Genomic DNA, 1153433 nt, shown 5'->3' with positions numbered 1-1153433 from the left:
AAAGGACTTATTGTGGGTCCTAAGGTTGAAAACGCTGTCAGAACACTTATTTCTTTCAGATCCCTATTGTTCTCACAGACTTTTCCTGATTCTGATCCTTCAGTTAGGACAGCACTGAAAAACTATCCCATGAGAGAGGTTTCTCCAATATGGAAGGAAGAAGTTGCAGCAGCAGGTGCTAATCCAGCTATTCCTGCGCATTTTCAGCGCATATGGATACATGTCCCCTGGAAAAGGTCTGAAGTTTTAGCACTTAAACAGTCACTACCAGATCCACGCAAAAATCCTGCTGGTTACTATAAAGAGTTGTCGCAAACAGTTGATGCATGTACTATGAATCTAGCAGATATTGACATGTTGATGGGAAATGTAGTTCCACAGACAATATGGGCTAAAATTCGTAGAGAGGATCACGCTCAAGAATTAGGCGGCGATTGGAACGCTATTATTGCCGCAGATAGAGGTCAAGTAGGTGGTGCAAAGCCCGACGCTTTGATCTCAGAACTCCCTGGTAGGATTATTACATTAATGAAAACAATGATGCCTGCTTTGAGAGTTAATTGGGATAAGCTAGCAGTATGTAAACAAAAGAAAGATGAAAGTGTTTCCGATTTCTTTACCCGATTCGAGGAGACATTCATTGATCACAGTGGTCAAGATATGGCTACAGAAGGGGGACAGCGATTATTTGTGGATAAGTTCGTATATAACTTGCTTCCTGAACTATCACACAAGCTAAAAGACTCCGAGAGTTCATGGGCAGTTTCTTCTTCCGCCCAGATATTGGCTACTGCACAATATTATGAAAATAGAGACAAAGAAGAAAGGGAAAAACAAGAGAAAAAGACGAAAGAATTAAAAACTAAAGTTCTCTTGCAACAGGCTTATCCTCCTCGTTATGTTCAGCCTCAGTTTAAACAGCCTCCGCAGTTTCAGAGGTTGTATCAAAAGCCTGAACCATTCATTCCAAGACCTTTGCTAGGTCCCAATCAATGTGCTTATTGTAGGGAGGAAGGTCATTTTAAGAACAGTTGTCCGGCATTGTTGCAGCGTAATGGAGCAACATCTGCTTCACGAGGTCGTGGTGGTCTTCAGTCAGCAAATAGAGGTAGAGGTCGAGGTGTGTTAACCCAAGAGCAGCGTTCTTTTGTTCCTCCAAATTCCGGAAATTACTTTGACCAGCAAAATGTTAGGTCTACACAGTATTACAGTGAGGATCAGTATATTGAAGGAGGGAATGAAAGTCTTCATTTTGAATAGGACAGCCATGGACAAAGTAAGGGGGTTACGTCAATTCCAGTGGATCAGAATGGACCTTATGTTAATGTCACTACAATGGGTGTTTCAGAGCCATTTCTTTTAGATACTGGTGCCATGAGAAGCTCTATCATTCATTCTAAACTCCCTGGCGCACCTTTGTCTGGCTTAACGAATGTATCTGTAGGATTTTCTGGCGCCCCTGTTCGCAATCCAGTTTCTTGCCCTTTGCCTGTTTCAATAGGCCCTTATGATTTAGAAGCTCCGCTTCTTCTGACGAATGGTTGTGGTGAAAATCTGTTGGGTTTAGATCTATTAAAAAGAATGCATGCTACGATATATTGTTCACCTTCTGGTGTATACCTCACTCTAGGACAGAAAATGACTAGTCCAATGTACTTATCAAAAGATCAATTCCCACCTGAATTGCTTTCTCTTCCCGAAACGCTTTGGGCTACGGGTCCGAATGACGTTGGTTGTCTTGAGATCCCACCTTATGTTGTTACTCTTAAGCCCAATGCTGAAATGCCACGTATTCCGCAATACAGAATCTCTACTGAAGGTGAGAAAGCACTTCTGGAAATTGTCCATGATTTGATTCAGAAGGGTGTGGTTGAGGAAACGAGAGGAAATACATGTAACAGTCCTGTTCTTCCGGTTCTTAAACGCACTGATCCTTCTCAGCCTCCTGTTTATCGTTTTGTAATTGATCTTCGGGAGGTAAACAAGATTGTCGTACCGCAGTTTCCTGTAGTCCCAGATATCACTGCTCTGTTGACGATGATACCTTCTACAGCGACTTGGTTTTCAGTTATTGATCTAAAGAATGCTTTCTTTAGTATTCCCATCGCCGAAGAGAGTAGAGATATTTTTGGTTTTTCCCTCGGAGGCCGAAGCTTCCGGTTTAAACGCGCACCTCAAGGTTATTGTGAAAGTCCCTCTATTTACAGTCAAGCTCTAAAATGTCATCTTGATGCCTTTTCCTTACCGTCCGGTGCCGCTCTCATTCAGTACATGGATGACTTATTAGTTGCCGCTGATTCAGAGGAGATTTGCAAAAACGTGACCGTTGCACTGTTGCGTCATTTGTTTGATCTGAATCACAAGGTTTCTCCTTCTAAATTACAATATGTCTGTCGCGAGGTGACTTATTTGGGTCATCTCTTGTCAAAGGAGGGACGACGATTGACCCCCGAACGAATTCAGGCAATTGCACAAATGTCAGTGCCATCCACACAAAGAGAGGTACGTGCCTTTTTGGGCATTACTTCTTATTGTAGACAGTGGATTCCGAGTTTCTCTTTATTGGCTAAACCACTGTTGGCGCTAACTTTAAAAGATACGCCTCAGCCTCTTCCGTGGACTGACGAGTGTCAGAAGAGTTTTACTGATTTGCGTATTGCTTTGTGTTCTGCTCCTGTATTGGGTACTCCTGATTACAGTAAGCCCTTTACGCTCTATGTCCACGAAAGAGAGGGTTGTGCATTGTCAGTCTTAACGCAGCGTTTTGGAGATCAACAGCGACCATGCGCATATTTCTCAGCTACGTTAGATCCAGTAGCTAAAGCATTGCCTAGTTGTCTTAAGGCGACAGCGGCAGCAGCAATTTCTATTCGACAGTCTGCTGGAGTAGTGCTAGATAATACTCTCATTGTTATGGTGCCACATGCAGTGGATACTTTACTAAATAGGACAAAAACGCAGCATCTTACGAGTGCTCGGTTGTCCGGATATGAGCTGACGCTTTTGGCTAGTCACATACACATCAAACGATGTAATACCCTGAATCCAGCTACTTTGTTGCCTCTTCCAGAAGAGAGAGATGTCTCTGAACAGCATGATTGTTTTCTCCGTACTGAAGAAGAGACTAAGGGTAGAATTGACCTAAAAGACACGCCATTAGTGAATCCAGATGGAACACTATGGGTAGATGGTTCTTGTTTCAAGCTCCCGAATGGAGATACAGTTTCAGCCTACGCTATTACTACTTTGCATACGATTGTGGAGACAGCACGCATTAGACATAATTCAGCTCAGGCAGCTGAATTGATAGCCTTAACTAGAGCGTGTGTGTTATCCAAAGGAAAAAGAGTAAACGTGTACACTGATAGCCAATACGCTTTTGGTGTAGCGTTTAACTTTGGGCGTTTATGGAAGGAAAGAGGATTCTTTACTTCCCATGGTACTAAGATACAACATGGTCCATTAGTGACTGAACTTCTTGAGTCACTTACAATGCCTACTCAGATAGCGATCGTGAAGTGTAGTGCACACAAAAAGATTGTGGACGATGTTGGTCGAGGAAATGCATTTGCAGATGAGGTAGCGAAAAAGACAGCCAGAGACAACACAAGTCGAATGTATGTTGTAGGTCCCGCAAACTGCGTAAGAGAAAAGGGAATGTGTGAAGATACAGTAGAGAGTGTGAAATCAATTCAAGGAGAGGCTACGGAGAATGAGTTGAGAAAGTGGAAGGAAAGTACAGGAATGTTAGATGAGATGGGATGTTGGGTTGAATTATCAGAACATCAACGTTGGCTGTTACCAGATGCTTATGTACTACCTGTAGTTACTATGGCACATGGTCCAGCTCACCTAAGTGCAAAAGGAATATGTAAACTTCTGGCTCCAGTGTGGCAAAATGAGGGGATCCCAAAGTGTGCAAATAATGTAGTAAAACATTGTATTGTTTGCTTGATGCAGAATCCGGGAAAGGGAACCCCAACTCCAGCAGGTCATTCTGCTCCTCCAACATATCCATTTGAGGTGTTGCAGATCGATTATATTCACATGGAACGATGCAACAACCTCAAATATGTTCTGGTGGTAGTATGTGCTTTTTCTAGATGGGTAGAAGCCTACCCTCTGAAGGACAATACTGCTTTATCAACTGCCAAAATACTTCTGAAAGAATTCTTCCCTAGGTTTGGTTTGCCGCGCATTGTCTGGAGTGACAATGGGAGCGAATTTGTGGGTCAAGTCATGCAAAAAGTTTGTGCAGGTCTTGGCATAAAACAGAAGTTCCACGCGGCGAATCACCCACAGTCGGCTGGTTTAGTAGAATGCTACAATGGAACCTTGAAGCTTAAAATTGCTAAGGTGCAAGCTAGCACAGGACTTAATTGGCCTGATGCTTTACCATTGGCTCTTCTGTCCACCAGAACAGCAGTACACTCTCGTTTGGGGCTTAGCCCTTACGAAGTGATATTTGGTCGCCCAGCTAATGTATGGGGAGTTCCTCGCCCTAAGAAATACTCAGACTTGCCATACCCGATGTTGATTGACTACTTGCATGACCTTACAACTAAATTGCGTGTTCTTCATCAACAGGTTCAGAGTGCTCTACCAGAGGCTTCCACAGACCCAGGTCATTCCATCCGACCAGGTGACTGGGTCTGCACGAAAAATTTCCAACGACAGAGAAATTTGGAGCCCAGATGGAGAGAGCCACGCCTGGTTCTTTTGACCACAAGAACAGCAGTTAAAGTCGAAGGAAAGAAAAACTGGGTGCATGCCGTGCACTGCAAGAAAGTGCCTTTGCCCTTGCCTTTCGATCAGTGGGTCCGTAGAGGCATCAGTGACTCTGAAAGTGAGAAAGTTCCGCAATTTGTACCATTCAGTGATGCGCGTCTAATTGGAACACTTTCTGAGAAAGAGGACGACGTCATCCTTCAAGAAGCAATACCATCGCATCGTCGCTTGAACACGACAAATCCAGGAACATTGTTTCAAAACCAGACTGCCTCTGGACAGGAACGCTATAATTTGAGACCAAGACCAAAGAACTTGTAAATTTCTCTCCTATGTAGTACTCTATCCCGGTTGCAGGGTCACGGTAGGAGTCTTAGTTACGACCTGAGTAAGTGGCAATAGGCCTGCAGGACCTCACAGTGTCATAGGACGGTAGATAATCGTGACTACAGTGATTGAGGAAGATTGCCGTGAGCATCCACTTAGAAAGATGGAGGCTACATTAGATAAAAGAGAAAGTAAAAATGTAAAGAATAATTGTAAAGAAATATATAGTCGTTGTAGTATTGCTCTATGCGTCATTATATTGTCGTGTATTCTTTTGGCATCTATAAACTGGATCATTATTACTCTGCAGCAAAAAGTTGTCTCTTCTCCTACCTCTACATCTTCTTCTACTATCTCTCCGCACCTATTTCACACTCTTCCCCAGCATGAACTCATCAGAAGAACTGAATACTTTAACAATTCCTTCGTCCAGTTGTTACATCAACATCAGTTAGTGATCAATACAACTGACTGTTGGGTGTGTGGACTCATACCACATACGGTAGAAAAAGGAATGCCATATTTAGTTCTTCCATTCTCCTATGAAGGTTCCGCTTGGGCTTATTTTGTCATTTTCAATAATGCATATCAAAGTAAAATTAAACAACCTGTCAGTTCACATAGTGTTGGTTCAGATTTCAGTCATAGTTTATTGATAAAGGGAATGGTAGCTATGGCTAAAATCATGGAAAAAAGTGAAGCTTCCATAGATGAAAGAAAAGCATATACCAATTGGAACATAACTAATTACATTTCCAGCCTCAATGATAAGATTGAGCAAGGAAAATCTCCTCCGATACGGGTCATACCCCAACAAGGAAATTTCTGTCTACAAATAAATGGTAGAACTCCAAACACCGGACAAAGAGAAAGTTTATGTTCCCATACATATGTTTATTCAGCCCTGAATTCACTGCCGTTAGTACCATCTCAAGGTACATACTTCGTTTGCCACGATAGGGCTTATACATGGTTGCCAGCTGATTTCTCTGGTACTTGTTATATAGCCTTTCTTCTTCCCCCTACATACACCGCTCCTGCGAACCATCATAAAAATAGATATGGCAGAGGGATTGTAGATTCGAAAGACACAGCAGGACAAGAGGGAGGAGATTTCCTCAAAGGATTTCTTCCCTTCTGGGGTCCAATGGCCAACAGCAGAAATATAAGGCAATTGGTTCGTGTCGTAGAAACCACCATAGACATCACTGTAGGAGCTTTAAGTAACATTACAGCTGAACTACAGGCTGATCGTCTTATGACCTTGCAGAACCGTGTTGCCTTAGACTTTGTTCTTGCGGACCGTGGTGGAGTATGCAAATTGATCGGATCAAGTTGCTGTATTTTCATACCTAATGACGCTCCGAAAGTATACCAAGCTATCTCTAAGTTACACATAATCTCCGAGTCGATTCATCAGGACGAAGGAGATTGGTCCTTTTCAGAGTGGTTTTGGGGAATACTGTCCAAATGGGGTTGGAAGGTATTGACATTCTTTGGAGTAATTTTAGCTTTTATATTCTCTTGTTGTCTTTGTATGCACTGCGGTCCTGCCATCTGCAACCTATGTGCTACTGCATGTATTCCCAAACCCAAGTCACAAAGAGCAGAGAATATCAAAATGATGGTACAGCAACAGCTTGATGACCTCATGGCCATAGACATCGACTCAGATTAACATGAGTTTGTGTATCTTGCCTGAGTTCTGGCAAAAGGAGGGTCTGAGGAAATTCGATTTTTAATACGATCGTATCGACCCGCCATTTTGTGGCCCGCCGCCATTTTATGTTGCCTTCACTCAGGCAGCACAGCGAACGAAGTCCATTCTGCCTTTTCTGCTTATTCTGCAACATGGTGTTCAAAACAGCCTTCTGCCTCTATCTTTACAAGGCTGGTATTAAGGTCTGACCGAGTACACTAATCCCTGTCTGGTTTTCTAATCCTTGTTTCAACTATCTGTAGGCTCACACTATTCTCCGCCGATCTTATCTTATCGTCTGGCCTTCGCTGTCCTTTGCTAGTATTCTCTCATTTCACAACTGTCCTCCAAACGCACACAAACTTATCACACCACATGCAACTTCGTTGTGGATCGGTTAATGAATTAGTTCAAGGGAGGGGTGACAAACACAGCTGGAGGGGAGGCAACCTTAAGTCACTTGATACTTTGTTTTCCAATTCCTTCTATTGGTGCTGTCTTGTTTTCCGACATTTCTATTGGCTCTGTTCTATCTTTACATTATTCTTACTGGCTCCTTTCTATGTGTTCTGGGAGTGTATGTAGTTAATAAATGGTTTTTATACGGTATATAAGATTGTGCGCCACAAAGTAAAGTGGCAGTCTCCTGAGAACATACCTTGTGTACTTCTTGGACAACTGTACTAGCTGCAGCTAATAAAATCTGATCTTTTACGCCTGACAGAGTGTCCCGTGTCTCTGTTAGTTGAGGCAGGTGAATCCAAGGAGATTTCAGGCGTACCCTGCGCCGCCAGGCCCATAAGGTTCTGGTTCTTCAACGTGTGCCTACTGCATCACTCATTGTACAATCTCTGTTCTCAACATAAATATCCTCCAATGAGGAGAGTGAGGCCATCAAAAGTGTACCGTCCACTAGTAGACCTGGCAACCATGGAGGACAGGCATGTCATCCAGACATATCATCTGAATCGTCAAACAGTCATGGACCTACGTAGACAGTTGGAGCCAGATCTGGTGCCAGGCAATCACAATCCCTATTGCATTCCTCCCATAGTACAAGTATTGTTAGTGCTACACTACCTGGCCACAGGCTCATTTCAGAATACTGCCGCCTTACTGGTGTTGAAGGATGTAGTGTGTGCTTTGTTGAAACACCTCGACCGCTACATCAAGTTCCCCCAAAGAGCAGATTTGGCCTATGTGAAGTCAGACTTTTATGAGATGGGGCACATTCCTCATGTGGTAGGGGCCATTGATGGCACCCATGTAGCCCTGGTCCCTCCCAGTGCCAATGAACAGATGTATAGAAACAGGAAGAACTACCACTCTATCAACGTGCAGGTGGTGTGACTGGCAGACCAGTGCATCTCACAAGTGACAGCCAGGTTTCCTGGATCAGTGCATGATTCCCACATGTTGCAGAACAGCAATGTCCCACACATGATGACACAACTACACACAGAGAGGGCCTGGCTGCCTGGTAAGTATGCATTGTTATGTGTTTCAATGTTATGACACCTGTCATCACAATCTGGCCAGTCACTGATCCTATTATTTTAATTGTCCTACCATTGTGTTCACAGGTGACTCTGGCTATCCAAACCTTCCTTGGCTGGTAACACCAGTGAGGTACCCATCCATGCCAGGGGAACTCTGTTTCAGTGAGGCCCAAGGAAGGACAATGTGTGTAATTAAGCGGTCTTTCGGCCTCCTGAAGGGAAGTTTCAGGTGCGTGGACCTATCTGGAGGTGCTCTCATCTACTCGCCGCACAAGGTTTGCCAAATCATCATTGTCTGCTGCATGATTCACAATCTAGCCTTGAGACGTCAGATACCATTGCTAGCTGATGAGGGTGAGTCACCTGGACCAGTGGCTGTAGATGCTGATACGGCAAGTGATGAAGAGCCAGGGGAAAAAGGAGCACCTGACTCTCCGACAGAGCTCATCAATCAGTACTTCCAGTGACATACAAGGTATGTTGAGTGGGCCTTTTCAAGTCTTGATTGTGCACATTCAGAAGTGAATTGCTGACATTACACCTCCTGACTTGATTCATCCGTGGGGGTGTAACGAGGTCCAATGGTTATGTGTGAGTTGTGGAAGCAGACAGACAGGATGTAAGGTGACCAGTGATAGTGGTTCAGTTCTAACATGTGCTATTACAACAGATTCCAACATTCACTCCTCTAATGGACTGACCAATATTGAGCTATGTTTCCTGCATTCTCCTATTCTCATTTCCTTCCATGCACTGAACGTGGAAAATATTCTGTGGCTCTGCTACCTATGGCTTGAGGTATTCATTGTCAGTAGCCAATGGTAAATGATTACAGAAATGAGAGGTGTACATGACAGATAGCTGGTAAAATGGATGTTGTCAAGAGCCTGTGACTGGTAATGTAGGGGTCCAATATGGGTGGCCCTGCTTGGAAGCTACAATGGGCACAACATCGATGTGCTTTGTGTGGTAGCATGCCTTCCATTCTGATGGTACTCTCTGTAATGCTCTCATTGCAGACCGGTATGCAGACTATGCCCTAATGTTGCTCTGGATTTCAACCTCACTCTGTGACATCTGTCAGTGAAATTACTATTGTCACGTGTGTCCTGCTGCGGGAGGCTCCATCTGATGGCCATTACAGTGTCAGTTCGATTCAGGAGGCCATTACCAGACCACAGTTGGAAATCAGTACACTTGTTGTTGTATCATTGAAGACACATATACAGTAGCTGTGTCCAAATGTGATTTATTATGCATAAAATATTTATAACAGTCAAAAGAAATGTGAACAGAATAACAAAAAGGTGGTGAGTGGTGACATGGTTGATGAATTCATCAGAGTAGCTGCTACAACTGTTGGTTACAAAGGTCCTGTGTCCTTGTACCATGGGGAATGGAGATCAGTCTCAGAACAGTCAACAGGGTGTCTCAGTGGCACACAAGGGTGACAATTCAGGAGAGGTTCACTTTCTGGCAATCGGGTTTGTCTTGGCATCTACTCCAGCCGAATGTCTGGGTGGACGTCCACGTTTGTGTGTGGGGGGGTGGTTCTTAAGCTACAGAGGGAGGAGTCTGAGGCATGTGGTTCACCTGGCAGGGCCTCCATTCCACTAGCTGCCGCTGATGTAAATGGGGCAGATGTAACATTGCTAGAGGAAGGGGCCTGACGGTGGGTACAGAAACCACTTAGGGTGTTGTTGATGTCCTTCAGCACCCCTGCAATGGAGGCTGTGGTGGCATTATGTGCCTGCCACTGCTGCATGACCTCCTGGTGTTATTCCCTCTGCAGCCTTCGATTCTCCCCCAACATGGTGATAATCTGGCCCATCCTGTCCTGAAAACTTTGGTATGCTCCCAGGCCTTGGAAGATGGTCTCCTGGTCAGTTGAGTCCCTTGGGGGCCCCATCTTCTGGCCCACAGCATCCCTCCCACGCACCCTGCCCCAGGTGCCTGTGCCCCTGGTATGGTGTGCCCGCTCCCAATGTCAGCAGGTCCAGCATTGTCTGGGGTGTGAAGGTTAGATTCAGGTCCCTGTACTGTGGGGCACAAAATAGTGTGAACAGTCTTTGGGAAACAGGCTTGGGGGCGTATGGTTGGCTGTGGTGTAGATGCCACAGGGTTGGGGGGATTGAGGTGGGCAGGGTGAGGCAGGGAGTCATAGACTGACCAGATGTCCCAGATGGACCAGGTAGGTCGTCACTATCCAGACATCTAGGCGTGTTGTCCTCACTGGGGCCTTCATCCTGAGGAGGGCTGGCAGTGGGGGGTATCCGGTCCATGGTGGCACTAGCAGGGTTACCTGTGGATGGAGTGAGACACAGAGTTCAGTTTAGTAAGTGTGTTTGGTTACCTCTTTGTCAGATGCATACAGTGGCTTTACATGATTTCCTGCAATGAAAGTGACATATGCTGCACAGCATACCTTGTGGTACATACAAGTGTGTGACATGAGTTCAAAATCCATGTTGGGTGCTGTCATTCAGGTTTGGTACATATGGCACTGTGGATGGGTTCTGTTTCTGTCTGATACTTGACAGGACTGCTCAGCTCTGTGACCTACTGAATAGTCAGGCTTGCTAGATGTCACACAATATGGCTGCACATTGCACCATGGTGTCCCGTTGTGAACACATTATGTGAGTATGCAAGGGTAATAGTCCTGACTCTGGATGTTGTGCTTGTTGCATGGAGTATGCCATTCTACTTCCCAAACCATAGTCAGTCCATTTCAGACTTTGGGATAAGGATCAGTGGCCATTTGGATTTGTCACTGAGCTGTAGCTGTGTTTAGCCTTGGTTGCCATTGTGGTGTGCCATTGCATTGCTGTCATTGCCATGTACTGGTTCTCAGTCGTACATTCTAGTTGTTGTAGCTAGTACAATAGTAATACATGCATCCCCCAGCTATTCCAGTCGGGCCCTCAGGATGCAGTATGTCCAAGACCAACTCCTCCCATGATGTGAACTGTGGGGGAGGAGGTGGGAGCCCACCTCTAGTCTTGTACACAGCGATCTGGTGGCGAGATGCCATGTAACGCACCTTCCCCCTGAGGACGTCCCACCTCTTCCTAATGTCCTCCCTTGTGTGTGGATGGTTGCCTACTAAGTTCACCCTGTCGACTATTCTTTGCCACAACACCATTTCCTGGCAATTGATGTTTGCTGAACCTGTGCTCCAAACAGTTGTGGCTCTACCCTGACAATTTCATCCACCATGATCCTCAACTCTTCGTCAGTGAAATGTGGGTGCTGTGGGGACATGGTAGTGGTTGTGATGACGGTGTGAGGGGGTGTTGGGTGTGTAAGGGTGCAATGTTGGGTGAGTGATGGGGTATGAGTGGTGCATTGTATGGAATGGATGCTTGTTGTGAAATGTGTGTGCTTGTTAGGTGTGTTATGTGGTAGTTGGCTGGTGTGTGATGTGTGGTGTGTGATGCGTGTGGTGTGGGTGTGCCTATAGTGTAAGGGTGCTCTGTCTATGTAATTGCCTGCTGTTGGTGTCTCAGAATGGCGTTTTAGTAGCAAAAGATTGTGGGTTGTGTAGGAATATAGTGCAGTGTGTAGGTATGTCGCGTGTGCGGATGTATGTCAGGTGTGGGGTATTCAAACTATTCAAACTATCCAATGTTGTGTGCTGTTCCACCTGAAGTTGTGTTTTGACCGCGGTGGTTCACACAGCCAATAGTTTACCGTCATGGAAGAACCACTGTGCTGATTTGTGGCTCGTAATCTGGTGGGTGAATTTTTGTCAGACTGGCGGTGCTAGAACCGCCTCTTTTCCACCCTCCAGTGTCCTGGTGGTCTCGGATTATTGGCTGATTTTTGGCGGTCTTCACTGTGTGACTCTTAATACGGCGGTCGGATGACTGCCAACATGGCAGTCTTTTGGCAGCCACCACCGCAGCGGTCTTTCAACAAGACCGCCATAGACGTAATGGGGCCCTATATCTATATCTAATTACAAAAATGCCCCAAACACCACTTCAGCCCACTATACAACTAAACCCCTAAACTACGCCAAACAGACAAGCAAAAAATTTCGAAGACAATACACTTATAAAAACACAAATTGCAGACAGCTAACACTGACAGGCAATACCTAAGACAAACTGAACAAAAAAGACAAGCCACACAAACGAAAATACTCTCACAATACACCAACAACTCGCTATACATTCACCAAGCACAAAGAGGAAGTGAACTACATTTCACACTCTTTCTGGAATTGCATCATTTCCTGGGTGTTTCCATCCAAGCTGTATATCATTGCGTTGTTTTTTACCACACAAGAGCCACGCAAGACGTTTGCACTCTGCAGCATCCTATTTTACCACGCAAAAGGCATGCAAGACATACTTGTGCGACTCAGCATCCTATTTTACCACTCTATGGCCAGGCAAGACATTTTTGAGTTCTGCACTCTTGTTTGAAGATACCTTAGATGCAACTCATTGCAGCACACACACTTCTGCCCCCATATAACCAGAAGAGATGCTACGCAGTGCAGTAAGACACCTTGCTGCGCTTTGTTGAGTTGCAAGGGAACAGCAGAAATAGCCCATATAGAGATGCAGCATTTCTGCTTCCTCATAGTGGGTTTGCAACACAGGGAACCTTGCACCATAATGCTAGGGTGGCTGCATTAGAGGCAGGTTAGTTGTTTAGCAGGAAGGGACACCTTCTGGCCCAGCATGAATTCAATTCAGTGTGTTTCCTCTTTCTGTGTGTGATGCCTTATGCATGCACATGTGGAAAGATTAAATAAGGTTGAGACAAAACATTCCTATGCACATTACACCGCACTTACGAAAGGTGTAACATGTGGAGGCAGTGTCACATTTAAAAGTATTTGTAAAGCTGGAATAAGCCAAAAACACATTTGTGCTTGCATGGAAACATCCCTGCTGAACCCATAACACAACTCAAAACTTGAAAAGTATTGTGATACAGCAAAAGCAGGTGACTTGCTCTACACTTATTTACGATGCAAGGCAACGCAGGCTCTATAGTCAGGTGCACTGTGTCACACAGAGCCACCTTGTGTCACTCTGCATAGCATGGTAAATCTGGAGTAGAGCACGGCAGCCCAAGTCAATGCTTTGCGTTAATCAGCCCTTGGAAGGGGTTAAATGGGTAGAGCATGGGTGTTCCAACACATCCACCCATATTTTTGTGTCCACTTACAGATTTCCTCAGACATGTAAACCTGAGAATGGGTCAAAATTAGGGGTGGGTGGAATTTTTAATACCACCGGCGGATTTCGAGTAATTTATTAATTCTGCCATAATCATGTAATGCAGAATTACTAATTCATTCCACTGGTGAAATGAAATTAGCACTGTTTTGTTTTAAACAGGGCTGGAAGAGGGAGAAGTCTCTCCATGTTTAAAAACCACTGCAGTGATTTTTAAACAAAGAAGGACTGCACCTTCTTCCAGCCCTATCATTGTAGTGCAGTGTATACCCCTTGGTGCCCTTACAGAAGAATGTAAGGGGCACCGAGGGGTTTGCACTGCACTGTAGTAGACTGCATACCCATCGGTGCCCTGACATATATGTATATATGTAGGGGTACCAAGGGGTATGCACTGAAGTGGATACCCCTTGGTCCCCTTACACACTTCTGTAAGGGCACCGAGGGGTATGCACTGCACTGTAGTAGACTGCATACCCCTCGGTGCCCTTACATATATATATGTAAGGGCCCTGGTCCCGTACACACTTATGTAAGGGCACCGAGGGTTATGCACTGCACTGTAGTAGGCTGCATACCCCTCGGTGCCCTTACATATATATATGTAAGGGCCCTGGTCACCTTACATACTTTTGTAAGGGAACCGAGGGGTATGCACTGCATTGTAGTAGGCTACATACCCCTCAGTGCCCTTACATATATATATATATAGATATATATATATGTAAGGGCCCTCGTCACCTTACATACTTTTGTAAGGGAACTGAGGGGTATGCACTGCACTGTAGTAGGCTGCATACCCCTCGGTGCCCTTACATATATATATGTAAGGGCCTTGGTCCCCTTACATACTTTTATGCACTTCACACTGCGGTGCCCACTCTGCCTCTAGATGAAATTCTGCAGAATTCTGTGGAATTTGAATATAATTCTGCAGAATTCTGCGGAATGAAACTCCACCATTTCCGCCCACCCTAGTCAAAATGTGAGCCTTTCCCGGGTGAGACATAACAAAGACAGCTATGTTTACTGATCCTTGGTAATTGCTCACTATATGCATGCTGCATTCTGCAGCACACATTACAAGAGGAACGTGCCTCAAGGCCTTCTTTATATGCAGGAAGGTGCCCTTTCCTGCACAGAAATGATCCCAGGGATAACGGAGGCACCCTTGCTCCATGTCACAAGGATGCCTTTGTTGGCACTAGTAAATGCTCATTGTAGCAGTGCAGTGAGAGGCCAGAAATGCCCCCTGGTATTTCGGATATGGTGCATTTGTTTTTCTCCTTGTGACGCAATGCAGTGCAGGAAGTTGACTTGCAATGCAGTGTTGCATCACTTTATTTGAAATGTGGACGCATTTACCTTAACAGAGTGTACATAATTTGTCATTTCCCTAGTGTGAGCAGAAAATTACAGTATTTGACACACACAATTAGCCACATATGTTGTGGGATGTGTTCAATTGACAGTAGAATATTTACTTTTTGGGTGCATTTGGTCTTATAGCACAACCATGTCTTCTTAACTGCAGTTATCATTACCTACAATAAAGACATACCGTGTGGTCCCTTTGTTGACACCTTGGTTACACCTATTAGTAGCTCTTCACACACATCAACCCTGCTTTAGTATGGTGAAAGCTTTTACAATTAATGCTATGACCCTTAAAATGTCTGTACACATAGATGGATGTATGCACAAGTACATCCATAATCCAACTGAGGATGTCCTTCACAACTCAGTTATCCACTGAAGCAACATGCACTGGCCCACATTAGTTCTGAGCACACAACACACACATAGCCGCACAAAGTGGGTTAGCATGGCTTAAGTCATATAATCATTTATGTATCTTGAGAATTCATTCACTTATGTATCTCACTTACTAATGGAAGAATTACATGATTACAGGCCACTATGAGTCCATGTCTGATACTACATAATTTTATATATTTTTTTGTTGATGAGAGTAAGTAGATTTTTTATACCTATCACATTTTGTGAAACAGAGGAGGTTTGTTGAGAAAATGTATTAATACTCCACATAAACACCCACACACATCACCTGTTCTCTTTTCTTAGTGTTGTACGCATTCAGCATGAATCGTGGAGTCTGGACAAGTGTCACAAATGCCTTTTTGGGTACTAATACTCTGAGAGAACATCAGCAGTACTGCTGCAGGAGGTGTGATGAAGTGTACATACACCCATGCTGATCTATCTCAGATGACTCTACTCAGCTATCAGCAGACACCCCCAGGTTACACACATATGTGCTTTGCTCAAGCCTCAGATGCCTGACATTGCAAATGAACCTCACCTCACACCTTCACTGCACTAATCATTAAATGCAATGACACGGCTAACTGTGTGGGTCCTTGTACATACATGGCACAATTCCTGACATGAACACAACACGGCTTCCTATTTTTTTTTTTTTTTTATGTCCTCATACACCTCACCGATAAGTCACACCTTTTTCCCCAGCAAGGTCTATTTGCCTTTAAAGCTAGCGGTGGACATATCGCCCAAGGAGGACCCTGTATCACCTGCTCAGCCCACCTGGGAGGACCCAGTAGCTGGCCCAGATGTAGAAAGGGGGAGGATTTAAAATCATAGGACATAATGCCCCTTATAGAAGGGAAGGAGGAAAGGAAGGAACCCCTTCCAATAGAGGAGCCCATACTTACTTTTTTTCCTCCTCCGCTCTGGACTGCCCACCTTAAGATCTAATTTATCTGTTTTTACACACATATCCAACCAGCTCCTGTATAGTGGCGGGGCTGCCGTCATCCATTTTACATAGATCTCTCTTCTGGCCAACAAAATAGCGAGAAACACAAAGTTCCTATTGTTTCTAGACCACCCTACCATATCCCGGACTTCCCAAAAATAATTAAAGGGAGACTTACAGAAAGTTCCTTTCCTACCATCTGTGACAGTGCACCCACTACTTCCGCCCAAAAGAAAAACACTCCCGGGCATTCCATAAACATATGAACGTCCGCAGCCTCCGGAGTTCCACATTTAAGACAGTTCACCACTTCACCCTTCTTTATCTTCGTTAGTTTCGCTGGAGTGATATAAGCTCTGTGTATCACATACAAATAGTTCTTCCTTAACAGGGTGGCCTTAACTACCTCAAAACATGTTCTCAATGATTCTTGTCATCCCAACTGCACCGTTTCTTTTGTCATGACACCTTGCCACAACTGTTCTGGCAACTTAAACTCTCCGTCGATCTGCTCCAGAATCTCCCAATACCACCTTGCAATCTTGCAGCCCTTGGGGGAGCCATTAAAGAGATCTTTTGATAACGGGTTCTCCCCTTGACGACTCCGTCAAGTGGACAATGCCCAGGAAGTCATTTGGAAATATTTGAACCTAGACAGAGTACCACCCATCATATCGCTCAGTTCTTCCCACGAGAGTAACAATGTGTACTGTATAAGATCCCCCCAGCACTCTAAACCAACATCTCTTAAAGGTTTAGCCAAAGCTTTTTTCAAACATTCTGGAGTGCCCGGGGAATCCCAAATAGGGGCTAGCTGATAATAATAATCAATCTTCATAATGAATTTCACCTGATACCAACACATAGCTGCCTCTCTCAGAACTTTTAGTCGTATTTTCTTGAAATATTTTGGGTCTCCATACTTAAAGAGAAACTGTTTCCCTGCCCCGGAATGTTACATATCATTGCTTTAAACATTGCACCTACGCCTGAATCGTCCAAGGAGGTAAACAACGTTCTCGAATTCCTCAACTGGTAGGCCCATGCATATAGCTGTAAATCGGGCAATGATAAACCTCCCTTCTCTTTCCTCCTCTGCAGCTTTTTCCATGCAATCCTAGGACCCTTCCAGGCCCAGATAAAAGAAGTGATAGCGTGTTGAAGTTTCTTAAGATATCTGCCATCCATTAATAACGGAATGGCGTTCTGAATAAAATTCATTTTTGGAATAAGAAACATTTTAACCAGGTTTACCCTTCCCAGTACTGTCAGTGGCAAGTGGGACAGGCCCTTCATTATATTTATGCAATCTGCCACCAACGCTCCTTGGTTTTTGACCACTAACTTCTCAATATTCATGTGTAATTAATAACCCTAAATAGCGTATTTCAGCCTTCCCTTGCCAATCCTGATTCCATACCAAGATTTCCGACTTCTCTGTATTGACCTTATAGCCAGAGACCAAACCAAACTCCTCCGCTAATCTTCGTAGTGCTGGGAGGGCAGTTGATAAATTAGCGGTAAATACCATTAAATCATCTGCATAGAGTGCTACTTTCCTCTCCCACTGTTCCCATTTAAAAGCAACTATTTCAGGACACTGTCTTATTTTCGTGGCAAACGGTTCAATATACAGATCAAACAAGAGCGGGGACAATGGGCACCCCTGCCTAGTTCCCCTCGATATCCTAAAGCAATTTGTTAGTTCTCTGTTAATTAAGATTCTGGCAGAGGGGTCAGAATAAATCTGTTTAATGGCCTTACAAAAATTATTCCCTATATTATACCTATTCAAAACCTGAAATAAATAACTCCAATTAACCCTGTTGAAGGCTTTCATGGCATCTAAAGCTATAACCCCCAAAGGGATCTTATAAGTGGTTGCCAGATCTATTGCCCCTATCAAGGTATGAGTAAGCTCATGTAAATACCTTCCCTTAATAAACCCCTTCTGGTCCATATTAATTAAGTCCTTCACCACCAAATTTAACCTACCTGAAAGAACCTTTGCAAATAGCTTATAATCTGCATTCAGCAGTGAAATGGGTCTATATGACTCACACCTAGCCGGGTTTTTGCCCAGTTTCAAAATCAATGATATTACTGCCTCATTCCAAGATGCCGGAACAGGGGAGTCATTCACAAATACCTCAGAGAACAACTTTAACAAAAAGGGCATTAATGCCTACTCTAAGACCTTATACAATTCTCCTGGAAGACCATCTGGACCTGCGGCCTTACCCCCCTTACGTCCCCTCAAAGCAGCTGCAATTTCATCTGGGGTGACTTCCTCTTCAACCAACGCCGCTGCTCTACAGATAGACCGGGAAGAGTATCATCCCCCAACCAAATTTAAACCACCCGCTCAGTAACCTCAATCTCTTCTGTATAAAGTTGAGAAAAGAATTGTCCAAAAGCATTCTTAATTCCCCCGCTCTCTCTAGTCCTCTGGCCCTGCTCTACCTGAATTTCCTTTATCAAGTTTCTAACTTGGGCCCTTTTTGCTTTCCTGGCTAGTAATTTCCCTGGGTTTTCCCCATTTTCAAACTGTGCCAGGTTACTTGCCTCCCATTGCTGCATTAATCTTGTTTGTAAAAGCGCCTCCACTTGGGATTTCAGGACATCCAGTCTTTGCTGCCTCATCCGCTTCTCATCTTCACCTATAGTCATCATTAGGCGTTCCCTACAGACCTTCATTTCTTCCTCCAGAAGCTCTAACTCATCCCTATACCGCTTGTTCTTATAACTGGCAATATTAATAAGAATCCCTCGTATCACCGCCTTATATGTATCCCAAACCACATCAAAAGGGGCAGAACCCATATTCACCTTAAAAAACTCCTCCGTTTCTGCAAGTAGCCTAATTCTGACTTCTTCATCTAATAATAAGGAGCGATCCAACGTCCACGGCTTCTTATTTCGTGTGAAAAAAGACATGTTTATTGACTGAACGCCGCTGCACAGTTAGGACAAAAGTATCTTTGACATTATGTTGCAATAAGAAACAAAAAAGTTCTTCTTGTAGTTCGGGAAGCCTGTACGTCATTATAAACATTTTTTACTAATGAGGAAGCCTATGAGTGACGCATGACACATGGTAGGTGCGTGAGGACGTACCTAACAACCATTGGATTTATTTTCCCTCTCATCGGACACACACTGGAATTCATAAAGTGCACCAAACATTTGGAGGGTATCCGTGGTACACTATTTACTCAATGGAATGGCTTTTGTCTTATTTGCATATTTTGCCCCCTCACCTGAGGGCTTCTCAGTCCAGTAATGGAAGGACTGTGGGTGTCTCGAAGATTCCGCACCCCTTCATGCGCCACCCCACAATGTGGTGCCCAAGGCCCAGCCACACTGCACACAAGCCTGTGGCTCTGATGGAGTTGGAAGGAAAGGTGAAAGAATAAAAGGAAGAAAAGTTTTGAGAGAAATAAATAAGGAATGGGAGAAGTGAAACAAAGAGTGAAAGATTGTCAGACAGAAACACAACAAGAAAAGCAGTATGTAGAAATATTTTTTTTCATGTGGTAAAACGTCTCTGGTGCCTGAGTGAAATGAAATGCGTGAGAAGGGACAAGGCGAGGAGACTGAGGGAAGGAGGACGTTGTAAAACACCAGTCGATGGCACTTTCAGCTGACCTCAGCTGATTGGCTGGCTGACCCCAGCTCGCAGGTGTAACAGGGCACAACATACAGTAAACATTCTCAGGACGCAGCAAAGGATGACTTGATGGGCTTGTGCAGGCCACAAATGCCAAATAATGATTTGTGTTAGTAGTAAAGGTTGTATCTACAAAGTCCCGCGAGAAGAGGAGCCCAGGAGGGCGGGACGGCCCGTCACATGAGTGAAGGCACAGTTACTCAGGGGGGTTGATTTTAGGCACCTTCAGTAGTCTTGAAGCAAACTCTTGTTTCGTCTGAAAGAAGATCACAAACAATAGTGCGCATGCGCTGGTTGCACACTGTGGAACAGGCAATCATATGCACTGTTTGGATGTAATTCGCCAAGTGCCTAAGACATAAAACTACTACTTGCTCGAGGTACCTTAGTACTTCCGGAGTTGAAAGTTCACGATTGTCCTGCGATGGACATCATGCTGGCAGAAATCCGTGGGCGTGGTGAAATGCATGCCTCTGTGTATGAAATGAGCATTGACACCGTGAGGACGTTTTCAGGGGGGGCAGAGGCATCCGGGGACCCAGCACACATCCAGGGTACAAGTCAGCTACAGTAAAGATATCACACTGAAGGGCTAACCCCGTGGATCCAGTCTGCTGACATTATTTGGAAGGTACCCAGTGACAAATTACACACCAGTAGGCCATACCTGGAAATCCACAATATCCCTCAGTAACAACATGAACCTCCTGCTATCAGCAAGGTTAGGCCTACAGACTTTATCAGCATAATCACAACCAATGTGAAGGCTTCCTGCCTTTGACAATACGTTCACACTTGTTAATCTAGACCTGCGGTCTTTAACATCCCTTAAACATTAACCTAAGATCCTTCCTAAAGAGACACGCCTTCCGGTAGCCTTCCTACTTTCAAACATTAACAGCTCCCTCACATATCAGACAAATAATACATTTGGCCAGATTCGAGAAAATGCACGTTACCATTAGCAATGGGCTCTCAGCGGACAGCTAAGCAAACCTCCCACTGATGAAAACATGACTTTTCATCACAGGAGCCCCTGGTCCTCCAGGACAGTGTTTCCTAAACTTTTCTGAACCCGAACCACTTTTTTAACTACAATCGTTCGCTGTAATAGACTTGAGCCTGGTGATTTTTTAATGTTACTAAACCATCCTGTGGTAACATCTTTTCCAATGAATTGCTTCTAAATTTGAATAGACATTCAGTTTTACTGATAAAACTATAATTGAACTCAAATGATAAAGTGGAAATCAGGTTTCAGTGAATATTTCTTATTTGTGCATCACCAAGTCAAGTATTAAGGTTTGTTTTGATCCTGTTAAAACCTTTCCTAAGTGCTGAATGTGTACGGTTTCCCATTTTATTGTGCATGACACGACACTCTGCAGCCTTTCCTTTTAACACTCCCTTTACCCAGCAAGATTGTCACATAAATCAGTTTATTTTATTTTCTTTCTGACTGTCAGAGGAGTTTGTAAACACCAGTCCCCATTTAAAAAAACATAAACTGCATTTTGTCAGAAGACATATGACCCCTGTATTTGAAGCACAGCAACTGTTACAAATACAGAATATAAATACATCTTTATTTATTGCCTGGAGATTTTTAAGACCCACCAAAAATCGTCTCTCACCCAGCCATAGGTCACGATGCAGAGTCTGGGAAACACTGCTCGATGCTATGCCATGCAGTTAATGCAGATTTCACTCGAGCATTGTAGTATAGTCAGGGACACCTGAATTATGCAATAGAAGAGGGCCAGATATTGTGGCAGGGTTGAGTAAATTATGCGGCAAGAAAAGGCAAAATATGCGGCATAATGCAACACATTTTGTGATAGTACTACTTCATGATTTTGTCACTTTTCAATTTGGTAAACGGTCTGGGGATTGGTTGCACCTCATTAGTACCAACCTATGACCAAATATAACTATAAACAACAGAAAAGTGACCAGTCCAGCTGTGCACAGGGCCTTCCACCATGCAACAACACATGCAGCAGCATTTTTTATAACTTTTGAACCGTTTGAGCTAGGAACAACATTTTCTGCGGTAAAATCAGCAGATTATGTGGCAGATGATGGAATATGCGGCAAATGCAGCATATCTCTAATTATGAGATTATCACAGCAGCTGCACAATCACATTATTCCAGTGGCCCTGACTATGGTTTGCATTCACAGCAAGCTCCTTTTCTTCGGCCTGGTTCAGATGCCAGACTCTTATTTTTGACCTTGTAAGGACATAGCACTTCCTGTGAAAGCCACTCTTGACACTCTTTGTACATTCTTCGACCTCTAACCCCACATTGCTGTTCCATTACCTGTAATCCACTTTCCAGATATTTCTCTGGACTTCCTTTTAATACAATGTCTGATAAATCTTTATTTTAGAAGATGGCTGTTATTCAAACTTTATATGAAGAAAAATGAAGGGACACATTTGGTTTCTCCTAAATCATCACGGTCATCTCCATAGTTTCTAATGTTGTTCATCCCAACCTATGATGGTGACACTGCTTCCTGCTTCCTCTTTCACTCTTGCCCTATTTCGCTCTATAAATAGAGCAGGACCCCTCAGTCCCACGTGTCTCAAGTGCTCCAGTGAATGTTCTGAATCTCATGGAATACTGTTCCATCACCTGCAATCCTTTCTCATTAATAAAGTTAAAAAATGCAAATAAATATAATTTACAGTTTATAAAACATATTAAAAAGAAAACGTATTATTTAACTATAAAATATTTTAACAACCTTTTTTAATTTCAAAGTTAATGTAACTTTACATTTTAATAAAATATATTTAAATTACTTTTAATAAATTCTATAAAGCACTTTAAAAAAATATTGTTTTGAAAATATTAAAAAAACATTACAGCGTTAATGATTTCATATTATTGTCAATACCACGACTAGGACTTTATCCATTCATATATCAGGCCTCCATAATAGACAAGGCTTTGCAGCCCCTGTTGGGCAAGTGGGGCCCCAACCATACAGGGAACCCCCACCCTTCGATGGGGGCCTCTAAGCATCACAAAGCCAATGAAGATCTCTATGATATAGGAGACTCAGGTACCCTTATAACATTTTGCTGGGGGATCCCATCATTTTGAATGACACCACTGATTTTAGAGAAATAATTCCACCACATACCTCAGACATCTATGTATTTTTCAGGGCAACCTGATGTATATCCCTTTTTTTCAGCCTTGGTTCAGCAGTTCTTTCCATGGGTGCATTTTACCAAGGAGTGTGGCGGTGTGAACTCCAGCTGATCTCCAGTGGCGTGTAGTACCCCGCTTTGTTATGAGTGAACCCATTGCCACCAGACGTCTACAGGTCCAAATGCCCCCCAACCCTGGCGTGTAGTACCCCGCTTTGTTATGAGTGAACCCATTACCACCAGACATCTACTGATCCAAATGCCCCCTCCACCCTGGCGTGTAGTACCCCGCTTTGTTATGAGTGAACCTATTGCCACCAGACGTCTACTGGTCCAAATGCCCCCCAAACCCTGGCGTGTAGTACCTCGCTTTGTTATGAGTGAACCCATTGCCACCAGACGTCTACTGGTCCAAATGCCCCCCCAACCCTGGCGTGTAGTACCCCGCTTTGTTATGAGTGAACCCATTGCCACCAGACGTCTACTGGTCCAAATGCCCCCCAACCCTGACTCATCCATTAGGCCCAAAAATATCTTTTTAGGTTCCAGTCTCAATGACCTCCCCACTACCAAAGTCAGAATGGAGCACAAAAAGTCCAGTGTTGTTGTATAATGAGGCACTCCAAAGTGTGTAGGAGAAAGTGCCCAGCCAAACTTTACACCTGAGATGTTAGGAGGTCAAGGCCATGTTTCGTTTTGCTAAGTCTAATGGGGCTATAATATACCTTGTGTAGCAATTTCAATTGGATAAGCTCAGGTGTCATAGAAATGGCCAGATTTGTTGGGGCCATCTTTGCTTCAACCCAATATCCGTCATCTAGAGGGCTGACTTCTTTCTCCCATGTTTCCTTTTGTGCCCATATGGGGTTTGTGGTATTATTTATTAGTGTGCAATACAGCTGAGAAATGCCTTCTCCACTAAGTTCTAATACTATAATCCTTGCCTCAAGAGAGTTATATTCTGAGATGGTCGCCCCGGTGTACCTTCAGGGCCTGACATACCTCTAGGGGCCTCATTACGAGGCTGGTGGTCTTCAGACCTCCAGCCCTGCGGCGGCGGTCAGGACCGCCGCTGCTGCGGCAGTGCTACCAGCACATAAAGACCCTGGTGGTCTGACCGCTAAGGTTCTGCCACCACCGTCAGGATCCATGATCCTGACTGCCTGGTGGTGGCGGAGATCATAATCTGCCAGGGCAGCGCTGCATGCAGGGCCGCCCTGCGGATTACGATCTCATTCTCCACCAGCCTTTTCATGGCAGTTTCACCGCCATGAAAAGGCTGGTGGGGAACAGGTGCAGGGGCCACAGGGGGGTACTGCTTGTGGGTGTGGTGTGGCATTGAAAAACAACTGAAAAAAAAATCAAGTGGTGGGATAGATATCTTTGGGGCAGGACCAAGATTTGGCCACTCACAGGGGTTTGGAATGTAGGGCCTAGTCACATGCCAGGTCCTGGGCCCAAATCCATGCCACTCATGGCATTGACAAGAGTGTCTTGGCTGCCGCAGGGAGGTGGTAATAGTAATAACATGTTACTTTACATTAAAAAACGCTCGAAATTCACTGAAAAAAATAAACATTAAAGTGAGTTGATAGTTAGGTATGGTAAAAATATCCTACTTTACATTAAACTGAGAAAGTCACTTAAAAACAGTGGTTAAAGTGATGTTATAGTTAGGTGTGAATGTAACAACTGAGATTCACCAATTATATTTAAATGAAGTAATTATTACTTGCCTGCAAGATAGCCCCACCAGCAGCAGAGGAGGACTGGGAACCTGCAGAGGAGAAGACTGGCACATGAGGCCAGTAAAACCAGCTCCCCGCAATGGGAGGCCATGGCTAGAGCTTGCCACTAGGAGTACAATGAGCCCAAGATGTGCAAAATCGGTCCAACAGGGTCAGAGATATGCACTATGAAGGAAATGCCAATTTAAACATGCCACACAAAGAAATGAAGCTTGTGTTGCTCCATTGCACCTCATCTAAATCCCGGGGTGGCCCAGTGCCTAGGGGTCAGCACATGTTTATTTACAACATTTTCCCATGGTGAGGGCATGCAGGGCCTTCTCTCTCTCCCTTCTTTTTGGTCACAGTGCATCAGGCAGTGTCCTGAGGCATCCCATCACCTGGGACGGAGCAGGAAGAAGGTGGTCTCCTATGGCAGGCCCGGAGAGATATTGGTGCCTTTCAGCCTCCCTGGACCAGCCTCCCTGGTCTGAAGGGCCATCGCACCAGCCACTAGTTCCTTGTTTGCAACTTCTTGATGGTGCCACAAAGGAGGGACAAGGGCATCACCAACAAAGTTAAAAAGTGTTGTGGAGAGCTGCAGGAGTTCCAGCAGCCCCTCAAATATATTTTACCTACTTCCACTACATTTCTTGGGACAGGGGGTCTATGCCCTTCCCCCCCCACACACACACACTTCCCCCTGGTCATGCTAACCTTAGGTCAAGCGTTTTTGAAGCATGTACTTGTTTAGTAGCACAGGAATGCAGGGATTAGTAGTGGTTGGTCCTATGGCTGCATGACGTGGTCAGATGAGTATAAAAACTCTAACATGTTATATTGATTTTGAATGCAATATTTAAAGTATTTTATTACCAATGATTATTAAGAAAAATTGATTTTTTTATTTTATTAATAATGATTGTATTTAAATATGGGTATTAATTACAATAGCTTTTAATGGTCAATCCTAATATGCAATTATTGTCAATAATATTGTGGTGACTCTTTGACAAAGCCAATAGGCTTGCCTTATACATATTGATGTGGAGACCTCTTGACAAAACCAATAGGCTTATTTTTTGTACTGTTTTCATGACTCCTTGATAAAGCCAATAGGCATGCTATATTTAACATGACACCCCTATTTATTGCTACGTTTCATTTGGTATAGGTGGGGTTGTATTATGATTATGGGGTTCATTACTCACCAGAGGTCAAATGTGATTTAAGAATGTTGCCAAAGATATATATATGTATATACATATAATGTAATGCATAGTATTTGGGAATGTGTGTGTAATAAGTGTACTTTTCCTTTTTCAAAGAAAAAGCACTGACTGGACAATGAGTTGTTGAATGTTGTTGTTGCATGCCAGTGAGCTAGTGTGTACTAATACACACCACCTCCCCTGAGTAGGCTTTGCAATGCTTTGCTTCTCTACCCTGTGAGAGTCACATGCTAGAAAGGGGCACTTGGTTCCCAATAAAGAGACAATTGTAGATCTATTCTACACAACTAACAACCTAGTTTCTTACAACTGCCATCAGCCTTAATTTTAGGGGGAGTAATTGCAGTGAACCCATCTGTTTTCATGCCGAGTCTGCATTTTCTACCATCCTGGGCAAGCACTGCCATGCAAAAGCTGGCTTAGATGGGGGTGCCGTGGGCCCCATGGGACCCCTGCACTGCCCATGCTCTTGGAATTAGGCTAATCTGCCCCCGGGTTGGGGGGAGGGGCAGAAGCCACTAGGCAAGGGTCCCTCCCCTGGGGGCAAATTTATTTTAGGACACTTCTGCCATATGTCTATTAGGCCGATCTCACCCCGCGGGTGGGGTGGGCAGAAAACACTAGGCACCAGGACTTTTTTTTTTTTTTTTTTACAGATGGGGAGCGACCCCTTAGGCAAGGGTCCCTTCCCTGGGGGGGGACATTTATTTTAAGCCATTTCTTCCCTCCTTGGGGGAAGATCGGCCTATTTCTATTAGTTAGATCTCTCCCCAGGGGAGGGGAGGGAGAAACCACTTAGGCACCAGGGAATGGTGTGTGTGTGTATGTGTCTTGTTTGGGGGGGCAGCCCCATGGGCAAGGGTCACTCCCCATGGGGGCACATTACTGTTTGCCATTTCTGCCCCCCTTTGGGGCAGATTGGCCTATTTTTGTAAGGTCCATCTGCCCCCAAGGGGGGCAGAAAGCCCAGCAGAGACCAGGGAATATTTGTTTTTAAAAAAAGAGGGTAAGGGTATGGCCATACCCCCACCCTAAATAAATAGGGCCACAGTTGTTCTGCCAACTAGTGGGCAGATGGGGCATTTACCTCCGATCCACTCCCTGGGGGGCAGAAAGCTTACTAGATGCCAGGGAATTTGAAATAAAAATAGTGGGGTGGTGGCTACCAACCAGTATGGGCCTGGTTATGCCCCCACCCCAGCTGAAGGGGATAACAGTCTTTCAGCTCTCCCCCGCACACTAAAAGATCTTATCCCACAGCAAGCAAGAGGACTTTTGATTATTTTGGGTTTGATTTTACATTTGGGCCATGAGAGTTTGTCTAACTCTCAAAATCGTCCTACTTGGAATGGTGAGGGCTGCACTTTTTGGACTTTGGGACGCTGCCATGTAAAAAAATCTACGAGACCTAGACACATCTGAAAACTAAACATCTTGTTGATTCCAGGGTGGTGTGCTTCACATGCACCCGGCACCATTTTCTTACCCACAATGCCCTGCAAACCTCCAACTTTGCTTGAAAACACATATTTTTACCACATATTTGTTATGTAACCTTCCAGAATCTGCAGGAATCCACAAAATTCCTACCACCCAGCATTGTCACATCTATACTGATATAAATTCCGCCCCACTTGTCAGCCAATAAACGTTTTTTATAAACTGCCCTTTTGGACCTACTTTGGTTCCCCCTCTATTTCGACATGCTTTTGGCTCTTCCCTGTCACAGGCACTTGGCCCACCTACACAAGCGAGGTATCATTTTTATACCTATCAGGAGACTGAGTGGAATGTTGGGTGGTAAGAAATTTGTGCCGGTGCGGTGATCCCACACACAAATGTGGGGAAAATTTGATTTTTTAGCTAAATTTAAGGTTTGTTGAGGATTCTGGATAAGAAAACACTGGTGGATCCACGCAAGTCACACCTCCCTGGACTCCCTCGGGTGTCTAGTTTTCAGAAATGTTTGTTTGGGTTTGGTAGGTTTCCCTAGATGGCTGCTGAGCCCAGGACCAAAAACGCAGGTGACCTCTTCCAGCAAAAACAGCTAGCTTTGTATTTGATAATTTTGATGTGTCTAAATAGTGTTTTGGGGCATTTCCTGTCGCAGGCAGTAGGCATAACCACACAAGTGAGGTACCATTTTTATCAGGAGACTTCGGGCAACGCTGGGTAGACGGAAGTTTGTGGCTTCCCTCAGATTCCAGAACTTTCCATCACCGAAATGTGAGAAAAAAAGTGTTTTTTTTTGGCAAATGTTGAGGTTTGCAAAGGATTCTGGCTAATAGAACCTGGTGAGAGCCCCGCAAGTCACCCCATCTTGGATTTCTCTAGGTGTCTAGTTTTCAGAACTATATAGGTTTGCTAGGTTTCCCTAGGTGCCGGCTGAGCTAAAGGCCAAAATCCACAGCGAAGCACTTTCCAAAAAACATGTCTGTTTTCTTAGGGAAAATGTTATGTGTCCACGTTGTGTTTTGGGGCATTTCCTGTCACGGGCACCAGGCCTACCCACATAAGTGAGGTACCATTCTTATTGGGAGACTTAGAGGAACGCTGAATAGAAGGACGTTTGTGGCTCCCTTCAGATTCCAGAACTTTCCATCACCGAAATGTGAAGAAAAAGTATTTTTTTTGCCAAATGTTGAGGTTTGCAAAGGATTCTGGGTAACAGAACCTGGCGAGAGCCCCAACATTCACCCCATTCTGAATTCCCCTAGGTGTCTAGTTTTAAAAAATGTATAGGTTTGCTAGGTTTCCCTAGATGCTGGCTGAGCTAGAGGCCAAAATCCACAGCTAGGCACTTTGAAAAAAACAGGTCAGTTTTCTTTGGGAAAATGTGATTAATCCATGTTGTGTTTGGGGGCATTTCCTAACGCGGGCACTGGGTCTATCCACACAAGTGAGGTACCATTTTTATTGGGAGACTTGGAGGAACACAGAATAGAAGAACAAGTGTTATTGCCCCTTGTCTTTCTCTACATTTTTTCCTTCCAAATGTAAGACAGGGTGTAAAAAAGACATCTGTTTGAGAAATGCCCTGTAATTCACATGCTAATATGGGGACCCCAGAATTCAGAGATGTGCAAATAACCACTGCTTCTCAACACCTTGTCTTGTGCCCATTTAGGAAATACAAAAGTTCCCTTGATACCTATTTTTGACTCTTTATATCTTAACAAATAATTTGCTGTATACCCAGAATACAATGAAAACCCATTGCAAGGTGCAGCTGACTTATTGGCGCGGGGTACCTAGGGTTCTTGATGAACCTACAAGCCCTATGTATCCCCGCAACCAAAAGAGTCCAGCAGACGTAACGGTATATTGCTTTAAAAAATCTGACATCGCAGGAAAAAGTTACAGATTAAAACGTGGAGAGGAATTGCTGTTTTTTTTCTCCTCAATTTCACTATTTGTTTTTATTTTAGCTGTTATTTTCCATAGGAAGACCTTGTAGGATCTACACAAATGACCCCTAGCTGACTTTAGAATTTTGTCTAGTTTTAAGAAATGTTTAGCTGTCCGGGATTCAGCATTGGTTTCACACCCATTTCTTTCACTAACTGGAAGGAGGCTGAAAGCACAAAAAAAATTAAAAATGGGGCATATCCAAGTAAAATGCCAAAATTGTGTTGAAAAGTGTGTTTTTTTGATTCAGGTCTGCCTGTTCCTGAACACTGAGAATATTGTGATTTTAGCACTGCAAACCCATTTTCAGGGAAAAAAACACAAGCTTTCTTCTACAAGTTTTCTTGTATTTTGGCTAATTTCTTGGTCTCCTCCAGGGGAACCAATAAACTCCGGGTACCTCTAGAATTGCTAGGATGTTGGAAAAAAAGGACGCAAATTTGACATGGGTAGCTTATGTGGACAATAAATTGTGAGGGCCTAAGCGCAAACTGCCCCAAATAGCCAATATAAAGGCTCGGCACCTGAGGGGAAAAGGCCTGGCAGCGAAGGGGTTAATCTCCTGTAACTTGTCTATTAGTACCACTAATATATGCATGAAATTCCCAAACCCCCGTCTACCACCAAAGACCACTCCTAACTCCTACTAACATAACCTACCACATAGAAACTGGAGTAAAGCATGGAATGTCTCTGGTAGAGCAAAAGAATAATCCCAATAACTAAGGTAACTACAAAACACTAACCCTTAGACCTGGAGAAGAGTGATGCCCCGGGTAAAGCTCAACAGTGCCTTGTCAGGGGTACTAAGTGTTGTATAACGCAATCACAATACAGCGTGGAACCCACACTAACAATAATATCATAACAGCAGTCACGCAGTATGTTGTCGTTCGTACAGGTTGCCTAAAAATACCATTTACTGCTTGACTCCCTTACACTCATATAAAACAAAACTGCTAAGGGTCATGTCCATCCCCCAGAAGTGTACTATTCTGCAACGGTAATCCACCCATTACCACCTGAACGGGCACAATAAGAGACCTGCTTCATACCGATGGCCGACGGTGGACCTTAGTCCACCACTGCAGGTTCCGGCTACGTGCAATGGCCACTTCTTGGCATCTCACAGTGGCAATCAGATTTGGGATGATATTAGAAAGGCCAAACCCGGCAGATCTCTCCACCACTTCCCCCTCTAACCTGTGCATGCTCAGGGCCATAAACGTCAAACAAAATATCTCAGAATGGACAAAACAGTGCAGTAACCAGCTAAGTTGACGAAATACCAACAAGGGATCTACAGAGATGCTCAAAGCTGTCAGCTTATTAAAAACCTTAAACCCATCGCCTATCTTTAACATTTCTTCCTCCATCACACTGCTACGCGCTGCATCCCATAATGCGATAACCTCACCTCGGTGGTCCTCACGCACAACATGGAAACACTTCCTACATTGGATCAACACAAAGACAGCATCCTTCCAACAACACATCCTACACGGTGTAGCGTGCTACCCATGTAGGCAAGTGCTTCAGCGCCCCACATAGGGAAAGTAAGCTCTGTATAAATGTTGCAACATGATGCTATACATGTAACTAACACGCTGCTTTTTTAATACCACATTTCTGAGCACCACGTGCTGTACACAGCAGGTTGTAATGCTTCATAATTTACTCTAATTAATTTACCGACCATAGGAAAGGTTTTGTTGCTCATTTGACTCAGTAACTCCATCTTTCAGGAGCCGCAAATGTTGCACAATCTGCACAGTTCCATTGCAGAGATTTTATTGGTACCATTTTCCGCAGGTTTGAGATTGGTGCGTATTTTCTAGCGCTGTTATTACCGCTTTTAGGTGCTGAATTTGGCCTCTAATCTAGAAGGTATTTGCACTGTACGCTTTATGATGCTAAATAGTTTTTAAGACTTAGACTGACTTACAACAAGTATATGGGAGTAGCTTATCTTACTATATTCACAAAAGTTCAACCGCTGGTCTCTGTCAGTCAAAATCACCCTGTAATTTGTTCCCAGCAGCGTTTAATTTGAGACGGTGGTTTCCGGTGCTCAAGCACTTATGACGGCTGGCACATGGTGGCGCTGTTTGTGTAATTGCAAGACAGCAGATGTTTATTAATTCAATATACATTATAAACAAGAAACACCTGCCACACAAGTCAGTCTTATAGCTTTGGGGACTTGAACAGTCTAACTCGTCCCACTTGTAGAGTGTGATGGTTGGTAGTTGTGCAACTACTGTAATTGGCAACGCTGGCAGTAACACTGGGTGGTGCCAGCTGAGGTGGCCTCCTGGCAAGGGCCCTGGCACATATGTTCTTTACAAACTAAGGGGCATATTTATACTTTGCTTGCGACATTTTAGCATCAATAATTTTGACGCCAAAACGGTGCTGAGCTAACTCCCTATTCATATTTTGATGCTAGACCCACCTAGCGTCAAAATATAGGAGTTAGCGTAATGTTGTGGATGCGGCAAACTACCTTGCGCTAATTAGATGCAAGGTAGGCGTTCCCGTCCACAATCTCACGCTAACCCCCAACTGCCTTATTTATACTCCGGAGCAAAAACAGCACACACGGAGTAGGCGAACCCAAATAATGGTGCTAAGCCTGCATAGCGCCATTATTTAACGCCGGGGTCAGACCAGGTGTTAGGGTACCTGTGGGCCCGTTTTTATGGCTAAACACCATGGAAAGGGCCCACAGATGCCCACCACAAGCCCCAGGAACACCCACACCAGGGGGACACCAGTGGACAGGGGACCCCATCCCAGCTGAGTAAGGTAAGTATTTTTTATTTTATTTTTATGTACCATGGGGGGGGGGGAGGCTCACATGGGGACCCTGCCTGGCACTGGGTCTTATGGCCTTGTCCAGGGGATACTGGTCCCCTGTGCTGGCCATTGGGGTGGTGGGCACGACTCCTGTCTTTACCAAGACAGGAGTCATTTTTGGGTGCTAGTGCCTCAGAAAATTACGCTAGGCTGCGCCACCCCTTTTTCCCCCGGCTAGCGTCTTTTTCTTATACAGTAGCCTATCCTTAGAGCTGGTATGCGTCATTCCGTAGATATGGCGCACGGCTGCCGCTATGGAATGACGCTAGCTGGCCCTAAGGATTTTGCAGCAAAACTGCGTTGGAGTACTGGGTACCAAGTATTAACTTTTAAATTCTATCAAGTTTTCTCAAGTTTATTCTCAGTCTTCCCGGGGGTGCCCGATTATCGATCAGGGAATTCCCAAACACGCGGCTCGTGTATGTGTTCATATGTAGGTACATTTGCGACACTTGATATTATGCACACTGAATGAATCTGCACGCACGCTTTACTCCTGCAATGCTCACCTGCAACTGCATAACGGAAAACAGAGGTAGAAACCTGTGTGACTTCCAAAACCATTCCGTCTATCAAATAAATAAAATAAGGGCGGGGAAAGAGACAAAACTGTGGTAAGTAAACCCTACATGTGTGAAGCGTAGGTGGAGAGGTAGACGTAAATAAACATGTGCTAAGTTACTCCCCGGTTAGTGAAAGGGGCCCACCATGAGCCGGCTCCAAGCGCGGGGCAGCTTTGGCACTGCTGCCAACAGGGCCACTCTCAGGCTTCCTGCCCTTGAGCCAAGCTCTGCCCGCAGCTGTGCCTGGTTCTAAACGTAGCTCCTCGTGGCGGGCTTCAGTGCGCCGCCGCCCGCATCGAGGCGCCCAGGGCGGTATATCATGCCGTATCGACGCAGGCTGCTAAAGATAACATGCGTGTCATGTACAGATCGATGGCAGATTGAGGATGTGAGCCAAGGCTGCGGGTGGCGGGGGGGGGGGGGAGCGGGGGCACTGGCGGGGGGGGGGGGGCTCGAAGCCTCAGCCGGACAGGGAAGGTCACCCTGACCTGTTCTCAGAAACTAGGTGACAGGACTCTGGGACCGGAGGATGAATTGAATTCCTACATCTAGGCTGGTGCTGGGAGGGGTGGGAGGGGGGCCGGAGGGAGTACATTCACTAACTGCAGGTGGATTATATTCCAGCAGAAGTGAACCGGCCTGCAGGGAAATCAGCACATTTTAAAACATTTTGGGGCCGACGCAAATATTTTTGCTGCCCTAGGCAAAGGGGCATTTTATTCTGGCTTCCTCTGCCTCCTTCACAAATCAGGGCGACCTAACAGGCTTGTTGGGCAACCTGGAACTCCCTCTGACTGTATCCCAAGAAATGGCCTCGACGGGCCCCGTGCCAGAATCGGACAGCCATATCTAACAAGCATTGGCAAACCCAAAAGATCATGCCTATGTGGCTTTGCCAATGTGTTTTAGCCATGCAGTACACCAGCTGTTCAGCATGGCTAAAAGTTAGTGATGTAGAGGGTGGAGCGGAATGGGGTAGAGCATGGAAGAGTGGAGTGGCACGGAGTGGCGTCAAGTGGCATACAATGGAGTGCTGTACAGTGGAGTGGCATAGAGTGGAGTCGAGTGGCATACAATGGAGTGCCTTACAGTGGAGTGGCATAGAGTGGAGTCAAGTGGCATACAATGGAGTGCCGTGCATAGAGTGGAGTAGAGTGGCATACAATGGAGTGCTGTACAGTGGAGTGGCATAGAGTGGAGTAGAGTGGCATACAATTGAGTGCCTTACAGTGGAGTGGCATAGAGTGGAGTCGAGTGGCATACAATGGAGTGCCGTACAGTGGAGTGGCATAGAGTGGAGTAGAGTGGCATACAATGGAGTGCCGTACAGTGGAGTGGCATAGAGTGGAGTAGAGTAGCATACAATGGAGTGCCTTACAGTGGAGGGCACAGAGTGGAGTAGAGTGGCATACAATTGAGTGCCGTACGGTGGAGTGGCATAGAGTGGAATAGAGTGGCATACAATGGAGTGCCTTACAGTGGAGGGCATAGAGTGGAGCAGAGTGGCATACAATGGAGTGCCATACAGTGGAGTGGCACAGAGTGGAGTAGAGTGTCATACAATGGTATGCCGTACAGTGGAGTGGCACAGAGTGGAGTAGAGTGGCATACAATGGAGTGCCGTACAGTGGAGTGGCATAGAGTGAGGAGAGTGCTGAGAGGAGTCGTATAGAGAGGAGTAGAGGGGTGTAGAGTGGAGTGAGGAAGAATAGAGCAGTATTCTAGAGTGGAGTGACATAGAGTGGAGTGGCATAGAGTAAAGTGGTGTGGAGTGTTGTAGAGTGGAATGTCTCAGGGTGGAGTGTCGTGGGCATAGGTTGGTGTAGAGTGGAGTAGTGTAGAGTTTCATAGAGTGGAGTTTCATAAAGTGCAGTGACGTATTGTGAAGTGGATTGGTGTAGTGTGAATTGGCATGAAGTGGGTAAAAGTGAGGTAGTGTGGTGTAGAGTGGGAGTGGCGAAGAGTGGAGAAGCATGCACTGGATTAAAGTGGCATGGATCTGGCATTGATTAGAGTGGCATAGAGTGGAGTGCTGTAGAGTGGAGTTGAGTGTCAAAGAGTGGCACAGAGTGGAGTAGAGTACTGTAGAGTGGAGTGGTGTAAAGTGGAATAGAGTGGCACAGAGTGGAGTGGCAAAGAATGGAGTGGTGTTGTAGAGTGGAGTGGCGGAGAATGGAGTCATGTAGAGTGAAGTGAAGTGACATGGAGTGTGATAGCATGGAGTGATAGAGTGGAAAAGAATGCTGTTATATAACAGAGTGGAGTGGCATTGGGTGGTGTAGAGTGGAGTAATGTACTGTGGAGTAGAGTGGCGTAGAGTGGAGCAGAATGTAGTAGAGTAGAGTGTCATAGAGTGGAGTCTCATAGAATGGTGTAGAGTGGAGTGGATTAGAGTGGAGTATATTGTGAGAGAGTGGAGTGGAGTAGAGCGGAGTGGGATAGAGTGGAGTGGCATAGAGTGTTGTAGAGTGAAGTGCTGTAGAGTGGCATCAGTAGAGTGGAGTGGTGTATAGTGGAGTTGCGTAGAGTCGAGAAAAGTGTTGTGGAGTGACACATAGTGGAGGGGAGTGTCTTACAGTGGAGCCTGGAAGGGTGGAGAGGCGTGGAATGGCAACGAGTGAAATAGAGTAGCACAAAGTGGAGGGGAATGTCTTAGAGTGGAGTGACAAAGAGTGTGGAAGAGTGGAGAGGGGTCGAGTTGAGGGGTGTAGAGTGGCATAGAGTGGAGTGGTACAGAGTGGAGTAGAGTGTCATAGAATGGAGGGGCATAGAGTTGCATTGAGTGGAGTAGAGTGTCATAGAGTGCAGTGAAGTAGAATGCATTGACTGGAGTAGAGTGTCATAGAGTGGAGGGGTATAGAGTTCCGTTGAGTGGAGTAGAGTGTCAGAGTAAAGTGGTATAGAGTAGAGTAGAGTGTCAGAGTGCAGTGAAGTAGAATTCATTGAGTGGAGTAGATTGTCATACAGTGGAATGGTGTAGAGTAGAATATGCATGATGTTGCAGCACACTGCCATTACAGACAACATATGTTTAATTGAAATTATCATAACATTTGCACAGACATACAATTTACTGATCAACCATACAGCACACAAATGATAATATGAGGAAATTGGCATCACCTAGTGTATTGATTTGCTTTGATCGTATTAAAATATTTGTTTGCACAACACATCAGAAGTAGAAAAAATGTGGCTCTCTAATTCTGATAAATCTTGAAATATTTGTATAGTTCATTTACTGGCATTTACATTTTGATGTGTTCTAGAAGACATAACATCCTACAGCCTTTCCTGTCACACCCCCAGTATACAGCAAGATTGTCACATGAATCCTCTCAGTTTATAGTCAAAGGAAAGTAATCACCAACCTCCCTTGGAAGACAGAGCCTAACATTTGAACTCTGTCTTTGATGCACAGCAAATGTGACCAGCTAAAGACAAAATGTAAAGGTCTGTTGCTCACTCACTTCTACACTCCAGCAAGGTTATTTTGGGAGTGTTTCAGCACCCCCTGCCCCTCTCTCTTACTTTCACCACTTCTGGCATGGGAATCAAATTGAGGAAGAAGATTGTTTAAATTACGCTGCTAGTAAAGAGCACTGACAAAAATGAACAAGATAATAGACAGAACATTGTTCCTCGCAAGCATGCAAGATTGATGAACTGGTGGTGGCAGAGATAAGTAGAATCAGTCAAGCAGAAAGATAGGAGGCAGTAAACCTTTTAAAAGAAATACAGCACATTTACTGCTGGCTGTGAAGTAGTATACAAAGGAGGCATCTGAAAACACATACTCTTGTAGAGTGCCTCAAAAAGAGTTCCCAGAAAGTGAGGACTTGTGGAAGTATAAAAAGAGGCAGTCAAAGAGGTGGTAAACAGGTTATGCTCCTTGGGAGGGACAAAGGCATGCTGGACATCCTAAACCAATTAAAGACAGTAAATAGAAAGCAAACAAATATGTGTTACAAAACACAAAGGCCCTCATTATAACATTGGCGGGCGGTGGAGGCTGCCTGCCAATGCCACACCGCCATCAGGCCACCTGTGCTGCCTGAACCCCGCCGGCCCTATTATGGTTTCCTCGTTGCGCCGGGGGACGGAAACAGTGTTTAATGGAGCCAGCTGCAATAGGGTGGTGCAGCAGGTGCAGCAGCACCCATTGTGCATTCCACTGCCCATAATTCAGGTAGTGGAATGCGCCATGGCGCTGTGCACGGGGGCCCGCTGAGTCCCCCATTTTGCCAGCCTTTCCATGGCAGTGGTTACCACCATGGACAGACTGGCGGATGGGGACTCATAATCCCCAGGACAGCGCTGCTTGCAGCGCTGCCCTAGCGGATTGCAACCGCCGGGACCGCCAGGCAGTGTCGGCGGTTGGACTGTGGCGGCTCTGCCACGGTCATAATGTGGTGGTCGGACTGCCACCACTGCGGTGGTCCGATCGCCACCATGACCTTAATGGTCTAGTGACCACCAGGGTCATAATGACCCCCAAAGTCAGTGGTAACGAATGGGCGGAATGCATTCCTAGGGAAGCTTTCAGCATGTCCACAATATGTCTTTGCAACCAAACAACTGCTCCGTCTAGTAGGTTTCAACCTAAAACGAAACACACCAAAATGAAGAGACACCTAAGGAGAAAAAAAGAAATGAATGACCTCTTTGTAAGAAATTGCATTATTATTTACCTGCTCAGCATCAGGATACCCTTGCCTATGACAGCTCGCTTTACAAATACACAGAACATAACACTTTAAGGAGTAATCCTGTCCCTTGCCTGGGTGAACCCTAAGGTCACTAAATTACCCTGAGCTCAGCCCCTACGAAGCTATTATACAGAGCAGACGGGGTTAACATATGGCAATGTGGAAATTATTTATGCAGTACCAAAATAGTAATAAAGTTAAAATGCAAAACAACAAAAATCCCAAACAGAATTAGAAAACATTTGTAAAATGTAATAAACAATATTACATCAAAATGACATACTCCAATAAGGGCAAACTGAGATAGGAAATTGTAAAGCTTAAAGTAGAAATAGCACCAAAAAGCACAAAGCACCAATAAAAAGCAATGGTCATGATAAACCGGGACCTAGGTGCAATTTAAAGCTGAACATGATGAAGCACAGGCTGTCTACACCAATCAGGTTCATCCTAGCAAAGATTTTACTTTCTGTGCTAGTTCTGTAAATAGTTGTTTAAGGCCCAACCTATAGTAGGAATAAACTTCTAAAGCCCTTTGCACTGGGGGGATCTAACTCACATAATTCCGTGTAGCCTAACTATAGGAAACTAACACTAAATTATGTGTAATTACATGTAATTGCCCAAATTGCATCTCACATTACAAAAAATTACTGGAATGGTCCATTTGGGCCAAAATTACTCGAACAGTCCACTTGGCTAAAAAAAAAACCACCTGAAATATTTGTTAAGGAACTGCTGCTCGCATTCAACACACTGCAGTCCACAATTGGATTTGTAATTTTGCATTCAAAAATTACCAAAACGGTCTGCTTGGGTGAAAGAATTTACCGGAAATGAAGCTTGTGTTGCAAAATTACCCAAATGTCACATCTTGTGTTAAATATTTTCCCTAAATTACACAATGTGGCGTAATGATGTAATCTCAGTAATTTCACATAAATTTTATTACGCCAATTACACTGACGTAAATACAATTTTGTCATGCCTACCTAAGACCTCAGGAAAGACACTTAGAGACTAACAGAGTACAATGCACAGGCCAACAGTAGGGTCTAGTCCAGGTCCAATTGCCACTGATCAGCTGGGTACGTCCAGGAAAAAGACCCTCGTAGCTTGTTGCATCCCTGTAGCTTGAAGAGGAGGTAAGTTTAATAATCTCTGGAGACCATTTATTTGACCTGGGAATGAGAGGGAACAGGTCGAGTCATTTTGGGCTCCTTTCAGGTCACAGACAGAAGGCCCAGTCCTCTTCTGATCCTCCTCAGGTCCAGGACGTTTTCTGGCGTGCATTGCCTGGAGAGGTTCCATTTATGCCTAGCACTAGCCAGTTAGTAGCAATGCCTCCTGTGCATGCCCTAACCAATGGTGCAAACATTTTTGGGGCCAACCTTCGTCACTTTGAGCATTTTCAAGATGGTGAAAATCTTTAGCTACACTAAACCTGGGCTCTGAGTGCTGGGGATGTGTGTGGATATTTACTATGGTAATTTTAGTGTCCTCCAACACCAAAATCCAGTTTGAAGTAGCCATATTTTATCCCATTGCTCATATGCACAGGAAGTGACATCACTGACTTTCCATTCATCCAACTTCACAGGAGGTGACATCACTGGTTTCCTGCCTAAGCCATCTTTAAAAGAAGAAGCCAAAAAGAGGATTCCATTTCCCATTGCCTATCTGCACAGGCAGTGACAGCAGTGGATGTCTCATCATCCATCTGCACAGGAATTAACATCACTGGTTTCCCATCCACGGCAATCCCGAGGTCCTCCCTCTTCCCAGGACCTATTTAATGGTGGCTGCAGCACATATCTGGCGCTCGAAAGCTCAACAAGGGAAAGCCCATCTGCTCTCATCCATGCCTGGACCACGTTCAGCACCAGGAACTCTGGTTCTCCCCCCTACCTATCAATACCCTATGCTCCTCGCCTCCATTCTCTTAGCCTCAGGTACAGCATGCCACACTGCTGCCAAACTGCACCATACACCACAGGAGTGACTCCTACAAGTTATCTTGCACTTTCCCACACCCTACACTCACCACTCCTGCTTCAACAGCACCCAGCATCCCACTCACTCACACAAACTAGCCACCCGCTCATGCTCATACAGACCAAACACCACCCATACAACATGCCACACTGACATGCATGCTCCTCAAAAACACCATGGAGATATGGGACCTACTGCACAGCCATGCTGCCGACATTCTCTTTCTCAAGGAAACTTAGCTGAACCCAACCCCATTAGCAGACATTATTACTGTTGTCCCCACTGGCTACAATATCATTAGGCGTGACTGTCAGCACAAGCCCAGTGGTGCAGTCCCCATCATTGTCAAAAATACAATCAAACATACAATCAGCTGCAGCACCTACACGGACACCCCCACCAGCTACATGGAACACCTCGCATTCAAGATACGCCAAACAGCCAATTTCTCCCTTGGTAGAACCCTAAACTACAGGCCACCAGGACACGGCACACATTTTGCCAGTGACATCACAAACTTTGTCATAACCCTCATATCAACACCAGCACCTTCATCCTCCTGAGAGACCTTACATTTTACCTAGAAAACCGCACTGACCCAGACTCTATGGCCTTTTTAGAAAATGTCAGAATCCTTGACCTCACCCAGCATCTTACCAATCCTAACCACACCGCAGGACATCTATTGGACCTGATTTTCCCCTCAATCAGCAACATCACAGTTGACAAGCCAGCAAGTATGACCTGGACAGACCATGCCCTCATCAGTTTCACCATATCCATCCCTCATCATCGTAGACCAACTATCCACCGATGAACCGCCTTGTGACCCTCACGGGTGATTAGCCGTGCTATAGAAATCCTCTGATTGACTGATTGATTGATTGAACCACCTGTCAAAGCTGGAAAGGCCTCTTGGAAAATGAGTAGGCTTTTTCCCTCTCTGAGCACAAGCTCGAGCACACATCAGCAATTTGCTGGGAGCTATCAAGAACCTCAACAGCTGGATCACCACATGCCTCAACACCCTGGCTCCCCTGAAGCACAACCCATCCACAAAAGCTCAACCAGAGGCCAGCTGGTAGACAGAGTAACTCAGGCTGACAAATCGCCGCTGCTAGCAACTGGAATGCAAATGGAGAACACGTTGAGACACTGCAGATAAAGACATCTTCAAATCAGACTTAGACACTACCACCAGCAGATACAGAACATCAAGTGCACAGCTCTTCCGGATGGTATCAACTCCACCACTAACAGCTGCAAGGAAATATTTGCCATAAGCAAAGACTTCACAATGCCTACTGCTGCCTCTTGTAACATCACTCCCGCACAAGACCATGGAAACAAGCTCCCAAAATCCTGCTGTAACAAAATTACCTCTATACAGAGGAACTTTGACCCTCAACCACATCCTGTAACCATCAGAACTCAGCTTCCTATCACAGCCGTTGAATTAACCCTGACCATGGGACCTGACATCACCATTGTGACTACCTTAAAGACCATCCCACTCGGGGGCTTCATCTCACTCTTCCCCACCTTCACCAAAGGACTCCTACGAATCAACAAAGCACTAACATTCATCCTCAGCACCTCCATCAACTCAGCCACATTCCAGGACACCTAAAAATATGCCACCAACATGCACCTGCTCAAGAAACCATCCACTGACCCAACTACACTTTCTAACATACCTGGCAAAGGTCTTAGAAAAACTAATCAGTCAAAACCTCAATGGCCACCTCAGCAACCAACAGCTCCTCAATGCCACGCAGTATGGATTCAGGTCCAACAACAGTACAGAAACAGCACTCATAGCTGCCACAGACGATACCCGCATAATCCTTGACAGAAGAGAAACTCATTCTCTGGGATCTCTCTGCAGCATTTGACACGGCCTTGCATCCCATGAACATCAGGAGCTTGTATGAGATTGGCATTCAAGGAGCTGAGCACAGCTGCATCTGCTCCTTCTGAACATTTATTAAACACAAGCTGTCAGCCTAGCACCACAATCGTTGAAGCCCGCAAACTCATCTTTAGAGTGCATTAATGTTCATCACTCAGCAACACCCCTCTTCAATGCACACATGATCCCCATGGCCAGCGTAATCCGTGCACATTACATCAACATTCTCTCCTGTGCAGAGGACATGCAACTCATACTCTCTCTCTCAGGAAAGACACACAGATAAAGGAACTTGTTCACCATCTGCATGACCAAAGTCGCTAACTGGATAAAAGTCAACTCTTTCAAGCTCAACACTGACTAGGCATAATTACTGATCTTCAGCAGGACTACCTCATCATGAGACTCTGATTGGTGGCTTTCTGAACTCGGATGCATACCCACACCCAGAACACACTAGGAAACCAGTAAAAATCATTGACAGAAAATTGGACCTCACAGCATAAGTCAATGCTGTCGCTGCTTCCCGCTTCAACATCCTAACGATGCTGAGGAAGATCTTCAAATGCCTTCCAAGCAACACTAGAGACACTGTCACTCACTCCCTAGTCACTAGTAAGTTGGAGTTTGAAAACATCTTCTACACTGGCATCACCAAGCAACTCCCTAGAAGACTACAAACAATCCAGAACTCGGCAGCGAGACTCATCCTCAACCACACACACAGAACTCACATCACACCACACTTCAGGGAACTGAACTGGCTCCCGAAACACAAATGTGCTCAATTCAAACTCCTCATAAACACACATTTAAGGCACTCCACAACTCAGGCCCCACCTACCTAAACAGTCAAATCACCACTCTGACATCTCTGCTCCGCTGGACTTTTATTTGCACACATCCCTGGCATACACAGACAAGATCAGGAAGATGGATTTTCTCTTATATTTCTTCCAAAGTATGGGACAACCTCCCACTCCACATTAGAGTCTCCTCCTCTCTTCTTCAATTCTGCAAGAAGCTGAAGGCCTGGATTTTCAATTAACCAACCTGCCATAGGCAGGGCTAGGCATATATATCTGCTCAGTGCCAGGATACCCTCACAGGTGGTAGTGCACTTTACAAATACACATAACACAGCATGCGTACCGTGGGCAGGACTGGGAAAAGTTACCTGCTCAGCTCTAGGACACACTTGTGGGTGATGGTGGGCTTTACAGATGTGCATAACATAAAACAACACTATACCCCCAATAAACCCAGGTACCGAGCTCTTGTAGGACAAAAGCAGAGTCTTTCAGGAACCAGACAGTGGATCCACAAGAATTGTCTCAGCACCCTGTCCCCTCCCATTTCAAGTATGCCCCAGTTGTTTTATGTAAACCCAGAGACAGAAGTCTGGTAGAATAAAGAATTGCACAGGCATCCTGTTCTCTCCCGTTTCAAGTGTGTCCCAAGTGTATGTGGCTCAACAGACCTGTCTAACAGGATTTGACAGTGGGTTGTTAATAGACTGGGCACAGCCCCCACCCTTCTGCTGAGCTCAAATGAGTCTTCCCTGCCCATTTATGTTGACCTGTCAATCATATTGACCTACTGTGTAGCTCTTGGGAGGCATTTTACACCTCACTCATATCTTATTAAGGGCACATACAGGCTAGGGGAATGTGGGAAATGAATGCAAATTAGCGTCCAGAAACTTCAAGCACAGAAAATATGGGTATCTAAAAGTTATTTTGCTTTATATTCATTAAAAACCCAATTAATCATTGAATTAGAATGTTAGTATTTATTAAAACAGTTGTTCAATTATTTTTCTAGCTGGTCTAATTTCTGAAATACAGTATTAGTATTTCACTCTGGTTTCTGGTTTTCTACATAGCGCAGTTAGGCCTGGCTAAGTAAAAATAGCTTTTGGGTTATGGCCACTGTAACGATGTTCTAAAATTAAGGCCCATATTTATGCAAAATGGTGCACAACTGTGCTAACGCAGTTGTACATCATTTTATTTAGCGCGAGCTAACACCATTTCATAGCACCAGCCGTGCGCCATATTTAAGTAATGACGCGCGATGGCACTAAGGAATGGCTAGCGTAAAAAAAAAGAAGCTAGCCGGGGGGATGGCGGTAGGGGGGAATGGCACTAGTGTGTCAGAAATTACGTTATGCTGGTTAGCGGCAATAATTCTGCCGCTAATCAGCCTAGCATCTTTTTCTGACGCACAAGCAGCCAAAAAATTACTCCTGTCTAACTTTAGACAGGTGTCATGCCCACCACTGTAATGGCCACCACAGGGGCCCAGAGTCCCCTGGGCAAGCCCAAAATACCCAGTGCCAGACAGAGGGCCCCATGTAAGGGGCCGCCGATGGCACAACACACAGATACACAAACACTCACCTGTAACTTACCTGGGATGGGCTCCCTCCACCTGTAGTGTCCCTGGGGTGTGAGTGGTGGTGTTGCTGGGCGATTAGGGTCGGCATCTTTGTGCCCATTCCATGGTGTTCAACCATGGAAATGGGGCTACCTGCACCCTAAAGCCTGGTCTGACCCAGGCGTTAAAAATGGCGCAAAGCAGACTTAGCACCATTATTTGGGCCCGCTTCCTCCTTGTGTGTCGTTTCTGCGCCGGGAGGTAAATATGGCACTAGGGGGTTAGTGTTGTGTGTAGGACGGGAACGCCTACCTTGCATCTTATTGACACTAGGTGGTTTTGCGCATCCTAAACATGGCGTTAACTCCAATATTTTGACGCTAGACGAGTCTGGCATCAAAATATAAATATGGAGTTCGGTTAGCGCTGTTTTAGTGCCAAAATAAATGGCGCTAAAGTGATGCTAACCATTCATAAATATGGGTCAAAATTTTATTATGCCCTTTTTTTTAAGTACCATGCACCCTGCCTTGTGGAAAGTCAAAGGGAGGTTTTAACCTGTTAAAAGTGGTTATATTGATAGGCCAAATTGCAGGTTTTTTCGCTCCTGCAGTGAAACTACAATGACAGGCCTGAAGCCATGTTTGCACTGCCACTGTAGTGAATGGCACAACAGGTGAGCAGTCTACTAGTGGCATTTAATGTTCAAGCCCTGGGTGCACTTTTTATTATATATTAAAGACTTATAGGCATGTTAAATGTGGCAGCTAGGCATATGGCAATTCAACTATGTTAACAGGCTGGCAGTACTAACCGCCATATTATGACATTGGCGGGTTGGCTCAAACCAGTCTTTTGGTGGCCATTGCCGCGCCGGTAGGTGGTTTTTACTGACAATGTTGTAGTGAGGGCCTTACTGCCTGTTTCTGCTGAGAGTAACTTCCATAAAATGTAAGACGTGGAGGAATATTTTGAGACTAGAGGTGGTCTGCAGCCCACCAGGTCTGCAGAGAGTATGACTACCACCCCTCTAGTGGAGGACTAGATACACTGTTCTGAAATCACTTCCTGCCTTCTGTAGATCTTAATGTCTATAACTCACCCACCGATGCACCAGTGGCTCTGAAGGCAGAAGAGTTTACCAAGCGGGCATCATGTTTTGTAGCCATTCTCTGCAAAATTCTGAAAGTGGAAGTTTGTTTTTGAAAACCTCCAAAAAACAATGATCTGACGTGCAGGGTTGTTTTTGCACTGTGCATCTGGGTAATTGTTTGATCTTCCTTCCTAGGGATGCCAGGCACTGCATGGTGGTCCAGGCAGAGACATCTTGTAATGGTCAACCAGACCTAGATAGAGAGTGGCGACCATAACTATGAGCTGGTGGTCATGAGGGGGACGGACTAAAGGTGTCCACTGGTGGAACCATCTGAGGTTCTTTTGGAGATGACACACAGTTTCGTCATCTCTAAATGAGGTAGTCTTCCTGCAGAGGCCCTTACTGCAGTCCGAGGAGTCCCCGGTGCTTTAAATGGGCCGTTACTCACCGATAGTGAGTACAGGCACTTCTCATTAGGTCGAGCGTGCAATCGCTCTGGTCTGTTGTCATCTATCCGGGCTTTTAACCACGTCCACCGCACCCACATCACTATCGCTCGTTCCTGGGCGTGCCTTTCAAAAATCCTTCACTATCATTGGTAAATGCTTTACGTTGGTCACTCTTTGAGGCAGTTTTGCTACCGCCTTGGACATCGATCCTGTTACATGGATAACTGCACGCTTGCCGATAGTTTGACTGCGAGCAAACTTCTTTTTTCTTTTTGTGTGTCTCCTTCATGCTCATGCTCGTGGCAGCCATGGTACTTTGAATCGGCTCGCTTATGTCAACTGTTTCACTTTTCATTTTCAGTTTATGTGGCAAGAAAAGTCCAGTTAGGAATTTACAGCACTAATAGCTCTAACTCAAGCAAATGTGAGACCCATTGCATTGCAAATGCTTGTTTTTTCTTGGGGAGTACCGGAACTTCTCCAGGACTGAGGAGAGTACCAGTACTCACTAGGGCATTTTGGATTTCGGGTAAAATGGTAATGTCAGCATGCACGTCACGTCTATTCTAGCGCATGCTTTCTTGACCATGTTTCTACATGAGCCACTGCATTATATGTGGCTCATGACGTCATCCTGGATGCTGCAGCGTGGCGGGAAGGCAGGGATTCCCTCCAAAGGGAGCGGTTTCCAGTGGCGTCCCTTTGCATCTTTGTCACTGGAGCTGTGAATATCCATGTCGCGGCCATACGAAGAGGACCATAGATATCCATCCATGCCCAGTGAGGGGCATAGAAGGGCATCGACCTCACAAACGCAAGATTGAGGTGGCTTTATGGCAGTGCGACCCACCACCACTCCAGGCACTGCCCTCGAGGGAGCCGAGTTCTTAAATATATTATGGAGTTATGAGCATCAGCCGAAGAATTCCTTGCCCTCAGCAGTCCTAAGGCTACAATAAAAATGTGGGGATAACTCTGGTGATTAGCGGACCTGCTGGAGAGAGTTTTATCTATAAACGTTTTGACTCACAATAGAGTAGCGCAGAGGGTTAATATGCCTGCTGTAAAGAGACGGGTACATGCAGATTACACAAGTGCATATGATGTAGATAGCTCAGTGCGTCACTGCTTTTGTCACAGAGATCCTTTTGTTAGCTTCAGTTTTAAACTTACAGTCCTAACATTACAGAGTGAGTTATTAACTATCATAAAGGAGCTGCACACAAACTGCCAGGTATAGCTAACAGCATTATCATGTTTTTTCCAGTCATTAGCCTAATGTTGGTAAAAAAGATTAATTTGGTAGAAATGAATTATCTTTAGTAAAGTAAGATTCTTCAAAAGCCCGCACATGATCTTTAAAATGAGACTCTATATAAACTCACCCCTGTTCATTTTGTAATTAGTTTTTTCTCCGTATTTGTCAGTGGAGGATGGCCAATACAGTTCGTGCACAAGTTTAAAGTGCTTTCTGTATTCGCTGTATCAAGTATGTAATCGTAAGGGGGAATGTAGGGCCAGATGTATCAAGCCTTTTTGCATTCGCAAGGGGTGCGAATGCCCCGTTTGCGAATGCAAAAGTGCCTTTCAGTATGTATGGAAGGCATTGGCAATGCAATTTTAAGGAATCGCTAAAATAGCCCGTTTAGAGAATCGGAAATTGGGATTTTCTAAATAAGAAATCGCAAATAAGAAATCCTTATTTGGATTTCTTAAGCACATGTATCAAGCTTTTCCTTAATGCGAATTGAGCATTAAGGAATCGCTATTACCTCCAAGTAAAACTTGATGGCAACCAGGTGAAAATGTAAAAAATGCATTAAAAAATTCATTTTTAAAATTGACATGTAACCCTTTGGCATGTGTGTGCCTTACATGTCCTGAAATATTTTTTTGGGGTGCAGCAGAGGGGGCGTTAGGCCCCCAGCATCCTGGGGTTTTGCATTTCCTAAATTGCGAAGTCCAGTTAGGAATTCGTAATTTGGGAAATGCTAAAAATGTGCAAATATGGGCCTACAGGCCCATAGGTGTGAATGGGGCCGGTATCACAATTTGCGATTCGGTAATAGCATTTGCGATTTTTAAGAAATCGCTATTACCGAATCACAAATATGATACATACCATTTTGTGACTCAGAAATAGCGATTTCTTAAAAATCAATATTACCGAATCGCAAAAGGGTTAGATGATACATCTGGCCCATAGTGACTTGAACAGATTTTCATACTTTTTGACCTGGCCAGACAATGGCCATGGCAGTGAAAAACCAACCAGGTGGCAACCCTAATTTATGCAGCCTTGAACCTTCCAGTGTAGACAAGCATTCCCCCAAATTTGGCATAGCCAGGGCTTCAAGGGGCTTGAAATGGATGCAGTAGGGGAGGCTATATTCATGTCCACTGGAGGCGGCTGCCACTTGATATGAGGAGCAACTCAAGTTGGAGGTGAGGAGTGGGGGATGAAGGGAAAAAGGGGTAAAGTACCGGACCTAGGGAAGAGAACAAAAGATTTGTAGAAGGGTCAGGAGATAATAATCGTGAAATGAGATAATGGCGCGCATCTTCCCAGTGCCATGAGATCAGGCGCTTTTGGACTTGATAAAGGAAGTGTGAGGTTCTCATTGTGCCAGCCAGTGGGTCACAGAGGTGTTCAGACAACATGCACATTCAATCCTTGGCCTCTCAGCGGAGTGTACAGAGCAACAGTTCCATATGGGCCCCTTTTAGTTTCGATTCTGCAGGTAAGTGGGTGAAGGAGGTATGTAGCAGATGAAATATTCACAACAGCAAACTGAAATGTTGTGTTTATGGGAGAGAAGAGAGAGAACGTGTGCATGTTTGTGGGTGTGAGAGGGCAGGGTGAAGAGGAGGTGAGGCGAGGCTGTCACAAAGATGGAGATAATGTGAGTGTGAAAAGAATGCCACTGGGATGGAGGTAATGTGAAAAATGAAGGATGTCAGCGAGGAGAAAAATATACAAATGTCTCAGTAATACGGTGTATAGCGGAGAATGGGTTTAATTCGCAAAAAACACTAGTGTCTCCAGATCTTACAATGTCTAATTCACAAACTCATATTACTAATTCTTGTTGGGTTCCGGAATAGCGTGCTACTCACCGAAAAGCGCTTTGACGCCTCGTTAGGGGTAGTAAGCGCTATATAAATACTATTACAATACAATACAATATTTTCAGAATTGAAACATGTTTAATTAAACTGGATCTCATCCAATCCCTCGCTCAGCCTCCTAGCCATGCCCACTGGCCCCGCCCCCACGCCCGCGGCCTAAGTTGGTGAGCACTCCAACTTATTTTCTCCCATTTAAAGCACTGGAGGTCCCTCAGCATCAGGGATGAAATCCGCTAGAGAGGCAAACGTACAGGGACAAATGAAACTGATGGGGAGGGCACAGCTGCACAGCCTTCTGGGAACTTCTGCCCGCCCACATACACCTCACCTACCCACCAGGGAGTGAGGGGGACACACCCCTGCCACACCTCTCAGGAGGCACAGCACCACAACATGAGCCGAAGAGCGCCCCCATCTCGTCTCCCTCGGGCCACAGTTGTGCCAACTCTCTTCCCAAAGTAAGATGGGTGAACTACAGACAGCATCCGCGCGCTCCCGGCGCAGGGCGCGCTCAAGGGGTGCAAGCTCGCGCCATTCTCTGCACATCATGGAAATGACAATTAGGGGAGCCTGCGCGCTGCTCCTGGGGGACAGGAAACAATCTCCATTTCGCAACCTTCGGGTCACCTTTCCTAAGTGCTTTCCATCTCTGCTCCCTGTGCGTGACACTCAGCGTCTTATCCAAATATTCTCGGAGCGAGCGAGTGCCTGGAGCTGTCGGAAGCAATCAGTGCGCGGAATATTCATCCGTCGCACGGCCTGCGGAGCACTACCTGTGTGTGTGGAGGCCTGGGGGCGACTAACCCCCCCAGAGCACTGTCTGACAGAAACATTGTGCCCCAAGGTGTACAAATATATCACAACCTCCTTATGTATTGGTGCTCGACCTCTCGAGCCTGTGCCACACTACAGAGGGGTCTAGTACAGGAACAACCTACTCAGAACATTGTCTGACACAAACATTGTGTATCTATACTTTACAAACATGTCACCACCTACCTGTGGATAGGTGCACAACCCCTGCAGGCCATCCCAAACTACAGAGGGGTCTGGTACCGGAACAACCTACTCAGAGAATTGTCTGACAGAAACATTGTGCCCCAAGGTGTACAAATATATCACAACCTCCTTATTATGTATAGGTGCTCGACCTCTCGAGCCTGTGCCACACTACAGAGGGGTCTAGTACAGGAACAACCTACTCAGAACATTGTCTGACACAAACATTGTGTATCTATACTTTACAAACATGTCACCACCTACCTGTGGATAGGTGCACAACCCCTGCAGCCCATCCCAAACTACAGACGGGTCTGGTACCGGAACAACCTACTCAGAGAATTGTCTGGCACAAACATTGTGCCCTAAAGTTTACAAAAACATCACAACCTCCTTATGTATTGGTGCTCGACCTCTCGAGCCTGTCCCACACTACAGAGGGGTCTGGTACCGGAACAACCTACTCAGAACATTGTCGTTTGAGGTTAAAGAAAGAATATGTGAAGGTCCCAAGTTCGTTGGAGAGAGGGTCTTTAATTGTAGGCACAGTTTGCCTCCACATGGCGCGTTCTTCAAAATACAGCCGTACAGCCAACACGTGTTTCATCACTCAGGTGACTTCATCAAGGCTAGGCCGTCCAGCCAGCTAGAAAAAGTTGGAGAGCCTGCGGTAAGGCAAGTAGGTAGAAATAAAAATGAGTTCTATTTGTGGTAGTGTCTCCAGAGCACCGGGTGCTCGGGGTCCCAGTGGTGACCACGGAGAATGGGGAAGGCCTGGATACCCGCTTCTGTACCGGCCGTACGACCGCTGCGGCTCCACTTTCAGATACGGTTTCTTGGTTTAAGGCTTATCCGGGCCTTCCCGATTCTCCGACGAACTTGAGACCTTCACGTATTCTTTCTTCAACCTCAAACGTTCTACCAGGGATACAAGTCCTTGCCACTTGATTGGACTGTATATCTGTGTGCTGTGGTCGCGTTGTGTTTGTCGTCATTGTGTACACTGGTACTCAAGTTTGTGTCTGCTGGGTAGTAAGGCACCGGACCATTTGGCAACAACTCTGGACTGTGTTTACATTCACAACTTTTACTTTTTTTTACTCCTTGGATGTGCGGCATTTCTCACCCTCACTACCCCTTATCTCTGTTTTAGGCCTAGCAATCTACATATCTCCGAGGTACATAAACAACCAGATTAATTATGGAGGCGATGGGGAGTATGTGATTTGTCCAGAGCTGCATAACACCTGTAAAATGGAGCAACGTGGATTCAAACTCCTTCTGCCACAGTAAGCAGTGTGGGGTGGGTGAAAGAAAATTCTGTAGGGGCAGCGAGAGGTGTACTTTCTCATTTGCATTAAGGACCTAAAGACTGCCATAGTCCAAAAGCCAAGAACCAAGACTGCCTTGCCTCTGCCTTAAAGCCTTACCTCTGCTTTACTGCCTTACCTCTCCCTTAAAGCCTTACCTCTGCCTTACTGCCTTACCTCTGCCTTAAAGCCTTACCTTCTGCCTTACTGCCTTACCTCTCCCTTAAAGCCTTACCTCTGCCTTACCTCTGCCTTACTGCCTTACCTCTGCCTTAAGGCCTTACCTCTCCCTTAAAGCCTTACCTCTGCCTTACTGCCTCACCTCTCCCTTAAAGCCTTACCTCTCCCATAAAGCCTTAGCTCTCCCTTAAATCCTTACCTCTGCCTTACTGCCTTACCTCTCCCTTAAAGCCTTACCTCTGCCTTACTGCCTTACCTCTCACTTAAAGCCTTACCTCTCCCATAAAGCCTTAGCTCTCCCTTAAATCCTTACCTCTGCCTTGCTGCCTTACCTCTCCCTTAAAGCCTTACCTCTGCCTTACTGCCTTACCTCTCACTTAAAGCCTTACCTCTGCCTTACTGCCTTACCTCTGCCTTAAAGCCTTACCTCTGCCTCAATGCCTTACCTCTCTCTTAAAGCCTTACCTCTGCCTTACTGCCTTACCTCTCCCATAAAGCCTTACCTCTGCCTTAAGGCCTTACCTCTGCCTTAAGGCCTTACCTCTGCCTTAAGGCCTTACCTCTGCTTTACTGCCTTACCTCTGCCTTAAAGCCTTACCTCTGCTGTACTGCCTTACCTCTTCCTTAAAGCCTTACCTCTGCCATAATGCCTTACCTCTCCCTTAAAGTCTTACCTCTGCTTTACTGCCTTACCTCTGCCTTAAGGCCTTACCTCTCCCTTAAGGCCTTACCTCTCCCTTAAGGCCTTACCTCTGCCTTAAGGCCTTACCTCTGCCTTAAAGCCTTACCTCTGCCTTAAAGCCTTACCTCTGCCTTAAAGCCTTACTGCCTTACCTCTCCCTTAAAGCCTTACCTCTCCCTTAAAGCCTTACCTCTCCCTTAAAGTCTTACCTCTCCCTTAAAGTCTTACCTCTGCCTTACTGCCCTACCTCTCCCTTAAAGCCTTACCTCTGCCTTACTGCTTTACCTCTGCTGTACTGCTTCACCTCTGCCTTAAAGCCTTACCTCTGCCTTACTGCCCTACCTCTCCCTTAAAGCCTTACCTCTGCCTTACTACCTTTCCTCTCCCTTAAAGCCTTACTTCTGCCTTAATGCCTTACCTCTGCCTTAATGCCTTACTGCCTTACCTCTGCCTTAAAGCCTTTCCTCTGCCTTACCTCTCCCCTAAAGCCTTACCTCTGCCTTAATGCCTTACCTTCACCTTACTGCCTTACCTCTGCCTTAAAGCCTCACCTCTGTCTTACCGCTCTCTTACATCCTTACCTCTGCCTTACTGCATTACATCTGGCTTAAGGCCTTACCTCTGCCTTAGAGCCATACCTCCCTCTTAAAGCCTTACCCCTGCCTTAGAGCCTTACCTCTCCCTTAAAGCCTTACCTCTGCCTTACTGCCTTACCTCTGCCTTACTGCCTTACCTCCCCCTTAAAGCCTTACCTCTGCCTTACAGCCTTACCTCTGCCTTACTGCCTTACCTCTGCCTTACTTCTCCATTAAAGCCTTACCTGTGCCTTAGAGCCTTACCTCTGCCTTACTGCCTTACCTCTCCATTAAAGCCTTACCTCTGCCTTAGAGCCTTACCTCTGCCTTAAAGCCGCACTACCGTCATTTTTTCTCCATATAGATTTCTCCACAGCATAGAAATTAAATTGAAATATTATCTGGAAATGTTGACAATTTCGCATAGCACCTGAGTGGTGGGTGATGGGAGGGTAATAATTCTTACTGCATACCTCAGTTCTTGGCCTGAAGTCTATCCTCACACACATACATGGATCTCTAGTTATCACATAGCAGGTAACATTGAAAGCTTATTTCTAATTCAGTATTAGTGGAGAGCTTATAGACCTGAATAACCAGACAATTGGTAATAAATTCAAAGTTTTTCCAGGCATGGGGGTTGAACCATGCCCCCCCCGGCCCCAGACATCCTTAACATGACCCCTCCAGTCTCTCCATCATAACAGGACCCTGCCCTGACTCCCAACCTCCCCTTCCAACGCGTTCTGCCCCTTTCATTGCAAATTACACTGACACTCAGTGACGCTCTGTTCCTGTGAAGCGAGAACACACTAAGTTCCAGGCTCCCTGTTTTCGGTTTTTACTGATTTTCACAGATAAATACCATTTATTTTCCTGTCTGTATTTATTTTTAAATGTAGATAAAAATGGAAATTAGGTTGTTTTTTGAGTGACTGTAAATGCTCTCAGTCAGGACTGCCAGGCCAACACCAGTGCAGATTGACAGGTAAGGGGTAAAAAAAGAAATCTATTTTAGTAATGAGGCTTAAACAGCAAAAGATGTGGGCAGGGTTCATGCTAAAATGTGCAGGTTTTCATATAAGTATATTGATTTGTCATCTGCGGATGTTCACACCAGTAGAACCTGAGGGGCATCTCAGTAAGCGGGTGCAGTTATCAGCTAAGCAAATGTGGAAATCTACCAGTTTCGGCTTTATTTTTCTGCAAACCCCAAAATAAATGTGGATAAGTAAAGATAGAATTAGCAAAAATAGATTTGGATAAATAAAGATGGAAATGTAAAAAAAAACCATAAAATGGAGAGTTAGGCTTGTCTTTGTTGCAACAAAGACGTCACACATGCAGCGAGGGAGCTTCAACCTGGAAGAAGAATTGGAGTAATGGCCAGAGCTGCTCTCTTTGGAACTGGGGAACCAGGTTTGACTCTCGACGTCGGCTCAACAGCCTGTGATTCTGTGCAAATCACTTAGGGCCTAATTAAGAGTTTGGCTTTTGGACCGCCAGAACTCCAGTACGGCAGTGGGGAGGCGGCCATCAAGCTGGTGAGCTCACCACTGGCGTATTAGGATGTTTCCACCAGGCTGACTGGCGGAAACAGTGCAACGGCACTGGCTTGGACTCTGCCGTAGTACGATGTTTCCACCAGGCTGACTCACGGAAACAGTGCAACGGCACTGGCCTGGACTCTGCCGTAGTACGATGTTTCCACCAGGCTGACTGGCGGAAACAGTGCAACGGCACTGGCCTGGACTCTGCCGTAGTACGATGTTTCCACCAGGCTGACTGGCGGAAACAGTGCAACGGCACTGGCTTGGACTCTGCCGTAGTACGATGTTTCCACCAGGCTGACTGGCGGAAACAGTGCAACGGCACTGGCCTGGACTCTGCCGTAGTACGATGTTTCCACCAGGCTGACTGGCGGAAACAGTGCAACGGCACTGGCCTGGACTCTGCCGTAGTACGATGTTTCCACCAGGCTGACTGGCGGAAACAGTGCAACGGCATTGGCCTGGAGTCTCAGAGAGAGCCGAGGCCAATGCCGCCACACACAGCACACTGGGAATGCCCGCGGTCTGCCATGGCAGACAGTGCACATTCCGAGTGTGTTGACAGGGTGGCCCCTACACTGTCCAGGACATGGTTGTGGGCAGTGCAGGAGGCCCGCGGTGTCCCCAAATCTGCCTTTCTGCCAGCCTTTTTATGGCGGGAACCCCGCCATGAAAGAGCTGGCAGTAAGGAAAATCGTGATCAGCACAGTGTTGCTGAACTCAGCACTGCTGTTGCTGACCACGTATTTCACCACCGCCAACCCGTTGCAATCTTTGATTATGGTGATGGCGGTGGTGTGCTGGCCGCCAAGTTGTGGTGATCTGACCACCACGGTGAATACGGCGGTCCATGGACCGCCATATCGTAATTAGGCCCTTAATCTCCTCATGCATACAATAAATGTTCCGTTACTTACTGGTAATCTTCATTACCCCGATTAGGAGTCCTCCTCGTCCCAGTCCTAACAATTGAGGCTTGTCCTCCACACGACAGTATTAACACTGAAGTCTTTCTTCTATTTTTTTCCAAACAACTCCTCCCCCCTGCCTCGTCCTATATGTTACCAAGCAGAGCCAGAAAGGGTACAACAGGGAGGGAGGGGGAGAAGGGGACTGGGACGAGGGGGCCCCCTAATTGGGGTAATGAAGATTACCAGTAAGTAACGGAACATCACTCCCCCATGGGGTCCTCCTCGTTCCAGTCCTAACAATTGAAGAAGTAACCAAGCAGAAAGAAATCACGGTTGTACCAAAAGAAAACAAGCAAACGTGTAAATTTAGGGAAACATCACTACGTAGCAGTAGTAGACAAAACAACAGACTCAAAATGACCATCAAGCTCCACACACACAGAAAGATGGAAATGAGTGAGGAATGTAAGAGGAGACAACCAAGTGGTCACCCTGCAAATACCCAAAAGGAAAACACCCACAGCCTCTGCCCGGGAAGCGGATATGGCCCGAGGTGACCTCACCTGGATAACTGCAGGAAGAGACACTCCCACAGCAACAGAAGTGCAGGCTATAGCCTGCCTGACCCATCTACTCAGAGACTGGGTGGAAACCTTGGAACCCTCGGAGAGAAAACCACAAGCAACAAAAAAGGGACTGAGACAACCTGACTGGCCACATACAAACCAAATAGGACAGAAAAGCCCACCTGACATCCAAGGCAGAGCGAAGGGCTGATGAGGAGTCAGAAAAACAGGCAAAACAACCTCCTGTGAAAATGAAACGAAGAAGAAACGTCAGGAAGAAACCCAAGTAGGGAAAAACAGTCACAAGAGCACCCAACACACCCAACCATCTGGCCGAAGAATTGCCACCAGGAAAATCACCTTAGATGACAGCCACAGCAAATCAGCTACATTCAAAGGCTCAAATGGTGCCCTTGCAACTCCCCATGACAATGGACAAATCCAAGGAAGGAACCAACCGTTGGGCAGGAGGCCGCTGCAACCGAAAACCCCCGAAGCAATGTCGACACTAGGGGAGATCAGGCAGACAAGGCATCCAAAAAAGAGCGATAGCAGCCCACTGGGCAGAAAAAGTGCTGGGGGCCAAAACCATCAAAAACCCAGCACGGAAACAGGCCAGGACCCGAAAAGGAGCCACAGTAGCAGGAACCACAGAGTGGGTACAGCACCAACAAGAACAGGACCCCCAATGCATAACAGAAGACGTAAAGGTAGACTGCCACCTGGAGAACAGAAGACCAAAGCAACCTGCGAGGAACAACCCAAGTGAACCAAACCAACCAGGTCAAGAGCCAAATCGTCAGACACAACCGAGATATCATCAAGCCCGACAGCTGAGGAAGCCGAAGGGGAGAGGGCCTGTGAGGAAGAACCAGTGACTGCTCGTTGGGCCAGAGACAGAAGGATCGGAAACCAGTGACAGCGGGCCAGAAAGGAGCATTGAGGAGCACACAAGACCGTTCCACCCAGACCTTCTACAGGACCCGGGGCAGGAGAGGAATCGGAGGAAAGGCACAAAGCAGCCCCTGTGGCCACGGAACGGACAGAGCATCCACAGCCCAGGCCCGAGAAGACGGAGGGCCCGTGCAAAAGAGAGGGCAATGGGCAGTGTTCGGGGATGCAAACAGACCCAACTAGGGAACACCAAACCACCGCACAGAAAAAGGAACAAGGGCCTGGCAAGGCAATACATCACAGAGGATGGAAAGCACCTGCAGAAACAGTCCTCCCAGCAACACATCACCCACTAGAAGCATGCCACCTACAGAAGCAGAACAGGAGCCGCCAACCAGGTAAAAATCTAAGGGCAACCCTATTGAGGGACCTGCACCTCGCAGCACCTAGACAGGGGAGGAAAGCCTTGGCAACCAGGTAGACCAGATGACCGTCCTGACCACCAGAGTCAGACCCTGCCGATTAGGCTGAAAAGCAAGCAAGACCCACAACTCCACCATGAGGCCCCTCCAATACGAGGACCACTGACCCTCCTCTGGAGAGCAAGCGGCCCCCCTATCCAGGCGACCTAGGACCGCACCCCAACACAACTCGCTGACACCGACCGTCAAGAGAATCGGGGCAGAATTTGGAAAAGGATACCCTCCAACAGATAGACCCCAAAAAAACACCATGACAGAGAGCGTGACACATGAGTCGAGAGAGGAATCATAACACCTCAGTCCCTGTAGCAGGGAACCCAGTGGGAGAGGAAGCAACCCACAACAGGCTGCAAATGAAACCGTGCCCAGACGACCACAGCAGTGGAGGCCGCCAACAGGCCTGCCCTCACAATCAGCACCATGCAGAACAGTGCGTACGAGCCAACGAGACTGATACTGCCAACTGAAGAGAAAGCATCCTGACTTCCGGGAGAAAAGCAGCACCCAGCAGGGTATTCAGAGTAGCGCCGATGAACAACCACCACAGGGAGGGAACAAGGTGAGACTCCGGAAGAATCACCAGGAAACCAGAGTCGTAAAGGGGCCCGAGCACCAACACTACATGTGGTGGAGCATACAGAAAAGATGCAGCAGAAAGAACAACACCGTAAAAATGCAAGAAGTAAAAAAGGGGCCAACAGCTTTGTGAACACTCTGAGAAATGAAGGCAAGCCTAAAGGATGGACCCGAAGGTGAAAGTACTGGCTGAAGACTGCAAACCGCAGGAACGGCTGACACACCCCATATCCCACCACGTGGAAACAAGCATCCAGGAGACCCAGAGTGGCCAAGAAATCCCCTACAGGAGAAGAGGAAGGGCAGATTGAAGGGACACCAGCCTGTAACATCCCATAAGCAGAAACCTGCACAGAGACTGGAGTTTCATAATAGGCCGAGAGGAACCGCCAGGATTTGGGACAAAAAAAACAGGGCTTGTAGAACCCCAAACCCCACTGCACTTCCAGCACGGAACAAGTGCCTGGTTCAACAACAGCAACTCGATGCTCACCTGGAGACTGAGCCACCTCACTGGAACCAATGGGGAAGGAGGAAGCCTGGAGGTGGGACGAGAACATCGAACTGGATCCAAAAACCATGAGCCACTATGGAGAGAACCCAGGCACAATGAGGAAGAAAGGCTGTGAGGTGACACCACACCGCCACATAGACACAACTGCTGCTGGACGGAAGAGGCACCAGAGGAAGAGGGATTGGCAACAATATAGAAGGCGGTCCGCCAACCACAGGCCCGGCCACGAAGAAGGCCGACAAACCGTGGACTGAAAGGCATCATGACTGAAAAACCCTTGCGTCTTATACACCCGTTGCTGAAAAGGACTCAGAAGCATCATCTCCTCAGCAGCCTCCTTTATCAAGGCAATGAGGTCAGGACCAAACAACGTCTGTCCCCAAAAAGGCATCATACAAATGAGTGAAGACTGGCCTGAATCCAACCGGCAGGACTTCAACCACAAGGAGCGCCAGCCCGCAATGGAAGCGCCAGCCGCAGCAGTGGAGGCCCAAAGATAGACAAACACAGCATCAGACAAGAATTTGAGACAAAAGTTCTATACTGGCCAACAAGGCCGAAGGAACTCCAGGAGCCCAGAGACAATCAAACAAATCAATGAAGACTGCCCGAAGAACCTGAGAGGCAAACACAGCATAAGCGTTGGTGCAGAACTCATAATTAGAGGGAGCAGAAGGATAGAAAGAGCAAAGAGGTGAAAAGCGTCTGAAAAGAGACGCACACCAACGAGGAAGCTGGCAAAACCGGTCCTCACATCCACCGCACTCCAGACGCCATCAGAGCACCCTGTCCCAGCTCAGCACATAGACAGAGAGTGCGTTGGAGCCGAAAACAGAAAATCGCTATGCGCCCCGCAGCACTGACCAGAAAGAAAACACAATGTAAGCCAAAAACAAGGCAAAATACAAAAACATACTCACAGTGCGCAAAGGGAAGGACCACCAGCGAATTCACCGCTCGGGACAGGAAACAAAAAACGACGAGGCAGAGGGGAGGAGTTGTTTTTTTTAAAAAAGAAGAAAGACTTCAGTGTTACTACTGTCGGGTGGAGGACTAGCCTCAATTGTTAGGATTGGGACGAGGAGGACCCCATGAGAGGGTAATGAACTTGTCCTTGTGTAATGTAACTGGTGCTCATGTAAAGTGCTCCCGTGCCTCCAGGTCAAGATTGTTCTACATAAACATGCAAAATAAAAATAAAAATTTCAAATTCTCTTTTGATCATGCTCTAGCTAATACAGCTTCCACCTTTGGACATTATTGGTAGGGATATTGTGTCCTTGTAGATGTTTCCTTTCTTGTTTTACACATATCCGCTCTGCCACTGGAGCTCCAATGTGACATTTAAAGTCCCCTGAGACACCAGAACTGCCAGCAAGACCCCACCAGACCGCTGCTTCTCCTCTTCTACCCCCCTCTGAAAGCAGAGCTGGAAGTGGGGGGTATCAAAACCACCACATCTGCTACAGGGACAGTAAATGGTGACACTGGTGATGTTAAAAAACAATTTATTTGCAGCAAATGTGTCTTTTCTGTGTGGTCTCCCACGATTTTCCTCCTTGTAGGCACCATATTTGCTGGTGTTATGATTTCCAAATCTGCACGTATTTTCCCCAATTGGTTTAGTAAGGCCACTCTAAATTGGTGCACAGAATGCACCAGTGTCGTGTAGTTAAAGGTCACTGAAGTCACATGATGTGTGTATTCCCCCTGTTCACATATATGGCAAGAGTATACACCCCCAGAGAGTATTGTGCTCTAAATGGACTGCTGTTTTAAAATACAACAGTGGGATTTGACAAAGAAAAGTGTTTTCCCTTGTAGAAAAACATAAAAACATACTTTTGTATATTAGTTAAGTTCCACATAAAGTATTTCTTGGTAGTCTACAAAACGTGACGCTTAATGTACAAAAGTGGGGCATGATAGACATTACAGAAAAGTGTGTCCCACAATGAACAGTTACAAAATCCTGCTTGTCACTGAGTTAGGTAAAAGTACATTTTCCATGACCAGGCTTAAATAAAAGGCACTTTATTATATGTTAGCTGGAAAAAATAAGAACGGTCAAACAAATGTATTTTCCTCGTGCTATTGAAACTCTCATTTAATGTTGAAATTTTTGATGACTTAGTGAAAAGGTGTCTAGAAGTTTGCTTTGTGTTGCCTGAAGGTAGGCTGATGTCCATCTAGTTTGGCTCACAGCCCTCCTCCAGAGACTGAATACACATCCCTGGTCTGCTGTTCATCACCTCCTCCTGGAAGACCATGGCTCAGCATCTGGCTGCAGCAAGGTTGCAGGGGCGTTAACGGTGATCACGTGGCAGAGATGAGCATCTGGGGGCAGGACTGGATCACTTGACAACACAAAGCATAGATTTCACCAGCTCTTCCTTTGACGTGGAGATCCCAGGTGGAGCTGTGTGGAACTGAAACCATCCTTGACCAGAGCCTTCTTAGACTTTCTGTATGTGCACACAGTATGAATAAAAATCAGTTCTAATACTGGAAAAGGGGAAAAAAGTTCATCTCCATAGTGAGGTGGCTTGAAGAAGAAATCAGGTGTCTGTGGGATGGGGAAGGACAGGCCATTTTGGTTGAAAGACTATGGGCACATTTGCAGTAGATTGAGAAAGGTACTGCTGAAAAAGCAGGTTTGGAGCAAGAAGGTTGCCAGGGTTGGATGGAGACAATTTTCCAGTTTTGGCAAGCTCACCGGCTAAGATTAGCATCGCCACACCACTACCTCAGAACATTCCTGGACCTAGGAATCAACATTTTAAGGAAACAAACTGTTTTCCTGACTGCTGGAAGAAGAAGACCAAAGAACTCCTGATTCCACCTGGCACCAAGGGACTGGAACTGCTCCCCTAGGGTCAAGTTGTTGTTGTCCAGTTGCAACAGGAACACAAAAGGCAGAATGAATCCTAACTCCTGGAAGGCCCAGATGACTACTATGGGCTGGAGACTGCAGGGGCAATACCTTTGGGGAAACGAGCTGGAAGTCTGTCCTGAGGGCCCGGGGACATGTAGGAGGGATCAGTAAGAAAATTTCCAACAACAAGAAAAAATTATGAGTTAGTATTTTTTTTTACCAGGGCAAGATGCAGAGGCTTCCTCAGGGAGAATGTATCCTCGGTAGTCAAGATATACAGCTTTACCTGGTCTGAGGTTTTTGCATTGAAGTAAAAGGCTTTAGCAGAACCTCACAATTCCGGTATCTGGCCTTGTGGAGCTCTGCTCAGCGACATCTTTCAGTCCTGCCTATCAGAGGACTTTGAGAGCCAAAAAAAGTTACTACGTCCAGAGGTAGAACCTTGGACTAGGGCAAGTCTATCCGTGTGGCATACCAACCTCACGTCTACAAAATTCTGCTTTGCCCTGCTTGGATGTTTTGGTGTCTAAACTGGTGGCTTCAGCAGAAACTTGATCATGCGGTGTCTGACTTTGAAGGATGCTGGCTGTCTTCAGTATTCTTCCTGGGCCAAATGAGGACTTTGAACTCTGAAAAACTCTTCCACGTCACAAGGTAAAAACTTGAACTCAACTTTTGTTCCATCACAATTCACCTAGAATTCCAAGTCAGGGCCTGATTTAGAAAGTAGCGGATGGGTAACTCTGTGACAACGGTGGCAGATATCCCGTACGCTGATATCGAAATCCCATTATATCCCATTGTAACGGAGTAACCAGTCCACCGAGTTCTAAATGAGGCCCTTGGTCTCAGCAAACCATGGATGGCGACTTTCAACTCTCAAGTTGTTGCCTTAAAAATGTTAAAAGTCTTTCTATGCAGTTCCCCTTATTATGATTTTCACCATATTTGTGTCTTTTTGCTGACATGTTTTTTTCTTAATGCTGTTTGGGACTGCTTGAATTTAATGCACCTTCCTTTGGGGAATGTCCCGCTGCTTGTGCCATTGGAATAAGACTTTGAGCAGAGATTCTGTACTCTTTGTTGCATCCTAACCAGATTGGAATTGTTATGTTGGTAGGTGTATATGTCTCTGACATTAACAGCACAGTGCCTGACAGTATTCCTTATTTAAAATAACTCACTCTGGAAACATCTGAACCCAATGGTAACTTACCCTCGTGAGGGCCCGCGAGTGCAGAAGCCACCATCTGAGCTTGGGAATAGCGCTAGTCTGTTCACTTGTTGGCTTTTGAGAGTTTGTTGAGGCTACACTGCACACTTACAGAAGACAATCACTCAGTCTCTCAATCTGATATTTAATATAATTTTTTTAAGTCAACTATATACATTGTTTTTTTAACTCTTTAATAAACAGTGCCCAATTGCAGTACAGCACTGAAAAAATCAGTGCAAAGTAGTGGAGATCGACAAACACAATGTACGACAGTTGCCCTAGCGAGCAATGTCCCGGCAGTGTGCAGATCGCTTCCGCCACAGGAAATACACACACAAGTAGAATTCAATAACAGGAACCAAGACAATCCCATCCATTTCACATACCCCGGTTACTGCCCCCCCACCATATTCTCCCACTCAGGAGATCCTCTGCTGAGGTACGCAGTGCGCTCCACCCGCTGGCACCAATCTAGCTCTGCTTTCCAGTCATCCACATGGGGAAGGGGCGGCACCCCGGGGCTGCGCAATATTGCGTTTGGCGACTGTTGCTGCGAGCATCAGCCGGATTATTTGATACCTTGGCCAGGCCACTTCTCCGGTACTATTAAGGGGGTGCCATGTGGGCTCCAGGGGGACCTTCAGAGCCGTGACTTGTGCCATTTCCTCGTCACCCCCTCCCAGTATCTCTGGATTACAGGGCATCCCCACAACACATGGAAGAAGGTCCCCTCCTGGCCACTCACTCTCAAGCATAAAGGAGTGGTCCCCTCCCATCCGATGCAATAGTGTTCTGGAGTAGTAGGCTCTATCTAGTACTTTTAACTGAACTCGTCTAAAGCGTGAACTTACTACCACTTCTCTGGGACTCAACCATGTACATTGTTAACCTGATGTAAACACTTCAAACCTCCAGAAATGCCAATTTCAATTTAAAAGCAGGAACATTGATTTCAAGCAGACAGAGCTCAAAATTCCCTCCCTTAGATGTTTTTGAAAGTAGAGAAATACAACTTACTAGGATTGTGCACAAGCTAGAGTCAACTTAAATGGTTTCCAGTCATTTCAGCCCCATGTTAAACTCTCTTGGCAGCTCTTAGGATCGAAATGTGCCCTGCATGGCTCAGGGAAGGGTGTTTTCCTGCCCTTTGTTAGAATGTTGGTAAAGTCACTGAATGTGGTGGCGCATTTTGGATTTTCGTCTCAGTGGACATGACAATCACAAGCGTTCACTGAAAGCTTGAGCAATGCTTCTTTTAAGCTAATGGCACCCCAGGGATCCCCCCCCTGAACCTCCCTGCTTCTTCCTGCCGCCTTACCTTAACAAAGGCCGAGGATGGACCAGTCTCCGTGGAACATGCAACAGCTCAGGAACTGGTGCAAACACTCCAGGGAACCATCCTGGAAATAACATTAGGTGTCCTCAATTCTGATTGGACGAGCCTACCAAAAGTGAACTTGGCACACCACTGATTGGCCAGCCTGGGATTATGTACTGGGGAAGGCTGTGCTCGGGTCACCAGCAGTTACTGAGGTCAGGGGCAGGAGATACTATCCAGCAGGCATGAGTAACTGTCCCAGAGGTAGGATCCATCTTCATCTGAATGAAGACCCTGCATGAGAGCTGTCAGCTGCCTGGAGAAAGGACTGATGCCTACAGAAGAAAGAGAGATTGAACTGCCCAGAGAACAGATTGTCCTATGCAGTCACCTGGAGCTGTGCAAGGCGGTCCAGAGTCCTGGACACTGATGGAGATCCTTACCTGGACCAAGGAAGGCGTGGTAAGGATCCTGGCATGGGCCAGAGAGGCACCGGGGTTCTGTACGAACCCCCAGTTCAATGCTCCATCTTGAGGGAGCCTTCCCTACAAAAGAGAGGGAACCAATGGGTAAAGACCGCAAGGGTGTGTAATTGCAACTCCTGAGACTCGCGCTGTTCAGGTAGAGAGTGGGAGCCCCCTAGAAAGTCTATTTTAAAGTTGTTTTAAAGCCAATAGGGAGGGGCTGGTAGATTGCAGTGCACCGATAGCTATTTACAGTAAGCAGAGTCTGCAGAAACCCTATTTCAAACTTCCACTTGTTTCTTTACGGACATCTTTATTTGTGTATATGTAGATTCAGCTGTAAACGTAGATTAAAGTTCGTTTTTGAGTTCTATCCATGTGGCTCTGGGATTCCCCACACCAGATCCTACTGCAAACAATAACATAAAATAACATGTATTTGTATAGCGCACAGTCAACCATGGGCATCTTCGTGCTGAATAACAGATGGGTATTGTTACCCAACTCAATGGTACTCATTTCATCAACCTCGGAAGGATGAAAGGCTGAGTGGTCCCACTCAAATTTGAAACTGTGAGGATGAGACCTTTGGTCAAACAGGTCCCTCCAGTGGATGCATTAGCCCACTAGGCCAGAAGACCCAGCAACGAATAGCGTTCATGTCACCCTCTCTTTAAGGAAACATCTAAAAATTACATTTCATTTTCAACCCCCAGAAACTTCATACATTTAATGAGTCCCATATTGAAACCCCATGTCGCTGGAAGAACTCGTGTAATACTGTCAAAGCATTGCGCTGGAATGTGCAGAGCTGTTTTCAGTATCTTCGAGACAAGTTCTTTTAAACTGTGCCTTCCTTGCCATCTTCACACAGTTGAAGACTTGCAAATACCAATATATAGTGGCTGGGCGGTCATATAAGATTGAGGCTTTGCAGAAGGAAAAGCCTGCTAGGCTCACTCCGTGGAAAAAATGGGAAAATATTTGGCAAAAAAAAGGCTTACTGGAAATACACCAGAATACAATATTCTGGAAAGTTAACAAACTGTACAACTTCGTGAAGTTGTGAAGTTTGTCACCTCCACAAACTTTGGCATTAAAAGAATATATTTCCACATCCTTTATATGCTTAATTTTACCTTTATTTATACGTTTAGTTGGACACAGGGGCACTTCAGAGCATCTTACCAATGTAATTAATGATGCGGGTGGGAGTGGGGGGGTCAGACTCAGCACATTTTATTAAGGGTGGTTTCTTTGGAGACTTTTTTTCATCTTTTCAGTACTTTATTTGTAGTTTGAAATTACACAGATAATTATACCGGACCCCACTCTTACGTAATGCTAATGCAAGTGTCACCCTGGGACTCTGCTGGGTAAAAATTGTAAGCTCCAGCAAAACTTCCCAAGCTTAATGTACTCCACAAATGTTGCAAAGCTTGATAATAAAACTATTAGGGCGAATTAAGTGAGGTGGGAAACAGGGGGACGAAAGAACACTCTTGGATGCAGAATTATCAAACAATTAATCATTCCATGAACTCCAGCCTCTTCAGAGAAATAGGCGGGAGTTGTAAAATGTTCCCACTTCTTACATAAATCACAGAAAGTAGACGTTTGTCAGAAATAGAACTGAACGCACACGCGCGTCGTGAAATTCACAAGTTTAAATGACTTGGTTCATTAAGTTTTCGTCCCTTGATCAAGCTAAATCCAAAAAAGTAATTCTGATCCTACTAAACTGTACAATGAATGCAGAAGGTGACATTGGTAGATTTCTAGTTCGGAAGGCACCAATCCACAGTATTCTCAATCAATATCCCCCACTAAAGCATGTTGGGGTTGGAAAGATGTTGGTACAAGAGTAAACTTAGTTGGTTCAGACTCGCCCCATCAATAGAGGTGGTGAGGTGCATGAAATCAATAAACCTCTTTGGTATTGGAAATGAAAATATTCTTCCTGGTCGAGCGCATCAGGCTTGCTTCACACGCATTGAGGTCACTATTTACCGTGTGCACAAGCATCTGCAGTGTGCTATAGAAAGCAATATACAAATAGATTATTGCTATAAATATTATTAGAGGCAGTAGCAGTCATGTTATTGATGTAATTCAGTTGTTGGTATCCGTGCCGTCCACTCCCTGGACCTCAGTCACTCTGTGCTCCCGCAGGTATCATGCTGTCCCCAGTCATGGGGTGTCCACTACCATCCCCATCCCCCACTCTGTCTGGCACCCTCTGCCCCCACCTGCAAACTCTCAGCCACCTTCTGCAAGACCCTAGCCACACTCTGGTCACCATGGACAACCTCTGCCAACGCGTACACACCACAGTCGCACTCTGAATAGCGCCAGCCATGCCCTGCACAACACCAGTGGTGCCATGCACAACCCAGCCACACCCTTAATATTCTCAGCCCTGAGCAGCACAATCTCAGTCACGCCACACACAACTGCAGTCACACCCTCAAAGTCACCAGCCCTGACCACCACAACCGTCATACCCTGAACTGTCTAAGCTATGCCCTACACAACCATAGTCACGCCCTAAATGTCTCTGGTCATGCCCTACACAAACATAGTCACGCCCTAAACGTGTTTGGCCATGCCCTACACAACCATAGTCACTCCCTGAACATCTCTGGCCATGCCCTACACAACCACAGTCACGCCCTGGACGTCTCTGGCCATGCCCTACACAACCACAGTCACGCCCTGGGCGTCTCTGGCCATGCCCTACACAACCACAGTCACGCCCTGGGCGTCTCTGGCCATGCCCTACACAACCATAGTCACGCCCTGAACGTCTTTGGCCATGCCCTACACAACCATAGTCACACCCTCAAAGTCGTAAGCCATGCCCTACACAACCATAGTCACGCCCTCAAAGTCATAAGCCATGCCCTACTGAACATCGATCATTCCCTGAAAGTCATAAGCTGTGCCCCACGCAACCTGTCACACCTTGAAAGCTTTCAGCCATGTTGTATCCAACCTCTGTTGGAACATAAAAGCCATCAGCCATGCTTGACTCAACCTCAGTCACACCCTGAAAGTCCTCAGTCATGCTCTACTCAACCTGTAACTGCCGAAAGTCCTCAGCCATGTTGTACTCAACCTGTCACACCTCGAGAGTCCCCAGCCATGCTATACTCAACCTCAGTGACACCCTGAAAGTCCTCAGTCATGCTGTACCTCAGTCACACCCTGAAAGTCCTCAGTCATGCTGCACTCAACCTCAGTCACACGCTGAAAGTCACCATGCATGTCTTCCATGGCCTCAGTCACGCCATGAGCCCACGGCTATGTCCAGGCCACCTGAAGGGGCACGGGCGAGCACCTTAGATGGCGGTAACCTCACCAGAGGCCCCTGAGTTCATCACTACCTTTGAGTCATTTTTTTTCCAGAAAGCCATCTGGGTTTTCCAGGCTAGTGAACGGGTGAGTCCTGTATTCTGTTCAAACGTGGTGATAAAATAGTGATATTCCAAGGGGACCTACCACCCCTGACGTACCCCAAGATCCTGGACCTTATAAAGAAAATCTCCAGATTATCAGGCCACAATTCATGATGTACTCATCCATCAGCTTGGATAAGGGATAAGAGAAGGCCAGTGGATCATGTGTCTGTGCGATTAATGATACTTGAAGATTCAATGACAAGGAACAGATTACTGTGTAGTAATCCAGGCTGATCAGAGTAATCTGCAGCGCAAACATTCAAGAAAGACTCTTCACCGATGAACCTGTTATTGGAGGCCGCGCCTCCTTGTCCAGCTAGACAAGCCGTGTGTCCAACATCCCCCCAGAGGTGTCCTGTAGAAGAAACGGCTGGGCTTCTCATCTCCCCTCCCCCCTCACCCAAGTATATCACCCAGCCTGGGCTTCTCATCTCCCCTCCCCCCTCACCCAAGTATATCACCCAGCCTGGGCTTCTCATCTCCCCTCTCCCAAGTATATCACCCAGCCTGGGCTTCTCATCTCCCCTCTCCCCTAACCCAAGTATATCACCCAGCCTGACCCTTTCCTTGGTGAAGTCCCCCCACATCGGGCTCCTCCCACCCTGGCCATTCCCATAGTGTACTGTATATTCATTATATATGCAAAAAAGAACAGGTGATGGACGGAATGCTGAACAATGTCAAACATTCACCCCCAGTACAGAGATCTGGGCCTAAATCCATCGTTTTTTTGCTGCCCATGCCATTTCAGTTTGGACCCAACCATATGCAAATCAGTCTTGACCCTGTTCCCCATGGGAACAGTCCAGCCCGAACTGCTAGGCCAGGTCTTCCATGGACCGGAAACAAGCATCCTGGGACCGGTTTCTGGGTTTCACCCCTCATCAGCCAGGCTATTTTAAATCCAGAACGATGGATTAAACCCAGATCTGTGACTGGGGGTGAGAGTTTGCATTGTTCAGCACCCCGGCCATCATCCTTTCGTTTTGCTATTCATTATATATGTCTTGAATGTGAAACTTTAATCCGTACATTGAATATTGGCATGGGCGAGGCATCTAATGTCAGCAGGGCAAAACGTGCGCCAGTAGCATGAAACACTGAACAGCACTGACAGGCAGGTGCTTGGAGACAGTAGTCTGTGAAACAAGAAACCAGACTTCCTACAGGTTATTCTCAGAGAGTGCCAATGCCCCCATAACAACTTAACGCATGTGACGACCCTCATAAGGTCACCTGCCTTTTAACCTTTTTTCCCTCAGTCTTATTTTAAAGCCTTTAGCATTTTTCAAATAAAACAAATGCGATACATTTCTGACACTGGCCTGGATACGTCAAGTAGGAAAATACTGAATAAAGATGCCATTTGATTTGAGAACGAATGAACTACTGTGAGGCCGTGGGCGCTGTAAGAACGCGGCTAACAGTGCCAAGAACTGAGTCAAACAATGAAATAAATATTTTTTTTGAGACAATCCTGATGGAGTCGTGATGGGAGGTCTGTTTTAATCCTAGATTTGAGATTTAAAAACAAAAACAAAAAAACATTTCCTTCATGGTAAAGCAAAAATGCCTCGATGCGCGGGCCTTCGGGGTGCACAGACCGCCCGACTTCAGGCACATTGCGGGCGCTAGCGCTGCGACGCACATGTTTACTGCTAGGCGCTATTTCAATACTCCTCCGCGAACTACTCGGACGCAGTAGTCCCATTAACCCTCACCCCGTGTAGCGCAGTGCAGCTCACTCCTTGCTTATCAGTGGAGTGGGAAGTTACTCTTCAATCCCTCCCCGCCCCCACCCCTCAGATCAATAACTCTCTTTCACTGTTGTTTCCTTCCGCGGGCTGTTTGTTACATCTATAGATCAATCGATCCCCTCTGCTTCCTCTTCTCACCCACTGTCTCTCCCTTCCGTAATTAGTTCATCACTGTGACCCCCCCTGATCGATGGCCCTCCCCTCCCTGGGTCGCCCCACTTAAACTTCTGCTCAGACTCTGGCACGTGCGCGCCTCAGGTTCAAACCTCAAGCAACTTTCTTGACTTGGCGCCCTGGAGCAGGGCTCCCATCCTCCTGACACAAGGTATGGGACGGAGGACATCACTTGTCCCCAGTGCTTAATTTGTAAATAAACAGGTGCCGGTGCTCAAAGCTCTCCTGTGAAACACGCGGCTGCTGCAATTAAATGTGGGAGCACAGAATACTGAGGCAGCGTAATCCTGAAGCCATCTGGGGCCTCATTAATCCATTTACAGCCACTCAATGCCCCTTAAACTCACTCTTGCAGCGTCTGCTTTCTCCCTTTGAGCGCTTTTTCGTTTTCTCTCTTCCTCCGTCTTTCCCATATGTGTCTTTTGCTCCCAGTAAATGCTTGAGGCAGAAGAATAAGCCCCGGCCCTCAAAAATAAGTGCCAGTGCTCAGCACCGGAAACAACAAGCACAAATTAAGCACTGCTTGTCCCTCACCATGGGCCAGATGTATCAAAGGCTTTTACCCATTCTATGTCTATGGGAAAATGTGTCCATACACATGACCCTGTGCTCCTTGTTTTACCTCACCTGCTCTATGTGCATACAGACACATAGGTCCTCATTTACGGGATCTTGGCGTAGGGCAGTCCCGCAGGTCACCTCGGTGCACTGCCCGACACCTGGGTGAAAGCACAGAATTGCGCTGTATTTATGCAAGATGGTCCTTTCCCCCTGCTCTGGTGCCGCTGTGGCAATCTAGCGCCAACATAGGCACTCTTGCACCGTGGTGCCAGGGCGCCTCTGATGCATCCAGGATTGTTTTTGTGCAGGAAGGGGCACCTTCCTGCACAACAATATTCCTAAGAAGCTTTTTCCTCTTTTTATGTGACCTGCAGAATGCAGAACACATAGAAAGAGAAAAAAAGAGGAGAAATAAAGATATTCTGCCTCGTTGTACCTCACCTCAGGATGCGTAAGGATTTGGCACTTCCGCAGGTTTACATGATTGTTTAAATCTGGGGCACCGTCAAAATATAAGAGTGTTGTGTGGAAACACCCACCTAAAGCCCATGAAACGCCTCGTAACGCTTCGTAAATCTGATTCAGAGTCCTGTGTCACGCATGTACCACTTTATGCGTGATGTTTGCGTTTAAACGGAATCACAACCTACGAGACAAACTAGTTATGGCAAAGTTACCTTTACAGCCTCAGTTTTTACAGCAATCAATTGTAGGAATCAACCCCATTTGTGGGAACCATCGGTGTGGACAATGTAAGGCCTGCACACAAGCTATAGTATCGGACATTCTTACATACAACAAAAAGGTACAGATGAGACAAATGACTAATTGTAAAATCAGTAATGTAATTTACTTTATCGGTTGGTGATTCAGAGGGAGGTGGAGAGGCGGAGATTCAGAAAGAGGCTGAGTCAAGCACGGAGGAGCAGCGGGAGCCGTGCCACTGGCCGCTGGTCGGGAACCGCGGGCTATTGGAGGTTGTTGGGGGGTGGAGAAACACAGCCGCCAGCTTCTCTCTCCCCAAACCCTGAGCCTTGAATGCCGAGCTCCGAAACCCCAAGTTCCGAACCGAGTCTTCCCTTGGCTGCCATCCGGCTGTTGACCCTGCGTCTCCGGCCGCAGCTGCCGTAGGGGGTCGCCCGGCACAGTTTCTGCGAGTTCCGCTTCTGCTGCTTCATCCGCCGGCTGCTCCTGGCGTCAACTCTGCTGTCAACCCTTCACCCCCTCCACTCCCCCCGAGAGCCCGTTGGGTGTGAAACACCAAGAGAAGCCGAGAGACGGCGTGTGCAGCGAGGACAGAGGACGTGGTGCCCCCCCCACACCGGCCCCCATACCGTCCGGCCTGCCTGCCACCTGTTGCCTGGACTAGCATGCGGGGTGCAGAGCACGCAGCTGAGACCCATAGGAGACCCATAGGAGACCTATAGGAGGGAAGGAGCTGGTGGGCCCTGGACCCTGGAGCCTGGACCCTGGTCCCCCGCACCTTGGACCCCGGATCCTGGACAAGGACTACAGACAACGGACAACAATCAGACTTGGAGCTCAGGAGTGTAGGGTGAGGGAGCTGTGAGACTGTGTGCGGCGAGCGCAGTGGGTTTAGCCACCACTGCAGAGTGTGTGCCCCGCCTCCCTGCGGAAGTGGCCCGGCTAGGTTGGGTGCGGATTGTGGGGTTGGTTGGAGGGTCTCACTCGCCCCTGCTCATCCCCATCCATACCCCCTCCCTCAGTTAGACAGACCCTCATAGAGCAAGCAAGCAAGTAAGCAAGCAAACAAGAAAGCAAGCATAAAAGTATACAACCAGCATACAACCAGTAACCAATCAAGCCCAGTCTAGGACTTGTTAGGCCATACCAGCCGCCCAGCCATCTAGCAACTCCTCCACACTGCCCATACTGCCCATATCTGACCTAAATGCAGATAGCAGAGATGAGATCAGGTAAAATACGAGGCAGGGCCTCACCTACAAGTAAGAGAAAGAGAAAGGAGCAATTGCTGCCCGCCGGAACTCAAACAAAAAGAAGAGCAGGAGGAGACAGCGGAGTCTATCTTGCAAGATCACCTTGGGCCCCCTCTGCCCCCGAGCCCCTCCTCCTCGTCTATGGAGCCCTCGTCATAACAGGACTTTGCAATCGAAGAGGCTATAGCTAAGCCACTCACTGAGATCATTAACCTTCAGTGCTGGGGGAATAGCCTCCCCAGCCCTGTCACCAGCTAAACCCCACAAAATAACAGACTATTTTGGGGTAACAAGCAGGATTACTAATTATCAACCATTCCTCTCCACCTCATTGGCCCAGGACCAGGCCTTCAATCAGAGAAGGGGCCTGTAGGATAAAGGAAACAATCCCCGCCCCCACCGCTTACCCCTATTATCAGCATTCTGGAGGGCAGAGCTATAGAGGCTAGCTCCATGGATCTGAAAGACACCATAACTTCGAAAGACTGCTCTCCTACACCAGGAGGGTCATGGACCACCACAAGTGGCCAGGAACCAGAACTATATCCCCTGGTGTGGGGAAGCCTGACCAAACAGCATCCTGCCTCCCCGAACAATCTCACAGATGAGGAGGACATTGCTTGGTGGGGGGTGGGGAGAGAGAGGCTACAGTCGCCCCCAATGATCTCTGGCCCCAAATACTATAATTTCCCTGTCATCAGTCTGAAAAACGCAGTCCAGGAGGATCCAGCGTTAAGGACACCGGAACAAGTTGGGGATATATGGTGACCCATTCAGATTACCCAAGCCCCTAGGGCATCCCAAAGAAGTGACTCAAATGAGTCCACTGCTGCCTGCAACAGACATATGGGCGCAATCTTGAATTCGATGCAGGCAACAGTAACAGCCCTACAGTTCCAGTCTCACAAAAAGGGCATTCAGGTAGATCTGTTAAACACTCTGGCAGTTTTCGTCGCAGGAATTGATGGCAAACTACAAGAACTAACTTACTAATAACAAGAATACAAAATAAACAACTTAAGGATTTCACCATCTGCTCTTGAAAGGAGGTAGTAGATGGGATGGGACAACTGCCAGTAATCTTCAAAGACATTTTGAAGGAGATTCATCACTCAAGTAAAGAAGAGAGCATGGACATGGAGTCCCTTCTGCCACTGGGGTTGCCCCAACCCCCAAACCCTCAATACCATTGGAGGAGAATCGGAATAGCCAGCAAGATCCCCTAGTTTCGACGTCAATTAACTTAGAGGGGAATGCAATTAGAAAAATAGTTCCGGCCACTCAAGGAAGTGCTCTGGACCATTCTCCCCAAATAACAGAGCCAAGGGATCCGGAAAGGCAGTCTGGCCACCGATTGACTAAGAGAGAGAGAGGAGGCGGGCATGGAAGGGCAGAAAGAACACTCAGATGGCGTCCACAGATGACACAGAAACTCTCCCTCATTTAGTGCAGGAGGAGGATCTGGGGAGAATAAGCCCCCCGCTGACAGCAAAGCCTCGGTCATCAGACCACAAGGGGCTTTCGCCCCACGACCCGGCAGAGGAAGGGCCACAGCCGTTGGGTAGGGCCTGGCCCCCCAGGACCGACAAGCAACCATCGCATTGCGGCCCCAAGCACCCATCCAGCTGAGGCCCACCCCCGCAGAAGTGAAAACCAAAGTAGAGGGGGCCGACGCAATATTACGGAACCATAACTTAAGGGCAGATTTGGCGGAGATCACAACAGCACAGTCAAATTTGGCAGACAGTTCCAACCAGGAAACTACTAAAGAGGGACATCTGGCTTTTTAGACGAGCAAAACAGGAGACATTATGGGCAAAACTACATTATGCATCAACATTGACGAATTCTAGCCGGTTCTGGAGCCTGATTAATAACATTGAGAAAGGCCCCAGAGCTGCGAACAATGCTAATGTCACGGACGAGGCATGGGCGGGATACTTGAAATCTCACTTTAAAGAAACATCCTCGACAGATACCAGTATAACTCATTGGGAGACAATCGAGGATTATAGGGAGCCTGAGGAGTCCATCGCATTCAGTCCTCTAGAAATAACTAAGATAATAGAAAAAACGCGCCAAGACTGTGCCCCTTGCCCCAATGACCTACCACAGGCCCTATTTAAACAGTGTGCATCAAGATGGGTGGCCTTCTTCGCTATAAGGTTCAATCATATTCTAATAACAAGTTCCGCTCCAGACAATTGGAAGGGCTCGATAATCCACCCCATATACAAGGGGGGGGAAGGCCTCCTTTCCTTCCAACTACCATCTAATCGCCCTTTTGCCCCTGCAGACCTAAACTATTTCTCAATAGGAATTTTGCGGCATTTAGAACAGTGGGCCATGGACAAAGGGAGGCTCCCTATTAACCAAACAGGTTTTACAAAAGAACAGGGCACGTTAACAAACCTCATGGCATTAAGCCTGGTAATGAATAGAGCAAGGGCTACAGGGATACCACTTTACCTGTGCTTTGTGGATTTTAAGGCTGCATTTGACTGTGTCCCCAGAGATGAACTATGGATAAAACTACAGCAGTGGGGGCTGCCGGGGAATTTATTAAATGCTATTATTATGCTCTATTCTAATACATAGGTTAAAGTTAAATTGGGAGACGGCTCTTTCCTATGCAGGTCTATCAAAACCACTGTCGGTCTGAAACAGGGTGTGTACTAGCGCCGCTTCTCTTCACTCTGTACAGTATATATCAGACCTATCCCCAATGCGGGTCAGGTATTTGACATGTGAGCATATTTAATCATATGCAGCAGTCTCCCCTACCTTCTGCATTTATTGAGAATGGATGTTTTGGAGGACAGTATATATTTATGGTATCATGTTTGCCTCACTTCGATCTAGCGTGACCAAGGGACGCTATTGACCCTGCGGATGACATTAAAGGCCAACCTTGAAAAGGCTCTCCGAGTAAGGTATATATTATATCTCTATGAGGAATCTTGCATGCAATTGGACCCAATAAGTGTTGTTCTAGTAATAAATTGTCACTATCTGTGGAGGTCTTGGATTTATTGGTTTTGTATCTGCTATTTGAAATGCACATTTGAGCAGCTGTTTATTTTTATGGTGTTTACACTTTTATTTTCATATGGGTGGACATTTCTGGTTTTTGGGTGTTGTATGGATTCTTGCATCACGTGGGTGTTTTTCTCATACTGTAGTTTCTCTGGCTTGGTTTGGAGGTATAGCAATTATGATGAGGGTGTTAGTGCTGGAATAATTTTTTTTTTTATTCTGTAGATGGCCCATTAGAATGAGAGATCCCGGTCCTGTGTATTATTGGAACGTGATTAAAAGTGCAGTGTGCCCTGAGAAAGGTGCGTGGTATGTGGGCCACTTGGAACCAAAACACGCATTGGCACTACCCCTACAGGATTTATAGGAAAACAGCAATTACTGTGATGCAAAACCCTACACAAGGATTTATGTATAATGTACTGGTTGTCGTACATGGAATTGGACTGTAGTTTACCTAATTTTTAACAAAGAAAATAGTTTTTTTCATAAGTTATTGGGTTTATGATATATTAAAAGCAATAAGGATAATGTATTGAAGGAAGTCTACGAGTGATGATTATATGTACATATGTTATAGTGATTTCTCTTTCAAGATTGTTTACTTTAACAGTTTTTCCTAGCAGGGTGGGCTTCCTGATGGTTGGCTTTATGGAGTGGTGGATGAGTCTGAAAGGTATTATTGGTGTTATGTGTGATCATTTTTATGAGGGATTAGGAACCAAGAGTCTCTATTACTTTGTTTATTATGCAACATTTGGGAATGTTTCTATGGATCTAACAGTTTTGTATTAGTGAGAATGGATTAATGTATGTAAATGAAAAATGACTCTATGAGATAAATAAAACTATTAAGGATATGTTAATAATTGAGTAAATGGGTCAGACTACATTTTATTATAATTTTGGGTTCTTATGAGACAACCAATTTTCTGGAGGTGGGGTTTGTTGTTCAATTTTATGGGTTATTGTTGAGAGCCTTGCGTCACTTTTGCATCACGTAAAGTGGTACATGCGTGACGCAGGACTCTGAATCGGATTGATTAAGCCGAAGCCATGCAATGCCACCCTGCGTGGCTTTGAGTGGCCTTATAAACCATGAGTAAGACAATGCAGCTCAAATTGCTGTGGCGCCTTACTCTGTGCTCAGGAGGCATTCCATAGGTGTTGCGTTGGGTATTTACACGCAACACCCATGGATTTTGATACCACTCCAGATTCACAAAATCATGTAAACCCTGGGAACTGCCAAATCCTTACGGCCCCAGAGGTGAGAAGTAACAAGGAGAAATATCTTTGCATCCTGCAGCACATCTAGAAAGAGTAAAATACCTCTTAGGATTGTCTCTGTGCAGGAAGGTTCTCCTTCCTGCACAAAACAGTTCTGAATGTAACGTAGGCACCTTTGCACTGTGGTGCAAGGGTGCCTCCTGTGCAAGGGTTGGAAGGGTGCCTATGTTGGCGCTAGGGTGCCAAAATGGTGCCAGTGCAGGGAGAAAGGAGAAAACTGAACTGTAGTTCTTTAAAGCAGTGCATTCCTGTCCTTTCACTTGGGCATACGCAGTGTAGCAAGGTGGGTTGTGCCCTGCCCTACACCAAAATCCCATAAATGAGGGCCACAGTGCGTGCTTTGGGCACGTGTGTGTTGCAAGCTGATTTGTATTGTGTTGCACAATTGATCGCTTTGGAACACATGTAAATTATAGTTAATAAAATTGAAGAATCGCTTTATGTTTGGATTTATGTTAAAATGTATTAAAATGTATTATCGTTGTGTTTAGTGTGTGTTAATGCTTTTCTTACACATCCCTCCTCTAACCCCTTATTTCCTGTCTACATTTCAGTGTGGTTCTTGCACAAACTGCAGAAGTTTGAAAATCCTTCATCTGCTGCAGTGACATCATAACACCAGATACAGATGTCAGCCAATGGGAGGCATTTGTGTATACTGTGGGCGGTTAGTACATGCTTCGAAAAGTTTCCTCGCAAGCCTCCAGCATGCATGTCTCTCATACACGAGCACCATGTGTGGACTATGTATGTCGGGAAACCTTTCACACATGAAAATCGTCATTTTCGCTTCAGCTACACGTTTAAATGTCTTTTTTTGACATAAGATATAACAGCTTTCCTGTCCTGCGCTAGGCAACATTACACAGAAAAGCTCCACAAATGATAACCGTGCACAAACAGTGCCAGCCTGCCCAAGCCCATGCGGGTCGATTTATGATATGAAGAAAAACACTACATGTTCGGAGACAAAGGTAAGTCAAGAGATTTTACAAACCCAACAAAGGATCAACATCGGGAACTTCAAAAAACTTTGCAGAAAAAAAAGCTGTGCACCAATGTGAATGATTCAGGGGACAGGTTGGTTTGCAATGATTAGAGAGGCAACGCTGTGATGGTGGCCCTGGCCACAGGTAAGGCCGATACCTGGCCCGGGGGAGGTGCACACCAACAGCATTTTCCCACTTGCTAATTTTAAAATGTACGCACTTTCCTAGGTTGCCCAGGACTGCGCTTATCAACCATTGGCTATTAGGGTCAGCGGGGTCACATGGATTGTCAGCATCGGTAGATCATTCTCGCACCTCACCACCAAAACATGGAACACTCTTCCCACCCACCTGCGCCAGACCAAAGACCTCCTTACCTTCAGGAAACTTCTCAAGACCTGGCTGTTCGAGCAGTAGCAGCACCTTCCCCTCCCCCCCACCCCCCTTCACCGCCTTGAGACCCTCACGGGTGAGTAGTGCGCTTTACAAATTATGATTGATTGATTGATTGATGGTGGGCAAGAGCACAGGAAAGGGCATTTAATTGGGGTTGTTTGGGCACCCGCATCACTTCTTGGTTTGCTGTGCCCCTGCCGACCATCAACGCGACCTGCTGCCTGGGACACACCGGGCTCTTTTCTGATGCTGCTGGTAGAGTGGGTTTCGGTGCCATATTGGGCTCTGAATGGTCTGCTCAGTGTTGGCCTCAGCATTGCTTTGATTCTGGTGTGGCAAAGAATGTGTCCTTTTTGGAGCTGTTTCCCTTAGCGACGGCCTTATATTTATGGACGAATCAGTTCCGCAAACAAAAGTCACTTTTTGGTCTTATAACATGTCTGCTGTGGAGTCCATGAACTTCCAGCATGCAAAATGTGAACGAGTCCTTGGTTTACTCAAACAGTTGATGCTCATTTGTTTAAAGAATTGCATTTTGTTCAGAGCTCACCATTTCCCTGGTATCTTGAATAACGCAGCCAAAGGATTGTCTTGCCTGAAGTAGCATGACTTTCGACGCTTCCATTCGGAGGCAGAAGTGGAGTCTACTAATTTTCTACCATATCGAAAGACTCTTCGGGGCATATTTACAAGAAAGTTGCGCATCACAGGTGATGCAGCAAACCACAAGGAGGTGCATTTAATGTAAGGCGCACATAATTTTAACACCTGCTCTGAGCAGGTGTTAAAAATGACAGAAAAAATGGCGCAGTGAAATGTTGTAACTTTCACTGCGCCATTTTTCGAACCTCCCAGCGTCAGTACACCCCTCTTGCATACATTATGCCTGACACCGTCATAATGTGGCAAAAAGGGTCGCAAAGTGGCGCAATGCAAGCATTGTGCCACTTTGTAAATATGATGCGGCAGAAAAGCCAACTTAGCGCCGACTTAGCATAACAAAATGACGCTATGATGGCGCTAAGTTGGCTCAACGGGCTTGTAAATATGCTCCTCAGTGTCCAGCCCTGCCACAGCTAATCACTGACATTCTTGCTCCAAAAATGAGGAGGGCATAGGAGAGGCCTTTCCAGACCTTTCTTGCATACACTGCAGGACACGCACTGGTGCAGCGTTTATTCCTTGGGCAACTGGTTGGGATTTATTGAGCATATGTAGATCAAGGGCAGGACGTGGCCCGGTTGCCCAGGCCCATCTCCAGAATAGTGCTGGGGGGCCAGGGATCCCTCTTTGGGTTGCTCTGACATGGATGTTTAAGGGGCTCAGCTGACTAGCTGGCCTTTGCCTTCTCTCCTTCCGATGGAGCAGGGGATTTCACCTTGTAAAAATTATATCTGGGGACTCGGTGCTAGCACTCGGGCTCCCAAATCAATTAGACGTAGCTCTGCGGCCCAGCGGGGTGGCCAAACATGAATTCAAAAATTTGGTTAGGCGATTCCAATGTACAGAAGTTCTCCAACTATTTTCCATTTAAAATGTAAACATTATGTACATTGTGTGACGTAATCAAATGTTTGCTTTAACCCTATCCTGTTGTGTAATAAATTCAGACTGAGAACTGTTTTCTAAAACATAAAGTATGATTGTCTCAGGCCAATTATTTGCCTTTCTCTGTAGAGGGTGTACTGTAATTTGGGCCTTGGGGTTTCTTGGGTTTCTGTGCTAGTTCCATACATGTGGGCTCTGCCCCAGACCACCTGACATGTGGCTAGCTGCAGTCCTCCTGGACTAGTGCCCAGCTACCTGCCAGAGCGCAGGGGTGCACAGCTGTCCAGGGCAGAGCCCCAACACTGCAAGGGAGCACGTGACCTTTGTGCAGCAAATGTTGCTAGATACAATTTTTTCTAGGTTACGCGTCAAGAATTTTCAATTCTATTGAGGACACGGAGGCGAGGATTATGCTATCTCTCTCTTTACTGTACAAAAATAGCAGCCAATCAAATAACAGATAAACAAAAAAACTACACATCCCATGATGCTTCAGTACTATATCACATGCCCCAATCACCAACCACGACCTCTGTCCATAAATACGATGACCCCAGATGTCACTTCCTCTTTCTTTGTCAAAGTCAGATAATCCTCAAACTTCCGAAACAAAACTTCTTACATAAGCGTTGTTCCATCGATCCTCAAAACCAGATCTGGAATCACCAACTGAGCTCAACAGTAGCCAGAACAGTTGCAGAAACTTCCAAGGAAAATAATCCACATGATGATGTCTTCACCAACACGGAAAACAAAGAAATTCAGGTAGTCTTCTGATCAGACCCTAGAAATATAAAACAATGGGCGGTAATACCTTTCAAAACTAAAATAATCCATAATGCTGTGAACAATCTAATAGATAACAAGGGAGGGCAAAAATATAATAATAATAGACTAACAAAGTAATATAAATATATTTGAGTAAATGACAAAACATTTTTAAGGAAGGCTCCGTGTCCTTAATAGAATAAAAAATTCTTGACGCGTAAGCTAGAATTTTTTTAATTCTATTTCAGGACCGGAGGCTCCGATTATGCTCGTTTAAAGCTGCCCAACAACCACAGTAGCAACATCTACAACAGGTTTATAATAAACTTTACGAAAAGTAGATTCATAAGACCAATCAGCTGCAAACGAGAACCTAAAGCATACGTCTTGGAAGACATAGCTCCTCTAACAGAATGAGCTCCAAATAGATTATTATCTATACCTGCTTCATTCATTAACCATCTCATCCATCTTGATAAAGTGGCTGACGAAACTGGTTTAAAAGGATTTTGTAAGGAGATTAATAACTGACCATTAGCATCCTGCCTAAATTCATCTGTAGCCACCTCACAATCCTTCAAACATTGCACATAGTTTTGAATTATCCAGAGGCATGGGCACTGCAGGGGCCCCCAGGGGCCCCACGACACCCGTTCCCGCCATCCTGTTTCTGGCGGTGAAAACCGCCAGAAACAGGATGGCGGGAAGGGGGTCGGAATCCCCATGGCGGCGCTGTTTGCAGCGCCGCCGTGGAGGATTCCCTGGGGCAGGGGGAAACCGGTGGGAAACCGCCGGTTTCCCTTTTCTGACCGCGGCTTTACCGCCGCGGTCAGAATTGCCCCTGAAGCACCGCCAGCCTGTTGGCGGTGCTTCCTCCGTCCCCTGCCCTGGCGGTCCATGACCGCCAGGGTAGGAATGACCCCCATAATAACATAGTCAATTTTGCTGAAATCTGTTTACGAGAAAGATACCCATTGGCAGGCCAAGAGTCTAAAAACCTCAATATGATGTTCACATCCCACAAAACAGAATATCTAGTTTGGGGAGGATCTGATAAATGGATACCCTTGAATAGTTTACAGACCAGAGGGTGTTCACCTGCAGGCTTACCTTCTATATGAACATAGCCAGCTGAGATGGCTGATCTGAAATTATTAATAATTCTATAAGCCAAACCTGAACCTGCCAGTTCTGCTAGAACATTTACAGTCAGATCAACGTCTGACTCCACGGGATTAATACCCCTTCCATCACATCAACTATTCCATCTGTGCCATGCTGAGGAATATCTTTAATGAGTGCCTGAGGCCTAAGCCTGCTTGATGAAATCTGCAGGTTGTTGCGAAAGGCCTGGGGTATTTCATCTCGACCTGAAACCATCCAAGCCATCAATGTCAGTTTCTCTGATATGGCCAGTGGATGTTGAAGGCCCTCCGGACTCAATAAAAGGCCCTGACGAGGAGGAATGAGAAGAGGGGGATCATAAACTAACTGAAGAGCAATTGGGAACCAACATTGAGCTCTCCAAAATGGAGTCACAAATATAATCTCTGCTTTCTGTCTCCGTACCTGAGACAGGACCCTGGAAATCATCAGAAAAGGAGGAAAGGCATACCCCCGAAACTGAGTCCAATCTTGAAGAAAGGCATCTGTCGCCAGGGCCAGAGGATCTAAATGCCAGCTGAAGAATTTTGCTATCTGAGAGTTGAGGCGAGATGAAAAAAGATCCACTCCACAAGGGCCCCACTCTCTGATTATCTGAAAGAAATCCATTGGATCCAGTCTCCAGTCGCTGGAATCCGTCAGAAGTCTGGAATTCCAGTCCGCTATTGTGTTCTGAGCTCCCGGGAGATAATCTGCAAGGACAATCAGACGATGATTGAGACAGTAATGCCAGAATCCTTGGCAATCTCTGCCAGGATCCTGGACTCCGTCTCCCCCAACTTGTTGACATACCTCACTGCTGAAATATTGTCTATCCTCAACAATATGCAGCAGTCCGTCTTCTGAGGAGAAAGACTTTATGGTAAAAGAGCCCACTGGAAGCTCCAGACAATTGATATGAAGAGTCTGTTCCAAACTCGACCATCGTCCTCTGGTCACTTAGGAGCCGCAACGGGCTCCCCATCCCCAACGACTGGCATCTGATTCGATCACCACCTCTGGGTAAGAACCGAAAATGGCTCTGCCGTTCCAGGCTTCCATGTCCTTGAGCCACCAATGAATCTCAGACTTCACTTTGTCGGTTAAAGGAATCAGTTCCGAATACCTCAGACCCTATTGTAGACGTCTGATTTTGAGTCTCTGCAGGGCACGATAGTGAAGAGGGGCAGGGAAGATTGCGTGAATAGATGAGGCCAGAAGACCCACTATTCTGGCAATGTTCCTCAATGATACACTCAGACAGGTCAATGCAGATCTCAATTCCCTCTTGATACTGCACATTTTTTGAGAAGGAAGAATTAGTTGAGAGCAGACTGAGTCTATCTTGAACCCCAGAAATTCTATCACTTGAGTCGGTTTCAATAACGACTTCTGCACATTGATCAGGAAACCCAAATCCTGTAAGAGACTGATGGTCCAGTCTAAATAAGTCAGAAGGGATTGAATATCCTGAGCCATCAGTAAGATGTGGTCCAGGTGTATGATTAACCGAACTCCCTTGGTCCTCACCCATTCTATCACTGGTCTTAACAGTTTTGTGAAGCACCAGGGGGCTGACGAAAGGCCAAATGGAAGTGCATTGAATTCTAGACAGTGGCCTTTTCAAAAGAATTGCAGAAATCTCCTGTGTGGAGGAAAGAGGGGAATGGAAAGGTAAGCATCCTTTAGGTCCAGGCGGACCATCCAGTCTCCTTCTAATAGAATATCCCTTAACATGTGAATTCCTTCCAATTTGAAATCTGGGTACAAGATCCAAGAGTTGAAATCCTTTACATTCAATACTAGACGATGACCCCGCCTTTTTTGTCCACCACAAAAATCGGATTGAGAAACCCAGATGGGTGAGGAGATGAAAAGCCCACTGCCCCTTTGTCTAACAAGGCTAGAACTTCTAAGTCTACAACAGTCTGATCTGCAAGGGAAAAAGACATTTGAAGCGGTGGGGTTAGTTGCTTCGGAGTACCATCAAACTCTAGATGAAAACCCAAAACTGTCTGAAGAATCCAAGGATCCCCAGAAATCTTTTTCCAATTTTCTAGAAACAATCCCACTCTGCCCTCAAGAATCACCTGAGAGTACTGTATAATGCTCATCTGAGTAACCGGCTGCTTGGATTGCTCCTTGTTGTCCCCTGCGAGGTCCTCTGTGAAACCTGGAATGACCTCCTCTGGAGCGAGTGGGATGGAAGGCAGAGTCAAATTGGTCTCCATACCAACCTCCTCTCCCTCTGGGGTAGTAGTTCTGAGGACTTGCGAAAGGTCCTCGGCCGGGCATACGTCCTCCATAACGACCGGCCCTGGCAAAAAGGCCTCGTTTAAACACCTTTTCAAGAGACATTTGCGCCTTGTCAAATGAGGAAAAGGTAGAACAAAACGTGGCCAGCTCTTTAATAAAAGAGGATCCAAAAAGAAGACCATCCGCAGAAGGACCTGCCTCAGAAGAGGTTAAATCAGTTAATTTAGGATCAATTTGCATGAGAATAGATTTCTTGTGTTCAGAAGAAATTGCACAGTTAGTATTGCCCAGTTGACAAATGGCTCTCTGGGCCCAACCAATCAGCACATCAGTGTCCACGGGAGTTTCTGACTCTTTGGCGAGAAGGGCCATATCAAGAATCTTAGTCAATGGCCAGATAAGTCAAGAACTTTATCTTGGCAGAGATGCCAAGACCTATCCAAACCCTTCTTCGGATCCTTCGCAAATTTTTTCATGAAGGTGACCATGATGGGGTCAATTTCAGGAGTGTCGGATACTTTACCGTCTAAATCCGGTCTAGGCCATTCCACCCAAAGGTGTGACCGTACCTCCTTATCGAAGTTCCGTCTAATATTGAATTGGACATATTGTGCCACTTCTGGGGACGGGACCCAATTGGAAGCTCTGGGGTGCACAATTTCAGTAGGATCAAAATCCAGAACCCGAAGGGGAGAAGCCTGTTTATTAGGTTTCTTACTGGTACCCGGAGCATCCGAATCATTGGAGTCATTAGAAGAGGAGGCTTTATCCGAACAGGATGGAGAAAAAGCAGAATCCTTTTTTGAACTATAGCTATGTTCAGTAGCCCTTTTTTTACATAGTTTTTCAAAAACGTCAGCATGTAAGTTTTTTAGAAGCCGTATCAGCTCCCTCTAAATTTTTGGATTTAGGCTTGTACTTTGATTTAGCCCCTTCAGATTGCGGTTGCTGCCCTTGAAGCCAACCCTGGGAGCGGGCGTAATCAAAAATCGATCAGAAACACGAGCCGATTCTCTCAGAACTTCTTCAGAATAAAACTGGAGAAATCGGCTTGTGGAACAGCGTGCAAAGTCGCGAGGAGAAAAAACAAAAGAAGGACTATGTGCAGAGCGCGTAGCTCGCTCATGCTCCCGCGCCACAAGAGGGCATGAAATTCGGCACAAAGCCAAAACTATCGTCAGCGCGTCAAGCGCTAAAAATAGCAACTGAGCGAGCGAAATCATATTGCTAAAGCAATACGCAATAGAGGAACACGCATAACATTCAGTAATTATCATAACATGTAAGGAAAACAAAAAGAGTACTTATCTGCTGCGGAGCAGCAAAGAAAGAGAAAGTGACATCTGGGGTAATAATATTTATGGACGGAGGTTGTGGTTGGTGATTGGGGTATGTGATATTGTACTGAAGCATCATGGGATGTGTAGTTTTTTGTTTATCTGTTATTTGATTGGCTGCTATTTTTGGACAGTAAAGAGAGAGATAACATAATCGGAGCCTCTGGTCCTGAAATAGAATTCAGAGAGACAGTTGTCATCTTTCTTATGAACTTTCTCTGCCTCTCTTGTGTGTAAGGGCCAGTGTGACCTTTGTGCATGACCCCAAAAAGTGATCCTCGAGTGAAGGAGGACCAGGGTATTCAGGTTCTGCCGGTGAATTACACATCTGCAAATGTGCCCCAAACAGTGAGGTCTTTCTTGGGTACCAGAGGTGCATAGTAAGTGGCCAGGGCCCTGTGTCAGGAGGGCTGTGGCACGCACAGGGGATGAGCCTGGCTAAAACAGACATATGTAGGCCATGCTCCACAGCTCACACACAGAGACACATGAGCAGGCATGCACACACACACATTTGTACACACAGGAACATACACGCATAGACATGCACAGAGACACACACACTTGCAAACACACATGAGAACACACAGATACATACATGCACAAACATACACACATAAGCACGCACACACAGGATCACACTTATTCACATACAGACATGCATACAGACGCCTACACAGACAGGAACACACAGATACACACATGTACAGACACTCAGGTGTGCACACACAGGAACATACACGCATAGACATGAGCACAGGCAAACACACTTGCACCTACTTGAGAACATACAGACACACACATGCACAAACATGCACACACAGACGTGCATATTTGCGCACACACACACATACACACCATTGGGCACACAAACATGCATACACATGTTCACACTCACAGGAATGCACATATATAAACACACATAAATGTACTAACGCACACATACAAAGATGCACACATAGGAACACACAGATATACTCATACACACAGACACACACAGAAAGATACACAAATGTTTGAGTTGAATCCATTATTTATTTACTTTTCTTTGGGAGGGGTCCAGGGATGCTGTGGTGCCGGTGTGATGCAGACGGTGGTGTAAAGGAGTATGCCAGAAGCATCAGCTCTGTAGCACCATATCATCTCTTCTCTGGTGGTCCATGCTCCACGCTCTCTGGACAAGGGGATCAGAAGGAGACTTCAAGGGGTCCTGTTCACAGTCAGACACACCAGTGTCAGGGTTTCTGACAGACCATTATACAGTCCGTGGTTGGAGGGGTAGGATTCCCAGACTAGAATGGACATACACGGACTGTCCTCTGTCCGATAGGGTTTGAGCCCTGCTCTGGTTTCTAATGCCCAATGAGCGTCCAGCCCAGATCCCTCTCCGCGGCTCCTGCCACTGACAGTCTCATGGATGTCTCTGTTCCAGTGGCTTGTCTCTGTCACTGCAGGGCTCACTGTACTGAGGTCACTGCATCAAGTGATGGGTAAAAAAAAATTGCATGGATAATCCTTGAGCTCTCCTCTCCATGCTCCATGTCAGTTACCTCTTGAAGGGGCTTTAAATTAGGCTTGGATGAAACTTTAACTGTGCTGGAGTAATTGATGCTATGTCGGTATTTTCACTTAACAGAATCTTTCTGGTTGCAGGTGGGTCAGCATAGTTCTATGTGGATGGGACGTTATTTTGGATCGTGGGTGGAGTGTGCTCATTTAGAAATGTACATTTCATTTTTAGGTCGAGCGTGCAAGCGCTTTGACCTGTTGTAAGTCTTGTGGGCTTTTAGCCACTCCCACCGCACGCCCATCACTTTCACTCGTTTACTGGCTTGCCTTTCAAAAATCCTTTGTTATCATTGGTTTAATTACCTCTTTGGCCACCGACCCTGTTACATGGATAATTGAACGTTTGCCAATATGTTTGACTGTGAGTGAACTTCTTTTTATTTTTGTGTCTCTCCATCGCGCTCATGGCTGCCGTGGCGCTTTGAATCAGCTCGCTTATGCCAACTGTTTTACTTTCCATTTTCAATTTATGTGTCAAGAAACGTCCAGTTTGGAATTTACAACACCAATAGCCCTAACTCGAGCAAACGCGAGACCCATTGCATTGCAGATGGATGTTATTTCTTTGCTCCCAGTGTTGTCATGTCCTGGCTTCTGGCTTTGCGTTCTTCCTGACCTAGTTGTGTTCATGGTGCCACTTCTTGTGGTTCTTTCCAAGATGCAGCTGGTCTTGAACATGCTGATGGCTTAGGATGCAGTGCAGTTTCTTCAGTGTTGGGGTGATGTGCTGTTGCGTGTAGGTTTTGTTCAGAAGGGCATTACCTCCACCCAGGTGGGTGCACACAAAGGGGCAGATTTAACATTTCACGCGACGCAGCACAGAAAAGCAACTTACTGCACTGCATTGTGTGAAAAAGAGGCATCAGAAATATGACATATTTGCACAGATATAGCACATTTCTGCCGCCTCCTTGCACAGGTGCGTTGTGCTCTGCCTAGAACCAACTCAGGTGCTCTTACGCCATGGTGCAAGGGTGCCTGCATTACAAGCAGGATTGTTTTTGTTCAGGAAGAGACACCTTCCTGCATAAAAACAATCCTTAAGAATATTTTCCTTTTTCTGTGCGTGATGTGAACTGCGTCACACATAGAAAAAGGCAGTAATGAGGAGAAAAACACATACCTCTCCTCTTTGCACCCCACCTGAGTGTTGTGCCATTTTGATGCATTCCCAGGTTTACAACTCTTTCTAAATCTGGCAAAGTGCCAGAATGCATAGCTGGATATGTGGAAATGCGCACACTCCACCCAGGGAATGGCTCTCTGCCGCAAGGTAACGCAAGGCAACGAAATGAGTTGCCTTGGATTTACTAAACCACACAGAGCCATTCGAGCCGGCTTTGCGTGGCTTAGTACATCCCAGTTAAGCATTTGCGTTGCCTTGTGTCGCCTTTGTAAATCTGGCTCTAAGACTCAGAGCTGAAGTGGGTTTGGGAAGGCACTCTAATCTGATCCTCACAGTGACAGTTTATATGACCAAACATGAGAAACAAACGCAGACACACACACCCACACACGTGCTCACACACACATACATGCACACTCACATGCATGCACACACACAAGCGCACATACACACACAGCCTCACACTCACACATATACATGTGACTGAAATGCATGCACATATACACTAGGGGTGGGCAGACCTCACAGAGTTCCACTCCACGGAATTCCACAGAGTTGATTTAAAACTCCGTGGAATTCCACAGGGGCAGAGTTCCGTGCGCTGCAGAGTGGCACCTTGAATGCTCCCAATCTCGGAAGTGCTAAGCTCTTCCAAGATCGGGCGCATTCAGGACAGGGCCATAGGCAGCAAAAGCTGCCATTTCCGGCCTCTTGTGCACCGGCCTGCCCCGTGCGCAGTCAGTGCACACGGGGCAGGCCGGTGCACAAGAGGCCTGAAACAGCAGCTTTTGCTGCCTACAGCCTTAGTCTGAGTTCAGGTCAGGGCCACAGGAAGCGAAAGCTGCCTGTTCAGATCTTTTGTCCACCAGTGTGCACATAGAAAAAAAAACGAGGACTTACCTACGTCCTCATTTCCAGGGAGTCCTCGTTGCCAGCGGCCTGGCTCTCTGCCTCCTCCTCCTCCCGGCCTGGGCTGCTGCTGAAGGGAGCCTGGCCCTGGATCTGGAGCTGCTGGGCTTGGCAGCCGGCGTGCACCTCCACGATGACACCGACGTCGGGTGAGTGTGCACTGCAGCCCAGTTATAGGCCACACAGCGCAAGCTCAGACTGTCTGCGCTTGCACTGTGTGACCGATAACTGGGCTGCAATGCGCACGTGGTGAGCTCACCTCCCACCCCTAATATACACACTCACACACACAATCTCATACAGGCACGTACACACACACTCACACATACACGTGCACATCCACACACGCACACATACTCATGCACACTCAGACACATACACACACAAGTACACACACAAGCACATATACACCTAAATTACACTCCTGCCTCTCGCAGACATCGACTCTCCTCCTGCATGACAAACAACATACAAAGAAAATATCCTTTGACCGCAGGACTCAAGAGCACAATAAAGAGACAGACCTTTGTCCGCACCAGTCAACAACACAACAGAGAGCAAGCCCTTTGCTTGCACCAGTCGACAACACAACAGAGAGCCAGCCGTTTGCTTGCAGCAGTCAACAACACAACAGAGAGCCAGCCCTTTGTATGCACCAGTCAACAACACAACAGAAAGCCAGCCCTTTGTCCACACCTGTCAACAACACAAAAGAGAGCCACCCCTTTGTCCACAATTGTTAGCGACACAACAGAGAGCCAGCCCTTTGTCCGCACCAATCAACAACACAACAGGGAGCCAGCCCTTTGTGTGCAACTGTCAACAACACAACAGAGAGCCAGCCCTTTGTCTGCACCAGTCAACAACAAAACAGAGAGCCAGCCCTTTGTCTGCAACTGTCAACAACACAACAAAGAGCCAGCCCTTTGTCCACAATTGTCACCAACACAACTGAGAGTCAGCCCTTCATCTGCACCAGTCAACAACACAACAGAGAGACAGCCCTTTGTCCGCACCAGTTAACAACACAACAGAGAGCCAGCCCTTTGTCCACAATTGTCACCAACACAACTGAGAGTCAGCCCTTTGTCTGCACCAGTCAACAACACAACAGAAAGCCAGCCCTTTGTGTGCAACTGTCAAAAACACAACAGAGAGCCAGCCCTTTGTCTGCAGCAGTCAACAACACAACAGAGAGCCAGCCCTTTGTCCGCACCTGTCAACAACACAACAGACAGCCAGCCCTTTGTCCACAATTGTCACCAACACAACTGAGAGTCAGCCCTTTGTCTGCACCAGTCAACAACACAACAGAGAGCCAGCCCTTTGTGTGCAACTGTCAAAAACACAACAGAGAGCCAGCCCTTTGTCTGCAGCAGTCAACAACACAACAGAGAGCCAGCCCTTTGTCCGCACCTGTCAACAACACAACAGACAGCCAGCCCTTTGTCTGCACCTGTCAACAGCACAACAGAGAGCAAGCCCTTTGTCTGCACCAGTCAACAACAAAACAGAGAGCCAGCCCTTTGTCTGCAACTGTCAACAACACAACAAAGAGCCAGCCCTTTGTCCACAATTGTCAGCAACACAACTGAGAGCCAGCCCTTTGTCTGCACCTGTCAACAACACAACAGAGAGCCAGCCCTTTGTCTGCACCAGTCGACAACACAACAGAGAGCCAGCCCTTTGTCTGCACCTGTCAACAACACAAAAGAGAGCCAGCCCTCTGTCTGCACCAGTCAACAACACAAGAAAGAGCCAGCCCTTTGTCTGCACCAGTCAACAACATAATAAGGAGCCAGCCCTTTGCTTTCACCAGTCGACAACACAACCGAGAGCCAACCCTTTGTCCGCACCAGTCGACAACACAACAGAGAGCCAGCCCTTTGTCCGCACCTGTCAACAACACAACAGAGAGCCAACCCTTTGTCTGCACCTGTCAACAACACAACAGAGAGCCAGCCCTTTGTCTGCACCAGTCAACAACACAACAGAGAGCCAGTCCTTTGTCTGCACCAGTCAACAACACAACAGAGAGCCAGCCCTTTGTCTGCACCTGTCAACAACACAACAGAGAGCCAGCCCTTTGTCTGCACCAGTCAACAACACAACAGAAAGCCAGCCCTTTGTGTGCAACTGTCAACAACACAACAGAGAGCCAGCCCTTTGTCTGCACCAGTCAACAACAAAACAGAGAGCCAGCCCTTTGTCTGCAACTGTCAACAACACAACAAAGAGCCAGCCCTTTGTCCACAATTGTCACCAACACAACTGAGAGTCAGCCCTTTGTCTGCACCAGTCAACAACACAACAGAGAGACAGCCCTTTGTCCGCACCAGTTAACAACACAACAGAGAGCCAGCCCTTTGTGTGCAACTGTCAACAACACAACAGAGAGCCAGCCCTTTGTCTGCACCAGTCAACAACAAAACAGAGAGCCAGCCCTTTGTCTGCAACTGTCAACAACACAACAAAGAGCCAGCCCTTTGTCCACAATTGTTAGCGACACAACAGAGAGCCAGCCCTTTGTCCACACCAGTCAACAACACAACAGGGAGCCAGCCCTTTGTGTGCAACTGTCAACAACACAACAGAGAGCCAGCCCTTTGTCTGCACCAGTCAACAACAAAACAGAGAGCCAGCCCTTTGTCTGCAACTGTCAACAACACAACAAAGAGCAAGCCCTTTGTCCACAATTGTCACCAACACAACTGAGAGTCAGCCCTTTGTCTGCACCAGTCAACAACACAACAGAGAGACAGCCCTTTGTCCGCACCAGTTAACAACACAACAGAGAGCCAGCCCTTTGTCCACAATTGTCACCAACACAACTGAGAGTCAGCCCTTTGTCTGCACCAGTCAACAACACAACAGAGAGCCAGCCCTTTGTCTGCAACTGTCAAAAACACAACAGAGAGCCAGCCCTTTGTCTGCAGCAGTCAACAACACAACAGAGAGCCAGCCCTTTGTCTGCACAACAGAGAGCCAGCCCTTTGTCCGCACCTGTCAACAACACAACAGACAGCCAGCCCTTTGTCTGCACCTGTCAACAGCACAACAGAGAGCAAGCCCTTTGTCTGCACCAGTCAACAACAAAACAGAGAGCCAGCCCTTTGTCTGCAACTGTCAACAACACAACAAAGAGCCAGCCCTTTGTCCACAATTGTCAGCAACACAACTGAGAGCCAGCCCTTTGTCTGCACCTGTCAACAACACAACAGAGAGCCAGCCCTTTGTCTGCATCAGTCGACAACACAACAGAGAGCCAGCCCTTTGTCTGCACCAGTCAACAACACAAAAGAGAGCCAGCCCTTTGTCTGCACCAGTCAACAACACAAGAAAGAGCCAGCCCTTTGTCTGCACCAGTCAACAACATAACAAGGAGTCAGCCCTTTGCTTTCACCAGTCGACAACACAACCGAGAGCCAGCCCTTTGCTTTCACCAGTCGACAACACAACCGAGAGCCAACCCTTTGTCCGCACCAGTCGACAACACAACAGAGAGCCAGCCCTCTGTCCGCACCAGTCAACAACACAACAGAGAGCCAGACCTTTGTCCTCACCTGTCAACAACACAACAGAGAGCCAACCCTTTGTCTGCACCTGTCAACAACACAACAGAGAGCCAGCCCTTTGTCTGCACCAGTCAACAACACAACAGAGAGCCAGTCCTTTGTCTGCACCAGTCAACAACACAACAGAGAGCCAGCCCTTTGTTTGCACCTGTCAACAACACAACAGAGAGCCAGCCCTTTGTCTGCACCAGTCAAGAACACAACAGAGAGCCAGCCCTTTGTCTGCAACTGTCAACAACACAACAGAGAGCCAGCCCTTTGTCCGCACCAGTCGACAACACAACAGAGAGCCAGCCCTTTGTCCGCACCAGTCGACAACACAACAGAGAGCCAGCCCTTTGTCTGCACCAATTGACAACACAACAGGGATCCAGCCCTTTGTCCGCACCAGTCAACAACACAACAGAGAGCCAGCCCTTGGCTTGCACCAGTCAACAACACAACAGAGAGCCAGCCCTTTTTCTGCAACTGTCAACAACACAACAGAGAGCGAGCCCTTTGTCTGCACCAGCTATAGCAGAGCAGCTTAGGCTGATAGAAGGTAGCTTAGCAGAGCAGCTTAGGCTGAACTAGGAGACATGCAAAGCTCCCACTATACCATTGGTGTCATATGCACAATATCATAAGAAAACACAATACACAGATATACTAAAAATAAAGGTACTTTATTTTTATGACAATATGCCAAGAGTATCTCAGTGAGTACCCTCAGTATGAGGATGCCAAATATACACAAGATATATGTACACAATACCAAAAGTATGCAGTAATAGCAAAAGGAAGTAATGCAAGCAGTGTAAAGTTACAATAGATTGCAATAGGAGCACATAGGTATAGGGGCAACACAAACCATATACTCCAAAAGTGGAATGTGAACCACGAATGGACCCCAAAGCTTGTAGAGGGTCGCTGGGGCTGTAAGAAAACAGTGAGGGTTAGAAAAATAGCCCACCCCAAGACCCTGTAAGGTAGGTGTAAAGTGCACCTACAACCCCCAGAGATCACAGAAGTCATGATAGGGGGATTCTGCAAGGAAAACCAACACCAGCAATGCAACAACAGTGGATTTCCGGACCTGAGTACCGGTAAGACAAGGGGACCAAGTCCAAGAGTCGCGACAGTGTCGAGAGTGGGCAGGAGCCCACGAAATGCCAGCTGAGGGTGCAAGGAAGCTGCCACTGGATGGAAGAAGCTTTGTGTTCTGCAAGAACAAAGAGGACCAGGAACTTCCCCTTTGGAGGATGGATGTCACACACTGTGAAGAAGCTTGCAGAGGTGTTCACACGCAGAAAGACTGCAAACAAGCCTTGCTAGCTGCAAGGGTCGCGGTTCGGGTTTTTGGATGCTGCTGTGGCCCAGGAGGGACCGGGATGTCGCCACTTGGATGAGGAGACAGAGGGGCTGCCCAGCAAGTCAGGGAGCCCTCACAGAAGCAGGCAGCACCCGCAGATGTACTGGATCAGGCACTTAGAAGAGGAGTGAACCGGAGTCCACCCGAAATCAGAAAAGGGAGTCCCACGATGCCGGAGGACAACTCAGAAGGTTCTGCACTGCAGGGTAGAGTGTTGAGGACCCAGGTTTGGCTGTGCACGAAGGAAATCCTGGAAGATTGCACAGGAGCCGGAGCAGCTGCAAATCACGTGGTACCCAGCAATGCAGTCTAGCGTGGGGAGCCAAGGACTTACCTTCACCAAACTTGGACTGAAGAGTCACTGGACTGTGGGAGTCACTTGGACAGAGTTGCTGAGTTCCAGGGACCACGCTCGTCGTGCTGAGAGGGGACCCCGAGGACCGGTGATGCAGTCTTTTGTTGCCTTTGGTTGTAGGGGGAAGCTTCAGTCGACCCACGGGTGATTTCTTCAGAGCTCCTGCTGCAAGAAGGAGGCAGGCTACCCTCAGAGCATGCACCACCAGGAAACAGTCGAGAAAGCCGTCAGGATGAAGCGATACAAGGTTGCAGTAGTCGTCTTTGCTACTTTGTTGCGGTTTTGCAGGCATCCTGAGCAGTCAGCGGTCGATCCTTTGGCAGAAGGTGAAGAGGGAGATGCAGAGGAACTCTGATGAGCTCTTGCATTCGTTATCTAAAGAATTCCCCAAAGCAGAGACCCTAAATAGCCAGAAAAGGAGGTTTGGCTACCTAGGAAGGAGGATAGGCTAGTAAGAAAGGTAAGAGCCTATCAGAAGGAGTTTCTGATGTCACCTGATGGCACTGGCCACTCAGAGCAGTCCAGTGTGCCAGCAGCACCTCTGTTTCCAAGATGGCAGAGGACTGGGGCACACTGGAGGAGCTCTGGGCACCTCCCCTGAGAGGTGCAGGTCAGGGGAGTGGTCACTCCCCTTTCCTTTGTCCAGTTTCGCGCCAGAGCAGGGCTGGGGGATCCCTGAACCAGTGTAGACTGGCTTATGCAGAGATGGGCACCACCTGTGCCCATCAAAGCATTTCCAGAGGCTGGGGGAGGCTACTCCTCCCCAGCCCTGACACCTTTTTCCAAAGGGAGAGGGTGTAACACCCTCTCTCTGAGGAAGTCCTTTGTTCTGCCTTCCTGGGCCAAGCCTGGCTGGACCCCAGGAGGGCAGAAACCTGTCTAAGGGGTTGGCAGCAGCAGCAGCTGCAGTGAAACCCCGGGAAAGGCAGTTTGGCAGTACCCGGGTCTGTGCTAGAGACTCGGGGGATCATGGAATTGTCTCCCCAATGCCAGAATGGCATTGGGGTGACAATTCCATGATCTTAGACATGTTACATGGCCATGTTCGGAGTTACCATTGTGACGCTATACATAGGTAGTGACCTATGTATAGTGCACACGTGAAATGGTGACCCCGCACTCACAAAGTCCAGGGAATTTGCCCTGAACGATGTGGGGGTACCTAGGCTAGTGCCAGGGTGCCCACACACTGAGTAACTTTGCACCCAACCTTCACCAGGTGAAGGTTAGACATATAGGTGACTTATAAGTTACTTATGTGCAGTGTAAAATGGCTGTGAAATAATGTGGGCATTATTTCACTCAGGCTGCAGTGGCAGGCCTGTGTAAGAATTGTCAGAGCTCCCTAAGGGTGGCAAAAGAAATGCTGAAGCACATAGGGATCTCCTGGAACCCCAATACCCTGGGTACCTCAGTACCATATACTAAGGAATTATAAGAGTGTTCCAGTATGCCAATGTGAATTGGTAAAATTGGTCACTAGCCTGTTATTGACAATTTGTAAAGCAGAGAGAGCATAACCACTGAGGTTCTGGTTAGCAGAGCCTCAGCGAGACAGTTAGGCATCACACAGGGAACACATACAGGGCACACTTATGAGCACTGGGGCCCTGGCTGGCAGGGTCCCAGTGACACATACAACTAAACCAACATATATACAGTGAAATATGGGGGTAACATGCCAGGCAAGATGTTACTTTCCTACACAACCCCCCCCCCCAAACGAAGGACAATAAGACAAGCCATGACCTGATGAGTCTTCATTGTCTAAGTGGAAATATCTGGAGAGTCCATCTGCATTGGAGTGGGTACTCCCAGGTCTATGTTCCACTGTATAGTCCATTCCCTGTAGAGATATGGACCACCTCAACAATTTAGGGTTTTCACCTTTCATTTGTTTTAGCCAAAGTAGAGATTTGTGGTCTGTCTGAACAATGAAGTGAGTGCCAAACAGGTATGGCCTCAACTTCTTCAGTGCCCAGACCACAGCAAAGGCCTCCCTCTCTATGGCAGACCAACGCTTTTCTCTAGGGGTCAACCTTCTGCTGATAAAAGCAACAGGTTGATCCTGGCCCTCAGAATTAAGTTGTGATAAGACTGCCCCTACCCCTAATTCTGATGCATCAGTTTGGACAATTAATTTTTTGGAGGAACAGGGGCTTTTTAGGACAGGTGCAGAGCACATGGCCTGTTTCAGCTCCTTGAAAGCTTTCTGACAGCTAGCTGTCCATAATACCTTTTTAGGCATTTTCTTTGAAGTGAGGTCATTAAGAGGGGTTGCTATGGAGCCATAGTTCTTTATGAACCTCCTGTAATACCCAGTGAGGCCTAAGAAAGCTCTCACTTGGGTCTGAGTTGTAGGGGGAACCCAATCTATGATAGTTTGGATTTTCCCCTGAAGTGGTGCAATCTGTTCTCCACCTACAAGGTGTCCCAGATAAACCACTTTCCCCTGCCCTATCTGGCACTTTGAAGCCTTGATAGTGAGGCCTGCCTTTTGCAGGGCCTCCAAAACTTTCCATAGGTGGACCGGGTGAACATCCCAGGTGGAGCTAAAGACAGCTATATCATCTAGATATGCTGCACTAAAAGCCTCCAACCCTTGCAGGACTGTATTCACCAACCTCTGAAAAGTGGCAGGTGCATTTTTCAAACCAAAGGGTATTACTGTGAATTGGTTGTGCCCTCCAATAGTAAAAAATGCAGTTTTTGCTTTAGCATCCTCTGATAACTTGATCTGCCAATACCCTGCAGTCAAATCAAAGGTGCTTAGATACTTGGCAGATGCCAGTGTATCTATTAGCTCATCTGACCTGGGTATAGGGTGAGCATCAGTTTTAGTTACCTGGTAGAGACCTCTGTAATCTACACAAAATCTCATTTCCCTTTTCCCATCTTTGGAATGCGGTTTTGGTACAAGTACCACAGGAGATGCCCATGGACTTTCAGAGTGCTCAACCACTCCCAGTTCAAGCATTTTCTGAACCTCTTGTTTTATGCAGTCTCTGACATGGTAGGGCTGCCTATAGATCTTACTTTTGACAGGCATGCTGTCTCCAGTATCTATAGTTTGCTGACACCAAGAAGTGGTGCCTGGCACAGTAGAAAAGAGTTCAGAAAACTGACCCAGGAGATTTATGCAGTGGTCTTTCTGCTCAGCAGTAAGACAATCTGCTAAAACTACACCTTCCACTAGAGCATCTTGTTCTGTGGAAGAGAAGAGATCAGGGAGAGGGTCACTCTCTTCTTCCTGTCCTTCATCTGTTGCCATGAGCAGGGTGAGATCAGCCCTGTCATAGTAGGGTTTCAGGCGATTGACATGGAGCACTCTAAGGGGACTCCTGGCAGTGCCCAAGTCAACCAAGTAGGTGACTTCTCCCTTCTTTTCAACAATAATGTGGGGTCCACTCCATTTGTCTTGGAGTGCTCTTGGTCTTCTGGTCATGCCATTGCTTTTGGAGCTCTTGGCTGGCCTGAAGGTTTTTTCTGGCCTTTTTAATATACTCAGCCATTCTGGATCTTAGGCCGAGTACATAGTCCACTATGTCTTGCTTAGGAGCTTTTAAAGGTTGTTCCCAACCCTCCTTTACAAGTGTTAGAGGACCTCTTACAGGGTGCCCAAATAGGAGTTCAAAGGGGCTGAAGCCCACTCCTTTTTGGGGTACCTCCCTGTAAGCAAAAAGGAGGCAAGGTAACAGGACATCCCATCTCCTCCTGAGTTTTTCAGGGAGTCCCATTATCATTCCTTTGAGAGTTTTGTTAAACCTCTCAACCAGTCCATTTGTTTGTGGATGATAAGGTGTGGTGAATTTGTATATTACCCCACATTCCTTCCACATGGCCTTTAAGTAAGCAGACATAAAGTTGCTACCTCTGTCTGATACCACCTCTTTTGGGAAGCCCACCCTGGAAAAGATTCCCAGGAGGGCCTTTGCCACTGCAGCTGCTGTAGTGGTCCTTAGAGGAATTGCTTCAGGATATCTGGTGGCATGGTCCACTACCACCAAAATAAACCTATTGCCTGAAGCAGTAGGAGGGTCAAGGGGGCCAACTATGTCAACCCCTACCCTTTCAAAGGGAACTCCAACCACAGGCAGTGGAATAAGGGGAGCCTTTGGGTTGCCACCTGTTTTGCCACTGGCTTGACAGGTGACACAGGACTTACAAAATTCCTTTGTGTCCTCTGACATTCTAGGCCAATGAAACAAGGGGACAAGCCTGTCCCATGTTTTCATCTGCAATAAATGTCCAGCCAAGGGAATGTTGTGGACTAGAGTTAGGAGGAACTCTCTGTATTGCAGGGGAATAACCAATCTCCTGGCAGCTCCAGGTTTTGGGTCCCTTGCCTCTATATACAAGAGGTTGTCCTCCCCAGTAAACTCTGTGAGAGTCACTGACATCCCCATTTTGCTGTTTGACAGCTTGCTGTCTTAGACCCTCTAGTATGGGACAGGTCTGCTGTGCCACACTCAGCTCCTCCCTGGCAGGCCCCCCTCCACCCAAAAGCTCAGCAGTGTCTGCTTCCAGCTTCCTCAGAAGTTGAATCTACTGTAGAGGGAGGGATAGTAGGTAGTGATTTACCTTTACTAACCCTAGCTTTAGGGAGCACTTGGTCCATTGTTCCAGGATCCAAGTCACCCTGTCCTTTTTGCTTTTTGGCCTGAGCCCTGGTGAAAGCAAAAATATGCCTAGGAATGCCCAGCATTGCTGCATGGGCCTCCAACTCCACTTCTGCCCAAGCTGATGTCTCTAAATCGTTCCCTAGTAGACAGTCTACAGGTAAATCTGAGGCAACCACAACTTTCTTTGGACCAATAACCACCCCTCCAGTTGAGATTCACAACAGCCATGGGGTGGCTAAGAGTGTTGTTATGAGCATCAGCCACTTGGTACTGGTGACCAAGTAGGTGTTGTTCAGGGTGGACCATTTTCTCTATTACCATGGTAACACTGGCACCTGTGTCCCTGTAGGCCTGAACCTCAACACCATTTATTAGGGGCAGTTGCTTGTACTTATCCATATTAAGGGGACAAGCAACCAAGGTGGCCAAATCAATGGCACCTTCAGAGACTAACACAGCCTCTGTGGTCTCCCTAACAAGACCAACCCCAACTAAATTACCAAAAGTGAGCCCAGCTACTCCCTTGGATTGGCTATTAGTAGGTTTGCTCCCACCACCACTGCTATTACTAGGGACACTAGGTGTAGCAGTAGGGGTTGTGGTAGTGGGAGGCTTGGTGCTTTTCTTTAGACAACTGGCATCAGTTGTCCAATGGCCTTTTACTTTACATAAAGAGCACCATGGTTTCTTTACTTGATTAGAAGAGGATTTGGACCGACCCCCCCCACCGTAGTGTTTTTGTGGGCTTGATGAAGACTCATTTTTAGATTTGTCCCCACCCTTGTCTGAAGACTTACCATCCTTCTTCTTGCCATCCTTGTCACCCCCTGTATGAACTTTTCTGTTCACTCTTGTTCTGACCCATTTGTCTGCCTTCTTTCCCAATTCTTGGGGAGAGGTCAGATCTGAGTCCACTAGATATTGGTGTAACAAATCAGACACACAGTTATTAAGAATATGCTCTCTCAGGATCAAGTTATACAGGCTTTCATAGTCAGAAACTTTACTGCCATGTAACCACCCCTCCAAGGCCTTCACTGAATGGTCAACAAAGTCTACCCAGTCTTGTGAAGACTCCTTTTTGGTTTCTCTGAACTTGATACTGTACTGTTCAGTGGTTAAGCCATAACCATCTAGGAGTGCATTCTTTAAAACTGTAAAATTATTGGCATCACTTTCCTTCACAGTAAGGAGCCTATCCCTACCATTTCTACTGAAAGATAGCCATAGGATAGCAGCCCACTGCCTTTGAGGGACCCCCTGTACAGCACAGGCCCTCTCAAGTGCAGCAAACCACTTGTTAATGTCATCCCCCTCCTTATAAGGGGTAACTATCTTATGCAGATTCCTAGAATCATGCTCTTTCACAGAATTACTATCTGTAATACTGCTGCTGCCACCATGGTGTCCAAACCCCAACCTCTGCCTTTCTTTTTCTAAGTCTAAAGTTTCCCTGCCGAGAGCCAGCTGTTGCTGTTTAAGCTTCAGTCTGGACTCTTCAACTCTCAATCTATTGAGTTCCCTTTCTAACATTCTGTCATCAGGATGGGTGGGTTGGGCACGCTTTGACACAGAAGAATGGTGTGAATGAACAGAGGGAGACCTATCCCTAACAGTTGGCACTCTAACAACCTGGCATAAAGGAATGACATCCCTACTGTGATGAGAGCTCACATTAGTACCAGCCATGCTAGGTGGCCTGCTAAGGCGCAGGTTGGGAAGGATACCATCTAACATTCTTGCTGGGGCTGCCCCAGAGTCAGAATGTGAACTATCTGCTAACTTCTCAACAGATATGCCAGCTAAGGCCTTATCATTTTCAATGAGCATGTTAACTAACAATTCTCTAGAGGGATGCTTCCCTACCCCTAAACCTCTATCAATGCAGAGACTCCTTACACCTTTCCAGTTAAGGTGGTCATAAGCTGTGCTGGCCAGATCCAGAGTTTGACCTGTACCAGACATGATAGAAAAAGTTTTAAGGGACAGAAAAAGAAAGAAAAATTTTCAGAACTTTTTAAGGAAACAGAAAAAACTTTTTCAACTTTTTAAGAAACTTTTTGAAAGTTTTAGAGGTACTTTTCAGCACTTAGCAATAGAGTAAGAGAAGAAAAGCAAAACCTTTTGGTTAGGTGTACATACACTGAACTTGTTTTGTATATTATTCTCTTATGAAAAGTACAAAATGACAAAGTGGTAAGTAGTTGCAAGTACTTATCCCACCGCTGCACAACCAATGTAGGAGGCTGGCCTGGCTTGTAGTGGGTACCAAGGGGTACTTACACTCTGTACCAGGTCCAGTTATCCCTTATTAATGTAGAAGAGGTGTTTCTAGCAGCTTAGGCTGATAGAAGGTAGCTATAGCAGAGCAGCTTAGGCTGAACTAGGAGACATGCAAAGCTCCTACTATACCACTGGTGTCATATGCACAATATCATAAGAAAACACAATACACAGATATACTAAAAATAAAGGTACTTTATTTTTATGACAATATGCCAAAAGTATCTCAGTGAGTACCCTCAGTATGAGGATAGCAAATATACACAAGATATATGTACACAATACCAAAAATATGCAGTAATAGCAATAGAAAGCAATGCAAACAATGTACAGTCACAATAGATTGCAATGAGAGCACATAGGTATAGGGGCAACACAAACCATATACTCCAAAAGTGGAATGCGAATAACGTATGGACCCCAACACTATGTGAGCTTGTAGAGGGTCGCTGGGACTGTAAGAAAACAGTGAGGGTTAGAAAAATAGCCCACCCCAAGACCCTGAAAAGTAGGTGTAAAGTGCACCTATATTCCCCAGAGAGCACAGAAGTCGTGATAGGGGAATTCTGCAAGAAAGAACAACACCAGCAATGCAACCAAAGTGGATTTCCGGACGAGAGTACCTGTGGAACAAGGGGACCAAGTCCAAGAGTTGCGACAAAGTCGAGATTGGGCAGATGCCCAGGAAATGCCAGCTGAGGGTGCAAAGAAGCTGCCACAGGATGGTAGAAGCTGTGGATTCTGCAAGAACGAAGAGGGCTAGAAACTTCCCCTTTGGAGGATGGATGTCCCACGTCGTGAAGAAGCTTGCAGAGGTGTTCCCACGCAGAAAGACCATAAACAAGCCTTGCTAGCTGCAAGGGTTGCGGTTAGGGTTTTTGGATGCTGCTGTGGCCCAGGAGGGACCAGGATGTCGCCAATTGCGTGAGGAGACAGAGGGGACGCCCAGCAAGACAAAGAGCCCTCACAGAAGCAGGCAGCATCCAAAGAAGTGCCGGAAGAGGCACTACAAAGAGGAGTGAACCGGAGCTCACCGTGAGTCACAAAAGAAGATCCCACGACACCGGAGGACAACTCAGGAGGTTGTGCACTGCAGGTTAGAGTGTCAAGGACCCAGGCTTGGCTGTGCACAAAGGAAATCCTGGAAGAATGCACAGGAGCCGGAGCAGCTGCAAATCACGCGGTACCCAGCAATGCAGTCTAGCGTGGGGAGGCAAAGACTTACCTCCACCAAACTTGGACTGAAGAGTCACTGGACTGTGGGAGTCACTTGGACAGAGTTGCTGAGTTCCAGGGACCACGCTCGTTGTGCTGAAAGGGGTCCCAGAGGACCGGTGATGCAGTCTTTTGTTGCCTGCGGTTGCAGGGGGAAGATTCCGTCGACCCACGGGAGATTTCTTCTGAGCTTCTAGTGCAGAGAGGAGGCAGACTACCCCCACAGCATGCACCACCAAGAAAACAGTTGAGAAGGCGGCAGGATCAGCGATACAAGGTTGCAGTAGTCGTCTTTGCTACTTTGTTGCAGTATTGCAGGAGTCCTGAGCAGTCAGTGGTCGATTCCGTGGCAGAAGGTGAAGAGAGACATGCAGAGGAACTCTGATGAGCTCTTGCATTCGTTATCTAAAGAATTCCCCAAAGCAGAGACCCTAAATAGCCAGAAAAGGAGATTTGGCTACCTAGGAAGGAGGATAGGCTAGCAACACATGTAAGAGCCTATCAGATGGAGTCTCTGACGTCACCTGCTGGCCCTGGCCACTCAGAGCAGTCCAGTGTGCCAGCAGCACCTCTGTTTCCAAGATGGCAGAGGTCTGGAGCACACTGGAGGAGCTCTGGGCACCTCCCCTGGGAGGTGCAGGTCAGGGGAGTGGTCACTCCCCTTTCCTTTGTCCAGTTTCGCGCCAGAGCAGGGCTGGGGGATCCCTGAACCAGTGTAGACTAGCTTATGCAGAGCTGGGCACCATCTGTGCCCATCAAAGCATTTCCAGAGGCTGGGGGAGGCTACTCCTCCCCAGCCCTGACACCTTTTTCCAAAGGGAGAGGGTGTAACACCCTCTCTCTGAGGAAGTCCTTTGTTCTGCCTTCCTGGGACAAGCCTGGCTGGACCCCAGGAGGGCAGAAACCTGTCTGAGGGGTTGGCAGCAGCTGCAGTGAAACCCCAGGAAAGGCAGTTTGGCAGTACCCGGGTTCTGTGCTAGAGACCCGGGGGATCATGGAATTGTCTCCCCAATGCCAGAATGGCATTGGGGTGACAATTCCATGATCTTAGACATGTTACATGGCCATGTTCGGAGTTACCATTGTGACGCTATACATAGGTAGTGACCTATGTATAGTGCACGCGTGTAATGGTGTCCCCGCACTCACAAAGTCCGGGGAATTTGCCCTGAACAATGTGGGGGCACCTTGGCTAGTGCCAGGGTGCCCACACACTAAGTAACTTAGCACCCAACCTTTACCAGGTAAAGGTTAGACATATAGGTGACTTATAAGTTACTTAAGTGCAGTGGTAAATGGCTGTGAAATAAGGTGGACGTTATTTCACTCAGGCTGCAGTGGCAGGCCTGTGTAAGAATTGTCTGAGCTCCCTATGGGTGGAAAAAGAAATGCTGCAGCCGATAGGGATCTCCTGGAACCCCAATACCCTGGGTACCTCAGTACCATATACTAGGGAATTATAAGGGTGTTCCAGTATGCCAATGTGAATTGTTGAAATTGGTCACCAGCCTGTTAGTGACAATTTGTAAAGCAGAGAGAGCATAACCACTGAGGTTCTGGTTAGCAGAGCCTCAGTGAGACAGGTAGTCATCACACAGGCAACACATACAGGGCACACTTATGAGCACTGGGGCCCTGGCTGGCAGGGTCCCAGTGACACATACAACTAAAACAACATATATACAGTGAAATATGGGGGTAACATGCCAGGCAAGATGGTACTTTCCTACACCCGGGTATGAACCTGCTCCCTCTGGCACGCATTCAGGACCAGGTTTCTAAATCCGTAGACAGCAGAGCCCTCTAAACGGGGTTCTTTGGGGACCCCTAATCCTTTGTAGATTCTGCAGGAAAGGAAATGAGTGAGATCCTTTCCGCCATTGAAAATCAGTTCTGCTGCTCGGATTTGCGCGCATTGCTTTGACGAATGCAGCTGCCAGGGCAGTAATGTTTTCTTTCTCAACTGTGCTGAACTTTATGGCTCATTTCACGGTCTCTGCCCATCACTCCTTGATGGAAGCCCTGCCTGCACTTTTTCAGGGTCACTCAGGCTAGCCTGACGTGAATTTGTATACACTTCTCTGTAACCAGCCCTTCGTCCGAGGGAGGGCTGGGCACAACAGAATTCATTCCCCCTGTGATGTTGGCTCCTTATAGGCCAGGTGTGGTCTTCCTGGACTATCAGTCGGAGAAGGATCCATGGGAATGAGTGTCGCATTTGGCGTGTGAGTTATGGTTAGCATGGCCGATATGTGAGTAATGGATTGTGCTCTTAACCACAACCTATATATATATATATATCTTTTTTTTTTTTTCTGTTTTAATTCATAACCAAAACTGCACTTTAAATGTGATTTTTTTAGCTAAATTTCCCAACAACAGCCGCTCACATTCTTTTGATCTTGTTCACCCATAGCAAATTTTTAGCATGAATTGCTCCATTTGGTGTAAATTTTTACTGCAAATAGCATGTAATTATGCAAATCAGCCAATCAATCAATCAGGACTTATAAAGCGCGATAAATCACCCGTGAGATGCTCAAGGCGCTGCAAAGTGACGTAATGGCATCATTTGGGGAATTTTTCGTAACAGGTTTCTTTCTGGCTCTGATTAGTTTATGCATTCTGATTTCTGTTCCTCTGTAATTCCCTTCTGATTTTTATTGTGGTCACTTTGACAAATGATTTAGGTTTTCTGGCAAGATTTCCTAGAGTTAGTTTTTCATCAAAGAACCACAGGCAATGAGCTGCAAAGCATAGAGCCTTGTGAATGCTGGAACCTTCCCCAGCTCATCTGTACCTTGAAGGTAGCAGTGACAGGATGCTGAGAGCCTGACCTCAGCTGCCTGGTTCGATGATGATGGACAAGCAGTTCCTCAGTGTCCTTCCTGTCTAAGGCCTTGGGACTGAATCAGAGGGTTCCAAAGACCACTGCTTGCCTTGCATCTCCTGGAGGCTGTCTGTAGGGGGTGAGCGTGAGGTCTCATTCTCTGTAAGGAAGAGTGAGTCAGCATGTAAAGGTTTGTGCGCTTTCACACTTCCTTATTGAGCTTTTGTGGGAAGACTTCCAGATAGATTGCTTCACTTGTCAGTGCATACAAAGGTACTCCGAGGACAGGGGTGATGCTGCGAGAATTCAACAGCAAAAATAAAACCCTGCTCAGGTCACAAGAGACAAAGTTGTGTTGTTGACTGGTGTGGACAAAGGACGGCTCTCTGTCGTGTTGTTGACTGGTGCAGACAAAGGGCTGGCTCCCTGTTGTGTTGTTGACTGGTGCAGACAAAGGGCTGGCTCCCTGTTGTGTTGTCAACTGGTGAAGACAAAGGGCTGGCTCTCTGTTGTGTTGTCGACTAGTGCAAGCAAAGGGCTGGCTCTCTGTTGTGTTGTCAACTGGTGCAGTCGAAGGGCTGGATCTCTGTAGTGTTGTTGACAGTTGCAGACAAAGGGCTGGCTCTCTGTTGTGTTGTTGACTGGTGCGGACAAAGGGCTGGCTCTCAGTTGTGTTGTCAACTGGTGCAGACAAAGGGCTGGCTCTCTGTTGTGTTGTTGACTGGTGTAAGCAAAGGGCTGGCTCTCTGTTGTGTTGTTGACAGGTGCAGACAAAGGGCTGGCTCTCTGTTGTGTTGTTGACAGGTGCAGACAAAGGGCTGTCTCCCTGTTGTGTTGTTGACTGGTGCGGACAAAGGGCTGGCTCTCTGTTGTGCTGTGAACTGGTGCGGACAAAGGGCTGGCTCTCTGTTGTGTTGTGAACTGGTGCGGACAAAGGGCTGGCTCTCTGTTGTGTTGTTGACTGGTGCGGACAAAGGGCTGGCTCTCGGTTGTGTTGTCGACAGGTGTGGACAGAGGGCTGGCTCTCTGTTGTGTTGTCGACTGGTGCAGGCAAAGGTCTGGCTCTCTGTTGTTTTGTCGACTGGTGCAAACAAAGGGCTGGCTCTCTGTTGTGTTGTCGACTAGTGCAAGCAAAGATACTTTTTGCATATTGTCATAAAAATAAAGTACCTTTATTTTTAGTATATCTGTGTATTGTGTTTTCTTATGATATTGTGCATATGACACCAATGGTATAGTGGGAGCTTTGCATGTCTCCTAGTTCAGCCTAAGCTGCTCTGCTAAGCTACCTTTTCTATCAGCCTAAGCTGCTAGACACCTCTTCTACACTAATAAGGGATAACTGGACCTGGTACAGAGTGTAAGTACCCCTTGGTACCCACTACAAGACAGGCCAACCTCCTACATTGGTTGTGCAGCGGTGGGATAAGTACTTGCAACTACTTACCACTTTGTCATTGTGTACTTTTCATAAGAGAAAAATATACAAAACAAGTTCAGTGTATGTACAACTAACCAAAAAGTTTTGCTTTTCTTCTCTTACACTATCTGATAAGTGCTGAAAAGTACTTCTAAACTTTCTAAAAGTTTCAAAAAGTTGAAAAAGTTTTTTTTGTATTTGTTCTTTAAAAAGTCCTGAAACTTTTTCTCTCTTTTATCTGTCTCTAAACCTTCTTCTATCATGTCTGGTGTAGGATCTCCTCTTATGTTAGTCAATACAACAAATGACAATCTTAACTTTAAGAGCCTAAGGAGTCTCTGCATTGATAGAGGTTTAGTGGTAGGAAAGAACCCTTCTAGAGAATTACTGCCTAACATGCTCATTGAGAATGATAAGGCCTTAGCTGGTAGTTCAATTGAGAAGTTAGGAGATAGCTCACACTCTGACTCAGGGGAGCCCCTTTCAAACCTGCCCCCTAGCAGACCGCAATGCTGGTAGTATTAGAAGCTCCCATCATAGTAGGGAGGGTTTTATTCCTGAAGGCCAGGTTGTTAGAGTGCCAGTTGTTAGGGAAAGGTCTCCCTCTGTTCATTCCAATCTTTCTTCTGTGTCAAAACATTCCCAACCCACCCACCCTGATGACAAAATGTTAGAAAGGGAACTCAATAAGTTGAGAGTGGAAGAGACCAGGCTGAAGCTTAAACAGCAACAGCTGGCTCTAGACAGGGAATCCCTAGACTTAGAGAAGGAGAGACAGAGGTTGGGGTTTGGATCCCATGGTGGCAGCAGCAGTGTTCCTGATAGCAATCCTGTGAGAGAGCATGATTCCAGGAATCTGCACAAGATAGTTCCTCCTTACAAGGAAGGGGATGACATTAACAAGTGGTTTGCTGCACTTGAGAGGGCCTGTATGGTACAGGGGGTCCCTCAAAGGCAGTGGGCTGCTATCCTATGGCTATCTTTCAATGGAAAGGGTAGTGATAGGCTCCTTACTGTGAGCGAAAGTGATGCCAATAATTTTGCAGTTTTGAAGGATGCACTCTTGGATGGATTTGGCTTAACCACTGAGCAATACAGGATTAAGTTCAGAGAAACCAGAAAAGAGTCCTCACAAGACTGGGTAGACTTTGTTGACTATTCAGTGAAGGCCTTAGAGGGGTGGTTACATGGCAGTAAAGTTTCTGACTATGAAAGCCTGTATAATCTAATCCTGAGAGAGCATATTCTGAATAACTGTGTGTCTGATTTGTTACACCAATATCTAGTGGACTCAGATCTGACCTCTCCCCAAGAATTGGGAAAGAAGGCAGACAAATGGGTCAGAACAAGAGTGAACAGAAAAGTTCATACAGGGGGTGACAAGAATGGCAAGAAGAAGGATGGTAAGTCTCCAGCCAAGGGTGGGGACAAAACTAAAAATGAGTCTTCATCAGGCCCAAAAAAACACTCTGGTGGGGGTGGTGGGTCCAAATCCTCTTCTAATCAAGTAAAACAACCTTGGTGCTATTTATGTAAAGTAAAAGGCCATTGGACAACTGATGCCAGTTGTCCAAAGAAAAGCACCAAACCTCCCACTACCACAACCCCTACTGCAACCTCTAGTGCCCCTAGTAACAGCAGTGGTGGTGGGAGCAAACCTACTAATAGCCAATCCAAGGGAGTAGCTGGGCTCACTTTTGGTAATTTAGTTGGGGTTGGTCTTGTTAGGGAGACCACAGAGGCTGTGCTAGTCTCTGAAGGTGCCATTGATTTGGCCACCTTGGTTGCTTGTCCCCTTAATATGGATAAGTACAAGCAACTTCCCCTAATCAATGGTGTTGAGGTTCAGGCCTACAGGGACACAGGTGCCAGTGTTACCATGGTAACAGAGAAACTGGTACACCCTGAACAACACCTACTTGGTCACCAGTACCAAGTGACAGACGCTCATAACAACACTCTTAGCCACCCCATGGCTGTTGTGAATCTCAACTGGGGGGGGTTACTGGTCCAAAGAAAGTTGTGGTTGCTTCAGATTTACCTGTAGACTGTCTACTCGGAAATGATTTAGAGACATCAGCTTGGGCAGAAATGGAGTTGGAGGCTCACGCAGCAATGCTGGGCATTCCTGGGCATATTTTTGCTTTGACAAGGGCTCAGGCCAAAAAGCAAAAAGGACAGGGTGACTTGGATACTGGAACAATGGACCAAGTGCTCCCTAAAGCTAGGGTTAGTAAGGGTAAATCCCTACCCACTATCCCTCCCTCTACAGATTATTCTACTTATGAGGAAGAAGAATTTCCTCCCTGTGCAGAACCTTCACCAGATGAGCTGGCAGCAGACACTGCTGAGCTTTTGGGTGGAGGGGGGCCTACCAGGGAAGAGCTGAGTGTGGCACAGCAACACTGTCCCACATTAGAGGGGCTCAGACAGCAAGCTGTCAAACAGCAAAATGGGGATGTCAGTGACTCACATAGAGTTTACTGGAAGGACAACCTCTTGTACACAGAGGTAAGGGACCCAAAACCTGGAGCAGCCAGGGGATTGGTCATTCCCTTGCAGTACAGAGAGTTCCTCATAACTCTGGCACATGACATTCCTTTGGCTGGACATTTGGGTCAGATTAAAACATGGGAAAGGCTTGTCCCCCTGTTTCACTGGCCTAGGATGTTAGAGGACACAAAATACTTTTGTAAATCTTGCGTGACCTGCCAAGCCAGTGGCAAGACTGGTGGCACTCCAAAGGCTCCCCTTATTCCACTGCCTGTGGTTGGGGTTCCCTTTGAAAGGGTAGGGGTTGACATAGTTGCCCCCCTTGACCTTCCTACTGCTTCAGGCAATAGGTTTATCTTGGTGGTAGTGGACCATGCCACAAGATATCCTGAAGCAATTCCTCTAAGGACCACTACAGCACCTGCAGTGGCAAAAGCCCTCCTGGGAATCTTTTCCACTGTGGGTTTCCCAAAAGAGGTTGTATCAGACAGGGGTAGCAACTTTATGTCTGCATACTTGAAGGCTATGTGGAAGGAATGTGGTGTAACATACAAATTCACCACACCTTATCATCCGCAAACAAATGGACTGGTAGAGAGGTTTAATAAAACTCTCAAAGGTATGATAATGGGACTCCCTGAAAAACTCAGGAGGAGATGGGATGTCCTGTTACCTTGCCTCCTTTTTGCTTACAGGGAGGTACCCCAGAAAGGAGTGGGCTTCAGCCCCTTTGAACTCCTCTTTGGGCACCCTTTAAGAGGTCCCCTAACACTTGTAAAGGATGGTTGGGAACAACCTTTAAAAGCTCCTAAGCAAGACATAGTGGACTATGTACTCGGCCTAAGATCCAGAATGGCTGAGTACATGAAAAAGGCCAGCAAAAACCTTCAGGCCAGCCAAGAGCTCCAAAAGCAATGGCATGACCAGAAGGCTGTTCTGATTCAGTACCAACCAGGACAGAAGGTGTGGGTATTGGAGCCTGTGGCCCCAAGAGCACTCCAAGACAAATGGAGTGGACCCCATCTAATTGTTGAAAAGAAGGGCGAGGTTACCTACTTGGTTGACCTGGGCACTGCCAGGAGTCCCCTTAGGGTGCTCCATGTCAATCGCCTGAAACCCTACTATGACAGGGCTGATCTCACCCTGCTCATGGCAACAGATGAAGGACAGGAAGAAGAGAGTGACCCTCTCCCTGATCTCTTCTCTTCCAAAGAAGAGGATGCTCTAGTGGAAGGTGTAGTTTTGGCAGACTGTCTTACTGCTGAGCAAAAAGGAAACTGCATAAATCTCCTAGGTCAGTGTTCTGAACTCTTTTCAACTGTGCCAGGCACCACATCTTGGTGTGAACACACAATTGATACATGAGACAGCTTGCCTGTCAAAAGTAAAATCTATAGGCAGCCTGACCATGTCAGGGACTGCATAAAGCAAGAAGTTCAGAAAATGCTTGAACTAGGAGTGGTTGAACACTCTGAAAGCCCATGGGTCTCACCTGTGGTGCTTGTACCGAAGCCTCTCTCAAAAGATGGAAAAAGGGAGATGAGGTTTTGTGTAGATTACAGAGGTCTCAACCAGGTAACAAAAACTGATGCTCACCCTATACCCAGGGAAGATAAGCTCATAGAAACACTGGCATCTGCCAAGAATCTAAGCACCTTTGATTTGACTGCAGGGTATTGGCAGATCAAGTTATCAGAGGATGCTAAAGCAAAAACTGAATTTTCGACTATTGAGGGTGTAGGAAAGTACCATCTTGCCTGGCATGTTACCCCCATATTTCACTGTATATATGTTGTTTTAGTGTATGTGTCACTGGGACCCTGCCAGCCAGGGCCCCAGTGCTCATAAGTGTGCCCTGTATGTGTTCCCTGTGTGATGACTAACTGTCTCACTGAGGCTCTGCTAACCAGAACCTCAGTGGTTATGCTCTCTCTGCTTTCTAAATTGTCACTAACAGGCTAGTGACCAATTTCACCAATTCACATTGGCATACTTGAACACCCTTATAATTCCCTAGTATATGGTACTAAGATACCCAGGGTATTGGGGTTCCAGGAGATCCCCATAGGCTGCAGCCTTTCTTTTGCCACCCATAGGGAGCTCTGACAATTCTTACACAGGCCTGCCACTGCAGCCTGAGTGAAATAACATCCACGTTATTTCACAGCCATTTACCACTGCACTTCAGTAACTTATAAGTCACCTATATGTCTAACCTTCACCTGGTGAAGGTTGGGTGCTAAGTTACTTAGTGTGTGGGCACCCTGGCACTAGCCAAAGTGCCCCCACATTGTTCAGGGCAAATTCCTCGGACTTTGTGAGTGCGGGGACACCATTACAGGCGTGCACTATACATAGGTCACTACCTATGTATAGCGTCACAATGGTAACTCCGAACATGGCCATGTAACATGTCTAAGATCATGGAATTGTCACCACAATGCCATTCTGGCATTGGGAAGACAATTCCATGATCCCCCGAGTCTCTAGCACAGACCTGGGTACTGCCAAACTACCTTTCTCGGGGTTTCACTGCAGCTGCTGCCAACCCCTCAGACAGGTTGCCCATCTCTGCATAAGCCAGTCTACACCGGTTCAGGGATCCCCCAGCCCTGCTCTGGCGTGAAACTGGACAAAGGAAAGGGGAGTGACCACTCCCCTGACCTGCACCTCCCAGGGGAGGTGCCCAGAGCTCCTCCAGTGTGCTCCAGACCTCTGCCATCTTGGAAACAGAGGTGCTGCTGGCACACTGGACTGCTCTGAGTGGCCAGTGCCAGCAGGTGACGTCGTTGACTCCTTCTGATAGGCTCTTACCTGTGTTGCTAGCCTATCCTCCTTCCTAGGTAGGCAAACCTCCTTTTCTAGCTATTTAGGGTCTCTGCTTTGGGGAATTCTTTAGATAACGAATGCAAGAGCTCATCAGAGTTCCTCTGCATCTCTCTCTTCACCTTCTGCCAAAGGATCGACCGCTGACTGCTCAGGACGCCTGCAAAACTGCAACAAAGTAGCAAAGACGACTACTGCAACCTTGTATCGCTGATCCTGCCGCCTTCTCGACTGTTTCCTGGTGGTGCATGCTCTGGGGGTAGCCTGCCTCCTCTCTGCACTAGGAGCTCTGAAGAAATCTCCTGTGGGTCGACGGAATCTTCCCCCTGCAACGGCAGGCAACAAAAGATTGCATCACCGGTCCTCTGGGTCCCCTCTCAGCACGACGAGCGTGGTCCCTGGAACTCAGCAACTCTGTCCAAGTGACTCCCACAGTCCAGTGACTCTTCAGTCCAAGTTTGGTGGAGGTAAGTCCTTGCCTCCCCACGCTAGACTGCATTGCTGTGTACCGCGTGATTTGCAGCTGCTCTGGCTCCTGTGCATTCTTCCAGGATTTCCTTCGTGCACAGCCAAGCCTGGGTCCCCGACAATCTAACCTGCAGTGCACAACCTCCTGAGTTGTCCTCCGGCATCGTGGGACTCCCTTTTCTGACTTTGGGTGGACTCTGGTTCATTCCTCTTCCAAGTGCCTGTTCTGGTACTTCTGCGGGTGCTGCCTGCTTCTGTGAGGGCTCCCTGACTTGCTGGGTGCCCCCTTTGTCTCCTCATCCAAGTGGCAACATCCTGGTCCCTCCTGGACCACAGCAGCATCCAAAAACCCTAACCACGACCCTTGCAGCTAGCAAGGCTTGTTTGCGGTGTTTCTGCGTAGGAACACCTCTTCAAGCTTCTTTACGACGTGCGACATGTATCCTCCAAAGGTGAGGTTTCTAGCCCTCTTCGTTCTTGCAGAATCCACAGCTTCTACCATCCGGTGGCAGCTTCTTTGCATCCTCAGCTGGCATTTCCTGGGCATCTGCCCAATCTCGACTTTGTCGCGACTCTTGGACTTGGTCCCCTTGTTCCACAGGTACTCTCGTCTGGAAATCCACTTTGGTTACATTGCTGGTGTTGGTCTTCCTTGCAGAATTCCCCTATCACGACTTCTGTGCTCTCTGGGGAATATAGGTGCACTTTACACCTACTTTACAGGGTCTTGGGGTGGGCTATTTTTCTAACCCTCACTGTTTTCTTACAGTTGCAGCGACCCTCTACAAGCTCACATAGGTTTGGGGTCCATACGTTATTCGTATTCCACTTTTGGAGTATATGGTTTGTGTTGCCCCTATACCTATGTGCTCCTATTGCAATACATTGTAACTTTACATTGCTTGCATTACTTCCTTTTGCTATTACTGCATATTTTTGGTATTGTGTACATATATCTTGTGTATATTTGGCATCCTCATACTGAGGGTACTCACTGAGATACTTTTGGCATATTGTCATAAAAATAAAGTACCTTTATTTTTAGTAAATCTGTGTATTGTTTTTTCTTATGATATTGTGCATATGACACCAGTGGTATAGTAGGAGCTTTGCATGTCTCCTAGTTCAGCCTAAGCTGCTCTGCTATAGCTACCTTCTATCAGCCTAAGCTGCTAGAAACACCTCTTCTACACTAATAAGGATAACTGGACCTGGGACAGAGTGTAAGTACCCCTTGGTACCCACTACAAGCCAGGCCAGCCTCCTACAGAAGGCACTCCCAATTCACAGTAATGCCCTTTGGTTTGAAAAATGCACCTGCCACTTTTCAGAGGTTGGTGTATACAGTCCTGCAAGGGTTGGAGGCTTTTAGTGCAGCATATCTGGACGATATAGCTGTCTTTAGCTCCACCTGGGATGATCACCTGGTCCACCTATGGAAAGTTTTGGAGGCCCTGCAAAATGCAGGCCTCACTATCAAGGCTTCAAAGTGCCAGATATGGCAGGGGAAAGTGGTTTATCTGGGACACCTTGTAGGTTGGGAACAGATTGCACCACTTCAGGGGAAAATCCAAACTATCATAGATTGGGTTACCACTACAACTCAGACCCAGGTGAGAGCCTTCCTAGGCCTCACTGGGTATTACAGGAGATTCATTAAAAACTATGGCTCCATTGCAGCCCCACTTAATGATCTCACTTCCAAGAAGATGCCTAAAAAGGTATTGTGGACAGCTAGCTGTCAGAAAGCTTTTGAGAAGCTGAAACAGGCCATGTCCACTGCACCTGTCCTAAAAAGCCCATGTTACTCCAAGAAATTCATTGTTCAAACTGATGCATTTGAATTAGGGGTAGGGGCAGTCTTATCACAACTCAATTCTGAGGGCCAGGATCAACCTGTTGCTTTTATCAGCAGGAGGTTGATCCCTAGAGAAACGCGTTGGTCTGCCATAGAGAGGGAGGCCTTTGCTGTGGTCTGGGCACTGAAGAAGTTGATGCCATAGCTGTTTGGCACTCACTTCATTGTTCAGACAGACCACAAACCTCTACTTTGGCTAAAACAAATGAAAGGTGAAAACCCTAAATTGTTGAGGTGGTCCATATCTCTACAGGGGATGGACTATACAGTGGAACATAGACCTGGGAGTACCCACTCCAATGCAGATGGACTCTCCAGATATTTCCACTTAGACAATGAGGACTTATCAGGTCATGGCTAGTCTTATTGTCCTTCGTTTGGGGGGGGGGGGTTGTGTAGGAAAGTACCATCTTGCCTGGCATGTTACCCCCATATTTCACTGTATATATGTTGTTTTAGTCTATGTGTCACTGGGACCCTGCCAGGCAGGGCCCCAGTGCTCATAAGTGTGCCCTGTATGTGTTCCCTGTGTGATGACTAACTGTCTCACTGAGGCTCTGCTATCCAGAACCTCAGTGGTTATGCTCTCTCTGCTTTCCAAATTGTCACTAACAGGCTAGTGACAATTTCACCAATTCACATTGGCATACTGGAACACCCTTATAATTCCCTAGTATATGGTACTGAGGTACCCAGGGTATTGGGGTAACAGGAGATCCCTATGGGCTGCAGCATTTCTTTTGCCACCCATAGGGAGATCTGACAATTCTTACACGGGCCTGCCAGTGCAGCCTGAGTGAAATAACGTCCACGTTATTTCACAGCCATTTACCACTGCACTTAAGTAACTTATAAGTCACCTATATGTCTAACCTTCACCTGGTGAAGGTTAGGTGCAAAGTTACTTAGTGTGAGGGCACCCTGGCACTAGCCAAGTGGCCCCCACATCGTTCAGGGCAAATTCCCCGGACTTTGTGAGTGCGGGGACACCATTACACGCGTGCATAGTACATAGGTCTCTACCTATGTACAGCGTCACAATGGTAACTCCGAACATGGCCATGTAATATGTCTAGGATCATGGAATTGTCACCCCAATGACATCCTGGCATTGGGGTGACAATTCCATGATCCCCCGGGTCTCTAGCACAGAACCCGGGTACTGCCAAACTACCTTTCCCGGGGTTTCAATGCAGCTGCTGCTGCTGTCAACCCCTCAGACAGGTTTCTGCCCTCCTGGGGTCCAGCCAGGCCTGGCCCAGGAAGGCAGAACAAAGGACTTCCTCAGAGAGAGGGTGTTACACCCTCTCCCTTTGGAAATAGGTGTCAGGGCTGGGGAGGAGTAGCCTTCCCCAGCCTCTGGAAATGTTTTGATGGGCACAGATGGTGCCCATCTCTGCATAAGCCAGTCTACACCGGTTCAGGGATCCCCCAGCCCTGCTCTGGCGCAAAACTGGACAAAGGAAAGGGGAGTGACCACTCCCCTGACCTGCACCTCCCAGGGGAGGTGCCCAGAGCTCCTCCAGTGTGCCCCAGACCTCTGCCATCTTGGATTCAGAGGTGTTCTGGCACACTGGACTGCTCTGAGTGGCCAGGGCCAGCAGGTGACGTCAGAGACTCCTGATAGGCTCTTACCTTTCTTACTAGCCTATCCTCCTTCCTAGGTAGCCAAACCTCCTTTTCAGGCTATTTAGGGTCTCTGCTTTGGGGAATTCTTCAGATACCGAATGCAAGAGCTCACCAGAGTTCCTCTGCATTTCTCTCTTCACCTTCTGCCAAAGGATCGACCGCTGACTGCTCTATCTGCAAGGGTCGTGGTTAGGGTTTTTGGATGCTGCTGTGGCCCAGGAGGGACCAGGATGTCGCCACTTGGATGAGGAGACAGAGGGGGCGCCCAGCAAGTCAGGGAGCCCTCACAGAAGCAGGCAGTACCCGCAGAAGTACCGGAACAGGCACTTGGAAGAGGAGTGAACCAGAGTCCACCCAAAGTCAGAAAAGGGAGTCCCACAACGCCGGAGGACAACTCAGAAGGTTGTGCACTGCAGGTTAGAGTGTCGGGACCCAGGCTTGGCTGTGCACGAAGGAAATCCTGGAAGAGTGCACAGGAGCCAGAGCAGCTGCAAATCACGCGGTTCTCAGCAATGCAGTCTAGCGTGGGGAGACAAGGACTTACCTCCACCAAACTTGGACTGAAGAGTCACTGGACTGCGGGAGTCACTTGGACAGATTTGCTGAGTTCCAGGGACCACACTCGTTGTGCTGAGAGGGGACCCAGAGGACCGGTGATGCAGTCTTTTGTTGCCTGCCGTTGCAGGGGGAAGATTCCGTCGACCCACGGGAGATTTCTTCAGAGCTCCTGGTGCAAGAAGGAGGCAGGCTACCCCCAGAGCATGCACCACCAGGAAACAGGCGAGAAAGCCAGCAGGATGAAGCGATACAAGGTTGCAGTAGTCGTCTTTGCTACTTTGTTGCGGTTTTGCAGGAGTCCTGAGCAGTCAGCGGTCGATCCTTTGGCAGAAGGTGAAGAGGGAGATGCAGAGGAACTCTGATGAGCTCTTGCATTCGGTATCTGAAGAATTCCCCAAAGCAGAGACCCTAAATAGCCAGAAAAGGAGGTTTGGCTACCTAGGAAGGAGGATAGGCTAGTAACACAGGTAAGAGCCTATCAGAAGGAGTCTCTGACGTCACCTGCTGGCCCTGGCCACTCAGAGCAGTCCAGTGTGCCAGCACACCTCTGAATCCAAGATGGCAGAGGTCTGGGAGGCTGGAGGAGCTCTGGGCACCTCCCCTGGGAGGTGCAGGTCAGGGGAGTGGTCACTCCCCTTTCCTTTGTCCAGTTTTGCGACAGAGAAGGGATGGGGGATCACTGAACCGGTGTAGACTGGCTTATGCAGAGATGGGCACCATCTGTGCCTATCAAAGCATTTCCAGAGGCTGGGGGAGGCTACTCCTCCCCAGCCCTGACACCTTTTACCAAAGGGAGAGGGTGTAACACCCTCTCTCTGAGGAAGTCCTTTGTTCTGCCTTCCTGGGCCAGGCCTGGCTGGACCCCAGGAGGGCAGAAACCTGTCTGAGGGGTTGGCAGCAGCAGCAGCTGCAGTGAAACCCCGGGAAAGGCAGTTTGGCAGTACCCAGGTCTGTGCTAGAGACTCGGGGGATCATGGAATTGTCTTCCCAATGCCAGAATGGCATTGTGGTGACAATTCCATGATCTTAGACATGTTACATGGCCATGTTCGGAGTTACCATTGTGACGCTATACATAGGTAGTGACCTATGTATAGTGCACGCGTGAAATGGTGTCCCTGCACTCACAAAGTCCGGGGAATTTGCCCTGAACGATGTGGGGGCACCTTGGCTAGTGCCAGGGTGCCCACACACTAAGTAACTTAGCACCCAACCTTCACCAGGTGAAGGTTAGACATATAGGTGACTTATGAGTTACTTAAGTGCAGTGGTAAATGGCTGTGAAATAACGTGGACGTTATTTCACTCAGGCTGCAGTGGCAGGCCTGTGTAAGAATTGTCAGAGCTCCCTATGGGTGGCAAAAGAAATGCTGCAGCCCATAGGGATCTCCTGGAACCCCAATACCCTGGGTACCTCAGTACCATATACTAGTTAATTATAAGGGTGTTCCAGTATGCCAATGTGAATTGGTGAAATTGGTCACTAGCCTGTTAGTGACAATTTAGAAAGCAGAGAGAGCATAACCACTGAGGTTCTGGTTAGCAGAGCCTCAGTGAGACAGTTAGTCATAACACAGGTAACACATACAGGGCACACTTATGAGCACTGAGGCCCTGGCTGGCAGGGTCCCAGTGACACATACAACTAAAACAACATATATACAGTGAAATATGGGGGTAACAAGCCAGGCAAGATGGTAGTTTCCTACACTGTATAATACTTGGTTTTCTCCTCCATGATAAGTTTTTTATAATCATGTATTTAGTCTTTGCATTTGCCTTTCTCGCTCTCACTATAATTGGTTCTCCAAGCTCTCTTTTGCTTGCGGCAGCTGTGTTTCAAGGCCTCATCTGGCCACTTTGTAAATTTTGCGTTTGCCTCACTTGGATCACCTGAAATCAAAGGTGAAGAGGACTCCAGGCGTTCTGCCAAGTGGATATTATTCCGCTTTCCCCATGCACAGCACCTTATTACCTTCCCTGGAACATTAACTCTAGGTTGTGATTCCAAAATATCCAGACTAAGGTGGACTGCCTTATGATCGGACCAGATCATACTTAGAACCGCTTCTACTTTAATATGAGAATTATTGGAAAAAATGTCATCTAAGGTACAGCCAGCCTCGTGAGTGGCAGTCCTCACTAAAGGATTCAAATGAAAACAACTCAAGTTTTCAACTAGGTGTGCTGCAGCTCTATTGTCAAGAACCTCTAAGTGAAAGTTAAAATCTTCTAGAACCTTGAAGTTCCGGTATCTCCATGAAGCTGCTTAAAGCATTTAAGAATGTAGCCCTTGGACCAGGAGACCCATAAATCAAAAGGCCATAAAACATCTGCTGGTCAGTTCACTGACACTTGAAACAAGCTTTTGCAATGCAATGGGTCCCGCGTTTACTCGAGTTAAAGCTGTTAGCCTTGTAAACTCCTAACCGGACTTTTCTTGCCACATAAACTGAAAAGTAAAACAGTTTCACATAAGTGAGTCAGTGGCTGCCATGAGCGCAAAGCAAACACACAAAAGGAAACAGAAGTTTGCTTGCAGTGAAATGTATCGGCAAAAGTGCAATTATCCATGTAAAAGGGTCGAAGTCATGCAAAGCGCTTGACTTCTGCCCAGCGAGATAGCGTTGCCTATGAAATAAAGAGAAAAAATAGTGCAGAAACCAGATGGAGAATATGGAGCCTCGTATGTTTTCAGTAGTTTACTGGTGCACTCATAGTGGGCTAAACACCAGAAAAGGCATGACATAGGCATGCCTTTCACTAATTAAATCAAGCTAATTTTAAAAGGCAAGCCCACGAACCAACCAAACTGATGGGGTTGATATGGGCGTGGTTAAAAGCCTGGAGATTAAACCAGGGATGGAGCGCGTTGCTCTCGACCCTAAAAAGGGCCTGACAATCTGCTAGGTTAACAGGTTGGCAAATTAACTCTAGCAGCTTGAGATGAACTGTTCCTTATCCACCCACACGTCTGTTAACCCTGTCCAGCCTTTTAACAGCATAGCCAGCAGGAAGAACTGCCACGAGATCCGGGTCAGAGCTTTCACCTGCCCAGGCTTCTTTTAAAAACATAAGGTGGGGAGAATGTATCTAAAGAAATTGTAGAAACTCATACTTATGTTTAATGAGAGAGCGGCAATTGATCAAAAAGCAACTCAAAGAATTTGCTATATTGTCAAAGCAGTCCCTAAACTTAACAGCGGGACGCAGCTTATCCACCTGCATTCAAAACTGCAATTGCTACAGAAACCGGCAATACTTTTGCCTAAATTAACAAGCTTACAATCGGCCTGCCTACCTGAGCGATTCATTTCAAGCAACTCTTGCCTGGTATACCTTTGTGATGGAAAACAACCAGGGATCCTGGCGCATGGCGCGTTCTGGGCGCGGACGGGTGCAGACAGGCTTGACTTTGGCGCACCATCGGAGTGCCAGCTGCGCGGTCGCGCTCACATCCGAACTAAACAGACTCCGCGTAGAAGACTAGAGCATCAACTGCCGAAAATGGTGCCTGCTCGCTCTGTACGGAGAGTCTGAAATGGCCCCGAAATCAAATAAATCAGGTAAAGTGCAATATGAGGTTAAAAACAAGTAAAAATGCCCCCATCCATTTTAGTAAGTCCCCACTCTTGTGCAAATTGTCTTTTGTGTAAAGGAATGCTGCGCGCTCGCGCTTGCATCCGAACTAAATAGATCTCCCCGTAGAGGATGACTAGAGCACCAACTTCCAAAAACGGTGCCTGCTCGCTCTGACCAGCGAGTCTGAAATGGCCCCGAAATCAAGTAAATCAGGTAAAGTGCAAAATGAGGTTAAAAACAAATTAAAATGCACCCAGCAATTTTAGTAAGTTCCCACTCTTGTGCAAATAGCCTTTTAATGCAAAAGGAATGCTAATTGCTTATTAGTAAAACATCTGGCCCTAGCCTCTGTGCATGCGGATGCCAATGTCTCCTCTCCATCCCCCTTGTCTTACTGGTCCTGTGAGACCACTGCTTGCACAGTCAGGTCTGTGGGCTACTAGTTATGCGGCAGTGATCAATTTACTTGGGCTAGACAGCTTTGCTGTAAACATCCAATGTGCAGATGCCACTATAAACATTTAGTCTACAGGCGCCCACTGCCCAACGAACAGGTGCCCACTGTAAACATCCAAATAAGTGGTGCCTGCTGTAAACCTCCAATGAGTAGCTGCCTGCTGTAAACATCCAATGAGCAGGTGGCCACTCAAAACATCCAGTGTGCAGGAGCCCACTGCCCAATGAGCAGGGGCCTGCTTTGAACATCCAATGAGTAGGTGCCCACTGTAAACATCCAATGAGTAGGTACCTCCCATAAGCATCCAATGGGCAGGTGCCCACTGGAAATATCCAATGTGCAGCTGCCTACTGTAACCATCCAATGTGCAGGTGCGGCTGTCAACATTCAATGAACTGCTGCCCGCTGTAGTAAACATCCCAATGTGCAGGTGCCTGCTGTAAACATCCAATGTGCAGGTGCCCACTGTAAACATCCAATGTGCAGATGCAGCTGTAAACATTCAATAAACTGGTGCCCGCTTTAGTAAACATCCAATGTGCAGATGCCTGCTGTAAACATCCATTGTGCAGTTGCCAGTGTAAACATCCAATGTGCAGGTGCATGCTGTAAACATCCAATGTGCAGGTACCCGCTGTAAACATCCAATGTGCAGGTGCCACTGTAAACATATATGCCCTCATTATTACATTGGCGGTAAATCCCACTTACCGCCATGCTGACTGCCGCCAACATACCGCCGCCAAAGCAGATATCCGTTCACCATATTATGACACACACACACCAAACTGTCACTTAACAGCCACAGACACAACTCCGCCACACCAAAGGTCAGTGATAAACTGGCGGCATCAAAACCCACACCGTTACGCCAACAGAACTACACCCACCACATTATGACCCACGAATCACTACGGCGAACATTCAACCACTGTAAACCATTGGCGGTACATACTGTCGCGCTCAAAATACACACACACAAACAAAACAACACCACATTGAACAATTCAAACAACACACACCTGACATCCATACACCCACATCACCCACACCACTATAAAACACACACCCACATTACCCACAACCCTTTACGAATACAAATCATTGGCACCAGAGAGAGACAGCAAGACCACTCACACAACCAGAGCCACATACCACCATCACCTATACACCACCCAGGCACCTCCCAACACACACCCCAACACTTCACCCTACATACACTCACCCACAATACTCACACATCACCCATGGCACCACAACAACACACCAGGTTCTCTGAGGAGGAGCTAAGGGTAATGGTGGAGGAAATCATCAGGGTAGAGCCACAGCTATTTGGAGCACAGGTGCAGCAGACATCCATTGCTAGGAAGATGGAGATATGGCGGAGGATCGTGGACAGGGTCAGCACCATGGGAAAGTACCCCAGAACAAGGGATGACATCAGGAAGAGGTGGAACAACCTATGGGGGAAGGTACGTTCCATTGCAGCAAGACACCAACTAGCTGTACAGAGGACTGGCGGTGGACCGCCACCTCCTCCCCCACAACTAACAACATGGGAGGAGCAAGTCTTGGCAATCATGCATCCTGAGGGCCTGGCAGGAGTAACAGGAGGACTGGACTCTGGTAATTCAACTTTCTATTTCTATCACCCCCCTACCTGCATGCCATCACATACCCCCACCCTTACTCCCATCACTCCACCACTACCCACACACCCCACCATCACATCTCACTCATCCCTATGCCAAGCCCTGCATGCACCACCAATGCATTGACACCACTCACAGACCTGCATGGACAACCATCACTAAAACATGCACACTAGAGAGAATCAGCTATCCCACCATACACCAACATACACAAGTGAAAGATGCCAGGGTAAAAACAACCATAGAGGACAACTCATCCATCCACAATATGGCACACACAGAAACAATAACACTGCAATTACATCCTCACAGGTATCCTAGCTAATGTCACCCGAGAAGAGTTACCAGCAGCATCCAGTTCCCCCACAGAAGAGGCCCACAGTGATGATAGTGACTCTGGTCGCCTGGATCTGGATGTCCAACCTGGCCCATCAGGGACCTACGGACAGTCGGCTACCCAGCCACAGTCACACACCACCACAGAGCCTCCCCCCTCAGGAAACACCACCACAGCACCCACCCAGTGTGCCCATACCTCTGCCCCCAAGACACGTCAATCAGCAGTGTGTCCACCACTACTGGGACCCCAGGGCACACCACAAACCCAAGACAATCAGGGACCTGGGGTCAGTGGCAGTGGGCACACGGTTCAGGGGACATAAGCACAGGACAACAGGGAAGCTAGGAGGACTGCTGTCCCCCAGGGAGAGGACAGGCCCAGGGAGCTGACTCTCCAGGAGGCACTCTCCAAGATCCTGGGAGCATACCAACATTCCCAGGATACGCTGGCCCAGATCCTGGACAACGTGCAGGAGAACAAGCGGCTGCATGAGGGATAGTACCAGGGGATCAGGAAGGACTTGAAGGCCATTAACACCACCCTGGTCACCATTGCAGGGGTGCTGGCAGACTTTGCCAACATTATGAGAGAGGCAGTGTCACACCAGCGGGCCCCTGCCACTAGCCAGACTACTGAACAGCCCTCCACTTCCGTTGGTTGCAGTGACAACACCAGGAGCGATAGTGGGGCACCAACATCTGCAAAAAGAGTTGCCAAAGGCTACAGTGAGTGGGCACAGAAGTGGGAAATCACAGCCTGCCAATGACAATGTGAAACAAGAACTGACAATGAAATATGAAGTAACACTGTCTTACCTGTGTGTCATTGGAAGTATTGTCTAATCACTGCAGATCTGTTGTCCTCATACTCTGCCTCCTCATCTTCACTGTCCACAGGGTCCACTGCTGCCACACGGCCATCTCCAGCCTCCTCCTCCTGCAGAAAAGGCACATGGAGTCTCAAGGCAAGGTTATGCAACATGCAGCATGCCACGATTATCCGGCAGACCTTCTTGGGTGAGTAGCACAGGGATCCACCAGTCAGATGGAGGCACCGGAACCTGGCCTTCAGGAGGCCAAAGGTACGTTCAATAATCCTTCTTGTTCGCCCATGTACCTCATTGTAACATTCCTCAGCCCTTGTCCTTGGATTCCTCACAGGGGTCAGTAGCCATGATAGATTGGGGTAACCTGAGTCACCTGCAAATATCGAGGGACAACTGTTAGCCACACACTATCCCTTATGGCCCACACCATACCCATATACCAACATCCACTGGGTGGGAACCAGGGCTCACCTATTAACCACACACGGTGCCTCTGTAGTTGGGCCATCACATTTGGGTTGCTGCTATTCCGCAGGATAAAGGCATCATGCACCGACCCAGGATACTTAACATTGACGTGGGAGATGTAGTGGTCCGCCAAACACACCATCTGCACACTCATCGAGTGAAAACTTTTTCGATTTCTGAAGACCTGTTCATTTTGTCCGGGGGGGACAAATGCAATAAGTGTTGCCAAGAAATGAAACACAGATAGCACTTGCACAAGTGGGGGTATCCCAGTGGGGTGACGGATAGCAGATATCAGGTCAGGCTTCAATTGGGCACACAGCTCCGTGATAGTAGCCCTGTCAAGTCTGTAGGTGAGTATAATGTGCCTGTCCTCCATTGTTGCCATGCCCACCAGGGGTCTGTACACCGGGGAATGTCTCCATCTCCTATTCATCTGCAGCGGTTGCAATCAATGGGGCAAAAGAGTGAGGAGCCGGTCATAAAATGTACATTGTAGCCATTACAGTTCAATGCATGATGTGGATTTTAAATGTATTACTGGCATATGGCCTGTATGTACAATTATTATCTGTGATGCAGTTATGTTCCATGCACTGCCCCCACCCCCGAAATGGCGTCCGCCTGTCCTATATGGAGGGACAGTTGGAAGTGAGGTAATTCCGTTGACGTTGTGCGCTGTTGCGGGAGGTGGTCGGGAACTGCTGTGCAGCTCCTCATTGGTTATAATTGGTCCCTATGGGTTACAGTGGCCAATGGTGAGGTACTCCGGCGGTGACGGTATGCACCGCCGTGGACATCGCCGCCATTTTGTATCTGTTCACTCACTTGCTCCCTAAACTTCAACAGGAGAGGACCTACACTGTGTGTGCTGCTCTGCCCTGTGTCTGGAACCTACCATGGCCCATGTGACTGGGGAAAGGGCCCCTCCCTTCACCTCAGTGGAGTTGGAGAGACTAGTGGATGGGTCCTACCCCAGTACGGACTGCTGTATGGGCCTCCAGACCAACAGGTGAGTACACTGTGAGCACGATGCATGGGACATGAATCCATGGAGTGCTGTGTGTGACCTCGTGTGGGGGGGTTGGTGGATGAGCCCTGGGCAGCGTGCAGCATGTATGCTGGGCCATGTCTGTGCGAAAGGGGATGAGAAGGGCTATGGTGGGCCATGAGTGTAACAGGCAGGACGGTCTAACTAATACCTTTCCCTGTGTATGTTTCCTCTGCAGGTCAGTGCCCCTCAAAAGAAGGGTATATGGTGTGCCATCACCAAGGATGTGCGGACCCTGGGGGTCTCTGGCAGACGGAGCACCTACTGTTGGAAAAGGTGAGAGGACCTGAGACGCTGGACACAGAAGACGGCGGAGGCCCAGCTGGGGATGACCTCCCAACGAGGAAGGGATGCCCGTCGAACCCTGACCCCCCTGATGGCCTGCATTCTGGCGATGGCCTATCCGTAGCTAGATGGGCGCTTGAGGGCATTACAGCATCCACAAAGGGGTGAGTACAGTACCCATCATTACAACTTACGCCTGGTGGGGTGGTATCCGGGTAGGGGATGTGTGTCTGTGAGTGCCCCTAGACCAGGCCTGACATAGCAGAGTAGGTCCCACGTTGGCCAGGGTTTGTAGGAGGCTGGACTGGTTTGTAGTGAGTACCAAGGGGTACTTGCACCTTGCACCAGGCCCAGTTATCCCTTATTAGTGTATAGGGTGTCTAGCAGCTTAGGCTGATAGATAATGGTAGCTTAGCAGAGCAGCTTAGGCTGAACTAGGAGACGTGTGAAGCTACTACAGTACCACTTAGTGTCATATGCACAATATCATAAGAAAACACAATACACAGTTATACTAAAAATAAAGGTACTTTATTTTTATGACAATATGCCAAAGTATCTTAGAGTGTACCCTCAGTGAGAGGATAGGAAATATACACAAGATATATATACACAATAGCAAAAATATGCAGTATAGTCTTAGAAAACAGTGCAAACAATGTATAGTTACAATAGGATGCAATGGGGAAACATAGAGATAGGGGCAACACACACCATATACTCCAAAAGTGGAATGCGAACCACGAATGGACCCCAAACCTATGTGACCTTGTAGAGGGTCGCTGGGACTATTAGAAAATAGTGAGAGTTAGAAAAATAACCCTCCCCAAGACCCTGAAAAGTGAGTGCAAAGTGCACCAAAGTTCCCCTAAGGACAAAATAGTCGTGTTAGAGGGAAAATGCAAAGAAAACACAAATCAGCAATGCAACAACGATGGATTCCTGACTGAGGGTACCTGTGGAACAAGGGGACCAAGTCCAAAAGTCACAAGCAACTCGGAGATGGGCAGATGCCCAAGAAATGCCAGCGGTTGGTGCAAAGAAGCTCTTAGTAGGCTGAAGAACTGTGAATACTGCAGGAACGACAAGGGCTAGAGACTTCCCCTTTGGAGGACGGATCCCCCACGCCTTGGAGAGTCGTGCAGAAGTGTTTTCCCGCCGGATGGACGCCAACAAGCCTTGCTACACGCAAATCGTGCGTTTGGCGTTTTTGGACGCTGCTGGGGCCCAGGAGGGACCAGGAGGTCGCAAATTGGACCTGCAGAGAGAAGGGACGTCGAGGAAGACAAAGAGCCCTCACTGAAGCAGGTAGCACCCGGAGAAGTGCCAGAAACAGGCACTACGAGGATGCGTGAAACGGTGCTCGCCGAAGTTGCACAAAGGAGTCCCACGTCGCCGGAGACCAACTTAGAAAGTCGTGCAATGCAGGTTAGAGTGCCGTGGACCCAGGCTTGGCTGTGCACGAAGGATTTCCGCCGGAAGTGCACAGGGGCCGGAGTAGCTTGCAAAGTCGCGGTTCCCAGCAATGCAGCCCAGCGAGGTGAGGCAAGGACTTACCTCCACCAAACTTGGGCTGAAGAGTCACTGGACTGTGGGGGTCACTTGGACGGTGTCGCTGGATTCGAGGGACCTCGCTCGTCGTGCTGAGAGGAGACCCAAGGGACCGGTAATGCAGCTTTTTGGTGCCTGCGGTTGCAGGGGGAAGATTCCGTCGACCCACGGGAGATTTCTTCGGAGCTTCTGGTGCAGAGAGGAGGCAGACTACCCCCACAGCATGCACAAGCAGGAAAACAGTCGAGAAGGCGGCAGGATCAGCGTTACAGAGTTGCAGTAGTCGTCTTTGCTACTATGTTGCAGGTTTGCAGGCTTCCAGCGCGGTCAGCGGTCGATTCCTTATCAGAAGGTGAAGAGGGAGATGCAGAGGAACTCGGCTGAGCTCATGCATTCGTTATCTGAAGTTTCCCCAGAGACAGAGACCCTAAATAGCCAGAAAAGAGGGTTTGGCTACCTAGGAGAGAGGAAAGGCTACTAACACCTGAAGGAGCCTATCAGCAGGAGTCTCTGACGTCACCTGGTGGCACTGGCCACTCAGAGCAGTCCAGTGTGCCAGCAGCACCTCTGTTTCCAAGATGGCAGAGGTCTGGAGCACACTGGAGGAGCTCTGGACACCTCCCAGGGGAGGTGCAGGTCAGGGGAGTGGTCACTCCCCTTTCCTTTGTCCAGTTTCGCGCCAGAGCAGGGGCTAAGGGGTCCCTGAACCGGTGTAGACTGGCTTATGCAGAATTGGGCACATCTGTGCCCAACAAAGCATTTCCAGAGGCTGGGGGAGGCTACTCCTCCCCTGCCTTCACACCATTTTCCAAAGGGAGAGGGTGTCACACCCTCTCTCAGAGGAAGTTCTTTGTTCTGCCATCCTGGGCCAGGCCTGGCTGGACCCCAGGAGGGCAGCTGCCTGTCTGAGGGGTTGGCAGCAGCAGCAGCTGCAGAGAAACCCCAGGAAGGGCAGTCTGGCAGTACCAGGGTCTGTGCTACAGACCACTGGGATCATGGAATTGTACCAACAATGCCAGGATGGCATAGAGGGGGCAATTCCATGATCATAGACATGTTACATGGCCATATTCGGAGTTACCATGGTGAAGCTACATATAGGTAGTGACCTATATGTAGTGCACGCGTGTAATGGTGTCCCCGCACTCACAAAGTTCAGGGAATTGGCTCTGAACAATGTGGGGGCACCTTGGCTAGTGCCAGGGTGCCCTCACACTAAGTAACTTTGCACCTAACCTTTACCAGGTAAAGGTTAGACATATAGGTGACTTATAAGTTACTTAAGTGCAGTGTAAAATGGCTGTGAAATAACGTGGACGTTATTTCACTCAGGCTGCAGTGGCAGGCCTGTGTAAGAATTGTCAGAGCTCCCTATGGGTGGCAAAAGAAATGCTGCAGCCCATAGGGATCTCCTGGAACCCCAATACCCTGGGTACCTCAGTACCATATACTAGGGAATTATAAGGGTGTTCCAGTAAGCCAATGTAAATTGGTAAAAATGGTCACTAGCCTGTTAGTGACAATTTGAAAGTAATGAGAGAGCATCACCACTGAGGTTCTGGTTAGCAGAGCCTCAGTGAGACAGTTAGGCACCACACAGGGAACATATACATGCACACCTATGAGCACTGGGGCCCTGTGTGACAGGGTCCCAGTGACACATACATATAGGCCACAAACCTATGAGCACTGGGGTCCTGACTAGCAGGATCCCAGTGACACATAACAACCATACTGAAAACATGGTGTTTTCACTATGAGCACTGAGGCCTGGCTATCAGGTTCCCAGTGAGACAGTGAAAACAGTGACAAAACACCCTGACATACACTCACAAACAGGCCAAAAGTGGGGGTAACAAGGCTAGAAAGAGGCTACCTTCTCACACAACCCCCCCCCAAACGAAGGACAATAAGGCTAACCTTGGCCAGTTGAGACTTTATTGTCTAAGTGGTGATAAGTAGAGAGTAGCTCTGCAATAGACTGGTTACTCCCTTTATCATCCACTATATGGTTACTTCCCTGTGGGGATGTAAACCACCCTGTTTGAAGTTTTTTAGCTAAGCAACAATGTGAAGATATATTTTCAGAGTTTCTATCAGTAAGTTTTAGTTTAGAGCAGTGGGAATTGTCCACTGAACCTATTTGTAGTGATGGAAATGCCAGACAGGGATGCTGTCTCAGAAAAGCCATAGCTGGGCAAAAACTTTGTCCATCTGGCTGGAAGAGAGAACAGGGATGCTGTTTCTCTTGAGTTGGAGCAGGGCAGGGATGCTGTCCTATGAGCTCCACACTAGGGCAGGGATGCTGTCCTAAGTGTTGTGAGGTAGTGCAGGGTTTCTGCACTAAAGTTTCTCTGGGAGGGTTGGAGGGATGCTCCATGTTAACTAAAATGGTGCTCTTTTTCTCACCAATGTTAGTTATCCCACAGAGAGGTACTTCCACCTCAGGGAGTCCAGCTTTGCCAGCTGATGATTCCCTTGGAACAGGTGCCACCCCAGGAGAGGTTTCTCCCACCACAGGAATAGTATCCTGAATGGTAGGGTGGTTAGGGGATACTGTGATACCCTTTTTACCTGTTGATGGAGAGGGGTCCTGAGTTTTCAGGCCTTTTCTCCTTTGCTTTTTCATTTCACTTGAAATGAGAGGGAACAATTCCTCAGGGATGCCCAGCATGGCTGCATGGGCATAAAACTCTACATCAGCCCAACCTGAGGCCTCTAGGTCATTACCTAAGAGACAGTCTACAGGTAAGCTAGGTGATACCACCACCTGCTTAGGGCCAGTAACTCCACCCCAACTAAACTGAATTATAGCTAAGGGAAGAAACTTAGTGGAGTTATGGACATCAATAATCTTATACTGTTGTCCAATGATGTGTTGTTCAGGAGGCACTAGGTTTTCAGTCACCAAAGTGAAACTGGCACCTGTGTCCCTGTAGGCCAAGGCCTCAACACCATTTATTGAAACTGTCTGCCTGTACTTATCCATTGTAAGGGGACAAGCAGCCAGTGTGGCAAGGCCAATGCCACTAGGTGTGACAGAAACTGTCTTGGGACTGATTACATCAGTTTCCACTATGGACCCATAAGTGAACCCAACTACACCCTTTGCTTGACTGTTGCCAGCAGTCCCACCACTAGTACCACTACTGCTAGGGGCACTAGAGCTTGATGTATTAGTGGTGGTAGGCTCAGGGGGTTTACCTGGACAGGACTTATCCCCTGGCCTATGGCCTCTGTTTTTACACACAAAGCACCAAGGTTTTTTAATGTGTGCAGGTTGGGAAGAAGAGGAAGAATTTGTTTTATCCCCACCCTCTGAAGAGTGTTTAAGATTTGAAGTGGGATCTTTGGTTTTACCCTTATCCCCATGCTTATCTTGAGATTTTTCACCATCTTTCTTCTTATTGCCATCTTTGTCACCCCCTGTATGAACTTTTCTGTTCACCCTTGTTCTGACCCATTTGTCTGCCTTCTTTCCCAATTCTTGGGGAGAGGTCAGATCAGAGTCTACCAGGTACTGGTGCAACAAATCAGACACACAATTATTAAGTATATGCTCTCTCAGGATTGTGTTATACAGGCTTTCATAATCAGTAACTTTACTGCCATGTAACCACCCCTCCAAGGCCTTCACTGCCTGGTCAATGAAATCAACCCAGTCTTGTGAAGACTCCTTTTTGGTCTCTCTGAACTTTATCCTGTACTGTTCAGTGGTTAAGCCATAACCATCCAGGAGTGCATTCTTAAGAACTGTAAAATTATTGGCATCACTTTCTTTCACAGTAAGGAGTCTATCCCTACCCTTTCCACTAAATGATAGCCATAGGATAGCAGCCCACTGCTTTTGAGGGACATCCTGTACAGCACAGGCCCTCTCAAGTGCAGCAAACCACTTGTTAATGTCATCCCCCTCCTTATAAGGGGGAACTATCTTGTGCAGATTCCTGGAATCATACTCTTTTGCAGGATGACTATGGGGAATACTGCTGCTGCCACCATGGGTATCTAAACCCAACTTCTGTCTTTCCCTCTCTATTTCTAAAGACTGTCTATCCAAATCCAGCTGTTGCTTCTTGAGCTTCAGTCTGGTTTGTTCCACTCTCAATCTATTGAGCTCCCTTTCTAACAATCTGTCATCAGGGTGGGTGGGAGGGACATTTCTAGATACAGAGGTATGATGGGAATGAACAGAAGGAGACCTGTCCCTTACAAGGGGCACCCTAACAGCTTGGCTACCAGCATAATGTGAGAGCACATCATCAGTATGATGTGATTCAACCTCTGTACCAACTATGCTAGACTGTCTAGTAATGGGCAGGCTGAGAAGTTTCTTTCCTGAACCTTTTCCTGGGGGAGTCCCTGGATCAGATTGAGAACCATTAGCTACTTTTTCTACAGATTGGGCACTTATGGCCTTATCCTGTACTCTAAGCATATTAATTAACAGTTCTAAGGAAGGATTCTTCCCTACACTCAAACCTCTCTCTATGCAGAGACTCCTTGCTCCTTTCCAGCTAAGGTGATCATATGCAAGTTTGGACAGTTCAACTTTTTGGCCTGTGCCAGACATTTTTAGAGAGAGTTAAAGTGATAGACAAAGAGAAAAAAAAGTTTTCAGAACTTTTTAGAAAGACAGAAAAAACTTTTTAAACTTTTAAGAACTTTTTGAAAGTTTAGAAGTACTTTTCAGCACTTAGAAAAGAGTGAAAAGAGGAAATGCAAAACTTTTTGGCTATGTGTATATACACTGACCTTGTTTTGTATATTTTTCTCTTATGAAAAGTACAATGACAAGAGTGGTAAGTAGTCTCAAAGCACTTATCCCACCGCTGCACAACCAATGTAGGAGGCTGGACTGGTTTGTAGTGAGTACCAAGGGGTACTTGCACCTTGCACCAGGCCCAGTTATCCCTTATTAGTGTATAGGGTGTCTAGCAGCTTAGGCTGATAGATAATGGTAGCTTAGCAGAGCAGCTTAGGCTGAACTAGGAGACGTGTGAAGCTACTACAGTACCACTTAGTGTCATATGCACAATATCATAAGAAAACACAATACACAGTTATACTAAAAATAAAGGTACTTTATTTTTATGACAATATGCCAAAGTATCTTAGAGTGTACCCTCAGTGAGAGGATAGGAAATATACACAAGATATATATACACAATAGCAAAAATATGCAGTATAGTCTTAGAAAACAGTGCAAACAATGTATAGTTACAATAGGATGCAATGGGGAAACATAGAGATAGGGGCAACACACACCATATACTCCAAAAGTGGAATGCGAACCACGAATGGACCCCAAACCTATGTGACCTTGTAGAGGGTCGCTGGGACTATTAGAAAATAGTGAGAGTTAGAAAAATAACCCTCCCCAAGACCCTGAAAAGTGAGTGCAAAGTGCACCAAAGTTCCCCTAAGGACAAAATAGTCGTGTTAGAGGGAAAATGCAAAGAAAACACAAATCAGCAATGCAACAACGATGGATTCCTGACTGAGGGTACCTGTGGAACAAGGGGACCAAGTCCAAAAGTCACAAGCAACTCGGAGATGGGCAGATGCCCAAGAAATGCCAGCGGTTGGTGCAAAGAAGCTCTTAGTAGGCTGAAGAACTGTGAATACTGCAGGAACGACAAGGGCTAGAGACTTCCCCTTTGGAGGACGGATCCCCCACGCCTTGGAGAGTCGTGCAGAAGTGTTTTCCCGCCGGATGGACGCCAACAAGCCTTGCTACACGCAAATCGTGCGTTTGGCGTTTTTGGACGCTGCTGGGGCCCAGGAGGGACCAGGAGGTCGCAAATTGGACCTGCAGAGAGAAGGGACGTCGAGGAAGACAAAGAGCCCTCACTGAAGCAGGTAGCACCCGGAGAAGTGCCAGAAACAGGCACTACGAGGATGCGTGAAACGGTGCTCGCCGAAGTTGCACAAAGGAGTCCCACGTCGCCGGAGACCAACTTAGAAAGTCGTGCAATGCAGGTTAGAGTGCCGTGGACCCAGGCTTGGCTGTGCACGAAGGATTTCCGCCGGAAGTGCACAGGGGCCGGAGTAGCTTGCAAAGTCGCGGTTCCCAGCAATGCAGCCCAGCGAGGTGAGGCAAGGACTTACCTCCACCAAACTTGGGCTGAAGAGTCACTGGACTGTGGGGGTCACTTGGACGGTGTCGCTGGATTCGAGGGACCTCGCTCGTCGTGCTGAGAGGAGACCCAAGGGACCGGTAATGCAGCTTTTTGGTGCCTGCGGTTGCAGGGGGAAGATTCCGTCGACCCACGGGAGATTTCTTCGGAGCTTCTGGTGCAGAGAGGAGGCAGACTACCCCCACAGCATGCACAAGCAGGAAAACAGTCGAGAAGGCGGCAGGATCAGCGTTACAGAGTTGCAGTAGTCGTCTTTGCTACTATGTTGCAGGTTTGCAGGCTTCCAGCGCGGTCAGCGGTCGATTCCTTATCAGAAGGTGAAGAGGGAGATGCAGAGGAACTCGGCTGAGCTCATGCATTCGTTATCTGAAGTTTCCCCAGAGACAGAGACCCTAAATAGCCAGAAAAGAGGGTTTGGCTACCTAGGAGAGAGGAAAGGCTACTAACACCTGAAGGAGCCTATCAGCAGGAGTCTCTGACGTCACCTGGTGGCACTGGCCACTCAGAGCAGTCCAGTGTGCCAGCAGCACCTCTGTTTCCAAGATGGCAGAGGTCTGGAGCACACTGGAGGAGCTCTGGACACCTCCCAGGGGAGGTGCAGGTCAGGGGAGTGGTCACTCCCCTTTCCTTTGTCCAGTTTCGCGCCAGAGCAGGGGCTAAGGGGTCCCTGAACCGGTGTAGACTGGCTTATGCAGAATTGGGCACATCTGTGCCCAACAAAGCATTTCCAGAGGCTGGGGGAGGCTACTCCTCCCCTGCCTTCACACCATTTTCCAAAGGGAGAGGGTGTCACACCCTCTCTCAGAGGAAGTTCTTTGTTCTGCCATCCTGGGCCAGGCCTGGCTGGACCCCAGGAGGGCAGCTGCCTGTCTGAGGGGTTGGCAGCAGCAGCAGCTGCAGAGAAACCCCAGGAAGGGCAGTCTGGCAGTACCAGGGTCTGTGCTACAGACCACTGGGATCATGGAATTGTACCAACAATGCCAGGATGGCATAGAGGGGGCAATTCCATGATCATAGACATGTTACATGGCCATATTCGGAGTTACCATGGTGAAGCTACATATAGGTAGTGACCTATATGTAGTGCACGCGTGTAATGGTGTCCCCGCACTCACAAAGTTCAGGGAATTGGCTCTGAACAATGTGGGGGCACCTTGGCTAGTGCCAGGGTGCCCTCACACTAAGTAACTTTGCACCTAACCTTTACCAGGTAAAGGTTAGACATATAGGTGACTTATAAGTTACTTAAGTGCAGTGTAAAATGGCTGTGAAATAACGTGGACGTTATTTCACTCAGGCTGCAGTGGCAGGCCTGTGTAAGAATTGTCAGAGCTCCCTATGGGTGGCAAAAGAAATGCTGCAGCCCATAGGGATCTCCTGGAACCCCAATACCCTGGGTACCTCAGTACCATATACTAGGGAATTATAAGGGTGTTCCAGTAAGCCAATGTAAATTGGTAAAAATGGTCACTAGCCTGTTAGTGACAATTTGAAAGTAATGAGAGAGCATCACCACTGAGGTTCTGGTTAGCAGAGCCTCAGTGAGACAGTTAGGCACCACACAGGGAACATATACATGCACACCTATGAGCACTGGGGCCCTGTGTGACAGGGTCCCAGTGACACATACATATAGGCCACAAACCTATGAGCACTGGGGTCCTGACTAGCAGGATCCCAGTGACACATAACAACCATACTGAAAACATGGTGTTTTCACTATGAGCACTGAGGCCTGGCTATCAGGTTCCCAGTGAGACAGTGAAAACAGTGACAAAACACCCTGACATACACTCACAAACAGGCCAAAAGTGGGGGTAACAAGGCTAGAAAGAGGCTACCTTCTCACAGGGTTCTGATGGGAAAATCCTCCAACCTAGCTAGTAGGCATCCACTACTGGGCAGGGCTGTGTGGGTCCCAGGTATAATGCAGTTGGCGGTATGTGTCCATCCCCATGCCCTGGTGACTAACATTGTTACTGGTAGTGCATTGTATAGTGCGTAGGGCTGTTCTCTGTGTGTGAGGGTGGTATGTACACCAACGGTGGTGTTGGTGCAGCCATTGACTAAGTGTATCCTTTGTCTCCTCGCTTTTTGTTTTGTCATCCTGTCCTTATGTGCATTAGCATCATCTGGCGGAGGAGCAGAGGCACCAGCGACGGAGGGAGCTGCATCCCACAGGACCCAGGAGGCAGTGTCCACCAACGCTGAGGGCACCAGTGGGACGGAGGGTGAGGGGAGCACCACGGCAGGGACTGGGGGGGACAGTTCGGACACGGATACCTCCTCTGATGGAAGCTCACTGGTGGTGGCGGACACCTCTGTGCCCACCCCAGGTACAACTGCCACCCCCCCATACCAGCACCGCCCTCCCAGCAGCCCCTCAACGAGTTGCCCGTTCCCGCTTACCCAGGAGGGTGGGCATCTCCTTTGCCCCAGGCACCTCAGGCCCTGCCCCAGGGTGCCCTGCTGCCCTGAGTGAGGAGGCTATTGACCTCCTGAGATCCATCTCTGTTGGGCAGTCAACCAGTGTGAATGCCATCCAGGGGCTGGCAGCCCAAATGCAACAGACCAATGCATTTCTGGAAGGCATTCACACAGGTTTGGCAGCCCAAAAGAGATCAATCAAGGCTCTGGCCTCCTCTCTGATGGCAGCCATTGTCCCTGTTTCCACCCTCCCCTCTCCAACTTCCTCTGCCCAATCCCATTCCCCTCAAACCCAACCTATCCCAAGCACACAGACAGATGTGCATGCACACAGGACAACACACAAGAGTGGATATGGCAAACACAAGCACTACACATCATCCCACAGGCACTCACACAAGCACCATCCAGATGCAGACACACCAACATCCACTGCCTCTCCTCCTCGTCTTCCACCTCCCTCCCAGTTGCGTCTACACTCACACCTGCATGCACAGCATCCTCATTCACTACCTCCATCACCAGCACACCTATCAGATCACACAACTCACTGGCAGTCACCACCCCAACATCCATGCACATGTCCACTGTGCCCTCTCCCATTGTGTCTGTGCCCCCCCCAAGGTACACAAACGCAAGGACTCAGACACCCAACAGCCATCCACCTCACAACAGCATACAGCCCATGCACCTGCACCCAAACACAGCAGACACCTCCTACAACCACTCCCTCTTTCTCCACTCCCAAACCTTCTCCCTCTTCCCTCCCCAATGTCCCTAAGAAGTTTTTCCTCTCCACCGTTGACCTCTTCCCTATCCCTCCCCCCCGTCCTTCACATCTGGCCAGAGTGTAGGCAAGCACCTCAGCCACCCAGTCCACGGGCCCAGTAGTGTCCACAGCAACTCGTGGTGGTAAAGGGTCCAGGCCACCAGCCAGCCACACGGAAAGGGTGCCTGCTCCAAGTGCTGCCAGGAAGGTCAAGGTGCCACCCCCAGCTGCTGCCAGGAAGGGCAAGGTGCCACCCCAGCTGCTGCCAGGAAGGGGAAGGAGGAATCCCAAGCTGCTGCCAGGAAGGGGAAGGAGGAATCCCCAGCTGCTGCCAGGAAGGGCAAGGGGCCTGCACCAGCAGGCAGAAAGGACAGAAGGCCTGGTTCTGGGACTCAGTCAGAGCCCCCACCACCAACCATGGTGGTGCAGCCATCCAAGGCTGCAGGGGATAGGCTGGAGCATTCCCTCACTAGCATCAGCAGCACCACCACCACCAGTAGGGAGCCGTCCGAGGCTGCAGGGGATGGTCTGGTGCCTCCCCCCACCAGCATCACCAGCACCAGGGGATGGGCTGGAGCCTCCCCCACCAGCATCAGCTGGACCACCACCACCACAAGCAGCTGTCCGAGGCTGCAGGGGATGGGCTGGAGCCTCCCCCCACCAGCATCAGAAGCACCACCACCACCCGTAGGCAACTGTCTGAGACTGCAAGGGATGGGCTGGGTCCTCCCCCCACCACCACTACCAGCAATAGCACCACCACCACTGAGCAGCTGTACGAGACTGCAGGGGATGGGCTGGAGCCTCCCCCCACCACCACCACCACCAGTAGCAGCAGCACCACCACTGAGCAGCCGTCACCACCGGCGGACAGTCTGTAGTCCTGCCTCCATGTGCTGTTGTGCAGCCTGCTCGATGCAAATTCTGTGGATATGACACCCAGCTGAGAGACTGTGACCTTGCACTCCCCAGGATCAGAAGCACAGGGCACGGTGCCCCCTTCAGAACTAGTGGGTATGGCACCCACTCACCCCATCCTCTCCAGGATGAAGATTACAGGGCACAATGCCCCCTCCAGAACCAGCGGGTATGGCACCCACTCACCCCATCCTCTCAAGGAGGAAGATCACAGGGCACGATGCCCCCTCCAGAACCAGTGGGTATGGCACCCACTCACCTCATCCTCCCAAGAATGAAGATCACAGGGCATGTTGCCCCCTCCAGAGTCAGTGGGCAAGTCACCCACTTGAGAGACTGTGGCCTTGTACTCCCCAGGACCAGGCACAGGGCATGTTGCCCCCTCCAGGACCAGTTGTGTTGTTCCATCTGCCGGCTGAGGTGCGCCCCCGTCCCCCTGAGGTGCCTGCCTATTTTTGAACTGATGCCCCTGCAGTGTTTTCTCTGTGTTGTTGCAAGAGTCAAGTGGGGCCTTAAACTTTGTAATGTGGCCCTGTGGCCCACGCAGATTGAGGACTGGGCAGTGTCCCTTGTTTGTACATATGTATATACTTTTAGATTGAATTTTCTTATTTCTACAATATTAATATTATTACACTCACTTTCATGTATTCCTGTGGTCCTTGCATTATTCCTAAGGGGTAGAGTCAATATGTTGTCTTACTGCTGCTGTATGTGTTTATGGTGTTGGGGGTGGGGGTGTGTGTTGTGCATGTGTGTGTCACTCTCTTTTTCCTCCAACCCTCTCCTGTGTGCTAGGCAGCTGTACTCACCGTGGTCGTCTTCACCATTGTTGGTGTTCGTGGTGGAGCAGGACGTAGAATAGCATTGGGAAGATCTGCAGTTCGGGCTCCATGGTGGCGTGGTTCTTCCCTGAGTCTCCAATGGTGAGTCATTTCCCTTCTGTGCAGTGTTTCCACCAAGCTTTTGATGTTGTTGGTACCGCCCCGGAAAAGGTGGCGGATTGGCCTGTCATAATACAGTGGGCGGAACATTGTCTTCCACCTGGCTGTTGGGAGCTACCGCTGTGGTGCCTGTCAATTCCGCCCTGGCGGTTGGTGTGGTAAAGTGGCTGTCTGTCTGAGCTCTTTCCGCCATGGTCATAATTTGGCGGTATTTACCTCTGGCCTGTTGGCAGTATTACCGCCGCTTTATTACCGACCGCCAGGGTTGTAATGAGGGCCATAATGTGCAGGTGTACACTGCCCAATGAGCAGGTGCCAGTGTAAACATCCAATGAGCAGGTGCCACTGTAAACATATGATGTGCAGGTGTGACCTGCCAAATGAGCAGGTGCTGGTGTAAACATCTAATGAGCAGGTCCTGCTGTAAACGTCCAACGTGCAGGTGTCGCTGTAAACATATGATGCAGGTGTGCACTGCCCAATGAACTGGTGCCAGAGTAAACATCCAATGAGCAGGAGCTGCTGTAAACATCCAAAGAGCAGGCATCCGCTGTAAACATATTGGCCCTCATTACGACCCCAGCGGTCTTTTGCTCAAGCCAAACCGCCAATGTACCACATCGTCCGCCACGGCGGTAACGGCCGCCGGGCTGGAGACTTCAGTCTCCAGCCCGGTGGCCGTCACTAGCCAGCCGGTGGGATTATGACCCCGCCTATCGCCATGGTTTTCGTGGCTTCCTTACCACCACGAAAACCATGGCGGTAGGCACTATCAGTGACAGGGAATCCCTTCCCTGTCACTGATAGGGGTCTTCCCTGCCTCCCTCCCCAGGTTCCCCCCCCCTGCCCCCCTCCCTCTCTAGACCCCCCTTCATTCACGCACCTTCATGCACATACGCACACACGCATTCACACACTCATACCCACATTCATCCACACATGCAGACATCCATTCACACATACATCCACACACACTTAATACATACAAGCACACATGCATTCACATAACACAAAAACACACACTCACACAACCATACATGCACACACACACACAACATGCAACACACACCCGCATTCACGCACAGACATACACACACACCCCACACGCACAAACAACACCCCTCACCCCATCCCCTGTCGGAGCACCTGACTTACCCATTGTGAGGGGGGCCTCCGGCAGGAGACGGGATAGGGCGCTGGTGCCAGCAGCAGCGTCCGCCAGCAGAACACCGCCGGGCCGTATCATGGGTCATGACATGGTCTGCGGCGGTCTACTGGCATAGCAGCGCCACCTTACCACCATCCGCTGGCATGGCCACAGCTGAATTTCCGCCATCCTTCTGGCGGAAATCCGGGTGCGGCGACAGTCTTTTAGTAGCCGTCGCCGCGGCGGTAGGCGGTATATACTGCGAATGTTATAATGAAGGCCATAATGTGCGGGTGCGCACAGCCCAGTCTGCAGGTAAACTCGCAGCTCTCTCTTTGCTCTCCGTGTTGCTTGCCTAAGTGCCTAGTGTCGCTGCTGCGCGCTTCTGGGCCCCAGCGTTCCTGCTTCCTTGCGGATGCCTCTCTCTCCCAGCCAGACATGTGAGGATGGGGCGGGACTCAGAAAACTGTATTTTCCACGGTAAAGTGCTCATTTATTTGATCTGTGTGTATGAGTGAGTGGGGTAGGAGCTGGGCCGGGTGCAGAGAGCTCGGCCCGCAGGGGCCCGGGAGCGCCCGGGACGGGGGGAGCGAGGGCCACTGGTAGCCAGAGGTGGTTGGTCTGGAGGTTTCTGGGGTCTGCACAACCCGGCCCTGGTCTTCTAACGCCTGAACCGTCCCGGTCCAACTGCACCGTCTTTAGCCTTGGGCATCTAGGTGCGAAGAGCAGGGGGCAAGCAGTTGCCTCCTTCCTGACTGGGGGGTCCAGAGGAGACTGCACACTAAGGAAGGACTCCTGTGCTTTTACCCAGGTTGAGAGAGTGCATCAGCATCGTTCTGTCGAGCCCGTGACAACAAGTTCACCGGGGACCAATCACAAGCGAAGCTGAAAACCAAGAGAACACACGGAGTCAGAGGAAGAGGGAAGATCTTAGCAGATCAAGGGCGCACCCTCAGAAGCACCCTTCCAGAGAACGAGAGAAGTTGCCAAGGTATAACTCATTTTTAAAAGTAACTAAAGCGCATGCATATTATTGGTTTGCATCTTCACAAATAAAAGCGCTTAGAGGACCTTGTAATGTCGCTGGCCAGTGACGGAACTGGCCAGCACAATTAGTTTAAGGGTGTGGGGGTGGCTAGGAAAATGTGTGGGATACCCGGATGTGTTTGGGGTATTTCCCCTGCTCTTTGTTGATGTTTGGTTTGCTCTTCGGCCGCCGGCCGGGAGCTATAAAATAAAGACGGGCGTGTCTCCGTGCGCTTCTGACGCACCCAGCCACGCCCGTCTTTATTTTATAGCTCCCGGCCGGCGGCCGAGGAGCAAACCAAACATCAACAAAGAGCAGGGGAAATACCCCAAACACATCCGGGTATCCCACACATTTTCCTAGCCACCCCCACACCCTTAAACTTATTGTGCTGGCCAGTTCCGTCACTGGCCAGCGACATTACATTCCTCCCAAAAATGCAAAACACACCCAACGAACAGTTACCATCCTGAAAGGTAAATCAATAATCACACACATAATCCCGGAGACGGGATGAAGGACAAGGATTGCCCCGCAGACCATATCTGGAAGACCCATATCGCTGAGAAACTATTTCAGTGGAAAAACCATCAGTCTCAGACTCAGAGGGGACCGACACTGGACCATCTCCAACGCCACTCAACGACCCTCTTGTAGGGAGGCCAGCCTCAGACCCCTCGCACACAGGACTGTTGGCCTCATCATTTTCTCCAACTTCCTCTTGAATTTCGCTCTCACCATGAAATCTTTTAAACAATGACACATTTCGAGTCACAATGTCATTTCCACGCTGCGCAACCACAGCTGACCCACGTCGTTGAATCACTTTCCACGGGACTGTCGAAAAAGGTGTACGAAACTTGCTACCAGGCAGAGTCTGTTTGAGCAATACCTGATCACCAACCTTCAAATCAGAACTCACTGCTTTCCTTGCACGGCTGACCCTTTGATTTGACATCCGCCTCTTCTCTTGGACCACACTCCGAGCCATTTCCGGAGGACACCATGAAGGATGATGGGGAATCGCGTCAACAGCCGCCCTTCCAAACGCAACATGACCGGGAGCCAAACTAGTGGTGGAGTGAGGTGTTTGGCGATAGTTCCGTAAAAATGAAAAGATCACATACTCCACAGCCTGGCTACCAGCCACCGCAATTCTGATCACCTTATTTAAAGTCCGCATGAAACGTTCCACCTCACCATTGGCCTGAGGCCAGCGCGGAGTTATTCGGCGATGATGGGTGCCAGTAATTTTCAGGTACTCCGCAAATTCACTACTCTGAAACGGTGGTCCATTATCAGTTTTTATCTCCGCAATAAGACCATGGGTAGCCATCATCTTTTCCAATCTAGCGATTACCACAGCAGCGGTGAGGGACGGAATGATCTCAACCTCAGGATACTTTGAAAAGTCATCGATTACTACCATGGTGTGGCGACCATCAGGTAGACTACCAAAATCCATACTTGCCGAGGCCCATGGACCGGTAGGGGTTGGTTCCGTTTCAATAGGAATGGGCTTCGCTGATTCACCAGTGGCCTGACACCATCGGCATGATCTGACCACCTGCTCAACCTTTTCATCCATGAGGGGAAACCACACCTTGGATCTTAGTCGGCTCTTGGTCTTTACCATACCCTGATGGCCATTGTGGGCCAATTCCACCGCCTTGTTGGTAAGAGAGGAAGGGATAACCAGTCGACTTCCCCTTAATAAGCATCCTTGACAGTCAATGGTCAGCTCACCCTTTACGCCAGACAGGCTTTCAATGATGCGTTGAGCTTCAGAGTTCAATAAGGGTAACTGACTTTTCATTCGGTACCACTGACCAGTCTGGACAGCCTCCATGACTTTCTGCAAACACTCATCCGATTGGGTCGCTTGTTTGATCTCCCCCATGGTCATAGGTAAGGGCCTGGAACGATCAGCCACGTATCGGACATATTCTTCAGTCTCTCTGGCTTCTTCGACTTCCACTTCGGAGGCACTCCTGGGATGCCTCGATAAATAGTCAGCCGGATTTTCTGACCCCGGGCGATACTCTAACTGGCATCTGTAATCTTGCAATTGTAGCATCCACTTCTCTATCCTCGGTGGGGGTTTGGAAGCAGTCCCGTTGAATAATGGAAGCAGAGGCTTGTGGTCAGTAGTAACCACAAATGGGCGGCCATATACATAAATATGGAAATGCTTGCACCCCCAATGGACCGCAATGGCTTCCTTCTCAATCTGCGAGTAGCGCTGTTCCGTGTCAGTCAGCGACCTGATGGCATAGGCGACAGGAGCCCACATCCCTTCGCGTTGTTCCTGTAACAGTACAGCTCCTAATCCTTTGGGTCCCGCGTCCACGGCAATTTTAGTATTTCTTCTCGGGTCAAAGTATTTCAGTACAGTGTCACTGGACAGCGCCTCTTTGATTTTTTCAAACGCTGTCTGTTCAGCCGGCCCCCACTGCCATGACTCCGACGTTTTGAGAAGATTCCTCAGTGGTTGGGTCAGATTAGACAGGTCTCTTATGAAACGACCACAGTAATTAACCATTCCCAAGAAACTTCTGACTTCCGTGACAGTTGTGGGCGGTGATGCCTCTTTAATATCATTGACCTTCGCGGGATCAGGGGCCACTCCTTTCGCAGAGAACAGGTAACCAAAAAACTGTATTCGGTCTCTCAGAAACTCGCACTTTTGGCGGTGTAAGGTTAGTCCAGACTCCTGGATGCGTTGTAGGACCTTTTGTAACCTGGCATTGTGTTCTGCAATGGTGGGAGCATGTACCAGGATGTCGTCACTGACATTTATGGTTCCTGGCAAACCCACCAACAGCTCCTGAATTACATTTTGGAATACTTCCGCCGCACTTGATATCCCGAAACTTAGACGCTTGTACCTCCGGAGTCCAACATGAGTCGAGAACGTTGTGATGTAGCGGGATTCCTGGGCCAATACCAACTGATGGTACCCCGACCGGAGGTCCAGCTTTGAGAACCACCTCGAATCACTGAGTTCTCCCAGAATGTCATCTATCGTGGGCGTTAGATGTCTTTCTCTTTTGATGGCTGCATTTGGAAGATGCATGTCCACACAGATTCTCACCTCGCCTGGTTGTTTAGGCTTCCGAGCTACCACGATGGGCGACACCCAGGGAGTGGGTCCAGACACCTTCTCGATAATCCCAGCTTTTTCCAGATTCTCTAGCTCTTTCTCCACCTGGGGCCTAAGATGGAACGCCACTCGCCGATGGCGGAGAGCTATCGGCTGGATGGTATTATCAATATGGAGTTTGATCTCCCGTCCCCGTAGACAACCTATGCCATTGAAAACTCCCTCATACCTGGCAACCAACTCGGTTACCGATTCTTGATGAATGCTGAGCGCGAATGTCACTATTTGTAACTCCTCCGCTGCCTGACAACCTAACAGCATGCCAGTTCCTCCTTCGGTCACGTAAACCTTTGCTTCTATCGAGTTTTGTCCATGAGTAATCGTAGTGTGGAACATACCCCTTAGAGATAGGGGGGTGTTTTGTCCATAGGCATATACTCTAATATTTGTCTTGGTTAAAGTTGGGGTCGGGACATCTGGCAATGTTCATCAGCCGCTAGCAAGTTTATGGATGCTCCTGTATCCACGACAGCTACTACCTCATGACGACCCATCTGTATCTGACACTTCGGAAGTTGTGCTTGGCGACAATTAGTAGGTGTGGTCGCAAATAAGGAGTGAATGACATGAATGACTGTTTCATCTTCATCATCATCCATGTCACTCCCTCGCTCTGATTTTTCACGAGGGGCGTCTTCAAGCGCCACATTCACCATCGCCTTCCTGGCGTCTTTGGACCTGCACACCTTTGCGAAATGATTCATCTTTCCGCAGCTCGCACAAATCTTTCCCCTCGCTGGACATTCAGATGCTCGGTGTGGCACACCCCCACAATACCCACATTGTCTGGGTCGTGGGCTACTCACTTTTTGTGGAGTTTTCTTCCGGGGTGTCACCACAGCATTGATGACCTCTTCTTTTATAGGACGTTGTAACGCTGCCTCCATGTGTGAAGCCCTAGCTTTCGAGAGCTCCTTCGTTCGACCTAACTGTAGAATGTCCGGTAGTGATTTCCCTGATTCTTCTAGGATGCGTTCCCTGAGGGGAAGGGAAGCACACCCTTGTATTAATTGTCCTCGGACTTCCTCAGTTTCATCATTAAATCTAGACGTGCTCGCTAGCTCCCTTAATCTTAGGTGAAAAGCATCCAGCGAATCGTCCGTCCGTTGTCTCGCCTGTCTAAATATGAATCTTTCATAATCAGTATTGACCATCGGCTCAAAATGGCGGTTCAAGGCTGCTATGAGTGTTTTATGTGTCTTGGGTGTATCTTCCGCGATATTTTTCACTATTTTGTATATGTCCTTGCCTCCTATATGAATGAGCAGGGCCCGTTTCTGGTCATTCGCTACTTTTGTGGCTTCAAAAAATACCAACACTCTTTCCACCCATTCTCTCCACTTGGGCGCTTGTGTCGAGGGAGCCCCTTCCACCACGAAAGGCTCCACCGGGGGAATCACTGACATTGTGGTTGGTGTGGTGATGAGCTAGGTACTTGCTCTTATGCTCGCACTGAGATTATATATATATTTTTTTTTCCACTCACTGTTTCCTGTTATCTCTCCTTCTTTCACGTCCTGTCGACAATGCACTATTTCAAAACTGACATCATGCCTTAGCTATGTACTGCATGTACATTCCTTTCCTTTTCCTCGAACCACGATTGTCAGCAATGCTTCCTGGGTGCCTGCCCTGCTGCACGAGCACCGCCGTAGACACGCGGCCGCAGCAGGGTTCGACCCTCGAGGCGGGGTGCCCCGCCCTCGTCGCCAAATGTTATGTCCTCAGCCCTTATAAGGGCTGGGACACTCTGTAGACGTTGCGCGCGCTGCGCGGCAATAATACAATAAATACCGGCCGTTGTTTAAGTGAGGCGCGGCCGAGTGCGTGCGCCCGTCCGCACGGGCTTCCTCTTACTGGCGTGTCTCCGTGGCTTCTGACGCACCCAGCCACGCCCGTCTTTATTTTATAGCTCCCGGCCGGCGGCCGAGGACCAAACCAAACATCAACAAAGAGCAGGGGAAATACCCCGAACACATCCGGGTATCCCACACATTTTCCTAGCCACCCCCACACCCTTAAACTAATTGTGCTGGCCAGTTCCGTCACTGGCCAGCGACATTACAGACCTTGGGCAGATCAGCACTATAGAAATGTCGTGTTTGCTTTTTATACTGACAGTCAGTCTCTTTCTAGCAGAGGTATCCTCTTGGGCAAAGAGAATGAAACATTTAGAGGCAAACTCGTTAGCCCAGGATCACACACTTCGGCGTAATACGGAGTCTGGGATTTGGAGTCATGACCCCGGATGCTTTAGCAGAAACCATCACCCCAAAACCCACCCGTCCCTCAGGTACACTAGCCATTCAGCACCTCAGATGAAATCAAACGTGCAGTGAGGGGACATCTGCCCCCCGCGTCTCCCCACCCCGGCCCTGCCAGCATCTCAAGGGCCCCTCAGAGGCCCAGTTCCTGTGAGCCTGGGCAGCTGCTGTTGCACCAGGCTGCAGATGCCAGGCTGCAGATGGCACCCTTTCCATCACGGGGCTGCAGCTTGTGCACTGAGGGCAGAGACAGATGTGAAATGAATGTGCACGTCTACGTGGGCAACAGAGCACACATCACGTGCACATGAACATTATTAATCACTGTGCAGAATATAGAAACACGCTTTGTTTTTCTCTCTCTAGCGGGCAGATGGTCCACAGGGACCGCCAGCGACATAGAGAACGGTGCACTGGGGATGGAGCCTTGGCAGAGCCAGTAGGGCTGGGGCAGGGGGCAGCTACATGTCAGGCAGGTGGCCGCGTGTCATTCTGTACACTGCCCGGCAAAGCCCCCTTTAGAGGGGCTTCCCTTCTGAAGGGATCTGGGCAGTTCTTTTCTCTGTCTCTGGTGATGCTGTGGCCTGTGCACTTGTGAGCACAGCTGTCACAAGGGGGCAGCAGTGAGCTGGATTGAATCGGCCCCCACTGGACATTGCATGAGACAGTCACTGGCTCCTGTGCTGGTCGAGACACTCGGTAGCCGGAGGCTGGAGGCCAGAAATAACACATCCCAAAATGGGGTTTATTTTTGGCAAATCCGTAGTTACTGAAGCGAGACTGTGGCAAGGCGGCCCAGTGAGAGGTCGGGCACCGCACCGAGGCCCGGGGCTAGGCAGCCGGGTGGGCACCTTCCCGGCGCACTTCGAAAACACAGATCGTTTATGGCTTTTCTTTTACCTTGGATTCTTGTCAGGAGTTGTTTCCCTATTTTCATGGAAATTTACAACGTTAACTGTGCAAAACTGAAAAGCAGAAGACTTTGTACATGAAATCTTAGTTTTTATAACTTGGTCTTGTGTCTGCTGCAAAAATCAAAAATGATTTTTAATTAAAAAGTAAACAGTGGGGGTTGGTCCTTTTTATTGCAGAACTGGCCAGCTCATATTTTAGATAATAGAATTTGACATTCTAGATGAGGATTTAAATGGGAAGCAGTGTTGTGATTTCATTCTAAATCAGTGATTCACAAATCTTTGGGACTCAAAATAACCCTGGGTCTCTGGGGTTACTGTATCACTTGGAGCCCTGAGTCTCTGGTGTCCTGGCACCCCCTTACAGTTGGACCCAGCACTGAGCCCCTGGGGCCCTTCATCTTCAATACAGCAAGGCTGGATGGTGCAAGGCTTGCTCACCACGGTGGCGCTGTCTCAATACACAGACACAACGCTACCAGCCCACCGTCAGATTGGATATGTATTGGTTACATTTCCATTCGAGACACCTTGCTTGAGGATGGTAAATAACAAGAAGGCCATTTAAAAAAATTGAGCCCTGATGAAGTTCGCATAGACCGAAACGTGTTGGCTGCAGGCTACAAAAATCATGTTTGAATGAGAAGAGCCATAAGAATCATGTTCGAAAATGTTTCTAGCAGTAAAGGACATCGTATTTTTAATCCTATGGACTGATGAAATTCTTAAGAACTAAAGGCCTGATTTAGGTCTTGGCGGAGGGAAATACACCATCACAACGTGACGGATATCCCATCTGCCATATTACGATCCCAATATATACTATGGGGATCGTAATACGACGGATGGGCTATCCATAATATTTGTGACGGAGTACTCCTTCTGGCAAGACCTAAATCAGGCCGGAAGGGTCTATTCTGACTTGAACCCTGTTTATAATTATTTCTATTATTGATGCTTTGAGTGCTGGATCAACTTGTAAATGGATCCAATGAGGGGTTGTTGGGTAAAAAGGAAAAAAACTTTTTTCCACTCACACAAACCAGTATTACACACAGCTACTCTGTGCTAACAAGATTCTCAAGGGATTTCTAAAGGCAGCCCTGTCTCCATCATCCTCCGTCCAGTGTCTGGGCCTGCACTCTCCAGTCGCAGAGATTCAGGCAATACACTTTCACTGCCAGGGGAGGCCATCACCACTCTCCCTCTTGTGCCATGCTAAACCAGGGGCAACCAAAATGGATCCACTCGCTCTAGGATTCAGAGTCATTAAACACACAGAGTCCTATTACCATGAAAGTGCCACACACACACAATGCACATATGCACATAATGCACAAACACACACAATCAGCATACACACAGAATCTCAGCACAAGGTTCTGGGTTTAACATTACAATAGAGAAATTTGTTGTCAGCACTCTCACTGATGCAGAGAAAAAGGTCTAGTCACTCTATAAGTTCACATAACACGGAATGCCGCACCACCGCTTTATGTGATGTACCTAAGGACAGACACAGTAGTCCATTGCCTAATATGTGGGCACACGTGGGGTACCCCTCACTGGTCACAAGACAGGTTCTAGATCTCACGTTGTCAGGGACAGACCTAGACCTGTGTACTCACCCCGGATTAGTGTGACGCCAGGGCCAATGTAAAAGTCGGGATACTAGTTCCATATTTAGTCAGGCACCCACTTAAAGGGTACACGCCCCTTTACCATGCAAGAGAATATGCCTGTCCCAAGAAAAGGGCATGGCATCTAAGCCAAGACTGGGAGAGAGTACAGTTGAGATAATCTAAGCAGTTCTCGTAGTATATATCATACTCATGCTGCCTTCAAAGCGCTTCAAAGCACTGAGGTGGCACTACAGGGAAGGAGTGGGAAGGTGGCAATAAGAGAGCGAGAACAGTTTAGCATGACACACCAGGAGCTGTCATGTACAATGAGGGCTGAAGCAGATCCTCTGAGGACTAGGGCATTGGAAGCTGTGAGGTTGTGATGGTTTAAGATGTCCAGTGTTTGATACACAGACCAAACCCTCCCACGGTTTGGGATGCATCAGGGCTTGGTGGAGATTCAATTAAATTAGTTGTATGTTTTTGCCTGTCTTCCTGGCCTGTTGTCTGCTAATCCCCAACTTCCTGTGGTTTGAGTTTCACTCTCTGTGTCCAATGTAGGGACTGGCTTGGTGGGTCCCATGGCAATCAGTGGGTAGTGGGCTGAAACTGTGACAAGTGGGGCCTTCTACCTCTACTATCCCGGTGCTACCTTACTACTGGATGCAAGAATGATCACCCAGTGCAATCGTTTAGCGCTTGGATCCTCATGGTAGCAGAGGAAAGGACCCCAAGTCTTACTCAGGGACGTGTGGTCAAGAGACTCACAGCTCAGCAAAGTGCAGAGAAACAGTGGAAGAATCTGCATCAAGCCAGTGCATTTACATGAAAAGAAAAAGTACATCCATTTATGCACACACCTAATACTACACATAAAACATTACAAGGGGAAAGAACACAATCAATCATTAGATTTGTAAAGCGCGACTTGTCACCCAGGTGGTATCCAGGTGGTATCCAGGTGGTGTCCAGGTGGTATCCAGGTGGTATCCCGTTGGTGTGGGTTGTCACAGCAGATCGGTAGCTACTCATGAAAGAGCCATGCTTGAGCTTTCTTCTGAAGTCGAGTGCGTGGTGCACAGGTGGGAGGGGAGGTCGTCCTAGATCTTGGCAGCGAGGTAGGAGAAGGAGAGCCCTTCGCTGCGGCTCTGTCAAACTCTCAGGACTTGAGCGTGGGTGAAAGTTGTTGAACAGAGTTCCCTGGTGGGCTGGTGGAAGGATAGTCTGTGGGGGATGAGATTAGGTCCGATGTTGTGGAGGGCTGTGTATGCAACGGTGATAACCTTGAATTTGCACCTACTGTGCGCAGGCAGCCAGTGGAAACCTCTGAGGTGGGGGGTGATGTGGGTCCTTCCGGGGACATCTAGGACAAGTCTTGATGCTGCGTTCTGGATGGTCTGGAAGCGATGGAGGAGCTTAGTGGGGAATCCGACGTAAAGGGCGTTTATATAGCCTAGTCTGATGCTGCTGCTGGTTTGGGTTACTGTCTTTCTGCTTTCTGAAAATCTTCTATAGCATACAGAGGTTGTGGAAACTGGAGGATGCCACTGCATTTATCTGTTGTTTGAAGGTGAGTTTCTCGTTCATGATGATGTCGAGATTGCGGGCATGGTCAGTCGGGGTCAGGGGCTGTCCGAGAATTGAGGGCCTACAGGAGTCATCCCAAGGGGAGGGGTTGCTTCGGAAGATGATCACTTCTGTCTTGTCCAAGCTCAGTTTCCAAGCGTTGAGGGACTCCAGGAGTCATCCCAAGGGGAGGGGTTGCTTCCAAAGATGATCACTTATGTCTTGTCCGAGCTCAGTTTTAAGCAGTTGGATTTGATCCATTAGGTGACATGTGTCATGGCGTTGCTGACGTTGTCTCTGGGGTTGGCGTGGTCTTCAGACAGGGAGAGTATGAGTTGGGTGTTGTCGGCATAGGAGATGATGTTGAGTCAGTGGGAATGAACAATCATGGCCAACAGCATCACATAGATGTTGAAAAGGGTGGGGCTGAGTGAGGATCCATGATGGATACAGTATAAGTTGTTCTTAGGTTCTGAGGTGAGAGGCAGACTCTCTGGGTGTGGGCTGTGAGGAAGGCATGGATCCATTTGAGGGCATTACTTCGAATATCAATGTGGTGGAGTCTGGAGGTGAGGGTGTAGTCGGAGATGGTGTCAAATGCGGCAGAGAGGTCGAGGAGGATCAAGGCCGCCTTCTCTCCAGGGTCGAGGAGGAACCTGATGTCGTCAATTAGAGTGATGAGAGCGGTCTTGGTGCTGTAGTTGGAGCGGAAGCCACATTGGGAGGAGTCTAGTAGATTGTGTCTTTCCAGGTATTCGGAGATCCATTTGTTGATGGCTTTTTCCAAGAACTTGGCTGGGAAGGGGAGCAGTGAAATGGGGTGGTAATTTTTGAGTTCACTGGGGTCGGCAGAGGGTTTCTTCAGGAGTGGCTTAACCTCTGCTTGCTTTCATGATTTGCAGATGGTGGCAGTCCTGATGGAGGTGTTGAGGTTGGGAGAAAGGATGCTGCTGATTTCATTCTGGCCCAGGTTGAAGATGTAATGTAGTCATGAGTCATTGGGTGAACCGGAGTGGGCCGAAGTCATGAGTGCTGCTGTTTCCTGGATGTTTTTTGGGCACAGATTTTTATTGACTTTTGTACAAACTACATCAGTATGGCATCATAATGGTATATTCCAGCATGATAAGCGTTATTAAGTCATTGAGGAAAAAATGCAATACATTGATCATCATATGTGAGTTGTAACCACCCACAACCCCTGAATGCCCTCCCCAGCATCAATCCTGCGCTTTTTCAAGTGCATCATGGGAACAGTGTAAGTCCCAGTAGGAGAAACTTCCTGCAAATTTTCTGTTTCTTCTTGAGCGGGACCCATCCCAAGAGGCATTGCCCTATTTCCCTGGGGGTGGACCATGCCGTGGCCCCCTACAGGGCAGCCAGAACTTCGTCCCAGTAGCTGACCACATCGGGGCAGTACCGTGTTGTGTGTATGAAGTCTGTGTTTGACTGACCACATATCACACAGTTCAAGGGTCTCTCCGGATATATCTTGTTTAGGATCTTAGGTGACAAGTACACCTGGTGTATGAAGTTGTAATGTGTCAGTTTAAAGCATGCATCAGAAGACACCATCTTAACCCCTTAGTGGACAGTGACCCAGTCTTTCGATGTTCGCAGTTCAGGCAAAAGAACTAGCCATTTATCGTGAACTGCTAGATTCCCCTTGGTAGGTCCTCCCACAATGCTCTCTATAAAAATGACGCCAGTCTGCACCCCCCTTTCAGGCTCGGTAAGGACTCAAGTCGCCGGGAGGTTGTATGTGCCTCTGGGTTGGAGGGCCAAATCGTACACACCACCGCTGATATTTTAGCATAGTGAAGAAATGTCCCTGTGTCTAGTCTGAAAAAGCAGCCTCAGGGAAAGATGTCACCCAGGGTTTCACCCCACACCTGCTTCGTGCCACCGAGCCACCACAGACACCGTGTTGGCCATCTGGAGAAAGGTCTAGAGGACCATAAAGGTGCCTTCGGGGCAAAAGGTGCTCGTCGTAGTACCCCCCTGACCACTCGTCCCCATGTCTCACATGCCTGATTACAACTGGCAGCGTAGCCGAAGTTCTCGAGCCCATCACGACCAGCAAGGGCAGAGTCTGATCCCGGATGTACCTTTTAGTAAATTTGTTTCCCAATTTTCCTCACTGGCGAACCAATGTACCGCATGCTGTAGTTGGGCAGCCACATAGTTCATTTCCAGGTGAGGCAGTTCCAGGTGGGCGACGACGGGCGATGACGCACGGCACCACTCACCCGCTTCCTATCCGTCGCCCACAGTAGTTCAGTGATCAGTCTGTCCAGGACGGTGAACACCTTCCAGGGGATATCACATAATGTTCCTTGAAAGACATATATGCAGCACGGCAATATGATCATTTCTGCTGTTTCCTGGGTGGATAGTGGCTTCCAGTCGGTGATCAGGTGGCAGGGGGAGTCACCAGACAGTCAGTAGCTTTTCGATGTTGGTGGGTAGGGGGTGAAAGTTTCTGTAGGAACTAACAACCATTAAATACATATTGACAGTACAGTAGACCCGCACTACGGTGTTTGACACAGTTTTTTTACTATGTCCGAGCCTCTACCAGCTGACTTTGACATGGGTTTATGCTGTCTCAGAACGCTTATGTGAGGGGTCTGAACTCTGGGGAGAGGTGGAGGAGGGGCGAAGGGCTCACGCCATCGTCAGTCACGTCCAATAGGCTTGGATCAAGGAAGGATCATTTACAGTTTTCTCTTTATTTGTGCCCCTCTTGAGAGGAGAGCAGGCTTTGTGGACTTACTCCTGGTCCCTCTGGGTGTGACTCAGACACAGTGCAATATCTGTGGGAAAGGGATTGCACACTGACACGATTTGGTGGCGCCCGGTGCCAGAGTTTGGCTATGGTGCCTCATACCCCCACAAACTCTTTTTCCACTACTTCCCTCGCTACCACTGTCTTAGAGTGCCCCTGGTGCATCCATAACCCCTCACTAACATACAATTAATTTTGTTAAAGCGCTACTCATAGTTCACTCTCTTTAAGTTTTGTGATCTGCATGGTACATGATCTTTGCAGCTGGCACATTAACCCACTGCACTACTTTATGATGAGTCAAAAGTGCCACTAGACAAAATTCAGATCTTTCAGGAGCAGTAATATTAATCACCAGCGAGCTTGACATTATTATTGCTGCCTGCAACCGCTGCACACACAAGGAAGTTCACATGTTTTTAAACACAAAAGTTATTTTTATACACAGCGCCCCCCACCAAAGTTAACATCTGGTGCAGCTGCACTGGTCGCCCCGCCCTAAAGCCGGCCCTGCACACTCACTCACCTTGGGGCCCCAAGAGAGCAGCAGGTAGACTCAGGGCCTCAAGAGAGCAGCAGGTACGCTCCGGGCCTCAAGAGAGCAGCAGGGAGGCTCCAGACCTCAAGAGAGCAGCAGGGAGGCTCAGGGCCTCAAGAGAGCAGCAGGGAGGCTCAGGGCCTCCAGAGAGCATCAGGAAGGCTCAGGGCCTCAAGAGAGCAGCAGGTAGACTCAGGGCCTCAGGAGAGCAGCTGGTAGGCTCCAGGCCTCAAGAGAGCAGCAGGGAGGCTCAGGGCCTCAAGAGAGCAGCAGGTAGACTCAGGGCCTCAGGAGAGCAGCAGGTAGGCTCCAGGCCTCAAGAGAGCAGCAGGGAGGCTCAGGGCCTCAAGAGAGCAGCAGGAAGGCTCAGGGCCCCAAGAGAGCAGCAGGTAGACTCAGGGCCTCAAGAGAGCAGCAGGTAGACTCAGGGCCTCAAGAGAGCAGCAGGGAGGCTCAGGGCCTCAAGAGAGCAGCAGGGAGGCTCAGGGCCTCAAAAGAGCAGCAGGTAGGCCCAGGCCCTCAAGAGAGCAGCAGGGAGGCTCCAGACCTCAATAGAGAAGCAGGGAGGGGAGGCTCATGGCCTCAAGAGAGCAGCAGGGAGGCTCAGTGCCTCAAGAGGGCAGCAGGGAGGCTCAGGGCCTCAAGAGAGCAGCAGGTAGACTCAGGGCCTCAAGAGAGCAGCAGGTAGGCTCCAGGCCTCAAGAGAGCAGCAGGGAGGCTCAGGGCCTCAAGAGAGCAGCAGGTAGACTCAGGGCCTCAAGAGAGGAGCAGGGAGGCTCAGGGCCCCAAGAGAGTAGCAGGTAGACTCAGGGCCTCAAGAGAGCAGCAGGTAGGCTCCAGGCCTCAAGAGAGCAGCAGGGAGGCTCCAGACCTCAAGAGAGCAGCAGGGAGGCTCAGGGCCTCAAGAGAGCAGCAGGGAGGCATGTGATGCAAAATGTTTATATATTATATTTAATCATCAGTAAATTATTCATTAATTTAATATGATGCATTTTTGTTTTATTATAGATTTTGACATTTTGTTTCCATAAAATATATATGATCATTTATAATTTTTAAATCATATTTTTTACATAATAATACAATATGGTTGGAATGTTAAATAAATATTGTATCTGTAGTGATAAACACCTTCAAAAAATCAATTTAAATTGGACTGAAAATAGGTAATCTGACCACTTTAGTGTCCTAAACCTTACCCTAAATAGTTTAGATTGGAGTAGGAATAATAAAAGTAAATTCTTTCATGTCCAAAACATCCCCCTAAATGGGTTAGATTGGAGTGGGAATAGTAATTGTCATCCCTTTAGTATCCAACATAACCCCCAAAATGTTTTCAAGAGAGGTGGGAGTAGCAAATAAAAGTGTTTTATTGTATAACTTGTTTATTCTAATATGTTATATTGCAGAGTGAGTATTGGATGTAAAACTTTAAGTATTGCGTTTTCACATGTAAGATTAGTATTGACTTTTTTTTAAAAGGACATCAAATGACAGTTTATGATAATTATATTTTTCTTAACTTTTTATTTTTTGTATTTTATTTAATGTATAGGTTTATTTTTTTAAACACGTTTTTTAAAACATAAAATAAAAGTTTTTTATTGTAATTCTTTGCATTTCTTTTATTTTTTAATCCAAAACATGTTATATAATTGTTTAACACTGGTTTACATATAGGTATTTTCAACATTTTTGCAAATATGGTATATATTTTAACCAAATACATTTGTTTTATATATATTTTACTGTGTAACAGGTGTAATGTATGTTTTTATATGTATAATAAATAGAACTATATTATTTTATTTGTTGTTTTTATAGTACTATTTAGTTTATACTTTACATATTTATTTGCATTTTCTTAATACATTTATTGACTTTTGTTACATATTTTAGAACATTTTTACTTACTGACATTGACATTTCAGTTTCTTTAGAACTAATGTACAAAACCATCCTGATTTAATTTCATTTATTATCTGATTATTCTTCATTTTTATGACTACAAATATTTGTTCCCATATACGCCTGGTCGTCAAAATAAGTTTTCTTCTCTTTTCTTTCTCTTGACTGCTCAAAATAATATTGATTATGTTTCAGAAACAACTTGTTCAGGTAAGATAATGAATGATCCCCTTATTGGTGATTTATTATTGTATTTGCAGTTACCCAAGCTCTCATGAGGTTACTGGGTTGCTCTTATTTTTTGCTCTCTGATTCAACAAAGGACCTAGGTAGCCTGACTGAAGCCCCCATTTTGAATTCCTTTTCCCACCAGACAGCACTAATAGAAGCAAAGAAATCTTCGTCATTGTGAAGAATTCACTGCAACATCAGTCACCTCCAAATCTGTCACCCCCTTGCAGGTACTCTGCAACAATCTCTCTCAATTATTGAGCAACAAATTCACTGCCATTCACAGCAACTTCAGTCTTCAACTGGACCCGACAGACTTTGACAAATGCCTCTGGTTCTTATCTAAAGAACCAATGCTAACCACATTTTGAATGTCATCACCTCTTTTCCTACCTTCCGAGGTGCTTGGAAATGCAATTGTCCTCCCATTGATGGAAAAACTCTCTTTAGCCCCTTGAACATTTGCCAACTACAAACCGATCTCCCTGCTACTATTACCGGCCAAGGTATCGAAGAAAATCATCCACAGACACCTCGCCAAATACCTCAATGACCAGTAGCTCCACAATACCACTCAATCTGGTTTCAAACCCAACCACAACCTGAAAACAACATCCATTCCTCTGCAGATGATGCGCAACACATTCTCTCCCTCATGGACAAGATGTACTGTACCTAGATCAAGTTCAATACCTGCATAACTGAAATCACACACTAGATGAAGATGAGCGCTCTCAGGCTGAACATCGACAAGAATGAAATGATGATCTTTGGAACAGCACATCACCGTGGGACTCCACGTGGTGGCCAACAGAGCTAGGACCAACACTCAACCCCACCACCTATGCCAAGAACCTTGGATTCATCATCAGTAGCAAACTCAACATGACTGACCAAGTCATTGTAGTCATCGCCTCTTGCTTACATACCCTGAAGATGCTGAGGAAAATGTTCAAGTGACTTCCAATCAGCACCTGAAAAACCATCACACACTCACAAGAAAGCTGGACTAAGGGAACACCCTCTATCCTGGGATGAATAAAAACTCACCAGAAGGCTGCAGACCATTGAAAACTCGGCAGCCCGAATCAATCTCAACCTCCCACACCGCACTCACATCACATCGCACCGGAAGGCGCTCCACAGGCTCCCCATTCACAAACAAGAAAAATCCAAACACCTCACCCACACTTTCAAGTCACCACATAACACTGACCTAGCATACCTAAATAATCACATCTGCTTTCACATACTTCTCTGGACTCCTGCTTGCACAAATCCCATGCATACGGAAAACCAGATTCAGCGGTCAAGCGTTCTCCTACATCACTCATAAAGCATGGAACAACCTGCTGCTACACATAATAGCCTCCGCCTCACTTCTTGAATTCCACAAGGAGCTGAAGACCTGGCTTTTTAAGTTGTCCCACTCAAAAATTGAAATGGACAATTAACAGGAATCGTAGTTAAGACCTGTGGGCCAAGCTACACTCAGACGCAAGGAGCAACAACAGCACACGCTGCTGGCGCACAATATGCAACTTCACATACCCTTACCACGGCAACATCACATCGCATATATCAGAAGCTGTCTGGGCCCAACACCTTGGAGTCCACTTCAATGGCCAGGCATCACTCAGCACGTCCACACAAAGCACAACATCTCCAGGAATCCATCTCCCACACAGGCCCCCAGAGAAGAGCCCGCTCACACTACTCACTGATCTGTCACAGTAAAAGACCAGATAGCCAATGGCAGGAGAGAAGGCGCCCCAGGCCCCAATGGACTTCGGCCTGCAGTCTTTATGCACAACAGGCCCTTCTGGGAAAAGATTTTCGAACTTCTCTACCTGGAAATTGGCCTGACAAGAATTATCCCACAGTCCTGGAAAGTGCCCACAATCGCTCCTATTTTTAAAAGCAGGGACAGGTCGCTCCCTAATAGCTATCGTCTGATTGCCTTAATTGACAATGATGCAAAGTACTTTACAGATCTGCTACTGGATCATCTTCTTGCATGGACTACCAAAAAGGGAATAATCCCGAAGATCCAAACAGGACTTTCTAAACAAACTGGCACCATCACGTACATCATGGCCATTGCCCTCTTAGTCGACAAAGATATAACACTGAAACGTCAGCTCCACCTATGTTTTTTTTACTTCAAACCTGCACTTGATCACGTGGATAGGAATTTTTTTGTGAAAGAAGCTTGAAAACAGGAGACTTCTATATTCACGCTTATGCCTGATAATAGCCCTGCATACGGACACATGGGTCCAGATAAAATTGGGTACAGGCACCCATCTCTCAAGGAGGATCCCCACTACCAAAGGCTTAAAGCAGGGCTGTGTTTTGGCCCCCACACTGTTCAATCTATACTTACCAGACCCGGCAGGCTCACTCACCCCCACAAACTCGCACCCCCCCAAAATCGGAGATCTGGAACTACCGTGCCTCATGTGTGCGGATGACCTCGTATTGATCAGTCATATGGAAATAGACCTCCAGAGACTACTAAACGCTACGCAACATTACTCAGCCACCAACATCTTGATGGCAAACTTTGGAAAAACACGCACATTGTCAATCAGAACTAAAGCACCTCCAAGAGCGTGGTTTTGGGGCAAGACACGACATGCCCAAACAAACAAGTATAAATATCTTGGAGTCGTCATCGATAAATCAGGGAACTTCGTGCATCAAAGAAGCTGCATTATGGGAGAAGCCTAGCTATAGCACTATCCTTAAAAAGACTAAAAACTCATCTGAATGGTTCTCCGTACCCCCCCCTCCTAAATGTACTAAAAGCCAAGCTCCTGCCCTCAATAACATACGGGAGTGAAGTACAAAGAGTCAGGGACATAGATATCTTAACCACGCAGTGAGAAAAGTTTACAGGATGATATTCAACCTCCCCAGATTTACCTCCCGCCCAACTGAGACTGGAGTTTGGCCTACTGGATCAATCTCTGGCACAACACGCGCCTATATAAACTTCTGGAACAAAGCCCGTGGCGCCACTCCAGACTCTCTCAATTACCATATGTGGCAAGAGTTCGAACGTAAGAACACCTCCCTATTCTGAATCCACCTAGATGACTCACTTAAGATGACCGGGCTCACAGACCTCTGGAGGATCTCAATCCTGCACAGCGCCTTTAAGAAAGCAGCTGGGAAATCAATCTGGTTTCAGTCACTACTGAAGGACAAAGCAGCCTCCTCACGGAGGTCTCATGCATGGATGACTCTGTATACCTACACGTCTCAGGCACCACGGTCATATCCAGGCCAGGGTTTCTCAAGACAGACAAAGGAGCAATTCTTAAAGTATCGTCTTGGTCTCTTACCAGTTGCTTTAAATGCATCCCCCTGGCTGAGGGTTGTAACCAACCCTACCTGCTGCCTGTGTGGTGAGGACACAGAAGAACATTTACATGTCCCTTGCTCATGGAACCGCCTTGCACCAGATAGGAAAGCCTTACTAAAAAACAAATTTAATGGAAGAGGCATATGGACAAGGAGGCAAGCGGTGCTGATGTGTTTTGCACCTAGGAATTTGCAGCTGAATTATGCCTTAGAGAAATTTCTATCGCAGGTGACCCGAAAGCAGCATTTAATAAATCAGCACCACACTCCCTCAGACTCACAAGAGGACAGTTCACAGCCTAACGCTTGATATTGGTTTCTAACTGTATCAAGAAATGCTTTATTCACAATGGAGCGAGCAAGGTTTTAAGTAGTAATTGACTCATAATGTTTTAAAATGTGTTTTATATGCTTATGACGGAACGCATATCTAAGTAGCTGGAGAACACACAAATCTATTAGACGGTTAATGATGATTCAGTAATACCACGAATGTATCTCAAAGCTTTTTTTCACTTTGTTATGGTTTTAAGTAACTAAACAATAAACCCTTACCATTCACCATACTCCCACTAGGCCCTATGTGTGCCTAGACCCACGCCTGCTCAGCATAACATATCCCCATCATTCACTCCCAAAATGGATTCTGGTACTCAGTCTTTCAATGACAGGCACACAACCACAGACAGGCACCACACACACCATCTTCCACGGCCGCAAAGTGTACATGCCCTCTCCACAAGTCTCATTCAGAAGACGATAGTAGGTATATTATCTCTGAATGTTCGTGCAAAAGACATGTTCCTTCCACTATAATTCAATTACTCCATCACGTCTAAACTATATTACATCAGTAAGAGGAAAAAACTCTCTCATAGGTGTTTCTCCTAAACCCAGAGCCAAACTCTGTGTCTCAATCCAGTTAACAGGGATCCCTTCAGTGAATACATGTGATTGTCATGATCACTGAGGCGAAAATCAAACATTCTGCAGTGACATACAGTGACTTGCCAGCAGTCTAGCACAGGGCAGGGGAGCAGGTTCTCGAGATCCATGCAGGGGGCATTACCACCCCACCAGCTGTGAACAATCCCATCTTCCACCCTGTGTCTCTGCTACCACTGTGTGGGATATCTTAGGGTTGTGAAATGCCTCTTGTCCTAAAGAAGATAACCTCAAAATTAGCACCAGCCTGTTAATTTGTTAATGAAGTCTGCTGTTTATGTAATGTTATTTGGATTTTTAGAGCGCTGCTAATCACCTGCAAATGTATCTATGCGCTAGGATCTGGTGAGCAGTGTGAGAAGCTGCCACTGTGGTGAAAGACTCCAGCCCCCAGTAGAGTGTGCTCACTACCTTTCCACAGCACCAAGGGCCACATGCACAAAATTTAGGAATTGCAATTTCCTAATGTAAGAAAACTTGCACGTTTTCGTTAGCGATTCCTAATTGGGGACCGCAATTGACCTACCTTGTGAATATTAATGAGGTAGGTCGCAATTTGCGACCCATTAGGAATCGCTGCCATCCCAGGGATGGGGGCATGCAGAGGTCAGCAGACCACAATGTCTTTCATTGCTTTTTAACAAAGCAATCTTTTTTTAAACGCAGCCCCAAACCCCCCGGACCACTGCCTGCTCTTGAAAAAATGTTTGAATTAACATTCACAAAAGGGTAGGGGTCTTTTTTTTCATGATTTTAGAACTTTTTTAGAAAATACATGACCATTTTTTTAATGTTATTTTAAAATTATTTTATTTTTTTTGTTTTATTTTTTTCCATTTTCCCATTAGCCTATGCCTGTCATTGGTGTACAGCTGCACAATATTACATTATTCAAGGATTATTCCATTTGTCACCAGCACCTCCGTGAGTGCCACATGCCAACTTGATGAAGATAAAGCTCACAGTTACATTCTGTATGTTGTAGTTGTTGCTCCTTCTTATCCTTCTTGAGTGTACGTGATAATGAAAGTTAATGTTGATGTGGTTTTACAAATGGATACACTGTGTTATTTAATAACTTATTTATAATTTAGGAAAACACTAAATGATATTGTTTCTACTACTAATGCAACTACAACAATGCCACGTTTCACTGATATCCTTTTTTCATGTTTGCTTTTAGGTGCACAAAGAGCAAGAGCCTTCACCCTCAGTACTGCCAGACAGGAGGCCTGTGCACGACGTGACCCGTGACCACACTCATGACCACACGGACATCTCTCCAGCTTGTGAAGCTAGAAAGCTGCTACCAAGAAAGCGGCCAGTGATAAGAAGGAGCTTCACACCACTGGTATGTCGCCCCAGACCTTTTTCGTGCAAAAAGCTGTGCCTGCCACACCAGCCTCTGGGGAGCAAGCTGGGAGCAGCACTCCCGCATCAGCAGGCACACTCCAAACTAGGCACAAGCCCATGTCTGGCACAGAGGCAGCCTCTCTAATCACAGGAACGCTGGCGAACATTGACATTGAATTGGACCTTTCTCTTTCTCAAAGTAGTACCCAATCGTTGCCGGAAACTCAGCCCAGTGGACAACAGCAGCTGAAGCCAACAGTAGAAGTTCTTTCCGAAGTAGGAGCACATCAGGATATTGAGCTTCATGCTGAAGAAGCTGAAGAAGCCCCTCTTTTACAAGATCCACTGTCTTCCAGATCTACGCCATCTTTTCTTTTTCAAGCCCCCTTTCTGATGATCAAGACTCCACTTGGATGCCCCCTCAGTCTGAGACATGCCAGGAGAGGCAAGGAATGAAAAGGAAGGTTACTGAAAGCCTTCGAGTTATGGATGAAGAAGAAGAAGATGACGAGTCTGACGATGAGCCAATCATCATGGATGTTAGGCCAGCCCCAGTGAGTTTAACATTACCCCATTTTCTCAACCTGCTCAGAGGGATGTGGCACAGATATCACGATCGACCTCCACCATCTTCTATTTTTACAAGACCCAGGCTGCAACCTACATCCACAGCACCTCAGTAGAAGTAGGCACTGCAGAGAGGCAAACAACATCAAAACAACAACCACCTACCACCAATTCATCTCACTTTGGTAATGACACCAGTGTTAGAAAGCTGACATCCCCAGTTTGAGACTTCTTTGCGGTTGGTGAAAAGAAGCCAAACATTGCCATATGCTCCATTTGCCGAGCAATTGTTAGTCGGGGTAAGCTTGATACAAACTATGGTACCTGAGGCCAAACAACATGCAATCTGCTGGGCGGCACACCTTAGCAGCCAAAAGACTGCAAGTGGTGATGGTGAGGGGTTGAAAGCAGGGAATCTGATCCAGGCACGGTGGAAGGTGAAAGTGAAGAAGAGGGTGATATTTTCGTTGCACAAATCAGTCCTGTTTCCAGCAGTGCAGTAGTATTGTGGCCTACATCAGCAACATCGCAATGGCACAGGAAGAGTCAGAGTCAGGTCGAAACACCAGGGCAAGAACATACAGTGGCTGCCCCCCCACCAAGACGCACATTGAGCCTACCACCATCTTCTGCTTTGAAGTTCCCTGCATCAGTGTCACCAATAAAGAAAAAAATCCAGGATACTGTTACTGGCATGTTTAGGCAGGAAGGGTAGTACAAACGCAACAACCCAAGGGCATGTTTGTACGACAGGAAGCTGGCTAAAATGTTAGCATTGGACCTCCTCCCTTTTTCTTTTGTGGAACTGAGTGGGTTTTCAAGAATTTGCGGAAGACGTCTGCCCAAAATGGAAGGTTCCCAGCCAGACCTATTTCACCAGAATTGCTGTTCCAGTGCTACATCACGATGTGCTGGAATTGGTTGGACAAGCTTTGCAGCAGAGTGCTATCCAGGCCATCCACCTGACAACAGACATGTGTACCAGTTGCCTAGCCACTGATTACATATGCATCACTGGACCTATTTTGCAGGGGTTAGAGAAATGGTATCTGCAGGTGTTGATGCTGCTGACATTTTTTAATAGCGCTCAGAAGAATGCAAAGTTAGTAATGTTCGCCATGGAGAAATCCCATACAGCTGTAAACATCTTGGATGACTTTAACAATAAGGTTGTTAAATGGATGCACCCCAAAGGGCTTAACATTTGATTTGCTGCCATAGACGATTGCAGTATTACAGTTAAGGCCATGTCAGATGGTGGCTATTTCAGGGTCCTGTGTTTGGCGCGCTGCATAAACATCATTGTGCAGGACGAAAACACAAGAATGGGGTGTAATATGAGGAGTTGTGGCGCTCACAGTGCTAATTTACCTTAATAAATGTGGGGACCCCACTGGGGAAACCCCAACCCTCCGAGGTCAACCAACCTCACAATAAAGAAAAAACACAATGAGGAACCCCAATAGCACATATAGAATACAAAAATATCTAATTCACAAAAACTTGGTTGCAAAAATCAGTCCATGATGTAACCTGTAGATTTTCAAGTCACTCAGTGCAGATAATTTGATCAGTTCAAAATTTATTACGAATAGGAAGTCACAAGAGTAATCAGCAATCCAAATGAATTTGTGCTTCCAATTTTCCAGCCAACACGTGTTTCGTCTTTGGGAGTATTTTACAATCCCTCTACGACTTCTTCAGGGCTTATAGATCCAGTAATAATTGAGAATAAATGATAATATCAGTTAATCAAGCAACCGAAATGTTGCTGTGTAGATAATCTCCGAATGGAAGTTCAAACCACAATTGTAATCTTGTAAAAAGTCCACGTATTCAAAGAGCGGCGCCTCCGTGTCAGCCCTCCGCGAGGCACCCTGACACGGAGGCGCCGCTCTTTTCGGTTGCTTGATTAACTGATATTATCATTTATTCTCAATTATTACTGGATCTATAAGCCCTGAAGAAGTCGTAGAGGGATTGTAAAATACTCCCAAAGACGAAACACGTGTTGGCTGGAAAATTGGAAGCACAAATTCATTTGGATTGCTGATTACTCTTGTGACATCCTATTCGTAATAAATTTTGAACTGATCAAATTATCTGCACTGAGTGACTTGAAAATCTACAGGTTACATCATGGACTGATTTTTGCAACCAAGTTTTTGTGAATTAGATATTTTTGTATTCTATATGTGCTATTGGGGTTCCTCATTGTGTTTTTTCATCATTGTGCAGGACTTTCTCAAAAAAGAACCCTGAGTCAGCAACTTACTGTCTACATGTAGAAGAATCTGCACTCATTTTAGCCATTCTTTTAAAGCCTGCAAGCTGTTGAGGATTATCCAGTGCAATAATAGAATGCCAGTTAAAGCCGTCATACAGGAAGTGCCAACACATTGGAATTCAACTTATTACATGTTGCAGCATCTGAGCAGTACAGGCCGATCAATGAATATCCAAAGACGGGATGGAATTGTGAAAGGAATGATCATTGAGATGTACCAATGGGGCCTGGTGAAATGCTTGACAGAGATGCTGCTTCTTTTTTTAATTTTTACATGGGAAGCCAGCAAGGAGGACTGTACCATGGGCCAAGCTATCCCATTGGTGCATATGCTGCAGCAACAGCTAAAGGAGGTGTCTGAAATGTACGCAGGTGTGGATGAAAAAACAGATGCGCAGGAGGTTGCGGATAACTTAATCCTTTGCTTATCTGTTAATACAAGGCTGCAAAGAGATATTGTGTCATCCAAACATTACATCTGTGGCACAATTCTTAATCCCCTTTCAATCCTGTTTCAGACGTTGATGTTCCAACCTACAAGACATGGATTGCTGAGCAAGCCAGCGACCTAGAAAAAGAACGCCTGGGAATTAGAGGCCCACTCATGGGCAGAAGTTCTAGGGTGCAGCCTACAACTTCCATAGTAACTGCAGACAGTGCTGTTGGCTCACAGCAGCCATAACCAACACCAGCAACAACAGGAACAGGAGCAGCAGCCCCAAAATCTGCATTTGAATTGTTTCTAGAGGCAGGGCTTAAGTCCACTGCAGAGATGAAGGCAAAAGAGGTCAAGCAAGGTGGAGCACCAATGACTAATGAGATGATAGTCCAGGCCTACCTGGGTGACTATCTGGATAAAAACCCATTGGTGTATTGGTGTGAGAAGAGGCGCCAATGACCAATACTCAGCAGGCTGGCAATAAAGTATGTGGCTTGCCCTGTAGCCAGTGCGTCTGCTGAGGGTGTGTTCAGTGCAGCTGGTGCAGTTGTCACAGTGAGAAGGACCAGTCTATCACCCCAAAACAACAAGAGCTTAACCATGATCAAAGTGAATCATCACGTTATATCCCCGAATTGCAGCATACCTGAAGTACAACAGGAGGTGGGTGAGGGTGAGACTCAGGTCAAGGTAGTGTGTTATCTGACCAACCTCTGGGCAAACCACTTGAGTTTGAGGATGAACTCTACTTCCCTGACTAGACCTGGACCACCATAGAACTTTCTTCTTTATTCTATTGACAAAAAAGGATATAGCTAGCTGGGAGGACATTATTATTTTATATTGTTTGTTCTTGTGTCAATGACTAATGAATCACAACCATTTTAGGCAAATGTATGGGCAGATTGGAGTTGGAGCAATGTAAAGTGAAGAAGCCCCCACCCTCAAAATCACTTTAAGGAAATTCGAGAGACAATGCATGCCTCCATTCTGTGCCTATCCTTCCTTTTTGTCCCCTAGCAGGACTGCCCCAGAAGTTTGATTTATAACTTACTGGCCAATATGTGTTTCGTTTCGTTTCGTGAATCAAAGAGGATCAGCAATGTACCACTATGCTTGATTGGAACAGGTAAGTAATGCTGTATGTCCCAACTAGTCATATGAGGTATTCTTATTTCAATGTTGAGATGGTTCATGTGACTCATGTCTAGTGGTGGCAGATTGTGAGTGTTTATTGTTTAACTATAATTATTACACTTGCTTGTGTTTGTGTTGTGATTGATTTACAAGGTTGACGCCCTAAAAATGGGTGATAATTTTTTGCCTGAAGGTGTTTCTTTTCCCTTTAACACTTAGCAAGATTTTTGTCGGCAGTTTCACACTGCTTTCTTTTCTGGTGCTTTGTTTTCTGGTTCACATTTGTCAAAGACCCGACCAGTCCATTTAGCTAACAAACACAAATCTAGTCTACATAAAAAAAAACTACTCAATGTTTCTCTTGTTGTTCAACACAGCTATGTGTTACAGGTCGCTCTATCTCAATTGGGTTGGGAAACTGACTCTAGAGAGAAGTTGGTATGGAGTTGGACATAATATTTAATCAGAGCCTAGAGGATGATGGAAGGAGTTAGAGTGTGAATTGACAACTTAAACAACTGCCAGGAGAAGGAAGTTATCAACTTCATTGAAATCAACCTGGATGATGATGAGTCTAAGAGGTCTACTCCAATCTGTGGACTGGTGGTGAGAGGCGCATTGATTAGTTGATTTGGGAAATGCAATGCTGCTGTGTGTGGGTGGACTGGGTCAAATTTGAAACTATGTGGTTGGGTGGGGGGCCTGTTGTAGGTAATGGGAGGAGACAGGCATGTGATTGATGTTACATTATGCACGTGTTCTAGACTAAATGTTAAGATGATCATGACAGCTGCGAATTTGAACATGCTGATACATACAGCCACTTGTCTGTGATTGCTGGTTTTTGCAATTGCTCTTACTTAATTGATCACACATCAGTCATAAAAAAAATTATTGCAAAGGACTTTCCTCTTGCTTTGCCACCTCTGAATCTTTTTGGTACACTACTCCTTATGACGCTTACCTTCTATTCTAACCTTCTTAATTCTACAATATCATGATGATAATCATTTCTGTTTTACAATCCACAGGCCTTCTCTTGTCTTGCACCATAACACATGCTCACCTTATCAGACAGCTGCAGGCAGCTACCCAAGACGATTGACGGGGCAATCCAAGAAGAATGCAGTTGCACCACCCAATTTGGCAATACAGCCTATCTTCACGCCAACATTAATTATATTTACAATTTTGCAAACGTAGGTGACAAATATTTTTAGATATATAACAATTTGGGTCTCCCGGAATGTAAAGTTGACTGTGTCATGCATACTCATTTTTTTTTCCTCCGACAACAGGCTGCTGATAATTTCCCAGATTAATTTTGTTTGTCTTTTTGTCACACCTTCCCTAAATCCCTTTCCCATCCATTTCTCAAATCCCTAGCCTTCTTCCCCCAGTATGTGTGATGTTTTGAGGTGCTGCTTATTAATTTACACCATTAATTAATCACATACTTGGTGGGGCGGATGTGGTGGAAGCAACGCCAACTCAGTGTGCAGGATCTTCATTTGAGTTCACCTAGATGGAGTAGGACCTCACCTCTGATGCCTTCACTGTTAGCGTGCCAGCATGCTACTACTGCACCACCATGGTACCTTGACAAATCATGCAGGACTTGCTTCATCTATTCAATTAAGAGAACTATGGAGCATTGTTGTACTTTTAGTTTAGGCAATATAATTGGCAATGGTAAATCTATCCACCCCACTCCAAATTTTGCAGAATGCACTGCAGAGACTAGAAGAGTATTAGGACAAGGTTATTAACTACATAAATAATTGTTATACACTATCAGAAGATTTGTAAAACATGCTGCGCTAAAAGGAATACAATCTCAGCTCATTTTTAAAACACACTGCACTAAAAGGCAGCAGTGTGAAGTAAAACACCCCAAAAAAGATTTTAGGCATAAACAACTATAAATAAATATTTATTAACCCCCATCCCTAACAAAAAGAATAGAAACCCACCCCTTCCAGCCTCGACTGGCACAACCCTATCCCCAAACAAATCTCCCTTCCCCCAACCAATGTCCAAAAAAACTATGTCCAATTGTCCATCAATAAAAGAAAACAAAGTGAAAAAGCTCTGGTCACAAAAATCCACTCCCATCCTCTCCATCCACAACAAGTCCCACCCACCACTATAAAAGGTTAAAAGAGGGTCAAAAGAGGACACTAAAGGCAGGCCAGGACTCGTTTGAGGAGCCCCTCCATGCGTGCCTGCCTGGCTTCTCTTTGCGCCAGCCTTCTAAGGACACGGTTTTGGAATGCGGTGTCTCGGGGGGCAGCAGTCATGGTATGATGGTTGGCGGCTGCCCTGGAACTGTCGCACTGGTGTTGAGCATGGACTGGAGATGCTGGGGCTACCTGGGGCCCTGAACATTGGCAGTGACTGCTGCTGTCACCTCCTCCTCCTTGAGGACCACCAGTCGCTGATACTCTGCCTGGGTGATCTCCAGCTTCTGCCACTGCAGCCGGGCTGCTATTTCCTACCGTGATGGTGGACCAACAGGACTAGCTATATCAAGAAAGAAAAAAGAGAAATTGTAAACAATGCTCTGAGTAAATACTTGTTAAAAAGCATGTAGTGGCACAGTAGCAGTATGCTTGATGGTCACCTCAGGCCATTCAATTTTAGGGTATTTAGAGTCACAGCCATTATGCACTATGGAGTACAAGTATTCTTCTCTCTCCTGTTGTGCTAAATTAATGGTAGCATGCTAGCTCAGCTGGCGCCCTAGTCATACTTGTTACTGTCTGCAGCTGAGGCAGCTGTACTAGAAAATTATCGTATTCCAATGGCCCTGTTCTTCTCCTAAATAAATGCCTTTTGATTGTACCCTGTCTACAAGGCTGATGAATACTAAGAATAAAACATGCCACGTAGTATAATAAAATCAATCATGTAGACATCCTGTCTGCCATAATTAGACAGAGGGAAAAGCGATGTACTGCAGTACAGGGAAAAAACTAAGGAATAGGATAAATATACATAGATTATATTTGGCACGTTTGTCACAGACTATCCCATCCAGGAAATTCAAGGCACTTACTTAGTCTCATATTACTCACTGCCCTCATCACCCCCCTCCACCACACGTGGTAATAATTACTTTATTCCAAAAAATACATTTGCTTTGCAGTAAGGAAAGTAATCTCCTTAATTTACTTGGCTGCTGGGTAAGGTAGAAGGGATTAGACTGGATAGGTAGAGTACATACTTTACTGATCAATTCATCAACACGTGCCTAAGGTTTAGCTAGTAGTGTGAGTAACTGTGGTTGGCAAATGTTGTAAGGGAAAAACTATGAACAGAAGTAAATCCATCATGGACGCCATAATTAATTATATTTATATATCACTTGGCTAGAAAAATGTGGCACTTTTCAAATTATTCGGAATGCTGGAACAGAACTTAAAAAAGATTACAGGAGTGAAGTAGTAGGAAGTGACTGAGTGAGTGGGCACTGGGAACAGGATGGAAGTACACCTTGTTTTTGCATTCAAAACTGTTTGACACATTAACTTAAGCAGACAGACGCACATTGCACAGCCAACATTGCAGTGCCGATTCTGCTGAATTGAACCACTCAGCTGTTAGGTCATCAGGAGTGGCACTGGTGAAGGGCCATAGAGAGACAGAGATGTGATGGTTAGTGGATGCTGGGATACATATTACCTGCCTCACTTGAAAAATACTGTGAGTCAAGGAAATAGTCAGAAATACCACCCAACTCTTTGAATCAAACCTTGGATTAAAAAAAAAAACCATTCCAAGCAAGTAACGTAGGTGAGAAGAACGCCCCTATTCAGAAGAGCACACTTGTTTCATCCTTCCAAGTTTTTATCTATTCATCATTGAAAACTTGTTCTTCTGGTACTCTTATTATTCACCCTTATCTTTGATACACACCATTTAAGCTTTACATTCTCTCATCCAGTCCTTCGCCATTTAAAACTATCCAGATTCCAAACATGGCGCTCTACTAACCTTTCAGCAACATCCATTTACTCAAACCCCACCCATGCATCCTTTCACCCATTCGCCCATCCAAGAGATCCAATGCACCCGAGGAGTCCGTTCACCTATCCATGCATGGTATACTTTCACCCACACCCTTTCTCCAACCTGGGCTGGCATCCTTTCACCTGTATACCCTTTAATCCATCCTTCACCCACCCATTTATCCTATCATCCTCATCACCCACCCATAGGAGTAATATGCACCCTTTCATCCACACATCCTTTCACTCATATTATATTTTAACCATCCTTTCTTCTTCCATCCTTCTTTCAATTGTCCAAAACACATCATAGTTTAGATTCATTTTTTGAAACTTAGTCTGCTGAGGTGCAGATAGAAGAGGTCATTAATATTTAACTCCTGCGGTATCTACTGAAGCAGGGTGTTGACGAGTGAGTCAACAACACTAGTACACCCTTGCAGTGACTATATTACCAATTGTCAATAAGCAAGCAATATGACTTACCACTTCCTGCCACTGCTGTCGCCAAGACTCCCCCTTCATCCGCTACCGTGTGTGTGCTGGCGCTGCTGGCCCCGGCGCGGGTGGTCAGTGCGACTTGTAAAAAAAAAATCACATTTTAGATGCCAGATACACCTCGCACTATTGTGTTTTTTTTTATAGCAAAATACAGACGCAATACATCACTATATTTCGGTTACAGACTTATCTTCTATCAAAATATCAGGAGGGCATTTTGTTGGTTGGCAATATTTCAAAAGCCAGTTAGTCAAGCCAAACAAAATCTTTTTGTAATAGAGGGGCAGAACTAGCTATTGATGAATCTGAGTTTTTGAAGAGAAATAAAAAGGAAACACCTTTTTTCCTTTTTTTTTTTATGATTGAGCTGGAGCAAGAAAAAGAAAGCCTTCTCACAAAACATGCGTAGAATACCGTACGGTCTTACCGCTGTAGGAGGCTGGCCTGGCTTGTAGTGGGTACCAAGGGGTACTTACACTCTGCACCAGGTCCAGTTATCCCTTATTAGTGTAGAAGAGGTGTTTCTAGCAGCTTAGGCTGATAGAAGGTAGCTATAGCAGAGCAGCTTAGGCTGAACTAGGAGACATGCAAAGCTCCTTCTATACCACTGGTGTCATATGCACAATATCATAAGAAAACACAATACACAGATATACTAAAAATAAAGGTACTTTATTTTTATGACAATATGCCAAAAGTATCTCAGTGAGAACCCTCAGTATGAGGATGCCAAATATACACAAGATATATGTACACAACACCAAAAATATGCAGTAATAGCAAAAGGAAGTAATGCAAGCAATGTAAAGTTACAGTAGATTGCAATAGGCGCACATAGGTATAGGGGCAACACAAACCATATACTCCAAAAGAGGAATGCGAACCACGAATGGACCCCAAACCTATGTGAGCTTGTGGAGGGTCGCTGGGACTGTAAGAAAACAGTGAGGGTTAGAAAAATAGCCCACCCCAAGACCCTGAAAAGTAGGTGTAAAGTGCACCTATATTCCCCAGAGAGCACAGTAGTCGTGATAGGGGAATTCTGCAAGGAATACCAACACCAGCAAAGCAACCAAAGTGGATTTCCAGACCTGAGTACCTGTGGAACAAGAGGACCAAGTCCAAGAGTTGCGACAATGTCGAGAGAGGGCAGATGCCCAGGAAATGCCAGCTGAGGGTGCAAAGAATCTGCCACATGATGGTAGAAGCTGCGGATTCTGCAAGAACGAAGAGGGCTAGAAACTTTCCCTTTGGAGGATGGTTGTCTCACGTTGTGAAGAAGCTTGCAGAGGTATTCCAACGCAGAAAGACCGCAAACAAGCCTTGCTAGCTGCAAGGGTTGCGGTTAGGGTTTTTGGATGCTGCTGTGGCCCAGGGGGGACCAGGATGTCGCCACTTGGATGAGGAGACATAGGGGGTGCCCAGCAAGTCAGGGAGCCCTCACAGAAGCAGGCAGCACCCACAGAAGTACCGGAACTGGCACTTAGAAGAGGAATGAACCGGAATCCACCCGAAGACACAAAAGGGAGTCCCACGACGCCGGTGGACAACTCAGAAGGTTGTGCACTGCTGGTAAGAGTGTCGGGGACCCAGGCTTGACTGTGCACAAAGGAAATCCTGGGAGAGTGCACAGGAGCCGGAGCAGCTGCAAATCACGCGGTACCCAGCAATGCAGTCTAGCGTGGGGAGGCAAAGACTTACCTCCACCAAACTTGGACTGAAGAGTCACTGGACTGTGGAAGTCACTTGGACAGGGTTGCTGAGTTCCAGGGACCACGCTCGTCGTGCTGAGAGGGGACCCAGAGGACCGGTGATGCAGTCTTTCGTTGCCTGCGGTTGCAGGGAGAAGATTCCGTCTACCCACAGGAGATTTCTTCAGAGCTCCTGGTGCAAGAAGGAGGCAGGCTACCCCAGAGCATGCACCACCAGGAAACAGGCGAGAAAGCAGAAGGATCAGCGATACAAGGTTGCAGTAGTCGTCTTTGCTACTTTGTTGCGGTTTTGCAGGCATCCTGAGCAGTCAGCGTCTATCCTTTGGCAGAAGGTGAAGAGAGAAGTGCAGAGGAACTCTGATGAGCTCTTGCATTCGGTATCTCAAGAATTCCCCAAAGCAGAGACCCTAAATAGCCAGAAAAGGAGGTTTGGCTACCTAGGAAGGAGGATAGGCTAGTAACACAGGTAAGAGCCTATCAGAAAGAGTCTCTGACGTCACCTGCTGGCCCTGGCCACTCAGAGCAGTCCAGTGTGCCAGCACACCTCTGAATCCAAGATGGCAGAGGTCTGGGGCATGCTGGAGGAGCTCTGGGCACCTCCCCTGGGAGGTGCAGGTCAGGGAAGTGGTCACTCCCCTTTCCTTTGTCCAGTTTCGCGCCAGAGCAGGGCTGGGGGATCCCTGAACCGGTGTAGACTGGCTTATGCAGAGATGGGCACCATCTGTGCCCATCAAAGCATTTCCAGAGGCTGGGGGAGGCTACTCCTCCCCAGCCCTGACACCTTTTTCCAAAGGGAGAGGGTGTAACACCCGCTCTCTGAGGAAGTCCTTTGTTCTGCCTTCCTGGGCCAGGCCTGGCTGGACCCCAGGAGGGCAGAAACCTGTCTGAGGGGTAGGCAGCAGCAGCAGCTGCAGATGAAACCCCGGGAAAGGTAGTTTGGTAGTACCCGGGTCTGTGCTAGAGACCCGGGGGATCATGGAATTGTCTCCCCAATGCCAGAATGGCATTGGGGTGACAATTCCATGATCTTAGGCATGTTACATGGCCATGTTCAGAGTTACCATTGTGACGCTATACATAGGTAGTGACCTATGTATAGTGCACACGTGTAATGGTGTCCCCGCACTCACAAAGTCCGGGGAATTTGCCCTGAACGATGTGGGGGCACCTTGGCTAGTGCCAGGGTGTCCACACACTAAGTAACTTTGCACCCAACCTTCACCAGGTGAAGGTTAGACATATAGGTGACTTATAAGTTACTTAAGTGCAGTGGTAAATGGCTGTGAAATAACGTGGACGTTATTTCACTCAGGCTTCACTGGCAGGCCTGTGTAAGAATTGTCAGAGCTCCCTATGGGTGGCAAAAGAAATGCTGCAGCCCATAGGGATCTCCTGGAACCCCAATACCCTGGGTACCTCAGCACCATATACTAGGGAATTATAAGGGTGTTCCAGTATGCCAATGTGAATTGCTGAAATTGGTCACTAGCCTGTTAGTGACAATTTAGAAAGCAGAGAGAGCATAACCACTGAGGTTCTGGTTAGCAGAGCCTCAGTGAGACAGTTAGTCATCACACAGGGAACACATTCAGGCACACTTATGAGCACCTGGGCCCTGCCTGGCAGGGTCCCAGTGACACATAGACTTAAACAACATATATACAGTGAAATATGGGGGTAACATGCCAGGCAAGATGGTACTTTCCTACAACCGCCATGAAAAGGCTGGCGGAGAACAAGTGCTAGGGTCACAGGAGGACACAGGCCTACGCATGGCCAGTGCAGGGGTCCTCCTGCCCAAAACCCTTGAAATGTGCACCATCTGCTGTGCAGACTGTACGCATATCAAGGGTGCTGGTGCACCCTGCGCGCAGCAGCACTGCCGCCGCCTCAATTATGAGCTGGGACAATGCTGCTGCACCTTTCCTACTGGCTGACAGGCGGAAACCTTGGGTCCCACCCGTCATCCCAGTGGGAAAGTTGTAATGGCGCCAGTGGGGAAACCACCAACGCATCTGGAGATTGGTGGTTTCTGACGCCAAACTCGTAATGGCGCCTTTAGTCTCCAAAAGAGCATAGGTTAGCACGCCTCAGTATCCGAAGAAGCAAGGGTAGCATGTCTCAGTATCCCAAGGAGCATAGGGTAGCCTGCCTCAGAATCCGAAGAAGAAAGAGTAGCATGCCTCAGTATCCGAAGAAGCATAGGGTAGCAGCCTCAGTATGCTAAGGAGCATAGGATAGCATGTTTCAGTATCCTAAGAAGCACAGGCTGGCATGCCTCAGCATCCTAAGGAGCATAGGGTAGCATGCCTCAGCATCCTAAGAAGTATAGGGTAGCATGCCTCAGTATCCGAAGAAGCATAGGGTAGCAGCATCAGTATGCTAAGGAGCATAGGATAGTGTGTTTCAGTACCCTAAGAAGCATAGGGTAGCATGCCTCAGCATCCTAAGAAGTATAGAGTAGCATGTCTCAGTAGCATAAGAAACAGAGGGTAGCATGCCTCAGTATCCTAAGAAGCATGGGGTAACATGCCTCAGAATCCTAAGAAGCATAGGGTAGCATCTCTCAGTAGCATAAGAAACATGGGGTAACATGCATCAGTATCCGAAGAGGCATAGGGTAGCATGCCTCAGTATCCTAAGAAGTGTAGGCTAGCATGCCTCAGTATCATAAGAAGCATAGGGTAGAATGCCTCAGCATCCTAAGAAGCAGAGGGAAGCATGTCTCAGTATCCTAAGAGACATACTGTAGCATGCCTCAGTATCCTAAGGAGCATAGGGTAGCATGCCTCAGTATCATAAGAAGCATAGGGTATCATGCCTCAGTATCCTAAGGGGCTTAGGGTACCATGCCTCAATATCCTAAGAAGCAGAGGGTAGCATGCCTCAGAATCCGAAGAAGCAAGAGTAGCATGCCTCAGTATCCGCAGAAGCATGGGTAGCATTCCTCCATATCCGAAGAAGCATAGGGTAGCAGCCTCAGTATGCTAAGGAGCATAGGATAGCGTGTTTCAATATCCTAAGAAGCATAGGGTAGCATGCCTCAGCATCCTAAGAAGCATAGGGTAGCATGTCTCAGTAGCATAAGAAGCAGAGGGTAGCATGACTCAGTATCCTATGCAGCATAGGTTAGCATGCCTCAGCATCCTAAGAAGCATAGGGTAGCATGTCTCAGTAGCATAAGAAGCATGGGGTAACATGCATCAGTATCCGAAGAGGCATAGGGTAGCATGCCTCAGTATCCTAAGAAGTGCAGGCTAGCATGCCTCAATATCCTAAGAAGCATAGGGTAGCCTGCCTCAGCATCCTAAGAAGCAGAGGGAAGCATGTCTCAGTATCCTAAGAAGCATAGGGTAGCATGCCTCAGTATCCTAAGGAGCATAGGGTAGCATGCCTCAGTATCCTAAGAAGCATATGGTAGCATGCCTCAGTATCATAATAAGCATAGGGTAGCATGCCTCAGTATCCTAAGGAGCATAGGGTACAATGCCTCAATATCCTTAGAAGCAGACGGCAGCATGCCTCAGTATCCTAAGGGGCGTAGGTTACCATGCCTCAGTATCCTAAGAAGAATAAGGTAGCATGCCACAGCATCTGAAAGAGCAAAGGGAAGCATGCCTCGGTATCCTAAGAAGCTTAGGGTACCATGTCTTAGCCTCCTAAGGATTATAGGATAGCATGCCTCAGTATCCTAAGTAGCATAGGGTAGCATGCTTCAGCATCCTAGGAAGCAGAGGGTAGCATGCCTCAGTATCCTGAGGAGCATAGGGTAGCATGCCTCAGTATCCTGAGGAGCATAGGGTAGCATGTTCTAGCATCCTAAGGAACATAGGGTAACAGGCCTCAATATCCTAAGTAGCATAGGGTAGCATGTCTCTGTAGCATAGGAAGCATAGGGTAGCATGCCTCAGTATCCTAAGAAGCAGAGGGTAGCATGCCTCGGTATCCTAAGAAGCTTAGGGTACCATGTATTAGCCTCCTAAGGATTATAGGATAGCATGCCTCAGTATCCTAAGTAGCATAGGGTAGCATGCCTCAGCATCCTAGGAAGCAGAGGGTAGCATGCCTCAGTATCCTCAGGAGCATAGGGTAGCATGCCTCAGTATCCTAAGGAGCATAGGGTAGCATGTTCTAGCATCCTAAGGAACATAGGGTAGCAGGCCTCAATATCCTAAGTAGCATAGGGTAGCATGTCTCTGTAGCATAGGAAGCATAGGGTAGCATGCCTTACTATCCTAAGAAGCAGAGGGTAGCATGCCTCAGTATCCTAAGAAGCAGAGGGCAGCATGCCTCAGTATCCTAAGAAACAAAGGGTAGCATGCCTCAGCATCCTAAGAAGCATGGGATAGCATGTCTCAGTAGCATAAGATGCATGAGGTAACATGCCTCAGTAATCTAAGAAGCATAGGGTAGCATGCCTCAGCATCCTAAGAAGCATAGGGTAGCATGTCTCAGTAGCATACGAAGCATGGGGTTACATGCCTGAGCATCATAAGAAGCTTAGGGTAGCATGCCTCAGTATCCTAAGAAGCAGAGAGTAGCATGCCTAAGTATCCTAAGAAGCATAGGGTAGAATGCCTCAGCATCCTAAAAAGCATAGGGTAGCATGTCTCAGTAGCATAAGAAGCAGAGGGTAGCATGCCTCAGTATCCTAAGAAGCATGGGGTACCATGCCTCAGTATCCTAAGAAGAATGGAGTAGCATGCCTCGGCATCCTAAGAAGCATAGGATAGCATGTCTCAGCATCCTAAGAAGCATAGGGTAGCATGTCTGAGTAGCATTATGGTAGCGTTCCTCAGTATCCTAAGAAGAAGAGGGTAGCATGCCTCAGTATCCTAAGAAGCATGGGGTAGCATGCCTCAGCATCCTAAGGGACATAGGGTACCGTGCCTCAGTATCCTAAGAAGCATAGGGTAGCATATTCTAGCATCCTAAGAAGCATAGGTTACCATTTATCAGTAGCCGAAGGAGCAGGAGCGGCTCGCGGGGCGTGGCGGGAGCAGCGTGGGGGGAGAGAAAAATAATAAAACAAAAAACGTACATGAATCCGTTGCCGCAAACGCGCTCATCTTTCCTTCGCCGCAGGCACGTGCTCCCAGCCTGCCCTGCAGCCAATCTGAACGCTGCTGGCAGCATGACAGCAGCATTCTGAATGGTCGGAGCGCCCAGCCAGGGCACTTCAAGGCAGACTGGCAGAGTCTGCCTGCAGTCTCCAACCCGGTACCGGACAGACCTTAGTGTGCATGTATGCTTGGCTGGCCTGAGACAGCTGGCCAAACATACATGCGCACTGAGGGAGCGTGCTGAGATGGCCCTCTCTGTGCTCATCTGCCCCGTGGCTCCGCCCCTTTTACAACATATAACAATAATAAACATAGTTTATTATTGTATTGCAGAAGTTTGGCAGATGTTGCTGCTGGCGGGGGGATGGGGTATCATCTGTTAGTGTCCAAAGGAGCATAGGGTAGCATGCCTCAGCATCCTAATAAGCACAGGGTAACATGCCTCAGCATCCTAATCAGCACAGGGTAGCATGTCTCAGCATCCTAATAAGCAAAGGGTAGCATGCCTCAGCATCCTAATAAGCATACAGTAACATGCCTCAGGATCCTAATAAGCAAAGGTTAGCATGGCCCAGCATCCTAAAAAGCATAGGGTAGCATGCCTCAGCATGCTAAGGAGCATAGGGTAGCATGCCTCATCATCCTAAGGAGCATAGTGTGGCATGTTTCAGTACTCGAAGGAGCATGGGGGTATCGTGTTAATGTCCGAAAGAGCATAGGGTAGCATGCCTCAGTATCAGAAGGAGCAAGGGTAGCATGCCTCAGTATCAGAAGGAGCATAGGGTAGGATGGCTCAGTATCAGAAGGAGCATAGTGTAGCATGCCTCAGAATCCTAAAAAGCATTGGGAAGCATGTATCAATGTCCTAAGGAGCATAGGGTACCATTCCTCGGTATCTAAAGGAGCATGGGGTATCATGTGTTAGTGCCCGAAGGAGCATGGGGTAGGATACCTCAGCATCCTAAGAAGCATAGAGTAGCATGTCTCAGTACTCGAAGGAGCATAGGGTATCGTGTTAATGTCCGAAGGAGCTTAGGGTAGCATGCCTCAGTATCAGAAGGAGCATGGGTAGCATGCCTCAGTATCAGAAGGAGCATATGGTTGCATGCCTCAGTATCAGAAGGAGCATAGGGTAGGATGGCTCAGTATCAGAAGGAGCATAGTGTAGCATGCCTCAGAATCCTAAGCAGCATAGGGAAGCATGTATCAATGTCCTAAGGAGCATAGGGTACCATTCCTCGGTATCTGAAGGACGATGGGGTATCATGTGTTAGTGCCCAAAGGAGCATGGGGTAGGATACCTCAGCATCCTAAGAAGCATAGAGTAGCATGTCTCAGTACTCGAAGGAGCATGGGGTATCGTGTTAATGTCCGAAGGAGCATAGGGTAGCATGTCTCAGTATCAGAGGGAGCATAGGGTAGCATGCCTCAGAAGGAGCATAGGGTAGCATGCCTCAGTATCAGAAGGAGCATAGTGTAGCATGCCTCAGCATCCTAAGGAGCATAGGGTATTGTGTTAATGTCCGAAAGAGCATAGGGTAGCATGTCTCAGTATCAGAAGGAGCATAGGGTAGCATGCCTCAGAAGGAGCATAGGGTAGCATGCCTCAGTATCAGAAGGAGCATAGGGTAGCATGCCTCAGTATCAGAAGGAGCATAGGGTAGCATGCCTCAGCATCCTAAGGAGCATAGGGTACCATTCCTTGGTATCTGAAGAAACATGGGGTATCATGTGTTAGTGCCCGAAGGAGCATGAGGTAAGATACCTCAGCATCCTAAGAAGCATAGAGTAGCATGTCTCAGTACTCGAAGAAGAGTAGGGTACCATGGATCAGTGTCTGAAGGAGAACAGGGTAGCATGCCTCAGTATCCTAAGAAGCATGGGGTAGCATGCATCAGTATCCTAAGAAGCAGAGGTTAGCATGCCTCAGCATTCTATGAAGCATAGGGTAGCATACCTCAGTATCCTAAGAAGCATGGGGTAGCATGCCTCAGCATCCTAAGAAGCAGAGGGTAGCATGCCTCAGTATCCTAAGAAGCATAGGGTAGAATGCCTCAGTATCATAAGAAGCATGGGGTAGCATGCCACGGCATCCTATGAAGCATATGATAGCATGCCTCAGCATCCTAAGAAGCAGAGGGTAGCATGCCTCAGTATTCTAAGAAAAAGAGGGTAGCATGCCTCAGTATCCTAAGAAGCATGGGGTAGCATGCCTCAGCATCCTAAGGGACATAGGGTACCGTGCCTCAGTATTCTAAGAAGCATAGGGTAGCATATCTTAGCATCCTAAGAAGCATAGGTTACCATTCCTCAGTAGCCGAAGGAGCAGGAGCGGCTCGCGAGGCGTGGCGGGAGCAGCGTGGGGGGAGAAAAAATAAATAAAACAAAAAACATACATGAATCCGCTGCCGCCACCACGCTCTCCTTTCCTTCGCTGCAGGCACGTGCTCCCAGCCTGCCCTACAGCCAATCTGAACGCTGCTGGCAGCATGACAGAAGCATTCTGAATGGTCGGAGCGCCCACCCAGGGCGCTTCAAGGCAGACTGGCAGAGTCTGCCTGCAGTCTCCAACCTCCATGCTGAGGCATGTTACCCTATGCTTATTAGGATGCTGAGGCATGTTACCCCGTGCTTATTAGGATGCTGAGACATGCTACCCTCTGCTTCTTAAGATGCTGGGGCATGCTACCCTATGCTTATTAGGATGCTGAGGCATGCTACCCTGTGCTTATTAGGATGCTGAGGTATGTTACCCTGTGCTTATTAGGATGCTGAGGCATGCTACCCTAAGCTCCTTCGGACACTAACAGATGATACCCCATCCCTCCGCCAGCAGCAGCATCTGCCAAACTTCTGCAATACAACGATAATAAACTATGTTTATTATTATTATATTGTAGAAGGGGCGGAGCCACGGGGCAAATGAGCACAGAGAGGGTGTGCTCAGCACGCTCCCTCAGTGCGCATGTATGTTTGGCCAGCTGTCTCAGGCCAGCCGAGCATACATGCGCCTTAAGGTCTGTGATCAGAAGGAGCATAGTGTAGCATGCCTCAGTATCAGAAGGAGCATAGTGTAGCATGCCTCAGTATCAGAAGGAGCATATGGCAGCATGCCTCAGTATCAGAAGGAGCATAGTGTAGCATGCCTCAGAATCCTAAGCAGCATAGGGAAGCATGTATCAATGCCCTAAGGAGCATAGGGTACCATTTCTCGGTATCTGAAGGAGGATGGGGTATCATCTGTTAGTGCCCGAAGGAGCATGGGGTAGGATACCTCAGCATCCTAAGAAGCATAGAGTAGCATGTCTCAGTACTCGAAGGAGCATGGGGTATCGTGTTAATGTCCGAAGGAGCATAGGGTAGCATGTCTCAGTATCAGAAGGAGCATAGGGTAGCATGCCTCAGGAGGAGCATAGGGTAGCATGCCTCAGTATCAGAAGGAGCATAGTGTAGCATGCCTCAGCATCCTAAGGAGCATAGGGTATCGTGTTAATGTCCGAAGGGGCATAGGGTAGCATGTCTCAGTATCAGAAGGAGCATAGGGTAGCATAACTCATAAGGAGCATAGGGTAGCATACCTCAGTATCAGAAGAAGCATAGTGTAGCATGCCTCAGCATCCTAATGAGCATAGGGTAGCATGCCTCAGTATCAGAAGGAGCATAGGGTAGCATGCCTCAGTATCAGAAGGAGCATAGGGTAGCATGTCTCAGCATCCTAAGGAGCATAGGGTACCATTCCTGGGTATCCGAAGAAGCATGGGGTATCATGTGTTAGTGCCCGAAGGAGGATGAGGTAAGAAACCTCACCATCCTAAGAAGCATAGAGTAGCATGTCTCAGTACTCGAAGAAGAGTAGGGTAGCATGGATCAGTGTCTGAAGGAGAACAGGGTAGCATGCCTCAGTATCCTAAGAAGCATGGGGTAGCATGCATCAGTATCCTAAGAAGCAGAGGTTAGCATGCCTCAGCATCCTATGAAGCGTCGGGTAGAATGCCTCAGTATCCTAAGAAGCATGGGGTAGCATGGCTCAGCATTCTAAGAAGCAGAGGGTAGCATGCCTCAGTATCCTAAGAAGCATAGGGTAGAATGCCTCAGTATTCTAAGAAGAAGAGGGTAGCATGCCTCACTATCATAAGAAGCATGGGGTAGCATGCCACGGCATCCTATGAAGCATATGGTAGCATGCCTCAGCATCCTAAAGGACATAGGGTACCGTGCCTCAGTATCCTAAGAAGCATAGGGTAGCATATCTTAGCATCCTAAGAAGCATAGGTTACCATTCCTCAGTAGCCGAAGGAGCAGGAGCGGCTCGCAGGCGTGGCGGGAGCAGCGTGGGGGGAGAGAAAAATAATAAAACAAAAAACGTACATGAATCAGCTGCCGCCACCGTGCTCCTCTTTCCTTCGGCGCAGGCACGTGCTCCCAGCCTGCCCTGCAGCCAATCTGAACGCTGCTGGCAGCATGACAGCAGCATTCTGAATGGTCGGAGTGCCCAGCCAGGGCGCTTCAAGGCAGACTGGCAGAGTCTGCCTGCAGTCTCCAACCCGCTACCGGACAGACCTTAGTGCGCATGTATGCTTGGCTGGCCTGCGACGCCTGGCCAAACATACATGCGCACTGAGGGAGCATGCTGAGCACTCCCTCTCTGTGCTCATCTGCTGTGTGGCTCCGCCCCTTCTACAATATAACAATAATAAACATAGTTTATTATTGTTGCATTGCAGAGGTTTGGCAGATGCTGCTGCTGGCTGGGGGATGGTGTATCATCTGTTAGTGTCCAAAGGAGCATAGGGTAACATGCCTCAGCATTCTAATAAGCACAGGGTAACATGCCTCAGCATCCTAATAAGCACAGGGTACCATGCCTCAGCATCCTAGGAAGCAGAGGGTAGCATGCCTCAGTATCCTAAGAAGTATAGGGTAGCATGCCTCAGTATCATAAGAAGTATGGGGTAGAATGCCACGGCATCCTATGAAGAACAGGGTAGCATGCCTCAGCATCCTAAGAAGCAGAGGGTAGCATGCCTCAGTATCCTAAGAAGAAGAGGGTAGCATGCCTCAGTATCCTAAGAAGCATGGGGCAGTATGCCTCAGCATCCTAAGGGACATAGGGTACCGTGCCTCAGTCTCCTAAGAAGCATAGGGTAGCATATCTTAGCATCCTAAGAAGCATAGGTTACCATTCCTCAGTAGCCGAAGGAGCAGGAGCGGCTCGCGAGGCGTGGCGGGAGCAGCGTGGGGGGAGAGAAAAATAATAAAACAAAAAACGTACATGAATCAGCTGCCGCCACCGCGCTCCTCTTTCCTTCGCCGCAGGCACGTGCTCCCAGCCTGCCCTGCAGCCAATCTGAACGCTTCTGGCAGCATGACAGCAGCATTCTGAATGGTGGGAGTGCCCAGCCAGGATGCTTCAAGGCAGACTGGCAGAGTCTGCCTGCAGTCTCCAACCCGGTATAGGACAGACCTTAGTGCGCATGTATGCTCGGCTGGCCTGAGACATCTGGCCAAACATACATGCACACTGAGGGAGCGGGCTGATCACGCCATTCTCTGTGCTCATCTGCCCCGTGGCTCCGCCCCTTATACAATATAACATTAATAAACATAGTTTATTATTGTTGTATTGCAGACGTTTGGCAGATGCTGCTGCTGGCGGGGGATGGGGTATCAACTGTTAGTGTCCAAAGGAGCATAGGGTAGCATGCCTCAGCATCCTAATAAGCACAGGGTAGCATGCCTCAGCATCCTAATAAGCATAGGGTAGCATGCCCCAGCATCTTAAGAAGCATGGGGTAGCATGTCTCAGCATCCTAAGAAGCACAGGGTAACATGCCTCAGCATCCTATTAAGCATAGGGTAGCATGCCTCAGTATCCCAAGAAGCATAGGGTAGCATGCCTCAGTATCATAAGAAGCAGAGGGTAGCATGCCTCAGCATCCTAAGAAGCATAGGATATTATGCCTCAGCATCGTAAGGAGCAAGGGTAGCATGCCTCAGCATCCTAAGGAGCATAGGGTAGCATGTCTCAGTACTTGAAGGAGCATGGGGGTATTGTGTTAATGTCCGAAAGAGCATAGGGTAGCATGCCTCAGTATCAGAAGGAGCAAAGGTAGCATGCCTCAGTATCAGAAGGAGCAAAGGGTAGCATGCCTCAGTATCAGAAGGAGCATAGGGTAGGATGGCTCAGTATCAGAAGGAGCATAATGTAGCATGCCTCAGAATCCTAAGCAGCATAGGGAAGCATGTATCAATGTCCTAAGGAGCATACAGCACCATTCCTCAGTATCTGAAGGAGGATGGGGTATCATGTGTTTGCACCCGAAGGAGCATGGGGTAGGATACCTCAGCATCCTAAGAAGCATAGAGTAGCATGTCTCAGTACTCGAAGGAGCATGGCGTATTGTGTTAATGTCCGAAGGATCATAGGGTAGCATGCCTCAATATCAGAAGGAGTAAGGGTAGCATGCTCAGTATCAGAAGGAGCATAGGGTAGCATGCCTCAGTATCCTAAGAAGCATAGGGTAGCATGCCTCAGTATCATAAGAAGCAGATGGTAGCATGCCTCAGCATCCTAAGAAGCATAGGATATTATTCCTCAGCATCGTAAGGAGCAAGGGTAGCATGCCTCAGCATCCTAAGGAGCATAGGGTAGCATGTCTCAGTACTTGAAGGAGCATGGGGGTATTGTGTTAATGTCCGAAAGAGCATAGGGTAGCATGCCTCAGTATCAAAAGGAGCAAAGGTAGCATGCCTCATCAGTATCAGAAGGAGCAAAGGGTAGCATGCCTCAGTATCAGAAGGAGCATAGGGTAGGATGGCTCAGTATCAGAAGGAGCATAATGTAGCATGCCTCAGAATCCTAAGCAGCATAGGGAAGCATGTATCAATGTCCTAAGGAGCATACAGCACCATTCCTCAGTATCTGAAGGAGGTTGGGGTATCATGTGTTAGCGCCCGAAGGAGCATGGGGTAGGATACCTCAGCATCCTAAGAAGCATAGAGTAGCATGTCTCAGTACACGAAGGAGCATGGGGTATTGTGTTAATGTCCGAAGGATCATAGGGTAGCATGCCTCAATATCAGAAGGAGTAAGGGTAGCATGCCTCAGTATCAGAAGGAGCATAGGGTAGCATGCCTCAGTATCAGAAGCAGCATAGGGTAGGATGGCTCAGTATCAGAAGGAGCATAGTGTAGCATGCCTCAGAATTTTAAGCAGCATAGGGAAGCATGTGTCAATGTCCTAAGGAGCATAGGGTACCATTCCTCTGTATCTGAAGGAGCATGGGATATCATGTGTTAGTGCCCGAAGGAGCATGGGGTAGGATACCTCAGCATCCTAAGAAGCATAGAGTAGCATGTCTCAGTACTCGAAGGAGCATGGGGTATCGTGTTACTGTCCGAAGAAGCATAGGGTAGCATGCCTCAGTATCAGAAGGAGCATAGTGTAGCATGCCTCAGCATCCTAAGGAGCATAGAGTAGCATGCCTCAGTATCAGAAGGAGCATAGGGTAGCATGCCTCAGTATCAGAAGGAGCATAGGGTAGCATGCCTCAGCATCCTAAGGAGCATAGGGTACCATTCCTCGGTATCCGAAGAAGCATGGGGTATCATGTGTTAGTGCCCGAAGGAGCATGAGGTAAGATACCTCAGCATCCTAAGAAGCATAGAGTAGCATGTCTCAGTACTCGAAGAAGAGTAGGGTAGCATGGATCAGTGTCTGAAGGAGAACAGGGTAGCATGCCTCAGTATCCTAAGAAGCATGGGGTAGCATGTATCAGTATCCTAAGAAGCAGGGGTTAGCATGCCTCAGCATCCTATGAAGCGTAGTGTAGCATGCCTCAGTATCCTAAGAAGCATGGGGTAGCATGCCTCAGCATCCTAAGAAGCAGAGGGTAGCATGCCTCAGTATCCTAAGAAGCATGGGGTAGCATGCCACGGCATCCTATGAAGCATAGGATAGCATGCCTCAGCATCCTAAGATCAGAGGGTAGCATGCCTCAGTATCCTAAGAAAAGGAGGGTAGCATGCCTCAGTATCCTAAGAAGCATGGGGTAGCATGCCTCAGCATCCTAAGGGACATAGGGTACCGTGCCTCAGTATCCTAAGAAGCATAGGATAGCATATCTTAGCATCCTAGGAAGCATGGGTTACCATTCCTCAGTAGTCGAAGGAGCAGGAGCGGCTCGCAGGGCGAGGCGGGAGCAGCGTGGGGGGAGAGAAAAATAATCAAACAAAAAACATCCATGAATCCGCTGCCGCCACTGCGCTCCTCTTTCATTCGCCGCAGGCACGTGCTCCCAGCCTGTCCTGCAGCCAATCTGAACGCTGCTGGCAGCATGACAGCAGCATTCTGAATGGTCGGAGTGCCCAGCCAGGGTGCTTCAAGGCAGACTGGTAGAGTCTGCCTGCACTCTTCAACCCGCTACCGGACAGGCCTTAGTGCGCATGTATGCTTGGCTGGCCTGCGACGTCTGGCCAAACATACATGCGCACTGAGGGAGCATGCTGAGCACTCCCTCTCTGTGCTCATCTGCCCTGTGGCTCTGCCCCTTCTACAATATAACAATAATAAACATAGTTTATTATTGTTGTATAGCAGAAGTTTGGCAGATGCTGCTGCTGGCGGGGGATAGGGTATCATCTGTTAGTGTCCCAAGGAGCATAGGGTAGCATGCCTCAGCATCCTAATAAGCACAGGGTAACATGCCTTAGCATCCTAATAAGCACAGGGTAGCATTCCTCAGCTTCCTAAGAAGCAGAGGATAGCATGCCCCACCATCTTAAGAAGCATAGGGTAGCATGCCTCAGCATCCTAAGAAGCAGATGGTAGCATGTCTCAGCATCCTAATAACCATAGGGTAACATGCCTCGGCATCCTAATAAGCATAGGGTAGCGTTCCCCAGCATCCTAAGAAGCATAGGGTAGCATGCCTCAGCATCCTAAGAAGCATAGGGTAGCATGCCTCAGCATCGTAAAGAGCATAGAATAGCATGCCTCAGCATCCTAAGTAGCATAGGGTAGCATGTCTCAGTACTCGAAGGAGCATGGGGGCATTGTGTTAATGTCCGAAGGAGCTTAGGGTAGCATGCCTCAGTATTAGAAGGAGCAAAGGTAGCATGCCTCAGTATCAGAAGGAGCATAGGGTAGCATGCCTCAGTATCAGAAGGAGCATAGGGTAGGATGGCTCAGTATCAGAAGGAGCATAGTGTAGCATGCCTCAGAATCCTAAAAAGCATAGGGAAGCATGTATCAATGTCCTAAGAACATAGGGCACCATCCCTCGGTATCTGAAAGAGGATGGGGTATCATGTGTTAGTGCCCGAAGGAGCATGGGGTAGTATACCTCAGCATCCTAAGAAGAATAGAGTTGCATGTCTCAGTACTCGAAGGAGCATGGGGTATTGTGTTAATGTCTGAAGGAGCATAGGGTAGCATGCCTCAGTATCAGAAGGAGCAAGGGTAGCATGCCTCAGTATCAAAAGGAGCATAGGGTAGCATGCCTCAGTATCAGAAGGAACATAGGGTAGGATGGCTCAGTATCAGAAGGAGCATATTGTAGCGTGCCTCGGTATCCGAAGTAGCATGGGGTATCATGTGTTACTGCCCGAAGGAGCATGGGGTAGGATTGCTCAGCATCCTAAAAAGCATTGGAGCATGGGGTAGGATACCTCAGCATCCTAAGAAGCATAGAGTAGCATGTCTCAGTACTCGACAGAGCATGGGGTTTCGTGTTAACGTCCGAAGGAGCATAGGGTAGCATGCCTCAGTATGAAAAGTTACACAGGGTAGCATGCCTCAGTATCAGAAGGAGCATAGGGTAGGATACCTCAGTATCCTGAGGAGCATAGGGTAGCATGACTCAGCATCCTAAGGAGCATAGGGTAGCATGTCTCAGTATCAGAAGGAGCATAGAGTAGCATGCCTCAGCATCAGAAGGAGCATAGGGTAGCATGCCTCAGCATCCTAAGGAGCATAGGGTACCATTCCTCGGTATCCGAGGAAGCATGGGGTATCATGTGTTAGTGCCTGAAGGAGCATGCGGTAGGATACCTCAGCATCCTAAGAAGCATAGAGTAGCATGTCTCAGTACTCGAAGGAGCATGGGGTATAGTGTTAATGCCCGAAGGAGCATAGGGTAGCATGCCTCAGCATCCTAAGGAGCATAGGGTAGCATGCCTCAGTATCAGAAGGAGCATAGGGTAGCATGCCTCATCATCCTAAGGAGCATAGGGTAGCGTGCCTCAGTATGAGAAGGAGCACAGGGTAGCATGCCTCAGTATGCTGAGGAGCATAGGGTAGCATGCCTCAGCATCCTAAGAAGCATAGAGTAGCATGTCTCAGTACTCGAAGGAGCATGGGGGTATTGTGTTAATGTATGAAGGAGCATAGGGTAGCATGCCTCGGTATCAGAAGGAGCATAGTGTAGCATGCCTCAGCATCCTAAGGAGCATAGGGTAGCATGACTCAGCATCCTAAGGAGCAAAGGATAGCATGCCTCAGTATCAGAAGGAGCATAGGGTAGCATGCCTCATCATCCTAAGGAGCATAGGGTAGCATGCCTCAGTATGAGAAGGAGCACAGGGTAGCATGCCTCAGTATGCTGAGGAGCATAGGGTAGCATGCCTCAGCATCCTAAGAAGCATAGAGTAGCATGTCTCAGTACTCGAAGGAGCATGGGGGTATTGTGTTAATGTATGAAAGAACATAGGGTAGCATGCCTCGGTATCAGAAGGAGCATAGGGTAGCATGCCTCAATATCAGAAGGAGCATAGGGTAGCATGCCTCAGCATCCTAAGGAGCATAGGGTAGCATGACTCAGCATCCTAAGGAGCAAAGGGTAGCATGCCTCAGTATCAGAAGGAGCATAGGGTAGCATGCCTCATCATCCTAAGGAGCATAGGGTAGCATGCCTCAGTATGAGAAGGAGCACAGGGTAGCATGCCTCAGTATGCTGAGGAGCATAGGGTAGCATGCCTCAGCATCCTAAGAAGCATAGAGTAGCATGTCTCAGTACTCGAAGGAGCATGGGGGTATTGTGTTAATGTATGAAGGAACATAGGGTAGCATGCCTCGGTATCAGAAGGAGCATAGGGTAGCATGCCTCAGCATCCTAAGGAGCATAGGGTAGCATGACTCAGCATCCTAAGGAGCAAAGGGTAGCATGCCTCAGTATCAGAAGGAGCATAGGGTAGCATGCCTCAGCATCCTAAGAAGCAGAGGATAGGAATGCCTCGGCATCCCAAGGTACTCTGTCATCTTTTGAAAATGACCCATCTGCTCCAGAACCGACAGACACCAAATTCTGCCTCTAAGCAACCCCCAGATCCCACTGCCTGTGTTCAGTGTTCAGTGCTATGCAATGCCTAGTTCTTGAATGCTGGGGGGCTGGGACATGACCCATCACTGCCACTGTCGGTAGATACGAGACCCAGGGCACGTGGAGATGCGAGGGGTTTGCACAGAATCACACAGTTTGCTCGGAGCAGCGCCAGGATTTCAGTGCGTTCCTTTCATCCCACAGTGGTGCACTTCTCCCCCCAGCCTTGCTGCCCTCTCCCTGTCGGCACTGAATGGGCTTGTGTGGAGCCGGCACGGGGCGATCCTGGACGGTGGCTGGCACGTCCTAGGGATGGTTACTGCAATGCCCCCTCCCTCCTCCGTCCCCTGGCAAAAGAAATGAAGGGAAGCGGAGAGAGGACCGGTCCTCCCCCGACGGGGACACGCCAATGGAAGGCGGTCCCGTCCTCCCCTCCCTCCTCCGGTACAGAGGAGCCTTGAGGAGGGCTCAGTGTGAGACCTGCAGCTGAGAGAGGCAGGCACGGGGCTCTGAGGCGGGCACGGGGCTCTGAGACGGGCACAGAGCTCAGAGACAGGGGTGCCTCCTCCATCACTCGGCTCCGCCGGCCCCCATGCGCGCTCCCGTCAGCGCAGCATCCTTCCTCCGCACTCGAACAAGTGTGCGATCCCGGCGCGCCCTCGGCGGCACTGTTCTCGAAGCAGCTCCCTCATTGCAGGATTGTATCCGGACCTGGAAGTTCTCCTCGGGGCCCGGGAGACAGGACCCCTTCATCATCTGGTGCCTTCTGGGAACTTAGAGGATGCAACATACTGCTTGAGCCTCCAGGCGCTCTGTGATGAAGCTGGGTAGTTTCTGATCTGGCATCTGCCCTGGGTGGACCTCCGAGGGTCTCTGGCTCCCCCAGTCTTTGGGAGAGGAGGTGCCCCCCATACTGGAAGCTCTATAACCCTACCCCAGCACCGGGCTCAGTGCGGGTGGCACCTTTGATGCCTGGAGTGGAGTAAACCAGGACTCTTGGCGAGCTTTGCTTCCCTCCACAGCTGAGCTCGGGGTCAGCGAGGCGCTGTAGCCGCTCGAGGCGCTGGATGTTGGGAAGTGGTCCCGGGCAGCACCTGGCAGCAGCATCCTTCGACCTCTGCGTCTCCATCTCTGGTACTTTCTGCCTCCTTTGCATCCGGGCACAAGGAAACTTGTGCAAAAGCTAAAAGTGAAGTGTCTTTTTCTCTGAATTTCGATCTTATCCTTTGATTTTTTTTCCTTTTGGAGGTCTGCACCGGAGGAGCCGTGCAGCCCGAGGTGTTCCCAACTCTGTCGTCGCACCGGGAGCACGAGGGGCCCTGGCGCAGGGAGCGGCGGCCCGGGCCGCCCCGGCCGCGCGACTACGGGCCCCCGGGAGTCCCCCCGCGAGGGCCAATGCCCATCGAAATTGTCTGCAAGATCAAATTTGCCGAGGAAGAGGATGAGAAGCGGCGGCAGGAGGAGGAAGAGGAAGGGGAGAAGGAGAGTCTGATCGAGGGGGGTCACCAGCCCCCCCTGCGTGACCTGGCTGCCTTCGCCCGCACCAGCACCTTGCATGGGCTCTGCCACATCTTCCGCTCTGGCAGCGTTGGCATAAAGCAGACCCTCTGGGCGCTCGCATTCCTATCCTCCCTGGTGTTCTTCCTGTACCAGGCGGCCAAGTGCGCCCTCTTCTACCTGGAGCACCCGCATGTGACCGCCCTGGACGAGGAGGCCGCCCGGGAGATGGCCTTCCCGGCGGTCACCATCTGTAACATCAACCGCTTCCGGCACTCGGCGCTCACCGATGCCGATATCTACCACCTGGCCAACATGACCGGGCTGCCGCCCAAGGACCGCGATGGCCACCGCGCCACCGACCTGGTCTACCCCGAACCGGATATGCAAGACATCGTCAACCGCACTGGCCACCAGCTGAGTGAGATGCTGAAGAGCTGCAACTTCAGTGGGGACTCCTGCTCGTCTCAAAACTTCACCGTGGTAAGTCAGACTCGCTTCGTGCTCACCATGACGGCGCATGACGGTTGGAGCGCAGCCAGACACCTGCTCCTCCTGGACTTGTGTTAACATATAAGTCTGTCTTCTATGATGGTTAGTGGGGGCTCCAGTGAGTGAGTCTGACTTTCCTCAAAGTTCACCATGGTAAGTCAGACTCACTTCGTGTTCACCTTGACGGCTCATGATGGCTGGTGCGCAGCCAGACACCTGCTCCTCCTTGACTTGTCTTGTGTTAACATATAAGTCTGTCTTCTGTGATGGTTAGTGGGGGCTCCAGTGAGTGAGTCTGACTTTCCTCAAAGTTCACCATGGTAAGTCAGACTCACTTTCTGTTCACCATGATGGCTCATGACTGCTGGTGCGCAGTCAGACACCAGTTCCTCTTTTACTTGTCTTGTGTTAACGTATGAGTGTGTTTTCTGCGATGGTTAGTGGGGCTCCAGTGAGTGAGTTTGACTAAACTCAGAGTTCACCGTAGTGAGTCCAACTGACTTCTTGCTCACCATGATGACTCATAATGGCTGGTGAAAAGCTACACACCTGATGGTGCGCAGATAGACACCTACTCTTTCACTTGCCTTTTGTTAACATATGAGCATGTCTTCTGTGGTGGTTACTGGTGGCTTCTGCTCATCTCAAAGTTCATGGTAGTCAGTCCGACTCACTTCATGTTCACCATTACAGCTCATGATGGCTGGTGCGCAGGCAGACACCTGCTCCTCTTTTACTTGCCTTACCGTATGAGTATGTCTTCTGCGATGGCTAGTCGGAGCTCCAGTGAGTAAGTCTGACTTGCCTCAATGTTCACCCTAATCAGTCCGATTTACTTTGTGTTCACCATGATTGCTCATGATGGCTGGTGTGCAGGCAGACACCTGCTTCTCTCCTACTTGTCTTGTGTTAACATATAAGTCTGTCTTCTGTAATGGTTAGTGGTTGCTCCAGTGAGTGAGTCTGACTTGCCTCAAAATTCACCATGGTAAGTCAGTCTCACTTTGTTTTCACCATGACAGCTCATGATGGTTGGTGCGCAGGCAGACACCCTCTCCTCTTTTACTTGTCTTGTGTTAACGTATGAGTATGTCTTCTGCGATGATTAGTGGGGGCTCCAGTGAGTGAGTCTGACTTGCCTCAAAGTTCACCACGGTAAGTCAGACTCACTTTTAGTTCCCCATGACGGCGCAAGATGGCTGGTGCGCAGGCAGACACCCGCTTCTCTTCTACTTGTCATGTGTTAATATATAAGTCTGCCTTCTGTGATGGTTAGTGGGAGCTCCAGTGAGTGAGTCTGACTTGCCTGAAAGTTCACCATGGTAAGTCTGACTCACTTTGTATTCACCATGATGGCGCATGATGGCTGGTGCGCAGGCAGACACCTGCTTCTCTTCTACTTGTCTTGTGTTAACGTATGAGTATGTCTTCTGCAATGATTAGTGGGGGCTCCAGTGAGTGAGTTTGACTTGCCTCAAAGTTCACCACAGTAAGTCAGACTCACTTTGAGTTCCCCATGACGGCTCATGATGGCTGGTGCGCAGGCAGACACCTACTTCTCTTCCACTAGTCATGTGTTAACATATAAGTCTGTCTTCTGTGATGGTTAGTGGGGGCTCCAGTGAGTAAGTCTGACTTGCCTCAAAGTTCACCATGGTAAGTCCGACTCACTTTGTGTTCACCATGACGGCGCATTATGGCTGGTGCGCAGGCAGACACCTGCTTCTCTTCCACTTGTCATGTGTTAACATATAAGTCTGTCTTCTGTGATGGTTAGTGGGGGCTCCAGTGAGTGAGTCTGACTTGCCTCAAAGTTCACCATGGTAAGTCCGACTCACTTTGTGTTCACCATGACGGCGCATGATGGCTGGTGCGCAGGCAGACACCCGCTCCTCTTTTACTTGTCTTGTGTTAATGTATGAGTATGTCTTCTCCGATGATTACTGGGGGCTAGATTCATGAGTGTTCAGACTTCGGGGTGGGCTCTTTAGAGGGTGAATATGTATTTCAGTGATATGTTACGCTGTGTTATGCGGTGTCATGCTACGGTATTGCTTAGTTATAAAACGCATGTGCGTCACAGCATGGGGGGCGAGGGGCACCACAGGAGTGAGTCTACAGGCTCAAGAGGAGGGTCAGGCTGAGCTCCAAAGCAGACCTGTGATTCAGTCTTCCTGTGGGTCTTACCCACAGCCAGCGCCACTGGAACTGTGCCAATCTGCAGCCCTGGCTCCTTTCACACAGTCAAGGCTTTGCTGCCATTGCCACATAATCCATCATCTGGTGAATAGTCTGCAGGTTTTAACAAAAAAATTGTTTCTAGCTCAAACCGATTAAAAGTTATTAATTAAAAACGTGGCAATATGTATTCGCACATTAGAAGGCCCTTTGCAAAAATGAACTGGTCACCTTTCAGTTGCTTATTTATGTATTTGGTTGTTAAACTGGGACTACTGCGGGGAAATCTTTGCTGAGACAGTATTGGCATGTGTCAAAAATACGAAACAAAGAAGTACCGGAAAATGTGCTGCACGATGCCGCATAATTTGCCATTTCTTCCGCATAATCTAGTCAACCCAACCACATAATTTGGAGCTCCCCTGCCGCATAATTCCAGTGGCGCTGCCCATAGCTCACTTTGGGGGGTTGGAAGCTGATTCCCGAGTTGAAATCATGATAAACTTATTCAGGGCTGGTATTTCTAGCATGATCAGTTCTGTTGTGAGTGAAGGTGGCTGACACTCCGCACTAGAAATGTCTTAAAACTATCTGTCATTGGTGTTTTCGGTTGCTCTTTACTCAGCGAGGGTGAATGACTGTGTCTGCAGCGGTCATCTCTTCCTTTGTGTATTTAGTTATCTGTTATTGTAGCTGCGTAAATACTATGTGTAGTGCCCAGAATCCAAGTGCGCTACAAAGTAAGTCATCAATTACAGAAACAGCAGCAAGCGCATGTGCCAAGGACTTCGGTAGACTATGTCCAGATGGCTGCTGAACTGCAGAATGAAGCGCCCTGACCTAGTCGTGAGGGGCACGAAGCGCTCTGTTGTACTGAATAAGCACAAATGAAAAAAGAAGGGGTTGAATGAATCTTTGTTCCACATCTTAAACTCGAAAAAAGCTGCGAGAGGGCCTGGGATTCAATGAGTTCGTCAGTCAAAGGATCCGAATGGGGCGTTCCTCTCCGCTGTGTAGCGCCTAGAAATGTAACCCTGTGGGTGGAAAATGAGGTATATGGAATATGGAAAACCATTCACATATAGGAAAGTGCAACGGGCGACATTTCAGTGGCAGCAGCTTCAGCTAGAAGTCATAGTGCGAAACTCCAAGCTTGAAGCACAGACCCAAGAGGGCACAATGCAAGACTGGGTAAGGCAGACTCAGAACACAGAGGTCACGATATGAAACTGGGTCAGGGAGCCTGAGGACACAGAGGTCACAATGCAAGACTGGGTAAGACAGACTCAGGACACAGAGGTCACAATGCAAGACTGGGTAAGGCAGACACGGGACACAGAGGTCACGATATGAAACTGGGTAAGGCAGACTCAGGACACAGAGGTCACGACAAGAAACTAGGTAAGGGAGACTCAGGATGAAGAGATCGCAATATGAAACTGTGTAAGGGAGCCTCAGGACACAGAGGTCACCATATGAAACTGGGTAAGGGAGCCTCAGGACACAGAGGCCACCATATGTAACTGGGTAAGGGAGACTCAGGACACAGAGGTCACGATATGAAACTGTGTAAGGGAGCCTCAGGACACCTAGGTCAAGACATGAAACTGGGCAAATCAGGCTCTAAGTCAGGACAAAAAAGTCTCGATATGAGTCTGAGCAAGGCAGAGTCCGGACTATGAGACTTTGTAAGGGAGACTCAGGAAAAAGGGGTCACGATATGAAACTGGGTAAGAGAAACTGGGGCTAAAGAGGTCACGATATAACACTGGGCAAGGGAGACTCGGCACGAAGAGCACATGATATGAAGCTGAGTATGGGAGGCTCAGGTCTACGAGTTCACAACATGAGACTGGGTAAGGGAGGCTCAGGGCAAAGAAGTCACGATATGAGAGTAATATTGTCATTTTATATTAATCATGAAATAGTTACTTAAAACCTTGCATGATGTGATAAACGTCAATTTTAAAAGCTACAAATATTAATACTAAAGATACAAATACTTAAAATATCAAACATGATTTGAGGCTACAGCTAAACAAGCTAAATTAGCCAAGCGCGGGGTGCAAGGTCCTGCAAAAGGTGGGGTTCCCTGGGAAGGTTTTTTGATTCAGGCTCCCTTGGTGCTTTTAAGACCCTGTCCCCTTACACGGGGATATGCAGTTTTACAATGCGCTACCTCCAGTTGAGAGTGCAGCTGCCTCTCACGATATGAGAGTAGGTAAGGTAGGCTCAGGGCCAAGAAGTCACGATATGAGACTGGGTAGGGAGACTCAAGGCGGGGAAGTCACAATATGAGAGCAGGTAAAGCAGACTCATGGCCAAGAAGTCACGATATGAGATTGGGTAGGGAGGCTCAAGGCGGGGAAGTCACAATATGAGAGCAGGTAAAGCAGACTCATGGCCAAGAAGTCACGATATGAGACTGGGTAGGGAGACTCAGGGCTGAGAAGTCACGATATGAGAACAAGGAGACGCAAAGCCAAGAGGTCATGATATGAGAATGATTGGGGAAGGCTCGACAGTCACCTGACACAGGAGTAAATCTGGAGGCGTATATCCAGAGTAGACAAACAGACTTGCAGTTTAATTTAATTGAAGCCGTGTTTGTGCATTCTTTAGACCTCTGGGCGCCTTTCTAAATTCCGGGGGGGTGATGAAGGGTGGATAGGGTATTGCCCACAACAAAACGGCGGCATGATGCTTGACGACTGACTCCTACCACCCCTACTAGGCACGTGGCCGAGCGTGTGTGGCCTTCGTGGTTTCTGTACTTTGAAGTGCTTGAGGGGCATAATACCACTGAAGGCGCTTTCTGTGCGTAGCGCAGGGGATGTATCACCAGTGCGCGGCCGGTGCCACTCCCCGAGCCGCGTGAGCACTGCACGTGATAAAGTGCTTGTGCACAAGTGCCTGAAAGGCAAGCTCGTGCGCAGAGGTAGGGTAGCTGCTACCCCAGCTTCATAGGCCAATCAGCAGCAGCGCTGTTTGTCCAAAATCACACACGGCGTCAGGTGCGTGAGCTGACACCCAGCCACCCCCTTCAGAGCAGACGTGCCAGCTACAAAGCGCACAGTGAAACGTGCAGAGCACAGACTCTACTTTATGCCGGTAGGCAAGTGGGTCGCTGATCTGGACACAGGCCCCCTTGTTACCCGCAGTTCATCAGCTGCACTCCTTCTGAGATAGCACAGTGAGCTACGGACCAGCATCGTGGAGCTGCATGAAATCTGCAAAGCACGGGTTTAAAACGTTGTTTTACTTTATCTGTCGTTATTCAAAGGTTAATAAAAAGGGCTTTTTGGGCTGTAACAAAGCCTATTTAGTACAGACAATCCCTAGCACTCCGTTGCATTTTACATTTTCACTGCGTTTCTTCCGACTTTGCACTCTCGATATATCATTGCAACCAGCAAGTGCTATATGTGACTTCTACCTGTAGGATTCACATATCGTCTGCGTAAGAGTCACATACCCACTTGCTGATAGGTATTATATGCTGTAACCCTCATTGTCTTAAATAACACATTGTACATTGATTTACGCATTTGTATGGCATATTGTCTCTGTAAAATAGGTGCACAATCTTAAGCGCTTTGACACCCAACACTGAAATGAGTAGCGCTATGACATGAACTATTAAGTAAGAACCACTAGAGGCGATGTTGGCTAAGGGTGGTACGAGAAAGGCCATAACTTGCATTTACGGGTCGCAGGGGTGTCACTACACCAATGGGACCTTGAGACGCCAGGAATGGGGGAGCGGAGTCTTGGCGATGGCTAGCGGACCGGCAGGAATGCTCTATTTCACTGTTCCCGACAGTCAGCCCAGTTAGACCCGCAAAAACCTTGTAATAGGGCAAGAGGACGCCTCCAACAGGGTATTGCGTCCTCCCGTACGTATGCCAGTCCCACGTTGGGACCGCCAAACTCGTAATGAGGCCTTAAGTGATTTGCCCAGAATCGACGCAGAGACTCGGACCTGGTTCCCCCTGCTCCGAGGTCGGCAACTCATTAGAAATGCAAGATTCAGGTTTATTCAATTTAATTTTCTCCACCATACTTACATGACCTCCAAGAGAAAAGGGAATATGTACCCGGGGAATAGACTCAATGCCCCTGCTGCGGTCAGATGCCGCAGACTTTATGCACATGGTGTGGTCCGGTCCGGCGATAGCTCCGCTTTGCTCTCAGGTGGTGCGATGCATGTATTGTCCTTACGGACCCACTACAGTGCCTGTTAGATGTGTAACCTGTCACCAAACAAGTGGAGGGACGTGCGCGCCTTCATAGCCTGGCCCATACTGGTAGAAAGATGCATAGCCATGAGCTGGAGATCTGTACCGGCACCGCCTCTAAACCGCTGGCGCACTGAATTGGGTAAATGGAGTAGAGCGGAATTGGCAGTTTACACAGCACTACACCCCTGGAGTGGAGAAATAGACCACCTTAGCCTATGGGATAATTACTCAGAAAAACTAGACTCAAGGACTCAAGACATGGCTGTTAGAATGAACAAAGCACCGTGAAGCAGCTAGCAACTCCAGCGCCTTGAGGCTCTCACAAGTGATTTGTAGTGCTTTATAAATCCTGATTGATTGATTGAATGAGAGTCCAAAACTGATGACCGTCCACCATGAGTTGAACAGGTATTGCTTTGCATGCAACTAGTGATCTGTGAGGAAAAGAGGGGTGCCATGTGGGACCCTTTTGTGCAGGGTAACGGGTGGACACGATATGTTGGGGAGATACTGGGCGGAGGAGCGGGATGAATAGCATGGGTGAGTTTTGAGACCTACTGGGAACATTGCTGGGAGGACTACTTGGTGGGGTCGGGGGGTTGGGCTGGGTCACTCCTGGCACGGTTAAAGTTGTAGGGTGGTTGCTGCTCTTTGCATGCAGTAGGATTCCATTGATCCTTTGCACCAACCTTGGCCTTGTCCTTGGAGGGGCTGGGGGGGGGGGAGGGGGGGACTTTGCTGCTTTGGGCCTGTCTCTGTACACTGGTGCCCCCGTCAATATGAAACAATCAATTGACACGCACCTGTAACAGTGGTTGTTTGGCATTGTGATTTTACCATGAAAATGCAAATGACGATACCTAAAAAATATATAAATTTGAAATAAAAAATTGGTAAGTGCTATTTAAATCATAATTTGGGTAATTCCTCTTAAGTACAGTTGAATCTGATATTCCTACTATAGATGCATGTCTCTGATGTACACAGGTTGAACAAAGTTAAAACCTACTTCCAAACCATACTTTGTCAGTACTTTAAGTAATAACAAGTAGCGTGCCTTTCCTTCCATTACTCGAGATAGCGCCCATGTGGGATGATACTCAAATAAAAAGAGGGCTAATGGCCCTTTAAAACAGACTTTTGCTTTGTACTCAGCTGGAAGACTAAGCCCCAGATATACCATTTTGACACGCAGGGATGAGCCTATTTACAAAAACACTGCGCACTCTGTTTCCCCCTGCGCCGGCGCTAAATGTAGCTGCCTGCACCAATGCACGTATCCTTGCACCATAGTGCAAGGGTGCCTGCATTGTAGGGAATGATTGTGTGCAGGAAGGTGTCCCTTCCTGCACATAAACAATCTACAATGACCATGTATTAGTTCTATGTCTGCTGAAGAATGCAGAACACGTAGAAGTAGAAAATCGTCATTATTGAATGACTGTTTATGTGCAGGAAGCGACACCTTCCTGCACATAAACAATCATTCATGGCGTTTTGCTCTTTCTATGTGTGCTTCAGAATGCAGCACACAGAAAAAGCAAAAATGCGGAGAAATAAAAGTGTTCCTCCTTGTTGCGCCAGGCTAATGCCACCCCAGGGTTGGCGTTAGATTTTGGTGCTGCCACAGGTTTACATATTTTTGTGGATCCCCCACAGCAGCACCCATTGCACGCTCCTCTGCCGCAGAAAATTGCGTTGGGGGTCCATATTTACAATACGGTATTAAGCCACAAAAAGTGGCTTACCGCCGCCTTGTAAATATGCGTAATGCACAGTGCCACCGGAGGTCACAAGTGTTGCTCTGGTGGGGCTATGAGGCTTCTAAATATGCCCTAAGTCCCCTCACCACCTGCAAGTTGCTGCTCTGAAGGGAAAGCAGACGGTGTGCACTCACTCCTGAATGCGTCCCGTGTCTGCAAAATACCCCAGGTCAGCATGTTCCACTGGAGCCAGCCCCGACCCCATCCCGCTCAATAACAGATGTCAGAACTGAGATCCAGGCGGATCCCCCTCATTCCCATGTCACGAGTTGGGGGTCCTCTCCTGCTCGGCGCACCTGGCCAGTCACCTGTCTTGAGCCCAGCGGTGACCATGGGACCCCCTGAGATGTTGCCAGCGAAAGGGCGCGACCACTGCTGGGCTGCACCTCACCTTCTGCGCTTCAAAGCCCTCTCTGCTCACGCTTCCCGGCGCTTTGGTGCAGAGCCCCAGTCCCGCTGTTTACAGAAGCATGGGGGGCTGTGGAGGGACAGGGGATCCGAGCAAGGGCCACATTCACCTTCCAGGTTTAGGAGCGCTGTGTGGCTGTACACATGGCCTGCACAGAGACCTGATGAGCAGTTTGCAGTGGAGAATGGGACCACGTAACCGACAGAGAACACCCCCAAACCCTCACACAAAAGTCACTTGCGTAAGGACACTTGAAGGCCCCCAGCAAAGTACATGGAGGGCCCCCCTCCAGACTCAGTCAGGAGCTCTCAGACCAGGGTACTGTTCTGAGGGGGTCCCCTGGAGCTGGGGGCACCACATCTGGGGGCTGCGGGGGCCTATGTTACCCAGACGGAAGTGTGATTTATTTCCTCTCTCACTTACGGGCCCCTCCATGTCCTCTGTTTCACTTATGAAAGACAGAGACCCCACTTTTGTGAGAAGGCAACCCCCCCATGCTTCTCTCCCCCATGTGTAAGGGAGCCCTAGTTCTGCTCTGTCTCTGGGAAGAGAGACCCCTTGTGCCCCTCTCACACCTGTGACATAGAACCCATTTTCTCTGCCTCGTCGGTGAGGGGGGGTCCCCCATTTCTCTGACTCATAGGTCCCAGAGTCCCCCCTGGACACAAGCCCCCTCAAACTCAACCAAATCAATGATAACTCACTGCTCCAGGACTCGCCATGGGTATCCAGTCATGTTTACTTTTACAACAAATCTTGAACATAACCACCTTAAATCACTAGAAAATGTAAACGATTACATCAGATAACAAAACTTCACGCATTACTGAGTATCATCGTTTGGCACATTCATAAAAAATACTCTTTCCGAATAAATGGGTTAATACTCAGAAGTATTTACAATGAGGCAGTCTTTGGAACAGGTCCCAGCACCAAGGATGGGTCCCTTCTGAACCCCACAGGTGAACCCGCCTGTGTCTCTGAGCCCGGTCCCACCTCTCTAGGGCCTTGACCATCGACCATGGTCCTCCCCCCAACACCGTGCTGCCAGAGGGGTGACAAGATGTGGGAGCAGGGGCTACAGCCCACGTCCTACCCTGGTAAAGTTTCAGCCCATGCCAGTTAATGGTGGCCGTGGCTATTCCACGTACAACCTCTATAGCCTTAGAGCAGGCTATACTGACTATTAAAGGCCCGCTACAGCGTTAATGGCCCAAGCCCAAGATAACAAGTGAGCAGGCCTTTAATGGCCTGTTATAGCCCAGCTAACGTGGGCTATAAGACTATTAGAACGTTCCACCCTAGACAGCAGAACGTTCTAATTAGTAAAACAAAGGCCTCACAGAGCCCGAAGGGGCTGAAATCCCCTCGGGCTCCATGAGGCCTTTGTTCACAACTATTGCTGTGAACGACAAACATTGGAATGTTAAAGCTCCAGGCTTCTCCTGGCTATTAGAAGCTCGGAGCTGCTTCATTGTCTTCAATAGAGCTGCCAACATCCCACTGTTCTAATCCGTTGTCTTCAATGGAACGCTCAACATTCCAATGTTCTAATCCATTGTCTTCAATGGAGCGCTCAACATTCCAATGTTCTAATCCATTGTCTTCAGTGGAGCGCTCAACATTCCAATGTTCTATTCCATTGTCTTCATTGGAATGCTCAACAGTCCAGTGTTCTAATCCAAGTGTTCTAATCCATTGTCTTCAATGGAGCACTCAACAGTCCAATGTTGTAATCCATTGCCTTCAATGGAGCGCTCAACATTACAATGTTCTAATCCCTTGTCTTCAAGGAGCGCTCAAAAGTCCAATGTTCTACTCCATTGTCTTCAACACAGCACTCAACATTCCAATGCTCTAATTAGATTTCACCACCTGAACTACTTCAGGTTTAAGGGGCTGGGTGGCTGAGAAATTACGCAGTTACATGCACTTTGATCGCAGCTCGATTCTGAAGCCTGATGCTGCACTGGCTTCTTGAAAAGGCAGCACCCAGGTTAAGCCACACCTAAATAACCAGTTTGCCATTGTGACACCCTAGTGGGACTTCATGCTTCCCATCCCTGTCAAGACACTTGCAAGAGAAGGGACAGGGAACATGACCTGTGATGTTTCACAATCTCTCTGCCTCAGGCCGAAGAGCCATGAGAGCAACGGAGGTGCAGGGGGACACAGAAGTCCTGGGCCCTAGAGCCCCACACCCCTAAGGGGTGCTCTCTACTTGTGAGCGAGCCCCATTCCTATCTCTTTTGTGAGAGAACCCCGAATCCCTCTGCTTCACGTGTGAGCAAGCCCCCAATTCTCCCTCACTTGTGAGGGAGACCTCCTCATTGCTTTGTCTCACTTCTGAGGGCGTTAAATGGGCGGGTTGTATCTGGCAGAAATGAAAAACAGACTTTGAACCGGATCACCACTGGGCTCTATACTCATGTCCTTAACTTTACTGGCAAAAACATTGATAGACTTTGTAACTATGACTGTAAAATCTCGAATATATTCAATGTCAGTATTATGATCATGCTAACATTTCACACCTTGCATTCTCTAAGAGAATGTGATTATTGTAGATATGTTTCTACTAGGCCTGGGCGGAGTTTGCAGAGTTCCGCTATGCCGGTTGCGGAACTCTGCAAAGTGACCAAAAAACTCCACTACGCAGAGTTCCGCAAGCGGCGGAGTGCGTTAGGTTGTGCTGTTCACACTGATTTTTAGCACTTGGTGTGAAATCAGCGCAAACAGCACCACGTGCAGCGCAAGAGGGTGCTGTTTCTTTTCTGCCGCTTGAGTAGATAAATGTTTTACGTGAGCAGCAGTTTTCTCAACGTGAACAGATGGTTTTTCAACACAAGCGGTAGCGACCATCCGTGACCGCCCGCGTTGAGAAATCTCGCTGGGAGGTGGTCTGGAGTAAGATTTTGCTCACTTGCGGTCACCAACTTAAAGCTGGCGAGCACAAATGAGGAAAAAACTCCGCTGCTCTGTGGAGTGTTTTGCAACTCCGCGCTCTAAGCAGAGCACAGAGTGGGAAAAACTCTGCAAAGTCTGCGAGCGGAGTTCACAGCCCACCCCTAGTTTCTACTACTTTTGTATAGCGCATACTGTGAATTAAGTTCCATCTCCATCACACAATGTGTACTTTCCATGTCGGAGCAGGGTTTCTCACATTGACTGTCGGTGGGTCGTAAGGTGTGCAGGCTACATGCACATCCAATCCTTGGCCTCTCTGCCGGGGGGTAGCTTCAGGGGGTGTTTGGGGTTACACTCCCCTAATAAAAGTAATTTCTGATAAATAGCTGGGTATGTTTGCTTTCAGTTGGGTAGGGTGAGGTGTCTGTCAGATTTCACCAGGAATGTTTCCATACGCACAGACAAAAACGCACACAGATTCCTTCTCTGCTTTGAAAGTCCTCAAAAATATTAGTTATTTTTCAAAAAATGTATTTTCTCTCTCAGTAAGTACCCCTACCAATCTGCATTTCTCTCCCTTTCCACTGCCCCTTAGGGCCCTGCTTGTTGTATGTATTTAAACATTATATGCCAGACTGATTGTTGGAAAATCTGATGTCCCCCCCCCCATTTTACTGACCAAGGTCGGCCCGCTCTCTGCAAAGTGCAAGGAATGATGGTCACACGTGTGGCAGATGTGATTATGAGGTATACAGATCATGGGGCTCCGAGGTTTCAGAACGGTGCGGGGAGAGTGTAAGAGGCTCAGTAAGAGAGCGCAGAAGAAAGCGGCGAGAAGTGGAGAACAGGCGCTACCCCCTCCATGGACCTTAATAGTGGTTAATTCATGGTGTCATATTTTCAGAATTTCAAGTTTTTCAGTTTAAGTATTCAAAACAAAATTGCCCTCAGTCATTTATCTCATATAGCTAAAAAGCAGGGGCAAAGGCAGCAAGTCTGGCCTGTTTTAGGTTTATGTTTAAATTGTAGTTATATAGCGCCTACTACCCTTAACGAAGCGCTATTTGCTGTGTGATCTGTCTGGACCCAGGGAGAGGCCCTCACATCCTGATCCGCAGACATGTTCGTGTTTTACACCACGTCACTGGTTACGTAAGCCACGCCTCCGGGTCAGCACGTCCCCGTTTTCATCCCACACCTCCCTCCTCCCTTTCTCTTTCTCCCTTTCTCTTTCTCTCTCTCTCTCTAGATCTCTTTCTCTCTTAGTGTTTCTCTCTTTGTCTATCGCTCTTTCTGTCTTTGTCTTTCTCTCTCTTTCTTTTGCTCTCTTTCTCTCCTTCTTTCTCCTTCTCTTCCCCTCTTTTTCCCTCCTTTCTTTCTGTCTTTTTCTCGCTCTCATTTTCTCTCTTATTTTTCTATCTTTCTCTCTTTTTCTTTCTCCTCTCTCTTTCTCTCTCTTCCCCTCTCTGTCTCTCTTTCTTTTTTTTCTGTCTCTTTCTTCTTTTCTCTAACTCGTTTTCACTCTCATTTTTGCTCTCTTTTCCTCTCTTTCTGTCTCTTTTCTCGTTTTCTCCCTCTTTTTCTCTTTCTCATTTTGTCGCTTTCTCTCTCTTTCTCTTACTCTCTATTTTTCTCTTTCTCTCTCTTTTTCTATCTGTCTTTGTCGTTCTCTAGTTCTCGCTCTCTCTTCACCCACACTCTCCCTCTCTCGGGAGCCCCGTTCTGCGTTCACTCTTGCGGGGGCCACGTCCTCATCCATCGTTCTTGAAAGTCCTGTGTGTGCACAAGTGCGGTGGCCACAACTGGCGCAGAACTGATGCCCGAGGTGCCTAGAGACCTTGTGGTGAGCTGTGGGGCGCACCAGTGCGCGCTCACTCCCCCCGCCCCCTTCCCCGCACACAGCACACATTGAAGACCTGAAAGGAGTGACGGGGCGCTTGATCTCCGAGCTGGGCCTGTTTGTGGGAGCGGCGGGCGTGTGCACGAGGAGTTGTCTCCTTTCACTGCGCAGCGCCTGGATTCCGATCTCAGCTCCCTCGGACGCATCGTGTGACCCTGGTGAAATGAGTTATTTCAAAGAATGACCGAATGCACTGCAACGTGTACAGCCAGGAGCTCAGGGGGATCTTTTCGTGGGGCTCAAGTGTGGGACCCGGCATCGCGCTCCGCCAGGCGCGTAAAGTCAAAACCAAAACAACTGGGACCTCCTCAGGGATCCCCGGTCCGGATCTGGGATCCCTGGCGAGGTTCCATCAGGTTTGGATTTGAATGAAGTTAACGTGCACGTGCTTCAGCTCCCTCATCTGCAAACAGCGGAGGCGCTTTAAAGCACAAGGACCCAGGTTAATACAGGTTGTGTGCCTTGGGGGCCGAGGGAGGGGGCACCTGGCGCAGGTGCACACTGCACGCTCCTTGCTCAGCTCGTGGGGCGCTGTGAGAAGGAGAAGGGTAGTTTAGTGCCTGGGGTGCCAGTGCGCGCTGACCAGGCGCTAGCACAGCCTGGTAATAGTGAGAGCCCCTTCCTTGTGCAAGGGTTGCAAACACGAGCCTGGGACACCCCCCGCGCAACAGGGGCTACTGTGTCAAAGGCAAGAACGCGAGAAGCTGCGCCTGTGAGAGCGGAGCCTGCGAGGAGCTATAATGTGGGAGGCTGCGCCTGCGAGGACTTATAATGCGAGGGGGCCGAGCCTCCCAGGATCTATAATTTGAGAGGCTGCGCCTGCGAGGAGCTATAATGTGAGAGGCTGCGGCTTCGAGGAGCTACAATGCGAGGGGCTGCTCCTGTGAGGGACTATAATGCGAGGGGCTGCGCTTGGGAGGAGCTCTAATGTGAGAGGCTGCGCCTGCGAGGAGCTATAATGTGAGCGCTGAGCCTGCGAGGAGCTACATTGTTAGGGGCTCCGCCTGTGAGGAGCTACATTGTGAGGAGCTTCGCCTGTGAGGAGCTACGTTGTGAGGAGATTCGCCTGTGAAGTGCTGCGCCTGTGAGGAGCTACATTGTGAGGAGCTGCGCCTGTGAGGAGCTATATTGTGAGGAGATTCGCCTGTGAGGAGCTGCGCCTGTGAGGAGCTACATTGCGAGGAGCTGCGCCTGTGAGCTGTGAGGAGCTATATTGTGAGGAGATTCGCCGGTGAGGAGCTACATTGTGAGGAGTTGCGCCTGTGAAGTGCTACGCCTGTGAGGAGCTGCGCCTTCTGAGGAGCTACAACGTGAGGGGCTGAGACTGCACGGAGCTTCACCTCAGAGGAGCTGCGCCTTGAGCGCCAGTAGAGCGCTGTGAGGAGCTGCGCCTTCATCACCAGTCGAGCGCTGCGTGGAGCTGCGCCCTTGCTCGGATATTGATTACCAATAGAGCGCCGTGATGAGCCGCGTCTGCGAGGAGCTACACTGTTAGGAGCGTCACCTGAGAGGAGCTGCGCCTCGATCACCAGTGGAGATCTGTGAGGAGCTGCGCCTTGATCACCAGTAGATGAGGTGGTCGAGGCAGCAGAGCCGAGCCAGAGTCGAGGCAAGGGTCCGGCTCGGATCTTAGAGCCCGTTCTCGAGCCGAGCCTGGACAATGTTTGCTACATTGATCACGCAACAAACATCACGTAATATATGGTAGAAGGGGCTAAATGATCAAAAAAGTGTATTTCTTTAGCACGTGAAGTTTTGACAATAAGAATCACATTAAATCCCTGTACCTTGAAATACCTGTTAAAAGTAACACCTTTTAAACATGAACAGTTAGTGCACCGAGGCAAGCCCTTGTCATGTGAAGCATGTGCGCCGCCCAGATTATTATACATCAGCGTAGTCGTTGATTACATATGTAAAAGAGCTTTCGTACACGATAATAAAATGAAACGAGTTTTGGTGAAATAACATATTTGCCTCAGATCACACGGTTTAAGCGGAGAAGACGCGATTTTCCAGGTTTTCTGTTTTCACTTTGCACACAACAGCAAGGAAATAAGTGGTTTGCCCAGGATCACAGGATGTTGAGGCGACTCCGAGACTCAAGCCTGGCTCCCCAGTTCCAAAGCCGCCACATGACGACCAAAGGATGGGAGCCGGGCAGAGGAGCTTGAAAGCTCGGCTCGTGATGGGCTCGAGGTTCCAAAATGGACTTGGGCGGAGCCGGAGCCGGGCTTCAGGCTAGCGCCTGGGCCGAGCTTTCACTAACTCGCCCACCGGTACCAGCAGAGCGCCGTCAAGAGCGGCGTCTATGAGGAGCTGCACACTGGGTACGATACTGGTTTCAAAATAGTGAAGTGGGTGGTTTCACCCAGAAGGAGCTGCACCAGTACTCAGTACACCCAGGAGGAGCGGCAGCAGTGCTCAGTACACCCAGGAGCTGCGCCAGTGCTCAGTACACCCAGGAGGAGCGGCAGCAGTGCTCAGTACACCCAGGAGGAGCGGCGCCAGTGCTCAGTACACCCAGGAGGAGCTGCACCAGTACTCAGTACTCCCAGGAAGAGCTGCACCAGTGCTCAGTACACCCAGGAGGAGCGGCGCCAGTGCTCAGTACACCCAGGAGGAGCGGCGCCAGTGCTCAGTACACCCAGGAGGAGCTGCGCCAGTACTCAGTACACCCAGGAGGAGCGGCGCCAGTGCTCAGTACACCCAGGAGGAGCGGCGCCAGTGCTCAGTACACCCAGGAGGAGCTGCACCAGTACTCAGTACTCCCAGGAAGAGCTGCACCAGTGCTCAGTACACCCAGGAGGAGCGGCGCCAGTGCTCAGTACACCCAGGAGGAGCGGCACCAGTGCTCAGTACACCCAGGAGCTGCGCCAGTGCTCAGTACACCCAGGAGGAGCGGCAGCAGTGCTCAGTACACCCAGGAGCTGCGCCAGTGCTCAGTACACCCAGGAGGAGCTGCAGCAGTACTCAGTACTCCCAGGAAGAGCTGCACCAGTGCTCAGCACACCCAGGAGGAGCGGCGCCAGTGCTCAGTACACCCAGGAGGAGCTGCAGCAGTGCTCAGTACTCCCAGGAAGAGCTGCACCAGTGCTCAGCACACCCAGGAGGAGCGGCGCCAGTGCTCAGTACACCCAGGAGGAGCGGCACCAGTGCTCAGTACACCCAGGAGGAGCTGCGCCAGTACTCAGTACACCCAGGAGGAGCGGCGCCAGTGCTCAGTACACCCAGGAGGAGCTGCGCCAGTGCTCAGTACACCCAGGAGGAGCTGCGCCAGTACTCAGTACACCCAGGAGGAGCGGCGCCAGTGCTCAGTACACCCAGGAGGAGCGGCGCCAGTGCTCAGTACACCCAGGAGGAGCTGCGCCAGTACTCAGTACACCCAGGAGGAGCGTCAGCAGTGCTCAGTACACCCAGGAGCTGCGCCAGTGCTCAGTACACCCAGGAGGAGCTGCAGCAGTACTCAGTACTCCCAGGAAGAGCTGCACCAGTGCTCAGTACACCCAGGAGGAGCGGCGCCAGTGCTCAGTACACCCAGGAGGAGCGGCACCAGTGCTCAGTACACCCAGGAGGAGCTGCGCCAGTACTCAGTACACCCAGGAGGAGCGGCGCCAGTGCTCAGTACACCCAGGAGGAGCTGCGCCAGTGCTCAGTACACCCAGGAGGAGCGGCAGCAGTGCTCAGTACACCCAGGAGCTGCGCCAGTGCTCAGTACACCCAGGAGGAGCTGCAGCAGTACTCAGTACTCCCAGGAAGAGCTGCACCAGTGCTCAGCACACCCAGGAGGAGCGGCGCCAGTGCTCAGTACACCCAGGAGGAGCTGCAGCAGTACTCAGTACTCCCAGGAAGAGCTGCACCAGTGCTCAGCACACCCAGGAGGAGCGGCGCCAGTGCTCAGTACACCCAGGAGGAGCGGCACCAGTGCTCAGTACACCCAGGAGGAGCTGCGCCAGTACTCAGTACACCCAGGAGGAGCGGCGCCAGTGCTCAGTACACCCAGGAGGAGCTGCGCCAGTGCTCAGTACACCCAGGAGGAGCTGCGCCAGTACTCAGTACACCCAGGAGGAGCGGCAGCAGTGCTCAGTACACCCAGGAGCTGCGCCAGTGCTCAGTACACCCAGGAGGAGCTGCAGCAGTACTCAGTACTCCCAGGAAGAGCTGCACCAGTGCTCAGTACTCCCAGGAGGAGCGGCGCCAGTGCTCAGTACACCCAGGAGGAGCGGCACCAGTGCTCAGTACACCCAGGAGGAGCTGCGCCAGTACTCAGTACACCCAGGAGGAGCGGCGCCAGTGCTCAGTACACCCAGGAGGAGCTGCGCCAGTGCTCAGTACACCCAGGAGGAGCTGCGCCAGTACTCAGTACACCCAGGAGGAGCGGCGCCAGTGCTCAGTACACCCAGGAGGAGCGGCGCCAGTGCTCAGTACAACCAGGAGGAGCTGCGCCAGTACTCAGTACACCCAGGAGGAGCGGCAGCAGTGCTCAGTACACCCAGGAGCTGCGCCAGTGATCAGTACACCCAGGAGGAGCTGCACCAGTACTCAGTACTCCCAGGAAGAGCTGCACCAGTGCTCACTACACCCAGGAGGAGCGGCGCCAGTGCTCAGTACACCCAGGAGGAGCGGCACCAGTGCTCAGTACACCCAGGAGGAGCTGCGCCAGTACTCAGTACACCCAGGAGGAGCGGCGCCAGTGCTCAGTACACCCAGGAGGAGCTGCGCCAGTGCTCAGTACACCCAGGAGGAGCTGCGCCAGTACTCAGTACACCCAGGAGGAGCGGCGCCAGTGCTCAGTACACCCAGGAGGAGCTGCACCAGTACTCAGAACTCCCAGGAAGAGCTGCACCAGTGGTCAGTACACCCAGGAGGAGCGGCGCCAGTGCTCAGTACACCCAGGAGGAGCGGCACCAGTGCTCAGTACACCCAGGAGGAGCGGCGCCAGTGCTCAGTACACCCAGGAGGAGCTGCGCCAGTGCTCAGTACACCCAGGAGGAGCTGCGCCAGTACTCAGTACACCCAGGAGGAGCTGCGCCAGTGCTCAGTACACCCAGGAGCTGCGCCATTGCTCAGTACACCCAGGAGGAGCGGCAGCAGTGCTCAGTACACCCAGGAGGAGCGGCGCCAGTGCTCAGTACACCCAGGAGGAGCTGCACCAGTGCTCAGTACTCCCAGGAAGAGCTGCACCAGTGCCCAGTACACCCAGGAGGAGCGGCGCCAGTGCTCAGTACACCCAGGAGGAGCGGCGCCAGTGCTCAGTACACCCAGGAGGAGCGGCGCCAGTGCTCAGTACACCCAGGAGCTGCGCCAGTGCTCAGTACACCCAGGAGGAGCTGCGCCAGTGCTCAGTACACCCAGAAGGAGCTGCGCCAGTGCTCAGTACACCCAGGAGCTGCGCCAGTGCTCAGTACACCCAGGAGGAGCTGCGGCAGTGCTCAGTACACCCAGAAGGAGCTGCGCCAGTGCTCAGTACACCCAGGAGGAGCGGCGCCAGTGCTCAGTACACCCAGGAGCTGCGCCAGTGCTCAGTACACCCAGGAGGAGCTGCCCCAGTGCTCAGTACACCCAGGAGAAGCGGCGCCAGTGCTCAGTACACCCAGGAGGAGCTGCACCAGTACTCAGTACTCCCAGGAAGAGCTGCACCAGTGCTCAGTACACCCAGGAGGAGCGGCGCCAGTGCTCAGTACACCCAGGAGGAGCGGCACCAGTGCTCAGTACACCCAGGAGCTGCTCCAGTGCTCAGTACACCCAGGAGGAGCGGCAGCAGTGCTCAGTACACCCAGGAGGATCGGCGCCACTGCTCAGTACACCCAGGAGGAGCGGCACCAGTACTCAGTACTCCCAGGAAGAGCTGCACCAGTGCTCAATATACCCAGGAGGAGCGGCGCCAGTGCTCAGTACACCCAGGAGGAGCGGCGCCAGTGCTCAGTACACCCAGGAGGAGCTGCGCCAGTACTCAGTACACCCAGGAGGAGCGGCGCCAGTGCTCAGTACACCCAGGAGGAGCTGCGCCAGTGCTCAGTACACCCAGGAGGAGCTGCGCCAGTACTCAGTACACCCAGGAGGAGCGGCGCCAGTGCTCAGTACACCCAGGAGGAGCTGCACCAGTACTCAGTACTCCCAGGAAGAGCTGCACCAGTGCTCAGTACACCCAGGAGGAACGGCGCCAGTGCTCAGTACACCCAGGAGGAGCGGCACCAGTGCTCAGTACACCCAGGAGGAGCTGCGCCAGTGCTCAGTACACCCAGGAGGAGCTCCGCCAGTACTCAGTACACCCAGGAGGAGCTGCGCCAGTGCTCAGTACACCCAGGAGGAGCGGCGCCAGTGCTCAGTACACCCAGGAGGAGCGGCAGCAGTGCTCAGTACACCCAGGAGGAGCGGCGCCAGTGCTCAGTACACCCAGGAGGAGCTGCACCAGTACTCAGTACTCCCAGGAGGAGCTGCACCAGTGCTCAGTACACCCAGGAGGAGCGGCGCCAGTGCTCAGTACACCCAGGAGGAGCGGCACCAGTGCTCAGTACACCCAGGAGGAGCTGCGCCAGTACTCAGTACACCCAGGAGGAGCGGCGCCAGTGCTCAGAACACCCAGGAGGAGCTGCGCCAGTGCTCAGTACACCCAGGAGGAGCTGCGCCAGTACTCAGTACACCCAGGAGGAGCGGCGCCAGTGCTCAGTACACCCAGGAGGAGCTGCACCAGTACTCAGTACTCCCAGGAAGAGCTGCACCAGTACTCAGTACACCCAGGAGGAGCGGCGCCAGTGCTCAGTACACCCAGGAGGAGCGGCACCAGTGCTCAGTACACCCAGGAGGAGCGGCGCCAGTGCTCAGTACACCCAGGAGGAGCTGCGCCAGTGCTCAGTACACCCAGGAGGAACTGCGCCAGTACTCAGTACACCCAGGAGGAGCTGCGCCAGGGCTCAGTACACCCAGGAGCTGCGCCATTGCTCAGTACACCCAGGAGGAGCGGCAGCAGTGCTCAGTACACCCAGGAGCTGCGCCAGTGCTCAGTACACCCAGGAGGAGCGGCAGCAGTGCTCAGTACACCCAGGAGGAGCGGCGCCAGTACTCAGTACTCCCAGGAAGAGCTGCACCAGTGCTCAGTACACCGAGGAGGAGCGGCGCCAGTGCTCAGTACACCCAGGAGGAGCGGCGCCAGTGCTCAGTACACCCAGGAGGAGCTGTGCCAGTACGCAGTACACCCAGGAGGAGCGGCGCCAGTGCTCAGTACACCCAGGAGGAGCTGCGCCAGTGCTCAGTACACCCAGGAGGTGCTGCGCCAGTACTCAGTACACCCAGGAGGAGCGGCGCCAGTGCTCAGTACACCCAGGAGGAGCTGCACCAGTACTCAGTACTCCCAGGAAGAGCTGCACCAGTGCTCAGTACACCCAGGAGGAGCGGCGCCAGTGCTCAGTACACCCAGGAGGAGCGGCGCCAGTGCTCAGTACACCCAGGAGGAGCTGCGCCAGTGCTCAGTACACCCAGGAGGAGCTGCGCCAGTACTCAGTACACCCAGGAGGAGCTGCGCCAGTGCTCAGTACACCCAGGAGCTGCGCCATTGCTCAGTACACCCAGGAGGAGTGGCGCCAGTGCTCAGTACACCCAGGAGGAGCTGCACCAGTACTCAGTACTCCCAGGAAGAGCTGCACCAGTGCTCAGTACACCCAGGAGGAGCGGCGCCAGTGCTCAGTACACCCAGGAGGAGCGGCGCCAGTGCTAAGTACACCCAGGAGGAGCGGCGCCAGTGCTCAGTACACCCAGGAGCTGCGCCAGTGCTCAGTACACCCAGGAGGAGCTGCGCCAGTGCTCAGTACACCCAGAAGGAGCTGCACCAGTGCTCAGTACACCCAGGAGGAGCTGCGCCAGTGCTCAGTACACCCAGGAGGAGCGGCGCCAGTGCTCAGTACACCCAGGAGCTGCGCCAGTGCTCAGTACACCCAGGAGGAGCTGCGCCAGTGCTCAGTACACCCAGGAGAAGCGGCACCAGTGCTCAGTACACCTTGAAGAAGCTGCACCAGTACTCAGTATACCCAGGAGAAGCGGTGCCAGTATTCAGTACACCCAGGAGGAGCTGCGCCAGTACTCATTACACCCAGAAGGAGCGGCACGAGTGCTCAGTACACCCAGGAGGAGCGGCGCCAGTGCTCAGTACACCCAGGAGGAGCTGCGCCAGTGCTCAGTACACCCAGGAGGAGCTGCGCCAGTGCTCAGTACACCCAGGAGAAGCGGCGCCAGTGCTCAGTACACCCAGGAGGAGCTGCGCCAGTGCTCAGTATACCCAGGAGGAGCGGCGCCAGTGCTCAGTACACCCAGGAGGAGCTGCGCCAGTGCTCAGTACACCCAGGAGGAGCTGCGCCAGTGCTCAGTACAGCCAGGAGGACCTGCGCCAGTGCTCAGTACACCCAGGAGGAGCAGCACCAGTGCTCAGTACACCCAGGAGGAGCGGCACCAGTGCTCAGTACACCCAGGAGGAGCTGCGCCAGTACTCATTACACCCAGGAGGAGCTGCACCAGTGCTCAGTACACCCAGAAGGAGCTGCGCCAGTACTCAGTACACCCAGGAGGAGTACACCCAGAAAGAGCTGCGCCAGTACTCAGTACCCCCAGGAGGAGCTGAACCAGTACTCAGTACACCCAGGAGGAGCTGCACCAGTGCTCAGTACACCCAGGAGGAGCTGCACCAGTACTCAGTACACCCAGGAGGAGCTGCGCCAGTGCTCAGTAAAGCTAGGAGGAGCTGCGCCAGTGCTCAGTACACCCAGGAGGAGCTGCACCAGTACTGAGTACAGCCAGGAGGAGCTGTGCCAGTGCTCATTCCACCCAGAAGGAGCGGCACCAGTACTCAGTACACCCAGGAGGATCTGCGCCAGTGCTCAGTAAACCTAGGAGGAGCTGTGCCAGTGCTCAGTACACCCAAGAGAAGCTGTGCCAGTGCTCAGTACACCCAGGAGGAGCTGCGCCAGTGCTTAGTAAACCTAGAAGGAGCTGTGCCAGTGCTCAGTACACCCAAGAGAAGCTCACCAGTGTTCATCACACCCAGGAGGAGCTGCACTAGTGCTCAGTACACCCAGGAGGAGCTGCACCAGTGTTCAGTAAACCTAGGAGGAGCTGCGCCAGTGCTCAGTACACCCAAGAGAAGCTGTGCCAGTGCTCAGTACACCCAAGAGAAGCTCACCAGTGTTCATCACACCCAGGAGGAGCTGCGCCAGTGCTCAGTACACCCAGGAGGAGCTGCGCCAGTGCCCAGTACACACATGAGAAGCTGTGTCAGTGCTCAGTACACCCAAGAGAAGCTCACCATTGTTCATCACACCCAGGAGGAGCTGCGCCAGTGCTCAGTACACCCAGAAGAAGCTGCACCAATGCTCAGTACACCCAGAAGTAGCTGTGCCAGTGCTCAGTACACCCAGAAGGAGCTGCAGCAGTGCTCAGTACACCCAGGAGGAGCTGCGCCAGTGCCCAGTACACCCAGGAGGAGCTGCGCCAGTACTCAGTACACCGAGGAGGAGCTGCACCAGTGCTCAGTACACCCAGGAAGAGTTGCACTAGTGCTCAGTTCACCTTGAAGGAGCTGCACCAGTGCTCAGTACACCTAAGAGGAGATGTGTCAGTGGTCAATACACCTAAGAGGATCTGTGCCAGTGTTCAGTACACCAAGAGGAGCTGCGCTAGTGCTCAGTACACCCAGGAGGTGCTACGCTAGTGCTCAGTACACCCAGGAGAAGCTACGCCAGTGCTCAGTACACCCAGGAGGAGCTGCACCAGTGCTCAGTACACACAGGATGAGCTGCACCAGTACTCAGTACACCTAGAAGGAGCTGCACCAGTGCTCAGTACACCCAGGAGGAGCTGCACCAGTACTGAGTACACTTAGAAGGAGCTACACCAGTGCTCAGTACACCCAGGAGGAGCTGTGCCAGTGCTCAGTACACCCAGGAGGACCTGAACCAGTGCTCAGTACACCTAAGACGAGCTGTGCCAGTGTTCAGTACACCAAGAGGAGCTGCGCTAGTGCTCAATACACCCAGGAGGTGCTACGCTAGTGCTCAGTACACCCAGGAGAAACTGCGCCAGTGCTCAGTACACCCAGGAGGAGCTGTGCCAGTGCTCATTCCACCCAGAAGGAGCGGCACCAGTACTCAGTACACCCAGGAGGAGCTGCGCCAGTGCTCAGTAAACCTAGGAGGAGCTGTGCCAGTGCTCAGTACACCCAAGAGAAGCTGTGCCAGTGCTCAGTACACCCAGGAGGAGCTGCGCCAGTGCTCAGTAAACCTAGAAGGAGCTGTGCCAGTGCTCAGTACACCCAAGAGAAGCTCACCAGTGTTCATCACACCCAGGAGGAGCTGTGCCAGTGCTCAGTACACCCAGGAGGAGCTGCACCAGTGCTCAGTAAACCTAGGAGGAGCTGTGCCAGTGCTCAGTACACCCAAGAGAAGCTGTGCCAGTGCTCAGTACACCCAAGAGAAGCTCACCAGTGTTCATCACACCCGGGAGGAGCTGCGCCAGTGCTCAGTACACCCAGGAGGAGCTGCGCCAGTGCCCAGTACACCCATGAGAAGCTGTGCCAGTGCTCAGTACACCCAAGAGAAGCTCACCTTTGTTCATCACACCCAGGAGGAGCTGCGCCAGTGCTCAGTACACCCAGAAGAAGCTGCACCAATGCTCAGTACACCCAGAAGTAGCTGCGCCAGTGCTCAGTACACCCAGAAGGAGCTGCACCAGTGCTCAGTACACCCAGGATTAGCTGCGCCAGTGCCCAGTACCCCCAGGAGGAGCTGCGCCAGTACTCAGTACACCCAGGAGGAGCTGCACCAGTGCTCAGTACACCCAGGAAGAGTTGCACTAGTGCTCAGTACACCTTGAAGGAGCTGCACCAGTGCTCAGTACACCTAAGAGGAGATGTGTCAGTGGTCAATACACCTAAGAGGATCTGTGCCAGTGTTCAGTACACCAAGAGGAGCTGCGCTAGTGCTCAGTACACCCAGGAGGTGCTACGCTAGTGCTCAGTACACCCAGGAGAAGCTACGCCAGTGCTCAGTACACCCAGGAGGAGCTGTGCCAGTGCTCAGTACACCCAGGAGGAACTGCACCAGTGCTCAGTACACACAGGATGAGCTGCACCAGTACTCAGTACACCTAGAAGGAGCTGCACCAGTGCTCAGTACACCCAGGAGGAGCTGCACCAGTACTCAGTACACTTAGAAGGAGCTACACCAGTGCTCAGTACACCCAGGAGGAGCTGTGCCAGTGCTCAGTACACCCAGGAGGACCTGAACCAGTGCTCAGTACACCTAAGAGGATCTGTGCCAGTGTTCAGTACACCAAGAGGAGCTGCGCTAGTGCTCAGTACACCCAGGAGGTGCTACGCTAGTGCTCAGTACACCCAGGAGAAACTGCGCCAGTGCTCAGTACACCCAAGAGGAGCTGCGCCAGTGCTCAGCGCACCAAGAGGAGCTGCGCCAGTGCTCAGTACACCAGGAGGAGCTGCACCAGAGCTCAGACAGTAATTCTAACAGAACACTGTGAGGATGTAGATTAAATTGAAATCACACCTGCAAATGTCCCGAAACTGACATTACATAAAATTTCTAAAATGTTTCGAAATGTGAGATGATGCGATTTTACGTAATTCCCAGCCACAGGGGAGAAGTGTGTCCATGAGAGACATTTTCTGTTCGACGCGCCTGTCTTCTGTTCATGTCTTATGTCACTTTGTTTTACAACGTGTGCTCTTTCGTGAAAGAAAGCCACACAAAATATTGGCAAAGACAATTGTTGTTGCTAAAACTGTTGTAGGAAGCTGGCCTGGTGTGTGGTGGACACCTATGGTGTTAGCACCTTATACCAGGTCCAGGTATCCCCTATAGTGTAGTGTAGGCAGCGTCTAGAAGCCAGGCTCTCTAGAGGTAGCTGTGGATGAGCGGCCAAGGCTTATCTAGGAGACGTGCAAAGCTCATGCAATACCACTGTAGTCACACAGCACTTACACACATGAAAGAAAACACTCAGTGGTACAAAAATAAAGGTACTTTATTTTTGGACACAATACTACAAAATCCTAGATGGGTCACCCCACAATAGAAGGTAATTAATACACTAAATATATAAACTAGTAATCAGAAATAGGCATAGAAAAGGTTAGAAAACAGTGCAAATGTAGATAACCAATAGTGACCCTAAGGGGAGCCCAAACCATATACTAAAAAAATGGAATGCAAACACAGGACCCCCACCTAGGTAAGTGGAATGTGCAGAGTTGGGATTATTAGAAAACCACTGAGGTAAGTAACCCAATACCTCCCAGCGATCAGGAAAGCAGGAGTAAGTCACTGGAATTTTCCCAACTCCCCAAAACGATGAAAAATCAGAAAAGAAGACACCCAGACAAGTATGCAAGAAACCAGCAGTGGATTCTTGGAGAGGAAGACCTGTAGAGAGAGGGGACCAAGTCCAAAAGTCACAGTGGAGTCCAGGAGGAGTAGGAGCTACTACCCACCCAGCTGTGCTTGCAGGAGTTGGTCGACGGTGATGAAGATCGGGTCAGCAATGCATCCCTGGAGCTAGAGAAGAGTTCCTCAGGCATGCAGAAGATGTCCCACGTTGTAATGAAGATTGCAAATGGGTGTCGGTGCAGGAATTCCACCAACAAACCTTGGCAAAGGCAAATTTGCGATTAGTGAAAATGTGGTGCTTCCGGGGACCAGCAATGCCAAGGAGGACTCAATCAAGAGGGGGAGTCAAAGAGGACCTTCGGCGATACAGAGGGCCCACAGCAGCAAAGGCAAAACCCACAGGAGTCCCACAGGAAGGCTACACAGGAGCTGCAGAAGAGCCCATGCAGCACGACTGAAGAAGAGTCCCACGCTGCAGGAGAATCACACAGAGGGCTATGCGTCACAGGAAGGAGTGCTGGGGGCTGGAGCTACAAGTAGCCTGAAGATCCCTTGGAGGAGATGCAAACAAGCCTTGGAAGCTGTAAGAGATGCAGCGCATGGGGGTACTGTCCTGCGTGGGAAGGCGAGGGCTTACCTCCACCAAAGATGGACAGCTAGAAGAGAGGGCAAAGAAAACTACTCTGGACAAGCACCCGTGATGCAGGATCCACACAGCTCAAGATGAGGGGAGATCCACGCAGCCGGTCGTCATTGCAGCAGATGCCTGCGGATGCAGGGGGGTGACTCCTTCACTCCAAGAGAGATTCCTTCTTTCTTCTTGTGCCACCCTCAGAGGATGCACATCTGGGGAATGTTGCAGAAGCTGGTGGGAGCCGTGGAAACAATGTTGAAATAAGAGTCTTCTTCGTGGATGCAGATTATCGGTTCCTGGAGGGTCCAGTCGCAGTTCCAGTGACCAGAAGTCGAATTGGAGGTTGCAGAGGAGTCCTTCTCCAATCTTGCAAGCTGAATCTGAGGACCCACCCAAGAGAGTGACCCTAAATAGCCTTGAAAGGGGTATTGGTCACCTAGCTAGGTGACCACTTATCAGGAGGGGGCTCAGACATCACCTGCGTGGCCTGGCCACTCAGATGCTCCCAGAGGTCCCTGACAACCTTGGATTCAAGATGACAGAACCCAGGGACCCTCAGGAGGAGCTCTGGGCACCACCCCTGGGGTGGTGATTGACAGGGGAGTGGTCACTCCCCTTTCCATTGTCCAGTTTTGCACCAGAGCAGGGACTGGGGGTCCCTGAACCGGTGTGGACTGGTTTATGCACAGAGGGCACCAAATGTGTTCTTAAAACCATACCGTGGCTTGGGGAGGCTACCTCTCCCAAGCCATGTAACATATTTCCTTTGGGAGAGGGTGTTACCCCCTCTCCCAAAGGAAATCCTTTGTTCTGTCTTCCTGGGCTTGAGCTGTTCAAGCAGCAGGAGGGCAAAAACCTGTTTGAGGGGTGACAGCAGCGTGGGCTCACTGGAAAACCCTGGAAGACTGGTAGGAGCAATGCTGGGGGTCCTCTAAGGAGCCCCCAGAGTGCATGGAATCATACAACCAATACTGCCAACAGTATTTTGGTATGATTCCGGCATGTTTGATACCAAACATGCCCAGGGTCGGAGTTACCATTATGTAGATTGACAAAGGTAGTAACCTATGTCCAGTACACGCATGAAATGGCGTCCTCACACTCACAAAGTCAATGAAAATGGCACTGGAGTTGGTGGGGGGGCCCTCACACACAGGTACTTGCACTCCACCATCTGAGCTGGGGGGCCTGTCATAGGGGTGACTTACAGTGACCTAGTGCAATGACCTATGGTGAAAAAGGGTGCATGTGCCCTTTTATGCAGGCTGCAATGGCAGGCCTGCAGAACAGTTTGCATGGGCTCCCCATGGGTGGCATAATACCAGCTGCAGCCCATGGGGATCCCCTGGCTCCCCAATGCCCTGGGTACCTGTGTACCATATACTAGGGACATACATGAGGACACCAGTATGCCAAATGTGGGGGTAAATATGCCAAGAAAGAGGGTACTTTCCTACAACTGTAATTTTATAAAACTTTAATGACATTTTCTGGAATTTATGCGATTTTCACACTTCTTCCATCTTCTGCATGGACTACACCGGCTCTCTCCTCACCAGTTTGTAAATAAGGCCTCCATACCAAGTGCTGGTGGCCCAGACCTTGGCAGCAAAGCCGATGCCTGAACAAGGCTCCGGCGCTCCGCATCCCTGAGTCAACGGCCGCTTCTTTCATTTTTCATTGATTTTCACATTTTCAGTTTTATTGCACTACATAGTCGCAGCACCAAGTAATGCAGCAAACATTAGCGTCGCAGTACCAGCATGTCATCACAATTGGCTGTCTGCTGCGGTTTACTCTTCGTTAAGAAGCACGGGCAGATGTACAAAAAGTCAGTTTGCGATTACCTTGAGGTTGAACTTTTGCGGTTCGCTATTTGGTAATCGCACACGGCGATGTACTAATGTGCCTTTGACATGTTTTGCGTTTCCCATTGGGTCGCAAAGAGACCTACCTCATTAATGTTCATGACGTAGGTCTCGGCTTGTGGCCCATTGGGAATGGCAAAAAACATTTTATTTTTAATGCATACCGTTTCTAAAACAAAACTGAGTCCGTGGGACCACTGCCTGCTCTTAAGAAATGTTTGCTTCCACATTCATAAAGGGGAGGGCGGTCCCGTGAGGACCACTTCCCATTTGCGAATGGGTTACCAGCTCCTTCAAGGAGTCGGTAAAATGTGAATGGTTTGTGACTCTGTAAAATGTGAATGGTTTGTGACCGCATTTCGGTCGCAAAACATTCACATATACCAGTGTGATTCGTTATTAGGAAGGGGCTCCTTAAACACACCCTTTCCTAATACCAAATCGCAAACCTTGTTTGCAATTCAGTAATAGGATACTGAATCGCAAATAGGGTCTTTGTACATAGGCAAGTGCTTTTTTCCAGTCACAAATGGCCTGATTCTGTGAATTGGACTGTCTACGACCAACAAAATAAGCTGCAAAGATCTGGCCCGTATTCTTTTTTGAGGCCCAGTGCTGTGAATATGCATAACTATGGGACTGCAGGTAATGACTGACAGCATGGTGCCAAACTCAAAGGAAGATCACATTTGCATTTATTTATAAATACAAATTCAGAATTGTCAACATGATTTTCCATCTACATTTATTTGTAAAAATCAGTAAAAGCAGGTATGTGTAGGCCTTAAATGTGATTCAATAAGATATCTCAAAGTATGAAGTCCTTCCCCAAGTGCCTTCCCTCCTGGACCCAAGGGATAAAGGATGCTTGTGGGCTTGAGTTGAGTGTGCACCCCTGGACACTCTTACACAGAAACAGAGGCACCCCTCAGAACCAAGCGGGACGGGTTCTTATTTCAAATAGGAAACAGAAAAATCACCTAGTGCCAATAAAGACTTAACAACATCTAACTAAATTAATTGAAATACTGTGCCAGCTGTGCAAAAGAACAAGAATAGATTTGGGATGAGTGAGAAAGCGAGAGGGAGGAGTCTGTAGAAAGGGATAAGGGAGATCATGGTAGTAGAATGAGGTCTGGGATGAGTCAGAGGAGGGATACATGACGATATATTGAGAGAGGTCTAGGGTGAGACAGATGAGTGCACTGGAGAGAGTGAAAGTTGTACAGGCCAGCAGTCCTTATGACATCCAAGCACAGATGCTTCTTGGCTTCCTTAAAATAAATACCCTGAAAAGTGACTTTTGGGCCTGATTACGACCTTTGCGGCGGATATCCCGTCCGCCGTATAACAGTTCCATAGGATATAATAGAACTTGTAATACGGCGGGCGGGATATCCGTCACGTTTGTGACGGAGTAATCCCCTCCGCCAAGGTCGTTATCAGGCCCTTTATCTTTTCAGCTCTGCTTTTTCTCTTGTCTAACTTCACCTGAACTTGAGCCTTTCATGCTCTGATTCTTTTTTTATACATATACCTAGCTTCTTCTATGTTCTAGGAATCATATGACCTTAAAGACAGAGATACGTAACAATTTACCTTATGTACACACCGTTCTCTATCCTTAACTCGCCTTGCGGTGTGAATGTAAAAGAACGCCATTGTTCGACCACGTCCGTAGAGTGCAAGTAAATAGAATGAAACCCAACCTTGGTCACTACTCTATATTTAGGCCAGCCTCTTGATGCAATTAACCTCACCTGGCTGTAAGTAGCTGCTCCCTGGGTCTCGGCAAGTCTACTACTACCGTGGCAGCCATCTTTAAAGGGAGTGGTCCCTTCATTATTGCATGTGACCATTTATATTATTTCTTCTAAACTTAAACTGTGTTAGTAAAATAGCATGGCTTCTCGAACTTAGTCGATACTCCGATCCAATAATTAATATGGAGAAACAGAATATGGATGCCCCATGGTTATGTATCATGTTTGCCATTTTAGGATGGGCTCGTAATCCACAATCACAATATTACCTAGCCAATGGACGTCCTGTCGATACACCAGAGAAATATGACACATACAATATACTACTCATGCTCATATTTTGTATACGCCGTGTTCATAGGACACCGTCAGAGTTCACTGCAGCTAGTTAGAGGATGCGTAAGGTACAGTTGTCTCTTAAAGTAATATCCACCATATATTTTTAAAAAGTGCCCCATTGCACCTGCCTTTCGACTGTCGCACGAGGAACAAAACTCATCAGTTGTTTGGGTAAAAGGATCTGCTGGCGAATAGGAAACACAACTTGACCAGGGTTGGGGGCTTCTGCCCACAAATACAAAGTATGAATATGTCAGGCTCTGAAATAGCACTTTAAATGGGCACTGTAGTCTCCTAAACGCTCTTAGAAAAAATAGAAGAACCCACCCAAGAGGAAATGATCTGGACCAGTTGGAGAATACTGCCACCAGCCCAGAACACCCACCTACTCATCACCTGCTGGTGAACCTAGCGCTAAGAAGAGGCCGGAATGGAACATGATATACCTAGGATGCATTATACTCCTAGATTAAGTCCTATAGCACAATAAAATGATACACAACACATAGGGGGTCATTCTGACCCTGGCGGTCATCAACCACCAGGGCCAATGACCGCGGAAGCACCGCCAACAGGCTGGCGGTGCTTCCTGGCCAATTCTGACCGCGGCAGTAAAGCCGCGGTCAGAAAAGGGAAACCGGCGGTTTCCCGCCGGTTTTCCCCTGGCCATAGGAATCCTCCATGGCGGCGCTGCAAGCAGCGCCGCCATGGGGATTCCGACCCCCTTCCCGCCATCCTGTTCCTGGCGGTTCTTACCGCCAGGAACAGGATGGCAGGAACGGGTGTCATGGGGCCCCTGGGGGCCCCTGCACTGCCCCCTAACAGGGCCCCATTAAGATTTTCAGTGTCTGCTTTGCAGACACTGAAAATCGTGACGGGTGCCACTGCACCCGTCGCACCCCTTCAACTCCGCCGGCTCCATTCAGAGCCGGCTTCATTGTTGAAGGGGCTTTCCCGCTGGGCCGGCCGGCGGTCTTCTGGCGGTCGCCCTCCGGCCCAGCGGGAAAGTCAGAATGACCGCCGCGGTCATTTGACCGCGGTACGGTCTTCTGGCGGTTCCTGCAAGGCGGCCGGCTTCCGCCGCCCGCCGGGGTCGGAATGACCCCCATAATGCTTTATCTGCTTAAAACAATATCATTGGCTAGAAAGATGGTTTATACAAATGGATGATTTTCAGATATTCTTCAACAATTTATTCAAGTACAGAAGACAGCCTATCGCCTACCTTCTGTTTAGCATGTGTTTAATTAGTAGACATTACCAATCTACACCAAAACATACACTCTCTTTCCCAGACGGTTTGGCAAAGTATTTCAGCCTAAAATCAATCCTTGACCAATGACCTCCCTTTCTTTCTGAGTCTCCTCCAGCCTGGCTTTAGTTTAATCTGTGGTTTAAGACCCACTGGTTTCAATACAATAATAGTCAGCATGGCTTTGGGTCAGCCCCTTGCTTATGATTGGATGTCTTTGCTGTCTGTCTCAGTTCAATTCTCCTGATTCAATGTTTCTTGCTTTAATCGCACCCCTAGGGCATAGCTGTTCACCAGTGATGAGATGTATCCTTCCACTTCTGATAGCAGGGAACTATTTGTACATATGACTTTTAGCATTCCATGGGAGTGCATGGCTTCTCTGGCTCTCTCCCTGTCCACTCACCAAACCCCACATCCCTTCAGCTTCTCCCTCATGGTTTTTGTTTATTATCATTTTATTTTTTGAAAATTGACTGTACACCCTTCTTCTAGGCTGCTCACTATCATCCATGGTTTCCCTGACTCTCCCCCTTCCGCACATTACTTTACTTTTTCATTTTAATTTCTTTTTAAATATTTTTTGTCCGAGCCCGGCAGCTGCACTTTGCTATTGGGCTGCTCGTTTGTCTTTTTATCACGACGCCTGTACACATACTTTATTGTCTTCATTTACCATTTCAAAATGTCTGTCTGCCATGTTGGAATGGTAAATTAACAATAAAGTATTACAACATGTATGCAAACATGCAGAACTGTGCATGGACACAATATGGTGGCCATCTTAAAAGACATCTGTAAATTGCAAGACCTATTGGCTCTGCCAATGCTTTTTTGAACTGATGCCTCATACTAGAGGTTTGACCCTATTTACTTGCTGAGTAGCAGAGTAATTGCCTGGGGTGGGTGTAACTCAGGTAATTCCATGTTGCAGAATCAGACGGAATCACCTAAGAATTCTGCAAGATTGTGTGGAATTATGTGACAAGAGTAATTCTGCTTTTAGCGCTTTTTGTTAGTACAAAAATGCCCCCTCACATCCAAAATGGACACGGATAAATTTGGCGCTACGAAATAGCGCTAAATGCAAAAGAACACGAATAGTGAGCTTGAGCAGCTGCTCGCGCTCGGTAAATGCGCTCTTGGGGTAGGATTTTCTCCCAACATGCTGGCAACATTTAGTGCCATTTTCTTGGTACAAAATGCACCCTTGCGTCCTAAATGGATGTGAGGATGGATTTTGAGCTGAAAAACAGCGCTAGACGCAGCAGAACACAAATAGTGAGCGTGAGCACCAGCCTGCTTTGGCTAAAATTGCTCTCGAAGTAGGAGTTTTGCCCCCAAATTACCCAAGCAGGAGTAATGACATCACTTTTGGTAATTTCGCATGACAGAATAATGGTGAATTACTGCAATGACTCATATTACTCCGGAATAATAGAAGTTCTCCCCAGGCCTAGTAATTGCTTGTGAGTACTCCACAAACTTGCACCATCAGCCTCTTTCGGCCTCCTTGTCAGGGAGGGTGTGCGAATGTCTCTTCCACAGGTGGGTTTGGGTGACATTCTTAAGTTTACAATTTCATGAAATAGTGACATTCTAATTTATTTTCTTTCTAATTACAAATGGCGACGTTTTATGTTCGCAGGAAAATTTACCTTCAAAAAAGTAAATTTTGCTGGACTTTTTCAGCTAAAAAAGTCACAACACCCTGCCCCAATTGTTTTGCTGAAAAAAATGTTTGCAAAAGCTCTATTTTTTTAATTAGTCTTTTTTACAGCATTTTTGCAGACTTTTTCTTCTGCAATTAAAACATTCAGATTTCATGAAAAGTGTTAGTTTTTCGTAGGCTTGTGCAGTAGGGTGGCTGTGAGGTTTCTTCAGCAGCATCTTTCTGGCCATCAGTGACGTCAGCACCAGGGTCAGACCTGTTTCACCCCAACATCAGGCCTCCCTCGTCACTTATCGGTGTCCCCACTGCAGGGGGGTGTAATTCCTTGCTCTAGGCCCTTTCGCTGATTTATGGCCATTATTTCCCAGGTGACGGCCCCCTCGCTCGCACTGTCGAGATCCCCCCCTCCTCCCCGCGGGTTGGTTTCATCTGTCACTTTTAGTGCACGCGCCAGCTGATTATCACCGAGGAGACCGCCATACATCCTGCCAGCGGGGGTCCCGGTGGGGTAAATGAGGCATAGCGCTGACATTTGTAGCGCTTTTCTGCCTGCGTAATGAGAGGCGTGTGATATACTCGAGAGCCCCTGTCCCCCGCCTCCTCTACTTGAACTAAGAGAATCTGGCGGTGAAATTATGCGGCGTCATTACTTCTATAGACCGTTCAATACTCTGCTTCTGTGAATTACGTGTGTTCTGTACCTTTTGCATATGTGTTTTGTATATTGTATTGTATTGTATTGTAATCGTATTTATATAGCGCTTACTACCCCTGACGAGGCGTCAAAGCGCTTTTCGATGAGTAGCACGCTACTCTGGAACCCAACAAGAATTAGTGATGGATTAGTATCGGGAAATAATGAGTACATGTTGTTGGGCGGTGCATGGGCGGAGCTCAGTGTCTTTGGGGAATGCTGGGTGTCATGAGAGTGAAAGGATGTTCTCTGTTCATTATGTGGTGACCTTGACACTAGTGGACTAGGGGCATATTTATGAGAGCCCATCACGTTTGCATCATGCACAGTGGTACATGCGTGACGCAAGGCTCCGAGTCAGACTTATGAAGCCACGCAAAGCCACACTGCCCGCACCGCAAATCGTTGCGTTGCCTTACTCTGCGCACGGGAGGCGTTCCATGGGCGTTTGTCTGGGTGTTCCCATGCATCACCCTTGGATTTTGACTCATTCCCAGATTCACATGGGCTGGAAGTGCTTCAAAACTTTACGCCTCCCCAGGACAGGCCTAATATTGAGAAATATTTTTATTTCTCTCCGTTTTTCCTCTCTCTATGTGTGCTGCATTCTGCATCACACATAGAAAGAGGAAAAAACCTCTACGGATTGTTTCTGTGCAGGAAGGTGCCCCTTCGTGCACTTAATCCTGGAATCAGCAGAGGCACCCTTGCAACATGGTGCAAGCGTGCCTGCATAGGCGCTAGGCTGCCGAAACTGTGCCAGCGCAGGGGTAAAGTGCCGGAATGTGCCGTATTGCGTACATTTGGTGCATTCCTGGACTTTCACTTTGTCCAGGGACAGCGCATCTAGGTGATTTGCTGTGCCAAATCCCCATAAACGAGGGCCTGCTGTACTATATAGTACTGAAGTCACAGTTTCAAACACACCTCCCACTGGGCTATTAATTCGTTGCAGATAAGGAGCTGTTTTGTGGGGTCTAAGGTGTGGTCAAGGTGATGTTGGGGGAGGGGGTGAGAGGGGGCTGTGACCGCCAGGTTAGAGTAAACATCACACATCTGGCTTCCGCGCAGAGGAGGGGCCGATTTAGCATCACTTTGGTCCACCGCAGACACAAAAAGTGACACAACATGGTGCAAAGTGTTGATAAACTATACTTTAGTGCTGCAAAGAAGCTCTGATGTAAAACAAAGAGAACTCTGTGCAGCCCTGATTTACTTTGCACCAAGGGGGCATCCCATGGGTGGTACAGGAGCATTTCCATACTCTTGATGCGAAGCCTTAACTAAAATCCTCTCCAAAAAACAATGCCTCCTCGCAGCAGGTGTTAAGTAGGGGGTCTCTGAAATTCACATACTTTCCTTTTGTGCAACTACTCAAATTTTCAGGACAATTATGCAAAATTACTTGTAGTTACGCAAAATGCAAATCAAACATTGTATGCTATATTCTAGTGTGAAATGCATCCTTCATCAGCTTTTGACAGGAGGATCCATTTCACAGTAAATACAGTGCAAAAAAGCCCAATTTGTGTGAGCAGCAGCCACCTGTGTTCTGGCTGTTCAGGTTATTCCAGAGAGGTTGCATTATAATTTTACTGTTAACAATGTGTAAATACCAAAAGTGAGTTAATTTTGTGTAAGAAAATCCTGGAATTCCAATTTGATTGCCTGGACGCTTACTGGTAGGGACTGGAGTTCTATAGTGTTGTGAGTTTTCCTGAGAATGAAGAACGTCCCAGGCTTCGTTTGTAGCATTCATTGCCAGATCCATAGTCAGTCAGGGGGTCCTTGATAGGCCTGTGTGAAAATGTCATTTGCACCAGTGTAATTCACATAACTTTGGAAATTTTGCATCACACTCGTTAGGCAAACTGCCAAAAGAATGCCATTATGCTACTTTGCATAACGATGCAATATTCACAGTAAAAATGTACCTTGAGCGCGCCACTTGCTGTAAAAATTCACTGCAAATGCACAAGAAAAACAGAACACAAGCGCTTGTTCACAGTGCCATTGTTTTTTGCACTTTTTTTAGTGTGAAAGACATGCTTGCATCGGAAATTGATGCAAAGATGAATTCTGTGCTTAAATGTAGTGCAACTACATGAAACAAATTATGCAAATTTCGCACAACCCCTAGTTCTCAAAAGAAGGCACCGTCAGTAGCAGCGTAGTCTCTGCTGAGGAAGTATTGATATGGTTTATGGTGAGCTCGATGAACACGCAACGAGCCGTACAGGTCAGACTTTGGGGTTCTGTGAGATGCTAGAGTGCGTGCGGGAAGACGTGGTAAGGCATGGGTCCGTAACCAAGGGCCTGATTACAATCTTGGTGGACACGAATAATCCGTCCGTGCCAGGTATCACTTCCACCAAATTACAGTTCCATTATATCCTATGAAACTTGTAATACGGCAGACCGAATATCCATCACATTTGTGATGAACTATTCTATCCACCAAGATCATAATCAGGCCCTTAATTCAGGCTTCTTTGGATGCCATTTTCAAATTCCAAAGCAAAAAATTATATCTAGCGCCATCTAGTGATATTTCCATGTAGACTGTCCCTTTATAAATGAAGAAAGCGGGTTTCCTTTGAAAAAAATAATCTATAAAACAATTTGCTAATGGGGAGTGGGGCCCTAGATAGCGAGAGGGCTGGGACATAAAGCCCCTCCTGTCCTCCTCCCCACCTGTCACGGCCCTGGCCAGATGAAGAAAGACCCTTGCTGCTGAGTTGTGAAGTCTGTGTAGCAAATCCCCACCCCGTTCACAGAGACACAGGTCACTGGTGTTATCCAGTCCTGACAAGACAGAGCTTGTATCATCGAACCCAAAACTCAACATCAAAGCAATTACAGCGGATGTTCAGTTCTGGAGTGTGCCATGCAGTCCAGTCAAGAAGTAAAAAAGAAATTCAACAAACAAGAAATATATTGGACTCCTATCAGCCCATAGTGCAAATGCAAAATTCGGCTCTATAGAAGATGCAGGGGCATGATGGGAAATTCAAAAATCCAGCCCACAATGCCAAGGAATAGAAACAGCTGCATGGTGTCATATTAGACACATGTTCAACTGGAAGAGGTGTCTAACTTGTATTCAGTTTCTGATTAACACTTGCCCTTCTGTCAAAGTTCTGAAATTCCATGCCACAAATCCAGAACTTCAGGTGGAATTAGAATATTGCAATATTGAGAGCTCCATTGCACATTGAAGACAATGGAGCGGCTCAGGGCCTTCTGCTGCAAAATTCCAAATTTTGTCCTTCTGTTTCCCTTTAACATTTTGAACATTCTACCCTTAGTGGTTGGGAATGTTATTACCGCATGATAACTCTTCTGCTTTGGGCTGTTCCAGTTGTTAAAACCCTTCTCCCTTGTTACAGGCCCCCCTCACCTGCGGCTCGAGCCTATAATTAGAGAAGAGGGCCTTTAACAACCAGTACAGCTCTCTGCAGCAGGATATGAGGCTATATTCCAAAGTATACATTCTTACTAACGGTCTGAATTATTGTTTGAGGTACCAGACACATAAAGGCAGAGTTCCTTTTAGGAGCATACCTATTTTCATAATAATAACATTCCTCTTACAATATTTAGGGGGGGTTATTGTAAAATCCAGAAGCGTGTGAAATTTGCATAAATATTTTTTCTATAATTATGTGAACGTCTGCAAAATTACATGAAATTGTGTAAAAAGCAAAACCACATTTAGTGTTACACTTTAGTTCGAAATGTGTCTCATATCCATTTTGGATGTGAGGATGCATTTAGTGCTAAAATATTGCAAAACAAGATGGTGACCGAGAGGTTGGGCTCCCTGCCAGGAGTGGATTATGGGTGCCAGGCCTGCAGTAGATGTTGGGTGCCAGGCCTGCAGTCGATGCTAGGTGCCAGGCCTGGAGTGGATGTTGGGTGCCAGGCGTGCAGTGGATGCTAGGTGCCAGGCCTGCAGTGGATGTTGGGTGCCAGGCCTGCAGTGGATGTTGGGTCCCAGGCCTGGAGTGGATGTTGGGTGCCAGGCCTGGAGTGGATGTTGGGTGCCAGGCCTGCAGTGGATGTTAGGTGCCAGGCCTGGAGTGGATGTTGGGTGCCAGGCCTGCAGTGGATGTTGGGTGCCAGGCCTGGAGTGGATGTTGGGTGCCAGGCCTGGGTTGAATGATGGGTGCCAGGCTTTCAGTGGATGTTGGGTGCCAGGCCTGCAGTGCATGTTAGGTGCCAGGCCTGGAGTGGATGTTCGGTGTCAGGCCTGGAGTGGATGTTAGGTGCCAGGCTTGCAGTGGATGCTAGGTGCCAGGCCTGCAGTGGATGTTGGGTGCCAAGCCTGCAGTGGATATTTGGTGCCAGGCCTGCAGTGGATGCTAGGTGCCAGGCCTGAAGAGGATGTTGGGTGCCAGGCCTGCAGTGGATGTTCGGTACCAGGCCTGCAGTGGATGTTAGGTGCCAGGCCTGCAGTGGATGATAGGTGCCAGGCCTGGAGTGGATGTTCGGTGCCAAGCCTGGAGTGGATGTTGGGTGCCAGGCCTGCAGTGGATGTTGGGTGCCCGGCCTGGAGTAGATGTTGGGTGCCAGGCCTGCAGTGGATGCTAGGTGCCAGGCCTGCAGTGGATGTTGGGTGCCCGGCCTGAAGAGGATGTTGGGTGCCAGGCCTGGAGTGGATGTTAGGTGCCAGGCTTGCAGTGGATGCTAGGTCCCAGGCCTGGAGTGGAGGTTGGGTGCCAGGCCTGCAGTGGATGCTAGGTGCCAGGCCTGAAGAGGATGTTGGGTGCCAGGCCTGCAGTGGATGTTCGGTACCAGGCCTGCAGTGGATGTTAGGTGCCAGGCCTGCAGTGGATGATAGGTGCCAGGCCTGGGGTGGATGTTCGGTGCCAAGCCTGGAGTGGATGTTGGGTGCCAGGCCTGCAGTGGATGTTGGGTGCCCGGCCTGGAGTAGATGTTGGGTGCCAGGCCTGCAGTGGATGCTAGGTGCCAGGCCTGCAGTGGATGTTGGGTGCCCGGCCTGAAGAGGATGTTGGGTGCCAGGCCTGGAGTGGATGTTAGGTGCCAGGCTTGCAGTGGATGCTAGGTCCCAGGCCTGGAGTGGATGTTGGGTGCTAGGCCTGCAGTAGATGATAGGTGCCAAGCCTGCAGAGGATGCTAGGTGCCAGGCCTGCAGTGGATGTTGGGTGCCAGGCCTGCAGTGGATGCAAGGTGCCAGGCCTGCAGTGGATGTTGGGTGCCCGGCCTGCAGTGCATGTTAGGCGCCAGGCCTGCAGTAGATGATAGGTGCCAGGCCTGCAGTGGTTGTTCGGTGCCAGGCCTGGAGTGGATGTTAGGTGCCAGGCTTGCAGTGGATGCTAGGTGCCAGGCCTGCAGTGGATGTTCGGTGCCAGGCCTGGAGTGGATGTTAGGCGCCAGGCCTGCAGTAGATGATAGGTGCCAGGCCTGCAGTGGATGTTGGGTGCCCGGCCTGCAGTGGATGGTGGGTCCAGGCTTGAAGTGGATGGTGAGTTCCAAGCCTGGGGTGAATGGGGGTGCCAGGCCTGAAGTGGATGATGGGTTCCAGGCCTGGGTTGAATGATGGGTGCCAGGCTTTCAGTGGATGTTGGGTGCCAGGCCTGCAGTGCATGTTAGGTGCCAGGCCTGGAGTGGATGTTCGGTGTCAGGCCTGGAGTGGATGTTAGGTGCCAGGCTTGCAGTGGATGCTAGGTGCCAGGCCTGCAGTGGATGTTGGGTGCCAAGCCTGCAGTGGATATTTGGTGCCAGGCCTGCAGTGGATGCTAGGTGCCAGGCCTGAAGAGGATGTTGGGTGCCAGGCCTGCAGTGGATGTTCGGTACCAGGCCTGCAGTGGATGTTAGGTGCCAGGCCTGCAGTGGATGATAGGTGCCAGGCCTGGGGTGGATGTTCGGTGCCAAGCCTGGAGTGGATGTTGGGTGCCAGGCCTGCAGTGGATGTTGGGTGCCCGGCCTGGAGTAGATGTTGGGTGCCAGGCCTGCAGTGGATGCTAGGTGCCAGGCCTGCAGTGGATGTTGGGTGCCCGGCCTGAAGAGGATGTTGGGTGCCAGGCCTGGAGTGGATGTTAGGTGCCAGGCTTGCAGTGGATGCTAGGTCCCAGGCCTGGAGTGGATGTTGGGTGCTAGGCCTGCAGTAGATGATAGGTGCCAAGCCTGCAGAGGATGCTAGGTGCCAGGCCTGCAGTGGATGTTGGGTGCCAGGCCTGCAGTGGATGCAAGGTGCCAGGCCTGCAGTGGATGTTGGGTGCCCGGCCTGCAGTGCATGTTAGGCGCCAGGCCTGCAGTAGATGATAGGTGCCAGGCCTGCAGTGGTTGTTCGGTGCCAGGCCTGGAGTGGATGTTAGGTGCCAGGCTTGCAGTGGATGCTAGGTGCCAGGCCTGCAGTGGATGTTCGGTGCCAGGCCTGGAGTGGATGTTAGGCGCCAGGCCTGCAATAGATGATAGGTGCCAGGCCTGCAGTGGATGCTAGGTGCCAGGCCTGCAGTGGATGTTGGGTGCCAGGCCTGGAGTGGATGTTGGGTGCCAGGCCTGCAGTGGATGCCAGGTGCCAGGCCTGCAGTGGATGTTGGGTGCCAGGCCTGCAGTGGATGCAAGGTGCCAGGCCTGCAGTGGATGTTGGGTGCCCGGCCTGCAGTGCATGTTAGGCGCCAGGCCTGCAGTAGAAGATAGGTGCCATGCCTGCAGTGGTTGTTCGGTGCCAGGCCTGGAGTGGATGTTAGGTGCCAGGCTTGCAGTGGATGCTAGGTGCCAGGCCTGCAGTGGATGTTCGGTGCCAGGCCTGGAGTGGATGTTAGGCGCCAGGCCTGCAGTAGATGATAGGTGCCAGGCCTGCAGTGGATGCTAGGTGCCAGGCCTGCAGTGGATGTTGGGTGCCAGTCCTGCAGTGGATGCAAGGTGCCAGGCCTGCAGTGGATGCAAGGTGCCAGGCCTGCTGTGGATGCAAGGTGCCAGGCCTGGAGTGGATGTTGGGTGCCAGGCCTGCAGTGGATGCCAGGTGCCAGGCCTGCAGTGGATGTTGGGTGCCAGCCCTGCAGTGGATGCTAGGTGCCAGGCCTGCAGTGGATGTTGGGTGCCAGGCCTGCAGTGGATGTTGGGTGCCAGGCGTGCAGTGGATGTTAGGTGCCAGGCCTGGAGTGGATTCTAGGTGCCAGGCCTGCAGTGGATGTTGGGTGCCAGGCCTGCAGTGGATGCTAGGTGCCAGGCCTGCAGTGGATGTTGGGTGCCACGCCTGCAGTGGATGTTGGGTGCCAGGCCTGCAGTGGACGCTAGGTGCCAGGCCTGCAGTGGATGTTGGGTGCCCGGCCTGCAGTGGATGCTAGGTGCCAGGCCTGCAGTGCATGATAGGTGCCAGGCCTGGAGTGGATGTTCGGTGTCAGGCCTGGAGTGGATGTTAGGTGCCAGGCTTGCAGTGGATGCTAGGTGCCAGGCCTGCAGTTGATGTTGGGTGCCAGGCCTGGAGTGGATGGTGGTTCCAGGCCTGGAGTGGATGGTGGGTCCAGGCCTGAAGTGGATGGTGAGTTCCAGGCCTGGGTTGAATGATGGGTTCCAGGCTTTCAGTGGATGTTGGGTGCCAGGCCTGGAGTGGATGTTGGGTGCCAGGCCTGCAGTGGATGTTGGGTGCCCGGCCTGCAGTGGATGGTGGGTCCAGGCTTGAAGTGGATGGTGAGTTCCAAGCCTGGAGTGGATGGGGGTGCCAGGCCTGAAGTGGATGATGGGTTCCAGGCCTGGGTTGAATGATGGGTGCCAGGCTTTCAGTGGATGTTCGGTGCCAGGCCTGGAGTGGATGTTCGGTGTCAGGCCTGGAGTGGATGTTGGGTGCCCGGCCTGCAGTGGATGTTGGGTGCCAGGCCTGCAGTGGATGTTGGGTGCCAGGCCTGCAGTGGATGTTGGGTGCCAAGCCTGCAGTGGATATTTGGTGCCAGGCCTGCAGTGGATGCTAGGTGCCAGGCCTGAAGAGGATGTTGGGTGCCAGGCCTGCAGTGGATGTTCGGTGCCAGGCCTGCAGTGGATGTTGGGTGCCAGGCCTGCCGTGGATGATAGGTGCCAGGCCTGGAGTGGATGTTCGGTGCCAAGCCTGGAGTGGATGTTGGGTGCCAGGCCTGCAGTGGATGTTAGGTGCCAAGCCTGCAGTGGATATTTGGTGCCAGGCCTGCAGTGGATGCTAGGTGCCAGGCCTGAAGAGGATGTTGGGTGCCAGGCCTGCAGTGGATGTTAGGTGCCAGACCTGGAGTGGATGTTAGGTGCCAGGCCTGGAGTGGATGTTCGGTGCCAGGCCTGGAGTGGATGTTGGGTGCCAGGCCTGCAGTGGATGTTGGGTGCCAGGCCTGCAGTGGATGTTAGGTGCCAGGCTTGCAGTGGATGCTAGGTCCCAGGCCTGGAGTGGATGTTGGGTGCTAGGCCTGCAGTAGATGATAGGTGCCAAGCCTGCAGAGGATGTTCAGGTGGGTTCAGGCCTGAAGTGGATGTTCAGGTGGGTTCTGGCCTGAAGTGCATGGTGAGTTCCAAGCCTGAAGTTGATAGGGGTGCCAGGCCTGAAGTGGATGAACGATTCCAGGCTTAGAGTGAATGGTGGGTGCCAGGCCTGCAGTATATGTTGGGCTCCAGGCCTAGAGTGCCAGTCCTGCAGTAGATGATAGGTGCCAGGCCTGCAGTGTGTGTTGAGTGCCAGGCCTGCAGTGGTAAGACAGGGCCCAGAACACCCCTGATTCTACAGTGGTAGCTGTGGCTGAGCAGCCAAGATCTAACCTTGAAAGAGGTGGGAAAGTTGATGGCATTCCACAGTCACAAATGTCTGCTCGGAGGCATCACTTTGAGAACAATCTCGGAGCTGTAGAACTAGTAGAATTAAGTAACCAGGAGGAGCCGTGAGATCCTCCCCCCCAGAAACCAGAGCTTCAGTGCCCAGAGAAATGAATAAGCCATTGTTAGTTTACGGCTCAATGTCTTCCAATAGCCATTCAGCACCATGGAGAGCAGCAGAAGTGATGCACGTGTCTTTTACACGGCAGTAATCTGTAAATGTGAGACTATAGTACTGGAGCCCTGTGTTGGTGGGTAGCCCAGTAGTGCGGGCAGCACTGTGGTTCTGTTTGCTAAGTGTCTCCTTTACTTTTACATCTGCCAAACCTGAAGATGACAAAATTATCCAAGACGGTGTCAAACACTTTGTTTACTTTGTGGTCTGGGGTGCAGGGGGCACAGCAGGCTGGTATCCCTGACTTTGATGCCATTCTCTGGATGTTCAGTATCTCCTGGGCTGTTCCCACCACAGCACCTTCCATGTTGGGGTCTTGAGATAAGCACAAGGCTGGTGCCCACCGCGTGAAGGAGCTGCTCCCGTCTGTGCGCTGGATCTCCATGGTTCGGCTCTTGCTGGGGCAGCAGCTGATCGAGAAGGACCTGTGAGTTTGGCCCTGGTCTAGGTCGCCAGTTCACTGGAGCTACCTACTGGCCAGTGAGTAGACTGGCAGCTCCAGTGTCCTGCTTATGAGGTCGGAGCCTGGTCCATGCTGTGCAATTCTCTCATGAGGGCTGCCAGCTCTTCCAGATGATTGAAAGTACTGTTTTGTGAGTCCAAATACTTGTAAAACCTTTGGGAACTGTGGATTATCCACACCTCTCTCTATGGTCCCCATTTGACTAACCTGAACACTCTAATTCAAGCGTGTCTTTGTGGTATTTTTACATGAATTATGAGTATTCACCCATATAGTGTGTCAAATTCCAGACTTGGGAAAAAAAATAGCTCTCCGTATTTGGTAATTGTTAAGTCTCCCATAGGCAGTGCATGTGCTGTCGCTTCGAGGCATGCTGTATCAACTCTGGGGGCTTACAGCCCACCCATTGCTTTTAATTTGTTTGTTCACGTGTTCTTGCAAAAAGCTTGCTTCCATGAAGGTAATCTGTCCTTCCTTCTTGTGTCTTGCTCCCTCCCACGGAGCATGGGCCTATTACTTGCACCCTTTCACTTTGGTCTTTTTCAATTCGTGTCAGCACAGGCTTTTTTTAAATTTCTTTCTGCACCTGTTTTGGGAAGGTTCTCTTTTTAGGCTGCTTCATCCTATGTGACACTTACAATGAAAGCTGCTGCTCCTCATGCCTTGTCCACAAATCCCCTCCGTCACTGCTTTTCCCATTGTTGCTGCTTAGCATTTTCACTGAGGCTGCTGCTCCCTCCATAGCGCTTACAAGGAACGCTGCTGCTCCTAATGCCCTGTCTAAAGATCCCCCCCTTCCCCGGTGCTGTACAGTTCCGCAAAAAGCAATTGTCAAAGCCAATAAGTCCTAAAGGCGAGACCTATGGACTTTGCCAATGCTTGTTGATTTAACAGCTGCTAGAGAAGGGATACACACCCACGCTGGGCATAGCCGAGCCTCCTGGAAGAGTGCCATTGAAGGGATTACATTTGTGCACTTATGTCCACTCCCCGCACTTAATGGAGGAACAGTGTGTGTCTGTGGGGTTTTGCCTAGATGGTAAACATTACTCTGGGTACTGTTAGCACAAGGTACTCAAAGTCTCACACTGAACATTTGTTCCTTCACAAGCAGGAAAGGTTATTCACCCGAAGGGTGGGGGTGGACGGAGGAGGTAGTGTACCACTAGGGGAGACAGCTTATGGCTCAGATGAGCACATCTTCAGGTTGGGTGCCCCACTGGGCCCTTGGGGTCATGACACCCCCAGTCTGAGGTCAAACAGCGGGCTCAAGAGATGATGGCCAATTGGGGAAAAGACATGGACTGGTTCATGTTGGCAGAAAAATCAATATATAAGGGTAGAGGTTGCCCACGAAAGTGGGAAAATATTTGGTCCCCATGGAGATCATTTTGAGGGATGGGGGAGTAATCCTGGGTGAGGGGAGGACTTAGGGGACCTGTACTTGAGACTAACAACTTCACAAATGCACTGTTCTTAATTACTCTGTATCCTTGATGATTATACATTTTCAGTATGACTGTGGACCGAACTAATGGTGTGAGGCTTTTATTGGCCATGAGAGTGAACTGCATTGCCTTGTTTATGTCTAATTGATTTATGAAAAAATTCAATAAGAAGATTCATAAAAAATATATCCAGTCACTAAAAAGTACAGATGTAACTTTGGAGTATTACCCCACCCATGTTAATGTGACATGGCACAGTGTTTCCTCAGAGTCAGCGCCTCCAGGACATGGGACGCACATCCCTACAAGCGGGTCTCCCGAGGGGAGGAGGGAGACAGGTGTTGGAGCCTTCTTCCTGCGTCAGGGAATGTTCTTGTTGTGTTATTATCAGCAGAGAGAAGACCTGTCTTTTCAAATCTTCTTGTGTCCTTTCGACACCCACTATCTTTGGAACAGTAAGGGGGAGTTTCAATTACATAGTCGCAGGGCGGGGTAACATTGGTTGCGACCACCCAATGCCACCCCCAGGGCCAGGGTCATTTTATGGGCCCCTCGCATGAAGTTGGTACCACAGATTTTGGAGTGGATGAGTCCTTCATTACCGCCCCCCATCCAGGTTCCTAATTGCCTCTTGGGCTTGGCCTAGACTGCAGCCAGCACCCTGGTCGATGTTGGAATCTATGCACTTTTATAGCTCCTTGAAGCAGTCTCTTATTCTCTCTACAGCTATTCAATCTTCAACAGTGAAGCCCAGATTTATCAATGTTTTGCATTGCTCTTGTGCCAAACACAGAATGAGGGTGACTGTGCCGCACAGAGCCACCCTGAGTGGCCTTGCGTGGCTTGGTAAATCTGGTGTAACACAACGCAGTCCAGCAGAGCACAGCACACGGCCTTGCAGCATTCTGTTGTGTGGCATACTGGTAAAACTGGGCCTGGGGTCTTCATTGATCCTGGTGATGGCACACTTCTACTCTGATCAGGTTGCAGATGCAGCCCTCTCGCAGTATGCAACTAGTTTTCCATCCCAATAAATTGTCAGTTAATTTTCACTAATTACCCAATTGATTTATCACGTGGTCCCACTACCAATCTGTAGAATAAATGAGACATTAACAGCCAATTCATTTATAAATACTCTCATCTCCAATTACTGGTATGGACTACTCGATAAAGTAACCTTTTTTTTTTAATGAGACCACAGAGAGCTGTACCACGGGCACCCTCAGAATTCCAATTCGCCAACTCGATCGTTCAAGGGTCCCTGGCCCCACTCATCCTCGCTGCATCTCGCTAGGGATGGAGAAATTCAATTTCCTCAAAAGCGAATCTGATGGATTTGGGCACCATTGTACTTTGCAGCAAATTATGTCCCAAACACTTATCACTGCAAGTGGTCAGGCCACCAGCATTGGGAATCGATTCCAGTTGAAGAAATTCACTGGTTAATGGTTGAAACGGCCATAAAAGAGGAACAAATGACCAATTATAGCATATTGCTTCCACTATAAAGTGATTATCCCACATTTGTTATATAACAAAGATTTCAACATTTTCCTACACCAGAACACTACGACAAGTTACACTGCTCTCCAGGAGCAGGCTTCAACAAACCCAGGCATGTATGTTAAACCCAAAATAAAGGTCTTCAAAAATAAAAAAAGACGCCTTCAAAGTCCATAACAAATATCCTCTAGCATTTAAAATCAAAATATATCCCTCTTGCACAGAACTAAACATTTCAAGAACCAAAATAACTATGAAAAAGAAAAAAAATACAGTAACCAACACCAAAAGTACGAAACTGAACTTTAAACTTTAAAACCACTGTGATCAACCTATCAAGCAAAAAATGCTATCAAAAAATATTGAAACACTTAAGATACTAACGTCTGCTTTCAAAACCGACATGAAATATCCCAGTCGCATCTCACCAATCTAAAATTGGAGCAATTATGCCACACAAACAAAATAATAAAACTTTCAAAAACTATTTCAAAAACCAAAATAAATCTTTCATAACGTAGCGCATTGTAGATACCAAATCAAAGGGTCTGATTTTGAGTATCGGGGAGAGGCTCACCGTCTGGCAGGTTGGCAGAACTAATGACCTCTGCCAGCCTCGCTGGACTACCGCCCACCACAGTTTGAGAACTACACAGGATCTTTTTTTATTTTTGAAACTTTCTTGAAAGTTTATGAAAAGCTTTAAAGTTTTGCTTTGCCACCTTTGCATAAATAGTTAATTTTTTGTCATGTATGCCTTTATTTATTACAAATATAATGGCTCTGCTTACTTTATCATGTTCTATTTTTGGGGAAAAAGCGTTGTGCATTGAAAGTTTTTGCAAACAATGTGAATAAAGACAAAATGAACTCTTCACCACATCACAAACAAACTGAAAAATGTATGTCTACATACAATTTCCAGTTTGTTTGTGATGTGGTGAAAATGTTCTTGTCATGTGGTGAAAGTGGGGGTAAAATTAGGGAAGTTTGCAAGGTTCACAAAGGGTGAAAATAGGGAGCTTTTCTAAACATCCCTGAAGAAAATAGGTCCACCACCTTAGGTGTTGCCCCACCTGAAGCATATGCGCAGACATTGGGGGGGGCAATTTATGAAAAAATCACGCAGTGCAGCCAGTCGCCTTGCAGCGCTACGCTGCATTGCGTGACAGGGAAAGGGCAGGAATTTAAGGCAATACGACGCATTCCTGCCTTTCCACTGCACTGGCGCCCTTTTGGCTGCCTAGCACCAATGCAGGCACCCTTGCGCCATGTTGCAAAGGTGCCTTCATTGCATGCAGGATTGTTATAGCGAGGAAGGGCACCTTCCTGCAGAATAACAATCCTGTGCGGCTTTTTCCTCTCTTTATGTGTGCAGCAGATCTGCAAAATAAAAAAAAATTCTCTTTGCAATACCTCACCCTGTGGGTTTTTGGCACATTCCCAGGTCTATCACTTCTGGAAAATCTGGGAATGCATCAGAATCCATGGATTTTAAATGAGAACACTCATGCAACACTCATGGAAATGCCTTCCTGGCACAGAGTAGCGCTACACAGCGATTTGCGCTGCATTCCACTACCTTAGAAAGCGTGTCTGGGGAAAATTGCAGTTGTGCGATAATTACTGCAAAGACTCGTAACTCTGATGAGTTTGCAAACAGGAGTTCATGCATGAATCGGACTTTACGTTGCTGCCCAGATTTAGGGACTAATTACTTTCTGCAGGTTCTCCAACAGGTGTGGTAATACAGTGCCCTGTGCAGACCTTCTCCACGGTCCCCTGCTACGGGTGGTAAGTGTGACCTGCTCTGGCTTAGCCAGGCACAGGTCTCCTACACAGCTCTGGCCCTTAACACACACAGTGGGGACAGCTCTTGTGGCTTTACCTTTCTTGCAGTGCTTAATTTGAGCCGGTGGTTGCAGGTATGGCCCACTGGCTCTCATTTTTGGGGACCAGCACGTATTTCTCCTCATCAGAGTTTGATGCAGAGCAAGAGATGGAAAGAGACAAAATGGGGAATGAAGTAGCAAGAGAAAGGCAGAAAAGCCATGACAGAGAGAGGCAGCAAGGATGAAACAGAACCTGGACGTGTGATGGAAAGGGTCGGGGAGTGTCTAGTGGTGCCTGAGAGAGACAGGAGAAGGGACTAAACACTATGGCCCATATTTATGAGATGGGTGGCGCAAGGCAGGGTATAGCAGCAAGTCACCTTGCTGGGCTTCCCTGCGCCACAGGGAAAGGGCAGGAATGCACCATATTTGAGCAATACGGCACATACCTGTCCTTTACCCCAGTGCTGGCGCACAATAAGCTGCCTAGCTCCAACGCAGACACCCTTGCGCCATGGTGCCTGGGTACCTGCATTGCATGTTTTTGTGCAGGAAGGGGCACCTCGAAAGAGAAAAAAATGAGGCAAAATAAAGATATTTCTCCTAGTTATGCCTCTCCTGAGGTGGCTTTTCTTTTTGGGGCATTCCTAGATTTACAAGTTTGTGTAAATCTGGAAATGTATCAATATCCATGGATGTTGCATGGAAACACCCACTCAACACCTGTGGAAAGCCTCCTTGGTGCAGAGTATCACAATCCTTCATGCAACGCAGGCACGCTTGCACCATGGCGCAAGGGTGCCTACATTGGCACTAGGCTGCCAAAAGGGCACTAGCGCAGGGGGAAAAGGACAGAAATGCCCCACGTTGGATAAATACTGCGTATTCCTGCCCTTTCCCTGTGAGGCAGACACCACAGCAAGGTGACTTTCTGGGCTGCCCTGTGCCACAAAACCCATAAATATGGCCTGTAATCCCTGGGGGTGGCTGCACTATTTTGGAACTGAAGAGCACAAGGCGTGCTTGCCCTGTTAGCTAAGAGTCTCTTTCAATGACCTACTTGAAAACCATAAACTCCACAGAGCTGAGACTGGCAGACCCTTCATATAAAGCTGATGAAATGAGGGCCCAAGGGAGCTGTCTGAGAGTGAAATATGTAACTTTGGGCAAGAAAGGTGCAATCTGCAGGATTTAGAGAGAGAGGAGTGTACTGAGGGTCGATAACTGAGCCATGCAGCAGCTGTGAGCTGAAGTCATGGACATTGGGGGTCAGAGGAGGGCAGGAGGGTTCAAGTTCAAGTTTATTAAATGCATAGTGAATAAAAACCAATTCATCATACATTTTTAAAAAGACTATTCACTCCATGCAAATAAAACCATCCATTTTAGTTTAAAAGTTCTTCTCAGATTTAAAACATATAAGTTCAATATAACTAACCATGATTTTCTTCAATTGTACTTTTCATAACATATATACTATTATCAATTGTTATTACTAACAAAAACCTCTTAAATATGACGTTATAATCATACCCACATAAATATTGCTATAAAGTGCATCAGTTTCCCACTCCACTCAACGTGTACATGCAACTCCAAGTATGTTATAGAGGTATCTTAAAAAACGTTAAAAAAATTGACGTCACTCTATCATACATTTAAAAAAAAAATTAAATTGTAAATTTATTTGCAGTTGAATTAATACTCAAGAAAGCAAAAATACTTGCATGGATACTGTACGGAGGAGCCTTAAAAAATGACAGTGATCCTCATAATTTTGCGGCTTGTAAGCCAGCAGAAACTTGTATTATGTTTATACTAATTGATGAACTTATAATATTTTTTTAGATGTCAAAAACGCATGAACTTTATAAATCTGGCATTCAAAGTACAATCAGAAGGCTTAAAGGAAGCGATCACCGCTTCTCTACAGGACCGTACTCCCCTCTGATTGAAGGCTGCTTTTAATGGAGTCTTACGTTCTTTCAGTAGGTCATTACAGATACAGATCAGATGCGTAATATCTTCCGCTCCACAACCACAGAGCCTACACTGGGAAATTGTTACAGTACGTTCCCATGGGGCTAGGTGGGCACCACAAAGAATAAGGCCTAATCGGTGTTTGGTAAAACGATCCTTGTCAGCTTTTGACTTCTAGGACTCCCGATATGGCTGATATTTCAGGATTTTGTAATCATTAATGACCATTCATGAGTGCGACCTTCTTGATAACAGGCTCTTATCCATAAGTACTGATCTCTTCTTCACTAGTTTTTAACAGCTGAATAGGAGAGGTTTGAATCCCATAGTTCCCATACCTCCAAATCTTCTAGAGCCTGATCTAAGTACTGTCTGGATTTGGCTGTAGGATTCAAACTGATCTCATTCCAAAGTGCCTGGCAGAGATGATTTCCCTTTGTTAACAGTAGGTGTTTCCAGGTTTTAATGTAGCTACATTTCCTAGCTAGATTTTGGTTTAAGTACCCAAATGCCATCCTAATTTGAGCTTGGAATGTGTACTCTGGTAGTTGGAATAGAGATCTAAATACTTTTCCAATTATTCCATTGAGGATGTCAGCGTCTCGTCCTCACAGTCACTACCATACCCTATAGTCAAATTTAGTTTAGCCGCAATAACTTGTAGCAAGGGACGGTAGCTAGGGCCGCTAAGGGACTTTTTCAGAGTGCAAAAAGCAAGCAATTGAACATTTCCTTTTCTATGTAAGTCCTGCTTCTGAGGGAGAAAGGAACCCCGTTTATCAAATAGTACATACAGGTATCTATAGTGGTTGTCTAGTTCTAATACTCCCCCTTGTGTATACCACTTATTGACTCTAAGTTTTTTTTTTTACTAACTTCCATCACTTTGGTTTTTTTCTGATTGGTTTTCATTCCATTCTGCTTGGAATATTCAATTAAATTGATGATGAGCCGTCATAGTCCTACTTTAGTTTGACTCAGAAGTACTACATCATCAGCGTATAACAGATTGGAAATGGGCATGTCACCAACCTTAGGGGAAAGCGCGTCCACCTTATTGAGCTTAACGTTCAAATCTGATAGAAAGAGATTAAAAAGATGCAGAGCCAGTATGCACCCCTGTTTCAGTCCTTGTTTTGTCTCAATGTATCTTGAAAGGAAGGATCTGTCCCCTATCTTTACTCTAATCCATGTATCTGTATACAACTGCTTAATAGCCTTTAATAATTTCTCTGGTATGCCTCAGGCGGCTAGATTTTCCCATAGACGACTTTGCTGTACCAAATCAAAAGCGGATTTGAAGTCTACAAAACACAGATACAAAGGTTGATTTTTTTTTTGGTTTGCATTTGTCAATGAAAATGGAAGGAGTTAAAACGTCTGTGGCCGTTCCGGGGCCCTTTGCAAAGCCTGTCTGATTGGGGGGAATAATGTTGTTCTCGGTTGCCCAGGTACGAAGATGCTCCAGTAATAGACCAGCATAGTATTTCGCCTCTACGTCCGTTAAGGTAATCAGTTGGTAATTCTCAGGATGAAATTTGCTGCCTCCTTTAAATGGATTATAGCGGCCCTCCAAGAGTTTGGAATGCTTCCTAATTCTATACAATGGTTATGAATCAAGACCAGTTTTTCTCCCCAAGAGGCCGGGTTCATTTTAAAAAGTGCATTTGGGATCCCATTTGGACCTGGGGGTCCCTGCACTTCTCCTTCTCTTTATTAAATTAACAACCCCCAACATCAAGAAGGTTACATTTGTGGATTCCTTTTCGACAATTGGGGACTTAGATATAACTCCTTCTGGGCATAGCTCATTTTTGATCACATCTAAGTTTTTAGTGTCCTTCTTATTTTCACCATATCCGCTAAAGTGATGAGCTAGGTAGTCAGACCATGAGGATTCTGAAATATTTGAACTAGTCAAGTTAATTGCGGCTTTATTCAGTTCATGAACCATTTTCCAAAATCCCTGCGCATTTGATTTTTTACTCAGGAATCTGTCCAGGAATGAAGACCAAATGGTTATTGGGTCACAGGATTTAACATTATGCCATTGGACAAATAACGCAGTTGAAAGTTCACCAATGGACTCCGTTGATTTTTCATTCCATTGAAGTTTCTTATAGTTCGTTGTAGTGACATCCCTTGGTGCAGTTGGGGCAGGATTAAATATAGGAAAGCCACAGCCAATCTCCAGACATTGTTGACCATGGTCACTCTCATCTGACTTTATAATCTGGCACTTAGTAATTAGAGTAAGTAGGGATAAAGAGGCCGCAGTGTAATCGATTGTTGCTTGGGTTCCAGTGACACAGCAGGTAGTCGCCGGCGGAGTATCTTGTGGAAACCTCCCGTTTAGGAGTCTGAGCCCGAAGGCCTCAAGATCTTTTCTAACGGAAAGCACGTTAGTGTCAGGTTTACCTTGCTCTAGTGTCCCCAAGGACTGCTGTGGGACCGCCACAGCTGATCTTGCAAGATAGTTTGGGCATCCTTACAAAAGGATTTAATAATTTCATATTGAAGTCCCCAGCTGCTAAAAACTCCGGGGATCCTAGATCCTGATAGGCAGTTAATATTGTGCCTATCAATTTAGAGGATGTGTTTCCTGGAGCGTGCATCTGGATGGATGTAAACATTAATTAGCAACAGTTAGCTAGAATGCTCTTTATTCCATCCGTCTAACTTCACTACCAGAAACTCTTCATTTATTACCCGTGTGCATGATATATTTAATCCTGCTGAAATAAAGATTGCTAAACCCCGCTTCTTGTGGCCAAACCTTTTTTCCCTACTTGCTGGGGAAAAAGCCCATAAATCCATTAATTGTAAATGGCTTGGTAGCCCAAGTCTCCTGTATGAAAATAATTTGAAATTTATTTAACAGACTAGTCAGATCTTTTTGTTGGATGTTTGATCTAATCCTGTTTATATTCCAAGAGCAGACTTGAAGAGGTTTATCGTAGGGGGTTACCAGCCCAGAGCGCGCCGGGCTATGGAAGTCACTGGAGATTTTCTTTGTGAGGTGCTGCCGACAGCCACCCTAGATCTAGCTGCTGTGAAAGGTGAGTATTGGATGCTTTGTGCCCTGTAGAGTGACCATCGGTACCTTGGTTCCCAATTGCAGATCTGAGGACTTAAAAAGGTTGATTTAAGCATTTTGATTTGTTTAATTTGGGCATATTATTTTCGGCCTCTAGAGGGTCGGGATTACCTGTTTGTTGGGGTATACTAAATCTAATTCCCCATTTTAAGAAATAACTTTTTTCTTTTAATGACTCTTCTAGCCACTTGTGATGTCTTCCAAGTTACCCAGATTGATTCATTAAATGTACCTTCATTGCTCTTAACCCCTGGTAAGAATTCTACAGAGACAATATCAGTAGACTCTGTATCTTCTAGGGCCGGAATAACTTGCAAAAGTTTTAGTATATTTCCTCAATTCAGAATATCATACGGCCCCTAGATTGGTATTGTGGTTCCAGTATTATTTGTTTACAGTTTACGGGTGGACCGTAGTTGGGACTTCTTATAGAGTCGTCCTGTTCTCCCACTAGGGCTACCCCGTTGTGTTTCGTTTTCTGTAACTGTGACATGAAGTCTCTGTCCGGCCATCCTGGATTTGATACATTTAGCCTTGCATCTGATCTATTTAAGGTCTCTACCTCCGAGAGAGGCCTGGGAAGTTCCACTATTCCCTTTTCCTCTTTTCTCACCACTTCCAACTGTTTGATGGCAGACCCACTTCCTTTTTCTACTTGGAGCTGAGCCGTTTGAGCCCCTTGACGTTCAGCATTTTCAGAATTAGTAACTTTAATACATATGGCCTGTTCTTCAGATGTCCTCCTATGAATCACTGGAATAATGCTAGGTTCAGCTTTCAGCTCGCATTAGAGTGGTTTGATATTTTGTGGTTCCTCCTTTGTTGGATCAATACTGTTTAGGTTTAGCGAATCGTGTTGGTCCTTGTTTTTTATATTCTACTCATTAGAGTTTGATTCATTCAAGTCCCTATGATCTCGGTAAATGGGTCCCCTCTTTTGTGTATTGAATAGTGGGAACAACTTATCGGCTATTGGGCGAATCTTTTTGGTAGTACTCAGGTCATAAGACATTATCATCCCATTTCTTGTGTCTGGAAGGAGAGAGGAGCTCATCTTTATAGTGGGAGGGCACATTAAGACACCCCCTATTTTATTCCTTGCTTTCGATTGTTTTTTTCTTTTGTCTTTTAGTAGGCGGCTTTTCTAAGTGTAGCGGATGGACCGCAAATTTACAGGGGGGGAGGAAATGTATTTATTTGAATGACGGCCTTTCTCCTTCGGAGAAGATTTTAGTAAACATACCTTTTCCCTGAGTACTCCCCCCGACTGCACCCCGGTTCTTCAGAAAGTTCTATTTCCTTATCAGTCATTTTCTCAGGACAGCGAATAACTTTATTGCCCATATTATTATTTGGACCGGCCTCCTCCGGTTGCTGGGGAGACCCTTGAGCTACAATTTCACCCCCTTTTATCATACTAAGATTCACCTTTAGGTCTGTTATCATTAAATTTAAAGCCTCTGGGAGTGTAGCCAGCTTGTTGATTGTGGGCTCACAGGTACAGTCTGTTTTTGTCATCTTTGCAAAATTCTGAGCTCGCTTAATCAAAATGTTTAGGTCAGCCTGCTTCTGATCTATCCCTGATACTGTATTTGCCATGACATTCAGCAGATCCACCTGGACGTCCATTTTTGAGTATTGATCTGATAGGGTGTCAAGAGTTTGTTGCGAGGTCTTAAAGAAGATATCCCATACAGCGTTTTGAGCCAGTTTGTTTTTAGTATCTCGTGAAGGCAGTAGGTTCTCATTTATAGGCTGCTTACCTTTGAATTCATTTGTTTGTGTTTTTGATGTGGCGGAGGCATTTGGGTATCTATAATCAAAGGCAGAGGCATCTAGTTGAGTATCTGCACTTCTTGTGGATTGCCCCCATATCTTTGGTAAGAGGACCTATACATGTACAGTGGAGCTTAAATCCAATTGTATACAAGAAGGAGAGCTAGGATTAAGGTTTAATGGGCCTAAATTATTAATATCGTCTGAAGTGTGAGTAATTTCTAAAGTGTGACTCTCCTTCCGCATTTGGCCAGCCTCCTGTGGCCCTAAAGCGGATAGTCATGGCGTGGGATCCATACCTCTTTTAACAATTACATTTACCTCAAGAGGAGGTTGGATACCTAATTGTGAATGGTAAGTCAGGATTTTCAGGGAGGGACAATTGGAGGCAACTCGGGATGTGATGATGACCTGAGGGTCAGTATTTCTAAGCTACTGATCGAACCCCAGCCATTTTCTTTAAATTTATCATCAGTTAATTTTGTAATATTACCAAAAGCAGATTTTTCAGTCACCCCCCTCCTCCTTGAGCCCACTTATATTACCTTGCTCATAAAGCAAACTGCTTTCTCTTTTATAGGGGAGATAAGATTGGGTTTGACCCACAGAGCCATTAGGTATAGAAAAAATCACTTCCACAGGGTCCTTCAAGAAATCAAATTTATTGGGGATGTTCAACGATTTCTCAAACCTTTGAAAAATGGGAAATATTGAAGATATTAAAGCCTGATGCTCCGACTTCATTTTTGCTTTCCATTTTAGTATTGAAGGCAGAGAGGAGGGTTTATAATTATTCTTAATCCTCTTAGTTTGTGGCTGAAAAGCCCTTTCTTTCCCAGGTCGCACCTTCACCAGCCTCAAGGTTTTTCCTTCTCACTTGTTTTTTTAAATGCGCCACCACACCTCAACATTGAGAGGCACGAGCACGCGCAGTCCTCCTCAAATCTGCTGCTGAATACGCTAGAGGACTTGAACAGCCCTAAGGGGTCCCACTGAGGCCAGCTGGATCAAGATATCCCTTGAGCACCGGTTTTGTAGACGCGCCGCCACACCTCAACGATTGAGGAGCACGCGCAGTCCTCCTCGATCTCCTCCTGAATCCTGCAGGGCCCGCTGGAGGGCCTGCCGTAGGTCTGAGTGGCTCTGAGGGCTGGTCCTACCTGATCCTGTTGGGCCTGTTAAACCTACTGGGGCCTCGTCATTGCTCCTTATGGGTAAGTCCAGGGTTGACTTGGATTCGGACTTGGACTCCCTTTATCAAGTGCCCCCCAAGAGTATTGCTTCTTGGGTACTTGGTTGTTTAATAATTGGCATTATGGCGGCTTGGTATATAGTATGGCGAGCGGGTCACATTTGCTCCCCCACAAGCCGCACCCAGACCTACCTGAGCCGTTTCTGTGGAGGGCTGACTCTCCCTTGGCGACAGTCACCTACGTCTGCTGCACTCGACAACACTCAACAACACTGTCCTGTGTTGTGCTTATCCTTATCCTAGGCAGGCCTCTTGGCCTACTGCTTGGGCATCCTGGGCCTCCAGTCCCCTGCCTCCTGCGTACCCCCCTCCTCACCCACTGACCACCTCCTACCTTCTTTTTGCATTCCAAGGACGGAGGTGCTGGGGGAGGTCAAAGCACTACAGGAGGACTCGAGCTGAAAAATCCTTTTTTCGTCCCGCAACGGGCTACGGGCGGCGTGGCAGGGAGCTGCAAGGCAGCACGGCAGGAACAGCTGTGCTCATCTTCTCACCTTCTTGTCTCCCGACAGCGGGTTAGCTGCACAGCAGCAGGATGGCCGAGCTCGTCTGCTCGCGCTCATCATGCTTGTCTGCTCCACTGGTTTCCATCCGCAGGTGACTATGAGATACTCGTTGCCTCTGGAGCCTGCCTGCGTGCGAAGTGTAGTAAGGAAAAACGGACTACACATCCTCCTCTAAAATTTTGCCATATACGCCAGTTGAAATCACCACAGCTTTGGGGGCGTGGCCAAGATGGCGACCGGAGCGGACTCTTGAGAGGAGAGCTCCGCTCACGTCCTGCTACAGATGAAAAATAGCCTTGCAGGTGGTGTAGTGGTGTGCGGTGCCCCCTCGAACTGGCAGGGGGGCCCGGGCACTCAGGTGAAGCCTGCTACCTGTGCTGGAGAACAGACCGCGAACCGGACTTGCAGGGGCAGAGCTCCTTGGCGCGGAGATGCGACACGATGGGGACCAGGTGGCTCAATATATTGCAGTCGATCGTGTGCCTGGAAAGCTGAAGACCCCCGAGGTGGCTTGACCGACTGGGCCCCAGTGCCAAGACCGCGCAGGCCGGGGGAGCGGCCCGGAAAACGGAGGGGGAGTGGCCTCTGTGTACAGTGATCAGAAGGGAGACAGCAGCAGCGGAGGACGCTGGGCTGCGCATACCCGGCGTGACGCCCAAGAGGCTGAGCAGCGGTAATCGAGAGGGTCCTCGAGGACCCATCGGAGAGAGGAACAGCACCAAACGGATCCGGTAAGCAAGAGGGGGAAGGGACTAGACTGCATCTCCTTGTTTACCCCCGATAAAGTTACAGGGCCGATCTCACAGCAGCAAGTCGCCCTAGTGGACATTACTAATAGTGCTGCAAGTGGACTGGTAATGCCGGAAATTTGGGGCCCCCACATCGCAGTGGCTTTTGAACGGTTAGGCAGAGCTGCTGCCCGGGGACGCAATGGAGTAAAAGGCCAATAGAGCGACCCTTCGTGCAGTTAACTAGAGGGAGGCACAAAGTGAACTCATTAACAACAACTCAGAACGCGGAACAAGTAGTAGACGAGCCTCTGGATCCCCGATGGCGACCAAGCACTCGGCGGTTCTGCTCTCTCCTCCAATTGACGATCTTCGGGCTTGAATGGGCGATAAGACACTTTCAATATAACCACAGTCTGGAATTCGGCCCAAAGTATGATTTAGAACATGGGTGTGCGCAGATCTGCAAGGACATGATGTTGCAGGAGCCACGGAGTGGAAAACATTAATAAAGAGAGCTAGAGGGGCCCTCGGGACATCTAACGGTGCAGGTTGACTGTGACCTGACCACCGACTGGAGACGAGTCAAGTAGCTCCAACAAGATTTGAGCCTCGGATCGCCCGGAGGGGAGAGATCAGATCAGCTTGTATGTTAATAGCCACCACCACCAAGAGAAAGTATGGTTAAACCAAAGCAGATCAAGGCGCCAAATGCCACAGTTGGTGGGGCTTTATCCATCGCGAACATGTCAGATGCACATGTCACAACGTTACTTCAGGTGCGTGAAACGCTGCGTGCTCACTCCCAACAGTTTGACAGGCTACTGCAAGCGGTGATGGATACCAAAACATACCTCGAAGGGAAAATAGACTCTGTCGTACTGGAGGTTACCTTGCTCCGCGCAGACTACCGCAAATTAGTGGACAGGGTCGACAATACAGAGCTGGTCGTTAATACCGTTCAGCCAGATGTCGCAAGTATGAAAACCAGAATTCAGCAGATGGAAGATGAAATAATGCAACTGCAGTGCAGGGCCGAGGACGCAAAGGGTCGCTCCAGGCGTAATAATGTTAGATTCCTAGGTATCCCAGAGGGAGCAAAGGCGCCTAAAGCTGAGGTGTTTCTGGAACGTTGGCTGAAAGACACAATGAAGGAGCACGACATCTCCACAGCATTGGTGGTAGAAAGAGCACACAGAATACTGGGCAGACCACCACGACCCAGAGCCCCACCTCGGCCACCGATTGCACAATTTTTCAATTACCGAGATAGGGATCAGGTTCTCTAATATTTTGGATCTTCAGGCCCAAGCAGACTGGAAAACTGTGACATCACGGCCTACCCACAGGGGAGGTGCAGCGTAAGCGAGCCTCGTTTGCCAAAGTTAAGCAGTTGCTCCGTGAACATAATATTACTTATTCACTCTTGTTCCCGGCTCGCCTTTGGGTGATAAACGGAGAAAAGATCCTCATCTTCCCGACTCCGGAAGACGCCTGGACATGGATACATGCCAAGGGCCTGGCCGATCCCTCTAAAGAGGATACTGCACAGGAAGAGTAGATCACACCCCGCTCCCGCAGGAAGAAAAAGAAAGGAACGACGACGCGCCCATCAAAATCGCAAGTAGCGGACGATCAGGCGTAGGCCTTAAAGGAAGCCAGCTTATTTGCGCGTTCGCAATCAGCCACCAGGTGTGAAGCGGGACCTATTGACTATGGCTCACCACACAGCGGGTCCAGTACACCCCCTTCCCCACTACTGGGTGGTCCGGTTCTCACCCCACGCATGGCCGATGATATGTGAGACTGCCCATTAGTGTCCTTGGTCTGAAACACTTAATAGAGGAGAAAGGGGGAAAATAAACAAAACAAAAAAAATAATAATAATGGGGCTACAATGAATACCCTTCCAGTGGAGGATGACCAGGGGTAGACGGACCAGCCGTGGGAACAGTTGGACATTGTGGTGTTCACATGGGCCTTGTCCGACGGTGGCGCCGGAGCACCAGAACAACCCTAGTTTATGTTGGCACCAGTTCTCCCGAGACTGTGCAGGGTCATAACATGCCTGAGGCGGGCCATAGCTAATAGCCCGCATACTCTGTTAATCTACGCCCCCCAACACCCGAATGGGTCCCCGAATGGAACAAACTCGTATTGTCGCTCACTTAGGCACTGGTTGTGCCAAACTGTTTCAAGTTGGGCTCCGCCCAGTAAGTTCTTCCTCTTGTTACAGACTCTCTTTTTCTTTCTTCCTTTTCGCCAGAAGTGCATATTTAATTTTTTCCTGACCGAGGGGGCAGTGGAAGGCAGGCTTTTTACTCCTATGGCAGACTGGCGTATGAAAGGCGATATCTCAGACCATGTCACACACGTTGACTACTTACAATATCGTAACTTGAATGTGAAAGGCATGGCGGGAATAGTTAAACGAGGTGGGATACACACATCCTTGAATCGCCATTGCATACACATAGCCATACTGCAGGAGACGCATCTCACCTCGGTGGATCTTAAAGCCATTGAGAGGAGATGGGCTGGTCTGGTATACGGCACCGGGACATCAACCTATGCTGGGGGAGTTATGGTTTGGATTGCCCCGGGGGTCCCTTACACTGTGATGCGCAGCACAGTGGATGAGGCGGGAAGATTTGTTCAGTTAGAGGGCTCGCTGGATGGGGAACCGCTGGTGATAGTGGGACTATATGTACCAAATGTCAAGCAGGGGGAATTCTTGTTAGCTACTACTTCACGTTTGATGAGGGACCCATCTCTGCCTAGTATATGGGGGGGAGACCTGAACTGTGTGCCTCAGGTGGATGTAGATAGATCGCACCCCTGTTAATAGATACTCCTGTTAGGAAGAACTCTCAAACATTACAATCTTGGATGTCAGAGTGCCGACTGGAGGATGTGTGGAGGCACCTACACCCGCTAGAAAGGGAATACTCCTTTTATTCCCCTGTCCATTGTCTCTTCACCTGTATAGACTTATTACTTAGCTCCCAAGGACTGACACACAAATTCATTAGATGCAAGGGTTATATCAGATCACTGTACGCTGATAGCAAACATCCGATGCGGTAGACCGCGTGCACGCATACCAACCTGGCGCCTCCAAGCAGATCATATCACATCTTATTTCACACTTAATGGCGGGACAACAGACTCTCACGCTAATGAGTGGGACGCACACAAGGTGGTGGTAAGGGGCGTGTGTATGTCAATGGCAAGGGGAGTGCGGCGAACACTGATGCAAGATCTCCAAAAATATAAACGTGATTTGCGTGCGGCAGAGTGCGGGATCACGGAGGGCATGGTGACAAGGTATTATCTTGGGCAGTTGCGAGCACAGTGGAATGAGGCAGATCACCGTCTGAGCCAATATGATTACCGGCACTATGTAGCTCGCATGCATGCAGAGGGGGATCGGTCGGGGAGATTACTGGCATGGTTATTGAAGGGCGAACAGCGACATACTCCCATAGAGGCCAATTGCCTGGACACGGGGGTCATAGTCGATACTCAGACGGAGATAAACGACGCCTTCAAGGACTACTATAGCACTCTATACAGGGCCCAGCCTACCCCCTCACCAGAACAGTTAAGGGATTTCTTTACGGGGCTCCAATTGACAAGCCTCACTGAGACACAGGCGCGAGCATTGGAGAATCCAATTGATCTCAAGGAGATACAACAGGCCTTACGGCAACTAGCCCACAGTAAATCGCCTGACAGTGATGGCCTGCCAGCAAAGTACTACAGCACCTTTTCGGCGCAAACCCTGGCGCCATACTTGGACATGCTGTGAAAGGCCCTCACGGTCGGCCGACTACCAGAATCCCAACGGGAGGTGATAATAGCAGTGCTGCCCAAGCCGGGCCGCGACCCACTGGTTGTCCGATCGCATCGACCACTGTCATTACTGAACTCGGATTGTAAACTACTGGGTAATGCGCTGGCTAACCGCCTGCTCCTCTTCATGCCGGGTCTAGTGCACCCAGATCAGTCGGGTTTCATACCTGGCCGCAACACTTTCATTAATATACGGGGCCTCCTGCGGCTGATGGCAGACACCCCAGAAGGGGAGCACACGAGGGTGGCAGTGTCGTTAGACATTGAAAAAGTATTTGATACTCTGGGATGGCCCTGTTTGATGCTGCACTGAATCGAATGGGGTATGGGAGGACATACACTAGATGGGTCAGGGTCCTGTATTCTGAACCGTCAGCGAGGGTTAAGACAGGTGAAACCATCTCTGATAGGTTTGATATTGAAAGGGGCACGAGACAGTGCTGCCCACTGTCACCACTATTGTTCGCTTTGGCGATTGAACCACTAGCTGCTCGGTTATGAAATTTAGCAGTGGATTGGGGCATACTGGATAGGCGAGCACACCGCATTGTATCATTATATACGGACGATGCACTAATATTCCTGCGAAATTACACTGAGCTCCTTCCGGACCTTCTCGGACTGTTGGACCAGTTTGGTGACCTCTCTGGGTTAAAGGTGAACTAGTCGAAGTCTTGCCTATTCCCGCTGCAAGCGGTGCCGGAGACCCTTTGTCTTGACCCCTCGTCCTGTGATCTGCCATGGTGCTATACCACTTTTAAATATCTAGGGGTAAATGTGTTCCATGACCTCACGGACCTTAGGGAGGGCAATTTAGGACGTGTGATCAGGTCCGTCAGGGGGATCCTTGCCCTTCTGGTGCTCACTCCCACTCTCGCCAATGGGCAGAGTGGCCATAGCAAAGATGATAGTACTACCGCGGCTATTGTATTATTTCATGGCACTCCCGCTGATACTCCCTAGCTCTTTCTTCAAGATTCTGACCAGTTTGTTGACCGATCTGGTGTGGGGCAATGGCCATAGGCGGGTCGCACTAGCGAAAATATACCTTCCGCTTAAGCTGGGAGAGCTGGGGGTGCCGCGATTCGAGCTGTACTATGCTGCCGCACAAATACAGTGGGTGATCAAATGGCTGCGGGGTCCTACGAGCGCGGAAATGCAGATGGTACATATTAACCTAGGACATACTGATATACTACGCTGGCTGCTGGCTCGCAACGGTCCTCGGCACATAAATAACATCCTATTAAAAGTAGCCGCTGGGTTTGGCACCGGTTTGTATTAGCTGGGAGTAAGACCCCGCAGTACTCCCCTAGGATCCCACTGATGGCTGTCACAAATGTTGAAAGGGTAGCGGGGAAACTAGGCTTGACAACATGGCCGAAAAAAGGTATACAAACAGTAGGGGACTTATTCGGGGAGGGAATCCTCTTATCTTACACAGCACTGGCTAGCACCTACGACCTGGGACAGGGTTACTTCATAGCGTACAGCGCATTACGACAGCTAGTACGATCCGCATGGAATTGTGGGGATGCCGAACCTCTGACGGTCCCTATCCTACATGATTTAATTGATGATCTGGAAACAAAAGTCAACATATCTAGGATATATGGGACTTTGATGGCTCAGTCAGAGCACGAGCAAGAACAAGTAAGAAGCAGGTGGGACGAGGTCCTAGCAACACCACTATCACAGCAGCCATGGCGTGAAGCACTGACATTGACACACGCAGTATCCCGTAATCCTCGACTTAGATATACACAGTTCAACTACCTTCACCAAACATATTTATCACCATATCGGCTCACACGCATGTTCCCTCAGGCATCACAGGAATGTCCAAGATGTGGCGTCGCTGAAGGCACCTTTTTCCACATGACCTGGGAATGTCCCTTAGTTATGAGTACGTGGCACGACATAACATCACGGGTTGCTGAATGGTTGGACGTGCCTTCATCCCCCACACCTGAGTCTTGCTTGCTGGGGATCAGGAGGAGACCCAGAGGACGGAAACAGGTACATAGATGCATTGATTTAGCGCATGTGCTATTCAAGCGCTTTCTAGCAATGCACTGGAAGGCATCCAGTGTACCGAACAAACATCAGTGGGAGAGGGACTTGTTGCGCTGGGCACAAGCTGAACACATGTGCTGCAGTCCCTCCAGGAAAAAGGGGTTCTGATCAAGGGAATCGACACGTGGAGGATGACACACGACCTCCCTGAGACGCCAGCAGACATGTCTATGCACTGTGATGGGGTTGTCGAGGGGTGCGCGCAGGCGGGAGCGCCCGACACATCTCTCAGCCTCATAGCACTGCGTGAAAACCCAAACTGCAGAAGACAAGTGAGGACGGTACGAAGTACGGGGGCCATAGCGGGGAATCCGGCGCATCTAATCCATCATTGGTGAACTATAGGGAAGAATTGTTCAGAGAGCCTCCCCTGCTCGCCCTCTCTACATCTCTCCACCTGGCCGGCGCGGTGTACCTCCGCCCACCAAGAGGGGGCCTCCTTACCTGGGAGCGTGTAAACCCCTGAGCAATTCTTTCCTTTTCTTTTCTTTCTTTTTCTCCCTTTTTGTTCTTTAATGTTCTCTATTATTAATCTAGTTGATTGCATATGTTGCATGTTCTAGTGCCGCAAGTGTAAATGGATATGTAAGTGTAGACCGATTTGGAAGACAAAATGAGTATGTAATCAATCGTATCTGGATGCATATTTGAATTTTTTCGGTGACTAAAAGCAATAAACACATTAAAAAAAAAAAAAAAATCACCACAGCGTCTAACAAAACATTCTCACTTCCTGGACCTCTACCTCGATCAGGTCTCGAACCGCTGGACCGTCCTTTCCGGGGCGCGAGGGCGGGAGGGACGTGAGCAGAGAGAGGTACAGCTGGCCTGCATCACAATGAGTGTTGTTTATTAGGGGTTAATACAGTTGTATGGCATGATACCACAACCAGGCAACTCACCCTTCTGATAGCAGCCTGGCACATGTACTCCGGGGCGTGGCTAGCAGTAGTGCAGCAGGTGCAGTGGCACTGGAGACCATGAGCTTGAGTCTGTTTTTCTTTCCAAGACTAGGTGATGGGCCGGGCATAGTTTCCTTTGGTGCAGCAGGTACAGTGGCACCGAAGCCCAGAAGTCTCAGGGGCCCGGTGAACCCTGATTATTGCTGTATTTCACAGTTCAAATATGGGTCCCATTTCCTTCCTTGCACAAGGGCCCATGACACGCTGGCTACTCCAATAGTGATGTGTGTGTGTGGGGGGGGGGGGTTTCCTAGCTTGCATTGGGCCCCACAGAGCCTCTCCTACCTCACCGCAGTGCACGCCTGGAGTTTAAAGTCCCTTTTCATGCGACCTTTGTGGGGCGAGGGCTTCAGAGGCAGTGCTTAATTTGTGCAGTGCCCAAAGCTCTGCTTAGAAGAAAGGGACCTGCGTAGTTAAACCTCGGTGTGCATACCAAGGATGGTAGTCTTCAGTCTACTGCCAGACACTCCCTGCCCCTCCCTTGTCTCTCTCAGGTCTCTGTTTTCTCCCTTGGTGACGGTTTTGATGTCTTTCTCGTCCTCCGTCTTCCGATCTGCGTGCTTTCACCATCTGATGCGCACATATAAATATGGTGCCCAAAAACAAGTGACGGTGCCCCCCACCGGCAAACACCGGCTCAAATTAAGCACTGGTCAGCGGGCTGTACTCTATTAAGCTTCTGTTTATAGACATCATTTTAGAGGCCCTTGACTTTCACTGGAGCATCCTTGGTGGTTGGTCTGCTTGGGGAGGCGGAGGGGGTCACCTTGGCCCGGGAGTCAGGGCCGGACGCTGCTCTTACTGCATTACGTGGAGGGGTGCTGTGCTGTCGTGATGGCATCCACCCCTCCATCACCCCGATAGGCCTTCGCGCTGCAAGGAAAGGTCAGGGTTTAAAGGGAATCGATGCCTGTGCAAATCCGCCCCGTTCCGGCTTAAAGTGGATCGATCGTAGCGATACATCTGAAAGGAGCTGACAGCGCCACCGACACCCCCGCCGTAGGGTGGCAGGTCTCCGGTCTCTGCGGTGTCTGTCCGTAATCTGTCCGCAGGGAGGGTCGTACTCTCTGTCGAGGCCCCAAAGCGCCACCTAAGGGGTCACAGACTTCTCTGCGCGGCCGATCAATGCAGTCTGCGAAGGTGGACTTCTACTGCAGTGTCCCTGTGAGGAGAGCACAGGCAGAGCTGGGGCAGAGGGAGCTGGAGAGTGGACAGTGAGAGCTGGGGACTAGATAGAGAGAGCTGGGGACTAGACAGAGAGAGCTCGAGACTTCACACAGAGAGGGCTGGAGACTTGACGGAGAGAGAGCTGGAGACTATCCAGAGAGAGCTGGAGACTGGACAGTGAGAGCTGGGGACTAGACAGAGAGAGCTGCAGACTTCACAGAGAGCTGGAAACTGGACAGTGAGAGCTGGGGACTAGATATAGAGAGCTGGAGACTGGACAGAGAGAGCTGGATACTGGACACAGAGAGCTGGAGAGTGGACAGAGAGAGCTGGGGACTGGACACAGAGAGAGCTGGAGGCTGGACAGAGAGAGCTGGAGACTGGACACAGAGAGAGCTGGAGACTAAACAGAGAGAGCTGGATACTGGACACAGAGAGCTGGAGACTGGACAGAGAGCTGGAGACTGGACAGAGAGCTGAGGACTGGACAGAGAGAGCTGGAGACTACACAAAGAGAGCTAGAGACTGCACAGAGAGAGCTGGGGACTAGACAGAGCTGGATACTGCACACAGAGAGCAGGAGACTGTACAGAGAGAACTGGAGACTGCACAGAGAGAACTGGAGACTGGACAGGGAGAGCTGGAGACTAGACAGAGAGAGCTGGAGACTGGACAGAGAGAGTACTGGAGACTGGACAGAGAGTGTTGCTACAGTGGACATCTAAGCGGAGAGATCAAACAGAAGTATCCTTCGGTTTTAAGTATTTATGCTTCCATCTAAGTAATATTAGCGTGGTGTGAGTGCAAAGACAGAGCTGGAGACTAAGCAGCGTCTGTGCTGCTGCAGTGGGCGCCCACATGGAGAGATGAACCCAAGTCTGAAGTTTCTGCCTTCATTGTCTGTGTTTTACATCTACCAAGTTAGGGACGCGGGGCCTGAGAGCAGGAACCGAGCTGGAGACTAAACAGCCTTTTCATATCTAGCAGAGCAGGCTCTTTGTAGTGTGTTTGCCAAGCTACAGATCAAGGATGTGTTTACAGTCAGCCGCGGACCGCCCATTGGGCTACAAGAGTTTCCACCATCGCCCCCCAAGCCCCCGCCACCTCCACGGTCGCGAGTCCCGAGGGAGGTAGTTGAAAGAACACATTCTGCAGCTCAGAGATGTCCACTAAAGGCCAGAGCTGTCCAGTTTGGGCCTGGGGAGCCTGGTTCTTGTGCTGAATATGTGTTTGCTCTAATGCCCTCTGGCCAAGTTTGTGCCACATCAAAACTGCAAAAAATATTTTGTTTGACTTTCATGTTCCTTCTTTTTATTTCATCTGTTTGGGATGTGCTCTTCCTGCCCTGTGCAAAATAAAGAATCTTTCCTTGTGCAGAAAGGGTGTCACAACCCATCTATTGAACCATTATTTTCATTTCTTTTAGGATGCTGGTATTTCAGCACCAAGATGCCTTAGGAAGTTTGTTGAACTCTATAAGTAACAATTCAAGTCAATTTATGTCCTGGATGTATATGTTTTCAGTATATTTAGGGGGTGACCTCAAGCACTAAGCGCAGGGCGGGTGCAATTTAAGAACAAATCGAAAGGAGCGTTGTCACGGGGGATAGCTCAGGTCTCTGGTGCCCTACCTTATGGGCAGACTGAGAGATAGCTCAGCTATGTGAAGCCTGAATTTATAATACATGTCTAACCAGAGTCATACCTCTGCAGCCTAAAGCAAACGCCTGTACGACCAGTTTCTCCGAGTGCATTGTAAGACAACTGTGGAATTAGCTGTAACGTAGGCCTTGTGTGGCTCTCCTCCGGGATTGAGCCTGCACCAATGTGCACGCCCTCAAACAAGCATAAGCTGCAACTTCTCAAGGAGAAGAAGGGAAGGGTGCCATGGGCCAACAGTCAGGAGCATCTTTTTGAAGATGGAATTAAACATATTTCATGAGCTCACTGTCATTTCACAGATGGAATTTTTCCAGAATTGGCAAAGAGCGTTGTGTTCTTGAAGTAACTTTAGGAAAACTGGTTATTGAATGACTGAGACTGAAATTCATAGAAGCTGCTTTTTAGGTGTCAAATCACTCATTCCCCTTTTAAAAAATCTCTGTCAATGTCAAGCCCACTAAAACATGTTCCTTGTATATCATATTGTATACTATATTGTCTTTCGCTAATATGTTTAAAATGCACAATTAATCATTCTAGTCTCTGCTCCATTGGCTGAAGTGTTATCCCCGCCTCCATTGGTTGACCTGTTAGCCCCTCCCAAAGTTCGAGTCTAGTTGCACCCCTGTTTACATCTAATTGTTGGTTTCAACCTGGCATCCATCCAGCAACCGCGCTGGGTCTAACACAGGAAACCTTTAGATGGAAAGCATCCATCTTGGATGAGAGGGTCGCTAACGGGGGGCTCCGGCCCTCTCATTTCACATCATCTCTTGGCAGCTTTTGACACCTTTGAACATATCAGGTTCACCTCTGTCTCTGAGCACCGCAAGGCCCTGTGCAGCAAAGCTCCCCTGTGGTTCCCTTTTCTAACCAACTGTCCACTATGGCTGAATATTGGAAACTATTCATAACATACAGCTACACTGCCTTGAGGAACACCCCTCGGGTCTATCTTAGCGCCCACTCTGTCAGCTTCTGTCTGAAGTGCCTGAGTTCACTGTTTGGGGTCAGAAGTACCCCAGGGGTCCATCTGAGCATCCATTCTGTTCAGCTTCTTCCTGAAGTGCCTGAGTTCACTTTTCAGAGGTCGGAAGGGTTCTGCCCACTTAGCACAAATCCTATTTGAAGCAGCTGGAATCGCTTTTTGGGAATCTCTGCCCATCCGTGTGCAAGTGAATCCCCTATACTTACTTGTGTCCTCCGTAATCGGTGTGCTACCCTGATGGACTGGACGCACCACCCTCCAAGGCTAGATGGCAGTAGGGGTGGGTTTAAAATTCCACACTATGTTGGGAGTTCGTGGCGTTTTGCCCAAGCAGGGTGTGGAGTTGTGGCAAAATTCCGCCAGCTGATCATATCCCTCACCGAAGATCCCCACACCGCCAAAGCTAACCTCCACCGAGGAATGAAGGCCGTAGCCGACTGGATGAAGGACAGCAGACTGAAGCTGAACTCAGACAAGACGGAGGTCCTCATTCTCGGACCCACCCCATCAGCCTAAGATGACTCCTGGTGGCCCACGTCACTAGGCACAGCCCCGGAACCCACAGACCACGCACGCATCCTGGGGGTCATCCTCGACTCCACTCTCTCCATGACCAGGCAAGTCAACGCCGTCTCCACGTCCTGCTTCAACACCCTCTGTATGCTCCGCAGGATCTTCACATGAATCCCCCTCGACACGAGAAAAAACGTTACCCATGCCCTCATCACCAACAGACTCGACTACGGGAACGCCCTCTACTCAGGAACTACAGACAAGCTCCTGAGACGACTCCAACGCATCCAGAACGCCTCGGCCCGACTCATCCTCGATGTCCCCCGCCGCAGCCACATCACACTACACCTGAGAGGCCTGCACTGGCTCTCCGTCAACAAAAGGATCACCTTCAAGCTCCTGATCCACGCACACAAAGCACTGCACAACACCGGACCCACCTACCTCAACAACCGACTCAGCTTCCACACCCCCACCCGAAGCCTCCGCTCAGCCAACCTCGCCCTCGCCACAGTCCCCCGCATCCGAAAAACCACTGCCGGCGGCAGATCCTTCTCCTACCTCGCCGCCAAGACCTGGAACACTCTCCCCACCATCCTACGACAGACCCAGGACCTGCTGACCTTCAGAAGACTCCTCAAGACCTGGCTCTTCGACCAGTAGCACCCCCCCCTCCCCAGCGCCTTGAGACCCTCGTGGGTATGTAGCGCGCTGTACAAATGCAGTGACTGATTGATTGATTGCATGGCAGAGTTTTTTCTTGCATGCAGCTTGCCAATGTTAAGTTGGCGACTGAGAACTTGTATTCTGTAGCATGATTTTTGGGTGCTTCCTGGTGAGGTTTCTCAGCATGGGTGGTCGCGGCACATCACGACCGTTCGCGTTGATAAAGCTGCCACTGAAGTAGAACATCTAATCGGGTGGCAGAAAAAAGCAGCATCCTCTGGCATGCCGCGTGGTGCTGTACTTGCTGATTTTACAGCACTGGCAAAGCTTCTGGTGCTAAAAATCAGTGCGAACAGGGCATTGTGCTGGATTCTGCCCGCTCGTGGAACTCTGTGGAGTCTTGTGGAGTTTTTGTGTAACTCCACGGAATGGCGCGGAGTGAAAATCTATGAGTTCAGCCTAGGGCTAGATGGCGGATACCCCCATGGACACTGCCCTCCTCCTCAGCAGCATGGACGTAGGGGCAGAGATGACCCAGCTCTTCTCTACAAACTAAGAGTGAACTACTTCTGTAGTTCCTGGTCACTGGCACTCCAGACTAGATTACTCATACCCTTAACAAGGAAGTTTGATCACATCTCGCCGTCCTGGACACCTCCTGATGAAGGGGTTAGGTTTAATCCAGGCCGCCATGTTTGCAAGGACCTATATGTGAACAATCTGCTCTCTTGCACCAATCTACTGCCCCCTCTCAGGCAGAGAGAGGACTCACCAGCACTTGGAAATACTGAGATTCAGGACTGCACAAGCTCAGAAACATTCCAGGGAAACTGCACCCACTCTCTGGGACCCCTTCTTCCAGATGTAAGAACAAAACTTCTCCTTTGTCCCTCCCGTGCAATTTACAATTTCCCCTTTTGGTTCTTTTTAAATTAAAGCTCCTCTTTGGGCGCCCAGTCATACCCTCCTTTTCTAGTGCTTCTTACCGTGGCTTTCCGCGGGCAATTCCTTACGGTATCTGCTTTGATAACTGGAAAGGAGGGCAAAGTTGAGTCATTGTTTCCACATTTAGGACTTGAACTGTGCAGATCACAGAACAGTATTTTATGCAGATAGCTCAGTGGGCTACTGCTTGTGTTGCAGAGCTCCTTTTGTTACTGTGCAGTTCGTAAGTTACAATCAAAACCTAGCACAGTGAGCGGTGATCTGCATCAAAGACCTGGTTTACACCTGTATGGTTCATTGTATGTGCGTGATGTAAAGTGCTCCGACACCCTACGCTGGTAAGAGAGGCGCTATAATACAAACGAAGTACATGTGAGAGGGGGGCTATGGAGAGATGAGAGGCACTGTTAGAGGGTGATTATGAGGGAAGCATTGAAGCGCCCCAATAAAGTTTGCCATATTCTGGTGCTCTATTGAACATGTAATGAAAAATGTGCTGTCGAATGCACAGTTTTTGCCATTTTTGCCATTTTTTCTTTGGAAGGATGAACCCTCTCTAAGCCCCATCATAGTGGTCGGGCTTGCTCACTATGTACCCTATGGGGGCTGCTGTGACAACATTTGCCAGAGCTGCTTTTGGTTCCCAGTCCGCCCCTCGCACCACACATCCGGGTTCACCTTTTCAGAGAGACAGGCGTCTCCAACCAACCCTGTCATCATAAAGCAAAGTGTTTAATTAAGAGTAACTAAACAGGACACTTGTGAGCTGCATATAATCCAACAGTTAGGATCTACGCGAGATTACACTTGCGACGGCCAGCCTGACATGCGCACTTTAAACCTCTCTAACCCAGGTTAGAGGAAGCACAGGCCTCCAGGGCTCTTGTAAACGCTGAGAGAGGCCTCTCTTACCAAACCTGACACTGCTTTCATGCTCGTTACCAGCATGAAAGCAGTGTCAGGGTGTGATAGTGCTGTTTCCTGGTCCCCGCGGCAACGTTGGAGCCACAAGAAGAGGTCGCAGTGAGGAGAGGAAGACACGTCGCCATCAGGTAAATGCCTTTTCTTTTAAATTATTATTATTGTGTCGCCCCCCAGCCGCTACTGCCTTTCTCGATAGTCTTCTATGTGCTGCTGTGTTCCTTGGTTACTGAGGTGTCTGCTTGCTGCCTGTTGTTTTGCTTGGTTATTGAGGGTTTCCGTTTCCCCCTGTTGTGAATCTTGAAGGGATTCTGCTTGCCTCCTGTTATTTTGCTTGGTTTCTAAATTGTTTCCGAACGCTGACTGTTGGATTGCTTGGTTCCTGAAGTGTTTGTGCTTGCTGTCTGCTATTTTACTTGCCCCTTGGAAGGTTTCTGCTTTTTAACTGATGTTTTACTCTTTTCCTGACAGGCTTCTGCTTGCGGTGGTTATTTTCCCTAGTTACTGAGGTGTCGGCTTGCTGCTTGTTTTGCCTGGTTATTGAAGGTTTCTGTTTCCCCCTGTTGTTTTGCTTGTTTCCTGAAAAGGCTTTCCGCTGTTCTTATGCTTGGTTTCTAAAGTGTTTCTGCTTGTTCCCTGTTGTTTTGCTTGTTTCTTGAAGGGTTTCTGCTTGCCCCCGGGTTGTTTTGCATGTTTCTTGACATGTTTCTGCTTACCCTCCTGCTGTTTGATTGTTTATTGAAGTGTTTCTGACGGCCTTCTCTTTCTTTGCTTACTTTACTGAAGAGTTTCTGCTTGCTGCCCGTTGTTTTGATTGTTTATTGACTTTCCTTCTGTTCTTTCCATTGTTTCTTGAAGGGTTTCTGCTTGCCTCCTGTGGTTTTGCTTACTTTACTGAAGAGTTTCTGCTTTTCATCTGATGTTTTTATTGTTTATTGAAGGGTTTCTGCTTGCCTCCTGCTCTTTTCATTGTCTGTTGAAGGGTTCCTACTTGCCTCCTGTGGTTTTTCTTACTTTACTGAAGAGTTTCTGCGTGCTGTCTGTGGTTATGATTGTTCATTGAAGGGTTTCTACATGCTTGTTGTTGTTTTCTACTGGCCCTCTGTTCTTTTGCTTGGGTGCTGAAGAGTTTCAATAAGTGTACCCTTTTGTTTCAATTACGATTGGTGTTCTGCATGCTTCCTGTTGTTTTGATTGTTTTTTGAAAGGTTTCTGATTACCTCCGATGGTTTTGCTTACTTTACTGAAGAGTGTCTGCTGGCTCTCTGTTCCTTTGATTGGTTACTGAATAGTTTCTACTTGTACCCTTTTGTTTTGATTGTTACATGAAGGGTTTCTAATTCCCTCCTGTTGTTTTGCTTGTTTCTTGAAAGGTTTCTGCTTGCCTCCTGCAGTTTTGATTGTTACTTGAAGGGTTTCTGCATGCATCCTGTTCTTTTGGTTGGTTACTGAAGAGCTTCTACTTTTACCATTTTGTTTCGATTGTTTATTGAAGGGTTTCTGCTTGCCTCCTTTTGCTTTGCTTTGTTCTTTTAAGGTTTCTGCTTGCCTTGTGTTGTTTTGCTTGTTACTTGAAAGGTTTCTGTTTGCCCACTGGTATTTTGATTGTTTCTTGAAGGGTTTCTGCATGCATTATGTTATTTTAATTGTTCTTGAAGAGGTTCTACTTGCCTCCTGCAGTTTTGATTACTTTACTGAAGAGTTTCTGCTGGCCCTCTGTTCTTTTGGTTGGTTACTGAAGAGCTTCTACTTGTACCCTTTTGTTTTGTTTCTTGAAGGGTTTCTGCTTGCCTCCTTTTGTTTTGCTTTGTTCTTTTAAGGTTTCTGCTTGCCCCCTGGTATTTTGCTTGGTTCCTTAAAGGTTTCTGCTTGCCCCCTGTTACTTTGATTGTTTCTTGAAGGGTTTCAACTTGCCTGCTATAGTCTTGCTTAGTTTATTGAAGAGTTTCCGCTGGCTGTCTGTTGTTTTGCTTGCTTACTGACGAGTTTCTGCTGTCCATCTGTTCTATTGCTTGGGTACTGAAGAGTTTCTACTTGTTCCCTGATGTTTTGATTGTTTCTTCAAGTGTTTCCACTTGCCTTCTGTTGTTTTGATTGTCTCTTGAACAGTTTCCACTTGCCCTCTGTTGTTTTGCTCATTTCTTGAAAGGTTTCTGCTTGCCTCCGGTTGTTTTGCTTGGTTCTTGAAAGGTTTCTGCTTGCCCCCTGTTGCTTTGATTTTTTCTTGAAGGGTTTCCACTTGCCCCCTGTTGTTTTGCTTTTGCTTGCTTCTTGAAGGGTTTCTGCTTGCCCATTGTTGTTTTGCTTTTGCTTGTTTCTTGAAGGGTTTCTGCTTGCCTGCTTTAGTTTTGCTTACTTTACTGAAGAGTTTCTGCTGTCCTTCTGTTCTTTTCCTTGGTTACTGAAGAGTTTCTTCTGGCCATCTGTTCTTCTGCTTGGTTACTGAAGAGCTTCTGCTGACCGTCTGTTCCTTTGCTTGGTTGCTGAAGAGTTTCTTCTGGCCATCTGTTCTTTTGTTTGGTTACTGGAGAGTTTCTACTTGTTCCCTGTTGTTTTGTTTTTTCCTTGAAACGTTTCTATTTGCTTCCTCTGTTTTGCCCCTCTTGCTATGCTTCAAGTATAGTTTCTCCATGCCTTTGTAGATATTCTCTGCTTGATTCCTCTAAGATTTCTAGCTGCCCCCTGTTTATCTTACCTTCTTTACAGGTAGGTTTGAGTTTTCATATGGGGCTACGTGATGGCAGCAGGCGAGCTGGCAGCTAAGTGCAGGTGAACCACGTGTGTGGCCTGGTGAAAGCTAATTTTGAATTTTCTCAATGATGAAGAGTGAGGCAGTTAACCGACCTTTTATGGCTGGAGTGGTCAAGTGTGTGTAATGCTCCGTTATCTTTGGCGTTCAGCTGTGATCCCTCATGATGAGAGATGAGTGATGCTTGTCTGTGCTGCCTACAGAAAAAAACCTTTGAGGACCCTGACATGTCAAACCCGGCACAGCACGCTGGGCCCTAGCATTCTTCATAAAGAGGAACCTTCGAGAGCCCAAAAGGAAGAACCAGACCCCGTATTGAGACAGTGCTGGATGGCCAGCACTAGGTCTTTCCGAGCTACCAGCGGGCTGGTTTGGTGTGGCTTTTGGTCAGCCACCCTCATGTGATACACCATGGACATGAAGTTGGAAAAGAGTTGCCAGGCCTGGCCTCTACATTTCCTTGAGTAGGTCAGCCACCCTCATGAGATACCTAGAGGAGCCCAGGTTGGGGAAGAGTTGCCAAACCTAGACCTTACATTTCATGGGTAGGTCAGCTGCTTTGATGAGATACCCTGAGGTGTTGAGGTTGGGGATAAGTTGCCAGGCCTGGACCCTACATTGCCTTTGGTTTGTCAACCACCTTCATGAGATACACCGAGGCACTGAGGTTGCGGATGAGTTGCCAGGCCCAGACCCTCCATTTCCTGGACTCTACATTCCCTTGGGTAGGTCAGCTACCTTCATGAGATAAACCAAGGTTTCGAGGTTGGGGATGAGTTGCAGGCCTAGACCCCACATTTCCTCGGGAGGTCAGCTTCATTTATGAGATGCACACAGGTTTTGAGGTTGGAGATGAGTTGTCAGGCCTAGACCCTACATTTCCTCAACTCTACATTTCCTTGGGTAGGTCAGCTACCTTCAGGAGATATACCAAGGTTTCGAGGTTGGAGATGAGTTGCAGGCCTAGACCCCACATTTCCTTGGGGAGGTCAGCTACATTCATGAGATACACCAAGGTTTCGAGGTTGGAGATGAGTTGTCAGGCCTAGACCCTACATTTCCTCAACTCTACATTTCCTTGTGTAGGTCAGCTACCTTCAGGAGATACATCAAGGTTTCGAGGTTGGGGATGAGTTGCCAGGTCTGAACCCTACATCGCCTTGGGTATGTCAATCGCCCTCATGCGATACACTGAGGCACCGAGGTTGTGCAGGAGTTTTCAGACCTAGAACCTACATTTCTTTAGATAGGCAGTAAGCTAGCCAGGCGTCCTGACTCAGTACTAGGGACTACTCCCCGCAACTGTCTAAGACACTTGGTGGGTGTGTGCTTTACCTCCTACCCAACAGGGTCCTCAGCCATTGGCTTTTTCTTTATGTGTTCTAGTGAGAGGGTGAAAGCACACTCTCTCATCCGGGTGGGCCCAAGAGGCACCTTAGGCGGTTGGCTTGCTTGAATCACTTCTGGACCTACCACCCTTGTAGGCATTGTATGTTTCTGGGAGATGTACCGTCCAGAAGTATGCAAAGATTTCTAATTTTTCTACAGCAGGATGTGCAGTCCCTCCCGGGACTGTGAGATTGATGAATGCTACTCATGGATGGGTGTGTGTGCGACTATCATATGCGAGGTAAGATGTCGCTTACAAAGCCTCACGAGATCCCTGACCATCCATGCAATTCCACACTGAATGTTGCTTGCACAGCACATGAGGCCATGACACACATCTGGTTTCAAAGAGCCCGCAGGACTTTCTGATTGAACTGACGGCGACGTTTGCATTATTTCCAAATCTTGGGTTGTGCATAGCATGCAAAATTTAATCGGATTTTACGCTGAGGAAGCGTGCATCATTTTTGCAGAGAGGTGACCCATACAGGAAATGTTTCACTGAGAGACCAGTGTCCTGCAAGACTTTTATGTAAGGTGTGGACTTCTGTGAAAGAAGTCATGCAAGAACCTGTAGACCACATTATGCTCTAAACAAGTAATTTTGTGAAATTTTAATGGAATTTGATAATATTTATATAAACAAAATCCTGTTTTGCAGTCTTAAATTTAACATGTGTTATGAAAAAAGGAGGCTATGAGAGCTACGGGTGGCCTACAGCAGGACCTACCTGAGGTTATGGGCACAGAGTAAAACAAATTACTCCTTGACCCAGTACAACCTGAGAGATGAGCAGGACACCTGATGGGGCGGGGGTTTGGTGGACCCTTAACCATGGCAGGGTAACTGTATTCTTTACATTAGGACAGATGTGTCTCTATAAAGTACCTTTCCTATAGGATGGGGCTACGCCCAACGAACAAGTCCTGAAAATAGTAGTGGGTGGTGTAAGCAAGTTAGGTTGTATGCCAGTGACATCACAGCAAGTGACATCACGGAGCATGAGATCGCATGTGGCATCACAGGAAGTGGCATCACAGGAAGAGGCATCACAGGAAGTGGCATCACAAGTCACGACCTAACAGGAAGTGACACCACAAGAAGTGAAACCAGATCTTAGTACCTAACTCATATGTTTAGCAGGCCTATCGGTAGAACATTTGAGCACAACGAGATTTAACAGATGAGATTTTGCGTCAGGTTAGGCCAAAAAAGTGATGCATTCTCGGCACAAAGGCCCTCCGCCCGCCAAGCGGGAACCACCAGAAGACCGTACCGCGGTCGAAAGACCGCAGCGGTCATTCTGGGTTTCCCACTGGGCTGGCGGGCGACCGCCAAAAGGCCGCCCGCCAGCCCAGTGGGAAACAGCCTTCCCACGAGGACGCTGGCTCCGAATGGAGCCGGCGGAGTGGGAAGGTGCGACGGGTGCAGTGGCACCCGTCGCGTATTTCAGTGTCTGCATAGCAGACACTGAAATACATAGTGGGGCCCTCTTACGGGGGCCCCTGCAGTGCCCATGCCATTGGCATGGGCACTGCAGGGGCCCCCAGGGGCCCCGCGGCACCCCCTACCGCCATCCTGTTCCTGGCGGGAGTCCCGCCAGGAACAGGATGGCGGTAGGGGGCATCAGAATCCCCATGGCGGCGGAGCGCGCTCCGCCGCCATGGAGGATTCTCAAGGGCAGCGGAAAGTCGGCGGGAGACCGCCGACTTTCCGTTTCTGGCCGCGGCTGAACCGCTGCAGTCAGAATGCCCAGCGGTGCCCCGCCAGCCTGTTGGCGGTGCTACCGTGGTCATTCGCCCTGGCGGTTTTTACCGCCAGGGTTAGAATGACCACCAAAATCTGGGCCTCAACTTCTACATTTATTTTTTTGAAACTCTGCCACAAATAAACTGACAGCAGGAGAAATGTAGCCGTAAATATCTTCTGCTTAATTGGTTGCAAAGTCTGCATATGAAAACCTATTTTGGGGTTAGGACACCTGCTGCAGAGCCTTGGTGTGCACAATAAATCTCAGGGAACAAAGTAATAATGTTAAAATAACTCCAGAGGTTAACACATTTGTAGGTCCCAGTTTTGAATCAACATAGCATAGAGGGTTAATGCGTCTCCTGCAAAGCACATCATATAACATGCAGACGACAGATGTTTATTTTATGAATTGTAGTCCTTCTAATACGGCACAGTGAGATATGCGGGACGTGTGACTCCTACATCTTGTGACCCTCACTGTCTTACGTAACACATCCTGTACATTGATTTACACCTTTATGTGACTTATTGCCAATGTATAACGTGTACACGTGATGTAAAGCGCTCTGACACTCTGCAGTGGGATGAGTAGCGCTATAAAAGAAAGAAAACACAACAGTGGTATTTAAATTGGTGTTTGTCTATCTACTGGGCCAGACCAGAACATCAGACATACTTCGGACATGCATATCTCTCACATACATGGACTGAAGAAAGTCCCAACCATGCCTGTGTTATGTGTGGGTGAACTGCTAGCCAGATGTGTGTCCAGTGTCTCCAGCTGCTGCTGGGAAGGAAACCAGGCAACCTGGGGGCGCTGCTGAATGAGTCCTGGGGTACGGAGATGACATTGGGGTGAGCTCAGTATAATGTAGTGGGGCTATACTTCTTGGCTGCGTGAATAGCGTCCACCCTGTGAAAACAGTGGGTGGACCAGTGGCGTAACAAAGCTTGAGGGGGCCTCCTTGCAAAGTACACAGAGATTGCACCCCCTCCCCGCCCCAGTCAGGAACTTTCAAGCCAGGGACACACCAACCCTGCACAGTGTACTGTGCTGAGGGGGCCCCTGATGCTTGGGCCCCCCACAGCATGGCAGGGCTGCAGGGACTATTGTAATGCAAGTAGGGTGGACGCCTTCTACCCGCGTGTACCCCACCTTGTGCCCTGATATGCCCCTGTACAAGTTATTGCAAAGTCTGCCCCACAGTAGAGGTGCCACCCAGAGGACGGGGTGGGTATTGCGTTACTAGGGAGGCCAAAGCTGTACATCTCATCATCTTGGTCCCCGTACAGTATCTGGTTGCCCCACTGTTTCCCCTAAAAAGGGATCCATCTTGGCCCGAGGCAGGGGTCCTGCTATTCACAAACTCCACTTCTATGAAGAGGGTTTTTTGCCCCCAGGTACAGTGTTCCTGGCACCACTCGGGGGTCAGCTTGTCCCCTGCCCGGTCTCTGGTTTTCTTCCTCATGACCTGCAGGGTTCACTCTGGGCCCGCACCAGTTTAACCCTTGATAATGCTGAGTCCTACTGTGCAGACTGTAATGCGAGTGAGTGAGTGAATGAGTGGGTGAGTGAGTGAAAGAATGAGTGGGTGAGTGAGTGAGGCAGAGAATGAGTGATTGGGTGAGTGAGGCAGCGAGTAAGTGAGTGACTACTTTCCATAAGATCAAGTGTCACATGTCTTTTACATTGTTTTCTCCTTGTGTCACCATCTGGAGAAAAATACGCAACATAGCAGGCGTGGCATTACCGTGTTCTGTGTAGCACGTTACTGCATTGTTAGCAAACGCTCGGCGTCACATCTAAATTTACCACTGTATCCAACTTCACCTGCCGTCTCCCATTCACCTTTAGGTTCCTGCCTACTGGTGCTCTGCCTCCAAATGCGCGTGGTACCACCCCTGACACGCCCGCCCCTTGAAATCTGTTTGGCGGCTGATTCCTAACTTCTGAACTTTATCCCCCTGATTTCTGCTTTCTCCCGCAGCGTCCGCCTCAGCACGCCAAGAAACACTGGCACAGAGGCAAACTTTCAATCCTGAACAGTGGCGGCTCCTGCGTATGGGCGGAGGAGCGTCGCCACCCGCAAGCAGCAACCGCTGCAAACCCATTCACAAGGAAAGGATAATAAACCATGTTTCCTTGTGAAAGGGGCGGGGCTTTGTGGGGTGACCTGGACGAGGGGAGTGCACTGTGCACTCCCCTCAGAGCGCATGTGTGTTTGGTGGGCTGTCTCGGGCCGGCCACACACACATGCGCAATAGGCTGCGGTCTGGAGAGACCCCGCACAGGCTCCCAGTCTGCCTGGGAGCACCCTGGTTGGGCACTCCTAGCCAATACTGACCCTGCACTGAGCAGCGTCAGGATTGGCGCAGGGCAGGGTGGGTGCCTGTGCCTGGAGCCTGCAGGAGAAGAGCAGCTTGATGTCGGCGGTGCGGGAAGGTAAGTGTATATATTTTTTTAATTTTATTTATTCCCCCAAGTCTCCCCCGTGCCGGCCCACCCCCTTTATAACCTGCGAGCTGCGACTGATCCTGAAGTAGGTGTTTAGCGCCAACACTGAAATAGAAGCCTTACCTCACCTTCAGGGAGCGTCCAGCCTGCCTGCATGGCTCACAGGAACTTCTTTTCCCACCACTGCAGAGTTTCTTTTCACCATTTGTAGTGTCTTGGACCGTCATCATTTTTTGACTCGTTGTCCTATGTACAAAACTTAGGAGTAAGACCCTTATAATTCAAATGAATCCCGTGCTGATATTACCGCATTGGGGTATTTGCCCCCGAAACACTGGCATCACATAGGCCCCTCCAGCCCCTGCAGTGTGAGGGACTCTGAGCTCCAGGGGGCTCTCTCAGCACAGTACCCTGGCCTGAGAGCACCCCACTGAGTCCGGAGGGGGGCCTCGCCATATACTTTGCATGGGGGGCCCCTCAAGTTTTGTTACACCATTGCCTGGAGATAGCGCCGAGCCACCAATGATGATAAGCAGGTTTATAGCAGACAGAAGGAACGTTTGTGAAATCGTGCTTTCTAGTTGCTGTCAATAGTCATCTGTGCATCTCGACAGATAATGTAACCCATATTAGAACATTGGAATGTATAGAGCTCAATTGAAGACATGGGGTGGCTCTGGGCTTTTAACAGCTGGTAGAAGCCCGGAGCTCCAACATTCCAATGTTTGTCTTTCAGTTTCTCCCTTTTTTATTTACAAAATTCTACCCAAGGAGGGTGGAAAGTTCTAATAGCCCTAAAGCCCTTCTGCCTCTGGCTATACCTGTTGTTAAAGGCCCTCACCCTGGTTATCGGCCCTTGCCTTCGGCTTGGGGCTATAATTTGGATTCAGGGCCTTTACCAATATTTATGGCCCTCGACAGTGGGCTATAAGGCTATAGTAATCCTCTTAGTGATACAGCATTTCAACACCATGCTTCCACATCCTCAAAATGCAACAGCGCAACATACTTGTGTTCTTTTACAATGTGATTGTGCTACCTAGTGAAAGAATTTGAGTGGCAGGAGTGGGGTGACTTGAGGTTTATCACACACTTGCTGAGCTCCCACGAATCACAGATCCAGAGCTTAAGAGGCCAAGATGTGTCAGAGTTCTTCTGAAGCCATCTCTTGCTCACTCATGGTAAAGCAGACCGAGCTCAAAGGCTTCGCTTCACTGGAGGAGCTAGGGGGAAGACAGAATCAAGTACAATCATTAACAAGTAAACTCAGATAAAATGTGTGTTATTGACTATGAAACACATGCAAAAATTTCCCTTGTGTGCAAAAATTGTGAGAAAATTTGCCTCTCCAAAATGTCATAAATTTTGCTAAATTCATGCAATATAAGATTTATCAATTTAGTGAGATGTTTCAGAGTATTTTATTTTTGTTTTGCACTGGCCTACATAAGTTATGACTCAGCAAACTCTTAGCATGTTAAAAACCAGGCAAGATCTATTTGGCCTCATCATGGTTGTATAAATGATACATCTTTATCCTGGTCTTTTAAATTGAAGTTCAAAACAATTCATAGCCCAAGAAGACAATCTTCATTACATAAAGCTCTTTAGCAGTACAGCAATGCAGCTACACATCGTCAGATTCCAGAGTACCACTCGATTGGCGCTCTTTTATTATGGATATCTGGTTGGTGGGAATTGCAAGAACTTCTGTGATTAATGGTGTTTATGTTGTCACTCTCCTACATTTTGACATCCTCTAACCTTGGGAAGACTGGATTGTGGCACTGACAATCCAACAGCAATTTGAAACTAAAATGGCTTCTGGGTCACTTTCTGTGATGAACTTTCAATAGTCATTACCTACCGCTAGACATGTCCAGTGATCTTCGTATCAAAGGATGTTTTTATTTCAAAGGTTGTTGTATCAAAGGGTCTTTAGAATCTAGAGCTGTTGAATTAAAGGGTCTTTGAATCAAATAGTCTCTGCATTAAACAGTATTTGGATCCAAAGGTCTTTGGAACCAAATGTTTTTGGGTACAGGGTTCCTTGGAGTACAAAGGTATTTGACTGAAAGATCTTTTATTGATGGGTCTTTAGATTCAAGGGTCTCTAGATCCAAGAGTTTTTATACCCATGAGTCTTGAGATCCAGGGGTATTTATATTAAAGGGTGTTTTGATTCAAAGGTCTTTTTTTATATAAAGGGGCTTTGGATCCAAGAGTGGCTGGATTCAAGGGTATTTGGATCCAATGGTCTTTAGATTGAAGGGTCTTTGCCTCCTGGTCTTTGGAATCAATGGGTTTTGAATTAAAGGGTCTTTGAATCCAAATGTGTATTGATCAACTCGTTTTTGCACCCAAGGTCCTTTAGATCCAAGAGTACTAGGGCCCAAGAGTCTAAGAGCTGGGAGGACAATGGATCAGGGGTCTTTAGATCCAAGAGTGTTTAGATCCAAGAGTCCTAGAACAAGAGGACTTTGGATCAGGGGTTCTTAGATTCAAGAGTCTTTGGATTCAAGAGTCCAAGAACAAGAAGACATTGCATCAAGGGTTGTTAGATTCAAGGGCCTTTCGATTAGATATATGATAATGGGTGTTCAAGAGTTAGCCACCCGCTGTCAGTGGTTGAGTAATGGCAGTTGTTTAGAAGTTGTTAAACATTACCTTTCTGAGGTCGTTACCATTTCAATCTATTACAGTCAGCCCATATTAAAACTCTGTCAGCTAAAGCCAACTCTGTTTGATTAGGTCAACTACACTTTTAAAGCATCTTGGAAGAGAGATGTGATATCTCTGATAAAGGTTTATCTCACCAAGATTCCAGCCTTTGCCTTGCATGCCATTGAGGCTGAATTCATGACTTCTATTGTTAAAAATGTTGTTCTATTGTGAAAAAGATTGTCCTATTGTTAAACATCTCAGTTTTGGGAGGCATAACCTGGAATACGATGGGCATCTCCTGTGGAGAGTCTCAGAGCAGGGCTTGATGTAACACTCAATAAACTGTTGGGCGTATTCTCAGATGACTTGCTATTTCTTTCATCTGGTCAAGGTACCATCTTTTATATTAAAAAGCATTGTTTGACATGAATTATTAAGTGCTGTGGAACTGGAATATATTTTTCTAGATTACTTTCTTCGTCTATGGCGGCTTTGGGGATAACAACTAAGAGATTTTCATTCAGGTACTTTTGATTAGTTTGACATTTTGGGTTAAGAAAATATCCAGGATTAAATGTTGTGATGTAGCTCTTGCCTAATGTTTAAGCAGTGAATAACCGATTTGAATTGCACCTTTGTGAGACTGAGCGTACCCCATTTCTACTAAAGACTGAATTTAGAACCTGAAATGAGAAAAATATATGTGAAATTGAAATTAGGAAACCCTCCACTAGGTGATAACATCTGGTTTTCCGGTACCACTGATTTAAGGCATGCAGGACGTTCTTATTGTAATTTTTAAATTTAAGACCTCAATCGTGTACCTTTTTGTCACAAGATTCCACATAATCAAAAAGTTTACTTAAATCCATCTTTTGCAAAGTAGAATGTTAATACTGTTTCTGAAGCACTATTACTTTTATACCCAACCAAGTTTCTTAATGTTTGTTATAAAAGTTAACATTTTAAAGTCTTTTGTTAATTTGTAATTGTATTTTAATGTTGGACATTTAGTTTGGTGATTATGGGCCAGATGTAGCAAAGGGTTTTACCCATTCTGTGTCTATGGGAAAATTTGTACATACATATGGCCCTATATTACTTGGAATAGTTCTGTGGAAATTAATAAATAAATAAATAAATAAATAAATAAATTTCTTTGAATCCAGGATATCTAGATTCAAGGGTGTTTAGATGCAAAGGTTTTTGCTCTAGGAAACCCGGTAGCTCTTCTTAGATGACTCTTGCCTGGTTACTGTGGTGTGTGATAACTGGTCCATTCACAAGTGGGATGAGATAACATCTCCATCCAGAGATCCAATATCGAACAACTGCAAACTGAAAGCAGAGTTTTCTGAGGCTCTCCCAGAGCTGCACGTTTTACACACCAGTCAGCAGTAAACACTGGGGTCCCATGTATGGAAAGTGTTGAGACATGCCCAGATTTACCACCCTGGAAAAAAGCAAATGACTGTAGGCAAATCAATGCCACATTTTAACAATTCCACACTTGTACTTCTTAAGCCTTGGATCAAATGTAATTACGCTGGAGTAATTGGAGTAATTTCAGAAATGATGCATTACTCTTGTGATGTGAAATTACTGGAATGATGTGATTGCACAAGCGTGAGAAGTGAAGGGTAGTTTGTGACAACGATCCTACAGCATGAGCACAGAAACAGCGGGTTAAGAAAGAGCGAACGGCTGCTGGCGACTGCTGTTCATGTCCTGTAGCATTTAGTGCTATTCCCTTAGCACAAAATGCGTCCTGGGGCCTATTTTAGACCTGCGGGTGTGAAAACAGTGCTAAATGCTGAATTACACTTCTCATACAATCATGCAGAATTACAAGTAATTGTGTGGTTATTACAAGTAATTATGCCAGAAAGAATTACGCCAGTTCCGCCCACCCCTAATGTTTTTGCTTTTTCGTTTAAGATGATAAAGATCTTAAAAAGTGTTGAAAGCGGCTGTGTCCACGCTGTTCATGTATGTAAATACTTGTCGTCATGGACAAAGGTTCTGTTTCACGACTAGGGTTCAGGTGACCCATAGCCCAGTGCCAGGGAAACTATTAAAGTGCCTGCTTAACTTTAAATGATTGGAAATAATTTAAAAGCAAGTTGTGGGGATGCGCATCATCCTTGCTATGGGCCCTGTCGTGAAACTCCAGGGCTACAACTTGTCCTGTCACTAGCCATAAAGATGCTCTGCATGTGGTCCACAATAGCAAATGACCGATACAGTCAGGGGTGGTGTCCTGCTCAGATCACTGTGGCAAGGAACAGTGAGCAGACACCTCAGGACTAATGGATATTTTTATCACCTAGATTAATGGGTCTCATGTTATTGATCTTGAAATGATGAACAGCTGAGTGTGCACTGCTAGGAACTGAACTTGTGACCTGCAGGCTCTAAATAGAGCTTTCCAGCAGCCACTGAGCTACCGCAACAACTTTTGAGTAGTGCCAGTCCAAGAGGATATGCGGTGGTGTTTAGGTAGAAAAAGATCTACTGATAAAAGTAACTGCCATTAAATTCACATGTACACTATTAAAACCAAAATTTCACAACATTAAAGACAAAACAGCGAAATATGATGAAAGAAGTATCTTGTCAACGGGTTTTAGATAAAATACTGAGTGTAATAGGTTGTAGTTATCACTACCAGGGGCGGCACGTCCACGAGAGAGGAGAAGCGTTGCCCACTAAAAAATAAAAATGCCCCAGAACTGAAAAATAAAACAATAATAAAGTTTATTTATTACCATTTATTTTTCAGCACCCCATCCTGAACCAAGTGTCAGGATGGGGCGGGGGCAAATGCTGCTGAGTGGCAGCAGCAGGGAGCTCTCCACTTATGTTTAAAGTGTTAAGGTGCGCATGTCCCTTTGGCCAGCTGTCTTGCGACAGCCAGTCAGACATGCGCATTTTAACCTTCTCCAATCCAGCTGTCTTAAAACAGCTGGGTTAGAGAAACCCCAGGCCTCCTGTGCTCTTAAGAGCACTAAAATAGTCCGCTTCCTCTAATCCTGACCGGTATCTCATGCTGTTCAACAGCATGAGAGCAGCGCCAGGATTGGTTAGTGCAGTTTCCTGGGTCCCATGTTGGGAGTTCGAGGAAAAGACGGCGAGAGGAGAGGAGGACGCTGTGAATTAAGTGCCATTTTTTTTAATGTATTATTATTATTGCACTCCCCACCCACTGTAAATACAAGCCAGTCGCCACTGATCACTACGGCAACAAAAAAGCAGAAATACGCACCAGATTTTGAGACGCTACAGGTCCCAAAAGCGGCTGCACAAACAGTTTTTTGTTTGTTTATTGAGGTTTCTGAGACGGCCTTTGTGCTTTGGCCCCCGTATATAGCAGATGCCAACATTTTCCATTGGTAACTCGTGCCTCCACCATGCACAGCGTTGTCATCAATGATGTCATTTTAGATGTGGCAGTGATATTATCAATGATGTCACAGGACATGTCATGAGTGATCTAACATGCGAGGTGATAAGAAGTGCATCGTGAGGGCGTGAGTTATAGTTACGAGTTATAGTTAATTTAGAGCAAGAGTTATAATTTCTTGAATAACTATAACTGCTGAATTTAAGTGTATTTTTTGTCCCTGACCCTGTCACCTCATTTTACATTTAAGATTTTGTTTTTTCATGAAATTCTAAGTGTTTTTTTGTAATAATGTAAAAAAGATATACATAAAAAATAAATAATTAATAATTAAAAAATAATGTAAGACATAATTACAATTTCTAACTATAATGTCACTTTTAGCATTTTTAGTGAATTTCTATGGTATTTTTACTCTAAAGTGAGATATAGTTCCAGAACTAACTCCAAAACTCCAAATCATTACAAATAATTGCTTGGTGGTGCCCCTGCCCTGTATAGAGGCTCCACCAGGATCCAAAAAATATTCTTAAAAAGTCCTTGTGGGGCACTAAAGGGAGGTCCCCAGCTGGTCAGTGAATGTGAAATGAGTGGCTACTTGGCCCTGGGGGTGGGGCTGTAGAAGGCTCAGAGGGGGTGGCCAAACACCCTCCTCCCCTAAAATTAAAACTTGATCACATGGGATTGCGGTCCCCGGGAGGCTAGAAGACTTGAAGATGGGGCCCATATGCCACCTCACCAATATATATACAGATATGCAGACCCTGGCACATGCCGGGAGGCACATTTTAGAAAAGTGAAGTCTCCTGTGGATCCTCCACAAATCTGTGGTCCCGTTCCAAAAGACATTTTTACATTTGTTTCCTGAGAGGTGGTCCCTCTGAGACCCCCTCCCCCCACCGGGCCTAGGAAGCAGGGTATTGTTTCACAGCCCGCCTGTTTTTTTTTTTTTTTACTTTTCTCATGACAGGAGGCTGAGTCCCCCTGTCCTGCCAACTCTTTGTTGATGTGGTTGCTGGGAATCAGATCTTATCATGGGATCTTTCAGCACCACAGTTTGTCTGCAGTGTGAAATATACAAATATTGTGAACTTAAATTTCTCAAAAAACACTGAACAGATTGGGCTATGTATCAAAAAGCACTCTTTCAGGACAAATCTCTAGCTTTCTGCCAAATTTGGCGCACTTCCGTTCAGACATTTTTTCTGTATCTCTGTTCAATTTTCCTATGAGAAACTGCATGAAAAAATGCATTTTGGACCCCCCTCTCCTTCTTGGCTGACATGTTGTCTCACCCCAAAACTTTCTAGGAAGTTTTGTGAAGGTTTGTCAAACAGCATCAAAGTTATAAGGTATGGGGCATATTTATGAAAAGTAGCGCTACACTCAGTGCAGCGACACATTCCTCGCGCCCCTTAGTGCCCCCCTACCGCCACCATGTGTGCGCCATATTTAAAATACAGCACACCATGGCGCAGGGTAGAGGCAATAGCATCAGAATTTTGCCGCTATTGATGTACTGTTCAGGGTTAGCGCCAACATTTTTGCACTAACACTGAACAGTACATAGGGGCCCATTATAAATAATGACGTACCCCTTTTTAACACCTGCTCTGAGCAGGCGTTAAAAAATGCCTGGAAAAGTGACGCAAAGAAATCTCTTAGATTTCTTTGTGCCATTTTTACAGCCCCCCTAAAGGGGGAACACCCCGTTGCATACATTATGCCTGGCTCAGGAATAATGAGGCGCAAAAGGTTACAAAGAGGCGCAATGTATGCATTGCACCACTTTGTAAATATAGTGCAGTGATTTTGGCCATCTAACACCACATTAGCATTAAAAAAATGATGCTAATGTGTCGTTAGATGGAGCTAGGCCCTCTTACATCTGGGCCTATATACACACACATTGATATGTTATACATGAGGAAGGCAGTAAGATTTTAACTTAATGTTGACAAAAAAACTTAAAAATTCACTGAAAAACATTACAATTTAAAAACTAAAAAACAGGGAAAATCTCTAGTTATGCGTAACTGGCATAACTATAATTTGCACCCCCATATATTAGAGATGTCATCAATGATGTAATCTGTGAGGTCATACGCAGTGCTGTGGGTCAGGGAATCGGAGTTCCTTACCCTGCTTCCTACTATATATATAGGTTTTCATTACATTTTAGGACGCAGCAACTGAGTGCCCATGTCTTGTAATGGGGGCCACAGCCTTTTCTTTCATGCTGCCGCCAATCAGAGCACTCGCTCCAGCTGGACAGTGAGACCCGCGGGAGTGATCTGAGCAACAGGGAAAAAAGCACTGGTGACCAATCAGATCGCTCCAGATTTTGAATTTGTGGTCCTACAGGACTCCTGTGTGATCAACTGTCAATATATCTATATATTTTGAACCTTAATTTCTCATAAACTACTGAAAAGATTTACATTGAATAACAAAAAACACACTTTTCTAGCTTTCTATCAAAACTGATATAACTTTCAGCCGTTTTCTCTGTATTCTTCTCAAATTTTTCTTACACAAAATGCATGGGGAAAAAGGTGTTTTGAGACCCTCTCTTTTTCTCTGCCCCTCAATTGACGATCACCCCAAAACCTTCCAGGAAGGAGCTGAGGTGGATGTACTTTATTTTGGAAAGTTTTGTGAAGATTTGTCAAAGTACTCCAAAGTTATTAGCAAAAGCCCTTCCTATGGTAACTATGCCTGATGTATAACTACACATTGGGGGCCACAATCTTACCCGCTCCCACTAAGTGAAACCTTTGACCTGAAGGTTAAGCACATCTTGATGTAATGAACACTGAGCTGCCAAACTTTTTTACTCCTGACCTGTGATTTGCAGATGCACAGACTCCTTTGCCCAATCACATAGTTTACTTAGACATAACATATGGCTTGTGGGTCACTCACAGGTAAGTTCACCTACTGAGTTGCTCTTCAGAAACTCAGACCAGTGACCTACAGACTTTCAGACAAGTCCTTGCAGCAGGTGCATTAGTACACTGAGCAGCCTTCCTGGAATTGGGCCTCATGACGTGCAGATAGCAGGCACAGCAACCATCTGAGGTGTCTTCTGGACTTGACACGTGTGGCCTGGGGCCCGGAGCAGATTTATGTATCATGTCACCTTTCTTGTAATGAGCCTGTGGTCTACAGGTTACATAAAGGCACCTGCTGCCTCAACCATCTGAGATAGCTTCTGAACTGGAATCCTGTGTCCTACAGGTTACCTATAGGCACCTGCTGCCTCCATCATCTGAGACAGCTTCTGAACTGGAATCCTATGTCCTACATGTTACATAAGGGCACCTGCTGCCTCAACCATCTGAGATAGCTTTCCGAACTGGAATCCTGTGTCCTTCAGGTTACCTATAGGCACCTGCTGCCTCCATCATCTGAGAAAGCTTCTGAACTGGAATCCTATGTCCTACAGGTTACATAAGGGCACCTGCTGCCTCAACCATCTGAGATAGCTTTCCGAACTGGAATCCTGTGTCCTTCAGGTTACCTATAGGCACCTGCTGCCTCCATCATCTGAGACAGCTTCTGAACTGGAATCCTATGTCCTACAGGTTACCTATAGGCACCTGCTGCCTCCATCATCTGAGATAGCTTTCCGAACTGGAATCCTATGTCCTACAGGTTACATAAGGGCACCTGCTGCCTCCATCATCTGAGACAGCTTTCCGAACTGGAATCCTATGTCCTACAGGTTACATAAGGGCACCTGCTGCCTCCATCATCTGAGACAGCTTCTGAACTGGAATCCTGTGTCCTACAGGTTACCTATAGTCACGCCGGTGCCTGCAGAAGGTGCATTAATCCAGAGTAATTCTGAGATAGCTTTCTAACCCTGAATCCTATGTCCTACAGGTTACCTATAGGTGATTGGCGATAGTGCATTCATGTGAGTTTCCCACAGGTTCCACGCCGGTGCCTGCAGAAGGTGCATTAATCCAGAATAAATCTAAAATAGCTTCCAAGATCCGGGCGTGTGACATGCAGATTACTCCCAGGTGCCACCAGCCATGAGTGAATGAATCCCTGGGGTCCGCAGGTTACCCATGCACACAGCTCTCTCCTGGCTGCACCAGCCGTGAGTGAGTGAGCTCTGGGGCCCACAGCATACCCATGCACACAGCTCTCTCTCCTGGCTGCACCAGCCATGAGTGAATGAGCCCTGGGGCCCGCAGGTGACACATGCACCCAGCTCTCTCTCCCGGGCCCCACCAGCCATGAGTGAATGAACCCCCGAGGCCCGCAGGTTACACATGCACACAGCTCTCTCTCCCGGCTGCACCAGCCGTGAGTGAATGAACCCCGGGGCCCGCAGGTTACACATGCACACAGCTCTCTGTCCCCAGCTGCACCAGCCGTGAGTGAATGAGCCCCGGGGCCGCAGGTTACACATGCACACAGCTCTCTCTCTTGGCTGCACCAGCCGTGAGTGAATGAGCCCTGGGGCCCGCAGGTGACACATGCACACAGCTCTCTCTCCCGGGCCCCACCAGCCATGAGTGAATGAGCCCCCGAGGCCCGCAGGTTACACATGCACACAGCTCTCTCTCCCGGCTGCACCAGCCGTGAGTGAATGAGCCCCGGGGCCGCAGGTTACACATGCACACAGCTCTCTCTCTTGGCTGCACCAGCCGTGAGTGAATGAGCCCTGGGGCCCGCAGGTTACACATGCACACAGCTCTCTCTCTTGGCTGCACCAGCCATGAGTGAATGAGCCCCCGAGGCCCGCAGGTTACACATGCACACAGCTCTCTCTCCTGGCTGCACCAGCCATGAGTGAATGAGCCCCCGAGGCCCGCAGGTTACACATGCACACAGCTCTCTCTCCCGGCTGCACCAGCCGTGAGTGAATGAGCCCTGGGGCCCGCAGGTTACACATGCACACAGCTCTCTCTCTTGGCTGCACCAGCCGTGAGTGAATGAGCCCCGGGGCCGCAGGTTACCCATGCACACAGCTCTCTCCTGGCTGCACCAGCCGTGAGTGAGTGAGCTCTGGGGCCCACAGCTTACCCATGCACACAGCTCTCTCTCCTGGCTGCACCAGCCGTGAGTGAATGAGCCCTGGGGCCCGCAGGTTACACATGCACACAGCTCTCTCTCTTGGCTGCACCAGCCGTGAGTGAATGAGCCCTGGGGCCCGCAGGTTACACATGCACACAGCTCTCTCTCTTGGCTGCACCAGCCGTGAGTGAGTGAGCCCTGGGGCCCACAGCTTACCCATGCACACAGCTCTCTCTCCTGGCTGCACCAGCCGTGAGTGAGTGAGCCCGGGGGAGCCCGTGTTCCCTCTCACCCAGCAGACTCGCCGTGTGATCTGATGAATGGAGCTGTTGTGTTACAGTATTTACTTTACGAGCACATTTGCGGCCCCCCCGGGGGCGCTCGTGCCCCTGTGCCCCCCCCCAGTTCCAGCACTTCAGTGATAAGTTTTTTGTGGCCTCGCGCCTTCGCGTGTCCCACGACAGGGATAAATCTTCCCTCCACCCGACCCCTGCCGCCCTCCCCCGCCAGCACACCACGCTGCCAGCCCGATAAATCATTTTTAAAGATACCTCTAAACATATTTCACAGTCTACATTTTTTATGGTGTTTGCAAATCAGGGAAGAACTGAGAGGGAATAAATGCCTTTAGTCAGCATCTGAGAAATGATGTCCGTGGCGCCCCTCCCCGGCTGGAGGTGTCTGCTGATCAATGAATGCTGGGGCTCTCCCCTGCCCCCAGCTAGAGGTCTCTGCTGTGGCACGGAGGATGTGAGAGGTCTGTGCTGTGGTAGAGAGGTTAATGATTGTGACTGCTGTGGCACGGGGCCCATTAGGTGCTCCAGAGGCGATGGCTTCTTGTCCGTAGTACAGAGATCATTGTGTTTAATGCTGTGGTACAGAGGCTATGGGGTATGGCTGCTGTGGTTCATAGGCTATGATGTGTGGCTTCTGTGGTTCAGAGGCTGTGGGGTGTGACTGCTGCATAGAGGCTGCAATGTGTGGCTACTGTGGTACTGAGGCTGTTGATGTGACTGCTGCATAGAGGCTATGATGTGTTATTGTGGTACAGAGGCTGTGGGGTGTGACTGCTGCATAGAGGCTGCGATGTGTGGCTGCTGTGGTACAGAGGCTGTGGGGTGTGACTGCTGTTGCATAGAGGCTATGATGAGTGGCTGCTGTGGTACAGAGGCAGTGTGGTGTGACTGCTGTTGCATAGAGGCTTTGGGGTGTTATTGTGGTACAGAGGCTGTTGGTGTGACTGCTGCATTGAGGCTATGAAGTGTTATTGTGGTACAGAGGCTCTGGGGTGTGACTGCTGTTGCATAGAGTCTATGATGTGTGGCTGCTGTGGCACAGAGGCTGTGGGGAGTGACTGCTGTTGCATAGAGTCTATGATGTGCGGCTGCTGTGGTACAGAGGTTGTTGGTGTGACTGCTGTTGCATAGAGGCTATGATGTGTGGATGCTGTGGATTAAGCGCTACGAGGCCGTTGGCAGTTTGGCGCTATATAAATCTCTATAACATAACATAACATAACATTACAAAGGCTCTGGGGTGTGAATGCTGTTGCATAGAGGCTATGATGTGTGGATGCTGTGGTACAAAGGCTCTGTGGTGTGAAAGCTGTTGCATGTAGGCTATGATGTGTGACTGCTGTTGTATAGAGGCTGTGGGGTATGACTGCTGTTGCTCAGCATCTGTGATGTGTGGCTGCTGTGGTACAAAGGCTGAGGGGAGTGAGTGCTGTGCATAGAGACTGTGGTGTGTAGTTGCTGTGGCACAGAGGCAGTGGATGTGACTGTTGCGGTACAGAGGTATGTAGCGTGACTTCTGTGGTCAGAAGCTATGGAGGATGGGTGTTTTCTGTAGTGGCGAGGCTTATGAAGTTTTTTACTGCTGTGGTACAGAAACTTTGCGGTGTGACTGCTGTGGTACAGAGGCTGCGGGCTGTGAGTGCTGTGCATAGAGGCTATGATGTGTGGCTGCTGTTCTACAGAGTCTGTGTGTGACTGCTGTGCACAGAGGCTATCATGTGTGGCTGCTGTGGTACAGAGGCTGTGGAGTGTGATTGCTGTGCACAGAGGGTATGATGTGCGGCTGCTGTGGTACAGAGGATTCGGGTGTGACTGCTGTGCATAGAGGCTAAGGTGCGTGGTTCCTGTGGTACAGAGGCTCTGGGGTGTGGATGCTGTGGTGCAGTCTGTGGGGTATGACTGCTCTTACATGGAGACTAAGCGGTGAGGCTGCTGTGGTACCGAGCCTGTAATACTGGGGGTAAAAGAGGTGTCTGCTGTTATACTGAAAGTAGGAAGGGGGCTGTAAGAAAGTGCCCTCTTTCTTGTCATGGTTACTCCCATTTTATGCCTCTTGCCAGTGTGTTTCTGTTTACTGGGATCCTGCCAACCAGGACCCCAGTGATTATGCTCTCTCCCTGTAAATGTGGTTGCTTGAACATCACACACCCCACATTTGGCATACTGGCACCCCCATGTAAGTCGCTAGAATATGATACCCAGGTACCCAGGGCATTGGAGTACTTGGGGATCTCTATGGGCTGCAGCATTTATTATGCCACCATAGGGAGCCCATGTAAAATGTGTCTGCAGGCCTGCCATGGCAGCCTGCGTGAAACGGGTGCTTTCACCTTTTCACTACAGGTCACTGCACCAGGTCACTGTAAGTCACCCCTATGACAGCCCCTCCTAGCCCACAGGGCAGGGTGCAAGTACCTGTGTGTGAAGGAACCCCAGCACTAGCAGATGTGCCCCCACAATCTCCACCTCCATTTTACTGGACTTTGTGAGTGCGGGGACTCAATTTTACGCGTGTACTGGACATAGGTCACCACCTATGTGCAGCTACATAATGGTAACTCAGAACCTGGGCATGTTTGGTATCAAACATGCCGGAATCACACCCCAATCCTGTTGCCCGTATTGGAAGTATGATCCCATGCACTCTGAGGGCTCCTTAGAGGATCCCCAGCATTGCTCCAATCAGCCTTCTGGCGTTTTCTGGGCAGCCCAAGTTGCTGCCAACCCTCAGACAGGTTTCTGCCCCTCTGCTGCTTGAGCAGCTCAAGCCCAGAAAGGCAGAACAAAGGATTTCCTTTGGGAGAGGGGGATAACACCCTTTACCTTTGGAAATAGGTGTGACTGTCTTGGGAGAGGTAGCCTCCCCAAGCCACAGTATGGTTTGAAGGCCACATTTGGTGCCCTCCTTGCATAAACCAGTCTACACCGGTTCAGGGACCCCAAGTCCCTAGTCTGGCACGACATTGGACAATGGAAAGGGGAGTGACCACTCCTCTGTCCATCACCACCCCAGGGGTGGTACCCAGAACTCCTCCAAAGGGTCCCTTGATTCTGCCATCTTGAATCCAAGGTAGGCAGAGGCCTCTGGGTGCATTTGAGTGGCCAGGTCAGGCTGGTGACTTCAGAGTCCCCTCCTGATCAGTGGTCACCTGGCTAGGTAACCAATCCCTCTGTCAGGACTGTTTAGGGTCTCCCTCTGGGGTGGGTCCTCAGATTTGACTTGCAAGATTCCAGCAGGACTCCTCTGCAACCTCTACTTTGACTTCTGGCCACTGGAACGGTGACTGGACCCTCCAGGAACCGACAATCTGCAACCACGATGAAGACTCTGCTTGCAACATTGTTTCCACAGCTCATTCCAGCTTCTGCAATATTCCCCCAGAGAACAGAAGAGGTACCAGAAGGACAGCTGAGGTATGTTAAAGGGTACGAGGTATGCGACCTGAAAAGCAGAGGGTTTGAGGTCCTTGTAGAGCTAGGAGAGGTGCTACCTGAAAGGAGTAGGCCTGGGCGGAGTTCTGCTACGCGGAACTCTGGAAAGTGCCAAAAAATCTCCGCCACACTACGCGGAGTTCCGCAAGCGGCAGAATTTGGGTAAGTCGTGCTGTTCGCGCTGATTTTCAGCGCCAGGAGTTTCTCCTCTGCTGTAAAATCAATGCGAACTGCATCGCGCAGAGCGCCAGAGGCCGGTAACTTGTTTCTGCTGCTGGAGAAGATTTTCTACTCAAACGGCAGCTTTCTCAATGCGACGGCAGCTTTCTCAATGCGAACAGCAGCTTTCTCATTACAAGCGATCGCGGCCTGCTGCGAATGCTCGCGTTCAGAAATCTCACTCACGCTCACCAACTTAGCAATTTCTCCTGCTCACCAACTTAATGTTGGCGAGCACGAGCAATAAAAACACTCCACTCCATGTCACTTCACTGAGTTTTTGGGAACTCCACGCTCCACAAAGAGCACTGAGAGGAGAAAACTCCAGAAACTCTGCCACCAGAGCGGAATTCTTCACCCACCCCTAATGTTTAGGTGATTGTAGAGGGTAAGAGAAGTGCCAGCTGAAAGAGGAGGGTTTTGGGTGATTTTAGAGTCTAGGAGAGGTGGCCAGCTGAGGCAAAAGGAATGAGGGTGCTAAGGGAGCAGGGGGGGTGCCCAGATGGAAAGCGAAGACCACAAGGGCATCTTGCAGGGTTTGAGAGGCACCTGCGGAAGCACTGGGCATCTGCAGAAAGTGTCTTCCCCGAGATCAAGAGAAAACTGCACATCCGCGTTCTGTGGCAACTAACTCTCAAGAAATCTACCTACCCATGCAGGCGAAGGAACTCCATAAAATATGTGATCGGCCAATAATTTGCAATTATGTAGGGTGACCAGAATTTTGAGGGCAAAAACCGGGACATTTCACAAAAAACAGGGACTGTCTGGGCAAATCCAGGACGCCTGGTCACCTTAGAAATATGTGACACAATTCTCTCACCTAATACTAATGTTGCACATCCATGGGAGGAGGCGTGGAAAGGACTGGAAGCCTCAAGGCTTGAGCTGGCCGTACCAAGGTCTGCTGGAGGGGGTGTGGAACCCTAGCACCTGGAAGGGCCGTACCAAGGTCTGCTGGAGGGGGGCGGAAGCCTAGCACCTGGAAGGGCCGTACCAAGGTCTGCTGGAGGGGGTGTGGAACCCTAGCACCTGGAAGGGCCACACCAGGGTCTGATGGGTGCAGGGGTGTAACCCTAGGGCCGTACCAAGGTCTGCTGGAGGGGGTGTGGAACCCTAGCACCTGGAAGGGCCGTACCAAGGTCTGCTGGAGGGGGGCGGAAGCCTAGCACCTGGAAGGGCCGTACCAAGGTCTGCTGGAGGGGGTGTGGAACCCTAGCACCTGGAAGGGCCACACCAGGGTCTGATGGGTGCAGGGGTGTAACCCTAGGGCCGTACCAAGGTCTGCTGGAGGGGGTGTGGAACCCTAGCACCTGGAAGGGCCGTACCAAGGTCTGCTGGAGGGGGGCGGAAGCCTAGCACCTGGAAGGGCCACACCAGGGTCTGCTGGGTGCAGGGGTGTAACCCTAGGGCCGTACCAAGGTCTGCTGGAGGGGGTGTGGAACCCCAGCACCTGGAAGGGCCGTACCAAGGTCTGCTGGAGGGGGGCGGAAGCCTAGCACCTGGAAGGGCCGTACCAAGGTCTGCTGGAGGGGGGCGGAAGCCTAGCACCTGGAAGGGCCACACTAGGGTCTGCTGGGTGCAGGGGTGTAACCCTAGGGCCGTACCAAGGTCTGCTGGAGGGGGTGTGGAACCCTAGCACCTGGAAGGGCCGTACCAAGGTCTGCTGGAGGGGGTGTGGAACCCTAGCACCTGGAAGGGCCGTACCAAGGTCTGCTGGAGGGGGGCGGAAGCCTAGCACCTGGAAGGGCCACAACAGGGTCTGATGGGTGCAGGGGTGTAACCCTAGGGCCGTACCAAGGTCTGCTGGAGGGGGTGTGGAACCCTAGCACCTGGAAGGGCCGTACCAAGGTCTGCTGGAGGGGGGCGGAAGCCTAGCACCTGGAAGGGCCACAACAGGGTCTGATGGGTGCAGGGGTGTAACCCTAGGGCCGTACCAAGGTCTGCTGGAGGGGGTGTGGAACCCTAGCACCTGGAAGGGCCGTACCAAGGTCTGCTGGAGGGGGGCGGAAGCCTAGCACCTGGAAGGGCCACAACAGGGTCTGATGGGTGCAGGGGTGTAACCCTAGGGCCGTACCAAGGTCTGCTGGAGGGGGTGTGGAACCCTAGCACCTGGAAGGGCCGTACCAAGGTCTGCTGGAGGGGGTGTGGAACCCCAGCACCTGGAAGGGCCGTACCAGGGGCTGCTGGAGGGGGGCCGAATCCTAGCACCTGAAAGGGCCACACCAGAGTCTGCTGGGTGCGGGGGTGTAACCCTAGGGCCGTACCAAGGTCTGCTGGAGGGGGTGTGGAACCCTAGCACCTGGAAGGGCCACACCAGGGTCTGCTGGGTGCGGGGGTGTAACCCTAGGGCTGTACCAGTAAATCCATCAGATGGCTACACAAGGAGTGTCCTGTATGTGAAACAGAGGAGAATGTCTGTAATTACAGAGACCTCTACACAAGGAGTGTCCTGTGTGTGAAACAGGAGAATATTTGTAATTCCACAGAAATCTACAAAAGGAGTGTCCTTTGTGTGAAACAGAGGAGAATGTATGTAATTCGGGACAGTGGAGCTCTCTCCAGCAGGTCAGTGGCAGGCAGCATTCCAGCAGCAGCAAAGCCGGAAGTCGTCAGATAGCAGGTTCCTGTGTACGAACCACGAGGCCAGCACTCACCAGTAGATCTTTTGGGGCCGGCTGCATGGGTGCTGTGACAGCTCTCGAGGCTGGAGATGGAGGGCAGATTCTTTTTTAAACATGAAAACTTAACAAGCTTCACATGTGGGGATGCTTAAACAGGTTGGAAAGTACACAAGGTACGACCCGGCCCTTCTTGCAATTTTCTACCCTTCTATTTTAAATTCCATGTGGTCAATGCGGTTTAAAGTACGGAGGTTGAACAGTGGCGGCTTCTCCGTTTGGGTGGAGGAGCGTCTCCCCTCGCCAGCAGCGGCAGCTGCAAAACCTTTACCAGAAAACGATCATAAACTTTGTATGTAATCGTTTTCTGGTAAAGGGGGCGGGGCCACGGGGGTGAAGAGCAGCGAGGGGGAGTGCTGGGCACTCCCCCTCACTGCGCATGTGTGTTTGTCCGGCCGTCTCAGGCGGCCAAACACACATGCGTAGTAGGCTCTCTCAAGCTCAGCAACATAGTTGCCGGGCTGGAGAGAGCCTGCACAGGCTCTCAGACTGCCTGGGAACACCCTGGGTGGGCACTCCCAGCCAATCCTGTCGCCGCTCTGAGCAGCATCAGGATTGGCGCGGGCAGGCTGGGAGCCTGTGCCTGCAGCATCCGGCGACGGAGAGGAGCGGTGCAGCAGTGAGGAAAGGTAGGTGTTTTATTTTTTTTATTAAATAAAACAAATGTTCATTCCCTCCCTTCCAGTGCCCCTACACGCCGCCCCGCACCTTCGGAATGCCAAAGATTTCCACCTATGCCTTTAGCTAGAATAACACCAATAATGATAAAACACTGCAAGTGTTGTGCATTTAAACTAGGCTTGGAAATATTTTAATCACAGCAGCAAAATTCATGAAATTCCTCTAAATTGTCCACTATGTGATTTTACGTTTTTTTTTTTTTTTACCTGAGCATGCATCTTGCATTAGAAAGTCGTGCGAAATATGGCGCGGACCCTGGGTGACACAAAATAACGTGTCACTGAGAGATATTTTCTACTGGAGCCAGCCTCCTGCTGCTAACTTTTTTTAATGCAAGGTGTGCTCTCAGGTAAATTAAAACATGCGGGATACTGCTAGATCCAGTTTTAGCTACAAAAGCATACTTTCATTAACTTGTTCTGGATTCCTAATTAAAACTTGGTATATTGTGCATTTCCCCACAAATATCAGGGACAGAATGCGTCCCATGACCCTTCTTTGATGTTTGGTGAGTACTGAGTGCCGCTGTGAGGCGTTTCCCATTCTGCATCCTGTATCCTGCATTCATATGTCTCCGTGTTACACCTGCCTCACGCAGGTGGAGGATTTGTTCGTGTCTGCAATGCTTTGTTGATAAGAATTTGCATCTAATGCACCAGCCATGGAGCGCCCCCTTGATGCAAAGTCACGCAAGTCACGCGCTGCGCATCTTTGCGCCACTGTGGATTACAATCCGATCCAAGTGGACACCCCCGCTGGATTGTAAACCCCGCCTGGGCCCTTTGCAGCAGGTTGTGCATTAGAAACTAACACAAGCCAGACACAAAGCGTTTGTGACTCTGAGCCCAGGTGGTCTGTGGCAGCGCCGCACACGCACCCCACGAGTTCACTCCAGTCAGATGCACTTGTGTGCGCACAGCTCATTCCAGGGGAGCCCCAGATGTCACAGACCCCTCGCAGGCCAGGCAGAGTGTACCCTATGACCCCAGGAAGCATTACACCAAAATATGCAAAATGTCTGCTTATTTAGTAAATTCAGAAGTAAACATTTGGATTGGTCCCTGTGGATCTTCCATCAGTTTGTTGGACGTGGGCAGAGAGGGGACAATTCAGTGAGGTTTCTTTTATCCGGTTCGTGCTGGTTGTATGTAGGTCTCAAACCACCCCAGATGGGCCTGCACACTCCGAGGATGTCAGTCTCTCGCCTCATGAATGCCACCTGTTGCTTCCTCTCTAGTTCTCAGGCTCCTGGGGGCCTTCTTGTGACGCTGTCTCTGACGTCATTTGAGCTTTACCTATATGGAGACCCCTCCTCCGGACTCACCCCAGGAGCTCTCGCGCCAGGTACCGTGCCAAGGGGTCGCTCTGGAGCCGCCCCCACTGCCGGGACTGCGGGGGCCTTTGTTACACTGACGGTGTAGCTGAGAACCGTGGTGCCCACACCATCTCTGGTTTTACTCCCTTTGATTCGGCCCTCGCCTCCCCCCAGGGGCTGCGCTTGGTTTCGCTCAACAGCATCGCAGGAGAATACTAAAGCGGGCCGGATTGTTTTCAAAATCAATATTTCTCCCTTTAATTCTGTGAAGTAGGGTTTCACCGGGAAATAAAAGGCAGAAAAACGATATTACAATTCCCGGGGTGTTCGTGGCGCGAGGCTGCCAGCAGAGAGCCAGCGCTCCAGCCATGCAGCGGACACCAGCCTAGCGCCTAGAGGGAAGTCAGCTCGTAATGCCACATGTCAGAGCTGCACGTTCAGTCATTCACTCTTCCGCTTCCTCAGTGGTTCACTCCTTCATTCATCAGTCACTCACAAGAGATGGGCAGGCACGGAGACGTTTTAAGGCATGGGATACTAGACAACCGCCTGGGGCCCCCATCTTCCAAGAGCCCCCCCCCAAGGTATAGTGTTTGGGACCTTCAAACAGCACCAGATGCCTGACAGAAACCTAGGGGGTTCTGTATGAGAGGCTTGCGCTGTTGGAGCATTACTTTTTCTGACGCTCTGGAACGCGCAAAACTTTCAACCATATATATGAGGCCACGTGTTGTCATGTGTCTTGAACTGTGATGTACCTGATGGATTCTTAGGTGCATCACAGGGAATGACTGTAACCAGGCAACAAGGGGAGTTGGTGAGGAAAGGACAGGAGAAGCAAGCTCTGTTGTGGTGGCTGTATCGTTGTACACTCAGAACCACAATAAAATACTTGGAAACGCTATCTGTGTTGGACCAAGAACCTAACATTACGCAAAGCTCCTTTGCGTGGCTTTGAATGGCTCATAGATATGGAATAAGACGAAGCAGAGCAGGTCACTGCGTTGCCTTACTCTGCGCCAGGGGGGTGCTCTATGCGCGATGCAGTGGGTTTTCCTACACAACACCCATGGGTTTTGACGCATCCCCAGATTTACAAGGACCTTTAAACCTGGGAATGCGTCAAAACCTCACACCTCCCCAGGAGAGGTGCAACAAGGAGAAATATATTTCGCCTTGTTTTTTCCTCTTTCTATGCCTGCTGTGTCCTGCACCACACAGAGAAAGAGGAAAGCACCTCCATGGATTGTGTTTTTTGTGCAGGAAGGTGCCCCTTCCTGCACCAAAACAATCCTGCATGCAACACATACACGCTTGCGCCATGGTGCCAGGGTGCCTGCATTGGCGCTAGGCTACCCATTGTGGACCAGTGCAGGGTGAAAGGGCAGGAATGTGCGTATTGCATCAATATGGCGCATTCCAGCCCTCTCACATTGGCGTAGGGCAGCTCAGCAAGATGACTTGCACCAATTCCCCTTAAATTAGCCCCATAGTATGTACCCCTGCTCTTCCGACATTAACCCTTACAATCCCAGGTGATCAGTGGGAATTAAAAAAACAAGCTGATCTAGTCTGTCTCCCTCACCCCTCTCTGCCTCCCTCTTCCTCTCTACCTCGTCACTCTGGGTCTCTACCTAACTCATTTCTCTTTCTAACTTACTCTATCCCACCCTCGCCTCACCCCCTGGGTACCTGCTCCCTTGACCTGGAACAGCATCCATCATGACCAGCTCAACCCTGCTCCAGTGTAGGAGAGATCTGAAGACCTCGCTCTTCAAAGCCCCCCACAAGGCAGAATAAAACTTTCACTGATAGACACTCCAGTCACATGGCAAGTGAGCCTTCGACTCCGTACAGAGCTCCCCCCGTCCTCTAGGTTCACACTATATAAATACCACATACATAACTGGATACCTGCCTACATAAAGCATCACTGTACCATACCAAACCATGCACTGGGGAGGGTTTGAGGTACTTGGACAACTCATGTCATAAACTATTTCACAGTGCTCCAAAACGAGATGATAAAAAATGCAAGTGAAGCAAAGCAAGTGCTCAGGATCACACAGTTTGTTGAAGTGGAAAAGCGTGGATTGATCTCAGGTTACCTGGCTTCATATCGTGCAGTTCAACCAAATATCTCTCCTATTTTTACACCGAATGTCGATCTGTGATTTACTCTTTGGAGAACCAAATCAGAACATTGTGTTAAATAAACCTGAGTTAACCAAGTACAAATGCTACATGTGAAATCAAGCTGGCAATAAATAAATCATCTTTCTAGAAAAAAGTACAACATTCAGTTAAAGGAAGGCAGGGCACTCTATTTGTATGTTGATGGAACCAGTTTTCCCTGACTCAGTAAAGGCAAAGATCTCAGGAGAGGCCTGGCACCCCCTCTTGCTCGTTGTAACTAAACAAATGGTTTTAGAGATCAGACAGAAAAATACAGATCTTCACTGAGACACACGTGAAGTCGGGGGCTCTGCTGAAGGGTGGCTTCCACACACAGCTCACACCTGTCACACCTGAACACAAGCTTTTTGTGTTGTGTTTTTCAGCCCCCGGGGGATTCAGGTGGCTGAAGATTGATATGCCATGGAGAACTGTGAACGTGCTCTGAGAGGGTTGTGATGCTTCTCAGTTTTCAAATCATCTGATAACTAGGACTGGACAAAACTACATAATTTGTTCTCATGAAGTTTCCCTAAACTCCATTAAAATGTTGTGAAATTAAACTTTTGTAGTAAAGTGCAATTTACCTGCATCTCGCGTTACTCTTTTTACTCCATTGTGCACCTCGCGCAGAAAAGCCTCCTTAAAAGTCATCAAAAGTCTGCTACTAATAGAACATGCCTACCAACAGGACACTCTCCGTGCACCACTCTCCTGCTGGGAACTCACAAGTCTTTGCTTTTGTGACTATATGTAAGCTGAGGTACAAATGGCCTAATGCGTAATTTTGAGAATTTTACCAAATTTCACTGCGTAATTATACATTTTATCTAGGCCTATACCTAACACAAGAGAGTGTTTAAAAAATCACAAGCGTAATATCTCTCTGCGAGCACCTTTACAGCACCCCATATTGTCTTTATTTACAATCAGTTTATCTCAACCTCACCTCTCCAAAGAAAAACACCCCCAGAACAAATGAATTTGATGAGAGGGTCCAATAAAGGCCACATGAGTCTTTGCTCATTGTCGGGTCATTAATAAAGAGGACTTTGGCGTTGAGAAAGGCTGCCGTACACGGTAAGACCTTCAGATAAGATTTATTATTTCACTTATATACATATAAGAGCGGCACAGTCCACTCTCTTCGCCCGTTCCCCGGTTATCCACCAACCGTAGCCCCATCACTTTCTACATTCTCCCACTCCCTAGCCTTTACATTCTACGTTCTACTATCTGACCTAACAATACCACACACCTTCCCCCAACCAATTTAAATACAAATGTTCCATGTAAAATGAACAACATAAAAACATAGAAATTATTCATTAGTTTGTTACATAGGGGGTTATTCCAACTTTGGAGGAAGTGGTAATCCGTCCCAAAAGTGACGGTAAAGTGACGGATATACCACCAGCCGTATTACGAGTCCATTATATCCTATGGAACTCGTAATACGGCTGGTGGTAAATCCGTCACATTTGGGACGGATTACCACCTCCTCCAAAGTTGGAATAACCCCCATAGTCTTCTAAATAAGTAGGAGTCCTCCTCTCTCTCTTACTACGTCGTAACTCTCTCTCCACGCTTACACAAGTCTCATCATGAATCACCTCATCTACTGCATCGAGGGCGCTCTCCAATAAGTACCCATTACACCCCTCCGAACACTCCTTATCTTCCTTACTCTCCACCCCAGAATCCTCCATCCTATATATTGACAAACGCCTTACATTCCAAGCTCTACCATCATCCAATTGCGCTGCATTTCTCAGAATTTTAACAACTTTCCTTGGTTCAGACCATCGTGGCTTCCACTTATCAACAACTCCAGATATTTTAACACGGACACTTTGCCCCACCCTCAAACCACACATACTAGATTTGACATTGTGATACAATTTAGTGCACAATCGATAATCCTGTACCTAATTCCTCATTTCTTTATTACATTCAACCCCAAATTTCACTTGATTTATTTCTCTCCATCAACCACCATGGAACCAAGCTAGTAGACGGTTTTCTTCCTCTTAACAATTCAAAAGGCATCTTCCCCGTCACAGAATGAGGAGTCACTCTGTACGATGAAAGCATATTCCTTAAGGATTGTTTCCACGGAATACCAGATTTAAGAGCTACTTGTATCGTTTCAACTCTATTGAATCTTTCGACTTGATCATTCAAAGAAGGATTATACAAAGTGACCTTTGCATGTCTTATACCATTCTTTTTTAAGAATTCAGACATTTTCGTAGAAGTGAATTGCACACCATTGTCCGATACAAGAATTTCCGTTACCCCCCTCCCTTGAAAATATATTTTCCAAAAATTCTATTACTGTCTCCGTGGAGATTTTGCTCACAAATTCCACTTCAGGCCATTTAGAAAAATAATCAATCAATACTATGGTATAGGCTTCCTTTGCTGGCAAAGTAGAAAATGGACCCATAAAATCAATTGCCAGCTTCCTCCAAGGCCTATCAGGTAACTCAACCGGTATCAATGGTGCCATACAAGTTTTCACACTCTTATCACTCTGGGCAAAAATAGCACAATTCTTACAAATCTGTCAATCATCACATCCACACCAGGCCACCAGAAAAATTACTTCACTTGCCTCTTATTCCAAGACATGCCACTATGACCAATATGACTCTTCCTTACAATGATATCACACATCCCCTTCGGGGGAATTATTCTGTCACCTCATAGAATTACATCACCACCGCGTATACACATAAGAGCGGCGCCGTCCACTCTCTTTTCCCGTTCCCACGTTATCCACCAACTGCCGCCCCACTGCGTTCTGCATTCTCTCACTCCCTAGCCTTTACATTCTATGTTCTACTATCTGACGTAAAACACCACATTTGGGTCAAGCATCTGGTTCGAGCTGGGTCTGAGCGTTCAAGGTTTTCCCATCTCACTCACTCACTCCCATTGTGAGCCTATGGGATGGGCACAGATGACACTCACCACTTCTCTGGAAAGAAGTGCAGTTTTTTCTTGCTGATGCTTTGGTTATATGGGGCCCATATTAAATGTTTGACCTGGGCCAAACAAAAACTTCTAACACACCTGGTTTGAAGCCTTAGGTGTTTGCGTTGGCTGTGGTTACTGTGAGGTGTCTGAGGAAGGGTGTTTAGAGTTAGATGAGCCCAGGAATGAAGGAGACAGACTATAGGTCCATTACTTATAATGGGCCCTATGTACTCTGCAGGAGTAGCGCCAAAATGTTGGGGCTACTCATGCAGAGTACATTAACAGTGTAAAAAAGAATTACGCAGTTGCCCCCTACCCAGCGCCGTGGTGCACCGTATTTTCAATACAGTGCACACATTGTGGCGGTAGGGGGCGCTAAGGGGTGCAAGGAGAGTGGTGCTGCACTTAGTGCAGCGCCACTTTTCCTAACTCTGCCCCATAGTGCCTTATTCTACACTCTCCGGTCTACAGGCAGCCAATGAGGAGTGACCAGGGCCTGTCGAGCGGAGTGATGTCTTGGGATATTGAGCAGAATGCGGGCAGCCGCGTGTTCTGCACGACTTGAAGTCTCATAAACACGGGTGCTCCCAGATTGAGAGAGGTCCTGTAGTCAAGGTGAGAAAGAATTAATGCCTGTACCAGGAGTCTTCTGGCTACCAGACTAAGAAGGTGCAGAATTTTCCTCAACATTCAGAAAGGCCAAAGCACCTGGCCAATGAGTTAAATGCCTGGGCATGCATTGAAAGGGGCTTATCCAGCCATACCCCCAGGCTTTTTATAAACGTCTTGGGGTTAGTGCATGCACCTAAGCAATCCTGCTGGACTGAAATCGGCTGGAAATTGGGGTCATTGTCTGGTATCATCATTTCTGTTTGTCTCTGTTTAGTTTAAGGCAGGAGCAGACCATCCAACTTGCTAACTTCTCCATGCAGAGGCCCAGTGGCGAACACTGAGGTCTGTGTTTACGAACAAGTGAAAACACCAATTATGTGTCATCGACATATGTCACTGTCGATATCCCAAAGGCCTGCATAATTTCCGCAAGAGGATGCATGTACAAGTGAAAAAGTGTAGGACTTAGCGAGGATCCTTGAGGTGATCCACATTTCAGGGAAAAGGTGTCTGGGATCTTCCGAACACCTGAAAGGTTCTTTCATTAAGGACGGAGGCAAGCCAGGTCCGGGCAGTTCCAGTAAACTCCTGCTTTATTGATTCTTTCAATATGAAATCCATGGTCGACTGAATCAAACGCCGCACTGAGATCCAGGAGTATGATGGTGGCCATACCTCCTTGATCTGTGCTCCATCTCCCGCGGTACAACCAGCAGAGCGGTTTCAGTGCAACGCTTTGGTAGAAAACCCGTCTGGGTCTGGAGGAGGAGACTGGCTGCTTCTATGAGCCCTGAAAGATGGTGGCTGACACGCGTCTCCAGGACCATGCTCATACCAGGGAGCAATGAAATGGGTCTATAGTATTCTACGCAGAGAGGGTCCATATTGGGCTTTTTCAGGATGGTTTTTACAGCTGCATGATTCCATGCAGGTGGTACTGACCCTTTTAACAAAGAGAGATCCAACACTTCTAGCAGGACCGGAAAGAGAAGGTCTGCCCCTCGAGAAAGGATCTGGGGAGGGGCCAGATCAAAAAGGGATCCTGACTTCACTCTGATAAATAATCCTGCAAAACGGTCAGGAGTAATATTAGGGAGGTCTGACAGGGAAGCCCTCTCCTGATCTCCCTCAATTCCATAGGAATCTTGTTCTCTTTCAATGTCCTGAAAAGTGGAGTAAATTTATGTAATTTTATTGAAGACATTTTTTTCCTAAAGTTGTTAAATAAAGCTAACGTAGGCTCAGGTGTTGGGCTGTTCGATTTAGATTCCGTCAATATTTTGTCATTTTGAAAGATTTCTCAAGGGGCATTAGAAGAATGATTGATTTTTAATTCATAGTAGGGGCCTTGGCCAGTGTAAGTTCTGTATGGTGTTTCCTTGTGGCCAGTCCACCTGCAAGGAAGGAGGTCCCCAGTGAGAGGTGAAGCTGGCAGGATCTGGGGTGATGCACTGGAGCTTGTGACACTGACACATGTCACCCATGTTCTACTCATGTTCTACTCTGCCTACTCCGGGTGTCTGTGTGCTACCAGCTGCTCCGGAGAGAGGAACCAGAGGTGATATTCAGTGGTCCCTGGAAGTTCCCATTCTTAGGCAGGATGGGTTCGTGGACAAAGGCGGATTTTTATTTTATTTTATTTTTTGGTATTTTCTTTTTGATTACGAAGGGGTTTTATCCCCACGCTCTGAGTAAACACAAGGGCCTGAGTATGTTAGTACCAAGAGCAGGTGAGCAAGGCTCGAGCCTGACTCCAGAGGAGTGTCCGGCTCTGCCCTTGTGCCATGAAGCCTGGGCTCCAAAAAGGAGCTAAGTTGTGCAACTCAGGCACCAGCTTTTTACCTCCCAGCAGCAGCTTTAAGTGACCGAAACACTTTGGGGCATATTTACGAGGAAATGGCGCATCAGCTCTGATGCGACACTTGTCTTGTGTCACCCTGCGCCCCCTAATGTCACCATTGTAGCGCTGTATTTACTATACAGCACACCATGGCACATGTTAGGACAATAGCGTCAACATTTTTTATGCCATTGTGGCGCTTTGCTGGACTAGCTTCAAAAATGTTGACACTAGTCCAGCAAAGGTCAGGGAGGCCCATAGGGTTTGATGGCAGCATCACTTTAATGCCTGCCCTGAGCAGGTCTTAAAAATGATGGAAAAAATGGCGCAGTGAAATCTTGTAAATTTCACTGCTCTATGTTTTTCGGGCCTCCCTGCGGGGGAACTCCCCCCTTGCATACATTATATGTGGCATAATGAGGCCCAAGGGGTTACAAAGTGGCGCAATGCATACATTACATCACTTTGTAAATTAGGCGCACAGTGGGGGCCTCCTTAACATCACCTTAACATAAAAAAAATGATGGTAGGGATGCGCAAGGCAGCGCTAGGGTCTTGTAAATATACCCTGAGGCGCCTGACAGGTGGCACATGAAATCTAAAGAGGTGCTGTCCTGCTTTGTGTGTCTTCTGAGCTGCGAGCTGTGTGTATTCCACTGTAGACCTGCCGGACGCCACGGTCCTCTGTGTGTTACACATCAATGTAATCTTTGTAATTGCAATGCTCCCTCTCTCCTTCGCTACTGCCTGTCAACTCACAGGAAAGCAGGGATATTACCATGAAAAAAAGCTCATGGCTACTCTTACTCTTAACTTTGTACTTTTTCCAAGGAAGACCTTTTCACATTTCATATATCTATGGGGTCAGTTTGAGTTAACACTTTAGATAGACAGATAGATTTATAGATAGATAGATAGATAGATAGATAGATAGATAGATAGATAGATAGATAGATAGACAGATAGATAGATCCTTCCGAGTTGTCACACCAGGAATGTGCAAAATGCACACCAAATGGCTTCATGAATAGGAATGTAGTTTGTGATGTCACCTATGTACTAACAAGCAGTACCACAAATTGTCCATTCATTGTGGGGGAGGGGGGTAATCAACAACAAGGATAATATTAGTTAGGCAGGTCACAATTTGCAGCCCATGTGATTGGCAGAGAGTGCAGGGTTGGCAGCCAGACCCCCAATCCTTGAATTTGCTTTGCCACATGGGAAACATTTTCTTTAAAGCAGCCCTTATAAAGGTATAGAGGTATAGCTGCTGCTGCGTTTGGAGCGCATTGTCCTTTCAGCGTAGATTATGCAATAATTTGATATTCATTCTTTGGCTGAATTTCACAAGAAATTTGGGTTCAAATCCAGCTTCATACTGGGCCAAATTGCGTGAGCCTATATGATCACTTTTCTTCACAGTGCCTCATTTTAATTGAGTGTTAAATTTAGTTCATGGTGTGTGGGACAGGAAAAACTCACCCTCACTGCAAATACAATAACATAGCTTCACATACAACAACAGCAGCAGTGGTGGCTGGCACTGAACAGGTGTGGTGGGGCAGGACAGGGGGCGAAAGGACGGGGGTGTTTAAAAAAATTAATACATAAAAAAAAACACTTACCTTCGAGGGGAGACACGTTCGTCTCCCCTCCATCCTCTTCCTCTTCCCTGCTGCACAGGCTATTAGCCAATCACGACGGTGCTGACAGCAACATCGTGATTGGTCTGAGCGGCTTTCTGCGCCAATCAGACGGGGAACGGAAGCCTGGGCATGTTCTCTACGCAGCCGTGCTATGCAGCCGGGTAGAGAACATGCAAAGTGGGCATGTCTTTTTGCCAGCCCAACACAGCCGGCCAAACACACCTGCGCACTTTGTGTGCACATAGCCCTCCTCGGGTCCCCTCCCTCCAGTCCAGTCCCACCCCACAAGGAAAAATAAAATGATAATAACGTAATGTACGTTAATATCATTTTATTTTTCCTTTTTGGTAAAGCCAGAGGGGCGACGCTCCTCCACCTTAGCGGAGGAGCCGCCCTTGAGCGCTAGCCCTACACACAGCACACATGACAACTAATATCTCTTGGTTCAGTAATATCGTCCAACCACAGCAGTGAGCCAAATACTCAAACTGCACCTCCCCCTTGCCCCAAATATCACATTATGTTGTGCTCCCAAACCAGGCACCACTGCTCCCAGAGTGCAACTACTAATGGTCCAGTATTTGTGAATTGCAATTGGAGGGTCACCGACCAAGTTCATAAAGGAAGTAATCATCCAAGTGTCTTGCTCCAGATCTTTTATTCTCTTCAATATAACAGACAACAGCCGACGTGTTTCGTTCACCACCTGTGAACTTCCTCAGGACATCACTATTTTTGTTTGCGCAGAAGGTTGAAGTTTCCAATTACACAGCATGCAAGGTCTCAACCGCATACGTTCCCTTGTATTATTCCTTCCGTCAAAGTACATTAATTCCAGGTCGATTCAAATAACAGCCATAAAAAGCCACTCTGCAGCACTGCTTCCGTTTCCAGACACGTAGACAAACGCCATGATGAGTTGTCTTGAGTTGAACAACACAACACAAGGGAATATATGTGGAGCAACACACTTGGATGATTACTAAGGAAAAACATTCCAGAAATTACCTATTTTAAAGATATTTTATTGGTGTTTTGCTTTCTTTTTTTCTGTTTAAATAGAAATAACCAAAGAAGAAAAACTCAACAACAAAAAGTGCCTGCAGTAATGAAATTTGTCAATGGTCATGTCTGCAGAGTGCACAGATCTTCTGGGCCATACTACACCATCTTGACTGAACTGTTTACATTGTAGGCAGGTGACAATCACCGGTTGTATCAAACCCACTGCCTGCTGTTCGTGGAGTCTCTCATCAGGAGGGTATAGTAAGTTCCTGGCCCTCACCTTCCAGATGTGCAAACCATCCTGCAGCTTTTCCTCAGACCTACCTAGTTCCATCTGTATTTCTGCAGCCAAGGCCCATCCCATGACCACGTTTATCAAGCTATCCACTGTTGGTTTCTTAGGTTTCAGCCAATGGATGGCAATGCACCTTTAGGCAACTGATAAAGTGACCTGAACAAACTTTGTCTTAGTTTTGGTTTTTGAGCAGATTGCACTTATACTCAACAACCATTTCTGCGGGGGCAGCTGAATTGTAGCGGGAGCAGGTCCCAGGCCCAGCTCTCTTCGTGCTGCTGCCTCGCTCTTGCTCCTGAATTCTGCTTGCTTTTTCCCCCACCTTCTGTGTGCCTTCTCCTAGCTTGTTCCTTGCTCTCACTGCTTTCTCCTTGCTTTTTCCCAATTTTCTGTGCTTTCTCCTTGCTTTTCCCTCGTTTTCAATGCTTTCTCCTTGCTGCTCCTCCGCGCTGCCCGTCATTTCATCCCTCCTGCCTTGCCCCACCCACCACAACCCCATCACCCCTCCCTCCTCACAGGACCTGCTTAATGGAGGCCACAGCACAACCCCATTGAGCAGGTCCCAGGCCCAGCTCTGCCCGTGCTGCTGCATCACTCTTGCTATAGTCGTCTCTCTGATTTTTCAGCACCTTGAGATCCTCGCAGATGACTTGCAGCGCTTTATAAATCCTTAACTGATTGATTTAATAGTAAGCTGCCAATGGTTAATGTATCTATTCACTACTTGTTTCTAGTAGTCCCAAACCAAATGATAGTACATAGCCTCTTGTTCATTGCAGTTAGGGCATCCTATTACCTTGATCAGATCTGTTTTGTGCGGCATGACTGTGGTTACATAGGTATATGTCTATGCAGAAAATAAATTGCACAAAGGAAGCCTTGCACTGGATGAGGGGTCACATCACCACATGCGCCTCCTGACATTGTTTGTATGTATTCTGAATCTCCATGGCCTGTTTCTGATTTACCTCTAGCCAGCAAGTCTTTTATGAGTGTATCCTTCCAGAGGACCATCTTGTTCCTTGGCCTGCCCCCACCACCTGGCTGAGCACATTGGACACTTAGGGAGTGTCACCCTGTCCTATGCAAAAATATGCAGGAAGAATTGTCACCTGCCTAGCCCTAGTACATCCATGGCATTCTCCAAAAAACTCAGCGTGTCAGGTCAAATAGGTTTCCCGCTGACGTACAACCTCCCGTTTTCCATCTAGACATATCTATATCTGTAAAAAAACAAATACAGATAAAAAATAACTGCCTGATGCAATGATGTCTTGTCGGGTGGCTTCCTTAATCCCAAGTAAACATGCTTCCAAGCAGCTTATTCAAAACAGCAAAACAGCATTTCCAAAAAACAGCCAACACGTGTTTCGCACTGCTTGTGCTTCTTCAGGGCTTGGATGTAATTTGTCTCCTTTCTTTCACATTTTCCTTTTATTAATCCTCCTCAGTTTAGCGATTGTTTACTGTGCTCTCATAGTCACTGTACTTTGATTCCTTCCAAATGTGTTCCTACAAAGGCCCCATATATCGCCGGAGTGCTGGGTAGACCGTTCTTGGTGAGATCCAAATTTTCTTTCTTCTTAGTCTGCCTTTTCCTCTTTTTGTCACTTTCTTTCTTATATATCAGTTCATATAAAGTATGTTTTCTCCGTAGTTAAACCCCGTTAGTGTTTGTCACAAACCCCATAATAGGTGAATCTCAGGGCCTGCTTTAGATCTTGTCGGATGGAATACTCCATCACAAACATGACGCCTCTCCCGTGCGCTGTGTTACGCTCGCTGTAGGATATACTGAGATCATTATAAGGCAGGCGGTATATCCGTCATGTTTATGACGGAGTAACCTCCTCCGTCAAGATCTAAACCATTCCTTCTGTCTCCCTCACGTCTCCATAACGGACCCCAGGACACCTCGCAGCCGCTTACTCCATTCACCAAATCTGGTTGGCGAGCATTTTTCCTGACACTCACAAATTTAAAGATATCTATATCTGTGTCCAGTCTTGCAAATCCAGGGTCCGCCACGGCGGCAAACTGCCTGAATACAGTTGTGTTTTGCTCCAACGGATTCGGACCACTTTGCACACCGATGACATGTCCTTCACCTCTCCAGGTACCGATGCTGCCAACCTGGATGTCAAGTAGAAGCGCATCAATAGGACATCCTTTGTGTATGACTCATCCACTTTTTCCCCATCTATGATCCAGGGGGGTCAGACCTGCCAGCTGGAAGCGGCAGTTCAGCTGGTATGTGATATGCCACCAGATCAGGAAGCCTCAGTGCCCTCTCTTCGTAAGTGCATGGTGAAGTCTCCATTTTGACTCTGCTTTGCACTTTGCTCCGAGTTAGCGCATTCCCCTTTGATCTCAGTTGGCCAACAAAGCCTCGATAAATCCCATGGATGCTCCATTGAAGTACATACTGGCATCTAGGTGGAACCACCGCCTTCACTACGGCTGTTCAGCCTGCCAATGACAGAGAAACCCGGAACTGTCATGTCCTTTGTAGGGCTGGTATCAGTTTTACTATGTTTGATTCGTACCACCAGGTAACCTATTTTCATTTGGGTGGCCTGACTAAGGCTCTGGATGTCACTGAGAGCGGCAGTGTTAAAGGTATGAGCAGCGCATAAGCCTCATTCTGCTCCTTCGGAGATGGCCTCACAAAGAGCTGTAGTGTTCATGGTATGAGCAGTGCATGAGCCTCAGTGTGCTCCTGTGGAGATGGCCTCACAAAGAGCTGTAGTGTTCACGGTATGAGCAGTGCATGAGCCTTAGTGAGCTCCTACAGATATAGACTCACAAAGAGCTGTAGTGTTCATGGCATGAGCAGCGCATGAGCCTCAGTGTGCTCCTATGGAGATGGCCTCACAAAGAGCTGTAGTGTTCATGGTATGAGCAGCGCGTGAGCCTTAGTGTGCTCCTACAGAGATAGACTCACAAAGAGCTGTCGTGTTCATGGCATGAGCAGTGCATGAGCCTCAGTGTGCTCCTATGGAGATGGCCTCACAAAGAGCTGTAGTGTTCATGGTATGAGCAGCGCATGAGCCTCAGTGTGCTCCTATGGAGATGGCCTCACAAAGAGCTGTAGTGTTCATGGTATGAGCAGCGCATGAGCCTTAGTGTGCTCCTACAGAGATAGACTCACAAAGAGCTGTAGAGTTCATGGCACGAGCAGCGCATGAGCCTCAGTGTGCTCCTATGGAGATGGCCTCACAAAGAGCTGTAGTGTTCATGGTATGAGCAGCGCATGAGCCTTAGTGTGCTCCTACAGAGACAGACTCACAAAGAGGTGTAGTGTTCATGGCATGAGCAGTGCATGAGCCTCAGTGTGCTTCTATGGAGATGGCCTCACAAAGAGCTGTAGTGTTCATGGTATGAGCAGCGCGTGAGCCTCAGTGTGCTCCTGCAGCAATGGACTCACAAAGAGCTGTAGTGTTCAAGGCATGAGCAGTGCATGAGCCTCAGTGTGCTTCTATGGAGATGGCCTCACAAAGAGCTGTAGTGTTCATGGTATGAGCAGCGCGTGAGCCTCAGTGTGCTCCTGCAGCAATGGACTCACAAAGAGCTGTAGTGTTCATGGCATGAGCAGTGCATGAGCCTCAGTGTGCTCCTATGGAGATGGCCTCACAAAGAGCTGTAGTGTTCATGGTATGAGCAGCGTGTGAGCTTTAGTGTGCTCCTACAGAGATAGACTCACAAAGAGCTGTAGAGTTCATGGCACGAGCAGCGCATGAGCCTCAGTGTGCTCCTATGGAGATGGCCTCACAAAGAGCTGTAGTGTTCATGACATGAGCAGTGCATGAGCCTCAGTGTGCTCCTACAGAGATAGACTCACAAAGAGCTGTAGTGTTCATGGCATGAGCAGTGCATGAGCCTCAGTGTGCTCCTACAGAGATAGACTCACAAAGAGCTGTAGTGTTCATGGTATGAGCAGCGCGTGAGCCTCAGTGTGCTCCTGCAGCAATGGACTCACAAAGAGCTGTAGTGTTCATGGCATGAGCAGTGCACAAGCCTCAGTGTGCTCCTACGGAGATGGCCTCACAAAGAGCTGTAGTGTTCATGGTATGAGCAGCGCATGAGCCTTTGTGTGCTCCTACAGAGATAGACTCACAAGGAGCTGTAGTGTTCATGGCATGAGCATTGCATGAGCCTCAGTGTGCTCCTAAGGAGATAGACTCACAAAGAGGTGTAGTGTTCATGGTATGAGCAGCGCATGAGCCTCAGTGTGCTCCTGCAGCAATGGACTTACAAAGAGCTGTAGTGTTCATGGCATGAGCAGTGCACGAGCCTCAGTGTGCTCCTATGGAGATTGACTCACAAAGAGCTGTAGTGTTCATGGCATGAGCAGCGCATGGGCCTCAGTGTGCTCCTAAGGAGATAGACTCACAAAGAGCTGTAGTGTTCATGGCACGAGCAGCGCATGAGCCTCAGTGTGCTCCTACGGAGATGGCCTCACAAAGAGCTGTAGAGTTCATGGCACGAGCAGCGCATGAGCCTCAGTGTGCTCCCATGGAGATGGCCTCACAAAGAGCTGTAGTGTCCATGGTATGAGCAGTGCACGAGCCTCAGTGTGCCCCTATGGAGATGGACTCACAAAGAGCTGTAGTGTTCATGACATGAGCAGTGCATGAGCCTCAGTGTGCTCCTACAGAGATAGACTCACAAAGAGCTGTAGTGTTCATGGTATGAGCAGCGCGTGAGCCTCAGTGTGCTCCTGCAGCAATGGACTTACAAAGAGCTGTAGTGTTCATGGCATGAGCAGTGCATGAGCCTCAGTGTGCTCCTATGGAGATGGCCTCACAAAGAGCTGTAGTGTTCATGGTATGAGCAGCGCATGAGCCTTTGTGTGCTCCTACAGAGATAGACTCACAAAGAGCTGCAGTATTCATGGCATGAACATTGCATGAGCCTCAGTGTGCTCCTACGGAGATAGACTCACAAAGAGCTGTAGTGTTCATGGAATGAGCAGTGCATGAGCCTCAGTGTGCTCCTATGGAGATGGCCTCACAAAGAGCTGTAGTGTTCATGGTATGAGCAGCGCATGAGCCTTTGTGTGCTCCTACAGAGATAGACTCACAAAGAGCTGCAGTGTTCATGGCATGAGCATTGCATGAGCCTCAGTGTGCTCCTACAGAGATAGACTCACAAAGAGTTGTAGTGTTCATGGCATGAGCAGCGCATGGGCCTCTGTGTGCTCCTAAGGAGATAGACTCACAAAGAGCTGTAGTGTTCATGGTATGAGCAGCGCATGAGCCTCAGTGTGCTCCTGCAGCAATGGACTCACAAAGAGCTGTAGTGTTCATGGCATGAGCAGTGCATGAGCATCAGTGTGCTCCTATGGAGATAGACTCACAAAGAGCTGTAGTGTTCATGGTATGAGCAGCGCATGAGCCTTAGTGTGCTCCTATGGAGATGGACTCACATGGAGCTGTAGTGTTCATGGCATGAGCAGCTATTGAGCCTCAGTGTGCTCCTACGGAGATAGACTCACAAAGAGCTGTAGTGTTCATGGTATGAGCAGCGATTGAGCCTCAGTGTGCTCCTGCAGCAATGGACTCACAAAGAGCTGTAGTGTTCAAGGCATGAGCAGTGCATGAGCCTCAGTGTGCTCCTGCAGCAATGACTCACAAAGAGCTGTAGAGTTCATGGCATGAGCAGCACATGAGCTTTAGTGTGCTCCTATGGAGATGGACTCACAAAGAGCTGTAGTGTTCATGGCATGAGCAGTGCATGAGCCTCAGTGTGCTCCTACAGAGATAGACTCACAAAGAGCTGTAGTGTAGGGGAATGTGAGTACAGTATTATCATTAGTATATGGGAGTATGATTTAATTTGAGTGGAGGACGGGAGTCTGTTGGATTGAATAGAATAATGGAGGGATAGAGGAGTGAAGGATCCAGAAGTGTTAATTGTGATATCAGAGTAGTAAGGTGAGGTTTGGGATGAGCAAAGAAGAGAATGAGGGGGAGGAGTCTGCAGGAAGGGATTAAGGGGCTCAGAGTAGTAAAATGAGGTTTAGGTTGAGTCGAAGGAGAGATAAATGACAGAGAGTTTAGTGGGGTTGTTTGGGAGGTCATAGTATTAAACTGAGGTTCGGGGTGAGCCAGGAGAGATGGATGAGGGACGAGTCTAGGGGGGTTGTTTTGTAGATCATAGCAGCAGAATGAAGTTTGGGGTGAGTCAGAGAGTGGAGAGAGAGGATAGATTGAGAGAGGTCTAGGGTGAACCCAAAATAGGTTCTTCTCCCCACCCGGTGAAGGACTGCAGATACACTGCACGCTCTCTACAGTGCAGGTGTGTCAGTCACCGTGCATTCACTCTCCATACATGTCCCCTGCAGCCCCTCCATAGCTCATGTCCTCAGCTGGCCTTGTATTAAAGGGCGGATGCGACAGGTTGCAGCTGAAAATCAACTTTAAGCAGAGTTTACAGAGTTTGAGCTTCCATTACTGAGGGTCACTGCATAGCAGAGCAGTGCTTAATTTGTATATAAAAAGGTGCCGCGCCCAAAGGCCTCCTCTTAAACACGCAGATACTGCAATTAAATGTGCAAACACAGAATACTGAGGTAGCAGAATCCTAAAGCCATCTCGGGCCCCTTTAATCCATTTACAGCCACTCCCTGCCCCTTCAGCTCACTCCTGCAGCTTTCTCCCTCTCTGACGCTTTTTCGTTTTTCTCTTCCTCCGTATATCCCATATGTGTCTTTTGGTTGCAGCAAATGCTTGAGGCAGAAGAATAAGCCCCGGCCCTGAAAAATAAGTGCTGGTGCTCAGCACCGGAAACAAAGAGCACAAATTAAGCACTGTAGCAGAGGTCAGGAGAATTAGGGTGAGCCATTCTCCCAGTGCACAGGTACCAGACATCCTGTGTCCCGAGACGGAGCCGCCCCTATGCTATAGAGGTGCAGGGCCTGAAAGGGTTAAGATATCTCACCCCTCCCTCGCGCACAGCGATCAGGATCCTTTACAGAGTCATAAAAATAGTCTATTATGCAGAACTCACCTCCTCCCTCTCTCCCTCTTAACAGTAATTATTTCTTTTATGCCCACCAGAGAGTGAGCTATTGTATCATCATTTGCTCAAGTTACGATTCTTAATGTGTTTAAATGTAAGAGTGTTTTAATATGCATGTAAAGATGAAATGAGCATAGCAGAAGTGACAGGTCGGAATGCTCCTGCTGTGATCTGGTCGCACAGGACAAGAGTGCCTTGTGCCCCCACCTTCCACGAGCAGCTTTGTGCATGGCATGGTGCCCACTCCAGGAGGGCCCGAGGATCTGTGGCTGTCAGAGACGTTTTAATGCATGGGCAAAGTGGGCTCTGGCCCAGGGCACCAGCCTTTCAGGGGGCCCTGACATACCGAAGTCTGGGCCACATGTATCATCCCAATTGCATTTTTAAGAAATCGCTATTTAAGAAATGCAAAATGGGATGTATGAAAACTGCGATTCAGTAAGAGCGATTTCTTAAAAGTCACAATAGCTATTACTAAATCGCAATCAGGGAATGGGACTCCATTCATCCCTATGGGCCTGTAGGCCCATAGGTGGGAATGGTTTTGCATTACCTAATTTGTAAATTCCTATTAGGAATTTCAAATTAGGTAATACAAACCCCAGGGTACTGGGGCCTAAGGCCCCCTTTGATGCACTCCCCAAAAATATTTGTGGACATGTAAGGTGCACACATGCCCAAGGGGCATGTGTGCGCTAGATGTCATTTTTAAAAATGCATTTCTAATGCATTTTTTAAAATTGCACATGCTTACCGCCAAACTTGAATTTGTGGTAATTGCATTTCCTAAATGCCAAATTTGCATTTAGGCGATGCATGATACATGTACGGAATCGCAAATTGTGACTCCCTAATCGGAGTCGCAATTTTAAGGAATCACTATGTTTGCGATTCCTTCAAATTGCACCGCGGATTCCTTTCATAAATCATGAAAGACAATTTTGCGTTCACAAGCGGTGGAATTTTTGCAATTCGCACCGTTTTCGAATGCAAAATCCTTTGATACATGTGGCCCTCTTTCTTCTCAGTCTTGCCCTGATGACCTTGAATAATTCTTAAGCAGATTGTTTTAAATACTGTTTTTCTTTGTTTTATTTTTAATGTGGGTGATGTGTGGGACTCTTTTAGAGGTGTTTTGCAGAATGTTATGTTTAAGTTTCATGCAACATCCATGAAAAAGTTTCTTTTAGATCAAAACAGGACCTTGCATATGAGAAACGGGGGGTAACACAGAGATTATTTGCAGTAATATTACTGAGCTCCTGCTGCCTTGCAATACTGAAAACACTAATCACTATCTCTGAATATTAGATGTAAACACATTTAGAATGTGCACCTGTGCAGTGTCAGTGACCTGGCCAAAGATGGCCCGAAAGAACAGGGCCCACCCAAAGTATGTCTGGCCCAGGGCCCTCAAAATCTTTAAGATGTCCATGGTCGCTGTTTCCAGCCACAAGATTTCTCAGAGTCACCAATTGCCCCATCTTGGAGCATGGTTGAGGATGCCATTCCGACCAGCTCTGCTCCTGTTTAGGCCTTACTAAAAAAGTGAACGCACCCCCCACAGTGGAATCCCGAGGCCACTGACTGCCACAGAGAGCATCTGATGGGACGAAGAGCCTATCGGGAAGTCCCAGAGCTCATCTGGAAGTGAGACAACACTGTTGTGGTGCAGCACGCTCTTGCCAGGAATGAGAGCCATTTTGGTGAGGGTCAAACTCCTCTGACGTGGCCTCAGAAGACTTGGCTTTCAGGGCCATGGGGACACTGACCACTGCAGCTACCAGCCACGAGTGTATGTTAGGTGGCCACATGCTCGCTGTGCACAACCGGATACCCTCGCCGGTGATTATAGGCATCCATAAGAACTGCCTCTCTCACCTTAGGGGAGGAGTTACCAACCAGACCTCGGGGACAAGCCAACAAACAGGGTAGGGAGAGATAAGCCTGGTCGAGGTTCCCGGAGGAGCATTGCTGAACCAGAGGCATTCAGTAATCCCTGAGGGACTCTACCACCCTATAGCCGGTGCCTCCAGAAGGTCACAACTGGGGGGGCGGTCGGTGGTACGAACCAGTGAGAACTGCATTGACCCTGATCACATTTCACTGCTAGGACTATACTTAGCACTGGACTGGTCGTTTATTCCACTGGGCATTTCCCGGTGGGCTCAAGTCTTTGGAATGCCTGTTTTTAAGGCAGAGGGCAGCTGGCAACCCTGTTACTTTCTCCAGCTCTCCCAGGTTAACTGCAACTGGGATGAGTAAGTGAAAGAGGCCAGGTGGCCGGCCAAGTTTGTCCACAATGTACAGTGAAGCATTGTTTATCAACCTATTTGGCAGTTGAGACATGATCAGACCTTAAACAGGTAATGTTTGGTCCCTCGGAGTTGAGTGCAATCACAGTCCCTGAAGGCGCTTCTGCCATGGATTCTCTCATGCTTCTTCAATCCGTCAACCAATCAATCTGTACTTGTAGAGCGCAGGTTATCACCTGCAAGGGTATCCAGGCGCTTGGGTTGTGGGCCCAGCCAACAAGTCATCTCTTGAGTCTGTTTCTGAAGTCTGTCAGCGAGGGTGATGTACAGAGGTGGAGAGGAAGGGCGTTCCAGAACTGGGTGGCGAGGTGGGCAAAGGAGCAGCCTTCGGAGTCTGAACCAGGGCGAGGGACCCTCTGGCTTTGGACACCACCTCTTCAGTCTTGGTGCAATAACCCTTGCCACAAAGCATTCGTTAAAGGAAGGGGCCTGTCTGACCACCGGCGGAGTGCAGTATCCTGCTTGAAAACCAGTATAGCCACTCCCACCCGCAAATGACCATACGAGCACTCGGGAACCTACCCCACTGTCCATCAACCACAGGATTTCCAAGTTTGGGCCTTGGAATGCAGGTTGTCCCAGTAGTTCCCCTGCAGCATGATGGATCTGTGCCCACAATGCTTTGATTATGGGGCACACCCTCACAGTAGGCATAAAGGTGCCCATCGTGGGGCTCCACCGGAGGCAGGTTGGATTGTAATTTCTGTCCATTTTCCACACTCTTTTGAGGTTGTAGTGGAAGTATGTAAAGTGTATCAAATGAAGGCATGATGACCACTGAGGGGATCAAGACCATCTGGACCTTCGTCCGCTCCTCTTCCTCTAGGTATGCGATATCATGTTCCCATTTCGACCAACGATCTCTGACGGGCTCAGGTAGCCAAAGAAATCCACTCTGAGGCCCACTCAGTCGGATCTAACCCACAATCCCAAAGGAGCATCCCACACAGGGAAGCGTCATGCAAGGAAAGGTGCCTGGGCCTTGCTTTGTCACAACAGGGACTCCAAGACTACTCTTTGCATTGTAAAGGAAGAAGAGAAATGCCTTACACAATCCCCACACATCTACACAATGTCCTTTGGTTTAACGCACTGCGGCAATTGTCAGAAATCGAATTAGTAACACATAGCGTAGACCAGACCGAGTACATGAAAGCAGTGAGTTGTTCCCTTCTGATATAAATAAATCCAAGATTTGTAAAGTGCCTCAATTCACCTATGAGGATCTCAAGGCACAGTGGCAGCTGGCTTGCATTTACAGTGGTAGGGTGGAGGGTGGGTTCAATAATAAAAATTTCAAAGAAAGGCACTTACCTTCACGCTGTCCTCACATCGTACTCCTCTCCTCTTGAACGCGGAACCAGGAAACTACTCTAAACAATCCTGGTGCTGCTCTCATGCTGTTATACAGCATGAGAGCCGCGTCAGGATTGGAGAGAGCGGCCTCTCTCAGTGCTCACAAGAGAGCTGGAGGCCTGGGCTTTCTATAGCCTAGCTGGTTTAAGGCAGCTGGGTTAGAGAAGTTTAAAGAGTGTTCGTCAAGCTGGACTTCACACTCTGGCCGGCCAAAGGGACATGCGCACTATAAATTAAAGTGCAGGGCTCCCTTCTGCTGCCAGTCAGCAGCTATTGCCCCATCCTGACACTCGGTCCAGGACGGGGTGCTGAAAAATAAAATGGTAATAAATAAACTTCATTACCATTTTATTTTTCAGCTCTGGGGGCATTTGTTTAGCGGGGCAATACTCCTTCACTCTCTCGCTCTTCGCTTGCCCCTGTCAAGGCACTGAATTGTAGGCACAGAGAGATTAAGTGATTTGCCCAGAGTCACAGGATGCTGAGCCGACGCTGAGACTCAAATATGGTTCCCCAGCTCGTGGTTGGCAGTTCTGGCCATTACACCACATCTTCTCCTTTGACGTGTTTCTCAGCTTGGACATCTTTGCTTTTCATCTCTCAGCTGATAGTCATTCAACTATGATTTTTATTGTATTTTTGTGAGTAGTGCAGCCTTGGTTCAAAGGCATTAGAGTGCTTTACAAGAGAGAAGAAAGTAAGTTATGGTTAACAAACATCATAAAACAACCATTAGTCCCATGGAAACTAAGGAACAAACAGTTCTTACCGGCGAGGACCTTACGGAATAAGGAGCACTTAGCTAACAATTCCAGCATCACAGCAGCAAATAACCGAGAAAGCAGAGAGAACAACCATTTTGTAACGTAAAAAACAGATGAAGTCAAAATAGGAGATGCGAGCAGCAATCCTCAGTGGCAATGCTTTTGTTTTTCAAATATATTTATGGACTTTTCATATAGAAAATGGTGATACAGAGGTACAATCATAGCATCGTGAAGTTACACAAGTATTCAAGTGTCATATTTGGTGAGTAGCGCCAGGATACACGTTACAGTCACTTGCGTAAAGTTGGCGCGGACGCCATTGGAGCCATGGCCATCGTACATCCGAGTACCATCGATCACAACATGAACAGAACTATGAAAAGATGTCAACACAAACTGTCCTGTCTCTCACGCACATCCCTACCCTGCATCACACCCTCTAACCAAAAAAAGACAAGCACTGGTACTACCCAAGGTTCAGTCTGGAGACTCATTGCAGGTTGGCCAACAGCACTAGTCGAATGGGGTTTATTGCGCGGGGGACCCTAATGCCTCTAGATTCGTCAAATACTCCGGCCATTGCGGCAAAAGGCTACATCAACCATCTCGTGCCCTGTTGTCCACTTGGCCCGACAGTTCTGCCCTGGCCCATCTGATTATATCCCCCTGCCACACAGTGATCGAGGGACCCTGTGTCACTTTCCAAGACATAGCAATACGGCATGTTGCCAAAACTAACGCCAAGTCCTGAAACCCCCCTAAGTTGTTTCGAGTATTTTGTCCCCCCTCCCGAATGAAGCGGACGTATCATGGGATCACAGGGCTTAATAGATGTCGTTATGGTGGAAATACAAGAGGTGACTTCCTGCAAAAAAGCCCCTATAACGGGGCCAGCCCATATAATATGTGAAAATTGAGCCTTTTCCTGATGACATTTGGGGCAAGCGGGGTTTAGGATCCCAACAATGGTTACAGCAGAATTCCTCAAACTGTGGCTACCCCTCTGGGTGGGCATGGCTTGATGTTTACTGATGCGCAGTCCACAGATAAGAAATTCATACACTTATTTATGGGGAATTGGCACAGGGCAGCGCCGCGAGTCTTCTTGTAGCGATGCCCTGCGCCTTTGTGTAAGGGCAGGACTGCAGTGTATGTATGCAAATACAGCGCATTCCAGTGCTTCCCCCCTGTGCTGGCACACAATTGGCTGATGCTCCGGCAGCGCAAGGCTCTCATATATGCCCCCCAATATACTTTCATCCCTTAATGAATCAACAGTAAAAAAATGCAAGCAAGCACAACTGCCTGTGGAAACAAACCAAAAACGAGCATAAGCCACACAAAGATGATAAAAGGTTTATAAATATAATTGTGGGGGTGGGGGTATGCTTATTTTAGGCTTCTTGTCACAACCTGTTGAAATGATATTGTAAAAACGCTCATAGAGAGGTGAGCAGTGTATCAGAGCAGTGCAGGGCACAAGGGGGGGTGCAGATGTCCAGACTGAGGGGGCTCGGGGGCTCTGCAGGATGGGGTCAGATTTGGAAATGGTCAGTATTTTCCTAATCTTTTCAATTTTTGCCTGCAAAGACGGGTAAAAATATCAAGAAAATTCATAGTATCTGATACTTTTTCTGCTGTGAACCGGGAATAGAAAACAGCACATTCGAGGCAAAAGGGTGTCAAAAGAATGTTAGTGTTTTTAAGACTATTCCTAATTGTTTATTTAATCAAATTGAGGCAAGAAAGCAGATGGGTGACTTTCCATAAACCGCTCTACCTGAACAGTAGCTTCTGGGCCTCCTGCAACCCCAAAACATGTGCAGATGGCCAGTATTGTTCTCTGAGAGAGGTGGAGACCCTAGAAGGATGAACGTCAGCTGCCTCCAGGGATGGGACACTGCACGAGACCTGCAGCGGCCAGTAGAGGAGGGGCACTGAAGGTCCATGTACTGACAGGAGTTACAGGAGCTTGTGGTAAGCGGCACAGCCAGGCCAAATTTAGTTTACGCCTTCATAATCTCACTTAATTCTGGCATTTCGTGTTACAGTTCTTACACAGACTGCCTGAAATTATGCCATTATGCCACGCCACATAATTTTAATTTCATTTGGGTAAAAAACACTATTGTGGGAGCACAGAATCAATGTGAGTGGGTAAAATGCGAGCGGTTGTTTTTTGCGTCAGTGATTTTGCACTATTTTTAGTGAAAAATGTATTTTTGCGTCCAAATGTGAATCTGACGTTAAAAAATAGCAATTATATTCTGGAATGACATTTCACATAATTCTGGGTGATATTATTTGCACGTACATCATTTTACTTTTTTAATTGGGTAATTTTTGCAGATAAAACTACACACATTTCACACAGGCCTAGTAAGCAACCATGCTTAGTTTTCCAGATCCATTCCTGATTGCTGCCCCAGACTGAGCCTTGGAATTGTATATATCACAATGCCAAACCTGGACTACAAGTCTCAGATTGCACATAAAACATTTGCACTGCAGCAGCTGGCCACACATGGCCCTATTAAGTAAGGCGGCCTGGGTAAGGTATCCCTGCAGGAGCCTGCAGGAAGTAAGTGCTGCAGAACCCTAGGGTGAGTATGTGCTGGGAGAGCCTGGAGCAATGAAACAGTGCCAAGAAGGAGGGGTAGAGAACTAATGATGGAGGGGGTTGCCTTAGGAGCTAGGAGGGAGCGGGGACTATAGACATTCATGGGGTAGGTAGGGAGACTGGGCAAGCTTGGGGGCAGCAATGCAGCAGTCCACAGAGAGAGAGCTGCAAGAGTTAGGAGTGTGGACCCAAGTTTGGCCCACTCCAGTGTCCCTCATGATACAGTCTAACTCCCAAAGTGCAATACACCTAAATAAGCTTTCTCGCCCCATACATCAAACACCCTCCACAAAATGTAATCTCCACAAGCATGTTTGCTTAAACGTTTTGGCAATTAAATGTGGGAACAGGGAATACTGAGGCAGCGTAATCCTGAAGCCATCTCGGGCCTCTTCAATCCATTTACAGCCACTCCCTGCCCCTTCACCTCACTCTGGCAGCTGTCTGCTTTCTCCCTCTGTATCGCTTTTTCGTTTTTCCCTTCCTCCGTCTTTCCCATATGTCTCTTTTGCTCGCAGTAAATGCTTGAGGCAGAAAAATAAGCCCGGCCCTCAAAAATAAGTGCCCGTGCTCCGCACCGGTAATAAGCACAAATTAAGCACTGGATGCCCAGCTGCCTTGTATCATAGTCGGTGCCCAACCCTGCCGGATCTGTAGTAGGTGAGAGTGGGCATTTAGTTCTCTGTCTTTAAATAAGAAATGTGTCTTTGTGTACAAGTTTGTTCTGATTATGTTCGTAGTGAGCTTCTGGTCATGCTCATTTGCATTGTTAATATTAAAACCAATAAAGAGAACTCCAATAAAAAATACACTCCAAGGCTGGAGCTTGTCAACCAACTGCCCAATGGGCACGAGAACCCCTCTGTCAAGGCCTCCAAGTCTGTGCCCCCCGGGGGAACCGGTGGAGGCTGCCACCCCGGAAGTGATACCAGGCAGAGACCAGTGAGTTCTGCTGCCCTGCTCCTGTCTGAATAAGGCAGGGTCATGGGCTTCATAACCCTTGTGGACTTTGCGACATTCACCTTCGTTATGTCACTTCAGAAAGATGTCCACAACACATCTCATTGTGGTTTCTATTCAGTCAGAGACATCTTGAGGATGCCGGGGCCCTGGGCCAAATGTATTTTGGGGCCCCTGATCAGAACAGCTTTGAATTTATGATCCAGTTTCAGCTCTTTCACTCCCTCTTTGGCCAGGTCACTGACACTGCACAGGCACACTCGCCCACGTTTTAAAAATGTTGATATCTAATATTCAGGGATAGAGATGTGTGTTTCCAGTATTGTAACACAGCAGCAGATCACTAATATTACTGCAAACAGTCTCTGTGACACCCCACGTTTCTCATATGCGAAGTCCTGTTTTGATCTAAAAAACGATTTTAAAGGATGTTGCAAGAAACATAAACACAGCATTTTGCTGCAAAATGTCTATAATAGAATCTCACACATCCCGCACATTAAATATAAATAAAAAAACTGTATTTGAAATAATCTGTTTAAGAATTATTCAAGGTCACCATGGGCAGACTCTGTAGAACAGAGCTGGCTCTATCAGGGAGCCCCTGAAAGGAGGCGCCCTGGGCCAGAGCCCACTTTGCCTTCAAACGACTCTCAATTCAATCCAGTTTGTATTGCAGATATTGACCTTACCCCACCGAGGAAGTCACCCGAGCCTCCTGACAGGAGATACATCATTCCCTGGTGTGGACACCCTCCCACCCGTCACTGAGTGAGTGACATGTTGATGCTAATGTCCTTGAAGAATTTCAACACCCACAACTCAAGATCCCTGGAGAAAGGAGTCAAACTATTCTGGTGGCTCTTCTGTCCCAGATCTGGCCCGTATATGCTATCAAACAGGGTACCCCTGTCCTCGTCTGGAGCCTCTCATTAATAATTCCACAAAAGGAGTATCAGCATATGTCCTTTGAAAGAGTCACTTCTCCCAGTTGTCGGAATCTGCCCCCCACTTTGCTGCATATTGCACACGGACCGCGTAATAATAGAGTTCAATATCAGGGAGCCCCTACCCACCCTCTTCCTGATCCAATTTAAGAGTATCCAGCCCCGCGTGGCTCCGCCTCCAATCCCGCACCAATGTAACAAGAAGTTCAAAAGTTGACCGTCCGCTGTGGCACCGGGTGTCGTGAGTTCTGCAGAACGTAGAAACATCTGGGAAGAACGCCATCTTCACGACGGCCACCTGTCCCATCACGGACAAGGATAATGTGGTCCAGAAATGAATGGATGATTATAGACTCTCAAGCAGCCTCCCCACGTTGCATGCATGTTGCTGTTCACAGTTGCTGCAACCATTATTCGTAGACATCTCAATGGATCTACTTGCAACAAAGCCCACGATCGGGCAGGAGGCCCACAGGGCAGCTCACCAGGATCCCAGAGGGAACAATATGTTTTTATTTTTGCAGATTTTTAGGCCTTTCACAGTGCCAAATGTATCCAAGTGAGACAAGAACTGCACAACAGACTCCCTTGGCTGCGACAGGTAGGACAAAGCATCATCGGCAAACAAAGAAATCACCTGATTAGTGTCTCCCATTCTCACCCTCCTATTCTAAAGCATCCTCTGGAGTTCAATGGTCAGCAGCTCCACTGCAAGAGCAACAAGGAGAGGCAACAGTGGGCAGCCGTGCATGGTGCCTCCTCCACTCCCCCACCCTCTGGGGCACAGAGGTGACGCAAAACACTGATAAATATGCCCCTCAGTGTTTTTTTGTGTGTTCTGGTCACAAGTGACCCAACACTGCACACTTGACCTTGTCGCACACTTTGTAGAAAGGCCCCTGTCCAGTCGATCCCACAGTATGGAGCATGGACCTGCTTTGTCCTGTGTCTGGCCAGCACACTTGTCTTCTGCCAACGCAGATCCGGCTTTCACTCGTGACTACACGCAGACAACTTAGCACTGTTCAAATGTGACATGCCTCTCCAATGCCCATGTGGACATGTTTGTCCAGGGCCCTAGTGCCCACATCTTTCCCATTGCCTCGGTGTCACCCCTTTCCTCAGTTCCCACAATGGCATCTTTGCCCAATGCCCAGTTGGACACACCTTTGGATCATGCTACATGAACATATCAATGGATTATGCTACATGGACACACCAATGGATCATGCTACATGGACACACCTTTGGCTCATGCTACATGGACACATCAATTGATCATGCTACATTGACACACCAATGGATCATGCTATATGGACACATCTTCGGCTCATGCTACATGAACACATCTTCGGATCACTCTACATGGACACATCAATGGATCATGCTACATGGACACATCCATCTTTGGATCACGCTACATGGACACATCAATGGATCATGCTACATGGACACACCAATGGATCATGCTACATGGACACATCTTTGGCTCATACTACATGAACACATCTTCGGATCACGCTACATGGACACACCAATGGATTATGCTACATGGACACACCAATGGATCATGCTACGTGGTCACATCTTCAGATCATGCTACATGGACACATCAATGGATCATGCTACATGGACACACCAATGGATCATGCTACGGGGACACACCTTTGGATCACGCTACATGGACACATCAATGGATCATGCTACATGGACACACCAATGGATCATGCTAGGTGGACTCATTTTGCATCACGCTACATGGACACAGCAATGGATCATGCTACATGGACACACCAATGGATCATGCTACGTGGACACATCTTCGGATCATGCTACATGGACACATCAGTGGATCATGCTACATGGACACACCAATGGATCATGATACGTGGACACACCAATGGATCATGCTAAGTCGACACATCTTCGGATCACACTACATGGACACATCAATGGATCATGCTACATGGACACATCAATTGATCACACTACATGGACAAACCAATGATCATGTTACATGGACACACCAATGGATCATGCTACATGGACACATCTTCAGATCACGCTACATGGACACATCTTCGGCTCATGCTACATGGACACATCAATGGATCATTCTACATGGACACATCTTCAGCTCCTGCTACATGGACACATCAATGGATCATGCTACATGGAGTTATCTTTGATCTATGCTACATGGACACATCAATGGATCATGCTACATGGACATATCTTTGGATCATGCTGCATGGACACACCAATGGATCATGCTACATGGACACATCTTCGGCTCATGCTACATGGACACATCAATTGATCATGCTACATGGACACACCAATGGATCATGCTACATGGACACATCTTCGGCTCATGCTACATGAACACATCTTCGGATCACGCTACATGGACACATCAATGGATCATGATACATGGACACATCTATCTTTGGATCACACTACATGGACACATCAATGGATCATGCTACATGGACACACCAATGGATTATGCTACATGGACAAACCAATGGATCATGCTATGTGGTCACATCTTTGGATCATGCTACATAGACACATGAATGGATCATGCTACATGGACACACCAATGGATCATGCTACGTGGACACATCTTTGGATCACGCTACATGGACACATCAATGGATCATGCTACATGGAAACACCAATGGATCATGCTACGTGGACACATTTTGCATCACGCTACATGGACACAGCAATGGATCATGCTACATAGACATACCAATGGATCATACTACGTGGACACATCTTCGGATCATGCTAAATGGACACATCAGTGGATCATGCTACATGGACACACCAATGGATCATGCTACGTGGACACACCAATGGATCATGCTACATGGACACATCTTCAAGTCACGCTACATGGACACATCAATGGATCATGCTACATGGACACATCAATGGATCACACTACATGGACACACCAATGATCATGTTATATGGACACACCAATGGATCATGATACATGGACACATCTTCAGATCACGCTACATGGACACATCTTCGGCTCATGCTACATGGACACAATAATGGATCATGCTGCATGGAGATATCTTTGATCTATGCTACATGGACACATCAATGGATCATGCTACATGGACACATCTTTGGATCACGCTACCGGGACACATCAATGGATCATGCTACATGGACACATCAATGGATCATGCTACATGGACACATCTTCGGCTCATGCTACGTGGACACTTCTTTGGCTTATGCTACATGGACACATCTTCATCTTATGCTACATGGACACATCTTCGGCTCATGCTACATGGACTCACCAATGGATCCTTCTACATGGAAACACCTGCAGACCGTGCTACATGGACTCACTTTTTCCTTTTACCCAGGTGGAGACACCTTTGACTCATGCCCACGTGAGCACACCTGTGTCCTGTGTGCAGATGGGCGCTCCCTTGTTAATGTCCACACGCAGACGTCATTGTCCAGCACCCAGGTGTCTTGGGAGCTTCGCTCCGCGCGCAGGTGGAGATAGATACCTTTGCCAATGCCCCCACACAGACACACGTGCCCAGTAGCCACACGCATACACATTTGTCCTGGGTGTAGGTGGACACATAGGTCTTAATGCCCACATGGACACGTCATGACACACTTTTGACTCATGTTGACCTTTCTCCTGTGCACTAGTAGATGCAGCTTTGCCAGTGTTCACAGTGGCACAGCTTTGCACTGTGCGGAGGTGGGCACCCCCTGGCCAATGCCCAGATAGAGATGTTTCCCAGTGCTCAGGTTGGCACTTGATTTATGATTACAGATATGCAACAGGCATCGATGCCCCGTATCTACATCCGGAGTGGGCAGGCTCGCAGCATCTGCTCTGTGCCAAGCATGGCAGGAATGATGTCCCCGTGCGCCGGACCTGCTATCAGGAAGGACCATATTCCATCACGCCCAAGGTCAGAGCAGTGTCACAGCTGACGCCGATGCCAGCGGCGGTCTCAGCGTCTTGGAACCCTTGGCTGGCAGCGGACTCCTGGCCCAGTGCCAGGGGAGAGGCCGGGCCACGCGCCTCTGACATTTTAAATACACAAAGATCACCCCTGGGCTGTCAAATGGATATCTAACTGGCATTTATGCCAATTAATGCCCCGGCATACTAATTAGCAATGCAAGGACCGCTGTGCCAAAGTATGAAGGAACATCTGCCATGGCTGGGCTGCTGCTGGGTACCTGCCGGTTGTTAGTCTGTCTGTGTGCACAAGAGAATGTGTGCCACGTCAGGGGTAACATCTGTAGTGTGTGTGAAGGCATGTGTGTGACAGGGGACGTGCAACAGCGCATGTGTGTGTGCACAAGAGAATGTGTTTCATGTCAGAGGGTAACATCTGTAGTGTGTGAGCAGACAGGTTTCTGACAGGGGATGTGGCAACAGTGCATGTGTGCGCGCACAAGGAATGAGTACCACCTGGAATGAGGTAACATCTGTAGTGTGTGTGCAGACATGTGTGTGACAGGGGACGTGGCAACAGTGCATGTGTGTGCGCATAACAGAATGTGTGTCACGTCAGAGGATAACATCTGCAGTGTGTGCACAGGCATGTGTGCGACAGGGGACGTGGCAATGGTGGGTGTGTTTGTCAGCAGGAGAGCACGTCTGCTCCAGTAGTCCATAAATGCAAACATGTATAAGATATCAGAGATACATGCTAATGTTGTGTGCGTAAACAGGAGAGCATGTCTGCTCCAGTAGGCCATAAATGCAAACATGTATAAGATATCAGAGATACATGCTAATGGTGTGTGCGTAAACAGGAGAGCATGTCTGCTCCAGTAGTCCATAAATGCAAGCATGAATAAGATATTAGAGAAACATGCTAATGGTGTGTGCGGAAACAGGAGAGCATGTCTGCTCCAGTAGTCCATAAATGCAAGCATGAATAAGATATTAGAGAAACATGCTAATGGTGTGTGCGGAAACAGGAGAGCATGTCTGCTTCAGTAGTCCATAAATGCAAACATGAATAAGATATTAGAGAAACATGCTAATAGTGTGTGCGTAAACAGGAGAGCATGTCTTCTTCAGTCGTGTATGTGTGCAGGCATGTGTTAATAGAAGACATGGTAACAGTGCTCATGTGCATCAGAAGGAGAGCACATCTGCCTCAGTGGTGTATGTGTGCAGGCATGTGTGTAACAGGAGATGTGGCAATAGTGCATGTGTTGATAAGCAAGAGAACACGTCTGCTTCAGTAGTCCATATGTGCAAACATGTATGAGATATGAGAGAGACATGGTAATAGTGTAAGCGTAAACAGGAGAGCATGTCTGCTTCAATCATGTATGTGTGCAGGCATGTGTGAGATATGAGACATGGTAACAGTGCGTCTGTTAGCAGTATACCATCTTTGTTTCAGTGGTGTACGTGTGCAAATGTGTGCCATATGACACATGGCAAAAGTACATGTGTGTATACTGAAAAGCAAGTAAGCTTCCATCGTGGATGTGTGCATTAACGTGTGTGATAGGAGAAATAGCAACAGTGCATGTAATTGAAAAGGAGAGCATGTCTCCTACACTGGTATGTGTGTGCAAGCATGTGTATGATAGGAGACAGGTTGACAGTACATGTGTGAGAAAGAGAGCATGTCTGCTTCAGTGCTGTTGTGGGCAAACATGTCAAATGGCGACCATGTCTGCTTCATTTGTATATATGTGCAAGAGCATGTGTGGGATAGGTGACATGCTAACAGTGTGTGTGTGTGTGAGCAGGAGAGCATTCCCACCTCAGTAGTGAATATGTGCATGAATGTGTGTGGTAGGACATGTGTTGAGCCTAAGAGCATGTCTGCTTCATTGGTGTATGTGTGTAGGGATGTGTGTTATAGGAGACATGGTAAAGGGGCATGTGTGTGTCAGGAGGAGAGCATGGCTACTTCAGGGGTGTGTATGTGCAAGCATGTGTGTTATAGGAGACATGGCAACAGTATGTGTGTGAGCTGGAGAACATGTCTGCTCCATTAGTGTACATGTGCAAGCATGTGTGCTATATGACACATGACAATAGTACATATGTGTGAGCTGAAGAGCATGTCTACTACAGTGGTGTATATGTGCAAGCATACATGTACTAGGACACAAGGCAGCCATATGTGTGTGAGCTGGACAACATGTCTGCTGAAACTCAGAAGGTTTGACTCATCCTTGGGAGGGAATGTGGCGTTCTGGCCAGAGCTGCCCACTTCAGAGCTGAGGAACCATGTTCGAGTCTCTGCGTTGGCGTGACATCCTGTGATTCTATGCAAATCAGTTAACCTCCCTGTGCCTACAATTCAGCGCCTTGAGACCCTCACAGGTGATTTGACACTCTACAAATCCTGGATTTGTTTATTAATCGTTTACTGTAAAGGACCGTTCGCTTGCATGCAGTAATACATTCACTCACAATAGTTATCTGTTGTTTATGTAACTAGTTGATTCTGACACCTTCGGGTGACATTAGGTCAGAGGGGAGTGAATTTATATTTATTTAGTGGGTTAGTGCTAAGGTGGTCGGGTTATGTGATTAAAATCTGTAATTTGTTTTGTTGAAAATGTATTTCTTTGCTCACACCACAGTGACTCTGCATTTCTAATTCTCCCCTATGGATAAACCCTTGAGTTTGAGGGCGAACCTGAGACCTTTCCTGTCCTACTAGGGATGCTGTCCGATTTCGTACTCATTTTGCTGCACATTTGAGACATTGCCTGCTGCTGATTGTATCTATCATTCTGCATTGTTCCTACCGTTGAAAGCCCTCATGGCATTGATTTTATGCATTTCAATGGGATTTGCTGCATCTTCACTTTACTGTTTCTGCATTGTACTCTTTTTCATTTTGTAATACTTTGACAGGTTTCCTAAATTCCGCTTAAGAACTCTTTGAGTCAGTCCTTCCTTTATATAACTGTATTTTAAAATGTTGATTTATACCTAGAATATGGGACATATTTCCTTATAAAACAGAGGCAATCCACCCAACTCCTGGACACGCCACTGAACTGTAGGTTTAGGGGTACCACCAGGCCACATGTCCCAAGAACATGCTACATCACAGACCCTGAAGCATCGCGAGCCCTAAGGGGCGCGTTGCCGTCTTCCAGCCCCCCTAGCTGTGGTGACTTTGCGCCTTGCTGACTGCAGCTGTCTGGACGTGGGACCCCCATCTTCCCATCCGTCTTGGACCAGCCAGAATGCAGCAGCCCCTCTTCTGGTGGGTCTTCCTCCCCCAGGCCCATCTTGTGATGTTTGCCCCAGATCCACGGACCTTCAGTGCCCAGGCCCTATGTTTGAGGGCAGGTGCATCTGTCACAAACCCATTCATCAACGAAACACATGGGACTCTGACAGCCGCCCCCTCCCAGGATCTGTTGGCTCCCTAGATTAGAAAGGATCGCTGTGGTGGGCGAGCTTCTCCCCACTTACCAGTCACATACTGAGATCCCTTGTACCAAACACTGGTCAGCTCCAGTGTAATGAGCTCCAAACTCCTGGGTGATTACTCAGGGATCATTGCAGCGCCTAGATGCCTATTCATGCAATCTAGCACTTTACAGACACAGAGGCCTACATTTATCATCTTTCCACGCAGCACCGTGCAGCAAACTACAGTGTGGTGCTGCGCATGTAAGAGAAAGGGCAGGGATGCACCGTGGTTAACATTAAACAGCACATTCCTGCCCCTTCCTGATGCTGCGCACTTTTGGCTGCCTAATGTCAACGCAGTTGCCCTGGCGTTATGGTGCAAGGATGCCTGCATTGCAGGCAGGATTGCTTTTGTGCAGGAAGTGACACTTTCCTGCACAAAAACAATACTCAGAGGCTTTTTCCTCTTTCTACGTGTGCTGCAGAATGCAGTAGAAACAAAGTGGAAAAAACGAGGATAACCAACGATATCTGTCCTTGTTACGACTCACCTGGGGAGACGTACAATTGTGACGCATTTTCAGGTCCACCACTGATGGTAAATCTGGGTTTGTCCCAAAATTCATGGATGGATATGTGGAAACATCTCCGCTCCTCCCATGGAACACCTCCCTGTGCTGCCTTGCGTTACTCCAGATTTACTAAGTCAAAGGTCTGCACAAGGGAGCCCTGTTAGCTTTATAAATCTCACTTAGATTTCACATCGGCCTTGCACCCCTTTACATGGAGCAAGGGCAACACAAATCCTTGATAAATCTTGTCTGTAAAGTGTAAGGAAAGAGGCGGTCACTATATAAATATCTGACTCATAGCACGCTGTGTCCGTTGCTGCTGGAGGGAATCTCTGAGGGGCAGCTTTCGGCTCTGAGTGAGGGCACAACAGTGTCAAGGCCGCTCAGGCATTCCCTGGCCCTCAGGCTACCGCTGCCGTAGACAGCGCTCTTACTGAAATCACAGTTATGTGATTTACCAGGAGGCGGGGGTAAGGGGGGTCCTTCAAGCAGTCGGGTTTGGGGGCGAATCAATACCATTCATGTTCGCTCTGGTCCCTGGCACAACATTAGCACGAAAGGGTCCTAAACATATGGAGAAAAGCATTTAAAGTGGCAAGCGGAGCAGATTCTGGAATCAATATGTGCGCCTGAGTGACATCTAATCTGTAGCCCATGGAATTATTACCAAGCTCTGCAGTTTACTTCGCTCACACTGCCTGTCTGAACCTGCCTGCTCTGCAGCCTGTGACCCCTCCATGCAGAGAGCGGGTTACTCTCTGTGCGTTCCTGCTGTGCAGCCTGTAACCCCTCCATGCAGAGAGCGGGTTACTCTCTGTGCGTTCCTTCTCCGAAGCCTGTGACCCTCCAGGCAAAGAGCACATTACTATCTGTACGTTCATGTTCCGCAGCCTGTAACCCCTCCATGCAAAGAGCGGGTTACTCTCTGTGCGTTCCTGCTGCGCAGCCTGTGACCCCTCCATGCAGAGAGCGGGTTACTCTCTGTGCGTTCCTTCTCCGCAGCCTGTAACCCTTCCATGCAGAGAGCGGGTTACTCTCTGTGCGTTCCTTCTCTGCAGCCTGTAACCCCTCCATGCAAAGAGCGGGTTACTCTCTGTGCGTTCCTTCTCTGCAGCCTGTAACCCCTCCAGGCAAAGAGCACATTACTATCTGTACGTTCATGTTCCGCAGCCTGTACCCCCTCCATGCAAAGAGAGGATTACTCTCTGTGCGTTCCTGCTCTGCAGCCTGTGACCCCTCCATGCAGAGAGCGGGTTATTCTCTGTGCATTCCTGCTCTGCAGCCTGTAACCCCTCCATGCAAAGAGCGGGTTACTCTCTGTGCGTTCCTTCTCTGCAGCCTGTAACCCCTCCATGCAGAGAGCGGGTTACTCTCTGTGCATTCCTTCTCCGAAGCCTGTGACCCTCCAGGCAAAGAGCACATTACTATCTGTACGTTCATGTTCCGCAGCCTGTAAACCCTCCGTGCAGAGAGCGGGTTACTCTTTGTGCGTTCCTGCTGCGCAGCCTGTACCCCTCCATGCAGAGAGCGGGTTACTCTCTGTGCGTTCCTGCTCCGCAGCCTGTAACCCCTCCGTGCAGAGAGCGGGTTACTCTCTGTGCGTTCCTTCTCCGCAGCCTGTAACCCCTCCGTGCAGAGAGCGATTACTCTCTGTGCATTCCTGCTGCGCAGCCTGTAACCCCTCCGTGCAGAGAGCGGGTTACTCTCTGTGCGTTCCTTCTCTGCAGCCTGTAACCCCTCCATGCAAAGAGCGGGTTACTCTCTGTGCGTTCCTTCTCTGCAGCCTGTAACCCCTCCAGGCAAAGAGCACATTACTATCTGTACGTTCATGTTCCGCAGCCTGTACCCCCTCCATGCAAAGAGAGGATTACTCTCTGTGCATTCCTGCTCTGCAGCCTGTGACCCCTCCATGCAGAGAGCGGGTTACTCTCTGTGCATTCCTGCTCTGCAGCCTGTGACCCCTCCATGCAGAGAGCGGGTTACTCTCTGTGCATTCCTGCTCTGCAGCCTGTAACCCCTCCATGCAAAGAGCGGGTTACTCTCTGTGCATTCCTGCTCTGCAGCCTGTGACCCCTCCATGCAGAGAGCGGGTTACTCTCTGTGCGTTCCTTCTCCGAAGCCTGTAACCCCTCCGTGCAGAGAGCGGGTTACTCTCTGTGCGTTCCTTCTCTGCAGCCTGTAACCCCTCCAGGCAAAGAGCACATTACTATCTGTACGTTCATGTTCCGCAGCCTGTACCCCCTCCATGCAAAGAGAGGATTACTCTCTGTGCATTCCTGCTCTGCAGCCTGTGACCCCTCCATGCAGAGAGCGGGTTACTCTCTGTGCATTCCTGCTCTGCAGCCTGTGACCCCTCCATGCAGAGAGTGGGTTACTCTCTGTGCATTCCTGCTCTGCAGCCTGTAACCCCTCCATGCAAAGAGCGGGTTACTCTCTGTGCATTCCTGCTCTGCAGCCTGTGACCCCTCCATGCAGAGAGCGGGTTACTCTCTGTGCGTTCCTTCTCCGAAGCCTGTAACCCCTCCGTGCAGAGAGCGGGTTACTCTCTGTGCGTTCCTTCTCCGAAGCCTGTAACCCCTCCATGCAAAGAGCGGGTTACTCTCTGTGCGTTCCTTCTCTGCAGCCTGTAACCCCTCCAGGCAAAGAGCACATTACTATCTGTACGTTCATGTTCCGCAGCCTGTAACCCCTCCGTGCAGAGAGCGGGTTACTCTCTGTGCGTTCCTTCTCCGAAGCCTGTAAACCCTCCATGCAGAGAGCGGGTTACTCTCTGTGCGTTCCTTCTCCGAAGCCTGTAACCCCTCCAGGCAAAGAGCACATTACACTCGATACGTTCATGTTCCGCAGCCTGTAACCCCTTCATGCAAAGAGCGGATTACTCTCTGTACGTTTCTGCTTCACAGCTTGTAACCCCTCCAAGTAAAGAGTGGATTACTATCCGTACGTTCATGTTCTGCACCCTGTAACCCGTCCAACTACAGGGCAGATTACACTCTGTGCGTTCCTGCTCCACAGTCTGTAACCCTCCATGCAAAGAATGGATTACTCTCTTTGCATTCATGGTCCGCAGCCTGTAACCCCTTCATGTACAGAGCAGATTACACTCTGTATGTTCATGTTCCGCATCCTGTAACCCGTCCACGCAAGGAGCAGATTACACTCTGTATGTTCATGTTCTGCAGCCTGTAACCCCTCCATGCAGAGAGCGGATTACTCTCTGTGTGTTCCTGCTCCGCAGCCTGTAACCCCTACATGCGAAAAACGGATTACTGTCTGTACATTCATGTTCCGCACCCTGTAATGCCTCCTTGTACAGAGCAGATTACTCTCTGTGCGTTCATGTTCCGCAGCCTGTAACCCATCCACGCAAAGAGAACATTACTCTACAATTACTATTATTATTACTATTACTATGACTATTGCTATTACTATAACTATTACTATTACTATTACTATTACTATTGTTATTACATTTACTATTACTAGGATGTTCCGCAGTATCTAACCCCTCCATGTAAATAGCAGATTACTCAGTGCATTCCTGCTCTGCAGCCTGTAACCCCTCCATGCAAAGAGCGGATTACTATCTGTACGTTCATGTTCTGCACCCTGTAATCCCTCCATGTACAGGGCAGTTTACACTCTGTGGGTTCCTGCTCCGCAGCCTGTAATCCCTCCATGCAAAGAGCAGATTACACTCTGCACGTTCCGGTTCCGCAGCCTGTAACCCCTCCATGTACAGAGCAGATTACACTCTGTACGATCCTGCTCCGCAGCCTGTACCACCTCCATGCAAAGAGCGGATTACTCTCTGTACGTTCATGTTCTGCAGCCCGTGACCCCTCCATGTACAGGGCAGATTACACTGTGTGTGTTCCTGCTCTGCAGTCTGTAACCCCTCCATGAAAAAAGCGGATTACTATTTGTGAGTTCCTGCTCCGCAGCCTGTAACTACTTCATGCAAAGAGCGGATTACTATCTCTATGTCCATGTTCTGCAGCCTGTAACCCCTCCATGTACAGAGCAGATTACCCTCTGTGCGTTCCTGCTCCGCAGCCTGTAACCCCTCCATGTACAGAGCAGATTACCCTCTGTGCGTTCCGGTTCCGCAGCCCGTAACCCCTCCATGTACAGAGCAGATTACCCTCTGTGCGTTCCTGCTCCGCAGCCCGTAACCCCTCCATGTACAGAGCAGATTACCCTCTGTGCGTTCCTGCTCCGCAGCCTGTAACCCCTCCATGTACAGGGGAGATTACACTCTGTGCGTTCCTGCTCCGCAGCCGGTAACCCCTCCATGTACAGGGGAGATTACACTCTGTACGTTCCTGCTCCGCAGCCTGTAACCCCTCCATGTACAGAGCAGATTACCCTCTGTGCGTTCCTACTCCGCAGCCTGTAACCCCTCCATGTACAGAGCAGATTACCCTCTGTGCGTTCCTGCTCCGCAGCCCGTAACCCCTCCATGTACAGAGCAGATTACCCTCTGTGCGTTCCTGCTCCACAGCCTGTAACCCCTCCATGTACAGAGCAGATTACCCTCTGTGCGTTCCTACTCCGCAGCCTGTAACCCCTCCATGTACAGAGCAGATTACCCTCTGTGCGTTCCTGCTCCACAGCCGGTAACCCCTCCATGTACAGGGGAGATTACACTCTGTACGTTCCGGTTCCGCAGCCCGTAACCCCTCCATGTGCAGAGCACATTACTATCTGTATGTTCATGTTCCGCAGCCTGTACCCCCTCCATGCAAAGAGAGGATTACACTCTGTACGTTTATCTTCTGAACCCCGTAACCCCTCCATATAAAGGGCAGATTACACTCTGGCCCATATTTATACTTTTTGACGCTAAACTGCGCTAACGCAGTTTAGCGTCGAAAAATTTAGCGCCGTCTAACGCCATTCTGAAGCGCCATGCGGGCGCCGTATTTATGGAATGGCGTTAGCCGGCGCAAGCAGACCGGCGCTGCCTGGTTTGCGTGGAAAAAAACCACGTACACCAGACAGCGCCGGCGTAGGGGGAAAATGGCGTATGGGCGTCTTAAAATGGGGCAAGTCAGGTTACGTCGAAAAAATCGTCGTAACCCGACTTGCGCCATTTTTTTTCGACGCCCATCCCCCATCAACATGACTCCTATCATTGTAAAGATAGGAGTCATGCCCCCTTGCCCAATGGCCATGCCCAGGGGACTTCTGTCCCCTGGGCATGGTCATTGGGCATAGTGGCATGTAGGGGGGCACAAATCAGGCCCCCCTATGCCACAAAAAAAAAAAAAAAAAAAACTTACCTGAACTTACCTTAATGTCCATGGGATGGGTCCCTCCGTCCTTGGGTGTCCTCCTGGGGTGGGCAAGGGTGGCAGGGGGGGTCCCTGGGGGCAGGGGAGGGCACTCTGGGCTCATTTTGAGCCCACTTGTCCCTTAACGCCATGCCTGACCCAGGCGTTAAAAAGCGGCAAAAAATGCGCCGTTTTTGGCCACGCCCACTACCGGGCGTCATTTTTGCCCGGGAGTATAAATACCACGTAAAGGCCTGGGAGTCATTTTTTAAGACGGGAACGCCTCCCTTGCATATCATTAACGCAAGGAAGGGGTTCACGCTAAAAAATGACGCACACTCCGGGCACTTTGGCGCCCGAAGCGTCTAACGCCATAGTATAAATATGGCGTTAGTTGGCGTTAGTTTAGCGTCGAATTTGCGTCGAAAAAAACGACGCAAATTCGGCGCAACCAGAGTATAAATACGGCCCTCTGTGCGTTCCTGCTCCGCCCCCTGTACAGACACATCACCTGTATGCCACACCCGGTGAGCCCCCTGTGCAGACACGTCACCTGTCTGAGGCTGACATGCCACACCCTGTGACCCCCTGTACAGACACACTCTGTCAGCCATCTGTACAGACACATCACCTGCCTGAGGCTGACTTGCCACACCCTGTGAGTCCCCTGTACAGACACGTCACCTGTCTGCGGCTGACATTCCACACCCTGTGAGCCCCCTGTACAGACACATCACCTGTCTGAGGTTGACACGCCACACCCTGTGAGCCCCCTGTACAGGCACACAATGTGAGCCCCCTGTACAGACACATCAAGTGCCTGAGGCTGACATGCCACACCCTGTGGCTCCCCCTGTACAGACACACCCTGTGAGCCCCCTGTACAGACACACCCTGTGAGCCCCCTGTACAGACACACCCTGTGAGCCCCCTGTACAGGCACAATCTGTGAGCCCCCTGTACAGACACGTCACCTGTCTGAGGCTGACATGCCACACCCTGTGAACCCTCTGTACACAGCTGCTATGAATATTGTGCTTTTCCTGGTCTGGACAACCCCCTGCTTGGGTTACATGGCTAGGCAAATAAAGTAAGTGCTGAATGCGCATGATTTATGTGACGCATGTTTGGTTTATATTATTGTCTTGGCAGTGTAATGACGAAGCCTATGTGGGTATATTTGCCGTCTTTCATATAAATACTGAGAGCTTGTTATTGATTTCATATGAGAGTAGAGACCTTGCTATTCAAGACTTCCTAGAACGTGCACAATTATGTGCCTACAGAGTCTCCTTGAATTAAAATAATTGAAAGGGTATCAGGGAACTCTTTGGTTCCGCTAAGAGTTTTTAACAAAAACAATGAGATTATGTTATAAAAGTTGAGCACAGAAAGTGAAGGGACGAGAGGAGCCATCACGACAGGCAACCCTGCGACCGGCCATGCAGAGTCATATCTCTGGCGCCTACTGAAGGCTACCAGGCAGGAGGCCCTTATCCCTCGCCCCCTGGCTCATCATTGTAGCCTGCCTGGTGAGATGAGGACAGCAGCCTTGCTATTCTATGCAGCACAGAACTTCATTGTTCAAACAGGTATGTGGGTGCAAACCATCCGTGAAACCTGAAATAGGCTTCACTTTCTGTTTTGCAGGAATCAGACTAGTGCTTAGAAGTAGTAAAACGAGGGTCGAGTGTTGTCGGTTAATTGAAGCAATCATGCTGGAGTGGTGTCCATTATTCGCACGCTTGGTAACCATTGCTGGTCCCATATCATTTGCCTTCATTGTGGTGATATATTCATATTGTGGGTTTTTATTGTAAAGTATATTTAAGATGCATCCTTTGAGTTTCAAAGTTCTTGAGTGAGTTATTCTTAATGAAAGAAGGTTTGGTGTTTCACCGATTGTTCCTGTCATATCTCATGTGATTAACTGTGAACTAGAAAACATTTCACCCCAGAACTGCTCACCGGGGTTTCTACAACTATTTTTCTGATTTGGGTTGGAACATTGAATAGTCCTTCTGTGCCTGGAGGAGGGTGGTCTAAAAATACATAATATTTGGGTCTGTAGAAAAATCTAGAAAACGCATCATCGGAACATTGCCTGTCTGAGGCTGGTGTGCCACAGCCTGCAACATTCTTTGCAAAATGCTATGTATAGTAAGGTGCTTCATTTGAGCCAGTGGTTTCCGGTGCTTGACACCAGCACTTAATTGTCAACGCCAGCACTTATGACAGTCTGCCACATGGTGGCACTCTATGACTAATTCAGAGATAAGGCACTGTAGGAGGCTGGCCCTCTATGTAGAGTGCAAAGCTAGGTATACTGTGCAGGGGGTCCAGGCAACCACACGTTGGTTTCCAGAGATAAAAATCAGATCACCTAATGCTCCAATTTTTGAGGTAGCTGGTTGAACAGTTAGGCTAAATCAGGAGATGTGCTAAGCATTTGTTGTACTCATAATACCAAACATGCACCACACACACTCAATGAATATCTCGAAACCGGAATTTATAAAAAAATACTTACGATTTTTGTATAATTTTTTAAGACCAAAATGGTTAAGACACATTAAGTACTTTTTGAGGTATTATTTTTCAAAGTTTTAATAAAGTTAGTCTTTCTGTGCATAATTGCGCACTATAGGAACAAATGGAAGGCCCCCTATAAAAATTCATATAAAATCACACAGGTGAGTTACCAGTCTCTTCTTTTGGAGGATGGTCGACGAGGTTGATGGGCACACCATGCCAGCTGGAGAGTCTCTTGGGACAAGCACAGGGCCACTTGGAGGGGCCACCTGGAGAAGGAGCTAGTTTGCAGGTTTAAAGGTGGTGCCTTTAGGTCCCCTGGGGCTGTCGGGTCGCAAGGGGTTAGGGACCCATGGAACACAGCTGGTTCCACAATGCAGGGCTCAGGATGGCCGGATGCAGGGCAAGTTGGAGGTCTTGGAAGCTGTGTGCACTGGAGCCCTTTGGAGCTGGAGGTAAGCCTTCTTCCAGGGGCCTTGCAGGATGACAAGGGCACTCTGGTGGGGAGTCCAGGGTATTACTGAAGTCTCTTGACCGGGGCTTCCTCCTGGTCCAGATGCAGCTCTGCATGAGCTGTTTTTGCTGTTGCCCAACGTGCACTGACCAGTACCTGAGGTATTGGCTGAGCTCGGCCACAGGAGGGCACAGTGCCACCCAAGTTGGCACACTTGTAGGGCTTATCTGGGCTGTTGTTGGTGTGTAATTGGGTCCATCTGTGACTTCTGGTTGCAGAGATATCATCCGGTCGGTGAAGTGACCCTCACAGGTTAGGTGGATCTTTGCAGGTTTCTTTGGTTTCTCGAGTGGTGCCTCCACTCAGGAGGGAGCTCTTGGCCTAGTCACAGAGCCTGGTGGTCCTCTGAGTATTTTGAGGTCAGTCCAGTGTTCAGCTCCACCCCTGCGGCAATTGCCGGGACTCTGGTACAGAAGCAGGGGCCTTGGAGCTTCTTCTGGTGCAGCAGGTCCTCTGTTCTCGTCCTGTCAGGTTCTTTGGTGTTGTCTTCTTTTCTTCCTCATGAATCTGATTTCTTGGTCTACGGGAGCCCACTAAATGCTGAATTTAGAGGGCGTTTTAGGGGGAACCCTGTAGTGTCCAATGGGACACTTACCCTTGGGTGGCTACACCCATTACAGTGACACTTCCTGTGGGAAGTGTCACTACCCTAAATCTCATTGGCCAACAAGGAGGAAAATGAAATGGAGGATCCACTTCGCCTGCAAGCCCCAAGGGGTGGTGCATGATCAGTGAGACCCCTCCTCCTACTCTTTGTGTGGTTTCCCGCCTTTGCTCCCACCAAAAGTGTGGGTTGACAAAGGGGGAAGCCATCTGCTGCTAGCATCAGGCCTGGGGGTTCGAGTTTCAAGGGCTGTAGCGCTTTGAAGCTCACAGCCAGGAGAGTGCACATTCCTGAGGGAGGGGGTGTGAGATCCTCCACCCAGGAAGGGCATTGTCTCACAAACCAGAGACTGGGCTTCCCACCAAGGTTTGTTTATTGACTTTCTGGAGGTGGCATTCTGGATGGAACCAGTCACTAACCATGCCAGGATAGTTAGCTTTTGCAGGGGGCATCTCTAAGGTGATACCTGGATACATTTTATAATAAATCCAGTACTGGCACCAGTTTGAATTTATCATTCTGAGTTGTTTGATACCATACAACCCAGGGTGCAGAGTAGCCATTAAGTAGCTCGGAAACTCGTGTTGACCGGTGTCCAGCACATATATTTAAATGGCTTCTCTGTTGACTCACTATGCCCCAGGTTTGGCAAGGACACAGTGGGGGCATATTGTTCATGCAGCTATGCCCTCACATATAATATGGTGCACCCTGCCTTAGGGCTATAAGGCCTGCCAACGGGGTGGCTTACCCATCGTAAATCCAGTGTATGGTGGACAGGCACACAGACAGTGTGCCATGTCGAGTTTGAGTTTTAGGTTGGCACCAGGACACCGAGCCTATAATGGCAGTGCTGGGTGCATCTGGATGCATGGCCCTAGAGGGTGGCACAATCAGTGCTGCTGCCCTCAGGAGCCTACCCATAGTACCCCATGCTCTAGGTACCTAAGTACCTTTTACTAAATAATTATATTGGTAGCTAAAGGTGTATCCAATTACCTTTACAATGTTTTAGGGAAAGGACACTGGCACTGGGAACCTGGTTAGCAGGGTCCCAGTGCACTCCAGTCCAAGTTGCGTTCAGAAACCAGGCAAAAAGTGGGGGGGTACTACAACAAGGTAGCAGTTTCCCACAGACACAACTTCAGTTGTTTAATAATTCAATAAATATTAAGAATGATTAACATGCCTCATTCGCATAATCATGTAACCTTCTTGGGGCGGAGGTCATGAGTTGCATGTATCCTCTCCTGTCTACACCTCCTAGGAGCCCGCTGTGCATGTGACCGTGTCCCAGGTACCACTGTGGCATATTTTATACCGCAAATAACAACAATTGTGTGAAATAGCCTGAGGTGGCAAAGACATGATTCACATCCCTGTCTCCAGGACCCAAGGCAAGTGTTTAAGCAATACACAAGCTGAAAACCACCCTTGTTTCATCTTTTTAGAGCATTATTCCACGTGCCCCATGACTTCTTCATTTGATGGTGCAATGCATGTAAAATGGAGTGGACATATATTCTGCGTTTACTTTCATTGGCCATTGTCAATGAAGGTAAGTCACTCAGCCGATAACGCCGATCTGTTTGAGATTCAGATTTCACCGGAAGAGGAAGAGCTTGCCACGGAAGTGATATGTAAAGGATTGAATTGGATGAAGCCTGCATGAGTTTGATGACGGTGGTGTGGCTGCCAAGTTTCCCAGGACCAGGCATAATGTGCTGCTCCATGCCAGGTTTTTTCCTTCAAATTCTGGGACTTGTAGTTCTGTTTTACAATGGAATAAATAAAACTGCAAGTCTCAGAATTCAAAAGAAAAGCCTGGACTGGAGCAACGCATCGCACATGGACCTGGGAAACTTGGCATCCCTTATCACCCCTCTTTGACATCACTAACCATGGCCTTCTCCCTCACATAGCGATCCACCTTAAGGATTCCTGGTTTGAAGGCTCACCTGTTGCCCAGGGATATTTTAAGTCATGGGCAAAGTCACCAATTGCCCAAGGCCCCTTAATTTGAAGGGGAGCCCAGCTGGAGGCTCATTGCCTACTTCACTCAGCCTACTGTCTTCATGCGTTGAAAAGGGAGACTGCAATAGCTTGTATTTTGAGTGTTTGGCCAGGGGTCTCCAATCTTTTCTGTAATAAGAGTTACTTCTTGTCAATGAAAATCACCCCAAGCTACTAACGTTAGTGAAGTGACAGTGACCACCACATCCAAGATTGTCAGCACTGATCAAATCAGTGCCTTAGGCAGTGCTGTCAGCAGTAAAGTAAAAAAGCTTGTAATGCAGCTACATGGGAAACATATAAGTCATAGCAGTAATCTCCCTGGCACCAAGGTAACAATTTGAGTAATAAATCTCTCCAACTCAAATAACAGATATAAATTCATTTTGAAAATGTTATTATTTTCCTCCAAACATCAACTTATGTGCGTTGAAAATACACACATTTTTTACCTAAAATACATGCTGTTTAATTTTGTTTTACAAATAATTATTCAGCCATGCAAAAGCCCCCTCATTTATAGGTGGGACTGCACACAGGAGAGCTACTCTCAGGAAGCCGGAGAGCTACTGGTAGCTCGTGAGCTACTCGTTGGAGACACCTTGTTTAGGCATTGCACTTTTTTTAATGCAGGATGTTCACCCTGCCTTTCTCGCTTTCTATATCTCTTTTTCTATCACTCATGCATTCTGTCTATCTCTTTGGGACACTGATCCTGGTGGCCTCTCTCTCTTCTCTACATATGTCCCTCTGCATCTCTCTGAGGTCTTCGCTCTCTTTTCCGCTCACTTTATTTCTGTTTATTCCTTTCTCCATCCCTTCCTCCCCCCTGTGATCTCCTTTCACCCATGCTCTTTCTTCCATATACACTCTCCCACCTCTTCTTTTTTTTTTACTGTTTCTCTTTTGGTCTCCATCTAGTGCCTTTTGCATATGTTTTAAAAAATGTGCACACTTTCCCCTTCTACCCCCCTTGATGCTGTTTATTCCCCATCCTCATTTTCGCTATCTCTTACACTCTCTATCGTCTGCTCTGTCTCCACTTATCTTAACGTTTTCTATTCCCTCTCCTTCTCTCACTTCTTTCTCTCTCTAGTTCTCTTTTCTACTCTGAATCTATTTCTTTATCATCTTCTTCCTTTCACTCTAGGTTTCTTTTTCACTGCTGTCAGTTTTCTTTCTCATGTTCTTCTTTTTTGCTCTGTCAGTGTCTCTGTCCTCTCAGTTTCTCAGTCCTTCTCTCTATTTCTCCGCCTCTTCTCCTTCTCCCCCTCTCTTCTTCTCTCTCGTTCTCCCCTTCTCCTTCTATCCCTCTCTCCGTCTCTCTCCATCTCCCCCTGTTCCCCTTCTCCCCTCTCCCCTTCTCTCGCCTTCTCCCCCTACTCTCCTTCTCCCCCTCTCTCCTTTTCTCTTCTTCTCTCTCTCCTCTCCCCCTCTCTCCTTCTCTCTCCTTCTCCCATCCTGTCCTCCTCCCCTCTACTTCTCTCTCCTTCTCCCCCTCCTCTCCTTCTCCCCCTCTCTCCTTCTCCCTCCTTCTCCCCCGCCTGTCCTCCTCCCCCTCTCTCCTTCTCCCCCTCCTCTACTCCTCCCCGTCTCTCCTTCTCTCTCCTTCTCCCCCTCCTCTACTTCTCCCCCTCTCTCCTTCACTCTCCTTCTCCCCCTCCTGTCCTCCTCCCCCTCTCTCCTTCTCCCCGTCCTCTCCTCCTCCCCGTCTCTCCTTCTCTCTCCTTCTCCCCTCCTCTCCTCCTCCCCCTCTCTCCTTCTCCCCCTCTCCTTCTTTCTCCTTCTCCTGTTCCTCTCCTCCTCCCCCTCTCTCCCTCTCCCCCTTTCTCCTTCTCTCTCCTTCTCCCCCTCCTGTCCTCCTCCCCCCTCTCTACTTCTCCCCTCCTCTATTTCTCCCCCTCCTGTCCTTCTCTCCCTCCTCTCCTCCTCCCCCTATCTCCTTCTCCCCCTCTCTCCTTCTTTCTCCTTCTCCCGTTCCTCTCCTCCTCCCCCCACTCTCCCTCTCCCCCTCTCTCCCTTTCCCCCTCTCTCCTTCTCTCTCCTTCTCCCCCTCGTCTCCTTCTCCCCCTCTCTCCTTCTCCCTCCTTTTCTCCTTCTTCCCCTCTCTCCTTCTTTCTTCTTCTCCCGTTCCTCTCCTCCTCCCCCCTCTCTCCTCCTCCCCCCTCTCTCCTTCTCTCTCCTTCTCCCCTCCTCTCCTCCTCCCCCTCTCTCCTTCTCTCTCCTTCTCCCCTTCCCCTCCTCCCCCCTCTCCCCTTCTCCCCTCCTGTCCTCCTCCCCCTCTCTCCTTCTCTCTCCTTCTCCCCTCCTGTCCTCCTCCCCCTCTCTCCCTCTCTCTCCTTCTCCCCCCTCCTCGCCTCTCCTCTTCCTCCCTCTCTCCTGCTCCTCCACTCAACCTCAGTCCCAAGATACCCTCGTGGTTGATCTCTGGACCCTCTGGTGCCAGAGAACAGTATGACAATGTGATCGATTACCCTTTAAATCTATTAGAAATGTAATTAATTGAAAACTGAGTTGATGACGCTTAGATTGACATCACAGCCTGAATGTAATCCGTGGAAAAATATTTTTGACGTGAATCAGCCTAATCCAGCCAGAGCTATAAACTGAGCTAATACAAAATAATTCTAATCCATAACAATTTGCATTGATTACTCGCCATCTGCGGACTGCATTGCATTTTTTAAATAAGCATTTACTGTAAAGTGCTTTCTATCACTCGCGTGACATCATTATTGTTTTTTCATATATTTTCGTGGATCCTGAAAACAAATCACGGGGGCTCTATTGATCACTGGGATCCTCCCATGCGGGGGGTTTAAATATCAGTCAGTGGAAAGATCTTTATTCCGCAGAATCATTGCCATTAAAGCACCAATAAAACAGCAGCACATCACAAATACAGATCAATATCTAAAACAGCCGCTGAAATATAGAAGAACCATTAAAATGATTTACATTCAGCCATCATCTACAAATTCAACAACTCATATGTTTCCCTACACAACGAGCGGATCTAGTAAAATTCTAACTGTGCAGCATTATTTCCAAAGAAGCGAAATTCTTCAAAAAATTTAATGCTGCTCGAAAAAACTGGGAGATTGTTATAGAGGGTAAGACATGGTAAGTGTGCTTTGTTTTGTAGAATGATTTCAATATCACGGCAGAAGCACGTGCGCAAACCAGGAAACGCAACCTTGAAAAAGTATCAAATCTAGCCTAAAAAATGTGTTTTTACAAAGTGCCATGATGTGCATTTGTAAACCAAAATAAATAAGGCGCTATCTGATTTGTTGTCACAATCGGAATATATGACGTCACTGTTTTCATTTTTAAAAGGCTTGGCAGTCTCATGGTCCTAGAGAATTCCACATTGTGCTCTTTTGTTCTAGAATATTTCAGGGAGCCCAATTTCGGCCAGAAGTGTTTTACCCTACATAAGCCATGGTATTTTCCCCATATTTTGTAAGGCTAAGAAATCCCTGATAGATTCTCTAGTAAAATTCCCTTCAGGATTCAACCAACATTGAACCCAAAGTAAAAGGGGAGCAATTTTAATCTGATCCTCCACAAAAGATAAGTTCTTCATGCAAAACAAAATTGGCAGTATTTTTAGGAGTAGCCAGCAGACGGCGTGCAAAGCCATTTTCAACGCGTTGCAGGGGCTCGGCATCGTGAAGGCCCCAAACACCAGCCCACCTATTCTTATGAAGCAAAAAAGTGCCTCCAAATTCCTGATCATTTGCTGGGATTTTACCGCAATATGAGCTTTCCAGGAGCTATTGGAACTAAAAGTAATCCCCAGATAATTAAACACTGTTGTTCTTTGCAAAGCAGCTGTCCCCTTCCTGTGTGATTTATTTTTTAATCTAACCCCACCATAATTTCACCAAAAGAGTTAATCCATGCTTGCAAGCTGATTGGGGTACGGGATACTAAAACCACGTTGTACGCGTGCACAAGGATTTGAATTGGGGACCCCCAAATCCTGGGTACATCCGCAGCAGCATATTTCAGGCGATCCAAGATACAATTAATTTAAACCAAGAATAAAAAGGGGGCTACAACAACCCCTATGTTACCCCTCTAGATGAATTAATATGGGGTGTCAGTTCTCCCTGGGGCCCATATCGTACTGCAACTTTTAGATCATAATGAAGGCACTTTATCAAAATGAGCAAATCGTGTTCGAAGCCCATGGGCTCCATTACAGCCCAAAGTTTGTCCCTATTTACCAGGTCAAAAGCACTTGATAGATCTATGAAAGCCAAATGTTCAGAGCCCTTTTTCACATGCACATCTGTGCTGATGATAAGATGCAAAGTTTAACGCTTGTTCCATAGTGCCTACCCCTGGCCTGAAACCAAGCTGAACTACCCTCCCTAATATTTTAACAGTTGCATCTATCAGAGAGATTGGCCTTTAACAGGTTGGTGAGGATCTATCTCCTTTCTTAAAAATTGGCACTATGGTGGCTAATCTCCAGGAATCTGGAATTTTGCTATAGTATCTTTGTAAGAATGGAGGTTCATAATTTTATGTCTGTTTTAAAGAGGTCCACGGCACCCCATCTGGGCCCGGGGCTTTACCAGGGGCGAAAGATTTAAACCCTTTACAACTTCGCCCTCATCAACAGGTGTTAAACAATGGTACCTGCAGCGGTTCAGCTTCTTGAACCTCCCTCCTCGGTGCTCCAATGAGCTAGGTTGGAAAACTCCCATTTAGTGTGTGACCCATTCAGCCTCTGATATCAAGGACTGCATTCCTGGGCTATCGAACCTGCGCAGAATGGGCGATGTACAGCCTCCCAGACTTTACGTTGTTTTTGGTAGCAGCAGCTAAAGATGAGTCCTCCCAGGCTAATGCCCAAATTTCTTCTTTTCTGTCCTCCACGGCGGCCTTATATTTCTGTTTGGCTCAACGGACCTCCTGAAAACATCGGGGAGCAGCTTTTAAAGCACTTGCCAGTCGTTTATGGGCCCTGAGCACGCCTTATAGAAGCAACTATGAGTAAGAGTGGGTTGGGGAGGTTTGTGGGCTGTCAGGGCTTCGCTAATTGTGCTACATATTTGATTAAAACCTTCTAAATATCTTATTGTCAAGATTGGAATCAACTCTGGGTTCTGTGTGATGGTCCTCGCACGTAACTCTAGGAGATGGTGCAGCATACACCCCCAGGTGATGGCACTTGCATACAACTTCAGGAAATGGTGCTTGTGTACACCCCCAGCTGATGGTACTTGTGTACAACGCCAGGGTATGGTGCTTGCATACAAGCCCATGTGATGGTGCTTGTGTACAACCCCAGGTGATTGCCCTTGCATACAACCCCAAGTGATGGCACTTGCATACAACCCCAGTGTATGGTACTTGTGTACACCCCCAGGTGATGGTGCTTGCATAGAACCCCAGGATATGGTGCTTGCGTACACCCCCAGGATATGGTGCTTGCGTACACCCCCAGGTGATGGTACTTGCGTACAACCCCAGGATTTGGCGCTTGCATACAACCCCAGGTGATGGTACTTACATACAACCCCAGTGTATGGTACTTGTGTACACCCCCAGGTGATGGTGCTTGCGTACACCCCCAGGATATGGTGCTTGTGTACACCCCCAGGTGATGGTGCTTGCATAGAACCCCAGGATATGGTGCTTGCGTACACCCCCAGGATATGGTGCTTGCGTACACCCCCAGGTGATGGTACTTGCGTACAACCCCAGGATTTGGTGCTTGCATACAACCCCAGGTGATGGTACTTACATACAACCCCAGTGTATGGTGCTTGTGTACACCCCCAGGTGATGGTGCTTGCGTACACCCCCAGGATATGGTGCTTGTGTACACCCCCAGGTGATGGTACTTGCATAGAACCCCAGGATATGGTGCTTGCGTACACCCCCAGGATATGGTGCTTGCGTACACCCCCAGGTGATGGTACTTGCGTACAACCCCAGGATTTGGTGCTTGCATACAACCCCAGGTGATGGTACTTGCATACAACCCCAGGTGATGGTGCTTGCATACAACCCCAGGTGATGGTGCTTGCCTACAACCCCAGGTGATGGAACTTGTCTACACCCCCAGGTGATGGTGCTTGCATACAACCCCAGGTGATGGTGCTTGCATACACCCCCAGGCGATGGTACTTGCATACAACCTTAGGTGATGGTGCTTGCCTACACCCCCAGGTGATGGTACTTGCATACAACACCAGGTGATGACGCTTGCATACACCCCCGGTTGATGGTGCTTGTGTACACCCCCAGGTGATGGTACTTGCATACAACCTCAGGTGATGATGCTTTTGTACACCCCCAGGTGATGGCATTTTCATACACCCCCAGGTTATGATGATTGCATACACCCCCAGGTGATGCTACTTGCATAAAACCCCAGGTTATGATGCTTGTGTACACCCCGATGTGATGGTACTTGCATACAACCCCAGGTGATGATGCTTGTGTACACCCCCAGGTGATGGTACTTGCATGCAACCTCAGGTGATGGTGCTTGTGTACACCCCCAGGTGATGGCACTTGCATACAACTTCAGGAAATGGTGCTTGCATACAACCCCAGGTGATGGTACTTACATACAACCCCAGTTTATGGTGCTTGTGTACACCCCCAGGTGATGGTGCTTGCGTACACCCCCAGGATATGGTGCTTGTGTACACCCCCAGGTGATGGTACTTGCATAGAACCCCAGGATATGGTGCTTGCGTACACCCCCAGGATATGGTGCTTGCGTACACCCCCAGGTGATGGTACTTGCGTACAACCCCAGGATTTGGTGCTTGCATACAACCCCAGGTGATGGTACTTGCATACAACCCCAGGTGATGCTGCTTGTGCAAAACCCAGGTGATGGTGCTTGCATACAACCCCAGGTGATGCTGCTTGCCAACAACCCCAGGTGATGGAACTTGCCTACACCCCCAGGTGATGGTACTTGCATACAACCCCAGGTGATGGTGCTTGCCTACACCGCCAGGCGATGGTACTTGCATACAACCTCAGGTGATGGTGCTTGCCTACACCCCCAGGTGATGGTACTTGCATACAACACCAGGTGATAATGCTTGCATACACCCCCTGTTGATGGTGCTTGTGTACACCCCCAGGTGATGGTACTTGCATACAACCTCAGGTAATGGTGCTTGTCTACACCCCCAGGTGATGGTGCTTGCATACAACACCCAGGTGATGATGCTTGTGTACACCCCCAGGTGATGGTGCTTGTGTACACCCCCGGTTGATGGTGCTTGCGTACACCCCTAGGTGATGGTGCCTGCGTACACCCCCAGGTGATGTGCTTGCGTACACCCCCAGGTGATGTGCTTGCGTACACCCCCAGGTGATGTGCTTGTGTACACCCCCAGGTGATGGTACTTGCATACAACCTGAGGTGATGATGCTTGTGCACACCCCCAGGTGATGGTACTTGCATACAACCCCAGGTGATGATGCTTGCATAGAGTATTTACAAACTGACTCTTGTTTTTGAGACTTCATAGACCAGATGAGTGTATAACGATTTCCTGGGAATAATGAAATCTGATAAAGAACCTCGCTCCTACAACAGCGGTGCTCCACCTTCCTTCAGATGCCAGAAAGTGCTAGAGATGTCTCAACCACCATGTAGTACTTGTGGTAGAAGCAGCGGGCCCGTTCCTTTCAGCTGTGTTGAGGACCAATTTGAGGTAGCTTGAGAGCCACACCACCATCATCAAGTACACAATCATTAAGGGGACCTCTTGGAGGAAGCTGCTGGTAGGGTTGCGGTCTGTGGAGGTAGCGGGCTGAGCCTGTCCTGCGGGAAGGCCATATTAGGGTCCTTGGTTTGCATTTTCCTGTAGTCTCCCCAGGGCAATTAAATATTTGCTTCTAATTTTGGCAGCTTTTTTCATTTCACTGGGGCTTGGCAAGATAGGAACTTACGCATGACACAACATATTTACAAATGCCTGTCATGGGAGCCAAAGCAAGGATCTGCTGGCTTTCTGGGTGTGATTCTTGATGTGTGAGCCCTGGGGTGTGGTTCTAGACCTGTGCGCTTCACGGGTGTGAATATAGGTGTGTGGTTGTAGGTCTGTGGGTTTCCTAGGCAAGATTTTAAATCTATGGGCTTTGGAGGTGTGATTCTAGATCTGTGACTCTAGATCTGTGACTCCTAGGCTTGATTTTAAATCAGTGGGCTTTGTAAGTGTGATTCAAGATCTGTGATCCTAGTTCTGTGGGTTTCCTAGGTTTGATTTTAAATCTAGGGGCTTCGGGCTGTGATTCTAGATCTGTGATGCTAGATCAGTGGGCTTCCTAGGCTTGACTTTAAATCTATGAGCTTTGGGGGCATACTTGAAGATCTGTGATTCTAGACCTGTGAGCTTCCTGGGTGTGATTTTAAATTGATTGGGCTTTGGAGGTGTGGTTCTAGATCTGTGTGATTTCTAGGTGTAAGACAAGCCTGGAACATGTCAACACTAGAAAAGATGTAGGGTCATAATATCACATTAACACCCCACATCTGGTTTTATTTATACCTGGGTGTTTGAAAGGTACTTTTATACCTTCGAAGACTCCAGCAGGACATTATCTCAGGGGCTGCTTGGAAGATAGTTGAGGCTGCCTTGGTTTTTATGGACCAGGATGAGACCCGATGCTGAAGCATGCCACTAATGGAGTGTGTGAGGGCCTCTAAAAACACATTAGGTTTCCCTGTGGTTTACCTTCCACTGATTCACCTCGATTCGAACAGGAAGTCTTTCGATCTATGATTGTAAGATCTCTTTACCTGTAGGAGACAGTATTCAATATCCTCAAATTTCTCTCACACCTCCTCGGATATTAAATCATTGTTTATAATCATGTTCGGTACTTCGACACTCATACTTTCACCTGACTTTAAAAGAACAATGTTCTATATTCTAGAGAACCTCATTCCTACCATTGGTGGGCAGAATTTGTGGAGTTTCAGGAGTTGCATAAAAACTTTGCGAGATTCCATGGAGTTCCACAAGCGGGCTGAATTTTTGTATGTCGTGCTACTCGCGCTGATTTCTAGCACCAGGAGATTGTTCCGAACTACAAAAACAGTGCAAACAGCTCCAAGCGGCGTGCCAGACTGTCTGCTTCTTTGCCGCCACTCAAATAGATTTTTTCTCGAGCGTCAGTTTTCTCCACGCGAACGGTCCTGACTGCTCGCATTGAGAAAATCTTGCCGGGTGCAATTCTAGCACCCAAAAAGCGCACAAGGGGATGCCAATTCTCGCTCACCAACTTAACGTTGGCCACAAGCGATAAAAATCTCTGCCAGGTGACAGTTGGCGGAGTTTTCCCGGAACTATGTGTTACAAACGTAATGCGGAGCGGGTAAAACGCCGCAAACTCCGCCGATGGAGCGTCATTCTTCGCCCACCGCTAATTCCCATCTTCTTGTGCAAACTCAAAAGGCGGAAGCTTCACTGCTCAATGGTGAACAAGTTATGGTGACACTTTTGCAAAACTCAGCTGGTGCTAATGTTGGAAAGAACCGAGCTTTCTCTGCAGTGCATTTATATGCTGCATCCTTCAATTTTGGAAAAGTCATTGAGGTTTGAAAGCAGCAGAATAAAGGGCTCAGCATTTGGAGGTCTGGGACCCTTCAAGCTGAGAGGGTTTCACTGCATAGATTAACATTTGGTGGAATGCTCTGGCCTTTTCAATAAAATGGCTTTAAATCTAAGTGCCCTCTTTCAAGCACGCTCGAGAGCGATTTGCATTTTCGCAACTTTGTCATATTTTTGATCGAGCCAGGAGCTTTCCTAATATCATACTCGCATTAATGAATTTGTCTCAAAAGTGTTATTTATGTTTTAATGACAGAACCAAAATGCAGACCTTTGAAAGCAGGAAACGGCAACTTGTATCTGCGTTGTTTAAAAGTGTCTGTAAGTCGATTTGTATGAAGAACATTGGGATTTTTTAATTTCATAGTTTTCAGTACACAGCAGTGGGGTGCGGAGGGTGTAACCAGTAATCTGGCAGTAGGATTTATATGTAAATGAACCATAACCTTGAATAACTGCACAAGCGTGGGGGGGGGGCGATGAATGAATCCGTAGATTAGTGGATTAAAGTCATGTTCAGATGCTGGAACATTCCCAGAGCCCAGGCCTGCGGCCTTGTGGCACTCTAGGGCAGTGGTTCCCAACCTGTTGACATCTGTGGACCCCCACTTTATCATTATTAGAACCCGGGGACCCCCACTGACTCATTACTGCAATCCGAGCACCCCCCAGTGAGTCATTACTAAATGCTTAGGACCTAATCTATTAATATTATTTGATTTTCTAAGCACTTGCGGACCCCCTGAGGAGGCTTCCCGGACCCCCAGGGGTCCCCGGACCACAGGTTGGGAACCACTTCACTAGGGCAGTGCTTTTAATGGAAATCTAGAGGTGCAGCTACTCACTCTTTTAGAGTACCTATTTGCTCCAGAGAAGTGTTGGTACTCCTCTATTAAATGTATTGCAGCAGTGCTGAGAAGTGCAGGTACTCTCCCATTGAATGCATTGCAGCAGTGCTGAGAAGTGCCGGTACTCTCCCATTGAATGCATTGCAGCAGTGCTGACAAGTGCAGGTACTCTCCCATTGAATGCATTGCAGCAGTGCTGAGAAGTGCTGGTACTCTCCCATTGAATGCATTGCAGCAGTGCTGACAAGTGCCGGTACTCTCCCATTGAATGCATTGCAGCAGTGCTGAGAAGTGCAGATACTCTCCCATTAAATGCATTGCAGCAGTGATGAGAAGTGCAGATACTCTCCCATTAAGTGTATTGCAGCAGTGCTGAGAAGTGCAGGTACTCTGCCTTTCAAATGAAAGAAGTGCAGGTACTCAGTCCCGGAGAGTAGCTGCCCACTGGTCTTGGGGTGAGGTTGGGTCCTGCACAGCTAGGCTGGCTCAGTGGTACTGCTCCAGGCAGGAGAGTCCCTCTTAAGATGCACAGGGCCATCTGTGAGATGGGCAGGGGCGTAGCTTCAGAGGGGATGTTACACCCCCAAATGGTGCGGTACAGGTGCTTTCAGTCGGGTATGGTGACTTATCTGTTGAATTTCCCAAGAACTTTGATACAAACTCTGTCCCTCTCTCTGTTTTGAAAGTCTTCAAAACTGTTGGTTATTTCACAAAATATTGGCCCATATTTATACTTTTTTAGCGCCGCATTTGCGTCATTTTTTGACGCAAAAGTGGCACAAACTTACAATACAATTGTATTTTATACTTTTGCAACGCTTTTGCGTCAAGAAATGACCAAATGCGGCGCTAAAAAAGTATAAATATGGGCCATTGTGTTTTCTCTCCTTAAGTACTCCTATCAATCTGCATTCCTTTCCCTTTCCACCGCCCTAATGCCCCCTCATGCGCCCTGCTTGCCATATAGAGGGGCAGGTTTACAAGACAGTGGCACATCGGTCCCATTGCGCCACTTTTCTTGCGTCCCCCCTACCGCCACCTAACGACAGCATGGTTGCGCCGTATGTATAATACTGTGCACCATGGTGGTCGTCAGCACAATAGCGGCAACATTTTTATGCTATTGTGGTGCTTTGCTGCAGAAGCGTCAAATATTTTGATCCTAGTGCAGCAGAACACAGGGAGGCCCACAGGGTAGTGTGGGTTAAAATGAGGGAAAAAATGGGGCAATGAAATGTTGTAAATTTCACTGCACCATTTTTTCAGGCCTCCCTACGGGGGAACGCCCTCCCCTGCATACATTGTGCCTGACGCAGGGATAATGTGGCGCAAGGGTTTGCGAAGTGGAGCAATGCATGCATTGCACCACTCTGTAAATATGGCGCAGAAAAAAGGCCTTCCTAACGCCGCCTGAGCCTCAATAAAAGTGAAGCCAGGGCTGCGCAAACTGGCACAAGGGGCTTGTAAATCTGCCCCAACGTATTGTAACATTATATGCGGCGTGATTGTTGGGGAATCTGACGCTCAGTCCACTCCCCCCTCAGTCTTACTGACCAGCTATGCCAGTGAAGACAAGCCGTGGTAATTAGGGTAGAGGAGGTGTATTTGCATCAGTAGCAGTTTAAAAAAAAAAACATTTTATGAATCTGGAAAGCAATCGCTGGATGTTATTTGTGCAAGAATCGCAGACACAGGGTTCAAGTCACCTTCAGCTAGAAAGGAGGCCGCTAGTATTGCTTAAGAAAAGTGCAGAGAATCACTCATGAGGGACTCAAGGCGCTGAACTGTAGGCACTGGGAGATTAGGTGATTTGCCCAGAATCACAGGACGTTGAGCCAACGCTGAGACTTGACCCTAGTTCCTCAGCGCAAAAACCAACAGCTCAGGTCGTTATGTCATATCCTCTCCCCGTTACGCCGCATCCTCTCACGCGTTGCGTGGATGTTATAGGGGCAATAGTGCCCTAGCGGAGCAGGTTCTCACTCGAGCACCGTTCCTGGCGCGCGGTGTGTTTCCAGTCCATAGGATGGCTGCAGGTTCCACTGGCCGCAGCCACAAGGCCTACTTCGAAGGTCCAAAATAAGTTCTCCCGAAATATGCCCCCAGGACCTCGATCCCCTGTGAAAGGTGGCTCGTTGGTGCACCATCCCGCACTATTGACTAGCACTGGTTAGGGTGACCAGGCATTCCGGATTTTGCAGGACTTTCCGGGTTTTTCACCAGCCGTCCCGGCAGATTTTGGGAAATTTAGTTCATGTCCCAATTTGTAGAGAGGGTCGACTAAAACAGTAGGGGGGGGGGCTTTTTATGATTTCCAAAACGGGGACAGTTAGCAGCTGTTATCAGAAAGTAATTTAATTAAGAGGCATGATATTGGCCTTAACAATTGCATTTTTTTATGTTCTTCTCTGTCTCCTCCTCTGTCGTAATTCTATGTTGATGAGCGCTGTCATTGTGCATGCTAGGTTGAAATAAAAGCGTAGTCCTTTTTCTATTTTTATGAAATGTCCGGGTTTTTTGCTTCAAACATCAGGTCACCTTAGCACTGGTGCCAGTGATCTTCGGTGAGGCCTCATAGATGTGTTCCTGCCGGCACAGCTGGTTCAAACCACTCGCTCTGCTAAGGAGGGGGGTTGAAGAGGGGTTGATTCTGACCTCTTGCTCATCCTTGACAAGATTGCTTCCTGGGTTTGTGGGGCAGAAGGGAGATAAGTTCTGACGCCCCACCCCCTCTGGTCTAGGCCCCACCCCGGACAGCCAGCCTAGGCCTAGGCGTCCACTGAACGGTATGATAATGATATCAGAATTCCTGATCCCTGGAGCCAGCGGTGATTTTGCCAAAGCACACTCTGGGCTGGGACATCTATGAGCAATCTATAGGCCTCGTGCCTTGCTGAACGGGCCATAAGGAGATTATAAAGACTGAAGGTCTAATTCACAAAGGTAACTTACACATTGAGTAGTTTACACTTTGGAGTAAGTTTACTGCTTTACAGTATTCACAAAAGTGTAAATTTACATCAAAAGTGTAAGTGACCCCCGGGAGAGTAGCAATTGGTTTACTCCAGTGCAGGTAGGTAACATCCCTCCCTAAACCCGCCCTTGACCCCCCTAAGCCCCTCTCACCCCTCCGTAACCCGATCCCCTTTTGGAATAAATCTGCCCTATTTAAAAGCCACTCCCCTGTGTCCCACCCACATTTACTACTAAAATGTATAATTAACTGTGCGAAGACCCTGCCGCCGAATCCGCAGGCATAGTATGGGCAATGGAAGCGTAAACTCTGCACCTTGTTTGTGAATAACACTGTTTGTCACATTACTAAATGTGCACATGCCAAAAGGGATATCGTGGACAAATGAGTCTGACTTATGGGTTTTTTCGAAGCTGATGACAATGTAGGGAAATTTGAAGATATAGTTCTAGTTTCCCAAAAAAATCCTTTAGAGCTGAGCTTGGTGTAAAAGGTATCACATGTGTAGCAAACACCCTGCTTCTAAGTCAAAAACTTCATGGACTGCATCTACCAGAATGCAAAAGGAGAACCGGTGCTAATTTGCTAGCAATGCCTTCCCTCCTAACTTGATGAGTATCGCAAAGGTACTGACCTCCAGTCTGCTCTTGTTATTTATTCCAAACCTGCACCATTTTAGAGGGAAGGCCAGGCACAGGGGTCTAATGGAAACAGCTCTAGAGTTGTCCTGGCCGCCAGGGGGGCAGTTGCTTTACCTCATGGGGTTCAGAGCAGGTCTCTTGGCACTAGAAACACCAGTGAGCTCTTTATGAGCCTGTCCTGTTTGCAGCTCTGCAGACAAAACCTCTTAAAACAAAGGGGAACTACACAATCAGGAAGAAAGGCAGTGATCGTCTGAGAAGATGAGAAAGAGAGAGACAGAGACAGAGAGAGAGGGAGGAGAGTGAAAAGGAAGAAACTATCATGAGAAGGAGGAGTCAAAAAGGATGAAAGGGTAGATGTAAGGCTGAAAGGACAGATGGATGTAAAACAATATCAGCTGGGTTGATAAAAGGGTGAGTGGGTGGATGGATGGATGAAAGGGTGAATGGGTGGATGATTGAAAAAGAGGAGAGTGAAAAAGATGAATGGATAGATGGAAGTTGGAGTAGAAGGATGGGTGGATGATTGAAAAAGAGGAGAGTGAAATGATAAATGGGTGGATGGAAGTTGGAGTAGAAGGATGGATGGATGGGTGGATGATTGAAAAAGAGGAGAGTGAAATGATGAATGGGTGGATGGAAGTTGGAGTAGAAGGATGGATGGATGGGTGGATGATTGAAAAAGAGGAGAGTGAAATGATGAATGGGTGGATGGAAGTTGGAGTAGAAGGATGGAAGGATGGATGGGAGACTGTACTAATGAAAGGGTGGAGGGTGATGGAAGGGTTGACGGATGGTAAAGGAAAGCTGAATAGAATGGTGAAAGGGTGGAACAGAGAGATGGATAGATGGGTAAATGGATTGATGGGTGAATGGATTGATGGGCGGATGAAAGGTTTTAAGAGTGATAACACCGATGGATAGATGGAGGAACGAAGAGAGCTCTTCTAGGGTGGGAGCTGCTTGCTTTGCTCACCCAATGACATTTGAGATATGAATCGAAGTGTTTATTTTTTACATTTTCAGCTCCTTTGGGCTCAAGATCAGAAAAAGGTTGATTGAGGTAAGATCTCTACAGTGAATTCATGCCACAGGTCATAGGTCATACTGTTTTTTTTTTTCATTTTATCCTTCATAAATCATGGGGACTTTTTGACTGACTGATTGGTTTTGGGAGAGAGAGACAAACACGCTGAGACACTGAAAAACACTGAGAGAGCAAAGATACCCCTGGGAGCATGAGACTGGGACATGAGGGAGGGAGACACATTGTGGAAGAAACACAGATTCATGAGTGGGATGAGGACACCTGGGCAGGAAGCACACAGCGATAGGCTGACACACACACACACACCCACACACAAGCACCGGTGTTATGAGACACAACATTGCACGACATGAAGCCGAGACTCACACACACTGGGACATAGCAACACTGCAGGAAACACAGGCACACACATTGCTACACCGAGATGCTGACGTATATATCTTGACAGGATGACATTGGCAGGCTCATGGCACAGGGAGACAGATTGTGATATGTTGGCACGGATCATATTTCAGATCAGGGCTGTACCACCTCGCCCTCTGCAGGATCCCTCTATTGTAGGTGGATCCTGTATCCCGACGTTCCACCGCTGGCATCCAGTAGGTATTTAAGAGTGGGCGAGCCTCACGCATCCCCTGGGTGTCATGCTTCATCATGGGTCATCCCGCGCTCTCCAAAGTATACTTACTGGTGGGCGGGCCCTCATCACCAGACTGAGGAAAGGTGTGGGGTACACTAGAGAAAAAAGGGGGGGGCAGTTAAAAATCCCTATCACCTACCACGGAACAACCTAGCTTTATTAGAAGAAGGTGGTGAAGGGATGATTAAAATATGTGATAGGACATATGAGACTTAATTGTGCTGCTCGCGTCCTGATCAGGTCGACATGTTTCAGCCTTAGTTGGCCGAGGAAGGAGTCTGGGGCTTTCTTCAGGACCAAAACCCCTGCATCGCCCTATCGGTACCCCTACTCACAAAGTGCTCATACACGCTCTCCGTGCACATGCATGCAATCCCGGATAACTAATCTCTGGTCACTTCAATCAGGAAACTTTATATGAAAAGAAACAGAAAAACATTTATATCTATTTTGACATTTCTAAAAACAGAAAAATGAAAAAAAATTATTTGAGAATATTATATAAAGCTCATGGGAGAGTTTCTCAGTGAGAAACGAGCTTCTGACAAGCCATAAAAACCATAATGGCAAACACCCTGTCCCTTGGTGACACTTGCAGTCTGACTCTTGTGAGACCACCCACCGAGGGAGGAGCCAGAAAAATAGCATACCCCCCCCCACTTTGGGCCATATACACCCCCAAAAGCGCGCAAAGCGACCAACCCCAACACTTCCTATTAAGTGTCACTGGAATTCTATGCCTGGGGATAATGTGCATAAAATGATGCAGAATAATGAATGTTTTACCAGGATTTTAAATGAATCTGGCCAAAGGCAAGACACTTCCCTCTATTACCTTATTTCCATGATTCATCTTGTCCATGTTTTTCTCTTTATGCTTCGTCCTTTGCCTTCTTTCTAGTGTTGTGATGAAACTGGCGGGGGCCCCTGCACAGTAAATGGAGCCCCCCTTCCAGACTCACTCAGGCCAGGTGCTATGCTGAGGGGGTCCCTGGAGCTCGGGCCCCTCCTCCTCCCAACACCACAGGGGCTGTGGGGGCCTTTGTTACGCCACTGCTTCTTTCCATCATGTTTTTAGCCTGTATTTCATTCTTTCTTTCAATATTTCTGTCCTTCTGTCTATTCTTCTCCCATTCCATCAGTCCTTTTTTCTAGTTTTCTATCCCTTTTTATAGCCATTTTTTCTTATGATGCTCCTGGCACACTTTAACACATGTTTTGCATCTTTTCTTTTTGTATTCCTTCCATTCATTAATTCATTCACTTCTTTCCTTCAATCGCTCACGTTTTCATCTCACATTTCTTCATTATATTTTCCGCTTTCCTTCTTTTTCTCCTCTCATTTCTTTCATTTCTTTGATCTTTCATTTTCTTCTTTCCACTCTTCATTCTTTTTTCCGTCCCCCTTTTTATCGTTTACACCTTTTTCCTTGTCTTGTGTTCACTTGTGCCCTCATTCCTTCATGTTTTCTTTTTCTTTCCTTCATTATCTGCTTTTTCTTTGATTTCCTTTCGCTGGCTCGTCCAATTGGCCTCTAACTGTTTTCCTTGTTGTTTGATTATTTTGTGTTTCTCTCTGTCACCATTTTAGACTCCTTTTAAATGTTTTCTCTCGGTTCCCTGCCCCACAGCTCTGTTATTACACTTTATTATTGTGGCGATTATGAGTTTTAACTTGTGACTTTCGATTACCTACTATCCAAGATAAATGTTAAGAAGGGCCATAAAACAATGTCATCTGCCCCGGTGGCACCCCCGCCTAAGCTGGCATAGTGGGTGGTTCCTACGCCCTTGGCGTGGACATGCCAGAGACAAAGATTGACCTTGCCCAGGGTCAGGCAGCAGCCTGGAGATTAACCAGCCATGAGTGTGTGTCACTCAGGAAGCCCTGTTTGTGGCAAGATCTGCTGCTAATTACACAAGCTATTGTAACTAGAGGCAGGGATAAGGGGCTCTGCCAAACATTGCATCAAAGACCGTCATCTCTAATAGTCCTATTTTTTAAATAATATTTGCATGTATTGCTTTCATTTTGCTCATTGTAATGGTTATCTGCAGTTAAGCTGTTTCATATTCGCAGCACTAAAGCAGAAATTTATCATGTCAATAAATCCTTTTCACACGACAGTGTGGACTTATTCTGTGTTCCTGCTTATCAGAAAAGTGTTTCAATAATCCACTGAAATTAAAAGTATTCCTGATAGTCTCTGGCAGGATTTGGTGGTTGCCCAATACGCCTTGTCTCCAGGTAAGTTGTGGGAGATGCTTGAATCATAACCTTCCTGTTTCTCTCGCTCAAGCCAATAGCTTCTTGGTACAAACCTTTGCTTGCCTAAGAGCCAAGGACAACCTACCGGCCCTTATTTACAAGGGGACTTATAAAAGTCTGTCACTTTGGTTAGCAATACCCAATTTTATCAAAACTGTATCAAAGGAAAGGACTAAAACCCATGGGTATGTAATGCCTTTAAGAGTCTCAATAGGATATTGAGGCCAATATTTATAGGGACTTGGCATCAGTGCTTAATTTGTAAATAAAAATGTGCCGGTGCCCAAAGCCCTCCTCTTAAACACGTGGCTGCTTCTATTAAATGTACGAACACGGAATACTGAGTGTGCTTAATCCTGCAGATACCTCGGGCCTCCTCAATCCATTTGCAGCCACTCCCTGCCCCTTCAGCTCACTCTTGCAGATTTCTGCTTTCTCCCATTGTGACGCTTTTTCGTTTTTCTCTTCCCCGTCTTTCCCATATGTGCCTTTTCCACGCAGTAAATGCTTGAGGCAGAAAATTAAGCGCCGGCCCTCAGAAATAAGTGCCGGTGCTCCGCACCGGAAACAACAAGCAAAAATTAAGCACTGCTTGGCATAGGGCAGTGATGCAAGTCTTCTGGCTGTGCGGCCCTATGCCAATGTGAAAGGAAAGTAATGCACCATATTTATAAAATACTATGCATTCCTGTCCTTACCTCTGCGCTGGTGTACAACTGGCTACCAAGAGCCAACGGGGACATCAGTGTCTGCATTGCATGCAGCATTGTTTTTGTGCACAAAAACAATCCCGAGAGGCGTTTTCCTCTTTAATGGAAAGAGTTACAAATGAGGAGTTATAAAAATATTTTTCCTTGTTAAGCCTGCTCTGGAGAGGCATAAAGTTTTGGCACCGCCCCAGGTTTACGTGATTAAGTAAATCAAAGTCCATGGGTGTTGTGTGGAAAAACCCGCCGCAGCACCCATGGAGTGCCCCCCGGCGCAAAGTAAGGCACTGCAGCGATTTCTGCAGTTTTGTCTTACTCCACATCTATGAAGCCATTCAAAGCCACGCAAAGTGGCTTTCTGCGGCCTCAGAGATATGGTTGAGAGGCTTGCGCCACTGAAAAGACAAAATAAGTGACGCACAGCAGCGCAATCCTCTCATAAATAATCTCCAAAGTGTAATTGTTTGTCGCATGGTTGCAGGAGCAAGAGACTGATCCCTACACACCAAGGCAAAAAAAGCAGTGCTATTCAACATTACAACAGTGGTTTGTAACTTACTGGAATGCATGTGATAGTTTAGAATATTATCACGAATATGAGATGTGCAAACCTTTGCTGCTGATTTTGTTTATATGTTTTACTTGAAAAAAAAAAAATGTATTGCGATTTTACATACTTTTTCATGAATGTGAGATTGTGACGACTGAAGACACTGATTTTTCAAGGGACATTTACCAATCCAAGTGATGGTCAGTTTAAAAAAACCTGCTTTGCTTTGTGCCCAGGTGGCAATGTCCAGCAATATTGGCAATTGTGCCAACTTTCATGTGTGAATATTTTATTTTTAGTTTTTCTTTAAGTACCTATTGAATAGAACCCACTGATGTGTATCATAATGACACTAGCCAATTAATTTTGAGATAAATCTGTTGTGTTTCTTTTTTTTGTTGAATGCAATTAAATTCATTATTCTGCAAGACATTGGCATGTACTGATTCTCGGTTCTAAATTTTCTATGATTCTCAGGTGTTTTCAAAGGTACCTTTTGTCTTACATTGAACAGATCTTAGGCATGTCTTCATTACTAGGTGGTTCTCAAATCTCTGGTCACCACATGGCAGGGTTTCACAATCTCTGACAGTTTTGGGGCAAAGATTTTGCATCATTCCATTGTCTTATAAATCTCGTCTGGTCCCTCAAAGACATCAGCTTTTGACTCCTGCAGGACACTCGTGGCAAGTTGAGGTTCTGAGGACACTGAACCATATGTCCTTACTTCAGTACTCTTGGTAATGTTCAATGTTAGAATCTCAAAACTGCTTCGAAAAGATGTTATTGAACCAGCCCACCCAACATGGAGCCCAGGTTTGCCAGGAATTTGTTTTCCACTTGTATCTGCCCTGCCCACCAAGCGTGACCTGTGATGGTTTGGATACGTCTTATAGCCACAGTCCACATTTATCAATTCAACCACCAAACACACTTGCTGCAAGCCACACTTGCACAGTCTGCCTCCTACAGGCAGACCAGGGCTGCTGGGGGCCACAGTCTGGGAAGAGAGGGCTCTCATAACAGAGACAAACAGTGCATGCGGTGGTCACACTACAGTATTTGCGGAGAAGTTTTTGAAGTTTTTAATACATTTCTGTATGTTTATTTTCAGACTTGCTTTATGTGTTTTCATTATCTATCGATGTATTAAAAACAAAGGGGCATATTTACAAGCGCCGCCTTGCGCCTTATTAGTGTTATTATTTTCATGCTACTGTGGTGTTAAGGAGGCATTTTTGCCTCGCCGTATTTACCAAGTGGCACAATGCATGCATTTCGCCACTTTGTACCTCCTTGCGCCACTTTATGCCTGCATCAGGCATAATCTATGCAAGGGGGGACATTCCGGCACTAGGACACCTGAAAAAATGATGCAGTGAAATTTACAAGTCTTCACTGTGCCATTTTTAATGCCTGCACAGAGCAGGCGTTAAAATTACGCACCCATTTTGATCAATGGGCCTCCCTGTGCTTTGCTGCACTAACATAAACATTTTTTATGCTAGTGCAGCAAAGCGTCCAAGATTCTGACACTATGGGGGTTATTACAACTTTGGAGGAGGTGTTAATCCGTCCCAAAAGTGACGGTAAAGTGACGGATATACCACCAGCCGTGTTACGAGTCCATTATATCCTATGGAACTCGTAATACGGCTGGTGGTATGTCCGTCACATTTGGGACGGATTAACACCTCCTCCAAAGTTGTAATAACCCCCTATGTGCCTAACGACCACTATGGTGCGCCGTATGTAATAACCCCCTATGTGCCTAACGACCACTATGGTGCGCCGTATGTAATAACCCCCTATGTGCCTAACGACCACTATGGTGCGCCGTATTGTAAATACGGCACACCCATGGTATTGTTAGGTGGGGCAGGGTCGATGCAGGAAAACTGGTGCATCAATGCTGATGCGCACGCAGTGTTTTACTTTTAATTAATGCATATCGTTCAAATGTGCCTTATTGTTCTTCTAACGTTTTGAATAAAAATATCGATGTTTTCAAAAATAATTTAACATTTTTTTAATGACAAAAAATAAATAGTGTACAGGAAAAAACAATTATGTCTCAAGCGGCTGACCTGACCAAATCTAAGCATCTAAACATCTTGGTCTTGGAGTGGCATGCCGACAAAGGCTAATTTTGAATGATTCAGACTTTTAATCCAGTAAACTCACCTTAAAGGCTTTGTCACTCCTTCCTTCGCCCCTTAATTGTCTCTCATTAAACAAGTTCCCTACGCAAGAGTGTCCAGTACGCGTCCTCATTGTAGAAGTCACAGCTCCTGAAATACCTAGCAGGGGTCACTTGCTGATAACGCTTCTCATAAAATATATAATAGATCTTACTCCTCAAAGTCGATGACCGTTAGATACGTCATAGCGGTCAATGTACAATGTCGGTGGTCTTCAGATATATATTACAGCGGTCACTTGCTGATGTCGCTGTTCATCACACATACTGCAGCAGTCGGTCTTCGACATCACTGGTCATCAGATATATTACAGCGGTCACTTCTTGATGCACTGCTCATCAGACATATTACAATGGTCACTCTTCGATGTCGCCGTTCATCAGACATATTACATCAGTCACTCATCGATGCTGCTGCCCATTAGATATATTACAGCGGTCACTCAGGGATGTCACTGTCCACCAGATGTGTTACAGTGGTCACTCTTCGATGTCACTGTTCACCAGATGTTACAGCGGTCACTCTTCAATATCTCTGCTCATCAGATGTGTTACAGCCGTCACTCTTCGATGTCTCTGCTCATCAGATGTTACAGCTGTCACTCTTCAATATCTCTGCTCATCAGATGTGTTACAGCGGTCACTCTTCGATGTCTCTGCTCATCAGATGTTACAGCAGTCACTCTTCAATATCTCTGCTCATCAAATGTTACAGCTGTCACTCTTCAATGTCTCTGCTCATCAGATGTTACAGTGGTCACTCTTTGATGTCGCTGCTCATCAGATGTGTTACAGCGGTCACTCTTCGATATCTCTGCTCATCAGACGTGTTACAGCCGTCACTCTTCGATGTCTTTGCTCATCAGATGTTACAGCGGTCACTCTTCGATGTCTCTGCTCATCAGATGTGTTACAGCGGTCACTCTTCGATGTCTCTGCTCATCAGATGTTACAGTGGTCACTCTTCGATATCTCTGCTCATCAGATGTTACAGCGGTCACTCTTCAATATCTCTGCTCATCAGATGTGTTACAGCCGTCACTCTTCGATGTCTCTGCTCATCAGATGTTACAGCTGTCACTCTTCAATATCTCTGCTCATCAGATGTGTTACAGCGGTCACTCTTCGATGTCTCTGCTCATCAGATGTTACAGCAGTCACTCTTCAATATCTCTGCTCATCAAATGTTACAGCTGTCACTCTTCAATGTCTCTGCTCATCAGATGTTACAGTGGTCACTCTTCGATGTCTCTGCTCATCAGATGTTACAGTGGTCACTCTTCGATGTCTCTGCTCATCAGATGTTACAGTGGTCACTCTTTGATGTCGCTGCTCATCAGATGTGTTACAGCGGTCACTCTTCGATGTCTCTGCTCAGCAGATGTGTTAAAGTGGTCGCTCTTCGATGTCTCTGCTAATCAGATATCTTAGAGTGGTCATTCTTTGATGTTGCTGCTCATCAGCTAACTTACAGCGGTCACTCTTCGCTGCACCTACTCATCAGAAGTGTTACAGAGGTCACTTTTTAAAATCTCTGCTCATCAGAAATCTTAGAGCGGTCACTCTTCAATGTTGCTGCGCATCAGATATGTTACAGCAGTCACTCTTCGATGTCTCAGCTCATCAGATGTTACAGCAGTTACTTTTCGATGTCTCTGCTCATCAGATGTTTAACAGCGGTCACTCTTCGATGTCTCTGCTCATCAGATGTCTTACAGTGGACATTCTTTGATGTCTTTGCTCATCAGATGTGTTACAGCAGTCACTCTTCGATGTTGCTGCTCATCAGATGTTACAATGGTCACTCTTCTATGTCACTGCTCACCAGATGTGTTACAGTGGTCACTCTTTGAAGTCTCTGCTCATCAGATGTTACAGCAGTCACTCTTCGATGTCTCAGGTCATCAGATGTGTTACAGCGGTCACTCTTTGAAGTCTCTGCTCATCAGATGTTACAGCGGTCATTTTTCGATGTCTCTGCTCATCAGATATCTTAGAGTGGTCACTGTTTGATGTCTCTGCTCATCAGATGTTACAGTGGTCACTCTTCGATGTCTCTGCTCATCAGATGTGTTACAGCGGTCACTCATCAATGTCTCTGCTCATTAGATGTGTTACAGCTGTCACTCTTCGATGTCTCTGCTCATCAGATGTGTTACAGCTGTCACTCTTCGATGTCTCTGCTCATTAGATGTGTTACAGCGGTCACTCTTCGATGTCTCTGCTCATCAGATGTGTTACAGCGGTCACTCTTCGATGTCTCTGATCATCAGATGTGCTACAGCAGTCACTCTTCGATGTCTCTGCTCATCAGATGTGTCACAGCGGTCACTCATCGATGTCTCTGCTCATTAGATGTGTTACAGCGGTCAATCTTCGATGTCTCTGATCATCAGATGTGCTACAGCAGTCACTCTTCGATGTCTCAGGTCATCAGATGTGTTACAGCGGTCACTCTTCGATGTCTCTGCTTATCAGATGTGTTACAGCGGTCACTCTTCGATGTCTTTGATCATCAGATATCTCACAGCAGATTGGGAGCCTGGGCATGCTGTCTCCAACCGGGCAACACAGTGCCGAGTTGGGGAGAGCTCAGTGCGCATGTGTGTTTGGCCGTACTGAGACGGACGGCCAAACAAACATGCGCACTGAGGGGAGTGCACACTACTTCCTCTCTTTCCCTGTCATCTTCCATGGCTCCGCCCCTTTAAATATAAAATGACAATAAACATAATTTATTATCGTTTTATTTTTTATGTTTTGCAGCTGCGCTACTGGCGGGGCGACCCTCCTCTGCCTTAGCGGAGGATCCGCCAATGCATGATAGTGATTTATGGATAGCTGGGCCGGTCGCACATCACGGGGGGCCTCCCCCCACAACTCACTGCCTAGCGCGCTCACTCTGTGCGTCATGGAGTTTGGAGTGAACAACCTTTGGAATGGACTGAATGAGCGATACAAACGCTGATGTCATATTTTTTTTACAAGTGGTTAAAAAGAGCGAGTTTTTCTCATCGTTTTTCTTTGTATTGTTAGACATTTGCACATGAAGTTTAAAGGCTTGCGGTTGTTCTACATGTTGTTGGTGGTTCCATTTGTAGATTTCTTTATTTTTGAAGAGGGCAGATTAACATTCACGTAAAAAGAACATCTTTAAAAAAGAAACCTAAAGAGAAATGGAGGGGGAGACAGATTCACATGTAAAATGTAATTGAATGCTACTGAAAGACCCGAGGTGGGAGATGCTCTGATAAGAACCTTCTTTAGGCAGATACTTGTGCTGGTTAACATTTCACTTTATATTTTTCATTGTAATACATTTGGGTGGCCCCACCTACCCACTGTTCCGCTGGGCAAAATAATAAAAAGCTATTTTCCCCATTAACCTCTTTGGGGGCCTTGTTGGAAGTGTCCTACGGAATCAGCTGGTAACTCCACCTCTGGGAGTCACAGTACCTTCGCCTCTGGAAGCCCTGGTAACTCCACCTCTGGGGGTCCCGGTAACTCCTCCTCGGGGAGTCCCGGTAACTCCACCTCCGGGGTCCAGGTAACTCCCCTTCCAGGGTAGCGGTAACTCCACCTTCTGGGGTCCTGGCAACTCCACTCCTGAGAGTCCCGATAACTCCACCTCCAGGGGTCCCAGTAACTCCCCTTCCAGGGTAGCAGTAACTCCACCTCTGGGGGTCCTGGTAACTCCACTTCCGAGAGTCTCGGTAACTCGACCTCCGGGGGTCCCAGTAACTCCTCCTCGGGGAGTCCCAGTAACTCCACCTCCAGGGGTCCCAGTAACTCCCCTTCCAGGGTAGCGGTAACTCCACCTTCTGGTGTCCTGGCGACTCCACTCCCGAGAGTCCCGATAACTCCACCTATTAGGGTCTCAGTAACTCCACCTCTGGGGTCCAGGTAAGTCCACCTCCAGGGGTCATGGTAACTCCACCTCTGGGAGTCTCGATAACTCCACCTCCAGGAGTTCTAGTAACTCCATCTCCAGGAGTCTTAGTAACTCCGCCTCCAGGAGTCCTAGTAACTCCGCCTCCAGGAGTCCTGGTAACTCCACCTCCAGGAGTTCTAGTAACTCCATCTCCAGGAGTCCTAGTAACTCCGCCTCCAGGAGTCCTAGTAACTCCGCCTCCAGGAGTCCTGGTAACTCCACCTCCAGGAGTTCTAGTAACTCCATCTCCAGGAGTCTTAGTAACTCCGCCTCCAGGAGTCCTAGTAACTCCGCCTCCAGGAGTCCTGGTAACTCCACCTCCAGGAGTTCTAGTAACTCCATCTCCAGGAGTCCTAGTAACTCCGCCTCCAGGAGTCCTAGTAACTCCGCCTCCAGGAGTCCTAGTAACTCCGCCTCCAGGAGTCCTGGTAACTCCGCCTCCAGGAGTCCTGGTAACTCCACCTCCAGGAGTCCTAGTAACTCCGCCTCCAGGAGTCCTAGTAACTCCGCCTCCAGGAGTCCTGGTAACTCCACCTCCAGGAGTTCTAGTAACTCCACCTCCAGAGGTCCCAGTAACTCCATCCTAGGAGTCCCTGTAACTCCACCCCTAGGGTCCCGGTAACTCCTCCTCCTTAAGTCTTGATAACTCTGAAGGCCAGAGTAACGCACTGATCATCCGTGTGCCCCTCGTGGTCCCCTTACAAATGTGCAACTATCTACAGACAGAGTAAGGATTTTGGGACTCTGGGCCAAACGTATTTTGGGGGCCCCTGTTCAGCACAGTTTTAAATTTATTTCAGCCCTCTTTGGCCGAGTCACTGACAGTCATAGCCACACTGGTTCAAATTCAAAATGTGTTTACGTCTAATTTTCAGGGATAGTGAGGCGTGTTTTCAGTATTGTAACACAGCAGCAACTCAGTGATATTACTGCAAATAATATCTGTAACAACCCTCCCCTATTTCTCACATGCGAGCTCCAGTTTTGATCTAAAATAAACTTTTATGGATATTTCATGAAACATAAACACAACATTTCTCTGCAGAATGCCTGTAATAGACATTCACACATCACCCACATTAAAAATAAATGAACGGAAAACGGTATTTAAAACAATCTGTTTAAGGATTATTCAAGGTCGCCAGGGCAAGACTCCCTGCAGAACAGAGCTGGGTCTATCTGGGGGGGGGGGGGGGGGGCGCTGAAATGCTGCGGTCCTGGTTCGGAGCCCATTTTGCCCCTGCATTAAAACATCTCTGCCTAGGGAACCAGTAAAGTCCCAGTTTCTCGTTATTCCTCATTTTGAAGCCACATGACACCAGGAGGCCCACCTGCTTTCAGAAAGAGGGGTCTGTCTGTGACATACCCGGGTGCGCAGTTACAGTGGGGCTGTTAACTCTGTGACCAGCGGCTCCTGTTAGGGCCCTCTCGGAATTAAACACCTCAAGCCATAAAGGTGTCCTCTCTGCAAGGTGTAAGTTGTGTTTTTTCACTATTAGACACGCTTGTACACTTAACTTCAGCTCCATATAGTACACTGATTAAAACACCCCATTTGCCCTCCTGGCTTGTGTCTCCTAGCACCAAACTTCCCTGTGATAATGTGTTTCACTGGTGCAATACCCCTCACCATCAGCTGCACACACACCAGGGTCTTTCTGGTGGACCTCACAGTGCTGCACGGTGTGGAACGTGCATTTAAACATGTCTGTAACTAACTACCCCATCATGCCTCACTGGGTGTATTGGGTTTCCCTCAGTACTCCATTGACTTGCCACAGTTGTAACTCAGACTAGAAGGTGTGGGACGCAGGTCCCAGGCCCAGCTCGCCCCGCGCTGCTGCGTCGCTCTTGCTCCTGTCTTCTCCTTGGTGTGGGACGCCGGTCCCAGGCCCAGCATTTCCCCCCGCGCTGCTGCGTCACTCTCGCTCCTGTCTTCTCCTTGGTGTGGGACGCAGCTCCCAGGCCCAGCTCGCCCCGCGCTGCTGCGTCGCTCTTGCTCCTGTCTTCTCCTTGGTGTGGGAAGCCGGTCCCAGGCCCAGCATTTCCCCCCGCGCTGCTGCGTCGCCCTTGCTCCTGTCTTCTCCTTGGTGTGGGACGCAGGTCCTAGGCCCAGCTCGCCCTGCGCTGCTGCGTCACTCTCGCTCCTGTCTTCTCCTTGGTGTGGGACGCAGGTCCCAGGCCCAGCTCGCCCTGCGCTGCTGAGTCGCTCTCGCTCCTGTCTTCTTGGTTTGGGATGCAGGTCCCAGGCCCAGCTCGCCCCACGCTGCTGCGTCACTCTCGCTCCTGTCTTCTTGGTTTGGGATGCAGGTCCCAGGCCCAGCTCGCCCCGCACTGCTGCGTCGCTCTGGCTCCTGTCGTCTCCTTGGTGTAAGATGCAGTTCCCAGGCCCAGCTCGCCCCGCGCTGCTGCGTCGCTCTCGCTCCTGTCTTCTCCTTGGTGTGGGACGCAGGCCCCAGGCCCAGCTCGCCCCGCGCTGCTGCGTCGCTCTCGCTCCTGTCTTCTCCTTGGTGTGGGACGCAGGCCCCAGGCCCAGCTCGCCCCGCCCAGGCCCAGCTCGCCCCGCGCTGCTGCATCGCTCTCGCTCCTGTCTTCTCCTTGGTGTGGGACGCAGGTCCCGGGCCCAGCTCGCCCCGCGCTGCTGCGTCACTCTCGCTCCTGTCTTCTCCTTGGTGTGGGATGCAGGTCCCAGGCCCAGCTCGCCCTGCGCTGCTGCGTCACTCTCGCTCCTGTCTTCTCCTTGGTGTGGGACGCCGGTCCCAGGCCCAGCATTTCCCCCCGAGCTGCTGCGTCACTCTCGCTCCTGTCTTCTTGGTTTGGGATGCAGGTCCCAGGCCCAGCTCGCCCCGCGCTGCTGCGTCGCTCTCGCTCCTGTCTTCTCCTTGGTGTGGGATGCAGGTCCCAGGCCCAGCTCGCCCTGCGCTGCTGCGTCGCTCTCGCTCCTGTCTTCTCCTTGGTGTGGGACGCCGGTCCCAGGCCCAGCTCGCCCCACGCTGCTGCGTCGCTCTCGCTCCTGTCTTCTCCTTGGTGTGGGACGCAGGCCCCAGGCCCAGCTCGCCCCGCGCTGCTGCATCGTTTTCGCTCCTGTCTTCTCCTTGGTGTGGGACGCAGGTCCCAGGCCCAGCTCGCCCTGCGCTGCTGCGTCGCTCTCGCTCCTGTCTTCTCCTTGGTGTGGGACGCAGGTCCCAGGCCCAGCTCACCCCGCGCTGCTGCGTCGCTCTCGCTCCTGTCTTCTTGGTTTGGGATGCAGGTCCCAGGCCCAGCTCGCCCCGCGCTGCTGCGTCACTCTCGCTCCTGTCTTCTTGGTTTGGGATGCAGGTCCCAGGCCCAGCTCGCCCTGCGCTGCTGCGTCGCTCTCGCTCCTGTCTTCTCCTTGGTGTGGGATGCAGGTCCCAGGCCCAGCTCGCCCTGCGCTGCTGCGTCGCTCTCGCTCCTGTCTTCTTGGTTTGGGATGCAGGTCCCAGGCCCAGCTCGCCCCGCGCTGCTGCGTCACTCTCGCTCCTGTCTTCTCCTTGGTGTGGGAAGCCGGTCCCAGGCCCAGCATTTCCCCCCGCGCTGCTGCGTCGCTCTCGCTCCTGTCTTCTTGGTTTGGGATGCAGGTCCCAGGCCCAGCTCGCCCCGCGCTGCTGCATCGCTTTCGCTCCTGTCTTCTCCTTGGTGTGGGAAGCCGGTCCCAGGCCCAGCATTTCCCCCCGCGCTGCTGCGTCGCTCTTGCTCCTGTCTTCTCCTTGGTGTGGGACGCAGGTCCCAGGCCCAGCTCGCCCTGCGCTGCTGCGTCACTCTCGCTCCTGTCTTCTCCTTGGTGTGGGACGCAGGTCCCAGGCCCAGCTCGCCCTGCGCTGCTGCGTCGCTCTCGCTCCTGTCTTCTTGGTTTGGGATGCAGGTCCCAGGCCCAGCTCGCCCCGCGCTGCTGCGTCACTCTCGCTCCTGTCTTCTTGGTTTGGGATGCAGGTCCCAGGCCCAGCTCGCCCTGCACTGCTGCGTCGCTCTGGCTCCTGTCGTCTCCTTGGTGTAAGATGCAGTTCCCAGGCCCAGCTCGCCCCGCGCTGCTGCGTCGCTCTCGCTCCTGTCTTCTCCTTGGTGTGGGACGCAGGCCCCAGGCCCAGCTCGCCCCGCGCTGCTGCGTCGCTCTCGCTCCTGTCTTCTCCTTGGTGTGGGACGCAGGCCCCAGGCCCAGCTCGCCCCGCGCTGCTGCGTCGCTCTTGCTCTTGTCTTCTCCTTGGTGTCGGACGCAGGCCCCAGGCCCAGCTCGCCCCGCGCTGCTGCGTCACTCTCGCTCCTGTCTTCTCCTTGGTGTGGGATGCAGGTGCCAGGCCCAGCTCGCCCTGCGCTGCTGCGTCGCTCTCGCTCCTGTCTTCTCCTTGGTGTGGGACGCAGGTCCCAGGCCCAGCTCGCCCTGCGCTGCTGCGTCGCTCTCGCTCCTGTCTTCTCCTTGGTGTGGGATGCAGGTCCCAGGCCCAGCTCGCCCTGCGCTGCTGCGTCGCTCTCGCTCCTGTCTTCTTGGTTTGGGATGCAGGTCCCAGGCACAGCTCGCCCCGCGCTGCTGCGTCACTCTCGCTCCTGTCTTCTCCTTGGTGTGGGAAGCCGGTCCCAGGCCCAGCATTTCCCCCCGCGCTGCTGCGTCGCTCTCGCTCCTGTCTTCTTGGTTTGGGATGCAGGTCCCAGGCCCAGCTCGCCCCGCGCTGCTGCATCGCTTTCGCTCCTGTCTTCTCCTTGGTGTGGGAAGCCGGTCCCAGGCCCAGCATTTCCCCCCGCGCTGCTGCGTCGCTCTTGCTCCTGTCTTCTCCTTGGTGTGGGACGCAGGTCCCAGGCCCAGCTCGCCCTGCGCTGCTGCGTCACTCCCGCTCCTGTCTTCTCCTTGGTGTGGGACGCAGGTCCCAGGCCCAGCTCGCCCTGCGCTGCTGCGTCGCTCTCGCTCCTGTCTTCTTGGTTTGGGATGCAGGTCCCAGGCCCAGCTCGCCCCGCGCTGCTGCGTCACTCTCGCTCCTGTCTTCTTGGTTTGGGATGCAGGTCCCAGGCCCAGCTCGCCCTGCACTGCTGCGTCGCTCTGGCTCCTGTCGTCTCCTTGGTGTAAGATGCAGTTCCCAGGCCCAGCTCGCCCCGCGCTGCTGCGTCGCTCTCGCTCCTGTCTTCTCCTTGGTGTGGGACGCAGGCCCCAGGCCCAGCTCGCCCCGCGCTGCTGCGTCGCTCTCGCTCCTGTCTTCTCCTTGGTGTGGGACGCAGGCCCCAGGCCCAGCTCGCCCCGCGCTGCTGTGTCGCTCTTGCTCTTGTCTTCTCCTTGGTGTGGGACGCAGGCCCCAGGCCCAGCTCGCCCGCGCTGCTGCATCGCTCTCGCTCCTGTCTTCTCCTTGGTGTGGGACGCAGGTCCCAGGCCCAGCTCGCCCCGCGCTGCTGCGTCACTCTCGCTCCTGTCTTCTCCTTGGTGTGGGATGCAGGTCCCAGGCCCAGCTCGCCCTGCGCTGCTGCGTCGCTCTCGCTCCTGTCTTCTCCTTGGTGTGGGACGCCGGTCCCAGGCCCAGCATTTCCCCCCGAGCTGCTGCGTCACTCTCGCTCCTGTCTTCTTGGTTTGGGATGCAGGTCCCAGGCCCAGCTCGCCCCGCGCTGCTGCGTCGCTCTCGCTCCTGTCTTCTCCTTGGTGTGGGATGCAGGTCCCAGGCCCAGCTCGCCCTGCGCTGCTGCGTCGCTCTCGCTCCTGTCTTCTCCTTGGTGTGGGACGCCGGTCCCAGGCCCAGCTCGCCCCACGCTGCTGCGTCGCTCTCGCTCCTGTCTTCTCCTTGGTGTGGGACGCAGGTCCCAGGCCCAGCTCGCCCCGCGCTGCTGTGTCGCTCTCGCTCCTATATTCTCCTTGGTGTGGGATGCAGGTCCCAGGCCCAGCTCGCCCCGCGCTGCTGCGTCGCTCTTGCTCCTGTCTTCTCCTTGCTTTTGCCCCCATTTTTTGAGTGACTTCTCACTGTAGTCTGCGTGCTTTCACCTTATTTTTAGGTCGAGCGCGCAAGCGCTTTGACCTGTGGTAAGTATTGTGAGCTTTTAACCACTCCAACCGCATGCCCATAGCTTTCACTCGTACCTGGGCGTGCCTTTCAAAAATCCAATCATTGGTAAATGCTTTACGTTTGTACCTCCTTGGGTCGGTTCTGTTACCGCATTGCAAACTGCCCCCTGTACATGGATATTTCTATGATTGCTGATACGTGTGACTGCAAGTGAAATTCTTTTTCCTTTTGTGTCTCTCCTTCGCGCTCACGCTCATGATGGCCATAGTGCTTTGAATCAACTTGCTTATGACAACTGTTTTAGTTTTCATTTTCAATTTAAGTGGCAACAAAAGTCCGGTTAGGAGCAAATGCTAGACCCATTGCAGGGCAAATGCTTGTTTTTGTGTGCATTCTCCTTTCCTTTTCCCCGTTTTTGTGTGCATTCTCTTTGCCTTTTCCCCGTTTTTGTGTGCCAGCTTCTTGCCTTTTCCCTTGCCACCTCTGCACGCCGCCCATCATTTGCTGCCTCCCGGCTAGTCCCGCCCATCACCTCCCTCACAGGACCTACTTAATGGAGGCTGCAGCGCGACCCCCATTGAGCGGGTCCCAGGCCCAGCTCTCCCCGCGCTGCTGCGTCGCCCTTGCACCTGTCTTCTCCGTGCTTTGTCAGCGCCTTGAGACCCTCACAGGCGATTTGCTGCGCTTTATAAATCCTTGATCGATTGATTGGGTGTGTAAGTTCGGCAGCCATTGCATAATGTACACATATCTAGCCCACGCACTTAGGATTGCAGGTACAGTTTTGTGCGCCTGATGCACAGTAGGGGTGGGCGGTGAACTCCGCCCAGGCCTAATACACACCACCACACATGTTAAGAAGAATGCAGCTAGCATTGCTTGCATGTGTGTGCTCCAAAATATGAGCTGAAGTGTGTTTGCTTTACTTCCACAGATATAACTCCACTTGTTACGTTTCTGTACGGGGACGATTTTTCTAATTGGGATAGTTAGCAGAGAGCAGGGTGCCCTTGTATTATAAGGAATAAAGTACCCCCACCCTACATAGGAAGGATGCTGCATGCCACAGTGGTGTCTTGTGTCCTTCTAAAGGGGATGCGGCCTTCTCCATCTACAAGACCACCGAACCTCTCAGCATTTTGTGTTCTAGTGGGAGATGGTTGGGTTGGCACGACGCCCACATGGGATGCGACGACTCTATGCACCTTGGAGAGGAACTTACGTGTTTATACTGACCTGCCCTTTGAAGGGCCCTACAAGATGATGTGCTATAGGGGCATGAAGGCCTCAGAGATGCTCATTGTATGAACCCACACAAACTCTCCCATGACCTGAGAGCCACCTCCCCGGGACTCCTCGGGGGAGCTCGGAGCCCGGCAGTGGCATAACAAAGGCCCCCGCGATGTGGGGAAGGCCGAGTTCAGGGAGTCCCCTCCGCACAGTACTCTGATATGAGAGCTCCTGAGTAACTCCGAGGGGGTCCCTCCATGTACTTTGCAGCGGGGACCCCTCAAGGTTTGTTACGCCGCTGAGCCCCAAGGCCGTTCCTCGACAGCCTCTGATAGGGAGGAGGCGCTTTGCTGCTGCGGCACAGGGAGGCCCAGCCTGGAGGTCTTGCAGCATCTGTTCCCCTGAAAGGTGCTGAACGGCAATTACTGCAGCTGTTCCGGGAGGGGCCGTGGCTGCTGGGACGGCTGCTGACGGTGCTGACGGAGGCGTTGACTTCTTAATATTTCCATCCAGTTTCCATTGCTCGAAGCTATGGAAATATGCAGGTGTCTGCACCTCCTAGGCCACCCTCGGCTAGCGGAGAGGAGGGGGCGGTGCCTGGGGGGAGGGGGCTGTGGGCGTACAGGTGTACAACAGTGCCGTGGCCCCTCCATGTGGATGGTGATTTCTGAGCAGCAGCGCCGTGGGAACTGTATCATGACCCCTACCTGGTGGTGGTGATACCTGCATGGAATACTACAGTGGACCCCTCCCCAACCTGCGTGTGGGCACCTCCTGACCCTCCCCCACCCTGCTGGCACATCTCATCCACACGTCATACCCCCTGCCTGCTCATGGGGTTACCTGCAGAAAATGACACAGCGGACACCACACACCCCCCCCTGCCTGCTCATGGGGATACCTGCAGAAAATGCCACAGCGGACACCACACACCGCCCCCTGCCTGCTCATGGGGATACCTGCAAAAAATGCCACAGCGAACACCACACACCGCCCCCTGCCTGCTCATGGGGATACCTGCAGAAAATGCTACAGTGGACACCACACACCGCCCCCTGCCCGCTCATGGGGATACCTGCAAAAAATGCCACAGCGGACACCACACACCGCCCCCTGCCCGCTCATGGGGATACCTGCAGAAAATGCTACAGCGGACCCCACACACCGCCCCCTGCCTGCTCATGGGGATACCTGCAAAAAATGCCACAGCGGACACCACACACCGCCCCCTGCCCGCTCATGGGGATACCTGCAGAAAATGACACAGCGGACACCACACACCGCCCCCTGCCTGCTCATGGGGATACCTGCAGAAAATACCACAGCGGACACCACACACCGCCCCCTGCCTGCTCATGGGGATACCTGCAGAAAATGACACAGCGGACACCACACACCGCCCCCTGCCTGCTCATGGGGATACCTGCAGAAAATGCCACAGCGGACACCACACACCGCCCCCTGCCTGCTCATGGGGATACCTGCAAAAAATGCCACAGCGGACACCACACACCGCCCCCTGCCTGCTCATGGGGATACCTGCAGAAAATGCCACAGTGGGCACCACACACCGCCCCCTGCCTGCTCATGGGGATACCTGCAGAAAATGCCACAGCAGACACCACACACCGCCCCCTGCCTGCTCATGGGGATACCTGCAAAAAATGCCACAGCGGACACCACACACCGCCCCCTGCCTGCTCATGGGGATACCTGCAGAAAATGCCACAGCGGACACCACACACCGCCCCCTGCCTGCTCATGGGGATACCTGCAGAAAATGCTACAGTGGACACCACACACCACACCCTGCCCGCTCATGGGGATACCTGCAGAAAATGCCACAGCAGACACCACACACCGCCCCCTGCCAGCTCATGGGGATACCTGCAGAAAATGCTACAGTGGACACCACACACCGCCCCCTGCCCGCTCATGGGGATACCTGCAAAAAATGCCACAGCGGACACCACACACCGCCCCCTGCCCGCTCATGGGGATACCTGCAGAAAATGCTACAGCGGACCCCACACACCGCCCCCTGCCTGCTCATGGGGATACCTGCAAAAAATGCCACAGCGGACACCACACACCGCCCCCTGCCTGCTCATGGGGATACCTGCAGAAAATGCCACAGCGGACACCACACACCGCCCCCTGCCCGCTCATGGGGATACCTGCAGAAAATGACACAATGGGCACCACACACCACCCCCTGCCTGCTCATGGGGTTACCTGCAGAAAATGCCACAGCAGATACCACACACCGCCCCCTGCCTGCTCATGGGGATACCTGCAGAAAATGCCACAGCAGACACCACACACCGCCCCCTGCCTGCTCATGGGGATACCTGCAGAAAATGCCACAGCGGACACCACACACCGCCCCCTGCCCGCTCATGGGGATACCTGCAGAAAATGACACAATGGGCACCACACACCGCCCCCTGCCTGCTCATGGGGATACCTGCAAAAAATGCCACAGCGGACACCACACACCGCCCCCTGCCTGCTCATGGGGATACCTGCAGAAAATGCCACAGCGGACACCACACACCGCCCCCTGCCTGCTCATGGGGATACCTGCAGAAAATGCTACAGTGGACACCACACACCACCCCCTGCCCGCTCATGGGGATACCTGCAGAAAATGCCACAGCAGACACCACACAGCGCCCCCTGCCTGCTCATGGGGATACCTGCAGAAAATGCCACAGCAGACACCACACACTGCCCACTGCCAGCTCATGGGGATACCTGCAGAAAATGACACAATGGGCACCACACACCACCCCCTGCCCGCTCATGGGGATACCTGCAGAAAATGCCACAGCAGACACCACACAGCGCCCCCTGCCTGCTCATGGGGATACCTGCAGAAAATGCCACAGCAGACACCACACACTGCCCACTGCCAGCTCATGGGGATACCTGCAGAAAATGACACAATGGGCACCACACACCACCCCCTGCCTGCTCATGGGGTTACCTGCAGAAAATGCCACAGCAGATACCACACACCGCCCCCTGCCTGCTCATGGGGATACCTACAGAAAATGCCACAGCGGACACCACACACCGCCCCCTGCCTGCTCATTGGGATACCTGCAGAAAATACCACAGCAGACACCACACACCGCCCCCTGCCTGCTCATGGGGATACCTGCAGAAAATGCCACAGCAGACACCACACACCGCCCCCACCGCCCTCTGCCTGCTCATGGGGATACCTGCAGAAAATGCCACAGCAGACAACACACACCGCCCACTGCCTGCTCATGGGGATACCTGCAGAAAATGCTACAGTGGAGACCACACACCGCCCCCTGCCTGCTCATGGGTATACCTACAGAAAATGCTACAGTGGACAACACACACCGCCCCCAAATCCTCTGCCTGCTCATGGGGTTACCTGCAGAAAATGCCACAGCGGACACCACACACCGCCCCCTGCCTGCTCATGGGGATACCTGCAGAAAATGCCACAGTGGGCACCACACACCGCCCCCTGCCCTCTCATGGGGATACCTGCAGAAAATGCCACAGCAGACACCACACACCGCCCCCTGCCTGCTCATGGGGATACCTACAGAAAATGCCACAGCAAACACCACACACCGCCCCCTGCCTGCTCATGGGGATACCTGCAGAAAATTCCACAGCGGACACCACACACCGCCCCCTGCCTGCTCATGGGGATACCTGCAGAAAATGCTACAGTGGACACCACACACCGCCCCCTGCCCGCTCATGGGGATACCTGTAGAAAATGCTACAGTGGACGCCACACACCGCCCCCTGCCCGCTCATGGGGATACCTGCAGAAAATGCTACAGTGGACACCACACACCGCCCCCTGCCCGCTCATGGGGATACCTGCAGAAAATGCCACAGCAGACACCACACAGCGCCCCCTGCCTGCTCATGGGGATACCTGCAGAAAATGCCACAGCAGACACCACACACCGCCCCCTGCCAGCTCATGGGGATACCTGTAGAAAATGACACAATGGGCACCACACACCACCCCCTGCCTGCTCATGGGGCTACCTGCAGAAAATGCCACAGCAGATACCACACACCGCCCCCTGCCTGCTCATGGGGATACCTACAGAAAATGCCACAGCGGACACCACACACCGCCCCCTGCCTGCTCATGGGGATACCTGCAGAAAATACCACAGCAGACACCACACACCGCCCCCTGCCTGCTCATGGGGATACCTGCAGAAAATGCCACAGCAGACACCACACACCGCCCCCACCGCCCTCTGCCTGCTCATGGGGATACCTGCAGAAAATGCCACAGCAGACAACACACACCGCCCCCTGCCTGCTCATGGGGATACCTGCAGAAAATGCCACAGCAGACACCACACACCGCCCCCTGCCAGCTCATGGGGATACCTGCAGAAAATGACACAATGGGCACCACACACCACCCCCTGCCTGCTCATGGGGTTACCTGCAGAAAATGCCACAGTAGATACCACACACCGCCCCCTGCCTGCTCATGGGGATACCTACAGAAAATGCCACAGCGGACACCACACACCGCCCCCTGCCTGCTCATGGGGATACCTGCAGAAAATACCACAGCAGACACCACACACCGCCCCCTGCCTGCTCATGGGGATACCTGCAGAAAATGCCACAGCAGACACCACACACCGCCCCCACCGCCCTCTGCCTGCTCATGGGGATACCTGCAGAAAATGCCACAGCAGACAACACACACCGCCCCCTGCCTGCTCATGGGGATACCTGCAGAAAATGCTACAGTGGAGACCACACACCGCCCCCTGCCTGCTCATGGGTATACCTACAGAAAATGCTACAGTGGACAACACACACCGCCCCGAAATCCTCTGCCTGCTCATGGGGTTACCTGCAGAAAATGCCACAGCGGACACCACACACCGCCCCCTGCCTGCTCATGGGGATACCTGCAGAAAATGCCACAGTGGGCACCACACACCGCCCCCTGCCCGCTCATGGGGATACCTGCAGAAAATGCCACAGCAGACACCACACACCGCCCCCTGCCTGCTCATGGGGATACCTACAGAAAATGCCACAGCAAACACCACACACCGCCCCCTGCCTGCTCATGGGGATACCTACAGAAAATGCTACAGTTGACTCCACCTTTCCCTCCCCTGCTTGCGCATGGTAGGCCAGCACAGCAGGGATCCCGGTGGCACCATTTCATGCCTACCCCCTCCTGCAGGTGGGAGTGAGACGCAGCAGTGCCACAGTATGCACCATCTGGTGTCCCCTGCCTGCGGGTGGGGATGCCGGCACAGGATGGTGCATTGGGCGCCCCCTCGTGGCACCACTGTGGGTGAGGTGGCTGGCACTCTAGTGCTGCAGTGGGCACCTCCTCATGTCCTTTAGCTACAGGTGTGGACAGCCACAGTACTGCAGGACACCGCCTCATGCCGCCTGCCTGGGGGGTTGTCTGGTGCAGTAGGGATACAGTTCGCACCATCTCATGAGCCACAATCATGGGAGGTGTGAGATACATACAATACAATGTATTAATATGTCAATATTAAGTAATATTATAGCTCAAAGAGTAATACCTCCAGGCGCTTGCTAACGTTGCACAGGGCAGGGTAAGAACAGGGACTCATTATAGAGTGCACTATGTGACATCATTTTTAGGTCTCAATCTACCAGTCAGCGGAGCTATCTAGGTGTGCGAAACACATCTTGGGAGTTTCAGAAAGTTGACCTGGGAATGCATTCTACTCGCTGCTTGCAACTCACTTTTTCTTTGTGTTAATTTGCTGGCTGAGGGTTCTCCAGGTTCACAGCCTCCCTCCCATGCCAAAAATCGTATTTACAGTATCCTTCAGAGAGCGCCCTTCCTGTAAACAGGCCTGTCAATGTTCTACCCTGCAATAACGCACCAAAGTTCGGCATGCAATGTGCAAACTATTGTAATGTTTTCTCTAAAAAATCCATGAACTATGAAAAATTAGCAAAAATTACACTATTGCAGCAAAATCTGGTTTAGCAGTATCTCATTACCTGTACCCCAGGTGCGCAGAGCATTAAAATATTTGCAAGATCCTGTCAGGGCCTGGTCTGTCCAGAAAGTGTCCATCCGTGAGAAATTGTCCTTGGAAACAGTCCCTCACTGATATCTCACAATACCTTCTAACACACAGGCATGCAAAATCGCTTAATGCAACATTTAATAAATGTACAGATTTCAAATAACGTGAAATTAAACAATTTTGAGAATATGACCAGCATGATTAATATTTTGCGCAGGGCTACTTTGCATGACAAAAGGTGGCTTTTTATTTTAATTTTAAAAAATGGGTTCTTTGGAACTAGAAGCACACATGACAGAGCTATTTGACTGATCTAAACCAGTTCACTTTAAGGTAAAAAGTGCATTTTGACCACGCATTAGTTCTAAAACCAGAGTCCGTACAGGCCTCACAAGGGTTCTGGGTGCAACAGTGCCACACACACATTTTGGCGCATTTTAGGGTGTGATGTGTGTGCTAAAGTGGAAGGGTAAAGTGCAGAATGCAGCACACATGGAAAGAGAAAAAAACAAGGAGAAATAAAAATACACCCACCTCGGGGGGCGTAAGGTTTGGGAACTTCCCCAGGTTTATCTGATTTTGTAATTCTGGAACAGTGTCAAAATCCATAGGTGTGGCATGGGGAAACCCACTGCAACGCCCAGGGCAGGCCTCTCCGGAGCAGAGTAAGGCAACACAGCCATCTGTGCTGCTTTGCCTTACTCCATATCTATGAGGCCATTCAACGTCATAGACAGTGGCTTTGTGTGGCCTCGTGGATATGGCTGACAGTCCTTCACTGACGGAGCATCAAAATAAGTGCCTCTCCGGCGGTGCCAGCCTCTCATATTGTCTCCAGCCTGACAAAAGACACAAAAGGCCCCTTGAATCACCACACCCACAGGCACCTGGACTGGCAATGCCTCCAAGGAAGCGACCAATGTCCCACACCTGCGGAGAGGATGTGGCCTGGATGGGGGCTGTTAATAGCTGTCTCCCTGGCAGAGGCATTGGGGACTTCAACAACCATCATTTGTCCTTGGTAAGACCTCTAGCAGGAGAGTTTGCAAAGCTATTGGTCAGGGTCAGACAGGAACAGAAAATATGCCTGGACACCAAAATAAAAGTGGACCCCATTGGTGAATCAGATTGTGATGAACGAGGCCTGTGTTTGCATATGGGGCAGTTTTGAACTTGTGGAGATGTGCTGTGTAAGTGTTGTGCAAGGGATGGAAAACTGCAGGGATTTCTGTTTGCTGCAGGCAATGTTTGTTTTAATATCAGGGAGCTTAACAGCAAAAAATGTCCCAGCAGACCATAGAACCAGGGGAGTAGCTGCGGGAGGAGTATTTGGGGTGTTACACCCCCCTAATAAATGCATTTTCTGGCACGTAGTTGGGTGCAAGTGCTTTCAGTCAGGTATGATGAGGTGTCTGTTGCAATTCACCTGGAATTTTTACACACACGCAGGCAAGAAGTACACACTCCCTCCCTTTCTCTCTTTGGAAATTCTTCATGTTGTCCATTTCACAAAATATTGTGATTTCTTTCACCAATCCGCATTCCTCTCCCTTTCCACTGCCCTTTAAGCCCCTCACATGCCTCTGCTTGTCCCATCATGTATTTTAACATTATATCCCAGCATGATTGTTGGGAAACCTGAAGCTCACACCCCCTCAATTTAACCAAGCTACGCCCCTGCATAAAACAGGCCAAGAAACTGTCAAAAAACACACCCCACACACTGACGTATCAGACCAGACCCATCTGCACTGCCCGATTGTCCTGCTGGCCAGTCGGACCCTCTTCTTGGTATGTCTGACAACTGGAGGGTTCTAGATCCACAGACATTTATTCCAGTTTTCAACAAGTTCATGGAGATGGCCATTCATTCCTTCATCACGCGCCCTTTAACCTTTCAAGGAACACATAGCACCCCTTAGCACAGGAACCACAGTCTGTCAGAGGCCACACCCCTTCAGTGCACATAGATATCACCTTTGGACTAGAAAAAAGGGCCAAGTGTCACAGACATGGGCAGATCCGTGCTCTGTTAGGGGCAGAGCAGAGAAGAGCCCGTGGGAGAGAGATGCTGGGCGCTTAACCCCTATTAATGCCTCCTTTCTGACCTGAGCACACCCTGCCCTCCTCAGGCCGCTGCACGGGGTCTCCGCATAGATACCATGGGGGGGACTAAGATTTCCTGAAACATCATGGGCCCGATTCAAAACAGATGGGTGTGGCCTTACCTGTCTCCACCCACTCGGGCGGATCCTCTTAAAAAGCGTAGGGAAAATTACTAAAGTTTATCATTGTTAAAAAAAATACAAACATATATTTTACAGTATAATATGCATGTCAATCAATTTAAAGTACTTATGACTGACCTAGAACTAATAAAATAAATTGTTGCTTCAAATTAAATCATCACTTTCCACATGTTTATTGAATATTTAATTTAATGAATTTTTATATTTTTTATATACAATTTTTAACCTAATTTAATTTTTGTTATTTTTAAAATTGTAAAATATAATAAAAAAATATATACTTTTGTTTTAATAAATATTTTTGAATTACGTGTAGTCTCACATTTAAAAAAAAATACAATTAGAAATATTTGTGTATGGGTACGCTACTTCACATAGTACTAAATGCAGATTGTAAACGGGCCCTATAGCTTTGGGCACTGTTCTCTCTCATTAAGGGGTGCTCTGATACCTCCTAGGGGGTCCCAGCAATGAACACTGGGAGAGTGCGGGAGCCAGGGGTGTACACATCACCTGCCTCAGTCGCAGATGCAAACACACATTTATTTATTTTATGTCTCCGAATGGACGTGTGCGGATTATTTGCATCCGTCCCGGGACAGATGTTGGACCATCCTCGGGTCTTGTCACAGTGCACGTGAATCTGCTCTGCTCCCAGTGCAGACGAGGCAAATGGAGGCACATTTATGAAATATCACTTTATTTGTAGTTTGTGTTTTTCTGCTTATTCTGAGTTATTTCTTTTAACCAGCATCAGTAGAATAATTGCTTTAAATTCTAAATGAGCGGATTGGAAACATTAAAAGCTATTAATAACGCAGCCTGCGCGGATCCCGTCTGCTGCAGCTGCTTTCATGGCCGCCTCTGCTGGGAGCCATAATAGCGAATGAGCTGAGAGGCTCATTTATATGTATGTGCCGGCCATACATTCAGTGCCAGAGAACCATGTGTGCTTCCCCCCGCCGTCTCCCCGGACCGGTCCTGGTCACATCACCCTGACTCCTTCCCCCCGCCGTCTCCCTGGACCTGACCCGGTGCACATCACCCATAGCCCTTCCCACTGCCGTCTCCCCGGACCGGTCCTGGTCACATCACCCTGAGCCCTTCCCCCCGCCGTCTCCCTGGACCTGTCCCGGTGCACATCAACCTGAGCCCTTCCCCCCGCCGTCTCCCTGGACCTGTCCCGGTGCACATCACCCTGACCCCTTCCCCCCGCCGTCTCCCTGGACCTGTCCCGGTGCACATCACCCATAGCCCTTCCCACTGCCGTCTCCCTGGACCGGTCCTGGCGCACATCACCCATAGCCCTTCCCACTGCCGTCTCCCTGGACCGGTCCTGGCGCACATCACCCATAGCCCTTCCCACTGCCTTCTCCCTGGACCGGTCCTGGCGCACATCACCCATAGCCCTTCCCACTGCCGTCTTCCTGGACCGGTCCTGGCGCACATCACCCATAGCCCTTCCCACTGCCGTCTTCCTGGACCGGTTCTGGTCACATCACCCTGACCCCTTCCCCCTGCCGTCTCCCTCGACCTGTCCTGGTCACATCACCCTGACCCCTTCCCCCTGCCGTCTCCCTCGACCTGTCCTGGTGCACATCAACCTGAACCCTTCCCCCCGCCGTCTCCAGCCCTTCCCACTGCCGTCTCCCTGGACCGATCCTGGCTCACATCACCCATAGCCCTTCCCACTGCCGTCTCCCTGGACCGGTCCTGGTCACATCACCCTGACCCCTTCCCCCTGCCGTCTCCCTGGACCTGTCCAGGTGCACATCACCCATAGCCCTTCCCACTGCCGTCTCCCCGGACCGGTCCTGGTCACATCACCCTGACTCCTTCCCCCCGCCGTCTCCCTGGACCTGTCCCGGTGCACATCACCCATAGCCCTTCCCACTGCCGTCTTCCTGGACCGGTCCTGGTCACATCACCCTGACCCCTTCCCCCTGCCGTCTCCCTCGACCTGTCCTGGTCACATCACCCTGACCCCTTCCCCCTGCCGTCTCCCTCGACCTGTCCTGGTGCACATCAACCTGAACCCTTCCCCCCGCCATCTCCAGCCCTTCCCACTGCCGTCTCCCTGGACCGGTCCTGGCTCACATCACCCATAGCCCTTCCCACTGCCGTCTCCCTGGACCGGTCCTGGTCACATCACCCTGACCCCTTCCCCCCGCCGTCTCCCTGGACCGGTCCTGGCGCACATCACCCTGAGCCCTTCCCACTGCCGTCTCCCTGGACCGGTCCAGGCGCACATCACCCTGAGCCCTTCCCACTGCCGTCTCCCTGGACCGGTCCTGGCGCACATCACCCATAGCCCTTCCCACTGCCGTCTCCCTGGACCGGTCCTGGCGCACATCACCCATAGCCCTTCCCACTGCCGTCTCCCTGGACCGGTCCTGGCGCACATCACCCATAGCCCTTCCCACTGCCGTCTCCCTGGACCGGTCCTGGCGCACATCACCCATAGCCCTTCCCACTGCCGTCTCCCTGGACCGGTCCTGGCGCACATCACCCATAGCCCTTCCCACTGCCGTCTCCCTGGACCGGTCCTGGCGCACATCACCCATAGCCCTTCCCACTGCCGTCTCCCTGGACCGGTCCAGGCGCACATCACCCTGAGCCCTTCCCACTGCCGTCTCCCTGGACCGGTCCTGGCGCACATCACCCATAGCCCTTCCCACTGCCGTCTCCCTGGACCGGTCCCGGTGCACATCACCCATAGCCCTTCCCACTGCCGTCTCCCTGGACCGGTCCTGGCGCACATCACCCATAGCCCTTCCCACTGCCGTCTCCCTGGACCGGTCCTGATCACATCACCCTGACCCCTTCCCCCACCCGACTCCCTGGACCGGTCCTGATCACATCACCCTGACCCCTTCCCCCACCGTCTCCCTGGACCTGTCCAGGTGCACATCACCCTGAGCCCTTCCCACTGCCGTCTCCCTGGACCTGTCCCGGTGCACATCACCCTGACCCCTTCCCTCCCACCCCCCTGTCTCCCTGGACCTGTCCCGGTGCACATCACCCCGAGCCCTTCCCACTGCCGTCTCCCTGGACCTGTCCCGGTGCACATCACCCGGACCCCTTCCCCCTGCCGTCTCCCTGGACTTGTCCAGGTGCACATCACCCTGAGCCCTTCCCCCCGCCGTCTTCCTGGACCGGTCCTGGTCACATCACCCTGACCCCTTCCCCCTGCCGTCTCCCTGGACCTGTCCCGGTGAACATCACCCTGACCCCTTCCCCCCCACCCCCGTCTCCCTGGACCTGTCCCGGTGCACATCACCCCGAGCCCTTCCCACTGCCGTCTCCCTGGACCTGTCCCGGTGCACATCACCCGGACCCCTTCCCCCTGCCGTCTCCCTGGACTTGTCCAGGTGCACATCACCCTGAGCCCTTCCCCCCGCCGTCTTCCTGGACCGGTCCTGGTCACATCACCCTGACCCCTTCCCCCTGCCGTCTCCCTGGACCTGTCCAGGTGCACATCACCCTGACCCCTTCCCCCTGCCGTCTCCCTGGACCTGTCCAGGTGCACATCACCCTGAGCCCTTCCCCCCGCCGTCTTCCTGGACCGGTCCTGGTCACATCACCCTGACCCCTTCCCCCTGCCGTCTCCCTCGACCTGTCCTGGTGCACATCAACCTGAACCCTTCCCCCCGCCGTCTCCAGCCCTTCCCAGTGCCGTCTCCCGGGACCGGTCCTGGTGCACATCACCCTGAGCCCTTCCCCACGCCGTCTCCCTGGACCGGTCGTGGTCACATCACACTGACCCTTCCCCACGCCGTCTCCCTGGACCGGTCCTGGTGCACATCACCCTGACCCCTTCCCCCACCCATCTCCCTGGACCGGTCCTGGTGCACATCACCCTGACCCCTTCCCCCACCCGTCTCCCTGGACCGGTCCTGATCACATCACCCTGACCCCTTCCCCCACCCGTCTCCCTGGACCGGTCCTGATCACATCACCCTGACCCCTTCCCCCACCCGTCTCCCGGGACCGGTCCTGGTCACATCACCCTGACCCCGTCCCCCACCCGTCTCCCTGGACCTGTCCTGATCACATCACCCTGACCCCTTCCCCCACCCGTCTCCCTGGACCGGTCCTGGTGCACATCACACTGACCCCTTCCCCCCGCCGTCTCCCTGGACCGGTCCCGGTGCACATCACCCTGAGCCCTTCCCCCCACCTTCTCCCTCGACCTGTCCTGGTGCACATCACCCTGAACCCTTCCCCCGCTGTCTCCAGACCTTCCTCCGCCGTCTCCCTGGACCGGTCCTGGTGCACATCACCCTGACCACTTCCCCCCGCCGTCTCCCTGGACCGGTCCTGGTGCACATCACCCTGACCCCTTCCCCCACCCGTCTCCCTGGACCTGTCCTGATCACATCACCCTGACCCCTTCCCCCACCCGTCTCCCTGGACCGGTCCTGGTGCACATCACACTGAGACCTTCCCCCCAACGTCTCCCTCGACCTGTCCTGGTGCACATCACCCTGAACCCTTCCCCGCCGTCTCCAGACCTTCCCTTCGCCGTCTCCCTGGACCGGTCCTGGTGCACATCGCCCAGACCCCTTCCCCACGCCGTCTCCCTGGACCGGTCCTGGTGCACATCACCATGACCCCTTCCCCAGGCCGTCTCCCTGGACCGGTCCTGGTGCACATCACCCTGACCCCTTCCCCCACCCATCTCCCTGGACCTTTCCTGGTGCACATCACCCTGAGCCCTTCCCCCCGCTGTCTCCCCGGACCGGTCCTGGTCACATCACCCTGACCCCTTCCCCCACCCGTCTCCCTGGACCGGTTCTGGTGCACATCACCCTGAACCCTTCCCCCGCTGTCTCCAAACCTTCCCTCCGCCGTCTCCCTGGACTGGTCCTGGTGCACATCTACCTGACCCCTTCCCCCACCGTCTCCCTGGACCGGTCCTGGTGCACATCACCCTGACCCCTTCCCCCACCCGTCTCCCTGGACCTGTCCTGATCACATCACCCTGACCCAGTCTCCCTGGACCGGTCCTAGTGCACATCACACTGACCCCTTCCCCCTGCCGTCTCCCTGGACCGGTCCTGCTGGACATCACCCTGAGACCTTCCCCCCAACGTCTCCCTCGACCTGTCCTGGTGCACATCACCCTGACCCCTTCCCCCACCCGTCTCCCGGGACCGGTCCTGGTCACATCACCCTGACCCCGTCCCCCACCCGTCTCCCTGGACCTGTCCTGATCACATCACCCTGACCCCTTCCCCCACCCGTCTCCCTGGACCGGTCCTGGTGCACATCACACTGACCCCTTCCCCCCGCCGTCTCCCTGGACCGGTCCCGGTGCACATCACCCTGAGCCCTTCCCCCCACCTTCTCCCTCGACCTGTCCTGGTGCACATCACCCTGAACCCTTCCCCCGCTGTCTCCAGACCTTCCTCCGCCGTCTCCCTGGACCGGTCCTGGTGCACATCACCCTGACCACTTCCCCCCGCCGTCTCCCTGGACCGGTCCTGGTGCACATCACCCTGACCCCTTCCCCCACCCGTCTCCCTGGACCTGTCCTGATCACATCACCCTGACCCCTTCCCCCACCCGTCTCCCTGGACCGGTCCTGGTGCACATCACACTGAGACCTTCCCCCCAACGTCTCCCTCGACCTGTCCTGGTGCACATCACCCTGAACCCTTCCCCGCCGTCTCCAGACCTTCCCTTCGCCGTCTCCCTGGACCGGTCCTGGTGCACATCGCCCAGACCCCTTCCCCACGCCGTCTCCCTGGACCGGTCCTGGTGCACATCACCATGACCCCTTCCCCAGGCCGTCTCCCTGGACCGGTCCTGGTGCACATCACCCTGACCCCTTCCCCCACCCATCTCCCTGGACCTTTCCTGGTGCACATCACCCTGAGCCCTTCCCCCCGCTGTCTCCCCGGACCGGTCCTGGTCACATCACCCTGACCCCTTCCCCCACCCGTCTCCCTGGACCGGTTCTGGTGCACATCACCCTGAACCCTTCCCCCGCTGTCTCCAAACCTTCCCTCCGCCGTCTCCCTGGACTGGTCCTGGTGCACATCTACCTGACCCCTTCCCCCGCCGTCTCCCTGGACCGGTCCTGGTGCACATCACCCTGACCCCTTCCCCCACCCGTCTCCCTGGACCTGTCCTGATCACATCACCCTGACCCAGTCTCCCTGGACCGGTCCTAGTGCACATCACACTGACCCCTTCCCCCTGCCGTCTCCCTGGACCGGTCCTGCTGGACATCACCCTGAGACCTTCCCCCCAACGTCTCCCTCGACCTGTCCTGGTGCACATCACCCTGAGCCCTTCCCCCGCTGTCTCCAGACCTTCCTCCGCCTTCTCCCTGGACCGGTCCTGCTGGACATCACCCTGACCCCTTCCCCCTGCCGTCTCCCTCGACCTGTCCTGGTGCACATCACCCTGAACCCTTCCCCCGCCGTCTCCAGACCTTCCCTCCGCCGTCTCCCTGGACCGGTCCTGGTGCACATCACCCTGACCCCACGCCGTCTCCCTGGACCGGTCCTGGTGCACATCACCCTGACCCCTTCCCCCACCCATCTCCCTGGACCTGTCCTGGTGCACATCACCCTGAGCCCTTCCCCCCGCTGTCTCCCTGGACCGGTCCTGGTCACATCACCCTGACCCCTTCCCCCACCCATCTCCCTGGACCTGTCCTGGTGCACATCACGCTGAGCCCTCCCCCCCCGCTGTCTCCCCGGACCGGTCCTGGTCACATCACCCTGACCCCTTCCCCCACCCGTCTCCCTGGACCGGTCCTGGTGCACATCACCCTGAGCCCTTCCCACCGCAGTCTCCCTCGACCTGTCCTGGTGCACATCACCCTGAGCCCTTCCCACCGCTGTCTCCCTGGATCTGTCCTGGTGCACATCACCCTGAGCCCTTCCCACCGCCGTCTCCATGGACCGGTACCGGTGCACATCACCCTGAGCCCCTCCCACCGCCGTCTCCGTGGACCTGTCCCGGTGCAGATCACCCTGAGCCCTTCCCACCACCGTCTCCCTCGAACTGTCCTGGTGCACATCACCTTGAGTGAGCCCTTCCCACCGCCGTCTCCGTGGACCTGTCCCGGTGCAGATCACCCTGAGCCCTTCCCACCACCGTCTCCCTTGACCTGTCCTAGTGCACATCACCCTGAGCCCTTCCCACCGCCATCTCCATGGACCTGTCCCGGTGCAATCAACATGAGCCCTTCCCACCGCCGTCTCCCTGGACCGGTCCTGGTGCACATCGCCCAGACCCCTTCCCCACGCCGTCTCCCTGGACCGGTCCTGGTGCACATCACCATGACCCCTTCCCCAGGCCGTCTCCCTGGACCGGTCCTGGTGCACATCACCCTGACCCCTTCCCCCACCCATCTCCCTGGACCTTTCCTGGAGCACATCACCCTGAGCCCTTCCCCCCGCTGTCTCCCCGGACCGGTCCTGGTCACATCACCCTGACCCCTTCCCCCACCCGTCTCCCTGGACCGGTTCTGGTGCACATCACCCTGAACCCTTCCCCCGCTGTCTCCAAACCTTCCCTCCGCCGTCTCCCTGGACTGGTCCTGGTGCACATCTACCTGACCCCTTCCCCCGCCGTCTCCCTGGACCGGTCCTGGTGCACATCACCCTGACCCCTTCCCCCACCCGTCTCCCTGGACCTGTCCTGATCACATCACCCTGACCCAGTCTCCCTGGACCGGTCCTAGTGCACATCACACTGACCCCTTCCCCCTGCCGTCTCCCTGGACCGGTCCTGCTGGACATCACCCTGAGACCTTCCCCCCAACGTCTCCCTCGACCTGTCCTGGTGCACATCACCCTGAGACCTTCCCCCGCTGTCTCCAGACCTTCCTCCGCCTTCTCCCTGGACCGGTCCTGCTGGACATCACCCTGACCCCTTCCCCCTGCCGTCTCCCTCGACCTGTCCTGGTGCACATCACCCTGAACCCTTCCCCCGCCGTCTCCAGACCTTCCCTCCGCCGTCTCCCTGGACCGGTCCTGGTGCACATCACACTGACCCCTTCCCCCCGCCGTCTCCCTGGACCGGTCCCGGTGCACATCACCCTGAGCCCTTCCCCCCACCTTCTCCCTCGACCTGTCCTGGTGCACATCACCCTGAACCCTTCCCCCGCTGTCTCCAGACCTTCCTCCGCCGTCTCCCTGGACCGGTCCTGGTGCACATCACCCTGACCACTTCCCCCCGCCGTCTCCCTGGACCGGTCCTGGTGCACATCACCCTGACCCCTTCCCCCACCCGTCTCCCTGGACCTGTCCTGATCACATCACCCTGACCCCTTCCCCCACCCGTCTCCCTGGACCGGTCCTGGTGCACATCACACTGAGACCTTCCCCCCAACGTCTCCCTCGACCTGTCCTGGTGCACATCACCCTGAACCCTTCCCCGCCGTCTCCAGACCTTCCCTTCGCCGTCTCCCTGGACCGGTCCTGGTGCACATCGCCCAGACCCCTTCCCCACGCCGTCTCCCTGGACCGGTCCTGGTGCACATCACCATGACCCCTTCCCCAGGCCGTCTCCCTGGACCGGTCCTGGTGCACATCACCCTGACCCCTTCCCCCACCCATCTCCCTGGACCTTTCCTGGTGCACATCACCCTGAGCCCTTCCCCCCGCTGTCTCCCCGGACCGGTCCTGGTCACATCACCCTGACCCCTTCCCCCACCCGTCTCCCTGGACCGGTTCTGGTGCACATCACCCTGAACCCTTCCCCCGCTGTCTCCAAACCTTCCCTCCGCCGTCTCCCTGGACTGGTCCTGGTGCACATCTACCTGACCCCTTCCCCCGCCGTCTCCCTGGACCGGTCCTGGTGCACATCACCCTGACCCCTTCCCCCACCCGTCTCCCTGGACCTGTCCTGATCACATCACCCTGACCCAGTCTCCCTGGACCGGTCCTAGTGCACATCACACTGACCCCTTCCCCCTGCCGTCTCCCTGGACCGGTCCTGCTGGACATCACCCTGAGACCTTCCCCCCAACGTCTCCCTCGACCTGTCCTGGTGCACATCACCCTGAGCCCTTCCCCCGCTGTCTCCAGACCTTCCTCCGCCTTCTCCCTGGACCGGTCCTGCTGGACATCACCCTGACCCCTTCCCCCTGCCGTCTCCCTCGACCTGTCCTGGTGCACATCACCCTGAACCCTTCCCCCGCCGTCTCCAGACCTTCCCTCCGCCGTCTCCCTGGACCGGTCCTGGTGCACATCACCCTGACCCCACGCCGTCTCCCTGGACCGGTCCTGGTGCACATCACCCTGACCCCTTCCCCCACCCATCTCCCTGGACCTGTCCTGGTGCACATCACCCTGAGCCCTTCCCCCCGCTGTCTCCCTGGACCGGTCCTGGTCACATCACCCTGACCCCTTCCCCCACCCATCTCCCTGGACCTGTCCTGGTGCACATCACGCTGAGCCCTCCCCCCCCCGCTGTCTCCCCGGACCGGTCCTGGTCACATCACCCTGACCCCTTCCCCCACCCGTCTCCCTGGACCGGTCCTGGTGCACATCACCCTGACCCCTTCCCCCCACTGTCTCTATGGACTGGTCCTGGTCACATCACCCTAAGCCCTTCCCACCGCAGTCTCCCTCGACCTGTCCTGGTGCACATCACCCTGAGCCCTTCCCACCGCTGTCTCCCTGGATCTGTCCTGGTGCACATCACCCTGAGCCCTTCCCACCGCCGTCTCCATGGACCGGTACCGGTGCACATCACCCTGAGCCCCTCCCACCGCCGTCTCCGTGGACCTGTCCCGGTGCAGATCACCCTGAGCCCTTCCCACCACCGTCTCCCTCGAACTGTCCTGGTGCACATCACCTTGAGTGAGCCCTTCCCACCGCCGTCTCCGTGGACCTGTCCCGGTGCAGATCACCCTGAGCCCTTCCCACCACCGTCTCCCTTGACCTGTCCTAGTGCACATCACCCTGAGCCCTTCCCACCGCCATCTCCATGGACCTGTCCCGGTGCAATCAACATGAGCCCTTCCCACCGCCGTCTCCCTGGACCGGTCCTGGTGCACATCGCCCAGACCCCTTCCCCACGCCGTCTCCCTGGACCGGTCCTGGTGCACATCACCATGACCCCTTCCCCAGGCCGTCTCCCTGGACCGGTCCTGGTGCACATCACCCTGACCCCTTCCCCCACCCATCTCCCTGGACCTTTCCTGGAGCACATCACCCTGAGCCCTTCCCCCCGCTGTCTCCCCGGACCGGTCCTGGTCACATCACCCTGACCCCTTCCCCCACCCGTCTCCCTGGACCGGTTCTGGTGCACATCACCCTGAACCCTTCCCCCGCTGTCTCCAAACCTTCCCTCCGCCGTCTCCCTGGACTGGTCCTGGTGCACATCTACCTGACCCCTTCCCCCGCCGTCTCCCTGGACCGGTCCTGGTGCACATCACCCTGACCCCTTCCCCCACCCGTCTCCCTGGACCTGTCCTGATCACATCACCCTGACCCAGTCTCCCTGGACCGGTCCTAGTGCACATCACACTGACCCCTTCCCCCTGCCGTCTCCCTGGACCGGTCCTGCTGGACATCACCCTGAGACCTTCCCCCCAACGTCTCCCTCGACCTGTCCTGGTGCACATCACCCTGAGCCCTTCCCCCGCTGTCTCCAGACCTTCCTCCGCCTTCTCCCTGGACCGGTCCTGCTGGACATCACCCTGACCCCTTCCCCCTGCCGTCTCCCTCGACCTGTCCTGGTGCACATCACCCTGAACCCTTCCCCCGCCGTCTCCAGACCTTCCCTCCGCCGTCTCCCTGGACCGGTCCTGGTGCACATCACCCTGACCCCACGCCGTCTCCCTGGACCGGTCCTGGTGCACATCACCCTGACCCCTTCCCCCACCCATCTCCCTGGACCTGTCCTGGTGCACATCACCCTGAGCCCTTCCCCCCGCTGTCTCCCTGGACCGGTCCTGGTCACATCACCCTGACCCCTTCCCCCACCCATCTCCCTGGACCTGTCCTGGTGCACATCACGCTGAGCCCTCCACCCCCCGCTGTCTCCCCGGACCGGTCCTGGTCACATCACCCTGACCCCTTCCCCCACCCGTCTCCCTGGACCGGTCCTGGTGCACATCACCCTGACCCCTTCCCCCCACTGTCTCTATGGACTGGTCCTGGTCACATCACCCTAAGCCCTTCCCACCGCAGTCTCCCTCGACCTGTCCTGGTGCACATCACCCTGAGCCCTTCCCACCGCTGTCTCCCTGGATCTGTCCTGGTGCACATCACCCTGAGCCCTTCCCACCGCCGTCTCCATGGACCGGTACCGGTGCACATCACCCTGAGCCCCTCCCACCGCCGTCTCCGTGGACCTGTCCCGGTGCAGATCACCCTGAGCCCTTCCCACCACCGTCTCCCTCGAACTGTCCTGGTGCACATCACCTTGAGTGAGCCCTTCCCACCGCCGTCTCCGTGGACCTGTCCCGGTGCAGATCACCCTGAGCCCTTCCCACCACCGTCTCCCTTGACCTGTCGTAGTGCACATCACCCTGAGCCCTTCCCACCGCCATCTCCATGGACCTGTCCCGGTGCAATCAACATGAGCCCTTCCCACCGCCGTCTCCCTGGACCTGTCCAGGTGCACATCACCCTGAACCGTTCCTACCTCCGTCTCCCTGGACCTGTCCAGGTGCACATCACCCTGAGCCCTTCCTACCACCATCTCCCTTGACCTGTACTGGTGCACATCACCCTGAGCCCTTCCCACCGCCGTCTCCATGGACCTGTCCCGGTGCAATCAACATGAGCCCTTTCCCACCGCCGTCTCCCTGGACCTGTCCTGGTGCACATCACCCTGAGCCTTTCCCACATCCGTCTCCCTGGACCTGTCCAGGTGCACATCACCCTGAACCCTTCCTACCTCCGTCTCCCTGGACCTGTCCAGGTGCACATCACCCTGAGCCCTTCCTACCACCGTCTCCCTGGACCTGTCCTGGTGCACATCACCCTGACCCCTTCCCACAGACGTCTCCCCCGACCTGTCTCGGTGCACATCACCCTGACCCCTTCCCACCGCCGTCTCCCTGGACATGTCCTGGTGCACATCACTCTGAGTCCTTCCCACTGCTGTCTCCCTAGATCTGTCCCTGTGCTGATCACCCTGAGCTCTTCCGTCCACCGTCTCCATGGACCTGTCCCGGTGCACATCACCCTGAGCCCTTCCCCCTGCCGTCTCCCTGGACCTGTCCTGGTGCACATCACCCTGAGTCCTTCCCACTGCCGTCTCCCTGGACCTGTTCTGGTGCACATCACCATGAGCCCTTCCCACTGCTGTCTCCATGGACCTGTCCTGGTGCACATCACCCTGAGCCCTTCCCACTGCCGTCTCCATGGACCTGTCCTGGTGCACATCACCCTGAGCCCTTCCCCCTGCCGTCTCCCGGGACCTGTCCAGGTGCACATCACCCTGAGCCCTTCCCACCGCCGTCTCCCTCAACCGGTCCTGGTGCACATCACCCTGAGCCCTTCCCACCGACGTCTCCCCCGACCTGTCCTGGTGCACATCACCCTGAGCCCTTCCCACCACCGTCTCCCTCGACCGGTCCTGGTGCACATCACCCTGAGCCCTTCCCACTGCCGTCTCCCTAGACCTGTCCCTTTGCAGATCTCTCTGAGTCCTTCTCATCACTGTCCCCCTGGATCAGTCTCTCTACAGATCTCCCTGTGTCCTCCTCACTGCTGTCCCCCTGGATCTGTCCCTGTGCAGATCTCTCCGAGCCCATCTCACTCCTCTCTGCCTGGGCCTGTCTCTGTGCAGATCTCTCTGAGCCTTACTAACCCTTCTCTTCCTGGAGCTGTCCCTGTTCAGATTTCTTTGAGCCCTTCCCACCACTGTGTCCCTGGATCTCTTCCTGTACAGATCGCTTTGATCCCTTCTCATCACTGTCCCCCTGGATCTGTCCCTGTGCAGATCTCGCTGATCCCTCCTAACCCTTCTCTCCCTGTACTGTCCCTGTGCAGATCTCTCTGAGCCCTTCTCACCGCTGTCTCCCTGGATCTGTCCCTGTGCAGATATCCTTAGTTATCAACAGACATTGAGTATTCTCACCCCTCTCTCCCAGATTCTGCCCCTGCGAAGATCTCCCTAGCTATGAACACACAAGGAGATCTTTGCACCCCTCTCTATCTGAATCCCTCCCCGTACAGATCTCTCTAGTTATGAGCAGACAGCTCATCCTTCTCAGACCCTCCCTGAACCTGTCCTTGTGCAGATCTCCCTAATGATAACAAACAAGGAGCGTTTCACCCCCTCTCTACCAGAATATTTCGCTGTGTTACTCTGCAGCTTCCTAATTGGCTGGAGCAGGCCAAGCGTCACGTCTGTTCCTTTCTGTGGAGCATGGACAAAGCACTGATTGATTCAACTTAATTAGTGCCCATCTGCTGCTCACACTGTGATTAAGGTATCATTTCTTCCTCCCACTTCCTCTGTCCCCGTTTGGTACTCCCTCCCTCCTTTTCCGCCCCTCCCTCATTTTGTTTTCCCCATCCCACCCGACAGATGTTTTTTTTTATTGCTGCTCCCCCTCTTACCTTGTCTTGCTTCCCTCTGCTCTTTTCAAACATATTGCACAGGAGTACAGGCTGCTGTGCAACATGGTTTAAACAACAATAGGGCTGTGATGAGGTCAACGCTGGTCACATCATAGCACTTTTTTTCTTAACTTTAAGCTGCTGTGCATCATGTCTTAAAATGTCAACAAAGCCAGTACCTTTTGCCTAGGTGAGACCCATTGGCTTTGCTAATGCTATGTTTTTTGGGCATCCCATTGGCCCTCCAATACTCCAGCGGGACCTGAAGAACCAATGAGAGAGTGCTGCATCACTCCTTTTAGGCCGTGATTTTCTTTGAAGAGTTATTTTCATTTGAGTTTGAACTGAGGAATTTCCTCACAGGCACAAATAACCAAGATCTCTTGCCATTTTAGAAACATTTCCATGTTTGTGACTGTTGCGTTAATGCAGTGCCAAGAAAATGGAACTGCGGGACCTACAGTAAAAGCACATCTGATTGATTGAAATGTCTGTATTGATTCAGTTTCAGTTTTGAGGAAGTTCCTGCCCCATTATCCTCCATAGGAATTTGTATTTGGGAGTGTGAACAATTTGTGCCAAATTTGCGTCATTTTTTTTACGCAAATTTGGCACAAAACTAACTCCATATTTATATTTTGACGTTAGAACCGTCTAACATCAAAATATTGCACCATTTTTTTGATGCGTGAACCTACCTTGCGTCAATGAGATGCAAGGTAAGCGTTCCGATCTAAATAATGGTGCTAACCCCATTGCCCCATATTTCTTCCCCGTACTAAAATGATGCACGCCTGGGTCAGACTAGGCATTAACCATGGAAATGGGTCCACAGGTCCCTTAAACACCATGGAATGGGTCAACAGGTTCCCTCGTCAAGCCCCAGGAACACCCCCACTGACACCAGAGTGACACCAGAGGATGGGGGACCCCATCCCAGATAAGTAGGGTAAGTAATTTTATTTTTTTAAGTGCCATTGGTGGCCCAACTTGGGGCCCCCTGCATGGCACAGGGTGAAATGGCCATGCCCAGGGGACACTGGTCCCCTGTGCTGGCCATTGGGGTGGTGGGCTTGACTCCTGTCTTTCCTAAGACAGGAGTCATGTGGTATGGATGGTTTTTGTCAGAAAATGATGCTAGGCTGGTTAGAGTCATCTTTTTTTACTCTAACCAGCCTAACGTTGTTTTTTGGTGCAAAACCCCCTTCTCCCATACCGCCAGCACCACCTGTCTAACGTCATTTTTTTTTTACGCTAGCCCACCCTTTGCACCGGCTTGCACCATTCCATAAATATGGTGCCCGGCTGGTGCACAGAAATGGTGCAAGCCGGTGCTAAACTTTTTGGTGCAAAACTGCAGTTTTGCACCAAAAAGTATATATATGCCCCACAGTGCGGTGCCCTGAGCTACTTTGAGCTATTTTGTCTGGAAGTTTTACATTTTTTTTGTCTTTAGGCAAAAAACTGGCATCTAGAAGAGAGGCGGTACCACAGAATGAACCTCAGGAGGAGCAGCAGAGGACCACACCAGAGTCCATGGTTTGCCATTTTTTTTCTCTTCCGGCTGGGGACTGTCTGCAAAAGTGGTCCCTTGTTACTTGTGCCACAAATAGTTTAAATGGACACTGCCAAAAAGTCCTCATTTGGCACATTAGGCATGAGTGAATACCTAAATGCATGGCACCCCCCCCCCCCCAGTGCAAGGCAGCCAAAGGAAGACGAGGGGAGAAAGGAGAGGCTTCTTCAGTTGCATCTTCATCTTGCCACCCTGGAGACCACCCCATGTCCTGGCAAAGGAAATGAATGTTAATCCTCAATACTCCCTTGTCGAGACTTACTTCACCCAGCGCAACAAAGTTCTTTCAGTTAGAGAACAATATTCTGCAGCGCAGGTAGCTGCCCATCAACCAGTGTACAACAAGTTTTTTTTAATCCAAGTTCAGATGCCCTGTATTTATTGTTTGTGATGAACCACCAAAACTTTTTCAAAATACTCCCAAAAATTGTTTAAAACCTCATAAAGTTCTTTTTAGAGCTAACTTTATTTTCTGCTCCCTACCCCTCCTCAGCAGCCGAACCCCTTTGCGCACGGTCTACATCAGATGGACCTAAAGTTATTTGTAAAACATAACCCTCTTTCTAGGGAAACTGTGACCTAACTGTAATTACACAGTGGCATCTACTGTGTGCAATGCACATAGTTCACAATTTTTCTGTAGTTGATATTGTGGCTACCATATTTTTGTAGCACAATATTTAATAATCAATATTCTGGTAGCACATCTGGTGTATGTTTTCTTGTCTTTGTGGGTACGTCTATCTGTATGAATCTGTGTCTGTTAATATCCATCGCTGTCAGTCTGTGTGTCAGCGTTTCTCTGCTATGTTTGTATCTGAGTGTCTGTGTGGGGGGTGAAGGTGGGTGTGTGTGTTGCACAAGTGTGTCAGTCAGAGTGAGTTTATATGTGTCCATAACTCTTTGAGTGTGGTGTGTGTTGTAAGTGTGTGAGTGTGGGGGGTGTCTGGGTGTGTGTGTTGCACGTGTGTGTCAGTCAGAGTGAGTTTATATATGTCTATAACTCTCTGAATGTGGTGTATGTTGTGTGTGTTAGTGTCTGGGTATGCAGGTTTTCATGTTATGCTCTGTGTGTCAGTGTTTGTATGAGTGTGTGTGTTGCCCGTGTGTGAGTCAGATTGAGTTTATATGTGTCTATAACTCTATGAGTGTGGTGTGTGTTGTGTGGGGTGTGTGTGTGAAAGTGTGGGTGTGTGAGTGGGGGTGGGTGTGTGTGTGTGGCGTGTGTGTGTGTCAGTCAGAGTGAGTTTATATGTGTCTATAACTCTGTGTGTGGTGTGTGTTGTGAGTGTGTGGGGTGTTGTGTGAGAGTGTGGGTGTCTGTGTTGGTGTGTGTGGGTGTAGCGCATGTGTCAGTCAGAGTGAGTTCATATGTGTCTATAACTATGTGAGTGTGGTGTGTGTGTGTGGGGTGGGAGTGTGGATGTGTGTGAGTGTGTGGGTGCGGTTCTGGGAGTGTATGTTTATGTGTGTGTGTGTGTGTGGGTGTGTGTGGGGGGGTGTGTGGTATGTGTCTGTGTGTGTGTGAGTGGGTGTGGTGGGTGGTTGTGTGTGGATGGGTGTGTTGTGCGTGTGTCAGTCAGAGTGAGTTTATGCGTGTCTATAACTCCTGGAGTTTGGTGTGTGTTGTGAGTGTGTGAGTGTCTGGGTGTGTGTGGGGTGTGTGTGTGTGTTCCATGTGTGTGTCATTCAGAGTGAGTTTAAATGTGTCTGTAACTCTCTGAATGTGGTGTGTGCTGTGTGTGTTAGTGTCTGTGTACGCAGGGTTTCATGTCTTGCTCTGTATGTCAGTGTTTGTGTGTGTGTGTGTGTGTGTGTGTTGCACATCTTTCAGATTGAGTTTATATGTGTCTATAACTCTATGAGTGTGGTGTGTGTTCTGAGTGTGTGTGTGGGGTGTGTGTGGGGGCTGTGTGTGCATGTGCGGGTGTGTGTTGGGGGTGTTGCATATGTGTCAGAGTGAGTTTATATGTCTCTATAACTCTATGAGTGTAGTGTGTGTTTGTGTGTGTGTGGGGTGTGTAAGAGAGTGTGCAGGTGTGTGTGAGTGCGAGTGTGTGTGTGTACTGTGCATGTGTCAGTTTGAGTTTATATGTGTCTATAACTCTTTGAGTGTGGTGTGTGTTGTGAGTGAGTGTGCATGTGTGTGTGAGTGTGGTGTGTGTTGTGAGTGTGTCTGTGAGTGTGGGTGTGTGTGGGGGTTTGTGGGGTGTTGCACATGTGTCAGTCAGAGTGAGTTTATATGTCTATAACTCTATGAGTGTGGTGTGTGTTGTGAGTGTGTGTATGTGGGGTGTGTGTGGGGGGCTGTGTGTGTGTGGTGTGTGTGTGTGGGGGTTGCACGTGTGTCAGAGTGAGTTTATATGTGTCTATAATTTATATGTGTGTGGTGTGTGTTGTGTGTGTGTGGTGTGTGTGACAGTGTGGGGGTGTGTGTGGGTGTGAGTGTGCGTGTGTGTGTATTGTGCGTGTGTCAGATTGAGTTTATATGTGTCTCTAACTCTATGAGTGTGGTGTGTGGTCTGAGTGTGTGTGTATGTGAGTGTGGGTGTGTGTGGGGGTGATGCACATGTGTCAGTCAGAGTGAGTTTATATGTTGTGTCTATAACTCTATGAGTGTTGTGTGTGTGTGTGAAGGTGGGTATGTGTGTGGGTGTGTGTGTGAGTGGGTGTGTTGCACATGTGTCAGATTGAGTTTATATGTGTCTATAACTCTATGAGTGTTGTGTGTGTTGTGCGTGTGTTGCGTGTGTGTGGGGGTGTGTGCGTGTGTTGTGTGTGTGTGTCAGTCAGAGTGAGTTTATATGTGTCTATAACTCTATGAGTGTGGTGTGTGTTGTGTGTGTGTATGTGAATGTGGGTGTGTGTCTGGGGAGGTGTGTGGGGGGGTGTTGTGCGTGTGTGTCAGTCAGGGTGAGTTTATATGTGTGTATAACTCCATGAGTGTGGTGTGTGTTGTGAGTGTGTATGAGTATGTGAATGTGGGTGTGTGTCTGGGGAGGTGTGTGTGGGGGGGCTGTTGCACGTGTGTGTCAGTCAGGGTGAGTTTATATGTGTCTATAACTCCATGAGTGTGGTGCGTGTTGTGAGTGTGTGTATGTGAGTGTGGGGGTGTGTCTGGGGAGGTGTGTGTGGGGGGGGTGTTGCGCGTGTGTGTCAGTCAGGGTGAGTTTATATGTGTCTATAACTCCATGAGTGTGGTGTGTGTTGTGAGTGTGTGTGTGTTGTGAGTGTGGGGGGGGGGGGTGTCAGAGTGAGTTTATATGTGTCTATAACTCCATGAGTTTGGTGTGTGTTGTGAGTGTGTGTGTTGTGAGTGTGGGGGTGTGTGTGTCAGAGTGAGTTTATATGTGTCTATAACTCCATGAGTGTGGTGTGTGTTGTGAGTGTGTGTATGTGAGTGTGGGGGTGTGTCTGGGGAGGTGTGTGTGGGGGGGTGTTGCGCGTGTGTGTCAGTCAGGGTGAGTTTATATGTGTCTATAACTCCATGAGTGTGGTGTGTGTTGTGAGTGTGTGTGTGTTGTGAGTGTGGGGGGGGTGTGTCAGAGTGAGTTTATATGTGTCTATAACTCCATGAGTGTGGTGTGTGTTGTGAGTGTGTGTGTATATGTGAGTGTGGGTGTGTGTCTGGGGAGGTGGGTGGGGGGGTGTTGTGCGTGTGTGTCAGTCAGAGTGAGTTTATATGTGTGTATAACTCCATGAGTGTGGTGTGTGTTGTGAGTGTGTATGAGTATGTGAATGTGGGTGTGTGTCTGGGGAGGTGTGTGTGGGGGGGCTGTTGCACGTGTGTGTCAGTCAGGGTGAGTTTATATGTGTCTAAAACTCCATGAGTGTGGTGTGTGTTGTGAGTGTGTGTATGTGAGTGTGGGGGTGTGTCTGGGGAGGTGTGTGTGGGGGGGTGTTGCGCGTGTGTGTCAGTCAGGGTGAGTTTATATGTGTCTATAACTCCATGAGTGTGGTGTGTGTTGTGAGTGTGTGTGTGTTGTGAGTGTGGGGGGGTGTGTGTCAGAGTGAGTTTATATGTGTCTATAACTCCATGAGTGTGGTGTGTGTTGTGAGTGTGTGTGTATATGTGAGTGTGGGTGTGTGTGTGGGGAGGTGTGTGCGGGTGTGTGTTGCACGTGTGTGTCAGAGTGAGTTCCATGAGTGTGGTGTGTGTTGCGTGTTCGTGTCTCTCTGTGGACGCAGGTCTGCACGCCGTGTCCTGTCAGTCAGTGCGTGTGTGGTGCGTGTCATGCGTGCCCCTGTAGTTAGGACTGCTGTTCCATAAATGGGGTCCCTGGAAGTGACCTGCCCCCAGCTCTGTAATGAAACGCATCTCCTCCGTGGCTGTGTTTAACCGGAGAGCGGCGGCTGCGTCCCCCTCCGTGCATTCTATTAATCTCGGGGTTAATTACACAATTAAGATCTGATGAATTTAGAAGGGGAGCGCGCCTTGAGGCGGGCTGCGAGGGAGGGGGAGTAATGATGTGTTCCCAGAACACAGCCTCTGATATTTTCTCTACAGTGCACATGCCTCCCCTGGGGGCCCCTGGGGCCCCCCTCTATCCCCTTCCCGCTCAAACACTTGACTCCAGGGCCAGCCCCAGCCAATGGCTGAGCTCCTTTCCAGGACTGACGCCGGGGAGGCAGTCTGAGAGCTCATTGGGTGGCATCAGGTGGGCCTCGGGGCGTGCATGCTGTGACAGGTGTACACACGTGATGCACGTGGGACACACGTGTACATCTAAGGTGGGAGACTGGACCTAGGGCTAACCTCGCTGTCTGCATGGCCTCGGTGGGTGTCAAGCCTTGAGTGAGGTTCTTTGAGGCTGAGCCGGGAGCCAGACTACTAGAGGGGGCATCTATGTTACATGTTAGGCCCTTAGGTGCATTGTCAGCTATGCAGATCTAGTCAGATCCCTTCAGCGAGAGCACATTCAGCGAGTTCGAGTGACCCTTCACGCTCGCTCTTTCTGTTCTGTTGCACTTAGCACTATTTCTTGGAGTAAAATGCATTCTTGCGTCCCTTTTTAAACAAATTCGGCATTTTTGTGCTAAGAAATAATGATGAATGCAGAATTACTCACTGCGTAATTTTGCATAATCCCATTCTCAGGGAATTACGCAAATTACCCCCACCCCTATTAATTTTGGCATTTCTACACCTCAAGTATAATGCGAAAATCCTGAAATTACGCCTGTAAACTTTCGCCTGGGCTTAATATACATTCGGGGAGCCATGTTCAGGGTCCATCTTCCTGCTGTCCAGTGAGTACTTTGCTGTGTGACCCTCCAGAACAAAGCAGCAGATCAAGTGAGGCTTTCAAACTATCACTTAAGGGGCCCAGCTCTCTTGGCCATAAAGCCGTATCAATTTATCTAATTTGTGAACCTGCGTTCTGAGCACGTGGAAAGGAGGGACTCTAATTGAGTACGTGTGTTGGAAATTAAAATCTTGCTGGCAAAGCTTTGCTAAATGGCGCATTTTGTTTACTGCACCAAAAGTCACCTGCAAATGACAACTCACGCAAATAGAAGATTTGTATGCAGCATCATTTGAACACAAGAAAAATTATAAGCAAGTTCATTTTTCTGATAATGGCATAAGTTTGTGGGTCTCTTTCCTGCAAACCGGACTTTTCTGAGATGTTTGCCCCCAATGAAAAGAAGCTCTGCAAACTTGTAATGTTCTAAAATGAACTTTACAAACTTTGTGACGAAAGATTTTGTACATTTGCCCATCCCCTGGTATTAATTAGGCAATAGCAAATTTTAAATTATGCTAGAGTGATTCACGTATTGTTGGGAATTTTGTGGTATGCTTGTGTGAACTGAAAGAAATTGCTCCATGTTGCATAATTACACCACTGCTTGTGATAAATGATAGCGCGGGAGCGCAGCAACAATGCGAACAACCGAAAGGTGTCAGCTGTTGCTCATATCAGTTGTTTTTTTTGTGCTGTTTTATAGCTCAAAGTGTGTCTGCATCAACAATTGATGCAAAGGTACCCTAAACGGTAAAATATAGCGCTGAACCACAGATTTGCACTTTATGTAACCACACGTAATGTAGTGTAAGTTTACTGAAATTTTGCTCAATTACAAGAAAGCAAATCACACATATTTAACACACCCCTACACACCTGGTATTAAGGCAGCTCATCAAAGTGACTCCGAATATCTTCAAGGGCCATACTCGGTCATCTAGACAAGGACAGCGGCTTGAATCCACCTCATTCTACTGACTTGGGGGATGTGATGGTGCATTACCTGTCGCATTACATCGTCTTGTTCTGCTCCATTGTGTGGTATTGACATAGATTTCTTTGTGATTCTTTGATTTGTATTTGATGAGGGGATTTGTAGATTACAGCTTAGTTTATTGAAGCCAGGGGTGTTTACTGTAGAGTAGTGACGAGGTAGGTCTTCTAGGATGCGGGAACCAGCTGGCATCAAGGGAGAGGCTGCACAGTACAAAGTGGGGAGCACAGCTGTGGGTGCAGGCTTTCACACTCCCACATCCCTCTCCTCGTGGACTTCATCGAAGCCTTCGTCATTCCCACATCCCTCTCCTTGCAGACTTCATCAGAGCCTTCGTCATTCCCACATCCCTCTCCTCGCGGACTTCATCGGAGCCTTCGTCATTCCCACATCCCTCTCCTCGTGGACTTCATCAGAGCCTTCGTCACTCCCACATCCCTCTCCTCGCAGACTTCATCGGAGCCTTCGTCATTCCCACATCCCTCTCCTCGTGGACTTCATCGGAGCCTTCGTCACTCCCACATCCCTCTCCTTGCAGACTTCATCAGAGTCTTCCTCACTCCCACATCCCTCTCCTCATGGACTTCATCGGAGTCTTCCTCACTCCCACATCCCTCTCCTACCAGACTTCATCAGAGTCTTCGTCACTCCCACATCCCTTTCCTGGTGCACTTCATCGGAGCCTTCGTCATTCCCACATCCCTATCCTTGCAGACTTCATCGGAGTCTTCCTCACTCCCACATTCCTCTCCTTGCAGACTTCATCGGAGTCTTCCTCACTCCCACATCCCTCTCTCCTCATAGACTTCATCGGAGTCTTCCTCACTCCCACATCCCTCCCCTCGTGGACTTCATTGGAGCCTTCGTCATTCCCACATCCCTTTCCTCGTGCACTTCATCTGAGCCTTCGTCATTCCCACATCCCTCTCCTTGCAGACTTCGTCGGAGTCTTCCTCACTCCCACATCCCTCTCCTTGCATACTTTATCGGAGTCTTCCTCACTCCCACATCCCTCTCTCCTCATAGACTTCATCGGAGTCTTCCTCACTCCCACATCCCTCTCCTCGTGGACTTCATTGGAGCCTTCGTCATTCCCACATCCCTCTCCTTGCAGACTTCATCAGAGCCTTCGTCATTCCCACATCCCTCTCCTCGCAGACTTCATCAGAGCCTTCCTCACTCCCACATCCCTCTCCTCGCAGACTTCATCGGAGCCTTCGTCATTCCCACATCCCTCTCCTCGCAGACTTCATCGGAGTCCTCCTCGCTCCCACATCCCTCTCCTCGTGGACTTCATCTGAGTCTTCCTCACTCCCTCTCCTCGTGGACTTCATCGGAGCCTTCCTCACTCCCACATCCTTCTCCTCGCAGACTTCATCGGAGTCTTTCTCACTCCCACATCCCTCTCCTCGTGGACTTCATCGGAGCCTTCCTCACTCCCACATCCCTCTCCTCGCAGACTTCATCAGAGTCTTTCTCACTCCCACATCCCTCTCCTCGTGGACTTCATCGGAGCCTTCGTCATTCCCACATCCCTCTCCTCATAGACATCATCAGAGCCTTCGTCACTCCCACATCCCTCTCCTCATAGACATCATCAGAGCCTTCGTCATTCCCACATCCCTCTCCTCCTGGACTTCATCGGAGCCTTCCTCATTCCCACATCCCTCTCTCCTCGCAGACTTCATCTGAGTCTTCCTCACTCCCACATCCCTCTCCTCGCAGACTTCATCAGAGTCTTCGTCACTCCCACTTCCCTTTCCTCGTGCACTTAATCGGAGTCTTCCTCACTCCCACATCCCTCTCTCCTCATAGACTTCATCGGAGCCTTCGTCATTCCCACATCCCTCTCCTCGCAGACTTCATCAGAGTCTTCCTCAGTCCCACATCCCTCTCCTCATAGACTTCATCGGAGTCTTCGTCATTCCCACATCCCTCTCTCCTCATGGACTTCATCAGAGTCTTCCTCACTCCCACATCCCTCTCCTCGCAGACTTCATCGGAGTCTTCCACACTCCCACATCCCTCTCCTCGTAGACTTCATCGGAGTCTTCCTCACTCCCATATCCCTCTCCTCGCAGACTTCATCGGAGTCTTCCTCACTCCTTCACATCTCTCCTCATGGACTTCATTGGATTCTTCCTCACTCCCACATCCCTCTCCTCGCAGACTTCATCGGAGTCTTCCTCACTCCTTCACACCTCTCCTCATAGACTTCATCGGAGTCTTCCTCACTCCCACATCCCTCTTCTCATAGACGTCATCGGAGTCTTCCTCACTCCCTCAACCCTCTCCTCACATACTCTATCGGAGTCTCCCTCACTCCCTCACACCTCTCCTCACATACTCTATCAGAGTCTTCCTCACTCCCTCACACCTCTCCTCACATACTCCATCGGAGTCCTCCTCACTCCCTCACACCTCTCCTCACATACTCCACCGGAGTCCTCCTCACTCCCAAACCCCTCTCCTCACATACTCCTTCGGAGTCTCCCTCACTCCCTCACACCTCTCCTCACATACTCCCTCACGCCTCTCCTCACATACTCCATCAGAGTCTTCCTCACTCCTTCACACCTCTCCTCATAGACTTCATCGGAGTCTTCCTCACTCCCACATCCCTCTTCTCATAGACGTCATCGGAGTCTTCCTCACTCCCTCACACCTCTCCTCACATACTCCATCGGAGTCTTCCTCACTCCCACACCCCTCTCCTCACATACTCCATCGGAGTCCTCCTCACTCCCTCACCCCTCTCCTCACATACTCTATCAGAGTCCTCCTCACTCCCTCACACCTCCCCTCACATACTCCACCGGAGTCCTCCTCACTCCCTCACACCTCTCCTCACATACTCCATCGGAGTCCTCCTCACTCCTCACCTCACATACTGCACCGGAGTCTCCCTCACTCCCTCACACCTCTCCTCACATACTCCACCGGAGTCTCCCTCACTCCCTCACTCCCTCATACCTCTCCTCACATACTCCACCGGAGTCTCCCTCACTCCCTCACCCCTCTCCTCACATACTCCACCGGAGTCTTCCTCACTCCCTCACCCCTCTCCTCACATACTCCACAGGAGTCCTCCTCACTCCCTCACCCCTCTCCTCACATACTCCATCGGAGTCCTCCTCACTCCCTCACACCTCCCCATCACATACTCCACCGGAGTCCTCCTCACTCCCTCGCACCTCTCCTCACTCCTCTCCTCACATACTCCATCGGAGTCTTCCTCACTCCCTCACCCCTCTCCTTACATTCTCCACCGGAGTCTTCCTCACTCCCTCACCCCTCTCCTTACATTCTCCACCGGAGTCTTCCTCACTTCCATCCCCCCTTCTCCTCACACCTCTCCTCACATACTCCATCAGAGTCCTCCTCACCCCCGCGCGCCGCCCTCATGCTTTTTAGGGTTCGCTGCTTCTTCGCCCATCTCTGCTCTTCTCCATCTCAAGGGACCCACAGTCACCCCCTTGACAGGAACATTAAAACCTGAATAATTCCATTAGCATTTAATCTTCCTGCCATAAACCGCGTCTTCGACATCTCCATATGTTCCATGAGACTGTGTGGACTTCCTGCTGTTGTGGCCCCCCCGCCCCGCCTCCTGAAGTCCGCCGTGCACCCTTCCTAGCCCACCTGTCCCCCGTACCCCGAAGCCTGTTCCGTGCTCTCTGGCCCCCGTTATTCCTCCCACCCCACATGGCGCCAGTCCACCTCGCCGGGCCTCCAGGCGCGGCCGCCTCGGATCCCTGCCAACCCTGTGCCATGCAATCAGCGGCGCGCAGCCGGCGCCCCCCGCGCCCCGCGATAAGCAGCCCCAGCCCGGGGTGATGCGTTTACGCATGGCAGTAAACAGGCCTCCAATTTTTCACTTTCTCTTTGATGTGAAATGGCGCATGAGAGCCGCCCTCGGGGGGCCGGTGGCCGCGCCATTGCGCCAAGACGCGCGCGTCTCCCCTGCGCATCCGCCCCCCTAAAACCACCTGCCCCGGGGTCTGAGATTAACCGGCGCGTTTCAGGGGCGGCGGGAGGGGGCAGAAAGGAAAAACCCAACAAATAAAACACTTAACTACGCGAGCGCCTCACTTCCGAGGACATTTGCGAGGGTCTGGAGCAGAAATGGTGAAGGTATCCAGACGCTGCGCCATTCAAGTCATTCTAGCGCACATAAAGCAACGGGAAGACGGGGGCGAGATGGGGAGACGGGGTAACTGTCGTATTACTCCATCATAGACCTTTTCTGAAGAGCAGAGAGAGGTACGGAGGGGTTTATTTACAAGAGGCTTGCGCCCCCAGTGCGCCACTTTTTGTGAACCTCCGGCGGTGGAAACCTCTCAGCCACGTCTGAGGCCACGCAGAGCCACTTTGCGTATCTTTCAATGGCCTCATAGATGTAGATTAAGGCAAAGCAGCTCAAGTCGCTGTGTTACTTTACTCCTCACCAAGGGGCGTTGCATGGGCGTTGCAGTGTTCATGGGCGTTGCAGTGGGGGTTCCCACGCAACACCCATGGGTTTTTGACAGTGCCTAATTTGTAAATAAAAAGGTGCCGGTGCCCAAAGCCCTCCTCTTAAACACGCGGGAAGCCATCTCGGGCCTCTTAAATCCATATAAACACACCCTGTCCCCTTCAGCTCACTCTAGCAGCTTTCTGCTTTCTCCCTTTATGACGCTTTTTTGTTTTTCTCTTCCTTCGTCTTTCCCATACCTGTCTTTTACTCGCAGCAAATGCTTGTGGCAGAAGAATAAGCCCCGGCCCTCAAAAATAAGCGCCGGTGCTCAGCACCGGAAACAACAAGCACAAATTAAGCACTGCTTTTTGATTCTTCCCCAGATTTACTTAATCATGTAAACCAAAACACTACGCCTCCCCAACATTTTTATTTCTCCTTGTTTGTATCTCTTCCCATGTGTCCCGCACTCTGCAGCAGACATGGAAAGAGGAAAACGACCCTCAGGATTGTTTTTTTGCCTGCGTGGATGTTAGGCAGCCTGTTGAGAGCCGGCGCAGGGGTAGAGGACAGGAATGTGCCATATCCCGTAGATGCGTACGTTTCTGCCCTTTCCCTGCAGTGCAGGTCAACGCAGCAGACTCACTTTCTACGCTGCCGTGCGCCACAGGGCCTGTAAATAAGAGTGGAGCGCACACCTGCACTTACACACACTTTGGTTTTCAGGAGCAGAATATATGATCTACAGTCTCATGGCCTGATTCACAAAGTAAAACTTACACTTGAGTGTAAGTTTCTGATTGTTTGCTATTCTCAAATGGATTTACAAACAGTGGGCTTAATTTACAAGGCCCTAGTGCCGCGGAGCGTCACTTTTTGTGATGCTTCGGTGGCACTGTGCAGTGCACCATACCTACAAGGCGGACTTTATCCACTTTTCCAAGCTTAAGAGGGCCTTGTAGCTATGGGCTATCATGATGAAGTTTTCTGCGGTAAGGAGCGTGCAATCGCTGTTGCTGTGGGTGTACCCACGCAGCACTCATTGCTTTTTGACACTGCCTCAGATTTACGAGAAATCATAAACCTGAGGCAGCGCCAAAAACTAATGCCTCCCCAGGGGAGGTGTTAAAGTGGCACACCAACGAGAAATACTTTAATTTATCCTCATTTTTTTGCTCTTTCTGTGTGTGTTGCATTCTGCAGCACACGCAGAAAGAGCACATTGCACATAAGAGGAGCAAATTGCTATTAAATATTGTTTTTGGCAGGAAGGTTTCCCGTCCTGCACAAAAACAATCTCCCCCTCAAAGCAGCCATCCTTGCACCATGGCGCAAGGCTGGCTGCGTCGGCGCTAGGCAGCTAATTTAGGGCCAGCGCTGAGGGAAACCCAGGGATGAGCTGCATTCTTTCAAATATGGCGCATCCCTGCATTTTGGAAATGACGCAGCTCAGCACATCAGGATTGCTTGTAGATGAGGCCCTCGGTGTTCAAGAGTGGAGCGCGCACCTGCACTTACACATGGATTGATCTTTAAGACTGAAGCATGGCTCCAGATGTAGGCAGGTGGGCCTGATTTAGCATTTGGCAGGTCGGCTACTTCATCGCAAATGTGAATGGATATTCCGTCCATTTTATTAGAAGCGCCTTATATCATATAGCACTTGTAATAAGGTGGACGGGTGATAGGTCACGTTTGTGATAAAGTAACTGTGTCTAAATCTGGTCCTCTGTCTGCAAGTGTGGAGGGCGCAACCGCATTTAGTCACTCCTCGGTCTTTAAGAGTAATAGATGGTGCATATATTTTTTTCTTCAAATATGAAGCATGCTAGGAGATGTAGGCACTCGTTGGTCTTTAAGAGCCGAGTCTGCAATCAAACATAGGCATGTGTTGAGCATCCATCCAGACTCACACGCTCATTGGTCTTCCAGAGTGGTGTGAGCAACACCTGGGTTCTTGTTAGTGTTCAAGAGCAGATCGTGTGTTAAAACTTAGGCACCAGTTCTTCTTCAAGAGCAGAACAGGTCACTAGTCTTAGGCAATTTTTCTTCAAGGGCAGAGCATGAAATCAGTTTCCAAGAGTGGAACATAAAGCCAGAAGCATGCAACCAGCTTTTTGGTCTTGATAAGCAAGAGCACATGGTGGGTCTAAGGAACTCTTTGGTTTTCAACAGTCCAACATGCAAGAAGAAACATCCATTCATAGGTCTTCTAGAGGGTGATTTAGACATTCATGAGTCTTCAAGATATCAGAACTCGTAGGTCTTTATAGCAATGGAAGTCTGAAGAAATTGTTCCCTGAAAGGAGAGCTTCAGACTCTTTCTCCATGTTCCCATGAGCTCCAGATTCTGGTGTCCTCTGTGTGTCCAATGAATATCTCCATCTCTACCTCCTGCTGACACACTTCCACATTCCCACTATCACTCCGGGGAGTACATCTTGTCTGGCTGTGCTCTTGAAGTAACCTTTTCCTAAGGTGTTATGTTGGACTTTAGAGCAGCTTGCCGACTCGCCATCCACAGCTTTCAAAAGAGACCTCTTACTTTCTGAGTTATCACCGGCTCAGTGATGCCCCATAGCAGTAAAATCTATTCACCCATCATCTTCACAAGAGGCAAGTTCAACAAGGAGCAGCCAATTGCTGGTCCTCAAAAGCAACCAAAGTCTGAAGAATTGATTCTGAATCTAAAAATACATAAATAAAAAGTCCCAAACCAGTCCATTTCCTTCTGTGAGGCTGATGTTTCAGTGGTGGCCCCATATGATAACCAGAAAAGAGTAGAACTGAGCAAACCTTCTTAGCAGTAAAGGTGAACCAAGCAGGCATCGCTTACTTTGCATTATTTCGACCCTTAACTCTGTAGACCACACAGGGCCTCCAGATTCACCACTGGTCTCTTGGGTGTCTATTGATTAGGAAGGACTGGCTCTGGTTTTCCATTACAAGAGGGGTAATTTATTAGAAAGACAATAAAGGCCACTCTGGGGAAGAAATGTGGGAGACCGCGCTTTTAAAAAAAAAACACTTTCGGCAAAGTCCGTGGTTCCACCCATTGATTTTGCTGAAAATTAAATTTGTGTTTCGCAAAGGCTGTGTATGGTGCGGCTTTTGGTGCTTTTGGAGGTTGGTCCCAGGGCCCCTCGCTGCACATGGCCAAAGGTCGTTCATAGCGTGTGGCTTGGAACTTCGAATAGGTTGACCGCAGGGCCTGGCTCCGCGACCAACCTCCACCTTCGGCTGTGTGCGGCAGTAGTTGGATTAACGTAAAGTAATTTAAATAACTTTACATTAAAAAACGTAGAAATTCACTTAAATAACTAAAGGTCACAGGGATGTTGTAGTTAGGTTCTAAATTTACTTGCACAAAACCATAGACATTCAGCAGTTATAATTATGATTAGCTCAAGTAACTATAACTCGTGCCCCAAGGTAAGTATAACTCGTACCCTCGCCATACGCAGCTAAGTACCCCACATATTACATCACTCATGACATCTTTGATGACATCATTGATAATGTCAATATAACATTTGCAGTAAAATTATTGAGAAGAAAACTGTGCATGGTGGGTGCGTGAGTGATAGTTATCTTAGGGCACGAGTTATAGTTACTTGAGATGACTATAACTGCTGAATTCCTATTCTCTATTTTGTATGAGTAAATTCAGAACCTAACTATACCATCCCTGTAACCTTTATATATATATATATGTGTGTGTGTATATATTTTATATGTGTGTATATTTTATATATGTATATAAATATATATATCTTATATATATATATATATATGCACTCATTGGCAGTATCTTATAGGCGTGTGAAGACTCTTCACTTTTGCCTGTTATAAGCAACCCCACCAGTTTTCTCTGTGTCCTTTGTGTACCCTCTAGAAATCGTTTCTGGAGACATCACTGCCGTCTCGTAGCTACTGTTGCTTTAAGAAGATTGCCTGTGGTGTGAGATGAATTTGGAGGAATAATAGAGAGCATTTTCATGACAAAAAAGCATCAATTTTTTCACTCAGTTTGAAATGCATTTAAATGTTAAAAGAGTTATTTTCATGCTAGGTACAAAAGCCTTTCTCCCAGTTCATCAATTGGAACATTAATAAAAAAGGAGTATAACATTGTCATCTCTTTAGCACCAGTTTATCACCTAAATACAGCAATGAACAGCTCACATCATCAGTTAGCTTTTACAAAGGATCTGCTTCTGCTCTGCAACCGTCTCGTGTTTATTAGGCGCTTTGATTCAATTTTAGAGAAACAATCAAAATCCCCAAATTATGCAGCAGACTGTGGTTGATGCGGCGAGGGCAGGAAACCCACATTTTTGTGGAAAATTCTGCAGCTGAAAATTCACAAAAATCCAGTAGCTGACTTACCTGTCATCAGCAAACAGTAGGCGCTTGCGTAATTTTTAACTGTTACTCTTTCAACGCGGAGTTCCAGCCAATATCCGCCACTTGCCGCTTGGTGGACTTTTTTTCCTGTTTGAGGAACTCAGTTACAAGGGGAACAACACAGGGCTCCAGCTAGCTAGCTGACAACCTTGAGCGAGATTTGGTCTCCCCTAGCGTGATTTCTAGATCTAGGAAGACTTCTGGTGACTTCTAACGTGAACAGTCGCGGTCAGCGGACTGCTTCTCGAGTAGATTTTCTACTCGAGCAAAAGCAAAATCAACTCAAATGGCCGCGTGCTCTTGGCACTATGTATTGCCTCTCACAGTCATTTTTCAGCACAGAACGCGTTACGGGTGCTAAATCACATCGCGAGCAAAGCAACACGCATTTTTTCTGCCCATTTCCAAAACTCAGTGGAATCTTGCAGAGTTTTTATGTAACTCTGTGGAATTACGCAGAGTGAAATTCCACAAGTTTTGCCCACCCCTAGCAAACAGTCATACAAGACACCCAGGGGTCAGCAAGTTTTCTTATGATCTTAATGTCTTGCCACTTCAGATGTTGATAGACTTGCTGAGTCACAGATCGATGCTCATCTGTCCATCACACACACGCATCAAGGAGGGGTGGGCCTAATTTACATTTCACCAGCAACATTTTGCCAAGAAGACAAATGTTTATCTTCATGAAGCCTGCAAACATTTTCAACTTTGCTATGGGTAAAAGTTCCTGCAGAAAACTTGCACAAGAACTTTTCATGAGACAATTTTCCCACTAAAAATGTTTTTGCTTGTTTTTTCTGCATGATCTGCTTATTCAGACTTTTCCCGAAGATCTATGTTTAGTAAAGTTTGCTACCTATGTGAACTTCACAAAGTTTGCAAATATTTTAATACGTTTTTGCTTAGAAAAACATTTGAAGCTTTGCACACCCCTAGTTCCAAGGTACACTTCCGTTTTGAAGTCATTGGGACATTTTGATATTTTTGTTGTATACTTGTTGCATGAGTGCACTAATTTCAAGAAAACAAAATCAGAAAACCCAGAAGAACTACCAAGGAATGTTTACCTGAGAGGATTTATCAGTGCCTTAAAGGTGGCCTTTCAGCAGCACACAGCACTATAAAAAACATGAAATTTTGCAACGTACCACCATTAAAATCATTTGTGTTACTGCGTCCTGTTGGTTTACGCTTCCAAATTAAATTCACATTTTAATCTCTATATTTTCATTTTACTGTTCATTAAAGAACAAAGATTAAATGTTACAGTTGTTTTTCTTATGCTGTCTGAGATGTTGCTCTTAGAAGCTGGTGATCCGACATTTACTGAAAGTCCAGTCTGTGCAGAGGATAGTAAATTGCTTGAAGTTTTAATTACTGTGATCCACCTTATTTTATGCGTCCCATCTTTCTCCCCTCTTTATATTTCCCTTCTGCCCCCTTCCTGGGCACCCCAGGTGCCCACAGCTCTTCTGGGAATGGTGCACTTTCCTGGGGAGGTATTAGCAAGCGTTGCCAGAGTATGGACTGCTCATTCAGTTTATAAATATTGCTGGAATAGCAGGAATGTGATTGTGTTTTCACAGTAATTGTGATACAGACAAGCCTTTCAATGCCTTTAAAAAACATCAAGGGGTGGATTTATTCATTTGAGGGGTGGCGTCAGATCCGGTGGAGCGGCACTAGACGGCGATACCCAAATCTAGCATTTCACCATGGAAGTGTTAAGAGGCGAAAGACTCCACAACATCATAAGGGTGAAATATTTGCCATCCTTTGAAAATTTTGCCTCCAGGAAAAAATTCATGGAAAATAAACTTTTTTTCTGAAAATTGTTTCTATGGCACACTCTCCATCACATTTGCAGGTTTTAGAGGGTTTTTATCCTGTGAATACTACTTTGTGTAGGATTTTTACACTTTTTTTCTAACTAAGCCAAATTCGGGATTTTTTAAAGAACAAATTCACGCAGTTGGTAAAAATCAACTTTGCAAAATGTCTAAAGAACGTGTTCAAGACCCGTTCAGGCCCTTCCTGGTTTGAAAATCACAGACTTTGAAGGGCAACACATCTATGTCTGCCCTTGGGCCCTTCCTCTGTGGGCGTGGAAGGGATTCACTTTACCCCTCTTTTCATCTACATTTAAGCCGCCTTGTCTAGATCTTTGACTCCTAGAGTATTGGTTGCGTCTGTAAACCACACCTAACTCAATCTAAGCGTGTCATCTTTAATGGACACCTAGGCATATATTTATACTTTTTTTGTGCTGCATTTGCATCATTTTCTTTTACGCAAATGCAGCAGAAACTTTTTATATTTTGACATTAGACAGGTCTAACATCAAAATATAGGAGTTTGCACCATTTTTTTAATGCGTGAACATACCTTGTGTCAATGAGATGCAAGGTAGGCGTTCCCATCTAACAAATTTTGCTATCCCCATAGACCCATATTTATCCCCCCATGCTAAAATGACGCACGGGTGGGAGTAGGGCCTTAGCACCATTATTTAAAGCCTGGGTCAGACCAGGCGTTAGTGGACCTGTGGAACCATTTCCATCGTCAGACACCATGGAATAGGTCCACAGGTGCCCTCCGCAAGCCCCAGGAACACCCCACCCCCACCAGAGGGACACCGGAGGATGGGGAACCCCATCCCAGGTAAGTAGAGGTAAGTATTTTTAAAACGTTTTTAAAGTGCCATTGGGGGCCCTGACATAGCCCCCCCTGCATGGCACTGGGTGCAATGTACATGCCCAGGGGATCCTGGTCCCCTGTTCTGGCCATTGGGGTGGTGGGCATGACTCCTGTCTTTTCTAAGACAGGAGCCATGTGGTATGGATGGTTTTGCGTCAGATATTACACTAGGCTGGTTAAAGGCATTTTTGCCTCTAACCAGCCTAACGTCATTTTTTGGTGCAAAACTTCCTTCTCCCATACCACCACCCCCACCGGCTAACGGGTAAGCCGGCGCTATACTTTTCTATACAAAACTGCATGTGCGCAGTTTTGCATCAAAACTCTAAGAAGCAGCAAACCAGGTCTGTGTTCTGAGGGATTCCACATCAACTACTGTTTCTGAGACCTTCCACTGCCCTTGTAACCCATTACTGGACAGACAGACTTCTGCACTCTCAGGAATTGCCAAGTGCTTTTACTCAACTGGAACGTGCGTGGCCGCTGCAGCCCATTCAGGGATACGCTGTGACACGGTATGGAAATATTACACTATTTAGATTTAAAAGATGAATTACAAACTTAAAAAGAGTTCAATGTTATACAATACTATCAACATACATTATTATGGGTCCTAATTGAAAAACCCTGACACTGCGCACACAAGGGGCGTAGATATCTTTACACACTCATACATAGACAAATAAAATGTTATTTTGTTGTTTTTTTTCCTTCGTGGTTCTGCAAAAACGACAAATACTCCAGCCTTTAGCTAAACTTAGCCAGGTGTAGTCTATTTCTAATAAAGGAATATGTCATAATCTCAGCCTTAAATGAGCCTTTTCATGCTCGTCACTTAGTGGGAGTTTGAACGAGATTGTCTCGACTCAGTGCAGTAACCATCCTAAAATAAAGTGAAGTTTTGTAAGCCACGCCCAGATGTATCATTCGCAAACCAGGGATGCGCAATTTGTACACAGACCGGTTTGGGAATGGAAAGGGAATTCATGATGCGAGGACACATTTTTGCACTAAAAAGTGCAAAAAATACGATTGTCACAAACTGCAGCTGCTAACTTCCTGTTGGTTGCGTTGTTTCACTGTGTTTACGCTCATCTTTTCCCACGAATATCATGTAATTATGCGAAATTGCCAAGATTACGCAAGATTACGCCAGTATGATGGAAATTTCCCATGCCTAGTTAACTCGTGAATATATAGAGGGCACCTTTAATTGATAATTTTTATCGGGTGCTTACGTTGTGTTGTATTTAGGGATGAGAATAATTTCTAAGCAAGATAAACGATACTCGGTAATAGTTTTGTCCAGGAGCCATTATTTTAGACTGGATTCTAGAGTTCGGATACATTTATAGATTTTGGCTACAAAAGGGCAACAAGCCCTCTCATCTTCCTGTTTCCGGCCTCCATCTAGAGACTAGTCGCCCTCTACCCTTGGCCGCATGTGGCACAGAAGTGTTCTGTTAAGCTTTTCCCTCTCAGCGCCACCATGCGGTGACGTGTGATCCTGCCTTGGCTTTATCTGCTGAGGGCAGAGCTCTGTGCTCTTGTGGCTCTTACAGTATCCACGCTGGTCCCTGTGGGTTGGAGAATACTAGTGTTATGTGGAATAAAGGTCTCTCGGACCTACTGTGGAAGTAACTACCAGCATTATTGGGTTATTCCATTCTCTCTAACTTCAGAACACTCCTATCACCTAATCTTTATGGGAATGCCCATTCCATGGACCACAGTCCACTGACTTATGCCCAGATTTATGGAGGGCTTGCGCCATTCCAAAGCCACACTAACGTCATTCATTTTACGCTAATGTGGTGTTGGAAGGGCAAAAACACCATGTCATTTTTACAAGCCACTTGCGCCACATTATGCCTGCGCCAGGCATAATGTATTCAAGGGGGCACATTCCAACGCAACGGTGTTGTAAAAATGGCAGAAAAGAAGCTACGAGATTCCTTTGCGCCATTTTTATCATCATTTTTTAATGCCTGTTAAGTGCGGGCGTTAAAAAGAGGCTCCCGTTGATTACAATGGGCCTCAGAATGCTATGCAGGATTACTGTAATTATTTTTTACGGAAATCCACCAACGCGCCGAACTAGCATAAAAAAAATGACGCTACTCAACCGAACTTATGCCAAGGTTCACCATATATTAAATACAGCGCACACATGGTGGTGCTAGGGGGGCTCTAAGGGGCAGAAGAAAACTGGAGCTGCACTAAGTGCAACGCCGCTTTTTATAAATCTGCCCCTTAACGTCTTATGATGTATAAATCTATAACAAGATATTTCATGAGTTTCAGCCTCGTACACTTTCATATTGTTGTAAAGTGCATTTAAATAGAATTTTTTATATTGGATGTTCCGCTGTTTTATTACATGCGTTAAACTTCTACGATGACTTGATGCCTCTTGGGCATGTTCACAGTCAAGAGATTTGTATACCAAATAAAATAAAATATGAAATGCAAATTGTAATTCATTTTTGCTGAGCTAGGGAAGCCCTATTGGTGCAGACGTAGACACTGCACGGTGGAGATTTAGGGGCATATTAACAATAAAGTGGGCAAGGCAGCATGCCAGGTCACTTGCTGCTACTCTGCACCACAGGGAAACGCAGAATGCACTGCATTTACAAGATGTGGTGCATATCTGTCCTCTTCTTGTGTGCCGGCGCCCTCTTGACTGCCTAACACCAACGCAGGCACCCTTGCACCATTGTGCAAGGGTGTCTACGTTGCATGCACACTTGTTTTTGTGCGGGAAGGGGCACCATCCTGCACAAAAACAATCCATGGTTGTGTTTTCCTCTCTGTAGCACACACAGAAAGTGCAGAAAATGAGAAAAAATGAAGCTATTTCTCCTCGTTACGTCTCTCCTGGCGTGTGGTTTTGACGCATTCCCAGGTTTACAAAGCCTTGTAAATATGGGAGTGTCTCAAAATCCATTCGTGTTGCGTGGGAAACCCCTCCGCAATGCTCATGGAATGCTCCGCAGATGCAGAGCACGGCAAACACTGGGACTTCTGCTACGTTGCCTTACACCATATCTTCCAGGCCATGAAAAGTCACGCAACGTGGTTTTGCGTGCCTTGTAGATGTGGGTCTGTTCTCTGCGCCTCTGGAGCGAAAAAAAAAAGTTACGCTTCGGCGGGACATGGGGCTTTTAAATACGCCCTTTAGTGCCTCCTGCTCACTGGTTCACGTAGATCTTGTAATAAAAATAATACCAATAGTAATAATGTATTGTACTCACTGGCGGGCAGTAATGGTTGTTAAAGGCCCTCTGTCAGTGCCGTGCCTATAAGAGAGCGAGAGAGGGCATATAACGGCCAGTATGGCCCGCGACAGAAGGGCTACAATGTTAAGAGAACATCATATATTCTTCTAAATAAAAGGTGAATCAGAAAGTGAAAGATTGCAATCTTGAAAGTATGGGCCCTTTTTCCATTCGCCACACATCTGTGTTCAATGAAGTCCTCGAGATTTAATAAGAAGAATGGAAATTATGATACTATGTATCACGATATTGGCAGACAAATTATAGTAATTGTGTTGAATATTAATTGTAATAATAGCACTTTTTGTTTTATTGTTTTCCGGGGTGACTGTAAATTACCTTTGAACTCTTGATTGCTGCTGCACTAATATAAAATGTGACGGTTCGGAATGAGTTCCTGAGCTCCACTGTGCCTCGAAGAGCACATTAGGCGCATTATACACAAGTGACTGCTTTTTATAATTAACCAGTTGTTAGGTTTTAATTGCCATAAACGTGTTTAATGCCTTATGTGTGCATTGAAGTGAGGGGGCTCAGAGAGCGCTGGTTGCGCTCAGCAGACTACTGTGGAGGCCTCGTCTTCGAACAGCTGGGGTACTTCAGTTAGAGGGCTGTGGGGGCCACTGAAAGTGGCCACCTGAGAGCCTTCATAGTCACTGCCACAGCTGCTGTGGGGGGCACTGAAAGTGGCCACCTGAGAGCCGTGATAGTCACTGCCACAGCTGCTGTGGGGCCACTGGTGACTGGCCACCTGAGAGCCCTGTTAGTCACTGCCACAGCTGCTGTGGGGGTCACTGTGACTGGCCACCTGAGACCCATAGTAGTCAGTGCCACAGCTGCTGTGGGGCCACTGGTGACTGGCCACCTGAGAGCCTTACTACTTACTGCCACAGCTGCTGTGGGGCCACTAGTGACTGGCCACCTGAGAGCCCTGTTAGTCACTGCCACAGCTGCTGTGGGGGTCACTGTGACTGGCCACCTGAGACCCATAGTAGTCAGTGCCACAGCTGCTGTGGGGCCACTGGTGACTGGTCAACTGAGAGCCCTTGTAGTCACTGCCGTAACTGTTGTGGGGGCACTGAACATGGCCACCTGAGAGCCTTGGTAGTCACTGCCACAGCTGCAGTGGGGGCCACTGATGGATGGCCACCTGAGAGCTTTGGTAGTCACTGCCACAGCTGCTGTGGGGGCACTGAACATGGCCACCCGAGAGCCTTGGTAGTCACTGCCACAGCTGCTGTGGGGGAACTGAACATGGCCACTTGAGAGCCTTGGTAGTCACTGCCACAGCTGCAATGTGGCTACTGCTGACCGGCCACCTGAGAGCCCAGGTAGTCACTGACACAGCTGCTATGGGAGCCACTGATGGCTGGTCACCTGAGAACCTTGGTAGTCACTGCTAATGCCGCTTTGGAGCCACTGGTGACTGACCATCTGAGTGACTTGGTAGTCACATCCACAGCTGCTGTGGGGCCACTAGTGGATGGCTATCTGAGCTGATGTGCTGCACTGATGACTCGCTACCTGAGAGCTCCAGTAGTCACTGCCACAGCAGCTGTGGGGACCACTGAGACTGGCCACCTGATTGCCTTGGTGGTCACTTCCACACATTCTGTGGGGGCACTGAGAATGGCCACCTGAGAGCCCCTGCGGTCACTGCCACAGCTGCTGTGGGGCCACTGGTGAGTGTCCATCTTCGAGCCTTGGTAGTCACTGCCAAGGCTGCAGCGGGGGCGCTGAGACTGGCCACACGAGAGCCTTGGTAATCACTGCTACAGCTGCTGTGGGGGACACTCATTACTGGCAACCTGAACTGAGAGCCCCTGTAGTCACTGTGGGGGGGCAGAGTGCCTCTAGGGGAGACAGGGCAGCTCTGATGCAGGCCTCTAGGGGGAGACAGAGCGGCTCTGATGCAGGCCTGTAGGGGGAGACAGAGGAGCCCTGACGCGGGCCTGTAGGGGGAGACAGGGCAGCTCTGATGCAGGCCTGTAGGGGGAGACAGAGTGGCTCTGATGCAGACCTGTAGGGGGAGACAGAGCGGCTCTGATGCAGGCCTGTAGGGGGAGACAGAGGAGCTCTGATGCAGGCCTGTAAGGGGAGACAGAGCGGCTCTGATGCAGGCCTGTAGGAGGAGACAGAGGAGCCCTGACGCGGGCCTGTAGGGGGAGACAGGGCAGCTCTGATGCAGGCCTGTAGGGGGAGACAGAGGAGCAATGATGCAGGCCTGTAGGGGGAGACAGGGCAGCTCTGATGCAGGCCTGTAGGGGGAGACAGAGCGGCCCTGATGCAGGCCTGTAGGGGGAGACAGAGGAGCTCTGATGCAGGCCTCTAGGGGAGACAGAGGAGCTCTGATGCAGGCCTGTAGGGGGAGACAGAGTAGCCCTGATGCAGACCTGTAGGGGGGGACAGAGCGGCTCTGATGCAGACCTGTAGGGGGAGACAGAGGAGCTCTGATGCAGGCCTGTAGAGGGAGACAGAGGAGCTCTGATGCAGGCCTGTAGGGGGAGACCGAGCGGCTCTGATGCAGACCTGTAGGGGTAGACAGAGCGGCTCTGATGCAGGCCTGTAGGGGGAGACAGAGGAGCTCTGATGCAGGCCTGTAGGGGAAGACAGAGGAGCTCTGATGCAGACCTGTAGGGGGAGACAGAGCGGCTCTGATGCAGACCTGTAGGGGGAGACAGAGGAGCAATGATGCAGGCCTCTAGGGGGAGACAGAGCGGCTCTGATGCAGGCCTCTAGGGGGAGACAGAGGACCAATGATGCAGGCCTGTAGGGGGAGACAGGGCAGCCCTGATGCAGGCCTGTAGGGTGAGACAGAGTAGCCCTGATGCAGGCCTCTAGGGGAGACAGAGCGGCTCTGATGCAGGCCTGTAGGGGGAGACAGAGGAGCAATGATGCAGGCCTCTAGGGGGAGACAGAGCGGCTCTGATGCAGGCCTCTATGGGGAGACAGACGACCAATGATGCAGGCCTGTAGGGGGAGACAGGGCAGCCCTGATGCAGGCCTGTAGGGGGAGACAGAGGAGCTCTGATGCAGACCTGTAGGGGGAGACAGAGCGGCTCTGATGCAGACCTGTAGGGGGAGACAGAGCGGCTCTGATGCAGGCCTGTAGTGGGAGACAGAGGAGCTCTGATGCAGGCCTCTAGGAGAGACAGAGCGGCTCTGATGCAGGCCTGTAGGGGGAGACAGAGGAGCTCTGATGCAGGCCTGTAGGGGGCCTGTAGGGGGAGACAGAGCGGCTCTGATGCAGACCTGTAGGGGGAGACAGAGCGGCTCTGATGCAGACCTGTAGGGGGAGACAGAGCGGCTCTGATGCAGACCTGTAGGGGGAGACAGAGCAGCCCTGATGCAGACCTGTAGGGGGAGACAGAGCAGCCCTGATGCAGACCTGTAGGGGGAGACAGAGCGGCTCTGATGCAGGCCTGTAGGGGGAGACAGAGCGGCTCTGATGCAGGCCTGTAGGGGGAGACAGAGCGGCTCTGATGCAGGCCTGTAGGGGGAGACAGAGCGGCTCTGATGCAGACCTGTAGGGGGAGACAGAGCGGCTCTGATGCAGGCCTGTAGGGGGAGACAGAGGAGCTCTGATGCAGACCTGTAGGGGGAGACAGAGCGGCTCTGATGCAGACCTGTAGGGGGGGACAGAGCGGCTCTGATGCAGACCTGTAGGGGGAGACAGAGCGGCTCTGATGCAGGCCTGTAGGGGGTGACAGAGGAGCTCTGATGCAGACCTGTAGGGGGAGACAGAGCAGCTCTGATGCAGACCTGTAGGGGGAGACAGAGCGGCTCTGATGCAGACCTGTAGGGGGAGACAGAGGAGCTCTGATGCAGACCTGTAGGGGGAGACAGAGCGGCTCTGATGCAGGCCTGTAGGGGGAGACAGAGGAGCTCTGATGCAGGCCTGTAGGGGGAGACAGAGCGGCTCTGATGCAGACCTGTAGGGGGAGACAGAGGAGCTCTGATGCAGGCCTGTAGGGGGTGACAGAGGAGCTCTGATGCAGGCCTGTAGGGGGAGACAGAGCGGCTCTGATGCAGACCTGTAGGGGGAGACAGAGCGGCTCTGATGCAGACCTGTAGGGGGAGACAGAGGAGCTCTGATGCAGGCCTCTAGGGGAGACAGAGCGGCTCTGATGCAGACCTGTAGGGGGAGACAGAGGAGCTCTGATGCAGACCTGTAGGGGGAGACAGAGCAGCTCTGATGCAGACCTGTAGGGGGAGACAGAGCGGCTCTGATGCAGGCCTGTAGGGGGAGACAGAGGAGCTCTGATGCAGGCCTGTAGGGGGAGACAGAGGAGCTCTGATGCAGACCTGTAGGGGGAGACAGAGCGGCTCTGATGCAGGCCTGTAGGGGGAGACAGAGGAGCTCTGATGCAGGCCTGTAGGGGGAGACAGAGCGGCTCTGATGCAGACCTGTAGGGGGAGACAGAGGAGCTCTGATGCAGGCCTCTAGGGGAGACAGAGCGGCTCTGATGCAGGCCTGTAGTGGGAGACAGAGGGGCTCTGATGCAGGCCTCTAGGGGAGACAGAGCGGCTCTGATGCAGGCCTGTAGGGGGAGACAGAGCGGCTCTGATGCAGACCTGTAGGGGGAGACAGAGCGGCTCTGATGCAGACCTGTAGGGGGAGACAGAGGAGCTCTGATGCAGACCTGTAGGGGGGGACAGAGCGGCTCTGATGCAGACCTGTAGGGGAGACAGAGCGGCTCTGATGCAGACCTGTAGGGGAGACAGAGGAGCTCTGATGCAGACCTGTAGGGGGGGACAGAGCGGCTCTGATGCAGACCTGTAGGGGAGACAGAGTAGCTCTGATGCAGACCTGTAGGGGGGGACAGAGCGGCTCTGATGCAGGCCTGTAGGGGAGACAGAGTAGCTCTGATGCAGACCTGTAGGGAGACAGAGCAGTTCTGATGCAGACCTGTAGGGGGAGACAGAGCGGCTCTGATGCAGACCTGTAGGGGGAGACAGAGCGGCTCTGATGCAGACCTGTAGGGGGAGACAGAGCGGCTCTGATGCAGGCCTGTAGGGGGAGACAGAGCAGTTCTGATGCAGACCAGTAGGGGGGGACAGAGGAGCCCTGACGCGGGCCTCTAGGGGAGACAGAGCGGCTCTGATGCAGGCCTGTAGGGGGAGACAGAGCGGCTCTGGTGCAGACCTGTAGGGAGACAGAGCAGTTCTGATGCAGACCTGTAGGGAGACAGAGCAGTTCTGATGCAGACCTGTAGGGGGGGACAGAGGAGCCCTGACGCGGGCCTGTAGAGAGGGACAGAGTTGTTTCTAATTATTTGATTTATTTGTTAAGTAAGCTTGCAGTAACATTAATATACCATACCTTCTCGTGCCTTAGCGTGCCATGACTTGACAAAGAGATCAGTTTTGGAAAAGATGGACACCTCAATGACCGGGATTAACTAATTTCCAAAGAGGCCATACAGCCCCAAGAGATCCCTGAGTGCAGACCCCACAGCGCCTCGAAGATGCTTGGGTGCTGTGCGGGGTGGCACCAGAGAGTAATGTTCTGTGTGCCAGTTCACGTTCCACCTTAAAACGTGGGGTGGGGATACTGTGCCCTGCGCCCCCCTCTTTCCAGAATCTGAGGGGAAAAATCCCCCACCCTCGACGTTCCTTACACCCAAGGCCAAGTGCTGTCTCCCAAAATAGGGACTTGGCCACTAAAAGGCGAGAAAGTGGATTTAGGGCCAGATATATAAAGCTCCCGGTTTGCATTTCTTAAATAGTGAATTTTAAGAAATAAGTATTTAAGAAATGCAAAATGGGGTGTATGAAAATTGCGAGTCGGTAATAGCGATTTCTTAAAAGTCGCAATAGCTATTACCGAATCGCAACCAGGGAATGGGACTCCGTTTTTCATGATGGGCCTGAATGCCCATGGGTGCAAATAGTTTAGCATTATCTAATTTGCAAATTCCTGTTAGGAATTCGCACATTAGGTTATATTTGTGGACTTGTAAAGCGCACACATGCCCTAGGGTCATGTGTGCGCTACATGTCATTTTTAAAAATGCATTTGTAATGCATTTTTAAAAATTGCAAATGGTTACCACCAAACTTGAATTTTGTGGTAATTGCAGTTCCTAAATGCCAAATTCGCATTTAGGAAATGCATGGTACATGTGCTTTTTAAATTGCTAACAGGAATTCCCAATTTGTGATTTTCTATTCACATTCGCAATTTTAGGGAATCGCTAAGAATTGCAGTGCAACGCCTTTCATACATCCTGAAAGGTGATTTTGCATTCGCAAACGGTGGAATTTACCGATTCGCACTGTTTGCGAATGCAAAATCCTTTGATACATCTGGCCCTAAGTGCCTTAAATGATTTTGTGTTTATTAAGAAAAGGTTGATACTCATGTGTGCATTAGGATCTGTTGTACATTTCATGAATCCATTGAGATGTTGTTTCTGTACTTTTGTGAAGACCACGAGGGCCTTGGCATTGTTGCACTTTTCATGCATTGGAAAGGAGCTCTGGTGTGTGACACATTCTGCTGCATTGAGCTGGAAAAGAAAGGCCTGGTCCTGAAGTTGGCACAACAGAGGGTGGATTTCACAGCGTAGCAGAGACAGCGCCTCCTACTGGTAACTGCATCCCTCCGCCTAGGACGCCTCCCATCCCTTCCCACAGCAGCTTCTTGGCAGCTGCTCATCATTAGGTACAAGTTTCAGTTTTGTCACGTGCTTCTGCTTCCATTTACTTGCATTGACAGAATTTGTTTAAAGATAATCAGGAAAATATATGGATTTAAGTGATACATGCACCATCTGATCAAAGGCGAAGCTCTGGTCCTTCCACACAGCAATTACCTTCCTTTTTTTTTGTATTGCTCATTGACTGTTTTGCATTAAATACATGTTAGACTTTATGTGTCATCCAGAGAGCTATATTTTCGTTTGCAAATGTTAATGATTTCCACAATTTGTTTCATAAATCAAAGCTTGAATTATATTTCAAAGAGCTGCACCACTCCCTTGCCTCAACTAGTGAAGTATTCCATCTCCCCACTTAACCGTAGTAAAACCGTATCATCTTCATCATAATTACTAATATTATTATCCCCATCCTCACCAGTGTCCAGTCCTGTTTGTGTATTTTCAAGCTCCGGGACTTTTTAATAACATTATTACTCTCTATTGAGGTTTACACAGTCTTCAGTGCGTAGTGAGGAGAAGGACAATTAACAACTGTTAGTGACCAGCACCATGTCAACAGGAGTGTAACGCGCAGCGACTCTCCCATTGCCTCTGGTTACTTCTTTCCCCGGATGCGGAGCCCAGAGCCAGGCGCACAGCCGCAGTGGTTGGAGAGCTCTGATTGGCTGCGCTGTCCCCGACACTTCCTGCAGAGAGCTAGGCACGTGACACGGTGCCTGGCAGCACAGCAAGAGAGCATGCGCCGCCTATGAACATTGCTTAGCTATATCTTTATTGTCTCATTCAAATGTTTTTAATGTAAATCAAATTTGTAAAACGTAGGAGCTTACAAAATGCAATTAGTTTAGCAATTAAAGTGTGAAATCCTCACAGCAGTTTTCCTGCCCATTATTTGTGCATTCTTTACCCCAGAGGTGGACCAGGGACGAAGAAGAATTACCAGCCGTGATGTTACGTCTGAACTCTGGGGCGGCCATATTACACGCTGATGTTTTCAGGGGATTTTTCCCGCCTTCTGCCGCACAGTGCCAATTCCTCATGCGGTCAGGTGCTCGGAGGGGATTCTTGTCCAGCGTGAGAGATGTTCTCTTGTCCTGATTATAAGATGCTGCCAGGGGTTGGTCGACCCCATGACTGATGCTAGGCCGCCTGTGCAATACATAACATGGGGCACAGAGAGCCACGCGTTCACAAAAGACATAATGGGGGATACTGGTGGGCGTTGTGGTGAACCAACAATAATGATGAGCATAGTAGATGGCAAAAATGAGAAAATGTGGAGTAGAAAAAATCTACCCCCCACCCCCATAAAATGTCTGCAGTACACAACCGTCTTTGATTGAGGCTCGGGATATGCAAACTCTCTCCGAGGAACGGCCAGTTGTTGGCTTCAGGAAATTCATCTTTTTTTTTTTTACTATGTCATTCTCTAAAGAGAGTCATGCAAAGTAAGCCAAATATAGACATTTCTCAAACAATCACAGATAGGTTTCACCCTGTTTGGGACTTCTCTGCTGGTCATAGTTGGCATGGTTTAAAAATATTAGGGCCCAGGGTGTTTACGCCTCATCAGCCCCAGTTGTAAAAAGGGTGAAACTGTTACCAAACCTGCCTGCTGAAATGTAAAGTTGAGGATTACACACCCCATGGTTATTCTGTTGGGTAAGTTTCAAACTTGCTCCAAATTACTCATTTTTGTGCCCAAAGGTCATTTCTTCCTTCCTCCGATGGCGGACCCTTTTATTTAACTGCTACTTCCGACTAGCCATAATCCAGCCCCCCTCCACGCTCCATCAGGGTCAAGAATATTCAAGATGCTCTGATCACTAATCCAGAAACCATTAATATCCAGAATAGAAACATCTACGTCCTTGATGAATTTGATTGGGTACTGACGGCTGACTGTGTGGAGCTCAAAACTTGACCAACTTTTCATCCATCTTCCAGTCGTCACCCCTACCTAAGGCTACTGCCCTTTAATGTGTAAATATGTGTTGTTTATAAATACATGTTATTCTATGTTTTCTGTCTCATTTCAATTTTTTCTGGCAAGGTGATCTTTCAAAATCTGCACCCAATTGTTCAATTCATGTATCATCATCATATGTTTCTATAAATTCAAATTCTATAAATCATGTGTACTGACTTGTTTCTGTGTTAATCACTGCTGGAAGGGCTCCCAATGCCCAATACATGCAAATAATCTACACCTATTCTGCCTTCAGCATTCCTTCATTGAGAGATCTTACTCCAGAATCAAGGCACAGAAGGATTCTGTGGGTATGAGGAGACTCTCTGGGGTGAAGAGGTGAATCTGAGGTGGGGACCAGGGATGTTTGCATGATACACACAGGCACCACTGCATGTTCAAAAGAATCCGTGGCTGGCATTTCTCCAGTGAGGACAAGCCACACAAGGGAATATAAATGGAGAAGGATGGGAGGATACTTTGATAGACCAGAGCTCTGGAATATCTGATACGAGTGCTCCAGGGGTGGGCGGAATGTTTCAATCCACCTGCGGAATTGGTGGACTTTGGTGACTCTGCGTTCTGACCAAACTCCGCCAATCGCTGCTTGGTGGAAATTCTTCCCATGAGGCTTCAGATATATGAGGGCAGGCCAGATATGGCATCTCCTACCGCCATTTTGTAATGTGGGAGGTCGTGGTCAGTCACGGGTGGTCACGAGTGGTTGCCATCTGAGGACTGCTTGTTGAGTATATTTGCTGCGGCTTGCATAGACTTCCATTCCACCCATCTCTCCTCCTCAGTCCTCAATTGTTCTTGATCTTTCCTTTCATCTTTGCTCCTTTCTCTCCTATTTCCCCTCATCTTCCCTCGTCATTCCTCACCTCTTCTCTCTCTATCTCCTGCGCCATCATTGCCTCTCCTTCTTGTTTCTTCTTATCTTTTGTCTTTCTTCTCTCAGGCTGTATCCTTCTCTCCTCTTTCACTCTCTCTCCTCTCTTATATTTTCTTATTCCTACGCTCTTCTTCTCTCCATGGCCTTCTCGCATTATTTGTGCTCGTTACTCACCTGTCTTACCTCTTAAGGTCTCCCAATAACATCTTTCCTTTCCTCTGTCACTTTTACACTTCTTTGTCTTCTAACTTCCTGTCTCTACCCTCTCTCTCTTCCTCTCCCTTCCTCATGTCCACGCTCCTCCTTTCATCTGAACTCTCCAGTTCTTTCCTCCTACCTTATTTCTCCTCAGTTTTTCCTCTCTCACCTGCATCCTTCTTTCTTTCCAACCCCCCGCTCTTCCCTCCCCTCTCCCCATCTCTCCTCCTCTGGTGCTTTATCAGCCCCGTCACTCTGTCTGCGTCCTCGGAGGATGCTGGCGGGCTCCTCGGAGAGGCCTGGAGCTGCCCAGCGCTCCGAGGACACGCGGCCACCGCCTCTGCTCCCCCTCCCACATAGGGGGTCATTCTGACCAGGGTCGGCGGGAGCACCGCCGACAGACCGGCGGTGCCCCGCAGGGCATTCTGACCGCGGCGGTTCGGCCGCGGTCAGATGCGGGAAACCGGCGGTCTCCCGCCGGTTTCCCGCTGCCCTGCAGAATCCTCCATGGCGGCGGAGCGCGCTCCGCCGCCATGGGGATTCTGACACCCCCTACCGCCATCCTGTTCCTGGCGGGTCTCCCGCCAGGAACAGGATGGCGGTAGGGGGTGCCGCTGGGCCCCTGGGGGCCCCTGCAGTGCCCATGCCAATGGCATGGGCACTGCAGGGGCCCCCATAAGAGGGCCCCACAAAGTATTTCAGTGTCTGCTATGCAGACACTGAAATACGCGACGGGTGCCACTGCACCCGTCGCACCTTCCCACTACGCCGGCTCAATTCTGAGCCGGCGTCCTCGTGGGAAGGTTGATTTGCCCTGGGCTGGCGGGCGGCCTTTTGGCGGCCGCCCGCCAGCCCAGGGCAAATCCCAAAATACCCTCAGCGGTCTTTCGACCGCGGAGCGGTATTTTGGTGGGGGAACTTTGGCGGGCGGCCTCCGCCGCCCGCCGAAGTTAGAATCACCCCCATAGTGCCTTACTTGTGGCGGAGTTTAGAAGCGCTAACAGGATCCTGGGAAGAGGAGGGGGGTGTATTCCATGAACACCAGGTGCCCGCAGATCACTGTTTGCACAGTAGGAGTGTGTGTAGGGGGGCTTCTCTGTAAGACGTGTCCCGGGGTGCGACCCCCGCAGCAGATGTCAGCTCTCCTGCCCTGCCAATCATTCTAAGTCAGGTAGCTGGTCCAGACCTGACCCTTTCCTCCGGGCGGGGCTGGGGGGCGTGTGGTTCTCAGACTTGCCTCGCTCCTTGTCTCAGTTAAATCTTTTGGGGGGTCCTTACACCCTCACCCCAATCTCCCCTACATATATAGTCAGCTGACTCCTTGATCAGGCCCCCCAGCACCAACGTTATCTTCCAGAAGCCCCATGCAAGCGCCCCCCCCCCCCATAGGACGTTTCCAACTCACAGACACCCTCAGTCTCCTCTCAACTCACAGGATGGGGCGGGGTTACCATTGCGCAGTTCTCTAAAACTGGGGTGGGTGAAAGATCACCGCCTGCAGGCACGTAGGGGTAGATTTAAGAAAAGTGGTGCTGCACCCAGAGACGCGCCTCTTTTCTTGCGCCCCTTCGTGCCCGTCTACTGCCACCATGTGAGCACAATATTTAAAACGCGGTGCACCACGGCGCAGGGTAGGTGAGCAATAGCTTCAGAATTTTTGATGCTATTGATGTACTGTTCAGGGTTAGCTCCAAAAGTTTGGGGTTAACTCTCAACACTATATAAGGGCCCATTGTACGCCCTCAGCAGGCGTTAAAAATTCTGAAAAAAATAGCGCAAAGGAATCTTTTAGGTTTCTTTGCACAATTTTCTTCGTCCTCTCTAATGGGGGGGACGCCCCCTTGCATACATTATGTCTGGCACCAATCTGATTGGCTGCTCTTGTCGTTCTTGGAGTATGGATCTGATTGGTGCTCTGACAGTCCTCGGAGTTAGAATCTGATTGGCTGCTCTTGTCGTTCTGGGAGTATGGATCTGATTGGTGCTCTGACAGTCCTCGGAGTTAGAATCTGATTGGCTGCTCTTGTCGTTCTGGGAGTATGGATCTGATTGGTGCTCTGACAGTCCTCAGAGCTAGAATCTGATTGGCTGCTCTTGTCGCTCTGGGAGTATGGATCTGTTTGGTGCTCTGACAGTCCTCGGAGTTAGAATCTGATTGGCTGCTCTTGTTGTTCTGGGAGTATGGATCTGATTGGTGCTCTGACAGTCCTCGGAGCTAGAATCTGATTGGCTGCTCTTGTCGCTCTGGGAGTATGGATCTGTTTGGGGCTCTGACAGTCCTCGGAGTTAGAATCTGATTGGCTGTTCTTGTCGTTCTTGGAGTATGGATCTGATTGGTGCTCTGAATCTGCTCAGAGTTAGGAATGGAAAGGTGTGCACTTCCCGCTAGTGGTCTCACCAGACTATTAACTTATGTTTTTGCCACTATTGTCATTTCTTCCCAAAGCTGTCATTATGGAGGCATTTAGATTTAAAAAAAAGAATGACTTTCAGATGTTTGCTTTATTCAATGTTAAGTTTCGTCTGCTCCCGAACGTTTAACTGAAGTACTGATTGGTAGAGAATATCGCGGCTATAGCAGGGTAGTCTCCATCCTGAGGCAACCACAACAGAGGCACACGGAGGTGTGGCGTTTCAGCACCTCCCTACCATGAGCCAAACTGTTGGCGTGATCAAGAAGGACACAATACTGGGCCTCACCTAAAGGGTCCCCTGCAGCATGCATGACAGAATCTGCAGTTCCACCCCTCACCCCTCCCATCAGAGGCAGCGCCTCGAGGCGTGTAGCCAGCAGCCCCTTGACAACAGTCTTTGTTGATGTTTTAAAGGGAGCCAGTTCTCCTCAGTATCTCGATTTCCATCCCCCAGAATGTGGGCAATTCACTTCCACTGTCTAGGGAAGCTGTCCCCACCCTCTGTCTTGTGCTGTGTCATACCAGAGGCATCCTCAATGGATCCCACAATGTGTTATAATGAAGGCTTCCCGATTTACTGATTTTTATAGATGAATACAGACAGAAAACAAAGGGCCTGATTACAACTTTGGCGGACAGTGTTATTCCGTCCCAAATGTGACGGATATACCACCAGTCGTATTACGAGTTCATTATATCCTATGGAACTCATAATACGGTAGGTGGTATATCCGTCACATTTGGGACGGATTAACACCGTCCTCCAAAGTTGTAATTAGGCCCAAAGTGTTTCATGTTTGTATTTATTTTTAAAAATGGAAAAAAGCAGAAAAATCTGTTTCTTTTGAGTGACTTTCCATACTGTTTTCATCAGTTCCAAGCCAACCTCTGGGTAGATACATGTCATGGAGAGTTCAAAACAGGATGGGATTTGCTTACATTGCAACATATGTCAACATACATTTGTAGTATAATGCTAATATTTACCTGCAGGTGGATTGTTATCTTAAATTTTGCAGCTTAATTTGCTAAAACACAACAGGCTTCAAAGTGTAAGTGCACATTTATTAGTTAAATAAATGTGGAATATACCATTTTACACCTTAGTTTATTCACAAAACACAAAGTAAATATGGATTATACCAGTAAGATGGCCAAAAAATAAATATGGATAAATACAGACGGATTTGTTAAAAAATAACTACCATAAAACCGGGAGCCCAGTTATAATTAATATTGTGACATCACTAACGTTCATTTCAGAGTTTGGAGAATCTCATTTCAGTGTTCGTGTCCGGCCATTATTGTAGTCTTCCACCTCCGGAGCTCGTTAGCTTTCCTTGCTGGCGTGGTGGTTTGGTGGCAACCTAACCGCGGACCAACTGTTCACCTCACTCTACCACCTTCCAAAGGACCAACTGTAACACTGTCTTCACTTGCAAATAATGTTCTCTCATTCTACAGTCTGCATCCTCAAATGGCATGCTGTCTCAAAAACATCCTCTGTGGTCACTAAAATTAGACATGAGAAAAAGAGTCTGATGGTTGTCTTTCTTTTATTTTATTTTATTTGTCTCTCGCCTTCCTTTTCATCATCTGCAGGCCTCTTCTCTCTCATGACAACCTTCTCTAAGTCACGTGAATATTTGCCTTAATGCCTATTGATGTATTTGTGCAAATTGCCCACGACTCATTGTAGAGCTCACAACCTCTCCTTTCTTGAACAGTGGTACCCCGCAATCAAACACGACCTACTCTGCTCCAGATCATCTATTAACCCCACAAACATCTGTATGGACTCACACATCTCCCTTCCCCTCTAATCATCACTCCTGACTCCTGTTACTTCTACTACTACAAAGAAACTGGAGTGGATACTGGGAATGACTTGCTTGAGTGCACTAGACTAATTCCAGTTACCAACAATAACCAATACCACTGGACTAACCAATACCCTTAGGTCCGGAGCATTGTCCTGCCTGGCGTACAGCCAGTGCTTAATTTGAGCTGGTGGTTTGTGGTGCGGGCACCGGCACTTATTTTGGAGGGGTCGCACTTATTATTTTGCCTCAAGCATTTACTGCGAACAAAAGGCACAGATGGGAAAGACGGAAGAAGAGGAAAATGAAAAAGCGTTAAAAAGGGAGAAAGCAGAAAGCTTTAAGAGTGAGCTGAAGGAACAGGGATTGGCTGTAAATGGAGTAAAGAGGCCCAGGGTGGCTCCAGGATTAGGATGCCTCAGTATTCCTTGCTCGCGTATTTAATTGCAGCAGCCGCGTGTTTCAGAGGAAAGTTATGGGGGCTTTTTCACATTTCTGAAGCCTTGCTGGAAAAAAATATTGTCAGACGGGGACTGGAGGAATTTGACTAGAACGCCGCATTACAAGAGTAACGCAAAGTCTCCAGATTCCGCCAATTCCGCAGGCCGAGCCCTATTACCATTACAAGTGACGCTACAGAAGCTCAGTCACTCCTTTGCCTTGCAGCCAGGCCTGCACAACAGAGGTCACATACACCACACAGAGAGATGAAATAGCCCATTTTCTGCAGTTTCCCTCCATCCCACATCCTCTCTGTGTGTCTTGTACCTTGTTGCTCTGGGGCCTGAGGCCTTCCACACACCCCTGCTCTCAAGCACACAGGCTGCTAGTGTGAGCTCAGGCCCTGCCTGTCAGTCTCCGGCTGATGCCTTTTAATAGGAAGTCTTTCACTAGACGAGACTGAGTGGGATGACACATCTGCACTGAACTCATCCAGACTGTTGATGTGTGTCCTGACGGTGTTTGGACTGCAGCAGAACTGAAGCCCTGTGAGTCAGAGAGTGCTTCACTGTGGGTAGTCTCACCGCTCTCTCCTGCTCGCGTCATCTCTTTCTTCGCTCTGTCTTCACTCTCTCTCTCGCTCGCTCACTCGCCTCTCTCCTTCTTTCTTGCTCTCTCGTTGGTTCTTTCTCTCATACTCCACCTCCCTCTCTTTCCATCTCTTTCTCTCTCTTCTGAGCATTTGTCCCTTTCTTTCAGTATCTCCCCTTCACTCTCGCCTCCGTCTCGCACACTCTCTTTTTGTCGTGCGCTCTCTCTTACATCCACCTCCCTCCCTGTCCATTTCTTTCTCTCTCTTTTGTTTCTCTCTCTTTTTCTTTCTGTATCCCCTTTCTCTCTTCCCTTCCTCTCTTGCACTCCCTTACTTGCTCTCTCGCTCACCCCTCTCTCATATGTGGTACATTCCTCTTCGACTCACTCCTCCCCACTGTTCTGCAGATGTTAATGAGCATATTAAGATTCCTGTGAAGCGAGCACACAAGCTTTAGTTAAGGTGAACAAAGTTTTAAAAAGATGAAGGCTGTCTGTGAACAGCTTGGGTTTATCGAGTGAGTGACTGAGTGACTGAGTGAACAACATTGCAACCAAAAGCATGCCACTGTCCCCCTGGTTGAATTTTTCTGAACTCTCCTGTGCATTTTCACTTGATTGGATGGATAATCTACCACCAGCGAACAGTGCCTCCTACAATGCAGTGATTAAAAGGACCCACACTAAAATATACCCTGGCCTCTTACTGCCATCAGACCAGGGTATGGGGCAACTGAGGTTGTGTGGCACTTAGGGTTATAGCAATTTACACGTTCTTTAGTTTTACCTGTACCTTGGAAAATGACTTTCCTAACAATCTTCCAGCAAAGATATTTCTCTTCCCATTTCTAGGGTCTGCCACTCCGCCTTCATGCAGGTTGTGTGTTTGCACTTGGATGTGGTTGTCATGAAAACCACGCGTAGTGTTCATGGGTTCCTCTGCAAGGACAGACACACAGACAGCAGGACAAGGCATGGCTTCCTGAGCAGCATAAGGTCATTGTGGCTTCTGTACCCCCAGAGCAGACCCAGAGGCTCGAGATGTCCAAGAGGAACAGAGGACACCCCAGCAAAGAGTTTTTGCCCTAGTCTACTCTAGAGGCGTCAGACGTGATTTCCATGACCAGTAGAGGTGAAGGCAGAAAGCATGGCCAACAGGACACAGGTAGAAACTTGCCCCCGCCCCATGTGAGAACCCTGAAGGACCATCTTACAGGCGCCCCAGGTGCCAGGACTAACTCGAAGAAGATTATGTTTGCCTCACCCTGTCCCGAGACCGCCTGTCATCTGAGCATATTCCCCTAAACCACCCTAAACAGGTGATACTGGAAAGTTATTGCTGGTTGGCGAGAAGGTGAACACAGAACCCTGGTTTCTCCTGAGCCAGTTTAACTGAGAATGTCTTATGGACCGTGAGAGAGCACCCTCTGAACGAGAGGAAGTGCCAGGAACGCACATTTGGAGCCAATGCCCAAAGCTCTCTTATAAGAGACTCTGGGGGCAAGGATCTAGCTGAGAATTTCAATAATCGCACCCAAAAACACCAAGAGTTTGAGGACAGAAATGGAAGTGAAGAAAACCATGGCAACAGTATGAAAGTCAGTAAGGATGCTTAAGTATTACCCTATACCATAAAATCCACTTCTAGGCGCTGTACGGCTAATATCTGTACAGTCATGTCCTGAGGGAAGAGCTCAGAAGAGGTGGGATTTTAACAGGTGCATGAATGTGATATGAGAAGGTTCTTCTCTGGCCTTGATGTACTGTTTGTTCTGTAACCTGTGTACATAGTGATAAATCAGGCTGCCCGCCTTCTTGAAAAGTGCCGAACCCATTAGGCTGCCCCACAGTCCTGAAAAATCTCGGATGAATTCTACAGAGACCTCATGAAGAATTGTAGGCTAACAAGGACACAATTTTCTAGATAAACATGTGAGTACGCAGGCTGTCCACCATCTTGAAAAGTCTTCCACTAATCATGCTATCCGCCATCTTGAAAGGCCATACACTAATCACACTGCCCACCATCTTGGAAAGTCCTCGACTAATCGCTCTGCCCACCATCTTGAAAAGTCCAATACTAATCACGCTGCCCCAATCTTGAAAAGTCCTCCACTAATCACTCTGCGCAACATCTTGAAAAGTCATCTACTAATCATGCTGCCCACCATCTTGAAAAGTCCTCCTCTAATCACACTGCCCTCTATCTTGAAAAATCCTCCATTAATCATGCTGCCCACCATCTTGAAAATTCCTCCACTAACCACTCTGCCCACCATCTTGAAAAGTCCTCCACTAATCACGCTGCCCACCATCTTGAAAAGCCATCCACTGATCACGCTGCCCATCATCTTGAAAAGTCCTCCACTGATCACGCTGTCTACCATCTTGAAAACCCATCCACTGATCACGCTGCCCATCATCTTGAAAAGTCCTCCACTGATCACGCTGTCTACCATCTTGAAAAGTCCTCCACTAATCACGCTGCCCACCATCTTGAAAAGTCCTCCACTTATAATGCTGCCTATCACCTTAAAAATCCTCAATTAACAAGGCAACACATCACCTGGAATAGTCCCAGATCAACTATACTTGCCCCCATCTTGAGTAGTTCTTGAGTAACCATGCAGAGACATATGTAGACTGTCTTTGCTCACTCAGTTCCACAGGGTGGTTCTTTTCTTCAATGGTCTTTGCTGTAGCAAATATTTGGCTCCATCCAGACTGCCCTGCATAAACCCAATGGCATGAATGTAGACATTGTCCTACTCTCTTTGTCCCAGGCACCCACAAGACCTCTCAGGGCTACCTGAAGGACTCCCTACCCATGAGGTAAACCTCTGAACCCAGACAGCAGCATAATGTCACATCCAGAAGCGACTAATTGATATCTGTGATTCTTCTTACACTATTGCAACCAAATGATCTCATGTTCGTGATACTTCTTACGTCATCCAATCAAATGATCTCATGTTCGTGATACTTCTTACGTCATCCAATCAAATGATCTCATGTTCGTGATACTTATTACGTCATACAATCAAATGATCTCAGGCTTACACTAGGGTAGGTACTACAGGTGATATTAGCATTAAATCTCATACTAAAGTCTTTTGTTGCCAAAATTGAGTTTTTTTTGTGTGGAAAACACTGAAGGGTTTTTTGCTTCGCTAATAATTAAATATAAACTATATACCACATTTCTTTGGCATTTAGTCAAAAGGGATGTGGTTAATATCCACCAGTTCTGCCCAAGATAACAATGGTGACCTTGTGAAAACACTTCCATTGTTTGTCATTGCCAACAAGTCCTGTTACCTCAGTCTAAAAATCCACAGCTGTCCCAGCACTTATGCAAAAAGGATCTCAGGAAAAGCTAAAGTCCTCAGCAAGCCAGCGAGCTCTGCAACGGAAGCCCTATAGCTAGACCGCACCAATTTCATGGAGTTAACTTTGCAAGTTTCCAAGGAATTCCGCCAGCGGGCAGAAAAATGTGAAGCTTGCACTGCAATTTAGTGCTGGTAGTGCAAACAGCACTTAAAATAGGAGCAAACGGCACCATGTATTGAGCAAGAGTGCAAGGCCATTCAAGTTAATTTTGCTGCCACTCAAGTAAATACAATCGACTCAAGCGGCAGCAAATCTGCTCGAACGTCAGGCCTCTGACTGCGACTGCTCGCCATCGGCAGTGACCACCCACGTTTGAAAATCACACTAGGGGGTGCCAAATCGTGGTTGCATAATCTGGAGCCTCGCAGGAGAAACATTTCCGCACGCTTCGATTGGCGGACTTGGGCCAGAACTTCCCGTTAAAGTGTAACGCGGAGTGGCCAAAAGTCTGCCAATTCTTCAGGCAGAAATGAACAGTAGCGGCTCGCGCGAAGCAGGAGGGGTGGGGGGATTAAATAAAAAAATTATAAAATAATAAAATTAAACTACCTTCTCTCCACCGTGCCCCGCTCCTCTCCTCTGCTGGCGGCTCTCAGCCCGCCCTGCGGCCAAAGGATGATGGACGGAATAAATAAATCAGTCTTGATCCTGTTCCTCAGGGGAACAGTCCCGCCCGAACTGCCAGGCCAGGTCCTCCCTGGACCGAAAACACACATCCTGGGACCAGTTTCAGGGCATCACCCTTCTTCAGCCAGGCTAGCTTGATTCCAGTGGCACAGTGAGCCCGGGATCCACGTCTGGGCATACCCCTGCCTCTTAGGGCAACATTAGTAACACAAAAGGATGATGGACGGAGTGCTGACAATGCAAACATTCACCCCCAGTCACAAATCTGGGTTTAATCCATTGTTCTTTTGCTCACCATGCCACCCCAGTTTGGACCCAGCCATATGCAAATCAGTCTTGACCCTGTTTCTCATGGGAACAGTCCAGCCTGAACTGCCAGGCCAGGTCCTCCCTGGACCGTAAACAAGCATTCTGGGACCAGTTTCAGGGTATCACTGTTCATCAGCCAGGCTAGCTTGAACCCAGTGGCACAGTGAGCAAGGGACCCACGTCTGGGCATACCCTTCCCACTTAAAGCAACTTTAGCAACACAAAAAGGATGATGGATGGAGTGCGTCAGGATTGGCTGGGAGTGCCCAGCCAGGGCGCAGCCAGGCAGACTGACAGCCTGTGCAGTCTCTCTCCAGCCCAGAAACTGTGTTGCCGGGCTGGAGAGAGCCTACTGCACATGTGTGTTTGGCCGGCCTGAGACAGCCGGCCAAACACACATGCACTCAGTGGGGGAGTGCACAGCACTCCCCCTCACTACTCATCACCCCCTTGGCCCGTCCCCTTTCCCAAAAAACGATAATAAACCCAGTTTAATAAAAAACACAATTCATTATTGTTTTTTGGGAAAAGGTTTGCAGCTGCTGCTGCTGGAGGTGGGGGAGGCCTAATGGAGGAGTCTCCCCTGGAATTGAACATTCTGCCCACCCCTACCTCCACCACATCACACCTGCCATGGTCAGTTTACATACATTCCGATTGGCCAATTGAGGAATTTAAAGGGATTTCATTAAGTAGGTTCATCCTAATCTGTGAGTGCTGAGGTTGAGTCAGACTATATCCTGCGTCCCCTGTAGTGGTGGAAGAGTTATGTAAAGAAAGTCTGGGGCCTACATGTAAGAATTTGTTTATGTCTAATTGCTGGTCATTCCCCAGGCTTTCACAGGCTCTAACAGAGGTAGCAGGTGAATTTCTGGTAGTTTATCACCTATAACAGACTCAGGTGCATGTCATTAGGGAACTGTATACATGAGTTTTTGTCTCAGGAACCCCTTGTAATTCTTGGAAATGCTACTGTAGGAAGCTGGTTCTGTATATACTATCTCAAAGTAAGAGATAGTGTGCACAGAGTCCAGGGGTTCCCCAAGAGGCTTGACAGAGACAATAATAGATAAAACAAATGCTCTATTTGTGGTAGTGTGGTCGAGCAGTTAGGCTTATCAGTCAATCAATCAATCAAGGATTTATAGAGCGCATTAATCACCCGTTAGGGTCTCAAGGCGCTGGGGGAGGGGCTACTGGTCGTAGAGCCATGTCTTGAGGCGTTTCCTGAATGTCAAGAGGTCTTGGGTCTGGCGAAGGTGGAGCGGTAGGGAGTTCCAGGTCTTGGCGGCTAGGTGAGAGAAGGATCTTCCTCCGGTGGTGGTGCGGCAGATGCGCGGGATGGAGGCGAGGGCGAGGCTGGCAGAGCTATCAGAGGGAAGTGTTAAGCATTTGTTGTACACACACAGGCAATACATGGGAACACACACTCAAAGACTTAACTCCAGGCCAATAGGTTTTTATATAGAAAAATATTATTTTCTTAATTTGTTTTAGAGCCACAGGATTCAAATTGCAGGTAAGTACATACATTGTAAGGTACTTGGCAAGGGTAAATATAGAACTTTGAATCAAAACAGTAATGTACACAGTTTAGCATAAAATGTCAATAAGCTATTTTAAAAGTGGACACAGCAAAATTCAACAGTTCCTGGGGGAGGTAAGTACAGGTTAGTTTTTGAGGTAAGTAAACCACTTACAAGTTCATTCTCCGGGGCATAGGCAGCCCACCGTTGGTGGTTCAAGTTAACCCCAAACACCCAGCAACAAAGGGCCAGTTGGGTGCTCCGGTTCCGGTCTGCTGGCAGGTAAATACCTGCGTCCTCCGGGAGCAGACCAGGGGGGTATTGTAGAGCACTGGGGGGGTCCCAAACAGGCACACAAATTGCACCCTCAGCGGCACAGGGGCGGCCGGGTGCAGTGTGCGCACACAAGGCGCAGGGTTTTGTATTGGAATCAATGAAGGGACCCGGGGGTCACTCTGACGATGCAGGCAGGGCACCGGGGGGGCTTCTCGGGCCAGCCACCGACTGGAAAAGGTGAGGGCCACCTGTTGATCACTGCTGCACCGGTAGTTGGTTCTTCTCGGGCCTGTGGGCTGCGGTTGCAGTGCTTCTTCTAGGCATCGGGTTCTTTGTTACCGGGCAGTCACGGTCAGAGAGGTCCTCTGGATTCTCTCTGCAGGCATTGTCTTCGGAGTTGCCTGGGGGTCCTCTCTGCGGTGTTGGTTTCTCTGGACACGGGTCGGGGGCATCGGGTGCAGAGTGGTGGGGACTCACGCTTCAGGAGTGAGGTGAGAGTCCATATAAAGATGGTTTCTTCTTGCTTTGGACAGAGCCGCTGTCCACAGGAGTTTCTTGGTCCTTTGGAATTTCAGGGCAGTCCTCTGAGTCGACAGAGGTCGCTGGGCCCGCAGGATGCGTTGCTGTTTCAGGCTCTCTGATCTGGAGACAGGCCGGTAGGGCTGGGGCCAAAGCAGTTGTCGTCTCCTTCTTCTCTGCGGGGTTTTCAGGTCAGCAGTCCTTCTTCTTGTTAGGTCATCAGGAATCTGATTTCCTGGGTTCAGGGTCACCTCTAAATACTACATTTGGGGTGTGTTTAGGGCTGAAGGGCAGTAGCCAATGGCTACTGTCCCTGAGGGTGGCCACACCCTCCTTGTGCCTCCTCCCTTTGGGGAGGGGAGCACATCCCTAATCCTATTGGGCTAAATCCTCCATGCCAAGATGGAGGATTTTCTAAGGAAGGGGTCACCTCAGCTCTGGACACCTTGGGGCTATCTTGGCTAGAGGGTGACTCCTCCTTGTTTTTCTCATTATCTCCTCCGGACTTGCCACCAAACATGAGGGCCGTGTCCCGGGGGCCGGCATCTCTACTAGCTAGTGTGCCCTGGGGCGTTGTAACACCAGGCTTGAGCCTTTGAGGCTCACCGCCAGGTGTTACAGTTCCTACAGAGGGAGGTGTGAAGCACCTCCACCCAGGACATGCTTTGTTCCTGGCCACAGAGTGCACAAAGGCACTCACCCCATGTGGCCCGAAACTAGTCTGGAAGTGGCAGGCTGGCAGAGACCGGTCAGACCAGCACTAGCAGCTGGGCTGGTGTGCATTTTTCAATAAATCCCACACTGGCATCAGTGTGGATTTATTGTGCTGAGAAGTTTGATACCAGACTTCCCAGTATTCAGTGTAGCCGTTATGGAACTGGGGAGTTCGTGTTTGACAAACTCCCAGATCATATACTCTTTATGGCTACCCTGAACTTACAATGTCTAAGAATTGGCTTAGAGACTGTAGGGGCATAGTGCTCATGCAGCTATGCCCTCACCTGTGGTATAGTGCACCCTGCCTTAGGGCTGTAAGGCCTGCTAGAGGGGTGACTTACCTATGCCACAGGCAGTGGGTTGTGGGCATGGCACCCTAAGGGGAGTGCCATGTTAACTTATTCTTTTTCTCCCCACCATTACACACAAGCTGTGCTGAGTGAGGGGTCGCCAGGGTGGCATAATGCTTGCTGCAGCCCTTAGAGACCTTCCCTGGCTACAGGGCCCTTGGTACCAGGGGCACCTTTTACAAGGGACGTATCTGTGTGCCAGGGTGTGCCAATTGTGGAGACAAATGTACAGTTTTAGGGAAAGAACACTGGTGCTGGGGCCTGGTTAACAGGGACCCAACTCACTTTCAATCAAAGCTGGCATCAACAAAAGGCAAAACGTTACTGGGTAACCATGCCAACAGTGGGATTTTCCTACAGCTATGAGCTACAATTACAATCCATAGGTTGCAAAGTTCTCTGCATGTGGTCTTTCACAAGGAAACCAGGGCTTTCATGGTCCTTGAAGTTGCTAAAGAAAAACAAGCATTGGCAATCATTAGGTTTTGCTTTTTGGGCCTATTGATGTTGCCAGTTATGTTTGATGATGCCAAGTGGCATCAGCAAGAACCATTTTTCTCTGCAGCTTTGCCCAAAATGTAAAAAACTGAAAAAAGGCACAGTGACGCAGATGCTGATGATGTATGAGCGCACTTAGGAAATTAAGCAGATGTCATTTTTTCAATTTACTGACCATTTGGATCAGTAAATAAAAGAATGAAATTTGTCTTGCATTAAAGCACTTTTATAAGGTGAGGAAGCCTGGCAGCAAATGAGAACTGGCAGGCCCTCCAAAAAAGTAATATAAAGAAAACTTAAAGCACAGTGGGGTGTGAAAGCAATGGAGGTTTGGGTGGGAGAGCAGGTGAAACTGAGGAAGAGGAAACTGAGGTTGGGCCCAGGAGGAGGAACAACAATTATTAATAACAAAGAAAGCCGAGGGCGGAGGGGCCTGTGTGGGTGTAAGCAGTTGGTAAGCCCAAGGGTGATGAGGAAACAGCACAGGAGTGCACAGGACATGGGTATTTAGGGGAAGAGGCAGCACACACAAGGGAGAGAATGGAAAACACATGCACTTGCATGGAGTGGTGAAAGAAAAAAGTTGTTCCCTCAAGTGACCAGTGGAAGAATACAAGTTATCAAAAGGATGGTAAAGAGTCTATGCTCCATGGGAGATACAAACATGAGCAGAGGAAGGCAAGCCATAGGATAAGAAGCAAGCACATGCGATTGACAATAAAGCCAACCGATGGCAAGCAACAGGCGGACTCTAAGCCTGATGCGAGCTTCTAGTATGGTTCCATGAGGTTTTCTTCTACAGGCAGCTAAAGGCTGTCTGACAGGCAAGACCTAACAGGGTCACTAACATCCATCCAGCTTCACAAGGAAGACAGTTGTGTAGTTCACTTGAGCGCATCCACTTTCAGCGGCGACGAGCACGTGTAAGGACATGGTGCCAGTCTTTGAGCTAAAACTGCTCTAAGACTTAAATGCATGAAAAGCAAGCAACGCCGCGACTGACGACCAGTTCAATAATTGTGAGATAGGCACAGCTTCCACCAGGCAGGGTGACCAGGCATCCCGGATTTGCCGGGGCAGTCCAAGTTTTTCACCAGCTCTCCCATCAGATTTCGGGAAATTAAGCTCATGTCCCGGTTTTAGAGGGGGTTGATTGAAAACAGTGTGAGGTGCCTGTTTCCAAAGCAGGGATGTTAGCAGCTTCTATATGAAATCAATTTAATGAACAGGCATGATGCTGGCTTTAAAAGTTGCATTTTTGTTCTTAGTGCCTCAGTTTTAATTTTATGCTGGTGAGCGCTGTCATTCTGCACGCTTGGTTGAAGTAAAACTGTAGTCCCTTTTCTATTTTTATTAACTGATTTAAAATTTTGACTTAAAAATTCTGGTCACCCTACCACCAGGTGAAACAAACTTTGCTCCCCTACAGGTCAGAATGTAAGATGAAGACCGCAAGATATCCAGTCGTGGCTCGAGGGGATTCCTGGGGGCGGGGCGACGCACGGGGTGGGAGGGAAGGGGGCACGGGGTCACATAATAATTAAAAATTAAATTTTTAAAAACTTAACTCGGCTCCCGGGCCGCGCTGCTCCTCGCTCCTCTGAAGGTTGCAGGCAAAGGCTCCCAGCCTGCCCTGCGGCCAATCGTGACGCTGCTCAAAGCAGCATCAGGATTGGGTGGGAGCGCCCAGCCAGGGCACTCCCAGGCAGACTGGGAACCTGCGCAGCCTCGCTCCAGCCCGGCAACAGCGCATGTGTGTTTGGCCGGCCGGAGACGCCGGCCAAACACACATGCGCTCTGAGGGGTGCACAATGCACTCTCCTCTGCTCGTCACCCCGTGGCGCTGCCCCTTTCACAAGGGAGGGATAATAAACATTGTTGTGAAAGGATATGCAGAGGTTTCTGCTGGCGGGGACGACGCTCCTCCACCCATACGAGGAGTCGCCCCGGGAGATATCTCAACGTGAATAAAGGATGCTGAGCTGTCCCTTCTTGGAGTTTTGTTATTCCTTGTATGTATGACCCCCGACAGGCCACCGGATCTTCCTCCATTTTACACATCCAGCAGCGGCCTCTTCCTCTTCCATGGGGGAGCCTCGACCCCCTCCCCCACCCAGGCACCAGCGTCCAATCTAATCCTTCCCCGACAGCTGAGTGAGAGATTGGCTTTGATTCTTCTAATGTGTGCTAATGAGGGAGCGATGTGGCTCTGAGTGTCAATAAAGTGAAATGCGGCCTGCTCCCCCAGCCCCGGACGGATCACTGGCGGATTAAGCTCGTGTCTCACAGTCGTTGGCAGAGAGGAGGGCAGGAGAGACTGCAGGGTGTTGGAAACAACTCCTCTCAGCATCTTTGGGCCAAAGCTGGGGGTGGAGGTGGCGAGGCTGGGGCAACCTTGTGGAGTCTCCTTCGGTGCTTCTCCAGCTCACAGCCTCTCACTCATGTCGGAGGTCAGGCAAGACATGGGGGAGGTTAAAGAGACCCCCTAGACAACGAGACACCTTCATGGGGGAAAATCATGGAGGAGAGCTCCATGAGAGACATAGGAAGAAACCCAGACAGCCAGTCAGAGCAACAAAACTAGAAGCGAGGGAACAACTTACCTATGGCGGCCATCTCCTGCCTGCTGCAACAGTCACAGCTCAGATAAGAACCGCCTGTCGGGTGCAGTCTGCCATCTCCTGCCTGCTGCAACAGTCACAGATCATACAAGACGCTCCTGTAGGGTTTAGTCTGCCATCTCCTGCCTGCTGCAACACTCACAGATCATACGAGAACCGCCTGTTGGGTGCAGTCTGCCATCTCCTGCCTGCTGCAACACTCACAGATCATACGAGAACCGCCTGTTAGGTGCAGTCTGCCATCTCATGCCTGCTGCAACACTCACAGATCATACGAGAACCGCCTGTTAGGTGCAGTCTGCCATCTCATGCCTGCTGCAACACTCACAGATCATACGAGAACCGCCTGTTAGGTGCAGTCTGCCATCTTATGCCTGCTGCAACACTCACAGATCATACGAGAACTGCCTGTCGGGTGCAGCCTGCCATCACCTGCCTGCTGCAACACCCACAGCACATACAAGAACTGCCTGTCGGGTGTAGTCTGCCATCTCCTGCCTCCTGCAACAGTCACAGCTCAGATAAGAACCGCCTGTCGTGTGCAGTCTGACATCTCATGCCTGCTGCAACACCCACAGCACATACAAGAACTGCCTGTCGGGTGCAGTCTGCCATCTCCTGCCTGCTGCAACACTCACAGATCATATAAGAACCACCTGTCGGGTGCAGTCTGACATCTCCTGCCTGCACAACACCCACAGATCATATAAGAACTGCCTGTCGGGTGCAGTCTGACATCTCCTGCCTGCTGCAACACCCACAGATCATACAAGAACCACCTGTCGGGTGTAATCAGCCATCTCCTGCCTGCTGCAACACCCACAGATCATACAAGAACCGCCTGTCGGGTGCAGTCTGCAATCTCCTGCCTGCTGCAACACCCACAGATCATACAAGAACCGCCCGTCGGGTGTAATCAGCCATCTCCTGCCTGCTGCAACACTCACAGATCATACAAGAACCGCCTGTCGGGTGAAGTCTGCCATCTTCTGCCTGCTCAACACTCACAGATCATACAAGAACCGCCTGTCGGGTGTAATCAGCCATCTCCTGCCTGCTGCAACACCCACAGATCATACAAGAACCGCCTGTCGGGTGTAGTCAGCCGTCTCCTGCCTGCTGCAACACTCACAGATCATACAATAGCCCCCTGTCCAGTGTAGTCTGCCATCTCCTGCCTGCTACAACACTCACAGATCATACAAGAACCGCCTGTCCAGTGTAGTCTGCCATTCCTGCCTGCTGCAACACTCACAGATCATACAAGAACCGCCTGTTTGGTGTAATCAGCCATCTTCTGCCTGCTGCAACACCCACAGATCATACAAGAACCTCCTGTTGGGTGTAGTCAGCCATCTCCTGCCTGCTGCAACACTCACAGATCATACAAGAACCTCCTGTTGGGTGCAGTCTGCCATCCCCTGCCTGCTGCAGCACCCAAACATCATACAAGAACCGCCTGTCGGGTGTAGTCAGCCATCTCCTGCCTGCTGCAACACTCACAGATCATACAAGCAGTCCTTTAAATGGAAAAATAGAAGTGCAGGTACTCTCTATCAGAGTACCTGCTTGTTTCTGAGAAGTGCCGGTACTCTCCAATTAAAAGTATTACGTTTTTCTTGAGTTATGCCGGTACTCTCCCTCTCAAAATAAAAAAGTGCCGGTACTCAGTACCGGAGAGTACTGGCCCATTTAAAGCACTGCATACAAGAACCGCCTGTCGAGTGCAGTCTGACATCTCCTGCCTGCTGCAACACTCACAGCACATACAAGAACCGCCTGTTGGATGTAGTCTGCCATCTTCTGCCTGCTGCAACAGTCACAGCTCAGATAAGAACCGCCTGTCGGGTGTAGTCAGCCATCGCCTGCCTGCTACAACACTCACAGCTCATAGAATAATCTCATGTCGGGTCTGCTCTGACATATCCTGCCTGCAGGAGCTGTCACAATTCACAAGGAGTGTGTGGCACACATAGGTTCCCATTTCATGGCTGCAGCAACATTTAAGACCCACGTAAAACCGCTGGACAGGTCAGGCCCGCCCTCTCCTGCCTGCTGCACCAGACAAAACGAATGTAAAAGCATCCTGTCCTGCCTGGGGTGACAGCCGGAACTCATAAGGACCAATCCAGTCTTCTGTGCCCAACAGGAGTACAAAGGTTAACCAGCGCCTTGAAGTGACCGTTCTATGGCACTGCAGCGCTTTATAAAACCCTGTAGATAAACAGAAACGCCCTATATCTTGATCCAGGCCGACTCTACTTACCTGGAATTATCCCGGTCCTTGCTTTGCAGAAGGATTCATGACTTTACTCCTGCTTAACAAGGGGTTCTAGTGGTTGAGCCAAGCGGGTCAGGCCCACCTAAACATGACCTTTGACCTTCCCAGCCTGCAGAAGAGGCCATGGAGAACGCACCTGTGAAATGCTTTCTCTGCGTGGGCCAGACCTTGGGATGTTTTTGAGTTTTTCCACTTTGTTTACATTAATTATCACCCAGGGTCATTATGGAGCCTCCAGAAAACATTTTAAAGTGCATTGTTTTTATAAACGATGTTTTAAGTATGTAGGATAAGAGATAAAATACAGGCTTTAGGTGACATTCTCTTGTTTTGTACTGGTTGAGACATTTAAATATTGGTGATGCCCAAAAGACAGCCAGGTGGCAGCCCTAGCTGGTGTCTGAGGCAGGCTGCAGTTGGGCATGAGGGAGTGGAGACAGGAAGTTACCTGCCAATGGTGCAGCAGGTGCAGTGGCACCAGGGCCCAGGGCTGTGGGCATCCTTCTGCACCTCACTTATGTCTGTTTCTGTGCGGGGTTCTGCGAGTGTTTCTGTATTTCAGTCTGTATGTAATGCATGCAGTAATATGTAATGCATGCTGTAATATACTGTAGGATGGTGCATACATTGTACTATTCAAGCACTGGACGTGCATGCCTAATTGGATGAGCAGCCACGAGGGAATCATAAATGTCTGACCATTATCTAAGAATAAATGTGGAATTACAGTGCCTAATAGAGTGTGTGTGTCTGTCTGTTCTCTCCAGATGCTGTGGTAAAATAAATGACCGTGTTATCTCATTTAAGATATTATGCTGAGCTGGTTGTATTCTCACCAGTATGGCAGAGTTACAAATCTTACCGTCTCACTTTCTGATATCTCTCGTAGCGTATTGCACATTCCCAGGTTATAGACAGGGCCTTTGGGATTATGTGATTTTGTTGCTGTTGTGTTTTCCACATAATCGTGGATTTGCCACATTTGCCACATAATCCATCATCTGATACATAACCTGCAGATTAAAAAAGTGTTTGTAGCTCAAATGGATCCACAGTTACTAGAAATGTTGCAACTCCTGTTGCTGCAGAATCGAAGGTCCTTTTCAGAGGTTGACTGGTCACTTTTATGTTGCTTATTGCTGTAGTTTGGTGTTTAATTTATGCTAATGAGGTGAACGCTATGCTCAGACAGGGTTAAGAAATGTGAACAATGACAAAATAATGAAGTAATACGATCACAAAATGTGATGCATTACGCCACGTCATTTAACTTTTCTTGCCACACAATTTATTTAACCCTGCCACATAATGTGGTCCTGCCCGCTGTATAATTTCAGCTGCCATCGATATGGTAATTTTACGGTTTTTCTTATCTGCGTTCAATGGGATTGATTATAACTCAGTTCAATAAGGGGCTAACATGGGTAATAAAATGCGGCATGACGTACCCACAACGGTATTAATGCTAGTTATCCAAATTTACCTCAGAGCTGAATAATTCCGTGCACATGTACATCTTAAAATGGACAGCTATAAAGTTTTGCCACAAACAAAATATGATTTTCAGATAAACGGATAGTCTTTGTGTGCCTCACAGCACATACTGTATACAGCTATATTAAAACCAAATACGTACAATTTTTAAGATACAATTTAATCTATTCTATTTGGTTGTATTTGCTAAGCAGCGTGTGTTTACTTTTCCATTTCACTGCATAGGACTGGCTTTGATAGGGGCTCTCTCGCGAGGGAGCACTGCCAATGACCCATGCACAGAAGCTGAGGGGCCTGTAGTCCCTGGACCTTCAAGGCCCAAATCTGCACCATATACACATTCAGAAAACCTATACTCTCTGTTTCCCTCCAATAAGTTAGTGTCATTTTAGCAGTAGCATTTGCACACCCATGCAGTGTTTAATGAACACAAAACACGCTGCATACAGGCGCCCAGCACATGCATAAACACCAAGTTCAAACCCATACACACAACACATACGCACACTCACTCCAGGCTCAAACGAATGGTGCACACGGAAACACCCACACCAAAATGGCCATGCCACACATACATGCACAAAAACACCACAGGTGCGCAAACACACACATATACACAAAATCCAAATTGCACATGTGCATATGTAAATCCCACATACAAGATCTAGACAAGAGCAAACTTTCCCACGATAAGAACATTAGTATCGTCATCGACTACAAAGTTGACATAACAGCCCAAGTCAACCCGGTTACCGCCTCATGCTTCCACACCCGAAAAACGCTGAGGAAGACTGTCAACCGGAGTTCCTGCGAAACTCCACCAACCGCCATGTGGCAGAGGTTTTTGTGTGTGGCTCTCCAATGGCAAGTTGGCCAGCACGAGTGAGAATTGCCATCGCCTAGTGAGATTTTCGCAATGTGGGCGGTCATGAGCGGTTGCGACCGTTCGAGGTGAAAAAGCTGCCACTCGAGTAGAAAATCTACTCGAGCGGCAGCAAAGAAGCAACTCCCTCTGGCGTGCAGCGTGGTGCCGTTCTCACTGATTTTGCAGCACGGAACAAGTTCCGGGCACAAAAAATCAGAGCGAGCAGCATGACGTGCCAGTGCTGCCCGTTCACTGAACTCCCCGGAATCTCAGAGAGTTTTCATGTAACTTTGCGCAATTCCGCAGTGATACTCCACGAGTTGTGCCTATCCCTAGTCAACACCCCGGAAAACCATCACCCACACCAGGTTTTACCAGCAAAGAAGACTACAGGAACTCCTTCTACACCTGAATCAACAAGCATCTTATCAGGAGACTGCAGAACATCCAGAACTCGGCGACCATAATAGCTCTCGACCTCTCCCACACCTCACTTCACCTCAAGGAGTTACATTGAAAAATGTCCATGTGATAGGGACGTTTTTTACAAGATCTACTTTTAGCCTTAGAGTCTGCTAGTGCCATGTCTCAGACAAAGGAAATACATTTATATTTCGCCTTGGAAGAGATGCAATCCACACTTGGTGCACACCTGAAATCAATGAGTGCAGATCCAATGTTTTCCACCAAGTATACAGCTCCTGTTTATAATATGTCAAATGAAGCCACGTTAACCACGCATCAAGAAGACGTAGAAGCCTCAGCTGTCAACTTGCAGATTCAGAGGCACTTTCTACAGAAGGATAATCTGCTCATGACACTTCCTTTCCATACCAGCAAGTGATCAGTAAATCCCTCTAGAACATTCTGGACAGGGCAACAGCTGCAATTGGAACCAGATCCTCCTAGAAGAACCCAGAACTTTCTGAGGCCATTTCCACCTTGGTTCTCTCATTGCCTCTGATGCCAGCAGATGTGCACCTCTTATAGACTTAAAGAGTGTCCACCTTTTTGTGGCGCACAGTCAGTGTGCATCCTAAGGGCCTGTTTTCCTCTGTTCTGTGGGCACAGAGGTAAAGTGATTCCCTCATTTACATGCGGCCACGCCTCTTGCAAATGAGGGAATGCCCTCTAAAGATAGGGCTGGCTTTGCATACGCACCAGTGTTGTCAGTATTACAGAAGGGGCTGCACAGGTGTCTGCAGTCCCTTCTGAATTATTATAGAGCCCCTGGGGAGTGAACAAAGCGGCCGCATAAGCCCATTTTGCCCCTGGGCACTCTGTCTGGTGGCTGCAGAGGGATACCTCTTTAACTGCAATTATCAGTTGCACAATTGTCAGGCAGGAAAACTGCTCTCAGTTGTCAAGAAAGCTGCTCTTTCTTTTCCAAATGTGTTTTTTAAACTTTTTCTCAATGAAAGTCCATTGCAAAAGAATGACATGGAAATAAATAGTTACAAAGTTCACAAAGCACAAAGCAGTAAGTGTTGGTCATATTGCAAGCTGTGGATAGCCATTCTTCCTCGTGAGAAGATGCCAAGCCTTGGGTGTGGTAACAGGGACTTCTTTAACTCTGAAGTACTGTTACAATCTGTTTGGGAGGCGGGTCCGTGTGTGGAAGCCTGGACTGCTGGAAGTTATGAGAGTTGGAACTGACAAGTATCGATATTACCTCTTACTCTCAAATTATTCTCTTCATTCCCTGCATGCCTGTTTGGAAGAAGTTATGATATAAATCTAGGGCTTGCATGCTGACAAAAACTGGCCCACATTGGCCCATCCCAACACACCCTTAGCCCATCCAGCTAAAAATTCCTGGAACGAGGCCTGCTCCTTTAATATCTTGTCATTGAGTCTGACAACCCCATGCTAGGGATTAGAGTTGGTTCACGTCCCACAGAACTGGAGAGTCCCACAGAAGAGACAGTCTTCAGCGTGATTGAGGGGTGAGATGTTTCACACAACCTTTGGATTTCAGCCTTCGGTGGCCCACATTAGTCGGCCCTGTCAAGTTTCCCAGGTCCATGCATGATGTGCTTCTCCTGTCTAGATTTTTCCTTTGAATTCTGGGACTTAAAGTTTTAGTTTTTCCATTATAAAACAGGACTAGAAGTCCCAGAATGCAGCAGAAAAACCTGGACTGGTGCAGGTCATCCCGCATGGACCTGGGAAACTTGAGAGCCATGGTTAGTCTTTCAGTAGCTTCAGGATAGCGTCAAAACACTTTAGCCATATTGCCCAGACAGATAACAAATAATTTCCACCAGTAGGAATGGTGCTCCAGATGTAATCACATTTCGTGAAAACGGGCAATCACTACTGTGGCAGAATTCATCAGTGTTGCCTGGTTTCTTCCAGTGGAGGTGTGGGGATGTTCTAGCTAGGAGCCGAAAGTAAGTCTTTACAGGAATTCCAGAGCGTGCCCTGATTTCCTTGCCCATCGGGGCCAGTGGTGTAACAAAACTTAAGGGGGTCTCCTGCAAGGTACATGGAGGTGCCCCCCTCTGGACTCAATCAGCATCTCTGGGGCCAGGGAACTGTGGTGAGGAGGCCTCTGGGTCTTGCCCCATTCCCGCAGTGCTGGGGCCTTTGTTACACCACTGATTGGAGCGGGAATACTGCATCCAAGAGGCAGGAGCAGATCTGCGCCTACTCTTTCTTGTGAAAGTCCTACATTTATGAGGGCATTCTCTATAAAAGTACGACTTTCACAAAAACGAATAGGCTTATCACGGGCTTAACATTTGATATACGTTTGGTCTGGTACTCAAACAGACTCCTTTTCCCCACCAATGAATTTGATACGTGATTTACATCCTCTGGGGTATTTCCCAACTCTTGGCCTTGAAAAAGTCATGATGACGAAACACGTGTCGGCTGTACAATCATACTGGGCAAGTTGTCTATGAGAACAAATCACACATGTTTATATGAGACGGGCTGAAGAGTTCTCTGTATTTGGAGCAGACGTGCTTTCTTTGGACATTTATTGTGTGCCTTGGTGACTTTGATGGAATAGTGGGGACGTCCTGCTCTGCCCCACTGGTAATCTCACAAATTAATCTCAGGTTCTCTTCTAAGCACTTACCTGGTTCCAAACCCAGCTCTTTTCTGGATTTGTGTGGCAGTGATGTCCAACGCAGGTCCTGGAAGGCACGATCCATGCCGGATTTTCAGATTAGACATAAAAGAGTCAATGCTTCTTAATTTACCTTGCAAGGTTGCCCTGAAACCTTGATATGGATATGAGACTGCTGGTCCTTCTATGGACACCCCTGCCACACGACTTGCATGTCTAGATATGCCTGAGAGCCATTATTTACAAAGTCTGTCACAGAATAAGATTTGGATAATTCTGTAGCTTTTACGCCGTCCTTTGTTTGCAGTTTTTTTCACATCTTCTGATATTTTGTATTTGCTGTTTTCAGCAGAAGAGGCCCAAGTAAAAAATGGAACTGGAGCAGCTGAAATTCTAAATACAACTCCCTTTTTTCTTTTTACTCCTATACCCAGATCCCTACCAACCAGTTTGTTTTTCGGGAGGTAGACCAGGGAATGACACCCTCCTGGGCATTTTCTTTTGTTATTGGCCCCATTGTTACATATCTCAGTCCCTTAGATATGTGAATATTTCAAGCAGAATTCTCATCTCTGGCTCTTGCCAGAGCAGTGTGGTACACCCCATCTTCCGTCTGGTTAGCAGTGCCCCCGATTTCCAGGGGGGCCCCCTCAGCACAGTACCCTGGCCTTAGAGCTCCTGACTGAGCCCGGAAGGAGATCCCTCTATGTACCTTGCTGAGGGGGGCTCGACTTTCTTTACCCCACTGAGTTCAGCAGTCACCAGACATTATGGCGGTCATTCTGACCTTGGCGGGCGGCGGAGGCCGCCCGCCAAAGTCCCGCCGTCAGGTTACCGTTCCGCGGTCGAAAGACCGCGGCGGTAATTCTGACTTTCCCACTGGGCTGGCGGGCGGTCGCCTTCAGACCGCCCGCCAGCCCCGCGGGAAAGAGGCTTCCACGATGAAGCCGGCTCGGAATCGAGCCGGCGGAGTGGAAGCTGTGCGACGGGTGCAGTTGCACCCATCGCGTATTTCACTGTCTGCGCAGCAGACAGTGAAATACATGTAGGGGCCCTCTTACGGGGGCCCCTGCAATGCCCATGCCAGTGGCATGGGCACTGCAGGGGCCCCCAGGGGCCCCGCGACCCTCCCTACCGCCATCCGGATCCCGGCGGTCGGACCGCCGGGATCTGGATGGCGGTAGGGGGGGTCGGAATCCCCGCGGCGGTGCAGCAAGCTGCGCCGCCGTGGAGGATTCAATGGGGCGGCGGTACACTGGCGGGAGCCCGCCAGTGGTGCCGGTCCGACCGCGGCTTTACCGCCGCGGTCGGAATCCCCATTGGAGCACCGCCGGCCTGTCGGCGGTGCTCCCGCGGTCCTCCGCCCTGGCGGTCTTTGACCGCCAGGGTCAGAATGACCGCCTATGTGACCAACACAAAAATAGCTTTAAGAAGCCCCGCTGAAAGGGGGGCTTTGGATCCCCCCACATGCTGGTTCACCAAACCACAGCATTTGATTGGGTACTGCCTGAGAGCTTCCACTGACAAAGAGTGCATGTACGATACTTTATGCCTTTTCTGAAATGACGCCATAGGTAAGATTCTATGGGCCTGATTCTAACTTTGGAGGACGGTGTTAAACCGTCCCAAAAGTGGCAGATATACCACCTACCGTATTACGAGTTCCATAGGATATAATGGACTCGTAATACGGTAGGTGGTATATCCGCCACTTTTGGGACGGTTTAACACCGTCCTCCAAAGTTAGAATCAGGCCCTATATCTCTAACCTGTTCATTATGAACAATTAGGACAGAGGTAGTAGGCCTGACTTATTTATTGTTAAAAGACTTTAAGGATGGATTACACTGTGTTAAAGTCCACAGATAAATATCTTCTTACAATAAGATTTCCATACTCGGTGAGCGTTTTGGTGCTGGTAACCCACTCTGACGATCCTTCAAGGCTGAATATTTGCAGTGCGAGAACCCTTGTTAAGCCCTCTTGGGAGGGCTTAGATATTTTCCGCCAACTCTAGTTTTGCAAGATTATAATTGTATGATTACATGCCTAGTAGTTACCTTGTGGAGAAGTTATGCTCAGTACAGTAGGCCTGGGTGATTATAGTGACATGCCAATGAGAACAACGCTGGCCCTGGTTGGTTCAGGGTGAAAAGTTATGTAAGATGCCATATGCTTGATCTGTTTAATTTGTAAAGTTTTGGCAAAGGCAGTAGGTCTAATTTATTTACTGTAGAAAGCATGTGTTAAAACAAATAGACCCTGAAAGTTGGATTGCTTTTACTGTGTGGTAGAGTCTATAGACAGATATTTTATTAAATGTAATCCTATAGGATCCCCTAATAGGTGAAGGTTTTGGTGTTGGTTACCCTGTCTGACAAAGCCTATGGGTAGAAGACTTGCACTATATTTCCTCTTATGCCTTCCTAGGAGGGACAGTATATTGGTTTGCCAGCTGCACTTTTATAGTGGTAATGGTTTAACTGTATGCCTGATGGTCACCTTGCAAAAAGCTGATGTACATTATAATAGGACTGAGTTGGTTATGGTGACAAGCCAGTCATAAAGGCTGTATGTCTGATGAATATTTCCAACTGAAATTTGAATTATTAGCTGGGTGTGTGTTGAAGTGTTTTTAGGTCAGGCCTGGCAGTTTTAGCTGTCTGATACTCTCTTGTAGCACTAAAACCTAGAGGCCCTGATTTATACTTTTTGGTGCAAAACTGCACTAACGCAGTTTTGCACCAAAAGGTTTTGCACCAGCTTGCACTATTACTGTGCACCAGCCGGGCACCATATTTATGGAATGGTGCAAACCGGTGCAAAGGGTGGGCTAGCGTATAAAAAAAAATGACGTTAGTCTGGTGGGGCTGGCGGTATGGAAGAAGGAGGTTTTGCAACAAAAAATGACATTAGGCAGGTTAGAGTAATAAAAAAATACTCTAACCAGCCTAGTCATTTTCTGATGCAAAACCATCCATACCACATGACTCAAGACACAAGACAGGGGTCATGCCCACCACCCCAGGGTCCCCTATGCATGGCCATTGCACCCAGTGCCATGTAGGGGGGGGGGGCATTTCAGGGCCCCCAATTGCACTTAAAAAAAATACTTACCTGTACTTACCTATACTTACCTGGGATGGGGTCCCCCATCCTCCGCTGTCCCTCTGGTGTGGGTGGGGGTGTCCCTGGGGCTTGGGGAGGGCACCTGTGGGCTTATTCCATTGTGTACCACCATGGAAACAGGCCCACAGGTCCCCTAACGCCTGCCCTGACCCAGGGGTGTTAAAAATGGTGCAAGGCAAGCTTTGCACCATTTTTTGACTCCCCCTCCCCCTTGCGTGATTTTTGCACGGGAGGATAAATAAGGCACTTGGGCCATAGAGTCATTTTTTTGCCCAGGAACGCCTACCTTGCATCTCATTGATGCAAGGTAGTTTTCCGCAGGCTAAAATTAACTTTAACTCCAATATTTTGGTGCTAGACATGTCTAGCGCCAAGATATAAATATGGAGTTACGTTTGAGCCAGATTTGCATAAAAAAATGACGCAAATCCGGTGCAACAGAGTATAAATATGCCTCAGAATGCCTTTGATTCAGCCCTCTTCAAGCAGAGCATAGAAAGAGGAAAAAGCCTCAGAGGATTGTTTTTGTGCAGGAAGGTGTTCCTTCTTCCAGAAAAAACAATCCTGCCTACAACACAGGCACCTTTGCACCATGGTCCAAGGGGGCCAGCCGTTTGCACGCCAGCGCAGGCAGAGAGCAGGAACGCAGTGTATAATGTTGAATGTGGTGCATTCCTGCCATATCCTTTTCAAGCAGCGGAGCACAACACGGTCACTTGCTTAGTTGCGTTGCATGAATATTTGATAAATATGTCCCGAGTGTCTAAGCTCACCATTGACTGAAGAGGCATCTTCAGTTAAAAGTCAGACATTGGCATTGCCATTTTTTTGTTCCTTTTCCCTCTATGAGTTTAGTTTACTGTGGTCTGTGCAATCGTGTCCTCATCTGCCCTCATTGATTTCTAAAGTTCAGGTTTCAGTTCTCCTTTTTTGTAGCTCTCTTGAATTTATTACTAATCAATATGTGGCTCCTTCAACAGTCCCTTATATTTTCCACAGCGTTTGTACTCAAAGTCCTCTTTTTGTTTTGGTCTTTTTATGGTCTGGCTTGTCAGTGTAGCTGCTGCTTGACAAAGATGTATACTTGCCCATAGGCACGATTCAGACTGGAGATTCCTGATTTTTTAAGCTAAAAAGGCTTTCATTTGGCTCTCTCCTGCCTGAAATTGCCTCTCCTTCAATAGAAGTCAATGGGAGAAATATATTCCCCCGATTCTTTTTTTAAATCTCCCACTTTCCTGTTCCAAAATGTTGGCATGTATGAATATGTGAGAACACCAGGAGAGGGTCTTTGGCTCCTCCCACATGTTGGGAGTCGGAGTACATATTTTGATTGGGCAGAAATTGTGTGCATCCACAAAAAAGTGCTTGCTCTTCACTCATCTGTGATCATTTTGCTATTTATCCAGCTGCCTGAGGCACACATGTTATTACATTTGTAACCTATATGGATTTTAGGTTTGGTTTGACAGCACAATGGTCACCTGACTTTTTATTCTACACCAACATTATTCTACAGTTCCTTGTTTCTACACATATCCATATCCATTCCAATGCTATCTCCTTGCAATACTTCACATTACCATGCAGCATTATTTTAAAGCCAGGCCTATTGTCATCTCCTATGCTTGTTTCTTAGGTTGATTTTTTTCTTGTGTTTTTCAGCGCCTTTGCTGCTTCTTTTCCAGTTGAATGAAACTATTTAATCCAATCTGCTGAAAGACTTGTCCAAGTTATGGAATTCTCTCTTAGCCTTTTGTCGTCATACTTGAGTATCTGTTATTGCCCTCTGCTGAGGGAGTTAACTGCTGGTAAAGCCCTCCTTGTAATTATCTCAGGTTTGGGTCAGAACCTCAGCATATAATTGGCCTTCAGTCGGACCCATGAATGACTGGAGAACACCCTGTTAGGTGGTCTGTAAGGTGGCCACATCTGTGAAACAATAATCACAACCATTTTCTGCAATGTGAGTGTGTTTGTGTGTGTCTGTGTGTGTGTGTGTTTGTGTGTGTTTGTGTGGGTGTGTTTGTCTGTGTGTGTGTGTGTGTGTGTGTGTTTGTGTGCGTTTGTGTTTGTGTGTGTGTGTGTTTGAGTTTGTGTGTTTGTGTGTGTGTGTTTGTTTGTGTGTGTTTGTGTGTGTGTGTTTGTGTGTGTGTGTTTGAGTTTGTGTGTTTGTGTGTGTCTGTGTGTTTGTGTGTGTGTTTTTGTGTGTGTTTGAGTTTGTGTGTTTGTCTGTGTTTGTGTGTTTGTGTGTGTGTGTTTGTGTGTGTGTGTTTGTGTGTGTTTGTGCGTGTGTTTGTGTGTGTGTGTGTGTGTGTTTGTGTGTGTGTTTGAGTTTGTGTGTGTGTGTGTTTGTGTGAGTGTGTTTGTGTGTGTGTGTGTTTGTGTGTGTGTGTGTTTGTGTGTGTGTGTTTGTGTCTGTGTGTGTGTGTTTGTGTGTGTGTGTTTGTGTGTGTGTTTGTGTGTGTGTGTGTTTGTGTGTGTGTTTGTCTGTGTTTGTGTGTGTTTGTGTGGGGATAGTGACAGGGCCCATATATTCTGGTTTCCTGCAGTTATCCTCTCAGTCTTTGCTCTTCCACTGTGATGCCATCATACAGGATAGATAAATAGATATTGAAGATCAATCACAGATATTGATGATACACAAAGACCACCAGACTCCCTGATAATGTCTTACGCCGTGCACACTATGCCCTCGTGGACCATGCTTAGGGGGACTTTGGAACCCAGTAGACGGCCAGCAGCTCTGCCAACTGGGAGAGCCCATGGGCCCCGCCACTCAGAGGGCACCCTATACAGAGAGACCCACTGCCTGGCTGGCACGTCTTTGCTGTGTGGGCAGAATCACAGCGCGCACCCCTCAGAGCGCCGCAGGACTGCCGAGGGCGGCCACTTCTAAAGCACTCACTCAACCAGGCTTTTTGTATCGAGAAAATAAACTCTCGCAGTGGGATTTAGTTTTCTCCCTATAAAACGCAGGTGGCCTGATGCAGGCGGAGTGGGTGGGGCCAGTCTATATTCCCAGCCTGCATCCGCCAGGCCATGGCTCCATTATGTTCCGTTTCTTTTGTTGCTGCCCCTATGTGGACGGTACTTCCCTTTAGCCTGTGCCAACAAGGGGACCGTTCTATTCTAGGAAAGAGCCTATAATTCATCTATTTTACTGATCATATTCATGTCTCTACTGATGTTGTCAGTCAGTTCAGCACCGAAATATCTTAGCGCTTTGCTGCATTTTATAAGTAACAACTCAACTCATATCTTGCATACATAGGTTTTCAGTATAACTGGGTGGTGCCCTCGGGCACTGAGCGCAGGACTGATGGCAATGTTACAAGAAATCAAGCAAAAGTGATGGGCGGTGGCTCTTTTCCTTGGAGATGGAGGTTGTAACCTGAGGAACAGCTCTGGTGTCTGGTGCCTCACTCATAGGTAGACGGAGAGATAGCTCAGCTGTGTGAAGCCTGAACATATAACTGATGTCTAACCAGAGGGATAGCTCTTCCACCTAGAGCAAACTCCTCTGAGATCAGGTTCCCAGAGTGCATGCTAAAAGAGACGTAGAATTTGCTTTAAGGTATGTCTCGTGTGATGCATGTTGTGGATGGTGTCTACGCCTGCCATCTAAGCATGGCACCTTGTCTGAGGTCTCTCAAAACCGGTGTAGCTTGGCACCAAATGCTTATGGAACCCTGTTCTGCTGTCAATCCAGGGCCTGTCATAAGCAGCAGAGCTATGCTATTGTGTGTAATAGATTACCAAGCACACTGTACAATGAAAACACTACTATGTGCACTACTTGTTGCTGAGTTACAATGACAAACTGGTGACCGTGCTGTCTGCCTGGTGTGTTTTCCTGTGCCCCCTTCAAGATAGCCCTCTTCTCTACCCAGGGCAGGCGTATTTCTATAATTAGCATAGACATTTAAGAATAAACAGTGTGGAGTATAGAGCCATTCTCCTGAAATGAATTTTGAAAAACTTTGTAATAAATTCTGCATGCTACAATACACGTTGCCTCTGCAGGATTTAAAACAGCATTGATGTTTTAGTGAATGTGACACTTTATGTCCTGGGGGCTTCGTGACAGAATTCAAAGCATGGCTGTGATTATAACGTGCTAGTATGAGGCACTATTTCTGTTTCTGTTGGAGTGACCTCTTTGCAGGAAGTTGCCCATGAGCCACAAAATACATGTGTTGTGGAGCTTCAAGGAATACTTTTATCCACTGCATGTTTGAACACAATTTGTTGCTAAGTTATTTCAAGGCACCTGCCTTTTTTACCTTTACGAAGGGTGGCTTGCTACAGGGATGCAGCTCTGTCGTCTCATTCGAGAACTGCTCAATGTGGTGTGCCATATACAGCTATTTTATTTTTGATTTAGGAAAGTGTAGATTCATGACAGATTCATTAACAGGTTAACTGATTGGCACTAGGCATGGGCGATGAATTCAGCAGAGTTTTGCCCGCGCCGCGTTCTGTAAAAAGTGCGGCGTTCTGAAAAACTCAGCGGTGTGGAGAGTTTTCCCTCTCTTGAAGCTCGCAAACATTAGGTTGCGAGTGTGAGCAAGAAAAATCACACACTAGACCACCTCCGATGAGATTTCTCAACGCAGTAGGTCGCAGCAAGTCACTACCGCTCGCGTTGAGAAACCTGCCACTCGCGTTGAGGAAGGTGTCGCTCAAGCAGAAAATTGACTCGAGCGGCAGAAATAAGCACCGCCCTCTTGTATTGCGCGTTGTGCAGTTCGTGCTGATTTGACAGCGTTGGACAAACTCCTGGTGCTAAAAATCAGCGGAAGCAGCGCAAGCGTACCGCACTCTGCCGCTCACGGAGCACGGCAGAGTTTTTTGCCACTTCGCAGAGTCCCGTGTAGCATAAATCCACGATCTCCGCACAGGCCTAATTGCCACTCACTTATTCAATCTCAGGAGGAATAGAAGACACATTAGAAATCAAACCAGTAACTTGTCACTCACATACACTGGAAAAAGGCGTGCTGACCCTCTAAGCACAATATTCAGAGACCTGTGCATGTGTTTGGCCTCAAACAAGCTTATGTTGCGCTGTGGGATGGGCAGACTGAAACCGACCATTGTTCAACAGCAGGCAGCAGCCTCTTTCTAAAGATGGAACTAAACCTGTTCCACAGTTCTCTTCCATTTCACAGAAGGAACTGGCAGAAAGCCCTCCTCTTGAAATATGTTTGTGAAAAACAGTTTTAAAGGACTTTGTATTGACATCAATAGAAGCTGCTCTTTAGTTATCAAATCACTCATTCCTATTAGTAAAGATTTCTGTCAGTGGCCTATAAACATTGCCAAGTTCACTAAAACACATCTGTTGCAATGTCTCAGGGTTGGCCTGTATGTTTGAGATGCACAATTCATCACTCTCTTTCCTTGTATTGGTCTAGGGATAGGTGCGCCCCTTTGTGTCACGTCTTAGCCCCGCCTCTCTTACTTGAACTGTTAGACCCCCACCTCGACAGAGCCCCCCAAGGCTCTGGTCTTGATGCGCCTGCTGCTGCTGTGTGACAGCCAGTCTCTGCTTGAGGCCCAGGGGCAGGAGGGTCGCCTCCTCCCGCCAGTGATGGGCCCTGGCAGCGAATGATGCTTCAAGGACGGCCAGGCTGAAGCAGGGGCGCATCTTGCATAGCGCCTGCAGAAGAGAGGTGCAGGGCGAGGAGCTAGGGTCAGCTGTGGAAACCCGCGGTGGCAGGCTGCCTTGGAGGGACCCTCCTCAGACATGAAGGTCCCACCCTGCAGGGACCTCAAGTGTCAACATGACTAGCGTCGGCAAGATAGCTCAGTGGGTTCGTGCACTTACTGGTTAAGTTTAAAGATTTGAGCCCAGGAGAACTGTACCTCCCACTGGACTACAATGTGTGATCCTCGGCAAATGTCTTTGTTTCGGTTTTCCATTTCAGTAGCCTGTTGAAAGTGAGGGCGTTCAAAGGCAGGAAGACTGTAGGAAAATATGCATGTTTACAACATGTAGACATCGATTCGATTCTCTGTAGGACCGATGCAGCCCTTCATTCTTTTGGGCTGATAATATGAGTACAATTACCTACGGAGAGAGTAAGGCCTGATATAAGTCCTGGAAAAGCCGCTTTTGCTGATGTTATTGTGGCGGATTTGCAAACTTTCCAGTGCACAAATTCCATGAAATTCGTGGATGATTTTTACAAATGAGGTGAATGCTGAGAAGTTTTTTAAACACTGGCAAAATTGATATTTCGCCAATTTCTTATTCATCGCAATAAAAAATATATGTTAGGAGTTGTTTTCATTTTTTATAGAAAAAAACACGAATTGTCTTATTGCAAGAGAATCCTACTACAAAAACAAAAATTCAATAGAGGGCAGAAAGACGAAAAAAATCTTAATTTTCCTAAGTTTTGGAAGTGAAAAAATCATGAGGTTTGTCCATTTACACTGCACAATTGAAATATTCTGACTTCATCACCAACTTTAATTCTTTCATCGCAATGGCTTTAAAGTGGAATATGGCATCAAGGGACCCATTTATCAAGTGTTGGCAACACGATGGTGCGTGAGGGACAAAACATTGCACAGTGTCGTCCTTGTGAAGCGTCGATTGCTGATGGTGTCACTGACCACACAAGCACTACAAATGCTGCAAGAAACACTGTAACACTGCAAAGCAATGGCCCTATATAACTGCACCAGTCCAATTTCCCAAATCCTATCACTTTGGGGGCCAAATCCCAGAGGTTCAACTACCAAAAACCTCCTGATTTGCAAAAATTTTACAAATACAGGTAACAGAGAAGCACTTCAAATATGTGTAATCCGCAGTCAGTGCATGAAATGTTTACAACCACAATGCCTTTTCTATTTAAGCTTATAGTAACAAAGGCATCCGCGTTCAGTCCATCAATAAATCCAAAAAGGCCACTGAATGGAGATATAATCCTTTTATTCTTCTTTTTACATGAATCCACAAATTGTCAGCCCAGCCGACACGTTTCGGCCTTTCCATGGGACTTCATCAGGTGTCAATTAGTTGTGGGATCTTTACACAGAATCCTCGCAGTGTGATACATCTATTTCCAAATGTAGATTCAAAATCACTTTTCTCGCTCTGACCTGCTGTAAGTCTTTATATCACCAGTGGCGACGAGGATGGGATGGGTGTGGACGGTTGCTTGCCTGTGCCGGAGCCGTGCAGATGGAGGAAGAGCTTACAAGAAGGCTTTGGGGAGAACTGACAGACACAATTTCATCCACCACTTAAAATACTGCATTTGTGCCAAGCGAACCTTGACTTGCCATTGTGCTATGGCAGAAAGGCATTTGAGATGCGTCTTTCACGATACTTGTATACATGGCACGTTATTAAAGATTTCTTCAGAAATGTATTCGTTTCTTCAGCCATTTCTGCAGGATCCGTGGTCAGACCAGGAATATTCAGTTCTGGGTGTTTGTAAAGCGCACTGTTCACCCGCTGGGTTTCTTGGCTCTGGTGAAAGCAGCATGTGTAATGCTAGTGAAATGCACTCGTGTTACCGATGCAAGCTCTGTAAATGTCTTCGCTGCCTCCTTCTGTGCCTGTTTTCGCTGCCGCTATTCTACACGGGCTCAGTGTGCCTGTGACTGCTTGATCTGGCATTGTGTGGGGTCCCGGCCATGGTTTGCTGTTCTTGCCCCGTGTTCCGCACCTTACATTTACTATCAGGGGCTTCTCTCTGCCCACGCAGTGCCATTCACAAAGTGCCTGCGTCGACTTTCAGCCAAAAGTCCCTAAGCGCCCAGAAGCTGCTTGCCGCTATGGTTTGTGTCGCTTAGCACAGCGTCGCTTTGCATCTCATGGGCGCCCAGAGAGAACGTAGGTAAGTTCCAGAACCCTTGATGAATGGGCCGCACTTAAAGCCACGTGGCTCTCACCCCCTAAAGAGCGGGGTGCGTCAGGCGATGGATGGAGGGATATCATTAGCTCTGCACGGCTGTCGGCACACACTGGCACAGTAAAGGTGCCATTGGGAGTGTGAAAAGGTGTTATTATGTGAGTAAAGTCCTCCGAGACCCACCAGTAGCACAGCGAGTTTCCCATTGTTTAAAGCCTGGCACCGTCTCATCTGACAATCTGCCAATATTTCCTCACCGGTGCTGGCTGGAGCTGAAACTGGACGTGCCTTGTGTAAAGGAGGCTTGCCCCTGCGCTCATTCCTGTAGCATCTTTTGAATTCCAGGTCTGGCCTCGAAGGTGCTGTGTGTGTCCCCACAGAGGTGTAATCCTGGGGGTGTGAGTGGACCTGGCAGGGTGCCAGGCGAGGGCGGAAGTCGGTCCGGCCATCTTGGAATGGTTAAGGGGATGTGGGCTCAGGGTGGATGAAAGAGGCGACTTATCTGACCATTGGAATATTCTGCGTCGGGCAGCGCAAGAGCCGGGTCAGAGGGCCTTGCAGGTGTGAGGGTCGGGCTTCATCTGCAGGACAGACTGATCTGGAATCAGGCTGTGTGAGCCTTACTCAACATGCTTTTAGAAAATGTGAACGTGAATCAATGTTATTTTTTTCCAAGCTCACACTGAAAACTTACTTTCTCAAAAGCAAGGCCAATTCTCCATATATTCCTTTAGTTGGTTGGCTTATGTGCTTCGTTCCTTGCGCACAAGTGTTTGTGCGCTTTCGCTTTTCAGATGTGGAGCGCTGCGTCGTCCATGAGGCCACGAGATAGTTCACTGAACAGTCCATGTGCAAAGGGACCACTTTCTCTTACGGTGGCCAAGATTTACTCGAGATCGAAGGACACTTGTGAGATGACAGGGATTTTAAATGATAGGTAAATCGACGTCACGCTTTGCGCGTGTTTGCGCTGGTTTGCGTCACGCGAGAAAACTTAAGCGAGAAGCCCCCTCCGTGTTACACAAGCACAGTTTTCACCTACTAATGACAAACTTCTGTTCACGTTATCCACGGAGCATCAGCGCCACTCAGAGGGCTCTAACTGGCTCCCACGTGGCTTTGCACAGATGTCTGTCCCTCAGTAATCCAGCTCCTCGAAGAGGGCGAGTTGGCGCACTTTTACGCTGTACAGGGCTCAGAGCCTGAAGTAAGATTTCAGACCTCTGGTGCATCTAAAGTGTTTCCAGCCTTCTCCAACGTGTCTGCTCCTACAAAGTTTTCTGCGTTGCATCTGTCCTTAAAAATGACCCCTGAAACTAACTAAACAATGTTTGGAGAAGGGTCAGCGTGGCCACTTTTTGCGGCTGTCCGGGCCTATTTCTGGCCTCCATCCGCCCGTGCCCGAGGGCCCGGCTCAGATTGACTCATCAGGCGCAGGGAGCTGATTAAAGCCGAGGTGCGCCGGCCCCCAGCCGCAGCTCATTAAAGCGCCTCTAATTTGCGCGCGCGTCTCCGGCGCTGAAGGACACCGGGGCCTTTGATTGGGATCAGATTCTCCTGACTAATTTTTCGGATCCGCAATCAGCGCAGGGGGGGGTCTCCTCTCCGTTTCTTGCTCTTAATCAGAGGAAATTGGTTCCTCGGGTGACAGTCTGTCCTCTTGTGGCAGCCAGAAGGCCAAAGCGCTTTGTGGGAGAAGGGGGCCTGCTGACAGGGCTGCTGGGAGGGACCAGTGGGCAGGGATGGGGAGACAAAGAGATGGGGCAGAGGGGCACTGCTTAATATTGGATTCAAACACACTAAGAAGACGGGAGGCGGAGGGCAGCCTGATGCCTGCGGAGGAGAGACGGAGGGAAAGACAGTGAAGGGGGGAGATGCTGTCACTCTTAGAGAAGCAGGAAGGGAGGGCGAGGGACAGAGAGAAGAGAGAGGGAGGTCTGAGGGAGAGAAGGCGAGAGCACGGAAGTGCTGATGCACAAAAAGGGGGATGGAGGGCCTGCTGCAGCGGGGAGGGCCGGGGAGAGGAGAGTAAGAGTGGAGAGGAGGTGGAGAGGGGGGCACTTCTGCCCGCAGAGGGAACTAACTTGCTTATTTTATTTTTTTATGCATTTTTATGTAGCGCCCACATTACCCAAAGGAGCGAGAGCGCTTTCAAGTAAACGAAGTTCTTTAAAATGAGGCACGATTACAAAGACATAAGATTCCAAGGGCCTCATTGACAAGCTCTTTGTGCACCATTGTGTAATTTTCCCTGATGCCCCCGTGGCGCAAGCAGTGCACTACACTGCTCCATATATACAAACTGACACATTGGGTGTGATGCGTCAGTTTGTAAAGCCCTGCGTCACATTATGCTTGCACCAGGTATAATGTATGCAGGGAAGGCATACCCAGGCAAAAAAAACACGTAGATTTGGAGTAGTGAAATTTACAACTTTTCACTGCATTATTCTGGAACTTCACTGCGTCAAAATGTCACCACCTGTTCAGAGCAGGTGTAAAATTGACAGGCACAGGTGCTGGACGGGGACACGCTGCACTGCCCATGGATATGGATTATTCAGAGAGAAGAGGAGGAGAGAAGGACAGGGGCGAGAAGGGCAGAGAGAAGGACAGTAAGAAGGACAAGGAGCGAGAAGCGCAGAGAGAAGGACAGTAAGAAGGACAAGGAGCGAGAAGCGCAGAGAGAAGAGGAGGAGAGAAGGACAGGGAGTGATAAGCGCAGAGAGAAGAGAAAGAGAGAAGGACAGGGAGCGAGAAGGGCAGAGAGAAGGACAGTAAGAAGGACAGGGAGTGAGAAGCGCAGAGAGAAGGACAGTAAGAAGGACAAGGAGCGAGAAGCGCAGAGAGAAGAGGAGGAGAGAAGGACAGGGAGCGAGAAGGGCAGAGAGAAGGACAGTAAGAAGGACAAGGAGCGAGAAGCGCAGAGAGAAGAGAAAGAGAGAAGGACAGGGAGCGAGAAGGGCAGAGAGAAGGACAGTAAGAAGGACAAGGAGCGAGAAGCGCAGAGAGAAGAGGAGGAGAGAAGGACAGGGAGCGAGAAGGGCAGAGAGAAGGACAGTAAGAAGGACAAGGAGCGAGAAGCGCAGAGAGAAGAGAAAGAGAGAAGGACAGGGGCGAGAAGGGCAGAGAGAAGGACAGTAAGAAGGACAGGGAGTGAGAAGCGCAGAGAGAAGAGGAGGAGAGAAGGACAGGGAGCGAGAAGGGCAGAGAGAAGGACAGTAAGAAGGACAAGGAGCGAGAAGCGCAGAGAGAAGAGGAGGAGAGAAGGACAGGGAGCGAGAAGGGCAGAGAGAAGGACAGTAAGAAGGACAGGGAGTGAGAAGCGCAGAGAGAAGAGAAAGAGAGAAGGACAGGGAGCGAGAAGGGCAGAGAGAAGGACAGTAAGAAGGACAAGGAGCGAGAAGCGCAGAGAGAAGAGAAAGAGAGAAGGACAGGGAGCGAGAAGGGCAGAGAGAAGGACAGTAAGAAGGACAAGGAGCGAGAAGCGCAGAGAGAAGAGGAGGAGAGAAGGACAGGGAGCGAGAAGGGCAGAGAGAAGGACAGTAAGAAGGACAAGGAGCGAGAAGCGCAGAGAGAAGAGAAAGAGAGAAGGACAGGGGCGAGAAGGGCAGAGAGAAGGACAGTAAGAAGGACAGGGAGTGAGAAGCGCAGAGAGAAGAGGAGGAGAGAAGGACAGGGAGCGAGAAGGGCAGAGAGAAGGACAGTAAGAAGGACAAGGAGCGAGAAGCGCAGAGAGAAGAGGAGGAGAGAAGGACAGGGAGCGAGAAGGGCAGAGAGAAGGACAGTAAGAAGGACAGGGAGTGAGAAGCGCAGAGAGAAGAGAAAGAGAGAAGGACAGGGAGCGAGAAGGGCAGAGAGAAGGACAGTAAGAAGGACAAGGAGCGAGAAGCGCAGAGAGAAGAGAAAGAGAGAAGGACAGGGGCGAGAAGGGCAGAGAGAAGGACAGTAAGAAGGACAGGGAGTGAGAAGCGCAGAGAGAAGAGGAGGAGAGAAGGACAGGGAGCGAGAAGGGCAGAGAGAAGGACAGTAAGAAGGACAGGGAGTGAGAAGCGCAGAGAGAAGAGGAGGAGAGAAGGACAAGGAGCGAGAAGCGCAGAGAGAAGAGGAGGAGAGAAGGACAGGGGCGAGAAGGGCAGAGAGAAGGACAGTAAGAAGGACAAGGAGCGAGAAGCGCAGAGAGAAGAGGAGGAGAGAAGGACAGGGGCGAGAAGGGCAGAGAGAAGGACAGTAAGAAGGACAGGGAGCGAGAAGCGCAGAGAGAAGAGAAAGAGAGAAGGACAGGGAGCGAGAAGGGCAGAGAGAAGGACAGTAAGAAGGACAGGGAGTGAGAAGCGCAGAGAGAAGAGAAAGAGAGAAGGACAGGGGCGAGAAGGGCAGAGAGAAGGACAGTAAGAAGGACAGGGAGTGAGAAGCGCAGAGAGAAGAGAAAGAGAGAAGGACAGGGAGCGAGAAGGGCAGAGAGAAGGACAGTAAGAAGGACAAGGAGCGAGAAGCGCAGAGAGAAGAGGAGGAGAGAAGGACAGGGAGCGAGAAGGGCAGAGAGAAGGACACTAAGAAGGACAGGGAGTGAGAAGCGCAGAGAGAAGAGAAAGAGAGAAGGACAGGGAGCGAGAAGGGCAGAGAGAAGGACAGTAAGAAGGACAAGGAGCGAGAAGCGCAGAGAGAAGAGGAGGAGAGAAGGACAGGGGCGAGAAGGGCAGAGAGAAGGACAGTAAGAAGGACAAGGAGCGAGAAGCGCAGAGAGAAGAGGAGGAGAGAAGGACAGGGAGCGAGAAGGGCAGAGAGAAGGACAGTAAGAAGGACAGGGAGTGAGAAGCGCAGAGAGAAGAGAAAGAGAGAAGGACAGGGAGCGAGAAGGGCAGAGAGAAGGACAGTAAGAAGGACAAGGAGCGAGAAGCGCAGAGAGAAGAGGAGGAGAGAAGGACAGGGGCGAGAAGGGCAGAGAGAAGGACAGTAAGAAGGACAAGGAGCGAGAAGGGCAGAGAGAAGGACAGTAAGAAGGACAAGGAGCGAGAAGCGCAGAGAGAAGAGGAGGAGAGAAGGACAGGGAGCGAGAAGGGCAGAGAGAAGGACAGTAAGAAGGACAAGGAGCAAGAAGCGCAGAGAAGATGGCAGAGAAGGCCATGTATAAAAAGGACAAAGAGTAGAGCAGGGAGTGAAAGGCGTGAGAGGATAAGGAGAAGGCAGGACAGAGCGTAGGAAGGACAGAGAAGGACAGTGTCAGAGGGAGATGCCAGCCGCTGAGGGCACTCGCGCCAGTGCCAGTACAGGCCGGCACGTCTACTTCTGCTGTAAGGAGGTGACAGGCACAGGTGCTGGACGGGGACACGCTGCACTGCCCATGGATATGGATTATTCAGAGCTCTCTGTCATCCCCACAGGGCAGCAGATGACAAACTGTGCGGAGGTCTTCTCATTACACTGAGGCAGACTGTGTGTGTGTCTGTGTATATATATATGTATATATCAGCAACATCCTCCCCTTCTCTGTGGTAGGCATGACACATCATCTGAGTCTCCTTCAAGAAATAGCCCCCTTAAAGGCTCTGGGAGTCTGGAAGACCACAGTGGTCCTTGGGAACCTCAAATGAGATGCCCAAAGGCCATGATGGACCCCGGTCCCCCTTGTTGGAGCCACCCAAAGACCATGAGTCGCACCGGCCCTTCTCCAATGACCACCTAAACACTACGAAGGGCACAGGGATCCCTTTAATGAGCCACCCAAGGACCATGGGTAGCAACAGGCCCCTTCTTATGACCACCCAAACACCACATAGGGCAGAGGCCTACCTTTATTGAGCCACCCAATGACCAAGAGGTACCAGAGGCCTCCTTGACTGAGCCACCCAAAGACCATGGGTAGCACAGGCCTCCTCTAATGACCACTCAAACACCATGGATGGCACAGGGCTACCTTCAACCAGCTACTCAAACATCATGAGCAAACTGGGCCGCAAGCGCCCAAATACCATGGAGGCACCCTCTAACAAGCCACCCAAAACCCATGGGGAACACTGTGCCACAAGACCACAGGGCTACCTTTAACAGCACACAAAAATCACAGGGAGCACTGGGCCACTAGCCACCTAAATACCATGGACGTCTTCTCTAATAAGCCACCCAAAGACCACAAGGACACATCCCTGCCTACTGAACCACTCCAAGCACAGGGGATACTCCAGACTGCCACTTGCAAGCCGCTCAAACATCTATGGAGGACATTAGGCTCCCTCTAATAAGAAATCCAAAGGGCATTGAGGATCAACGCACCCACTCCAATGACCCACCAAATCATGATGGGGGACACCAGGCTGCCTCTTACTAGAACCGCAAAGACCATGGAGGGTACCAGGCACCCTCTAGTAAGACACACAAAGACCATGCATGACAACGGACACCCTCTTACGAGCCACTCCAAAGACCGTGGGTTGCATCAGATCTCCTTTAATGACCACCCAAACACCATAGAAACGCAGGTCACTTCTAATGGGCCACCCGAAGACCGTGGGAGCATTGGGCTTTCTCTAATGAGCCACACAACAACCACGAGGGACCCTGGGCCCCACCCGAATGAGCTATTCAGACACCATGGCCACTCAAACACTATGGACGACTCAGGGCTAATGAGTTGCTCAAAGACATGGGAAACACTGGCCACAAACCACTCAATCACCAGGGAGGCACCCTCTAATAAGCCGTGCAAAGACCCTGGAGGGGACACTCAGTCCTGTCTACTGAACCACCAAATGCTGATGAGGTACACCAAACTGGTTCTAACCAGTCACTCCAACATCTGTGTAGGGCACCAGGCCCGCTGTAACAAGAAACCAAAAGCGGTGCTTAATTTGTGCCGGAGATTTCCGGCGCTCAGCACCCGCATTTTATTGTCACCACTGGCTCTTATGACATCCTGCCACATGGTGGCGTTGTTTGTCTTATTTTTTGAAGAGCGGAACAGTTGTTGTTTAATAATTAAATATACAAATCACTAATACCTGCCACCAAGAACTATGAGAGCAGCTTGAGAAGCGTGTATTAGTAATTCCAGCGAATATTTAATATCTGAACTGTCACACTTCAGTGTGTTGGCTAGTTGTGATGGCGCAGTGACTGGCAGCACTAGTGCAAGGAGTGGGCGGGGCAAGCTGCAGGGGCCTCTGGACAAGGCCCTGGCACTTCTGCTTTTACAGGCGAAGCAGTGATCCAAAGGGCAATGAGGACACCTGACCCCCCACCCCCCGAGTGAGCCACCCAAAGATGGTGGAGGACACCAGACAGCCTCTTGCTGGCACTTCAGAGACCTTGGAGGGTACCAAGCCCCCTTGAAGAAGACACCCAAAGACCATGAAGGCACCAGTCCTCCTCTAATGTGCCAACCAAGGACCCCGGGGGGGGGGGGGGGGGCATCTGGCCCCCTCTATTGAGCCACCTAAAACCGATGGGGTACTCCAGACCACCTGTTACTGAACAGCCCAACATCAATGGAGGGAACCAAGATCGCTCGAATGAGCCCTCAATAAGCCTTGGGGAACACTCTGCTGTCTCTTACAAGTGACGCTGAAAAGGGGCTCCGGGACCCCTCTATATGCCACCCAAAGATCGAAGCTCACACACCCCTTCCCCGCCCTCTGCACATCATACAGGTCTCTCAGGGCAGGAACTCGCCATCTGTGGCTTTTCGTGTCTGAAAGAGCCTTTTGTTTCTTGGGGCTGAATAAACGGACTCCGGAGAGGTAGATTGGGGCTCATCTGCTGGGCAGTACAGTAGGGATGGGGCAGAGTCAGCCCATGGCAAGGCTTGCTTGTAGATAAAGAACCCCAAAGTTCATGCAGTTGGCACAGCAGGGCTTGGCATTGGTCATGTCCTGGATACACAGACACTGGGCAATGAAACACCCCGGGCACTGCCAGGTCTCTGAATTTGCCTTTATTTTTACAATATTAAATATCTACTTTACACGAACTCTGAAAATCGCATAGATTAATGTCTCCTGCTTTGTGACTTCACAACACGTTGTATGCACATAAATAAAATGTGTTTGTGCAACACACTGACGTGTGGACTGAGATACAGCAGACGTGCTCGGGTTGGTCAGATTTACAAATGTGGTGGGTACTTTCTGAGGATGAGAAGACAAGGGTGCACCCCGCATTTCGTAGGAGGTTCCCAGTGGGGAGGGCGTATTACTCTGCACTAAGGGCATTCTGTTGCCCATTTCCATCATGTGCAGTCCCCTGGCCTGTCACCAGGCAGATCCTCCGCTGGAATGTGTGGCTGGGCCAGAGATATTGCTGGAAATCTACCATTTTTGTACATTTGTGTGCTTAAGACACCAGAGATGTGTAAATCGGAAAAAGTGTACGTTTATGCCAAGTACATGCTTAAGTGTATAATGTGCCAACGTGTGCTTTCTTTGTGAATGTAGGGTACCTGGATAACGAGTGCCTTCTGCACAGGTACGATGTGAGTGGGTGGGCATGGGCACCCTGTTCTCCAGCTATGACCAGAGTGGATGGGCATGGGTACCCTGTTCTCCAGGTATGACCAGAGTGGATGGGCATGAGTACCCTGTTCTCCAGGTATGACCAGAGTGGGTGGGCATGGGTACCCTGTTCTCCAGCTATGACCAGAGTGGGTGGGCATGACCCTGTTCTCCAGGTATGACCAGAGTGGGTGGGCATGAGTACGTGGTTCTCCAGGGGAGGACCAGAGAGGGTGGGCATGAGCACCCTGTTCTCCAGGTATGAACAGAGAGGGTGGGCGTGAGTACCCTGTTCTCCAAGAAGGACCAGAGTGGATGGGCATGAGTACCTGGTTCTCCAGGGGAGGACCAGAGAGGAGGGGCTTGAGTACCGTGTTCTCCAGGTATGACCAGAGAGGGTGGGCTTGAGTACCCTGTTCTCCAGGTATGGCCCGAGTGGATGGACATGAGTACCCTGTTCTCCAAAAAGGACCAGAGTGGGTGGGCATGAGTACCTGGTTCTCCAGGAGAGGACCAGAGAGGGTGGGAGTGAGTACTCTGTTCCCCAGGGTAGAACCAGAGTGGGTAGGCATGACCCTGTTCTCCAGGTATGACCAGAGTGGGTGGGCAATTGTACGTAGTTCTCCAGGGGAGGACCAGACAGGATGGGCATGAGTACCCTGCTCTCCAGGTATGACCAGAGTGGGTGGGCATGAGTACCTGGTTCTCCAGGGGAGGACCAGAGAGGGTGGGCATGAGTACCCTGTTCTACAGGTATGACCAGTGTAGGTGGGCATGAGTACCTGGTTCTCCAGGGCAGGACCAGAGAGAATGAGCATGAGTACCCTGCTCTCCAGGTATGACCGGAGTGGGTGGGCATCAGTACTCTGTTCTCCGATGAGGACTATAGTGGGTGGGCATGAGTACCCTGTTCTCCATGGAGAGACCAGAGTGGGTGAGCATGAGTACCCTATCCTCCAGGGTAGAGTCAGAGTGGGTGAGCTTGAGTACTCTGTTCCCCAGGGCAGAACTAGAGTGGATGAGCATGAGTACTCTGTTCCCCAGGGTAGAGTCAGAGTGGGTGAGCTTGAGTACTCTGTTCCCCAGGGCAGAACCAGAGTGGATGAGCATGAGTACCCTGCTCTCCAGGTGTGAACAGAGAGGATGGGAATGAAGCAGACAGAAGGTGAATGCTGTGCCCCCCTCACCCTTTTACATTGAATGAATGCTGTGTCACTGTTCCTCCAAAACCGTTGTCTCCTGGGTGTTTTTTTAGCTTCTGGCACAGCTGTCTTAAGGGTGTCTTATTCTCCTGCTTCTGGTGGAGCTGTCTTCTGTGTGCCTTATTCTCCCACTTCTGACACAGCTGTTTTCTGGTGTGCCTTACTCTTCCACATGTAGTACATTTGTTTTCTGTGTGCCTGTTTTTCTGCTTGTTGCAAAGCTGTCTTCTGAGTGCCTTATTCTCCAGCTTGTGGCACAACTGTCTTCTGGGTGTTTTATCCTTCCTCTTCTGGCACAGCAAACTTCTGGGTGCCTTATTCTTCCTCTTCTGGTACAGCTGTCTTCTGGGTGCCTTAATCTTCCTTTTCTGGCACAGCTGTTTTCTGGGTGCTTTATTCTTCCTCTTCTGGCACAGCTGTTTTCTGGGTGCCTTATTCTCCCGCTTCTGGTACAGCTGTCTTCTGGGTGCCTTATTCTCCCGCTTCTGGTACAGCTGTCTTCTGGGCGCCTTATCCTTCCTCTTTTGGTGTAGCTGTCTTCTGGGTGTCTTATTCTTCCACTTCTGGTGCAGCTGTCTTCTGGGTACCTTATTCTCCCGCTTCTGGCACAGCTGTCTTCTGATGTGCCTTATTCTCCCGCTTCTGGCACAGCTGTCTTCTGATGTGCCTTATCCTCAAGCTTCTGGCACAGCTGTCTTCTGATGTGCCTTATCCTCAAGCTTCTGGCACAGCTGTCTTCTGATGTGCCTTATTCTCAAGCTTCTGGCACAGCTGTCTTCTGGGTGCCTTATTTTCCTCTTCTGGCACAGCTGTCTTCTGGGTGCCTTATTCTCCAGCTTGTGGTACAACTGCCTTCTGGGCGCCTTATCCTTCCTCTTTTGGTGTAGCTGTCTTCTGGGTGCCTTATTCTTCCTTTTCTGGCACAGCTGTTTTCTGGGTGCATTATTCTTCCTCTTCTGATACAGCTGTTTTCTGGGTGCGTTATTCTCCCGCTTCTGGTACAGCTGTCTTCTGGGTGCCTTATTCTTCCTCTTCTGGTACAGCTGTCTTCTGGGTGCCTTATTCTTCCTCTTCTGGTACAGCTGTTTTCTGGGTGCTGTATTCTTCCTTTTCTGGCACAGCTGTTTTCTGGGTGCTTTATTCTTCCTCTTCTGGTACAGCTGTCTTCTGGGCGCCTTATCCTTCCTCTTTTGGTGTAGTTGTCTTCTGGGTGCCTCGTGCTTCCATTTCTAGTACAGTTGTCTCCTAGGTGTTTTTTTCTGCTTCTGGTACAGCTGCCGTAAGGGAGTCTTATTGTCTTGCGTGTGGTGCAGTTGTCTTCTGGGTGCCTTATTTTCCTCTTCTGGCACAGCTGTTTTCTGGGTGCCTTATTTTCCTCTTCTGGCACAGCTGTTTTCTGGGTGCCTTATTTTCCTCTTCTGGCACAGCTGTTTTCTGGGTGCCTTATTTTCCTCTTCTGGCACAGCTGTCTTCTGGGTGCCTTATTCTCCAGCTTGTGGCACAACTGTCTTCTGGGTGCCTTATTCTCCAGCTTGTGGCACAATTGTCTTCTGGGTGACTTATTCTTCCTCTTCGGGCACAACTGTCATCTGGGTGCCTTATTCTTCCTCTTCGGGCACAGCTGTCTTCTGGGTGCCTTATTCTCCAGCTTGTGGTACAACTGTCTTCTGGGTGTCTTATCCTTCCTCTTCTGGCACAGCTGTTTTCTGGGTGCATTATTCTTCCTCTTCTGGTACAGCTGTTTTCTGGGTCCCTTATTCTCCCGCTTCTGGTACAGCTGTCTTCTGGGGGCCTTATTCTGCCTCTTCTGGTACAGCTGTCTTCTGGGCACCTTATCCTTCCTCTTCTGGCACAGCTGTCTTCTGGGTGCCTTATTCTTCCTCTTCTGGTACAGCTGTCTTCTGGGTGCCTTATTCTTCCTCTTCTGGTACAGCTGTCTTCTGGCTGCCTTATTTTTCCTTTTCTGGCACAGCTGTTTTCTGGGTGCTTTATTCTTCCTCTTCTGGCACAGCTGTTTTCTGGATGCCTTATTCTCCCGCTTCTGGGACAGCTGTCTTCTGGGTGCCTTATTCTCCCGCTTCTGGTACAGCTGTCTTCTGGGCGCCTTATCCTTCCTCTTTTGGTGTACCTGTCTTCTGGGTGTCTTATTCTTCCACTTCTGGTGCAGCTGTCTTCTGGGTACCTTATTCTCCTGCTTCTGGCACAGCTGTCTTCTGATGTGCCATATTCTCCCGTTTCTGGCACAGCTTTCTTCTGATGTGCCTTATTCTCAAGCTTCTGGCACAGCTGTCTTCTGATGTGCCTTATTCTCAAGCTTCTGGCACAGCTGTCTTCTGGGTGCCTTATTTTCCTCTTCTGGCACAGCTATCTTCTGGGTGCCTTATTCTCCAGCTTGTGGTACAACTGTCTTCTGGGCGCCTTATCCTTCCTCTTTTGGTGTAGCTGTCTTCTGGGTGCCTAATTCTTCCTTTTCTGGCACAGCTGTTTTCTGGGTGCATTATTCTTCCTCTTCTGGTACAGCTGTTTTCTGGGTGCCTTATTCTCCCGCTTCTGGTACAGCTGTCTTCTGGGTGCCTTATTCTTCCTCTTCTGGTACAGCTGTCTTCTGGGTGCCTTATTCTTCCTCTTCTGGTACAGCTGTTTTCTGGGTGTTGTAATCTTCCTTTTCTGGCACAGCTGTTTTCTGGGTGCTTTATTCTTCCAATTCTGGTACAGCTGTCTTCTGGGCGCCTTATCCTTCCTCTTTTGGTGTAGTTGTCTTCTGGGTGCCTCGTGCTTTCATTTCTAGTACAGTTGTCTCCTAGGTGTTTTTTTCTGCTTCTGGTACAGCTGCCGTAAGGGAGTCTTATTGTCTTGCGTGTGGTGCAGCTGTCTTCTGGGTGCCTTATTTTCCTCTTCGGGCACAGCTGTTTTCTGGGTGCCTTATTTTCCTCTTCTGGCACAGCTGTCTTCTGGGTGCCTTATTCTCCAGCTTGTGGCACAACTATCTTCTGGGTGCCTTATTCTCCAGCTTGTGGCACAATTGTCTTCTGGGTGCCTTATTCTTCCTCTTCGGGCACAACTGTCATCTGGGTGCCTTATTCTTCCTCTTCGGGCACAGCTGTCTTCTGGGTGCCTTATTCTCCAGCTTGTGGTACAATTGTCTTCTGGGTGTGTTATCCTTCCTCTTCTGGCACAGCTGTTTTCTGGGTGCATTATTCTTCCTCTTCTGGTACAGCTGTTTTCTGGGTGCCTTATTCTCCCGCTTCTGGTACAACTGTCTTCTGGGGGCCTTATTCTGCCTCTTCTGGTACAGCTGTCTTCTGGGCGCCTTATCCTTCCTCTTCTGGCACAGCTGTCTTCTGGGTGCCTTATTCTTCCTCTTCTGGTACAGCTGTCTTCTGGGTGCCCTATTCTTCCTCTTATAGCACAGCTGTCTTCTGGGTGCCATATTCTCCAGCTTGTGGCACAACTGTCTTCTGGGTGCCTTATTCTCCAGCTTGTGGCACAACTGTCTTCTGGGTGCCTTATTCTTCCTCTTCGGGCACAACTGTCTTCTGGGTGCCTTATTCTTCCTCTTCGGACACAGCTGTCTTCTGGGTGCCTTATTCTTCCTCTTCTGGTACAGCTGTCTTCTGGGTGCCTTATTCTTCCTCTTCTGGCACAGCTGTATTCTGGGTGCCTTATTCTCCAGCTTGTGGCACAACTGTCTTCTGGGTGCCTTTTTCTCCAGCTTGTGGCACAACTGTCTTCTGGGTGCCTTATTCTTCCTCTTCGGGCACAACTGTCTTTTGGGTGCATTATTCCTCCTCTTCTGGCACAGCTGTTTTCTGGGTGCATTATTCTTCCTCTTCTGGTACAGCTGTTTTCTGGGTGCCTTATTCTCCCGCTTCTGGTACAACTGTCTTCTGGGGGCCTTATTCTGCCTCTTCTGGTACAGCTGTCTTCTGGGCGCCTTATCCTTCCTCTTCTGGCACAGCTGTCTTCTGGGTGCCTTATTCTTCCTCTTCTGGTACAGCTGTCTTCTGGGTGCCCTATTCTTCCTCTTATAGCACAGCTGTCTTCTGGGTGCCTTATTCTCCAGCTTGTGGCACAACTGTCTTCTGGGTGCCTTATTCTCCAGCTTGTGGCACAACTGTCTTCTGGGTGCCTTATTCTTCCTCTTCGGGCACAACTGTCTTCTGGGTGCCTTATTCTTCCTCTTCGGACACAGCTGTCTTCTGGGTGCCTTATTCTTCCTCTTCTGGTACAGCTGTCTTCTGGGTGCCTTATTCTTCCTCTTCTGGCACAGCTGTATTCTGGGTGCCTTATTCTCCAGCTTGTGGCACAACTGTCTTCTGGGTGCCTTTTTCTCCAGCTTGTGGCACAACTGTCTTCTGGGTGCCTTATTCTTCCTCTTCGGGCACAACTGTCTTTTGGGTGCATTATTCTTCCTCTTCTGGTACAGCTGTTTTCTGGGTGCCTTATTCTCCCGCTTCTGGTACAGCTGTCTTCTGGGGGCCTTATTCTGCCTCTTCTGGTACAGCTGTCTTCTGGGCGCCTTATCCTTCCTCTTTTGGTGTAGTTGTCTTCTGGGTGCCTCGTGCTTCCATTTCTAGTACAGTTGTCTCCTAGGTGTTTTTTTCTGCTTCTGGTACAGCTGCCGTAAGGGAGTCTCATTGTCTTGCGTGTGGTGCAGCTGTCTTCTGGGTGCCTTTTTTCTGCTTCTGGATGCTTATTACCCGCTTCTGGTCCGGGCATCATCTGAGTGATCTATCTGCCGCGTCTGGCACAGGTGTCAGAAGTGGGGTTTGTTCTGTCACTTCTGGCACAGCTGTCTCAAAGGTGTTTCACCGTGCCGCTGTTAGCACAGCTGTCTTCTGCGTGTCTTTTTTTCTGCTTCTTGAGCTGCTGTCTTCCGGGTGCTTTGCTCTGTCGCCTCTATGTGCCCTCTTCCGCCGCTTCTGCTCCCACGGTTGCCTTCTGCTGTGCCAGCTTGCTTTAGGTGTCTTGGCACAGAGTTTACCACATGCTCATCTTCTCTTTAGCTGGTTTTGTGCTGCCTCTGCCCCCTGCTCTTATGCTTCACACCTGGGATCCAGGCGTGTGGTTCCTCCTCTTGTCTCGTCTTGCTCCCCTTCATCCTGTCATCCCTTCCTTGCTGCAGCCTCCCCTGGTACCTTCTAGGTAATTATCGGATCTTCTCATCCTCACCAGAGCCGCTTCACTCTTCCTCCCAGAGGTGCTGTCTGTCCCTTTGCCTACCACGTCTTCTCTTGTTGTCTCAAGTGTTTTATGTAACAGTTTGTTGTTTTTTCATTTAGCAGGAACAATTCCTCTCTATGCCTGAATGATGTGTACTGGCATGTCTCTTGTATCACCCCCTGTCCGCGTCTGGGGGAGTCACTCTGCACTCACTACCTGGGGAGGGAGCAGGGACAGTGACGTGACATTCACTCACTGAGAGGGAGGGGTGTGTGACACAGAATCCCCTCCCTAGGGAAGAAAGACAACTGCACTACAAGTGGAAGAATAAGGCACCTGGAGGACAGCTGCGCCAAAAGCGAGAGAGTAAGGTATTCAGTAGACAGCGGTGCCAGAAGCGGGAGAATGAGGTACCCACACCATAGCTGAGCCAGAAGCAGAAAAATAGATACCCAGAAGACAACTGTACAAGTGAAAGAATGAAGTACACAGAAGACGACTGCACCAGAAGTGGAAGAATAAGGCCCAGAGAAGATGGCTGTGCCAGAAGCGGGAGAATAACGTACTCCGAAGACAGCGGTGCCAGAAGCGGGAGAATGAGGTACTCCGGAGACAGCGGTGCCAGAAGCGGGAGAATGAGGTACTCCGGAGACAGCGGTGCCAGAAGCGGGAGAATGAGGTACTCCGGAGACAGCGGTGCCAGAAGCGGGAGAAATAGGTACTCCGGAGACAGCGGTGCCAGAAGCGGGAGAATGAGGTACCCAATCAATCAAGGAATTTGTAAACAGCCGTAGCTGTGCCAGAAGCAGAAAAACAGATACCCAGAAGACAACTGTACAAGTGAAAGAATGAAGTACACAGAAGACGGCTGCACCAGAAGTGGAAGAATAAGTCCCAGAGAAGATGGCTGTGCCAGAAGCGGGAGAATAAGGTACTCCGAAGACAGCGGTGCCAGAAGCGGGAGAATGAGGTACCCAATCAATCAAGGAATTTGTAAACAGCCGTAGCTGAGCCAGAAGCAGAAAAACAGATACCCACAAGACAACTGTACTACAAGTGATGTCCCATATTTCCCATATAATACATGGTCGGACCACCACCTTTCCCATAAACCACTTAAAACCTTGTTGCTTAGCTCTTTCATATGAAAGACTCAGCATGATTGAAAACATGAAGAATAAAATTTAAACTGCTAGTGCAAAATTAAACACATCAAAAACCTGTTAGATATCTGTTGAAAAAGATATTAGAAGCACTTCAAGTTTGTTGCTTTAAACAGCTGCTTTAATTGTGCACCGTGACCTGGCTTGTCTTTCACCTCGGCTGCTGGCTCTGGCACGCACTGTGATGTCAGAATGTAACTGAAGTGACCTTATAATAGTCGAGTTCTGGCGTCTTTTCTTTATAATCGGTTACTGGGTGCGTCACAATTCACAAATTATCTAGAAATTAGCGACTGCCATTTGTGCAGGGATTACAGAATCCCATGTACTATAATAATCTCATTTTGGAAGGCACATTCTTCTGTTAGGTTTAGAAAGTCACACTTTCTAATCCAAGGTTTGTGGCTTCAGATGCAATGGAATGGATGTAACTTCAGCTAAGTGGTTCTTCTCAGCGGTCTCCAGCAGCAGTTTTACAGCCATAATAATTACCTTATCTGTATTCTCATTTTTATCTTTATGAACTAAAAAGAAGATTTACAGTGCATCAATCAATTAACAATAGCAAGGCATTAGTGAATAATTAATTAGAATGTAAAGAAAAGTACTCCAGCAAGGCAATATGAGATCATACGACATACAAACAGGCATAGGCAAATGACAAACAAGAGTCAGAAACTAGTGAGAGCAGCAACCACAAGAGACCAAGGTAGAAAGAAAAGGGCTAATGGATGAGAAATAACAGCAAAATAAGGTGTACACTATTCTATGAAAATAAAACGCTTCAGCCACTGGGATGTCAAATACTGTTTCAAAGTGGGAAGTGACTTTTTACAACAAAGCCAATGATGACATGTTGTAAACCCAACTCCCAGTGAATTTTCTGCTGCAGAGCAGTACTTTCATTGTTTCTCTGAAATAAATAAAAATGATTGGAAATTATTATTGGGAAGCTGATTTTAACTTCGTGGTTTGCAATCAGGGACATCTGATCAAATATACCCTTTAAATCAAGAAACCACCAGCTGCAGGACAACCAACGTATGTATGTGTGAGGCTGGCTTGTAATTCTCAGCATTTCCAACAATTGAAGTTTTTCTTAAGCTTCAGTTTAGCCATTCTACGGATGCTCCATAAGTGTGCATTGTTATTCTCTACTGAGTGTAAATGTGTCTAAATGTGGACCAGTTTTAATTACCTTACTAAGGTGTGCATGCCCATTTTCTTTAGAATGATTATAGCTAAGATGGATTTTGTTGAGTAAGAAATTGGGTTATTAGTTAAGGGCGTAAGTACCCACCTCAAGTAATAATCACAATCTTTGTCAGGGTGAACAACTAAAGTCACTAAACAAATCTGAGCTCATCCCCCGGATAGCAGTGGCACAGGGCAGACGGCTGTAACTTAGAAGCAAAGTGTAAAGTGTTTACGCAGTACTGAAAAAAGTAATAAAGACAAAATGCAAAACATACATCTCAAAATGAATTAGAAAAATAGAGTAAAATTTAGTGAACAAAATGACACCAAAATCGCAAAGTGCTAATGGTGGTTAATAGTCACAGTAGAACAGGACATCAACACAATTTGGAGCTAACCACGATGGAGCATGTCAGATACGCCGACCCGGCTCACCCTGCGCAAAAGATTTTACCTTCTGAATTTACTCCTTTAAGTCCCAATCCAACACAGAAGTACACTTCTAAGGCCTCAGAGAAGTCACTTTGAGACTCACATGACGTGAGGTAGAGTCCAGTTCGGATCCAGTTGCCCCTGATCAGCAGGACAGTTGCAGTAAAGGCCTTTTGGAGCTTGTTGTATCCCTGTAGATGACCCCTGCAGTCCCCCTTTTTGTCCTGGGTGAAAGAGAGAGAGAAGGTCCAGTCCCAAGGTCTTTTATCAGGTCTCAGACAGCAGGCTCAGTCCTCCTCTGATCTTCCTCAGGCCCGGAGTGTTCTGAAGTAGGCGCCTGGAGATGCCACATTTATGGCTGGCATGAGCTAGTGGGTGGGAATGACCCCTGGGATTGCTTAACCATTGGGGTAAAGGATTCATAGGGTATTCCGTACCCACTTTGGGAATTTTCATGATGGTTAATGTATTCAGCTAGGCTAATCTTGGCCTCCGAGGGTTGGGGGGTGTGTACTATGGTAATCCTCGTGTTCTCCCACATCTAACACTAAAATCCAGTTTAAAGCAGGTCCTGTATTTCCCACAACAACGTCAGAGACAGAGGTCTGGAGAAAAAAGCTGTTTTCACCAAACAGACAATGTATATAGAAAATTGTTTTCACATCCTGTTTCCCTCCTTTGAAGTGTGACATAAATGTTGTATTTAAACCCATCAGACCTGTGAAACAGGCTTTGACACTGTAGGGTCAAAAAGAAGCCTGCTGTGGCCTGTCTGATTGGGAGAAAAAGAGCCCCCTCTCTAGGTGGCAGCTGGTATTTGCCCCAGATAGACCAGGCCTCTTTGAAGTGCACCCCAAGTTTCACATGTAAAATCCGAACAGGCCTGTCAAGCAGAAGGTAACCGTTATGCAGGATTTTACATTTTAAAGTCAAAAAGGATCCTTATAGCCCCACCCTGCATATTTTGCTATTTTCAGATGGGCCATCTCTGCCCATTTAGACCAGACTGTTATTAGTTCCTGGGAGCAGGTTCACATCTCATTCACGCCTATTCAAATACAAATTATTGGCTGGGAGAACAGGGAAAGCAGAATGCAGAGTTAGGCAGGGACTTTCTGAAAGTCCTCTTCACAAACTATTTATTATGAATCTGACTTCACCAGTCAATTGGGCTTCTAATAAATATTTTAAAAAGTCCAAAAATTAAATTTGTAGTTATTTCCTAGCCATGGATAACATTTAATAAACTTAGTATTCTATCCCAATGTTTTCTTGTGTAACAGTCAACCCTGCTAGACTATAATGGCTTTTATGCCCCTTTCACTGTGAAAACATGTTTTTACAAGTTTTACTTCTAAATACTATGCACTCTGCCTTATGGACAATAATACACATTTACAGGTGACTTATTGCTATTTAAAAGGAAGGACGTATTACTATTTAAAAAGGGTTGTTTTGACAGGCCCAGTTTGCAATTTTAAAACTACACAGCCAGGCTTCAGTGGCTGGCCTGAGACATGCTTTACAATGTCACTGCAGTGAATGGCACAATGAGTGCCGCAGTCCACTGGTAGTATCAATTTACAGGCCCTGGGTACACTTGGTACCATATACTTGAGCCTAAAAGGCAAATTAAAAAAAACAATCAATTGTGTACTAATTGTACCATGTTAAAAGGAGGAGCACAAGCATTTTACCACTGGTTAGCAGGGGTAGTGTTATCAGAGTTGTATAGGCAGCAAAAATAGGGTTTGGGAAAAAGGTGAAAAATCCAGAGTGACCATCCACAAAGGGAACATTTCCAGCAAATGGCTATTGGGGGAAAAAATCGATGTTCTTCCCATTAAGAGGAGAGGTTACATTTCCTGACATCAATCCTGACTGTTTCATGAAACCAAAATACAGAACATTTTCACTTTGGCTCTGAAGAACTGCTTGCCATTGTATTCCATAAATGACATCACATACATAGAGATGTGAAATATTTTCAGAGAAGGCTATCAGTTATTCAGAGATACTATTTTTTTTAAATCTACCAACTTCAAAAAGTTAGCATTTTTTAACGGCCAGTGAAAATCCTTTAGAAAGTTGCTTTGTGGAAGAGAAAAGTCTGGAACACCTATCATTTTTAGGTGAATATTTCTGCAAAAAAGTATTTGTGGAAAATTGTCCTTTTTTTTTTAGGTAACAATTTTGCGAAGATGACACATTTTGCTACTTTGTTACCTTGTCACATTATAAATGTGCATACGCCTCATTTCACTAGAGCACATTAAATGGATTATTCCAAGTTAAGTTAAGTTATGGAGATGTGTATTGCTCAGCGTATCACCCGTGAGAGTATCCAGGCACTGGAGCAGGAGCATAGGCCTTGTGGCTAGGACTTCATTTTCTTGCGGAAGTTGAAAAGTGGAGCAACAGTCCTCAGGTGTTGAGGAGGTTCATTCCAGTTTTTGGCAGCAATGAAAGAGAAAGCCTGCCCTCCTGCCTTGCTTCTGTGGATGCGTAGATTCAGATGAGGGAGAGAGAGTTAGTGCGTAGCTGTCAGGGGGGTTGGTAGAGTTAAAATCAGTTGTTGAAGTATGCTGATCCAGTGTTGTGGAGGTTTTTGTAGGCGTGGATGAGCAGCCTCGATTTGCAGTGTTTCTGGATGGGTCGCCAGTGTAGTTCGTTACAGTAGGGAGTGACATGAGCACTTCTGGGGACCGCTAGGATGAGTCAGGCTGGTCTGAAGCCTCTGCATTAGATGGTTGGAGATGCTGACGCAGAGTGCGTTGCCACAGTCAAGTCTACTAGTAATGAGGGCCTGGATGACTGCGTGTCTTGTGCACGTGAGGAGCCATTTGAAAAGCTTGCAAAGCATTCTGAGGTTGTGGCGCAGCACTCGCAGAAGAATGTGATCACAGCTTTGACCCGTTTGTTCATCGTGAGTTTGCCATCAAGGATGATGCTGAGGTTTTTGGGATGGTCTGTGGGGGCGGTTGTGAGACACAGGTCCGATGGCCACCACGAGGAGGCCTAGACGGACTCTGGCTTCTGAAGATCAGAATCTCTGGTTCTCCCATGTTGATTTTGGGGCAGTTCTCTCGCATCCAGTTTGCCACAACGCAGGTGATGAAGTTGGTCCTGGTGGTGTTGTTTGTGCCAGTGAGGGAGAGGCTGTGCTGCGTGTTGTTGGCGTAGGAGAACATGTTGATGTCATGGATTCTTATGATGTGGACAAGGGGTTCCGTGTACCCATTCAACAGGGTTGGGCTGAGGGAGGACCCAAGGGGGACTCCGTAGACTGTTTTTTTGTTCAGAAGTTAAAGTGAAGAGTCTGACTGAATGTGTCCTGTTGGAGAAAAAAGAGTCGATCCAGTTCATGGAGGACACTTGGATCGCTGAGTCCTGGAGTCTGGAGATGATGGTGCCATGGGAGACGGTGTTGAACGCTGCTGAGAGCTCAAGCAGGATGACAGGTTTCTCTTCTGTCCATGATGGACCTGATGTCATCTGTTGCTGCCAAGAGGGCAGTTTTCATGCTGTGGTTGCTGCAGAACCCTGACTGGGTGGAGTCCAGGAGGTAGTGCTGTTCGAGATGGGAGGAGAGCTGCTGGGAGATCTCATTTCTCTGGACTTTGGCTCGGAGTTTCAGGAGTGAGATGGGCCTGTATTTGCTGAGATCGTTTGGGTTGGCTGAGGATTTTTTCAGGAGACCTGTGAGCTCTGTGTGTTTCCAGCTTTCCAAGAAATGTCCACTGAGGATGGAGGGGTTGAGGACAGTGGTGAGGATGGCGCTGATCAGAGTGCTTCCCAGGTTGTGCGTGTAACATGAGTGGATGGTCTTCATGGTTCTGGGGGTGTCATCTGTAGTGAGAGGGCTCTAGCTTGTGAGGAAGTAGGTGCTCCTGGTGGTGATGGGGGGGTTGCATGATGATGGCTTCTGTGGTGGGATGGGGTGTGAAGTTGGTGTGGATCCTGAGTATTTTGTTGTGGAAAAAGTCAGAAACCTCATCTCGGAGGATCTGTGACGGGATGATGGTGTTGGAGGATGCTGTAGAGATACTGAAAAGTTATTTGCCAGAGTTGGAGCAGTTTTCGAGTCTGAGCATGAGGGCTGACACCTGTCTTCTTTTACCTTTGTGTTGTACCTTCTAAGTGAGGATTTGTAGGTGTTTTTGGGGGTGTTGATTGTTTCTGTAGGTTCTCCATTTTTTTCAGTTGTTTGCAATGATGCTTGGAGTCCCTTGGATCTTTCATGTACCACCGTGCTTTGAGCGCATTTTCTTTTAAATCTAATTTTCTTCATGGGAGCCAGGGTGTTGGTGCAGTCTGAGATCCAATTGTTGATGGTGGATAGGTTTCTCTGTAGGCCACCTGTGAGGATAGGCTGGTTGAATCTAAGGGTGTGGGTCCAGTCTGCCTCTGTAAAGTTTTTCTAGTTGCAGCCGAAGTTGATTGTTTGCTGGGGGAGGGGTGCGTTGATGTAGAAGTGTACAATGAAGTAGCGATCAGGTGAGGTGACTGAAGTTGCGCCCTCGAACATAAAGCATTCATCTATAAATGTCTTTAAAGTGATGGACAAAGCAGGTCCCCACACTTACTGTTTATATCAGAACCAGGCCTGGGCGGAGTTCACGGAGTTCCACTCCGTGGAATTCCACGGATGCGGAATCCTGTGTGCTGCGGAGTGGCATCCTCTCCCAAATGCAGAGGGTCTGGCCTGGTTAGCCAGGCCCGATCTTGCTCAGTGCTTCCGAGATCGGGTGCATTCAGGCCAGGGCCGTAGGCAGTGAGAGCTGCCGTTTCAGGCATCTTGTGCACCAGCCTACCCGGCGTGCGCTGCACACTGGGCAGTCCGGTGCACAAGAGGCGTGAAACTGCAGCTTTCGGCCGTAGGCAGCAAAAGTTTGGGCCTCGTGTGCACCAGTGTGCACATTAAAGAAAAAATGAGGACTTACCTGGGTTCTCCCAGGGGGTCCTTGTTCCAAGTGTTGCGGCCTGGCTCTCTGCCCTCCGCGTCCAGAATCCATTCCGTAACTGCCAGCAAGCAGCTTCATTGACATCGGGTGAGTGCACACTGCAGCCCAGTTATGGGCTACACAGCACAAGCACAGACAGTCTACGCTTGCGCTGTGTGGCCCATAACTGGGCTGCAGTGTGCTCGCAGCGAGCTCCACTCCACTGGCGGTACTAGCGGAGTTTTTGGGCTAACTCCACGCTCCTGTAGTCAGGAGCTGCTCACTCTCATAGTTCGTGGTTCCTGTGCTCCTGCAGTAGGAATTTTGTCCCAAATCACTCTTAATTACGATGGCGTAATAGCATTATTTTGGCAATTTTGCATCACAAGAGCATAATTACTAAAAATTATTCCAATAACTCCAGCGCAATAAAAATTTTGCTCAGGCCTACTAAATATCAAAAAAATCACACACTTCCAGGTAATTATTGTGCGGGTGAGGTTTTTCAAAACTAACACTTACAAGTGCTGTTGGTAATTACCATCACCGACATTACCGCCGTATTTACAGAGAACATCACAATACTGGTCTTAGACCTTGATTTGCAGTGTGTTTGGTAAATGTGCAGAAGGAAGAAACGGTATTACCGCTGCCAGCAGCGATTACCGCCGTGGTGAGAAGCCAGTGAAAACTGCGAACTAACTGCAGGTGCCATTGATACCGCCAGTTATTACCACAACTTCCCTCTGGAAGCCAGGGGCGTGGCTTGCTCAGTAAGATTGGAGGTGGGGCCGAGCTTTAGATTTCCAGCAATCAGACTGGCACATAATGGTAAACTACAGAACAGGACAAGCAGGGCGCACAGAGGGGCTATAGGGGCAGCGGAAAGGATCGGTAGGGGGTAGCAAGTGGAGGAAATACATTATTTTATGAAATAACCACCTCAAAACCAACATTTTTCAAGTCTTTCCACACAGCAAGAGAAGGGAGCATTCTGTATTTTTGTCTGCGTGGGTAAAAAAAGGTTTCCAACTACAGAGGGTTTTTTTTAGAGAGAGGGAGAGAGAGAAAAAATATATATATATATATATATATATATATATATATATATATATATATATATATGTAAAAATATCCCGAGTGAAATACACCATACCCGAGTGAAAGCACCTGCACCCAACGATTTATCACAACATACATTTATTGAGGGGAAGTGGTAAACACCCTCCCAACACACACACACACACACCCCCATCTGCAGCCTGCTAAAGAGACTCGAAGACATCTCTGACAGCGACCAGGCCAGAGCTGCTGGTGGGGTAATCCCATTACCGCACATGTTTCCGCTCGTGGCATTACCGGCGGGCTGTAAGTGGACGAGGAAGCCACGGTGGTACCCGTGCTCTAAACTCCGAGTACCGCACTCCGTCGGTCGTGTTTAAAACTCTGCTGTGTGCTTTGAATTTAATGTGGGTTTCTTCAGCTCCGGCCCCCGGGCCCGCGGTTCCCATCATGCACTGATCTCGAGCCGCAGGACCGGGCCCGCCGGAGATCGATATGCAATTTACTGGCAGCGGAAGGCAAACTTAAGCAGCTTTTTCTGGAGTGAAAAAGGGCCCTGGATATAATGAGCTTCTTGAAGGAAGATATCCTGTCTCTCGCAGCTCCTTTGAACATCATCACCTCTTAGGGGGACCTGTGAAGGCGTGTTATACCATCCCCAATCCCGGCGCCTCCTGCCCGCGTTGTCACGTCCCTGCTCTGCAGAAGAACCCTGCTCAGGCCTTTTTTTTTTTAATGTCGTTTTTTTAGTTTGGCGTTACCTCTGGCTATGGATCTCTTTTGAAGCATTCCCAGTTCTTGACAGAGGGGGACCGGCAGCCGAGAGAACTGGAGGAATCTGCCCAGGGTCACACGGGGTGTCTGCTGTTCATGCTTCGTTCTAAAGCGGGCCGGAGTTTGCGACACTGATGGGGCTCCTGGGTACCGAGTGAGAGAATCTTACCTGCGTGGAGCCAAAAGTCTTCTAACCTGGGCTGTGGTCTGCCAACTAGCCTTGAAGAAAACGGGCCCTGGTTAAGCGTTCTTTGTGCTGTTGTGAACTCGTGGAATTGCTGGCAATTCCTTTATTGCGAAATTCTCGAGATTACACCGTCTTCACCACCTCGCGCAAGTGACGTGTCATTAGGGTTAGAATCCCATTGCAGGAGTATGGGGAAAACGCGAAGGAACACAATCTGAGCAGTAATTCGCAGAAATTACCCAAAAGCCTTCCAAATTACACAAAATTAAGCACAATGTCAGTCCAATAATGTCCTCATTTTTAAAGTGAAAAATGTGTCTTCACTGGTAGAAAGGGTGAATTTCATCCTAAACTACAGCATGAAATGACATTTTGGCATTTCACTTCATGTGCCTCGTTCCCCTTGTTACCTACATTTCCCGAGTACCTGCTCTTCAGGAGAGGTACTCCAGTAACCTGAGAGCAAGGTAAGTCACTTTTTGGCCAAATTCACAAGGCCAACAAGAGATGTTCCCTTCTGGCGGTTTAGTTTCTGAACAATGAGAAGTGAAAAGGTCTAGGGTGCGGGGAACACACGTTACATATTGACAGCCCCCCCCCCTCCTACAGGTTAAGCAATTTTCACATAAATGTGAGCTACTGTTGCAATAATTCGTTTCATTATGTAATCCTTGCGCCATCTTGACTTGTGCGTGTTCCTCTGTTTCCATGTATCAAAACCACAATGTTTTCTCTTGCTTTTGTTAACATGACTTGGTCTTCAACATCCCCTTGAAAGGGTGGCTCATTCAACCAATAAATCTGGATTTATAAAGTGCAGCAAATCAGCCAGGAGGGTCTCAAGGCGCTGGAGTTGTTAGCTGTTTTGCGGTGCTCTGTTCATTCAAACAAGCCATGTCCTCAGTCCTTTTCTGAATTCCCGGAGCAATGCAGCGTTCTGCTATACGAGCCATATACTCCAAATACCGCCATCTCCAGGACACCACATTACGCTTCACATCAGTTATTCTTAAATGCTCAGTGAGTACATTTAACTTTGCGATGCAAAATTCAAGTTTCTTAACCACCACCCACTCTCCCATATACCAGTTTCAGGGTTTCACACCATGTTCGGTATCATAGTATTCCTTGTATCAGGTGTGATGTCATTACACATTTTTGCATCTTCATCGCCAGTGAAGTAGTGTCAAACACCAGGTAGAAGTCAAGGTTTTTATTAGTTCAGTACAAACACCTTCAAAGGCCCCCCCTATGGTGGTAGAACCATCTCAGCTCAATGGCCTCAACACTCCGGCCAACAAAGAGAAGGGTTGTACCAAAGATAGGGGGAGAGGGGTGAGAAGGGATTGTATAAGTGAATGGAGTGTGGGGAGATATAGCTACCTTACAACATGTGTAAATGGTTTCTTTAAGCTAGAGGTGCCATCCCTTACCCTGAGCCAGAGTTTGGGGCACAACAATGGAATCTCATCACCTGTCCTTTGTCGTGTGTGAGTCCACAAAGAACAAAAGAGTGGGATTCATGAAGAATCTCTCCGGCAGCCGCATCGTCCAGATCATGAACATGTAGGTTGAACTGCCCTTAGGTGACCAGCTTGGAAGCTTGCAGAAGGGGCTGTCCAGTTTCTCAATAGATCTGTCCAAGCAGACTCTTGCTGACACACTTTGAGGTGGTATCTGGGAGTGTTACAAGAGGTACCATGTCTGTGTGGATGGCCGCAGGTGGCCACCTTGGAAGCCTGTAGAAGGGACTAGCCAATTACCCTATAGACCTGTCCAAGCAGGTCCATGCTGAGGGACATTCACTGACCACCTCCTTTGAGGTTCCATCTGGCAGTGTTACAAGAGGTACCATGTCTGTGTGGATGGCCGCAGGTGGCCACCTTGGAAGCCTGTAGAAGGGACTAGCCAATTACCCTATAGACCTGTCCAAGCAGGTCCATGCTGAGGGACATTCACTGACCACCTCCTTTGAGGTTCCATCTGGCAGTGTTACAAGAGGTACCATGTCTGTGTGGATGGCCGCAGGTGGCCACCTTGGAAGCCTGTAGAAGGGACTAGCCAATTACCCTATAGACCTGTCCAAGCAGGTCCATGCTGAGGGACATTCACTGACCACCTCCTTTGAGGTTCCATCTGGCAGTGTTACAAGAGGTACCATGTCTGTGTGGATGGCCGCAGGTGGCCACCTTGGAAGCCTGTAGAAGGGACTAGCCAATTACCCTATAGACCTGTCCAAGCAGGTCCATGCTGAGGGACATTCACTGACCACCTCCTTTGAGGTTCCATCTGGGAGTGTTACAAGAGGTAGCATGTCCGTCGTGGATGGCCACAGGTTACCACCTTGGAAGCTTGCAGAAGGGATTGGCCAATTGCTCAATAGATCTGTCCAAGCAGGTTCTTGCTGACACACTTTGAGGTGGTATCTGGGAGCGTTACAAGAGGTGATGTGTCCATGTGGACGGCTGCAGGTGACCACCTAAAAAACTTGTAGAAGGGACTGGCCAGTTACTCAGTAGATCTGTCCAAGAAGGTCCTTGCTAAGGGGCATTGATTGGCCAACTCCTTTGAGGTGGCATCTAGGAGTGTTAGAAGCTGGTGTAGCTGAGCCTTCCACTCAAGTCATTGTGTCTCTGTAATTTTAAAAAGTGCAAGGGAGGCTGGGATTCGAAATGGCCATCGATCAGTGGTGCTTTGTTGCACCTTGAGTGTGCATTGCACCTGGAAGATGAAGGAGTGAGCAGTTGTGAGAGGATCTCCCTGGGAGCTCAGTGGTCTATCTGAAGATAAGTCTTTGTGGGTGGAGCAGGTGACGTGGTTTGTGGGTGATCCGTGCAGGCCTAGGATGTGGTTCAAATCAAGTGGGGTGCTGGGATTGTGGAAGGTGATTGATAGAATGTGCACAAAGGCCAAGGGATTTGGGGAGCACACAGCATTGAAGGAGGTCAGGATAATGGGTAAGAGCACAGTGATAAGAGATGCTCAAGTTGTAAAGGAATGATTGTAAAGAAGGTGCACTTTGGGCACTCCTTTGCACATGGAGATAACAAGGCAGGTGCAAGGTCATGTGTGTGTCAGAGGGCAGAGCCAGGAACAGAAACATACATGTAAGTGTGGACAATCTGTCAAACAGGATTGGGTAGAGTGATAAAGAGAGATATTGTGGTAGTAGTGATAGACACGTTTCTGGGTCACAACCTAAGTGAGTACCTAAGTTAAAAGATGAGCCCAAGGTCACACAGACAGTCACAAAGAAAGCTACAGGCTCAGAGCAAAAGCGGGAAGTGCTGGATGTGTCTGCGGTCACGCTGAAAGAAACAGACACATGTACAGGCTCAGTGCCACACAGAAAGGTGAAGAGTGTGTCTGCGGTCACACAGAGAGTCAGAGAAACACAGACACATCTACAGGCTCAGTGCCACATGGGAAGGTGGCAGATTTGTCTGTGGTCACCCAGAGAGTCACAGACACATCTACAGGCCCAGTGCCACTCGGGAAGGTGGAGGATGTGTCTGTGGTCACACAGAGGGAGAGAGTCACAGACACATTTACAGCCTCACTGCCACCCGGGAAGGTGGTGGATGTGTCTGCAGTCACCCCGAGAGTCACTGACACATGTACAGTCTCACTGCCACACAGGGATGTGGCGGATGTGTCTGCCGTCACACAGAGAGTCACAGACACATCTACAGTCTCACTGCCACACAGGAAGGTGGAGGGTGTGTCTGTGTTCACACAGAGAGTCACAGACACATCTATAGGCTCAGTGTCACACAGAAAGGTGGAGGGTGTGTCTGCGGTCACACAGAGAGTCACAGAAACATCTACAGGCTCAGTGCCACACTGAAAGGTGGCGGATGTGTCTGCGGTCACAGAGAGAGTCAAAAAGTCACGGACACATCTACAGGCACAGTGCCACATGAGAAGGTGGCGGATGTGTCTGCGGTCACACAGAGAGTCACAGACACTTCTACAGTCTCACTGCCACACGGGAATGTGGAGGGGGTCATGGGTGTCTCTGCGGTCACATAGAGAGTCAGAGAGTCACAGACACATCTACAGGCTCAGTGCCACACAGGAAGGTGGAGGGTGTGTCTGCGGTCACCAGAGTCACAGACACATCTACAGGCTCAGGGCCACACAGGAAGGTGGAGGGTGTGTCTGTGGTCACATAGAGTGTCACAGACACATCTACAGTCTCACTGCCACACAGGAAAGTTGTGGATGGGTGTGCGGTCACATAGAGAGTTATAGACACATCTACAGTCTCATTGCCACACAGGAAGGTGGAGGGTGTGTCTGTGGTCACACAGAGAGTCAGAGAGTCACAAGAAACATCTACAGGCTCAGTGCCACACAGGAAGGTGGAGGGTGTGTCTGTGGTCACCAGAGAGTCAGAGAGTCACTAGACACATCTACAGGCTCAGTGCCACACAGGAAGGTGGAGGATGTGTCTGTGGTCACCAGAGAGTCAGAGAGTCACAAAACACATCTACAGGCTCAGTGCCACACAGGAAAGTTGTGGATGGGTCTGCGGTCACATAGAGAGTTATAGACACATCTACAGTCTCACTGCCACACAGGAAGGTGGAGGGTGTGTCTGTGGTCACACAGAGTCAGAGAGTCACAAGAAACATCTACAGGCTCAGTGCCACACAGGAAGGTGGAGGGTGTGTCTGTGGTCACCAGAGAGTCAGAGAGTCACTAGACACATCTGCAGGCTCAGTGCCACACAGGAAGATGAAGGATGTGTCTGCGGTCACACAGAGTGTCACAGACACATCTACAGTCTCACTGCCACACAGGAAAGTTGCGGATGGGTCTGTGGTCACATAGAGAGTTATAGACGCATCTACAGTCTCACTGCCACACAGGAATGTGGAGGGTGTGTCTGTGGTCACACAGAGAGTCACAAGAAACATCTACAGGCTCAGTGCCACACAGGAAGGTGGAGGGTGTGTCTGTGGTCACCAGAGAGTCAGAGAGTCACTAGACACATCTGCAGGCTCAGTGCCACACAGTAAGATGAAGGATGTGTCTGCGGTCACACAGAGTCACAGACACATCTACAGGCTCAGAGCCACACTGGAAGGTGGTGAATGTGTCTGCGGTCACCCTGAAAGTCACAGACTCATGGACAGGCTCAGTGCCACCCGGGAAGGTGGAGGATGTCTCTGCAGTCACACAGAGAGTAAGAGAGACACAGACACATCTACGTGCTCAGTGCCACACGGGAAGGTGGCAGATGTGTCTGCGGTCACACAGAGTCACAGACACATCTACAGGTTCAGTGCCACAAAGGTAGGTGGAGGATGTGTCTGCGGTCACACAGAGAGTCAGAGACACATCTACAGGCTCATTGTGCCACATGAGAAGGTGGAGGATGTGTCTGTGGTCACACAGAGAGACAGAGAGTCACAGACACATCCACAGTCTCACTGCTACAGGGAAAGGTGGCGGATGTGTCTGCGGTCAACCTGAGAGTCACTGACACATGTACAGTCTCACTGCCACACAGGGATGTGGCGGATGTGTCTGCCATCACACAGAGTGTCACAGACACATCTACAGTCTCACTGCCACATAGGAAGGTGGAGGGTGTGTCTGCGGTCACACAGAGAGTCAGAGAGTCACAGACACATATACAGGCTCAGGGCCACACAGAAAGGCTGAGGGTGTGTCTGTGGTCCCACAGAGAGTCACAGACACATCTACAGTCTCACTGCCACATAGGAAGGTGGAGGGTGTGCCTGCGGTCACACAGAGAGTCAGAGAGTCACAGACACATCTACAGGCTCAGGGCCACACAGAAAGGCTGAGGGTGTGTCTGTGGTCACACAGAGCGTCACAGACACATCTACAGTCTCACTGCCACATGGGAAGGTGGAGGGTGTGTCTGCAGTCACACTGAGAGTCACAGACACATCTACAGGCTCAGGGCCACACAGGAAGGTGGAGGGTGGGTCTGCGGTCACACAGAGTCACAGACACATCTTCGGGCTCAGGGCCACATAGGAAGTTGGAGGGTGTGTCTGCGGTCACACAGTGTCACAGACACATCTATAGGCTCAGTGCCACACGGGAAGGTGAGGGTGTGCCTGCAGTCACACAGAGAGTCACAGACATGTCTACTGTCACACTGCCACACAGGAAGGTGGAGGGTGTGTCTGCGGTCACACAGAGAGTCAGGGAGTCACAGACACATCTACAGGCTCACTTTTACACAGGAAGGTGGAGGGTATGTGTGTGGTCACACAGAGTCACAGACACATCTACAGGCCCAGGGCAACACAGGAAAGTTGGTGGATGTGTCTGCGGTCACACAAAGAGTCACAGACACATCTACCGGCTCAGGGCCACACAGGAAGGGGGCAGATGTGTCTGCGGTCACACAAAAAGTCAGGGAGTCACAGACACATCTACAGTCTCACTCCCACACCGGAGGATGGAGGGTGTGTCAGTGGTCACACAGAGAGTCAGAGAGTCACAGATACATCTTCAGGCTCAGGCCCACACAGGAAGGTGGAGGGTGTGTCTGCGGTCACACAGAGAGTCACAGACACGTCTACTGTCACACTGCCACACAGGAAGGTGGCGGATGTGTCTGCGGTCACACAAAGAGTCACAGACACATCTACCGGCTCAGGGCCACACAGGAAGGGGGCAGATGTGTCTGCGGTCACACAGAAAGTCAGGGAGTCACAGACACATCTACAGTCTCACTCCCACACCGGAGGATGGAGGGTGTGTCTGTGGTCACCAGAAAGTCAGAGAGTCACAAGACACATCTACAGGCTCAGTGCCACACAGGAAGGTGGAGGGTGTGTCTGTGGTCACCAGAGAGTCAGAGAGTCACTTGACACATCTGCAGGCTCAGTGCCATACAGGAAGATGACGGATGTGTCTGCGGTCACACAGAGTCACAGACACATCTACAGGCTCAGGGCCACACTGGAAGGTGGTGAATGTGTCTGCGGCCACCCTGAAAGTCACAGACACATGGACCGGCTCAGTGCCACCCGGGAAGGTGGAGGATGTCTCTGCGGACACACTTAGTAAGAGAGACACAGACACATCTACGGGCTCAGTGTCACACGGGAAGGTGGCAGGTGTGTCTGCGGTCACACAGAGTCACAGACAAATCTACAGGTTCAGTGCCACACAGGTAGGTGGGGGATGTGTCTGCGGTCACACAGAGAGTCAGCGAGTCACAGACACATCTACAGGCTCAGTGCCACACAGGAAGGTGGAGGGTGTGTCTGCGGTCACCAGAGTCACAGACACATCTACAGGCTCAGGGCCACACAGGAAGGTGGAGGGTGTGTCTGTGGTCACATAGAGTGTCACAGACACATCTACAGTCTCACTGCCACACAGGAAAGTTGTGGATGGGTGTGCGGTCACATAGAGAGTTATAGACACATCTACAGTCTCATTGCCACACAGGAAGGTGGAGGGTGTGTCTGTGGTCACACAGAGAGTCAGAGAGTCACAAGAAACATCTACAGGCTCAGTGCCACACAGGAAGGTGGAGGGTGTGTCTGTGGTCACCAGAGAGTCAGAGAGTCACTAGACACATCTACAGGCTCAGTGCCACACAGGAAGGTGGAGGATGTGTCTGTGGTCACCAGAGAGTCAGAGAGTCACAAAACACATCTACAGGCTCAGTGCCACACAGGAAAGTTGTGGATGGGTCTGCGGTCACATAGAGAGTTATAGACACATCTACAGTCTCACTGCCACACAGGAAGGTGGAGGGTGTGTCTGTGGTCACACAGAGAGTCAGAGAGTCACAAGAAACATCTACAGGCTCAGTGCCACACAGGAAGGTGGAGGGTGTGTCTGTGGTCACCAGAGAGTCAGAGAGTCACTAGACACATCTGCAGGCTCAGTGCCACACAGGAAGATGAAGGATGTGTCTGCGGTCACACAGAGTGTCACAGACACATCTACAGTCTCACTGCCACACAGGAAAGTTGCGGATGGGTCTGTGGTCACATAGAGAGTTATAGACGCATCTACAGTCTCACTGCCACACAGGAATGTGGAGGGTGTGTCTGTGGTCACACAGAGAGTCACAAGAAACATCTACAGGCTCAGTGCCACACAGGAAGGTGGAGGGTGTGTCTGTGGTCACCAGAGAGTCAGAGAGTCACTAGACACATCTGCAGGCTCAGTGCCACACAGTAAGATGAAGGATGTGTCTGCGGTCACACAGAGTCACAGACACATCTACAGGCTCAGAGCCACACTGGAAGGTGGTGAATGTGTCTGCGGTCACCCTGAAAGTCACAGACTCATGGACAGGCTCAGTGCCACCCGGGAAGGTGGAGGATGTCTCTGCAGTCACACAGAGAGTAAGAGAGACACAGACACATCTACGTGCTCAGTGCCACACGGGAAGGTGGCAGATGTGTCTGCGGTCACACAGAGTCACAGACACATCTACAGGTTCAGTGCCACAAAGGTAGGTGGAGGATGTGTCTGCGGTCACACAGAGAGTCAGAGACACATCTACAGGCTCATTGTGCCACATGAGAAGGTGGAGGATGTGTCTGTGGTCACACAGAGAGACAGAGAGTCACAGACACATCCACAGTCTCACTGCTACAGGGAAAGGTGGCGGATGTGTCTGCCGTCAACCTGAGAGTCACTGACACATGTACAGTCTCACTGCCACACAGGGATGTGGCGGATGTGTCTGCCATCACACAGAGTGTCACAGACACATCTACAGTCTCACTGCCACATAGGAAGGTGGAGGGTGTGTCTGCGGTCACACAGAGAGTCAGAGAGTCACAGACACATATACAGGCTCAGGGCCACACAGAAAGGCTGAGGGTGTGTCTGTGGTCCCACAGAGAGTCACAGACACATCTACAGTCTCACTGCCACATAGGAAGGTGGAGGGTGTGCCTGCGGTCACACAGAGAGTCAGAGAGTCACAGACACATCTACAGGCTCAGGGCCACACAGAAAGGCTGAGGGTGTGTCTGTGGTCACACAGAGCGTCACAGACACATCTACAGTCTCACTGCCACATGGGAAGGTGGAGGGTGTGTCTGCAGTCACACTGAGAGTCACAGACACATCTACAGGCTCAGGGCCACACAGGAAGGTGGAGGGTGGGTCTGCGGTCACACAGAGTCACAGACACATCTTCGGGCTCAGGGCCACATAGGAAGTTGGAGGGTGTGTCTGCGGTCACACAGTGTCACAGACACATCTATAGGCTCAGTGCCACACGGGAAGGTGAGGGTGTGCCTGCAGTCACACAGAGAGTCACAGACATGTCTACTGTCACACTGCCACACAGGAAGGTGGAGGGTGTGTCTGCGGTCACACAGAGAGTCAGGGAGTCACAGACACATCTACAGGCTCACTTTTACACAGGAAGGTGGAGGGTATGTGTGTGGTCACACAGAGTCACAGACACATCTACAGGCCCAGGGCAACACAGGAAAGTTGGTGGATGTGTCTGCGGTCACACAAAGAGTCACAGACACATCTACCGGCTCAGGGCCACACAGGAAGGGGGCAGATGTGTCTGCGGTCACACAAAAAGTCAGGGAGTCACAGACACATCTACAGTCTCACTCCCACACCGGAGGATGGAGGGTGTGTCAGTGGTCACACAGAGAGTCAGAGAGTCACAGATACATCTTCAGGCTCAGGCCCACACAGGAAGGTGGAGGGTGTGTCTGCGGTCACACAGAGAGTCACAGACACGTCTACTGTCACACTGCCACACAGGAAGGTGGCGGATGTGTCTGCGGTCACACAAAGAGTCACAGACACATCTACCGGCTCAGGGCCACACAGGAAGGGGGCAGATGTGTCTGCGGTCACACAGAAAGTCAGGGAGTCACAGACACATCTACAGTCTCACTCCCACACCGGAGGATGGAGGGTGTGTCTGTGGTCACCAGAAAGTCAGAGAGTCACAAGACACATCTACAGGCTCAGTGCCACACAGGAAGGTGGAGGGTGTGTCTGTGGTCACCAGAGAGTCAGAGAGTCACTTGACACATCTGCAGGCTCAGTGCCATACAGGAAGATGACGGATGTGTCTGCGGTCACACAGAGTCACAGACACATCTACAGGCTCAGGGCCACACTGGAAGGTGGTGAATGTGTCTGCGGCCACCCTGAAAGTCACAGACACATGGACCGGCTCAGTGCCACCCGGGAAGGTGGAGGATGTCTCTGCGGACACACTTAGTAAGAGAGACACAGACACATCTACGGGCTCAGTGTCACACGGGAAGGTGGCAGGTGTGTCTGCGGTCACACAGAGTCACAGACAAATCTACAGGTTCAGTGCCACACAGGTAGGTGGGGGATGTGTCTGCGGTCACACAGAGAGTCAGCGAGTCACAGACACATCTACAGTCTCACTGCTACAGGGAAAGGTGGCGGATGTGTCTGCGGTCAACCTGAGAGTCACTGACACATGTACAGTCTGCAGTCACACAGAGAGTCACAGAGAGTCACAGACACATCTACAGGCTCAGTGCCAAATGAGAAGGTGGAGGGTGTGCCTGCTGTCACACAGAGAGTCACAGACACTTCTACAGGCTCAGAGCCACAGGGGAAGGTGGAGGGTGTGTCTGCGGTCACACAGAGTCACAGACACATCTACAGGCTCAGTGCCACATGGGAAGGTGGAAGGTGTGTCTGCAGTCACACAGAAAGTCAGAGAGTCACGGACACATCTACAGTCTCAATGCCACACAGAAAGGTGGCAGATGTGTCTGCGATCACACAGAGAGTCACAGACACATCTACAGGCTCAGTGCCACACAGGAAGATGAAGGATGTGTCTGCAGTCACACAGACAGTCACAGACACATCTACAGGCTCAGTGGCACATGGGAAGGTGGAGGGTGTGTCTGCAGTCACACAGAGAGTCAGAGAGTCAGAGACACATCTACCGGCTCAGTGCCACACAGGAAAGTGGCAGATGTGTCTGCGATTACACAGAGAGTCACAGAGACATCTACAGGCTCCGTGCCACACGGGAAGATAAAGGATGTGTCTGCAGTCACACAGACAGTCACAGACACATCTACAGGCTCAGTGCCACACAGGAAGGTGGAGGGTGTGTCTGTGGTCACCAGAGAGTCAGAGAGTCACAAGACACATCTACAGGCTCAGTGCCACACAGGAAGGTGGAGGGTGTGTCTGTGGTCACCAGAGAGTCAGAGAGTCACTTGACACATCTACAGGCTCAGTGCCACACAGGAAGATGAAGGATGTGTCTGCGGTCACACAGAGAGTCAGAGAGTCAGAGACACATCTACCGGCTCAGTGCCACACAGGAAGGTGGCAGATGTGTCTGCGATTACACAGAGAGTCACAGACACATCTACAGGCTCCGTGCCACACGGGAAGATAAAGGATGTGTCTGCAGTCACACAGACAGTCACAGACACATCTACAGGCTCAGTGGCACATGGGAAGGTGGAGGGTGTGTCTGTGGTCACACTGAGAGTTACAGACACCTCTACAGGGTCAGTGCCACAGGGGAAGTTAGAGGGTGTGTCTGCAGTCACACAGTGAGTCAGTGAGGAGCCCGTGTGCTTACACCTGGAGGATGGGACCCCAGAGCTCAAGACAAAGCCGTTAATAGAGCTGTAATTCGGGGTCACCCCCAGGGCCGGATGTACGCAGTTTGTCGGGAGTCGTGGCATAATGGGCTGAACATTGGGGGGGGGGGGGGGGGGGGGGTGGAGGCTGAGCAAATGTTTGCACCCCCTCAAAAGCCCAAGTTAAACAGCAATTACTGTATTTACAAAGCACTGAATGTGAACATCACAAGCGGTGCGCTTCTGACACTCTGGCAAATGAACTGTGCGAAGAGCAAAGGTATTAGAATGCAGATCGCACTGAGAAAATATGAAGAAATGCAGTCTGGGCGTTGTCAGTGCCTCGGAATGAGGGCTGTGGGCTCTGAGGCCTGTCCGAGCACTGATATCACCGAGACCTCTCCGAGGACTGATATCACCGAGGCCTGTCCGAGTTCAGAGCCAGCTGCCTGCACACGTGGGCTCTGGGCACCGAGGTCTGACATCACGGAGGCCTGTCCGAGGACTGATATCCCCGAGGCCTCTCCGAGTTCAGAGACAGCAGACTGAACATAACGTCCAGAATGAAGGATAAGTAGAGTGTCCGTGATGGGCTTTTATTCCCACGGTGAAAGATCACACATTGTGTCAAGGGTCTCATGAACCGTTCAGGTTGTCCGAATAGTCCACTACGAATAGTGAAGCAACATAAACGTACTCCCTGGACCTCAGACATTGAAATCTCTTGGTGTGTGTCATTGTGGAGCAAGAGGGTCCCTACCGGCCTGCCCAGAAATTACACAATACTTTTCCTTCTAACTGAAGTACTGTTGCTTATTCTACTTACGCCAGTGGCGTAACGAAACTTGAGACCCCCTCCCCCTCGTCACAGTGCATGGAGGGGCCACCCCTCCGGATTCAGACAGGAGCTTTCAGGCCAGGGCACTGTGCTGAGGGGGCCCTGGAAGTTGCCTTCCCTTGTCTCACCCTGTGGAGGGTTTCTTTGTGTAACTCTAAGGATTGTGATGCGAGTCTAGGGGCAGTTATTGTGTTTCTTTGTGTAATTCTAAGGTGTGTGATGCTAGTCTGGGGTTAGTGATGTGTTCCTCGTGTAAATCTAAGGTGTGTGATGCAAGTCTAGGGGCAGTGATGTGTTCCCTTGTGTAACTCTAAGGATTGTGATGTGAGTCTAGGGGCAGTTATTGTGTTTCTTTGTGTAATTCTAAGGTGTGTGATGCTAGTCTGGGGTTAGTGATGTGTTCCCTTGTGTAACTCTAAGGCCTGTGATGCGAGTCTAGGGGCAGTGGTGTGTTCCCTTGTATAATTCTAAGGTTTGTGATGTGTGTCTCAGTTGTACTCTGCGTGTGTTCTTGTCAGTGTCATTGCTTCAGGTCTGGACTCCGGTGTGCGTGCCTTTGCTTCCGGATTGTGCAGTGTGTGTATCTCCTTGAGTGTTGTAGGTTTGTGCCTCGTGTGTTGTGTATGTTGCATTGTTCGGTTGAGTGTGATGATATGCCTCTTTCATGGTTACCCTGCATGTGTCTATTTTGTGTCCTTCCTGAACTGCTTCAACGATGTGTATATTTCAATGTTGTGCTTCAAGCGTCCTTGTCTGAGTCTCAGGGTTGTGCTGTGTCTGTGTGTGTCTCCGGGTGTGTTCCACTGGAGTGCTGTGCAGGATGTGCTTTTTATGTCCTTGAGAGCAGCTGTCGGTGTTATGTGGTGTGTCCTTGTGTGCAGTTCGCATGTCCTTGTGTGTATCTCCAAGGTCACTGTGGTGTGCCTTTATATTCAGCCCTCAGGGTTGAGAGTTGAGTCTTTGTGTGCAATTCTCACGGTTGTGTGGTGTGCCCTTGTGTGCATGTGTCATCTTCTGTGCAGCTCTTAAGGTTGTGTAGTGTCCTTGTGTGCAGCTCTCAAGGTTTGCCCTTTGTGTGTCCTTGTGTGCAGCTCTCGGGATTGTGTGGTGTGCCCTTGTGTGCAGCTCTCAGGATTGTCTGATGTGCCCTTGTGTGCATCTCCCAGCATTGTGTGGTGTCCTTGTGTGCAGCTCTCAGGATTGTGGCGTGCCCTTGTGTGCAGCTCTCAGGATTGTGGGGCGTGCCCTTGTGTGCAGCTCTCAGGATTGTGGGGCGTGCCCTTGTGTGCAGCTCTCAGGATTGTGGGGCGTGCCCTTGTGTGCAGCTCTCAGGATTGTGGGGCGTGCCCTTGTGTGCAGCTCTCAGGATTGTGGGGCGTGCCCTTGTGTGCAGCTCTCAGGATTGTGTGGCGTGCCCTTGTGTGCAGCTCTCAGGATTGTGGGGCGTGCCCTTGTGTGCAGCTCTCAGGATTGTGGGGCGTGCCCTTGTGTGCAGCTCTCAGGATTGTGTGGCGTGCCCTTGTGTGCAGCTGTCATATTCTGTGCAGCTCTCAGGGTTGTAGGGTGTCATTGTGTGCAGCTCTCAGGGTTGCCCTTTGTGTGTTCTTGTGAGTAGTTTTCAGGGATTGCCCTTTGTGTGTCCTTGTGTGCAGCTCTCAGGGTTACCCTTTTGTGCAGCTCTCAGGATTGTGTGGCGTGCCCTTGTGTGCAGCTGTCACCTTCTGTGCAATTCTCAGGGTTGTGTGGTGTCCTTGTGTGCAGCTCTCAGGGTTTGCCCTTTGTGTGCCCTTGTGTGCATCTCTCAGGGTTTGCCCTTTGTGTGCCCTTGTGTGCAGCTCTCAGGGTTGTGTGGTGTCCTTCTGTGAAGCTCTCAGGGTTGCCATTTGTGTGTCCTTGTGTGCAGCTCTCAGGGTTGCCCTTTGTATGCCCTTGTGTGCAGCTCTCAGGGTTGCCCTTGTGTGCAGCTCTCAGGGTTGCCCTTTGTATGCCCTTGTGTGCAGCACTCAGGGTTGCTCTTGTGTGCAGCTCTCAGGGTTGCCCTTGTGTGCAGCTCTCAGGGTTGCCCTTTGTATGCCCTTGTGTGCAGCACTCAGGGTTGCTCTTGTGTGCAGCTCTCAGGGTTGCCCTTTGTATGCCCTTGTGTGCAGCTCTCAGGGTAGCCCTTTGTATGCCCTTGTGTGCAGCACTCAGGGTTGCTCTTGTGTGCAGCTCTCAGGGTTGCCCTTGTGTGCAGCTCTCAGGGTTGCCCTTTGTATGCCCTTGTGTGCAGCACTCAGGGTTGCTCTTGTGTGCAGCTCTCAGGGTTGCCCTTTGTATGCCATTGTGTGCAGCACTCAGGGTTGCTCTTGTGTGCAGCTCTCAGGGTTGCCCTTTGTATGCCCTTGTGTGCAGCTCTCAGGGTTGCTCCTGTGTGCAGCTCTCAGGGTTGCCCTTGTGTGCAGCTCTCAGGGTTGCCCTTGTGTGAAGCTCTCAGGGTTGCCCTATGTATGCCCTTGTGTGCAGCTTTCAGGGTTGCTCTTGTATGCAGCTCTCAGGGTTGCCCTTTGTATGCCCTTGTGTGCAGCTCTCAGGGTTGCCCTTGTGTGCAGCTCTCAGGGTTGCGTTGCTGCAGTGCAGATCCTGCCTTTAGCTCAGGGGATTGAATAAAACATTAATAATTCCATTTCCTGTGATAAATTGTCCGTCGGTGTTGGGAGGGTTTGGAGAGCGGCGCGCGCGAGGTTCTGCAGTGACCGTAACTCACTCAGGAAGTATGTGGGGGGGGCCCTTGGATCCCACACACCCCCTCCCACATGGAGAGGGCGTGACTTCCTACCCCCTAGGAGCAACTCTGACACTGTCAATCAAAACCGGTGAGTGGGGTCCTGACCACCAAAACAGTACAAGAGACCAATGACAACTACTGACTGCCAAGAGAGAGACAGATCCACCGTCAAACACTGACCGACAAGAGAGAAACAGATCCACCGTCAAACACTCACTGCCAAGAGAGAAACAGATCCACCATCAAACACTGACCGCCAATAGAGAAACAGATCCACCGTCAAACACTGACCGCCAAGAGAGAAACAGATCCACTGTCAAACACTGACCGCCAAGAGAGAAACAGATCCACCGTCAAACACTCACCGCCAAGAGAGAGACAGATCCACCGTCAAACACTCACCGCCAAGAGAGAAACAGATCCTCCGTCAAACACTGACCACCAAGAGACAAACAGATCCACTGTCAAACACTGACCGCCAAGAGAGAAACAGATCCACCGTCAAACACTGACCACCAAGTGGAAACAGATCCACCGTCAAACACTCACCGCCAAGAAAGAAACAGATCCACCATCAAACACTGACCACCAAGAGAGAAACAGATCCACCATCAAACACTCACCACCAAGAGAGAAACAGATCCACCGTCAAACACTCACCGCCAAGAGAGAAACAGATCCACCATCAAAAACTGACCACCAAGAGAGAAACATATCCACCGTCAAACACGCACCACCAAGAGAGAAACAAATCCACTGTCAAACACTCACCGCCAAGAGAGAAACAGATCCACCATCAAAAACTGACCACCAAGAAATAAACAGATCCAACGTCAAACACTCACCACCAAGAGACAAACAGATCCAACGTCAAACACTCGCCCCCAAGAGAGAAACAGATCCACCGTCAAACACTGACCACCAAGAGAGAAACAGATCCAACGTCAAACACTCACCACCAAGAGACAAACAGATCCAATGTCAAACACTCACCACCAATACAGAAACAGATCCACCGTCAAACACTGACCACCAAGAGGGAAACAGATCCAACGTCAAACACTGACCACAAAGAGAGAAACAGATCCACTGTCAAATACTCACCACCAAGAGAGAAACAGATCCACCGTCAAACACTGACCACCAAGAGAGAAACAGATCCAACGTCAAACACTCACCACCAAGAGACAAACAGATCCAACGTCAAACACTCACCACCAAGAGAGAAACAGATCCACCGTCAAACACTCACCGCCAAGAGAGAAACAGATCCACCGTCAAACACTGACCAACAAGAGAGAAACAGATCCAACGTCAAACACTCACCACCAAGAGAGAAACAGATCCAACGTCAAACACTCGCCACCAAGAGAGAAACAGATCCACCGTCAAACACTGACCACCAAGAAAGAAACAGATCCACCGTCAAACACTCACCACCAAGATAGAAACAGATCCACCGTCAAACACTCACTACCAAGAGAGAAACAGATCCTCCTTCAAACACTGACCACCAAGATAGAAACAGATCCAACGTCAAACACTCGCCACCAAGAGAGAAACAGATCCACTGTCAAACACTGATCGCCAAGAGAGAAACAGATCCACCGTCAAACACTGACCACCAACAGAGAAACAGATCCACCGTCAAACACTGACCGCCAAGAGAGAAACAGATCCACCGTCAAACACTGACCGCCAAGAGAGAGACAGATCAAGGTCAAACACTGACCACCAAGAGAGAAACAGATCCACTGTCAAACACTGACCACCAAGAGAGAAACAGATCCACCGTCAAACACTGACCGCCAAAAGAGAAACAGATCCACCGTCAAACACTCACCGGCAAGAGAGAAACAGATCCACCGTCAAACACTGACCACAAAGAGAGAAACAGATCCACTGTCAAACACTCACCACCAAGAGAGAGAAGATCCAGTGAGGAACACTCACTGCCAAGAGAGAAACAAATCCACCGTCAAACACTCACCGCCAAGAGAGAAATAGATCCAACCTCAAACACTGACCACCAAGAGAGAAACAGATCCACCCTCAAACACCCACCACCAACAGAGAAACAGATCCTCCGTCAAACACCCACCACCAAGAGAGAAACAGATCCAACATCAAACACCCACCAATGGAGAAACAGATCCATGTCAAACACCCACCACCAAGAGAGAAACAGATCCACCGTCAAACACCCACCACCAAGAGAGAAACAGATCCAACATCAAACACTGACCACCAAGAGGGAAACAGATCCAACCTCAAACACTGACCGCCAAGAGAGAAACAGATCCACCGTCAAACACTGACTGCCAAGAGAGAAACAGACCCACCGTCAAACACTGACTGCCAAGAGAGAAACAGATCCACCCTCAAACACTGACCGCCAAGAGAGAAACAGATCCACCGTCAAACACTGACCACCAAGAGAGAAACAGATCCACCGTCAAACACTGACCGCCAAGAGAGAAACAGATCCACCCTCAAAAACTGACCTCCCAGAGAGAACCAGATCCACCGTCAAACACACGCCACCAAGAGAGAAACAGATCCACCGTCAAACACTGACCACCAAGAGAGAAACAGATCCACCCTCAAAAACTGACCTCCCAGAGAGAAACAGATCCACCGTCAAACACACGCCACCAAGAGAGAAACAGATCCAACCTCAAACACTGACCACCAAGAGGGAAACAGATCCAATCTCAAACACCCACCACCAAGAGAGAAACATATCCACCGTCAAACACCCACTACCAAGAGAGAAACAGATCCACCATCAAACACTCACCACCAAGAGAGAAACAGATCCAACCTCAAACACTGACCACCAAGAGGGAAACAGATCCAACCTCAAACACCCACCACCAAGAGAGAAACAGATCCACCATCAAACACCCACCACCAAGAGAGAAACAGATCCACCATCAAACACTCACCACCAAGAGAGAAACAGATCCAACCTCAAACACTGACCACCAAGAGGGAAACAGATCCAACCTCAAACACCCACCACCAAGAGAGAAACAGATCCATGATTTCAGTCACACTGTCCCCGGTGACACTCACCCAGCACACTGCCCATGTCACCCACACTCTTTCACACGCTCTAGTAAGTTCGGTCACACACCTGAACTCAGTCACTGTCTGTGGTATCACTCACCCAGCACACCTTTCATGTCACCAACACTCTCTCACACGCTCTCGTGACTCACACATGATCTCAGTCACACTGTCCCTGAAGGTCACTCACCCAGCACACTGTACATGTCACCCACACTCTCTCACACACTCTAGTGACACACACATGATCTCAGTCACACTGTCTTCTGGGGTCACTCATCCAGCACACTGCAGGTGTCACCCACACTCTCTTGCACGCTCTTGTGACACACACATGATCTCAGTCACACTGTCCCCTGGGGTCACTCACCCAGCACACCTTTCATGTCACCCACACTCTTTCACACGCTCTAGTGACACACGCTTGATCTCAGTTACACTGTCCCCTGGGGTCACTCATCCAGCACACTGCAGGTGTCACCCACACTCTCTCACATGCTCTTGTGACACACATATGATTTCAGTCACACTGTCCCTCTGTCACTGTCCCCGGTGTCCCTCACCCAGCACACTTTTCATGTCACCCACCCTCTCTCACACCCTCTCGTGACACACACATGATTTCAGTCTCACTGTCCCTGAGGGTCACTCACCTAGCACACTGTACATGTCACCTACACTCTCTCGCACGCTCTAGTAAGTTCAGTCACACACCTGAACTCAGTCACTGTCTGTGGTGTCACTCACCCAGCACACTGCTCATGTTACCCACACTCTTTCACACGCTCTAGTAAGTTCCGTCACACACCTGAACTCAGTCACTGTCTGCGGTATCACTCACCCAGCACACCTTTCATGTCACCAACACTCTCTCACACGCTCTCGTGACTCACACATGATCTCAGTCACACTGTCCCTGAAGGTCACTCACCCAGCACCCTGTACATGTCACCCACACTCTCTCGCACGCTCTTGTGACACACACATGATCTCAGTCACACTGTCCCCTGGGGTCACTCACCCAGCACACCTTTCATGTCACCCACACTCTTTCACACGCTCTAGTGACACACACTTGATCTCAGTCACACTGTCCCCTGGGGTCACTCATCCAGCACAGTGCAGGTGTCACCCACACTCTCTCACATGCTCTTGTGACACACACATGATTTCAGTCACACTGTCCCTCTGTCACTGTCCCCGGTGTCCCTCACCCAGCACACTTTTCATGTCACCCACACTCTCTCACACGCTCTCGTGACACACACATGATTTCAGTCACACTGTCCCCAGTCACACTCACCTAGCACACTGCCCATGTCACGTACACACTCTCGCACGCTAGTAAGTTCAGTCACACACCTGAAGTCAGTCACTGTCCCCGGTGACACTCACTTAGCGCACCTTTCATGTCACTCACACTCTCTTGCACGCTCTCGTGACACACATGATTTCAGTCACACTGTCCCTGAGGGTCACTCACCCAGCACACTGTTCATGTCACCTGCACTCGCTCACACGCTCTAGTGAGTTCAGTCACACAACTGATCTCAGTCACTGTCCCCGGTGTTAGTCACGCAGTACACTGTACACGTCACCACATCCTCTCGTGAGTTCAGTCACACGCCTGACCTCAGTCACACTGTCCCCAAGGGTCACTCCCCCAGCACACTGTACATGTCACCTGCACTACCTCGCACGCTCTAGTAAGTTCAGTCACACACCTGAACTCAGTCACTGTCCCCGGTGTCACTCACCCAGCACACCTTTCATGTCACCCACCCTCTCTCACACGCTCTCGTGACACACACATGATTTCAGTCACACTGTCCCTGAAGGTCACTCACCCAACACACTGTACATGTCACCCACACTCTCTCACACGCTCTCGTGACACACACATGATTTCAGTCACACTGTCCCCAGTCACTCTCACCTAGCACACTGCCCATGTCACGTACACGCTCTCGCACACTAGTAAGTTCAGTCACACACCTGAAGTCAGTCACTGTCCCCGGTGACACTCACTTAGCGCACCTTTCATGTCACTCACACTCTCTCGCACGCTCTTGTGACACACATGATTTCAGTCACACGGTCCCTGAGGGTCACTCACCCAGCACACGGCTCATGTCACCTGTACTTGCTCACACGCTATCGTGACACACATATGATTTCAGTCTCACTGTCCCTGAGGGTCACTCACCTAGCACACTGTACATGTCACCTACACTCTCTTGCACGCTCTAGTAAGTTCAGTCACACACCTGAACTCAGTCACTGTCTGCGGTGTCACTCACGCAGCACACTGCTCATGTCACCCACACTCTTTCACACGCTCTAGTAAGTTCCGTCACACAGCTGAACTCAGTCACTGTCTGCGGTATCACTCACCCAGCACACCTTTCAGGTCACCAACACTCTCTCACACGCTCTCGTGACTCACACATGATCTCAGTCACACTGTCCCTGAAGGTCACTCACCCAGCACACTGTACATGTCACCCACACTCTCTCACACGCTCTCGTGACACACACATGATTTCAGTCACACTGTCCCCAGTCACACTCACCTAGCACACTGCCCATGTCACCTACACGCTCTTGCACGCTAGTAAGTTCAGTCACACACCTGAAGTCAGTCACTGTCCCCGGTGACACTCACTTAGAGCACCTTTCATGTCACTCACACTCTCTTGCACGCTCTCGTGACACACATGATTTCAGTCACACTGTCCCTGAGGGTCAATCACCCAGCACACTGCTCATGTCACCTGTACTCGCTCACACGCTCTCGTGACACACACATGATTTCAGTCACACGGTCCCTGAGGGTCACTCACCCAGCACACTGCTCATGTCACCTGTACTTGCTCACACGCTATCGTGACACACATATGATTTCAGTCTCACTGTCCCTGAGGGTCACTCACCTAGCACACTGTACATGTCACCTACACTCTCTTGCACGCTCTAGTAAGTTCAGTCACACACCTGAACTCAGTCACTGTCTGCGGTGTCACTCACCCAGCACACTGCTCATGTCACCCACACTCTTTCACACGCTCTAGTAAGTTCCGTCACACACCTGAACTCAGTCACTGTCTGCGGTATCACTCACCCAGCACACCTTTCATGTCACCAACACTCTCTCACACGCTCTCGTGACTCACACATGATCTCAGTCACACTGTCCCTGAAGGTCACTCACCCAGCACACTGTACATGTCACCCACACTCTCTCACACGCTCTCGTGACACACACATGATTTCAGTCACACTGTCCCCAGTCACACTCACCTCGCACACTGCCCATGTCACCTACACGCTCTTGCACGCTAGTAAGTTCAGTCACACACCTGAAGTCAGTCACTGTCCCTTGTGACACTCACTTAGCGCACCTTTCATGTCACTCACACTCTCTCGCACGCTCTTGTGACACACATGATTTCAGTCACACTGTCCCTGAGGGTCACTCACCCAGCACACTGTTCATGTCACCTGCACTCGCTCACACGCTCTAGTGAGTTCAGTCACACAACTGATCTCAGTCACTGTCCCCGGTGTCAGTCATGCAGTACACTGTACACGTCACCATATCCTCTCGTGAGTTCAGTCACACGCCTGACCTCAGTCACACTGTCCCCGAGGGTCACTCCCCCAGCACACTGTACATGTCACCTGAACTACCTCGCACGCTCTAGTAAGTTCAGTCACACACCTGAACTCAGTCACTGTCCCCGGTGTCACTCACCCAGCACACCTTTCATGTCACCCACCCTCTCTCACACGCTCTTGTGACACACACATGATTTCAGTCACACTGTCCCTGAAAGTCACTCACCCAACACACTGTACATGTCACCCACACTCTCTCACAAGCTCTCGTGACACACACATGATTTCAGTCACACTGTCCCCAGTCACACTCACCTAGCACACTGCCCATGTCACGTACATGCTCTCGCACACTAGTAAGTTCAGTCACACAACTGAAGTCAGTCACTGTCCCCGGTGACACTCACTTAGCGCACCTTTCATGTCACTCACACTCTCTTGCACGCTCTTGTGACACACATGATTTCAGTCACACTGTCCCTGAGGGTCACTCACCCAGCACACTGCTCATGTCACCTGCACTCGCTCACACGCTCTTGTGACACACACATGATTTCAGTCTCACTGTCTCTGAGGGTCACTCACCTAGCACACTGTACATGTCACCTACACTCTCTTGCACGCTCTAGTAAGTTCAGTCACACACCTGAACTCAGTCACTGTCTGCGGTGTCACTCACCCAGCACACTGCTCATGTCACCCACACTTTTTCACACGCTCTACTAAGTTCCGTCACACACCTGAACTCAGTCACTGTCTGCGGTATCACTCACCCAGCACACCTTTCATGTCACCAACACTCTCTCACACGCTCTCGTGACTCACACCTGATCTCAGTCACACTGTCCCCAGTCACACTCACCTAGCACACTGCCCATGTCACGTACACGCTCTCGCACACTAGTAAGTTCAGTCACACACCTGAAGTCAGTCACTGTCCCCGGTGACACTCACTTAGCGCACCTTTCATGTCACTCACACTCTCTCGCACGCTCTTGTGACACACATGATTTCAGTCACACTGTCCCTGAGGGTCACTCACCTAGCACACTGTACATGTCACCTACACTCTCTTGCACGCTCTAGTAAGTTCAGTCACACACCTGAACTCAGTCACTGTCTGCGGTGTCACTCACCCAGCACACTGCTCATGTCACCCACACTCTTTCACACGCTCTAGTAAGTTCCGTCACACACCTGAACTCAGTCACTGTCTGCGGTATCACTCACCCAGCACACTGTACATGTCACTCACACTCTCTCACAAGCTCTCGTGACACACACATGATTTCAGTCACACTGTCCCCAGTCACAATCACCTAGCACACTGCCCATGTCACGTACACGCTCTCGCACGCTAGTAAGTTCAGTCACACACCTGACGTCAGTCACTGTCCCCGGTGACACTCACTTAGCGCACCTTTCATGCCACTCACACTCTCTCGTACGCTCTCGTGACACACATGATTTCAGTCACACTGTCCCTGAAGGTCACTCACCCAACACACTGCTCATGTCACCTGCACTCGCTCACACGCTCTAGTGAGTTCAGTCACACAACTGATCTCAGTAACTGTCCCCGGTGTCAGTCACACAGTACACTCACTGTACACGTCACCACATCTTCTCGTGAGGTCAGTCACACGCCTGACCTCAGTCTCGCTGTCCCCGAGGGTCACTCACCCAGCACACTGTACATGTCACCTGCACTCTCCCACACGCCTCGCTGGCCTGCTGCAGTGCAAGGGACACTGGGCACTGCCTGGTGATGAATGCCTCTGAAGATCCAACATAAAAACAAGTTAATTGCGCAGTAAACATGGCATTAATCATGCTTAAAGGGCGCTGGGTAATTGGTCTGTTATTGGTCGGTGCCTCTGCTTGGCCAGCAAGTCTTTAGTTTCACAACTATAAATCTCCCCTAAGTACTCCCACTCCGTGTCTCCCTTTAATTAATAGTACAGCACCGGGCACTAGGACTCACCTGTCCGTGAGGTGGTAGCTCTGTTGGGGCACCTCGGAGTTCAGTCACAGCTCCAGGGTTTGTAAAACGCTGCTGTACCTCAGTCATGTCCTGTTCTCAACACACACAGCTCTGTGGTGCACCTCAGACTTCAGTCACAGCAGCGGGGTTTGTACAACGCTGCTGTACCTCAGTCATGTCCTGTTCACAACACACACAGCTCTGTAGTGCACCTCAGACTTCAGTCGCAGCACCGGGGTTTGTGCAACGCTGCTGTAACTCAGTCATGTCCTGTTCACAACACACACAGCTCTGTGGTACACCTCAGACTTCAGTCCAGCACCGGGGTTTGTGCAACCTGCTGTACCACAGTCCTGAGGTACACACAGCTCTGTGGTACACCTCAGACTTCAGTCACAGCTCCAGGGTTTGTACAAAGCTGCTGCTGTACACTGATTGTTCCAGTATTGGGCAGCTGCACTGCTCAGGCGCTGGTCTATGACGCTAATTGTTGCAGTGCTGGACCTCTGCACTGCTTATCCACTGATCTGTGACACTAATTGGTGCAGTGCCGGACAGCTGCACTACTTATCCACTGGTGAATGACACTAATTTTTCCAGTGCCGGACAGCTGCACTGCTCAGACACTAGTGTATGGCAGTAATTGTTGCAGTGCCGGACTGCTGGACTGCTGCACTGCTCAGATACTAGTGTATGACAGTAATTGTTGCAGTGCCGGACAGCTGTGCTGCTGCTCAGACACTGGTCTATGACACTAATTGTTGCAGTGCCGGACAGCTGCACTGCTCAGACACTGGTCTATGAAAGTAATTGTTGTAGTGCCGGACAGCCGCACTGCTCAGATACTAGTGTATGACATTAATTGTTGCAGTGCCGGACTGCTGGACTGCTGCACTGCTCAGATACTAGTGTATGACAGTAATTGTTGCAGTGGCGGACAGCTGTGCTGCTGCTCATACACTGGTCTATGACACTAATTGTTGCAGTGCCGGACAGCTGCACTGCTCAGACACTGGTCTATGACAGTAATTGTTGCAGTGCCGGTGTACTGCTGGACTGCTGCACTGCACAGACACTGGTCTATGGCAGTAATTGTTGCAGTGCTGGACAGCCGCACTGCTCAGATACTAGTGTATGACAGTAATTGTTGCAGTGCTGGACAGCCGCACTGCTCAGATACTAGTGTATGACAGTAATTGTTGCAGTGGCGGACAGCTGTGCTGCTGCTCATACACTGGTCTATGACACTAATTGTTGCAGTGCCGGACAGCTGCACTGCTCAGACACTGGTCTATGACAGTAATTGTTGCAGTGCCGGACAGCCGCACTGCTCAGACACTGGTCTATGACAGTAATTGTTGCAGTGCCGGACAGCCGCACTGATCATACACTGGTCTATGACACTAATTGTTGCAGTGCCGGACAGCCGCACTGCTCAGACACTGGTCTATGACAGTAATTGTTGCAGTGCCGGACAGCCGCACTGCTCAGACACTGGTCTATGACAGTAATTGTTGCAGTGGCGGACAGCTGCACTGCCGCACTGCTCAGACACTGGTCCATGACAGTAATTGTTGTAGTGGCGGACAGCTGTGCTGCTGCTCATACACGGGTCTATGACACTCATTTTTCCAGTGCCGGGCAGCCGCACTGCTCAGACACTGGTGTATGACAGTAATTGTTGTAGTGCCGGACAGCCGCACTGCTCAGACACTGGTCTATGGCAGTAATTGTTGCAGTGGCGGACAGCTGCACTGCCGCACTGCTCAGACACTGGTCCATGACAGTAATTGTTGCAGTGGCGGACAGCTGCACTGCTCAGACACTGGTCTATGACAGTAATTGTTGCAGTGCCAGACAGCTGCACTGCTCAGCCACTGGTCCATGACAGTAATTGTTGCAGTGCCGGACAGCCGCACTGCTCAGACACTGGTCTATGACAGTAATTGTTGCAGTGCCGGACTGCTGGACTGCTGCACTGCTCAGATACTAGTGTATGACAGTAATTGTTGCAGTGGCGGACAGCTGTGCTGCTGCTCATACACTGGTCTATGACACTAATTGTTGCAGTGCCGGACAGCTGCACTGCTCAGACACTGGTCTATGAAAGTAATTGTTGTAGTGCCGGACAGCCGCACTGCTCAGATACTAGTGTATGACATTAATTGTTGCAGTGCCGGACTGCTGGACTGCTGCACTGCTCAGATACTAGTGTATGACAGTAATTGTTGCAGTGGCGGACAGCTGTGCTGCTGCTCATACACTGGTCTATGACACTAATTGTTGCAGTGCCGGACAGCTGCACTGCTCAGACACTGGTCTATGACAGTAATTGTTGCAGTGCCGGTGTACTGCTGGACTGCTGCACTGCTCAGACACTGGTCTATGGCAGTAATTGTTGCAGTGCTGGACAGCCGCACTGCTCAGATACTAGTGTATGACAGTAATTGTTGCAGTGCTGGACAGCCGCACTGCTCAGATACTAGTGTATGACAGTAATTGTTGCAGTGGCGGACAGCTGTGCTGCTGCTCATACACTGGTCTATGACACTAATTGTTGCAGTGCCGGACAGCTGCACTGCTCAGACACTGGTCTATGACAGTAATTGTTGCAGTGCCGGACAGCCGCACTGCTCAGACACTGGTCTATGACAGTAATTGTTGCAGTGCCGGACAGCCGCACTGATCATACACTGGTCTATGACACTAATTGTTGCAGTGCCGGACAGCCGCACTGCTCAGACACTGGTCTATGACAGTAATTGTTGCAGTGCCGGACAGCCGCACTGCTCAGACACTGGTCTATGACAGTAATTGTTGCAGTGGCGGACAGCTGCACTGCCGCACTGCTCAGACACTGGTCCATGACAGTAATTGTTGTAGTGGCGGACAGCTGTGCTGCTGCTCATACACGGGTCTATGACACTCATTTTTCCAGTGCCGGGCAGCCGCACTGCTCAGACACTGGTGTATGACAGTAATTGTTGTAGTGCCGGACAGCCGCACTGCTCAGACACTGGTCTATGGCAGTAATTGTTGCAGTGGCGGACAGCTGCACTGCCGCACTGCACAGACACTGGTCCATGACAGTAATTGTTGCAGTGGCGGACAGCTGCACTGCTCAGACACTGGTCTATGACAGTAATTGTTGCAGTGCCAGACAGCTGCACTGCTCAGCCACTGGTCCATGACAGTAATTGTTGCAGTGCCGGACAGCCGCACTGCTCAGACACTGGTCTATGACAGTAATTGTTGCAGTGCCGGTGTACTGCTGGACTGCTGCACTGCTCAGACACTGGTCTATGGCAGTAATTGTTGCAGTGCTGGACAGCCGCACTGCTCAGATACTAGTGTATGACAGTAATTGTTGCAGTGCTGGACAGCCGCACTGCTCAGATACTAGTGTATGACAGTAATTGTTGCAGTGGCGGACAGCTGTGCTGCTCAGACACTGGTCTATGACACTCATTGTTGCAGTGGCGGACAGCCGCACTGCTCAGACACTGGTCTATGGCAGTAATTGTTGCAGTGCCGGACAGCTGTGCTGCTGCTCATACACGGGTCTATGACACTCATTTTTCCAGTGCCGGGCAGCCACACTGCTCAGACACTGGTGTATGACAGTAATTGTTGTAGTGCCGGACAGCCGCACTGCTCAGACACTGGTCTATGGCAGTAATTGTTGCAGTGGCGGACAGCTGCACTGCCGCACTGCTCAGACACTGGTCCATGACAGTAATTGTTTATAGTGGCGGACAGCTGCACTGCTCAGACACTGGTCTATGACAGTAATTGTTGCAGTGCCAGACAGCTGCACTGCTCAGCCACTGGTCCATGACAGTAATTGTTGCAGTGCCGGACAGCCGCACTGCTCAGACACTGGTCTATGACAGTAATTGTTGCAGTGCCGGTGTACTGCTGGACTGCTGCACTGCTCAGACACTGGTCTATGGCAGTAATTGTTGCAGTGCTGGACAGCCGCACTGCTCAGATACTAGTGTATGACAGTAATTGTTGCAGTGCTGGACAGCCGCACTGCTCAGATACTAGTGTATGACAGTAATTGTTGCAGTGGCGGACAGCTGTGCTGCTCAGACACTGGTCTATGACACTCATTGTTGCAGTGGCGGACAGCTGCACTGCTCAGACACTGGTCCATGACAGTAATTGTTGCAGTGGCGGACAGCCGCACTGCTCAGACACTGGTCTATGGCAGTAATTGTTGCAGTGCCGGACAGCCGCACTGCTCAGACACTGGTCTATGGCAGTAATTGTTGCAGTGGCGGACAGCTGTGCTGCTGCTCATACACGGGTCTATGACACTCATTTTTCCAGTGCCGGGCAGCCGCACTGCTCAGACACTGGTCTATGGCAGTAATTGTTGCAGTGGCGGACAGCTGTGCTGCTGCTCATACACGGGTCTATGACACTCATTTTTCCAGTGCCGGGCAGCCGCACTGCTCAGACACTGGTGTATGACAGTAATTGTTGTAGTGCCGGACAGCTGCACTGCTCAGACACTGGTCCATGACAGTAATTGTTGCAGTGGCGGACAGCCGCACTGCTCAGACACTGGTCTATGACAGTAATTGTTGCAGTGGCGGACAGCTGCACTGCTCAGACACTGGTCCATGACAGTAATTGTTGCAGTGGCGGACAGCCGCACTGCTCAGACACTGGTCTATGGCAGTAATTGTTGCAGTGCCGGACAGCCGTGCTGCTGCTCAGACACTGGTCTATGGCAGTAATTGTTGCAGTGCCGGACAGCCGCACTGCTCAGATGCTAGTGTATGACAGTAATTGTTGCAGTGCTGGACAGCCGCACTGCTCAGATACTAGTGTATGACAGTAATTGTTGCAGTGGCGGACAGCTGTGCTGCTCAGACACTGGTCTATGACACTCATTGTTGCAGTGGCGGACAGCTGCACTGCTCAGACACTGGTCCATGACAGTAATTGTTGCAGTGGCGGACAGCCGCACTGCTCAGACACTGGTCTATGGCAGTAATTGTTGCAGTGCCGGACAGCCGTGCTGCTGCTCAGACACTGGTCTATGACACTCATTGTTGCAGTGGCGGACAGCCGCACTGCTCAGACACTGGTCTATGGCAGTAATTGTTGCAGTGGCGGACAGCTGTGCTGCTGCTCATACACGGGTCTATGACACTCATTTTTCCAGTGCCGGGCAGCCGCACTGCTCAGACACTGGTGTATGACAGTAATTGTTGTAGTGCCGGACAGCTGCACTGCTCAGACACTGGTCCATGACAGTAATTGTTGTAGTGCCGGACAGCTGCACTGCTCAGACACTGGTCTATGACAGTAATTGTTGCAGTGGCGGACAGCTGCACTGCTCAGACACTGGTCCATGACAGTAATTGTTGCAGTGGCGGACAGCCGCACTGCTCAGACACTGGTCTATGGCAGTAATTGTTGCAGTGCCGGACAGCCGTGCTGCTGCTCAGACACTGGTCTATGGCAGTAATTGTTGCAGTGCCGGACAGCCGCACTGCTCAGATACTAGTGTATGACAGTAATTGTTGCAGTGCTGGACAGCCGCACTGCTCAGATACTAGTGTATGACAGTAATTGTTGCAGTGGCGGACAGCTGTGCTGCTCAGACACTGGTCTATGACACTCATTGTTGCAGTGGCGGACAGCTGCACTGCTCAGACACTGGTCCATGACAGTAATTGTTGCAGTGGCGGACAGCCGCACTGCTCAGACACTGGTCTATGGCAGTAATTGTTGCAGTGGCGGACAGCTGCACTGCTCAGACACTGGTCTATGGCAGTAATTGTTGCAGTGGCGGACAGCTGCACTGCTCAGACACTGGTCCATGACAGTAATTGTTGCAGTGGCGGACAGCCGCACTGCTCAGACACTGGTCCATGACAGTAATTGTTGCAGTGGCGGACAGCCGCACTGCTCAGACACTGGTCCATGACAGTAATTGTTGCAGTGGCGGACAGCCGCACTGCTCAGACACTGGTCTATGGCAGTAATTGTTGCAGTGGCGGACAGCTGTGCTGCTCAGACACTGGTCTATGACACTCATTGTTGCAGTGGCGGACAGCTGCACTGCTCAGACACCGGTCCATGACAGTAATTGTTGCAGTGGCGGACAGCCGCACTGCTCAGACACTGGTCTATGGCAGTAATTGTTGCAGTGGCGGACAGCTGTGCTGCTGCTCATACACGGGTCTATGACACTCATTTTTCCAGTGCCGGGCAGCCGCACTGCTCAGACACTGGTGTATGGCTTTGGTCTGGCGCAGGTGGTGGGACGGCCTACACATCTGAAGGCGCTGGATGAGGAGTGGGGGGCGATGAGTTGTGGATCAGTATTCATTGTCCCCGAGCGCTTCCTCTTGTGAGTTTAAAAGCGTGAACTCCTCGAGGTGCTGCGCACGGTGAGTGGGATTTCTGTCTCAGACTCTATCTGAGGTCCAACCCCCCCCCCCCTGCAATCAGCCTTGACTGCCCCCTGGTGGCCGCTTCAGAGAGACGCGTCTACACAGTGACCACCTCTTTCTTACTCTCATTAAAATGGAAGGAACATTGGCTAAACGCTGATGGTAACGAACAGAATCACCCTCTACTTAGAGTCAGTCTAAAGGTTGTTAGCAGGTCTGTGTTTAAACGTAAACTGGACTAGCTGATGTTAGCTCATTCAGCGCCCACTGAGATGATAACTCATCAAATGATACCTGGTGGTGAACAGATACTGTTTGCAACAAGCAGACCCTCTTCAGAGGTAATTTCTTTGGCAAAACACACCCCGCCTGCCGCCTGTCCCCTGATATGTCAATCAATGTGTGAACTTGAAAGCAGATTAACTGAAGAAATGTCCAGGAAGGGCGTGTGTCCAGCTTGGGTTCATTCTCACATCCAGGATTCTTTAAGTGCAAGTGTGGACTTTACCTGTTACTGTCTCTGAGGGCCCATGTACTCCTGAAGCTGCCTTGTGCAGGCTCTCCCTCCCAGCCACTGACAGACACCCCTTTCACAGCTCACAAGGGGCTGAATGTGTGAGAGGAAGATTCCCTGTCAGGCTCACAGGGGGCAGACTCTATCCTAGACTCATAGGAGGCAGACTCCCTGCCAGACACATAGGAGCAGACACCTGCCAGGCTCACAGGAGGCAGACTCCCTGTCAGGCTCACAGGAGCAGACACCCTGCCAGTGTTACAGGAGGCAGACTCCCTGCTAGGCTCACAGGAGGCAAACTCCCTTTCAGGCCCACAGGAAGCAGACTCCCTGCCAGACACACAGGAACAGACACCCTGCCAGTGTTACAGGAGACAGACTCCCTGCTAGGCTCACAGGAGGCAGACACCCTGCCAGGCTCACACGAGACAGACATTCTGCTAGACTCACAGGAGGCAGACTCCCTGCCAGGCTCACACGAGACAGACATTCTGCTAGACTCACAGGAGGCAGACGCCCAGCCAGTCTCACATGAGAAAGACATTCTGCTAGACTCACAGGAGGCATACTCCCTGCCAGGCTCACAGGAGGCAGACTCCCTGCCAGGCTCACATGAGACAGACATTCTGCTAGACTCACAGGAGGCTTACTCCCTGCCAGACACACAGGAGACAGACACCTGGCCAGGCTCAGAGGAGACAGACACCCTGCCTGGCCCAGAACTCATAGAGGGCTGAAAGAAAGAATGACAGGGGGCACCATAAAATTCAGACAAACCCAAATAAGTGCTCAGCAAATGGTTCTTTGATGACCTGAAATACAAGTGTTGTTCCCTCCAATGATGTTGTCATATTTGTGCCCACCTGGCATCTTTTCACCTGCAGTTGTGGTACCACCACCTATCGGTTGTCACAGAACATTACTGCCACTGCATTGGCCAGTGGAGTGGTGTTTTCAGTGGCCTCTTTTAGGAAAATGTGAGCAAACTTAGCAATGTGTCGAAGCCCGCCTCAAATTCGGCCTGACACATATTGTACCCACTCCACTGGTCGGTACCAGCACCTAGAGGTAGGGCAGCAGTCTTACAGCGCCACCTGGTGGTAGTGCCAGATTACTGCAAAAAGCCTAAAATTTGCCTTTAGTTTTTACTTGAAAAGCGAGTGCTGCAGGCACCAGAATTCTATTTTCCCTGGATTGCTAAAAATCTCTGCACTGCTCCTGCTGACAGTCCAGCACAGATCTGAGCATAATTCCCGGCTCCTCTCCAAAATTAACAAAACTACGCGTGAGTCAACACCTACCTTCAAGACAAAGGACAAGAGGTCTCTGAGGGTAAGGCCCATATGCATGCGAAAGTGGTGCAGCACAATGCAGCAAATGACCTTGCTATGCTGTGTCACTGGGAAAGGGCGTAAATGGGCTATAAATAGGCCAGGTGGCGCATTCCTGTTCTTTCCCCCTGCGCTGGCGCACAATGGGCTTCCTAGCGCCAACGTAGGCTGTCTGCGTTGCATGCAGGATTGTTCTTGTGCAGGAATGGGCTCCACAAAAACAATCCTTAGAGGCCTATTCCTCTATCTATATCTGCTGCACAATGCAGCACACATAGAAATATGAAAAAAATATAAATTATTATATTTCTCTTTGTTACGCCTCTCTTGGGGAGGCGTATCTTTTTGGCACATTTCCAGGTTTACCAGGTTTGGTAAATCTGGAAATGCGTTAAAAAACCATGGGAGTTTGCGTTGCAAAGCCCATAGAACACCTCACTTGTGCAGAGTAATGTAATGCAGGGATTTGCACTGCGTTACATTACTCCAGATTTTTGGGGCCACTCAAAGCCTCGCAAAGTAGCTTTGCATGGCTTCAAAGATACATTTTAGAGGTTTGAGTCACGCATGTACCACGATGCGTCATGCAAGCATAATGGAAACCTCTTGTAAATATGGCCCTAAGTGTTTTCTGCTAGGCTGTGTTGCAAAGTTAGCTATGCGACCACAACAACAGAACAAGGCCCTACGAACAGCAGCAGGTGGTCCTTGCTTCACAAGAACAGCAGACCTTCACAGAGATCCAGGCATTGAGATGCTGGCTGAGCGTCTCCGTAAACTGAACAAGAAATCCTGCAAAGGACTTGATCAAAAGGAAAACCTACTGATTAAATACCTTGCTGACATTTCATCAAATCCTTTTGACCACTATTAATGGCTCATCACAGTGCTGACCCTGTGAACCAATTCACCTGTGACAATGTGTCACATATCAACCAAAAAATACTACTGTGACTTAAAGTTGAAAGTAAATCCAGTGTCAGGTAGATTTTGGCAGGGAAGAGAACAGATTGTGCTGCAAACCATGTGCCAGGAAGTCTTTTAACTTTCAAAGTGAGTTAAACCCACGTTGTTGCTTGAATGGTGTGTTCAGGACCGGCTTTAGCGCTGGTGGCGCCCGGTGTAACAATCTTGTTTTCCCCTCCCTTGCCTTCCTCCTCTGATTCTGCCACAACTACCGGCAAACATGCCCCTCGTCTCTACAAAGCCCCTGTCTTGCATACATTTTATTTGTTTTAAAGCTCTGGTAAAAGCTGGCTTTACTAATCCACTCAGCTATCCACATAAAATACAGATCCGTTCTTGCAACAGGCATATGAACCCTCTGAGCTAGTTCATGGCGAGTCAAGACTGCCACTAGACTAAACTCCATTCATCTCTCTCTAGCAGGAAGATAGTTCACAAGAGTTATCTTGACATTTTTATTGCTGCCTTAAAGCTGGATGCACAAGGAACTCAGCTGCAGTGGCGTTTAAATCTTAAGTGATTGGTACACACAGCAACCCCCCCCCCCCCACCCGAGGTCAGTGCTCCCCCTCCAGGTCGGCGCCCAGTGCGGCCGCACCGGTCGCTATGCCCTAAAGCTGGTCCTGGGTGTTTTTGTTGTGGTTTCTGCATAGATGAGTGTTCCAACGGTGCCTCCTCACGTCTAGCACCCTGAAGCAGTAATAAGCAGAGTGAGTGCTATACAGAAGTGAGCAAAGAAAGCATGAATGAATTAGTGTGCTCTAAGAAGCCATGGTTATATTCAGGCAAATCAGAGGCGTGAGGAGGGGCAGAAGCCTGGTACCAGGCAGGGTAGAAGAGATGTGCGGGGTAAGGCAAGCACAGGAAGGGGTGCGAGGGCGTGAAGAAGGGAGATGGAAGGAACTAAGAAAAAAAGAGAAGGGTGGAGGAAAGAAGGTGGGGTGGGGGTAGGAGAGAAGGGGTGAGAGAGAGAGGGAAGCAGTGACCCACAGGAGCAGAGGAGCAGGGGTGAAGGGGGTTGGAGGGCAGGGGATGACCTAGGGAGGCTTAGGGTTGCTTAGGTGCACAGACCGGGGCCCATGACTTCCATTGGTGCAACAGGTACAGTGACACCAGGCCCAGAGGCCTGAGGGGCCGAATGGCCCCTGTTTGGTGGTGTTTTTAACAATTCAGCTGGGGACATGGGTGTAGGAACTGTGGGAGTCACAGGGGATGTATCCCCCCAGATTTTAGAGGCGGGGGACACAGGGGACAAGAGTTTTGGGGGTGGGGAAAGAGCAATGCAGAGGGCCGTAAACTTCATTTGTTTTTCTCTGTGTTAAAAGCGTGGGGTCTGAAAAATGAATGAAGTTTAAAGGGGCTCTTGACTTAAGTTCTGCAAGTCTCTTTTCCCAAATAAAAGCAGCAAAAGGTCTTCAGATCCCAGCCATAGCACGGCTGCTGCAGCTCCCATGACACAGACAAACCTTGCCTGAGGTGTGTGCTGGTCCCCAGCACTTTACAGGTCACTCAAAGGCCTTTTAAAAGTAGAGGGGGCGCTGTTTCTTATTTGCTTCTTGCGCCCTCTGCGGTCTCGCTCTCTCTTCAACCCACCTGCAAGGTGTGAATGAAAGAGTCAGAGGGGCAGAGAGACAGGGATGAATGGCCTCATTAGCACATCTCTCTCCATTGACAAATACCCTGCAGAAGTACCTTGTCACACTCCTAACTACTACAAAGGAGAGGTTATGCAAGTTTCCTTTAAAAAATAAATAAGCGAGACACTTACATTTTATTGGCGTTTCTATAGCGATTCCCTAACCCTTGTGAGTCCCAAGGAGCTGTTAAGTAAATATTTATGACAGAATATAAATGTTAATGACTTTATTTTATTTTCTCAGCTCCTTGAAACCATTCATAACATAAAGCACTGTTTAAACAGAATGTTTTATGAAAAAAGTAATATTCTGTCATTAGGTTCTATAAGTGATTTTGTTTAATGGCCGAGCCCTCCATGTCCAGCCGTTCCTCACCTTCCAGGTAACTGTTGTGTTTAGCAAAGGGTGCATTGTGTTGTTGTAGGCACTGTTGCACGTAAAGTTAATTCCGCGTGTTCCTTCTACAGAAGCTGCTTTGGGGGTGGCTGAGAGAACCTATGGGCCAGTTAACTGCTTGAAACACTGGGTTTGCACCAGTGCTTAATTTGTAAATAAAGAGGTGCCGGTGCTCAAAGCCCTTCTCTTAAACATGAGGCTGCTGTAATTAAATCTGCCAGCACTGAATACTGAGGCAGCGTAATCCTGAAGCCATCTTGGGCCTCTTCAATCCATTTAAGGCCACCCCTGCCCCTTCAGCTCATCCTGCAACTTTCTACTTTCTCCCATTATGACGCTTTTTAGTTTTTCCTTCTTCCGTCTTTCCCATCTTTTGCTCGCAGCAAATGACTGAGGCAGGAGAATAAGCCCCGGCCCTCACAAATAAGTGCTGGTGCTCAGCACCGGAAACAACAAGCACAAATTAAGCACTGGTTTGCACCTCTGAACGTTGGTACTCATCTCATACCAAAATAGTCCAAACATAGGCCACAGTGCACTCACTCACTTCCATCCATCAATACAGTAGAATCAGTTCAGAGCAACCTATCTCTCACTTCTTTTCAGCTGAAAGTCATGCATAAAAGCAGCAAAACAACAGAGTAAAAGCACAATTCTTACCCTCCCATACATCATATATGCAAACTTTGAGCAATAAATCAGTACTAATGAGGTGAAAGCTTTGCCCATACAGTTCTAGGATTTGGAAAAATGGCAATAAAATGAAGTAATACAAACATAAAAAGTGTCACATTATGCAGCATAACTTTCTTTTTACTGCTGCATAATTTTGTCAATGCTGCCACATAATTTTGTCCTCCCTGCCACATAATCCCAGTGTTCCTGGCCATGGGCAATAACTGCATGTAAAATATAATTGCAGACACCTTAAATGAAAAATATATTCAAGATAAACCAATCGGTGGGAAATGCATTGTTCTGAGAGTAAAGCTCAGTTGATTAATATGGAGGTGAATGAGCCACGAAATTAAAAGGGCAAGCCGAGGTCAAGCCGAGCCAAGGATCTGGCTTGGCTCTTAGCTACCATGCAGGAGCTGAGCCCTGGAAATGTTTGCCATGAAAATCATTCAGCAAACGTCACCTAAAATATGACAAGGTCTCTTCAAATTTTTAAAAAAGTGTACTTCTATAACAAGTGGAAGCTTTAACATGAATATGTCACATTATAGCACTGCACATAAGAAGTATTTATTAAAAGTGATATTTTTTAAACATGAACGCAGAACTATTCCTGCCCTGACAGTGGCCTTGTGAATCCTTTATGCAGCCTGCATTCTCATAAACAGAGCAACATTCCACTCCATTAAGTTAAACACAATAGGTTTGCTCAGCTGGTATTCTGAACTCATGTGCAATAGTTAAGAAAAATAAAGATGGGCAAAATAAAATATTTGCCTCAGATCACACGACTGCTGGGAAGCCATGATTACTCCAGGTTTTCTAGTTTCACTTTGAGCAAACCCGCCACTAACTTTGTATGCATTGTCTCTACTTTCTAGCTCACAGGTTAATGTTTTGTTTATAGCTCTTAGTGCACGAGGGAAGAGTGGGGGTGACAGCCAGAAGCCTCATGAAACCTTGGCTCGTTATGGGCTCGAGGTTCCAATGGGACCACGATCTGAGCCAGGGCCAGGCTTCAAGTTCGAGCCTGATTGAGCTTTCAGTAGCTCAACCACCTCTAGGTTAATATAATTACTTGAAATACCTGTGTTTATACCAGATTGGTGCACTGGGGGCTAGTGACTTATTTGTTTATAGACCTATGAGGTCCGAGTCTTGGGGTGAAAGCACTGTAGGACAATTCAAAAATGTGTTACGGACTGCCCACAGTGTACGACAGACTGCCAGGAAATGCGCAGTAAGGCTCAGGGGGAAATTTACAAACTTTTTTCACCAGGTTTACTTCACAAAAAAAGTAACTCAAACCAGGGACAAAGTGCTGTCCTGGAAGTTACTTTCCAACACACATCGTGATTTGCATTGGAAAGTTACCTAACATAACACGAAGTAAAGTTAAGCACTTCTTTGCGGCAAGGGTACTTTCCATGGGTGATACGTGGGCATTCCCGTATAACCATCCATGGTTTTTGATGCAAGGCCTTATTTACTAAAACATGATAGGTATTTGTGCCAAAACTCACACCTCCTTGTGGCAGGCATAAAACGTTTGAAGCTTCGTGCATGCACAGCACGTTACAGCCTACATACAGTAGTGAAATCTTAAACTATGTTAAAGCATAGTTCCACTAACAAACATATGCTTCACATCACATGCACACACAAACAGACATGCACTAAAGTGTATAACTGTGGGCATTGGCGCAAGGCAGCAAATATGCGCACGCACAGGGAGACAAAACCAGTGTCGTACCTTAGTGGATATGGTGGTGTTTTTATCTCTCCGATTGATGCACGAAAGCAACTTTGGTTACTGTGCTACATTGTATCAAAAGTTACAAATTTGCCCCTCAATGTTTAAATGTTTACAGTGATTTCAGATTTTTTTTTTTTTTAGTATGACACATTCGGACTGCACCAAGTGCAAATCTTTCTAGGAATGGTAACAACCTTAGAGTGTCTTTCAAAAAAGAATAAATCTGACACGAGGAAGTTTCAAATTCAACTATGAATTGAAGCCTGTATTGGCTTCAAAGAAGACCTTAGATTTGCTTATTAGCAAAGCATCACCCGCACTCATCCCGTTCTGCATCTTTTGCTACACTGAATTTCTGTGAGCATCTTACAAGCCGGGGCGATATTTCTCATTGTTTCGAGCATCTCTGTGTGTGCGCACTCTGTGCCTCACACAGCAAGTGTTATGCATTTGTATGGCCTTTCACGCATACACTGCATCTTATTTTTGTGAAATTGTTACACACACACACACAAACACCCCCCACACACACACTGCATCTTGTTTTTGAAGGCGTCTCACATACTAGGCTTTACGTATCTGTTTCTTTCATATCAGGTTTCTCACATTTGTAAAGCGTCCATCTCCAATACGCACACTGTGCATCTCATTTTGCGAGCATCTCATACACAAGGCATATTTCGTGCTACATTTGTTCGCGTCTTCAGCTATTCAGTTTGCGCGCACTCCGCACTTGAGACATCCATCTGCACTATTTTTCCCGCAGATTACTCAGCAAAGATTTAAAGGTTTTTTTTTGTATTTTCTATTTTGTGCACAAAATGCCTTGATCTCCAACTTACAACCCCAGGAAGCAAGCAAACCACCTCAACTCTCTGTGGTAGTATCCTCACTCCTGCCCCTCTCCCCTCATGTGCAATGCTAAAGCAAATGTTAGCAAAGATATATGTTGAAAATATGACTGGCTCCGAGTGCACAGTTTTTCAGCAGGAGGCTCGGAGTAATAATCATTTGTCCTGGTTCCACATTGCCCACAGCATTGCAGGTATCCTGGGGTTGGTTCTGATCTAAATGCCCAGAGATCGTCCTAGAAGACAAATGCCACCGCTGGGAGTCCTCTGCAGATCTTAATGCAGTGCTTATTACATCATTCCATTATTAACAAAGAAAAGCTGGGATTAGAAATCTTACAGTTATTTAACTAATACTTACACACAGGACCACATTCAGTGGAGTGGTGCTGTTTGCTAACACCAGAGAATTGCCAACTGGAGGTCTGGTCAATTGTTTCTTAATATCATAGTTTCTAAGCGATTTCATTCTTTGACAAGCAGATTGTTAAGCCTTGTCTAGAGGCCGAGGGTAGTAGGTGGTTATTGAATGATGGACACTGTAAGAAATTGGGTTTTTGATTGAGAGGGGTGAAAATCTTTCTTAAGCAATAACCACAATCCTGGTCAGGGTGGACCACAGGAGTCACTAAATTAACCTGTGCTTAACCCTCCGGTTGCTTGGCTCAAAAACAGTCAGGATTAACTTAGGGGCACTGTATTTCATATTTAAGCAACACACAAGCAGTAAAGTGAAAACACAACACAAGAAAAACACCACACCAATTTAGAACATAGAGTAAAAATGAATAAATAAAATAAGACCGCAATGACAAAAATCCAATCAGTAAAATCATTGAAATGCAATTTTAAGTTAAGTAAAAATAGCACCAAGAATCAGAAAGCTATAACTATGGTTATCTGGTCACTACTTCAGGCTGACCACGATGGAGTGCTGGCCAGATGGATATAGAGACCAGGTTAGTCTAGTTCAAAAAGGTTATCTTATCAAAGTCCTGCGTGCAAAGTTCAAAACTTCAAGATTTCACAAGAGGAGCTCAACTAATACTAGCCAGGACCCAAGGAGGCACCTCTTGGGGATCAGGAACTCACTCCTGCAGGGGCCAGCAAGGCTCAGGCAAGTCCATGCAGGGCCAGTTGCAGCAGGCCAGCTACAAGGAAGGCCACAATAGCTTGCTGTGTCCTTGTAGCTCAGAACAGAAGGTCGGCCACCTGACCCTTAGAGTCACTGTGGTAGACCAGGGTTCAGGGAGATGGTCCTCTCTCTTTCAAACAACAAGGAGGCCTCAAGAAGCAGGGCAGTCCTTTGAAGAACAAGACCGGCCTCAAGCAATAGGGCAATCCTCTAGAGAAAAGGGCAGGCCTGGTACCACAGAACAGGCCTCTGAGAAGCAAAGCAGCCCTCAAGCAGCAGGCACTCCCATGGAACGTAAAGCAGTCGTTCTGTAATCTTCCACGGGTCCAGGAGTGTCCTTAAGAGTTAGTCTGAGGGTCCAAAATGTATATCTGGTGCCAGTCTTTGTAATGGGAGAAACTTCTAGACTTCTCCCACATCTTTTTGCGGAATGTTCTTCCTTACCATGCCCACGCTCCAAGGGGTGTGGGGTGACAGTATACTGGTGTCAAGTTATTTGTGAGTGTGCTGAGGCCGCCCCTTTGAAATGTAAATGGCCCATGGAACAGCTCTGCTCCTCCCATCCTGCCAACAGCTAACCCCCTTTGTCTTTGTGATGTGACACAGGTTGCAGTCACCAAATGGCAAGGACAAGAAAACAGCAACTTTCTAAAAGTGCCATTTTCAGAATTATGACTTAAAATCCAACTTTATCATAAAAGGGGATTTTACATTACAACTCTTTAGACACAAAACTCGACCTTCCTATCTGTTCCTAATAGAATGTTATCACTTTTTAATGTAATAGGGTAACCCAGTGACATCCCACGGGAGAGGCGGACCTTGCAGTGGTGAAAAATTAATTTGTGGTTGTCACCACCAGGATATTTCAAATGTAAAAGCACATGCCCAACTTTTTAAAATACACTGTACACTACCCTAGTGGGCTGTTCAGGTCCTGCACTGGGAGTGAGTTATATGTATTGAAAAGGAACGTCTGGGCCTGGCAAAATATTTATTTCACAAGGCTGAAATGCCAGTTTAGAACTGCACTACAGGCTGCCACTGCAGATGTGCAACATCTCTTAAAGGGATAATTAAGTGGATGGCACAATAAGTGTGGCACACCCACTAGTAGCATTTAATTTACAGGCCCTGGGGACATGTCATACCACTTTACTAGGGAGAGCACAAGCACTTTAGGACTCGTTAGCGATGGTAAAGTGCAAAGAGTCTGAAAAGCTAACAAAAACTGTGTTCAGAAACTAGGAGGGTAGTAGGCAAAATGTTTAGGTGTCACCCTGCAGAGAGGACCAAGTCCCATTACCTAAAATACTCTTCAATTGCAAATCAATAAGCCTTTATACAACTAACTCTGAGATGGGCAGTCAAGGTTTAGTTGAGATAATAGAGGGATGGTGACGACCTTACAGCATGATACATTAACACATCCAATAAAATTCAATGAATGATTACAGCTTTGGCTTGCAAAAAGAGTGAGGGCTTGTTTTAGAGAATGACACTATGGACTGAAACCCCAAAAGTGGCCAGAGAGACACACATAAGTCACTGTTGCTCAATACCAAGAAATTGACCCTTTGCTACCCTCAGCTCAGTTACTTGTATTATCAAGTATGTTTAAGTCAAGTAGTCAGGGCCAGAACTTGCAGACGTACTTTGAAAAAATGCTTCCAACAGAGAGAGCTTTTGTACATAGGTTGAGATGTTACAGGAGGTTTCTTAGTTATTCCAGTATCTTCTTCAAGGCTGAGAGAAATTTCATTGGGTTCCGCTAACTGGAAACTTGGTAAAGGTCAATTATGTCCCAGAAAAGACTAAATCAAGCCATATTCAATATATATAAAGAGATGACAGAGTCATTTGCCATGCAGACAGTAGCACAAGAAGTTGTCCTCAACACTGAAGGGGCGAAGAAAATATTTGGCTCTTCAAACAAAAGTTTAGGATGTTATTATAAGTGCCTGCTGCAAAAAGAATGATTCTGACAAGTCAAGTTGCATTTGCTGCTAAGAAGATTTGGTTTATTCTTCCTGTTTTCTCTCCCATCCATGTTTGTTTGGTGCCTGTAGATGCAAGATGTATGTTTTTTTCAGATATTTTCTAATTAGTTTCCAGAATGTAATTAACAAAGCATACTCACAGGCTGTGATAACCCCTACGTTCTGCTGTTTCACTTCAGAAGTGTGCAACTGTGTACATTTGTGGAAGCAATATAGCTGCCGATGGGCACTTTCTATAGGGTCAATGAAAAGTCCCCAAGAAAGTCCTTACCCCCCCCACCCAGAATGTGTGTGTCTCCTTCCCCCCCCCCCCCCCCCTTCGGGGGAGGGCTGTGTCCTTCCTCGCGCTCGGGCCCATGGCATACTGGGCTCGCCAGTGGGCACAGAGAGGGTTAATGCCCACTGCCGGCTACACTCCCAAGGAGCCCCTGGTCTTGTACAGAACTCGCCTCCTCTAATCTCGGGCTCGGCTCCTCGCCTCTCCCTCTCCCTACACGAACCTTTCTGGAGATAAGAGCCGGGTCAGCTCGTGCTAAATGCAGGCCGCTCCGAGGAATGCTAATGCGCCTGGCGCTGGGGGCTCCGGGCTCTGGCGCAGCGTGAGAGAGAGGGGGAGGGGGTGCCAAGTCACAGGCAGAGAGAGGAGGAGGGGGGCACCAAGACACAGGCAGAGAGAGGAGAGGGGCACCAAGTCACAGACAGAGAGAGGAGGAGGGGGCACCCAGACATGGGCAGAAAGAGGAGGAGGGGGCGCCTCGATTTGGGCAGAGACAGGAGAGGGGCACCAAGACATAGGCAGAGAGAGGAGAGGGGCACCAAGACACAGGCAGAGAGAGGAGAGGGGCACCAGGACACAGGCAGAGAGAGGAGGAGAGGGGCACCAAGACGTGGGCAGAGAGAGGAGAGGGGTGCCAAGACACAGGCAGAGAGAGGAGGAGAGGGGCGCCTCGACGTGGGCAGAGAGAGGAGAGGGGCACCAAGACATGGGCAGAGAGAGGAGGAGAGGGGTGCCAAGATGTGGGCAGAGCAAGGAGGAGGTAGGCTCCAAGAAGTAGGCAGAGAGAGCGGGAGAGGGGCACCAAGATGTGGGCAGTGAGGGAGAGAGGCGCCTTTACGTGGGCAGAGAGAGATGGAGGGGGCGCCTCGATGTGGGCAGAGAGAGGAAGAGAAGGGTGCCTAGACACAGGCAGAGAGAGGAGGAGAGGGGCACCAAGATGTGGGCAGAGAGAGAAGGAGAGGGGCACCAAGATGTGGGCAGAGAGAGGAGGAGAGTGGACACTAGGCCCACCAGCACACACTGCCTACCGATCCGACTGGGCAGAGGGGACCAGTCACCGGACACCACTTCGTGTCAGTTGGAAGGGTATATATATATATATATACAGGGAGTGCAGAATTATTAGGCAAATTAGTATTTTGACCACATCATCCTCTTTATGCATGTTGTCTTACTCCAAGCTGTATAGGCTCGAAAGCCTACTACCAATTAAGCATATTAGGTGATGTGCATCTCTGTAATGAGAAGGGGTGTGGTCTAATGACATCAACACCCTATATCAGGTGTGCATAATTATTAGGCAACTTCCTTTCCTTTGGCAAAATGGGTCAAAAGAAGGACTTGACAGGCTCAGAAAAGTAAAAAATAGTGAGATATCTTGCAGAGGGATGCAGCACTCTTAAAATTGCAAAGCTTCTGAAGCGTGATCATCGAACAATCAAGCGTTTCATTCAAAATAGTCAACAGGGTCGCAAGAAGCGTGTGGAAAAACCAAGGTGCAAAATAACTGCCCATGAACTGAGAAAAGTCAAGCGTGCAGCTGCCACAATGCCACTTGCCACCAGTTTGGCCATATTTCAGAGCTGCAACATCACTGGAGTGCCCAAAAGCACAAGGTGTGCAATACTCAGAGACATGGCCAAGGTAAGAAAGGCTGAAAGACGACCACCACTGAACAAGACACACAAGCTGAAACGTCAAGACTGGGCCAAGAAATATCTCAAGACTGATTTTTCTAAGGTTTTATGGACTGATGAAATGAGAGTGAGTCTTGATGGGCCATATGGATGGGCCCGTGGCTGGATTGGTAAAGGGCAGAGAGCTCCAGTCCGACTCAGACACCAGCAAGGTGGAGGTGGAGTACTGGTTTGGGCTGGTATCATCAAAGATGAGCTTGTGGGGCCTTTTCGGGTTGAGGATGGAGTCAAGCTCAACTCCCAGTCCTACTGCCAGTTCCTGGAAGACACCTTCTTCAAGCAGTGGTACAGGAAGAAGCCTGCATCCTTCAAGAAAAACATGATTTTCATGCAGGGCAATGCTCCATCACACGCGTCCAAGTACTCCACAGCGTGGCTGGCAAGAAAGGGTATAAAAGAAGGAAATCTAATGACATGGCCTCCTTGTTCACCTGATCTGAACCCCATTGAGAACCTGTGGTCCATCATCAAATGTGAGATTTACAAGGAGGGAAAAGAGTACACCTCTCTGAACAGTGTCTGGGAGGCTGTGGTTGCTGCTGCACGCAATGTTGATGGTGAACAGATCAAAACACTGACAGAATCCATGGATGGCAGGCTTTTGAGTGTCCTTGCAAAGAAAGGTGGCTATATTGGTCACTGATTTGTTTTTGTTTTGTTTTTGAATGTCAGAAATGTATATTTGTGAATGTTGAGATGTTATATTGGTTTCACTGGTAATAATAAATAATTGAAATGGGTATATATTTGTTTTTTGTTAAGTTGCCTAATAATTATGCACAGTAATAGTCACCTGCACACACAGATATCCCCCTAACATAGCTAAAACTAAAAACAAACTAAAAACTAGTTCCAAAAATATTCAGCTTTGATATTAATGAGTTTTTTGGGTTCATTGAGAACATGGTTGTTGTTCAATAATAAAATTAATGCTCAAAAATACAACTTGCCTAATAATTCTGCACTCCCTGTATGTATATACATACATACACTGGGCATATGCAGCAGATACACATACTGCCTGTATGGAGAGAATGGGGAGAATAAACAGACGGCGTGCGCACACCCTTACCGGCCTCCGCGTGTTACCTTGTTGGGCTGGGTTTGGGAGAACCAAAGGTGACTACTGGAGACAAAGGTGGGATGCCTGGTCCCTGCCACTCACCCTACTTCACTGTGTGCCCCTCCTGAGTCCGGTTGGCCCCTGCGACCTCAACACCGGCACCTTGCTTCACGCCGCCGAAGTCCAATCGGCACCTATGCCGTTCTGCTGCCCCTATGACTTCAAAACTGCCAACAAATCCACCCACAAGCATTGTGATAAGCACCACTGTCCCTGCTGCCCTAACTACGGGTGTATTTTGTGTCTCCTGCGTTTATCTCAGACCTACACCAGATCTTGAAGGAGCGTGATGCCATGGGCGGGCATCTTAAAGTCAGGCGCCAAGGAAGACCTGTCGGCCATTTTGAAGTCAGGCACCGTACAAGGATGTCCAAAACAACTACACCGTGCACTGTTCATCCTACAAAACAGTGAGGAACCCCATCAGAACACTACATTACATTATGAGGCCAGATTCCAATATGCCCTTGGCAAGCTGCCGCCAAGTACAGTATGACAGCGCCACAAAACTATGTGCCTGCGACCGGCAGCCGTGACCATCATGTCAGAGGAAAAATGTATTGCAGCAATGCTGAGAAGTGCCGGATCTCTCCCATTATATCTATCACATCAGTGCTGAGAAGTGCTGGTACTCTCCCATTAAATGTATCACAGCAGTGCTGAGAGGTGTGGGTACTCTCCCATTAAATGTATCACAGCAGTGCTGAGAGGTGTGGGTACTCTCCCATTAAATGTACTGCAGCAGTGCTGAGAAGTGCCGGTGCTCTCCCATTAAATGTATCACAGCAGAGCTGAGAAGTGTAGGTGCTCTCCCATTAAATGCATGGCAGCAGTGCTAAGAAGTGCTGGTACTCTCTCGTTAAATGTATCACAGCAGTGCTGAGAAGCGTGGGTACTCTCCCATTAAATGTACTGCAGCAGTGCTAAGAAGTGCTGGTACTCTGCCATTAAATGTATCACAGCAGTGCTGAGAAGTGTCGGTGCTCTCAATCAATCAATCAATCAATCAGGGAATTTGTAAAGCGCACTACTTACCGGTGAGGGTCTCAAGGCGCTGAAGGGGGGGGTAAAGAGACGGCTGGATTGAAGAGAACTGAAAGAGAGAAAGAGGGTGATGGAAGAGCGAGACAGTGGCAGAGAAGGGCGGTGTAAGATGGTCTGTGTGAGGACGTCACCAGCGTACACGAGCATGCCGCGCAGCGCCCGGAGATGCCGCCTCCAGAACAGCGCGTCCAGGTCCGAGTCTCGGCGTCAGCTCGGCACCCTGTGATTCTGCACTAGTCACTTAATGTCCCCTTCCCCGTGCACAGGGCCTTGTGCTCTTGCGGGCTCTTAACTGTGCTGTACAAACCCCAGTGTGCATGTGTGCGGCGTGCTGTATCTAGTAGCGGCCCCTATGGCATGTGAAGTAGGAGCGGGGTATTAAAGGTACCAGCGAGGCCGGGCACGCGAGCATCCTTCGTCGTGGACACGTGTGCGCAGGTCACTGCTACGAGTCTGCTTTGAGAGCCTTCGGACCCCCTGTGCACATCAGTGTCTGTGTGTAAAGAGGCTGACCAGGGCACCAAGTAGACAATGATACCACCCAGCCATCACCAGGAAGCATGGCAGGGGGGCGCAAGTGCCATTGTGTCCTAGCGCTTAGGTACCCTGTTCTTGGAGCTCAAGACTGGTTTCATAGCATCCCAGGTGAGTGAGCACTGCCACAGATTTTTAGTGCAGCATCATCTGTGGGTGCTGTATATGGTGCAGCATCATGTGTGTGTGCTGTATATAATGCATCGTCATGTGTGTGCTGTATATAGAGCAGCATCATGCCTGCTGTGCTGTATATAGTGCAGCAGCATGTGTGTGGTGTGCTGTATATAGTGCAGCATCGTGTCTGGTGTGCTGTATATCATGCAGCATCGTGTCTGGTGTTCTATATATAGTGCAGCATTGTGTCTGGTGTTCTGTATATAGTGCAGTATCATGTCTGGTGTGCTGTATATAGTGCAGCATCATGCCTGGTGTGCTGTATATAGTGCAGTATCATGCCTGGTGTGCTGTATGTAGTGCAGCATCATGCGTGGTGTGCTTTATATCGTGCAGCATCATGTCTGGTGTGCTGTATATCGCGCAGCATCATGTCAGGAGTGCTGTATGTCGTGCAGCATCATGTCTGATGTGCTGTATATCGTGCAGCAGCATGTCGGTGGTGTGCTGTATATAGTGCAGCATCATGTCTGGTGTGCTGTATATAGTGCAGCATCATGTGTGATGTGCTGTATATCGTGCAGCAGCATGTGTGTGCTGTATGTAGTGCAGCATCATGTCTGGTGTGCTGTATATAGTGCAGCATCGTCTGTGGTGTGCTGTATGTCATGCAGCATCATGTCTGATGTGCTGTATATCGTGCAGCATCATGTGTGGTGTGCTGTATGTAGTGCACAACATGTGTGGTGTGCTGTATATAGTGCAGCATCATGTGTGTGTGATGTATATTGTACAGCACTGTGTATGTGTGCTGTATATAGTGCAGCAGCATGTGAGGTGTGCTGTATATAGTGCAGCATTCTGTGTGGTGTGCTGTATATTGTGCAGCATCATGTCTAGTATTCTGTATATCGTGCAGCATCATGTCTGATGTGCTGTATATTGTGCAGCATCGTGTCAGATGTGCTGTATATAGTGCAGCATCATGTGTGATGTGCTGTATATCGTGCAGCATCATGTCTGGTGTGCTGTATATTGTGCAGCATCATGTGTAATGTGCTGTATATCGTGCAGCATCATGCCTGATGTGCTGTATATAGTGCAGCTTCATGTCAGGTGTGCTGTATATAGTGCAGTATCATGTCTGGTGTGCTGTATATCGTGCAGCATCATGCCTGGTGTGCTGTATATAGTGCAGTATCATGTCTGGTGTGCTGTATATAGTGCAGTATCATGCCTGGTGTGCTGTATATAGTGCAGTATCATGTCTGGTGTGCTGTATGTAGTGCAGCATCATGTGTGTGTGTGCTGTATATCGTGCAGCATCATGTCTGGTGTTCTGTATATCGTGCAGCATCATGTCAGATGTGCTGTATATTGTGAAGCATCATGTTAATGTGCTGTATGTAGTGCAGCATCATGCCTGATGTGCTGTATATAGTGCAGTATCTTGTCTGGTGTGCTGTATATAGTGCAGCATCATGTGTGAGACTCTGTGTATAGTGCATCAGCATGCTTTGGGTCCGGACAATGTTCACTCATTTCTTTATGTTCACGCAGTGTGACATGGCCTGCAGTATGTGTGCATGTATGCATGTATGTGGATTTGTAATGCAAACCTAGACACAGGCAGGAGTAACGCACAGCATCAAAGGCAAAAATGCAGTGAGGTGGTGTCCGGAGAGGTCACTGGTCTGTGGACCAGAAATGCACCCTGATGGGGTGCTCCTTGAATTGGAGGAGGTGGGCATCCCTGGTGGACATGGGATGCTGCTGCAGGTTCTGGGTGCATGAAAGGCCTGATCCCTTGATTTTCTGGGTTGTTTTTACACTTCAGTGCCTGCAGTCTGACATTACCCGGGCTGCGGGAGATGGTGAGCTTGTCGGTCAGATAGGCGGGCGCAGGCCGTGACTGCTTTGTAAATGACACTGCTGCCTTTGAAGATGGTGGGGTCGCCACGTAGAGCCGGTGGGGCTAGATCAGCATGGGGGTGATGAGATCTGGCTTCTTCAGACCCTGGATGAGATGTGCAGTGGCCTGCAGGATGCCAGTGCGGCTCTGAGAGGCCATGGAGTACAGTTGTACCAGGTACAAGAGTTTGCAGCATCTCTGAGCTTGCTTCCTGGGAGAAATGGTTTCAATTTCTTCAGTGGAGAGAGTTGGTCCCATGCTGTCTCTGTTTTCTTGGCAGAGTGCTCCTTGAGGCTGAGCTTGGTGCACAGGCTGAATCTCAGTGATCTGCATCCAGTTGAAGTTGGGGTTCAAAGCTGGTAAGTATCATGTCTTTGGGTCAGAGTTTTATTAGTTTTCTCTTGTTGTTCTTGGCAAATGACAGGAATTCTTTCTTGGTGGAGCTGAGTTTCAGGCATGTGCTGAACACCAAAGCCAGAATGAGGAGCAGATACTGATCGAGGTGCAGGACGTCCGAGGCAGAGGATGCTTTCAAGCAGAGCTGTATGCAGTAGGCAGATTCCCCTGTAGGGGTGGCAGAGGGATTCAAGGCTAATGGGCCAGGTTTGATCGTGAAAGAAAGTGTAACATGAGCGTGGAGTCCTGTATAGCGTGCAGCATCTTGTGTGGGGTTCGAACCGCGTGGGGTTCAGACCATGACTGTTCATCCCGTTGTCTTCACAAAGTGTAACGTGGGTCTCTTCATCGCCACAAGGTGTAACATGGTCCTCTTTATCTTCACGCAGCGTAACACGGTTCTCGTCATCTTCACACAGCGTAACACGGTTCTCGTCATCTTCACCCAGCGTAACACGGTTCTCTGCATCTTCACACAGCGTAACACGGTTCTCTTCATCTTTATGCAGCGTAACACGGTTCTCATCATCTTTACGCAGCGTAACACGGTTCTCTTCATCTTCACGCAGCGTAACACGGTTCTCTTCACCTTCACGCAGCGTAACACGGTTCTCTTCACCTTCACGCAGCGGAACACGGTTCTCTGCATCTTCACACAGCGGAACACGGTTCTCTTCACCTTCACACAGCGGAACACGGTTCTCTTCATCTTCACACAGCGTAACACGGTTCTCTTCACCTTCACACAGCGGAACACGGTTCTCTGCATCTTCACACAGCGGAACACGGTTCTTTTCATCTTCACACAGCGGAACACGGTTCTCTTCATCTTCACACAGCATAACACGATTCTAGTCATCTTCACACAGCGTAACACGGTTCTCTGCATCTTCACACAGCGTAACATGGTTCTCTGCCTCTTCACACAGCATAACACGGTTCTCGTCATCTTCACACAGCGTAATGCGGTTCTCGTCATCTTCACACAGCGTAACCCGGTTCTCTGCATCTTCATGCAGCGTAACACGGTTCTCTTCATCTTTACACAGCATAACACGGTTCTCTGCATCTTCACGCAGCATAATGTGGTTCTTTCCAGCTTCACACAGCGTTACGTGGTTCTCATCATCTTCACCCAGCGTGACGTGGTTCTCTCCATTTTCATGCAGTGTAATGTGGTTCTCTCCATCTTCACGAAGCGTAACATGGTTGTCATTCACTTCACGCAGGATAACGTGGTTCTCTCCATTTCACACAGAGTAACGTGGTTCTCTCCATCTTCACACAGCGTAATGTGGTTCTCTCTATCTTCACACAGAGTAACGTGGTTCTCTCCATTTTCGCACAGTGTAACGTGGTTCTCTCCATTTTCACGCAGCCTAATGTGGTTCTCTCCATTTTCGCACAGTATAACGTGGTTCTCTCCATTTTCACGCAGCCTAATGTGGTTCTCTCCATTTTCGCACAGTGTAACGTGGTTCTCTCCATCTTTGCACAGAGTAACGTGGTTCTCTCCATTTTCGCACAGCCTAATGTGGTTCTCTTCATTTTCGCACAGTGTAACGTGGTTCTCTCCATTTTCACGCAGCCTAATGTGGTTCTCTCCATTTTCGCACAGCCTAATGTGGTTCTCTCCATTTTCGCACAGCCTAATGTGGTTCTCTCCATTTTCGCACAGCCTAATGTGGTTCTCTCCATTTTCGCACAGTGTAACGTGGTTCTCTCCATTTTCGCACAGTGTAACGTGTACACAGAGTAACATGGTTCTCGTCACCCTCACACAGAGTAATGTGGTTCTCTTCATCTTCACGCAGGGTAACGTGGTTCTCTCCATCTTCACGAAGTGTAACATGGTTGTCATTCACTTCACGCAGGATAATGTGGTTCTCTCCATTTCACACAGAGTAACGTGGTTCTCTGGATTTCACACAGAGTAACATGGTTCTCTCCATCTTCACACAGAGTAACGTGGTTCTCGTCACCCACACACAGCGTAATGTGTTTCTCTCCATCTTCACACAGCGCAACGCAGTTCTCTTCATTTCCACGCAGTGTAATGTGGTTCTCGCAGTGTAACATGTCCCTCTTCACCGCCACACTGTGTAACGTGGTTCTCTTCATCTCTTCATGATTTTTGTCTCAGTCCCTGTATGAAGTATTGCAGCAGAGGTGAGTCCTCACATCTGGGCGTTGTTCCTTCAGGGACATCTTAAGAATTTGGGGGCTCTGGGCCAAACATATTCTGGGGGCCCCTGTTCGAACCGATTTGAATTTATGATCCAATTTCAGCTCTTTCACGACCTCTTTGCCCAGGTTACTGACAGACACAGGCACACGGGTGCAAGTACTCAATGTGCTACATCTAATATTCAAGGACAGTGAGTGTGTTTTCAATATTGTACCACAGCAGCAGTTCAGTAATATTATTGCAAATAACCTCTGTGACCGCCTCCGTTTCTGCAATGTGAGGCTCTGCCTTGCTCGAAAAGAAACGTTTTCTGTGGATATTGTGTGAAACACAAACGCAACATTCCTATGCAAAGTGTGTGTAAGAGACTCCCACACATCATCCACGTTGAAATGAAGATAAAGGAAAACAGTACTTACAACAATCTATTTAAGAATTATTCAAGGTCATCAGCGACAGAGCTGGCTCTGTCGGGGGCCCCTGAAAGGTTGGAGCCTGGGTCAGACCCCTCTTACCCCCTGCATTAAAGCATCCCTGGCTTGCTTGTGTGTGCACCCTGCCTGCTAGGGTGTGTCTGCGCTGATGTCTGTAGATCTAACAGGCGGGTGCACCAGTGAGAAGCGTCACCACTGGACCTGGCAGGAGCCGGAGGGGGCAGCCTGGGGAGCTGGGGGAGGCTCGCCTGCCCCCACCCACCCTGGCTCCCCATTTGATTAATGCGTCGCCGGCACGGATGTGGCAGCGGCTCGCAGCGGGAATCTCACAAGGCCGCAAAGCAGTTTTGACAAGAAAATTGCCACATAATCCAGGCTTAATTGGGGCCCATTTGCTCATTTTAAGAGGTCAAGTGAAGTAACGGGACGCGCGCGGCTGTCAGCGCGACGGGGGGCGTCCGACAGGTGCCCCGCGTGGGGTCTGAGCCACGGATGATGGACGGGGGTCGTGGAGCGTGGACCAGGGCCGCGCCTCTGTGTGCGCCATCCCCACACCAGACAGGGCGCACACATCCGCCTGTGGCCTCCCTTACACGCTCCCTGCGCCTTGTAGTCTGAGGCTGAGCCAAGGATGAGGGACGGGGGTCGCGGAGGATGGACCAGGGCCGCGCCTCTCGGTGCGCCATCCCCACACCAGACAGGGCGCACACATCCGCCTGTGGCCTCCCTTACACGCTCCCTGCGCCTTGTAGTCTGAGGCTGAGCCAAGGATGAGGGACGGGGGTCGCGGAGGATGGACCAGGGCCGCGCCTCTCTGTGCGCCATCCCCACACCAGACAGGGCGCACACATCCGCCTGTGGCCTCCCTTACACGCTCCCTGCGCCTTGTAGTCTGAGCCACGATGATGGACGGGGGTCGTGGAGCGTGGACCAGGGCCGCGCCTCTCAGTGCGCCATCCCCACACCAGACAGGGCGCACACATCCGCCTGTGGCCTCCCTTACACGCTCCCTGCGCCTTGTAGTCTGAGGCTGAGCCAAGGATGAGGGACGGGGGTCGCGGAGGATGGACCAGGGCCGCGCCTCTCTGTGCGCCATCCCCACACCAGACAGGGCGCACACATCCGCCTGTGGCCTCCCTTACACGCTCCCTGCGCCTTGTAGTCTGAGCCACGATGATGGACGGGGGTCGTGGAGCGTGGACCAGGGCCGCGCCTCTCAGTGCGCCATCCCCACACCAGACAGGGCGCACACATCCGCCTGTGGCCTCCCTTGCACGCTCGCTGCGCCTTGTAGTCTGAGGCTGAGGCAAGGATGAGGGACGGGGTCGTGGAGCGTGGACCAGGGCCGCGCCTCTCAGTGCGCCATCCCCACACCAGACAGGGCGCACACATCCGCCTGTGGCCTCCCTTACACGCTCGCTGCGCCTTGTAGTCTGAGCCAAGGATGAGGGACGGGGGTCGTGGAGCGTGGAACAGGGCCGCGCCTCTCTGTGCGCCATCCCCACACCAGACAGGGCGCACACATCCGCCTGTGGCTTCCCTTCCACGCTCCCTGCGCCTTGTAGTCTGAGGCTGAGCCAAGGATGAGGGACGGGAGTCGCGGAGGATGGACCAGGGCCGCGCCTCTCAGTGCGCCATCCCCACACCAGACAGGGCGCACACATCCGCCTGTGGCCTCCCTTACACGCTCGCTGCGCCTTGTAGTCTGAGCCAAGGATGATGAACGTGGGTCGCGGAGGATGGACCAGGGCCGCGCCTCTCTGTGCGCAATGACCAGACCCACACTAACCAGGGCCTAAACGTCCACCTGTGGCTTCCCTTCCACACACGCTGCACCGCGCGGTCTGAGCCAAGGATGATGGTCGGGGGTCGTGGAGCGTGGACCAGGGCCGCACCTCTTTGTGCGCCATCCCCACACCAGACAGGGCGCACACATCCGCCTGTGGCCTCCCTTACACGCTCGCTGCGCCTTGTAGTCTGAGCCAAGGATGATGGACGTGGGTCGCGGAGGATGGACCAGGGCCGCGCCTCTCTGTGCGCAATGACCAGACCCACACACGCTTCACCGTGCGGTCTGAGCCAAGGATAATGGACGTGGGTAGCGGAGGATGGACCAGGGCCGCGCCTCACTGTGCGCAATTCCCAGACCCACACTAATCAGGGCCCAACCGTCCGCCTGTGGCTTCCCTTACACACACGCTTCACCGCGCGGTCTGAGCCAAGGATGATGGTCGGGGGTCGTGGAGGGTGGACCGGGGCCCCGCCTGTGTGCGCCATAGGCAGACCCACACGGGACACGACGCACTCACCCGCAAGTGCCCCCCTTCATGCACTCTGCACCGTTTAGTTACAGGTGGTTGCAAATCTTTGTGCTGCAATGGACTAGCAAGCCTGGAGAGTTAATTCCTTTCTTAATTAACAGACCAAGGAGCATATCTATACTTTTTTTGTGCCGCATTTGCGTAATTATTTTATGCAATAGTGGCGCAAACTTACAAAATATGGGCCCAGATATATACTTTTTACACAAAACTGCTCAAACTGTTTTATGTCGAAAAGTATAGCATTGGCTTGCGCCATTCCACAGCAAAACCATCCATACCACATGACTCCTGTGTTAGAAACGACAGAAGTCATGCCCACCACCCCAATGGCCAGCACAGGGGACACGGGTCCCCTAGGCATGGCCATTGCACCCAGTGCCATGTAGGGGGACTCATTTCAGGGCTCCCAATGGCACTTTAAAAAAATATATATACACTTACCTCTACTTACAATACCTATCTGGGATGGGATCCCCCATCCTCCGCTGTCCCTCAGGTGTGGGTGGGGGTGTCCCTGGGGCCTGGGGAAGGCACCTGTGGACTCATTCCATGGTGTTCTACTATTGAAATGGGCCCACAAGTCCCCTAACGCCTGCCCTGACCCAGGCGTTAAACAAAGGCTCTAAGCAAGTTTTTCACCATTATTCAGGCCCGCCTCCCCCTGTGCGTGATTTTAGCATGGGAGGATAAATAAGGTGTTAGGGCCTTAGAGTCATTTTCTGCCCAGAAACACCTACCTTACATCTCATTTCCCGCTTGCAAAAAATGACTTTATCTCCAATATTTTGGTGCTAGACTTGTCAAGTGCCAAAATATAAATATGGAGTTGAGTTTGTGCTGAATTAGCGTACAAAAAAAAATGACACTAATTCAACGCAAAGCAGGTATAAATCTGGGCCAAAATTGTATTTTGTAAGTTTGTGCCGCTTTTGCGCCAAACAATGACGCAAATGAGGCGCAAAGAAAGTATAAATATGGGCGCAAATGTGTATGAGTTGGAGGAGATATGGGCCCTGGTTACAGTCTGGGGTCATTCTTCATTCTCCAAAGCAAGCAAAGAAAATGATTCTTTTGACAGCTGTTGGGATGGTAAATACAGCAATTGTCAGGGTTTAATAGGCCCTGGACCTGCTGCCACTGTTCCTGATGCACCAATGGTATCTACTTCCACGGCCCGGGTTACCTTCTGGGGTATTTCCGTTCCCTAAGCAAGAAGGGGGTTGGTATAGGGAACAGAAATCCTAGGTACAGCTATGACGTGTGCTATTTCCCCTAAGAGATTTCAACAGGAATAAAGAGACTTCAGCAGGAATAACCAGTCAAAGTGTATCTGAGAAAAGGATTAGGGAAAAAACAAAATACGTTTCTCAATGTTATGCCTCATTTCCAAGTTAAAACTCAGAATAGCAGGTATTTACTACAACTGGCAAAGACCGTGTGTCGGGTAATAATATTTACGGGGTGTGGTAAATGTCCCAATACATTCCAAACAGCTCTTAGCCAGGGCCCAAGGTGTAGTGATCAAGTTTTAAACTTGACAGGTGGGGGATCATACCAAGACCTACTGGAGTTTACCCATCGGTGCTTTCCGCTACCAACCACCGTGCAAAATGGGAATTTTTCATTTTTCCCCTGGAATCACAGAGAAAAGATAACAACATTCTTGCATTTGAGAATATAACAATCCCCAGACTGTAGTTATTACAATTACAAAACCTGGCCTTAGAAACCCTTCACAGCATTCTTGCATTCTATTTACAAAATGTACGTCACTTAATTGGGGATAACTACTACATGAAACCTGCTAGAAATAGCTCTCAGAAGGAGTGATGGTTAACCACCCCGCCTCCCTCAAGACCCACCCCCGGCCCCTAAGGCACTTCAACTATTCCAATTGCCTCGTGGGCCACGATCTCCCCCATCGAGTTACGCATCACAAGGCAAACTCACCTGGCCCTTTAAGATGGAGGGAGCATGGGCTAGCATGAACTCTGGACCTCCAAAATCAGCTGTGCCACAGCCAACCAGAAGAAGGAATCTGCCCTGGCTCCCAGTGGAAGATGGGCCTGGGCAACCGGGTCACACCTTGGTCCCCTGACCCAGTTGCCATCCCCTGACATCCCAAGGGCCATGTAATGGAGTACCTTGGAAGGCTATAGACAATCGATGTAGCGAGTGTCCCAAGCCGTTCTCTATAGACCGCAGTACTACAGCCCCAGTGTGAGCCAAAGGCTTCCAATTCCATCCTGAATTCACCTGCACTTCTGTCTCTGATGCCAAGGTTGTCTTGCTTTGTGTCCAAACATGACTCAAGGCCATCCACAAGAATGGGCAGGCGGGAAAAGGGTGAACCCCTTGCTGGATCAGGAGAGTACAAGGTCACAGTGCAGGCACATTGGCGGTCGCCAGGAGCAGCCAGGTGAGAATGCAGGTAGCGATGGGTAGGGCTGTGTCCCCTCTTTTAACTTGCCCGGCTACCCCTGCCGTCTTCCCAGGTGACCCTATCAGCTTCCCATCAGCCAATGGCTAGCGTTGCTGGATGCCCGTAAAAATTCAAAATGTGGCAGCCACCATTGCCCGCCAGCTTCAGCCAGTGTGATGCGGCCCTCACTTGTCTTTGAGGCCCGCCGTCAGCTGGCATTTCTCTTGGTCCAGGTACCCCAGGACACCAGGGTCTGAGCCTCGCTTTCCTATTTAACACATAGTGCATGTTTGGGCAAATTACCTTGTCTCACTTATTTTCAGTACTCATGTTTTTAATAATTTGGAGCACTTAAAATGGTCTAAACACACGTATGAAGCACTACATAAAACCTTTATGTGAGAAGAAAACGGTGTAGGTCTTTAGAAAGGGTGTGGCCATAAAAGCATAGCTAGGAATCCTTTTCAGGAGGCGTGGTTATTGTACTCAAGGACATGGCCCAAAACATGAGCAACAGGTTGGAACACTTTCAGCAAACCCAGTAATTTTACTTTGGATTTGCCCACTGGGGTGATTAACAGTGTATTGACATTTTGATTGGCATCAGGAACCCACTGGGGATGAAGTACAAATGTGCAGGAATACTTTTATCAAGATGCACTTTGCAATTCCCTTCAGAGGCCAACTGGGGCAGAACTGGGGCAGAAAGTGTTTGAGTGATCAGGTGCCTGCAATTCATCTGCTGATCAACTATGCACTCCAAGAGCTGAGATGTCTGATATGTGTAAGGCCTGGATAAATGGAAATGCAATAGAATTCTCTGCATGTTTCTGGCCTCGCTGCATTCCACAATAAATAACCTGTTGGGAGTGCGCTTTCCTATGAGGACAACTCTTTTTGTACACACATATACATATATAAATCAGCAATTGAATTTACAGTAACATAAAAGTAAAATCAATAAACAACCACTTATCAAACAATATACATGACATAATATAACATAATACAAATATTGAAATTAATATATAAAATATTTTCAAGTAAAACTTTAAACAAACTTACTATATAAAATATGAATACTGCATTTCAAACAACACTAGAGAAAGTGATGGACTGCGCAGGGTTAGATTTATTATTCTCAGAGCCACAGCAGCGCAAACATTGGACTTCGGATGGGTTAGATGTATTATTCTCATAGCCACAGCAGCGCAAGCATTGGACTTCGGATGGGTTAGATGTATTATTCTTAGAGCAGCGCAAGCGTTGGACTTCGGATGGGTTAGATGTATTATTCTCAGAGCCACAGCAGCGCAAGTGTTGGACTTCGGATGGGTTAGATGTATTATTCTCAGAGCCACAGCAGCGCAAGTGTTGGACTTCGGATGGGTTAGATGTATTATTCTCATAGCCACAGCAGCGCAAGTGTTGGACTTCGAATGGGTTAGATGTATATGCAAACGTTGGACTTCGGATGGGTTAGATATATTATTCTCGTAGCCACAGCAGCGCAAGCGTTGGGCTGCGCAGAGTTAGATGTATTATTCTCATAGCCGCAGCAGCGCAAGCGTTTGACTTTGGATGGGTTAGATGTATTATTCTCATAGCCACAGCAGCGCAAGCGTTGGACTTAGGATATAGCCACAGCAGTGCAAGCATTGGACTTTGGATATAGCCACAGCAGTGTAAGCGTTGGACTGTGCAGGGTTAGATGTATTATTCTCATAGCCATAGCAGCGCAAGCATTGGACTTCGGATGGGTTAGATGTATTATTCTCGTAGCCACAGCAGCACAAGCGTTGGACTGTGCAGGGTTAGATGTATTATTCTCATAGCCACAGCAGCGCAAGCGTTGGACTTCGGATAGGTTAGATGTATTATTCTCGTAGCCACAGCAGCACAAGCGTTGGACTTCGGATAGGTTAGATGTATTATTCTCGTAGCCACAGCAGCACAAGCGTTGGACTTCGGATAGGTTAGATGTATTATTCTCGTAGCCACAGCAGCGCAAGCGTTGGACTTCAGATGGGTTAGATTTACTTTTCCTCTTCCAGCCTCAGCCGCAGTAGGAAACTTGCTGTACATAGAGCAGTTGCATTCACTCACTCCCATGTGAGCAACCATGTGCTGGACTTCAGAGGGGTTTCACTTACTGTTCCCACTCCATTCTAAGCGTAGTGGGGAGAATGATGGACGTCAGTCAGGTTACATACATACATCATCCCAACACATAATCACTTTTTAGAACAATTTACATGCCTAACATAAAAAATATTAATACGTTTTTAAGTTAAAAATAAAAACTTTATACATTTTTTAAAAATCTCAAGTTTATATTACAAAACTGTCAAAAGCATTAAATAATGTAATGATTTTATTGGCAAGTCTCTGTCAGTTTCATGTGCTTCCTTTTTAGTAGTTGCAGAGGCGTCTGGTGGTCGGAGATTTATGGTTGAATTGTTACCATTGAATTCAACTTTAGTGACATTGTGAGAGTTGGTGGTTGGCACAGAGAACCTTGAGAGAGTCTGAAGTATCAAATTCCTGTGGTACATTTGTAGTGGCTGAAGAGGCCTGTGGTGTTAGGAGAGTTTTAGAGTGAATTGTTGTCATGATTTGAACTTTGGTGGTGTTGTGGGAGTTGGTGGATGGCACAGAGGGCCTCGAGTGAGTCTGCAGCATTGAATTCCTGTGGTACATTTGTAGTGGTTGAAGACGACTGTGGTTTGAACTTTGGTGGTGTTGTGAGAGTTGGTGGTTGGCACAGAGAACCTCGAGTGAGTCTGCAGCATTGAATTCCTGTGATACATTTGTAGTGGCTGAAGACGCCTGTGGTGTTAGGAGATATTTGGAGTGAATTGTTGTCATGATTTGAACTTTGGTGGTGTTGTGAGAGTTGGTGGTTGGCACAGAGAACCTCGAGTGAGTCTGCAGCATTGAATTCCTGTGATACATTTGTAGTGGTTGAAGACACCTGTGGTGTTAGGAGAGTTTTAGAGTGAATTGTTGTCATTATTTGAACTTTGGTTGTGTTGTGAGAGTTGGTGGTTGGCACAGAGAGCCTCGAGTGAGTCTGCAGCATTGAATTCCTGTGATACATTTGTAGTGGCTGAAGACGCCTGTGGTGTTAGGAGATATTTGAAGTGAATTGTTGTCATGATTTGAACTTTGGTGGTGTTGTGGGAGTTGGTGGTTGGCACAGAGGGCCTCGAGTGAGTCTGCAGCATTGAATTCCTGTGATACATTTGTAGTGGTTGAAGACACCTGTGGTGTTAGGAGAGTTTTAGAGTGAATTGTTGTCATGATTTGAACTTTGGTGGTGTTGTGGGAGTTGGTGGTTGGCACAGAGGGCCTCGAGTGAGTCTGCAGGATTTAATTCCTGTGGTACATTTGTAGTGGTTGAAGACGCCTGTGGTTTGAACTTTGGTGGTGTTGTGAGAGTTGGTGGTTGGCACAGAGGGCCTCAAGTGAGTCTGCAGCATTGAATTCCTGTGATACATTTGTAGTGGCTGAAGACGCCTGTGGTGTTAGGAGATATTTGATGTGAATTGTTGTCATGATTTGAACTTTGGTGGTGTTGTGGGAGTTGGTGGTTGGCACAGAGAACCTCGAGTGAGTCTGCAGCATTGAATTCCTGTGATACATTTGTAGTGGTTGAAGACACCTGTGGTGTTAGGAGAGTTTTAGAGTGAATTGTTGTCATTATTTGAACTTTGGTTGTGTTGTGAGAGTTGGTGTTTGGCACAGAGGGCCTCGAGTGAGTCTGCAGCATTGAATTCCTGTGATACATTTGTAGTGGTTGAAGACACCTGTGGTGTTAGGAGAGTTTTAGAGTGAATTGTTGTCATTATTTGAACTTTGGTTGTGTTGTGAGAGTTGGTGGTTGGCACAGAGAGCCTCGAGTGAGTCTGCAGCATTGAATTCCTGTGATACATTTGTAGTGGCTGAAGACGCCTGTGGTGTTAGGAGATATTTGAAGTGAATTGTTGTCATGATTTGAACTTTGGTGGTGTTGTGGGAGTTGGTGGTTGGCACAGAGGGCCTCGAGTGAGTCTGCAGCATTGAATTCCTGTGGTACATTTGTAGTGGTTGAAGACGCCTGTGGTTTGAACTTTGGTGGTGTTGTGGGAGTTGGTGGTTGGCACAGAGGGCCTCGAGTGAGTCTGCAGCATTGAATTCCTGTGATACATTTGTAGTGGCTGAAGACGCCTGTGGTGTTAGTAGATATTTGAAGTGAATTGTTGTCATGATTTGAACTTTGGTGGTGTTGTGGGAGTTGGTGGTTGGCACAGAGGGCCTCGAGTGAGTCTGCAGCATTGAATTCCTGTGATACATTTGTAGTGGCTGAAGAAGCCTGTGGTGTTAGGAGAGCTTTAGAGTGAATTGTTGTCATGATTTGAACTTTGGTGGTGTTGTGGGAGTTGGTGGTTGGCACAGAGAGCCTCGAGTGAGTCTGCAGCATTGAATTCCTGTGATACATTCGCAGTGGTTGAATCCGGGCACGTGGGTAGGAGTCTTCCATTGCTGTTGGTGGGGCGTTGGCAATGAGGTTGGTCCTGTTGAGTCGGAGAATGTCTTCAGGTGAATGTGTTGTGCCAGTCGTTTTGCCAATGAGAAGGCATGATCTGTAGCTGTTATTAACTCAAACCATTCAAGCTGATGACTCTGTGACATTCTGGATGAATTACACTGAACTGAATGTGAGGCTCTGATGAGTATTTATAATAATCAGTACGTTATGCACACGATAGAGCCCATACTCCAGTAACAGTAACAGGTGAATGCCACCTGCAACCGCTGGCATCCTGGTGGCATCTCAGTGACAGGAGATGCCAGGAAGCTTTCGGGCTTTGGACTAAACTCCCTTTGAGTGAATTCTCTGATTTCCATTACAGAGCAACTGACCTCATGTCGCTGGTAATGCCTCGTCAATTTCCTTCAAATAAGTGATGAGCCCAGGGATGAAAGTGCAGCAAACCGTGACCTACATGAGCCCGGATCCCTCCGAGGCCCACGGTTTAAGGCAGCTCTCTATGTTTGCGGTTTAATAATTTATTATAGTTTTCTATGTTTCTAACACACTGTCGTTTGTCTGTGAAAAATGTCATCCCTAAAGTACATTTTCCTTGTACACAGACCGAGTTGGCATGGAAACAGCAGCTTAAACAGTACCAGTGTTCTGGTGTAAAGCGACGCGGGGAGAGACAGGGAAAGGCCAGGTGGTGTCAGCCACATTTCTATCTGAGACAAACACATGCCAACTTTAAAAGCCGGCCAGGCCCTCCGCCATGCGCCAAGGGCTCTGTTGTGCCGGAAGAAAAGCCTGCCCCCTTCAGATATTTAAAGCTTCGCTTCAATCTTCCTGCAGTTCGGGGCTGTAAATGCCTCGCCCGCCCGCGAGAAGATGCCCGGATTAATCGCTGTTTGTGGACTGCGAACTTCTGTTGATGGCCTTTTGAATGAGAAGGCGACATTGATGATCAATGGATCCGGATTTGGGTGTTATCTGATGCGGATGGCACCGGCTGACAACATCCGCGGGATCAAAGGCAGACAATTACATGGCTGGGATGGTGGCCGGAAGGGGGAGAGCTTTGGGGAGGGAGGGGCCGGTAGCGGGCGGAATTACAGCCCACCTTGAGGGCAGTGGGCTTTGAAACAAGCAACCGCTGCATGTAAATGTGCGATAATGAGCCAACTAATCCTAAAACCATCTCAGGCCTCTTTAATTCCTTTACAGACACTCCCTGCCCCTTCAGCTCCCTCCTGCAGCTTTCTGCTTTCTCCCTTTGTGAAGCTTTTTCATTTTTCCCTTCCTGTCTTTCCCATATGTGCCTTTTGCTCAGAGTAAATGCTTGAGGCAGAAAAATAAGTGTCGGTGGCCCGCTCTGGGACGCACAAGCTTAAAATTAGGGCTGGGAGGAGTTAGTGGAGCTCCGCAATGTGACACGGAGTTCCGCAATCGGCGGAGTGCATTAGGTCTTGCCGTTCACGCTGATTTTTAGTGGCGGGTGTTTGTCCCGCGCTGAAAAATCTGCACAAACGGCACCACGTGCAGCACAAGAGGGCGCTCCTTCTTTTCTGCCGCCTGAGTAGATTTTCCACTCGAGCAGCAACTTCCTCAACGTGAACGGGAGATTTCTCAAAACGGAAAATAGCGACCATCCGTGACTGCCCGCGTTGAGAAATCATGTTGGTAGGTGGTGATTTTCCTCGCTCGGCCTCGCCAACGTTACATTTTTCAGAACTCTGCAAACTCCTCGAGCGGAGCTGAGTTCACTGTCCACCCCTACTCAAATTAAGCACTGACTCCTACCATCCATGTTCCTCTCCTTTCCACTGCCGTTTAAGCCTCTCTCACGCGCCCTGCTTGTCGTATAATGCATTGTTACTGTATATGCCAGCCTGATTGTTGGAAAATCTCAAGCTCCGCCCCTTTCCCCCCAATCTTACTGACCAAGCTACGCCCCTGGCACCATGTGGGCATTCCAAAAGCGCCTTGTGCCAAGCACCCTCCTCGCACCCGAGGGAAATGGGTACTTTGAAACTGGGTGCAGGAAGAGGTGTCAGAAAAGCAAGATAGCTCAGTGAGTTAAGCCCTTGCTAGTGAGATCGGGGTTCTCGAGACAAGCATTTCCACCACAATTCTGAGCATTTTCCTTTACCAACCACCTCTAAATCAGTGTCTTGACTCCTGCATTTCACAGGATTAAATCTGTGTGTGCTCTAGGCATGGAAGGTACCTGGAAATGTACTGTTTCTGGTCCCTCCACACCTGTTTACAGTCTGCAGCAAGTGAAAGCAGAGGCTGAAACAACACCCTTTGCAAAAACACAGACTGGCAACATTTCCGCCTTACAGAAAGGTCTCCCAAGAAAAGTGTCGACCTACAAATACACCCACCCTCAAGTGCTTGGCCCCAAGTGCAGAAATGGAGTTAGAATAGTAAATTAATACCGTCTAAAATTATCTGAGAAACAGGGTTGACTTGATTTTGAAATTAAATCAGTGTCAAAATATGTTTTGGAAATTCTTTGATACAATGAACACATATTTTCGGCTGCACGTTTTTGCAAAATATATTTTGTTCTCTCTGTTTTTTGCAAGTTGTACGTCTACATGCATTCTTAAGTTTAGTTTTAAATTAATTCTAAACTTTCCACAGGTTGAGCAAGGAGTGTAAATTTTACAATCTTAACATACAGTTTGCGTGCACCCACTCGACCTTAGTCGTGGGAAGGGCCTTTGTGAGGTGAGGCTTAAGTCTTCATTGGACACGTCTGGCTAATCAGTTAAAACGTTGACCTGTAGTGGGAATGTTGCACCTGGATAAGACTTGCAGGGATACGGGATGCGGAGTGTAGGGCATTCTAAAGGTTTAGTAAGGAAAACCACTTACTGGTCCATGGGTGGCTACTGCTTCCTGATGCTGGTGGCAGCTGTCCCGCATACACTTCCAATAAACCATTCCCAGATATTCCCTGGCGGAGAGGCTGGCATTCCCTGGTAAATCCACCCCATACTTGGATCCAGGGATGTGATGCTTGGGTCAGTGAGGGTTGGATGTCTGCCTAGTCCCCAGGCCAATGTCCATTCATCCCTGGAGGTACCAAAGAAGGTGTGTGCCCAACTCCAAAGGTTCATAAGGATGATGGGGAGCCAACACCCGACATGGCGGGGTGGCGCGACTACTTACCTTGGGATGCTTCGCGTCAGCGTAAGACAGTTGGTGGAGAGGGTAGACGAAACACGGCGCTTGTATCCCAGGACTGCTGGAGGGCAGGACAGCACGAACGATGAAAGGTAGCGAGTTAAGCCTGCAAGGCTTAAAAGGAGTAACCCCCCAGAAGTAGAAATGCCAGCACAAAAACAAAAATTTTCTCAAAAAACATTTGATTGATCTATGGCTGGTTGATTTATGATTGACAGGAACAGAAGACGATGCAGAAAGTGATTTATGGTATTAGAGATTTATTGTGCATCATAAAAACTTCAAAGTGATTGATGACAAGATGTCTCCAATGATTTATAGCCCTGAATGGGTCATAAAAATGTCAAAGTGATTTATGACAGACCTGTCAAGAACCATGTATGGCCCCTAATAAAAGACTGGCGAGGGCCACATGCTGTACATCAATGTTTAATAAACTGCGGCCAGAGTTTTCCAAACCCAACAAAGATCTATGTGTATCATTGTTTGGGAGTAGGCCGACTGCAGGGGTTTCTGTTTAGGAGACTGCTGTGTTAGCGATTTTGTCTGTGCGCAAATTGCAGCAACCATTAGTGCAGCAACAATCAAGCCCAACGGGTGTTCCAATGGACGTCGGGAAATTAGAATCCCACTTCTGTGCTGAATACTTGAATTATTTTAATTTGCTATGTTTTGTTCATCGGTTTTAGACAAGGGTGGCCAATTTTGTTATTTTAGTTTATTACTGTATCTATTTTTCTGGATACATTTGTGAGAGTTATTCCATTGTTTCACTTTTGCATGTGTCTTTACTCTTACGATCCAAGACAGAAGATGGTCATAGTGAGAGACATTCAGTGCTTAATTTGTAAATAAAAACGTGCCGGTGCCCAAAGCCCTCCTCTTAAACCCACGGCTGCTACAATTAAATGTGGGAACACGGAATACTGAGGCGGCCTAATCTTAAAGCCATCCCGGGCCTCTTCAATTAATTTACAGCCACTCCCTGCCCCTTCAGCTCACTCTTGCAGCTTTCTGCTTTCTCCCTTTGTGAAGCTTTTTCACTGTTTCTCTTCCTCCATCTTTCCCATGTGTATCTTTTGCTCGCAGTAAATGCTTGAGGCAGCAGAACAAGAGCCGGCCCTCAAAAATAGGTGCCGGTGCTCCGCACCGGAAACAACAAGCACAAATTAAGCACTGGAGACACCAGTGCTTAGGGCCGAGAGTGGCTTTACTGGAGGGGAAAGACATGGAGGAAAGAGTGTTTGTTGTTATCTTGCGCACCTTTAACGGGGCGGAAAGCTACTACTATTTCTGGAAAACGAGGCGCGTGCTTGCTGGTGGGCAGTCAAACATTTTAAGACATTTGTGGGGGGCTGAATTTGAGATGCAGGCCAAGCACAGACATTTGGTGACTATTTTTCCCACCGAACGTGGATGTAAAACTATCCTTCACTTGGCAAACTGGGTATATTATACAGGTGTGAAAAATGTGCATAATTGGCCTTTGGTCAATTACCTGAAATTTTGGCAAAATGATGTGAAATTACATGTAACCGTGAAACTCAAATGTGTTGGTTTGCACTATATTTTAGCCAACGTGTCGCTTTGATGATTTTTTATGCGACAACACGTTTAAACAAAATCACAGAGGCCAACACCCGCTTTCGTTTTGTTGCTCGTATGTGTTTACTGTAAATTTTTACCACAATTGATGCCACTTTCAGCAAATTTTTACCATGAATGGCATGTAGGTATGCAAAGTAGCATAATGGCGTCATTCCGGAAATTTTGCGTAACAAACATAATGCAAAATCTCTGACATTAAGCAGATTACGCCAGCATCATTTACATTTCTCCCACATATACTATATGATGTGCAGGAGATCCCATTCAGTTTGAAATACGTGGCAGGGGGTTGTAATGTGAACATGGATTTTTTATTCCATTTTGCATTGGATGTGCAAGGTGTAGATGACTATGGAGAGAAACGGATGGTGGCCAGTGTGGTTCTGTGGTACGTACAGTGAAACAATGGCCCTGAGAGGTTGTTCATGCGAGAGTGTGTGAGAAGCAGGAGGTGTATAGCGTCAGGAAGTCACTTCTGTGACTTTCCTGTACCCTGCAGGGTAATCTTTCAACTCTTTTCTACTTATGACAACACCACAGCTTTCTTCCATGGTGCCACCGCACAGGGCGACTGTGAGAAAGTAGCCTCTTTCTAGCCTTGTTACCCCAACTTTTGGCCTGTTTGTGAGTGTATGTCAGAGTGTTTTCACTGTCTCACTGGGATCCTGCTAGCCAGGGCCCAGTGCTCATAGTGAAAGCCCTATGTTTTCAGTATGTTTGTTATGTGTCACTGGGACCCTGCTAGTCAGGATCCCAGTGCTCATAAGTTTGTGGCCTATATGTATGTGTTCCCTGTGTGGTGCCTAACTGTCTCACTGAGGCTCTGCTAACCAGAACATCAGTGGTTATGCTCTCTCATTTCTTTCAAATTGTCACTAACAGGCTAGTGACCAATTTTACCAATTTACATTGGCTTACTGGAACACCCTTATAATTCCCTAGTATATGGTACTGAGGTACCCAGGGTATTGGGGTTCCAGGAGATCCCTATGGGCTGCAGCATTTCTTTTGCCACCCATAGGGAGCTCTGACAATTCTTACACAGGCCTGCCACTGCAGCCTGAGTGAAATAACGTCCACATTATTTCACAGCCATTTTACACTGCACTTAAGTAACTTATAAGTCACCTATATGTCTAACCTTTACCTGGTAAAGGTTGGGTGCTAAGTTACTTAGTGTGAGGGCACCCTGGCACTAGCCAAGGTGCCCCCACATTGTTCAGGGCCAATTCCCCGGACTTTGTGAGTGCGGGGACACCATTACACGCGTGCACTACATATAGGTCACTACCTATATGTAGCTTCACAATGGTAACTCCGAATATGGCCATGTAATATGTCTATGATCATGGAATTGCCCCCTCTATACCATCCTGGCATAGTTGGCACAATCCCATGATCCCAGTGGTCTGTAGCACAGACCCTGGTACTGCCAAACTGCCTTTCCCGGGGTTTCACTGCAGCTGCTGCTGCTGCCAACCCCTCAGACAGGCATCTGCCCTCCTGGGGTCCAGCCAGGCCTGGCCTAGGAGGGCAGAACAAAGGACTTCCTCTGAGAGAGGGTGTTTCACCCTCTCCCTTTGGAAAATGGTGTGAAGGCAGGGGAGGAGTAGCCTCCCCCAGCCTCTGGAAATGCTTTCATGGGCACATTTGGTGGCCATTTCTGCATAAGCCAGTCTACACCGGTTCAGGGACCCCTTAGCCCTGCTCTGGCGCAAAACTGGACAAAGGAAAGGGGAGTGACCACTCCCCTGACCTGTACCTCCCCTGGGAGGTGCCCAGAGCTCCTCCAGTGTGCCCCAGACCTCTGCCATCTTGGAAACAGAGGTGCTGCTGGCACACTGGACTGCTCTGAGTGGCCAGTGCCATCAGGTGACGTCAGAGACTCCTCCTGATAGGCTCCTTCAGGTGTTGCTAGCCTATCCTCTCTCCTAGGTAGCCAAACCCTCTTTTCTGGCTATTTAGGGTCTCTGTCTCTTGGGATTCCTGCTCATCTGAGTTCCTCTGCATCTCTCTCTTCACCTTCTGCCAAGGAATCGACTGCTGACCGCGCTGGAAGCCTGCAAAACTGCAACATAGTAGCAAAGACGACTACTGCAACTCTGTAACGCTGATCCAGCCGCCTTCTCGACTGCTTTCCTGGTGGTGCATGATGTGGGGGTAGTCTGCCTCCTCTCTGCACTAGAAGCTCCGAAGAAATCTCCAGTGGGTCGACGGAATCGTCCCCCTGCAACCGCAGGCACCAAAGAACTGCATCACCGGTACCTTGGGTCTCCTCTCAGCACGACGAGCGAGGTCCCTTGAATCCAGCAACTCTGTCCAAGTGACTCCCACAGTCCAGTGACTCTTCAGTCCAAGTTTGGTGGAGGTAAGTCCTTGCCTCCCCACGCCAGACTGCATTGTTGGAAACCGTGACTTTTGCAGCTACTCCGGCCTCCGTGCACTTCCGGCGGAAATCCTTTGTGCACAGTCCAGCCTGGGTCCACGGCACTCTAACCTGCATTGCACGACCTCCTAAGTTGTTCTCCGGTGACGTGGGACTCCTTTGTGCGACTTTGGGTAAGCACCATTTCACGCATCCTTGTAGTGCCTGTTTCTGGCACTTCTCTGGGTGCTACCTGCTACTGAGAGGGCTCCTTGTCTTGCTCGACGTCCCCTCTGTCTCCTGATGTAATTTGCGAAATCCTGGTCCCTCCTGGGCCACAGCAGCATCCAAAAACCCTTACCGCATGATTTGCAGCTAGCAAGGCTTGTTGGCGGTCTTTCGGTGGGAAAACACTTTTGTTCGACTCTCCACAGCGTGAGGAATCCGTCCTCTAAAGGGGAAGTCTCTAGCCCTTGTCGTTCTTGCAGAAACCTACGTTTCTACTGTCCAGTAGCTGCATCTTTGCACCCACAGCTGGCATTTCCTGGGCATCTGCCCATCTCCGACTTGCTTGTGACTTTTGGACTTGGTCCCCTTGTTCCACAGGTACCCTCGACTGGAAATCCATTGTTGTTGCATTGCTGGTTTGTGTCTTTCCCGCAGAATTCCCCTATCACGACTTATATGTCCTTTGGGGAACTTTAGTGCACTTTGCACTCACTTTTCAGGGTCTTGGGGTGGGCTATTTTTCTAACCCTTACTATTTTCTAATAGTCCCAGCGACCCTCTACAAGGTCACATAGGTTTGGGGTCCATTCGTGATTCACATTCCACTTTTGGAGTATATGGCTTGTGTTGCCCCTATCCCTATGTGTCTCCATTGCATCTTATTGTAACTATACATTGTTTGCACTGTTTTCTAATACTATTACTGCATATTTTGGTATTGTGTACATATATCTTGTGTATATTTGCTATCCTCATACTGAGGGTACTCACTGAGATACTTTTGGCATATTGTCATAAAAATAAAGTACCTTTATTTTTAGTATATCTGTGTATTGTGTTTTCTTATGATATTGTGCATATGACACTAAGTGGTACTGTAGGAGCTTCACTCGTCTCCTAGTTCAGCCTAAGCTGCTCTGCTAAGCTACCATTATCTATCAGCCTATGCTGCTAGACACCCTATACACTAATAAGGGATAACTGGGCCTGGTGCAAGGTGCAAGTACGCCTAGGTACTCACTACAAGCCAGTCCAGCCTCCTACAGCGACAAACTCCAGGGGGCACCCTTTGTGTGACAGGCTGAGGTGAGCTAAGAGCTTTCCACAGAGATCTTTGTGTGCCTGCCGTTGTTCAGGGGATAATACCACAAACATAACAACTGTGGTCCTTAATGCCCTTGATAGAAAGAACTGGTATTTGTCTAGGCACAGTTTTGACTTGTGATAAACTAGCTCAGAGAGTTAATGTTCCTGCTGCAAACCACAGCATGTAACATGCAGATCACAGATTTGTATTTTATTTAGATACCTCAGTGGGTTATGCATTTTTGTCACCAAACTCATTTTGTTACTTGGAGCACGTCAGTTAAAGTTCTTCTAATATAGCACGTTGAGCACAAGGCGCTGCATGCAGATTGCAAGCATGGGTTCAGAGCTTTATTGTTTTGTCTCAATCTTTTGTTATTCTAAGATTGCTAAAAAGGATCCCTTTGGGTGGTGATGCAGTTTTATGTGAATGGCACCTCCTATCTTCCTTTTATGGGGTGGATATTCTAACACTTTGCACCTGGTTTGCATCACCGGAGTGATGCAAACCAGGGGAAAACTGTTGGTTTGGGGTTTACTTTCCAGTGGAAATCCACAATTGTGTTGGGAAACAGAGCTACAGTACCACAAAGCAGCCCCCATGTGCTACTCTACATCAAGGAGGTGCACTGTAGGGGGCGCATGGACATTTCCTTGCACCCACCTATGGATTTCTGATGTTAATCAACTCCTAACTTTGGTGGAAAAGAATTTGCATAAATCAATAACACATCTTCTAGGCAGGTGTCAAGCTGGAAATAATATTTATGTTCTTCACACCCTTAGAACTTTGCATGTGTGTTGCATTTACAAGTAGTAAAGTGTTAAACTGTGTCAAAGCTTAGCATTTTGTTCTGGAAACCTATGCTTGACATCATGGAATGGCATGGTTCAGGAGCGGGAGGACACATTATGAGACAGAGGGTGTCGCTCAGTAGTAAGACGACCCAATATCACAATAGGGGGCAGCAATTCTATCCTTCCATGTGGGAGCAGGAATTATTGGTCCCCTGAGCCAGGAAACTGTGTGATGATTGGTTCCTTTAGCACCATCAGGGAATAACCAACTGTGTTGGGATTGGTCCATCAAAAGAACAAGGACGCATCAAGCTGCGCACTGATTGGTTCTTGAGAAAGGAATTATTTGCCGCCTTTTGCTCTCTTGCAGTTTGTGAGCCCCAGAAACTCATTAACACTGTGAAGAGATGTTAAAAAATATTGCATTGTCGAACGGACTGCGCTGTACACAGGTTTGATGTAAGCAACTTGACATGGCTATGGTTCTCCATCTTCAGAAACTTTCAGGGGTGGGCACAGGAAGGTTGTAGTGACCACCACCCCTCTCTGCCTCTTTCTCACACGTAGTTTGCAAGACAGCTGACCTTTTTGTAGATAGATGAATGGGAATCATACACTGTCAAAGAAACTAAATCTTTCCTTTTGCATCATTGTGAACAAATTGGATTAATGAATGCAAACAAGCTTCAACTTATGAATCTCATATTTGTATTGATGTTTTTGACAGCTGTGTTAATGGTCCTTGATATTAGGAAGAATTATGCTAGAAGTCATGTCAATGTTTAATGTTTTTAGTTTAGCTTATTGTTAGTTTCTTATTTAGTTATTTTACTTAGTTGTTGAAACTTATTTTCTTACCAATTGAGTATGAAAACCTTCTGCTTGAAACTGGCAAACACCTACTTGCATAGAAAAAAGGAAGATATTAGTTGACTCTTTTTTGGCTTCAGAAAATGTTTATTATTTTCAAAAAAGAAATGATAAAGTCATGACAAGCAATACACAATACACTTCTGATATGATACTCGAGGAAAGAAATTGTGAACAAAACTTGTAGCAAAAATCTCCACCATAAACAACAATCTTAATATATAGTGTACATAGGTGAATTGTTGTATGGCAAAAAGATAACTGTCTCAAAACAACGAGAGTTTGTTTCTTAAGAATCCTATAAGACCTGAGTCATATGAAAAAGACACAGAAAGCAAAGAAAGAAAAGAAAAGAAGAGAACAGAAAAGAAAAAGGAGAAAAGATCTCCCCCATAAGATTGGGGGGAAGAGAACTAAAACAAAAAGAGAAGAGACATTGACTACAGTGAATAAGTCACAAAGGCCAAAAGAACTTGAATGTAAAGGGCCATAAGTTATATTTGACAACAACAGGAGGTGGAGGTAATTAATAAACATATTCCAAGATCAAGGAAATAAAAAGGAGAAGGGGAAACTAGCTGACTCTTAGAGCAATCAAAAGAAAACATTTTCTGCATCTAGAAAACAAGGAATCCTTCTGCTTCTTTTAAGGAATAGAGGATGCAATATTTGCGAGAGTCTGAATGAACTCACCATGGGTAAGGACGAAGGAGAAGTCTGGGATGTGTATGAAATGTCACTAAGAATGCTAGCGGACCACTTTGTCCCGCTATTGTTGTCTTAGAATGCCAATATCTTTTGTAAACTTGTACAAAATAAAGAAGAGATAGTTGGGAATTATGTAGCATGTTTCAGAAGTTTGCATGTACATGTGGGTTTAGTGATCTGACTGACGATTTGATTAGAGACCAGCTTATTCATTGTAGTCACAACTCCAGAGTACAAGAGGTGTCATTACTGAGGAATTTCCCTCTTACCTAGGTGGTGGACATTGTAGAGGCAATGAAACACTTCTGAACGGGTTAACGAAATTAGGACTAGTTTGTCAAGTGTGGTGGAGAGACTGATCGAACACAAACATGCGCCTGATGATGAAAAGTTAGTTCAGAGAATAGGAGTGGTAAATGCAAAACAGATTTTCCTGACTATAGAGAAAAATAGGTGTTATATGTGAGGAAGTACAGGTTACTTATTTATCTATTTGAATTGCTATGCTTATAATGCTGTTTGCAGGAAGTGTGGCAAACACAACCCTTGGCAAGTGTTTCCAAAAGTTCTTAGAGTACGATAAGTTGAAAGTCAGACACATGGCCATACCTTAAAGATTGAGCAAGAAAGTGATGGGATCCAAGTAGATAGCATGGTGGATGGTGGACGTGTTGGTATGCCAGTGTGTTGGGCAGTGACTGGAGATAAGAAAGTAACTCTACTGTTGGATTCTGGGTCACCCTCCACTCTTATTATTAATAGAAAATTGAGAAAATATTTTTGGTGAAGAAGACATTGTTTTGTCTCCTCAAGGTATCAACCCTGGTGGGTATGGAGGTGTCAAAATAGATAAAATGAGGTTCTGTGTTCTGACAATTTCCTTTAAGGGAAGGGAGACATTAAGAAAGGTACATTTGATCGGAAGCAATTACAATCTTTTAGGGTGAAGTCACCAAAGAGACCTAGGGACACCGTGAACCCCAATTCCACAGATCAGTTTTTGTTGGTAAACAGTGTAAGTGGGGTGATGATGACATTGTATAGGAGCTAGGTGAAGTTTTAAAAAGGGAACTTGGATTAAACATTCCTCACATAGAATTATTTCAAAGAATGGTGGCAAAGTTGTTATACACAAAGTTAGGAAAGTACATAACCTATTGATAGAACCGTTGCATTAGGAACTCGACAAATTCTTGAAGACAGGTGACATTGAAGAGGTTGAAGCCTCGAAGTGGCTGGCACCCTTGGTGCTAGCGGCCAAGGATGTGGGTGCCAAGATAAGAATGTGTGTTGAACTTCGAGATCGCAACCAGAATAATTGGGTAAATGGCCAACCCTTACAGAATATTTCAGCAGCATTGTCCTAACTTTTAGATGCAAAGCGTTGTGCTTCCTTTAGGTGCGAATGTCTTTGGTGTGATAGATGTTTCAGCAGCCTACCAACAAGTTTTACTGCATGAAAACTCAAGGTTTGTGACCCCATTTGTTACTCCCTTTGGTTCTTACAGATTACTTCAAATAGCTTTTGGACTTGTATCTGTAGCTGCTTGTTTCCAGAGAGCCATCTCTAAAGTTTCAGCCGAGCTTAATAATGGGGTGTTTTTCCAGAATTATATCCTGGTGTACGGATGTGATGGGTAAACCTAGAAAATAATTTAAAGAGGTTATTATGTAGGCCTAGGCAAAATTTAATTACACCAGTGTACTTTGCATAGTTTAGGGAATATTGCGTTACACATGTTATGTGAAATTCCCGAACTGACCCCATCATGCCACATAATGTGTAATTACGTGACATTTGCAGGAAATATTGCACCATTTGCTGTAAAACAATCCTGCTAAAGCATTTGAACATGAGAATGCTAGTTGTTGTTGTTCACAAAGCTTTTGTTATTTGCACTATTTTTTTCAGAACAAAGTGCACCCTAGTGTCAAAAACTGAAGCAAGGATGATTTTCATGCCAAAATATAGGGCTAAGTGACAGATTTGCATTTCACATAATTATATGTAATTTTGTGTAATTACGCAAAAGCAAATTCCACAAATTTCAAACATCACGAGTTCTATGCATGTTGCATGAGAGTAGGTTCATCATAGAGAGAGAGGATGGCAAGTTTACGTTGGGGGCTGTGTCCCATCTGGGATGCACAATGTTTGGTGAAAGTTTGGGTTAGCAGAATCAGTCAGGTTCTTTTTAGGCTTGGAAGAGTATTAGTCAAAATTTGTTAAGAATTTTTCCGGTGAGGTTCTTTCTGTCAAAAAAGGAGTTAATTTTGAATAGTCAGGCAAGAGCCATCAAGCTCTAATCTAGGGGTGGACGAAGAATTCCGCTCTACTGGTGGAGTTCAAAGAGTTTTCCCCACTCTGCGCGGAGTTATGAAAAACTCAGTTAAGCAACGCTGAGCAGAGTTTTTTCTCTCGAGCATCTTGCCAACATTTAGTTGGTGAGCACAAGCAAGAGAAATTGCTAAATTGTGAGCAAGATTTCTGAATGGAAGCAGACACGGCAGGTTGCTACCGCTCGCATTGAGAAAGCTGCCATTCATGTTGAGGAAGCTGCTGCTCGAGTAGTAAATCTACTAGAGAAGCAGAAAGAAGTTAGCACCCTCTGACGCTCCACATGATGCTGTTCGAACTGAGAAACACCTGAAATAATTGAGGACAGCACAACTTACTCAAACTCCACTGCTCGTGGAACTCCACTTAGTGCTGCAGAGTTTTTTGGCATTTCACGGAGTTCTGGAATGTGTGTCAAGAGCTGAGTGTCACCGAAGACAAGTTGTTTACAGGAGATAGACTTGTGCCCCCTACTGGTTCAAAGAGAAAAATCATAAATTTGGCACTTGAAGTACATTTAGGATCTCACTAAGGCAAGGGAGAGGGAAATACACTGGTTGCCAAAAGTGGACAGTCAAGTTGGGGTGTCGATTCGGGACTGGATTCAATGTGGTTACATAAACCAAGATAATCAGAACAGCCCCTCTCTGAAACTGGGTCTTGACATTGTGGGGCCTCTTGATTTGTTGTCTGTAGCAGAGATTTGTTTAGTTCCTTGTGGATTTCTCTTCAGAATGAGTTTCAGTGAACTGTGTGCATGCTGTCACCACTAAGAGTGTTTTAGATTTTCTAAAGGATGTGTTTGTTTATTTAATTATGGACAGTGGTATCCAAAATGTATCAAGAGAGATGAAGAAATTCTTGAAGCTTATATCCATTATCAAGCATACAAAAGGTGATGGGAGGATGCTCGCAACAAGTCGAACAACTGGCAATCACTCAGGGTAACGCTGCAAACCATCATTCCTTTGCCCAATATGCCACCTTATTTACTCTTGACCAAGCTCAAATAGGAGCAGTCCATCCCGAACTACAGGGCCAGGTCCTCCCTGAGCCGGTGCAGAAGCAACTAAAGACAATTTACACACTGACTAGGGCTCTTCCCATCATCTTTTGTGTGTTTCATGAATTTATACATTAATCATTTTTTAACAGCGCTGTGTGCACCTAACGTGAATGGTTCGAACCTGCGCATGAACATAAAGTTGAAGGCGTGTGTACAAACTGCTGTGGAGCGTAAAGGGACCCTGAGGGAGATTCTCTGAGAAAAGTTGTCGGCAAACCAGCATACCCCCAAAAGTGTGACTGGGGTGTCTCCTTATATGTGTGTTAAGGGTCACGATACTGACTCCATGCCCCATCCCCTGAGGTTATGCTGCTCTGTCAGTATTGGTGTAAAAGTTCAGAATGATGCTGAATGGATAAGGGATCATCATTTGAAGCATAAGACATGCTAAGATGCCAAGCATTGTGTGAAGGAAAATAATCAGAGAATGGGGAAGGATGTTTGTGTCAAGAAACCTGGGCCTGTTATAAAAGGAAAGCCTACTTATTTTGGCCAAGTTAACATTGTTAAAGGTAAGAGAATGTTGTGATTCTCGAATCTGGTGAGATTTGGAGCATGCTGAGTCTGTCAGGACATGGGGTGAGTCCGTTGTTGTCCTGTTGATGTCTCAGTTGGCTCTGGTTGATGGTTCTCAAGGGCTGCGAGTGCCTGAGATACCTGTTCATGGTGGAGGACATCCTACCGGAGCCACAGAGTTGGAAGATGGTGTCCAAGGATGAACAGGGACAAGGATAGTCCCACAGGAAACATTCCTAGAAGAAGTTCATGGACATCCTGAGGCCTGAAAACCCCAGGCTAGGCTTTATTTTGTATTCCCCCTATGTTGATCTGATGGTGTTGTGTTCTTCCACAGCTTCTTTCTTTGCATTCTTCTGTGAAGTTATTGATTGTACATGATTTTAATCGTACTGTTTGATTCCGACGCGGTTCCTCCTTCCCGTTGTCTTTTCCTTGCCTCTTGTCCCTCAGGAATGTCCTTTTATTGAGGGTTTTTGCCACGGTACCTTTTTTTTGTGTGTAACCGATGCTGTAGACACATTCCAGGTCAGTTGGGCTGGACTCTGCTCTCGCTAACATCTTGGTGGCTGAGGGCCACCTTTACAAGGCCCTTTTGCCGCCGTTGCATCACGTTTTGTGACACGACAGCTGTGCAAACCACCAAATCAAATTTATGAAGCCACGCAAAGCCACTCTGCGCAGCTTTGAATGGCTTCATAATAATGGAGTAAGGCAAGGCAGAGCAAATCGCTGTGTTGCCTTACTCTGTGCTAGGGAGGCGTTCCATGGGCGTTGTGGTGGGTGTCCCCATGCAACACCCATGAACTTTGACACCACTGTGGTGCGAGGACGCCTGCGTTGGCACTAGGCAGAAGAAAGGGTGACAGGGCAAGGTGAAGGGACAGAAATGCACCGTATACGCTTTCCCTTTGGCACAGGGCAGCCCAGCAAGGGAACGTGTTGCACTGCCCTGCACCAAAACGTTGTAAACATGCCCCTGGCTCTCTTTCACCCACTCATTGCTGGCATCACCTGTCTCTGAATTGTTCTTTGGTGATTGGGTACAGCTCTGAGCCCTGGGCCTGCTCCCCCTTTTCTCAGCAGTGGATGCTGGCGGGGGCAGGATGATGGCAGCTGGCTCTGAGCATCAGTGCCTTTCTGACTGCTGGCTCCAGAGTAACAGGCTTGTGTGGCAAGCATGCCAGCGGGGCACACTGGCAGGCTGTGTCAAGTTACTGTGCTATATACTCAGCTTATAATTAAGGCATGCAGCACTCTATTTAAAAAGATAAATACGCGTAATTACAGAGAGAAAACAAATTATGTTGAAGTCTAGTTTGCAAGGTGCTGCATAATGCAGATAAACAGCCTGAGCTCCACTGCCTGCCTGTGCTCGATGCTGCAGGGACCGGACTGTGAGGGACACAAATGGTGAATGGAGAGAGTGTTATTGACTAAACAATCCAGGAGACGCTGTTACTGCTAAGGGCATAAGATGGGCAGGTACTCGTAGGTACTGAGTACCTGCACTTCCAAATGTGGAAGGGATTCTAGCAGTAATTTTCAGTAGGATGCAATCGTTTTAATAGGAGAAGGTAGGATATTGGGTTTTGATTGAGGGGGTGAAGACTCTTCTCAAGCAGCAACCACAATCCCTGTCAGGGTGAACCACAAAAGTCACAAAACTAATGTCTCCCTCACCCTCTGGTAGCTTGGCACAAAAGCAATCAGGCTTAACTTAGATGCATCGTGTTAAGTATTTATGCAGCTGTTAAACAGCAATAAAGTGAAAACAAGCCTTAAGAAAAATACTGCACCAGCTTAGAAAATCGTGAACATTTTCATAAATAACATGGTACAAAATGACGAAATTCCAATCAGTAGAACTAGAGATATGCAGTTTCAAAGTTTTAGGCAAAAACAGCGCCTGCAGAGTTGATGGAATTTTGGCCACTCTGCATGCTTTACGCTCCGGTCAAATTTCACCAAACACCCCGTGGTGGAGTTCTTTCTCGCACACGGCTCGCCAACGGTAAGTTGGTGAGCGAGAATTGGCATATCCTAATGCAATTTTCAGGAGTTAGGAGGGCACCAGGTAAGATTTTCCTACTGTGAACAGTCGCAGGCAGCTGCGGGCGGTCACAAGTGCGTATGGAAAGAAAGCTTCCTCTGCAGTAGAAAATCTTCTCAAGCGGCAGCAAAATCAACTCGAGCAGCAACTCCTCTGACGCGCCGCGTGGTGGCATGCGCACTGATTTTTCAGCGCGGAATGAGCTCCCAGCACTAAAAATCAGCGTGGGGCGCTGATTTAAGTCCATTCACGGAACTCTGCGGAATTTCGCCGAGTTTTCATGTAACTCAGCGGAATTTGGAGGAGTGAAACTCCCAGAGTTCCGCCCACCCCGAGGGAATGCACGTGCCGCTCAAGTGACACTAACTGATGTACAAAAGTGAAGCACTTCCTCATTAGAAAGAAATGCAAGTTTAAAATGTGAAGACAAACATATTTTACACGTTTGTTGCACAATTTACCTGGCAGTTATTTTTGTGGCTCTCCTCCCTCGGCCAGTGCCCGGGCTCTGGCCCCGCTAGTCATTTACTAGCCACGGATCACTGCGCTTGGGCCCTACATCGAGGTTCATCATTGCACCTCAACTTTGTTCCTCACCTTCCCACACTACTGAGGCCATCCGACGCTCAGGGCCTCCGCTTTACAGGTCTGAAACACTCACAGCTCAGTCAATGTACCTCCTCCCTTCCCTCCAGCAACCCAGCAGTACTGATGTTGGGGCGTCGAATAGATCTGTCAGAGCACCCCCATCCTTAACTGCGGTGAACCCCCTAGATCAGTGTTCAGACCAACAGGGTCTGCCGAGTCCAGAAACTGCACACTCCCTTTCCATTACTGAGACACACAACCAGCTCAGTAAAGGCACCTCAGACCTACCCTGTACCACCGACTGAAATCTGCCAGTGCACAGCATGCCCGACCGGCAGCACCTCTGCTATTCTAGTACTGACACTCACTCACAGCTGCACCAGTACCGACACTCACTCACAGCTCCACCAGTGCACAGCATCCCCGACCGGCAGCCACGCAAAGCCACCCTGCGTAGCTTTGAATGGCTTCATAATTATGGAGTAAGGCAAGGCAGAGCACCTCTGCTATTCTAGTACCGACACTCACAGCTGCACCTGTGTACCTCATCCTGACCGGCAGCACCTCTGCTATTCTAGTACCGACACTCACTCACAGCTGCACCAGTACTGGCACTCACTTACAGCTCCACCAGTACTGGCACTCGTTCACAGCTCCACCAGTACTGGCACTCACTTACAGCTCCACCAGTACTGGCACTCACTCACAGCTCCACTAGTGTACCTCATCCCTGACCGGCAGCACCTCTGCTATTCTAGTACCGACACTCACAGCTGCAACTGTGTACCTCATCCTGACCGGCAGCACCTCTCCTATTCTAGCACCGACACTCACTCACAGCTCCACTAGTACTTGCACTCACTCACAGCCTCACCAGTGTACCTCATCCCTGACCGGCAGCACCTCTGCTATTCTAGTACCGACCCTCACTCACAGCTGCACCAGTGTACCTCATCCTGACCGGCAGCATCCCTGCTATTCTAGTACTGACACTCACTCACAGCTCCACCAGTGTACCTCATCCTGACCGGCAGCACCTCTCCTATTCTAGTACCAACACTCACTCACAGCTCCACTAGTACTTGCACTCACTCACAGCTGCACCTGTGTACCTCATCCTGACCGGCAGCACCTCTCCTATTCTAGCACCGACACTCACTCACAGCTCCACCAGTGTACCTCATCCTGACCGGCAGCACCTCTGCTATTCTAGTACCGACACTCACTCACAGCTCCACCAGGGTACCTCATCCCTGACCAGCAGCAGCAGGGCTAATTCTAGTACTGATACCCACCCACAGCTACACCTGTGTACCTCATTCCTGACCAACTGCATCCCTGCTATTCTAGTACCGACACTCAATCACAAATCCACTAGTTTACCTCATTCTTGAACCGCAGTTCTTGGTTATCCTAGTACCGACACTCACTCACAGCTCCGCCGGTAGTGGCACTCACTCACAGCTCCACTAGTGTACCTCATTCCTGACCAGCAACATCCCTGCTATTCTAGTACTGGCACCTACTCATGGCTCCACCAGTACTGGCACTCACCCACAGCTGCACCAGTGTACATCATCCTGACCGGCAGCACCTCTGCTATTCTAGTACTGACACTCACTCACAGCTCCAACAGTGCTGGCACTCACTCACAGCTCCACCAGTGTACCTCATTCCTGACCAGCAGCAGCAGGGCTAATTCTAGTACTGATACCCACCCACAGCTACACCTGTGTACCTCATTCCTGACCAACAGCATCCCTGCTATTCTAGTACCGACACTCACTCACAGCTCCACCAGTGTACCTCATTCTTGAACCGCAGTTCTCGGTTATCCTAGTACTGACACTCACTCACAGCTCCGTCAGTACTGTCACTCACTCACAGCTCCACCTGTGTATCTCATTCCTGACCAGCAGCACCCAAACTAAGTCTAGTACTGATACCCAACCACTGCTTCACCGGTGTACGTCATTCCTCACTGGCAGCACTCCTGCTATTCTGCTACTGACACTCACTCACAGCTCCAGCAGTACTGACACTCACTCACAGCTCAACCAGGACTAACACTCGCAGCTCTACCTGTGTACCTCAACCCTGACCAGCAGCACCCCTGCTATCCTAGTACCGATACTCACTCACAGCTCCATCAGTACTGACACTTGCTCAGAGCTCCACAGGAGTATCTCATTCCTGACCAGCAGCACCCCTGCTGTTCCAGTACTGGAGCCCTCCTTCAAACCCATGGATGTTCTCAGTTCTGCCCTGCAGCCCCAGCTCATATTAATCCACAGAGACCCCATGCAGCTCTACCACTGCACATCATGCACCACCCCAACTATTCAAACACTGTGCTCCACACGCAGCTCTACCACTGCACCTCATGCACCACCCCAACTATTCAAAACACTGTGCTCCACACACAGCTCTACCACTGCACCTCATGCACCACCCCAACTATTCAAAACTCTGTGCTTCACACACAGCTCTACCACTGCACCTCATTGTAGGAGGCTGGACTGGCTTTTAGTGAGTACCAAGGGGTACTTGCACCTTGCACCAGGCCCAGTTATCCCTTATTAGTGTATAGGGTGTCTAGCAGCTTAGGCTGATAGATAATGGTAGCTTAGCAGAGCAGCTTAGGCTGAACTAGGAGACGTGTGAAGCTACTACAGTACCACTTAGTGTCATATGCACAATATCATAAGAAAACACAATACACAGTTATACTAAAAATAAAGGTACTTTATTTTTATGACAATATGCCAAAGTATCTTAGAGTGTACCCTCAGTGAGAGGATAGGAAATATACACAAGATATATATACACAATAGCAAAAATATGCAGTATAGTCTTAGAAAACAGTGCAAACAATGTATAGTTACAATAGGATGCAATGGGGAAACATAGGGATAGGGGCAACACAAACCATATACTCCAGAAGTGGAATGCGAACCACGAATGGACCCCAAACCTATGTGACCTTGTAGAGGGTCGCTGGGACTATTAGAAAATAGTGAGAGTCAGAAAAATAACCCTCCCCAAGACCCTGAAAAGTGAGTGCAAAGTGCACTAAAGTTCCCCTAAGGACAAAATAGTCGTGTTAGAGGAATAATGCAGGAAAGACACAAACCAGCAATGCAACAACTGTTGATTTCCAATCTAGGGTACCTGTGGAACAAGGGGACCAAGTCCAAAAGTCAAAAGCAAGTCGGAGATGGGCAGATGCCCAGGAAATGCCAGCTGCGGGTGCAAAGAAGCTTCGACTGGACAGAAGAAGCTGAGGTTTCTGCAGGAACGAAAAGGGCTAGAGACTTCCCCTTTGGTGGAAAAATCCGACTCGCCTTGGAGAGTCGTGCAGAAGTGTTTTCCCGCCGGAAGGATGCCAACAAACCTTGCTACACGCAAATCGTGCGTTTGGCGTTTTTGGAAGCTGCTGGGGCCCAGGAGGGACCAGGAGGTCGCAAATTGGACCTGATGAGAGAGGGGACGTCGGGCAAGACAAAGAGCCCTCACTGAAGCAGGTAGCACCCAGAGAAGTGCCAGAAACAGGCACTACGAGGATGCGTGAAACGGTGCTCGCCGAAGTTGCACAAAGGAGTCCCACGTCGCCGGAGACCAACTTAGAAAGTCGTGCAATGCAGGTTAGAGTGCCGTGGACCCAGGCTTGGCTGTGCACAAAGGATTTCCGCCGGAAGTGCACAGGGGCCGGAGTAGCTGCAAAGTCGCAGTTCCCCAGCAATGCAGCCCAGCGAGGTGAGGCAAGGACTTACCTCCACCAAACTTGGACTGAAGAGTCACTGGACTGTGGGGGTCACTTGGACAGAGTCGCTGGATTCGAGGGACCTCGCTCGTCGTGCTGAGAGGAGACCCAAGGGACCGGTAATGCAGCTTTTTGGTGCCTGCGGTTGCAGGGGGAAGATTCCGTCGACCCACAGGAGATTTCTTCGGAGCTTCTGGTGCAGAGAGGAGGCAGACTACCCCCACAGCATGCACAAGCAGGAAAACAGTCGAGAAGGCGGCAGGATCAGCGTTACAGAGTTGCAGTAGTCGTCTTTGCTACTATGTTGCAGGTTTGCAGGCTTCCAGCGCGGTCAGCGGTCGATTCCTTATCAGAAGGTGAAGAGGGAGATGCAGAGGAACTCGGCTGAGCTCATGCATTCGTTATCTAAAGTTTCCCCAGAGACAGAGACCCTAAATAGCCAGAAAAGAGGGTTTGGCTACCTAGGAGAGAGGATAGGCTACTAACACCTGAAGGAGCCTATCAGCAGGAGTCTCTGACGTCACCTGGTGGCACTGGCCACTCAGAGCAGTCCAGTGTGCCAGCAGCACCTCTGTTTCCAAGATGGCAGAGGTCTGGAGCACACTGGAGGAGCTCTGGACACCTCCCAGGGGAGGTGTAGGTCAGGGGAGTGGTCACTCCCCTTTCCTTTGTCCAGTTTCGCGCCAGAGCAGGGGCTAAGGGGTCCCTGAACCGGTGTAGACTGACTTATGCAGAATTGGGCACCTCTGTGCCCAACAAAGCATTTCCAGAGGCTGGGGGAGGCTACTCCTCCCCTGCCTTCACACCATTTTCCAAAGAGAGAGGGTGTCACACCCTCTCTCAGAGGAAGTTCTTTGTTCTGCCATCCTGGGCCAGGCCTGGCTGGCCCCCAGGAGGGCAGATGCCTGTCTGAGGGGTTGGCAGCAGCAGCAGCTGCAGTGAAACCCCAGGAAGGGCAGTTTGCCAGTACCAGGGTCTGTGCTACAGACCACTGGGATCATGGGATTGTGCCAACTATGCCAGGATGGCATAGAGGGGGCAATTCCATGATCATAGACATGTTACATGGCCATATTCGGAGTTATCATGGTGAAGCTACATATAGGTAGTGACCTATATGTAGTGCACGCGTGTAATGGTGTCCCCGCACTCACAAAGTTCAGTGAATTGGCTCTGAACAATGTGGGGGCACCTTGGCTAGTGCCAGGGTGCCCACACACTAAGTAACTTTGCACCTAACCTTTACCAGGTAAAGGTTAGACATATATATGACTTATAAGTTACTTAAGTGCAGTGTAAAAATGGCTGTGAAATAACGTGGACGTTATTTCACTCAGGCTGCAGTGGCAGGCCTGTGTAAGAATTGTCAGAGCTCCCTATGGGTTGCAAAAGAAATGCTGCAGCCCATAGGGATCTCCTGGAACCCCAATACCCTGGGTACCTCAGTACCATATACTAGGGAATTATAAGGGTGTTCCAGTAAGCCAATGTGAATTGGTAAAATTGGTCACTAGCCTGTTAGTGACAATTTGAAAGTAATGAGAGAGCATAACCACTGAGGTTCTGGTTAGCAGAGCCTCAGTGAGACAGTTAGGCACCACACAGGGAACATATACATGCACACCTATGAGCACTGGGGCCCTGTGTGACAGGGTCCCAGTGACACATACATATAGGTCCACAAACCTATGAGCACTGGGGTCCTGACCAGCAGGATCCCAGTGACACATAACAAACATACTGAAAACATAGTGTTTTCACTATGAGCACTGGGGCCTGGCTATCAGGATCCCAGTGAGACAGTGAAAACAGTGACAAACACCCTGACATACACTCACAAACAGGCCAAAAGTGGGGGTAACAAGGCTAGAAAGAGGCTTCCTTCTCACACAACCCCCCCCCAAACGAAGGACAATAAGGCTAACCTTGGCCAGTTGAGACTTTATTGTCTAAGTGGTGATAAATAGAGAGTAGCTCTGCAATAGACTGGTTACTCCCTTTATCATCCACTATATGGTTACTTCCCTGTGGGGATGTAAACCACCCTGTTTGAAGATTTTTAGCTAAGCAACAATGTGAAGATGTATTTTCAGAGTTTCTATCAGTAAGTTTTAGTTTAGAGCAGTGGGAATTGTCCACTGAACCTATTTGTAGTGATGGAAATGCCAGACAGGGATGCTGTCTCAGAAAAGCCATAGCTGGGCAAAAACTTTGTCCATCTGGCTGGAAGAGAGAACAGGGATGCTGTTTCTCTTGAGTTGGAGCAGGGCAGGGATGCTGTCCTATGAGCTCCACACTAGGGCAGGGATGCTGTCCTAAGTGTTGTGAGGTAGTGCAGGGTTTCTGCACTAAAGTTTCTCTGGGAGGGTTGGAGGGATGCTCCATGTTAACTAAAATGGTGCTGTTTTTCTCACCAATGTTAGTTATCCCACAGAGAGGTACTTCCACCTCAGGGAGTACAGTTTTGCCAACTGATGATTCCCTTGGAACAGGTGCCACCCCAGGAGAGGTTTCTCCCACCACAGGAATGGTATCCTGAATGGTAGGGTGGTTAGGGGATACTGTGATACCCTTTTTACCTGTTGATGGAGAGGGATCCTGAGTTTTCAGGCCTTCTCTCCTTTGCTTTTTCATTTCACTTGAAATGAGAGGGAACAATTCCTCAGGGATGCCCAGCATGGCTGCATGGGCATAAAACTCTACATCAGCCCAACCTGAGGCCTCTAGGTCATTACCTAAGAGACAGTCTACAGGTAAGCTAGGTGATACCACCACCTGCTTAGGGCCAGTAACTCCACCCCAACTAAACTGAATTATAGCTAAGGGAAGAAACTTAGTGGAGTTATGGACATCAATAATCTTATACTGTTGTCCAATGATGTGTTGTTCAGGAGGCACTAGGTTTTCAGTCACCAAAGTGAAACTGGCACCTGTGTCCCTGTAGGCCAAGGCCTCAACACCATTTATTGAAACTGTCTGCCTGTACTTATCCATTGTAAGGGGACAAGCAGCCAGTGTGGCAAGGCCAATGCCACTAGGTGTGACAGAAACTGTCTTGGGACTGATTACATCAGTTTCCGCTATGGACCCATAAGTGAACCCAACTACACCCTTTGCTTGACTGTTGCCAGCAGTCCCACCACTAGTACCACTACTGCTAGGGGCACTAGAGCTTGATGTATTGGTGGTGGTAGGCTCAGGGGGTTTACCTGGACAGGACTTATCCCCTGGCCTATGGCCTCTATTTTTACACACAAAGCACCAAGGCTTTTTAATGTGTGCAGGTTGGGAAGAAGAGGAAGAATTTGTTTTATCCCCACCCTCTGAAGAGTGTTTAAGATTTGAAGTGGGATCTTTGGTTTTACCCTTATCCCCATGCTTATTTTGAGATTTTTCACCATCTTTCTTCTTATTGCCATCTTTGTCACCCCCTGTATGAACTTTTCTGTTCACCCTTGTTCTGACCCATTTGTCTGCCTTCTTTCCCAATTCTTGGGGAGAGGTCAGATCAGAGTCTACCAGGTACTGGTGCAACAAATCAGACACACAATTATTAAGTATATGCTCTCTCAGGATTGTGTTATACAGGCTTTCATAATCAGTAACTTTACTGCCATGTAACCACCCCTCCAAGGCCTTCACTGAATGGTCAATGAAATCAACCCAGTCTTGTGAAGACTCCTTTTTGGTCTCTCTGAACTTTATCCTGTACTGTTCAGTGGTTAAGCCATAACCATCCAGGAGTGCATTCTTAAGAACTGTAAAATTATTGGCATCATTTTCTTTCACAGTAAGGAGCCTATCCCTACCTTTTCCACTAAATGATAGCCATAGGATAGCAGCCCACTGCCTTTGAGGGACATCCTGTACAACACAGGCCCTCTCAAGTGCAGCAAACCACTTGTTAATGTCATCCCCCTCCTTATAAGGGGGAACTATCTTGTTCAGATTCCTGGAATCATGCTCTTTTACAGGATGACTATGGGGAATACTGCTGCTGCCACCATGGGTATCTAAACCCAACTTCTGTCTTTCCTTCTCTAATTCAAAAGACTGTCTATCCAAATCCAGCTGTTGCTTTTTAAGCTTCAGTCTGGTTTGTTCCACCCTCAACTTATTGAGTTCCCTCTCTAACATTCTGTCATCAGGGTTGGTGGGAGGGACATTTCTAGAAACAGAGCTATGATGGGAATGAACAGAAGGAGACCTGTCCCTTACAGAAGCCAACTTAACATCTTGGTTTACAGAAACATTACTACCAGTATGGTGAGAATAAATGCTTTTGCTATGATGTGAGACAACACTATTTATTTGGTGTGGCTCATCATCATTACCATCTATGCTAGATTGTCTAGTAATGGGCAGGCTAGGAAGTTTCTTTCCTGAATCTTTTCCTGGGGGAGTCCCTGAATCAGATTGGGAACTATTAGGTACTTTTTCAACAGATGGGGCACCTATGGCCTTATCCTGTTCTCTAAGCATGTTAATTAACAGTTCCAAGGCAGGATTCTTCCCTACACTCAAACCTCTCTCTATACAGAGACTCCTTGCTCTTTTCCAGCTAAGGTTGTCATATGCAAGTTTGGACAGATCAACACTTTGGCCTGTGCCAGACATTTTTTAGAGAGAGTTAAAGTGATAGAGAAAGAGACAAAAGTTTTCAGAACTTTTTGGAAAGACAGAAAAAAAAACTTTTTAAACTTTTAAGAACTTTTTGAAAGTTTAGGAGTACTTTTCAGCACTTAGAAAAGAATGAAAAGAGGAAATGCAAAACTTTTTGGCTATGTGTATATACACTGACCTTGTTTTGTATATTTTTCTCTTATGAAAAGTACAATGACAAGAGTGGTAAGTAGTCTCAAGCACTTATCCCACCACTGCACAACCAATGTAGGAGGCTGGACTGGCTTGTAGTGAGTACCAAGGGGTACTTGCACCTTGCACCAGGCCCAGTTATCCCTTATTAGTGTATAGGGTGTCTAGCAGCTTAGGCTGATAGATAATGGTAGCTTAGCAGAGCAGCTTAGGCTGAACTAGGAGACGTGTGAAGCTACTACAGTACCACTTAGTGTCATATGCACAATATCATAAGAAAACACAATACACAGTTATACTAAAAATAAAGGTACTTTATTTTTATGACAATATGCCAAAGTATCTTAGAGTGTACCCTCAGTGAGAGGATAGGAAATATACACAAGATATATATACACAATAGCAAAAATATGCAGTATAGTCTTAGAAAACAGTGCAAACAATGTATAGTTACAATAGGATGCAATGGGGAAACATAGGGATAGGGGCAACACAAACCATATACTCCAGAAGTGGAATGCGAACCACGAATGGACCCCAAACCTATGTGACCTTGTAGAGGGTCGCTGGGACTATTAGAAAATAGTGAGAGTCAGAAAAATAACCCTCCCCAAGACCCTGAAAAGTGAGTGCAAAGTGCACTAAAGTTCCCCTAAGGACAAAATAGTCGTGTTAGAGGAATAATGCAGGAAAGACACAAACCAGCAATGCAACAACTGTGGATTTCCAATCTAGGGTACCTGTGGAACAAGGGGACCAAGTCCAAAAGTCACAAGCAAGTCGGAGATGGGCAGATGCCCAGGAAATGCCAGCTGCGGGTGCAAAGAAGCTTCAACTGGACAGAAGAATCTGAGGTTTCTGCAGGAACGAAAAGGGCTAGAGACTTCCCCTTTGGTGGACGGATCCCTCTCGCCTTGGAGAGTCGTGCAGAAGTGTTTTCCCGCCGGAAGGACGCCAACAAGCCTTGCTAGTTGCAAATTGTGCATTTGGCGTTTTTGGATGCTGCTGGGGCCCAGGAGGGACCAGGAGGTCGCAAATTGGACCTGAAGAGAGAGGGGACGTCGAGCAAGACAAAGAGCCCTCACTGAAGCAGGTAGCACCCAGAGAAGTGCCACAAACAGGCACTACAAGGATGCGTGAAACGGTGCTTGCCGAAGTTGCACAAAGGAGTCCCACGTCGCCGGAGACCAACTTAGAAAGTCGTGCAATGCAGGTTAGAGTGCCGTGGACCCAGGCTTGGCTGTGCACAAAGGATTTCCGCCGGAAGTGCACAGGGGCCGGAGTAGCTGCAAAGTTGCGGTTCCCCAGCAATGCAGCCCAGCGAGGTGAGGCAAGGACTTACCTCCACCAAACTTGGACTGAAGAGTCACTGGACTGTGGGGGTCACTTGGACAGAGTCGCTGGATTCGAGGGACCTCGCTCGTCGTGCTGAGAGGAGACCCAAGGGACCGGTAATGCAGCTTTTTGGTGCCTGCGGTTGCAGGGGGAAGATTCCGTCGACCCACGGGAGATTTCTTCGGAGCTTCTGGTGCAGAGAGGAGGCAGACTACCCCCACAGCATGCACAAGCAGGAAAACAGTCGAGAAGGCGGCAGGATCAGCGTTACAGAGTTGCAGTAGTCGTCTTTGCTACTATGTTGCAGGTTTGCAGGCTTCCAGCGCGGTCAGCGGTCGATTCCTTATCAGAAGGTGAAGAGGGAGATGCAGAGGAACTCGGCTGAGCTCATGCATTCGTTATCTAAAGTTTCCCCAGAGACAGAGACCCTAAATAGCCAGAAAAGAGGGTTTGGCTACCTAGGAGAGAGGATAGGCTACTAACACCTGAAGGAGCCTATCAGCAGGAGTCTCTGACGTCACCTGGTGGCACTGGCCACTCAGAGCAGTCCAGTGTGCCAGCAGCACCTCTGTTTCCAAGATGGCAGAGGTCTGGAGCACACTGGAGGAGCTCTGGACACCTCCCAGGGGAGGTGTAGGTCAGGGGAGTGGTCACTCCCCTTTCCTTTGTCCAGTTTCGCGCCAGAGCAGGGGCTAAGGGGTCCCTGAACCGGTGTAGACTGACTTATGCAGAATTGGGCACCTCTGTGCCCAACAAAGCATTTCCAGAGGCTGGGGGAGGCTACTCCTCCCCTGCCTTCACACCATTTTCCAAAGAGAGAGGGTGTCACACCCTCTCTCAGAGGAAGTTCTTTGTTCTGCCATCCTGGGCCAGGCCTGGCTGGCCCCCAGGAGGGCAGATGCCTGTCTGAGGGGTTGGCAGCAGCAGCAGCTGCAGTGAAACCCCAGGAAGGGCAGTTTGCCAGTACCAGGGTCTGTGCTACAGACCACTGGGATCATGGGATTGTGCCAACTATGCCAGGATGGCATAGAGGGGGCAATTCCATGATCATAGACATGTTACATGGCCATATTCGGAGTTACCATGGTGAAGCTACATATAGGTAGTGACCTATATGTAGTGCACGCGTGTAATGGTGTCCCCGCACTCACAAAGTTCAGTGAATTGGCTCTGAACAATGTGGGGGCACCTTGGCTAGTGCCAGGGTGCCCACACACTAAGTAACTTTGCACCTAACCTTTACCAGGTAAAGGTTAGACATATAGGTTACTTATAAGTTACTTAAGTGCAGTGTAAAAATGGCTGTGAAATAACGTGGACGTTATTTCACTCAGGCTGCAGTGGCAGGCCTGTGTAAGAATTGTCAGAGCTCCCTATGGGTGGCAAAAGAAATGCTGCAGCCCATAGGGATCTCCTGGAACCCCAATACCCTGGGTACCTCAGTACCATATACTAGGGAATTATAAGGGTGTTCCAGTAAGCCAATGTGAATTGGTAAAATTGGTCACTAGCCTGTTAGTGACAATTTGAAAGTAATGAGAGAGCATAACCACTGAGGTTCTGGTTAGCAGAGCCTCAGTGAGACAGTTAGGCACCACACAGGGAACATATACATGCACACCTATGAGCACTGGGGCCCTGTGTGACAGGGTCCCAGTGACACATACATATAGGTCCACAAACCTATGAGCACTGGGGTCCTGACCAGCAGGATCCCAGTGACACATAACAAACATACTGAAAACATAGTGTTTTCACTATGAGCACTGGGGCCTGGCTATCAGGATCCCAGTGAGACAGTGAAAACAGTGACAAACACCCTGACATACACTCACAAACAGGCCAAAAGTGGGGGTAACAAGGCTAGAAAGAGGCTGCCTTCTCACACTCATGCACCACCCCAACTATTCAAACACTGTGCTCCACACACAGCTCTACCACTGCACCACATGCACCACCCCAACTATTCAAAACACTGTGCTCCACACACAGCTCTACCACTGCACCTCATGCGCCACCCCAACTATTCAAAACACTGTGCTCCACACACAGCTCTACCACTGCACCTCATGCGCCACCCCAACTATTCAAAACACTGTGCTCCACACACAGCTCTACCACTGCACCTCATGCGCCACCCCAATTATTCAAAACACTGTGCTTCACACACAACTCTACCACTGCACCTCATGCGCCACCCAAACTTACCCCGCAACAGCCACATCTCCGCACACCTGAGACACCTGCATTGGCTCCCAGTCAGCAAAAGGATCACCTTCCGTCTTCTCACCCACGCACACAAAGCCCTCCACAACAAGGGACCGGAATACCTCAACAGACGCCTCAGCTTCTACGTCCCCACCCGCCCCCTCCGCTCCGCTGGCCTCGCACTTGCTGCCGTCCCTCGCACCCGCCGCTCCACGGCGGGTGGGAGATCTTTCTCCTTCCTGGCGGCCAAGACCTGGAACTCCCTCCCCACCAGCCTCAGGACCACCCAGGACCACTCCGCTTTCCGGAGACTCCTAAAGACTTGGCTGTTCGAGCAGCGATAACCCCCCCTTTCCCCCCTAGCGCCTTGAGACCCGCACGGGTGAGTAGCGCGCTTTATAAATGTTAATGATTTGATAATGATTTGAAACTATTCAAAACTCTGTGCTTCACACACAGCTCTACCACTGCACCTCATGCGCCACCCAAACTATTCAAACACTGTGCTTCACACACAGCTCCACCACTGCACCTCATGCGCCACCCCAACTATTCAAACACTGTGCTCCACACACAGCTCTACCATTGCACCTCATGCGCCACCCAAACTATTCAAACACTGTGCTCCACATACAGCTCTACCACTGCACCTCATGCACCACCCCAATCATTCAAACACTGTGCTCCACACACAGCTCTACCACTGCACCTCATGCACCACCCCAACTATTCAAAACTCTGTGCTTCACACACAGCTCTACCACTGCACCTCAGGCACCACCCCAATCATTCACACAGTGCTCCACACACAGCTCTACCACTGCACCACATGCACCACCCCAATCATTCACACTGTGCTCCACACACAGCTCTACCACTGCACCTCATGCACCACCCCAATCATTCAAACACTGTGCTCCACACACAGCTCCACCACTGCACCTCATGCACCACCCCAACTATTCAAACACTGTGTTCCACACACAGCTCCACCACTGCACCTCATGCACCACCCCAATCATTCAAACACTGTGCTCCACACACAGCTCTACCACTGCACCTCAGTCCTGTCATGCGGCGCCCCTATTATTCTAACACTGCGCTCCACACACAGCTCTACCAATGCACCTCAGTCCTGTCACGCAGCCCCCTATTAATCTAACACTGGCCTCCACACACAGCTCTACCACTGCACTAATGCGCCACCCAAACTATTCAAACACTGTGCTCCACACACAGCTCTACCACTGCACCTCATGCACCACCCCAATCATTCAAACACTGTGCTCCACACACAGCTCTACCACTGCACCTCATGCACCACCCCAATCATTCAAACACTGTGCTCCACACACAGCTCTACCACTGCACCTCATGCACCACCCCAACTATTCAAAACACTGTGCTCCACACACAGCTCTACCGCTGCACCTCATGCACCACCCCAACTATTCAAAACTCTGTGCTTCACACACAGCTCTACCGCTGCACCTCATGCACCACCCCAACTATTCAAAACTCTGTGCTTCACACACAGCTCTACCACTGCACCTCATGCACCACCCCAATCATTCAAACACTGTGCTCCACACACAGCTCTACCACTGCACCTCATGCAGCACCCCAATCATTCAAACACTGTGCTCCACACACAGCTCTACCAATGCACCTCAGTCCTGTCACGCGGCACCCCTATTATTCTAACACTGCGCTCCACACATAGCTCTGCCAATGCTCCTCAGTCCTGTCACGCAGCCCCCTATTAGTCTAACACTGAGCTCCACACACAGCTCTACCAATGCACCTCAGTCCTGTCATGCAGCCCCCTATTAGTCTAACACTGAGCTCCACACACAGCTCTACCAATGCACCTCAGTCCTGTCACGCAGCCCCCTAGTATTCTAACACTGGGCTCCACATTCAGACTGGGCCAATTCACCTCAGTCCTGTCACGCGGCACCCCTATTATTCTAACACCGAGCTCCACACACAGCTCTACCAATGCATCTCAGTCCTGTCACGCAGCCCCCTATTAGTCTAACACTGAGCATCACACACAGCTCTACCAATGCACCTCAGTCCTGTCACGCAGCACCCTATTATTCTAACACTGTGCTCCACACACAGCTCTACCAATGCACCTCAGTCCTGTCACGCAGCCCCCTATTAGTCTAACACTGGCCTCCACACACAGCTCTGCCAATGCTCCTCAGTCCTGTCACGCAGCCCCCTATTAGTCTAACACTGAGCTCCACACACAGCTCTACCAATGCACCTCAGTCCTGTCATGCAGCCCCCTATTAGTCTAACACTGAGCTCCACACACAGCTCTACCAATGCACCTCAGTCCTGTCACGCAGCCCCCTAGTATTCTAACACTGGGCTCCACATTCAGACTGGGCCAATTCACCTCAGTCCTGTCACGCAGCACCCATATTATTCTAACACTGTGCTCCACACAAAGCTCCACCAATGCACCTCAATGTTGTCATGCACCATCCCAATTATTCTAACACTGTGCTCCACACATAGCTCTACCACTGCACCTCATGCACCACCCCAATCAATCCTGTCACGCAGCCCCCCAAATATTCAAACACTGTGCTTCACATATGGGTAGGGCAAGGCTCCCTCATCCTCATCTGCAGCTCTACATTTCTCCTAATAATGCCAGCCCCGCACAGCTCTACCAATGCACCTCAATCCTGTCACGCAGCCCCCTAGTATTCTAACACTGGGCTCCATGCACAGCTCTACCAATGGACCTCAGTCCTGTCACACAGCCCCCCTATTATTCTAACATTGGGCTCCACATACCAGCTGGGCCAATGCTCCTCAATCCTGTCATGCAGCACCCCTAGTATTCTAACACTGGGCTCCACGCACATCTCTACCAATGCATCTCAATCCTGCTATGCACCCCCCTATTATTCTAACACTGGGCTCCACGCACAGCTCTTCCAATGCACCTCAGTTGTGTCACGCAGTCCCCCTATTATTCCAACACTGTGCTCCACATACAGACTGGGCCAATGCACCTCAGCTGTGTGACACAGGACTCCTATTATTCTAACCCTGTGGTCCACATACCGGCTGGGCCAATGCACCCCAGTCCTGCCACGCAGCCCGCCTAGTATTCTAACACTGGGCTCCACGCACAGCTCTACCAATGCACCTCAATCCTGCCATGCAGCCCCCCTATTATTCTAACACTGTGCTCCACACACAGCTCTACCAATGCACCTCAGTCCTCTCTTGTTGCCCCCCTATTATTCTAACACTGTGCTCCACTCACAGCTCTTCTAATGCACCTCAGTCCTGTCATGCACCCCCCTATTATTCTAACACTGGGCTCCGCACACAGCTCTACCAATGCACCTCAGTCCTCTCTTGTGGCCCCCCTATTATTCTAACACTGTGCTCCACTCACAGCTCTTCTAATCCACCTCAGTCCTGTCATGCACCCCTATATTATTCTAACACTGGGCTGCACACACCGTTCAGCCAATTGTCCTTCCTCCTCATTTGCATTTCCTTCTTTTACCCTAATACTGCCAGCCATGCACAGCTCTCCCAATGCACCTCAATCCAGTAGTGCTAGAAGAGTTTTCAGAGTGGGGGTGCTGTCATTAAAGTTACATCACAGAAGTCATATGGGTCATGGAAAACCCAAGAGCCTCACAAACAGGAAGTGCAGCAAATGTGCCACGCCCATTCGGCAGGGGTGTGGTCAGGATGCGGTATGTGGCCAATGGTGTGTTTTGATTTACTGGTCACATGGCACACTGTCACTGACCAATAACCATTAACTTCACACAGACATGCAGGTTTCCTGATAAAACTACATATAGTGCTTAATTTGAGCCGGTGCACTCGCACTTATTTTTGGGGACCGGCACTTATTTGTCCACATCAGACATACCCGGCAGTGAATTAAGGAGGCCAGAGGTTGATTCAGGACCGCGGACCTCTGCTATTCGCTATCTGACATTTTACAGCGCCGGCAGCGGGTGTCTGAGCAGCGCTTTGGGCGCCGACATTTTTTTTTTTTAAAGCACTGATTATGTAGCGTACAAATGAGAATGTTTGGAAATTGGGTTTCAGTCAATATTTATCATTTGTACCTCATGAAGTAAATTGTCTTTATTTTTTTATGCTATCAAAATCTTTGTTTCCATCACACTTCAGAATTACAAATGAGCTTCATTTGATTTTTAAGTGCTGGTATATTTTGGAATGTGTGGGTTAGAAAAAAAATGACGTCTGACACTCTTTCCTTTCACCTCCTGTACCCCAGCAGGATTATCACTCAAGTCACCTTTTCTTAATCCTCTCACTCTGCAGCAAGAGAAGGAAAAGTAAAAACGAAGTTTCCAAGTTAGCAGCTATATCCGGGTACAGCCAGACATGTGACCCTGTCTTTCAACAAGATAAACGAAAATGTAAAGGCAAGTTTATTGTGCTCTCACTTTTTCAACTGCAGCAGGGCTATTTTGGGGGTGCGGCAGCACCCTCACATCGTGCACACCAACTTCTAGCGCCTGTATCCTAGGTTTACACTAAACCCAGATTGGCGCCCGTTGGTGGGTTATCCGCTGCAAATCTGAAACAATCTGGACAAGGGCGCCCTTCGTGTGTACAGATCCTTCTCTGCAGCCCGAGGATGCGCCCACCACCCCCCGGTACATCTTGGGGCAGAGTCAGGCAGAGTCGCTCACTGCCCCCTGGTGAGCCCTGAAGCCGAACTCCAGCAGTGAGTAATGACCCTCTGAGGTTTACACTGAACCCAGATTGGCACCGTTGGCAGGTTACCCGCCGTACACCCTTTGTGCGTACAGCTGCAGCCCGAGGATGCGCTCCCCCCCGGTACATCTTGGGGCAGAGTCAGGCAGAGGCGCTCACTGTCCCCTGGTGAGGACTGAGGGCCGCAGAACTCCAGCAGTGAGTAATGACCCTCTGAGGTTTACACTGAACCCAGATTGGCACCGTTGGCAGGTTACCCGCCGTACACCCTTTGTGCGTACACCTGCAGCCCGAGGATGCGCTCCCCCCCGGTACATCTTGGGGCAGAGTCAGGCAGAGGCGCTCACTGTCCCCTGGTGAGGACTGAGGGCCGCAGAACTCCAGCAGTGAGTAATGACCCTCTGAGGTTTACACTGAACCCAGATTGGCACCGTTGGCAGGTTACCCGCCGTACACCCTTTGTGCGTACACCTGCAGCCCGAGGATGCGCTCCCCCCCGGTACATCTTGGGGCAGAGTCAGGCAGAGGCGCTCACTGTCCCCTGGTGAGGACTGAGGGCCGCAGAACTCCAGCAGTGAGTAATGACCCTCTGAGGTTTACACTGAACCCAGATTGGCACCGTTGGCAGGTTACCCGCCGTACACCCTTTGTGCGTACACCTGCAGCCCGAGGATGCGCTCCCCCCCGGTACATCTTGGGGCAGAGTCAGGCAGAGGCGCTCACTGTCCCCTGGTGAGGACTGAGGGCCGCGGAACTCCAGCAGTGAGTAATGACCCTCTGAGTTGTTAAGCCATATTTATTGCTGTTTTTTCTATTGATTCGCGCGCTATGCATTATGTATTAATAGTCCGTGTGTTTATTTATGGCTTTACATTTACGGTACAAGTGGAACAGTAATTTTCATCAGAGTATTTATAACGCGTGCTCTGCTATGGAAGCCCCGGGGCCTACACACAGCTCTGGTAATCTATCTCAGTCTGGCCGGGGGGTGTAACACCTCCCCCGGGGTGCGAAGGTGGGGGGGGCACCTTTTAGTGATCCCCATTGAGGCAAGGTTAATAAATACCTGTGAGGTATTGGAGACTGGAGGGGCACTCATTACATTCTGAGGGATGGGGGGGCATCATATTCTGAACGGCGCCCCCACCCCCCAACCACCCCCAGTTTCACTCCAGCAGTGGGTACCAGATCCGGCCCAGTCAAAATGCACCAGTTCTGACCCGGAGCTGCCCCCGGGCCCCCACCGCTAGTGCACAGCTCTGCCAATGCACCTCTTCTTGTGACCCAGTGCCGGGGCCCACTCACTGCTCTGCCGGCTCGGGGACGTTTTACACATTGGGATGTACTTGACAAATATGTGGTCGCAGTTTAAAGGGAGGGTGACACCGGCAGTGTGGCTGCTAGTTAAACTGCGGGGCCTGGACCGCGTGGTTCCACACCTCCTTTATTTACGTCGTCCCCATTTACCATGTAAACTTTTTTATTTTTTTATAGGTCTGGCCTTTGCGATCTCACGAGATTATTGCTTTTCCAGTAATATTCCTACAAAATATACAGGTAGAGAACGGATTGTGGTCAGTGCGCTTCTTCTATTGGTCTGTTAAGTTGTCATTCACATTTCCCTTCCGCCCACCACGCTAAAGCCCACGGGGCAGTGGACCAACCCACGTCACCCATTGGCTCCCTTCACTTGGAGGGACAGCACGGAGCCTCCGCACACTGTTCACATCAACCTACAAACAGTTCCTTTCTCTTAAGTGGCAAAGCTAGATCGAATTCTATTTTTTATTTATTTATTTTTTAGCCATAAGTAACCACTATTTATCTTGGGTGCAGTTCGGATGCCCTCTAAGATGACAATTCATTTTCCGTCTCCCTTTTAAAGTTGGTGTAATAAAGCCTGCACGTGACATTGTAACCCCGCCGCTGCCTGCATTCCGAGGACTTGGGTCCGTCTTTATCGTCGTCTCTTTCACAAGCAATAATAATGCATCCCCGGCACCACTGAAAGGCTGGTTAGTTAAAAAGCATCGTTAGTAAAATGAACTAATCGGAGGATGTTATTATTACAAGCACGTGGCACCCATGTTGTGGTGGCAGCATACTTTTTCTTCGTATTTTTTGTGCTATGGGGAGCATTAAAAAGTAAAAACATAACCACTGCGCCACCTTGCCTTTGGTTTTGCCAATGCTTGTTTGACTGTCTTAAGGTTTTCAGCTTGTCAGCTCTTATTTTTATTAAAGATTGGCCTCTGGTACCCGCTCCCTTCTCCGTCAGCAAATAAAGGGCAAAACCAAACTGCGCTGTTTTGAATCCGAGGCGCCCCGGGGTAGCCGGGTCCATCTTTAGTGCAGTCAGAACCCGGCAGCACAGAGGCGGCTTGTGAGTAAAAGCAGAAAACAAGGGAACACCCGACAAAGTAGCAACAACTTGTGGTGATCTTGGCGGGAAGGATCGTGAACCCGCCGCAGCTCAGAGATGGGATACTGTCACCGCTTGGAAAGTCTAGGCGCTGGATTTCTTCTCACCCTGCACTATTTTCCCATCATCTGTTAAGTGCCATTTGCGCGGCTCCTTTTTAGGTCTGGCTACAGACATCTTTAGCTACTTAGTTCACTCTGTGTCCTCAGTTCTTCAAGTCATCAGTTCTCGAGAAAGCACTGAGTGAAAGTGGGTCTGGGGTCTGTTTTGTCGTCATCCCTTTCCAGCCAATGGCTGTCATGGCTTTCGAGTGGTTTGCCTTTGGTTACCCGAGCTGTCCATCAAGTGATGGCATTTATTGGAAAGTCACATTGACCCATTTGTGGCTCTATTAGGTTTTGGTGAAGGATCCTCAATATTCAAGGTGCTATGCTGACTCTTTAGCCAATGTTAGAGAACAGGATTGGCTTCAAGGTGCTACGCTGACTCTTTAGCCAATATTAGAGAACAGGATTGGCTTCAAGGTGCTACGCTGACTCTTTAGCCAATATTAGAGAACAGGATTGGCTTCAAGGTGCTACGCTGACTCTTTAGCCAATATTAGAGAACAGGATTGGCTTCAAGGTGCTACGCTGACTCCCTAGCCAATGTTACAGCACAGGATTAGCTTCAATGTGCTATGCTGACTCTTTAGCCAATATTAGAGAACAGGATTGGCTTCAAGGTGCTACGCTGACTCTTTAGCCAATATTAGAGAACAGGATTGGCTTCAAGGTGCTACGCTGACTCTTTAGCCAATATTAGAGAACAGGATTGGCTTCAAGGTGCTACGCTGACTCCCTAGCCAATGTTACAGCACAGGATTAGCTTCAATGTGCTACGCTGACTCTTTAGCCAATATTAGAGAACAGGATTGGCTTCAAGGTGCTACGCTGACTCCCTAGCCCATTGATACTCAAGCTACGGCCCGGGGGCCACATGCGGCCCCACTGACCTTTACATGCGGCCCCAAAATCAAAAGCAGCAGTGGGCTGAATCAGCGCTAACATTGAGAAAGAAATTAAATAAACAAGCAAGCATTTATGTAAAGATTAACATGAAATTAAAGAAAGGAAGTATCTAGGTTATCCTGCACAGTTTATCTTTAGAAACACCTTTACTTTTAAAGCAATATTGTACAAATATGGTTAAATCCACTCAAAATTCAGAAAGCGTATTTCATTAACATATAAAACAGTTCCACCTTTGTACATCACATTTTATCAGTGCATTCAGACTATTGTTTTTTAAAGCAATAGTTTTTAAACATGAATATACATTTGTTTTTCCCCCACCCTGACAACAGTGTCAATAGTGAGCTAAGATGCACCCTGTGGGTTGGGTTCCTGTTATACACAAACAACATTATAGTTTATTAAATCCAACACAGGGGAAGGTTTTGCACATTCCACATCCTGAAGTCATCTATTTCGACAGGCTTGTGTATGTGATATTGAAGAAAAAAAGGGAAAGTGGAACAAAACGGTTGCCTAGGATCACACAATTTGATAAAGTGGGGAAGCTGAGATTAATTCTAGGTTTCAGCTGTTATGCATTTTGGCTTCCAGTACACCCCTTTACTGGCTCCACTCCCTGGAACTTTCTCCTGAGTGCCACCCTGCTGGCATCAATGCGGCCCTCGTCACATCATTGCCCAAAAATGTTGGCCCCCGATAAAATGTTTGTGAGTACCCATGCCCTAGCCAATATGAGAGAAGAGGATTGGCTCCAAGGTGCAACGCTGACTCCCTAGTTTATTGGCTCCAAGGTGCAACGCTGACTCCCTAGTTTATTGGCTTCAAGGTGCTACGCTGACTGCCTGGCCAATGCTACAGTACAGGATTTGGTTCAAGGCGCATCGCAGACTTCCTAGCCAATATTAGAGCAGAGGATTAGCTTCAATGAGCTATGCTGACTCCCTACCTAATGTTAGAGCAGCGGATTGGGTTCAAGGTGCTATGCTGACTCCCTAGCTAATGCTAGAGCAGGGGATTGAGTTCAAGGTGCTACGCTGACTCCCTAGCCAATGTTACAGCAGAGGATTGGATTCAAGGCGCTACGATGACTCCCCAGCATATGCTACACCAGAAGGATTTGGGGCAAGGCACTACACTGACTCTGTAACTAGTATTAGAGCAGAGGATTGGATTCAAGGTGCTACGCTGACTCCGTAGCCAATATTAGAGAAGAGGATTGGGTTCAAGCTGCTAGCTGACTCCCTAGCCAATGCCACAACAGAGAATTGGGTTCAATGTGCTATGCTGACTCCGTAGGCAGTATTAGAGCAAATGATTAGCCTCAAGGAGCTACGTTGACTCTCTACCCAATGCTACAGAAGATGAATTGGGTCAAGGAACTACGCTGACTCCCAAGCCAATAGTAGAGCAGAACACTGAGTTTAAGGCGCTACGCTTACTCCATTGCCAATGTTAGAGCAGAGGATTAAGTCCAGTTCTGTTTTTTCAGACAACAGCACAGAGTATCCTAATAGGAGAGTAATAGGAGAGTGAAACTACGAGTCCCAGCATGCATTGCACTGTTGGTCTGTATTCAGCCCCGTGACATAGGGCCAACTGGGCGGTATGTCAACTGTGCCAGTTGCTACCTTTATTCACCAACTTCTAATTAGGAAATAGTGTGAATGGTTCTAAAATGAGGAACAAAATATAATTGGAATTATTTAATTAGTCTCAGTCATTTGTAATTAATGTGAGCCTATCTTCTTTCTCACTACTAAGAGGAGCCAATCTATGCAAATCAGCCGTCGCTTTCAAATAAAGTGCCTTAGTCATATATGCCAAACGGCACCAGATTCGTGTCACTGTCCCCCAGTCCTGGCGCCTCATCCACCAGCGCATTGCATCCTGGTAGTGGTAGTTCCACTGGTGAAGCACAGGCCTTGAATCCCAGCATGCAACGCACTGTTGACTAAAAAGCCGGGACAGGTTGACGTTGTCACAAGACACGGGGCCGCGTCAGTGCCATTCATTGTGCCTTGAATGTACTTCTGCCAGGCGCTAGACAGGGGCTGCTCAGTGGGCGGGGCCCTGGGGGGTGGGCCCCACATCATTAGCCCTGGGACGGCTGTAGTAAGAGCTGCCAGCCCTGCAGGAGTCCAGCACAGAAAAGTTACCCACTCATCGCTGGTACTTGCTAAAATGTACTGTTCCAGTCGCTGGATTTCATTATTCCAACTCTATTTAGCAATTTCTAAAACATACATTTCTGACATTTTGCAAAGTGCCTTGGATATGAGTGAAATGGTGGAGTTATTCTGTTTAATAAATGCTATTATTGAATGCGATCGCTCAGCTCGGGAGAGCTGAAACTTAGACCCCTGTTCTGGAAAAATCTGGCTGGGGAGACGCACCTGCCCCTGAGGGGTACAGACTCTCTACACCAAACTACACCAAGATCACACAGTGCGCCCAAGAAGTACGACCACACGGCATTAAACTGCACCGTGAACGCACCTGAAGACAAACTGCACCACGAACACACCCCGCGTCTGAGAAGTGCAGACACACCATAGTGACCGACACCAAGAACAAACCCCGCCTCTAAGGGGTGCAGGCAAACTGCACCAATAATGCACATTGCGTCTGACACATGTAAACACACTGCACCACAGTGTACCAACCACACACCCTGCGCCTGAGGAGCACTGACTCACTGCACTAAACTACACTTACACCAAGAGCACACCCTGTCTCTGAGGTGTACAGACCCTGTGCACCAAACTGCACCAAGAGCACACCCTATCTCTGAGGTGTACAGACCACGTTAACCAAACTGCACCAAGAGCACACCCTGTCTCTGAGGTGTACAGACCACCTGCACTAACCTATACAAAGAACACACCCTGTCTCTTAGGTTTACAGACCCACTGCACCACCTGCACCAAGAGCACACCCTGGCTGCTCTGAGGTGTACAGATCAACTGCACCAAACTACACCAAGAACACGCCCTGTCTCTGAGGTTTAAAGACCCACTGCACCACACTGCACCAAGAACAAACCCCGCCTCTAAGGGGTGCAGGCAAACTGCACCAAGAATGCACCTTGTGCCTGACACATGTAAACACACTGCACCACAGTGCACCAACCACACACCCTGCGCCAGAGGAGCACAGACTCACTGCATCAAACTACACTTACACCAAGAACACGCCCTGTCTCTGAGGTGTACAGACCCTGTGCACCAAACTGGACCAAGAGCACACCCTATCTCTGAGGTGGTCAGACCACCTACACCAAACTACACCAAGAACATACCCTGTCTTTCAGGTGCACAGACCACCTGCACCAAATTACACCAAGAACACACCCTGTCTCTGAGGTTTACAGATCTGCTCCACCACACTGCACCAGGAGCACACTCTGGGGGTCATTCTGACACTGGCGGTCATGGACCGCCAGGGCCAACGACCGCGGAAGCACCGCCAACAGGCTGGCGGTGCTTCTGGGGCTATTCTGACCGCGGCAGTTTTCCGCCAGTTTCCCGCTGCCCCTGTGAATCCTCCACGGCGGCGCTGCAAGCAGCGCCGCCATGGGGATTCCGACCCCCTTCCCGCCAGCCTGGTTCTGGCGGGTTTCACCACCAGAACCAGGCTGGCGGGAACGGGTGTCATGGGGCCCCTGGGGGCCCACATTGATTTTCAGTGTCTGCTTGGCAGACACTGAAAATCGCGACGGGTGCAACTGCACCCGTCACACACCAGCAACTCCGCCGGCTCCATTCGGAGCCGGCATCCTCGTTGCTGGTGCTTTCCCGCTGGGCTGGCGGGTGGCCTTTTGGCGGTCGCCCGCCGGCCCAGCGGGAAAGCCAGAATGACCACCGCGGTCTTTTGACAGCGGTGCGGTCTTCTGGCGGGGGAACTTTGGCGGGCGGCTGTCTCTGAGGTGTACAGACCCTCCGCACCAAACTGCACCAAGAGCACACCCTATCTCTGAGATGGTCAGACCACCTGCACCAAACTACACCAAGAACACACCCCGTCTCTGAGGTATACAGTCCTTGTGCACCAAACTACACCAAGAACACACTCTGTTTCTGAAGTGTGCAGACCACCTGCACCAAACTATACCAAGAGCACACCCTATCTCTGAGGTGTGCAGACCACCTGCACCAAACTACAGCAAGAGCACACCCTATCTCTGAGGTGGTCAGACCACCTGCACCAAACTACACCAAGAACACACTCTGAGGTGTACAGACCACCTGCACCAAACTACACCAAGAACACACCCCGTCTCTGAGGTATACAGACCCTGTGCACCAAACTGCACCAAGAGCACACTCTATCTCTGAGGTGTGCAGACCACCTGCACCAAACTACACCAAGAAGACACCCTGTCTCTGAGGTGTACAGATCCTCTGCACTAAACTGCACCAAGAGCACACCCGATATATCTCTGAGTTGTACAGACCACCTGCACCAAACTACACCAAGAACACACTCCGTCTCTGAGGTGTACAGACCATCAGCACCAAACTACACCAAGAACACCCTGTCTCTGAGGTGCACAGACCATCAGCACCAAACTACACCAAGAACACACCCCGTCTCTGAGGTATACAGTCCTTGTGCACCAAACTACACCAAGAACACACTCTGTTTCTGAAGTGTGCAGACCACCTGCACCAAACTATACCAAGAGCACACCCTATCTCTGAGGTGTGCAGACCACCTGCACCAAACTACAGCAAGAGCACACCCTATCTCTGAGGTGGTCAGACCACCTGCACCAAACTACACCAAGAACACACTCTGAGGTGTACATACCACCTGCACCAAACTACACCAAGAACACACCCCGTCTCTGAGGTATACAGACCCTGTGCACCAAACTGCACCAAGAGCACACTCTATCTCTGAGGTGTGCAGACCACCTGCACAAAACTACACCAAGAAGACACCCTGTCTCTGAGGTGTACAGATCCTCTGCACTAAACTGCACCAAGAGCACATCCGATATATCTCTGAGGTGTACAGACCACCTGCACCAAACTACACCAAGAACACACTCTGTTTCTGAAGTGTGCAGACCACCTGCACCAAACTACACCAAGAACACACCCTGTCTCTGAGGTGTACAGATCCTCTGCACCAAACTGCACCAAGAACACCCTGTCTCTGAGGTGCACAGACCATCAGCACCAAACTACACCAAGAACACACCCCGTCTCTGAGGTGTACAGACCACCTGCACCAAACTACACCAAGAACACACTCTGTTTCTGAGGTGTACAGACCCTGTGCACCAAACTACACCAAGAACACACTCTGTTTCTGAAGTGTGCAGACCACCTGCACCAAACTACACCAAGAACACCCTGTCTCTGAGGTGCACAGACCATCAGCACCAAACTACACCAAGAACACACCCTGTCTTCCAGGTGCACAGACCACCTGCACCAAACTACACCAAGAACACACCCTGTCTCTGAGGTTTACAGACCTGCTCCACCACACTGCACCAGGGGCACACTCTGTCTCTGAGGTGTACAGACCAACTGCACCAAACTACAAGAACACATCTTGTCTCTGAGGCTTGCAGACACACTGCACCAAACTAGACCAAGAACACACCCTGTCTCTGAGGTCTACAGACCCTCCGCACCAAACTGCACCAAGAGCACACCCAACTCTGAGATGGTCAGACCACCTGCACCAAACTACACCAAGAACACACCCCGTCTCTGAGGTGTACAGACCCTGTGCACCAAACTACACCAAGAACACACTCTGTTTCTGAAGTGTGCAGACCACCTGCACCAAACTACACCAAGAACACACTCTGAGGTGTACAGCCCATCTGCACCAAACTACACCAAGAACACATCCCGTCTCTGAGGTATACAGACCCTGTGCACCAAACTGCACCAAGAGCACACTCTATCTCTGAGGTGTGCAGACCACCTGCACCAAACTACACCAAGAAGACACCCTGTCTCTGAGGTGTACAGACCCTCTGCACCAAACTGCACCAAGAGCACACCCGATATATCTCTGAGGTGTACAGACCACCTGCACCAAACTACACCAAGAACACACCCCGTCTCTGAGGTGTACAGATCCTCTGCACCAAACTGCACCAAGAACACCCTGTCTCTGAGGTGCACAGACCATCAGCACCAAACTACACCAAGAACACACCCCGTCTCTCAGGTGTACAGACCACCTGCATCAAACTACACCAAGAACACAATCTGTTTCTGAGGTGTACAGACCCTGTGCACCAAACTACACCAAGAACACACTCTGTTTCTGAAGTGTGCAGACCACCTGCACCAAACTACACCAAGAACACCCTGTCTCTGAGGTGCACAGACCATCAGCACCAAACTACACCAAGAACACACCCTGTCTTTCAGGTGCACAGACCACCTGCACCAAACTACACCAAGAACACACCCTGTCTCTGAGGTTTACAGACCTGCTCCACCACACTGCACCAAGAGCACACTCTGGGGGTCATTCCAACCCCGGCGGTCAATGACCGCCGGGGCCGGGGATGCGGGAGCACCGCCAACAGGCTGGCGGTGCCCCGCAGGGCATTCTGACCGCGGCGGTTTGGCCGCGGTCAGAACAGGAAAACCGGCGGTCTCCCGCCGGTTTTCCGCTGCCCTCTGGAATCCTCCATGGTGGCGCAGCTTGCTGCGCCGCCATGGGGATTCCGACACCCCATACCGCCATCCTGTTCCTGGCGGTTCGCCCGCCAGGAACAGGATGGCGGTATGGGGTGTCGTGGGGCCCCCATAAGAGGGCCCCACAAAGAATTTCAGTGTCTGCTCAGCAGACACTGAAATTCGCGACGGGTGCAACTGCACCCGTCGCACCTTCCCACTCCGCCGGCTCCATTCGGAGCCGGCTTCCTCGTGGGAAGGGGTTTCCCGCTGGGCTGGCGGGCGGCCTTCTGGCGGTCGCCCGCCAGCCCAGCGGGAAAGCAAGAATGGCCTCCGCGGTCTTTCGACCGCGGAGCGGCCATATGGCGGTTCCCTCCAGGCGGGCGGCTCCCGCCGCCCGCCGGGGTCTGAATGACCCCCTCTGTCTCTGAGGTGTACAGACCCTCCGCACCAAACTACAAGAACATATCTTGTCTCTGAGGCTTGCAGACACACTGCACCAAACTAGACCAAGAACACACCCTGTCTCTGAGGTCTACAGACCCACTGCACCAAATTCTTGTACCAAAACATACAGCAGTGTATACCAGGGTCAGACTGAGGCAGGAAATAGGTCCGGACACCAAAATACAAGAGGCTCCCATTAGCAAAGCAGATTACTTCAAAGTGTCCAAAGTTTGGAAATAAGTGCAATTTCCAACTTATTCTGGCAGCTGTGTAGGTGCTTCACAAGGTGTGGAGAAGACATGCATGTATGCTTGCTGGAATTCAACTGTGAAAATGTCCTCACACTCGAAGGTGAAAGTCCAGCTCTTGGGACACTGCGAGCTGCCCATGGGCCTGTCCGGCTCTGGCGTGGACCGTCTGCCCCAGTGAAACTGACCATGTATTTCCGGAGTCATCACGAACCTCACGCTGCCCACAGTAGTGCCACATGATGGAGAAGAGGTCTTTCAGGAACTAATGAGCATTCCTGATAGGACTGGGAATCTCAAATGTTGTTGGGGCTGGGGCAGAATCAGTACTGTGGCTGATGCAAGCCTGGCATGTAACTCACTCCTCACAGCCCTACCCGATTGTGTTAGGTCCCTCCTGGTGTGCGATGTAATTTCCCTGCAGGCTAGTTCACCTCATCGTGACAGAAACCGAAGGAGCTTAGAAACCTCTAAATGCAGCAAACAGAGGGCAGGGTGAGTGAGCTGCAGAACGAGCAGTCAGCAGGATGCAGGCCCCCTGTGTGTCCGGCGCAAGCTGCGCGCTCTGCGCAGGCGCGGGAGGACTGCGACGTCAGGGCTTCCAACAGCTGGGAAACTTCAGCAAAACCACCCAATCACAGCCCTGCGCTATGCAGAGATCAGCAAATTATGGGGAGGCTGGTTCCAGAGTTTGAGGGGCACGGGGGGGGGTCTTCTGGTATGGGTATTTTCATGGTGCGTAAATACCCCCATGCCCTTGCAATCTACTCCTTCCCCTGTCTACTGCACCCTTACAATCCGCCTGGCCCCCAGCTCTGTGTCTGGTCTCACTGGACCTGATCCTCAATAAAAGCTACACATCTGGTCCATAGGTTTGTCGAAGTTTCCCACCGGAGGGCACTGGAGCAAATGTCCCGGCTGTACGCTGGATTTCTTTTAAAATAAAGACAAAAGCATGTTTTCATGCATAAACATGGTATAAAATCCACGCTTGTGCATGTATAAATATTTTGCGATAGTACACTGGCCTGGTATTATATATTTCCTCATGGATAACCCCTTTCGTAAAGTTACACCAGTTGTGACGCAGTTGTCTCGCTATCCACATGGATGTACTCCTGTCCTTCACAGGAGTAAATCTCTGACCATGTCCAGGGTGTGAACGGGACTGGTGAACATTACCGGTCCCCAATAGGAATACATATTTATAGCTAGTACCATGTTTCTATAGAAAAAGGGTTTATCACCTGCCTATATCTTTGGCAGCGTTTGACAAACCCTCCCAAAAATTTCCCAAAAAAGCATCAAGTTGGGTCTTGTTGTGCATGGAAAGCTTCAGGGTGATCTGTCAAGCAGTGACAGAGAAAAAGGGGGGAGTCCAAAAAAGTGTTTTCCCCATAGTAATTCCCATATGAGTTTTAGACACAACTGAGTTTTAGACACAACTGCAGCCCCAACCGCTGGATGGAATTACATCAAATTTGGTTAAAAAAAGGTAGCTCTTGGTCCAGAAAGCACCCTTTTTTTTAATTTGGTGTAAATTCGTTCAGTAGTTTTTGAAATATTAAAAGAAAACCACACTTGTATATCTAGAGGCGAGAGCCCTTCGCAAATCCTCCCAATCTTGTGCAGAGATCTGATTGGCTGCCAGGACTTCCACCAGGAAGTGTTGGCAGCCATTTTGGGAGTCGGCTGAAGCCAAGTCCCCAAAAAATACAAGAGGACAGCACTCTCCACTCACAGGAAAGCATTGGCTAACATCTAAGAAATAGTGAATGGGCAGTGAGACAACAGTGGCAGCTCCTGACCACTCATGGAATAGAACTGGGCGATGACCGAGGGGGAGCAGGAAGGCAATGTTGCAGCAGTGACACCCACTGGTCACTCATAGTGTGACATTGTAGTATGACAAGGGATGAAGTCACTCATAGTATGACATGGGTTGAGGTCCACCAAGGAGCAGACGTGCACCGGTGAATGGTTGAGGTCCACCAAGGAGCAGACGGGCACTGGTGAAGCAGTGACACCCATTGACCGCTCCTGGGATGGCCGTGGTTGAGGTCCTACAAGGAGCAGATGTGCACTTGTGAATGGTTGAGGTCCACCAAGGAGCAGACGTGCACTTGTGAATGGTTGAGGTCCACCAAGGAGCAGATGTGCACCGGTGAATGGTTGAGGTCCACCAAGGAGCAGATGTGCACTGGTGAATGGTTGAGGTCCACCAAGGAGCAGATGTGCACCGGTGAATGGTTGAGGTCCACCAAGGAGCAGACGGGCACTGGTGAATGGTTGAGGTCCACCAAGGAGCAGACGGGCACTGGTGAAGCAGTGACACCCATTGACCGCTCCTGGGATGGCAGTGGTTGAGGTCCTACAAGGAGCAGATGTGCACTTGTGAATGGTTGAGGTCCACCAAGGAGCAGACGTGCACTTGTGAATGGTTGAGGTCCACCAAGGAGCAGATGTGCACCGGTGAATGGTTGAGGTCCACCAAGGAGCAGACGTGCACCGGTGAATGGTTGAGGTCCACCAAGGAGCAGATGTGCACCGGTGAATGGTTGAGGTCCACCAAGGAGCAGACGGGCACTGGTGAATGGTTGAGGTCCACCAAGGAGCAGACGGGCACTGGTGAAGCAGTGACACCCATTGACCGCTCCTGGGATGGCAGTGGTTGAGGTCCACCAAGGAGCAGATGTGCACTTGTGAATGGTTGAGGTCCACCAAGGAGCAGACGTGCACTTGTGAATGGTTGAGGTCCACCAAGGAGCAGACGTGCACCGGTGAATGGTTGAGGTCCACCAAGGAGCAGACGTGCACCGGTGAATGGTTGAGGTCCACCAAGGAGCAGACGTGCACTTGTGAATGGTTGAGGTCCACCAAGGAGCAGACGTGCACCGGTGAATGGTTGAGGTCCACCAAGGAGCAGACGTGCACCGGTGAATGGTTGAGGTCCACCAAGGAGCAGACGTGCACTTGTGAATGGTTGAGGTCCACCAAGGAGCAGACGGGCACTGGTGAATGGTTGAGGTCCACCAAGGAGCAGATGTGCACCGGTGAATAGTTGAGGTCCACCAAGGAGCAGACGTGCACTTGTGTATGGCTGAGGTCCACCAAGGAGCAGACGGGCACTAGTGAATGGTTGAGGTCCACCAAGGAGCAGACGGGCACTGGTGAAGCAGTGACACCCATTGACCGCTTGTGGGATGTGAATGGTTGAGGTCCACAAAGGAGCGGACGAGACACAGGGAGCAGACATGCCAAGTACTGACTGCTTGTTGTTTGGCACTCTGGCAATCCCACAAGGTGTGAATGGGCACTGACTCAGCCGTGACGTCTACTGACTGCTCACTGGATAGCACTGGCTGAGGCTATGCATGGGTAGAGGAACCCTGGTACTCCATCCATTTCCAGCACTCGGTGAAGACTTTCGCATTAGAGGAAAGAGTCGAGGTACATGGCAGCAACAGAGAGTTGTCCACATCGTCATGTCATGAACAGACATCTGAGCAGCTCTTGACGCAAACGGAAATACAGCAGTGCAGAGATTCACTCTCCCAAAGTATCTGCTTGGTACTGAGAAGTAATTGTACTCTTCCACTGCCAGTACAGTACCTGTGTCGCGAAGGGCACGTAATCTTCCATTGTGAGTACTGTACCTCTGTTGAGAAGTGCTTGTGCTCTTCTAAGTACTGTACCTCTGTGAGAAGGGCAGTTGCAATTCCATTATAAGTACTGTACCCCTGTTGAGAAGTGCTGGTACTCTTCTGTTATAAGTACTGTACCTCTGTTGAGAAGTGCTGGTACTCTTCCATTGTGAGTACTGTACCTCTGTTGAGAAGTGCTGGTACTCTTCCATTGTGAGTACTGTACCCCTGTTGAGAAGTTCTGGTACTCTTCTATTATAAGTACTGTACCCCTGTTGAGAAGTGCTGGTACTCTTCCATTATAAGTACTGTACCTCTGTTGAGAAGTGATGGTACTCTTCTAAGTACTGTACCTCTGTGAGAAGGGCAGCTACTCTTCCATTATAAGTACTGTATCCCTGTTGAGAAGTGCTAGTACTCTTCTGTTATAAGTACTGTACCCCTGTTGAGAAGTGCTAGTACTCTTCTGTTATAAGTACTGTACCTCTGTTGAGAAGTGCTAGTACTCTTCTGTTATAAGTACTGTACCCCTGTTGAGAAGTGCTGGTACTCTTCTGTTATAAGTACTGTACCCTTGTTGAGAAGTGCTGGTACTCTTCTGTTATAAGTACTGTACCCCTGTTGAGAAGTGCTGGTACTCTTCCATTATAAGTACTGTACCTCTGTTGAGAAGTGATGGTACTCTTCTAAGTACTGTACCTCTGTGAGAAGGGCAGCTACTCTTCCATTATAAGTACTGTATCCCTGTTTAGAAGTGCTAGTACTCTTCTGTTATAAGTACTGTACCCCTGTTGAGAAGTGCTAGTACTCTTCTGTTATAAGTACTGTACTTCTGTTAAGAAGTGCTAGTACTCTTCTGTTATAAGTACTGTACCCCTGTTGAGAAGTGCTGGTACTCTTCTGTTATAAGTACTGTACCCCTGTTGAGAAGTGCTGGTACTCTTCCATTGTGAGTACTGTACCTCTGTTGAGAAGTGATGGTACTCTTCTAAGTACTGTACCTCTGTGAGAAGGGCAGCTACTCTTCCATTATAAGTACTGTACCCCTGTTGAGAATTGCTGGTACTCTTCTGTTATAATTACTGTACCTCTGTTGAGAAGTGATGGTACTCTTCTAAGTACTGTACCTCTGTGAGAAGGGCAGCTACTCTTCCATTATAAGTACTGTACCCCTGTTGAGAAGTGCTGGTACTCTTCCATTGTGAGTACTGTACCTCTGTTGAGAAGTGCTGGTACTCTTCTGGTATAAGTACTGTACCCCTGTTGAGAAGTGCTGGTACTCTTCCATTGTGAGTACTGTACCTCTGTTGAGAAGTGCTGGTACTCTTCTGTTATAAGTACTGTACCTCTGTTGAGAAGTGATGGTACTCTTCTAAGTACTGAACCTCTGTGAGAAGGGCAGCTACTCTTCCATTATAAGTACTGTATCCCTGTTGAGAAGTGCTAGTACTCTTCTGTTATAAGTACTGTACCCCTGTTGAGAAGTGCTAGTACTCTTCTGTTATAAGTACTGTACCCCTGTTGAGAAGTGCTAGTACTCTTCTGTTATAAGTACTGTACCCCTGTTGAGAAGTGCTGGTACTCTTCTGTTATAAGTACTGTACCCCTGTTGAGAAGTGCTGGTACTCTTCTGTTATAAGTACTGTACCCCTGTTGAGAAGTGCTGGTACTCTTCCATTATAAGTACTGTATCTCTGTTGAGAAGTGATGGTACTCTTCTAAGTACTGTACCTCTGTGAGAAGGGCAGCTACTCTTCCATTATAAGTGTTGTATCCCTGTTTAGAAGTGCTAGTACTCTTCTGTTATAAGTACTGTACCTCTGTTGAGAAGTGCTGGTACTCTTCTGTTATAAGTACTGTACCCCTGTTGAGAAGTGCTGGTACTCTTCCATTGTGAGTACTGTACCTCTGTTGAGAAGTGATGGTACTCTTCTAAGTACTGTACCTCTGTGAGAAGGGCAGCTACTCTTCCATTATAAGTACTGTACCCCTGTTGAGAATTGCTGGTACTCTTCTGTTATAAGTACTGTACCTCTGTTGAGAAGTGATGGTACTCTTCTAAGTACTGTACCTCTGTGAGAAGGGCAGCTACTCTTCCATTATAAGTACTGTACCCCTGTTGAGAAGTGCTGGTACTCTTCCATTATAAGTACTGTACCTCTGTTGAGAAGTGCTGGTACTCTTCCATTGTGAGTACTGTACCTCTGTTGAGAAGTGCTGGTACTCTTCTGTTATAAGTACTGTACCCCTGTTGAGAAGTGCTGGTACTCTTCCATTGTGAGTACTGTACCTCTGTTGAGAAGTGCTGGTACTCTTCTGTTATAAGTACTGTACCCCTGTTGAGAAGTGCTGGTACTCTTCTGTTATAAGTACTGTACCCCTGTTGAGAAGTGCTGGTACTCTTCCATTGTGAGTACTGTACCTCTGTTGAGAAGTGCTGGTACTCTTCTGTTATAAGTACTGTACCCCTGTTGAGAATTGCTGGTACTCTTCTGTTATAAGTACTGTACCTCTGTTGAGAAGTGATGGTACTCTTCTAAGTACTGTACCTCTGTGAGAAGGGCAGCTACTCTTCCATTATAAGTACTGTACCCCTGTTGAGAAGTGCTGGTACTCTTCTGCTATAAGTACTGTACCCCTGTTGAGAAGTGCTGGTACTCTTTCATTGTGAGTACTGTACCTCTGTTGAGAAGTGCTGGTACTGTTCCATTGTGAGTACTGTACCTCTGTCGAGAAGTGCTGGTACTCTTCCATTACGAGTACTGTACTGCTTTCACTCTAAGAGTAATGAAATGTATATACTCATTACCTGGACATTTAAAGCACTGAGCCCCCCTCCCCCCCATCAGAGCCTCAGCAGGGCGCTCTCTGCTCAGTCTGTAGCTCCATCTTTGCGGGCTCATTTGGACGTCTCCCCTGTGTCTGTCCAAGGTCTGTTTGAATTCAGCCCCAAGCAGCCTCAATGTCCCAGGAGCACGTGCTGCGCCCCTATGACTCCTGCCCACCCATATCTCTGCAGAGAGCCCACCCAGCCCATAGCAGCCTCAATGTCCCAGGACCACTTGCGGCACCCCCAGCCTCCTGCCCAATCGCATCTCCTCACAGAGCTCACCCAGTCCCTAGCAGCCTCTCTGTTCCAGAAGCACGTGCAGCACCCCCAGCCTCCTCCCCACCCACATCTCCTCACAGAGCCCACCCAGTCCCTAGCAGCTTCTCTGTCCCAGGAGCACGTGCTGCGCCCCTATGCCTCCTGCCCACCCACATCTCCTCACAGAGCCCACCCAGTCCCTAGCAGCCTCTCTGTCCCAGAAGCACGTGCAGCACCCCCAGCCTCCTCCCCACCCACATCTCCTCACAGAGCCCACCCAGTCCCTAGCAGCCTCTCTGTCCCAGGAGCACGTGCTGCGCCCCTATGCCTCCTGCCCACCCGCATCTCCGCACAGAGCCCACCCAGCCCCTAGCAGCCTCTCTGTCCTAGGAGGATGTGCAGTCGCCCACCCGCATCTCCCCACAGATCCCACCCAGACACCAGCCGGCTCCCTGTCCTAGGAGGATGTACTGCGCCCTGTGCAGTCGCCCACCCGCACCACCACCCAGACACCAGCCGGCTCTCTGTCCTAGGAGGATGTGCTGCGCCCTGTGCAGTCGCCCACCCGCATCACCACCCAGACACCAGCCGGCTCTCTGTCCTAGGAGGATGTACTGCGCCCTGTGCAGTCGCCCACCCGCACCACCACCCAGACACCAGCCGCTCCCCGTCCTAGGAGGATGTACTGCGCCCTGTGCAGGTGCCCACCCGCACCACCACCCAGACACCAGCCGCTCCCCGTCCTAGGAGGATGTACTGCGCCCTGTGCAGGTGCCCACCCGCACCACCACCCAGACACCAGCCGCTCCCCGTCCTAGGAGGATGTGCTGCGCCCTGTGCAGCCGCCCACCCGCACCACCACCCAGACACCAGCCGGCTCTCTGTCCTAGGAGGATGTGCTGCGCCCTGTGCAGTCGCCCACCCGCACCACCACCCAGACACCAGTCGGCTCTCTGTCCTAGGAGGATGTACTGCGCCCTGTGCAGTCGCCCACCCGCACCACCACCCAGACACCAGTCGGCTCTCTGTCCTAGGAGGATGTACTGCGCCCTGTGCAGTCGCCCACCCGCACCACCACCCAGACACCAGCCGCTCCCCGTCCGTCAACCCCTAAGTGGCACCGGCGTCGACCCTCCCCGAGCCCCGCGGGCCGCTTATCTTCTCATTAGGCTAAACTGCTCCCTGCCTTTGCAGTATATCTGCTCTCGTCCTAGATCCGGTCCCGGCGGCCTCCCAGCCCCCCACACCCTCCATCCACCCTCATCTGCCGCCGGCCCTCGCCGAGGGCATTGAAATATTACATCTCAGCAGCTGGTCCCAGCGCCATCCCCGCTGCCTCACGGCGCTGTAACAACACCTGTTACTCTGTTACTGCTGACGCGCTTATCGATGCTCAGTTTATCAACCTAGGGAGGATGAAAGGCGGAGACGCGCCTCTCAAGGGTCGAACCTGAGACCTGCAGCTGGCACGCAGGCATTTCCGGAGCAGGTGCATTAACCGCAGAGTTACTTATCGGGGAGAGGAGGAAGGCGTCTCAAGCCGCTGTCGGACATCACTGACGGCTGCGCCCCCCAACACCCCCATCCTGGGCTCGCACGTCCCTAGCTTCGTCCTGCTGCTGTCAGCCCTGTTTCCTTCCAGAAACACTACCATAAGTGGGGTGTCGGTCTCCCGAACCCCAGCCGTGGACACCCCACCCAACTGGTGTATGGGGGCTCAAATGATCAAACTCGAGGACCTCCAAACTGAGAAAAATTCAGAACTTTAGGTGCGCTATATGTGGTTTAACGCAGAGACTCGCTTTGGGGTGGGGGTTGGGGAGTATGCTGCTAAAATAAATTATAGTCTGTGCTTCAGGCAGTGCTTGAAGAAGAACATAGAAGTGCAGGAACTCCTTGTCCCAGGTACCTGAGTGCTGCTGAGACGTGCCGGTACCCTCCCAGAAAAAGCATCGGAGCAGTGCCTAGAAGTGCCGATACTCTCCCAGGAGAAGCAAGGTAGCAGTGCCGAGAAGTGCCGGTACTCTCTCATTATAAGCAAGGTAGCAGTGCCGAGAAGTGTCGATACTCTCCAGAAAAAAGCAAGGTAGCAGTGCCGAGAAGTGGCGATACTCTCCCAGAAAAAGCATCAGAGCAATGCCTAGAAGTGCCAGTACTCTCTCATTAAAAGCAAGGTAGCAGTGCCGAGAAGTGCCGGTACTCCCTCATTAAAAGCAAGGTAGCAGTGCCGAGAAGTGCCGGTACTCCCTCATTAAAAGCAAGGTAGCAGTGCCGAGAAGTGCCAGTACTCTCTCATTAAAAGCAAGGTAGCAGTGCTGATAAGTGTCAATACTCTCCCAGAAAAAAACAAGGGTGCAGTGCAGAGAAGTGCCAGTACTCTCACATCAAAAGCAAGGTAGCAGTGCTGAGAAGTGACAGTACTCTCCTAGAAAAAACAAGGTAGCAGTGCCAGTACTCTCTCATGAAAAGCAAGGTAGCAGTGCCGAGAAGTGCCAGTACTCTCTGATTAAAAGCAAGGTAGCAGTGCCGAGAAGTGTCAGTACTCTCTCATTAAAAGCAAGGTAGCAGTGCAGAGAAGCGCCAGTACTCTTTCATTAAAAGCAAGGTAGCAGTGCCGAGAAGTGCCAGTACTCTTTCATTAAAAGCAAGGTAGCAATGCCGAGAAGTGCCAGTACTCTCCTAGAAAAAACAAGGTAGCAGTGCCGGGAAGTGCCAGTACTCTCTCATGAAAAGCAAGGTAGCAGTGCCAAGAAGTGCCAGAACGCTCCCAGAAAAAACATTGGAGCAGTTCTGAGAAGTGCCAGTACTCTCTCATTATAAGCAAGGTAGCAGTGCCGAGAAGTGCCAGTACTCTCTCATTATAAGCAAGGTTGCAGTGCCAAGAAGTGCCAGTACTCTCTCATTATAAGCAAGGTAGTAGTGCTGAGAAGTGCCAGTACTCTCCCAGAAAAAGCATTGGAGCAGTTCTGAGAAGTGCCGACCCGAATAACATTAAGTCCATTTTAACGATTCCAAGGTCCCGATGTACGACGCGATTTTGCAGACGCAAAATGGCCTTTTCCAATGTACCATCCCTATAGTGCGAGGCGCCGTGCAAATACCAACGTGCTAAATAGGGATTGCGACTCACAGTTAGGAAGGGGCGTTCCAAGGGCGTCCCTTCCTGATTGTGAGTCGCAGTGGCAAGTATGATTGTTTTGTGACCGCAATTGAAGTTGCAAAACAATCGCACTTACTACCAATTTAAATTGGTGTTAACCCATTCGCAAACGGGAAGGGGTCCCACAGGACTCACTCCCCTATGTGAATGGAAGCAAAAATATTTTTGCAGAGTAGGAAGTGGTCCCACGGCCCCTGCCTAATCTGAAAAAATGAAAAGAAAATGTTTCATTTTTTTTGTTTAAAATGCATCCTGTTTTCCTTTCAGAAAAACAGGACGCATTTTTAAAAAATTGCTTTATTTACAAAGCAGTCACTGACATGATGGTTGCTGTCCCCAGCAGGCCACCATCCCTGTGAGTGCAACCATTCCCAGTGGGGTCACAAATTACAATATACTTCATGAATATTGATGAGTATTGTATTGTATTGTAATAGTATTTATATAGCACTTACTACCCCTGACGAGGCGTCGAAGTGCTTTTCGGTGAGTAGCATGCTACTCTGGAACCCAACAAGAATTACTGATGGATTAGTATTGGGAAATATGAGTACAGTTTTAGTATTATTATGAGTTAATTTGAGCCACGGATATGAGAGTTTGTTAGTTAGATTGACTGGAGTAATGGAGGGGTGGAGGAGGAAAGAAATCCAGGAGTGTTAATTGGGAGTATATCCCTCATTTACTCAACCCAAAGGCTTGGGATGAGTAAAGGGGGGTGGAGGAGGGAAGAGTCTGTGGAAGGGTTAGGGAGAGCATAGTAGCATGGTGAGATAAATGCGGGAGAATTTAGTAGGGTTGTGTGGGAGGTCACGGTAGTAGAGTGAGGTTTGGTGAGTTAGATGTGGAAGCGGAGGGAAGAGCTTAGGCAGAGGTATTTAGGAGATGAAAGTAGTAGAAAGGATTTGGGATGAGTCAGAGTGAGAATGGAGGGTAGATTGATAGATACATGACATATGTTGATGGGTAGATAAGTGTGATAAGATGAGAGCAGGAAGTTAGATATCTAGTATAACGACCCACCGAGGAGCCATGCAATGACACGAACATGCCAAGCACAGACAAACATACACACATACATGTATATATATATATATATATATATATATATATATATATATATATATATATATATACATACACACACACACACACACACACACATACATACACTCATGAATACACACACATATGCACACATAAATGTACATACAATACATAATTAGAACCATGACTAAATATACTTAGTCAAACAGCTTTAAAGAGTGTGTGTGTATTTTATTGTTATGACATAGTAGTGATACATATTTTCTAAAGAACTATACATAACTAGAAATAGACACATAATCAGAAAAAATATTTATCAACATAGGCATATGCAGTCCATAGTTGTTTGAATATGGTGGTTATGAAGGAAAGAGCCAACTTTTGAGTAGTTTTCTGAAGACAAGAAAGTTATCTGTGGCTCTTATAGTTGGGGGTAATGAATTCCATAGTTTGGCTGCTTGAACAGAGAAGGATGTACCACCTATAGTCTTTTTCTTGTATGGTGGTGTTCTAAGGTGGGGTGCCAATCTTGAGCGGAGGTTTCTTTGTTGGATGTATTTGGTTATTTTGTTTCTGATAAAAAGCGGTCCTGTTCCATGTATAGCTTTGTGGGTGATACAAAGCAGCTTGAAAGTGCATCTTCCGGCAACGGGTAACCAGTGTAGTGCTCTCAAGGCAGGGGAGATGTGGGCTTGCGGCTTTACATGTAATAGTAGCCTGGCTGCGGAATTCTGGATACGTTGTAGTTTTTTCATAATAGATAGAGATGATCCATGGTAGAGGCCATTGGCATAATCCAGTTTGGATAGTACAAGCGAGATAGTAGCTTGCACCTTGTGTGGAAATCCGAGGTGGGGGAAGATGCGTCGTAAAGTCTTCAAGGTGATGAAGCTTGTTCGTGCTAATTTGTCCACTTGGGCATTCATGGTTAACTTGGAATCCATGGTGATTCCTAGGTTTTTAACTTCCTTGGATAATTGAGGAGGTGGTCCGAGATCGTCAGGCCAGACGCACAGAGGGTCATAGCTTTTCCAGTCACCACAAATGAGTATTAATGTTTTGGAGGTATTTTGTTTGAGATGGCTCCAGGTCATCAACTGATCAACGGCTCTGAGGCAACTGAAGATTTGTGAGTTTTCAATGTTTTTGGGCATTCTAATTTAAGTAGTATTTGTGTGTCATCTGCATAGTTGTAGCATGTGAGATGGAAATCATTGATCAGTTCTGGTAATGATATCATGTATATGTTAAAAAGCAAAGGTGAGATGATAGATCCTTGGGGGACCCCTGCTTTTGTGAGGTAGGGTTTGGACGAGAAGGTGGGCGAGTAGATATTAGATCTTTTTTGAAGATAGGAAGTAATCCAGTCGAGAGCAGTCCCTTATATGCCGGCTTCATGGAGTCTTTGAATTAGGGTGTCATGGTCAACCGTATCAAAGGCAGCCAAGAGGTCCAAGAGAAGTAGTGCAGTAACTCCACTGCGGTCGACTGTGTTTTTAAGATCATCCCAGATCGCTATGAGTGCCGATTCAGTGCCTCTTACTGGGCGGAATCCAGTCTGGAAGTCTGAAAGTATAGAATTGTCTTCAATGAATTGTGACATCTGGGCGAAAGCTGCTCTTTTTATTAATTTGCCCAGGAAAGGTCCATTTGTGATTGGTCTGTAGTTGTTGGGGTCTTGCGGGTCTAGGTTTGTTTTCTTTTATAACGGTCATATGTATGCCTTTTTCAGGTCTACAGGAAAAGTTCCTGGAGTTAAAGAGTTGTTGATGATTCTTCTTACAGGTGTGGCAGGAGAAGTAGATAGAAGAATGTGGTCAGAAGGGCAACCGGATGGTCTGCTTGCTTTAACCAAATCCATAAATTCACCTTGGGATATTTGTTGGAAGGACTGTAGAGGCTGGATTGGTTTATTCTTAGAGGGTATTTTAGGAAAGGGGTTGGTGGTCATGGTTTTCTTCTGTTTTAAATTGGAGTCCAATGTGTCTGCCTTGGTTGTGTAATGAGTTGCCAGTTTGTTTGTGAAATCTTGAGGAGTGGGATGACTTCCTTCCATGCATGTAGGTTTTTGAAATTCATTGAGAATTTTATAAAATTCCTTGGTTGTAGATTGAGCATTTTGAATTCTGTCTGAGTAGTACCTTTTTTTATCTTTTTTGATTGATGATTTGTATATTCTGTTAAGTTTGTGTAGCTGCAGTTTCTATTGGCTGTTGTTTGTTTTGAGCCGGGTCCGCTGCAACTTTCTGATATGTTGCTTTATCTTTTTAAGTTCTGTGTTTCTCCAAGTTGTTGGTTTTCTTTGTCGTGTTTAGTTTTTCTGAGTGGTATTAGGATATCAAAAGCTTCCTGTAGCCACTCATAAAGTTTTGGCACAGAATTAATTGTACCGAGATCCGTGTTGGCTGTTAGTTGTGTTTCTAGGTCATCAAAATTGAGTTTGCTACATGGTCGATAGGTGCATGTATGTAAGTAGTTGTGGGATGTGTTGATTTGTGGAGTTTTCTGTTATCAAATGGTGGTCTGACCATGTGATTGGCGTGATGCTATGAACGGTAACTAGTTCAGGCTTAGCAAAAATGACATCTAGGATGTGTCCAGCGATGTGTGTGGGATTGTATACAATCTGATGTAGGTTCAATGCGACTAGGCCAGTGGTGATAGCTTTTAGATGGGGCATATTGGGTTTGTCAAACCGAATGTCTAGATCCCCAAGAATGCATAGGTTGGAGTATAGTGTAATAAGGTTTGAGACTGTGTCTAGAAAAGCATCTGGGAATGTGGAGTTGTTAGGTGGAGGTCTGTAAAGGAGGAGAAAGTTACAGGAGGAAGTAGGAGTAGGGTGGCATCTGGTGAGGAGGGCTTCACAACCTTGTATGGAAATGTTGTCTGTTTTTCTGAGGTTTATTGCCTGTTTGAATATAATAGCTAGTCCACCTCCTCTCTTGCCTATACGGTTTTGTGTGATGGTTTGATAGCCCGGAGGAAGGGCTTCGTGCAACACTGGGGCCATGTCATCTCCCAACCAGGATTCCGTTATGAATAGTAAGTCAGGTTGTGTGTCTGTGAGCAGGTCGTAGATGTGGTGCTTGTTTTTTTAGAGTGATCGAGCATTTATGAGTTGGAAGTTTAGAAAAGGTGTGTTAGTGGTAGTGTTGTTTTGTTTAGTAGAAGGGTAAGTAGTATAATATGAGCTTGAAGCAGGAGTGTTGCTAGTTGTGATAACTGTTTGAGGCTCACCATAGTCTTGCTTTTCAATGTAGTGTTCCTCTTCCAGCAGGTTAAGGAGGCATTTTGTTGGGTCTGTGTGTGTGGGTGGTGGACTTGGTGGCTGAGGGAGCCATGAGGAGTGTAGTGTTTTTTGTAGGGTAGTCTTATCATGTAATAGACAAGGGGATGCGAGGTTGCTATGAGTGGCATGTTGTTTATTTTGTTTGCGTCTGTTTAGTGTGGATGGAGTATGGGTTAGGGGTGGTGGAGGAGCATGTGGATCATGATTTAAGGCTCTAAATTGTGCAATGGAGGAGAGGCGAGTGGATGAAGTTTGTTGGGTTGGGGTTCTTGCGGTAGGTGTTTGTGAAGAGTGAGAAAGTAGGGGTAAAGATAGGACAGGACTTGTATTTTTTGTGTAGTCCTGGGGGTGGGAGTGGGTATGAGGATGAGTGTAATGTAAGTTTGTGTTGCTTTGATGTGCTGATGTGTGTGGTCTGTATTGTTTTTGTGGAATAGTGAGAGGGGATATTGGTGTAGTTTTTTCTGGTGAGGGATTTGTATGTGAGATAGTGCTGGTGAGTGGAATTAGAGTTTTAGATGGGGTGTGGATGTGTTTTGGAGATAAATGTGCGAGATGTGTAAGAGGTGATGGATGAGTGTCAGGGGAGTTGGTGTTGGTTGTGATGACTGGAAGAGGTAATATGTGTGGTGGAGTGAAGTGTTGGGATTGTATGGTTGTGTGTAATTGGTGAAGGGAGGGGAGAGCGTTTGTAGATGGTGTGTTGGAAGGCAGGGTTTGGGCATTGTTATGATGACAGGTGGTCTGTGTGGAGCAAACAGAGGATAGTGTTGTTGGTTAGTATGAACATGGAGTGTGAATCTGGAAGGCTGAGACTTAGAGAAATGTATAGTGTGGTTTTGTGTTGTGTGGGTGATGGCAGGTTGTGTTAGTGGGGGTGGACTGAGTAGTGTTTGTTGTGAGAATGCAGGTGTTTGACTGTTGTAGTTGTGGAGGATATGTGTATATGTGTTGTATAAGGGATATTGAATTGGGTGATGGGACATTGCAATCTGTCTGCGGTCAGTTTGTGATGCATGAGTTGGATGTCTTTGCAGATAATGTGTTTGCATGTTCATGGATGTGTAGGGACTGAACTCAATCCTGGTCAATAGTGAATTGGGCAGCATTTCTGGCCTTAGGATCTAGGTCCTACCTGTCCCGAACAGGCTCAAACAGGCAACTGCCCTTGTCCCCACTGCCCGGGCTGAGACGCCCTGAGTCCTAGGCTTAAATAGCCCTACTGGCCAATAGGAACCTGGTCCTAACCCTAACCAATCCAATTTCTAACCCTGATTCAAACAACTAATGGGAGACCCAGCCCTAATCACCAATCATAGCCCTAACTGTGACCACCAATCACAGCCCCAGGCCTAGAACCAGCAACCAATCAGATTCCCAGCCCTATCCACCAATCACAGCCGTAGAACCAACAGCCAATCAGAATCCCAGCCCTATCCACCTATCACAGCCCTAGAACCAACAGCCAATCAGAATCCCAGCCCTATCCACCAATCACAGCCCTAGAACCAACAGCCAATCAGATTCTCAGGCCTATCCACCAATCATAGCACCAGCCCTGGAGCCAGCAACCAATGGAAAGACCAGCTCCCAACAACCTATCACAACAACGTATGCAACAACCAATAGGAACTTATATAAGGAGCAAGATAACTGAAGTCCAGACCCTGTGGGCAGGGGGAAAGGCAGCTGCTGCTCTATTCTGAATCTCCTTGGATACAGACAGGCTGAATCCACACTTCCAAGTTAGCAGAGTCTACTTTCCATGTAAGGGAGAGATTGTTTAAAAACAAACACTGGAATACTGCTGGTCGCGCACTCTGAAATGTGGCTTTTTTAAAGGCAAAAAACAGGGGGAGCAGACAGTTTCTAAACACAATTTAAATCACAGAAACAGATTAAAACAGTCTCCTAAAACACACGCTGCAAGATGTATGTAGCCTTTTTACTTAGAAAAAGGGGAGGGGGGTTATCAAGTCATGTGCCACAAACTAGCAAGGTAATTCACACAGTCACAGCAAAAACATTTTTTTTTTAAATCACCACTTTAAAAAGGCCAGGCTGCCTGAAACACAGAGAGTCCACAGTAAAAACAGACACAGGTAGCTGAAATAAACACTTTAGAACAAATAATACTATTTACCCAGAAAAGTCTGGGGGCTCCTTACTCATATGCGACCCCATTGGGAATTGCAAACAGTGTAGTTGACACTGTTGTACATTCCAGATAGTGACTCACAATTTGCGACTCGCAAAAAAATGCAATGCAAATCGTGAGTGGTAGTACACCGGGCCGCAAATGTTTAATCATTCAGTGTTTAAAAGAAGTGTGCTATGGTCAGGGCTACTACACTTAGGCTGCAGGAGAGAGACAAATTATGCGGCAGGGTTGAGTAAATTATGCGGCAAGAAAGGGCAAATTATGTGGCAAAATGTGGCACATTTTGTAATAATATTACTTCTTTATTTCATCGCTTCTAAACTTGGTGACACTCTCTGGACATTGGTTGCCTCTCAGTACTACAATTTAAATACTCAAGTATAGCAATAAACAGCAAAAAGGTGACAAGTCCAGCTTTGCAAAGGGCCTATCACTGCAACACCTGGTGCTGCATTTAGTAACTCTTCAACAGGTTGAGCAAGAAACACATTTTGGGGGATTAAAATCTGCAGATTATGTGGCAGATGATGGATTATGTGGCAAATGTGGCAAATCTATAATTATGCAAAAATCACCAGAGCCGCACAATCACACAATTCCAGTGGCACTGACTGTGGCCCTGGGGGAATGTTGTTATCCACTTGTGGATCCCTTTTTTGGGGTCCAGCCTGCGTCGCATGCGCTTGCATTTCGCTTGCGAGACGCTTTAGTAGTTAGAAAAGGGCTCGGAGCCTCGTCCATGTCACGTCAGTGTCTTTCATTGGTTTGTGGGCTTGCTTTTTAAAATCTGCTTGCTTTCATTAGTGGAAGGCATGCATACGTCATGCCGTTTCCGGTGGTAAGCCCTCCTCAAGCGCAGCGACCAAGTACTGAAAACATGGAGGCTCGCTGTTTTCCGTCCGGTTTGTGCACTACTTTTTATCTTTTTTTCACAGTGTGATCTTGCTTGGCAGAAGTCGAGTGCTTTGCATGATATCGACCCTTTTACATAGTTAATTGCACTTTTGCTGGTTACATAGATAATTGCACTTTTGCCAATAGGTTTCACTAGGAGTGAACTGTAGCAGTGCGATCACGCTCTTTTTTTTCCATTTAATGTGGCAAGAAAAGCCTGGTTGGGAGTTTACAACTGCTAATAGCTCTAACTCGGAGAAAAGCCAGAACCGTTGCATTCCAAATGCTTGTTATGGTCTGGGATCTATTGAGTGGGGTAGAAAGGGGATGGAGTCACAAGGTGCAGACTCAGGTATAGTGGAGCCCTGTCACTCAACTTACACATCTATGTTTCAGAAGCCCTGGAAGCAAATCCTGCAACTGACTGTTCTGTATTATTTTCTGTTGAGGTTGTTCCTGGAGAGGACGGATTTCAACTGTTTACAACTGAAGGCCATTTCCTTGGCCAGATGGAGATGCTATTTATATGTTGGAATGTGCTTTAGTTTTCTGCTGTAGGGCATAATGCAGGTTTCTTCATGAGATGTGGAGTAAAAGTCATTATACCATGTGACGTGTTGTCTGTTTTACTACTGGACAGCTCAATGTGCATTGTATGTGGACTACACTGACTGTACGGTTTCTCTGTCTAAAAATGTATAAAATCTCACCACTTGGAAGGTGAGCCAGGGATTTTCCTTTGCTCCTCCAGGGTCACGCTTCACATCAAGCCTTTTACTGATCTGAACTTATATCTTTCATGTTCCTTCTCTACTTCTAACCTGAGATGTCCTTGTGACAGATGCTCTTCCACTGGTTTTTGCCACACGCCAGCCTGTCTTTAATTCTAGCTAGTGACTAGATTACAGCTCCGCTGATACTACAAATGCCATTTTACATTTATTTGCATATATGAATATTTTGAATTGATTGACTAATCATTGCCTTTAACCTTCTGCATTGGTCTGCCACTAGGCCACTTCATATAATTGCACACCATTTGCAGTAAAATGTTACAGGAAATGAGCTCCTTGCAGTGAAAATTTACCACGATCGCACGCGAACAACAGAACACGAACAGATGTTCTTCATGTCGCTTTGTTAACGTGTCCTCGCACCAAAAGCTGACACGAGGACGCATCTCACGCTAAAGTGTAGTGCAAAATAGATGATTTGCAGTTCACACAATTACGTGTAATTTCACATTATTTTGCTGTAATTTTATGTATTTACGCAAAAGCAAATTACGTGAATTTTGCATACTTCGAGTAATACCGCTCAGTGCATTACGAAACTGCACCAAGGAGCTGCATACAATTTGCATGAGATAAGTGAGGAATCCTCTTGTTCATTCTCAATCTTACCTTATTCCAAGGTTGATAAACGGAGGTTCCTTTAGAGAGTAACAAGGACTTGTTATTAAGTGTAATGGAAATTCTTTGTAGTTAAATTATTCATATAGAGGGATATAACTGACATTACAACAGTGTATACATATCTCTTACATGGAGATCTAGGAAAACTCAAAAAACCTACTTCTAAATCACTAATTTTGTCAAGCACGTGTGAGTCGAGAAGCTGAATTTCATTCTTTCCTCTGTAGAAATGGCATTAAGGGCCTGATTTAGACCTTGTACTCCATTACAAATGTGACAGATGTCCCGTTTTATCCTACGGAGATGGTAATACGGCGGACTGGATATCCCTCACATTTGTGACGGATGATTCCATCCACCAAGATATAAATCAGGCCCTGAGTGGTAAAGGTCTGATTAGCCCCCTGGACTATACTCCAAAAAAAGCATTGCTGATGGTTCTTTAAGTGAGGCATTTGTATTGGGATCAACTGGAACTGAAAGCGAGACGCATCCCTCCTTCCATGCAGGTTGCTGCTCTGAACAGAAAGTAGCTATCTGCAAATTACACAGGGACTAAATCAAAACATTTCGCTGGGGCTGGCCCGGATCTCAGATTCTGCACCGCAATAGCTGCCGGCTCTGCGATCAAGATGGATCCCTCTCATTTCCAGTGCTGAGCCCCATCCTTCTTTCTCAGCAGCCTGCAGGTCTCACTGCCCAGTCTCAGGCTACTCCATTGCCTCTATTTAGAAACAGAAATAATAGGTTTTTTTCAGCTTGGATGCCCCTATACTGAGGGCTTTGTTAATGGGGAATGGATGTGGGGAGGTAGGGCAGTCTGGGGTGTCTCACTAAAAGTAGGGGTGGGTCTCTGCGGGACTGGTGCTTTCTCTCATCTGTAACAATGGGTGCCCTTTACGTTTTGAGGGGCGAGAAACTAGATGGGGTGGGGAGGTATCTCCATGCCCATTTACTACCGACTCTTTCTGTTTGGGGATCCCCTATGTACTGTGAGTCTCAAATTGCCGTTCACTCACCTAAAGGATTTTTTCTGTGTTGAGGGGGTGCCACCCCTATTGAAATTTGAACTTTGGATTCAAGAGGCATGGAGGTACTCTCTATATACCACTTCAACACCTGCCCTCTCGCTTCAGGGACCTCCTGGGTTTTTAATATAAATAAGTTACCCAGGATTTGCAAAGCGCTGCAGATCAGCAGTGAGGGTCTCAAGGCACTGAATTATCGACACAGGGGGAGTACGTTCTTTACCCAGAATCTTAAATGTTGAGCCAATGCAAAGCCTAGAGCTTGGTACCCCCAGCTCAGAAGTCAGCAACTCAGGCCGTTACGCCACATCTTCTCTTTGAGAGTCTCTATAACCCTTCAAACCTTGGTTTCTCTCCTTAAAGGCAGTGTGGAGAGTCTCTGTGCCATTCGTGCGAGAGAGGCCTCTTTTTGCATGGTTAGCCCCCCACTTTTTAACTGGAAAAAGTGTTGGGTTCGAACTGTAAGTGCCCTGGGCCCCTGCTAAACAGGTCCCCAGGGCCAGATCTCTTTCTTCAAAACTGTACTATGCTTGGCACTTCAGCTACCTGTGTAAGTCCCTAGTAAATGGTACCCATGGTAGCTAGGGCAGGGGTACTGAAGAGGGTCCCCCAGACCTGCAGCACCAATTGTGCCACTCTGAGACTCCACACCAGCCTCATGCAGACTACCAATGAAAGTGCATAACCAGGTGCATTTAAAAGATACAAACACAACATGACACTCACCAAGAGTGCCCTGTCCACTAACACTGTATGCACTATAGGTAAGACACGCCTCTGGCAGGCCCTACAGCCCTAAGGCCAGGTGCATCATAATACACATGAGGGCATATGTTTGCATGAGCAACTATGCCCCTACTGCTTCTTTACAAATCCTTAAGGCACAGTAAGTGTGCAGGGGAGCCATAGCGAGTGCATGTGCTGGACACTGGTCATTACGAGTTCCCCAGCTTCATGATGACTACTCTGAACCCTGGGTTGTTTGGTATAGAATAACTCAGAATAATAAATCCTCACTGGTACCAGTGCTGGATTTATTATTCCATGCACCCAGGGGCCTCCTTAGAGGTGTCCCTGCAAAACCGGCACAGCCCTGGCACGGTTGCTGGCTAGTCGGTACCAGCCTGCCACCACCAGACACGATTCTGGATCCCTGGAGTGAGAGCTCCTGCTCTCTGAGACCAGAAGACAAGCATTTCCTGGGAAGAGTGTCACCCCTTCTCCCCCAGGAATGTGCCCTGCTCTGGCAGGAAGCTTCAAAGGCCATGCCACCTTTGACGCTCCGCGCCAACCATTTGCTACTAGCAGCAGATGGCCGCCACCTGTCCCAGACCCCACTTTTGGCCGGAGGAATGGTGGGAAAACACACAAAGGATGGGGAGAGTGGCCACCCTCAGCCCGCACCACCCTTCAGGTGTGGCAGACGAGGTGACCACTCCATTTCATTTTCCTCCATCTTGGATGGCAAGAAAATAGACAACCAGGGTTAGGGATGTGACCCCTTACCACAGGAAGTGGTCACATAGTGGGTGCAGCCACCCAAAGGTAAGTGACCCATTGGCCACTACCAGGAACCCCCTCCTATGCCCACTGAATGCAGTATCTAGTGGGCATCCCTAGACCTGGAAATCAGACTCAATGGACACAAGAAGACCAGTGACAAAGAAGATCCGAGGCTCGAGAACAGAAGTCCTTCTGCCAGAAGAAAAAGGCACCAAACCCTGCCCGCTGCAACCAGTACTCGACAATCGCAGCTAAGGGGTTGACTGGACAACGGACAGACTCTAAGAAACCCCAGAGGACCTCCAGCCTTCCAAAAATTGACAAGAACCTCCCTCGGAGTGAAAACATCACTCCCTGCACCCTGCAGGCAAGAAAGCAGTGAAGTCCAGTTCACTGACTGGCCACTGACCAACGAACCAGACATAGCAGCCCAACCCACTTCCACCTGATGGACGCGGAGGACAAACTCCGCAAGTGTACCAAGTTTGGTGGCACTGCAACCTCTAGTGGCGGAGCCGTGCCATAGCCCATGGTACTGGACCCCCAACATCGGACACCCAGAAGAAAAGTCCACACTGGACTCTCTAAGGGCCAGAAGCAAGCACCAGTCGAGGGACTTCAGGACACCCAAGAACCACTCCCAGAGTGGCCCTGCTGATCTGCAATCCACCCTCAAAGTGACCTGGCTCCAAAGGTTCCTTGATGCACAACCCTTCGCAGAACTATCTTCCCTGCACCCGGCTACCCTCGCCCCTGCATCTTAGAAGCAGCTGTGCTCTAGGGGTCAATAACCCCTTGCAACCTGGACCCTCTAGGGCAGTGTTCCCCAAACCCTGGGCCGCGGACCGGTGCCGGTCCGCGGATCAATCGGCACAGGGCCGCCCGAGGTCTTCAAATCTTGAAGGCATGTTTAAATACAATTAAATTAAAATTAGTAAATCAAAACAAGCGGGCCACGGAAAAATTATCAAACATTTACCGGTCCGCGGCGATAAAAAGGTTGGGATTTACTGCTCTAGGGGACCCACCTGACTTACCTCTAAGTCCCCCTTGCAATGTGTTTCCAAGTGGTCCCCTTCCCTCTAGTGCACCAGCTCCAAGACTTTTAGCCGCTGCTCCCACCGGAACCGGGAGCCACCTGAACTTCTCCGGCTGGCCCAAAGGACATCTTGATGACCTCAACCTACAAACAAAAGGTGACCACTTTGAGAGCATTGCCTGATTTCATATGCAATTTTTAAGTTTTCTCCCATTGATTCCTATAGTGCATAAATACGCACAGAAACAGAACCATTTCTAAACTTTGAAAAATCATAACTTAAAAAGTACTTACCTGATTTTGATGGTCATGGTATTAAGCATTTGATAAAAATCTGAAGTTCTTTTGTAAATTGGTCTCAAGTTATTTTTCCGAGTGCATGTTCACATTTTTTGATACTGAGTGGACAACAAATGCTTAGCACATCTCCTGGATTAGCATAACTGCTCGCCCACACAAGCACAAACATAGAGTATTTGGTGATATATTTTTCCTTCTGGATACCAAGGTGTGGTCTCTCGGGCTCTCTGCACAGTGTACACCGCTTTTGTACACTATATAGAGAGCCAGCCTCCTACAATTCAATGTTTGGTTTCTCTCCTGAAGGATTCTTTTCTTTTGAGAGTTGAGTGCTGTCTCCATGCTCAGTTGCTCCTTGGCCTCTCAAGGCATTACAGTGCTGTCTTCATGCCCATTCAATCCCTGGCCTCTCCTTTGTATTGATGGTCCACATTCATTCAGCCATAGGACTTTCTCTAGAGAAGGGCATCTTTGTACTGTGACTCTCCTGCCCTTCCAATTATTGGCCTCACTCTGAAGAGTGTGTTGGCTGACGTCCTATTATCACTTCACTGAACACTTTGCACATGTGCAACACACTGCATGTGGAGATACCGTGTGCTTACAGAGACATCAGATGATGTTAGTTGGAGAGCACAGACCATGGCTCACATAGCGCATTTTTTAGGTTTCTTTCTAAACCTCCGTCTTCAAAATCAGAACATCTTAAAATATATAACTCAGCAGGAGATTGAACTTATCAAGTGTGATTACTTTTCATACTGTATTTGAGTTCCAGTTCTTTCACCACTTTCTGGAGTAAACCTTACCTGCCCACTACTTCAACTTTTGAGAGACAAGTTTAGAAAATCAACAACTCTGATATCCAAATGGAATGAAATGACCTCCTGCTTCAAAGGCCAGTGGTGGATATTGGTATCTACAACGCATACTTGGCAGTAGCCACCTACTGCCACAGACCCAGCCCAGTGGGTATGCTTTTTCCAAGAACTAGGTTTTAATCTCAGGTCACAACTTCACCTAAATATGCTGGAAATAATGACTGTATTCTAAAGGCGGTAATGGCCCTCAACACAGTGATATTTCCCTGGGAAGGGTAGTCCCTTGGCCTTGCCATTACATTCACTGCCACCCAAGTTATGGCTAGTGGATTCCTTGGAAACATGGAGCCAGGAGACACAGTTTTTAATCTTGGCCTCCCATCTGGCCAGATTGTGTGTTCTTAGGAACACTCTGTTCTCATTTGGCAAGATTGGAAGGATTTAGAATGAATGTAGGTTACAAAATTGGCTGAAGATTACCTGCAGGGAGTTCTAGTCTTGAGCACCAGGGACCCGGAGTGACATGTTGGGACACAATGTGGCCCTTGGGAAGGCCCCTCCCTTTGATTGTGGCCACAGGCCTGCAAAAGTGCATTTCCAGAGGTTGTCGGTTCACACTGGCCGGGGGAAGCTGTGAGTGGGGCTTAGAACTCTGTGCCCTCTTTCGACTTGTCCTGCAGCTGCCTCCTGCTCTCCCGTCTAACTCTCCCTGAAGCACTCCCTTCTGCTCTTCTCCCACCCACCCGGCCACTTCATCTTGCAGTTTCAAGATGTGCTTTGTTTTGATTTATTCATTCCTCTGTCATGTCCTGTTTCGCGTTACAGTGCACTCCATCCTATTTAAGGGCAGAGGAGGCTCATGGTTGGCAGTGACTGCTTTTTGTCACCTGGACATTTTCCATGTCATAAAGCACATCATTGGCTACTTCCTGAAGGCCACAGAGGTTGGCATGTGAAGCCACAGCATTTTATAGGGGGTTGGGCACAGCTACTTCAGTTGATTTTACTGCCACTCTAGGAAATCTTCTACTCAAGCGGCAGCCTTCTGACTGTGAATGGTCGTGACCGCCCATGACCACCCGCGTAAAAAAATTATCACCGGATGTACAGCTAGTGACCGGAAGTTGAGCTAGGGGATGCTAAAATATTGCTCAGGCTGGCCAATTTACCGTTCTGGAGCTACGTGTGAGAATAAATTCCACAATCTGGCCGGAACCTCACTTTACAAGAGTAACGCGGAGTCGCCAAAAATCCGCCTATTCCGCTGGCGGAACTGAATATTTCGCCCTCTCTGGCTCATACCAGGGGACCGAGTTATGTCCCAGGGACCACGTAAACCTCCCACACCCCTACAGGGACAGCACAACATTGAGATCTGAGGCAATGGCTTGTCCTGGATTGAATCTCATCTGCTGGACTGCACCCGAATGGTTTTACTGCAGCCGCTTGAACCCCCATCCAAAAGATCATTTGCGACGATGACTTGGGGGGTCCCTACGGGGAGCTCGCTGCTCCCCTTCTAACTCCCAAACCATTCCACTTGTCAAATTCATTCATTTATTTGGCGTTCACTCTCACGAGCCTGCCAATGAGAGGCGGCCTGTGCTGAAGCTCCTGCCGTCACATGACAAGGAGTGTGACGTCAGCTCCATCCCCTTCTGCCGGCTGCTGGTGGGATGAGAGTGCAGCTCTTATACCGAATGGTACCCCAGTGATGCTCACTGGTGAGAAGTTCTCGTCCTTTCATGGCCTCTGACCTCTGGTCCTCTTGACTCAGCCCCTCACTGGTGCCTAAGGGACACCCAAGGAACCGCAAACAGCCAACTGAGTCCTCGGTTCAAAACAGTGATTGACTCTCTTTTCAATTTTACGAACTTTAATGAAATAAATCGCTCAATGTTCGATTTGCCATATCGTGTTCAGGCATCGATGGAGCCTTCTATGTATATTTGTGTGGAATAAAAAATGAGGATAATTGTTGATTCTTAGATCTCAGAAAATGCTCCTCTTCAAAACATCACCTTCATTAAATATGTTCACCTGGGGTATAGTCACCAAGAGAAACCAGAGGGCTACACTCAGTTTTCTCCCCTGGACACTGCTGGTGTTCTGGAAGGGACAAAGGATAGGAACTGGGAGCTGTCCCTGCACAGGCTCAGCAGTAATTGGATTTAAAAGCTGGCGTTGAATAACTTGCTGGTTTATACTGCAGATTGCAGTACAAAACTTTACTTGTAATTTTTTTCTCTCCACATTGAATATATTCTTCCACGTTGAGAAAAAGTATTGTATAATGTGGCGCACCCACATCTCTACCCCCTGAAAATAATGGCCCATATTTATACTGTTTGACGCAAACCAGCACCGGCGTTGGTTTGCGTCAAAAAATTTACCGCCGGCTAACGCCATTCCTACGCACCATGCGGGTGCCTTATTTAAGGATTGACGTTAGCCGGCGTTGCGGGCTGGTCAGAGTAAAAAAAAAAGACTCAAACCAGGCAGCGCCGGCGTAGGAGAAAATGGTGGTTGTGCGTCATAAAATGGTGCAAGTCAGGTTTGAGTCAAAATTCATGGCTCAAACAGGACTTGCGCCATTTTTTAACGCACAACCCCCATTGAAATGACTCATGTCCCAAGGGTAGGTCGCTCCCCCTGCCGCTGCAGCTCCTCCAGCTCCTCCAGGTTCCTGAGTTCCTGAGACCCACCTCACAGTAAGTACCCCCCACCTCCCAGCCCCTCGCCATGCTCCGCGCTACTCACCCTCTCTCCTGCTTCTGCTTCTTTTCCTCCTCTCTGTCTCTTCCTCCTCGCTCCTCCTCTGCAATATTCTTCTGCACTCTTCTTCTCCCCGTCTTCTCTCTTCTTCTGTGTGCTCCTCAGCCTCTCCTGTCGCCTCTCTTCTTCCTCATCTTGCTCTGTGGTCTTCTGCCTTCTGCTCTACGTCTTCTGTATCTTCTTTGTTGATCTTCTGTTCGTCTGCTCTTCTGCTTCTTCGTCCCCTGCATCTTCCTCTGTGTTCTTCTGTTCTTCTGTGTTCTTCTGTTCTTCTGTGTTCTTCTCTTCTGTTCTTCTGTGTTCTTCGGTTCTTCTGTGTTCTTCCGGTCCTCTGTGTTCTTCTCTTCTGTTCTTCTGTGTTCTTCCGGTCTTCTGTGTCCTTCTCTTCTGTTCTTCTGTGTTCTTCCGGTCTTCTGTGTTCTTCGCTTCTGTTCTTCTGTTCTTCTGTGTTCTTCTGTTCTTCTGTGTTCTTCGGTTCTTCTGTGTTCTTCCGGTCTTCTGTGTCCTTCTCTTCTGTTCTTCTGTGTTCTTCCGGTCTTCTGTGTTCTTCGCTTCTTCTGTTCTTCGGTCCTCTCCGACTCCTGTCTCTTCCCGCCCCTGTCTCTGCCCTCCTGCTCCTGCCTCACCCCCCTCTATCTCTCCACCTATCTCTCACTATCACCCACATCTACCCTTTCGCTACCTGCCTCCCTCACTTCTCTACCTATCTCTCCACCTAACTCCCTCACTCACCCCCTCCTCCTATCTACCTATTTTTCTATCTCTCCACCTATCTCTCCATCTATCTATTTCCCTATCTCTCCCCCCGTCCCGACACCCCCTCTGTTACCTATCTCCCTATCCTCTCACTCTACCTCTCACCCTCACCCACCTCTACCAACCCCCCTCCCCTATCTTTTCAACCCTACTCCTATCTATCTCCCTATTCTCCTAAAACTCTAACACTCACCCCCCTCCACCCTTAAACCCCCTCCCCGAGCTCTTCTCACTCCACCTGTCCCCCCCCTCCCTCGCGCTTTCCCGCCGCGACCTCCTGCACGCCCCGCCCCCCAGCTCCAATTCGCCCCCAGCTGACCCCTCCCTCTTATGGCGGCCGCTGCGCGACAGTGGTAGCGACCCTTGACCCAAGGGTAGGTCGCTCCCCCTGCCGCTGCAGCTCCTCCAGCTCCTCCAGGTTCCTGAGTTCCTGAGACCCACCTCACAGTAAGTACCCCCCACCTCCCAGCCCCTCGCCCTGCCCCGCGCTACTCACCCTCTCTCCTGCTTCTGCTTCTTTTCCTCCTCTCTGTCTCTTCCTCCTCGCTCCTCCTCTGCAATCTTCTTCTGCACTCTTCTTCTCCCCGTCTTCTCTCTTCTTCTGTGTGCTCCTCAGCCTCTCCTGTCGCCTCTCTTCTTCCTCATCTTGCTCTGTGGTCTTCTGCCTTCTGCTCTTCGTCTTCTGTATCTTCTTTGTTGATCTTCTGTTCGTCTGCTCTTCTGCTTCTTCGTCCCCTGCATCTTCCTCTGTGTTCTTCTGTTCTTGTGTGTTCTTCTGTTCTTCTGTGTTCTTCTGTTCTTCTGTGTTCTTCTCTTCTGTTCTTCTGTGTTCTTCGGTTCTTCTGTGTTCTTCCGGTCCTCTGTGTTCTTCTCTTCTGTTCTTCTGTGTTCTTCTGTTCTTCTGTGTTCTTCTGTTCTTCTGTGTTCTTCTCTTCTGTTCTTCTGTGTTCTTCGGTTCTTCTGTGTTCTTCCGGTCTTCTGTGTCCTTCTCTTCTGTTCTTCTGTGTTCTTCCGGTCTTCTGTGTTCTTCGCTTCTTCTGTCCTTCGGTCCTCTCCGACTCCTGTCTCTTCCCGCCCCTGTCTCTGCCCTCCTGCTCCTGCCTCACCCCCCTCTATCTCTCCACCTATCTCTCACTATCACCCACATCTACCCTTTCGCTACCTGCCTCCCTCACTCCTCTACCTATCTCTCCACCTAACTCCCTCACTCACCCCCTCCTCCTATCTACCTATTTTTCTATCTCTCCACCTATCTCTCCATTTATCTATTTCTCTATCTCTCCCCCCCTCCCTCACCCCCTCTATTACCTATCTCCCTATCCTCTCACTCTACCTCTCAACCTCACCCACCTCTACCACCCCCCTCCCCTATCTTTTCAACCCTACTCCTATCTATCTCCCTATTCTCCTAAAACTCTAACACTCACCCCCCCTCCACCCTTAAACCCCCCTCCCCAGCTCTTCTCACTCTACCTGTCCCCCCCTCCCTTGCGCTTTCCCGCCGCGATCTCCTGCACGCCCCTGCCCCCCAGCTCCCATTCGCCCCCAGCTGACCCCTCCCCCCCCTCCTCCCTCTTATGGCGGCCACTGTGCAACTGCGCAGCGGGCGCGCCGCTGGCGCGCCAGAGGCGCGCCAGAGGCAAACCCGTCTGCGCCAGTCCGCGCCTGGCCCGCGCCCAGCGCCACGACCCCTGGTCCCCAGCCCTCCCTACCCCGCTGACCCGCTACGACCCCACCACCCTCCACGCCCTCAACCCCGGGTGCTCCAACACCTGCTTCCAAGCCCACCCCAAGCGCACCCATGGACCCTTCGCCTGTAACTCCTGCAAACGCACCTTCCACCACGCAACTACCACGACCACCAGCCCACGCGCCATCAACCACCTCAAGTGCATCCTGGTCAACGCTCGCTCTGTCCACAAGCACGCCGTTGAACTCTGGGACCTCCTGGACTCCACAGCTCCGGACGTCGCCTTCATCACGGAAACCAGGATGAACGCCTCATCAGCTCCAGACATCGCCACTGCCATCCCCGAAGGCTACAAGACCTCCAGAAAAGACCGCACCAACCAAGTAGGAGGAGGCATCGCCATCGTCTTCAAAGACTCCATCAGCGTCACCACCTCCACCGAAGACACCCCTCTCGCCGCTGAACATCTGCATTTTCAAATTCGCACCGACCCCAGGACCACCCTCAGAGGATCCCTCGTCTACCGTCCCCCCGGACCGCGCGCCCCTTTCAGCGATGCCATCGCCGACTTCATCTCCCCGCACGCCCTCGCCTCGCCGGACTACATCCTCCTAGGCGACCTCGACTTCCATCTGGAACAGAACAACGACCCCAACATCACCACCCTGCTCGCCAACCTCGCCAACCTCGGCCTCAAGCAACTGGTGAACACCGCCACCCACATCGCCGGACACACGCTCGACCCTATCTTCTCCACCAGCAAACACATCTTCTTCAGCCACACCTCCGCTCTACACTGGACCGACCACAGCTGTGTCCACTTCACATTCCGACGCGAGACCCGCCACCTCCGCACTCAACCCATCCCTCGTCGACAGTGGAACAAGATCCCTGAAGAGCAACTCCTCTCCGCACTCGCCGCCAACCAACCCACCCTCACCACCAACCCCAACGACGCAGCCCTCAGCCTCACAAACTGGATCTCCAACTGCGCAGACAACCTTGCTCCCCTCAAACGCACGCATCAACAGACCAACACCAAAAAACCTCTCTGGTTCTCTGACACCCTCAAAGAATCAAAGAAAACTTGTCGCACCCTCGAGAAGGCCTGGCGCAAGGACCACATCGCTGACAACATGACCGCCCTCAAGAACGCTACCCGCGAACACCACCACCTGATCCGCGCTGCCAAAAGGAACTTTTTCACCGACAGACTGGACAAAAACAGCCACAACAGCAGAGAACTTTTCAGCATCGTCAAGGAGTTCTCCAACCCCAACGCAAACGCCGTCACGCTCTCACAGGATTTGTGCGAATCCCTCGCCACCTTCTTCCACCGCAAGATCAGCGACCTCCACGACAGCTTCGGACACCAGACCCAACCTAACATCACCGAACCCGCACCCCCGGCCTTCACCCTCAACAACTGGACCCACATCAACACTGAAGAAACCAAATCCATCATGAACTCTATCCACTCCGGCGCCCCTTCGGACCCCTGCCCTCACTTCATCTTTAATAAAGCCGACGACATCATCGCCCCGCACCTCCAGGCCATCATCAACTCTTCTTTTTCTTCTGCTACCTTCCCCGAATGCTGGAAACATGCCGAAGTCAACGCCCTCCTAAAGAAACCTACGGCTGACCCGAGCGACCTGAAAAACTTCCGCCCCATCTCTCTCCTGCCTTTCCCAGCCAAGGTAATAGAGAAGACCGTCAACAAACAGCTGACCACCTTCCTGGAAAACAACAACCTGCTCAACCCTTCACAAACCGGATTCCGAACCAACCACAGCACGGAAACCGCCCTCATCTCAGTCACAGACGACATCAGAACCCTGATGGACAACGGTGAAACAGTCGCCCTCATCCTCCTCGACCTCTCGGCGGCCTTCGACACCGTCTGTCACCGCACCCTAATCACCTGCCTCCGCTCCACCGGGATCCAAGGCCAGGCCCTGGACTGGATCGCCTCCTTCCTCTCAAACCGTTCCCAAAGAGTTTACCTCCCACCGTTTCGCTCAGACCCCATCGAGATCATCTGCGGCGTACCTCAAGGCTCATCGCTCAGCCCGACACTCTTCAATGTCTACATGAGCCCCCTCGCCAACATCGTACGCAAGCACAACATCATCATCACCTCCTACGCCGACGACACCCAACTTATACTCTCCCTCACCAAAGACCCCGCCAGCGCCAAGACCAACCTACAAGAGGGTATGAAGGACGTCGCAGATTGGATGAGGCTCAGCCGCCTAAAGCTGAACTCTGACAAAACGGAAGTCCTCATCCTCGGCAACACCCCGTCCGCCTGGGACGACTCCTGGTGGCCCACGGCCCTCGGCACCGCACCGACCCCCACAGACCACGCCCGCAACCTCGGCTTCATCTTGGACCCCCTTCTCACCATGACCAAGCAAGTCAACGCCGTGTCCTCCGCCTGCTTCCTCTCCCTCCGCATGCTCCGCAAGATCTTCCGCTGGATCCCCGCCGACACTAGAAAAACCGTGACCAACGCCCTCGTCACGAGCCGCCTGGACTACGGCAACACCCTCTACGCTGGGACCACCACCAAACTCCAAAATCGCCTGCAACGCATTCAAAACGCCTCGGCCCGCCTCATCCTCGACGTACCCCGCAACAGCCACATCTCCGCACACCTGAGACACCTGCATTGGCTCCCAGTCAGCAAAAGGATCACCTTTCGACTTCTCACCCACGCACACAAAGCCCTCCACAACAAGGGACCGGAATACCTCAACCGACGCCTCAGCTTCTACGTCCCCACCCGCCTCCTACGTTCCTCTGGCCTCGCGCTCGCTGCCGTCCCTCGCATCTGCCGCTCCACGGCGGGTGGGAGGTTTTTCTCCTTCCTGGCAGCCAAGACCTGGAACTCCCTCCCCACCAGCCTCAGGACCACCCAGGACCACTCCGCATTCAGGAGACTCCTAAAAACCTGGCTTTTCGAGCAGCAGTAACCCCCCCCTTTCCCCTAGCGCCTTGAGACCTGCACGGGTGAGTAGCGCGCTTTATAAATGTTAATGATTTGATTTGATTTGATGTCTTAGCAAAGACAGGAGTCATGCCCCCTTACCCTATGGCCGTGCCCAGGGGACTTTTGTCCCCTGGGCATGGCCATTGGGCACAGTGGCATGCAGGGGGCCCCAAATTAGGCCCCCCTAATCCACTTTAAAAAAATAAAAAAATATATACTTACCCCAATTTACCTGTACCTACCTAGGATGGGTCCCCCCATCCATGGGTGTCTTCCAGGGGTGGGTGGAGGTGGCAGGGGGTGGCCCTGGAGGAAGGGGAGGGCCCCTGTAGACTGCTTCCATAAATGGCGCACATCAGGCTGGGCGCCGTTTTTTAAGGCCCGCCCCCTCCGGTGCGTCAAAATGACGTGGGAGTATAAATAAGGCGCACAGGCCTTAAAGTCATTTTTTGGACGGGAACGCTTACCTTGCATGTCATTAACGCAAGGCGGTTTCCCGCATCCAAAAAATTACTCACACAGAGGATTTTTGACGTCTGCGGGGTCGGGCATCAAAGTATAAATATGGGGCAAGGTTTGCGCTGAATGTGCATCAAAAAGTTTGACGCCCATTCGGCGCAAACAGAATATACATATGCCCCAACGTGTGCACACTCACATCTGCATTTTTACACCAAGTGTAGGTGAGTACACCTGATGAGAAAAACACTCTGAATGCTGGTGAACATTCACAGATGTGTACTTGCTGGGTGTTCCTGAGACCACCAATACCCCCCTCTCCTCGAACTTATGGCTACAGTCAGTGTCACTTGTGCATTGCAGGGCTGTGACCTCCATTCATGCTGCAGGCACCCTCTTTGTGTCATTACTGAAACTTAGGTGGTAAAAAGCTTTGTATTGGTGCCAAAAACATAATTTATCTAATAATCTTTAGATCTTGGGAAACACTCCTTTTCAAAATATTTTGTTTAATAGATTCCCACAGGGTTGTATCTCAGAAAGAGAAAACATAAATCTACACACATTCCTTGACATAGGTATAGGTGTGTAGTTTTGGAAGCTCAGGTGTAGCAGTCGCTGGTATCCTAGTGCGTTACTGGGAGTGTCATGTGACATTTTCTCATCTGCCATTTCCTAGTGTATAATTGTTAGGGGTGGGCAGTGAACTGCACTCTGCTTGCAGAGTTTGCAAAGTTTTTCCCACTCCGCACTCTGCTTAGAGCACGGAGTTGCGGAGTCCTCGTTTGCACTCGCCAATGTTAAGTTGCCGACCACGAGCGAGGTAAATCTTACTCCAGACCACCTCCCAGTGAGATTTCTCAATGCAGTAGGCCACGGGTGGTCGCTACCGCTTGCGTTGAGAAACCTTTCATTCACGTTGAGGAAGCTGCTGCTCGAGTAGATAATCTACTCAAGCTGTGAATAATTGTTAGGGGTGGGCGGTGAACTCCACTCCGCTCGTGGAATTTGCAGAGCTTTTCCCACTCCACACTCCTCTTAGAGCATGAAGTTGCAGAGTCCTCGTTCGAGCTCGCCACGTTAAGTTGGCAACCGCGAGCGAGGAAAATCTTACTCCAGACCACCTCCCAGTGAGATTTTTCAATGCAGGCAGTCACGACAGGTCGCTACCGCTTGCGCTAAGAAAACTTCCATTCGCGTTGAGGACGCTGCCGCTCCAGTAGAACATTTACTCAAGCGGCAGAAAAGAAGCAGCGCCCTCTTGTGCTGCATGTGGTGCCATTTGTGCTGATTTTACAGCGCGGGACAAACACCTGGTGCTAAAAATCAGCATGAACTGCACAACCTAACGCACTCCACCACTTGCGGAACTCTACATAGCGTGACGCGAAACTCTGTGAACTCCGACTAGGCCTAATAATTGTACACACAGAGCACACTGTGCACTGGGGAAAGGCAGCCGGTTGTGCGAATGCAGATTTTGATCTTGTTCTTGCTTGTCCATGGGCGAAAACACCTGACACCGTGGAGAAACTCCTTCTCCCAGAGGTTTACTCCAGCCCTCTGCTTCAGTAAACCTCTGACCAACCACAGTGTGAAAAGGGGGTCCAGCGGGAGCTGCGAGTGACCACAAAGCAGTGCGCACAAAAGCCCCAAGGCCACCATCCCTGGATCCATCCACTCCCACCACTCGTGTGCATTAACTGCTGGAGATTTATAGACAGTGGTGTGTACAACTCTGCAGTCGTAAAGCCATCTACACCCTCTTGGTATCCCTCTGTGACTAGCTCAGAAAGGTAAAGGTTTCCATTTTCAACCTTGAACTTGCTTGAGCGGCCATAAATGTCTTTGTGAAGCTGGGCCACACAGTCACATTATTCCAGATTATATGGATTATACCACATTTCAAGAGGTTCTGCCCCAGTGGGCTTCTACGTTGCATTGTAGCCTCTAAGTTCAACCCCTCTTCATGGGGCGGGAGGAGCTTTGTTGCGTCTACAACTAAGCTATGGAATAACCTCCCTTTACACATCACATCTATGGCTGATCTTATATCTTTCAGGAAGGCTTTAAAAACCTGGCTTTTTCAGTAATCAGTTGGGACCATTCAGACCTTTGTGACAAGACACCTCCAGGTACTACTTAAAAGTACCTAATACATAACACACAGGTGGACATTGGTTTGGGGCCTATTTCTGCCCGGCGGATTTGATTCCCAGTCTGGAACTGGCCTGGACTCCAGCACAGGTGCTGTGCTCGCAGGATGTGGGTGGCCTCTGTGCATACCAGAACATGTCAGCACATTGCCTATGGGGGTGGCATTAAAATTAATTTCTTTAAAGGGTTCTTTTTAAAAAAAGTAGAGCATTTTATTGCATTAAATTACCTCTGTAAAGAGGTACGATGCCCCGTGAGGCCGGGTTGCTGCTAAAAATATTAATAATGGAAATTGCATTTCTTCCCCTGAGTTTGGTGAACAAATGCCATTCTGTAGTCTGCCGCCCAGGGTTTACACAAGCAATGTAGTACAAGAAGGCTTGCAATGATCGCCCGTAGCATATCTTCACTGGAAGGTTTTTTTACGGATTAGTCCTAAATCAGTTGTTCCAATTTTATCTTTATGTTTTTTAAGGATTAAAAATGTGCCGCAGATCACACATGGGTGCACGCATATGGAACAAAAGTAAGATGTTCACAGAGGTAGAACAACACACTGGAAAGACACTCACAACTACTGGTGTACAGGGGCTTTGATTTGAACTCCTGGGTACAGGTTTTCTGCTTTAATGGTGCAGCACGGTGCAGGCTTCTACGCCCCGGTGCAACTGCACCTGCTGTACTATGGATAGAGGCTCCCTTGACTCATTCCCACTCCCTCTCACGATCTCCCCTTCACTTATTCTAACTCATACACATTACTTTACTCACTCCCTCGCTTTCACTTATTCGTACAGACTTTCACTCACTCACTGATGCTCACTCTTTCTCTCCCGTTGACAGTCTCACACACACTAAACAAACACACACTGTCACCCAATCTTTGTCACTCTCAATCACTCACAAACACACTTTCACTCACAGAGAAACAGAGAAACAGCACTGAATTATACTTCACTGGCCTTCATCCTTTGCTGACATCTCAGAGGTTCCCTGGCAGCATCAGAGGCGGAACCCAGCACTGGACATTGGGGCCAGCAAGCCATGATCTCCAGGGAGGAGCAGACAGGACGGGTTTGAGAGGAAGGCCCACCTGTCCCCTCTCCCAGCTCCTTGGAGGACTGGAAGCGCATCCTTATAGGAATCCGGGACAGAGCTGGGGATCCTGCCCCTGCTGCTCTCTGGGGCTCCTCACCAGCCTCAGGGGCGCTCTGATGTTAGCAGATCCTATGCGGTGCTGCTGAAGCATGCACAGCATCTCTGCTGAATTAAAAGGATGGTGTCTGTTAGGGGTTTGTGGTTGGTCTCAGCCCTTCACAGTTCAGACATCCACCTGCAAAGAGCTGTGTTTTTAAACAACTCTCAGCAGCTGAATGTCGCTCACACCCACAGGCTCTCCAGCGCCCTCATCCTTCTGCCTTCAGGGCTCGGAGCAGAGGCCACGAGGCCTGCACAGGGTTCATGTGATCATGTTTGTATGAACACTGCTTATTAAACTCAGGTGTGGGCAGTGGCTCTCTGGTGGCTCTCTGGTGGCTCACGGGTGGCTCACGGGTGGCAGGGGGCTCTGCCCTGAAGGCCCTGCCCACAACACTGGGATCATCCATTGGATCCAGTGTGTAACATCTGCACTGGAGATCCTCTGTTCTCACCAATACTGGGGTACCTCCCACCTGAGGACAGTTTTGGTGGCGGGGGCGTAGTATTGGGACTGGAGAGTTTAATAATGGATAATCCTTTTTCAAAAGTCACTAGAGCATCACAACAGGCTCAGAGGCAAAGTAACTTCATGTACAGTTCTTGGAGCAGGAGGTTTGTACTGCTCCAACTACCAGCAGAGGACTCAGGGGCCACCTTACGTTACGCTGCTTTAAAGTACTGCACGGTTGGCAATCGCCACTCTGAAGACTGTGCCCAGACCTGCTCCTGTACTTGGAGATGCCAGCATCCTGAATGCCACACTGTGCATATACTTGGCCTTGCCCACATCTGAGGGTGTTCTGGGCACAGCATGGGCATCGATGGAGGACTACTGGGTTAAGGATGCTGCCTCTGCCATGATGAACATCTGGAGAAGGTGGTTCTATGCATTGCTAGGTCTGCAAAACTCTCCATCCTGAAGACAACGGTGGCGCCATTGTGCGGGCACCGTTGTGTGATGGGATGCCCATGGCAAACTTCACAAGACTGATACACTGGTTTAATGATCTTTGACAAAATATGGAGCCCATTGTTATTCTCGTGCCCCAAGGTGGGCACCTCTTTGTAAGACTTTGCGGGGCATACTAAAGCAAACACGACGTAGCACGCCAACCAAATGTACAGGGCAGCGTTGCACTAGAGGAGGAAAGCAGCGCACTGCCATACTTACTAAGTATGGCGTGCTGTTGCGTTCTTCCACTGTGCTGGGCCACAATCAGGCCGCCGAGAGCAACGCACACGCCGTTGCACGACAGTGGAAGAGTGCGTTTGTGATGTTTAGCACAGTGCTTAATTAGTAAAAAAAAGTAAGTGCCAGGGCCCTTGTCAGACCCACACTGCAACTTGCACTACACATTGCCAATGCCAGCACTGCCAATGACAGTACCAACGCAGTCACAAACCGTCACGAGTGTACAAGTGTGACATTTCAGACTATTCCAGGCTCCCAAAGCTATAAGAATGGCTTGGGTGGCAGGTATTAGCCATTTTAAAGATAATTGAATTGATAAACAATTTGTTGTTATACTCATCTAAAGATTATGCAGCTAGTGCCACCATGTGGCAGATTGTCATAAGCACCAGTGTTGACAATTAAGTGCTGGTACCCAGCAGCGGGAACCACCGGATCAAATTAAGCACTGGTTTAGCGTCGGTGTTACACTGGAAGAACTACCTTCCAGTAAAGAATGTTGGGCTTAGATACTTTTATTTACATTTAACACATTGAAAGTGTGTTCTGCAGTGCAACACACATGCAATAAGTGAAACGCATGGAGAAATATATACATTTATCCTACCTAAAACATGCCTCAAAGAGACATTATTTTTTATGCAAAATACAGAATTTTGGTTACTCCGAAGTAATCTGAATAATTTTGGTAATTCAGTGTTACTCTTTATTCTATTTATTTTATTTATATTTACAGAGTTTAACATAGTGTGAACAAGACCCTTTCGGATGACAGAGTGCTTTACAATAAATACAAAGGGTAGTTATAATATAAACGATAAGCGATATACATGTAAATGGTATAGACCCTGTAGGTAATAGTTACATAAGCAAGTAATAAGACGAAAGGCAGGAACACATGCTCATTCGTAAATACTGGCATGGGCAGGGGTCGATAGTTGTCACGGCGGTGTGTAGATGGTTGCGAAACAGAAAAACAGCACAGGTATCGGTGGTGTGGACGAAGGCGTGAAATAGAGCGTCAGACAGGCAGGTAAGCGTTGCGCATGAAGAGATGGAGCCATGGCCTCAGTGTGAGGCTCTGTGATGCAGAATTTCTGATAACTACGCAATTACTCTTGTTTGCGTAATTAAGAGAAATGTGGGGGAAACATCCTACCGTGAGAGCGCATTTAGCGAGCAAGCGCAGCTGCTCATGTTTGCTATTTGTGTCCTGGTGCATTTAGCAATGCTTTTTAGTGTAAAACGCATCCTTGAATCCACTTTAGACGCAAGGGTGTATTTTGCACTAGGAAAATAGTGCTAAATTCAGAATTACTCTTTTTTGCGTAATTAAACATAATCTCGATGAAATCTTAGGTCATTTCATGTGATTACCCTACACGGAATTACACGAGATATATCCAGACCACCAAGTACCACGTGGAACGCAAACAGCACAACGTAGCACAAAGCAGCATAAAACAGCACAACGTGGCACAAAACAGCACAATGTGGCACAAAGCAGCACAAAACAGCACAAAGCGCTATTTGCACTAATAAAAGGGCAACTTTCCAGAGCAAAAAAAAACATTTTGCCCTAGAAGTTAAATACTTTACGAAGACTTTACACTGCATTGTGGCACGTTGCCTGACTAGGCGATGGTGCAAAGTCTTGTTGAATGTGCCTCAGTGCGTGCCCAGCCATCATGCATATATTATCAGACCCTTTGTAACTGGGCTGAAGGACACAAAAGGCTGACACTTTTTATGCATAGTCTATTGATTGATAAGGATTTTAGGTTATTGGATATTGTTAGGGTTGAAACAGTGGATTCAGGTACCTGCCCAGCTCAATGGAAAACTTCTTTCAGGAAGGATCTTCGAGGTCTGGAGGGGTCTTAGAGGTCAGGAAGGGTCTTGAAGAGCAGGAGGGGTGTCTTGGAGATGAGGAAGGGTCTTGGAGGTCAGGAAGGGCCTTGGAGGTGAGGAAGGGTCTTTGAGATCAGGAAGGGTCTTGGAGAGCAGGAAGGGTGTCTTGGAGATCAGGAAGGGTCTTGCAGATCAGGAAGGGTCTTCGAGGTCAGGAAGGGTCTTGCAGATCAGGATGGGTCTTCGAGGTCAAGAAGGGTCTTGGAAATCAGGACGGGTCTTCGAGGTCAGGAAGGGTCTTGGAGAGCAGGATGGGTCTTGGAGGTCAGGAAGGGTCTTGGAGAGCAGGAAGGGTCTTGCAGATCAGGAAGGGTCTTGGAGATCAGCAAGGGTCTTCGAGGTCAGGAATGGTCTTCGAGGTCAGGAGGGGTCTTGCAGATCAGGAAGGGTCTTGGAGGTTAGGAAGGATATTGGAGATCAGAAAGGGTCTTGGAGATCAGGAAGGGTCTTGGAGGTCAGGAAGGGTCTTGGAGATCAGGAAGGGTCTTGGAGCTCAGAAAGGGTCTTGGAGGTTAGGAAGGATCTTGGAGAGCAGGAAGGGTCTTGCAGATCAGGAAGGGTCTTGGAGGTCAGGAAGGGTCTTCAAGAGCAGGAAGGGTCTTGGAGATCAGGAAGGGTCTTCGAGGTCAGGAATGGTCTTCGAGGTCAGGAAGGATCTTGCAGATCAGGAAGGGTCTTGGAGGTCAGGAAGGATCTTGGAGATCAGGAAGGGTCTTGGAGAGCAGAAGGGTCTTGGAGAGCAGGAAGGATCTTGGAGATCAGGAAGGATCAGGAAGGATATGGAGATCAAGAAGGGTCTTGGAGATCAGGAAAGGTCTTGGAGGTCAGGAAGGATCTTGGAGAGCAGGAAGGGTCTTGGAGGTCAGGAAGGATCTTGGAGATCAAGTAGGGTCTTGGAGGTCAGGAAGGGTCTGGGGGTCAGGAAGGATCTTTGAGATCAGGAAGGGTCTTGGAGGTCAGGAAAGGTCTTGGAGATCAGGAAGGGTCTTGGAGAGCAGGAAGGATCTTGGAGAGCAGGAAGGGTCTTGGAGGTCAGGAAGGGTCTTGGAGATCAGGAAGGATCTTGGAGATCAAGAAGGGTCTTGGAGGTCAGAAAGGGTCTTGGAGATCAGGAAAGGTCTTGGAGATATACTCAAAGCAGCTCATACTAAGGTTAGAAAGCTTAACAATGTCCTCTAGACATGCTGTTTGGATACCCTACCTTGAGGCATGGGTTATCACTTCCCCTAAATATCCCTCTAGCCTGCTGACCTGTGCTGACCTGCATTGATCATGTTAAACATCCACTTTATTCCTGATGAGGTGTGCACACAGGGGATGTGCGGTAAAGTCTTAGCTGTTATCACCAGGTCGTTATCGCAATGCTGCCCTCCTTATTTTGCATAGCACTTCTGTGTATATCCCAGGGCCACTGGACTTATGCAATTGTGCGGCCACAGCAATTTTCACATAAATACAGATTTGCCGCATTTGCCACATAATTTATCATCTACAGCATAATCTGCAGATTAATTTTAAAAAAATGTTTCTAGCTTAAACGGTTCAAAAGTTGTGTTGCCGTGAAGTGGAAGGTCCTTTGAAAAGTTACATTTTTGTTGCTATATTTGGGTGTTAAACTGGTACTAATAAGGTGCACCAATGCCCAGACATTAACAAGTTTGAAAATGACAAAATAAAGAAGTAACTAGACCTAGGTGGAGTTTGCGGAAGTGACCTAAGAACCCTGCCGCACTACGTGGAGTTCCATAAGCAGCGGAATGTGTTAGGTCGCACCTTTCATGCTGATTTTTAGTGCTGGGTGGTTGTCCCGTGCAGTAAAATCAGCACAACGAGCAGCGCAAAAGAGTGCTGCTTCTTTTCTGCCGATTAGTTTTTCGCAACTCCGTGCTCTAAGCGGAGCACAAAGTGGGAAAAATTCTCCAAACTCTGCAAGTGGAGTGGAGTGGAGTTCACCGCCTACCCCAAGAATTAACATTATCAGGAAATGTGCTGCACTATGCCGCATAATTTGCCTTTTCTTGCCACATAATTTCTTCAACCCTGCCACATATTTTTGCCCTCCCCTGCTGCATAATTCCAGTGTCCCTAGTATCAGTATACCTAAAAGACTGCAGATCTCAGCTCTCACACGTACTAGTGCTGTGCCCTGGTGTTGTTGTGGTGATTGTGGGGTCACATTCCAGGACTCGCCTGTGCCTCCATCCTCCAACAGTGGCATACTGAAACTTGAGGGGGAACCCCTGCAAAGTACCTCTGGGGGGCCCATCCCCCTGGACCCAGACAGAGGCCTGCAGCACGTATAGTGTAGTGTACTGAGGGTCCCCCTGGAGCTCAGGGCCCACTTTCACCGTGGGGGCTGTGGGGGCCTTTGTTACACCACTGTCTTCCATCACTACCTACCAGATCACTCATGAGCCTCCATTACCTCCCAAATCCACGTCCCCTCCTGTAAGGAGAAGAAGACAGACACTAATTCACAAAGGGGAATTCTGAGATACATGGGAGTTTACAACTGGATTTACCCTTTTCACACCTATCAGAGGTACAGAAAGCAAACCCTAGAAGGTGGAAATGGTCTTAAAAGTGTATATTTCTCCAGTACACGTGCTGAGAAACCCACACTTGTGAATACTGAAAGGGGGAAAGTTGGCCTTGGAAAGTATGGTTCACCTGTGAACCTGCAAGTTAGTGGGCATTCCCGAACTCAGCTCCTACCTCTTCCAGGATGGGAAGACGAATGGCCACCTCAAAGTCTGGTGGGGTGTCCGAGAATGGCTTTCATCTTGGGAAAAAATACTTTCCCAGCGAAGAGGAAGACGTACGTTTTTAGCGGATCCTCCGTGACAGCCAGTGCTTAATTTGTAAATAAAAACGTGCCGGAGCTCAAAGCCCTCCTCTTAAACACGCGGCTGATGCAATTAAATGTCGAGCACGAAATACTGAGGCAGCGTAATCCTGAAGCCATCTCGGGCCTCTTCAATCCATTTGCAGCCACTCCCTGCCCCTTCAGCTCACTCCAGCAGCTTTCTTCCATTGTGACTGTTTTTCGTTTTTCTCTCCCTCCGTCTTTCCTATACGTGTCTTTTGCTCGCAGTAAGTGCTTGAGGCAGAACAAATAAGTTCAGGACCATAAGTGCTGGGGCTCCGCACCAGAAACAACAAGCACAAATTAAGCACTGGTGACAGGTTGGGAAAGAGCCCGGACACTCCTAGAAGCGAGGATGCTTTCCAGGTGTACCTCTGGGAATATTCAGAACAAAATGGAAAGGCACAGCGAGGCGGAGGCGTACATCTCTCCCGCAGTTCCCTATAGTGCCCTCTGTGTGTGTGCCACACAGATCTCATCACTGCACTGAGGGACCCTTCACTGCACTTGAATTCCTCGGACCTCAAAAGTGAGTGACCAGGATGTCTGATGGAAGGCATCCTTTGTCCATGATACAACCCAGATGCATTTTATCATATCCTGGCCTTCAATAAACTAATGCCTTTAAAGTTATAAGTGTAAGCAAGTCGTGAATAAAATTAAAATTGATCTCATAGATCGTACTTAATATTGATACAAAACATAGAAAAATAAAAACATAAGGTACACGACATCAAGTCAAAACAATAAGGAATCAGGAAGGGGAAAGGCGCTGGGGTACTGAAGTGGAAACATGTGTAATCCATGTGCATTTTAATATCTTTGCTGTAATCTTGTTATCACATATGTATTTACATTCATTCATGTAGTGACAAAACTGCGTTCCGGAAGGATTTATATTAATCCATCTGTCCTTCTCGACAAAGCAATAAGTTTTCTAAGCCAGCTCATTTGAGGGAGCCTTGAAATCGGGACTTCACAACATGTTTTTTTAAGCTGATTTTCAGATCATTGGCATTAGTTAATTACCTACCAATCATGCTCTGAATAGAAATTCTCATCACAAACACACAAAGGAAAGACACAAACATAGGATCATTTTACCTCTCTGCAAGATACATTTGTAATTTTGCCTCTCCATGTATAGATAGGAGTACTAAAGCAATAACCTGTGTTGTGATTACATTTAATTCCAAATTATATTTAAAAATATTTCTCCATGTGAGTCGCCGGTGAATTTCTTCTGTTGGTACAACAATTTCTACAGACAATTGTCATTTTCATAAATCTTAGTGCCATACTTGATGTGAATGTAGAATTTTGAAAGCGGTGTCACATTTGCTAATGAGGTGTCTTGGTGGTTGAAAACCTGCACACACTGTTCCTACCTTTTATATTTTGCAAAGTTTCACACAAATTCCTATATCTATTTCTCTCCCTTTCACAAAAAGTAATTTTTATTTTTCAAACCTTCAGCTGTTTTTTGACAGGTGGCTTGCCACGTTTGTTTCAGGTTATAAATTCCTGATTTGCTGTCTTTCAGAGAAGCTTTTTCCCAGGGTCTTAAAGCATATTATTTGTCACAATACAATATTTGCTGTGTAACACATCATTTATTCCTTGCAGTTACATGAATTATGTCCAAGTTCTTATAATTGGCAGAAGGAACAGTGGGATATGTATATGGGGCTGTATGTTGTAGTATATTTTCTTCCAGGTATGAGTGGGTGTAGTATTCACTCACGTGCATCACACTCGTATTCTGGATAATTCTGACACCATCAGTTCTGAAATATGATGAGGCTTTTAAAAAACAGATGGAAAATAAGCAAAAAAAGAGGCTTAGTGAGAAAACATAAGAGAGACTTAGGGAGATAAAACCTGAAAAAGCTGTTTTGAGGGAACTTTCATACTAATGCAACGTTCCTCGTTATGAGCTTGCTGTGTTTTGGTGTAAGCGGTACCTGTGGTCAGAAATCTTTGATTCTGGTCATACACCCACACAGAAATCTAGACATTACTATCTTTTGTCCCCCATTCCTGAATGGGGAATAATGACCCAAACCTGGGAATAGCAGGTCCTTTTCCGCTGGGTTCCTCCTTTGTCCAGAGCAGGTGGGAGAAGCCAGTGGGAGGGTCAGTTGGGTGATCGAGGCGGTCAGGACAGCGTTGTGGGTAGGAGAAGGATACATTTACTGCCCCCTCATGGTTCTGAAGGGGTCAGATGGGGACAGGGCCTGCTCCTGCTCAAAGTCCCTACCCCTCTCGCACCAGGTCTTTCCCTGGGTGTGGATCCTCTCCAGGTGAAACTGGGCCCGGTGTCTGTGTACCCAGAGTTATCCGATCCAGGCTAGCCGGGCTACCTGTGATGGCCCGCAGAGGTATCCCACCTAGAGTTAGCCCTCCATGGAGGGTGCTCACCTCATAATGAAGGCCACAGTTTTGCAAAATCGTGGAGTGTTAAAATCTACACATTTACACCGGTGGGATATGAATTTCGGAGATCCCTAATTCCAGTATTGCCTTGTACAGACCAAATATGGGGAGAGAAATTCCATAAAAATCTGGACTAGGCAGGGCTCGTGTCAATCTCTTCTCTTAACCAGAATTGAAAGTCTAAACTTTGGGGGCTGGATTAAGACACCTTCAATATCTGCATTTTATATCCTAATGTTGCAGTAGCAGCAAGTACCATGATTTAAACCTAAAATGCTACAAAACGGTAATAACCTGTTTTAAACAGCACTTCCCATCCTACTTCTGTTACTTCTAAGCACTACAGATAGTAGCCGTTGCGGTTACCCAATATAATTGTATTCAAGAAGAGACCTCAGAAGGATAGAAAGCCAAGTCAGCCTTGCTAGAAGTTGATCTGGAAGTCAGTAGATCACTGCATATCTCAGCTACCAGTGTTCCTCTCACTGAGCCAACCTACCAGCAGTTTATGTAGGCTACCAGAAGATGCTCCCGTTGCAGCTAAACGTCTTGAACTCGACCTAACTCATCGTTGCTGTCTTACAAAGAAAGTATCTCGCACTTGGTGGCTTGAGCCTTAAGTTGAGTCCATGGTTGTGCTGCATGGAAGAGCTGTTCGTGAGAATCTTCCAAGGATTCACCAATCCCAGCAAGGAGGGTAATAAGATATATCTTTGAAAATAAGCAAACAGGAACAAACAGAACCTCCCTTTTCTGGAGAACTGTATTTAAGTAGAAGAGGGACGTCAATCTAAGGGCATGATGTTTGGCAGAGGGGGTTACTTCATCACAATTTAATGGAAATCCCGTCCACCGTATTACAATTCCATTATATCCGATGGGAATTGTAATTTGTCAGATGGGATATCCATCAGGTTTGTGACGTAGTACCCCATCCGCCAAACTGTAAATCAGGTCCGAAGTTTTTATCACGTTTTGAAGATCTAAGCAAAGCATTTTTCTCTGAATGGTAAAAAAAGCTTTCTACCTGTAATAGGGCTCTATTGTCGGAATATAGACGCCTTACGGCTTCCGTCACTGAGCCAGTTAGATCTGGAATGGGTTCATGAAAACCAGATGCTAGAGAAAAGGAAAATATGTTTTCAACAAGTACTCACCAACTTGCTCATCTTTGAGATTTAGAATAATAAGAGTATTGTTTTGTTTTGTTTTTTGGACAACCCTGGTTGTGAAATATTCAAATTGGCAGTGCCCTGAAGAGAGATGTAGTTTATACTTGGCCCACAAGATTGTTTTACTCCTCATAAAGGGGTTGGCTTAGAAGAGGAACGTAGCTACCAACAGCAATATTGATTAGAAGAGGGACTTAATCTACAGCACAGATTTAACCGAAAAGAGAGAATTAGCTGACAGGAGAGATTAAAGGTAAATGATGGACTTAATCTACGTAAAGAACTAAGGCTTGATTTAGAACTCGGTGGACGGGTCACTCCATCATAAAGGTGACGGATATCCCATCCGCCAAAATCTAAATCCCATTATCTTCTATAGGATTTAGATTTCTTCTATAGGATTTAGATTTCTTCTATGGGATTTAGATTTTTTCTATGGGATTTAGTTTTCGGCGTACAGGATATCTATCAGCATTGTGATAGAGTAACCTCCTGTCTGCTGAGCTCTAAATCAAGCACTTAGCCAACAAGAGGGACTTTGCAAACAAGAAGAGTACAGCCTAGAAGTTGGACTTCTCATATCTCTCCGTGAATATTTACAAGACCCTGTCGCAAGTGGTTGTGTAAAATTTGTTATGAATTTATTCGGCAATAGCATTATATTCTACCATTTCACAGGCGAGAGGCTTCAACCATTGTATTTTTTGTTTGTAATTCAGTAAAATTGCCAAATGATAATGTAACATATGGTAAAGTGTATGGCTTCTATATGTACCTTTCAAGAAAATGTGCTTCCGGGGTATAGGAAATGCAATATATGTTAAAACTCTGTCTGCAGATTGAATACAATTTGCATTAGTGACCAAAATGTAACTTTTTATTAGGTTTTCCAAACCTCGAAATAATGTGATGATAGGAAACGGAGTGTGTTATGCAAAAGGATCCTGCGCTGTCAAAGTTGCGCAAAGTATGTGACGTCTGCACTGTGTCTGCACATGACGAAATACCAAGGGTTGAGTATTTCATCTGAATTCCCCTGCCGGAGATGATGTCCTGCAACACAAGGTTACTGTGACAGAATTTTCCTACAAAACAAATGTTTCAAAAAAAACTATTTGCATAGGGGACCGCCTGTTAGTAGTGAGCTTTCTCTACTTTTAACTACTACAAAGCCTGATTTTAAAATCTTTGTTCCACCAGTTTTTTAGAAATATTGTCAAATGTATAGAGATGGAAATGCATAAAAAAAAACTTCACTAAGGAAGGTCTGATTTGATAGCTGCAGACCTTCATCTCCTGCATTCTCACACCCTCCAACTACTTCTTCACAGATCTCATATTGTATTGTATTGTAATTGTATTTATATACCACTTACTACCCCTGACGAGGCGTCGAAGCACTTATATTAGAGGTGTAGTCAGCTGCCCAGGGCGCCATCTTGATAAGGCCACCAGGTGCATACTGGTGTCCAGTATAGATCTTTACTGGGAGGAATACCTAAAAAATCCAGTGCTATTTGTGGGATGGACGCATCACTGCCCCTGAGGTCCTGCGTTGGGATATTTTACTGTCTGGAAAAAGTCCCCTTGATTTGGCATTTATCTACCACTGCCTAGTAACAGCCAAGCTGACCCTGGGAATAGGGTGGAACAATGAGAACTCACCCTTCGGACAGCATTGGTTTTATGATTTCTCAACATTCCACGCAATAGAGGGGTCTCCAACCATCTCTATAGTAAGAGCTGCTTCTGATGAGTGAAAATCATTCCAACGCACATCTTCATTGACTTTAACCTCAATGTCCATAGAGCCAGATACTATGGTTTGAACAAAATACTTTGATTGGGTGCACATTGACAGGGCTGTCGTGTGGGTCAGAGAGAGAGTGGTCTTTGGGGATGTATGAGCGTGTGTGTATGAAATGATATGTGTATGGGTGACTGAGAGCCTGTATCATATGTACTTGTAGTAAAGGATATACTTTCACAATATGTGGCACCATTACATGGGGAATACAAACATTTTTATGGAAGAAATTCAAAGTGCAGAAAAATGTTCTGCAAAAATGTTCATAATACAGAACCTTTCTCTGCACTTTAAATCTCTCACAGTTAAAAAATAAAATACTGTATTTTTTAGTTATATACACATGCAGTGACTGGGCATGTGGAGTTTCAGAGGTAATGTGATTTTTCCATAGAAAATGTTCATGAAGGATGAACATTACCCATCTGAGTTATTAGCTATAATTCTGTACATGTTCAATCAATCAATAAGGTGTGATTTCTAAAGCGCAGCAAATCACCCATGAGGGTCTCAAGCGCTGCATGTTACTAAACCTCTTGCCTTCTTGATCAGCTGTATGCAGGCAGGACAAGGGTCAGTGTGGAAGGTCCTGGATCTCTCAATGGCATTCGATACGCCACATCATGATAACTCCTGGTGCCATCTTGGAGCTGCTGGGATTTCTGCTTCTTTTCATAAGAATAGATCTCAATGGGTTGTGCTGGTCCCATCTCACTCCAGCAATACTCCTCTGCCCTGTGGGGCTCCTCAGGACTCTGCGTTATTGCTTGTCCTCTTTGATGTGAAGATGCAACCTCCATGTGATGTGATTACCTCTCTTGGGTGCTCAACTCTTTCTTAAGCCGACGGCCCACAGTGACTGCTTATATTTGACCAGCGCTCCGTAAATGTATCTGGAAGGTTGCAAGACTGTAAAAAACTGTATACTTCGTACTTGTATAGCGCTCTTTTACCCTGAGGGCATCTTGGCGCTTTTACACATACCGCTGTGGAACCCTTCCTGGCTTTCCCTGTGAAGTGCCCACTCCTGGGCACCCCCAAGGTGAAGCCAGGCATCCCTAGCACTGTTGGGGCTGTTGTGGAGATTAAGCAAGCTATTGCCCAGAGTTACAGAGTGGGACCCCATGATTAGATTGGCACCGACGCAAGAGTTATCAGGTCTGAGGAAATTGAGCCCAAGACCCGCTGAGGCGGCAATTGAACCCTGTTCCCAGGCCACACCTCTGCATCAGGGTCTGCCGCTCTAACCATTGAGCCACACTTCTCCTAGTAGTACCTCCCGGTAGACTTCGGAAGTGGGTGGCCACTAACTTTACCAAATTAAATTGAGACAGAACTGAACTACTCATAACTGCCAAAGGCTCAGGGTCTTAGTCTGAGGACTTTTGCCCACTGCCACTTGGTCCCACTGCCATCCCAATGGGTCAACGACGATGAATGTTCACAGCGCTCTTCATGCTGTCTTTCTCCACTCTGTCTGCTTGCAACATACAGGATTTGTCATGTTACACATTTGCTGTGGTGTGAATAATCAAGTTATATGTACTTTGTATTCTACTATGAGGTGAATCTTAATTAAAATAAAAAAATGCAAGGTAGAGAGAGGTTCTATAACTTTACCCATCCATAGTTTCTTCTTGGTGATCTTCACAAGACATATTATGGCTTACGAGCACAAGATGTGTCATTGTTTCCTAATATACCCTCTGCCTTCTACCTTTATACCCAGAGGAAGAAAATATTTCCGCACAACACTCTACAGCAAAACCTTTCTTTAGTTCTCTGTTACAAAATATTTATTAAAAGTATTAAAATATTGCTATATTTTGGCATGATTACAGATTTTTTGTGTTATGGCCACATGTGGATAATGTAATTGATTTTAGCACACATTGTTTGTGTTAAAGTTATGTTAAAACATGTATAGCAATAGCAACAATGCACAAGAGTTTCTTTTAATACAATAATGTATGTGTGCTTTACACTCATTCAAATTCTCATGACATCATATGTGGCTCAGTGATGGAAAAAAATCATTATTGATGGAACAGTTGTCACGTGGCAAAGAAGACATCAATTATTACATCACAATAAGTATATATTGTTGAATCTTGTTGGTGCTTGTGCCTTCAATATTATGATACTTAGGGCGTGATTTAGGTCTCCTGGATGGACAATTCCATCGCAGATGTGACGGATATCCCGTCCGCCACCTTACGATCGCCATTAAATATAATGGGATTTTAATACGGCGGACGAGATTTCTGTCACATTTATGACGGAGTATTCCCCTCCGCCAAGATATAAGTCAGGCCCTTAGTACTTCATCCTAGCCCCAGTGCTAAAATCAGCCTTAAGCTGATATAGGAGACTGATTCCCCCCAGTCCCGCGCCTGTGAGTAGCTCTCATGCGTGTTGGTTTGGTGGAGTCTTCTAAATTGGATAGTGGACTCTCCACCCCACTCGCTTCTGGTAAAGGATCTGTCGGATGCATGCAACAAAACACAGTTGTTCCTAAGCTGTTACATAACAATATACACAGTGGCCGCACAGTTTAGATATGCACATTGTCACCTCTGGGATGCAGATGTCTACCACATGAAGAAATTCTAACACAGAGTCACTGAACCCCATCTTACTGCCTTCGGTCAAAAAGTGTCCACAGAAGGAAATGCCCAATATGAATGTTTGCGAAATATGGTATCTGGACCTTAGTGGCAGACTATTGAATGGTAGTCACCTTTAAACTTATATTGAACTAGATGCATACTGAGGAAGGCTGTTGTCTGAATTAGGATGGGGGCTGAAACATTGAACTAACACAGAACATAAAGCAGAATTTCCCAAACTTTGGAGTGTGACCCATTGGTGGGACACCAGTTAATTTCTGGTGGGTCGCCAAAGAATAAAAAAGAAAGAATGCCTTTACATTTTGTATTTATCTTGTCACATGTGCTGTGTTTCAAAGAGGGCAAAAGGTAGGCTATGCCTTCTGAAATATTGCTGCTTATTCTTTTAACATGGGCATTGGTGCTCACTTTAGTTTCTCTGCTGCGAAGTGAGAGGAGTTTTTAAAGCAAGCTGTGTGACATTCTTGCAAGGGTACAGAGAATGTGAAAACAAAGGCTGTAGGATGTATTTTTTTACTGTAAGACACACCAAAATTTAAATCCCTATAAATGTACTTTACACATATTTCAAATATATTTCAGCAGTTAGGAAATTTAAAAAAACACTTCTTTTTGTAATTCTTAACCGTGATGTAAACAAATGGCTTCATAGCGAGGCTGGTTTCCAGCCTCGCAGTGACAGTTTTATCTCTGAAACTGTGACGATACGATCGCCACATTACAACCCTGGCGGGCAGACCCACCAGGGGACCGCCATCCTCACCGGTAACATAGTTCCCAATGGGTCGATGACGACCCGAGTTGTAACCAACCATGGCGGTGCTGAACTCAACGCCACCTGGTTGATTACAACCCCACTTACCACCAGCCTTCTCATGGTGGGGTCCTTGCCATGGAAAGGCTGGCGGAAAGCCAGTACAGGGGGACATGGGGGGCTTGCATTGCCCATGCCCAGGGCATGGGCCCCCCTGCCCAGCACCCTCGAAATGCGCAATGTCTGTTTTAAGGGAGTCGAGACCAATATCATAGCACTGTTCCCGCCAGACAGCCTAGTGGAAACACGTATTATTATGTTTCTGCCGGTGAGCCCGGCGGGGACATTGTAATACGCTGAGGGGGAACGGCACCCCCATGGTGGTGGCATCCTCCCTGCGGCGTCGTAATCAGGCCCAAAGATTTTAATAGGATCAAAACAGATCAAGAGACTTTTGGTGATGCACACATTATAAATATTCACTGAAATCTGATCTCTATGCATTATCATTTGAGAGTTATATAGTTTTTTTTCAGTAAAACTGTATGTCTGTGCATATTTAGTGGCCATGTCATTAGAAAATGTGCTGCTGTCTGTAAATGAGAGTGTGCTACCGCACAGCGCTTTAGTAATATATTTGTGCGTGTGTGTCCAAAAATCCCCCAGCAGCTACACACGGCACCATTACCATTCTCGGGCTGAATAATCACGCTACACTTGGTTTGAAGCTAGGAGTTTTCCAAATCCCTAGGACTTCAGTGGTGTAACTTTCATGTAAGCAACCCCACTCTCAAAATTGTTCCAGCACCACTGGAGCAAATGTGCTGAACTTTGTCCCAAAGTCCAGTTTTAAAACAAACCCTTGCAGTATTCACAAGCACGGCTCCAGTGAACCTTCCAGTAGTCTTTGCTGTTGTGTTTTTACTTCACAAAGCCATTCCAACAGAGAATGTGCTCATGCTGTACCATCCTTCATAACCATACCACTTTGTGTATGACTTTCACACGTACATTGAGACATATGGATGTGGCCTCATGGACACAGCTGCTGACTTTGGATCTGGGGAATTAGATTTGGGTCCCAGCATTGGTTTTGGGCAAATCACTTAGGCCCATATTTATACTTTTTTAGTGCCGCATTTACGTCATTTTTTACGCAAAATTGGCGCAAACGTACAAAATACAATTAGATTTTGTAAGTTTGCGCCACTTTTGCGTCAAAAAATGAAGCAAATGTGAGGCTAAAAAAGTATAAATATGGGCCTAAATCTATTGAGCTTAAAATGACACAAATCTGACCTTATGTTACCTGGAGTTTATGTAAAGTGCTCCAATGCCCTTGGGCAGTATTTATTCATATAAAGTTACAAAATAAATAGACATCACTGGGACTTGTTTAACACCAAAACAGATATGAAGTCTTCTCCACATTCTGCTGCAGAAAGGGTTTTTAAAGTTGCTAAAATGACTGGTATTTGGTGGAGGAGTTACTCCCTCACAGCGGTGGCAGATGTCCTGTTCACTGAAATCTAAATCCCATAGAAGATAATGGGATTTAGATGGTGGCGGACGGGAGATCCGTCACCGTTGTGACAGAGTACCTCGCCCGCCGACTTCTAAATCAGGCCCTAGGATTTTTCAGAATCTTTGTAATTTTAGTGAACAGATTCAAGCTCAGTGCCGCTCACCATCTGCCACTTCGATTGGCTGCCAATGTCTTGGCCGTAGTCCCTTATAGACATATTGAAGGGTGTGGTGAAGATTGTGACATTAAATAATATGCTATGGTGGTAATTCTCGGCATTTTGAAAGCATGCCTACCCTTGCATTAAAGAATGCTCCTCCCCGCCTCATGTAGGGGAAAGCTAGGTGGGTCATGAAGGTTTGTGCTCCTAAAAATTAGGAATGGCTCTAAAACGTTTGGAAGCACTGACATGAAGACGCGAGCACAGATATGACTCAATAACACAAACAAGGGGTATTTATGGAAGGCTTGTGCCACCAAAGCATCACTTTTTCTGATGCTTCGATGGCGCTAACTTCACTATCATATCTATGAGGCCACGCAAAACCACTGTGCATGCCTTTGAATGGCCTCATGTATATGAAGTAGGACGAAGCAGCGTATGTCACTGTGCTGCATTACTCTGCACCAGGGAGGGTTTCCAGGTGCTTTTTTGTGGGATTTCCTACACAACACCCCTGGGTTTTGATGCTGCTCCAAAATGTATTTAATCACATAGACCTGGGGAAGTGCCAGAACTTTACGCCTCCCCAGAGCAGGCATAACGAGGAGATATATTCGTATTTCTATTTGTTTCTTCCTCTTTCTATGGGTGCTGCATTCTGCAGCACCCAGAGAAAGAGTAAAACACCGCTCTGGATTGTTTTTGTGCAGGAAGGTGCTTCTTCCTGCACAAACACAATCCTGCATGCAACGCTGGCACCCTTGCACCATGGTACAAGGGTGCCTACGTTGGCGCGAGGCTGGTGAAATGGCGCCAGTGCAGGGGTAGAGGACAGGAATTCACTGTTTTGCATAAATACGGTGCACTCCTGCCCTTTCACACTGGCGTAGAGCAGGGCAGCCAGAAGACGTGCGGTCCTGCCCTACGCCAATTCCCCATGATGCCCCAAGACGTTTACTTAAGAGCAGGGATTGTGGACACTATCCATCTATAGGATGCTCAGATGCCTCACTGATACAGGTAGTTACATCAGAATAATACAAGTCTGGGCAGGGCTGATTCTCCTGGCTTCACCTGCAGTTCCGATTGTCGTTTTAATTAAGAGAGATTCTATTTTGTGTCATTTAAGTTACACTTGCAGGTATTTAAATAAATGAATGTCTTCCATGCAGGCGGCATCTCTCAGTATAAAGAGAAATGATGGGCAAATAACAATTATAGCTAAATTGATTATTCAGGACTTGGTAATTGGAATATTAGTAAATGTTTAATTGTTTCATAATTTTGCCAAAAATGTTAGAACATTAAAAGCATTTTTTTTTTAACAGGGACGGGCAATTTAATCCCTAACTATTTGCTTAAGTGTTTGAAATACTCTGCAGCGTTATTTGAAGATTTGAATAGCATCAGGTTCATTAATAGTATTTCGGTCTCTCTTTCCATGAGATTACAGGTTGATTTTTCAAAAGAGCACTTGATTTCAATAGAAGGTCGCAGTGTTTTCCTTGTATTAAAGGGCAAAAAGCCACCGCACCTGCTCACAGGGATAGTTCTGTTTCCATCTCTAACAATACCAGCGATTCTATTTTCTATTTAGATGTGTTCGCTACAGACCCGAAGAAGAGAGAAGAAATGAAGTCACTAAAGATGTCTCCTGAAGATATTTATGTCCCATAAAGGTCCAAACTTGCTTTTAAATGTCCAAGTTCAATGAAGGTTTGTATTTATGACCAGTTTATATGTGTGTTGGGCCTCACCTTCTATATGTGGAACCCCCGCCCCTCAATGAAGTCTGTTTATAATGGTAGAACTGAGAGAGCTGGGGAGGGAGACTGAGGAAGTGATTGACTGAACATCAACCAAGATAGAAAGAGTTCAAGGCAGGAGACATGACCATCCCAACTCCCTTCAGCGTCATAATGCATGGCGGCCATGTTCTGTCTTAAATTCAAGGTGTATCACCATCTGTACTTAAAAGAGCTGCAGCGTGAACACAGAAGTCCAGGACATCTAGGCGCGCACTTATCACCACCTGCACTTTACTACTCATAAAAGTGCTGCTGCGTGAACACAGGAGCTCGGGACATCTAGGCACGCACTTATCACCACCTGCACTTTACTACTCATAGAAGAGCTGCTGCGTGAACACAGGTGCTCGGGACATCTAGGAACGCACTTATCACCACCTGCACTTTACTACTGATAGAAGAGCTGCCTGCGTGAACACAGAACTCCAGGACATCTAGGCACGCATTCATCACAACCTACACTTTACTAATGATAGAAGAGCTGCCCACGTGAACACAGGAGCTCGGGACATCTAGGCACACACTTATCACCACCTGCACTTTACTACTGATAGAAGAGCTGCCTGCGTGAACACAGAACTCCAGGACATCTAGGCACGCACTTATCACCACCTGCACTTTACTACTGATAGAAGATCTGCCCCCATGAACACAGGTGCTCGGGACATCTAGGAACGCACTTATCACCACCTGCACTTTACCACTGATAGAAGAGCTGCCCGCGTGAACACAGGAGCTCGGGACATCTAGGCACGCACTTATCACCACCTGCACTTTACTACTGATAGAAGAGCTGCCCGCGTGAACACAGGAGCTCAGCTTCTTTGTAGATCTTTGCAGCTCCTGGTGGGGCAGCTAGACAAGTACTTAGCATCACCTCTACTGTACCAATAATAAACGTGCTACCTACATGAACACAGGAGCTCAGCTTCTTTGTGCATTTACACAGAGCTGCAGGTAGGAGGCGGAGAGAGGGGCAAGCGTGGGGGGCACCATTCCAAGTGGCTCTACTGTGACAGGGTCTCTCTTGGGGAGATCTTTACAGAAGTGGAGAAGGGACAGGCTGAGCCCAGAAACCACGCCTGCCTCTTGTTCCAGTATCTCCAGATGTCTAGTCTGGTGGTGCAGCTGCTGTGTGTGGTGCTCTGCCCCTGGAGGTGCCAGGCACGGTGAGGTGCCCGTGCTAACGTCCTTCCAAGCAGTGCAGCAGGGCTTGGAGGTGGTGCCTGCAGAAGTGGGAGTCAGTGGAGTTCCCCAAGGGTCAGTGTCGCGCTGTTGTACTTCTGTAGGACTGATGGGGCAGGTTCTGACCAGTGCCCCGGCCGAGCCCAGAAGAGACACCATCGTCCATCTTGGGAGGACAGTCTTTGTAATTTAAACATTCCAGGAACTAACTGCCTTGGGAGATGTTAGAGAGTTCAGAGATCCCATTCTTCTCGGCCAGTCAGTCCTTGTATCAGTCATGCCACACTCAGGGTGCAGTGCCAGCATTTCAGAGCTTTCCCAGTAATGGCACCAGCACTGCCAAGTGAGGCGCGTCACCCACATTACCCATGATCCTTTGTGCTTAATCACCAGCAGAGTGAGCACCATCAGAGATGAGAGCATCATCTCAAACCACCAGCAACAGATAAAAACCAGGGCCCGTATTTATGTGCAATGGGCGTAGAGCAGCGCCGTAAGTCTTCTTTATTAAATACGGCGCATTCCTAACCCTCCCCCCCGCACACGCACACAAGTTGGTGCCCAACATCAATGCAGGCAGTTCTGCACCATGGTGCAAGGGTGTCTGTGTTGCATGCAGGATTTCTTTTTATGCAGGAAGGGACACCTTCCTGCACAAAAATAATCCGAAGAGGCAGAATGCAGCACACATGGAAAGAGTTAAAAACGAGGGGAAATAAACATATTTCTCTTCTTTAGGGTGGGGAGGTTTATGTTGTTAAGTAAATCTGGGGCAGGGTCAAAATCCATGGATGTGATGTAGGAAAACCCACCACAAAGCCATTGGCACACCGCCCGGTGCACACTAAGGCAATGCAGTGATTTGCACAGCCTCCCTTTACTCCATATCTATGAGGCTCTGTGTGGTCTCTGTGTGGCCCCTGTGTGGTCTCTGTGTGGCCTCTGTGTGGCCACTGTGTGGCCCCTGTGTGGCCTCTGTGTTGCCCCTATGTGGCCCCTGTGTGGCCTCCGTGTGGCCCCTGTGTGGCCTCCGTGTGGCCTCCGTGTGGCCCCTGTGTGGCCTCTGTGTGGCCTGGTAGATAGGGTTGAGAGGCTTGCACCCCTGTCACAAGCCTTTCATAAACACGCCCCCAGAACACCAAAGAATGGTGGAATCCAGGAAGGAAGGGGTCGCATTGAAGAAGGGTGGAGGAGATGTGTCTTGGTGGGCTGCTCAGCTGCTGACTCTGGAATCTGTGGGTCTAGGCCCAAATCCTGGCCTCTGTGCTACCAACACGTTTGATCCTGGGCACATCACTTAATACCTTGGTGCCTAAACATCATGAAATACATAAGTGTAATTGCCAGTCTATTACAATGACGTTGGTCCTTTCCCAGGACCACCCATAATGCACCCTGGCCAGGGTGGTGCCCTTTAGACAGCACCCCACACTTGCAGTGGCAGAGCAGGGGCTGTGGGTCTCACTGAGGCTGGGGTGAGTGGGCACTGGTTTATGGGGTTTCTTGCCAGTGATGTGCAAACACCAAGGACTTCACTTGAAAACATTTATTATCAGGCAGGCAAGGGATGGGTAAAGCTGGCAAGAGTGCCCCAGAAGAGCAGGTGAGAGTGCCACTAGGAGGACAGGGAGTGCACGGCACAGAGAGCGCAGCAGACAGAGCACAGAAGAGAGAGAGAAGAGAGAGCACAGCAGAGACAGCAGAGAGAGCACAGCAGAGAGAGAGAAGAAAGAGCACAGCAGAGAGAGCACATCAGAGAGAGAACAGCAGAGAGAGAGAACAGCAGAGAGAGGGAAGAGAGAGCACAGCAGAGAGAGCACAGCAGAGAGAGCACAGGAGAGAGCACAGCAGAGAGAGTGCAGCAGAGGGAGCGAAGCAGAGAGAGCACAGCAGAGACAGCACAGCAGAGACAGCAGAGACAGCACAGAAGAGAGAGAAGAGCAGAAAGAGGGAAGAGAGAGCACAGCAGAGAGAGCACAGCAGAGAGAGAGAAGTGAGAGCACAACAGAGAGGGAAGAGAGAGCACAGCAGAGAGAGGGAAGAGAGAGCACAGCAGAGAGAGCACAGCAGAGAGAGCACAGGAGAGAGCACAACAGAGAGAGTGCAGCAGAGGGAGCGCAGCAGAGAGAGCACAGCAGAGAGAGCACAGCAGAGAGAGCACAGCAGAGACAGCAGAGACAGCACAGAAGAGAGAGCACAGCAGAGAGAGGGAAGAGAGAGCACAGCAGAGAGAGCACAGCAGAGACAGCACAGCAGAGTGAGGGAAGAGAGATCACAGCAGAGAGAGGGAAGAGAGAGCACAGCACAGAGAGAGACGAGAGAGCACAGCAGAGAGAGCACAGCAGAGAGAGGGAAGAGAGAGCACAGCAGAGAGAGGGAAGAGAGAGCACAGCAGAGGGAACACAGCAGGAAGAGCACACCAGAGAAGAAGAGAGAGCACAGCAGAGAGAGCACATCAGAGAGAGAGAACAGCAGAGAGAGAGAAGTGAGAGCACAACAGAGAGGGAAGAGAGAGCACAGCAGAGAGAGGGAAGAGAGAGCACAGCAGAGAGAGGGAAGAGAGAGCACAGCAGAGAGAGCACAGCAGAGAGAGCACAGGAGAGAGCACAACAGAGAGAGTGCAGCAGAGGGAGCGCAGCAGAGAGAGCACAGCAGAGACAGCACAGCAGAGACAGCAGAGACAGCACAGAAGAGAGAGAAGAGCAGAGAGAGGGAAGAGAGAGCACAGCAGAGAGAGCACAGCAGAGAGAGGGAAGAGAGAGCACAGCAGAGAGAGGGAAGAGAGAGCACAGCAGAGGGAACACAGCAGGAAGAGCACACCAGAGAAGAAGAGAGAGCACAGCAGAGAGCGCAGCAGAGAAAAAGAAAGAGCACAGCAGAGAGAGCACAGCAGAGAAGAAGAGAGACCACAGCAGAGAGAGCACAGGAGAGACAGCACAGGAGAAAGAGCACAGTAGAGACAGCACAGCAGAGAAGCAGAGAGAGCACAGGAGAGACAGCACAGCAGAGAGAGGGAAGAGAGAGCAGAGAAGAGAGAACAAAGAGAGAGCACAGCAGAGAGGGCACAGCAGAGAGAGCACAGGAGAGAGCACAGCAGAGAGAGCACAGCAGAGAGAGTACAACAGAGAGAGTACAGCAGAGAGAGCACAGCAGAGAGTGTGCAGCAGAGAGAGCACAGCAGAGAGAGCGCATCAGAGAGAGCACAGCAGAGAGAGCGAAGAGAGAGCACAGCAGAGAGAGGGAAGAGAGAGCACACAGAGAGCGCAGCAGAGAGCACAGCAGAGAGGGCACAGCAGAGAGAGCACAGTAGAGAGCACAGCAGAGAGAGCACAGGAGAGAGCACGGCAGAGAGAGCACAGAAGAGAGAGCACAGCAGAGACAGCACAGCAGAGAGAGAGAAGAGAGAGCACAGGACAGAGCACAGCAGAGAGAGCAGAGCAAAGAGAGCACAGCGGAGAGAGCACAGCGGAGAGAGCACAGCAGAGAGAGAGCACAGCAGAGAGAGCACAGGAGGGAGAGCACAGGAGAGAGAGCACAGGAGGGAGAGCACAGGAGAGAGAGCACAGCAGAGAGAGCACAGGAGAGAGAGCACAGGTGAGAGCACAGCAGAGAGAGTGCAGCAGAGGGAGCGCAGCAGAGAGAGCACAGAAGAGAGAGCACAGCAGAGAGAGCACAGCAGAGAGAGCACAGCAGAGAGAGCACAGGAGAGAGCACAGGAGAGAAGAGAGAGAATAGATAGCAGCAGGGAGAGAGAAGAGAGAGCACAGCAGAGAGAGCACAGAAGAGAGAGCACAGCAGAAAGAGCACAGCAGAGAGAGCACAGGAGAGAGCACAGCAGAGAATAGATAGCATCAGGGAGAGAGAAGAGAGAGCACAGCAGAAAGCACAGCAGAGAATAGCAGCAGGGAAAGAGAAGAGAGAGCACAGCAGAGAGCACAGCAGAGAGAGCGCAGCAGAGAGGAAGCACAGGGAAGAGAGAGCACAGCAGAGAGAGGGAAGAGAGAGCACAGGAGAGAGCACAGCTAACAGAGCACAGAGAGAGCACAGAGAGAGAGAAGAGAGAGCACAACAGAGAGAGCACAGCAGAGAGCACAGAGAGAGCACAGCAGAGAGATCACAGAAGAGAGAGCACAGCAGAGACAGCACAGCAGAGAGAGAAAGAGGAGAGAGAGCATAGGAGAGAGCACAGCAGAGAGAGCACAGCAGAGAGAGCACAGCAGAGAGAGCACAGGAGGGAGAGCACAGGAGAGAGCACAGCAGAGAGAGCGCAGCAGAGAGAGCACAGGAGAGAGAGCACAGGTGAGAGCACAGCAGAGAGAGCACAGAAGAGAGAGAGCACAGAAGAGAGAGCACAGCAGAGAGAGCACAGGAGGGAGAGCACAGGAGAGAGCACAGCAGGGAGAGCGCAGCAGAGAGAGCACAGGAGAGAGAGCACAGGTGAGAGCACAGCAGAGAGAGCACAGAAGAGAGAGCGCAGAAGAGAGAGCGCAGCAGAGAGAGCACAGGAGAGAGCACAGCAGAGAATAGATAGCAGCAGGGAGAGAGAAGAGAGAGCACAGCAGAGAGGGAGCACAGGGAAGAGAGAGCACAGCAGAGAGAGGGATGAGAGAGCACAGCAGAGAGCACAGCTGAGAGAGCACAGAGAGCACAGAGAGAGCACAGCAGAGCGAGAGAGAAGAGAGCACAACAGAGAGAGCACAGCAGAGAGCACAGAGAGAGCACAGCAGAGAGAGAGAAGAGATAGCACAACAGAGAGGGCACAGCAGAGAACACAGCAGAGAGAGCACAGCAGAGAGCACAGCAGAGAGAGCACGGCAGAGAGACACAGCAGAGAGAGGGAAGAGAGAGCACAGCAGAGAGAGCAGAGCAGTGCGAGGGAAGAGAGTGCACAGCAGAGAGAGCACAGCAGAGAGAGGGAAGAGAGCACAGCAGAGAGAGGGAAGAAAGGGCACAGCAGAGAGTACAGCAGAGAGCACAGCAGAGAGAGCAGAGCAGAGCGAGGGAAGAGAGTGCACAGCAGAGAGAGCAAAGCAGAGAGCACAGCAGAGAGAGCACAGCAGAGAGCACAGCAGAGGGAGCGCAGCAGAGAGAGGTAAGAGACAGCACAGCAGAGAGAGCACAGCAGAGAGCACAGCAGAGAGAGCACAGCAGAGAGAGTGCAGCAGAGAGAGGTAAGAGACAGCACAGCAGAGAGAGCACAGCAGAGAGCACAGCAGAGAGCGCAGCAGAGAGAGCGCAGCAAAGAATAGATAGCAGCAGAGAGAGAGAAAGGGCAAAGTATGGGTATGTACACAGCACCTGCTGTTGGGTACCTGGTGTAAATGACGTCTGATGTAGAGTACGTGAACATGGTACCTGCTGTTGGGCACATGCACATGGTGCCTGGTGTTGGGTGCATGCACATGGTGCCTGGTGTTGGGTACATGCACATGGTGCCTGTTGTTCAGCACATGTACATGGCCTGATGTTGGGAACATGTACATGACATCTGGTATTGTGTACAGGTACATGGTGCCCGGTGTTGGGCACATCTACATAGTCCCTGGTGTTGGGTACATGTACATGGTGCCTGGTGTTCGGTACATGTACATGGTGCCTGTTGTGAGGCACATGTACACGATCTGGTATCAGGTACATGTACATGACACCTGGTGTTGGGTACATGTATATGGCACCTGGTGTTGGGTACATGTATATGGCACCTGGTGTTGTGTACTTGTATATGGCACCTGGTGTTGAGTACATGTACATGGTGCCTGTTGTTCGGCACATGTACATGGCCTGATGTTGGGAACATGTACATGACATCTGGTATTGTGTACAGGTACATGGTGCCCGGTGTTGGGCACATCTACATGGTCCCTGGTGTTGGGTACATGTACATGGTCCCTGGTGTTCGGTACATGTACATTGTGCCTGGTGTTCGGTACATGTACATGGTGCCTGTTGTGAGGCACATGTACACGATCTGGTATCAGGTACATGTACATGACACCTGGTGTTGGGTACATGTATATGGCACCTGGTGTTGGGTACATGTATATGGCACCTGGTGTTGTGTACTTGTATATGGCACCTGGTGTTGAGTACATGTACATGGCCTGGTGTTGGACACATGTATATGACACCTGGTATTGTGTACAGGTACATGGTGCCCGGTGTTGGGCACATCTACATAGCCCCTGGTGTTGGGTACACGTACATGGTGCCTGGTTTTGGGTACATGTACATGGTGCCTGTTGTGAGGCACATGTACATGATCTGGTGTTGAGTACATGTACATGGCCTTATGTTGGTGTTGGATCATGTATAGGTTGCCTAGTGTTAGGGTACATGTACATAGCACCTGTTGTTAGCAAATGTATGTGGATCCTGGTGCTGGGTACATGTACATGATGCATGGTGTTACAAACATGTACATGACGTCTGTTGTTGGTACATGTACATGGCACCTGATGTTGGATACATGCACATGGTGCCTGTTGTTGGGCACATGTACATGTTGCCTGTGGTTGGACACAGGTACATGGTGGCTGATGTTGGGTACCTGGTGTTGGGTACATGATGTACATGGCACGGTGCATGATGCTGGATACGTGTACACAGTGCCTGGTAATGGGAGCATGTACATGGTGCCTGGTGCCGGATACATGTGCATGATGCTTGGTGTCAGGTACATGTATATGGCACCTGGTGTCATGTATATGTACATGCCACCTGGTGGTGGGTACATGTACATGGAACCTGAGTTTGGTAAATGTTGATGGTAACTGGTGTTGGGTACATGTACATGGTGCCTGGTGTCGGGTAAAAGTACATGTACATGTTGCTGGTGTTGGGTACATGTACATAGTACCTGGTATTGAGTATATGTACATGGCGCCTGGTGTTGGGTACAGGTACATGGTGCTTGTTGTTGGTCACATGTACATGCCATCTGGTGTTGGATATATGTACATGGTACCTGGTGTCAGGTGCATGTACATTGCACCTGGTGTCAGGTACATGATGTACATGGTGCTTGGTATGGGGAACATGTACATGGCACCTGGTGTCAGGCACATGCACATGGTGACTAGTTTTGGGTACATCTACATGGTGCCCGTTGTTTGTCACATGTACATGGCACCTGGTGTCAGGTACGCATACATGTTACCTGGTGTCAGACACGTGTATATGGTGCTTGGTGTTGGGTACATGTACATGGTGCCTGGTGTCAGGTACATGTACATGGACCTTTGTGTCTGGTACATGTACATGATTCCTGTTGTTAGTTACCTACATGTACAGGGCACCTGATGTTTGATACATGTGCATGATTCCTGGTGTCAGGTGAATAAACATGGTACCTGAAGTTCTGTACATATAAATGGTGCTTGGTGTTGGGTACATGTACATGGTGCCCATTGTTGATTACATTCATGTGCATTGTGCCTGCCGTTGGATACATGTACACGATGCCTGGTGACGGGTACATACACATCGTACCTGGTGTCGGGTACTTATACATGGTACTTGGTGTCAGGTACATATGCATGGTGCCTGGCATTGGGTACTTGTACATGGTGCCTGGTGTTGAGTTCATGTATATGGAGCCTGGTGTTGGGTACATGTACATGGTGCCCTTTCTTGGTTACATACCTGTACCTGGTGCCTGACGTTGGATAAATGTACACTATGCCAGGTGTCGGATACATATACATGGTGCCTGGTGTCAGGTACATATTCATGGTGCCTGGTGTCAGGTACATACACATGGTGCTTGGTACATGTACATGGTGCCTGGTATTGGGTTCATGTACATGGTGCCTGGTGTCATGTACATGTACATGGTGCCTGGTGTCAGGCACATGTACATGGCGCCTGGTGTCGGGTACATGTGCATGGTGCCTGGTGTCGGGTACATGTACATGGACCTTTGTGTCTGCACATGATTCCTGTTATTAGTTACATACATGTACATGGTACCTGATGTTGGAACATGTACATGATGCCTGGTGTCAGGTGCATAAACATGGTACCTGGAGTTGTGTACACATAAATGATGCCTGGTGTTGGGTACATGTACATGGTGCCTATTGTTGGTTACATACATGTATATTATGCCCGACGATGGATACATGTACATGATGCCTAGTGACGGGTACATACACATGGTACCTGGTGTCGGGTACATGTACATGGTACCTGGTGTCGGGTACATATACATGGTGCCTGGTGTCAGGTACATATTCATGGTGCCTGGTGCCAGGTGCATATACTTGGAGATTGGTACATGTACATGGTGCCTGGTGTTGGGTTTATGTACATGGTGCCTGGTGTCGGGTACATATAAATGGTGCCTGGTGGTGGGTACATGTACATGGTGCCTGGTGTCAGGTACAAGTACGTGGTGCCTGCAATCAGGTACATGTATCTGGTGCCTGGTGTCGGGTACATATGCATGGAACCTGGTGTCGGGTACATGTACATGAGGACTGGTGTCAGGTACATGTACATGGTGCATGGTGCTGGGTACATATGCATGGAACCTGGTGTCGGGTACATGTACATGAGACCTGGTGTCGGGTACATGTACATGAGGCCTGGTGTCAGGTACATGTACATGGTGCCTGGTGTCAGGTACATGTACATGGTGCATGGTGTTGGGTACATGTACATGGAAGCTGGTGTCGGGTACATGTACATGGTGCCTGGTGTCAGGTACATGTACATGGTGCATGGTGTCGGTACATGTACATGGTGCCTGGTGTCAGGTACATGTACATGGAGCCTGGTGTCGGGTACATGTACATGGAACCTGGTGTCGGGTACATATACATGGAACCTAGTGTCGGGTACATATACATGGTGCTCGCCCTTTCAAAGTACAGTTTCATGAGTTGCAAGTGATTCTGACCACATTTTGCTGGTGATAGTTTTCCCTGGAATTACTGCCCTGTTTATAAAGTCCTGTTTAAGACTCCAAACCAGGGCAACCTTTCTCCTGTGTTTTCTTTGCATCACCCCCTGAGCAAAGTTAGCATTGCTTAAAGATGCGGGTGCTGTACAAGCGTGAGCTCCCTCTGTGCCTGCATGCGCCCACCCCCCACCAGGAACATCTGAGAGACAGTACCCCCTCAAGTCACTGCCCCAGAGCTGTTCTTAGCAGCGACAACTTATGTAGGCTGAAGCATGGGATGTCAGGGCTGGACCTGCTCCCATACACATGTCTGATTGTAAGAGATTTGTCACCCACCGGCCCAAGCAGTGTCACGCCCCCTTGGCATTGCTGCTTCCAGACTGGTGATGCTTGAATATGCCTCGTGCACTAGCTGTACCACACTACACTGTTTTAAACCCAACGACAGTGCGAGGATGTGGCCTAATGGCCGGAGCTGCTGACTTTAGTGCTGGAGAACCACATTCGAGTCTTGGCATCGGCTCAACATCCTGCAGTTCTGGGCAAAACACTTAGGGCGAGATGTATCAAAGGGTTTTTCCCATTCTGTGTCAATGGGAAAATGTGTTCGTACATATGGCCCTTAATCTCCCAGTGTCTACCAAAAATGAATGTGTCCTTGTGTAAGGTAACTGGTGCTCATGTAAAGTGCTCCAATACCTTCCTGTTTAGTTTGCGCTATATAAAACAGCCCAAAAAAAGCTAATTTAGGGCCAGATGTAAGAAACAGTTCGACTGCACTTTGCAATGCACAAAACCCCTTTTGCAATTCGGTAACCTGGTTACCGAATCGCAAAACGGGTTTGCGAGTCGCAATTAGGAAGGGGAGCCCCCTTCCTAATTGCGAGTCGCAGCGCAGTGCAGGATTGGTTTGTGACTCGAACGCGGTCGCAAACCAATCGCAGTTTGCACCCCTTCGCAAACGGAATGGGACCCCTTCTCCTTTGTGAATGGAACTGCAAACATTTGTTCAGAGCAGGCAGTGGTCCTATGGTCCTATGGACCACTGCCTTCTCTGAAAAAATGAAACGGAAACGTTTCACTTATCGTTTTTGTAATGCATCTCGTTTTCCTTTAAGGAAAACGGGCTGCATTACAAAAACAAATAACCTGCTTTATTAAAAAGCAGTCAAAGACACAGTGGTCTGCTGTCCGCAGCAGGCCACCATCCCTGTGAATGCCGCCACTCGCAAGGGAGTCGCAAATTGCGACCCACCTCATTAATATTAATGAGGTGGGCCTTTGCTAACCCCTTTGCGTGTCGCAGATGGTGTCAGGGACACCATCCTACATTCTAATTTGTGACTCACAATTTGTGAGTCGCAAATTGGAATCTACCTATATCTGGCCCTTAGTCCTTTGTGTAATTGCACTCTGCCTCATTCTGAGTGAGTAGATGTTTCCACACCCGGTTTTTCTGTGAAGTAATTCTGTTTTTACCATGCACATAACATGAGGCTTTCCCTGCTCCCACAATCCCCTCATTCGCCCCAAACCCTACCCAGTGGCCCTGCATATATTTACAACCGGCTCAGAGCAGGTGGTCAGTGTGTGGGTGAAACCCCCCAGGCAAATCGGTCAGTTTACCAATTGAAGAAATAGCCCCCCACACCCCCACCCCTGTAGCTCCCCCTTCCATGGGGTTTAACTTTTAAGTTCACCCTAACAGTAACATCATATGCAAATGTGCCATGCTGCAAACCCGCCCCTGAACCGTGAAACTCGTAATGAGGGCCAAAGTGTCTCGGGTGCTTCATTACCTGTGTTTGCAAACAATTTCCCCAGGAGATACCCCTTCTGGTTAAGGGAACTACTATGAGTAAAGTTATAATGCTTGGTAAACAGGCCCTACTGAGCGTAGGGCAATGCTGTGCGTTTCTGCGCCAGTATCCCCACGCCCCAGTGTGCACTGATGTTCACCACCGTGCACCGCGCTCCTGCGACCCTCAGGGCTCTCGCCGCGACCACTGCTGCTCTATCTTACAGCCCCACTACTGAAAGGGTGCTCACTAAATGTGATTAGGGCTCCCGGTTTTATGGTATTTATTTTTTAACATTAACATTAAATACATGTCTGTATTTATCCTTATTTATTTTGTAGGCACCCTACTCCTGTTTATCCATATCTAATTTGTGTTTTGAGATTAAATGGAGTCATAAAAAGATATATTTCCACATTTATTAAACTGATAAACATGCACTCATACTTTTATATCAGTCACGCTTTTGCAAATTATGCAACCAACTGTAACAAATCACTATACCCACAGTTAAGTATTAACATTACTTACAAATATATGTTTACAAATGCCTATGTTTAAGGACATCACATCTTATTTTCAGACTTCTGTTGATATGCATTTCCTCAGCTGCTTGACTGGAAATCATGAAACAAAACATGGAGAGTCTCTCACAAGAAACACAATTGTCAGTATTTTTCTGCTTTTAAAAATAAATACAGACAGAAAACATTTGAAATCAGTAAAAACTGAAAACTGGGAGCCTTAAATGTGATATAAAGCACGAGGGCCTTTGGTTAACACATTGATAGCTGTTGTCAGCAGCTATTTTTGATCTAGGAAGGAACAGTGTCACTAGTGAGGTCAGATTCATGCCCATAATGGTGAAAGGATTGGTGCCATCACTAGTGAAAGATGCACCCTGATGCTTTAAGAAAAAAACAATAGCCCCACCTTTTCCAGTGTTGACCCGCAAGGGCCGATGGTAACCCAGTAATTTAGAATAACCCCAGTCTATCTGAGTGATTCCCATCTAGATCCATTCCAGGTACATCTATACCGTGTAGGCATCCTGAAAATCTCACACGCATCTTGCCTTTGGGTAGTTGTGGAATAACTGCACGTAACGGACTTTAGAATAATCCACAGAGTTCTAAATCAGACACTAAATCTGAAGCTGGTCAAGGACAACTGAGTCCACTTCAGAGGAAGGATGGTGCCTCCAGCCATGAGATGATGTCCTATGTTCCTTCCGCTTTTAATGTTCCTTTATCGCACCTTAAGCGAGCGTCCATATGCCCCAGAGAGGTTAGCTGGTCTGCTTTCTGTGAGACATGTAGGGTAGCCCAACCGTACATCTGTATGAGTTAAGGGGGTGCGTGGACTAGATGGGCCTTACTAATACTTATCCACCATCCCTTTGTAAGAGTTGAGCCAGGAGGCCCATTGACCAAGTTATGGAGTCACTGGTAAATCACCTCTGAGGATGCAAAACGTTTGGTACTATGCCGCACTTGTGGAAGGGTGTAGGCTGCGGAGAAGAGCTACAGAAGGCAAGGAGGTGGCAGGTCTTCCATACAGGTTGTTATTTCTGGCACAAAACATGGAGCAAGAACAAGAGCAAGCGTGTCAAATCTATCTCTGACATTAGGAGTTTCCAGGAAATCTGAGATATTCTTAAAACAAAAAATCTACTAGTATCTGGAGACATGACACCCCTCTTAATGGTGAAATGCAGTCAGTAGTTCAGGATCTCCAGAGTGCTGATGTACTGTGCCTCTCGTACCAGATCATCTCACTCTGAGCTTCTGGAGCAGGAAGATCTGTTGTGTGGACAGCCTTACTTTGAGACCCTTGCTTGGTTTGGGCAATGGTACAAGGCCATTGATTGGGTAAGGTTCTGGTGCAAGACCCTTGGTTGGTGAGGACTCTAGATCCAGACTGTTGGTTGCTTAGGTCTCCAGCATGAGTCCCTTGCTTTGCGAGGACTTAGGTTCAGTTAATTAGTGCTGTGGTGTGAGACCCTTGCTTGGTTGGTGCTAAGGTGTTAGACCCCTGGATGGGTAGGTCTGTGGTTCAAGACCTTTGGTTGGTTAGGGAGATGGTGCAAGACTATTGGTTGGCTAGCATTACTTTGTGAAGCCCTTGGTTAGTTCTAGACTTTTGGCTGGTTAGGACACAAGCGTGAGGTCCTTGGTTTGAAAGGGCTCTAGTTAAAGACCATCAGTTAGTTAGTTCACTGGTGTGAGACCCTTGGTTGGTTGGAGCTAAGATGTGAGACCCCTGGATGGGTAGGGCTCTAGTTTGAGACCCTCAGTTGGATAGGGCTCTGGTGTGAGACCCTTAGTTGGTTGGAGCTCTGGTCTGAGACCTTGAGTTGGCTAGGGCTCTGGTTCTAGACACTTGGCTGGGTAGGGCTCTGGTGTGCGACACTCCATTGGTCAAGACTTTGATTCTAGGTCATCCTTGGGTGGTTGGAGAAAGTTTGAAACCCTTGCTTGGTTCCGGCTCCCGTGTGAGACCTGTTTTGCTACCCCAGGTTGGTTAGTGCTCTGGCTTGAGACACTTGGTGGGACAGTCTGTTATGATAGGCCCTCGCTTTGTTAAGACTGTGGTGCGAGATATTCAGGTGGTTGGACTGTGGTATGAGCCCCTCATTTGGTTAGTGTTCTTGTAAGATGTCGCTGGTGGTTAGGGTCCTGGTGTGAGACCCACTGTTGATTAGCATCTTGCTTTAAGACACTAGGGCCCATATTTATACTTTTTTAGCATCGCATTTGCGTCACTTTTTGACGCAAAAGCGGTGCAAACTTACAAAATACAATTGTATTTTGCAAATTTGCGCCGCTTTTGCATCAAAAAATTATGCAAATGCAGCGCTAAAAAAGTATAAATATGGGCCTAGGTTGGTTAATGCTCCTGTTTAAGATGTGCAGTTGGTTGTGTTGTGGCTGGAGGCCCTCGGTTTGGTAGTGCTCTTGATTAAGATGCTCAGCTGGTCATGCTATGGCTGGAGGCCCTTGGTTGAGTAGTGATCTTGATTGTGAGCACTTGGTTGTGTTGCGGCTCAAGACCATTGGTTGGTTAGTGCTTTTGTTTAAGATGCGCAGTTGGTTGTGTTGTGGCTGGAGGCCCTCGGTTGGTTAGTGCTCTTCTTTAAGATGCGCAGTTGGTTGTGTTGTAGCTGGAGGCCATTGGTTGGTTAATGCTCTTTCTTAAGATGCTCAGTGGGTTGTGTTGCGGTTCAAGGCCCTTGGTTGGTTAGTGCTTTTGTTTAAGATGCGCAGTTGGTTGTGTTGTGGCTGGAGGCCCTTGGTTGGTTAGTGCTCTTGTTTAAGATGCTCAGTTAGTTTTATTGTGGCTGGAGGCCCTCGGTTGGTTAATGCTCTTGCTTAAGAAGCTCAGTGGGTTGTGTTGCGGTTCAAGGCCCTTGGTTGGTTAGTTCTTTGGTTTAAGATGCGCAGTTGGTTGTGTTGTAGCTGGAGGCCCTGGGTTGGTTGGTGCTCTTGTTTAAGATGCTCAGTTGGTTGTGTTACGGCTCAAGGCTCTTGGTTGGTTAATGCTCTTACTTAAGATGCTCAGTGGGTTGTGTTGAGGCTCAAGGCCCTTAGTTGGCGCTCTTGTTTAAGACTCTCAGTTGGCCATGCTATGGCTGGAGACCCTTGCTTGAGTAGTGCTCCTGCTTAAGACGCTCAGTGGGTTGTGTCATTGCTCAAGTCCGTCGTTGGTTAATGCACTTGTTTGAGACCCTAGATGGTTAGAGCTAGTCCAAGTCAGGGTCAGTCCTAGCACAGAAGACTGGCCTTCCGTGTCTAGAGTCACTCACATCTGCCAAACAGACAACAGCTGTGGTGCAGGGTCTGAAGAGGGCTGACCCGGAAGAGGTTGCCAGGAAACGGCAACATTTAAGTCTCTAAGAGAGCTCTTGAGAAACCCACTGTCCTGAACTGACCCCAATAAGGTGCATTAACTCCTGATGTCAAGAGTAGAAATGTTGCATCCATGGAAACACGGAGAGAAGCAAAGAAATGAAAGGTGAAACCAACTGTTGTTTAGAAAGCCTTATTCAACAATGGTAGACGCAGCATGGAACACCTTGAATATGTACATTAAAAAATAACTTTATTACCTAGTAAAAGTACATCTGAAGCAAAGAGAAGGTTTTTAGGGGCAGATTTAAGGAAAGTGGTGCTGTACCTAGTGCAGCTCCCCCTTCCTTGTGCCCCTTGGCACCACGCTACCGCCGCCATGTGTGCGCTGTATTTAAAATACTGCCCACCATGGCGCAGGGTAGGGGACAATAGCATCATTTTTTACGCTATTGATGTACTCTGCAGGAGTAGAGCCAAAACGTTGGAGCTATTCCTGCAGAGTACACAGGGGTCCATTCTAATTAATGGTGTGCCTCGTTTTAACGCCTGCTCCGAGCAGGTGTTAAAAATGCCAAAAAATCTTTTAGATTTCCTTGCATCAGTTTTTCAGCCCCCCTGACAGGGGAACGCCCCCCTGCATATACTATGCCTGGCGGTGCAAGGCTTTCCAAGGTGGCACAATGCATGCAGTGCGCAACTTTATAAATATGGCGCACAGAAAATTCTACTTTAGCGCCTCCTTTGTGTCAAACAAATGATGCTATGGTAGTGCTAGGTTGGCCCTATGGTCTCTTAAATATGCCTCTTAGTGTTTTCATTTCAAAGAGGGGGGAGGGAACAGAAGGGTAGGGAGGGGAAGAAATAAGGCAATTCTAGAGTAAGCATGATACGAGGGAAATGAACGTCCTCAGAGCCGGTGTCTTTTCTAAACAGTGTTGCTTTTCATGCAAATTAGAGCACTGTCCTGGGGTGTTCGGTCCTGAGCTTAGGGCTATTTTTCAGTGAGATACCTCTGTAGGTTTTGCACCAGCTGCACAGATATCTTTGTAGCGTGCAAGCCAATGGATCACTTTGCGGCCAGATCGACCCAGTCCTTTTATCCTTCACATGTCGCTAAAAAAAGTGCACTTACGTTTTTGAATAGTGACTTGTCTTTTGTATTTAATTGACAAAACACTTTTGCAGTATAATGGTCTATACCATACCTTCCTCTGCCAGTGCAATACAATGAGCACAGTAGGAGGCTCCCTGCGGTGGTGCAGGTGTCTGACAATGTGGCGAACCGTGCTAGCTTGTGACACAGACTGCCAGCACAATACTTCCACGCGTAAACGCGAAGCAGAGGGGATGCTAGTCCCACAGCTCCTGCCCAGATGTGAGGTTCTCATACTCTGGGCCTCATTTACAACATTGTGGCGCAGGGGAGTGCCACACTGCAACAAAAGGAAAGGGCAGGAATGCACCATATTAATGAAATACAGAAAATGTCTTCCTTTCTGCTCATGCCCGTGCACAAATTGCTGCCCAAAACCAACACAGGCACCCATGCACCATAGTAACAGGGGTGTCAGCTTTGTTGGCACAATTATCACGACTGTGGCACTTCCGCCACGGTAATACCGCCGGGACCAGCGGTATACCGCCATGGCGGTCCCAGCGGTCGTAATCCACCAGGGCAGCGCTGCCCTGGGGATTTCAACTCCCCTTACCTCCAGCCTGTCCATGGCGGTAGACACCACCATGGAAAGGCTGGCGGTAAGGGGACTCAGGGTGCCCCTCCCCCTGCACTGCCCATGCACTTGGCATGGGCAGTGCAGGGGCCCCAAGGTATAGCTCCATTGCGCATTTCACTGCCCGAATTTCAGGCAGTGAAATGTGAGGTGGGTGCTACTGCACCCGCTGCTCATCAGCATTGCCGCCGGCTCTATTACGAGCCGGCAGCAATGTTGATGTGACTTTTCCGCTGGGCCAGCGGACGGTAACGTTGTTACCGTCTGCTGGCCCAGGAGGAAAAATCGAAATAGGGAGCCAGAAATACTGCCAGCACTGGCGGTATTCTTGCACCCGCAGCCTCGGCGGTCTTCTGTGAAGACCGACGAGGTTGTAATGAGGCCCTTAGTCTGCAGTCTGACTGAGCCAAGGAGGCCAGGCTGCTCAATAGCGGCACGACAGGGACACTACACTCTTCTCAGAATCAGCACCTGGAGCACCAGCCACAGAGACATGAAGAGCAGGTGAAGTCGAGGTGATCAGTCAGGAGATGCGCTCCAAGTGATGAAAGGAGTCGTTGCTAAGAAACCGGACAAAGCAGGAAGAGCGGAACAAGGCAGAACAATGTGTAAATCAGGGCAGTGTCTGTCTGCCTCAGCATGAAGGGAACACGGACTCCGAAATATCTCGAGGTGCAATTAAAGAAACACGGAAGTAAGACTTGGGACACAGAACAACTGCGCGAGGTGCCCCAGGCCTGTTAAAAGATGGTTTCTATGCGCCTACACAGGCATACCTGCGATTTTAAGGTCCTAAACATCCACACCTCAGGCTTCCATGCATGTCTAGACATGCATGCTTCAGGTATCCATGCATGCAGAGAACATGCACGTTTCAGGAATATTTGCATTTCTAGATATGCATGCCTCAGGTGTCCATTCACGCCTCAACATGCACGCCTCGGGTTTCCATGCATGTCCAGTCATGCATGTTTCAGGTTTCATACTTGTGTGGACGTGCATGCCTCAGGTGTCTATGCATGCTAGACATGCTTTAGGTTTCCAGGCACTCTAGGAGCCTCGGGCAATACAAGAAGTGAGGAGTCTGCTAAGCCTTCAACCCAGTGCTTAATTTGTAAATAAAAAGGTGCCGGTGCTCACAGCTCTCCTCTGAATCACGCGGCTGGTTCAATTAAATCTGCAAACACGGAATACTGAGGCAGCTTAATCCCGATGCCATCTCTGACCTCGTCAATCCATTTAAAGCCACTCCCTGCCCCTTCAGCTCACCCCTGCAGCTTTCTGCTTTCTGTCATTGTGGCGCTATTTCGTTTTTCTCTTCCCCTGTCTTTCCCAAACCTGTCTTTCCCAAACGTGTCTTTTGCTCGCAGCAAATGATTGAGGCAGAAGAATAAGCGCCGGCCCTCATAAATAAGTGCCAGTGCTCAGCACCGGAAACAACAAGCACAAATTAAGCACTGCTTCATCCAGAACCCGCCCTCGGGGAGTGTGCCTCCTAACACTGGCTGTGGAGAGCATCGGGCACTTCCGGAGGAGGCGCTCGGGGCATCACCCTTGGAACTTGTGAAGATTGTTTGCAGATAGGTTTCTTATCCTCCCAATGGGGACTCTTCCCTCTTCTACAGGCCTCCTTGCTCGTGGCTCAGAGCCCCCATGTTCTAAGCCTTGTAACCCCCTGCTCGCTCATTTCCCTGTGCTGTGGGTCCAGTTACACATATTAAATTTCCATTTTTACCCCTAACGCCCCTCCTTTACCCCTGCTGGGGAACGAGGGTTGCCTTTCGCTGATGGGGTCAACCAACGCTTCCTGGACATACAGGTTTTGAGAGGTGCAGAGAGGATGCTGCTAGTTCTGGAATGTGTCCTGTGAATGGAACCTGCGGAGAGAGAAGCTTGCACAAGGCACAGTGTATTTGTGTGATGCTCAAATGTAACTTTTGAAAGCCAAGTCACACTTACACACTGAGAGGCCTATCCACAGACTGCACTTGCAGTCCTTTAGCAGTTACTACAATAGTACAACTAAGGTAGTACAATACGCTATTCGCAAACCTACCAACGTAAATCTGCACTTGCACGTCTCCCACCTTTACTTTGGGGAGATCCTCACACACATAAGTTTACTGCTTAGTAGTAAATGTGGGAGAACCATGGGGAGTGGCTGAAAAAATGGGCAGACTTACTACTCACTGGGAAGGGTTTAGTGAGGATTAAAGAGGGGTTTCAGGAGGGGCTTTGGGGAGGGAAAGCAACCCATCCAAAAAGGGTAAGAGAATAGCCATTCACAAACATCACTTCTGACGTTACTACAGCCTAAAATGGACCCAAAACAGTAGTAAATTACTCCAGCTCAGCGCTGTACTAAGTCGAGCACCACACATGGCCAACCGCAGTTACTGCAACATCCTTCCATAGCAAATAACAGAAGAAGGGATTTAAAGTAAATCCTTTTAGGAAACAGTATTCTATTAAACTAAATCATTTAAACTAGCTACAATACAAATAAACATAATTTGATATTAAAAATATCTAAAATTAGAACATCTTTATTACGTAGTTAGAAAATAGTTTACCAGCCTTTTTCAATTTATAAGTAACTGTGACATGCATTTTTATTAAAATATAATTAAATTACTTTATATTAATTCTAAACACCATTTTAATAACTTTAAAAAATTGTTTTACGTTAGATGGGCATTTATGTGTTAATTTAAACTTTTATTTCATTTATTTCAATTGATTAAAGACGTTTTTATTTTATTCAGAATTCGAAATAGATATAAAAAATAATTTACATTAATATTTAACATAAATATATTTTCACTATTTTTTTTATTTTAGTTAAATAAACTGTCTTACTTTTCCTTAAACTTCACCATGGAAGGAGTTCACAGATAGGGCGGAGATCTCCCTATGTTAAAGTGTATAGATTTTTTTTAAAAAGTTTATTAAACTTTATAATAAATTAGTAAAACTATTTTTGTATATTTATTTTAAATGTAAAACAAAATAAAAACAAATCTACATCACTCTTAACTTTTGGATTAAATATTTCATTAGATTAAATATATTACATCTGAAAAAATCCTCTACTTCAAAGAACAAAAAATATATACACACCAAAAGTAACAACATTATATTTTTAATATGCATTAATAATTACTTTAGGTGATGTGCAGAATTAATTAAAATAATGTAATTCTACTCAAATAAAAAAATAAGTATGTTACATTAATTAATAAATTCAAAAAAAGGTTCGGCAATAGTCTATAATTAAATAATAAATATGTTCATATTTAGATATTTTATAATATTTTAGTATATTTATTTATATTTTTAACTATTTTAACTATTTTAATTTAACATTATTTTATATGGGGTTTCATTTTAACTCCCTGCCTCCATTATTGTCAATGGGAAGGTGTTGCATGACTAGAGGTGGTGATGCTCGACTTCTACTGTTTCCGTTTTGGCAATGGTAACTTACACTCACAAATAAAGCTCCACACCAATCGCCAAAGGTAGTAGTTTCTTGTAAGTGTAAGAGTAAATTACACATGTAAATTACTCACAAGTGTAAGTTAACTTTGTGACAAGCCCCATGAATCTTTTTACACGTTGCTGCAGCTTGTCTTGTACGGTGTGCAGCCTAACTTATACTGTGTGTACCTTCTGATACTGTGTGTACCTTTTGTTACTGTGTGTACCTTTCTGAAACTGCAGCATTCCTTCCTCTACTGCGGGTAACATTTGCTTTGAAACTAATGACTTGCATAACCACAGTTCTTTCTCTCACAGGCTGGATCTCACATGTCACTGTTCTCCAGTGCACCATCCACTGTTCATATCAGTGATATTTGGTGACACAGACACACATCTGAAGTAACCTCATTAACCAGCTAAGCTTTCCTACAAGAGCAATGCATTTCTACAGATTAGTGTAACTTGTATGGATTTTCAATGTAAGGTGTGCAATATATTTTATATAATGTTACCTGTAGGTGAAAGGTTCACAAAATAGTTACAGAATATTTAGTTATTTTTAGCGAAGTCTCTGCCCCGCCTCCTCAGTCACTGACCCTTTCCCACTGTACTAAGGATGACAGTTCTCATGCGAAGATGTTCATGTTGAAATGATGTAGAGGGAAAATGTTCACTGCCCAGTCTTGCAGTGCGCTGTGCAGTAGTGCTGTCGTAGGACTCTCGTTAGTCGAATGGGACTGCTGGATTCGGGGTGGCATCACCACCGCTTGTGGGTGACTGAGTCATTCACACACCAGTTGGCAGCTGCCGGCCCAACCCTACCGGCTTGCTAGCAGTACCTCACCCAACCTAAGAAGGAAAGGTGACTTGTGGCAGCCTAACGCATGACACTCTAGTGACCTCTCAGGGAAACCACGGGGAACAGATCTCACCCCTTTCTCTGATTAGCAAAAGGTCTGATACACACACAGAGGCAATAAACAGATGGCGAGTGGTTTTCAATATATTTATTGAAAAGACTGCAATCTATGATATAATATATGAGCTGCAATTATTAGGACAATGAAGCATAACAAAATCAGGATTGGGAATGTTAGTGAGAAAAAGAGGAACAATCCCAACATATTGCAATGAACATGTATTTATAATTCCTACCTAACGCTTATCATCTAGCTTCTAGCAGTATCACAGTGGTGATAGCCCAATCTGTCCACACTCCGTCCACGGGAGGAGCACCCACCCCCTTTGCTTTAGAATGAAGGTCTGCCCTTCACTCCGTAGCTGGCTTGCAGAGACAAGGTGGAGGCCTTGCTGGAAAATGACTTGCAGCTTAGATGGAAATCCTGGTTGGAAGGAACTCTCTCAACCCCGTGGAGGTTTATAGAAAAGCATGTTTTTGTTCTGAGAAAGAGGCCTGACATGGGCATGCGCCTAAGTGTAAGACTGTGTGTGTGCCCGTGTGGCGCCAATGTCACACATTATCTCTTGTCAGTCTCGTACCCTTCCTTGCCAACCTTGGGTGAGGAACATGATGAGAAATATTGTGCATAATAATAAAAACAATGCGCTCACGGAATAGCAGCTGAATAGGAAAAATAAAATAGCCCCACTGAAAAGCAAACTATTCTAAAACGAATAAATGAGAACACAGCATATTTTCTGGGTAAAAGCCGCAGACCTAAGCTAAGCTAACATATATGTGCCCGAGAAAGGTACTAAAGTGAGCCCAGAACAGTGCCACAGGACGGTAGTCCAGCAATGCTGCGCTCCGCAGACAGAACTAGAAGTGGGTAGTCAAGCCTCCCTCATGGAGGGAGACCTCTGAGTGAGCAGTCTGACTTCCTACTTGCTTTGTGGTGGAGATGGTGCATGTTTCACTGGCATCCAAAGAAACAACCATCACATTTTACAGCAGAGGAGAAAGAGCGCATCCATTTGGCCTAATAAGGAATCAAATAAACAGAAGTTCTCCAAAACAACTCTCATGACCTGAAAAGGTTCATGGGGATACAAAGAGGTAGATTTGACATATTTCTTTCATGAAAAAGAATGGAGAAATCTTTGTTTACTCCCATCCCTTCTTCATAAACAACATAACTCAAAACATTTCCACAGTTCCGAAATCGTTATCTAATATGGCAAGGTCAAAATACCTCTTTTAACATTGCTAATAATAAAATAAATTGTAAAAAAAAATTTGGTGCCTTTTCGGCATAAGTGAACATTGTAATAGCACAAAACCAACTTTCTATGTTTTGTTTCCTGATGTTGTGAACTGTGTCTGCTGAGCAGAGCTGATTCGTCCTGCTTGGGAAAGGAGCCCTTGGTGCAGGTGTTAGGTTCAAGAGGATCCTGTCCCTTTAAGAGGGGATAGCCCCCTCAAGCACGTGACGCAAGCTCCCGGCTCGGGCGACCTTTCCATAAGTGAGCTCTGTGTATCTCTCAGCTTCTGTTTGCTCTGAGCCTTATCTCATTCTGGGAGTCAGGAGTGTATCGTAGTCCATGAGATTGAGGATGGAAGGGGGGCGGGGGGGGCTTAGATTTTTCGAAAATCACTGAGGTGCACCCCACTCAAAAAGACAGTGCAGGTCGACGTCTGTCGTCTTTCATGAAACTGGCTCATTTGTCTACTGTAATGTTTTATGTCTTCATAAAGCACCATGGTCAGGGCAGGATACATGTTACTGCAGTATGTAAAGCGCCATGGTCAGGGCAGGATACATGTTACTGCGGTATGCAGGATACATGTTACTGCGGTATGTAAAGCGCCATGGTCAGGGCAGGATACATGTTACTGCGGTATGTAAAGCGCCATGGTCAGGGCAGGATACATGTTACTGCGGTATGCAGGATACATGTTACTGCGGTATGTAAAGCGCCATGGTCAGGGCAGGATACATGTTACTGCGGTATGTAAAGCGCCATGGTCAGGGCAGGATACATGTTACTGCGGTATGTAAAGCGCCATGGTCAGGGCAGGATACATGTTACTGTGGTATGTAAAGTGCCATGTCATATGTGGTATGGCCAGGCCAGGATACATATTTCTGTGGCATTTAAAGAATCATGGCCAAGCCGTGATACAAATTATGCTAGTACATAAAGCATCATGTCTAGGTCATGATACATATTAGTCTGGTGTAAAGCATCATGGCCAGTCTAGTATACATTTTACTCTGGTATGTAAAGCAGCATGGCCAGGATACATATTTCTCTGGTATGTAAAGCACCATAGTCAGAGCTTGACACATATTTCTCTGGTACGTAAAGCGCCCTAGTCAGATCATGACTTATATTACAATGGTTTGTAAAGCAGCATGGCCAGGATACATATTTCTCTGGTATGTAAAGCACCGTAGTCAGATCTTGGCACATATTATTTTGGTACGTAAAGCGCCCTAGTCAGAGCTTGACACATATATCTCTGATATGTAAAGCACAATGGCCAGGCCAGGATACATACTTCTCTGTTACTTATGGCACCATGGCCAGGACGCATATTTCTCTGCTACGTAAAGCACCATCACCAGGACAGGATGTGGTATTTCCCTGGTATATATAGCACCATATCCAGGCCAGGATGCATATTTCTGTGTAAAATAAAGCACAATCGCCTTTTCGAATTTGAGTGCAGGGGACTCATCAGACCTCCTGTTAAGGAGTTAAAACCTGTTGTCCTTGTCTCCAGTAAAGGAAAGTCCCAGGCTCTGCCGAGGCTTCAGGAACTGAGCTTTGTGTATCTCTGAACTTCATTTGCCATGGTGCCTCCTCCCAGCCTGGCATTAGGTAAAAAGGAAGCACGTCTGAAAAGAGAGCCAAGTCTAACAAAAACATTCCCAAAACAAGCTCACCGCCACGTAAGCAACACAAAAGGATGATGGACGGAGTGCTGAACAATGCAAACTCTCGTCCCCAGTCACAGATCTGGGTTTAATCCATCATTCTTTTGCTCACCGTGCCACCCCAGTTTGGACCCAGCCATATGCAAATCAGTCTTGATCCTGTTCCTCAGGGGAACAGTCCAGCTCGAACTGCCAAGCCAGGTCCTCACTGGACCGGAAACAAGCATCCTGGGACCGGTTTCAGGGTAGCACAGTGAGCAAGGGACCCACGTCTGGGCATACCCTTCCCACTTAGGGCAACTTTAGAAACTCAAAAGGATGATGGACGGAGTGCTGAACAATATAACACTGTTTTTGCATTTGTCACCCCCACATAAGGACATTGACTTCTTGCAAAAAGCAATGGATCTTGAAAGACATTATTTGAAGTAAACAAAAAGTGAATGAATACACGTAATGGAAGTAAAAACATGCCTTTTAATTGGCAATAATAATTAACTTTACATTTAGATGGGATTTTTCAATTAACATTACACAGTTTGTTATTTTAAATTAAGTGCTGTATGACGTACTATACTTAGCCTCTGTAAATCTACTAAAATGAGAGAACACAAACACATCTGGTGACAGTAGCCAGTGTTCTACCACATTATTGGAGTTTTAATAATACCCTGTACATAAAGACTCCACAATATTGAATCCCAGACATCCATCAAGGTACATAGATGTGGAGTTAAGAATCTATACTTCCCTACACATGCTTACTTGATGATATAGCAACACCGCAAAATAAAATGATGGATGTAGTGTTGAAATGTATGAAACACTCACCCCCAGTCACAGATCTGGGTTTAATCCATTGTTATTTTGCTCGCCACGTCACCCCAGTTTGGACCCAGCCATATGCAAATCACTCTTGACCCTGCTCCCCATGGGAACAGTCCAGCCCGAACCTCAAGGCCAGGTCCTCCCTGGACCAAAGACAAGCATCATGGGACTGGTTTCAGGGTATCACCCTTCATCGGACATGTTAGCTTGAATCCAGTGGTGCAGCGAGCAAGGGACCCACGTCTGGGCATACCCTAGCCACTTAGGGTGCACATAGCAACACCACAAAGTAAAATGATGGACGGAGACCTAGCCATATGCAAATCACTCTTGGCCCTGCTCCCCATGGGAACTGTCCATATGACTTGGTCCAAACTGGGTTGACGTGGCGAGCAAAATAATGATGGATTAAACCCAGATCTGTGACTGGGGGTGAGTGTTTGAAAAGTTTCAACACTCCGTCCACCATTTTATTTTGTGGTTTTGCTATGTGCGCCCTAAGTGGCTCGGGTATGCCCAGATGTGGGTCCCTTGCTCGCTGCGCCACTGGGTGTGACACGGGTACTAATGAGGTGCAAACAATAGCCAGGCAGTGTTACCAAGTTTGAAAATGGTGAAATAATGTAAAATTCTGCGGCGCTTTTTGCATAATTATGGTTTTGCCACATAAGCCATCATCTGCTGCATTGTCTACAGATTTTAACAAAAAAATTGTTTCTACCTCAAACAGATCAAAAGTTATAAAAAATAATGCGACTCGGGTTCCTGCCATCAAAAATGTTTTCGCAAAGGTTGAGTGGTAATCTTTCAGTTGCAAATTGCTGTATTTGGGTCTTAAATTGGTACTGATTAAGGTGAACTATTTTCGCAGGGGCTCTTACCAGGTGTAAAAATGGCAAAAAATGAGGTAACACTTTGACAAAATGTGCCCCATTATGCCACATAATTTACCGTTTCTTGTCACATAATTTATTCAACCCTGCCACATAATTTGGTCCTCCTCTGCCGGATAATTCCAGTGGCCCTGGTTATATGGCGTTGAGTTCACTGGTGTGATGTGTTTACCTACATCCAAGATGGCTGCCCTCTTGTCAATGGAAGTTTCTGCATGCCCAGTCTCACACAATTGCTAGTCAGGAGTAATTTTTGTTGTACTCTTTTACACTCTTTGTAAGGAAAAACAAACAAAAATTAAAAATAGCGAGCTCTAGTAAAATTGAGCTAGAGTTAAGAAACACTACAGGGAATAAAAAAAAAAAAAAAAGGCAAGGAGGTGTTTGTCAGCAAGGCGCACAGCAGCGTGCAGTCCGAGCTCCACGTCAGATGAGATGCTAGACCGACAACATCTGCACAGGGGTCAATGACACCGCTCCATCAGACAAGGAGATGAGGCGGGAGGCCAGCGCTATCAGAGTCCATCATATTCACCGCATTGATTGCAAGCGCCAAGAGAACTATTTTAATCTCTGCGCTGCCCACGCGCAGGCCTTCTGCTCAGATCCATTAGCCTGGGAGATAACCGCCAGGGAGACAGACTGATGCCTGGACCTGTTCCCACCTCTTTAAGAATGCAAATTGGCAATCAAACATCAAAGCAGCGGCGTTCTCATAATCTCCCTTAAAAAAGCTTCCATTATTAACGAGACACTTTATGCTTAGCTTTTGTTATCTTTGTATAAGTTGAGCACCAAAGTGCCAGAGGAGGCCAGGATGCAATCAGGTCTCTCCCCACCCCCTGGCCCTTGCTGTCGCCTCGCGATCTTATTTCGATATCCTCGTCGCCAATGGTTTGTAAGAAGGATGAGTCTGTCCGGCTCCCCCGGATCGAGCTACCGTAATTCTGTGCAGCTAAATGTGTCGGGAAACCTGCCAGGCTTGGCGCCAGGAAGCAGTTTGTGACTGGTTCTGTTACATCCGGTGTTTATTCATTCCGGTTTATTAGGACCTGTTCAGATACCAATTCCGTCACTTGTTATTCTTCTCTGTTCATTATATCGCATGGTGATGCTGAGGGTGGTCATTATAGCGCGTGCCCATGCTGAGGGTGGTCATTATAGCGCGTGCCCATGCTGAGGGTGGTCATTATAGCGCATGCCCATGCTGAGAGTGGTCATTATAGCGCGTGCCCATGCTGAGAGTGGTCATTATAGCGCGTGCCCATGCTGAGAGAGGTCATTATAGTGCGTGCCCATGCTGAGAGTTCTCAGTATAGCGCGCCATGCCCATTCTAAGCAAGTGGTTTTTCTTACAATGTAGAATGTTGGGTGGGTGTCAAATGAACTAGGGTGGCCAGGTTTTGAAAGCCAAAAACCAGGACGTTTCGCAAAACAATAGAAGAAGGACTGATTCAACATGACCCATGGGGCACGGGATGACAGCGCTCATCAGTTTAGAAACACAGACGAGGCACTAGGGGAATAAATAAAAAGTCATTTTTAATACCAGCAGCATATACGTTATTTAAATAGCTCTCCAATAACAGCTGCTAGCTAGTATTGCTTTGTAACACAATAAATTGTCCTTCACTGGTTGAAGTTAACCTTCACTAAAAACAGGGACCTGACCCAAAATTGCAGAAATCAGCCGGAACAGCTGGTGACAAACGGTGACTGTCCCGGCAAATCCAGGATGCCTGGTCACCCTGAGCCGAGCAGTACCATCAGCAGAGGTTCCTATAGGTTCACAGTAAACCTACAATTACTTACTACATCATGTCACTGGCTTCTGCCACTGAGGTGGGCACGTCATAGGTGGCAACAAATTTAATTTGTCAACAGGCGCCCAGCAGGAACTTTGCCCATGGATTGTAGAGTTGTGTGTATGCAACCTACACTCACTTCAATTGCTTCACACAGGATCTAATCTCAGAGACACGCCACCCCCTTTGTTGCACCCACAAAGCTTCAAGGCACAAAGAAGAGAGGTCTGATTTTTTGCCAGTTGTTTTATGCCAATTACATTAAGGGACGGCTGATGCAAGATCAGGCACAACCAGGCTTCCGCATGACACTATGGTAGCCTCTGGTATGATGTTAGATGTGTGCGCTCTCACGCATGGTGGCCATTTTGATTGTATTCTTCAATACTGCATGACTATATCAGGCAGCATCGAACAAAATAGTTTCACAAGGATTCTGCAGTCGAGCAGCACCATGCAGGAGCTGAATGTGAGGAGCAATATTTGTGCAATGATGGTGCTATTTATGGTAAAAAGTACACTGTACATTAAAAAACTATTTTATATACTGAATCGCGTGTGTCTTTCTTTTGGGAATTTATATAAGTACCTATTGCGGAGGACTCCTTCATATGTATTTACTGATTTGAAGTATCTCTTAGCATGGGCAATCCAGGCATTATAACACAGTGGAACCCTTTGAGTACATTTCCTATATCTTCATTGCACAGAAAAAATGGGAGGTGCTAAGGTTGTGTGCCGACCTAAGATTATTAAACAAAAAACATTGTCACAGGTCGTCACCCCTTCTGAAAATACTGGAAATGTTAGCATAATTGGGGTCTGTATAAATAGTCCCAGTTTTTAATTTTAAAGTAGCACACCATCAGGAGCAATTGATGGAAGAATCATAGATTTTAACGATGTTCATAAGTTTTTTTAGAAAGGTCAAAAAGTTCAGTTTAGCATTTGGACTCATGTATGCCACAACTGTGTTTCAGACATTAAGGGATTTGTTATTTAGGAATTAACCTAGTGTTGTGTCATTTCAATATCTCTTATATTTGTTGAACATTAAACTCAACACAGCAGTATTTTGAGAAAATGATTGGAGATATTCAGAAAAAGGGGAATGATGATGTATGTTTGGGGTGAATGATGTTGACTACTTAGGACATCACATTAGCAAGAATGGCAAGGGACTGAATAAAAATCTCATTAATGCCATTTAAGAAGCATCGCATCCTACTGATAAGGACTTTCTACTCACATTCTCGAGTTTGAGTGAGTACTGTTCTTGGCTTGCGTGCACATTTGTGATTGTGATGGAGTCATTAAAAACTCCTCAAGAAAACAACTAAAGGTTTGTGTGGGGTGACGATCAAGCAAAGGTTTTGGGGAGGTGTAAGGTATAACTGTGAATGACCAGGCTTTGAGGCCATTTGTAGTTGGCTATGAGTAAGGTTGTTGTTGATGCAAGTGTAGTGGGCACCAGTTCTGCGCTTTTGTCAGCGATGGTGAGAGGAATATTGCCTTCGCGTCACATAGTTTGAAAGATGCTGAATGAAACAATTGCAATATTGAAAGAGAAGCCCTAGCGTATGTATGGGCAGGTCACAAAGTAAACCCGATCTTTGAAGTTCTAGAGTTAGGGCCTCATTTAGAGTTTGGCAGACGGGTTTCTCCTTCACAAACGTGATGGAAATCCTGTGTGCAGTATTATGATTCCCACAAGATATAATGGATTCGTAATACGGCGGACGGGATGTCCATCACATTTATGACAGAGTAACCCCATCCACTAAACTCTAAATCAGGCCCTTAAATTACTTTTTACGGGTCCCAAACCTCTGTCTTTTCTAATGGGAGTAGGCAGAGCTTCTACTCACTTGGTCTGACTAATTTTCAAACTGCAGTAATTTGATTTTGTGATTGTCTAAGTTTGTAGCAGTGCTGACGTCAGGGCAGCTTGTTTGTCACACTTACTGGAAGAGGAGAACTAGGATGAGGTTTTATAAGGTGAGTGTTTAATAGTGTATATCAATGCCATTAAGGAGTGCAAATGAGCTGTTAGACCAGAGGAATGCTTTGAGGAATTTGCCAAAAAAGTGTCTATCAAAACTTTATTAATGATATTAACAGCATAAATAGAAAGGCCAAAAAGTACCCAGAACATCCCTATTTGTTTTGAGGGGTTTCACCAAGCAATTAAGGAAATAAGTGCAGAGATTGGCATGGTTGTAAGCAGGTTGTGTATTCGTTCCTCATAGGTCTCTCAAACGTAGGTTACTTAAGTTTGCGCATGAGCGACACGCTGGTGCTCATGGCAACCAAGACGATTTTAAAAATACACAATAGGTGGCCTGGATTCGACAGAATGGCGGATAAACATATTACGTTTTGCAAAGAGTGCATATGGCCCGATAAACATTGGATTGTTAAGAAAGTCCCTTTGAACTGTGTTCCTCTTCCAGACAATGCATGCGATAAATGCCGCTTGATTTTCTGAGACTATTTAATTGCCTTCTTTTGCATTTGAGATAAGTTATTGTAATTATTGGCTACACCAAAGGTAACTTTCTCAGATAAGGGCACCTAGTTGGTGTCTGATTAAAATAGAGAGCTTTTTGAAAGACAATGAAGAGGTGCAGCAAACCTTTGCCCTGCATCAGCCGCAGTCTAATGGCCACAGATCAATCAGTACTGTGTGTCAACTGCTTAGTCATCCGGAAGGGGCGTGGAGGATTTAATAAAAAAAAACAAAGGGGCATATTTAAGAAAAGTGGCACTGCACTCAATGCAGCACCACTTTTCTTGAGCCCTTTAGCACCCCCTACCACCATTTAAAATACAGTGCACCATGGCGGAGGGTAGGGGGCAATAGCGTAATTTATTTTGACGCTATTGATGTACTCTGCAGGAGGCACAGGCATAATGTAGCGCAAAGGGTTACAAAGTGGCGCTTATGTGGCGTTAGAATGGTGCTAGGGACTCTTAAATATGCCCCAAAGTTTGAAATTATCTTAATACTCCACATCTCACCACTGGTGGCACTCCATACGAACTGACGAGAAGTCATGTTACTTGTTTGAAAGTCTATCCAGATGAATAACAGGGAAATATTATTGGTAGAAAAGCTTTGACCGGTGCTTTCAAAGGTCAGCCAATAAGTAATTTATATCATGACAAAAAGCGTAACACCTAGACTAATTGTTAGACCTGTCATCCGCGGCGTGGTTTCCCCTGACTTTTTTCCTTCAGACCTCCTGTTTCACTGACTCTTTTTTACTGATTATAGGACTTTGGGCACTTTACCACTGCTACCCAGCGCTAAAGTGTGTGTGCTCACTGCTTAAAAGGTAGTAACTTTGGCGTATTCGTAATTGGCATATTTATTTACTTCTAAGTCCTTAGTAAAGTGCATTGCATGTGCACAGGGCCTTTAAATTGCATGCTACTAGTGGTCCTGCTGCACTGATTGTGCAACCCACTTCAGTAGCCCTTTAAACATGTCTCAGGCCTGCCACTGCAGAGGCTGTGGGTGCAGTTTAATTTCCCATGTCAAGCTGGCAGAATAACTTGTTTGCCAGGAACAAACCTTCCTATGTAATACACATAAATCACCCATTAAGTAGGCTCTTGAAAGCCCAGGGGCAGGGTGCAGTAAGTAGAATATGTAAGTTTAAGTTTTACATCTCCTAGTAATGAAAAACTCTTACTTTATTTTTCACTACTGCAAGGCCTATCAGTCCCATAGGATAACATTGGGATTGCCTTATTACAATCTGCTCTGTGACAAGCTACCATAGGGTGAACAGAGGTTAATTTAGGGTGTGTAACTGACTTACCCTGACTAGTAGTGTGGTTCCTGCTGGGGCATGGTGCATACTGCTGTAGAAACCCAATCTTTAACACCAGTATGTTAAATATTTGACCCTTCTTTAAATTTCAGCACGTGAAACTTGCCAGAATTTAACAGGGGAAAAGTGTGCAATATTTACCGTACTATACACATTTTGATGTAGCAAGCTCCAAAATCTGCAGTTTATTTAACAGAAACTCATAAGAGCTGCTATTTATCCCGCCCGATAAACAACTTAACCCGGTTATCAATATTTTTCTGGTGCAATAAAAAGCAACTGAATTCTGACAAACTCGGATTCAGGGCCTAAATCTGTGAAAGTTGGTGAGTGGGTAATTGCAAGGACACTAGGGAACATATTTGTGAGACCTGTGGGCAGCTGGAGCGTCATTTCTTTTGACGCTCCGGTGGTGCAGACTACAAAATCATATCTATGAGGCCACGCAAAGGCACTTTGCGTGGCTTTAAATGGCCTCATAGATGTGGAGTAAGGCGAGGCAGCTCGAATCACTGCGGTGCCTTACTCTGCACCAGGGTGGTGTTCCATGGGCCTTGCAGCGGGTGTTCCCATGCAACTCCCATGGGTTTTGATGCATTCCCAGATTTACAAGGATTTGTAAACCTGCGGATGCATCAAAACCTTACGCCTCCCCAGGGCAGGCGTAACTAAGAGAATTATTTTTATTTCTCCTCGTTTTTTTCCTCTTTCTATGTGCGCTGTATTCTGAAGCACACATAGAAAGAGGAAAACGCCTCTATCTGTGCAGGAATGAGCCCCTTGCTGCACAAAAACAATCCTGCGTACAACGCAGGCAAACTTACACCATGGTGCAAAGGTGCCTGCATTGGTGCTAGGCTGCCAAAACAGTGCCAGTGCAGGGGGTAAGGAGAGAAATGTGTCATATTTCTTAAATACAGTGCATTCTTGCCCTTAGACTTTGACTTAGGGCAGCACAGCAAGGTGCACTGCCCTACGCCACATCCTCGTAAATTTGGAACTAGGTTTTATACAAAGACAGATCATTTAACTTTTTCTCCCCACAGCTTGTATTGGAAGTGGGTAAGAATGCTGTACTCCTGGAAGTAGAGGCTGATGGTGTTTAAACAGGTGTTAGTATTTAGAAATCTCAGGCGAGGTGATTATTAACTCCACTAGAGAAGGTGGAGTGACTGGCATTTTTGCTTAATGACTATGAAGACTAAGACGCACCCTAGTGGCTCTAGTCCAGGCACTTCCTCTATTCAGGACTTAGTCCTTGACCGACTGAAGCTGCCTTGGAATTCAGTCAGTACGAGAGTGAGTTACGTACAGGACCGACCATCTGTGATAATAATGTTGACAGAGAACCAAGGCCAAGAGTTGGAAGAAGAAACATTCCCCCTTTAAAATTAAAGGGCTACATCATTTTCAGTATAAAGTTTGCAAGTTTGTGATATCTTATAACTATCCAAGTAAGTTTATTTGGAACTGTTTAGAAAACGTTTGTGTCACTTGTTTTATTGTTCTCTGTTCATTAAAGCGCATGGCCGTTCTGAGGGCTATCATTATAGGGCGCACTCATTCTGAAAGTTATTTTAGGGTGCGTCCATTCTGAGGGTTATTGTTATAGGGTGCACCCTTTCTGAGGATTATCATTATAGGGTGCGCCCATTCTGAGGGTTATCATTATAGTACTTGTTCATTCTAAGGGTTGTCATAATAGGGTGCACCCATTCTGAAGATTATCATTGTAGGGTGCGCCCATTCCGACGGTTATCATTAGAGGGTGTGCCCATTCTGAGGATTATCTTTATAGGGTGTGCCCATTCTGAGGGTTATCATTATAGTGCTTGCTCATTCTGAGGGTTGTCATAATAGGGTGCACCCATTCTGAAGATTATCATTGTAGAGTGCGCCCATTCTGACGGTTATCGTTATAGGGTGTGCCCATTCTGAGGGTTATCATTATAGGGTGCAACCATTCTGAGGGTTATCATTATACGGTGCATCTATTCAGAGGGTTATCATTAATGATCGGGCCCATTCTGAGGGTTGTCATTATAGTGTGCGCCCATTCTGAGGGTTATCATCATAGGGTGCACCCATTCTGAGGGTTATCTTAATAGCGCATGACCATTCTAAAGGTTACAATTATAGGGTGCGCCCATTCTGAAGGTTATCATTATAATGTGTGCCCTTTCTGAGGGTTATCATTATAGCGTCCACCTATTCTGAGTGTTATCATTACAGGATGCCCCCCTTCTGAGGGTTATAATTATAGCGTGGGCCCATTCTGAGGGTTATCATAATAGGGGGTGCCCATTCTGAAGTTTATCATTATAGGGTACACACATTCTGAGTGTTATCATAACAACGTGTGCCCATTCTGATGGTTATCATTACAGGGTGTGCCCATTCTGAGGGTTATCATTATAGGGTGCCCCCATTCTGATTGTTATCATAATAGTGTGTGCCCATTCTGAAGGTTATCATTATAGGGTGCACCCATTCTGAAGGTTATCATTATAGGGTGCGTCCATTCAGAGGGTTATCATTATAGATCGTGCCCATTCTGAGGGTTATCATTATAGTATGTGCCCATTCTGAGGGTTATCATTATAGGGTGCACCCATTCTGAGGGGTATCTTAATAGCACATGCCCATTCTGAGGGTTATAATTATAGGGTGTGCCCATTCTGAAGGTTATCATTATATGGTGCATCCATGCAGAGGGTAATCATTATAGATCGTGCCCATTCTGAGGGTAATGATTAAAGGGTGGGGTGCGCCCATTCTGAGGGTTATCATTATAGGGTGCCCCCATTCTGAGGATGATCATTACAGGGTGCGCTCATTGTGAGGGTTATCATTATAGGGTGCGCCCATTCTGAGGGTTATCATTACAGGGCAGTAGCAGTACAGCTCGTGAAATGTAAACATTCCTTCGGGCGCAGGGGGCGCAGGCCGGTCGGAGGACATTTTTCCGTCCAATGGCACCCATCCTGTCGGCCGCCCTCCCCCGGTGCCTCTCTCATTCACAGGTTGTCCAGAGTTCAGCTGCTCGGCCCTCTGCCAGCCTAGGTTGGCACAAGAACTTCCCACCTGCTCTTTAGCACTCATTCCACGCCTTTCTGCCAAATGACTTGGACATCACCCAAGAGGCGGATTTAATAACTTATTTACTCTCTTAAATGAAGAATATATATTGAATAATGAGCTCCGCGGCTCTCAGACCGCAGGCGCGCTCAGTGCACGCGGCAACGTGTCCCAACTGTGCTGTTAGGGAGCACAGAGAAAGCAGCGCCCCCTTTCTTAACACTAGGGCGCTGCAAAATGCTCAGTAATGTGCTTTTGAGTTTTTAGGTGAAATTATACAAAATTACACAAAATGCAAAACCGGCGTTTAGCCTAAATTTTAGAGTATAGTGTGTCATTATGGCCATTTTCTATGTCGGAGTGCACTTCGCTCTAAAAAAATAGCACAAAAAAACACAATTGATGCGAAGAACAGTGGCTCACGCTCTGGTCGTTCACCTTGCTTCCGTGGCATAGTGGCATCATTTTAGCAATTAACTGTAACAAGCATAGCGTGAATTTTGCAAAATTACTTGAGACTACACTGGTGTGACGGAAATAATGCCTCAGCCAACTACTTCCTGTCACTTAATTTGCTATTGGTCTATAAGTTGTGACATCACAACTCAACTTTAACCACTGAAAACATGTGACATCACAACTCTACTGTATACTTGTGATGTCACAACTCATCTGTAACTACTTAATACTTGTGAAGTCACAACTCAGCAGTAACCATTTAATACTTGTGACGTCACAGTGGTTGTCGCCAGAATCAGCAGACATTGAAAGTGGGAGCCCCACCCCCCCAGGTCCATCTTTTTATCCTCCCTTCAAAATGCAGTTATTGGTGATAATGCAACCCAAGCAAAATTATGTTTGAAATACACAATTTTTGAAGCACGTTATGCATATCTCACATAGAAAAAATACTTAATCCCACCTATCTGTGATGTTACCACATATTCCGCAAAGTGAAGTGGTTTAGATCAAAATACTCAAACTATGGCCCATATTTATATTTTTTTTGCGCCACTTTTTGACGCAAAAACAGCACAAACTAACAAAACACAATTATATTTTGCAAGTTTATGCCGTTTTTGCATCAAAAAGCGGTGCAAATGCGGCGCAAAAAAATATAAATATGGGCCTATGTTTGCAACAAATTACAATATGCAGGTTGGTGTCTTTTTTGTACACTGCCAATACCATATGTAATGCATTAATTACAGGTTATTCCAATGCAAGGAATTTACTAAAGGGGTGTGTTAGTGAGGGGAAAGAAAGGGCGCTCAGTGAAAATCTGGCCACCAATATACCTGAAAGGTGCCTTCACAAGGGACTACACCCAACCCTTAAGGGTTTACGTAGTAAACCAAAGCTAATGAAACATATGTGTGAGGCACTCAATACGTGTATATATAAGGTGCAATAACTTCTCCGAAATATGTGGAAATATTATACGAAAGGATTAACAATCAAAGTCAGAACATTTCTTAATATTTGATCCAGTCCACGTGATTTACTGAGAATAGTCTTGAAGAACTTGAGTCCCAACAGTCCAAACACCCAAAACTCCAAGCCAACACGTGTTTCGTCATGGGAAAATGACCCAAACGACTTCTTCAGGGCTTATACGCAATGAGAGTAAACAATATCTGAGCACACGTCGCCCGTTCACGTGAAGTCCGTTGGTCCAGAACAACACAGACCAAGACTGAATCAAGTTACAAAAACAATGTTTCTATGCGTTCCTTCTAATCTCTTCAAGTTTCTTAGTCATTAAACCGAGAGCCAAATCCATAAAATTCCCGGTATTTGTTCATGCCAGATCACCGCCGCGAGTACGCTGACCGTACCTTATATATACACGTATTGAGTGGCTCACACAGATGTTTCATCCTGCAAGGAAGGACGAGACCAAAGATGTAATAAAGGGGAGAGGCGGAGAGATGGTGCCATCACCTATTATACAGAATAAAATACCTTCAGCTGTACATCACAATGACATTGCAAGCTGCTTGAGGGAGCCTTAACGTTAAAAACTCAGCCTTTCGCCCCGTTCCTCTTTATCATTGGTACTCACAAACATTTTCCCAGGGGCCAAAAAGTTTGGTCTGTGACGTGCCTGGGGGCCGCATTGATGCCAGGACGGTGGCGGTCGGGTTGGGTGACTAGGGGTATTGGTGACGAGGTAGGTGTAGGGGTAGAAAAGGATATACATCTAGTGGGTGAAATAAACAATGGGAAACCAGAAAACGTGGAATTAATCCCGGCTTACCCACTTTTCCAAATTTTGTGATCCTAGGCAATTGTTTAGTGTCACTTTCCATCCTTTTTCTGCATTATCACATTTAAGATGACCTTGAAATACATGATTCATGGTGTGCTGCACAAAACCTGCTTCTATGTTTGTTTTAATAAACTATAATGTTGTTTATGTATGATAGGAACCCAGGCCACCCATAAAGTGCACATACTAAGTGACTTGCCTCTTTAATTTAGTATTGGTGGTGTTCTCAGGGTAAGGGAAATAATTAATGTTTCCAAATTTATGTTTGAAAACTATCACTTTAAAATGAATACATCTCCATGCACTGATAAAATAAATTGTACTAAGGCGAAAAGGTTCTGCATTTTAACTAAATACACGTAATTCATTTTGAAGCGACTGTCTTAGTTTTACACTTATGCTGCAAGATGTCTTTAAAAATTAAGGCGTTTCTAAATTTAAGAGCAGGAGTCCCTAGTTACTTCCTATTTTTAACACCAGTTAAGTTTGAAATAAATGATTGTGTGGGTATTTAATATTTTTGTTAGTGCTGAGTCAAGCAAACAGCTGCCCAGTGCTCTTGTTGCCCCAGGGGGCGCATGTAAAGGTCAGAGGGGCCGCATGAGGCCCGCGGGCCGTACTTTGAGTATCCCTGCTCTATATGATGTGGTGCTCCTGGACGACTATCTGTTTCCGTATTGTGTATGGTATGTGAGGTTTATCCCTTACACACTACATTAATGAATGTGGAGAGAAAGCGGCGGCAAGATTCGGGTCCTGTGCACAGAGAATGTAGTTGAGCTGTACACTTGCTGACGCCAAATCTGTAGAAGTGTGGTGACTGTAGGGCAGGGGCAGAACCACTTTCAATCAATCAATCAATCTCTAGATTTGTAGAGCGCAGCTTCTCACCCCGGGGGTTATCCAGGTGCTGTTGGTTGTCACTGCAGACTGGTAGCTTCTCGTCAGACAGCCATGTCGGCATGTATGCAGGTGCGGGGAAAGGTTGTTCCAGATCTTGTGGTGAGGTAGGAGGAGTGCCCACTGCCGTGGCTGCATCGAACTCTCGAGAGTACGAGTTATGTGTTGTCGGGGTATGAGATGATGTTGAGTCGGTGAGAATGAACAATCTCGGCCAATGGAGTCACGTAGGTGTTGTAAAGGGTTGGGTTGAGTAAGGACACCTGGGGGGTGCTGCACATGATGCTCTTTGGTTTCGAGGTGAAAGGTGGGGTGCGTCCTGTGAGAAAGGCGTGGATCCATTTGAGGGCCGTGCTTTGGATCCCGATGTGGTGGAGTGTGGCGGTGAGGGTGTAGTGTGAGGTGGCGTTGAAAGTTGCATAGAGGTCAACGAGGAGTAGGGCCGCCTTCTCTCCACGGTCGAGGAGGGACCTGATGTCGTCCATTGCAGCGATAAGGGCGTTCTCGGTGCTGTAGATGGTGCAGAAACTGCATTGGAAGGTGTCCAGCAGATTGTGTCGTTCCAGGTGTTCGAAGAGCTGTTGCTTGAACCCCTGTGAAGGGGATCATTGAAATAGGGTGGTAGTGTTTGAGTTTGCTGGGGTCGGCGGATGGTTTCCTAGGAAGTGGCTTACCCTCTTCTTGCTTCCGTGCTTCGGGGATGGTGACAGTCCTGAGTGTTGAGGATGGAAGCGAGGATGCTGCTGATTTCCTTCACCTGTAAGGTGGACATGATATTTTTGCAGTGCTCCTTTGAAGGTCGTCTGATCTGCTTGGTATCTGCTGCTGCGCCATCATCTTTCTAGCTGATTGCATTCTCTCTTGAGTGTGCGGAGTTCGGGGGTGAACCACCTTGTGGGCTTGCTGCATCTTCTGGAGGTAGAGTTCCTTGGAGTGACCGTTGAGGATCGATTCAGATGGATTGCACGCATTTTGCACAAGGTTTCCAGAGAGGATGGGTTTCCTGGGATACAGGGCGATGGTCGATTGGGTCTCTGTGATTTTTCCCCATCTGCAGAAGTGGGGAGGTGGGGGTGTGGTGGAAGGCTCCGGTCTGCTGGTTATTGAGAAATGTACCAAGTGGTGATCGGTCCATGTGAGCTCAATTGTGTGGGAGAACTTACTTTTATTGCTGTCTGTAAATATAGGGTCCAGGATGTGTCCTGTGGTGTGTGTGGGACTAGTGGTTTGAGTCTGATGTTGCTTAGGTTGTCCAGGAGGTTGGTGGAGTTGTGGTCGTTGCAATTGTCTAGGTGGAAATTGAGATCTCCTAAAAACATATAGGCGGTCATTCCAACCGCGGCGGGCGGCGGTATCCGCCCGCCTGGCGGGAACCGCCGAATGACCTCACCGCGGTCAAAAGACTGCGGCGGCCATTCTGGCTTTCCCGCTGGGCCGGCGGGCGACCGCCAAAAGGCCGCCCGCCGGCCCAGCGGGAAAGACCCAGCAACGATGAAGCCGGCTCCGAATGGAGCCAGCGGAGTTGCTGGGGTGCGACGGGTGCAGTGGCACCCGTCGCGATTTTCAGTGTCTGCAAAGCAGACACTGAAAATCATTATGGGGCCCTGTTAGGGGGCCCCTGCACTGCCCATGCCAGTGGCATGGGCAGTGCAGGGGCCCCCAGGGGCCCCACGACACCCGTTCCCGCCATCCTGTTCCTGGTGGTAAAAACCACCAGGAACGGGATGGCGGGAAGGGGGTCGGAATCCCCATGGATGGAGGATTCCCTGGGCCAGGGGAAAACCGGCGGGAAACCGCTGGTTCCCCTTTTCTGACCGCGGCTTTACCGCCGCGGTCAGAATGGCTCAGGAAGCACCGCCAGCCTGTTGGCGGTGCTTCCGTGGTCGTTGGCCCTGGTGGTCGGTGACCGCCAGGGTCAGAATGACCCCCATAGTGTGTCAAGTGGATGGCCATTAAACCCCGCCATACCAGGAATGGCCTGTGCCATTAGACATGGAGGGGGCCAGACCACAGATATAACATATTCACCATTCCCTCTAAAGAAGCCAGTGCTTTAAGGACTTATCCTTTTAATGAAGTATTAAAACGTTGACCAAGGGCAGAGAACGATTATCCCAGATCTCATGAAACCTGTCACATTTCAGGAACAGCACAGATTTCTTCGTGTATGTCCACTGAGGTGCCTTGATGCCTCAGCACTGAACTCTCTCACTGACATTAAGTCCAGGCTTTAATCATTTCTTGTGAACTTGAACTGGACAGGACGGTACGGGACAGATCTGGAATAGACAGGTCAGGATGGGACAGCACGGTACGGGACAGATCTGGAATAGACAGGTCAGGATGGGACAGGATGGTACGGGACAGATCTGGAATAGACAGGTCAGGATGGGACAGGACTGGACAGGATGGTATGGGACAGGACTGGACTAAGCAAGGCAGGGTGGGGTGGGATGGTCAAGGATTGGACTGAAATAAGACAAGATGGGCCAGGACAGCACTGGCCAGGACAGGATGGGACTGTACTGGCTGGGATAGGACGGGACAGCAATGGGCGGGAAGGGCTGGGACAGAATGGGATTGAATGGGATGGGATGGGATTGAATGGGATGGGATGGGATGGAATTGAATTTTGGGTATTGGATATTGCATTTTGGATAGGATGGGGTTGGATTGGAATGAATTTGTTTTCCACAACAGGAAATAGAAAAAGAACAATGTACAGTGAGTACTTAAAGGATCCACCTCAATAAAGTACAGAAAACCCTGTTGCCTAAACTTAGATTTTACAGCTGGCATTCTGCCACCCTTGTGAAAGACTCCTGGGCTCATGCCACTTGTGGTATGGTGGCCATCTTGGAATGTGCAGTCTATAATATAACTGGACAAAGAGGCTGCTGTTTCACTGCCACCGCACTGCAACATATAACAGACACTTTCACAGTTTGTAATGAAAAGGTAGACACTCATCTTCCATCTAATCGGTTTTTGATGGTCAACCCCGCTGTGATCCTGTACTAAAGCAAAGGCATTGGTAAGTCCATATAGTTGTTAAATGTGAGTTAAATAATTATTCTCCTACTGAAAGATCTGTTAATGTAAACTTTCACGAAACAAACATGGTTGTCATCATAACATCATAACTGTTGATGCACTAGTACTGAGCAGCATACCATCCTAAGATGGTGACCACACCTGCTGATCACTGGGACTGAGCAGCGTACCATTCCAAGATGGCGACCACACCTGCTGACGAACTGGTACTGAGCAGCGTACCATCCCAAGATGGCAACCACAACTGCTTGATGCACTGGCACTGAGTGACGTACTAGCCCAAGATGGTGACTACAACTGCTGATGCACTGATACCGAGCAGTACTAGTCCAAGATGGCAACCCAATTCATGTGCATCTGAGGCACAGCTCCTAAGGTAGCCTGATGCAAGCACACATACAGTGTGAATCAATTCTGGTACAAACCTTTACCTGATAAAATATTAATTTACAGAACCCTTGCTGGAGAGTTCCTGAGTCCGAGGAGAAGGCCTCCATCTTTGCAGGAGCCCCCCTCAAATGCTGCATGGTGTCCCTATATTGTTGTTGTTCTGTGCACAGTGACGCTGTCATTCAGTGCCGCTGGGTGAGCGTCCTATCCCTAGAACTCTTCTGTAAAATTGTTTTCACCCATGCAGGTTATTTAACTTTCCAGAAAGGCCACTGTATGCTGCATCACTGGTGTGGGAGATAAATGTCTTATATGCGCTCCAGTCTGTATGTATGGCACACACGTCTCACTAGAACATATGCATTACCCATCCAGAGGGCACTTTAAAAATAGTGCGTTGTCACGTGGCATGAAAAAAGCCTTTGACATGTCCAAACAACGGTTTGATTTTCTGGCTGTGGTTTGATAAACAAAGATTGGCACTTTGACAGGGTCACAAAAAACAACACGGTCCTGGAAAATGTGCTGGCAGAGGTCCATCTTCCAAGACCATGTGACCATGCTTCTTTCTGTTTTTAGGTCGAGCGTGCAAGTGCTCTGGCCTGTTGTAATCTATCTGTGGGCTTTAACCCACGCCCACTGCACGCCCATCACTATCACTCCTTCCTGGGCGTGCCTTTCAAAAATCCTTTGTTATCATTGGTAAATGCTTTATGTTTGCCCCTCCTGGGGGGGGTGGTTAGTTACCTCTTGGCCATCGACCCTGTTACATGGATAATTGCACGCTGGCCGATATGTTTGACTGGGAGTGAACTTCTTTTTCCTTTTGTGCATCCTTCGTGCTCATGGCAGACGTGGTGCTTTGAATCGGCTCGCTTATGTCAGCTGTTTTACTTTTCATTTTCAATTTATGTGTCAAGAAAAGTCCAGTTAGGAATTTATAACGCTAATAGCTCTAACAAGAGCAAGCAGAAAGCCATTGCATTGCAAATGCTTGTTTTTTGTGACCATGGTTTCTTCCTTTGGCGTCTTCTTTGTTAACTTATTTTTTTTTATGTTTCTCAGTGGTCCTGGCGGAAGTGGATGATTAGGTTTTATTTTTAAATGAGTATTCTTTTTCAACTGCTTAGAGTTACGGTATTTTGCAATGCTTCAACTATCCCTGCCTCTTCCCCTCTTCCTGTTCGCTTCCTTTCTCCCTACCCTCCATTTTCTCTCTCCCATCCCTCCTCCTTCGGAGATTTCTCTCCCTTTTTGTCACCTCTTGCTCCCTCCTTCCCTCTCTTTACTCACTCGCAGCTGTTTTTTTCTTTCCCTTCTGCTTCTCTTCTCAACATTTAAGTTTTCTTTCTTTCCCACTTGGACTCCTGTGTTTTTTGTTTGTTCTTCTTTTTTGCCTTTCTCTGTTTCTTTTTTATTTTCCCACTTCTTCCTCTCCATCTCTTTCACTCCTCCTCTTCCTCTCACTCTGCTCCACTTCAGCCCCCCGGTTCTTGCCTCTCGTTTATCTCTCTCTTCGCATTCGTTTCCCCCTCAATCTTCACTTTTTCGCTCTCTCCTGTGTTATTTCCCTCCATCTTTCTCTCCCCACCTGTCTCTTCCGTTTTCTCTTTCATTTCCTCTTTCTCTAAATTTCTTTCCCGTCTCTTCTACCCCCCGCTGTCTCCCTCGCTCGCTTTTCTTTTATTCCATCTTTTTCTCGCCCACGCCTCCTTCTCTCTTTCGTTCTTTATTTTCTCCCTCTTTCTCTCCGTCTCTTTTCTCTCCTTCCTGGCTCTATCCCTGACTCTCGTTCTTTCCCCTTCTCTCCACCCCCCCACAGCCCCGCCCCTCCTGTCCCACGGGTCCCCGCACTGAAGTACTCACCGCTGGCACAACGCATGCTGACAGCCTGAAATATCAAGGTTAAAGACCAATCAACGGCCTCCTAAGAGGTTCAGGACGGGGAAATTAATTTGTCAGAGCCTCTGACGGGTGAACTTTGCAATATTTCCCTCGCTTTCCCTCCGTCTCCGCCGCCTGGTCCCCTCGGTCTCGCTGCAGCCGAGGCAGGCAGGCTCCTGACAGGCCGCCCTGAAACCCAGGGCCCGGGGGGCCTCCGGGGGCGGCCGGAGTTAATAGAGAGAGTAAGGAGTGTATTACACAGAGGAGGGGGTCCGGGGGGCTGGGGTCTGAGAGGCAACCCCTGGAGAGAGAGAACGGGGCAGAGAGGGATCCGTGGAGGGATGGGGGCACCCCTGGAGAGAGGTGTCCGGGGCCAGAGGGGGATCCGTGGAGGGATGGGGGCACCCCTGGAGAGAGGGGTCCGGGGCCAGAGGGGGATCCGTGGAGGGATGGGGGTACCCCTGGAGAGAGGGGTCCGGGCCAGAGGGGGATCCATGGAGGGATGGGGGCACCCCTGGAGAGAGGGGTCCGGGCCAGAGGGGTTCCGTGGAGGGATGGGGGCACCCCTGGAGAGAGGGGTCCGGGCCAGAGGGGGATCCGTGGAGGGGTGGGGGCCCTCCTGGAGAGAGGTGTCCGGGCCAGAGAGGGATCCATGGAGGGATGGGGGCACCCCTGGAGAGAGGGGTCCGGGGCCAGAGGGGGATCCGTGGAGGGGTGGGGGCACTCCTGGAGAGAGAGAACGGGACAGAGAGGGGTCCATGGAGGGATGGGGGCACCCCTGGAGAGAGGGGTCCGGGGCCAGAGGGGTTCCGTGGAGGGATGGGGGCACCCCTGGAGAGAGGGGTCCGGGCCAGAGGGGGATCCGTGGAGGGGTGGGGGCACTCCTGGAGAGAGGTGTCCGGGCCAGAGAGGGATCCATGGAGGGATGGGGGCACCCCTGGAGAGAGGGGTCCGGGGCCAGAGGGGGATCCGTGGAGGGGTGGGGGCACTCCTGGAGAGAGAGAACGGGGCAGAGAGGGGTCCATGGAGGGATGGGGGCACCCCTGGAGAGAGGGGTCCGGGGCCAGAGGGGTTCCGTGGAGGGATGGGGGCACCCCTGGAGAGAGGGGTCCGGGCCAGAGGGGGATCCGTGGAGGGGTGGGGGCACTCCTGGAGAGAGGGGTCCGGGCCAGAGAGGGATCCGTGGAGGGGTGGGGGCACTCCTGGGAAGAGGGGTCCGGGCCAGAGAGGGATCCATGGAGGGATGGGGGCACCACTGGAGAGAGGGGTCCGGGGCCAGAGGGGTTCCGTGGAGGGATGGGGGCACCCCTGGAGAGAGGGGTCCGGGCCAGAGGGGGATCCGTGGAGGGATAGAGGCACCCTGGAGAGAGTGGACAGGGCAGAGAGGGATCCGTGGAGGGATGGGGGCACTCCTGGGAAGAGGGGTCCGGGCCAGAGAGGGATCCGTGGAGGGATGGGGGCACCCCTGGAGAGAGGGGTCCGGGGCCAGAGGGGGATCCGTGGAGGGGTGGGGGCACTCCTGGAGAGAGGTGTCCGGGCAAGAGAGGGATCCGTGGTGGGATAGAGGCACCCTGGAGAGAGTGGACAGGGCAGAGAGGGATCCGTGGAGGGATGGGGGCACTCCTGGGAAGAGGGGTCCGGGCCAGAGAGGGATCCATGGAGGGATGGGGGCACCGGGGGATCCGTGGAGGGATAGAGGCACCCTGGAGAGAGTGGACAGGGCAGAGAGGGATCCATGGAGGGACGGGGGCACCCCTGCAGAGAGGGGTCCGGGGCCATAGGGGGAACCGTGGAGGGATGGGGGCACCCCTGGAGAGAGGGGTCCGGGGCCAGAGGGGGAACCGTGGAGGGATGGGGGCACTCCTGGGAAGAGGGGTCCGGGCCAGAGAGGGATCCGTGGAGGGGTGGGGGCACTCCTGGAGAGAGGTGTCCGGGCAAGAGAGGGATCCGTGGTGGGATAGAGGCACTCCTGGAGAGAGGTGTCCGGGCAAGAGAGGGATCCGTGGTGGGATGGGGGCACTCCTGGGAAGAGGGGTCCGGGGCCAGAGGGGGATCCGTGGAGGGGTGGGGGCACTCCTGGAGAGAGGTGTCCGGGCAAGAGAGGGATCCGTGGTGGGATAGAGGCACCCTGGAGAGAGTGGACAGGGCAGAGAGGGATCCATGGAGGGATGGGGGCAACCCTGGAGAGAGGGGTCCGGGCCAGAGAGGGATCCGTGGAGGGATGGGGGCACCCCTGGAGAGAGGGGTCCGGGCCAGAGGGGGATCCGTGGAGGGATAGAGGCACCCTGGAGAGAGTGGACAGGGCAGAGAGGGATCCGTGGAGGGATGGGGCACTCCTGGGAAGAGGGGTCCGGGCCAGAGAGGGATCCGTGGAGGGATAGAGGCACCCCTGGAGAGAGTGGACAGGGCAGAGAGGGATCTGTGGAGGGATGGGGGCAACCCTGGGGAGAGAGGGGTCTGGGGCCAGAGAGGGATCCGTGGAGGGATGGGGGCACCCTTGGGGAGTGAGAGACCCAGGGCCAGAGAGGGATCCGTGGACCGATGGGGACACCCCTGGGGGGGAGAGGGGAGGAGGGCAAAGAGTGATCCATGCATGGGTGTTGGCACACCTGGAGAGAGAGGTTGAGGGCACAGAGGGATCCGTGGACAGATGCTGGCACCCCTGGGGAGAGAGGGGGTGGGGGTCAGAGAGGGATCCGTGGACGGATGGGGCACCCATGGAGGGTAGGAGGGCAGAAAGTGATCCGTGCAGGGATGCTGGCGAGTGTAACCACCTGCATCGGTGAGGGGCCTTGTCTGCATCCCAGAGCACCGCCCCCCAAACACCAAGCTACCTGAAAGGCTGCAATTAGGTGGGCAGGAGCTGCAGCCCTGTGCCCACCCCAGGTGTACTGTGTACTCTAGCCCCCAAGCTGGTGTGTACATCCCCTGGTTGGCTCAGGACTGCTGGACCCTATCCTTGGTGCGGATCTGGGGAGTCTGCATCGGAGAACACCCCTGCTGACTAGGGGTGAATTTAGGATGAAAGACCCCACTGCCCCAAAAAGTCAGGGTTGTGTGGATGGGAAGGATCGGCTTTCCTGAGCACCCACAGCTGCTTCAGTGCTTTGTTCCAGAAAGGCAGAGGCCAGGGACACCTAGATGCCAACACAATGGAAGGAAACAAAGCACATAGCTTGTTAATTCAAGTACTTTAAAGCAGCTCTGGCTTGGAGGCAGGTTTTAGACTCTTTTCAAACCCCTATGTAAGAGATGTGCACTCACTGGAAGAATGCAAGAATTATCTGTGTAAATGAGCAATCACATTAATAATGATTTAAATAGCAGCTATTAATTCATTTTTTTATTTAGTTCTTTTATAGCTCTTCTCATCCCAGTGTAGGTTGTGTGAGCATTTTGCATCACACACAATAACACAATAAATAATACAAGTGTGTAAATGAATGTACAGGAAATGTTACACAACACAATGAGGGTTATTAGATGTAGGAATCCTATATTGCCCACATGTGTATACATTATGGCCCGTATTTATACTTTTTTTGCGCCGCATTTGCGTCATTTTTTGACGCAAAAACGGCGCAAACTTGCAAAATGCCATTGTATTTTGTAGGTTTGCGCCGTTTTGCGTCAAAAAGCGGCGCAAATGCGGCGCTAAAAAAAGTATAAATACGGGCCTATATGTTAAGAGTGAATGGTCGGGAGATACACAGCCAGGATATAACATGCAGTGATTGGGGTTGTCTGTACTAGTAGGAGTTTATTTATTCCTGGAGGAGCCCTTCTTTGCAATCTTAGGACAAAAGATTGAGAAAAAACAATAAGGATCTAAACCTATGACTTACAGTTTGCCTGCAGCTCCTTGAATCTGGTAAATAGATCACTGTGCTATATTAGAAGGATTTCAGATTATGATCTGGGTAACGATATGATCTCAGTGTCAAAAGCAGTATCTCACTTACCTATCTACATAAAATAATAACCTTTGATCCGCATGCTAGGCGACCCGCTAGCCTACTTTATGAGTCAAAACTGTGATTTGACAACACACAGAGGTGTCCCAGAACTGCAATAACCATCCGAGTTATCTTATCGATGTTATAATCCCATGAACATTGCTGGATACACAATGACCTCTACAGCAGCTGTAAGACATTCACTTAGTAGCCTCTCTGTGACCAATTAAATAGACTAGAACCAATTTACAGTAAGATATGTCTCTTTTGCCAATTACTTTGCAGCAGATTTAAAAAAAATAAACACATAAATTGACCCTCGTGACTCCACCCCCTTTCTTCTGCTACACCTTGACCGCCAATTTGTGGTTTCCGGAGTACATTTTTTCCAATTTGAACACTGAGAATCAGTCATGTCGGACTTGAAGTTGGTGGAAAGCAGACCATGAAGAGGATTTCATAAAGCACATTTGCATTTCTCTTTGGTTTCCCAAATCTTGCCTTCTTTCCTGGAACTTCTCTCAACATTTGTAGGCATGAAACACTTTAATGAATTGTTTTGTTCTTAAATGAGTCATCAACAGCCTGTGTCTAAATATACATTAAGTGATATTTCTCATGTCTTTGAACAGACAAGTTTCCGTCGGTTTGTTTAACAATTAAGACTCATTAGACTAATTAATACACATTTTAAACTGTCTGACTTAAATATATGTCTTTGTTTGATTGAACTGGCAGGTTCCATGACAAGTTATGGATTCTGCAGAAGGTGCAGTTTCCAGAGCACCTGCTGCAGGGGGAGAACTGTGGACTTTCAGACCCTTTAGATGAAATTAAAATATCCTGGTAACAGGCAAGCTTGAGACAAACCCTGGATCTTCATTTTCAGCCTTTCCCACCCCTCCCCAACCCAGAGCTGTGCAGAGACCCATCCATGCAGGCCTCCAAGAAGTAAACAAAAAGTCATTAAAAAACCTGTACAAGTTGAGAGAGAATGAAACAAAGACTACTTGTCTTAACTCAGTTTGGTGGCAAAGGGGGTCTTGTCATTACTGGTTGTATCATCCATTTCGATAGCCAGGAGGCACCAAGAAAGGCTCCATGAAGCCTTGGGGTGAGCTAGGGGCCCTCTGGGACCCCTACGATGATAGGAATGGGACAGAAAGGTAAGACGCAAAGCAATCTAACGCTGGCCATCCAGAAGTACCACCTTCAAGGACTATCCTGAGGTCATCGGGAGTCTTCAGGAGCACTGACTTCGCAAACATCAGAAGTCACCCTGAGATCATTGCAATTGTATTTATATAGCGCTTACTACCCCTGACGAGGCGTTGAAGCCCTTTACGGCTAGTAACACGCTACTCTGGAACCCAAGGCTAGTGGTTAATCCAGTGGTTAGTGTGATCAGCCATGTGCTCCCAATGAAATCTATGCATTTGCTTCAGTTACTTTGAGGAGAGTATGTTAATACCACTTTGGAGTGTGGTAGATTATATTAATACCACTTTGGTGGGACCATCAGTAGGGCCTGTGTGGTTTCAGCTGAATGGATGGTGAGATGGATAAGCAGAGGAGATTAGATAACGTTAGGTTGCAGGGACAGGGTTTAAACGAGGAGAGGTTGTGATCCATGAAATGAGGTATTAGCCAACCATAGAATTACAATCAGAAGGATTAAGACAGGTAAGAGACTGATACATCCTGTACTCGGAAATGGAGGGCACGCAGAGGGTGGAAGGTACGAAGACCTCTCCGGAGGAAGAAAGAAGGGGAATCACGTGGAAGTATTTTGGCAATTTGTCATCCAGGGTTTAGGTGTATAGTGGTGGAAGGCTCTCTGAGATCTCAAGTAGTTGGACTATGCAAGCTGTAGAAAGAAACATTATAGGCAGTGGTCCATGTCCTGGGCAGCTTAAACATGTGACTCTGAGAATACACATCAGTTAAACATTAAGAGCCCTTGCAGGGTGAGCTCCAAGCCTAGGATGCATTCTGGGATGGATAAACTGCAAATGAAGCACCACATTGCCCTCCTCGTCGCTGTGTGCTCCACCGCTAGATTCACTTGGTCTTGTTATACCTGGCCGACACATCACTCCTCTAACCAGATGCCTGCTGGCACAGCTAGAGCTCACTCCCATGTGGTGTCTCGAACTGACAGCAGTGACAGCACAGGTCATACAGAGGTCATCAAAAACTGACGGGAGCACTGAGAGCACTGACATCAGAGGTCATCCTGAGACCATCAAGAACTGACAGCATTACAACAGAGGTCATCCTGAGGTCAACAAGAATCGACAGCACTGACAGCAGAGGTCATGCACAGGGCATTAAGAACTGACAGCACCGACAGCAGAAGTCATCCTGAGGTCATCACAAATTGACAGCACTGACATCAGTGGTCGCCCTAAGATCATAAAGAACTGACAGCGCTGACATCTGTGGTCGCCCTAAGGTCATCAAGAACTGACAGCACTGACGTCAGAGGTCATCCGGAGATCATCAAGAACTGACAGCACCAACAGCAATGGTCATCCATAGGTCATCAAGAACTGACAGGAGCACTGCAGGCACTGACATCAGAGGCCACCGTGTGACCATCAAGAACTGACAGCACCAACATTAGAGGTCATCCTGAGGTCAACAGGAACTGACAGCTCCAACATCAGAGGTCATCCTGAGGTCAGTAGGAACTGACAGCACCAACATCGGAGGTCATCCTGAGGTCAACAATAACTGACAGCGCTGACATCAGAGGTCGCCCTAAGGTCATCAAGAACTGACAGCACTGACGTCAGAGGTCATCCGGAGGTCATCAAGAACTGTCAGGAGCATTGCAGGCACTGATATCAGAGGCCACCGTGTGACCATCAAGAACTGACAGCACAAACATTAGAGGTCATCCTGAGGTCAACAGGAACTGACAGCTCCAACATCAGAGGTCATCCTGAGGTCAGTAGGAACTGACAGCACCGACATTGGAGGTCATCCTGAGGTCAACAATAATTGACAGCCCTGACATCAGAGGTCATCTATGACCATCAAGAACTGACAGCACTGATGTCAGAGGTCATCCGGAGGTCATCAAAAACTGACAGCACCAACAGCAATGGTCATCCACAGGTCATCAAGAACTGACACGAGCATTGCAGGCACTGACATCAGAGGCCACCGTGTGACAATCAAGAACTGACAGCACCAACATTAGAGGTCATCCTGAGGTCAACAGGAACTGACAGCTTCAACATCAGAGGTCATCCTGAGGTCAGTAGGAACTGACAGCACCGACATCGGAGGTCATCCTGAGGTCAACAATAACTGACAGCCCTGACATCAAAGGTCATCCTATGACCATCAAGAATGACAGCACCAGAAGTCACCCTGTGGTCAACAGAAACTGACAGCACCAACATCAGAGGTCATCTTGAAGTCAATAAAAACTGGCAGCTCCACAGCAAAGGTCACCTCTAGGTTATCAAGAACTGACAACACTGACATCAGAGGTCATCCTACAACCAGCAAGAACTGACAGCACCAACATCAGAGGTCATTCTGCGGTCATCAAAAACTGACAGCACCAACACTAGCAGTTATCCTGAGGTCATCAAGAACTGACAGCACTGACATCAGAGTCCATCCAAAGGCCATCAACAACTGACATCACCCCCACAACAGAGGTCATCATGAGGTCATCAAGAACTGACAGCCCTGACAGCAGAGGTCATCCTAAGGTCAACAAGAACTGAAAGCACTGGCATCAAATGTCTTCTGGAAGTCATCAAAAACTGACAGCATTGAGAGCAGAGGTCACCCTGAGGTCATAAAAACTGACAGTACCAACATCAGAAGTAATCCTGAGGTCATCAGGAACTGACAGCACCGACATCAGAGGTCATCCTTAGGTCACCAAGAACTGACAGCACTGACAGCAGAGGTCATCTTCTGGTTAACAAGAATTCACAGGCCTGACATCAGAGGTCAGCCTTAGGTCATCAAAAAATGACAGTACCAGCATCAGAGCTTATCCTGAGGTCAACAGGAACTGACAGTTCCAACTCAGAGGTCATCTTGAGGTCAATAGGAACTGACAGCTCCAACATCAGAGGTCATCCTGAGGTCAACAATAACTGACAGCACTGACATCAGAGGTCAGCCTAAGACCACCAAGAACTGACAGCACCAGCACCAGAGGTCACCCTGAGGTCAACAGGAACTGACAGCTCCAACATCAGAGGTCATCCTGAGGTCAACAAGAACTGACAGCACCGACATCGGAGGTCATCCTGAGCTCAACAATAACTGACAGCACTGACATCAGAGGTCATCCTAAGACCACCAAGAACTGACAGCACCAGCACCAGAGGTCACCCTGAGGTCAACAGAAACAGACAGCTCCAACATCAGAGGTCATCCCGAGGCCATCAAAAACTGATAGCACTGACAGCAGAGGTCATCCTAAGGTCAACATGAACTGACAGCACCGACATCAAAAGTCATCCACGGGTCATCAAGAACTGACAGCATTGAGCCCAGAGGTCATCCTGAGTTCCCGAAAAACTGACAGTACCAACATCAGGGGGCATCCTGAGGTCAACAGGAGTTGACAGATCCAACACCAGAGTTCATCCTGAGGTCGACAGGAACTGACAGTTCTAACATCAGAGGTCACCCTGAGGTCAACAAAAACTAACATTACTGGCATCAGAGGTCATCCTGAGGTCATCAAGAACTGACAGCATCAGAGGCCATCCTGAGGTCAAGAAGAGCTGACAGCTCCAACATCAGAGGTCATCCTGAGGTCAAGAAGAATTGACAGCACTGACATCAGAGATCATCCTGAGGTCAATAGGAACTGTCAGCACCAACATCAGAGGTCATCCTAAGGTCAACAAGAATGGATAGCACCGACAGCACCGGTCACTTACAGGAGCACTGCAGACATTGACATCAGAGGCCACCGTGTGACCATCAAAAACCGACAGCACCAACATAAGAGGTCATCCTGAGGTCAATACAAACTGACAGCACCAACAGCAAAGGTCACCCTTAGGTCATCAAGAACTGACCGCACTGAAGGAAGAGATTGTCCTGAGATCAACAAAACCTGCCAGGAGCACTGAAATCATTGACATCAGAGGTCATCCTAAGACCATCAAGAACTGACAGCACTGACATCAGAGGTCATCCTGAGGTCATCACAAACTGACAGCACCAACATCAGCAGTCTTCCCGAGGTCTTCAAGAACTGACAGCACTGGCATCAGAGATCATCCAGAGGTCAACAAGAACTAATGGCAATGACTTCAGTGGTCATCCTGAGGTCAACAAGAACTAATGGCAATGACATCAGTGGTCATCCTGAGGTCATCAAGAACTAACAACACTGACATCAGAGGTCATCTTAAGGCTATCCAGAAATTACAGCACTGACAGGACAGAGCATCCTGGTGTCAACAAAAACTACCAGGAGCACGGAGAGCACTGACATCAGAGGCCACCCTGAGACCATCAAGAACTGACAGCACCGACTTTAACAGTCATCCTGCTGTCATCAAGAACTGACCGCACTGAATGAAGAGATTGTCCTGAGATCAACAAAACCTGCCAGGAGCACTGAAAGCATTGACATCAGTGATCACCCTAAGACCATCAAGAACTGACAGCACTGACATCAGAGGTCATCCTGAGGTCATCAAGAACTGACAGCACCAGCATCAGAGGCCATCCTGAGGTCAAGAAGAGCTGACAGCTCCAACATCAGAGGTCATCCTGAGGTCAAGAAGAATTGACAGCACTGACATCAGAGGTCATCCTGAGGTCAATAGGAACTGGCAGCACCAACATCAGAGGTCATCCTAAGGTCAACAAGAACGGACAGCACCGGTCACTTACAGGAGCACTGCAGACATTGACATCAGAGGCCACCGTGTGACCATCAAAAACCGACAACACCAACATAAGAGGTCATCCTGAGGTCAATACAAACTGACAGCACCAACAGCAAAGGTCACCCTTAGGTCATCAAGAACTGACCGCACTGAATGAAGAGATTGTCCTGAGATCAACAAAACCTGCCAGGAGCACTGAAAGCATTGACATCAGAGGTCATCCTAAGACCATCAAGAACTGACAGCACTGACATCAGAGGTCATCCTGAGGTCATCACAAACTGACAGCACCAACATCAGCAGTCATCCTGAGGTCTTCAAGAACTGACAGCACTGGCATCAGAGATCATCCAGAGGTCAACAAGAACTAATGGCAATGACATCAGTGGTCATCCTGAGGTCAACAAGAACTAACGGCAATGACATCAGTGGTCATCCTGAGGTCATCAAGAACTGACAACACTGACATCAGAGGTCATCTTAAGGCTATCCAGAAATGACAGCACTGACAGGAGAGAGCATCCTGATGTAAAAAAAAAACTGCCAGGAGCACTGAGAGCACTGACATCAGAGGCCACCCTGAGACCATCAAGAACTGACAGCACCGGCGTTAGCAGTCATCCTGATGTCATCAAGAACTGATAGCACTTACATCAGAGGTCATCCTGAGGTCATCAAGAACTGACAGTACCGACATCAGAGGTCATCCTTAGGTCATCAAAGCTGACAGCACCAGCATCAGAGGTCATCCTAGGGTCATCAAGAATGGACAGCACTGACATTAGAGGTCATCCTGATGTCAGTAGGAAGTAACAGTACTGACAGCGAATGTCATCCTGTTGGCATCTAGAACTGACAGCAACACCTTCAGAGGCATCATGAGGTCAGTAGAAACTGACAGCACGGACCGCAGATGTCACTCTGAGGCCCAGAGGAAATGCCAGGAGCACGGACATGGGACATCAGAGGACTTCCTGAGGTCAACGGGAACCACCAGGAGCACTGACTACACTGAGGTCAGAGTTCACCTTGAGATGAAGGGCAGCCAGAAGCACTGACTGCACTGAGGTCAGAGGTCACCTTGAGAAGAAGGGCCGCCAGAGGCACTGACTGAGTGCCTTGATGGTGACAGATGCTCACTATGGATCCCTCTTAGTCTAGAGAGGCCTTGTTGTGTGTTTTTTTTGTTTTCGGAGTCGTTAGTATTCTTTTAGTCCTGCAACGTAAGAATGATTGACACGTCAACCAGTGTCTTTACACAGGGCATGCCTTCACAGGCACGAAGCGCTCCCTTGCAATCTGAAAGGTTTCACAGTGCCTGGTCTGATGCAGAGCTTTGAGAGTCATGTTAGATCCAAGTGAAACCATAGACTGAAAAAAATATTTTGCAAAACCCTAGACTCCAAAATACTGACTGTCAAAACCTCTCACTCTTATAAAAAGTTTTAAAAAATGAAACGACCTGTGGTTTTTGCTGAGTTGGTGTTGATGTGCGTTTCCTTGGACACATGCACCTTTTGTCCGGGTGTGTGTCAGGGTGCATTGCGGTACTTAGATGGTCTCTATCACCAGCTGGGCCTGTCACTGACTAGCTCACAACGGACACGTGCTGAGATGCTGTTGTCAGTGTGTGGCTGCCGCTATGTGACGTACACAAGGCACCCGTTGTGCACCTTCCGCTGGGCCAGTGTCACTGTGTGCTTGGTGGGATGCATCTGTTCATCTCCTGCAGGGCTTGGGTCGCTGTGTAAGTTGCACAAGGTATATGTCATTGTACAGTTTTTCCTGGCATCGGTCTCTCTGTCTCTCACACCTGGAAAGTGCTGATGTGTCGCTGTACAGATCACACAGGAGATGTGTGAGTATTGTCCACTGTTTCCTAAGCTTCTAGTTTGCAGGTTCTGCAGTGCAGCTTGTCTGTGTTTGTCGAAGTATGGATCGCTGCAGCTCATTTCGATTCATGGAATTGCCCGCGCCAAGGATTGATGACCACTGGCCGCATGTTTTTAGCTTAGATTTCCATTCTGTGGGGCAGATTTAAGAACCCCCAGTGCCATTCCAACACCACAATAGCGTAATTTTTTAGCTAATGTGGCCCAACGAGGCCAAAAACGCTGAGACAGATTTAAAAAGGGGTGCAATGCATGCATTGCGCCACCTTGTAAACCCTTGTGCTACATTATGCCTGTGCCAGGCATAATGTGTGAAAAGGGGGCGTTCCCCTGTAAGGGGGGGGCCAAAAAAGTGGTGCAAGGAAATCTGGATTTCCTTGCGCCATTTTGTTCGCCACTTTTAACACCTGCTCAGAGCAGGCGCTAAAAGGAGGTTTCCATTGGTTGCAACGGGTCTCTGGGTGCTTTGCAGGATTACGTCAGAATTGTTTACGCTAATCCTGCAAAGCACCGGTCTACTGTCAAAACGTCTGACGCTAGTCCCCTAAATACCGCCATGGAATGCTGAATTTGAAATACGGCGCACACATTGTGGCATTAGGGGGGCGCAGGAAAAGTGGCAATTTTTCTTTAAAATGCCCCCATGTGTCCAATTTTTGTATAGTGCAAACGTGGCCGGTGGATAAAGAGATAATCAAGATTTAGGGAACAACAAAACATAGAGAGCAGGAGCTGTGCTAATTAGTAACAGAGCATTAACAAGCAGAAGCACAACAAATACAGAAAGGCAAAACACAATGTGAGGTGAAAGTTCCCTGGAAAGCTATGGATGTACACATAGTAGGTGTGTAACTTTCACATTAATGTACTTTGAAGAGTGACTTTTCCTAGGCATGTGCTGATCAGGACTGGGTGATAAAGTCTGCTCCACTGGCGGAGTTGGCGAAATGTTGGCCACTCCATGTTACGCTGGTAACACAGACTGCAGGTCAAATTCTGCTAACTCCTTGATTGCAGAGTTTTTTCTTGCGCTCGGCTTGCCAAAGGTAGGTTGTCAAGCGTGAGCGAGAATTGTCACCCCCTAGCCTGATTTTTCTGTGCTAAGGCACCTGGCAAGATGTGTTCACCGCAGACAGTTGCGGGCGGTCACAACCGTTCACATTGAGAAAGCTGCACCCAGAGTAGAAAAATTACTCGAGCAGAAGCAAAATCAACTCAAGCTGCAACACCCTCTGACATGCCACATGGTACAGATGGCACAGATTTTTCAGCATGGAATGAGCTCTCGGTGCTAAAAATCATTGCGAGCAGTGGGATGTGCAGATTTCCACCCTTTCATGTTATTCTGTGGAATCGTGTAGAGGTTCTATGTGACTTCATGGAATTCGCATAGTGAAACTCCGCGAGTTCCGCCCAACCCTAGTGCTGCTGTCTGGTTTGCTCGGTAGGTATCGATGATTAGGTTAGGGGTCAATGTGTAGATTTTGCTAGGTCTATATTACTGTGTTATTTTTGGTGACCCTGTGTTGCAATGTCTCTTTTGGTCGTCATATGTTGATGTGTCACTTTCATTACACGTGTGTCATTGTTTAGCTTCCTCTGGGCCTTTTTCTACCAGATGTTTTCACTCGCCAGTTGTCCAAATGTAGTTCTTGATGCGCTAACGTCTGTCTAATACTTTAGTTCCAGGTGACTCATTGTGACTCTTTCACTGGGCACTTTGTGATATTGTGTTTGTGATGTACCTGTGTTGATAATTTACTTTCATTGGGTATGTGATAGTTCACTTTTTTCAGGTCATGTATCACTGTGTAATTTTCTCTTTGCCCATGTTGAAAAGACACTTTCTCTAGCCAGGGATCGTTGGGTCATTTGTGATGGCGTCACATCAATGTGTGGCCTTGGGAGGTGTGTTTCAATTTGTCGATGTATCAAAAAGTCACACTCACTGGGCCTGCACTGAAAAGCTGCTTTCTCAGGACCTTGTATCAAAACACACCTTTTAATGGACATACACCAATGCTTCAATTTTGGTGGCATTTATCTATGTACCAGTGTGTGCCTGTGTTCATAAAACAGGTCCTCTGGACCTTCTATGAATGCACATTTTTCTATGGATAGATTGCAATAAATCACTTTCAGTGGCATGTATTGAGGTATCAGTATGTCACTTTCACCTGTGTTGATAAGTCGATTTCGTTGGGCCACTGTTTATTCTTTGATGAACATACACCAATACATCATTTTCAGTGACATCTATCAATGTATGAGTATGTCACTTCCATTAGGCCTGTGTTGATGGTCGGCTTTGCTGGACCATATTTCACTGTGCACTTTTCTGTGGGCTAAACATCAGTGCATCAACTTCAGTGGCATGTACCCATGTATCATGTTGTAACTTTCACTGATCTTGAGTTGATAAATCAGTTTTGCGGAACATTGTATCAATGCGCACCTTTCGATAGACATATACCTATGTACCACCTTTAGTGGCATGTATTAATGTATCAGTATGTCACTTTTGCTGAGCCTGTTTCGATAAGTCTATGTCACAGGAACATGTATTGACGTGCTACTTTCGATGAACAAAGACCAATTTATCAATTTGGTGGCACGTATCGATGTATCAGTATGCAACTTTTGCTGAGCCCGTGTTAATAAGTCCATTTGCGGAACATTGTATTGATAAGCATCTTGTTTCAATAGCCATACATCAATGTATCACCTTCGGGGGCAAGTATTGATATATCAGTATGTGACTTTCAATTAGCCCGTTTTGGAAAGTCGATTTCGCAGGACCATGTATTTATGCACACCTTTTGATGGGAAGAGACCAATATATCACTATGTCACTCTCGCCGAGCCTTTGTTGATAAGCCAGTTTTGCAGGACATTGTATCGATCTGCACCTTTAGATGGACATTCGCCAATGTGTCACCTTCAATGGCATGTTTCAATGTATCAGTATGTCACTTTGTCAGCTTCTGTTGACAAGTCAGTTTTGTGGCACAATGTATCGATGCACACCTTTTTTAATGGACATGCACCAATGACTCACCTTCGTTGGAATGTATCAATGTATCAGAATGTCATTTTTGCTGAGCCTGTTTTGATAAGTCTATTTCGCAGGAACATGTATTGATGCGCATCTTTTGATGGACATACAGAAATGTATCAACTTTGATGGCATGTATAGATGTATCAGTATGTCTCTTTCACTGAGCGTGTGTTGGTAAGTCAATTTCGTGGGACATTGTATCGATGTACACTTTTCAATGGACCTACATCAATGAATCACCTTCAGTGGCACCTGCTGATGTATCAGTATGTCACTTTCGCTGAGCTTGTGTTGATAAGTTAGTTTTGTGGCACATTGTATTGATGCCCACCTTTCAATGTACATAAACCAACATGTCACCTTCGGTGGCATGTGTTGATGTATGCGTATGCCACATTTCCTGGGCCAGGGTTGATAAGTCAGTTTCTCGGGCCATTGTGTTGATGTGCACCTTTCGATGGACATACACTAATGCATCACTGCTGCTGGCATGTATCGATGTATCAGTTTGTCATTTTCACTGAGCCTGTTTTGATAAGTTAGTTTCGTAGGACCATGTTTAGATGCTCACCTTTCGATGGACATACGCCAAGGTACCACCTTCGGTGACATGTATCAATATATCAGTATGTCATTCTCACTAGGATAGAGTTGATAAGTCGATTTAGTGGCACGTTGTATTGATGCTCACCTTTCGATGGATATATACCAATGTATCACCGTTGGTGGCATGGCATGCATCAATGTAGCAGTATGTCACTTTTGCGGCACATTGTATTGATGCGCACCTTTTGATGGGCATATGCTAATGTATCACCTTTGATGTCATGTATCGATGTATCAGTATGTAACTTATGCTGAGCCTGTTTTGATAAGTAGGTTTCACAGGACAGTATTGATGTAAACCCTTTGATGGACTTGCACCAATGTATCACCTTTGGTAGCCTGGCATATATCAATGTATCAGTATGCCACTTTTGCTGAACCTGTGTTGATAAGTCAGTTACACGGCACATTGTATCGATGCACACCTTTCAATGGACATACACCAATGCATCACTTTCGGTGTCATGTATTGATGTATCAGTATGTAACTTATGCTGAGCCTGTTTTGATAAGTAGGTTTCACAGGACAGTATTGATGTAAACCTTTTGATGGACTCGCACCAATGTATCACCTTTGGTAGCATGGCATATATCAATGTATCAGTATGCCACTTTTGCTGAACCTGTCTTGATAAGTCAGTTACACGGCACATTGTATCGATGCACACCTTTCAATGGACATACACCAATGTATCACCTTCGGTGTCATGGATCCATGCATCAGTAGGTCACTTTTGCTGAGCCTGTTTTGATAAGTCAGTTTTGCAGGACAGTATTAATGTGCATCTTTTGATGGACATACACCAATGTATCACGTTCGGTGTCATGGATCGATGTATCAGTAGCCACATTTGCTGAGCCTGCTTTAATAAGTCAGTTTTGCAGGACAGTATTAATGTGCATCTTTCGATGGACATACACCAATGTACCACGTTCAGTGTCATGGATCGATGTATCAGTAGGTCACATTTTCTGAGTCTGTTTTGAGAAGTCAGTTTTGCAGGACAATATTAATGTGCACCTTTCGATGGACATACACCAATGTATCACGTTCGGTGTCATGGATCGATGTATCAAGAGGTCACATTTGCTGAGCCCATTTTGATCAGTCAGTTTTGCAGGACAGTATTAATGTGCACCTTTCGATGGACATACACCAATGTATCACGTTCGGTGTCGTGGTTCAATGTATCAGTAGTCACATTTGCTGAGCCTGTTTTGATAAGTCAGTTTTGCAGGACTTTATTAATGTGCACCTTTCGATGGATATACACCAATGTATCACGTTCGGTGTCATGGATCGATGTACCAGTAGGTCACTTTGCTGAGCCTGTTTTGATAAGTCAGTTTTGCAGGACAGTATGAATGTGCACCTTTCGATGGACATACACCAATGTATCACGTTCGGTGTCATGGATCGATGTACCAGTAGGTCACTTTGCTGAGCCTGTTTTGATCAGTCAGTTTTGCAGGACAGTATTAATGTGCACCTTTCGATGGACATACACCAATGTATCACGTTCGGTGTCGTGGTTCAATGTATCAGTAGTCACATTTGCTGAGCCTGTTTTGATAAGTCAGTTTTGCAGGACTTTATTAATGTGCACCTTTCGATGGATATACACCAATGTATCACGTTCGGTGTCATGGATCGATGTACCAGTAGGTCACTTTGCTGAGCCTGTTTTGATAAGTCAGTTTTGCAGGACAGTATGAATGTGCACCTTTCGATGGACATACACCAATGTATCACGTTCGGTGTCATGGATCGATGTACCAGTAGGTCACTTTGCTGAGCCTGTTTTGATAAGTCAGTTTTGCAGGACAGTATGAATGTGCACCTTTCGATGGACATACACCAATGTATCACGTTCGGTGTCATGGATCGATGTACCAGTAGGTCACTTTGCTGAGTCTGTTTTGATAAGTCAGTTTTGCAGGACAGTATGAATGTGCACCTTTTGATGGACATACACCAATGTATCACGTTCGGTGTCATGGATCGATGTACCCGTAGGTCACTTTGCTGAGCCTGTTTTGATAAGTCAGTTTTGCAGGATAGTATGAATGTGCACCTTTCGATGGACATACACCAATGTATCACGTTCGGTGTCATGGATCGATGTACCAGTAGGTCACTTTGCTGAGCCTGTGGTGATAAGTTACTTTCACAAAGCTTGTCCGGGCTTCTCAATGTATCGATCTGCAGCTCTCGCTGGCATTTCACGGTGCTGAGGACTCTATTGACATCATTGGACCAGTGCCCAGCACTGCCGCAGCATCGGCCATGGATTCTTACATTCTGCCTTCCGTACCCAGCACCGCCTCCCTGCTCGCGCACAGATGAAACAGATGCTAAAAAATTGTAGTCATTTAAATAAACGCAGGAATTGGAGTGCTGATGTGTTCCTTAATCACCCTTCTAATTGCTATTTCAGTTACTGGCTCCAGCTTTAGCTTTTGCTGCGTTGAACAAAATTTGCCATTAGGGCGATGCCTCCCGCCTCGCAGCCGATGACGCGGCCGGCTCGTCCCGCTTCAAGGGTGTGCGCATGGGGAGGTTCACCGAATCCTGCCCAGGGTCCTTCAATGCAACATAGTCAGCAGAAATGTCGTCCACTATGTCTGCCTGTGGCACTAATGTCCCTATGTGACCTTTGACCCCTTGCGTTTGTACTTCTCTGAGCAAAGTGTGTAGCTCCTTCCTTGATCCCTCTCTGTTTTGCATTTTCTGACTCCAGTTTTGCCTTTAAGTGTGTATTTTTATTCACCCCTGCCTGAGTTCCTCTCTGTTTAGCTTTCTTTTTCTCCTGTTTTACCCTTAAGTGTGTATTTTTATGGGCCCCTGTGTGAGTTCCTCTCTGTTTAGTTTATTTTCCTCCTATGTTGCCCTTTGGTGTGTATTTTTATTGCCCCCTGTGTGAGTTCCTCTCTCTTTTTCCTTCCATGACAAGGGTGAGCATTCTTTCCTCACCTACATGGTTCCTTTTCTGACTCCCTGGTTAATCCTCCATGACCTCTGTATGCCCCTGTCTGACCCCTGTGTCCCTCACTGATCCCTTGTATGTGTCTCCATTTCTCTTGTGGGTGTGTCTCGTTTACCCTTGCACGAGATCCTGTGTGATACTTGTGTGTAGTGATTGTCTTTTCCTGAAATCTGTTCCCCCGTCTTATCCCTTCCAGTGTCACCCCTGGCCCCTTCATTTATCTTTCCCTGACCTCTGCACCCTCCCCCTTCACCTGTGTGTGTGCCTTTCCCTGAGGGGAACATGCCCTCTTCTGACTCCCATGTCTCTCTTTCAGATCAGTTTCTTCCTCCTCCCCTGCACCTGCCCTACCAGCAGCCCTGTGTTTGTCTTCACTGACATCCGAGTGTGACGTAGGAGCCCACCTGTGAGATCAGTGCAGGACAGAGGTACAAATGTGACACTTAAGGGCAGACCCTTTCGAAAGCCTAAAGAACTTTGCAAGTGTGGGGGGGCAAGCTTGAGGGCTGACTCTTAGGAATACTTGAGGCTTAATTTGTCCTCTGCAGCCTGTGGGAGGTTCCTGGCCTCAGAGTTAGCAGATGACTTCAAAACTTCTAGGCAATTTTGTCCATTAAATAAAGCTAGTAGTGCAGCAGGCGAGGCTACCCATGGCCCCTTGCTGTGACTTGGGATTTGTTCGTCCCACCTTGGTCTTTGGTACAGAGGAGCATGACCATAGACCCCCCAGGAGTCAATAAACGTCTCCAGGATTCAGAGGAGCTATAAAGCTTGTTGGGCGCTATGTAGATTTCTGCTGGGGGTCTTTCTGATAAACCGTTCCTGAACAAGTGACCCCAGCACGTTCTGGCGAGAGCTTCCTGTAGAGCTTTTGATTTACTGTATTTCAAAGGTTCAGGGGTGCTCACCTGGTGGGCAAGAGACCCCCAGGCTGTTTGTGACAATACACACAGAACTTGAAAGAAATGCCAGGTGGTGAAGCGTTGCGAAGGGAAGGACTGCCAGTCTACGCACTGAGCCAGCAGAACCAGTCTGCTCCCAGATGAAAGGTAGCTCACCTGCCTAATGAGTGTGAAGTGGGCGGGGCTTTCCCAGGAGGGGAGGGGAGAACATATGTTCTTATATGTTCAGCTATGTCATTCCCTTTGAGTGAATGCCAAGCCAGCACCAGGCCACTGTCTGTGTATTCACTGAGAGTATATATATATCTATATATATATATATATATGTATATATATATATATATTTTATTTTTTTTATTTATTTTTTTCACTGAAAAAATCAAAGGTTACAGGGACGTTATAGTTAGGAAATAGAATTTAAAAAACATAGAAATTCACTTTAAAAAAAACAGGTTACAGGGAAGTTATAGTTAGGCCTACATTTTAAACATACAAAAGAATAGAAATTCACCAGTTATAAGAAGAGTTCCCTCAAGTAGCTATAACTATTACGTTAAAACAGGGACGTGAGTCCAACTGGACGCGAACTCTTACTGCTCAGTCTGACGGTCTAGCAACCTTCACCCTGAGCTATTAGTTGTTATATATGTATTTTTTTTCTTAGCCCTTTATGGGCCATCTGGAACAGCGAGGGAGCCCTCAAGGGCTCACCCGCTATCTGGAACAGTGAAGGAGTCCTCAAGAGCTCCCCCGCAGTCCCTCAATATTTATTTATTTTTTTGTTAATTTATATTTTATGAAAATGCCCTAACGGGCTACCTGACACTGCGAGGGAAACCTTAAGGCTCCATCGGGGGGCCATTGCTTCAGCAAGCACGGAGCTGTTTGACAGCAGCTCCCTGCTTGCTAAAGCATTTCATCTCTGTCCCCTGAAAGTTTCAGATTTTGACAGTAGGACCTGCTTTACAGGTCACACAGTCAAAACCCAAAGTGTTTGCTGTGGCTTGGATGCAGCTCCACAGCAAACAGCTATGTCTTAAGGGAGGGCATCCCAGGACACAGCAGGAGCCGGCCCTGGGGGTGGCGGTCCCCAGGGCCATCTGTGGCCCCCTCCAGTGTGCAGATAGCCCCGGGGAGGTGGTGGTCCCCACAGCTTGGGGGTTTCAAAGGGACCACCTTTCTTTTTTAAATATTTGCCCTGGGGAGGTGGTGGTCCCCAGGGCTATTACAATAACGCCTCTGGGATGTGGTGGTCCACGGGGCAGTGGGGGGAACCTGCCCCCCCCCACTTATTTATTCAAAGCCCTGGGAGGAGGTTGTCCCCAGGGTAGCGGGGGGCACGCGCCTCCTGCATTTCAATTATTAGCCACAGGAAGGTGGTGGTCCTGGGGCAGAGGGAGGGGGCCGTGTGCCCCCCCACATATTCAACTCACAGTCCTGGGGAGGTGGTGGTCTCCAGGTCGGGGGGGACGCGGCCAACCTCGCATATTGAAGTCACAGCCCTGAGGAGGTGACAGTCCCCAGGGCAGTGGGGGGCAAGGAGCCCCTCCCCCCGCATTTCTAAATAAATGCCCCCAGGACTTGGCCACCCGGAGGCTTTATGATATGATGTTTTTTTTAATTTAACGGGAGATCCACGACTCTATTTAAAAAAAAAAAAAACAACCACGACCAGAGTTTAGGGGTAAGGGTGTTCGTACCCTGCCCCCTTTTCTTTATTTTTTACTTTTTTTTGTACTCTGCTTCAGCTGAGTCCCAAGATGGCTGACAACACTTCAACGGCTTCTGTAGCTGAAGTGTTATCAGCCAATCAGATCTCAGCATGAGATCGAGAGGGGTCGAGAATCCTTCGCCTCCCCAGATATACAAATTTGGATTTTCTTTAATTTCGCTAAAACTACTGAACAGAATTACACCAAAACAAAAAAAGTGCTCTTTCTGGACCCACACCTACCTTTCTGCCAAATTTGGTGTAATTCCATCCAGTAGTTTGGCGCTATCACTGTTCAAAATCACTATGGAAAAATGAATGGGGAAAATGTGTTTGTGGACCCCCCCCCCTTTTTCTCGCATCTCGCACTCCCCCCAATCACCCCCCCCCCCCGGACGGATCACCCCAAAACTTTCCAGGCTGCAGCTGACAGGAATGGTAAATTATTTTTGGGAAAGTTTCGGGAAGATTCGTCAAGGAGCGCCAAAGATATAGGCACGTAAAAAAACACTTTTTATACAGAACGTACGTCCTAAATATAGCTACCTAGTGGCGACTGCCACTAGGTAATATATATATATATATATATATATATATATATATATATATATATATATATATATATATATATATATATATAATAAATAGGGCTCCTAGCTTTATGTTATTTTTTTTTAGTTTTCTTTTTGTTCAACCATGTGATGCAGACACTGCATTGCACTGTCTGTGCTGCACAACCTCCCTTGAGGTCACCGCTATGCCTCTAAAGTCCAAGGAATGTCGCCCGCTTCTCTGGTAGCAAAAAATGTAGAAAGTTAGTAAACAAATATGTAGTAACATTTAGAGGTCCATGAAACTTTATCTGCAATGCAAAGAGAGCAAAACATTTACGTCTGGCTTTGCAGCACAGTGGCCTCTGTGACCTGTAGTTATCAATTCTTTGTAATATACATAGAGTGGCCCCTGTTTCTGCCCAGAGGAATATTTTCTCTCACCTCCTATTGGCTCTTTGGTTTATCATTCTGCCTCCTCTGGGGCACTTCCATTGCAATGCATGAGAGACTAATTTACATCTCAAGGTACACTGAATCTTGACACCTTGCATTTGTAGGTTTAAATGCACTTGATACAAATACCCCATATGTCCATGATGCCTTGCCTTCCTGGAGCTTAAACTTGTAGAGGGTGACATAGGCTTCCCACAGCTACCCTGGACGGCTGTCAAGCAGCCAACCTGCATATTGCTAATAAGGGGGCTTATACTGCCGAACTGAATGGAGACAGATTTGCTAAAGTCGTAGGAGGGCGGAGGACCTGGCAGGTGTAGTTGTCTGCCAGGACCTTGCAATAAAAAATGATTTAAAATCCCTACATGCATCCCTAGAAAGCCTTAGGGTCAGCTGTCCTTTTGGGACGAGTGTGGTTCACATTCAGCCGGGCACCGTGACAGCCTCCGGCACATTTCTGCCACTGGCTCTGTTTCCTGTGAGTAAAGACGTGTTGACTGATCCCATGTGCACATCTGCCTGAAAATGACTGTGATTCCATGTCTGAGCTGGGGGGCTGGGGGAGGGGGGTCATTTGAGATTCAATTTTTTCCGTTGTGAGGTCGGCTTTAATGCCTTTCCTTCTTCCTCCGGTTTTCAGACCATCCTGGGTTCCATCACATCAGTGCACTACACCATCACATCAGTGCACTACACCATCACATCAGTGCAGGGTCCATCACATCAGTGCAGGGTCCATCAAATCAGTGCAGGGGTCCATCACATCAGTGCAATGGTCCATCACATCAGTGCAAGGGTCTATCACATCAGTGCAATGGTCCATCAGATCAGTGCAAGGGTCCATCACATCAGTGCAGGTGCCCATCACATCAGTGCAATGGTCCATCACATCAGTGCAAGGGTCCATCACATCAGTGCACTTCTCCATCACATCAGTGCAGGGTTCATCACATCTGTGCAGAATCCATCACATCAGTGCAATGGTCCATCACATCAGTGCACTACTCAATCACATCAGTGCAGGGTTCATCACATCAGTGCAGGTCCATCACATCAGTGCAAATGCCCATCATATCAGTGGGTCCATCACATCAGTGTAAGGGTCCATCACATCAGTGCAGGGCTCCATCACATCAGTGCAGGTGCCCATCACATCAGTGCAATGGTCCATCACATCAGTGCAGGGTCCATCACAGCAGTGCAAGGTCCATCACAGCAGTGCAGGGTCCATCACATCAGTGCAGGGCTCTATCAAAGCAGTGCCAAGGTCTATCACATCAGTGCAATGGTCCATCACATCAGTGCAAGGGTCCATCACATCAGTGCACTACTCCATCACATCAGCGCAGTGCTCTATCACATCAGTGCAGGACTCCACCACAGCAGTGCAGGGCTCTATCACATTAGTATGGAGACCATCACATCAGTGTAAGGGTCCATCACATCAGTGCAGGGCTCCATCACATCAGTGCAGGACTCCATCACATCAGTGCAGGGCTCCATCACATCAGTGCAGGTGCCCATCACATCAGTGCAATGGTCCATCACATCAGTGCAAGGGTCCATCACATCAGTGCACTACTCCATCACATCAGTGCAGGGTCCATCAGATCAGTGCAGGACTCCATCACATCAGTGCAGGTCCCATCACATCAATACAGGGCTCCATCACATCAGTTGAAGGGTCCATCACATCAGTGCACCACTCCATCACATCAGAGCAGGACTCCATGACATCAGTGCAGGGCTACATCACATCAGTGCAGGACTCCATCACATCAGTGCAGGGCTCCATCACATCAGTGCAGGGCTCCATCATATCAGTGCAGGACTCCATTGCATCAGTGAAGGTTCCATCACATCAATACAGGGCTCCATCACATCAGTGCAAGGGTCCATCACATCAGTGCAGGACTCCATCACATCAGTGCAGGGTCCATCACAGCAGTGCAGGTCCCATCACATCAATACAGGGCTCCATCACATCAGTCAGTTCAAGGGTCCATCACATCAGTGCACTACTCCATCACATCAGTGCAGGGCTACATCACATCAGTGCAGGACTCCATCACATCAGTGCAGGACTCCATCACATCAGTGCAGGATCCATCACATCAGTGCAGAGCTCCATCACATCAGTGCAGGGGACATCACATCAGTGCAGAGCTCCATCACATCAGTGCAGGTCCCATCACAGCAGTGCAGGGGCCATCACATCAGTGCAGGATCCATCACATCAGTGCAGGGCTCCATCACAGCAATGCAGGGCTCCATCATATCAGTGCAGGACTACATCACATAAGTGCAGGACTCCATTGCATCAGTGCAGGTCCCATCACATTAGTGCAGGACTCCATTGCATCAGTGCAGGTCCCATCACATCAATACAGGGCTCCATCACATCAGTGCAAGGGTCCATCACATCAGTGCAGGGTCCATCACATCAGTGCAGGGGCCATCACATCAGTGCAGGGCTCCATCACATCAGTGCAGAGCTCCATCACATCAGTGCAGGGTCCATCACATCAGTGCAGAGCTCCATCACATCAGTGCAGGGGCCATCACATCAGTGCAGGGCTCCATCACATCAGTGCAGGGGCCATCACGTCAGTGCAGGATCCATCACATCAGTGCAGAGCTCCATCACATCAGTGCAGGATCCATCACAGCAGGGCAGAACTCCATCACGTCAGTGCAGGATCCATCACATCAGTGCAGAGCTCCATCACATGAGTGCAGGATCCATCACATCTGTGCAGAGCTCCATCACATGAGTGCAGGATCCATCACATCAGTACAGAGCTCCATCACAGCAATGCAGGGCTGTATCAGAGCAGTGCAAGGGTCTATCACATCAGTGCAGGTGTCCATCACATCAGGGCAGAGCTCCATCACATCAGGGCAGGACTCCATCACAGCAGTGCAGGGGCCATCACATCAGTGATCATCAGTGCAGAGCTCCATCACATCAGTGCAGGGCTCCATCACATCAGGGCAGAGCTCCATCACATCAGGGCAGGACTCCATCACAGCAGTGCAGGGGCCATCACGTCAGTGCAGGATCCATCACATCAGTGCAGAGCTCCATCACATCAGTGCAGGATCCATCACATCAGTGCAGAGCTCCATCACATCAGTGCAGGGGCCATCACATCAGTGCAGGGCTCCATCACATCAGTGATCATCAGTGCAGGATCCATCACATCAGAGCAGGACTCCATCACATCAGTGCAAGGGTCGATCACATCAGAGCAGGACTCCATCACATCAGCGCAGGTCCCATCGCATGGGCGCAGGTCCCATCGCATGGGCGCAGGTGCCATCGCATGGGCGCAGGTGCCATCGCATGGGCGCAGGTGCCATCGCATGGGCGCAGGTGCCATCGCAAGGGCGCAGGTGCCATCGCATGGGCGCACTGGTCCATCGCATGGGCGCAGGTGCCATCGCATGGGTGCAGGTGCCATCGCATGGGCGCAGGTGCCATCGCATGGGCGCAGGTCCCATCGCATGGGCGCAGGTGCCATCGCATGGGCGCAGGTGCCATCGCATGGGCGCAGGTCCCATCGCATGGGCGCACTGGTCCATCGCATGGGCGCAGGTGCCATCACATCAGTGCAGAGCTCCATCACATCAGTGCAGGTCCCATCGCATGGGCGCAGGTGCCATCGCATGGGCGCAGGTCCCATCGCATGGGCGCAGGTGCCATCGCATGGGCGCAGGTGCCATCACATCAGTGCAGAGCTCCATCACATCAGTGCAGGTCCCATCGCATGGGCGCAGGTGCCATCGCATGGGCGCAGGTGCCATCGCATGGGCGCACTGGTCCATCGCATGGGCGCAGGTGCCATCGCATGGGCGCAGGTGCCATCGCATGGGCGCAGGTGCCATCGCATGGGCGCAGGTCCCATCGCATGGGCGCAGGTGCCATCGCATGGGCGCAGGTCCCATCGCATGGGCGCAGGTGCCATCGCATGGGCGCAGGTCCCATCGCATGGGCGCACTGGTCCATCGCATGGGCGCACTGGTCCATCGCATGGGCGCAGGTGCCATCGCATGGGCGCAGGTGCCATCGCATGGGCGCAGGTCCCATCGCATGGGCGCAGGTGCCATCGCATGGGCGCAGGTGCCATCGCAAGGGCGCAGGTGCCATCGCATGGGCGCACTGGTCCATCGCATGGGCGCAGGTGCCATTGCATGGGTGCAGGTGCCATCGCATGGGCGCAGGTGCCATCGCATGGGCGCAGGTGCCATCGCATGGGCGCAGGTGCCATCGCATGGGCGCACTGGTCCATCGCATGGGCGCAGGTGCCATCGCATGGGTGCAGGTGCCATCGCATGGGCGCAGGTCCCATCGCATGGGCGCAGGTGCCATCGCATGGGCGCAGGTCCCATCGCATGGGCGCAGGTGCCATCGCATGGGCGCAGGTGCCATCGCATGGGCGCAGGTCCCATCGCATGGGCGCACTGGTCCATCGCATGGGCGCACTGGTCCATCGCATGGGTGCAGGTGCCATTGCATGGGCGCAGGTGCCATCGCATGGGCGCAGGTCCCATCGCATGGGCGCAGGTCCCATCGCATGGGCGCAGGTGCCATCGCATGGGCGCAGGTGCCATCGCATGGGCGCAGGTGCCATCGCATGGGCGCAGGTCCCATCGCATGGGCGCACTGGTCCATCGCATGGGCGCACTGGTCCATCGCATGGGTGCAGGTGCCATCGCATGGGCGCAGGTGCCATCGCATGGGCGCAGGTGCCATCGCATGGGCGCAGGTCCCATCGCATGGGCGCAGGTCCCATCGCATGGGCGCAGGTGCCATCGCATGGGCGCAGGTGCCATCGCATGGGCGCACTGGTCCATCGCATGGGCGCACTGGTCCGTCGCATGGGCGCAGGTGCCATCGCATGGGCGCAGGTGCCATCGCATGGGCGCAGGTCCCATCGCATGGGCGCAGGTGCCATCGCATGGGCGCAGGTGCCATCGCATGGGCGCAGGTGCCATCACATCAGTGCAGAGCTCCATCACATCAGTGCAGGTCCCATCGCATGGGCGCAGGTGCCATCGCATGGGCGCAGGTGCCATCGCATGGGCGCAGGTGCCATCACATCAGTGCAGAGCTCCATCACATCAGTGCAGGTCCCATCGCATGGGCGCAGGTCCCATCGCATGGGCGCAGGTGCCATCGCATGGGCGCAGGTGCCATCGCATGGGCGCAGGTGCCATCACATCAGTGCAGAGCTCCATCACATCAGTGCAGGTCCCATCGCATGGGCGCAGGTGCCATCGCATGGGCGCAGGTGCCATCACATCAGTGCAGAGCTCCATCACATCAGGGCAGGTCCCATCGCATGGGCGCAGGTGCCATCGCATGGGCGCAGGTGCCATCGCATGGGCGCAGGTGCCATCACATCAGTGCAGAGCTCCATCACATCAGGACAGGTCCCATCGCATGGGCGCAGGTGCCATCGCATGGGCGCAGGTGCCATCGCATGGGCGCAGGTCCCATCGCATGGGCGCACTGGTCCATCGCATGGGCGCAGGTGCCATCGCATGGGCGCAGGTCCCATCGCATGGGCGCACTGGTCCATCGCATGGGCGCACTGGTCCATCGCATGGGCGCAGGTGCCATCGCATGGGCGCAGGTGCCATCGCATGGGCGCAGGTCCCATCGCATGGGCGCAGGTGCCATCGCATGGGCGCACTGGTCCATCGCATGGGCGCACTGGTCCATCGCATGGGCGCAGGTGCCATCGCATGGGCGCAGGTGCCATCGCATGGGCGCAGGTCCCATCGCATGGGCGCAGGTGCCATCGCATGGGTGCAGGTGCCATCGCATGGGCGCAGGTCCCATCGCATGGGCGCAGGTGCCATCGCATGGGCGCAGGTGCCATCGCATGGGCGCAGGTGCCATCGCATGGCTCAGGTGCCATCACATCAGTGCAGAGCTCCATCACATCAGTGCAGGTCCCATCGCATGGGCGCAGGTCCCATCGCATGGGCGCAGGTGCCATCGCATGGGCGCACTGGTCCATCGCAGGAGCCCACGGGGGCCCAGTCGTGCCCGGCTGCAGTCTCTTGCTATACTAGAAGGTTCCAGCTTGGAAAGGTCTGTCCTGTCAGACAGATGGACGGGCCTTGCGCTGCGCGAGCCCCGTTCCTTCGCTAATTGGGCCTCGGGGGGCCCCGGGCGCGCGGCGAGGGCACCCCGGGCGCTTTCACACACCAGGCGCAGCGGGCCCTATTGGCAGCTGCCGGGCATTAATGAGGGCGTGAGATGGATGGTGGCCGCGACCCTCTCGGAGGCTGTCACATCCGAGGCGGGATGCGGGGCCCGCGCCGACGAAAGGTTAGAATCTGCATTTAGATGGAGACAACATGTCGGGGCGTCTTGTACAAATGTTTCCTAAAGAGCAGCGCTGCCTCGCCGGGGGCCGGGTGCTGGGGTGCAGGGGGTCCTGCCACTGAAAACGGTAACCTTTAACGACAGCGGCGGGGGGCGAGAGGGCGCCGAGCACTCAACCACATGGGGAGAGACAGGCTAGCGCCAAGAAGAGCGAGCGCTGCAAACAGCAGCCTTTAAGAAAGTAATAAAGTCCCAGAGGGCGCCGAGCAGCCAATGACAGACGTGAGCACGACATGGGAAGAGACAGGCTAGCGCCAAGAAGAACAACCGCTGCAAACGGCCAATGACAGACGTGAGCACGACATGGGAAGAGGCAGGCTAGCGCCAAGAAGAACAACCGCTGCAAACGGCCAATGACAGACGTGAGCACGACATGGGAAGAGGCAGGCTAGCGCCAAGAAGAGCAAGCGCTGCACACAGCAGCTTTTAAGAAAGTAATAAAACCCCAGAGGGCGCCGAGCAGTCAAAGAGAGACAGGGTCACGACACGGTAAGAGACAGGAGGAGGCAAGGCCACGGTGCCCGCCGTGGTGAGCTAGCGCTAAGAAGTGGAAGCGCTGCATGCAGCAGCGTTTAACAAACCAATAAAGCCCAAGATGGGCGGAACAGCCTAATACAGACCTGAGCACTACAGGGCTAAGAGACAGGATGAGATAAGGGGGCGGTGCCCGCCGTGGCGAGCTAGCGCCAAGAAGTACATGCGCTGTAAACAACATCCTAAGAGAATGGCAACGCAGCCCAAAAGTGTGAGGAACAGTCAGAGGCAGGCACGTGCACATCAGGGGCAAATAACAGGAGGAGACAAGGGGGCGGTGCCGCCGTGGCGAGGTAGCGCCAAGAAGTACAAGTTCTGCAAACAGGCGTCTTTTTTGAAGCAATAAAACCCAAGAGGGCCCAGAACAGCCAAAGAGAGACATGGGCACTACAGGAGTGAGAGACCGGAGGAGACAAGTTCACAGTGCCCGCCGTGGCGAGTTAGCGCCTAGAAGTGCAAGAGTTACAAACAGCGGCCTTTAAGATAGCAATAAAGCCTAAGAAGGGGCGGAGCAGTCAAAGAGAAGACACGGGCACTACAGGCGCAAGAGACAGGGGGAGAGGAGGGCCGGCGCCCGCTGTGGTGAGTTAGCGCCAAGAAGTGCAATCGATACAAATAGCAGCCTTTAAGAAAGTAATAAAAACCCAGAGGGCACGGAACAGTCAAAGAGAGACGTGGGCACGACACGGTAAGAGACAGGAGGCGATAAGGGCGCGGTACCCACAGTGGCGAGGTAGCGCCTAGAAGTACAAGCGCTGTAGCCTCTCAAAATCGCAACGCAATCCAAGAGGGCGCCAAAAAATAAAAGACAACATGTGACAAACACGTGAGTCAGAGGGGAGCAGGGGACAGAGCGCCAGAGAGAAGAGACAGCATGTCATTGGGTGGGCAGGGGGGTGGCGAGAGATCACTGTCAGGCACTAGTGAGACGCCCCTAGTGACAGCCCCTCGTGAGAGGGAAGTGGACTTTAAAGAAGTGAGGGGATTGTCATCTTGAGTGCACTGGGGGTCTGGGCAGTGTATGGGGGAGACGGGGGCGTGGCTAAAGACAAACTAAACTAGGGTGACCAGATTTTGAGGACCAAAAACCGGGACAGGTCAGACATAAAAGAAGGACTGAAGACATTACTCACGTTTATATCTGGCCTGTCCCGTTTTTTTCCCTAGCTTTGTGAATGAGTGCCTATACATGTGTGCGTGTACACACACACACACACGTATTAAATTTGCTATGTCTTAACCTCCCACCCTGCACCTCCAACCCGCCCCCACCTCTCTGTGCTCCCCACTCCTTCTTTCTGTTCGGAGCAGACAGGGGACTGTGTTGCCTGACAGTAACATATAAAATACTTGAATTATTTCATACTTTGTAGGCTTCTTTAATTTATGCTACCCTAGATGATCTCACCTTCGTCCCAAAAACCGGGACATTTATTTAAAATTAGGAGAAGCGTCGGGACACCGGAACAGTTCTCTAAAAACCGGGACTGTCCGGGGAAATCCGGGACGTCTGGTCACCCTAAACTAAATGCAACTGTTTAGTTGCCCTCCAGCTACAGATAACTGGTAGGGGATATTTGGTCCATCTGCATCTTTGTGGGGCAAACCTCATTTCGTTTGATTTCTACAGTAAGGACGCCCACACAGCGCGAGAAGCCTGGGATTTTACTCTGGCACAAAATGTTGTGCGCTCTCGGTGCACTATCCGGAGACATCCTACCCGGGCTTGAGACTGTCACATGCCCCTCATGACCCCACTGAGGTCTTTTAATTGTTGGGAACTTGTGAACAAAACGTGAACCAAACATCTCTTTAATGTGTGCAAAAATCGACTAAACGTTTTCATTGGAGTTTCTGACCTGGGGGTACCTGGAGGTCTCTGCAGTTGGCGCACACACCCGCTGAGTTTTCTGGCCAGGGTTACCGCCTATCTCCAGGATGCACCCAGTTCTCGGCAGTCACTCTAATCCCTAACTATGGGCCAGACTTAAAGGTTGCTGGATGGATTAAGCCAATCAGGGCGGAAGAGGACATCCTGGCCCTCACCCTGGTGTACCACCGCCCGCCAAATTAAGCGATTACCACCAGCCCAGCGGCGACCCCCATTCCTTTATAGGCACCACCATCAAGGGAGTTCCCGTCAAGGGACAAAAAAATTGGTTGAGAGCCCCTGCTGGTTTTGACTGCCATCCACCAAACTTTAACACAGTTTATGTTTTCAAGAACAAACCACTGGAGAAAGATCTCCATTGTGGGAGCCAACAGGATGGACCAAGGGTTTGACAGGCAGGATACTTTGTCACATGTGTGATGATGTATCCTCTCTGCCAAACTCTAAATCTGGCACTACGGGACGATGAACAGAGAGTTACTAAGTACTCCTAAGTGGGGGGAGGTGGTGATGGCAGTTTGTTTGCAACCAATAGAAATGCAGCTCACATGGCTCTATTCCAAAAGGGGTCTTCCAACAACTAGACACCTTTGGCTCAAAAATGTAGAGGCCACTCGGTGAGGATCTTGCAGTCTCCAGCGCGAGAAAGAAAACAGACATGCAGGTGCTGTCGCCGGGGCAGTTTGGTGCCATGCTGTTGATAATGAGGCATCTCATTGTTACCTGTGTTTTATTGCTTCTGTTGTGAAAGTCTTGATTGCACAGTTTCCACTGTGGGAGACTTGCAATACGCTTGTTGGAGATACTAACAGTAGGGGTGGGCGGAATATTGTCATCTGCATGCGGAAATGTCGGAAATTTGGCAACTCCGCGTTACTCTCGTAATGCAGAGTTCCAGCCAAATTCTGTCAATCGCGCATGCCAGAATTTTTCTCATGCGTGGCTCCACAACAGTGAGTTGGCAAGCACGGGCAAGATCTGACGCCCCTACTGCAATTTCAAGTCGCTAGGAAGACATCCGGCGAGAGTTTTCTAACACAGGCTGTTGCAACCGTTCGGGGTCAGAAGGCTGCCCCTCATGTACCAAATCTACTCAAGTGGCAGCAAAACCAAATCAAGTAGTTTCACCCTCTGGCGCACCTTGTGGGGTCATTCTCACTGACATTTCAATGTGTAACTGGCACAAAATCACAGCGCAAGCAGTGGGACGAGCCTATCTCCGCCCATTGGCGGAATTTCGTTGAATCTCACAGAGTTTTTCTTTTTCTGTAACTCTGCAGAATTCTGTGGAGTCAAATTCCACTAGTTCTGCCCACCCCTAACTAACAGGGCAAAATGATCTACACCAGTCTCTGGAAATCTTTCATCATTTTACAATGGATATGAGGTTCCACTTGCTGGCATATGTTTTCTGTAGGATGCACTCCAAAAGAGTCAGAACTATGTTTAGTGCTTGCCACCCACTGCACAAAAATGCTAAGTGAGTGATGTCAGAAGTGGTCTGTGAGGCCTACCCGTTCTGTTGGTGTCTCGGACCGTGGGTGTGATTGGTCCCCAGCTTTACCATGCTTTGAACGCACTACTGCAGTGAGATTTCTGGGGCCCACCCTCGCTGTGAGGCTGCTGGTGGGTACAAGCACTGGGTGAAGGTATTTTATTTCATAAAATAGGTTTTACATCCTCCATATGTCAATGAACAGCAAAGCAATGTGAGAAACTTCATCACATCACTCTTAGGTTTGTTCAGCTGAGACCCTTGTGAAGGCTGGGAAGGCCTTTTGTCCTGGAGGCCACTGGTCTATGGTCTCCAAAGCTTTGCTAGTCCCTCTGTATAACACATTTCACCTCCTCCAGCAGGAAGGCGCCTCTGGTGGGCAGGGGGTGACAGAGTCTCCTCGATGCTTCTTGGGGTGTCTGTCCACTCACTAAAGGTCATCCTCTTTCCTTCCCAGCTTTATGCAAGCCATGGACAGGATTTACCCTTCTAGAATGGCTCCTTCTTCAGAAAAAGTTTGGGAACTGTTTTATGAAATAAAAAAAGCGTAGGGATCGTTCACAACAGTTCCTGTCCACTTTGACCTCTAAAAGTTTGGAGGAAGCAATGCTTAGTGATAGAGCTGAGAAGAGAGCAGGGCACAGGCACATAAAAGACTGCAGATCACTTCCTAGATGAGAGAGGGGGGAGCGGAACGTCTGGGCACGCGAAGCCCTAAATATGAAGCAGTGGCCTCCAGGAACTTCTGCCAGAAGGTTTTATGTGTCCTATAGATTAGGGGTGGGCGGAACCGTGGAGTTTCACTCCATGGAATTCTGCGGAGTTAAAGAGAAACTCAGCAAGATTCCACGGAATTCCGCCAGTGGGTGGAAACTAAGCAGCTCGCGCTGCAATTTAGGACTGGTAATGCGGGAAGTGCGAAAATCAGCGCAAACAGCACCATTCATTGCACACAAGGGCACAGCCATTCGGGTTGATTTTACTGCCGCTCAAGTAGAAAATCTACTCGAGCACCAGCAAATCTACTCAAACAACAGCCCTCTGACCACTTGCGAACGCCAGCGACTGCCCGCATTAGAAAACTGTGGTAGGGACATCAAATCTCACTCCAGATTCTGGAGCCTTGCAGAAGAAAAATTCTGGCATAAAGCGATTGGAGGAATTTATGCAGAACTCTGTGTTAAAGAGTAACGTGGGTCAGCCAAACTTCCACCAATTCCGCAGGCGGAACAGATAATTTTGCCCACCCCTGGCTAAGATATAGGTGCATTATATCACTGTGACTTCTAAGTAGGACTCGGCCCCACAAATGTTAGGTCCAAGTTCCATCTTACTGCCATAGCCAGCATCTTGCAAGACGTTCCTGTGGGTCACCTGTAGGAGCACCATGACGCCCAGCATCATCTTCACCATATTCAATGCAGCGTGGACCGACGCATGGGACAGCGATGGACCTGGCAGGGTCCACAATAGCTTCCTGACCATCGCAGAATTCAGGTAATATCTACACATACTGCAGTCTCTTGGATAAATCTGCAGCCTCTATGTCTCTGACCATACGTTCCTGCTTCCCTGGTCTCCAGAGGTGGCCCAAAGGAGGCCACCAAGTGGCCACCTCATTTGTGAGGTGATGCCCTACTTGGTTGGTAAAGGAGAGATCCAGACGGCATTGAGTGGGATTGTATGGGGGTCTACACTGGTCCTGGCTCTGCTATGTTCAAGGATGCTGCTCTTCTGCATCTTATGCCGTTCTCTGCCCCGGGCACTCCTTCAGATGCTCACAACACTAAACAGGAACATAGACTCCCATGGGCCGTCAGTCTGCACCACAGATTAGCAAAGCTGCCTTCATTGACCATGGGGCAGAAGGCATCTCTGAAGACTCTTCTATGTGATAGTAAACTGTGTGAGGTCATATCTCCTGAAATACACAGGTCAGAGGCCTCAGGGTTTCACCAGAGACCATCATTACATCTGTTCTGCTGATCTCTGTGTGGATAAGAAATACATATTCTTTTTGAGTCTGGATGGTCATTGACCTTTATTGATTGTGATGGTTTCTGTATCTGGTACCAACCTTCACACCTCCCCCCATGTGATAGGCATTGTCTGCACAGCCACAACTCCTGCTAAAGAGGCAGAAAAGTGCTGAGCGCTGCCTACCCTGGACACCAGGGGCCGGATACCCGAGGCGAGGGTGCTCTGTACGATGGTGAGCACCCACAAACGTGCACATTTGTGGGTGTTCAGATATTGTTATCTAACCCAGTCCCACCCAGGAAACCTGTAGAGGCTTTCTCACGTGAAGGGCAGGAGTAAACCCCTTTCCAAGGTGAGAAGGGAGGGGCGCCCTAGCAAGCTGGAGACCTCGTTAGGGAAGGGGTTTCTCCACGTGCATCAGACACCTTCATCCCTCAGTAGGCATGTAGGGGGCCCTACTGCCAACAGGAGCTAGGACAAGACTGACCGGATGGATGACCTGTGCAGGGATGGAGATGGTGGGTCAATGTTGTCAATGTGTGTGGCACACTCGACAAGGAGTGCCAGGGCATCTGGGTGTGCACAGAAGGTGTCTGCCAGACAGCTGCAGTCTGCAGGGAGGAATACTGTACATTATGGTATTTATGACTTGTGCAGGGAGCAGAGGTGATGTCTGTCAGAGAGGTGCACTCTACAGGGGGCACTGCATCTCATGGCATGGATGACTTGTGCAGGGATCAAGGATGATGTCTGTCAGTGATTGCACTGCACGGGGGGGAGGGCACTGCATCTCACGGGATGGATGACTTGTGCAGGGAGCAGAGGTGATGTCTGCCAGTGAAGTGCACTCTATAGGGGGTAACTGCATCTCATAGCATGGATGACTTGTACAGGGAGCAGTGGAGGTGTCTGTCGATGCAGTGCACTCTATGTGGGGGGTACTGCATCTTATGGGATGGATGGCGTGCAGGGAGCAGTGGAGCTGTCTATCAGTGAGGTGCAGTCCACAGGGAGGGATATTGCATCTCATGGGATGAAACACTTGTGCAGGGAGAAGGTGTGATGTCTTGTCAGTGAGGTGCACTCTACGGTCGGGGTGCTGCATCTCATGGGAAAAATGACGTGCAATGAGCAGAGGTCATGTCTGTCAGTGTAGTGAGCAGAGGTGATGTCTGCCAGTGAGGTGCACTCTACAGGGGGTACTGCATTTTATGGGATGGGTGACTTGTGCTGGGAGCAGAGGTGATGTCTGTCAGACATGTCAGTGAGGTGCGCTCCGCAGGGAGGGATATCGGAAGGGAGAAGGTGAGGGTGAGGAGAGGGGGGAGGATACTGCATCTGATGGGACAGATTACTTGTGCAGGGATCAGAGGTGATGTCAGTAATTGCACTGCACAGAGAGGCATACTGCATCTCATAGCATGGATGACCTGTGCAAGGAACAGAGGTGATGCCTGTCAGTGAGGTGCACCCTTGAGGGTACTGCATCTCATGGGATGGGGGACTTGTGCAGGGAGCAGAGGCGATGCCTGTCACTGCTGTCAGTGATTGCACTGCACAGAGAGGCATGCTGCATCTCATGTGATGGATGACTTATGCAGGGAGCAGAGGTGAGGCCTGTCACTGAGGTACACTCCACAGGGAGGTATACTGCATCTCATGGGATGGATGACTTGTGCAGGGAGCAGAGGTGATGCCTGTCAGTGAGGTGCACCCTACAGGGAGGGGGCACTGCATCTCATGGGATGGATGACTTGTGCAGGGAGCAGAGGTGATGTCTGTCACTGCTGTCAGTGATTGCACTCCACAGGGAGGCATGCTGCATCTCATGGGCTGCATTACTTGTGCAGGGAGCAGAGGTGATGCCTGTCAATGCTGTCAGTGATTGCACTGCACAGAGAGGCATGCTGCATCTCATGGGCTGCATTACTTGTGCAGGGAGCAGAGGTGATGCCTGTCAATGCTGTCAGTGATTGCACTGCACAGAGAGGCATGCTGCATCTCATGTGATGGATGACTTATGCAGGGAGCAGAGGTGAGGCCTGTCACTGAGGTACACTCCACAGGGAGGTATACTGCATTTCATGGGCTGCATTACTTGTGCAGGGAGCAAAGGTGATGCCTGTCACTGAGGTGCACTCCACAGGGAGGTATACTGCATTTCATGGGCTGCATTACTTGTGCAGGGAGCAGAGGTGATGCCTGTCAGTGAGGTGCACTCCACAGGGAGGTATACTGCATTTCATGGGCTGCATTACTTGTGCAGGGAGCAGAGGTGATGCCTGTCACTGAGGTACACTCCACATGGAGGTATACTGCATTTCATGGGCTGCATTACTTGTGCAGGGAGCAGAGGTGATGCCTGTCACTGAGGTACACTCCACAGGGAGGTATACTGCATTTCATGGGCTGCATTACTTGTGCAGGGAGCAGAAGTGAGGCCTGTCAGTGAGGTGCACTCCACAGGGAGGTATACTGCATTTTATGGGCTGCATTATTGTGCAGGGAGCAGAGGTGAGGCCTGTCAGTGAGGTGCACCCTTGAGGGTACTGCATCTCATGGGATGGATGACTTGTGCAGGGAGCAGAGGTGATGTCTGTCAGTGCTGTTAGTGATTGCACTCCACAGGGAGGCATGCTGCATTTCATGGGCTGCATTACTTGTGCAGGGAGCAGAGGTGATGCCTGTCAGTGAGGTGCACTCCACAGGGAGGTATACTGCATTTCATGGGCTGCATTACTTGTGCAGGAAGCAGAAGTGATGTCTGTCACTGAGGTGCACTCCACAGGGAGGTATACTGCATTTCATGGGCTGCATTACTTGTGCAAGGAGCAGAGGTGATGTCTGTCAGTGAGGTGCACTCCACAGGGAGGTATACTGCATTTCATGGGCTGCATTACTTGTGCAGGGAGCAGAGGTGATGTCTGTCACTGCTGTCAGTGATTGCACTCCACAGGGAGGCATGCTGCATCTCATGGGATGGATGACTTTTGCAGGGAATAGAGGCGGTGTCTGTATGTCAATGAGGTGCACTCCACAGGGAGGGACAGTAGACAGGGTGTCTGCCAGTATTTTTTCTGAAGTGCTCTCTAAAGGGGAGAACTGTGCATCCCACGGAGTGTATAACTTCAGAGAAGAAGAAGGCGCTATGTCTGTGAGGTCGGTCCCAGAACCGAGGAAAGGAGCAACATCCTGGAAACTGGACTGCGTATATTTGGGCATTATTTGTCCAGCACCAACCCTGAGCAAAGAGCTCTCCTAACAGTGGCTACTGCTAAACATGTTATGTTGTCCTACATTACACTGCGTTACGATGCCCAAGACATTTGCATTGCATGCTTTTAGCACCAGTAAGGACTTATGGTGGTTTTTTCTTGTCCAGTTGCTTGCAAGCTAAAGCACATCAGATTTGTTTGCCAGTTGATCAGCAATGCATCCCAGATCCAGCAAGCTAGGGGCAGCATGACTGGTCTGATCCACAGGAAGCCAGGGACTGCGTGCTTGGTGAGAAGGTTCTGTGGGTGAAGGTGGGAGAAGGTTGTGAGGGGTTAGACCCCTCCTTAAGGAACACTCGGCTGACCCCAGCGAACTCCAGAACTACCGTCCCATCTCTCTGCTCCCATTACCCCCACAAGGTACCGGAAAAGGCCATCAACCTACAACTCGTTGATCACCTGAAAGAAACAACTTGCTAGACTCCTCCTAATGAGGATTCAGAACCAAATCACAGCACAGAGACGGTGCTGATCACCGCAACCGATGACACCCACCCCTACTTCACAGAGGAGAATCAGCCGCCCTGATCCTGCTCGACCTTACTGCCCCCTTCGGCACAGTCTCCCACCAAACTCTCATCAATCACCTACGCCAGATTGGAATAACAGATGATGCGATTAGATGGATGGCATCCTTTCTCACAAGTTGCACCCAGAAAATCCACCTCCCACCCTTCAAAATGCAAGCCAGACACATCATATGCTGCATCCCCAAAGGCCCATCCATCAGCCCCACACTCTTCTACATCTATGTGACTCCTCTTGCAGACATCGTCAGAGCGCACAACTTCAACATCATCTCCTACGTCAATGACACCCAGCTAGCCCTATCGCTCTCCACCAACCCCTCCACAACGAAGGTTAACTTCCACAACTGTATGAAGGACGTCTCAGCATGGATGAGGGGCAACTGCCTAAAACTCAACACCGACAAGACAGAAGTCCTCATCTTTGGCAAACACACAGCCCTCTAGAATGACTTGTGGCTGTCGGAACACGGGCCCACGTCCACACCGTAAGACCATGCCCACAACCTCGGCATCATCCTAGACAGCAAGCTCTCCATGAAACAACAGGCCAATGCCTTATCCTCAGCCTGTTTCCAAATACTCTGCATGCTCTGCAAAATCTTCAAGTGGCTCTCACTCGACACCAGGAAGACAGTGACGCATGCCCTCATCACCAAGCGACTGGACTACTGCAACGCCCTCTATGCGGGCACCTCCAACAAACTCATGCAAAGACTTATCCAAAATGCATCCGCCAGACTGATCCTCAACCTACCCAAAAGAGCCCACATCACCCAGCACCTGAAAGACCTCCACTGGCTCCTGGTCCAGATGAGATGCCACTTTAAGCTCCTGACCCACGCCTACAAAGCCCTCCATGACCAGGGACCCACCTTCCTGAACCACAGGCTACACTTCGCTAGGAACCTCCGCTCTGCACACCTTGCCCTTGCGCAGATCCCCCATGCACACCACTACAGCACCGGAGGACTGTCCTTCTATCATCCCACCACTAAAGCCTGGAACACCCTCGCTCTCCACCTCCGCACCTCGCCCTCGCTGACCGACTTCAGAAAGGGGTTCTTCGAATGAGACCCGCGGAAAAGTTCCTGTATAACCTCCCCGGTGATAAGCCACACTATATAAATACAACTTGATTGATTGATTGATTGATTGAAGAGTAGACTTGATATAACATATATGATGTCATAGGTGATGCTGCCAGGGCTGCTCAGAGAAGTATTTGTGGTTGCTTCACTCAGGCACGCTTTTGTCCTGAAGAAAAGGAAGTTAGAACACATTCATATACAGATGTACACAGATCACCAGGTTGTACTTCCCACAGCACACTCCGTTCTAGGTCCCATATTTCCTAGTGACTGGTGGGTGAGGTTTGTCTAGCTGGTTGCTTGAGACACATGCATGTTGGTGAGCAGTTTCATAGTTACCTGAATCAGTCATGTATTTACTTGGGGCAGATGTCAGCTGAGGTCAGTTGCGTAATGCAAAATGGTGAAGTGCCCCTGCAGAACGCGATGAGAGGGCCCCAGCCTCTCCCATTTCTCATAGATATTCATTGACCTAATCCTGAATGGCTTGAAGGGTTGGTGCCCCCCTGTGCCGTAGGGATTGAGGGGGTCTGCATTACACACCTGACTGAGGTAAGCTTTAGGCCTGGGCAGAACATGAGGAATTTCACTCTGCAAAATCACGCAGTTGCATAAAAACTGCAATAGATTCTGCAGAGTATGGCCAGCATGCTAAAAATGCATGTTGCTCTGCTCGGTCTTTGATTTTAGGGCTGGTAGCATGTTCTGCTACGTGAACGGCACCACGCCTATTTCAAGTTGATTTTGCTGCTGCTGGATTAGAAAATCTACTCAGGATGTAGCCTTCTGACCGCGACTGCCCTAGTTTGTAAAATCTCGCCGGACATCCTCCTAGCGACCATAACACACGCTAGGGGGTACCAAATCCCACTCACGATTGACAACTCACATTCTGAAGCCTCACGTTACGAAAATAATGCGAAGACGCCAACATTCTACAGTTCCACTCACTGAATTAAAATTCTACGTGGGCCTAGTAAGTTTCCCTCAAAGGCGGCTGAGGAACCCATAAGATCTCTCATATATTCCAGACTGCTATTGTGGAGGACAATTCTTCCTGACACCAGCCAAGTCCTAAAGTTTTTCTGGATTCTTTATTTGTTAAGAAAGGCGGCATGCTGCTGAGACTGGGATAAGCCTTGAGCTCAATGTTTAAATCTGATTGTGCCCACCAAAGATTCCAGTGAGGTACCTGTATTATTAGGGACTGTGGCCCTCAATATGTCCCTGGCGGTCTTTGACCGCTAGAGCTAATGTGGCAGTAGTACCCCAGGATGGGGGTACTAACCGTCATATTATGACATTGGTCAAGCCAAACCGCCAATGTACCACACTGCCCGCCACGGAGGAAATGACTGCCGGGCTGGAGACTTCATTCTCCAGCCCGGCGGCCGTCCCTTGCCCCTCTGCGGGATTATGACCCCGCCTACTGTCATGGTTTTCGTGGCATCCTTATCGCCACGAAAACCATGGCGGTAGGCACTATCAGTGACAGGGAATCCCTTCCCTGTAACTGATAGGGTCTTCCCTGCCCCCTCCCCAGGTTCCCTCACTCCTCTTCCTCTCCAGACCCCCCGTTCATACACGCACCTTCATTCACACTCGCACACCCGCATTCACACACTCATTCCCACATTCATCCACGCATGCAGACATCCATTCATACACACACATCCACACACACTTACATACATACAAGCACACACGCATTCACACAACACAACATGCACGGACTCACACATCGATACATGCACACACATACAACACGCAACACACACCTGCATTCACGCACGCACAGACATACACACACACCTGTCGGAGCACCCGACTTACCTGCTGTGAGGGGTTCTCTGCAGGAGACGGGACGGGGCGCTGCTGCCAGCAGAACTCTGCCAGGCTGTATCATGGGTCATGATACGATCTGTGGCGGTATTCTGGCGTGGCGCTGCTGCTGGCTGCAGCACCACCTTACCACCATCCGCCGGTAGGACCACAGCCGGATTTCCGCCATCCTTCTGGCGGAAATCCGGCTGTGGTCATAATATGGCAGGCGGCTGGTAGTCGCACCAACGGTCTTTTGGCGGCCGTCGCCGCGGCGGTAGGTGGTTTTTACCGCCAATGTTATAATGAGGGCCTGTATTCCTTTAAGCCCTCTGCTCATTGCAGTCGTTTTGAGTCAGGTTTGCAGCCCACCAAGAGCTTTGCAGTAACCATAGTGGAGGCAATGAACACAGAACACATGGAATTCTAATACGGCTCTAGAAGGCTTAATAACCAGTTCTATTATTACTGAACTCAATTGTCCTTATTGTAAGGTGGTGACCTACACCTCTGCCTCTGAGACATTTCCCGGTAAGCTGCAAGGATGCAGCACCCCTGTTTTCGTGGTGCTGGCTCACATTTCTAACATGCCCTTTGACTATTGTAGTCTGCTGCACTGGTGGTGCAAGGCCAGAAATATGCAGTGGGACAGGCTCCATGCCAAATTTGACGCATCTGGCTAAGAGTGTCAGGGAAGGTGGGGGGACTGGTGCACTGTGGAGAGGGCTTTAGGAAGAGCATCTCAATGAGTTGGGTGGTTGGAGGAATGAAGGCACCTAGAGCTGGAGTGAATGAGGAGATTGCGCACACAGATGGCATTTCTGTTTCGTGACACAGATGATCAGGGTATGCCTTACCCCTGATGGACAAAGGCACTTTGGGGAAATGTTGTGGCTATTTCTGTTTTTTTAATGATCCCCGACCCCAGAGCTACTGGATTCCCCATCACTGTTGCAACAGATGACATCCCACTGTGTTGCTTCTCTCTTCCCATCCACCATTCTACCCCTTCAGTTGGGTATCAGGTGTGGCCCTTCTCTCTTCCCTACCACCCCTCAACCTCTAAAAATGGACATCCGGCTAGGCCTCCTGCAGGGGTGTCTCTGTGCTAGCTACCACTACTCGGCCGCTTCAGGTGGACAGTCCGGTCTGGTGATGTGGTGCTCCTCACTTCTCTTCCATTACTCTACAACCTCAGATGGGCCTCCAGCTCTGAGTCCTCTGTCTTCCCTACTCTTGCTGCACCGCTTGAGATGGGCGTCCCGTTGCAGTGCCCCTCTCTTGCTTGCCATCTCTCCACTACCAGAGATGGACACCCTGCTGTGGTGCCTCTTGCTTCTATTCCATCATTCCACCATTACAGATGGACATCCTGCTGTGGTGCCTCTTGCTTCTATTCCATCTTTCCACCTTTACAGATGGACATTCTGCTGTGGCAGGTCTCTCCTCCCTGCCACCAATCCTCCGCTACAGGTGGACATTCTGCTGTGGTGCTTCTCACTTCTCTTCCATCACTCTACCTCTTCAGATATGCATTCTGCTGTGGTGCTTCTCACTTCTCTCCTATCACTCTACCTCTTCAGATGGACATTTTGCTGTGGATCTTCTCTTTTCCCTGCTACAACTCCACTATTTCATGTAGACATTCTGCAGTGGTGCTTCACTCCTCCCTGCAGCCCCTCCATCACTTCACATGGACATTCTGCTGTGGCATATCTCCCCTCCCTGCCACCACTCCTCCGCTACAGGTGGACATTCTGCTGTGGTGCTTCTCACTTCTATTCCATCACTCTACCTCTTCAGATGGACATTCCGCTGTGGTGAGTCTCTCCTTCTTGCTATTTCTCCACCACTATAGATGGACACTCCGCTGTGGTGCTTCTCTCTTCTCTCCCATCACTCTACCTCTTCAGATGGACATTTTGCAGTGGCTCTTCTCTCTTCCCTACCACCTGTCCACCACTGCAGATAGACAGATAGACATCCTGCTGTGGTTCTTCTCTCCTGCCTGCCACCACTACACCGTTTCAGGAGTCATCTTGCTGAAGGTCTTCTTTCATCCTTGATGCCACTCTGCTGATTCAGATGGGCATCCTGCTATGGTAGTCTTTCCTCCCTACTTCAACTCCATCCCTTCAAGTGGGCACCCTACTGTACTCATTCTCTCTTCTCTGCTCCCCTTACCAGCTCCAGATGGGCATCCCCCTGTATGTGCCTCTTCTATACCTCTACGACGCAGCGCATGGCTGCAGATGTACTGCAACTAAAGCAGTACAGTTTGGCAGTCAGCTTGTTATTACAAACTGTGAAGGTCTGGTCAGAGTCCAACAAGATGCTCAGACCAAGCCCTCTTTTTTGATCTCAGTACCGCACATGCGCTGTGGGGGTGGAAGCTGAAAACAGCTACCTGTGAGCCATGTTGGTTGTTTTTGATGGCTAATGTCCTCTGCTGGGACTGGAGGTGGGACTGTAGACAAGCCAGTGGCATAATGAAACTTTGAGCCCCCCCCCAGCAATGTACATGAAGGGGCCCTCCTTCAGACGCACTCAGGAGCTCACAGGCCAGGATACTGTGCTGATGGGATCCCCTGGAGCTCGGGGCCCCCGCACCGCAGTGGCTGTGGGGGCTTTTGTTACACCACTGAGGCGGTGGCCAGTCACCCACTCAAAATCCCACTCATGAAGACCACACTTATTTATATGGAAGAGTAAAGACTGCGGTTTACTGGCTGCTTTCACTTGCAAGTGAACCATCATAGTTTCTCTTTGTGTTCTACGTTCAACATATCAGTTCATATTGTTTCCTCACCTACTGAATGTTCACTCATATCACCCTCAGTCAATCAGGCATGCCGAGTGACCGTCCACTTCCGGTAGCTGTGCCTCAGTAGGTCATGCTCACTGGGTACATCTTCACTTCCAGTGGCCATGCTTCAACGGTCACCATCTTAAAAGCTGTTTCCTTACCTTCAGTCAATCAGGCATGCTGAGTGACCGTCCGCCTCCGATATCCGCATATCAGTCTATCAGGCACATTGGGAACGCTTGACTTTCAGTAGCCGTGCTTCCAGGTGTTTATGCTCTTCCGGTAGCCGTGTCTCGGTCAGTCAGGTGCTCTGGAAGGACCTCCACTTCCAGTAGCTCCACCTCACTTAGCTTTATGTCTGACGGGCCCACCATGTGGCCATACCACTCCCTATCCAGTCACACTCTCCCAGATTAACATTCCCTGCAAAATTGATACTTCCCTCCTTCATTACTGGTTCTCCCCATGGCCGTGATGTCGTGGCCTGTGTCATTGACTCTTTCACCTGGGCTTGTGGCTAACCTTGCAGCTGCTGGGGATCAGCTTGCAAGTAACTCTGATCTAATAACCTGTAGCCCCAGACATCTTCACAAGTTGATACTAAAGTTCAGATGTGAGCCAGTGCCCTTCTCTTCAAATGACATACAGCAGTGGTTACCAACCATTTGACTTCTGTGAACCCTCACTTTATCATTACTGGAACCTGGGGACCCTAAATGGGTTGTTATTGGAAGTCGGGGCCCCCCACTGAATCATTATTGGAAGCCAGAGAATCCCGAACTAAACATTGTCGATGATTTGAACCACAAAATAATACACACAAAATACAGAAACAAGCATTCATCAACCACATACAGAACTAATAACACATTTTATTTAATTTGCAAACAAATATACATTAAAAATAATAAAAATAATTTCAATAGGAAATTTGGAGCTTTTCTAAATTCAGTTGAAGCCACACATCGTCCATACTATATTCTGTTTGACGCACATGCACTGCTTCCACAAGTCAATCTGAGGATATTAATTTAATTTTTATCCTCCAATTTCAACTTCCTTGACATTTACAGTACTTTAAAAAAAAAATCAACTGTACGTTTAGCCACTTTATTTATATACACTTTATTAGCCTGTTAATATTATTTAAATTTTCAAAGCAGTCACTGACTCCCTGAGGAGGCTTTGCAGACCCCGTTGGGTCCCCAGACAACAGATTGGGTACCACTGACATACAGTAAACAAGGGCAACCCAGTAGCCCCTTGGGTTGGGTAAATATAAACCAAATAACAAAAGGCTGACAAGGGATGCTCAAACCCTAACTCATTAAATATAAATTGATCTAATCAACAATATGTACATAGAGATATCTCTTAGTACTGATCATCAAAGTGATAAAGAAAATAACTCCGAAGGAGGCAGAGGAATGCAGACATTTTTACAAGGTGCCGAGAGGCAGTACAGCATGTATGTGTGGGTTCTATAAATATATAACTTGGGACATAGTTCTTGAAAGAACTTGAAGCATGGAGCCTTGGTGCCTGAGGGAAGGAGCACGTTGTTCTTCCTGCATCAGCGGAATACTGCTATGCCCCAGCTCTTCTAGGGAAGCATCTGGGCGAGCCGGGGCCCAGATGTTAGGTGAATGGAATGGGTGTAGTATTAATCTTGAGTGCTGGGCACTAAGCGAAAAACGAGCTGTGCTGATGAATATCTGGCTGTGAAAGGACCATTAGTGCAGATGGATATTCAGCAATTCCAGCTCTATTTCCATTCCGCTCCGAATGCGTGTTCGTGAGATTGGCAAAATAAATAAGGACGGAGCGTGGTGCTGCCGACGCCACTGGTGCAGTGGGGAGGTCCCATGAGGGGTACCATCACCATGCAGTGGTGTAACAGAAGCCCCCGCAGCATCTGCGGTGCAGGAAGGCCTCTGGGCACCAGGGGGCCTCTTCAGCAAAAGTGATGGGGGGGGGGACTCCATGTACTCAAGTTTTGTTATGCCACTGCTACCATGGGTGCTGCACTGAAAGCGAATCAGTGTGGTATCATGGGCCCCCGCAGCCCCCACGGTGCAGGGGCCCCTGAGCTCCAGGGAACCCCCTCAGCACAGTACCCTGGCTTGAAAGTTCCAGACTGGGGGGGCCCCTTCATGTACTTTTCTGGAGCGCCCCCTCAAGTTTTGTTATGCCACTGGTACCATGGTGCAGGGGCGCTGCATGGAGAGCGGGGGTCTTTCTGGGACCACCAGAGGATGCTTTTGGGAAACAGGCCTTATTGAGACCTGGTGGCCCTCCAAACAATTTACAGTGCTACCCCTCCCCCCCCCCCCAGGGGGTGCTGAGCCTATCTTTCAAAGGAATGGCCAATGCAGATAGCTTGGCCAGATTTTGAAAACCAAAAACCAGGACATTTCAAAAACACTGAAGTAGGACTACATTCCCACAGCAACCTAGGTTGGCAGAACGGCTTCAAGACAGCGCTCGCCAACATAGAAAACAAGGTCTTTGAGGCACTGAGGAAATAAAGCAAAACACTTTTATGTAGAGCATCTTCTGTGTTGATTAAAGTGATTTCTGCAAAGACTGGTGAGTGATCATGCACTGGAACACATACAAGCATGCCTCCCTGTGTGTTCAGTCAAACCTCTCAGATCCACAACATCTGCAGAAAAGAGGGAAGCCTGCTGGGATGGATGGTGAAAAACCAGGACCCCTGGTCTCCCTACATACTGACACAATGGTTCAGCCCGAAGTGCCCCATCCTGTCACTCACAGAAATGGCCCAGTCAGAGGCAGTGACCCAACTCAATATGAACCCATCCTGTCACGCACTGGAATTTTTCAATTAGATGCCAAAAACCATGGTGTGGACCCTCCTGTCACACCCACGCATCAACCAATCAGACAGAGTGACTCATCCTGGTCTGTGCCAAGCCAGTTACATGTATGACCCATAGAGATACAGTGACCTATCAGAATATATGCCCAGCCTGTAACTCACAGGTGTGACCCATAGAGGTACAGTGATTCACCCAGAATATACACCCAGCCTGTTACTCACAGGCATGGCCCATAGAGAGACATGGTCACCCAGAATATATGCCCAGCCTGTTACTCACAGGTGTGACCCATAGAGATACAGTGACCCACCAGAATAAACACCCAGCCTGTTACTCACAGGCGAGACTCATAGAGATACAGTGACCCGCCAGAATGTACACCCAGCCTGTTACTCACAGGCGAGACTCATAGAGATACAGTGACCCGCCAGAATGTACACCCAGCCTGTTACTCACAGGCGAGACTCATAGAGATACAGTGACCCGCCAGAATGTACACCCAGCCTGTTACTCACAGGCGTGGCCCATAGAGATACAGTGATTCAACCAGAATAAACACCCAGCCTGTTACTCACAGGCGAGACTCATAGAGATACAGTGACACACCAGAATGTACACCCAGCCTGTTACTCACAGGCGTGACCCATAGAGATACAGTGATTCAACCAGAATAAACACCCAGCCTGTTACTCACAAGCGTGACCCATAGAGATACAGTGACACACCAGAATCGACACCCAGCCTGTTACTCACAGGCGTGACCCATAGAGATACAGTGACCCGCCAGAATGTACACCCAGCCTGTTACTCACAGACGTGACCCATAGAGATACAGTGACCCACCAGAATAAACACCCAGCCTGTTACTCACAGGCGAGACTCATAGAGATACAGTGATCCGCCAGAATGTACACCCAGCCTGTTACTCACAGGCGTGACCCATAGAGATACAGTGACCCGCCAGAATGTACACCCAGCCTGTTACTCACAGGCGAGACTCATAGAGATACAGTGACCCGCCAGAATGTACACCCAGCCTGTTACTCACAGGCGAGACTCATAGAGATACAGTGGCCCGCCAGAATGTACACCCAGCCTGTTACTCACAGGCGTGACCCATAGAGATACAGTGACCCGCCAGAATAAACACTCAGCCTGTTACTCACAGGCGAGACTCATAGAGATACAGTGACCCGCCAGAATGTACACCCAGCCTGTTACTCACAGGCGAGACTCATAGAGATACAGTGACCCGCCAGAATATACACCCAGCCTGTTACTCACAAGCGTGACCCATAGAGAAATGGTGACCGCCAGAATGTACACCCAGCCTGTTACTCACAAGCGTGACCCATAGAGAAACGGTGACCGCCAGAATGTACACCCAGGCTGTTACTCACAGGTGTGAACCATAGAGATACAGTGACCCGCCAGAATGTACGCCCAGCCTGTTACTCACAGGTGTGACTCATAGAGATACAGTGACCCACCAGAATATACGCCCAGCCTGTTACTCACAGGCGTGACCCATAGAGATACAGTGACCCACCAGAATATACGCCCAGCCTGTTACTCACAGGTGTGACCCATAGAGATACTGTGACCTATCAGAATATATGCCCAGCCTGTAACTCACAGGTGTGACTCATAGAGATACAGTGACCCACCAGAATATACGCTAAGCCTGTTACTCACAGGTGTGACTCATAGCGATACAGTGGCCCACCAGAATATGAGCCCAGTCTGTTACTTAAAGGCGTCACCCATAAAGAATCAGTGACCCACCAGAACATAGGCCAGCCTGTTACTCAGAGGCATGACCCATAGAGATACTTGGTCACCCAGAATATACACGCAGCCTGTTACTCCCAGGCATAACCCATAGAGATACACTGACCCACCAGAATATACACCCAGCCTGTTACTCACAGGCGTGACCCATAGAGATACAGTGGCCCACCAGAAAATACACACAGCCAGTTACTCACAGGCATGACCCATAAAGACACAGTAGCCCCCAAGAATATACGCCCAACCTGTTGCTCTCAGTAGTGGCCCATAGAGATGCAGTGGCCCACCAGAATATACACCCAGCCTGTTACTCACAGGCATAACCCATAGAGATGCAGTGACCCACCAGAATATACACCCAGCCTGTTACTCACAGGCATAACTCATAGAGGTACAGTGGCCCACCAAGACCAGTCTGTTACAGGCATAGAGAATTACTGTAAAAAATCAGATTTCTCTCCTTATTCCTGTTTTTGAGTGCAGAAGTGGTGGGTTGGCAGCAGCCAACCTGCCACACTCATATTGTGGTGGTATGTACCGCCAGCCTGTTGGCGGTACTACGGCCACATTAACCCTGGCGGTCAAAAGACCGCCAGTGTTAAAATGAGGGCCTTTGTCTGTTGGTGTTTCAGACTGAATGACTGGACTGGACTAGACTGGACTGGAGTGGATTGGATCATATTGGATGGGATGGGATGGGATTGGATTGGAGTGGATTGGATTGGACGTTATTGGATTTGATTAGATTGGACTGGATTGGATTGGATTGGATTGGATTGGATTGGATTGGAATGGATTGGATTGGATTGGACTAAGTTGAATTGGATTGGATCGGATTGGATTTGATTGGATTGGATTAGATCATATTGGATCATAATGAATGGGATTGAATGGGATTGGATTGGATTGGAATGGATTGGACTGGATTGGATTAAAGACAGGCATGAACTGGCTACCTGTTGTTTGCTTGAGGGACTCAGAAACCAGACCCTCTTAAATGTGGGGAGATGACTTGTGTGACCCAATAGTCACAGAGCCTGGACTAGAACACATCTGATAGTCTGAAAAGAGCCGGATGGCCAAACCCACAAACCTGTGCAGATCAGGACTTGGACCAGGTGTGCCGAACTGTGGGTGGGAATGTGACCCACTCAGACTACGATGTCTGTATTTCGTTGTACAAAAGGTTCCATGTCAACCGATCGCCAGTTGGTTCAACTGGGCCACCAAAGAAACCCCAAGGACCTTTTTGTGAAGCAGACCAGTTGTAGCTGGACACAGTGGAAATTCATTTTTGGAACTGGAAAATGTGTGACAGATTAGAGTCAACGCCGTGGACGAGGATAGGAGCAGAGAAGGAAAAGAGGGGGCACTGTCTACTGGCTTGGGCAGCCTTGAAAAGCCCAGAAAGACATGGTCCATGTAGGTACAGATCCCTCTTCGGCCCTGTGTTTGCCCACCCGTCCTAGACACGTCTCATCTAGCTTAAGTGAACCTCCTGCTGGGAGTGCACATAGTCTTCTCACCGTGTGAAAGAGAAAGCCAAATGGGCAACTAGTACCCTTTTTATGGGCGAGCACAAAGTGCTCCGTCCATTCTGTAATCGCTCTTTGGGCTTGAAACCACGCCCATGCCACATCAGTCACTTACATTGGCTCGTGGGCTTGCCTTTTAAAATCTGCTTGCTTTCATTTGTGAAAGGCATGCATACATGCCTTTTCCGGTGTTTAGCCCACCTACACAGCATCAGTAAAGTACCAAAAACATATGAGGCTCGATGTTTTCAGCCTGGAGTCCGGACTACTTTATCTGTTTATTTTCCACACAGTGCGATCGCGCTGTATTTTACATAGCGCAATCGTGCTGCGTTTTTTTTTGCTTTACAACGCTAATAGCTCTAACTCGAACAAATGCGAGGCCCGTTGCACTGAAAATGCTTGTTATGAATCAGTAGTAGGGAAGAACACATAAATCTGGGGCATTTATACATTATATGATTCACAGAGCACTCAGTCTGACTTTAATACGTGTGACACCACACTGAGGGCCTGATTTACAGTTTGGAGGAGGGGGTTACTCCATCACAAACGCGATGGATATCCTGTCTGCCATATTACGGTCCCATGATATCCTGGATATCTGTCACAATTGTGATGGCGTAACCCGAATCGCCTAACTTTAAATCAGGCCTTGAGTCTTTCCCTTAATACCTCTTGCTTGAATTGCCTGAGTGGTTACCGGGTAAAACAGAGGGGGTCCTCTCAGACTCCGCGCTCACAGACATGCGGTGTGATCCTCTGCAATTTTTCAAACTCCTAGGGGATTTCTCGTGCAATGATACCACAGCAACTGTGATTAGGTAAAGGGAGCTTTGGGCAGTGAACAGTTGAACACAACAATTACACTGAGCTGTCCGTCGGAGGCCTTTGAAAAGTATGCAGTCCGAATAGACTTCTAGTGTCTCCTCCTAGGGCGACGTTACTCAAAGTACGGCCCGCGGGCCGCCAGTGGCCCCACGGACCTATCTTGGCGGCCCGCGGACGTCCGAGAAACGCCATATAATAATGGCCACAGTACATAAACATAGAAGAGGGCCGCGGGAGCATGCGCAATAGTGGCTACTTCGCGCATGCTCCCACGGCCCTCCTCTATGTTTACCTAAGGCGGCCATTAGTTATGGCGTTTCAATGACGATCCTGGCTAGTGGTGGGAAGCCAAAGCCCCTTAAAAGTTAGCGCTTGCAGCTAACTTTTACGGGGCTTTTTTGTCTGCTTCCTGTCACCGTCTCCACGTCTGCCGCCCGCCCGCCTGCCGTGCCGTTGTACATTTGTGGCATCTTTACAGTGCTTTATTAAGGCAGGTAAGGCTCTTTGGTTATTTATTTATTTGTTTTTAATGTAGTGTGTGTGTTACTGGGGTAGGGGTGAGAGCAGATGGCGCTGTGTGTGTATGGCGCTGTGTGTGTTACTGGGGTAGGGGTGAGAGCAGAAGACGCTGTGTGCAGATGGCGCTGTGTGTGATACTGGGGTAGGGGTGAGAGCAGATGGCACAGTGTGTGTGCGCTGTGTGTGTGTTACTGGGGTAGGGGTGAGAGCAGATGGCGCTGTGTGCAGATGGCGCTGTGTGTGTATGGCGCTGTGTGTGTTACTGGGGTAGGGGGGAGAGCAGATGGCGCTGTGTGCAGATGGCGCTGTGTGTGTATGGCGCTGTGTGTGTTACTGAGGTAGGGGTGAGAGCAGATGGCGCTGTGTGCAGACGGCGCTGTGTGTGTTACTGGGGTAGGGGTGAGAGCAGATGGCGCTGTGTGTGTTACTGGGGTAGGGGTGAGAGCAGATGGCGCTGTGTGCAGATGGCGCTGTGTGTGTGTGTGCACTGTGTGTGTTACTGGGGTAGGTTTGTAGTTATACCTGGATTCAAAATGCAGCATTGTTTAGCAATGTTTTGAAAAAGGGGGCGGAGTGGTTGTGCCCCCTATTAGCCCCACCCCCCCCCCCCACCCCCGCTGTCACTTCAGTGCGGCCCTCGGCTGCAAACCATACTGCAATTTTGAGTACCCATGTCCTAGGGGCTCCTTTTCATTCCTCCTTCTGTTGGCAGAGTGCCAGCACTCACCATCCAATCAAACGTAGGATGCTTCCAAGTGTAGGGTGCCACATGGCCTCAATCATCCAATCCTGTATTACTCCACAGGTCTGTCATGTGAGCATGTGTGCTTAGCCTGTCAATACTAATCTCTTGTCACAAAACACCAAACTAATACAAGTATTGGCAAAACCATAATGTCTCGCCTTAGGGACCTATTGGCATTTTCAATGTTTTTATCTCTGGTGGACAAGAATCCCCGCTGCTGTGCAGAATGGATAAATTACTTTTTTTGTGTTTATTTGCCGATGAAGGGATCTCAAGGGAAGGCAAATTGCATAAGTGTATTTAGCGTGTCTTTACATACTTGTGTGCTTGTGTGTGTGTGGTGTACCTTTACATGTTTATGTGCTTGTGTGTGTTGTGTACAAGTACATGTTTATATGTTTTTGTGTGTGTGTGTGTGTGTATGTTTGTGGTGTATGTTTACATGTTTATGTGCGTGTGTGTGGAGTGGTATACCTTTACATGTTAATGTGCTGGTATGTATGGTGTATGTTTATGTACTTGTGTGTGTGTGTGTGTTTTATATGTTTGCATCAGTTGTATTCTAAGCCAGTGTGTCTCTCACCTCTGAAGTTGTGTGCATCAGTTGCATTCTAAGCCAGTTTGTCTATTCTCTGAGTTTTGCGTGTCTGTCTGTTTATATGTGTCTAGCTGTTGGAGGTGGCACGTTCTGGTTGGCTGAGGCAAGACCCTAGCCAGGCAGAACCCACCACTGCCATCAAGGGTGGGTGATTATACTTACTACATAACCTGTGCTCACCCTTGGGTAGCTTGTCACAGAGCAATCAGGCTTTTCACAGAGGCAATGTGTATAGAAAAAACACAGCCCTTCCCACCACAACCACGCTGCGTGGCACAAAGGAGACAGTGTGTGTATAAAATGATTGTATTTAACACACACCTTGTCAACACAGTACGGGTATAATGTGATTCTGGGCCTATGCCCCAAATTGCAATGGAAGCCACAGTAAGAGGCCCAGCTGTGTTAAACAATACTGTATGTACACATGAGGAAAAGAGTACAGTCCCTCCCTGCACCCACATAAGGTGCCAAACGTTTCCAGCACAAGACCCCCCCCTAGAATTTCCCATAATCAGTGTAACACATAAATTCAGGGTGCACCTGGGTTCCAACGTTAGCAACAAAATACACATACAAGGTTTACAACACCTTTGCAAAGCACTGCGGCCAAAGCCGCCCCATTATGATATAATGCCAACTGTACAAACTCCCTGACAAGATAAACGTGACCAGCAGCACCACAGCACTGCCTCGGCATTCACCCGCACTCACTCCCGCACATCCACTCCGCACCGCCATGCAGTGCCAGGGGTATCAGCCGGCACGTGCACACACATACTCACTCATATGCACTCACTCGCAGCACCCTAATGTGGTGCCCTGATATCTGGATAGTGGATGCCACTGTGTTTGCAAGCACCCTGGGTCCCAAACCGCCCTTCGCCCACTACCCACTTTGGGTATCCAATCGCTCCACGGATCAAAGATTGCAGCAACCTTTCCCCAGTTGCTGGGCCACTCGCAGCTAATTTGCAAGTCTCAGGGTTCCTGGGTCAAGGTGAGGGAAAGGAGAGACAACAGCCGGTAAACAATTAAGGAGGAGATGTTTGGGATCCCCACAGGAGGTTCACTCTGAGGTCTGCAAAACACAAGTGGAGAGCCGCTGGGACCGCCATTAGACACCGAGGCACCCAGCCCAGCCAGACAGTTCAATGTTACCAAATAGTTACAAATTTCAGCCCTTCCGGAAAGGAGAGACGCCATCAGGGCTTGTTGACATGAGTCACTGTGGACACTCCCGGTTGCACACAACAAGTTACTAGACCCGCATCCCCTGTACCGGGGGAGATACTGCATCTGTGGCACAGAGGCTCGAGTAATCCCACACATTTATGATTCTACATGGAAAGTGCTCAGTGCTGTACCTCTACAAACATGAGGCACAGCATCAGGGGTCCTCTGATCTGAGTTGCCCTGACTCTATGACTATCAACAAGCCAACTCCCAAGATGGTACCTCCTGGAACAGAGGGACCCATCTGGTGTGTGATGACTTGAACTGCACCAGATCCTCCCGGACTCTCCCACAAAGGAGGTAAATCCTGCACCCCTGTGGGAGGCACAACGTCTAGCACACAATGACTTGAGTCACACTAGATGATCCGGACACACTCGGAACTTGGTTTCTGTATGTCTCTAGCATGAGGCACATTGTCTAGTACACGATGACTTGTAGTCACACCAGACTCCCTGTTCCCACAGTTTGACACAAATTCAGTCGTGCCATACAAGGCCAAGTACAGCACAACTCAGGTTGCACCCCCACCTCCGAGCCGAGGATTGCAACCAATAGACAGGGCACCTCACACAATGAGCATTGAGTTGAGGTTCACATGAGAGAAATGCAACACACTCGACAATAGTGGGCCCTGTGGGGTCCCGCACTGGATTAGCCTGTTCCCCCAACAAGACATTTCAGCATGCAGTGGTACCAACGATGAAGGGCCACTCAACTGAAGTGCAGGCAGTCCTTGGCAAGCTCCGCACCAGGTAATTCTGATCTCCAAACACAATCCTTAGGTCACACTGCTGCTGCCAGGTAGAGTCCAGCATACAATGTAGATGCAGCAGAGGGCATTGCTCTCCAGATATTACCGGTCATCGATGTCAGTCCCTCTCAGGACGTCTTTGATATCCCTGAGACATCTTCAGAGAACAGGGGACAAGCCAATCTGCCCCAGGAGAGTTACCCTTCTGGATGCTGCACAGCAGCAGGCAATCAGCCCCAGGCCAGTCTCTAAGCAGCAAGGGGAGCACGGATCCCCTCCTCAGATAGTTATCCTGCTGAACACAACAGATTCTTCTGGAAGTGTGCTCACCGCAGTCCAGAAGCATCGGTCCAGTGTCACCATAAAGGTTACTCTGCCTTGCAGGCATTGAGAACCCTTAGTTATACTAGATGGTTCCTTTGAAGTTGGGGAGCTTCAAAGGGTTCTCCTTTGAACCACAGATGTCTCCCCTACATTTCCTCCCTGTTCTCCCTGAGGCTCTGGAATGTAGATCTTTAGTGGGGCCATGCTCTGGCCCTGAGGTCAAGTGTAAAAAATCTCTCCCCTCAATCTATCTATGCAGGCCCCAAATGGCAGGGATCCGTCATTCTGGATGCCCAAGTTTTATAGTGGTCACGAGAGGAATGCACAGATGTGCGCTACCCCTAGAGAAAAGGAAAAACTTCAGGGGAACCACTACCTCCGCCTGTCAGGCCTCACACTAGGTATGTGTAGCAGTCTTTTTTCACAGTTATTAAAAGCAGCATAAGATTTCATGTGTTCCCTACTGACCAGGATGTCTGACATGGTGTCAGCTGGAACCATGCACACTACCCCCCGCTTGAGTCTCTGTCAGTTTAAGCAAGCACCCAAGACCCAGCTTAAGGTAGGTGGAGCTACACTTGAGACCAGGTACAATGCAACACAAAGGATTATCACACACAATCATTTGTGTGGCACGTGGACGAATGCCTACACAATCATTTGTGTGACAAGTGAATCAATGCCTATACACTTATTTGTCTTACACAAGGCTCAGTGTCTACACAAAGATCAATGTTTACACAATTATCTGTGTCACACAAGGACCAATATCTACAGCATTATTTTTGTTACACAAGGACCAATGTCTACACGGCTATTTGTGTTACACAAGACCAATATCTACACCATTATTTGTGTGATTCAAGAATCAGTGTCTACACAATCACCTGTGTTACACAAGGATCAATGTCTACACAATTATTTGTGTTACCAAAGGATCAATTTCTTAGCCTTTATTTGTGTGGATCAGTTACTGATTTGTACAGGAGAGGAAGCGTTCTTGCCTTGCATTACATGACCAGTTCACATGGAGGCGAACAATGGACATTTAAAGGCTCTGCCCTTCATCGGTGAAGGGATATTCAAGCAACATACTTCGTGCTACAAAGTCTGGCCTCACAGGTCACAAGGCAACTCTCTGGTTCTTCCCCCTAGTGCCACCGTCAGCGGCAGGGCCACTGGAATTATGCAGCAGGGAGGATCAAATTATGTGGCATGTGTGACGAAATTAAACAGTAAGAAAATGCAGATTATGTGGTATAATGGCAGTAGTTCACTGTTTTATCATTTTATTGTAATACCACTGTCTGAGAAAAAGCTTCAACTGATTGATATTATCAGTTTAACACCTAATTACAGCATTCAGCCACAAAAAGGTAACCAGTTAGCCTTCGCTGCAGACATATTGGTGAGTGTCCACTGGCCCTGCTCATAGGATGTCAGGGTGTAATGAGCTCCTGCTAGCCAGCAATCTTTCAGCACCATGGACATCCGGGGCGCAAAACTTCACTGACAGAGAAGTCCAGGCGCATTCCTCGCCCCCTTATTTCTGTGTATATTTTTCAGAAACAACCTAGTCTTGCAAGCAAAGTTAAAGTCATCTATTCATCAGTTTAATATACTGTACTATACTGCCGTAGTGAGCACCCCACAAGCCATCCAGACTGACCGCGGACGACGGACACTCTCACAGCTCGCGAGCCAAGGAGACTAGCTGCAGACACTCCTGTAGACACTCCTGCAGCTCTCGAGCCAAGCAGACTAGCTGCAGACACTCCTGTAGACACTCCTGCAGCTCTCGAGCCAAGCAGACTAGCTGCAGACACTCCTGTAGACACTCTTGCAGCTCTCGAGCCAAGGAGACTAACTGCAGACACTCCTGCAGCCCTCGAGCCAAGAAGACTAGCTGCAGACACTCCTGCAGCCCAAGAGCCAAGCAGACTAGCTGCAGACACTCCTGCAGCCCAGGAACCAAGAAGACTAGTTGCAGACACTCCTGCAGCCCAAGAGCCAAGAACACTAGCTTCAGACACTCCTGCAGCCCTCGAGCCAAGCAGACTAGCTGCAGACACTCCTGCAGCCCTCGAGCCAAGGAGACTAGCTGCAGACACTCCTGCAGCCCTCGAGCCAAGCAGACTAGCTGCAGACACTCCTGCAGACACTCCTGCAGCCCTCGAGCCAAGCAGACTAGCTGCAGACACTCCTGTAGACACTCCTGCAGCTCTCGAGCCAAGCAGACTAGCTGCAGACACTCCTGTAGACACTCCTGCAGCTCTCGAGCCAAGGAGACTAGCTGCAGACACTCCTGCAGCCCTCGAGCCAAGAAGACTAGCTGCAGACACTCCTGCAGCCCAAGAGCCAAGCAGACTAGCTGCAGACACTCCTGCAGCCCAGGAACCAAGAAGACTAGTTGCAGACACTCCTGCAGCCCAAGAGCCAAGAACACTAGCTTCAGACACTCCTGCAGCCCTCGAGCCAAGGAGACTAGCTGCAGACACTCCTGCAGCCCTCGAGCCAAGCAGACTAGCTGCAGACACTCCTGCAGACACTCCTGCAGCCCTCGAGCCAAGCAGACTAGCTGCAGACACTCCTGCAGACACTCCTGCAGCCCTCGAGCCAAGAAGACTAGCTGCAGACACTCCTGCAGCCCACGAGCTAAGAAGAAGCTAAGAAGCTAAGGTCGTCCAAGGATACCCAGCTTTCTGGTCCTAGAATGACACTGGCCACCGATTATAGCAGTTCGCGGGGAAGCACTATATTTCTGTTTAGGCACCTATGGTGCTAGGGTGTCTAATGGTGTCTGACTGATGTTTTATGTTCAGTATCAAAAAGTGCGCTCTCTTTAAAGCTGTGTGTCAAACTGGGTACAGAGTTTACTGGGTGTAATCCCTGGTGCCACACAGTGCCCACCTTCTGCACCCTACTGGAGTAAGCCTTGACTGCTCAGCCCTGATGCCCTCGGTGAGTCAAGGTAGAGTGTATCTTCATCTCAGACCCAGGCCCCCCAGCGGTACACCAGTGGACACATCACAGGGGTGTATGTCCCCAGGACCTAGAGGGAAGTTCTCACACCCTGTGACTGTGTGTGTGTGTGTATTGTGTGTGGGTGTACTTCATGACACAGGGGGATACATTGCTAATACAACAGAGGGTCACCAAGCGACCTGTTTGTATAAGTGTGTGTGGGGTGTGTGTATATTGTGTGTGTGTGTGTGTACTTCGTGACGCAGTGGCATACATTGATAGTACAACAGAGGGTCACCAAGCGACCTGTTTGTATATTGTGTGTGTGGAGTGTGTGTACGTGTGATACTTGTGTTTTTGTGATGTTCTGTGCGTTGGGCTGCGTCTATTTTGGCTGGGGGTGTCTTCGAGGCGCTGTGAGGTGTTGCAGCCAGAAGGACTGAAGCCCATCCGCTCAGCAGGTGTTGCCTTTTCTCTGATATAACACGTTCGTCCCGCGGTTACAAGTTGCTGTTTATTTGCGCAGTAATTCAGGTTAAACTTGGAGACGGGAGTGCGCGGGCGGAAGGGGTTAACTGTAATTTGCCTCCTTGACAGGCGAGGAAGGTTTACTTCAACTTGAGGCGAAGGATGGGGGTGCGGGGGGCAGATAAAAGCTGCCGGGATCCGCGGCTCTAATCCGCGGGGTGTAATCTCCGGCGGGAGCGGCCCTTATCTCAGCCGCCTTCTGCAGCCGGCGCAGCCCATTATAGCTCCTCGGAGCGCGCGGCCCGGGCGAGGGGGAAGGTCCTGATACACGGGAAGTGCACACGAGGAGGCGTGCACAGGGCTCCGGGTACACGGAAGTGCACACCTGGAGCCGTGCACAGGCCCTTATCTCAGCCGCCTTCTGCAGCCGGCGCAGCCCATTATAGCTCCTCGGAGCGCGCGGCCCGGGCGTGGCGGGGAGGGGGGGGGGGGGGGGCTGATACACGGGGAGGCGTGCACAGGGCTCCGGGTACACGGAAGTGCACACCTGGAGCCGTGCACAGGCCCTTATCTCAGCCGCCTTCTGCAGCCGGCGCAGCCCATTATAGCTCCTCGGAGCGCGCGGCCCGGGCGTGGGGGGCGGGGGGGGCGGAGTCCTGATACACGGGGAGGCGTGCACAGGGCTCCGGGTACACGGAAGTGCACACGTGGAGGCGTACACAGCTCCAGTCAGTGCTTAATTTGTGCTTATTGTTTCCGGTGCTGAGCACCAGCACTTATTTTTGAGGGCCGGCGCTTATTCTTCTGCCTCAAGCATGTACTGCGAGCAAAAGACACATATGGGAAAGACGGATGAGCAGAAAAACGAAAAAGCGTCACAATCTGAGAAAGCAGAAAGCTGCTAGAGTGAGCTGAAGGGGCAGGGAGTGGCTGTAAATGGATTGAAGAGGCCCGAGATGGTTTCAGGATTACGCCGCCTCAGTAGTCCACGTTCACACATTTAATTGCAGCAGGCGCGTGTTTAAGAGGAGGTCTTTGGGCACCGGCACCTTTTCATTTACAAATTAAGCACTAGCTCCAAATACACGGAAGTGCACACGCGGAAGTGTGCACAGGGCTCCGGGTACACGGAAGTGCACCCGTGGAGGCGTGCAAGCGGACACACAAGTACTCAGATACACGGGCAGGGACAGCGCGAGGTACATACGTGGAGGCGTGCACGGGGAGGGGGACACAAGCACTCAATGTACACAGCAGGGGCAAGCGCACACACAAGCACATAGAAATACACTCGTGGGCAATGCACAGGGGCGTGCAACAAGCACACTGAAGTACACACGTGGATTCATGCACAGAGAAGGACACACACACAAGCACTGGAAGCATGCACTGGGACACACAAGCACTCTTGGTAGACGGGGAAGCACAGTTACACACCTAGGAATACGCACACAGTCGTGCACACAAATACACACGTGGGAGGCATGCAGGTATACACTCACAAGCAGCCACAGGTACACACAGACACATGTGCTGATACACATAGAAGCACACACGTGCACAAACACAGGCACACATAGACACCGAGACGCACACAGATGTGCTGATACACACAGAAGCACACACGTGCACAGACACAGTTACACACAGACGTACAAAGGCACCTTGATCGATACAGACACTCACGCATGCACATAGGTACGCACGGCTGCACGTGCATCCAGGGTGCATGGATTCTGTGTGGGAGGATGTGGTCACAACGCACACACGCACGCACGCGCGCCTGGCACCATGGTGTAACACTACAGTGACGTAGGACAGCAAGGCCTCAGCTGTCTGTTGAGCTGCCACACCCCGCACTTGGCCCAAGGTTTACCCCATCAGTCCCCCTAGTTGCCAAAATGTTACCTAACCCGCAGACCACAGCGACACCAACTGGAGGGTCCCGTTAACTGCATGTGCGAGAACTGGGGCGCCAAGAGGCAGTTCCTACACCATCCAGACGGCGCGTACTCTACATCGGCCTGTTAGAGGAGGACAGACTGTACGGAGGCCTGTATTTTTATTTTTATTTTATTTAATGCGTTTTTATATAGCGCGGACTTTACCCGAAGGTGTCAGAGCGCTTCACAATAGGCAAAGTAAAGATACAAGAGGAGAAGAATTACAAGTGAGCCTGTTACAAAAACAAGCGTTACATTACAAGAGGCAATCGTGATAATTGTGCACGTATCAAGAGCAAAAAATAAACGAGGTAGCAAACGATACGTTATGAGAGGAAAAAGTGACGTGTGCAGGTTACAAGAGCACATAAAGTACGAGTAAAGGTAAAAAAAAAAAAAAAAAAAAATTGCAATAAATGGTAGACACTCAAAACACTCAAACAATAGTTCCGTTACATGAGGCAGTGGTGGCCGTTGTGCATGTATCAAAAGTAAACAAGATATAAGAGGTAGCAAATGATACGTTGTAAAAGGAAAGGTGCCGTGTGCAAGATACAAAAGAGTACAAAATACAGGTAGAGGTATAAAACTGCACTAAATGGCAGACACTCAAAACACAAAAACACCCTGGAAAGGCACTTCTATAGGCGTGGAGAACAGAATTTCCTATAATGGAAGGACTTCCTTCAGGAAACAGAGAACTAGAATTAAATTTGGAAGTGTCTTTGAAGGAGGAGAGCTTTGAGGTCAGTTTTGAAGGCCTGGGAAGAGGTGGTGGTCCGAAGCTGAGGCGGAAGTGAGTTCCAGATTCTCACCGCGTTGCCTGAAAAGGATTGGGCCATCGATCTTTCCTTCTTGAAAATGGGAGGTTCAAGCAGTAACTTTTCTGCATTACGTGATGGTCTGGAGCCCCCAGAGAGTTTCAGTTTATTCACCAGGTAGCGAGGGGAGGAGGAGTGCAAGGCTTTGTGGGTGATACATGCAGTTTTATAGATAGATCTTGCCTCTATGGGAAGCCAACGGAGGGTGGATAAAATGGGTGTGATGTGGTCGCTTCTTTTGGCCCCATATATGAAACGAGCTGCTGAATGGAGAATAGACTTCAGGGGGGAAAGGTGGGATTTGGGAAGGCCAGTAAGAAGAGAGCTGCAGTAGTCCAATCTGGAGAGAACCAGCGCTTGGACCAGGGTTTTAAGGTCGTGCTCCGGGAAGAAGCGACGAATCCCCCAAAGAAGGCGCAGTTGGTGTCGAGCAGACTTTGCAATGGAGTTAATGTGGGAGAGTAGATTAAGTTTTTTGTCGAGAATGACACCAAGGGATTTTGCGCTCTCGACAATGATGGGCTTATTGTTCATTAGATTGATCTGATCCATCCATGTTTGCACTGGGGGATGAGAAAGGGAGGAGGAAAGGAGGAGGAATTCTGTTTTGGAGGGATTCAGGATCAGTTGATGAGTTACCATCCAGTTTTGAATGGAGTCGAGAGTAGAGCTAAGGAAGGAGAGATCGTGATTGGAGGCCACCTTAAGGTAAATCTGAGTGTCATCCGTATATAGATGATAGTGGATCCCGGATTTACTCATCAGATTTCCCAACGGTTCTAAATAGAGATTGAACAGTGTGGGTGCAAGTATGGAGCCTTGAGGAACACCTTGACTGACTGCTACAGGAGCTGAAAGACTGTTCGCTATTTTGATCATTTGGGATCTATCAGAGAGGAAGGAGGCAAACCATTTGAGCACAGTGCCCTCCATGCCCATTCTCTGTTGAAGAGTGTTAAGGAGAGTGTTGTGATTGACAGTGTCAAAGGCTGCAGAAAGGTCAAGAAGAATTAGAAGACAAGACTCCCCTGAATCGAGTATCCGCAGCGCGTCATCAATCACTAGCAGCAGGGCTGTTTCAGTGCTGCAGTTTTGAATGAAGCCAGACTGGAAATTGTCAAGAAGATCATTTTCCTTGATATGGCGAGAGAGTTGTTTCGCGACACATTTTTCTGTGATTTTTGCAAGGAAGGGTAGGTTAGTGATGGGAGGGTAGTTGTTGAGGTCGTTCGCATCAGCAGTGGGTTTTTTTAGCAGAGGGGTGACCTGCCCAGTTTTGAAGGACACAGGAAGGGAGCCTTGACTGAGGGAGAGGTTGACCAGAGTGGTCCAGTAGGAAAGAGAATTAGTAAAGAAGTCAATGGCAATGGCACTAGGGATGGGGTCAAGAGAGTGGTTAGAGGGCTTTGTATCGAGGATGCATTTAAGGAGAGCATCGTCAGAGATGGGGTCAAAGTTTTGCCAAATGGTTAAGGATTTGCACTCCTCTGTGGGGGTAGGATGAATGACCTGATCTACAAGTGATTTTACCTTTTCGTCAAAGAATATAGCGAATTCCGCTGCTTTCTTTGTGGAATCTTCCAATTTGGAGGTTGGGGGAGAGCTGTTAGGGTTCTTGATGAGGTCGAATAGTTTTTTGGGTCTATTTTTGGCTGAGTCAAGGAGGGATTTGTAGTGCGACGCTTTTCCAAGGAAGATGAGATTGTGGTACTTGGATCTTGCTGAACGAAGCGTGGCCAAATTTTCAGTGGAGGGTGCTTGTCTCCATTGTTTCTCAAGGGCTCTTATGAACTTCCTTTCTTCATAGAGGGATTTGTTGAACCAAGGTGCTGAGGGAGTGGGCCTTTTCTTTTTGCTTTGGAGAGGAGCGACATTATTGATTTCGACTGCAAGGACTGTGAGGCATTGGGAGGTGAGTTCGTTGACATCTAGGTCCGGGTCTAGCCTTGGAAGTGATAGCAAGGCAGAATTACAGAGGGTACTGAGGTCACACTACTGAGGCCTGTAGGGGCCAATCTTATGCTGAACTTCGGGAGCAAGGTCCCTTGCCTTTTGCCTCGCCCACCAAGGTAACCTGATGCACACCTAGAGATGAATGTGCCCCGTTTTCCCTCCCCTGGAGTGTAGGGATGGCTGCTTCTCTTGCCAAAGAGCTAAGACCCTGCAGTACGGCACCTGACCACAAGAGGGCAACCCATATAGTAACAGCACAATCCTTACGCTTCAGCCTGACTGCATTGCATGTGTTAGGTTTTGAGATGTCCGGTCGTGGACCAGAATGCACATTTAACACCCCAACAGCCAACACAAGTGTCTTTGGAAAGGGGCCTGAAAAACAAACCGCCTCTTTCACTGGGGGTTTCCCGACTTTCAAATAATGCGCCCCCGTGTTTTTGAGTTGCGCCTTTGTCCTACAATCCTGGTCCGAAAAAGTACTGGGGCGCCCATGCCCTATCCTGGTCTGTATAAGTACTAGGGTGCATGGGTACTGGGGTGGCCAGGCCCTGCTATCGTGGTCTGGTTAATTACTGGGGTGCCCATGGCCTATCCTGGTCTGGATACATACTGGGGTGCCAATGTCCTGCTATCCTGATATGGATACATACTGGGGGTGCCCATGTCCTGCTATCCTGGTCTGGATACATACTGGGGTGCCCATGTCCTGCTATCCTGGTCCGGATACATACTGGGGTGCCCATGTCCTGCTATCCTGGTCTGGATACATACTGGGGTGCCCGTGTCCTGCTATCCTGATATGGATACATATTGGGGTGCCAATGTCCTGCTATCCTGATATGGATACATATTGGGGTGCCCAAGTCCTGATATCCTGGTCTGGATAAGTACAGGGATGCTCCAGAGAATATTTAGAGGAGACACATCCTGAGTGACGTCAGTTAACTTATTTGATGACCTTTGAACTCTACAGCAGAAAGCTACTCACTGAGGCTGGGGCCGAGTTGCGACCGGAAGAACTATGGCGAGGCCCTGCGCGAGCTGCTGGTCCCCGGAGACTGACTCTCAAGTGGAGAACAAACCACCCCCAGCGAAGATTCCCCCGCCCACTTGCAGGGCTGCTGTGGTGCCAGCCTCCCGAGCCACCTGCAGCATCAGCAGGGCACAGACTGCACGGTCTTCACCAAGGGCCACGGTCACGGGAGCAGCCCCAGGCGAGGAATCCATGCCTCTGGAGTCACGCCGTGTAGCATCTAAGACCAGGTTAACGAAAACTAGAGACGTCATCCACTGTCCTCTCTCCTACCGACTGACGTGGCGTAAAGCTCCCGCCTTCGACCTGGGCTCGTGGGTGCCACGGCGAGGCTTCTTGGCTCGTGGGCTGTGAGACTCTCTGCAGCTAGTCTGCTTGGCTCTTGGGCTGCAGGAGTGTCTGCAGCTAGTCTCCTTGGCTCGAGGGCTGCAGGAGTGTCTGCAGCTAGTCTCATTGGTTCATGGGCTGCAGGAGTGTCTGCAGCTAGTCTGCTTGGCTCGTGGGCTGCAGGAGTGTCTGAAGCTAGTCTGCCTGGCTCTTGGGCTGCAGGAGTGTCTGCAGCTAGTCTGCTTGGCTCGAGGGCTGCAGGAGTGTCTGAAGCTAGTCTGCTTGGCTCGTGGGCTGCAGGAGTGTCTGCAGCTAGTCTGCTTGTCTCGTGGGCTGCAGGTTGTCTGCAGCTAGTCTTCTTATCTCGTGGGCTGCAGGAGTGTCTGCAGCTAGTCTCATTGGTTCATGGGCTGCAGGAGTGTCTGCAGCTAGTCTGCTTGGCTCTTGGGCTGCAGGAGTGTCTGCAGCTAGTCTGCTTGGCTCTTGGGCTGCAGGAGTGTCTGCAGCTAGTCTCCTTGGCTCGAGGGCTGCAGGAGTGTCTGCAGCTAGTCTCATTGGTTCATGGGCTGCAGGAGTGTCTGCAGCTAGTCTGCTTGGCTTGTGGGCTGCAGGAGTGTCTGCAGCTAGTCTGCCTGGCTCTTGGGCTGCAGGAGTGTCTGCAGCTAGTCTGCTTGGCTCGAGGGCTGCAGGAGTGTCTGCAGCTAGTCTTCTTAGCTCGTGGGCTGCAGGAGTGTCTGCAGCTAGTCTTCTTAGCTCGTGGGCTGCAGGAGTGGCTGCAGCTAGTCTTCTTGGCTCGAGGGCTGCAGGAGTGTCTGCAGGAGTGTCTGCAGCTAGTCTGCTTGGCTCGAGGGCTACAGGAGTGTCTGAAGCTAGTCTGCTTGGCTCGTGGGCTGCAGGAGTGTCTGCAGCTAGTCTGCTTGGCTCGTGGGCTGCAGGAGTGTCTGCAGCTAGTCTGCTTGGCTCGAGGGCTGCAGGAGTGTCTGAAGCTAGTGTTCTTGGCTCTTGGGCTGCAGGAGTGTCTGAAGCTAGTGTTCTTGGCTCTTGGGCTGCAGGAGCGTCTGCAACTAGTCTTCTTGGTTCCTGGGCTGCAGGAGTGTCTGCAGCTAGTCTGCTTGGCTCTTGGGCTGCAGGAGTGTCTGCAGCTAGTCTGCTTGGCTCTTGGGCTGCAGGAGTGTCTGCAGCTAGTCTTCTTGACTCGTGGGCTGCAGGAGTGTCTGCAGCTAGTCTGCTTGGCTCTTGGGCTGCAGGAGTGTCAGATAGCCGACCTCCGTATTATGGTCGCATTATATCCTATGGAGATCGTGATACGGCGGACGGGGTAGGTTTCTGACCGAATAACCCCTCTGCCAAACTCTAAATCACGCCCTAAGTTATTCAACAACTCGCCATGACAAGTACAGTTGTGGAGCTGTGAGCAATTCATTTTGTCTACAAAATGTTAACATCCATAATATAGAGACATTATTCATGGTGTTGACAATGGCAGTGAATTCATGACGGACAAGGACGTGCATTATTCATATAGATAAGAATGTGTTTAGAATCTATGGATGGCAGAATGTTTGGAGAATTTGTGGCAGACAGAATTTTGAGAGCATTTTCGAAGGCTTAACTGTGGAAATCGATAGAGACCAAAGCCTCTTGAATACCTGAACAGAGTTGTGGGAAATTCATCTTGAGATGCTCTGGGAAGATTGAAAAACAGACTTGTGTCTCTCAACCCTCATACTTGGACTAGTGTGGTTTTAAAAATGTAACAGATTGCTACTTCCTACTGTTATAGAAACATTCATTTGCCTCAACAGCATTTCAAAATAATCTTTAAACCTGAAGACGTATTTGGTTTTACCTATGCTTATTGGGATTAGGGGAAAGCCCTTTGAAAAAAGGCCTATCGTCCACTGTTGCTTTACATCCCTTGTGTGGAGTTCTGCCCACTCTCCACACTCCGCCGCGCCGGGCACAGGGGTCTGAGTGACTGACTTCCAGCCCTTTAGTCTTGGTAGGATTTAGAGAGACTGACACCAATCCAGGCTAAGACTTTACAATAGACAACGCCGCAGCAGTTTCCCATAACCTGGCTAATGGAGGAGTTACCTGCATGTTTTGACATCTGGAACCTAAGACTAATCTCCAAACTACTGGAGGAAAGATCGAACCTCAGACATCAAGGGATGCCCTTCTGATGACCCAGGGATCTGGGACGATGAATTGAGGGGGTCACCTTTCTTACAGTCAATGCACGTTGCAGGTGTCATTGGTAGCCATCTGGGCGATCTTGAACCAATGCTGTTTGGCACCGGGAGTCCTTGCGATAAATTGTCAGTCTCTAAAATATGAGTGGTTCCAAATTCCACTCCGCCGGCGGAGTTGGCCGAATTTTTGGGCACTCTGTGTTATGCTTGTAAGATGGAGTTCCGGCCAAATTCTGCCAACCACCGATTGGTGGAGTTTTTTTCTCGCACACAGCATGCCAACAGTAAGTTGGCATGCGTGAGTGAGAAATGGGATCCCCTTCCGCAATTTTCAGGTGCTACATGGACACATGGCGATACTGTTTCACCGAGATGGTCACAGGCAGTTGCGACCGTTGACAGTGAGAAAGCTGCCACTTGAGTAGAAAATCTACTCGAGCGGCAGCAAAATCAGCTCGAGCAGCAGCTCCCCTCTAGTGTGCTGCATAGTGCCGACTCCCCTGATTTTTCAGCGTGGAACAAAATCCCAGCAATAAAAATCAGGACAAGCAGCACAGCCTGCCGATTTTCTGCCCGTTCACGGAACTCCACGGACTCTCGCGGAGTTTTCATGTAACCCTGCGGAATTCCACTGAGAAAACTCCACGAGTTCCGCCCACCCCTATTCTAAAGCCTGCTCCCTCCTCCTCAGTCCCAAGACCTTTGAGACTCCAGGATTCTGCATCCAGGCTGCTCAAATGAGCGTTACAAAGCGCACTAAAATTCCTTTTTTCATAAGGTCAGGGGCTGAATGGACGTCACAGCCTAGAGCAGTACCTAGGTTCGCTACATTCCTCTCCAAGCCATTCCACTCCACCACAAGAGCGGCGGATATGTTTGCCAAAGAGGACCTTATTTCTACCAAGAAAGAATAAATCCCGCCTTTTCTTGGTCAGCCTCTAGTTTGCTCCATTTTGGGTCAAAGTGCAGAAATGGAGAGAGCTGTATCACAGCTCCTGTAGGCCCTGGTCCCAAAAAATAGGGCCTTAAAAGTATCTAACATAAATGTTGAGCCCTAAAGCATTTACTAAAATGTGGCCTCATTTGTGTTAAAAGAAAATGTACACCCAATGGAGGGTTATTTTTGTGCACAGTATGTAATCCACATTACTTATGTCAGGCAATAGTTTTGTTATGGATACTCTGGCATCCAACCAGCCATCTTCAGTTCCAATCGTGCAAGATCTGCTGTCTGTTTTTTTTTCCTTCCCCCACAAAGAAAATGTTGTGGTTGAACATTCCTCCTCTTCAGCTGTATATTTCCAGTAATGCTTTTACCCAGTTTACAAATCTTTAAATCCTACTTAGTGGTTTTCAATTGTGCTTTTAATCGCAAACAGTTGCCTCATTTTCTAAAAAAAAAAGGCCCCAGTCTGAGCCTGAAAATTGTTTTATTTTTGAAATGTTTCCAGCAGTTATTCAATTTAAAAAGCATTCATATGTTTATAATTTCATGCCTCAGCAAGACTTTCTTTTGACGGTTTTGCAATCTCTGCAATTTGCTGCAATTGCAGCATTAATGCGCTCTTTGATCAATGTGGAATTGCAGCAACTGAGCCTGCAAAGGTTTCTGGGTATCTTAGATTTAAATAAGGCCGGCCTGTCGTCGTCGGAAGCACTGCTATGAGTTCAACTCAGGCTCATGGCTCAGGCACAAGGAGGCATTGGGGCAGTGCGCCCAGTGTGGCCGCACCGGGTGCTGACCATACCACACTGCCTGTCCATGGCCTGCCCGCTTCTCACAGTGTTACTGTGCACCAAGGTCCCTTTTCTAACTGTCCATGTGCCCCATGAGCCTCCCCTCACACTTGTCCAAGGTCACAAGAACCTTAGAATGTCCACGTGTCTCAACTGTCCCACACTGCCCATGGTCTGCCAAGTTCTCCCACCCTGCCCGTGTGCTCCAAGCTGCCCTCCCTGTCTGCCCTGGACTGCAAGCTTCTATGTATGTTTGTCTGTGACTCCCAAGGCTGAAACAGTACCCCGAGCTACTCACGAGGCATGTGCACCATCTGCTCATGTATGTGTGTTGTGTTTATAGAGTGCAAACTAGGGGTGTGCTAAATTTGCATAATTTGTTTTTGCATAAATATATGAAATGTTGGCATGTGTTTGGGCTATTTTGTAGCACAAAATTCGTCCTTGTGTCAATTTATGATGCCATGATGCATTTAAATAAAGCGCTGTGACCAACAGCTGCTCGCGATCTGTTCTTCGTGTGCAGAACATTTACTGCAAATGATGACTAATTATGGGAAGTGACGTAATAGTGTAATTTTGGGAATGTCACATAACACAAAATTCTCTTCTCGAAACTACGCAAATTATGCCGGTATAATTTAAGTTTCACCCACGCCTTGTGCAAACCTAGTCGAGAGGCAGCAAAGTGTCCCCCAGAGTCAGAGGCAGTGACGCAGTGGACACGTGATTGTAGGGGTCACTGAGGCTTAAGGGTTCCAAGTGGACAACTAATGAAAGTAAGTGGACTTTGGTACATTTAGATTTACTGTTCTTAACTCCATATCTATGTACTTTTGATATATACATACACTGTGCAGGTACATAGAAAGGCACCCGCAGTGCACCCCCATGGGTAGCATGAGTGCAGGCTGATGAGGCTGGTACTGGTGACTACTGGCTTCTTGCCATGTTTGCCTGCCACCTTCAGGGAAGGGGCAATTGGTGGCATCTTCTCTTAAATTACTCTGCTAGTCTCCCCCAATTCGGTCCTTTATCCCATTTGTGGGTGAAGACTTGAGTAGAGAGTTCATGTACATTTTCTGTGAGTGTGATTGGTTGATAGTGTCACAGGAATCCATTTTAAGCATTCCTTTGTATGAAAGTACCTCAAGATTTAGGTCTCAGGAACCCCAATTGCTCTGGTCCTCATAATCCAGTTCAAAAGGAAGCCACCCTCCTCTCCCCATCAAGGGGATCATAAAGGAACCCATCCAACCCTCTCCCATCCAGGGGGATAAAAAAGGAATTCTACTCTTCAATCTTACTCTGCTGACCACTAGCCTAGGACAGAATATTAGAAGCAATCTTATACTCAGAGCTTCACTTGCCCAGGCTGCTGGCACTTATTTTCCACATCAAACATATACAGAGCTCAAGAGATGACAAACACACAAATCGGGAACACGGGGGAAGAGAAACACAAAAACCATCACAAAGGGAGAAAGCAGGAACCTGCAAGAATTAGATAAAGGTGCAAGGAGTGTCTGGCAGTGGATTAAAGATACCAGCTTGGGTATTTGGTGTGACGACCTTTAATTGCACTGGTCGCAGGCTTCTGAGCAGAGCTTCAGGCACCAGCACTCTTACTTTACAAATTAAGCACTGCCTATACTCCTCACTTAGAAGAGATTAAGAACATTCACTGTTGAAATGGGGGTACAAATTGCCACCGGAGCAGAAGGTAGGATCCACTCATCCTTTTTATTGGATTCATGCAGGAACAGAAGAAACACACATCATGAACTCCTGAAGTCGCCCCAAACACCAACCGACTCACATTCCACTTCCACATATACACCACTCCAACCACTCTGCACCATTCCAGCCATCGATCCTACACACGGACATCACGCACTCAGCACACATTCAACCAGCTCTCCCACCACACATCTTTATTTTCTAACAATAAATACAAGAGTCACTGTATATACAGAACATTGCCCTCTTAACATTAACCCACTGCATATCCAGTCAGACAGGAAGTTTCTTTTCACGACCCTGATGTCATGCAATACCATGTTCAACATCACACTGCACCATGTATGACGATTCTGTACAACAATTACATGTCTTGCAATGACGTCTTCCATGACAACCCAGACTTAACAGCCAATTGAATAGATTCTTTCACTATCCTATTAAAGCGTTCAACCCAGCCGTTGGCCTCAGGGTTGTACAATGCTACCTTCACATGTTTATTACCACAAATTTTTAGAAAAGTTTGCAATTTTTCAGATGTTAGCTGTTCCTCATTATCTGAAACTAACATTTCAGGAAAACCCTCAGTGCAAAAACCTCCTCTATAAATTCATTTGCAACATCAGCGGTAATGCTGTTAACCATGCGTATCGCAGGCCATTTTGAATAATAGTCAATCTAAACAAAGCCATAACATTTAACTACCTTCCAAAAGGTCCCATACAATCAATGGCTTCCTTACACTATGGCCTACCTGGCAGGTCAACTGTTGTCAACAGTGCTTTGCATGGTGTTAATGCTTTACCACTACAACAAACTTCACATTCTTTCCTCCACCAATCAATCATGCTATCAATTCCTGGCCCCCAAATATTTTACTTAGCTTGGTGCTTCAAATACCTTCATGACCTTCATGACATAGTTTAATAATAGTATTACGAAGACTGATTGGAGGAACAATCTTGTCCCCTCTTATTATAATAACATTAATTCAGGCCAATTCCTCCTTTGCCTTCCAAAAAGCCACATAACCCCCTTTCATCTCATTACTATTAGGCAAATAGCTAAAATGTATTACTTAATAGCCTTAAGTTCATCAACAATGTCCATGCCTAGAATCCATAGGGCCAGAGTTACAAGGCCCTAGAGCCTCCTTCCACCACGTTAGCAGCATATTTTTTTATGCTAATGTGGCTCAAGGAGGCAATTTTTCACCCTGTCATATTTACAAAGTGGCGCAATGCATTGCGCCACTTTGCGTCCCCTTGCACCACATTATGCCTGCATCAGGCATAATGTATGCAAGGGGAGGAGTTCTGGAATTAGGAGGCTGGCAAAAATGGAGCAGTGAAATCTACAAGATTTCACTGCTCCATTTTTGGCGTCATTTTTAACACCTACTCAAAGCACTAGCGGCAACATTTTTGACGCTGGCGCAGCAAAGCGCCACAATAGCGTAAAAAATGTTGACGCTTTTGGCCTAACGTGCACCATAATGCTCCATATTGTAAATATGGTGCACCCATGGTGTCGTTAGGTGAGCAGGGGTGACGCAAGAAAACTGGCACATCAGCACTGATGCAGCAGTTTCTTGTAAATATGCCCCATATTTCTTCTTTTAATTCTTCTTCATCTAAGTTGTCCACTCCACTTGCCACATCACCAAAAGAGAACGGTACTTCACGTTCAAAATCCCGATTATTGCCATCCGTCCCTACATCCTCCATGGGAAGAGGTGACATTCTGTCCACCCCAAAATTACTTCTTCCAGGGTTATATCCAATTACATCATGACACAATTGCAATTCAGAGGCAATTTAGAAACTTGCACTGATGAAGTCCTGACTATACTGTCCATGTTCTGAGTACGCAATGTAATCTTGTGCTTATACGGTCACTGCTAGACGAGTTTTGTGTGTGTGTGTGTTTATGTGTTTATGTATACATATGTGTGTGATGGAAGCTTGCACTGTTTCTGTCAGTAGTGCATCTGTCCTGTTTATCTGCACAGCGCTGATGCACCCCACAGCTGGTGCCTGTCTTGCATTTATTCTATGCTATTAGGAAGCTTTAACCATTGCTCGCTGTGCTGTATTTGTCCTGTGTGTGATGGAAGCTTGCCCTGTTTCTGTCACTACTGCTTACGTTCTGTTTATCTGCTCAGAGCTGATGCACCCCACAGCTGGTGCATGTCTTGCATCTAGTCTATGCCTGTAAGGAGCTTTAATCATTGCTGGCTTTGCTATATCTGTTCTGAGTGTGATGGAAGCTTGCAAAGCAGCAGCCTCAATTGTGCTGTGTATTTGTGTGTCCAAGTCTGCGCCTGTTTGGGTTTGAGAGAGCAGCTTGCATTGATAAGTTTGGCGTTGCACCTGCTTTGCAAATGTGTTATCGAAGTGTTACTCCTGTGGATGGTGGAGTGAGATTGGGGGGGGGAGATATATATATATATGTGTGTGTGTGTCTGTCTGTGTGTCCTGACACTCCAATATGTCACAAATATTCACAGACCCATGGCAGAATGGGGTCTATGTAAGGGTGAGAGCCCTCTTGCACCCCAAGGGTGCAGGGCCTGAAGTTACCCCAGTGCACATTGAGAGCATGGGCCTCCGCGAGGAAGTTCTCTCATCATCAGGGAGTTATAAGAATTTTGGGGCCCATGTTCGGAACAGCTTTGAATTTGTGATCCAGTTTCAGCTTTTAAACGCCCTCTCTAGGCAGGTCACTGACAGTGCACAGGCACACCACCACAGGCAGGTCACTGACAGTCACAGGCACACCACCACAGGCAGGTCACTGACAGTGCACAGGCACACCACCACAGGCAGGTCACTGACAGTGCACAGGCACACCACCACAGGCAGGTCACTGACAGTCACAGGCACACCACCACAGGCAGGTCACTGACAGTGCACAGGCACACCACCACAGGCAGGTCACTGACAGTCCACAGGCACACCACCACAGGCAGGTCACTGACAGTGCACAGGCACACCACCACAGGCAGGTCACTGACAGTGCACAGGCACACCACCACAGGCAGGTCACTGACAGTCACAGGCACACCACCACAGGCAGGTCACTGACAGTCACAGGCACACCACCACAGGCAGGTCACTGACAGTGCACAGGCACACCACCACAGGCAGGTCACTGACAGTGCACAGGCACACCACCACAGGCAGGTTACTGACAGTCACAGGCACACCACCACAGGCAGGTCACTGACAGTCACAGGCACACCACCACAGGCAGGTCACTGACAGTCACAGGCACACCACCACAGGCAGGTCACTGACAGTCACAGGCACACCACCACATTCTGAATGAGTTTACATCTAATATGCAATTATAGTGACGTGTGTTTTCAATATTGTGACACAGCAGCAGCTCAGTGACATCACTGCAAATGAACTCTGTGACTCCCTCGCCCATTCCTCATAAGCGAGGTCCTGTTTTGATCCGAAAGAAACTTTTTTTATGGATTTTGCATGAAATATAAACACTTTTCTCTGCAAAATGTCTGTAATAGACTGTCACACAAAATAAATTAAAGGAAAACGGTATTTAAAACATTCTGTTTAAAAATTGTTCAAGGTCATCAGAGCAAGACTTTCTGCAGAACAGAGCTGGCTCTATGGGGGGGGGGCGTGAAAGGCTGGGGGAAATACGCTCCTCTATAGGCGTTTTCAATTATTGCTAGAAAAAGGAACTGAAACTTAGGGATGCCACATTATTTTCCCAGCATCGCTCACTTTGATGAGGTGGAGACCCATGAACCAAAAGGCCATGTTCTTGGTTTCTAAGTGCGCAGTTTAGCGGCCAGTCCTGGTGCCATCCACCCCCTCCGAGAGATATTAATCTGCCGGCGGGACAGGCTGCTGCTTGCAGTGAGGCCTTGCTGTCCCCGCATACAGATGCGCCGAGCGCGCACGATAGCATCACAGCGCTAGTCCCTGCTCCCGGTGTCACACGCCATGGCAACGAGCCGGGGTCTTTGAGAGCTACAATAAGCTGCCACTGATCCCCTAAACAGCCGGGATCAGCGCGCTGTAATTACAGCTGCCCGGGCATTAGCGCGCCTTGAGAACCAGAGTCGTGGCGCACGGCGGCGGGCCTGCGCCAGGGGAGGGCGGATCAGGGAGAAGGGCAGGGCCTGCGGCCGGTGCCAGGGTCCGGGCGCTGGCAGAGCGAGGACACCGGCCTCCGAGGGTGCCCTGAAACCCGGCTGCAGCCAAGGCGGGCCCCCGGCGAGGGATGCTCCAAGCTCAGCATCAAGTACAGAGCGTGCCAAAGTGAAACAAAAGAACCAGCGCACCTCAAAGGGGCGTTGTAAAGCCCACCATGTAACCAGATCTCACCAAGCAAGAGGAGGAAGAAAAAACATAAAATAACCGTGCACCATTGAAGAAAGAAATAATCGGAAAACCTAAAACCCACCCAGAGAGAAGCCAAAAACTCACCCGACCCCCATCAGACAGAAAACCCAGAGGTCGTCAGCAGACAGCTCAAATGCCCAACCGGGGACCGTTATAGAAGAAGCTATCTGAAAACCTAAAACCAACCCACAGAGAATCCAAAACCCAACCCAGACCTCCTCAAAGAGACCCCTCCCAAACCGTCCGAGGCGTCATGAACAGAAAAGTGAACGCCCACCCAGACCAACAAAGAGCAAAAACCTACTAAGATGTCATCAAACAATGGGACTAACCAACAAGACAAACATGGATTAACAAACAAACAAAAGCAAATTCCTAAATGGAAAAATGAGACAGGCCGTGTTTTAGGGACATTCAAAATCCGTAGCATAACAAGAACTCGTCAAAGAGGCAATCTAAAGCCCAAAAACTAAATAAAACTCATCAGAGAAATGAAGATTATGGAATTTAAAACAAACACAACTCCCAGATCTCATTAAGCAACTGAGCATTGCACAATCCAGACCTCAGCTAAGTGTCATCAGACCGAAAGGCAATGCAAAGAGCCCCCAAGGCATCCTCGATAACGACACATGCCAAAACCCAACCCCCAACCAGACACTGTCAAACAAAGACAAGCCAGGAGGCAACCCTCAACCAGACCAAATCAAATACAGAGATGGCAAGCTGGTATTGAAAACCAGGCATACCTGGTCAAAGAAAGAGACATCCCGAAACCCAAAATACATCTAGAGATTATCAAACAAAGTGAGACTCTTGGATCTAAAACCTGATCAAAACTCCTTAAGAAAGGAGACAGACCCAATCCCAAAAATCCAATCAAAGCCATCAAATAAATAAATGTTATGGGCTGAAACAACTTCACAACCCAAACAAACAAACGGACAGTCTCAACTCCAAAAGACGACAAGAAATGACCAAAGACATGTATATTCTGTATCCTAAAACTCTGTCACATTTCATAAAATAAAGGTGATACAAATGTGAAGCCAAGCAAGAGTTCCACCGCCTTGCAGCTAGGTCTGCACTATAAGAACACCGCATACAAAGGGAGACTTTTTAAATACAAATAAGTAACCCTTGAACACAGGACATTCCTAAATCTAAAGAGAAGCCATCAGCCAGACGCACTCTCAGGAACCCATCAGCAGAGTAAGGGGCGGTCTGGAACGTAGAGTGGAAACACAGGGACACGGTGAGAAGATGCAGGTGAAAATGGAACCCAGGCAAGATGTTTTTGAGAGCAGACAAAATGGGGATGCGGAGTTGATGGGGGGGTACGTGTGCTGGAAATGCCAAGCAGGCAGTGAGATGGAGAACCGACACAGGAGAAATGCGAGAACAGATGCAGGGTGAAATGTATAGCCAATCCCGGTGGGAGTGAGGAACAGCCTCGGCGGGACACACACACACACACCCCAGATACAGAAGAAATGTGGGCTAGGTGCAGATGCTTGGGTGCATCATTGGGAAACTGGAGGAGATACAGGGAAAAAGGAAAGCGGATCCGGAGTCAATGTTGATAGTACAAACCGGGAGATGGCAGAGAAGTGAGAAGCGGGAATAGTGCAGAGGTGGAGGCAGAAATACCGTGGGCGATAGTGGGTCTATAGACACAGTGAGGCATACAAGGCATTCACAGGATTCTATAGACACAGTGAGGCATACAAGGCATTCACAGGATTCTATAGACACAGTGAGGCATACAAGGCATTCACAGGATTCTATAGTCACAGTGAGGCATACAAGGCATTCACAGGATTCTATAGTCACAGTGAGTCATACAAGGCATTCACAGGATTCTATAGACACAGTGAGGCGTACAAGGCATTCACAGGATTCTATAGTCACAGTGAGGCGTACAAGGCATTCACAGGATTCTATAGACACAGTGAGGCGTACAAGGCATTCACAGGATTCTATAGTCACAGTGAGGCGTACAAGGCATTCACAGGATTCTATAGTCACAGTGAGGCGTACAAGGCATTCACAGGATTCTATAGACACAGTGAGGCGTACAAGGCATTCACAGGATTCTATAGACACAGTGAGGCATACAAGGCATTCACAGGATTCTATAGTCACAGTGAGGCATACAAGGCATTCACAGGATTCTATAGTCACAGTGAGGCATACAAGGCATTCACAGGATTCTATAGTCACAGTGAGGCATACAAGGCATTCACAGGATTCTATAGACACAGTGAGGCATACAAGGCATTCACAGGATTCTATAGACACAGTGAGGCATACAAGGCATTCACAGGATTCTATAGACACAGTGAGGCATACAAGGCATTCACAGGATTCTATAGTCACAGTGAGGCATACAAGGCATTCACAGGATTCTATAGTCACAGTGAGGCATACAAGGCATTCACAGGATTCTATAGACACAGTGAGGCATACAAGGCATTCACAGGATTCTATAGACACAGTGAGGCATACAAGGCATTCACAGGATTCTATAGACACAGTGAGGCATACAAGGCATTCACAGGATTCTATAGTCACAGTGAGGCATACAAGGCATTCACAGGATTCTATAGACACAGTGAGGCATACAAGGCATTCACAGGATTCTATAGACACAGTGAGGCATACAAGGCATTCACAGGATTCTATAGTCACAGTGAGGCATACAAGGCATTCACAGGATTCTATAGTCACAGTGAGGCATACAAGGCATTCACAGGATTCTATAGACACAGTGAGGCATACAAGGCATTCACAGGATTCTATAGACACAGTGAGGCATACAAGGCATTCACAGGATTCTTCAGAGCCTGGTAATGCTAGGATTGTGGTGAGACACCGGACTGATGTAGGACATGCCAGATGAAATGTGGAGCAGACATCTGAGTAAAAGTGATGCAGCTAACAAATGGGGGAGAGCTGCACAGGGGTCATAAAAGAATGATGCAGGAGCTCATGTGGGGAATATAGTAAGTGAAATATTTACGCAGATACAGAGCAAAGTGAAGAGCTGGACACTTCACCGTGCTAGAACACCCAAAAATCATCCTACCGGTTCTCTTACTCTGGTGCAAGCACCATTACTACACCAATGTGCAAGCACAACATAAATCAGCATGCCCACCTCCCTGCTGTTCTACTGGCAAGAGCTCCCTGCATCACCAAGTCGCATCATCTGCATTGTGTAGGGACCACCACTGTTCTGCTGCTTTCCACCCTCGTGGATCCTCGTGCCTACATCTTCCTAAAGTGCAAGGACCACCACTGTTCAGCTGGGGAGGAGTGCTCCAGATTATCAGGTCCATCGCCTCTTGTGGTACAGGAAACACCACCGCTGTTCCACTACTCTAGAGCTCCCCAGAACACTGTGTCCCTTACCTCCTGCGGTGCACAGACCAGTAGCGATGTACAGTGCTAGAGATCTCTGTTGTCATCCCCTCGCTGTGGTGCAGACAGTGCCACTGATCTACTGTTCTATACCTTCCTGCATCTTCGTGTACCATCCCATCTTCTGGGGCATGGACCAAAACTGTTCTCTTCATCATGTCAAAGAGTCCCCAGTCTCATCATCCCCCTCAGTGGTGCAGGGATCACCACGTTCTACCCTGCTGAAGCCCTCACAATCACTGTGTCCAGTACTTTAATTTGGTGCACTAAGCATTACTGCACTAACGCATGCACTACTTTCCCCAACATATATGTTTGCAGAATGGGGAGCTCAACCACCTCCCATGAGGGTGCCTCACAGGCACAAAAGGCTCATCATTACACAGTTTATTCTGTTTCTAACCTGAATGCCGATCAACTAATGGTAAACCTCACCTTCTTGGGACAGCATTTGTTACCTTGAAGGAGTAATTTCCTTCCTCCTCATGATTCTCCTTAATTATTTATTTGACGCTATAATTACTCCTCATAGCCTCTTTTGTGAAGTCAAAACAGATTAATCCTAGTCAGTCTTTCATTAAATGTTCAACTCGCTAGCAGTTTTTAATCAGTTTTGTCACCCTTCTGTGAATTCTCCCAAGTTTTCGTAATATCGCTTTATCAAGCACGTATCGTAAATGTACTCTTACCAGTGCACTACAAAGGGTTGCGTCTCTATCCGTACTCACTTTACCACTTTTACACCCCCTCTAGTACTCTATTTGAATATTTTGTTATAGAATTTCATACAACTACCCATATAGTTATCTCAAGTATCTGTAACTCGTGCCCTAAATTAACTGTAACTCATGCCCTCACCATGCAGTGCTAAATACCTCAGTTATTACATCACTTACAACATAATCTATGACATCACTGATAACAACACTGTGCACGGCAGTGGCGTACATTTTAGTTACTCTGGGGCACGAGTTATAGTTACTTGAGATAACTATACCTGGTGAATTTAAGTGGTTTTGTCAGTTTAAAATGGTGTGTTTTAACCTATAATGTTCCTTTAACCTTTTTCAGCGACATTCTAAGGAGTTTTTATTGTTAAGTATGATTTTGTTGCAATTCTTTACTATAACATTATTTTAACCTTTGTGTTTTTTCAGTGACTATATGTATAAAGTACACCTTACTGCATCTATCACAAAAGGGGAAGGTTTTTCACCTTTTGTTCAGAATGACATCAGGAAAAAACTGACATTCTTTGCACTTTATTATTTTGCAAAACTTTCCCTGCAAATAAAATGTACAAAGGCACTGTTCAGCAGACCCTGCATGGGTTCTGTAGCTGGCCTAACCTCTATCGCGCTCAGCCTTGATTTTGGATTTGCAGCGGTCCCTCACGACCTCAAGTAACCCTTTGACCGCTATAGACTTCTAAGCACTTTTTTCACAATTAATCTTTTAAACTTTATATCTCAGTTTCTACTGATTGGATTTTTGTTGTTTTGGTCTTGTTTTACTCAGAAACATATTTTCTCTTTTTATAACCTGGTGTGGTGTCTTTTTGTGGTATCTTTCACTCTGTTACTGTAATGAAGTGTTGTTCAAATATTTTATTAATTGCCTTCTAAGTTGAGGCTGCCTGCTCTGTGCCAAGCTACAAATGGTGAGTACAGGTTAATTTAGGTTGTGTATCTGACCTACCTTGACTAGGATTGTGGTCCCTACAAGGACAGGGTGCATACCTCTGCCAACTAGAGACTCAATTTCTAACAAACAGATTGATTAGTAAAATATTTTTTTTCTGAGAACGTACGCCCGTCTTCTAAATACTAATGGAAAGTATAACTCACTTTTTTCAGTTCTGGAAGAGTTAGAGGAAGTAGTGTACCACTGCGCATGTGGTGATGAGGTGCGCATGAACAATGAGGAACGGGATGGTATTTTGACGCATGCATGATTCGCTGTTACTCTTAAGGGCCACGTGACTAAGCGACCAACCAACTCTGCAGACTGCAGTCATGTGATTCAAGGGGGTGTAGCTATCAATAGTGCAGCAGGTGCAGTGGTACCAGCTCCCAGAGGATCTAAAGGCCCACGAGAGCTGCTGGTCGCATGTGGTTCTGTTTGTGTTTTGTGCTGTATGATAGAGTCAGACAGATATTGCCTGGCACTGCTGGCCCAGCACAGCGCCCACAGCAGATAGAGAAAGAGGTTCACCTGGTAGGCACATAGGAACTAGAATGCCACATCAGCCCATATCCGCCAGGCTCCATCCTTCTCCACTTCTGCAAGCATCTGAAAACCCGCTCTTTAATGCCTCCGCAAAGTAAAACCCCATTTGCTTAATAGGTTTCCAGAGAGAGTGGAGTGTACACAGAGAAAGACAAGTTTTATGTGTTGTGGTTCAGAATTACTGAGCAGCAGGAAGCTATTTAGTTAGCACAGATGATGCTGTTTACAGGAGCTGCATTTCATTTTCCTTAATGCCTTATTGTCTGTGTTTTCTATGTTGGTAAACGCTGTCTATTAAGTCTGTCTGGGGCTCTCAGTTGATGCAAAATTGTTATCCTACTTCTGTTTTAATGTCCCCTTTCTTGGTTTTCAAGATCTGTTTACTCTGGTAGAGGACCAGTGTTTGTCCCAGCAGACCAGAGCTGTCCAATGGCAAAGTTTCCTCATCTTCATGCCACTTTATGCTTCTTTCTTCCACCACTCAACATGGGCATCAAGTTACCGAAATATCAGGGGTAGCGGAAGTGACAACACACATTATCTGTTCTAGAACACTAGACTTCTCTCTCCAGGGTCCCTCCTTCCCTAAGACCCCTTCTCCTTTTTAACATGGTATGTGGAAAGCAATAAAAATTGGCCCAGGATGGGGCATACTGCCTTCCTGCTCACATACAGAGATCCCTATTGGACACATAGATAGCTCAGTGGGTTAATGCATCCACCACATAAATGTATGAGGGCTGTGAAATATATAGGTGGTAGGTTCGAATCCTAGAAGACACCTGATTCCCAGAATGATATAAAGGATATCACAGAATTGAGGAATAAAACTTGTTTCAAATACAGGCATAAGAAGTCACAGGACCTCTTTGTGAACGGTAGTCACACCACTATGGCAGCAAGCCTGTGTAAACTACAGCATGCCTGAACGATGAGGGGCAAGCCCTGCATAAATAATACAAGAAACTGCAAGCCTGTGTAAACACGTATCTTCAAGCCTTGTAATGACAAGCTCCAAGCCTGTGTAAACAATAAGCTTCAAGCCTTAAAATGACAAGCCTCAATCCTGTGTAAACAAGAATCTTCAAGCCTTGTAATGACAAGCATCAAGCCTGTGTAAACAATAAGCTTGAAGTCCATGTAAAGGAGAAGCTTCAACTCTGTGTAAATATGAATCTTCAAGCCTTGTAATGACAAGGTTCAAGCCTATATAAACAATAATTTTCAAGCCTTGGCATGACAAGCATCAAGCCTGTGTAAACAATAATCTTCAAGCCTTGTAATGACAAGCGTCAATCCTGTGTAAACAATAATCTTCAAGCCTTGTAATGACAAGCGTCAAGCCTGTGTAAACAATAATCTTCAAGCCTTGTAATGACAAGGGTCAAGCCTGTGTAAACAATAATCTTCAAGCCTTGTAATGAAAAGCTTCAAGCCTGTGTAAAGAATAAGCTTCAGTTCTGTCTAAACAATAAACCTCAAGCCTGTGTAAACAATAATCGTCAGGCCTTTCAATGACAAACTTCAAGCCTGTGTAAACAATAATCTTCAAGCCTTGTAATGAGAAGCTTCAAGCCTGTTTAAAAAATAAACGTCAAGCCTTGAAATGACATGCTTCAAGCCTGTGTAAATAATAATCTTCAAGCCTTGTAATGACAAGGTTCAAGCCTGTATGAACAATAATTTTCAAGCTTTGTAATGACAAGTATCACACCTGCATAAACAATAATCTACAAGCCTTGTAATGACAAGCGTCAAGCCTGTGTAAACAATAATCTTCAAGCCTTGTAATGACAAAGTTCAAGCCTGTGTAAACAATAATCTTCAAGCCTTGTAATGACAAGCGTCAGGCCTGTGTAAACAATATTCTTCAAGCCTTGTAATGACAAGCATCAAGCCTGTATAAACAATAAGTGTCAAGTCTCTATAAACAATAAGCTTCAAGTCTGTGTAAACAATAAACTGCAACAATAGGCTGCAAGACTGAGTAAACAATAAGATGCATGAGGTGTATAAACAGTAAGCTTCAAGCTTGCATGAACGATAAGCTTCAAGCCTGTGTAAACGGGCAACCCTTGGTAAACAGTAATCTTCAAACCTGCTTAAACAATAAGCCTCACGTCCATGTCAACAATAAGATCCTAGCATGTGTAAACACTAAGCTTGAAGTCCATGTAAAAGAGAAGCTTCAAGTCTGTGTAAATATAAAGCTTTAAGTCTCATATAAACAATATACTGCAAGCTCTGTATAAACAATAAGCTGCAAGGCTTGTGTAAACAATACACTGGAAGCCCTGTGTAAACAATCAGCTGCAAGGTATGTGTAAACAATGAGATGCAAGGCTCGTGTAAACAATACACTGCAAACCCTGTGTAAACAATAAACTGCAAGGCCTGTGTAAACCAGTGTTATGTGTAAACGATAAGCTCCAAGTCAAGTGTAAACAAAGGTCCTGTGTAAACAATAAGGAGCAAGCTCTGCGTAAAATAGGCCCTATGTAAACAATAAGCTACAAGGCCTGTGTGAACAATACACTACAAAGGCTGCAAGTTATGTGTAAACGATAGGCTGCAAGCCCTGTGCAAACAAAGGCCCTGTGTAAACAATAAGCTGCAAAGCATGTGTAAACAAAACACTGCAAGCCCTGTGTAAACAATAAACTACAAAGGCTGCAAGTCATGTGTAAACCATACACTGCAAGCAATAAGTAAACAATAAGCTGCAAGACCTTTCCCTTTGTAAATAAAGGCTGCAAATCCTGTGTAAATAATAAGCAAGCTCTGCGTAAACAAAGGCTGCAAGTCACGTGTAAACAATACACTTGCAAGCCCTGTGTAAACAATAAGCTGCAAGCCCCTTGTAAACAAAGGCCCTGTGTAAACAATAAGCTGCAAGCCCCTTGTAAACAAAGGCCCTGTGTAAACATAGGCCGCAAGCCCTTTGTAAGTCATCAGGGACAGTTGGCGCTCAGAAGCCGCTCACCCGTCCCTTGCCCTGAGCCTAACACACATGGAATCCCAGCCCGCAGGTGCATCTGGCCAACCCGCCAAAATGTGGGCCCAGCCCTAGTGTGGTCAGCACAGGCCCACCCACTGGCCTGGCCTGGCATCGCCCTGCCCTCATGTCCATCTGCACCCATCCATAGAAGGGTGCAGTCTGCCACGGCACTCCTAAGGGGAAGTGAAAAGCCTGTCTATTGCCTATAGGCCCTGCACAAAATAGCGCCCAGATCGAAAGTAAGCTTGAATGCCACGGGCACGGCGGTTGGCGCTATACAAATACGAGTAACAGAGCTTAAAGAAGAGAAAGCGGGCACGTCTGCATGGCAGGGTGGGCGCTCATTTTACCACAAAAAGCACAAACTCGGTGTGGAAGGACATGTCTGGGATGTAAGTGGATAATGAGACGGGAGGAGGGGCGGAAACTACTATTAATTCACGGTTCATGTGATGTGCAGGCCACAGAGGTTCCCCCGGGGCTCTGTTTCTTCTGTACTGGCACAAAGTCCACATCTGCGCCCTGGTTTGCACATCTGCACAATATGGCATCCTTTGGCCCGGTGTTTCCTGGGTTGTTCTGGGAATTACTCCATCGACCACCATCTCCTGCGAGCTTTGCAGCTCAAGTGAGATCTGAAGGTTTCTCGCCCAAGCGGAACAATCTTTAGTATGAAAGTGCATGGAGTGCGGCTCTATACACAAACATGTACACAATGTTTACTGGTCGCCGGTCACCTGCACTCCGCTGTACTCAGCTAACGAACAGGTGAGCGTTCCCCTAATGCTGCTGACATCCTTACATGACAGCCCCGGGAATGGCTTCTGTCTACAGCCCTAGAGAGACCTGCGCATTTAAATGTAACTGAAACAGGGTCCAAGAAGGATTTATCATTTCTTATAATGATGGCAGTACTTAGGCAAATTGATGTTTACCTCACAATGTGCATTAAACTCCTGCCATCTAGTTGTAAAGTGTATGAACGCCAGAACACAAGCTTCACGGAGGCGCGTTGTGAAGTACGTCACTTTAATGTACACAATAATTACAAAGGGTGATATTTAGCTGAGTTATAACACATCGTATTTAACACAAGAAAGCATCCGACTGCGATGTGTGGTATAAAAATTAATAAATACTCTTAGAATGTGATCATCTGCAGCTGATGAGTTTAAGGCAGACTTGTCCGTGTCCTGGTTTGGCGCCTTCTGTCTTGTCTAGCTGGGTGATGACGCATGTGCTGTGGTATGACCGTGTTTGCGGTGTGCTGTCACAGCTGGCTGGTGTGAGTGGGCGTTTGTGTTACCATCACACCTCTTTCCGGTGCCTGTAACTAAGAAGAATTAGGTGCGCTTCTCTACAGCTGCCTGCAGTGCTTAATTTGAGCCGGTGGTTCCCGGTGCAGAGCACCGGCACTTATTTTGGAGGGCCGGCACTTATTCTTCTGCCTCAAGCATTTAGTGCGACCAAAAGACACGCATGCGAAAGACGGAGGAAGAGAAACAACGAAAAAGCTTCACAAAGGGAGAAGGCAGAGAGCTGCAAGAGTGAGCTGAAGGGGCAGGGAGTGGCTGTAAATGGATTAAAGAGGTATTAAATGGCTTCAGGGTTACGCTGCCTCAGTGTTTTCTGCTCACACATTTAAATGCAGCGGCCGCGTGTTTCAGAGGAGAGCGCTGGGCCCCGGCACGTTTTTATTTACAAATTAAGCACTACTGCAGGACATTTTCATTGGTTAGAAGCGTGTACCAGGGTAGGACGCGCCGTACATAGTAATGCGGAATAAAGTAATTTGTTACACGCTTCCAGTCTTACGATAACAGAGTTAGGCCGTACTGGGAAGGGCTGGCCTGACTGCTGGCTGCATATAGGTCTGTCTGTAACTTACAAGCCAGAGGTAGGGCATCTTCTAAGGTTGGGAACTCAATAACTATTGGACGGTTTTATTATAAAAATGTTACTCACGGCAAATTGACACCGTTCTGTTTATAGTAAATAATGGATTGCTGTTACCTCCAGCGCTTGCAACGTCCATGGACGTAACTCACCCCCTGTAGCGCCTAGGCGCGGCATTACCTCCAGTCCAGGAGCCCCACTGCTGCGACTGTCGGACCCTAAAGCCTTTAAAAAACCGGAGGGCCCAAGGGAGCTGTCTGAGAGTGAAAGACAACTTTGGATAGAAAGATGCAACCTCCTCGGGCTCAAAGATAGGTATGGACTGAGGGAGGGGGTGGGTAATTTGTCTATGCAACAGCTCTAAATGAATTCATTGACTCTGGAGTCAGCGGGAGGGCAGAAGGGGCGTGAGCAGAGGTCCCGACGGAGTATCTGCCGGAAATAGCTTGAATCACGCCTACAATCTACCATTTATACTTAAAGCATCCTGCAAGTCACAGGATCAATTACCAGCTGGGCGGCACCCGCCCGTCATCCTCCCAAGGCCGATAAAAAGAGCGCAGTAAGTAGCTGTTTATTGTATTAATCAGTGATTACAAGAAGACATTGAAAATATACATGACATATTGTCGAGCATATTAAACACACATCAGTCGATATAATACATCCAGGGTTAAAAACGACATAGGAGCATCCAACAAAACAGAATGAATAAAAAAAAAACGTCATCTCAAGCAGTTTGATTAAGATAGTAGTTTGCGTGGTCTGAACACTTCATAGGTGCGCTCATGAAGAGTGACACTGTGTACCAAAGCAACACAAAAGGATGATGGACGGAGTGCTGACAATGCAAACACTCACCCCCAGTCACAGATCTGGGTTTAATCCATCGTTCTTTTGCTCACCATGCCACCCCAGTTTGGACCCAGCCATATGCAAATCAGTCTTGACCCTGTTCCTCAAGGGAACAGTCCAGCCCGAACTGCCAGGCCAGGTCCTTCCTGGACCGGAAACAAGCATCCTGGGACCAGTTTCAGGGTATCACCCTTCTTCAGCCAGGCTAGCTTGATTCCAGTGGCACAGTGAGCAAGGGACCCACGTCTGGGCATACCCTTCCCACTTAGGGCAACTATAGCAACACAAAAGGATGATGGACGGAGTGCTGACACAGCTATGTTGCGTCTCAGTTTCTCTGAAGACCGCTCAGAGGTATTTTTTACCGAATAGTTGTGGGCGGAGGCAGGTCACGTGACCAGTGATTTCCTCTTTATCCACAAACTCCACTTCCCTTGATGCCATCGAGACAGGTATTCCAGGATCCTTCAGGCTGGGTGGCGGACGGTACAACCGTCGGAATCGTAGGGATTTCCTCCCACCCCCCGGCCTCCAGGTTTGAATGGATGCATGGGTGATTTAGTAGAAAACACCAATCTGAGACCAATTCTTAATTTTTATGCTTCGGAGATAACAATGGTCTTCCTTACGGCCCTTTCCCGGCAGGACTTTTCCTGTTGGTTTCTTGTGCTTGTTACTGGGCAGTTTGGGGAGATTGCTTAGTTATGAGACTTTGGGGCATATTTACAAGAAAGTAGTGCGTCATAGAAGATGCATCCGTTTACTTGCGCCCCCCACCCACCGACACCTAACGACACAGTGGTTGTGCCATAATTACAATACGGCGCACCGCGGCTATCGTCAGCAGAATAGCGTCAAAAACTTACGCTAGTGCAGCAAAGCACAGGGAGGCCCATAGGTTACGATGTGTGCGTCATTTTAAACCTGCTCTTAGCAGGCGCTAAAAATGACGGAAAAAATGAGGCAGTGAAATCTTGTAAATTTCACTTTGCCATTTTTTCGGGCCTCCCTGTGCCAGAGCGCCCCCCCCCCCCCCCCCCCTCATACATTATGCCTGACGCAGGCATAATGTGATGCAAGGGGTTATAAAGTGGCGCAATGCATGCATTGCGCCACTTTGTAAATATTGCGCAAGGTGGGGTAGGCGCTGTGTACTTCAACCACATTGTAGAGTGTTAAAAGGTATAATCCCACTTTTCGGAAGTCGTTTGTTTTTAATCGTTTTTTCAGCTCCTCCACAATTAGCAACTTTGTGTGTGCTATTTTACCTTGCTGCTTTCCAAAATATAGTTTACTTCGTCTACTGTGTAATAAACCAGAAATTCTGTCACATTAATTCAAGGTGTAGTTTGCGGTGTGGCGTCATAGTGCACCCGGGACACATTTACTAAACTTTCAGGCAGCGCAGCGCAGGAAGGAAAGGTGATGTGTTCCGTTGCACGAAAGGGAGAGACCAGAAATGCTCCACGTTTACAAAGCTACGCAGCATTTCTGCTCTCTCCTTGCACTGGTGCAGTCTAACGCCAACACAGGCCCCCTTGCAGCACGGTGCAAGGGGGCCTGCACTACAGCCCTTTCTGCACAAAAACAATCCTTAGACGCATTTTCCACTTTCTGAGAGTGCCGCAGAATGCAGCGCACACGGGAAGAGGGAATAATGACGAGCCATAAAGGTATTTCTTCTTGTTATGCCTCAACTGGGAAGGCGTAGCATTTCCACACACGCTCAGGTGTACAAGTCCTTGTAAGTCAGGGAATGCTCCAGATTCCATGGGTGGATGCATGGGAACACCCACGCTCCACCCATGGGAACACCCACAGGAACACCCACGCTCCACCCATGGAACACTCACGCTCCACCCATGGAACACCCACGCTCCACCCACAGGAAAACCCACGCTCCACCCATGGAACACCCACGCTCCACCCACGCTCCACCCACGCTCCACCCATGGAACACCCACGCTCCACCCACGGGAACACCCACGCTCCACCCACGCTCCACCCATGGAACACCCACGCTCCAAGCATGCTCCACCCATGGAACACCCACGCTCCATCCATGGAACACCCACGCTCCACCCACGCTTCACCCACGCTCCACCCATGGAACACCCACGCTCCACCCATGGGAACACCCACGCTCCACCCACGGGAACACCCACGCTCCACCCATGGAATACCCACGCTCCACCCATAGAACACCCACGCTCCACCCACGCTCCACCCACGCTCCACCCACGGGAACACCCACGGGAACACCCACGCTCCACCCACGGGAACACCCACGCACCACCCATGGAACACCCACGCTCCACCCATGGAATACCCACGCTCACCCATAGAACACCCACGCTCCACCCACGGGAACACCCACGCACCACCCATGGAATACCCACACTCCACCCATGGAACACCCATGCTCCACCCATGGAACACCCACGCTCCAACCACGGGAACACCCACGCTCCACCCATGGAACACCCACACTCCACCCACGGGAACACCCACGCTCCACCCATGGAACACCCACGCTCCACCCACGGGAACAACCACGCTCCACCCATGGCCCACGCTCCACCCACAGGAACACCCACGCTCCACCCATGGAACGTCTTCCAAGTTGAAATGTAACATAACATCGCACACGCAGTTGTCTTGTGTTACATTTCCTTACACAGCCGCAGAAATCAGGCCTTGCGTGGCTTTGTAAATACAGTATTACCGAAGCCATTGCTTTGTCCTTGCGTCGCCTTTCGTGATGGAATGACCAAGCAAAGGCTTCATAAACATGGACCCTGAGGTTTTACGTGAGGACCGTGTTCCTGTGGCTTAAAATGTTGTTACTGAACACAGAGGATGCAGAGAGGGGATGAGTTACGCATTTGGTGTGTTAGTTCAGTGTCCCATCGCTCGCCCTCTAGAGGTCCTCGCAAACCTCTTTACAGACCTGGGGCCAGATGTAGGTAAGTGACAAATTGCGACTTGCAATTTGCGAGTCAAAGAGACTCGCAAATTGCAACTCGCAATTCGCGATCCAGAAAGGTGTCTCAGACACCTTCTGCGACTCGCCATGGGGTCGCAAAGACCCACCTCATAAATATTTATGAGGTGGGTCGCAGTTTGCGACCTCATAGCGAGTCTGGGCACTCACGGGGATGGTGGCCTGCTGGAGACAGCAGACCTCCATGTCCGTGACTGCTTTTCAATAAAGCAGTTTTTTTTTGTCTCTTTGCAGCCCGTTTCCCTTAAAGGAAAACGAGCTGCAAATAGAAAAAATACCGAAACCTTTTTGTTTCGGTTTTTTTCAGAGCAGGCAGTGGTCCATAGGACCACTGCCTGCTCTGAAAAAATAATTTTGTGAGCATTCACAAAGGGGAAGGGGTCCCATGAGGACCCCTTCCCGTTTGCGAATGAGTTACCATCCACTTCAAGTGGATGGTAACTGCGAGTTGGTTTGCGACCGCTTTCGCGGTCACAAATCAACTCTACATCGCGATGCGACTCGGAAATAGGAAGGGAAACACCCCTTCCTATTTGCGAGTCGGAAACACATTTTGCGAGTCGGTACCGACTCGCAAAATGTGTTTCTGCATCGCGTGAGGCCTTTTGCGCCTCGCAAACGGCGTTTTTCGCCGTTTGCGAGGCGCAAAAGGCTACGTACATCTGGCCCCTGGTATTTAGACCTGCTGTTTGCTTCTTTACCTGGAGATGCTGAGCTCAGGGCAGATGAGGACAGAAGGTCTGAGCAGATGCACCACGGCCAGATTGGCTTTAAGGCCTTCAGCCTCCCACCCAAGTTGGGTGTTTGAGCCCGGACTGCTGCAGCTTCAGGACACACACAGTTCTGTAGCTAAAGTTTGCAGGGATGCTCTGAAGCAGGATCCTCAATCACAGCCTCGTAAGAACCCTATGGGAACTATGAGCCGGATGTTCTGAACCTCTTGGCGGTTCTGAGTTACTAACTTTGTGGGTTTGTGACTGCAACAAAGTTCAGGACTAAGTAACAAACCCGTTCAAGTAGTTAGTAAAGTTTTACCAACTCCTAAAATGGGACAAGGAATAGATTACACAATTTGGAAAGGCCGCATTGTAGCTGCCACTTTCATTTATCGATTCTTTTCCACAGGTTTCAGTGATTTTCAATTATAACAATAGCTGCAAACAAAATGTTGCCGACCCCCACCCTAAGATGGCAGCTAAATCGCACAGTGGAAGAGTTCCCTCTGGACTCTTTCCCCCTTGTGCATTGGAGGAAAAGTTTCAGTTGGGGTCAGCAGTGGACCAGGGAGCAACTCCCAACTCTCATTTAAACTTTAAAAAAAGAAAACTTTTTTTTTTTAAAGCAGCACCGTTCATTGAAGAAAATCAGTCTGTTTTTTTTTTTTTTTTAAGTTTTCTTTAACTAAAAGTAATCACCAACATAGTAATCCGCTGACCCATGCAAGCCATCATCCCTGTGACTGTGACCAAATCGAATGATTCACAACTTGCAACCTACATGATCACATTCATATGCAAATCAGTCTTAACTTCTTTTGAATAGAACAGACCAAACTGCTTGGCCAGGGCCTCCCTGAACCATAACACAAGCAATCCCAGACCAGTGTTGCCATGATTGGGGCTCTTCAGTCAGGTGCGAAACAGGCACGAGACCTGGGTCTGGACATACCCTTGCCTGCTTCGGGCACTACATCAAACAAAAAACGACGATTGGAGGGATGCTTGCGATTAGAATGACCACGGGCAGTTGCTCGGATTGTTTTCCAATCCATCGTTTCATTCTTGATGCTCACCGTGCCCCTGAGATTAGACTCAGCCACACTCAAATCAAACTTAAAGTCTCATTTAGATCTTGGCAGAGGGAAATACTCTGTCAGACACGTGACGGACATCCCATCGCCGTACTGCAATCCCATAATATCCTGTGGGAATCGTAATGCGCGGAAGGGATCCCTCCGCTGAGATACAAGGCCCGCCCTTAGTCCTGAACCAGTAGGAACTGGGTGCAATGGTGGCGTGGCCAGAGACGTGGCCACAAAAAGAACAAAATACTCTGCAAATAATTTCTTGGCTATTCACCTACAGGTAAACGCATCTGAAATATAACACACATACCTTAAATGGCAAATATATGTTAAACTAATCAGAGAGAAATATGTTCTTTTCTGTAAGAAATGCTCAATTGCTTAATGTGGACACTGCAGATATCTGTAAATGTAACCAGTCAGTCAAAGAACTGAATCATATTTAGGTCATCGGTAGAATAGTGACCAGAGATTAAAGTGCTACGACATCCCAGCACGCAACTGCAAGCGCTGTGAAAATGCAAGTCATTTTTAAAATTGTATTGCACAGCACAAGAAAGGCTGCGGCAAAATGTGCAGAGATTAAGGGGCAGATTTACAGACTTTTGACACAACACTGCGTAACAGCCAAAGTTGTGCAGTGCGTTGTGTAAAAGGGAAAGAGAAGCCGTGTGCCATATATGCTAAGATAATGCGCTGTTTTCTTCTTCCCTTGCACTGGTGCACTTTAGAGTGAAATGCACTAATGCACACTCGCTCACACCATGTTGCAAGCAGATGTTTTGTACGGGAAGGATACCCTTCCCATACAAGATACTACTCCTGGACATAATTTAAAACTTTTCCCACTTTGCATGTGTGCTGTCCAGTGCCACCTACATACACATTTCAAAACATTTGGTGAAATTAAAAACTTTTCTCCAAGTTAAGGCCTGCCTCAAAGATGCATTATTTTTCAGCACAAAACCATCCACAGATGTTACTAAATAGGAATTTGCATGAAAACCCAGGGGAGGTTGACTGGGAACACCCGTGCACCATCCATGGTACACCCCTCTGATGCAAACCAGTGCTAACACCACGTTGTGCCACTTTAAGGCTACTTTTCAGCACAAATAAAGTTTGCACTGAAGAGTAAATCCCAAACTAACATCTTGCAACAGTTTGCTGCACGTTTGGGATGCAAATCTGGTGAAAAGTTAGGAAATCTGCACCTAAGAGTTTAAGGTAAAAAGAAGTGCTTTAAAATATATATATTATTTTAGTAATATGCAGACTGTAACCAGAATAGACGTTTTTGAATAAGTTTCCATTAGAAGATGATAACAGTAATAGTGTATTATTAGGAGACACTCGTGGGCAGCTGATAACTCCCTTAAACTACCTCTCAAAAAGAATAAATCTTTGGCACCAGGAAGCCCTAAATGAGTCAGTCAACTAAAGCCATAGACTGACTCCCAGCAGCCTTTAGATTCCCTTAGTAACCAATCGCACACACTGCCATGTGCACCCTGGAGAGGAGGTTGTTTCTTGCTGTCCGCCTCTCACTTGGCATCAGAAGAAAACTCGTTCTTCCTTTCAGCCAGGGGCACATGAAGTTCACCATTATCCACTCCGGAATGTTTTAAAAATGGAAACTCTTTTTCTAAAAATGAGAAAAGATTGAGAATTGAGGTAGATTCCACCTGCTTCAACCTCTGGATTCATCCAAAAGACATTTGCTGGCAGAGGAGGTGTTGTGTGTTATTTCATTGCTGCTCAGGCTTCCAGATGTTGCATTCTCTCTGCCTCGTCAGCCCAGCTGCAAGGTGCCCCCAAGACGTGACCCCGATTGGGAACAGTGAGGCGAGGGGTTCTCATGTGGAAGTCCATGTTCCTCCCTGCCAGCCAACATTCTCCCTCCTTTCCCCACCCATCTGCCACTCCTGTCTTTCACCCGCCCCCGACACACCTTTACCTACCCCACCTGAACTCTTTTACCAGCTACTCAGAGCAGGTCGTAAATGTGTGCATTAAACCCCATGGTAAAGTGAACACCATTTAACATACAGGTAAATGCGAGTCCACACAGTAATTCCCCATTCCGTGGGGCTTAACCCTTAAGTGCCTAGTACTGGTGGGTAGTTACCGCACAGTACTAGTAATTACTGATGCAGAGATTGCACCCCGAAAGTACCATGCCGTTTGTAATTGGCGCCATTGTGGGCTACTTGAAATGCCTGGGGATAGATCAACAGGGATGGAAGGACCAGTTATCACATTCCCCCAGATCTACAAATACGCAAGAAGGTACGTCACCGCACTTTACCGTCAGCGAAAGAGGGAAAATGCAAGATTCCAACAGAATGCAATGGAGCATCTTGAAGAAAAGCGTTGGTTATGTTCTGTGCCACTGAGGCTTATGGGATTAATGCTACCATAATCTATATGTTGAATTTATGCCAATACTGCAAGGTTTGCCTTCCTGAGGTAGCTATTTAAAGCTTCAAGACATCGAGAATAAGACAGTGTGAATCGTTATAGGTTTTCAGGAAATTTGATTTTTCCGGGGATTGTGATAAGCTGCACTGGTCGCCAGTTTCTAGAAGGATCCTTCAGATGGTGCCTTGCAGTGCCCACAGACCCGGCTGTGAAACAGGCACCACGCTGCTCATGCCTTTATTTCCAAGTTGCAATGTCCCCTCTGTTCTGTCTCTTCCCTGCTGCTATCAGTTCCTGGATTTCAGAAAGGCTCCCTGGGGTTGGGTGTTGGGATGAGGGGCATCTTCCTTTTTTTGCTGCTTCTTTAAATGCAATTCACTAAGGCCCCCATTACGACCCTGGTGGTCGGTGGAGAAGTGGCGGTAATACCGCAAACAAGCCGGCGGTAAAAAAATTGGAATTACAAGCATGGCGGTGACCGCCATGCAAAACCGCCACTTCTCCACTCCGACCGCCAGGGTGGTAAAGACCGCTGGGCTGGAGACTTCGGTCTCCAGTCCGGCGGCCGTTACTACACCGCCACCGGCATCACAACCCCACATACCGCCATGGATTTCGTGGGGTTCTGTACCGCCACGAAATCCATGGCAGTTGGCACCATCAGGGCAAGGGAATTCCTTCCCTGGCACTGATAGGGTTCTCCCCCACCCCTCCTCCCTTCCCAGAGCCCTCCCCCCAAACCCACGACCCCCCTAGGATCCCCCAAAGGTGGCAGGACCCCCCTCCCCACCCCCCCACATTGACACCCCCCACATGCACACTTACACTACAACTACACATACACGCACACACACAGACATACACACAGACATGCACACATTGTCCAAACACACAACACCCCCCCACATGCATACACGCACTCACACACCCCCTCTACACACTCACACGCACACCCGAATGCACGCACACAACACCCCACACCCCCCTCCCCTAACGGACAATCACCTTACCTGGTCCGGTGATCCTCCGGGAGGGAACGGGATCCATGGGGGCTGCTCCGCCGCCAGCTCCCCGTCACCAGAACACCGCCACACCAAATCATGGGACGTGATTTGGTGGGTGGTGTTCTGATGACATGGCGGTGGAGGTGGAGCAGCCTCCACTTCCCCGCTGACCGCCAGTATCGCTGCTGGTGGCTCTCCATCCGAAAAAGGGCGGAGAGCTAACAGCAGTCATGATGCGCTGCGCGGAAAACTGCCTGCACTGGCGGTCTTCAGCACGGCGGTACCTCGGCGGTCTTGCTGAAAGACCGCCGAGGTTGAAATGAGGGCCTTAGTCTCGGCCTGTGCAAATTAGAGGATTTGTCTCTGTTTAGGAAGGTGCTTAAAAGTCATCTATTTCATTGACAAACTTCCTGACTTTTCTAATGTTGTCCATCAGGTCAGCGCCAAGATGCCTTAGAGTTTTTATTGCATTTTATAAGTTACAACTCAGCTCAACTCATATCTTGCATGTATAGATTTTCAGTATATTAAGTGGATGCCCGGGGCAATAGATGCAGGGCTGCTGGAAGAATTTAGAAGAAATTGCGCAGAAATTTAGAGTTGGGGCTCCTGTCATTTGGCAGTGGAACACCTGAGGGGTGGCTCTCATGTCTGGTCTCCGACCTTAGGGTAAACTGAGAGATAGCTAGGCGCGGGCATACATTTAATTACAGCAGACTGATTGGCATCATTCTGGTAATGTCTCCTAACAAAATATGCAAAATCACTGAGATTACATAATTAATCCCCATAGCTTAATTGCAGGAAGAAATGTTAACGCAAGATGTACCGTTCGGATAATTTTTTTAACACAAGCAGCACTTCAGTTACGTTTCTTACCCACACGGTCAGTTTGGGTATTTCTTTTGGTGCAAAACTATAAATCTGAACACGTATGGCAGTGTTTTGAATGCAAGGAGCACTTCTTTTACCATGGGCAATCAACAAACATTTCAGGTAGATATTTGAGTGTTTGCATTGTTCAGCACTCCGTCCATCATCCTTTTGTGTTGCTAAAGTTGCCCTAAGTGGCAGGGGTATGCCCAGACGTGGTTCCCGTGTTCACTGTGCCACTGGATTCAAGCTAGCCTGGCTGATGAAGGGTGATACCCTGAAACCTGTCCCAGGCTGCTTGTTTCCGGTCCAGGGAGAACCTGGCCTGGCAGTTCGGGCTGGACTGTTCCCATGAGGAACAGGGTCAAGACTGATTTGCATATGGCTGAGTCCAAACTGAGGTGGCATGGTGAGCAAAGGAACAATGGATTAAACCAGATCTGTGACTGGGGGTGAGTGTTTTCATTGTTCAGCACTCCGTCCATCATCCTTTTGTGTTGCTAAAGTTGCCCTAAGTGGCAGGGGTATTCCCAGACGTGGGTCCGTGCTCACTGTGCCACTGGATTCAAGCTAGCCTGGCTGATGAAGGGTGATACCCTGAAACCGGTCCCAGGATGCTTGTTTCCGGTCCAGGGAGAACCTGGCCTGGCAGTTCGGGCTGGACTATTCCCATGAGGAACAGGGTCAAAACTGATTTGCATATGGCTGGGTCTAAACTGGGGTGGCATGGTGAGCAAAAGAACAATGGATTAAACCCAGATCTGTGACTGGGGGTGAGTGTTTGCATTGTTCAGCACTCCGTCCATCATCCTTTTGTGATATTTTACCCAAACACCCAGTTTAAGCCCAAAACTAGAAATGTGAATGTGAACAGCAGTATCAATTCAAAGTTATTCATTTATTATTATTTATTCAATCTGAGGAGGAATGAAAGAGGCTTTAGAGATCAAACCCAAGACTTGCCAGTCACACGTCCCGGAATCAGGTGTGCTACACCACTAAGCTCAAACTTCTGAGACCTGTACATATGTACAGCCTCAAACAAGCTTATGTTTCAAGGCTCCAATGAGAAAACGCAATAGTCAAACAGGAGCATCAATGCTCCAATGAGAAAACGCAATACTCAAACAGGAGCATCAATGCTCCAATGAGAAAACGCAATAGTCAAGCAGGAGCATCTTTCTGAAGATGGGATTATAAGTATTTCATAAGCGCCTCATTTCACAGAAGGAATCGTCTTAAAATACTTTAGCAAAAACTGTCTGTAAAGTACTTTCGATTGAAATCTGTTGAAGCTGCTTTTTGGTTGTCAAATAACTTATTCCCCTGATGAAGATCTCTGTCAGTAACCTATAAACATTGTCAGATCCACTAAAACCTGCTTGTTATAACCGTTAGGTTTGATCAATATGTTTAATATGACCAACACCAAAAAACCTCTCTGGTTCTCTGACACCCTCAAAGAATCAAAGAAAACTTGTCGCGCCCTTGAGAGAGCCTGGCGCAAGGACCGCACCGCTGACAACATGACCGCCCTCAAGAACGCTACCCGCGAACACCACCACCTGATCCGCGCTGCCAAAAGGAACTTTTTCACCGACAGACTGGACAAAAACAGACACAACAGCAGAGAACTCTTCAGCATCGTCAAGGAGTTCTCCAACCCCAGCGCCAACGCCAACGCCGTCACGCCCTCACAGGATCTGTGCGAATCCCTCGCCACTTTCTTCCATCGCAAGATTAGCGACCTCCACGACAGCTCCGGACACCAGACCCATCCATACACCACCGAACCGGCATCCACGGCCATCACCCTCAACAACTGGTCCCACATCAACACGGAAGAAACCAAATCCATCATGAACTCTATCCACTTCGGCGCCCCTTCGGACCCCTGCCCACACTTCATCTTTAACAAAGCCGACGACATCATCGCCCCGCACCTCCAGACCGTCATCAACTCTTCTTTTTCTTCTGCTACCTTCCCCGAATGCTGGAAACACGCCGAAGTCAACGCCCTACTAAAGAAACCTACAGCTGACCCGAGCGACCTAAAAAACTTCCGCCCCATCTCTCTTGTGCCTTTCCCAGCCAAAGTAATAGAGAAGACCGTCAACAAACAGCTGACCACCTTCCTGGAAGACAACAAACTGCTCGACCCCTCACAAACCGGATTCCGAACCAACCACAGCACTGAAACCGCCCTCATCTCAGTCACTGACGACATCAGAACCCTGATGGACAACGGTGAAACAGTCGCCCTCATTCTGCTCGACCTCTCGGCTGCCTTTGACACCGTCTGTCACCGCACCCTAATCACCTGCCTTCGCTCCACCGGGATCCAAGGCCAAGCCCTGGACTGGATCACCTCCTTCCTCTCAAACCGTTCCCAAAGAGTTTACCTCCCTCCGTTTCGCTCAGAACCCACCGAGATCATCTGCGGCGTATCCCAAGGCTCATCACTCAGCCCGACACTCTTCAATGTCTACATGAGCCCCCTCGCCAACATCGTACGCAAGCACGACATCATCATCACCTCCTACGCCGACGACACCCAACTTATACTCTCCCTCACCAAGGACCCCGCCAGCGCCAAGACCAACCTACAAGAGGGTATGAAGGACGTCGCAGATTGGATGAGGCTCAGCCGCCTAAAGCTGAACTCTGAAAAAACGGAAGTCCTCATCCTCGGCAACACCCCGTCCGCCTGGGACGACTCCTGGTGGCCCACGGCCCTCGGCACCGCACCGACCCCCACAGACCACGCCCGCAACCTCGGCTTCATCTTGGACCCTCTTCTCACCATGACCAAGCAAGTCAACGCCGTGTCCTCCGCCTGCTTCCTCACCCTCCGCATGCTCCGCAAGATCTTCCGCTGGATCCCCGCCGACACCAGAAAAACCGTGACCCACGCCCTCGTCACGAGCCGCCTGGACTACGGCAACACCCTCTACGCCGGGACCACAGCCAAACTCCAAAATCGCCTGCAACGCATTCAAAACGCCTCGGCCCGCCTCATCCTCGACATACCCCGCAGCAGCCACATCTCCGCACACCTGAGACACCTGCATTGGCTCCCTGTCAGCAAAAGGATCACCTTCCGACTTCTCACCCACGCACACAAAGCCCTCTACGACAAGGGACCGGAATACCTCAACAGACGCCTCAGCTTCTACGTCCCCACCCGCCTCCTCCGCTCCTCTGGCCTCGCACTCGCTGCTGTCCGTCGCATCCGCCGCTCCACGGCGGGTGGGAGATCTTTCTCCTTCCTGGCGGCCAAGACCTGGAACTCCCTCCCCACCAGCCTCAGGACCACCCAGGACCACTCCACTTTCCGGAGACTCCTAAAGACCTGGCTGTTCGAACAGCGATAACCCCCCCCTTTTTCCCCTAGCGCCTAGAGACCCGCACGGGTGAATAGCGCGCTTTATAAATGTTAATCATTTGATTTGATTTGATTTAAAGTGCACAATATATTGCTCTATTTTCTTGTATTGGCTCTAAGGATAGCTCAGCCCATTGTTGGAAATGTTAGCCCCACCTCCAATGGTTGACCTGTTAGCCCCCCTATTACCTCTGAGGTTCGGGTCTGGTTGCACCCCTGATACTGGGTAATATTCTTACATGATACACAGATGTCAAGAGACACTTCAGTTTAGGTGTGTGCTGTATCCACGGTTGCTGCTGGTGTGACTGTACCGATTCACTGTTGTGTTGGAGAACTCTCATAAATAACGCTTGTGACTCAGTGGAAACATCTGAGCGGTAGTGAAATGTTCCGGGTGCACTGACAATAGGGTACAGTACAGGGACAGTCAAAGCGAGAATAAAAACAAGAGGATACATGTATTTAGTTCCAAGGTGAGAGTGCATACATGCATTATCAACAAATTGGGCTTTGTTTTGTCCATTACATCATGTGTCATCAATTAATGGGTTAGTCTGTTGTGTATTACCTCCTTGTCCGTCTTCCTCTCACAGTCCTTACGTATGAGTATGTATGAGTACTCCTCATTCATGCAGAACCCTATCAACAAACTTGACTTTTTCTTCCCAATCCAAGATGGCCTCCATACCATAAGTACAAATACATCACATCCTGGGCAGGACTTTATGAAATAATACAGCATAGACAGAAATCAGTTGAACAACAGGGAGCAGTAGGTGGGAATTCAGGACTGTGAAGAGGAAGACATGGACTCAGAGTAATGAAAATTACTGGTAAGTAACCAGGCATTCCATCACATGCCTCACCAACGAATGGGGCAGTATTTTGTGTATTACATCACATAGGCAAAATTGCTGGGGTCAAGTACTGGATGAGGAGCTGCTATTAATGTCACCATCAGCCAGAGTAGGAAGGAGTACCATGACCTGCATTCTCAGTCCTGGTGGATATTAGGCACTGCCATTGCCTGCAGCCTCAGTCATGGAAGAACTATGAGTGGCTGCAGCTACCTGCTGCTTCAGTCCTGGATGGAGTATGAGAGGCTGGCTGGATGGAGAATGAGGGCCTTCCTTGACCTGCCCCCTCAGTCTTGGATTAGGTAAAGCTAGTGACTGTTCCCTCAGTCTGGGATGATTCATGAGTGGCTGCCATTACTTTCACCAATAGTCGGAGTATGAAGAACTACCATGGCCTGCACCCTCAGTCTTGGATGGAGTATGAGTAGCTGCCATGCATGGTGTCCTCAGTCCTGGATGGAGTATGAGTAGCTGCCATCACCTGTACCCTCGTTCCTGGATGGAGTATGAGTAGCTGCCATCACCTGCACCCTTTCTCCTGGATGGAGTATGAATAGCTGCCATCACCTGTGCCCTCATTCCTGGATGGAGTATGGATAGCTGCCATCACCTGCACCCTTTCTCCTGGATAGAGTATGAATAGCTGCCATCATTTGCGCCCTCGTTCCTGGATGGAGTATGAGTAGCTGCCATCACCTGCACCCTTTGTCTGGTTGGAGTATGCATAGCTGCCATCGCCTGCACCCTCGTTCCTGGATGGAGTATGAGTAGCTGCCATCACCTGCACCCTCTGCCCTGGATGGAGTATGAGTAGCTGCCATCGCCTGCACCCTCGTTCCTGGATGGAGTATGAGTAGCTGCCATCACCTGCACCCTCTGCCCTGGATGGAGTATGAGTAGCTGCTATCACCTTCACCCTTTGTCCAGGATGGAGTATGAGTACCTGCCATCACCTGCACCCCTTGTCCTGGATGGAGTATGAATAGCTGCCATGGCCTGCGCCCTCGTTCCTGGATGGAGTATGAGCAGCTGCCATCACCTGCACCCTCTGCCCTGGATGCAGTATGAGTAGCTGCCATCACCTCTACCCTTTGACCTGGATGGACTATGAGTAGCTGCCTTTAGCTGCACTTCAGTATCACATTTGGTATTAGTGACAATCATTACTGACACCTTCAGTCCTCCTTGTTTCTAACTCTCTGGTGAAAACTTGTATTAAAGGAATTACATCCATGCTGGAAAGTGCAGGTACTCTCATACTAAAGGTATTGCATCCCTGCAGGGAAGTGCTGGTACTCTCATACTAAAGGTATTGCATCCCTTTTGGGAAGTGCTGGTACTCTCCAGTGGTGTAATAAAATGTAAGACAGGGGGCTGCAAGGTACATGAAGGGTCCCCTTCGAATCAGGAGCTCTCAGGACAGGGTCCTGTGTTGAGGGGGCCCCATGGTGATCGTACCCCTGCCCCCAAACCACTGGGCTGCAGGGCCCTATGTTATGCCACTGGTACTCTTGTATTGAAGGTACTGCGCCCCTGCTGGGAAGTGCAGGTACTCTCGTACTAAAGGTATTGAATCCCTGGTGGGAAGTGCAGGTACTGTATTATTAAGGGTATTTCATCCCTGCTGGGAAGTGCAGGTACTCTCATGTTTAAGGTACTGCATCCCTGCTGGGAATTGCAGGTACTCTCACCTTTCAAATAAAAGAAGTGCAGGTACTCAGTGCTGGACAGGACCTGCCCACTTATAGCACTGAGGGGCAGAGATCTGGCAGCCAGAAGACATTAACACGGGTGCAAACTCCATGAGAAAAGAACTTTAAAGTTTCAACCAAAGGGTGAAGTATTTATTGAGGGTTTATTTAATACAGCTTCAGTGGTTCGAGGAGCTATATAGGGACTCGCCCAAGTCATCACCGGAGTCTAATTCAAGATTCTGGTGAGAGAGCGAAAGAATGTGGCGTTACATCAGAGCTGCCACTTTGGAACTAGGGAACCAGGTTCGAGTCCCGGCGTCAGCATAAACTCTTGTGACTCTGGGTGAACCCCTTTATCCCCCTGTGCCTAAAAAAAAAAATCCGACCTTGTGTAATGTAATTGGTGCTCATGTACAGCGCTCCAAAAACTTCGGGTCGAATTTACACAGTATAAATACTGCAAAAATAGATAAATACGAATAAACGCCCCCTGCTTTACCTGGGGGATCCCGTTTAGGCCCGAGGATGAGGTCTATAGCTCACAAGACCCCCATGTCAGGGGTGTACTGCTGTTGCCATGACTGCGGGATGCGAGAGGAGTGACGTATGCACGCTGGCATCCAAAGGTGTCATCATGTGCCCCCCTGGAACAAGGTCACAGGGGCGCCTGGAACATGCTCAGGACAGGCACGTGTGTGAAGGGCCCCCTGGGGGAAATAGAGCCTGAACAGTCCAATGAACCGTGAGTTTATGAAAACTGCCCCCACTCTGCCAGCTCTGCCACCTCCACATCCGGGTCAACAGGTACCCAGAGGGTTACAGGAAGTGTGCTTCTGTCCAAGGCGAGGCTGGTGCTCTCTGTGTCCCTGCCCTCAGAGCTGCTGTTAGGAAATTATGAGCAGGAGAAATGCAGTGAAGTAAACTTGGTGAGAAAGTAAGACATTTCTGTTCTGACACCTTCACGCTGTCTACCCTTTTGTTCTCAAATGACCTTGTTGTGTGCGTAAACTGAGCGTTTCTTGCCTTCTGGGTGCTTAGACTGCAACCATCTGAATAACTTATTCAGGTTTATCTTGGAAAATCCTTTGTAAATCACCACCTGAGAGTCTTACATTTCCAAACCATGTCATTAATCTGCTTCAGAAGGATAAATAGCTGAACCAACCCTGCCAGGGTTGGAGCCTCTGACTTACTGGATAGCCACTTGTCTCTGCAGCATGGGCTTCAGCCCTGGAACTACCCCGGGTGCCAGGATTTCTGGTGCCCCTTGTGATACCTGACGTGACATGTGTGCCTTACAGACAGTGACACGCCTGGTGAAGCTCCCAGAGGCAGGTGGTGGGTGCATGTTTTATTTTAGTTGCTGAAATGCAGACTTTTGAAGAGTTTTTGAACAGATTAAAAACGCGTCTGTTCATCCAGCAAAGCGAATCTCCTGTTATTGAGCTGCTCTCAGCTCGAGCCTTCCCAGGGCGAGATGTCACGCGCACAACAGAAAATGTCAGGGGGGGGGGGTGACGAGCAACCCTCAGACATGCGCTCCGTGAGGGGGGGCACAACACTCCCCGGTGGGGAGTCTGAGACAGGGGGGTCTGCGGGGAGTTCCAGGCCTCACATTTACATTTCTGAGATTACAATGTTTATGGTTTAAAATAAGGCGGAAGTATTTGCCCGCAGGAAATGTTACTTCAAAAGAATATTTTGATGGGTTTTTCTCCAGCAAAAGTGAGTGATTCTTAGTGCATTGTGTTCCCATCTGCTTTTAATTCTCTGCATTTATTTATTTATTTGTTAAGTCACCACGTTGGAGAATAAGATTTCTCAACTTTGGCCTCTTCTAGTTTTATTCGTGGTCACTGTAATAAGGTGCATTTCTTCTAATTATTCAGTGATTTACTACTTTCCTCATAGGTTTTGCGTAGCTGTTACTCGGCAGGTACATTTTATCTGCACTGTCTTTACTGAACAGTGGAGGGGCGAAATACTCAAAGGAATTGGAAGTAAGGGTGGGTGATAAATTCCGCTCCACCGGCTGTTTTCAGAGTTTTGTCCACTTTGCGTTACATTTGTAACGCCGACTTCTAACAAAACTCCTCCAGCTGCCGCATGGCGGAGTTTTTTCTTGCACGCAGTTCGTCAACATTGATGAGCGCGAGCGAGAACTGGCATCAACGTAGCACAATTTTCAGGGGCTAGAACGGCCCTGGCAAGGTTTTCACCACACGGGCGGTCGCAACCGTTTGCATTGAGAAAGCTGCCGCTCGAGTAGAAAATCTACTCGAGCTGCAGCAAAGAAGCGCACCATCCGGTGGGCCTCATTTTCCAGTTTGCACTAATTTTGGAGCGCTGAACATGCTCCTGGCGCTAAAAATCAGCACAAGCAGCGTAAACATAACAATTTTCCATCCACTCGCAGAACTCTGTGGAATCTTGGGGAGTTGCTATGTAATTCCATGAAATTCCGCGGAGTGAAACCCCAGGTGTTCCGCCCACCCCTAATTTAAAAGGAATCCAAGCTGACCATTTAAGAGCCGCAGAGATTCCTAAGGCCTTATTTATAGTTTGCGAGTTATGGTATTCTCAAAACATGGCAGACATTCTGTCAGCATAGTTCAAGTGCTGTTGACTATAATTAGTAGGGTCACTGGTCCTCTTCTGCAAAGGACCAAATTATGCAGCAGGACTGACTAAATTATGGGAGAAGAAAAGTTAAATTACGTGGCGTAATGCAGCACATTTTGTGACAGTATTACTTCATTATTTTGGCATTTTTACTCCTGGTAGCAATGTGTGTGCAAAGATTTCACCTTTCTAGCACCAGTTGAACATAAAAATACAGTAATAAACAACTGAAAGATGAGCTGTCAACCTGTGGGAAGGGCCTTCCACTTCTCTAGAACACGTTTTGATGTTTTTATTAACTTTTGATAGATTTTTTCTTTGCTACGATCTACAGAATATGCAGCAGATGATGGATTCTGTCGCAAATGTGGCAAATCCATAATTATGCAGAAAACACTGCAGCAACCAAATCTTTTCATTCCAGTGGCCCTGGCTACAATGCACTAGTAATGCCATGTTTGGAATATCCACCGTGGTTGTAAAGAAGTATCCCGTTCACTAAACCCTAAATAATGCCTCTGGTTGGCAATGTGCTTCGAGCCTTTCACCGCTAGACACACTGTTCTGAGCACCACATCACTCGCAAGCGCTAGGTGTAAATATTAGGGGTGGATGAAAAATTCTGTCCTGCTGGGGAAATTTGGCGGAGGGCTATCACCGTTGCGATGGCGTAGCCCGTCCTGCGCGTTGTAATTCACGCCCTCTGTTGGGAAAGCTCCTGGAGGCTGGCAATGAGATCATGTCAGGCCCAAAGCTCCTGGAGGCTGGTAATGTGATCGTGTCAGGCCCAAAGCTCCTGGAGGGTGGTAATGTGATCGTGTCAGGCCCAAAGCTCCTGGAGGCTGGTAATGTGATCGTGTCAGGCCCAAAGCTCCTGGAGGCTGGTAATGTGATCGTGTCAGGCCCAAAGCTCCTGGAGGCTGGTAATGTGATCGTGTCAGGCCCAAAGCTCCTGGAGGCTGGTAATGTGATCGTGTCAGGCCCCGGGCAGGAGTCCATGGCTCCATGCCTGAGTCACACTGTCTGTAATTATCAATGGAGCACACGCCTCGGTGACATGTTTAATAATCTTTCTCGCTTTGCCCAACACTTCGTGCTTCCTCCGATCAGCGTGCATGTGCCAGTGGCGGGGCTTCCAGGCACCTTGTCCCGAAATAGGGAACACCCTACATCCCCGATTTTGCTGTTCTCAAGGACATCAGTCCTTCAGAAAAGTATCAAAGTCCTTGTGTTTCTATTAATATTCTTTTAGGGTAAACTTCTTAGACTTTATTTTAACTTTCGGTTGTTTCGGCCAGAGGTGATCCTGGGGGTGAAGCTTTGATTGTCATAGATTAGAACTAGAAATAGGCACAGAAGCAAAAATACAAATAGAACATAACTAGAAGTAGAAATGCGAATAGAAATGGAAATAGAAGCATAATCTGGATAGATGTAGAAATAGACACAGGAAGAGAAACACAAAATACAAGGCACAAATATGAATAGAAGCAGAAATACAACTAGAAACAGAAATGAAAGTAAAAACAGAACTAGACGTAGAAACAGCACACGAGCGGAAACAGAAATACAAAGTCTAACCAGGAATAGAAAGAGAAGCAGAAATACACAGAAATAAAACCAGAGACAGAGATCTTAGGAGCAGACAGGGACAGTCCGTTCATGCATGACATTGCCTGACGCTGGGGAATGACTGCGGATTTGGGGAAAGGAAGGAATTGCAGCCACAGGCCCTGGCACGGACCCAGGGTAGGAGCTGTGCCAAGGGGGTTGACTGGCAGTCAGCAGGATGCGGGGCGTGAGGATCCAGGGGAAGCACAACAAACAGTTTGCAGTTAAATGGAGCAGATCATGAGAGCATCCTGGGCTGGCGAGGCGTGTAACTTGCAGCAAAACACAATCTCTAATGCAGCAGGAGGGGCTGGTGGGCAGGAGTGGGGGGGGGGGGATGCCCAGGGGAGGAGGCGGAGAATCCTTGGGAGGAGGCGGTAAGAGGTTGTGGAGAAGAAGAGGGGTTCGGACAGGGACAGCTGGAGTCTGTACCAGGGGCACAGTAGGAGCTGGGGATGAAAGGACAGTACTCTGGGGCAGTGGGGGAGTCAGGGTGGGGTCTTTGGACAGGGACAGCTGCAGTCTGTACTAGAGTAGGAGCTGGGGATTAAAGGACAGTACTCTGGGGCAGTGAGGGAGGAAGGGTGCATTCTTTGGACAGGGACAGCTGCAGTCTGTACTACAGTAGGAGCTGGGGATGAAAGGACAGTACTCTGGGGCAGTGGGGGAGTCAGGGTGGGGTCTTTGGACAGGGACAGCTGCAGTCTGTACTAGAGTAGGAGCTGGGGATTAAAGGACAGTACTCTGGGGCAGTGAGGGAGGAAGGGTGCATTCTTTGGACAGGGACAGCTGCAGTCTGTACTACAGTAGGAGCTGGGGATGAAAGGACAGTACTCTGGGGCAGTGAGGGAGGCAGGGTGGGGTCTTTTGACAGGGACAGCTGCAGTCTGTACTAGAGTAGGAACTGGGATGAAAGGACAGTACTCTGGGGCAGTGAGGGAGGCAGGGTTTGTTCTTTGGGCAGGGACAGCTGCAGTCTGTACTAGAGTAGGAGCTGGGGATTAAAGGACAGTACTCTGGGGCAGTGAGGGAGGAAGGGTGCATTCTTTGGACAGGGACAGCTGCAGTCTGTACTACAGTAGGAGCTGGGGATGAAAGGACAGTACTCTGGGGCAGTGAGGGAGGCAGGGTGGAGTCTTTGGACAGGGACAGCTGCAGTCTGTACTAGAGTAGGAGCTGGGGATGAAAGGACAGTACTCTGGGGCAGTGAGGGAGGCAGGGTGGGTTCTTTGGATAGGGGCAGCTGCAGTCTGTACTAGAGTAGGAGCTGGGATGAAAGGACAGTACTCTGGGGCAGTGAGGGAGGCAGGATTTGTTCTTTGGGCAGGCACAGCTGCAGTCTGTACTAGAGTAGGAGTTGGGGATGAAAGGACAGTACTCTAGGGCAGTGAGGGAGGCAGGGTGGGGTCTTTGGACAGGGACAGCTGCAGTCTGTACTACAGTAGGAGCGGGGGATGAAAGGACAGTACTCTGGGGCAGTGAGGGAGGCAGGGTGGAGTCTTTGGACAGGGACAGCTGCAGTCTGTACTAGAGTAGGAGCTGGGATGAAAGGACAGTACTCTGGGGCAGTGAGGGAGGCAGGATTTGTTCTTTGGGCAGGGACAGCTGCAGTCTGTACTAGAGTAGGAGTTGGGGATGAAAGGACAGTACTCTGGGGCAGTGAGGGAGGCAGGGTGGGGTCTTTTGACAGGGACAGCTGCAGTCTGTACTAGAGTAGGAGCTGGGATGAAAGGACAGTACTCTGGGGCAGTGAGGGAGGCAGGGTTTGTTCTTTGGGCAGGGACAGCTGCAGTCTGTACTAGAGTAGGAGTTGGGGATGAAAGGACAGTACTCTGGGGCAATGAGGGAGGCAGGGTGGGGGCTTTGGACAGGGACAGCTGCAGTCTGTACTACAGTAGGAGCTGGGATGAAAGGACAGTACTCTGGGGCAGTGAGGGAGGCAGGGTGGGGTCTTTGGGCAGGGACAGCTGCAGTCTGTACTAGAGCAGGAGCTGGGATGAAAGGACAGTACTCTGGGGCAGTGGGGGAGGCAGGGTGGGGTCTTTGGGTAGGGGCAGCTGCAGTCTGTACTAGAGCAGGAGCTGGGATGAAAAGAAAGTACGTTGGGGCAGTGAGGGAGGCAGGGTGGGGTCTTTGGACAGGGACAACTGCAGTCTGTACTACAGTAGGAGCTGGGATGAAAGGACAGTACTCTGGGGCAGTGAGGGAGGCAGGGTGGGGTCTTTGGATAGGGACAGCTGCAGTCTGTACTAGAGTAGGAGCTAGGGATGAAAGGACAGTACTCTGGGGCAGTGAGGGAGGCAGGGTGGTTTTTTTGGACAGGGACAGCTGGATTCTGTATGAGGAGCCCGGAAAGAGCCGGAGCCAGTTAGAAAGTCCGGGTGGATTTAACAACAGCGGTAAAGAGATCTTTGACACCTCTCCATCAACCACCTCAACAACATCATCCCTTCACGGGACCTTTGCAACAAGCTCTCTCACTTCTTCTGCATCAAGATGGCCTCTATGTACAGCAACTCCTACCCCCAGCCAGACCTGACATATCTCACCACTAGTCTCACCATCTTGCCAAGGAAACGACTATGACCACCATTGCCCACCATCACAAGACGAAAAACCGCTACCCGAATGTAGTTCAACCACTCCTGGCACCATTGGATGCTTGCCTCCACCATGCCTTTGCCAGATGACTTCATCCCATCAGCTGAGCACTCACCCCAATCGTGGACACCTCCAGCTCACCAGACACCTTCCCAACCACATGGAAACACACCACACTTCTCTCCCTGATGAAGAAGCCCTCCACGGACCCATCAAACTTTGCAAACTTATCTCCCTGCTCTTGAACCTGGCCAAAGTCCTAGAGAAACTCATGAACAGATTCCTCTCCAACCATCTCAGCGACCGCCAACTGATCAATTTAACTCAGTCTGGCTTCAGACCTAACCACAGCACAGAAGCCCTCATTATCGCCACAGACGACCTCCGCATGATCATGGACAGAGGAGACACAGCAGCCCTCATCCTCTTGGACTTCTCTGCAGCTTTTGACACTCTATCCTCGTGCAATGCATGCACAAGACTGGAATCCAAGGGCCTGCTTTCCTCTGGATCTGCCAATTTCTGATTGACAGGACCGAATCGGTCCTCCCTGCCCTTTCTCTTCAGACACACACAACTTCATCTGAGGAGTTCCTCAAAGATTTCCTCTTAGCCCGCCCCTCTTAAACACATACATGGTCCCATTGGCCAGCATCTTTCACTCCTATGAAATTGACATCCTCCCCTACACTGACAAGACTCAGCTCAAACTCTCTCACTCATAGACAGGACCCCAACACACAGAGCAAATTCACAGCCTGCATGACTGAAGTCACTGAGTAGATGAAAGCCAACTGCCTTAAACTGAACACTGACAAGAGAGAAGTTGTGATCATCGGCGATAACTCCTCACTGTGGAACTTCACCTCGTAGCCAGAGGAACTAGGACACAGAATGCCGAGAACCTCAGCATCACCGTTAACAGCAAACGCAACCTGACCACACAAGTCAATGCTGGGACAGCCTCCTGCTTCTGCACACTGAAGATGCTAAGAAAAATCTTCAAATGGCTCCCGGTCAACACCCATAAAACTGTCACTCACACCCTCGCCACAAACAAGCTGGACTACGGGATGAGAAAACAACTCACCAGAAGCCTGCAAAGCATTCATAACTTGGCAGCAGAATCACCCTCAACCTCACCGCCGCACGTACATCACAACTCAAGGAAATCCAACGACTCTCTATACACAAATGAAAACAGTTCAAGCTCCTCACCCACACCTACAGAGCTCTACACAGCACTGGTCCAGCCTACCTCAATAGCCGTATCTCCTGTCACAAACCCATCAGATACCTCAGTCTGCTTAACTCCTGGTAGCACACAACCCACACATATACAGAGCTAGAACCGGCAGGAGAGTCTTCTCCTACATCGCTCCTAGAGCGTGGAACACCCTGCCAGTACTCATAAGAGCCTCCTCCTCGTTTCTTGAGTTTCGCAAGAAGCTGAATACCTGCTGAATAGCTGAATACCTGCCTCTTTGATTATTCCCTCCAGCTACACCACAACTTCCCAATGGCAGGATACCCTCCCGGGTGATAGCGTGCGCTACAAATCCACATAACATGACATGAAATAACATAACATAATATTCCACAGGGCCACAGGACTCTATGAAGTTGTGATGTCTCTGAAATCCTCTGCCTTGCATGCAGTGAAGAAAACGCAAGTATGTTCAAAGCTCACTCCAGCTGTGAAATACCTATCATCAATTTCCTGTGTAGTAATATCCACGTGCAGACACTACAACCAGAACCAGCAAGTGTGGACATTCTTAATATTTGATAAAGTTATATCAACCCCAGTTGTGTAAAGCTGATCTGAGAAGACAGAGTTATACTTGATGGACAAGGGACGAGCGCTTCAGCAATTACTTGCTTTAGTTGTCGGGCCAGATGCTGGCCTGATAATGTATCATGTTTGTAATGGATAAATGGCTTTTTCATATAATCCACATTGATGCTGGCTAAAGCTTTCGTCACTGGCATGCTACTGGTCATGAATCCTTGGGAGTGACTGGTGGGATATTAGCCAGAAAGTGTATGGGTTAAACAGGGATTCTACACGCTGTGAAAGATGCAACCCCATTTCTTTCTCTCATACTTGTGGCATCTCATTGTTATATATAGTACTAAGGTTGCTCTCCGCTTCTACCATAACATAAATGTTCACTATTGAATTACTGCTGACAGCGTGAGGAATCCCACACTACCATTTTGTAATTACATATCTGTGGAATTACTGAACATGGAAGTGTTCCCCTGAGTTGGCACTTCCGGAAAGGTTTTTCTTTTTTAGGTCTTGCCTAGACAGAGCATGTGCTCTCTCTTGAGAACTTTTGTTTTCTTTCAATGAACTTAGAGACCACCCAGTGCTTATCATTGATTGGCTTCATTGTCACTCTCATTGCTTGCTTCTTATTGGTCAGCTGCTGTAGGCTTCTTTCTCTCCTTGTGTGTGTCCATCCACTGAAGCATGGACTCATTACTTGTGTCCCACCACTGCTCATTTTTTATCACTACTTTTTTGTTTATGTTCACGCGCTCTACCAAAATGTATATCTTACAGGGCTCCCTCATTTACTTCCCCCGACTGTGTTCCTTCCATGTCCATGTTGGCTTGCACCCAACTTTCTCCCTTCCTCCTCCCATTGTCTGTTGTTTTGCCTTTTTTCCCACCCTCCCTCCTGTTGCCCACCATGTTGCCTTTTGCCCCACCCTTCCTCCTGTTGTCTGCCATTTTTCCCTGATCCCACATTCCCTCCTGTTATCTGTCATGTCACGCATGAGACCCATCTACCACCTGCTCCACGGAGAGCTGCCTAACTGTTTCGCATCTCCCCCACCTATGGCCGGGAGATAGCCGGCCCACCCAACTGAGGAGCACCCCCAAGTCTCTCCAGCGTAGAGTAAGAGGTCCCTCCCATTCGGGGCGGACGGTTTGGGTCCTCCCAAACTTGCTAATCAGAATGGCTTTCTTGACCGGGTAGCTCACCATGCCCTCCCCTTGCCGGAGTCAGGTGGGCATCTCTCCCCACCTTTGGGAAGGACCGCCATAGGTTACCTCCCCAGCTTTCCCCTGGGACCCCATGCACTGTTAAAGTCACCTCATGAGGTTGCCAGCCATTTCTTGATGTCCCCCCAACAGGAACTTTGGCATTAATTTCTTGGGAATGTGACATCTACTCTCACTGTCAGATGCAGCAGGTGTGTTGCCACCATTGCTACAGTTAGTCCCTATTTGTAGGGCTCTGATGTCCAGTTCTCTGAGGCTAAGCTTCTGGGTTATCTTTTTCTCCTCTATGGCTAGCCTCTTTTCAGCTAGGGCTGCTCGCTTTCCAATTTGGCAAGAACCTGCTCTTTTTCTAAGTTGGCAAGGGCTAGGGCCTGCTTCTTGTCCTGCTTAGCAAGTTCTAACTTTAGTGTCCTTTCTTCCCTTCTATCCTTCAGCTCTGCTACCAGTGTCCAATGAGACTCTCCATCCCGAAGGGCAGGGGCTCCCCCGTCCACTGTTAGTCCAGCTGAGAATCCCAGCACCAGCTCTGGTACCTCCCCACACTCAGGATCTCTACCACCGTTCACTGACTCTTTTGGGTAGGCCTCTCACCATGCTCGTGGGGCTTCCTGGAGATCTGCCTTTGTGGCACTTCCCCTGTAAAGCACCCCCCTCTCTTGGCAGAACCCTTCAAGTTGCAACACCGTATACAGGGCCGGATCTGCCAGCTCGAAAAAGCCGCCTTTATGTCAGACCCCAGGCAAACTAGCAGGAGCTGAAATAGAGATCTATGGGGAACAAAAAACCCTGACACTGAAGTCAATCCTTAGAAACACCTTAGAAAAAAAGGAACACTTGCCAACGTGAAGTTGTGGCGCACAGTTAGTTACTGTGTGATGCTGTGCAAATGCAAGTCCTATCTCACTGCTGCCACCAGATGTTGGAGGAGGCACATTCTGGTTCACTGGGGCAAGGCCCTAGCCAGGCAGAACCTACCACTCCCATCAGGGGTAGGTGATTACACTCACTGTATAACCTTCACGCACCCTGGGGTAGCTTGACACAGAGCAGTCAGGCTTATTACAGAGGCTATGTGTAAAGCATTGGCATAGCACTACCCCACACAACAAATATGCTGAGCGTCACAAAAGAGACTTCACACGAGGTGTATGTAAATAAAGTTTGTATTCAACCCACACGTTAATTAACACAACATGAACATCATGAAAACCTGGGCAGTAATCGCATTTAGAAATATTACTAGCAACACTAAGTCCAACTGTGTTAAAACAACATTAGCGGTATGTGCACTTGAGAAAAATAACACTTTCCCTCCCAGCACCCTCATGCAGTGCAAAAACATTTGCAGCACGAGACGCACCCTAGCAATTACCCCAATCCAATATCAAGCAGCTATAGTTTGCATCTCAGTTCTCAACGATAGTAGCAGTGGGCAAGCCAACAAGCTCTTGGAGAGCGCACTTCAGAGTGCCACACAGCAGCAAGCAGTTTGCTCAGGTCAGCCACGATGCATGAAGAGTGCACGGTTCCTTCCAGGGGAAGTAAATACTCCTGTGCACAACAGATTCCTCTGGCAGTGTGCACCACCCAGTCTGGGGTCTCCATTCCACGTTCCTGCAAGTGTATCTCTGAGTTGTTGAAGTGTGGTACCAGTAGTTATATTGAAGTGTGCCTCTGAAGTTGGGTGTGGGTCAGAAGGTGCCCCTTTGAACCACAGATGCATCCCCCAAATTTCAGTGCTGTCTGTCATGGGGCCAAGAAATGCAGATCTTAATCTTCTGTGGGGCTATGAGCTGGCTCCAAGAGACCAAGGCCCTCATTACAACCCTGGCGGTCAAAGACCGGCAGGGCTTTTCTGATGATTGCACCGCCAACAGGCTGGCGGTGCAATCCTGCTAATTACGACCACGGCGGAAGCGCCACGGTCGTACCGCCGGGACCGGCAGTTTACCGCCACGTTGGTCCCGGCGGTTTAGCGCCACGTTGGTCCCGGCGGTTGTAATCCCCCAGGGCAGCGCTGCTTGCAGCACTGCCCAGGGGATTACGAGTCCCCCTCCCGCCAGCCTTTTCATGGTGGTAGGAACTGCCATGAAAAGGCTGGTGGAAAGGGGAGTCGTGGGGCCCCACGGGTCCCCTGCACTGCCCATGCCTGTGGCACTGTGGCATGGGCAGTGCAGGGACCCCCTGCCACAGCCCCATGGAGCTTTTCACTGTCTGCATAGCAGACAGTGAAAAGCGTGACGGATGCAACTGCACCCGTCGCACCGCCGCCACACCGCCGGCTCCATTTGGAGCCTGCTCGCGTGTTGCGGCTGACATCGCCGCTGGGTCAGCGGGCAGAAACTAGTTTTTCGCCCGCCGGCCCAGCGGGGATATTGTAATGGCCACCGTGGGAGTGCGGCTGCATAGACGGCCGCACGGCGGTTACAACTTGGCGGGCGGCAGTTGCCGCCCGCCAATGTTGTAATGAGGGCCCAAGTGTCAAAGTCTTTCCCTCCAGTCTATCCAGCCAGGTTCTCAAATGGCAGCGGTCTGTCGTTCCAGTTTCCCAAGTCTTATAGCTCTCACTGGGGAATGCACAGATGTGCTTCTCCCCAGCCTCCAGCGGAATGAAGCTGAATTAAAAAGGCACACGAAAATAGTTTTAAAACATAGGAAGCCCCACTTTCTAGAAGTGCCATTTCTAAGGCATTATTGACAAACCCACCTTTACCATGAGAAGGGGTTAGTCATTGTGAATCCATTGATAGTACACATCCTGTGACTGTTCCACTGCAACCCACTATTGCATCTACGATTAACTGTAATCTTCCCCCCATTTTAACCTCTGGGCAGAGCAGCTGTTATTGCCAGTGAAAACACACATGGGTATTCTTCACTCCCTGGTACATGTGCCCTGGCGCATGCACAAGCCTGCAGGGGCAGGCTGGAAACACGTTTAATAGCACCAAAAAGGTGCACATGTGCCCACTCTGGCCTGCTGTGACAGGCTCAGGATATACAGTACATGAGTACATCATTGTGCAAGTGTGCACATACTGGTAAGCTGTGCTGGGGTCAGTATATATAAAAACACTATTGTGCAAGTGTGCACATGCTGGTAAGCTGTGCTGGGGTCAGTATATATAAAAACACAATTGTGCAAGTGTGCACATGCTGGTAAGCTGTGCTCGGGTCAGTATATATAAAAACACCATTGTGCAAGTGTGCACATGCTGGCCAGCTGTGCTACGCTCCGCATATATAAAAACACCATTGTGCAAGTGTGCACATGCTGGTAAGTTGTGCTAAGCTCAGTATATATAAAAACACCATTGTGCAAGTGTGCACATGCTGGTAAGCTGTGCTGGGCTCAGTATATATAAAAACACCATTGTGCAAGTGTGCACATACTGGTAAGCTGTGCTGGGGTCAGTATATATAAAAACACCATTGTGCAAGTGTACACATACTGGTAAGCTGTGCTGGGGTCAGTATATATAAAAACACCATTGTGCAAGTGTGCACATGCTGGTAAGCTGTGCTCAGTATATATAAAAACACCATTGTGCAAGTGTGCACATGCTGGCCAGCTGTGCTACGCTCCGCATATATAAAAACACTATTGTGCAAGTGTGCACATACTGGTAAGTTGTGCTAGGCTCAGTATATATAAAATCACCATTGTGCAAGGGTGCACATACTGGCAAGCTGTGCTAAGCTCAGCAAAACACTGTTGTGCAAGTGTGCACATATTGGTAAACTGTGCTACACTCAGCCTATATAAAAACACCATTGTGCAAGGGTGCACATACTGGTAAGTTGTGCTAGGCTCAGTATATATAAAAACACCATTGTGCAAATGTGCACATGCTGGCCAGCTGTGCTAGGCCCAGTATATACAAAAACACCGTTGTGCAAGTGCGCACATACTGGTAAGCCGTGCTGGGCTCAGAATATATCCAACCACCATGGTGCAAGCACACACACTTCTGACGACCACCTGCTCTGCTCTGCTCTGGTAGCATAAGGTCTACTCAGGGTTGGCCAAGGCTTGGGAGATGCCACCCTGAGCGCAGGCACACCAGCACCTCCATAGGCCTGCACTATCAGGCCTAATACATGTTGGTCAGGCTATTGTGGTGGGCGGCACACTCAGTGCGGCGTCCCACCAGTGGCCAAGGCTGTCCCTGCTCCAGGTATGTGGTGTATCTTTTTTACAGGGCACTCCTGGGTACAGCATTCAACCAATTACGCAAGTGCCTCTTCCTGGCATGTGTAGGAAGGGCGGGCACATTTTTTCCACTGCAGTACAGTGGTAAAGTGCCCAGAGTCCTAAGGTCACACAAAAAGAGTCAGCAAAGAATCAGGGAGAAAAAGCAAAATATTTCAGGAAATCCCCTAAGAAGGGCCATGTCCAACAGTCCCACCCATCTGCTCTCCTTGTGTTGTCTGTGTTTCTCGCTCCCGCTATAACAAAAAGAGCTGCGGTGCTCTACAACATGGCTAACAAATTTTAATTTAATTTCATTTAATTTCTCTTATTTTAATTTATTTTGTCTTACTCCATTTCACATTAACGAGAGCGTTACACAAATGGACATTATGAACTATTATGGACAAATAACTTGCACGGTTCCCACTATATAATATGGTTACATTGGTACACTTTTAATAATGAGACTAAGAATGTAATATATATGTTGAATAATGATATGTTATCTATGGGAATACTATTTTAGGAGGTCCTGAAGAAATCCAGGGGCACTCCCAGGATGAAACACGAGTTGACGGACAAGCAAGTTGAAGGTTTTGGTTTTTTGGATATGTATATGTGATTGACGGACAAGCCAGTGAAATTTGAAGACTTTGTTTTTGGAGATGCACATGTGATTTTGTAGAATTTCTGGATGGAACATTTAGTTTGGACTGCTAAATTTCATTTCTGAATAAACGCTTTTCGGAACACAAGGAAGGACTTCAATGCATATGATACTATAAATATTGTTCTACTGTGTTTTTCTGATACATTTATGTACTTTCCTATTGATATTGTAATTTACACGTGTGCCATTACTTATTACATAACAAAACACACAGGCAAGACCTATTAAGGCACTAGAGAGCAGGTGATGCACTAGAAATCCCAGACGTGAACTCAAAGAGCAGCAAAGTGGTTCCTCTGCTCCAACGATGAGCAAAGGATACCACCAGCTCTAGGGTGGCATCAAGGTGCTGGTACCCAGAGCTGAAACTATCTGCACACCAGCAGGGATGCAAGGGAACAATTTAGTGCCTCACCTGGCATGGAGACTAGCAGTATCCTCAATATGTTGGTGTCACGTAGGGAAATGGTACCTTTCAGTGGCACCACTTTTAACCCTCTTAGCAGCACAATGGTCTTGTAGATAACTGTGGTGTCCACACACATTTGTAACAGAGCTGCATCAGGAAATGCTGTGTCACTTACTGCACTATGCAGGGAGTCTTACGCCAAACTTAATGTAATTCCAAGACATCTACAGGGTGGCCTTCCAGTACTTTCCTTCTCTTCCTACGTCACACCCTATTACCCCCTTCAGAGAATCCTCCATCTCAGCAGCTGAGATGGGCAGGGGCCAAGGGAGGTTGTGTAATGAATGTGTTTGCAGCAGAGGGAGAGCACATGGGGGTCTTCACCTTTCTGTTCTGCCTTCTGGAGAAGTTACACTCCAGCTGAGAAATCAAAAGGTTGTCTTCCTGGGGACGCCAAGAATATCCAGTTCGATTTTGCAGTCTTTTTTTATTTTGCCGATAGCATCAGTTCACATAATTGTACTGGCAGCCCGGAGAGGTAAATGTATTATTCTGTTAAAAGGCGCTGTTAAAAATGGTAAAAAAGCACCACTAGTCATTTACACTTTGAATTTAGTTTTATGACAAGTTTATCCTGGCTCCGGTGCTACATTTTTCGATTTCGTCTAGGCAGCGGATATGATGTCTGCAAGACTTTTATTTACATACCAGAGCTTACAGCCCGCCCGTAGCTTACCATTTGTTAGCTTCGGCGTCGCTATCATTTCCTTCCTCCCCATTTGTCAAGGCGTGCAGATATTATGTCCTCTTCTTTTCCTTGGCCCTCCCTTGGAGCATGGACCAAGTACTTTTGTCCATCAACTGCTCCTGCTTTGGGAGCTTCTTTTTTATTTGTGGGCAAGTACTTCATATAGCCCCGTCCATGTAGCTTTTATTCCCTCCCACTCGTCCACCTTCCATGTTGCTTCAATTCCTTTCCACCCCCTATCCAGCACTCTACAATACTGAACTATTTGCCGCTGCACTCTACTCTACAGCACTGTCCTCTATGCCATTGCACTCAACTCTGCACCACTCTACTCCACTGCAGCCTATGCAACTGCACTGTACACCATTCTTCTCTATGCCACTGCACTCTGTGCCACTGCACTCCACGCCACTCCGCTCTTCTTTGCACCACTCTACTCTGTGCTAGTGCACTCTAAGCCACTGTACTCTGCACCGCTCTACACCACTGCATTCTATGTCACTGTACTCTACACCATTCTTCTCTATGCCACTGCACTCTGTGCCACTGCACTCCATGCCACTCCGCTTTTCTTTGCACCACTCTACTCTGTGGTAGTGCACTCTAAGCCACTCTACTCTGCACTGCTGTATGTCACTGCATCCTATGCCACTGTACTCTACACCATTCTTCTCTACATCACTGCACTCTATGCCACTGCACTCTACTCCACTGCACTCTACTCTTCACCACTGCACTCCACATCACTGCACTCTATTCAACTCTATTCCACCACTGCATTCTTTGTCACTGCACTCTACGCCACTCTACTCTATTCTGCACCACTCTATACTACTGCAGACTGCACCACTGTACTCTGCACTACTATATTCTACACCACTGCACTCTACGCCATTCTCCTCTGCACCACTACACTCAACACCATTATACTCTACATCACTGCACTTTACTCTGCACCACTTTACTCTGCACTCTTAATGACTGCACTGTATTCTACATCACTGCACTCTATGCCACTGCACTCTTAATGACTGCACTGTATTCTACATCACTGCACTCTATGCCACTGCACTCTACACCACTCTACTCTATGCCACTGCAGTTCACCCCACTCTACTCTTTCCTGCAACACTCTACTCTATGCCACTACACTCTATACACTATGCACACTATGCTCCGCACTCTGCACCACTATACTCTACTCTGCACCACTCTCCGCCACTGCACTCTAGGCCATTGTACATTATGCCACTGCATTCTACAACACTCTACCTGGCACCCCTCTGCTCCACACTATTGCACTCTTTGCCACGCACTGTGCATCACTCTACTCTAGGTCACTTCAGTCTACTCGACTCAACTCTACCACTCCACTGTACTTTATGCCACTGCACTCTGCACCACACTACTCTACACTGCACTCAATGACACTGCACTCTATGCCAAGGCACTCTATGGTAAGCCACTGTCCTGTGCACCACTACTCTACTCTCTGCCACTGCACTGTAGGCCATTGTACTTTATGCCACTGCATTCTACAACACTCTACCTGGCCCCCCTCTGCTCCACCCTACTGCACTCTATGCCACTACACTGTACATCACTCTACTCTAGGCAACTTCACTCAAGGCCACTGCACTCTATCTGACTCTACTCTACCACTCAACACCACTGAACTTCATGGCACTGCACTCTGCACCACTGTACTCTAGGCCACTGCACTCAATGCAACTGAACTCTTTGCCAAGGCACTTTACTCTATGCCACTGCTCTCTATGCCATCCCAGGGTAATCCACTGCACTCTATGACACTGCACCACTCTACCCTATGCCATTGCACTCTATCTCCCAATGCACTATATGGCACTGTACTCTGCACCACTCTATGGAACTGCACTTTATACCACTGCACTCTATGCCACTCTACATTACTCTGCACCACTCTACTTTACACCATTGCACTCTAGCAGTCCACTATTATTCTACTGTACTTCCATGCCACTCAACAGCACTCTACGTCATTGCAATCTATGCCTCTCCACTCTATGCCACTCTGCTCTACACCACACCAATTCACTTTACACAGTGCTACTCTGTGTCATTCCACTCTACTCTATGCCACACCATGCCACTCCACTCCAATGTACACCACTCCACTCTACGCAATTCCATTCTGTGCCACTCTACTGTATGCCACTCAACTCTATGACACTGTACTGCACTCTACTGTATTCCGCTGTACATCACTCCATACCACTCTACGCCATGCCATTCCACTCGTTGACACCCCACCCTACACCACGCTAGTCTACCCCACTCCATTCACTGCACATTTACTCAAGTCTACTCTGATCCAGTCCACTCTAAGCCACTGCACTCTACACCACTCCACTTTACTCTATGCCACTCCAATCAACTCCACTCCACTACACGCCACTCTAGATTACTCCATTCTACACCTCTCTACCCTACACCAATCTACTCTACGCCACTCCACTCTATGCCACACCACTCTTCTCTATGCCACTCCATACCACTCTATGCCATGCCATTCTACTCCACTCTACTCTTCTCCAGTCCACGCTGCTGTCCAACATGGCTAAAAGGCATTGGCGAAGCCAATAGCTCTCAAATAGGTGAAACCTATTGGCTTTGTCAATGCTTGTTTAGGATACAGTAAGGCTGAATAGGAAGGGTAGATCCAGCCTCAGCCGCTTCTACTTAGAGAGAATGGAGGGGTTTCCTTATAATGGAAAAACATGAGTGACAGGCAGACAGGCATAAAGAGGGCGCGGACAAGCAGCAGACCCAAGGTTACACCAGAGAACATCAGCCCCTTCTGATATGGTTCATGGAAATTCGGTTGAGGGAAATGAACCTTTCGGTCGTGGTTCGTTGGACCTGTGGCTGGCGCTTTCGGATGGGCAGTAGCATCATGTGGGTAGGTGCAGCTGGATCATCAGTGCGTGGGAGCCGGGACCTGTGGATGTGGGGGCAGAGTCTTTCCTGTGAGGAGCAGCAGGGATCTGGATGGGAAAAGCAGCCACCGCAAATCTCAAGGGGAGGGTTGGTGGGGATGTTAATTGGTGGGGGGATAATAAAATAATAATTTTTTAAAAACGTACCTGTTTCTGCCGCCACCGCCAGATGCCTCACTCCTTTTCTCTCCTGATGGTTTCCCAGTAGTCCCTGCGACACAAGCACAGGCTCCCCACACAATCCTGTTGCTGCTCTCATGCTAAACCTAGCATGAGAGCAGCACCAGGATTAGTCTGAGTGGATTGGTCTGCTGCTCAGACAGTGCATGGGAGTCTGTGCAGTTTCTCCAACCCAGCTGTGTTGCATAGCTGGTTTTGTGTTATGTACTGTGTACTGTTATGCGCACTTAACTGCACTCCACTCCACTCCTCCTCCTCCCTCCCAAGGTCCAGCACCGCCCCTCCCTGCCCATGCTGACTCTGCCAGCAGCTGAAAAATAAAATGATAATTAAATATCTTTTTATTTTTCAGCTGTTGGCTCTTACCTAGTGGGGCGACGCTCCTTCACCTTTGCCGAGGAGCCTCACCTGGGGCGCAGCACACACCATTTTATTAGAGGAGATGTCAAGGACCATTGGTGGGGCTACCTCAAAGTCCAACCGAAACAAAGAGACGGCCACATTTCTAGCCTGCACCAGGTGTGGAGTCTCCTTTCTCCTGTGAGTTGCAACCCGTGTCTCTTGGCTGCACCAGAAATGAGGGGTCTACCGCTTTGTGCGTGACAGCTTTCACTGGTGATGTCAGTTCTGTAGGCTTTCCATCTCCCCACAGATTCAAGGACATAAAAACAACGGAGAACAAAAACAGCATGATATATACACATCTTCATGTTGGAAGGCCTAGGTACACACCTTCACGTATGGAGTTGTAGGTGCACATCTTCACATAAGGAGGTGTAGGTACACATCTTCACGTATGGAGGCGTAGGTGCACATCTTCATGTAAGGAGGCATAGGTACACACCTTCACGTATGGAGGCGTAGGTGCACATCTTCATGTAAGGAGGCATAGGTACACATCTTCACGTATGGAGGCATAGGTGCACATCTTCATGTAAGGAGGTGTAGGTACACATCTTCACGTAGGGAGGCGTAGGTGCACATCTTCATGTAAGGCGGCGTAGGTGCACATCTTCACGTATGGAGGCATAGGTGCACATCTTCATGTAAGGAGGCATAGGTACACACCTTCACGTAAGGAGGTGTAGGTACACATCTACACGTAAGGAGGCGTAGGTACACACCTTCATGTAAGGAGGCATAGGTACACATCTTCACGTAAGGAGGTGTAGGTACACATCTTCCTGTAGGGAGGCGTAGGTGCACATCTTCACGTAAGGCGGCGTAGGTACACATCTTCACGTAAGGAGGCGTAGGTGCACATCTTCACGTAAGGAGGCGTAGGTACACATCTTCACGTAAGGAGGCGTAGGTGCACATCTTCATGTAAGGAGGCATAGGTACACATCTTCACGTAAGGAGGTGTAGGTACACATCTTCATGTAGGGAGGCGTAGGTGCACATCTTCATGTAAGGCGGCGTAGGTACACACCTTCATGTAGGGAGGTAAGGTACACACCTTCATGTAGGGACGCGTAGGTGCACATCTTCATATAAAGAGGCATAAGTGCACACCTTCATGTAGGGAGGCATAGGTACACATCTTCATGTAGGGAGGCAGAGGTGCAAATCTTCATGTAAAAAGGTGTAGGTACACATCTTAATGTAGGGAGGCGTAGGTGCACATCTTCATGTAGGGAGGTGTGGGTGCACATCTTCATGTAGAGAAGTGTCGTGCAGATCTTCATGTAAGGAGACGTATGTACACATCTTCGTGCAGGGAGGCGTAGGACATCATTTTTGTGTAAGGAGGCAGAGGTACAAAACTCTGTGTAGGGAGGCGTAGGTACACTTCTTCATATTGGGAGGCATAGGTGCAGATCTTCATGCAAGGAGGCATTGGAACACATCTTTGTGCAGGGAGGCATGGGTACACATTTTCAGGTAGAGAGGCATAGGTACACATCTTCATGTAAGGAGGCATAGGTGCACATCTTCATGTAAGGAGGCGTAGGTACATATCTTCATGTAAGGAGGCGTGAGTGCATATCTTTATGTAAGGAGGCACAGGTGCACTTCTTCATGTAGGGAGGTGTAGGTACACATCTTCATGTAAAAAGGCATAGGTGCACATCTTCATGTAAGGAGGCGTAGGTGCACATCTTCGTGCAGTGAGGCATAGGACATCATTTTCATGTAGGGAGGAAGAGGTACACAATGTTGTGTAGGGAGGCGTAGGTACACATCTTCGTGTAGGGAGGCATAGGTACATATCTTTGTGTAGGGGCATAGTTGCAGATCTTCATGTGAGGAGGCGTTGGCACACATAGAGGGTCATTCTGACCCTGGCGGCCGGTGGCCGCCAGGGCCACCGACCACGGGAGCACCGCCAACAGGCTGGCAGTGCTCCAACGAGCATTCTGACCGCGGCGGTTGAGCCGCGGTCAGAAGCGGAAAGTCAGTGGTCTCCCGCCGACTTTCCGCTGCTCGTGTGAATCCTCCATGGCTGCGGAGCGCGCTCCGCAGCCATGAGGATTCCGACCCCCCCTACCGCCATCCTGTTCATGGCGGGAAAGCCGCCATGAACAGGATGGCGGTAGGGGGGGGTCGCGGGGCCCCTGGGGGCCCCTGCCGTGCCCATGCCAATGGCATGGGCACGGCAGGGGCCCCCGTAAGAGGGCCCCGCAAAGTATTTCAGTGTCTGCCTTGCAGACACTGAAATACGCGACGGGTGCCACTGCACCCGTCGCACCTTCCCACTCCGCCGGCTCGATTACGAGCCGGCATCCTCGTGGGAAGGTCGTTTTCCCCTGGGTTGGCGGGCGGTTTTTCAGCAACCGCCCGCCAGCCCAGGGGAAAACTTGTAATACCCACCGCGGTCTTTTGACCGCGGCGCGGTATTTCGGAGGGGGGAATTCTGGCGGGCGGCCTCCGCCGCCCGGCAACATTGGAATGACCCCCATAGTCATGTAAGGAGGCATAGGTACACATCTTCATGTAAGGAGGCGTAGGTACCTTCATGTAAGAAGGCGTAGGTACACATCTTCATTTAAGGAGGCATAGGTGCACATCTTCATATATGGAGGAATAGGTGCACATCTTCATGTAAGAAGACAAAGGTACACATCTTCATGTAAGGAGGCGTAGGTACACATCTTTGTGTAGAGAGGTGTAGGTTGACATCTTCTTGTAGGGAGGTGTAGATGCACATCTTCCTGTAACGAGGTGTAGGCACATATCTTTATGTAGGGAGGCGTAGGTACACGTCTTCTTGTAAGGAGGCGTAGGTACACATCTTCTTGTAGGGAGGAGTAGATCCTTATCTTCGTGTAAGGAGCCGTAGGTGCACATCTTCGTGTAGGTACACATCTTCGTGTAAGGAGACGTAGGTACACATCTTCTTGTAGGGAGGTGTAGATTCACATCTTCGTGCAAGGAGGCATAGGTGCACATCTTCCTGTAAGGAGGTTTAGGTACACATCTTCTTGTAGGGAGGTGTAGATTCTCATCTTCATGTAAGGAGCCGTAGGTGCACATCTTCGTGTAGGGAGGTGTAGGTACACATCTTCGTGTAAGGAGGCAGAGGTGCACATCTTCCTGTAAGGAGGCGTAGGTACACATATTCTTGTAGGGAGGTGTAGCTTCACATCTTCATGCAAGGAGGCGTAGGTGCACATCTTCATATATGGAGGAATAGGTGCACATCTTCATGTAAGAAGACAAAGGTACACATCTTCATGTAAGGAGGCGTAGGTACACATCTTTGTGTAGAGAGGTGTAGGTTGACATCTTCTTGTAGGGAGGTGTAGATGCACATCTTCCTGTAACGAGGTGTAGGCACATATCTTTATGTAGGGAGGCGTAGGTACACGTCTTCTTGTAAGGAGGCGTAGGTACACATCTTCTTGTAGGGAGGAGTAGATCCTTATCTTCGTGTAAGGAGCCGTAGGTGCACATCTTCGTGTAGGTACACATCTTCGTGTAAGGAGACGTAGGTACACATCTTCTTGTAGGGAGGTGTAGATTCACATCTTCGTGCAAGGAGGCATAGGTGCACATCTTCCTGTAAGGAGGTGTAGGCACATATCTTTATGTAGGGAGGCGTAGGTACACGTCTTCTTGTAAGGAGGCGTAGGTACACATCTTCTTGTAGGGAGGAGTAGATCCTTATCTTCGTGTAAGGAGCCGTAGGTGCACATCTTCGTGTAGGTACACATCTTCGTGTAAGGAGACGTAGGTACACATCTTCTTGTAGGGAGGTGTAGATTCACATCTTCGTGCAAGGAGGCATAGGTGCACATCTTCCTGTAAGGAGGTATAGGTACACATCTTCTTGTAGGGAGGTGTAGATTCTCATCTTCATGTAAGGAGCCGTAGGTGCACATCTTCGTGTAGGGAGGTGTAGGTACACATCTTCGTGTAAGGAGGCAGAGGTGCACATCTTCCTGTAAGGAGGCGTAGGTACACATATTCTTGTAGGGAGGTGTAGCTTCACATCTTCATGCAAGGAGGCGTAGGTGCACATCTTTCTGTAAGAAGGCATAGGTACACATCTTCTTGTAGGGAGGTGTAGATTCTCATCTTTGTGTAAGGAGCCGTAGGTCAGTGGCGGCCGGCAGCTTTGGGAGGGGGGCGGGCGGGGCACAAACACACACACACACACACAAACACACACACACAGGCTCATTCTTTCACACACAGACACGCACGCACGCTCATCCACAAACAACACTCATTCCATTCAAACATACATGCACGCACCAAACATTCATTTTACAAGATCACACACATTAATTCTTTCACTCACACACGCACGCACGCACTCACATCCATTAATAACACTCATAACACTCAAACATGCACGCGCGCACCAAACATTCAATGTAAAACATAACACACATACATATACACACACACACACTTACCTTTAGCCTCCGGGTTCCAGGAGGTTTGGGACTGCTGCCTTCCCTCACTGGCTGACCTGAGGTCAGCCAATGAGGGAAGGCAGCAGTCCCAGCCTCGTCACAGAGTGGGATGGGGTCAGTGAGACTGCTGACCCCACCCCACTCTGTGACGAAGTGTCACTGATTGACACTCGCCCTGGGCACTTCAGGGCTTAAACCTGAAGCGCCCAGGGAGAGTGTCAATGGGTGACGCTTTCCTCGTCACCCAGGGGAGGGCCTCGAGGCACCTTTGCTGAGCCGAGGAGGTCACGCCCATAGGAGCTGTGATCTCCTCAGCCCAGCAAAGTTCAGCTCAGGCAGCCAGGAGTCTGCGCAAATCGCGCATGTCTGCTCCTGGCTGCCTGACCTGAACATGAAAAGTGTCTGTCAGGCTGACCTTTGTTCAGCCTGACAGACACTCTTCATGGGGTGGGGGGGCGTGGCCCCTCCGCCCTAAAGGACGGGCCGCCACTGCCATAGGTGCACATCTTCGTGTAGGGAGGCGTAGGTACTCATATTCGTGTAAGGAGGCGTAGGTGCATATCTTCGTGTAAGGAGGCATAGCTACACATCCTCTTGTAGTGAGGCGTAGATTCACATCTTCATGTAAGGAGGCATAGGTGCACATCTTCGTGTAAGGAGGCGTAGGTACACTTCTTGTAGGGAGGCACAGGGTATCCACAAAAGCCTCAGTAACCAAGGTTACCGAAGGTAAGTATCTTGTTCATCACTAGATTACTTCCATGAACCCTCACAGGCCTGCCTCCTTCAGTCAGTACATCACATGCCTTCAACTCATGGGTGGCCATCTTGGTGGAGGCCAGTAATGTCACCGGCCCCCTCCTGTAGGAATGCAAATGACCTCCCTCTGATGACACCTCATTCATGATCAATATCCTCAAGGGCTTTCAGTGGGATGAAAAAACTGGAGGGGGCGTGGGGGCCTGTCAAATGGGCGTGGCCTGTATAAGTATGGGCGTGGCTTAAAACGTGAGCTAAAGATCTCTGCTTAGCATAGTGCACCATCAAATTTGTATATTTGCTTCTTCTTTCTGTAATTGCACTCAGATATATCATAAACCAACTGCCATTGCACATAAAACAAGCCTGGACTGTTAGCTTTGTCAATGGTTGTTAGTTGCATAAGATAAACAAATACAAAAATAGTTTTGCTGTATATAATACTGAAAATGCTACAGCCTGAAATGATGACACTGTGAAATAACTATAATCTCCTTGAATTTACATAAAGGGCAGTGAAATCATATTGCCAAGGTAAGAATGTTTTTCATCCTGAGGATGGGGCCATTAGTTGAGAGCGTGGCAGGGGCCTGTCTCAGCGCCTGCTTTTTAGAACACCAGCAGGACCCGGCCCACTTTAAGCCCTGATAACCCCCTTCACCTCCACCGGCTGCAGCCCCAGCACTTCTCAGCCACAGAGCATCAATCAATCAATCAATCAAAGGCATTTGTATAGCGCACTGCTCACCCGGAGGGTCTCAAGGCGCTGGGGGGGGGGGAAACGCTACTGCTCGAACAGCCAGGTCTTGAGTTGCTTCCTGAAGGCGAGATGGTCTTGCGTTGTCCGGAGGTGGATGGGGAGGGAGTTCCATGTCTTGGCTGCCAGGTAGGAGAAGGATCTTCCTCCGGCGGTGGCTCTGCGGATGCGGGGGACGGTGGCGAGAGCGAGGCTGGCGGAGCGGAGCTGGCGGGTGGGCTTGTGGAAGGTCAGGCGGCTGTTGAGGAACTTGGGGCCCAGGTCGTGGAGGGCCTTGTGTGCGTGGGTGAGGAGTCGGAACGTGATTCTTTTGTTGACGGGGAGCCAGTGCAGGTCTCTCAGGTGTTCGGAGATGTGGCTGTGTCGGGGGATGTCCAGGATGAGTCGTGCTGAGGCGTTCTGGATCCGTTGGAGTTTCTTCTGGAGTTTGGCGGCGGTGCCGGCGTAGAGGGCGTTCCCGTAGTCCAGCCGACTGGTGACGAGGGCCTGGGTGACCGTCTTCCTGGTCTCGGTGGGGATCCACCGGAAGATCTTTCGAAGCATGCGTAGGGTGTTGAAGCATGAAGATGAGACGGCGTTGACTTGTCTGGTCATCGAGAGGGAGGAGTCCAGGATGAAGCCTAGGTTGCGAGCGTGGTCCGTTGGCTTGGGGGTGGCTCCCAGGGCGGGGGGCCACCAGGAGTCGTCCCAGGCGGATGGTGATGATCCCAGGATGAGGACCTCCGTCTTGTCTGAGTTCAGTTTCAGGCGGCTGTTCTTCATCCATTCGGCGACGTCTTTCATCCCTTCGTGTAGGCTGGCTCTGGCGGCGTCCGGGTCGCTGGTGAGGGAGAGGATCAGCTGGGTGTCGTCGGCGTAGGTGATGATCTTGAGGTTGTGTTGACGTGCGATGGTTGCGAGGGGGCTCATATAGACGTTGAAGAGGGTGGGGCTGAGCGATGACCCTTGTGGAACTCCGCAGATGACTTCGGTGGCCGCTGACCGGAACGGTGGGAGGCGGACTCTCTGGGTTCTTCCGGCGAGGAATGAGGCGATCCACTCCAGGGCCTTCCCCTGGATGCCGGTGTTGTTCAGGCGCTGTACCAGGGTGCGGTGGCAGACAGTGTCGAACGCTGCGGAGAGGTCCAGGAGGATGAGGGCCGCAGTTTCCCCATTGTCCATTAGGGATCTGATGTCGTCTGTGGCTGCGATGAGGGCGGTCTCCGTGCTGTGGTTGGCTCGGAAGCCGGATTGCGAGTGGTCGAGGGATCCGTTGGTCTCGAGGAAGGCAGCTAGCTGTCTGTTGACGGTCTTCTCGATGACTTTGGCAGGAAACGGGAGGAGCGAGATGGGGCGGTAGTTCTTGAGGTCGGAGGGGTCTGCAGTTGGTTTCTTCAGCAGGGCACTGATCTCGGCGTGTTTCCAGCACTCCGGGAAGGTGGCGGTGTTGAAGGAGGCGTTGACGATGTCACGGAGGTGGGGTGCGATGATGTGGTCAGCCGTGTTGAAGATGTGGTGTGGGCAGGGGTCCGTAGGGGATCCGGAGTGGATGGTGTTCATTGTGCGTGTTGTGTCTTCGGTGCTGACTGGGGTCCAGGTGCGGAGGGTGGCGGTGGGGGGCATCGGTTCGGTGGTGGGGTTTGTGGTTGGTGGGCCGAAGCTGTTGTGAATGTTGGCGATCTTGTTGTGGAAGAAGGCTGCGAGGGAGTCGCAGAGGTCTTGCGAGGGAGTGATGTCATTGTTTCCGGCGTCGGGGTTGGAGAGCTCTTTGACGATGCTGAAGAGTTCCTTGCTGTTGTGGGTGTTGTTGTCCAGTCGTTCCTTGAAGGCTGTCTTCTTTGTGGCGCGGATCAGTTGGTGGTGTTTGCGGGTGGCGTGTTTGAGGGCCGTCATGTTGTCTGTGGTCTGGTTGGTGCGCCAGGTGTTCTCCAGGGAGCGGCAGTTCTTCTTGGAGGTGATGAGCTCGTCGGTGAACCAGGAGGCTTTCTTGCTGCTGCGTCTGCTGGGGGGGTTCTTCTTCAGTGGTGCGAGGGCGTCTGCGCAGTTGGTGATCCACTGTGTGAGGTTGTTGGCGGCTTCGTTGGGGTCCGTTGAGCTGGTGGGGGGGTTCTGGCTGAGGAAGGTGGTGAGCTGGTCGCCGGTGATCTTGTTCCAGCTCCTGCGGGGGGTTTGTTGAGGGTGGTGGTGGGTCGTCGTTTTACTGAAGCTGAAGTGGACGCAGCTGTGGTCAGTCCACTGGAGATTGGTGGAGTGGCTGAAGGTGACATATTTGCTGGATGAGAAGACTGGGTCAAGCGTGTGGCCGGCGTGGTGTGTAGGGGTGGTTACCAGTTGCTTGAGTCCGAGGTTGGCCAGGTTGTCCAGTAGAGCAGTGGTGTTGCGGTCCTTGTCGTCCTCCAGGTGGAAGTTGAGGTCCCCCAGGAGGATGTAGTCGGTGGAATTGATGGCGTGGGGGCTGACGAAGTCTGTGATGTCTTCGCTGAACTGTGTGCGTGGTCCCGGTGGTCTGTAGATGAGGGTGCCTCTGAGCGTGGTCTTGGGGTTGGTGTGTATCTGGAAGTGGAGGTGTTCGGCGGAGGTGAAGGTGTCATCAGAGTTGGTCGTGATGCGGATGGTGTTCTTGTGGATGATGGCGATGCCTCCTCCTGTCTGGTTGACGCGGTCCCTCCTGGTGATTTTGTAGCCTTCTGGGACGGCGATGGCGACGTCGGGTGCTGAGGAGGCGTTCATCCAGGTTTCTGTCAGGAAGGCGATGTCTGGTGCTGTCGAGTCGAGGAGGTTCCAGAGTTCGACGGCATGCCTGTGAACGGAGCGGGTGTTGAGCAGGATGCACCTCAGGTGTTTGTTGCTGGGGCTCGGTTTAGTAGGTGCAGTGTTGGGTCGTAGGCTGGTGAAGCGGCAGGTCAGGCAGGTGAAGGGTCCGTGGGTGCGTCTCGGGGTGGCTCGGTAGCAGGCGGTGTTTCGGCCGGCGTTGAGTGCGTGGAGGGTTCTGGCATCGTAGCTGTGCAGGGTGTGCTGGCGAGGGCGAGGACCAGGGGGTCTGGCGCTGGGCGCGGTCCAGGCCACATCTTCAGGGGCAGAAATGGGCTAAATTACTGTTTCACACTCCCCTGTGCAGTCTCCTCTGCCCTCCACCATCCATCAGCATCCTCCGCCCTCCCCGCTGTCCATCCTCCGTGCTTCTGAGCCCGTCCGGCCATTTCAACGGGTCAGGATTTCGCTTTCCAGAGCCCCGGACCTTTAGCCCGCCTCCCTTGGTGCCCCGGGTGGAGCGTGCCTCTGGTCCAGGGCGCCTGATAACTGCGCCGCCGTCTGTAATTTCCTCGTCATCCCGGGCTCGGCCATCTCTCCATCTCCGACCCTGGCGGGGGTTCCCGCGCCGTGCGCCGGGCTGTGTCTCCTTATCTGGCCAGACTCAGCACCGCTCACAGAACAGGAATGAACCCTCCTGCCGGGGCCGCGCAGGCCGCTCGGAATCTCTAAGCCGCATTACCTCGCTTTGGGAGGCAAGTGGCTTTATTTACCATAAATCCACATTTTTTCAGGGTCTTTTGTGGCAACTAAAGTTCCTCTGGACATGGAATGAATCAGAAGCGCTCCGATTCACATTCTGCGTAGTCCTGCAAATGGTGTACTCCCTTCGGCGGAAGCTGTGGTTCCGGAACAGGTGGACAGGCAATAATATTTTCCAGACTGAGAACTGGGAATTCTATAGAATCATTCTTTGCACAAAGCGGGGCAAAGACACCGACCCTCCAGCACTGGTGAAGTCACGCTGAGGGATGCAAGTGGGACGTCAGTCACTGTTAAGTTACTGATTTGATTTGTGCAGCGCACTATTTGCATGTTTATAAAACAGTGGCGCAGGGTCACCTTGCTGCGTCACAGTGAAAGCGCAGAAATGCGGCCTATTTAAGGCAATGCGGCATAGACCCGTCCTTTCCCCCTGCGCTGGCGCACAATGGGCTGCCTAGCACCAACGCAGGCACCCCTGCACCATGGCGCAAGGGGGCCTGCGGTGCATGCAGGAATGCAGGATTGTTTCTCTGAAGGAAGGGACACTTTCCTCCACAAAAACAATCCTTAGAGGCATAGTCCTCTTTGTATGCGTCCTGCGGAATGCAGCACACTTAGAAAGAGGAAAAAACAAGGAGAATTAAAAACACTTCTCCTGGTTACGTCTCTCCTGCGGAGGTGTATCTTCTTGGAGCATTCTCAGGTTTACCATTAATGGTAAACCTGGATGCGTCAAAAAAACATGGGAGTTTTGTCGGAATGCCCACGCAATGCCCATGGAACGGTTCCCTTGCGCAGAGTAAGGTAACGCAGCGATTTGCGCTGCATTGGTTTATTCCACATTTATAGACCCACTCAGGAACACACAAGGTGGCCTTGCATCGCTTCATAAATCTGACTTAAGATTGCGTCGAGCATGTACCACATTGCGTTGTGTAAACACGACGCAAACAGGGTCATAATTATGGCCCACTGTTTGTCAAAGGCACTGAAATGTATTAGACTCCACTGCTCTGAAGATGGCAGCAAAGATGGCCAGAGACAGCAGGTGTCACAGTGTCATAGCTCTACAATACACCCTCAAGGAAAGCAGCTTCTATTAGGACACAAGCCTGTTTGTTCAACATGGCAGAGGTATCCGTTTGCACGCTTTGTGAAGTTTATTTCAAAGCTTTGTAAGCTTTGCGGAGTTCACAAAAGTTCCCAAACTTTGTGAAGGTTACAATAATTTTCAAAAAGAAAAAGTTCAGCAAAACTAGAGGTTCTGAAAAAACAAACCCCACAATAATCCACTTTAAACTGGAAACTGTTTATCAAAAAAATATTTTCCAAACATGTTTCGATGATACATTTGCCCGAAAGCCATGTTCAAGGATTTATGTTTCTTACACCACAGTTTCCGCTTGGCTTTTTGTGTTTGTTTAGTGCGCTGTAGTGCGAACCCATCTGAGTGGTTTACATTGGATAATGTTCATAAAATAAGGATTAAGCTAGCACAGGGAAAGCAAACAGCTCTCACACTGGCTGCCAGCCTTGTGGCTTAGCCACTGCTTGTTTTGTTTTGTCGTAGTTTTGGAAAAACTTTTTTTTGTTGGGTAATCTGCCAGCCCTTCCTCAATCAAATAAAAAAAACATGGGCTACACAAAAAAAATATTTTTTTAGTCTCAAAAAGTGCACATCGACAAAGATGTGCCCAGCTCTTGAGGGAACTACTTTACTTTCGGATGTGCTCCTTGTGAAAGGGCAGAATGCCGTCACTCACAGTGAAGTTAACCAATGGCAGAAGAGGGCTGACCCACTGCCCCCTACTGTGTGCTGTGGTTGGCAGAAGGAAAACGTGAATGGCACAAAAACAGATCAATGGATTGAGAGGGCTGAATATAAACTGTCGTAAGGATATTATGTATGTAATTTTAGTAAAATCAAAATGTCTTGGGTATCACAAGACCTAAAAAGAGGCGTATAAATCAACAATTCAGTGCCATAAAAGTAGTGATCATCAATGCCAAAATTCAGTGCCCATCCCAGAATAACAAACCGAAAAAAGAAAAACATGTAACTTTTCCCCAAAAGAAGCAACAGTGAGACACAATACAGGACAGCGGGAAACAGTTCTCAAATGAGGAGGCATTATCAGATTACGCATGGTTGTCTGAAATTGAAATTTTGGCATTTCGAGTCTCAGGTTTAAATTTTGTCTACAAAGATGGACACCCCATCATGGAGACCTTTAATTTATCAGCAGACTGTTGGGAAGGGAAGATGAGTTAAGCAGCCAATCTTAAATGGGATCCTGGCTTCAAGAGGAGTCAGTAAATTTGTTCTAGACTTGGAGCACAGAAGGCTACACGCGCTAATCTGGTGATCTCCTGGAAACCAAACAAGTGTCCACCAATGCAGTAAAGTACGCAATGGCTGAACGCAAATCTCAAATCAACACAGCGCAAAGTGAACACAAAGAGTATCCTTATCTCCAAATGACAACTCAATCCTCCAAGCTTCTACTTTGTACAGAAAGATGTATGAAAAATAAAACTTTACAAAAAGTAATGTCATCTTCTCCGATAAGGGAGGCGTTTTCCTATTAGGAGCCGAGTTTGCCTTTCTGTGGGAGACGACAAATCTCATCTTCTCGCAAAATGTTATCTTGGTTTAAGAATGATTCTTTTTAGAGAGGTAACAAAGCTGGTCGGGGGATTATATTCAGCTTTGTAATTACACAGAGCGGATGATTCCAGCAATCACATCAAAAGAAGCTATTTGCGAGTTTGTAAAGCGCCATGCAGGGATGGGTGAATGTCACTGTTTGCATCCAATTTACTTTCCTAAGCGCTTGAATCAGAGAGCTTGGCTACAAACCTGTACCAGCCAGATAACAAGAAAGCCTGATGCAAAAGCCGGTATTCTGATTGTATCTTTAATATCTGTTGATTATTGATAAACCAAAAACATTGTATGTCTTGTAGATTTAAATATTAACAATATTTTTTAACAATCGCAGAAAAAACACAAAAGTCACAATTTAGTACCTTCACAATGTCTTTTCAACAATGTAAGCAGGTGTCTGTAAGAAACTGAATCTTTGATTGAGGGGTTAAATCCCTTTCCCCTTCAATCAACAATCACAATCCTTGTCAGGGTGACCCACAAAAGGCACTAAATTAACCTGTGCTTAACCTCTGCTAGCTTGGCACAAACGCAGTCAGACTTAACTTAGAGGCTATGTGTCAGGTATTTATGCAGCACACAAACAGTACCCAAGCGATAACACAACGTATCAGATATTTCACACCGGCATAAAAAATAAAGCAAAAGTTCATAAATAAATAGACACCAAAATGACAAAAATTCAATCAGTAGAACCGGAGACATGTAGTTTAAAGATTTGAGTACAAATAGCGCCAAGAGGCAGGAATCCCTATCTGTGGGTGTCTGGTTGTGCTTGACTGGAACAAAATCCAAGCTGATCGTGATGAAGTGTGGGACGAATACAAGAAACAGGTTAGTCTTACTGAGAAAGTAACCTTCGCAAAGTCTGTTGTGTCTTTCCTTTACAGTGGTGTATTTTCTCGATATTTCACTAGCAAAACTAAATTCTAAATAATTATAGCCTCACAATTGAAAAAATTTGTCTATACCGTTGTTGCTCAGAAGAGATGCTAGAATAATGATGTTGAAAGTGCAACCGAAATCAACGATATACAATATTGTACCCAAAAATACAGGTGTCTTGGGTGGTGGTTAGCAAAAAAAGATGTTAGTAATGTGGCCGTAAATAAGATTGGCCTACATTTGTGCTCAAAATCGCATCCGAAAGGAATGATACACAAAATGCAGCTGTCAGTTATGATGCTCAAGAAAAGGATGGGGCCACTGATGCCTAGATTGGAATCTGGAAAGAACAACGTTCACAGGTTCCTCTAGAAAAACAAGACTCCAAATGGTGTCTAGAAATAATTAGGTTAAATGCACCATCTCCAAAAAAGATTCTTTAAACAGCACCTGCAAAAATGATGCTCAAATGGATACCCCCCAAAATAATACTTAATATAACATCTGGAGTATGTAAGCTCAAAGAGGCATCCGGAATCAACTATGGTCAGAATGGTATCTGGAACCAACAATGCTCCAAACTAGATGTAAAAATACCTAACGGTAAAAATCAGATTTTCCTGATCGGGTTGGATTCATTGCTACATAGTGCTTAAAATTAAAAGACATCTGGAAAAACGATTGGCATCTTGACATTAGGATGTGGAAACTGGAGGCTATGAAAATGATGCTAAAATACAGCGCAAACAATAATGCTCTAAAGGGAACTCAAGAGCAACAGTGCTCTAAATAGTGCCTGGGAGCAATGATGCTCCAAATGGCGCCTGGGAGCAAAGATGCTGTAAATAGCGCTTGGGAACAACAGTGCTCTAAAAGGCACCTGGGTGCAAGGATTGTCTAAATGGCACCTGGGAGCAACGATGCTCTAAATGGCACTGGGAGCAATGATACTCTAAACGGTGCCTGGGACCAATGCTGCTCTAAATGGCGCCTGGGGTCAATGCTGCTCCAAATGGTGCCTGGGGTCAATGCTGCTCTAAATTGTGTCTGCTGCTGTAAATGGCATCTGGGAACAATGATGCTCTAAATGGCACCTGAGAGCTATGGTGCTCTAAAAGGCGCCTGGGAGCAATGATGCTCTAAACTGCACTTGGGAACAACAGTGCTCTAAAAGGCACCTGGGAGCAATGATGGTCTAAATAGCACCTGAGAACAATGGTGCTCTAAAAGGCACCTGGGAAAAATGGTGCTCTAAATTGCACTTGGGAACAACAGTGCACTAAATGCCGCCTGGGAGCAATGATGCTCTAAATGCCGCCTGGGAGCAATGAAGCTCTAAATGCCGCCTGGGAGCAATGATGCCATAAATGCTGCCTGGGAGCAATGATGCTCTAAATGGTGCCTGGGAGCAAAGATGCTCTAAATGGCGCCTGGGAGAAATAATGCTCTAAATGGCACCTGGGAGAAATGATGCTCTAAATGGTGCCTAGGAGAAATGATGCAGTAAAAGGCGCCTGGGAGCAATGATGCTCTAAAATGCATTTGGGAACAACAGTGCTCTAAATGCCGCCTGGGAGCAATGATGCTCTAAATGGTGTCTGGGAACAACAGTGCTATAAATACTTTTTAGAATATGACAATGTCCAAAGTGTAATAACCCTCAATGGCATCTTGATACAACAATGCTTAGAACTATGTGAGGTCACGACGCTCAGAATGGTTCTGGAAACACTGATTCACACTCGGCCGGCAAACCACAGAATGATAAATGATAAGTAAAACTCAGGTGCTTATGTGTCGGTTATTTAACCTCTGGCATTACTCTCAAGATCTGAGCTGAATCTCAGGCTCATCATTAGAGTATAGGGGCACCTCCTGCCATCTCTACCTATGCCACCCTTTTGCTTCTAAAGACTTTTGTCATTTCTCCCTCTTTAATTATTTAAACCCCTCTTTTTTCATAAATTAATTGAATTCCTTTCGTTAACGGGAAGCGCCCCTTTAGCGTCATTTCCTTTTTTCGATACCCCAAGTTTAATTAAAGTTTTCGACTCTACATATCCCTAATACCCAACGCCAAATTCTAACCAATATTTTTTACCTTTTTTTCGTTTTGCTTTCGCTTCTTTCCCGATTTAAATACACCTAAATGTTTAAGCACAAAAGTAATTGAATATGAATAACACATTGCCCTATAAGTGGATTCATTTTTATACCGGAAGTGGAAAGTTGACATTGTGGAATATTTCGGGATGGACGGCCGGTGAAAGCGAAAGTCTTGTGCATTGAGGTGTTTTGTGTTGTTTGTAATCGAGTGACGAGTTTTAATGAAAGACCGTGGGCCTGGTTTCTCCTGTGGTCCATCCCCTGTCTCTGCATGGCACGTGGCCCGGTCTCTGCCGCCCCGCCTGTCTCACAATCACCTTACAACATGCAGGGAGTAGCCAGTGCCTACATCACTCAAAGGGCTGCTGTGGGGGGAGGCAGCCACACCTTACTGCTGTGTTTGTAGACTGTCTTCTGTGTCACCCATTGCACTCCGGGACTAAAAGGGGCCTCAGCACCCCGGCGGACGGATACCTCAGCCAGTCTGGCTGTCTTCAGTGACTAGAGTCAGAAGACGGTAGGGAGGGGAGAGCAGCTCCAATCTCTGAGGACCAACACATGTCTAACAACGGCATGAGACCTCTCAGTCCTTCCAGCGCCAACCAGCCACAGCTGGAAGGATTGCTTCGGTCTCTGAGAGAAGGGGCGGAAACCTCCCTGGCCTTTAATGGAGCCTGTTGATCTGTGCAGTATTTGCTTCTGGCTAGTATCTGTGTGAGTTACCATCCCTTGATGTGTTTGGCGTTTGTTTCCAGCTAGTATCTGTGTGAGTTACCAACTGTTGATGTGTCTGGCGTTTGTTTCCAGTTAGTATCTGTGTGTGTTACCAACTGTTGATGTGTCTGGCGTTTGTTTCCAGTTAGTATCTGTGCGTGTTACCATCTGTTGATGTGTGTTGCGTTTGTTTCCAGTTAGTATCTGTGTGAGTTACCATCTGTTGATGTGTGTGGTGTTTGTTTCCAGCTAGTATCTGTGTGTGTTACCAACTGTTGATGTGTGTGGCGTTTGTTTCCAGTTAGTATCTGTGTGTGTTACCAACTGTTGATGTGTTTGGCGTTTGTTTCCAGTTAGTATAGGTGTGGGTTACCATCTGTTGATGTGTCTGGCGTTAGTTTCCAGTTAGTATCTGTGTGAGTTACCATCTGTTGATGTGTCTGGCGTTTGTTTCCAGTTAGTATCTGTGCGTGTTACCATCTGTTGATGTGTGTTGCGTTTGTTTCCAGTTAGTATCTGTGTGAGTTACCATCTGTTGATGTGCCTGGCGCTTGTTTCCAGTTAGTGCCAGTATGACTTACCATCTGTTGATGTGTCTGGCGTTTGTTTCCAGTTAGTATATGTGTGTGTTACCATCTGTTGATGTGTGTTGCGTTTGGTTCCAGTTAGTATCTGTGTGGGTTACCATCTGTTGATGTGTGTTGCATTTGTTTCCAGTTAGTATCTGTGTGAGTTACCATCTGTTGATGTGTGTTGCGTTTGTTTCCAGTTAGTGCCAGTGTGTGTTATTATCTTTGATATGTCTTGGGTTTGTTCCCAGTTAGTGCCAGTGAGTGTTACCATCCCTTGATGTGTCTGGCGTTTGTTTCCAGTTAGTATTTGGGTGAGTTACCATCTCTTGATGTGTCTAGCGTTTGTTTCCAGTTAGTGCCAGTGTGTGTTACCATCTCTTGAGGTGTCTGGCGCTTGTTTCCAGTTAGTATATGTGTGTGTTACCATCTCTTGATGTGTCTAGCATTTGTTTCCAGTTAGTGCCAGTGTGTGTTACCATCTCTTGAGGTGTCTGGCGCTTGTTTCCAGTTAGTACATGTGTGTGTTACCATCTCTTGATGTGTCTAGCGTTTGTTTCCAGTTAGTGCCAGTGTGTGTTACCATCTCTTGAGGTGTCTTGGGCTTGTTTCCAGTTAGTATCTGTGTGAGTTACCATCTGTTGATGTGACTGGCGTTTGTTTCCAATTAGTGCCTGTGTGTGTTACCATCTGTTGATGTGTGTTGCATTTGTTTCTAGTTAGTGCCAGTGTGTGTTACTATCTTTGATATGTCTTGTGTTTGTTTCCAGTTAGTGCCAGTGAGTGTTACCATCCCTTGATGTGTCTGGTGTTTGTTTCCAGTTAGTATATGTGTGTGTTACCATCTCTTGATGTGTCTAACGTTTGTTTCCAGTTAGTGCCAGTGTGTGTTACCATCTCTTGATGTGTCTAGTGTTTGTTTCCAGTTAGTGCCAGTGTGTGTTACCATCTCTTGAGGTGTCTGGCACTTGTTTCCAGTTAGTACATGTGTGTGTTACCATCTCTTGATGTGTCTAGCATTTGTTTCCAGTTAGTGCCAGTGTGTGTTACCATCTCTTGAGGTGTCTTGGGCTTGTTTCCAGTTAGTATCTGTGTGTGTTACCATCTCTTGATGTGTCTGGCATTTTTTTCCAGTTAGTATCTGTGTGAGTTACCATCTGTTGATGTGACTGGCGTTTGTTTCCAATTAGTGCCTGTGTGTGTTACCATCTATTGATGTGTGTGGAGTTTCTTTCTGGTAAGTATCTGTGTGTGTTACCATCTGTGGTTATTTGTGTATTTTTTCTGGTTAGTACTTGTGTCTGTTACCATCTGTTAATGTGTATGGCATTTCTTTCTGGTTAGTATATGTGTGTTACCATTTGTTCATGTGTGTGGTATTTCTTTCCGGGTTAGTACCTGTGCGTGTTACCATCTCTTGATGTGTCTGGCGTTAGTTTCCAGTTCGTATATGTGTGAGTTACCATATGTTGATGTGTCTGGCGTTAGTTTCCAGTTAGTATCTGTGTGAGTTACCATCTGTTGATATGTCTGATGTTTGTTTCCAGTTAATATCTGTGTGAGTTACCATCTGTTGATGTGTTTGGCGTTTGTTTCCAGTTAGTATATGTGTGTGTTACCATCTCTTGATGTGTCTAGCATTTGTTTCCAGTTAGTGCCAGTGTGTGTTACCATCTCTTGAGGTGTCTGGCGCTTGTTTCCAGTTAGTACATGTGTGTGTTACCATCTCTTGATGTGTCTAGCGTTTGTTTCCAGTTAGTGCCAGTGTGTGTTACCATTTCTTGAGGTGTCTTGGGCTTGTTTCCAGTTAGTATCTGTGTGAGTTACCATCTGTTGATGTGACTGGCGTTTGTTTCCAATTAGTGCCTGTGTGTGTTACCATCTGTTGATGTGTGTTGCATTTGTTTCTAGTTAGTGCCAGTGTGTGTTACTATCTTTGATATGTCTTGTGTTTGTTTCCAGTTAGTGCCAGTGAGTGTTACCATCCCTTGATGTGTCTGGTGTTTGTTTCCAGTTAGTATATGTGTGTGTTACCATCTCTTGATGTGTCTAACGTTTGTTTCCAGTTAGTGCCAGTGTGTGTTACCATCTCTTGATGTGTCTAGTGTTTGTTTCCAGTTAGTGCCAGTGTGTGTTACCATCTCTTGAGGTGTCTGGCGCTTGTTTCCAGTTAGTACATGTGTGTGTTACCATCTCTTGATGTGTCTAGCATTTGTTTCCAGTTAGTGCCAGTGTGTGTTACCATCTCTTGAGGTGTCTTGGGCTTGTTTCCAGTTAGTATCTGTGTGTGTTACCATCTCTTGATGTGTCTGGCATTTTTTTCCAGTTAGTATCTGTGTGAGTTATCATCTGTTGATGTGACTGGCGTTTGTTTCCAATTAGTGCCTGTGTGTGTTACCATCTATTGATGTGTGTGGAGTTTCTTTCTGGTAAGTATCTGTGTGTTTTACCATCGGTGGTTATTTGTGTATTTTTTCTGGTTAGTACTTGTGTCTGTTACCATCTGTTAATGTGTATGGCATTTCTTTCTGGTTAGTATATGTGTGTTACCATTTGTTCATGTGTGTGGTATTTCTTTCCGGGTTAGTACCTGTGCGTGTTACCATCTCTTGATGTGTCTGGCGTTAGTTTCCAGTTCGTATATGTGTGAGTTACCATATGTTGATGTGTCTGGCGTTAGTTTCCAGTTAGTATCTGTGTGAGTTACCATCTGTTGATATGTCTGACGTTTGTTTCCAGTTAATATCTGTGTGAGTTACCATCTGTTGATGTGTTTGGCGTTTGTTTCCAGTTAGTATATGTGTGAGTTACCATCTCTAGATGTGTCTGGCATTTGTTTCCAGTTAGTACCTGTGTGTGTTACGGTCTGTTGATGTATGTGGAGTTTGTTTCCGGTTAGTACCTGTGTGTGTTACCTTCTGTTGATACCTGTTAGGTTTCTTTGCAGTTAATGGTGGCATTTCTTTCCGGTTACTACCTGTGTGTATTACCGTCTGCGGATGTGTGTGGAGTTTGTCTCCGGTTAGTACATGTGTGTTTATCCTCTGTTGATGTGTGTGGAGTTTGTTTCCGATTAGTACCTAAATGTGTTACCATCTGATAACACATGTGGCAGTTACTTCCGGTTCGTATATGTGTCTGCTACCCTCTGTTGATGCCCTGGCGTTAATTTCCGGTTTCCCTATCTCAGTGGACTCGCATCTCATTCAAGGATCTCTATCGCATGACCAAGGTAAATACAAATTGAATCTGAAACCACCAAGTACATAGTTTTTTTACTGTGGGGGACACGGCGAGGGTATCTGCAAGAATACTGTTGAGAATAAACGTCAGGAATACCGGCAAGATTCGTTGGTAAGTTTATTAATCAAAATACACAACCCGGCATTGCTCCCGCTCCGACCACTCCAACCGCCAGTAATCGAATTCCTCTCCCCCTCGCTGCTCGTGACTAATGATGCATAGAACCCTTACATGGAACCCTCATGCATCATAACACATCTTCTCCCGTTCACTAACAAATTGCAAAAAACAATAATATACAACAAAACAATATGTATAAAAAAAAATAATAAATATCTAAACAGAGGTTAAAATATGTGAACAATGAAACGCCACCACAAAACTGTACTTAAAAACATGTCATAGTAAGCAAATTTGTACAGTAGATTGAGAATTTTCTATATATTTCATTTCAGTAAAATTACCTAATCACAAAGTTCACCTAATGAAATCTTTCAAGTAAGATGGTGGTTTCCTAATCCTCTTCTGGGTAGCGACATCTCCACACTCTCAACAGAACCATCACCACGTTCATTTGCAACATCTTCAACAAAATCACTCAACGGCATGCGTTCAATGTCACTTGAAACTTCATCATCATTTATAAACATCGCCCATGAACAACCTTCATCCAATTTTCTATCAGTTGTTCCTCCTTTTTGGTATATGGCAACATTTCTGAAGTTCCACCTGTCACCATTTTCCAAAATCACATAATGAGTACCAACTTGTCAAACCGGAAGGGACCCTTGAACTTATTTAATCCTCCTTGAATTCTGCCCAACTTCACTTTGACCCAGGCCCCCACTTCCACTCGCAAACTGGTAAGTTCTTCATTTCCTTTCCTTGAAGATCCAAGAGGATTTCCAACAACTGTCTCTTCACACAAGAGTTTTTTTAACCAATGCAGCGATAGCTTGCGGCCAGGTAACCGCCCCCTCATGTCCACAAAAGGAAGCTTCTGGGTAACACTGTGTGGCGTGGTACGGAAAGCCTAGACCATGTTTGAAAGGTATCCCTGACATCACACCGGTTTGTCAAAGCCAATTGCAAAGTTCCTTTTAGTAATCTGACTGTTCTCTCAGCCACACCATTCCCTCTAGGATTGTACAAGGATGTGCAAGAATGCCTAACTCCCCAGACTCTAAAAAATTCTGTCATGTCATGTGAGGTGAGTTGTGTACCATTGTCTATGAGAACCACTGGAGCCCCCTCCTCCTCAAAGATTTTTTTTAAAACATTGATGGTAGTCCTTGTAGTGACATCTCTTAAGAATTCCACCACCAACCACCTCAAATAAATACCCACTATCACCATTGCAAATTTCATGTCTGGAGATAACTCTCTCAGTGGTCCAATAAAGTCTAAGCATACAGTATGCCAAGATTTTCCAGGGTCCACCAAATGTCCACCTTCACACTTCTCAAGAACCAACCTCTTCTCACTCTCCTTGCATAAGTAACAACTCTGCACCCACTCCTTGATTTCATTGTCCATGCCTGGCCACCAAAAGTTGGTCCTCACCCTCCTAATGGTCAGTCCTTGACCAAGATGACCCTCATGCGCTAGTTGAAAGATACGGAAACGCAACCCCGCAGGAGGAACAAAACAATCTCCTCTCATAATCACACCACCATCACAAAGAGATAAATCCTCTAGAACTTTCAAATATGGCCTCACAGGTGGAGCTAAAACACTCTCCCTCACTCCACCACTTTTAATCATTTTGATTACATCATTCATTACCAAATCCTCTTTCATCTTCTCCTCCCACTGCTCTGCTGAAAATAAACCAGTACCACTGTCCACTACATCATGAACAGTAGCAACAGCTCCCTCCTCATTGGTATCTCTCACACTACCATCATCCACATCCTCCCAGTTCAGTGATAATCAAGATAAGCAATCTGCTTGGATATTCCTCCCCCTTGCAAAAACTCAATGGTGTAAATGTATTCTTGAAGCCTAGCTGCAAGCCTGGTCAGTCTGGCCGAACCCTTCCCTGCACCACCCGGAGCTAAAATCCTGACCAAAGGTTTATGGCCTGTTCGCAAAACAAATGGCAAACCCCACAAATACACGCGGAAATATTCAGCACCCCAGGCCGCTGCCAAAGCTTCCTGTTGTATGACCAAATCATTTTTTTCGGCCTTCGTCAAAGTACGAGAAGCGAACGCCACAGTCTTCTCTTCACCTCCATGAAATTTGGGAAAGCACCACACCCAGACCAAAAGCACTGGCATCAACAGTAAATGCAGTTCTAAGACCTCGATCAAACACTGATAATATACCTGCTTGACATATCTCCTTCTTAATTTTATCAAAACAAAGATGTTGCTCCTCCTGCCACTCAAACTTATTCCCTTTCCACAACAATTTCTTTAAGTCTTCAGTCTTCTCAGCAAACCTTTCAACAAATTTAGCATAGTATTCCACTAACCCCAGAAATGACCTTAATTGATCCCTATCCTTTGGAACAGACGCTCCACTTATGGCATCCAACAAGGAGTGCTTAGGTCTGATTGAACCCATAGCCACACTATAGCCCAAATACTCCACCTCCTCAACCAAAAAGGTGCATTTCTCTTGATTGAGTGTTAGACCATGTTCTCCCAGCTTTCTTAATACTAGGCGCAAGGTGGCATTATGCTCTTCTTTCGATTCACCCATCACCAAAATATTATCCTAAAAATAAATCACATCCTTTACCCCCTCCAGAACCTTTGCCATAACACGTTGAAAAACACTGGCAGCGGATGCCAACCCAAACGGAAAGCGGGTGAATTGAAATGTCCCTTCTGGAGTAATGAATGTAGTAAGTGTTGTGGAATTTTAATGTAACCTTATTTGATGATATGCGCTCCTTAGATCCAATTTGAAAAAATATTTCTTACCCTTTACCAACGTAAGCAACTCACTAATATTGGGAAGCGGAAATACATCTACTACAATATTCTGGTTGACAGAGCGGAAGTCAACACAAAACCTCAGACGACCATCAGCCTTCTTAGTGATAACCACAGGCGATACCCACTCTGATGCCTCAACAGGCTCAATGATTCCATCTTCCAACATCTCTGCCAAAAGTTTTTTTAAACCCTCACGAACTGATGGTGGCACGCACCTCAGTTTATGTTGTACTGGAGCAGTATTCAACTTCATTTTAACTTTATGAACGTACCCTTTCAGGCATCCCAATTTCTTGCCAAACACATTTTTTGCTTCAGTTATGACTTTTTCCAGGGTGAGTTCGTCTACCACCAATACCGGATTAGGGGCTCTGGGATTTAATCTAATATTCAGGTCAAACCGGTGCATCCAACCCAGAATTGCGGGTCCCTCGACCAACACGTACACTTTACCCTTGGTACACCTTGAGCCAAACTGTTTATCACCTTCCATGTAGCCCAAAATGTCTATGGATTCACCTTGATACCACCCCCCCGGGTTTATATCTTTGGACATAAGTTCAACATCCTGCCACAACATCTTGAAAACATGTTTAGGTATGATAGTGTACATGGACCCAGAGTCCATCATCAGTTCAAATTTTTTTTTACACACATTAAAAATTGCTGTTGGCCTTGACAACCTCTCTTTCTTCTCAGGAAAGATCTAATTCTTAGTTTCGTGATTTCCACCGACCACTAGAACTCTGTCAGTATTTAAATCTGTCAACGAGCTCTCAACCACACCCACGCTTGCACTCACACTTCTATTAGATTTGCATACTCTCGCATAATGGCCCTTTCTTCCAAACCTCCTGCAAATTTTGTTCATAGCAAAACATTTCTGAGTCAGAATCATGAAAACTGCTACCACAATGGGTACAATCTCCTTTGCTCCTTGCACCAGAAATACTCTGCTCCCCTTTGCTTTTATTCAGGTTATAGTCCTTCTTCTCTTTTTTCTTAATTGCACAGACCATACTCTTGTTGCAGTCCAGTTGATACGGACCAACCACAGAAACACCAGTCACCCTATCTTTTCTGTTAAGTTCCTTCATGCATCTCTGCGACTCTTCAATGATCTTTGCCATTCCAATGGCTTCTGCAAGTGAGGGGTCTTTAGCTGCCCAAAGCCTTTCTTGTATTGTCTTTCCCTTGCACTGTACAATCAGCTGATCACGGATCGGTTCATCTGTCATGTTGCCAAAACGGCATTTAATAGAGAGCTCTCTTAATCTGGCCACAAATTAATCAATGGATTCATGGTCCCCTTGAAGCTGTGTATAAAATTTGTACCTGGCCATAACCAAGTTAACCTCCTTTGCAAATCGATTTTCCAACCTTTTCACAGCCTCTTTATAAACGTCATGCATAGGCTGACCATTAGGGCCCAAGGCTACCGGCAAGTATTTAAAAATGCACTGCCCCTCATTACCAAGAGCACTCAACAAAATCGCCTTCTTCCTAGCTGACGAAAAGTTTTGACCATCCAGTGATATAATGTAATTTTCTAAGATTTTAATCCACTCTTCCAACAAATGTCAGGCGGTCCTGCTTGTTGCAGGAAAAAAGGTGGAGTAATGATATTGCCAACAGAAGGCATGACTAGATAATTATACCAGAAGCTCAACTATTTCAACAACAAATATACCAGAGCAGGTGGTGATTTTTCTGGAGCCCCCTTCACTTTTTATAGACTATGTAAGCATAAATTGGAGTAAAGTTCTATAATTCTCTTTTCCATTTTTTTAAAAAACTTGTGTGATGGCTGCCGTAGGATGCTCCCAAAAAGAAATAAAAAACACTAGGACAAGAGAAGAGTGTGCTGCACTTCCTCAGTGTGAGCCACACTGATTAACTAGAACACAGGCAGCACACTAATCCGTACTTCCTAGACATCTGGTACAGTCTAGTGTTTTGTCAGTTTTTTTTTTTTTTTTTAGTAAACGGACTCCACCCCCTAAGAGCTCTGATGTAACCAAGACTTCCTGCTGTGCAGATTAGTATTCAATCGGCTGAACAGCATGTCGAGGACGGCAGTTGCCGCGCTGTTGCTAGGCACCACTCCCTTGAAGTAAACAACATACGCGGAAGCCACACTGCACGATGTCCAAAGCCGCAGTCACCACTCAGCTCTCACTGCCGGGAAATAGCTGACAGTTACCGCCAGGCACCAGGCACCAGGAAGAGTAGACGCGGAGGCCGCACTGCAACGCGTCCTTCACAGCAGTCTCCACTCGGCTCTCAGCGATCCAGTCGTCCTGAGCGATAAAACTGCGAAGCGTGTCAAGAAGCATCCAGCTAACCCAGGTTGTGTATAAAACAACTTGTCGCCAAAAATGTTGAGAATAAACGTCAGGAATACCGGAAGATTCGTTGGTAAGTTTATTTATCAAAATACACAACCCGGCAAGAACCACAGCAGCAACAACATAATGCTAACAACAGCAACAACCACACCAACAACAACATAATGCTAACAACAGCAACAACATAATGCTAACAACAACAACAACCACGTCAGCAACAACATAATGCTAACAGCAGCAACAACCACAGCAACAACAACATAATGCTAACAGAAGCAAAAACCACAGCAACAACAACATAATGCTAACAACAGCAACAACATAATGCTAACAGCAGCAACAAATACAGCAACAACACAATAATTCAAGCAGCAACAACAACATAATGCTAACAGCAGCAACAACCACAGCAACAACAACATAATGCTAACAACAGCAACAACATAATGCTATCAACAGCAACAACATAATGCTAACAGCAGCAACAACCACAGCAACAACAGCATAATGCTAACAACAGCAACAGCATAATGCTAACAGCAGCAACGACCACAGCAACAACAACATAATGCTAACAACAGCAACAACCACAGCAACAACATCATAATGCTAACAACAGCAACAGCATGACCTTACCAACAACAACATAATTCTGACAACAACAAGAACATAATTCTAACAGCAACAACCACTGCAGCAAAAACATAATGCTAACAACAGCAACAACCACAGCAATGACAACATAATTCAAACAGCAACAACAGCATAATGCTAACAACAGCAACAACCACAGCAACAACAACATAATTCAAACAGCCACAACATAATGCTAACAACAGCAACAACCATAGAAACAACAGCACAATGCTAACCACAGCAACAACATGACCCTACCAAAAACAGCATAATTCTGACAACAACAAGAACATAATTCTAACAGATGCAACCACAGCAGCAACAACATAATGCTAACAACAGCAACAACCACAGCAACAACAACATAATGCTAACAACAGCAACAACCACAGCAGCAACAACATAATGCTAACAACAGCAACAACAACATAATGCTAACAACAGCAACAACATAATGCTAACAACAACAAGCACGTCAGCAACAACATAATACTAACAGCAGCAACAACCACAGCAACAACAACATAATACAAGCAGCAACAACAACACAATGCTAACAGCAGCAACAACCACAGCAACAACAACATAATGCTAACAACAGCAACAACATAATGCTATCAATAGCCACAGCAACAACATAATTCAAACAGCAACAACAACAGCAGCAACAACATACTGCTAGCAACAACCACAGCAACAACAGCATAATGCTAACAACAGCAACAGCATTATGCTAACAACGGCAACGACCACAGCAACAGCAACATAATGCTAACAACAGGAACAACCACAGCAACAACAACATAATGCTAACAACAGCAACAGCATGACCTTACCAACAACAACATAATTCTGACAACAAGAACATAATTGTAACAGCAACAACCACGGCAGCAAAAACATAATGCTAACAACAGCAGCAACCACAGCAATGACAAGATAATTCAAACAGCAACAACAGCATAATGCTAACATCAGCAACAACAAGATAATTCAAACAACAACAGCAACAACAACATACCGCTAACAACAGCAATAAACACAGCAATAACAACATAATTCAGACAACAGCAACAACATAATGCTAACAACAGCAACAACATAATTCAAACAGCAACAACAACATAATGCTAACAACAGCAACAACCACAGAAACAACAGCATAATTCAAGCATCAACAACAGCATAATGCTAACAACAGCAACAACATAACGCTAATAGCAACAACCACAGCAACAACATGACCCTACCAACAACAACCTAATATTGGCAACAACAAGAACATAATTCTAACACCAACAACCACAGCAACAACATCACAATCCAAACAGCCACAACAACATAATCACAACAGCAACATAATTCTAACAACATCATCCACAGCAACAACAACATAATCCTAATTACAACAACATAACTCAACAAACAACAGCAACAACAACACAATCCTAACAATAGCAACAACGACAGGAACAACAACACAATCCTCACAACAACATAATCCTAACAACAGCAACATAATTCTAACAATATCATCATCCACAGCAACAACAACATAATTCTGACAACAACATAACTCAAACAACAACAGCAACAACAACACAATTCTAACAAGAACATATCCTAACAACACCAACAACCACAGACAAGCAACATAATCCTGACGACAACACAATTCAAACAGCTACAATAATATACTCTTAACTACAACAACAACCACAGCGAGAACACCACATTAACCACAACAGCATATTTCAAACAACAGCTACAATAACAATTATAACAACAACCAAAAAACTTCAACAACAACACAGTTCTAACAACAACACCTGTAACAACAATATAGTCCTAACATTAATAATCACAATGGTAATATGTGTATATTTAAACTTAAACACTACTATAAATGCACTATTGAAAATAATACAGACACTGAGGTGCAGAAGAGCCCTCATTCAGGGTGGTCAGACCTCTGGCTGATGCATAGCTCCTTTCCTATACTCTTAAGATTGGTTCCACATACAGCCACTGTGCTCCAAGACCTGACCCCTGTTGACAGAAATGATCAACAAGCTGTTCAACCTCTCAGTTATCTCTGGTAGAGTATCAGCCTCAAGGATACAAGGTGTGGTTTCTCTTTTGCTAACAATAAATCCAATCTGTCTAGATTTAATGTCAGATGTTACAGCCCATAACACTTCTACCAGCCCGTGGTAAGCTGTCCGGGGCCCTGGAGGAAGTGAAACTGTTGGATGACTGGCAGACTGACCGAGAGAAACACACAGTTGGCTTTAGTCGCTACGACTGTCGATATTAGAGCCACACTAGATGAAGATGCTGTAGTTGGATCACTCTTCTGCCTTTGATACCGTAAATCAGTGGTTCTCAATCTTTTGACTTCTGTGGACCCCAACTTTATCATTTATGGAAACTGGGGACCCCCACTGAGTCATTACTGGAATTTGGGGACCGCTCACTGAGTCACTGCTGGAAGCTGGGGACCCCGGCCTAAACATTGTTGATTATTTGAAACGCAAAACAATACACAGAAAATACAGAAACAAGCATACATCAAACACATACATACATTTTATTTAATTTGCGAACAAATATAAAGAAAAAAAACAATAATAATTTTAATTAGAAGTTTGGAGCTTTTCTAAATTCAATTTAAGCCACGCATCGTCCATACTGTATTCCATTTGATGCACCTGCAGTGCTCCCACAAATCTATCTGAGGTTTTACAGTACATTTTAACATTTTCTATTGTACATTTAGCTACTTTATTTATAAACACTTTATTATTTTGTTCATATTATTTAATTTTCTAAGCAGTCATGGACCCCTTGTGGTGGCTTTCAGAAGTCCCAGGGGTTACCAAACCACAGGATGGAAACCACTGCTGTAGATCACAATGTGCGGTTGAGAAGGCTTGCAGACCCTGTGTTCAAAGGTAATGTCTGGAACTGGTTTAGTTCCTTCTTGATAATTTGCTCTCAATTGTTAGGTGTCCTGATTGATCGTAGTGTGCTGCTTGTCTACTCCTTGTCCCGGATGCTCACCCTTGGCTGTGCCTTAATTGTATGTCTAGGTTCCAGCCTTTTTAGTATGCGGTTGGCACACACGTCTTGGCCGAGCTAAACCAAAAGGCACTGAACTCTGCAGCCAACTTGCATGACTGTCTGGGCGCAGTCCAACAATGGATGGGCCACAACTTCCAACAAGTAAGTGCTCATACTTCTAGACAGACAGATACTTCACTGGAAGAACTTCATATGGCCTTCATCCATAAAAAAAACACTGATCTACGTGGCAAAGGGCAAATCTTGGGTCACCTTCTTGATGAGAATCTGCCTTTTGTCCATCACATTTCATCTGTTGGTAACACCTGCTTTGGATTACTGAAGACCCTTAGGGAAGCTTTACCATTCATTGTAAGAGATGTCAGTGTGATGATAGTATCATCTTACTTTCTAACAAGGTTGGACTATTGTCATTCCCTGTATTTGGGCTTGCCTCAACAAGGTTCCAGCAGACCCAGAATTATGTGGTGAAACTGGTCTGTAAACTAAAGAAATGTGAGCAGGTACAGCTGCAATGAGAAGTCTGCACAGAGTGATTGTTTACCAAAGGATCAGATATGGGACCCACAACCTGGCTCATAAAATCCACATTGAATCCCACCTGGCCTGGCAGCCACCCACAAGTGTCCACAAAGATCTATGAGATCCTCTGGACAATCACCTCTTTGGGGTCGCAGAATAAATAAAAGTCACCGTGGGGGACAGATATTCCACTTTCTAACCCCCAAGCTTTGGATCAATCTCTTGAAACAATCAATCAGTCAAATAGGATTTATAAAACGCGACTAATCAACCGCAAGGATATTTAGGTACTTGCAGGTCTCAGAGGCTCAGTCGAAAAGCCAGGTCTTGGGCCGTACGGAATTCTGGAAGGGAGGTGATGGTTCAGAGAGGCGCGGGACGGCTGTTCCCAGTGGTTGCTGCTATGCGGGAGAAGGAGCGTCCTCCGCTTCTGCTTAGGTTAATGCAAGGAGTGTGTGCAAGTAACAGGGAGGCAGAGGGCACGCTTCTCAACAATTGGTGGACATTCAAGCGGTGGTCAATGTAGGCGGGTCCTGGGTTGTGTAAAGCTTTGTGTGCATGGGTGAGCGGCTTGAATTGGCATCTCTTCCGCACCGGGAGTGAGTGGAGTTGCCTGAGGTGTGGTGTGGTGTGATGTGGGATCGTTGGCGCAGGTCGAGGATGAGTCTGGCTGTGGTGTTTTGTATGGTTTGAACTCTTTGTAGGAGGTGTGCCGCTATTCCTACGTACAGGGCGTTGCCATAGTCTAGTCTGCTGGTGATGAGGGCCTGTGTCACAGTGCGTCTCGTGTGCATGGGTAGTCACTTGAAGATACTACGTAGCATGTGCAGAGTGAAGAATCAGACAGACCAGGCAGCGTTGTCTAATTCTCCTTAAAATAAATAAATAAAACATCCAGCCTTTAGGAAAGCGATCAAACCTTTGCTGCTGAAGTGCCACGAGATGCTGGTCTTCTGGTTATCTCTGGCTTCCCTTTTTTTCAGTGTTTTTTAGTGCCGAGAAGCCCGGGTAGCGAATGCCGCAGTTTACAAATATGAATCTGTTGTATCTGTGTACAGAAGGAGCCTGTTAGACAGGATTTGGAAGCAACAACCTAATCCAATGCCTTTGCTTAAAAGATTCCACTAGTTAGTCGGCTGTGGGGGGTGTGACGCTGTCCTTTGAGAGATTGAAAGCTAAACCCAGAACATGCATTGGAATTTATCATAATCCAGCTTCCACTTAGATTTTAGTGCACACTCCTGGTGATTGCGTCGTTCACAGATCTGCAAGCTCCCGGGCCCACTGTTGCTAAAGTTTCTCCTTCCCCTCACTTTCACTAACAGATACGATTTTGATAATAATTTGATATAATAATTCATTGTCAGGTAGGTGTAAAGTGCACCTACAATCCCCAGAGAGCACAGAAGTCGTGATAGGGGGATTCTGCAAGGAAAACCAACACCAGCAATGCAACAACAGTGGATTTCTGGACCTGAGTACCTGTAAGACAAGGGGACCAAGTCCAAGAGTCGCGACAGTGTCGAGAGTGGGCAGGAGCCCAGGAAATGCCAGCTGAGGGTGCAAGGAAGCTGCCACCAGATGGAAGAAGCTTGGTGTTTTGCAAGAACGAAGAGGACTACGAACTTCCCCTTTGGAGAATGGATGTCCCACATCGTGAAGAAGCTTGCAGAGGTGTTCCCACGCAGAAAGACCGCAAATAAGCCTTGCTAGCTGCAAGGGTCGCGGTTAGGGTTTTTGGATGCTGCTGTGGCCCAGGAGGGACCAGGATGTCGCCACTTGGATGAGGAGACCGAGGTGGCACCCAGCAAGTCAGTGAGCCCTCACAGAAGCAGGCAGCACCCGCAGAAGTACCTGAACAGGCACTTGGAAGATGAGTGAACCGGAGTCCACGCAAAGTCACAAAAGGGAGTCCCGCGACGCCGGAGGACCACTCAGAAGGTTGTACACTGCAGATTAGAGTGTCGGGGACCCAGGCTCGGTTGTGCACAAAGGAAATCCTGGAAGAGTGCACAGGAGCCAGAGCAGCTGCAAATCACACGGTACCCAGCAATGCAGTCTAGCATGGGGAGGCAAGGACTTCCTCCACCAAACTTGGACTGAAGAGTCACTGGACTGTGGGAGTCACTTGGACAGAGTTGCTGAGTTACAGGGACCACGCTCGTCGTGCTGAGAGGGGACCCAGAGGACCGGTGATGCCGTCTTTTGTTGGCTGCGGTTGCAGGGGGAAGATTCCGTCGACCCACGGGAGATTTCTTCAGAGCTCCTTGTGCAGAAAGGAGGCAGGCTACCCCCAGAGCATGCACCACCTGGAAACAGTCGAGAAAGCCAGCAGGATGAGCGATACAAGGATGCTAGTAGTCGTCTTTGCTACTTTGTTGCGGTTTTGCAGGCGTCCTGAGCAGTCAGTGGTCGATCCTTTGGCAGAAGGTGAAGAGGGAGATGCAGAGGAACTCTGGTGAGCTCTTGCATTCGGTATCTGAAGAATTCCCCAAAGCAGAGACCCTAAATAGCCAGAAAATGAGGTTTGGCTACCTAGGAAGGAGGATTGGCTACTAAGAGAGGTAAGAGCCTATCAGAAGTCTCTGACATCTCCTGCTGGCACTGGCCACTCAGAGCAGTCCAGTGTGCCAGCAACACCTCTGTTTCCAAGATGGCAGAGGTCTGGGGCACACTGGAGGAGCTCTGGGCACCTCCCCTGGGAGGTGCAGGTCAGGGGAGTGGTCACTCCCCTTTCCTTTGTCCAGTTTCGCGCCAGAGCAGGGCTGGGGGATCCCTAAACCGGTGTAGACTGGCTTATGCAGAGATGGGCAGCATCTGTGCCCATCAAAGTATTTCCAGAGGCTGGGGGAGGCTACTCCTCCCCAGCCATCACACCTATTTCCAAAGGGAGAGGGTGTCACACCCTCTCTCAGAGGAAATCCTTTGTTCTGTCTTCCTAGGCCAGGGCTGCCTGGACCCCAGGAGGGCAGAAACCTGTCTGAGGGGTTGGCAGCAGCAGCTGCAGTGGAGACCCCGGAAAGGCAGTTTGGCAGTACCCGGGTTCTGTGCTAGAGACCCGGGGGAACATGGAATTGTCTCCCCAATGCCAGAATGGCATTGACAATTCCATGATCTTAGACATGTTACATGGCCATGTTCGGAGTTACCATTGTGACGCTATACATAGGTAGTGACCTATGTATAGTGCACGCGTGTAATGGTGTCCCCGCACTCACAAAGTCCGGGGAATTTGCCCTGAACAATGTGGGGGCACCTTGGCTAGTGCCAGGGTGCCCACACACTAAGTAACTTTGCACCCAACCTTCACCAGGTGAAGGTTAGACATATAGGTGACTTATATGTTACTTAAGTGCAGTGGTAAATGGCTGTGAAATAACGTGGACGTTATTTCACTCAGGCTGCACTGGCAGGCCTGTGTAAGAATTGTCAGATCTCCCTACGGGTGGCAAAAGAAATGCTGCAGCCCATAGGGATCTCCTGGAACCCCAATACCCTGGGTACCTCAGTACCATATACTAGGGAATTATAAGTGTGTTCCAGTATGCCAATGTGAATTGGTGAAATTGGTCACTAGCCTGTTAGTGACAAGTTGGAAGGCAGAGAGAGCATAACCACTGAGATTCTGGTTAGCACAGCCTCAGTGAGACAGTTAGTCATCACACAGGGAACACATACAGGGCACATACTTATGAGCACTGGGGCCCTGCCTGGCAGGGTCCCAGTGACACATAGAGTAAAACAACATATATACAGTGAAATATGGGGGTAACATGCCAGGCAAGATGGTACTTTCCTACACAACCCCCCCCAAACGAAGGACAATAGGACTAGCCATGACCTGATGAGTCTTCATTGTCTAGGTGGAAATATCTGGAGAGTCCATCTGCATTGGAGTGGGTACTCCCAGGTCTATGTTCCACTATATAGTCCATTCCCTGTAGAGATATGGACCACCTCAACAATTTAGGATTTTCAGCTTTCATTTGTTTTAGCCAAAGTAGAGGTTTGTGGTCTGTCTGAACAATGAAGTGAGTGCCAAACAGGTAAGGCCTCAACTTATTCAGTGCCCAGACCACAGCAAAGGCCTCCCTCTCAATGGCAGACCAACGCTTTTCTCTAGGGGTCAACTTTCTGCTGAGAAAAGCAACTGGTTGATCCTGGCCCTCATAGTTAGGTTGTGATAAGACTGCCCCTACCCCTAATTCAGATGAATCAGTTTGAACAATGAATTTCTTGGAGTAACATGGGCTTTTTAGGACAGGTGCAGTGCACATGGCCTGTTTGAGCTCCTCAAAAGCTTTCTGACAGCTAGCTGTCCACAATACCTTTTCAGGCATCTTCTTGCTGGTGAGATCATTAAGTGGGGCTGCTATAGAGCCATAGTTTTTAATGAATCTCCTGTAATACCCAGTGAGGCCTAGGAAGGCTCTCACCTGGGTCTGAGTTGTAGGGGGAACCCAATCCATGATTGTCTGGATTTTCCCCTGAAGTGGTGCAATCTGTTCTCCACCTACCAGATGTCCCAGATAAACCACCTTTCCCTGCCCTATCTGGCACTTTGAAGCCTTGATAGTGAGGCCTGCCTTTTGCAGGGCCTCCAAAACTTTCCACAGGTGGACCAGGTGATCATCCCAGGTGGAGCTAAAGACAGCTATATCGTCTAGATATGCTGTACTAAAAGCCTCCAACCCTTGCAGGACTGTATTCACCAACCTCTGAAAAGTGGCAGGTGCATTTTGCAAACCAAAGGGCATCACTGTAAATTGGTAGTGCCCTCCTATAGTTGAAAATGCAGTTTTAGCTTTAGCATCCTCTGATAATTTGATCTGCCAATACCCTGCAGTCAAATCAAAGGTGCTTAGATACCTGGCAGATGCCAGTGTATCTATGAGCTCATCTGCCCTGGGTATAGGGTGAGCATCAGTTTTTGTTACCTGGTTGAGACCTCTGTAATCTACACAAAACCTCATCTCCCTTTCTCCATCTTTTGAGTGAGGCTTTGGTACAAGCACCACAGGAGAGGCCCATGGGCTTTCAGAATGTTCAACCACTCCTAGATCAAGCATTTTCTGAATGTCTTGCTTTATGCAGTCCCTGACATGGTCAGGCTGCCTATAGATTTTACTTTTGACAGGCAAACTGTCTCCGGTATCAATTGTGTGTTCACACCAAGATGTGGTGCCTGGCACAGTTGAAAAGAGTTCAGAAAACTGTCCAAGGAGATTTATGCAGTTGTCTTTCTGCTCTGCTGTAGGACAGTCTGCCAACACTACACCTTCCACTAAAGCATCATCTTCAGTGGAAGAGAAGAGATCAGGGAGAGGGTCACTCTCTTCTTCCTGTCCTTCATCTGTTGCCATGAGCAGGGTGAGATCAGCCCTGTTATAGTAGGGTTTTAGGCGGTTGACATGAATCACCCTAAGGGGACTCCTGGCAGTGCCCAGGTCAACCAAGTAGGTGACCTCGCCCTTCTTTTCAACAATGAGGTGGGGTCCACTCCATTTGTCTTGGAGTGCTCTTGGGGCCACAGGCTCCAAAACCCACACCTTCTGTCCTGGTTGGTACTGAATCAGAACAGCCTTCTGGTCATGCCATTGCTTCTGGAGCTCTTGGCTGGCCTGAAGTTTTTTACTGGCCTTTTTCATGTACTCCGCCATTCTGGATCTTAGGCCAAGTACATAGTCCACTATGTCCTGTTTGGGAGCTTTTAAAGGTTGTTCCCAACCCTCCTTCACAAGTGTTAGTGGACCTCTTACAGGGTGCCCAAAGAGGAGTTCAAAGGGGCTGAAGCCCACTCCTTTCTGGGGTACCTCCCTGTAAGCAAAAAGGAGGCAAGGTAACAGGACATCCCATCTCCTCCTGAGTTTTTCAGGGAGTCCCATTATCATTCCTTTGAGAGTTTTATTAAACCTCTCTACCAGTCCATTTGTTTGTGGATGATAGGTGTGGTGAATTTGTATGTTACACCACATTCCTTCCACATAGCCTTCAAGTATGCAGACATAAAGTTGCTACCCCTGTCTGATACAACCTCTTTTGGAAAACCCACCCTGGAAAAGATTCCCAGGAGGGCTTTTGCCACTGCAGGTGCTGTAGTGGTCCTTAGAGGAATTGCTTCAGGATATCTTGTGGCATGGTCCACTACCACCAAGATAAACCTATTACCTGAAGCAGTAGGAGGGTCAAGGGGGCCAACTATGTCAACCCCTACCCTTTCAAAGGGAACCCCAACCACAGGTAGTGGAATAAGGGGAGCCTTTGGTGTGCCACCAGTCTTGCCACTGGCTTGGCAGGTCATGCAAGACTTACAAAAATCTTTTGTGTCCTCTGACATCCTAGGCCAATGAAACAGGGGGACAAGCCTTTCCCATGTTTTAATCTGGCCCAAATGCCCAGCCAAAGGTATGTCATGTGCCAGAGTTAGGAGGAACTCTCTGTACTGCAGGGGAATGACCAATCTCCTGGCTGCTCCAGGTTTTGGGTCCCTTGCCTCTGTATACAAGAGGTTGTCCTCCCAGTAAACTCTATGTGAGTCACTGACATCCCCATTTGCTGCTTGACAGCTTGCTGTCTGAGACCCTCTAATGTGGGACAGGATTGCTGTGCCACACTCAGTTTTTCCCTGGCAGGCCCCCCTCCACCCAAAAACTCAGCAGTGTCTGCTGCCAGCTCATCTGGTGAAGGTTCTGCACAGGGAGGAAATTCTTCTTCCTCAGAAGGAGAATCATCTGTAGAGGGAGGGATAGTGGGTAGGGATTTACCCTTGCTACCCCTAGCTTTAGGGAGCACTTGGTCCATTGTTCTAGGATCCAAGTCACCCTGTCCTTTTTTCTTTTTGGCCTGAGCCCTTGTCAAAGCAAAAATATGCCCAGGAATGCCCAGCATTGCTGCATGAGCCTCCAACTCTACTTCTGCCCAAGCTGATGTCTTTAAATCATTTCCTAGTAGACAGTCTACAGGTAAATCTGAAGCAACCACAACTTTCTTTGGACCAGTAACCCCCCCCCCGCCCAGTTGAGATTCACAAAAGCCATGGGGTGGCTAAGAGTGTTGTTATGAGCGTCAGTCACTTGGTACTGGTGACCAAGTAGGTGTTGTTCAGGGTGTACCAGTTTCTCTATCACCATGGTAACACTGGCACCTGTGTCCCTGTAGGCCTGAACCTCAACACCATTTATTAGGGGAAGTTGCTTGTACTTATCCATATTAAGGGGACAAGCAACCCAGGTGGCCAAATCAATGGCACCTTCAGAGACTAGCACAGCCTCTGTGGTCTCCCTAACAAGACCAACCCCAACTGAATTACCAAAAGTGAGCCCAGCTACTCCCTTAGATTGGCTATTAGTAGGTTTGCTCCCACCACCACTGCTATTACTAGGGGCACTAGAGTTTGCAGTAGGGGTTGTGGTAGTGGAAGGTTTGGTGTTTTTCTTTGGACAACTGGCATCAGTTGTCCAATGGCCTTTTACTTTACATAAATAACACCAAGGCTTTTTTACTTGATTTGAAGAGGATTTGGACCCACCACCCCCACCAGAGTGTTTTTGTGGGCCTGATGAAGACTCAGTTTTACTTTTGTCCCCACCCTTGTCAGAAAACTTACCATCCTTCTTCTTGCCATCCTTGTCACCCCCGTATGAACTTTTCTGTTCACTCTTGTTCTGACCCATTTGTCTGCCTTCTTTCCCAATTCTTGGGGAGAGGTCAGATCTGAGTCCACTAGATATTGGTGTAACAAGTCAGACACACAGTTATTCAGAATATGCTCTCTCAGAATAAGATTAGACAGGCTTTCATAGTCAGAAACTTTACTGCCATGTAACCACCCCTCCAAGGCCTTCACTGAACAGTCAACAAAGTCTATCCAGTCTTGTGAGGACTCTTTTCTGGTGTCTCTGAACTTAATCCTGTATTGTTCAGTGGTTAAGCCAAATCCATCCAAGAGTGCATCCTTAAAAACTGCAAAATTATTAGCATCACTTTCTCTAACAGTAAGGAGCCTATCCCTACCCTTCCAATTGAAAGATAGCCATAATATAGCAGCCCACTGCCTTTGAGGGACCCCCTGTACCATACAGGCCCTCTCAAGTGCAGCAAACCACTTGTTAATGTCATCCCCCTCCTTGTAGGGGGGAACTATCTTATGCAGATTCCTGGAATCATGCTCTCTAACAGGATTACTATCAGGAATACTGCTGCTGCCACCATGGGGTCCAAACCCCAATCTCTGTCTCTCCTTCTCCAGGTCTATGGATTCCCTGTCTAGAGCCAGCTGTTGCTGTTTAAGCTTCAGCCTGGTCTCTTCCACTCTCAACTTTTTGAGTTCCCTTTCTAACATGTTGTCTTCAGGGTGGGTGGGTTGGGAATGCTTGGACACTGAGGATAAATTGGAACCAACAGAGGGAGATCTGTCCCTAACAGCTTGGACTCTAACAACCTGGCCTCCAGGAATAAAAACATCCCTACTATGATGGGAGATCCTATTACTACCAGCATTGCTCTGAGGTCTGCTGAGGGGCAGATTTCGAACAGAACCATGCACACCTCCCTCAAGGGGTTCCCATGAGTCAGAATGTGAGCTATCTACTAACTTCTCATTTGAAGTGCCTGCTAGGGACTTATCATTCTCAATGAGCAGGTTAAAAACAAATTCTCTTGAAGGGTTCTTTCCTATCTCTAAACCTCTATCAATGCAGAGACTCCTTAGGCTCTTAAAGTTTAAATTGCCATGTGTTGTATTGACCATTTTAAGAGAAGTTCCTACATCAGACATGATAGAAGAAGGTTTAGAGACAGTGAGAAGAGAGAAAAAGTTTCAGGACTTTTTAAAGAACAGGAAAAAAAACTTTTTCAAACGTTTTCAAACTTTTAGAAAGTTTAGGAATACTTTTCAGCACTTAGTTGAAAGTGTAAGAGAAGAAAAGCAAAACTTTTTGGTTAGGTGTACATACACTGAACTTGTTTTGTATATTATTCTCTTATGAAAAGTACAAAATGACAAAGTGGTAAGTAGTTACAAGTACTTATCCTACTTCTGCACAACCAATGTAGGAGGCTGGCCTGGCTTGTAGTGGGTACCAGAGGTACTTACACCTTATGGCAGGTCCAGTTATCCCTTATTAGTGTAGAAGAGGTGTTTCTAGCAGCTAAGGCTGATAGAAGGTAGCTATGGCAAAGCAGCTTAGGCTTAACTAGGAGACATGTAAAGCTCCTTCTTTACCACTGGTGTCATATGCACAATATCATAAGAAAACACAATACACAGATATACTAAAAATAAAGGTACTTTATTTTTATGACAATATGCCAAAGGTATCTCAGTGAGTACCCTCAGTATGAGGATGCCAAATATACACAAGATATATGTACACAATACCAAAATTATGCAGTAATAGCAAAAGGAAGTAATGCAAGCAGTATAAAGTTACAGTAGATTGCAATAGGAGCACATAGGTATAGGGGCAACACAAACCATATACTCCAAAAGTGGAATGCGAACCACGAATGGACCCCAAACCTATGTGAGCTTGTAGAGGGTCGCTGGGACTGTAAGAAAACAGTGAGGGTTAGGAAAATAGCCCATCCCAAGACCCTGTAAGATAGGTGTAAAGTGCACCTACAACGCCCAGAGAGCACAGAAGTCATGATAGGGGGATTCTGCAAGGAAAACCAACACCAGCAATGCAACAACAGTGGATTTCCGGACCTGAGTACCTGTAATACAAGAGGACCAAGTCCAAGAGTCGCGACAGTGTCGAGAGTGGGCAGGAGCCCAGGAAATGCCAGCTGAGGGTGCAAGGAAGCTGCCACCGGATGGAAGAAGCTTGGTGTTTTGCAAGAACGAAGAGGACTAGGAACTTCCCCTTTGGAGGATGGATGTCCCACGACATGAAGAAGCTTTCAGAGGTGTTCCCATGCTGAAATACCACAAACAAGCCTTGCTAGCTGCAAGGATTGCAGTTAGGGTTTTTCGATGCTGCTGTGGCCCAGGAGGGACCAGGATGTCTCCACTTGGATGAGGAGACAGAGGGGGGTGCCCAGCAAGTCAGGGAGCCCTCACAGAAGCAGGCAGCACCCGCAGAAGTACCTGAACAGGCACTTGGAAGATGAGTGAGCTGGAGTCCACGCGAAGTCACAAAAGGGAGTCCCACGACGCCGGAGGACAACTCAGAAGGTTGTGCACTGCAGGTTAGAGTGTCAGGGACCCAGGCTTCGCTGTGCACAAAGAAAATCCTGGAAGAGTGCACAGGAGCCGGAGCAGCTGCAAATCACATGGTACCCAGCAATGCAGTCTAGCGTGGGGAGGCAAGGACTTACCTCCACCAAACTTGGACTGAAGAGTCACTGGACTGTGGGAGTCACTTGGACAGAGTTGCTGAGTTACAGGGACCACACTCGTCGTGCTGAGAGGGGACCCAGAGGACCGGTGATGCAGTCTTTTGTTGCCTGCGGTTGCAGGGGGAAGATTCAGTCGACCCACAGGAGATTTCTTCAGAGCTCCTGGTGTAGAAAGGAAGCAGGCTACCCCCAGAGCATGCACCACCTGGAAACAGTCGAGAAAGCCGGCAGGATGAGCGATGCAAGGTTGCTAGTAGTCGTCTTTGCTACTTTGTTGCGGTTTTGCAGCCGTCCTGAGCAGTCAACGATCGATCCTTTGGCAGAAGGTGAAGAGGGAGATGCAGAGGAACTCTGGTGAGCTCTTGCATTCGGTATCTGAAGAATTTCCCCAAAGCAGAGACCCTAAATAGCCAGAAAAGGAGGTTTGGCTACCTAGGAAGGAGGATTGGCTACTAAGAGAGGTAAGAGCCTATCAGAAGGAGTCTCTGACGTCACCTGCTGGCACTGGCCACTCAGAGCAGTCCAGTGTGCCAGCAACACCTCTGTTTCCAAGATGGCAGAGGTCTGGGGCACACTGGAGGAGCTCTGGGCACCTCCCCTGGGAGGTGCAGGTCAGGGGAGTGGTCACTCCCCTTTCCTTTGTCCAGTTTCACGCCAGAGCAGGGCTGGGGGATCCCTAAACCGGTGTAGACTGGCTTATGCAGAGATGGGCAGCATCTGTGCCCATCAAAGCATTTCCAGAGGCTGGGGGAGGCTACTCCTCCCCAGCCATCACACCTATTTCCAAAGGGAGAGGGTGTCACACCCTCTCTCAGAGGAAATCCTTTGTTCTGTCTTCCTGGGCCAGGGCTGAAACCTGTCTGAGGGGTTGGCAGCAGCAGCATCTGCAGTGGAGACCCCGGAAAGGCAGTTTGGCAGTACCCGGGTTCTGTGCTAGAGACCTGGGGGATCATGGAATTGTCCCCCCAATGCCAGAATGGCATTGGGGTGACAATTCCATGATCCTAGACATATTACATGGCCATGTTCGGAGTTACCATTGTGACTCTGTACATAGGTAGAGACCTATGTACAGTGCACGCGTGTAATGGTGTCCCCGCACTCACAAAGTCCGGGGAATTTGCCCTGAACAATGTGGGGGCACCTTGGCTAGTGCCAGGGTGCACACACACTAAGTAACTTTGCACCCAACCTTCACCAGGTGGAGGTTAGACATATAGGTGACTTATAAGTTACTTAAGTGCAGTGGTAAATGGCTGTGAAATAACGTGGACGTTATTTCACTCAGGCTGCACTGGCAGGCCTGTGTAAGAATTGTCAGAGCTCCCTATGGGTGGCAAAAGAAATGCTGCAGCCCATAGGGATCTCCTGGAACCCAAATACCCTGGGTACCTCAGTACCATATACTAGAGAATTATAAGGGTGTTCCAGTATGCCAATGTGAATTGGTGAAATTGGTCACTAGCTTGTTAGTGACAATTTGGAAAGCAGAGAGAGCATAACCACTGAGGTTCTGGTTAGCAGAGCCTCAGTGAGACAGTTAGTCATCACACAGGGAACACATACAGGGCACATACTTATGAGCACTGGGGCCCTGCCTGGCAGGGTCCCAGTGACACATAGACTAAAACAACATATATACAGTGAAATATGGGGGTAACATGCCAGGCAAGATGGTACTTTCCTGTACCCACCCCAGGATTGGACTCAAGCACAGATAAATGAACGTGAAGACTGACCCGCTTCACATTGAGACTTGCATATGAAATGTAACAAAGCCAGCAGCACAATCTCAATCTTAATGACATGACGTGCCGAAGCTATCCCAGACTTCACTGGGGGACTTTGTGGAGGGCGGCAGCAGAGATGTACCATGGCAACTTTGTCAATAATGTCATTCTATCATTTTTGTTTGGTTTCAAGTGGCCTGTCATTGCAGCCGAGAAGTATCTATGCACCCCCTACCGTGTCCTGCCACCCCTGTCGAACAGGAGCAAAGACCACTAGCCTTTAAGTTGCTAGTCACTACTTGTGTGGGGAGTCCCCAGACTACTGCCCTGGGGAATAGGAGTTGGGGGTGAAATTAATTGGGGTGACATTCACTGAAACACAAACAATGGCATATGTACCTGAATTGGGAATGAAATTAGCTCCGGGAATAGACCTACGTGGGAGGCCGGAGGGAAGCTTTTTTTGCCAGTACATTGGAAATCAATCAATCAATCAGTGATTTATGAAGTGTGGCTAATCACCTGTAGGGTCCCAATGCACTGGACACAAAAGTAATAACTCACAGCACATCTCTTAAATGTCCAGACTTACGGTGGGATGTAGCACTAAGCACGTAAAGTACTCCCCTTCCCAATACATAGAGGTACTCACCATGCTCTTCTGCAAGAAACCCCACTTACAGGACAGGAAGCCCCCAAACTCCATCACAGCTGGCGAAACCAGATTATAGCTACAGGACGCTCATCATACTCCTCCGAGGCATTGATTTGGCTCGGACAGAGATGAGTATGAGAAGGGACTTTGATACTGAATTACCAAGGCACACCACAATAGTCCATAAAGTCCATTTCTTATTAGAGTGTATCAATCAAGGTTTCGTATATGCGTCTGTAAACAGTTGAAATTTTATTCATCCCAGGATCCCTGAACCCAATAAACAACAGCTGACACGTCTTTCGTCATCAAGACTTTCTCAAGGCATACAATCGCAAAAGTGGTATCCCAGAAATAATGTGAGAATCCCGGTAGCAAGGTAACACAAATTGATAGGCTGTCTTGCCAAATACTGACGGGTTAATGAGTCTTTCAAGCAGACACGGCCATGATAAGCCGACAGGCACCACGTACGGTTCAGACCTGGCGCACTTGGTGCTGATTATTTTTGCCCGATTTTGTACATAAGCTGCAACTTGTGCAACACAAGCGGCAGCTTTCTCAATGTGAGCACTAGCCACCTGCCGCAAATCCCCACATTGAGAACTCTCGCTGGGAGGTAGTCTAGCACTCATTTATTTATCACTCACGCTAGCCAACTTCACGTTGGTGAGCCGCGCACAAGAAAATCAGTGCCGCGCGGTGGTTGGTGGAGTCCAATTGGAACACGGAGTGGGCAAAATGCTGTGAACTCCACCTACAGAGCGGAGACTACAACCCACCCCTAAATAAAAGCATATTTCTAATTTTTTTATACTTTTGACACACCCAGTCACCTATTACAAAGAAATGACGTAGATGCTCGACTGTAATAGCTTATTACAATGGAATTCTGACATCACAATTCCTGCTGCCAAAGACAGTAACCAGGGAAAAGGAAGTCCAAAGCATAAATAAAGCAGCTGTTTAAAAAATGAGAATAAAACTTTGTTTTTCTTTGCTCTACCCCATTTTTCTAGCTGTACCGTATGAAGCAGAAAGGAGATACTTATAGCAACATGTTTATTTTTTTCCATTCCTTAGCCAATTAAGGAAAAGTTAGAATCTTTCTGCATGTTTCTACACATTCTGACAAACTGTGCCTTTTTAATTAAAAAACAAACTTGTATTAAACCAATTTTGCATCAAATATCTAACTTTTTTTCTTGTGTTTAATTTTGCAATAGAGTTTTCTATTTATATCCTTCATATTTGCAAACATGCTGTCTCTTTCGTATAAAAGAACTAGGCAGCAAAGAGCCTATTTACAAGTAGGTCTGCGTCGCTCTTGCACCACGCAACGTGGTGCATGAGTGAGACAAACCTTAAGTCAGATATTTGAGCCCACGCAAAGCCACTTTGCGTCACTCCAAAAATCTGTGTTACTTTGCTCTGAGCAGGCATTCCATGGGTGTTACGACGCAAATCCCATGGTTATTGATGCATTCCCAGATTTGCAAGAACTTGTAAACCTGGGAATGCGCCAAATTCTTACATCTTCCCAGTGGAGGCGTAACAAGGAGAAATATCTCTATTTCGCCTTGTTTCTTTCACTCTCTATTTCTGCAGCGCACATAGAAAGAAGACTATGCCTCCCAGGATTGTTTTTGTGCAAGAAGATGCCCCTCCCTACAGAAAATCAATACCGCTGGCAACGCAGGCACCCCTGCACCATGGTGCAAGGGTGCCTGCATTGGCACTAGGCAGCCAAAGGGGCGCTAGTGCAGGGGAAAGGATAGAAATACACCATATTGCTTGAAATACAATGCATTCCTGCCCTCTCCTTTTATGCAGAGCAGCACAGCAAGGTGAATTGCTGTGCAGCACTGCATGACTTCCCCATAAATAGGACCCATAGTCTTTGAGTCTGCCCATAAAACCTTCTCTGACACAGAGCACATACATTGCCTAAGCACACTCTTTTGTCAGCATCTCCCTTCTTAGGGTCGAGCGCATAAGCGCTCTACCCTGCTGTAATCTCTCTGTGGGCTTTTATCCACGCCTACCGCAGGCCCATCAGTTTCATTGGTTCGTGGGCTTGCCTTTTAAAAATCGCTTGATTTCATTAGTGAAAGGCATGCATATGTCATGCCTTTTCTGGTGTTTAGCCTTCCTCGAGCGCACCAGGCAACTACTGAAAATATACGAGGCTCCATGTTCTCAGCATGGTTTCTGGACTACTTTTTCTTTTTATTCCCTACGCAGCACGAGCTCCCTGCATATTTGCCAATACGTTTCACTGCAAGTGAACTTCTGTTTCTTTTTGTGTGCTCTTTCATGCTCATGGCCTGGCACTTTAAATCGGGTTGCTTATATAAAAGTGTATTACTTTTCATTTTCATTTTATGTGGCAATTAAAGTCCGTTCAGGACTTTACAACGCTAATAGTTCTAAGTTGAGCAAATGCTAGACCCATTGCATTGCAAATGCTTGTTTCCTTTGTAGGTCTGGCTGACAGTGCATCTGTGGAGTGACCTATTGTCACCAATAAATTACATATACACTGAATGGGCTTAGGCTCGCTCTCTATATTACACAATCTTTCTTGCTCTCTCCAATGTATTGGATGTTTGAACGTATCCTTTCATTGCAAAGCCTGAGGGACTATTTTTCATGCAAAAGTGTGCTCAATCATTACATATTCAAATCTTCATCTCATATATGCATTGTACATCTTAAGCAAATTGTTTTTTATTCTTTGAATAAATCCGTTTTTTTAATTGTTATCATTAACTCAGTGTCAGGAATAGCACTTATGAACACGTTGCAACATCTAAGCTAGATCTATTGGTGTAATCAATGCTTGTTTGTGCTGTTGGGTCACTTTTTGAGATAGCTCTGGTCAAATTTCCACAGTGATTGCATTCTGGTCTAGGGATGTGCAGAGCTCTAATCTTCACTTTCGAAGTCAGATGAAGTTGGTAAACTTTGCACTTGCCCGAGCCTGCTGAAGTTTTACTAAGTTTGCCCCCTTTGCCAACCATATTTTGCATCGGACATTTTCTGCACCCAAAAAGGCATTTACTAGTACATTTTCTCCCAAACACACTCTTGTGAAAGGTCTCCCCCACAAAAGTGTGCTTGTGGCAGATTTCCCCCCCTCCCCCCCGAAAGACTACATTATGCTGGTTTGCTACCACTGTTTTTTTATCTTCGAAACATCACGAACTTTACCAAGATTGTGAAGTTTTATTTGAAGGAAAAACCTCTGCATCTTTGTAACCCCTACTCTGAACTGTTCTTCTCCTGTTCTAGTTCCTGTGATAAAAGCCGCTCTGAACATTTGTCTAATTTGTAACTGAGCACAGTAACTTTTTATTCCATAATTTAATAAAAGGATTAGCACATTCCTGAACATTATCCACCAGTACCAGGGGCACAGCTTCGGGGGTCTGTTTGAGGTGTGAAACCCCCAAATAAATACATTACTGCCATGGTAGTTGTGTCTAGGGGCCCTAAATCTATGTCTGTGTGCGTTGGTCTTGTCATCCTGATTTCTCTAAGAGGTTTTAACTTGTTCATTTTTTGCATCAGGAACTTAAATCTATTTAGTGACTGATTTACAAAAAAGTAGCAAACCTGCACCCACAGAAGTACTCCTTGGATGGATGCAAATTGACTACTTTTTAGAACTCCCAAACATTGCAGTAGCAGGTTTGGAAAGCTGCTCCAGTCTCTTGTACTTTCAATCAGGCACCAAAAAGGTGGTGGGACCAATGCTTGTAAATAGTCTATCCACTGACAGTCCCTCGGGTAGCATCCAAACCATTGTTTCAGACTGATTTAGCAGACAAAGTAAAGGCAGACAGGGTGGTAGAGCACTGTACCGCCTTTAGTCTGCCCAAAAATTTTACAGATGTCTGCCAGCGCTATGGGCATCTCTCTACCCTGGCCGGAGCCCCAGTTATGGCAGTTCCTGGCAATGAAGGCAGTTTGACGGGCGGCTCTGGCAAAGATGATGGCTGGCCGCCAAACTTTTTCAAAGTTTTTTTAATTTTCAAAAACAATCTCTCAAAGTAGGAGTACATTTTTAGGAAATAAAATAAATAATGACCCCCAAACCAGTTTTCTCCCATGGTGTGGGAGTATGTTTTTTTTTTTTTTTTTTTACAATCCCTCGCTGCCAGGATATACCTGGTGGTGATGGACAGTTAAAAAAAAAAAACATATGACCACCCACTTTAAATAGCAGAGGGGGGGTCGTATGACTTACCTCCAATGGCACCTACTCCATTGTGCCGTCAGGACGTTTTACATAAACAGAGTATAATTTATTCTGTCGGTGTGAAACTTACTGTCTGGCTGAATCAAAATTGGATGAGCACACCTAAGTGTTGCAGACAGGCTAATCCATCTGTGTTGTAACAGAGTCTCTGTCCGCCAGACTCTAAATCATCCTCAGAGGCCCGCCCCATGCAACTCTCTAAATCATCCTCAGAGGCCCGCCCCATGCAACTCTCTAAATCATCCTCAGAGGCCCGCCTCATGCAACTCTCTAAATCATCCTCAGAGGCCCGCCTCATGCAACTCTCTAAATCATCCTCAGAGGCCCGCCTCATGCAACTCTCTAAATCATCCTCAGATGCCCGCCCCATGCAACTCTCTAAATCATCCTCAGAGGCCCGCCTCATGCAACTCTCTAAATCATCCTCAGAGGCCCACCTCATGCAACTCTCTAAATCATCCTCAGAGGCCCGCCCCATGCAACTCTCTAAATCATCCTCAGAGGCCCACCTCATGCAACTCTCTAAATCATCCTCAGAGGCCCACCTCATGCAACTCTCTAAATCATCCTCAGAGGCCCGCCCCATGCAACTCTCTAAATCATCCTCAGAGGCCCACCTCATGCAACTCTCTAAATCATCCTCAGAGGCCCGCCTCATGCAACTCTCTAAATCATCCTCAGAGGCCCGCCTCATGCAACTGAGTGCTGACTCAGCTCCTCGTGGAAACAGCCCACCCCACACTGTGGTCACCTCACACCTTCACCCTGTGGCCCACTGCTTTTTTATGAGGAAAATTTGAGATGCACCCCCTGAATCTCACAGACTAAGCTACACCCTTGAACAGTATGTCATGTCCTTTGAAAATGTGATGTAGAGACTTGTTGTCAAGGTTGCCCTGGCTGTCTCTTCGCCAGAAGGTAGATCTATGTGTTACCGAGGCTGTACCAGGAATAAGCAGCTGGCTGCAACTTCCACTTCAAAACCTGCATCGGTTTAAAACCCCAGAGCCCCATTTATGAGAGGCTTGCATCACGTTTGCACCACCCAACATGGTACATGTGTGACGCAAACCCCTGAGTCAGATTTTTGAAGCAACACAAAGCCACCATATGTGGCTCTGCGTGGCTTAAAAAACCTGGAGTAACGCAACACAGCACAAATCGCTGCATTGCGTTAAACTGCAACAAATAGGACTTCCATGGGCGGTGCATGGGTGTTCCCACGCAACTCCCATGGATCTTGACCCATCCCCAGATTTACAAGAACTTGAGAACCTGAAGATGTGCCAGAAACGTACACCTTCCCTGGCAAAGGTTCCTGCATTGGCACTGGGCTACCAAGAGGGCACCAACGAAGTGCCGCATTGCCTTAAATGCAGCGCATTCCTGTCCTCCTCTGTCACGCATTGCAGCGCTTCAAGGTGGCTTGCTGCAGTGCACTGCGTGACTTCTTCATAAAGAGGCCCCCAGAGTCTGTTTGACTAAAGGTTTTCCTAGCATAAATGCATCTCCATCCAGAGTGTCCTCAGCCATGAATGCCCAGGCCAGCAAAGCCAGGGGTGCATGTTGGACCACATGGTACCCGATAAAGACCCCTGCTGCTCACGTGCTTGTAGCAGGTGCCCACGTGACCACTGCCCTTGCGTTTAAAGGCGCCTGTTCTGCCGCGAGTTACTCGCACCCTGCAGGCTCTTACAACATCCGTGCCAGGTACCTAATGAGCTGTCCTAGCAGAGCCCCAGCAGCGTGTGGTCCACTGAGGCAAGGCACCACAGGCAACAAAAGGGCCAGTGCGCCAGTAAATCACACGTGGCATAAACTCACGGAGAATGAGCTGAGATCAGCAGGTTTGCAGGAGTAAAGTGACCTACACACTCAGCATGGGTAGGAAAAGGGGGATGCGCACGGGAGCCCGGGGCAGGGTCCGCTCCAAACGGATGTCACAAGCTGCAGGTCTGACAAGGATACACCCAGGGGTCTGAAAGTAACCCCTGAAGTGCAGCGCCAAGAGGCAGCTCACCCATCACTGGATCGCAAGAGTGCTCAGCGGTGAATGCACTCACTGCGGAGATCTGTGTGTCTCCGTTCATCAGGCGTCAAGCACCGGGGCTGATTAATTGAACTGGGTTATAACGTCATCGAACTCACCACGGTGAGTGGCAATCTTTTGTAAGGCGCGCTACATAAATTCTTATTGTTAAAATCCACTTGGCGTTTCTGCTGACGTCATTGGGTTTCCCTGCTCAGTACATTGCCAGGTCCCTGAAATCTGTTCTCGCCCCTTCAGTCGCCTATGGGTCTCCGGTGGCCGATGGTGGGGTTTGTGGGCGCTGTCCATAACAGAAGAGGTGTATTTGTGGGCCACACGTCTGCCCCAAAGGGGGCTCCTGCTAGATGACAAATGTTTGCCATCCTTCTCATTTTATTCACAAAGAAGGATGAAAGGCTCAGTGGGCCCACCAGGATTCGAACCTTATGATTAAGACCTGAAGCAGAGATCCCTTCAGCAGGTGCTTTAGCCCACTGAGCTACCAGACCAAAGCATGAACGTCCCCTTGCGTGGCTTCAAACCTATGCCTGTGAAAAGGCACTGGCGATGCCCCCACGGAGGTCTGGTGTCTTGTGGTTACCAGAAGGCTAAAGGAGAAGAGACGTACAGGAATCGATGCCCGGCAGCACAGGAGCTGTCACTCTTATGTTTCTTGTGGGGTATGATTTTCGCCCGCTACGTCCGGATAACCTTGTCACCAATTTGTCTTTCAAAAACTCGTACTTGTCTCAGTGCAGGGTCCGGCGGGAGTCTTGCATCCGCTGGAGTACTCTTCTCAGCCGAGCATGATGTTCTGCTTCGGTGGGGGCATGAACAAGAATGTCATCACTGACATTTATAACACCTGGAAGATCCGTAAGTATTTAGTGGATGACATTTTGAAATACCTCAGCCGCACTGGATATCCCTAAACTCAGCCTCCGGGTGCGTCGCAGCCCCAAATGGGTCGAAAAAGTGGTGATGTATCTCGACTGCTCATGAAGTACAAGCTGATGGTACCCCGATTTGAGGTCTAGCTTTGAGAACCGACCAGCCCCACTCAGCTCTCCAATTAGGTCACCTATCGTAGGTGTGAGGTGCCTTTCCCTTTTTATGGCCGCGTTGGGCAGCTGCACCTCCACTGGCTGCTTGGGCTTCTTGGCGACCACAATCAGGCATACCCAGGGCGTAGGCCCCTCACCTTTTTGATGACGCTGGCAGTCTCCAATTTGTTGAGTCCTGGCTCTACTTGCGGTCTCAGATGAAAAGCAATGCTATGATGTCGTAGTGCCACCGGTTGGACAGTTTTGTCACTGTGCAACTTGACCTCGCAGCCTTTTAGGCATCCAATTCCATTGAACAGGCCGGGGAACTCTTGTAACATGGCAGTGATTGATACCTCATGCACTCCCAATGCAAAAGTCACTATGCCCAGTGATTCAGCCGCTCCACATCCCAGCAGCATGCCGTGACCTGCGTCTGCCACATACACTTGCTGCTCAATGGCCCTCGACCCAAGGGATATCTGGGCCTTGAACTTGCCCCTGATCTTCAACGGAGTTGATTGACCATAGGCGAACACCTTGACTGTAGTGGGTTGTAACACAGGCCACAGCTCCACTCCTTGGTATACAGCTGCGGACATGATGTTGATTGAGGCCCTTGTGTCAACCACTGCCTGAATGTTGTGGCTCCCCACCACAATTACACATTTCGGCAACTTGCGTGTTGAGCTGGCCGCCGTGCCTATTGTTAAAATCGAGTGTATAGAGTGCTCACTCTCGTCATCGCCATCCATGTCGCTGGTGTAGGGCTGGTCTTCACCAACCATGTTGACGGATGGTTTTGAGGTGGATTCCTCTTGTTGAGCGGCAGACTTTGAGGAAATTATTGAACTTTCCACATACTGCACACCTCTTTCCCTTTGCTGGGCACTAGGTTGGGCGATGCATGGATCCACCACAGTATCCACAACTTTTGGATGCGGTTATCGGTCTTGACTTGCTAGTCCCCTGCATGACAGCGTTCACCGGTTCTACCTTCACTGTTCCTTGCAGTGCCACTTCCATATGAGATGCTTTGGACAACTCTTTCGTCCTTCCCATTGTTAGGATGTCTGCCAGCAGCGACCTGATTCCTCTAGAATCCTCTCTCGTAGCTTCGCCGATGCACTGCCATGAATAATTTGCCCCCGATTTCCTCACTTTCATTGTCAAAACAGCACTTGCCGGCAAACTCTTTTAACCCCATGTAAAAAGTGTCAATGGATTCCTCGGCATGCTGTCTCACCTGACGAAAAATGAACCATTCATAGTCTGTATTTATCATCGGTTCGAAGTGTTCATTGAGGGCTGCAATGAGGGCCAGATGTGTTTTTGGGGTGGCCTCGTTGACAGTTTTGGAAATCCTATGAATGTCTTTTCCACCTAGGTGAAGGATCATTGCTCGTTTTTGTGCATTCTCTACCTTCATAGCTTCGAAGAAGAGGAACACTCTCTCTACCCAGTCCTTCCATCTTGAGGCTTGGGCTGACGGTGCACCTTCAATGACGAATGTTTCTATTGGCAGAATATTGGCCATGGTGACGTGCAATGTTGTATGTCATTCTGTCCTCAAACGTGCGATGCTGCACCCTCCATAGTCATAGATAGATGCTGTATCCGATCCCTTAATGTGTGGCCTTTCTTTTTTGTCCCTGCACAGGAGTGGGCACACAGACCCGTGACCACTTTCAGACACGTAAAGTAGTGGAGCCTTCACTGGTGCAGGTAAAGTGTCTCTGCACTGCCCTGCGCAGGTGTGAATACAGAGTGCCACGTACCCTTGATTGGAGGACTGGAGGGAGCACAAGTCACACCGTGGGCCGCGTGAGGAGCAGCAATTGCTTGGTTGGGCCCCCCAGGGTGACTGACCTCGTCAGTGCGCGTCGTGCCTCCCAGGAAACACAACAAGCATTTACAATGCGACGGGTCTCGCGTTTGCTCATGTTAGAGCTGATAGCGTTGTAAACTTTTAACCCGACTTTTCACCTATCGGGCAAAAGTGTATTTATGTACACAACCCGTAAAAGTGAATTCAAGTATGTAAAGCGCTCGACTTCTGCCAAGCGAGATCGCGCTCTAAATTAGAGAAAAAAAAAGTCCACGAGCCCGATGGAAAACAGCGAGCCTCGCATGTTTTCTGTACTTAATCGCTGCGCTCGAGGAGGGCTTGCCACCGGAAAAGGCATGACATATGGGTGCCTTCGACTAATGAAAGCAAGAAGATTTTATTAGGGAAGCCCACGAACCAATAAAAAGCACTGACGTGAAGTTGACAGGGCTCGGAGCCCTTTTCTAAATACAAGAGTCTCCCTGCTATACGCATGCGCGAGCGCATGCAACGCAGGCTCGACCCTAAAAACAGCTGCTTCGGGGGTTGTCTGCAGGCCTTATTGATTGGCTACGTCCATGAGCCCGGTGCCTCCCGGGACATGAGACGTCTGCTCCAAGGGGCGTCTGCAGGCCGTATCATACAAGCTTCCCTTTGCAGATGCTCGCCACAGGTGGGTGAGGCCACCAGATGAGGCCGGGGGCCGAAACACACGGTGCAGTCCAGGATGCAGGCAGGGTCGGGTGCACAAACCCTCATCGCCAGTGTTATGTTTTTTGTGGTGTATGTTTATCGCCCTACTTAAACCTCATTCACAAATAAAGACTCGGATAACAAATGGTATTGTGCTATGGTGTGCTGCGTACGCTACGTCCGGCTGTGATAACCTTTCGTGCGCAGCCTCAACACCCTTTTATTTGCTACCACTTCGTCACCTGGACTAATCCACGGGCACCTTGAAATGACAGGGGAACCCTGCATTTCCTTTAATTAACTTTTTCATTGGAAGAGTCGGCGCCACAGGTATGTCACTGCGGCCACGACTCAACTGTCACCTCGGAGATGTCTCTGTGCCCTGCACCGGGCCTCCGAGCCACGCCATGGGCTCAGCTTGGACCGTCCTCCAGGTACCTGAGTGATGGAGTGGCCGTGCAGACAATCCACTGGACGGACATGTGTATGTACTGATGGGCGAGAGTGAGTACACCTCATTCAGGGGGCATCCATGACATCTGGAGGGCTTAGACTGCAGACAAGGTGACCCTTAACTGGTTAATATCTGGACCAGCTTCTCCTAGGGTGACCACCTGGCATTGAGGCAAATTCTGGACAGGACTGTAAAAAATTCAGGACAAAGGGTCAAAATTCAGGACAAAAATTCAGGACAAAGGGTCAAAATTCAGGACAAAAATTCAAGAACAAACGTCAGTTTTACAGACACACGCAAGAGAGGCCATGCCTCACTATGTTGTCAGTGCATTTATTTACTCGTTTTTAACATAGCACTATTTATTCACTGTGGTCTTTTTGTGAATGCCTCCTGGTATGCTACATTCAGGTGTCACATTACGCCCTTGTTCAGTAGTAAATTAATGCCCTTCAGTACTGCGGCAAGGCCATCACCCCTACCCAAATCTACCCGATCTTTCCTGAAGAGAAAGTAACAGCAAAATTTTGATTATGTTTCTGAACATTTTAAAACCCCTGGCAAACAGTTTGGGAAACATTAAGGTAATTAACCTTATGCTAGTTTAAACAAATTGAACAAAAACATCTGGCTTACCCCAACCGCCCATGGACTTTCAACTTAACGAGGCAGGGCAGATGGTGTGGGTGACAGTCTCACACCTAATGTCAGGATGTGATGTACCCATAACTTGTCTGTGGTCTCACAGCACTAGAGTGTATGTCCGGGACTCTACATTTATCTCAGAAATGGGAGCCCGGACTACCAATCAAAGATAATAAAAGAGGAGGATGAAAATCGAGAGCAAATGGGAGATCCACGGCAAGTAATTCAAAGGGTTGTTGCCAAGAACTGGGCAAATAAGGAAGAGAAGTACAAGGTGGGACAATTCCTAAAATCAGACAAGATGGGTCTACCAAGACTATCGGAAGGTATTGGGTACCTGGGGAGTTGTCTCTGCACACAGGAGCGAAACAGAAGGGGCACTGGCAAGTGGTTGAACAAGCAACACCCATCCACCTTGGCAAACTGTTCTGGTGCAATGGTCCGCTGTTAGTGCTTGTGAAGGGTGAGCAGGGGCCAGACCCCTTGCAAGGTTGTTCAAGGCAATTGCCCGCTTAGTCCATGTCTTTATATGGTTTTGAAATTGAGCAAAAGCCAAACTAGAGATCTGGGTTATCCCTAAGTGTCAAGTACACATAGAATCTTCAAAATATTTGGGATGTAAATTGCACAAACACAATTTACAAATTTTTAAATTTAATTAGTGTTTCTTTGACATATGGCACTGTTTTTGCCTTTATATACATTTAGATCTCAGATTGAACTGGGAACCAGTCACCTCTTGATACCTAATGATTAGTATCTACCATTCTTACACTGATTTCCAGGAAGAAAATCTCGGCAGAGCGAACGGTCCCTCCAAGCCCAGTTTGCTTTTTGGTCTTCTCTTCTGCTTTCTGTAGAGGCCATGTGGCACTAGTGAACGTGGTGTGCTACCCCAATGATAGTATTATTTTGCAAACCTTCCCCTGCTCGTCCTTCATTCCTTCTTCAGACATGCCACACATCTGATTTGGTCACTGCGGCACCATCAGGAGCTCTTTCCACTCTAAAGCTAACTGTGTCTGCGGGTGGATTAGGTCTTCTGGACTTAGAATGCTATTATTCAGCTGCAGATGTCCAATGGGTGGCTCGCTGGCCTTCTGCCCACCTCCCTGCATGAGATGGGGTTTACCAGTAAAGACTTTTAAGAAAGGCTTAATGCACTGCTCATTGTTTCCTACTGACCATTCTACGGATCTCCATTCAGGGTTATCATGCACAGCTTTCTCTTGCCTTGCCAGAACCTGTACACCACTGCACTGACACTCTACTCTGCAACTCTGCACTCTACACCACTCTACTCTATGCCACTGCACTCTAGACACTATACTCTACTCTACTCTACACCACTCTACAATACTCCACTCTGCACCATTCTACACCACTGCACTCTATGCAACATGAGTCTACTCTGCACTCTGACACTGCACCACTCGGCATTACTGCACTCTCTGCTACTCTATTGTATGCCACACTACTCCACTGCACTCTATGTAACTCTACCCCATGCCACTCTATGCCACTGCACTCTGCGCCAATGCCCTCTAAACAACTGCACTGTACGCCACTGCCCTCTACTCTGTACCACTGTACTCTACACCACTCTACATCACTGCACTGACACTCTACTCTGCAGCGTTCCACTCTCCACCACTGTACTATACACCAATGTACTATGTACTACTGCATTCTATGCCACTGCACTCTATGCCACTCTACTCTGCATCACTCCACTCTACAGCACTTTGCTCTACTCTGCACCACTCTACACTACGCCACTGCACTCCCTGCAAAGTCAGTCTACTCTGCAATCTATGCCACTGCACCACTCTACACTACTGCTCTCTCTGCTACTCCATTGTATGCCACTCTACTCCACTGCACTCTATGCCACTCTACTCTGTCCCAACCCACTCCATGCCACTGCACTCTAAACCACTGCACTCTATGCTAATGCACTCTAAACAACTGCACTGTACCCCACTGCACTGTACTTTGCACCACTGGGCTCTACACCACTGCTCCTATGCCACTCCACTCCACACAACTATGCCACTAACTTTAAGCCATGCTGAACAGCAGCTACTCTGGTGTACAACATTGCTAATGGCTAAAACACATTAGCAAAGCCAATAACTCTTTCGTAGATGAGACCTATTGGCTTTGTCAATGTTTGTTAGTACTATGAGGTACCGAGGTACCTGAAAGAACTGTGAAAAATACAATTACATCATAATAAAGTCTGCTACAAAATGCACAAATACATTTCGGTTAAATAACAAAAAAGTGCTTCTCAAATACAGATTCGAATAATATACAGTTTATACCTAGTACTAAAAAATGTTATAACACTCCATTAAAACCACACACCCCATAGCTCACTTTGGAACACCATTACAATACCTCTCTAAAAGAAGTATCTTTGCCACCAGAAAACTTCAAGTGACTCCTTTTAGTAAAGTCAGTGCAGGTTTTCAAGCCCCTTTTGTATTTGCAGATTTACCAGTTGGGCACATTTTCATGTCTTTAGGGAAGGAGACCCCCTGTCAAGAAGGTCTGATTATTATCTGTCTGCCCCTCCCTCCCTCAGAGCACAGGAGACTCCCTGCCTTTCTGCCCAGCTGGGGAGACTGATCTGCCTGTAATTTCGCCCTGCCTCCGTTGCCCTTTAGGTGAAAGGCTAAAATTACGGACAAATGCTGTCCGTGAAGACTTTCATCACGGACAACGGACAGCAGGGCGAAATTACGGACAGTCCGTGAAATTTACGGACAGGTGGTCACACTAGCTCCTCCTATGGCCCCCGCTTGGCCAGGTCACCTCTCTTCCGTGCATCCTGACAGGGGGTGTCCACGTTCGGTGTCTCTCAGTGCCCTGCCCCCACTTTTAAGGTGTGTGTGGTTTCATGAAGACAAATGAAGGGGCAGTGACAGAGAGCAACAACAGACTACAGCGTGCCCCGCGGCATAAGTTAGGGTGACCAGGCACCCCGGATTTTCCGGGTCAGTCCCGGTTTTTCACCAACTGTCCCTGCAGATTTCAGAAAATTTACTTTGTGTCTCGCTTTTTAGAGGGAGGTCGACTGAAAAGAGTGAGGGGCGCCTTTTTATGTTTTCCAAACAAGGGATAGTGAGCAGCTGATAAAATAAAGCAATTTAATTAACAGGCATGATACTGACTTTAAAAATTGCATTTTATTTATGTTCTTACAGCCTCTTCTGTGATTCTATGCTGATGAGCACTGTCATTCTGGGCTGCCCATTGAAATAAAATTCTAGTTCTTCTATTTTTATGAATTGTCTTGGTTTTTGGCTTTCAAAGTTCTGGTCACCGTATCATAGGGACAGTGGCGGCTGTTGCCACAAAGGGCTGGTGGGGCAGGGTGCGGAGCAGGGGGTGAGGAGGCAATAATAATAAAAAAGAATAACATTTACCTGCCGCCTCGGTGTTCCACAGCTTCCACTGCCTCAGTACTACTGTGCTTGCCTTGCTCCCCTCCCCATCCAATCCTGGCACTTCCTTCAAGCTGTTATACAGCCTGAGAGAAGCTCCAGGATTGGCCTGAGCTGGCAGAAGTGCCGCTCAGGGAGGGAGTGGGACACAGTGCTTGGTCTCCTCCCGGCTGTGAACACAGCCCGGGTGGAGAGTTCTTAGGGCCTAAGAAGGCCGGCCAAACCGACATGCACACTTAGAAGTGCACCTACCACTCCTGCTCGCTGCTGACGTGGAGCATGCTGGCCCCGCCTGCCCTAGCTAAATGAAATACTTTTATTATCATTTTATTTTTCTAGTGCCTTTCAGCAGTGAGGCGACGCTCCTACGCTATAGAGGATGGGCCGCCCCTGCATAAGGGCCTCCCCTTCATTTCCTGAGAGTTTTTCGCGTCACTCTTCTAGCGTTCTCGGGCAGTCACCAATCAGATGTTGCTGGCGAGGGGACTTCCACTTCATAGCTGCCTAGGATCAGTGTCAGTGCCAGTCTGTGGCAGTGGTTTAGGCTGAGCTCCTGCACAGTTCACCAGCACCAGTACCGGGCACGTGGCTCGGGGTGGCCGTGGTGCGCAGAATCACAAACTAAGACTGCATATCTGGCTGCTGTCTGAGTGAGCGCATGCTAGGAAGAGAGCGCAGTATGTGACGGGTCAAAGCTCCCTCCTTGCGCCCCAGCAGGGGCCTCTGAATCTTATTAAGGGCTGCACACACCCTCATAGAGGCACTCAAGGCGCCCTTTAGATCAGTGGTCTCCATACCTTGTAATGGCAAGTCCCCCTGAGTTAGGGAGATCCGAGATAGAAGTAAGACTAAAGGCTGACATTGAATATATATATATTTATTGATTCATTTACTTGTATTTTTTTTTCCACTGAAAAAAACAAATGTTACAGGGATGTTATAGTTAGGTTTTGTATGAGTAAATTCAGAGCCTAACTATAACGTCCCTGTAACCTTAGATTTTTTCACTGAAATTCTATTTTTTTTAACGTAAAGTAATTTTATTACTATACGTTATTCCAACTCCCAAAGGCCATGCGCGGCAAGGGTCGGTTATAAGGCCTGGTCTTGCAGCCAGGCTTTGCAGCCAAACCCTTATAACCACCCAAACCCCACGCCACACATGGCCTTTGGCCATGCGCAGTGCAGGTTGGCCACAGGGCCTGTTTCTCTCAGTGGATCTGTGAATGGGTGCGTGAGTGTCTGAGTGGGTCTCAAAGTGGGTGTGTGAGTCTATGAGTGGGTATGAGTGGGTGCATGAGTGTCTGAGTGGGTGTGTGAGTGTGCACATAAGTCTCTGAGAGCATGTATGAGTGAATGAATTAGTGTATGAATGAGAGTGGTTTTTCTTTTGATTTATTTCATATAATCAAATATGTTGCAAATAATTTGTGGAAATTCGTGAAAATTCGTGATTTTTCACAAATATCGTGCATGGTGACGCAAAATTATTTTAAACCCATAATTTTTCCCTAAAGCGCACCTATATCACACCCCTGGGGTCAGGGAACCTTCACCCTGACACTTTATGCCACTTTCAATTAGGATTTTCACCCCTGGGGACCATGCCTGTGAACTAAAATGGCAGCCACAACTTTCTACTCAGGTTGTGGTCAGCCAATTACAGCACTTCTTTTTGCACATGCCTTCGTAAAAATTTATGAATTTCCGCAAAATATTGGTGAAATAATCATGAAGTTGCCGCGGCAAGAGATATACAAATTTAGATTTCTCTAAATTTCTCCAAAACTACTGAGCAGATGTACACAAAATAAGTGTAAGCAAAATCGGCGTACCGAAAGCTAGCTTTCTGCCAAAGTTGGTGTAATTCCGTCAGCGGTTCGGGCTGTAGTTGTGTCTAAAGGTCTTATGGGTATTACCTTGGGAAACCAAACTTTTTGACACTCCCTTTTTCTCGGTCCCCGCTTGACAGATCACCCCAAAACATTTTGTGCACAACAAAAATCACAGTTACACTTTTTAAAAAAAAATTCTTGAAGATTCATCAAATGGCGCTAAAAATACAGGCAAGAGAAAAAAAGAATTTTCTATGGAAACATGGTCATAACTCTAACTACCTAGTGGTGACCGCCATATATATATATATATATATATATATATATATATATATATATAAATATATATATATATATGTATTCAAACACTGGTCCACAAATCATGTCATCAAATTTCCTTGTACCATCAGGCTTTAACGGCACAAACTAAACACAACACGTTTTGGCTACTCTGTAGCCTATGTCAAGTTACAGGGTACTTCCATGCTCCCATAATAAAACCAGCACAGTTACTAGATATAGAAGAAATACTATGGCCCCACACTCACAAATACCAAAGAATAACAACATTACCATTTTAAATCATGATCTTAAAAAAACATAAAATATGAAGATTAAATTAAACAATATACATGTAACAAACACTTAGGGGGTTATTCCAACTTTGGAGGAGGTGGTAATCCGTCCCAAATGTGACGGATTTACCACCAGCCGTATTACGAGTTCCATAGGATATAATGGACTCGTAATACGGCTGGTGGTATATCCGTCACTTTACTGTCACTTTTGGGACGGATTACCACTTCCTCCAAAGTTGGAATAACCCCCTTAATCAGCAGATGCCTGTAATATTGCCATAATGTCCTAAACTGCAGGAGTCACTGGGGCCATCCTCAGAAATATCCACATTACTACTCATTTCATTGCAAAGGGAGCGCCCAGAACCCTGTGTGTAAAGTGCTAAAGGTGTAAAAACACGTATCCCAAAGTGTCCCCACAAGTTTGCGTTGCCTAAGGTTGCGCCATGCCTGGGTACATGACATACATTTCTTAAACAACTGAGAAAACACTCACAATAACTTGATCCAGCGGGCATTTGAACGCAGAGTACCATCATGATGTTTACATATTGCCGTCCTTAATTCGCTAGGAAATCAAACATAGTAATTAATTTGAATCCAATGATCAATACAAATTGCGACATCTAAACAAGATACTTTGGTCAATTCCCTAATGGTGGCTTCTACATATACCTCTTATGCCCGAATATGTGTTATTCCTCATCCCACCATTAAGACATCCCGCTGGGTTAGATCGATCGATCTATCTATCTATCTATCTATCTATCTATCTATCTATCTATCTATCTATCTATCTATCTATCTTTCTAAAATCCGTGGGCATGATGAGTGACTGAAAACCTTTTTAACCATCTTATTCTTTTAAAATCGATTTACAAAGCATTAGCTATTGCAGGACCTCCACACTGGCCTGCCCCTTCCTGCAACTAAGCATGGGTTTTCCCCAGTTACACCCTAGAATATGGGAAAATAAACATGAGCAAAAAGAAAGTTACTCTCTTAGGGAAATCTTAACCTAAATCAAACCAGGGAAAATGTACATTCTGTATTTTTTATGCAAAACATATACTGACAAAGTTTTGGGGAAAAATAAAGTTTGATTTTTGAATTCTGCTTTGCAGGGCCACTCGACCTTTGACCCACAAAACAGGACATTTATTTAAAATTCAGAAAAACGTCAGGGCGCCTGGACAGTCCTTTGAAAACCGGGAGTGTCCGAGGAAATCCGGGCCATCTGGTCACCCTAACCTGAGTATAATGTTTATGGCTCGGCCCCCCTCAAGCTAGGTTTTGGGTTCTCTAGAGCGCATTTCATGAACAGGCTGTGGAAATTTATTCAAATGTAATTATTTATTTATTTAGTTATGTATTTATTTATTTATGCATTTTTATATAGCGCGGACGTTATCCACAGGTGTCAGAGGGCTTTACAATAGAGCGAAAGAACGTTACATGAGAAATTTAGAGTAACATGGTAGTAGGTGACTATACGTATAGCTAATACGGTTACCCATGGTGAGAGTTACATATTTACAAATTACATAATGATTACAAATCACATATTGGAAAAGTATTACACATAGGAGATTATACTGGGACATGAGAAATGCAGGATTTGGGCCCTTCTTCTTGTCTGCCCACTCCTAGCCCTGCTGACTTTGGCACGCTTGCACAATCTCCCTACGGACCACCTGAATGTCTGTAGCCCCCTCCCTAATTCCTTGCATTCTGGGGTCTGTGGTCTAGGTTTTATGGTGTGATGTGTAAGTTTATAAGTCCCAGAATGCAAAGTGAGAACAGCTACTCATGCATGGATCTGGGAACCTTGGCACAGCTGTCTACCCTGGGTTCATCTAGCGCCCCCTCCTTCTATGATCTTGAGGTGGCCCTCCATCTGGGCATACGAAGCACTCATTTCTTCCTGTCTTATGCACATCTACTCCCCCTCTACAGTTCAATGGCTCCCCCTCTACAGTTCAATGGCTTCCCCTCCAGTTTAATGGTATCCCCTCCAGTTCAATGGCATCCTCTATTGGCTACTACAGCCCCCCTCTCTTCAGTCTCTTGCATTGCTCCATCCCTCAAGGCATCTTCAGCACCTCTTTCTAAACTTCCCATCTTTCTCAGAGAAAACATTGGACATTTCTGCAGGATTTAGGGGTTCTGGAATGGTCAGCAGCTGGTACTGGAACAACAGTTTGTGTAAACTAACCCCCTACTTCCTTTAGATTGAAATGCAGGTGATTGCTATTCTATTTAACTGAGGCAGGGTCTCCATTACTCATTAGCAGGGTCACTGGAATTATGCGGCAGGAGAGGGCCAAATTATACGGCAGTGTTAAGTAAATTTTGCGTCAACAAAAGGAAAATTATGTAGCAGAATGCAGCACATTTTGTAATAGTATTACTTCATTATTTTGTCATTTTTAAACTTGGTAACCATGCATGGGCATTAGTTGCACCTCATTAATATCAGTTTAGCACCCATATATAGCAATATGCAATAGACAAATGACCAGTCTAGCTTTGCAAAGGGCCGTCTACTGTGCGGCAACTCATGACGCTGCATTTTTAGTAATTTTGGAACTGTATGAGCTAGAAACCAATTTTTTTTTCAAAATCTGCAGATTATGCAACAGATAATCGATTGGGTGGCAAACGCACCAAGTCTATAATTATGCGAAAATCACTGCGGCCACACAATCGCATAATTGCAGTGGCCCTGCTCATGAGTATGGCAGCCATTTCAGGCTAATGGCAGACCACAATCAGGTGGAGTCGGATTTTAGGGTCAGGTTCCCCATGCAATGGTCAAGAAATTGATGTGGTGTGGCATTCCAATTGTTTGGGTGGTTCTGATCAATTAATTAAAAGAAAACACCCCTTGGGCTAAAGACATTATCCTTTTTAAGATGCACAGACCCTCACCCACCGAATTGGCTTGTTTCATCATTGAGTCGGCTCCTTGTTGAGCGAGCACTGCAGTGCCCAAAGGGCCCCTCAAGGGGGCACTTTACCGGAGATCTTTTCTGTTGCTGACCTCTTTGGAAAATTGACTACTTGGTAATCAAGCAATTGGAATTAGTAGGTTGGACCTAGTAATTCAAATTAAATAAGGGAGTCCAGAAACCCTTCACTTTTCATTGGAAGACCTTGTTAAGGGTTAAAAAAGCATATAGAACTCTTGGGAACATGATGACCCCTGAGTTCACCAGTTGGTCAACATGTTTCTCACCCTTCCTGCCCAGTGTTGATTCGTCAGGACCAAGACAGGTTATGCCTCATTTATTTTTGTGGCATAACACCCTACTAGTGCATAATAGATGCCCAAGAAAAGAAAAATCATGCAGTGTGTGCAGGTTGTTAATACTGCCACTTAGTCCCCTAATGCAGGAGTATATGCGCTGGTCTATGCTCTCAGACCTGAGTGAGAAACGTATAAAGAACAGTACAAAGGATGAGACATACATTCATAGTTCCTTCGTCTTTGTGTCCTCTGGTTTTAATCGACAGAAGCTGTCATGCAAAAATCATGATATGTGTCATATTAGAACTTACAAACCACACCCAACACACAGTGAACATTCAGGTTTTAGTATCAAGTGAAGCGCCATTGAAAAGCATTCCCCCTAGTCCTAATTTGATGTGGCCCTTTATGAAAGTGTGGTCGTGAGACTTCCATAAGTTCTATCTATAAAACATTATCGAAGGTTTGATAAGGCTGTAAAACCGAGTCGACAGGCTTGTGTAGCGTCCTCCCCAGCCTAGGTGCCCGCCAATGAATATGCCACGCACTGAACTATGTCATTACATGTCTTTATTCATCAGCGTGTAACTGTAAACTCCACATTTTAAACTTGCCTTCCCTCTAACACATTCTAACACTTACATCAGCATGTTTCAGAGTCCTTCAGGATCCAAAAAGGCTCCATCATTGATACTCACAAGGCATCTCCTCCTCCATTAAGTACAAAAATTCAATTTTTTATAACATATACATATTATAATTCTTCAATGAGTCTTCTTGGTTCTTTTACAACTCGTCTGGAGCGTGTCTTGGAAAACTGCAAACCAATAATCATAGTGTCCATGATCTGTTTTGGTGATGCAGGGCAAGTGGCAATCTGAGATTTGCCACAGGTTCTCTCTGATCCAGTCGATACATTGACATTAACGTCCAACGAGCGTTGAGTCACCTGTTTGAAGTGCGAGGAATCTTATGTGATAGATTTTCCTGGACATTGGCCGTTATCATGTGCCTTTCGCTGGTTACAACTTGAAATATCTCAGCATTAAAAGAGGCAGCAGATTTGCGTCATCGTGGCTGATGAACAAGCACTCGATCTCCTCTCTTGAAAACAATGTTTTTTCTTGTCAGCGTAGGCCTTCATCTTTTACCTACAACTGAAGTCGGTTATACGTGTCTTAGCATCAGTCTTGGATGTGATGTTGGTCCACTGAGACAACTTGGTCATTATGGCTTTCCGGAACATTAGTGTTGCAGGGCTTTCACCTGCGGTCGAGTGAGGATTTGAATGATAAGCTCGTAGAGTAGAATTGAAGATAGTCTTGAGGCTGAGCTTCTGTAATGCAGCATGCTGAGCAGCTTTCTCTAACATACTCATAAAATGTTCAACAAGGCCATTAGCCTGTGGCCAACGAGGTGTGCTTTTCTGGTGCTTCACATTAAGCAGACTGAGGAAGTCTCTGGAATCTCTACTTTTAAAAGATTGACCACTGTCAGTTTTCAAAATGATAGGAATATCCCATCTCGCAAAGATGCCATCTAATCTCTCAATAGCTCTGTCCTGAGTGATAGACGGGAGATCTTCAACTAGTGGGAAGCGAGAGTATCCATCCACAATCACCATCAAATGATGTCCATTGCCAAGTGGACCGAAAAAGTCAACAGCAATACTTACCCAGGCATGCTTGGCCATCTAGTTTTCAGTGACAGGCAGTTACATAGGTGACAGGTCTTTAATTATTTTTCAACTTGTTCGCCGAGATGAGTAAATCACAGTCAATCATGGAGAGCTCATTTAGTGGCAACAATTCCACAATCTCCTTCATGAGCCTCTGCAATCACTTGCTGTTGTAGACTCTCCAGAATGACAATTTGTGAACTTCTCAGGATAATTCCTTCTTATGTTACTGATAGTTCATCTTTGACATTTTTGTATTTCTAATACTTGCTGTCACTGGTAAGAGGCTGAATATGTTGATTCAATGACTGATGTGTAATAATGTCTTTCAAATTCAACATGTCACTATCTTGACTCATGGCAGTGACAATATGTTCCATAGAGATGGCAGCTGGTGTGTTCCATTCCACAATGACATTTATGTAGGCTTCAGCAGTCTTAGCAGTCTTAGACGGGATACCACGACATTGTATGGGCACTCTTGAAAAGGAGTCAGCAGGGTTTTGCTCTTTCCATGGATGATGCACAATAGTGTAGTTGTACTGTTGTAGTTATAGACCCCATTATTCAATTCGTGGAGGCATCTTAGCCTTTGAATTGCCAAATATAGGGGGTTATTCTAACTTTGGAGGAGTGTTAATCCGTCCCAAATGTGACGGTAAAGTGACGGATATACCACCAGCCGTATTACGAGTTCCATAGGATATAATGGACTCGTAATACGGCTGGTGGTAAATCCATCACTTTTCCGTCACTTTTGGGACGGATTAACACCTCCTCCAAAGTTAGAATAACCCCCATAGTCAGTAATGCTTGATGATCTGTCACAAGCGTAAAAGGTTTTCCATACAGGAATACATGGAGATGTTAAGATGCCCACACCACTGCTAAACTTTCTTTTTCTGGTTGTTCATGAGAATGTTCAGTCTGAGACAAGCTTTTACTTGCATAGGCCACAATATTTCTTCAAGCATTTGGCTGTCCTCTGTGTTGTGCAAGCATAGCACCTAACCCAACTGGGCTTGGTCAACAACAACTTCTATTTGTGACTTTGGATCAAAATTAGTGGTGGGCGGAGCACACGGCGTTCTATTCCATGGAATTCAATGGAGTTGGGTAAAAACTTTGTGGAATTCCACAGACCTCCGTGTGCGGCCGACTGCCACCTGCCCTACCACCCTGATGCTGAGTGCACCTGATGTTGGAAGCGCTAAGCAGCGCTTCCGAGATCAGGCGCATTCAGACCAGGGTACACTAAAACATAAGCAAAAGCTGCCATTCAGCCTCGTCTGCTGACATAGCCCACCAGCCTGGAACCACACCTGCACAATTCCCTTCACCAACTGCCCTCCTTCACAAACTTGCTAGAGAGCGCCAAGCACACCCCATGTCTTGCACCAGCCTTGTAATTGCTTCGTCTGCACTTACACACAAACTCAAACTGCCCTTTCTTTACCGCCCAGCACTAGCAGCAGCAAACCAGCTCACCAACAGCAGACTGGTATTTTCACAAAGGGCCTAGCCATGCTTGCCATGGGCTCTAAGGAACTCTCTCAGGCCATGCACGTCTCTTTCTGGATGGGGCTCCCAGACTACCACTCAGCAACTGATGCTCCCCCAGTATCCAGCCCTTTCTGCTGGCCTCAGCACCCTACCCCATAACACCACTTTCTTTCCCAGGCACTTTGGGGAGACAGGTTCAAGTGGAGCTCTGACTGCAAGATTTCTTTTTTCCAAGCACACAGACCCCACTCGTGCAAATTCTGTCCATGCCCAGTGCCGGCCCCCATGTGCACAAAAGAAGAGAAAGAGAAACAAGGACTTACCTGGTTCCCCATTGCCAGCGGCCTGGCTCTCTGCCTCCCTTTGCCCCCTGCTCCCCGGCTGCTGAGGACAGTTAAAGGAGGGCGGCAGCCGTCATCTTCATTGCACCAAGTGCAAGCAGTAGCACCGTTATAAGCCACACAGCGCGAGCACAGACTGTCTGCACTTGCGCTGTGTGGCCCACAACTGGGCTGCAGTGCACGCAATGAGCTCTGCTGGTGGGGCCAGCTGAGTTTTTGGCCAAACTCTGCACTCGAACTGGAGCACGGAGTACCAAGAACTCTGTGAACTCCGCCAGAGGAGTGGAGCTCACCACCCACCCCTAATTAAAATATGGCATTTCAGTAGCATTTTCAATAGCTAATTTGATTTTCTTGAAACTCTGCTTGCATACATGTGACCAGTGAAATGGAACATTCTTTTTCATCAACTCTTTCAGTGCAGCACTCACAGTAGCAAAGTCTCGTATACATCGTGAACAGTAACTGGGCATGCCAAGGAATTAACACAACATAGAAACATCTTGCACTTTCACAGGATCGGGGTGTCGGACCCCCATCAGAAAAGATATGGCCAAAGAACTTTAACTTTGTGTCTTATTGAATTCACATTTCTCAGAATTTAGCATTAAACAGGCATCAATAAGTAAACAACACACTTGCTGTAAAGCTTTTTCATGTTTCTTCTGTATAGCTTCAACAACTGTTAAATCATATCTATAGTTAAACGCATTTACAACAGGTTGAATGGTATATCCAATGACTCAGTGAAAAAGCTCTGCAGCTGATGACACTCCAAAACTTAGGGCCTCCTTTACAAAGCCTTTGGGCCACCAGAGTGTCACTTTTAGGGATGCTCCTTTGGTGCAATGCCTTACGTCATATTTATTAGGCTGCGTTAAGCCACCTTTTGTGACTAAACAGACCAATATGTGTAAAATCAGTTGTAATATACCTGCAATTCTCCTTGAGCTCCAACTCATGATATCCTTTGTTTAAATCAAGGCGAGAGAAGATTTTCACACCAGAAACCCAAGGCATTGGACCAGTAGAACGCTTTATGATATCATGCTTAACTAATGTTTGAGTTCTTTGTCAACAGCTTGTTGTAAATGAAATGCAATTCTTCTGTGTCTCTGAGCAACAGGTCGAACATCTTCAGTGATATGCAATTGTACGTTTATAGGCTAAAGTTTTCCTAATCCATACAATAATGAAGGAGACTTACTATTTCGTGATCAGCATTCATAGTGTAATTCAACTATGTCCATCCCATATCAGTAGCCCTGCTGATACTGAGTAAACAGACAGTTGATACTGTACCTTGAAGTACGTGAATGGTCATGTGCATTTTTATTTTCATGTGTTTCATCATCGCTACAAATGAGCCTTTACTTTTCAGAGGCGTCAATTCAGCACGTGTACACTTTTGTTTTCGATTGCGTCGGTCGCAGTAATGGAGACAGTTCATCAGGCATACTTATTGACGCACCGCTGTTGATGATGAAAGGTAGTGCACAACCATTTATTTTCACTGTAATCACTGGACAATGTTTGAGTGACTAGGATGCTTTCTCATGTCGACTTTTCCTTGACTGGTATTTCTCTTCACATTCAGCCAGTCCAACATGTTCGCATTTCTCTGAGGTAAACTTTGATATTGCACAATCATTTTCTTCACTTTCACCTGATACTGCGGACGTTTTTGACGATGATTTAGATGACGAATAACATAGTTTGCTGTCAGTTTGTGTCAACTGATGTAGCCGCTTGGCCTTGTTGGCGTGCATCACATGTCACTTCTGGAACGTTCGGTTGGCCATTTTGTCTTCTCGCTGTGACGCAATTCGTTTTTCCTTCACCTTGCAAACTGTTATGAAACTGTTCTCTTTACCACAACCTTTGCATATCTGTCTGATGGTGGGACATTTACCGTCATGTGGAAACGACAATCCACATCTGAAACACAATTTCTTGTTCCATAGAGACATCAATTTGTGTCCTTCAGCGTTGTGTTTCTGCAAACTTTTCATGTTCATGACTGACTCACTTTGGGCACCTCCGGCCTCCATTCCAGCTGTATGTCAATTGCAATGCTGTTCAGCCATGAGAACTCACTCCAGACTAACAGTCTCTCTCAGCATTCATCATCTGGATAAACCTGACAGACATCCGTCGTATTGCTTCTTCATCATTGAATTAATTGAATCTGCAGTGTTTTATAAGCGTATCCAGTCTCTCAACAAATCCATCTGTGTGTCACCAACTCTTTGTTTTTCTTGACTGAAAATGTGTCCTTCATAAGCTACATTCGGCACTGGATTGAACTTGAGGTTCAAGGCTTCTTTAGCTTGACAGTTCATAACTTGATCAGCTAACAGCATTTTCTTTACGACTTCCTTGACACCATCACCAACAAGACTTTTGAGGTACTTGATAATCTTTTTGTTATCTGTTTCTTCCAATGCATAATTAAGATCATCAAATGTGTCTATCCCAGGAGTCCATATATCACCAATAGTTTGCACTTTGGTGGTATAGAAAGGTGTTGGTGGTTTCAGGAAGGCGGCAGCATTGTAACTGTTCACAGGATTGACTGACAGTGTGATTGGATCTCTCTCCGGCTCCACCTATTGTTCTGGATTAATTGGTTCATGCACACCATCTCTGAGGACCTGCTACGTGCTGGCCTCCAGGTCATCTTTGCAGTCTGTGGAATCATTGCTTCTTTCTGGCTTCCTTGGGAGCCCTTCAATTGCTGGAGACTTCTGGAGTTGTGCTGAGCCCCACCCAGCAGCTTTGGTGGTGTGCCACTTCAAGCATTGGACAGCTCCGTAAACCCAACTATTGACGCATAGACTTTTCAGTATGCGTTACAGTGGCTGGAGTTGCGCTTTGACTCCACATGCGCCAACCGTCAATTCGGCACTTCGACAAAGGCACACGTGGGACGCACAAACAGTTTGCTTGGACCACAGCAAACTCTCTGGGAGAGCACTGTCGATCTTTGGGTTACTTACCCCTATCTCGTCGCCAGTTGCAGCATCCTCCCCAGCCTGGGTACCCACAGATGAATACATCACACACAGAGCTATGTAATTACGCACCTTTATTCATCAGCATTCAACTGCGAATTCAACATTCTAAATTTGCCTTCACTGTAGTATGTTATAACACTTATGTCATCCTGCTACGGAGTACTTCAGGATCCAAAAAGGCTCCATCATTCATACTCACAAGACACGATAGCTTGGTATACACAGTATAGGCTCGCTTTTTTGATCATTGGGAAGTCCCCACCGGAAGCCAACCCTGTAAAACAGACATATAGATAAGGAGGAGAACAGAGCTACTGATTATAAATGCCGGCGTTCATCGTCTGTAGGCAAGCGAGAGGCTGGCCACAGCCACTCGACAAGATGTGTATTCTTTATTCTTTCTCCTTATTGGCCACCTACATTTTAAATCTGTTTATTTACTACAGTCCTTATCTATCATATGGAACTTATGGTTACTATTACAGCAGACCCGTTTCAGCCTTTTCATTATGTTGGACATTCATCAGGTTACATGCCTAAATGAGGCTCTTGTAGAACTTCAACAATTTAGATCCCAAAGTGAAAAGCTTGTCTCTGACATGGCATGGCCAAGTCTAGCCGCTCTGATAGACTGTAAACACCGTCTTGACATTGATGCTGGGTTCATCAAAGGTTTTGTCAGCTCAACAGATCGGGGAAAATGCACTCATCTGATTTCTTTTGAGAGGTTTATCTGCTTTATTTGTCCACCGCAGTGAATGTACTTGTGCAAACAATAATCAGAGCTGTGACTATGTTTTTCAAGGCTGAAATCCATAATAGTGGGAGTTATAAAAAAATACGGTTTTCATGTTATCTGTAGTGAAGGTGGACTACTGTTTATTAAAGTACATAGTGGATACTGATACATCAAAACTGACTCATAACTTTGGTTTAAGGTGTTTGGTTTAAACAGAGGGCTGTCAAACCCTTTTTGAGTTCAACGAGCATTGGCAATGCCAATAAGACTGGCTTTAATGGAATTGTGTGTGGTAATGTGAAGCATTACAAGCACATAGCATGGAATAGATATATATTTATGTTGAAGCAAAGAATGATAGAATAATACCTGTTAAAAGGCCAGGTGGCAGTTGTACTGTCAAGCCAGACCTGAAATCCTAGTATGTTAATGACTGGCCTCCTCCAATAGGTGCCGCTGCCAGAAAACAGGAACATAAATTATCTAATTTTATAAGGCAATTCAATAGCATGCCAATGTCATGCATGTGCCCCCAGACATTCAAGCTTAGGCACCTGGATTAATAAACAAAATGATCACAGCTATGTGGAGGACAAGTACATTTTTTTGTGAAAGCACACAACTTCTGCCCAATCAAAACAGGCACTCCTGGCTCCCAACATGTGGAAGGAGGTAAACCCCCTCACTAGTGATGCTCACACAATTGTCTGGTGACAGCTGCAGACCTCAAAAAAGGAATGCTCATGGTGTCTCTGACTTAAAAAGGTCAGCTGGGATGCAAATGTATTTATTGTCTCCCCAGGACCAGAGTTTAATTTGGGCTTTCTTTGCTTTCCTTAAAGAGACCTTAAATTCATTTGTTGATACAGTGAACTAAAGAGGGTGTTAGGATTTGTTTGTTCGCATGTGGTTCATATATATATTGAAATATAGATTGTCCCACTTTGGGTGGGTGCACACTTATGTCGGAGCTATATGTTTCTCGACACCACAAGTGTCTTGGCTGACTTTCCTGATCTAGCCAAGCCTTTCTTTGTGCCAAACAGTGATGTAATTTTTCTGATCTACAGCCTTATTTTTTCGCGATTGCATTTACTTCTACCAAATTCCTGGATGCTTTGTAATCTGTTGTTATTTTTAATTTAATTCCCTTTCTTCTATTTTAAGAGAGCGACTATTTCTTTGTCAGATTTTACTTTTTCTGTTTGCCACAGGGTGAGATGTGGCTGTGATGTATTCTGAGTGTTAAGAACTCTAATACTTAAGAGAGACAAGCTAATAGGGTTTGAGTTTTTTTTTTTAAACCCTCAAAAGGATGACCTATATAGGATGGTATGGTGTACAATAAACCTTTCATGTGTTTGAAGCCACAGTGGTAGAAAGGCATAAATAGCCAGTTATTGCATTATTATTTTTTTAGCAGACTTTGGTTATTCAGTTGGTCCATTGCTTCTGCTTTTATAGTCATGTTGAGGTTCAATGATTCTTTTTAGAAAGCAGTTAGGATGTGCACCAGAAAACATGTGTGTAGAAAAACCATAAAATCTGTCAGGTGCAAATAATATGCAGGGCATCCTCCTGACTAAGGGTGGGTTTTTAGGCGCATGGGGCAAGTCATAGAAGATGATCCACCGTATTGCACGGCAAGTATTGGAGTACCCGTCCCATCCACAGCATCCATCGCAGAATAAAATGTCCCGCTCAGGACAAGTGGACTTCCCTGGTTCAGGATCCTGGGTAACTTTCTGAAGATTCTTCTGGAATGTGTGAAGTTCAAATGTTTTTTTCTTCCACTTTGTGAAGTTTCTTTAAAATGCTTGGAAGTTTTAGACGCTCATGAAGTTCTTCACGTTTGTGAAGATTTGAACAAAATAACAGTACTAGAAAAGTAGGTTTGAGGAAATAAAACTCTATGTATAACTCAGTAGTAAAAGAATGTCCCTGCAACTTTTTTTGTGTGAAGGTTTTCTCTTGCTGGTGAAATTGAAAAACTCAATTAACTTTACAAAATGTGTACATTTTTAAGTTTGACTAAGTTACCAAGAGGCTAGTTTTGAAGTTTAAAATATTACATGTATGTCCTTTTTCCAAAACGTCACACATTTTGTGGTTTTAAAAAAGGTAGTGTAAAAAACTCCTCTAAAATCCTGAAAAAAACACTTTCAGCTTCACAATTTCTGACAAAAAAATAAGATATTTTTCATCATTTTTTTGTGAAAGTGTCCACCTGTACATAAAGTTTTGCTAAGGTGACAAACTTTACAACTTTTTGGAAGTTATGAAATTTGGTATCTTTGGAAAACTTAGCCAGCAAAGTTGTAATTTTGTACGCCACTACTTCTGATTGAATGATTCAAGGACCCCCAAATAAGCCACTGGCACACGCCTGAACCCAGAAACGTAGCTGCAAACAACTGGAAAGAAGATGGGGCACCAGCAGAGACACTACAGACCGAGCCACTTTTGAGTCAGCCCTCAACAAATACTACCAACGAATTAAAGATGTAAAAAAGACACCCTAGCAGACCACTTCAAAGCAAGCACCAACCACACCAAGGAACTCTTCAGCATTGTCAGAAAGTTCTCCTGACCAACGGTCACCGAGAACACGATCCTGCCTTCACAGGAACTCTGCAACGCTCTAGCAAACCATTTCCACAACAAGGTATCCACCAGCTACAGGAACTTCAAGCCCCAATCCACCGACTTCCACAGCCTTCTCACTCCAATGGGTGCCTCCCCTGACCAGCCACTTACCACATGGGAAGAGCCCAACACACAGAACACCACGGCCATCACGAACTCCATCCACTCAGGAGCACCCATGGACCCCTCACCCCCTCTTCAACCTTGGAAGTGGCGATATCAGCATCCAAGTCACCACCATCCTCATCACGTCCATCGCCACAGCCATCTTTCCCAGTGCATGGAAACACGCAGACGTCAGACCTCTCCTCAAGAAACCCTCTGCAGACTCAAGCAAACTTCACAACTACTGCCCCATCTCGCTGCTCCCTTACCCCAGCAAGGTCCTCGAGAAAGCCATCAACCAGCAGCTCACCGAAGACCTGGAGAAAAATAACCTGAAGGATGCCTCCCAGTCCAGAGACCGTGCCAACCACAGCCCTGATCACTGCCACTTATGACATCCACATCCTACTCGACAGGGGAAAATCCGTGGCTCTGATCCTCAGTGACCTCTCCCCAGCATTCAACATTGTATCCCACCACACACTCATCAAGAGACTACACAAGATAGGGACCACTCAGATGGATCTAGGTCCTCCTGGGACGAACTGAGAGAATCTGCGTACCTTCCTTCACCTCGATTCTCAGGAGCACCATATGCGGCCTCCTTCAAGGTTCATCCCTCAGCCCACCCTTTTCAACATCTACATGACACCTCTAGCCGACATCGTCAGAAACCGCGATCTCAACAGCATTACCTATGGCAACGATACCCAGCTCATCCTCTCGCTCTCAGCAGACCCCGCCACCACTAAGACAAACTTCCACAGCTGCATGAGGAATGTCGTCAACTGGATGAAGGTCAACTGTCTGAAACTCAACACCGACAAGACCGAGGGGTGATCTCTGGCAGCAACGCCTCCCCCTGGAATTACACCTGGTGGCCAGCCACAATCGGACCCACTCCCACACCGACAGAACACACCTGCAAGGTTGGCATCATGCTGGACAGTAAGTTCTCCATGAAAGGACAGATCAGCGCAGTCTCCTCCGCCTGCTTCAACACTCGCCGCATGCTCCAAAGAATCTTCAAATGGCTCCCCATCAGCACGAGAAAAAACATCACTCATGCCCTAATCACCAGGTGGCTGGACTACGGCAGTGACCTGTACGCAGGAGCCAACACTGAAATCATGAGAAGACTCCAGATGATACAGAACAAAGCGGCCAGACCTATCCTCGAGCTGCCCAAATGAACCCGCATCACCTCATACCTCAGAAACCTCCACTGACTCCCCGTCTAGAAAAGATGCCAATTCAAGATACTGACACTCGCCTACAAAGCCCTCCACAACGAAGGACCAGCATACATAAACTCTGCCTGAATTTCCACCAGCTATCCAGATACCGTTGCTCCGTCTCCCTCACCCTCGTACAGACACCATGCATCCGCCCAGGCCACAGCGGAGGTCGTTCTTTCTCCTACATCACTGCAAGTCCTGGAGCGGCCTTCCCCTCCACCGCCGAACATCACTCTCACTGACAGACGTCAGGAAGGGACTCAAGACCTGGCTCTTCGACTAAGCCCAGCAACCTAGCGCCTGGGTACCCTCACGGGTGATGAGCTGCGCTTTACAGGTACAGACTGATTGATTGATTGAAGGATGCTTCTTCAAATGAATTTTAGTGCCCCAAGGTCTCCTACATATTTAATTCTTCATAGCCTTTGATAGTCAGAGAGTAAGTGAAACACCAATAAATACACCTCTGGTAACAAGAATGGGAAATGGCTTTCTGCCTACACACTGTGACTCTGCGATACGCAGCCCCCCTCGAGCGTGGAGTGGGTGTTCCCTCAGACAGACGTATCCTTTGGATTCATGGTAGAAAGACTCAGCCTGTATTTCATTGGCTCCAGGTCTCTGGAACACCCAGAGAGTAGTCGTTGAGGACATTATTACCCTCTGTGTAGCTCAGAAGCTTGCGAAGTAGCTCTTGCAGATTTTGGGTATAATTTTAGTAGGATCTTGAGTTCCTAGTGGAGAGCTGCAGCAGGGGCTCACTCATGTGTAAATGCAGGCAGAGACACAGCTACTTTCCGAAAGTGAAATTTAAAATGTGAATGAGTTTGCTTAATAGGAGTGCAGTACTTCTTTTGGACCACTGGGGGTGCACTAGAGTCAACATGCATGCACCTTAATTCTCTCCCACATGTGGTGGATGGGAAAGAGGGAGTTCTGACAAGAGGGGTCCTTCAAAAAGTACTCCTCTGTCAGTAGCTGGTGTCTGTACCCCCACTCCCATTCTGATCCTACAATCAGGACCACTGGAATTATGCAGCAGGGAGGGGCCAATTTATGCAGCAGGGCTGAGTGAATTATGTGGCAAGAAATGGCAAATGATGCGGCGCACTGCGACACATTTTGTGATAGTACTACTTCATTATTTTGGCATTTTTAAACTTGTTAACAGTGTCTGGACATTGGTTGCACCTCATTAGTAACAGTTGAACACCCAGATATAGCAATAAGCAACAGAAATATGACAAGTCAACCTTCGCTATGAGCCCTCCACTGCGTAGCAACACGTGTCGCTGCGTTTTTAGTAACTTTTGAACCATTTGAGCTAGAACAGTGGTTCCCAACCTGTGATATGGGGACCCCTCGTGGTCCACAAAGCCTCCTCAGGGGGACCGCGACTGCTTAGAAAATTAAATAATATTAACAGATTAGGTCTCCAGCTTTCAGTAGTGACTCAGTAGGGGGTCCCGAGATTTAAAATAATGATTCAATGGGGGTCCCCAGGTTCCAGTAATGATAATGTTGGGGTCCACAGAAGTCAGAAGGTTGGGAACCACTGAGCTAGAAGCATTTTTTTTGTTGGTTAAAATCTGCTTATTTTGAGGAAGATGATGGTTTATGTGGCATGTGCGGTAAATCTATAATTATGCGGAAATCGTTGCAGCTGCACAATTGCATAATTCCAGTGGTCCTGTCCACAATCAACAGGAATGAAAGAAAGCTCCGAGGATCAGAGGTGGTTGGACGCATGCGCCCCGCGGACAGGTCTGGTGTTTCCAGGAAGCAATATCTTTCCAGTTCTATAACCCTGACCCCCGCTCCCGCTGAGGTGGGGGCACAGCCCTCCCACCGGAGTCTGCTAAACTATCAATTACTCTGAATAATTCACACTGTCTCTTGCAGGCTGTGTGTATATTTTTGCAAGCCAGGCACCTTTCGGCGTCCTGTAATTTTCCGAGTGCTGGGTGTTTGGCGCGGGGCATTAGCGCTGATTTACGGGGGGGTGCTGTGGGTTTAGCCAGCGGCTCCGGGGGTGGCAGTCCGGCTCATTGTACTCTTAGAAGTCGCATCAATCAGGGAGCTTTACGGGTGCCCTCAGCCGCCAACACGGCAGATAACAAATACTAACCTGGGATAATGGATAACACCATTCATCACACCTGCTGGCAAGAGAGAAGGGCGCAGAGAGCGTGGCCCAGCTGTGGGCAGGTGGCACAATGGAATACCTGCAGAGAGCGTGGCCCAGCTGTGGACAGGTGGCACACTGGAATACCTGCAAAGAGCTGTACACAGGTGGCACACTGGAATACCTGCAAAGAGCTGTACACAGGTGGCACACAGGAATACCTGCAGAGAGCTGTACACAGGTGGCACACTGGAATACCTGCAAAGAGCTGTACACAGGTGGCACACAGGAATACCTGCAGAGAGCTGTACACAGGGGGCACACTGGAATACCTGCAGAGAGCTGTACACAGGTGGCACACAGGAATACCTACAGAGAGCGTGGCCCAGCTGTGGGCAGGTGGCACACTGGAATACCTGCAAAGAGCTGTACACAGGTGGCACACAGGAATACCTGCAAAGAGCTGTACACAGGTGGCACACAGGAATACCTGCAGAGAGCTGTACACAGGTGGCACACAGGAATACCTGCAGAGAGCTGTACACAGGTGGCACACTGGAATACCTGCAGAGAGCTGTACACAGGTGGCACACTGGAATACCTGCAGAGAGCGTGGCCCAGCTGTGGGCAGGTGGCACACTGGAATACCTGCAGAGAGCTGTACACAGGTGGCACACAGGAATACCTGCAGAGAGCTGTACACAGGTGGCACACTGGAATACCTGCAAAGAGCTGTACACAGGTGGCACACTGGAATACCTGCAGAGAGCTGTACACAGGTGGCACACTGGAATACCTGCAGAGAGTTGTACACAGGGGGCACACATGAATACCTGAAGAAAGCGTGGTGCCAGCTGTAAACAGGTGGCACACTGGAATACCTGCAGAGAGTTGTACACATGGGGCACACAGGAATACCTGAAGAAAGCGTGGTGCCAGCTGTAAACAGGTGGCACACTTGAATACCTGCAGAGAACGTGGCCCAGGTGTGGACAGGTGGCACACTGGAATACCTGCAGAGAGCTATACACAGGTGGCACACTGGAATACCTACAGAGGGCGTGGTGCCAGCTGTGGGCAGGTGGCACACTGGAATACCTCCAGAGACCGTGGCCCAGCTGTGGACAGGTGGCACACTGGAATACCTGCAGAGAGCTGTACACAGGGGGCACACAGGAATACCTGGAGAGCGCGTGGTGCCAGCTGTGAGCAGGTGACACACTGGAATACCTGCACAGAGCAATATACAAGTGGCATGTTGGATCACCTGCAGAGAACGTGGTGCCAGCTGTACACAGGTGGCACAGAGGGATACCTGCAGAGTGTGGTGCCAGCTGTACACAGGTGGCACACAGAAATACCTGCAGCGACCGTGGTGCCAACTGTAAACAGGTGGCCCATTGAAATACCTGCAGAGAGCATGGTGCCAGCTTTTACAGGTGGCACATTAGAATACCTGCAGAGAGCGTGGCCCAGCTGTATAAAGGTGGTACACTGGAATACCCCCAGAGAGCGTGGTGCCACCAGCTGTAAACATGTGGCACACTGGATTACCTACAGAAAGTGTGGCCCCAGCTGTAAACAGGTGGCATGTGGGAATACTTGCAGAGAGTGTGGTGCCCCAGCTGTAAACATGTGCCATGTATAAATACTTGCAGAGAGCGTGGTGCCACCAGCTGTAAACAGGTGGCATGTGGGACTACTTGCAGAGAGCGTGGTGCCACCAGCTGTAAACAGGTGGCATGTGGGAATACTTGCAGAGAGCGTGGTGCCACCAGCTGTAAACAGGTGGCATGTGGGAATACTTGCAGAGAGCGTGGTGCCACCGGCTGTAAACATGTGCCATGTAGAAATACTTGAAGAGAGCGTGGTTCCACCAGCTGTAAACAGGTGGCATGTGGGAATACTTGCAGAGAACGGGGTCTCAGCTGTAAACAGGTGGTATGTGGGAATACTTGCAGAGAGCGTGGTGCCACCAGCTGTAAACATGTGCCATGTAGAAATACTTGAAGAGAGCGTGGTTCCACCAGCTGTAAACAGGTGGCATGTGGGAATACTTGCAGAGAACGGGGTCTCAGCTGTAAACAGGTGGCATGTGGGAATACTTGCAGAGAGCGTGGTGCCACCAGCTGTAAACAGGTGGCATGTGGGAATGCTTGCAGAGAACGGGGTCTCAGCTGTAAACAGGCATCATGTTGGATCTCCCGCAGAGAGTGTGGCCCGGCTGTATATAGGTGGCACACGGGAATACCTACAGAGAGTGTGGTGCCAGCTGTGGACAGGTGACACACTGGAATAGCTGCAGAGAGCGTGGTGCCAGCTGTACATAGGTGGCACACTGGAATACCGGCCGAGGAAATGGTGCCAGCTGTATACAGGTAGCATATCAGAATACCTGCAGAGAGTGTGGCCCAGCTGTAAACAGGTGGCTCGCTGGAATACCTGCTGAGAGCATGACACCAGCCGTGAGCAGGTGGCACACTGAAATACCTGCCGAGACGTGGTGCCAGGTGTTAACAGGTGGGATGTTGAATCAACTGCAGAGAGCGTGGCATCAGCTGTAAACAGATGCAATGTTGCATCACCTGCAGAGAACATGGCCTTTCTGTGAACAGGTGGCATGTCAGAATACACACAGAGTGTGTCACCTGCTGTAAACAGGTGGCATGTCAGAAAATCCGTAGAGTGTGACACCAGCTGTTAACAGATAGCATGTTGGAACACCTGCAAAAAATGTGGCTGTCGGAATATCTGCAGAGTGTAGGGTGCTAGCGTAAACAGGTGGCACACTGGAATACCTGCAACAGTGTGGTTACCATGGAGTGCACAGGTGGCATGTTGGAATACCTGAAAACAGCATGGCACCAGCTGTTAACAATACCCCACTGAGCACAGCCGAAGGACATGCACGGGAGGGGATTGGCAGCCATGGTTGGCTGGGTAAAGGGTCCTAGCCGTAGACCAGGCCCTGTTTCCAACCACCTGCTGCACACAGCCTAAAGCCACACTCAGGCCTTGATTTATACTTTTTGGTGCAAAACTACACTAACGCACTTTTGCACCAAAAGGTTTAGCACCGGCTTGCACCATTTCTGTGCACCTGCCGGGCACCATATTTATGGGGTGGTGCAAGCCAGTGTAAAAAAAATGATGTTAGTCGGGTGAGACTGGCGGAATGGAAGGAGGGGGGTTTGCACCAAAAAATGACATTAGGCAGGTTAGAGTAAAAAAAAATGACTCTAACCTGCCTAGAGTCATTTTCTGACGCAAAACCATCCATACCACATGATTCCTGTCTTAGAAAAGGCAGGAGTCATGCCCACTAACCCAATGGCCAGCACAGGGGACCAGGGTCCCCTGGCATGGCCACTGCACCCTGTGCCATGTATGGGGGCTCATTTCAGGGCCTTTATCACATTAAAAGATAAAATAAAATACTTGCCTGTACTTACCTGGGATGGGGTCCCCCATCCTCCGCTGTCCCTCTGGTGTGGGTGTCCCTGGGGCCCGGAGAGGGCACCTGCACGCTTATTCGATGAAGTTTCACCATGGAAATAGGACCACGAGTCCCCTAACGCCTGCCCTGACACAGGTGTTAAAAAATGGTGCAAAGCAAGCTTTGCACCATTTTTTGACCCCCTCCTCCTTCCCGTGCACCATTTTTGCACAGGAGTATAAATATGGCGTTAAGGCCATAGAGTATTTTTTTGCACGGGAACGCCTACCTTGCATCTCATTAAGGCAAAGTAGGGTTCCACGTCCAAAAAATTACTTTAACTCCATAAATTTGGCGCTAGACAGGTCTAGCGCCAAGGTATAAATATAGAGTTCGTTTTGCACCAAATTAGAGTAAAAAAAATGATGCTAATTCAGTTCAAACAGAGTATAAATATGCCTCTCAGTGTGTGGGAGTTGGCTGAATATGTTGAATCCTCAGAAATGCACAGAAAAAAAGTTAAAGTGATGTTATAGGTAGGGATGTGTTGTATTATCTTCAGCACATAGACCCTCATTACGACCTTGGCGGGCGGCGTCTGACCGCTGGGCAGCTGCCAATGCAGCCGCACTCCCGCCGCGGCCATCAGGAGATCACCGCCGGCCCAGCGGGGTTCTCAGCCGCAACTCAGGAGCCGGCTTCAAATGGAGCCGGCGGTGTTGCGACCGTGCGACTGGTGCAGTTGCACCCATCTCGCTTTTCACTGTCTGCATTGCAGACAGTGAAAAGCTGCACGGGGCCGTGGCAGGGGGCCGTGCAGGGGCCCCGTGACTCCCCGTACCGCCAGCCTTTTCCTGGCAGTTCAAACCGCCAGGAAAAGGCTGGCGGTAGGGGGACTCGTAATCCCCTGGGCAGCACTGCAAGTAGCGCAGCCCTGGCAGATTAAAACCGTCAGGATCACTGTGGCGGGAAACCGCCGGTCCAGGCGGTGCGACCGCGGCACTTCCGCCGCAGTCGTAATCCCCCTGGAAGCACCGCCAGCCTGTTGGCGGTGCTTCCTCCAGAACAGCCCTGGCGGTCTTGGACCGCCAGGGTTGTAATGACCCCCATAATGTCTAATGCTTTATAATAATAATAATGTTATTAATAATCCAGGATTTGCAAAACATAGCAAATCACCCGTGAGTGTCTCAAGGCGCTGAATTGTAGGCAGGGGGAGATCAAGGGACTGATTTAGATCTTGGCGGACGAGTTACTCCATCACAACGGTGATGGATTCCCGTCCACCGAAATATAAATTGCATTATATCCTATGGGATTTATACTTCATCGGACAGGATATCCGTCACTGCTGTGATAGAGTGACTCGTCCGCCAACATCTAACTCAGGCCCTAAGTGATTTGCCCAGAATCACAGGATGTTGAGCCAATGCTGAGACTCAAACCTGGTTCCCCCAGCCCCGAAGTTGCCAGCTCAGGCCGTTACGCCACACGCTCTTTATAGCCTGAGCTATATCCTCTGTTTTTTTCTTTGTTCGTGAGGAACCTTTTCTCAGAAGTAGGGGCACATCGCAGCTGTTCAAACCTCGATCTGACTTCCAGGCATCCATTTTCCTTCATAATATCACATGAGGAAAATGCGTTCCACCATACTGACAGACATTTGGAGGAAGTGTCCATATTAGTCCCTTCTCATATTTTCACTCACATGAATTCAACAGTATTGACTAATATTAAAAGTTTTCCAACCTCATATTTATCCACTTAAAGAAGGATTACTTTTCTTTTGTCTATATTTTTCTTTACAAGCTCAATGACTGCCATTCCTATTCCCAGCTTTTATTGGTAATATACCTCTCTCTTAGTCCAAGTGTTTCCGCATACTCTTACACTTAATGCAGTCTGACTCACCATACAAATTCCTGCAAACAAAAGGCAAACCACAATTGGAGTAGAAAAGGTGGAAAAAGAAAGAATTTCTAACTCACCTGACTGCTATCAAAGCAGACAAAATGCTGGTAGAAAGGAGGAAAATATATATTGTTACACTTTCTGGGGTCATAGGGTCAAGGGATATTTTTGCTCTTTGCCTCAAATAAAAGTGCCTGAATGATGTGTTTGAATAGGCAATGTTGGGTTTGGAATTATGTTTCAAATACACAATTATCAAAACTCCTGGGAGATATCTTTTTCACACAAGGCACAGGCGTGAAAATGAGAGCTTTGAGGATTTCTCACAGCCTTAGGGAGTCTTTCAAATGCTTGCAGTTTTGGTACTAATACAGATGAATTGATCAGAGATCAACTGATGGTAATTGCCTATGTAAAGTGCATAAAGGAGAATCTATGGGTTATGAGTGATCCTACACTGGAAGAAGTAATAAAATCGACCAAAGTGATCCGACATTTCATGTCTTCAGTCAAAGAAGTTAAAGATACAAAAAATAAGTTGGACTGAAATTATGTTTGCCAAAAGAGTTACCACCACAGTAGTTCTGGAATTCTTAAATTATGTGTTTTCAGTAGGAAAGGTTTTCCTGAATACTTGGTTACTGATAATGGGCTCCATTTTTGCTCTAAAGATATGACAGAAATTTTACAAATACATTACATTAAACAAATTAGAATGGCTTAATATGGTCCACAATGCAACAGACATGTAGAACGCTTCAATAAATATCTTAAAGAAAGTGTACAATTTGCACTTGTTGATAACATGTCTTTTAGTTTTTCAATCAGGAAAATATTGTGTCTGGTATCTGTCTCTGGTATATCACCATTCCTGTTGTTGAAAAGGAGACAACCTTCTTTGAATACTTGTCCATAGAGGCTCAGATCCAAATCCCTAAGTCTGACAAGATCAGTGGTTCAAGGGATTCTTCTAGCATTCAAAATAGAAATTCTCATTATCAAAACAAATCCAATTCCGGTTATGGTTACATTCACAATCACGTAATTCTGACATAAAAGAAAGTGATTGTGTCAGAGTTAGCATTCCCAGGCTGGTGGGAAAAGGTAGAAGTAGATTCTTCAAACCTATACGAATGGTAAAGGTAAATGAGAGAAGGGTCATAACACAAGTTGGCAAATGCTGGAATTTAATAAAAGTATCTAAATGTATTGTCAATAATGTATCTGTAAATATTGAAAATTGAGAAAATGGTGATTCTAAGTGCGGCTCTTGTTTCCACCAACCCACACTATGGCCCTCATTACAACCCTGGCGGTCAGAGACATCTCTGCTGGGCTGGTGGATGGAAACTCTGTTTCCGCCGGCCCAGCGGGGATGTTGTAATGCGGCCAGTGGGTTTGCGGCCGCATAGATGGCCGCACGGCGTTCCAACCTTGGCAGGCGGCCTCCGCCGCCTGCCAAAGTGGTAATGAGGGCCAAAGTGTCTATGTACATGTCACCAGATTTGGGCCATTCACACTTCTTCCCCAATCTGTGACCAAGTGGTACCTGAACTTTCTAATTCCAGTGGATTGGGCGATTCATTAGTTGAATATAGTTGAATATAGTTCAGCGGTAGAATGAGTAAAACATTTACCTCATAACAGATTTCCATGTTGGAAAGTTCTTCAAGGTATCTAATGCCTTGTTATCGTTGTTTAATTGTTCGCTGAAAAAGAAAGATGTGTTATATTGTCTTTAATAAGTTACTATATAATGGTTTATGGTCTGTAAGATTTCCTTATTCCCCCTTTTAGTATATTTCTATGAGACATTTTGTGTTCCCCTTGCCTTCCCTCCTGGTATTTGGGTTTCTCTTACAATGTTCCTCCATGAACATACTACTTTAACAGTTGAATGGTAGTCTGGATGCCGACCTATAAAGATTGGATGCACCAATAAAGAGCTCTTGCTCCAAAAAATACCAGAGTGATTTCCTGAGTTTGATAATGCAGTATAGTAATAGGATCCTAGCTTACAGTTAAAAAAAAAAAAATTCACTGAAAAAAACAAAGGTTGAAGTGACTTTATTATTTGGTACTGAAATAACAACAAAAAACCTAACATTTAAGTACCAAAAGATAACCGAAATTGACCAGTAATAGGTTACTGAGCTGACTGCGGTGCTTAAATTGAGCAGGTGGGTGCAGGTGGGGCCCACCGGCATTCTTATTTTTTGGGACCAGGACTTATTTTTAATCTTCATACTTTGACCCAGAACGAGAGAAAGGCAATGAAAGGGAAAATAAGGGGGAAGGGAAAGACTAAAAAACACTGACAAAGGGAGCAAGTAAGGATTACAATGAATTTATGAGACGGTGACATGAGGCAGGGATAGTAAATTAGTGGATAAAGGCAGCATGAGGGGAAGCAAAGAATAGACAACCTTGTTACTCTGCAAGGTAATCATTTGGCAGCGGCTCCGGCAGGCTTCTTAGAAAAATTTGGGCCTGGCACATATTCTTCTTCAAATTAAGCACCGGCTGATTTAGTCATATAGTTGCGCCCCTGCCATGCACTGTTTATGACCTCAATTATTACACCACTCAGGACATGTTAAATGACATTGTTGATGCCATCACTGATAAAATTTCAAATGACATAATTGATGGCCTCACTGATGGCATTTCTAGTGACATCCTCCAATGAATGTTACAGTTTGGTATATGCTTTTCTAACTGGCATACAATCTACACCTAGACTCAATCTCCTATCACCTCTTTAATAGGGGTGGGCGCAACTTGCATAATCCTCTCTGGCACAATGACTCGTAATTATTACAAAATTACTCATAATTAAGGGGGTCATTCTGACCTTGGCGGTCCATGACCGCCATGGCGGAGTGCGGCGGAAGCACCGCCAACAGGCTGGCGGTGCTTCTTGGGCGATTCTGACCGCGGCGGTAAAGCCGCGGTCGGAAAAGGGGAGCCGGCGGTTTCCCGCTGGCCCAGGGAACCCGCCATGGCGGCGCTGCTTGCAGCACCGCCATGGGGATTCCGACCCCCTTCCCGCCAGCCTGTTTCTGGCGGTGTCCACCGCCAGAACCAGGATGGCGGGAACGGGTGCCGTGGGGCCCCCTAACAGGGCCCCACAAAGATTTTCACTGTCTGCTTAGCAGACAGTGAAAATCGCGACGGGTGCCACTGCACCCGTCGCACCCCTTCAACTCCGCCGGCTCCATTCCGAGCCGGCTTCATTGTTGCAGGGGCTGTCCCGCTGGGCCGGCCGGCGGTCTTCTGGCGGTCGCCCGCCGGCCCAGCGGGAAAGCCGGAATGGCCGCTGCGGTCTTTTGACCACGGTGCGGTCTTTCGGCGGGAACCGCTTGGCGGGCGGCGACCGCCGCAGTCAGAATGACCGCCTAAGTGTTTTATGCAGGAAGCACAATGCAGCATTTAGAGCTATTTTCTGAGTGCTAAATGCACCATCATGTCCAAAATGGGAACAAGGATATATTTTGCACTAAGAAAATAGCACTAAATGCTACCGGACACAAACAGCAGTCACCAGCAGTCACCAGCAGCCGCTGGCGCTCTCTGAATTTGTTGTTCCTCTGCTCCTGCTGTAAGATTTTTGCCCCAAATTACTCAACCTGGCGTAACTGCATAATTTCAGTAATTTCACATCACAAGAGTAAAGCATAATTGGTGATTTTACTCTGGCTGCTCTGTAGTGTTAATGGGTGTAATCTTTTGCAACATGCAGGACACGAAAAATATCCGTGAAGTCACCCACAATTGCTGGATATTATGGTCTGTTTTTAGTGGTATTCAGGTACATAAGACGTGGAAGCAGATCTCACAATTAGAGTCAAATATTGTACGTGTTCAGATCTCACACAAGGTGGTAGATCTCACTTACAGACACAAGTCTCACACGTGGAGACAGATCTCGCACATGGAAGAAGCTCTCACTTACAGACACAAGTCTCACATGTGGAGACAGATCTCAGACATGGGATAGCCCCCAGAGAGGAAGAAGGATCTCAAACATGGAGACTGATCTCCCAGGTGCAGGCAGATTGCGCGCACACACACACACTCACACAGCCTCGCCATCTGATGCAATTAGCAGACTTTACACAGTCCGCTGAACATTAAAGCTGTAGGGATGAACACTCGCAGGCGGGGCACTCTCAGCTCGGCACCAGCCAGAGCCCAGTGCCACACCGCTGCAGCCAGCCAGGTGTGCTCCACACATGCCATCACCTCCACATGTACCATGCTTACGTCATGTGTGACTTCCACTGGAAGTCATTAGCATGAATAACTGAATCTGAAGTCCAGGTGGCTGCTGCAAGAACGTGATAACAGTGTGAGTTCTTTATGACCAATGAGAGCGTGCGCTTTCCCTGTCTCCGCCTCTCCTGTTAGTGGTCTTCCCCCTCGGCCTGACTCTCCCTAGTTACTACAGAACCCAAGGAGGCAGGAGAAGGAGGGTGGAGCTGTGTCGTATCACCATCCACATTCCCCTGGCAGCCTTGGTCTCTACAGACCCCGGGGAGTGCTTCCACCAGCCAGTCGCGGCTCATGGGGATTACAGGGAGCGGGGCGGCATGCGGGGGGAATATTAATAAAATAACAAATTAAAAAAATTTAAAAATTACCTGCACGCCTTGCCGCGTCACTGCTCCTCCATCTCCTCAGCAGCAGGCAGACACAGGTTCCCACCCTGCCCTGCGGCCAATCCTGATGCTGCTCAGAGCAGCATTAGGATTGGCTGGGAGCCACCAGCCAGGGCGCTCCCAGGCAGACTGGGAGCCTGTGCGGGCTCTCTCCAGCCCGGCAACACAGTGCTGGGCTGGAGAGAACACAGTGCGCATGTGTGTTTGGCCAGCCCGAGACGACGGGCCAAACAAAAATGCGTACTGAGGGGAGTGCTCAGTGCTCGTCATCCCCAGTGCCCCGCCCCTTTAACAACAAAAGGATAATAAATTTAGTTTTCATTGTTTAATGATCTGCAGCGGTTGCTGCTGGGGGCGGGTGGCGCCGCTCCTCCGCCATAGCGTAGGAGCCGCCACTGCCACCAGCCACCTTCCCCTGGCAGCATGGGTCTCTACAGACCCCGGGGAGTTCTTACACCAGCAGCACACCCCCCCCGGCAGCATGGGTCTCTACAGACCCCGGGGAGTGCTTGCACCAGCAGCACACCCCCCTGGCAGCATGGGTCTCTACAGACCCCGGGGAGTTCTTACACCAGCAGTACACCCCCCTGGATGCATGGGTCTCTACAGACCCCGGGGAGTGCTTGCACCAGCAGCACACCCCCCCGGCAGCATGGGTCTCTACAGACCTCGGGGAGTGCTTGCACCAGCAGCACACCCCCCTGGCAGCATGGGTCTCTACAGACCCCGGGGAGTTCTTACACCAGCAGTACACCCCCCTGGCAGCATGGGTCTCTACAGACCCCAGGATGCATGGGTCTCTACAGACCCCGGGGAGTGCTTGCACCAGCAGCACACCCCCCTGGCAGCATGGGTCTCTACAGACCCCAGGGAGTTCTTACACCAGCAGTACACCCCCCTGGCAGCATGGGTCTCTACAGACCCCGAGGAGTGCTTGCACCACCAGCCACCTTCCCCTGGCAGCATGGGTCTCTACAGACCCCAGGGAGTTCTTACACAGGCAGTACACCCCCCTGGCAGCATGGGTCTCTACAGACCCCGAGGAGTGGTTGCACCACCAGCCACCTTCCCCTGGCAGCATGGGTCTCTACAGACCCCGGGGAGTGCTTGCACCAGCAGCACACCCCCTGACAGCATGGGTCTCTACAGAACCCAGGGAGTTCTTACACCAGCAGTAAACCCCCCTGGCAGCATGGGTCTCTACAGACCCCGGGGAGTGCTTACACCAGCAGTACACCCCCCTGGATGCATGGGTCTCTATAGACTCCGGGGAGTGCTTGCAGCAGCAGCACACCCCCCTGGCAGCATGGGTCTCTACAGAACCCAGGGAGTTCTTACACCAGCAGTACACCCCCCTGGATGCATGGGTCTCTATAGACCCCGGGGAGTGCTTGCACCAGCAGCACACCCCCCTGGCAGCATGGGTCTCTACAGACCCCGAGGAGTGGTTGCACCACCAGCCACCTTCCCCTGGCAGCATGGGTCTCTACAGACCCCGGGGAGTGCTTGCAACAGCAGCACACCCCCTGACAGCATGGGTCTCTACAGAACCCAGGGAGTTCTTACACCAGCAGCACACCCCCCTGGCAGCATGGGTCTCTACAGACCCCGGGGAGTGGTTGCACCACCAGCCACCTTCCCCTGGCAGCATGGGTCTCTACAGACCCCGAGGAGTGGTTGCACCAGCAGCCACCTTCCCCTGGCAGCATGGGCAGGATTGGTCTCCACAGACCCGCGATGAGAAGGAAGACAAGCCGGACTCACGGGTGGCTCCCGGGGCTGCTGGCAGTGCCCTGTGAGAGCAGAGAGCAGGGCACGGACAAGGGGCAGGGAGGAGGCCCGCCAGAGGCCAGCTGTCTTTACAATTACTGGGAGTGAAGGTAACCCAGAGGCTGGCGCGGGTGGAGGCACAAGGCTTGTTAGAAGGTGGGAGGGTGAGAGGGAAGGCCGTGGAGTGGGTGGATGGGTGGAAAGACACCAGCTGGTGTTTGGGCGGGAGAGAGGCTAGATGAAGGGAGGAGGATCAGGAAGTCAGGTATTGTTTATCTTCCGGGGGAGAAGCCTGATGGTATAGTTCTCTATCACATCTCTCCTCGGAATTCTGAGTGACAAGAGCGCCTCTGCTGCCTCTTTAGTGTCAGTCACAACACCCACGTTACACACTGTTACACATCTGTAAGGAGCAGTTTTGAGTCCAGGGTCCAATTACGCATCCATCCATCCAAGCATCCACCCACCCACCCACCTGCCTGTTGATCGCCCAGTCTATCACGCTTCCTGTCTGTTGCACATATATATATTGTATGCAGTGCTCAGTTTGTGAAACAAAGAGTGCCGTGCCACATTCTCTGCTCAGAAGCCAGCAGCCGGTGCAATGAGGCATCATCGGGCGGAAGACCGAGGACGGAAGTCTTTCATCCACCACCAGCTACTCCCTCCCTTCATCTCACTCTCGCGGGAGCCTGCGGTCACCTCTGGTGTCAGTTCTCCTGTCTTTCTCTTCCTCACACCTTCTGCTCTGTGCTCTTGCCTCTGAAAATAAGTGCCAGGGCCTCCCACCGGCCACCACTGGCTCAAATTAAGCAGCAGCTTTATGCATAAAGATCTACAGACAGCGAGTTCCAGAGACTGACCATGAGGTATTAAAGGACTTACTTCCCCAAACCATCACCTCCCTCCTGCTAAGTTATGTAGGAGGAGGTATTAGAACTTTACACTGAAACTTCATGACAATGAATCTATGAGCAATAGTGTTAAGCCATGTGTGTGCCAAGCACAATGCTTTGAAAATGGCCCTTTTGTGTACTGGTAGCCAGCGGAATGTGGCAATTCCTTGGCCACTGACTAGTGTCTCGGTATATTGAGAATAAGGCCAACAGCTGCATTCTGTGCCACCTGAGGTCTAGATTGCAACACTTGACTTACCGTAGACAAGCGGCATGGTACCAGCCAAGAGGAGAGGCCATCGAGACTTGAGTAACTGTCTTGTACAGAGATGGGGCTAAAAGGAAAGATCTTCCTTAATGCGAGTAAAATAGCAAAACTTGTGTCTTCTGGAAGAGAACGGTTGCATCAGCGCCCTCAGGGGCATATTTCCGATAAACTTGCGCCGCCGAAGGTTCACTGTTTTTGACAGTCCAGCGGCACATGCCTCTCAACCATATCTACGAGTCCACGCAGAGCCACTTCAGGAGGTGTTCTTGGCCTCATAGGTATGGAGTAAAGCAAGGCAGCGCAAGTCACTGCGTTGCCTCACTTTGCGCCGGGGGGAGTTCCATGGGCGTTGCAGTGGGTTTTCCCACGCAACACCTTTGGATTTTGACTCAGCCCCAGATTTATTTAATGATAAAAACCTGTTGCAGTGCCAAACCCTTACGCCTCCCCAGAGCAGGCATAACGTGGCGAAATATGGTTATCCGTGTTTTTCCTCTGCATTCTGCAGCACACATAGAAAGAGGAAAACACTTCTTGGGATTGTTTTTGTGCAGAAAGGTGCCCCTCCTGCACAAAAACAGTTCTGCATGCAGTGCAGATGTTTGGGTTGGCACTAGGCAGGAAATTGTGTGCGGGCACCGGGGTAAATAACAGGAATGCACCATATTTCATAAACACTGCATTCCTGCCCTTTCACATTGCCATAGGGCAGCGCAGAAGGAAGACATGCAGCACTGCCCTACACCAATTTCCCATAAATATGGGCCCTAGTTCACACTGCCGCCATTCTCCAAAATGTCATCAGACCTTCATCCAAAGGTCAGGCACAACCAGGCAGTGTCTATGGGCCTGATTCTGACCCTGGCGGTAAGGAACCGCCGGGGCCAGGGTCAGCGGGAGCACCGCCAACAGGCTGGCGGTGCCCCGCAGGGCATTCTGACCGCGGCGGTTTTGCCGCGGTCAGAAGTGGAAAACCGGCGGTCTCCCGCCGGTTTTCCGCTGCCCATTAGAATCCTCCATGGCGGCGCAGCTTGCTGCGCCGCCATGGGGATTCTGACAGCCCATGCCGCCATCCTGTTCCTGGCGGTTCTCCCGCCAGGAACAGGATGGCGGTATGGGTTGTCGTGGGGCCCCTGGGGGCCCCTGCAGTGCCCATGCTAATGGCATGGGCACTGCAGGGGCCCCCGTAAGAGGGCCCCACAAAGAATTTCACTGTCTGCATTGCAGACAGTGAAATTCGCGACGGGTGCAACTGCACCCGTCGCACCTTCCCACTCCGCCGGCTCAATTCTGAGCCGGCGTCCTCGTGGGAAGGGAGTTTTACACTGGGCTGGCGGGCGGCCTTTTGGCGGTCGCCCGCCAGCCCAGTGTAAAACAATGAATAGCCGCAGCGGTCTTCCGACCGCGGTGCGGGATTCTGGAGGGGGGAAGTCTGGCGGGCGGCGGAGACTTAGAATGAGGCCCTATGTCTGTTTACATGATACACACAGCGTAATGTGGGTGAGGAATGTACGGCAGTCATCTTGGAAGGCTGATTTTCTGGATTCACAAGCATTACAGTGTGTAAAATTGTATACATTTTGTCACTTGGTTAACTGTGCCATGGCTTGTAAAATTGTCTTACTAACTGACTTTCATAGGAGAATCTTTTCAAGTTTGGTAATTTCAACAACGAAAAGACAACAACAACTTTTGAAGATTTAGTAACTTTGTCCACCATTTATAATAAAGTCCATTTTACGGTGATTCATTAGACCACCTGTTAAACAGAAAACTTTGGTGAGAAAATTTAAAGACTATTTAGTTGCAGAAGATGCAAAGAACTATGACCCTCAAAGAAAGACCTTTATTTGGCAGCCTGGGACCTGCAGGTAATAAGTGTTTGACCACCTTCCGGAGACAGAATACCCTCAGAACAGTTTGGCCTGTCGGGTGACCATAAAGAAGCTATCAGTAGGTTTGATAAACAGTTTGGAGAAGAACACAACATGTTTCGGGAGCATTTCAATTTTTCCTCCAGGATACAGGGCGTTCGAGACTATTGATGAACACATAGCTAACTTGTGTGTTTTAGCTGCTGTGTCTAAATTCGAGAACACCATTGATACATACCCCAGTGGACAACTTGTGCTTGGATGCTTTTCCAAAAGAAATTCAAGAAAACCTTTTATGCTTGCGTAATCCTACATCAGTGGAATAGATCAATATGGCTAAGAGGATTGAAAGATCAATGCTGCCTTCAAAAGCTTTGTCTAGTGTTGATGATGGTAGTATTGTGAGTGTGGATACAGTGCCGGGTTGTGAACAAGAAGATGTAGGTGATATGAAAAAAAGGTAGCTACTGATGCAAAGGATGTGTCCTGTTATAGATGTGGCTCTAAGACACAGGTAGGAAATCACACAAGTTGACCTGTTATAAATACAAGATGCATTAGTGGGACAAAATTGGCCATTTTTCAAAGATTTGCTAATCTAGTGAGACTTGGTCAAGGGCCAACAGTGTGTGAAAGGAGACTAGCGACTTAACTGTGAATTTGGATGATAATTAAAGTCAGGTAAATGTAGATTCTACGTTTACTAACCTTTTGCTAACTGCATCTATAAATATGACAGTTATCAATAGCAAAGGTTGTTTTAAAGTGTACGCCTAGCTAAAGTTGTGGTGGAGTTTATGACAGATTTGGTTTGGGCATCAAAATCCTGGCCAACCATGCATTCAGTAAGTGATGGACCATTAAGGAATCCATTTCCACAGATGTTAAACCAAAGGCTTTTGAGGATTCTGAAATAGTCATTATACACTAGTTGTAAAGCAAATTGGAATTCATGGGTAAAATTTACACAGCCGTTAAATGAAAAAATTAATTATATTGGCATGACCAGGGGCAGCTATGCATCATATTGAAACTAGGTATGAGGAATATTGATACATTAGATATAAACAGGCAAGGGCAAGTGTTGTTTGTTGAACAGCAAGTTAGAAAAAGCATTAGTAGTGTTGATAAAATTACAAACAATTTTGAAGAGATTTTTGTTGACAAAGTGGGATGTATAAAGGGTTTTATTAAAATAAAATAATGAAGTGTGCTATACCCATAGAAAATAAAGTCAGAAATTCTCATTACATTTCAAAGCGCGCAATGAACTGAAGCATTATTGGACAAATTGTTTACAGATAAAATCATAACATCAGTAACTCATGTGAATGGATTTCAAGTGTAGTGATTGAAGGACAAATGCTGGGGAAATAAGACTGTGTGAAGATTTAAGGTCACCTAAGAAAAATATTATTGTTGAGTCTCATCTGCTATCCAAGAAAAAAGAAGTGGCGGTATAGCTGGTTAAGAGCTAGGATTTTTAATACAGTTGACCTCAAGATGACATGCAGACCTGTATCACTTTCATAACACTATGAGGCGCCTTCAGGTACTTACTCATGCCGTTTGTACTGGCCTCCGCCAGAACCTCATGTATGTATTCTTTAAGGATATTGAAGGAGCTCAAGCTTTTGAAGGTGATATTTTACTTTTTCGCTGAGAATCAAGAGCACGCTATTTTATATAAAGTGTTAATGATCTTAAGGGACAGCGGTTCGACAATTTGTAAAGAAAAATGCTAATTTGGAGTGGATAGGGTGTTGGCCATTGCATTTCTAAAATTGGCATTGAACCAAAGGAGGATTTGGTGAAAGCTACAGATGAAGCACCTAGGCCAATGGACAAACACTTTTCATGTTTCTTCATCAGCCTGACTCACTTTGTATGAGGTTATCATTACTGAGCCTTTCAAGAGAATGTTGAAAAAAAAAGAAATTCAAGTAGTGTAGCAAAGAAGAAAGTGTGTTTTGCATTGCTCTAAACTGTTTGTTGCTTGGGGGAAATATTATATTATGTAACTGTTGATGCTGACGCAATAGGTTTGGGACTGTCCTTTGTCAAAAGGGTAAAGGGAACAAAAGAACAATTACATCTTTGTCAAAAGGTGAAAGGGAACGAAAGAACAATAGCATTTTTTAATACATACTTTGAAGGGACTCTGAGATTTCTTACAGCACAAACCAATGTGAAGGATTAGTGTGGTTATGAGCTGCAAATAAATTGAAAACGTATCTCTAGGGGAGCAAATGTGAATTATGCACAGACCTTAAAACTTGGGTGTATCTGATACCACCTGGATAGCGCCTGGATACCCTCATGGGTGATTAGTGTGCTATAGATATAGACGTAACATAAGACATCTGATGGGGGAGCATGTTGCTTGCAAAGTCTCAACAAGACTATTACACCTCATTTCGAAACTTACATAAATTGAATTTTGACATTGTTTATATACCAGGATGCTCCAGCTTAAGAGCTGATTGGTTGTCGCAGCTACCACTTTGTACATGTGATGTGGATAACAGTGAAATATTTACACAACAGTGTCTTATAGCTTGGATGCATGCCACAAAAGACATCATTGGTGATATACACGATAAAGAACTGATGGAGGAGTGCCGGAAAGACATGGACTACCACAATTTAATTTGAGGTGTATTGAGAAGAGATGTCCTAAGCATATACCAGAATGCCTAAAATACTGAAGGGGCTTCATCAGTTTTCTCCAGAAACGAGCATTGAAAATTGTATTTAAGGGGGTACACCTCCAGATTCCCTCAGGTTAGACTAAGAACAAGGGACACTTAGGGACTGCTGTGATTAAAAACATCCTCAGACATCATCTGGTGGCCTTTCATGGACAATATGACTGACGATTTTGTGAATTAATGTAAGGAATGTTTAACTAGATCTCCTTTAAATTATGTTCCAATTCCTGATAATCCAGGGGAAAAGATCTCCTTTGACTTTCTTGGCTTGTTCATCAGTCTTCCCATGCGCATGCACTGTTTGGTTATCGTAGTTGATTACTGAATACCATTCAAAGCGGATTCACTACTCTTTCATAGTTGAGACTACTACCAACGTGACCAGAACATTTTTGAGAAGTTTGTTTTCAGTGGAGGGATTTCCCAAAATAATTGTTTCAGATAATGGCACTCAGTTTGTTTCCAAGAAAATGAAAAGTTTTCCTGGCAATCTTGATATTGTATATTTTATTGTTGCTTTATATGCACCACAGCTAGTGGAAAGGGTGAATAGATTAATTAGCAAAGGAATGCAATGTTCTTTGTCTGCTGATTCGGAAATAGAAGCATTTCTGCAAAACGAAATATGGACGTCATGCAAGGTATTACACCATTTGAGATGTTGAGAAGTAGGGAGACATGTACTAAAATTGTTCCTTGGTGGATGGTGGAGAAATCTAAAAATGTGGTTATTGATTACACAATGGTGAGAGAAAAAGTAACATTAGCAGAAATAAGGCAAAAGAATGCAATGACAAAAATTTGGAGTTGGAGCAGTTTTTGAAGGTTGGTGATTGGGCTGTATTAGAAAGTCAGGCGTGGTCAATAAAGGACATTCTAACTTTTTTTTTTTTTAATCTTTTTATTAATCATTATGCACACACAACAGTACATTTTGCTATTAATAATTTTGCGATCTGTTTACGCACATTTATAAGCTTGTACAGCAGGATTGCGCAATGAAGTGCTGAAATACAACTTGAAACTGTGGAACAAGTGGTTAAAGTCACAACTGAATACCGAATAATGAATGTTGGTAACACACATGGTGCTGGATGCACCAATTGGAGGGTGGGGGGGAAGAGAAAGATACAACTGCTGTGTATGGGAGCCGTGAGGCCATAGCTGAGGTATGAATTATGGGGCAGAAAGGGGCACGGAGCCAATAAAATAGTGAGCAAGCCTAGGCGTGGGTTACATAAGAGCATAGCCGTAGGAGAAGCACCCTGAAACGTTACGTTGTACATTGAGGAGGGAGGTGGAGAAGTTAATACAGAGAGTGAGTGATGGGGGGGCAACTGGGAGTAGTGTGGTGTAGGTATTGAGCAAAGAGATAATACATATACAGTTGCTAGTTTAGGGGGGGTATGTGTCATCTCTAGCTTCTATTGCTACCACAAAAGTATCCCAGACTTCGGCACCATCTTGTAATAGGCCTTTATGTTGTAATAAGCGTAATGTCTGAGCTTCGGCTTGTGAGCGACTATGTAAGTCGCGGAGCCAGGCAGAATGGGAGGGAACGTGTGGGGCCTTCCAGTGCGTAGCAATTAGGCTCTTGAAGACAACAAATGCTAGATCGATAAATCTGTGTAGATGTTTATCGCTTTTGGCTCAGTGTCGTATGCCAAGTAGGCAAGAGTCCGGGGTGGGTAACAGAGTGTGGGACGAAATGTCTGCTGTGACGTCCGTAATGCGGTGCCAGGCCGAGTTTATTGAGTGGCAGCTCCAGACCATGTGGTAAAAGTCTGCTGCCGGAGTAGCGCATCTGGGACATACCGGGTCCGTGTTCGGGTATATTCTTTGGATGCGGGCCGGGGATAGGTATGAGTGGTGAATATAATTGAATTGGGTGTAACGCAATCTGGGATTGCGGGATATTGACTTGATCGTTGTGAGAGCTGCGACCCAAGTTTTTTGTGGTAGTGGTGAAGGGAGGATGGAGTCCCAGCGTGCTTTAGCAAGCGGCAGGGCAGAGCAGACTTCAGCTAGCAGCACTTTATATAGTTTAGTTATGATGCCTTTTGTGCTTCCTATGGTAAGGATAGTGGTGAGTAATTGGGACTCGGTGGCTCGCTGTTGCCAGAACCCCATAAGTTATTGAGTAGCCGTTTAGTGGCGCTATATGTCAAAAAGGCTCCAGAGTGCATAACCCCAGCGGCCACTAGTTCCGCGAAGGTGCGCATTGTGGAGCTAGAATAGTAATCGCCCACATTCAGTGTACTTATGTCGCGTGTATCGTGGTGTAATGAGAGTGTTTGGGTGCCCGGCAGTTGAAACAGCGGTACCAGAAGGGAGTATGGAGGTGAGGGAGTCTTACTTTGAACATAACTACGCCAGAAGAATCTAGCTGCTTCAAACAATATGGGTTTTGACGATAGGCGGTTAGGGCCGGATAAAAGTGAGGACAGTATCGTTTGCGGGGCTGTATATGCCTGCAGCATTATGCATTCGGGAAGAGGAGTTTCCCTGAGCCATGTGGATAGCCACAACAGCTGGGCAGCTGCATAGTATATTTCGAAGTTAGGCATGCCCAGTCCGCCCGCTTCTTGCGGATATTGTGTTACAGGTAACGCTACTCTGCGTCTATCTTTGCCCCAGAGCAGGTCAGTTAATAATAAGTGCAGTTTGTGAAATAACAAGCGTGGTAGGCATAGTGGAAGGGCGGTAAAATAATATAAGAACCTGGGAAGGATGAGCATTTTGGCTATTGCTACCCGACCCATGGGGGATAGGGGAAGTGAGCTCCAGAATGACAATGAGCTGCGGGTGGAACTGAGTGCCCTGTCAATGTTGCCCTCTTTCAGATCGGCAATGGAGTGGTACATTTGTATCCGAGGTATTTAAAGGTAGTGTGTGACCATGGCAGTTGATATTGCGGTAGTACCGTGTGAAGGTCGATTGGTATAGGGGTGAGAGGGAAAATACTTGACTTGGACCAGTTGACACGTAGACCAGAGGCGAGTGCGAAGGAGTCCAGTATTAGCAACACCCCTGCCATGGAGGTGGAGTGATTACGCAGGTATATCAGGGCATCATCTGCGTATAAGGATATAATATGATGTGTATTAGATTCAGTGATGCCCCATATGTGTGCGTAGCTACGTAGCTTAATTGCTAATGGTTCCATGGCTATAGCGAATAATAAAGGGGATAATGGACAACCTTGTCTGGTACCTCTGCCTATGGGGAATGCTTCGGAGATAGCTCGTCCATTTTTGACTCGAGCTGTGGGTTTGGAGTAGAGCGTTTTGATCCATCTAATGAAACCAGGGCCGAATACAAACGCATTGAGTGTGCGTAGAAGATAGTCCCCGCTCAACGTATCGAATGCTTTTTCAATGTCTAGGGAGAGGGCCACTGCTTCTGATTCTGTGACGTTGTGCATTATGTGGATCGGTCTTCTAATATTTAAAAAGGTGCTTCTCCCTGGAATAAAGCCAGACTGATCAGAGTGTATTAAGCTTGGCAGGTAGGGGAGTAGCCTATTTGCCAATATTTTTCCAAGTAGTTTGCAGTCTGTGTTTAATAGAGAGAGCGGCCTGTATGATTTAACGTCAAGAGGGTCACGGCCCGCCTTTGGAAGGATGACTATCAGAGCTTCGCGCATGGAGTCTGGCAATTGTAATTTATTGCGCGCTTCATTGAATACCTCTATGAGTGGTTGTAGGAGGTGAGTAGCATGGGAGTTAAAATACTCTACCGGTAGGCCATCTGAGCCAGGGGTTTTGCTGCGTGCCATTTGTGACAGAGCTGAACGCAGTTCTTCTATAGTAATGGGACCGTCTAATGTGCCTGCATTGTCAATAATGTGTTGGTTTTGGGAAACGAGTGATAATATGTCAACTAATTGCTGCTCCGATGGGGGGGAAGGAGGCGTATATAGGGCACGATAGTATGTAGAGAAGGCTTTGTTGATTCCTACCTGGGTGTTGATAATGTCGTATCGCACCAATGGGTGAGGGTTGGCGAGTCAGCCACGCTAACAGTCTACCTGATCTATCCCCCTCAGCGTGTTGTCGTGTCATGTAGTGTCTGTAATCATGCTTACATAGTCTGGTGTCAACTTCTCTATGGGCAGCTCTAAGCAAATTCAGTGCTGCTAGTGTGGACTCGTTTCTGGAAACCTCAACCTCTGCTTTGCGGAGTTTAACCTCCAGAGCTTGTAGTTCTTTGGTGAGTGTCCTTCTTACCCCCACTGTGGCCGCGAGGCAGTGTCCTCGTATTACCGCTTTGTGGGCATCCCACTCTATAGCACGAGATGAGGTTGTATTTTTATTCAGTGATAAATAATCTGCCAGTCGCTTGGACAATTCTGCGTGGAAGGGGGGTCTAAAAGAGCTTCTGTCTTAATCGCCATGTTGGTATGCGAGTGTGTGTGTGACCCCAGGCCATTATTGTGTAGAGCGGGTTATGATCTGATATGGTGCGTGCCAGGTACTCGGTCGTGCACACTTTCATGTCTATTCTGGAATGTAACTTGTGCACAGAGGAATAATAAGAATATTCACAGTGGGTGGGATGACCGACCCTCCAGATGTCTCTCAAACCATTATTGGAGGCCCAGTTTGCTAGTGCTTGTGAGGCAGGATTGGATGGAGCCGTGACGAGTGGGGGAAATGAGCGGTCTATTTGAGTATCTAGGATGCTGTTAAAGTCGCCCCCCCATATGCACTCTAATGTGGGGTCACTAAGATTACCATTGGTGAGCGTACTCGGGAAGTCGCGTTGATTTGAAATTGGGGAGTATAGCGCTTCTAGCGCTAAGGGGAACCCATCAAGGACGGCTTCTAGTATCACATATCTACCGTTTGGGTCGCATTGTGTACGAGATGTGATGAGTGGGACCCCAGGAGCAATCCAAATCGACATCCCTCGAGCAAAAGACGAGTAGGTGGTGCCGTGCAATTGTCCTTTCCATTTTAAGCGTGTGCTTTCCAACGTGGATTTAAAGAGGTGTGTCTCTTGTAGTAGGGCTATGTGTAGCTGATGTCTCTTAAGAAATGTATGAATCCTTTGCCGCTTACGCGATGTTGCCATACCTTTGATATTCCATGTGAGTATCTTATATTTCAAGATACCTTGTTGAGTTTGAGAGGTCATAAGGACATTCTAACTTACGTGCACGCAGTTGGTGATTGAAGTGGTTAAGAATTCTGTGTTGTTAAGAGATAAAGGCTGGTGTCATTTGAAGAAAGCAGTGAAGATGTAGTGTGAACAAGCAACAACTATTATTGATGACAAGCTGCTTGAGGCTGACATGGGTGGTCATTTATTCCCAGGTTTCTCTAACCAAGGTTGACCCTTGTCCAGACAGCAGTGGTAGAAGTGACAATTTGATTCAAAGTCCTGGGCTGGGAGGTTCATGTGCATATAGTGTGCTAGAGAACATGAGCAGGGCTAGCTCGGAGGAAGGGTTGCATGATTGTTGACTATGTATCTAAGGACATGGACTTCAAAGAAAGGTCTGAAGAAGGTGCGACTGAAGTTGGAATAACACAGTGTGGAATTGCAGCTCCAAATAATAAGAAAACGTCATTATGGTCAAATGTGCAAGATTACGTTTCCTTGATATTCGGGTTTTCTTTGGAGGGGGTGGTGTGTTGTATTGTAGTTATTGTCATTCATTTACAGTGATACTTGATGTTGTATGTTCTCGTGCCCAGTTGCTGGTGGCGTGTTGGTCCAGCTCAGAATGGCAGGTCGTTGTGTTTATTTGAAAATGTGGACAATTGCGGCGTGAGAGTTGAGGTGATGGCTGCCGTCAGCATGGGCTCCTGAGAACATTGATGCCTATTTGAGTTCATTTGCTGGGAGTCGCTGCTTCTTACATCTTCCTTGTTTATGATTTGGGCTACCTGAGGAACAAAAAGACCCGCATTAGAGGCTCTACCAACCATGGATCCTGGCATCTCACTCTCAGGGGATGAGGGCAGTGTGTGATAGAAAGATGCCCATATAAGTTGATTATCATGTTTGAGATTTTCTACTGCCTGGAGACACCTGCGTCCTCTGCCAATATTGGTGGTAGTGTGCCAACTTTAAAGACCAGTGTTGTCATTTCCAATAGGCGTCGAAGACCTTTTCTTTTGCCGGAGGCTGTCCATCAACTATAGAGTACCTGAGTAGATGTAGAGGTTTTGGGGGACTTCGGGGACCCTAAAGATCACCCTTTTAGCTCAGGGCGAACTGTGAGAGTTACAAGGTGCTGGACTGCCAAAGAGCCTGGCGGAGGTCAAAGTGGGGGGCAAAGGCTGGTTCAGATACCTTAACAACAGATACCTGAACTCTTCTAGCCTGCTAGTTAATGTATAGCTCCATACCACCCTCCCATACTGTGTCTACCTGGGGGGGATGGGTTGTTGAATGAATTCTTGACTAAGTGGGGAGGCACCCATGGCACGTGGTGATGTTTTTTTATGGGAAAGTGCAGACTCTGGCGCACCAGAGGTAATTCTTGGCATATGGGGCACACATGGGGAGCATCCATGCCACACACGGGGTGCATATGTGGCATATTTACAGCACAGGAATATTATTTGTAGTTTTTGACAGAAGAGGAAAAGCCACGGCATATTGGTGAACACACAAGAGAAAATGCTTGCCCTGGCATACTGGTGGCAATTTTTGACATATGAGGGACACCAAATGCAAAAAGATGGCCCTGTTACTTTATATTTACTCTCAACAAATGGAAGGAACATAAAGTAAATGGGTCAACTTCTGCGGAGGGACGGATTTTCTTGGCATGCCATGAAAGCAGTGGGATATTTTAAGGGTGGCCTTTCAGAGCCCATGACTTTTTAGGGAATATATGTAAAATGGTGCTTTAATCTGACCCCATTTTTAGGTCGAGCAAGCGCTGTGCACTGTTGTAATCTATCTGTGGGCTTTTAGCCATGACCACCGCACGCCCATCACTATCATTCGTTCTTGGGCCTGCCTTTCAAAAATCCTTAGTTATCATTGGTAAATACTTTACGTTTGTCCCTCCTTGGGACACTTTTGTTACCGCCTTGGCCTTCGACCCTGTTACACGGATAATTGCACGATTGCGATACGTTTGACTACGAGCGAACTTCTTTTTCCTTTTCTTTCCTTCGTGCTCAAGGCGGCCGTGGCACTTTGAATCAGCTCACTCATGTCAACTATTTTACTTTTCATTTTAAATTAATGTGGCAAGAAAAGTCCAGTTACGAGACCCCTTGTATTGCCAATGCTTGTTCTACTTGCAGGAGGGAAGGAACCGTCACCAAGGCCAAGTACTACACAGCAGACATCACTGCAGAGCAGAAGTGACAGCCAGCAACAGGGCAGTGCAGGGCAAGGAGACGGTGTCTTGTAGACAACAGGCAGGATTGATGATTTGGCAAAGAAATAAACAGAATTATCTCATTTTAAAATTGATAAAATCGCTTACATTCCCCCACTGGACAAGCTAAAATTGGGTGAAGTAACATGGCCATCCCAATATGTTATGGATCTGGCTCCCAAGCTTCTAAGAGGACGCCTTTGCATCCTGTCAGAACTGATTTGTTTCCCGGTGGGTGGGACTCCGCCTTTCACCTTTCCAAGGTCGACAGAGTGGGCTGTTGAGTCGGTAAATATGGCGCGGAGAGGCGCAGCGTCAAGAGACAACTCGGTTCGTGAGCCGCGCGAAAAGGTCGTCATTATTAAATATTGTTAAACAGAAAAAGGTACCTCCGGGTAAGAACCGCAGCCCCCCGCCGCCCCCTCCCCCTCCAGGGACGTGAGGCGCTTGCATTTCTTCCCCCCTCCCCCCCCCCCGTGTTTTGGGCTCCTCTAGACTTGACATTGATAAATGATGCTGAGGCCGTTTTGCTGGTTTTCCTTGGGTTTCGGGGCCTCTCATTCGCTCGCTGCCTTGTTCGGAAATGCTAAACTCATCCGGCTGCCGGATTCTGAATATGTTAATGCGCCTCTCGCCTCCGCCTCGCAGCGCTGAGTGACGGCTCCGGCACAAACTTTTCCATTAGGGTAACAACTTCCAGAGTACAAAAACCTCAAACCGCCTGATTAGGTGACACCCCCGCCTGCGACACAAAGTGCCATTAAACCCCGGGCTCGGAGGAGCGTTAACTATCAAGGCCATGGTGGAAGGCAGGGGGCAGGTGGGGGCCGGAGGCATCTCATACCCTGGCCACTGGTCCCCAGTGAGGGGAAACTGCCCGTTAGACCTACTTCACAGCTGACTCTTGTACAGCTAGATTCATTGCATGCCTGCCAGGGCTCCATTTGCCCCACTCATCTCCTGCAGGACTAGATGCATCACACCCCATGCCAGGGCTCATTCTGCCCCACTCACACCCTGCGGGCCAGATGCTTCACATCAATGCCAGGGCTCCTTCTGCCCCACTCATCTCTTGCAGGGATAGATGCATCACATCCCTGCCAGGGCTCCTTCTGCCCCACTCAGCTATTGCAGGACTAGATGCATCACACCCCATGCCAGGGCTCATTCTGCCCCACTCATCTCTTGCAGGGCTAGATAAATCACATGTCTGTCGGGGCTCCTTCTACCCCAGTCATCCCTTGCAGGGTTAGATGCACCAAATGTCTGCCAGGGCTCCTTTTGCCCCACTCATCCCTTGCAGGGATAGATGCATCACACGTCTGCCAGGGCTCCTTCTGCCCCACTCATCCCGTGCAGGGATAGATGCATCACACGTCTGCCAGGGCTCCTTCTGCCCCACTCAACCTTTGCCGGGCTAGATGCATCACATGCCTGCCAGGGCTCCTTCTGTCCCATTCATCCCCTGCAGGACTAGATGCATCACATCCCTGCCAGGGCTCCTTCCGATCCACTCACACCCAGCAGGACTAGATGCATCACACCCCATGCTAGGGCTCCTTCTGCCCCACTCCCACCCTGCAGGGCTAGATGCATCACACCTCATGCCATGGCCCCTTCTGCCCCACTCACATCATGCAGGGCTAACTATATCACATACTTGCCAGGGCTCCTTCTTCCCCTCTCACAACCTGCAGGACTAGATGCATCACACGCCAGCCAGGGCTTCTTCTGCCCCACTCCCACCCTGCAGGGCTAGATGCATCACATGCCTGTTAGGGCTCCTTCTGCCCCACTCATCTCCTGCAGGACTAGATGCATCACATCCCTGCCAGGGCTCCTTCTGCCCCACTCATCTCCTGCAGGACTAGATGCATCACACCCCATGCCAGGGTTCCTTCTGCCCCACTCATCTCCTGCAGGACTAGATGCATCACATCCCTGCCAGGGCCCCTTCTGCCCCACTCACACCCTGCAGGGCTAACTATATCACATTCTTGCCAGGGCTCCTTCTGCCCCTCTCACACCCTGCAGGGCTAGATGCATCACACGTCTGCCAGGGCTCCTTCTGCCTCACTCATCTCCTGCAGGACTAGATGCATCACATCCCTGCCAGGGCTCCTTTTGCCCCACTCATCTCCTGCAGGACTAGATGCATCACATCCCTGCCAGGGCTCCTTCTGCCCCACTCACACCCTGCAGGGCTAACTATATCACATACTTGCCAGGGCTTCTTCTGCCCCACTCATTCCCTGTGGGGCTAGAAGGATTACATGCTCTGGCCTATTCACCTCCTGCAGGGATAGATGCATTGCATGCCTGCTAGGGCCACTTCTACCCCATGTATTTCCTGCAAGGCTAGCTATATCACATGCCCGCCAGAGCTCCTTCTGCCCTCTTTATCCCCTAAGAGCTAGACGCATCGCAAGTCTGCTAAGGATACTTTTGTCCCATTCATTTCCTGCAGGCCCAGACTATATCACATGCCTGCCAGGGCTCATTCTTCCCTATTCATCACCTGAAGGGTAGATCAGGTGCATCATAAGCATGCCAGGGCTCCTTCTGCCCTACTTGTCCCTTCATGGCCAGATGTATTGCATGCCTGCCAGGGCTCTTTCGGCCCACCCATCCCCAGCAAGGCTAGATGCATTGCATGTCTACCAGGGCTCCTTCTGCCCCACTCAGCCCCCACAGGGCTTGATGCATCGCATGCCAGCCAGGGCTCGAATTGCCCCACTGAGCCCCTTCAGGGCTTGATGCATCACATGTCTGCCAGGGCTCCTTCTGCCCCACTCATCCCCTGCTGGGGTAGATACATTACATGCCTATCAGTGCTGCTTACGCCCCACCCATCCCCTCCAGGGCTACATGCACTGCATACCTGCCAGGGCTCCTTCTGCACTACCCGTCCCCTGCAAGGCAAGATGTATTAAATGCCTGCCAGGGCTCCTTTTGCCCCCCTCATCCCCACAGGGTAGATGCAGTGCATGCCTGCAATGGCTCCTTCTATCCCACTCTTAATCTCCAGGGGTAGATGCATTACATGTCTGCCAAGGTTGCTTCTGCCCTACCTATCCCTTGCAGGGCTAGATGCATCATATGCCTGCCAGAGACTGCCTGCCCCATTCATCTCCTTCAAGGCTAGATGCATCATATGCTTGCTAGGGCGGCTTTTGCCCCACGCATTCCCCTGCAGGGGCAGACACATTACATGCCTGCCAGGGTTGCTTCTGCCCCAGCCATCTACTGCAGAAGTATATGTATCACGTGTTTCCTAGGACTCCTTCACCCTACTCATCTTCTGCAGGACTAGATTCATCACATGTCTGCCAGGGCTCCTTCTGCCCCACTCATCTCTTGCAGGGCTGGATAAATCACATGTCTGTCGGGGCTCCTTCTACCCCAGTCATCCCTTGCAGGGATAGATGCATCACATGTCTGCCAGTGCTCCTTCTGCCCCACTCATCCCTTGCAGGGATAGATGCATCACATGTCTGCCAGGGCTCCTTCTGCCCCACTCATCCCTTGCAGGGATAGATGCATCACACGTCTGCCAGGGCTCCTTCTGCCCCACTCAACCTTTGCCGGGCTAGATGCATCACATGCCTGCCAGGGCTCCTTCTGTCCCATTCATCCCCTGCAAGGCTACATGCATTGCATAGCTGCCAGGGCACCTTCTGCTCCACTCATCTCCTGCAGGCTACATGCACTGCATGCCTTCTATGGCTGCTTCTGCCCCACTCACACTGTGCAGGGCTAGCTATATAACATACTTGCGGGGCTCCTCCTTCCTCACTCATTTACGGTAGGGCTAGAAGTATTACATGCCTGCCAGGACTGCTTCTGACCTACTCACCTCCTGCAGAGATAGATGCATTGCATGCCTGCCAGGAGTCTTTCTGCCCCACTCATCCCCTGCAGGGCTAGATGCATTGCATACCTGCTAGGGCCACTTCTACCCCATGTATCTGCTGCAAGGCTAGCTATATCACATGCCTGCCAGAGCTCCTTCTGCCCTATTTATCCCCTAAGTGCTAGACGCATCGCAAGTCTGCCAGCGATACTTCTGCTCCATCCATCTCCTGTAGGACCAGCTATATCACATGCCTGCCAGGGCTCCTTCTGCCATATTCATCCCCTGCAGGGTAGATCAGATGCATCATAAGCCTGCCAGGGCTCCTTCTGCCCCACTTGTTCCTGTCATGGCTAAATGTATTGCATGCCTGCCAGGGCTTTTTCTGCCCTGCTTATCCCCTGCAGGACTAGATGCATCGCATGCCTGCCAGGGCTCCTTCTGCCCCACTCAGCCCCCACAGCAGTTGATGCAACCCATGCCTGCCAGGGCTCCATCTGCCCCACTCAGCCCCTGCAGGGCTTGATGCATCGAAGGCCTATCAGGGCTCCTTCTGCCTCACTCAATCCCTGCAGGACTGGATGAATTGCATACCTGCTGGGACCCCTTTTATCCCATCTTTCTCCTGCAGGGCTAGAAGCATCACACGTATGCCAGGGCTCCTTCTGCCCCTCTGTAGGAAGGTAGCCTCTTTCTAGCCTTGTTACCCCCACTTTTGGCCTGTTTGTGAGTATATGTCAGGGTGTTTTTACTGTCTCACTGGGCTCCTGCTAGCCAGGGCCCAGTGCTCATAGTGAAAACCCTATGTTGTCAGCAGTGTGTTTGATATGTGTCACTGGGATCCTGCTAGCCAGGACCCCAGTGCTCATAAGTTTGTGGCCTATATGTGTTCCCTGTGTGGTGCCTAACTGTCTCACTGAGGCTCTGCTAACCAGAACCTCAGTGTTTATGCTCTCTCTGCTTTTATAATTGTCACTACAGGCTAGTGACTAATCTTACCAATTTTGATTGGCACACTGGAACACCCTTATAATTCCCTGGTATATGGTAGCAAGGTACCCAGGGTATTGGGGTTCCAGGAGATCCCTATGGGCTGCAGCATTTCTGTTGCCACCCATAAGGAGCTCAGACAATTCTTCCACAGGCCTGCCACTGCAGCCTGCGTGAAATAACGTCCACGTTATTTCACAGCCATTTCACACTGCACTTAAGTAACTTATAAGTCACTTATATGTCTAACATTCACTTAGTGAAGGATAGGTGCAAAGTTACTTAGTGTGAGGGCACCCTGGCACTAGCCAAGGTGCCCCCACATTGTTCAGGGCAATTTCCCGGGACTTTGTGAGTGCGGGGACACCATTACACGCGTGCACTATACATAGGTCAATATCTATATGTAGCATCACCATGGTAACTCCAAACATGGCCATGTAACATGTCCAGGATCATGGATTGGTCCCTCCAATACCATTCTGGTATTGGGGGGACAATTCCATGCATCCCCGGGTCTCCAGCATAGAGCCCGGGTACTGCCAAACTAACTTTCCGGGGTTAGTCCCAGGAAGGCAGAACAAAGGATTTCCTCTGAGAGAGGGTGTTTTACCCTCTCTCTTTGGAAATAGGTGTGAAGGGCCAGGAAGGAGTAACCTCTCCTGGCCTCTGGAAATGCTTTGAAGGGCACATATGGTGCCCTCCTTGCATAAGCCAGTCTACACTGGTTCAGGGATCCCCCCAGCCCTGCTCTGGTGCGAAACTGGACAAAGGAAAGGGGAGTGACCACTCCCCTGACCAGCACCTCCCAGGGGAGGTGCCCAAAGCTCCTCCAGTGTGTCCCAGACCTCTGCCATCTTGAATGCAGAGGTGTGAGGGCACAATGGACAGCTCTGAGTGGCCAGTGCCAGCAGGTGACGTCAGAGACCCTTCCTGATAGGTGCTTACCTTTCTCTGTAGCCAATCCTCCTCTGAGGGCTATTTAGGGCCTCTCCTGTGGAGATCTCACCAGATTACGAATGCAAGAGCTCACCAGAGTTCCTCTGCACTTCCCTCTTTGACTTCTGCCAAGGATCGACCGCTGACTGCTACTGGGCGCCTGCAAAACCGCAACAAAGTAGCAAGAAGACTACCAGCAACATTGTAGCACCTCATCTTGCCGGCTTTCTCAACTGTTTCCTGGTGGTGCATGCTCTGAGGGCTGTCTGCCTTCACCCTGCACTGGAAGCCCAGAAGAAATCTCCTGTGGGTCGACGGAATCTTCCCCCTGCCAACGCAGGCACCAAACGTCTGCATCACCAGTCCTCTGGGTCCCCTCTCATCCTGACGAGTGTGGTCCCTGGAACACAGGAGCTGGGTCCAAGTGTCCCCGACAGTCCAGTGGACCTTCTGTCCAAATTTGGTGGAGGTAAGTCCTTGCCTCTCCACGCCAGACAGTAATCCTGTGTACTGCGTTAACTGCAGCAGCTCGGGCTTCTGTGCACTTTTGCAAGACTTCCTTTGTGCACAGCCTAGCCCAGGTCCCCAGCACTCTGTCCTGCATTGCCCAACTCGCTGATTTGGACTCTGACTTCGTGGGACCCTCTTTTGTTGTGCTGAGTCGACGGTCATGCTCAGATCTTCTGAACGCCTGTTCAGGGGCTTCTGCGGGTGCTGCTTGCTTCTGCATGGGCTCTCTGTGTTGCTGAGTGTCCCCTCTGTCTCTTCCTCCAAGGGGCAACTTCCTCGTCTTTCCTGGGCCCTAGCAGCACCCAAAACCTTCAACTGCGACTCTTGCAGCTAGCAAGACTTGTTTGTGGTCTTTCTGTGTGGAAACAGCTCTGCATCCTCCATCACGCCGTGGGACATCTTCTGACTGAAGGAGAAGTTCCTGGCACCTTCCGTTGTAGCAGAATCTTTTCCTTCGTCCACCCAGAGGCAGCCCTTTTGCACCTTCATCCGGGGTTTAGTGGACTCCTGCCCCCCCCCCCCCTCGGACACTTGCGTGACTCTTGGACTTGGTTCCCTTCCTTTATAGGTCCTCAGGTCCAGGAATCCGTCTTCAGTGTTTTGCAGTCAGTTGTTGTCCTTGCAGAATCCCCTATCTCGACTTTACTATCTTTCTGGGGTTGTAGGGTAACTTTACTCCTACTTTTCAGGGTCTTTGGGTGGGGTATCTTGGGCACCCTTAGTGTTTTCTTACACCCCCAGAGACCCTCTACACACTACACTAGGCCTGGGGTCCATTTGTGGTTCGCATTCCACTTTTGGAGTATATGGTTTGTGTTGCCCTAGGCCTATTTTTCCCTATTGCATTCTATTGTGCTTTACAGTGTTTGCACTACTTTTCTAACTGTTTACTTACCTGATTTGGTTTGTGTGTGTATTTTGTGTATAATACTTACCTCCTAAGGGAGTATATCCTCTGAGATACTTTTGGCATATTGTCACTAAAATAAAGTACCTTTATTTTTAGTAACTCTGAGTATTGTGTGTCTTATGGTATAGTGCTATATGATATAAGTGGTATAGTATGAGCTTTGCATGTCTCCTAGTTCAGCCTAAGCTGCTCTGCTATAGCTACACTCTATCAGCCTAAGCTGCTAGACCACCTCTAATCTACTAATAAGGGATAACTGGACCTGGCACAAGGTGTAAGTACTACCAGGTACCCACTATAAGCCAGGCCAGCCTCCTACACCCTCCCCCCTCATCTCCTACAGGACTAGACACATCAAATATCTGCCAGGGCTCCTTCTGTGCTATTCTTCCCCTGCAGGGCTAGATATATTGCATGCCTGCCAGGGCTCCTTCTGTCCTACTGATCTCCTGCAGGGCTAGATGCATCACATGCCTGCCATCCACTGCAGCCCTGATGCCCTGCTCATCCCCTGCAGGATAGATGCATCATATGAATGCTAGGACATCTTCTGTCCCATTTCACTATTACAGGGCTGGCTATAGCACGTGCCTGCCAGGGCTCCTTCTGCTCCACTTGTCCCCTGCAGGGCTAGATGTATTGCATGCCTTCCAGGGTCCCTACTGACCCATTCATCTCCTGCATGGGTAGATGCATCATATCCATGTAAGCCCCCCACCCAATGTATTCCCTGCAGGGTTAGTTATATTGCATACCTGCTAGGGGCTCTGCTGCCCCACTCATCTCTTGCAGGGTTAGATGCATTGTATACTTGTCAAGGTCAGTTCTGTCCTATTCATGGTCTGCAGGGTTAGATGCATCATAAGAATGCCAGGGCATCTCCTGTCCCATGTAACTCTTGCAGGGCTGGCTATATCACATGCCTGCCAGGGATCCTTCCGCCCCACTCATCTCCTGCAGGGCTAGATGCATCTAGTGGCCGCCAGGGCTCGTTCTGCCCCTCTCATGTACTGCAAGGCTAGCTATATCACATGCCTACCTTGACTCCTTCTGCCCCACTCACCCCCACACTCCCAGGGTTAGATGCACTGCATGCCTGCCAGGGCTCCTTTTGCCCCCCACTTCATCTACTGCAGGGTTAGATGCATCACATTCATGCCAGGGCTCCTTCTGTCTCGTGGGGGCAGTACTTCAGGCACTAGGACTGGGGGCAGTTCTTCAGCCACTGACAGTTGGGGCAGTTCTTCAGTCACTGGCAGTGGGCAGTGTTTCACTACCTGGCAGTGGGACAATGTTTGACTCACTGGCAGTGCCACTTTGTTTTACTCACTGGCAGTGGGACTTTGTTTTACTCACTGGCAGTGGGTCAGTTCTTCAGTCACTGGCAGTGGGGATGTGTTTCACTCACTGGCAGTGAGGCAGTTCTTCAGTCACTGGCAGTTGGGCAGTGTTTCACTACCTGGCAGTGGGACAGTGTTTCACTCACTGGCAGTGGGGTTTTGTTTCACTCACTGGCAGTGGGGCAGTTCTTCAGTCACTAGCAGTGGGGATGTGTTTCACTCACTGGCAGTGGGGCAGGTCTTCAGTGACTGGCAGTGGGACAGTTCTTCAGTCACTGACAGTGCGGTAGTTCTTCAGTCATTGGCAGTGAGGTCAATTCTTCAGTCACTGGCAATTGGGAAGCGTTTCACTCACTAGTAGTGGGGCAGTGTTTTACTCACTGGCAGTGGGGTGGTTCTTCAGTCACTGTCAGTGTGGAAGTGTTTCACTCACAGTGGGGCAGTTCTTCAGTCACTGGCAGTGAGGTCAGTTCTTCAGCCACTGACAGTGGGGAAGTACTTCAGTCAGTGGTGCAGTTCTTCAATCACTGGCAGCGGGGCAGTGTTTCAGTCAGTGGCAGTGGGGCAGTTCTTCAGTCACTGCTAGTGGGGCAGTGTTTCACTCTGTGGCAGTGGGACAGTGTTTCACTCACTGGCAGTGGGGCCGTTCTTAAGTCACTATGTCAGTGGGGCCGTTCCTCAGCCACTAGCAGTAGGGCAGTTCTTCAATCACTGGCAGTGGGGCAGCTGTTCATTCACTGGCAGTGGGGCAGTGTTTCGCTCCCTGGCAGTGGGGCAGTGTTTCAGTCACTTACAGTGCGGCAGTTCTTCATTCACTGGCAGTGGGGCAGTTCCTCAGTCACTGGCAGGGGCAGTTATTCATTCACTGGCAGGGGACAGTTCTTCATTCACTGGCAGTGGGGCAGTTCCTCAGTCACTGGCAGTAGGGCAGTTCTTCCTTCACTGGCAGGGGCATTATTCATTCACTGGCAGGGGACAGTTCTTCAGTCACTGGCAGTGGGGGGCAGGGGACAGTTCTTCAGTCACTGGCAGTGGGGGAGTGCTTCACTCCCTGGCATTGGAGCAGTGTTTCGCAGTGGGGCAGTGCTTCAGTATAAGTCGGTTTCCTCCTCATCAGCAGGTTTTACCTCCCTACAGCGCAGCGAAGCCTTGGCTCGGGACTGAGCGCTTTATCCGTTTAGCTCCACAGTGCCTTGGTAGAAGGCTGCTACTGACTCTGTGAACGGGGTAATCCCTTCCCCCTGAGGGCCTGGCAGATACCAGCCCATCCTCTGCCCAGGCTGCCTCCCCCGGACTCTCTCCTAGGCAGATAAACGCATCCCCCCCACCCACCCCGGACTCAGATTCTTCACATTATTCCCTCATAATTCATACTTTCCCAGAGAAGGAAGACAATGTAGGATGCCGGGCAGCCCGGCCTCTCTGCTTTGTGTCAGGCAGAGCACAGTTCACTGCCAGGAAGCACACACGTGGATTGGCCGGAAGTCCACACTGCCTCTTCCTTCTGCCTCGGCCGGGGTGGGGTGTGTCAGAAGCAGGTTTGAGTGGAGGAGACAGAAGGTTTCTAGCTGCAGTAGATGTTTACAGACTAATGGTGCCACCCTTTGCCAATGGTTTCCTGCTGCAAGACGCACCATTGTGGTCACATGTGTCTCTCCTGTCCCACAAGGTGGGCCTCATGTGGCTGTCACCTATGGGTCGCTACTCTAAGATACTCCTTTCCGGGCCCCTCCTGTCCCACAAGGTGGGCCTCACTTGGCCTTCATCTATGGGTCGCTGCTCCAAGATACACCATTCTGGACACCTGTGTCTCTCCTGTCCCACAAGGTGGGCCTCATGTGGCTGTCACCTATGGGTCGCTGCTCCAAGATACACCATTATGGCCACCTGTCTCTCTGCTGTCCCATAAGATGGGCCCCGGGCACCCTTTGTCTATGGGTCACTGCTGCAAGACACACCACTGAGGACACCTGTGTCTCTCCTGTCCCACAAGATGGGTCCAGAGTGGTCTTACTCTATGTGTCACTGCACAAAGAAATACCATTGTGGACACCTTTGCCTCTCATGTCCCTGAAGATGGGTCCAGAGTGGCCTTACTCTATGGGTCACTGCTCCAAGAAATACCATTGAGGACATCTGTGCCTCTCCTGTTTCACAAGATGGACCTCAAGTGGCTTTCACCTATGGGTCACTTCTCCAAGACGCACCATTCTGGACACCTGTATCTCCCTGTCCCACAAGATGAGCCTCATGTGGCCTTCATCTATGGGTCGCTACTACAAGACACGCCGTTCTGGACACCTGTGTCTCACCTGTCCCACAAGATGGACCTCACGTAGCTTTCACCTATGGGTCAGTGATCCATGATACACCATTCCAGACACCTGTGTCTCACCTGCCCCGCAAGAGGGGCCCAGGTTATCTTCATCTATGGGTTGCTAATCCAAGACACCCCATTGTGGCTGCCTGTGTCTCTCCTGTTCCACAAGATGGGCCTCACATGACCTTTGCCTATGGGTCGTTTCTCCAAGACTTACCATTGTGGACACCTGTGCCTCTCCTGTCCCACAAGATGGACCTCATGTGGCCTTCATCTATGGGTTTCGACTCCAAGATACACCATCTGGACACCCGTGTCTCGCATGTCCCACAAGGTGGGCCCGGGTGCCTTAGTCTATGGGTCACTGCTCCAAGACACACCATTGTGCCCACCTGTGTCGCTGCTGTCACATGAGATGGGCCTCACGTTGCCTTCACCAATAGGTCGCTACTCTAAGATACACCATTCCGGGCCCCTCCTGTCCCACAAGGAGCTCCAAGACCCACCATTATGGACACCTGTGTCTCTCCCGTGCCAGAAGATGGACCACTGGTGGCCTTTGTCTACTGGTCTCTGCTCCAAGATAGACCATTATGGGCACATGTGTCTCACCTGTACTACAAGATGGGCCTCACATGGCCTTCACCTATGGGTCGTTGCTAATACTGCAAACTTCAAACTCGCCACAAGTAGGTAAGTTTAACAAAATCAATGGAATCGCTGGATTGTCATAAGCTGATATTTATGTTGTATAAGTAGACAATTGTCTATCTGAAGCTTAGCAATAGTTTGATAACATGTTATCCCCTTAATGATGTGATACCATTTAGCTCATGCCTACTCCTTGGTTCAGGCCCTAAGCAGGGTTTACGTCTGACACTGAAAAAATCCTGTATCAGGGTGAACCCCTGGGTGCATCCTTAGAGCCTGACAGCCCTACATGTGGTGATAATACGATGTGGAGCATGTCAAATCACATCTGGCTGTAGTCTGTGTGAGACAGCTCCAGCTGGTGACCGTGCGGATATTTTCCCGTAGGTAAATTCTGTGGCTCAGATTTATCACCCACTCATGCAGGTCAGCGGAGCAAACCACCTTTCTGTGCTACGCTGTGTGAAAGGGAAAGGGCATATGGCACATTTATAGGAGGCTGGCCCTACTAGGCACACTGTGCAGAGGCTTCGGGCAACCACATGTTGGTTTACAGAGGTAAAAGCTAGACCATCTAATGCTCTAATTTTTATGGTAGCTTGGTCGAGTAGTCAGGCTAATCTTGGAGAAGTGCAAAGCATTTGTTGCACACACAGTATCAATAAATGAGACCATACTCTCGAAAGAATAACTCAAGACCAATTTACAAAAACATACTTCAGATTTGTATATATATTTTTTATGACCAAGATCATCAAAATCAGGTAAGTATTTTTTAAGTTATGAAGTTTTGAAGTTTTAATAAAATAGTCTTTTTGTGCATAATTACGCACCATTGGAATCAATGGAGAAAATGCTTTGAAAAGGCATATAAAATCAGGCAATGCGTTTACCAATGTTTCCTTTGCACATATGCTGAGGTCATCGGTGGGTACTGCAGACTAGCTGGAGAAGTTCAGGCAGCTCCCAATTTCGGTGGAGCAGGTGCAGAAAGTCATTACAGCTGGTGCCAGGGCCCTGCGTGGGATCACTTGGAAAAGCACTGCACAGGTGGACTTAAAGGTAAGTCTGGTGGGTCCCCTTGGAGTGTCGAGGTCACAAGGGTGGGGGATACTTAGAGCACAGCTGGATCTTTGGTAGAGGGCACAGGGAGGCCGGGTGCAGCACGAACCAGTGGGGCAGGCGCTGTGCGCCAAGGTTCCCTTGGAAGCAGAGGTCACTATGAAAGTCACTTGCAAATCAACAGGGGCACTCTGGTGGGAGGTCCTGATGGTTTCTGAAGTACCTCGACTGGGACTTCCTCTTGGTCCTTTTACAGTATGGAATGGACTGTGCTTCTTGGTGTCCGATGTGAGGTCACTAGTACCTAGGTCTATTGTACGGTTTGGTCACTGGAAGGCGAAGTGTCACAAAACTTGGCACACTGGCAGAGCTTGTCTTCATGGCCCGTCAGGTGGAGTTTGATTCATCTGCCTTGTCTGGTTCCTTGGTCAATAGCTGGTCAGGGAAGTGGCTTTCACTGGGCTTTGGCTCCTTGTTGCTGTAGAATGATGCCTTCACTCTGGAGGGAGTTCTTTGATGATTTTCAAAGAGGGGAGGTCCTCTGGGAGCTTGTAGAGTCTGTCCAGTGTCCAAGCAACCCTTCAGCGGCAATTGTCGAGTCCTGGGTGCAGCTGGCAGGGTTTAGCACCTTTTTTTGGTGCAGAGTGACTTCAGTTCTCAAGCCTTGGGTCTTGTTTGTTGCTGGTCTTCTTTTGTCCTTGGAATCTGATTTCTTGGTCAAGGGATGCCCACTAAATTCTGTACTTAGTGAGCATTTTAGGGTGTACCTGGTAATGACCAATGGGTTATCTACCTTAGGGTAGTTACACCCACTAAAAGACCACTTCCTGTGGGCAGAGTTCACTTCCGTACATTTGACCGGCTCTTTTCCTTCCATGCAAGATGGAGAAAAATAAAATGGAGAGGTCAACTCGCAAGTAACACTTTAGGGGTGGTGCAAGCAGGGGCTGACCACTCCTCCTGTCCTTTGTGTGTTTTCCTGCCTTTGCTTCTGCCATAAGTGGGGGTTTGCAACAGGTTAGGCCATATGCTGCCAGCAGCAGTCTTGGGGGTTATGTTTCAAGGACAGTAAGTCCCTTGAAGCTGTTAGGCAGGGCTGTGCACATTCCTTGGCAAGGTGGGGGGTAGCACCTTTGCCCAGGAAGGGCATTATTCTCTGGCCCCAGAGAGCAATGGCTCGCTCCTGAGGAGCCCAGAATCCTGCCTGGTGGTGGCAGGCTGGTAGGGACTGGCCAGCAACCATGCCAGGGTAGTTGGCTTTTTCAGGGGACACCCCTAAGGTCACCCCTTGGTACATTTTTTAATACATCCAATACTGGTATCAATTTGGATTTATCATTCTGAGTTGTTTGATACCAAACAAACCAGGGTTCAGAGTGGCCATCATGTAGCTGTGAAACTCGCACTGACCAATGTCCAGCGCATGCATTTAAAATGGCTGCTCTGTTCACTTAATATGTTCCAGGTTTGGCAAGGACACAGTAGGGGCTATGAGCTACAGTGAGCTATGCCCTCACATATAGTATAGTGCACCCTGCCTTAGGGCTAGAAGGCCTACCAGAGGGGTGACTTACCTATATTGCATGCAGTGTATAGTGGACAGGGCACACAGTCTGTGTGCCATGTCGAGGTTGCACTTTGGGATTGCCCCAGGACACACAGCCTGCTATGGCAGCGCAGGGTGAATCTAGATGCATGCCCCTTGAGCATGGCACAATATGTGCTGCTGCCCTCAGGGGCCTACCCTTATTGCCCCATGCCCTGGGTACCTAAGTACTATTTACTAGGGACTTACAGTGGCAGCTAAAGGTGTTGCCAATTGTATCAATACCTTTGCAATTTTAGGGAAAGAACCCTGGCACTGGGGACCTGGTTAGCAGGAGCCCAGTGCACTCCCATCCAAGTTGCATCCAGAAACCAGGCGAAAAATTGGGGGGTACTGGAACAAGGTGTCAGTTTCCCACACAACTCCCCCAGCCCACAGGCCAGGAGACTCAGGCAATATCTAGGAGAGGCTTCCTAGTCTGTCAGGCGAGGAAGAAAAGGGAAACAGGCTGGTTAGTTGCGGGGCCTACTCTGGCTCACATCCTAATGTCCAGATCATTCCTTCTGGGGAACTGACCCACCTCAATAGCTACAGGACCCAATCTGAAATGTCTTACGCCTGTACCACCAGCGTCTGCACGTTTCACTTCTTCTTGGAGTCAGAGACATGCACAGTGGCTTTGCGCGGCCTCATAGATATGATTTGTAGTTTGCACCGTTCATAAATATGGCGGTTAGTTGTTTATCTGTAGAGAGACTCTGATCAAGGCAGCAGCTTGGTTTCTTTTGATTATTTATTTTCAATATGATGCAACACCCACATCAAGGAATGTATCTAGATGTCCTTGGGACTAACCAAATTACACAATCTCAACACCTTACAAGTCTGTGGGCATCATCTGCTCCATTTTGTTATTTTGTGTGTCACGTTCCCTGTCAAACTGAATGCACTTTGAGGCGCCTTGTCACACTGCAGGACACCCTGGTAAACCTCTGGCATTCAGCAACACACCTTCTGACAGAACTGACTGACACTTCTCTCCTAATTAAGTCTGGGTCTGGCGTCAAGGAGCTATGATGATTTCTGATGCCCCAGCCCTATAAGGTTCTATCTTTGCTATACTCAATCCTGCACTCTGATTGGATCAGAAGAAGTTGTTTGAAAGGACTCTGTCTTCAAGTCACGCCTGGTTTCATCCTCTCTTTAGTCTGCCTCTGCCTGCCCTGGACAAGGCCAGTGAGAATACCAGGCACTTGAGATAGGCCACTGTACCAGGGAAAGGGCTGGGGCAGGATCAGTCACATAACAGGCAAGAATGTCTAAGACACCGGCCCCTACATGCTCTCCCAACATCTGTCGACTACAAACTTCTGGACATAAACATGCAGAGGTCAATCAGGGTCAGAGCGGGACTGAAAATAAGCATGTACATCAAAATAAAAGTGGCCCCCATTAGTGAATCAGCTAGCCAAACAAGCACAGGCAACACCAATAGGTCTGGCTTATGAATGCACTGTTAAGCCAGACCTTCCTTCCACTTGTGCTGCTACCAAACAAGAAAGCAATAAATTATCAAAGTATCTAAGACACGTTTACAGCATTAAAATGTCATGTGTGTGCCCCTGAACCTTCAAACTCAGGCAGCTGGACAAATAAGCTAGATTATCACAGCTGTGTGAGGACAAGCACTTTTTTGTGTAAACACACTGCTTCTGCCCAATCAAAAGATGAACTCCTGGAACACAAGATGTGGGCGGAGCTAAAGCCCCTCTCTCGGTGATTCTAACATTATTGTTTGGCGACAGCAGGTCTGCCAAGTCAGACCATAAAATGTGGCCCACATTTAAAAATTGATGCAGTATTGAACTACTAAGGGTGCACCAAATAAGTGTTTTGCAAAGTATAGAAGACTGCATGCATGTGTGCTTGCTGTGGGAAGTGTTTGTTTTAACATCAGGGAACTCAGCAGTAAAAGCCGGACCAGCGAACTGTCCAAAAAAATGCCCCTCACTCTAGCCTGCGGGACCAGCCCATCAAACACTGCCACTGCCCTATAGGCAGGGCCACTGGAATTATGCAATAGTACGGCCTCATCAATGTTAACATAGTTATAGATTTGCCACATTTGCCACATAATCTATCATCTGCACACAGGAGCGGCTCCTTCGCAATGACAAAGGAGTGTCACGCCCCCGGCTAAGCCATGAGTTGAAAAATAAAATGATATTTCTTTATCGTTTTATCTTATAGATGCTGACTCTGCCAGCAGCGTAGAAAGGGAGGGGCAAGCCGGGCAATGAGAGGTGGGAGGGGGAGGAGGATAGAGTGCACTAAGTGCGCATGTGTGTTTTGACGGTCATCTTTGGCTGGCCAAACACACATGCGCACTTAGGTTCCTCCGGGCTGGAGAAAGTGCACAGACCCCAGGGCTGTGTCTGAGCGGCAGTCCAAGCCACCCAGACCACTCCTGACACTGCTTTCATGCTAGGTTTAGCATGAAAGCAGTACCAGGATTGCTGGGGAGCCTGTGCTGCTGTCCCAGTGAATGATGAGAAACCAGAATAAGGGGAGCGAGGCAGCAGGGACGGTAAAAGGTACAGCTTTTTAAGTTATTTTTTTATTCCCCCACCCTTCCCCTTAAGATTTGTGGTGGCCACTGCTGCTGCCGCTTAATCTGCAGATTTCAACAAAAAAATTCTAGCTGAAATGGTTCAACAGTTACTAAAATGCAGTGACGTTGCCACACAATGGGCCCTTTGCACGGCTAAACTGGTCCCCTTTCTGTTGTTTATTGATATATTTGTGCGTTAAACTGGTACTAATGAGGTTGAACCAATGCCCAGAGAGTGTTATCAAGTTTAAAAATAACAAAATAATGGGGCTATACCGTTACAAAATGTGCCGCACTATGCCGCATAATTTGCCTTTTCTTGCCGCATAATGAACTCAACCCAGCTGCATCCCTTCCAGTGGCCCTGCCTATCGCCCGTCCGACCATGAGCTGCAGCGGTCCCCAGGTTTGCATTAAATCCCATCCCCTTTGATTCCAGAGGGTGCACCGGGAGCTGTACCCCACATCAGAGAGAGGGGGGCGGATGGGTAAGGGAGCATTTCTGGAGGGGTCGAGAGAAAGGCAGAAAGAGAGGAACACTGAATAAAAGGTGATGAAAGTTAAGAGGAGTGATGGATAGCACTACTGAGTGTCACGGAAGATCAAGGAAACATATTTTATGTATAATTTTCATAACTCACATGAAAATGTCCTCGTGTGACTTATTTTTACCTTAAAATGCGTGTTTCCTTTATTTTGTGCTTTTGTAAAATAACAGACTGCGGTGCACACTTGAAGCGTGGAGCTGACCTTCCGGGTCCTGCTTGAAAAAATCCAATATTGGACGGGTGAGAGCTGACAGGAGTCGCGGCTCCTTCCTGCGCCTCTAAGAAGCCGGAAACCGGCGCAGACAGCCAGAAAGCAGCATTTCATATCTGGGAAATGAGTTTGCCATCACTCTGGTTTCGCGCCGCAATATTCCCTCTGACACGAGCCCGGGCTGCCGAGTGTGAAGAGGGACACGTGGCGCCCTGTGCGGCTGCACAGGCTTCTGCAGAGATTGTTCCACTGGCCTCTCTAGACACCTTGGGGTGCAACCAAAAATCTACAATTTAAACATACATTCCGAGAGTCCCTGAGGGGGGAAAGGCAGAGGCGTGAGCGGTTATCAACGGTAAACACAGAGTTAACATTTGAGTTTCTTGTCACACAAAGCCCCAGAGAATAAACAATGCACTAAAGATTGTTGATTTTTTTTTTTCTGGGGGGGGGGAGGTTTCTTCTGTTTTTTTCCTGTCATAATCGCGCCGGAGACAATGTAAAAACTTCAATCTCACTCATTAAGCGTGAGTCTCACCACTTGGAGCAGAGTCTCACTCTTGAGCAGTTTTAATGCCCACCTGGAGTTATAGGTGCAAAGCACGGCCTGTATATTAATATTAAATCGTAAAAGGGCTCCAACAACGTCAGTTCTCATTTCTGCACTCTTAGAAAGTTAAGTTTCGGCATCCGCCTCTGAGCTCCAAGACAGGTAGGGGGTCCCTTACGTAGTCCGAGTTGGAGGCACTCCTTTCAGTCACCGGCTACTCACAAACCTTACCGGCCAATTTACAGAGAGCTGTCATGGGGGTGACCTATAGAGACAGTGTCATCCATGGACCTGAAAGCACCACTCGGCACAGATGCCCTCAAGAGCTCCAGGTGCAGCGGGCCTATACAAAACAACCATATAATTTACAGGTGTGGTGCAATACTCAGGGGCGGAGCCTCCATTAGGGTGGAGGAGCATCGCCCCCGCCAGCAGCGGCAGCTGCAAAGCCTTAACAAGAAAACTAAAATAAACTGTGTTCGTTATTGTTTTCTTGTAAAGGGGCGGGGCCACGGGGATGGCGAGCAGTGAGTAGTAGTGCTCAGCACTCCCCCTCAGAGCGCATGTGTGTTTGGCCGGCCGTCTCGGGTCGGCCACACACACATGTGCACAGGGCTCTCTCCAGCCCAGCAACGCAGTTGCCGGGCTGGAGAGAGCCTGCACAGGCTCCCAGTCTGCCTGGGAGCGTCCCGGCTGGGCACTCCCAGCCAATCCTGACGTATCTCTGAGCAGCATCTGGATTGGCCACAGGGCAGCCTGGGAGTCTGTGCCTGCAGCGAGGAAGCAGAGGAGACGGAGAAGCGGGGGAGCGCGGCGGCGTGCAGGTAAGTGGGTTTAAATGTTTATTTTTTTTAATGTTTATTACACCCCCCCCCCCCCCCCCCCCATTGCGTGCCGCCCCTCCCCTCCGAGAGCCGTGACTGATGATATATAGAGTAGCGTCCTCCCCAGCCTCGGTACCTGCCAATGACTATGCCACACATGGAGCTGTAAGTCACGTCTTTATTCCTCTGCATGTACCTGTGAACCCCAACATTCTAAACCAAGATTTCGTTACATTCTATTCTAGCAAATACATCACACTGCTACGGGGTCCATTTGGAGCCAAAAGAGTACCATCCTAAAACTTGCAAGATACTACACATAGCACAGTCATCATACATTGCACAATGCACAGCTGGTTGTATGCTGAAATATCAACTCCAGTATGTCGTGCTACCACTACACAGATGTGGAGTCAAGTAAGCCTGCAGTTACTCATATATGCATATCTGGATATTTTGGTCCTCTGTACTTTATCCATGATATTCTGGAGTGGAGATTAAGGTGGAATATTTTCACAGCCATTAGACAAAGCACAAACCTAGTGGGGTGAGCACTGCCCCTTACACTGGGCAGTCATGAGCATGTAAGCCGGGGTACGAGAGTCAGAGATAGAGGTAGGATAAAGGTAGATACAGGATGCACAGGTGAGCTTTGAAGTCCTTACTGACCCATGAGGGAGAGAAGGAGAGAGATTCTACTTCAATTTCCATTGAAATACTATTTATTAAAGACCTTTGTCTATCAAACATTTCAACACAAATGATTATAGAAAATAATTTAAATCAAATGGAATAAAATAACAGTGATCTTCAGCTAGTTTCCCTGGCCTAGTGCAAGAGCCAGGAATCTGGGATCCTGCGGGCAGGGTCACACAGTGAGTGTGCATAAATGCAGAAGGATTGCTTTCCGCTTCTTGTGCCTCTGGCCCTTTTGGGCTTCAAGTGTAGGGAGGGCTGGACTTTAAGCGATGTAGGCGGTACCCAAGACTACCAAACATTTGGAGAGATAACTGGATTTGGGGGTCACTACCTTGCAGATGATGCATTCCTTTGTGAAATTAAGGTTCACATGCATGCTTGCGGGAGCAGTGTTGTTGTACTGCTTCGGATGCTAGATATGCAAATGTGCTTTGTTGCAATGACCTCAGGAGTGCAGGTAGTTCATGGTGGGTTTATTGGTACAGCATCAGCTCTTCAGTCAGAGATTAATCCAATAAAATACTGAAAGGACCTCACATCACCTACAACTGTAAGGAACATACCATTGTGATAAAAAGAGGGGGAGGGGCAGGGAAACAAGGAAGGGAAGGGAAATGACAACTAAGGAAAATGGCAGCTATGCTTTGGTTTAACCCTCTGGTTAAGTAATTACAACATATTTATTTTCTTGAGTTTTGAGGTGAGTCACTGTTGAGCGGCCATAGGTTGGCTGGCATACAAGTCACAAGGGTGTTCCTCCCACCCATCTCTGGAGGGAAGGATGGGGGCCCAGACACCACCATGGGAGTTACTAGTGGCCTCAAGGTATAGTGAACTTCCAACTTTGAGCTAAATGCTGGTGCAGCAGCGAGGGATCTCAAGAGAAGCCAGTGGTGTAACAAAGGCCCCTGCAGCCCCGCACTGCGGGGGACCCCTGAGCCTCAAGGGTGCCTCTCAGCACAGTACACAGTGCAAGGACGGCAGGCCCCTGACTGGGTCCAGGGGGACCCATATAGGTAATTTGCAGGGGGTTTCATTATGCCACTGAGAGAAGCCACCCAGGACCACTTTTGAGATCCAGAAATTAATCAGGAAGAAGCTTGGCCACAGAGGAAAACTAGCTCTCCTTCAAGTAGGTGCTACATATCACAATTGTACAAGCCATGTGCTTAGGTCATCGGCTTCCTGCGGTGGAGCAGGGTGATGTCAGAGGGCGAGCTTAGAGAACCACCATGCATTTTATGTACAAGTTGAACTTTTGGGGCAAGAGAATGGAGCTCTGGAGCATGCAGAAGGATGGTGGGTTGGATGGGGATGGGGTAGGTGTTTACATCTGCACAGACCGTTGTGTCTGGAGTGAGGAGAGCCACCTTAGGACTGTGCAGTCAAAGCGCATTCATGACATGAGGTGCAGTTTCTGCTGCTCAATATTATTGATTGCCGAGATGGGAACGAACAGGCTTAGGTCCCCTCTGTTGTTTCAGAAGATGCTTCTTACGCTCCGCTGTGGGTGGAGAACTCTCTGGAAGCTTTAACATAAATGATGGTTGCCCCTAGTGAACACTGCCAGAGATGTTTTAAGGCATGGGCAAAGTGGGCTCTGGCCCAGGGCCCCATCATTAAGCTTTCAGGATGGTTCTCGTGAGTGGAATAACACAAAAATTATGGCCCCCTGCACAGTATGAAAAGGGACTCCCAGGTCTCCAATATCTCATAAATATTTAAAGGCTTTGCACTGAATGCACCACCCTGAAGGACTGGGGTCCCCTTAAAGGTTTGGGGGCCAACGAAGAGGATCGTCAATGATCAGACCATACTTGCTGAAGAATTGAATGAGCTGAAAATGGATAATAAATTCAGTGTTGTTCCGAGCTGGGGCCCCCATATTATGTTTGACCTAGGCCCCCATGATCCTAAATGTACTGCTGTGACTCTTTGCAATGTTTAACCCAGCTAGGACTGGTGGTTGACAGAACAGTGACTGAGGGCTGATCGACTCCAGCATCTAGTTTAAGACTGGAATTGAATGCGCCAGTTGCAAATGAAGAATTGACAATATTGAAGCTTTTTGGCTTCGGATAATTACGAGGATTGATGAAAGAGGAATGGAGAATGTCTCATTTGCAATTCCTTTGAGAGTTGATAACACAAAGGGCTTTTTCCAGGGTTAGCATTATACATGTGTGCCATTGGTGTGTCCCTGGTGGTGGGCGCTGTAGACTTGTAGGTGAACTAGTTATGAATGGCAGATTAGTTCTGTTGAATGTGTATACTTAGAGGAGGCGTAAGAAGATTGATGCAGTGATTTACTGTCTTGTATTGTTTCTTGCGGTGATTGGTTTCTGATGGTGCATTTTGATCTAAGAACATAGCGCTAAATTCCTTGAAATAAGTTGGGGGGACATCCTACCCCAAGTGAACATTTAGCGAGCGTGAGCGGCTGCTCATGAGTTCTATTCATTTAGCCGTATTTCTTAGCGCAAAATGGATCCTTGCTTCCATTTTTGGACGTGAGGGAGCTTTTTGGCAACAAGAAAATAGCAATAAATGCAGAATTACTCTTCTTGCTTAATATTGTGGAATCTTGAAGAATTTTTGGGTAATCCTGTATGATTACGCTACACAGAATTACACAAAATACGCTCACCACTAATAGGCACCCAAGTCTTGTCTCTCAAGAAGATGTCCTGATAAGCACCCAAGCTTTGTATCTACAGAAGAAGATGTGATAATTACCCAAGCCTTATCTTGAAAGAAGAAGTCAGAAGCACACAAGTCTTGTCTCTCCTAAAGAGGAATTCATAATCGCCCAAGCCTTGTGTCTTCTGAACAGGGCTTCATAGAACCCAAGTCTTGTGTGAATTGAACAGGGCTTCATAGGAACCCAAGTCTTGTCTTTCCTGAAGAGGGCCTCCTGGGCACTCAAGTCTTATCTCTCTGAACAGGGCCTCATCAGCATCCATGTGTTGCCCCTCCACTCAAATCTTGTCTCTCTGAAGAGCACCTCATAGGCACCCAGGTCTTGTCTCTACTGAAGAGGGCATCCTCGGCACTCAAGTCTTGTCCGGCGCTTGAGTCTTGTCTCTCCTAAAGAAGGCCTCCTCAGCACTCATGTCTTGTCTCTCCTTAGGGCATCCCCAGCACTCGAGTCTTGTCTCTCCTGAGGGCCTCCTCAGCACTCACATCTTGTCTCTCCTGAGGGCCTCCTCGGCACTCAGGTTTTGTCTCTCCTGAAGAGAGCCTCATAGGCACCCAGGTCTTGTCTATCCTCAAGAGAGCCTCATAGGCACCCAGGTCTTGTCTCTCCTGAGGGCCTCTTCTGCACTCAAGTCTTGGCTCTCCTGAAGAGAACCTCATAGGCAGCCAGGTCTTGTCTCTCCTGAAGAGCACCTCATAGGCACCCAGGTCTTATCTGTACTGAAGAGGGCCTCCTCAGCACCCAGGTCTTGTCTCTCCTGAAGAGGACCTCATAGGCATCCAGGTCCTGTCTCTCCTGAAGAGGGCCTCCTCGGCACCCAGGTCTTTCCTCTCCTGAAGAGAGCCTCATAGGCACCCAGGTCTTGCCTCTCCTGAAGAGGGCCTCATAGGCACCCAGGTACTGTCTCTCCTGAAGAGGGCCTCCTCAGCAGCCAGGTCTTGTCTCTCCTGAAGAGGGCATCCTCAGCACCTAGGTCTTGTCTCTCCTGGAGAGGGCCTCCTCGGCACCCAGGTCTTGTCTCTCCTGAAGAGACCCTCATAGGCACCCAGGTCTTGTCTCTCCTGAAGAGCACCTCATAGGCACCCAGGTCTTGTCTCTCCAGAAGAGGGCATCCTCAGCACCTAGGTCTTGTCTGTCCTGGAGAGGGCCTCCTCGGCACCCAGGTCTTTCCTCTCCTGAAGAGGGCCTCATAGGCACCCAGGTCTTGTCTCTCCTGAAGAGCACCTCATAGGCACCCAGGTCTTGTCTCTCCTGAAGAGGGCATCCTCAGCACCTAGGTCTTGTCTGTCCTGGAGAGGGCCTCCTCGGCACCCAGGTCTTGCCTCTCCTGAAGAGGGCCTCATAGGCACCCAGGTACTGTCTCTCCTGAAGAGAGCCTCTTAGGCACCCAGGTCTTTTCTCTCCTGAAGAGAGCCTCATAGGCACCCAGGTCTTGTCTCTCCTGAAGAGCACCTCATAGGCACCCAGGTTTTGTCTCTCCAGAAGAGGGCATCCTCAGCACCTAGGTCTTGTCTGTCCTGGAGAGGGCCTCCTCGGCACCCAGGTCTTTCCTCTCCTGAAGAGGGCCTCATAGGCACCCAGGTCTTGTCTCTCCTGAAGAGCACCTTATAGGCACCCAGGTCTTGTCTCTCCTGAAGAGGGCATCCTCAGCACCTAGGTCTTGTCTGTCCTGGAGAGGGCCTCCTCGGCACCCAGGTCTTGCCTCTCCTGAAGAGGGCCTCATAGGCACCCAGGTCTTGTCTCTCCTGAAGAGAGCCTCTTAGGCACCCAGGTCTTTTCTCTCCTGAAGAGAACCTCATAGGCACCCAGGTCTTGTCTCTCCTGAAGAGAGCCTCATAGGCACCCAGGTCTTGTCTCTCTAGGATACTTCTAAGCGCCCGCAGCCTGTCGATCTTCGGTTTCTGTACACAGTGTTTCTTGGCTTCTTTATTTTAAGTCTATGCCTACTGAGGACCCTCTCCCGCCCAGCAGGGGGATGTGTCACCCTGCTGGCGTGTTCATTTGCCACGCCCGGGCTAACATGCATGCCATGCGCTTGAAGGTTTCTGATCTGATGAACACGATTTTCTCTCTGTTGCTCTCTGATGTTCCTGTCTCCTTTGTGAATGCACCAACCCCACCCTTCTCCGTGGATTCTACTTCTTGGCTATGAAGGTTCTCAGGGCTGCTGGTGAGTTACACATGTGTAAGTGGGCTGGGCGCACCTTCGTTTCTTTTCATACCTTCCCTTCCTCGTGGGTGACTAAGTCAGTGGAGGAAGACTGAACCCTAAAGACTTGGAAGAGTATCCAAGAGGCCAGCATCCATTAAAGGCTGGGAGGCTTGGGGCAGATACTGACATATGTCATCAGACAGGTGGCTGACACCCCCACGCCCCTGCCAGCCTTCCAAGGACCTTCCCTTCTGGGCATGGTAGGGTTGGGGCGGATACTGACATATGTCATCAGACAGGTGGCTGACACCTCCCCCCACCAGCTTTCCAAAGACCTTCCCTTCTAGGCACGGTAGGGTTGGGGCGGATACCGCCATATGTCATCAGATAGGTGGCTGACACCTCCACGCCCCTGCCAGCCTCCCAAAGACCCACCCTTCTAGGCACGCGTCCCTAAGGACCTGGTGGCCGAGGCTCTGGTGCATAGAAAACCAGCTCAAGCTCCCTTTTAGACTTTTAGGCGCCTCATTCGTACTGTCAATCTTCTGCTTTTAAAGAAACTTTTTATCGAGACAATTTCCACTCTCACAAACGGCAGCCGCGAAAGCAAGGCGAGAGGCGAGGGTTTCGCAGAATTAATTTGGCAGGGACTTGGAAGCGAGTCCGCCCCCTTCGGAGTGGAGGAGGCCGCGGCGAGCAGACAAAGGCCCCCATCAGCCAAGACAAGGCGCGGCCTGCGGCCCGGAGCGCCTGCTCAGCCGCCCGCCTCATTGCGCATGCAAATCGGCTTTAACACAGAGGGCGAAATCTCTCAATCTCCCCCCGTCGCCGCTTCCACATTTAAATGTCTGCCTCGTGTACTAATGAGTTTAACTCATTTACAGGGATCTGCGTTCTTGGCTGCGCCGGCGGAAGCCAGGCTGAGCACAGGTGGATTTATGCAAATCCGGAGAATACCTGGGCTGCGGGTGCACAGGGCCCAGCAGCATCCCGGCTGCTTCCGTGCCCGGCCACACCTGCCCTCCACATACTTCATGGAAAAGGAATCATCCACTGGGGAAAAAGTATCTGGTGGCTTGAGAAGGCCCCGGTATGATTCCTCCAAACCAACTTACAAACGCGCATTGACAAAGCCGAGGGGTCTGTCTTTTATTTGTAAATCTGTGGCCAGTTTCTGCTGTTCAGATTAACAGCTCGTGAAAGAATCGAGATAAGGAGGTATACAGAGAGGAAGGATGCATTCTTTGGGGCGTGTTTTTAAAGCAGGGAGGACTCTCGGAATGTCCTGTATGTGAACTCCATGTTCATCTTCTCATTACATCGTCTGTCGCAGGTGAGGTCGGCTCTAGCCAGGCCCCGGGGCGGGCGTCCACGGTTCCGCTCACTGCCGTGCGAGGATAGGCTGAGCTCACGTCCTGGGGTTAGTGATGCATCTCCAGCCAGACCTACAGATTGTCATCCTTAGGTGGGTTCATGGCCTAGGGTTAGTAATGCATCCTCCAGCCAGACCCACAGATTGTGGTCCGTGGGTGGGCTCACAGGCTGTGAGTTACCAGACCCACAGATTGTCATCCTTAGGTGGGCTCACGGGCTGTGAGTTACCAGACCCACAGATTGTGGTCCCTGGGTGGGCTCACAGGCTGTGAGTTACCAGACCCACAGATTGTGGTCCCTGGGTGGGCCCACAGGCTGTGAGTTACCAGACACACAGATTGTCATCCTTATGTGGGCTCACAGGCTGTGAGTTACCAGACCCACAGATTTTCATTCTTAGGTGGGCTCACGGGCTGTGAGTTACCAGACCCACAGATTGTGGTCCCTGGGTGGGCTCACAGGCTGTGAGTTACCAGACCCACAGATTGTCATCCTTAGGTGGGCTCACGGGCTGTGAGTTACCAGACCCACAGATTGTGGTCCCTGGGTGGGCTCACAGGCTGTGAGTTACCAGACCCACAGATTGTCGTCCCTGGGTGGGTTTACAGGCTCTGGGTTAGCCGGACCCACAGATTATCATCTTTGGGTGGGCTCATGGCCTATGGTTTAGTAATGCATCCTGCAGCCGGCGCCCAGATTGTCCGTGGGTGGGTGGGCGAGTAGGGTCAGGGGCGTCAGTGGCCCCCGCTGGTCTGGAAGCCGCTTCCTGTCACCGGGGTGTCCCTGTACACACACTAATCTGTTTTCGTGAGAGGTACGCATGGCTTTGTAGGGCGGGACTTCTTGTGTACCCTTTTAAAGAACCTTCTGACCAACCTCGTGAGAGTGAAGCTAGAGGTGACCACAAGGGGAGAGGGAGACCAGAGGAGGCGGGGCCCAGGGCTCCCGCGTTGAGTTTCTGCCCCAAACTGTGTTCTGGTGTCCGCCCCACAACCCTCCCAAACTTGGACTGCTCGATTTTGCTACCCTGAGTGTCAAGGCACAAAGGGGGAAAGCAGAACTCTGCAAGAGTGAGCTGGAGGGGCAGAGAGTGACTGTAAATGGATCAAAGAGGCCCGAGATGGCTTCAGGATTACACTGCCTCAGTATTCTGTGTCCCCACACTTAATTGCAGCGACGGCGTATTTAAGAAAAGGGGTTTGGGCACCGGCACGAATTTATTTACAAATTAAGCACTGGTATACTCTAACATTTGAATCCTGGTATGTAAACGAAAGGACCAAGCATTCGGGCTCACTTTTACTATCAGTGTGGATTCTACTGGGAAAATGGTTGCTTCATTTAAAAAAAAAAAACGCACTTTAGGAATTAGGCAAAAGTACAAACTTCAGTCATCTTTGAGGTAAGTTTGAGGTTCCGAAAAAACAAAAAGTAAGTGGTTCACATAAACCCTTGTGATCCTAACCAGAGGTGACATCTTGAGGGCCCAGTCCATCCTCAAACAATTGAATGCATCTAAATTAGGCCTCAATTAAGCCAGGGTAATTTGCATAATTTCTGGAATTTTGTATTATTCTTTTTATGAGCAATTCCACAAATTATTCCCATTATGTCACGTGGAATAATCGGGGTCTCTCGGTTTAAAATTCTATTGCAGGAGCCCCAAAAATGCAAATATATAGACTGGGAGATGCTTATTTGTGGTCGTTGTATACATTTTTTCGGCACAAAGCCCAAAATTGGCGCTACGATGCTTCTTGAATTAAAATGTAGCGCAACATGTCAAATTTGCATTTTGCAGTTTTTACCCAAAGTTTCGTTTAATTATGGAAAATAAAATAATACGAATTTCACACACCTCTCAATCACAGAAAGTGATTGTGACCTTGAATGCTGGCTTTGGGCATGGACCTGAGGCACCCATGCAGAGGTGATGTGCACAGAAATACTGAGGATTCCTAAAAGCCTCGAGCTTTGACCGAAGTGTGTCTGCCCTCTGCTCGCCCCAGACATTCATACTTCATGTTGCGTTCCCTGCGTCTTTTTGGATCACACAGTGGGTAGTAAACTTTGAAAAACATCCTAATTGGACTGAAAATCGTATACTGCTTTTGAATGGATGTAGCCGCTGGTTATGTCTGACTGAAAGCAGATGCTGAATTGGTGATACCCGTGGTCCGACTGGAATACAGGGCAACCAGGCAGTGCCGGACAGGCTGGTCTGACAGGTCAATGTGAGGGCCGTTTTTTTGGACCTGTTTTGAGGTTTGCTGGGCCTGTTTTTAGGGTTTCGCTTACGTCGCATGCGCTTGCGCATGCGCTTCGCTTGCAAGACGCTTTAGGAGTCAGAAAAGGGCTCGGAGCCCCGTTTACGTCACGTCAATTGTCTTTCATTGGTTCATGGGCTCGCCTGTTAAAATCTGCTTGCTTTCATTAGTGGAAGGCATGCATACGTCATACCTTTTCCGGTGGTTGGCCCTCCTCGAGCGCAGCGACCAAGTTCTTAAAACATGCGAGGCTCGCTGTTTCCCGTCCGGTTTGTGGACTACTTTTTATCTTTTGTTCGCAGCGCGATCTCGGTTGTTACTCTTGGTGTCCCCGATATTAAAACATATATCGCCTGCAGCAAGCTCAAGTCCACGCAGGCTTCCATGCCTTGCAAAAGACTTGTTCATGTTGGGCACCTTTTTTGCTATCTCATCTGCTAATGTGGGCCACTTTTAAATTGGCGCCTGGGTCCATTTACTGTCCCAGTCCAATGCGGGTGACATCTAGTTAATAGAAGCCAAAGAGTGTTAAAGTCTCTGACACCAAGGCCCAGATTTATAGGGGTGTGCTGAGTCAAAGTGATAGGGCAGGAATGCGCAGTACGTATGGTATAAGGCGCATTCCTGTCCTTTCACCCTGCGCCATTTCAGCAGCGTAGCCCCAATGCAGCAGCCTTGCACCATGGTGTCTCCGTTGTAGGCAGGATTGTTTCTGTGCAGGACGGGCCACCTTCCGGCACAATCCATGGAGGCGCTGTCCTCTTTCTGTTTGCTGCTGGATGCAGAATGTAGCACACTCAGAAAGAGAGAAAAAACTGGAAGAAATGAAGATAGTTCTCCTCCTTGGGCCTCACCCGGGAGGGTGAATCCCCAGGTTTACAAGCCCTTGTGAATCTGGGAATGTGCCAGAACCCATGGGTGTTGTGTGGGAGCACTGGCTGCAACGCCCATTGCACCCCTCCCTGGCGCAGAGTGATGGAACACACAGATTGGCACTGCTTTGTCCTACTCCATATCTATAAGGCCAGGCAAGGCCACGCAAAGTGGCTGAGAGGTTAGCAGCGCCTCTGCGCAGACCTCTCATAAATGCACCCAGAGTACTGTCTCCTAGCACTAGGACTGACTGAGCTCTGAGCTCGCTGCATCCGCCCCCAGGAGTGAGCGCACAGGGATCCATGCTGTAGAGACCTGTCGCTCCCTTGACACTCCCTCTGACTTCAGAGACATCCTAAACCGCGAGAGATGTGAGCCCCGAGGCAGTCGCCTCCCAGGCAGCTGCCTTACTCCCTCCCAGCTGTCAGGGCTCCGACTTCAGCTGTTAAACACCCGGAGAGGAGCCCCAAGGACGCGCTTTTCCAGCTGACAAACCCAATTAATGTTCAGGTGGGAAGAAGCTGTGTAGAAGGAGGGGGGGCCCTGGGGAGACAGAGAGGAGTAAACGAGGAGCTGTGAAATGTGAGCCGAGGGTGGCGTGACAGCCAGCCACCAAAAGAGAGCAGCTGAACGAGCATTGCCAACAATGATCCTTCTACCAAATATCTGCCTTGCTGGTGTCCTGCAGGGCGTAACAAGTGTCCCCGCAGCCCCGGGGAGTGGGGGCGGGCGGGCTCCTGGGGCCCCATCGGCACAGAACACTGTACACGTGCAGCAGGCCCCTTGACTGAGTCCAGCCACTCCCCCCCACCACGTACTTTGAAGGGGGGGGTCAAGTTTCGGGACGCCACTGCGCAGGCCCTTGCAGCACAGGGCGGCCCAATCCATCAGGGGTCCCCATTCAGCCCAGGTTCAATGAATAGCTGGGCGAAATGGCACACTCAGGGGCCCTTCGTGTTCTACGGAGGGTGGGGGGAAGGGGGGCATCACTTTGCTTTACGCACTGCTGTCCTGCTAAGCCAGGGTGGTCTCCCGGAAGTAGCAATGCTTGTACTTTAATCAAGTGCTGTGTTTTGCTTAAAATTATTTAAAAAAAACTTGGAAAAAGGCAATAGTTCATGTCTTGGCAGGCTGGCACAATAGTTACATTTATCATTGACATGTCACGAAAATAAAAGGAGAAAGAAACAAGAAAACATCGTACCTGCAGCACAAAAAACAATAAAAAAATAACCATTGGATACAAATTTATCAGAACACTATGTGTGCTTCATAGCAGGCAGCTGGAACTACAGTACAGAACCACTTTTTAATTTTCATGCAGGTCACTCTCACACGTGCACAGAAAGGATACTGTGAGTGTTAAACTGGCTGATAAAAGAATGACAAAAAAGCTGGTCAAAGCAAAGTGTTGGCCCACCAGTCCTGACACTAAAGTGCACTACTTTTTAGGCAGATACGCACCTGTGGTGAGGCAGGGTGACCCCCCCCACCGCACCCCCTTGGGATGAAAGACAGCCAATTGGGAAAGGGAGCCGAGTGGCAGCTCCGTGCTGTATGATGTGGTGGGCGGGAGCAACATGTGAATGATGGATGAAAGGACAAATGGGTGAAGAGGGGCCGTTGACCACAAAGTCTGCTTTTTTGCTGCATTTACGAATGTATGATGGAACAACTAATGCGAGAACAACGCATGCCTGAACAACGCGGTCAGAACAACGACCGTGTTGTTTCCACGCATGCCTTTACAACAAATGTTCGTTATAAAAGGATGCCTATTGGACACGGCATGCGTGGTTCTTAGGCCCAAAAGTACACCACCCCTAATACTAAAACTACCTGGGCCCTGCCCCTAAAAACAAAAGTACCCCCAAATCCCCCACCCACCCTGAGCCCTAAAATCTTCCTGGACCTCCCACTTGCCATAAAAACAACCAACCTCCCACCCGCCCCTAAAGAAAAAACTACCCCAACACCTCCACGTCTGCCCTTAATCCACCCCACCTCTAAAAACTACCCCCCACCCCTGCCCCAACAACACTTACCTGACCAAACTATCCTGATCCCCCATCCCTGCCCCTAAAAAACAAACTACCCCAATCCTCCCACCCTCGCCCCTAAAATCCAAACTACCCCAACCCCCTCACCTCTGCCCCAAGCACTAAATCCCCCCACCTCTAAAAACTACACCCAACCCCACTTACCTGACTGCACCCTCTCCCGATCCACTCTGCCTTTACCACGCATATCCGTAGTTCAGCACGTGTGGTTAAGGCAGAGAAAAAGGCAGTCGTTGTTCGGCAAGCGTGGTTATGCTTGCGTTGTAGATGACTTCGTTATTTCGGAGTCGTGGTTCAGGACGTTTCCCGGCATTTACGACAATCCTTACCCAGCGCAGAACTCTGCTTAGAGCCTGCCAGGTGATAGTTGCTGCCACACGTATGACATACTCGAGACAAAGAGTTCCCTTCATTGCCCATTGACCGGAAAACTCTTGAGTTAGTGTTTTTAGTAGAACTGCCAAGCGAAGACTTTACGTTATTTTTAGCTGCATTCACTTGCTCACCAACATTATCCAATATGGCCACCTCTATGGATTTGTTATCGGGGCTGAAATTTTCATTTCATGCATCCACTTTTCCTATTCCTCGACCACATTTGCAATGCTTTTGCCTCTTTTAATGAGGGTTTGCTGGCAGCCCACAATCTCGCCTGTATTGTTTGCTGCTACATTGGATAATTAATTGAACCTTGATCATCTCCCCCGTCTTTTGTCCGGACTGCGATTTTGCTGATAAGTCTCTTAACCTTGCCACAAATTCAGCAATAGGCTCAGCTGGTCTTTGCCGCTGTGCGTAGAATTTGTTTCTACGCATTACCACATTTACTTGCTCGCCAAACCTCGTTTGCAGTCGCAGTATTGCCTCTTTATATACATCTTCAATTTCATCGCCTTGAGCACCTCTTATGGGTGGAAGATACTTAGATACATGCTGGCCTTCTTTCCCAAGCAGCCCGACAACAAAGCGTTCTTCCTGATTGCAGGAGATCTAGAACCACCCAAAGCCAAAAATAATTCTCAAAACAATCAATCCAATCCTCCCATTCTATAGGAGAATCTCCTGGAAATATTAAGGCAGTGCAAATTGTTGTAATAACAGATACCTTCGACGGTGAATGGTCTTCAGCGTAGTTTAACCTTACAGAGACAAAACCCCACACCGCAGCCATGCGAGGGACAGCCAGCCACGGACTTCTTGATTCAAACATAGAATGAGGGTGTGTTATAATGAGACCTGCAGCTTCCGCCTGGCTGAAGCCGACTCTAAAGATGACCCATCTCCCTACCATGGGAATAACAATAACCACATGAATTGAAAACTCATACTAAGATGTACCACACTAGACTTCTATAGCATGAAACATGACATCCAGCAACATAAAACATACAACATAACACAGCCACAATTACAACACAGCATGGCCACACTTACAACAATCACAAATTGAACGAAGCAACATGAACATATTCAAAGCAGCATCTCCATAGAGAAACCTGCAACGATTTTAACTGCATTCATAGTCCCCCAAATATCCTGGAGGTCTCCTTCTCCTCCCTTACCTTCTACCCAAGGAACCATCTCCTCTACTCAGTATATCCACAGTTTCCTGAACTCCCTTCCTACTTGCCTAATTGTAAATTCACGGTCATTCATCAATGTCCACGGAGAGCGTGGACTTTCCACATCCACCAGCCTATTCCCACCCTCCCTGGTTTGGGGTATAGTGCCACTCTCCTGAGATTCCAGGTTTGCTCATTTTCCAGTTACACCCAATTACCACCAACAACCTTGACTTTGTAAGGTCCCCTAAAAGTAGTAAAGCCTTTGCTAACTCCTCTTGGCTTAACCTTGACCCAGTCCCCAACAACAATGAGCTGTTTCTGCTAGTTTGATTATGGCACCCCCTTTTTGTCCACCAAGGCTCCTTGATGCATCCAAGAGAGCTCTAACCTGGCTCCTGGTTGCCTTCCTCGCAGAGGGAGGTGGAGAGGTGGCTTCGATCACAGTCAAGAGGTGGTTCTGACGACAGTGAAGAGGTGGTTTTGAGAACAGTGAATAGGTGGACCTTATCACAGTGAGAGGTGAATCTGATCACGGTGAGAGGTGGTTTTCATCACAGTGGGAGGTGGACCTTATCACAGTGAGAGGTGGATCTGATCACAGTGAGAGGTGGTTTTCATCACAGTGAGAGGTGGTTTTCATCACAGTGAGAGGTGGATCTCATCACAGTGAAGAGGTGGTTTTCATCACAGTGGGAGGTGGACCTTATCACAGTGGGAGGTGGACCTTATCACAGTGGGAGGTGGACCTTATCACAGTGGGAGGTGGATCTGATCACAGTGAGAGGTGGATCTGATCACAGTGAGAGGTGGATCTCATCACAGTGAAGAGGTGGATCTCATAACAGTGAAGAGGTGATTTTATCACAGTGAATAGCTGGTTTTGGTCACAGTGAATAGGTGGTTCTCATTAAAGTGAAGAGGTGGTTTGATCACAGTAAACAGGTGTTTTTTTTTATCACAGTGAGTAGATGGTTTTGATCACAGTGCACAGGTGGTTTTGGTAATAGCGAATAGGTGGTTCTCATGACAGTGAAGAGGTGGTTTGGAGCGCAAGGGCAAGGGACAGAAGCTTTCCATCTACTTTGTGAAACGAAGCCTGTGAATGGAGATTGCACTTTTATATCAGAAGCTTTCTACTCTGCTTGTTGTCTCTTTTGCTAAGGGTAATGTGTTTTTGAGGGAGTCAGGGGTGCAGTCAGCATTGGATTAGTTGGGGAGGGACATTATGTACAATGTCCTACTGCTGAGAGTGCATGGGCGGTGTGGGTGCCACCATTGCCTCCTTACTTCCTTGACTTCTCAGTACCCCTCAAAACCCCCGCTGAGGGCCCACAATCCCTCAGACAGACATCAGAAGTGACATTTAAACACCTTACACGAGCCGTGGAACATGCCCAACCCACTCGAGGACACTCAAAGCAAGCGCCTCAATGAGATTCCCTGAAAGACCCTCAGCCTGTGTTCAGAGACTCCTAGGTGGTCCATAAACATCCCTAGCCAGCTCACAGAGACCCTCACTCTCCCTTCGCACACTCCTAGATGGTTCTTAAACCTCCCTACCCAGCTCACAGTGACCCTCAGCCTGCCTTTGGACACTCCTAGATGGTCCTTAAACCTCCCTACCCAGCTCACAGAGACCCTCAGCCTGCCTTTGGACACTCCTAGATGGTCCTTAAACCTCCCTAGCCAGCTCACAGAGACCCTCAGCCTGCCTTCGGACACTCCCAGCAGGTCCTTAGACATCCCTAGCCACCTCACAGAGACCCTCACTCTCCCTTCGCACACTCCTAGATGGTCCTTAACCATCCCTAGCCAGCTCACAAGGACCCTCAGCCTGCCTTCAGACACTCATAGCTGATCCTTCAACATCCTGGCCAGCTCACAGAGACCCTCAGTCTGCCTTTAGATACTCCCAGCTGCTCCTTAAACATCCCTAGCCAGCTCACAGAGACCCTCAGCCTGCCTTCAGACCAAGACCGGTCTGAATCCGAAATCAGTCCTGGTAAAAGAGTTCAAACACACACCACAGAATGCCTTACTAGAATGGGACTACTTAGGCTGGTTCATGGCTGTCCATACTGTGCTGTAAGCAGCCCTTAGCATGCTGGCTGCTGTAAAAATGACATTAAGGCAGAATGAGTCCAATTGTGGCTCAGGCACCTTGTGCTAGCCCTCCGCAGACCACCATCCCACCATCAGCTGGCCTTTAGGCACCACCAACACTCCCAATGTGCCATCAAGGACCTACACTCATGGCTATCAGCTGGTCATCAGACATCCTATTGAGTGCTTAAATATCACCAATCCACCCTTAGAGGGGTTCTAGGATCCGAATTAATGTTTGGGCACCACCACAAAGATCATCATCTGGTCTTTAAGATCTATCAGACGCCCAAAGATGTCTGTTCAACACTACCGACTGCCATCAGAGACACTTGCCATATCTCCAGACACCTTATCTTGTCCTGAGAGCCCACCAGCCAAGCTCTTAAGACACTCACCCTGCACCAAATCAAACACTTCTAGCCCACCCTCAGTCACCGCAACCTGACTTTCACAGATCCTCACTATGCCATTGGAGACTTCAAGACTCAGGGAGCTTTCAGACACCTTAACCTGGCCTCTAGATATCTCAGTCTGTCCTTGGCCCAACTCCAGACATCTTGATAGTCATTAAACACCACCAGCTGCCCCTGAGAGACTTCAGGCAGGTTCAAAACACTACATAGTGCTCACTCAGACTTCAAACTGGCACCTAACACTAGCAATTTCCCATCAGACACCCGAGCCCACTCTCAACAACCAAGGCAAGCCTCCTGCCTGACCCTTAGATAACTCCTTGCTTGCAGTGAATTCAATATTACCCCACTTTGTAGAAAAGCACCCGAATAATGTATAAAGAATGAGACAAGAATTTGGAAAAGTGCCTAAAACCGCTATAAAAACCTCTTAAAGTGCACAAGACCATCTGAAGATGTTGAAAATAATCTGAAAAAATGAAGTTATTTTAAATATGCATAGATGTCTGACTGTGCAGAAAAACACAAAAATTGCAGAATGTGTCTGAAAATAAACATCAAAACAGCGTCTTGAAAGTTTCGAAAAGGTTCTAAAAATAATTTAAAATCTAATTACATAAAAGGGCATGGATTAGCTACAACGTTCATTCCCTCATTATTTTTGGTCGAATCCTAAATAGTCATTCCACATGCTCATGTTCATATTAGCCTTGTGAACAAAAAAACACTAGCACTGTTTCAGTAATGCAGTCATAGTTTCTGCAGTGTGCAGGTGTCCTTGTCATTTATCCAGGGGTAGCTCCTCTGCTATGGCGGAGGAGCATCCCCCCCCACCACCACCATCAGCAGCAGCTGCAAACATTTTATAGTAAAACCATAATAAACTATGTTTATTATGGTTTTACTGTAAAAGGGGCAGGCCTACCGGCGATGACAGGGACTGAGTGCACTCCCTCTCAGTGTGCATGTATGATTGGCTGGCATTCATGCGCACTAGGTTCTCTTCAAACCGGCACTGCGTTGGCAGGTTGGGGAGCGCAGGCAGAGACTCTCACTCCACCTCGCAACGCCCTGGCTGGGCGTTCCGTTCAATCCTAACGATGCCAGCAACATGAAAGCAGCGTTAGGATTGGATGCAGGGCAGGCTGGGAGCCTGTGCCTGCAGTGGGGGACAAGGGCGGATCGGAGCGGCGCAGCACAGTGAAAAAGGTACTTTTTAAATATTATTTTTTGTCCACGTCGCTCCCCTCCCCACTGGCTACGTGCCACCCCACCCCTTTTCCATCCTGCGAGCCATGACTGCATTTATCCTTTCATTCGTTTTATTTGACGGTGCACTGCAGTAGCAGCTGCTGCCAAGAAGGGGTAAGGGACGGGGGGCAGCGCGCAGAGCAGGGGGTGGAAGGGCAATAACGTTTTTTTTTTTAATCGTACCTGCGGCCTTGGTGTTCTGCCTCTCCCACTGCCTGGGTTCTTCTCATCTTCTTCCTCCTCTCCCCATCCAATCCCGATGCTTCTCTCATGCTGTTACCTAGCATGAGATAAGCGCCAGGATTGGCCTGAGCGGGTTGAAATGCCACTCAGGAAGGGAGTGAGAGACTCCGCTTGGTCTCCACCCGGATGTGCAACACAGCTGGGTGGAGAGTTCTAAGTGTGCAAGTTCTCATGCGCACTTAGAAACTTAGAAGTGCAATTACCACTCCTCCTCCACCTGCCGACACGGAGGATGCTGGTCCCGCCCTAACTAAACTTAAAAATAAAGTAATAGTAAAATGCTTTTATTATCCCTTTACTTTTCTTCTTTCAGTAGCAGGGCAACGCTCCTCCCCCATAGTGGAGGGGCCGCCCCTGGTGCATCGTCTGATTCAAGCCACTGTTATCACAAATATTGTTCTCAAGCTGAGAACGAATGGTAACACTGATATTGCCAAATCGACGAGGGGCGGGGAGCAAAAGAAAGTCTGGCGATGCCCAGTGTTGTTTCCTGTAGGGGAAATACATGGAATACAGTAACCCTTGCTGTATATTATAAGGATTTTCAATGAATTCTGTGACCAGAATGAGGAACGAGGCTGAAGGCCAAATTCCTTTTGAAGGTCAGGGAACTCCGAGGTGACTTGCAATATCCTTATAATGTATGGCAGGGGGTACTTTATTTCTCATAATACATGATCACACCATAAAAGAGATAGGATGTTTGTCAACATAAAGATTAAAATTAGAATCTATAGTGCAACATTTCACATGCTAAAAAGCGGTTAGATATCTGTCGCAAAAAGGAATTGGAATCAGTTTAATTCAAGTCAGATTTTTAAAAACAGGTACAACTTAGAATGTGTAGAATCTTGCAGAGGGATTCTATCTTTCCTACCATTACCTAAAACACTAAAAAAAAAAAAATCATGTTGCCAAAAATGTCTACTTTCTACTTATCACTGTTCATCTAAAAAACAGAGCCGAAGGAGGAAAAGGCTGCTATCCTTTTTTCAAAGTGCAACTTTATTTACACTATTGCCTTGTCATTCCACTGGCTGCTGGATCTGGCAGCAGGCATTATGACCTCAGAACTTAACCGTAATAAGTTTTTACAGTTGCGCAGCTACATTATTTCTTTATTGTCACAGTCTCCTGTAATAAGGACGTTAGAGATGCGCTTTTATACAGGGATTGCAGGCTCCCATGTATTAGATACAGATATCTTGAACAGCCAGGAAGTGCTGTGAATGCGGAAAAGTCTAACAAAAGGCTGGCAGTCCCGCCGGTAATAAACGAGGAGGGTCATTTTTAAGGGATTACATCAAATTAGTCACTGTGTGCACAAAAAAAAGCAGTGTCCAGCTTCTATGCGCTTTGTCGGAAGTACGGAGATGCATGTACTAGATCATTCGCATTGTGGGCGACTCAGAATAAAGTCTGTGAGTGTGAAAGGAGACGCTGCACCCGCACTGCACTCTTCTCTACACATGGTAAAGAGAGATAACGGAGGTTTCTAAGCGCTCCGAGATAACCCGGGATTACCGCTTCATCCCTTCCTCTTATCGCGCCTCAGTTTTCTTCCACTTCTATTTCCCTTTTCCTCTTCTGTGTAACTGGACTGCTCTGATGTGTGTGAACCAAAAAGGCTAGGAAATATTTTTCAAACACTTGATGGAGCATTTCACCTAATCTCTTGAAATGTGTTGAATGGCAGCGTCTCTTTAGCTGCAGCATGGGCGCGTTCGGTGCCTTCTCTGGAGGGCCAGGTCTCAAACGTGCCTTACCTCCTATGAGCCACTTAAGGCTTTGGAAAAAGTGTTCTCTAAACCAGTGGTTCTCAACATTTTGACTTCTGTGGACCCCCACTTTATCAGTACTGGGACCCGGGTTCCCCACCGAATCATTATTGGAATCTGGGGACCCCCCCTCCCCCACTGAGTCATTACTGGAAGCCAGGGACCCCCACTGAGTCATTATTGAAGCCAGGGACCCCCACTGAATCATTATTGAAATCCGGGGACCCCACACTGAGTCATTACTGAAAGCCGAATCAATAAGGATATTAATTTCATATTTAACCTCCAATTTCAAATTCATTGACGTTTACCGTCCGTTTTACAATTTTCACATGTACATTTAGCCACTTTATTTAAATACACTTTATAATTCTGTTAATATTATTTAATTTTCTAAGCAGTAACGGACCTCCTGAGGATGCCTGGCGGACCCCCAGGGGTCCCCGGACCACATCTTGGGAACCCCTGCTTTAAACTAAGTAGCAGCTGTGTAATGGTCTCCGACACTGACAATGGCAGAAATACTCTTACTTTGTATTCAGACAGTGGGAAGTATCTCTTCTATGTCTACTGGAGGTAGACGCCTGTAGTGACACGGGAAGACACGCCTTCTCTTCTTCCACCTCGCCATTGTGGAACCTTATCTGAGAAGAACCCTCTCTGTCTGAGAGAGAGAGAGAGAAAATATGTAAATAGTGCAACAAACATCATGTAAGATATGATCAAAACTGATTGCAATTAAAAGGGTTATTTCTTCAACATTTACCTTTCACTTTAGTACATTATTTTAGATCACAGCCTTGACATTTTTTTTAAAGTAATATTTTCTTAAACCTCGACTGAGGAACATTTAATAATGTCCCTGTGTCCAACGGGGTCTGCACATGGGTTACAGCTCTTCAGCAGGGCACATGTGGAGTGCAGCTTAGCCGGAAACATACATGTTCTGCGTTTGGGCATCAGTTTCTGCTCAGCTGTCCTCTACCTAGCACTTTCTGGGGCATATTCATATTCATATATTTATTTCGACGTTAATGTGGCCCAACGAGGCCAAAATCCCCATGCCAGATTTACAGTGGCACAATGCATGCACCACACCACTCTGTACCCCTTTGCGCTACATTATGCCTGCGCCAGGTATAATGTATGCGGAGGTGCGTTCCCCCATTAGGGGAACCAGTAAAATGGTGCATGGAAATCTATGAGATTTCCGCCCGCCATTCATTACGGCACTTTTAAAGCTTGCTCAGAGCAGGCGTTAAAAGGGGGCTTACATTATTTATAACGGGCCCCTGTGTACTCTGCAGGAGTAGCGCCAATATTTTGGTGCTACTCCTGCAGAGTCCATCAACAGCATCATAAAAAATTACACTATTGCCCCCTACCCTGCACCATGGTGCAACGAATTTTAAATACAGCGCACACATGGTGGAGGTTGGGGGGGGTGCTAAGGGACGGAGGGAATGTGGCACTGCACTCGGTGAAGCGCCACTTTCCATAAATCGGCCCCTCTGTATTTAAAAACTACAACAGGGTGGCAAAGGGGTGGTGCCAGAGGTTGTGGCTTGGCTCTATTGCGGCTCGCCATTGCGCATGTGAAAAGTCCTGGGCTCGAGCCAGCCATGCCCTGGAGCCAGGCTCAACCACACTCCACTCCCCGCCTCTTGTGTTGGGTTGGCTTTCTAGTGCTTTCTCTAGTTTCTTCGGTTTGTCTTCTGTGATGGAGAAGTGATGCGCAAAACATGTCTAGTGAGGACGTGTCTTTCATTCTCTGCCTCTAGTGCCCCACTGTCATCTCATTGGGAACCAGTCTCTCTCTCTCTTGTTTCCTACCCCTTCTCTCGTTTCCTACCCCTTTAGAGGAGCAGGGGACAGATGAAGGAGTGCACACCGGAGTCTCTCTCTCTAGCTGTAGACTCGCTCCTTCTCCTGTCCCTTCCTGTCCTACCCCAGGTCTCGCGCTCTTCTGCCTCCTTCCTCGCTGCTGTCTCTCTTCCCTCTCTCTCTCCGGCTCCAACCATTTCATCGTCTCGTTATCTCTGTTGAGCTTCAGCTGTCCTCTCTGTCTCACTCGTCCATTTAGTTCCCTGTAGCTCCACTCTTCCCCTCTCTGTAGCTCTTTAATTCATTCACCCCCTGTAGCTCCACTCTTCCCTCTCACATGCATTCACCCCCTGTAGCTCCACTCTTCCCTCTCACATGCATTCACCCCCTGTAGCTCCACTCTTCCCTCTCACATGCATTCACCCCCTGTAGCTCCACTCTTCCCTCTCACATGCATTCACCCCCTGTAGCTCCACTCTTCCCTCTCACATGCATTCACCCCCTGTAGCTCCACTCTTCCCTCTCACATGCATTCACCCCCTGTAGCTCCACTCTTCCCTCTCACATGCATTCACCCCCTGTAGCTCCACTCTTCCCTCTCACATACATTCATCCCCTGTAGCTCCACTCTCCCCTCTCTCTGTGGGTCTGTCTCCGTCTTTTCTGTGTCACAGTTTCTTCTTCTCTCCGTATCTAGTGGCCGCACCTGTCCCTTTCCTTCGTCTCCTTCCCTTCTAGTGTCTCTCGCTCTCACGCCGTCTCTTTCTGTGTGTGCTGCCGCCCAGCTCTCTCTGCCCCCCTCCCTCCCTTTATCTCCCCCACTCTCAGGCCCCTCTTAGGGTGATGTCTTGCTGTCTCTCGGGGTGTCTCCTTTTACTCAGCCCCCACCCCGAGAGAGGTCATTCCTGGGGTGCTCCCGCCGCCTCGGGATACCCCCATCCGCCGGGTGATGTCTTTACATAACTCTTCATTTCCGGTAGCTCCGCGAGGGACGCCCTATCCGAGCTCGACACAAGTAGCGCCTAGCATCCCCTCCGCTCCTGACCGCCTCCCTTGGCCTCCAACATGGAAGTGGGGGGTTAGCTTGTCCTTCTTCTCTTTCCAGTTCTCCATCTCTTTCAGACTCCCCACTATCATGTTGTGTCCTTTGGGCTCACCCTCCCGTTGTCTCTCTTTTTTCACTCATATCGCACTCCAATGTTGTGTCTCTTCGCCTCAGTCTCGTGTATCTCCTGGTCTCACTCATAGGTTGTGTCTCTTGGTCTCACTCATAGGTTGTGTCTCTTGGTCCTAATGTCAAGTTGTGTCTCTTGTTTTTATTCATAGGTTCTGTCTCTTGGTCCTAATGTCAAGTTGTGTCTCTTGGTCTCATTCATAGGTTCTGTCTCTTGGTCCTAATATCAAGTTGTGTCTCTTGGTCTCATTCATAGGTTCTGTCTCTTGGTCCTAATGTCAAGTTGTGTCTCTTGGTTTCCTTCCACTTCTGTTTCCTGGTCGCAGCTCATCTCCAGTCTCCATTCCGTAGCACTCCTGAAGTAAGCAACCCCTCGCCTTTGGACAGTATGTTTCTGTCCTTTCCTTCTCAGGCCCATTCAGAAACCTCTATACACAAGGAAAACTGAAATCAATTCATCCACCCATCCATCCATCCATCCATCCATTCATCCATCTGTCCATCCATCGGTCCGTCCATCCATCCATCCCTGTATGCTTTCTTTACTGTGCTTAAAGCACACATTGGAATAAATCTCTTAGTAGAAAGTACATTTGTCAGTCCCGTCAGCTCAGGCTAGTGTCAGGAAAGCTAATAAAAAGCTGTCTTTTGTGTGCCGGCGCGAGCGGAGGATGGAGATCCTATCATCCGCGACTTATTCAAGGCGCTGAATGTGCCAATAAGTAGCGTCAGGGAAGCGGAACACCACTTGCATAAGCCAGCAGGAGCCGCCATTGCCCTACACTGAGTCCCCTTTGGCGTATGTGAGTCGGCTCACGTGCGACCAATGGGAGGCCCACAGGGTGAAGACCTGGAAACATTATAGGAGCATGCACTGGCAGCCTCGCGGGCAGCACCTGTGGCACGTACCGCACATGTTCAATACAGGGCACTTCACAGTGCTGTGGTACCCACTCCCCCTACATTGCACTAACTTCTAGGCTTGTTGCATGTCAGTCACATGTCAAACACTGGTGTTCTCATTATATTATATGTGACTGACGTCATGCCAATACCTGGTGTCATTACCATGTGAATGATCTTCTGAATTACTGTGATCATGGAAGCGCATGACTGATAACTGAACTCACCATGAAAGTTAGGTAACAGTTTTCACCCTGAAGAAGCTCCATACTGCTTAAAGGATCGAAACGCATTGGCTTTAAAGGGGCTATTGATATTTGAGGACAAGTAAAATGACCTTTTAAATTGGACACTTGGATCTTTGTCCGCTCAGTGTACCTTTGGAGTGTGCTCTCTTCGAATTGGATTGAAATGTGAAGAAAAGGACCGGACTGCACAGTGTACCATGCGCACAGGAGCCTGGCACCTCCTCATACAGTGTATTGCATACAATCAAAATAGGACTGGACCCTAGAGTGTGGACTTGCACACCCACATGTGGTCACTTCCAGGTCCAAAACAGGGGACCAGACGCTGCCTCCTGCCTCGTTATCGGATATAGGATCAGTTTCACGACCTGACAACCCCATAAACAATGAGGAACTTACACAGACCAGAGCCTGGTCTGAACGTGGCTCCAGGCCGCGCACCCCAGGCAGCCACACACTCAGTGCGTCTTCACGCCCTGCCATCCATGGCACCAGCCACGTGCACAGAGGGTGAGGTCATATGCAAAGCCTGGGTACACTCTAGTATAGGCAGGACCCCAGGGTAATACTTCCGGCCGTTTGTGGGGTTCGCTCTTTACCTCTGATGTGAACAGTTTCCTCCTCCTGCTACAACACCCTCCGCATGCTCTGCAAAATCTACAAATGGATCCCGACGGAAACGAGAAAAATGGTGACCCAGGCCCTCGTCAGCAGTAGACTAGACTACGGCAACGCACTCTACACAGGCATCCCAGCAAAAGACATCCGACGACTCCAACGCATCCAAAACGCCTCCGCCCGACTGGTCCTCGATGTACCCCGCCGCTGCCACATCTCCCACCACCTGAAGGACCTCCACTGGCTCCCCGTGGACAAGAAGATCACCTTCAAGCTCCTCACATACGCTCACAAGGCACTCTACAACGCCGGACCCGCCTACCTGAACAACAGACTCAACTTCTACGTCCCCTCCCGCCAACTCCGCTCTGCCAACCTCTCCCTCGCCATCGTTCCCCGCTTCCAACGCAAGACATCCGGCGGTAGATCCTTCTCCTACCTCGCCACCAAGACCTGGAACTCCCTCCCGACCACCCTGCGACAGACCCAGGATCTTCTCACCTTCAGGAGACTCCTCAAGACCTGGCTCTTCGACCACTAGCAGCAGCACCCCCACCCCCCAGCGCCTTGAAACCCTAACGGGTACGTAGCGCGCTTTATACATTTTGTGATTCATTGATTGATTGATACATGTGCGTAAAGCAGAGAACAGACTGCAAGTCCAGCTAACAACCAAAGGGTGCACACGTCGAGAAGAGGAGGAGAGTGGGGAGAGACAGCATCGTGGAGGGCAGGTACACACTGGAGTGGGAGAAATAAAGTACAGGGCAGAGGATTACACGGAAGGGGCTGCATGGCTGGCAGAGAAGGGTCAGACCCCGCTCCTGGGGATGAGGAAAGTGAGGAACTCTCTGAGGAGCTCCAGCCTTAGGAGTCTGCAATGCGGAGTCTGCGAGGGGGGTCTTTGGAAGGGAGGGGCGTGATCTATAGGAGGTGCAATCTAGGGGGGTCTTTGGAGGGGAGGAGTGTGGTCTGTCAGAGGTGCAATCTAGGGGGGTCTTTGGAGGGGAGGAGCGCGGTCTGTCAGAGGTGCAATCTAGGGGGGTCTTTGGAAGGGGGGGCGTGGTCTGTCAGAGGTGCAATCTAGGGGGGTCTTTGGAAGGGAGGGGCGTGGTCTGTCAGAGGTGCAATCTAGGGGGGTCTTTGGAAGGGAGGGGCGTGGTCTGGCGTGGTCTGTCAGAGGTGCAATCTAGGGGGTCTTTGGAAGGGGGGGCGTGGTCTGTCAGAGGTGCAATCTAGGGGGGGCATAAATGCCTCTTGGTGCCCTTAATTCCATACAGTGAGACAGAAGGTTGGACACGTCTGATGTGCTCTGTTCCCATGCAGACATGGAGAGAAATCAGATATAAATGTCTCCAATGCTGTTTGTCCCATGCAGTGAAGCTGTGATGCAGCAAGGGGAGTGATGCATGTATTATGCATTGATGCTTTTGGGTGTCCTTAATTCCATGCAGTGAGACAGAAGGCTAGGCATGTCTGATGTGCTCTGTTCTTATGCAGTGATGGGGAGGTCATATATAAATGTCTGTGATGCTGTTTGTCCCATGCAGTGAAGCAGTGATGCAGCAAAGGGGAGAGATGCATGTATTATGCATAGATGCCTCTGGGTGTCCTTAATTCCATGCAGTGAGATAGAAGGCTAGGCATGTCTGATGTGTTCTGGTTCCATGCAGACATGGTGAGAAGTCAGATATAAATGCCTGCGATGCTGTTTGTCCCATGCAGTGAAGCAGTGATGGTGCCTCTGGGTGTCCTTAATTCCATGCAATGAGATAGAAGGCTAGGCATGTCTAATGTGTTCTGTTCCCATGCACACATGGTGAGAAGTCAGATATAAATGCCTGCGATGCTGTTTGTCCCATGCTGTGAAGCAGTGATGCAGCAAAGGGGAGAGATGCGTGTATTATGCATAGATGCCCCTGGGTGTCCTTAATTCCATGCAGTGAGACAGAAGGCTAGGCATTTCTGATGTGCTCTGTGCCCATGCAGACATGGTGAGAAGTCAGATATAAATGCCTGCGATGCTGTTTGTCCCATGCAGTGATGCAGCAACGGGAGAGATGCATGTATTATGCATAGATGCCCCTGGGTGTCCTTAATTCCATGCAGTGAGATAGAAGGCTAGGCATGTCTGATGTGTTCTGGTCCCATGCAGACATGGTGAGAAGTCAGATATAAATGCCTGCAATGCTGTTTGTCTCATGCAGTGAAGCAGTGATGCAGCAAGGGGAGAGATGCATGTATTATGCATAGATGCCTCTGTGTGTCCTTAATTCCATGCAATGAGATAGAAGGCTAGGCATGTCTAATGTGTTCTGATCCCATGCAGACATGGTGAGAAGTCAGATATAAATGCCTGTGATGCTGTTTGTCCCATGTAGTGAAGCAGAGATGCAGCAAGGGGAGAGATGCATGTATTATGCATAGATGCCTCTGTGTGTCCTTAATTCCATGCAATGAGATAGAAGGCTAGGCATGTCTAATGTGTTCTGTTCCCATGCAGACATGGTGAGAAGTCAGATATAAATGCCTGTGATGCTGTTTGTCCCATGCAGTGAAGCAGTGATGCAGCAAGGGGAGAGATGCATGTATTATGCATGTATGGGTCTCTCAGGTATGTATGTCAGAAGCTATATAGGAGTGTAAGTGGATGTGCCAGTGGTATTGCTGTATGGGTGTGTAAGTGGGTGTATAGGTGGCTGTGTGAGTGGAGGTGTAAGTGGCTCTATGGGCGTGTTCGTGTCTGTGTGAGTGTGTGTGTGAGTTATGTGAGTGGGTTTGTAGGTGGGTCTCTGAGGGGATGTATCAGGGATGTTCCCTCCTGAGCAGTGTGAAGACGTAAGCCACTCTTTGCCCTTCCACCCCCAGTTCTTCATTCTGCTCGTAGGCCTCATTACCCACTAAGGATGAAAGGGCAAACAGCGTAAACCTTACAAAGTCCAGTACGTGCACTAACATGTGACGTTGGACAGGGAGGTTACCTGGAGGGCTCTAGTCTTGCGAGGTTTAAGCGGGAGGCAGGACCTACCAGAATGCAGCACACATGGAAAGAGGAAGTAATGAGCAGAAATAAAGATAGTTCTCTTTGTGACACTAGCCTCAGGTAGGTGCGCCACCTTGACACGAGCCGAGGTGTACAAGTCTTTGTAAATCTGGGTTTGCATCAGAATCTATCAGTGGATGCACCAAAATGCCCATGTTCCACCCATGTAATGCCTACTCCATATAAAGTAAAGCAAGGCAGTGCTGTGTGCTGCGTTGTGTTACTTTGTGTTTACTAAACAATGCAAAGCCATGTAAATTGACTTTGTGTGGCTTAGTAAATGCTGAAAAAGCATTATCGGGCTGTGCTGCAAAAGGGATGGAAGGCCAGTGTAAAATCATAGTAGATCTGGGCCTCAACATCTGCACATTTAGTAACAGAAAGGAGTAATACCCGTCAGCAAGCACCACTTACAGGGCACAAATAACAAATAATACTGCTTACTGAGGACACGGCAATGTATGTATTAATGTATATGTATTTGTTGGAGTTACTAAAGTGTGATTGGTGACAGTGCGATCTGGGAGGTGCCGGTCTCTCATCACATTCTGCAGGGGGCCCATCATCTGCTTTAGGCCGCTGTCTTAAGCTCTGTGGTTACTTTCTGCAGTAAGAGAGGTGCAAGCCTCTGGGTGCATCCATGCCCAGGACTGCTTTCCTGTGTGTGTTTCATTCATTCCCTTCCTTCACATTTGACGATGTCATTGGTCCTTGTACTGTGCTGGCAATGGAAGATGTCAGTTTTTCTGCTACATTTTGTGTGACACTGATTGTCACTGTCCCTGTCCATTAATAGGCATCAAGAAACTGTTGGTATCTGTAGATTTGGACACTCTGTTACTGGGCAATATCTGTTACTGGGCATCAGCAAACCAACCGTACCTGTTATGTGATAGACCAAACCAGTCAATGATGCAGTGAGTGAGGATAGAAATGCATGGAGATTTTCTCAGTGCCAGGAGATGCTCTATGCTGGCCAGTGATGCAGCAGAATTCCCTGGAGATGTTCTATGCTGGGCAGTGTTGTAGTGATGCAGTAGAAACCCCTGGAGATGCTTTATGCTGGTCACTGATGCAGTAAAATTCCCTGGTGATGCTCTATGCCGGGCAGTGATGCAGTAGAATTCCATGGAGATGCTCTATGTCGGGCAGTGATGCAGTAGAATTCCCTGGAGATGCTCTATGCAGGGCAGTGGTGCAGTGTTGCAGTAGATTTCCCTGGAGATGCTCTATGCCAGGCACTGATGCAGTAGAAACCCCTGGAGATGCTCTATGCCGGACAGTGATGCAGTGATTCAGTAGAACCCCTGGAGATGTTCTATGCCGAACAGTGATGCAGTAGAACCCCCTGGAGATGCTCTATGCCAGCCAGTGATGCATTTGAACCCCCTGGAGGTTCTCTCTATGCCCGCTAGTGTTGCAGTGATGCAGTAGAACCCCCTGGAGATGCCCTCTTTGCCAGGCAGTGATGGAGTGAGAGAAGCATTGAGTGATGCAGTGAGAGAGAAGGAGAGAACCCCCTGGAGATGCTCTATGCTGGGCTGTGATTCACTAGACACCCCTGGAGATGCTCTTTGCCGGGCAGTAATGCAGTGAGGCAGTGAGAGAGAAGGAGAGAACCCCCTGGAGATGATGTATGTCGGGCAGTGATGCAGTAGAAACCCGGGAGATGCTCTATGCCAGGCAGTAATGCAGTGATTCATTAGAAACCCCTGGAGATTCTCTTTGCCGGGCAGTAATACAGTGAGGCAGTGAGAGAGAAGGAGTTATCCCCCTGGAGATGCTAAATGTTGGGCAGTGATGCAGTAGAAACCCTGGAGATGCTCTATGCCAGGCAGTGATGCAGTAGAAACCCCTGGAGATGCTCTTTGCCGGGCAGTAATACAGTGAGGCAGTGAGAAAGAAGGAGAGAACCCCCTGGAGATGCTGTATGTCGGGCAGTGATGCAGTAGAAACCGTGGAGATGCTCTATGCCAGGCAGTGATGCAGTAGAAACCCCTGGAGATGCTCTTTGCCGGGCAGTAATGCAGTGAGGCAGTGAGAGAGAAGGAGAGAACCCCATGGAGATGCTGTATGTCGGGCAGTGATGTGGTAGAACCCCGTGGAGATGCCCTCTATGCGGGCAGTGATGCAGTTGAACCCCCTGGAGGTTCTCTCTATGTCGGACAGTGATGTAGTGTTGCAGTAGAACCCCCTGGAGATGCTCTATGCCAGCCAGTGATGCAGTGATGGAGTAGATCTCCCTGGAGATTCCCTATGCCGGGCAGTGATGCAGTTGAACCCCCTGGAGGTTCTCTCTATGCCGGGAAGTGATGCAGTAGAACTCCCTGGAGGTGCTCTATGCTCTATGCCACCCAGTGATGCAGTAGATCTCCCTGGAGATGCTCTATGCCAGGCAGTGATGCAGTGTTGCAGTAGAACCCCCCGGAAATGCTCTATGCCGGACAGTGATGCAGTGATGCAGTTGAACCCCCTGGACGATCTTTCTATGCCGGGCAGTGAAGCAGTTGAACTCCCTGGAGGTTCTCTCTATGTCGGGCAGTGATGTAGTGTTGCATTAGAACCCCCTGGAGATGCTTTATGCCGGCCAGTGATGAAGTGATGCAGTAGATCTCCCTGGAGATTCTCTATGCCGGGCAGTGATGCAGTTGAACCCTCTGGAGGTTCTCTTTATGCCGGGCAGTGATGCAGTAGAACTCCCTGGAGGTGCTCTATGCTCTATGCCAGCCAGTGATGCAGTAGATCTCCCTGGAGATGCTCTATGCCGGGCAGTGATGCAGTGTTGCAGTAGAACCCCCCCCGGAGATGCTCTATGCCGGACAGTGATGCAGTGATGCAGTTGAACCCGCTGGAGGTTCTCTCTATACCGGGCAGTGATGCAGTTGAACCCCCTGGACGTTCTCTCTGTGCCGGGCAGTGATGCAGTAGAACCCCCCGGAGATGCTCTATGCCGGACAGTGATGCAGTGATGCAGTTGAACCCCCTGGAGGTTCTCTCCATGCCTGCCAGTGATGCAGTTGAACCCCCTGGAGATGCTCTGTGCCGGGCAGGGATGCAGTAAAACCCCCTGGAGATGCTCTATGCCGGCCAGTGATGCAGTAGAACCCCCTGGAGATGCTCTATGCCTGCCAGTGATGCAGTAGAACCCCCTGGAGATGCTCTATGCCGGCCAGTGATGCAGTAGAACCCCCTGGAGATGCTCTATGCCGGCCAGTGATGCAGTAGAACCCCCTGGAGATGCTCTATGCCCGCCAGTGATGCAGTAGATCTCCCTGGAGATGCTCTATGCCGGGCAGTGATGCAGTGATTTTCACTCCCCACCCTCGCAGGCGGTTTGTATTTCACGCCGCTCTCGGTTGGTAACTGTTGACCCTCTAATACTCCCCGGGCCGCCCCCTGAGAGCACCTTCCCCTCTGAGTGAGTTCCGTAGCCCCGCGGTGAGTGCCGCCGGTGCCTCGCGCCTTCGCAGGTAATGGCCCTTAATGCGCCCTGATCCTGGCGCGCCGCCTCTGGGCGCTGGGGAGCGCCGCCCCTCCGCATCCCCGCACCTGACGCTAAGCTCTTATGACACTTCTATTTACCGGCTCCTGCGGCGCTGATAGACTCCATCCCGCGGAGCCGTCCCCGGGGTCAGGGGCTCGCCGCCCCATCGCACCATCAGTTCAGGTTTTCACACCTCTTTCTATTTGTGTCCTGTTTTTTCTCAAGTTTTATAAACTGTCCTTCAGTTCGTCTGCTTCAGATAACTGGTCCTGTCACGGTGCAGCATGTGATGCCACCCCCCCCCCCCACCCCCCCGCGCCTGGCTGGCAGGCGGGGAGGGGCGGTGGGATATGTTACTGTATATTGATGTGGTGCGCCTTGTGCATCCCGGAAGATGCTTCGTAGCGCTGGGAACAGGCCTGGCGTACCCAGAGAGTGATGGCGCTCTGTCGGCTCTTTCACCACAGTCTCCTCTGTTGTTCTGTAAAGCGCTTGGATGCCTTGTTGGGCATAGATTGTGCTATATAAAAGTAGACAAATAAAATAAAAATGAATGGTGCACTTTGGCCTTGTGCCATAATGTGAAACCAGTGCAAGAGCCGGAAATGACGTGGTGTCAGAGTGTGTCAACCACAGGGCTCAGGGAATAAATAGAGTTTAGAGCTCATTATATCGAACTAACTTTTAACATACCCGTCGGTGTTTATCCATATATTTGGTTTACTGATTTTATCTTGGTTTATCCTCCATTAAGTTGTGAAAAAATATATAACTTCTGAATTTGAATAATTATTTGACTGATAAATGTGCACTCACAGTTGTTTGCTTGTCAGTTTTTTTACGATAAAAGCAGCCACATGGTATACACCAGTTATCTGCGCCCCAGGACAATCACAAGCACATTTCCAAGTACACAAGGACACATCCCTCATTATTGGTGCCAGTCCTGTCGGCTATCAGTCAGAAAGCAGCGACACTGAGGGGCATATTTACAAGCCCCTAGCGCCACCGGACCATCAACATTTGTGCCGCTCCGGTGGCGCATTGCCCAGCGCCATATTTACATGGCGGTTCTAAGCCACTTTTTGTGGCTGAACGCTGCCTCGTAAATACGTCCCCCTACGCGCATCACTTTGCACGAAAGGGACGTGCATTGCTGTGGACGTTCCACCACAACACCCATGGCTTTTCATGCAAATCGTATGGCAGCACCAAAACCTAACCGTTGCATGTCGCAACGAGGAGAAATACTTTTATTTCTCCTCGTTTTTGTTTTTTCTGCAGCACACATAGAAAGAGCAAAACGCCATGAATGATTGTTTATGTGCAAGGAGGTGTGCCTTCCTGCACATAAACAATCATTCAATAATTACTATTTGCTACTTCTACTTGTTCTGCATTCTGCAGCACACAAAGAAGTAACAACTCGCCATTGTAGATTGTTTATGTGCAGGAAGGGACACCTTTCAGCACATAAACAAAAAATCCCCTCAACGCTGACCCCCTTGCACTATGGTGCAAGAGATACCTGCATTGACACTAAGCAGCTAAATTTAGCACCAGCGCAGGGGGAAACGCAGGGGTGCTCTGTATTTGTGCAAATACGGCACATCGTTGTGTTTCCGAAGTGATGCAGCGCCGCGCTGCCAATTTTGGCACAATGCTTCACTGCGCCACATCTGTGTAAATATGCCCCTGAGCGTAATTAAAATAGCATCTATTTCTATTTGTAAGTACACGTCGACAGGTGAGCAAATTGGCCCAAATTTAAGAAAAGTGGCACTGAGCCCAGTGTTGCGCCACTTTTCTTGCACCCTTAGGACCCCCCTACTGCCACCATGTGTGCGCCTTATTTACTATACAGCGAATCATGGCGCAGGGTAGGGGCAATAGCATCAAACTTTTTGACACTATTGATGTACTGTTCAGGGTTAGCACCAACATTTTGGCGCTAACCCTGAACAGTACATAGGGGCCCCTTGTAACCAATGGTGTGCCCCCTTTTAACGCCTGCACTGTGCAGGCGCTAAAAATAGCCGCTAAAAATGGTGCAGTAGAATCTCTTAGATTCCACTGTGCCATTTTTGCGGTTCTCCTAATGGGGGAACGCCCCCTTGCATCCATTATGCCTGGCACAGGCGCCAGCAAGGAGTTACAAAGTGGTGCAATGCATGCACTGTGCCACTTTGGAAATACGGCGCAGCGAATTTGGGCTCGTTGGGACACATTAGTGTAATACAAAATGGTGCTTATGTGGCGCAAGGAGGCTCTCGGAGCTCTTAAATCTGAGCCATTGTTTTCCATTTTCAGAGCTCAGTACCAATCAGAAAACAGGAAGCTTTAATTGCAATAAGCAGGTGTGTTTGTGGTGGGTGTGTTTGTGAAAGTCCACCTAGAGGCTTACATGACCTCTTGGTGCTCTGGGTGTCTCAACTTGTGTCAAGGCGGGTCCCCCCCCAAGAGGAAGGTGCTTCTCAATATCAAAGTCTATAAACAAAGAGAAACGTGAAGTCGTCAAGCATTGCCGGACGTTACATATTGGCCCGCCTGCACGCGCCCCTCAGCTTGCCAGATGTGTGCCCCTGTCTGCCTTTGGACATCAGGACAGCTTCCTGGCAGGTGCATTGTGGGGTGCTGGCAGAGATGTTTTAAGGCATGGGCAAAGTGGGCTCCGGACCAGGGCCCCAGACTTTCAGGGGTCTCCTGATAGAGCCAGCTCTGTTGCTTTATTTTTAAAGTGGATGGTGTGCTAGAGTCTATTTACAGACATTTTGCAGATAAATGTTGTGTTTATGTTTCATGCAGCATTCATAAACAAAGTTTCTTTTAGATCAAAACCGGACCTCACATATAAGAAATTGGAGGGTGTCACAAAGGCTAGTTGCAGTAATATTACTGAGCTGCTGCTGCGTTGCAATATTGAAACACACGTCAATATCCCTGAATATTAGATGTAGACATACTTAGAATTTGGGCGAGTGTTTCTGTGACTGTCAGTCACACGGTCTAAGACAGCATTAAAGATGAAATTGGATCATAAATTCAAAAATGTTCCAAACAGGGCCCCTCACAATATGCTTGGCCCATGGACCCGAAAATCCTTAAGTTGTCCCTGGGACAAGGAAAGAGAATAGGTGTAGTTTGGAAATTATGCAAAAAGCAGTAAAAACACTCTCCATTATTGCTGTGAAAGTGCTGACAGAGTAAGGAATGTAGGAAACGGGTTTTGCTAATTCGCTACAACGTGGGCAAACACAGGGCAAACGGTTGGTGATCTACGATTGCTGCTCCCCTAAGGAGGAAACAAGGGAATCATTATGGTGCCTCCTCTTTAAGAGTTTGAAAGACAAGCAGGAAGTGTCTTACTCCTGCTTGTGACTCTCAGCAGAACTTCCCTGCCATTCAGCAGCCACGCACAGGAAGACCCACCCTAAGGGGTGGGGTTAGCAGTGCTGGGGGACCACTGAAGAACAGTCGAAAAGCAGCTCATCTTACAGCAGCCATTCAAGACTAAGGAAAGATGTGAGTGACAATACCTAACACACCCCTGCTTGTCGCTGGCCACGCCCTGCTTGTCGCTATGGACCTCCCATTCGGAGTGGGGCATCCGACTTGAGGCAATTATTGGCAGAAAGAAATAAAACTGCCACAGGCAAAGTGTGACACCTTCAACTGCCTTCTCAATTTTACGTCTCCACCCAACTTAGGGCCATATGTATCATTATTCCAAATTTCAATGACCTAATTACGATTCTCTAACAATTACAATTAGGTAATCGCTATTTGAATGTATGAAATCCATGAGTTTCATTTAGCGTTTTCTAATGGGTTGCAAGTCAACCTACCTCATTAATATTAATGAGGCAGGTCGCAATTTGCAACCCCTTAGGAAATACAAAAATCACAGGGATGGTGGCCTGCTGGGAAAGTGTGTTTTCTAAGCAACACTGTCAAATATCCCTAAGCGAGGGGTCTTCATACTGGGTTGGGCTCCCCTAAGGGGGCCTCAAGTGATCGCAAAAGGGGGGGGTGCCAGGCTCTGGCCAAATGAAGCATTGTGCTGATAAAAGAAAATTGTTTTAAGATGAAAAACATTAGCAGCAGTAAAGCTCTGTAATGATCCATCACTAACATGTTCTGTCATTTATATCCAAGCTGGGAGTATGTGTCAAAAGGGGAGGGACTCCAAATGCTCTTCAAGCCCCCAACTCCGCCCCAACTTCTAATAATCACACTGTGAGTACTTTTATACATTACTGAGGCCTGCCTGACCACACTAGTACGTTTGGCGTCATGCGTTGGATTCCTTTTTTAAAACAGTGACAGAATTTAAGTGAAATGTTTCAATAAATCTAGATACATTTAATCATTGCCAATTTAATAGAATAATTGTGAAAAATTTGGATGGGACCATGATATATTTATTTTCATACTGGTAGGGGCACAGCATTAAAAAGTTTGAAGGCCACTGCCCTAAGCCTTGAATGAGGTGGTGTTCTTGGTCAGCCCCCGCACTCGAAAAATCATTCCTGCACCACTGTCTCCAGGGCAGGAACACCAGGATTCTGGATTCTGAACCGTCTCAGTCCAGAAGAAGATGCAGTCGGCCTGGAAAAGGGCGAAACGAATATTCCAAAATCCATGCTTACCTTGGATTCTTCTGCATCACCCGCACATGGTCCACGTGAAGTGGGGACCATCTGAAACTCAAGGGACGGTGGCCTGGAAGGGACAGCAGAGCCAGATCCCAAGTCTTGCGGGCGTGACGCCTGCGCCTGGGAAACAAGGGGGGTTTAATAGGAAGGCACAACTGAAGCAGTTAGACATTGTAGAACAAGAAAAGAGAGACAGATAGAGCAGGAAGAGAATTAAAGCGAAATGAAAAATGGTTATCATTGCTGCGGAGCATGGTTCAGCTCTAATGAAAATTGTGTTCAGGGCGCGGGAATGGCTGCCGCGCCACGGCGGCGCAAGGATATTAGCGGGAATTAAAGATGGGAGATATAGTGCGCCGCAGCACTAAGCAATTATTCGTCTGTGCATGGCGCTTTCTAGACTGTGTGAAGGGAGACTGGGGGGGGCATCATAGAGGGAGCCAGCCTCTAAGGGCCGGCCTCATTCTAGTGAGGGAGCTAGCCTCTAAGGGCCGGCCTCATTCTAGTGAGGAGGGAGCCAGCGTCTAAGGGCCGACCTCATTCTAGTGAGGGAGAGCGTCTAAGGGCCGGCCTCATTCTAGTGAGGAGGGAGCCAGCCTCGGAGGGCCAGTCGCATGTGAGAGGGATCCAGCATCTGAGGGCCGGCCTCATTCTATTGAGGGATCCAGCCTCTAAGGACCGGTCGTATGTGAGAGGGATCCAGCATCTGAGGGCCTAGCAGGACGCGGAGGGATAGAATGGACTTGGGGGAGGGTAGGCCGGGCTGTGGTACCACACATGACCTGGGAGCTCTAGTCACATCTTTGAAGGCGTATACGGGGCATCACGCGCCGGGGTGGGCTTGGGGTCCTAGACAAAGGTTAGGAGCCCTAGACCTCGCTTGAATGACCTTGAAAGTGCTTGGGAGACCCAGACAAGGCTTGGGAGACCCAGACAAGGGTTGTGAGACCCAGGCATTGGGTTTGGACTCCAGTGAGGCAACAGGCCAAGTGAGGCATCCACAGGCCTCGGAGGTCCCGACAAGGACACTGACAGAGAGAGAGAGCTTGAGAAGCCCAGACTACGTTTCAGGGCCTAGCCAGGCATTAGAAAGCTTTAATGACTTAGATGGTGCTTTGGGGGCCTGGCCCCAGCTGGGCGGGGGCACAGACAGCATTTGGGAGGACAGACATGGGTTTGAAGACCTAGAGTGGAGTTGGGGGCTGCAACTCGGGGCTTCAACTTCTAGACTCGGTTTGGAGCCTAGATGGGGATCAGGGGCCTAGACAAATTTTGAGGTCATCTGGACTGACCTTGGGGGCCTAGAATGAACTTAGAATTGGGAGATTTTAACAGTCCTTGGGAGGTTTACTCTGATCTGTTGGACATGTGACCCAGGACTCTGTCTGAGGTACACAGGGAGGGTCTGGGGACCTAGTCTGGTCCTGGGGTGTACATTAGGCTGGTGAGAATTTGACAGTCTTTGTGAGGTCTACGCAGAGTTTGGAAGTCAGGAACAAGGCTTTAGAGGCCTAGATGGGACATACAGATCTGGAGAAAACTTTGGGGGGAGCATTGGCTTCCCTTAAAGGCCTAGATTGTCCACGGGGTCCTAGACTGGGTTTGAGAGGCATGGGGAGGCCTAGTGAGACACCAACAAATCAAGCACAGCATAGAAAGCTGGGGAATTGTAGAAAAGGACTGTAATGTCACTGACATACTCTTGATTCTCTGAAGACATGTCTACACACGGCTGCGCTCCTGGACATATTGTAATATATTATTTAAGTGCCATTAAAATAATTTGTCTTGCAGGTGTGCCCTGTCTAACCCACCAATGGCCAGATGTACTAATGTGCAAGTGTTTGCACAACATCTGCGATGCCCCTGAAACAGCTACTCTGGATGAACTAATCCAGCAGAGTGCAAAGAGGCCATTCAGAAGGATCCACAGAAATCCTGTCTCATCAATATGCAGCTGACACTCACCCGCTGTCCCCCAGGAGCAGCTTCCGATCTGAGGGCCTGAGTCACAAAGGTAAAGTGACACTTTTGGCCTAGACCAAGAGTCTAACTTCACTACTTTTCATTATTCACAAAGGTAATTTATGAGTAGTATCTTTACGTCCGCACTCAGGGGCAGAATCTACACACTTGGGGCGGAGATTTCACTCTGGATGCAGAGATTTTACTCCAGATGCAGACTAGAATCTCCGCACTCGGGGTGGAGATTCCACCCCGACAGCAGATGTAAAGAAGCGAATCGTAATTTACCTTTGTGAATTGTGAAACTCATAAACTTTAAGACTTTTGGTCTAAGTTTACCTTTGTGAATCGGGCCCTGAGAATGGATGCTGACTGCTGTCTGCAGTCAATAATCACTGCAGTCGCAAACCACTATTACCTTTCCTTGCAAATTACAAGCAGGAGGATCATTCCTTACTGACTGTCTGTGAACGCAAGAAGCCACATACATTGTCACATACATTGTGAAATGGGTTTTTGCACTTGTTAAACCTTCCAGTTTGTTCATTGCGGGCTTTTCAACTGCAAACCTCTTGCTACATGTGGCCACATTTCACTATACTTACCCTCCATGAGTGCTAGAATAAACCTGTCATACACCTGTACAGTACATAGTATGTGCCATTTTCAAACAGAGATGTTATACTGTTATATAAACTGGAAAATCAACAATTTCAGGTTAATCGAAATTTTGATAGTTAGTGGTACTAAGGCACGGAGAAATGAAGTCATTTGCCAGAGCTCACACAGTTTTGTCTAATAAAGAATTCATGCTTAGATCCCAGGTCTGTCAGTTCTACAGCTTGGTGCCCAGATACCCTCACGGGTGACAAGAAGCACTCTACAAATCAACTGATTGGTTGATGTGTGCACAAAGTTTGCTTTTCAGATTGGCCAGTGATGTTTTCCAAACCTTTCAGATTATGCAGACCTTCAGAAGATTACAAAGTCTCTCATTTTACTTTCACCCCTGCACAGATTTTCTGATCAAAGAGAGATCATTTTCATGAAATTGCAAAATTATATTCACACTCATAAAACCAAATCACGTTTAGCAACTGAGGTGGTGGGGCACACCCCAGGGGAGGGACGTGGGGCAGGACAGATGGAGCCAGGGCACTGATGGACCCCATGAATGCCCCACTAAACTCAGAGACATCACTGTTTCCAGCCTGTACCTTAAGGCCCACGGAACTCATGCCCATTAGGCAGTGCTTAATTCGAGCTGGTGGTTTACGGTGCCTGGCACTGGCACTTAATTGTTAACACTGCCACAGGGTGGCGCTGCCTGGCTAATTTAGAGATGACCACAACAAAGGGGAATTACTAATTCAATGTACATTAGAAATGACTAATACCTGCCACCCACGCCATCGTTATAGCTTTGGGGCCTGAAATAGTCTGAATTCTCACATGTGCAGGAGAGTGATGGTGAGTAGTTGTATTGTTACGCTCATTGGCGCATGGCAGAGGCAACGGGTGGTGCCTGCTGCAGCGTCTTCCTTCCGAGAGCTCCAGCACTTATTTTTTTGCAAATTAAACACTACCATTAGGGGTGATGAAGCCTTCCCTGTCCATGGCAACAGGATTGGGAGCTTTTCTGTTTAAGGTGCAGGGGCTTGGGTGGACAGACTGCCTCAGGCTATACTGGACACTGAGCCCCACCCCCTCCTAGGGTGAATCTTTTAAGAAATTGGCGGTTCTGGGCATGTAGAGAACACATCACCAGTGGCATTGTGAACACCTTGTTCCAACACCCTGAGCAGGGGCTATGGGGCGTGAGGGTGCTATCGGCCCCCCAGAGCACTAGGCCAAGAGCTAACAGGGGCTCGTCAGTGTTCAAGACCATCATCAGCTCAGATCAATGGCTGCAGTCACTGTTCTTTATGGGGGTTGTAGTCCGCAGACCTATTTCACCTGCTGAGGGCTTTCTTACGTAGAACTACAACTCCCAGAAGGCCTCTGTGGGCCGCTTCAACTCCTGGGAGGGAACGTCACAGGAACTCCCACCTTCTGAACCCAGGTCCGTGGCTGGTAAGCCTAAAATAAATACTGGAAAAAAAAAAACGAAAACTGTTTACCTATCAGGCTTTAAAGACTACAGAAAATAAGACTTTTTTTCTAAACTAGAATGTACTTAGTGCAAAGTAGAAAGTGCTGGACCAGCATTTCTAACTGTGAAATCTAAGGGGCAGATTTCAGAAAAGTGCTGCGGCACCCAGCGCCACTTTCCTTACGCTCCTTTGCGCCTCACTAACGCCACCATGTGTGCGCCGCATTGAAAATACAGTGCACCATGGCACAGGGTACGGGACAATAGCGTCAGAATTTCGGATGCTACTGATGTACTGTTCAGGGTTAGCACCAATATGTTGGCACTAACTCTGAACAGTAAACAATGCTGTGCCCCCTTTTAACGCCTGCTGAGCAGGCATTAAAAATGCCCAAAAATGGCACAAAGAAACCTTTAGATTTCATTGCGCAATTTTTTTCAGCCCCCCTAACGGGGGAACGCCCCCCTTGCATACATTATGGCTGGCGCAGGCAAAATGTGGCGCAAAGGGTTACAAAGTGCCGCAATGCATGCATTGCGCCACTTTGTAAATCTGGTGCGGCGTTTTTGCCATAAGATTGCCACATTAGCGTAAAAAAAAATGACGCTAATGTGGTGATAATATGGCGCAAGGGGCTATTAAGTCTTAAATATGCACCTAATTTTTCAACCACATCATTTCTATTAAGTCTTAAATATGCACCTAATTTTTCAACCACATCATTTATATATAAAACTCGGCCTTTATAAACGCAAAACATCAAAGGTGTCCGTAGCAAGGTCCTGCAGCTCTTCTCAGGCGTGATGGCCTTTCTGTAGAACTAGCAGCTTTCTTTATAAAATGCACTCATGTTGGACCCCATTTGTAATAACACTGACTCCAATAATCAATTATTGATTTCCAATCAGGATTTATAAGGTGCTGCAAATCACTCGTGGGGGTCTCAGTTTTGTCTAAAACTAGTAACCTGCTGACCAAACCCATCTACCCTTGGTGTGTAAAGTGTCCAGGAGAGAGGAGGGGGGGGAGGGGGTGAAACAGGGAGAGAAAAAGAGAAGAGAGTGAGAGGAAAGAGCAGGGACAATGGGGCAGGGGGAGAGAAAAGGACCACTGAACAGAGGAGGGAGAGGAGAGCAAAGAGAGGGAGAGGCACATGGGACAGGAAAAGGGGTGAGAGCTCCAGAGACAGGAGCAGAGGGAACAGTGGGATTGGAGGAGAGAGGGTGATACCATGAGCAGGGCGTCCAGAGATGAGGGGAGAGCAGGGAAAGAGACCAAAGAGGTAAAGATTGGAGGGAAAGGCAAAAACAGAAAGGAGTGCAGTGAGAGGGGAAAGGAGGCACAGCAAAGGGGAGGAGAGATAGATAAGAGAAGAAACATTCCACATTCCACCGACCAACCAGAGATCTCCTCTCAGGCACCCTCGCCCTGGCTCACGTCTCCTGCATTCACCGCTCAGGCACCCTCGCCCTGGCTCACGTCTCCCGCATTCACTGCTCAGGCACCCTCGCCCTGGCTCACGTCTCCCGCATTCACTGCTCAGGCACCCTCGCCCTGGCTCACGTCTCCCGCATTCACTGCTCAGGCACCCTCGCCCTGGCTCACCTCTCTGCATTCACCGCTCAGGCACCCTCGCCCTGGCTCACGTCTCCCGCATTCACCGCTCAGGCACCCTCGCTCTGGCTCACGTCTCCCGCATTCACCGCTCAGGCACCCCTCGCCCTGGCTCACGTCTCCCGCATTCACCGCTCAGGCACCCTCGCCCTGGCTCACCTCTCTGCATTCACCGCTCAGGCACCCTCGCCCTGGCTCATGTCTCCCGCATTCACCGCTCAGGCACCCTCGCTCTGGCTCACGTCTCCCGCATTCACCGCTCAGGCACCCCTCGCCCTGGCTCACGTCTCCCGCATTCACCGCTCAGGCACCCTCGCCCTGGCTCACGTCTCCCGCATTCACCGCTCAGGCACCCTCGCCCTGGCTCACGTCTCCCGCATTCACCGCTCAGGCACCCCTCGCCCTGGCTCACGTCTCCCGCATTCACCGCTCAGACACCCTCGCCCTGGCTCACGTCTCCCGCATTCACTGCTCAGGCACCCTCGCCCTGGCTCACGTCTCCCGCATTCACCGCTCAGGCACCCTCGCCCTGGCTCACGTCTCCCCCATTCACCGCTCAGGCACCCTCGCCCTGGCTCACGTCTCCCGCATTCACCGCTCAGGCACCCTCGCCCTGGCTCACCTCTCTGCATTCACCGCTCAGGCACCCTCGCCCTGGCTCACGTCTCCCGCATTCACCGCTCAGGCACCCTCGCCCTGGGTCACGTCTCCCGCATTCACCGCTCAGGCACCCTCGCCCTGGCTCACGTCTCCCGCATTCACCGCTCAGGCACCCTCGCCCTGGCTCACGTCTCTCGCATTCACCGCTCAGGCACCCCTCGCCCTGGCTCACGTCTCCCGCATTCACCGCTCAGGCACCCTCGCCCTGGCTCACGTCTCCCGCATTCACCGCTAAGGCACCCCTCGCCCTGGCTCACGTCTCCCGCATTCACCGCTCAGGCACCCCTCGCCCTGGCTCACGTCTCCCGCATTCACCGCTCAGGCACCCTCGCTCTGGCTCACGTCTCCCGCATTCACCGCTCAGGCACCCCTCGCCCTGGCTCACGTCTCCCGCATTCACCGCTCAGGCACCCTCGCCCTGGCTCACGTCTCCCGCATTCACCGCTCAGGCACCCTCGCCCTGGCTCACGTCTCCCGCATTCACCGCTCAGGCACCCCTCGCCCTGGCTCACGTCTCCCGCATTCACCGCTCAGGCACCCTCGCCCTGGCTCACATCTCCCGCATTCACCGCTCAACCACCCCTCGCCCTGGCTCACATCTCTGCATTCACCGCTCAGGCACCCTCGCCCTGGCTCACGTCTCCTGCATTCACCGCTCAAGCACCCCTCGCCCTGGCTCACATCTCTGCATTCACCGCTCAGGCACCCTCGCCCTGGCTCATGTCTCCTGCATTCACCGCTCAAGCACCCCTCGCCTTGGCTCACATCTCTGCATTCACCGCTCAGGCACCCTCGCCCTGGCTCATGTCTCCCGCATTCACCGCTCAGGCACCCTCGCCCTGGCTCACGTCTCCCGCATTCACCGCTCAGGCACCCTCGCCCTGGCTCACATCTCCTGCATTCACCGCTCAGGCACCCTCGCCCTGGCTCACGTCTCCCGCATTCACCGCTCAGGCACCCTCGCCCTGGCTCACATCTCCTGCATTCACCGCTCAGGCACCCCTAGCCCTGGCTCACGTCTCCCGCATTCACCGCTCAGGCACCCCTCGCCCTGGCTCACGTCTCCCGCATTCACTGCTCAGGCACCCTCGCCCTGGCTCACGGCTCCGCATTCACCGCTCAGGCACCCTCGCCCTGGCTCACGTCTCCCGCATTCACTGCTCAGGCACCCTCGCCCTGGCTCATGTCTCCCGCATTCACCGCTCAGGCACCCCTCGCCCTGGCTCACGTCTCCCGCATTCACTGCTCAGGCACCCTCGCCCTGGCTCACGTCTCCCGCATTCACTGCTCAGGCACCCTCGCCCTGGCTCATGTCTCCCGCATTCACTGCTCAGGCACCCTCGCCCTGGCTCACGTCTCCCACATTCACCGCTTAGGCACCCTCGCCCTGGCTCATGTCTCCCGCATTCACCGCTCAGGCACCCTCGCCCTGGCTCACGTCTCCCGCATTCACCGCTCAGGCACCCTCGCCCTGGCTCACGTCTCCCGCATTCACCGCTCAGGCACCCTCGCCCTGGCTAACGTCTCCCCCATTCACCGCTCAGGCACCCTCGCCCTGGCTCACATCTCCTGCATTCACCGCTCAGGCACCCTCGCCCTGGCTCACGTCTCCCGCATTCACCGCTCAGGCACCCTCGCCCTGGCTCACGTCTCCCGCATTCACCGCTCAGGCACCCCTCGCCCTGGCTCACGTCTCCCGCATTCACCGCTCAGGCACCCCTCGCCCTGGCTCACCTCTCTGCATTCACCGCTCAGGCACCCTCGCTCTGGCTCACGTCTCCCGCATTCACCGCTCAGGCACCCCTCGCCCTGGCTCACCTCTCTGCATTCACCGCTCAGGCACCCTCGCCCTGGCTCATGTCTCCTGCATTCACCGCTCAGGCACCCTCGCCCTTGCTCACGTCTCCTGCATTCACCGCTCAGGCACCCTCGCCCTGGCTCACGTCTCCTGCATTCACCGCTCAGGCACCCTCGCCCTGGCTCACGTCTCCTGCATTCACCGCTCAGGCACCCTCGCCCTGGCTCACGTCTCCCGCATTCACCGCTCAGGCACCCTCGCCCTGGCTCACGTCTCCCGCATTCACCGCTCAGGCACCCTCGCCCTGGCTCACGTCTCCCGCATTCACCGCTCAGGCACCCCTCGCCCTGGCTCACGTCTCCCGCATTCACCGCTCAGGCACCCCTCGCCCTGGCTCACGTCTCCCGCATTCACCGCTCAGGCACCCCTCGCCCTGGCTCACGTCTCCCGCATTCACCGCTCAGGCACCCCTCGCCCTGGCTCACGTCTCCCCCATTCACCGCTCAGGCACCCTCGCCCTGGCTCACGTCTCCCGCATTCACCGCTCAGGCACCCTCGCCCTGGCTCACGTCTCCCGCATTCACCGCTCAGGCACCCTCGCCCTGGCTCACGTCTCCCGCATTCACCGCTCAGGCACCCTCGCCCTGGCTCACGTCTCCCCCATTCACCGCTCAGGCACCCTCGCCCTGGCTCACATCTCCTGCATTCACCGCTCAGGCACCCTCGCCCTGGCTCACGTCTCCCGCATTCACCGCTCAGGCACCCTCGCCCTGGCTCACGTCTCCCGCATTCACCGCTCAGGCACCCCTCGCCCTGGCTCACGTCTCCCGCATTCACCGCTCAGACACCCTCGCCCTGGCTCACGTCTCCCGCATTCACCGCTCAGGCACCCCTCGCCCTGGCTCACCTCTCTGCATTCACCGCTCAGGCACCCTCGCCCTGGCTCATGTCTCCTGCATTCACCGCTCAGGCACCCTCGCCCTTGCTCACGTCTCCTGCATTCACCGCTCAGGCACCCTCGCCCTGGCTCACGTCTCCTGCATTCACCGCTCAGGCACCCTCGCCCTGGCTCACGTCTCCTGCATTCACCGCTCAGGCACCCTCGCCCTGGCTCACGTCTCCCGCATTCACCGCTCAGGCACCCTCGCCCTGGCTCACGTCTCCCGCATTCACCGCTCAGGCACCCTCGCCCTGGCTCACGTCTCCTGCATTCACCACTCAGGCACCCCTCGCCCTGGCTCACGTCTCCCGCATTCACCGCTCAGGCACCCTCGCCCTGGCTCACGTCTCCTGCATTCACCACTCAGGCACCCCTCGCCCTGGCTCACGTCTCCCGCATTCACCGCTCAGGCACCCCTCGCCCTGGCTCACGTCTCCCGCATTCACCGCTCAGGCACCCCTCGCCCTGGCTCACGTCTCCCGCATTCACCGCTCAGGCACCCTCGCCCTGGCTCACGTCTCCCGCATTCACCGCTCAGGCACCCTCGCCCTGGCTCACGTCTCCCGCATTCACTGCTCAGGCACCCTCGCCCTGGCTCACGTCTCCTGCATTCACCGCTCAGGCACCCTGGCCCTGGCTCACGTCTCCTGCATTCACCGCTCAGGCACCCTCACCCTGGCTCACGTCTCCTGCATTCACCGCTCAAGCACCCCTCGCCCTGGCTCACGTCTCCGCATTCACCGCTCAGGCACCCCTCGCCCTGGCTCATGTCTCCTCCATTCACCGCTCAAGCACCCCTCGCCCTGGCTCACGTCTCCTGCATTCACCGCTCAGGCACCCCTCGCCCTGGCTCACGTCTCCCGCATTCACTGCTCAGGCACCCTCGCCCTGGCTCACATCTCTGCATTCACCGCTCAGGCACCCTCGCCCTGGCTCACGTCTCCCGCATTCACTGCTCAGGCACCCCTCGCCCTGGCTCATGTCGCCCGCATTCACCGCTCAGGCACCCTCGCCCTGGCTCACGTCTCCCGCATTCACCGCTCAGGCACCCTCGCCCTGGCTCACGTCTCCCCCATTCACCGCTCAGGCACCCTCGCCCTGGCTCACGGCTCCGCATTTGCCACAAATGCTTGGAGGGCGCTCATTCTCCCACCTCACCCCCAAATCCTGGAACGACCTCCCCGTCCACCTTCACACGTCCCCCTCCCTGACGGAGTTCAGAATACAACTCAAGACCCGGCTCTTCCACCACCACCAGCGAGGCAAGTCCAGCAGCATCAAACCAGCGCCTGGAAACCTCGGGGTGACAAGACTCCGCTTCACTAGAACCGCCTGATTGATTGATTGATTGATTGATTAATAGAGGGTCATCCTGGATACAGACTCAAGTGGGGGGTATTTATTTTTAACTCCGTCTACTCCCCTGCACATCAGTGACATCCCATAAAGGTACAGCAACCAGCACGTGCCGCGCGGGGCCCCCCTACACAGCTGTCAATCACACAGAGGAAACTTTTCCAGACGAGCAACAAAAGTCGCACTGAATCCTGCCCGAAGCGGGCGCTGGCATCCTGCGCTCCTGCACTGCCCCCTGCTGGCGGAGACGCGCCATTGCATCCACTCTCGGTTCACGAAGCTCCTCGCAGAGTGCAGACATCATTCATTCCCAGGGCACCTGTGACACACAGGGCCGAGGGCTCGCCCATCATCTGAGATATCGTCGAGGAAGGGCCTCCTCCTACCTGCCAGGCTGCTGGGCACCACACTGCCCCCCACTGTTCTTTGTATGAACCTACACCACAAAGGCCGCATTACAAAATTCATGGATCCAAAAATATTACATCAGCGAATGTAAAAAATGCACAGGCGAGAGAGAGAGCCTGTCACGTGTTACACTAAAGCCTGCACAACTCCGCAGGGCCGGTGCAGAGCCCGTCACCTTAGACCGGTGCGCGTGAACCGCCTGGAGGGCGGGGTCATGTCTGGCCAGCGTCCCTGAAAGACAAAGACCCTGGGGTACAGTCACACATGTGTGAGGATGACCGGGCTGGAGTAAAGACAGACATATGCTTAGTAAAGTGACGCATGTATTAAGATGATAAGGTTGGAATAAAGTGATACATAGGTTAAGATGACGAGGGTGGAGTAAAGCGATGCATATGTTACAGTGGCGTAACAAAGGCCCCCGCACCACTCGCGGAGTGCTCGAGCTCCAGGGCGCCCCCTCAGCACACTACACTAGCCTGAGACCTCCGGAGTGAGCCCTGAGAGGGGGCTCCTCCGTGTACTGTGCTGGGACGCCCTCAAATTTCGTTCCGCCACTGATATGTTAGGTTTGAGTCTGAGACAAACCCTTCTGATTGACGCCACCTCACTCTCGGAAATGGCCGCACTGACATATACAGAAGCCACTAATGACATATGTTCCGTCTACAGGTAATTCTCACCTATTAGCTAACAGAGTTTTCCGTTTCGGGATTTTTGAGTCAATACTTATAACAACAAATACAGAACTACAACTCCCAGAAGGCAGCTGGTGTTTTGGTAAAGCCACGACTGACTGGCAGTGTCACACAGGAGGACATTTAGCAGCTGCAGCTGGCCGCAGGCCCAGTGCCACGGCCGGACTGGCCCTTGAGCCACTCTGGCATGTTGGGCTGCAGTCCCGGGGGCTGGTTTATTTGCAGGGGGGGCGCCGTCACCCTGCCGTACCCACATTTTTGTCCCGGCCTCCTGCAGAGTGGGGCTGCTTTGAACCTTTTTGCCAGGGCGGATGTTGGCTTCCTGCCCAGCGCTGCCTGTACCATCCCCCGGCAGCGCTAGGGTAAATTACCCAGCCTGTGGGTGAACGGGGCGTTACACTTCCAAGTGCCAGGGACACATGAAGATTAAAGGGACGTGTTCACCCGGCCAAACGAGAGGCCCAGAGTTTGCGTTTCGCCTCCCTTGCTTGACAAATGTTGATAACCAGTGCGTTTCATTTTTAGTTCTAGCTTAAGTCTGTCATACCAGTTTTTAGTCCCAGCTTCCTGTCTTCGCAACTGTCAGCGCCTAGAAACTGGATTAATACCGGTAGTAAGCGCTATGCATGGAAAGAAACGGTTTACTTTGACAACCTATTATCTTGTAGACTCTTGCGAGCTGTGCCGCCCCCACGCGTGAACCCCAGCCTTGAGGCGTCAATACAGCTCATTATGCAGGTTTGCACGTCCCAGTGTCCTCTGCGATCGATTTCGCGCAATTAACAATTAGCGGCGAGGGATCCTTGTCAAAGCGAAGACTGCAGTTTGCAAATGAGTCTTTGGGCGGGAGATGAGAGCCAGGGGGTGCCGACGACATCCCAAACTCATGCAGAGCTCTGCAAGGTGCTGAAGAAAGAATGCATATCTGTAGCGAGCCACCAGGCCACCACGGTGAGGGTGACTTCACGTCACACACAGAGCACCACAGTAGGGGTGGCTTCACTTAACACACAGGGCACCACGGTGGGAGTGACTTCACATCACACACAGGGCACCACAGTGGGGGTGGCTTCACATCACACACAGGGCACCACGGTGGGGGTGGTTTGACGTCACGCATAGGGCACCACAATAGGGGTGGCTTCACATCACACACAGGGCACCACAGTGGGGGTGGCTTCACGTCACACAGGGCACCACAATAGGGGTGGCTTCACATAACACACAGGGCACCATAGTGGGGGTGGCTTCACTTAACACACAGGGCACCACGGTGGGAGTGACTTCACATCACACACAGGGCACCACGGTGGGGGTGGCTTCACATCACACACAGGGCACCAAGGTGGGAGTGGTTTGACGTCACGCATAGGGCACCACAATAGGGGTGGCTTCACATCACACACAGGGCACCATAGTGGGGGTGGCTTCACGTCACACAGGGCACCACAATAGGGGTGGCTTCACATCACACGCAGGGCACCACAGTGGGGGTGGCTTGACATCACACACAGGGCACTACGGTGGGGGTGGCTTGACGTTACACATAGGGCCCCATGGTGGGGGTGACTTCACATCACACACACAGCACCACAGTAGCGGTGGCTTCACGTCACACACAGGGCACCACAGTGGGGGTGACTTCACTTCACACACAGGGCACCACGGTGGGGATGGCTTCACGTCACACGTAGGGGTGGCTTCACATCACACACAGGTCACCATGGTGGGAATGACTTCACATCACACACAGGGCACCACGGTGAGGGTGGCTTCATATCACGCACAGGGCACCACGGTGGGAGTGGCTTCACGTCACACGCACCTGGCCACCTCCGTGAGGATGGCTTCATGACAACCTCACCTGGCCATCATGGTGCGGACAGCTTCAACTCACAAATACCCAGCCACCACAGTGCGGATGGCTTCACATCACACGCACTGGGTGTAGGAGGCTGGACTGGCTTGTAGTGAGTACCAAGGGGTACTTGCACCTTGCACCAGGCCCAGTTATCCCTTATTAGTGTATAGGGTGTCTAGCAGCTTAGGCTGATAGATAATGGTAGCTTAGCAGAGCAGCTTAGGCTGAACTAGGAGACGTGTGAAGCTACTACAGTACCACTTAGTGTCATATGCACAATATCATAAGAAAACACAATACACAGTTATACTAAAAATAAAGGTACTTTATTTTTATGACAATATGCCAAAGTATCTTAGAGTGTACCCTCAGTGAGAGGATAGGAAATATACACAAGATATATATACACAATAGCAAAAATATGCAGTATAGTCTTAGAAAACAGTGCAAACAATGTATAGTTACAATAGGATGCAATGGGGAAACATAGGGATAGGGGCAACACAAACCATATACTCCAGAAGTGGAATGCGAACCACGAATGGACCCCAAACCTATGTGACCTTGTAGAGGGTCGCTGGGACTATTAGAAAATAGTGAGAGTTAGAAAAATAACCCTCCCCAAGACCCTGAAAAGTGAGTGCAAAGTGCACTAAAGTTCCCCTAAGGACAAAATAGTCGTGTTAGAGGGAGAATGCAAGGAAAACACAAATCAGCAATGCAACAACGATGGATTCTTGTCTGAAGGTACCTGTGGAACAAGGGGACCAAGTCCAAAAGTCACAAGCAGCTCGGAGATGGGCAGATGCCCAAGAAATGCCAGCGGTTGGTGCAAAGAAGCTCTTACTAGGCTGAAGAACTGTGAATACTGCAGGAACGACAAGGGCTAGAGACTTCCCCTTTGGAGGATGGATCCCCCACGCCTTGGAGAGTCGTGCAGAAGTGTTTTCCCGCCGGATGGACGCCAACAAGCCTTGCTACACGCAAATCGTGCGTTTGGCGTTTTTGGACGCTGCTGGGGCCCAGGAGGGACCAGAAGGTCGCAAATTGGACCTGCAGAGAGAGGGGACGTCGAGCAAGACAAAGAGCCCTCACTGAAGCAGGTAGCACCCGGAGAAGTGCCAGAAACAGGCACTACGAGGATGCGTGAAACGGTGCTCGCCGAAGTTGCACAAAGGAGTCCCACGTCGCCGGAGACCAACTTAGAAAGTCGTGCAATGCAGGTTAGAGTGCCGTGGACCCAGGCTTGGCTGTGCACACAGGATTTCCGCCGGAAGTGCACAGGGGCCGGAGAAGCTTGCAAAGTCGCGGTTCCCAGCAATGCAGCCCAGCGAGGTGAGGCAAGGACTTACCTCCACCAAACTTGGGCTGAAGAGTCACTGGACTGTGGGGGTCACTTGGACGGTGTCGCTGGATTCGAGGGACCTCGCTCGTCGTGCTGAGAGGAGACCCAAGGGACCGGAGATGCAGCTTTTTGGTGCCTGCGGTTGCAGGGGGAAGATTCCGTCGACCCACGGGAGATTTCTTCGGAGCTTCTGGTGCAGAGAGGAGGCAGACTACCCCCACAGCATGCACAAGCAGGAAAACAGTCGAGAAGGCGGCAGGATCAGCGTTACAGAGTTGCAGTAGTCGTCTTTGCTACTATGTTGCAGGTTTGCAGGCTTCCAGCGCGGTCAGCGGTCGATTCCTTATCAGAAGGTGAAGAGGGAGATACAGAGGAACTCGGCTGAGCTCATGCATTCGTTATCTAAAGTTTCCCCAGAGACAGAGACCCTAAATAGCCAGAAAAGAGGGTTTGGCTACCTAGGAGAGAGGAAAGGCTACTAACACCTGAAGGAGCCTATCACAAGGAGTCTCTGACGTCACCTGGTGGCACTGGCCACTCAGAGCAGTCCAGTGTGCCAGCAGCACCTCTGTTTCCAAGATGGCAGAGGTCTGGAGCACACTGGAGGAGCTCTGGACACCTCCCAGGGGAGGTGCAGGTCAGGGGAGTGGTCACTCCCCTTTCCTTTGTCCAGTTTCGCACCAGAGCAGGGGCTAAGGGGTCCCTGAACCGGTGTAGACTGGCTTATGCAGAATTGGGCACCTCTGTGCCCAACAAAGCATTTCCAGAGGCTGGGGGAGGCTACTCCTCCCCTGCCTTCACACCATTTTCCAAAGGGAGAGGGTGTCACACCCTCTCTCAGAGGAAGTTCTTTGTTCTGCCATCCTGGGCCAGGCCTGGCTGGACCCCAGGAGGGCAGATGCCTGTCTGAGGAGTTGGCAGCAGCAGCAGCTGCAGAGAAACCCCAGGAAGGGCAGTCTGGCAGTACCAGGGTCTGTGCTACAGACCACTGGGATCATGGAATTGTACCAACAATGCCAGGATGGCATAGAGGGGGCAATTCCATGATCATAGACATGTTACATGGCCATATTCAGAGTTACCATGGTGAAGCTACATATAGGTAGTGACTTATATGTAGTGCACGCGTGTAATGGTGTCCCCGCACTCACAAAGTTCAGTGAATTGGCTCTGAACAATGTGGGGGCACCTTGGCTAGTGCCAGGGTGCCCTCACACTAAGTAACTTTGCACCTAACCTTTACCAGGTAAAGGTTAGACATATAGGTGACTTATAAGTTACTTAAGTGCAGTGTAAAATGGCTGTGAAATAACGTGGACGTTATTTCACTCAGGCTGCAGTGGCAGGCCTGTGTAAGAATTGTCAGAGCTCCCTATGGGTGGCAAAAGAAATGCTGCAGCCCATAGGGATCTCCTGGAACCCCAATACCCTGGGTACCTCAGTACCATATACTAGGGGATTATAAGGGTGTTCCAGTAAGCCAATGTAAATTGGTAAAAATGGTCACTAGCCTGTCAGTGACAATTTGGAAAGAAATGAGAGAGCATACCCACTGAGGTTCTGATTAGCAGAGCCTCAGTGAGACAGTTAGTCACTACACAGGTAACACATACAGGCACACTTATGAGCACTGGGGCCCTGGGTTACCAGGGTCCCAGTGACACATACAACTAAAACAACATATATACAGTGAAAAATGGGGGTAACATGCCAGGCAAGATGGTACTTTCCTACACAACCCCCCCCCAAACGAAGGACAATAAGACTAGCCATTACCTGATGAGTCTTCATTGTCTAAGTGGAAATATCTGGAGAGTCCATCTGCATTGGAGTGGCTACTCCCAGGTCTATGTTCCACTGTATAGTCCATTCCCTGTAGGGATATGGACCACCTCAACAATTTAGGATTTTCACCTTTCATTTGTTTTAGCCAAAGTAGAGGTTTGTGGTCTGTCTGAACAATGAAGTGAGTGCCAAACAGGTATGGCCTCAACTTCTTCAGAGCCCAGACCACAGCAAAGGCCTCCCTCTCAATGGCAGACCAACGCTTTTCTCTAGGGGTCAACCTTCTACTAATAAAAGCAACAGGTTGATCCTGGCCCTCAGAATTAAGTTGTGATAGGACTGCCCCTACTCCTAATTCAGATGCATCAGTTTGGACATAGAATTTTTTAGAGTAACAAGGGCTTTTCAGGACAGGTGCAGAGCACATGGCCTGCTTTAGCTCCTCAAAAGCTTTCTGACAGTTTGCTGTCCATAATACCTTTTTAGGCATTTTCTTGGATGTGAGGTCATTAAGAGGGGCTGCAATGGAGCCATAGTTCTTAATGAACCTCCTGTAATACCCAGTGAGGCCTAGGAAGGCTCTCACCTGAGTCTGAGTGGTAGGGGGAATCCAATCAATAATAGTTTGGATTTTCCCCTGAAGTGGTGCAATCTGTTCCCCACCAACAAGGTGTCCCAGATAAACCACCTTACCCTGCCCTATCTGGCACTTTGAAGCCTTGATAGTGAGGCCTGCCTTTTGCAGGGCCTCCAAAACTTTCCATAGGTGGACCAGGTGATCATCCCAGCTGGAGCTAAAGACAGCTATATCATCCAAATATGCTGCACTGAAAGCTTCCAGCCCTTGCAGGACTGTGTTCACCAACCTCTGAAAAGTGGCAGGTGCATTTTTCAAACCAAAAGGCATTACAGTAAACTGGTAATGTCCTCCAATGGTAGAAAATGCAGTCTTAGGTTTAGCATCTTCTGACATTTTGATCTGCCAATACCCTGCAGTCAAATCAAAAGTGCTTAGATACTTGGCAGATGCCAGTGTATCTATTAGCTCATCTGCCCTGGGTATAGGGTGAGCATCTGTTTTGGTTACCAAGTTGAGACCTCTATAGTCTACACAAAACCTCATTTCCTTCTTTCCATCTTTAGAATTGGGTTTTGGTACCAGTACCACAGGAGAAGCCCATGGACTGTCAGAGTGCTCAACCACTCCTAGTTCCAACATCTTCTGAACTTCTTGCTTTATGCAATCCCTGACATGGTCAGGCTGCCTATAGATCTTACTTTTGACAGGTAAACTGTCTCCAGTATCTATAGTGTGCTCACACCAAGAAGTGGTGCCTGGCACAATGGAGAAGAGTTCTGAAAATTGTCCTAGGAGATTTATGCAATTATCTTTCTGCTCAGCAGTAAGACAATCAGCCAAAACTACACCTTCCACAAGAGCATCTTGTTCTGTGGAAGAGAAGAGATCAGGTAGAGGATCACTGTCTTCTTCCTGTCCCTCATCTGTTGCCATGAGCAGGGTGAGATCAGCCCTGTCATAGTAGGGTTTCAGGCGGTTGACATGGAGCACCCTAAGAGGACTCCTGGCAGTGCCTAAGTCAACCAAGTAGGTGACTTCACCCTTCTTTTCAACAATTGTGTGTGGACCACTCCATTTATCTTGGAGTGCTCTTGGGGCCACAGGCTCCAAGACCCACACTTTCTGCCCTGGTTGGTACTGAACCAAAACAGCCTTCTGATCATGCCATTGCTTCTGGAGCTCTTGGCTGGCCTGAAGGTTTTTACTGGCCTTTTTCATGTACTCAGCCATCCTTGATCTGAGGCCAAGTACATAATCCACAATATCCTGCTTAGGAGCTTTTAAAGGTTGTTCCCAACCCTCCTTTACAAGTGTGAGTGGACCCCTAACAGGGTGTCCAAAAAGAAGTTCAAAGGGGCTGAAGCCCACTCCTTTCTGGGGTACCTCCCTGTAGGCAAAAAGGAGGCATGGTAGAAGGATATCCCATCTCCTGCGGAGTTTTTCAGGGAGTCCCATAATCATGCCTTTGAGAGTTTTATTAAATCTCTCCACCAGTCCATTTGTTTGTGGATGATAGGGTGTTGTGAACTTGTAAGTTACACCACACTCCTTCCACATGGCCTTTAAGTATGCAGACATGAAATTGCTTCCTCTGTCTGATACTACTTCCTTTGGGAAGCCCACCCTGGAAAATATTCCCAGGAGGGCCTTTGCCACTGCAGGAGCTGTAGTGGTCCTTAAAGGAATAGCTTCAGGATATCTTGTGGCATGGTCCACTACCACCAAGATAAACCTATTGCCTGAAGCAGTAGGAGGGTCAAGGGGGCCAACTATGTCAACCCCTACCCTTTCAAAGGGAACCCCAACCACAGGCAGTGGGATAAGGGGTGCCTTTGGAGTGCCACCTGTCTTGCCACTGGCTTGACAGGTTTCACAGGACTTACAAAATTCTTTTGTGTCCTCAGACATCCTAGGCCAATGAAACAGTGGTACCAATCTGTCCCAAGTTTTCATTTGACCCAGGTGCCCAGCTAAGGGAATGTCATGTGCCAGTGTTAGGAGGAACTTTCTGTACTCCTGAGGAATCACTAATCTCCTGGCAGCTCCAGGTTTAGGATCCCTATTCTCAGTGTACAAGAGGTTGTCCTCCCAGTAAACTCTGTGTGAGTCACTGACATCCCCATTAGCCTGTTTGACAGCTTGCTGTCTGAGACCCTCTAATGTGGGACAGGTTTGCTGTGCCACACTCAGCTCCTCTCTGGCAGGCCCCCCTTCACCCAAAAGCTCAGCAGTGTCTGCTTCCAGCTCCTCTGGTGTAGGTTCTGCACAGGGAGGGAATTCTTCTTCCTCAGAAGTAGAATCCACTGTAGAGGGAGGGATAGTAGGAAGTGGTTTGCTTCTACTAGCCCTAGCTTTAGGGAGCACTTGGTCCATTGTTCCAGGATCCAAGCTTCCCTGTCCTTTTTGCTTTTTGGCCTGAGCCCTTGTCAAAGCAAAAATATGCCCTGGGATGCCCAGCATTGCTGCATGGGCCTCCAACTCCACATCTGACCAAGCTGATGTCTCCAAATCGTTCCCTAATAGACAGTCTACAGGTAAATCTGAAGCTACCACAACTTTCTTTGGACCAGATACCCCCCCCCCAGTTGAGATTTACAACAGCCATGGGGTGGCTTTGTGTTATGTTGTGAGCATCGGTTACTTGGTACTGGTGTCCAAGTATGTGTTGTTCAGGGTGCACCAGTTTCTCAATCACCATTGTGACACTGGCACCTGTGTCCCTGTAGGCCTGGACCTCAACACCATTTATTAGGGTTAGTTGCTTGTACTTCTCCAAGTTATGGGGGCAAGCAACCAAAGTGGCTAAGTCAATAGCCCCTTCAGAGACTAAAGTAGCCTCTGTGGTCTCCCTAATCAGACCAACCCCAACTAAATTACCAAAAGTGAGCCCAGCTACTCCCTTGGATTGGCTATTAGTAGGTTTGCTCCCACCACCACTGCTATTAGTAGGGACACTAGGTGTAGCAGTAGGGGTTGTAGTGGTAGGAGCTGTGGTGCCTTTCTTTGGACAACTGGGATCTGTTGTCCAATGGCCGTTTATCTTACATAAATAGCACCATGGTTTCTTTTCCTTGTTCTGATTAAAGGAGGATTTGGGCCCACCACCCCCACCAGAGTGTTTTTGTGGGCCTGATGAAGACTCATTTTTAGATTTGTCCCCACCCTTGTCAGAAGACTTACCATCCTTCTTTTTGTTGCCATCTTTGTCACCCCCTGTATGAACTTTTCTGTTCACTCTTGTTCTGACCCATTTGTCTGCCTTCTTTCCCAATTCTTGGGGAGAGGTCAGATCAGAGTCCACCAAGTACTGGTGCAACAAATCAGACACACAATTATTAAGAATATGCTCTCTCAGGATCAAGTTATACAGGCTGTCATAATCAGTAACTTTACTGCCATGTAACCACCCCTCCAAGGCCTTCACTGCCTTGTCAATGAAATCAACCCAGTCTTGTGAAGACTCCTTTTTGGTATCTCTGAACTTTATCCTGTACTGTTCAGTGGTTAAGCCATAACCATCCAGGAGTGCATTCTTAAGAACTTGGAAATTGTTAGCATCATTTTCTTTTACAGTAAGGAGCCTATCCCTACCTTTTCCAGTAAATGATAGCCATAGGATAGCAGCCCACTGCTTTTGAGGGACATCCTGTACAGCACAGGCCCTCTCAAGTGCAGCAAACCACTTGTTAATGTCATCCCCCTCCTTGTAAGGGGGAACTATCTTATGCAGATTCCTGGAATCATGCTCTTTTGCAGGATGACTATGGGGAATACTGCTGCTGCCACCATGGGTATCTAAACCCATTTTCTGTCTTTCCCTCTCTATTTCTAAAGACTGTCTATCCAAATCCAGCTGTTGCTTCTTGAGCTTCAGTCTGGTTTGCTCCACTCTCAATCTATTGAGCTCCCTTTCCAACAATCTGTCATCAGGGTGGGTGGGAGGGACATTTCTAGATACAGAGGTATGATGGGAATGAACAGAAGGAGACCTGTCCCTTACAGAGGGCACCCTAACAGCTTGGCTACCAGTATAATGTGAGAGCACATCATCAGTATGATGTGATTCAACCTCTGTACCAACTATGCTAGACTGTCTAGTAATGGGCAGGCTGAGAAGTTTCTTTCCTGAACCTTTTCCTGGGGGAGTCCCTGGATCAGATTGAGAACCATTAGCTACTTTTTCTACAGATTGGGCACTTATGGCCTTATCCTGTACTCTAAGCATATTAATTAACAGTTCTAAGGAAGGATTCTTCCCTACACTCAAACCTCTCTCTATGCAGAGACTCCTTGCTCCTTTCCAGCTAAGGTGATCATATGCAAGTTTGGACAGTTCAACTTTTTGGCCTGTGCCAGACATTTTTAGAGAGAGTTAAAGTGATAGACAAAGAGAAAAAAAGTTTTCAGAACTTTTTGGAAAGACAGAAAAAACTTTTTAAACTTTTAAGAACTTTTTGAAAGTTTAGAAGTACTTTTCAGCACTTAGAAAAGAGTGAAAAGAGGAAATGCAAAACTTTTTGGCTATGTGTATATACACTGACCTTGTTTTGTATATTTTTCTCTTATGAAAAGTACAATGACAAGAGTGGTAAGTAGTCTCAAACACTTATCCCACCACTGCACAACCAATGTAGGAGGCTGGACTGGCTTGTAGTGAGTACCAAGGGGTACTTGCACCTTGCACCAGGCCCAGTTATCCCTTATTAGTGTATAGGGTGTCTAGCAGCTTAGGCTGATAGATAATGGTAGCTTAGCAGAGCAGCTTAGGCTGAACTAGGAGACGTGTGAAGCTACTACAGTACCACTTAGTGTCATATGCACAATATCATAAGAAAACACAATACACAGTTATACTAAAAATAAAGGTACTTTATTTTTATGACAATATGCCAAAGTATCTTAGAGTGTACCCTCAGTGAGAGGATAGGAAATATACACAAGATATATATACACAATAGCAAAAATATGCAGTATAGTCTTAGAAAACAGTGCAAACAATGTATAGTTACAATAGGATGCAATGGGGAAACATAGGGATAGGGGCAACACAAACCATATACTCCAGAAGTGGAATGCGAACCACGAATGGACCCCAAACCTATGTGACCTTGTAGAGGGTCGCTGGGACTATTAGAAAATAGTGAGAGTTAGAAAAATAACCCTCCCCAAGACCCTGAAAAGTGAGTGCAAAGTGCACTAAAGTTCCCCTAAGGACAAAATAGTCGTGTTAGAGGGAGAATGCAAGGAAAACACAAATCAGCAATGCAACAACGATGGATTCTTGTCTGAAGGTACCTGTGGAACAAGGGGACCAAGTCCAAAAGTCACAAGCAGCTCGGAGATGGGCAGATGCCCAAGAAATGCCAGCGGTTGGTGCAAAGAAGCTCTTACTAGGCTGAAGAACTGTGAATACTGCAGGAACGACAAGGGCTAGAGACTTCCCCTTTGGAGGATGGATCCCTCACGCCTTGGAGAGTCGTGCAGAAGTGTTTTCCTGCCGGATGGACGCCAACAAGCCTTGCTACACGCAAATCGTGCGTTTGGCGTTTTTGGACGCTGCTGGGGCCCAGGAGGGACCAGAAGGTCGCAAATTGGACCTGCAGAGAGAGGGGACGTCGAGCAAGACAAAGAGCCCTCACTGAAGCAGGTAGCACCCGGAGAAGTGCCAGAAACAGGCACTACGAGGATGCGTGAAACGGTGCTCGCCGAAGTTGCACAAAGGAGTCCCACGTCGCCGGAGACCAACTTAGAAAGTCGTGCAATGCAGGTTAGAGTGCCGTGGACCCAGGCTTGGCTGTGCACACAGGATTTCCGCCGGAAGTGCACAGGGGCCGGAGAAGCTTGCAAAGTCGCGGTTCCCAGCAATGCAGCCCAGCGAGGTGAGGCAAGGACTTACCTCCACCAAACTTGGGCTGAAGAGTCACTGGACTGTGGGGGTCACTTGGACGGTGTCGCTGGATTCGAGGGACCTCGCTCGTCGTGCTGAGAGGAGACCCAAGGGACCGGAGATGCAGCTTTTTGGTGCCTGCGGTTGCAGGGGGAAGATTCCGTCGACCCACGGGAGATTTCTTCGGAGCTTCTGGTGCAGAGAGGAGGCAGACTACCCCCACAGCATGCACAAGCAGGAAAACAGTCGAGAAGGCGGCAGGATCAGCGTTACAGAGTTGCAGTAGTCGTCTTTGCTACTATGTTGCAGGTTTGCAGGCTTCCAGCGCGGTCAGCGGTCGATTCCTTATCAGAAGGTGAAGAGGGAGATACAGAGGAACTCGGCTGAGCTCATGCATTCGTTATCTAAAGTTTCCCCAGAGACAGAGACCCTAAATAGCCAGAAAAGAGGGTTTGGCTACCTAGGAGAGAGGAAAGGCTACTAACACCTGAAGGAGCCTATCACAAGGAGTCTCTGACGTCACCTGGTGGCACTGGCCACTCAGAGCAGTCCAGTGTGCCAGCAGCACCTCTGTTTCCAAGATGGCAGAGGTCTGGAGCACACTGGAGGAGCTCTGGACACCTCCCAGGGGAGGTGCAGGTCAGGGGAGTGGTCACTCCCCTTTCCTTTGTCCAGTTTCGCGCCAGAGCAGGGGCTAAGGGGTCCCTGAACCGGTGTAGACTGGCTTATGCAGAATTGGGCACCTCTGTGCCCAACAAAGCATTTCCAGAGGCTGGGGGAGGCTACTCCTCCCCTGCCTTCACACCATTTTCCAAAGGGAGAGGGTGTCACACCCTCTCTCAGAGGAAGTTCTTTGTTCTGCCATCCTGGGCCAGGCCTGGCTGGACCCCAGGAGGGCAGATGCCTGTCTGAGGGGTTGGCAGCAGCAGCAGCTGCAGAGAAACCCCAGGAAGGGCAGTCTGGCAGTACCAGGGTCTGTGCTACAGACCACTGGGATCATGGAATTGTACCAACAATGCCAGGATGGCATAGAGGGGGCAATTCCATGATCATAGACATGTTACATGGCCATATTCGGAGTTACCATGGTGAAGCTACATATAGGTAGTGACTTATATGTAGTGCACGCGTGTAATGGTGTCCCCGCACTCACAAAGTTCAGTGAATTGGCTCTGAACAATGTGGGGGCACCTTGGCTAGTGCCAGGGTGCCCTCACACTAAGTAACTTTGCACCTAACCTTTACCAGGTAAAGGTTAGACATATAGGTGACTTATAAGTTACTTAAGTGCAGTGTAAAATGGCTGTGAAATAACGTGGACGTTATTTCACTCAGGCTGCAGTGGCAGGCCTGTGTAAGAATTGTCAGAGCTCCCTATGGGTGGCAAAAGAAATGCTGCAGCCCATAGGGATCTCCTGGAACCCCAATACCCTGGGTACCTCAGTACCATATACTAGGGGATTATAAGGGTGTTCCAGTAAGCCAATGTAAATTGGTAAAAATGGTCACTAGCCTGTCAGTGACAATTTGGAAAGAAATGAGAGAGCATAACCACTGAGGTTCTGATTAGCAGAGCCTCAGTGAGACAGTTAGTCACTACACAGGTAACACATACAGGCACACTTATGAGCACTGGGGCCCTGGGTTACCAGGGTCCCAGTGACACATACAACTAAAACAACATATATACAGTGAAAAATGGAGGTAACATGCCAGGCAAGATGGTACTTTCCTACACTGGGCCACCATGGATAGGACGGCTTTACATCACACGCACCCAGCCACCATGGTGGGGGTGGCTTCATGCCACAGGCACCCGGCCACCATGATGGGGACACCTTCACATCACACACACCCAGCCACCATGGTGGGGACGACTTCACGTCACACGCACCCGGCACCATGGTGGGGGTGGCTTCACGTCACACGCACTCGGCCACCACAGTGGACACAGCTTCACATCATGCACAGCGCACCAATGTGGGGGTGGCTTCACGTCACACACAAATGACCACCTCGGTGAGGGTGACTTCACGTCAACCGCACCCGGCCACCATGGTGGGGATGGCTTCACAACACACACACCCAGTCACTATGGTGGTGATGGCTTCACATCACATGCACCGGGCCACTGTGGATAGAACGGCTTGACGTCGCACGCACCCGGCCACAACAGTGGATGTGGCTTCACGTCACACACACCCGGACATCATGGTGTGGATGGCTTCATGTCAGACACACCTGGCCACACAGTGGGGACAGCTTCACGTCACGCACCAAGGACCATGGTGGGGTGGCTTCACATCACACACACTCGGCCACTATGGATGGGAAGGCTTCACGCCACATGCACTCGACCACCATGGATGCGATGGCTTCTCGCCACATGCACCCGGCCACTATGGTGAGGACAGCTTCACTTCACACACCAGGCACCATGGTAGGGGTGGCTTAACATCATACGCACTCGGCCACCATGGATGGGACAGCTTCATGCCACATGCACCCGGCCACCACGCTGAGGATGGCTTGATGTCACATGTACCCAGCAACCATGGTGGGGACGGCTTCACATCACACACACCCAGCCACTACAGTGGTGATGGCTTCACATCACACACACCGGGCCACCATGGATGGAATGGCTTGACTTCACACGCACCCGGCCACCACAGGGGGTGTGGCTTCACATCACACACACCCGGACACCATGGTGGGGACGGCTTCATGTCAGACACACCTGGCTGCCACAGTGGGGACGACTTGACGTCACACACCAAGGACTACGGTGGGGTGGCTTCACATCACACCCACTCGGCTGCCATGGATGGGACGGCTTCACGCCACATGCACCCGGCCACCATGGATAGGACGGCTTCGCGTCACATGCACCCAGCCACTATGGTGAGGACAGCTTCACATCACACACTGGGCACCATGGTGGGGGTGGCTTAACATCACACGCACTCGGCCACCATGGATGGGACAGCTTCATGCCACATGCACCCGGCCACCACGCTGAGGATGGCTTGACGTTACATGCACCCAGCAACCACCATGGGGACGGCTTCACATCACACACACCCAGCCACCATGGTGGGAACGGCTTCATGTCATATGCATCTGGCCACCACGGTGAGGGCGGCCTCACGTCACCCACTGGGCACCATGGTGGGGACAGCAGCACATCACATGCATTGGGTCACCACGGTGGGGTGGCTTCAAGTCACACGCACCCAGCAACCATGGTGGGGACAGCTTTACGTCACACGCACCGAGCCACCTTGGTGAGGATGGCTTTACATCACTTGCACCCAGCCACCACAGTGAGGACGGCTTTACATCATGCACCAAGCACCAGGGTGGAGGTGGCTTCATGTCACAAGCACCTGGCCACTACAGTGGGGACAGCTTCACGTCATGCACAGGGCACCATGGTCGAGGTGGTTTCATGTCACACACATCTGGCCACCCTGGTGGGGATGGCTTCACATCACACGCACCTGGCAACCATGATGGGGACAGCTTCATGTCATACACACCCGCCCACCACAGTGGAGACAGCTTCACGTCACGCCCCGGCTAACATGGTGGGGACGGCTTCACATCACAGGCACTCGGCCATCATGGATGGAACGGCTTCGAGCAACATGCACCTGGCCACTATGGTGAGGACGGCTTGATGTCACACGCACCTGGCCACCACAGTGGGGATGGCTTCATGTCTCACACACTCCCAACCACCATGGTGGGGACGGCTTCATATCACACGCGTTCAGCCAGCATGGTTAGGACAGCTTCACGTCACACGCACCCAGCCACGACGGTGGGGACGGCTTCATGTCACACACACCCAGCCACCATGGTGGGGACGGCTTGACGTCACACACATCGGGCCACCATGGTGGGGATGGCTTGACGTCACACGCCCAGCCACCATGGTGGGAATGGTTTGACGTCACACGGACTCGGCCACTTCAGTGGGGACAGCTTCACATCATGCACAGTGCACCACTGTGGGGGTGGCTTAAATTCATAATGTCCTGAACAGTGATGCCCAACACAAATGTTTCTGAGGCCATAGCCCCTCTGCACTCAAACACCTGAATATCTACTCCAGCCTCTGTCATCACTGATTTTAACCTTCTAGCAATAGTAGCTGCTGATACTGGCTTTAAAGGTTTTTGCAAAGAAATCAGTAATTGACCTGAGGAGTCATTTCTCAATGTACTCGTACTAGCTTCATAGGTTTTTAAACATTTGACCACACACTACTTGTCATTTGAAGGAAAAGCATGCTAATCAATGCTCCTAGAAAAAAAATAGTTTTCTTAGTAATTGCAAAATAAATTTCTTCAGGAGTAAATACTCTTCTTGCAAGGTCAAGTGCTTTCAAATCCGAAGTTCGTCTACAAGAACTCAGGGATAGTAACATGGCCAATTTCACTGACAACTGCCTTCTGATCAATTGATTGTTACTCCGCCATTTTTCATAAAGATTTAGGACCAAATTCATGTCCCATAAAAAAGAATAATTGGGTTCTGGGGGATTAGTCACCCTGATACCTTTGAGAAGTTGACAAATTATAGGATGCGTGTCGACAGGCGTATTATCTACCCTTGAATGTCCTGCCGAATTTGCTGAACTGAAGTTGTTTACTGACCTTTAAGCCATACCCTCTGCTGCTTTTTGAGTTAGAACATTTATTATGTCAGAGAACTCTGCTGCTACAGGATCCAAGTGCCATTCCAGGCAACAACCCACCAAGCATCTCCATGCTGATGCATATCGCTTCCATGTGGGGGGGGGGGCAAGCTTGCTGAAGCTGAGTCCGAAATGCCTGGCAAATTCCACTGTTGCCAGATAGCCTCCAGGCCAGGAGGGACACCTGCTCCAAGACTACAATCAAATGCATCTCCCTTGAGGCCCCGGAGCATCTTCTGAGACAAGGGAAGACAAGGGGGATCGCAGGTCAAGTCCAAGAGGAGTGGAAACCAGGGTTGAGCTTTTCAAACAGATGTGACCAACACCAACTCTGCTGCTTGACACTTTATCTGAAACACTTCCCTCAGAATCATCGTGAAGGGGGGAAGGCATATTGTAGTTCCAGCCCAGAGAGAAGGCATCTGTTGCCTTCACCAGAGGGTCTGGTCTCCAACTGAAGAATTCACCCAGTTGACAATTCAGTGTGGAGACAAAGAGGTCTATCCTGCAAGGGCCTCAGGTGCTCTAGATCAAGCTGAAAATCTGTGGAAGGAACTTCTAGTCACTGTAGTCTATCAAATACCTGGAATTCCAGTCTGCTATGACCGTAGACTCCCCTGGAATGTCTTCTGCCACTACAGATGTTCTGTGGGTCAGGCAATAATAATGCCCAAAGTCCTCGGCTATCTCCACTAACAGTCTTGATTTGGTACCCCCCAATTTGTTGATGTACCTCACAGCTGTACTGTTGTCCTTTCTGACCAGAATGCAAAAAGACATCCTCCGGGGGCAGACAGTCCTGATGGCAAGGGACCGCGCTAGCAGTTCTAAGCAATTGATGTGCAGATTTAATTCTTGACGAGACCATCTGCTGCCTGTGGAGATATCTCTGCAACATGCATCTGACCCCATCGGCTGGCATCAGACTTTATGATTACTTCTGGTTGGTAACCAAAAATAGCCCTGCCATTCCATGAGTCTACGTGTCCCATCCATCACTGTAGCTCCACTCATATTGTGTCCAACATGAGGACCTGTTCCGTGTAGGCTAACCTTCTCAAACGCTGAGTTTTGAGCCTTTGAAGAGCTCTGTAATGGAGGGGACCAGGAAGTATAACTTGTATGGATGAGGCTAGAAGGCCCACAAGGCGAGGGATTGACCTCAAAGACACCACTTGGAGTAAGAGCACCAACGTCTATGCATCTTTCTTTATGTCTCTTAGCTTAGTCTTGGGTAACTGTAATTGAGCTGACTCTGAGTTTATAACAGACGCTAGGAATTCTAGGGACCGAGAAGGACACACGATTGATTTGGCCTTGTTGATGACAAAACCCAGGTCTTGCAAGAGAGAGACAGTCATCCGCAGATGTTTCATGACCAACTCTTGAGACTACAGCATGATCAATATGTCATTGATATATTATCGTGCGCACACCATTCTCTCTGAGGTGGACAATCACCGGTTTCATCACCTTGGTGAAGCACAAAGACACTGAAGAAAGCCCGAAAGGAAGGACCAAATATTCCAGCCATTTGCCTTTCTACCTGAGTTGAAGGAAGCAGCTGTGAGAAGGAAAAATGAGAATAGTAAGGGAGGCATTTTTTAGGTCCAAACGGACCATCCAATCTCCCACTTACAATAAATCTGTTAGAAGATGGATTCCCTCCATCTTGAAGTGTCTGCACATTATGAAATAATTGAAATCATGCAGGTTGAGAACCAACCTATGTCCTCCTCTCTCTTGCAGCAGGAAGATGTTGCTGCAGAAACCCAAGGGCAGCAACTCTTCTATTTCAGCATCTATAAAAGCAACCTCTTGTAGGGAAAAATAGAGGTGAGGTGGACTCAATTGCTGTTGAGGAGTCTGATAGAATCCTAACCTGAAACCTTGAATCATTTGCAACACCCATGGATCCTGAGCCAACCGACTCCAAATGTGAATAAACAAACATACTCGACCACCTACTTGGACCCGTGAGGGATCAATGACTCTGAAATAAGGCAAGTAAATGACGCAGCCTGATAAGGCGAGGCATAGCGTCAGTACAGTATTACGAACTGTCACAATAAATGTTATTACATATAATAAATGAAACAGATTTACCTTGACTGCCGAGCAGCAAAGAAAGAGGTAATCAGGATGGTGCCGACTGTATAGGAATGGTCTACTGGATTGGAAGTTGTTCCTAGAACTTCTTTTGTTGAACCTTCTCCTGGCATAACGGTTCCTGGAAGGGAAGCAAGCACCTCCCCTGGTGGAGTCCTGCCAATCTCCACATCTGTGACCGTAATAACCTCTCTGGGACCCCTAATAATATTGGTGGCCTGGCAAGCGGCCCCTGCCTTGCCCGGCCCTTGCAAAAAGGTTGTCATGCTATACCTTTTTTAGGTTAGATTTGGCTTTGTCCAAGGTGGTGAATGTATTGACATACTTGTCAAAGTCTTTAACTATCTTGTTTCAAAAAAGTTGTCCGTCCGCCAGGGGACCTGCACCTTCTGTTCACAATCTCATCAGGTTAGAATCTATCCGCATGAAGAAAGACTTCCTCCGAATTGAAAGTGAAGTGATTGGAAGGGGGGCAGTTAGAAGCCCAAGGCTGAACCGGAGAGGACTTTCTTTGCTTCTTGCGCTTTGGGCGAGATTCCTGATCAGAATGTGAAGGTGTCTGAGTCCGTGTACACCTTCTTTCTTGAAGTGTGACCCTTGGAGGTGGAAGGTGCAGTTCAATATTGATGGATCCCCAAGAGAGTCTTGGGATAGGGTTGTCAGAACCTCAGCATGAGGCCAATCATTCGACTTGACTTTGGCCTTGCGAGGCTGATCATTATTTCCCTCAGAAGGGCTGGATTTAGAGGGCTGGTCAAAACCTTGTTGTTTAGCAAACAATTCTTGTTGGGCTGTAGTAAGTTTTAATGCAGCAGATAAGGCCTGACTCACTGAGAGTGGGACAGATGATTTTAGGGCCTTGTTGGCTTATTGCTGCACTGATGCATCTACTAAATTAACCCTGAGAGGGTGGCCTTGCTCGTTAGGGGAGTTACATTGTGCAGATTACTGCAGCCTCCTCACCTCTGTAAAAGAGAGCCAAATCAGTATGTTTTTAGAGAATGCACACTGCTCAAAACTCAGAGTTACTTCAGTTCATGCAGTCTGAATGGGCATCACTCCATACTGCTAATATTCAAATATCGTCTGATGCCGAGCGCCTAGGATCGCACTGGTGACGTGGAGTAGAAAGGGGACTGTGTGGTGCCCAACCGGCTACCTCTGGATAGTCCAACTGGGCTATGCGCATCCCCAGCTCTAAACTCACGCCTGATTAGAAGACAGCACCGACTTGGGAAGATCTGGGCGGGCCGTGAAGAGGGAACAGGAGTCGCCCTGATGGATTTGATCTGTAAAAAGGAAAAAAAGACGCACAACCGCCTTATCGGCTGCAGCGGGCCGTCAGGTAGACCGACGAACTTCTATTGAATAAATCACTGAAATAAGGCAAGTAAATGACGCAGCCTGATAAGGCGAGGCATAGCGTCAGTACAGTATTACGAACTGTCACAATAAATGGCATTACATATAATAAATGAAACAGATTTACCTTGACTGCCGAGCCGCAAAGAAAGGGGTAATCAGGATGGTGCCGACTGTATAGGAATGGTCTACTGGGCCATGATTGGTGGGGTTCATGGACTGAGCATCATGGGATGTGTAGTTTGTTATATGAGTACATTGTTTTCAGTGGGTGCTGTCAAAATGAGTAGTCAAGAAAGAGAAGCATAATTTGGCCCTGTGATGCTGAAATATAATTCACATCACATGAATCCGGCCACCACGGTGGAGGCCGATTCACGTCACAAGCACCCAGATGCTGGGTCCAGCCAAAGGTACAAAACAAATGATGTGGGACCGCTTGTGGCCCCAGTACACAGTATAACTGATATGTGCTGCATCGTCTCGGCAGCGCACCCTGTGCGTGCACCTACAGTGGCGACGAGGATCCAGACCTTGCGCATGTGTCGGCGCAGTCTGATCCTCCATTAGGCAACACTCCTTAAGCGAACAGGCATGCCCCATTTTGCATGACTTTCCCTGTCTCAGCTTCACCGCACCATTACTGGTGCTCTAGACAAATAATCACAGGCCCACATCACTGCATCCAATCTCCATGAGGGTGCAGCGGGCAGACGAAGAAGGGTGAGCAGGCGTGTCGCACACTCCCTAACCGCAGTACTACACCCCAGTCAGTGAGCATGCACACCCCATCACTGTGACCCCTCACAATGGAAAACGTGGCTCAGCAGACTGCACAGGTACTTTCAGGCCACAATTGAGGCAGATGGTACCATGAAGTGGTTGTTGCTGCTGCACGTCGCAGAAGTAGAAGTCTTCAAGCAATGACGACTACGAAGCAGAAGTTACAGCTCTCGACGCACACTTTGATATGCAGCTAGATCTGGACTATGAATGGGTGAAGCAGCGACAAGTGAGGCAAAGAAAGGTAGAAACCACTGCATGTTCCCACACATGCATGCGTGAATGGGCAGCAGGTACACCCACGACCACCCAAAGAAAGAAGCGCAGACTCAGGTAATCCTGTGAGCAGATATTCTGTGCAGTGATGGGTCATCCGGTGAGAGCCTTACATGAGGCGGGAGGACATGTGAGTACTTGCTCCCTCCCAGGAGTTATCAAACAGCAGAGCTGAACAAATGGAAGTAGCACTGTAGAGGCTATCAAAGTGGTCCCAGATCCCTCGCCAAAAACCAAAGAGTAAGCTGTAGATCTTAACCTCTGCAGGACTCCTGCAAACAGAGAACTCTAAACTCATGCACAGTTCCTTACATAAAGGGCAGCAGAATTTGTGCTTGCCTCAGACAGAAATGTGAGCAGCACGGCAAGCTTCCAACACAAACGGACCAGGTACTGCATTCTCTACACCAATGCGTACCTTCCTGAACAGGTACAGCGTGCTCTACACCAATGCATACTTTCCTGAACAGGTACTGCGTGCTCTACACCAATGCATACCTTCTACACCACTGCATACCTTCTTGAACAGGTACCACGTGCTCTACACCAATGCTTACCTTCCTGAACAGGTACAGCGGGCTCTACACCAATGCAGACCTTCCCAAGCAGGTGCTGCATGCTCTACACCAATGCAGACCTTCCTGAGCAGGTACCGCGTGCTCTACACCAATGCAGACCTTCCTGAACAGGTATCACGTGCTCTACACTAATGCCTACCTTCCTGAACAGGTACCGCATGCTCTACACCAATGCAGACCTTCAAGAACAGGTACCACGTGCTCTACACCAATGCAGACCTTCCTGAACAGGTAGCACGTGCTCTAATTCCTGAAGAGGTACCGCGTGCTCTACGCCAATTCCTACTTTCTGAACAGGTACAGCATGCTCTGCACCAATGCATACCTTCCTGAACAGGTACCGCGTGCTCTACACTAATGCATACCTTCCTGAACAGGTACCACTTGCTTTACGCCAATGCATACCTTCCTGAACAGGTACCGCATTCTCTACACCAATGCGTACCTTCCTGAACAAGTACCGCGTGCTCTACGCCAATGCATACCTTCCTGAACAGGTACTGCATGCTCTACATCAATGCGTACCTTCATGAACAGGTACCACGTGCTCTACGCCAATGCATACCTTCCTGAACAGGTACTGCATGCTCTACACCAATGCGTACCTTCATGAACAGGTACAGCGTGCTCTACACCAATGCGTACCTACATGAACAGGTACCGCGTGCTCTACACCAATGCATACCTTCATGAACAGGTACCGCATTCTCTACACCAATGCATACCTTCCTGAACAGGTACTGCATGCTCTACACCGATGCATACCTTCCTGAACAGGTACCGCGTGCTCTACACTGATGCGTACCTTCCTGAACAGGTACCTCGTGCTCTACACCGATGCGTACCTTCCTGAACAGGTACAGTGTGCTCCACACCAATGCGTACCTTCCTGAACAGGTACTGCGTGCTCTACACCAATGCGTACTTTCATGAACAGGTACCGCGTGCTCTACACCAATGCGTACCATCATGAACAGGTACTGCATGCTCTACACCAATGCGTACCTTCCTGAACAGGTACCGCGTGCTCTACACCAATGCATACCTTCCTGAACAGGTCCCGCGGGCTCTACACCAATGCAGACCTTCATGAACAGGTACTGCATGCTCTACACCAATGCGTACCCTCATGAACAGGTACCGCGTGCTCTACACCAATGCGTACCCACATGAACAGGTACTGCGTGCTCTACACCAATGCATACCTTCCTGAACAGGTACCGCATTCTCTACACCAATGCATACCTTCCTGAACAGGTACTGCATGCTCTACACCAATTCCTACCTTCCTGAGCACGTACTGCATGCTCTACACCAATTCCTACCTTCCTGAACAGGTACTGCGTGCTCTACACCAATGCATACCTTCCTGAACAGGTAGCGCGTGCTCTGCACCAATGCGTACCTTGATGAACAGGTACAGCGTGCTCTACACCAATGCATACCTTCCTGAACAGGTAATGCATGCTCTACACCAATGCAGACCTTCCTGAGCAGGTACCGCATGCTCTACACTAATGCATACCTTCCTAAAAAGGTACTGCGTGCTCTACACTAATGCACACCTTCCTGAACAGGTACTGCGTGCTCTACACCAATGCAGACCTTCCTGAACAGGTACGTGTGCTCTACACCAATGCATACCTTCCTGAACAGGTACTGCGTGCTCTACACCAATGCATACCTTCCTGAACAGGTACCGTGTGCTCTACACCGATGCATACCTTCCTGAATAGGTACAGCGTGCTGTACAACAATGCATACCTTCATGAACAGGTACCACGCGCTCTACACCAATGCATACCTTCCTGAACAGGTACCGCGTGCTCTACACCAATGCATACCTTCCTGAACAGGTACCACGCGCTCTACACCAATACACACCTTCCTGAACAGGTACTGTGCGCTCTACACCAATGCATACCTTCCTGAACAGGTACTGCGTGCTCTACACCAATGCATACCTTCCTGAACAGGTACCGTGTGCTCTACACCGATGCATACCTTCCTGAATAGGTACAGCGTGCTGTACAACAATGCATACCTTCATGAACAGGTACCACGCGCTCTACACCAATGCATACCTTCCTGAACAGGTACCGCGTGCTCTACACCAATGCATACCATCCTGAACAGGTACCACGTGCTCTACACCAATACACACCTTCCTGAACAGGTAGCGTGCGCTCTACACCAATGCACACCTTCCTGAACAGGTACCAAGTGCTCTACACCAATGCACACCTTCCTGATATGGAGAGTGTGTGTTGCGTGGGAAGCATGCCATTGCACGTGGAACAGGTACCATGACAGTCTGCATCAAGGCACACCAAACATGTCAGCAGCACAGCAAGATTCTCACACACATGAACATGTACCATATAGTGTACAACAGTGAAAGCTTCACCCACGCAGAGTGCTTATAGATTGTGCAGAAGCTTTGCATACTTGGCTGACACACACGTATGGGGGAACAGCAGCAGGACACACTTCTCTCACACATGGAAGAGCTGTCAAAGGGTTTTCAGCAGTGACAGCTCTAGAATGAACAGATGTATTGCAAACTTCCTTTACACACAGAGCAGACACATCATTTGTAACAAAAGGACAAGTCTCATTCACACAAGGAGTAGGCGCCATGGGGTCTTCAGCAGTGCAAGCTTCTCTCACATACAAGACAGTTCTAGGATGCACAGATATATTGTAAACTTCCTTTACACAGACAGCAGACACAGTGTTGGTAACAAAAGGACAAGCCTGATCCACATAAGGAGGAGGTGCAGTGGGGTCTTCAACAGTGCAAGCTTCTCTAACACACGTCAGTTCCAGAGTAAACAGATGTATTACAAAATTCCTTTGCTCACAGAGCTAGCACATCAGTGGTAACAAAAGTACAAGCCTCATTCACACAAGGAGGAGGTACAGTGTCTTCAGTAGTGCACGCTTGTCTCACATGCAGGACAGTTCCAGAATAAACAGATATATTAAAACGCTCTGTACACACAGAGCAGGCGCAGCACTAGTAACAAATGGGCAAGGCTCGTTCAAACCAGAAGGAGGCGCCACGGGGTCTTCAGCAGAGCAAGCTTCTCTCACATACAGGACAGTTCTAGAGTGAACAGATGCACAACAAACCTCCTTTACACTTAGAGCAGGCCCAGCATTGGTAACAACAGGGCAAGCCTGGTTCAAACATCGGGGATCTTCAGCAGTGCAAGCTTCTCTCACATACAGGACAGTGCTAGCATGTACCGATGTATTACACACCTCCTTTACACACACAGCAAGCACAGCATTGGTAACAAAAGGGCAAGCCTGGTTCAAACATCGGGGATTTTCAGCAGGACAAGCTTCTCTCACATACAGGACAGTGCTAGCATGTACCGATGTATTACACACCTCCTTTACACACACAGCAGGCACAGCATTGGTAACGAAAGGGCAAGCCTGCTTCAGACCGTAAGGAGGTGCCAGGGGATTTTCAGCAGGACAAGCTTATCTCACATACAGGACAGTGCTAGCATGTACCGATGTATTACACACCTCCTTTACACACACAGCAGGCTCAGCGTTGGTAACAAAAGGGCAAGCCTTGTTTAAACAAGAAGGAGGTGCCAGGGGATCTTTAGCAGTGCAAGCTTCTCTCACATACAGGACAGCTCTAGAATAAAGAGATGTATTACATACTTCTTTTACAAACAGGACAGGCACAGCATTGGTAACATAAGGTAATGCTGCACCAAAGTTGCTGAGATGCCTTGCACCAAACGGAGAGAACAGGAATGAGCCACATTTACTAGGATATGGCACATTATTTCCCTCCTCCAGCACTGCCACACTTATGGCAGCCGAGAGCCAATGCTCACAGGGTGTGTGTATTCTCTGAAGCGTAGGTTTATACTGCTAGAGGTTCCTCCCAGTACAAAAACTATGTTTTAAGACATTTCCCACTTCGTATGTGTGCTGTGCGAAGCTAAATGCTGGTACAAGCACAATGTAGGTAGTTTTTGGCCTAAAGGTGGACATCCTGGCATATGGGAGGATGCCAACTATGTCAAAATGCTGGTCTTGAAACACTGAGGTCATTTTGGACATAAGGGCCACTTCTGGCATACGAATGCCATAAATTGCAAAATTCTGGCACTGGCATATTTTATATCATATTTTACATAAAACTGTACCCATGGAATATGGGGGCCCCCATGACAAAATGCTGGCCCTCGCACAATGGGTGTAACTTTATGTATAGGGAGGAATCAAAACCACGTTTTCAACAGAATGTGGTCAATTTCTAGAGAATGTTAGGTTTTGTTGGCTTGTCACACCATGCAAAAATGTGATTATTTAATGAGTGGTCTTTTACCGCCTATGGAATTTTAGCAAAATAATGTGAAAATGATGCTTCAAAATTGATTATTTCCTCCCATTCTTTTCAAATTTTATCTGGGGGGAGAAAGTCCTTAGAAGAGGTCTGGCTTGCTTGCCTTGCTCGCTCACAGCAATTCAGGGTAAGTATTATGTCCCAGAACTTTCAAAGATCAAGTCAGTGCCATAATATAAATGGTATCTCAAATAGACATTTGCCTGTGTTGTGCTGTTATAAAAACATGCAGTTATTATTCAACTTCAGCCATGTCAATTTTGCGATCTTAGGGGCAGGAGATATGTTTTCCTGGAATAAACAAAATCAGGGTCAAGGGTCATATGATGTCACTTCTTATTGTGTCATTAGGAACAAAGTGTATGTGATGTCACTCATGAGTCTATTTAACATCTTTTGGGCACACCAGAAGAACTCATGTCACAAATGCCCAACCCAGCTCTCTTCAGGGCCTTGTCAAGCTCTATCCATGACTGCCTTCCAGGAATGGCAGGAAGTTTCTCAGTAGCTGTAGGTGGCAATCAGTGCTTCCGACCATCTTGATTTTATGGGTTCGAAATAGAGATCTGTGACAACAATATTACACAGGTGTTTGTTTTTTATTGTCAATTTGTCTACCATCTGTGAAATCTCAGGTTGCCACACAATCACCCATGCCAGGGGATACTGGCACACCTTGAGTAACAGTGACAAGAGGGAAGGCCTCTGTGGCACAATGTATAGGGCCTTTGATCTGTATGACTCTGGAAGACATGCGTCACGATCTAATGGGAGACAGTATTCATTTTTGTAAAATGTAAAAAGTTTTTTAGCAGCGGTGGTCACTGTTCAATTGTATATCTATCAGGCTGAGATTTTGAAATATTTTGTGCATTCATGCAGTTTGTAACCTCATGTAAATCTAGTCTGAACTATGTTCTTCCAGATCTGACCACTCAGTGAAGAAAATTAGCATATTTATGTAAAGGACTCTAGGCCAGCGGTTGTTACCCTGTGGTGCGGGGACTAATCAAGGTCCACAAGGCTTGCTCAGGTGGTCTGTGAATGCTTAGAAAATTAGATTTTAAAAAAACAGATTAATAGGGTTATGGTTTATATAAATAAAGAAGCAAATGTAAACTGATAATTTTACAACGTTCTGTAAATGTGAAGGAATTTGAAATTGAAGGCTAAAAATTAAGTTATGATTGTTTTGTGAAAGCAGTCAAGTGCACTAAACAATATATAGGGTGGGAGACGAGTGATCTTAATTCAATTTACAAACCTTCCAACTTTCCAATTTAACCTAAAATTTAGATTTTAAAAATATTTGTGAATGAAATATTTATTCCTTTAGGTATGTGTTTGATGAATACTTGTTGCTGTATTTTTGGTGCATTGTTTGTGGTCCAAATCATTGAAATTGCTTAGCCCGGGGTCCCCGTCTTCCAGTAATGACTCAGTGGGGTCCCCAGGTCCAATAATGAAGAAGTTGGGGTCCCACAGAAGTCAGAAGTGTAGGACCCACTGCTCTAGGGTAATCATCCAAGCACTGACCGGTGAGGATCCTGAGTGAGGCAGCTACCATTAAACAGTGGTGGGAAGTGCAAGATTTGTAAAAAGCGGTGTCTGAAAGCAAATGTTTAGAATTAAAAAGCTGAAAACATCTCAGTGAGATTTGCAGATAATTTAAATTTAAAGGCCTGCCACCTAGAACCTACGTGGAACTCACAGGCTTCTAGAGGGGTGACATCTCAGCCAGGTGAAAAATAAATGACACCTTCTTTGGGACCTCATGCTTCTGATACTGGCTGTGCAATAATTACAAAGTTCATGAAAGTATTCTATAATTATTTTAAACTTTACAATATTCAATTATATTTTAAAATCAGATCTCGCCTGCAACCTCTCAGAAAATATAGACACAATTGCATGTACACAGTCATGAATACATGAGATATAGTAAAAATGTACAATTACCTCTCATGCCTTCAAGGTAGAAAGAAGACAAACTCTCCGTTATCAGGGTATCGATGCTTTTATTGATAGATCCTTCAGTGCTGGGGAGCTGGAAACTGGGAACTCGATAACACAACTAACAGCGCAATAAATCATTGGCCAGTTGTGTCTCTTACTTTGAAAAAGGAGAACCAATGAAATGCACTCAGAGCTAAACACTGTGCGTGTAAATAGGAATATATATACCGGATATGCAACGGGCAAAGCAGTGTTACAAATAGAAGCCAAGTTCTGGGTGGGAATAGCGACTTAAAACTCTGTCTAGAGAGGTCTCACAGATAACCAGGATACACGTCACCGCCTACCCTCAAGATGTATAGCAAAGGGCAGATAACACCATACATCTAGTCTACTGACGTCATCCGCAGGGTACCTAGAAGCAAATGAGTGCCGGTGGGCCCCGCCGGCCACCACCGGCTAAAATTAAGCACTGGTTACCACCAGCCATATGTTCAGAATTCACAAAAAAAACTCACCTGTGATTGTTGTATAACCGTCCAATCATCCCTGTGTTCAACATTCCCCTAATTGTGCATCACTTGAAGGCCCTCTAGAGCAGCTAGGCTAGTGTCAGTTTAGCAATGTGCAGATAGTAAACTGTGGGAGGGAGAGTTAGAGCGTGGGAGGGACGAGAAAGGATGGAGCCTTGGAAAATGAAGATAAGATGGGGTACTTGTCCCTTACTGAGGATGAACGTGGCGGTTTGCCCCTTACCCTCCTTATGTGCATTTCCAGGCAGTTTAAGCCCTTAATTTGCTTTAACACCAATAACTGGAATTAATGCCTCACTCCACAGTCATTAATGCCTACTGGCACCTGGTAGCATCACTGCCAGAATCACACTGCATGCTTCCTTGGAAAAGCACTTTAACACATTTTGTTACTCTTGCCATTCAGAATTACCTCTGGTGATTTACCTCCGTTCCTTTATCTTTCTCTCCCAACACCAGAAATGTTTTTTCACAAGTTCAGAAGCTTAAAGACGGCTTAAAAAATGAAGTTAAACTTTTGAGTGTCACTTTCCAGGCCCAGCTGCATGCAATATATGATCTGTCCATGAGGGGGCAGCAGAGCACGCGTAACATCTCTCTCTGTGAGTTTACGAGGTGCCAATAACTCTGAAACCCTAGGAGTCTGCCCAGGCATCCACAGAGGTCACACGCAGGCTCCAGGTTCCTTCTCCCCAAGTCCTAAACTTCATTTAAAAATATTGTCCGATTGCGTGTAGCTTTTCTAATACTAACTGCAATGAGGTGATATTTTACTAGACAATATTTTGGACACAATATTATGTCAGTCAGTATTCTAACAACAATATTCTGGCTCCACACCTGCGTGTTGTCTGCTCAGGCCTGTTGGAAGTTCATTTAGATTTTGTGTTTTCTCCCCTCTGCTGGGGTGTTTAGCTCTGTATTCACTGCTGCTATTTTGAAAAAATATTTTCTAATGTTTCCCCTGAAACTTTGTCCTCTAAATTGATACCATGAACTCTAGTGCTGTATGTATGTGGGGGTGTGTATAGTTTCTTAAATTTGCAATATTAATTTATATTGAATTTAATTTCAAATCAAATACGTTTAAGAAGCAAATAATTTAATTTAAATATGTCCATTCTAGGCAATTAACTTGTAAAATGAAAATAATTAAAAAAACATTATTTATAAATATAAATTTCTTTAAACATGCTTGAAAAAAAAATATCAATCAAAATGTAGCTTTAGAGTTTTTTTTACATTTTTCTGTATTTTATAAGTTATTAGGGGTTTTATCATTCCGGGGCGAGTAATATATAAGCGTAATAAGGGGGTTTAGGGCTCAAGGATGGGTATTGTATCAGGGTAGTAAGTAGTTTTTGGGCTTCAGGGATGGTTTGTGTTTAGAGGTAGTAGGATTTTTCAGAGTTCAGGGATAGGTAGAGTGTAGGGGTCGGAAAGAATTTTTAGGGGGCAGGAATGCGTAGTGTATAGGAGTACTAAATAGTTTTTAGGGTTCAGGGATGTGCAGTCTATAGAGGTAGTAAGTAGTTTTTATGGCTCAGGGTTCTGTAATGTAAAATTAATTTATACAAAATAAAACGCATTCAATTTAATAAAATTTATAATCAAATTATGTTAAAATGAATTATATTTAAATTACATTTCAAGGCGTTTTTATTTTATTTTAAACTTTGAATACTTAAGTGAACTGAAATATTTAGATTAATTTTTAGAATGAAAATGTGTGTGTGCGTGCGTGTGTGTAGGCTAGAAATAATATTTACCAACTTTTGTAAGAAGTAAAGGCCCTCCGCTTTAACTTATTGCAATGTAAAAGCACCTCTAGATGTACGTAACGTGTGACGTAACAGCTGATATTCCTAGACAGAACATTCCTCAATGAAGACTTACATTCAGGTACCATCTCAAGAACCCCCATGTCTTTATATGGCCAACGCTGTGGACTACCTTCACCACATGGGGTTCACTCGAAAAGAATGAAAACTCACCAAAGCCCAACACATCTTCTGTCCATGTTGGTGAATGGATCGAACTCTCAACACAATCAGAGACAGTCTCAAAACTTGAAAAGAACAGGCTTAGACCCCTGAGCATCCTTGTTTTGGTGTACATGGTACAAACGCCTCCCAGGGGCCTAAGAGACAATACATTTCTGGGGGGGACAGCAACAGTCTTGGGGACTTTTCAATTGACCCTATACAAATCACCCATTGTTTGCGAAATGCAGGCTCCGATAAATGTACACAACGTGGAATAGGGAGAAAGGAAGGCATTTATTTACATTCACAGAGTATTTAGACCAAATGTGAAAAAAACATGTTGATTAACCTGCATCTTCATGCCCCAAGCAAATAAAGGTAGGAGGGAGAAAAGGAAGAACACACCTTTTGTGCCCGCACCGATCATGTTTCTCAACTCATGCAAATAGAAACCGCACTAGAGATATCAAAAGCGATCAGGTACAATAATTGTAAACTGTGCTCTGAAACCATTGTTTTAATAACACTTCTGCCCCTCTGTGTGATCTTGGGCAGCTCAGCTCCACATCAGTCAAAACTGGGAGCATTTACATTGAAGAAGCTCTTGTGTTACAGGCTAGTTAATACTTGGGATTCTGTGATCCCTGTATAAACTGCAGTCATTTATTTCTACATAATTGGCTACTTCTGATACATCAGGTCACCGATTGTAAAGAAAAGATGTCAGACCTCGACTGTTATTAGGTTATTACAGTCCAGTTCTGACTCACAATGCCTTCTGCCAGAGCCAGCAGCCAAGGCGAAAGGCAGGTCAGGACACAGAACTTAATTAAAGCAGCTGTTTAAAGCAACAAAGGGAACGTTGCTTTTCTTTCTTCTGCTCTATTTTAATAGCTTACAATGACTGAAGCTACGCACTAAGGCAGTGATTCCCAACCTTTTGACTCCTGAGGACCTCCACTGAATCACTTCTGGAAGCCGGGGACCCCCAAGGAATTTGTATGATTTAAATTTCAAACATTAAAACAGTAATTCGCAAAAAATACACACGCAAGTTCACATCAAATAAATACTCGAAATACTAAAGATCAAATTATTTTATATTGAAAATATATCCAAGAATCGAAAAATTTAAATGTGAAGGTTGGTGCTGCATCTCAGGTGACTAACTTTTCAATGTTTGGTCTTATTTAGGAAAGCTGAATCCTTACATTTCCCAAGCGATTTCTGTTTTTATTTTTTAGATACATAAGATCTGAAAAGGCTTTTTCAAATAAATATGTGGTGGGGAAAGGAAGTAAAACCATAAGGGCCTCTCTCCTCTCCATAACGTTTCTGTCGCATGTAATTAATTTTTTATAGCACCTCTCATACCAGTGTAGGGTGTCGGAGCACTTTACAGGGACTACCAGGTGTAGGATTCACGTCATCCACACTGGTTGGCATTTTCTAAGAGTGCTTGTTGTGGAGAAGCACAAACTCGGGATTCAGAACGTAACACAATGGTTAGCTTTGACATTAAGAATAAGAATATATTTCTACACAAGCAAACCTTTATTAGCAGCATAAGGAAAATGAAAGACTGGGAAAATAAACATAACTTTCTAACCTGTACCACGCAGTTTGCATGCAGTTTTTTGATGCAGTTCATAGCTCACTGTGCTAGATTATGATTGTAACTTATGACCTGCACAGTAACAAAAGAATCTCTGTGACAAAAGTAGTAACCCACTGTGCTAGGCACATAAAATACTGTTCTTTGCTTGATACACGTTCTGTGCAGCAGCCGTATTAACCATCTGTGCTACCTTAGATGAGTCAAAACTGCCACTAGACAAAACCCCTACCTCTCTCCAGCAGGTACATTAATCACCAGTTATCTCGATGCTTTTATTTTTGCCTGAAAGACACTGGTGGCTGCTACGGAACGGGGGTGGTGGGGGATGAAAAATAAAAAAAGAACACAATCTGCGTATGGCTTGACAGCAGCGTTGTGATTTGTCTGAGCAGCCTGGTTCAGCACTCAGACGGGGAGTGGGAGCCTGTTCATGTTCTCCACCCGGCTGTGCAATAAATCCGGGTGGGGATATGCCCAAGATGGCCGGCTAAACCGTCATGTGCACTTATGGTGCACATTCCACTCCTCCTCCTTGTGACAGAGCCCAACCCACCCCACCCTAACCTGCCTCTGCACTGAAAAATAAAGCGATAATAACATTGTGTTATTATCATTTTATTTTTCCTTTTATGCACTGCTCAGAGTAGTGGGGCGATGCTCCTCCCCCTTAGTAGAGGAGCCGCCGCTGCTGGATGTACAAGGAACTTTGCAGTGCTTTAAAAGCACAGGAAGTAAAAAAATATATAATCACTTGTTTCTAGAGCCCCTGCTGGAGAAGTGCCTTTCTGCTGGCCCAGGCCTGCAGATTGCCTGGGAATGTGTCATGGACCCTTGGGGGGCCTCAGACCACAGGCTGGGAACTGCTGCACTAAGGTTTTAAGCGGTTTGTGGATAAGTTGATGGTGTGCCCATGTATTATATGGGCTAATGTACCCCTCAACGTAGATGATAAGGCTATTGCAAGCCATCTTGGAGTTCCATACTTTATAAACAAGCATTGGCAAAGCCAATAGGTCTCACCTATGCAGAACTATCGGCTTTGCCAGTGTGTTTCAGCCGTGTTGTAAACTAGCATGGCTGCTGTTCAGCGTGGCTATAGGTTAATGGCATAAAGGAGAATGACATGTCATAAAGTGTTGTCGATTGATGTGGCACAGAGTGTTGAGGAATGAGTAGAGTGCAGTAGTGTCGGAGTGGTGTAGAACGTAGTAAAGTAATGTGGAGTGCCGTAGAGAGAGTTGAATAGGGTGTCGTTCAGCACAGTACATTGTCGTATAGTGCAGAGGCATGGAGTGTCGTGGAGTAGAGTATCGTACATTGAAGTGGAATAGAATGTCATGGAGTGGCACAGAGTGGAGCTGTGTGCCATAGAATAGAGTGGAGTAAAGTGGCATGGAGTGGTGTAGAGGCAGTTGTGTAGAGACTCACGGAGTGAAGTAAAGTGTTGTATAGTGGCACAGAGTGGAATAAAGTTTAATGGAGTAGAGTGTCGGAGCAGAGTACTATGGAGTGTAATGAAGAGTGAAGTGTTGTAAAGTGGTCTAGAGTGACGTGGTAGATTGGCATAGAGTGCATTGGTTTTCAGTAAAATGGTGTAGAGTGCACAGGTTTAGAGTAGAGTGCACTACTCTAGTGGTGAAGACTGGAGCCGTGGAGTGGTACAGCATAGATTGCAGTGGCGCAGAGTGCAGTGGCGTAGAGTTCAGTGATGCAGGGTGGAAAAGAGTGCATAGAGTGCTGCAGTAAAGTATAGTCGTGTATAGTACAGTGGTGTAGAGTGCATTGACGTAGTCTACAGTAGTGCAGAGTAGAGTGGAGTGGCCTAGACTAGAGTGGGGTAGAGTGCATTGGCAGAGAGTGGTATAGAGTAGAGTAGAGAGGTGCAGACTGGAGTGGTGCAGAGTAGATTGCAGTGGCATGGAGTGGTACAGAGTAGAGTGGAGAGGTGCAGAATGCAGTGGTACAGAGTAGAGTAGAGAGGTGCAGAATGGAGTGGTGTGGAGTAGATTGCAGTGGCATGGAGTGGTGCAGAGTAAAGTGGAGTGGCTTAGACTAGAGTGGGATAGAGTGCATTGGCATAGAGTGTTACAGAGTAAAGTAGAGAGGTGCAGAATGCAGTTGTGCGGAGTAGATTCCAGTGGCATGGAGTGTTACAGAGTAGAGTGGAGAGGTGCAGAATGGAGTGGTGCAGAGTAGATTGCAGTGGCATGGAGTGGTACAGATTAGAGTAGAGAGGTGCAAAATGGAGTGGTGCGGAGTAGATTGCAGTGACATGGAGTGGTACAGAGTAGAGTGGAGAGGTGCAGAATGGAGTGGGACAGAGTAGGGTAGAGAGGTGCAGAATGGAGTGGTGCAGAGTAGATTGCAGTGGCATGGAGTGGTACAGAGTAGAGTAGAGAGGTGCAGAATGGAGTGGTGCAGAGTAGATTGCAGTGGCATGGAGTGATACAGAGTAGAGTGGAGAGGTGCAGAATGGAGTGGTGCGGAGTAGATTGCAGTGGTCTGGAGTGGTGCGGAGTAGATTGCAGTGGTTTGGAGTGGTACAGAGTAGAGTAGAGTAGAGAGGTGCAGAATGCAGTGGTGCAGAGTATATTGCAATGGCATGGAGTGGAACAGAGTAGATTGAGAGGTGCAGAATGGAGTAGTGCGGAGTAGATTGCAGTGGCATGGAGTGATGCACAGTAAAGTGGAGTGGCTTAGAGTAGAGTGGGGCAGAGTGCATTGGCATAGAGTGGTACAGAGTAAAGTAGAGAAGAGGTGCAGAATGCAGTGGTTTGGAGTAGATTGCAGTGGCATGGAGTGTTACAGAGTAGAGTGGAGAGGTGCAGTATGGAGTGGTGCGGAGTAGATTGCAGTGGCTTGGAGTGGTACAGAGTAGACTGGAGAGGTGCAGAATGGAGTGGTGCAGAGTAGAGTAGAGAGATGCAGAATAGAGTGGTGCGTAGTAGATTGCAGTGGCATGGAGTGGTACAGAGTAGAGTAGAGAGATGCAGAATAGAGTGGTGCGTAGTAGATTGCAGTGGCATGGAGTGGTACAGAGTAGAGTAGAGAGGTGCAGAATGGAGTGATGCAGAGTAGAGTGCAGTGGCATGGAGTGGTACAGAGTAGAGTGGAGAGGTGCAGAATGCAGTGGTACAGAGTAGAGTAGAGAGGTGCAGAATGGAGTGGTGTGGAGTAGATTGCAGTGGCATGGAGTGGTGCAGAGTAAAGTGGAGTGGGTTAGACTAGAGTGGGATAGAGTGCATTGGCATAGAGTGTTACAGAGTAAAGTAGAGAGGTGCAGAATGCAGTTGTGCGGAGTAGATTGCAGTGGCATGGAGTGTTACAGAGTAGAGTGGAGAGGTGCAGAATGGAGTGGTGCAGAGTAGATTGCAGTGGCATGGAGTGGCACAGATTAGGGTAGAGAGGTGCAGAATGGAGTGGTGCGGAGTAGATTGCAGTGGCATGGAGTGGTACAGAGTAGAGTGGAGAGGTGCAGAATGGAGTGGTGCAGAGTAGATTGCAGTGGTCTGGAGAGGTGCGGAGTAGATTGCAGTGGTTTGGAGTGGTACAGAGTAGAGTAGAGTAGAGAGGTGCAGAATGCAGTAGTGCAGAGTAGATTGCAGTGGCATGGAGTGGAACAGAGTAGAGTGGAGAGGTGCAGTATGGAGTGGTGCGGAGTAGATTGCAGTGGCTTGGAGTGGTACAGAGTAGAGTGGAGAGGTGCAGAATGGAGTGGTGCAGAGTAGAGTGCAGTGGCATGGAGTGGTAGAGTAGAGTAGAGAGGTGCAGAATGCAATGGTGCGGAGTAGATTGCAGTGGCATGGAGTGGGACAGAGTACAGTAGAGAGGTGCAGAATGAAGTGGTGCAGAGTAGAGTGCAGTGGCATGGAGTAGTACAGAGTAGACTAGAGAGGTTCAGAATGGAGAGGTGCAGAGTAGATTGCAGTGGCGTGGAGTGGTACAGAGTACAGTGGAGAGGTGCAGAATGGAGTGGTGCGGAGTAGATTCCAGTGGCATGGAGTGGTACAGAGTAGAGTAGAGAGGTGCAGAATGGAGTGGAGTGGAGTAGATTACAGTGACATGAAGTGGTACAGAGTAGAGTGGAGAGGTGCAGAATTAAGTGGTGCAGAGTAGATTGTAGTGGCATGGACTGGTGTAGAGTAGAGAGGTGCAGGATGGAGTGGTGTGGGGTAGATTGCAGTGGAATGGAGTGGTACAGAGTAGAGTGGAGAGGTGCAGAATAGAGTGGTGAAGTGTAGATTGCAGTGGTATGGAGTGATCCAGAGTAGAGTAGAGAGGTGCAGAATGGAGTGGTGCAGAGTAGATTGCAGTGGCATGGAGTGGTACAGAGAAGACTGGAGAGATGCAGAATGGAGTGGTGCGTAGTAGATTGCAGTGGCATGGAGTGGTACAGAGTAGAGTAGAGAGGTGCAGAATGAAGTGGTGCGTAGTAGATTGCAGTGGCATGGAGTGGTACAGAGTAGAGTAGAGAGGTGCAGAATGGAGTGGTGCAGAGTAGAGTGCAGTGGCATGGAGTGGTACAGAGTAGAGTGGAGAGGTGCACAATGGAGTGGTGCGGAGTAGATTGCAGTGGCATGGGGTGGTACAGAGTAGAGTACAGAGGTGCAGAATGGAGTGGTGCAGAGTAGAGTGCAGTGGCATGGAGTGCTACAGAGTAGAGTGGAGAGGTGCAGAATGGAGTGGTGCAGAGTAGAGTGCAGTGGCATGGAGTGGTACAGAGTAGAGTGGAGAGGTGCACAATGGAGTGGTGCGGAGTAGATTGCAGTGGCATGGGGTGGTACAGAGTAGAGTACAGAGGTGCAGAATGGAGTGGTGCAGAGTAGAGTGCAGTGGCATGGAGTGCTACAGAGTAGAGTGGAGAGGTGCAGCATGGAGTGGTGCAGAGTAGAGTGCAGTGGCATGGAGTGCTACAGAGTAGAGTGGAGAGGTGCAGAATGGAGTGGTGCAGAGTAGAGTGCAGTGGCATGGAGTGGTACAGAGTAGAGTAGAGAGGTGCAGAATGAAGTGGTGCGGAGTCGATTGCAGTAGCATGGAGTGGTACAGAGTAGAGAGGTGCAGAATGAAGTGGTGCGGAGTAGATTGCAGTGGCATGGAGTGCTACAGAGTAGAGTGGAGAGGTGCAGAATGGAGTGGTACAGAATAGAGTGGAGAGGTGCAGTAAGGAGTGGTGCAGAGTAGATTGCAGTGGCATGGAGTGGTGCAGAGTAGAGTGGAGAGGTGCAGAATGGAGTGGTGCAGAGTAGAGTAGAGAGGTGCAGAATGGAGTGGTGCGAAGTAGACTGCAGTGGCATGGAGTGGAACAGAGTAGAGTAGATAGGTGCAGAATGAAGAGTGCAGGGCAGAGTGCAGTGGCATGGAGTGGTACAGAGTAGAGTAGAGAGGTGCAGAATGGAGTGGTGCAGAGTAGAGTGAAGTGGCATGGAGTGGTACGGAGTAGAGTGTAGACATGCAGAATGGAGTGGTGCGGAGTAGATTGCAGTGGCATGGAGCGGTACAGAGTAGAGTGGGGAGGTGCAGAATGGAGTGATGCGGAGTAGATTGCAGTGGTCTGGAGTGATACAGAGTAGAGTAGAGAGGTGTGGAGTGGTACAGAGTAGAGTAGAGAGGTGCAGAATTGAGTGGTGCAAAGTAGAGTGCAGTGGCATGGAGTGGTACAGAGTAGAGTGGAGAGGTGCAGAATTGAGTGGTGCAGAGTAGATTGCAGTGACATGGAGTGGTACAGAGTAGAGTAGAGAGGTGCAAAATGAAGCGGTGCAGAGTAGATTGCAGTGGCATTGAGTGGTACAGAGTAGAGTAGAGAGGTGCAGAATGAAGTGGTGCGGAGTAGATTGAAGTGGCATGGAGTGGTACACAGTAGAGTGGAGAGGTGCAGAATGGAGTGGTACAGAATGGAGTGGAGAGGTGCAGTATGGAGTGGTGCAGAGTAGATTGCAGTGGAATGGAGTGGTGCAGAGTAGAGTGGAGAGGTGCAGAATGGAGTGGTGCAGAGTAGAGTAGGGAGGTGCAGAATGGAGTGGTGCAGAGTAGATTGCAGTGGCATGGAGTGGTGCAGAGTAGAGTGGAGAGGTGCAGAATGGAGTGGTGCAGAGTAGAGTAGAGAGGTGCAGAATGGAGTGGTGCAAAGTAGAGTGCAGTGGCATGGAGTGGTACAGAGTAGAGTGGAGAGGTGCAGAATGGAGTGGTGCGGAGTAGATTGCAGTGGCATGGTAGAGTAGAGAGGTGCAGAATGGAGTGGTGCGGAGTAGACGGCAGTGGCATGGAGTGGTACAGAGTAGAGTAGAGAGGTGCAAAATGAAGTGGTGCGGAGTAGATTGTAGTGGCATGGAGTGGGACAGAGTAGGGTAGAGAGGTGCAGAATGGAGTGGTGCGGAGTAGACTGCAGTGGCATGGAGTGGTACAGAGTAGAGTAGAGAGGTGCAGAATGAAGTGGTGCGGAGTAGATTGCAGTGGCATGGAGTGGAACAGAGTAGAGTGGGGAGATTGCAGTGACATGGAGTGGGACAGAGTAGGGTAGAGAGGTGCAGAATGGAGTGGTGCAGAGTAGATTGCAGTGGTCTGGAGTGATACAAAGTAGAGAGGTGCAGAATGGAGTGGTGCGGAGTAGATTGCAGTGGCATGGAGTGGTACAAAGTAGAGTAGAGAGGTGCAGAATGAAGTGGTGCGGAGTAAACTGCAGTGGCATGGAGTGGTACAGAGTAGAGTAGAGAGGTGCAGAATGAAGTGGTGCGGAGTAGACTGCAGTGGCATGGAGTGGTACAGAGTAGAGTGGAGAGGTGCAGAATGGAGTGGTGCGGAGTAGATTGCAGTGGCATGGTAGAGTAGAGAGGTGCAGAATGGAGTGGTGCGGAGTAGACGGCAGTGGCATGGAGTGGTACAGAGTAGAGTAGAGAGGTGCAAAATGAAGTGGTGCGGAGTAGATTGTAGTGGCATGGAGTGGGACAGAGTAGGGTAGAGAGGTGCAGAATGGAGTGGTGCGGAGTAGACTGCAGTGGCATGGAGTGGTACAGAGTAGAGTAGAGAGGTGCAGAATGAAGTGGTGCGGAGTAGATTGCAGTGGCATGGAGTGGAACAGAGTAGAGTGGGGAGATTGCAGTGACATGGAGTGGGACAGAGTAGGGTAGAGAGGTGCAGAATGGAGTGGTGCAGAGTAGATTGCAGTGGTCTGGAGTGATACAAAGTAGAGAGGTGCAGAATGGAGTGGTGCGGAGTAGAGTGCAGTGGCATGGAGTGGTACAGAGTAGAGTGGAGAGGTGCACAATGGAGTGGTGCGGAGTAGAATGCAGTGGCATGGAGTGGTACAGAGTAGAGTAGAGAGGTGCAGAATGAAGTGGTGCGGAGTAGAGTGCAGTGGCATGGAGTGGTACAGAGTAGAGTGGAGAGGTGCACAATGGAGTGGTGCGGAGTAGATTGCAGTGGCATGGAGTGGTACAGAGTAGAGTAGAGAGGTGCATAATGCAGTGGTGCGGAGTAGGTTGCAGTGGCATGGAGTGGTACAGAGTAGAGTGGAGAGGTGCAGAATGGAGTGGTGCAGAGTAGATTGCAGTGGTCTGGAGTGGTGCGAAGTAGATTGCAGTGATCTGGAGTGGTACAGAGTAGAGTAGAGAGGTGCAGAATGCAGTGGTGCGGAGTAGATTGCAGTGGCATGGAATGGTACAGAGTAGAGAGGTGCAGAATTGAGTGGTGGAAAGTAGAGTGCAGTGGCATGGAGTGGTACAGAGTAGAGTGGAGAGGTGCAGATTGGAGTGGTGCGGAGTAGATTGCAGTGGCATGGAGTGGTACAGAGTAGACTAGAGAGGTGCATAATGCAGTGTTGCAGAGTAGATTGCAGTGGCATTGAGTGATACAGAGTAGAGACTTGCAGAATGAAGTGGTGCGGAGTAGATTGTAGTGGCATTGAGTGGTACAGAGTATAGTAGAGAGATGCAGAATGAAGTGGTGCGGAGTAGATTGCAGTGGCAAGGAGTGGTACAGAGTAGAGAAGAGAAGTGCAGAATAAAGTGGTACAGAGTAGAGTAGAGTAGAGAGGTGCAGAATGCAGAGGTGCTGAGTAGATTGCAGTGGCATGGAGTGGGACAGAGTAGAGTAGAGAGGTGCAGAATGCAGTGGTGCAAAGTAGAGTTCAGTGGCATGGAGTGGTACAGAGTAGAGTAGAGCGGTGCAGAATGAAGCGGTGCAGAGTAGAGTGCAGTGGCATGGAGTGGTACAGAGTGGAGTGACATAGAGTATGCATACTGTGATAGCACACTGCATTACAGGCAACACATCTTCAACTGAAATCACCATTACATTTGCAAAGACTTACAGTTTTACTGATACAAACATACAGCACACAAATGTTAATGTGTGGAAATGTCATTACCTAATGCATTGATTTGTTTCGATCATCTTAAAATATTTGTTTCCACCACACTTATATTCTTAAGTGTCTTCACATTTCATTCACAAACATTTGAAGTTTGTTGTGTGGTAGATAAAAATTGCATCCTAAAGCCTTGCTCCACCACACCCCCAGTAACCAGTATGGTTGTCGTATAAGTTCTCTCACTCTGAAGTCAGAGAAAGAAAGATTGACGCCAAGCTCCATGGGAAGAAGGAGCCTGTGATCCGACCTTTTTCTTTGAATGCACAGCAAGTGAGACAAGATAAAAACAATATTTAAAAGCCTGTTTACAGACATCTAACACTGGTGGAAGGATACAGTAAACAAGTGATGCTCTACTGGAGGGACAAACTCAAGCTGGGCGGCCTAAATCAAATACAGCTAGCAAACAGAAACCAAGCAAATGTGAGTTACAAAGCCAAAGGTAAGCAATGGGTGGAATACATTCCCAGGGAAGCTTTCCAAATATCCGCTAAATGTCTTTAGCAAACCAGACAGATTGGACCTAATGAACTCAGCCTTCAGCCTCGCTCCTACATATTTTTATGGAACTCCTCTGTGACTTGCAATATCCTTATACAGTATGGCAGGGGGTCCTTTATGCCTTATATTAAGAACTGTGTACTGAAAGTTACAACCTCATGCAAAGCTTGGTGAACCTGCACACTGAACCTCCACACCCCCTTCTCCCAGACCTGTGCACATTCTGCCACCCCTACATCACTTGGAGGGGCGCTGTGTGAAATGGAACATTCATGATGAGCCAATCATGATACACGTCAGAAGATTGACTACCAGATCTTGCCCTCTGTAACACAGATTAAAATACATGCGCAATTACCACTTCCTTCTTTCAGACCCAGAGACATCTGAGGTGTGCTACGTCCCTTTTTATTCCACATTGCTGAAGATGAGGATGTTGCACCATCGGCCTCCTCTGTCCTAACCCACAATCGAAGTAAGGATTCTATGCCCATGAAATAAATGCTGCCACTTACTCAGACTAGAATACAATATGTCATCTAACCACTGCAACATTCAAACTGTATCTTGCTGTTTAGGGTCTTTTACACACGCTCGTATGGGCCACGACTGCACTCCCTGTATTGTCCTGTTATATTATGACATGTGTGCAGATTTATGTAAATGCATTGATACGAACGCTGTATTACTGATGCCTTAGTTGGCTATAGGCAGGGCTACTGGAATTATGTGATTGTGCTGCAGTGTTTTTCGCATAGTTATGGATTTGCCACATTTGCTACAAAATCCAACATCTGCTGCACAATCTGCAAATTTAAACAAAAACGGTTCAAAAGTTACTAAAAGCGCAGCAACACGTGTTGGTGCACAGTGGAAGGCCCCTTTGCAAACGTTGACTGCTAACCTTTCTTTTGCTTCTTGCTATATTTAGGGGTTAAGCTGGTACTAATGAGGTAAAATCTAAGCCCAGAGAGTGTTAATAAGTCTAAAATTAACAAAATAATGAAATGCTATCACAAAATGTGTCACACTATGCCACACAATTTGCCTCTTCTTGCTGCATAATTTAGTCAACCCTGCCACATAATTTTTCCCTCTCCCGTCACATAATTCCAGTTGCCCTGACTATCACCAATGTATCCTCATGTAACTGTCATTCTTTATTTGGCATTTTTTTCTGTCTGCTTATAAAAATTGAAAATTAATTTAAAAAAATTATAATACAAGTCAAACGAGAATGTTAAATACAGGAAAGATAATATACTTCAATATGCTTAGGTATGCAACAATAACAACAACAAAATGAAACGTGGCTTCTCCCTGTTAGCCGCGCTGTAATCCAACCCTTCGTTACTTTGATAAAAAACATTTGGCTTGATTCACAAAGGTAAACTTACACGTTTGGTCTGAGTTTAGACTAAACATCTAATTTCTGATTTTTTGGAATTCACAAAGGGCATTTACAAGTAGTATCTTTACGTCTGCACTTGGGGCGGATCTCTGTTACGTGTAAATGTTAGATAGAGATACCCTTCTAGTAGCTAAATTGTATAGTGTGAAAAGGTCAAATCTTGCCTTCCTTGTTTCACTAAATGGTGTGATCCTAGGCAACTACAAATACTCAGGGCACAAGTCCTAAAAACAGAAGTGGAGGGACTAATCAAGTTAGGCATTATGCAAGTGACATCACAACGCATTATATCATAGCGCGACATTGCACTTAGCATCACAACCCATGACCGCACAGGAAGTGGCATCAGATCTTAACACCTCAGACATATGTTTAGCAGGTCTAGCATGAGTACATTTGAGAGCATTACTATAGTTAACAAATTAGGTTTTGCTTTGGGCTTGTGCCAAAAAAGTTAGGCAACCTTGACACAAATTATGGGCCTCAATTTATTTATTTATTTTTTAGAGGCTCTGCCACCAAGAAATTGGCATAAGGGAGAAATGTGTCAGTAAATCAGTTCTGCTTAATTGGTGCACAGTCTGCATGTTACAATATCTTGTGGAGGTTAAAGCATCTGTTAAAGAGATCTTTGTGTGCCCAGTATATCTCAGGGAATAATAATAATGTGTATAATGTAGAGCGCTAAGACACCCTGCATTGGGTTAAGTAGCGCTGTAAAAGAAATAAAACAAAATAGTGGTATTTAAATTGTTATTTGTGTAAATACTGGGGCAGACCAACACATCTGACAATCTTACAGTGCACACCTGTCTCTTATATGCTGGGACAGAACAAAGTGAAACCCATGTCTTTCTTGGCTACCTGTGAAGTAACAGCAAGCTGTGTGCTTTTGTTTCCTAATAGCAGCTAGGTGTGAGGCTCCAGACAGCTTCCAGCTACAATTATCAAACAAAAGGAGGCCTTATGGCCCCTTAATTTCAACCTCTGTCCTGGGCCGGCAGAAATTTAAAATCAGAAAGCCCTCTCCCATACTGCCCAGAAGGAATGAAAGCGCTTCTGAAAGTGTGTGCCGCACTTCTGAAAATGTCAAGATACATTGGGGCGAATTTGCCATATTTTACTGGGACCCAACATCTTGGGATGGTAGACTCCTTTCTAGCCTGGAGGAGTTTTCCTCATAATCCTGCGGGGCTCATCTTCAAGGCGGCAGGTGGGGGTAGGGCTGCGGATGGAAGGATGCAGACAGCAATCAGTAAACAGGGCCATTCTAAGTAGCGCTTTTGGTACATGAATGGCCCTGAGAATCAGAAGCGAGAGGGGGAATTATTTTGTCCCCCCCACCCTCGTCCCCCGTGTCTCCCACACTCCAAAATCTGGGGGGGATACATCCCCCCCTGTCTCCCACACTTCCTACGCCCATACACCCTCCTCCAACTTGGTCATATGATTGTATTGGTTGAAGCCTTGGACAATATCTCATTCACATTTGAAAATTTTCACTCACATTATCTCACCTCTCAATTCACACCTTCTTATCAGCACTACCTATCTCCTGCCCATGTTCAACCTACTACTGGTTCAGTCTCACATCCTTACCTGCTACAACAATAGAGACAACACTTGCATCTCCTAGACTTTCAAACAGTCGCTCGGCTCCCAGTCTTGCATGTTAGGGGCTTATGTCCTCGGTTTCAGTGACTGGATGCACCTCTGTTCCTCTGCTTCCGACATCCAATGTCTCAAACACTGTTTACCCATCATTCAGACCTGGATGTCCAGCATCGTCCTGAAGCTCAACCCGCCCAAGACAGAATTCCTATGGTTTACCAAGAGCAATAAACAAGATACAGTACAAACCTGCCTCAAGGTCATGAAACTTGATGGCTTTGAACCCCAACTTTTACTGAATGCCAACTCACTTGGTTTCAACCTGGAGACCAACCTCTCCCTGGAGGAACACATTGACAAAAAATGAAAGATGGCCTGATACCAGTTCTCTCTTCTAAAGAACCTCTGATGGTTTCTACCAAAAAGCAGCTTTAGAACTGCTGTCCGAGCCCTCGTACTCTTGTATCTGGATGGTGGTAATGAGCTACTCCATGGCCTCCTAGATTCCACACTGGCACCCCTTAGGGGCACCCTGTATGCCACAGCATGCAGGGCTGCAAGAAATATGATCACATCACCCCCATCCTGATGGAACTCTATTGGCTCCCATTGCCAGCACCCACCATCCTCAAAACCCGCTGCATCATTGACCAAGCATTCACAGCATCCATCTCGCTTGTCTTGTATGCACGTTCACCATCTCTGGTGTTCCTTCCGCCGTTGGCCACCCAAGTTGTAGCCTGTCTTATTCCAACAACCTCTGCAAGGAGTCTACGATGCATCTGGAGTTAGGACTCACCTTCATTGATACCAAGTCAGGGTTTGAATCATGACAGCGCCTAGAAAGAGCCTGTCCCTTCCTGGGTTCCCTGAACCGAGACACAGTCACCAGTGACCTTGAGCTCTCTCTTCTGGACCATGCTAGTGGGCTCTGACCCAGGACCATGGGATACTTACTGTGCCAACTCCAGCCTTTCATGCTTCCAAGGGCAATACAATGAGTACCTATGTGGTGGGTAATGATTAGACATATGATGAAAGAGCTGATAAACTGTGGTCTACGTGGGGAACATGATGAAGGCTCAATTTTATTAAAGTGATGTAATCAACAGGTAGAGCTCAATTAAAATTCTTCATAATTAACTGATGAGAGAGATGAGACGAGAGCTGAAATCAGGATTAGTTTGCATCAGTGCTTAATTTGAGCCGGTGGATTCCGGTGCTCCGCACCAGAACTTAATTGTCAACACCAGCACTTATGACAGTCTGCCACATGGTGGCGCTGATTGTCTAATTTAAAGATGGGCACAAAAACGGCTATTTATTAAGTCAGTATCCATTAAACATTACTAATACCTGCTGCCAAGAGGTGCTGCTACGTGCAGTGGGTGGTGCAGGCTGCAGGGGCCTCCTGATGAGGGCTCTGGCACTTATTATGTTTATCAAATTAAGCAATAATTTGCATGAGTGAAAGTAGAGGCTGAAAGAACTGCGTGGGGAGGGGCATTGAGTTTGGCTGCACAGACTCTTTCCTTTGGGTTGCTGCACTGGAGAAAGGGTGAGAGTGGGGCGCTCTCCAGGTCAAGGTTGAGGTGTATTGGTAGGGCAGCTTGTAGACTCCCACCCCAGATTTCTAGGAAGTGCTGCAGGCCACGGTGACTCCCCAAGGTTTGACCAAGATCAAGGGTGAGGAGCAGGGACAGAGTTAAAAGGTTTATAAGAGAGATGGAGTCAGGGTTGAGGTGGATTGGAGGAGCTGTCTGTGAGGAATGAAGAAGTGGAGGGTCCACAGACGTCTGTGAGGATAGTTATCTGATGACCTGGGTCACGGTTGAGGTTCTCTGGAAGAGGATCACACGTTTAGGAGGGGCACACACCTGAGTGCATTCGTTTGAATTAATATACTTGGTTTGGGGAAATGTACGCCAGGACTGGGGTGCATTGGTAGAGCTCTTTGTGGGTCTCGGCCTGGGCAGCAGGAGTTTGGTAGGTAAAGGTGGGTAGTGTAGCGCTTCTTATCAGTGTGGAGAAACCTTTGCAGAGCTACGTGTGGGATCCCAAACCTGGACAGGTAAGCGATGCAGATGGAAGGACTCTGGGACCGAGCTCTGGGCTGCTGCAGCTCAGGCCTTGGCACACTGATGTAGCTTTGTGTGAGTCTCAGCGCTAGTTTTACGAGGATTCCTACAAGCATAAGTTGTAGTTCATTGACAGAGTGTGTATGTGTGTCTATCTATGAGTCATTGGAAGGGAAGTATGTGTGTGTCATTTGCAGAGGTGTGTTTGCTTCATTGGCAGAGGCGTGTGTGTGGGTGTTTGTGTGTCATTGATAGATATGTGTATGTGTGCATGTGTGTATGTGCATATGTGTGTGTATGTGTCATTGGCAGAGAAGTGTGTGTGTATTCATGTGCCATTGGCACAGGTGTGTGTGCACATGTGTGTGTCATTGGCAGAGATGTAGGGGTGTGTATGTCACTGGCAGAGATGTGTGTGTATTTGTGTGTATCTATGTTTCTCTTTGTGCCATTGGCCGATCTGTGTGTCTGTGAGTCATAGGGAGGGGTGGGCAGTGAGCTCCGCTGTCCAGGCGGAGTTAACAGGCTTTTTGGCACTCCATGCTCCACTTGGAGCACAGAGTTCGGCCCAAAACTCCGCTAGCGCCAGACAGTCGGCACTTGCACTGTGTGGCCCATAACTGGGCTGCAGTGTGCACTTGGCCCGACGTTGGCGTGGAGCTGCTGCAAGCTGCTGCTGAAGGGCTGCACCGGCACCAGCTCTGGATCCAGGCCTCCTTCCTTTCACTGTCCTCAGCAACCCTGGAGCAGGGGCAGAGAGAGGTGTGGATCTGCTGCAAGCGCCTGCTGAAGGGCTGCACCGGTGCCAGCTCCTGATCCAGGCCTCCCTCCTTTCACTGTCCTCAGCAACCCTGGAGCAGGGGCAGAGGGAGGTGTGGAGCTGCTGCAAGCGCCTGCTGAAGGGCTGCACCGGTGCCAGCTACTGATCCAGGCCTCCCTCCTTTCACTGTCCTCAGCAGCCTGGGAGCAGGGGGCAGATGGAGGCGTGGAGCTGCTGTAAGCTGCTGCTGAGGGGCTGAACCGGTGCTAGCTCTGGTTGCAGGCCTCCCTCCCTTCACTATCCTCAGCAGCCCGGGGGTGGGGGCAGAGGGAGGCGTGGAGCTGCTGTAAGCTGCTGCTGAGGGGCTACTCCGGCACCAGCTCTGGATCCAGGCCTCCCTCCTTTCACTGTCCTCAGCAGCCCGGGAGCAGGGGGCAGAGGGAGGAGTGGAGCTGCTGCAAGCTGCTGCTGAGAGGCTGCACCTGCTCCCGATCCAGGCCTCCCTCCTTTCACTGTCCTCAGCAGCCCTGGAGCGGGGGCAGAGGGAGGTGTGGAGCTGCTGTAAGCTGCTGCTGAGGGGCTGCACCGGCGCCAGCTCCGGATCCAAGCCTCCCTCCTTTCACTGTCCTCACCAGTCCGGGAGCGGGGGGCAGAGGGAGGCGTGGAGCTGCTGCCAGCTGCTGCTGAAGGGCTACACCGGCGCCAGCTCCGGATCCAGGCCTCCCTCCTTTCACTGTCATCACCAGTCCGGGAGCGGGGGCAGAGGGAGGCGTGGAGCTGCTGCAAGCTGCTGCTGAGGGGCTGCACCGGCTCCGGCTCCAGGTATCCCTCCTTTCACTGTCCTCAGCAGCCTGGGAGCAGGGGGCAGAGGGAGGAGTGGAGCTGCTGCAAGCTGCTGCTGAGAGGCTGCACCTGCTCCCGATGCAGGCCTCCCTCCTTTCACTGTCCTCAGTAGCCCTGGAGCAGGGGCAGAGGGAGGTGTGGAGCTGCTGCAAGCTCCTGCTGAGGGGCTGCACCGGCGCCAGCTCCGGATCCAGGCCTCCCTCCTTTCACTGTCTTCACCAGTCCGGGAGCGGGGGCAGAGGGAGGCATGGAGCTGCTGCAAGCTGCTGCTGAAGGGCTGCACTGGTGCCAGCTATGGATCCAGGCCTCCCTCCTTTCACTGTCCTCAGCAGCCCTGGAGCAGGGGGCAAAGGAAAGCAGAGGGCCAGGCTTCTGGCAGCGGGGACTATGGGAGTCAGACCCAGGTAAGACCATTGATGCGCTTTCTCTTCTATGTGCACATGGGGGCCGGCATTGGGCATGGACAGTATTTGTATATGAGGAGAGTAGGGGGTCTGTGCTTAGAAAAAAGGAAACTTGCCGTCAGAGCTCCACTCGAAAAGAACCTGTCTCCCCGAGTCCCTGGGAAAGGAAGTGGTGTTATGGGGTACGGTGCTGGGGCCAGCCGGGAGAGCTGGAGACTGGGTGAGTGTTAGCCCGGCAGCCTCTGCCAGCTAGAGATGTGTGTGTGGCCTGAGAGAGTGCCTTAGAGCCCAGTGGCAAGCATGGCTAGGCACTTTGTGAAAATATCAGGCTACTGGTGGTGAGCCGGTTTGCTGCTGCTAGTACTGGGCCCTAAAAAAGGGTGGTCTGAGGTTGTGTGTAAGCGCAGAGCAAGCGAGTGCAAGGCTGGTGCAAGACAGAGACTGTGCTTGGCCATCCGTAGCAAGTTTGTGAAGGAGGGCAGTTGGTGAAGGGACGTGTGCAGATGTGAGGGAGGGCAGCAAGCTCCAGACCGGTGGGACTTCAGCGGAGTAGAACTCCATGAGATACACCCAGGCCTAGTCACAGGCAGAGAAATGTGTGTCTCTTTGACAGAGGTGTGTGCATTCGTTGGTCTGTGTGTCTGTCTGTGTTATTGGCAGTACCCAGGTTCAAGGACAGTTGGAGAGCTCCGGTTTTGGGAGCCCCATGACTGGGTTTATGAACACTGTAATAAAAAAATCTTTAAAAAGATATCTATATACCATTGGCAGAACAGGTACCTTTGGGCATCTCCCTAATGAGCCAGAGGGCATGGGAATTCTCCTCTTGCCAAATCCATCCATCCATGGGTCCTGTAACGGTGAGAGCAAGAGAACATTTTCTCCTACAACCAGCCATGTAGCGCCTTCAGGTCCTCTGATCCAGCAGTGCGCATGTGCGCAAAGGATGGGAAACAGCGCCCTCATCCTACAGCTTTTCTCATTTTTTCTAACTAGGCCCTTGGATTGTCCTTCAACCCGGGTTCACCAACATTTCTTATGGGAACGAGAAAGTGACATTTTATCTCCCCAAGGATCTGCAAACAACTTGTCATGGTGGACCCTCGCCAGCTTTGCCAGTGGCGAGAAAAGGTTTTGTGCAGATTCGTCAAACAGTGCAAAGTTGTTAGTAATTAAAATAAGTAATTAACTACAAATTCCATTTGTAATGGAACTATTGCGACTCCGTTTTTTAGATTATATTTATATATATGTGTGTATACACAAACACACACACAACTATTAAATAACCCCCTTCAGACATAGCAAATGACAGGGAGAACGGGAGGGTTGAAGAGATTAATGAATCCAGCCCCAGTTGATAGAGTTGATTTAAAGAAGCTGCTTTCATTTCTCACAATATTGAAGCAATAAGACCCTCTCTGGAAATCTAAAATTCAGGTGAAACAATGGCGCCTTGAAGGCTTCTGACAAAGTTAACGATGATGAAACCGGTTCAAGGCTCAAGTCTGGATTACATGGCCAATCTGTAATGAAAAGCAGAAGGAGTAAATTAGCTTCTTATACCTCAGAGTGCCTGTGGAGACGATATGGTTTAATATGAATGTTTTTTGGTACTTACAAGCCGATGACTCATCGACAATAGCCACCCATTGATGAAAAGCGCTGCGGGATGAGCCCACGTGGGGAGACTGATAGTTCTTTTTTCATTTTTCATCCTGAAATAGAGATTTTAAGAAGTCTGCTATAAAGCTAACACTCCAAGTCTGAAAAAAGAAAATCCCAAGGTCCTCCATGCGCAGGGAAAACCCGGGCCATGAAGCGCCTGTTCAGAGATAGGTCCAAATCACAAAGCTTGTGACGCTGGTCCAATCAGAACCCTGGGAAGAGAAGTGCCTCTTTAGAGAGAGATCCAAATCATGGATTTGTCCCACAGGACCAATGAGAACTCTAGGACCAAAGCGCCTCTTTAGAGATAGGTCCAAATCATGGGATTTGGCACCTATGACCAATGGGAGCTCCAGGAATGAAGCGCCTCTTTAGAGATAGGTCCAGAGCATGGGGTTTGTTACCCATGACCAATGGGAGCTCCAGGAATGAAGCGCCTCTTTAGAGATAGGTCCAGAGCATGGGGTTTGTCACCCATGACCAATGGGAGCTCCAGGAATGAAGCGCATCTTTAGAGATAGGTCCAGAGCATGGGGTTTGTCACCCATGACCAATGGGAGCTCCAGGAATGAAGCGCATCTTTAGAGATAGGTCCAGAGCATGGGGTTTGCCACCCATGACCAATGGGAGCTCCAGGAATGAAGCGCCTCTTTAGAGATAGGTCCAGGTCATGTCTAGTCTTCAGTGTTTCCACAGGTACAGTGTCCCTCATGCCACATCCATGATTAATGCTGATGGCGACGTTCATGGTCTTGATCAGGTACCGGGTCCTTTCCTACTGCTTGGGATACACCCAGGAACCAAAGGGAGCGGTGATGGAGACGGCTACAGATGGGACAGGCCCTTCAAGGTGGGTGAAGGCAGACCTGTGCAAGGGAGGGCTCTGGTCCTGAAGCCGCCCTGTCTTTGAGTACAAGGGCTCAGATCCTGAAGCAGCCCTGTCTTTGAGTGCAAGGACTCAGGTTCTGAAGCAGCTCTGACTTTGAGTGCAAGGGCTCGGGTCCTGAAGCATCCCTCCCTTTGAGTGCAAGTGCTCTGGTCCTGAAGCAGCCCTGTCTTTGAGTGCAAGGACTCAGATCTTAAAGCAGCCCTGTCTTTGAGTGCAAGGACTCAGGTTCTGAAGCAGCCCTGTCTTTGAGTGCAAGGGCTCAGGTCCTGAAGCAGCCCTCCCTTTGAGTGCAAGGGCTCAGATCCTGAAGCAGCCCTGTCTTTGAGTGCAAGGGTTCTGGTCCTGAAGCAGCCCTGTCTTTGAGCACAAGGGCTCAGATCCTGAAGCAGCCCTGTCTTTGAGTGCAAGGGCTCCGATCCTGAAGCAGTCCTGTCTTTGAGTGCAAGGGCTCGGGTTCTGAAGCATCCCTCCCTTTGAGTGCAAGGGCTCTGGTCCTGAAGCAGCCCTGTCTTTTAGTGCAAGAGCTGTGGTCCTGAAGCAGCCCTATCTGTGAGTACAAGGGCTCAGATCCTGAAGGAGCCCTTTCTTTGAGTGCAAGGACTCGGGTTCTGAAGCAGCCCTGTCTTTGAGTACAAGGACTCAGGTCTTGAAGCAGCCCTGTCTTTGAGTGCAATGACTCAGGTCCTGAAGCAGCCCTGTCTTTGAGTGTAATGACTCAGGTCCTGAAGCAGCCCTGTCTTTGAGTACAAGGACTCAGGTCTTGAAGCAGCCCTGTCTTTGAGTGGAATGACTCAGGTCCTGAAGCAGCCCTGTCTTTGAGTGCAAGGGCTCGGGTCCTGAAGCAGCCATGTCTTTGAGTACAAGGACTCAGGTCTTGAAGCAGCCCTGTCTTTGAGTGCAATGACTCAGGTCCTGAAGCAGCCCTGTCTTTGATTGCAATGACTCAGGTCCTGAAGCAGCCCTGTCTTTGAGTGCAAGGGCTCTGGTCCTGAAGCAGCCCTGTCTTTGAGTGCAAGGGCTCCGGTCCTGAAGCAGCCCTGTCTTTGAGTGCAAGGGCTCAGGTCCTGAAGCATCCCTCCCTTTGAGTGCAAGGGCTCCGATCCTGAAGCAGCCCCGTCTTTGAGTGCAAGGGTTCGGGTCCTGAAGCAGCCATGTCTTTGAGTACAAGGACTCAGGTCTTGAAGCAGCCCTGTCTTTGAGTGCAATGACTCAGGTCCTAAAGCAGCCCTGTCTTTGAGTGCAAAGGCTCAGATCCTGAAGCAGCCCTGTCTTTGAGTGAAAGGGCTCAGATCCTGAAGGAGCCCTGTCTTTGAGTGAAAGGGCTCAGATCCTGAAGGAGCCCTGTCTTTGAGTGCGAGGGCTCAGATCCTGAAGCAGAAGCAGCCCTGTCTTTCAGTACAATGACTCAGGTCCTGAAGCAGCCCTGTCTTTGAGTGCAATGACTCAGGTCTTGAAGCAGCCCTGTCTTTGAGTGCGAGGGCTCAGATCCTGAAGCGGAAGCAGCCCTGTCTTTCAGTGCAGGGGCTCAGGTCCTGAAGCAGCCCTGTCTTTGAGTGCAAGGCCTCTGGTCTTGAAGCAGCCCTGTCTTTGAGTGCGAGGTCTCAGATCCTGAAGCAGAAGCAGCCCTGTCTTTCAGTGCAGGGGCTCAGGTCCTGAATGTAGGAAAGTACCATCTTGCCTGGCATGTTACCCCCATTTTTCACTGTATATATGTTGTTTTAGTTGTATGTGTCACTGGGACCCTGGTAACCCAGGGCCCCAGTGCTCATAAGTGTGCCTGAATGTGTTACCTGTGTAGTGACTAACTGTCTCACTGAGGCTCTGCTAATCAGAACCTCAGTGGTTATGCTCTCTCATTTCTTTCCAAATTGTCACTAACAGGCTAGTGACCATTTTTACCAATTTACATTGGCTTACTGGAACACCCTTATAATTCCCTGGTATATGGTACTGAGGTACCCAGGGTATTGGGGTTCCAGGAGATCACTATGGGCTGCAGCATTTCTTTTGCCACCCATAGGGAGCTCTGACAATTCTTACACAGGCCTGCCACTGCAGCCTGAGTGAAATAACGTCCACGTTATTTCACAGCCATTTTACACTGCACTTAAGTAACTTATAAGTCACCTATATGTCTAACCTTTACCTGGTAAAGGTTAGGTGCAAAGTTACTTAGTGTGAGGGCACCCTGGCACTAGCCAAGGTGCCCCCACATTGTTCAGAGCCAATTCCCTGAACTTTGTGAGTGCGGGGACACCATTCCACGCGTGCACTACATATAGGTCACCACCTATATGTAGCTTCACAATGGTAACTCCGAATATGGCCATGTAACATGTCTATGATCATGGAATTGCCCCGTCTATGCCATCCTGGCATAGTTGGCACAATCCCATGATCCCAGTGGTCTGTAGCACAGACCCTGGTACTGCCAAACTGCCCTTCCTGGGGTTTCACTGCAGCTGCTGCTGCTGCCAACCCCTCAGACAGGCATCTGCCCTCCTGGGGTCCAGCCAGGCCTGGCCCAGGATGGCAGAACAAAGAACTTCCTCTGAGAGAGGGTGTGACACCCTCTCCCTTTGGAAAATGGTGTGAAGGCAGGGGAGGAGTAGCCTCCCCCAGCCTCTGGAAATGCTTTGTTGGGCACAGATGTGCCCAATTCTGCATAAGCCAGTCTACACCGGTTCAGGGGACCCCTTAGCCCTGCTCTGGCGCGAAACTGGACAAAGGAAAGGGGAGTGACCACTCCCCTGACCTGCACCTCCCCTGGGAGGTGTCCAGAGCTCCTCCAGTGTGCTCCAGACCTCTGCCATCTTGGAAACAGAGGTGCTGCTGGCACACTGGACTGCTCTGAGTGGCCAGTGCCACCAGGTGACGTCAGAGACTCCTTCTGATAGGCTCCTTCAGGTGTTAGTAGCCTATCCTCTCTCCTAGGTAGCCAAACCCTCTTTTCTGGCTATTTAGGGTCTCTGTCTCTGGGGAAACTTTAGATAACGAATGCAAGAGCTCATCCGAGTTCCTCTGCATCTCTCTCTTCACCTTCTGCCAAGGAATCGACTGCTGACCGCGCTGGAAGCCTGCAAACCTGCAACATAGTAGCAAAGACGACTACTGCAACTCTGTAACGCTGATCCTGCCGCCTTCTCGACTGTTTTCCTGCTTGTGCATGCTGTGGGGGTAGTCTGCCTCCTCTCTGCACCAGAAGCTCCGAAGAAATCTCCTGTGGGTTGACGGAATCTTCCCCCTGCAACCGCAGGCACCAAAAAGCTGCATTACCGGTCCCTTGAGTCTCCTCTCAGCACGACGAGCGAGGTCCCTCGAATCCAGCAACTCTGTCCAAGTGACCCCCACAGTCCAGTGACTCTTCAGTCCAAGTTTGGTGGAGGTAAGTCCTTGCCTCACCTCGCTGGGCTGCATTGCTGGGAACCGCGACTTTTGCAGCTACTCCGGCCCCTGTGCACTTCCGGCGGAAATCCTTTGTGCACAGCCAAGCCTGGGTCCACGGCACTCTAACCTGCATTGCACGACTTTCTAAGTTGGTCTCCGGCGACGTGGGACTCCTTTGTGTAACTTCGGGTGAGCACCATTTCACGCATCCTTGTAGTGCCTGTTTCTGGCACTTCTCCGGGTGCTACCTGCTGTTGAGAGGGCTCATTGTCTTGCTCGACGTCCCCTCTCTTTCCTGGTCCAATTTGCGACCTCCTGGTCCCTCCAGGGCCTCAGCAGCGTCCAAAAACGCTAACTGCACGATTTGCAGCTAGCAAGGCTTGTTGGCGTTCTTTCGGCGGGAAAACACTTCTGCACGACTCTCCACGGCGAGAGGGATCCGGCCACCAAAGGGGAAGTCTCTAGCCCTTTTCGTTCCTGCAGAAACCTCAGCTTCTTCTGTCCAGTAGAAGCTTCTTTGCACCCGCAGCTGGCATTTCCTGGGCATTTGCCCATCTCCGACTTGCTTGTGACTTTTGGACTTGGTCCCCTTGTTCCACAGGTACCCTAGATTGGAAATCCACAGTTGTTGCATTGTTGGTTTGTGTCTTTCCTGCATTATTCCTCTAACACGACTTCTTTGTCCTTAGGGGAACTTTAGTGCACTTTGCACTCACTTTTCAGGGTCTTGGGGAGGGTTATTTTCCTAACTCTCACTATTTTCTAATAGTCCCAGTGACCCTCTACAAGGTCACATAGGTTTGGGGTCCATTCGTGGTTCGCATTCCACTTTTGGAGTATATGGTTTGTGTTGTCCCTATCCCTATGTCTCCCCATTGCATCCTATTGTAACTATACATTGTTTGCACTGTTTTCTAAGACTATACTGCATATTTTTGCTATTGTGTATATATATCTTGTGTATATTTCCTATCCTCTCACTGAGGGTACACTCTAAGATACTTTGGCATATTGTCATAAAAATAAAGTACCTTTATTTTTAGTATAACTGTGTATTGTGTTTTCTTATGATATTGTGCATATGACACTAGGTGGTACTGTAGTAGCTTCACACGTCTCCTAGTTCAGCCTAAGCTGCTCTGCTAAGCTACCATTATCTATCAGCCTAAACTGCTAGACACCCTATACACTAATAAGGGATAACTGGGCCTGGTGCAAGGTGCAAGTACCCCTTGGTACTCACTACAAGCCAATCCAGCCTCCTACATTGGTTGTGCAGCGGTGGGATAAGTGCTTTGAGACTACTTACCACTCTTGTCATTGTACTTTTCATAAGAGAAAAATATACAAAACAAGGTCAGTGTATATACACATAGCCAAAAAGTTTTGCATTTCCTCTTTTCACTCTTTTCTAAGTGCTGAAAAGTACTTCTAACTTTCTAAAAAGTTCTAAAAAGTTTAAAAAGTTTTTTTTCTCTGTCTTTCTAAAAGCTCTGACAAACTTTTTATCTTTTACTATCACTTTAACTCTCTCTAAAAATGTCTGGCACAGGCCAAAATGTTGATCTGTCCAAACTTGCATATGACCACCTTAGCTGGAAAAGAGCAAGGAGTCTCTGTGTAGAGAGAGGTTTGAGTGTAGGGAAGAATCCTTCCTTGGAACTGTTACTTAACATGCTTAGAGAACAGGATAAGGCTAGAAGTGCCCCATCTGTTGAAAAAGTAGCTAATGGTTCTCAATCTGATCCAGGGACTCCCCCAGGAAAAGATTCAGGAAAGAAACTTCCTAGCCTGCCCATTACTAGACAGTCTAGCATAGTTGGTAATGATGATGAGCCACACCATATAAATAGTGTTGTCTCACATCATAGCAAAAGCATGTATTCTCACCATACTGGTAGTGATGTTTCTGTTAGCCAAGCTGTTAGGGTGGCTTCTGTAAGGGACAGGTCTCCTTCTGTCCATTCTCACCATACTTCTGTTTCAAGGCATGTCCCTCCCACCCACCCTGATGACAGATTGTTAGAAAGGGAGCTCAATAGATTGAGAGTGGAACAAACCAGACTGAAGCTCAAGAAGCAACAGCTGGATTTGGATAGACAGACTTTAGAAGTAGAGAAGGAGAGACAGCAACTGGGTTTAGAAACCCATGGTGGCAGCAGCAGTATTCCCCATAGTCATCCTGCAAAAGAGCATGATTCCAGGAATCTGCACAAGATAGTTCCCCCTTATAAGGAGGGGGATGACATTAACAAGTGGTTTGCTGCACTTGAGAGGGCCTGTGTTGTACAGGATGTCCCTCAAAGGCAGTGGGCTGCTATCCTATGGCTATCATTTAGTGGAAAAGGTAGGGATAGGCTCCTTACTGTGAAAGAAAATGATGCTAATAATTTCCAAGTTCTTAAGAATGCACTCCTGGATGGTTATGGCTTAACCACTGAACAATACAGGATAAAGTTCAGAGAGACCAAAAAGGAGTCTTCACAAGACTGGGTTGATTTCATTGACCATTCAGTGAAGGCCTTGGAGGGGTGGTTACATGGCAGTAAAGTTACTGATTATGACAGCCTGTATAACTTGATCCTGAGAGAGCATATTCTTAATAATTGTGTGTCTGATTTGTTGCACCAGTACTTGGTGGACTCTGATCTGACCTCTCCCCAAGAATTGGGAAAGAAGGCAGACAAATGGGTCAGAACAAGGGTGAACAGAAAAGTTCATACAGGGGGTGACAAAGATGGCAACAAAAAGAAGGATGGTAAGTCTTCTGACAAGGGTGGGGACAAATCTAAAAATGAGTCTTCATCAGGCCCACAAAAACACTCTGGTGGGGGTGGTGGGCCCAAATCCTCTTTTAATCAGAACAAGGAAAAGAAACCATGGTGCTATTTATGTAAAATAAAAGGCCATTGGACAACAGATCCCAGTTGTCCAAAGAAAGGCACCAAGCCTCCTACCACTACAACCCCTACTGCTACACCTAGTGTCCCTACTAATAGCAGTGGTGGTGGGAGCAAACCTACTAATAGCCAATCCAAGGGAGTAGCTGGGCTCACTATTGGTAACTTAGTTGGGGTTGGCCTTGTTAGGGAGGTCACAGAGGCTGTGTTAGTCTCTGAGGGGGCTATTGATTTAGCCACCTTAGTTGCTTGTCCCCTTAATATGGATAAGTACAAGCAGCTACCCCTAATAAATGGTGTTGAGGTTCAGGCCTACAGGGACACTGGTTCCAGTGTGACTATGGTCATAGAGAAACTGGTCCACCCTGAACAACACCTACTTGGTCACCAGTACCAAGTAACCGATGCTCACAACAACACACTTAGCCACCCCATGGCTGTTGTAAATCTCAACTGGGGGGGGGGTTACTGGTCCAAAGAAAGATGTTGTAGCTTCAGATTTACCTGTAGACTGTCTATTAGGGAATGATTTGGAGACATCAGCTTGGTCAGATGTGGAGTTGGAGGCCCATGCAGCAATGCTGGGCATCTCAGGGCATATTTTTGCTTTGACAAGGGCTCAGGCCAAAAAGCAGAAAGGACAGGGAAGCTTCGATCCTGGAACAATGGACCAAGTGCTCCCTAAAGCTAGGGCTAGTAGAAGCAAACCACTTCCTACTATCCCTCCCTCTACAGTGGATTCAACTTCTGAGGAAGAAGAATTCCCTCCCTGTGCAGAACCTACACCAGAGGAGCTGGAAGCAGACACTGCTGAGCTTTTGGGTGAAGGGGGGCCTGCCAGAGAGGAGCTGAGTGTGGCACAGCAAACCTGTCCCACATTAGAGGGTCTCAGACAGCAAGCTGTCAAAAAGGCTAATGGGGATGTCAGTGACTCTCACAGAGTTTACTGGGAGGACAACCTCTTGTACACTGAGCATAGGGATCCTAAACCTGGAGCTGCCAGGAGATTAGTGATTCCTCAGGAGTACAGAAAGTTCCTCCTAACCCTGGCACATGACATTCCCCTAGCTGGGCATCTAGGACAAATGAAAACTTGGGACAGGCTTGTTCCCCTGTTTCATTGGCCTAGAATGTCTGAGGACACAAAGGAATTTTGTAAGTCCTGTGAAACCTGTCAAGCCAGTGGCAAGACAGATGGCACCCCAAAGGCACCCCTTATTCCACTGCCTGTGGTTGGGGTTCCCTTTGAAAGGGTAGGGGTTGACATAGTTGGCCCCCTTGACCCTCCTACTGCTTCAGGCAATAGATTCATCTTAGTGGTAGTGGACCATGCCACAAGATATCCTGAAGCTATTCCTTTAAGGACCACTACAGCACCTGCAGTGGCAAAGGCCCTCCTGGGAATATTTTCCAGGGTGGGCTTCCCAAAGGAAGTGGTATCAGACAGGGGAAGCAATTTCATGTCTGCATACTTAAAGGCCATGTGGAAGGAGTGTGGTGTAACGTACAAGTTCACAACACCCTATCATCCACAAACAAATGGACTGGTGGAGAGATTTAATAAAACTCTCAAAGGCATGATTATGGGTCTCCCTGAAAAACTCCGCAGGAGATGGGATATCCTTCTACCATGCCTCCTTTTTGCCTACAGGGAGGTACCCCAGAAAGGAGTGGGCTTCAGCCCCTTTGAACTTCTTTTTGGACACCCTGTTAGGGGTCCACTCACACTTGTAAAGGAGGGTTGGGAACAACCTTTAAAAGCTCCTAAGCAGGATATTGTGGATTATGTACTTGGCCTCAGATCAAGGATGGCTGAGTACATGAAAAAGGCCAGTAAAAACCTTCAGGCCAGCCAAGAGCTCCAGAAGCAATGGCATGATCAGAAGGCTGTTTTGGTTCAGTACCAACCAGGGCAGAAAGTGTGGGTCTTGGAGCCTGTGGCCCCAAGAGCACTCCAAGATAAATGGAGTGGACCCCACACAATTGTTGAAAAGAAGGGAGAAGTCACCTATTTAGTTGACTTAGGCACTGCCAGGAGTCCCCTTAGGGTGCTCCATGTCAACCGCCTGAAACCCTACTATGACAGGGCTGATCTCACCCTGCTCATGGCAACTGATGAGGGACAGGAAGAAGACAGTGATCCTCTACCTGATCTCTTCTCTTCCACAGAACAAGATGCTCTTGTGGAAGGTGTAATTTTGGTTGATTGTCTTACTGCTGAGCAGAAAGATAATTGCATAAATCTCCTAGATCAATTCTCTGAACTCTTCTCTACTGTGCCAGGTACCACTTCTTGGGGTGAGCACACTATAGATACTGGAGACAGTTTACCTGTCAAAAGTAAGATCTATAGGCAGCCTGACCATGTCAGGGGCTGCATAAAGCAAGAGGTCCAGAAAATGTTAGAACTAGGAGTGGTTGAGCACTCTGACAGTCCATGGGCTTCTCCTGTGGTACTGGTACCAAAACCCCATTCCAAAGATGGAAAGAAGGAAATGCGGTTTTGTGTAGACTATAGAGGTCTCAACTTGGTAACCAAAACTGATGCTCACCCTATACCCAGGGCAGATGAGCTCATAGATACACTGGCATCTGCCAAGTATCTAAGCACTTTTGATTTGACTGCAGGGTATTGGCAGATCAAATTGTCAGAAGATGCTAAACCTAAGACTGCATTTTCGACCATTGGAGGACATTACCAGTTTACTGTAATGCCTTTTGGTTTGAAAAATGCACCTGCCACTTTTCAGAGGTTGGTGAACACAGTCCTGCAAGGGCTGGAAGCTTTTAGTGCAGCATATCTGGACGATATAGCTGTCTTTAGCTCCAGCTGGGATTATCACCTGGTCCACCTATGGAAAGTTTTGGAGGCCCTGCAAAAGGCAGGCCTCACTATCAAGGCTTCAACGTGCCAGATAGGGCAGGGTAAGGTGGTTTATCTGGGACACCTTGTTGGTGGGGAACAGATTGCACCACTTCAGGGGAAAATCCAAACAATTATTGATTGGGTTCCCCCTACCACTCAGACTCAGGTGAGAGCCTTCCTAGGCCTCACTGGGTATTACAGGAGGTTCATTAAGAACTATGGCTCCATTGCAGCCCCTCTTAATGACCTCACATCCAAGAAAATGCCTAAAAAGGTATTATGGACAGCAAACTGTCAGAAAGCTTTTGAGGAGCTGAAACAGGCCATGTGCTCTGCACCTGTCCTGAAAAGCCCTTGTTACTCTAAAAAATTCTATGTCCAAACTGATGCATCTGAATTAGGAGTAGGGGCAGTCCTATCACAACCTAATTCTGAGGGCCAGGATCAACCTGTTGCTTTTATTAGTAGGAGGTTGACCCCTAGAGAAAAGCGTTGGTCTGCCATTGATAGGGAGGCCTTTGCTGTGGTCTGGGCTCTGAAGAAGTTGAGGCCATACCTGTTTGGCACTCACTTCATTGTTCAGACAGACCACAAACCTCTACTTTGGCTAAAACAAATGAAAGGTGAAAATCCTAAATTGTTGAGGTGGTCCATATCCCTACAGGGAATGGACTATGCAGTGGAACATAGACCTGGGAGTAGCCACTCCAATGCAGATGCACTCTCCAGATATTTCCACTTAGACAATGAAGACTCATCAGGTCATGGCTAGTCTTATTGTCCTTCGTTTGGGGGGGGGGGTTGTGTAGGAAAGTACCATCTTGCCTGGCATGTTACCCCCATTTTTCACTGTATATATGTTGTTTTAGTTGTATGTGTCACTGGGACCCTGGTAACCCAGGGCCCCAGTGCTCATAAGTGTGCCTGAATGTGTTACCTGTGTAGTGACTAACTGTCTCACTGAGGCTCTGCTAATCAGAACCTCAGTGGTTATGCTCTCTCATTTCTTTCCAAATTGTCACTAACAGGCTAGTGACCATTTTTACCAATTTACATTGGCTTACTGGAACACCCTTATAATTCCCTAGTATATGGTACTGAGGTACCCAGGGTATTGGGGTTCCAGGAGATCACTATGGGCTGCAGCATTTCGTTTGCCACCCATAGGGAGCTCTGACAATTCTTACACAGGCCTGCCACTGCAGCCTGAGTGAAATAACGTCCACGTTATTTCACAGCCATTTTACACTGCACTTAAGTAACTTATAAGTCACCTATATGTCTAACCTTTACCTGGTAAAGGTTAGGTGCAAAGTTACTTAGTGTGAGGGCACCCTGGCACTAGCCAAGGTGCCCCCACATTGTTCAGAGCCAATTCCCTGAACTTTGTGAGTGCGGGGACACCATTACACGCGTGCACTACATATAGGTCACTACCTATATGTAGCTTCACAATGGTAACTCCGAATATGGCCATGTAACATGTCTATGATCATGGAATTGCCCCCTCTATGCCATCATGGCATAGTTGGCACAATCCCATGATCCCAGTGGTCAGTAGCACAGACCCTGGTACTGCCAAACTGCCCTTCCTGGGGTTTCACTGCAGCTGCTGCTGCTGCCAACCCCTCAGACAGGCATCTGCCCTCCTGGGGTCCAGCCAGGCCTGGCCCAGGATGGCAGAACAAAGAACTTCCTCTGAGAGAGGGTGTGACACCCTCTCCCTTTGGAAAATGGTGTGAAGGCAGGGGAGGAGTAGCCTCCCCCAGCCTCTGGAAATGCTTTGTTGGGCACAGATGTGCCCAATTCTGCATAAGCCAGTCTACACCGGTTCAGGGGACCCCTTAGCCCTGCTCTGGCGCGTAACTGGACAAAGGAAAGGGGAGTGACCACTCCCCTGACCTGCACCTCCCCTGGGAGGTGTCCAGAGCTCCTCCAGTGTGCTCCAGACCTCTGCCATCTTGGAAACAGAGGTGCTGCTGGCACACTGGACTGCTCTGAGTGGTCAGTGCCACCAGGTGACGTCAGAGACTCCTTCTGATAGGCTCCTTCAGGTGTTAGTAGCCTATCCTCTCTCCTAGGTAGCCAAACCCTCTTTTCTGGCTATTTAGGGTCTCTGTCTCTGGGGAAACTTTAGATAACGAATGCAAGAGCTCATCCGAGTTCCTCTGCATCTCTCTCTTCACCTTCTGCCAAGGAATCGACTGCTGACCGCGCTGGAAGCTTGCAAACCTGCAACATAGTAGCAAAGACGACTACTGCAACTCTGTAACGCTGATCCTGCCGCCTTCTCAACTGTTTTCCTGCTTGTGCATGCTGTGGGGGTAGTCTGCCTCCTCTCTGCACCAGAAGCTCCGAAGAAATCTCCCGTGGGTCGACGGAATCTTCCCCCTGCAACCGCAGGCACCAAAAAGCTGCATTACCGGTCCCTTGGGTCTCCTCTCAGCACGACGAGCGAGGTCCCTCGAATCCAGCAACTCTGTCCAAGTGACCCCCACAGTCCAGTGACTCTTCAGTCCAAGTTTGGTGGAGGTAAGTCCTTGCCTCACCTCGCTGGGCTGCATTGCTGGGAACCGCGACTTTTGCAGCTACTCCGGCCCCTGTGCACTTCCGGCGGAAATCCTTTGTGCACAGCCAAGCCTGGGTCCACGGCACTCTAACCTGCATTGCACGACTTTCTAAGTTGGTCTCCGGCGACGTGGGACTCCTTTGTGTAACTTCGGGTGAGCACCGTTTCACACATCCTTGTAGTGCCTGTTTCTGGCACTTCTCCGGGTGCTACCTGCTGTTGAGAGGGCTCTTTTTCTTGCTCGACGTCTCTTCTCTCTCCTGGTCCAATTTGCGACCTCCTGGTCCCTCCAGGGCCACAGCAGCGTCCAAAAACGCTAACCGCACGATTTGCAGCTAGCAAGGCTTGTTGGCGTTCTTTCGGCGGGAAAATACTTCTGCACGACTCTCCACGGCAAGAGGGATCCTTCCACCAAAGGGGAAGTCTCTAGCCCTTTTTGTTCCTGCAGAAACCTCAGCTTCTTCTGTCCAGTAGAAGCTTCTTTGCACCCGCAGCTGGCATTTCCTGGGCATTTGCCCATCTCCGACTTGCTTGTGACTTTTGGACTTGGTCCCCTTGTTCCACAGGTACCCTAGATTGGAAATCCACAGTTGTTGCATTGTTGGTTTGTGTCTTTCCTGCATTATTCCTCTAACACGACTTCTTTGTCCTTAGGGGAACTTTAGTGCACTTTGCACTCACTTTTCAGGGTCTTGGGGAGGGTTATTTTCCTAACTCTCACTATTTTCTAATAGTCCCAGTGACCCTCTACAAGGTCACATAGGTTTGGGGTCCATTCGTGGTTCGCATTCCACTTTTGGAGTATATGGTTTGTGTTGCCCCTATCCCTATGTCTCCCCATTGCATCCTATTGTAACTATACATTGTTTGCACTGTTTTCTAAGACTATACTGCATATTTTTGCTATTGTGTATATATATCTTGTGTATATTTCCTATCCTCTCACTGAGGGTACACTCTAAGATACTTTGGCATATTGTCATAAAAATAAAGTACCTTTATTTTTAGTATAACTGTGTATTGTGTTTTCTTATGATATTGTGCATATGACACTAGGTGGTACTGTAGTAGCTTCACACGTCTCCTAGTTCAGCCTAAGCTTCTCTGCTAAGCTACCATTATCTATCAGCCTAAGCTGCTAGACACCCTATACACTAATAAGGGATAACTGGGCCTGGTGCAAGGTGCAAGTACCCCTTGGTACTCACTACAAGCCAGTCCAGCCTCCTACACTGAAGCAGCCCTGTCTTTCAGTGCAAGGCCTCTGGTCCTGAAGCAGCCCTGTCTTTCAGTGCAATGACTCAGGTCCTGAAGCAGCCATGTCTTTGACTGAGTGCAATGACTCAGGTCCTGAAGCAGCCACCAGATGGAAGCAGAGATCAACAGAAGAGTGACTCTTTACAGGATCTGTGGAGCTTTCTGCAAATGTGTGCAGAGGGGATATGGGGGTGGTACCTTACATGTCACGAATAGCACCTCTGCAGCACACAGGTCATGGGTGTAGGCTGTGCTCTTTGTATGCACATGGCATGTTTCAGAAGGCACATGGCCTTTGCAGGCCACAGGTCAGCTCTCTGTGTAGAGCAGACGTGTGGATAAGTCATATGCCAACCACAGTATGTGGGCAAAGAGAGTTATCCACATAGTGAAACCGTACCCTGCATGTAGGGCCTTGGGTGTAGTGCTTAGAAAGCAACTGCACACAGGGACTGACCGCTACGTCGCGAGTTGTGTGAACCACTCTCTGTGGACATAAGCTAATGCACTGCACACAATCAACATATTCGTTTCAAGATTCACTGAAAGTGAAATTCACTGAGAATACAGAAGTAGAGAGACGTCACAGCGCTGTAGTAGGCGCACAGATTATTCTAAAGTTACACAGAAAGTGTGCAAATTCCACGGGGCAGAATCCAGGAGCAAAATCTAGGGGTGGCCCGGCTGAGTTCATGAAGTTTTGCCCACTCCACGCTCTGCGTGGAGCTGGGAGTTCTGGCAAAAACCAGTTAACCACCACATGGCAGAGTTTTTTCTCATTCGCAGCTCGCCAATGTTAAGATGGTGAGAACAAGTGAAAATGAGCACTCCCCAGCGTGAAATTTGGGCACTAGAATGCCTCCCGGCGTTATTTTTCAATGTGGGTGGTCGCAACAAGACGCAGTTTTTTTCATAAAATGAGCTGCAGCTTGAGTAGAAAATCTACTCGAGAAACATAAAGCGGCAGGGCCCCCTGGTGCCCCACGTGGTGCTGTCACGCTCTAATAATTTTACAGCACAGAACAAGCTCCCGGCGCTAACAATAAACGTGACATGCCTGAACCCCGCCCACTCGTGGAACACTACTGAATCTCGCAGAGTTTTTATGTAACTCCGAGGAATTTGGTGGAGGGAAACTCTGCGAGTTCCACCCAGGCCTACCAAAAACTAGAACATAACCAAAGTTGATAATTCAAAATATTGTTCTACCTTCAAGTCTCACTTGTCATCAAATGTGAGCATTAAGGTGCCACAGAGTACTCACAGTGACCGCTGTCCCAGTATTTTAGAATCCCCCTGGAAGGGACCATGCAGACAGTGGATGCTCCTCTGAGTGTGCCTCTTCTCACCTGGAGCACCTGTGCTGCCAGTCTCAGGGGGCGCACAGCAGGCTCCCGCGAGCCCCACAGTCGCCTCGCTTCCACCTCCACCCACTTCTCTCTCCCTCTGCCCTCTCTTCTGTGGCCACTGGGGGCAGTGACGTGAGCGTACAGGCTCTGTTCATGCCTGGGGGGGAGTGGTGGCTGCTTCACGGGGCACACTGGGCAGGACCTGGCAGAGCTGTAGCAAAACTTGAGGTGCCCCCCCTGCACAGTACATGGAGGGGCCCACTCTCCGGACTAACTCTGGAGCTCTCAGGCCAGGGTACTGTGCTGAGGGGGACCCCTGGAGCTTAGGGCCCTGCCGCACCGTGGAGGCTGTGAGCACCTTTGTTACGCCACTGGGACCTGGGGCTCCCTGGGGTCGATGATTCTCATGGTAGTGGCCCCCCACCTCTGATGGAGCTAATTTATAAAAATAAAGCATTAGTGCTCAGGTCCCCCAGGGGCATCAGCACTCCACAGGGGGGAGATATTAATGAAACCCTTAGGCACCCCTGAGGGAGAACACAGAATAAGGCCCTCCATGGGTGCTGTCTTTAAATCAAAATGACTCCAGGGCATGACTTTGCAGGGAATGTTCAGCCTCTTGCTCCTGATGTAGGGCTCCAACCTGCAGCCCCACTGTCCTGAACCCTAGAATTATTGGGCTATGATTTATTTGTCTTTCCAGCACAGCTGGGGTCCCGCTTTCTAGACAGGGTCCTCCTGCAAGCTCACAGTCAGCACGCTTTCTACGCAGCAACCTTATATGTATATATATATATATATATAAATATATATATATTTATTGAGCTTGATACAGCGCACAACTCCCTCCTGAAGGAGTATCTCAGCACTTGCGTTGCAAGGCGAGGGCAGGTGCATTCAGAACAGACACGAAGCCTCTTCCTCAAGGCAAATTCAGCTTCCCAAGCAGGTCTAGGACCCAGATCCCTTGAACAGCTCCTTGTTCACCAGGCAGCTGGGCTGATGGCTCCACAAGACAGGCTGTCCTCTGGCTGTCCTCTAGGCAGTGCAATCCAGCAGACGGTACCTCCTCGTTGGCAGGCAGTCTACAGCATCCTTCCATGGGTCTTATCCAAGATGTCCCCACTTGGAAGGCATATCACTATGAGCAAAGGGTTCCCTGAAACTGCAAGCTAAGATTGGAGCGGACAGGGGCAAATAATGATGAAGCCCACCTCCCAAACTCTGCTCTGTGTCAGTGGTTCCCAACCTTTTCACTTCTGTGGACCCCCACTTTATCATTACTGGAACCCAGGGACCCCCCCGAATCATTATTGGAATCCTGGGACCCCCACTGAGTCATTACTGCATTACTGCCGGATAATGAGTCGGATTCCACCAGCCTTTCCCTGGCGGTGTGACTCGGGGGCCCCCATGCACAGCCCAGTCGCGCATTCCACTGCCCGATTTACAGGCAGTGAAATGCACAACGGGTGCTGCTGCACCTGCCACACTGCTACTTTGCCACCGGCTCCATTTGGAGCCGGCGTCAATGTTCAGGCCCAGCTGGGTGTATATTATGTGGCCGGCGGGGGGGTTCTGCGCACTGGCGGTCTTCTGTTGACCATCAGCGGCAATCTCGGCGGGGATCGTAATGACCCCCTATATTCCGTTTGACGCACCTGCGCTGCTCCCACAACTCACTCTAAGGATACTAATTTAATTTTTAGCCTCCAATTTCAAATTCCTTGACATTTACAGTAAGTTTCAAAATGTTCTATTGCACATTTAGCCACTTTATTTAAATACACTTTATTAATCTCTTATTATTTAATTTTTTAAGCATTCATAGACCCACTGAGGAGGCTTTGCCAGACCCCCAGGGATCCCCGGACCACAGGTTGCGAACCACTGCTCTATGTATAGAGTCACTCCTTAAGTAAACAACATGCAATTATGTATTCATGGAATATTTATCTGCACTTTTCTTTATTTTAGAATTTATAACCAATCATGATATACAATTTGCACAAATAATGCAATAACAGAGAACCGTCTTGCCCTTATACACTAAAACATATCACACTCACCAATTCCAAGCATACGATTCGTACCTAACACATCATCAAATCATTAAAACTGTGTTGTACAATGCCACCCCGACCGATCGCAGCACCAATCAAATGGAAAATATAATACCGTGAAAGAATTTCTATTTCATGTATTGTCCTATATAATGAAGGATTAGCACGCCTGGTCTGAATTTACTGATCCCTACCAAACAGTCATTCCTACAATTCAATGCATACAATAATTTGCATAATTTCAGTTAGTTATACTCCAGTCCAGCGTTGGACAGGCTGTTGCACAGGTGCCGACATGCGTTTCGGTGTGACGTGGCCAACCAACCACCACCTTCTTCAGGGCACACAAAAATGGTCCATCACAGAATAAAAAGAAGGGGGAGAGAGTGAAGGGCAGTCGCCCAACCGGTTCATTATAAAATGTAAAAATAAATACATAAACACCATAAACACGATTGTCCTCGGTACGTTTAAAAATACTTCAAATAGGAAAAGAAAGGAAGACGCACCAACACCACATCACGTGGAAGGAAGCCAGTGATCCTGGCTCTGGTGCTCAAGGCATTCCCACCCACCCTGCTGAGTGAGTCCCACCACTCCTCCCTGACAATTCTGGCACAGTGACCCGGATGTCTACTCAGTATTTATCGGACTTTTACAGACATTGCTGTGTATTCCACTGGTCCACGCCTGGAACCGGTTTCAAGCAGTTCTTGAAATTTTCTATATTCCTCTGAGAAAGGTCAAGTCACAGGACCTCATTTTGAATTTGACAGACGGGAAAGCCCACCCGCCAAACTCCCGATAGGGTGGATGTCGCATTTGTGGTTTCCACCCATGAGCGGGAAACAGGCTACCGCATTGTCTCTGGCTCGTAATCGAGCCTTTGGCAATGCTGTAGCCCGCAGGGGTAGACAGTGAACATTGCGATGGTGCTGGGCAGGGGGACCCCTGCACTGCCCATGCAAAGTGCATGGGCAGTGCTGGGGTCACCCTATGGCCCCCCGGCACCTGTTCTCCACCAGACTTTTCTTGGCAATGAAGCCTCCATAAAAAGCCTGGCAGAGAACGAGGTTGTAATCTGCAGGGCAGAGCTGCATGCGGTGCTGCCCTGGGGGATTATGATCGCCGCCACCGCCAGGCTGTCGAGATCACAGATCCCGGTGGTGCTGGCATAATACTGGTGGTCAGACCTCCAGGGTCTTTATGCGGCGGTCAGACCGCCACAGCAAGCGGCGGTCCTGACAAATACCACAGGGCTGGCAGTCTGAAGACCGCCAGCCTCGTAATGTGCCCATAATCTTTGTCATGTAGCATCTATAGGAAGTAGGGGGTGGGCAAACAATTTCGCTCCACCGTCGTAGTTTGCTGAGTTTTGCCCACTCCGTGTTCGGCTTGGAGCGTGAAGTTCCGGCAAAACTCCTCCAACCGCCTGTGACAGAGTTTTTTTTTTCACATGGCTCACCAACGTTCAGTGAGATTTGCATTCCCCGCATGATGTTCGGGTGATAGAACACCTCTTGCAAGATTCCTCATCGCAGGCTGTCACTGCAAGCTGCGACTGTTCATGTTGAGAACGCTGCCACTCGAATAGAAGATTTACTTGAGCGGCAGAAAGAAGCAGCCCCCTCTGGTGTACTGCGTGGTGCTGTTTGCTCTGATTTTACTGCACAGAACAAGCTCCCAGCACTAGAAATCAGCACGAGCAGCGAGACGTGCCTGAATTCCATCCGCAGAATCTTGCAGGCTCCGCTCAGGCCTAGCTGGAAGGGGAGTGGGGCTGGGAATTCCTTGTCAGGGAAACCCAAAATATAGGCAAAAAGAGAGAGGTTTCTCCACCTTGCTACTTCTCAGTCTCTTGGGGGTGATACCTCTGGGGGGCAAATGAAGCAGGAAAGCATATAGGGATCGCTCTACACTTCAAAGGGGTATCTGTATTTCAACTTCCTTTCACAGGAGCCTGATCCACTTCAAGGGACCTCAGACATGTTCATACAACCCGCATCCCTGTGTAACAGTCCCCTTTCATCCCCCCATTGTCTGTACTATACACAAATTGTGGTTTCTAACTTGATTTGTAACCCCATGCAGTAAACACCACAGATACACTCCAATAGCCTTTGCACTGCACTAATGGCAACAGTTTCCTCTCCCACCTCTCTCTTCAAACCAAACAGTACCATGTACAAAGCTCTAACTCTTGACACCAAGTACCTATTTCTCCATGTATGGCATAAGGTTCAGGGATACCCCTATCTTCCATTTTTAGTTTCCTCTAACGATGTGTGTGAACCACCTTTGTCTCAGAGAGAACAGCTCTGCTGTTGGCTCTTTTATGTGAACGCTACACAACAGAAGCTGAACTTACTCAATGCTACTAGTGAGCCCCAGAACTGGGTTACCGTGACCCAACACCGCTAGCACCAATGTAGGAATGTTGTAGGGGGCCGAAGGGCATCTAGTATTTACTGGGTCTCAATGCCCATCTCCAGAGACGGATAGGGCCTAACAAGTATCAACACAGTGACAACCTCTACGGCTTTTAAGAGTAGGTGACCAACACCGAAACCTTGTCTAATATGGTAATCTTTGAGGTTACATGCCCTGTTGACAGGCAGTAACACAAGGTGATCACAACTCACTACTAAAAGCCTATTGGCTTCAGCAAATCATTTTCCCAACTAAATTGTGCCTACTGCATTTCTGTCCCTTTCATAGTAAGCATATGGGATGACCTTTCCCAGTGCGCCAATCAGGCCTACAGCTTGTCACCATAACCAACTCAGGCTACTGTCTTGAGCGTAATATTTCCCATGTGGCAACTACTAGGGACATAGTCATGTATGCAAAATTACACATTTTGCAAAGCAAAATACTATGATTCCTAAGAAGGTCTAACAAGGATTCTCACAGAGCCTTTCTTCTATGTGCATGGTTTGTCTCTAGGGTAACCAACATAAAGACATTTGTCTACTGCAGTTATCTGCGAGGGTTCATATAAAAAAATCCTTCTCTTCGGGTTTTATACAAAATAATAACAATCCACCCTCCTGTGGATACATTCTAACTTATGCTTTTCACATTAACTATATCAAGCCTGCTGTCTTGATCGTAAACTTTGCGGGCCATCATACCCAACTGCATCTGCAGTGCTATATTGAGTTTACACTTTGCTACAAGCCAAAAAGTTAAATCACATAACTCAACAATTCCTGTACTCAGGGGAACCCTCGTGTGGATGAGTTCTCTCTTTCTCTCTCAGCAGAACTATGAAAGCTCTGTTTTTGGCTGGATCACATAAGGTCTGACGACAGCTGCACTGTCGAGACAGACCTAAACATTCATGTAGACTGGCCTCGAAAAAGAGTCACCATAAATGATCTATTTATCTGAGACACTTTAAGAGCATTACAGTATCTGAGTCCGACACCAAAGAAGGGTGTTTCATACTTTATGCGTTTTAGAGCCTTTTCTGGATAGCCATACTGCTGGTTGCTCAGGCAGTTGGAAAAATAAGCACAATAGTCGCCGCTGTGCAGAGGACAGGCACTTTTTCCAGTGCAAGCTCACAACTTTTGCCCAATCAAAATACATACTTCTGTCCAGTACTCTTGAAAGGCCTTTTAAGGTCCGGTGACAGCCATGTTCTCACGATTACATATGCAAACTATATTTAGATGTGCAGCCGTGGGGGACGTTCCTTGAAGAAGTCTATTAATACAGCTTTGGGGTGCTCACCACATCAGCACTTTCTTATGCGTATTAAGTGCAATATGCACATCCTGTTTTCACTTTTTGTGCATGTGATTTACACTTACGCATGTGACATGTTGTGTGAGCCTGGCCATTACTGACTGGAAGACTGACGAGAAGACCAGTGCTTAATTTGAGCCAGTGGTTTCTGGTACTCGGTGCTGGCACTTAATTGTCAGCAGCGGCTCTAGTGACAGTCCACCACACGGTGGCGATGTCTGCCTAATTTTGAGAGAAGTACAACAACAGTGTTTAATCAGTCAATATACATTAAAATGAATAACACCTGTAGCGCGCACCATTATGATAGCTTTGGCTGGCCTGGACTAGTCTGAAGTGTCGTGCTTGTGGCAGTGTGGTGGTGAGTACCAGCGTTGACCTCTCATTGGCAGCGCTGCAGGGGCACTGTGTGGTGCAGGCGGCAGTGGCCTCCTCAAGAGGGCGCTGACACAGACGAGCAACAACTGCCCCCCTCAGCTGTTCTTCTTGTGGGGTGCAGGGGGAGGCTTGTTTCTGACTCGGCCCCAGCCCTCCCTGCCTTTCAGAGGCACCCTGAGCAGGGCCCCGGCCAGCGCCCCCGGGGCTCCCAGAGACACCTCTGGCTACCAGGGCAGCTTGGCAGCGCCTGAGAGTGGGCCCGCCCCTGGCACAGAGTGCCCGCTGCGCTGCCCGCTCCAGCAACACAATCACACTTGCGTTTTTTGTTTTTTGTTCATATAAGTTTTACGAGCAGAGCGGCGGCCGGGCTGTCTGGAGGAGATGAGGGGTGAGCTTTTAAAGCTGGAATGGAAGAGCGGGCGGCGTAAATCACCCTCCCTAATGGAGAGTGATTTCTGCTGCCTCCCGGGCTGTAAAGAGGACTTTAGCGGGGAGGGACGGGCTGTAAAGGAGAGCTGGGGGGGGATACTTTTCAGACCCCAGGATGATGTCTGGACCGGTCCTCCTGTGAGTGGCCAGGTCAGACCTCATCACATGCACTTCAGCAAAGCAAACACGGTCTCGATGGGCAGCCACATCTCCTGAGGGGCCGTCAGCACCAGCGCTTTGTAGTGGAGTGGGCACCTACAGCTTGTGGAGGGACAGTACCGGCACTCCTCAGGAGCCACCTACACTGTGTGGTGGGACAGTACCGGCACTCCCCAGGAGCCACGGAGCCACCTACACTGTGTGGTGGGACAGTACCGGCACTCCTCAGGAGCCGCCTACCGCTTGTGGAGGGACAGTACCGGCACTCCTCAGGAGCCACCTACACTGTGCGGTGGGACAGTACCGGCACTCCTCAGGAGCCACCTACACTGTGTGGAGTGACAGTACCGGCACTCCTCAGGAGCCACCTACACTGTGTAGTGGGATAGTACCGGCACTCCTCAGGAGCCACCTACACTGTGTGGTGGGACAGTACCGGCACTCCTCAGGAGAAACCTACACTGTGTGGTGGGACAGTACCGGCACTCCTCAGGAGCCGCCTACAGCTTGTGGAGGGACAGTACCGGCACTCCTCAGGAGCCACCTACACTGTGTGGTGGGACAGTATTGGCACTCCTCAGGAGCCGCCTACCGCTTGTGGAGGGACAGTACCAGCACTCCTCAGGAGCCACCTACACTGTGTGGTGGGACAGTACCGGCACTCCTCAGGAGCCGCCTACAGCTTGTGGAGGGACAGTACCGGCACTCCTCAGGAGTCACCTACACTGTGTGGTGGGATAGTACCGGAACTCCTCAGGAGCCACCTACACTGTGTGGTGGGATAGTACCGGCACTCCTCAGGAGCCACCTACACTGTGTGGTGGGACAGTACCGGCACTCCTCAGGAGCCGCCTACCGCTTGTGGAGGGACAGTACCGGCACTCCTCAGGAGCCACCTACACTGTGTGGTGGGATAGTAGTGGCACTCCATAGGAAGGCGCCTACAGCTTGTGATGGGATAGTACTGGCACTACCCAGGAGGCACCTACAGATTGTGGAGGGACAGTACCGGCACTCCTCAGGAGACGCCTACCACTTGTGGAGGGACATTACCGGCACTCCTCAGGAGCCACCTACACTGTGTGGTGGGATAGTAGTGGCACTCCATAGGAAGGCAACTACAGCTTGTGGTGGGACAGTACTGGCACTACTCAGGAGCCACCTACAGCTTGTGGAGGGAGAGTACTAGCACTCCTCAGGGGCCACCTACACCGTGTGGTGGGACAGTACCGGCACTCCATAGGAAGGCGCCTACAGCTTGTGGTGGGACAGTACCGGCACTCCTCAGGAGCCACCTATAGCTTGTGGTGGGACAGTACTGGCACTCCTCAGGAGCCACCTACAGCTTGTGGTGGGACAGTACTGGCACTCCTCAGGAGCCACCTATAGCTTGTGGTGGGATAGTACCGGCACTCCTCAGGAGCCACATACAGCTTGTGGAGGGACAGTACCGGCACTCCTCAGGAGCTGCCTACAGCTTGTGGAGGGACAGTACCGGCACTCCGCAGGAGCCACCTACAGCTTGTGGAGGGACAGTACCGGCACTCCTCAGGAAGACGCCTACAGCTTGTGGTGGGATAGTACCGGCACTCCTCAGGAAGGTGCCTACAGCTTGTGGAGGGACAGTACCGGCACTCCTTAGGAGCTGCCTACAGTTTAGGAAGACGCCTACAGCTTGTGGAGGGACAGTACCGGCACTCCTCAGGAGCCACCTACAGCTTGTGGAGGGAAAGTACCGGCACTCCTAAGGAGCCGCCTACCGCTTGTGGTGGGACAGTACCGGCACTCCTCAGGAGCCACCTACAGCTTGTGGTGGGACAGTACTGGCACTCCTCAGGAGCCACCTACACTGTGTAGTGGGACAGTACCGGCACTCCTCAGGAGCCACCTACAGCTTGTGGTGGGGCAGTACCAGCACTCCTCAGGAGCCGCCTACAACTTGTAGTGGGGCAGTACCTGCACTACTCAGGAAGGTGCCTACACCTTGTGGTGAGACAGTACCAGCACTTCTCAGGAAGGCACCTCTTGCGATAGACCAGTACCGTCACTTCTCAGCACATCTCAGGAAGGCACCTACATCTTGTGATGGACCAGTACCGGCACTTCTCAGGAAGGCACCTACAGCTTGTAGTGGGACACTACTGGCACTCCTCAGGAAGGCGCCTACAGCTTGTGGTGGGACAGTACTGGCACTCCTCAGGAAGGCACCTACAGCTTGTGGTGGAACAGTACCGGTACTCCTCAGGAGCCACCTACAGCTTATGGTGGGACAGTACCGGCACTTCTCAGGAAGGCACCTCTTGCGCTAGACCAGTACCGTCACTTCTCGGCACATCTCAGGAAGGCACCTACATCTTGTGATGGACCAGTACCGGCACTTCTCAGGAAGGCACCTCTTGCGATGGACCATTTCCAGCACTTCCCAGGAAGGTGGCTACACCTTGCAATGGAAGTATCAGCACTTCTCAGAAAGTCACCTACACCTTGTGATGGACCAGTACTGGCACTTCTCAGGAAGGCACCTCTTGCGATAGACCAGTACCGCCACTTCTCGGCACATCTCAGGAAGGCACCTACATCTTGTGATGGACCAGTACCGGCACTCCTCAGGAAGACACCTCAGGAAGACACCTACAGCTTGTGGAGGGAGAGTACCGGCACTCCTGAGGAAGGCGCCTGCAGCTTGTGGAGGGAAAGTACCGGAACTCCCCAGGAAGGTGCCTATGTCTTTTGGGGGGACAGAATCAGCACTTCTCCGGAAGATACCCACACCTTGTGGTGAGACAGTACCAGCACTTCTCAGGAAGGCACCTCTTGCGATGGACCATTTCCAGCACTTCCCAGGAAGGTGGCTACACCTTGTGGTGAGACAGTACCAGCACTTCTCAGGAAGGCACCTCTTGCGATAGACCAGTACCAGAACTTCTCAGGAAGGCACCTCTTGCGATAGACCAGTACCATCACTTCTCAGGAAGGCACCTATACCTTGAGATGGAAGTTTCAGCACTTCTCAGGAAGGCATCTACATCTTGTGGTGGGACATTACCGGCACTTCTCAGGAAGGCACCTCTTGCGATAGACCAGTACCGTCACTTATCGGCATATCTCAGGAAGGCACCTACATCTTGTGATGGACCAGTACCGGCACTTCTCAGGAAGGCACCTCTTGCGATGACCATTTCCAGCACTTCCCAGGAAGGTGGCTACACCTTGCAATGGAAGTATCAGCACTTCTCAGGAAGTCACCTACACCTTGTGACGGACCAGTACTGGCACTTCTCAGAATGGCTAAAACACTTTAAATTGAACAGCTGCAGCATTTGTCTGTGAAACTGGTATTTGTTTATAGGGTCGGACCACAGACTCTGGGCAGCACTTCCGTACCTTCCCCTCTCAGCAGGATATCAGTCTTTATTTGGGACGGTACCTGCACTTCCTCAGCAGGAATGATATATACCTTTAAGGGGGGTGTACCTGCACTTTGCTAGAAGTTTTTCTAACTTTTAATGAGACTGTTCCAGCGCTTCTGAGCTGTGCCCCAGTGCTGTGAGTGGCACAGCACCTCTCTACAGGCCGTTTATATCCAGATAGTGCCATGCTTTTGATGGGCTGATGTGGGTGGAGCAGAGATCCCCCGCGTGAAGTGGCACTTACTGTGACCTGTGAGTACCTCCTTCTTCCTTTGTAAACACAATCGTTACTATCCTCATCCTCATTCCTCGCCCCCTTCCTCACTTCATGCACCCATGTCAAGCAGCTGTCTTTTATTTCTATGTTAGAATACACTCTGCGCAGCTTTCCCCAGACAATTATGTGAGAATCACTAAGAAAGGGGCTTTGGCTCCGCCCACATGCTGGAGGCCATGAGTACATGTTTTGATTGGGGAGAAGTTGTTTGCTTCCACAAAAAAAGTGCTTACCCTTCAAGCAGCTGTGATCATTTTCTTCATTTATCTAACTGCCTAAACTTGAACTTTCAGGGGCACACACATGACCTTGTAATGCTATTAAAGTGTCTTAGATAACTAGATCATTTATGTTGTTTTTCTCTAGCAGCAGCACACAGGGAGGAAGGCAGTCAGTAACATACATGGATTTTTATGTCTGGCTTGACTCTGCAACTGTCACTTGACCTTTTGATCTACACCAATACTATTCTACAGTTTTTTGTTTCCACAGCAATGCATATCTATTCCAGTGGTATTTACTTGTAATACTTCACATTGCTATGCAGCATTCCTTTAAAGCCAGACCTACTGGAATTGCCAATGCTCGTTTACATGTGCACTTGCAACAACGTATCTTTCATCCATAGTGCTGTGCCCTGTGGTTTCTCAGTACTGGACTTCACAGCGGCCCGTGTGTGTATGTAACGAGCAGGTCTTTTATCTGATGTCAACAGTGCCTTGTTCCCTTTAAACTTCACGCATGCTTGTATTCAGATGAGGCGGGGGACTTTGCTGAGCGGGTCTTTTGGTTCTGCTCGCTATTGGCTGCTCCCACCTATCTCAGCTCTGCAAGCGGTACATTGGCCCGCTCAGAGTAGGACACGGACGGGGCAAGGGCCTAGTTTTTAGTATAAATGCAAAACCTCTCTTTCTTCTTTGAGCTGCTGGGTTAAAGAAATGTTGTCCCTCTCGAGTGATGCCTGGCCTGGAGCATCCTGGTTCAGCTCAAGCGCGCCCAACAAGCTGCCTGGCTGCCCATGGGTGGAATGGGTTGGTGTTTCCACGACAGGCATCTCCGCAGCTGCTACATGGGCAAGACATTCTACTTTTGTAAATTGTTATAGATTGAATTTGGCACAAGGATCTGAATTAAATGTTGATACAAAGATTCTGAATGTAAGAAGTGTACTTTAAAACTGCTGAGCATGAGGCTACTGCCATCTTTCTTATTTTAATACATTTGTTTGGCATTACTTTTTGTCACGTATGCACATTCTTACCGGTAGAATATATACTTTGGTATTCCAGCATTAAGTGAGGGTGAGCAAGGAATGGGGATGAGGATGGCAACATCTGGATTACTTGTCGGTAATCTTCATTACTCGGATTCAACATTCCTTGTCCTATTGCTCACATCTGTGTCGGGTGGAAGGTTGTGGCTTCTTCTTAGAACAGGAAGTGATGTAATCCTCCTACCCTTTAATAGTTATAGGGTTTGTGTTCGTAATAAAATAAAGTTGCTTGGCAGCGGTGCATGGAGAGAGGCGGTACCTCAATAAGTGAGAAACGGGGCAGGGAATGTAAAATTGTAGTGATGAAGATTACCAGTACGTAATCCAGACATTAGCCGAGCTCAGTCCATTGAGACGCGAGGTGGCAGTTCGAAGGCAGAGCCTCCAAGGTGGTTGAATTATCCACACACGTGAAAATCAGGGGCGTAGCTTGGTCAGTAGGCTTGGGGGAGGGGGTGGACTTCAGATTTTCCAACAATCAGGATGGCATATCATGTTGAAATACATTATACAACCAGCAGGGTGCATGAGAGGGGCTTAAGGGGCAGTGAAAAGGGAGAGGAATGCAGATTGCGAGGGGTGCTAAGTGAGGAAAAACATAATATTTTGTAAACTAGCTTAATTTTTTAACACTTTTGAAATAGAGCGAGGGAGAGTGTGTGTATGTTTCTGCGTCTGTGTGGGTAAAAATATCTGGCAAAACCAGACAGACACCTCATTATACCCAACTGAAAGCACTTGTCCCCAACTATTTACCAGAAAATACATTTATTAGGGGGGTGTAATACCCCAAACACCTCCCCTGAAGCTATGCCCCTGGTGAAATTATGAGAATCCTCCCATGCTCATGGAGGGGAATGCTCTGATTGCTTACCGGTGACCATCAATCTCCCAGGTGAGGCAACGGAACGACTCTGATGAGGAGGTAATCTGCACTGCAAATAGCAAACCAGTTCCTTCTACACTTTGTGGCCTTGAATACTCTTCCGGGGGGTCCATGAGGTACCGGGGCAGACACCATGTTCCCCGAGGCCTGTGATCACCAGCAGAGGCTTAGGGACAGATGTACGAAGCCGTTTGCATGTCGCAAACTGCGAAAAACGCAGTTTGCGGCATGCAAACGGCCGACCGCGAAGCTCAGGAGTGCGACTCGCAAATAGGAAGGGGTGTTCCCTTCCTATTTGCGACCGCATTGCAATTCAGAGTTGCTTTGTGACTGCGAATGCGGTCGCAAACCAACTCGCAGTTACCACCAGTGTCACACTGGTGGTAATTCATTCGCAAAAGGGAAGGGGTCCCCATGGGACCCCTTCCCCTTTGTGAATGCCGAAAAAAAAAAAAATTCAGAGCAGGCAGTGGTCCTATGGACCACTGCCTACTCTGAAAAAAACGAAACGAAATGGTTTCGGTTTAGTTTTCATTTTGCAGCTCGTTTTCCTTTAAGGAAAACGGGCTGCAAAATGAAAAAAAAACTGCTTTATTGAAAAAGCAGTCACAGACATGGAGGTCTGCTGACTACAGCAGGCCACCATCCCTGTGAGTGCAGGGACTCGCTATGGGGTCGCAAACTGCGACCCACCTCATGAATATTGAGTCGCAGAAGGTGTCTGACACACCTTTCTGCATCCAATTTTGCGACTTGCAAATTGCGAGTCGGTCAGACTCGCAATTTGCAAGTCGCAAAATTGGATATTACTACATCTGGCCCTTAGATCTGTGAGATCTCTCCCAGGGGGCAGTCTGTGCTGTTGAGACAGCTGTTCTGTTGCTATCTGGGTGTATGATGTCCAATCAACATTACACACCCCAGGACTCTATGCGTACGCCTTTAAAAGCTAGGCAAGCATTCTGCAGCACTAAATGTTTCAGTGCAGGTCTGGTTCTCAGCAGTGATACAGATACAAAAAGGTACTAGTGGTATTTAAATCGCACCTCCTGTTGAACAAACGTAAATGTGGTTAAAGTAAACAAAGAACACAGCTATTAGGGTGCTGCTTGACAGTTATCACACGCCTTACTACCAAGAAACGAACAACAATGGTCTAATAGGTCCACTGTGTACTAGAGTAACAAAGATACCCAATCACTGAAATAGTATTCCAAAAGTAATTGTAAGTCCATAGAGTAAGGATTCGTAGATGATAAGTCCAATCAAGTGAGTTTTGTTGAAACATGAAAGATTCTGTGTTCCAAATTGCATATATTATCAGGACAGCCACCATGTGTTTCATCATCTGACTTTCTCAAGGCTAGAACTATATAAAAGTACAACCAGCAGTAACGGATTTCAAAAGGTTGATTCACAGTAAAGCTTCCAAGTCTAAAGTTATGAAGAAAACTCGTAAAACTCATCAAGGAAAAGTCCCCTTTGACCGAGACTGTATAATTGGTGTTTCCAAGAGTTAAAGGATATTATAGGTAAATTATATGATGGCCAAGCTAAGGACTGTGTGTACTTTGAAGACGGTCCTAGCTTGGCCATTATCACAGATGGTGAGGAAACACGTGTCAGCTGTTGTGATAATATATGCAGTTTGGAGTACGGAATCTTCCACGTTTCAATAAAACTCCTTGATTGGGCTCATCATCTGTGAGTCCTTACTCTATGGACTTCCAATTTGTTTTGGAATATTATTTGCATATTAGGGTATCTGTGTATACTCTGGTTCTCAGCTGTGTTCACATGAGTAACTGCTGTGAAGGAATCCCAGGAAACCCCCATCAACCATCAGGGAAGAGCCCACAGAGGCCCCAGGGGACGGGACCATAGAGGGCACCAGTGGGTCAGACAAGTCCACCCAACAGGGAATAGTTATGAGGTTGTGAAAGCAGTTTTGTCAACCCTTAGAGACGGTAAGAATGAAATCAGATAAAAGCTGCTTCCAACTATAGAAGAACTGGGTCTGTTTTCCTCTTCAATTATGTCATTTCCACAAAATATTGAAAATAATTCCATGTATCACATCATCTCTGTGAAATATGGGTTTCGGCACCATATATTTTCTCTAGCAAATTACCAGATATGTATTATAAAATACCATACAATCAAATGCCGTATGACCCTTCACATTACAATAGCATGCTCAAGTACTCAAAAAATACAATAGAATAAAGACTCCCAGTTTTCTGTTTTTACAGATTTTTACAGATAAATACAGACATACAACAATGTGTTTCCTGACAGTATTTATTTTTAAACGTAGAAAAATACAGAAAATTCTCCTCTTGTGGAAGACTCTCCATGCTGTACTTAATAAATTCGAGTTAACCTCTGAGCAGATAGAGAGCTTGGGAAGTTAAAAAAACATGATGAAACTTCCTAGAATACGGGCATATGTTAACATATATGTGTATAGAGTGGTAATATGTATCTGTGGGTGTAGTGTTTTCTAATATTTGCCTGCTTATTTCTCTAAAATGCGAAAGGCATCAAAGTTCATGTTTCTCAGTTAAATAAATAAGGAAATGTACCATTGTATGACTCCATTAATTCTCAAAACACTTATTAAATATGGATAAATACAAATAAGATGTCCGAAAAATAAATACGGATAAATACTGACGGAAATGTTAAAAAAATTAAAACCGGGAGCCCTAAATATAATTAAGGCTTCCTTTTCCTTTTTTACTGATTTTTACAGATAAATCCAGGCAGAAGATCATTTATTTTCCTGTCCGTATTTATTTTTAAAAGTGGAAAAACGGAAATCAGGATATTTTCTCCGCAATTCTAAATATTGTCAGTCATGACTGTCAGACGAGTAATACTAAAAGTTATATATTTTCTTACAAGTGTATCGATGTCTCATTTATGAATCTTAGCACTGAAAACTGGTAGACGTTGAAATAAGAATATGCGTTTCTCTGTGTAATAAATATACTAACTAGTATCAGCTTCATGTTTTCACAAAACCTTAAATAAATCCGGATCAATACAGATTAAATCAGCAAAATATAAATACAGTCGGAAATGTCAAAAAATAAGTACCACAAAACCGGGAGCCCTGAATATAAAGTATGGGTGGGGTAGTTCTCTAGCGCCAACATGGCAGCTAAGCGCTGTAGAGGGTCAAAGGCGAGCACAGAGTCAACAAGTGATAGGGAAGGTAGACGGACGGTTAAAGTAATAAAGAAAATATCACAGCACAACAGCACATAACATCATTCAATAAAACCCGTGCAGCAGTGTTTGGATGGTTTCAGACACTGCCGAGCGCGGTGCTCACAGATCAGGGCGCATGGGCTCTGCTCCAAACCGCCGGCGCGCACAGAGGGCGGAGGGGGCTCTCTGGTGCCGCCTGGAGTAGCCCCCGGCCCCCTCCGTCCTGCAAGCCTCGGGGCCACGGCTCGCGCAGATGCCCGGGCTCTTGAAGTCCCTTCCAAGGAGGCGTCGTGAGGCGCTTGGAGGGAGACTTTACATATTTAGGAGCTGTGATGCTCGTCTTCGGATGGAGGGGGGCACCCAGGGGGGCTGGGAGTGGGAGGGGAGCGAGGAAGGACTGAAAGCAAGCCTTGGATGGGGGGCGAGCTTCGGGGGAACGCAGGGGCACCCCGCCACTATGCCTCTCGCTGAAGGGCTGAGGCTGGCAGATGCCACTGGGACGACAGCGCGTTGGCACAGCCCTGAGGCCCCCTCCAGCGCCTCGTGAAGGGGGACACTCGCCTTGGCGCGGAGTCTAGTTATAAAGAGAGCACGCGGCTGAGTGAGCTGCCTCAGATCACCGCAGAGCTCTCGGTGGCGCCGGCCGAGCCTCTACGAGGTGCCCTTCCCTCATGCCTCGGCCTCATGTACCCTTCCCAGGAGGCCTTCCCCTGCCGGTGAGAATGGCCGACGTCCCTGAACTGCTCAGCCAGGAGGACCCCCTTCATGACATCACCTCGCACTTCTTGAAGACCACCAAGGTCCATGGGCTTGGCCAGCTGTGCGGTGGCCACCAGTCATGCAGAGGCCGCGTGTTCTGGGCCCTGGCGGTCCTGGCCTCCCTGGGCCTCCTGGGCACCTGGTCCAGCAACCGAGTCAGGTACCTGGCCTCCTTCCCGGTCCACACCAAGGTCCACATGATGTGGGCCCGGGAGGCCTCCTTCCCTGCCGTGACCATCTGCAACAACAACATGGTGCGCTTCCAGCGCTTGACCAAGTCCGACCTCTACTCGATGGGCCACTGGCTGGGCCTCACCATGGAGAACCGGTCCCTGCAAGCCCGGTTACTAGAGATCCTGAGGGAGGACCGGCGCCAGTGGTTGACCCAACTGGCCAACTACTCGCGGTTCCTCCCACCGCGAGTGTCCGAGAGGACCATGGCCAGCTTCCTCCACCGCCAGGGCCACCAGATCCAGGACATGCTGCTGGAGTGCGTGTTCCAGGGGGCGGCCTGTGGTCCCGAGGACTTCACCACGGTGAGTATGCCTGAAGTGTATATTCAAGTGGTCCTCAGAACTTTACCCTGGTGAGCATCCCTGGAGTGCATGTTCTAGGGGGGCCATGTGGTCCTTAGGAGTTAACCCGGTTAGTATCCCTGGAGTGCATGTTAGGGGGGCCATCTGGTCCTTAGGAGTTAACCCGGTTAGTATCCCTGGAGTGCATGTTCTAGGGGGGCTATCTGGTCCTTAGGAGTTAACCCGGGGAGTATCCCTGGAGTGCATCTTCCAGGAGGTATCCTGTGGTCCCCGAGACTTCACCCAGTGACTATCCCTGGAGGGCATCTTCCAGGGGGTTCCCTGCGTACCCCAAAATTTCACCCCAGTGAGTATCTCTGGAGTGTATGGTTTAGGGGTGCCCTGCGATCCTCAGGATTCACTGCAGTGAGGATCCCTGGAGCGCATGTTCTAGGGCGATCCTGTGGTTCTCTGGACTTCACCCTGGTGAGTATCCACGGAGTGTATGTTCTGGGGGTCACCCTATAGTCCTCAGGACTTCAACCTGGTGAGTGTCCCAGGAGTGCAAGTTAAAGGGGGCGTTAAAGGGGGCGTCCTGGGAATCTCCTTCCAGTACACGTTCAGGAGGTGCCCTGTGGTCCTCAGGACGTCACCTGGTGAGTATCCCTGGACTACATGTTCTAGAGGGGCCCGTGCAGTCCTCAGTAATTCACCATGGTGAATATCCCTGGAGTGCATGCTCTGGGGGGACCCTGCGGACCTCCCTGGAGTGCATCTTCCAGGAGGTATCCTGTGGTCCACGAGACTTCACCCTATGACTATCCCTGGAGTGCAACTTCCAGGGGGTGCCCTGTGTACCCCAAAATTTCACCCCAGTGAGTATCCCCAGAATGCATGTTCGAGGGGTGCCCTGTGGTCCCCAGCACTTCACCCCAGTGAGTATCCCTGGAGTGCATGCTCTAGGGACTCCCTGCAGTCTGCAGCACTTCCCCCCAGTGAGTATCCCTGGAGTGCATGTTCTGGGGGTGCCCTACAATCCTTAGGACTTGAACCCGGTGAGTATCCCTGCAGTGCATGTGCAGGGTGCCCTGCAGTCCTCTGGGCTTCACCCTGGTGAGTATCCCTGGAGTGCATGTCCTAGGGGTGCCCTGCGGTCCTCAGGGCTTCACCCCGGTGAGTAGTCACTCTCTCTACTAGTAACTATAATTAACATTGCAAGAGGGACAATGCAAACCTTGAGGAACCTAAGCAACTTCTGCCTAATTTAGGTATTAGCGGATGGGTTACTCCTTCACAACGGTGACAGACATTCCGTCTGCCGAAACCTAAATCCCATAGGACAGTGGTTCTCAACCTTTTGACTTCTGTGGACCCCCACTTTCTCCTTATTGGAATCCGGGGACCCCCCACTGAGTCAAGAGTGATAGCTAGGGACTTTATTTGTTACTATTATTTCATTTTCTGAGCAGACGCGGACCCCCTCAGGAGGCTTCGCAGACCGCTAGGGGTCCCCGGACCACAGGTTGGAGACTACTGCAATAGGATATAATTGGATTTAGATTTCGGCGGACGTTATGGCAAGTAACTCGTCTGCCAATATCTAAATCAGACCCTTAGCCATTGGTATTCATCTTATCCACCTTAGAAGAATGTCTCATTCCCTCTTTCTTTCTCTAGCCCTCTAGACCACGTCTTTCATCACACGTCTTTCCATCTTTCACCCCTCTTCCATCTGGCCGTCAAGTTGCCTCTGCTCCTCTTTCTTTCACTCACTTCTCCTTCTTCTTGTGGCAGTCTTTGTCTCTCACCCTCTTTCTTTTTCTTGACTCCTACTCAGTTCCTTTATCTCTTGTATCTGTTTGTCTCTCACTCTTTCCTTCTTTCACTCACTTTTCTCAAGTCTCTCTTTGTGTCCCTCCTTTTATCCTTCTCTCAGCCTTTGTCTGCTCTGTCTCTCTAGTTCTGCACATCGTGCACTAACTCGGAGAAATTGCAAAGTAAAGGCATGCACTTTATGCAGTGCAAAGCACAAGGGCTTGCAATATTCCAAATATGTTTGGGGGTTCTTTATCCTATACGTAACCGATGGAAGCCTCCAATACCTGAACACAACAGCACTAGTGTGCTGCGTCGTGCAGTCATTACAGGAAAGGACACCATCTCCGTGTAATAAAACATTCTGAACTGCAGACTCACTTTGAGAGTCACACATATTGAACTGCTCATCAAATGTGCTTGCAGCACATTATAAACTGCATAAGGGAGGCTTATGTTCCCTGGGTACATTTCATATGTATTCTACCTTTCATAAGAAAAAGAAACTGGTGAAGATTTAAAGAATGTTCGTAAAAGTGAGAGTGCAACCATGTATTATAAGGAATAAAATACCCCCTGCAGTAGGTTTAAATGATACAGGAACTACAGAGTTCTGTAACCTCATAGAGGGGCTTGGTTTGTGGTCTTGTTCCTTGATATGGTCAAAAAACTCCTGAGCGTCTTGAAAAATCATTATTAGGTATGATTATGGGTATTTTATCCCATATATTGCCATAACTTGTTAACTATTTTCGTGAAATGCATATCAGTGACCAGGTGATCATTCCACTTATGTGGGGAGTATGCTACAAGGCTGTAGGCCCTATACCGGGAAGCACTGTCCACTGCATGTTCACGATGCGCATGCTGAAGTCTGGTTGTGGGGCAATGGGAGCATGTAGGGGTGGGGGTGCTCAGCATCGGCCCAGGATGGCCGATCCGTGACAGGTCTTTGTGATAACACAGTATATGGTAATAAGTCAGACGTAAGGGCATCTTTACAAGAAAGTGATGCATCAGTCCTGATGCGCCACTTTTCTTGCGTACCCCTACCGCCACCTAATGACACAATGGTTGCACTGTATTTATAATACGACGCACAATGGCACCATGGCGGGCGTAGTGTAAAAAATGTTTATGCTATTGTGGCAATTTGCAGGATTAGCACCCAAAATGATGGCGCTAATCCTGAAAAGTAAAGGGAGGTCCACTGAAAACAATGGGAGCATCATTTTAACGCCTGCCTAGGGCAGGCGTTAAAATGATGCACAAAATGGTGCATTGAAAGCTTGTAAATTTCACTGCACCATTTTTATGGGCCTCCTAACAGGGGAACACCCCCTTGAATACATTATGCCTGGCGCAGACATAATATGGCACAAGGGGTTACAAAGTAGCGCAATGCATGCATGCATTGCGCTACTTTGTAAATATGGCATAACAAAAATGCCACCATAACAACACATTAACGTAAATAATATGGCGCTGTCACGCAAGGTGGCACAAGGGGCTTGTAACTATGCCCCATAGTATTCAGGAAAGCGGATTTATCATACGTGGAAATCCTGAAAATCTGGCTTGGATTTGGCTTGCCTGGACGTCCATTGGACACCCATGGTCTGGTTGGAAGTTGATTTTTTGGGGTTTTGAAAGGTTTGTATTACACCTTTGGCGAGTTAGGAGGTGGTGAAGGGGGTGAGGAGGGAGTTCTCGGGCAGGACATGTAAGAGACACAGTTGAGACATGGGCAAACGTGGCTCTGGCCCAGGGCTCCAGTCTTTCAGGCTCTGTTCTGCAGAAAGTCTTGCCCTGAAGACCTTGAATACTTCCTACACAGATTCTTTTGAATACTGTTTTCCCTAAATGGGTGATTTGTGAGAGTATATTACAGACATTTTGCAGAGAAATGTTGTGTTTATGTATATGCAACATCCATAAACAAGTTTTTTAGTTCAAAACAGCGACCTCACGTATAAGAAATGGGAGGCTGTAACAGAAGTTATTTGTAGTAATATTAGTGAGCTGCTGCTGTGTTACAATATTGAAACACAGGTCACTATCCCTGAATATTAGAGTGTAACACATTTAGAGCTTGGATGAGTGTGTCTCTGCACTGTCAGTGACTTGGCCACAGAGGGCATGAAAGAGCTGAAACTGGATCCTAAGTTCAAAGCTGTTCTGAACAAAATCCTAAAGCTGTCCCTGGTTGAGGGGTGTCATAGGAGCAGGGAGGGAGGAAGTCTGGGGAGCACCAACACTAATCACATCTGGACCTGCCTGCGTCCCTTCATCTTCACCACATAAGTTCTCCGCTCCCTTCCTCCACTTACCTCTCCAGACCCCAAGCCCTTGTTACTGTCTTTGCATATCCCCCCTCTCCTGTCATCCTGTTTCCTATAATTCCTTCCTCTCTTCCCCTGCACTCCTGCTCTTTCTTTCAATCTTTGCTCTGTCTCCCATTTTCCTCCCTTCTCTGTCCCATACATCCCTTCCCTCTTTACCTTTCTTCCTGTTTGTCTCAGCCTCTCCTTTCCTCATCTTTTTCTTTCAGTTCAACTCTTTTTCTTTCTGTCTCACCCTGTCTATTTTCTTCACTCCTTTGTTTCTCTTTTATTCCTTTCTTGCTGTCTCGATCTTTCTCTGTTCACCCACCATCTCCCTTCCTCCCTTGCGCTTCTGCTCTTTTTCATCTTTGTTCTCTAACTCAACCCCTTTTGTCTTTCTCTCCTTCTTTATTTTTTCCTTCACCCCTCTCTTGTTTGATTTACCTTTTCTTCCCTCCTGTCTCCATGCAACCTCTCTTCTGCCTCATTAATGATTTTCCTCTAACCTCATTTCTCTTCTGTTGCTCATCTTTTTCTCCCTCCATCCTTTATTCTTCCTTCACTCTCCGTGGCCTTGTTCACATTTATTTTTTGTTGGCAGCCCCTCACGTTCTTTCTGAGTGCTCTCTATCTCTCTTTGTTTTATCTTCACATGTAGTCTCGAAGCCTTCTTTTCACAATTACTTTTTCATTCATTTCTCCTCTTTATTTTCTTTGCTGTAGGGCTTATGCATAATTGTATCTTGTAGGATGCTTTGCAGTACAGTAGTACTACAAACGTACTACAAAATGCTATTCACAAATGCATGCGGATGCCTACGCTTGGCCTATCTTTTTCTGTGTAGAGCTCTCTGCCCCGACTACAGAGTCTCCGCACACGTAGGTACACATTTCAGTAGTAAATGGTGGCAGACAAGGGGGAGTGGCTAGAGAATGGGAAATATTTACAAATAACAGGGAGGAGTTTAGGGCAAGCCAAGGAAGGGTAAATGGAGGGTTACAGTGTTGTACAGGGAGATACAAGCACTCAAACACAAAAAATAAGCCCATTTCTTTTCATAAACTGCACTTCTATAGTTGCTACTGGCAAAAGAAGGATCCAAAATAGCCGTTAATGTACTACATCTCAGAGCTGGAGTGAGGCCAACACCACTCATAGGCTCTGCAATACTTTGCTATAGAAAATGATGGAGTTTTGGACCAAAACCATTTATTGTGGTAATTTCTAAATATGAACACATTAGTCTGCTTTGTAAGATGTAGTTATAAACTTTGCATTTACTGTAAAATCCTTTACATGCACATAACAGTCTCACCAGTGATACTAACAAAATTATCTTTGGGGCAACTACAGTTCTTGTAATGTTCAAGATAATCATAGGTGCTGTAAGTAAGGGTACAGGGGTTGCTGCAGCACCACCATAATAACCGTGCTGGATTTCCAAAGGTGAATTAAAAACAAAGATAGCTTTAAATGTTGTTAGAATCTTGTCACATTTGCTGTGCTTCAAAGACAGAGGTGAAATGTCAGGTCATATATTCTGTCAAATTGCTGCTTATTCTTTTATCATGGAGATCGGTGTTTATTTTTCTTTCTCTGAATGTAAAGTGAACTATGTGACAATCTTGCTGAGTTGCAGGTAGTGTGAAAGGAAAGGTTGCAGCTTTTTGTAACATTAAACAAATTGAAAATACACTTATTTCAAAATATATAAGTAATTATGAAAGCACAAATGAAGCACATTTTTTCTTTTGAAGCGTGATGATTTTAATAGGATCAAACCACATCAAGACACTTGGTGACACACAAATGATAAATATTTGCTGAAACCCATTTTAACACATTATCATTTGTTCACTACATAGTTGTATCAGTACAACTATGTCTGTGCAAATTTAGTGGCCATTTCAATGGAAAATGCACTGCCTATAAATAACAGTGCGCTATTGTACCATGCGTTAGTAATATATTTGTGACAGTGTGCTCTAATATGCAATCCCAGGTGCATATTACACCTGTACCACTCTTCTGCTGGATATGCAGGACTTATTTGCCATGCCTATTCTCTGCGTAATGCTAGGATTGTTCACAATCACTGAGAGTTTAGTTGATGTAACATTAATGGCAGCACCACAATTCTAAAAATTGTTCCCGCACCAATGAAGATAACATCACAAATTTATGTTGAACCAAGTTTTGGTAGCTTATAATTACCCAGGGGTTGACAGTAATCAGCACTGTCAAACTAGGGAGAAGGTTCACAAAGAAATGCATTGTGTTCGATCAGTGATCATATACTAGTTACACATTTTGTGTCATCATGCATTCAAGCAAAGGCTCTTTCAAGTTACAGCTCTGCACAGTGAATCAGTATGTAGTATAATAACTAGGAAAAAGAGTGGGTCCTTCCTGGGTATGAAAAATAGCCATTCTTCTGACCTGCTGTGTTTATGCTTAATACAATCAAGGCACACTAGCTATCAACCTTAAAATTTGTTTGTGTCACCCTCTCTAACTGCTAGGGTTGCTAATTCAGTGACCTGCCATTCCAAAACCTTTTATGTGTGGCCCCTTCCACATCATAGTTCACAAGGGGTGGAATAGGAGTGAAACATCTAATTCGACTTTGATGTTGCAAAATTCATATTTCACCTATTGTGTGGTTTGACCCACATGTACGAAAATGCAGGGGCACCAAATAGCATATACTAAAATTTGCATTTACTTTGTTTTGGCTTGGATGAAAGTCTTAGGGTTCCATTACGAATTCTCATTTTTTCCTGTAGGGAGATACCGGGCATGGAATTAGCTATTCCTTGAGGTATCTCCATGCAAGGTAGCAGGGTTTACAAGTTATTTGACCTGGAACTGGCATTCATTTCTGAAGCCTGGAATACCAGGTCGAATTCTGCATGTTTTCCCCTTTCAGAGGGAAATAATGGGCCCAAATCTGCAAACATTTACCACCAGAGTGAAGTGGATAGTAAATATTGCAGAGGCTTTTTCTTTTTCCTGTGGGGTGGATGGACTGGGGGAAGATGCTGCAAGATGGATGTTTCTTTTTATTTCAGCCTAGGGGAGCTTCAGCTTCCCACTAGCTGAAGGCTGTGGGCAGGGGCTGGGCCCAATAGCTGGCAGAAGCCCTGCAACTCCTTAGGAACGTCCAGGCCCAAAATTATTGGATCCAGAGTTTGTGGACATGATAATTCTGGGCTTGTACAATCAAGAAAAGACATAGGATAGGGCCCGATTATGAGTTCGGCAGACAGTTTTTACCGTCCGCCGAACTTCCGACGGGGAGGTTGCCACCATACTGGCTACCTCCCCGCCGGGCCCATTAAGAGTTGCCCGCTAGGTCAGCGGGCAGAAACCTGGTCTAGCGGGAAATAGGTTACAGCATTGTCTCTGGCTTGTAATCGAGCCGGCAGCAATGCTGTGGGATGCAGGCTTCACCATCACCATCGCAATGTTCACTGTCTGCAAAGGCTGGTGGAGAACGAGGTCATAATCCACAGGGCAGAGCCGCTTGCACTGCTGTCCTGATGGATTAGGACCGCTGCAACTGCCAGACCACTGGGATCTCAGATCCTTGCAGTGCTTGCGGTCCCACTGAGCCCCGACTGCCAGAGTTGAAATATGACACTTGGATACCACATTGGCGGTGGTCTGACCGGCATCCGTGAGCCTGGAGGTCTAGTGACCTCTAGACTCATCATGGGGGCCATAGTTGCCAGAGCAGTATTCTCTATAGGGATACTGCTCCAGCCTACATGTAATGATGACTCAGTTTTGAAGGTAAATTCACAGGTACTGCAGTGGTCACATCTGTCATGAACAACAGCTAGGATAAGGTCCTATAAAGTGGCAAAAATTAAGGATTTTTTTGTTGGTGGGCATTTTCTTACTAGATGGTGTTTAATGTTATGGACATTTCAGAGGCAAACATGAGTTGCTCCAAATCTGTATTGTCTAATGTCAAAACATGCCGGTGTTTCCCACATTTATTTCAACATGGGCTGTGCATGCAAAGTGTAGATATGGGGAAAAGGCTATTGTTCTAGATTTTCTTACCTTTGGCTGTGAAGATGGACTTCCTCGGGGAATCGCAAGCCCCTTCGAGGGCTCAATTGGTTCGTATTTAGGGGTGACCTCTGGTCCCCAATTTAGTAGCTAGTTTATCTGGTTCCATACAAATATTGTGCTTATATTAACAATTGTGCCATATTCGTAAGATCTGACTCAATGGTAGACTATCCCTTAATGTCTTGGGATGGTGACTTTGTTAAAATGAGAGGGAGTTCCCCCTTGTGGGGTTTGTGTATAAAGTGGCACAGAGACATCTGTCTATGGTTTACATGGAAAGGTCAAGGTAACTATTGGGTTGTTTATAATACCTATAAGTAAACTTAAAGTCCCTGCTGATGTTGTTAAGCCAATCTAGAAATTTTCGTCAGAGTCGCATTCTCACATTGTGATGTTAATGAAAGGATTAAAGGGGTGATAGGTGAATTTCTCTTCAAATTTGGCACCAAAGAAATTTGCTAGGTTCAGCACGAACACTGCACCTATTGCAGTGCCCTCAAATGTAAGAATTATCCATCAAGAAACAATAACAAAGTTATTGGGTGATAAGTTGTTTAGATCTTAGGTCCAATTCAAGAATTTCTGTCTTTGAAATCAGCTCAGCACTATACAGCTGTAGGCACCAGGCTCAGGGGAAAGAGAATTAACTTCTGTGTGGGCTCCAGGGAAGTGAACTGGACAAGGAACAGGTTAAGAGTGCAGAGGGCAGGTCTCCCTCATGGGGAATTGAGGTCAGTTTGAGGGGGAAGGTATGAGCTATATGGTGCCAGATGGGTCCCTACTAGGTCTCCTCTGTTTCACTACCATTATCCATGGTGGGGTCCATGGGGTTCAGCTACTAAGAGCACTTTACATTATTTTATATATTTAGCTAAAACTGAGAGCTCACAGGAAACTAACTGCAAATTAGGCATAATTATCCCAGGAGTTGTGTTGACATACATATAGAGAGTTTAATAGCACCATTAGACTTCTTGGCGCTGAAAGCAGAGTAACTACGTAATCACGTAAAGGCCGGGCAAAAGGAAATGAGATTTAGACACGAGCCTGGACAAGCAATGTCTTTAGCATTCTGCAGAAGCTACAATGACCTTTTGGCCAAGGTGCCAGGAGTAGTCTTTCCAAACAGATTCCGGCATTTCCTAGCACAGTATGGAGTAAGGCAGGTGTAAAGGATGCTCTTACACAACAGATTACTCCTGCTGCCAGGCCTGCAAAGACAACTGGACCACTTCAAGCTCATTTCACCCACAGATGAAGGGCTCGGGCAATAGATCTCTAATGATAAGGCAAGGGTGAGTGCTGCCTTGAGCAGAACTGATGCACACACACTGCACTCCACTGAACACAGAGGGACCTGCCAGTCATCCTGTAATGGATGCACATCCATCTCGATCAAGTGCTTCCTGCTTATAGAGAGAACAGGCTGACCAATCGACCGTCGAGTGGTACCAGTCTACAGGCGAAGAGTACAGTGGAGCCTTCATCTCTAGCTGCCGGGCCAAAGAGAGCATAAGAGGCAAGTCATGGACACCGGCCTACCAATACAGTCTCCCAGTTTTCATCAATCAGCCCAGCTGCTGTAATGACAGGTCAATTGTGACATTGTTATAGAATGGGATACAGCTGTCAAGCTCTGCATTGGAAGTATTGTATTAACTTGTAAACAAAGCATTTCTACCAGGAATGCTGTGCATGGTAACATGGGCCTACATTAGCTCATAAGCAGTGCCGTTAGAATTATGCAATTGTGCGCCCCCTGCAATTTTTGCATAATTATAGATCTGGCACATATTCCACATAATCCATCACCTTCTGCATAATCTGCAGATTTCAACAAAAAAAATTGTTTCTAGCCCAAACGGTTCAAAAGTTATTAAAAATGCAGCAACATGTGTTGCCGTGCAGTGAAAGGCTTTACAAAGCTAAACTTGTCACCTTTTTGTCTATTGCTATACGTGGGTATTAAAATGGTACTAATGAGGTGCAACCACTGCCCTGACAGTGTAACCAAGTTTGACAATTAAGTAATACTATTACAAAATGTGCAGCATTATTCGTGCATAATATTCCTTTTTGTGACGCATAATTTACTCAACTCTGCAGCATAATTTGTTCCTCTCATGCCACATAATTCCAGTGGCCCTGATCATAAGTGGCAGCATTGGTCCTATAGATATATATGGATGGGTGGTGGATCCGATCAGTGATGAATCGCACAACACAATGCCAGGACTTTACATCTAATTCATATTTTGCGTATGTACAGTTTGATACTTTAAGGGGTATGGTGGCAGAATATAGCGCCAAAATTATTGGGCTCGATTTATATTTCGGCAGACGAGTTATTCCGTTATATTTCTGTGGACGGGATATCCGTCACTGTGTTACTCGTCCGACGAAATATAAATCAGGCCCATTGTCTGACAGAAATATTGTCTGCTAAATATTTTCAGAACTCCACATCGTGTAGTTCTTAGCAAATCACTAAAGGCCGCATCTAGAAACTGACGGATGGGTTACTCCGTCATGAGGGTGACGGATATCCTGTCCACTCTAATACGATTCCCATGGGATATAATGGGACGGAATATCCGTCACGTTTGTGGCAGAGTAACCCCATCCCGCAAACTCGAAATCAGGGCTTAATCTTCCTGTGCCTAAAGAAATATTTGCACCGTAATCTGGTTCTCATGTAAGAGCTCTAATGTGCTAGGGCTGGGCTTGTGCTATATAATGCGCACACAATAAACATTATAAAATTATAGTCCCACTGGAGTTAATTAAAAAAAATCTATGGCCAATGGGACAATGCTTTTGTAAACAATACTTATCACACAATATTTCTGTCAAATGATATTTTCCTAAGGATTTTCCGACATGCTGCTGCACAGGAAGCTACGGTCAAATGCCAAATCTGAAATTAGTAACTTGATCTTCAAGTGTAGGTTCAGTAATTTATCCACTGTATCACACCTACACCTTAGGAAAGAATCCTGGGGTCTGATTTATCAAAGGAGTTTACCCATTCTGTGTCTATGCAGGATGCCTTGTGTGCATCCAGTCTACAAAAGAACTTAGGCACAGGGTCTAGGCGCTACACCTCAACTAGTGAAAAACAGTGACCAGGAAAACTGATCAATCATTCACTGCAGTCTCCCGACAGTAGTGTCAACGTGCACACTTTGTGCACTACCATCTGCCTCAAACCATACCTTGATGCCGTGATACCAGATCACCTAGTACTGCCTGAATCATAGACGGCTGTGATACCAGATCACCTAGTACTGCCTGAACCACAGAGGGCCGTGATACCAGATCACCTAGTACTGCCTGAATTATAGACGGCTGTGATGCCAGTTCACTTAGTACTGCCTGAACCACAGAGGGCCGTGATACCAGATCACCTAGTACTGCCTGAACCACAGAGGGCCGTGATACCAGATCACCTAGTACTGCCTGAACCATAGAGGGTCGTGATACCAGATGACCTAGTACTGCCTGAACCACAAAGGGCCGTGATACCAGATCACCTAGTACTGCCTGAACCACAGAGGGCAGTGATACCAGATCACCTATGCCTGAACCATAGAGGGCCGTGATACCAGATCACCTAGTACTGCCTGAATCATAGACGGCTGTGATACCAGATCACCTAGTACTGCCTGAACCACAGAGGGCTGTGATACCAGATCACCTAGTACTGCCTGAATTATAGACGGCCGTGATACCAGATCACCTAGTACTGCCTGAATCATAGACGGCTGTGATACCAGATCGCCTAGTACTGCCTGAACCACAGAGGGCCGTGATACCAGATCACCTAGTACTGCCTGAACCATAGAGGGTCGTGATACAAGATCACCTAGTACTGCCTGAACCATAGAGGGCCGTGATACCAGATCACCTAGTACTGCCTGAACCATAGAGGGTCGTGATACAAGATCACCTAGTACTGCCTGAACCATAGAGGGCCGTGATACCAGATCACCTAGTACTGCCTGAACCATAGACGGCTGTGATACCAGATCACCTAGTACTGCCTGAACCACAGAGGGCTGTGATACCAGATCACCTAGTACTGCCTGAATTATAGACGGCCGTGATACCAGATCACCTAGTACTGCCTGAATCATAGACGGCTGTGATACCAGATCACCTAGTACTGCCTGAACCACAGAGGGCCGTGATACCAGATCACCTAGTACTGCCTGAACCATAGAGGGTCGTGATACCAGATCACCTAGTACTGCCTGAACCATAGAGGGCCGTGATACCAGATCACCTAGTACTGCCTGAACCATAGACGGCTGTGATACCAGATCACCTAGTACTGCCTGAACCATAGAGGGCCGTGATACCAGATCACCTAGTACTGCCTGAATTATAGATGGCTGTGATACCAGATCACCTAGTACTGCCTGAACCATAGACGGCTGTGATACCAGATCACCTAGTACTGCCTGAACCATAGAGGGCCGTGATACCAGATCACCTAGTAATGCCTGAACCACAGAGGGCCGTGATACCAGATCACCTAGTAATGCCTGAACCACAGAGGGCTGTGATACCAGATCACCTAGTACTGCCTGAACCATAGACGGCTGTGATACCAGATCACCTAGTACTGCCTGAACCATAGAGGGCCGTGATACCAGATCACCTAGTAATGCCTAAACCACAGAGGGCCGTGATACCAGATCACCCAGTGATGCCTGAACCACAGAGGGCTGTGATACCAGATCACCTAGTACTGTCTGAATCATAGACGGCTGTGATACCAGATCACCTAGTACTGCCTGAACCACAGAGGGCCGTGATACCAGATCACCTAGTACTGCCTGAATCATAGACGGCTGTGATACCAGATCACCTAGTACTGCCTGAATCATAGACGGCTGTGATACCAGATCACCTAGTACTGCCTGAACCATAGAGGGCTGTGATACCAGATCACCTAGTACTGCCTGAACCATAGACGGCTGTGATACCAGATCACCTAGTACTGCCTGAACCATAGACGGCTGTGATACCAGATCACCTAGTACTGCCTGAACCATAGAGGGCCGTGATACCAGATAGCCTAGTAATGCCTGAACCACAGAGGGCCGTGATACCAGATTACCTAGCACTGCCTGAACCATAGAGAGCCATGAGAACAGATTGTCTATTGCTGTCTGCCGATGAGGCAGTGTGATAACAGATTGTCTAGAGCTATCTGCCCATAGAGCCGTATGATAACTGGTTGTCTAGATATGTCTGCCCATGGGGCAGTGTAATAACAGTTTGTCTAGTGTTGTGTGCCCATAGGGTCGTGTGACAACAGTCTAGTGCTGCCTGCCCACAGGGCAGTGTGATAACAGTTTGTCTAGTGTTGTCTGCCCCTAGGGTCGTGTGACAGTACATCCCAGAGCGCTTGGTGCGTGCATCACGTGTATCTTTTCCTTGAGATGCATTGGCGCACTGCATCCCATCCACCAGTCACACACCACAGACGTGTTCAGGTTGTTGTCTGAGTGCTCTCCTCACCCGGCCCTGCTGTGTCTGACGCTACACACCGAGCAGTATGTGTTCCAGTGCTAGAGCCCCCTCCAGGGTGGGGCCTGGCACTGCCAGAAGGCCAGCTTGAAAGAAGCAACCAAAGCTGACCATTCAAAACTGGCACACCTGGCAGTGCCAGGCAGGCAGACTGCTCGAAGGCCAGCCCAGCACTGCCCCCCGCACCCAGGTTAGCTAATGCTCCCCACCCGATGCCAAATAAATCACACTCACGCTCAGTTAACTCACCTGCAGTGACGCAATGACCGTAATGTAGTCGGAGCCGTGTAACGACCAGGCGAAGAACTCGGAGCGCTGTAGTGCGGTGATGCATCCAGGACGGTGTAGTGTAGCGCTGTAGTGGGGTGATGTATCGAGGACGGTATAGTGGAGTGATGAATCCAGGACGGTGTAGTACAGCGCTGTAGTGGGGTGATGTGTCGAGCAAGGTGTAGTGGGGTGATGCATGGGGGTGATGTATCCAGGACGGTGTAGTGTAGCGATATAGAGGGGTGATGTATCCAGGACGGTGTAGTGTAGAGCTGTAGTGGGGTGATGTGTCAAGGAAAGTGTAGTGGGGTGATGTATAGGGTGATGTAACGAGGAAGGTGTAGTGGGGTGATGTATCGAGGAAGGTGTAGTGAGGCGATGTATGGGGTGATGTATCCAGGATGGTGTAGTGTAGCGCTATAGTGGGGTGATGTATTGAAGAAGGTGTAGTGGGGTGATGTATGGGGTGATGTATCGAGGAAGGTGTAGCGCTGTAGTGGGGTGATGTATCGAGGAAGGTGTAGAGGGGTGATGCATGAGGATGATGTATCCAGGACGGTGTAGTGTAGCGCTGTAGTGGGGTGATGAATCGAGGAAGGTGTAGAGGGGTGATGCATGAGGATGATGTATCCAGGACGGTGTAGTGTAGCGCTGTAGTGGGGTGATGTATTGAGGAAGGTGTAGTGGGGTGATGTATGGGGTGATGTATCGAGGAAGGTGTAGCGCTGTAGTGGGGTGATGCGTCGAGGAAGGTGTAGTGGGGTGATGCATGGGGATGATGTATCCAGGACGGTGTAGTGTAGCGCTATAGTGGGGTGATGAATCGAGGAAGGTGTAGTGGGGTGATGTATGGGGTGATGTATCGAGGAAGGTGTAGCGCTGTAGTGGGGTGATGTGTCGAGCAAGGTGTAGTGAGGTGATGTATGGGGTGATGTATCCAGGACGGTGTAGTGTAGCGCTGTAGTGGGGTGATGTATCGAGGAAGGTGTAGTGAGGCGATGTATGGGGTGATGTATCCAGGACGGTGTAGTGTAGCGCTGTAGTGGGGTGATGTATCGAGGAAGGTGTAGTGGGGTGATGTATGGGGTGATGTATCGAGGAAGGTGTAGCGCTGTAGTGGGGTGATGAATCGAGGAAGGTGTAGTGAGGCGATGTATGGGGTGATGTATCCAGGATGGTGTAGTGTAGCGCTGTAGTGGGGTGATGAATCGAGGAAGGTGTAGTGAGGTGATGCATGGGGATGATGTATCCAGGACGGTGTAGTGTAGCGCTGTAGTGGGGTGATGTATTGAGGAAGGTGTAGTGGGGTGATGTATGGGGTGATGTATCGAGGAAGGTGTAGCGCTGTAGTGGGGTGATGAATCGAGGAAGGTGTAGAGGGGTGATGCATGAGGATGATGTATCCAGGACGGCGTAGTGTAGCGCTGTAGTGGGGTGATGAATCGAGGAAGGTGTAGTGGGGTGATGCATGGGGATGATGTATCCAGGACGGTGTAGTGTAGCGCTGTAGTGGGGTGATGTATCGAGGAAGGTGTAGTGGGGTGATGTATGGGGTGATGTATCGAGGAAGGTGTAGTGTAGCGCTGTAGTGGGGTGATGAATCGAGGAAGGTGTAGTGAGGTGATGCATGGGGATGATGTATCCAGGACGGTGTAGTGTAGCGCTGTAGTGGGGTGATGCGTCGAGGAAGGTGTAGTGGGGTGATGCATGGTGATGATGTATCCAGGACGGTGTAGTGTAGCGCTGTAGTGGGGTGATGCGTCGAGGAAGGTGTAGTGGGGTGATGCATGGTGATGATGTATCCAGGACGGTGTAGTGTAGCGCTGTAGTGGGGTGATGTATTGAGGAAGGTGTAGTGGGGTGATGTATGGGGTGATGTATCGAGGAAGGTGTAGCGCTGTAGTGGGGTGATGAATCGAGGAAGGTGTAGAGGGGTGATGCATGAGGATGATGTATCCAGGACGGTGTAGTGTAGCGCTGTAGTGGGGTGATGTATTGAGGAAGGTGTAGTGGGGTGAGGTATGGGGTGATGTATCGAGGAAGGTGTAGCGCTGTAGTGGGGTGATGCGTCGAGGAAGGTGTAGAGGGGTGATGCATGGGGATGATGTATCCAGGACGGTGTAGTGTAGCGCTGTAGTGGGGTGATGTATCGAGGAAGGTGTAGTGGGGTGATGTATGGGGTGATGTATCGAGGAAGGTGTAGTGGGGTGATGTATGGGGTGATGTTTCGAGGAAGGTGTAGCGCTGTAGTGGGGTGATGAATCGAGGAAGGTGTAGAGGGGTGATGCATGAGGATGATGTATCCAGGACGGTGTAGTGTAGCGCTGTAGTGGGGTGATGTATTGAGGAAGGTGTAGTGGGGTGATGTATGGGGTGATGTATCGAGGAAGGTGTAGCGCTGTAGTGGGGTGATGCGTCGAGGAAGGTGTAGTGGGGTGATGCATGAGGATGATGTATCCAGGACGGTGTAGTGTAGCGCTGTAGTGGGGTGATGCGTCGAGGAAGGTGTAGTGGGGTGATGCATGGTGATGATGTATCCAGGACGGTGTAGTGTAGCGCTGTAGTGGGGTGATGTATCGAGGAAGGTGTAGTGGGGTGATGTATGGGGTGATGTATCGAGGAAGGTGTAGCGCTGTAGTGGGGTGATGCGTCGAGGAAGGTGTAGTGGGGTGATGCATGGGGATGATGTATCCAGGACGGTGTAGTGTAGCGCTGTAGTGGGGTGATGTATCGAGGAAGGTGTAGTGGGGTGATGTATGGGGTGATGTATCGAGGAAGGTGTAGCTCTGTAGTGGGGTGATGCGTCGAGGAAGGTGTAGTGGGGTGATGCATGGTGATGATGTATCCAGGACGGTGTAGTGTAGCGCTGTAGTGGGGTGATGCGTCGAGGAAGGTTTAGTGGGGTGATGCATGGGGATGATGTATCCAGGACGGTGTAGTGTAGCGCTATAGTGGGGTGATGTATCGAGGAAGGTGTAGTGGGGTGATGTATGGGGTGATGTATCGAGGAAGGTGTAGCGCTGTAGTGGGGTGATGCGTCGAGGAAGGTGTAGTGGGGTGATGCATGGGGATGATGTATCCAGGACGGTGTAGTGTAGCGCTGTAGTGGGGTGATGTATCGAGGAAGGTGTAGTGAGGTGATGTATGGGGTGATGTATCGAGGAAGGTGTAGCGCTGTAGTGGGGTGATGCGTCGAGGAAGGTGTAGTGGGGTGATGCATGGGGATGATGTATCCAGGACGGTGTAGTGTAGCGCTGTAGTGGGGTGATGTATTGAGGAAGGTGTAGTGGGGTGATGTATGGGGTGATGTATCGAGGAAGGTGTAGCGCTGTAGTGGGGTGATGCGTCGAGGAAGGTGTAGTGGGGTGATGCATGGGGATGATGTATCCAGGACGGTGTAGTGTAGCGCTATAGTGGGGTGATGAATCGAGGAAGGTGTAGTGGGGTGATGTATGGGGTGATGTATCGAGGAAGGTGTAGCGCTGTAGTGGGGTGATGAATCGAGGAAGGTGTAGAGGGGTGATGCATGAGGATGATGTATCCAGGACGGTGTAGTGTAGCGCTGTAGTGGGGTGATGTATCGAGGAAGGTGTAGTGGGGTGATGTATGGGGTGATGTATCGAGGAAGGTGTAGCGCTGTAGTGGGGTGATGCGTCGAGGAAGGTGTAGTGGGGTGATGCATGGGGATGATGTATCCAGGACGGTGTAGTGTAGCGCTGTAGTGGGGTGATGCGTCGAGGAAGGTGTAGTGGGGTGATGCATGGGGATGATGTATCCAGGACGGTGTAGTGTAGCGCTGTAGTGGGGTGATGAATCGAGGAAGGTGTAGAGGGGTGATGCATGAGGATGATGTATCCAGGACGGTGTAGTGTAGCGCTGTAGTGGGGTGATGTATCGAGGAAGGTGTAGTGGGGTGATGTATGGGGTGATGTATCGAGGAAGGTGTAGCGCTGTAGTGGGGTGATGCGTCGAGGAAGGTGTAGTGGGGTGATGCATGGTGATGATGTATCCAGGACGGTGTAGTGTAGCGCTGTAGTGGGGTGATGTATCGAGGAAGGTGTAGTGAGGTGATGTATGGGGTGATGTATCGAGGAAGGTGTAGCGCTGTAGTGGGGTGATGCGTCGAGGAAGGTGTAGTGGGGTGATGCATGGGGATGATGTATCCAGGACGGTGTAGTGTAGCGCTGTAGTGGGGTGATGTATTGAGGAAGGTGTAGTGGGGTGATGTATGTGGTGATGTATCGAGGAAGGTGTAGCGCTGTAGTGGGGTGATGCGTCGAGGAAGGTGTAGTGGGGTGATGCATGGGGATGATGTATCCAGGACGGTGTAGTGTAGCGCTGTAGTGGTCGTAGAGCAGATTATCTCCTACAAGGGGATGCGAGCCCCGCTGCCTCTCGAGTGAGCATGGCACTGATGCGGGGCTGTTTTCGCGCCTCTGGTACCCACAGGATCACAGAGCAGCCATTTAATGATGTCTCCTCGCGCAGGTGAGAGAGCGGCAGACACGGCCCAGTGCTGCTCGTCTGCTGAGACACGCACTGACAGGCTGCTGTGGAGTGACTGATGGCCGAGGAGTGAGCCCTGCACACAGAGAGGACCGCGGTGCCAGCATCAATCACCCGGTTACGGTAATTGGTGACAAATTGGTCTTCAAACATGTTTCCTGCTTCAAGAGGGAGTGGAGTGAGGAATCAATCACTGAGTGATACCTGGCTGCAGGCGACCAGCCCCGACGATCAGTCAGCCCCTGCTGTCTGCACAAACACAGCATGCCATGTAAGACACAAGTCACTCAGTGCAGTTGTCAATGAGTGAATAAGGTGTCATTCATCAGGGAGCGCCAGGGGGCGCTGTGGTGACAGCTCTCTTGTCCTTCACTGACGTGGGAGGGGAAATGTCTGCCAAGGGATGTGTCTGTGTGAAGGAAACAGAACGGAATTAAGTGCATGCGTTATGGATATATTCATAAACCAACATCAATAACACTCCGGCTACCCTGGCTTTCAGAACTTCTTCTCTTTCTTGTCCCCATTGCACTCTGGGTACTGTAGTTGCTTATGTCACAGTTCATCTGTTAAATATCAATTGCGGGTTTCCATAGCTCAAAATATCTTTTATGTTCACTGTAATTCACTATTGGGTCAGTGTCTGACCATAAAGCAGTCTCAGTCCTGCCAAGTTTCCCAGGTCCATGTGTCATGTGCTGTTCCTTGCCAAATTGTTTTCTTTGAATTCTGGGACTTGTAGTCTTGTTTTTCCCATTATAAAAGAAGAACTTCAACACCTAGAATGTAAATACAAAAGCCTGGAGTGGAGCAGTACATCACACATGGACCTGGGAAACATGGCAGCTATGCAGTCCGTGGTAGAAGGGAACTCCTCCCCTGGCATGTTGCCACTGTCAACTTAGTTGCAAGGAACTGGACAAAAAACCTATGTTCTTAGCATCCTCAAACAAACCCGTATCAGCATCTCTCATAAGAACGCGTCTCCTGGGGGTACCATGCCTTTAAGAGTCTGTCTTCTCTTTCTGGTCTCCTATTGCATTGTGGGTCTTGCAGGTGTAAGGTTATGTAACATGTTTTTGCTTGGAAATCACTGTACTAATGTCACAGAGCTGTTAATTTAAACATGTAGTCCAGAAAGAACCTTCAGAAAGTAGAGCAACATTATTTTACATTCGTTTTGCTGCTCATATAATAAAATAGAACAAAGAATTGTGATTCAAACATAGTCCAATCTTTCACATTTGATAAGTGGGGAAAATACTGTGGACTTATGCTCTACGTGTGCCCTAGTACAAGTACTATGTGCTCCAGTGCTTTAAATGGAAGTCTGGAAGTGCAGGAACTCTCTCTTTAGAGTACTTGTTTGCTCTTGAGAAGTGCCAATACTCTCTCATTAAATGTATTGCAGTAGTGCTCAGAAGTGCAAGTACTCTCCCATTGAATGTATTGCAGCAGTGCTGAGAAGTGCAGGTACTCTCCCATTGAATGCATTGCAGCAGTGCTGACAAGTGCAGGTACTCTCCCATCTGCCACCACCTCATCAGATCCTCTAGAAAAGCCGCCCTGCAAGACCACGTCAGCGCCACCACACACAACACCAAAGAACTCTTCGCCATGGTCAAAGAGTTTGCCAAACCCCAGTCGAAAGTGGTGAACATCCCTCCATCTCAGGACCTCTGCGACAGAAGAGCCACCTTCCATCGAAAAATCAAGGACATCTACAATAGCTTCGGACCCCAGAACCCTCCCAGCCCACCAACGACCCTGCAGCTTGGATCCTCCGAACCATCAAAGATCCTACACTGCTGGACCCCCCCTCACCACGGACGAGACCCGCTCCATCATGAGCAGTATCCACTTCGGAGCCCCTACTGATCCCTGCCCCCTCCACATCTTCAACAAAGCCAACACCTCCATCACACCCGAGCTCCGCAACAATCTCAACTGCTCCATGGAGACACCTACCTTCCCCGAGGACTGGAAAAACGCCGAAATCCGCCCGCTTCTGAAAAAAACCCATGGCCAACCCCATGTATCTCAAGAACTACCGCCCCAGCCCTCTGCTGCCTTTCCCGGCCAAGGTCATTGAAAAAGCCATCAACGCACAGCTCCGTAAACACATTGGTAAACCGAATCAGGTTTCAGGAGCAACCACAGCACAGAGACCGCCCTCCTCGCCGCCACAGATGACATCCGCTCACTCCTCAACTGCGGGACACAGACCTTCACCCTGTGACCCTATTGGCTGCAGGAGAAACACAGATCTTCACCTGCTGCCTCTCTTCCTTTAACCCTATTGGCTGCAGGAGGGACACAGACCTTCACCTACCGCTGCCCTCCCTGTGACCCTATTGACTGCTGGAACTCCCAGCCTTCACCTGCTCCCGCCTTCTCTTTTACTCTATTGTCTGCAGGGGAGACATAGACCTTCACCCTTTGACCCTATAGCTGCCCGAGGGCCACAGACCTTAACCCTTCAACCCTATTGGCTGCAGGAGGGACACAGACCTTCACCTGCTCCCGCCCTCCCATTGACCCTTTTGGCTGCAGGAGGGACACAAACCTTCACCTGCTCCCGCCCTCCCTTTGACCCAATTGGCTGCAGGAGGGACAGAGACTTTCACCTGCTTCTATCTTCCCTTAAACCCTATTGGCTGCAGGAGGGACACAGATCTTTACCTGTTTCCGCTCTCCCTTTGACCCTATTGGCTGCAGGAGGGACACGACCTTCACCCGCTCCCGCTCTCCCTTTGGCCCTATTGGCTGCAGGAGGGACACATACCTTTACCTGTTCTGCTCTCCCTTTGAGCCTATTGACTGCAGGAGGGACACAGACACTCACCTGCTCCCGCCCTCCCTTTGACCCTATTGGCTGCTGGAGCTGCCCAGCCTTCACCTGCGCGCTTTGTAGTTCACTGCAAGAAGACACTGTTGGCGGGATTATCTTTGACATAAAAGTCTCAATTAATTCTGGCTGCAGGGAGGAGGAACCCTCAGGAGCTGCATCCAGGATGAAAGGGGGGGAGGGGTGTTATCGCGTTTTAATGAGCACCTCTCAGGCACACAGAATTCTGATGTTTGAGGAGATGTCAGCCAAATATCAAGCCCCAAAAATATCTTTCCCTGGGTGCGGGGGTTGGACTGGACGGGAGAAGAGATGGATTTTTGCTTCTGTTTTTTTTTTAGAGATTTGTTTATATTTACAAGAAAAGTAGTCTGGTGACTATGTGGGAATGGTGTGTTTCAACCGTGACCCTGGGATTTGTTCGCTTCTTTACTTTAGTGAGATCTTGTAATTATTAGATTAATATTATACTTACATTGCAGAAATGTTCGCTCTGTGATTGCCTCGTGGTTACGTTTTTCAATGTCACTGGAGCCAAAGGCCATGAAATGTCATTGATGTCGTGTCGCTGGGGAGGGGTGACGAATGTGTCCTCACCTCTTCTACCTCTGAGTTTTTGGTGAAATGTCACCCTTGCTACAGGTCACCCAGTTAAAGGCTATTAACAAATTACCATATATACCCGTGTACGCATTAGGGTGACTACTACACTCCAAGTCATCATTGACACGGGGGCATATTTACGAGCCCCTTGCGCCCGCAGTACGTCACTTTATATGACGCTCCGGCAGCGCAGAGTGCAGGCCCATATCTTCAAGGCCACGCACAGCCACTTTGCATGGCTTTTCGTGGCTTCATAGATATGGTGTAAGTTGCATCTTGTGCTGCGTTCCTTAACTCTGCATCAGCGGGGTGTTCCATGGGCATTGCATGGGTTTTCCTCACGCCCATAGATTTGATACATTCCCAGATTTATAGACCTCTGTAAACCTGGGAATGCGTCAAAAACGTACGCCTCCCCAGGGGAGGCGTAACAAGGAGAAATATCTCTATTTCTCCTCCACACATAGAAAGAGGAAAGTGCCTCCAGGGATTGTTTTTGTGCAGGAAAGTGTCCCTTTTTGCAAAAAAAAACCATCCTGCATGCAACACAGGAACCCTTCCACAATGGTGCATGGGTGCCTGCGTTGTCGCTAGTCAGCTAAAAGGGTGCAGGGCAGGGGACAATGACAGGAATGCGTCATATTTTGTAAATATGGTGCATTTCTGCCTTTTCCCTGTGGTGCAGGGAAGCACAGCAAGCCCACTTGCTGCGATGCGTCAGTTTATTGTAAATAGACCCGCTGTCTCCAGCCCTGAACTTTTGACTGCAAATTACTGTTTTCAGGTGTGTCCGTCTAATTATTCAATGGAAGCCAAACAAGACTACAACTCCCAGAATGCATTATCCTGTCAAATAGAAGTCCAGGACTGGATACAGGGTCTGTAATTACCAAGAGGAGGTAGTCATGCTTTTGTGTACTCCTTAAAAGGTATAAAGTAGGTATCAAAAGAAAGATGACACCACTTTTAACATCATAAGTAATTCACAAATCACTAGCATTTGGAGAAAAAAAATGATTTTTGCAACTTAATGAATGGAAGACATTCAGTAAAAAACAAGGTCACGAAAGAGAAAGAGTTTCAAACAGATGTCGGAGCGCTTGAGAAAACTCTGCAACCTCAGCCCTGCCAAGTTTCCCAGGTCCATGAGTGATGTGCTGCTGCAGTCCAGGTTTTTTTGAGGAATCTGAGAATTGTAGTCTTGTTTATTCCATTATAAAAGAGGACTACAAGTCCCAGAATTCAAAGGAAAAAAACTCTGGACTGGAGCAGCACATCATGCATGGATGTGGGAAACTTCCAGCTATACAATCTTTATTTTTCAAGGAATTTACATACAAGAGCCGGTGAATGGCCTTAAAATATGGGCACCATCAGATTAGACTGGCTGCCTCGCTATGCTAGTCGGCTGCAAATGTTGGCGCCTTAACCAAGAAGTTCACCTGGTAAAGATTTTTTTTTATAATGAAATGCTTTGCTCATATAAAATTAACATGTAACACACACTTGTATTGAAAGTGTCCTTTTCACTTTAAAAGTTACTCTCACAAACGTGAGCCTGTATTTTAAAATGGCTCATGTTAGCTGCCACTTTGCTTTGTGAAAAGTGAACATTTATTTTGTAGTCAAAAAGCTGAAGCATCATTGAAGATGTATTGTGCTTATTTTTTCTCCTTCCTCCTTTAGAAAATAATGTTTTGCTCTTTGAGACTGTGGTTGAGTTTCTTAATTGAATGGAGGAACTCTAACTGTACCTCTGTGTGCAAACAGACCACATCTTACCTTCTAGTTTGGAGATCACCCTCATAGCTTGTTTGTGAAAACGTTTTGCATATTTTAATGAGACTGAAATTGTATGTTTTTGGTCTTCACTTGATTGGTTGGCTGTTTGAGAAGTTTCTTTTACTGATAATGGTAGAATTCTTTCAATTTGAGACCGTTTGCAGCCTTTAGGTCAAGTTCCCTTCATACTCTCTCACACTGGAGATTCAGATGCCTTTTCACTTGCCTTTGGATTCAGATCCTTTTCTGCCTGCTTTAAAATGCAAAGTCCCTTTTTTCCTCATTTGGAGCAGAAGCTTGCTACAGCCTTTCATAGAATTAGTGGCATCATTTTGCTTCCTTGACTTTCCTTCAGATTCCTCAGTATTCCTAGCCTAGCAGTGTAGGGGGTTCCTCTCCATGGGAGAGTGGATCTTCCCCATTCTACTGGAGGCAACTTCAAAATAGTTTCTCTTTGTCCATAAGATTTTGAATTACTTCGCAATATGTTGACTAATGAATTAATGTATTAGCTATAGAATTACAATGAATCCTGATGATTTGAGTTTGTAACTTTGCAAATGTTTAACAAACCTTCCTGGTTTTGAAACATAAACATTCGTTCCAGAGACAGGATGCTGAAAAGCTTTGCTGTCCCCAAGTATGGCGCTTTCAATATTATAAGTTTGCCAGGTGTGCTCAGACCCTATGGGCCAGATTACGAGTTTATGCACCTGAGAAATAAGATACCTTGGGGTAAATTATTTATGGGTGCGATAAATAACAGCTATTATGAGTTTGTGGAGAATAAAATGCGGATTATGGTGTTTCAATGGCTAAACTCTGCATGATATGGAAATTTTGCTATTCCCCCATTAAGGTTGAGGTATGTCAGTCAATCAGTCAATAAATAAATAAATCAGGATTTATAAAGCGAGGCTAATCACCTGACAGGGTATCCAGGCGCTTGCAGGTCCCGAAAGCTTATTTGAACAGTCAGGTCTTGAGGGCCCTTTGGAATTCCAGAAGTGAGGTGATGGTCCAGAGGTGCGTGCGGGGGCTGTTCCAGGTTTTTTTGCTGCACATGAGAGAACGAGCATCCTCACTTCTGCTGCGGTAGATGCGGGGAGTATGGGCAAGTGAAAGGGAGGCAGAGCGGCGTCTTCTCCATGGTTTGTGGCAGGTCAGGCGGTGGTTAATGTGTGCAGGTCCTTGGTTGCTTTGAGTCTTGTGTGCGTGGGTCAGCAGCTTGAATGGGCATCTCTTCTGTACGTGGAGCCAGTAGAGTTGTCTAAGGTGGGGTGTGATGTGGGTTCGTCTGGGAAGGCCGAGGATGAGTCTGGCTGCTGCGTTCTGTATGGTCTGAAATCTCTGTCGGAGGTGCGAGGCGATTCCTACATAGAGGGCATTGTCGCAGTCCAGTCAGCTGGTGATGAGGTCACAGTGCCACTTGAAGATCTTACATGCGCAAAGTGAGGATGCAGGCAGAGGAGACGGCGTTGATCTGTGATTTCACGGTGAGCTTGTTGTCAATGATGATTCTGAGGTTTCTGGCATGGTCAGAGGAGTGGGTGTGGGTCCTAGGTCTGGGGGCCACCAGGAGTTGTTTCATGTGCTGCTGCTGACGACAACGATCAGCACTTCCATCTTGTCTGTGTTCAGCTGCAGGCCGTTGTTCTTCATCCAATCAGCGCCACTTGTCATGCATCTGTGGAAGCTGGTTCTGGTGGTGGAGGGGTCGTCGGTGAGTGAGAGGATGAGTTGGGTGTCTGCGTAGGAAAGTATGTTGAGACCGTGGGATTTGACGATGTTGGCCAGCGGGATAATATGTGCGTTGAAGAGCGTGGGGCTGAAGGATGAGCCCCGGAGGACACCGTAGGTGCTCTCCTTAGGTTCATATATGGAAGGTGGGAGGTGGAACTTCTGGGTTCTTCTGGTGAGGAAGGAGGCGATCCATCTGAGCCTGTCCCCTTTGATGCCGATGTGGTGGAGTCTTTTGATCAGCATGTGGTGGGATACAGTGTCGAAGACTGCCTAGAGGTCGAGGAGGATCAAAACTGCTGTTTGTCCTCAGTCGAGGAGGGTTTGTATGTTGTCGGTGGCTGCGATCAGGGCAGTTTTGGTTCTGTGATTGCTACAGAAGCTGTATTGGGAGGCATCGAGTAGTTGGTTCTGCTGCAGGTATGTGATGGGTTGCTTGTTGATGATCTTTTCCAGTACCTTTGCTGGGAATGGGAGCAGGGAGGTTGGCCAGTAGTTTTTTGGTTCGCTGTGGTCAGCGGAGGGTTTTTGGAGTAGTGGTCTGAGTTGAGTAGAGTTATGCAACGTATTTGGATAATTATCAGAGGTGTTAAATACCTTCATACTTGTAATTCCGACTCATGCATAAACAAGGGTTTACGCATGGGTAGGAATTAACCAGCCCACTCATAATCAGGCCTCATGTCTGTTATCCAACATGAGGTATTCTCATTGGACAGCCTTGGAAGGATGATAGGCTGAGAGGTGCTGCTGTGATTGAACCCAGTGGAATGCAAACAGATTCCAGCAACTTTTAGCACAGGAGCACGAGAACAACATGAACAACTATAACACAAGCGGCACTTGTTTCTTTCTTTTGTGCTCTTTGTTAGGATGAACTGTGTCCTCACATCCAGAATGGATGCAAAGATGCAATTTGCACTACAATATAGCACTAAGGGCCAGATGTATCAAAGGGTTTTACCCATTCTATGTCTATCGGAAAATGTGTTCGTACATATGGCCCTAAATGCCAGGTTTCCATTTCACATAATTTCATATCATTTTTACAGAATATCGCATCATTAAGCAAAAGCAAATTATGCGAATTTTCACACGTCCCTCGCATTCTCCGGGTCATTGCCCAGGACAGCCCTACTGGCAGCCGGAGTCTTTGGTACGGTCCATTCTCCTCGGTACCCCAGGGCACCCGATACTGATGCTTCCAACATTAGTTAATATTCAGCCAACCAAAGCAATTTCTATAATTTCAATCTCAAAACAATGCACGAAAATATAGAAACAAGAATTAATCAATTTATGAAATATTTTATTACAGTCACAAACTAAAAAATATTAAAGAATCGAAATTTTAATTTTAATGGGAAGGTTGGGGCTTTTCTAAAAGTGCTTTTATTTCTAAAAGACGAAGCAGTATGCTGGACTCTAGTACTACAGTTTGTCCTTTTTGTTCCTAATTTAAACTCTCTTTTTGTAAGCCACAACACTGCTTCAAGTGACGCCACCAATCCCTCCTGCCACATTCTGTTTGCTGTGTTTCTGCTGCTCTCACAGATCAAGCTAAGGACATCAACTTCATGTAAAGTGTCTAAATTCTTCAGATCTAGAAGCTATTTTGAACTTGTCTATTGTACATTGCTTGTGTGTGTGTGTGTGTGTGTGTATATGTATATATATATATGTATATATATATATACATATACACACACACACTTTAATAATCTGCTAATATTATTTAATTTTCTAAACAGTGAGGGAGGACCCCCTGAGTGGTCATTGAAGACCCCAGGTTAAGAACCATAGTTTTAGTGTATTGAAAATGCATCAGCTAGAAAGGTGCGCATGTATGTACTAGACGCCATCTTTGAAGGGCTGGTGACGAGGGCATCCTTTCGAGGCCCTGGGGAGGGCAGATCCATTGTTTCTGTTAGGGGTCACTGATTTTCCTGAGAGCCCCAGAGTAGAGCATATTCCATGTCAGGGACCAGCACATGGGGGACTGCCTTGATGCCCCTGTGTGCTCTTGTAGAACACAGGTGTCTTGTTTCCCTTAGGAGCCCTTGCCAAGGGTAGGCTGCATGCCTCTGACCAGTGGCCCATGCAGCAGGTCACCACTCTAACACAGGTCACCTGAATCCTCTGTTTCTTGTGAAGATGTCTGTGTAGGTTGCACTCACCTCTGCCTTGTCTCTCTTCTAGGTCTACACCAGGTATGGGAAGTGCTACACCTTCAACGCAGACAAGCGCCACCCCAAGGTGACCCGCCAGGGCGGTATGGGCAACGGCCTGGAGATCATGTTGGACATCCAGCAGGAGGAGTACCTGCCCATCTGGAGGGAGACCAGTAAGTGTGTGCTTCATGTTCACTAACGAAGATGTGCTTGTACACTCACCAGTAACTATGCGTTTCATGTTCACTAGCGAGCATGTGCTTACACACTCACCAGTAACTGTGCACTTCATGTTCATTAGCGAGGATGTGCTTGCATGCTGACCAGTAACTGTGCACTTCATGTTCACTATCGAGCATGTGCTTGCACGCTCACCAGAAACTGTATGCTTCATGTTCCTTAGCAAGGGTGTGCTTGCATGCTCACCAGTAACTGTGTGCTTCATATTCACTAACGAAGATGTGCTTGCATGCTGACCAGTAACTGTGCACTTTATGTTCACTAATGAAGATGTGCTTCCAAACTCATTAGTATCTGTGCACTTCATGTTCACTAGCGAGCATGTGCTTACACACTTACCAGTAACAACGCACTTCATGCTCACTAGCGAGCATGTGCTTGCATGCTCATCAGTAACTGTGTGCTTCATGTTCATTAGCAAGGGTGTGCTTGCATGCTCACCAGTAACTGTGCATTTCATGTTCACTAACGAAGATGTGCTTGTACACTCACCAGTAACTATGCGCTTCATGTTCACTAGTGAAGGTGTGCTTGCACACTCACCAGTAACTGTGCGCTTCATGTTCACTAATGAAGGTGTGCTTGCATGCTGACTAGTAACTGTGCACTTCATGTTCACAAATGAGGGTGTGCTGATCACTAGTGACGGTGTGCTTACAAGCTCACCAGTAACTGTGCGCTTCATGTTGTCTATTATGACTTTGCTTGCACACTCACCAGTAGATGTGTGCTTTATGTTCATTAGCTACGGTGTGTTTGAACGCTCACCAGTAACTGTGCGCTTCATGTTCACTAGTGAGGGTGTTCTTGCATGCTCACCGGTAACTGTGCATTTCATGTTCACTGGTGAGGGTTTGCTTGCACGCTCACCAGTAACTGTGCGGTTCATGTTCACTTGCAAAGGTGTGCTTGAACGCTCATCAGTCACTGTGCACTTTATCTTCACTAGTAAGGGTGTATTTGCACGCATTCCAGTAGCTGTGTGCTTCAAGTTCACTATTAAGGGTGTGCTTGCATGCTCACCAGTAGCTGCGTGATTCATGTTCATGTGCAAGGGTGTGCTTGCAGGCTCACCAGTAACTGTGCACTTCATGCTCACTAGCAAGAGTGTGCTTGCATGTTCACCAGAAATTACAAGCTTCATGTTCAATGGTAAGGGTGTGCTTGCACACTCACCAGTAACTTTGTGCTTCATGTTTCCTACTAAGTGTATGCTTCCACGCTCACAAATAACAGTGGACTTCATTTATTTAGCAAGGGTGTGCTTGCACTCTCACCAGTAACTGTGTGCTTCATGTTCAGTAGCAAAATGTTCTTGTACACTCACCAGTAATTGCATGCTTTATGCTCATTAGTGAGGGAGTGCTTGAACGCTCAAGGTGTGCTTACACGCTCACCAGTAACTGTGTGCTTCATGATCACTAGTAGGTTTGTGCTTGCACACTCACCAGTAACTGGGCACTTCATGTTCACTAGTAAAGGTGTGCTGTACACTCACCAGTAACTATGCGCTTCATGTTCACTACTAAGAGTACGGCTTCATGCTCACCAGTAACTGTGTGCTTCATGTTCACTAGTACAGGGGTGCTTGCACGCTCACTAGTCATCTGCGCTTCATGTTCACTAGTAAGGATATGGCAGCATTTTCTCCAGTAACTGTGTCCTCCCTGATCAATAGTAACTCTCTGCTTCATGTTCACTAGTAACGGTGTGCTTTCACGTTCAGCAGTAACTGAATGCTCCATGTGCATTACTAAGTGTGTGCCTCCACGTTCATGCATGTGTCTCTAGCAGACCATGGTAGATTCTTGCAGGCTTTGTTAGATATATCTTGAATTTCTTCTTAACATTCCAGAAATCTTTACATTGTATTATAAGATTGTGTCTCCATTCCATTATCCTTATATAAGTTAGTGCACCCTTATAAAAAATTAATGCACTTCAATTTGTAAGTCACAAAAAGACTGAAATATATTGATTGTTCTGGACTTACTAGTTCTAAAGTTCGATTTTAATTGTATCCTGTAATACACTAAATACTGGGATTTGACCTGTTTGTTGATGCCACTCAGTTGTATCAACAAAAGTATTCTTGGTAAAGAAAATAGAGCAATGTTTACAAGGTCACTCAGCTTAGTCAAGTGAGCCAGGCTGGGAATGCCTGGGTCCTGGCATCTTTGAGGCCTCATTTTACAGTGGCCTTCAAACAATAAACACATATGAAATTGTTTCTGAGGACTAATGACCAGGTTTCCAGAACCCTTTTGCAGTTGCAAACCCTGAGATGCACAAATCACAGGGTTTGTGAACACCAAAGGGCTGTTCAATAGACACCACCTGCATTAAAAACATCTTTCCCATTAGAAGAGGAAGTGCAGAGATGGAGGTCTTCTGTCCCTTCCAGGCCTCCATCCATGAATTTACAGCCTCACAGGAGGCGACAACCTGTGACCAGCCTTAAATCAAAATTATAGGAGTTGTCAGAGGAATGTCCCCATCTAGTTACAACTTACAGTGACATGTTGTAATATTTTTGACTGCAATTGTGGTCACAAACCATTGATCAGATACCGACCCTTGGGCTGAGGTGATAAATGATTTGCAGGGAGCAAGCTGCCCTCAGATTATCATGCTGGTGGCATCAGGCAGAGCAGACAATAGTCCAGGGGAAAGCAGCCTTCTCCACGCCATGTCTTTCCGAAGGGGAATCACTTTTTTTAAAAGTAGGACCTATTTCTTTAATGAACATGTTCTGCTTTGAAACAATGTTTTCTGCTTGGCAAAACAAATGCAGGGTCGGAGATCTGCTTTCCTGCATAGGTTGCCATCCCTACATGTGCAGCCAGTCCTACGGGCGTGCGAATTGCGACCTTTCAAATTGATATTCATGAGGCAGGTCATTTTGTGACCCCGTATATCGACAATGATGCAACTTAGTAATACCTCGGCCGGAATTCCAATTAAGGTCCCCTTCGTAAACCAGACAAAGTGTAAACAGGACAAGATTGTGAATTGCAATAGTACATCAGGTCCTTATTAGTTTCCTGGTGAAAGCCAGAACCAATTGCTCACATCTGGCAGATTAAAGTCCCACTGGTGAAAGCTGGAGGGGGCTGAAGCAGAGGCCTGGAAGGCTGTCAGAGGACTGATGGCAGCTCGACCCGGATCTACACCTGCTGGCTTGTGCAGCCCCAGCTCTCCTGTGCTGCTGCTTCGCGCTTGCTTTCAACTTGATTTTTTCCCTGTTTGCCTTCTCCTTGCTTTTCCGTCATTCTCACTGTTTCTCCTTGCTTTAGTCCCCATTTTTTGTGTGCCCACTCCCTGCTTTTCATTTGTTCTCACTGATCTCTCCTTGCTTTTTCACCCATTGTTTGAGTGCCTTCCCTTTGCTTTTCCCTCATTTTCACTGGTTTCCTTTGCTTTTCCCAACATTTTTTGTGCCTTCTCCTTGCTTTTCCCTTCTTTTCAGTAGTTTCTCCTTGCTTTTTCCCTTGTTTTTTGTGTGCCTTTTCCTTGCTTTTCTCCTGTTTTCACTACTTTCCTTTGCTTTTCCCAACATTTTTTGTGTGCCTTCTCCTTGCTTTCCCTCGTTTTCACTACTTTGTCCTTGCTTTTACCCTTGTTTTTTGTGCTCCTTCTCCTTGGTTTTTGCTCATTCTCTCTGGTTTATCTTATCAGCCCCTTCCACTCACAGTGCATAGGGAAAGATGTAGCCACTGAAATTAGTACCACACTAAAACTGGGCGGTGCCACATGTGGCTTCTGGTCTCGCCCACTCTGTGCATCTCACCGAAGAAGCCTGCCATGGTCCTTCTGTCTTATTCAGGGTACCACTGAGCTAAACTGGGGGCGTCCATGCCAGTACCAACTCACACCCTTCCTTTGGCTGGGAATGAATTCACAGATGGAATCAGGACTCAAAATCGGTGGCCCTGGGTGAGGAAAGACATGACAGCCTCATTGAGGAAGGTTGCTACTTCCAATGCAAGTGTGACAGCCTTGCTGGGGAGGGTAGGTGCTCCCATAACAGAAGGATGGGCTTGCTGAGAAGTATTCATGCTGGTCATTATTTTACAGACAGGTGTGACAATGTGTGCAGCCCTGAAAGGCAGTGAAAGTCAACACTCCTTTGTGTAGCTGTGTCCTGTCACTGCCAAATTGTCCATCTATGGTAGGACTGCCCCAGCATGCACAGCTGGCATCTACCACCAACCCTGTTAGTTCCTGGATGAATGTATTTATGTACGTTTTTTATGTATAACGCCAACCTAGCCAAAAGGCAGAGGAGCGCTGTACGGGGTCAAAGTCAAAGATAGTCAGCAAAAGATTGGAGAAGATGCAGGTTTCTTGCAGCTGGGTTGGACTGGTAGTCTGCCTGAATGTAGTGTTCTTTAGAAAGGTGTGTCCTCAATTCTTTCCTAAATTGGAGCAGCTTTGGGGCGGTCCTGAAAGATATGGACATAGGCAGAACAGGCTTGCGGCCTTTTCCCTTTTTGCATTTCTTTGCCTCCAGTCTGATGGCAACTTGGATGCAAGTGTCCAGAGAGAGCCCAGAGATGGGGGCTTGTCAGACAGATATGTGTGTGCTGGTCCTAATGGGTTTGTATCTGGTGAATATTAGGAAGGGGAGGTCAATCTAGGCCACACTGAAGTCCTCCTGCCTTCACTTTTACTGCTACGTCTTGACAAGCACTTACAACACACTAATTTCTTGCTCTGAGTGAGTCTGGCATAGTCATCAGAAGAGGATTATCAAACATAAGAGAAAGTGGTGAGCAGAAGGTTCAGGAAGAGAGGTGCTCCTGAGAACAAATCATCTTGAGCTGAAAGAGCTGTATAGAGAAAGGAAAGACTTGTTTCCGGTAAAAAGAAGCTACAAAACACACACACATAGTTTATGTCTCTTTGTGTTCCATTGAGAGCAAACTTAAAACATCTTTCTCAAACATTGGCAAAGTGATGAGAGCAGGACTTCAAGGACATTTCCAAACACACAAAGACCCATATTTATGTAGAATGGCGCACAACGGCGCTAACGCAGTTGTACGTCATTTTATTTAGTGCAAGCTAACGCCATTCCATAACGCCAGCCGTGTGTCAAATTTGAGTAATGACGCACGATGGTGCTAAGGAATAGCTAGCATTAAAAAAAAGATGCTAGCCGGGTGGGATGGCGTTAGGGGGAATGGCGCTAGTGGGTCAGAAATTACATTAGGCTGGTTAGCGGCAAAAATTCTGCCGCTAAGCAGCCTAGTGTTATTCTCTGATGCACAAGCAGCCAAAAAATGACTCCTGTCTAAGTTTGGAGTCATGCCCACCACCCCAATGCCCACCACAGGGGAGCAGTTTCTCCTGGGCAAGCCCAAAATACCCAGTGCCAGGCAGAGGGCCCCATGTAAGGGGCAGCTAATGGCACAACACACACATACACACTTACCTTCAACTTACCTGGGCTAGGCTCCCTTCACCTGTGGTGTCCCTGTGGTGTGGGTGGTGGTGTTGCTGGGGCTTGGAGTGGGCCTACCTGCACCCTAATGCCTAGTCTGACCCAGGCGTTAAATATTGGCACTAAGCGGGCTTAGCACCATTATTTAGGCCCGCTCTCTCTTTGCACATCGCTTCTGCGCCGGGAGGTAAATATGGCGCTAGGGAGTTAGCGCCGTGTTTAGGACGGGAACGCCTACCTTGCATCTCATTGACGCAAGGTGGTTTCGCACATCCTAAACATGGCGCTAACTCCAATATTTTGACGCTAGACGGGTCTAGCGTCAAAATATAAATATGGAGTTAGGTTAGTGCTGTTTTAGCGCCAAAATAATTGGCACTAACATCCATAAATATGGGCCATATTTTTTTGTCTCTCAAAGGATGTCTAAAATCAAGGAATTTCTTGGAATAAAAAGAAAGATAAAGAATGAAGGCGCACTGACAAAAAGAAATGTGAACCGATTGTTGTAGGGACTGTGGGCAATGCGATGCTGTGACCGGAGGCAATGAAGTTACCCAGCCTTAGAGGAGCATTGCTTCGAGAGGGGGTGTTTGGAGTGATACACGTCCCCTAATACATTTATTTTCTGATAAGTAGTTGGGTACAGGTGCGTTCAGTCTGGTATGGTGAGGTGTCTGTCACGTAGGATTTTACCAGGAATGTTTACACACACAGACAAAAACACACACACACAATCTCTCTCCCTCTCTATTTTGAAAGTCCTCAAAAATGTTGGTTATTTTGCAAAATATTGTGTTTTCTCTATTAGTACTCCTACCAACCTGCATTCCTCTCCTTTCCGCTGCCCCTTAAACCCTCTAATGCATTCTGCTTGTCCTATAATGTGTTAACATTATATGCCAGTGTGATTATTAGAAAATCTGAAGCTCACGCCCCCCCATCTTACTGACCAAGCCACACACCCCTCTACTTTTATCAATTGAAATAACTGGCACAAAATGTATATAGGAAAGTCTGAACTCATAATGAAACCTAAAAGCAGCATACGTGGCACAACCCTTTAATGACCTAATACACACTGCCAGTAAGCAGCTTTTTAAAAGGAACACTTGAGGATAGAGAGAGAGGTACATCTTCCAGCTTCGGGGGGGCTTCAACAGTGCTGCAGTGACACCAGTTACTCCAAGATGCCCATGTGCAGTCTTGCACATCTGGTCTTCTCACACATGTGTCTGAGAGCGGCTGGCTACATGAGTCAGGTATGTCTTATGCGGCACAGGTGACGGCGCACAGTGTGACTAGAATCGGCCACAGTTCTCCTGCGCTATAGCTCAGACATGTACACTTGCTCGTTCCTTCACCTTGAGTATCTATGGCTGGCATGTGAAAACAGACTTCAATAGCATATTTAGGTATAACTCCAAAGAACCAAAGGTCTATGTTGCATAAAGCTTTTTCTACAAAAATATTGGAAGGGAGTACTTTTCCCCCACATTAAGCCCGAAACAATACTTTAACTCCATATGTAGGCTCGATTTAGGAATCTAATATAGATCGAAAGTTTCAGTGGTAAATGTTTATGAAAGGTCTGGATTTTGGCGGCCTCTGTTTTAGAGCATTTAGTTTTGCAGAATTACCTTTCTCCCTTATGACTTTACATGGGAGTTTCATGTCGCACATGAGTGTCGCATTGAGCCATAGCGGATTGAAGCCTTCATAGGAACAGATTTTACTGTGATGTTCTTACAGTCTTGGCCACAGTACTAACAGGTAGTTGTTCTGCTCCTTTGATGCCAACTGTGCCCATGGTAGCTGTCAGTGCCTTTACGTCTAGACCATGGGTACTCGCAAACATTTTCCCAGGGGCCAAAAAGTTTGGTCTGTGACGAACCTGGGGGCCGCACTGATGCCAGGGCGGTGGGGGTCGGGTGGGGTGACTAGGGGTATTGGTGACAAGGTAGGTGTAGGGGTAGCAAAGGATATACATCTAGTGGCTGAAATAAACAATGGGAAACCAGAAAACCTGGAATTAATCCCATCTTACCCAATTTTCCAAATTGTGTGATCCTAGGCAATTGTTTAGTGTCACTTTACCTCCTTTTTCTGCATTATCACATTTAAGATGACCTTGAAATACATGATTCATGGTGGGCGCTGCACATAACCTGCTTCTATGTTTGATTTAATAAACTATAATGTTGTTATGTATGATAGGAACCCAGGCCACCCATAAAGGGCACATACCAAGTGACTTGCCTCTTTAATTTACTATAGGTGGTGTTCTCAGGGTAAGGGAAATAATTAATGTTTCCAAATATTATGTTTGAAAATTATCACTTTAAAAGGAATACATCTCAATGCACTGATAAAATAAATTGTACTAAGGCGAAAAGGTTCTGCATGTTAACTAAATACACTTAATTTTGAAGAGACTGTCTTAATTTTACACTTATGCTGCAAGGTGTCTTTAAAAATGAAGGCGTTTCTGAAGTTAAGTGCAGGAGTCCCTTCTTCCTTTCTTTAGCACCAATTAAGTTTGAAATAAAAGATTGTCTGTGTATTTAATATTTTTGTTAGTGTGGAGTCGAGCAAACAGCTGCCCAGTGCTCCTGTTGCCCCAGGGGCCGCATGTAAACGTCAGAGGGGCCGCATGAGGCCCGCGGGCCGTACTTTGAGTATCCCTGGTCTAGACCATAGACCGCCACTGCACACTTGGGGTGACCGCTCCAACACTCCACACGTGGGGCGACCACTTCTTAGGTCCATTGAGAAGTAAGGAGAAGACCTGTTCCTCCCCCTCAGAGCCTGTAGACTTCAGTTTTTGGAGGCTGTCGCCTTTGCCTCTCATTCTCACAAGAGCATCCCTCCTCACGGGTGCACCTCTTTTTAGACGTTACATCTGCGCCACACATACCTGGCAACCATTGTCACTGTCCACACAGCACCCATAGGGTATTTTCTGCATCACAGTCTTCGATTCCCTTTTTGTTTCCATCTGTACGTTCAAGCCATTAACCTGTTTCAGCTCACGCTTTTTAGGTTTCGCCTGCGCAGCGCTTGTGCTGTGCTTCCGAAGTCTCTTGTGAATTAAAAAAAAATCTTAGAAGGGGCTTACAACCTGCTTCTTACTCACCTGAACTTACCATTGGTTTAGTCCAATGTTGCTCTCTGTGTTCCTGATTGGCCAGCAGGTCATCTGCTTTTACTTCCTCTTCTGCTTTGCCGTCCTTGCCATCGTGTGGAGCCTGGACCAAGTAAAGTTTCCGATCACTGGCTATTGGCCAGTGTCCTATCACTGGCTACTTCAGTGTGAAGGTACAATTTTTGCATTTACTAATGCACACTCCTTACGAGTGCATCTGCCAGTCGTCTCTCTCCTCTGGGTGGTCTTACAGTATACCTGACCCCACATATGAGCAATATGTGAATGTGGGACTATTACAATCATGTACGTATAGGAAGAGTGAAGGCAGTCACTACTGCTCAGTTATCACTTCTATACTGCTGTGTGTGTTACATCATACGTACATCCTGAGAGAACGCTGAAGGAATTTACGTGATATAGTAAACATTATGAGCAATTATGCACAATTGTGACTCACTCTTGCGTACTCCAGACATGCATTTATATATTGTTATGAATCAGCCCCATTCTAGTGTAATCTATGTCATAGCGCTAGTAGTAAAGGATCATTTGTAACAATTTTCACTCATGAAATAGCAAATGAATGTGATCACATTTAAACGTCGAGTAAAGCCTTTACAAGGTTGTTCCCGGTTCCCGCGGAGGCGAGATGCGGCGGAGCACACCGCCCTTCACCATTCGCTATCCCGCTACGATGGATGAATACACGCGGCCTCTCTGCGCATTCGTCACTCAGCTTCTGTCCGGTTTTTCTGTTTACACTGTGAGCACAACGGGAACCACAGCCCTCCCGATGCATCATGTATAGGTGCACTCTACATCTGAGTGTGCGACAGAGCGCGGCTCTGCGAATATTCCCGAGACACTATGCTTTCTTCAGCATTATTCTCTGCAACAGATATCACACCGTGGAAGTCATTTTCACAAGGGACTCAAAATCGTGGTACTTTTAGCCTTTGTTTCTTTTATACTATATTGCAGTGGTTCCAAAACGTTTTACTTCTATGGACCCCCCTTCATCACTACTGGTGCCCGGGGACCCCCCGTTAATCTCTATTGGAATCCGGGGACACCCCACTGAGTCATTACTGAAAGCTGGGGACCTAATTTGTTAATATTCTTTCATTTTCTAAGCAGTCGCGCCCCCCCTGAGGAGGCTTCGTGGACCCCCAGGGGTCCCCAGACCACCGGTTGGGAATCACTGCCACACTGCATCCTCTGTCTCTAGTTCAGCTGCTTCCATTAAACTGATGCATTGAACAGATCACTCCCTTCCAAGAGAGGCTGGAGCAGGTACATCTGCACCCCACACTGGCACTGGGAGCGCGAAATGAACACGCACGTAGTGCCACGCAAGAGCTTGAAATAAACATGCACAGTGCCACGCAAGGAGCTTGGAATAAACACGTAGTGCCACACAAGGAGCTTGAAATAAACACGCACGTCGTGCCACGCAAGGAGCTTGAAATAAACACGCACATGGTGCCATGCAAGGAGCTTGAAATAAACTCGCATAGTGCTACGCAATGAGCTTGAAATAATGCATAGTGCCACGCAAGAGCTTGAAATAAACAAGCACGTAGTGCAACGCAAGGAGCTTGAAATAAACACGCATAGTGCCACGCAAGAGCTTGAAATAAACAAGCACGTAGTGCAACGCAAGGAGCTTGAAATAAACATGCATAGTGCCACGCAAGAGCTTGAAATAAACACGTGCAGTGCCACGCAAGGAGCTTGAAATAAACACGCAGAGTGCCACGCAATGAACTTGAAATAAACATGCATAGTGCCACGTAAGGAGTTTGGATTAAACATGCACGTAGTGCCACGCATGGAGCTTGGAATAAACACGCATAGTGCCATGCAAGGAGCTTGGGAATAAACACGTAGTTCCACGCAAGGAGCTTGAAATAAACACGCATAGTGCCACGCAAGGAGCTTGGAATAAACACGCACGTAGTGCCACGCAAGGAGCTTGAAATAAAAACGCACGTAGTGCCACGCAAGGAGCTTGAAATAAACACGCAAGTAGCGCCATGCAAGGAGCTTGAAATAAACACGCACAGTGCCACGCAAGGAGCTTGAAATAAACATGCACAGTGCCAAGCAAGGAGCTTGAAATAAACAAGCACGTAGTGTTACGCAATGAGCTTGAAATAAACACACATAGTGCCACGCAAGGAGCTTGAAATAAACATGCAGAGTGCCACGCAATGAACTTGAAATAAACATGCATAGTGCCACGCAAGGAGTTTGGAATAAACACTTAGTGCCACACAAGGAGCTTGAAATAAACATGCATAGTGTCACGCAAGGAGCTTGGATTAAACATGCACGTAGTGCCACGCAAGGAGCTTGGAATAAACATGCATAGTGCCATGCAAGGAGTTTGGCATAAACACGTAGTGCCACGCAAGGAGCTTGGAATAAACACGCACGTAGTGCCACGCAAGGAGCTTGAAATAAACACGCACAGTGCCACGCAAGGAGCTTGAAATAAACATGCACAGTGCCACGGAAGGAGCTTGAAATAAACAAGCACGTAGTGATTCGCAATGAGCTTGAAATAAAAACGCAATAGTGCCACGCAAGAGCTTGAAATAAACATGCATAGTGTCACGCAAGGAGCTAGAAATAAACACGCACAGTGCCACGCACTGAGCTTGAAATAAACAGGCATAGTGCCATGCAAGGAGTTTGGAATAAACACGTAGTGCCACACAAGGAGCTTGAAATAAACACGCATAGTGCCACGCAAGGAGCTTGGATTAAACATGCACGTAGTGCCACGCAAGGAGCTTGGAATAAACACGCATAGTGCCATGCAAGGAGTTTGGGAATAAACACGTAGTTCCACGCAAGGAGCTTGAAATAAACACGCATAGTGCCACGCAAGGAGCTTGGAATAAACACGCACGTAGTGCCACGCAAGGAGCTTGAAATAAAAACGCACGTAGTGCCACGCAAGGAGCTTGAAATAAACACGCAAGTAGCGCCATGCAAGGAGCTTGAAATAAACACGCACAGTGCCACGCAAGGAGCTTGAAATAAACATGCACAGTGCCATGCAAGGAGCTTGAAATAAACAAGCACGTAGTGTTACGCAAAGAGCTTGAAATAAACACGCATAGTGTTACGCAAGGAGCTTGAAATAAACACGCACAGTGCCACGCAATGAGCTTGAAATAAACACGCATAGTGCCATGCAAGGAGTTTGGAATAAACACGTAGTGACACGCAAGGAGCTTGAAATACACACGCACAGTGCCACGCAAGGAGCTTGAAATACACACGCACAGTGCCACGCAAGGAGCTTGAAATAAACAAGCACGTAGTGCTATGCAATGAGCTTGAAATAAAAACGCATAATGCCACGCAAGACCTTGAAATAAACACGCATATTGTCACGTAAGGAGCTTGAAAAAAACACGCACAGTGCCACGCAAGACCTTGAAATAAACACGCATAGTTTCACGTAATGAGCTTGAAATAAACACGCACAGTGCCACGCAAGAGCTTGAAATAAACACGCACAGTGCCACGCAAGAGCTTGAAATAAACAAGCACGTAGTGCCACGCAAGGAGCTTGAAACAAACAGGCGTAGTGCCACGCAAGGCCTGTTTTACGTTAACTTTATTTGACCGATGCTGCAAAAAGAACTTTGACAGTGGAGATGATTAGTTGGGGAACACATTTTACCACCGAAAGACACTGAAGAAGGTGCTCGGCTTAAGAACCTGTCTGGTAAGTGCGTTTAATACTTTACCGTTGCGGGGCCTCTAGGAGCTAGAGGTAGTTGACAAGCACACGGTGAACAGTCTCGTGATTGAGACTCCCACACGAAACGGAGCGTCAGATTTTATTTTTGGACGCAGACTTGTTTTTCTCATGAGTTTTGTGCGGTTTTCATAGAGTGAAATGTCTGGCTTCTTGGCACTAAGAACCATCGCCTGCTGCGATGGGTTTGCTGCGGGTAGGAGTTTGCCGTTTAATTCTGCTCACTTTTTGGGGGTGAGGGGGGCACGTACCGTCGTTTAAAATGATGGAAATCGGATGCCCGCAGTTCAGGGTGTCAGGCAGAAATATACTGCATTAAGTTTCAAATAAAACACGGCTGAAGAAAATATTCCCAGGTTGGGACACTCATCTATTTTGTTCACAGGGCGTTTTTCCACCGTAGAAACGCAGACATTGATTGCTTTGAAGCAATGAAGATTTTCAGGTTTCACCCGCACTGAGCTTGCGAAGTTTTTAATATTTAAAAAATCTTAAAAGGGGCTTAATTTCTCTTTTCTTGCCGCATATTTTACTCCACACTGCTACATAATTTGCCTCTGACCTGCTGCATAATTCCAGTGGCCCTGACCATACCTTAGCTCCTAAGTGCGCATAGGCAAAACATATTGCCTTTGCCAATACTTGTCTTATAATGAATGTAAAACCAAGGCAGTGAAACAGAGCACAGTGCAATTTAAACACAAATTCAGCTCCAAAATTTTCACTCGGAGGGCTAGCCGTACAGGCAGAGACCTCATATGTGCACCCCAAGCGTATTCTTCCAACCCAGCAGTGAGTTCCAAGCACCTAGAGACATCCTCAAAGGTCAAAGGGCATCTTTCAGCCCTGGGTGAGTCCAGACAGCAGAGATCCGCCTTTCCTCAGCCACTGGCCTGTGTCTTGCCCCAGAGGTCACAGACTGGGCGTCCGCCTGCATGTGTGCGGCTTGCAGACTGCCGCTTGGCTAGCAGAAGGCTCAAGGCTGGGATGTGGCTTTAGGGCCAGAGCTGCCAACTTCAGAGCCAGGTTCGAGTCTCTGCGTTGGCGCAACATCCTGTGATTCTGTGCAAATCGCTTAATCTCCCCGTGCCTACAGATCAGCGCCTTGAGACGCTCACTTGTGATGTGCTGTGCTTTACAAATCCTGGATTTATTTATTCCATCATACACGCGCCTTTTAATCGGAGATGGGCGTGGCCACAACACAGTGTTAATGTCTAAAGTTAGCATCCTCAGGCGACGATAGTGTTCGGCTGATCTCTTGCACGTGGTCAGATTTCCTCCGTGCATGTCAAGACCCCGACCCCTGTGGGGTGTGAAACGGTGGGCACAATTCTGCCGATCCCTTTGGCTTTCCCCCTCAACCACCCTTGAACGCTGGTAGTTCAATAGAGCATGTAGTGTCAAGAAGACACAAGCAGTCACAGGCACTATGTGCTTTGCAGAGAAGACTGCAAGATGTGTTTGTGGGTTTTGTGGCTGCCCTGCAGTTACAAGCTCTCAGGCTTCTCAGGGTGCCCCGGAAGAACCACACGGGCTGGCGGTGCAGTCTCTCCCTAGGTCACAGCAGACACCCCCAGTTGTCCTGCACCAGCTTCTCAGTGCCCACCTTTTATAGGTATCATGTCTCTCAGGCAAGGGAACCCCCAGCACCACTCCCCAGGACCCAACCACCTCGTTCCCTCAAGGGACATTCAACCACCTCGTTCCCTCAAGGGACACTCAACCAGCTCGTTCCCTCAAGGGACACTCAACCAGCTCGTTCCCTCAAGGGACACTCAACCAAGTCCTTCCCTCAAGAGACACTCTACCAAGTCCTTCCCTCAAGAGACACTCCAATGAGCTCCTTCCCTCAATGGACACTCAAAAGCTCATTCCCTCAAGGGACACTCAACCACCTCGTTCCCTCAAGGGACACTCAACCACCTCGTTCCCTCAAGGGACATTCAACCACCTCGTTCCCTCAAGGGTCACTCTACCAAGTCCTTCCCTCAAGAGACACTCCAATCAGCTCCTTCCCTCAATGGACACTCAAAAGCTCATTCCTTCAAGGGACGCTCAACCACCTCGTTCCCTCAAGGGACATTCAACCACCTCGTTCCCTCAAGGGTCACTCTACCAAGTCCTTCCCTCAAGAGACACTCCAATCAGCTCCTTCCCTCAACAGACACTCAAAAAGCTCATTCCCTCAAGGGACACTCAACCACCTCGTTCCCTCAAGGGACATTCAACCACCTCGTTCCCTCAAGGGACACTTAACCAGCTTGTTCCCTCAACGACATTCAACCACCTCAATCCCTCAAGGGACATTCAACCACCTCGTTCCCTCAAGGGACACTTAACCAGCTTGTTCCCTCAAGGACATTCAACCACCTCGATCCCTCAAGGGACACTCAACCACCTCGTTCCCTCAAGGGACACTCAACCAAGTCCTTCCCTCAAGAGACACTCTACCAAGTCCTTCCCTCAAGAGACACTCAATCAGCTCCTTCCCTCAACGGGCACTCAAAAAGCTCATTCCCTCAAGGGACACTCAACCACCTTGTTCCCTCAAAAGACACTCAACCAGCTCGTTCTCTCGAGGCACGCTCAACTAGCACGATCCCTCAAAATACACTCAACCATCTCGTTCCCTCAAAGGACACTAAACCATCTTGTTCCCTCAAGGGACACTCAACCAGCTCGTTCCCTCAAGGGACACTCAACCACCTTGTTCCCTCAAGAGAGACACTCAACCAGCTCGTTCCCTCAAGGGACACTCAACCACCTCGTTCCCTCAAGGGACACTCAACCAGCTCGTTCCCTCAAGGGACACTCAACCAGCTCGTTCCCTCAAGGGACACTCAATCACCTCGTTCCCTCAGAAGTTTGCAGAACACGTTTCCACGTTTCGGGTGTCGCACCTGGAGAAGGGGAGTTAGGAGGCAGCCCCCCCAATCCTGGCACACACAAGACTTCCCCAGTCCTCACTGTTCTGGGCCGCAGACTCCGGTAAAGACACCTTGGAACACATGCTGGCAGTTTCTACCCCTGAGTTGTACCGAGGTTGTGTATCACACAGGCAGCTTCAGCACCGGGTCCAGGCAGCTCCTGCTTTTTGTGTATTTGTCCCAAACTGCTGCAACAATAGTCTTTTTGTCACAGGAAGGTGGGGTGCAGCTCAGCTGGGAGCCTCCAGTGAGGGGGGGCCCAGAAGAAGACAGAAAAGAGGGGTTCCCACTCATCTGCTGCTCTCTTGGGGGTTGGCATTTCCAGGAAACAACGCGGCAGGAGGGGAAACTACAGAGGGACCCCTGGAATCTGGGCACAGCGGGTCTGGGGCTGTCTCCAGCCGCCATCTTATGTACCATTGCGGTTCAGGATGTCTAAGTACTGGGTTGCCATAGTGACGCGCAGCGCACTTGCTCCACTCATAGGCCCTGATTCTAACCCCGGCGGTCTCCGACCGCCGGGGCGAGGGTCGGCGGGAGCACCGCCGACAGGCCGGCGGTGCCCCGCAGGGCATTCTGACCGCGGCGCTTTGGCCGCGGTCAGAAGGGGTAAACCAGCGGTCTCCCGCCGGTTTACCGCTGCCCTTAGAATCCCCCATGGCGGCGCAGCTTGCTGCGCCGCCATGGGGGATTCTGACACCCCCTACCGCCATCCTGTACCTGGCGGTTCGCCCGCCAGGAACAGGATGGCGGTAGGGGGTGCCGCGGGGCCCCTGGGGGCCCCTGCCGTGCCCATGCCAATGGCATGGGCACGGCAGGGGCCCCCGTAAGAGGGCCCCGCAAAGTATTTCAGTGTCTGCCTTGCAGACACTGAAATACGCGACGGGTGCCACTGCACCCGTCGCACCTTCCCACTCCGCCGGCTCGATTACGAGCCGGCATCCTCGTGGGAAGGGAGTTTTTCCCTGGGCTGGCGGGCGGTCTTTTGGAGACCGCCCGCCAGCCCAGGGAAAAACTCATAATACCCTCCGCGGTCTTCTGACCGCGGAGCGGTATTATGGGGGCGGAATTCTGGCGGGCGGCCTCCGCCGCCCGCCAGGATTAGAATCAGCCCCATAGTCTGCTGCTTATGAATGAAGTACGCACTGATGTCCCATCATGTCCCGCATGGATGGAGGGAAGAACCGGGTTTCCAGGGTTGCCAGATCAATTCAAAGTATAGGCAGGGTGACTGAAATTATGCGATTGTGCGGCCTCGGCGATTTTCACATAATTATGGATTTGCCACATTCCAGCGTCTGTCGCATAATCTGCAGAATTAAAAAAAAAATTGTTTCTAGCTCAAACGGTTCAAAAGTGGATAGAAATGTAGTAACTCTTGTTGCTGTGCAGTGGAAGGCCCTTGGCAAGGCTGAACTGGTCACCTTTCTGTTGCTTATTTCTGTATTTGGGTGTTAAACTGGTACAATGCGGTGCAACCAATGTCCATAGAGTGCTGCCAAGTTTACAAATAATGAAATAAGGAAGTAGTACCATTACAAAATGTGCTGCATCAAACCGCATCATTTACCTTTTCTTGGTGCATAATTTACTCCACCATGCCACATAATTTGGCCCTCTCCTGGCGCTTGAGCCCAGTAGCCCTGAGTATAGGGAATGAACTCAAAGCATGAGCCACCCTAAACTGGTCAGAACACTGGACCTTTGGAATACTTAAACATAGGCCCTCATTATGACATTGGCGGCAAATGCCACGGCGCCGGCTGCCAACATACCGTCGCCATGGCTACCAACCTTCCACCAAACTATGACCGAGCCGGAATTCCACCAGAAGGCTGGTGGAATTCCGGCGACAGTCATGGCTGCGGATGGCGGTAAGGTGGCGCTGCTGCCAGCAGAACGCCGCCGACCGTATCATGAGCCATGATACGGCCTGGCGGTGTTTTGCTGGCGCCACGTCCCGCCTCCTGCCGGAGGACCCCCTGCAAGCAGGTAAGTCGGGTTCTCCGACAGGAGAGGGGGGTATTGTGTGCATGTGTGGGAGTGTGTGTAACTGTGTTTGAATGCGTGCACGCATGTGTAATGCATGTGTCCATGAATGGGTGTGAGTGTACATGCATGTTGTTTTGTGTGATTGCGTGTGTGCCTGGATGTATGTTAGTGAGTGTTGCTGTGAGTGTGTATGAATGTATGCATGCGTGGGTGAATGTGGGTATATGTGTGTGTATGGGTGTGTATGTATGTGCGTGTATGTGTGTATATGTCGGGGGGTCAGGAGGAGGAGGGGAAGGTTGGGGGAGGATTCTGGGGAGGGGAAGGGGTGCGGAGAAGACCCCTATCAGTGCCAGAGAAGGAATTCCCTGACACTGATAGTGCCTACCGCCATGGTTTTTCGTGGCAGTACAGAAACCACGAAACCATGGCGGTGGGCGGGGTCAAAATGCCATGGGTGGCCTAGTGACGGCCGCCGGGCTGGAGACTGTAGTCTGCAGCCCGGCAGTAGTTACCGCCATGACGATCGGTGTGTAATAGTGGCGGCATGTACTGCCAGCCTGTTGGCGGTACTACCAGCACTATTACACCGACCGTCGGGGTCGTAATGACCCCCATAGTCTTTAATCTTAGTATACGTATCTTAGTATACGTATAGGGTATTACATACAGGCCTGAGTACCAGGATTTCACTATAGTGGAGTTCGGGGTCCCACACCATTGGAGATTGAAAAACTCTCCTGTGCTCCAGGGCTGGGGTCACTGACTGCTAACTCCCCTTTGCCACGTTTGGGACAGGAACGTGGAAGTTCTGCAACCTGCCCGGTGAAGGACTGCCTTGGGCCTGCCTTAAAGGGAGGAGCTGACGACGGCTGAGGAGAGAGGCTGGAGGTGTCCTGGCATGAAGAAGACACTGTCATTGAAAGGGCAGGACTACAAGGAACTGAGGGAGGAAGAAATGAAAGTCGCCTGGTGAAGCCCAAGGAAGGACTTGCACATCAAGGTGGTGTTGTGATTCCTTAAGACCCTGGTGCCTCTGTTTCGTGCCAAAGGAACAAGGGCCTGACAAGGCTAGGCACTCACGACGATTGCAGTCACATCCTACAGCCTCCATGCAAGAGAGACGCAATGCCTGTGATGGCCTGATGCTTGGAATGTCACAACTGCAGTTGGCAGTCATCCCAGAAACAAACAAGTTCCATGAGATGCTTGCCACTCACCAGCTCTGTCACCATGAGTGGCAGTGGCTTCTGCCTTCATTGGATCCCATATGATGACCTGGTGATGACTCTTTTTGTTTGGGTGATAGGTTTTTGATCTTGTCCCGAGGAAGATCACGCCACCAGCGACTCATCAGACCAGAATCAGATAAAACAGAGCACAGGCTCCTCCCAGTTCCAGCTGCAGCATTCCTCCTCCTCACGCCAGGAGATGCATGCGCACCTGAGGCTCCAAGATTGTTAGCGGGACCGATGAAGGTTTAATATGATCCATCCCAGTGGTCCATGTGGAAGGTACACAATCTCGAGCTGGGGTAAAGTAAAGTAAAGTCCCTAGTAAAGTGCACTACATGTGCCCAGGGCCTGTAAATTAAATGCTACTAGTTGGCCTGCAGCACTGATTGTGCCACCTACCTAAGTAGCCCCTTAACCATGTCTCAGGCCTGCCATTGCAAGGCCTGTATGTGCAGTTTCACTGCCACTTCGACTTGGCATTGAAAAGTACTTGCCAAGCCTTAAACTCCCCTTTTTCTACATATAAGTCACCCTAAGGTAGGCCCTAGGTAACCCATTGGGCAGGGTGCTATGTAGATAAAATGCAGGACATATACATATGTGTTTTATATATCCTCGTAGTGGAAAACTCCTAAATTAGTTTCCCCCCACTGTGAGGCCTGCTCCTTTCATAGACTAGCATTAGGGCTGCCCTCATATACTATTTGAGTGTTCGATTCTGATCTGAAAGGTGTAACCAGGTCATATTTAGTATGGGCAGAATGGTAATACAAAATCCTGCTTATTAGTGAGGTTGGATTTAATATTACTATTTTAGAAATACCACTTTTAGAAAGTGAGAATTTCTCTGCAAACCATCTGTGCCTTATAGCCGGTATCCAATCAATGTCTGGTCTGTGCTGCTTGACAGCTCCCTTGTGCATTTCACCCAGACAACCACAAACACAGGACACTCGGTCACATCTGCATTCATCTGCATACTGAATGGGTCTTCCTGGGCTGCAAGGGTGGAGGACTTGACACTTACATTTCAAAGGCCAGTGGCCTGCCCTCACACAATAGACTGATAACCACCCACTGGGACCCGAGCAGACAGGACTGGGCTGAAAGGGGACTTGTGCACTTCAAAACTACTCTTTGAAGTCTCCCCCACTTCAAAGTCATTTTGGGGTATATAAACGTGGTCTCTGACCCCACCAACTCAGACACCTCTGGACCTACACCTGCACCCTATCACAGGAGCTGCCTGGCTACCCAAAGGACTCATCTGGACTGCTTTGCTCAGAAGGACTGCTGCCCTGCTGTTGCCCTGTTGCCCTGCTGGCCTCTGACTTTTCTGGAAGGACTCTGCCTTCCTCTAAAAGTGCTCTCCAAGGGTTTTGATTGACCTTGCCTCTTGTTTCTGAAGTCCCAGGGCCAACCAAGACTTCATCTCTTCAAGAAATTCCATGTGCACTGAAAATCGACGCAACGCCTGCCGAAAACGACGTGAGGCCTGCCTTGTGACTGAGAAATCGCCACACAGTCGACCGAAATGACGCAGCTCGACTGGAAGTTCAACACAGCGCCTACCTTGCGACAAAAAAAATTAAACGCATCACCTACCGGATCGACGCAGCATCTGTCCCTTCTTCCAGCGCATCAAGGATTTTCACACATTGTCCCTGGGTGTCAAAATATCCCTGCATCGCAGTGAGGAACCAAGACTGCGTGCCGAAAACGATGCAAACCCCTTGCTGCATGGTAAGAAACAACGCATCATCTGTCCTTCGTCGGAAAATCTGACGTAACACCTTTTTTTTCTACGCATCTCCTCCTCTGTGGTCTCCGTGCGTCGTTATTTTTGACGTATACCAGGTACTGTGTTTAACAAAGAGACAACTGTTTATTTTTAAGGATTGAGACTCTTTCAAACCTTTTAAAAGTGATATTTCAACTTGTGTTTATTGGATCTTTTTTGTTTTTAGCTTATTTTATTCAGATAAATAATATCTAATTTTATAATCTAAATTAATAATGGTGTATTTTTGTGGTGTTTTTACAGTGTTACTGTATGATTTATTGCACAAATACTTTACACATTGCCTTCTAATTTAAGCCTGACTGCTCAGTGCCAAGCTACCAGAGGGTGAGCACAGGATAATTTAGATTGTGTGTGACTTACCCTGACTAGGATTGTGGTCCCTACTTGGACAAGGGTGTATACCTCTGCCAACTAGAGACCCCATTTCTAACAGGCATCTTTGTCACGAGAGATCCAGATGCGTTCTATGCACATAACCTTGAACCCCCACTACAGCGTTTATGGAGAGATGTGAAAGACTGGAAAACCCTGCCCCTCTCTCTGTTAGGTAAAGATACCCTTTTAAAAATGATAGCCCTCACACGATTCCTGTACGTAATTCAGAACGCTTCCTACATAATACCACAATCCTGCTCCAGTACCATAGATAATGAGGCCCATATACTTCTTTGGGGTGGGGGTCCCCCTCGCATAGCGCTCCAAAAATTGACACAGGGTTGGTATGATGGAGGAATAGCCTTCCCTGACATAAGAAAATACTACTGGGCTTCCCAGTTAATTGTAGTCAATCAGTGAATGCTCCTTCTGGGAGTCTACAGAATGGACAGGAGAAACTTGCACCTGGAGGGCTACTTGTGGGACATCTATGGGGGAATAAACCGCACATCTCTCTTTGACCTCATGGCTGTCACCATCTCCCTGTGGCACACTGCGTTGGCGGCAATGGGCCTAGGGTAAAAGATTACTCAGGCTATGCCCCTGTGGGACACAGCACGTCTAGGTAACCTTGCTCTCCAGAAGGGGTTCAAAAAGTGGGATCTTAGAGGCCTGTCCCGAATGGGAGATTTGTGGAAGAATGGCGAGTTGCTTCCCTTCTCGGAATTACAAAATGACTGTCAAATGGGACCCGCAAGACCTATAGGTACTTGCAGGTCCACCACTCCTAATACAAAGCGATCCCTAGGGGGGAAGACCTTCCAGAATGCTCCTCGCTTGAGGATAGATTACTTGACGACTACCTGCCCAAAAGGGCAATCCCCCTCACTTATCAAAAATTGTTAAATAACTCTCCTGACACCTTGACTGACTGAGGGAGGCTTGGAAGAGAGTCCTGGGAGGCATAAAGGATGCTGAGTGGCCCGAAGCCTTGGCCTCCCCGCGTGAGGTGTGCAAATCGCCTACACTGCCAACTCATGCAGCTTCATAGGAGTTACTACCCAGCTACAACACTGCTGAAAATGGGTACAGTGGATGCAGCACTCTGCCCCAAAGAGTACAGTCTACGAGGCACATTTTACCGTATGATATGGGACTGGCCAGTACTTCAGGGATATTTAGTGGCAATGGTGGCCTGTGTAGCAAGTGTGTGTGTGGCATTGAACTGGAGCTGAAAGTGAAGTCCTGCCTCTTGAACATCTGGGGTGGTGCAGATCTCACTCGAATGGAGCACATTTGGGTCACTTGGATTGATGGTGGCCAAAGGAAACATAGCTAAACTTTGGGGAGCCAACACTGCCCCACAGGTGGGGACTGGAAGGGAGATATGGACTGGTGCATGCAGGCTGAGAAGGCAGTCTATGAAAGTAGAGGGTGTCCACACATGTGGACTAAGGTGTAGAGGAAATGGAACGCATATCCGGGACAACTATGTACTCGTGTGTTGGATAACACTCATGTTGCCTGGGGCTGCGGGGTCTGGACATGAATGCAAATGTGAGGGTCGCTGGCGGTGGGGCGAGGGATGGGTATGGGTGAACACTGGCTGGTTATGTGCTGCGAACTGCCACCATGGCATGTAACAACATGCCTGCACCTAATGTCACCTGGTATCATGTTGATTAATATGCTAATAAAAAGAATTTAAAAAAAGAAAGCCACCGAGTCCTGACCAAGGGTGTGACCCAAAGCCCATTCTAAGTTAAAATATAGAAAAAGGATTTATTGTCATTATAAATGACTCTGCAAAACTCTACCTGGAAAAAGACCAGAAAACCCCACACTTAAAACGTCACATTACATTAATGAAAAATATCTAAAAGGGACTGTTTTTTAACCTAATTTCTTATGATAGAACACAAGCATACAAATCCATAATACAGTTACGTGTAGCGTTAAAATGTCCTTTATAGATATTTTGCCTTAGTGATTCTGCTGATATCCAGTCTAAGAACACTTTGTTGGTACCTCCCTGGAATTATTGTAATGTCCCATTCTAAGTGTATTGGAGACAACAGGCTTGCTTACAGACCTAAAAGTGAAAGCATGTTCACAGTTGTCAAAAAAACATTTAGGAACAAGTTCACAATATAAAGAAGTTAGAGAAAGCAAAATGAAAAGCTACACATAATCCACAGGACAGCATTTGTAGACTTGAGCAGAGACCACAGAATTCAGATGCCCCCTTGAGACAGGGAACACCATTTTCCAGTCTGGGATTTCCTTTACAAACCATTGCAACCTGACCTTAAGTCCAATAACTGAAGCAAGAACCTTCCAGAGAGCTTTATATTGTTTAGTGAAAGTTCAGGAGTGGATAGGTTCTTTCCTGGTGCCTTGAAGGTACCTAGTGAGGCTAGTTGAGCATCCATTTCCCTAAATATATCAGTGGAAAGAATCAGGATCCTTGATTAACCATGATTTGTCTGTATGCGCGGCTGGCCCTGCTCCATAAGACCCCTCATGGTCTTTGTTTCTCTTTTCAGATGAGACTTCTTTTGAGGCCGGGATCCGGGTCCAGATCCACAGCCAGGAGGAGCCACCATACATCCACCAGCTGGGCTTCGGCGTCTCCCCTGGGTTCCAGACCTTTGTCTCCTGCCAAGAGCAACGGGTAATGACCTGGGACCCACTACACCAATGAGCTGATGGCAAGGGATGAGAAGGGAGGGTCTATGGGGAAAAATGTGTGTTTCTGGTCAAAGGTCCTGTAATCCAGGATGGAGTCTCAATAGTCACGTGCCCCGGTAGGCCGAGCTAGAGCTGAACGGAGTCAGCCGTGGGTACCACCCCACCAGCTCTTGGGGTCACAGGTCATGTGAGTGAGCTGGATCACGTGACCAGGCTTCCATGACTCGCTTAGCCTCAGCTGACCTAACTACCACAATCAATCAATCAGGGAATTTGTAAAGCACACTACTCACCCGTGAGGGTCTCAAGGCACTGAGGGGGCTGCTACTGCTCGAACAGCCAAGTCTTGAGAAGTCTCCTGAAGGTAAGGAGGTCCTTGGTCTGGCGCAGGTGGGTGGGAAGAGTGTTCCATGTCTTGACGACGAGGTGCGAGAATGATCTGCCGCCGGTGGTTGTTCCCAGGCCACCAGGAGTCATCCCATGAGGAGGGGGGTGGAGCCGAACATGAGGACCTCAGTCTTGTCGGAATTCAGTTTAAGGCAGCTGTTCTTCATCCATCGGTGATGGCCTTCATTCCTTCATGGAGGTTGGTCTTGGCGGTGTCCTTGGTGAGGAAGAGGATCAGCTGGGTGTTATCGGCGTATGAGATGATGTTGAGGTTGTGAGATCAGGCGATGTTAGAGAGCGGAGCCATGTAGATGTTGAAGAGGGTCGGGATGAGGGACGAACCCTGGGGTACGCCGCAGATGATTTTGGTGGCTTCAGAGCAGAATGGAGGGAGGCGGACTCTCTGAGTTCTGCCGGTGAGAAAGGAGGTGATCCAGTCCAGGGCTCTGTTGCGGATTCCTGCGTTGTTGAGGCGTTTGCGTAGGGTGTGGTGGCAGATGGTGTCAAACGTGGCTGAGAGGTCCAGAAGGATGAGGGCTGCAATTTCGCCATTGTCCAGTATGGTTCTGATGTCGTCGGTGGTGGCGATGAGGGCAGTTTTGGTGCTGTGGTTGCTGCGGAATCTGGATTGGGAAGGGTCCAGAGTGCTGTTCTCCTCGAGGAAATGGGTCAGTTGTTTGTTGACAATTTTCTCTATGACTTTTGCCAGGAAGGGGAGCAGGGAGATGGGCTGGAAGTTCTTGAGGTCCTTTGGGTCCGCCTTACGTTTCTGAGGAGGGCGTTGATCTCGGCGTGTTTCCATCTCTCTGGGAAGGTGGCGGATTCAAAGGAACTCTTTATGATCTTCCGGAGTTGTGGTGCCATGACGGAGCTTGCTTTGTTGAGGACATGGTGTGGTCAGATGGTGAGCCGGAGTGGATGATGTTCATGATTTTGATGGTGTTGTTGTCGTTGACGTGGGTCCAGGAGAGCAGGAGGCCGGTGGGTGGTGAGTTTGTGGTGTCGGTGCTTGATGGGGGAGTCTGGGTGCTGAAGCTGTCATGGATGTCTGCGATCTTGCGGTGGAAGTAGGTGGCTAGGGAGTCGCAGAGGTCTTGTGATGGCAGAATGTCATTGGAGCTGGGGTTGGTGAGTTCCTTCACGATGTTGAAGAGTTCCTTATGGTTGTGTGCGTTGTTGTTGATGTGTTCTTTGAAGGCGGTTCTCTTGGCGGTTCGGATGAATTGGTGGTATCTGTGGATAGCGTTTTTGAGGGCTGTGTGGTTGTCCAGAGTCTGATTTGGTGCCACTTCTTTTTTACGAGTCTTCGGCATGTTTGCTTAGATTCTAGGAGGTCGGCGGTGAACCAGAAGGCCTTTCGGTGCATCTGTTGGAAGGATTTTTGACCGGGGCGAGAGTGTTGGCACAGTCATCGATCCATTGCCTGAAGTTGTGGGCAGCTGTGTCAGTGTCGGTAGTGTTGATGGGTGGGTTCCGGGAAAGGGTATTGATAGGTTGGTCTTCGGCGACCTTGTTAAATCTGTGGTGTGGGATCCGTTGCGGATGATGGTGTGTTGTGGGTTTCTCGAAGGTGAAGTGGATGCAGCGGTGGTCTGACCAGTGGAGTTCGGTAGTATGGCTGAAGGAGACATGTTTGCTGGCGGGGAAAACTGGGTCGAGTATATCCCTTGCAGGGTGGGTGGGTGACGTGACAAGCAGTTTAAGGCCGAGGTTGGAGAGGTTGTCGAGCAGGGTGGTGGAGTTGTTATCGTTGGTGTTCTCAAGGTGGAGGTTTAAGTCCCCAAGGAGTATGTATTCTGTGGATGCGAGAGCGTGCGTGCTGATGACGTCGGTGATGGAGTCGCTGAACTGCTGTCCAGGGCCGGGGGGTCTGTAAATGAGGGTGGTGTTTGGGTCGGTGTGGATCTGGAAGTGCAGGTGTTCGGTGGTGCTGAGGGTGTCTTCGGTGCTGGTCGTGATCCTGGGGGTGTTCTTGTGGATGATGGTGATGCCTCCTCCTGGTTTGTTGGAGCGGTCCCTGCGGGTGATCTTGTAACTGTCCGGGATGGCTATGGCGATGTCTGGCACTGAGGAGGGGTTCATCCAGGTCTCGGTCAGGAAGGCGACGTCTGGGGAAGCTGAGTTGAGTAGATTCCATAGTTCGACAGCATGTTTGTGGAGGGAGCGGGTGTTGGGAAGGATGCATCTGAGATGGTTGTGTCCTGCCTTGGTGGGTGGGTCGTTGGCATGGGGGCTGCTGAAGGTGCAATTTCGGCAGAAGGGTCCGTGGGTAATCTGCGGGGTGGCTTGATGGCAGGCAGGTGAGCGGCCGGTGTTGAGGGCGTGGAGGATGGAGGCGTCGTAATGAAGACTGGTGTGGCGGCGTGGGGGGGAGAGAGCCAGGGGTTCCGGCGCTGGGCGCGGTCCAGGCACCAACAGGTGCAGACGGGCTGGCCTTTGGCATGCCTTTGGCATGCCTTTGGCGCACCAGCGGCGTGCCCGCTGCACGAGGCCGCACAGTGGTCGCCATTAAGGAGGAAGGGGGGGAGGAGAGTACAGCTGGGAGGCGGGAGCTGGGGGTGAAAATGGTGCGAAAAAAGGGGGTGGGCCGCAGGGGCAGCAGCAGCGGGAGAGTAGCGCGAGAGAGCGGAGGGCGAGAGTGAGAGAGAGAGTGGAGGGAAAAGCAAAAGTAAAGCAAAAGTAAAGCAGAAGTCAAAAGGGCACAGAGGAGGGCGAACAGCAAAAAGGGGTACAGGGGGGCAGACACGGAAGAGAGAGCACACGAAGAGAGAAGCAGAGGAAAAGGAGGAGAGAGGCAGCCTAGTAGGAAAGCAGAGCTCTCCCACTAGACACTAGTGATAAGGTGCAGGCAGAAGCCTGCGGGTGGAGGAGGGCCTCGAACTCCTGACAGGGGGTCAGGAGTTTAGAGGAATGAGGGCTCTACTTAGCAGGTGGAGCCACGGTAGGAAGAGCAGAGCAGTTCACTGACCACAAACCCCCCAAAGAAGAGGACCACGTCACACACACTTCAAAAGTCAGGGGCCTTGACAAGGAAGAGAGGGTGTGTTGGTGTACAAACCCCGCAGAGAAGCACAAGCTAGCATTGATGGTGGAGGGACTGTTGATGGAGGCCCTAACAAGCTTAGGATAGTAAACGGTACCTGGGCTAAGACCACCAGAGCCATTTCTGGGATGTTCATGGAAGAATCAATGGCGGAGGTCGGGCTCGAACCCCTGCATCCGGAGGTGAACGGCTTGTTACCGTTCTAGCTTATGTATGATGATCCACGTCCGCTTGGGTGCATCATCTTCCTACTGATGCTGTCTGTTGGGCGGGGGTGGGGACTGTTGCATCTGCTTTTATTAATGCATCTTCCAGTTATTGTATCCTCCTTAAACTGTTGGCATCTCTGCCCGACCACCCTGTGTGTAGAGTGGAGGTGCTGAGCACTGTTTCTAGAGCCCCCCTGAGCCAGGGGCACAGTGCTGGCGGCCAAAGTGACCGGCTTCTCTGAACCTTCCTTTACAGTTGAAGTACCTGCCCCAGCCCTGGGGGAGCTGTCGGGCCAGTGTCCAGGGGGAGCAGATCCTGCAAGGGTACGAGACGTACAGCATCTCCGCCTGCCGGCTGCAATGCGAGAAGGAGGCCGTGGTGAAGAACTGCGAATGTCGCATGGTGCACATGCCAGGTAAGGGCTCACCTGTAGGGCTGGGGGTGGCAGCAACCATACAGAGGGCCTGGTGTGAGTACTAGATTCAGAATCTTAGGGCCCCAGTGCATATCACCCAGTGAATATCGCACCAGTACATATCATCCTAGTGCAAGAAGGAGGCCATGGTGAAGAACTGCGACTGCTGCATGGTGCACATGCCACGTAAGGACTCACCTGTGGGGCTGGTGGTAGCAGCAATCATACCAGAGAGTCAGGTGTGAGGACTAAATTCAGAGTCTGAGGGCCCCAGTGTATATCACCCAGTGGATAACACCCCAGCCAGGAGTGATAACTAGATTCAGAATCTGAGGGCCCCAGTGCATATCACCCAGTGGATAACACCCCAGCCTGCAGTGAGAACTAGATTCTGAGTCGGAGGGCCCCAGTGGTATCACCCAGTGGATATCACCCCAGTGCAAGAAGGAGGCCGTGGTGAAGAACTGCGACTGCCGCATGGTGCACATGCCAGGTGAGGGCTTATCTCTAGTGCTGGGAGTGGCAGCAATCATACAGAGGGCCAGGTGTGAGGACCAGATTCAGAGTCTGAGGGCCCCAGTGCTTATCACCCCGTGGATAACACCCCAGCCTGGAATTAGAAGTAGATTCAGAGTATGAGGGCCCCAGTGCATATCACCCAGTGGATAACACCCCAGCCTGGTGTGAGGACTAGATTCAGAGTCTGAAGCCCCAGTGCATATCACCCAGTGGATATCGCCCCAGTGCATATCACCCTAGTGCAAGAGGGAGGCCGTGGTGAAGGACTGCGACTGCCACATGGTGCACATCCCAGGTAAGGGCTTACTACTAGTGCTGGGGGTACCAACAATCATACCAGAGGCTCTGGTGTGAGAACTATATTCAGAATCTGAGGGCCCCAATGCATATCACACTGTGGATAACATCCCAACCTGGAATGAGAACTAGATTCTGAGGGCCCCAGTGCATATCACCCAGTAGATATCGCCCCAGTACATATCGCCCCAGTGCATATCACCCAAGTGCAAGAAGGAGGCCATGGTGAAGAACTGCGACTGCCAAATGGTGCACATGCCAGGTAAAGGCTTAACATTAGTGCTGGGGATAGCGAAAATCATAACAGAGGGCCTGGTGTGAGAACTAGTTTCAGAATCTGAGGGCCCCACTGCATATCACACAGTGGATAACACCCCAGCCTGGTGTGAGAACTAGATTCAGAGCCTGAGGGCCTCAGGGCATATCACCCATTTGAAAACATCCCAACCTAGAATGAGAACTAGATTCAGAGTCTGAGGGCCCCAGTGCACATCACCCAGTGGATAACACTCCATCCTGGTGTGGGAACTAGATTCAGAATCTGAGGGCCCCAGTACATATCACCCAGTGGATAACATCCCAGCCTGGAACGAGAACTAGATTCAGAGTCTGAGGGCCCCAGTGCATATCACCCAGCTGACAACACTCCAGCCTGGAGTGAGAACTAGATTCAGGGTCCGAGGGCCCAGTGCATATTACAGAGTGGATATCACCCTAGTGCATATCTCCCGAGTGCATACCATCCCATTGCCAGAGGAAGGCCGTGGGGAAGAACTGCAACTGCCCCATGGTGCACATGCCACATAAGGGACCACCTGTTGGGCTTCGAGTAGCAACAATCGTACCAGAGGATCTGGTGTGAGAACTAGATTCAGAGTCTGAGGACCCCAGTGCATATCACCCAGTGGAAACCACCCCAGCCTGGTGCTAGAACTTGATTCAGAATCTGAGGGCCCCAGTGCATATCACCCAGTGGATAACACCCCATTCTGGAGTGAGAACTAGATTCAGAGTCTGAGAGCCCCAGTTCATATCACCCAGCGGATAACACCCCAGCCTGGAGTGAGAACTAGATTCAGAGTCTGAGGGCCCCAGTGCATATCACCCAGTGGAGAACACCCCAGCCTGGTGTGAGCACTAGATTCAGAGTCTGAGGGCCCCAGGGCATATCACCCAGTGGATATCGCCCCAGTACATATTGCCCCGTTGCTGATCACCCAAGTGCAAGAAGGAGGCCATGGTGAAGAACTGCGACTGCCACATGGTGCACATGCCAGGTAAGGGCTCACCTGTGGAGCCTGGGAGGGTAGCAACAATCAAATCAGGGAGCCTGGTGTGAGAACTAGATTCAGAATCTGAGGGCCCCAGTGCATATCACCCCACTGCATATCACCCTAGTGCGATAAGGAGGCCGCCATGAAGAACTGCGACTGCTGCATGGTGCACATACCAGGTGGGGGCTCACCTGTGGTGCTGGGGGTAGCAATAATCATATCAGAGGCTCTGGTGTGAGAACTCGATTCTAAATGTGAGAACCTTAGGGCTAGATGTATCAAGCTCCCGTTTTGCATTTCTTAAATAGCGAATTTTAAGAAATCGCTATTTGAGAAATGCAAAATTAGATGTATGAAAATTGCGATTCGGTAATAGCGGTTTATTAAAAATCACAATCGCTATTAGTAAATTGAAATTAGGTAATGGGACTCAGTTCATCCCTATTGCCCATAGGTGCAAATGGTTTTGCATTTCCGAATTTGCGATGTCTTGTTAGGAATTCGCAAATTAGGTAATGCAAATCCCAGGGTGCTGGGGGCCTAGGGCCCCCTTTGATGCAGCCCAAAAAAATATTTGTGGACATGTAAAGCGCACACATGCCCTTTTTAATGCATTTTTAAAAATTGCAGATGCTTACCACCAAACTTCAATTCGTGGTAATTGCAATTCCTAAATGCTGAATTCGCACTTTGGAAATGCATGATACATGTGCACTGGTATTCGCAAATAGGTATTCCCTATTTGCGATTACCCATTTAGAAATGGAGTCACAATTTCAGGGAATCGCGATTTTAGCAATTCCTTGAAATTACACTGTGAATGCCTTTCATACATACTGAAAGCCATTTTTGCATTCGCAAAAGGTGTAATTTTGCGATTCGCACCGTTTGTGAATGCAAAAAGCTATGATACATCTAGCCCAAGTGCATATCCACCCTCCATGTAGTGCGAGAAGGCGGTTTTGTGAAAGACTACATCTGCCGCATGGTGCAGATGCCATGTAAGGGCTCACCTGTGGTGCTATCAATAGTCACCATACTGTCTAGGGAGCTGGAGTGAGATCTATGTTCACAACCTGCGGTGCCAAAGTTGGTGCCACAGGGTTATTTGTGACCCTGTGAAGTTGTTTGCCCCTTTGTTCGTTCCTCCATGCGCATGTGATAAATGTACTGTGATCCACGGCGTAAGAATTCACATCCATATGACCCAGCACAGTCTGTTTTGCCACTGACTGTCTGTGTGACCCTGGGCGGCTCAAGGTTCATCTCCTGGTGCATAGTGTGATGTCAGGCAGCTGGCGTCCGTGCATAGCGCTACACTCAATGCCTCCACTGGAGGCGCTGTGTGGTGGAGTGTGTGTCAGGGCTGCATGCAACAATGTGCAGCAGCAACAAGTTTGTGCAAAGAGCTGGGGGGGCATCTTCTCACAGATCCACAGTTCTTAAGGCAGGTCAGCTGTAAGAGAGAGTGTGAAGGAGGGGGGGCACACTTGTGAAGGCTGACATCACTCGACAGACTCAATGCTTTGGCTGTTTTGGATTTTAAAATGCTAAAACAGTGCTAATTGTATTTAGATAGCGCTTACTACCCCTGACTACGCGTCGAAGCGCTTTTCAGCAAGCAGCATGCTACTCCGGAACCCAAAAAGGATCAGTGATGGATTAGTATAGGGAAATATGAGTTAATTTGAGCAGGTGAGGTTTGGGATGAGTAAAGGAGAGATGGAGGGGAAGAGGTCTAATTGATTTACCTCCTCTTTACAACTAAGTTATTATGGCAATTTAAAATTAACAGGTTTGGCTTTTTAAAAAGATGTCTTGTTTTCTGATGTACAGATTAGTGTGTTTGTGAAGTCAGTGGTTACCCGTGGTTGCATCTATGTTCACATGTGTTGCCAGTTACACCTGGGCTTTGTACCTATGCTTTGCATGTGTGTGGCTGCAGGAGCAGCTGTGGCTGGAATGTGAAAGGGGCTTATCACGGGATAGGTATTACAGCATCGTCTCTCTAGGTACTCTGCATATATGTCTGATACTGACACACTCTTCAACTTCAAACACTCACACAACATAGCGTGTATGGCCCTCGTGTGGCCAGAAACAAGCATGAAGTTTCAGTAATATATGCCCAGGTGTTCCCTCAATATTCATTAGTCATCATATGACATCATTTTCCAAGATACAACCTGGGAGTGGCTCCTCCTTTAGTGCGGAGGAGCGTCGTTCTCCCGCCAGCAGCGGCAGCTGCAAAACCTTTACCAGAAAATGATAATAAACTGAGTTTATTATCGTTTTCTGGTAAAGGGACGGGCCAACGGGGTGACAAGCATGGCACTCCCCCTCACTGCGCATGTATGTTTGGCCGGGTGTCTCGGTTGCCGGGCTGGAGAGAGCATGCACAGTCTCCCAGTCTGCCTGTGCTCTCCCAGCCAATCCTAACGCTGCTCTGAGCAGCGTCAGGATTGGCGCACAGCAGGCTGGGAGTCTGTGCCTGCAGCAGAGGAGTGGATTGTGGGTGCAGCGATCGAGGTAAGAGTGTGTTTTTATTATTAAATGTTTATGCCCCCCGCATGCCGCCCCTCCCCTTCCGCGCTCCGCAAGCCATGATTGGTACAACTATTTAACAAAAACACTGCACACATATGTACATAGATGCGCTCACATGTACTCACATACCTTCTCACCTCATACTGACTAACGCAAGCATGCAGGCCATCAGAAATGCACATGTACACAAACGCAGACTCACCCACAATACAGACAAGCTCTCTCACACACACCTGCACATCACACAACTACCTCTTCTTTTATTAAGTGCAAGCACACACTCACATGAACACAGGTGGGACATGTGCAAAACCATGCTCTGAAAAACACATCCATGCACTGACACACACAAATATCCGTTCACTGATACGCACGCATCCCATGCATTGAGCCACAGACACTAATGGATGCAAACATTAGGTGAGTGAGCACACACACACACACACACACACACACACACTCACACTGATTACGATGTTGTGTGACACTGAACACTACATATGGACTGGTGCCACTGATCAAGTTTTCAGCATTTGGGGATTAGTGCACATGAGGCGAGATTTGCAGGAAGTGGTCATCCTTTCAGATCACAAGAGGCAAGAAGCAGGAATCTTGTTCCTTGTGGGCAAAGGGGCCTTCCACCCTGTCAGGTTGTGGTCTTGGAGTGGGAGGGACCTACGATATTCCTGAGAAATGAGGAACCCCCATTCAATCAGCCTTTGCTCTCAGACAGATATGAAAGAGAAATAAACGCAATAATTGCATATTTTGTCTCTGGCAGGAAGTGACCCCTGCCTGTGGGTGCTCTGCTTCCGGTAGGCAGCAGGAAGTGGGGTCAGTAATCTCACCTCCTTCTTTCATGCTTGGTTGGCCTGCTATGTCGCCTGCTGAGGTGAAAGGGGAGTGGGGGCTGTGCCTCAACTTTTTGATGACACGCACTCCCTCTCATCTGTCGTGGTGAAGATTATGGGGGTGATTCTAACCTTGGCGGGCGGCTACCGCCGCCCGCCAAGCGGGAACCACCAAGCGGCCGCCATGCGGCCGCAATAACGCAGCCCCCATTCCAACATTCCCGCTGGGCCGGCGGGCGCTAACCATGTTAGCGCCCGCTGGCCCAGCGGGAATGAGGCTGCAACACAGGAGCCGGCTTCTAATGGAGCCGGCGGTGTTGCGGCCGTGCGACGGGTGCAGTTGCACCCGTCGCGCTTTTCACTGTCTGCCATGCCAAGCTAGTTGGGTCCCCTGAAGAAGTCTCTGAGCTATTGTGCTGGTCTTCACTGATGGTGAATATCTCACAAGCTGGGCGTCCTCTGAGCATCTCGGGTTAATACTGAAGGTATTGTGAGCTCAGGCTCTCTAAGTGTGTTTTGTGGCACACAACAGGAAGTGGTTCCTTGGTGATGTAATCCTGAGTGCATGTTTCTCATCATTACAGATACTCTCTGGTCATCTCCACATGCGTATTGCACACTTCACATCCTTGTGTGATCAGACCCCCTTTGCTGCACCCAATAGTTCCCTTGTTTGTAGTTGGCTTACTCTGTCTCTTGTCCTTCTTTCTCAGGGAACGAGACAATCTGTGCTCCCAACGCCTATATTCAGTGTGCAGACCACACTCTGGGTAAGTGCCTCTCCTCTGCTCACTCACTATATATGGATTCCTGCCGTAACTCCATTCCAAGGAGAGTGTGCGTATGTGTGTGTGACTGTGTGTGTAACTCCATTCTGAGGAGTGTGTAAGTGTGTGTAACTCCACTCTAAGGAGAGTGTGTGTATGTGTGTGTGAATGTAACACCATTACAAGGAATGTGTAAGTGTGTGTAACTCCATTCCAAGGAGAGTGTGTGTGTGAGTGTGTGTGTAACTCCATTCCGAGGAGTGTGTAAGTGTGTGTTACTCCATTCCGAGGAGTGTGTAAGTGTGTGTAACTCCATTACAAGGAGTGTGTAAGTGTGTGTAACTCCATTACGAGGAGTGTAGATGTGTTTATGTGTGTGTAACTCCATTCCAGGAGTGTGTAAGTGTGCATGAGTGTATGTGTGTGCGCGTAGCTGTGTGTGTAACTACATTGCAAGGAGAGAGTACGTGTGTGCATTTGGACCCTAGAATAGAAACTGTGAGACATATGCTTTACTCCAGTAAGCCAGCATGTATGTATGTGTGGGTGTGTGTGCATTTATAGATGTGTGTGTGTGTGTGCGACTTTTTTTGGGTGGGTGTCAGCTCTAAGACAGATATAAATCGTTTGTGAGCAAGTCAGAGTCTTTCTACCTGTCTTCCAGTGATTACCTGTGACCTTCCGTTTGTGTGTGTGTGTGTGTGTGTGTATGTGTGAGGGAGCAGGAGGAGCATGTACACTCTGGGATGTGTAAGTTTGTTTGTTCTACCATGTGGGGGGCAATTGTTCTATGTGGAGAGTATATGTGTGTATATGTGTGTGTGCATGTGGTTTTGTGTGCTTCAATGTGAATGTACAGAGGGATCATGTACAGCCCACCAGATGGACTGTGCATGATCCACATGTGTTATATGTGCGTGATGTGCATGTATAGTCCACATTTTGGCACAAGAAAGAGAGAGCTAGAGAGAGAATGTGTGAGTGTGTGTCTCCATCTGTGCATTTGTGGTAAACATACATACTTCATACTAAGGTACATTTGTTTGTGCCCATTCATCTGTATGTGTTTCTTCTGGCCATACATGTGCTAGTTTGTGTGTGGATGTCCATCTATACGTGGCTGTATGTATATGTGCATGTGTTATCCTCATCAATCTTATATGCATTCACATATCTTGAAATATTTTGCAGGCATTTGGCCAGTGGATACATATAATAGGAGTGTGCTTCTTGTCTTGCTTGAGTGTCTCTCTCCTTTTCTAATGGAGTTAAAGGTTTGCATCCTCCTGAGATCCGGCCATGGCCTTTTCACACATCACTCACACACGTCCACTCCAGTGGCTCCTCAGTCACAGTGTCTTCTGACCTTCCCAGATGCCATGGTGGAGGACACAACCGAGAGGTGCTCCTGCCCCACGCCCTGCAACATGACACGCTATGGGAAGGAGATCTCCATGGTGCGCATCCCGAACAAGGGCTCCGCCCGCTACCTGGCCAAGAAGTACCAGAAGAACGAAACCTACATAAAGTGAGTCCTGGGAAGGAAAGGTCATGGGCTGGGCACTCTCTCTCTGGCTCCTGCCCTGGAGGACTGCAAGGCAGACATGGCAGAGAAGAGAAAAGTCAGTGGTTGGGCATGTGTGTGAAGAGGGCAAGGGGGCTTCTGGTCACCTAAAGAAGCATATTCATACCAGTGCGGAAGAAGGGAATGGGAGGACCTCATTGGAAGCTTGTAATCCAACCCACTGGTGTTGGCCCAAACTTCTTCTTGTTTACCTCTTGTTGGCTCTCTTAGTTTAAATGGAACCTGTGTGACACCAATATAATCAAATCTCTAACAGTGCTAAATAAGTTGTGACTGGCTGTTCCAATGTGTTTAGAATTCATTTAGAAATATTACATCCCAACAAAAGCCTTTTCATGTCCTGATGAAGGCCTTTTCATTCAGATGGCAAAAACACTGACACCATTTTGCATGGCTGTAAAACTTCTTTCAAACCAAGAACAAATGTACCAGCTGAAGAAACTGGGAACACTAGAACATATACACTGGCAAACTACTTTGCTATATTGGATATTTTGAACTACTAATATTGCATAGCTCAGAAGAAATCATTCATAGCTAGGATGATGCTAAACTTGCTCGGATTACATTGATTCGGAATATTAATTAGCAAAAGATAATTTTGGGGAAACACTTGTGTACTAGGGGGCTGACATAAAGAGAAGTATACAATAAAAGACCAAATTAAATTGAGCAACGAGAAAAATTCTAATATCCAAAGTAAAATAAATCATTATAACTGCAAGGTTATAGGTGAGTCAAATCAATAGGAGAAAGACCATTGGAAATAAATATATCCTGAACTTGGCATGAATTACTTTCTAAAATGATGTGTGAACTCGAGCAATATTGTCTACTAAAACACTTTGGCTCAGATTTATTGAAGACCTGCGCCAACACAAGATGACACAAAGGGGCATATGTAAGAGCCCCAAGCGCCACAGGAACGTCACTTTAAGTGACACTGCGGAGGCGCTATGCACTGTACCGTATTCACAAGTTGGCGTTAAGCTTAACGCCACCTTGTAAATACGGCCCCTTCACACGGAGCACTGTGCGTGGAATGGGCGTGCAATGAGTGTTGTTGTTGGCGTGCCACAGCAATAACCATTGCATTTTTTATGCTGCCTCAGATTTATGAGTTTTGGTAAACCTGAGGCAGTACCAAAATCTAACGCCACCTGGGGAATGGGGGGGGGGGGAGGGGGCGTTAGAGTGTCACAACGAGGTGAAGTCCTTTTATTACTCCTCGTTTTGTGCTCTTTCTGTGTGTGATGCATTTTGCAGCACATATAGAAAGAGCAAATTGCCATTGAAGATTGTTTTCGTGGAGGAAGGTGTCCCTTCCTGCACAAAAACAATCTCCCCCTCAACACAGCCATCCTTGCACTATGGTGCAAGGGTGGTTGTGTTGGCGTGCGGCAGCAAATTTTGTGCCGGCATGGGGAAAACAAACGGTGTGCTGTATTATTGTAAATACACTGCATCCCTGCGTTTTGTAAGTTACGGAGCGCGACACTGCTAAATTTGACGCAGCGACGCGCACCCTCATTTCCACTTAAATCTGACCCAAAGTTTTCACAAAATCATTTTATACTGCAAAGTTGTCCATTTCTCAGCGCAAAAGCACTTTGCTCTTTGTGTCAGAGGGGCATTACTGGAGTTTTAGGAGAATATTTATCGGGATTTGGCGTAGGGTAGTACAGCAAGTCATCTTGCTGCACTGCCCTACGCCAGAGTGAAAGGGTAAGAATGGACCGTATTTATGCAATACAGTGCATTCCTGTCCTTTCCCCCTGTGCTGGTGCCATTTCGGCAGCCTAATGCCAATGCAGGCAGCCTTGCACCATGCAGCAAGGGTGCATGTGATGTCGGCAGGATTATTGAAGTGCAATGAAGGGACACCTTCCTGCACAAAGACAATCCATGGATGCGTTTCCTCTTTCTATGTGTGCTGCAGAATTCAGAACACATAGAAAGAGGACAAACGAGGAGAAATTAAGATATTTCTCCTTATTCCGCCTCACCTCAGGAGGCGTAAGATTTTGGCATTGCTCCAGGTTTACGTGAATTTGTAAATCTGGAGCAGCGTCAAAATTCATGGGTGTTTCGTGGGAAAACCCACTGCAATGCCCAGGGAACACCTCCCTTCCAGCAGAGTAAGGCAACTCAGCGACTTGCTCTGCCTTACCTTACTCCATATCCATAAATGCTTACAAAGCCATGCAAAGTGGCTTTGCGTAGCCTCATAGGTATAGTTCAGAGGTTTGTGCTGCGGACAGTCACAAAAAGTGACGCAACAACAGCCCAAGTCTCTCATAAATATCCGCCTTAGTTGGGCAGATCAGCTTAAATACTCATTTGTTTTGGCACACAGTCCATCGACTAAGATAGCCAGACCGGCTTTGCATTAAAAAAAAACCTCTTTGAAACAGGTGCTGACAAGGAGAAATTTTTTCATTTCTCAAAGAAGTCCACTGATTGCATTTGTCCTGATGTGCATAGCAGACATCCACAGTGTGGGATCCTTCTGTGTTTTTGACCAAACATAATAATGTGCCTTGGAAGGGTATGTGTCGAGTACAAACCTGATGCTAGCCAGTGCGCACTCACCTCTGGAGGCGGCAGTGCTTAATTTGAGCCAGTGGTTTCCTCTGCTCGGCCCCGTCAATTAATTTTCAACACAGGGACTCATGACACCCAGCCACATGGTGGCGCTGTTTGTCCAATTTTGTGATGAACACATCAGTTATATAATAATTCTTTATACATTAAAAATGACTAATACCTGCCATCCAAAGCTATAAAATTAGCATGGGTGACAGATATTAGTCATTTTTAATGTTCACAAAGTCTGTCATCAGTAGCCCAGTGGGTGGTGCAAAGCTGCTGTGGTGTCCTAACAAGGGCCCTGGCTCCTGTCTCCTTACATATTAGGTACTGAGAGGCTGTGTGTCCTGAAAGGCTGCATTTTAGAGAACCAGCAGCGAGGTGACATTAGCAGTAATGCAACCTTAATAAATATGGCTCTGCCTTGTATTTACCCTATTGATCCGTGCAACACAGTCACTTTGATGCGTTGCCTGAAAATTGATTAAATCTGGGCCATTGTGTTCCTCTTCTTCTGATTGGAGCAAGAATTAGGCCATTATTTGTGAAGTCACTGGGGTGCATGAATGAATAAATCTTTATTGTATGAAAAAAATAAATTATCTATTATAATAATAAAACATGAGTTGTAAAAATACCAAGAACATAAAACTTTCTGAAAAATGTACATTTCATTTACTTTCTTAAGACAGTGATAAGAAAAATCTAATAATTTAGTCAATTTCCCAGTAATCTCACCAAGGAACTAAACGCCCCTAATTCGCACGAGAACAATTATTTTTGAAAAACTAAAAAGGCAATGACGACATTATTCACACGTCTTTGGGTGCCTGCAGTGTGACAATGTTTTGCCATAACTACTGACTTCTCGGAGGTCCAATACTTTTGGAAAGTCAGCAGTAGGCCGGTCTGTATTTAATTCAACAGGATGCTTGTGTGACCCTATGTCCCTGTGACCTTGAGCTATCATTGTATAGTGGGTACATTGTGCATTGAGACTGACCCCGTGTGTGCACATCACAGATACATTAGGAAAGAGCAGCCACAGCACAAAGGGTAGCGTTTCCACTCCTTCGTCCCCTGTGCCACAGCATTTCTTAAACTGCCACCTTGACTAACTCCACCTGCGATGGGAAACAGAGCCCTTACTGAAACACTGAGATTTTATGTTTTTTCTTCCCACTTACAGAGAAAACTTCCTGGTTTTGGACATTTTCTTCGAGGCTCTGAACTTTGAAACCATTGAGCAGAAGAAGGCCTACGACCTTGCGGGATTGTTGGGTACGCGGGTTGAAACATGTTGGTTTCCACACTTATGTCGCTAGTGTTTCTTCGCTCTCCACATGCACTACCCTGTTCCAAATAACAATCTGTGGTGTTGGTATGCTTTACACGATTGAAATACCATAACCTAACAAACAACTCATATCCGCTACTATCGATTGCGCCAGTTTCTGTAATTTTGCGTAAGTATGGATCTGAAGTATTTGCCACACAATGCATTAACTACTGGATACTCTCCAGGTTTTAAAACTAAAAACAATGTTTAGTTCCCACAGTCACTGGAAATGCTGAATATTAAAAGCAGAAGTAAAAGTCAGGTAGCCACGTCTCACCTGTAGGCTTCTGTGATTAGGGGCTAAAGGGGGGGGGGCGGGGCGTCTACCCTAGAAATCAGTTCACTGATGTAGTCAGACTGCTGACCGGTGGGTTTATGTGTTCTGTCTTCAGCAGGAAAACAGCAAATACACAAATAAGTGTATTTAGAACAGGGTGGAAAGAATGATTCTTCCTTTGCATTTGCCTGGGTTTGATTAAGTATTTCTGCACTGATTCCATGATTATATCGACCAAATAACACACCAGAGGACAATATAACACAATGACACACTGGACACATACCCAGGCAAATACACAAAGTGTAAGAGTGATATTGCTATTTTTTTATTTATTTAAATGATCTTTTGTTGACCATTTAAAGTTTAAAGAAAGGGATGTTACAAGCGGTGGAGTCCTTGAGTCAGTTTTACTCCAGGCGTGAGCTCTTGCACAGGGCGGCTGGTGGAGGATGTGAGAGAGCGGCCGCCTCTGGTGTAAGGATGGGGGAGGGGGCATTGTGGAAGTGTAGTAAGTAGCTGGGTGGATGCAGTGAGATGGTACCGTCAGCCATGGATGCTCTGCGTGGTTGAACATGGTGGGATGGGGCCCTCCAGTGTGGGCGGCATCCCAGTCCATCTCACATTGCACACCACGCCACCTCAGTTTAGACCCAGCCATATGCAAATCAGTCTTGACCCTGCTCCACCAGAAGTAGTCCAGCCAAAAGTACAAGGCGAGGTCCTCTCCAAACCAGAACACAACCAACCCAGTGCTGCTGTTACCCTTACTAGGGCTCATCAGCCAGGTACAGCTTGGTTCCAGCAGCACAGTCAGCACTGACGTTGTGGCTAGCTTAAAGAACAATTAAAGGATACCTGAACCGAAGCTTATGTAAAGTCAGGCATGAGAATGAAAAATTCTAGGGTAAGGTTCAGATGAGGGTCACTACAGTGCAGTAAAAGAGGCGGTGAAGCTCTAGTACGCATATAGAATCAACAAACCCTCCAACCAAAGTAGTAAACTCTTCATGGTGTATGGAAGCAGCGTCAGCTTGGAGACCATGAAGAACTTGCATCCTGCTGTGCGACATCATAGCTAAAACATTCAGACTCAGGCCGAATCACTTGCAAGCCACCCATGCCCTCGCCCACCCTGTAAGAAGAAGGTGTAACAAGCCTCATGCTAATTCTGCATTCTCATGTATGAAAACAATCTGAATAGGTAAGTCAGAACAAGGTCTCAGGCCTTCCTACTGCTCTGTGCTTGGCAGCATCTCTGAAAGTTCACCCAGAACCTCATTCAGGACTTCACTCAGCTGCTAAAAGCATTCCATCAGTTGGGAACCATAGGCATCCCTCCATCATGCCATGATCCCCCCATTACTCTGGGAAGTCACTTGCCCTGATGAAGGCGCACAGGCAGATCGACACATCTCCATTTGCTGCTACTGAGAAAGATTCTGGTGCACAAGTCCCAGCACTTCATGGACCAGTCCAGCTGTGTACATTGGGGAGGGACATTAGGAGAATGAACTACTTTCCATTTAGTTAAAAACTGTGCATTTGACCTATGTGCAGTCTGTTGGAAATTGGATTATTGGTAAGAGAAACTAAGTACCTACACTTAGCAACAGGCCACTAACCACCACGTAGGTCCGGTTAGGTCTCAATAAATTAAACCCAGCTCAACCCTTGGTAGCTTGGCAACGAGCGACAAGGCTTAACTTAGGAGACAAACTTGTAAAGCATATAAAAATCACAAAATAGTAAATAAGTAGACCACAAAACACAATAAAAATCCAAAACCAATTTATAAAAATAGATTATATTTTTATCTTTAAAATGACACCAAAACGATTACAATCGGAGAACGGGAACCGGAGATATGAATTTTTAAAGGCCTGCCTTTAAAATGACACTGGGCACCTCAGCAGAGCACCTTTGGGTGCACCACCTATGCTGGGGTCCCTAAACCTAAATGCCCTACCATATACTAGGGACTTATAGGTAGGTTGACTTAGCCAATTATAATTAGCCTAATTTGTATATTCATTTTATACAGAGCACTTGACCTGGGACTGGTTAGCAGTACCCAGAGCACCATCAGAGTCGGGAAAACACCAGCAAAATGTGAAAAATAGGGGCAAAATGTCAGGGGGCCTCTGCAATCAGCCCTGTTTTCTCACACAGTCTATAAATTATCTGCATAAATTAATTTCACATTTAAGAAGCAATTCAATAATCTAGCGGATTACATGTCTCTGTGAGTTCAATCAATCAGTAGATTTGTAGAGCGCTTCTTGTCACCCGAGGGTATCCAGGAGCTGGAGTTAAAGGCTCGCCCCTGATATCTGCTGTAGCCTGAAGGCCACACCTTCAAACCCCAGCGAGTTCAACACGGGCATCTTTTCCTTTGATTTCAACTAATTGAGTACCATTGGGTAACAGTAACAACTGTATGTGCAACGCATATAAAACACTATATAAAAAAAGCATATATTTAAACTAAATGCTCACAGAAACAGTCTCCCTTAAAGAAGTGTGTCTTTCATTCTCGTTCTGCGCATTTTTTATTCTTCATGCCTCATCATCCTAGAGTGTCCAGCTTTCAGTCTAATACCTGTTCTGTGACAAGGCGCTATAGAAAAACTCTATATAAAGAAATAGGACACCAAGTAGCCAACAGTACTTAATGTACTGCAACAGAAACAACGTAGACCGCCTTCATGCCAAGGTCCCCCTCTAACTAGCAGCGTCAGGATTGGGCGCAGGGCAGGCGGGGAGCCTGTGCCTGCCAGCAGAGGCGCAGGACGCTGCATGGTGTGCGCAGCTTTCAGATACGTTTATTTTCTTGTTTTTTAATTTTGTTAATATTCCCCCCCTTACCTCCTCCCGCACGCGCGTTGCCCCCTCTAACACCTCGAGCCGCGACTGCTAATGATGCTCTTGATGCAGAATTTTGACACAAATGAATACACGGAAATGAGAGGACACAATATAGGAATCAGGAAATGTAGATCAGCGTCACCCTTTGATGCCCCTCTCCACGGTCACCCATTGAGAGCATCTACGTGACAGGCAGGCCCTGATTTCAGGCCAGCTACCAGCCATGATGTTTTTCTTACCTCCATATGTTTCTTTTCACCTCTGCCAGGTGACATCGGGGGACAGATGGGTCTGTTCATCGGAGCCAGCATCCTGACCATCCTGGAGATACTGGACTACATCTATGAGGTGAGATCGATGTGCTCTGCTGGGGGTGGGCGTGCAAGCACCAGGAGGTTCATCTTCAAGGTCCTTCATGGACCACCTCCCAGCATCTTGGAATACCAGGCCCGGTGAACGAAGTCAGCATCCTCATGTTGGCAACACGAGCAGATGAAGTGCTCTCTCAAGCCCATCTTGGGTATGGATAGTGGGGGGTGGTACATCTGGTGAAGGAACTTTAGGTGAACGAGTCACAACCTGTAGTTGGGGGGAGGACATCCTAGTTTGTGGGCAGCTGAAGCGCCATTGGTGCTCAGATGGTGAGGGCTCCAGCTTCGCTACACATCTACAGACATATTTAAAAGTCTGTGATGAAGGGCAGGGCAGCAAGTGGCCTTGCTGCGCTGCCCTGCGCCACAGGAAAAGGGAGGAAATACCCTGTGTTTACAAGATACGGTGCATTTCTGTCCTTTTCCCCTGCTTTGGTGTGCAAATTGCTGCCTAGCCCCAACTCAGTCACCCTTGCACAAGGGAGTCGGTGTTGTCAGCAGGATTGGTTTTGTTGAGGAAGAGACACCTTCCTGCACAAAAACAATCCTGTGAGGCATTATCCTCTTTCAATGTGTGTGTGCTGCACAATGCAGCACACATAGAAAGAGTAAAACCGAAGAGAAAAAATATATATCTCCTCGTTGCGCCTGTCCTGGGAGGCTTACAGTTTTGATGCACTGCCAGCTTTACATATCTTGTGAATCAGGAAAGCGTCAAACCCCATGGGTGTTGTGTGGGAACACCCACCGCAATGCCCGTGGTACACCTTCCTGACGCAGTGTACGGCAATGTAGCAACTTGCTGTGTGTTGTCTTACACCACATCTACAAGGCCATGAAAAGCCACGCAAAGTGGCTTTGCATGACCTTGTAGATATTGTTCTTCACCCTGCGCAGCCAGTGCGTCACAAAAAGTGACGCACAGACCATGCACTGGTCTTGTGAATAAGCCCCGTAGTGTAGACCAAGGTCTGCATACAATTATACAGCTACGTGATCAGTGTTTTTGGGGGTAGAAGAAGTTAGAACCAGCTGCAATGCAGGGAGTAGTTTAGTGGCCTCCGGAATGTTGGGTGCAGTTTCTAACAAGGGGCTCTCAATCTAGATCAGAGGAGGACGCCTAGAGCAGCGTATTCTGGGTGGTCAGTGATATCTTGCAGGGGGACAAGCCAACCGGCTGGATAGAGGTCACCCATAGTAGTGGCAGGCGTTACAGCTGGAGACGGGGTCCACATTCGGCTGTAAGGGATGTAGCAGGGTCATGAATGAGAGGTATATCATCTGCGTATAGGCAGTCCACCTCAGCTCAGCATCTCAGGCAATCCCAGGCCCAAGTAGTGCACCCCCCAGTGTCAGAATCAGCTCGAAGCCGAAATGGGTGTTATTGAGACCCGAGTACTCTGATATTTTCTATGCCAAAGTCCAAAAAAAGATCACAGAGCTACAGACCCTACAAATCAAGCAGCCACACTGTAGCTCAACCGGAAGAAAGTAGATCTCACTTCAGAAGCCCCCAAAGAACTTCAATGGTTTTCAGCAACATAGAGAATAAAACAAAAGGTCCCCATGCTATCATCAAAGAATAGGAGGGACTTAGGACCAAAATATTTAATGGTTCTTTTTCTTCTTTACACAACCATCAGCAATCTGAGATCAAGAAAGGCAACCATGAGAAGCATGGACGTCCACTGGTCGGGTGTCTGGTTGCTCAGCTCTAGAATGTATTGTGTCCAAAACTCATGATCTGACCCAGTCTTGCGATCTTCAAAAAACCCAGAAAGCATGTCTCTCAAAGAGGACTTTCTGTCCCATCCAAAGGTCCTAGGGCTGCCACTTGTTCCTAAAGGGCCATGCCCCGAAGAGCACAAAAGTACCACAGAGGAACCAGAGGCCCCTAGACCTCTCACAGTCAATGTCCCCCTACCTGAGGAAGGCACATGGCACCTGAGAACTTGTCGTCTTTCCTCAATAGTGCTTTGAAGTGGCTGCAGCCACAAGCCATCTCTTGCCGTAACACTTAAGTAAACAAACCATAACCAAGACCAGCCATTGCAATTCAGAAACAAGAGTGAAATGTAATAATCTCTAACCCTACAATAGACATAATCACAACCAGAAAATACTTTGTTATACTACAACCATCAGTTCTGATAGTTAAGTTGCAAAATCACAAAAAACTAAAGCCTGCACCTAAATGAAAACTCAGTTGACTAAAAAACATATGAGGGTGCAGTAAACATCAGTGGGTCATGTAGACATATATGGCCAGTGAAATGTTAAAGTCAGGAGTTGTAGTAGAAACGTGGACCAGCCTCACGGGCCAGCCCAGCTCAGGGGACTTCAAGGTCAGATGGACAAAGCAGTTGAACGTAGTGAATATTTCTACATTCTGTCTAGGAGCACTAGGCAGAAATAGGAGGTCTCGATGAATGATGCTCCCGGATTCTTTGTGGCCTCTCAGGAGAGGTCCATGTGGAAACAATTTGTGGGTGTCTGAGTTGAACTCCAGAAGAGGGGACTGAGTTCCTTCTATAGCACTCTTGCAAGGCAATATCACCTTGTCTACCTCAAGATGTGGCCTTGAGTGAGGAAACAGAGCAAACCTGCCTAGTGAGGATGCCCTTAAGGCAAGTGTGGACAGTGGTAAAGTCCATCACTGGCCTTCCCGTCTTACATGAGGTCCACTTGCCCTCATCATGGAGCCTGAAGTTGTGAGTTGTGAATGCAAATGTAGTCTCATGATGAGGGCTGTGGGTTGCAACCACATGTTGTGCACATCATGAGGATGGGTTGGAGGTCTCTAACGTAATTTAATGCATATCGTGTCACGGGGTGGGGCCGCAGGCATAGATTGAGAGTCCTGTATATACTAAGGGATACAGTTTGTCATACCATCAAGAGGGGTCTGCTGCAGACAGACTCTAATACACAACATTAAGCTGGGGTTGTTTCTAAAGGATTATCCCAGTTGGCCAAAGTAGTTTATTTAATGCACTGGCGAATGTGTGTTCAGTTCAGTCTACTTCATAAAAAAGCAGTTATAGAGGCTTCCATTAGCCCAGTTACACTATGTTCCAAAATACGCATACCATGTTAACTTCAGATAAATATAGTTATTCTTTAGTTAGTCATAATAACTAACATAGTGTGTATCAGGCTTTGGACACCACTGGGCCCCTGTGCGTTCTGGTAGATGCTGTTCACAGTGTATCCATAGCTACTCTCTGCATTTCTCTGTTGTCACACCATATCTCTGCAAGCCTCTTAACACTGGTATTTCTCCGTCTTTGACTCTCATCTAAATTGCTTATCTCACTTTCTTCATTTCTTGTTCCTTCTAGAAATCCCTAACAAGGAGACACATGTTTCACCCTGTAGAGGACTTTTTCAAGGCAAATAACTAGTTCCATGTTTCATAATGAAAGCACGAACACGAGAGATGCAAAATCTGCTGGTAGCCTTGTAAAAGCTTCTCACAAGATGAAATATCGGTCACCTGGTTGACCTTGAAATAAAGACTAATGGTTTTTATTTGATTCTACATCTGATTTTACGCTTCTCATCTCCACTTGCCTTTTTCCAGGTGATGATTTGGAATGGGTATTACAACAACACACCCCTTTCAGGAGAGGCTTTATTTACAGTCTCTGACATGCAATACAACTCTTTCTCTCACAATTCTACAAGTGTGTGCACAGTGGTGTGTGGCTGCAGAAAGCATAGCTGCCTCCCTTCCCCAGTCACACTGAGCTTGTTCAACCCCTGGAAGTCTTAGCCGCACAAGAGGAAGAAATGTACCTTTACTTTCATAATTTACCCTGAGGGACAGCAGTGCTGCTCCCTCTGAGTGCGTGGTCAGCCCAGAGAGAAGGGTCATGCCAGAGAGAAGGGTCATGCCAGAGAGAAGGGTCATGCCAGAGAGAAGATTCATGCCAGAGAGAAGGGTCATGCCAGAGAGAAGGGTCATGCCAGAGAGAAGATTCATGCCAGAGAGAAGGGTCATGCCAGAGAGAAGGGTCATGCCAGAGAGAAGAAGGGTCATGCCAGAGAGAAGGGTCATGCCAGAGAGAAGGGTCATGCCAGAGAGAAGATTCATGCCAGAGAGAAGGGTCAGCCCAGAGAGAAGATTCATGCCAGAGAGAAGTGTCATGCCAGAGAGAAGGGTCATGCCAGAGAGAAGGGTCATGCCAGAGAGAAGATTCATGCCAGAGAGAAGGGTCATGCCAGAGAGAAGGGTCATGCCAGAGAGAAGATTCATGCCAGAGAGAAGGGTCATGCCAGAGAGAAGGGTCATGCCAGAGAGAAGGGTCATGCCAGAGAGAAGATTCATGCCAGAGAGAAGGGTCATGCCAGAGAGAAGGGTCATGCCAGAGAGAAGATTCATGCCAGAGAGAAGGGTCATGCCAGAGAGAAGGGTCATGCCAGAGAGAAGGGTCATGCCAGAGAGAAGATTCATGCCAGAGAGAAGGGTCATGTCTGTCTTTGACAGCGATGACTGACGCTCATCCATCTGACATGCCCTCCCTCTGTCCTACTCACCCTTTGCAGTCGCTAGCACTCCTGTGTCTCTGTCACTGCTTCCCACTCTTCTACACCCTCACTTCTTCTTTCTGTCTCTTCCTGTCAATCCTCCATGCTTCATACACAAACCTTTCTCTCAAGATCTCCCCCTTCTTGAAAATGTCCAATTTAATTCATGGTCCCCATCCTCAATCTACCCTGTATTTGTATCCTTCTTCTTTCCCTGCGCTCTCATTCCTTCAATCATTATTTTCTCATTCCATTTCATATGCTTTTCCTTGTTTCTTCCTAGGTGATCAAAGTGAAGGTTAATCGCATCTTCCGAAGCAGGAAGCCCCCCAACAAGAAGCCTTCAGAAAGTGTTGCTACCCTGAGAATGGACGACCTGAAGGAACAGGTACTCGTGAGAAGTATTATGGCCTCAGACACTCCACTGGAGTCCGGCAGGTTCCTCGGCACTGGCCTCACACATTCCCAATGTGTCAGTCATTCCTCAATGAATGATCGCATGTACTTCATTGGAGTGTCTTTCACTTCCTGTCATTGGCCCCCAAATACATCAGTGGTGTGTCACTCATTCCCCCATCAAGTACCTCTTTCACTTCAGTGGAGTCCAGAACATTATTTCATGACTGAGCCTATGCAGTTCAATGAAATCTGACTTATTTTCACAGCAATGGCCTCATTAACTTCAATGGAGTCTCATGTCATTCATACAATCCAATGACGTCTTAGTCTTAACTATGTGTACCCTTCAATAGATTCTCACTCATTCATATATTTCAATGGAGTCTCATGTCATTCACTACCATACTGGTCACAAAAAACAAGAGTTTCTGCAAACAGCCAGGAACCTCCACTAAGCAAGGTTTGGGGAAGATAGCCCCTCACAGGCAACAGTGAGGGAGTCTTTTTGGGCCACCCTGCCCAGCATTAGTGTTGGGTTTTCTCCTGGAACACTGGAAGTGGTGAACCGTGGTGTCTTAGATTAGGGATCACATGAACCTTCCAAAATAAAATACCTAGGAGGGAGGATATGTGACCTAGCAGATAGAGCTGCTCCCTTTGGAATCTCTGAACCAGGTTTAAATCCCACTGCCCTTGATTCAACATTGTGTGATTCTGGGCAAATCGGTTAGGAGCCAATTTATTTCTTCGCGGATGGACCGTTGCTCTGCCAGGGCCATGGAGTAAATTACTCCGTTGACCTGGTGGAGGGACCATCCGCCAGATTTGAAAAATGATTGCAACGCTGGCAGTCATCTATAAAGCACTGCCAGCAACCACTGTCACAGTGGTTCCTGTCAATGCATTTCACTGTTTGGTGCAGGGGTCCATCAACATGACGGAGAACCTTTAACCAAACAGTTTTTTTTTTTTTTTTTTAGAAAAACCCAAAACAGGATTTTCTTCTTGAAAATAAAAAAATACGGTGCTCGTCTCGTCATGGGAGTCTCCACTGCCTCTTATTGCCTATCTATAAGTCAGGTGGGCGGAATTAGAGGTCTGCCTCTGATGGCCCTTACTTCACATGGCCATCGGAGGAGATTAATCATGGCAGAGACAAAGTAGTCTGCAGCCTGATTACACCTATGGACCTCTTGCATCTAAGTAAGATGGGCGGACCATTATCTTGGTAGTAAGCTTACTCCGTCACGGGCCTTAATCTCCTTCTGCTTAAAAATGGGAAATGAAGTGTGTGTAAAATGTATTTGTGTAATCCCCACTTGATGTACACGATCTTGTAGATAATCTCCTAACCCTTACGTAATGTACAGTGCTGCACAGCTTCTGAGCGAGGTTTGCGCTATACAGATACCAAGACATTCATTCATACATAGAGGAACTCAAGGGAAACAAGCCACAAGACTGCAAGATGACCGAGCCAGAGCAAGCAGTTGTAGAGACGCTTCCCTACACGTGGCTTCCAAAGGTGACCAGGCTGCAGGTGTCTTCATGTCCATGTCCAGGGCTCTCCTCTGGCAGCTGGGCTAATGACGCCAGGCTTGTGCTGGCACCTGCAGGGTGTTCTTCATTATCAAACAATATCTGAACCTGAAGTACTTTCTCAACATTTATCCTGCTTGTTGCAAAGCAGTTCAGGACTGAAAAGCTAAAAATGGGCAGCCACTTATGCACTCTGAAATTTACATCAAAAGTTTTGTGGTGAATATTCAAAGTCATTTGCTTTTGCATATCTTAAGTGCTGTGAATGGATCATTTGAGCAACTGGTCAGGGATAAGGGTATGGTTGGGTCCAAATATATTTGCCCTTTGCAAATAAGTATGCTGTATTTATGATGCTTTATCCTTTGTTTGACAAAGGCGTTCCATCTCTTTCAGAGTTCCTGCGAGGCAATGGGAAGGCACCCAGAAGGTCCTTACGCTACTACCATGCTACCGAACCACCACCACCATCACCACTACACTCGTCAGGGAGTTTTCGAGGACTTTGCTTGCTGAAATGAAGTGGAACAGATAGGAAGGCCTGATCTCTGGTGCGGCTTGGGCTCAGCTCCTGTCCCAGGCTTATGGATGCTCAAGAACCAAAGGCAAACCTGTCTACAGACAACCATCTACCCTGAAAACCAGAGTCAGGCACCTACCTTCCAATGGGAGGGCCCAAGGGCCACATGAACACGGCCCCGCTGGCAACTGGGATCAGAGATCTTCCAAGCTGAGAAAAGAAGACTCAAAACTCCCTTGAGTGGCAAGAATCCAGGGGTGGAGAACATGCTACCACTATTACGTAGACATTGGGTAGGTGTTACTCCAGGGGCAGGACTGTCAGCACTTTTTAAAAAGGGCCCCAACCTGCACCCCTCACCTCCGGTATGTTTTTCAAAAAACGCCAAAGACTCCACCCCCAGAGAAGGATGGTTTACCCCTTCGCCCACTCAGAGGTCACGCAGCCTCATCTTGAAGCACACAAACTACAGAGCCTCTCGCCCTTTAAGACACTGGAAACTAGACGAAGGCACTGGTTGGACCACCCGGTATCTTTGCAGCGGGTCTTGTACAGTAGCAGGCTCTTCCCAATAGAATCTCCCTTTGTAAAAATAAATATCTTTCTTCTAGTATGTAACATAACATTCACCGCTGAGAATTTGCTCCTTATTTCAAAGTTGCATTATCCAAATAACAAGGTTGGGCATGAGGATGAGTTGGTGTGGGCTATTGGATGGGAGGGAAGTGAGTGTAATTTGTAGATGGGATGTCCTCTAAGGAAAGCTGTGAGGGGATGCTACTAAATATGAAAGATAACCCTGGCTGCCAGCACTTCATCTGTTGGGATTGGTTTCTTCTTATGCTGCAAGTCTGCAGAAGATGCATATTTTGGACATTCATGGAGCTCATTCAGGTGACAGATGGAATCTGATCCACAGCACAGGGTCAAGGTTTTGCCACTCTGACAGCACAATGTTCATGATGTTATGATGGACTGACAACAGAGAAAACAGAAGTCAACAGGGATTTTTCTTAAAGTTAGTAAAGCAGATTTATCCTCTGTCTTGAAGATAGACCATTGGCTGCAAGGTTTGCCCTTCAGTACCCAGCTTGAGAAAGAGGACCAAGAGAGTCCTCTTCCCGATGCCCACAAACTTGTGTCTTTCCACTCAGCCACATTAGTCCGTACCAGGCACTCTACTTTTGATCTCTGTTCTTTTCAGGTTCATCTCATGCAGAGCAGTGCAAAAGATTGTTGCAATCCTAGGGAGTGTCATTCCCAAAAGGGTTTGTGGCAACTGGAAGCCCTGAGTTGTGAGATTCCAGGATCAGGGAATTCACAGAATGAGAGCACAGCTCACCATGGAGGTCGGAATGAGTCTGCGTTGGGCACTGGCTAGAGATGGACGCAGGTCCTGCACTGAGGACAGAAGCTTGCTTGACCTCTTAGAGAAGACACTCCTGTATGAGTGCGCAACTTGCTTGCCAATTGCTTCGTGTTAGTGTATCCTCTGAAGTGACAGGAGCCACATAGATTGGCCTGTGGTGGGGTGATGATGAGGTGGGATTTCATGTCATTGCTGTGCGCCTTGAAGGTAGTTCTCCTGTGCTCCTGGAGCTGGTCAATGTGTATCAGGTGGGAGTATCCTGAAGACCAGGAGCAGGGTAGTTTGACTACACATCCACCCGGTGGTTACTGCTGCATTACACTATATCAGTATGCGCTGTGGGCAGTAATCAGAGCAAGCAACACTGGCACTGGGAATAAATGTTTTGTGCAACCAGAATGCCAAGCAGTGATGCTCCACTTCGCACCATATATGTAGAGTGGCCACCTAGCCTAGAGCAGGAGGTGGAGACAAATGAGCCCAAGGTTAGAAGGGAAAGACTGAGCATGGAAGCCTCAGGCAGAGAGAGGAGAGTCACCAGGAGGCTGAGGGAGAGGGCACAAGTGTCAAAGCACGTAGGACCCAGGGACGCAGGAAGTGCTGAACCGAAGAGGTGGACACGGTACATCAGCATCTTGCAATGCTGAGGGCGGAAGGACAGCATCAGAGACCAGGAAGAGAAGGGTACACTGATGTACAGGGTCTGGCAACAGAATGACACATATAGATTCAGAGTGTCCAAGCACAGCCGGAAGAGGTGCCAGTTTATGGGTTACTAGACCAGAATGATGGAATGAGGTAGGGGAGGAGGAGGCGGAGACACTGACTTACATGGTCAAGGGTCACAGTGCGCATGATCATAGGTATGAGGGGCAGATTAACAGGAAAGAGGACCACAGGAGAAGGAAATGATTTATAAGGAACACAAACAGAAAGATGTGCCACATATTAACTGGGTACAGGAACAGGAGGAGCAGACACTGATTTACATGGTACCGGAACAGAAGCGGGAGGCAATGGTCATTATGGTACAGGGACAGACAGAGGTACAGATCCACAAGGAACAGAAGCAGGAGGCAATGGTCATTACTGTACAGGGACAGACAGAGGTACAGATGCAGAGGGAACAGAAGCGGGAGGCAATGGTTATTACTGTACAGGGACAGACAGAGGTACAGATGATCCACAAGAAACAGAAGCAGGCGGCAATGGTCATTACTGTACAGGGACAGACAGAGGTACAGATCCAGAGGGAACAGAAGCAAGAGGCAATGGTCATTACTGTATGTATAGGGACAGACAGAGGTACAGATCCACAAGGAACAGAAGCAGGAGGCAATGGTTATTACGGTACAGGGACAGACAGAGGTACAGATCCAGAGGGAACAGAGGCAGGAGGCAATGGTCATTACTGTACAGGGACAGACAGAGGTACAGATCCACAGAGAACAGAAGCGGGAGGCAATGGTCATTACTGTACAGGGACAGACAGAGGTACAGATCTAGAGGGAACAGAAGCGGGAGGCAATGGTTCACACTGTACAGGGACAGACAGAGGTACAAATCCAGAGGGAACAGAAGCAAGAGGCAATGGTCATTGATGTACAAGGACAGACAAAAGTACAGATCCACAAGGAACAGAAGCAGGAGGGAATGGTCATTGCTGTACAGGGACAGACAGAGGTACAGATCCACAAGGAACAGAAGCGGGAGGCAATGGTCATTACTGTACAGGGACATACAGAGGTACAGATCCACAAGGAACAGAAGCAGGAGGCAATGGTCATTACTGTACAGGGACAGACAGAGGTACAGATCCAGAGGGAACAGAAGCAGTAGGCAATGGTTATTACTGTACAGGGACAGACAGAGGTACAGATGATCCACAAGAAACAGAAGCAGGAGGCAATGGACATTACTGTACAGGGACAGACAGAGAGACAGACAGAGGTACAGATCCACAGAGAACAGAAGCGGGAGGAAATGGTTCACACTGTACAGGGACAGACAGAGGTACAGATCCACAAGGAACAGAAGCAGGAGGCAATGGTCATTACTGTATGTACAGGGACAGACAGAGGTCCAGATCCACAAGGAACAGAAGCAGGAGGCAATGGTCATTACTGTATGTATAGGGACAGACAGAGGTACAGATCCACAGAGAACAGAAGCGGGAGGCAATGGTTATTACGGTACAGGGACAGACAGAGGTACAGATCCAGAGGGAAGAGAGGCGGGAGGCAATGGTCATTACTGTACAGGGATAGACAGAGGTACAGATCCACAAGGAACAGAAGCAGGAGGCAATGGTTATTACGGTACAGGGACAGACAGAGGTACAGATCCACAGAGAACAGAAGCGGGAGGCAATGGTCATTACTGTATAGGGACAGACAAAAGTACAGATCCACAAGGAACAGAAGCAGGAGGGAATGGTCATTGCTGTACAGGGACAGACAGAGGTACAGATCCTGAAGGAACAGAGGCAGGAGGCAATGGTCATTACTGTACAGGGACAGACGGAGGTACAGATCCACAAGGAACAAAATCATGAGGCAATGGTTATTACGGTACAGGGACAGACAGAGGTACAGATCCAGAGGGAACAGAAGCACGAGGCAATGGTTATTACTGTACAGGGACAGACGGAGGTACAGATCCACAAGGAACAAAATCATGAGGCAATGGTTATTACGGTACGGGGATAGACAGAGGTACAAATCCAGAGGGAACAGAAGCGGGAGGCAATGGTCATTACTGTACAGGGACAGACAGAGGTACAGATCCACAGAGAACAGAAGCGGGAGGCAATGGTCATTACTGTACAGGGACAGACAAAGGTACAGATACACAAGGAACAGAAGCGGGAGGCAATGGTTATTACGATACAGGGACAGACAGAGGTACAGATCCAGAGGGAACAGAAGCAGGAGGCAATCGTCATTACGGTACAGGGACAGACAGAGGTACAGATCCAGAGGGAACAGAAGGGGGAGGCAATGGTCATTACTGAACAGGGACAGACAAAGGTACAGATACACAAGGAACAGAAGCGGGAGGCAATGGTTATTACAGTACAGGGACAGACAGAGGTACAGATCCAGAGGGAACAGAAGCAGGAGGCAATCGTCATTACTGTACAGGGACAGACAGAGCTACAGATCCACAAGGAACAGAAGCGGGAGGCAATGGTCATTACTGTACAGGGACAGAGGTACAGATCCAGAGGGAACAGAAGCGGGAGGCAATGGTCATAACTGTACAGGGACAGACAGAGGTACAGATCCACAAGGAACAGAAGCAGGAGGCAATGGTTATTACGGTACAGGGACAGACAGAGGTACAGATCCAGAGGGAACAGAAGCAGGAGGCAATGGTCATTACTGTACAGGGACAGACAGAGGTACAGATCCACAAGGAGCAGAAGCAGGAGGCAATGGTTATTACGGTACAGGGACAGACAGAGGTACAGATCCGGAGGGAACAGAAGCAGGAGGCAATGGTCATTACTGTACAGGGACAGACAGAGGTACAGATCCACAGAGAACAGAAGCAGGAGGCAATGGTTTACGCTTTACAGGGACAGAAGAAGTTGCAGATCCACAGAGAATAGAATCAGGAGGCAATGGTCTACACTGTGTACTGACAGAAAGAGGTACAGATGCACAGGGAACAGAAGCAGGAGGCAATGGTCATTACTGTACAGGGACAGACAGAGGTACAGATCCACAGAGAACAGAAGGGGAGGGAATGATTCACACTGTAGAGTGACAGACAGAGGTACAGGTCCACAAGGAACAGAAGCAGGAGGCAACGGTTATTACGGTACAGGGACAGACAGAGGTACAGATCCACAAGGAACAGAAGCAGGAGGCAATGGTCATTACTGTACAGGGACAGACAAAGGTACAGATACACAAGGAACAGAAGCGGGAGGCAATGGTTATTACGATACAGGGACAGACAGAGGTACAGATCCAGAGGGAACAGAAGCAGGAGGCAATCGTCATTACGGTACAGGGACAGACAGAGGTACAGATCCAGAGGGAACAGAAGGGGGAGGCAATGGTCATTACTGAACAGGGACAGACAAAGGTACAGATACACAAGGAACAGAAGCGGGAGGCAATGGTTATTACAGTACAGGGACAGACAGAGGTACAGATCCAGAGGGAACAGAAGCAGGAGGCAATCGTCATTACTGTACAGGGACAGACAGAGCTACAGATCCACAAGGAACAGAAGCGGGAGGCAATGGTCATTACTGTACAGGGACAGAGGTACAGATCCAGAGGGAACAGAAGCGGGAGGCAATGGTCATAACTGTACAGGGACAGACAGAGGTACAGATCCACAAGGAACAGAAGCAGGAGGCAATGGTTATTACGGTACAGGGACAGACAGAGGTACAGATCCAGAGGGAACAGAAGCAGGAGGCAATGGTCATTACTGTACAGGGACAGACAGAGGTACAGATCCACAAGGAGCAGAAGCAGGAGGCAATGGTTATTACGGTACAGGGACAGACAGAGGTACTGATCCGGAGGGAACAGAAGCAGGAGGCAATGGTCATTACTGTACAGGGACAGACAGAGGTACAGATCCACAGAGAACAGAAGCAGGAGGCAATGTTTATTACTGTACAGGGAAAGACAGAGGTACAGATCCAGAGAGAAAAGAAGCAGGAGGCAATGGTCCTTACAGTACAGGGACAGACAGAGGTACAGATCCACAAGGAACAGGGACAGACAGAGGTACAGACCCACAAGGAACAGAAGCAGGAGGCAATGGTTATTACTGTACAGGAACAGACAGAGGTACAGATCCACAGGGAACAGAATCAGGAAGCAATGGTTATTACAGTACAGGGACAGAAGAAGGTACAGATCAATCAATCAATCAAACAGGACATTTGTAGAGCGCGCTACTAACCCTTGAGGGTCTCAAGACGTTGAGGGGGGCTAGGGGAGCAGCTATTGCTGGAACAGCCAGGTCTTGCGGTGTCTCCTGAAGGTCAGCAGGTCCTTGGTCTGCCACAGGTGGATGGGGAGGGTGTTCCAGGTCTTGGCGGCGAGGTGGGAGAAAGATCTGCCACCGGCTGTTGACCTGTGGATGCGTGGAACGGTGGCGAGGGTGAGGTTGGCGGAGCGGAGCTGTCGGCTCGGGCTGTAGAAGGTGAGTCGTTTGTTGAGGTATGCTGGTCCGGCGTTGTGGAGTGCTTTGTGAGGGTGGGTGAGGAGCTTGAAGATGATCCTCTTGTTGACAGGGAGCCAGTGCAAGTCTCTCATGTGGGCTGTGATCTGGCTGTGGTGGTGGATGTCGTGGATGAGGCGTGCGGAGGCGTTCTGTATGCGTTGCAGTCTTTTCTGGAGATTGGCTGTGGTTCCCGCGTAGAGAGCGTTGCCGTAGTCCAGTTTGCTGCTTACGAGGGCCTGGGTGACCGTCCTTCTGGTTTCGGTGGGGATCCACCTGTAGATCTTGCAGAGCATGCGGAGGGTGTTGAAGCAGGAGGATGAGACGGCGTTGACTTGCTGGGTCATGGAGAGCGATGAGTCCAGGATGAACCCCAGGTTGCATGCGTGGTCGGTAGGCGTTGGTGCGGCTCCCATTGTGGCCAGCCACCAGGAGTCATCCCAGGCGGAGGGGGTGAGGAACAGAAGCTGGAGGCAATGGTCATTACTGTACAGGGACAGACAGAGGTACAGATCCAGAGGGAACAGAAGCAGGAGGCAATGGTTATTACTGTACAGGGACAGACAGAGGTACAGATGATCCACAAGGAACAGAAGCGGGAGGCAATGGTTATTACTGTACAGGGACAGACAGAGGTACAGATCCACAAAGAACAGAAGCTGGAGGCAATGGTTATTACGGTACAGATACAGACAGAAGTACAGATCCACAAGGAACAGAAGCGGGAGGCAATGGTTATTACTGTAGAGGGACAGACAGAGGTACAGATCCACAAGGAACAGAAGCGGGAGGCAATGGTTATTACGGTACAGGGACAGACAGAGGTACAGATCCAGAGGCAACAGAGGCGGGAGGCAATGGTTATTACGGTACAGGGACAGACAGAGGTACAGATCCAGAGGGAATAGAAGCAGAAGGCAATGGTTATTTCTGAGCAAGGACAGACAGAGGTACAGATCGACAAGGTACAGGCAATGGTCTACACTGTACAGAGACAGAAAACAGGTGCAGGTTGATAAGAAGCATAAGAAAGTGCAGAAGGCATACATTCAGCAGGGGCTTGTGCAGAGGAGGGACAGATTAACAAGTAACAGGTACAGACGAGGACGGTCAGATTTACAGGTAACAGGAAATTAACGAGGAGGCACGGAATCACTGGGTAGAAGATCTTGAGGCACAACAGGAAGGGTCATAACCTCACAGGGCGAAGACTCCCAGTCCAGAGGAACAACAGAGAGAAGCAGAGATTCACAGGGACCAGCAAGAGCCTGAGAAGGCAGGAGGAGAGGAGTGTACTCACTGAGTGCAGGAGCCCCAGGGGCTAGGAGAACAAGGCCAGGGGGAAAGACAGGGCCACAAGGAGATGCAACAGAGTAGGGCAGGTGCGCAAGGATAACAGGAGTATTCACACATTCACAGAGAAAATGACGTGGAGGGGCATGGATTAACGGGGGACTAGCACAGATGAGGCACAGAGTCATAGTGTAAATGAACTAGAGGAGGCACAGAATAACGGGTTAGCACAAATGAGGCACAGTTTCATAGTGTAATGAACAGGAGGACGCACAGAATAACAGGGGTAGCACAGACTCATAGTGTAAAGTGGAGGGGCATAGATTAACAGGGACTAGCACAGATGAGGCACAGAGTCATAGTGTAAATGAACTAGAGGAGGCACAGAATAACAGGGGTTAGCACAAATGAGGCACAAATTCATAGTGTAAATGAACTAGAGGAGGCACAGAATAACGGGTTAGCACAAATGAGGCACAGTTTCATAGTGTAAAAGAACTAGAGGAGGCACAGAATAACAGGGATTAGCACAGATGAGGCACAAATTCATAGTGTAAATGAACTAGAGGAGGCACAGAATAACAGGAGTTAGCACAAATGAGGCACTGTTTCATAGTGTAAAAGAACTAGAGGAGGCACAGAATAACGGATTAGCACAGAAGAGGCACAGATTCATAGTGTAAATGAACAGGAGAAGGCACAGAATAACAGGGGTTAGCACAAATGAGGCACAGTTTCATAGTGTAAAAGAACTAGAGGAGGCACAGAATAACGGGTTAGCACAAATGAGGCACAGTTTCATAGTGTAAAAGAACTAGAGGAGGCACAGAATAACAGGGGTTAGCACAGATGAGGCACAGTTTCATAGTATAATGAACAGGAGGAGGCACAGAATAACAGGGGTTAGCACATATGAGGCACAGGTTCATAGTGTAATGAACAGGAGGAGGCACAGAATAACAGGGATTAGCACAGATGAGGTCAGATTCACAGTATAAATGAACTGGAGGAGGCACAGATTAACGGAGTAGCACAGATGAGGCACAGGTTCATAGTGTAATGAACAGGAGGAGGCACAGAATAACAGGGTTTAGATTCTGACGAGGCACAGATTGAGGCCCATATTTATACTTTTTTAGCGCCGTATTTGCGCCGCTCTTTGACACAAAAATGGCGCAAATTTGCCAAATATAATTGTATTTTGCAAGTTTGCTCCGCTTTTGCGTCAAAAAATTACGCAAATGTGGCGCTAAGCAAACTATAAATATGAGCCTTAGTGTGAAACGAGACATCTGAAAGACGCAAAGTACTGATGGATTCACGGGGTAAGTGACCTACAGGGGGCAGAGATTTACAGAAACATAAATAGCAGGGGGAGGCACAGATTGACGGGGAAGAGCAGATTGATAGGAAATGGAAATAGCAACGAGCAGTTACAGGAAGTACACTTCACAGGGAAGAGGAGTAAAGGAGTAACAGATTCACAGGGAACAAGAGCAGAAGAGTAACAGAGTGACAGCCTCACAGGGAACAGGAGCAGAGGAGTGTCAGACTCACAGGGAACAGGAGCTGAGGAGTGACAGGCTCAAAGGGAACAGGAGCAGAGGAGTGACAGACTCACAGGGGACAGGAGCTGAGGAATAGATGAGAGACAGAATCACAGGGAACAGGAGCTGAGGAGTAACAGACTCACAGGGAACAGGAGCAGAGGAGTGACAGATTCACAGGGATCAGGAGCAGAGGAGTGATAGATTCACAGGGAAGAGGAGTAAAGGAGTGATAGACTCACAGGCAAGAGGAGCAGAGGAGTGACAGACTCACAGGGAACAGGAGCAGAGGAGCTGAGGAGTGACAGACTCACAGGGAACAGGAGCTGAGGAGTGACAGACTCACAGGGAACAGGAGCAGAGGACTGACACAGTGGCGTAGCGTGGGTTGTCAGCACCCGGGGCAAGGCAAGTAATTTGCACCCCCTAACCCGGGGCAAGGCAAGTAATTTGCGCCCCCTAACCCGTGGATTTAGTCTCTTCCAAGATATTGCGCCCGGTGCGGCCGGCCCCCCCCCTGCACCTTCTACGCTACGCCACTGGACTGACAGACTCACAGGGAACAAGAGCTGAGGAGTAAAGGAGTGACAGATTCACAGGGAACGGGGTAGAGGAGTGACAGACTCACAGGGAACAGGAGCCGAGGAGTGACAGACTCACAGGGAACAGGAGCAGAAGAGCAGAGGAGTGACAGACTAACAGGGAACAGAAGTAGAGAAGTGACAGACTCACATGGAACAGGAGCAGAGGAGTGACAGACTCACAGGGAACAGGAGCAGAGGAGTGACAGACTCTCATGGAACAGGAGCAGAGGAGTGACAGTCTCACAGGGAACAGGAGCCGAGGAGTGACAGACTCACAGGGAACAGGAGCAGAGGACTGACAGACTCGCATGGAACAGAAGCAGAGGAGTGACAGACTCAAAGGGAACAGGAGCAGAGGAGCTGAGGAGTGACAGACTCACAGGGAACAGGAGCAGAGGAGTGACAGACTCACAGGCAACAGGAGCAGAGGACTGACAGACTCACAGTGAACAAGAGCTGAGGAGTAAAGGAGTGACAGATTCACAGGGAACGGGGTAGAGGAGTGACAGACTCACAGGGAACAGGAGCCGAGGAGTGACAGACTCACAGGGAACAGGAGCAGAAGAGCAGAGGAGTGACAGACTCACAGGGAACAGAAGTAGAGAAGTGACAGACTCACAAGGAACAGGAGCCGAGGAGTGACAGACTCACAGGGCAGAGGAGCAGAGGACTGACAGACTCTCATGGAACATGAGCAGAGGAGTGACAGACTCACAGGGAACAGGAGCCGAGGAGTGACAGACTCACAGGGAACAGGAACAGAGGAGCAGAGGCCTGACAGACTCACATGGAACAGGAGCAGAGGAGTGACAGAGTCACAGGGAACAGGAGCAGAGGAGCAGAGGAGTGACAGACTCTCATGGAACAGGAGCCGAGGAGTGACAGACTCACAGGGAACAGGAGCAGAGGACTGACAGACTCGCATTGAACAGAAGCAGAGGAGTGACAGACTCAAAGGGAACAGGAGCAGAGGAGTGACAGACTCACAGGGGACAGGAGCTGAGGAATAGATGAGTGACAGAATCACAGGGAACAGGAGCTGAGAAGTAACAGACTCACAGGGAATAGGAGCAGAGGAGTGACAGAATCACAGGGAACAGGAGCAGAGGAGAGACAGATTCACAGGGAAGAGGAGTAAAGGAGTGATAGACTCACAGGCAAGAGGAGCAGAGGAGTGACAGACTCACAGGGAACAGGAGCAGAGGAGTGACAGAGTCACAGGGAACAGGAGCAGAGGAGCTGAGGAGTGACAGACGCACAGGGAACAGGAGCAGAGGAGTGACAGAGTCACAGGGAACAGGAGCAGATGAGTGACAGACTCACAGGGAACAGGAGCAGAGGAGCAGAGGACTGACAGACTCTCATGGAACAGGAGCAGAGGAGTGACAGGCTGACAGGGAACAGGAGCCGAGGAGTGACAGGATCACAGGGAACAGGAGCAGAGGAGCAGAGGACTGACAGACTCGCATGGAACAGGAGCAGAGGAGTGACAGACTCACAGGGAACAGGAGCCGAGGAGTGACAGAATCACAGGGAACAGGACTAGATAAGTAAAGGAGTGACATCATGCATGAACCAGAGTAGCCACATTCACATGGAGCACCTCTAGGGGAGTCACAGATCCACAGGGGGCACCTCTAGGGGAGTCACAGATTCACAGGGGGCACCACTAGGGGAGAGACAGATTCACAGGGAGCACCTCTAGGGGAGTCACAGATTCACAGGGGGCACCACCAGGGGAGTGACAGATTCACAGGGAGCACCTCTAGGGAAGTCACAGATTCACAGGGGGCATCTCTAGGGAAGTCACAGATTCACGGGGAGCACCTCTAGGGGAGTCACAGATCCACAGGGGGCACCTCTAGGGGAGTGACAGATTCACAGGGGGCACCTCTAGGGAGTGACAGATTCACAGGAGCAGGCACAGCAGAAGGATGCGTAGATTCAGTGGTACTTGTACCCTATCCATGAAATTTGCAGCTAGGAATTTGGATAATGCTGGGATGTGACATAATTGTACACGTTGTGTCATCCTCCTGCCTGTTCTTTGGATGCCGTACGAGCTGGCTCTGCTCAGTGTTACAAATCTCACACAACCGTGACCCCAAACACATGTAGACTCCTAGTCCCACACCAAGCACAGGATGGAGGTGGGACCAGCAGGGTCCAGGGCCACAAACTCAGCCTGATGGATGATGGAATAAGACTAAAAACACCCAGGGTTACTCACTACTTTTTGTCTGTGTTTTGTAAACTTTCGCACCCCCATTGACTTAGTTAATGCCAAACTTCCAGGGGTAACCACATGCGGCTGGGGGTAGAGAGGGCGTGAGCGTGTGGTAGGGGAGTGACCTCCCTAGAAAGAAGCAAACCATGGATGTTTAAAAACAAGCTCCGGTATGATGGGGTGTGAGAAAGAAGCAGGTCACGCTGTGGCAAGATAGCTGGAGACCACAGAGTCAGGTGACACACTTACACTGGACCCCCTGCTCTGTCGCACACATGTGTAATACCACCTCCTGGAAGCAATAACTTTCCTAGGTATCTCTACACCTACACCAGTGGTTTGATTCTTCAGCTCTCACTTCCTGCACATGTTACTCTTTGCACCTAAGAGACCCAGGAAGCAGTTGAACATACTTTCTTTCTCAGAGTGACACACCTGTGCCCTGGTGGCATGACTGGAGCCATTAGTCATTGTCTCTCAAGACACATACATGGAAGGGCCAGGGCTTTACCAGGACCAGCATCTTAAGAGGTAGCCTGAGTTTGGAAAGCGTTCCCAAAAGTGCTTACCTTTGGAAAGGGGGAATTAAATTACTCAGCTGAGTGGAGTGGCCTCGTGGAACGTCTCTGCGCCCTCCTGTGAATCCGACACACAGAACACATCTGCCATGTACTGCAAATCAGGACGTCCATGTACCATGGAACAACATCATCCCACCTTGCTATGTCCTCCACACTTCATGACCTTGCTTCCTCCTTTCATGACGCCCTGTTCTGGGTGGAAGGATCATCTCAAGCCTTCCTGGTATACATTAGAGATTTGTTTTCAATGTTCACGTGAGTCAAGGAACATCTTTGAGGATTTTATAACTGTCTTAGCCAATAAAGATGATGAAGATGTGTAACTTGACAAGCAAACTTGTGAGTCAGTCTTCCTTTTTGGACCTATGCTGCCGGAGTAACGAGTCTCTTCTCCGACTAGTACATACCTTTACTTTGTACATTGTTTTGAGGAGTTTATGACAAAATATTGAGAATAATAGTATTGTGATGTTGAATATCATGTACTTAGTATGTAAACCACCAAATTATTGAGTCAAGAATATTGTGAGAAAAGGTAAGTATATTGAAATATTCGAACATACACTATTAATATGTATCATTTATTTAAAATATTGAAATCCCAAATAATAATATAATAAAGAATAAATAGTTTCAAAGTAATGTAAATGTACACGGATATATATTAAAACCCATAGACAATTTAAAAAAAACAGTACATTAAAATATTGACAGTAACTTAAAAGTAAAAATTACCAACCATACATAAGAAAAGCATTTATGAAACTTAATCTAAAAATTAAAATTAACATAAAAATCGTTTTAATGATGTGAACTGAATATATAAATAATTGATTTACTTCAAAAATTTAATTAATAACTCACAAATCAAAATTAACATAGTAAAAACATATATCTTACTTAATGAATAAATAAAATTGATAAATTAAAAAAAGTAACTTTTAAATAACATTTGAACATCTTTTTTTTAAATAAATAATGGAAACATTAAGGCAAAAAATTAGAAAGCAAAAAACAAAAATAACCTAATCGAAGCTAACCAAAAGTAAGGCAGTGTTAAATTTACTATCCTCACTCAAGCATAAGCAAAAGCAGGGAAAGTTTAAGTCTTCGCAAAGGTTATATTTATTATTTCCACTCCAGTCTAAGCAACAGTAGGAAAAGTGTTGGACTTTGGAGGGGTTTACATTTATTATCCCCAATCCAACATATGAAAAATAAGGGACGGTACTGGAAGGGTTATCTATGCAATTCCAAATCCTACTAAAATACCTAACAACATAAAAATATTTAGCATATGTAAAAATAAAAATGCATTATAATAAATTATAAGAAATAAAATGAACTGCAATAACCAATAATATAAAAATAATTTAACAAATATAAATACACATTCCTCCTTACTACCCTCAAACATACCCCATCCAAAAATATTGAAAATGAATTACAAATACAAAATGAATAACATTAACATAGTTAAAATAGAAATGAGATAAAAGAAAATTAAAATAAATAATTAAAATGATAATTTTCACTCTCAAATGTTTATTGAGAAATACATTTGTTAACAAATAAATGATTAAAATACAACAAATAGCTAACTTCACAATAAAAAAATGCAGAATTAAGTACCAAATATATGTACAACTAACATGAAAAATAATTGAAAATGTAATTTATAGTTTAAACAACTTCCTACCCTTTTTCCCTACAGCAGCAACAACCTGCTAATAAATTACACATTTTTAACTAAACAAAAGAAACATTAAATTACACAATACAGATGACAAAAAACTTAAATAAACAAAATAACAATAATTGAATAATCAGCATAGCTAATTAAATATTTAATTGACAGAAAAATAATCAGCAATAAAACAATAATTTATCATTTGAATACCTTCTCACCTTGTTCCCCTAAATGAATAAATGTAAAAACATTTAAATACATATGATATACAATGAAATTTGAAAAATGATTATATATATATATATAAAACATTATATTATAACCTTCTTTATTCTCTCACTCTATATTTTTGACTTGTCGATATATTTGACATCATATTATCGCACCCCAATAATTTTGAAACACATTTTGGTCATTCCCTATTTTCCATTTTGGTCATTCACTATTTTGAGGTGCACACTTTGACCCTCATTAAGAGGCTGGCGGTCTTGATACTGCCAGCCTCACCGTGGCAGACAGGACCGCCGCTGCCGTGGCGGTCCAACCGCCACATTAAGACCCTGGTGGTTAGACCACCAGGGTACCGCATGCACTGCCAGGATTCATGATCCCAATTGGCTGGCGGTGGTGGAGATTGCATGCTGATTACGACCTTGTTTTCCGCCAGCCTTATCATGGCAGAGAACATTTGCATGGGGGCCACTGGGGGCCACTTGGCATGGGCAGTGCAGGGGTCCCCTGCCCAACACCCTCGTAATGTTCACTGTCTGCTGTGTGGACAGTGAACATAGCAAGAGTGCTGGTGCACCCTGCAGGCAACGTTATTTGAAGAAGAGCAGAGGAGTGACAGACTCACAGGGAACAGAAGTAGAGAAGTGACAGACTCACAAGGAACAGGAGCCGAGGAGTGACAGACTCACAGGGAACAGGAGCAGAGGAGCAGAGGCCTGACAGACTCACAGGGAACAGGAGCAGAGGAGTGACAGACTCTCATGGAACAGGAGCAGAGGAGTGACAGACTCACAGGGAACAGGAGCCGAGGAGTGACAGACTCACAGGGAACAGGAGCAGAGGACTGACAGACTCGCATGGAACAGAAGCAGAGGAGTGACAGACTCAAAGGGAACAGGAGCAGAGGAGCTGAGGAGTGACAGATTCACAGGGAACAGGAGCAGAGGAGTGACAGACTCACAGGCAACAGGAGCAGAGGACTGACAGACTCACAGGGAACAAGAGCTTAGGAGTAAAGGAGTGACAGATTCACAGGGAACGGGGTAGAGGAGTGACAGACTCACAGGGAACAGGAGCCGAGGAGTGACAGACTCACAGGGAACAGGAGCAGAAGAGCAGAGGAGTGACAGACTCACAGGGAACAGAAGTAGAGAAGTGACAGACTCACAAGGAACAGGAGCCGAGGAGTGACAGACTCACAGGGCAGAGGAGCAGAGGACTGACAGACTCTCATGGAACATGAGCAGAGGAGTGACAGACTCACAGGGAACAGGAGCCGAGGAGTGACAGACTCACAGGGAACAGGAACAGAGGAGCAGAGGCCTGACAGACTCACATGGAACAGGAGCAGAGGAGTGACAGACTCACAGGGAACAGGAGCAGAGGAGCAGAGGAGTGACAGACTCTCATGGAACAGGAGCCGAGGAGTGACAGACTCACAGGGAACAGGAGCAGAGGACTGACAGACTCGCATTGAACAGAAGCAGAGGAGTGACAGACTCAAAGGGAACAGGAGCAGAGGAGTGACAGACTCACAGGGGACAGGAGCTGACGAATAGATGAGTGATAGAATCACAGGGAACAGGGGCTGAGGAGTAACAGACTCACAGGGAATAGGAGCAGAGGAGTGACAGATTCACAGGGAACAGGAGCAGAGGAGTGACAGATTCACAGGGAAGAGGAGTAAAGGAGTGATAGACTCACAGGCAAGAGGAGCAGAGGAGTGACAGACTCACAGGGAACAGGAGCAGAGGAGTGACAGAGTCACAGGGAACAGGAGCAGAGGAGCTGAGGAGTGACAGACGCACAGGGAACAGGAGCAGAGGAGTGACAGAGTCACAGGGAACAGGAGCAGATGAGTGACAGACTCACAGGGAACAGGAGCAGAGGAGCAGAGGACTGACAGACTCTCATGGAACAGGAGCAGAGGAGTGACAGGCTGACAGGGAACAGGAGCTGAGGAGTGACAGGATCACAGGGAACAGGAGCAGAGGAGCAGAGGACTGACAGACTCGCATGGAACAGGAGCAGAGGAGTGACAGACTCACAGGGAACAGGAGCCGAGGAGTGACAGAATCACAGGGAACAGGACTAGATAAGTAAAGGAGTGACATCATGCATGAACCAGAGTAGCCACATTCACATGGAGCACCTCTAGGGGAGTCACAGATCCACAGGGGGCACCTCTAGGGGAGTCACAGATTCACAGGGGGCACCACTAGGGGAGAGACAGATTCACAGGGAGCACCTCTAGGGGAGTCACAGATTCACAGGGGCACCACCAGGGGAGTGACAGATTCACAGGGAGCACCTCTAGGTAAGTCACAGATTCACAGGGGGCATCTCTAGGGAAGTCACAGATTCACAGGGAGCACCTCTAGGGGAGTCACAGATCCACAGGGGGCACCTCTAGGGGAGTGACAGATTCACAGGGGGCACCTCTAGGGAGTGACAGATTCACAGGAGCAGGCACAGCAGAAGGATGCGTAGATTCAGTGGTACTTGTACCCTATCCATGAAATTTGCAGCTAGGAATTTGGATAATGCTGGGATGTGACATAATTGTACACGTTGTGTCATCCTCCTGCCTGTTCTTTGGATGCCGTACGAGCTGGCTCTGCTCAGTGTTACAAATCTCACACAACCGTGACCCCAAACACATGTAGAATCCTAGTCCCACACCAAGCACAGGATGGAGGTGGGACCAGCAGGGTCCAGGGCCACAAACTCAGCCTGATGGATGATGGAATAAGACTAAAAACACCCAGGGTTACTCACTACTTTTTGTCTGTGTTTTGTAAACTTTCGCACCCCCATTGACTTAGTTAATGCCAAACTTCCAGGGGTAACCACATGCGGCTGGGGGTAGAGAGGGCGTGAGCGTGTGGTAGGGGAGTGACCTCCCTAGAAAGAAGCAAACCATGGATGTTTAAAAACAAGCTCCGGTATGATGGGGTGTGAGAAAGAAGCAGGTCACGCTGTGGCAAGATAGCTGGAGACCACAGAGTCAGGTGACACACTTACCCTGGACCCCCTGCTCTGTCGCACACACGTGTAATACCACCTCCTGGAAGCAATAACTTTCCTAGGTATCTCTACACCTACACCAGTGGTTTGATTCTTCAGCTCTCACTTCCTGCACATGTTACTCTTTGCACCGAAGAGACCCAGGAAGCAGTTGAACATACTTTCTTTCTCAGAGTGACACACCTGTGCCCTGGTGGCATGACTGGAGCCATTAGTCATTGTCTCTCAAGACACATACATGGAAGGGCCAGGGCTTTACCAGGACCAGCATCTTAAGAGGTAGCCTGAGTTTGGTAAGCGTTCCCAAAAGTGCTTACCTTTGGAAAGGGGGAATTAAATTACTCAGCTGAGTGGAGTGGCCTCGTGGAACGTCTCTGCGCACTCCTGTGAATCCGACACACAGAACACATCTGCCATGTGCTGCAAATCAGGACGTCCATGTACCATGGAACAACATCATCCCACCTTGCTATGTCCTCCACACTTCATGACCTTGCTTCCTCCTTTCATGACGCCCTGTTCTGGGTGGAAGGATCATCTCAAGCCTTCCTGGTATACATTAGAGATTTGTTTTCAATGTTCACGTGAGTCAAGGAACATCTTTGAGGATTTTATAACTGTCTTAGCCAATAAAGATGATGAAGATGTGTAACTTGACAAGCAAACTTGTAAGTCAGTCTTCCTTTTTGGACCGATGCTGCCGGAGTAACGAGTCTCTTCTCCGACTAGTACATACCTTTACTTTGTACATTGTTTTGAGGAGTTTATGACAAAATATTGAAAATAATAGTATTGTGATGTTGAATATCATGTACTTAGTATGTAAACCACGAAATTATTGAGTCAAGAATATTGTGAGAAAAGGTAAGTATATTGAAATATTCGAACATACACTATTAATATGTATCATTTATTTAAAATATTGAAATCCCAAATAATAATATAATTAAGAATAAATAGTTTCAAAGTAATGTAAATGTACACGTATATATATTAAAACCCATAGACAATTTTAAAAAAACAGTACATTAAAATATTGACAGTAACTTAAAAGTAAAAATTACCAACCATACATAAGAAAAGCATTTATGAAACTTAATCTAAAAATTAAAATTAATATAAAAATCGTTTTAATGATGTGAACTGAATATATAAATAATTGATTTACTTCAAAAATGTAATTAATAACTCACAAATCAAAATTGAAATAGTAAAAACATATATCTTACTTAATGAATAAATAAAATTGATAAATTAAAAAAAGTAACTTTTAAATAACATTTGAACATCTTTTTTTAAAATAAATAATGGAAACATTAAGGCCAAAAATTAGAAAGCAAAAAACAAAAATAATCTAATCGAAGCTAACCAAAAGTAAGGCAGTGTTAAATTTACTATCCTCACTCAAGCATAAGCAAAAGCAGGGAAAGTTTAAGTCTTCGCAAAGGTTATATTTATTATTTCCACTCCAGTCTAAGCAACAGTAGGAAAAGTGTTGGACTTTGGAGGGGTTTACATTTATTATCCCCAATCCAACATATGAAAAATAAGAGACGGTACTGGAAGGGTTATCTATGCAATTCCAAGTCCTACTAAAATACCTAACAACATAAAAATATTTAGCATATGTAAAAATAAAAATGCATTATAATAAATTATAAGAAATAAAATGAACTGCAATAACCAATAATATAAAAATAATTTAACAAATATAAATACACATTCCTCCTTACTACCCTCAAACATACCCCATCCAAAAATATTGAAAATGAATTACAAATACAAAATGAATAACATTAACATAGTTAAAATAGAAATGAGATAAAAGAAAATTAAAATAAATAATTAAAATGATAATTTTCACTCTCAAATGTTTATTGAGAAATACATTTGTTAACAAATAAATGATTAAAATACAACAAATAGCTAACTTCACAATAAAAAAATGCAGAATTATGTACCAAATATATGTACAACTAACATGAAAAATAATTGAAAATGTAATTTATAGTTTAAACAACTTCCTACCCTTTTCCCCTACAGCAGCAACAACCTGCTAATAAATTACACATTTTTAACTAAACAAAAGAAACATTAAATTACACAATACAGATGACAGAAAACTTAAATAAACAAAAAAACAATAATTGAATAATCAGCATAGCTAATTAAATATTTAATTGACAGAAAAATAATCAGCAATAAACAATAATTTATCATTTGAATACCTTCCCACCTTGTTCCCCTAAATGAATAAATGTAAAAACATTTAAATACATATTATATACAATGAAATTTGAAAAATGATTGTATATATATATATATATAAAACATTATATTATAACCTTCTTTATTCTCTCACTCTATATTTTTGACTTGTCGATATATTTGACATCATATTATCGCACCCCAATAATTTTGAAACACATTTTGGTCATTCCCTATTTTCCATTTTGGTCATTCACTATTTTGAGGTGCACACTTTGACCCTCATTAAGAGGCTGGCGGTCTTGATACTGCCAGCTTCACGGTGGCAGGCAGGACCGCCGCTGCCGTGGCGGTCCAACCACCAGATTAAGACCCTGGTGGTTAGACCACCATGGTACCGCATGCACTGTCAGGATTCATGATCCCAATTGGCTGGCGGTGGTGGAGATTGCATACTGATTACGACCTTGTTTTCCGCCAGCCTTATCATGGCAGAGAACAGTTGCATGGGGGCCACTGGGGGCCACTTGGCATGGGCAGTGCAGGGGTCCCCTGCCCAACACCCTCGTAATGTTCACTGTCTGCTGTGTGGACAGTGAACATAGCAAGAGTGCTGGTGCACCCTGCAGGCAACGTTATTTGAAGAAGAGCAGAGGAGTGACAGACTCACAGGGAACAGAAGTAGAGAAGTGACAGACTCACAAGGAACAGGAGCCGAGGAGTGACAGACTCACAGGGAACAGGAGCAGAGGAGCAGAGGCCTGACAGACTCACATGGAACAGGAGCAGAGGAGTGACAGACTCACAGGGAACAGGAGCAGAGGAGTGACAGACTCTCATGGAACAGGAGCAGAGGAGTGACAGACTCACAGGGAACAGGAGCCGAGGAGTGACAGACTCACAGGGAACAGGAGCAGAGGACTGACAGACTCGCATGGAACAGAAGCAGAGGAGTGACAGACTCAAAGGGAACAGGAGCAGAGGAGCTGAGGAGTGACAGACTCACAGGGAACAGGAGCAGAGGAGTGACAGACTCACAGGCAACAGGAGCAGAGGACTGACAGTCTCACAGGGAACAAGAGCTGAGGAGTAAAGGAGTGACAGATTCACAGGGAACGGGGTAGAGGAGTGACAGACTCACAGGGAACAGGAGCCGAGGAGTGACAGACTCACAGGGAACAGGAGCAGAAGAGCAGAGGAGTGACAGACTCACAGGGAACAGAAGTAGAGAAGTGACAGACTCACAAGGAACAGGAGCCGAGGAGTGACAGACTCACAGGGCAGAGGCGCAGAGGACTGACAGACTCTCATGGAACATGAGCAGAGGAGTGACAGACTCACAGGGAACAGGAGCCGAGGAGTGACAGACTCACAGGGAACAGGAACAGAGGAGCAGAGGCCTGACAGACTCACATGGAACAGGAGCAGAGGAGTGACAGACTCACAGGGAACAGGAGCAGAGGAGCAGAGGAGTGACAGACTCTCATGGGTCAGGAGCCGAGGAGTGACAGACTCACAGGGAACAGGAGCAGAGGACTGACAGACTCGCATTGAACAGAAGCAGAGGAGTGACAGACTCAAAGGGAACAGGAGCAGAGGAGTGATAGACTCACGGGGACAGGAGCTGAGGAATAGATGAGTGATAGAATCACAGGGAACAGGAGCTGAGGAGTAACAGACTCACAGGGAATAGGAGCAGAGGAGTGACAGATTCACAGGGAACAGGAGCAGAGGAGTGACAGATTCACAGGGAAGAGGAGTAAAGGAGAGATAGACTCACAGGCAAGAGGAGCAGAGGAGTGACAGACTCACAGGGAACAGGAGCAGAGGAGTGACAGAGTCACAGGGAACAGGAGCAGAGGAGCTGAGGAGTGACAGACGCACAGGGAACAGGAGCAGAGGAGTGACAGAGTCACAGGGAACAGGAGCAGATGAGTGACAGACTCACAGGGAACAGGAGCAGAGGAGCAGAGGACTGACAGACTCTCATGGAACAGGAGCAGAGGAGTGACAGGCTGACAGGGAACAGGAGCTGAGGAGTGACAGGATCACAGGGAACAGGAGCAGAGGAGCAGAGGACTGACAGACTCGCATGGAACAGGAGCAGAGGAGTGACAGACTCACAGGGAACAGGAGCCGAGGAGTGACAGAATCACAGGGAACAGGACTAGATAAGTAAAGGAGTGACATCATGCATGAACCAGAGTAGCCACATTCACATGGAGCACCTCTAGGGGAGTCACAGATCCACAGGGGGCACCTCTAGGGGAGTCACAGATTCACAGGGGGCACCACTAGGGGAGAGACAGATTCACAGGGAGCACCTCTAGGGGAGTCACAGATTCACAGGGGGCACCACCAGGGGAGTGACAGATTCACAGGGAGCACCTCTAGGGAAGTCACAGATTCACAGGGGGCATCTCTAGGGAAGTCACAGATTCACGGGGAGCACCTCTAGGGGAGTCACAGATCCACGGGGGCACCTCTAGGGGAGTGACAGATTCACAGGGGGCACCTCTAGGGAGTGACAGATTCACAGGAGCAGGCACAGCAGAAGGATGCGTAGATTCAGTGGTACTTGTACCCTATCCATGAAATTTGCAGCTAGGAATTTGGATAATGCTGGGATGTGACATAATTGTACATGTTGTGTCATCCTCCTGCCTGTTCTTTGGATGCCGTACGAGCTGGCTCTGCTCAGTGATACAAATCTCACACAACCGTGACCCCAAACACATGTAGACTCCTAGTCCCACACCAAGCACAGGATGGAGGTGGGACCAGCAGGGTCCAGGGCCACAAACTCAGCCTGATGGATGATGGAATAAGACTAAAAACACCCAGGGTTACTCACTACTTTTTGTCTGTGTTTTGTAAACTTTCGCACCCCCATTGACTTAGTTAATGCCAAACTTCCAGGGGTAACCACATGCGGCTGGGGGTAGAGAGGGCGTGAGCGTGTGGTAGGGGAGTGACCTCCCTAGAAAGAAGCAAACCATGGATGTTTAAAAACAAGCTCCGGTATGATGGGGTGTGAGAAAGAAGCAGGTCACGCTGTGGCAAGATAGCTGGAGACCACAGAGTCAGGTGACACACTTACCCTGGACCCCCTGCTCTGTCGCACACGCGTGTAATACCACCTCCTGGAAGCAATAACTTTCCTAGGTATCTCTACACCTACACCAGTGGTTTGATTCTTCAGCTCTCACTTCCTGCACATGTTACTCTTTGCACCTAAGAGACCCAGGAAGCAGTTGAACATACTTTCTTTCTCAGAGTGACACACCTGTGCCCTGGTGGCATGACTGGAGCCATTAGTCATTGTCTCTCAAGACACATACATGGAAGGGCCAGGGCTTTACCAGGACCAGCATCTTAAGAGGTAGCCTGAGTTTGGAAAGCGTTCCCAAAAGTGCTTACCTTTGGAAAGGGGGAATTAAATTACTCAGCTGAGTGGAGTGGCCTCGTGGAACGTCTCTGCGCACTCCTGTGAATCCGACACACAGAACACATCTGCCATGTGCTGCAAATCAGGACGTCCATGTACCATGGAACAACATCATCCCACCTTGCTATGTCCTCCACACTTCATGACCTTGCTTCCTCCTTTCATGACGCCCTGTTCTGGGTGGAAGGATCATCTCAAGCCTTCCTGGTATACATTAGAGATTTGTTTTCAATGTTCACGTGAGTCAAGGAACATCTTTGAGGATTTTATAACTGTCTTAGCCAATAAAGATGATGAAGATGTGTAACTTGACAAGCAAACTTGTAAGTCAGTCTTCCTTTTTGGACCGATGCTGCCGGAGTAACGAGTCTCTTCTCCGACTAGTACATACCTTTACTTTGTACATTGTTTTGAGGAGTTTATGACAAAATATTGAAAATAATAGTATTGTGATGTTGAATATCATGTACTTAGTATGTAAACCACCAAATTATTGAGTCAAGAATATTGTGAGAAAAGGTAAGTATATTGAAATATTCGAACATACACTATTAATATGTATCATTTATTTAAAATATTGAAATCCCAAATAATAATATAATTAAGAATAAATAGTTTCAAAGTAATGTAAATGTACACGTATATATATTAAAACCCATAGACAATTTTAAAAAAACAGTACATTAAAATATTGACAGTAACTTAAAAGTAAAAATTACCAACCATACATAAGAAAAGCATTTATGAAACTTAATCTAAAAATTAAAATTAATATAAAAATCGTTTTAATGATGTGAACTGAATATATAAATAATTGATTTACTTCAAAAATGTAATTAATAACTCACAAATCAAAATTGAAATAGTAAAAACATATATCTTACTTAATGAATAAATAAAATTGATAAATTAAAAAAAGTAACTTTTAAATAACATTTGAACATCTTTTTTTAAAATAAATAATGGAAACATTAAGGCCAAAAATTAGAAAGCAAAAAACAAAAATAATCTAATCGAAGCTAACCAAAAGTAAGGCAGTGTTAAATTTACTATCCTCACTCAAGCATAAGCAAAAGCAGGGAAAGTTTAAGTCTTCGCAAAGGTTATATTTATTATTTCCACTCCAGTCTAAGCAACAGTAGGAAAAGTGTTGGACTTTGGAGGGGTTTACATTTATTATCCCCAATCCAACATATGAAAAATAAGAGACGGTACTGGAAGGGTTATCTATGCAATTCCAAGTCCTACTAAAATACCTAACAACATAAAAATATTTAGCATATGTAAAAATAAAAATGCATTATAAT

General features: G+C 48.6%; 3 protein-coding genes across 4 annotated transcripts; all 3 read left to right on the top strand.

The window, feature by feature from the left end:
- The first annotated feature begins 187104 nt into the window (after positions 1-187104).
- Positions 187105-1129357, top strand: ASIC4 (acid sensing ion channel subunit family member 4). Of its 2 annotated transcripts, none has more exons than XM_069227149.1 (10): positions 187105-188614; positions 1078791-1078935; positions 1102257-1102384; positions 1106297-1106456; positions 1112658-1112714; positions 1114086-1114239; positions 1118075-1118166; positions 1121638-1121717; positions 1126554-1126658; positions 1128605-1129357. In XM_069227149.1, exons 1-10 carry the CDS (start codon positions 188030-188032, stop codon positions 1128722-1128724), a joined length of 1626 nt encoding a protein of 541 aa, XP_069083250.1. In that variant the 5' UTR covers positions 187105-188029; the 3' UTR covers positions 1128725-1129357. The 2 variants fall into 2 exon arrangements, with proteins under 2 accessions (XP_069083250.1, XP_069083251.1); XM_069227150.1 differs by lacking the exon at positions 187105-188614 and adding an exon at positions 1049901-1051102 and having other exon boundaries at positions 1128605-1129356.
- LOC138286733 (trichohyalin-like) lies at positions 641846-644282 on the top strand. Its single transcript, XM_069227257.1, has 2 exons — positions 641846-643167; positions 643250-644282. The coding sequence occupies exons 1-2, from the start codon at positions 641846-641848 to the stop codon at positions 644121-644123; spliced, it is 2196 nt and encodes a 731-aa protein (XP_069083358.1). The 3' UTR covers positions 644124-644282.
- On the top strand, positions 644190-645374 carry LOC138286732 (uncharacterized; the record flags this gene model as incomplete). Its single annotated transcript, XM_069227256.1, has 1 exon — positions 644190-645374. A coding segment is annotated over one exon (1185 nt), but the record flags the coding sequence as incomplete, so codon positions are not given.
- Positions 1129358-1153433: the final 24076 nt, after the last annotated feature.

The sequence above is a fragment of the Pleurodeles waltl genome, chromosome 3_2 (assembly GCF_031143425.1).
Source record: "Pleurodeles waltl isolate 20211129_DDA chromosome 3_2, aPleWal1.hap1.20221129, whole genome shotgun sequence".
Lineage (NCBI taxonomy): Eukaryota > Metazoa > Chordata > Amphibia > Caudata > Salamandridae > Pleurodeles > Pleurodeles waltl.
This window is presented reverse-complemented; position numbering and strand designations above follow the sequence as displayed.

Coding starts and splice junctions, on each gene's coding strand:
- ASIC4 (XM_069227150.1), top strand. CDS start 1,050,479: ATGCCTCGGCCTCATGTACCCTTCCCAGGAGGCCTTCCCCTGCCGGTG. Junction 1,106,457..1,112,657: donor TCGCATGGTGCACATGCCAG/GTAAGGGCTCAC, acceptor CTTCTTTCTCAG/GGAACGAGACAATCTGTGCT. Junction 1,118,167..1,121,637: donor CGACCTTGCGGGATTGTTGG/GTACGCGGGTTG, acceptor CACCTCTGCCAG/GTGACATCGGGGGACAGATG.
- LOC138286733 (XM_069227257.1), top strand. CDS start 641,846: ATGGGTAAAGCTGGCAAGAGTGCCCCAGAAGAGCAGGTGAGAGTGCCA. Junction 643,168..643,249: donor AGCACAGCAGAGAGAGCACA/GCAGAGAAGAAG, acceptor ACAGCACAGCAG/AGAAGCAGAGAGAGCACAGG.